Source organism: Kogia breviceps, chromosome 4 (assembly GCF_026419965.1).
Source record: "Kogia breviceps isolate mKogBre1 chromosome 4, mKogBre1 haplotype 1, whole genome shotgun sequence".
Taxonomy (NCBI): Eukaryota; Metazoa; Chordata; class Mammalia; order Artiodactyla; family Physeteridae; genus Kogia; species Kogia breviceps.
The window spans coordinates 35,976,631-37,005,491 of NC_081313.1; the positions used below are offsets into that span (position 1 = coordinate 35,976,631).

General features: G+C 36.5%; 3 protein-coding genes, 1 long non-coding RNA gene and 4 pseudogenes across 6 annotated transcripts; 3 read left to right on the forward strand and 5 right to left on the reverse strand.

The window, feature by feature from the left end:
• The first annotated feature begins 45,914 nt into the window (after window positions 1–45,914).
• On the forward strand, window positions 45,915–610,750 carry LOC136793992 (uncharacterized). The gene is made up of 6 exons (XR_010840126.1): window positions 45,915–45,983; window positions 457,212–457,263; window positions 530,920–531,025; window positions 554,372–554,450; window positions 564,178–564,345; window positions 610,707–610,750. It is a non-coding gene; the product is annotated as an uncharacterized lncRNA (long non-coding RNA).
• Window positions 145,743–146,484, forward strand: LOC131754863 (zinc finger CCHC domain-containing protein 17-like; annotated as a pseudogene).
• FGF10 (fibroblast growth factor 10) lies at window positions 268,955–351,193 on the reverse strand. Of its 2 annotated transcripts, XM_067030960.1 has the most exons (4): window positions 350,519–351,193; window positions 349,720–350,427; window positions 274,695–274,798; window positions 268,955–270,475 (listed from the first exon to the last, which is right to left on the reverse strand). In XM_067030960.1, exons 2-4 carry the CDS (start codon window positions 350,051–350,053, stop codon window positions 270,278–270,280), a joined length of 636 nt encoding a protein of 211 aa, XP_066887061.1. In that variant the 5' UTR covers window positions 350,054–350,427; window positions 350,519–351,193; the 3' UTR covers window positions 268,955–270,277. The 2 variants fall into 2 exon arrangements, with proteins under 2 accessions (XP_066887061.1, XP_058916912.1); XM_059060929.2 differs by having other exon boundaries at window positions 349,720–351,065.
• LOC131754867 (elongin-B pseudogene) lies at window positions 527,701–528,034 on the reverse strand (annotated as a pseudogene).
• A 39,540-nt stretch (window positions 610,751–650,290) lies between the features above and the next one.
• On the reverse strand, window positions 650,291–650,644 carry LOC131754794 (gamma-aminobutyric acid receptor-associated protein pseudogene; annotated as a pseudogene).
• A 34,203-nt stretch (window positions 650,645–684,847) lies between these two features.
• LOC131755663 (sentrin-specific protease 5 pseudogene) lies at window positions 684,848–687,057 on the reverse strand (annotated as a pseudogene).
• A 4,160-nt stretch (window positions 687,058–691,217) lies between these two features.
• MRPS30 (mitochondrial ribosomal protein S30) lies at window positions 691,218–750,871 on the forward strand. Of its 2 annotated transcripts, XM_067030961.1 has the most exons (7): window positions 691,224–691,859; window positions 693,252–693,397; window positions 694,149–694,254; window positions 695,207–695,383; window positions 731,486–731,537; window positions 743,640–743,714; window positions 748,993–750,871. In XM_067030961.1, exons 1-6 carry the CDS (start codon window positions 691,268–691,270, stop codon window positions 743,704–743,706), a joined length of 1,140 nt encoding a protein of 379 aa, XP_066887062.1. In that variant the 5' UTR covers window positions 691,224–691,267; the 3' UTR covers window positions 743,707–743,714; window positions 748,993–750,871. The 2 variants fall into 2 exon arrangements, with proteins under 2 accessions (XP_058916560.1, XP_066887062.1); XM_059060577.2 differs by lacking the exons at window positions 731,486–731,537; window positions 743,640–743,714; window positions 748,993–750,871 and adding an exon at window positions 697,623–699,858 and having other exon boundaries at window positions 691,218–691,859.
• Window positions 750,872–986,988: 236,117 nt separating this feature from the next.
• Window positions 986,989–988,422, reverse strand: LOC131754674 (ras-related protein Rab-1A). Its single transcript, XM_059060578.2, has one exon. The coding sequence runs from the start codon at window positions 988,213–988,215 to the stop codon at window positions 987,598–987,600; it is 618 nt and encodes a 205-aa protein (XP_058916561.1). The 5' UTR covers window positions 988,216–988,422; the 3' UTR covers window positions 986,989–987,597.
• Window positions 988,423–1,028,861: the final 40,439 nt, after the last annotated feature.

The following is a 1,028,861-nucleotide window of genomic DNA, read 5'->3' on the forward strand; positions in this document are numbered from 1 at the left end:
TAATACCTTCAGTTTTAATACATACTGCCAAGGAATTTTTCAATTTTCATTACTGCCTGCAGTGTATAAAAGTTCCATTTGCTTCACGTACTTGCAAACACTTGGTGCTGACAGTCTTTCACTTTAGCGCTTTTGGTAGGTATGAAGTAGTATCTTATGGTGATTTTAGTTTCTATTTCCCTGGTGTCTATTAAAGTTGAATGTCTTTTTATACATTTATAAGCCATTTGGATTTTATCTTTTGGTAAGTGTCTGTTCAAATCTTGTACATTTTTCTATTAAGTTATCTGATGTGGTCCTTTATTAGCAGTCAATTTGAGTCTATGGCTACTGAAGGATCTTGAAGCATAGAAGTTCTATGTTCTTGATTGCAAAGCAAGGCATATAGTTTAGATATGAGGCATAAATGCAGAAAAGTTAATATTGTGTTTTGAATATTAAAGAGACTTATATAAGTTATTACCTAGTAGAGGGTCCATGTTACCTGACACAGACTTGGACTGGAGAAATAACCATTCATAAGGACAACTCCATGCCAACAAGAATAGGTTGAGACTTGGAAAAGGTAACTTCTCAAAGGGCTGCGAAATATGCTCCCCCAAGCAAATGAATTGGCTGTTGAGCGGAGTCTTCTTTTTTTGCTATTTGTCTCAATACTGAAAATTGTCTGCCAAATGATGATTTTGGCAGGGATGACATGTAGGTATTGAAGTAGATTGAGACCAAGCCATGCAGTTTATTGAGGTTAAAAATGGCCTGAAGAGAGTCAGTTTTGATGCCATACAGCTTCCTGCTCTTAGCCTACAAATGGCTCTCATCTTTTTTACATTAAATGAATTAACATATGTTAAATGTGTAAAAGAGTACTTGGCACCTAGTAATCAGTAAATTTTGATTGTTGTCATTATTATTATTGCATTCTGCTATATTCTTCTATTGCACCTTTTGCTCTTTGGGAATAGTTTATATAACTTAACCTTCTAGTGCTGCTCTTGATATCTTGTAGGAAAGCATCTCTGATTGTGAGATGATGTGAGTCCCTCTTATCTTGCATCTGCTCCAGATCATGTTTTCAAGACTCCCCACTATATAGGCAGGGCTGGCATCTGCCTCTTCACTCTTGTACATGTAGCATTGAGCACAGTGCCTGGCCCTAACAAGGATCTGATACACGCTTGCTGAAGGTTTACTACACTGGATCTCTTACTGTGATACCTGTTGCACTTGAGATGTGCGTGCATCTCATGGATTCAAGGCCCACATGGAGTGGGTTTGGAGAAACTTGGCAGAGTTGAAAAACTGTGGGTTTTTCAGGTGCATCTGACTTGAATCCCAGTTTATCCACTTTCCCTAGCTGTGAAACTTCAGAAAAATTACTTAAACCCTTGAAGCTTTGGTTTCTTCATCAGTTAAATATAAGTAAAGAATTGCAAACTCTAAAAGTTGCTATATGGATTAGGCCTGACCTACCTAAAGGACCTAGTAAGTGCACACTCCTCAATAATTGGTACTTGTTACTATCTAATAACTGTCATTTTTGAATTTCTCTAACCTCTGCTTTGATTTCCTTAGTTTCCTTTCTATTCCATACCTTTAACATTTTTTTTTTCTGTGTTACTTCAATAAGGACTTGAAGCTCAAATGGCCACAATATATTATATGCAATGAAACCCTTTGGTTCTCTCTTTCTTATACAATTGTGCACCAGGAAATGGGACAATATTCATTAACATGACTGTGCTGTCCTATCCTACAGGTCCTCCTCCCTATCTACCTAAGAGAGTCTTTTCTTGGCCAGTCAGGTCCCTGGATCTTTTGATGAGGAATCAGGACAACTGGTGATGAGGAATGGGAAGGTGGCTGTAAATTACCCTGAATGTTATTTATTATATATATGTATTAAAAACCTCTTTGTTGTGCTTTTAATAGTTTCATATATCTATAAATCTTGTTTCCTTAACAAAATTGTGGGAGTCTCATGAATCCAGTGACTATAATATATACATATACATTGGTGTACATATATATACACACATATACATATATTTTTATCATTCTCAGAGCTTGGAATCTTTGTAACAAGCATTCAAAAATACTTGCTAATTTAAAGTATTTAGAAATACACTTAGAGATTCTTTTCAGTAGAATGAAAAAATGTTGACCCTTACTTAGGGAGATAGTTTATCTCATGTAGAACTCACTGGATACCATTTTCAGAATGTTTCAAACACTCTTTGGTTACTCTCAAGGATTCCAGAGCTAGATCTGAACATGGGAGGACATCTGCCAATCCTTCCTACTTTCACTCTCCTGCCTTATTTAAAAAATACCCACCACTGGGGAAATGTGCTTTTCAACTAGCAGGATGGAAGAAAACAATTTTGTATTTTTAGGTGTTTTTCCTATAGAAACTCGAATGAGATGGAAACATATTTCATTCACTTATGATAAACCATTGAAAAAAACTTTTTTGGGGGTATGGGTATAACTGGAAAATTTCTATTTTAAGTTGGACTAAGTAGTCATTTTGAATGGATGCCCTAAAAAACTCCCACCCAAAGGCTACACAAAAGTCAATTAAACAACTGTGTAGTCCTTTCCTGCCTGAGGCGTCAGCTGTCTTGTGTTCTGTGGCCGACCTGTGCTGTTGTCCTGCTTTCCACAGTCACACACACTCTTTGCACAGTCAGCTGGCAGTGAGAAGAACAAGGCTACATCCCAAAGAAGGAAAACTACTAAGCAGGCTACTTAAGTTCCAGATTTTACCGCAAACCATGTGGTGATGTAATTCATGGTCAGAATATCTCCCCAGAACCTGGGAGAAATCCAGGTAGCATGAAAGAGGACAGGGGTAGTAAATGACCCCCATCTGAGGGACCTCTCAGTTTGTCCCTATATAAAATTAGACCAAGGGCCATGGTAGTTGTGTAACTTTACAACCATAGGGATTTTGTGGAAGGAGTGTTTACATTTTTACAATGTGGTCCTAATAATGGTATTTTCCGGATGCCCAGAGTCTTAGACATAATAATTCATTAGTACAGCTAGAACATGTCAATATTCTGGAGCCACTCCTCATAAAGTGCAAATATCTAGGACACAGTTTTAGATTACTATTTACTTCTCAAATTATAGAAGACAGTGCTAGAGGAAGAGAGTTAAAGTTCTCACTTTGTCATTATTTGCAGTTGAGCAGGTAGTTTAGGAAATGGCATTCCAAATGAAATCTTCCATCACCTATTCTTCCAGCAATTGCTATTAGCAATTTGACTGACTGATATTCATGTTTTTCTAGCTTAAGCAGAAAAATTTAACAGTTCATATTATGGTAGGAAAAAAGGAGAATGAGCCCTGGTGAATCAGACTCCATAGGCCTTTGGAAGAAACACAGTGACTGGTGAAGACACACCAAAAAGCCTAGGGGGCCACACAGAGGCACGTACCAGGGACAGCCAAGCCATTTAAGGGAATGTACTAGCCACACTTTAAAATTAATTTAAAAATAAGGTGGATACCAGCATGTTTAACTTACATGAGATGAAGAATTTATGCATTTGGGTTACAGAAATCATATTAAGATGTACATAGAATTTTTTTCCTATTTTTTTCTTGTATCATTTCTATATATGTGTTACAGACATTTAGCTACTTAAGAAGGATAATTCCAAAATAATACCTTAAATGAAATCTAAAAATTTATTGCATTACATAGTTTGTGTACTCCCTTCCCTCCCGCCCCCCGGAATTTTAGCCATCAATGCTTATGCTTGCACTGTAGATTTCTAAATATAGGGCATATATTATCTCAGAGTGACTAAAAACAGAGCCATCTAGTGGCAAGTAATCTGACTTATAGTCACGTGACTTCAATCTGCAGAAGCTGGGGCCAAGGATTTCAACTCATTATTCAGTTACTTGAATGTCATAGAAAACTGTATGTTAATATGATATTCGAACACTGTTTGGAGATATTTCCTCTGAAATAAGATGTGGAAGCAATAAAAGCATTGTTACTGTGTTATACATGAGCTCTCTATAGGCTATTGGGAAATATTTGCTCAGTTTGTTTACTTTGGAAATATTCATTTCAGTTAAAGGTTATGTTCTTAATCACTGTTGTATTTGGATTTTTTTCCTCATGATGTAATAAGCCATTAGGCTCAATGAGGTTTATTTTTAATTTAAGTAGACAGAGACTTCAAAGAAAAGAGAGCAGGGTTGCAAGTGAGAAAAGATGGCCAAGTTGATACAAAAAGTAGCAAAACAGTGTAGGAAAATATCAACATGTTTTGCATAATCAATCACAGAAAATGTGTCAATAAGAGTGAGATCATCTTGAATAGGTACAAATATAGCTGAAATAAATAATATATGAAAATGCAGTATAACTCCTAAACTCAACCTGTCTCTTAAAAGAAAACATTAAGAGGTAAACCTCTAGTGTTTGAAAATTTCTACAAAATACAATAAAGCAAAAATATTTATTATAGTAGGATATTTTCAATCCTAATATTTAGCCATCTGGAATTATTTTTAAAGGACCATACTATTAAATCTTTTGAAATAGAGAATTTTCTTTTTAATGGGAAATCTGTATTTGATTGTAAAGATGGAACACTATGTCCTTGGCTTGGCTGTTCTTGAATTGTAGGCTTAACATATAGTAGAGGCTGGGATTCCAGTAAATTTATTTCAGGCGTGAAAGCCTGGAGGAATAAATGCATACATGTGAACAGAGGAGTGTAACAATGTGATATCCACTTCTATTGTAATGAATTCCATATAAGTGATGCCATTAGACTCCTTGTTTTGCTGTTACAATGCTGTGAGAATGGAATTAAGTCAATGTTGACTGTAATTACCTATTGGCAAATCAGACTGCATAATGAGATGCAAGTTTACACAATAAGACGGTCTGCCAAGGGACAGCATTTTGATTTTTTCAAGGAAAGAAAATCATGTACTATACTAAGATAACACGAATGTGTAATACATGGAACAACTTTGAAAGGAGAATCAGAAGTTCAAATATAACTCTAATATTTTTTAAAGGAGACTCTATTTTTCTATTTAGAAGCTATTCAAGAGGTTAGTAAGTGATATCAGGTCAATGCTGGTATATCTTCAGCTAAGCTTGACAGTTTTCAAGATAAATCAGAACGGTAGCATAGGATTTATGAAAACAGTTAAGATGAATATTTGGTCTCAGGTCATTGAAAGTGTGGATATTCCCAGCTGTATCCACAGATAGTGCTTCTCCTCATAGCTTAGGGCTGAGGTTCTGGGAAGGCTGGAGACTTCATAGAAGATGCAGGATTGGAATGGAAAGATGAAATTTGTGGATGAATTGTTGTTGGTATTTTCTCTGCCAGAAATCTCTAGAGATTTCATTCTTTTTTCCCTAGGATCCTTACCCTTCTAAATGACATTTCTAAGTCTTTTCAGTTTTTATTTTATCAGTAACGTTAAACACTTGAAAAGTCCTGGGGTAGCAGTTGAGATGGGATGGTATTTTAGGGGAGTCATGCATCTCTATGGTATGTGTGGAAATGAAGTTGAACATTTCCTAATGACTGTCTGATTGATATTGGTAATTAAATTTTGATAGCTGTAATTTTAAGTTGGATTATTATTATTTTTTCTTTTGTGGTACGCGGGCCTCTCACTGTTGTGGCCTCTCCTTTTGCGGAGCACAGGCTCCGCAGCCATGGCTCACGGGCCCAGCCGCTCCACGGCATGTGGGATCTTCCCGGACCGGGGCACGAACCCGCGTCCCCTGCATCGGCAGGCAGACTCTCAACCACTGCGCAATCAGGGAAGCCCTTAAGTTGGATTTTAACAAACTTAAGCTTGTTAAACTAAAGCTTGGTGTTAACAAGCTTAACATTTTAAGCTTGTCTGTGGATAGGAAATGTTTGTAATGCTTTTCTAGTCCTCACCATTCTTATCAAACTTCTATGCACATTTTAAAGTCATAGAATTATGGAATCATAAATAATCTTGTCTGACACACTGAGGTGCAGGAGCTAAGTAACTTGGCTAATATCACACACATAGAAGATATAAATGTTTCTGACTAGAGAAGAAAAGTAGAAAAATAGCTATAGAGTTCCCCAAAATTTCAACATTCAAATAGTAGCTTTGTCAGAGACTTTACCTAGCATGATTTTAAAACTTCATTCACATAATCCAAATATTACTGACTTAACTTTAAAAGTTCTGTTGTGTGGAAACCAGTCTGATATTTCAGAAATTCCAATATCTTGTTTAGGATTAAAACAGTCCCATCAAAAAGAATATAAGAGTAAATTAGAGAAGAGAATATCAGGGCTTTTTTTTTTTTTTTTTTTTTTTTTTTTTTTTTTTTGCGGTATGCGGGCCTCTCACCGTTGTGGCCTCTCCCATTGCGGAGCACAGGCTCCGGACGCACAGGCCCAGCGGCCATGGCTCACGGGCTCAGTCGCTCCGCGGCATGTGGGATCTTCCCGGACCAGGGCACGAACCCGTGTCTCCTACATCGGCAGGCGGATTCTCAACCACTGCGCCACCGGGGAAGCCCCAGGGCTATTTTAGAATGAAATATTCATCTATAGTAATTGTTTCAGAAGTTTAATGCTTTAATTACTTAGAAATTTTACTGCTTATGATAACATTTCCTTACATGATGAAGCTGTTTAGACAATGTAATATCTAGATGATAATCAAAATATTTTTAAATGTAAGATTTTTAAATATAATTTTTGCTGTAAGAAGATAATCATCTCAAAATTCTGAAGTCTGAAATGGGTTCCACTGGGTGTCAGCAGGGCTGTGTTCCTTCTGGAGGCCCTAGGGGAGAATCTGTTTCCTTGCCTTTTCCAGGTTCTAGAGGCTGCCCCACATTTCTTGACTTGAGGATGGTCCCTTTCTCCCTCTTCAGAGCCAGCAATGGCAGGTTGAGTCCTTCTCACATTGAATGACTCTGACTCCTCTTCCTTCTTCCTGTCTCCTTCCAAGACCTTGTGATTATATTGAGCCCACCTGGAAAATACAGAATAATCTCCCTACTTCAAAGTCAGGTAATTAGCTACTAAACAACAAATGGATCACTGAAGTAGTCAAAGAGGAAATTAAAAAATACCTAGAAACAAATGAAAACAAAAACATGATGATCCAAAACCTATGGGATGCAGCAGAAACAGTTTTAAGAGGGATGTTTATAGCAATACAACCTTACCTCAGAAAACAGGAAAAAGAAGAAGAGCAAAGAACACACAAAGTTAGTAGAAGGAAAGAAATCATAAAGATCAGAGCAGAAATCAGTGAAAAAGAGACTAAAAAACAATAGAAAAATCAATGAAACTAAAAGCTGGTTCTTTAAAAAAATAAACAAAATTGATAAACCTTTAGCCAGACTTATCAAGAGAAAATGGGAGAGGGCCCAAATCAGTAAAATCAGAAATGAAAAAGGAGGAGTTTTAACTAACACCACAGAAAAGCAAAGGATCATATGAGACTACTGCAAGCAACTATGGGCCAATAAAATGGACAACCTAGAAGAAATGGAAAAATTCTTAGAAAAGTAGTGTCTCCCGAGACTGAACCAGGAAGAAATAGAAAATATTAGCAGAGCAGTATTGAAATGGAATCAATAATTTAAAAACTCCCAACAAACAAAAGTCCAGGACTATATGCCTTCACAGGTGAATTCTACCAAACATTCAGAGAAGAGATAATGCCTGTACTTCTGAAACTCTTCCGAAAAATTGCAGAGGAGAGAACACTACTGAACTCATTCTATGAGGTCACCATCATCCTGATATCAAAATCAGACAAAGATATCACACAAAAAAGAAAATTACAGGCCAATATCACTGATGAACATAGATGCAAAAATTCTCAGTGAAATATTAGCAAATTGAATCCGACACTATATTAAAAGGATCACAACCATGATCAAGTGGGACTGATTGCAGGGTTGCAAGATTCAATATCTGCAAATCAATCAATGTGATACACCACAGTAACACATTGAAGAATAAAAACCATATGATCATCTCAGTAGATGCAGAAAACGCTTTTTTTAAAAAAAAATTAATTAATTAATTAATTAATTTATTGGCTGTGTTGGGTCTTCATTTCTGTGCAAGGGCTTTCTCCAGTTGCAGCGAGCAGGGCCCACTCCTCATTGCAGTGCACAGGCCACTCACCGTCGCAGCCTCTCCTGTTGCAGAGCACAGGCTCCAGATGCGCAGGCTGTGCAGTTGTGACTCACGGGCTCAGTTGCTCCGCGGCATGCGGGATCCTCCCAGACCAGGGCTCAAACCCACATCCCCTGCATTGGCAGGCAGATTCTTAACCACTTCGCCACCAGGGAAGCCCGAAAACGCTTTTAATAAAATTCAACATCCATTTATGAAAAAAACTCTCCAGAAAGTGGGCATAGAGGGAACTTACCTCAACACAATAAAGGTCATACATGACAAACCCACAGCTAACATCATACTCAATGGTGTAAAGCTGAAAGTATTCTCTCTAAGATCAGGAACAAAATAAGGATGCCTACTCTCGTCACTTTTATTCAACATATCAATAGTTTTGGAAGTCCTAGCCACAGTAATCAGAGAAGAAAAAGAAATAAAAGGAATCCAAATTGGAAAGGAAGAAGTAAAACTGTCACTCTTTGCAACTGACATGATACTATATGCAGAAAATCCTAAAGACACTACCGGAAAACTACTAGAGATCATCAATGAATTTAGTAAAGTTGCAGGATATAAAATTAATATATAGGAATGTGTTGCATTTCTACACTCTAACAATGAAATATCAGAAAGAGAAATTAAGGAAACAATCCCATTTACCATAACATTAAAAAGAAAACACCTAGGAATAAACTTACCTAAGGAGGAAAAAGACCTCTACTCTGAAAATGATAAGACACGGATGAAAGAAATTGAAGACAACACAAATAGATGGAAAGATATACCATATTCTTGGATTGGAGGAATTGATATTGTTAAAATGACCATATTACCCAAGGCAATCTACAGATTCAATGCAGTTCCTATCAAAATACCAATGACATTTTTCACAGAACTAGAGCAAATAATTTAAAAATTTGTATGGAAACACAAAAGACCCTGAATAGCTAAAATAATCTTGAGAAAGAAGAACAGAACTGCAGGAATCACACTCCTTGGCTTCGGACCATACTACAAAGCTACAGTAATCAAAACAGTATGGTACTGGCACAAAACCAGGCTCATAGATCAATGGAACAGGACAGAGAGCCCCAAAATAAACCCACACATTTATGGTCAATTAATCTATGACAAAGGAGGCAAGAATATATGAGGGATGAAAGACAGTCTCTTCAACAAGTGGTGCTGGGAAAATTGGACAGCTACATGTAAAAGGATGAACTTAGAACATTCTCTAGCGTCATATACAAAAATAAACTCAAAATGGATTAAAGAGCTAAATGTACGACCAGATACTTTAATACTCCTAGAGGACAACACAGGCAGAATACTCTGACATAAATCAAAGCAACAGTTCTTTGGATCTGTCTCTTAAAGTAAAGGAAATAAAAGTAAATATAAGCAAATGGGACCTAATTAAACTTAAAAGTTTTTGCACAGCAAAGGAAGCCACCCACAAAACAAAAAGACAACATACTGAATGGGAGAAAATATTTGCAAATTATATGACTGATAAGGGGTTAATATCCAAAATATATAAACAGCTCGTATAACTCAACACCAAAAAAACCCCCCAAAAACCAATTTAAAAAATGGACAGAAGACTTGAATAGACATTTTTCCAAAGAACACATACAGATGGCCAAAAGGCACATGAAAAGATATTCAACATCACTAATCATCAGAGAAATCTAAATCAAAACCACAATGAGATATCACCTCACACCTGTCAGAATAGCTATCATCAAAAAGTCTACAAATAACAAATGTTGGTGAGGATGTGGAGAAAAAGGAACCCTTGTACACTGTGGGGGGGAATGTAAATTGGTGCAGCCACTGTGGATAACAGTATGGTAGTTTCTGAAAAAACTGAGAATAGAACTACCATATGACCCAGCAATTCCAATCCTGGGTATATATCTGAAAAAAACCAAAAACACTAATTCAAAAGATACATGCACCTCAAATGTTCATGGCAGAATTATGTACAACTGCCAAGACATGGAAACAACCTAAGTGTCTATCAACAGATGAATGGATAAAGAAGATGTGGTATGTATACAGTGGAATACTACTCAGCCATTAGAAAAATGAAATTGTGAAATTTGCAGGATGGACTTGGAGGGCATTATTCTAATTGAAATGAGTTGGACAGAGAAAGCAAATACTGTATGATATCAGTTATATGTGGAATCTAAAAAATACAACAAACTAGTGAGTATGACAAAACAGAAGCAGACTCATAGATACAGGGGACAAACTAGTGGTTACCAGTGGGATGGGGAGGGGCAAAATAGGCGTGGGGGAATTGGAGGTATAAACTAATGGGTGTAAGATAGACCCAAGGATGTATTGTACAACATGAGGAATATAGCCAACATTTTGTAATATTGTAATGGAAATATTATAATATTTTAAATGGAAAGTAACCTTAAAAATTGTATAAAAATAGAAAATTAAAAAAATTGTTATTATTATCAACTTAAGCTTTTCTAGTTAATGAGACACTATAAATTTCACTTAGGGAGCTGAGATGATGAAATATATAGTGAAAGGCTGCGTATAGCTGGGTCAGTTATTAATTCAGAGGCATGTCAAATAAGATACTAATAAGGTAGGAGAAGAGATGAGTTGGGCTGGGTTCTGCTTGTGCTGCTAGGGGCAAATTGATCTGTTTGATCCATTGGGCCACTGCTAAGACTGGCCAATATATTGCAAATCTGAATTACATCCCAAAGTTCATATTTTTTATAAATCAGTAGTTATAAAAATGCTACCTAAACATCAAAAAATAGTTTTTTAAATGGAAGTAAAATTTTCTCTCATTTTGATAAGTGATATTGGTACTAATCCTGTTTTCTCCCTAGATGCTATAGATAAAAGGTGGAATGAAAGTGTGCAGTTGTATGATTTCAGTACTTCTTAACTTTGTAATTCAGTAGCTAACGTGAGATCCTAGACTTGAATGTTGTCTCTTCTGCTTCTTCTGCTCAATTTACTTGATTATTTAACAAACTTACAGGGAGCCCAAGGCTTGATCACGTCATGGAAAAGTGATAGGACTATAGTTGTATTTCAAAGTGGCATGAGGCTTGCATTTACCAGGGCAGGAGAGAAAGTAGGAATTTAAAAAGTGATGGAAACTAAAAGAGGAAAAGGAAAACAAGATATATATATATATATATATATATATATATATATATATATATATATATATATATATAGTGTATATTTTAAAAAGTGAGTAAAAACAAAAATGTGAAGATATTGCAAGCTGATATAGATCAACAAAAACAACGGAGCAGAGAAAAAAGTCACAGAGGAAAATGAAAGTTAAACAGAAGTGCAGAAACTTAAGAGAGTTTGAGGAAAAACAGATGTAGGAGAAAAAAAAGTACAAACGCCCAACACTGGGCAATGCAAGAGTAAGTCCAATAAAATGGTGGAGTAACTGTGAGCCAGAAACACAAGAAAGGTTAAAATAATGTTTGCTTTGCTTAGCCTTAATAACAGGAAAGGGACTTACTGCCTTCTTATAGTTTTTAATCCGAAAATAAAAATTTGTGGCCAGTTCTACAAAGCCTAAGACAATAACAACCACTTGCCCTTAAAAATTTCTACTTACTCAAAAAAAACAGTAAATATTGTCATTTGGAAGAGTTCTTTTGAAGTTATTACTATGATTATATGTTAATTACTCTGTTAATAAGAGGATGTTATTATGTTTTTTAAATGAGTAGAGATGAAAAATTTCAAATATGTAAAATTACCATGCAGTGTAATAACCCTGTTAAGAGATGGACACATATAGTTTGGCATGAAACTTGGTGAAGCACATTAGTTGAGATGGATGTGAAGCAATGAGCCCTGTCTGCCTGGGCAAAGTAGAGATGTATCCTGCTTGCAGGAAGAGAGATGGATTAAATGACATTTTTGGGTCCCTTCTGGTCTTAAAGTGACCATTAAGATTACAATCTGCAAACACTCCATTTCCCAGCTGGTGGACCAATTAGTTCTTCTCTGCTTTGAAAATAAAGTTAACTTTCAATTATCTGCACTAATTAGGGAGAAGTGGTGTGGGATAGCTAAACCAAAATGGTGGAAAGTCCCAAAACAATTTTATTTTTCTTTGAAGGGGTTTTGTAGTTACATGTAAAGTGGTGTTTAGGAAGTTCTGAATATACATAGCTTTTCAGGCAAAATGAAGTCTTTGGTATCAGTGACCTTCTATAACTTTATCCTCTTTTAGAGGCTAATATAGTGTTGCATGTATTTAAGAAATGTTTGTTGAGTTGAAATTGAAAATGCACTGCCAGACCTGACCACAGAGCTTCCCAATCTTGCATGATGATCAGTCTCTCTCCTGCTTCCCATTCCAAGTGGGGAATGAACTACAGTTGACCTTTGAAAGACATGGGGGTTGGGGTGCTGACCCTCCACAATGGAACATCCTAGTATAACTTTATAATTGGCCCCCAGAACCCACAGTTCCATATCCTTCAATTCAACCAATGTGGATAATGTATTACCATAGTATTTAGTTTTGAAAATTGTATAAGTGGGCCTGCACAGTTCAAACCTGTGCTGTTCAAGGGTCAACTGTGTATTATTGCTCATGGATAGAACAGTGGTGGCTGAAAGTACAGTAATCTTCACTACCAGCATTTGGGCTTAAAAAAGGGACTTCTCCTCCAGCTTTTGCTGTTCTTCATACATGACAAACATGTACCTTCTTCAGTGTTTTTCTACTTATCACTCCTTCTTTCTGGAAGGTTCTTACCTTGGATATGTATATGGCTTTCAGTTAACTCTTTAGGAATCTGTTCAAATGTCACCTTCTTTAAACTTCTTATATAATAGAATTATACACACCCCAGTCACTATCTCTTCATTTTATCTTTCTTTGTAGTAAGTGTCATCTTCTGATTATCTGACATGCTGTTTACTGATTTATTTGTTTGTTGTCTGTCTCCATACATTAGTATACATTTTCTGAAGGAAAGAACTCTATTTTGATCACCTGTGTATCTTTAGTATGTAGAACAATATATGTACATAATAGGTAATCAAATATCTGTATATATGAAGCAGAAGTGAAAGAGGTACCATTTATTAAACATGCTGCCTGCTTCCCACTTGCAAGGGACAGGGTGAGTCAATTAGGAGTGCTGCCCGTTATCTCCATGTTACAGCTGAGTAAACTGAGTACCAAAGACATTAAGGTTGAAGGCCATCTAGCTGAATTAGAAACCCCAAATCACATCTGTCTGGCTCCTAGGTGATAGGACACACTGTATAGATTTGTTTTCTTGAAGGCTTTGGAGGGCATAAAAGTTTGGTGACGGAGTCTGAGGAGCAGAGTGGCCCTAGGATGATGTGAGGTAGCATGGTGAGAGGGAGAACCTTAGTGAAGCAGACACGCAAAAGTCATAGCCTAGGACACAGCAATGTCATCATTCAGCAGGCTGAAGGTAGAGGCAAAGCCATAACAAGGAAGTCTAATTATGCAGTCCAACGCCTGAGGTATCAGGTGAGGTCAAGATGCCTAGGGTAAAATAGGGCAATACTAAGGCTGAAAATGATGCCAAGATACTAGGGGCCAGCTTCTCTGTGATGTGTATGGCCTGCGGGTGAATTTGAAGGCTTATGGATGGCTTACAGCCAGATATAGAACTGTCAAAACACTCCTTTGTAGTATTAGCTCCTCATTCACTCAATGATTAGTCCTATGGCCATCTGCCCGTCATGTAAACATATTGTTCTTTCATGTTGCTCTGCTGGCAGTAAGGGCCTATGCAGCCAGTCTACCTGTGATTCCTAATGTGCAGAGTGGTGTTGCATCACTAAGTCTCATCTTGTTTACTTCTGGTTACCTGGCAGGGCTATATTATGACTGAGAACCTTTGCCTTTGTGGGCCCCTTCCTCCCGAAAATATTAAAAACTATATTTTATGACTGTGTTGGTCTAAAGATGAATAAATTAATATTATATAGCAAACTTTTCTTTAACCTAAAAGTTTGGTTTTTTTCTTCTGATTTTAAAAGAAATTAAAACATTTTTGTGGGGCCCTAAAAAGTGTTGTGGGTCTTAGGCACTGTGTCTACGGTGGGTAACTAGTAAGGCAGCCTTGGTTTATGAGCTGCCTAGTTGTTTTAAATATAAAATAATCATGTGACATCCTTAGTTATGGTAACCCTTGGACTTTAAATTATCTGATCATGACTGAAACAAGTTCCTATGGCATTATCCTATCTAGCTACAGTCAATTGTTGTCAGTATAGGGTATCTAAAAATACCTACCATGGTTCTCTCAGATTTCTTAGAAAAAGGTGAAATATTAGTGCTTATTCCTGAAACCTATTAGATTGTGTAATACAATTTTAGTTCTCCTTATGTTTATAGCCCTACAGTGCCAGCAGAGTGATTGATAATTCCATGCAGGAAAACTAAGAAATTAAAGCTAAAAAAAAGATACTTTTTTCCTGGAAAAGCTGGGAACCACCAAAATAAAGATTACTTAAGAAGATGTTTGAATTTCCTGAAATTGCTGGAAAGAGGTAGTATAGTTGTAGTAATAACAATAATGATAATTAATCATCAACATCATCCAACCACCATATGTTGAGTTCCTAATATGTTTCAAGCACTAAACTATTTAATGTATATTTTTGGTTTTAAAACAAATCAATCCTAACTGGTGGTTACTATTATTAATCCTCATTTATGGGTGAGGAAATGAGGATTATAGAGGTTAAATAACTTTTTCATTGTCTATGCATGGGAAAACCAGGACTCAACTAATTTTATGTAATGCAAGCAACTATGCTTTTAGCCTCATTTATCTATTATTTCTCTATAGCTTCTTAGAGTTATAAGAGAGTTCCTTGGAACTTTGATAATTTTGATGCAGCCATGATGAGTTTGGTGGGAAAAACCCCAACTAGAAGGGGTGCTTAATCGAGTAGATGCTTGGGAGCACTGAGGGATACTTCTTTTTATCACCCTCAGAATCCTTTAAATGCCATTGGCAATCTCCAGTTATTAGCAGCATAAATATTATCCATTATTAGAAAGTTAAATCAGTGAAAACATTGTTTTCTTAGATATTATTCTTTTGTGCTTTGACAAATGCTATTTTTGGGTTCTTTGAGATGATGTTACTTATAAATGTGTTTGCCTTTTTTTTTTTTAAATTTTCTTTTTTTGTGGTACGCGGGCCTCTCACTGTTGTGGCCTCTCCCGTTGCGGGGCACAGACTCCGGACGCGCAGGCTCAGTGGCCATGGCTCATGGGCCCAGCCGCTACCCGGCATGTGTGATCTTCCCGGACTGGGGCACGAACCCGTGTCCCCTGCATCGGCAGGCGGACTCTCAACCACTGCACCACCAGGGGAGCCCGTGTTTGCCTTTTGATTAGTACTTTTATGGGCCTCTCACCGCTGTGGCCTCTCCCGTTGCGGAGCACAGGCTCCGGATGCGCAGGCTCAGCAGCCATGGCTCACGGAGCCAGCTGCTCCGTGGCACGTGGGATCTTCCCGGATCGGGTTACGAACCCGTGTCCCCTGCATCAGCAGGTGGACTCTCAACCACTGCGCCACCAGGGAAGCCCTTGATTAGTACTTTTAATGACTAAAACTCCTGGATGGTATTCAAGATGGGAGGGATTCACGGTTGTTGGAGGCTGAACATGGAATGCTGTGGTGTATATAGGACGTCAGGCACTGGAAGGATAGTAACTGAATAGGCAATATCAGTGTGCTGTATGGAACATTATATGTTGTACAATACTATAAATACAGGGGACAATAATGCAATGCTAATAGCATGAATAAACAATCTGGGACTGGTGTATGACTGATATGGTTTTCATTAGCTTCATTCATTAGCACCAGTCAGTCATTGACTTGACTTTAGTGTCTGATATTAGTTTACCCTTAGTTGGAAAGATTCTGTGTATTTGGATTGGTTGTAAGACATTTCAGCTACCCAGTTAGGTCAAGGCATCCTGAAGTCATCCCAATTTATTGGAGGACTGCTAGAGGGATTACAGAATCAGTTCTATATTTTGCAGGGGCTGAATAAGACCAACAACAAATAAAAAAATTAAGACCAAGGACAAAAGGGCCTGATGACTTAGGCCTATGTGGTCTGAAACTTTGTTAATTTGGGTGGTACTCTGTGAAAAAAAAATGGCTGTGCCTTGCTGTTTTCTATTCCTTGTCTTCTCAAGAATGGCAAATCTCAAACTAGGTAATTGGGGACATTTTTTTGGATAGAATTGATATAGTATTATTGTTCCCACCACTCCCCCTCACCCTACTCCCTGACTATTGATGTCACTGTTGTGAGCACTATGAAACTTCTTAAATTACTCCTTGAAAGGTCCACCTGTTTATCTTGAAAGCCTAGCCTGAGTTTTCTGTCTTTGCTGGATGAAGGTATTTAACCTCTACCATAAGTCTTCTCTTTTTTTAAGCATTCCCTGGATAGCTTCAGTGTTTCTTGAGGGATTTGGAAGATCAGACTGCTTAGTGACCTAGCGTGTGTGTCATTCGCTTCTCCTATGAGAACTTTCAACTACTTCAGTTGTTTCACAGTCTTTGTTGATTTTAATATTATACTTTAATTTTTATATTAATGCATTCTTTGTAATAAGAGGTCTTTATTTTAATGGAAATAAGCAGAAAAAGCCAGAAAACATGGTGGTGGGAGTAGTTTCACTGCCTTTGGACACTCAGTGTCTCCATATCTAGAAAATGCAATGTTATCTGATATTTAAGGATATAAAACTTTAATTTTCACTACTCTTTGGTAGAGGTGTTGGTTGATTGACGCTCTACTATTTAGTGCAAGACTTAAAGTTGTCCCTAAAATTGAGAAAGCGTGTAAGAGCAATGGTACCCAATGCATAAAGTCACAGAGGAAGTCTCAATATAACAGGATGCTATTAAATTTCTATAATTATAACATGAAATTTTAATTCTGGTTTCATGCACCTCTGTATAAATACCAGGAGGATATCGTTATATAACATGCCCACGTACAAGTTATCAGAATACCAATGTTTCTTAAAGGCTTGAAAATTAAATTTATTTAATTAAAAAAATTCCAAGTAGCAGAATATATCACCAAACAAAAAAGACATATAATTAAGAAATTAAATGTGAAAAATTTCAGTAAGTTTGATATATAGATGCTATATCAACAAAGATACCAAGAATGTGAAATTAAGAAAAAGATGGAAGACTAAGTGAATGGATATTTATGAAGTGTAAGTTTTTCCTAAATCTGGAGAACCTATTAGAAAAGATTTTGAACATTACCTAAAGTCTATGAAAGTGCATTCTAATATAGAGATGCAAAGCAGAAAATGAAAATATACTGACTGAAGTAAAGAGGAGGGAGTGCCAGTTTGTTTCATTTTAGGAGGATTATTCTTTTGAGCACTGAATTTTCGTGATGGTAGGTTGCTCATGAGATTTCACCTGGATTTCCAAGAAAAAAGTACTTAACTTTTATGAGCATGGGCAGAGTGGAAATCTCTGTTCTTTATAAATTGAGTGAAGGGGCACAGACATCACTGTGGTTTAATTTTACCACGTGACCATAACAACTACTGTTGGGAGGAAGAGATTCTAGTAGAATTGGAAAAACCCACTGTAGCATTCCCAGCATCTGATAAGCTAATCATCATGGGGGATATTATCTCACATGCTGGCAGTGATGCTGAAATGTGCAGAAATATCAGAATTCATAGATTGCAGAATAAAATGGAAGTGGTCTTTTTGTGTTTAGGAACTGTGCCCAAATCAATTTGAATTAACACCATCTTTAGCTTACACATGAGAAAGAAAGGCTGTTTAAAGGCTTTTCAGTATGGCCTTTAAAATATTGGGTGTTACTGTTTTATAATGGAGTGGGAAAGCAGTGCATATGTGACACTGAATATGAGATTGACCACTGCTTGATGTATCAGGTTCTTAGGTGTATGGGATGGAAGAACTGAATCAAGAGCAGATTTCTAAGACATAGAGAAAACATTTTGTGAACATCCTGGAGGATAAAGAGTTGGACAAAGTGATCTGAAATAATACTGTGAGTGGTATGTCACCATGAGAATATGTTTCTTTGAAAGATTTACCAAAAGCTTACACACTATAAAGGCATTCAAATGAATGATGATGAGAATGATTCTCCACCTGCTAAAGCAATGAGCTCATTGGCAATATGTAATATCAGATCCAGATAGAAGGGACTCTTATGGCGGTCTGTATAGTACAAAAAATAATCAAGGTGGTACCAGGGTTGAAGGGAAGGTATTTAGGAGAGTGAAGATTATGAAGATTCTTTTTTTAAAAAAAAAATAAATTTATTTATTTATTTATTTTTGGATGCATTGGGTCTTCGTTGCTGTGTGTGCGCTTTCTCTAGTTGTGGTGAGCGGGGACTACTCTTCCTTGCATTGCACAGGCATCGTGGTGGCTTCTCTTGTTGCAGAGCATGGGTTCTAGGCATGCGAGCTTCAGTAGTTGTGGCGCACAGGCTTAATTGCTCCATGACAAGTGGGATCTTCCCGGACCAGGGCTCGAACCCATGTCGCCTGCATTGGCAGGCGGATTCTTAACCACTGCACCACCAGGGAAGTCCCTATGAAAATTCTTAATATTCAACTATATTAGGAGAGAAATAAAGGGCATTTATCAATTACTAAAGAGTGCAGATTGAGTCACCCTTATGAATAAGAAGTTCTGAGGAATGTCTTGATTTTCTCTGACATAAGAAGTTCTAAGAAAATGCCCCCAGATTTCAAGATAACAGATATCATTCAACACCAGATTTGAGAAAGTTGATTATATAATTTTAAAAAATTGTGGTAAAAAACACATAATATGAGATTGACCCTCTTAAGAAATTTTTAAGTATACATTACAGCATTAACTATAAGCATAATGTTATATAGCAGGTCTCTAAAAATTTCTCATCTTGCATGACTGAAACTTTATACCCTTTGAACAGCAACGCCTCTTTTCCCCCACTCCTTAGCCTCTGGCAGAGTCCATTCTACTCTTAGCTTCAATGAGTTTGACTATTTTAGATACCTCATGTAAGAAGAATTATGCAGTGTTATACTTCTATGACTGGCTTATTTTATTTAGCATAATGTCCTCAAGATTCATCTATGTTGTAGCATATGACAGGACTTCCTACCTTGTATGGCTGAATTCCGTATTGCCATCATATACCTACATATTCCCTTGTATGTATATACCACATTTTCTTTATCCATTCATATGTCTATGGCCATCTAGTTCGCTGTGAATAGTGCTACAATGTGAATAGTGCTGCAGTGAACGTCGTTACACACATATGTCTTTGAGGTCCTAATTTCAATTCTTTTGTATAAATACCCAGAAGTGGGATTGTTGGATCATACGATAGTTCTACTTTTAATTTTTCAAGGAAACTCCATATTATTTTCCATAGAGACTACACCATTTTACATGTCCACCAACAGCACAAGGATTCCAGTTTCTCCAAATCCTCACCAACACTTGTTATTTTCTCTCTCTGTGTACATGTGTTTAACTAATAGGCATCCTAACAGGTGTGAGGTTATATCTCATTGTGGTTCTAATGTGCCTTTCTCAGATTGTTATTGATTTTGAGCATCTTTTCATATACCTGTTGGTCATTTCTGTGTCTTCTTTGAAGAAATGTTTATTCAAGTCTTTTGCCCAGTTTTAATTGGGTCATTTTTTTTTTGCTATTGAGTTGTAGGAGTTCCTTATATATTTTGGATATTAACCCTTTATCAGATATATGGTTTGCAAATATTTTCTCCCATTCTAAAAATTGCATTTTCACTCTGTTGATTGTTTCCCTTGCTATGCAGAAGCTTTTTAGTTTGATGCAGTTGCTCTTGTCTATTTTTGCTTTTATCGACTGTGCTTTTGGTGTCATATCCAAGAAATCATTATCAAGATCAGTGTTGTGAAGATTTTCCCTTATGTTTTCATCTAGGAGTTTTATAGTTTCATTTTATAGTCTTACATTTAGATTTTAAATCCATTTTTGAACTGCTTTTTGCATATGGTATACAACAAGGGTTCAATTACATTGCTTTGCATGGGGATATCCAGTTTTCTCAAAACCATTTATTGAAGAGATTATCTTTTCTCCGCTGTGAATTCTTGACACCCTTGTTGAAGATCAGTTGACTGAATAGCATAGGTTTATTTCTGAGCTCTTTATAGTGTTCCATTGGTCTATATGTCTGTCTTTATGCCAGTATCATACTGTTTTGATTATTGTAGCTTTGAAATATGTTTTGAAATAAGGAAGTGTGATATTTTCAGCTTTGTTTTTCCATGCGGTTCCATGTGAATTTTATGATTTTTTTTAAAATTTCTGGAAAAGATGCCATTGGGATTTTGGTAGGGATTGTATTGAATCTGTTAATTACTTTAGGTAATGTGAACATTTTAACAATGTAAAATCTTCCAACCATGAACACAGGATGACTTTCCATTTATTTACACCTTCTTTAATTTCTTTCAGTAGTGTGTTTTTAGTTTTCAGTGTGCAAGTCCTTTGCTTTCCTGATTAACTTTATTCCTATGTATTTTATTCTTTTTGATGCTGTTATAAATGAGGTTATTTTCTTGATTTCCTTTTTAGATCATTTTTTATTAGTGTATGAAAATACAACTTATTTTGGTATGTTGATTTTGTATCCTCAAACTTTGCTGAATTCCTTTATTAGTTCTAACAGTGGTTTTTGTTTTTGTTTTTTGGTGTGGAGTTTTTAGAGCTTTCTACATACAAAATTATGACATCTTTGAACAGTTCTTCCTTTCTGATTTGGATGGCTTTATTTCCTCTTCTTGCCTAATTGCTTTGGCTAGTATGTTAAGTACTATATTGAATAGAAATGGCCTTATTCCTGATATTAGAGGAAAAGCTTTTAGTTTTTCACTATTGAGTATGATGTTAGCTGTGGGCATTTCATATATAGCCTTTGGTTATGTTGAGGTAATTTTCTTTTACTCCTAGTTTGTTGAGCATCTTTGTTATGAAACGGTGTTGAATTTTTTCAAATGCTTTTTCTGCATCTGTTGAGATGATTATGTAATTTTTATCCATTGTTCTGTTAATGTGGTTCATTAAATTGATTGATTTGTGTATGTTGAACCATCCTTGCCTCCCAGGGATAAATCCTACTTGATCAGGGTTCATAATCCTTTTAATGTTCTATTGAGATCAGTTTGCTAGTATTTTGTTAATGACTTTTGCATCAGTGTTCATCAGGGGTATTGTGAGCAGTTCTTTTTTTAAAATAAATTTACTTATTTATTTATTTATTTTTGGCTGCGTTGGTTCTTTGTTGCTGTGCATGGGCTTTCTCTAGTTGTGGCAAGCAGGGGCTATTCTTTGTTGTGGTGCGCAGGCTTCTCATTGCGGTGGCTTCTCTTGTTGTGGAGCGTGGGCTCTAGGCATGTGAGCTTCAGTAGTTGTGCCAAGTGGGCTCAGTAGTTGTGGCCTGTGGCCTCTAGAACCCAGGCTCAGTAGTTGTGGCTCATGGGCTTAGTTGCTCCATGGCATGCGAGATCTTCCTGCACCAGGGATTGAACCCGAGTCCTCTGCATTGACAGGCAGATTCTTAACCACTGTGCCACCAGGGAAGTCCCCATTTCTTTTCTTATAGAGTCTTTGGCTTTCATACAGGGTAATGCTGGCCTCATAAAATGAGTTTGGGACTGTTCCTTCCTATATATATTTTGGGAAAAGTTTGAAGATTGGCATTAATCCTTTTTTGAATGTTTGGTAGAGCATACTAATGAAACCATCTGATCCTGGGCTTTTCTTTGTTTGGAATTTTATGATTACTGATTAAATTCCCATACTAGTTATAGGTCTATTCAGACTTTATATTCTTAACAATTTAGTCTTGGTAGGTTGTATGTTTCTAGGAATGTATCCATTTCTTTTAGGTTATCCAGTTTGTTGGCATATAGTTGTTCACAGTAGTCTTTTATGATCCCTTTTATTTCTGTGGCATCAGTTATTATGTCTCTTCTTTCATTTCTGAATTCATTTATTTGAGTCTTCTCTCTTTTTTCTTAGTTAGTCTAGCTAAGGTTTTGTCAGTTTTGTTAACCTTTTAAAAAATCCAACTTTTAGTTTTGTTAGTGTTTTTCTTTTTCCCCATTATTTCTAGACCTTTTATTTCTGCTCTAATCTGTTATTGCCTTCCTTCTGCTAACTTTGGGCTAGTTTTGTTCTTTTTCTTGCTCCTTGAGGTGTAAAGTTAGGCTGATTATTTGAGAACTTGCTTCTTTTTTAACTATAGGAATTTATTGCTATAAACTTGCCTCTTATTACTGTCCCATAAGTTTTGGTATGTTGTATTTTTGTTTTCATTTTTCTCAAGATATTTTCTAATTTTCCTTTTGGTTTCTTCTTTGACTAACTGGTTATTCAAGCTTATGTTTTTTAATTTCTACATATTTGTGAATTTTCCACATTTCTTTCTCCTATTAATTTCTAGTTTCATTCCATTGTGATCAGAAAAGATACTTCATATGATTTCAATCTTTTTAAATTTGTTAAGACTTGTTTTGTGACCTAACATGTGATGTAAATTGTAAATGGAAATTGTTCTGCATACACTTGAAAATAATGTGTATTCTGCTTCTGTGAGTGGAATGTTATATATATGTCTGTTAGGTCCATTTGAGCTATAGTGTTGTTCAGGTCTTCTATTTTCTTATTGATCTTTTGTCTGAATGTTCTATTCATTAGTTAAAGTAGAATTTGAAGTCTACTATTATTGTGTTTTTATCTTTTTCTCCTTTAGTTATGTCAATGTTTGCTTCATATATTTAGGCTCTGATGTTGAGTGTTTCTATATAATTGTTCTATTTTCCTGGTGAATTGACACTTTTTATCATATAATGTCCTTTATCTCTTGTGACAGTTTTTGACCTAAGTCTATTTTGTTTGATGAAGTATGGCCAGCCCTGCTCTCTTTGGTTAATACTTGCATGGAATATCTTTTTCCATCTGTTTACTTTAGTCTCTTGCAAGCAGCATATTTTTGATCATTTAATTTTTTTAATCCATTCAGCTCCCTTGTGTCTTTTGATTGGAGAGTTTAATAATTTACCTTTAAAGTAATTACTGATAGGGAATATTGCAAATTTCTTAATTGCTTTGTGTTTGTTATAGCTCTGTTGTTTCTCTTTTCATCTCTTGCTGTCTTTGTGTTTTGCTGATTTTTTGTGGTGATATACTTTGATTCCATTCTCATTTTCTTTTGTGTATCTTCTGTAGGTGTTTTCTTTTTGGTTACCATGGGGCTTATGTAAAACATCTTATAGGTACTACAGTCTATTTAAGCTGTTAACAACTTAAATTCAATTGCATATGTAACCCCTACACTTTCACCACTCCTCCTTTATATTATTTGTGTCACAAGCTACATTATTTTTTTTGTGTGTGTGTACACGGGCCTCCCACTGCTGTGGCCTCTCCCGCCACGGAGCACAGGCTCCGGATGCGCAGGCCCAGTGGCCATGGCCCATGGGCCCAGCTGCTCTGCGGCACGCATGATCCTCCCACACTGGGGCACAAACCCTCATGGCCCACATCAGCAGGCAGACTCCCAACCACTGCGCCACCAGGGAAGCCCCACAACCTACACATTTTTATATTGTGTATCTACTAATGCCTTTTTGTAGTTATAATAATTTTTAATGCTTTTTTTAAACTTCTATACCAGAATTAAAAGTGATTTACACACCATCATTACAGTATTAGAGTAGTCTGTGTGTGTCTATAAGTATTTACCTTTACCAGTGAGCTTTATACTTTTATATGCTTTCATGTTGTTTAGCATCTCTTTGTTTCAACTTGAAGGACTACCTTTAGCATTTCCTGTAAGGCAGGCCTAGTGGTCATTAACTCCCTCAGTTTTCATTTATCTGAGAAAGTCTTTATCTTTCATTCATTTTAATGGACAGTTTAGCAAGATAGATTATTTTTGGTTGGCAGTTTTTTCTTTTAGCACGTTGAGTGTGTCATCCCACTCCCTCTGGTCTCTAAGGTTTCTGCTGAGAAATCTGTTGATAGTGTTATTGGATTCTCCACCCCCCACCCCGGAGGTGATTAGTTGCTGTTTTGTTACTTCTTTCAAAATTCTTTGTTTTTGACTTCTGACAGTGTAATGCTAGTGTATCTTAGTGTAGGCTTATTTGAATTCCTTGTATTTGAGTCTGTTGTGCCCATTATCTTCCCCAGATTTGGGACATTTTCAACCACTGTTTCTTTAAATAAGCTCTCTGCCTCTTTTCTATCTCTCTTTTTTTCCTACTGGGGCCCCCATAATGTATATATTCAACCTCTTGATAGTGCCTCATAAGACCCTTAGAGTTTCTTTATTCCTTTTAATTCTTTTCTCTTTTTGCTCCTCTGACTGGATAATTTCAGATGACTTGTCTTTGAATTCACTGATTCTTTCTTCTGTTTGATTAAGTTTGATACTATATCTCCCTAGTGAAATTGTCATTTCATTTACTGAATTCTTCAGCTCCTTGATTCTGTTTTACATTTTCTATCTCTTTGTAGAAATTCTAATTTTGTTCATGTATCATTTTCTTGAGCTCATTTAACATCTTTATGATGATTATTTAAAATTCTTTGTTAAGAAATTCATATACCTCCATGTCCTTTGGGCCAGTTTCTGAATATTTATTTTGTACATTTGATTGGCCCATTTCCCCCTGGTTTTTCATGTTCCATGTAACTTTGTGTTTGTATTCCTGCTTTAAAAAAAGCCTCCTCTCTGGGCTTCCCTGGTGGCGCAGTGGTTGAGAATCCGCCTGCCGATGCAGGAGACACGGGTTCGTGCCCTGGTCCGGGAAGATCCCACATGCAGCGGAGCACCTAGGCCCGTGAGCCATGGCCGCTAGGCCTGCGCGTCCGGAGCCTGTGCTCCGCAACGGGAGAGGCCACAGCAGTGGGAGGCCCGCATACCGCAAAAAAAAAAAAAAAAAAAAAAAAAAGCCTCCTCTCCTAGTCTTTATGAACTGCCTTTGTTCAGGGAAAGACCACCACCAACCAGCCTGGCTAGGCATTCTTGGACCTCTCAAACATTTTCTGTTGTTGTGTCTTTTCTAGACTTGTACATGTAGATACCTAATTAGAGATATTTGCCATTTTTTTCTTCAGGGGCTTGCAATCTCTTGTTCCTTTTGGTGTATGTCTAATATACCATGGGTCATCTGGAGCAGTAGTACACCAACCAGGTCTTCTTTGTTCTCAGAAGCTTCAAGTTATTTAGAATATGCTGGGTGCCATTAGTGCTCTGAGAAAGGTGAGACAGAAGCCAGTCCCTCAGGTAGCCTCCTTGAAAAGTCAGAACATAATAAAGGCCATATATATAAACCCACAGCCAACATCATTCTCAGTGGCGAAAAACTGAAACCATTTCCTCTAAGATCAGGAACAAGACAAGGTTGCACACTCTCACCACTATTATTCAACACAGTTTTGGAAGTTTTAGCCACAGCAATCAGAGAAGAAAAAGAATTAAAAGGAATACAAACTGGAAAAAAAGAAGTAAAATTGTCACTGTTTGCGGATGACATGATACTGTACATAGAGAATCCCAAAGATGCTACCAGAAAACTATTAGAGCTAATCAATGAATTTGGTAAAGTAGCAGGATACAAAATTAATGCACAGAAAACTCTTGCATTCTTATACACTAATGACGAAAAACATGAAAATCAAGGAAACACTCCCATTTACCATTGCAAAAAAAAGAATAAAATACCTAGGAATAAACCTACCTAGGGAGACAAAAGACCTGTATGCAGAAAACTATAAGATATTGATGGAAGAAATTAAAGATGACACAAACAGATGGAGAGATATACCATGTTCTTGGGTTGGAAGAATCAACATTGTGAAAATGATTCTACTACCGAAAGCAATCTGCAGATTCAATGCAATCCCTATCAAACTACCAATGGCTTTTTTCACAACTAGAACAAAAAATTTCACCATTTGTATGGCAACACAAAAGACCCCGAATAGGGCTTCCCTGGTGGCAGCAGTGGTTGAGAGTGCCTGCTGATGCAGGGGTTGCAGGTTCGTGCCCCAGTCTGGGAAGATCCCACATGCCGTGGAGCGGCTGGGCCCGTGAGCCATGGCCGCTGAGCCTGCGCGTCCGGAGCCTGTGCTCCGCAACGGGAGAGGCCACAGCAGTGAGAGGCCTGCGTACCACAAAAAAAAAAAAAAAAAAAAAAAAGACCCCAAATAGCCAAAGCAATCTTGAGGAAGAAAAACAGAGCTGGAGGAGTCAGGCTCCTGGACTTCAGACTATACTACAAAGCTACAGTAATAAAGACAGTATGGTACTGGCACAAAAACAGAAATATAGATCAATGGAACAGGATAGAAGGCCCAGAGATAAACCCACACACATATGGTCAACTTATTTTTGATAAAGGAGGCAAGAATATACAATAGAAAAAAGACAGTTTCTTCAATAAGTGGTGCTGGGAAAACTGGACAGCTGCATGTAAAAGAATGAAATTAGAACACTCCCTAACAACATGCACAAAAATAAAGTAAAAATGGATTAAAGACCTAAATGTAAGGCCAGACACTGTAAAATTCTCAGAGGAGAACATAGGTAGAACACTCTGTGACATAAATCACAGCAAGATCCTTTTTGACCCACCTCCAAGAGAAATGGAAATAAAAACAAAAATAAACAAATGGTACCCAATGAAACTTAAAAACTTTTGCACAGCAAAGGAAACCATAAACAAGATGAAAAGACAACCCTCAGAATGGGAGAAAATATTTGCAAATGAAGCAAGTGACAAAGGATTAATCTCCAAAATATACAAGCAGCTCATGCAGCTCAATATCAAAAAAACAAACAACCCAATCCAAAAATAGGCAGAAGACCTAAATAGACAGTTCTCCAAAGAAGATATACAGATTGCCAACAAACACATGAAAGAATGCTCAACGTCACTAATCATTAGAGAAATGCAAATCAAAATTACAAGGAGGTATATCACTTCACACCAGTCAGAATGGCCATCATCAAAAAATCTACAAACAATAAATGCTGGAGAGGCTGTGGAGAAAAGGGAACCCTCTTTCAGTGTTGGTGGGAACATAAATTGATACAGCCACTGTGGAGAACAGTATGGAGGTTCCTTAAAAAACTAAATATAGAACTACCATATCCAGCAATCCCACTGCTGGGCATATACCCTGAGAAAACCATAATTCAAAAAGAGTCATGTACCACAATGTTCATTGCAGCTCTATGTACAATAGCCAGGTCATGGAAGCAACCTAAGTGTCCAGCATCGGATGAATGGATAAAGAAGATGTGGCACATATATACAGTGGAATATTACTTAGCCATAAAAAGAAATGAAATTGAATTATATGTAGTGAGGTGGATGGACCTAGAGTCTGTCATAGAGTGAAGTAAGTCAGAAAGAGAAAAACAAATACCGTATGCTAACACATATATATGGAATCTAAGAAAGAAAAAAATAGTCATGAAGAACCTAGGGGTAAGACAGGAATGGAGATGCAGACCTACTAGAGAATGGACTTGAGGTTGTGGGGAGGGGTAAGGGTAGGCTGTGATGAAGTGGATTTTTAAAAAACATTGTGTTCACGTGTGTGTGTGTGTGTGCGCCCGCACGCGCGCGTGTGTTTATGATTTCAATGCACCAAGCTATAATAGACTTAATTGGTTTGGGGTTTCCCAATGATTTTGTTGTGATTAGATGAGATGAACAAATATTTAAAAATACATTTTGGCCACAGTGACATTTTGCGATAGTAAACTTTAGCAGGGAACTGAAGAACACGTGTGAAGAAAATGTTTGTTTATTTAAATCCCAGACATTGGCTGAAGATCCAGTATACAGAGCAAGGCTGTCATATGCTTGCTTACCTAACTTGTAGTCCTTCATTGTCTTGTGACTTCTTTCTCCTACGAATTAATCTTGTCCATCTAGCTATGATTTTTCTCCATGTACGTTCCTTTCAAATGTAAGCTGATAACCAAAATCCAAGAGGGAAAAATGTGTGTCTAGTCTCCTTAGCTATTAGCATAGGAAAAACTAATTGAGGTTATGTGTAGGATAAAATTGGTGTTTATGTAGTAAAGAGCAGAGGGATGGTAGAGTTTAATTAGCAAGTAAGGAAACTTTCCATATGCTAGTAGAAGAGGACTCTTGTTGGTGATGTTGCAAGACTCATAAGTCAGAGCCTCTTATTTTCTCCTTTTGCTTGTAAGTTGTTAACTATTTCTCCAGTTGAATCTTATGATGTACGCACTTTTCTGGTATGATAAACATTGAAAATGTCTGGCCATAGGAACCAATAATATTGGTAAAATCCATAAATATATTAATTCTTGTATCCAGTGCCCTTAAGAGTTTTTCTTTAGTATATATGTGGTAGGGAATGAGTAAAAACAGTAGATATTTTTAACAAAGATGGCCAATAAATGTACACTAGCTGTGCTGAATTAAGTTTTAATAGAAACAGAAAAATGTGATTATTTATATCCTTTTAAATGGTGGAACAATTATAGAGTTAAGCATTTCCATATTAATTAATAAAATAGAGCAAGGACCCAAGAAACACTAGAAAATAAGTACATGAATGCGGACTAGGAAGATAGAGAATTTCTTCCCACTTTTATGAAAAAATATAACAACAAATATTTTTTATGTCAACTGATTTATTTCATTGTATATCTTTAAGATTTTCAGTTGAAATATATAACTTTTGTGATTCTGTCAAAACAGGGATATTATAGGGATTTTAAAGTGGAAATATTTTTCCTACTGTTTAACAAATGTAATCTGGGCAACTTTTTGGTCTAATAACTAGATCCTGCTTTCTAGAAATCAGTGTTTCTCTTGGTTTACTTTTGTGATTCATCCGTAACAATAGTAACTGGTCAATTAACCCAATACTTACTAAGTGCCAAACATTCACTCATTCATACATTTATCCAAAAACACACACAGACATCCACCTTGTGCATAACACTCTTTTAACTTCAGTAAGGGATGCAATTAAAAACAAGTCATTTTGTGTCTCAGGGGAATTTATAGTCTCATAGAGAGAGAAGACATTACAGCAAATGCATAACACTGAACTAAGTGAAGCGTTAGATCAGTGAGGGAGTTTAATGAATATCCTGTAGAGGGAAGAGGGAGAAACCACTATGAGTTGGGGTAGTCAGAAAAAACTAGTTGAAAATGAAGGTGTGGTCATCATGAGCAGGTTTGCACAACTTCCATATGTCTATAAATACTTTGGTTCTAGAATTCCTCTACTCCAACTCTTTTATTTAACTGATGAAGAAATTGAGGCCCAAAGGACATAAGCTTGGCTGAGGTGCAGTTCGGTGGTGGCTGAGGTGGGGCTGGAACCCAATTTCTCAGCCTGTTAGTCCAAGGTACTTTCTATTAGAGCAGTTTAAGAGATGGACTAGTGGACCACAACAGACCTTTGTTGTTAATTTCTCTTGTTGACAATCCTATCAGATTTTCAGAATTTTAGGTTTGAAGTTTATATTTTTGACTTATTCAAAACTGTGTTAGTATTTACTGAGAAGACATGATTATTTATGTGCCATTTTGCTGTACTAGGAAAGTAATTTTCACTGAATGAATTTGCAACTTAGAGTAGCAATATGTGAAAGAAAATGTTTTGGGGTTTGTCAGCCCCTGCCTTTATTCTTTACCTCTCATGGCCCTAATGGCCTCCTTTTTTATTTCCTTCCATAAAGAAATCTTTCAACAGCTCTTACACATGCTGTATTTTCTTGACAAAGCCTACCAGTAAAGCAGTGTTTGAAAGGTTCAGTACTGCTTCCAATCTTAGGCTTTATCTTTGAAATTTTGCACACTGACTTAAAATATTGCTACATTTGTGGCCTGGGATTGTCTCTGCTAATTCCATATGAAGCAAGAGTGCCAAAGAACTCTTAGAACTCCCCTTGTGAATTTGCTTGGTGAACAGTTCTGGACTTGGCGTTTTAATCTTTCCATCAGGATCAACGTGATCCTGTGTTAAAGCCAAGGTCAAGTGGGATAAGCAGTTGAACTTTCTCTGTCTTGCGTGGCTTATTGAAACATGTAACCTTTATAGTCTTGGTTTCTGCTTTGGAGAGGAATCTGAAGTCCAGATGTTTCTTTCCTTCTTTTGAAAACCCCTTTTCATTTTACTAGGCTTGGTGTCAGAAAAGCAGTCGGGGGTAGATTAGGTAGGAGGTGGAAGGTCAGTGTTTCCTTTGCTAATATTGCAAAGTAAGAGGTTTTTGTGTTTGTTTATTTCTATTTTCCTCCTTTGGGCCACTGAGAGTAAGTTACTGACTCTGAAGACATAGATTTCCTTCAGGTGTCAGCAGTGGCTAAGGAGTCAAGGTAAGTGAAGAAAAGACGGGCAGCAGCCATCTGATCCCTTTTGGTTGGCAGAAAATAAACTCTTAAGTAACCAGCTGCCACCTTTTAAGACTTTTTCCTCCAATGCAGTCAATGTAAATTACTCCCTTCTTCCACAAAATGCTCTAATTTTTTTTGTTACTAAAAACCTATGAATAAATAGTAGCTAAGCTGCTTTTCTCCTAATGCAGTCCTATATTTTCTTAGATGAACCAACATGCATGCATTATCTTTAATTACAAGTGACATTTATGGCCAACTTTATAGCTCCTGTCATTTAACGTGGCTTACTAATAAGTCCCTTCAAATAACTGTCCTTTAACAACTTCAAGTGGTTTGGCTTCTGCTTCAGAACAGCACATGGAACAGCCTATCCACTGGCCATACATTCAATTCTGACTATTTTTGCCTGAAGGTAGTAGTCTAAACCTCCAATTCATATTTTCTGTGAAGTCTATGAATAATGGTAAATAATTCCCTGGATAATTTCATGAGCACAAAATAACTAAAAGAACCACAAAACACAAACAAAAACTCAAAGAATGGAGAACACATGTAAAGATTCTACAACTTTATGGTCGGGAAGTGACCCTTGCAATAAAATTGCAAGTTGTTGTTGGGTTCCATGACTAAGAATCACTGCCACATTTGGGGATAAAAATAAGTATGTGTGAATTCTTCTGTTCATCACTTCTTATTATTTTGTCCTTGTCTAGTAGCCAAAATTAACTTTATGTACTTTTGTCACTAACTGGGGAGTACCACTAACTCCTTGACAGAGTAGGTGGTATAATGTAGGTACTAGACAGAAGATGGGTTTTCAATCCTCATTGCGCATTAGAATCACATGGTGAGCATTTAAGAAATACTGTTGTCTAGGCTCCTCTTCCTAGGCTTCTGACTGAATTGGTCTGGTGCTGTGGGGGAAGGAAGGTGACACTGATTTCTTTTTAAAATATTCCCAGATGACTCTAATGGACCAAGGCTGAAAACCATGACAACTAAATGACAGAAAGGTTACTACCTATGTTAGGGCATTTCAACTGGGAAAGACAGATTCTCCTTTCAGAAAAAAAAAAAGGAAAACGGTCATTCCTTTTTCATTATATATTCATAGTGAAATTTTCAACATCCATAGTTACAGGTTGAAAATTTTTGATGGAATTAAAATTAAGCCTGTGTTTTATTCTTCATAAACAAAAAATGAATAGTGACATAGATAACTATTTCCATTAAGAGAGAGTTTGCTACTTAGGTCATGTTTGTAAATTATGATTAATTTATAGAAAATTTTTGTAAATGTGAACCAATAATCTCGATTTTTATGCCGAATCTAATTTGAGCATTTACACTTTTTAAGTGTTCTTGAGTTGAACATATAAATGTTTTCTGCTGTCATTTGAAATCATGCATTTCTAGCTGGACTGTAAGCTCCTTGGAGGTGGTTTACTGTCTTTTTTTGTTTGTTTGTTTGTTTTTACTTTGCAATGTGTAGCACAGTGCTTGGTCCATAGTAAGCACTTAATATATACTTCACAGACTGATGAAAAGAAGAATTAAATAGTCACTTGATACAAGATGGAGAACTAGTTCAGCAGGTATTAGTTGAATATAGTCTTCACAAGACTGAAGACAAAGAAAAAGCTATGCTGAAACCTCATGGTAGATCTAAGTGTGGAGAGACAAAAAAGTCTAGCATAAGGTGATGAGCTGAAAAAGGTGCTAAAGAAGTATAAGAAATTCTGGAAGACACCATGGTGGAATTCACTGCTACGGAACAGAATAAAGAAAAAAGATTGAAAAGAAATGAAGACAGCCTAAGAGACCTCTGGGACAATATTAAACATAACAACATTTGCATTATAGGGGTACCAGAAGGAGAAGAGAGAGAGAAAGGACCAGAGAAAATATTTGAAGAGATTATAGTCGAAAACTTCCCTAACATAGGAAAGGAAATAGCCACCCAAGTCCAGGAAGTGCAGAGGGTCCCATACAGGATAAACCCAGGGAGAAACACACCGACACACATAGTACTCAAATTGGCAAAAATTAAAAACAAAGAAAAATTATAAAAAGCAGCAAGGGAAAAATGACAAATAACATACAAGGGAACTTCCATAAGGTTAACAGCTGATTTCTCAGCAGAAACTCTACAAGCCAGAAAGGAATGGCACGATATACTTCAAGTGATGAAAGGGAAGAACCTACAACCAAGATTACTCTACCCGGCAAGGATCTCATTCAGATTCGATGGAGAAATCAAAAGCTTTACAGACAAGCAAAAGCTAAGAGAATTCAGCACCACCAAACCAGCTCTACAACAAATGCTAAAGGAGCTTCTCTAAGTGGGAAACACAAGAGAAGTAAAGGACCTACAAAAACAACCGCCCCCCCCAAATTAAGAAAATGGTCATAGGAACATACATATCGATAATTACCCTAAACGTGAATGGATTAAATGCTCCAACCAAAAGACACAGGCTTGCTGAATGGATGCAAAAACAAGACCCATATATATGCTGTCTACAAGAGACGCACTTCAGACCTAGGGACACATTCAGACTGAATGTGAGGGGATGGAAAAAGATATTCCATGCAAATGGAAATCAAAAGAAACCTGGAGTAGCTATCCTCATATCAGATAAAATAGACTTTAAAATAAAGAATGTTACAAGAGACAAGGAAGGACACTACATAATAATCAAGGGATCAATCCAAAAAGAAGATATAACAATTATAAATATATATGCACCCAACATAGGAGCACCTCAATACATAAGGCAACTGCTAACAGCTATAAAAGAGGAAGTTGACAGTAACACAATAATAGTGGGGGACTTTAACACCTCATTTACACCAATGGACAGATCATCCAACATGAAAATAAATAAAGAAACAGAAGCTTTAAGTGACACAATAGACCAGATAGATTTAATTGATATTTATAAGACATTCCATCCAAAAACAGCAGAATACACTTTCTTCTCAAGTGTGCATGGAACATTGTCCAGGATAGATCACATCTTGGGTCACAAATCAAGCCTCAGTAAATTTAAGAAAATTGAAATCATATCAAGCATCTTTTCTGATCACAATGCTATGAGATTAGAAATGAATTACAGGGGGAAAAAAGTAAAAAACACAAACACATGGAGGCTAAACAATACATTACTAAATAGCCAAGAGATCACTGAAGAAATCAAAGAGGAAATCGAAAAATACCTAGGGATAAATGACAAGGAAAACACGAAAATCCAAAACCTATGGGATGCAGCAAAAGCAGTTCTAAGAGGGAAGTTTATAGCTATACAGGCCTACCTCAAGAAACAAGAAAAATCTCAAATAAACAATGTAACCTTACACCTAAAGGAACTAGAGAAAGAACAAACAAAGCCCAGAGTTAGTAGAAGGAAAGAAATCCTAAAGATCAGAGCAGGAATAAATGAAACAGAAACAAAGAAAACAATAGCAAAGATAAATAAAACTAAAACCTGGTTCTTTGAGAAGATAAACAAAATTGATAAACCTTTAGCCAGACTCATCAAGAAAAAGAGGGAGAGGACTCAAATCAATAAAATTAGAAATGAAAAAGGAGAAGTTACAACAGACACCGCAGAAATACAAAGCATCCTATGAGACTACTACAAGCAACTCTGCCAGTAAAATGGACAAAATGGACAACCTGGAAGAAATGGACAACTTCTTAGAAAGGTATAACTTCCCAAGATTGAACCAGGAAGAAACAGAAAATATGAAAAGACCAATCACAAGTAATGAAATTGAAACTGTGATTAAAAATCTTCCAACAAACAAAAGTCCAGGACTAGATGGCTTCACGGTGAATTCTATCAAACATTTAGAGAAGAGCTAACACCCATCCTTCTCAAAGTCTTCCAAAAAATTGTAGAGGAAGGAACACTTCCAAACTCATTCTATGAGGCCACCATCACCCTGATACCAAAAACAGACAAAGATACTACAAAAAAAAATTACAGACCAATATCACTGATGAATATAGATGCAAAAATCCTCAACAAAATACTAGCAAACAGAATCCAACAACACATTAAAAGGATCATACACCATGGCCAAGTGGGATTTATCCCAGGGATGCAAGGATTCTTCAATATATGCAAATCAATCAATGTGATACACCATATTGACAAATTGAAGAATAAAAACCATATGATCATCACAATAGATGCAGAAAAAGCTTTTGACAAATTCAGCATGGATTTATGATAAAAACTCTCCAGAAAGTGGGCATAGAGGGAACCTACCTCAACATAATAAAGGCCATATATGACAAATCCACAGCAAACATCATTTTTAATGGTGAAAAACTGAAAGCATTTCCTCTAAGATGAGGAATGAGACAAGGACATCCACTCTCACCACTATTATTCAGCATAGTTTTGGTAGTCCTAGCCATGGCAATCAGATAAGAAAAAGAAGTAAAAGGAATCCAAATTGGAAAAGAAGAAGTAAAACTGTCACTGTTTGCAGATGACATGATACTATACATAGAGAATCCTAAAGATGCCACCAGAAAACTACTAGAGCTAATCAATTAATTAGGTAAAGTTGCAGGATACAAACTTAATGCACAGAAATCTCTTGCATTCCTATACACTAATGATGAAAAATCTGAAAATCAAGGAAACACTCCCATTTACCATTGCACCAAAAAGAATAAAATACCTAGGAATAAACCTACCTAGGGAGACAAAAGACCTGTATGCAGAAAACTATAAGACACTGATGAAAGAAATTAAAGATGATACTAACAGATGGAGAGATACACCATGTCCTTAGATTGGAAGAATCAATATTGTGAAAATGACTATACTACCCAAAGCAATCTACAGTTTCAGTGCAATCCCTGTCAAACTACGAATGGCATTTTTTATGGAACTTATGGAGACACCAAAGACACCGAATAACCAAAACAATCTTGAGGGAAAAATACAGAGCTGGAGGAATCAGACTCCCTGACTTCAGACTATACTATAAAGCTACAGTAATCAAGAGAATATGGTACTGGCACAAAAACAGAAACATAGATCAATGGAACAGGATAGAAAGCCCAGAGATAAACCCACACACCTATGGTCAACTAATCTGTGACAAAGGAGGCAAGGATATACAATGGAGAAAAGACAGTCTCTTCAATAAGTGGTGCTGGGAAAACTGGACAGCTACATGTAAAAGAATGAAATTAGAACACTTCTTAACACCATACACAAAAATAAACTCAAAATGGATTAGAGACCTAAATGTAAGACCAGACACTATAAAACTCTTAGAGGAAAACAAAGGAAGAACACTCTCTGACAATAAATCACAGCAGGATCTTTTTGTCCCACCTCCTACAGTAATGGAAATAAAAGCAAAAATAATGGGACCTAATGAAACTTAAAAGCTTTTGCACAGCAAAGGAAACTATAAACAAGATGAAAAATCAACCCTCAGAATGGGAGAAAATATTTGCAAATGAATCAACAGACAAAGGATTAATCTCCAAAATATATAAACAGCTCATGCAGCTCAATATTAAAAAAACAAACAACCCCATCCAAAAAATGGGCAGAAGACATAAATAGACATTTCTCCAAAGAAGACATATAGATGGCCAAGAAGCACATGAAAAGCTGCTCAACATCACTAATTATTAGAGAAATGCAAATCAAAACTACAATGAGGTATCCCTTAAAACAGTTAGAATGGGCATCATCAGAAAATGTACCAACGAGAAATGCTGGAGAGGGTGTGGAGGAAAGGGAACCCTCTTGCACTGTTGGTGGGAATGTAAATTGATACATTCACTATGGAGAACAGTATGGAGGTTCCTTAGAAAACTGAAAATAGAAATACCATATGATCCAGCAGTCCCACTACTGAGCATATATGCAGAGAAAACCATAATTCAAAAAGACACATGCACCCCAATGTTCATTGCAGCACTATTTACAAAAGCCAGGTCATGGAAGCAACCTAAATGCTCACCAACAGATGAATGGATAAATAAGAGGTGGTACATATGTACAATGGAATATTACTCAGCAACAAAAAGGAATGAAATTCGGTCATTTGTTGAGATGTGGATGGATCTAGAGACTGTCATACAGAGTGAAGTAAGTCAGAAAGAGAAAAACAAATATCGTATGTTAACGCATATATGTGGAACCTAGAAAAATGGTACAGAGGAAGTGGTTTGCAGGGCAGAAATTGAAACACAGATGTAAAGAACAAATGTATAGACACCAAGGGAGGAAAGCCGCAGGGGGTGGGGATGGTGGTGTGATGAATTGGGCGAATGGGATTGACATGTTTACACTGATGTGTATAAAATTGATGACTAATAAGAACATGCTATATAAAAACATAAATAAAATTAAATTTAAAAATTAAAAAAAACTAATACTAAACTTTTTTTCAGTTATTTGTATGGAAATATGTTAATATAAATGTTTCAGACATTACATGAAATTCCTAAAAATCTTATATGTTCTAGTATAATGTTATGTCATAATTCTAGTTATTATTTTAAAATGTATACCTCAGAAATAACTAAATTTCCTTGTCAATTGCGTTATTATGAACTTTCATCAAATCTTTAACTGTGGTCATTTTTAAGTCTTTTGTCATTTACAGACAGTTCTGGGTGTAGTGTTATGCTTTTGCAAAAATGTTCCTGTAAAAGGGTTTCATCTTCAAGGAATTCATGGAAAAGACTCTGACAAGTACAGGTTTCTGGTAACTGACTATACTACTGAACTGAATGAATAAGCATTTTCAGAACTCTAATGGAAAACTGATGAATTCGTAAAAGTGCTAACTTTTTTAGATCAAGATGAAAAAATTAATTACATGGGACTGAGTGAACTGATGAGGATGATTATAATTTTTGTGACCTTCTGTTTGAATAAAAAAAGAAACAATGTACTATATATATATATATATATATATATATATATATATATAAAGAAAATCTAATAGTTTCTTATTTACTTAGCCAGTTTTAAATGCAAACCTATAGTCTTTGGCTGACTGTGAGCTATGGCAGTGTAGTCTGATGCCAAAAGCATGGGTTTTTGGATTCAGACACACTCAGGTTCAAATGCTATCTCTGCCATTCCCTAGCAAGAGGATCTTGAACAAATTATTTAGTTTTTTTTTCAGATTCCATTTTATCATGTATAAATGAAGAACACAATCATACTGACCTTTTAGGACTAGCAAGAGTTTTGAGGAGATAATGTACAGTACACATCATAGGTGCCTAATATTATTTGGCCAAGATCACAGATTTCTAGAAAAGGCCATTGTGTGAAGGATCCAAGTGAACAGTTTTTTATGCATTTTCTGGGCATGCTCTGGCCACTCCCTCTCCCTGGGAAGGCTACATAGGTCAAAGCAGTAATTATTATAATTCAGCTTCTTATATTTGTATATAAATAGCATGGTGTAGTTGAAAGAATGCAGGGATTAGTATCTGATACTCTAGGTTCAAGTCCCAGCTCTGACACTTATTGTCTCCTGTTCCCTTATCTGCCAAATAAGGGGTCATAATTCTCTGTTGGTCCATCTCTTGAGGTTGCTATGGGCAATAGTGACAGAGCCAATGGGAAAGTAATTTTGCAATTGTAAAGAGTTGACCAAATGTAATTATAAAAAAGAGAAAGATTCCTATTCTTAGAACTTAGAAAATCTATAAATAGAAGGGGTTACAGCCTAATCATTTAGTTTCAGTCCAGTGATGGTAAGCATTCCATTGAAGATACAGTTGAGTAAGTGCCATTCAGTTTACTCTATTTTTAATCATGGAGTTGGCCCTGGGAATAAACATGAAGCTCAAAAGCATCTTTAGCTGCATAAAACTAGATTCTACAAAAAATTAAAAAAAAATAATGTATGGTCTTATAGATGTTAAAATTCTCACTTGGGCACAGTGACCCAGCAAATAATTCCTTTATTTGAGGGCAGTTACCTACATTGTGGCTGACATGTTTATAAAGAAAACCCCAAAGTGTTTAGTTTCTGTTTGTTTTTGGTTAGGTTGGTTTTTCCATTGTCTTGCCCTGGGTCTAAAGAAAGCCTGCACATAATAGGAATGGCATGGAGCTATTTTTAAAAATGTGGCCAGAGGAGGAGCTAAAGCCTAAGAACTGCCACCGCAGAAATAAACAGTATCTACTTTTATGACTTGACTTTAGTTAACAATGGGACCCACAGAACGCCTCCCACCCGCTACAGGCAGGGCATTACCACCTTTTGTTCCACTTTCTGCATTTATCCACCCACCAAATGTACCTATTGCCACATCTATTTCCCATGCCAGGAACATTTACTTTTCTCCCAGTGTTCTAGTTTGGATATACTTCCTTTCTGGAGATATATCAAAGTCAGTCTCTAGCCTGACGTCTAGAGTTCAGGAGAGTTTAGTCATAGCTTGGTCCAACTTCTGAACGACGATATTAAGCTTATGATTTCTGAAATGTTTACATTAGCTCTAGCCATGCCATCTACTGCAATTGTTGACACTAACACTGTTCCCTCCAGATGAGAGAACAAGATCAGCAATCGAGATTGTTTTGTGTTCTACTTGCAGATGTCCTCAAACTAATGAAAGCCAGAGTGTATTTCTTTCTCCGATCACATGATCAGAAAGCCAAGGTTGTTGGGGACATTCAGGAAAGCTTTCCTTCTCAAGGTCAACAAATTACTGGGGGAAATAATATGAGGCTTTGTTAGACATTACCTCAGAAGATTTATGAGGCAACCTGCTTTCTTGGGTATATTTCAGAGGCCCCTCAAAGCCTTGTATGTGGAAAAGAGTGCTGTATTTTAGTAGCATCTGCTTTGCCATTACTTTTTAAACTGCAGTTTTCTGTATGTAAAACAAGCACCGAATTCAAGTAATTTTCAATCAGCTAAAAAGCTGCTTTATTTTCACAACAATTTTGGCTTTGTAGACTTGGTTTTGGAACATACCCTGCCTAGTCTTAGAAATATGCATAGAAAGAACCTTGCTTCGTTTTTCCTTTTGTTTTCATTTGTTTAATATCATACTAATGGAGAAGTTGGGCCAACTAAAGAGACAGAAAAAGCAGCAAATTAAGGGAAGGGTGATTTTAATTAACTAACTCTTTTTAAAGCTGCTGAAATCTGCCCCTTGGATTGGCAATGCTTCACCATTAGAACCAGACAGACCCTGAAAAAACTTTAACTTTTCTTTTTCTTTAGATTTTTTTTTTTAAAGGAATGATCTTTTTACAAGGTTTTCCACATTGCCCTTGAGAGACAGGTATAGTTTTAGATCTTTACTTGAAGAAAAATATGTGAAGATATTTTTATATCTGCACGGACCTTATTCCATGATAGAAAAAAATAATGCAATGGGAACCCTATGCATACAACAAAAACTATTTTTGACTTGTGCACCATGGAAGCTGTGTGCTTTACTACAGGATGATAATGCAGCTAAGGAATTTAGACAACAGTCTGAGGTTTGCTGTAATGTTCTTTGAAATGCAACTATCTAAAGTTTTTTTCTAATCTTCTAAGCTTGGATCTTTGAACATTTGAAGTCTGAGAAAAACCCATTTGATTCTTTTTACCATAGTATTATTAAAGAATATACAATAGTCTTCTGTTTAGAACCCTATTTGGTATATCCAGCCATTAAATGTATTAAGCTTTTTCTATAAAACACTTTACTATTATTGTATTTTAATTTTGAACATATATGAGCTTCTCTTAGCCGTATAATAAATATATAGATAAATATGTATTCACCTGCCCTGCCAATGAAGCTATTGTTTCCCGAACTAAATGTCTTCACTTAAGAGAAACTTTATTAATAGTGGTGATAGCTAACATTTATTGAATACTTATTACATGACAGAAGAGTGCTAGGCATTTTACATGCGGCAAAGAATGGCTGTTTTCTCCCATCCTGTTTCCTCTTCTTCCTGGCAAACCAACTAGTACATTTCCACCCTCATTTGTAATTAGGTGTGGCCTTGTGAGTTAGTTCTTGCCAAGGGACTGTGAATAACAGTGATGTGTACCACTTTCGGGTCTAGTCCATAAAATCGTCTCACATGTGATACTCTGTGCTCTTTCCTTTTCTGCTGGCTTGATGCAGAGAAGAACGATAATGTTAGAAGTGATGTGTTGAAAAGGATATGGTTACAAGATGAAAAGAGCTTTGGTTCCAGTACCCCTGTTTGAAGTAGAGCCCCCTGATAATCAGGAATACCCTTTTGGGATTGTATGTGTGTGAGAAATAAATTTGTGTCATGTTAGAGTCATTATGTACTTGGACATTTATTTGTTGTAACAGCTAGCATTACTTTAACACATATATATTATTTAATTCTTTGCTGTTTAGGATAGGAATATTATTATACCCATTTTATGGATGAGGAAGCTGGCTCATAGAGATTTTTAAAAATGATGACTCATTTTAAAATGATTTTTAAAAATGGAACATAGTTCCTAAATGGTAGAGCTAGGACTTGATCCAGATTCTGTTTGTAGATGCCTCTTTCTTACGTTATAATTACCAGTAAGAAATAAGACAATTCTGTAAGCTCCAAATCTTATATTTGGCACTACACAGTTACACGCCCTTTAGGATTAAAAAAATATTGTTTGCATACTAAGATTTCAATAAATTCCTGTATTCATCAACCTGTGTCTTTATTTTGTAGGTTGTACTCAGCAAAATTTTTGTGATGATAATTGGGATAGTTTTTTCCAATGACAATTAAGATTTATTTAAGTTATATAACACTAATATTTTAGAGTAAAAAAAGTTAAAAGAAATTATATCACTAGAGTGTCATTATATGAAGCTTCATAATCAATACTATCAAATAATATGTCTATAGTGTACATTTTTCAAAACACTTTTTTTAGTTTAAATTGAATATTAAAATCATTCACAGTAACTTTTGTTACTGCCTAATATTTTACTCAAGTTATTTTCACTGAACTATTTCATGGTTTCAATCATAGGAAATTTTCACAGTCATTTTAAATCTGATGATGTCTGTAGTTTTAGATCCCTGTGTCTCATTGTTAAGTGACTGGGCTCTCCCATATCTATCAAGGGATAGCATTGTAACTGCATCATGATGTTTGGATCATTGGAAAGGATGTTTTGAACTGTTGCCATAATATATGCACAGTCAAGTTAATAAGCACAGTAAATGCATCATAGGATAATATGGCTTTAAATGTAGAGACTTTGCATGTTTATTTTAAAAAAAAGAAAAAAAAAAAGAAGACAGAAGAACCAGTATCTGAAGTCTTGAAAGTTAAGCAAGTACATGCCCAAAGAGAAAAAGCCTGCTGGTTAGTGAAAAACTTGAACATCAATTATATTAAAAGAAAGCATTCTCAAGGTCCGAAACAAGTAGCGAAGTACATGAAGGCATTGCAGAAGCTCACAATTTGTATAACAAAATACTTGAAATACCAGAGGAAATACACTTTTGCTATTGTTTTATAAAATAACATATTTATTCATGGTTAATAACTAATTACAACATTCCATGCTAAGGACCAAAGTCCTTCATTTTCTTGTTGAAACCTGGGAATGGTTTCCGTAATAAAAAATGAAAACAACAACTTCTTCTCAATAACAGAATGATCAGTTTGTTTCACTGGAGAGTGTTGTTTGGCAGTTTTCTCTTTATCTAACTAAAAGACCCTGCTAATTCTCAGCATTACCTGTTACTCTTGACTTCATCCCTGTAGGAGTAGAGTCTAGTTTTGGGGCCAGACCTCCTAGAGGAACACAGGTCCTACTCTTTTTACATAGAAAGTTCCATTTAGTTCTGGCAATGCAAGGCTTTCTGGTTCAAAGAGAAGAGTCTTATAAGACTTCTTGGACACCAAATAACTCTTACAAAACAGCATTTTGATGAATTAAGTGTAAATGAATCAGAAACATATGGATTAAATTTCCTTTGAAATATGCGTGCCTTTTCTGAATTAAGGGGGGAAATGTTTGGCAAAATGTATTTTGCTGAACCCAAAACACTAGGATAAAACTCAGTGTTTTTCTGGACCCCCAAATTATGCTGGAGTCTCTTTTCTTTTAAAATTAATTCATGTTTGGGCTTAATACAGATTATTTTTCAAAAATTGAAAATGGCTTTACTTTGACCTCTAATTACTTCTCTGGATTTGTGCTTTCTTTTGTTCTTGATAAAACCCCTAACACTTAGAAGTATGCATCCAACTTTATGTTCATGTGTCATCAGACTTGCCATAGAAGAAATGCATTTTGCTTTCCTGTCAATAATTGTGTAATCTTTTTGTTCCATTATTATTACTTTATGGCGCTTCACTTTTTTCCAAATTTTTATTTTAAAAATTTCCAAACATACACAAAAGCTGAAAGAACAGTACAATTAATACATCATTTATGTAAATAGTGTTATATGCTACCACAGATAGTTTAATTCTCTCTCCCTCTTTTTTTATGAATTTTATTTTATTTTTTATACAGCAGGTTCTTATTAGTTATCTATTTTATACATATTAGTGTATATATGTCAATCCCAGTCTCCCAATTCATCGCACCACCCCCAACGTTTTCCCCCTTGGTGTCCATACATTTGTTCTCTACATCTGTGTCTCTATTTCTGCCTTGCAAGCCAGTTCATCTGTACCATTTTTCTAGGTTCCACATATAGGTGTTAATATATGATATTTGTTTTTCTGACTTCACTCTGTATGACAGTCTCTAGGTCCATCCACGTCTTATAATTGTGTCATCTTAATTTTACATCTTATTCAAACTTAAAATTACTATGTAAGTTGTTTAGAATTTTCACGCGTGCTGTGGTCACTTGGAAAAGGCACAAAATAGAAAGACTTTTAAAGATGCAGACTAAAGAGACATCAGGCTCCCATTTTACAGAGATAAATGTAGTGACACCCAGTGAGGAAGCTTGTGTGGTGAGGATGGTTCTGTACCCGTTCTGCTGCTGTGAAGAGTATGTCCACTCCTTTTCCACCTTCCTCATTTTGCCATGGTGATAGAGGAGGAAATGAGCTTAGCTGTTTTTTCCCTAAATTTCAGTATCCTTTTTACATCTTTGACTTAATTTACCTCTTTGGGTGAGCTTATGCTAAGAAGGGGCAGAAGAGTAAACACACGTACACAGCTGAGCTGTGTGCATTGGCAGACAGCTATTCTTTTATCTGAGAATTCTAGATAAGGAATACAGGACTTCCGACTTCCCCAGTCTCCTCTAGACACTCATTCTTTTCTTCATTAAACTATAAGCAAGAAAGTCTTCTTCATTTTCTCACTTAAACCAAACTTTCTCCCCTCAGGGTATTTGTTTGAATGACCCAGAAGTAAATTCAGTCAAAAACATGAAGGAGTTTAAGATAGTTAGCTGTTCTAGTTTTGAAAATTCCTGATGCAAATACTTGTAAAAAATTGGAAAATTTTGATCTCAACACTTTTCCCATCATTTTCAAGGATGCGATAAATTAGAATTAGTTAGCTATATAAGTTTCTAACTCATTTTCATGTTATACTTTTATTTTATAGGCTTTTAACTTCAGGACAAGTTTTAAGAGATTGTTTATTTTTTCTTAAAGGCCATATCTGGAATTAGGTAAGCTGCCACTTGGTTAGTATTTCCCGAAGTGTGTTCTATAGAACATTATTTCTGTGAGATATTATAGATGTTAGGAGGAAAATTATGGTCAAATTATTTTAGGAAACTCTGGAGTAAACAAATTTGATCAGATTTCTTTTTGGAAGAATTCTTAGCAACTTTAATATGTTAATTTATCTTGTAATTTTAAGAATAGGATGCAAGATGCAGTTCCTAGCATTTGTTTTTATTAAGGCAGTTTTTTTAAGAGCAGTTTTATGCTCACAGCAAAATTGAGGGGAAGGTACAGAGATTTCTCATATACTCCCTGTTCCCCACAAAATACACAGCGTTTCCCATTATCAACCTCCCCCACCAGAGTGGTACGTTTGTTACAGTTGAGGAACCTGCACTGACACATTATAAACACCCAAAGTCCATAGCGTACATTACGGTTACATTATGGTTTACATATGGTTGTATATTGTATGGGTTTGGAAAAATGTATAATGATATGTATCCATCATTATGGTACCATATAGAGTACTTTTCACTGCTCTAAAAATCCCATATGCTCTACCTATTCATCTCTCCCCTACAACCCCTAGCAACCACTGATCTTTTCACTGTTTCCATGGTTTTGCCTTTTTCAGAATGTCATATAGTTGGAATCATGTTTTTTTATCCACTCTGACAATCTCTGTCTTTCAGCAGGTGCATTTAGACCATTGATCTGTAAGATGATTATTGATATAGCTGGATTAATATTTACCAGATTTGTTACTACTTTCTATTTGTTCCCCTTGTTCTATTTTTGCCTTGCATTCTTTTTCTGTCTTTTGTGGTTTTAATTGAACATTTTATATGATTCCATTTTCTCTCTTTTCTTACATATCAGTTATACCTTTTTTTCTTTTTTAAACTTTAATTGTTGCCCTAGTTTGCAATGTAAAATCCCAACATCCCTGCTATGCCTGGTTCTGATGCTTGCTCTCTCTCTTCAGGTTGTGATTTTGCCTTTTGCTATGCTTTGTGATTTTTCCTGATAGATAGGATATGTCAGGTAAAAGGAACTGCTGTAAATAGGCCTTCAGTAATGTGATAGTGAGTTTGAGAGGAGGGCAAGTGTTCTATAGCCCTATGATTAGGTCTCATCTTTTAGTGAGCCTATGTCTCCGAAATGTGAAATTTACAAGCGATTCTCAGTTTTTTTCTCCTCCTTTGGGTGAGATAGGATGGCGGAATGGGTGATGGTGGGCGTTTTTCTTCTCTCACTTAGAAGGCTAGTGGAAGCTGGAGTCAGGTGTTTCCCTTCTCTTAGGTCGTTTAGGCTCTGATAATGCCCCAGCTGTGGTTAATTCTGGCTCTGGTTAACTGGTTTCCCCTGTGCGCAGGCCTTATTTAGAAGAACAGAGTGCTCTCACGCATCTCAGAAACGGTTCTTTCTCTCTTCTCCTGCTGGAAGCAGAAGGGAATTTTTCTCTGTGGGGAAGCGGTCGCTCTGGAGGTGATTCTCACAATATCATGGCTGCCTTCCTACGGCTGCTGGGTCTCCCTGAAGTTCTTAACTCTCAGAGTTGTCCACACCGAACCTCCAGCAATTTGTGAATTACTTTTCGGATTTTTGTTCCTGTGGAGGTTTCTGCTCACGAATTTCTGCTCTGGTAAGTTGTGACTCCCCGTATTTGCTTGTCTCTCCAATACTGGGGCCAGTTGGTTTGCTCTGTGTCTTCCTCAGTTTTATGAATCCAAGAAGAGTTGTTGATTTTTCAGTCTGTTTAGCTTCTTATTTGTTGTGTGGATGGCGGGTTTCCAAAGTCCTTACGTGCAGAACTGGGAACATTTGTAGCACTTTTTGAAAAGATAGGCATTTGCTTTAAAAAAAAAAAATAAATAAATAAAAATTGGAAGTGGATACTGAGATGAAGTTAGGAGGGCAAAAGATGTTTTTATACCTGTGAAAGGAGAGGAACAAAAATAGGATTGGGCAATAGGAACTCTCAGAACGTTAAGAATATCTGACAAAGTCTCCGCTAGCCCCGTGGGGAACTGGGGAGCAAGCCTTGCCCCTCAACTTTTGTTTATAGTGTAAGAGTTGATAGTCTTTATTTTGCATATGGTTACTGAATTGTTTCAACACCATTTGTTGAAAAGTTCATATATAGCCATTTGGCCTTGCCGTTTGTTATGTTGATTTCAACCCTGGCTTCTGGTGGTTAATTACCCTCACCTGGCCTTAATTGCATGAGCCCCATCATCTCCATTGCTATCAATGAGCCAAATTCTGTTGTGGCGTCTCCTATCAACTCTGATCTGTAGAGGAGAGCCACTGTAAACTTCTTAATAATGATGGTGCCCCTCTAATTGGTGTATTCCTGATGGCTCTGATGAATAGTGTGCCCTCTGGGTCTTCTTGTGGCATAGAATCCTCAGGTGGGTTGTCGGGCCTTATATAATATAGACGTGGCCAATATGCCTGGTTCCCTAAGCCTTTTATTCCTTTCCTATACCATCTGCTATGGCAATTCAGGCATTTTAACCTTGCTCAGCGTGAGTTATCAGTTTCTCCAGGCTCCTGGAAGCCACCCTTGCTGCTAATTTACATTACTTCCTAGGGCTCTTTCCAGAGCATTAAACCTATATCCTGAGAGAGTGTCCTTACATTAATTAACAATCAATGAATCCAGGCCTATGGTCCAGCCTCCTTGGTCAAGCCTCCTCAAAACCCAGTCAAAGTTATTATTTCAGTCCCTGTTAGTACATGCTGGCTAATTCTTGCATGTCTTTTTGGATATAGTCCCCTTTTCTCTCTTATCAGGTCCAGTTTGCCCAGACTGGATTATTGCTGCCACTTAATCCTATCTATTGGTGAGTTGACATAAGAAGAGGTGAGGAAAGATCCTCTGTTAGTAGGGCAGGGGCTTCTGTAGATTATGCTTACGTTGGAGAAGTGCTAAATCTTGATAGGGAGGGCTAGGTTTCCACTGCAGGTTCTGGACTTAAGAGTAGTCTAGGGAAATGAAATCTTCACAGGCTTCCACCCAGCTGCTCACATTTCATATGTCAGGGTCTCAGGTTTTCCCAATCAGGGTCCTTATTTAGGCATAACTGTTCTAGTTCACCTGAGCAATCTTCTTTCAAACTGGTAGACTCTTACTATTAAAAAATTTTTGTTGTTGAATTATAGTTGATTTACAATGTTGTGTTAGTCTGGTGTACAGCAGAGTGATTCAGTTACATATGTGTATGTAGATGTGTATATATGTACTTTTTAATATGCTTTTATATTATGGTTTATTGGTTTATTATAGGATATTGGGTATAGTTCCCTGTGCTATATAGTAGGACCTTGTTGTTTGTATCTGCTAATCCCAAACTCCTAATTTATCCCTTCCCCATTACCTTTCCTCTTTGGTAACCATAAGTTTGTTTTGTGTCGGTAGCTCTTGCTATTAAATCCCAAGTTTGGTCCTTTAACTTTTCCTGTTCTCCCACTTCAGGAAAGAAGGGAATAAAGGCCTTTGTAAGCTGCTAAAGAGGCCCTCTGGCCTTTCCATTCTGCTTTCAATTGCTTATTAATTGTCTTCAGCTTGTCATAATCTCTTATAGTAGTCAATGTAATTTAATAACTACCAGCCACTTCCATTGACTTTATGTGCATTCTGTCCTTATACTTTTCAAACCTCTGAATCATATCACACTGGCCAAAATGCTCTTCTTCAGAGAGTACATCTTCTCCACAAGTACAGTTTTCCAGGTTTTAGCTTGGGCCAATGCTTCGAGATGGGCATACCTGTGCCATGCATATCACCTGGGATGGGCCCTTACTGCTATCTGGTTAGTAAGTTTGCTATCCGTTTAGTAAGTTATCTAGTCCCAAAGCCTCATTTTACTGACTGCTTTCTTGGACCACTAACTGTCTACTATGTTACTTGGATTCTCTGAGAAACAGATGCTGAGCCAGAGTTGGGATGTAACAAGTTTATTGGGGATTAACAACTCTGAAAGGAAAAGGGAGAAAATAGCACTGGGCAGGGACAAATAGGGTTACAATGCAAATTTGACAAGTCTCTCAGCCCAATGAAGCCTAAAGCAAAGATTGCTAGTTTTAGAGGAGTCTTGCATTGCATATTACCATGGTCTTGCTCAGAATTTGTCTAATGCCACCTTGAGAAGGACATGACCTGGGTGCAAAAGCTGAGGCAGACATGAAGGAGCTGACTCCCTTAGACTGGCAGCTAACTGTGTTCTTTGGTACTAGATAAAGTGTTCCTTCTTGAAAAGGAGTGTGAGTAGCACATCTCCATGCCTCTAGTAAGACGTCTTGGTGGTCTAGTGTTCTATGGGACACACTTTCATCCTGAACTCTAGGAATTCTAATTCTGCTAGTTATAACAGTAAAAGCAACTTAGTAATGGAAAAGCATAATTATTGACAAGTATTAGCATAATCTAGCAATATTTAGGTGCACAAGTGTAGGTACAGCTAGATACTTTATGCCTACACTAAACTACTGTTTCCTATTCAAGTTTCATAGCTGAAAGAAAACTGTCTCTCTCCCCCAACTTTGGAACTTAATGAGTCAAGAATTTTACTTGTGACTTCGGAAGATTCTCCATGTGGATGTTTTTAAATAGTGGTGTTTTTTACTCAGCTTTTTCTTTTCCTCACTTAAATGCTGGGGTAATTCTCTGTATTTATTACAGTACTTTCTTTTCAATTCTGACTTTGCAGAGAGAAATTATAATTGCTAGGTAATGATTGTGGGAGTTTGGTCATATTCCATGGTATCTCACCAGAGACCCTCCAGAGAGTGCAGGGCGATGGGAATTCTCTCCCATCCCAGCTAGGAGCCTGCAGGGGAACTTCCTCCTGACCATTCATTCTTTCAGCAGACGTTACTGAACATTTTGCCTCCCTAGCTTTTACCCCCCCTCCCCCACTTTTAATGAAGAGCTTTTTAAACACTAATTTATATTTAATATACAATTACTTTAATAGAATGTTAAATTTTGCAACTTTCATTTTCTGACATAGTTACTTCTAAAGCAATTATGACCTCTTTACGGGAAAAAAATCATCTAAAAGAAATCTAATTAGCATTTAGGTTTTTGGGTTTCTTTTATTAAAACTGATGATTTTTGAACCTTTGAATTAATGACATCTTTGTGACCAGAAAAGGGCTGTACAAGGAAATAGGGAGCAATTCTGGATTTGGGCGGTGATTAGAAAGAAGAATGAAAATAAATACGAATTATAACATTCTGTTTTTCTCTTTGTACATGGATGTTTTCTAAGACAATAAAAAATAATGACTTCATAGCCAAGGGCAGAGTTTGATACCAAGTTGAGAATCATAAATACAGATGGGAATTTTGAAATGGGAATTGAGAATATTAAAGGAACTCGACAGTGTGTGCATGTATGTGATAACTTCTACCTTTGAACCTGCATTTTTAGAACTTCTTATCAAAGGGCATTTATTACAGCATTGGATTAGGTCATTGCAACTACTGTATCCTTTTGTTTTTAATAAACGTCATCCATGTCAAAACAATTATTGTCCCACTTTTAAATTGCTTTAAAAATGATTGGGAGCACAATTATTTTTTCATGAAACACTAGTAAAAAAAAAAAGCTGATATGTATATTTTTGTCTCACAGTTAAGAAAAATAAAAGATTAAGTACTGTACCAAATAATTATAGGAGAATTAGGATTAATAATAATTTCCTAGTTTCTATTTTTTCCAAATAATCATGCTGCCTTTTAGAATTCTCATTATATGTTCATTAATTTTTTTCTAATTCTTGTTAAATAACTTCTACTGTTGCAGATGTATTTAAGTACTCAACATAATTTAAAGGATAAAATGGAAGTTATTAACTAGTGATAGCTTGCTAGAGAAATACATATTTAACTTGTTTTTAAAAACACCTTTTTTGACCTGTTTAGACTTTGTGTAAAAATCACAAATAAGGGTATTTAAATTTTAACCCTAACCTTAACGTAATCCTTAATATGATGTTATTGAAAATGTACCTTAATTGGTTATTCTATCCCATAAGTATTGACCTTTAGGTGTATAAAACATAATTTACCTCCTATGCTTTAAGCAAGTGATCTAAATTATGGAATTCTGTCTACTACACATTAGAGAAAGGGGAAAAACTATAAGAGATTTTGGGGGATTCATAGCTTTCATTGTTATGGGAGTGTTCTATTAAGGAAAACTATCTCGCTCTTCTTAGTATCCTAACAATTACCTTAATGCTGGATTTCTCAAAGCAACTGTGGAGATTGCTCTTTTCTGACATTTTTGTGGGAAAACATAATCTTCTAGGATATGAAGAAATGTAAATGTTTTTTATCATTACATCCCTCTTTTCAGAGATAATGAATGCCATGGTAACATTTTCTAGAGAGCCCTTGATTAATATTTGAATAAATGGATTATTAGCTATCAATTTCTCTTTCCACATTTTTCTGGTATTTAAGGACTAAACATAGATAACTCAAACACCTCTGGTCTATAGATGTTTGTTTTTTATAGGTATAGGGTAATTTCCTTATCATTTTTATTAAGAGGAAATGCAGGATTTGGGGAAGATAGTGGAGGCTTCTTTTTCTTCATACTTTTTCTATTTTGCTTTTCTTGCTGGGGTCTGTGAGGCACTTCATGAGTTGTCATTTTACCATTAAACCAGAGACCAAGGAGGTACATATTTTATTTGAACATGTTATGTCTAAAATTTATGTGGGTGGTATGAGTATTTCTGATGCCTAATTTATTGCTGAACTTTGATGAATCACACAATCCATAGCTTTTCACCATTGGTGGCTAAGGGCTAAGGCTGTTTTCCCTATTTAGTACTTAATAATGAATAAGACTATCACAAACAAATTTATTTGTGATGATGTTGCTGCCAAGAAGGTTTTTAATGACTACAGTGAAAGTATTTTTTGAAACCATTTTGTTTTTCAATAAAACACAAATGTAGTTTTGTACAAATTATCACTGTCTAATAAAACACAAATATTCAACTTTTAATTTATGAAGTGGTAATTGATAAACTTTTACTATCTCAGACATACAAAAAATAGAAAATCAAAGGTTATAAGACCCTGTAATAAACAGAATTTTACATGGTTAGTAGTATGTGTGACGTACGTTGAAAATTTTAAAATAAAGACTTAACTATTAATATTTTTACTTGGTGACATTTAATACTACTACATAATTTTGCTTACTGTCTTAGGTGTCAATATGTTTATTAAATTTAACTTGAACCACAACAAATATAAAACACTTTGGATTTATCTTAACTCTTCCCATCATTTAAAATGTTGTCTTGTAAAGCAGATTATATTGTGATTTATAATTTCTTTCTCCTCAGTATAACATTAATTGTATAATTCAATTTACATGAAATATGTTGCATTCATTCAAAAACTTTCTCTAATCTCTCTTTCTGCTTAGTAAGATCTCTAAATATTTGAGTTTGCCCATTAAAACAAAACAAAAAAGAAATTTTAAAATTCAAAGCAAAACACAACAAAAGAAACAATTTGGGAAAGTATTTTTTTCTTGGCAAGAGATCTTTTTGTGAATATTGGCTTAGGACACTTGAAAGTTGCAACATTTTATTCTTCTGGGGCAAGGGCTTCCCTCTTCCTTCCTCCAAATAATTCTGGGTGCTGGTTCTGCTGTCTGTTTATTTTTGTGCAGTGATGATAGCACATCTTTATGTTGACCAATCATTGACAAAAACCATTTTTAGGTAAACAGTGACAGTTGTGTTAGCAAATCTGTGTCTGTAAATTTAATCTATAATGGCAGTTTTTCTTTGTTACTATCTTCCAAATATCCCAGGTGCTTTTTACTTTGTCCCACTCCCAAAGTGTAAATACTTTAGTTCCTGAAATGACTGTAACCCTCTTGAGATGTGTTTATTTCATCAAATGCTAGGAGACAGGAATTCTTAGCTACTGTCCACTTATCCTATCCTCCACGCTCCCAATTCTCACCTAACTTGATATTACCAATGTCTTTTTATACACGGCATTGCAACATACTGTCCCTTTTGGGAAAAATCAGTTTAATCAATATCTCTGCTGTTGTGTTAGCTTTATGTTGCATCAAGTTTAGAAATTATTTGGAGGTTTATTGACATGTTTAGTCATGTTGGCCTTTTGAAGGTGTATGTACAAAGTGCATGCTCAGTGATAAAGAGATTTGCTAAAAGGAAAGCACATAAACATTTTGACTTTTACATTGTGCTTATGTAGGTTAGCATGAAAGACCAGAAACTGCAGTCATGCTTTTGACTAAGACCTGCTCTTTTAGAGTGGGGAACCTAAAATTGTTATGATGACTTACGAGTAGGATATAGGCATTTGCCATTTATAAAAGGTTTTCAACTTCATGAAGTGCTCTGCCAATAGTTATTAAGCATTAAGAAGACTCCTGTAAGCGGCATTTTAGAATAGATGGGCTTTTCTCCTTTCTGAAACTCTTCGAGAATGTAAAAATGTAGAAGATAGAAAGATTTTAGAGGTTTACTGTATTTTAACTGATTGATAGTAACATTTATTTTTCATACATCATTATGTCCATTTTGAGCAGTCTCATCTCACTGGTATATAAACATGGACTTTTTTTTTTCTACTCCTACTGTAGTCTCTTAACTCCCTCTGCATTTTCTGTTATGTGTTGGCTCCTTTAATGATGTCCCATTTTGATTCCACAAAGTTTGACTTAATTTCAGGGCCTGAAGAATTGAGAACTGTCTTTTGATTCAGAGCTTCCTTCCTCTTCCACTCTGTCCCACAGTCATGCTCAGTGCAAGCTACACTAGTGGCTTGGGGTGCATGTGCTTTTTCACACCTCGTGTGAAAGGTTACACAAGGTGTAACCTTGCCCTGGTAACCTGCCCTACGTCTTTCCTGGCTTATTCTTCTTGTGTTTGTGGGGTGGGAGGAGAGGGACAGTTTTCTCCTTATGGGCTTTTTCTTGGTAATACTGTTTTTTTTTTCTTTGGTGGGTTGTGGCTGCTCTTTGGCATTTCTGTCAGGCTGCTTGTGGCTTGATGTGACTGGATGGCAGTACCTCCAGCTCTGCTAATAAGGCACTCAATCTTGAGCAGCTTTGTAGATTTCATGATCTTCCGTTTCATCTTCCTGTTAGCCCCCAGCTAGTGTTTCTGATTCAGGCACTGCTTTCCCCACCTTCAAAGTATCCTGTCAGGCTTCAACACTACAAAATCTGATTTACCCACTGGGCTCCAAGGCTGGGGTGTGGATGTATGCTGGCCATCTGTCCTCTATCAGCATTGAAGGAATTACTAGTAACGTTGTCCTAATAGTGTGCTGTAATGCCTGCATTATTTGACTAGGAAAAGTTATCAATCAGCACTTCACCCCTTTAGTACTCTAAGATAAGGTAGGCACTAGAGAAGAGAGAATGGCTACATTAGAAAGTAATCACTTTCAAGAAAAGTACAGGAAAGGCAGTTAAGTATTCATTCTAACATGTCCCTTTACTCCCTTCTGTTTTTTCCTGAAGTGATTTAAAAAAAAAAAAATTCTATTTGAGCACTGCTTCCCAGAACTTTCCCAATTTTTGTTCTCCACCCTGTTGAATTTGGCTTTTGCCAGATCTCTATAAGGTAGACAAGATCAGTTCTAAGAAAGTAGGGTCTATAAAAATGGCCACAGATTTTTTTATTAGCTCTTCTAAGCCAAATTCATCTTTATATAGATATCCAAACTTAGGTTTGCAAAGACTTATTGAGATTTGGAAAATATTACTAAATATGTGTGTCAGTAGATATTATAGATGATGTAGGACTCATGAAGGATTCAGGTGTCTTTATTTTAATGCCTTTTTTTCCCCCCTGAGTAAAAACTTGAGAGATGATTGAACAGAGGAGTATTCAAGTCCACATTAATCCTATCTTACTAGAGACAACTTGTATTGACAACTCAAAATACATGGGGTTTTCTGTATGGAGGATGCATTTTTTTCCCCTTATTGAGTTTTGTGGCAGGAGGGCAAAAAAATAAAAGCTGGATGGCTCAAAGCTAGAATTCATCAAACCCAGTTATAGAGAAAGGTTCTATCCAGAGGGATCACATAGCCCAAGGCATATCCTTGGGGCTCACTTAGCAAGTTCATGGAAGTCCAGGACTAGGAGGCTGAGCAGAAAGAACTAAAGGTGTGATCTTCATCCAGAAATAGGATGGGAAGATGGCCATGGGCAGAAGTCATTGTATGGTAGGAAGTCTGCCAGGGTGGTCTAACCCTAGAGAAGATTTAAACAGAGTGTGAAGGGTTCAGTTTTAAAGGGGGACCTGGGTAACAGGCATGCTAACTGAGGTCACCATGGAAGAGAAATGAAAGCCAAAGTCCAATGGGACAATGAGTGAGTGAAGAGCACTTGTTCTGGGCCCATACATATGCCCAGGTAAGCCTTGGCCATGACATTTCCTCTGGGTCTGGTGGACAGGTATAAAGAGACCCCAGCGGATCAAGTCTGTGAAATGTGACCTCATTCCTAGCCAGACTGTTATGTTAGACTACAGGTGGTAATATTATCCCTGTCCTCATTCTGGCCCTGAGACAAGGTTAGACCTAAGCCTACAGATAGGCTCATGGGGAAATCTAGATGAGAGGTAGGAGGGAAGCCAGAGGGAGGAAAACAACTTGAGTTAAAAGATGAAATTCTCTTCTTAGATTTTGGTTTCAGGGAGTATAATGTTGGAATAAAAATGTTCACAAATGTCTGAAGTTGACCAAGGAGGTAAAACTTTATTTGGCCTTAGGATGTAAGCTTAAATATTATTTCCTCAGGGGAAAACAACTTCAGACGAATACTCCTGGGTAACTGGAGGACAGTGGAAAGCAATAACTTGAAGCATTACTCTGGTAGGAGTTCATGTCATAACAATAAAGTTAGAAAAATGACATAATACATTGTTATCCAGTTATTGGTGGGTGAGGTCTGAGATGCATGGGCTATGCAAGAGTGAGCATACATAAGTAGGATTTTCTTAGTGACCATTTTAGCTAACTTTCATTTGTTTTCATCTTTAGTTGGTCAGTTCTTGGCTATAGATTTGTTAGAAAAATTTCCCTACAATTCAGTAGTATCAATGTTCATCTATGTTATGAGAATCACAGGCACATTTAGACTTACTCTGTCCTTGTCTGTTTCATTAAATAACTATTTAACAATTTTTTCTATTTCCTTTAATTTTGTATCTATGAGATCATGGATGTTCACTAAACTTACTATGATAATCACTATGATGTATGTAAAGCAAATCATTATGCTATACACAGTATACAGTATACAGTGCTGTTTGTCAATTATATCTCAGTAAAACTGGAAGAAAAAATGTTTAGGTAACATGCATTTAGAGTGTTAATCCAGTATTAGTGTTATCATTCAAAGAAAATGATGAGGAAACTAAGTTAAAACTTAGTTTCCACATGAGCAATTTTTTAAGAAAAATAGGATGATTAATTTGAGGATGGTAATAAGAATATTTTTTAGTGTGTCCTGTCTGAAGAAATGGCTTTTAGATTTATAAGTGACAAATTGTTTTACTAATAAGTGTGTTTTGTTTGGTTTTAAAGAAAAAGAACAGGTGCAGTCATCAAAATATTATTTCTGCCTTTTTGAAAAAAGTATGTTTGAACTAACCCACCTTAAAAACCAAAACCAAACCTTGTAAACTACCAGATATTAACTATTTTAGGAGTTTTGCAACATCTCCAATTTCATGCCATTATTTGAAGTCTTTTCTTCCCCCTAGATCCTACTTTATTTCATAGCACTGGGCTGTGAAAACTGCTTAATACCAACAGGTTCACTTGATTGTTTTTGTCCACCTAAATTATCATTTGGAAAACCCTCAAACCAAAAGATTTGTTAGCTAATCCCTAGTTCCTTGTGATGACAGTCTTTCAAGTTTTAGAACATTACGTTTAATTTTGTAAGATAAATGGAAGGCAGATGTATGTGTATTTGCCATCATGTTAATTAAGAAGGACAAACTAGAATTAAGAAATTCATAGTTTTCTTAACCAATAATTGTTTTCTATACCAACAAAATTCATGAGATCATGATGAAATATGAAATGGTGAACACCAAGGGTTAGGAAAAATTTCCATTACATTAAGTTTGGAAGCAGAATTCTTGAATTAAAAACAAACAAAAAAGACTTTGCTCAGTGCCTGTTACCTCACAATGCCTAATTGCTCTTTGATCTGACTTCTGGAGGCTCTCAGGGAAGAGAAAGAACAAGGATTCAGAGATGGTGTGAGAGAGTTATGCTGAATAATGTTTGGGGTTATAGGAGATAAGTCTTACTGGGTAGAAAAAGAGTTAAAATCTGTATTTGCTGATTTTTGCTAACTTAATTCACTACTAGGTACAAGTAAACTTCAAAGTAAGCTTTTGGGTAGCTAGAAAAATCAGCATCTCTCTTTGATTAAAAAAACACAAAAAACAAAAACTGTCATCAGACAGAACCACAATAGAGTTTTAAGATTCAACTTAATTCACTAGAAAGCTTTTGTCTGTGATGCTTTTATTATTAACTCAAGTGCTCAATACATGTTGTTGGGTAATAATTGGAAATTGAGAAATATTAAAAAATAATAAAATGTTCAAATTGTGGTTGTTCTTTAAAGTCCTCTGCCAAATACCCTTAGATTATATGACTAGAACTTAGAATTTCAAGTGGCCTCTTAAGGGTTTTGTTGTTGTTTGCTTGCTTTTCTTCCTCTATAAAAAAATTATTTAATTTTTCCAATTATGTAATATATATTTATAGGATTCAAAATTCAGACTACAAAGTTCAGAAAACATTTACCTCTTCCTCCTGAACCTCAACCATTTCTCTTCCCACAGGCAACCACTGTATTTCCTTTGATATATTTTGTGTATGTTATATACCATATACACATACTTTTCCCCCACTCATTTTTAGGTGAAATTGGTAGGATTCTATACTCTTATTAAGCTTAAAAAAATCTTGGAGATCTTTCCATATAAGAGCACCCTTATTAATTCTTATGGAAGCCTATTATTGCATTGTATAAATATATAATTTATTTGACCCGTTCCTTATTTTTGTACATTTAGATTATTTCTAAACTTTTGCTGTCACAGAACATATAGCAGCAAATAATCTGCATATCATTTTTTTCTTTCTGTGTATACCTGTGAGATGTTCTTACAAGAAAAATTTCTGCTTTAAAAGATATGTACTTTATAACATAATACATATTGCCTGTAGATGTACAAATTTGCACTCCTATCCACAATTTTTTGGAGTAACTATTTGTGATAGTGTCTGAACTCAGTGAGGAAATGACATATTAATAAACAATGTTGAGAAAACTGGGAAGCTTATGAAAAAAATTGGATGTAGATCTGGACTTTGAATTATGTCATTTATGTATTTGCTATTCATGGGTCTATGATCATGCAATTTTAATTATTTACATTATTTTATGTCTTAAATCTGATAGAGCTACTACCCTCTCCTAACACTTTTTCCTGATTTTTCCAGATACTGTGTTTTTTTAAAATTTAAATTAACTTTAAAATCAGCTTGTCTATTCCCCCACCCACAAAATATTGATGGCTTTATATGAATTGCATTAGATTTATCAATTAGCAGAATTTGACATTTTATATGCTTGTTCAGGTCTCCTATGTTTTCAGGGAAATTTAATGTATCCTCACGGATATCTGTATGTTCCTTAAATTTTTTAAAGCTATTTTCTGTTGCTATTATAAATATGCCTTAACTTGCATTTTTCTTTTTTCATATAAACACTATGGGTATATACTAGTTTTGTACAATACAACCTTACTAATTGCCCATATCACCTGTGGTAGTTTTTCAGCTACAGTAGTTTCAGTTTTTCAAGCCTGAATCTCTCAGGTTTTCAAGTTATCCAATGTCATCCACAATGGCAATCTTTTTAGTTGTTTCTGACTTTTTTTTAACTTGATGTTTTTCCTTTAATTCAGTCAAACAATGATGAGAGTGGATATCATATTTCTGCCTTTAGTGGGAAAACACATACTATTTCTCTATTAGATATGGTGCTGGTTTTGAGGTTGAGGTATAAAATCTTTCCATTCCTATTTTATTGATATTTTAAAAATTTAATGATGAGTATATCAAATGCTTTTCCAGAATCTATAATGATAAGTATGTCATTTCCCCTGATATCTAATATTGAAACATCCTTACATTCTCCTTGGCTGTGTTTTATTTAATGTGATGCAGGTTTTTGTTTCCTATTTTTAATTTACTTTTCATCAATATTTATATGAGATTAGTCTGTAGTTTTGTGTGTGTGTGCATCTTTTGAGCTTTGACAGAGTTATTATTCACAATCTAATATGTTTTTCTTATTTTCTTGTGCTCTAAGTTTAAATGGCTTTGGAATTACTGGCTTTTTAAAGGCTTCATGGACTACCCCAATGAAACCATGTGGAAATTAGTTCATTGAAGTTTTCTGTATTTTTCCATTGGTAATTTGTCTATTTAGATTTACTGTGTTTTCTGGTGTCATTATTATAAATGGTATAATTTTTTTTCCAGAAAGTCATCCATTTCATGCAGGCTTAAAAATATATTTACAACCACAAGGACATATCTCTTCACACCCATTAGGATGACTATTCTAAAACAGAAAATAAGAGTGTTGGAAAGGATATGGAGGAATTGGAACTCCATACAATTTTGAACTGTTTCTTGATTCTCCCACTCCTTTATTCCTACCTTCTACCTGATATTATGTGCCCTTTCTCGATTGGTTGGTTGATTGATTGATTGATTTTTGCCTGACTGACTCCTATTAAATCTTTACAACTTGGTTTAATTGTTATTCCCTTCAGGGAAATATCTGACTATCACCCATACCTGCTCTTGCTGCTTTTCTTTATTTCTCTAATACTCAAGCATTACTTGCTATCAATGGACTAACCACCTTGCATGATAATAATTATTTTGTCACCAGGGGCTCTTCAGAGGCTAGATTCATGTTACGTGTAACTTTTTACACCTAACTTTTAGAAAGTTCTTAATAAAATTTGTTGAAATAAACTCAGACTTTTCATTCTTTATTATCCCCTTAAACTTAGGTCAGGAATTCTCCCAAGTTATGACTACTTGTGTCAACTCCTTTCTTATCCTGTGGGTACCACCTGAGGTTGAGTACTTATTACATTTCATTTGGACTCTTCAGAGCTCCATGCTCCAGCCTTCAGTCATTCCCACAATCATACCCTCGTACCACATTAAAAATAAAAAATACAATTCTTACTTTAAAAACCTTTACTACCTCCCTGTAGCCTTATTTCAGGGCAATTCCTCATTTGACCTGAATTTTGCAGCTTTAATTCCAAAGGATTTCTCCTCATTGATTGTATATCCCCATGCAACTTGAACTATTGTTTCCTTTAATGAATCATGAACAACCCCACACTGCCCTACATTTGTATAAACTTTTTCCTTTCCTTAGCATGCCTTTGCAGTCATCTATACTGACCAGTATCCCATCTATACTTCAAGATCCAGTCCCAACACTATCCCCTATGTGTAACATCAATGAAGTCAGTAAGTGTCCCCAACAGTCCCTGGTGCACTATAGATGCTTCCTTCCCAGTTCTCCTAATTTGCTCTTTTCTTAACATCTGCAGGGCTTTGTATTACTAGCATGGCATTTATTTCATTTCACTATGTATTATAGTTAATCATGTAAATGTCCATGTATCCTTTTGAATTGCTAATTCCTTAAGGACAGGAATTATTTTTCTCCACATGTCACAAAAGATAATCAATATGTATTGGTTGTATCAATGAATAAAAATGATTAACAACTTTCCGCTTTAGTCTTATGTCCTATGTTTTTTCTTACCAACCTGAAGACAAAGTAGATTCTTTAACCCAGTATTTCCTTGTTTTCATCGCTGTCTAATTTCCTTAATAGAAGATGGCTTGAACATAAGTGAATATGAGTGTTCTTTTAAGGAAGAAATTTTTCAAATCAAATCCTTTGCATCTAGAACCTTTTGATTTTCATAGTTTAAGTATTATATACATGTGAAATTTTCTGTTCTTTAGAAAGGTCAAGCCATGATTTTAGATACAAAGGGGTCTTTTCTCTATTTTTTCCAGATTTTCTGTTTAAAAATTCTTTTAAAATCCATTTCATCTGTTCCAAAAAATTTACTCAATTTGTTTGTTATAAAAATATTTCCCTAATATTGAACTTGCTTTTGGACCAAAGTTACAAAATAGTCTGGAGAATGTGGGAAAGGAAATTCTTTAATTTCAGTGTTATTACTGTAAGCATGGTAGTAGAGTTAAAATGATCTGTTTCTTGGAATTTAAAAAATATTTTCCATGTATTTTTATGACTTATTCATTTTAAAATCCTTACATGTACTGATAGTCTCTATCAGCCAATAAGTTTCTCTTTCTCCACAATCTGCCTAATCCCATTTGAGAGAAAAATAATTTTTCCAGTGGGGTCAGTGATGAAGTAAAAAAACATGTTCTTGGTTATATGTCGAACCTCATCTTGGACTACTTTATTCCTGTTCTTGGAATAGTTAGTGAGGAATTATTTCCAGGTGAAACATTAAGGAATTACTTGTTTATCCATGCCCTTTATTTAAAATGACTGAGTTTCCATCAGATCAATATACTAGATCCTTTTGACTTTAACACTGTAACATTAATTGCAACATAAAAATCAAAGTAATTTTATATATAGAATCTGTCTGCACCCAAAAAGTTTTCTGGAATCTCCTCCAGGACAAATAATGTAACTACTATCAATTGAATGTTACCATGTGCCGTGTTTAAGCCAACTGTCTTACAAGTAATTAATTCTTAGATAGTAGTTCCTCCTTATCCATGGTTTTGCTTTCTTTGGTTTCAGTTACCTGTGGTCAACCACAGTCTGTAAAACTATTGAATTGAAAACTTCAGAAATAATTCAGAAGTTTTACATTGTGCGCCATTGTTATTAGTAGCATGATGAAATCTCGCACCTTCCTGCCTCCATCCTGCTTGGGACAGGCATCGTCTCTTTGATTAACTGAGATGGCCTCTGTCACAGTATTTCACGCAGTGCTTGGGTTCAAGGAACCCTTAATTTATATAATAGTGGCCCCAAAGCACAAGAGTAGTGATGCTGGCAATTCAGATACACCAAAGAGAAGCCATAGAGTGCTTCATTTAAGTGAAAAGGTGAAGGTTCTCTACTTCATAAGAAGAAAAATTGTATGCTGATGTTGCTAAGATCTATGGTAAGAATGAATCTTCAATCCTTGAAAGTGTGTAAAAGGAAAAAAGAAATTCGTGCTTGTTTTGCTGTCTCACCTCAAACTGCAAAAGTTACGGCTACAGTGGGTGGGTGATAAGTGCTTTTTTTCAGATGCAAAAGGCATTACATCTTTAAAATAAGATATTTTTATTTTGTGTTGAAGTGTAGTTGATCTACAATATTGTATTAGTTTCAGGTATCAGCTGTATCAGCAAAGTGATTCAGTTATACACATATAAATATCTTTTCCTGATTCTTCTTTGTTATAGGTTATTATAAGATTGAATATAGTTCCCTGTGCTATAGAGTAAATCTTTGTTGTTTATTTTATATACAGTGGTGTGTATCTGTTAATCCCATACTCCTAATTGATTCCTCCCCCACTTTCCCCTTTGGTAACCATAAGTTTGTTTTCTATGTCTATGAGTCTGTTTCTGTTTTGTAAATAAGTTCATTTGTATTTTCTAGATTCCACATATAACTGATATCATATTATATTTGTCTTTCTGGCAGACTTCACTTAGTATGATAATTTCTAGGTTCATCCATGTTGCTGCAAATGGCAATATTTCATTCTTTTTATGGCTGAGTAATATTCCGTGGTATATATATACCACATATTTATCCTTTCATCTGTTGATGGACACTTAGGTTGCTTCCGTGTCTTGGCTAACACAATAATATATTTTGAGAGAGAGGCAGATTACATTCACATAACTTTCTTACAGTGATTTATTATAATTGTTATATTATCATTAATCTCTTGCTGTGCTTAATCTATACATTTAAACTTTATCATAGGTTGTTTGTATAGGAAAAAACACAGCATATACAGGGTGTAGATCAAATAGGAAAGAACTGAAATAACTAGTGATATTCAGTCTTCCAAACCACAAGCACAATACATCTGTTTATTTAGGCCTTCTTTAGTTTATCTTGGCAATGTTTTGTGGTTTTTACTGTACAGATTTTGTACACTAAATACTTTGTTAAAATCCATCCCTAAATATATCATATTTTTAATGCTATTGGCAATAATTTTAAAATTTCAATTGTTTGCTAATATGTAAAAATACAATTGACTTTTGGTAGATTGACCTTTTTATACCGTGACCTTGCTAAGTTCACATATTAACTTTGGAATCTTTTCTGTAGGTTCCTTAGGATTTTCTGTGTTAGGCATTGGCAAACTGTAGCCTACAGGTCAAATCCAACCTACTGTCTAATTTTGTTAAGTAAAGTTTTATTGGAACACAGCCATGCCCATTCATTTACATATTGTCTAGAATGTTAGAGTTCTGACTACAATAATGGAATAGAATAGTCACAAAAACCTATGACCTATGGACATATTCATAGGGAATCTATGGATTAGGGTATGGATTCTTAGGGGCTTACTTTTAGAATTTGGTTACCATAGATAGGATTGTGTTTAAATCTACTGTCTTACTACTTTTTATTTGTGCCATCTTTGTGTGTACATGTCCATGTGTGCTCATGCACACTTGTGTGTTTAACAGACTTTATATTTTATAGTAGTTTTAGGTTCACAGAAAAATTGAGCTGAAGGTACAGAGATTTCTCCTTTATCTCCTGCAGCCACACATGCATAGTCTCCCCATTATCAACATCCCTTACCAGAGTGGTAGATTCTTATAATTCACGAAGCTCCACTAATACTAATTAGTTACACTAATACTCTGGATAATTATCATCCAGAGTTCATAGTTTTACAGTAGGGTTCATTCTCGGTTTGTTAGGGTTCACTCTGGGTGCTTACTCCAGAAATTGCAGTATATGACTTTAACTTATCACAGCCTACCTTCAAATAGTATACTTTATGCAGAACATGAGAACCTAAGAACAGTACATGTCCCATGAATTTTATGTTAGGTGCTGGATTTCTTTGTATTTCTCTGATATTTTCAGGCTTTGTTATGGGATGTTACTGGGTTGGTTGCAATCCCTTTTATCTTTTCAAGGCTTATTTTTATTATTTTCCAAAACATATTTGTCTAGAACAGACATTAGTTGAAGTTTAATTTGGTTCCATCCTAAGTCTTGAATTTCTTTTTGTGTGGTTTCTTTTTCTTCACTTTCATTGAGATATTTTTCTATTGATTTGTCTTCAAATTCACTAATATAGTTTTCTGTTGTTTCTAGTTTGGTGTTAACACTATATAATGCTTTCTTAAGTTCAGATAATATATTTTGTAATTCTAGAATGTCCATTTTACTGTTTTATAGATTTATATCCACTATTGAAAATCTGTATTCTCTTATCCGTTTTGTCCATCTCTCAAATACATTAATCAAAGTTATTTTACATTCTTCATCTGTTAACTACTTTCTGATTCTGATTCTATTTTATCTGTCAATTATTAGACTTAAAATTCTTAACATTTAGTAATTTTTGATTGTATAACTAGCACTGTGTATATGTTCAAGATGCTCAGAATTATGTTCTAAAAAATGCTACATTTTGTTGTAGCAGGGAGTAAAATTGCTTGTGGATCACCTTTATTTTGCCAAGGTAGTTTTCAGCTTTGCAAGGGCAAGTCTATTTCAGTTTTGCTCATGGCCCTTGTACCTAGGGGGAGATTTTTACTCCACATCCTAGAAGGTGGCATATCTGGAATCTCAATTGAATGCTCCAGTCTCTAGCTCTTGTACCTGAACTCCATGGCCTTGGAAATCTTCGCTCTGATTGCCAGCATCCCAGTGACTATCTTGCTTGGGTTTCCAAAGCTTTTCCTTCCATAAGTGCATCTTAGAGGGTAACTAAGAGGCAGAGGGGAAATTTTACAGATGTTATTAGGGCTCCTTCTCTTTAGTTTTTTCTCTCCAGAACTCAGCCACTCCATTCCAGTTTTCTTGGCTGCCCTGAACTCTGATCTGTTTCTGCTGTCCAACAAAACTATTGTCTTTACTTAGGCTCTATTCCCCTCAGCTGTGGTTTGGAAAATGCCCTGAGGAGGAAATCTGGGGTTTATGTGACGTTTATTTTGTTTGCCTCTCTTCTCTCAAGGACCATAGCCCTGCAGTACTGCTGTCCAGTGCCTGCAAACAGTTGTTATATATGTTTTGTCTAGATTTTATACTTGTTTATAGCAAGAAGTTAAGTCCAATAATAACTACTCCATTATGGATGAAACTAGACGATGACCTGTTATTTATTTTTATTTCTCTTTGTACCATCTCTTGCTTTTAAGATACCTTTGTTCTACCATTTCAATGATCAAGACCTAATCAGGCCTTTATTTTCCCTTCAGTCATTCTTTGACCAGCTGCAAATGCTTTCTCCAGGTTTAGCTTCTGAGGCTACACTTCGGGTATGTAAGAAGTGTAAAAGGGATCACCTAACAAAGAACCTCTGTTTCATGGAAAAACCTTGTGTTCTAGAGTTGTGAGAATAGCCAGCTTTGATTTTTACTATTTCCTGCTACTTCTCCTTGTTAATCTACTGGCTTCTATTGGCTATGATGAAGTCACTGTCTTCCTGGTTCCTACTTGAATTCCTAGCTTGCCAGATCTTATGTTATTAAACGACAACTGAATCGTGTACAGAAACTGCCTCATCTTAGGCTCGCACCTCTTCTGTCACCCTGAAGTGACCTCTGCTCTAATGTTAACAGAAAATGAATACAGTTGGTGCTCCATATCTCTGGATTCTGCATCTGCAGTTTCACCAACTGAGAATCGAAAATATTTTTAAAAATTTCTAGAAAATTCCAAAAAGTAAAACTTGAAATTACTACACACCAACAACTATTTACATAGCATTTACATTGTAGTAGGTATTATAAGTAATCTGGAGATAATTTGAAGCATGTATGGAAGGAAATGTGTAGCTTATATGCAAATACTATGCCCTGTCATATAAGTGACTTGAGCATCCTCGGATTTTGGTATCTAAGGGCCGTCCTGGAACTAATAACCTGTGGATACCGAGGGACAGCTGTATTAGGTTGGAATTCATGTTGTAACTTGTACTCTTATCAGGATATATTTTTTTAAAAACAATATTTGCTTAGGCAATTTGGGTTATTATAACAAAAATACCATAGACTGGGTGGCTTAAACAACAAACATTTATTGTCACATAGTTCTAGTGGCTGAGAAGTCCAAGATCCACGCTGGCAGATTCAGTGTCTGGTGAGAGCTCTCTGGCTCTTTTGCAGGCAACCATCTTCTGTCTGTGTTCTCATATGACAGATTTTTTTCACTTGTGTCCCTTCTTACAAGGGCACTAATCCTCTTCATGAAGGCTCCATCCTCATGACTGAATCACTTCCTGAAGGCCCCACCCCCAAATACCATCACATTAGGGATTAGGGCTTCAACAACTGAATTTTGAACATTCAGTTCAGAGCTATATTTAAAATATATAAAAAATTAATCTTTTTTTGCCTTGGTCATGGGTCTAGAATTCTACTTTTCTATTAACAAATTGTGGGGTGGGAGGGAGATGCAAGAAGGAGGAGATATGGGGATATATGTATACATATAGCTGATTCACTTCGTTATACAGCAGAAGCTAACACACCTTTGTAAAGCAATTATACTCCAATAAAGATGTTAAAAAAAAAAAAAAACAACCCCAAACAACAACAAAAACCAACAAAAAACCCAAATTGTGTAGATGAGTATTGAAAAATCATCTAACCTACTTGATGCTATGTAATTGCTAATAGTTAGAAGAATATATGAAGATATAAATAGGAAAATAAAATTTTCATCTATTAGTGGATAGATGAGGGAAAATTATGGCTATTTACTATGTCATAGAAATAAAACTAACAGGATGCATTCTAATTCAGCTATAACTATCTTAAAGGACAGATTAAATATTTAGTCATAAAGCCTGTGTCCATGTAATTTTTCTATTTCATTAAATCACCTTAAATAAATATAAATATGGGAAAATATGGGAAAGTTTCCAAATACAAAGGATGACAAGATTTTGGGGAAAGAGGAGCCATTCAAGAATGATGGTTCAAGGATATTATTGGAATGTTTGATTCAAAACAACTTTCAACTTGTTTATTTTGTCTTTAGGTATTTTTCCACTAGTACATTATAGAAGATGATGGATTCAAACAGAATTTAGATTGTGGTTCTTCTATCAACTTAAACAAATGTTTTTGAGTCATTTAACTTCTGTCACTTTGTTGGACACTTTTGACAAAGTTACAGAGAGAAATTCTGATTTCTCAAAACTCTTATCTTCTGAAATACAATATGGCTAAATTTTTACACTAAGTAAGAACAGTGTCTTTCCTTACTTTTTTTGATTTTGGACATGCATACTTAGAGTTTAGGTGTATGTTTAAAGACCCTGCCCTAACCAGAATTGAATGCTATTTTCTCTCCTCTCTGTTGTAATTTTTTTGTGTATTATGAAACAATAATTACATTTGTGAACTACAGTTCCAAATGTTCCAGTAGTGTGTTCCTTGCATTTTATTTTACATTAGAATAAAAAATAAATCCCTTTAATTTGGGAATATACATTCTTAGCATAATTAGATTGAGGTTCAGTTGAGCAGTTGTCTCTATTTTTGTAAAAGCATTAAAAATTGTTAATTAAAATCTCCTCCACTTAGAATTTTGCCTACCACCATCTTCCTTCTATGTATGGTTTATCAAATTTTAAAGAAGGACTAGAAATATTTGGTTTCAGAAGATGTAGTAATTTGCCATAGCAAAGTACCACAAACTTGGTGGCTTAAAAAGAGAAATTTTATTAGTTCTGGGGGCAGGAAATATGAGATCAAGGTGTCAGCAGAGTTGGTTCCTTTTGAGGGCTGTCAGAGAATATGTTTCATGCTTCTTTCCTAGTTGCTGGTGGTTTTCTGGCAATCTTTGGCATTCCTTGGCATTTAGAAGCATCACCCAATATATGACACCTGTCACATTGGATTACATTCACTTTAATAACCTCATTTTAACTTGATTACCTCAATAAAGACCCTACTTCCCAATAACCTCACATTTTGAGGTACTGAGGTTTAGGACTGTTGCATACAAATTTTGGTGGAACATAACCCATATCAGAAGGAATTTTAGAATATAGTTAATAACAGTATAGGCTTGGCTGAACAGTTTTCATTTTTTTCTTGTTCCGATATCAGGATACCATTTTGTGAATAGAGAGAACTCTGTAATGCTCTGTTCTTGAAAGACATATTGCTTCATCTAAAAGTTTAAGTACGTGAGGGCAGGGATGACACCTGTTTTCTTCTGTGCTCTATTTCTAAGACCTGACAAAGTCATAGTAAGTGCTTAATAAAAATTTGCTTAGTAACTAATTTTTTAAATACACAAAGAGGTATAGGGATGGAGGAATTGTTATAAAATGTGAACTACCACAGAATGATTTTAAAAATGGATTGTTCTGTGGCATAATTAAAATTACCTTACTCCAGAAATTCTATCGACCAATTTTAATTGTCCAAAGTTTGACTTGTTTTAATTTTTTAAAGAGAGAAATTATAACTATTCAGTAAAGCACTAAGTACATTGTGGAATATTTGTATGTAGACTTCAATGAGAAAAAAAGATGAAACTGCCCTACAAATACTCATAAGGCATGTATACACAGAACTAGCCTACTCTCCCTCCCTCTCTCTTCTCTGTCTTCCTCTCTCTCTCTCTCTCTCTCTCTCTCTCTCTCTCTCTCTCTCTCTCCCTCTCTCTCCCTCTCTCTCCCCTCTGTTTTCCTCTCTCTCTCTCTCTTCTCTGTCTTCCTCTCTCTCTCTCTCTCTCTCTTCTCTGTCTTCCTCTCTCTCTCTCTCTCTCTCTCTCTCTCTCTCTCTCTTTCTCTCTCTCGTTGCCAGAAATCTTACTCACTGAATCTATTTGGGTATATGGACCAATTGAAATGTCCTATGCTGCTCTAATTGGAATACTCTTTTCAGAAGGCTGTCCATCTACCACCAGTCTGCTCTGCACTTTGATCTTCTTATCTGTGCTTCTAGATTGGGAGAAGGGAAGGATTTATGAGGGATCCCCTATCTGGCTCCCTGTCATTGTAGCCACCACGGTTTAAGTAGTAGCAGTGACCAGAGGAAGTTATGCCAGAGTTAGGAGTCTGACAAGCACACAGAGGTCTAAATTAATAGGCACATGTGCCATGAGGCAGTGCTAGGAGGCCTGAACCCTAATTTGACATATCGCAGCTGTTGCACTTGCTTGCACATGTGTACATACATACTGCCTCTGTGTAAAGCCTAGAATGTGTCTGCAAACTGGGCTTTTAAAAATTAACATCAACCTCATATCTATCTATGAGAGAAATGAGTCTTTAGTTTTGGTTTGTTTTAAGGAAAAAAACCCCTGACTTCAATGAACCATTGGCAGAGAAAGATGATGCCATGAATATGTGAATGAAGATGGTATGGTCTTCAATTGACATGCTGTTAAAAATGCATCAGCCTTGACCTATTGGGCTATTTGTGAACAATCTAGAAATTTCTGAGTTGTAACTATGTTTAACTCTGATTCATAGGAAAGTCAGATGGGAATCTAGTAACTCTTGATGACAATGGGTAGTTCTTCTGTTTCATTTTATAGTAGTGGGCTCTATAGTAACCTACAGGTTGTTTTGTCTGTGAGATCTGAGAAACATAGAGCAAAAAGATGGATACAGATACTCAAAACCTGAATACTAAACAATGCTTATGGTCCTAATGTTTATGGGAAACTCAAAAGGAAGGAAAGAAAATCTTAATTTTTTTTTTAAAGATTGGCATCCAGAGTATAGGGGTATGAGTAGAGAAGTCTTTTTAAAGGACAGCACAGTTTTAGACTCTGTGCTTAAATTTTCATGGCAGATTGGTTGAAAATGTAGCACTGCTCTTCATTTAACTATGGATATTTGACATTTTAAAGGACTGGGTGACAGAAGATTATTTTTTATGTAAAAATTGCCTCATTAAATGTGAACACTTTGCTAAGTGGCTTATCATGAAGTTTGCCAAACCTCTGAAAAAGCAACAGTTCAAAATGAGGTTGAGAGAGACTAATTCTGACCAGGATGTCCTATTTTGTTGGTTTGGCTGCTTTGATTAAAACCTTCTGTGAGGCGATGGCCCTTGCGTGATAGGCCCAGATGCAAATTAAGACGACGACAGTTTGTTGTTGACCTAATAAACAAAAAGCACAACAGCTCGGTAACTATAAACAGATACGATTACTTCACTGCTTAGTTGAAACTGCACACCCACCCCACCCCCGAACCAAGGAAAAAAAAAAAAACCCTATTTCAGCAGTGGCTTCTTTTGGGCATATGTGAATCCCTTCATGGAAAGTTACAAAACCCCCGGCAATCCCACCTGTGAATGATTGTAGTATTTAACCCTGAGGTTAGTTTCCTATAATGCTCATTTCACAAAAAGCCTCCCCCACCCCCATTTTTAGTGGTTAGTTTGCATAAAGCAAGCTCAAGACTGTAAGCCTGAAAAACCACAATTTTCCCAAACAGGCAGGATTTCCAGTGAAATAGTGTGAAAGTGACAGGGTTAACAGGTTAAACTCATTATTCAGACAAGCTGAAAGTCTCTGAGTATGACGGTATAGGCCACGATAACCTTGGAGTCCTTTAAATGAGTTTTTGCATGTGACACGTAATTGTATATGTGATTATCATAGTCATTAATCTGTTTCTGGTATGCATATTCTACATTTATGTTTTAAAGCCCCCAATACCACCTTTGTCTCTGCATGAGACAATTTAAGTGAATTACTGGTATAAGGACACTGGCATTCTCAGGGTCACAAGCTTGTCAATTTACTCAAGGAAAGTTGAACACAATGTTTTTTTCATTACCCCGTTTTTTTTAAACCATAGTTTTATACAAAACTGTTTAATCTGTCTTCTGATGGTATAGTATGTACACCAGAAAGGTTGTAATGTTAAATGGTTGACTTTTCTAGCAACTTATTTTTTATTTTTATTTTTTTTTGTGGTATGCGGGCCTCTCACTGCTGTGGCCTCTCCCGCTGCGGAGCACAGGCTCCGGACGCGCAGGCCCAGCGGCCACGGCTCACGGGCTTAGCCGCTCTGCGGCACGTGGGATCCTCCCAGACCAGGGCACGAACCCGTGTCTCCCGCATTGGCAGGCGGACTCCCAACCACTGCGCCACCAGGGAAGCCCCTCTAGCAACTTAAACACCTGGTTAGCATAAATCTTTTAATAGTAATGCCACTCCCTTAACTCCTTTGTTACCAGAACTTCTGAAAATCCCTTTGCTAGAGTTGGAGAGTGACTGACCATATAAACCCCAAATATTGCATAGCCATGAGAATTAAGCAATACTGCTCATATTATATTAGTACGTGAGACTTTATAAGGAAGAAAATCAAGTTGTTTCTGGGCTTCAGGTTATTAATCTCATTGTCAAATAGTATGTTTAGCTTATGACTTCGTTTTCCTGTTTCTGAGTCCCATATCCTAGTGCACTAATTGGAACTAATTCTTGGATGGAAGAAAATAGCTTTCCCTATTATCAAAAAAAAAAAAAAAATCCAAAATAGTAAATATGGAAATTCAAGGAACAGTTAACACCTTGAAAAATCTTGCCTAGGGAAATAGTTACTCACATTTTTACCTTGTGTGTAATGAATGCAAATGTATACAGAGTAGGTTGAAGTATGAATGTATTTTTTGTATAGTCTGTATATAATGTTAAAAAATGCAATCAATAGTTGTTTTAGTCTCTTAATGATGCTTATGTGCTCTATTGTAGAAATCACTTTTGGTTATAAAAGTTAAAGGAATGAATGTTAATTGCATTCTGATAAAGGAGTTTAATGTTATGATTTTAAGCAGAATTCCACTATGCAAGTGTATATAAAATATTGGCATAAATACTATCCAAGTATATATAAAACTGATAGACTACACTATCATAGCATCCATAGTTTGATACATTTGTTCATCCATTCATTCATCTATTATACAAACATTTAATGAGTATCTACTTTGTTTCTAGCACAGGCTGGGTTCTAGAGATGCCAGATACCTACCAAAGAGAGGTGGTCCAGTATACAACACAGAGAGCCTATCTGAAACTATGTAAGCCAGCAACCCCAATCAAATGACCAAGAGAATCACCTCTTTTTGATTGATTCCCAATGCATATCTTAACGCTGACATAATTCCTAAGCAAAAACTTTCTCACACTTTTAGTTGCTATATGTATTTTGTAAAAGGTTTTAGTTGATTTAGACAACATATATTCAGAGCTTTCTCTATGCCAAGTATCATGGTGAGTGTTACAATTCTTGGCTACAGGCTAAATTGAATATATCTTGTTAAAATCAACTTTCTTGGTCAGAAATATGCAGTTCTTTAAGTTTGCAGTTCTTGAAATAATTTGCTTGGTTAGACATTTGCAGTGTAATGAGGGCCATGAACATGTAAACAAATAGTTACAGTGTGATGTGAAAAGAGCTGTGACTGCTCTGTGAGCTTATGCCTAAAGGATATGGTAACCAGCTCTTGTCTGAGGCTATTAAGGAAGATTTTAAACAGAAGGTGATTTTTGACCTGGGCTTTGAAAGCTGAGTGGAGGGCACTCGAGGCCAGAAGGGTTGGCGAGTACCAAGGCCCAAAGGCATGAAAATAAGCAGCCAGTTTGGGCACTTGTGGGTAGTTTGGTGTGATCTTAGTGGAGGTGGTATCCGAGAGAAGCGGGTGGGCAGCTATACTATTTCCCCCTGGTAGTTAAGGGGCTGTCTCCTCAACCCACACTGTAATTCAATTTTTCCGAGTGCACCCAGTGCTATAAAGGGCCAGTAATGGTTAGATGGTACTCTCAGCTTCTAAATCAATGGAACTTTTGTTGTGCTCCCTGTTCCCTGTTGGAGGTACTATTCTTTTAAGTATCAACACTTTTTTTTTTCATACTCGTAAATCTTTAAAGAGATGAAAAAACATAAATTACAAATTTGTCATCTGATTGTTGAGAAGCATCACTCTCACTTCTATCTCTTGGTTTCCAGAGTCAAACAAGCTTGTTATGAGAGAATAATATCGGTCCTTGGTCCAGATCATCTGAATTATCCTACAGGGCCATGTTCCAGCCTTGCAAGGCCTTGTTTCCAGGCTGAAACCATAACTGAATCTTGTCTACCTGATTATTAAGAACTTGCTCTTCAAGGATTTTTTTTGTGTGTGTGGATATTCACCTGGCACACATTTTTATGCTTATTCTAAGAAATCCACCCACATAACACATTCCCAAACCTTCTTGTCAATAGTCTTCCAATGTTGTATCTTTCATATACTTGACTATTTTATTAAACCTTTACCTCCCAGCCAGAAATCCATGTAGATGTGCTCTTCAAATTGTGTTGCTCTAAGTTCTGCCTTTCTCAGAGCCCGTTTTCAGTTGCACTATATCTCCACGGCAAGCCACTTTAAGCATCACAGATGCCTGGAAACTAGGTTTGAGAGTGTCCTCAGTTACTTGGTTATATGGGTCACCCTTTGAGGCTTTAAGTGTGAGCTGAATAATTGTGTTGCTGCGTTGGGCATATGGAGGTTATCAATGACCTGCCCCTAAAACCTACATCTAGCTGATTTAGTACATCTATTTGATGAAAGAATGTTGTTGTACATACCTGATTTTATGCTTAGGTTGTTCAGAAAAGACTACTAGTTGTCTTCCCAGATTCATTCTCTCCCTTTTTCATATTATCAGTGTGTATCTGGGCACAAGGCTCCTTTTAACTGGGAATATATTTCTTAGTTTCCTTTGCAGCTAATACGGCTGTGTGTCTAAGTTCTTGCTAATGGAATGTGAGTGAAAGTAATGTTTTGTTTCACGTGCTTAAAAAGAAGTTGTTTGTCCTGGACTTTCTTTGCCACTTTTCATAGGCTGGCATGTGGGTATGTTGTTGAGCCAATTTTTGATGTAAATATGAGTATTTATACTTTGAGATAATAGAGAAACAAGATGGAGAACCTTCTAGAACAGAGCTACCTCTTGGATGTGGATCACTTGTAGGTGCCTCTGGACACCACTGGATAATTAAATGTAAGAGAAAATAAGCCACTTAATGTTAGGTTTCTTTGTTATAGCAGCTTGTACCGTACTGCATTGGATACATCCAACTTATTTTTGGCAGCTCTAATCCCCTGATCACTTAGTGTCTCATAGTAAGGCATTTGTATCCATCAGGGCCGAATGGTAAGTCAGAAGATGTTCTCAAAGGGAGACTACACAGTTGCTGAAATAGTCACATTCTGAGGATGGCACGACTTTGCTCTAAACCTTTAGAGATGTTGCTTCGGCTCAGGACTTGCCACAGGCAACAGTCACCATCTGATCTTCAGCACACTGTAAGCACCATTGGATAAGGCATCTGGGTTCTTTGTTGCAAGCCAGAGAAACTAGCACTGGCTAAGTTAAGTAGAAAATGAATTCATTTGAAAGATACTGGGTGAATCATACAGAATTAAAGGGAAAATAAGACTTGGAAAATGGGTAGGTGAGGCAGCAGATATCAAAACTGATATAGCTGTAGGAACACACTGGTTACAATGCCACTGTTTCACTTCTGTTGCTGGACACTATTGGACATTTGATACTGTCATTGGCACTGAAGGCCACCACAGTGAGTCATGTTAAAAACTGGGTATCTGCCTATATCCTTTATTTCCTGGGTTTGCTCAGACTGACCTCTGCCTGCTGGTATCTGCATCTTTTTGCCTAAGGGATTTCTTTGAATCTACAAAGGCTGTTCAATTTACAAGTGGAAGGCTGAAAGCACTAGTGAGTTAATATCCCTCAGCCCTCAAGCAAAGACTGATGAGAGCAGGTGTACACACAAGCTTCCTCTCTTTTCAGGTGGAATTACTCTAATGTTTATTTTATACCACTTGCCCAAGGAAATTGGCTCTGGTCACCATACACTGGTAGCTGGCTTGATAATGCCCCATCACTGACTGCCTCTCCTTCCTTTGTTTCACCCCCCCTCTCTCCTACTGGTGTTCTTAAATTTTCCAAACAAACTATTGGCTCTTGAATCCTTGTCAAGGAAGGTTGAATTATGGAGAAAGGAGCCCCCAAATTAGATAACTAGCCACAACACCCAGTGCCAGCCCTTTGGCCAAACAACACCTTACCACACAATTATTTCAATTCAATCACCTTGACTGAGAACAAGAAAGCCATTCCTTTGAGCAGTTAATTTCCAAATATTGGACTACTAACATTTTTGTACTGTGATCAGAACAGCAAATTTCACAGATTGAGACAAATATGTCAAGTTTTTGAGAAAGTTGCTTAGAATTTTATGTGCCAAACAAGTCTTAGGAAATGCAGCATTGGAATAAACACGGTTGAGCCTTGAACAACAGGAATTTGAACTGCACAGGTCCACTTATACATGTATTTTTTTCAATAGTGAATACCGTAATACTACACGATCTGAGGTTGGTTGGGCCAACAGATGTGGAGGGCCCATGGATTTTCAACTGTATGAAGGATTGGCACCCCATAACCCCTGAACTGTTCAAAGGTAAACTGTAGGTAAAATTTGGGCTTCAGATAATTTTTCTCCTCAAATTAATTTTAACATCAGAACAAGCCTAATATTTCTCCTACATTTATCTATTTTTTTCTTTATCTTCCATCATTTTTATTTGATTTAAGGCAATATCTACGTTGTGTGAGTGTGTACAACTCTACTGCCAGGGAAGGGCAGGGGAACGGCATCTGCCAAGGAAGGGTGACACCTTCTGACTGCCACATTATTTCCTCATCAGGGTCATAACAAATGTTCTACTCTCAATTCATGCCTTTCTTTGTCTTCTTTGGGGGGGAGTGGTAGGAAAGCTGCTCTAGCAAACTCCTTAAGCTAAATCTAGATTAAGATGGATGACTAGTTGGTATTACAGGAAGCAGTCTTCACCAATCCTTGTTATTTGGAATCTGCCCTAAGAAAATTGTTTGTGGGAGGTCTCAATGTGTGGGAGCTTCTAGCACCTCAAAAAATCACTTCCAGAACTTTATTTAGGCACCATGTTTCACCTGGTATTTATCTAAAACTGTTCCCTTCAGGAAAAGCAAGTCATTAACAAGCTGGGAGTGGGAGGCACATACAGAGAACCATATGTGGGATGCATGTGTTTGGCATTCCTTTTGAACCAGGAGGAGCCAGAAACTCCAGCAAGCCTTACTTGTTTTTGATAGTTCTGTGTCTAAAGTGTTCATTAATTTATTCATTCATTCACTTTTATTTATTATAGAATGCCTGCCATGGCTTAGTCACTGTGTTAATTACTAAAAATACAAATAACAACAATAATCATCAGGTCATCCAGTCTTTCTCACATGAAACATCCACAGTGAGAGACAATAGTTTTTAAAGGTAATGCTATTACGTTTACATAATAGTATGTAAATGTTATTCTTAACATTCACATAATAGAATGATCTTATTTTACATTTTTCAAACACTATTTCAACACTTTCCATGTTGACTAATAAATCATATAAATTTGAGGTGAGGAAAAAGAAATTAGAATTCTTTCTCTCATTTTCCACAACCTCCATCAACCCTAAAACCAATATCTTCTAATCTTTGTTTGCTTCACGACAGTAAGAAGAGAAGCAAAGGCAGGCAAGATGAAAGGGGAAGCAGAGTCTTCCAAGAGGAATTTTCACATGATGAGAACAAGAACAAAAATACACTTGCCAAAGAAGATTAGCAATAGCACTCTCATTTCTATTTGGCCTCCAGTGAAGGAAGGCCGTACTTACATTACATAATTTTGGTAAATCTTTTGTATTAGCTTAATAGGATTCAGTCTTTAGTGAATGCTGCTCAAAATCTTATAGAGATCTCTTTTCCCGTTGACTTTCCTAAATATTGAACCATTGCAAATACCAGAGTTAATGCATGATTGCTGTTAGAGATTGAGGAACACATCCAAGTCTTCTCCAGTTGAATGAAAGAAGTAGATGGCTTCAAAATAAAAAAATAAATAAAAATTTAAAAATTAAAAAAAATAAAAATAAAAACATCTGAAGCGGAAAAAAAAAAAGTAAATGGCTTCCACCTACGTGTTTTGAGGATAACTATACTCTTTGGTTAGTGATAACTCCTCTTCCTACTTGTTTTAATTTCACATTTTTTTTTTAAAGAAGATGTTGGGGGTAGGAGTTTATTTATTTATTTTTGCTGTGTTGGGTCTTCAGTTCTGTGCGAGGGCTTTCTCTAGTTGTGGCAAGTGGGGGCCACTCTTCATCTCGGTGCGCGGGCCTCTCACTATTGCAGCCTCTTTTGTTGTGGAGCACAGGCTCCAGATACGCAGGCTCAGTAGTTGTGGCTCACGGGCCTAGTTGCTCCGTGGCATGTGGAATCCTCCCAGACCAGGGCTCGAACACGTGTCCCCTGCATTAGCAGGCAGATTCTCAACCACTGTGCCACCAGGGAAGCCCTAATTTCGCATTTTGAAATAGTGAACCTCAGTTTGGCCTTGTAGAACTCATAGCAGAACAGAGTACACATAAATATTTACTTTTGTACTATGCTATGGGCTCAGTGTTGGTGAGATTTTGGCAAGGTAGCTCTTGCTTATGAAGCCAATGAAAGACTTATGGAACATGTGCAAGAGCAAAGTCACAGGCTGAGTTCACTTTTGTCTTTCATATGAAATTTCCCTTTGGACTCGAGAAGCTCAGGAAATTTGGGTTTATGGAGTTGGGTTACTGTGTGGAACTCAATTCCTCCTTGGAGTTTGTAGAAAAATTGAAAATTTGCCTCTGTGTAGAGAAAGCCATATACCAAAATAAATCCATTTGGAAGCTTGATGCTACAGTTCCCTTTGGTTGCAAAAGATTTAAATCTGTGGCACCCTATTGTTTGTTCTCCTGTTTGGCATATCTTTTCCCTATTATGTCTGGTTTCTTAGATACATAATAACATGAGATAAAAGTGATCCCTCCCAATCTGATTTTAATGAATAGAAAGGCACCTGCTTTGCATGTGTTTGTGTGGTGGTAAGGGGTGGGTATAAATTCTTTACTATGACTGTGGTCTCCAGTTACATCACATTTAACAAATAAAAACAATCTGCATCCTTGCCTCCTCCTCTTGGATGGCTGAGCAGATTCAGTGGTGTTACACATTCAAAATTAACTGATCACAGTAAGTTGTTGTTATAAATTTTAAAATTGATGGGGAGAAGTTTTGGAAAAGAGTTTTGAACTTGAACTAAGGCTTGATTATTCTTAAAGGTTTTTATTTCCTACTCCAGACAGTTGTATATTTTGATAAGATTTGAAAACGACCTTGATTTCTTTGGGTAAAATACAATATAATTTTAATATAATTTTCTATTTTGCAATTCTGTGAATTTTTGTGAATTCTATTGTCTTTATTTTGAAAAACGTTTAGGTGAAAGGGTAAACCTCTGGTTAAAGGATACATGATTAATACCAACTCAGATGTTCTAAGATAACAAATCTTGATTCTTTCCTCTACAAGATACTTCGAATCACTTAATTTATTGATGTTGATGCTATATATTTTATATTTTTAAAGGGAAGGTTGAAAATGCTCTATTTATAAGTATGTCTCCAAGTGAACCAAGTCTGGGGAAATTTACTTTTAAAATCTTGGACATGTGTATCTGACCTAAACTCAGCTAATTTCTATTTCTTATTGAATGTTATATTTAGGGTTGTTAGTGGTATTTGTTTGAATTTATAATCTAATAAAGGATCAGACTTACCTTCCCTAAATAATTCAACTTACCTCTGTTTTTAGGTGCTTCATATCACCAGCAGCTGAGTTTTCAAATGTAGATAGATATTTTAAATCGTGTGCTTTACCAATTTTGAAAAAAAGGAAAATATTTCCCATAAATCCTATAATAGTCACGAACTCAAATCTAAATGATGAGTTAATCATTTCATTTTATAATAAAAATATATGATAGAAATTCATGTAGGGCTAAGTTTTGTGGATTGCACAAACACAAGTTTATATTTAAGAGGCCAGGCAGGAATATAATTGGGTGGATCTGAAACAGAATAATTGTTTCTGTGTCCACTTCCTTTTACTTGTTTTTAAATTAGCTTATATTAAGTTGTGTAGAAGCCTACAGTCTAAGTTGGAAAATAGGATGTATGATATAAAGATAGTTGTGGTTTGTTTTTCCAAACATATAGCATGATGATATTTTAGTTGAATATGAATATGATTTTTTGTTTGATAGATTTCTAGAGTTAACTTCTTTGGTTTGAAGGAAAGTATATTATCAGGGAAATATGTGGAAATGACTGTAGATTCAGCTGCATATATTAAGATATGTGCTAGGATCAGAGCAAATTGCTTTTCATAGTATTTGTCTTACTGTCTCAATAACCCGGTGAAGATGATAGCCCTGTTCTACAAATAATAAAACTGAGGCATGGTGAGGTCAAATCTCTCAAATGTTTTCCACTTCTCCATAGAAGCAAGTAGAGTGGTTGGAGGTAGGAAAATCCAAGTAATGTTGAAAGGACCAGTACTTGATCAAAAAGATAAATACTAAGAGGTAATAGAAAGCGGATAACCCCCCATTAGGGTTTCAGTTAGAGTCTCAGTGAGAACTACCCACTCTCACTTCTGGTTGATTTTGGGACTCTTTGAAGAATCAGTAACTGTTTTGGATTCTCTTGATCCAGAGAAGCCTTCCAGAGTTCCTGGCCATAATCCCTGAAGTCCTTTTCTTGTTCTGGCCTAGAACACTGGACTAGGGATCTGCATCCCAGAGTGGAGAGGTCAAAGTCGTATTTCAAGTAGTGTTTGTGGATATATGACCTGCTGAGTGGGGACGTGTGAACCCAGATATCCAGGGCAGGTATCTGAATGGCTTGGAAACTTTTATGTGCTTTTTTGATACAGCTTTTCCTCCCCATGCATGTGTGTACAGTGTCTGGCCCTTGCTTTCTTCTCTATCCTTCCAATTTACTGTTTGTTGACTTCTCTTTGGGTAGTTGAGTTTACTTGAATTCTGAGGAAAACCAACAATAATTTCCTGGCTGCTGTTGCCTGGTAAATACTGTAGTTTTTGAGCATTCACTTCACTGCATATTTCTGGGACAGTCTGCAGAAAGGACTCCTTTCTATATTGCCATATATATATATATTTTAAATTAATTTATTTATTTTTGGCTGTGTTGGGTCTTCATTGCTGCTCGCGGGCTTTCTCTAGTTGCAGTGAGCAGGGGCTACTCTTCGTTGCGGTGTGTGGGCTTCTCACTGCGGTGTCTTCTCTTGTTGCAAAGCATGGGCTCTGGGCAGGCAGGCTTCCTTAGTTGTGGCTCGCGGGCTCTAGAGTACAGTCTCAGTAGTTGTGGCGCACGGGTTTAGATGCTTTGCGGCATATGGGATCTTCCTGGACCAGAGCTAGAACCCATGTCCCCTGCATTGGCAGGCGGATTCTTAACCACTGTGCCACCAGGGAAGTCCTAAGTTGCCATATTAAGAGAACTGCCTACATTCTTTTGCCATAAGGAAAGAATCACCAGAATGGGTTGGGCAAAACTTCCTTCAAAATAAACACAATGTTGGTACTTTATTTATTTATTTTTCTTGTGCCCATTTTATTTTTTATTTATTTATTTTTAAAACATCTTTATTGGAGTATAACTGTTTTACAATAGTGTGTTAGTTTTTCCTTTACAACAAAGTAAATCAGTTATACATATACATATGTTCCCATATCTCTTCCCTCTGTGTCACCCTCTCTCCCACCCTCCCGATCCCACCCCTCTAGGTGGTCACAGACCATCTAGCTGATCTCCCTGTGCTATGCGGTTGCTTCCCACTAGCTATCTAATTTACATTTGGTAGTGTATATATGTCCCTGCCACTCTCTCACTTCGTCACAGCTTACCCTTCCCCCTCCCCATATCCTCAAGTCCATGCTCTAGTAGGTCTGTGTTTTATTCCCGTCCTACCACTAATCTCTTCATGACATTTTTTTTTTTCTTAGAGTCCATATATATGTGTTAGCATACGGTATTTGTTTTTCTCCTTCTGACTTACTTCACTCTGTATGACAGACTCCAGGTCTATCCACCTCATTACAAATAACTCAGTTTCATTTCTTTTTATGGCTGAGTAATATTCCATTGTATATATGTGCCACATCTTCTTTATCCATTCATGTGTTGATGGACACTTAGGTTGCTTCCATGTCCTTTATATTGTAAACAGAGCTGCAATGAACATTTTGGTACATGACTCTTTTTGAATTATGGTTTTCTCAGGGTATATGCCCAGTAGTGGGATTGCTGGGTCGTATGGTAGTTCTATTTTTAATTTTTTAAGGAACCCCCATACTGTTCTCCATAGTGGCTGTATCAATTTACATTCCCACCAGCAGTGCAAGAGTGTTCCCTTTTCTCCACACCCTCTCCAGCATTTATTGTTTCTAGAGTTTTTGATGATGGCATTCTGACCGGTGTGAGATGATATCTCATTGTAATTTTGATGTGCATTTCTCTAAAGATTAATGATGTTGAGCATTCTTTCATGTGTTTGTTGGCAATCTGTGTATCTTCTTTGGAGAAATGTCTATTTAATTCTTCTGCCCATTTTTGGATTGGGTTGTTTGTTTTATTGTTATTGAGCTGCCTGAGTTGCTTATAAATTTTGGAGATTAATCCTTTGTCAGTTGCTTCATTTGCAAAGATCCAATGGGGTTCAACAATATACATAGCTTCAGTGAATTGTATACAAGGCAACGATTCTGACTTTTATTATTGGTTCCTCTTTGCTATGTCGTCACTGCACCAGGTAAGAGGAGATGTGAACTCATCACACAAAATTCAACCAGAATTCCTGACAGTGTAATGTGTATTTTTGTTTTTAACATATATGGCTTTTATGTGTAATCTTATTACATGATCACTGAGAGGGAAAGCCCCATATATGGGGGGAAAAAAAAGTGCCATGTTTATCCTAGAAAAGGGAAGATAAGAAACTGTAATTCACTGAAACACTTATTAGGAAGCTGAGTACTGTGTGAAGTGCTTACATAGATTTTTCTCTTTAAATCTTTATTTAAAAACTATAAACACATATTTACTATCTCCATTTTATAGATTAAAAAAAGAAAACCTACAGAGGTTAAATACCTTTTCAAATCCCAATTTACATAGTGAATGAATAAATGTACCAGAAAATGAACCTAATTCTCTTTGTGGAAAAATTCATGGTTTCCCCCTGAATTATACTACTGCTTTCTTATATCATTTATTCAAGAATACATATTCATTATTCTATGCCAGACACTATGCTGAATTGTAAGGATAGAGAAATGTTCAGTATATATTTTTGAATGATAGATGACAATTAAAAATTAATATAAACTATTATGACTGAAGGGAGGAGAGATCTTTTCTCATATAATAAATACTCTGTCCAAATATAAGAATTTTACTATGCATTAAAACTTAATTGATGGTAATGATTTGTGATGGATCACAAACGCTTCTCGCTGTACTCTTGTGGGGTAAGAGTATTTGATGTAGACTGCAATATAAGTAAGTATCTAGTTCATGTTAGAGATATTCATTTTCCAGACTATAATTATTTAAAATTAGAACTTCTGGGAGAGTTATAGTCGAACTTGCTGCAAACATGTTTGCTTTCTGGTTAGGCAGAGAAACCCCATTCTTAATGGAGAGAGGGGGTGGGAAGTAGAACTCTAGGTGCTAACTCCACACAAGTGGTTCTCATCTTTGAGCATGTCTCAGAATCTTAAAGAGGGGTTATTAAGACATAGATTTCTGGACCCAACTCCTGAGATTTCTGATTCAATAAGTCTAGAGTGGGGCACATTTCTAACAAGCTCCTGGGTGATACTGATGCCACTGCCCTGAGGACATACTTCGAGAACTATTGCTATACATGAAAATATTTTCTTATTCTTTTCATACAGAATGGGCCAAAAAAAAAAGAGGAATATTTGATATATCCCATGGGTTAGCTTGTTCTGGAAACCATCAATTATTGTCTTGCCCTCACCTAAGAGAGCTGGTGATCTGTCAACATAGGAATGAGGAGCTAGAGGACCCACAAGATGAATATCGATTATCTGTACAAAATAAATTTTAAATTAATTAGTTGAATTTTTAAATTTAATTTAGAGTTTGTTCATTTATCTGTTGACTAAAATAAAAGTAAACTTTAGAGGTCCTTGTTACATGAGAAAATGTAGAGAGTTAAATAAAAGTTATCCCTGTATTTTTTCATCACTTCTGAGTGATAGCTGATTGCACTAAAAATACTTTGAGGAAAGCAGGTGTCTTTGGGGTGATTTGGCGTGCATCTGTTGTGCAAAGGATATCTCATTTATCTTAAACAGAAGTGAACTCCAGAAAGAGAGAGACCTCTTTGTGTTGTAGAGGAGCAAATTGTGTTTTCTTGTACCTGGCATTTAATCCAACCATCAAACCCAATGAGCGTGAGTTTCTCTAACTTGAGTGAAGTGATAACTAAACATTTCATCTTCAGACTTGAGTGTTTTGGTGTAACGTAAAATGCACTCAGCCGAGACCCTAATCTACAGCATTCTGTTTTTTTTCCCTTGATTTATGTTTAGTACTTTGTTAGAAGGTTCCCTTTTCATCTGATTCCACATGGATGCAATGTTTCCTGTCTCACAGCCAAAGTCAACCTTTTAAGGCCTACAGGGGTGTTGCAGGCATATAAATTAACAAAGGGGAGAGAAAGCTGGAATCCAGGACCACCTGGATTGCCAGCAGCAGCTCTAGAACCACACAGGTTGGTCAATGCCCAGAAGGTCAAATGAGGAGTACATGGAGAAGAGCCTACAAAACCCGAGAGCAGCAAAGCTTGTGGAAGTAGCATTCCTTTAATGAAAGGCAAAAGGAGACTCAGTGTAATCAGTGTAGGTTAAACAGACCTGGAATATATTAGTCATGGATCTTTAAAAAAAAACAAAAACAGGGTGATTACACTACTTGGAAAAGATATTTCTGCAACTTCTGAACCTTGGCGGCCTTAAGGAGGTAAAGGGGCTAGTTCTTAAGACCAGAAATATTATGCAAGCTTTTCTAAATATTGTTACCTGTGCTAAGTGAGACTGGGATATTAAAACAGTGTTATGGGAGAGAGAGCCACGTATGAATCGGATTCAGTCAAGTGGCCCTCTGGGTTTCTGTAATCATTTTCCTGTTATCGTTCTGAAAGTTTATTGATAAAAAGCTAAATTATAAAAACCCTTCTGGCTTTTTGAGTTTGCTTATTAGAGCTTTCCAACGTATCCAAAATTTCCAATGTGTGCTATGTATAATAGTTTATAAACAAAGTCTGTTATTGTTGATATAGAATGAGACAGCAGATGCGTTCGATAAACAATTTTAACACTTTTGAGAAGAGAAAAGAACTTTCTGCAACAATAAAAATTACAGCAACCAAAGAACAAAATTTTTGGATTCAATGGAAGTTGTGTGTAATTCATAAATTATTTTGAGTCTACATAATTTCCCCTAAAGAGTCACTTAATATTAAAAGAGAGATAATGCCTTCTCCTAATTTGTGTCACCACCCCTTCCCTACCCCAATCAAGAATCTTGGGATCAAAAAATGGAAAAAAAGAAAACTGGAATGTTTACTAAAATACAGTCCAAGAATTTGTAGGGTTTTACCAAAGGCAATGAAACTGTCAACATGGTTCCTTATAAGTTTATTATGTATCTATGCACTGGCATGTGTTGTACATTTGTTGGAAAAAGTTCTCTAATATTCACTTTCAGGGGTCATTTGCTGTAAACAAATGACCAAATGAAAAGTCAAAGTTTCATTAGCTGAACTGGACTTCTTGTTGGTCATCAGGTGTCAACTATTTAGGACTTTGCTCCCTCAACTGTCATACAATTAGTGGTTTAAAAATTTCCAGACCATATGTATTTGTTTTTCCGTTTCCTCGAAGTCTCAAACTCCTTTTTAAGATGTCAGAATTTATGCTTAAGAATAAAGGATGTAACAGAATATAAGTGATTTTAGTTTTTGAGCACGGCCAGCCTTAATCTACATTCCCTGCTCTGAGTTTCACTTTCTCTACCAGTCCAGTAGTCACTGAGGGAGTTGATATCTTCCCCAGAGATAAGTTATAATGACAGTGCTCTTTAAACTCTGAATATTTATTAGTTTAAATATATCTTACTCTAGGCAAAAGTGGCAAGTAGGGGCTGTTCTTCCAGCAATCTTTTCTCCCCTCAGATATATTTATACTACTTTATCACTAACTATTCCTTTTTTGTCTTCAAGGCTTGTTACCTGGGTTTGATCTCCCTGGCCTAATAAACTTAATAGACCAGGTCTTAGTTTTCATTTGGCCAGGTCTGTTGGCTTCATGCTGTTCTGTTCCCCTGTGTTGTTCCTTCTTGGCTTAGCCCTTCTCCTGGGACATGTGGGTGTCTAGGGTGCCATTCTCTTTTATTAATGTACTACAGAGAGAAGGCTGGAGGAAAGACACACTCTTAGTGTGTTCTCTGTAAAATATAAACTCTAGGAGAATGGAATCCATAGTATTAAAAAAAATCACTTTCAGTGGAGAGAGAGCAAAGTATAATATGTTGTAGTTGTCCAAAAATATTAAATAAAATATCCTACTTGCTTGAGATACTGCAACTTACCTTTATATCTAATTCAGATGGCTATTTTAGTCTATTCAGACAGGATGGGGAGTGCCATGGAAGTGGCTTTCAGGTGGGATGAGAAGTAAATCAGACTGCCTAGCATCTTTTCCAAAGTATTTTAACTGTAGCCTGCTGATGATACCTAGAAATTATGCTGAGTTAGTGACTTTTTTTGGATTAAGGCACCCAATTCCTGTTCTTAGGAAGTCAAAAATTATGCTATGTTAACAAACACTGGAAGCAAAGTAAAAGAGAACATATAAAATGCTATAGGTATGGGTAGTAGAGAGATCTCATCTAAGGGTCACGAAGGCCTCCTGGTGAAGAAATGTCCAGACTGAGACCTGAAACATGAGTAGAAATTAACCAAGGGACTCAAAGAAACCCTGTGGTGGTGAATCATAGAGGTCAAGCGGGCATGCAGTTTGAGATGAAGCTGAAGAGTCCGAGAGACACCAGGCAACATGGGATCTTAAAAGCCTTGTGCAGGAGTCTGTTTATCTTAAGGGAAATGGGGGAACAATTAAACTTCCAGCAGGGCTGTGGCATGATTAGATTTGCCTTTTTAAAAGCTATAGAATACAGGCAAGCCAGTACATTGGTGCTGGCAGTCATAAACACTTTAATGCCATTTAATAATTCTCTTCTATTAATATATACGTTGAATTACTAAGAGGTAGCAGCTACTGGGCATTGAGTGAAACTTGCCTGAATGGTTGACTATGGGCTGAAAGGGAACATCACAAGATATAAGATACATGGAAAGGAGAAGACATAGAATGATGTATTTGGAAGGAAAGAAAGAAGACCAAAGAAGATGCTTTCACATGCATGTGAAAATTTATTTCTCACATTCCATTTTGCAAAAAAGAAAACTGAAATTCAGAGCAGTTGAGAGGTTAATTTGCCCAAGAGCGTATAACAAGTGGCAGAGTTGGAATTTTATTTTTTTAACATCTTTATTGGAGTATAATTGCTTTACAATGGTTTGTTAGTTTCTGCTTTATAACAAAGTGGATCAATTATACATATACATATATCCCCATATCTCTTCCCTCTTGCGTCTCCCTCCATCCCACCCTCCCCATCCCACCCCTCTAGGTGGTCACAAAGCACTGAGCTGATCTCCCTGTGCTATGCGGCTGCTTCCCACTAGCTATCGATTTTACATTTGGTAGTGTATATATGTCCATGCCATAGAGTTGGAATTTTAACTCAGATTCCCCTTTTGTATGTTCAACTCGCTTTCCAATAGAAAAAAAATCTTCTAACAGAGCATCTTGTTCTTAAGGAAGGAAATGTGTTAAAGTGAGTGGAGGTATACTTTAGTACGTCCTAAAGTATGATAGATGATAGAATTTACTTTTTATCATAATTCTGCCAATGACTAATCCTCAGTGAATGACAGGTATCCAAAATCAAATGCTTCCATCCTAATGGGAAATCATGATATTCTCCAGTGGTTAGATGTTTGTATGATTTTCAAGCTAGGAAATACTGAACATTTCAGTGTTTTCCCCTTCCGGGGATCTTCCTATATAATACTAATGTACACTGTCAGTTGCTGAAACACATCCAAATTTTCCTTCTGTATTCAGCAAGGCTTTGTTTCTGAATTTATTTAAAAACTTGATTAGTCATTCATTATTTTGTTACTCATTTCACAAATATTTATTGAGTCTAATAAGCTCCAGGCACTGTTCAAAGTGCTGGAAAGCAGCAGTGAACAAAAAGAAAATTTTCTTTGCTCTCATTTGTCTAGTGAATTTATATGTGATATATATATGTGTGTGTGTTTCTAACACATCTTTGCCAAACAGTAACAACTTTCAAATTGATTCAGACTTTCCACTTTTAAATTTCAAGGGTCTGCATCCACCCTCCATTATTTGTCTCCAACTCCAGTTCTAGAATGTTGAGATTGGTAAATGAGTATATGCTATCAATGCATTTGGAATTGTAAATATTTTGATTCTTCCTTCATAGAAGGAAGAATAGAAGGAATAGAAGAATAGAAAGAATAGAAGGAATAATATTTATTTATTATTCCAAAGAGAAAAGTGAAGCTCTTTTTATTGATCAAGCATGCTATGGCCCTCTACACGTATTTACCCTCTTGCTCTTCTTTGTGCAGTGTTGTTCCCATACTCTTATTCTTTTAAAGCAACATTGGAGATATTTTGCTGTCCTATTATGTCTTTTTTATATGTTACTGTCTCTGCATTTGTGGCATTGGTGATAAGGAATTCAAGGCAAATCTTGGAATTTGATGAAACATCTACTTTCTAAACCTCCTGAGTTCATTTTCAGGGAGCTAATATAATAATCTCAAATACCTTTGATTTAGATCAGAGGTTAATTATTCTTAAAATATACTTATTATAGCCATGATACTTTCAGTTAACCAAGATGGTGCTAGCTTGTAATGGTTTCAACAATTCTCTCACACCTAATTATCCACAGTGGGACATTTACCTCATTGTTATCAATTAGTCCACCAAACACCTATATTACATCCAGAAAAGAATGTTCAGATGTTGAGATAATGTTGAATTGACATATTTATAGTACCTTACTCCAACTACCCAAACAATTTATTTTGGGGGATCGGATTATGGTTTTTGTAGAAATAGGAGGCAACAAACAGAAATGATCCCTTGCCTTGTGTTCAATGGTCAGTCAAGTTTGTGATACAGTGGTTTCTTCAAGTGCTAGTAAGCAAGGAGGGGATCACGCAGATAACTAATGACTAGATTTCAGGCTGTAGGGAAAGTTCTAGATTGCTTGCTCCCATTGCTTCCATTGGTTGCCAATTGCTGCATTGATTGACATCACAAATGGTCAGGGAAGTCAGAAAGATTACCAGAGAATATTTTGGAAGAATGATACTTCCTTGCTTTCTACTTTTGCAGAAGAATTGTGCTAATATTTTGTGGGACTGGGAATTGAGGCCATATTCCTGATTACAGATCCAAGGCATTTAGAATGGCACCTATGTGGAAAGCAGAGCTTACAGACCGCTATATGGTGACCTGAGTTGCACATGATAATCTTGGCGAGTCTGCATCATGGTTTTATATAAGTGTAAAAAAACGTGTTTTATTTATTTTTTCTTATTTCATTTCCCAAATTGAGCATTATCAACATTTTTATTTTTGTTTTGCCTGTAGCAACACATTGGCCATGTTTCCCTGAGGAATGCATGTCCTTGTACCAAGGTCTTTTTCCTGATATTACAGAGTTACATACATTTTATATGGAGTTGAGATTTTTTATTCCAGGGACACATTGTTTTAAATATATTGTTACAGAAGCTTATCTGCTTGTTTTCTAAAGATTTATGAGATTTCCTAAAATTAATTTGCAGAATTCCCCTTCTACATACTGGGGAAGGAGGAAGGGAAAGAATGAACATAACATTTTAAGAATGGAAACTTTCAGAGATGATCAAGATTTATTCCCATGAAGACTGACCATTGAACCTTTCATTAAGACTTGAGAGAGGAAATGGTGGCATTTAAAGCAAATTCAGTTTCCATGCCACTCTCTGGTAGCAAAATCCATAAGATCTCATGTAGAATACTGTGGCTGAATTGATGCGCCTGTCAGGATGGGTCCTTTCTACTTCCACCACTGTTAATGAGCCTGGATATCAGAGACAATGCTGCTAGGAAGGGCATAGCACTTTTGTGGTCTAGCACGTGTTCAGAGATGGGAAAGACCCTATGGCTGAGGCAGCTGTCCCAGAAGTAGGATCCCCAGGAAAACTTTTAGGGGACTACATCTAACTGATAAGCTTGGATTATCTACATTTACTAGTATGGTCAATGGCCAGTGAGAAGCTTGCCAAGGGGAATGAAGCTTGGTCAATTAAAGTCTCTTTGAGGAGATTATTTAGGGTTTGTTTTCATAGAAGTTGGCAGTAAAACGTCACTAAAATCCTGTTCAGGGCTTCCCTGGTGGCGCAGTGGTTGAGAGTCCGCCTGCCGATGCAGGGGACACGGGTTCGTGCCCCGGTCTGGGAAGATCCCACATGCCGCGGAGCGGTTAGGCCCGTGAGCCATGGCCGCTGAGCCTGCGCGTGCAGAGCTTGTGCTCCGCAACGGGAGAGGCCACAACAGTGAGAGAGGCCCGCGTACCGCAAAAAAAAAAAAATAAATAAAATAAAATCCTGTTCACATAGTAAGGATATTTGTGTGGTTCTTTACCTAGTGTTTGCATATTTAAACTATCCTCTTCAGTTTCGGAATTAGCTGAGGTCAGTGCTCTTAGTTGTTTTGTTTTTTTAAAAAATATATTAAGTAGGGAAATCTAGCAAATCTTATTACTGTCACATTGTATATACCTCTCTTCATTAAAAGTTTCATGAATTTTTCCATGTAGTTATATTTATGGAATGTTGCCACTTGCATATTCCCCTTTCTTGGCACTTACAGAAACATTTGAATTAGGGGACAAGAGTTCAAGGCAAAACAACTCCACTGGGAATTTAATTATCATAAAAAGTATAGTATACATATGTTAAACCTAAGCGCAACACTGCAGAAATACTGAAACTTCCTGGGTAAGAGCAGACTGAAAAACAATTCATCTCCTGGCAGTTGCTGATCCTATATATCTTTTTCCACATAGACAGGAGAATCCTGGAGTTTCCCTTGTTTCTATGTTTAGCTTGTTAGTTTACCCAGGACTCAAGAACAGGTGGTGAGTCTTGGAAAAGGTCAAGAAATCTGTCAGTCTCATCTTGGTTGAGTTGGTCTCTCTCCTTTATGCCACTGTTGTTCCTGCTTTTCTTGTGGCTAGATCTGGCTTATCTCTTGGAAACCATACATAGTTCATACAATGGCCATGGCTTGATTAGCCTATTCTTAAATAGGCTAATTTTGAAGCACAAAATCCTCTTCTATGGGTTAGGAATTTTAATTACTAGAACGTCATTGTGGTCTTTATTATTATTGTTTTATTTTATGTATGTAACCTAAAATAAGTGAAGTAATCATTCTGATATGGTTGCCTCAAACTCCAAGAAAGTTGTATTTTCTTTAAGAGGGATGGGCAAACTGGAGTGGGCACAGAGGATACCAGTGAAGATGGGCAGAGAACACGGCATCTTCTTTTGAGAACAGTTGAGGGAACAGGATGCAACTAGATGTTCACTTGCATTTATTTGAATGGTTTTCATGGAGATATTCAACAAAAAGGTGACAAAGTGTGATTTGAATGCACATACAGAAGATATTTCTATTGGCTTGAATTGTTGAAGAACGGAAAGGATTGTCTTGAGAGAATGGCCTTAAATGAGTAGACACCTTCATTCATGCACATTTGGGAAGCTGGCTGACCGCTTGGCCAGGTGCTACCAGTGAAATTGGTACATCCACTTGAGGGGGGACTAGATAACATCAAAGGTCCTTTCCAACTCTGAGATTGTATGGGATGATGATTCTGATGCTAGTAACTGAAACAGGGTATTAAGGGACCTGAAATATGTATTTTGTGAATGCTTAAAAGGTGCTCAGATGAACAGAACATCTAAGGCATTCATGAGTACCTGTCTGGAGCAAAATATTAGACAAACGGATCTTCAGGTTTCCTTGAAGAATATGATTGTGTCCTCTACTTAAAGGTGATTCTTTGGGTCAATATATGTAAAATAAAAGGTTAGTCTTCAGACAGTACTTTTCACTCATGGTCATGAACAGCTTTCTTTTTGTCTAATGATGCTAGCTCTTTCCTGTAGAGTTATGAGTCTTGCATTGCAGTCAACAGGATCATGAAATAAGTTCTTTCATATTTAGAAACTTCACACTACAGATCCACCTGTTCCTTCTTATCTAAACTAAGTAGTCCTATGGCTTGCAGTTGTGTTCTCTATTGCTAGTTCATTTCTAAGAGAGATTGGTTGCCCATATATGTTTAATAGCTCTCATGATCATTCTGTACTCTATGTTGACTTCTAAGAATTATACAGTTCTCTCTAATTAAAAAAAATTTTTTTCTAGTAGCCATTCAAGCTAACTGTATTTTCTTAATTTCCAGATAAATTATATATAATAAATTCTTTCCACTTTTTGTAGGCATCTATATATTTTTAGGTAATTGGTATCTCCGTGCATTCTTTGTGAAACAAGATGCATTCTCCTTATGGTGTCCCAATGGAAAAATTAAAGCCAATATTTAGGCAGTTAAAATACTCCCTCTAGTTTAGTTGTGACATTAAAAAATGCACATATATGGAAAAAATAAAAGTGCCTTGTAATAAATTGAATTCTTCATCTTTGTGCAAAGGGCACTAGAGGAAACAGCCTGACACAATCTATTTTCTTTGCTTACTCGTTTGTGAGCAGTTACAGTACCTTTGGAGAATTTCTTTTTTCCCTTTTCTCTTGATGTTTTACACTGTACGCATTTTTAATTTGCTAGATGTAGATCACATTTTGCATGGTTCTCAGTGGTCTTTTCAATCATTGGGAAGACTCAGTGATTTTACATTTTATTCAGTTGTTTGTTTGATTATTTCTTCCTCTCCATTCTTCACTGGGAATTCCTATTAAATGGATGATGTCTAGACTTAGAGATTGCTGTAATTTCTCTCATATTTTCTATCTCTTGCTCTTTTAATGATATATTCTGGGAAAATCTATGTATGTGTAATAAGTACATATATGTGTATTAATGCTTAGAAATGAGAGAGGGATACACAGCAATATGTTAGCAATAATTTGGAGTTATGGGAATGAAGAGGGACTTCAAATTTTACTCTATATTCTTTTATTTGAAATTGAAAAATAATGCATTTATGAATTGTCTGTAACAAAAATTAGAAATATTTAAAATATATACAAAAGAAACTAAGGAAAAAAGTCAAACCTACTGATTTTGTTGTTAAGATTATTTCTGATCTTATATTTTTTTACTTAACATGACCATTTATGAAAAAGGTGCCTTAAAGTCTACTACAATGTATTTCTAATGTACTTTAAATAATTTAATGATATTTTGTTTGGATATATGTTTATAACATATTTTCTTGGTATATTACATGCCCAGTACTTAAAATGGTGTCTAGTATATATTAGGTGTCAATATATTTTTTACTGAATGTATGAATAAATGGGTGAGATATCCAGAAATTTTCTATTTCTAAATCTTAAAATACATTGGGTTTCTTTTGTATTCTCTTTGATTTGGAGATTTGTTTAGAAGATTTTGACCTGAGGTAAAAATATGGGCCTAGGTACTCTGAAGGGCGTGGGTTCAACTGTTCCATAGTCCCTTAGTTAAAAACTTTGCCAGCTCAAAACTTTGTAGCCTACTCTTACTCCTAGTTCTCGTTGCCACTGATCTTGGCATCTTGGTCTCCTCATATGAGAATACTCATATTTGCCTGTCTTCAGCTTTTCCATCAATCTTGTTTCATCTGCTTTATATTTTCCAAAAATTTCTCCATATTCTTGACTGTTGTGTGAACTCTCTTCAATCAGAAATCCTGTTGAATCCTTCTGATCTGTGCATTTAGGTTTTCCTTCACGTTAGGTGATGCTTTTTTCTATTATCTTTGAATATTTTCTTCTATATGTTCTAGTCAAGAAGAAAACTATCTGCATATTTCAACTCCACTGAATATTTTCCATATAGATTATTTATTCTCACTTTATTTTTTTGTTCCTTTTCTCTGCATTTTGAGTTTTTTCTCAAGTCTTTGGCACTGAATCTGACACCCATTCACATTTTTCTTGTATTTTTTCTGCTATTTTCTAAAGGTTTAAAATTTTGCTCTTGCTTTACTCTTTCACTTAACTCTTTAATTATTACATTTTAGTTTGTATTGTGTTATTTCTTATCTCTTATCTAGTTTTAAGAGTACAATGCAGTTGTGATCTAAAATTTTCTTCTCTTTCTGGGGGCAAAGATACTTCAATGTATGACCATATCTAACTTTTGCATGCTATCTGCCTTTCTTTATTTGATTGTAGATTTTTTTTTTACATGTCCTATAGTTTTTTGTTTTTATTTTCTGCTTTGTTATGAGGAAAGCCTTTATGGGCTTGCTACTTTCCCCAGAATCATGTACTGACTTTTCATTGGCTCCCTGGACTATTCCTGTGGGTTAGGGCCAACTTTGTGGATATATGACCAGTGCCATAGTCTCATGTTCAGGAGAGTCTAAGATTTAATGCCCTACAGTTGTCATTTTGAAATTCTTAATAATTTTATGTTTAATTTTGTGTTTTGTATGTGAATAATGAATGCAGTGGAATAATGAAGCATGCATGAAACCTCAGCTCACAGGTCTGGGCTTCCCAGTGTTGGTCACCTGCTCCCTCACTCCTTGGCACTCATTCTCCACTTTCCTCACTTTTTCTTCACCTTTGTTCAGTAAACACTGCTGCCTGTTACCTTTAGTGGGTGCTTGGGCAAGGGCATGAGGGAGGTGAGGGTCAGGCTATGGTCAGGTGGTATACAACATGTGGTCTCTGGGCATGGGGAATGGAAGTGCCTGACCCTTCTCAATATGGCAGTCCCACATTTGGGGAGCCACTGAGCAGGAGTCCTCTTGACCAACTCCAACTCCAATCTAGATAACTAGTACATCCTCACGTGGAGGTTGCAATTCCTCGAGATTACTACCATGTGATGGGTTAGGTTGGTAGGCCTTTGTGATGTGGAGATTGACTTGTCCACAATCGCCTGGGGCACAGCATGTTGGTTGGAAAGCTGGCAGAGGGGGAAATTCAGCAGTAAATTCATGAGGAATCATGAGTCTGTGTCCCCTCTGGTGCTGTGAGAGTCTGAGCTAGCTTAGATACTATCCTTGTACTCCAGGAAGCATGATATTAAATAGCAAATAAAAAACACCCTGATACAGTTCAAGAGAACACAAAAGAAGAAATATTTTACATTTTAGTACCTTGAATGGAACTTTCTTTCTGGCTTTTTGAACACAGCGCCCATTTTTATTTTGTACTGGGCTTTGCAATTTATATACCTAGCTCTTCAGATCCCTTCTTTTAGAACCTATACCCTAGAGGGCTGGTGGTATAGGTTAAATTTATCAGTGTGATCATTCATCTGCCTAATTTGTGTGGATAGCAGGAATAACTCCAGGGATCTTTGTTTCTGTACAACTGATTCTTTTTGACTGTTGAATCCACAGTAGTGTGGACAAATTCCACTTCGTAAATTCACGGAATTTTACTGAGCAATGACTTAAGGAGACAGCGATGCCTTCATTAAAGATTTGTGATTCCTCTTTTTTGGTGTGAGTTTGTCATGATAATATAAACTCCAGTTAGGAAAAGCCCACCACTATCCTGCTTTGGGTGGTGAGAAAAAGTACTTTTTTTCTTGAAGCTACTTTTGATACTGTTAGTATCAAACATGTCCGTAGGTCTAAGTAGACAGTTTTCTTCCTCATCCATCTTTTCACTGCCCTCCAGACCACACATTTTCAGATTAGGGGTAGCTTTTCTGTCCTGTAGGAGGAGCCAAAACAGCTCATCAGAGATTGAGTCAAAGAAATTCAGGGAATTTTGACTCCTTGCTTTCTCTTCCAAATATGCTTTGTGGTTCTGCTGTTATTCATCCAGTCTCTCATCCATTCTTTCTCTTCTAATTGAGGGAAGTTAATGAACTTTGATACATTTCCCTTCACATATTTTCAATAGCACATTACTCTTGAGAATGTAAATTTGATCAAACTTGAGCTAGATATGGACAAAAAAATCACTCAAAGGTTAAAATATATGGGTGTCATAATTCATTATCCCTTGTGATGTAGTTTTTACTTTCTCAAAATTTTGTTTTGGATTTTCAGTTTCTGTTAGGCGGATGTTGTAAGCTTTAGTTTGTTGCTGTCTTTCCTAGTAGGTTCTAGCTTTCTCAAGTTATGTAACGTTATAAACATTAAGCTAAATGGCTGTGTAACATTCCGATATACCTTAGTATGTGTAAGTAATTTATAGTTAGACAATAGTTTGTGGATAATTTGCCATTCCAATTAATGTTGTAATAAACATCTTTGAAAAACATATATATGTTTATTACATTCCAGATTATTTTTCAGAATTGGTCCCCAAATAGGAAATATGCTCATTTATGAAGCCCTTGGTGTGTATTTCAAATTGGCTTACTAGAACGGTTAATACCAATTTAGATTTCTATAAGCAATCTAAAGTTTGCCTGTCTGATTAGCTTTGGATATTATCACTTAATTGATGAAAAATGGTATCCTGTTTTGATTTGCATTTCTTTGACTACTAGTGAGATAGGAAGTTTGTTCAAACACTTCTCAGCCCTCTGTATTTCCTTTTTCAGGCTCTTATTTGAAATGAAAAAAATTATATTCAGAGCATAATTGATTTTAGAAAACAGATTGTTAGTGATTTCCCTTATAAGTCTTTTATTTGGGTTAAGTTACACAAACGGAAAAAAAGTATCTTAATAAGGATGTCGTCTTTCATGGTTGTCTGCAACAGTTACAGCTTACTAATTCTGTTGAGGGCAAATGGCTGAGACTAGCCAGCTGCCTAAGAGAGAGATTTAACCAAAGATAAACAAGAGAGCGTGTGCAGCTTCATTTGTAACTTCATCCACTCCTGCTACTGTCCTAGAGGTTTTCAGAAATTGTTTAATGGTTTATATTTCCCTGGAGGGGAGGAATTTACTTTTCATCAAAGGTTCATTTAGTAATTCATATTTCCTTTATGATCTACATACAATGTCAGTTATAGCTTTTACTCAGTGTATACTTTTTAAGATGGAAATTTAATTAGGTGTGCATTTGTGATGAGATGTTTAAATGACTTAGGAATATGTATTACCACATACACCTGATATTTAATCAAAAGTATAAAAGAAGTAGAATTTAGAAACAGTAGTCTTAGTGCTAAGACTGAACATTACTTATTTTCAGTTGAGCAAAGAAAACTAAACTACTTATACTATGCTGTTATTTGCCCTGGTGATTTAATCCTAAAAATATTTTACAAAAAAATATAAATAGAAGCATATGTTAAGTGTGGGCAATTGGAACCATGTCACATCCTCTAAATAACCATGCATTGATGAATAATAAATCTTTTATGTTTATAATCTCTAATAATGTAATTATATTTTGTTTAAACCAAGAAACAACTCTTTTGGCAATAGAATTTCTCTTTATTGAATCAAATGAGTTCCTGTGCATCAAAGTGTGTTAAAAGCTATAAATTGCTAGACAAATGTTAGTTGTCACCATTACAAATGTTTAATAAGAATTTCCAAAGAGGGAATGAGTATGACTCAGCAAAACAAATCCAGGGAGGAGTAGATTCAGAAGCTGGAGGGATTCTCTTGATATAGGATTTTAAGTACCATACTAGATTAGGGAAAAGAGAGTTTTTCATGATGAATAATTACAAAACCTTGTTAAAACGTTGAGCTAATAAATGACAAAAAAGTTATGCAAACAAAAAATCATTTTATGCTTGTGTGCTCCTTTATTAAACAAATAATTATTGAGCTTTTCTGTGTTGGACACTGTCCTAGGTAATAAGAAGAAAGATTTCTGCCATTGTTGTACTTGCATTCTGTTGAGGACAGAAGAACATGAACAATAAACATGATTAATAAGTCAGTTGTAATGCATATTAGAAAGTAAATGCTATGGACAGAATTGAAATTAGAAAAGCTAGAGAGGATTCGGAGCCTATTTGGGGGAAGGGGAGACATTTTCAGTATTAAATAGGCCCTGTTGTGAAGGTAAGTTTTGGGCAAAGACTCAAGAGGTGAGTTAGTAAGAGTCATCTGAGGCAAGAATATTTGTAAGCAGAAGGAATAGCGAGAGAGAAGCCTACTGTGGGAGCATGTTAGAAACAGCCTATAATGAAGTGATCAGAGAACAGTGAAGCAGGTAATTCAGACAGCCAATGGAGAAGGGGAACAAATCACATAGGGTCTTACCATCTACCACAACGACTTTGGGTTTTATTCTGAGTGAGATTGGGTACCAGTGCAGTTTTGAGCAGAGGATAAATGATAGAGGCTTGGATCGTGGTGAATGTGGTAAATAGTGGCCAGATTCTGAATATGTTCTGTAGAAACAACAAGATTTGCCACCTTGTAGCATAGGGTGGGTGGAGTGTTTTCAGGTTGCTAGACAGTTCTTTGGAACCTATGCTGCTAATTTTGTTCTTGGTGTTGAGGCCTCCTGGCATCCTTTTTGGTTTGATGAGTCTTTGTGCCTGGTCATCCTGAGTTTCAAAGACTCATACTTGTCTGCTTTGTACCGATGCACCTCCCTTCTGTACTGCTTTCCAGATTTTGGATGTCCAGATCCATTATTTGAATCCTTACATAGATCCAGCCCTCCATCATGCCCATCGTTTGCCCTGATTCCTCTTCATCTTTCAGCCATTTTGGCCCGAGATCCTTATACTGGAATTTGTTATTAGCTGCTACCTATGGTACAAGTGCTAACTATAGTTGGAATTATTACTAATTTATCAATTAAGCCACAATGAAGACATTAAGAAAAGGGAATTTAGATTTTATGAATCCCTAGCCAAACAAGACCCTATGTTGCCGTCACTTTAAACTGAATAAATTGTCCTTGCAGAATATATATATTCAAGAAGGTTTTCAATATTTATGACATCTTTTATATAGGACAAAAATGTCCACTTGGCTATGGAAATGATAATGAGTTAAAAACTTTAAATCAAAAGCATTTTGAAATTTAATTGTTTTGTAGTTTAGTGGATAATTGAGATATATAACAGTTACAAGTGAAATAAAATTAATAAGCTATTTATGAAAAATAACTTTTGTGTAACAATGTCTTGCTACCATGAGGCAGAAGTTTTGGGTTTTCTCCGTTCACACAATTTACTGGTACAGTCTCATCTGAACTCCATTTGACCTCATCTTAGTTGAAATGGATTGTATAGGAAAGCAGCAAAATACTTGCAAATAAACATCTCCTAAAATGCATTTTAACCTTGGATCTGGAAATCTATAAAAGAATACTTTTTTTTCAGTACATTGATAACATGGAGAGAATTCCTTACAGCTGAAAATTATGGTATTTAAAGGTTTCAAGATGTCTTTCTAGGTTTTGAGTTGGCAGTGAGCCAGTGACTGAATGGCTATATTTTAAAAGCCCATCTTGCCTCCATTTCTCTGGGTTTTCTAATTTTTCACAGCTTCCTCCCAGAAAATATTTAATACTTTCTTTAAAGTTTATTCACTTTTCTGTTTCTCTAGATTTAAACTTTCCCTCAAAAAAAAAAAAATTTTCAAGAAATACGTAAAAGATATAACGAAATACCTGCAAATCCTAGAGAACCTGACCATCCTTAAATGTATAAGCACAAACGTTTCGGCTTACTTCCTTATAAAACTTAAATAAATGTTTACGTAAGAATCTTAGTGTGGTATCATTATTTTCAGATCAACTTCTAAACTGGTTTGTAACAAACATATTTTGTGTGTGTGTGTGGCTTGCTAAGCAATCTTAGTGGTTTAAAGAGTCTGAGTTACATGTAATTTAAATACCTTTGAATTCTCCTTCCATAAACCATTGATTGACCACATAATGGGGGACTTCCAAACCCCATTCTTTTGGCCAGTGCTCCATATCCTATTGTATGAACTGAAATGTGGCATATTCTCTCCAGTAGAGGATTTCACTGGGTAACCACAGGAAAGACTCAATGTAAAACTTTGAGAATTTTATCAAGGATTTGTAACATTTCACAAAATTACTCTTTTCATTGTTTGGATAATGCTCTTCCAGAATCAATGATTTTTAAAAATTTTACTGTCAGCCTTTGGAAAAGAAAAAAAAAAACAACTTGATTTTTTGTTTCTTAGACTGCCCACGAATTTTAATGACTGTGGAAGAACTTGCCTCCTATGATCATTGGCAAATGAAATTTGTTTTAGAGGATTCGTGTATATGAACCTGCCTGCGGACCATTTATATGAAAGTTAATAAAGTCTATTAACTGGCCTTACAGCCTTAAACAAACAGAATCAAAAGTAAATGAAGAAGATTTAAAAATGAGGAAAAGTGGAATAGTAAGAAGAACCAATAATATCAGGTGCTTTGGAAATAGAGATCATCCTAATATATAGGAAAATTTAGATACAAAATAAAGAGAATGTAAATCCAAGAAACTTAGTACTTGTGTGTTGTGTTGGATTTAGTTTATATTTATAGATAGTTATCACACTCCTATCACACTCATTAGGTTAACGACCTAAGGGCTGGACTTGATGTCTTCTTGTTTTCACATGATTTCTTCCTTTGCTTATGAAAGCCCTCTCTCCTCATATATGCTAATTCATGCCCTCTTTTAATTTTGGCTTAAGTTTTTCCTTTTGACAAAATCTCCACAAGCTATTAACTTCTGTAACAGCACATGCTTTTTAAATGTGGCATAGCTCTGCATTTGTTGACCTATCCATCCTCTTTGGTTATTGCATGTTTGTATAATTTAGCTGGTAGATCAAGTTCACTGGGGGCAGAAAGTATTTTTTTTTCATTCGTTTTATATAACCCAGTTAAATAACTTCCCCATAGTAGGAATATTAACCTGTGGTGCTTTGTTAGATAATTCAACCAGGCATATTATTTCTCAGTGGAATACTGTTGGCACTTTGGATATGATAGATCTTTGTTTTGTGGGACTTTGACCCCTGTACTGCCATATTGCAAGATTTGTAACATCCTTGGCTTTAATACTCAATGCCAATAATCCCTGAAGTCATTTGACAATCCATGATGCCACCTAGGGAGTTGTTACTGCCCCAGTAGAGATTCAGTTCCTTCTGATATGTTTAGAAGAGTTTGGAATTGTTTATTGATTGCTTTATTTGTCCATGTCCCACACTAAAATGAAAGTTCAAGAGCACAAATACTGGTTCTTTCTGGGTCATCCATTGTATCTCCAGTGTTTAGCACACTGCCTGGCACATTGTAAGGTGCTCAATAATTTATAGAATAAATGTGTGCCCAAGCCATGCCATACCTATGAATCTCTGTAAACTATTTTTTTGGCAGCAGATAATTTTAGCAACAATTTAATAAGTAGTCTGTTGATAGGCTGAGTTAAAACAGCATCCCCTAGTTCCAAATAGAGATTAGTTTACATATTGACAGAATGTGGCTTTCATTAAATTTTACCACTAAACTTACTAGGAAAACTTGGAAAAGTCAGGTTCTTTTTATACCTGGTTTCCCTTACTATGTAATAAGATAATTAGTAACACTTGCCTTTTACTTGTGATAGTGACTGTTAGGCCAACAATAATAATTTTTATCAAGACACCAGAAAGAGAAGCATTGTGTATGTAATAAAGAAAATCTTAGATAGTACCATTTAACAATGTTCAGTTTTGCCATCTTTTGATTTTGGAACAATGGAGACATCCATGTCACCTTCAATGGTTCACCCAATTGAGTTCCCAGCTAGTTAAGGCTGGAGCATACAGAGGAAAATTATAAGCAGAATGTCTTATGATCACCAACCAAGTATAGTTGATGGTTATCAATCTTGCACATGTTATAGTTGGCCCTGATTTTTTTCTTTGTAATCAGTTCCTCCAACACCTAGAATCTATGCTGAGGAGTTAAATCAACATTATCCTTTGTCTTTATCACTTCTGTCACTTTGAAGCATAAGAAAGTTTTGTCCTATGGGTACTTTTCAAAGATTTATTCAAATATAAATCTTTCTTTTGATATTGTTCTGAAGCAGGACTCAAAAACTTGCCCAAGGTCAGAATTCATTCAAGATGCTTTGGTCTCTTTTCAAGCATTAGTTTAATTTCCACCAGTTGTGCAGATTATAGGAGTAGTAGCTGTTTGAGTTTCCTGGTGGCTTGGCAGTGTTATTTTCAGTGTTTTATTGGGCATACTATTTTGCTGAAGGCTTAACAAGCTCATTTTCAGATTCTTAATCAAGAACAAGTTTAATGATTGAAGGTAAATATCTCCCTGATTAGAGGGCTTTAAAAAATTTATCAGCATTCCAAAATTTAACAAAAGTTTCTCTGATAATATAATTAAACTCTTACTTTTTTTTTTTTAAACATCTTTATTGGAGTATAATTGCTTTACAATGGTGTGTTAGTTTCTGCTGGATAACAAAGTGAATCAGCTATACATATACACATATCCCCATATCCCCTCCCTCTTGCGTCTCCCTCCCACCCTCCCTATCCCACCCCTCTAGCTGGACACAAAGCACTGAGCTGATCTCCCTGTGCTTGCGGCTGCTTCCCACTAGCTAGCTATTTTACATTTGGTAGTGTGTATATGTCCATGCTACTCTCTCACTTTGTCCCAGCTTACCCTTCCCCCTCCCCATGTTCTCAAGTCCATTCTCTATGTCTGCGTCTTTATTCCTATCCTGCCCATAGGTTCTTCAGAACCTTTTTTTTTTTTTTAATTCCATATATATGTGTTAGCATACGGTATTTGTTTTCCTCTTTCTGACTTCACTCTGTATGACAGACTCTAGGTCCATCCACCTCACTACAAATAACTCAATTTTGTTTCTTTTTATGGATGAGTAATATTCCATTGTATATATGTGCCACATCTTCTTTATCCATTTATCTGTCGACAGACACTTAGGTTGCTTCCATGTCCTGGTTATTGTAAGTAGAGCTGCAGTGAACAATGTGGTATGTGACTCTTTTTGAATTATGGTTTTCTCAGGGTATATGCGCAGTAGTGGGATTGCTGGATAGTATGGTAGTTGTATTTTTAGTTTTCTAAGGAACCTCCATACTGTTCTCCACAGTGGCTGTATCACTTTACATTCCCACCAACAGTGCAAGAGGGTTCCCTTTTCTCCACATCCTCTCCGGCATTTATTGTTTCTAGATTTTTTGATGATGACCATTCTGACTGGTGTGAGGTGATACCCCATTGTAGTTTTGATTTGCATTTTTCTAATGATTAGTAACGTTGAGCAGCCTTTCTTGTGTTTGTTGGCAATCTGTATATCTCCTTTGGAGAAATGTCTCTTTAGGTCTTCTGCCCACTTTTGGATTGGGTTGTTTGGTTTTTTAATATTGAGCTGCAAGAGCTGCTTGTAAATTTGGGAGATTAATCCTTTGTCAGTTGTTTCATTTGCAAATATTCTCTCCCATTCTGAGAGTTGTCTTTTCATCTTGTTTATGGTTTCCTTTGCTGTGCAAAAGCTTTTAAGTTTTATTAGGTCCCGTTTGTTTATTTTTGTTCTTATTTCCATTTCTCTAGGAGGTGGGTCAAGAAGGATATTGCTGTGTTTTATGTCATAGAGTGTTCTGCTTATGTTTTCCTCTAAGAGTTTTATAGTGTCTTGCCTTACGTTTAGCTCTTTAATCTATTTTGAGTTTATTCTTGTGTATGGTATTAAGAAGTGGTCTAATTTCATACTTTTACAGGTAGCTGTCCAGTTTTCCCAGCACCACTTATTGAAGAGGCTCTCTTTTCTCCATTGTATATTCTTGCCTGCTTTATCAAAAATAAGGTAACCATATGTGTGTGGGTTTATCTCTGGCCTTTCTATCCTGTTCCATGGATCTATATTTCTGTTTTTGTGCCAGTACCATACTATCTTGATTACTGTAGCTTTGTATTATAGTCTGATGTCTGGGAACCTGATTCCTCCAGCTCCATTTTTCTTTCTCAAGATTTCTTTGGCTATTCGGGGTCTTTTGGGTTTCCATACATATTGTGAAATTTTTTATTCTAGCTTTGTGAAAAATGCCATTGGTAGTTTGATAGGGATTACATTGAATCTGTAGATTGCTTTGGGTAGTAGAGTCATTTTCACAATGTTGGTTCTTCTAATCCAAGAACATCATATATACCTCTCCGTCTATTTGTATCATCTTTAATTTCTTTCATCTGTGTCTTATAGTTTTCTGCATATAGTTCTTTTGTCTCCTTAGGTAGGTTTATTCCTAGGTATTTTATTCTTTTTGTTGCAGTGCTAAATGGGAGTGTTTCCTTGATTTTCAGATTTTTCATCATTAGTGTATAGGAATGCAAGAGATTTCTGTGCATTAATTTTGTATCCTGCTACTTTACCAAATTCATTGATTAGCTCTAGTAGTTTTCTGGTAGCATCTTTAGGATTCTCTATGTATCGTACCATGTCATCTGCAAACAGTGAAAGCTTTACTTCTTCTTTTACGATTTGGTTTGCTTTTATTTCTTTTTCTTCTCTGATTGCTGTGGCTAAAACTTCCAAAACTATGTTGAATAAAAGTGGTGAGTGTGGACAACCTTGTCTTGTTCCTGATCTTAGAGGAAATGGTTTCAGTTTTTAATCATTGAGAATGATGTTGGCTGTGGGTTTGTCATATATAGAGTTTATTATGTTAAGGTAAGTTCCCTTTATTCTTATTGAGTTTTAAAGGGAGAGTATATTAGTTTTTTTGTAGTCATTAAGGGGCTATTTCTGTCATTCTGAAGTAGAGTCCATTGGCTATGTAATATACCTCTGTGTGCAGAAGAGACAAAATCATTTTCATCAGCAAATCGGAATCAGCTACTTTACATCATAGTAAAAGGCCTTTCAGTTTCTGTTAGATTTGCACCTAAAATGGTAATTAAGTTTAGGAACCCATATTGTAAAGGAATTTGGTTTAGCTTAGAACTATGGAATTTTGATGGATAATTAAACACATACAGAAAACCCCACACTGTTCATGGGAGTTTTTATATATGTTGGGGGGCAAAATCATTTTTTCTTAGTTCTAAAAATAATTTGGGCTTCTTAAATGAGTCTTATTTACCCAAATGTGGACCTTAACCTGTTAGTAACTAACTGTTGTTTCAGAACTGATCTAAATATTGAATTCTAACAATGAGATTTTTATGACAGCAACCAACCAGACAGATCTCAATGAAGGTTAAATGCAGACTCCAGAAGTGCAATTTGTTAGGCAATCCATGTTATTTATTTTCATTTCTATTGTTCCTCAGAAAGTTTTGTTAGTGTTTTCTTGCCCTTCATACTTTTCCAGGGGACTTGGTGGCAGCATTGAAAGTGGGTTAGGCTGTGAGACAGGCAGCATAAGTGGTGGCAGGAGTTTGGGACCTTGTCTGTGTAGATTTATGTGCTTCCAGTTATCAATGTGTGGGAGTTTTGTCAAAAAACCTGGGCTTGTGGTGCCTTTTGTTCTTCAGTGTCTGTTGTGGCTTAAGTTTTAAATGGGATGCAAATGTGACTTACAGTGCATGGCATGATACAGTTAGAGAAGATTGGACTTTACAAGGCAATGCAAACTTGAGCAGGGAAGGACTGCGTGTGAGTAACATGTTCTTTTGGGTGACGAAGGAACAATCCAGCACGGCTTATGATGAGACTGGAGAGTAAACACGTGAAAGTTTGCTCTGTATGAAGAAGGTTGGCATCCTTCCCTGTGGTCTGAGGGAGCAGAACTAATGCCGTCTCTTAAACATTTTAAAGGAGCTGTTAAGTAACATATCCATACTGTTAAGAAAAAACGTATCCAATAACAGTTATTCCCATTGGGCAGAACCATATGCCCTGAGTCTATCAGAGACCTAAAGAAGTTCATTTATCACCATTCCAGATAGCCATATGATTGCAGTATTTGTACTAGCACTTTTTGATGTCATGTTCCCAAGGACTTTTAAAGTTCTGAGCAAAAGTCCATGTTGTATGATTAACAAATGTTGCAGGTGGGGCATCCTTAAAGAACAGATTCCAATAGATTCAAGTTTGCCAATTCAAAGTTCCTACAGGTACTTAATGACATGAAGTCAAATTATTGATGCATAATTCATTCAGTCACCCATCAAAACTGTCTTGAACACTTTCCATAAGCCAAAAAATAAGTACACATCAATGGCAAAAAATGAAAACAATTAGTATCTTTTTAATTTATAAAGTAGCATGGACCTGAAAAGAACTGGGTTTTAGTCTTTGCTCTTATACTCTTGTAAGCCTTGTTTTGACAATGCAGATATGTTGTAACTTCCAGTATTTGAACACACATTCAGCACATTTTAAATAGCTGTTTATTTGAACACTTTTTAAAAATATGTTTAGGGTAGCAATTTTTAAACTGTAAGGTGAGGAAATTGGATTAGTATTGGCTATTGGGGAAATAGTTGGGTTTCACATCCCACTACTGCCACTTAATCTTTGTGGGAGTCTTGAAAATATTCTCTAATTTTCTTTGCCCATCTTCAAAGTAGCCCTACTTTGTAGGGCTGTTGTATTGATATTAATGCATGGGAACTGCTTAGAAAAGTGACTGCCACAAAGATGACTCTTATGCCATTGCCCCTCCCCACTGCTAAGTTAGTCCGGTACTGGATCCCCAGTGACTAAATGTTGCAGTTCCCAACATTCGAGGTCTGGATCTGGAGATTCTAAGAATATTCAAACTGAGAGAGGGCCTTGATCATTTCTCAAGAATGAGAAGGGAGCATTTAATTTTTGGTTCATTGTTAGTCTAAGGACATGGGTCCTGCTCCATTGGATTCAGCATGCAGCAAGCCAACACCTGTCTGGAGGCTTTCTGTCATTTGGAAACAGCTGGAGCAGACCTAAGGGAAGAGGGAACAAGAATAAGGGAATTGAGGAACAGCAGGGGAAAAACAATTTTCAGAAAAGCACAAAATCTAACATAGGCAAATCGTTTTTGTAGGCACCAAGCACTAAACGGTCAAGATATCTGACAGTTGTCCAGGGAGAAGTGAGGCGAGAGTAGAACAAATCACTCTGCCATAGTGGCAGGGATGGAGACCATGGTAGTGTGGTGGGGAGGGCATGTCCCTGAGTGAGGAAGAGGAAGTGCCAAAAGAAAACTTCATCCTATTTTCACGCTTTGTCTCTGGTCCCGTCCTTCCTAGAGATTTTTCTCAGTTCTGTTGTTTTTTCCTTTCCCTTGTTTGGAGAAATGAGGCAGGGGAGGGACAGCTTTAGTGAGCTGATTCTCTGAGGTGAAGAAAGGGCCAGGTTGGGGACTCAGCTGGGTTTTAGGTTACCTGTGCTAGCACCTGTGCTTAGTTCATTGGGCACCCCAGAGATGGATTGTTAGGCAGAGGAGTTGAATGCAAGTGTTACCTGTCCATCTGGCTTCTGCCTCTGAGTCTGCCACTTTACCTTGGTGCAAAAGGCAGCCATTTATCCATCTTCATTAAAATTCTCTCATACCAAGTCCTGGTTGGTTTCAGGAGACTTTTACTAAAGTTTCATATTTGAGGGTAGGAGTGTGGGGTGCATTGTTGAGGTGAGAAGTGTGCATATTTGAGGGGTAGTTCACAAGAAGATATCACAGAGAATTACATGTGATCTCATTGTATTAGTGAGGGTGCTCCAGGGAAAAGAACCAATAGGATGGAGATATATGTATAAAAGGACATTTAGGTTGAGGAATTGGTTCATGCACTTATGGAGGCTGAGAAGTATTATGATCAGCCCTCTGGAAACTGGAAATCTAGTGTTATGCTTCAGTCTGAGTCTGAAGGCCTGAGAACCAGGGGAGTCAATGATGTAAAGCCCAATCCAAGGGCAAGTGAAATGAGATGTCCTAGCTCAATACATGAGGCAGGGAAAGGAACAAATTATTCCTTCCTCTACCTTTCGTTCTATTCTGGCCCTCAGTGGATTGGATGGCACCCAACCACACTGGGGAGCGCAGTCTACCAAGACCACTGTTCCAAATGCTAATGTCATCCAGAAACACCCAGAAACAATGTTTAATCTGGGCACATGTGGCTCACTTAAATTGATGTATAAAATGAATCGCACTTACCTTAATTGGTTCTTTTTAAAAAAATTTTTTTTATTTTTATTTTTTTAATCTTTATTGGAATATAACAGTTTTACAATAGTGTGTTAGTTTTTCCTTTACAACAAAGTGAATCAGTTATACATATGTTCCCATATCTCTTCCCTCTTGCATCACCCTCTCTCCCACCCTCCCTATCCCACCCCTCTAGGTGGTCACAAAGCACAGAGGTGATCTCCCTGTGCTATGCGGCAGCTTCCCACTAGCTATCTAATTTACATTTGATAGTGTGTATATGTCCCTGCCACTCTCTCACTTCGTCACAGCTTACCCTTCCCCCTCCCCATATCCTCAAGTCCATGTTCTACTAAGTCTGTGTTTTATTCCCATCCTACCACTAATCTCTTCATGACATTTTTTTTTTTTTTCCTTAGAGTCCATATATATGTGTTAGCATACGGTATTTGTTTTTCTCCTTCTGACTTACTTCACTCTGTATGACAGACTCCAGGTCTATCCACCTCATTACAAATAACTCAGTTTCATTTCTTTTTATGGCTGAGTAATATTCCATTGTATATATGTGCCACATCTTCTTTATCCATTCATCTGTTGATGGACACTTAGGTTGCTTCCATGTCCTGGCTATTGTAAATAGAGCTGCAATGAACATTTTGGTACATGAGTCTTTCTGAATTATGGTTTTCTCAGGGTATATTCCCAGTAGTGGGATTGCTGGGTCATATGGTAGTTCTATTTGTAGTTTTTTAAGGAACCTCCATACTGTTCTCCATAGCGGCTGTATCAATTTACATTCCCACCAGCAGTGCAAGAGGGTTCCCTTTTCTCCACACCCTCTCCAGCATTTATTGTTTCTAGAGTTTTTGATGATGGCCAATCTGACCGGTGTGAGATGATATCTCATTGTAGTTTTGATTTGCATTTCTCTAAAGATTAATGATGTTGAGCATTCTTTCATGTGTTTGTTGGCAATCTGTATATCTTCTTTGGAGAAATGTCTATTTAGTTCTTCTGCCCATTTTTGGATTGGGTTGTTTGTTTTATTGTTATTGAGCTGCCTGAGTTGCTTATAAATTTTGGAGATTAATCCTTTGTCAGTTGCTTCATTTGCAAATATTTTTTCCCATTCTGAGGGTTGTCTTTTGGTTTTGTTTATGGTATCCTTTGCTGTGCAAAAGTTTTTAAGTTTCATTAGGTCCCATTTATTTATTTTTGTTTTTATTTCCATTTCTCTAGGAGATGGGTCAAAAAGGATCTTGCTGTGATTTATGTCATACAGTGTTCTGCCTCTGTTTTCCTCTAAGAGTTTGATAGTGTCTGGCCTTACATTTAGGTCTTTAACCCATTTTGAGTTTATTTTTGTGTGTGGTGTTAGGGAGTGGTCTAATGTCATACTTTTACAGGTAGCTGTCCAGTTTTCCCAGCACCACTTATTGAAGAGGCTGTCTTTTCTCCACTGTATATCCTTCCCTCCTTTATCAAAGATAAGGTGACCATATGTGCGAGGGTTTATCTCTGGGCTTTCTATCCTGTTCCATTGATCTATATTTCTGTTTTTGTGCCAGTACCATACTGTCTTGATTACTGTGACCTTGTAGTATAGTCTGAAGTCAGGGAGCCTGATTCCTCCAGCTCCATTTTTCGTTCTCAAGATTGCTTTGGCTATTTGGGGTCTTTTGTGTTTCCATACAAATTGTGAAATTTTTTGTTCTAGTTCTGTAAAAAATACCAGTGGTAATTTGATAGGGATTGCATTGAATCTGTAGATTGCTTTGGGTAGTAGAGTCATTTTCACAAAGTTGATTCTTCCAATCCAAGAACATGGTATATTTCTCCACCTATTTGTATCATCTTTAATTTCTTTCATCAGTGTCTTATAGTTTTCTGCATACAAGTCTTTGGTCTCCTTAGGTAGATTTATTCCTAGATATTTTATTCTTTTTGTTGCAGTGGTAAATGGGAGTGTTTTCTTAATTTCACTCTCAGATTTTTCATCATTAGTGTATAAGAATGCCAGAGATTTCTGTGCATGAATTTTGTATCCTGCAACTTTACCAAATTCATTGATTAGCTCTAGTCGTTTTCTGGTAGCATCCTTAGGATTCTCTATGTATAGTATCATGTCATCTGCAAACAGTGACAGCTTTACTTCTTTTTTTCCTATTTGGATTCCTTTTATTTCTTTTTTTTTTTCTCTGATTGCTGTGGCTAGAACTTCCAAAACTAGGTTGAATAAGAGTGGTGAGAGTGGGCAACCTTGTCTTGTTCCTGATCTTAGTGGAAATGGTTTCAGTTTTTCACCATTGAGAACGATGCTAGCTGTGGGTTTGTCATATATGGCTTTTATTATGTTGAGGAAAGTTCCCTGTATGTCTACTTTCTGTAGGGTTTTTATCATAAATGGGTGTTGAATTTTGTCAAAAGCTTTCTCTGCATCTGTTGAGATGATCATATGGTTTTTCTCCTTCAGTTTGTTGATATGGTTTGTCACGTTGGTTGATTTGTGTATATTGAAGAATCCTTGCATTCCTGGAATAAACCCCACTTGATCATGGTGTATGATCCTTTTAATGTGCTGTTGGACTCTTTTTGCTAATATTTTGTTGAGGATTTTTGCATCTATGTTCATCAGTGATATTGGCCTGTAGTTTTCTTTCTTTGTGACGTCTTTGTCTGGTTTTGGTATGAAGGTGATGGTGGCCTCATAGAATGAGTTTGGGAGTGTTCCTCCCTCTGCTATCTTTTGGAAGAGTTTGAGAAAGATAGGTGTTAGCTCTTCTCTAAATGTTTGATAGAATTCGCCTGTGAAGCCATCTGGTCCTGGGCTTTTGTTTGTTGGAAGATTTTTAATCACAGTTTCAATTTCAGTGCTTGTGATTGGTCTGTTCTTATTTTCTATTTCTTCCTGGTTTAGTCTCGGCAGCTTGTGCATTTCTAAGAATTTGTCCATTTTTTCCAGGTTGTCCATTTTATTGGCATAGAGTTGCTTGTAGTAATCTCTAATAACCTTTTGTATTTCTGCAGTGTCAGTTGTTACTTCTCCTTTTTCATTTCTAATTCTATTGATTTCAGTCTTCTCCCTTTTATTCTTGATGAGTCTGGCTAATGGTTTATCAATTTTATTTATCTTCTCAAAGAACCAGCTTTTACTTTTATTGATCTTTGCTATTGTTTCCTTCATTTCTTTTTCATTTATTTCTGATCTGATCTTTATGATTTCTTTCCTTCTGCTAAATTTGGGGGGTTTTTTTTTGTTCTTCTTTCTCTAATTGCTTTAAGTGCAAAGTTAGGTTGTTTATTCGAGATGTTTCCTGTTTCTTAAGGTATGATTGTATTGCTATAAACTTCCCTCTTAGAACTGCTTTTGCTGTATCCCATAGGTTTTGGGTCATCGTGTCTCCATTGTCATTTGTTTCTAAGTATTTTTTTATTTCCTCTTTGATTTCTTCAGTGATCACTTCATTATTAAGTAGTGTATTGTTTAGCCTCCATGTGTTTGTATGTTTTACAGATCGTTTCCTGTAATTGATATCTAACCTCATAGCGTTGTGGTCGGAAAAGATACTTGATATGATTTCAATTTTCTTAAATTTGGCAAGGCTAGACTTGTGACCCAATATATGATCGATCCTGGAGAATGTTCCATGAGCACTTGAGAGAAATGTGTATTCTGTTGTTTTTGGATGGAATGTCCTATAAATATCAATTAAGTCCATCTTGTGTAATGTATCATTTAAAGCTTGTGTTTCCTTATTTATTTTCATTTTGGATGATCTGTCCATTGGTGAAAGTGGGGTGTTAAAGTCCCCTACTATAATTGTGTTATTGTCGATTTCCCCTTTTAAGGCTGTTAGTATTTGCCTTATGTATTGAGGTGCTCCTATGTTGGGTGCATAAATATTTACAATTGTTATATCTTCTTCATGGATCGATCCCTTGATCATTATGTAGTGTCCTTCTTTGTCTCTTGTAATAGCCTTTATTTTAAAGTCTATTTTGTCTGATATGAGAATTGCTACTCCAGCTTTCTTCTGATTTTCATTTGCATGGAATATCTTTTTCCATCCCTTTACTTTCAGTCTGTATGTGTCCCTAGGTTTGAAGTGGGTCTCTTGTAGACAGCATATATATGGGTCTTGTTTTTGTATCCATTCAGCCAGTCTGTGTCTTTTGGTGGGAGCATTTAATCCATTTACATTTAAGGTAATTATCGATATGTATGTTCCTATTACCATTTACTTAATTGTTTCAGGTTGTTCTTGTAGGTCTTTTCCTTCTTTTATGTTTCTTGCCTAGAGAAGTTCCTTTAGCATTTGTTGTAGAGCTGGTTTGTTGGTGCTGAACTCTCTCAGCTTTTGCTTGTCTGTAAAGGTTTTAATTTCTCCATCAAATCTGAATGAGATCCTTGCTGGGTAGTGTAATCTTGGTTGTAGGTTTTTTTCCTTCATCACTTTAAATATGTCCTGCCACTCCCTTCTGGCTTGTAGAGTTTCTGCTGAAAGATCAGATGGTAACCTCATGGGGATTCCCTTGTGTGTTATTTGTTGTTTTTCCCTTGCTGCTTTTAATATGTTTTCTTTGTATTTAATTTTTGACAGTTTGATTATTATGTGTCTTGGCATGTTTCTCCTTGGGTTTATCCTGTATGGGACTCTCTGTGCTTCCTGGACTTGATTGACTATTTCCTTTCCTATATTAGGGAAGTTTTCAACTATAATCTCTTCAAATATTTTCTCAGTCCCTTTCTTTTTCTCTTCTTCTTCTGGGACCCCTATAATTCAAATGTTGGTGCGTTGAATGTTGTCCCAGAGGTCTCTGAGACTGTCCTCAGTTCTTTTCATTCTTTTTTCTTTCTTCTGCTCTGTGGTAGTTATTTCCACTATTTTATCTTCCAGGTCACTTATCCGTCCTTCTGCTTCAGTTATTCTGCTATTGATCCCACCTAGAGTATTTTTCATTTCATTTATTGTGTTGCTCATCATTTCTTGCTTCCTCTTTATTTCTTCTAGGTCCTTGTTAAGTGTTTCTTGCAATTTGTCTATCGTATTTCCAAGATTTTGAATCATCTTTACTATCATTATTCTGAATTCTTTTTCAGGTAGACTGCCTATTTCCTCTTCATTTGTTAGGTCTGGTGTGTTTTTATCTTCCTCCTTCATCTGCTGTGTGTTTTTCTGTCTTCTCATTTCACTTATCTTACTGTGTTTGGGGGGTCTCCTTTTTGCAGGCTGCAGGTTCGTAGTTCCCGTTGTTTTTGGTGGCTGTCCCCAGTGGCTAAGGTTGGTTCAGTGGGTTGAGTAGGTTTCCTGGTTGGGGGGACTAGTGCCTGTGTTCTGGTGGATGAGGCTGGATCTTGTCTTTCTGGTGGGCAGGTCCACGTCTGGTGGTGTGTTTGGGGATGTTGGTAGCCTTATTATGATTTTAGGCAGCCTTGCTGCTAATGGATGGGGCTGTAGACCTGTCTTGCTCTTTGTTGGGGATAGGGTGTCCAGCACTGTTCGTTGCTGGTCCGTGAGTGAAGCTGGGTCTTGGTGTTGAGATGGAGATCTCTGGGAGATTTTCGCCGTTTGATATTGCCTGGAGCTGGGAGGTCTCTTGTGGACTAGTGTCTTGAGGTTGGTTCTGCCACCTCAGAGACACAGCCCTGGTGCCTGGCTGGGGTGCCAAGAGCCTTTAATCCACACGGCTCAAAATAAAAGGGAGAAAAAATAGAAAGGAAAGAAAGGAAGGAAGGAAGGAAGGAGGGAGGGAGGGAAGGAAGAAAGGAAGGAAGAAATGAAGGAAGAAAGCAAGAAAGGAAGGAAGGAAGGTGGAGAGGAAGAAAGGGAGGAAGGAAGAGAGGAAGGGAGGAAGGAAGTGAGGAAAGAAGGGAAATAGGAAGGAAGTAAGGAGGGAAGGAGGGAAGAAAGGAAGGAAGAAAGAAAGAAAGAAAGGGAGAAGACAATAAAGTAGGATAAAGTATAGTTATTAAAATAAAAAATAATTATTAAGATGAAAAATTTCTATTAAAAAAAACAGAAAAACGGGTCGGTCTAACCCTAGGACAGATGGTGAAAGCAAAGCTATACAGACAAAATCTCACACAGCAGCACACACATACACACTCACAAAAAAGAAAAAAAGGGGGAAATAATAGTATATCTTGCTCCCAAAGTCCACCTCCTCAACTTGGGATGATTCGTTGTCTATTCAGGTTTTCCACAGATGCAGGGCACTTAAAGTTGATTGTGGAGCTTTAATCCGCTGCTTCTGAGGCTGCTGGGAGAGACCTCCCCCTCTCCTCTTTGTTCGCACAGCTCCTGGGGTTCAGCTTTGGACTTGGCCCCACCTCTGTGTGTAGGTCGTCTGAGGGCGTCTGCCCTTCGCTCAGACAGGACGAGGTTAAAGGAGCAGTTGATTTGGGGGCTCCGGCTCACTCAGGCTGGGGGGAAGGAGTGACACGGGTGCGGGGCGAGTCCGCGGCAGCAGAGGCCGACGGGACGCTGCACAGGCCCAAGGTGCGCCGCGCGTTCTCCCGGGGAAGCTGTCCCGGAATCCCGGGACCCCGGCAGTGGAGGGCTGCACGGGCTCCTGGGAGGGCCGGTGTGGAGAGTGACCTGTTCTCACACACAGGCCTCTTGGTGGCGGCAGCAGCAACCTTAGTGTCCCACACCCGTCTCTACTGTCCGTGCCGACAGCCGCGGCTCGCGCCCGTTTCTGGAGCTCCTTTACGCAGTGCTCTTAATCCCTTCTCCTCGTGCCCAGGAAGCAAAGCAGGAAGAAAAGGTCTCTTGCCTCTTCGGCAGCTCCAGACTCCAACCGGACTCCCTCCCGGCCAGCCGTGGCGCACTAACCCCTTCAGGCTGTTTTCACTCTGCCAACTCCAGACCTTTCCCTGGGATCCGACTGAAGCCCGAGCCTCAGCTCCTGGCAAGTGGGCGGGGGAGCAGACAAGCCTCCCGGGCTGGTGAGTGCCGGTCGGCACCGATCCTCTGCGGGAATCTCTGGGCTTTGCCGTCCGCACCCTGTGGCTGCACTGTCCTCACGGCTCCAGAGCTTCCCCCTCCGCCACCCGCAGTCTCCACCCGCGAAGGGGCTTCTAGTGTGTGGGAATCTTTCCTCCTTCACGGCTCCCTCCCACTGGTGTAGGTCCCGTCCCTATTCTTTGTCTCTGTTTATTCTTTTTTCTTTTGGCCTACCCAGGTATGTGGGGAGTTTCTTGCCTTTTGGGAGATCTGAGGTCTTCTGCCAGCGTTCGGTGGGTGTTCTATAGGAGAAGTTCCACGTGTAGATGTATTTCTGATGTCTCTGTGAGGAGGAAGGAGATCTCCGCGTCTTACTCTTCCTCCCTCTTTAAGCCGTCTTTTTCATTGGTTCTTTTTTCATGTATTTTTCTCTCATTCTTCTCCTCTCTCACTTAGAATGTACCTTAAGCTCCTAGTATTATTGCACGGTCATTTACCCACCGTCTTTTGATGTTTTATTGAATTACATCTACCAAGTAAATACTGAATTTATTGTTTAGTTATTGAATTGTTTCTACCATATAAATGTTTAGTTCTTGAAAAAGTATTTTAAAAATATCTTTATTGGAGTATAATTGCTTTACAATGTTGTGTTTGTTTCTGTTGTACAACAAGGTGAATCAGCTATATGTATACATATATCCCCATATCCCCTCCTTCTTGAGCCTCTCTCCCATCCTCCCTGTCCCATCCCTCTAGGTCATCACAAAGCATCGAGCTGAACTTGTGCTATACAGCAGCTTCCCACTAGCCATCGATTTTACATTTGGTAGTGTATCTATGTCAGTGCTACTTTCTCATTTCGTTCCAGCTTCCCCTTCCCAACCTCCACCTCCATGTCCTCAAGTCTGTTCTCTACATCTGCATCTTTATTCTTGCCTTGCCTCTAGGTTCATCAGTACCGTTTTTTTAGATTCCATATGTGTGTGTTCGCATACTTTGTTTTTCTCTTTCTGACTTACTTCACTCTGTATGACAGACCTCTAGGTCAATCCACCTCATTACAAATAACTCAATTTCGTTTCTTTTTATGGCTGAGTAATATTCCATTGTATATATGTGCCATATCTTCTTTATCCATTCATCTGTTGATGGGCATTTAGGTTGCTTCCATGTCCTGGCAATTGTAAATAGTGCTGCAGTGAACACTGTGGTACATGACTCTTTTTGAATTACGGTTTTCTCAGCGTATATGCCCAGGAGTGGGATTTCTGGGTCATATGGTAGTTCTATTTTTAGTTTTTTAAGGAACCTCCATACTGTTCTCCATAGTGGCTGTATCAATTTACATTCCCATCAACAGTGCCGAAGGGTTCCCTTTTTTCCACACCCTCTCCAGCATGTATTGTTTGTAGATTTTTTAATGATGGCCATTCTCACAGGTGTGAGGTGATACCTCATTGTCGTTTTCATTTTCATTTCTCTAGTGATTAGTGATGCTGAGAATCTTTTCATATGTTTGTTGGCCATCTGTATGTCTTCTTTGGAGAAATGTCTGTTTAGGTCTTCTACCCACTTTCGGATTGGGTTGGGTTTTTTTTTTAATATTGAGCTGCTTGTATATTTTGGAGATTAATCCTTTATTAGTTGTTTTGTCTGCAAATATTTTCTCCCATTCTGAGGGTTATCTTTTCATCTTGTTTATGGTTTCCTTTGCTGGCTAAAGTTCTTTTAAGTAAAGATTTTTCTAGCCACTTACCTTTACAAAAAGATGGTGTATCTTTTAACATACATATCACACAGAACATATTTCAGATTAGTGACTATTTGGCCGTAATCATAAGTTAAATTCAACTTCTATAAAATCTACACTGAGTATAGGATGAATGATAAAAATGATGTAGTGGTTGATTTCCTGATGGTGTTTTCTTAAATACTCTGTAATTAAATGCTAGTATAAAATGATAGAAATGTTTGTTTAAAAAGAAGATAATAAGTTAGTCTTTTACTGGCTATTATAATGAGATTTTATTTGTTGGGGTAACATTGATTTATACAAGTTTCATGTGTACAACATCATAATTTGACTTCTGTATATACTACTAAAAGTCTAGTTTCCATTTGTTACCATACAGTTGACCTCTTTTACCCATTTTGCCTTCCCCCTTCCCTCCTTCCATCCCCTCTGATAACCATTGATTTTTTTTGTGTTTTGTGTTTTTGCTCGTTTCTTCATTTACTTCTTTTATATTCCACATGTGAGTGAAATCATACAGTATTTGTTTTTCTCTGTCTGACTCGTTTCACTTTGCATAGTACCCTTAAAATCCATCCATGTTGTAGCAAATGGCAATATTTCATCTTATGGCTGAGTAATATTCCAGTGTTTGTGTGTATATGTGTATATCACATCTTTATCCATTCATCCATCAATGGCCACTGAGGTTATTTCCATATCTTGGCTATTGTAAATAATGCTGTAATCAATATGGGGATGCTTTCCGAATTAGTGTTGTGTTCTTTGGATACCCAGAGGTGGAATAGCTGGATCATTTGAAAGTTCCATTCTTAATTTTTTGAGGCATCTTCACATTGTTTTCCATAGTGGCTCCACTAATTTACATTCCCACCAAGTGTGTACAAGTGTTCCCTTTTCTCCACATCCTCTTCCACAATTGTTATTTCTTATCTTTTTTTTAATAAGAGCAGTTCTAACAGGTGGGAGGTGATAGCTCATCCTGGTTTTGATTTGTATTTCCATGATGATTAGTGATGTTGAGCACCTTTTCATGTACCTGTTAGCCATCTGTAAGTCTTTGGAAAATTATCTATTCCGTTCCTCTGACCATTTTTAATCAGGTTTTTTTGTTGTTGTATGAATTCTTTATATATTTTGGATATTAACCCCTTATTGGATATGATTTGCAAATATCTTCTCCCATCCAGTAGGTTGTCTTTTTGTTTTGAGTTTCATTTGATGTGCAGAAGAGTTTTAGTTTGACATAGTTCCATTTGTTTATTTTGCGTGTGGCTATCCAGTTTTCCCAACACCATTTACTGAAGGGACTTTTCATTCTCCATCATATTTTTCTTGGCTTTTCTGTTGTAAATTAGTTTTCCATACATGTGTGGATTTATTTCTGGACTCTCAATTCTGTTCTACTGCTATGTGTATGTTTTCTGCCAATACCATGCTATTTTCATTACTATAGCTCTGTACTATAATTCAAAATCAGAGATTGTGATACCTCCAGCTTTGTTTTTCTCTGGATTGTTTTGGCTATTTGGCATCTTTCATGGTTCCATATAAATTTTAGCATTTTTGTTCTATTTCTGTGAAAAATATTGTTGGGATTTTGGTACAAGATTGCATTGAATCTGTAGATTGCTTTAGGTAATGTGTATATTTTAAAAATATTCTTCCAATCCATGAACACAGAATATCTTTCCAGTTCTTTGTTTCTTTAATTTCTTTCAACAGTGTCTTACAGTTTTTAGTGTACATGTTTTTCACCTCCTTTGTTAGATTTATTTCCAGGTATTCTTTTTGTTGCAGTTGTAAATGGGATCATTTTTCTTTCTCTTTCTGATAGGCTGTTGTTAGTGTATAGAAACACAACAGATTTTTGCATATTTATTTTGTACCCTACAACTTTACTGTATTAGTTCCAATAGTTTTTTTTTTTTGATGGAGTCTTTAGAGTTCTTTCTATTTAAAATCATGTTATCTGCAAGAACGGACAGGTTTCCTTTCTTTTCAATATGAATGCTTTTTCTTTTTCTTACCTAATTTCTCTGGCTAAGACTTCAATGCTATGTTTAATAGGAGTGGTGAGAGTGGGCATCCTTATTTTCTTCCTCATCTTACAGGGATAGCTTTCAGTTTTTCACCATTGAGTATGATGTTAGCTGAGGGTTTTTTCATATATGCTCTTTTTTTAATGTTCAAGTATGTCCCTTCTATACCCATTTATTTGAGAGTTTTTATCATACATTGATGTTGAATATTGTCAAATGCTTTGTCTGCATTTATTGAGATGATCATATAATTTTTATTCTTTTGTTAATGTGGTATATCACATTGATTGATGGATGTTGAACCATCTTTGCATCCTTGGAATGAATCTCACTTGATCATGGTGTATAATCCTTTTAAAGTATTGTTGAATTCAGTTTGCTGATATTTTGTTGAGGATTTTTGTGTTTATGTTCATCAGAGATACTGGCCTATAATTCCTTTTTTTGTTGTTGTTGTTTTGTCCTTGCCTGGTTTTGGTATTAGGATAAATGATGGCATTATAAAATGAGTTCAGAAGAGTTCCCTTATCTTCATTTTTTAGGAAGAATTTGAGAATAGATATTAAATCTTCTTTGAATATTTGGTAGAATTTACCAGTGAAGCTATCTGATCCTGGACTGTTGTTTTTTTGACAGGTTTCCATTAATGTTTCATTCTCCTTACTAGTGATCAGTCTATTCAGATTTCTGTTTATGATTCAGTATTGGAAGGTTGTATGATTCTAAAAATTTATCCATTTCTTCTAGATTGTCCAATTTATTGGTGTATAGCTGTTAATAGTCTCTTATAACCCTTTGCATTTCAGTTATATCTGTTACTTCTCCTCTTTCATTTTTGATTGTTTTATTGAGTCTTCTCTCTCTTTTTCTTAGTCTAGGTAAAGGTTTGTCAATTTTGTTAAAATTTTCAAAGAACCAGTTCTTAGTTTTACTTATCTTTTCTATTGTCTTTTTAGGCTCTTTCATTTATTTCTGCTCTGATTTTTATTATTTCCTTCCTTCCTTCTGACTTTGGGCTTTATTCTTCTTTTTCTTGTTCTTTTAGTTGTAAGGTTAGATTGAGGTTTTTCTTGTTTCTTGAGTTGGCCTGTGTAGCTATAAACTTCACTCTTGGTACTACTTTTGCTGCATTCTGTAGGATTTAGTATGTCATATTTTCATTTTCTTTCATCTTCAGGTATTTTTGGATTTCTCCTTTGATTGCTTTCTACCAAATAGTTGTTCAGTAGCATGTTATTTAGTCTTCACATGTTTGTAATTTTTCCAGCTGTCTTGTAGTTGGTTTCTAGTTTTATATCCATGTGGTTAGAAAAGATGCTTGATATGATTTCGGTCTTAAATTTGAGACTTGTTTTGTGTCCCAAAATATGGTCTATCCTTGAGAATGTTCCACGTACACTTGAAGAATATGTATTCTACTGCTTTTGGATGGAATGTTCTGTAGATATCTATTGAGACTATCTGATCTAATTTTCATTTAAGGCTCATTTTTATTGTTGTTGACTTTCTGTCTGATCTATCCATTGATATAAGTGGGGTGTTAAAATCCCCTGCTATTATTGCCTTGCTGATGATTTCTCACTTTAGGTCTGTTAACAAGTCCTTTATATATTTTGGTGTTCCCATGTTAGGTGCATATATATTAATAAATGTTATGTTGTCTTATTGATGGATTGTTCCCATTATCATCAAATAATGCCCATCTTTGTCTCTTGTTACCTTTTTGTGGGGTTGAAATCTGTTTTGTCTAATAAGTATGGCTACACCCAATTTCTTTGGCTGCCATTTGCCTGGAGTATCATCTTCCATCCGTTCACTTTGAGCCTGTGTTTCCTTTAGAGCTGAGATGAATCTCCTGGTGATAGCATATAGTTGGGTCTTGTTTTTAGTATATGTGCTGCTGAAGCGAGCACTGGTCTTGTTTTTAATCCATCCAGCCACTCTGTCTTTTGATTGGTGAAATCAATACACTTACATTTAGGGTGACTGTTGATGTTTGAGGTCTTAGTGCTGCCATTTTATACTTTTGTTTTCTGGTTGCTATATCATTTCTTTTTCCTCATGTTTCTGTCTACCATTTTAGTTTTGTGGTTTTCTATGATTTTTTTTTCTCAGTTTCCTCTTATGTGTTGCTGCTTTAGTTTTTTGTTTTGTTATTATCATGGGCTTAGTATGAAATGTCTCATAGATAAAATAGTCCTTTTTCTGATGATAGCGTCTTTTCTTCATTTGCCTTTACAGGTTCTCTTCTTTTCCCCTTCCCCCTTCTATGTTTTTTTGGTCACATTGTCTGTTTTTATGTTGTGAGTTTGTTACCGAATTAAAGTAGCTATAGTTATTCATAATGCTCCCCCCTCCCATTTAAGTTATAATTGTTTGACCATCTATTCTGATATGGCGTTGGAATTTTCTGATTCTGTGTACTTATCACCTTAGTCAAAGCTTTGTGCACTTTTGTTTTTTCATTTCAGGTAGAAGGGCTCCTTTGAACATTTCTTGTAAGACAGGTCTAGTGGTGGTAATCTCCTTCAGCTTTGGTTTTCTGAGAAAGCCTTTATTTCTCCTTTATATCTAATGGATAACTTTGCTGGGTAGAGTATTCTTGGCTGACAGTTTTTATCTTTCAATGTTATGAGTATGTCATTCACTCTCTCCTGGCCTATCAAGTTGATGCTGAGAAATCTGCTGATAGCCTAGTGGGGGTACCTTTGTAGGTTACTGTCTTTTTTCCCTAGCTGCCTTTAAAATTCTTTATCACTGAGTTTTGATAGTTTTAAAATAATGTGTCTTGGAGAAGGTTTTTTTGCTTTGGGATTATTAGGTGTTCTATTAGCTTTGTGGACTTGAATATCCAGTTCTTCCCTAGGTTTGAGAAGTTCTCAGCTATTATTTCTTTAAATAAGCTCTCTGTTTCCTTCTGCCTCTCTTCTCCTCTGGTATACTTGTTATCCTTATGTTGCCTTATCTAATGGAGTCATATAGTTCTCATAGAGTCTATTTTTGAAACATCATAGTTCTCTCTCCTCTTCTACTTGAATATTTTCTAGATTTCTATCTTTGAGCTTGCTAATTTTCTCTTCCATATATATGGTCTGCTCTATTTCCAGTGCTTTCTAATGCATCCTTCATTTATTGAGTTCTTAAGCTCCAGAATTCCATTTTGATTCCTTTTTAGAGTTTCCATCTCTTTGGTAAAGTATTACATTTGTCCATTAATTTTATTCCTGAGCTCATAGAACTGCCTTTTTGAGTTTTCGTGTAGCTCATTGCATTTCTTCGTGACAGTTATTTTGAATTCTCTATCAGCTATATCACAATTTTCTGTGACTTTAAGTTTGATTTCTAGAGAACTGTCACTTTCTCTTTGTGATACCATATTACCATAGCTTTTCATGGTGCTTGATAGGTTGTTTCTCTGCTAGGGCATTTGAATTAGTGAAAACCTTTCTAACTTAGGTAAAGCTTTGTTTACTTTGCTTCTCATAATTCAGCTGGTTGGTAATTAGAGGAATTTGTTTTATCGGTAGGTAACACTACAGCAGAAGTTTCTGATTTCTCTTGTCTGAGCTTCCTCTAGCTATATTTGAGAATTTGCATTTTCCACCCTCCACCGCCTCTGTTCCCAGTGTCTTCAGAGTTGCTGGTGCTTTGCTGCTGCCAGTGTTGCTGTAGCAGCAGTGAGGAGGGAGAAGTTAGGGGAGGGTTGTGTGTGCTGCAGCTTCTGCTGCCCTGTTTCCTGTGGCTGTGGGTGCTGCTGAAGCTGGGAGACCAGGATCATGGCTGCCATCTCCTCTCTGTGTTCCAATTCACCTGCCTTCATATGTACAGATGTGTGAATTACTCTGGTATCCTGGTGTTCTGGGCAGAGGAACCTTTGAGTTCTGCATGTTTAACCAGGTGTGGATTGAAGAGGAGAGACAACGGGAGTGTTTCACACTGCCATGGTGCTGACATCACTCCCATAATGAAACTTTCAAAGGGTGACTTCCAACTTATGTGTTACTGACTGGGTGCTTTGCAATTATTAAAAAGTGGTAGGCATTAGGAAAGGATACCAAAACTACAGAAATGAGCTATGATGAAACCAGAGTCATTGGAATGCAACCAAAAAGAAAAGATATGAACAAAAGTTTCATAAAAAAGCATTCCCAGAGATGATACTGTCCAACTATTTTTTTACAGGGAAAGCTGATAACTGAAGGGTGCACATAAAGAATACAACTCATTTTTCCTAATTTTTCTTCAGCTGGTTTTACTTTTTTTCTGATTTATATCTATTTTCCTTAGTATAAAACAGGATGATCTTCTGATTATAAAAGAAGCTCAAAACAAACCTAAAATTTAATGGCTTAAAAAATCCCCATTTATTTAATTCATAATTCTGTAGGATGGCTGGTTATATTTCTGTTCTGGGCTGAAGTGGTCAGCTGGAAGTTTGGCGTGTGATGGCTGATCTTGGGTAACCTCATTCATATGTCTGGCAGTTGGCTGGCTGGTTGGTTTAGGGGGCCTTAGCTGGGATGACTTGTCTCTGTTTCATGTAGTCTCCCACTTTCCTCCCACTATCCCAGGCTTCTTTACATGGTGATCTCAGTGTTCCAGAAAGTCGCATCCGGGCAAAGTCCCACATGTGAGCACTTACTAAGCCTCTGCTCGCTTCACATTAGCCAATGCCTAATTGGCTAAAGGAAGTCTTGTGGCCAGGCTGGGAGTCAGATGAGATGATATTACTGAAGAGTAGTCAATTGGAAGGGCACTTATTGTGGCCAATTTTACAAATAACATAAAAAGACATTTGGGTCATAATTTATATTCAACATTGTGTCTTACAGTTTCCACTTAGGTAAGTTCTCATACTGTAATTTTTCTATTAAATATTCTTCAGAAATATTCTTAATGGTTGCATAATATTAAAATATGTGGCTGTACTATAATTTATCTACTTCCCTACTAAAAATGCTAGGTGACTTTTAATATTTCTCTATTCTAAAAAGAAAACTCAATCTTTGATTTGGTGCATATTACTGGATTGATTTATATAAATAATCTTGAAGCTCTTGATAAAGATTGCCTAACTACTCGCCAGAAAAATTGAAGCAATTATATTTTCGGGAGCAATGCCTGAGAATATCAAATTTACTACCATTTCATGGACCCAGGCTTATATACAATTTGAAAATCTTTGTCAGTTTGATAGGTTAAAAAGGTATATATTCAAATTTATAATTTTTATTGTCTCAAACATTAAACATTTAAAAACTAAGGGAGTATTTTCTCTTGTAAGTCGTTAGCTAATTTTTAGAAAATTTTAAAATTGAAATAAAAATTTATATAAAAGATAAACTTGAGGTGGAAGGTGTTTTAAATATGGTTTTATTTTTATAATAGGAAAACCACATACTTTGCCTTCAGTCTTTTCATCCTATAATAGTAAGTGCAACTGTCAGAAATTTTAAAATGTTTTATGCTCAAAAAACATATTTAAATAAAATAGAGATTGGAACTAGATGCCAAGATACTATGGTAACATAAAAATCTGAATCTTTAAAAATTTGTTTTAGAGATCATCTAGAAGGAGAAAAGGTTCTTTTAGTTGTCAGACTCAAAATACCCACCTTTAAGCAAATACTTAGGAGACTATCAGAGTGACACAAAATTTATGTTTTTTGTGTGTGTGTTGGGAAAAAAAGCAGTAAATGTAAGATTAGCTTATTAATACTGCAAATCCTAGAATTTTGATTTTAATTGATTGTGTTACTTCATCATGATTAAGTTTTAATAGAAGCATTAGATGTCATAGAATGTCATAAAAACAACTCCCCCTATGCTGGATTCATATATTTTCCATCATAGGTTAGGTGATTAAAATTTCAAGCTTAATCTATACAATCTATGCAGTGTGAGAGTTTTGGTTGTTGTGAAGACCTTAACTTTTACATTTCCTGACTTTTAAATAATTGCATAAAGTAGCTTTTCAAAATGTTTTTGAAGTGGAGCTTTAGAAGATGTTTTGAGGACAGGCATATAACAAAAGCAAAACAGAGGAGATAAGCTATTGGAAGCACTACTGGATGTGCTTCTGGTTGGGGCTGATGATGTGGGGGAACAATTTAAACTCAAGTGACTTTGACCAATTTTTAGACCTAAAAAGCCTAGAGAGATGCTTATCCCTTATTAGCAGTTGGCAATTTTATAACACGTGACTTTTAACAGAAAAAGGCAGAAAGAAGACAAAGAAGATTTTGAATTGAATGAAGGAGAAGAGGTAATTTCTTCAAGCTGTTGAAATACACTGATTGTGACTCTTGCAGTGAGAAAGGATGTACATTGTAGAAAATAAACCACTTGTGAGAATTTAACAAGGAACAAAAAACCAATGGCAAAAGACTCACCTCCTACATCAAATATTTCTGCTATGATCCCATAAAGGAAAACTAAAAGTACCTCAGCCTTAGGATACATATGGCTTTACAGTGTATATTATATTTTCATTCCATGGTGTCTTTTACTTACTCAAAATTGTTTGCAAACATTTAATTCATGTGCTATAATTCAGGCTGTATGCCCCTGGAGATCATATGCTTTTTCCCCCCTTCTGTTCTATAAATGTTACAGGTATTATATTTTCTGGATATAACAATGTCACGTTATTTCATTTTTTACTTTGAGGACCCAAAGTTGTTTAAGAAGTGAATGTCACATTTGGACAAGGAGAATCCAACTGGAGTTCTGATCACACAATAGTGACTAAAATTGTGATCACTGCATTCTGAATATGTTCTTGTAAAGAAAAATGATATAGCTCCTTCAAATTATTTTCTTGAGTAAAATAATTCTGTTCGGAAACTTCAGTTTTACATTACTTTTTAACTTGATAAGGTTGGTTACTCAAGTGTTCCTCAAACAAAGCAGCAAGTAACTCCCTCCCCACAACAATAACAAACAAGGAAAATGAGATATTCTCAATGCAAAAATATTTTTGAACATTTTTCTTTCCCATTAATATCTTATTTATGTAATGGTGCTGAAAAGTATATACAGTAATAATGCTCTGAAGAGTGAAAATTATCCTTTCAAGGCAACTTAAGATAAAATTGGTACTTCAGTAATCTTGACAACATACCACACAACTAAGGTCTAGAAAATATTAGATTATAATGTGAACTTTGTTAAACTCTTAAAACACTACAGTGGCTAGGGCTTCCCTGGTGGCACAGTGGTTGAGAGTCCGCCTGCCGATGCAGGGGACACGGGTTCATGCCCCGGTCCTGGAAGATCCCACATGCCGCGATGCGGCTAGGCCCGTGAGCCATGGCCTCTGAGCCAGCGTGTCCAGAGCCTGTGCTCTGCAGCGCAAGAGGCCACAACAGTGAGAGGCCCACATACCGCAACAACAACAACAACAACAAAAAAAAAAAAAAAAGATATTATAGTGGCTTGGTGGAATCTTTGTTAATATTATTGCCCCCTCCCACTCCATGATAATTTAATGAAAAGAATTTAACTCAATTGTATCAGATACAATTAAGTTCTGCATTTAAGAGTAACCTCAAAGTGACTTGATCAAGCTAGGGAATTAGTTCTCTCTCAAGTAACAGAAAACTGAGGATAGTTTAGAATTGGCGTGACAGCTTATCAGAGTCTAAATTCTCCTCCTGTCTTTCTATCCACCTTATTTAACATGTGAACTCCATTCCTGAGTTTGCTATAGTTTTAAGGAAGTCCATCTTTCACATAAGCTTTCTAGCTAGCCAACAGGAAGAAAGGTGGCTGGGCAAAAATGGGATGTACCAGTTGTCAGTTGTCCTTTAAAGATGCTTCCCTAGAAAACCAAGGTAAACTTTTACTTACATATCATGGGCCAGAACTTAGTCACAAAGCCATCCTTCATTGCAAGTGAGGCTTAGAATATTACCACCCTGAATATACTTCATTTCTGTTAGTAATGAAAAAGTGAAGGGTAGATATTAGGCAGTTAGACATCACTGCCTGATACATCTGTTTTAAACTCGTGGAAGAGAAGAACATTTAGGTACAAACACATGACACATACTGTATTCTCTATATATTTGTTCCCTGACAGATTGCAAAGATCATGTTAACACCAGCTTGAATACCTGCTTCTTTGTCTACCCACTCCTACCACTTACCTCTTCGCAAAACTTTCTCTTCCTAACTTCTATCACTCGATGGACACTGCTTACCTGAGCTCATGGGAGGACTAATCGGGAGCTCTTGGAAGTAAAGAAATGAAAGAGTTTGAGAATCTAGACTCTTGCCAATGTAAACTTTGACTTAACTGGATAAATGGAATATATATATACAGAAAAGTGATAATGAGTACATCTTCCATGAAAACAACAGTGTAGGAGATGTGAGTAATATGGGAATGCAAGGAAAGTGCTTCTGTGAATACCACTGAAGAATCTTGAAGATGAAAATGGAAGGTTTTAAAGAAACAAAAATTGGGGTGGAGGTAGAAGGGACTTTTTTTGAATTACAGTTACACGTGATATATTTTTATTTAAATCCATAACATATGCAGCTACCAAAATTATCAGCTTCAAGCAATACTTCTATCTAAACCTATTGAGATTCTCTATTACCTATTGAGTTTCATCTATATCTAATAATATTTAAGTTCTTCCACCAAATATCTCCCCTCCATTTGAACTATATCCTTATTGCTTCAGAATATACTCCTGGACTTCAGTTGTCTTGAGCGTGTGTTGTTACCTCAAGGGTGCATGTTCTTTGTTTCTGATATATAAATGCTCTATTTAATGATCTACCTGGCAGAGGTTGTTTGTTTGTTTGTTTGTTTTTCTTTTTAAACAAAAGCACTATGTGACTCTCTTAAATGTGCTCCAGCTAGGACTTCCTGACATGCAGCAATGAGAGTGCAAATCTATATCTACTTTGACTCTTACCCATTCAGAGGGAGTTTTGCCGAACTCATGAAGGTCACAAAGTCACAGCCTTAATTTAAATCTTTTATCTACAATTCAAGTCCCTTATTATCTATTATACCCTTTGCAAGATGCTAAGGCAATCTCAGTAGTGCTCTGCTACTCCAAACAGGAGTTAACCAGCCTTGTTCTAATCCTCTTCTGATTACTATTAACCTATTTGCATAGAAAGTTCTGAATATAATATTAACACAAGAAATGGACATTTTACCTAGGTGACTGGGAATGGTGCAAGTGTAGGACAGTCTTTATCCTATTTTTACTTCATAGACTCTCAATTGAGTTCTTGGTTCATGTCACTTACATTTTTTAAGAAAATAGGTAGTATTTAGTCTCCTTATTACCATATCTCTTTTCCTACATTGTCTGGCTGAGCTTTGAGTTTCTCTGAATTCTTTCACTTGGCATATTCTGCTTCTAATAATCAACTCTGATAATATTCCACCGCCAGTGCATGGCCTCCCTGCTAGACTTTTTGTTTCCCTTGTACCTTGGTATAGCTGATTAGGTTCTGGTCCTTGGAATATGATTAGGAGTGAGGTTCTCTAAAAAGAAAGCAACTGCCAGCACCTCCTTTTTTTTTCTTTCTTCCTGATGGCTGGGTAATGAAGACAACTGGAGTATTGAAACAAGAGTTGGAAGTTTGATTTTGAGGATGCAATCCATCCTGCTAGCCCTGAACCATACATCTCTGGATTATTACATGAGAAACAGATTTGACCTTCTTTAGGTTATTTGTTTTGTTTGGGGAGTAGAAGGAAGAAAAGGGAAGTGACTCTCTTTGTCTTAGCAGCATTACCATATGCTAACTGGTACACTGGTTTAATTTAAGTTCTAGTTGATCTGATTTCCCTTGCACGAATTACTTATTCTGTAAATTTGTTCAATTATAAAATAAGAATAGCATGTCTTCAAGGGTAGTTGTGGGTATCAAATGCTGTAATACATGATGTTTAATAATTTTGGAAGAAGAATTTAAACTCGTGGAATAAGTATAACACAAGCTAGATCTTCCTTCTTGTTCCTGAGAGCTGGATTTTTGAGTAACAAACCACAAATACTTCATTGTTTTCAGAATAAATACTAAATAGGCTTAAAAGCATATAGAACTCACTATATAGTGCCGTAATAATGTTTTCAAGAAAGCATGATTAATTTAAGTTGCTTGAAAACATGGTCTGGGTGCCCTAAATTTCAAAATGAGACTCTCAGACATAAGGCTTAGCAGTTTAGAGACCTGATTTCTGTATTTGATTTAGGGATAAATTTATCTTTTCCTGTCTTGATTTTCTCTTTAAAGTAGAATATCTCACAATATTTGTAGCTCAGTGAATAGTAAACTGATAATTATGAGGGGTTTTAACTACCCAAAGTTATTATCTATAATTACTCAAAAATTAGAACATGTGTAAAACATCTTAGGATATTTTCTGTTCTTGAGATAATCATATTATAGATAGACTCGTTGTATAAGGAAAATTCATAGGGCAAATCATCTTTTTTTTTTCTTTTTTTTTAAGTTCAAAGACCATCTCATTGACTATTGGGAGACACCATTTCACTTAGTGACATTTTTATTTGTGGGTCTCTTTTCCTCAATGTGCTTCATTCCCATGTATTTTATTAATACTACCAAGTATGAAAGATTTTTTTTCCTACTTGAGTTTGTACAACTATTTTCATTATTCACGGACGTTGTTCATGAAACAGAAAACAAGGAATTAGTTTAATCACATAAAATTATTTTCCTTTTGTATTCAAGACCTTTTATTTTTGCCTGTCCCCACCCCAATTATGCAATCTTAGTTCTCTATACTTCCCAGTACAAACCTCTTAGGAAGATGATTTTTAAAATGTGGTTTTTTGGGCTTCCCTGGTGGCGCAGTGGCTGAGAGTCCACCTGCCGATGCAGGGGACACGGGTTCGTGCCCCGGTCCGGGAGGATCCCACATGCCGCGGAGCGGTTGGGCCCGTGAGCCATAGCCGCTGAGCCTGCGCGTCCGGAGCCTCTGCTCCGCAACAGGAGACGCTGCAGCAGTGAGAGGCCCACGTACGGGGGAAAAAAAAAAAAAAAAAAAAAAAGTGGTTTTTTTAAAGAGGAACCAAGTGTTACTAAGAGATATTATTTGAGTCAGTTAATACACATACATATACAGCACATTAGAAACATCACACAATCATATACCAAATCATCTACAAAGTTTTGACATTTTGGTGAATATTAATGCATATATTATACTGTGTCTCCTGCAGACCTTGGAATAAAAGTTGTATTGCCATCTCTGTGCATATGTTGGAAGAGTTTATAAATGTGTAATTTATTAGAGAAATCTTAGCCTTGGGTCTTTGCTTTTCTCTCAGACTTTTCTATTGTTATGGGTTAAATTGTGTCTCCTCAAACTCATATGTTGAAGTCCTAACCTCCAGTCAGAAAGTGACTTTATTTAGAGATAAGATCTTTACAGAGGTAATTCAAGTTAAAATGAGGTCATTGGGGTGGGCCCTAATCCAATATGACTGATGTTCTTAGAAAAAGGGAAAATTTGGACTCAGGCTCTCAGAAAGATAATTGAAGAGACATAAGGAGAAGATGACTATCTATAAGCCAAGGAGAAAGGCCTGGAACATTACTTTTTCTCATAGCTCTTAGAAGGAACTAATCCTGCCGACACCTTGATTTTATACTTCTTGCCTCCAGAACTGTGAGACAATAAATTTCTGGTGTTTACATTACCCATTCTAGTACTTTGTTACTGAAACCCTAGCAAAGTATAATATATGAATGATCACAAAACAGTCCTTATTTTATAAAGAAACACACATAAGATGTTTCAGTCAATGACACCACCTTTCATTTAGTTGGCCAGGAAAAACCTGGGAGCCATTCTTAATTTTTTTTTTTTTTTTTTACTCCTATCCAAACTATTACCAAATATTTCTCGACTGCCATTGCTTCTCTTCATTACTACTCCTGGTAGGAAGTCTAAGCCACTACAATATATTATCTGGAATATTGAACTAGTCTACTAACTGATCTACTTGCTCCCATTCTTATCTACAATACATTCCTTATTAACAGTTATATTTAACTAAATAGCACATGTAGATAATTTCATGTCTCTTCTCCACCTGGAACCCTCTGTAGCTCATAGAAATCCAGACTTCTTAGCTGGTTCACCAGGCCCTCATGGATGGTTTATGTCCTGTATTCCTTTTAAAACACGATTCTGCTTTGGGCCTAAGGGAGTACCCAACAATGCCCTTGTCTTCATGACTGGAAAACTAGACAGAATCTTTAACTGTTTTTATGTTTTTAAGATATTGGGCAATATGCAGGGAGGGACTGAAATCTCTGAGAAGGGAAACAAAATGAGCTGAGCACTATAATCATCTGGTTTTCTGCCTGGAGGGTCTTCCTGGGAATGGGGCTGAAACAGAGCATGGTACCATCACCAAGAGATATCAGAGTTCCAGGCTACAGAGGCATTTAGAATTTGCAGAGTACCATACTGGGAATAAAGGAGCTTTGCTCAGAGGAAGCTCCAGAATTCTGTGTCGGGCAATCTGTTAAGTCTTTGGCTGAGGACTTACCTGTGCATGTAGAGACTGAGACCCTGTGAAGCCAGGCAAAATGCCAACTATTGGGAGGAAACAACCACAAGGGAGTAGTAAAAACAATGTATGGAGCTCACACAAGACTGGATGATCACGTTCAGACCAGAGTTCACTCTGACTGAAGAGTAATCATTGAAAACTCTCAGCATTTAGTAGCATCTGCAGAAAAACCATAAAGATTAGAGCTAACATATCTCTAAAGTAAAATCTATACTAGACTCTCAATAACCAAGTTAAAATGCAAGCCTTGAAAGGATCAAACTGATGTGCAAGTAAATTGATAACCTCTTGGAACAAAACTCAGTACCTTGTTAAGGAACGCAAAATATCCAGACACTCAACAAGGTAGCATCCACGACATGAAATGACTACTAAAAATTCACTAGACATATGCAGAAAATTATAAATCCTGATCAGGATTAAAACCATTCAATAAAGTTTGATTTAGGGCTTCCCTGGTGGTGCAGTGGTTGAGAGTCCGCCTGCCGATGCAGGGGACGCAGGTTTGTGCCCCGGTCTAGGAAGATCCCACATGCCGCGGAGAGGCTAGGCCCATGAGCCGTGGCCGCTGAGCCTGCGTGTCCGGAGCCTGTGCTCCGCAACGGGAGAGGCCACAACAGTGAGAGGCCCGCGTACCGGGGAAAAAAAAAAAAAAAAAAAAAGATTGATTTAGTTGTAATGAGAGAGAATGAGAAGAAAAGATAAGGCTTTAGAAAAGTTACAAAATCTTCAAGGATTTAAGGAAAAATATGAAAATGACAGAACAAATAGGAAATCTCAATAGAGAATTGGAATAAATATGTATATGCATATATATGTATATATATAAAATACCGACTGGTAATTCTAGAACTTAAAACACAATATCTGAATTGAAATTTTCACTAGATTAAACATTGCAGAAGAAAACATTTAGTGTGCAGATGGGCAATAGAAACAAAATGAATGACAGGAAAAGTCTGAAAACAAATCTTAATGCCTCAGTGACCCATGGACAATATCAATACATCTATCATGTGTAATTGCAGCAACAGAAAATGAGGAGATAAATTGAAAAATTTTCAAGAAATAATAAACGTTTTCCATGTTTGGTGAAAACTATAAAGTCACTAATCCAAGAAGCTCAGCAAGCCCCAAGTAGCATTGACACAAAGTGAAATACAAGAAACATCATAATCAAATTGCTGGAAATCAGTGACAAAATCTTAACAGCAGTCAGAGAAATAAGATGCACTGCACATAGTAGAACAACAATTAAAGATAACCACTGACATCTCATCAGGAACTATGCAAGCCAGAAGACAACAATGACTCTTTGAAGTCCTAACAGAAAAAAAAGTCAACCTAGAATTCTGTATTCTGTAAAAATATTTTTCAAAAACAAGAGTGAAATAAGGACATAGTCACACACACAAAACTTCCAAGGATTTGTTTCTTGTAGGCCTGTGCTAAAAGAAATGTTAAAGGAAGTTCTTCTGGCAGAAGAAAAACGATACCAGATGAGAATTTATATTAGAAGAAGGAATAAAGGGTTCCAGAAATAGGTAATATGCAGACAATGAAATATTTTTTTCTAGTTACTAATTTTTTTAAGAGACAATTGACTTTAATGCAAAACAATAACAATGTATTATAAGATTTATCATATGTGGAAAAAATTATAAAAAATCACTACAAAGCATTGGGGATTATAAATGGAAATATAAAGTTTACATATAGAATGATATAATTATGAAAATTTAAGATGCATATTGTGCATTTCAGCACAATCACTAAAAAGAAAACAGGACAGGTTAAAAGCCAATAGAGAACATAAAATGAAATGTAAAAATTATTCAATTAATCTAAAGGCAGGAAAGAAGGAAAAAGAATATATGGAACAATAAAAATCAAATTGCAAGATGACATTACTTAATATAAATTACTACCTTAAATGTTAATAATCTAGCCACTACTACTAAAAGACATTTTCAGTTTGGGAAAAAAATAAAACCTAATTATTTGCAATTTATGAGAGAAACACATTACACATAAAACTTGGGTTAAAAGTAAAGGATAGAAAAACATATACCATGAAAACATTAATCATAAAAATGTGGGACTGGCTGTATTAATTCATCCAGAAGATATAACAACCCTAAATGTATATTTCCTTAATAACAGGGCTTCAAAATACACAAAGGGAAGACAAAACTGAAGGAATAAATAGAAAAGTTACAGTTGGACATTTCAACATTCTTCTTTAAGTAATTGATGGAGAAGTAGAAAGAATATAATTATAAAAACTTGAATAATACCATTAATATACTCAAACTGATCACCATAGAATACTATGGCCCCACAACTGCAAAATATACATTTTTTTCATGTATGCAAAACATTACCAATGTGTCTAAATTTAAAATGATTGAAATCATATATAGTATGTTCTCTGGCCACAGTTATATTGTTGAAAATTAATAACAAAAGATGTAGAGAATCCCCAAATATTTGGAAATTAAGCAGCATACTTCTAAATAACTCATTGATCAAAGAATAAATCATTAGGGAGCTCCTATCTAGACTGATCTAGATAAAAAGAAAGGAAATAGAAATTACTATATCAGGAACAAGAGACATCAGTGTAGAATCTACTAGCGTAGTAGGTTAATAAGAAACATTATGAACAATTTTATATAAATACATTTGCTAACTTAGATGAATTGAATAAATTCCTTAAAAGATACAATAACCAAAACTGACATAATAAGAAACATCTGAGTAGCCCTATATTTTAAAAGAAATTAACCTTAAGATTAAAAACCTTCCCACAAAGAAAACTCCAAACCCAAGATAGCTTCACTTATGAAGTCTATCAAACATTTAAGTGATAGTTAACATGAAATTTTAAATATTTTTTCCCCAAAAAATGCTTTCACAATCTCCTACACTCAGTACATCACAGAACTTATTATTCTATGCTATTACTGTTTTCATGTCTCTCATCTACTACTCTGAAGCCAATCTTTTAACTATGTATCATCAATAACCAGGATGATGTTTGGTACAGAATTTATGTTAAATAAATATATGTTGATTTTTTTTTCAAGTAAACATGGGTTAAAATTAACTTTATACTCCCACCAGTAATATACAAAGATTCTGATGATTCTACAGCCTAACCAGAACTTTATGGTGTCAGTCTTTTTGATTGTAGCTATTTCTGAGGGTGTGTAGTGGTATTTCATCATGGTTTTAACTTGCATTTCTTTCTGACTAATAATGTTGAGCATTTTCATATGACCATATTGGCCGATTGTATATCTTCCCTTGTGAGATTCCTATTTAAGTCTTTTGCTCATTCTTTGACTTTAATGTGTGTGTGTGTGTGTGTTATATTTTATCTGCTTTTAAAAATGCATGTTATATTTTATTTAAGGAGAGACAAAATACTCTAAAACCTATAGACAAATGATTAAAAACAGGAATTTTGAAAATTTTAAATTGGATGTGATGAGATTGAATAGCTCAAGATACACTGATTCTTCAGTTAGTGTGGACCAAACTAACAGCAATGGTAGGAATGAAATCACTATGCCAAAACAAGACAAAAGCAATACATAACAACTCCAAACCAATCAACAACCAACCAAGCCACTATTCCTTCCATTAAAAAAAAGTATCATGAAAAAGTCAAAGGTAAGAAATTACAATGGTAGGTGACTTTCATTTGTGTGGGGTTCATTTTGTTGGTTAAAAATGTTCCTCACTATATTTTATGCAGCAAAATTTTGCAAAATAATTCTGAGGTCACTCACTCTAAAACTGCAATTTTGATTGGAAACAAAACAAAGTACAAAAATAGGTTTCCTACCTTCTTTGTAAATGGAACAGCTTACTAACATCAAGAATTTCTGTAAAATATTTAAATATGGCAATGAAATATTTTTAAGATATTTTTAAAAATAATTATAATTTTAAACTATATTATAAAAATAATATTTTAAAAAATAATTAAAAATAAATCATATGTGTAACAAGGACAGGCTATGAGGAGAGATCAACCTGTTAAACCCAAAACTGACTTTGTCATAGGTATTTTAAATGTATAAACTTCTACATAAGTGTAATCATTACCATTGCATAATACATAGGATAATATAGTCAAAGAATCCAAAAATACACATCTATATATTTGATGTATTGAAGAATGAAATTATCTGAAATATTAATGTCTGGCTACTGTCTTTCAAATTTGCATGGTATGAAATTTCCACAGAAACCAATGTGAAGAGAATAAAATTCTTAGTATTTAAGTTAAAAACATTCTTTACTGATGGTACAAAAGCAGTGACAAGGAGAACCACAGATATTGTGGGTTATAGAAAAATTGATTGCAAGTTCTGTTTATGTAATGACAATGTGAGCAGTTCATAGGCTTACCCGAAAATTATTTTAAAACCTCAACCAATTAAAGTCTCTGGAAATGGTCCTATGGACAAACAGCAAATGAAGTAACATTTATTCAAGAAAATCTACTAAAACTCAGAATACCGAATTTCTGGCATTTGAACCACAACCCATTTTCTCTGAATCTCATGTCAGGAAACTCCACTCCAAGTGGGTGTGGCCAAGAACACAAGGCTCCCTTTTCCTCAGGCTCTCAGTTGAGGACTACGGTGTGTTCCTGGGAAGGGCAAGGCAAGGGAGAGCATGAGCATTTCTTAACCCATTCTCCAACCTGCTGTAGAGGCTAAGTTCATAGCGCCACGAAGAGATATGGTTTTTCTTCTTCCACATAGCCTCCACTCGTGATATAGGCAGAAGGTTGGGCACTGTAAAAAAAAAAAAAAAAAAAAAAAAAAAAAAAAAAAAAAAAATTGTATTAAAACATAGTTGATTTACAATATTATATTAGTTTCAGGTATACGGCATAGTGATTCAGTATTTTTACAGACTATACTCCATTAAAGGTTATTACAAAATAATGACTATAATTTCCTGTGCTGTACAATATATCCTTGTTTCTTATCTATTTTATACATAGTATTGATAGTTTGTACCTCTTAATCCCATACCCCTATCATACCCCTCTCCCCTTCCCTCCCCCCGTGTTAACCACTAGTTTGTTTTCTATATCTGAGTCTGTTTCTGTTTTGCTATATACATTTGTTTATTTTTTAGATTACACATATAAGTGATATCATACAGAATTTGTCTTTCTCTGACTTATTTCACTTAGCATAATAACTCTCCAAATCGATCCATGTTGTTGCAAATAGCAAAATTTTATTCTTTTTTTATGGCTGAGTAATATTCCAGTGTGTGTGTGTGTGTGTGTGTGTGCGCACACACACACACACACACACACCACATCTTCTGTATCCATTCATCTGTTGATGGACCCTTAGTCTGCTTTCGTATCTTGGCTATTGTAAATAGTGCTGCTATGAACATTGGGGTACATATATCTTTTAGAATTAGTGTTTTCTATTTTTCTGGATATATACTCTGGAGTGAAATTACTGGATCATAAGTCGTTCTATTTTTTAGTTTTTGGAGGAATCTCCATACTGTTTTCCATAGTGGTTGCACAAATTTACATTCGTACCAACAGTGTAAAAGGGTTCACTTTTCTCCACATCGTCATTAACATTTGTTCTTTGTAGACCTTTTTATGATAGCCATTCTGACAGGTGTGAGGTGATATCTCATAGTGGTTCTGATTTGCATTTCCCTGATGATTAGTATGTTGAGCATCTTTTCATGTGTCTGTTGGCCATCTATATATATATATATCTCCTTTGGAGAAATGTCTATTCAGGCCTTCTGCCCTTTTTATGATTGGGTTGTTTTTGGTTTTTGTTTTGTTTTGTTTTTGATGTTGTGTTGTATGAGCTTTGGATGTTAACTCCTTGTCGGTCAAATTACAATTTTTTTTTCTGATTCAGAAGGTTGTCTTTTCGTTTTGTTGATGGTTTCCTTTGCTGTGAAAAAGCTTTTAAGTTTAATTGGTCCCATTGGTTTGTTTTTGCTTTTTTCCTTTTGCCTTAGATGGCAGATCCAAAAAATATTACTACAGTTTATGTCAAAGACTGTTCCTCCTATGTTTTCTTCTAGGAGTATCATGGTTCCAGGTCTTACATTTAGGTCTTTAATCCATTTTGAGTTTATTTTTGTGTATGGTGTGAGGATGTATTTTAATCTCATTCTTTTACATGTAGCTGTCCAGTTTTCCCAGCACCACTTATTGAAGACACTATTTTTTCTCTGTTGTGTATTCTTATCTCCTTTGTTTTAGATTGGCCATAAGTGTCTGAGTTTATTTCTGCATTCTCAATTCTGTTCCATGGATCTATGTGTCTGTTTTTGTGCCAGTATCATGCTGTTTTGATTATTGCAGCCTTGAAGTCTGAGGTCAGAGAGCATGACACCTCTAGCTTTGTTCTTTTTTCTCAAGATTGTTTTGGCAATTCAGGATCTTTTATGGTTCCATATAAATTTTAATATTATTTGTTCTAATTTATCATGGACATTTTGATAAGGATTGCATTAAATCTGTAGATAGCTTTGAGTAGTATGAGGCATTCTTACAATATTAATTTTTCCAATCCAAGAGCATGGATATCTTTCCATTTCTTTATTATCATCTTCAGTTTCCTCCATCAATGTTTTTTTTTTTTTTTAATTTATTTTTTTTGGTACACAGGCCTCTCACTGTTGTGGCCTCTCCTGTTGCAGAGCACAGGCTCCAGACGCGCAGGCTCAGCGGCCATGGCTCACGGGCCCAGCCGCTCCACGGCATGTGGGATCTTCCTGGACCGGGGTATGATCCCGTGTCCCCTGCATCGGCAGGCAGACTCTCAACCACTGTGCCACCTGGGAAATCCCATCAATGTTTTATGGTTTTCAGAGTATAGGTCTTTCACCTCCTTGGTTGACTTTATTTCTAGATGTTTTATTTTCCGATGTTATTTAAAGCCTGATTATTTTCTTGCTTAACTCTTTCTGATTGTTCATTATTAGTGTGTAGAAAAGCAATGGATTCCTGTAAATTAATTTTGCATCCTGCAACTTTACTAAATTAATTTATTCTACATTTTTTGGTGAAGACTTTAGGGTTTTCTCTATATATTATCATGTCATCTGCAAATAGTGACAGTTTTACTTTTTCCCTTCCAATTTGGATACATTTTATTTATTTTCCTTGTCTTATTGCTGTGACTAGAATTTCCAATAATATGTTAAATAGAAGTGGTGAGAGTGGGCATCTTTGTCTTATTCCTGAATTTAGAGGAAATACTTTCAGCTTTTCACTGCTGAGTATGATATTAGCTATGGGTTTGTCATAAATGGCTTTTATTAATTTGAGATATGTTTCCTCTGTACCAAGTTTGATCAGAGTTTTTATCATGAATTTTGCTGTATTTTGTCAAATTCTTCTTCTGCATCTATTGAGATGACTGTGGGATATTTTTCTTTCTTTTGTTAATGTGGTATGTCATATTGACTTATGGATATTGAACCACCTTTGCATTCTTGGAATAAATCCCACTTGAATATGGTGTACCATACATTTTATATATAGTTGGATCTGATTTGCTAATATTTTGTTGAGAATTTTTGAATCTATATTAATCAAAGATACTGGCCTGTAATTTCCTTTCTTTGTAGCATCTTTGTCTGATTTTGGTATCAGGATAATGGTGGTTTTGTAGAATGAATTTGGGAATATTTCATCCTCTTCAAAAGTTTTGCAATAGTTTTAGAAGAATAGGTGTTAGCTCTCCTTTATATGTTTGGTAGAAATCTCCTGTGAAGCTGTTTGGTCCTGGACTTTTGTTTGCTGGGAGTTTTTTAAAAAATTATTATTACAGATTCAATTTTTCTGTTAGTAATTGGTCTGTTCAGATTGTCTGTTTCTTCTTGATTCAGTCTTGGCAGGTTGTATGTTTCTAGAAATTTGTCCATTTCTTATAGGTTGTCCAATTTGTTTGTACATAACTGTAGCATTCTCTAATGATTTTTTTTTTTTTTTGTATGTCTGTGGTAGTGGTTTTTATTTCTACTTTTTTTATTTCTTACTTTGTTTTTTGGGTCATCTCTCTTTTCTCCTTGGTAAGCCTGGCTAAATATTTATCAATTTTGTTTTCAAAAAAGCAGGTCTTAGTTTCATTGATATTTTCTATTGTTATTTTTGACTCTGTTTATTTCTTCTCTGATCTTTATTTTTTCCTTCCTTCTGCTGGGGCTTTGTTCTTCTTTTTTGAATTCCTTTAGATAGTATATTAGGTTGTTTATGTGAGATTATTCTTGAGAAAGACCTGTACTGCTATAAGCTTCCCTCTTATAACTGCTTTTTCTGTATCCCATAAATTTTTGAAAATTGTGTTTCCATTTTTATGTGTGTCAAGTTTTTTTCTGATATCTTCTTTGATTTCTTCATTGACACATTGGTTTCTTAGTATCATGTTGTTTGGTCTCCATGTGTTTGTTCTTTTTCCATTTTTATTTCTGTAATTGGTTTCTAGTTTCATACTCTTGTGGATGGAAAAAATGCTTAATATAATTTCTATCTTCTTAAATTTGTTGACTTATTTTGTGGCCTAGGATCTGATCTGTCCTAGAGAATATTTCATGTGCACTTGAAAAGAATATGTATTCTGATGTTTTTAGATGGAATGTCCTGTAGATATCCATTAAGTCCAATTAATTGATTAATTTCTTTTTCCTGAATTTCCCTACTCTCCTGTATGGTCCTGTCATTTTCTCTACCAAAAGTAGTGTGAGTCTAATGAACAAATTATGAAAGAACCTCTTCTGCATATTCTATCAATATGGAACTGATTTGAAATGAGGGAAAATATAGGAAGTTTGTAAATGGATTACTTGATGTAGTCCATAAGCAGAAGAAACTAGACCTTTGTCTTTTGACATCTAACATGTAGACCAAGGTAGAAATATCCATGGCAGCATTGATCTGTAGACCTATTTGTTGAGTCCAGGACATGATTTAGAATTTTTTAAATTAGTTTATCAACATTTGAAACTTAGGTGTTGCTTATATAAAAGGTTTGTCTTCTCATAAAAATATCGGACAATTTGGTAGCACTGGGTCCACAATAATTAATTGGAATGGTAATTGTGCCTTTTAAAAAGCAGTGAACTCTAGTTTGTCACCACCTCCATCTGGCTTATTTACATCACTTGCTAAGCACCTTTAGGCATTTGATTATTTTAGAACCTGTATTACTGTTCTTTGTGTGCAAGAAAGAACTGAACATGTTAAGAACTCTTAAGAGGATGATATTTTTACTCAACTTGCAAGCTAGCAAGTTAGGCTTGCTGCAGTTTTACGAATGTTGGCAGAAGACATGAGACTCTTGGGTCAAAGACAGAGGACTTTATTAATAGCAGTAGCTAGAGTATCAGCATTTTCTTTTACCAGTTCTGTGAACCCAAATTCCTACAGGGTGATTTGTGTATGATATTGAATAAAATCTGACCTACATACAGATTCTGTTTTCATGCATTCCAGATCAGGAACAAATCTTTATGGCTGAAAGAAATCTTAGAATTTTGAGTGGTTAGAATGTTGAGGACTAATTGAATGTAGATTTGTTATTAGGTTAGTATTTTATTAGGTATATATAGCTATGTGAAATTTATATGTATATTTTTATCAAATTAAGGTGATTTTAAATTTTAAAGTTTTGAGATAATTTTAGATAAATGGAGGAATTGCAAAAGTAATAGTTTCTGAAACTTTTCACCCAGCTTCCCCTTATGTTAACATCTTATATAATCACAACAGTCTATCAAAGATAAGAAATTAACCATAGTATGATATTATTAGATAAACTACAAAATTTATTCAGATTTCACCAGATATTTCATTTATTTTTGTTTTTCTGGTTTAGGATCCAACCCAGCATCTCATATTTCAAATAGTTATGTTTCCCTAGTCTCCTCCAATGTATAAGAGTTTCTCAGTCTTTCCTTGTATTTTATGGTCTTGACCCTTGTGAAGAGGATTGGTCACTATATTATAGAACATCTTTTTTTTTTCCTCCCTCCCTCCCTTTCTTCCTTCTCTTCTTCTGCTTTTGGTATCAGGGTGATGCCTTGTAGAATAAGTTTGGACTTATTTGGATTTCTTCCTCTGCAGTTTTTTGGAATAGTTTGAGAAAAAGTATTTAAATAAGTCATCACATAAATATAAATGAGAGGAAGAAACCCCTTGTGATCCAATGACAGATGCTGAAAATGCATTTAATAACCTTTAAGTTAACTAAATTGATTTAATTCCTAAATCGCTTATTAACCTGGAAATAAACTCTTGATGAAACCTTCGATTCTCAACATTACATATTTTACTCAATAGTTACTTGCAGATGAATTAATGTTAGTTATAAGTTATTAAATATAAAAATTTAAATCACAAAAGTACCAGAAATATGTAGTGAGATGTTTGTATAATTTCGGAAACATGATGTCAAAAGTAGTAACAAAAAAGTTTAAATGATTTTGACTCTATGATAATTTAATTCTTTATCACCAAATATAAAGAAACAAAATACAGGTATTATCAAAGTAAGTTAACCAGTACACTGAAAAAAAATGCTTGCAACATTTATGGTAAGAATATCCATTAATAAAAGATGAGGGCTTCCCTGGTGGCGCAGTGGTTGAGAGCCTGCCTGCTGATGCAGGGGACATGTGTTCGTGCCCCGGTCTGGGAAGATCCCACATGCCGCCGAGCAGCTGGGCCCGTGAGCCATGGCTGCTGAGCCTGCGCATCCGGAGCCTGTTCTCCGCAACAGGAGAGGCCACAACAGTGAGAGGCCCACGTACAGCAAAAATAATAATAATAATAAATAAAAATTTAAAAATAATAAAAAATGATTTCTTACAAACTAATGAACAAAAGATGAATTCTACAGCTGACTAGTAGAAATTTGTGAAAACACATTTAACAGGAATGTAAAAGTGTCCAAATAAGTATGGAAATACGTTCAAATTAATAGTGGTTAGAAGGTTGATCTTCTATGTGGCTCTAATCTTCAAATTAGAGCCACATTTTTGTCCATCAGGGCATATAAGAAAACTTTAATTTCAATGTTTAGATTTAGTAACAGTGTAGGGAAGCCACTTTTACACACTGAAGTGGGAATGTTATTTGGTCTGACATTGAGTATATTTTGACAACTATCAAAACCTCTGAAACAACCTAACAAGTTCATTTCTAATTTTCCCCCCAAGCAAACAATTGTACAAGTTTACCAAATTATATAAAGAAATACCTTTATTGTAATGTCTTATTTATAATAACAAAAAGGGTGTGTGTATTGCTCTGTGAAACCACTTAAATACATATAGTATGAAGATTAGTAAAATAAACTATGTAAAATACCATGTAACCATTAAACTATTTATTGATAGAAAGATACACAAGAAGTTAAGTGAAAATATCAGCTTATATCACTATATGCATATGTATGTGTGTGTATGTGTATATATATATATGTAAACTCTTCTCTAAATTTAAACGTCAAAATGTTGGCAGTAGTTTTCTCTGATGGTAGCATTATGAAAACTTTTGCATTTATTTGGTTGTTTTAAAGTTATTTAAAACAAGTTTATTTTTTAAAGTTAATTTTCTTAAATTTTAGTGGTATGGTTGATTTACAATGTTGTGTTAGTTTCAGGTGTGCAGCAAAGTGAATGTTATACATATGCAAATATCCACTCTTTTTTTTTTTTTTTTTTTTTTTTTTTTTTTTTTTTTTTTTTGTGGTACACGGGCCCTCACTGTTGTGGCCTCTCCCGTTGCGGAGCACAGGCTCTGGACACTCAGGCTCAGCGGCCATGGCTCACGGGCCCAGCTGCTCCGCGGCATGTGGGATCTTCCTGGACCGGGGCATGAACCCGTGTCCCCTGCATCGGCAGGCGGACTCTCAACCACTGCGCCACCAGGGAAGCCCTCTTTTTTTTCCTTTTTAAGATTCTTTTCCCATGTAGGCCATTACAGAGTATTGAGTAGAGTTCTCTGTGCTATACAGCAGGTTATTATTAGTTATCTATTTATATATAGTAGTGTGTATATGTCAGTCCCAGTCTCCCAATTTATCCCTCCCTCCCCCCAATCCCCTCATAATCATAAGTTTGTTTTCTACATCCATCACTCTACTTCTGTTTTGTAAATAAGTTCATTTGTATCCCCCCTTTTTTTGATTCCACATATAAGTGATATCATGTGATATTTGTTTTTCTGTGTCTAACTTACTTCTTTCAGGATGATAATCTCTAGGTCTATCCATGTTGCTGCAAATGGCATTATTTTGTTCTTTTTTATGGCTGAATAATATTCCATCGTATATATGTACTACATCTTCTTTGTCTAGTTCTCTGTTGATGGACATTTAGGTTGTTTCCATGACCTGGCTATTGTAAATAGTGCTGCAATGAATGTTGGGGTTCATTTATCATTTTTTGAATTGTGGTTTTCTCTGGATATATGCCCAGGAGTGGGATTTCTGGGTCATATGGTAGTTCTATTTTTAGTTTTTTAAGGAACCTCCATACTGTTCTCCATAGTGGCCATACCAGTTTACATTCCCACCAACAGTGTAGGAAGGTTCCCTTTTCTCCACAGCCTCACCAGCATTTATTGTTTGTAGATTTTTGATGGTGGCCATTCTGGTTAGTGTGAGGTGATACGTTATTGTAGTTTTGATTTGCATTTCTCTAATAATTAGTGATGTTGGGAATCTTTTCACATGCTTTTTGGCCATCTGTATGTCTTCTTTGGAGAAATGTCTATTTATATCTCTCCCCAATTTTTTTTTTTTTTTGTAGTACATGGGCCTCTCACTGTTGTGGCCTCTCCCATTGAGGAGCACAGGCTCCGGACGTGCAGGCTCAGCGGCCATGACTCAACGGCCTAGCTGCTCCAAGGCATGTGGGATCTTCCCAGACCGAGCACAAACCCATGTCCCTTGCATCAGCAGGCGGACTCTCACGACCACTGTGCCACCAGGGAAGCCCACTCTCCCCAATTTTTGATTGGGTTATTTGTTTTGTTTTTGTTTTTTGATATTGAATGACATGAGTGTTTGTATATTCTAGAGATTAATCCCTTGTTGGTTGCTTCATTTGCAAATATTTTCTCCCATTCTGAGGGTTGTCTTTTTGTTTTGCTTATGGTTTCCTTTGCTGTACAAAAGCTTTTAAGTTTAATTAGTTACCATTTGTTTATTTTTGTTTTTATTTTCATTACTCTATGAGGTGGATAAAAAAGCTCTTGCTGTGATTTATGTCAGAGTGTTCTGCCTATGTTTTTCTCTAAGAGTTTTATAGTGTCTGGCCTTACATTTATGTCTTTAATCCACTTTGAGTTTATTTTTTGTGTACGGTGTTAGGGAGTATTCTAATTTCATTCTTTTACATGTAGCTGTCCAGTTTTCCCAGAACCACTTACTGGCGAGACTGTCTTTTCTCTGTTTTATATTCTTGATTCCTTTGTCATAGAATAGGTGACCATAGGTGTGTGGGTTTATCTCTGGACTTTCTGTCCTGTACCTGTGATGTATATTTCTGTTTTTTTAAAAAAATTTTATTTATTTATTTTTGGCTGTGTTGGGTTTTTGTTTTTGTGCGTGGGCTTTCTCTAGTTGCGGCAAGCAGGGGCCACTCTTCATCGCGGTACGTGGGCCTCTCACAATCGTGGCCTCTCTTGTTGTGGAGCGCAGGCTCAGTAGTTGTGGCTCATGGGCCCGGTTGCTCCGCAGCATGTGGAATCCTCCCAGACCAGGGCTTGAACCTGTGTCCCCTGCATTGGTAGGCAGACTCTCAACCACTGCGCCACCAGGGAAGCCCCTATATTTCTGTTTTTGTGCCAGTGCCATACTGTCTTGATTACTTTAGCTTTGTAGTATAGTCTGAAGTCAGGGATGGTGATTCCTCCAGGTCCATCCTTCTTTCTCAAGATTGCTTTGGCTATTCAGGGTCTTTTGTGCTTCCATACAAATTGTAAAATTTTTTTTTCTAATTCTGTGAAAAATGCTATTGGTAATTTGATAGGGATTACATTGATTCTGTAGATTGCTTTGGGTAGTATAGTCATTTTCACAATATTGATTCTTCCAATCTAAGAACATGGTATATCTCTCCATCTTTTTGTGTCATCTTTGATTTATTTCATCAGTATCGTATAGTTTTCTGGTACAGGTGTTTTGCTTCCTTAGGTAGGTTTATTCCTAGGTATTTTATTCTTTTTGTTGTGATGGTAAATGGGATTGTTTCCTTAATTTCTCCTGTTCTTTTGTTTTTGTCTCCATTTTAAATATTTTTTACTATGGGCATAATTTTATTATACAATAAAATAACAATATTTAAAAATAATTTTAGTTTCTGTCAACAGTTGACTAAGCCTACTAGACATGAGAATAATTTTTACACTATTGTTATTTTCATTGTAATGGATATATTTACAGTTTATCTCATTATTTGCTGTAGTCATATTTTATAAAAAGTGTTTGCAAACAATGAATTAATGATTACTCAATCATTGCTCCTAGGAGAAATATGGGAATAATTTCTTGTGAGCTTCTGTTCGCAACATTTTCATCAAATAATCAATACATATCATTGTTTTATGTATGTTTCTATATAAAAATACCTAATTTTCTTTAAAACATCTTTATTGGAGTATAATTGCTTTACAATTGTATATTAGTTTCTGCTTTATAACAAAGTGAGTCAGCTATACATATACATATATCCCCATATCTCCTCCCTCTTCTGTCTCCCTCCCACCCCTCTAGGTGGTCACAAAGTACCAAGCTGATCTCCCTGTTCTATGTGGCTGCTTCCCACTAGCTATCTGTTTTACATTTGGTAGTATATATTAGTCCATGCCACTCTCTCACTTCGTCCCAGCTTACCTTTCCCCCTCCCTGTGTCCTCAAGTCCATTCTCTACATCTGCGTCTTTATTCCTGTCCTGTCCCTAATTTAATATATATTGTTGTTTTATTAACATTGAGCTCCCTGGCTATAGAACTATAACTCATGTCTTTATGAAGCTTATTTAACACACTTATTTTCTCTGTAAAGCATATAAGAGCCTTCTTGTGCTTAGGAGCACCAGACGACACTTCAGCACATGCTTGGAAGGCATTTTAAGAAGCAATATCAGGGTGTTTTGAGCAACGCTGCAACTGGGAGACCTGATGCTGACACCAAGACGCTTGAATTAACTTTAGCAGAAGAGAAATGGAGGAACCACAGAACATTAAGGATGAATTCGGGAAGACCCAAGACCATGGAGAACTTGCCTTCTCCCTACACTGTTTTCCAAGGAGAGGTTGCTATGGTGACAGACTGTGGAGACTTTATCAAAATCTCAGGCTGTTGGGAGCAAGGTCTGGTCCATGGAGCTCACATGTCATCCTGTCACGTGGATAAAGCCCTCTGAGATAGTAGACGTTGGAGACAAAGTGTGGGTGAAGCTTATTGGCTGAGAGATGAAAAATGATAGGCTAAAAGTATTCCTCTCCATGAAAGTTGTCAACCAAGGGTCTGAGAAAGACCTTGACCCAAGCAGTGTTATCACTGAGCAAGAAAAGAGGTGGCCTTCCAGGTTTACACTGGGCAGGAGATCACCCTTGAGACTGTCCTGAACACTACCTGCAAGAAGTGTGGCTGTAAAGGCCACTTTGCAAAGGATTATTTCATGCAACCAGGTGGGACCAAGTACTCTCTCATACCTGATGAGGAAGAGGAGAAGTAAGAGGCAAAGTTAGCAGAGTTTGAAAAGCCTGACCCCATGAGACATTCTTCTAGAAAAAGAAAGAATGAAAAGAAAAAAAAGAAACATATAGACAGGAAGTTATCTGACTCTGACAGCTCAGACTCTGAGAATGATACAGGCAAGAGGGCAAGGCATGCGTCAAAAGACAGCAAGGCAGCAAAGAAGAAGAAAAAGAAGAAGCACAAGAAGTACAGTGAGGGAGAGTGGAAAGAGTAGAGGGGTTGGTTGAGAGAAGGAACCAGGAGCCTTGTGCCTTGAAGCCCTGGCTCCTGGAAAGACTGTCGTGAGAATATGGCTTCCCACTCCATTGACTTCTCTCCCATGGGAGATGGCTTCCCTTCGTGCCACAGGCAGGTTTGGGAGATAGATATCAAAAGTATCTGCCTGAATGAGTTGTTTCCTTATCACTCCTCATCCCTTTGCAAGTGACCCCTGCAGCTCACCCATTCATTCATCCAACTTCCTTCTTTCAGCAGGAGTCCTATTACCCTCTCTAGCTGCCACTGCCAGAGCCAAATATACAGGAGTCCAGGCTAGAGCCATAGGTACTGCTTTGGAGGTGAATCTGGCTGTAGTTGCAGAACAGAGTGATTAGCCCTTCCCTGTTGGCCTGCCCTGGGCTGATTGGTGGGTGATCTCTGCTGCATCCAACACAGGGACAGAGGGAGACTGGCAGTAGTAGGGAGAACATGGGAAGAAGTGGTGCTCACTTTTTCCATTCCCCCTAACATGATTCTACTATGTTAGGAGTGACAGCCAGAAAACCATTGATTGCAGTGACTGAGCTTGTGTGTGACGTTGCTCCAGACCACTGAACCAGACAGGTCAAGCCAAGATCATTGCTTTATTTTCTTTTTACTACAGTGTTAGTCAGTTGGTTCCATTTTAGGTCTCTGCTTAAATTCCTGGCACCAAAAAGGAAAAAAAAAAAAAAAGTAATATCACCAACAAAGAGGACAAAAATGCAAACAAGTTGTACTAAATAGACAATGAATGAGATATTTGTTTACATTGCATCTAAAATGAGAAGGCAGAGTATTGTCTTATTGACCTCAGCTGAGAATGTGTTGTAGGATGCCTCAAATTTTTCACAGCTCTGTGTATGTCCACAAAGTGTACTACAAAAGCATCACAGGTATTGTTGTTGGGGTTTATAAGTACATTTTAGCAAGTAGGTGAATGTGTAGATATGGGATCCCCAAATAATGAGAATAAACTATACTATGAAAACTCCATGATACATCCTGTTATGCAGGTTCTGGGGGCCTCATCAGCTAGCAAATTATAATCAGTGCAGTTGTTATCATGTTAGTCTTACTTGTTCTAAGAGTCATAATCTGTCTTGTTTTTGGTATCCTTCTACTGCCCCAGTCACTTTCCTAAGATTCATCATCTCTATCCTGTTACTAACATCAGCTCTGTAGAGAATCTTATAATTTCTGGAAAAAAAATTCAAGTCTTTGCAATTGAAGCCTGGAAATTATATAAGCTTCCTTGTACACATGCGTACAATTGGAAGACAGTGTTAAGAATGCTTTTGAACCTCGTTTAAATTCTGAAGTAACACAGATTTTCCTTCTACTGCCCACAGCCTTCCGGATGGGGAAAAGACAAAACAGTCCTTAAAAAAAATTGCTTTGAATGAGTTCCTGCTTTAGTAAGGTTTTTAGACATGTTTTTTGAATAAAGCAATGTATATTTGCAAAAGCCTCTAAAGTTAGTTATTCAGAAAAGTTCCATGTAACACAAAGGGAATAGATCTAGGATGTACTTAAAACAGTTCATCTTCCTAAGGTGGCTCTCAGTTATAATTCCATATTGTGATATATGAAATGGAAATATTTTATTTGGTGAGAATTCATTCTTCTTTGAGGTTAATTATGAGAAGACCCCCAAATATCTTCTTTTCAAAATGATTTTTATTGTTCAGTGACTGCACTTAAGAGTAAATTAATTTGAAATACATCTTGCTTCAAGAACCATCATATTTACTTGGCACATTTTGATCTAGTTTTGTGCCTCTCCATCATTTCTGCATCACAGCATTGAAATATGATCAGGTGTTTGTCTTAAGTTTTTCCATTCTCCTATTCTTTCTCATACATTTGGAGTCATTTTTAGATGTTAGGGTATACTCCAGAAAATGAAAGCTATTTTCACTACAAAACAAATGAATAGACAAACAAACAGCCCTTGCAGAAAATGATATATTTATGATTTATTACACTTAGGATGCCTCCAGGATGAATGTATGTGATCAGCAGAAAAATATGAAATCCAGTTCTTTGCCCTTTATGAAATCACTTTTGGATTTGCTTGAAAAATGTTCTTTATTCTTTAGTCATTAACCATGAATGCCTTAGGAATGAGAAGGTCCTGTTATTCCTTGGACTAAAAGGGCTCTGGGAGATGAGTGATAAATTATGTAGACTACCCAGGGACAGTCCATTTTTGAAATATACTAAATAATGCCCTTGAGGAATGAATAAATTTGTGTCTTGTCTTCAGAACTTGGTGTACTTTTTTACTGGTTTCATATAGCTTTGGGAGGTGGGCAAGCTATCCCTTTTCCATTCTGCAGAAGACATTAGTATCTGGTAAATGAGAAGAATAATCAGCATCTTATATAGTTATTCAGGACACTCAAACCTGTTATTACTATTGGAAATTAAATGGCTAACCTAAAAAAAAAGGAGTTTTATTTAATGGTATTGTAACCTTTTTAAGTCCACAGGAATTGCTTTTATTTAGAACATTGGTTGTTTGTTCCTTCTTGAGTGCTTGCTCAGATGAGTTGAAAAGGTTTTCCAAAGGACTGGGAACAGATTTTAATATGAGCTTCCAAGTCTTTTCTCGAATCTCTTAACAGCGTTACATACAAAGAATTAGGTATCCCTGGATCTCATTCATAGCCTTGCTTTACTTTACCAGCATTTGGGACGGGATCATATGAGATGCTGTCAACACTAGCATGACCAATATATCATTGTGGAATAGGCTTATGACCTTGGTAAGCTTTTCTTGGCAGCCCAACATTTTGAAATATCTGCCAGATTTCAGGTCTGCTGATGCTGCCAAATGTTTTCATTAGGTCACCGTAGAATTCTGGTGTTATTCTTTGTACTAAGAAGCAGAACTCACATTTGGAGTTACATACAGAAAGTTAGAGCTGGAAGTAGCCTTAGAAATTACCTAGTCTGGTCCTCATATTACTGATGAGGAAGCAGAGGTCCAGAGGAAGTGACTTGCCTAAGATCACAAAACATGTTAGTGGCAAAGCCAGCACTTAATAATCTGTTCCCTTGGGCTTCAGTTCCCTCTTATTAATGTCTGTTCCACTGTGTAAAGGTTGTTCAAGTTTGCCTCAGAGATGGAAGCAAAAGTGGTGAGCAGGTGGAAATAGGCCAAGTAGTGAGGTATAACTATTCATTATTCTCATTTAGATAATGGATTTAAAATCTTTTTTTTTGGATTTGTTTGTTTTAGTATTTTTTTTACAAGCCCAGGTTTACTTAAAGTTCACTCTTCAGTAGTTTTTTCTGATTTTGTTGTTGTTGAGGGACAATGTAAATACAGCAAATGCACAGATCTTAAGTATATATCTGAAATGTGTATAAATATATACATCCATGCATTCATCAGCCAAATCAAGATATGAAACTTACCCATCACCACAGAAGGTTTCCTTGTGGCTCTTTGCAGTCAATCCACATCTTTTACCCCCACCAGAGGCCATCACTATTCTGATTTCTATCATCATAGATGTTTTTGCTTGTTTCCAGTATTCACTTAAATGAAATCATACAGTATGTACTCTTTTGTTGCTGCTTTTGCTTGACAAAATATTTTGAGATTCTTCAAGTCAGTTTTATCAGTAGTTTTTTCCTTTTATTTTCTCCATAATATCCTTTTGTGTAAATTATACCACCATTTGTTTATCCATTCTCCTGCTGATAAACATCTGTGTTTTCATTTTGGGCTTGTTATGAATAAAGTTGCTGTGAATATTTTTGTATAGGGCTTATTACTGACATATACGTTTACTGATCTTGGGAATATATCTAGGAGTGGAATTGCTGAGTCATAAAATAGGTGATGCTTAACTTTCTTAGACACTGCCACACAGTTTTCCAAAGTGGTTGTACCTTTTTAAACTCCCACCAACAGCATATGAATGCTTCCATTGCTCCACATTTTTCCTCCAACTTGATATTGTTAGTCTTAATTTTGGACCTTCTGGTTGGTAGGTAGTGAGATCTCACTGTGGTTTTGATTTGCATTTCCCTCATGACTAATGATGTTGGGTACCTTTTTATATGCTGATTGGCCATTTATTCATTTAGGTTTTTCTGTGAATGTCTATTCAAGGTTTTGCCCATTTTGAAAAATTGGGTTTGCCTTTTTTTTTTTTTTCCTACTTACAGAAGGGTGAGATTTACTGAGTGTGGGTTTGTCTTTTTGTTATTAATTTATAAGAGCTCTTTGACAAGTGTATCTATTATAAATATTTTCATCAGTGTCTAGCTTATCATTTCACTTTATTAATGATAATTTTTGATGAATAGTTTTAAGCTTGGATAAAATTAAATGTATCCTTTTTTCTTTCATGGTTACTATTACTTGTGTTCTAATGTATTTTTCTCTAAAATTTTTATATTTTTTATCTCCTATGTTTTTAAAATAAATTTTACAATATTAGCTCTTACATTAAATGCTTGACTCAGTATCTGAATAGAATTCAATATTGCCACTTTCTTCTGAGCCCATGACCAGTAGAGAGAACAAAATGAAAAATTTCAGGTACAACTTCATGAATGTGTAATGCATTGTAATATATTTGTTCTCTGATATATTGTATATACATCTATGCAGAAAGTCCTCTTTTCCTTACACTTCTTTCAAATAACTAAGTAACCAGTGAGAAAGGCCTATTATCCTCAGAGGTATGATTTGCTCCTCCCCATACCACGTAATGAAAGTGGCAATCCTTATTCCTGAAGTTCTTAGAGGTCTATAATTTGATATTAAAGCTCATGTGGCCTTTCCTCTGTTCATTTCAAACTTATATTTGAATATGCTACTCTAGCTCATTTATGAAGTCCAATGGCTAGTATTTATTTTTGATAGCTGTATGTGGTGTTTCTCATTCCACATTTGCAAATGTGAATTTAATCTATTATAATTAGGCAAATTTCCCTACTCTGTATTCAGGAGGGCACAGCAGCAAGAATGGCCTTGTGCTACTGTGCAGTTTATCATCACTTCCATCTCTTTTCTGATGTCATCTAACACCTTTCTATTGACTTTATAAAGTGCAAATCAATTTGCATTATTATTTTCTGTGTTCATAATTGAACAAGCAAATCTATTACACTTGGATTACTCAAGTCTATGTATGAACTCACTGTGCCCAGACTACATTCTTAGACCTGCCGTCTAACCACAATAAGTATCCCATGATGCATTCTTCCAAACAACAAGTAAGCAAACCAATTACTCTTCCTTCTTACATTCCAGAGCCTCTCAATAGGATGACCTTATTGTAACATCTATAACACATCTTTCTTGACTGACATATGCCTTTAGATATGCCTTAGATTTCATTGAAGTCTTAAAAGAAGACATGTATGGCTCCAGTCAACCTTTCCCTTTCATTTCTACTCAGCTCACTGTATATTGACAGTCATTAATAACATAATTTTCAAATGATGAAAATAAATGCTCATTATATACAACTTAGAATAAAAAAGAAAATTTAAAATAAACATAATCCCACCCACCATTTGGAGACACCCACTGTGACTGTTTGATTGCAATTTGTTTAAATCTTTATTCTATAGGGTATTTACACTTACCTGAGAAAATTAGGAATTGGGTAAAATGAGGAAGAATTCCAGAATGAGGAAATAGAATAAAGCATACAAGAAGAAAAACTTAGGATGTAAATAAAACAATGCCTTTTCACATTTACTTGGAAATTAGAATGTATAAATGAAAGCAGTAGGTGATAAATTTTGCCATGTTGTTTGAGGACAGACTAAAGAGGGGTTTTAACAGCAAACAAGTCACTTCAGCCTCTACATGTTAGGGTTTAGGGAACAAAGCCAGTGGAGGGGATCAGCTGGAAGAAGATGAGATAGTCAGAGAATGGATTGAAGACGTGCAGAGACTGGGGTCAACGAGACAGGAAACAAAACAATTTCAATTTCCAAGCACAGAGGTAATAAGGATTTTTGAAGTGGGAGAATGATGGAGGAGGAAAGATACAAGAGTTATTTCAGTTTACTGTTAGGGGAAGGAAATGACGCCAAGAATTTGAACGTGGTTGTCCAGGTAGCAGAAAAAGGAAGTTAGGGAAAAAGAACATTTAGGGGGAGAATATTTAGTTTAGAAATGTGCTAGGGGAAGTGTTTGGGCTTGGTAGATGTGGCTGCAGTTCTAGCTTCATGACTTAAGAGCTGTGTAACATTGAGTACATTGTATAACCTCACCAAGTCTTTCTAAATTCACTCATCATATGTTAAAATGATGTTAATAGTACTTGTATCAAAGAATTGTTCTGAGGATTATGATTTAGAATATATAAAAGTACTTAATACTTTGGGGTATGAGGTACAGTGGAATATTAGATAGTCGAGTAGATAGTTTTCTCTGTATTATTGGCATTTTACAAGAGGTCAGAACTGGGGTACAGGCAGTTCAATGAGCCGTTATTGTCCTATGCTTACATTATTTCACTCTGTTGGGCATTGAATTTCTCCCAACTTTAGCTATTGCAGATAAATTAAAGTGAATATCTTTGTATACATAGCATTTTCCTTCTCTTAATTTAACTTCTCATTTTCTCAGTACTTACTAGAGGGAAAAAAACCCAAATGGCAGAGTATCTGGTCAAATTTATGGGGTTTCATTTCCTGAAAAAATAACATTTGATTTTCTTACACATTCCAGAATTGTGTGTAGGCTCTCTCTATACTAGTTAGATGAAAAGCTGAAATCCTAAATGTTCATCTTCCAACTTTTTCCAGCCTGTGGTTTGTCTTTGGATCAGCAGTAATTGCTGGGACAGCTATAATGGCTTCATTAATTTTTGTTTGTGTTCTGTGTTCTTTATGCAGTGATGGAAGAAATGCATCTCCTGTGTCAATCTAAATGTGCTTGTCTGAACTGAACAACTGCATTTGATATAAACATTTCTGATCGAAAAAGCAAAATGCACTAATGCATTTCCGCATAATTATCAGGGCAACAAAACTGACATTTAGCTGAAACCATTATACCCGTTTCAAAATCAGGAATATTTATATTTAAATTTATTTTTTAAGCTGCATTGTCAACAATTTTTGAATTATCAGATGCCAAAAATTTGAGTTTTTCAATACTACATACATATTCACAACTGACAGCTAATCCAAAGAGCCAGTTAATTGTGCTTTATTAAATTGTACTTTCTAAAGGATAGTTAACATCTTAGAGATACTTTTTGAAGAATTTGTTCAGTCACTGTTGTATATATATTTCAAATTACCTCTGCTTTCAATCTTATGTCCCATATTCTGGTTTTAAGACAAAATTTCTAGTTTATGTCTTTTCAGTTAAATCTGTCACGGTTCTGACATATATAAAATGCTTCATGAAGTTAGGTGGCATCTTTAGGCTAGGCCATGCCAGTCTACTCTATATTGTTCCACTTTAATAAATGTGCTGCCAGAGCCTGCTGAGTTAATTTTTAAAAAACAGTTCGATGGCATGAGCCAAATTTCCTCCTTCTAACTTTCTGTATCTTGTGCTCTTCATGGAGTGGGTTTCAGTTGAGGATGATAATGATGATAGTGGTGAATAATGTCACATTTATTAAAGTAGTGTTTTATAAAGCACTCTATGAAAGTACTTCATTAATCTTATCTCCATAAGAACCTTATGATGTTAGTACTATCATCTCTGCATTAGAGTTGAGAAAACAGAATTAAAGGAGTTAAAGAGCTTCCTCAACATCACCAATTTAGTAAGTCGTAGAGCTCAGACTAGAGCAAGCTCTCTGGTTCCAAACCCCTCTGAATAAACAACTCACTTTATTGTTTATCATAATATACTATATTATACATATACTCAATTAACTGAATAGACATCATAAATATTCATGTATCATAAATATAAATATCATAAATATAATATACATACTATATATCATAAATATATTAACAGAAAACTAAGTTGTCCTCTAACAATCTACAAAAGATTAAAGCTTCCTATAGAGTTCTCTTGCTTCTAGCAAACATTTTCATGTTCAAAGGCTAAGCAATAACGTAACTTTTATAACATTCATTGTCAATTTCTCAGTCCATTATAATTGCTTTATATTTGAACAGTGGGTTAATTAAACACACACATATACGTATACATGCCTCACAATGTCTTTTAAACTTGTCTTTGTAAAATTGAGTCCATTTTAATTTGAAATTACAATTAACCCTTGAAAAACATGGGTTTGAATTGCATGGGTTCACTTATACATGGATTTTTTCAGTAAGTACCTACTACTGTACTACACAGTCTGCACTTGGTTGAATCCACAGATGCACGTCATGAATATGGAAGGCTGACTGTAAAGTTATTGGCAGATTTTCAGCTGTTGGGTGGATGGGCACACCTAACCCCTGCATTATTCAAGGATCAACTGTACATATTGTCCAGAATTTTATTAAAATATACAGTAGTTACCAAAAATGTGATGTTGTTAAAAAAATAAGTATTTGGTGTTATTTTCTCAGTGTTTATCAATTGTTTATTTTCTGACCTTACAATGAAACTCTGTTCAAAATATATCCCTTGGGAACCTTCTAATTGCCTTATTATGTATTCCTTAAACTTAGAGCTTTCCTCTAGGTCTGTTAATATTTTCATTGTTCACAGCCTTACAAAATTTTAACTAGGATGTAACTGCTTTGTATATGGCCTAATCTTTACAGTGTTCCCACCATAGATTACAGGAATTTAGGATCTGTTAAAGGGTTATAGAAAGAGCCCCTCCTGTTAGAGTATTTATGACCCCAGGGGGTTAAACTATGTACCATTTCTGAGACATCAAAGAAGATTATAGAAATTAATTTTGTTGTAAATCTATGATAGTTTGCAGATGTGCTCTTCAGTATCTATTTTCTGAATTGAAAGACATGTTACTTAGTTATTTTTAAAGATTAACCTTAAGATTAGCAATTAGATATCAAAAATTATTCTAGAAGTATACATAAAACATATTGTACCTATACATCAGGATTTGACTATACTCACTTTTTTAAAGTCAACAAACACTGCCTCTTGGACATATATACACTACCAAACGTAAAATAGGTAGCTAGTGGGAAGCAGCTGCATAGCACAGGGAGATCAGCTTGGTGCTTTGTGACCACCTAGAGGGGTGGGATAGGGAGGGTGGGAGGGGAGGGAGACACAAGAGAGAAGAGGTATGGGGACATATGTATATGTATAACTGATTCACTTTGTTATAAAGCAGAAACTAACACACTGTAGTAAAGCAATTATACTCCAATAAAGATGTTTAAAAAAAAAACAAACATTGACTCAATAGACTAACCCAATTTTTATCAGTTTGGGTAAAAATTATGTATTTACATTTGGCAAATTTCTCTAAAATTATTCTGCTGCATAAGTCATATGTTTATATGGATTTCAGCAGATTTTTATTTAAAGTATTTAATATTCCCCAACTCAAAGAGAAAAACCAAAGCCCATTAATATTTTTCAATGCAACTTTTGGGTCTTTTATTTTATCTCTTTTTTGTATCATTGGAATGAATTGTATCAAGTGTTACTTCCTTCTCTGGTCATCTTAGATTTATATAAAATGGTGCTAGACGACTTAAATTACAAATTGCAAATCTTTTCATGAACAACTCTTAGTTTTGTGGAGGTGGATATATAACGGTATTCTGAAAATTTTGGAGTAAGTTTTAGCTAATTCCCTATCACTCCCTCCCTGGTTTAATTAAAGTAAGTTTTAGACAAAAATCTGCAACATATACAGAAATTTATTAAGCTCACAATTATTAGTAAGCAAGCCAGAAGTAGTTTATACACCTTATTCCACAAGCTTGATGAAATCCTTGATTTCTGTCCTTTTTGGAGCTCTGCCTACCATCTTGCATGACAGATTATTTGAGGGAGACACAACTGAGTTCTGGCACTGAGAGCAAAAGTGCCCTGATACTGGTATGCTGAGAATAAAAGTTTAAAGGTGATGGCTTTCTCTATAAATAATGCACTAACCATATTTCACATTGGAACAAAGATTAACAAAATTTCATTTTTGTAAAAATATAATCAAATTTAAAACTTCATGTAGAATTTGGAGAAAGGAATTTTGAACACATAACCCCAATAATTTTCTTTACTTCCTCCTAATCCAAGCTTTTGTGATGTCTGTAAATTACACGTAAATGTCTCACCATAGTGTGGTGAGATATATATATATATGAATCTATACATAAATATATATTAAATACTATATTAACTAGTTTAAACTTTAAGCATGAGGCTAAACTTAGAAGAGAGAGGTCAGTGCTATATCACGTGGTATAGTGAGGCCTTGTGAGCAGGAAAAGCAAATCTAAGGTAATAGGTGTTTATTCCACAATCATGAACCACTGAATGTCATCAAGCGGTAGGACACTTCTAGGAATAGTGCCATACCAAGGGTTCACATTGGTCTCTGTTGCTGGCAAGTTAGATCAACCTTGGTAAGTGGGAGTCATAGTCCCTGGGCACATGCATAGCCTTCAGCTCTACCACTGAATAGCTGGTTCACGTGCTCATTGTATTGGCACTGGGTGGTTGTAGACAAAGGCTGGCCAACATCAAATGGTCAAGACATTTTGTCTACTAGTATGCAGAGTGTATAGTGTCTCTTCCATGGTGAGTAGTTTCTGGTTGGCACTAATGTATAATACAAAGATCTTTTCCCTTTGTGCCCATTTTTCAGATGTCGGTCCACATGCCCCTACGCCAGACCTTCTTACCTCTAATCTTCCAGGCTTTTTGCTTCTAGGTCCGTGACTTGCTGGCCAGGTCACTTGCTGCCGCCCACATGTCTATGTTTATTCTAACCCTACACAGTGTGATAGGGTAGCCACTAGTCTACATATCTAATTGCTATTGAGCTCTTGAAATGTGACTGTCCAAATTGAGATGTACTGTAAATTCAGAATACAGACCAGATGTAGAAAACTTATGAAAATAAAGTATCTCACTAATTTAAAAAATATTAATGATATATTAAACGATAACATTTTAGATACGTTGGTTAAAGAAATATTTTTTACATGTGGGTATAGAAAATTGAAAACTACATTTGTGGCTCACATTAAATTTTTATTGGACAGCACTGTTTTATGCATATAAAGGAGATGACCAGGTCCACCACCCAAATCTCTGCATATTAGGATTTTTCCCTTGCCGCTGTCTTTCAAAACCACTCCTGAGGGACTTCCCTGTGGTGCATTGGTTAAGAATCTGCCTGCCAATGCAGAGGACACAGGTTTGAGCCCTCATCTGGAAAGATCCCACATGCCGCGAAGCAACTAAGCCCGTGCACCACAACTACTGAGCCTGCACTCTAGAGCCTGCGAGTCACAACTACTGAGGCCGGGTGCCACAACTGCTGAAGCCCACGCGCCTAGAGCCCATGCTCTGCTACAAGAAAAGCCACCGCAATGAGAAGGCCCTGCACCGCAATGAAGAGTGGCCCCCACTCACCGCTACTATAGAAAGCCCACGCACAGCCATGAAGACCCAACACAGCCCAAAATAAATAAATAAAAATTAAAAAACAAAAATACCCCCACTCCTGAGTGGGACTGTGATGCAGATTCTAATAATTTCTAGTTTTCACCTACTTACCAGACATATCCACCCATAATCCAAGTTTAGTTTTCCTCATGCTCCTTAGGGTGATTTCATAGTAATCCCCCTTAATCTATCACTGTGAACTGAGACAAAGGCGTTGATGCAACTGTGATGGGTGACATGGGGTCTGGACTACCCTACTCTTGCAGGGTCCTGCTCGTGCTTGGTCCTGGATGTACCATTTCTGTATTATGATGGAATATGCTTGGCCTGCCTGACTTTATAACTTGGTCCATAGGACAGTTCCAGATGCATGGTCACTTCTGTCCAAGTGTTCTAGCATTCCATCATTACCAGCGTCCAGTAGCATACCAGAGGCTATTTTTCTAATAGTGTGTAACTCTCCACTGCAGATGTCATGGACCTCCTCCAAAACCCCAGGAACTTACTTTGTCATTCTCTCACTTGCTATAAAATCCACACTAAATTTTTTTTTCCATCACTGCTGCCTCCAGCACCATAGTGTCTGCTGGATAGTATTGGTCCAAGTGGCAGGGCTGCTTTCATTGTAGTCAGACTTTGTGCAGAGCTCTTTCCTGCTACAGACCCCACTCAAAGCTAGTGGTCCTCTATGACACCCATATATGGGCTAGAGCAATATTTCTAAGTGTGGACTGTGCTGCCTCCAGGTCTTGTGCTTCCTTCTTCATGATAGGGAATGGAAGATGATGCAATTTTGTCTTTTACTTTGGAGGGGATATCATGGCATCCTTAAACAGTGGAGCCCTAGAATATATTGAAATTACAGAGGCCTAAATCTCTACAAAATTTGTCCCTACTATCTGGAATATGTGTATCTCATTAAGGCCTCCAACATGCTAACAACCTCACTGATATAGTGGATCAATATAATCTGTGGGATTGACATGCTGATAGATATCTGTCTATAGGCTCCATATCTCTTTGGATAAAATTATGACAGAGGACAATATAGGCCAAACTGTAAATAAATAGTCTTGTTAATTACCTACATATGAAAACTATTTCTAATCCCCTTTCTTGATTTAGATAGAAAGAATGCATTCCTGATATTAGTGGCCACATACCATGTGCTGGGAACATATTAATTTGCCCTAGCAACAATACCATGTCTGCTTGGCAGCTGCAATCAGAGCTAACTTCTACTTGGTTGAGCTTGCATTAGCACAAAATCATTCTCCAGGGCCTATCTTGTTTCTGCAGGGTCCAGACTGGTGAATTAAATGTGAATATTAAATGACAATTACTCTGCATCCTTTAGATATTTAAAGGTGGCATAAACCTTCACCGTTTTCCCAGGTTGTGATACTGCTTTTGATTTACTCTTTAAGCTCAAGTATGTGCATGGGCACATTCAAAAGCTTCTACCTGGCCTTATGCATAGTAATGACTCTCATCCCATAAGCTCAGGACCCAGTGCATTCTTGTACATCAATCTCAACTATGTATTTGGGGTTTGGAGAAATACCCCTGGGTGGGTCCATGAACCCCAATAGACCCACTGAATATCAGATTTTGGCCAGGATCCTATGTATTTCCTAGCTCCCCAAAGCACCCACTCTACCAGATGCAAAATAGTGACATTTTGGGTCTCCAGGTATCAATGTCACTTTGGACCCTGTGCCAAATGTCTTCTAAATGTCAGGTTATTAACTTTTTCAGTGTACAATCGCACAAATAAATGGCTCTAGGTCCCCTTGAAGAACTGGAAAAATCCATTAGTGTTTACTTGCCAGGTGTTCTATGACCATTTCCCTTGGGGATCTGGGGGTTGGATCTTTTATCAACGAATCCTGCGTTTGAAAACTAACTTAGGTCCAGAAATGGGGTAAGGAATTAAGAACTTTTATTGGGACAACTGCTCATTGGCTCTTGGGTTCTTTGGATTATATATACTTAGTTCCTTTGTTAATTACCCATCTAGTTTGCCCCTAGAATGCTGTATTCTATTAACTCTATTATTCTCTACAGGTGAGGCCCTCTTGGCTGCCACTCAGAGTTGTTGGTCCTTACCATAATTACAACCCACTGGCGGCTGGTAGTTAAGCCACTTTATTTGACTGCTGTTGCTTTGGGGTGCTGGTTACTTCATGGCTATCAGTGATCCCAGTTCTGTGACAGCCTACCCTACCATTAGCCCTGGCCTACAGAGAAGAGCCACCACTCAGTTTCTTAGTGATATTGGTGCCTTTCTCACCAGTGCATTCATGTGGCCTTGGTGAATGGTGTGACCTCAGATTTATGGTTCCTCCTGTGGAATGTAATCCTCTGGTGAGTCTTTGGCCTTAAGAAACATGTCCACTCTAGCATGCTAACGTCCTTGATTCTTTTAATCCTGTCTACTATCTGCCACAGTAGTTCTGGCATTTCAACTTTTCCAGCATGGGCCATTGCTTTTTTTCAGACTAGGAGACATCCTAGCAGAACATTTGTACCATCCCCTGAGGTTCTTACTATGGTGTTAAATCTTTTAATTGAGGAAACTACCACCATACCAATAAAATGTTCCTTATATAGTCTAATGTTCTGGCCCCCTTAATTTGGCAGGTCACCGAAAAAAATTCTCTGGCTTTCATAGTTAATTCTCAATTGTCTGTTTATTCTTCTCAGCTTTTCAAGATCAAGCCTTTAACTTAGTAACAATTATCTTAGTATTCTTGGATTTATCATTTCTTCCATGTATTTCTAACTCCTTCATTTCAGCAACTTGCCACTGAATTCCCCTCCGTAGGCAGGTCAACAACAATTGGATGGCCACCTCATGCAAGGGGTCAACTGAGCATAATTTACTCTTGGGGCTGGAGTTCTCATTATTAAGCAGATACTGAGTGAACTAGTCCACAAATTCCATTTTACCACCTGCTTTTCTGGATTACCTCTGGTGCTAACTGTCACAATTTTGAGTTCTCCTGGAAGCAGACTCTGAGATGGAGGTAGAAATGGAAAAAGTTCCATTAAAATGCAAACTTAAATGATATTTAAAAATAACTTTGGCCAGTTTTGGTTGTTTTACTAGGGAGAGGGTCAAAAGAGCTCCTCACACCATCATTATCAAAGTGGATCTTCCCTAGAATTTATTTGCTGTAATCCCTTTCCAAGTACAGCTTATATTTTCCATCTTTCATTGTTCATATATGGTTTATAGTTTTTAAAAAAGTGAGAATGAGAAAAAATATTAATCTTTGAAGTCAAAAGTTAATGTTCTATATTGACTAAATATCATGACTTAGTATTTGCTCTATGGTACAAATAATTTATCATTTAAAAAATGTGAAAATGTTGAAAGTATTGCAAGACTTGGTCCAAAACTTTTCCTTTTAGTGTAGTGGACATGCCTTTTGTGTTGAGACGCATCAGACAAATAATTTTTTTTCTAGATATTTTCTAAGTTGAGTAAGACTAGTTCTACCTGTATTTCAAAATGAACATTATTTTGCCTTTGACAAAATCCAATTACCACCTTATTTTCTGAAGAGTTATTCCATGAATTATTAAATGTATCTAGTAATAAATACGGTAAAGCTTTCAGATATCTAAGAGAATTTTGTTATTTAATATTTTTCTTGCATAACTCATTTTTAATTTTTACCGGAAACAGAAAGTTTTGGAAAATAGCAGTGAGAAAATGCTAGTTTTCCTGAAACCGACCATAGCCCTAAGCATTTACATACATAAAAGTGCCACAGTTTATGAAAATAGAAAATTCAGTCAATTTGCTTGGATTTCATCAAAACACTTTCTCCCTATTGAAGCATTTGAATATTGAAGACACTAATTTTCACTTAAAATGTAGAATGTACTTTGACTACAACTCACTGGAAAGCCAAAATTTAAACCATATGTTAATGAAGAGGAATACAGATCACAGAAAGGATATTGCTCGTAAACCAAAATTCAGTGACTGTTCTTATTCCTCCTTTCTGTTTGCTAAATAGGTCTCCTGACTCCAAATATGTTGTAATTAGTTAATATATTTTACCAGATGAAATGATCCAAATGAAAAATAATATATTATTTTTTGAAGATGAAGTGATGGTAGTCCTGTAATCCTCATAGTTTCAGAGTTGCTTTGATTGTGTCTTGTCGGAAAATCTTATTTTTTTTAAGAGTAAGAACTATAGAATTACATAATTCTAATTAGCAATGTGAACCAATCAGTTACTGATCATGCAACTTTGAACAAGATACTTAAATTCTCTGAGCTTCAGTTTCCTCATCTATAAAATTGTGAAAATTCTATGTATTTGGCACAATTAAATGTAAGAAAATATATGAAACCTGGCACAATATCTGGCAATTTATATGAATTCAAAGTTCATGTCTTCTCTCCTTCCAGTTAAGCATGGCAAAATAATCTGGTTTAAAATATCATTCATTTTTTTCACATTAAAACTTCAATAGTTTAGCAGTTGAATGTTAATTTGGCAGATGCAATTATTTGTGTGTGTGTGTGTGTGTGTGTTTCTGATTTAATAGCATAATGTGTTATGTTTTTCTAGAGGGTTATGGCAGGTAAGTGAACAAGAAAATCGTATGAATGTGTACATTCTGTAAATAAAGGAAGAGTTTGAAAAATGTTCTGAGCAGTTGACATCACTGGCATCTGTTGAGATGGAGACTTTCCTTCAATTTTAATTTCTTTAACAAATATTAATTGTATACCTAGTGCATAATAAGTCAAAGACCCAGTGGTGAAGAAACCAAACATGGTCCTTGCTCTAATGGAATTTACTGTAATAGTGAGAGAGATATTAACCAAATAGTCATAAAATTAAATATAAAATTGCAGTTCTGAGAAACACCATTAATGACAGGTGACTGGTGCTTTGAGTGCATACAATAAAAGGTTTTGACATAGGAAGGTGAAGAAAGTGAGGAGCTAATGACTGAGCTGATAAACGACAACTCAGTAGGAGCTATTTACATAAATAGAGGTGGAAATGGAATCCTAATAGAACAACATGCATCAAGTCCTCAAGGTGAGAGTCCATGCAACACATAAATGAGACCTAAAATATACTAGTGTGGCCAAAGTATGGAGAGGAAGGAAAAGATGATGAAACTTTAGAAATAGTCATCCTCCTAGACTATGCTAAGAATGTTTATCCTTATTATAAGTGCAATAGGAAACAATTAAAATAATTGAAGCAAGGGAGCGGGTCAAGCATGAAGTAGATGACAATCAAATTACCATATTTTACAGATCACTCTGGATGGGTAAGAGTAGATTTATGTAAACCACTCAGCTGTCTTTTAGCAGAGCAGGAGTTGGAGGTGTCAGGGAAGATGAATGAGGTAGATGGCAATGGAGAGAGTGGATAGAATAGAGAAAGTGATGGCAAGGAGAGAGATTTAGAAGGTAAAATCATCAGGCCTTTGTGATATGTAGGGTGAGAAAAAGGAATCAAGGATCACTTTTAGGTTTTTGAATGGGATAACACTTCATTTAATGGAGAATTTGTTATCTTTAAGGCTAATATGGTATCTTGAATCATGACTTACTCTGTGGAGAAATTAATCATTGTTAGATCACGAGATTTCTGTATTAGTGATACATTTGATATTTTTTTAAGATAAGTATATTAGTATATTTTTCATTCTAAATTACTCATTTCTAGTTCTGTCAGTATTAACCTGTTTAAATTTTGTAGTATTAGATAATTACTAAAGCTATTTTATTTCTTATATTCTGTGAAATTATGGCTGTTTGGAAATGTGCTCAGCAAAATTGAAAGTTGTTTACCTGTACTATGTCGTTCACTAAAAAATTAAACATAATTTAAAAAGGAAAATCTTCATTGATGGCATCTTCTTCTCTGCCTTAATCCTAGAAAGTTCAGCTTTCTAAAAAAGGTGCATCTATTGCAAAAAAGTTCATATTTCTATGTATGGTGGTAATTTTGTGATTTTGAGAGATTTTTCAGAACCCAGTCTAAGAGCATTTTCTATGGTCTCTGTTAAGTCAGTACTATTAGAAGAAAACCTAGAAGGTGGTCTGGTGATGGAATTAAGCAGCAGCATATGCTCTTCTAGAAAGAAAACACTGATAGGAAGAGTTAAAACTTTAATACAAAGATCTGATTGTTGCAAATTCAGCTAATCAGAATGGCTAGGGAATTGGATATCTTGATACTGGCATTTTTTGATTAATTGAGGAAAAGTGTTTTTTTTAACTATTTGAAGCTGTAAATTTTAATAAGATATAAAAATCTATTTTTTTTGTCTTAATAAACAGAGCCAATGAACTTGGATTGAAATTTCCTTGATTCTACAGGATCCAGGGTCATTTCTATAAGCTTCAGTTATCATTGCATATTTTGATATTGTGGATGTGGAAGTCATAAAGACTTGATTCAAACCTACATTGACTTCAGGATATACACTGAAAGTTACATTAAAAAAAATAAAAAACACAGACATAAGCTTGTTTTCTTGTCTCTCTGATTTAAATGGAGAAAACAAAAAATGTGGCTAATTGAAGATTCTGTTGAGTTGAGACTTTTTTCTTATTTTCCCAGTTTTATTGAGATATAATGGACATATAACATTGTGTAAGTTTAAGGTGTACAACCTGATGATTTGATACATGTAGATGTGCTGTATGCCTAATATTGGAAATGAGAAATCTCAATACAGAGATCCAGAAATTCCAATAACTAAAACACTTCTAATCATGTATGAGTGATTATTCATTATGTGAATAGCAGAAATGTTGATTCCATACTTTCATTCTTAGATTGGGATTGACCTATATGGTAAAATAATAATTTATTCAGTGAGCACAAGTTCAGGGCCCATTTCTAAGAACAGTGAAAGATTTGTGTGTTTTTTTTTTTTAATTGACGCTACACCCAGCTTAGCTACTTCAAATCTAGTCAAATCACACTTTAAAAAAAAAAGAACAAAGATTTCTATTTTAAATGTCTGTTCTCACAGTCCTTTAAAATTAAAAGGAATCTCCCATGTTTGCTGTAACATATGGGTAGTCCTTCCATATTGTTTTAACAATGGCTCACAGGCAGTAATAGTTTTATCTTTTATATCTTCAGATAGCTATTTGACATCAAAGGCTTACTTTTTCATAGATATGAATTAATTCATGAATTTGAAGTTTCTTAGCTACATATTCAACAAATATTTATTGGATGCCTGTTATATACCACACATTGTTCTAGGTTAGTTGTGATCTATCATGCTTAAATATATTCTAATGTTAAATATTTGTTTAGTATAATATGTTATTGATATATATTTAGTAAATATTTAATATGTAATATCTGGTATTTCTTTATATTTATACATATCCAGTATAAATAATATGTTAAATATATATAAATGAAATGTAGATTTAAATCTATATATATGATACATAGATACATTTCTGTAGCAGTAGGAAAATGGACTTTTGGCTGTTCAACTCAGGACTCATGAATTCCCTTGGCACTGTAAAGTATTTTATTCTTATCCTTGCAAATAAAATCATGTCAACATTTGAGGTACAGACTGAAGAATTTGGAAGGTGGGGGCTAGTAAAGAGAAGGAGAAGATTATAAGAATTAGGGCTATAAATTCTGGGGAAAACTATTTCTGTTTCAGGGGCTTTTTAGCCTCAAGGTTCAATGTATGAAACAACTCAAGGCAAGTTTCCTTTACATAGTACATGGGTGTTTAAAGGTAATTATGGATAATTCTATCAAATATGAACCAAGTATTTCACTACTTGGACATACTGCCACTCTTGCAATATGCTACAGGATTAATAGGGCTAAATTCTAAGTGAATTTAGAACACCTGCCTGTAAAACATTAGTAGTTGCTCTAGAATAAATTACAAATTAGCCTATAAATTTTTCACATATTATTACATTTTGTTTCCCTTGTACCAGCAATACATCTCATATTCAATTATTCTAAAAGAGTGAGTAGTTTTCTCTAGCTAATATACTATTGATAGCCCATTTATACTATTTCATTCTTTAAGGAAATCTGATTTTTTCACAGGCAATTTATGTTCAGAAAATAGATAATAAGAAAACAAAAAACTTGTATTGCTGGAGGCCAATGTTTTGTTCGCAGAAGTTCTTTTAATGTGTGTGTTAGAATCATTTAAAATATTGTGTCACATGTATATACTATTTAATAACTTATTGAACATTTACTTCATTATTCTTTAAGATTAAGTATATTAACTTCCTTTAACATTAACATGAAGTTTTCTAAATTCACGATTTCTTCCAGAGTTTTAAAAGATATTAGCCTTCAAAATTCACAAAATTTTAAAATACATTCTACCCATATGCAACTAAGAAATTGTCAAACCAATATGTATATTTTTAACCATGTGGTGAGAAAGCGTTGCCTTTGGCTGAAACTATTCTTGCCAGTTTTGAGGCAACAGAGTAAAGCTTTATGCTTACTAGCTGAAAAAAATCAATTGAATTCAGGAGACTTAACAGGCCCTAAGCAATCCCTGGTGTTCCAGATCCACACCATAAAGATTATGAGGGCTACTACTCCATGGTTTTACCATGTGCCATCTTAAGCAAGGTGAAGAATTTGGTTCTTGTTTTCTTGTGGTTGTAAGAAACTATATGATGAGTTTCTTCCAACATAGTTAGTATTTGGGTGCTGTGATGGCTCCCCAAGGTGAATGATTATAGGTAGCCTTGCCTGAGTCTCTTATACTGTCCTAGCCTGTGTGTTTTTCTCTCCCATCCCATGTGGCTATTCTTCATGAATAGAATAAAGTCAGCACTAATTGTTTTGTTTGTGATGGTGAATTCTACCAAACCTTCATTCTTTCTCTTCTGCCACATCTTTCTCACCATTGCACAAACTATACACACTATGTATTTCCATTCAGACAGGCTATATAGATTACTCTGTAGTAACAAACACCCACATCTCGCAGCTTTAAACAACAAAAGTTATTCTTGCTCATGTTACTTGTCCATCACGGATTGACTGGAGGTGCTGATCCGTGTTATTCTCACTCGGATCCTAGACCGAGAGAGTAAATCTCTGGAAACTGGCCAGTTGGTGTGGCACAGCAAAGCAAGAGCATGGTGAATCATGTACTAATTCATATATACACCCATAGGTTACACAAGTAACCTTGATTTTGAGAAGGAAATTTTCCTGAATACTATGTGAAAGGGATAATTACAAGTACTTTTAGCATTTCTTTTGCATAATGCTTTCTAATCAGCCCCATGGGAAGTAGATTTTTTATGAGCTTTCCATTTGGTCCTTATTGCGATGGGCCACTCTGCATCATTTAACACTCTTGGCCACTCCCACTGTCTTGAAACGTTGTCCCCTCATGGATTCCATGATACTGTTCTTTTCTGTCTTGCTAGATACTCTTACTCAAGTTCTTTCATTTGCTTTTCTTCCTGTCCCCACCCCATCGGTGTTAACATTTCACCCACTTTCCGTTGCTTCCCTTTACTTCCAAAATCTCCAAATCTTTCCCCCACTTCAATTGCCCCATGGCAGTGGCTTTACTTCAGACATTCAAGTTGCTCCGAGACTGTAATTCATTTGCCTCCTAAGTCTCTCTGCTGTAAATCTCTGTCCATCTTGTTGTTCTGTCACTTTCCAGGGGGATCTTGTATAGGACAAGTGCAAACTACTAGTGTAATTATCAAAGTTGTTCTAAAAGTGACCCACTTTTACTTCCCAGTTTAACTTTCTGCTATACTCATCAAAGCCAAGTCTGCAATCATATAAATGTGTATCAGGTTCTTTCAAGGCTCCAAAGAATCAGAATGGAGCAGTGGAAAGGCACAGATTTTGGGGATCAGGTATATTTAGATTCAAATCCTGTATTTGACAATTATGAGCTACTTGACCTTGAACAAGTTACCTAAACTCTCTGAACATCTGTTTTAACCTCTATTCAATGGGAATGATAGTCATGATTCACATAATTATTTTGAGTATTAGGCTTGATATATGTAAAGTACTTATCACAGTAACTGGAGCATAGTAGAGTTTTCATAAGTGGTAGTTATCATTGTTATTGTATCTTCATATCCATATAAACAGTGTTGCTTAGACATGACATTTCTAACCTTATTTACCAGGCAAATTCATATTCATACTTTAGAATTACACAGTTCTTAATGCCTACTCTCTTCAACTTGCCCTTCTTGAAAAATTACCTTGTTCCTTAGTACTTTACTCACTGACACAATGTGAATGGTTCTTGTATAGGTTATACTATGGACTGGATCAAGGGTGGACTAAAATCCAAAACAAACCATCTTCAGATTGGCTAATGATTATGAAGTGGACTTGTGTGAGGGTTCTGTCCAATACTCTGGTGGCTTCTAGAATCTGCACTAGAAAATATGGATAGGATTGACTATCAGTAGTAAGTGGTCAGTCTATAGTAAAAGAATTGAGAGTATGGAGATGGCCATGAAGCAGGAATACAAAGCAAAGTCCTCAGGCTACGAATCCCTTGGAAAAGGACAGAGAAGGTATTTGGCACCTGGGCCTTTTTTGGTTCCAGGTGACTTTCTAGTTATCTTTGTAGTTAATGTGCTCTGTACCAAAAAAAAAAAAAAAAAGAAAAAAGAAAAAAAATCTCCCAGGCTCATCATAATACTGAGCCTCTGCTCCTTGCAACCAACTTGAAGATATGCCTCATATGTTAGCTTTCAGAGTGCTCTTCTGACTTCCTAGGAGTAGCTTCTTTGGGGTCCCAGAATACTTTGTATATATATCCCTTATAGAACATATTCAAATAATCTCTACTATTTGTCCCAACAGAATGAGAATTTCCATCTTTCTTTATAGTTCTAGCACATAATCTATTCTCTGACATACAGCAGATGATGAATGAGTACTGATTTATGAGTAATAAATGAATAAATGAATGAATTTTTATTCTTCCTACGGAACTCAGAAAAGCACTGTCACAAGTTAAGTGACTTAAAAATAGTGCACCTATATATTTTAAATTGACTACTTTAGCTTCTGTTCAGAATAAATGGCATTAGTTCACCTTGTTCAGGTTAAGAGAGGTAGAAAAGTACAGCCACAAAGCTTTTCTTTACCTTCCTTTCTAACCTGAAATCAACATGGGCATTATGTAATGCACTCCTGTTACATTCTGTGAAAGTGGAGAATTGTGAACTGCGCTGAAGCAAGAGCAAAACTTTGGTTAAGTGAATTATATAATTAAATTCTGCATCCTAACACTCCATGAATTTATAGGGTCTATTGTGTAATTAGTTTACTAAAGAAAGAGCATTGGAGTTATTTATGACAGATGTTCACCTAACTTAAAACAGGAAGAGTATATTTACTTCTATGTAGTTATTACAATATAATTAAAACCATAAAACCACCTTATCTGAATTTCAGAGCCCAAGCATATTTTTTCCTTTTTTGGCCTTATTGACTACATTACTCTTTACTGATCATGCAAAGATCATAGGAGAGGGCCACAGGTTGGCCACTGTTGGCATGCCAGATATTTTAGTAAGGTTTTATTTTTTCTTTTGCTCCACTTTTCAGTGGATGATGAGATAAATCTCTGAAAAGTTGTATGTATGTTGGCAGAAACACACGTAGAATATGGCTGATGACAAAAATCATTTTTGTGTGTGTGTTCTGGGAGTGGTTGAGAAGGAGAAAGCACATGTTCAATCAGCATGTGCTAAAAGAAGACCTGAGTTTTATGTGTGGGTAGTAAGTGTGTAAATCACTGCTATCATCTTCCAGACAATGAAGAAGCAGGCATATAACTGTCTTCTGATCTTTAGATTGCCTGTATATGATTTTATACACACTTTAAAAATGTGGACGTGGGAGAATTCACAGTGTGACTTTACCTTGTACCCTGCTGCATGGAGATGGTCTTAGGCTGCCCACCCTCCTTGGTAAATCTGCTGGAGGGAAAGTTCTTGCAGGAAATAGTAGTTGGATTTTCAAAAAAACATGAACTATCTCTTTATTCAAGGCCTGGGGAAATATGCCCAGATGTCAAATGTCTGCTTCAATCAATTCACCTCATTCCACCCATAATCATTTGCTTGTTATAGGAGATTTCCCACTCCTCCATAATGGCTCACTTGGATCAGGGCAGTATTATTCAGGGATTTGACAACATGTGCAAACTCTTTTTGAATTAATTTTCAAAGTCTTTTGTGACTGGTGTCAGTTTGGCAACAGTGTTCTTTCATATTCATAGGCTCAAGGTCTAGGGTTTGGGGGTGGTTAATTTTAAGAATTTCCTCGTCAACAACTCCCTTTTGCCTTCCAGAAGACAGAAGTACTCTGAGCATCAGAATATTAGAGTTAAAATAAGGAGGGAGACATAGAGTTCGAGGTTATAAGGTTGACTTTTTGACTCTGAAAAGAATTTTTAATAGTAACATAGTTTGAGAGTGAGGCTGAAGCTTAGAATCTGCCTCATTCAAGGTCTCCAAATGGTCACAGAAACTTTTCACCTGTAAGTGTGGTACTTATTATAGAATGTATCATTTATACTCCAAAAATCACTTTACAGCTGTATTATACAAAAAAGATAAATTAGTTAAAATGGAAACAAAATATTGGCTAAGGTTTTAAAATTTCTTCTAAAAATAATATATATATAAAAACTGAACTACAGAATACAAAAAACATTTCACAGCTTAATTTTGCTCACTGTTGCCCTGAACACATCATGAAACATCCTCAAGTCCACAGCACTGGTTGGGCACATATATAAGAAAGCTAAAGAAAACAACCCTTTCTAACCAAAGACTAGGGTTATAACTAGTGACTTTGTGAAACTCTGTCACCCAGTTTCCCCAGGAGTCTTGCCTTTTTTAGTGGAGCCTGTAACTAACTTTAAAACTTGTCAGAATAGAATGGCCAGCAAGATGGTACATCAAGTAGTGTATCTTTTCCACATTGACATTTCGTTTTATGGACCAGTTCATTTCAGGTACTTTCAGAGAAATCACTTATTTTATTTTGTCATCAGTAAATAACTCTTAAGATCCTCTCCTGTTTTTAAAAATATATAATATTTAGGATGAAAAGACTTACACATTTTGTTGTGTAACGTATCAAACTAGTATCCAGACATATTTGTGAGAATTTGCAATCCAAGTTTGGGGTCTAAAATTTCACTTCTGTTCTAGATGCATCTTTAACAAACTGATTCATTTAGTACAATTTGTAATTTTCTGTGTTAACAATTATTAAATCCTATCAATTTCACAGTGAAAGGAAGTTATTTCTTAGGTTCCTATTATCAAAGGAAAAAGTAAGCATTTTCAATGACAGTTAACCTTATTTGCAGCATTATTATAAATTCCTTTACACTCAGGTTTTTGTAACCTATTTTGGCTAACTGCTTTGTGTTTTCCAAGGCAAATGAGAATTTGGTTAGAAGAACTTCCATTAGCATATGATAATTTTTTAATTTAAAAGACAGACTTAAAATAATTTAATTTGGGTAATAGCCATAGGGATACCATTTTGCTATTATGTTGGTGTTGCCTAAGCAAACATGCACAATTGTTTCCTGGCAAAATGTTGTCTATAAGCATGTAGATTTTATTGTGATGTGTTATTAGTTTTTCATTTTGTTTGATGTAATAAGATTCAAGGCCAAACATAGCTCTATAAAATTAAGTTTTATTGTCTTCATGTTTGTTAGGTCAAAATTCCTTTCCTGGGAGGGAGGCAGATGCAAGAGGGAAGAGATATGGGGATATGTGTATATGTATAACTGATTCACTTTGTTATAAAGCAGAAACTAATACACCGTTGTAAAGCAATAATACTCCAATAAAGATGTTAAAAAAAAAAAGAGTGGATGTATATATATGTATAACTGATTCATTTTGCTGCACACCTGAAACTAACACAACACTAAATCAATTATACTCCAATAAAAATTTTAAAAAAATTCCTTAACATTGCTTAAATACAATTAGGTTTTTGAGGTTTAAATTCCTTTCTTTAATAGGAATGGTAATGGAGTTTATGTTTTTCCAAATAAAAGATATAGCAGTGGTGATGATCCACACTTAAAACCATCCAAATTAATTACAGATTTTGCTAATAACTCCTAATTTCTTTAACAGTAAACCTATATTTTAGTTGAAACTGAAGTTTACAGATAAAATATTTGTCATATGAAATACATGTGAACGGCTCTGGTTTCTAAACACTGATATTGCTAGACTGGTTATAGATGAAAAGCCTAGTTTCTATTTCTGATCTTTCTTACTGGTTTGCTTTCCCTGATTTCTCACTGTCATCATATTTCTATAGGATATTTAATCTATAGTGAACATACTCAAGACAGATTTGGGTCAGTGGCAATCTTGATTTCTAGGAAAGGTTTGTATTAAGAAATGGTGTGCTTACATGCTAGGGTCACACAGTTTTAAAAAATATTTTTAAAAGTATTTACTTAATTAAATGTTTTTTATGCTCTTATAATGGGCTAGGCACTGCCTAGGTGATAGGGATACATGGATAAATTTTTTAAAGTTTTCTGACTTTAAGGAAAGCACAGTGTGACACAGACATGTAAAACACAGATTGCAATACCCAAGCATGAAGGGATGAAATAGATACATAAATTTGCCTTTTTTTGTGTGTTAAAACTGCTTGGATATTGATGATATTATGTGAGCCAGCCAAATACAAAATAATAAAACAACACAGAAGAAGGTGAGAGAAAGTAGCATGAGGAAATTGATGAAGTTTCAGAGAGAAAGTATTATTATTATGATTATTTTTTAACATCTTTATTGGAGTATAATTGCTTTACAATATTGTGTTAGTTTCTGCTGTATGACAAAGTGAATCAGCTATACATATACATATATCCCCATATCCCCTCCCTCTTCCGTCTCCCTCCCATCCTCCCATTCCCACCCCTCTAGGTGGTCACAAAGCACCCAGCTGACCTCCCTGTGCTATCTGGGTGTTTCCCACTAGCTATCTATTTTACATTTCATAGTATATATAAGTCCATGCCACTCTCTCAGTTCATCTCAGCTTAACCTTCCCCCTCCCCATGTCCTCAAGTCCATTCTCTACATCTGCATCTTCATTCCTGTCCTGCTCCTAGGCTTTTCAGAAACTTTTTTTTTGATTCCATATATATGTGTTAGCATATGGTATTTGTTTTTCTCTTTCTGACTTACTTCACTCTGTATGACACACTCTAGGTCCATCCACCTCACTACAAATAACTAAATTTCGTTTCTTTTTTTGGCTGAGTAATATTCCATTGTATATAGGTGTCACATCTTCTTTATCCATTCATCTGATGATGGACACTTAGGTTGCTTCCACCTCCTAGCTATTGTAAATAGAGCTGCAATAAACATTGTATTATATGACTCTTTTTGAATTATGGTTTTCTTGGGGTATATGCCCAGTAGTGGGATTGCTGGATTGTATGGTAGTTCTATTTGTAGTTTTTAAGGAACCTCCATACTGTTCTCCATAATGGCTGTATCAATTTACGTTCCCATCAACAGTGCAAGAGGGGTCCCTTTTCTCCACACCCTCTCCGGCATTTATTGTTTCTAGATTTTTTGATGATGGCCATTCTGACTGGTGTGAGGTGATACCCCATTGTAGTTTTGATTTGCATTTTTCTAATGATTAGTAACGTTGAGCAGCCTTTCTTGTGTTTGTTGGCAATCTGTATATCTCCTTTGGAGAAATGTCTCTTTAGGTCTTCTGCCCACTTTTGGATTGGGTTGTTTGGTTTTTTAATATTGAGCTGCAAGAGCTGCTTGTAAATTTGGGAGATTAATCCTTTGTCAGTTGCTTGATTGCAAATATTTTCTCCCATTCTGAGGGTTGTCTTTTGGTCTTGTTTATGATTTCCTTTGCTGTGCAAAAGCTTTTAATTTCATTAGGTCCCATTTGTTTATTTTTGTTTTTATTTCTATTTCTCTTGGAGGTGGGTCAAAAAGGGTCTTGCTGTGATTTATGTCATAGAGTGTTCTGCCTATGTTTTCCTCTTAGAGTTTGATAGTGTCTGGCCTTACATTTAGGTTTTTAATCCATTTTGAGTTTATTTTTGTGTATGGTGTAGGGAGTGTTCTAATTTCATTCTTTGCATGTAGCTGTCCAGTTTTCCCAGCACCACTTATTGAAGAGGCTGTCTTTTCTCCATTGTATATTCTTGCCTCTTTTATCAAAAATAAGGTGACCATGTGTATGTGGGTTTATCTCTGGCCTTTCTATCCTGTTGCATTGATCTATATTTCTGTTTTTGTGCCAGTACCATACTGTCTTGATTACTGTAGCTTTGTAATATAGTCTGAAGTCCAGGAGCCTGATTCCTCCAGCTCCGTTTTGCTTTCTCAATATTGCTTTGGCTGTTTGGGGTCTTTTGTGTTTCCGTACGAATTGTGAAATTGTTTGTTCTAGTTTTGTGGAAAATGCCATTGGTAGTTTGATAGGGATTGCATTGAATCTGTAGATTGCTTTGGGTAGTATAGTCATTTTCACACTGTTGATTCTTCCATTCAAAGAACATGGTATATCTTTCCATCTGTTTGTATCATCTTTAATTTCTTTCATCAGTGTCTTATAGTTTTCTGCATACAGGTCTTTTTTCTTTGTAGGCAGGTTTATTCCTAGGTATTTTATTCTTTTTGTTGCAGTGGTAAATGGGAGTGTTTCCTTGATTTCTCTTTTAGATTTTTTCATCATTAGTTTATAGGAATGCAAGAGATTTCTGTGCATTAATTTTGTATCCTGCTACTTTACTAAATTCATTGATTAGCTCTAGTAGTTTTCTGGTAGCATCTTTGGGATTCTCTATGTATAGTATCATGTCGTCTGCAAACAGTGACAGCTTTACTTCTTTTCTGATTTGGATTCCTTTTGTTTCTTTTTCTTCTCTATTTGCTGTGGCTAAAACTTCCAAAACTATGTTGAATAATAGTGGTAAGAGTGGACAACCTTGTCTTGTTCTTGAGAGAATGTATTTTTTAAGCAGTTATCTCTGTGACACTTTTTCCACTGTTCTCAAATAAGTTTAGTCTGTTCTTATAGAAGTACCACTTTACTTTATTGTACTTTTATGTTTTAAACCTGCTAAAGAAAATTCATCAAATCTCTTTTTAAAATAAAAGATTCATAGTTAGTCTTTAATATTCTTTCAGAAGAATTTTAGAGTTATCTTGTCAATTTCAGTCTCTTCCCAATCCCTCAAAATTGAGATTTTGTTTAGAATAGATTGTTATAATTTTGTTTATTTTAAAAAGTCACCTCTTTTATTCAGTACTCCATTTAGGAACACCGCATATTTCTCTTCTTAAAAGTTTTGTAGAATTTTTTTGTTTCTCTTACTAAGTAGGCCTATTTCTAACTATTTTATACACTTGGTTTCCTATAGCCCATTTGGTCCTGTTCAAAACGTCTATAAGACATTTGGTCCAAAAGACATGTGGTCCACACCAAAAGGTCCTTGAAATTTGGTTCTATCTCAAATGTCCATGAGCATATTTTGTCCATGCCAAGTGGTTTTAGACAGGACCAAATATCAAGGACCTTATGGTGTGGGCCAAATGTCTTCATGGATGTTCTGAACAGGATCAAATGGTCCTGCAAATATCAAGAACCTTTTGATGTGGATGAATTGTCTTTTGGACCAAATTTCTTATGGTTGTTTTGTATAGGACCAAATATCATGGACCTTTTGGTATGGACCAAATGTATGCTAACCGTTTGGTTTAAAGTATAAAATGAGTCTTTTCCCGTATATTATTTGTTGTCATTGCTGATAAATATACTTGCATTTTTTCAAGGTATTTATGTTACATCCAGCCATTTTGTTGAGTCTCTTACTGATTGTAATTGATTTTGAGGAGATTTTCCTTGCCTTTCTAGGATACAAATATATTAATTTAAGATAATGATAAACATTTATCCTTTATTTTAATTTTTTTTTTTTTTTTTTTTTTTTTTGTGGTACGTGGGCCTGTCCCGTTGCAGAGCACAGGCTCCGGACGCACAGGCTCAGTGGCCATGGCTCACAGGCCCAGCTGCTCCGCGGCATGTGGGATCTTCCCGGACTGGGGCACGAACCCGTGTCCCCTGCATTGGCAGGCGGACTCTCAACCCCTGCGCCACCAGGGAAGCCCCTTTATTTTAATATTTACACCTCATGTGTGTCTAGTGTTTTATTACATTGGCCATATATCCCAGACCAATGTTAAATAAATTATTTCTTAAAAATTTTTTGAAGGATCTGGCATTAGGGAGTTTGTTATGTTATCTGGAAAGGGTCTAGAGTACAGATATTCTGTTTCTAATTAAATATGATTTGATTAAACTGAAACTGAGGATACATTCTTTCCATATCTCATGTGAATATGTGATTATTATTTATTAGGCTATGAGCTGAGGGAGTACCAACAGATGAGGGCCAATAACTTTGTTATATAAAAACTTTGATTTAACTAAAGAATTTTTTTAAAATAAAAGATTTACTTACATGACTCAATATGGATAATAAGAACACTTCGCATCTACACATCTTTTCCAAATTTAAAGGAGCTTTCCTACACATAGCCTCACTTAATTGCCAGAACAATTCTGACAAATAAGAAGAAAGTTATGTTTATTACATAGATGAAAACTCAAGTTCAGGGAGGTTAGCGATGGAAAAAGACTGTATAACTTATTTGGACATTTCAATTCCAATTTAATTATTCCATCACATGGCTGAAGTCATGAGGCCACAGATGATAGCCCTTGGAAAAATTGCAGTCTTTCTTTTATCAATCTTTTATCAATTTTCCTTCTATACATTTTGTTAAGTAAACTTAATGTTTGAAATAGGTTACAGATCTTTAAGGCATACGTATATCAGGTATATTTGTTTGTCAAATGCTCATAGAGCCCTTAAATTTTGCCATGTCCCAGAGGCATAGAGAAGCATTAGACTTCTAATGGCCTTAGAACTCATAGTCTAATGAAGAAGTCAAACATGTAAAGAACTGATTATAATAAAATTAGGTAAGTGGAAAAAGGAATTTGGGAAAGACTATACCTAGAGACTCAGAAAGACTTCAGAGAGGAGTTGATTTTTAACACAGTCTTGAAGGAGCAATAAGAAGTTTCCATATGGAGAAAAAAGGGAGAGGCACATTATTGAAATGTGAAATAGAATGTGAGTCAGTGTGGAGAAATGGCTATAGACCAGGGAGAGCTATTGTCAATTATGGAAGGATTCAAATTCTTCAGGCCTTTTATATGTAGTTAATAAGCTTGAATTTTATCCTGATACTGATAGCAAGTCAAGAAAGTTTTTGAATAAGGGAAACATAGGATCTGTTTTGCATGTGTGAAAGATAACCCTGGTATGAGTTACATATTGGGTGGGTGAGAGTGATGTGGAGAGAAGACAGAGCTCTTAGGAGATTGCTGCAATAAACCTTAGGTAGAGACAATGAGATTTTGAACATATAGTAAGGAAAGCATATTTAGACTACATTTGTAAGGTAGAGTTGTGATTTATGGATACAGAAGAGAATGAAGGTTATGCTGATGTTTCCAGCCATTGTGTAGGTGGTTTTGTCCTTAACTGAACTACGAAAAAGGTGAATTCTTGGTGTTAGCAGAGCCAGGAAATAAACGAAGAGTAAGTGATTTGTAGCAAAAAAAAAAATAAGGTCTTCATTCTGTGACAGAGTTTGAAGAGAAGCTTAATAGAGAGTTGGAAATATGTTTAGAATTCAGTAAACCTGGGCTGGGGATACAGAAACTATAATAATGGTGAGCAAATACACGAAAAGCAAACCAAGCGTGGAATCCTTGCTAACACAGATAGCAAAAAGGAAAATGAAGAATGAAAAGCAAAAAAAAAATGGTAGTGAGAAAGAAAGGATTAAGAAATAGGAAGGAAAAAGGAGAGAGTGGAGTCATTGTAACCACAGGAGGAGAGAGTTTCAAGAAGGGAGACATTTGGTATAATTCAACATTTATTTCTGGTAAAAAATGTGTTAGCAAACTTGGAAGTAAAGATTAGAATGAAGCTTTTGTAAAGTAATAATGATATCTGTATCAAACCAAGAGTGACCAAAATTCATGCTCAAGAAAATATTTGAGTTAATCCCCTAAATCGTTAATCATAGGTAGGTGCCTCATATGCTGAGTTATCTAAAAACAACTTGGCAGCTACCCCAACTCCCTTCTGAGGTCACTTTTGCACATTGCCAAGGAGAAGTCAGGAACTACAAATCCCTGAACACATTTTCCACATGGGTCTGCATTCGAAAATGCAAATGGGAAGCACTCAGGTAAGATTTGGAGGGTAGAAAGTAAGGCAAGACTATTTTTCCCTGGAGGAAATTGCAATTACAGACATATAAAAAGAAAAAAATGTCAATAAATGTTTTGGGATGAAAAGACAATATCATAAAGACATAAAATCTTCAGAAGAGAACTTATATAAAAAAATTTCTTAGGTATATTTGGGGGTGAGGGAAAGATAATTTTATAAAGTGAAGCTAATGTGGAAAAATAAATTGGTAAAAGTAGTCAGCAAAATAATAAGAAAAAAATGAGAGAAAACTCGCTATATGAGATGACAGAGAATACTTAGAGAAATACTTATTGTTTTACAACAGGGTAGTATTTGTCAAAAATGGAATATAATAAAGTGCTGTCAAACAGACTCAGATATACTTAATAGATTATAATGTTAAAATGGTGGAATTCCAAATTAGTGGAGCAGGGATAATTCTCTAAATAATGTTGGGGTAGTTTGGACACCAAATAATATTAGTGAAATCTTTCCTTCAGAGCATATACCAAAATAATTGGACATGAACTTAAGAACTGTATATAAAACACAAAACAATAAAATGATTTGAAGATAATCTAAATTCTTAAAAATATTGGAGATAGAAGGCCCTTCTAGGCCTAAAAGCAAAAAATAACAGCTATTGTTTATTTGGCAATTTTTTTGTTCCAAACATTGTGTCAAGTTATCCACATGTAAAAGTTATTTAATCCTCACAAGAATCCTACAGAATAATAGTAGTAGTTGTAATATTAGTACTGTAAACAAAATGAAACTACATGACAGCCAGTGGATAATTTATAATATATGTGGAAAAGGGATAATATCTTTAATAAATAAATAGCACTTTCAAGTTAGTGAGAAGTAAATGAACTCATCATTAGTAAAATGGGCAAAGAATATAAACCAACAATTCTAAAACGTAGAAATTCAAGTGACCAGTGATCACACAGAAACCTGTTCAGTTGCACATGGTAGAACCTGTTTTGGTTGTCTTCATTCCTTTCATTGAACTCTCCTAAGAGTTCCCTCCCAAATGCCCTCGCAGCAGTGTTTGAACAATGTATAGTCAACTGGACCAGTGATGGGTGGGTATCTATCTAAACTGATCAAGATCCTTCATCCACTAATTTAACATTTAGGATATTTAGAAGTGCTTACCAAAAACTTTCAAAATAGTTTCAGAATAGAGCTTAAATAAATAATCAGTGTTATACATTAGAATGTGTTTAAAATGGAAGTAATGGAAAATTACCTTAAATGTTTAAAAATAGGTCATTTGTTAAAAAAATTATGGTATATGTTTATGATATAATAGAATTCTATGGAGTCTTTAAAACTCCTATTTTGGAATAGGGACCAAAAATCTAATGCCTCTGTGGATCAGGCAGGATATATATATGAATGGAATAATTTTAGTACAAGCATATATGCATATATTCAGTGAGCTGTGGGGACCACGGTCAGCTAGAATGTTGATGTCCTTATCTAGAGGGCAAGTGACTCTTCAGTTCCAGCCATTTTTGCCTACCAAGGATGCAGACTGATTATTGCCTGATCTTTTGATTTTCTAAGCAATGAAAACTTCTTAATTTTAAATGTGAAAATTTCTAAATTTAAATTATTAACTCAATTTTAAAATAAGAGATTTGGGGCAAACAAATCCAAATGGTATGCTAAATTCATCGGAGGTCAATAGTTTGTAATTTCTGTTTAGAAAAATATTCACTTCCCTAGTTGTGTGTTCATTATGCTTACTATTGGTTCTTAAGTTTGAGAAATCTGGTTAAAATAGGTATCAGGAGGGAGTTCTCCTAAAATCAGAAATAAGGCCAGCATGTCTGTTCACTCTACTGTTCTGAAGATTCTAGACAAAGTAATATCCAAAACTAAAGAGAAACATAAATAAGCAATAAATATTGAGAGTATTCTTAGTTTTTACAGATGTTGTAACCCAGCGATTCCAGTTTTAAGAGTTATTCTTGAGGATATAGTGGGTAATTTGCAAAAAAGGGCGTTAATTCAGCTATATTTAACTAGAAAAAGTAGAAACAATCTAAGTATATAACCATGATTCGTGGGTTAAACAAATTTGGCTCATTCCTACATGAGATTTGCTACATTAAAATATAGATGTGTGTGCATATATTTCAACAAGAATAAATATAACATTTTAAAGTAAAAGTCTTTAAAAATAGAATACACATTGAGCTTTTAAATTGCTTTTCTCTAGTGGTGGGATTTGATTTTTCTTCTTCTGATTTATTTCTTACAGTGAGCACATATTCTCCGTATAGTCAAATGCTAACACTTTACATTTTATTTTTAAATCACAAGTTTTATTAATTTAATAGAATATAGATTTAATGAAATAGATTTGATTTTACTGAAGAATGAGTTTCCCACCTATTTAGTAAGCCATAATAAATCAAACCACTAAGAAGTTTTTTGAAGAAAGGGGTGCTCAAGAGTGTCAAATAACCCAGAGAAGTCAGGAAAGATAACTACTGAGGAGTGTTTGTAGGATTTGGTCATTAGCAGGTCATTCATTGCAACCCTTACAACTCTCCATTAAAAAGGGGGAGATTTGTTTCGTTTCTAAAATCAGAGATGTCATTTTGCCCTTGTCCAAAGAAACTTGTTCAGTTTTAATGTTGCTTGACAACGTAAAGAAAAGGTGCTGGGAATTGTTTATGTCAATTAGCCTAAATTATATGTACTAAGCATCTAATCAAACTTTGAAAGCATTTATTTATAGTCATTTTATAGGAGATATTGAATATTGTCCATAAATTAATAATAATGATCACAAAGCATGTTAAAATTAAATATCTTAAAATACTCACTAATGCATTCCTTCATGTATTCATTCAACAAATATTAAATGGCTGCTATGTTGCAGGTGATGTGGATATTATGTACTCCTGCAGCCTATATTCTAGTAGGGGAAAGACAGACAATAAACAAAAGAGTAAAACATATAGTCAGGCTAATGGTGATAGTGCTCTCAGGAAAAATAAATCCTAGAAGGGTAGGCTGTTCAGGGATGGGGCTGGGGTTGAACTGTTAAATAGGGCAGTCCTGCTCTATCACACTGAAAAGGGACCTTTGTACAAAGCCTTCACAGAAGTAAGGGAATGAGTTATTCTGAATCTGCAGGAAGAGTGATACTGGAGAACAGCAAGGGCCAACCTTTGTGAAGATTCTAGTTTTCCTCTTGATGCCACAGGAAGTCATTGGAGGATTTTAAGCAGAATAGTAGTTGACACCTCTGACTAAGGTTTGAAAAGGTTCACTCATACTGCCCTGTTAAGAACAGAGTTTACAGAAGCATGCAGGTCACCTTTCACCGCCCCTCCATATCCATTCTCTGCCCTTCCCTGCCTTGTGTCCCTAGGGCTGCTTTGCCTTCTGCTTCCAAATGTATGTGTGCAGAGGGAGGTGTTTGCAGTAGATGTGTAAGAGGGTGAGAGAGGTTTGGGTATTTTTCTCTTCGGCTGCCCTCCCTGCCAAATAATGGTTTTTGGTGGTATCTATTTTAGCCACTGCTCATGTGATTTAAAATATTAAGTAACTATCATAGGTTTGTAAAGACTTAATGATTAGTGTTTGGTTATATGTAGGTCCAGTATCTCTTGGTATTAGTTGTAATCAAAATTTTAAGTGCACTTTTTAAAAGCTGCCCTCAATCCATTTCTTCTTTTATAAAGCTGCATGCCAGTGGCCATGGGACAGGTTCTATTTCTGCTGGAGTTTCTTTGGTTAAATATCTTCTTGATCATACCCTTAATGGTAGCAGAGGAAAGCCAGTCCTCTGCCCTTGCCATTTTGGGAGGTCTGCACTGCAGTACACCATGACACTCCACCCATAAGAAAAATATACACAAATAATAAGAAACAGCTGCTGCTTTCCTACACTGGGGCAGTGACAAATTTAACCCATGATTCCTGCTCATGGACCTTGTGTTCCACACTAAAACTTGGGAAAAAACTCTGTTGGTGGGTCCAGTTGAGTATGTTCATTTCCCTTTCTACTATAGGGGAAAAACAGTATTTTCCCTCTTTGGGCAAATTTCTCTTGTGGCTTGAATTTACTGGTGGCCTTTAAAAAAGACCAGTTCCACAGTTAACATTTTTCCTCCCCATCTGGGCTCAGTTATCATTCAGGTTCATTTTCTTTCTTTTTTTTTTTTTTTTTTCAAATTGGTTTTCTCCTTCTTGGACTGCGGCTGACTTCCCTTTGGGAAGCTGGCAATACCGCCCAGTAACTGGAATGAGTGCCTGATTAAAGATTGCAGCTAATGACATTTGGGATGGACATGATGTTGTTATGCTTTCATGTCTCTTTTTTTTTCTTCTAATAGGTTCTTATTAGTTAAAACCTTAACTAATGCATGTGAGTTTCTTGGAAATGTTAAAACATTTCTTTTTATCTACTATACTTTAATGCCAGATTGTGTGTAGACTAGTGACCCAGAAAAGCCATTTACTGATATATTGTGTGTAATTTAGCCAAACTGGTTTGATTACATTGCTGGGTATGATTTAGGCCCATGGAAGAGTCAACCAGCAATTTGATTGAAGCCACACTCTGCCTTGTCATCCAAAGATCAGAACAGAAGCCTGGTTGATTAAGCAAAAATCTAGGTTTTCTTTGGTTACCTGGAAGACTGTATATCACAGGAGTCAATATGGACTTGAACATTGTTTTTTTTTTTTTTTTTTTTTTAAAGAATAACAATCACAGGGACATAGCTACATCTTCTTTTCTATTTTTTCAATTAGCTTTATAATGACACAGCATATATTTTTGATCCAGTGGTAGAGAATGCTCCTAAATTATTTTGGGGGTGAAAATGAATCTTAATTCCTTTGAGTCATGTTCTATTCACTCCTAGCTACTTTAGGCACCCATTTTGGAAGAGGGTTTGTAATTTTTATCCTTGGCTGGGGCATTGGAAGACATCTTTCAGAGATTAAAAAGGGGACTTGAATAAATTGGAGTTCATGTTATTGATATCTTTGGGAGAATAATCTTTTCTACTAACATCTATTTACCAAAGAGTTGGAATGATAGTCTAGATTATGAAAATGTCTTTTAACAAAATAATTAGAGAAATGCTATTCATTTTACAGTTGGAAGACATGGAATAGAGAAACTGTTAGAGGAATTACTCTACTGTATACCACTTCTTCCTCCTACTCTTACTGGATCGGCTTTATCTCCTTGGGCTCCTTAGGAGTAACCTCTGCCAGCTCAATACTAACAACTCTTTTTAAACTTTCCTGTTCATATCTTCATTGGAGACATTGCTGAAGTGTGATCTTTTTCTTCACCACTTATTCAGAAAATAACCAGATTATTTTTCACACAACATGGAACAGGAGAAATTGTACTGTTACCTTTTAGTTGGTCCTTTATTCTGATGTCTTAATTCTAACTAAAGTATTTTTATTTTTATTTTCTTTAAAAGAAGAATCTTTTCTATTTGCAGGGACTTTTTGAGCTTCTTTACTTGGACTTTTTTGTTTGATTTGGTTTGCTTTTTGATTAGAAGAGAGAACAAGAAGAGGGGAAATATGATCTCTGTGTTAACTTTTTCCTGACAATGTCCATGTTTTGATAGATGAACCCCAGAATACTCTAAAAGATAACATATCTGGTTTGTGCTCTCACAGAAAGGAAAAAAAAAAGAAGGAAATGTCAGATGTGTTAGGATATATTCTACAAATTTTGTGGGTATTATCTTTAATGCCATGTTATTAAATTATTAGGATGTATTGTGATGTAGTATAAATAGCCCTGGACTTGAAATCCAGAAGACCTGTGTTGTGATCCTAGTTTTGCTACTCATAACCTAGGCTAATCATCTTACCTCTTTGCAAATTAAAATGACAGCAGAAAAGATGAGTTACTCTCCCAAAGAGATTACTAAAATCTATCCTGGTTTATTGTAGACTTGAACTTGATTGAATCTAGCAACTCTCACCTTATTTAATCGGGGAACCACACCAAATAACATCCTGTAGAACAAGAGATCTTCACAGAGCTATTTAGAAAATACTGAAATAGAGGGTCACTCTGTTTAGCTTTAACATTTATTATTCCATGATTTTCTATAACAGCTAAAGTCAGAAACTATATTGTTTCAGTTTAGGTGCCTTTACTGGTTATAGATCTTTTCTAAATGGATGTAGGAAAAGGGATTTCAGGAATGGAACTTAGGCTAGCAAAGATGGGAAGAGTTGGTATCCTTCCATTTATCTAGCTCTGTGTCCTGGATCTTAAAGATGTTAAATAATATTATTGTCAATTAGAGAATTGCTTTCAAATGAGAGGAATTAAAACTTAACATTACCTGTTTTAAGCAACCACTGGTTGGTCTTTTTATGGAAGAAGAGAACAAAGGAGTTTTGACTTATCTTAGAACTCTTCTTGAATGTTATTCTAGCACATTTTTAATATTTAACTAAACCCCAAACTACCAAAATTCTTTAGGGGTCTCTGTGCTTATTTCTTAGCATTTGCTTACTCTGGGAACATAGATTTTATAGGATGGCTTTTCTTTTTGATCCATGTTAAAGCAATCATGAAAAGTGAGCCATCATAAAAACTTTTTTCAAAGCAGATGATGTGACTGGTCTCATAAAGGTGAGTGGGTGGATGAAGGAGCTAAATAGTACTGACCATAATTCAGTTAGCTTTGTAATCAAGACTAAATGGAGATCAAAAAGGAGGAAATGGGGATTTAGTCTTCACACAAATAAAATGTTTCAAAAGCAAGAGACAACTGAATGAAATTGAATAGGCTACAGAGAAAGCGTAAGGAAATGATAGGAGTGGAGACAGATGGAAGAAGGAATAATTCTAAGAAATAAACTACTTAGGGGGAAGTACTTGCTATTTAAGTAGAACTTTAGAAAAGCTCAAGTATTAATGCGTGTAGTACCACCCAAGAAGTTTAGTAAGAGATTAAAATGGTTAAAAAAAGAAAACAACTGAGAACTTGTGAATGTCCTTTTTCTCTACTTTTTACCCCTTCTCCTATAGTCCCTATCCCTAACTATTGAACAATTCTAAGTTCAGTTTGTAGTACTTGCATCTCATTGCATCTAAATGAATAATTAGACACCTTAGTCAACTATGATTTTTCTGAATATAATTTTTAGTACTATTCAATTTCACAGATAAATTAGTTATGTAAATATGACAATGCTTCACCATCAGTTTTAAATTTTCTTTTTATTTTTTTGCCTCTGGCAAAAATTTCAAACAATTCTTAAGGAAGTATAATGAAAAAGAGTCTCCCCCAACAGTACTGTAGCCCCCATTGTATTTTTGTTTTTCCCAACAGTAGAATTGAAAGAATTTTACATTGAACACTTATGTACTTAAAACATAGTCTACAATTAACATTTTACTATACTTTTTTTAAAACATCTTTATTGGAGTATAATTGCTTTACAATGGTGTTTTAGTTTCTGCTTTATAACAAAGTGAATCAGCTATACATATACATATATCCCCATATCTCCTCCCTCTTGCATCTCCCTCCCACCCTCCCTATCCCACCCCTCTAGGTGGACACAAAGAACCGAGCTGATCTCCCTGTGCTATGTAGCTGCTTCCCACTAGCTATCTATTTTACATTTGGTAGTATATATAAGTCCATGCCACTCTCTCAGTTCGTCCCAGCTTACCCTTCCCCCTCCCTGTGTCCTCAAGTCCATTCTCTACATCTGTGTCTTTATTCCTGTCCTGCCCCTACGTTCTTCAGAACCATTTTTTTTTTTTTTAGATTCCATATATATGTGTTAGTGTATGGTATTTGTTTTTCTCTTTCTAACTTATTACTTCACTCTGTATGACAGACCCTAGGTCCATGCATCTCACTACAAATAACTCAATTTTGTTTCTTTTTATGGCTGAGTAATATTCCATTGTATATATGTGCCACATCTTCTTTATCCATTCATCTGTTGACAGACACTTAGGTTGCTTCCATGTCCTGGCTATCATAAATAGAGCTGCAATGAACATTGTGGTACATGACTCTTTTTGAATTATGGTTTTCTCAGGGTATATGCCCAGTAGTGGGATTTCTGGGTCGTATGGTAGTTCTATTTTTAGTTTTTTAAGGAACCTCCATACTGTTCTCCATTTTACTATACTTTCTTAAACACTTATATATCCATCTCTCCTATTGATCTAACTTAATTTGATGCATTTCAAAGTAAATTTCAGATATATTTCCTCTTAAATATTTTAGCATACTTAACTAATTTTGATACTCATTAGTATCAGATTATTAGCATTGTACTTGACTACTTTTTACCTTTGATGAATAATTTATATACAGTAAATTCAGTTATTAGTGTATATGTGCTGGATTTTTACAAATGCATGTACATATGTAATCCAAATTCATTTCCAGCCACAGAACATTATCATCAGCCAGAAAGTTTCTTCATGATGCTTTCCAGTCTTACTTGCTTCATAGAGGCAAATGCTGACCCTCCTTTTGTCATTATAGTTTTATCATTCTAGAATTTCATGTAAATGGAATCATGCAGAATGTTGTCATTTATGTTTGGCTTTTTTTCTCCTTCTGTCAGCATAATATATTTAATTTGAGCCATGTTTGGTACATCACTTGTTTCCTTTTACTGATCTGAGTGCTTGGTATATTACAGTTTGTTTATCCATTTACTTATTGGTGAACACTTAGCTTTTTCATGTTTTTAGTCATCATCAATAAAGCTTCTATATTTTAATATTTTCAGGGACCTACGTTTTCACTTCTCTTGGATAAATACCTAGGACTGTTATTGTTAGGTCATAGAGTATGTATATGTTTAGTTTTGTAAGAAATTTTCAGAGCTTTTCCAAAATTGTTGTACATTTTTCTCTGCCACCAAAAATATGAGAATTCCAGGTGCTCTGATGACAACATCTGATATTACACCCTTTAGTTTTAGTCTTTCTGGTAAGTGTATAGTGGCATTTTGATTTTAATTGATATTTTCCTAATAGCTAATGATTTTTGAGCAGTTTTTCATGGACTTCTTGGCCACTCTTTCATATTATTTTGGGTTATTTGTTTATTATTGAGTTGGAAGAGGTATTTATGCTGTATATCAGTGTTTTGTCAGATATATGTTTTGCAAGTATGTTCTCCCACTCCATGGCTTACCCATTTATTTCCTTAACAATATCTTTTGATGAGTAGTGATTTTTGAATATGATAAAATCAAATTTCTTGTTTTTTAAAATGGTTATTATTTTCTGTGACCTGTCTAGGAAACTTGTGGACCAAGCCCCTCTCACAAAGAGAGTCTCTTATGTTTCTTTCTGAAAGCTTTATGGTTTTAGCTTTTATGTTTGGGTCTAGGATCCACATTAAATTAATCTTTGCATGGGATGATTTGGAACCCCCATTGTATTTAACATGTTCCTATTGACTTAGGCTCATAATTTATTATCTTGTACTGTATTGTGTGGTAAAATTCTCATTGTCTACTATTTCTTCCTCAATGCTATAATGTGTTTTCTCCAACAGTAACTATCTCCTTTCAATTTATGGATTGTGATCTCCTGTGATTTGGGAGATCAGATGGTCATGCTTGGGATAATTATTTATTCATCCCACAAACATTTATTGAGTATACACACTGCAATGTATTGTGACAACTGCTATAAATAGGAAAAGGAATAAGACCCTGTGCTTGTCTCGATAGGAAAGTGTTTAGTGAGGACACATATAAGTAAATAGGCAATTGTAATAGAGCAATCTCTATTTAAGGATGATAAGGCATGCAAAGAACTGTGAGGGCACAGACAAAGAACACCTAATGCAGAGTTTAGAATCAGGAGATTTCCTATAATAGGTGATTTCAGTGCTTTGACAAGAAGAATAAATAAGAAGATTTAATTGGACAACAAGGGGTTATCAAGATTCCTGCCCCCAAAACTTTATTGATGAGTAAGCAAAATGAGATAAATGTACATATCTACAGTAGATACAAAGATATAAACTTTGGAAAATTTGAGATTTCAGGATGGAAAAAAATGTCTCCCACAGTACACAGGTGTATATGTGGAGGACTTTATGGGGGAGGTAGCATTTGAGCTGGGTCACGGTGTTGTTTTAGAGATTAAATGAATTAATAAATACACAGTGCTTAGGATGGTACCTGACATGTTGTAAGTGTTGGTAATAATCATTGTATTATTATTGAAATATATATATAGGACTTGAATATTTACACTGAGGAAAAACATTTTAAATGTTTTCCCATGACAAATATTTTAAACTGTTCATAAGGTTTATGGCGTGAACACTGAGCTTGGAATTCAAGAAATATTTAGGAATTGGAAAATAATTCATTTTGACTAGAAGAGACTAGGTTTCAGTAATGTTGGAAAGGTAGTATGGGTACAGCAAACGGAGAGCTTTGGAAAACAGGGTGAGCATTTGGATTTTACTTTAGTCATGATGGGAGCCATTGTGGATTACTTTTCTTTTTGGCCCACAGAGGGAAGAGCGAAACACTACACACATCCTTTTGTAGAATTTAGACTTAGGGAATGGTAAGAGCCAGAGAAACAGAGATGTAAGGAGTGATCACATGGATAGAAGAAGAACCAGGATGGTTATTGTCCAGCAGGGATTGTTGGTCAACAATCCTGATACCACTGAGTGATTGAGAAAGATGAAAACTAAAAAAAAAAAAAAAAAAAAAAAAAAAAATTAGATTAGCAGTTTGCCTATACTTTAATGACTGTTGAAAGAGCAGTTTAAGCAGAGTGGTGGAGGTTGGGATCAGATTTCAAGGGATTAACAGTGGTTTAGGAGTGGAAACTAAACACTGCAAGTATAGTTTATTTGGAAAAAGTTAGATGGTAAAAATAAAAGTAAAGAGGGAGATGTGATAATTGCTTGAAAGAGTAGCAGAACTGAGCTTAGAATGTTAAGGCATGACAGTATTTCTAGATTGAATCAGGAGAGAGAGAAGAGAGAAAGAGTGAGTGCCCATGAGTGAGGAGATTGTATTGAAAATAGAGGAAGGATTTTTTTTTTTTCTGGGAAAATTGTCCAGAGGAGAGGAGACAGGAAGAAAAGAGGACAAAGGCATAAGTGTAAGCATTGCCATTGGAGAGACGTTTTATTCTCTGACAGGAAGAAGGAAGAAAACACAGTAAATGAAGACAAGATAATGATTTTAAAGAATGTGAAAGGGAAGAGATTTGAAGATATTCATATAGACAGCTTATCAGAAAGTGGGAGGCAAGTCCATCCAGAGGGCAAAAATATACAGATAAAATTTAGAGCTGAGGAGATGGAAATTGCTTTGAAATGAATTCTGTGGTAAATGTATTAAGGAAGTTTATTAGCTTTCTATTGCTGTGTAACAATGACCACAAATGAGGAAGAGCGCTCTCAGCAGAAACCAAATCGGCCTGTACTTTGACCTTGGATTTCCCAGCCTTCAGAACTTAGAAAATAGGTTTCTGTTGTTTAAGCCACCTAGTCTTTGTTTTGGTAACCCAAACAGAATAGAATGGGAGTCTGATTTCTCACTATGGGAGAAGCGGGTCATAAATAGGAAAAAAAAAAAAAAAAACCTGGAATTAATCCTATGTTGTTAGACTGGAATTGGAAATATTGGCATGAACTCATGTTTGTACTGTATCTATATATCTTTATCTATATAAATAGGTGGATAGAAACACAGATGTAAATTTATATGGACATTTTTACATATATCCCTTAGTTATTTCCACTGAGAAGTAAAATCCCAACAGTAATGTGCATACCTAGGACACAGATCTTAGTTTCTAAATATAATTCTCAACTATAAGGAACTAAGCCTCCTTGGAGAACACCTGGTTTCCGTTCTGGAGCAAGCAAAGTACAAGATGAGCATAGAAAATTTTATTGGGTTGGCCAAAACTTTCCTTTGGTTTTTAAAGTAAAAACAAAAGACACATTTTTCATTTTCACCAAGAACTTTATTGAACAATGTATTCAACATTTTGTTCCCCTACCTTCTGCCATTTTTCAGGCAGCTTCATAATTCCATCTTCCCCAAATTTTTTATCTTTTCGAGCAAAGGACTGTTCTAGGTGCCTTTTACAGTCTTCCAGGGAATTGAAATTTTTTCCATTAAGAGAATTTTGTAAAGATCAAAATAAACAGAAATCTGAAGGTGCAATATCTGGCAAATACGGCTGATGAATCAGAACTTCCCAGCCAAGATGTAATAGTTTTTTCCTGGTCATCAAAGAAACATGCAGTCTTGCGTTATCCTGATGGAAGATTATGCATTTTCTGTTGACTAATTCCAGACGCTTTTCTTTGAGTGCTGCTTTCAGTTGATCTAAATGGGAGCAGTACTTGTTGGAATTAATCATTTGGTTTTCTGGAAAAAGCTCATAATAGGGGACTCCCTTCCAATCCCACCATTTACACAACATCACCTTCTTTGGATGAAGATTGGCCTTTGGTTCATTTCACTTGCACCATATCTCTTCCATTCTACATTATTGTACAGTATCCACTTTTCATCGCCTGTCACAGTTTGTTTTAAAAACATAAGGTTTTCGTTACGTTTAAGTAGAGAATCACATGCGGAAATACGGTCAAGAGGGTTTTTTTTCACTTAACTTATGTGGAACCCAAACACCAAAGTGATTAACATAACCAAGCTGGTGCAAATGATTTTCAGTGCTTGATTTGGATATTTTGAGCATGTCGGCTCTCTCGCGCGTGGTATAATGTTGATTGTTTTCAATTAATGTCTCGATTTGATCACTGTCAACTTCACCTGGTCTACTCAACCCTGGCGCACCGTCCAGCGAGAAATCTCCAGCACGAAACTTCGCAAACCACTTTTGACGTGTTTGATCAGTCACAGCACCTTCTCCATACACTGTACACATCTCTTTGTGTGTTTCAATTGCGTTTTTACCTTTCCTGAAATAATAAAGCATACTATGCCGAAAATGTTGCTTTTTTCTTCCATCTTCAACATTAAAATGGCTACACAAAAATTCACCAATTATGATGTTTTTTTTTTAAAATGCATGCTGATATGACAACTATCACAATACAATCTAACAAAATTGTTTCTAATGAAGTTAAAGACAACTAAGTGTTACAGTAGGAGCTATCTTATGGAAAAAAACAAACGAAATTTTTGGCCAACCCAATATTATTCTAGAAAATGAGGAAGTGCTCAGAAATTGATGTAGACAGAAGCAGCTTGAAGAGGCCCCATTAGCCAAATATTGGAATGATTTGAGCATCAAAATAATGAAGGTAATGGATTATGATCTATTGAATAAAATAGAAAGCCATTTATTCATATGGATATAAACAAATGCATAACTAAGTGGAGAGAAGAGGAAGCTGTTTGTTACAGTAGAATGCAAACTAATATATGTAGATAGAATAATAGAATTACGAATCATTTGGTAACCATCATACTAATAATTCAGTCACAAAACATCAATGGATGCTAAAGCTAGTGAAAAGTTGAAGAGGAATGTAATATTGACCTAGTTTCAAAGATTTGTTAATTACAAAGGGGAAAAAAATTTTAGAGTGGAGAAACTTGGAACTTTATCCAGTGATAAAAGTTAGCACCACGAATAATAGGACAAATTGAAATTGTTTACCATCTGGTAGAATATAAGAATACAGCGCCACTTCTGTGATTTACCTGCCCAAAATGTGTAATCTGAATCTAATTAGTAGGAAACATCAAACACCTAAATTTAGGGACATTCTACAAAATAATTGGTTTTAATTTTTGAAAATATCAAGTTCATGAGTGTTTAGGAGAGTCTGAGGAACTATTTCAGATTAAAAGAGAAAAAAAGACATTGCAAATGTAATTGTGGCCCTGGGTTATATAATTTTGCTACAAAGAACATTACTGGGATAACTGCTAAGATCTTAATGGGGTATGTGGATTGTATAATAGCAATGTATCAATGCTAATTTCCTGATTTTAATGGTTGTACTGTGGTCATATAGGCAGTAGGAATTGCACAGCAAGTATTCTGGGGTTGTGCAGAATGATGTCTCCAGCTGATGCTCAAATCATTCAGAAAAAAAAATTAATTCACTGTAGCCCAACTGATGCTCAAATCATTCAGAAAAAAAAATTAATTCACTGTAGCTACAAATTTTCTGTTAAAATTTTTAAATATAAAAAAAAAACCCACTCCAGGCATATGCTGTTTACAGGAGACATGCTTAAAACGTAATGAATGAATGCATGTAGTGGGATAGAGAAAATTTTTCAGGGAAACTGCTAATAAAAATCTGATATAGCTATATTTGTTATATAAAATAGACTTGGGGGAAAATCTTATTAGGGATAACATAGACCATAATGTAATGGTAAAAAGCAACATTCACAAGGAATACATAATAATTCTGAAGGTATAGATGCCTAACAACATAACTGTCAAGTACAAGTTAATAGTATAACAATGAGAAACTTATATTTCCCCACTTACAGTGAATTTTTTAACACACACTTCTCAGTGTTTGATAGATAAAAAGACAGTAAAGATATAGAAGATTTGAACCACACAATTAGCTAATTTTAAATAATAGATATTTATAGAAGTCTGAACTTTCAAATTAGAGGATATACATTATTTCACAGAAACTTTACAAAAATTGACCCTTTTAGGCTGCAAAATGGGCTCAAACACAAAAATATTATAAAAAGTCATGTTTTCTACCAATGCTATATATAAAATGGAATCAATAACCGGACCAATAATATATAATATCCAGTAAGCACAGTTGTAAACAGTTCATCTTTCAGTGGGTACTTAGAAGGGAACAACAATATCAAAACTTACAGGATGCAAGTAAAAGCGCTTACAGAGTAATTTATAGCCTCAAAAAGCACTTGTTAAGAAGAAAACATTTCAAAATTTAATACCTGTTCTTGAATTTAAGAACTAAGAGAAAAATCTGAGTCAACCCAAATATATCAACATAAGAAAACTATAGACAATTTTAGTGAAATGAAAATTACCAAAATAATAGAATAACCAAGAGATAGTGCTTTACATATATTGATAAATTATACTTGCTATAGCAAGAATGATGAAGGAAGAAAAAAAAAACCCTAAATAAGCATTGTTAAGAGTGAAAAGGGGAAAGTTCCACAGACACAGAGAGACTGAACAAATAATAAGTGAATTCTGTTGAAAACCTTAGTGAAAATTTTACTAAAATGGAAAATTTTCTAGACAAATATAATTTAACAAATACAATTTACCTATAAGACCATTAGAGTGATCAAAGCAGTAGTTTTAAAATCTGTCATCAAAAAATATCACACCCAGGGAATTTTAACAGAAAATGTTTTAGACATATACAGGTCAGATAGTTCCCATCTCCATTCTGGAACCTGGAAAAGCAGGGGATGCTCCCTACCTCATTTTATGTGGCTATATTGGAAGCTTCCTCAGGAGACACTCCTCCATATCTCTCTTTCTGAGTATCTCTTTCTCTTTCTCCCTCCTTCTCCACCTTTCTGTTAATTTCTAATCCATCTCATATGACCATGAATTCCCATTTTAAAATGACCTGGCAGTTTACATTTCAATTCAGCAATATTTATTGAGTAATTTACTATGTCCTAGGCCCTGTTAGAATGTTTCCCTTATTTAAAAAAATCCTTTATAAAATATGTTAGTTTAAGAGAAGATTTGCTTTGAGCATTTTTGAAAGCTAATGAACAATTTTTATGTTCCTTTTTTATCCTAAGTTTCATGCTTGTTACTTTACACATCTTTTTATCTATACTTGTAACAATCATATGTAATAGATAATAACAGATAAGAAAGCTGAGACTTTGATAATTAAGTAGAGGTAAATCCATGATGCAAACTCTCTAAACCTCTCTAAAACTGAACCCTTAACTTCAAAGTACACACACTTTTCAGACACCCAAATACTATCAGGGCAAATAACTCCTGAATATGACTCTCACAGACATTTTTTTTTCTGAGTTGCAGACCCACAGCAGCTGCATAGGCACCTCTAACTCAAGTATTTCAAGCTAAACATCTTATATTCTATCCCTGCTCACCCCTAACCTCCCTGAAGCCCCTTAGAGTTTGACCTCTCGGCAATCTCCCTTTTCCTCTTTTCAATGAATAGCTACCTAAGCTGTCAGTCAGGGAGACCTCCTTGACCTTCCCTCCATCACCATATCCACTCTGCTCACACTCAATTGTCCATTGAATTGTATCAGCTTCCTTCATAAATCTTGGATCCTTCCATTTTTCTCAAGACTAGCTGTCACTACCTGGTCAAACAAGTTTATTCTTCTCATCAGTGTGTTCTTGGCTATTGTCATGTTCTCACTTATTTCTGACTCTGCTTTTCCTCTGTTCCTATATTCTCTCCACAGCAGCTAGAGTGATCTCCATATTTTTAGTATTATATCTCTTGTTACATGCTTCTTGCTTAAAATGCTTCTGTGGCTCCTCATTTTCAGAATAAAGCCTATGGTCCTTAGCCTGACATGCAAAGCCACCCCTCTGTAATCTCATTCCTCTTTTGTTCCTCCCCCTCTATACTACTTGTTCTAAACTACTATTAATTTCTTGAGCAGCTGCACCCACATTTCCAAACCTTTGTGTCTGCTTCTAGCTCAACCATTTACTTTAGGAACTCCTTGTAAGTTTTTTCTTAAGGTTCTGGGAATACATAAACAATAGCAATTCTCATATGCATTATAATGATCCATTTTCCCACCTGCATAAGACCAGGAGCTCCTTTAGTGAAGATCCTATGTCTTATTTATTTTTGTATCTCCAGGATTCAGAATAATTCATGGCACATAAAAAAAGAAAACCAATGTGTTGTTGTGAAGCACTTTAATACGGAATATTTTTTGTGAGCAAGCTTCCTTCAGTACACTATAAAGTAATAAATGCTTATAAGTTGACTTCCAAAATGTACCTGATTTACTTATAGGACTTTTGGCTCTAGGAAAGTCACTTATTTTCAAAAGTGAATCTCCTATCCTAGGAAAGGAGATTTGATATAAAATGAGAAAAACTACCATCGTTAACCTTGTTTTGAGAAATAGGTGAGAACAGAATAAAGGCCAAGGAAAAAGAAATATATTGGACATTCACTTAAATATCAAGAAAGAATGGAATTTTTATAGAATGAGTCTGGCAATACCCCACCTAGGAAAGTATGAAGTAGTAGAAAGGGGGCAAAAGCAGTTCATATGACATGAATTAAACCCTCTGGGCCTCATGTGAAGCTGGGTGTAATTCTCATCAGTAACATAGGAATGAAATGGCTGCACATCCTGCGAAGAGGCTTGGATGAGACAAACTATATGAGACCATTTTGTAAAGTACACAATGCTATCAAATATAAGATTTAAGACCATTGAAGTAAAAGATAATCCACTTTATGGAGCCTTCCTGAACACTCAGCAGGAGCACAGCATCACTGGGTTAGAGTTTCTCATTATGTGTTGCCTACATCTCTCCCTGCTACAGTGTTAGTTCTCCAAGCATAGGGCCATGCCTTATAGCTTTGTATCTCCAGTGCCCAGTATAATATCTGGGATATAGCAATTGTTCCATATATATTTGCTGATTGATTTATCAAAAGGTTGTTGGTAACCCGTGTTCTTTACTGTGAGGTGATTGAAGAACATTCATGATAAGTCATTTTTATAGATAGACTTGGGCATACTTTTAGTATTGGGGCATGATTTGGTACTATTACAGACATTTGACCATTTTAATAAGTTAACAATGTTTCAGAGAACTGTAAGAGGAGGAAGAGAAATAACAGTTACAGCTTAGTGACATTTGTGAAAGAACCATAAAGTTATTGCAAAGAATCCCTACCTTTTACTACCTTCAGAACCTGATTTTTTATTTTAACTTTGACCATCACTTTATTTCTCCTAAAAATGATGTGGGGCATTCTTCTTTTTAATTAAACTTTTTATTTGGGGAAAATTTTATATTTACAGAAAAGTTGCAAAGATAATACAGAAGGCTTTCATGTATCTTTCACTCTATATCACACTTCCCTTAATGTTACCATGTGACATAACCCATTTATTTTTTCTTTTTCTTTTTTTCAAAAAAAATTTTATTGGAGTATAGATGATTTTCAATGCTGTGTTAGTTTCAGGTGTACGGCTAAGTGAATCGGTTATACATATACATATATCCACTCTTTTTTAGATTCTTTTCCCATATAGGCCATTACAGGGTATTGAATAGAGTTCCCTGTGCTATCATAACCATTTATTTTTCATTTAAAATGGAGTAGAAGGTAATTTGAGCAACTCTTTGGTGGGACTGTCTGAAGGATTATGTGATACTCATTGGAGATTATAGAAGAGAACATTTTAGTTGCAGTGCCAGAATTAGGAATCACTGAGTCAGTCATAGTTAATTACAGTCATGTAGAAACAGCTGAACTTAGAACTTTGGCTCTGTAGAAAAATAACAAATCTGAGCGTAACCTCTGTAGATATGTTAATTGATTTGAGGTATTCTTATAAAAATGGACACAAAAGACATTACTCTCTGGAAAAAAATGAATTTGAATAATTCTATTCATTGTAGATTAGAAAAGTGTTGAAACAATTCTAATACATAAAATTAAAGAAGATCATGATTAAAATAAAAATGTTGAAATATATGGCCATATTATAGGAAACTCTATAAGTTCACATAGTGGCAAATTGTAAGAGTATTCACTTTATTTCATCTGAGTATATGTAAATTTATACTTACATTATGGCAGAGTTAATTTCCTTGAAATGTAATTGTTTGGATTTATTGTAAACTTAACTATTATTTGGGGTTCTTTGCAATGAGTAACAGAAAAACGATAAATTATCCAAGCAAGAAGTAGTACTTAATAAGTAGTCTTTCATAGTATGTAAAGACAGTAAAATATGTTTGATATGGAATAAATACATAAGGCTAGATAAAACAAGTTTTTGCTGTTTTTTTAACCTTTTAATATATGCCATATATATATATTTCCCTTTGCTACATTCTTGCTGTATTATACAAGGTGTAATATTACCTGTGAACCTAATACTCAAATATTTTAGGTTAGGCTGCTTTTGGAGTCAAGACATAATTTAATGAAGAAGGCTTAGTGAACACATTCAAGTTCCATGACACTTTTCTCTTTCTTCTGGTACTTAAAAAATATAAAGATGTCAATTAATTCACTCAATGAACTAGAGTTATCAAGTGAATGTAAGTATGTCACAGGCCTGAGAGCAGCATCAGTGGAGTTTTGTGCCGAGATATCCATCTACTACTCTAGGGAGTGCCGCTGCTTGCCCTGGCTTCACTGTATGATCTTGAGCAAGTCACCTCACATTTCTGAACCTCAGTCAACCCATTTGGAGAATTAGGTAAAAGCTAAGCCTTAGTGAGAAACAGATGCTACATCTGAGATGAGTTTTCTTATGTAAACAAGTAATTCCAAGTTTAATTCCAAAGAAAGTCGCTGTGTGGATGACCATGATACATCTGAGGTAGACCATTAGGCTAAGTCTTGTGGAATAAATATGTTTTTGGATAGAAATTATAGCATTGTAATATTACATCTGGGTTCTTAAAATTATTTTGATTTAATTTTTATTCCATCCTACTCTGGTTTTAGACATATACTGTTGTGATTTTTCGTAAAAGTTATATTTAACGCTTTTGGAGCTTTTCTTATATAGTAAATTATACTTCTAACAGGTCAATTAAGTTGTCAAGGTAGGGGGAAATATAACTCAAAATAGTCCAGTTATTACCTAGTGAAAGTCAATGAAAGTTAAGACCTCTTCTTTTGGGATAAAACTTAACAATCAAGAGATTTGAAGACATGTGGTTTTAAAGACAACAGTTTGCATTTTGGTTTAGTTCCCAGTAGATTACTTGTCATTTTGGTAAATTCTTACATTCTAAAACACTTTGCTGAAAAAGAGATAGATAATTTAATAAATTGAAAAGAATTCCTCAAAGGAAAGAAAAACTCTCTTGAGAAATGCTAGTCTAAATTTCTCTCCTCTACAACTGCTACTTCTGTTGATTGAAATAGCTATGAACATCAAAGTAAGATCTGTGGTTCCAAAAACTCTCCAAGCTTGCCATAACTCTAAACTTATATTTCCTGTGTTGACTTCACGTATTGCTATCATCGGTGCACATTTCAAAGCTTCAGGTTAAATGTGCTGTCGTTTCCCGTTGCATAACTTTTTGTATTTTAAAGTGGGAATAAGTAACACGTGAATCAGCAAGCTCATGGACACTGTTGGAACTCTGTCGGCTAGTTTATAATTCTCTGGTTTGTCTTTTGGCAGATGGTGTTCTTGCCTTTGACATTAGCTAAGGGAGCAGTAGCTTGGCCTTTAGGTGGAAAACAATCCAGGAATTTCAGAAGAGGGGAACTAAGCAACAAGAGGCCTGGAGCTATTATCTTCTGAAGAGACATGAAAAGCACTCTAGCCCCTGTGATTTTCTCTGTTGCCTGCACAGAACTCTTTTGACTTCAGTGTGAGAACATATTGTTTAGAATTTGACCCTGGGTTTCTTTAGTAACTAAGTTAGGTCCAATTGAATGAGATGCAAAATAATTGTTGGCTAGAGTATAATCACCCATGGAAGACCAAGAATGTGATGGGCATAAATCTAAAAAAATGGGGGGGCAGATGGGGAAAACCTAAGTTTAGATTTAATATCTAGAGAAAATATCTAGCAGAAATATCCAATTCACTAAATATCTTGGGAAGAAGGCTAGATGACAGTAACAAAAGGTCTATTATTTTGACATTAAAGGTTTGAATGCGCGCTCATCATGAGTAATCTTACTACTGGCCTCCTTTGGAAGAGTTGAATTACAAATATTTTCCATTCTAAACTTCTTATATGAGTGGTGTGACATCTAGATGCAAAAAGTAATAATTCATTAGCCATCATGTTCTTCATATATGTATATTCTTCATTTATAATATGTATATATTCATACATGTAATTCTTCACATATATGTTTATATATAATACCTGCAAATGCACATGCATATCTTTCCAAGCATTTGCCAAAGAATATTATTTTGATGTGTACAAAAGAAGAGTAGCTTTTGTTCCATAAAAGACAAATTTCTTTTTCTAGGAATTGGAACTCTGACTTCCTCACATTCTGGAGCTGGAAGTGAGATTGATGAACATAAAGTAGGACACACTTGTGGGAGCTCTTATGAATTGGAGCTATATGGGAATAATTAGTTCTATTATTCATCTGGCACAAATTTCAGATTCTACCACTGTTTTGTGTCTTGTAGCATGTTTAAAGAATAAGGGTGTTATAACAGTAAGAAAAGTTGGGGAGCATGAATTGACGTGCTAACCTTGGATCTGAAAGTTGATAAGAGGTGAATCAATGGTATTGAATATCCATTATTCAACCTCAGTGAATAAAATTGCTCTTCTGAAGCCACCTTCAGTGGGGTTGATTTTTATAATTGATCAGGATGAAAGGTTCAAAGGGTCCAAAATGTTTGCGGAAGGTATGATTCATAAAGATTGATCATGCATAAAGTTTTCCAGAAAACAAACCTTTGGACAATGTTTTTTCAGTCGCCTCCTACTTTAAGATACACTGAAAAGAACAAAACAACAATCTAAATTTCTACCAGAATCTTTGGCAGACTCTTAAGATAGTTTCACGTAAGATTTTGAAACATTCTGCCTCAGTTACATATCCATTTTTGAGGAAAATTTTTCTGCCTACACACAGCTCTGAAGTCAATATTTGGTATGTATGTTATTTATGCTCTGATGTTCAGAGTGTATACAAAACTGAGTTATAAACTAGAATACATTTTAATTTGATAAAATGCCAGTCACAAAGTTGTTGTTGATTTTAAAATCATCAATGAGTTTAATCTGTTAAATGTGACTGAAAAATTCTTTTTGTTGTGGCGTACAATTCCCCCAAAGCTTTGTATTTTCAAGTTTTAATATTTTTAACATTGACTTTTCACATTTAGAGATTTTTCTCTGAAGAATTCAAAGATCTTTGATTAGCATCTAATTCAACAATTTGTAAGGCAGGGAATTTCAAGAGAAAACATATGGAATAATCTCTAGGTCAGATTATTCTAGACAGAGAAAGACAAATATCATATGATATCGCTTACATGTGGAATCTAAAAAATGTGTACAAATGAACTTATCTACAAAACAGAAATAGAGTTACAGATGTAGAAGACAAACTTATGGTTACCCGGGGATAAAGGGGGGTGGAGGGATAAATTGGTAGATTGGGATTGACATATACACACTACTATATATAAAATAGGTAACTAATAAGGACCTACTGTATAGCACAGTGAACTCTACTCAGTACTCTGTAATGGCCTATATGAGAAAAGAATCTAAAAAAGAGTGGATATATGTATATGTGTAGCTGATTCACTTTGCTGTACACCTGAAACTAACTCAACATTGTAAATAAACTATACTCCAATAAAAATAAAAATAAAACAAATACGGGAGGTTAAGCCAAGTGAATTCTCCTTTAAGAAAAATGGAATCTTTTTATTTTTTAACATCTTTATTGGAGTATAATTGCTTTACAATTGTGTGTTAGTTTCTGCTGTTAGTTTCTGAATCAGTCATACATATACATATGTTCCCATATCTCTTCCCTCTTGCGTCTCCCTGCCTCCCACCCTCCCTATCCCACCCCTCTAGGTGGTCACACAGCACCGAGCTCATCTCCCTGTGCTATGCGGCTGCTTCCCACTAGCTATCGGTTTTACATGTGGTAGTGTATATATGTCCATGCCAGTCTCTCACTTCGTCCCAGCTTACCCTTCCCCCTCCCCGTGTCCTCAAGTCCATTCTCTAGTAAATCTGCGTCTTTATTCCCATCCTGCCCCTAGGTTCTTCAGAACCACTTTTTTTTTTTTTTTTTTTTAGATTCCATATATATGTGTTAGGATACGATATTTGTTAGAAAAATGGAATCTCTTAAAATCAACACCTTACTCTCACTTTTCTTCTTTCCCAATATTAATAGTGATCATCTCTGTGCTTTCTGGAATTAAAAAAAGTAGGAAAAGTGTTTTCTTTGATTAATAACTGTTCCACCTTGGGGCTTCCCTGGTGGTGCAGTGGTTGAGGGTCCACCTGGCAATGCAGGGGACACGGGTTCGATCCCTGGTCCGGGAGGATCCCACGTGCCTCAGAGCAACTAAACCCATGCACCACAACTACTGAGCCTGTGCTCTAGAGCCCGTGCACCACAACTACTGAGCCAGCAAGCTGCAACTACTGAAGCTTGTGCACCTAGAGCCTGTGCTCTGCAACAAGAGGAGCCACCGCAATGAGAAGTGGGCCCCCCCTATCCCCGCTCGCGGTAGCTAGAGGGAGCCCACGCGCAGCAACGAAGACCCAACACAAGCCAAAAATAAATAAATAAAATAAATTTAAAAAAAGAAAGACTGTTCCACCTTGGCACTAAATTGAGATGGATTCTTTTACTTCCATTCAGTAACTCCATGAGTACTTCCTGTGCCTTTGAGGGAGGCTAGGAGCATGAGGTGATTGACAGTTTAACTGGTTTGGATAATTTCATGATTCTTTCTATTTCCTTTCTACCTTTTTCACACAACTTTTCAAGAACATCAATTACGGAAAAAGGATTAGGTTGTTCTATATCACTGTACCTACTCAGCAATCCTGAGGATGTCCAGCACTTTTCTTCTTTATCCTCTTTGTGAAGGACATCAGTTGTATTTGCTTGTACAGAATCTAGCCACTTCCTTTTGGTAACACCTCTCACTTTCATTTGAGGGATCACCTTTCTCCCACCCTTAGTCCATGTGGTTTAGGTGGGATTAGTTTCTCTACTTGGCGCCAAAGGTTGCTACATGACCCAGATTTGCTCATAAGAACATTCTATTCCTCTGACCACAGTGATATCCAAATCAGGTTACCCATACTCAGTCCTGGGACTCCTGTGGGAAGCACTGATTTTTTTTTTAAAGTTCTTTCAGTCAGATTTGCTGAGCTGTTAGGAAGATGCTCTTGCAAAAGGAAAAATTACCAGACAATGAGGGCAACCCAGAGGAAAGTAGAGCTACATGTAGAGGGACATTTGCTGATAATATCATTTGAATATCCATATCCAACTCTGCCTGAAGATAACTAGTGCTGGACTTTTTAGTTGTAAACAGTTCCCTTCAGTCATTTTATTTATCTTAATTCACTTTGAATTGAACTTCTGTCATTAGAAGCAAAATAATTCTTCTCCGCATTACGTTCCAAAAGCACTAGTGTTTAGTGTCATATAAACAAAATACCAATATAATGCTTATCTGCGATGTAGTTCAAAACTTTCTAAAATCTGTAATGTGTGGGTGCTGGAGAATGTCATCTTCATAATCAATCTCTCCATTTTGTTTTGAATTTAAAATATAGATTATTACAGAATCATAGAATTCTCAAGCTTTGGAAAGCTTCAGATATTGTTTCATCTAACCCTTTCACATTATATGGCAGCCTGCTGCTACTTAGAAAGTATTGGAGTGTAATGAGAGGCTATACAGCGGGATACAAAGAGTATATATCCAATGCACACCCGCTTTGTTACTTGTTAGCACTGTAGTCTTGAACAAGTTACTTAAACTCTTGTAAGTTTCTTTAACTATTGTTCTGAAGATGTCTGGCTCATAATTGATATTAAATGTGATATCATTGGTTTTGTTTTTTTAGAAATGTTAGATTTTAACATTTAATGTTACTATTTAATGCTTACTATTACCACTACTATTTTAACAGTACTACTAATATTATTATTATTAATGTTAATGGTTTTTGCTGAAAATGTTACTGTTATTGCCCAGGAGCATAGCTAGCTACTAACACCCTTGCTTTGAACACAAGGCATAAAACATGTCAATTTGGGCTTTCTCTATATTCTGCTACTTTAACTAGAAGAGGAGGAACATACATAAATCTGAATCTATTTATTTATTTATTAAATGGCAAGATAAACTAAACCTAAAAGGATTATCTATAGGCATGGGAGAAAAGTGTGGAGGGACAGAAATATAAGCTATACTTTTCTGAATACATCTTTAAAAAATTTTTTAATTTTATATTGGAGTATAGTTGATTTACAATGTTGTGTTAGTTTAAAGTGTACAGCAAAGTGACTTAGTTATACATATACATATATCCATTCTTTTTCAGATTCTTTTCCCATATAAGTTATTACAGAATATTGAGTAGAGTTCCCTGTGCTATACAGTAGGTCCTTGTTGATTGTCTCTTTTATATATAGTAATGTGTATGTGTTAATCCCAAACTACTAATTTATCCCCCTGCAACCTTTCCCCTTTGGTAACCATAAGTTTGTTTTTGAAGTCCGTGAGTCTGTTTCTGTTTTGTAAATAAGTTCATTTCTATCATGTTTTTATATTCCACATGTAAGTGATATCATATGATATTTGTTTTTCTCTGTCTGACTTACATCACTTAGTACCATAATCTCTAGGTCCATCCGTGTTACTGCATATTTCATTTTTTTTTTTACAGTTGAGTAATATTCTGTCATATATGTATGCCACATCTTCTTTATCCATTTATCTGTTGATGGACATTTAGGTTGCTTCCATGTCTTGGCTATTCTAAATAGTGCTGCTATGAACATTGGGTGCATCTGTCTTTTCGATTTATGTTTTTCTCCTGAATACATCATGTTTCATAGATTTCTTGGAACCATGTAAATATTACATTATTACCAAACAAAATTGAATGAAAGTTAATTCTTGAAAATTGAAGGCATAATAAAATTAATGAACTTTACTCTTTATCAAGTTGGGCATAACTGCATAGAGTGGAACCTCTTCATGGATCTTAAAAACATATAATTTGATTGCACATATCTAGTATAATATGAACAAAAAGAATTGCAAAATACTTTTTTCAGTAATCACATTGTGTTATTTGTAGAAATTATGCTTCACCAGAAAATGTTTAGTAACAAACAAATACAGACAAAATAATATTTATTTAGCTCACAAGTCTGCAGAGTTGAGCTTATATGTTCTGGCCTTATGAGTATGTAATCACTTTTCGGTTGGATAGATGGTTCTGCTGTCCTTGGTAAGCTCAAGGTGAGGGTTAGCTGGCTGTTGACTAATCTAGAATGGCTTGGCAGAGGCAGATAACAGAGTCGATGTGGCTCCATTGGTCCCTGGTAGCTCCTGCAGGCTAGCCCAGTCATGTTCTTGAGGCATCGCAGAAGTGCAAGAAGGAAAGCAGACACATACAAGAATTTTTTCTAGCCTCTTTTTGTTTCATGGTTGCTGAAATTCTGTTGGCCACTGAAAATCATTAGGTGGGTCCAGGGTAAGAATGAAAAAAGTTTAAACAGCAAAGTGTGTAGATATAAGAGTTTGGTGAAGAATTGGGGCTATCAGTGACAGCCATCCACTGTAGTAGTATTGTTCTGAGATTGTTATGTATGTGATCTAGAATAAAATAAAGGAGTTATTATGTTGATGTTTATGGAATCTAGGGGTTTAAGCATGTGAGAAAGAAGAAATAGCTGTAATAACAAAGAGATTAAGTAAAACTCTATTATCTTGAGTTTGAATTAAAAGTATCACTATAAAGTTGTATTTTAGCTTGAAAACAAATATGAAACCTAGCTCCACCAACTGAAAAAAATCTAGAAAGAATGACCAACTCTGTAGCAATAAGCAACGCTATCATCCATACTCTGGTCTCTAAATAACATTTCCCAGTAAAGTAAAACAGGATTCCTTGGATAGATGGCTGATTTCCAGGAAATGTATAAGTTAAGTCTGGAGCATCTTGTTATGTTGAACAGCAAGAAAGTTAAAGACTACTAAGCTCACATCAAAAGGAGACCGTTTGAAGATGTGTCCTGGTCAAAGCTGGAAATATTTGATCATGAATAATAATGATTCCAAACATCGAATATGCTTAAATCCATAAGCTCACATTAATACCAAAATATATTTCAGTCTTCAATTTAATATCATGCCAGGAAACCAATTCATTATTTTGAAAACTGGTAAATAAAATGAGGAAACTAACTAGTTAATGAGGAAAAGTTTCCAGAATATTTTGAAGCAATAAATGAAGAAAGGAATATCAAATTACAGTATCAACATTTTGTAACCTCTAATGAAATGATGTCTAGGGAATGAACATCGGTGGCTGCTAACGCAAAGAGTGACAAACAGAAATTATGTGCCACCTGATAGAAGTACAAAACAACACCCATTAAGTATTCTTGACCACCCCACCCCCCGCCAAATCAAACCTAAATGTGATCAAGACTCTAGACTTGGAATTTCCCTGGTGTCCCAGTGGTTAAGACTCCGTGATCCCAATGAAGGGGGCTGGGGTTCGATCCCTGGTGGGGGAGCTAGATCCCGCATGCCGCAGCTAAAGATCCTGCACGCTGCAGTGAAGATCCTGCCTGCTGCAACTGAGAGCCGGTGCAGCCAAATAAATAAATATTTAAAAAAAAAAAAAAAAGACTCTAGACTTAACTGCCAATTTATAGGAAATAAAAGGACAGAGAAGAATATGAGAAAGCACCACAGGAGTGCAATCAGTAAAATCTACCCTAGAGATACTACGGAACCAAGAAGCTGTTTTCTTCAACAAATACATTAGAAGGAAAACAGAAGCAAGAGAAAGAAAGAACATCTAAGTTAAAGAGATTTAAGAGACATATCCACCAGTTAAACTCTATGGACCTTATTGAGAACCAAATTTGAATAACCTGTAAAAAATTATGAGAAACTCAGAAATTTGAACACCTATGAGATACTAGCTGATTTGAAAGGATTATTGTCAATTTTTTTAAGTGGGGTAATTGTATCATGGTTGTTTTTTTTTTTTTTTTTAAGACCTTATGTTTTAGAGATACATACTGTCTAGAATGATATGTCAAAGAATTTCCTTCAAAATAATCCAGCACTGGGGGAATGATACAGGATGTTGTTTGAACATGATTGGCTGTGAGTTGACAGTTGTTGAATTTGCACAATGGATACGTAGGGGTTCATTATACTATTTTTTGATTCTTGTTATACATTTAAATTTTTCCTTATGAAAAGAGTTTTTAAAACCTATTCCATTATAATATCTCCCAAAGGTGTAGGAATCTGCAATAGTTAAAAATGGTCTGCTCATTATTGAGAGTTTGAGCTGTGCATCAGACTGCCTAGGCTTGAATTCTGTTTCCTTCACTTACCTGAGAGACCTTGCATAAGTTCTCTAAACTTTCAATTTCTCAATTTACTTATCTGTAGAATGAGTGTTAGTGTGTACCTAATAGGGTTGTTATAGGAAGTATGAATTAAAATATGTAAAATGATTAGCATAGTGTGAGGCACATATTAACCACTCAGCACTTTTTATTTTTAATTGATATATTATCATAAATATGTGCATGTGAATACACTGATGAAGGGATGAAGGATTTACTCTTAACTTGGAGCACCAGTTACCTCTGGAGGAAGGAGTAGGAGTAGAGAGAGAAGAAAGAGAAGACTTATTCTTTTAATTCTATGTACTTGGTCACAGTAATGAAAATTTTGTAGAACTACATGCAGTAATTTTAAGACTGCTAAGTATCCTCATTACAAAAATTTTCCTGAATAATTACAGTTAAGCTTTTTTTTTTTTTTTTTTTTTTTTTTTTGCAGTAAGTGGGCCTCTCAATGTTGAGGCCTCTCCCGTTGCGGAGCACAGGCTCCGGACGCGCGGGCTCAGCGGCCATGGCTCACGGGCCCAGCCGCTCCGCGGCATGTGGTATCTTCCCGGACCGGGGCACGAACCCGTGTCCCCTGCATCGGCAGGCGGACTCTCAACCACTGCGCCACCAGGGAAGCCCTACTTAAACTTTTTAGTTGGGCACCTTGCCTGGTACCTAGAAACTTTTCAAAACTCCGCAATGAATAACACATTGTGCTCACCTTCAAGGAGGCTTAAATATAATACAAGAATAAGATAAGTACAAAACATCACTTAAGCGCAGGCTAGAATGTGAAGTATGTCCTAAAACAATTTACAAACACAGCAACATCAGGATTTAGAATGTGGTGGGGGACCAAACTCTACTTTAACTAAAAACCAATGCAGTTTATGCAGAAAGCTTATTGTGCTAAAACAGTATTAAGGCAGAGAAACAACTAGGGTGTAAGAGAGCATGAGATATTAATAGGAATTCATTTCATGAGTGATAGGGTGGGTTGGCATCACCTTATTTTCAAAACACAAATCACCACTATCTTAGTATAAATTAATTTGAGGAAAAATTAATGTTGGCTTGTCTTGGATCTCACTAAGGGAAACTACTACTAAATAGGTCCTATGTAGAGGGTGCCCCGGCATGAGCACCGATACCAATACTGCAGGAGATTTCACTGCATTTATATGACTCACCACAGCTTACTGATGCGGAGTGGAGTTTTCTGAACGGACTGTAGCTGTTGGTATTATCACATTTAAATTAAAAACAACAAGGGTCTATTTCCACCAGTACAAATTCCAGCTTGTAGAACTGGGCAAATATATAAATTCTTGCCTGCTGTATGCCCAGCAGGGAAATGGCATAACCCTTGGTTCCTGGTCCTGCCCAGTGCCTCTGGGGAGGCTCATAATCCTTTGGAGACTGATTCAGCATCTTAAAAACGTAGTCATAATAATAGTTTCTACCTCATTGGGGGTTGATGTGCAGGTTACAGAATAAAATCTGTGTGAAGAGTTAAACCTAGGGGAAAGCATACATAAAGTGTTTAATAATTGTCAGCAATAGTGTTTAATGCCTGACTCTGCTCACTGGAATAGGAATCCCTTGAGAACAGGGATAGTCTCACATATACTGCCATGTCCACTGTACCCAGCTCCATGAGGATATGAATTGAGTACTTATTTCCATATACTGTTCTAAAGAGTACCGTTGCCCCAAGAACTCATACACTCACTTAGGGAGGAATCTACACGCAGAAACTCCATTTACTCCAGGAAGAACTGGGCCCTGGGAATTATGTTGGTTCCTCTTTCTGCATTAAAACATTGTAGGATTCAGCTGAAAAAAACACGTTCCTCTCTTCACTGGAGACTTTGCTGAAAGGGTTTCTGCTGCATTTATCTGGGAGATTGAAAGTAAGGGAAATCTAACATACATCAAGGCACTATTTTCCCTGAAGGGTAATTAGGTAAAGTAAAAGAATCATGTTAAATATATACTTGTCTTTCTCATAAAAAGCTTTGTCTTTGAGGAATATTCTGAAGGCAACAGACCACTGTGAGCAGGTCAGCCTGGGGTTTATCCATTTCCTAAGCAACTATCTCATTTTAGATAAAAGGCAGGGGTTTTCCTTAGAAACATAATGTGTCAGGCATTAACAGGGTTTTTATTATTTATTTTCTGAGCTTCATTATGGTTGATGATGTCTCATTTTTTCCATTATAAACCCCTTCTTCTTGAGGGGCTGTAACTCCTCCAATAAAAGGAATGGCTTCAGGCAAACACTGGAAGCATTTGCTCTCAGCTTAGGAAGACCTTTTTTTTCCAGGTCTTGAAAATAAAAATCCATTAAAATTTTTTTAAATTATAGGAGTGTTAAAGTGAAAAAAAGAACCCAGGAATTACTGCTTTCATATGTCTCTTTACTACCCGAGCTCAGAATTTTTGTTTCTTTAAACAGCAATTTTGCAGGCTCCTCTGATTATATTAACAGCCCCTCCTTTATTATCTGAGATAATTCAGTAATGCCTATCTGTTTCCTGTCCACTGGCTTCCTCAGAGATGCTTGCTGGAGACAGTTTGGTGAGTAGTTTGTACTGTCATTTCTCTTTCCCTGATAGATGATCCAGTATTTCCCAGAAGAAAGCACTCCATTCAGTATGTGGTCAGCTTCCTTCAGCGAAACATCACAGTGAGCTGCCAACCTGAGGGCAGTGAGCTGATAGCGAGCTATGTCACCCTGAAGATGGCCGCACACTGAAACACCTTAAACATGTCTCTCCCTATGTTGCTCCCAGAAAAGTGCTGATCTGGAGATTGTCATGTACTGCTGGCTTGTGAGCCAAAGATAAGTGCAGGGTAAAGACGAGGTCCTAGGGACACATTTCAGAGAGTCACTAGAAGCCCAAGGGCTACTCATGGCACAAGTGAGAGACTCTGGTTATGTCCCAGTATGGTGGTCCTAGGTCCTAGGATGTGGCTGGGGATGACTTCTGTAGCTGAGTTATGCCTGAGGGACCCCAGCATCTTTAATACTTTTTCTTCCTCCTTTGCTCTCCCGTCCAGTACTATCTCATAATGAATATTTTTAAAATAAAATTTCAGGTAGTTCATTGCCTCTGGAATATACACATTTAATACATTAAATTCCTCTAGCTACTTCTGTCTAAAACATAGCTGAAAAGAGAGGATATCTCCTTTAGAATATGCTGCAGTTTTCTGGAAAGATTACTTTTAGGAATACATTAAAGGCAGAATATAAAGCAGTGTCAATAAATACAGTGTTGTTTTTTCATATAGAAAAACAAATTAGATTCCTATGTCACACCATACAAAGGAAGCTATAGGTAGATTAAAGATCTATTTTTTTTTAACTTTTAATTAGAACCAAATACAGAAGAGGATTTCTTATAGAAGATACAAAACTCCCAAACCATAATGTAAAAATAGTCAAATTTGACTATACCCAAAAGAACAAATTCTAAACAACCACAGACCTAATAAACCAAGTTATTTTAAATACATATAGCCAGCAAGATATTATTACTTATGATATATGATATATAACTACATCCTAGAAATCAACATAAAAAGACTGAAAATATGAAAAGGATATAATAGGCAATCCATAGAACAACCAATAAGCTTAGAAACTAATGTACTACTTCACAGATAATCAGAGAATGTATATAAAAATAAAAGAGATACCATTCTACAACTATTAGATTGTCAAAAATTGAAATTCTTATCTTACCAAATGTCACTTAGGATGTGGAGAAATGAAAACTTTCATATGCTACTAATTGGCCAAAAACCACTTGGAGAGATTTTTAACATATTTAGTAAGCTGAAAATGTGCATATCCTTTAAAATGCACAAATTTCCCTTCTGAACATATGCTCTTGAGAAACTCTTGCACCTCTGTATAAGGAAATGTGCACGTGACTGTTTATTGAACAATGCTTGTAGTGGTGAACAACTGGAATCAACCTAACTGTTCATTATATTTTAAAAATTTATTAAGGTTGATATCTAGTTTATTTCTTATAACTATTGTAGAGTATTCCACAGTATGCCTATACCTCAATTAATTAATTCTTTTCCCAGTTAATTTATCCAGTGGAGAAGGAGGAAGGAGAATAGAATCAAGATCCTAGGAACCACCATTGTTTCACCATTGTTTCTTAAAAATAAAATATTTGAGAAAAGTATGCAATAATATTAAGATCTGATAGAACTGGGTAACGGGCATGTGGGAGGAGAGACTTCATAAAGGCTTTCCATTCCTAAAATCGTAGTCATCCAGTATTATTCAAAATGTACCTTCTTCTCAGAAGTCTGTCTAACCCATTTAACTATGACTGGCTAGACTTTGTATCCCTTAAATCTTTCCATTTATATATCAATTTGCCAGTACTATATCAATTGGCACTTGGTGATTTGTTTATTTCTAAGTCTTTTATTCAAAGAATAACAGAGCAAGAAAGACCTACTCTTTACTGTTGTTATAATAATGAGGAGACTGAGACCTAGAATATATTTATGCATGTGTGCTTGGTCACCAAACTAGATAACTTTTTTCAAAATAGGGAAATTGCTATTTTTAAATATATTGTAGGTTTGTCATGCTTTTCACGAAGTGCTGTGCACGTCAAGCAGCAAAATGGTTGACTAGACAACTAGAGGACCAATTCTGAGAGACAAAGTCTTGGGTGGTGGGAGTGCAGAGTGCAGAAGGCTAGAATAGGAAAAGTCCTAGTCAGGCGCGATGTCATAGGATTGGGAAAGGGGGATAGACATATGAAGAAAGAAGAGTCATGAAATGGAACTGTGAACTGAGACTTAAGGTATTTTTGGAGAATCAGATGGGGGAACATGTAAAGGAGACTTTCTCAAACGTTAGTCAGGTCTGCATATTCTGCCATTCATTCAACCCTGGATTAACCATTCAGCAAAGTGAGGAGGTGTAGCAAGGAAAGGTGAGTACTACAAGTTTCTCTCTACCCCAGCTATCTTTTCTTTAACTATTTCACTGCCTTCCTTGACTTTAGTACAATTTTGGGGGAGTTATTGCCATGTTTTGCTTTAATCTGTATTAAATATTTTCTTTGTCATGATGAGTGAGTTAAATTTAAAAGTTTGGTTTGAAGCTGTTGTCAGATATCACATTTTTTTCCATCTCATAGCTTGAGACTTTCACTTATATCCAATATAAACATAGCTGGTGAGTTTGGCTAGCATTCAACTCACCAGCTGATTTGTGTAAATGATCTTTAAGCTTTTTATTTTGAGCAATGGAAGGACTGAGGGGGCACCATTGTTGGACTAGGCTGAGGGCATCAGTTGGTCTTAATCCAGCCTTTCATTCATTAATTCATCTCATTTGTCTTGAAAACTACCATGTACCAGACAACTGTTCTGGCATCGGAAATGCATGTTGCAAAAGACTCAGTCCTGCTGCCTTTCAAGTTTATAATAGCCTATGGGCCAGGCTGATAAGTAAAGAGGCAATCACAACACAATATATTCAATATTGCTATAAATTGCTTAGTCAGTACTCTCAGTCATGAATCAGACTGTGCGGTAGTGACAGTGATCCAAATGTCTTCTTTCTACCAGACAGAGTTGATGTTACAGCAAACCAGAAATTGAAACTTTTAAAAAAATTTTATTTAATTAATTTATTTTTGGCTGCATTGGGTCTTCGTTGCTGTGTGCAGGCTTTCTCTAGTTGTGGTGAGCAGGGACTACTCTTGGTTTCAGTGCACAGACTTTTTATTGAGGTGGCTTCTCTTGTTGGAGAGCACAGGCTCTAGGCGCATGAGCTTCAGTAGTTATGGCACGCGGGCTCAGCAGTTGTGGCTCGCAGGCTCTAGAGCGCAGGCTCAGTAGTTGTGGCACATGGGCTTAGCTGCTCCGCGGCATGTGGGATCTTCCCAGACCAGGGCCCGAACCCGTGTCCCCTGCATTGGCAGGCAGATTCTCAACCACTCTGCCACCAGGGAAACCCCCAGAAAGTGAAACTTAAGAATTTTTTTTTTTGAGGAAAAACAAAGCCTACAATACACACTAAGCCACAATTATTTACAAACATATACAATTCAACTTTTCTATTTGGAGCAGCAATTCTCAAACCATAATTGTCTAATTCTATCCTGTCATGTATGCATCCTCCTTGCAACCAAAGGTAATTATGTCTAAGTACATGAACCTAAAATTTGCATTAGGAGTGCCTAAAAGCACTCTGGAAGTGCTGAAACCACAGTACAAGAAGGAATGAGCACAATACCAGTGTGGGTTTTTGGGCATAAACACTAAGATCAGAATAGCAACGTGAATCAGTAGCTGTAGCCAAGATCTGTTATAATTTGCTACAGTTGATGGAAGTCCATTAATCCTTATTCAATCTTACTGTTTAAAAGAATAGTTCAGAATTTCCTTCAAAGCTAGATTTAGGTTATGGGGGAGAAGACAAGGTATATTCTGGGGGTTCCTGGGAAATCAACATTTTTATATTTAAATATAAACCCTTCATCCAAATACACAAAGGCTAGGGATGTAATAAAAGGTCAGTCTCACATTTTAAATCATCCCCAAATATTTTTCATTTACTATAAGAAGTCAAGGTAGTATGATCCTTACAGAGTGAGGAGCTGGGCTCAGAGATGTTCCATGGGTTGGCCAAGATTACACAGCTGTTTAATGATAGAGTAAGGAATGAGCCTTAAGATGTTTTTCAGATGTGCCTAAAGAAGACCATGTCAGTTGCCTCCTTAGGTAGGTTTATTCCTAGGTATCTTATTTTATTTTTTGCAGTGTTAAATGGGATTGTTTCCTTAATTTCTCTTTCGGATCTTTTGTTGTTAGTTTATAGGAATGCAAGAGATTTCTGTGTATTAATTTTGTATCCTGCGACTTTACTAAATTCATTTATTAGCTCTAGCAGTTTTCTGGTGGCATCTTTAGGATTTTCTATGTATAGTATCATGTCATCTGCAAACAGTGACAGTTTTACTTCTTTTTTGCCAGTTTGTATTCCTTTTATTTCTTTTTCTTCTCTGATTGCCATGGCTAGGACTTCCAAAACTACATTGAATAATAGTGGCAAGACTGGGCACTCTTGTCTTCTTCTTGATTTTAGAGGAAATGCTTTTGGTTTTTCACCATTGAGAATAATGTTTGCTGTGGGTTTGTCATATATAACCTTTATTATGTTGAGGTAGGTTCCCTCTATGCCCACTTTCTAGAGAGTTTTTATCATAAATGGGTGTTGAATTTGGTCAGAAGTTTTTTCTGCATTTATTGAGATGATCATATGGTTTTTATTTTTCAATTTGTTAATATGGTGTATCACATTAATTGATTTGCATATATTGAAGAATACTTGTCTCCCTGGGATAAATCCCACTTGATCGAGGTGTTTGGTCCTTTTAAGGAAGCAAAAGACCTGTACGAAGAAAACTATAAGATACTGATGAAAGAAATCAGATGACACAAACAGATGGAGAGATATACCATGTCCTTGGATTGGAAGAATCAATATTGTGAAAATGACTGTACTACCCAAAGCAGTCTACAGATTCAATGCCAATCAAATTACCAATGGCATTTTCACAGGACTAGAACAAAAAATTTTACAATTTGTATGGAAACACAAAAGACCTCAAATAGCAAAAGCAGTCTTGAGAAAAAAAAAAAATGGAGCTGGGGTAATCAGGCTCCCTGACTTGAGACTATACTACAGGGTTACAGTAATCAAGTCAGTATGGTACAGGCACAAAAACAGAAATATAGATCAATGGAACAGGATGGAAAGCCTGGAGATAAACCCACGCATGTATGGTCACCTAATCTGTGACAAAGGAGGCCAGAATATACAATGGAGCAAAGACAGCCTCTTCAAGTGGTGCTGGGAAAACTGGACAGCTACATATAAAAGAACGCAATTAGAACATTCCCTAACACCATACAAAAAATAAACTCAAAATGGATTAAAGACATAAATGTAAGGTCAGACACCGTAAAACTCTTAGAGGAAAACATAGGCAGAACACTCTGACATAAATCACACCAAGATCTTTTTTAACCCACATCCTAGAATAATGAGAATAAAAACAAAAATAAACCAGTGTGACCTAATGAAACTTAGAAGGTTCTGCACAGCCAAGGAAACCATAAACAAGACGAAAAGACAACCCTCAGAATGGGGAAAATATTTGCAAACAAAGGAAATGACAAAGGATTAATCTCCAAGATACACAAACAACACATGCAACTCAAAATCAAAAAAGCAAACAATCCAATCCAAAAATGGGCAGAAGACCTAAATAGACATTTCTCCAAAGATATACAGATTGTCAACAAACACATGAAAGGATGCTCAGCATCACTAATCATTAGAGAAATGCAAATCAAAACTACAATGAGGTATCACATGACAGCGGTTAGAATGACCATCATCAAAAAATCTACAAACAATAAATGCTGGAGAGGGTGTGGAGAAAAGGGAACCCTCTTGCACTATTGGTGGGAATGTAAATTGATACAGCCACTAGAGAGAACAGTATGGAGGTTCCTTAAAAAACTAAGAACTACCATATGACCCAGCAATCCCACTATGGTCATATGCCCAGAGAAAACCATAATTCAAAGACAGTCATGTACCACAATGATCATTGCAGCACTATTTACAGTAGCCAGGACATGGAAACAACCTAAATGCCCATCATCAGATGAATGGATAAAGAAGATGTGGTATATATATACAATGGAATATTACTCAGCCATAAAAGGGAACAAAACTGGGTCATTTGTAGAGACATGGATGGACCTAGAGACTATCATACAGAGTGAAGTAAGTCAGAAAGAGAAAAAAATATCATATATTAAAGCATACATTTGGAATCTGAAAAAATTGGTATAGAGGATCTTATTTGCAAAGCAGAAATAGAGACACAGATGTAGAGAACAAACATATGGTTACCAAGGTGTAAGGGAGTATGGGATGAATTGGGATATTGGGATTGACACATATACACTATTGATACTATGTTTGAAATAGATAGCTAATGAGAACCTACTGTATAGCACAGGAAACTATACTCAATGCTCTGTGTGACCTAATGGGAAGAAATCCAGAAAAGAGGGGATATATGTATACGTATAGCTGATTCAGTTTGCTGTACAGTAGAAACTAACACAACACTGTAAAACAACTATACTCCAATAAAATTTTTTAAAAAGACCATGTCAGGAAACCTAAGGCCAAGAGGCACATTGTCTCTGGGCTGTTCCTACCTTAGTATCAACCAGAGGCCAGTCATGAAAATAAGACCAACAGCAAGAAATTTGATGTAGAAAATGTAATACAGAAAATTATCTACAGGTAAGAAGAGCAACTCAGGAAATTTGAGACAACTCCAAGGTAGGCAACTGCAGGAATCCACGATTACTCACAGGGCTGGAGGGGATTTGGGAGGAGAGTTGAGACCATGTGATAGGAATGAGAACTTTTTAGGAGGGGCCCTTTCATGGGGCCCTGAAAACAGGACTACTGAAGATGCTCCTGTGAGACAGAGTTGGGGGAATACCTTGGATTCTTCCTCCAGTAGCGTATAAAATGAGCTCAGTGGGAAGCCAATTTGCAAGAAGGTCTAGGAAACATAATGGGTGTCTATCCCCCTTGGAAAACAGAGCAGTGCATGAAGAAGATGAGGAATGGGTCTGAGCAAAATGATCAGCATGCCTTTTTCAATGGGATATCTGTGTTTTCAAAATGTGTGTTTTGCATTTTAGGGATGTTTTATTTGATGAAGGGATTCTATATTCAAGAAAGTAAGAGTTTAAAATTCACTACATTTGACCAACTCACTTTTAAGAGAACACTCTACATTTTTAGCATGTCTATATACAAAGTACTTTTGGTTGTGTTCCCTCTTAGAACACTGAAAATTGTTTCTATTTTAACATGAAGAAACTGAAGCTTAGCTTAGAGTAATTAAGAGACTTCACCCAAAAGTCATGGCCAAAAGGCTTAACAGCTATGACCAGAAATATGAGTCTTGGACTTCAAATTTGGGTGCCATCATTCCCAAATTTTGTGCTAAGGCATTGCAGGGTGCTATAGAAGATGTATAGGGACGTAACTAAATATTTTAAAATTTTAAGGGAAATATAGTAATCTATTCTGGACCCTACATGAGTTAACAGTTTGAACATTAGATTGCTATGTTCCATTGGTTCATGTCATATTTTTGTGAAGCTAGGTTTTCTGCAATAAAAAGCAAGGACCATGTGAAAATCATTTCAGAACAAAAAATGAAGGTTGCAGTGTCCCACTGATTCTAAGGTTTGAGAAGTTGTGCTCTGCTCAGCAGTCACTGAATTGTTGGGATATAAGTACTTAAAAATTGTTTGGACCTAACTGCTTAATAAATAGAACTATTAATGTGTCTTTTGGTTAGGCTGTGCTGTGAAAAACTTACAGACATTAAGAATAGTGTAAACTGAGAACTGATTTATTTTTTAGGGACATTATCTCATAAGGACCCAACAGCAATAACATGAACATATTGAGATTGTGGTTGGGGGGTTTTGGGGTGAGAAGAACCTTGGACTGTTATTCTAGAATCCTACACCCTGTAGCCACCACCTTTGTTTGCTTTAATCTGAGGAGTAAACATGGGCTACAGTTGAGTTTAGCGATTTGAAAGCCAAGGTCATCCTTACAAAGAAAACTGTATCTTTAGACTGCTCTTAACCTGCCGCTCAGAGTAAAACCTGGAAGATCACTTGCTGGATTATCAAAGTTCCAAAGACCACATGTAAGACCAGCATGGCACATCATCCCTCACGCCTTCTATCAGTTCCTGCTCTTATCTCAACCTGTCTTTGCCATGTGCTCACTTGGGAAGCTTAATTGTGGCAGTAAGATTGCCAACTCTTTGTCATTCAGATGTTAGTTTTTTTTTCCTCTTCCAAAATGTAATTCTTGAAACAATTTTTATTTCTTGAACACTTCCTCCTTATCTCTGTAAAGACCTCTAAAATGTGCCTTATAATGAAGATTACACCTGACAATAAATTCTCCAAGAAGCATAGGCATCTTAAAAGATCAAAGAAAATGGGGATTGAAATTTGTAAGTGATGTTATTTTAAACAAAAATGAGTGAAACTGACATCTTGTGACATTATAGAGTGCTATGATATTTTGTACTTTGGGAACTAGAGAAACAAAAGATCAAAAGATGGGAGGGAGAAATCAGAAAGAAATAAAGTTCAGTATTCTATAAACGTATCAAACAGTTCTCTTGCTTATTCGGATGGAACTAGAGTCAGTATAAAGCAACGAAAAGACTCACTTTAAATTTTTAAAATGTGCATTACAGGTGCTGTGACTTCTTAGTGTGCAAAAGTTCTAAGCCATGGTTATGAATCAAAGTCACATGTGGAACTTTACAAAAATGCCGATGTCAGGGCTCTGTGTCAGACCTGCTAAATCCTCTGGGCTAGGGCTCTTGAATCCCTGACTGATTGATTGATTTAGTGATTGACGGCAGTTTATTAGTCACCTGTACTCACAGCCCAGAGGAAGACACCACATGCCTGGCACTGCCAGTCAGGAGTTGCATTCGGGCACAGTGAACGAGCAGGAGCTGTGGGAGGCAAGCTGTGTTGGATCCAAAGGGTGGAATGCTCATTTCCCACAGGAGGATATTACTGGCTTGTTTGAATAATTCTGTGGGCTGGCAGGGAACTGAAGCCTGAGTGAATCCCTGTTTTTTTTAAAAAAAACAATTGATGTGCAGCCATTTAATTAAGAGATTATTGAATTAGATGCACCCTGGTGTAGAACTACAGACTAGCAGCATCGATATCACCTGGGAACTTACTAGAAGTGCACAGTATTAGGACCCACTCTGGACCTACTACATCAGAATCTATAGTTCAAGATTCCCAGTGATTTGTAAATATTAAAGTTCCTAAAGCTCTGGTCTATGGGAGACAAATATCAGACTGGGATCAAGGGACTTGTATACCATGGCTCTGTCACATACCAGCTTATATAAATCATTTATCCTCTGTGAGTCTATTTCTCCATCTAAAGGACCAGATACACCTACCGACTTACACCAGGACTGTTGCAAGGCTATGAAATGGAATATGGAAAATATGTGGAAGTACTTCAAAAGATTAAAAGTGCACTGTTTATATAAACTGGTGCTCTCATGTGGTCAATAGAACCACAGATTTATAGAGCTACTTGGCTCTTCAGTTTATTCCACCTTTATATTTTGAGCCACATCCTTGATTACTACATGGTTAAGCCCCACTCACATTTTTTTCAGCCACCTACTAAAACTGCCCAAGGGTAGCGTTAACTTTTTTCTCATAATTTTTAAGTGATAGGAAAGTAAGAAATACAAGTAAAAAGCTCAGTAGAATCTGTAGAGTGCCTGGTAATATGCTATATTCATTAATGTACTTCATATCTGGGACTTCGCAAATTCAGGATTTCAGTAAAGCCACCTTGGCATTATGAATCCTATAGTCTCTCTTGTCATGGATAATGCACATTTGATTCATGGTTTCTTGTTTTGTTGTTTTTGTGTGTGTGTGTGTGTGTGTGTGGTACGCGGGCCTCTCACCGCTGCGGCCTTTCCCGTTGCGGAGCACAGGCTCCGGACGCGCAGGCTTCTGGACGCGCAGGCTCAGCGGCCATAGCTCACGGGCCCAGCCGCTCCGCGGCATGTGGGATCTTCCCGGACCGCGGCACGAACCCGCGTCCCCTGCATCGGCAGGCGGACTCTCAACCACTGTGCCACCAGGGAAGCCCCATGATTCATGGTTTCTTGATTCATGGGTCATCTTCTTGTGATCAGCTGCTCTGTGCCATTAGTTGAATTTGGTAATGGAGCTCTGTCCTTGTGTGTATGTGAATAAAAACTAGAAGAGTGTAATTTTAAAAACTTGCCTGGGCTCTCTTCTCCAACCTCTTTACTCCATTTGTGATGCCTGATGCTGCTTGGAGGCCAAACTTTACCCCCAGCTCCTTCTCTACCTGCCAACCACCTCCTACCCCTCAACCTCCTCCTACCCATGCCCACAACACATACCTGAAAGATGTCCTTCTAGATGAGGCTGAGCACAGCCTAAATACAAGCCAGAATTTATCTCTAACTCCATTCCTCAGTTCTGACTCTCTAGCCAGCTATAACCCTAAGACTTTCTTCTGCCTCAACTCTGTCTGTGTGTGGATGAGAGTATCTCTCTTCATGTACTGCTATTCTACGGTATATTTCTCAGTAGCTGCTGTGCTGGATGTAAACGCCAATGAAATTCCTTTTGCCTCTTCCCCTACACTCTTGTTGTTTTTCATTTTCCCCACCTGAAGTTGTATAGTATGTTCATAGTTCCGTGTAACCAGCTTATCCAAGTTGCTGTTTCTCCTCACTGTGAGCTCATTCCCCTCTAAGTCTTTTTTCATTCTACTGGGCTCAATTACCATTTTTGCACTTAGATTCACTGTACTTCCCTTCAGTTTGATGTCTACCTCTAATTTAAGGCTATGTGCTGCCTTCTGGTCTTTGTCACAAAGGGCAGACCATAGGTAATAAAGTATTTGACCTCACCATTCATACATTTCTCATTCTCATTTCTTGGGTGCTGGGAGTCACTATTTAATTTCATCAAGGGACACGGTCATTCTGGCAGTAAACATCCTTCAGTGTAACCAGAAAGTCAGTCCTGGGAGAATAAAACCAATCATGATATTTCCTTTGAAGATTTCTTGTCAAAAAAGAAGTAGGGGCTTCCCTGGTGGCGCGGTGGTTGGGAGTCCGCCTGCCGATGCGGGGGACGCGGGTTCGTGCCCCGGTCCGGGAGGATCCCACGTGCCGCTGAGCGGCTGGGCCCGTGAGCCATGGCCGCTGGGCCTGGGCGTCCGGAGCCTGTGCTCCGCGGTGGGAGGGGCCACAACAGTGAGAGGCCCGCAAAAAAAAAAAAAAAAGAAGTAGGACCAATGAGTCAGTTATCTGAGAGGACTGAGAAACTGCAAAAATGCTTTTTGTTTATACCTCCTTATGGTCTCTATTACACGTAGGGTACACACATGGCATTTCTAGCAGAGGTTTCATTTATATATGTACAAACTCAGATTGTGGTTTACAAATCTTACTTTTTGTTGTCTAGCCACAGCACTGTCAGCTTACAATTCAAATAGTAACAACTGATTGTTTCTATCATTTGAATTTAATTTCTGTTTTGCAAAATGTCATGAGGTCCCTCTTATACATGCTATTCTGTGTCTTCTTAGTGTATAGAGGGGGTTTAGAGTGTTTAGAGGAATTAAGAAATCCAAGCAGCAATTATGATAAGTTTCAATTATTGAAAGATTTAAGAGAAATGAAATTAAGATAAATGAATAAAAGGCAGGTACATGTCCTAGAATTCCACATGGTTTTGGTCACTTGCATTTGGGCTTTATTTAAAGAATGAGTGGTTTTTATGCAGTATTCCCAGAAACATTTAAATACTAAAAATGTGTCAACTAGTCATGCTGTGAAATTTTTACTGTTTATGACCTTGCAGTCCAACTTTCATGTGTATGGAGATTCTTTCTTGTATTGTGTGTTTTATTTATTTCTTTGCTGGACTAGATTGTTATAGCTCATCTCAGTAATCTTTGTCTCCTGTATTCACACTCTGGTATAGTCCCCTCCCATGTTAAATACAGGTAATATTTGTAAGCTATAGAATATTGTGGAAATGATGGAACGTAACTTCTGAGGCTAAGTGATAAAAGACATCGGGGCTTCCTTTTGCTTTCTTATATGACTTGCTTTGGGGAAAGCCAGCTGCCATGTCATAAGTACACTCAAGAAGCCCTATGGAAAATCCCATGTGTCAAAAACCTGAGGCTTTCTGCCAGTAACCAGTGAGGAACTGAGACCTCGTGCCAGTAGGCAAAGGAGTGAGCCATCTTGGAACGCTAGCTCCAGCTGAGTGTTCAGGTGACCGCAGCCCTGGCTGACATTACCTGTAGTGTCACGGGAGAACCTGAGCCAGAATCACTTAGTGAAGCCACCTCTAAATTTCTAACCCACAGAAGTGTAAGAAAATAAGCGTCTGTTGTTTTAAGCAGCCAAGTTTTAAAGTAATTTGTTAGATTGCGATATATAACTAATGTGTAAATACTCTGTCATCAATGGAAAGATCTCAGATCTGAATGATATTAAATAAATACAATGCCCAAATCAAGCTGCTAAAGAAATTAGAATTACTTATGTCTATTTATTTATATTTTTATGTATCTCAAATAAAATAAATATTCCTTCATTTTATATTTGAAGTTAATGTAAGTTAAAAAATAGAGTGACAAAAAAAAAAAAAAAAATAGAGTGACAATGCTACAACATTGAATAGGGGAGAAATTTTAAAATCATAAATACAGAGAGTTATTTGAAGTCTTTAAAAATAGAAAAATTATTCTATCTCTAAAGAACTAGAAATTAATAATCTCTGTTAAGGTTGGCAATTTTTGAGATCTATTAAAGAAACTATAGTAACATAATTAAGTGCCACTTGCCAATATTTTCCAGTTGTGTGTAAAGTTAACTGAACATATAAAGCATATTTTCTCCTGCTGTTGACGTTTTATTGTCTTGAGCCTGTAGTAAATGTAAGTCTGCTATGCTTAAGGGTATCATTTTGTGCAGGAAACCACAATAAGGTCTGGGAATAATTGCCACAAAAACTAAGATTAAAAGATAAAGTTAGCAAAAATCTTTTGACATTTTCTATCAAAGTCTGTTCTCTAGAAGAAAAATTCTAATTATTTCTTAAATGATAAAATCAATGTTAGAGGAAATGCTATACATTTCATTTTGTTGTATAGTCAAGCAACTCTTCTACTTCTATATCTGTTCTTTAGGTAGAAAAAATTTAAATAGAGTATTAAATCTTTTTTCAGCTAAACTATTTAATTTTAAAGTTAAGTAGCCACAAATACCATATGCTAATGCATATATATATATGGAATCTAAAAAAACGGTACTGATGAACCTAGTGGCAGGGCAGGAATAAAGACACAGACGAAGAGAACGGACTTGAGGACACAGCGTGGGAAGAGGAAGCTGGGACAAAGTGAGAGAGTAGCATGGACATATACACACTACCAAATGCAAAATAGATAGCTAGTGGGAAGCAGCTGCATAGCACAGGGAGATCAGCTCGGTGCTTTGTGACCACCTAGAGGGGTGGGATAGGGAGGGTGGGAGGGAGACAGAAGAGGGAGGGGATATGGGGATATACGTATACATATAGCTGATTCACTTTGTTATACAGCAGAAACTAACACAACATTGTAAAGCAGTTATACTACAATAAATATGTAAAAAAACCAAAAACAAACCAAAAAAACCCCAAACACAAAATACACACACACACACACACACACACACACACACACACACACACACAAACACACAATGAAGTAGCCATATCTATGACAGAAAACATTTAAAATGTTTGGTTTTCTTAAGTTTTAAATATTTCTACATGTCCACCAGCCCTCTCATGAAATAAGTCTCCCTGAATAACCTTATTTCATTCTTCTTGACGACCTTATGGGAAGTAACAAAACTCTGGACCAAATGGTCTGTTGTTATTATGGAAAGATTCTGATAGTTCCTTGGAGTACCACATAGTGGCTATAAAAGCAGTTTTGGAATGGTTTTCATGATCCTAGACCTCCCTAAATTGAGGTCCATGGGGGTCAAGAGATAGCATATAAAGTCCAAGAGTTCGTATATCCTTTTGCATTTTATTTTGGAGTGCTGAAGTTGTGAGGATTTTTGTAATGTACCTGAAAGGGGCCTGTAGTCATCAATTTTAACTCAGCTGTGCTGGAGATCTTTGAGGAATCATGCCATGTTCTTTGCTACGTCTGTATCTTGAGTCCAGTGTTACCCCCCAGTCAAAGCTGAGAAAGTACTCTTCCCACAGTCTTGTGCAGAACTTGCACCATTCATCCTACAAGACCTATCTTGGAATAGTGCGCAGAAAGGTTGTCTACACTTTCATCTGGAGGGCTTACTAGAGAGATCCCAGAGAAGCAAGACCCAAGGACAAGCTTCTGTGACTAGTTCCTTGTCAGAAAACCTATCCTGAATATGGCAGAACATGTTAATGTGAGAGAAATAAGAATGAAGAGAGTCTTATTTCACAATAAAAACAAGGCATCATTCTTTCTCCCCAAATATTTATTTGGCATGTTACAGATGTGCAGCTCATGCCACATGCAGGGAAGACATTTAAAGGCTTATTTTACGGAGATGTTTCAACTCTGTGAGCTAATACAGACAGTAATGGTAAATAAGAATGCAGAATATTAAGGAATTTTTTGTTTGTTTTTTCCAGAGGAGCCCCCAGCCTTTACTGTGAAATTATTACTAGACAGATATTATGCTGTTCATATGCAAAGTCAATGACAAAGCTCCAAATAATTGGGAGGCTTTGATCCATGTAGTATGTATGTATGTATGTATGTATTTATGGCTATGTTGGGTCTCCATTTCTGTGTGAGGGCTTTCTCTAGTTGTGGCAAGAGGGGGCCACGCTTCATTGTGGTGCGCGGGCCTCTCACTATCGCGGCCTCTCCTGTTGTGGAACACAGGCTCCAGACGCGCAGGCTCAGTAATTGTGGCTCACGGGTCCAGCCACTCTGCAGCATGTGGGATCTTCCCATACCAGGGCTCGAACCCGTGTCCCCTGCATTGGCAGGCAGATTCTCAACCACTGTGCCACCAGGGAAGCCCAGATCCATGTAGTTTTAATTTCAACATATGAATTCATAGTTATTGGAATAGGACTGAAATTAAATGATGTCTTTATCAACATCTTGAAAATTCACTTTTCTTTTTCTGACTTTGCACAGAATAACGTTAATGTTGAATACAGAAACAGCAAACAGTAACTTCAGCTGGTTGAAATTCAAAGTTCTGTTTTCCACAGACACATAAAATTAGTTGAGAGTAGCCAACATTCTGGCCTGTACTGCAGTCTGGGTGTGCTCTGTTGGCTTCTGTTACTATACCCCGTCTGCAAACCAGGTGCACAAAACATCACAAAGAAGTCTGGTTGCTGGTAGTTAATGGAAGTTATGTGGTGAATGAAATTCAAAGCAGTAGCAATATATTTTGCTAGAGAGTGTTAGAAAAGTTTTCGTGAAGCTAGCAAAATGACAGCAAATGACAGCTTCTAATCTCAGTGAACGAGGATATTCTGATACTAAAATTCAATGTTTAATCATCAACTCTTGCTTAAAGAATAGGGGAGGGAAAATAGATTTTTATGTGGTGGATAATATGTTCCCTATAAAGCAAATAAGGCAAAGCTACTTATTTTGATGAACTGTGAAAAATAATGGCTCACTAAATATTGTACTCTGCTTAAGGGCTAAATTTAAGGCTATGTCACATTTCCCTTCTCAAAAATGTGTGCGCCCTGGATAAGCTTAACTCATGATTGGTGCTGGAATCTAGACTTTATCTTCTCCCATATTTGACATTATTTTATATGGGTACAGTCATGATTTGAATGATGTTTAATGATGGAGATGTAACTGCTTACTCAGAAAAAATGGAAAGAAGCAGTGGGAGTAATAGATTGTAGATAATTTTATGATTTATGCTGAATAATCATGAGTATATCATTTTTTCTTTCATAAAAGTAAATATGCTATAAATTAATGAGAATTTTGGAGGATTTATAAAGCATTTGTTTATACGGGCATTCTAAAGCCTTTTTTATAATAGATGTGTCAAAGAAAATTGAGGGATAATGATCCCATTAATGCAAGGAAGTTATCCTATTGGCATCCAAAGTCAAATTGCTAAACAGGAAATAAAAGCCAAAGCAAGGCAAAGTAAAAGCAATAAGAAAACTTTCTTACCTATTAGAAAGCTAATGTGGAGTCAAATTTATAGCTGTTTAGAGAAGAATCATTTAATCAATTAACAAGTGCTTATCAGTAACTACTAAGTCTTCAACACTGAACCAGACTAAGCTACTATGCTTTGTAACAGAATCATCTGGGCAATTTGTAATTGTGGATGGTGGTAGGTCACCATAATCTTGTTGCTAACCCAGTTTGAGGTTCATTGTTCTGGGGGAGTTATCCTAAAGAAGACACCTGAGTCTTTCTGCAGAGGGAAGGAGATTACTATATAGTATAGGAGACTGGATATTTGTACAAAAAAAAAACCACCAACAGCAAGTAATTGATGAAAACTTTTCTCTAACTATAAATGTTGCCTCCTATTTTTTGCATTGGAGCAGTAAGTGGATGTTTAAATTTAGTCAATCAGTAAGAAATGATATATCACTTACCTAGACCAGTGATGTTTAATTTTTTCTTGGTGGTAGGCCCCTTTTGAATCTGATGGATATTTAAAACTTATGCAAAAATAACATTTTAACTTATTGTATAGTTAAAAAATTAATCAAACTATACACCTTCAAATTATGATACATATAACCAAAATAATAGAAATACCTACTTATACACATGTCTTCTTAGGGAAAGTGGAGGGATAGTTCTTTGGTTTCATTGATGGATGATAATTGAAACCAAAAATATGGATGAAATCATCATTGGGAAATATTTAGAACAAGAAGAGGAAGGAAGAAAAGGAACACTGAAAGACACAATTAGGAGGGAGTGGAGGATTAGGAGCCCATGAAGGCAAGTAAGAAGCAATAGCCAAAGAGAAAGGAGAGATGCCAGAAGAATATTATGAGAGTATTGGAAGGGTATATTGTCGAGGACAGAGTGAGCAATATTGCTGAGTGCTATTGAGGTCAGGTAAGATAAGGAAGACAACCATGTAGTTTAAGAGGAACAGGAGTGAAGTCCTCAGGACTTGAGGTAATGAATCTATGAGACTACAGTTTGTGATTTTCTTATATGGATTTTAAAGTTCTCTGGAATAATAACAGGGCTTAGTCTGGAATAGGTGACTGATCCAGGAGCTCTTTGTCCCATGTGAGTGAGGTTCTGAGTGGTGGTAGATTGGTTCTGATATGCAGATTCAAGGCCTGAGGTGCCACAACCATGGTCTCAGATTTAAGGATGCTCATCATTTAAAAAATGCTGCTAAAAGAATATGTTATGTAAAATAAGAATAAATAGAGTCATGTTATTTGTTATCAGGTGATCTTGAGTAGTGACATCATTTAGAAAAGTTTTAAGATCTAAAAATCTAAGCAAATGGCTGTTAATACTGGCTGCACATACAATCACTTGGGGTAGTAAAAACCTAATTCCTGGCAACAACCCAGTCCAGCTGAACTTTTAAAAGCCTCTTCTGGTTTCAGTCCTGACACATAAACAGCTTGGAATTCACTATTCCTGAACTTACAATGAGAAAAAATCTGAACGAACTAAAAATCAGTGACTTTTGTTGAAACTATCAGAAGAATGAAGTCACAGGGAAAATCACCTTCCCCAAATGTGGAGAGAGAAATGAATCCAGAGAGTTACAGTCAAACAGAGTGAATTAAAAAATATACATGTAGGCATATACTATTCAAAAGGCAGAAAACCAAAAGCAAAGAGAACATCTTGAGAGAAGTCAGAGGGAATAAAACACCTTAAATATAGATTGGCAGCATAAGAATTACAGCAGACTTCTTATCAGAAACCATGCCAGCAAGAAGAAAGTGGGATGAAATATTTAAAGTGTTAAAGGAAAAAAAAACTCATCAACCTAGAATTCTATAACCAGTAAAATTATCCTTCAAAGAGACCTTCAAGATGGTGGAAGAGTAAGACGTGGAGATCACCTTCCTCCCCACAAATACATCAGAAATACATCTACATGTGGAACAACTCCTACAGAACACCTTCTGAATGCTGGCAGAAGACCTCAGACTTCCAAAAGGCAAAACTCCCCACGTACCTGGGTAGAGCAAAATTAAAAAAAGAAAAAAGAAAAATCATAGACAAAAGAATAGGGACAGGACCTACACCACTGGGAGGGAGATGTGAAGGAGGAAAGTTTCCACACACTAAGAAGCCCCTTCACTTAGAGATGAGGGGTGGCGGGGGGGAAGTTTTGGAGCCACAGAGGAGAATGCAGCGACAGGGGTGCAGAGGTCAAAGTGGAGAGATTCCCGCACAGATGATTGGTGCCGACCAGCACTCACCAGCCTGAGAGGCTTGTCTCCTCACCTGCTGGCACGGGTGGGGGCTGGGAGCTGAGGCTCAGGCTTCAGAGGTCAGATCCCGGGGAGAGGACTTGGGTTGGCTGTGCGAACACAGCCTGAAGGGGTTAGTGCACCATGGCTATCTGGGAGGGAGTCCAGGAAAAAGTCTGGATGTGCCTAAGAGGCAAGAGAACATTGTTTTGGGGTGCATTAGGAGAGGGGATTCAGAGCACCGCGTAAATGAGCTCCAGAGATGGGCGTGAGCCACGGCTATCAGTGCAGACACCAGAGATGGGCATGAGACGCTAAGGCTGCTGCTGCAGCCACAAAGAAGCCTGTGTGCAAGCACAGGTCACTATCTACACATCCCCTCCCAGGAGCTTGTGCAGCCCGCCACTGCCAGTGTCCCGTGAGCCAGGGACAACTTCCCTGGGAGAACACAAAGCATGCCTCAAGCTGGTGCAATGTCATGCAGGCCGCTGCTGCCACAGGCTTGCCCCGCATTCCGTATCCCGCCTCCCCCTGCCCTGAGTGAGCCAGAGCCCCCAAATCAGTTGCTCCTTTAACCCTGTCCTGTCTGAGTGAAGAACAGACACCCTCAGGCTACCTACACATAGAGGAGGGGCCAAATCCAAAGCTGAACACTGCGAGCTGTGCAAACAAAGAAGAGAAAGGGAAATCTCTCCTAGCAGCCCCAGGAGCAGTAGATTAAATCTCCACAATCAACATGATGTACCCTGCATCTGTGGAATACCAGGATAGACAATGAATCATCCTAAAATTGAGATGGTGGACTTTGGGAGTAACGATATATATATTTATTTCCTTTTTCTCTTTTTGTGAGTGTGTATGTGTATGCTTCTTTGTGTGATTTTGTCTGTATAGCTTTGCTTTTACCATTTGTCCTAGGGTCTGTCTGTCCATTCTTGGTTTTTTTTAGTATAATTTTTAGCACTTGTTATCAATGGTGGATTTGTTTTTTGGTTTGGTTGCTCTCTTCTTTTTTTTTCTTTTCTATTTTTTTTATTACTTTTTAATTTTTTAATTTTTAATATTTTTTACTTTTTATTTCAATAACTTTATTTTATTTTTCTTTCTTTTTTTTCTCCCATTTCTTCTGAACTGTGAGGCTTGCAGGGTCTTGGTGCACCAACCAGATGTCAGGCCTGGGTCTCTGAGGTGGGAGGGCCGAGTTCAGGACACTGGTCCACCAGAGACCTCCCAGCTCTACGTAATATCAGATGGTGAAAGCTCTCCCAGAGATGTCTATCTCAACGCTAAGACCCAGCCACTGGGGCAGGCACCCAAAACAACGGGAACTACAAACCTTCAGCCTGTGAAAAGGAGATCCAAGACACAGTAAGTTAAGCAAAATGAGGAGACAGAGAAACACACAGCAGATGAAAGAGCAAGGTAAAACCCCACCAGACCAAACAAATGAAGAAGAAATGAGCAGTATACCTGAAAAAGAATTCAGAGTAATAATAGTAAAGATGATCCAAAATCTTGCAAATAGAATGGAGAAAATACAAGAAGTGTTTAACAAGGACCTAGAAGAACTAAAGAGCAAACAAACAATAATAAACAACACAATAAATGAAATCAAAAATTCTCTAGAAGGAATCAATAGCAGAATAACTGAGGCAGAAGAATGGATAAGTGACCTGGAAGATAAAATAGTGGAAATAACTACCACAGAGCAGAATTTTTAAAAAGAATGAAAAGAATTGAGGACAGTCTCAGAGACCTCTGGGACAACATTAAGCACACCAACATTTAAACTATAGGGGTCCCAGAAGAAGAAGAGAAAAAGAAAGGGACTAAGAAAATATTTGAAGAGACTAAAGTTGAAAACTTCCCTAATATGGTAAAGGAAATAAGTTAATCAAATCCAGGAATCACAGAGAGTCCCATACAGGATAAATCCAAGGAGAAACATGCCAAGACACATATTAATCAAACTATCAAAAACTAAATACAAAGAAAAAAATACTAAAAGCAACAAGGGAAAAATAACAAATAACATACAACAGAACTCCCTTAAGGTTAACAGCTGATCTTTCAGCAGAAACGCTGCAAGCCAGGAGGGAGAGGCAGGACATATTTAAAGTGATGAAAGGGAAGAAACTACAACCCAGATTACTCTACCCAGCAAGGGTCTCATTCATATTCGATGGAGAAATTAAAACCTTTACAGAGAAGCAAAAGCTAAGAGAATTCAGCATGAGCAAGCCAGCTTTACAACAAATGCTAAAGGAACTTCTCTAGGTAGGAAACACAAGAGAAGAAAAGGACCAACAATAACAAACCCCAAACAATTAAGAAAATGGTAATAGGAACTACATATCGATAATTACCTTAAATGTAAATGGATTAAATGCTCCAACCAAAAGACATACACTGTCTCAATTGATACAGAAGCAAGACCCATATATATGCTGTCTACAGGAGACCCACTTCAGACCTAGGGACACATACAGACTGAAAGTGAGGGGATGGAAAAAGATATTCCATGCAAATGGAAATCAGAAGAAAGCTGGAGTAGCAATTCTCATATCAGACAAAATAGACTTTAAAATAAAGACTGTTACAAGAGGCAAAGAAGGACACTACAAAATGATCAAGGCATCAATCTAAGAAGAAGATATAACAATTGTAAATATTTATGCACCCAACATAGGAGTACCTCAATATATAAGGCAAATTCTAACAGCCATAAAAGCAGAAATCAACAGTAACACAATCATAGTAGGAGACTTTAACACCCCACTTTCACCAATGGACAGATCATCCAAAATGAAAATAAATAAGGAAACACAGCTTTAAATGATACATTAAACAAGATGGACTTAATTGATATTTATAGGACATTCCATCCAAAAGTAACAGAATACACTTTCTTTTCAAGTGCTCATGGAACATTCTCCAGGATAGATCATATCTTGGGTCACAAATCAAGCCTTGGTAAATTTAAGAAAATTGAAATCATATCAAGTATCTTTTTTGTTTTGTTTGTTTTTTTGCAGTACGCAGACCTCTCACTCTTGTGGCCTTTCCCGTTGCGAGCACAGGCTCTGGACACGCAGGCTTAGTGGCCATGGCTCATGGGCCCAGCTGCTCCATGGCATGTGGGATCTTCCTAGACCGGGGCATGAACCCATGTCCCCTGCGTTGGCAGGCGGACTCTCAACCACTGCGCCACCAGGGAAGCCCAAGTATCTTTTCTGCCCACATTTAGCATTGCAACAAAAAGAATAAAATACCTACGAATAAACCTACCTAAGGAGACAAAAGACCTGTATACAGAAAACTACACAACACTGATGAAGAAATTAAAGATGATACAAATAGATGGAGAGATATACCATGTTCTTGGATTGGAAGAATCAGCATTGTGAAAATGACTCTGCTACCCAAAGCAATCTACAGATTCAATGCAATCCCTATCAAACTACCACTGGCATTATTCACAGAACTAGAACAAAATATATCACAATTTATATGGAAATACAAAAGACCTCGAACAGCCAAAGCAATCTTGAGAAAGAAAAATGGAGCTGGAAGAATCAGGCTCACTGACTTCAGACTATACTACAAAGCTACACTAACCAATACAATATGGTACTGGCACAAAAAGAGAAATATAGATCAGTGTAACAGGATAGAAAACCCAAAGATAAACCCATGCACATATGGTCACCTTATTATTGATAAAGGAGGCAAAATATACAATGGAAAAAAGACAGCCTCTTCAGTAAGTGGTGCTGGGAAACAGGACATCTACATGTAAAAGAATGAAATTAGAACACTCCCTACACCATACACAAAAATAAACTCAAAATGGATTAAAGACCTAAATGTAAGGCTAGGCACTATCAAACTCTTAGAGGAAAACTTAGGCAGAACACTCTATGACATAAATCACAGCAATATCCTTTTTGACCCCCCTCCTGGAGAAATGGAAATAAAAACAAAAATAAACAAATGGGACCTAATGAAACTTCAAAGCTTCTGCACAGCACAGGAAACCATAAAGAAGACGAAAAGACAACCCTCAGAATGGGAGAAAATATTTGCAAATGAAGCAAGTGACAAAGGATTAATCTCCAAAATTTACAAGCAGCTCATGCAGCTCAATAACAAAAAAAACAAACATCCCAATCCAAAAATGGGCAGAAGATCTAAATAGACATTTCTCCAAAGAAGATATACAGATTGCCAACAAACACATGAAAGAATGCTCAACATCATTAATCATTAGAGAAATGCAAATCAAAACTACAATGAGATATCATCTCACATCAGTCAGAATGGCCATGATCAAAAACTCTAGAAACAATAAATGCTGGAGAGGGTGTGTAGAAAAGGGAATCTTCTTGCACTGCTGGTGGGAATGTGAATTGGTACAGACGCTATGGAGAACAGTATGGAGGTTCCTTAAAATCTACAAATAGAACTACCATACGACCCAGCAATCCCACTACTGGGCATATACCCTGAGAAAACCATAATTCACAAAGAGTCATGGGGCCTCCCTGGTGGCGCAGTTGTTGAGAGTCCACCTGCTGATGCAGGGGACACTGGTTCATGCCCTGGTCCGGGAAGATCCCACATGCTGCGGAGCTGCTAGGCCCATGAGCCATGGCCACTGGGCCTGCGCATCTGGAGCCTGTGCTCCGTGATGGGAGAGGCCACAACAGTGAGAGGACCGTGTACCACAAAAAAAAAAAAAAAAAAAAAAAAAAGAATGTACTGTATAACAGGGAATATAACCAATATTTTATAATAATTATAAATGGAATATAACCTTTAAAAATTGTGAATCAGTATGTTATACACCTGTAACTTACATAATTGTATGTATCAAATATATCTCAAGAAAACAAATGTGTGTATATATTTGTGTGACTATATATTATGTTCTTAAATTAATATGAACATATAATATAAAAAATATCCTTCAGTAGTGAGGGAAAAATGAAAGCCCCTTTAGTGTCTCAAATTCACAGCCAAGTTTGAGAACAACTGGTTTAGGTAAAGTTTGCTTAAGTGGCAAGAATATATGGAAGCATTCTTATAAAAAGATTTAGTCAACAATGTTTAAGTTAAATGTGTCCACCGTCCTCTCTACTGATGACAACTAAAGTAGATTCTGGCCTTGTGAACTCAGTTTTTTCCCATCCCCTCCCTTTTAGGAGCTACCTACATAGCAGAAAGAGAAAGAGAAGGTAGAAAACAAGGCTGATCAAGACTTAGAGAATTTCTCTTTATTTTTTTCTTTCTCTCACATTTCCTTCCTTCCTTCCTTCCTCTTTTCCCCCTCCCTCCCTCCTTCCCTCTCTCCCTCCTTCTTTTCTTTCTTTCTCCTTCTTTCTCTCTTTCCTTTCTTTTCTTTCTCTTTCTTTCTTTCTTTCTTTCTTTCTTTCTTTCTTTCTTTCTTTCTTTCTTTCTTTCTTTCTTTCTTTCTTTCTTTCTTTCTTTCTTTCTTTCTTTCTTTCTTTCTTTCTTTCTTTTCTCCTTCTCTCTCCCTCCCTCCCTCCCTTCCTTCCTTTCTCTCTCCTTTTCTTCCTTCCTTTCTTTCTTAGAAACTAGCATGAAAATAGTAGCTGTATATGAGGAAAACTTATGGGCAAGAAAAGGAGTTTTCAAATAAGTGTTGCCATGAAGTACAGTAAGTCCCCTACATACGAACCTTCAAGTTGCAAACTTTCAAATGTGCTAACATGTGTTCACATGTCCAGTCACATAAATTAGTTCTGTTTTAGGAGTAACTGTTAGTTTTTGAGGCACAAGACCCGAATATAGAATGGTACACGAAGGTTGGAGCAGCACGTGTTCAGAATGCAATCCAGTGTTACCATGTTATCTATGATGAGAAAAAAAGAGCTACTACCCAGACATCACTGGATCATTTTTTCGAGAGGGTAGATAGAATTGAATAGAATAAGGAACCAGAACCTGTGCCATCAACGTCAGGAAGGAGTGAAATTTCAGCTTGCCCTCTGTCTCCTATTGCTGATGATCCTTCAGCTCTACCATCTCCCACCCACCTCCTCTCCCTCCTCCAGTCTGTAACTCTTCTTGCCAGTTCACTCAATGCCACCCCCTGTATGCCAGCTGTTGTACTGTACTACTGTACTTTTCACAGTAGTGTACTGTAAGATTTAAAACATTTTCCTTATTTTTGTGTTTGTTTTTTATGTATTATTTGTGTTAAAAGTATTATAAACCTATTACAGTACAGTACTATATAGGTGATTGTGTTAGTTGGGTACCTAGGCTAACTTTGTAGGGCTTACGAACAAATTGGACTTATAAATATGCTCTCAGAATGGAACTCATTTGTATGAAGGGGACTTACTGTATATCCACTTAATGGTGTTCAAATGATTTAAGACATAAGTTGAGTTACTTTTACTTATTGCTCTGTGTTCTTTCTCTGCTGTAACACTGGACCAGTGGGTTATGGCTCACTAATTTTATAGTAAAGATATACCTCACAGTAATTCTCACAAGATTTTGTCCTACTTTGTTGAAACCACCACATGCTCATGAAGATTGCAGTTGATACAAATGAAAGTTTTTTGGTTTTTTTTTTTTTTTCATCTTTATGGGAGTATAATTGCTTTACAATTGTGTGTTAGTTTCTGCTTTATAACAAAGTGAATCAGTTATACATAAACATATGTTTCCATATCTCTTCCCTCTTGCATCTCCCTCCCTCCCACCCTCCCTATCCCACCCTTCTAGGTGGTCACAAAGCACCAAGCTGATCTCCCTGTGCTATGTGGCTGCTTCCCACTAGCTATTTTACGTTTGGTAGTGTGTATATGTCCATGCCACTCTCTCACTTTGTCACAGCTTACCCTTCCCCCTCCCCATATCCTCAAGTCCATTCTCTAGTAGGTCTGTGTCTTTATTCCTGCCTTACCCATAGTTTCTTCATGACATTTTTTTCTTACATTCCATATATATGTGTTAGCATACGGTATTTGTCTTTCTCCTTCTGAGTTACTTCACTCTGTATGACACACTCTAGGTCCATCCACCTCACTACAAATAACTCAATTTCGTTTCTTTTTATGGCTGAGTAATATTCCATTGTATATAGGTGTCACATCTTCTTTATCCATTCATCTGTTGATGGACACTTAGGTTGCTTCCACCTCCTGGCTTTTGTAAATAGAGCTGCAATCAATGAACATTTTGGTAAAGACTCTTTTTGAATTATGGTTTTCTCAGGGTATATGCCCAGTAATGGGATTGCTGGGTCATATGGTAGTTCTATTTGTAGTATTTTAAGGAACCTCCATACTGTTCTCCATAGTGTCTGTACCAATTCACATTCCCACCAGCAATGCAAGAGGGTTCCATTTTCTACACACCCTCTCCAGCATTTATTGTTTCTAGAGTTTTTGATCATGGCCATTCTGACTGATGTGAGATGATATCTCATTGTAGTTTTGATTTGCATTTCTCTAATGATTAATGATGTTGAGCATTCTTTCATGTGTTTGTTGGCAATCTGTATGTCTTCTTTGGAGAAATGTCTATTTAGTTCTTCTGCCCATTTTTGGATTGGGTTGTTTGTTTTTTTGTTATTGAGCTGCATGAGCTGCTTGTAAATTTTGGAGATTAATCCTTTGTCACTTGCTTCATTTGCAAATATTTTCTCCCAGTCTGAGGGTTGTCTTTTTGTCTTCTTTATGGTTTCCTTTGCTGTGCAGAAGCTTTGAAGTTTCATTAGGTCCCATTTGTTTATTTTTGTTTTTATTTCCATTTCTCTAGGAGGTGGGTCAAAAAAGATCTTGCTGTGATTTATGTCATAGTGTTCTATCTATGTTTTCCTCTAAGAGTTTGATAGTGTCTGACCTTACATTTAGGTCTTTAATCCATTTTGAGCTTATTTTTGTGTATGGTGTTAAGGAGTGTTCTAATCTCATACTTTTACATGTAGATGTCCTGTTTTCCCAGCACCACTTATTGAAGAGGCTGTCCTTTCTCCACTGTACATTCCTGCCTCCTTTATCAAAGATGAGGTGACCATATGTGTGTGGGTTTATCTCTGGGCTTTCTATCCTGTTCCATGGATCTATATTTCTGTTTTTGTGCCAGTACCATACTGTCTTGATTACTGTAGCTTTATAGTATAGTCTGAAGTCAGGGAGCCTGATTCCTCCAGCTCCGTTTTTTGTTCTCAAGATTGATTTGGCTATTCGGGGTCTTTTGTGTTTCAATACAAATTGTGAAATTTTTTGTTCTAGTTCTGTGAATAATGCCAGTGGTAGTTTGATAGGGATTGCATTAAATCTGTAGATTATTTTGGGTAGCAGAGTCATTTTCACAATGCTGATTCTTCCAATCCAAGAACATGGTATATCTCTCCATCTATTTGTATCATCTTTAATTCCTTTCATCAGTGTCTTATAATTTTCTGCATACAAGTCTTTTGTCTCCTTAGGTAGGTTTATTCCTAGATATTTTATTCTTTTTGTTGCAATGGTAAATGGGAGTGTTTTCTTAATTTCACTTTCATATTTTTCATCATTAGTGTATATGAATGCCAGAGATTTCTGTGCATTAATTTTGTATCCTGCTACTTTACCAGATTCATTGATTAGCTCTAGTAGTTTTCTGGTAGCATCTTTAGGATTCTCTATGTATGGTATCATGTCATCTGCAAACAGTGACAGCTTTACTTCTTCTTTTCCCACTTGGATTCCTATTATTTCTTTTTCTTCTCTGATTGCTGTGGCCAAAACTTCCAAAACTAGGTTGAATAACGGTGGTGAGAGTAGGCAACCTGCTCTTGTTCCTGATCTTAGTAGAAATGGTTTCAGTTTTCCACCATTGAGGACAATGTTGGCTGTGGGTTTGTCGTATATGGCCCTTATTATGTTGAGGAAATTTCCCTCTATGCCTACTTTCTGCAGGGTTTTTTAAAATCATAAATGGGTGTTGAATTTTGTTGAAAGCTTTCTCTGCATCTATTGAGGTGATCATATGGTTTTTCTCCTTCATTTTGTTAATATGGTGTATCACATTGATTGATTTACGTATATTGAAGAGTCCTTGCATTCCTGGAATAAACCCACTTGATCATGGTGTATGATCCTTTTAATGTGCTGTTGGATTCTGTTTGCTAGTATTTTGTTGAGGATTTTTGCATCTATGTTCATCAGTGATATTGGGCTGTAGTTTTCTTTGTGACATCCGTGTCTGGTTTGGGTATCAGTGTGATGGTGACCTCATAGACTGAGTTTGGGAGTGTTCCTCCCTATGCTCTATTTTGGAAGAGTTTGAGAAGGATAGGTGTTAGCTCTTCTCTAAATGTTTGATAGAATTCGCCTGTGAAGCCATCTGGTCCTGGGCTTTTGTTTGTTGGAAGATTTTTAATCACAGTTTCGATTTCAGTGCCTGTGATTGGTCTGTTCATATTTTCTATTTCTTCTTGATTCTGTCTTGGCAGGTTGTGCATTTATAAGAATTTGTCCATATCTTCCAGGTTGTCCATTTTATTGGCATACAGTTGCTTGTAGTAATCTCTCATGATCTTTTGTATTTCTGCAGTTGTTACTTCTCCTTTTTCATTTCTAATTCTATTGATTTGAGTCTTCTCCCTTTTTGTTCTTGAAGAGTCTGGTTAATGCTTTATCAATTATGTTTTTCTTCTCAAAGATCCAGCTTTTAGTTTTATTGTTCTTTGCTATCGTTTCCTTCATTTCTTTCTGATCTGATCTTTATGATTTCTTTCCTTCTGCTAACTTTTTTTTTTTTTTAATTCTTCTTTCTCTAATTGCTTTAAGTGCAAGGTTAGGTTTTTTATTCAAGATGTTTCCTGTTTCTTAAGGTAGGATTTTATTGCTTTAAGCTTCCCTCTTAGAACTGCTTTTGCTGCATCCCATAGGTTTTGGGTCGTCGTTTCTCCATTGTCATTTGTTTCTAGGTATTTTTTGATTTCCTCTTTGATTTCTTCAGTGATCACTTCGTTATTAAGTAATGTATTGTTTAGCCTCCATGTGTTTGTATTTTTTACAAATCTTTTCCTGTAAGATATCTAGTCTCATAGCATTGTGGTTGGAAAAGATACTTGATACAATTTCAGTTTTCTTAAATTTACCAAGGCTGATTTGTGACCCAAGATATGATCTATCCTGGAGAATGTTCCATGAGCACTTGAGAAAAATGTGTATTCTGTTGTTTTTGGATGGAATGTCCTATAAATGTCAATTAAGTCCATCTTGTGTAATGTATCATTTAAAGCTTGTGTTTCCTTATTTATTTTCATTTTGGATGATCTGTCCATTGGTGAAAGTGGGGTGTTAAAGTCCCCTACTATGTATGTGTTACTGTCGATTGCCCCTTTTTTGGCTGCTAGTATTTGCCTTATGTATTGAGGTACTCCTATGTTGGGTGCATAAATATTTACAATTGTTATATCTTCTTCTTGGGTTGATCCCTTGATCATTATATAGTGTCCTTCTTTGTCTCTTGTAATAGTCTTTATTTTAAAGTCTGTTTTGTCTGATATGAGAATTGCTATTCCAGCTTTCTTTTGGTTTCCATTTGGATGGAATATCTTTTTCCATCCCCTCACTTTCAGTCTGGATGTGTCCCTATGTCTGAAGTGGGTCTCTTGTAGACAGCATATATATGGGTCTTGTTTCTGTATCCATTCAGCCAGTCTGTGTCTTTTGGTGGGAGCATTTAATTCATTTACTTTTAAGGTAGTTATCGATATGTATGTTCCTATTCCCATTTTCTTAATTGTTTTGGGTTTGTTATTGTAGGTCTTTTCCTTCTCTTGTGTTTCTTGCCTAGAGAAGTTCCTTTAGCATTTGTTGTAAAGCTGGTTTGGTGGTGCTGAACTCTCTCAGCTTTTGCTTGTCTGTAAGTGTTTTAATTTCTCCATCAAATCTGAATGAGGTCCTTGCTGGGTAGAGGAATCTTGGTTGTAGGTTTTTCTCCTTCATCACTTTAAATATGTCCTGCCACTCCCTTCTGGCTTGCAGAGTTTCTGCTGAAAGATCAGCTGTTAACCTTATGCGGATTCTCTTGTGTGTTTTTTGTTGTTTTTCCCTTGCTGCTTTAATATGTTTTCTTTGTATTTAATTTTTGACAGTTTGATTAATATGTGTCTTGACATGTTTCTCCTTGGATTTAGCCTGTATGGGACTCTCTGTGCTTCCTGGACTTGATTAACTATTTCCTTTCCCATATTAGGGAAGTTTTCAACTATACTCTCTTCAACTATTTTCTCAGTTCCTTTATTTTTCTCTTCTTCTTCTGCATCCCCTATAATTTGAATGTTGGGGCGTTTATTGTTGTCGCAGAGGTCTCTGAGACTGTCCTCAGTTCTTTTCATTCTTTTTTCTTTATTCTGCTCTGTAGTAGTTATTTCTACTATTTTATCTTCCAGGTCACTTATCCGTTCTTCTGCCTCAGTTATTCTGCTATTGATCCCTTCTAGAGTATTTTTTATTTCATTTATTGTGTTGTTCATCGTTGCTTGTTTCCTCTTTAGTTCTTCTAGGTCCTTGTTAAATGTTTCTTGAATTTTCTCTATTCTATTTCCAAGATGTTGGATCATCTTTACTATCATTATTCTGAATTCTTCTTAAGGTAGACTGCCTATTTCCTCTTCATTTGTTAGGTCTGGTGGGTTTTTATCTTGCTCCTTCATCTGCTGTGTGTTTTTCTGTCTTCTCATTTTTCTTATCTTGCTGTGTTTGGGGTCTCCTATACGCAGGCTGCAGGTTTGTAGTTCCCGTTGTTTTGGTGTCTGTCCCCAGTGGCTAAAGTTGGTTCAGTGGGTTGTGTAGGCTTCCTGGTGGAGGTGACTAGTGCCTGTGTTCTGGTGAATGAGGCTGAATCTTGTCTTTCTGGGGGGCAGGTCCACGTCTGGTAATGTGTTTTGGGGTGTCTGTGGCCTTATTATGATTTTCGGCAGCCTTTCTGCTAGTGGGTGGGGTTGTGTTCCTGTCTTGCTAGTTGTTTGGCATAGGGTGTCCAGCACTGTAGCTTTCTGGTCGTTAAGTGAAGCTGGGTGTTGGTGTTGAGATGGAGATCTCTGGGAGATTTTTGCCATTTGATATTATGTGGAGCTGGGAGGTCTCTTGTGGACCAGTGTCCTGAAGTTGTCTCTCCCACCTCAGAGGCACAGCACTGACTCCTGGCTGTAGCACCAAGAGCCTTTCATCCACCCGGCTCAGAATAAAAGGGAGAAAATGTAGAAAGCAAGAAAGAAAGAGGATAAAATAAAATAAAATAAGGTTAGATAAAGTAAAATAAAGTTTTAAAAATAATTATTAAGAAAAAATATTTTTTAAGTAAAACAAACAAACAAACAAAAACGTACGGACAGAACCCTAGGACAAATGGTGAAAGCAAAGCTATACAGACAAAATCTCACAGAGAAGCATACACTTACACACTCACAAAAAGAGGAAAAGGGGAAAAAATAATATATCTTGCTCTCAAAGTCCACCTCATTAATTTGGGATGATTCGTTGTCTATTCAGGAATTCCACAGATGCAGGGTACATCAAATTGATTGTGGAGATTTAATCCGCTGCTCCTGAGGCTGCTGGGAGAGATTTTCCTTTGTCTTCGTTTTTTGCACAGCTGCAGGGGCTCAACTTTGAATTTGGACACGCCTCTGCGTGTAGGTCGCTGGAGGGCGTCTGTTCTTCACTCAGACAGGACGGGGTTAAAATAGCAACTGATTAGGGGGCTTTGGCTCACTCGGGCCGGGGGAAGGGAGGGGTATGGAGGCTGGCCAGCCTGCGGCGGCAGAGGCTGGCTTGATACTGCACCAGCCTGAGGCGCGCCGTGCGTTCTCCTGGGGACGTTGTCCCTGGATAACGGGACCCTGGCGGTGGTGGGCTGCACAGGCTCCCAGGAGGGGAGGCGTGGACAGTGACCTGTGCTTGCACATAGGCTTGTTGGTGGCAGCAGCAGCAGTGGCCTTACCTTCTCATGCCTGTCTCTGGCGTCCACACTGTTAGCCGCGGCTCACACCCGTCTCTGGAGTTCCTTTATGTGGTGCTCTTAATCCCCTCTCCTCATGCACCAGGAAACAGAGAGGGAAGAAAAAGTCTCTTGTCTTTTTGACAGGTCCAGACTTCTCCCGGACTCCCTCCTGGCTAGCCGTGGTGCACTAACCTCTTCAGGCTCTGTTCACACAGCCAACCCCAGTCCTGTCTCTGCAATCCAACTGAAGCCCGAGCCTCAGCTCCCAGCCCCTGCCCGCCCTGGTGGGTGAGCAGACAAGGGTCTCGGGCTGGTGAGTGCTGGTCGGCACCGATCCTCTGTGCGGGAATCTCTCCTCTTTGCCCTCCACACCCCTGTTGCTGTGCTCTCCTCCGTGGCTCTGAAGCTTCCCCCTGTACGCCACCCACAGTCTCCGCCCGTGAAGGGGTTTCTAGTATGTGGAAACTTTTCCTCCTTCACAGCTCCCTCTCCAAGGTGCAGGTCCCGTCCATATACTTTTGTCTCTGTTTATTGTTTTTTCTTTTGCCCTAACCAGGTACGTGGGGAGTTTCTTGCCTTTTGGGAGGTCTGAGGTCTTCTGCCAGCATTCAGTAGGTTTTCTATTAGGAGCAGTTCCACATGTAAATGTATTTCTGATGTATCTGTGGGGAGGAAGGTGATCTCCATGTCTTACTCTTCCGCCATCTTCTATGTACCTGGATGAAAGTTTTGAGTGTGAATTGTGATAGGTTCAGGGCTGCCTCTCCTTGGTTTGGCAAGGCCATGGCAAAAACATCTCTTGGAAGGGGCTGCTTCACACCACTTAACATATCATCTGCATCATAGTTATTGCCATAATCATTTAACCACAGGAATGTCAATAGATTGCTCAAAGTATTTCTAGAAAATTGAACAGTTTTGAAAAAATATTTGTCTCATAAGATGGATTATATTGTCATTTTATCTGCATCCAGTTGTTGTATAAGTTTATCTAAAAGCTAAAAATGTGGCTTGAACTTTAAAGGGTCAAAAATGGAAGAATTTCAGCAACTAGTCAAGCATTGTTTCTTTTCTTTCCCTCATTTGTTTGTTTTGATTTTACTTATTTATTGGATGGCTTGTAGGATTATGGAATGCATTGGCCTTGTTTACCTTCAGAGTTTTAAACTTACATGGTCTTCTGTTTGCTTCTCTTTTGTGGGAGGGGTTGGAGAGACAAAAAGACTGAGCTCATTCCTGGTGATAAAGCTTCTTTTTTGACTTTTTTATTGCTTTAACCATAGAAACAGAAGCCCTAAACAGGAAGCCGAAGCCCTAAACTAGAGCAGCCTGAGGAGTTGGGTCTCTTAGCAGGAGTGATACAGTGCTTAAGTGAATCATATTGTCGTCATTGAGCCCTTAATCCAGATGGAAATTCTTTTTCTCATCACTCAGTGTAAGGGGTTGGAGGAATCTGGGAAATTTGGTCATTTGCTCATTTCCCCTGCATAGGATTAAATCATGTTATTGAAATAACAAGTAAACCTTCTAAAAGTGCATAGACACACATACACACATAACCTTATTAATCTTTAAAAACTGTTAAATTATATAATTGATATAAACCAAAGAATATATATGTAAAGTAGGTTAACTATGTAGCATAATAACAAGTGGTCAGGTATGAAATCAAAATCAATGAAGGCTCATGTATTCCTCTCCTATCACAATCACTTACTCCTCCTACAACCACTATCCTGAATATTATCACTACCTTGCTATAAAAAGTAGTTTTTCTACCATGTATGAATCCCTAAGCCATTTGAGCTTTATAAAAAACAGTGTTATCATATATTGTCTTCTAGGGCTTGTTTATTCATCAATGTTGTATTTCTACAATTTATTTGTGGCTTTGTGTGTAGCTATAAATTCATTCTATATTGTTCTACTGAGTGAGTATAGCATAATTTATTCATTTACCTGTGGATGCTGAAGGGCATTTCAGTTTCTGTTGTTTTGCAGTTATAAATAATATTGCTTCTCTGAAGATTCCTGTACATATTTTCTGGAATATATATATGTATTCTGGTGCTCATGTGCAAACATTTCTCTGGGAGTGAAATCACTGTTTTAAGACAAAAAGTTCCACTTTACAAGGTAGTGCCTAATTATTTTCCCAAAATGCCATAACAAATTTGCTTTCCCATGGATAGTATGTATGAGTTCCTATTGATCCATCCTCATGGCACTCTAGTACTGGATCATATTCGACTTTTTAGTTCTTGCCAATGTAGTGGATATAAAATGGTGTCTCGTAGTCTTATTTTACATTTATGTGATTATTACTGAGAATGTAAATTTTCTTTTGTATATTTACATTTATATTCACTATTGTGGGGAATGTTTTATTTTTGATGATTTTATTATTGGCCATTTTATCTTATCATTTTATAGTCTTTTATATATTATGGCTGTACTGTTTCTTTGCTAGTTTTGTGCTGCAATTAACATATCTCAATTTTACCTGTATTTTTTTTACTTTATGTCTTTTTTTTTTCTGTATGCGGGCCTCTCACTGTTGTGGCCTCTCCTGTTGCGGAGCACAGGCTCCGGACGTGCAGGCTCAGCGGCCATGGCTCACGGGCCCAGCCGCTCCGCAGCATGTGGGATCTTCCCCGACTGAGGCACGAACCCATGTCTCCTGCATCGGCAGGTGGACTCTCAACCACTGCGCCACCAGGGAAGCCCACTTTATGTCTTTTGACTAACAGAAATTCTTAATTTTAATGTAATCTTATTAATCGACCTACTTTCTTTGTTAGAATTTTTTTCCTTGTATCTAATTTAATGCATTCTTTCCTACTCAAGGTCATGGGTATTCTACTATGGTTTCTTTAACTTTTAAAGTTTTCCTTTCATATTAGTTTTTAACCCATTAGAAATTAATTTTTAGAAATAGCACAAGCAAGAAATAAATTTTGGTTTTCCCATATGGTCTTATCATCAGTGGTGCTAGAACTTATTTTTTTTAATGACTCAACATTTCCTCAGGGAGTTATAATCCATTTCTGTCTTTTGTCTCATATTCCCATATCCTTATATGTAGGAGTTTATTTCTCTCCTCTCTACTTATGCTAGTCAATTTTTCTATCCTATGCCAATACCACACTGACTTAATTATTACAGTTTTGCAATAAACATTGATATTTCATGGGGTGCAACATATCATATTTTAATCCTTCTTTAGCAATGTTTTGATTATTCTTTTTTTGTGCACATAAACTTAGAATAAACTTGTCAAATTCCTTGTAAAGTCCTATTACAATATAGACAAATAATTCCAAAAGTCAGTTTAAGAAGTGACATCTTTAAAACATTGAGGATTCTTACCCCAAAAGCTGGTTGTCACATAGCATTTCTTACACAGATGGTGTTGGTTAACATGAAATTGTTGACTTCAAATTATGTTTAGTGGAGTGGAATTGATTTAGATATTAAAAGCCTATACCAAACATTCAAGGAAGAAATAATGTCAGTTCTACACAAGCTCTTCCAGAACACAGAAGAGGAGTGTGAACACTTCTTCATTCATTTTATGAAGTCAGAATTACCTTTTTTTTTTTTTTTTTTTTTTGTGGTATGCGGGCCTCACTGTTGTGGCCTCTCCCTTGCGGAGCACAGGCTCCGGACGCGCAGGCTCAGCGGCCATGGCTCACGGGCCCAGCCGCTCCGCAGCATGTGGGATCTTCCCAGACCGGGGCACGAACCCATGTCCCCTGCATCGGCAGGCGGATTCTCAACCACTGCGCCACCAGGGAAGCCCCAGAATTACCTTTTTAACAAAACCAAAGACCCTATAAGAAAAGAAAACCATAGACTGATATTTCTCATGAACATAGGTACAAAAATCCTCAACAACATATCAAATTAAATTCAACAACTTAAAAAAAATATTATGACACCAAGATTGAGTGGGATTTATCCTGGGAATGCAAGGTTAGTTCAACATTCAAAATCATTGTTATCAATATATCAGTATACTAAAGAAAAAAATCCATATAATTGTGTTTATACAGAAGAAGTATTTGACAAAATTTAACATCCATTTGTGTTAAAACCCTTGATAAAATAGGAATAATTTATTGTTTTCAACCCAGTAGAGAATCAACCAAGAAAATAGGGCTAACATAATAGTAATTGTGAAAGACTGAATTCTTTCCCTCTAAGATTGGGAAAGAGGAAAGTATGCTTACTTTCACCATCACTCTTATTAAACAGCATACTGGAGGTCCTAATTGTGCAATAAGGCAAATAAAGAAGTAAAGAAAATAACAAATAACTATTGTACAGAATGGAGAGAAAGGAATAAAACTCTATTCACAAATGACATTATTGTCTATGAGGAATCTACAAAGAATCAACAATAAGGTGTTAAAATGTGAGTTAAAATGTGAGTTAAACAAGGCACCGGATACAAATATCAGTTGTATTTGTACATACTAATAATGCACAATTTGAAATTGAACTGGAAACCTAGAAGAGTTTACCTAATGACTGGCCATTCATTAATTTAGTAAAGTTAACTTGTTTTTCCTTGTACATGATGTCGTTAAGAAGCTTGGTTAGGATTTGGCATGAATTTTCATAGCCCCTCAAAGAAAATCACTTATTCACTGGGTTGGACTTCTCATGTTTCAACATACCCTCAGTCTTATTTCAAATCTCTGATGACACAGTGACAACTCAACAGTTGTTATATGTAACACAGATTGACGAGAACTATTATTTTCAACAATAGAAGACAGTTGTCACATGGTCTAAGACCATCACTATTCTGACTTTGAATTCCATGGCCAGTTTTACTCCCCAATTGTTTGTTTCAGAGAAGAGTGACAAGTTAAATATATAAACCACTTAAAATATAACATTTTGCCAGAAAGATAAAAGAATAGGTAGCCTCCTGCTGCTCTGGCAAAATAATTTAAAAACAAACATACTTGAGCTGGAAGAAGGTGAGACTGACCTTGAAGGTTTGTATCAGATTGTTGTTACTGTCTGGAGTGGTAGCATCAGCTCAGAAACAGAAAGAAAGGATCCATAAAGTAAAGTCTAAGAACTTTATGTCAGCAATTGTTGGTATTCATGTCCTTGAATTCTGTTTACCCAAAGGAAAAACAAGGTCAAAGAGCCCAGAAACGTTTTGTGGGCAGCTTTTATAGTTCAAAACCAATTTATTTGCTTTGGTGGCTAATTCTTTGTAAGCAAATTCTCATGTTTTTCCACCACAGTAGCCACACCATTGTTCAGAAAAGTGTGCTCTCTGTATTATAATATTAATAATTAAAAGTGAACGGTTACCACAAATGTGGAAAGGAGAAGAAGAAAAAAGTTAAAAAAAGTTATTTCTTTTATATGAATGATGCCACTGGAAAAAGAATTTTATAAAATCAGAGGCAAGACTTAATGCACATAAATAGCATCTATTAGTTTTTACCAGGTTGTTTTGAACCTGACGATTTAAGTTTGGGGGTCTAGTTAGCAGACTGCGTTATTAATAAGTTACAATCTAGTGATCTTGATTCAGATAAAACCAATAAAAATATATGTAAATTCTAACAGGATTTTACTGTTGAATTTAAGCATTTGAACCATCTTAGCAGATTTGAAGGAAAAAAACATCGCTCTGATATTATTTCTTCAGACTGAAGGCTCTTGTGTGGCCAAAGGGGATGTATTTAAATTTCCTGAAGTCTTGTAATAGCTATGGGAACATATTCCTATTGTTAATTTCACCTTCAGTAAAACATATTTTGAATCAGCTTGTGCCTTAGATCTCCCATAACACAATAATAATTTTTCATTCCTTAAAACACAGAATATGAGGTTACTGTATAAAATTATAAGGATTCGTTGATCATGAGAAGAAATTTTAGGAAGTAAGAACATAAAAGAGTATCTAAGCTTAGGTAATTATATATTTTACCTCATGCCAGAGGATATGCCAGGGGATGAGAGGAGGAGGGGTAGCAAAGAGACTGATGGAAGAGGCAGCACAATATGGACTACTCAGAATGACGGTATTTGGGCTCCAGAAATGCAAGTTGTAGAATAATGTAGTCAGCACCATGACATGTGGATCCCAGGAATACAAGTTCTTGCTTTGGGAAGATATTCTGCCTCTGTGAATACAGAATCCTCAGATGTAAAATTAAATGTTGTAGAACCTAGCTTGCAAGATCATGGAAAGCAGTAGCATATTGCTTGATTCTAAGCTTGGAACACAGTAGGTCCCACATAATATCTGGCTTTTCCTCTTCCTGCAATAGCATTTATTATTCAGTGTGGCAATTGTGTTTTAAGCATACTGAGGTCACCAAGGAATGAAGAGTGTCTCCTTCATATCTGTACTCTCAGTACCTTATCATACCCTTGCCAATAATTAAGTTCAAAAATATTAAATGAAAAAATTACAGAATTGTGTACAGGAAGATCATGAAGGAAAATATTTCAACCATAAGCATTAAAGGTTATCTAAGGGCTTCCCTGGTGGTGCAGTGGTTGAGAGTCCGCTTGCTGATGCAGGGGACACGGGTTTGTGTCCCAGTCCGGGAAGATCCCACATGCCGCAGAGCGGCTGGGCCCGTGGGCCATGGCCGCTGAACCTGTGCGTCCGGAGCCTGTGCTCCGCAATGGGAGAGGCCACAGCAGTGAGAGGCCCTCGTACCGCCAAAAAAAAAAAAAAAAAAAAGTAGTAGTGTTGGTAGGAAAAGAATCAGAAATGGTTTTCAAATGTGGTTAAGGATTTGCAAGCCAGTGGAGTATGGTTGAGGAGAGTTGTTTATTAATCACTAAAAATGTTCATTAGTTCTCAGTTAACAGCTTGGTAAGAATCAAAGATGTGCTTGACTGCTTGGACCCTTGCTCCAAAAGCCTTTCTAAGCACGCTGTGTCAAACTAACTTTCCCTCTTTCACATGCTGCCACATTCACAAGCAAGGTCATGATCAATGACTGTCCAGAACACAGAGTTTGTGTTGTACCAGGCACAGTCCTATGCCCTGAGCAGAGAGCTGAATAAGACAGCCAAGGTCCCTGCTGCCTTGTCACTTACATTGTAGCTGGGGTCCTAACATTAGGCTGAGACCTGATTCACATTTTGTTCTCTGTTTCACATGTATAAATTTTGTGTCCATTCTTTCTCTTCCCAACAAGACTAATAGTTCCTTGAAAACAGAAAATTGTCATATACTTCTTCCATAGCATTAAAACTTGCTAGGAACATGTGTAAATGCAGAACAAAAACAAAAACTAGTAGCTGGGATAACACAGTAGGTTCTAAGTTTGCTGTTCTCAGTCCCATCACTCTATCTTTGTGTCACCTGGATAGATCAAGTTCAGGAAGTAGAAATGGGTTATTTAGGCATATTCTTAAATAGGAGTGGTTGGAGAAACTCTTGAGACAAATGGTTAAAACTCAGACAAAATTAATTAGTGTCAAGTCCACAGTAGGTGTTCAATTGATAGGTCTCCCAAAATAGTGGGTTATCTTAATTATTGGTCATAGGTGGACTGTATTCACCTCATATCACAATGTGAAAGAGGTTACAAGAAAGATGGCATTTTAAAATTCTAACTAGTGAATGGAATTGATCCAGTGAAATTCCCAAACCTAAAGTGTCCTAATTATTCTACAAGCTATTGAATTTAGCAATATAGCTAAATTCATTTTTCCCTGGGATCCATAGGTCCAAGTTGTGATGGAATGACTCACAGCTGAGAGATTTTCAAATTTATTTTACAGGCTACTCATCTATGGTAAGAATATTATCCAATACAAAACCAAAACCAAAACCACAAAAATATTAACTAATCACCAAAGTTACTTGGTAACTTGAAATAATAAAATTCATGAAATTCTTGACAGAATTAAAGCACAGGAGCATAATTTTAAAAATCTTAAAAATCCAAGAAATATTTAAAAGTAATTAAGTTACTTCAATGGAAATTATAATATTATTTAACACACAGAAGATTAGGTTTTGTTCAACCAATAAGATTTGCTTCCTTGTGTGTGTGTGTAAATTGTGTGTAAATTGCTATAATTTACACATACAAGGAATATCAAATGAAGTAATGAAATACTTTCTATAACAAGATGTATTGATATAATATGTAAAAGTACAAAGAATATTGTTCCTTCTTTAATATCTGTATCCCTATTTTCAGATATGAAATAAAATCAATAACTATTTCCATATCTAGCTTTTACTGGTAATGTTCAGTAATTTTGGTTGAAATACAGAATATTCAGAATTTTGAAAAAAAAGGCATTTCCTATAGGATGCTAGAATCAGACTAAAAAGATTGCTTTGCTAGATTAAACATAATGAAGATACTAAATGGGTTAGTATTTTGAAAAGAGTATATAAGGATGGTCAGTTTGAAGAAACACATCAGCACCTCACATTAAGTACTCAGGGCAAGAGAAAGCTGTATCTTTTGTCTGTTTCCTTTCAATATCCCTTTACTCATGGGATAATACACTGTTTCCAAAATAAGTTATGCACCATGGAAGAAACTCTAGAGGTTAAGGGTGAACCTTGGTGTTCCTGGAACAGGATTGAAACCCTAGTTTTGACTCTTTGCATAGAATGCCTAGTGTCTGCAAGGCAACCCCAATAATTACTTGAAGTTACAGGAAACGTCCTCTCCAAGAGTAGGCAGGTGATGAAGTACCAAGAGTTTTCCCAGCCCACCTCATGATCTAGGGGAAGAATTTGAATTTGGGGAGTAGGAGGATGGAAGTGAAACACATTTCTACCTCCGGTGTACAGAAATGATGCTTCCTTTATGTCTAGAAAAATGTTTAGAGAATAAGGTTGAAATGGTATTACAAACAACACTTTCAAATTGCGTATTTCTAACATTAAATTCTGTAGATGCAGATGTGTAATAATGCCTAACTGTATTTTGAGGGGGAAGCAAATGAAAACCAAAACAAATGGCTCACCAAGCAAATTGCTTTGGTTTCATAAGGGCAGCCTTATTTGTATGTAAGGAATGATATGGTCATATCTGGATAAGTAAAAATATTTAAACTGGTGCTAGCATTTCTACTGACTCAATTCTTTTATTTTTTTTTCTGGAAATTACTATTTATTTTCACTACTTTCATTGAAATGGTGAATTAAACATATTTTCTTCTTTATTTAAACCATGTATATTAAATATGGTGAAAAAACACAAATAGGATTTATTCAAATAGTGAATATATATTTATGAAAACAGTCTTCTAGACTATATATATAAAATTTGTAGTGGTAAGAATATAACTGTTCCCAAATGTTAAAGTTGTAAAGAACAAAAGATTCTGATGACTACACCATTAATTTTATTTTAAAATATGTCTTTAATAATAAAAATATCTATTGGCTTCTTGGACTCTGTGGATGTTAAAACATCTGAAGATTATTTTTAAAATATAAATTCCAAATAACAGCGTCCTACATAATTTTTATGTGATCGAAGAGTAGTGAGGAAAGGTGATAAACTAGAATATGATTGCATGAAAAAGGGAAGGAGGAAGTGATTGCAAGGATCTACCACAGTGGTTTAATGTCATTATTTAAAAAATAATTTTGTGTTATGTAAAGTCTAAATGGACCCAGAGGGCTTCCCTGGTGGCGCAGTGTTTGAGAATCCGCCTGCTGATGCAAGGGACACGGGTTCGTGCCCCGGTCCGGGAAGATCCCACATGCCACGGAGCGGCTGGGCCCGTGAGCCATGGCCACTGAGCCTATGCGTCCGGAGCCTGTGCTCCGCAACGGGAGAGGCCACAACAGTGAGAGGCCCGCATACCACAAAAAATAAAATTAAAATAATAAATAAATAAATAAATAAATGGACCCAGAACCTGAAAGATGGGTTGGAGTGGAGGAATTAATAACAGAAAGTACTGCATATTTAAAGACCTGGAGGTGACAAAGTTCATGACACCTTCAGAAACCTGAAATAAGTTCACTATGGCTAGAACATATGTTGGATTAAACAGAACATCAGGGGCGATTCCATGTGGATATAGAGCAGGATATTGTGACTGATCTATATTCATGATTTATAAACATGTGATCTGTAACTACATATTTCTTAAATAATTAGTAAATCTAATCTTACATTGCCTATCAAAGTTTAAGAAATTTAAGGGCAAGGTAATGTTATCTGGGCATTTCTATAGTTAGAAGCAAATATTCTTATAGAGCCAGTATAAATGATAAGGAAAAATCAGAGTTAAATAAGAAACATACCGTTCTACTTTGTTTCTACTGAATCAGCTACAACCCTAAAAGATGCATAGCAACATTTTCCAAACATTAGTTTGGTTTTCAAAATTCTTGGCTCTGTAGGAAAAATAGATCTTGCTATAACACTATACACGATTTGATAGAATTCACGTAATGCTGTTTGATTCTTCATTTATTCACTAATTTAAGAAATAGTTGTTGAGGACAGACCTTATGCCAAGTATGACCTATAGACATATAAAGTGCTCATCTTTATTAATAATCATGGAAATTATTTCCCATGATTATTAATAAATGGTAACAATGAGATACCATGTCACAGGACCAGGCTACTAAAAATATTTTTTAAAGTTCTCAAAGTTCAAAGTGTTGGTGAGGATGTGTTGTGATGGAAACACTGTGGGAGTATAGCTATTACCATACTGTGAAAAACCATTTAAATAGTAAATGTTCATACCCCAGCAATTCTGCTCTTAGGTGTGTGTATACTAGAAGATGTGTTTACAGGAGCAAAAGACAGAAACAAGCAAACAAACAAAACCAAATCATTTACTACTGGAATAAATAAATAGTGATACCTTCATAAAACTATGCAACAATGGATATGAATTAACTGCAGCCAATTTATCAACACGTATGAGCTTCAAACCCCAATTTGGGGAAAAAAAGTCACAAAGTACATACAGTTTGGTTCCTTTTATAGAGAGTTCAAAAGCAAGCCTAACTAAACAATAAGTTGCTTGGGCATACATCCATATGTGGTAAAACTATTGTGAAAAATGAGGCCTTAATTATACCAAATTCCCTTCCCTTAGTATCTTGCTCCTTCTTCCTTTGATGGCACTATTTATTCTTTTTGCCTCTCCTCCTTCTTCTCGTCTAATATTCACCTGTTCAAATCTTACCTGTTTTTGTAATATTCTTTCACCACGATCCTCTTCCAGAATGTATCCAGTCTTTTCTGTAATATGTCTTTATTATTTGTCACATGATACCTTTTATAAGTTTATCTTCTTGTCTATGATTTCTTTTTTATATTGCTACCATCTCAAAGACAAAGATCATAAGGCCTTAATTTTTACATCTTCACAGCCTTTAGCAAATAATTGAGAATAAATACAAATTCTCACATTTTTTATTGAATTATATTTTGACTAAAAGTCGCTTTATTATAAAACCCTTAAAGAAAGCCTCATAATGAAATTGTAGGAAGAAAACTCTTTGATATATATCTTCAAATTTTAAAATATAAAGAGGAGGATTGTTTTAGAGACAAAGGTATGAAAGTTAAAATAGTGAAAATGGAATTTAGGAAAAGGATTCACAGTGTGTGTGTGTCTATGCACACAGGCACAACTGTTAGAGTTAAGCACAGAAACTTGAAATTTTATAAGTAATAAATATATGTTTCAACATAAAATCATGTGACAATAGAAATATCTCCAAGCCTCTATTTTCAAATTATTCTTACCACATAAGAAATATATTTACTCAAAAAGCCTTACTTTTCAATCTCATTGATAAAACTTTACTTTGAAGAGATTTTTTCAAAAGTTTTTTCAGAAATTACATGCTAGTTTACCGTGTCAGATTGGATTGCACTGTCATTGTTTTTAACCTTGTAAGGAAGCTAAAGCTTGTTCAAAAGTAGAAGTGCAAGTTCTATTTTCTAGTTGTTTGTGATTCTATTAGTAATCTTATCTTTATTCTGAAATTTTTATAGAAATCTTTTAAAACCATTTGTCCATCTCGTTAGAGTTAGTTTAATTAAAACTAGATAATATAACCTGTAAATCTAATTAATTGGCCACATGTAAATTCCACAGTATGCTAATATTTTAAAAGCAAATACATCACTGTCCACCTTCTTTCTCTGAGGGCACCTCACCTTGTAAGTGCTCATGACCATTGGACAAAGGGCCTATGGGAGGTCAACAGTGTCTGTGTATGTTAGGTATTAGGAAAGCTTTGTTTCCATTTTACTTTTTCATTTAAAAGATATAATATGTAACACACAGATCATTTTGTGGCTTGTATGCCCACTTTCTAGAGCCTATGAATTAATCTAGTGATTGTCAGTGGAGGGTAGGGAGATGAAGAATCACCAAAGAAACTTTTTCACAATCAACATGTACATACTACTTCTCCACTAACCCTGGTGAGGATTGTGATATTAGATTCTAATGGCCTTTTACCCATATATAAAGAAAAAGAAAGTTCCATAAATGTAGACAACTGGCTGTCCAGAACTGAAGGTTATAAACAACAGTAATTCCCCCAGAAGAGTATTCTTTTTGTGTGTTTCTTCAATTCCGTTATTTTCTTCTCCCACTTCTTAAATCATAGGCTTTCAAAATAACCTTGTAAAATTATGTGTAAGCTATAATTCCAATACGTGAGAAGAAATATCCATATGAAAAGAGTTGGGAGAAATAATACCAGAAAAATGAAAGTGCTAAGTCATAGAATTATGAATTTCATTTTTTATGAACTTTTTGTTATTACTTTAAAGCCAGGCTGCCAAGGTCTAATCCCTTCCATCACTTAATTTCTTAGGGCCTCTGTTTCACTGTCTCTAAAACAAATGTGTTGAACTAGTTGATCTCTAAGTTATTCCAGTATTAACATTATGTAAGTTGTATGTGTCTGAAAAATTTAGGAGGCAAACTAATTTTTCAAACAAATACTGGTAAAAAAAACACCTTTTAGGTGTCCTCAGAGTTCAAATGATTTTGTGTTTATTGAGCATTTTCCATAATCCAGAAGCTGTGCTAGGAGCTTTACATGTATTGTTTCCAATCTTTATAGCAATATTCAAGAAAAAAATTACAATCCCTCTTTTATAATAATTCATAGCTGACACTGAATTCAGCTAATAAATGACTTAGCTGGGATTTGAATGTACGTATGACAGACTCTAATGTTCATATTCTCTCTACTACATTGAGGTTATTGAGGCTAGTTCTTTAATAGACCTGTGAAATAGATTATGAAAACCTATGTATTCTCTTACTTTATTTTGGGTGTGTGTGTTGCAGGGGGGCAATAATGAGAAGAGGCAAAAAATGATAATGATTTTCATCATTGTACAGTATACTCCTATATTACTGAAAGGAATGGAAGATCGTTCTTTCTCAAACTTGGCCACTAAGTTTGGTTTTAGGCTGACCTGCATAACAAGTAACATGAAAAATATTTTCTACAGGTGATTTTTATTTTCCTGTATCTTTGTAAACTATTGTGTATGTGTGTGTACACTATCATATATATTTATTCTTGAATGTAATTCCACATACATGGCAACAAGTCTGTTGCATATTTCATGTTCATTTAAAAAGAAATCTTGGGCTTCCCTGGTGGTGCAGTGGTTGAGAGTCCGCCTGCTGATGCAGGGGACACGGGTTCGTGCCCCAGTCCGGGAGGATCCCACATGCCGCGGAGCGGCTGGGCCCGTGAGCCATGGCCACTGAGGCTGTGCGTCCGGAGCCTGTGCTCTGCAATGGGAAAGAGAGGCCACAGCAGTGAGAGGCCCGCGTACCGCAAAAATAAATAAATAAATAATAAAAAAAAAATAAAAAGAAATCTTACAAGATTTCCATATATTATGGAAAGATCGACATCTGTCCCCTATTTAATTAGGTCCATCCTGGTTATGTTAAATGTGTTCTAGCTCCCGTTAAGAAAATTCTCTAAACATACATGAAGAAGAACCTTGTTAAAAATGAGTTGTCAGCAAGAAACAGGAGAGATTTAAACAAAGAAATTCCAAGGAAAGCTTAACAGAGAAATATCTCAAACCTGAATGCTTACACTGAATAAAATAATAACCCTTCCCCTTCACCTCTCATGACTAATCCACACCAAAATGCAAATGTAACTTGAAACCAATTGTTTTGGAGGCTTCTGAAGTTTGGTTAATTTTTCCTTTCTGTAACTTTTCACTTTGAAACACCTTTTGGCTTCTGGGATCTGACTGGAGCCAGGAGGGGAAATGCCAAAATTCTATGGGGAAGGCTTGTTCTTAAGGTAATTTAGACCTAACTTGAGGAAGTCAACTTTTGCTATAAATTTTATGTTAAAAAACTCTGAAATTTCCAGTGGGTTGAACAAATGCAAAAATTGCAGATAATAAAAGAAAATTTAGATAATAATGCAAAAGTAAGGAATTGTCAGACACTTCATGGGGGTGAGGGGTGGAGTTTAAGCTTTAGATCTTGAAGCTTGGGCTCTCCCCTTTGTTTTACCATTAATTCAGTTATTGTTTTCAAACTTTTCCTCTAAATTTCCCTACCTTAAATATATGCAGCAGTAAGATCTCTTCATGCCCAATCATTAGGGATATACAAGCCTTCTAAGGGTGTGCAAATACTTTTTTTCATTCACGTAGCAAATATTTGCTTGCCATCTACATGCCAGGAGCTAGTCTAAGTTCTGGGTATATAACAGTGGGAAAAAAACAAATCTGACCTATGTACCCTAAATTCCAGTGGGGATTAAACAAATAAATATATGTTAGATTTTATTAGGTGCCATACAGAAAGATGAATCTATGTACAAAAATATTTTATATAGAGTGGTTGGGAAAGGCCTTTCTGAAAAGTGACCTTTAAGCAGAGAACTGATGGAAATGAATGAGTGAGCCATGTAGACACCCTAGGGGAAGCGTCCCACAAAGTAGGACTAGAAAGTCTGAAAGTCCTATGTGCTTATGGGTTTGAGAAGCTGTGAGAACAATGTGCTGGGGAGGGGTGAACATGGAGGAGAATGGTAAATGACATGTTCAGGGTAAGAGCAGGAAAGAGATACTCAATTTTGAGTCTAGAGTCCATGCTTATACAGAAAAGAAGCAGTAACCAGCATAGTCACTGAAATTGTTGCTGTTCTCCTGTGATTTAGGAGCACGATTGAAAGCGCTCTGCTACTTGAGTTTAGAATTTCAGTCTTCCCTTCACCAAATTTGTCAGGACAATTGGCAGGAATGTAATTTAAAAAGAGGAAACCTAAATATACAAGAAGAGGTAGAAAGCTTGTTTAAACAAGAGGAGGAGACAATTGGAAAAAATTAATTCCCCCCTAATTAAGCTATGAATTTTCAACAATTGAATCAAAATCCCAAAATGATGCTTCCAACTCCTCTTTTTCTTCTCTTCCCTTCCCTAACCTCCCTCCCTTACCCCTCCTCACTTTCTATTTCCTCCCCTTCCAAAAGGTTACATGCTGTATGATTACATTATATAGCATTCTTGAAATGACAGAATTATAGAAATGGGGAACAGATCAGTGGTTTCCAGTTGTTAAAGAAGGGGTGTAGATGAGAAAGAGTGGGCGTGGCTATAAAAGGGCAAGATGAGGGATGTATATGGCAATAAAAATGTTCTCTCATATTGACTCTTTTAATTCCAGTATCCTGGTTGTGATATTTGTCCTATAGTTTTACAAGATACTACTATTTGGGAAAATTAGGTAAAGGGACACAGGATCTGTGTGTATTATTTTTTTTACAACAGTATGTGAATCTACAAGTATCTGAAAATAAAAGTTTACAAATTTAAAATAATGAGCATCGTGATGCTGGAGGACAACCGACACTCTTCCCTTAGCATCTTTCTGTAAGGCTTTTCTGACACCAAATCTTCTACGGCGTGTTTATCCCTTGGTACAGTAAAGCAACATTATCCATAATTTAAATTCACTGGTACTCTTTTAGGCAAGCAAGCTGTGATGTTACCCAGCTGAGAGCAGGAAAATCACCCAGAAGAGCCAAAATAGTTTTCAGAGGAGCAAGATAATCTGAAAATTCATATAGAATAGAAAAGGGCCACAGCGTACTTTGGAACATTTTTGATGAAGAAGAAGTTAAATAGATCTCCCTTTTCCCCCCTGTTTGCCAAGACACCAGCAGAACATGAAATTTTCCATTCCACCAACTCTTCTTCAATACTTAGTGCTATCAGAATTTCTAATTTTTCCTAATTTGATGGGTGTGAAGTGGTCTCTTTTTGTTTTATTTTCTTAGAAATTTTTAGGAAGTCTTGATATATTCTGCATACTAATCCTTCTCAATATTATGTGCTGCACATGTTTCTCAATCTGAAAAGTTGAGATTATGTGAAATAGTTTCTATACTATAGATTTTATCTTGTTTAAAATTTTGTTAAAACTTGCCTGAAACTATCTGGCATTATAAACCTTTAATTATTACAACTGTGTGTTGCAGCTGTAGGAATAGACAAAAATTTTAACAGAGAAAACTAATCAAGAAATATACCCACACATTGAATTTGATTTATGATTAAAATGGCTGTATGTCCCAGTTTGCATGGGACTATTCCTGGGACTTATGCCTGTTGTCCAAGCATAATTATTAATAATGCACTTTTCAGTTTCAAACACCTTTTGGTATAGATGAAAAATATATACAGTCATCCTATATATATGAGAGGTGGACCTAGAAGTAGAGATATCATTGGCTATCCATATTGAAGAGAATAAAATTTTATGCCTATTCAACACTAACAAAAATACATTCCATATGAATTGAAAATATAAACATGAAAGAAATCTTCATAACTTTTAGAAATAATTATAACAGAAAAGCTTTACAACATTGAGATGGGGAAGAATTTCTTTAAAATGACATAAAGGGCTTCCCTGGTGGTAAAGTGGTTGAGAGTCCGCCAGCTGATGCAGGGGATGCGGGTTCGTGCCCCGGTCCGGAAGGATCCCACATGCCGTGGAGCGGCTGGGCGCGTGAGCCATGGCTGCTGAGCCTGCGCGTCCGGAGCCTGTGCTCCACAACGGGAGGGGCCACAACAGGAGAGGCCCGCGTACAGCAAAAAAAAAAAAAAAAAAAAAAAAAAAAAAAAGAAGAAAAAAATGACATGAAATCACAAACCACATTAAAATTAAAAAAAATTATCTTTTGGAGAAACTTTGGGGAGCAATTTGACAATGTGTGCAGAAATTCTAAGATGCTCAAACCCATCTCTAGATACACAATGAAGAGAGCTTTTGACCTTGTACACCAAGGGATGTGTATGAGACATTTACTGCGTCAGTGGTCATACAAATTTAGAAACAACCTGTATGTGCAACAGTTTGAGGATGGATAAATAAATTGTGGTATTTTCATAAAATGGAATGCCATGTAGCAATTAAAACAAATGTACCAAGTAAAAATTTGCACAAAATTGTATAGGAGGAGTATCTTCTCCTTTCCTCTTGTAATTGACTCGGTCACTTGTTTCCTACATCTGCATACCAAGGTTGCTGAAGACAAATGTGCACATCTCATTAAAGATTATTTTGTGAAAGTGAGAAAAGAGGGACATTGTATACTTTTATATTTTAAGACTTATTAGCAAACTCAGAATTTAAAAAAAAAAAAACCCTGTGTATAGCATGTTGTATTTTAGCCACCCAGTTATATCTTAGATATAACAAAGAACAAGATCTTCAAAAAAATTCAAGGGTGCATATTAGAACTTAAAACACTTCCAAAATTTTTAGCCTATCCTATGTTAAACTCTTTAAGTAATATAAAAATATAGTAGTTCATACAATATTTTAGAACCTCCATAAAAGAAACATTGCACATATAAGGTGATTTAAATATGTACTAAGTTTTCTTGGATCAAACTGTTAGTTGTACCCCGTGACTACGTGTAAGACTCGTTTTAATCTAAGTTTATTTTTACATCAAAAGTCTTGTAATCCCTGTATCTATTTCTGACTTTTGATTATTGAAATATTTCCTCTAATCCATTCAATGAATAAATCCATTAAAATAATATTTACCCTTGTCTCATGGAGGGTTGGGTATTTCCACTGGGCTTGAGGAGTGCTTCTATTTTTCATCTTTGGTTTCACTACTGGCCACTGTAAATTTACCTCTGTGTTAAAACTGGCTAAAGGAATTTCTGTCCTGAAGCAAATCATTTGCTTCCTGAAATTGGCAATTTGATATTGAGGAACCAATCCAAGGAACTCCAAGGTCTGGGTCATAAATAGTATCTAAGGTGAAGGGGAATGGCGGTCTTGTTCTTTGTCAGCTCTAATTTTGCTTCTTCATCTCTGAGCAGAATATCTGTCTCATATGTCCCCTTATTCCTCCTTTTGCCTCTTTTCATGACTCACAGATGATAGAGTACTTAATGGCAGGGCGTTGGGGCAGGGATTATGGCAATGAGGTTTTTAGTAGAATAATTAAGGACCTATTCCTTTCTACTTCATATTTCAATGAGAATTGCGTTATATTGCTGATACTATGTGTTGTCCTATTTGAGAAATATTTGAATAATTTATTTAAACATGTGTTTCATAGAAATACCATACTTTGCATTTTATCCTGTATTTCTTCAGAGGCATTCAGGGTGTGCTCATCAGAATATAAACTGACAAATACCAACATGCTAAATAACAGTGTGGAGTGCCCTTTGACTTGTGAAAAGCGCTGTACCTCATTTCTTTGACTAGCTTTTGCTGTGTGGTAATTGTCAGGGAAACATCTGGTTACTGTCACATATTTTAGTATCCAGTCTCATTGCATGACATTTTGTTCTGTGACATTTAGTTCCCACTTGGGACTTTGAACTGGAAACCTAAAATTAAGTTTCATTTCCAACATAATAATAGGGAATTGTCCGGGTTAATGATGTTTGAGGTTCCCAGTAATGGAATTTCAACATAGCACATTGGAAAAAATAATAGTAAATTGTTATCCGTGATTTTCTTTACAAAAATACAAATACTTAGACAGGTCCCAGAAACTGTTTGGAGGGGCTACTCTGGAACTTTTCTTAGTCTTGAGAATATTATCCTTTGCTTTTTAGACTCATGATAAATAGAAACAAACTCTCTTATGGTGAAGTTCATATACCTACATATCTCTCATTTACCCTTTACATGGACATTTTTTATTCCTGTAAGGAAACATTTAGGAATATTCAATTTGAAATGTTTGAGTATACTTTTCTTAGGTTTTCCACAACAGAATTGTGTCTATCATGCATTCTCTCTGCTGGTTCTTTCATAAAATAAAAAGGAAAGATTTTAGACAAATTTCCATTTTGCCTCTGCTTGAGTTTGGCCATCAGCTTAGTGCCCATGTGCCTCTAGTTCATCTCCTGGACTAGATGGGAAACCCATTCTTACTTTCCTATGCTGTTGGCTCAAGCTAGTCCTAACAACTGGTGCTTCCCTCATCAATTTGTTCCCAGGAAATGTTGTGTGTCCTTAGGTTTCTCCACTGGACTTATTAAACTCACATGTTATTTAAGTTAAAACTGATGCAACCATCATTCAGAAGAAGGGATAGCTGGTTTGTTACAGTTTTGTTGAATAGTCTCCACCTTAAAAACAAACAAACTGCACTGATAGGATGTTTTAGATCTAGTTCCAGAGGAAACAGACTGTGTGATGGAGATTTGCATATAGGAAGTTTATTGGAGAGTGGTCTTGGGACATCTTTGAGGGGTGAAGGAAGCAGGGTTAGGCAGAGGAAAATAAGTTGATCTGGGATGAAGTCTCAACAAATATTTCAGCTGGTCCCACAGGGCTGACCCCCACTGGATTATTGGTAATTGAGCAAGAGGACAAGAGTTTTATGTGTGACAGTGAGCTGTCATTGGATGTGGCTGCCATAGAGGAGGGGCATGCAACTTACTTTCAGCATCTGGGGAATGAGTGCCCAAGTCCTGAGAAGGGTATCTGGGCAGTGCACCACCTGATAACTAGGCAGGATTCTAAAAGCTGAATTGTTGTCTTGGAAACAAAGATGATAGGCATATTTCCCCTCATTTCCTGATTTATTTCAAACATATTAAGAATTTAGCAGGAGGTAGGTGGCTGCACAGTGCAGAATACACAAAATATTTTTATCTGTTTTTTGGGGGTGTGTGTGAGCTCCCTGTTTCCTGTGTGTTTAACAGCTATCACTTTCTATGAAAATGAGGCTTTGTTGGGGGGACAAAAGCTGAAATATTGCTAAACCATTGCTATATTAAGACATATATAACTTTTCTAGAAACTATCATGCTTATAGTGTGTACCCTTAGTTTCAAGTGAATATTTTAAAACATCAGTCCCTCTTCCCACAGACAGTGTCCATCTCCATAACTGAAGTAAGAAAGCTATGTCCATTTGTAAGTTATCTTGGCCTCCTTCGTTCTGATGCCTCAGAAAGCCCATCTTTCCAGGGGAGAAAATTGAGGTTCAAAACCAGAGTACCTCCTCATGAGCTTGCCTAGGACCCAGTAATCCACAGTGCTGAGAGAAGCATGATTTTAACATACATTGATGGTGTAGTCAATGGTCAGAAAAATGTTTCCTGGGAAGAAAGAAATAATACACAAACTGAGCCTGAAATCTGTGTAATGAAGTAATCTCCTGAGTGTGGAGATTTTGAAGGTGACTCAGACATTATTTTAACACATTAGGAAATTTTTTATAAATATTTACCATCGACCAGCAAGAGGGCAGAAAATCAACATGTACTGAGTACTTACTGCTTGCCAGTCATTATACAAGACAGTTAATAATATAGTAACATTCAATCCTTACTACCGTGCCAAGTGTTATGAATTATTATCCAAGCTTTTTGTTCATTCATTTCTATCTTAAAAGAGGTAACGTTTCTAGGTTTACACTGCTAGAAAGTGGCAGAGCCAGGATTGAAATATAGTCGCTCTGATTGAAAAGTACATGCCATTCCTCCCAAAAGAGTATCTATAAAGAAAAACATGTCATTTAAAATAAAACACCTTCATTATCCTTAGAATTACATTTCTGAAAAGAATTGAAAAAAAATTGGGTTGTAAATTGTGTGGATCTGATTTTAAAAATTAATTTTTATTTTTTATTTTGGTAGAGTGCCCATATAATAGAGAGAAAAGTAATTTTGGAATCAGGAGATCTGCATTCATTTCCTGGCAGTGAGCTCTGGGAAAGAAAATGAACTTCAACTTTATCACTTACAAAATTAGGGTGTAAAAGTAGGATGTAAAAGTAGAATTTCAGCTAATTTACTGCATTTCATACTGGAGACAAATCTGAACAAATCAGAACTATGTTGTGTCCCAGAACCAATCTGTGATATTTTTTATGTTAGGTACTCCTGTGGTTACATGAAACATTGGTTTAGCATTGGGTTATCCCAGAGTGATTTTATCTCTATTTTGTTGAAGGCCTATTAGCTTTTTGCTTGTTTATTGTACAAAAAGAGAGAGAAGTTCAGATGGTAAAGAAAGGAGGATAAAACACTGAACACTGTAGAAATCCTGCATATTATTGGCTTCACCAGTAAATGATCAGAGAAGGAGAAATAAATGAGGAAAGAAGGGTTGGCAAATGTGACTACAGTTACAAAATGTCCCTGGTTTTTTGGTACATAACACAGGCATTCCATTGTTTTATATATCATTGGTTCTGAATGGATTTACTAAAATCTTTGGAGAGGGTACCCGTTTTACCCACCCATCTTGTAGTTGCACACAGTAGGATGACAGGAACCTATTCAGTCATGTATTTGGATTCAAAAGTTGACTCTGCAGTTCTACTGGGAAGATTAAGATTTAAAAAATGAAAGCTAGGGTTATGAATTAGTGTGTGTCCAGGTAACTACCTCTGGTGTAAACTGCTATATATGGGATGAAACGGAAAGTCACTTGGATCAAAACATGCTTGGAAGGAGGTAGGAGCTGGATTAGAGAACAGCTGATTTCTGAGGTGAAGAATATTATTAATAAAAATATAGTCTCCTAATGTTCTCCTCTGAAGTTAGCAATATTTATTTATATATATAAATTTTGATATATTAGCCAATTCCATTTAATAGTCATGTCTCCTTTATAGTCTAATTCCAAATATTTTTGAAATAAATAAAATTATTTAGATGTTAACTCATAAAAATTGTTATAATTTACCAGGAATTAATGGAGGCTACCATAAATAGGTTTATATTTGTATGTACTAGTTTGATTTTGTTTTTTCTCTAGTTAACAGAGAAGGTCAACATTTAAAATTATAAGAACTCCCAATAGAATATCTATTCATCGCTAAATTTTCTGGCCTACATAGAACTCATCTAAATTGCATATTGAGACTTAATTCAGATGTAGTTATTTGATTTCCGTCATATTTGGGGTCATTGAGAAAACTATAAAATAAATTTTTGTAGAAAAGTGTGACATGATTCTGGGTATATTACAAAAATCTATGGGTTGATTAAGTAAAGATTTATTAAGCAAAACTGTATATTGGATTTTGTGGTGACATGGCTTAGGAGTTTGTTGAGATTGCTTGATATGAAGGTTAGTGTCAAACAATTCTGTTTTATAGACAAGAAAGCCTTATGGTTCCAGATGTGCCAGAGCACCTCCTAAACTTGAGTTCTAAGGGTCTTAAGTTACAGACTCTGTATTAGTTTTCTCGGGCTACCGTAACAAAGTACCACCATCTGGTTGTATTAGGCAACAGAATTTCATTGTCTCACTGTGCTGAAGGCTAGAAGTCTGAAATCAAGGTATTGGCAGAGTTGATTCCTTCTGAGCACTATGAGGGAGAGTAGCTTCTAGTGACTTGCTGGCAATCATTGATGTTTCTTGGCTTGTGGACTCATCACCCCAATCTCTGCTTTCATGTTCATATGGTATTCTCCCTGTGTGCATGTCTATGTTCAAGTTTCCTGTTTTTATTAGGCCATCGGTCATATTGGGTTAGCTGTTCACCCTAGTCTAGTTTGACCTCATCTCAACTAACCACATCTGCAAGGACCCTATTTCCTAATAAGACCACATTCTAAGATACTGGGATGTCAAACCTTACTAGGGCCTATGTTTAAATTTTGTTTTAATTTTTTCCCAGTAGTAGGAATGAATAACTTAAGTGATTCGGAGCCATTAATTTTATCACTAGGGAATATTTATAAGCATGGAGAAAATATAACTTAAAAAAACCCATAGGAGTGTGCAACAATAATTTCAGGTACTCAATATTGTCTCCAACAATCTCTACTAATATTACTGTGGAGTCTATACTCATTTGATACAGCTGAAGTTGGTATTAGTTTAAATAAAGCCTATATTTTTCTTGTGAGTCTAATAAGGAAATAGATTTGACATAGCTATTTAATGTCACTTGGAGTCAAAAATTAGAAAGAATTTTTGCAGTTGAAATATGGTGATTTGACTATTTCTTAGGAGATCTTGGAGGATGGAATGCAGAACTTTCCTAGGGTAAGATGAGGAGGAAGGATCGCGGATACTGACTTTAAAATACTAGTATTTTTTAAAATTTTAATTTAATTTATTTATTATTTTTGGCTGCGTTGGATCTTCATTGCTTTCTCTGGTTGCGGTGAGTGAGGGCTACTCCTTGCCGCAGTGTGCGGGCTTCTCATTGCGGTGGCTTCTCTTGCTGCAGAGCATGGGCTCCAGGTGCGCGGGCTTCAGTAGTTGTGCCTCGCGGGCTCTAGATCGTAGGCTCAGTAGCTGTGGTACACGGGCCTGGTTGCTCCGCGGCACGTGCATCTTCTCGGACCAGGGCTCGAACCCGTGTCCCCTGCACTGGCAGGCGGATTCCTAACCACTGTTCCACCAGGGAAGTCCCCAAAATACTAGTGTTTAAAAAAAATATACTACTTAGTTTCATTTGTTTCCTACATGAGGGTAAGCTTGCATTGTAAAATGCATTTTACATCCAATTTTCAATTTATCAGGAAAACAAGTAAGATGTTGTTTGTATCTTTACTTATTTGCAATACCATTTGTCAGTGTTTCTTTTTCATTTTTCTCAGTTGGAAAGCTCCCTAATAAACAGATATTTTAATATCATTTTTATAGATATTGGCTTAAATATTATTGTTTAACATATTGATAGTGTCATGGAAAAATGGCATTTGAAAAGTCTGGTGTTTAAATACCAGATGTTAAAATATTTTAATGTTGAATTGATAACCCTTAACCCAAATGCCTCCTGTAACCATAAGGAGTAATCTTTTTTTGATTTATAATACCTCACGAAACACTGATTTTAATTTACTGCTCCTTGAAAGACCTCTTTGAGAATATTTGTATTGTCAGCAGCTTAAATTGACCACAGAAATGATCACTAAATAATTTCAAAAATTGTGAGATTATTTAGGCATTTAAGATGTGTATAATTAAAACCAAACTTTAGGAGGGTTAAGGCCTTACCATAGTTGGTTATTCTACAACTGGGGTCACTGCCTAAGTTGTACGAAGGCCTATGCTCAATTAGCAGTTGTAATGAGGAACATGGGATGTCTTGATTCTTCATTTGCTGTTCTCATCTTTAGAGGATGCAATTGCCTATATTAAAACATGAACATAGGCTCTTTTGTGGAGGATAATAAAAACATGTTAGGTAATACATGCCACATGCATAGATGGTTGGCATATGGCTTTTCTCTTTGAGTATGGAATTGTTGCCCTTAGCTGCTATCATGGAACAGCCACATGGAAATGTTCATTATTAGTCACTTAGGAATGAGACCAGTTCCTTTGATCTCATTAGTTTGATCATGATTATTCCATTTTAACATGGTGTTTTGTAAAGGTGTTTTCAGTAGATTATTCACTTGCAAGGGCATTTTGTGTTTTATTATTTTCTAATCATCTGAAGAAAAGAGATATTCATGTTATAAAGCTTTTTCCTCTCATATTGAATATATACAAGACATAGTGAGAGATATAGAGCACATTGTCACTTTTTCTTTTTTATTTTACAATTAAAAAAAAAACAAATGGCATTTGAGTTTCAGATTTTTCTCTTCACGTTGATATATTTGAAAATACTAGTACCTACTCTTGGGATAAATATAAAGAAATACTTATAATGTCATGTTGTGATATAGACTGATATTTAGTATGAGAACCACCTATTGATTCAATGCAAACTTGCATTCATCTCAATGACCAGTTTGCAGAATTATAGTGAGCGTGCCTATATTCAGGGCCCTATTCTTGGCTTTAAAACAAACAAACAAAAATGAATACAATCTCTCCCTTTTAAAAAATGCCTTTAAAAATCTTGATCTCTCTGATTTGAAGAAAAAGATGACACCTAATTAGAATTAGCAAAAAATGCAGGATTGTCAGTAGTCTCATTTATATAGATGTAGCTGAGAACTGATTTGTTTTTACACCTGCCCCGCACCACCCTTTCCTTGGTACACAGTTATTCACCAGTTCCAGTGGTGTGGGCTGCCAATATCCCCACGGTGTAGCTCTGGATCATGTAACTGAAGCTTGGCCAACCATACTGCCCATATGCCTTGTCCTGCTGTTTCCTCTGAAAGTTGGCATCTTATCCAAACTTGGCCAATAAGAGGCATACCTTGGATGTTTCCATTTTGGAATCTTGAGAAAAGGAGGTATGGGATTTTGGGCTTTGGAGTTGGAAGAAATGAATTGGAGGCAAGCGGTAGCCAAGCAAATAAAGCCAATCAGAGGTAAGAGTGCCAGAGAGGAAGAGGATTTTAGTTGCTTCATGTCTCAGTTCTGGTGGAACTCAGAATTGCCCTTTTCCTTCTAGTATCTTTCCAAAATACCCCTCTTTTTTTCTTACAGCTTAATTTAAGTTAAAAAAGTCCTATCTAGTGAAATAGACAAGAATCCTTAATCAATAGGATACTTGTTTGCATGTGAATGTGTTACTTCTAATGCTCTAGATATCTTCTCTTAAATATTTCATGGCTTCCTACAAATATCTTTATTTAAACAAAGTTTGGAACAGTTAAAACATTCCCTGATAAGGCAAAGGTAATTTTTATTTTTGCTGAATAATCATAAAACCTGAATTAAGAAACATCTAAATTATTAGAACTGTGCATATTAATGATGATCTATTTAAATGGTGTCCACAACCTTGCTTGGACCCTGCACCCAACTTGCATTATTATGTATTTTTTTCTCTCTACTTTGCAAGTCAAACTCATTGGCTTACTCTATCCCCTGAAATCAGATTTTGCAGCCTCCTGGCTTTCCTCCAAAAGTCTTTCATTGTTTCACAAGCCATCCTTGTTTTTAATTCATCCTTCTTTATCCACTGTGCAAACTAGGTGGACCTGAATACTTAGGAAAAATTGAAAGCATTTGGTTGTTATTAGAGTAGGGATAGCTGACTCACACATGTAAAACATTAAAGAAACCTTACAAATGTTTGAGTGATTTTTTTCTGTTGTTGTTGTTTGGGCCTGTGGGGCATTTAACCACATCCTGCCAAGCACACAACACATGAGCTTCTCTCTTTATTACCAGGTATAGTTTTAGGCTAATAAAACAAACAAGGCCAATATTTTCATTTTCTTTTCCCAGCATTTTTATTGATTCATTTAAATGTAACATACTATACACTGTTCAGCCTTTTGGGAGGTAGGAGGAGGGAGGGAATCTATATCTTTATGAGGAGTCTCCTCGAAATCAACACTCAGATGGACAAACATTTGTGGCTGATGCACCTTGATATTGTAGCCAGGGGTCACACTTCCTACAGAGACAGAACTCCCCAAATCATGATTTTCTTTTTAAACATATGACATTTAGGACTGGAGCTGCTTTTCCTTCAGTAGCACAATCGAGCTGCAAAGAGGACCAGAATTCTATCCCAATACTAAGCAAAAATGCCATTTTTAAATGTGGAGATTCTCATTACTCCTTACCAAACGGTTTCTGTCTTTCTCTCTGTCAATGTGTGTGTTTTGGGGGTGACTCGGGGGAGAGGTGAAGGAAATGTTTTCTATTTTTGGCTTCTGCAAGCTTTGATACATTTTGCTAGAAGCTGTTTTACTGTTGTGAGTACTATAATGATGACTGTTTACACATAGTCTCTTGGTAATCTAAATGGCTATGTGAAATACGAATCCAGTTTATGCCCTATTTGCTGTCACCATGGTCATCTAATACTGTATTTGTCTCACCAAACATTTAATTTTGGTTGTGGGTGGTCCATGTTCATGTGTCAGGTGCAATTATTATTTTAAAATAAAACATTAAAGATAATCTAGTTCTCATAGGAATGCATTACATTATAGCTCTCAGACTCAGTTACCAATTAAATTTTAACAGATTACAACCACAAAATTAAACATTTTTAGAATCCCATTTGTCAAAAAGCAAGTTGGAAGCCAAGTACCATAAAATGCAACTTTAGCCATAAGGCAAAACACTCTGCCTCAAATGCATTTCCTTTGAAATCCCAACTTTTTAAGGAATGAGAAAAATATGACCTTTTATGGGAAAGTTTCTTAATAAAGCTAATTCTTAAATAACAGATTAACTGGAAGTGCTGGTTAAGCATTGACACAATTAAGTTATTACAGAGGATCACAAAACACCAGCCTTTCTAGAGGTTAAACTTTAGTAAAAAGACACATTTAGTGAGTTTTTCCTTTGTACCAAAATACTGTGTCCAAACAATAAAAATAAACAGACCTTTTCAAAACAAGAGATATGAAGGTAAAACTGCAGCATCAATATAATCTTATAGTTATCACTTAAAGTATAGAGCAAATATTATTTTTCTACACTTTTAAAAATCACTACAGACCCTGCAAATAAGGCTTATGTATTTATTTAGTGGAATACTATGTGATGATGACTGGTACACTCTTATGTACTGTTTTCTATACCTGCTCTAACAAAATGAATTTCAATAAGGTTACACTGTGGAACCTTCCAAAGCTCTTTAAATTTACAGAAAATAAGTTTTATTGGGTTTTGTAAAGACTAGATCATACAGCTTGAACAGATTTCAGTATATGGTTGCACATATACCAGAATATATTTGCTCAGTTTAAGCCCCTTGGAGGGTTGCACTTCATACCAAATTCTTTGATAGTTCCTTTGGGGGAGATTCACTATGTGAGACTTATAAAGTGTTCTTATATATGCAAACAGCCTCTTCATCACTTGCCACTGTGACGTATGGCCAAAATATCATTAGTAAATAATGAGGCTAGGCTACTAAAATGTATGTAACAATTAATTTTCCTTCTTTTAATATCTTGGAGACCCACTGATGTATTGAAAGGGAAGAATTTGGCCTTTTGGTCTATTTCTTAGGAAAGGAAGCCTTAGGAGTGATGTATGGTTTTAAATGATGGCAAACATCTCTCACTCAAGCCATGCCATAGCACTGCCATATTTATTGTTGATGGTTCTTATGGCAGAAGTGCAGATTAAGTCAACTGATAGCACACGGGGCACTCACACTCTTTCCCCGATTTTATCTCCTACCCTTGAAGTGTTTGCCAAGTTTTAAAAACACTTTGTCATGAACATGCATGTGGTGTGCTAAAGAAAAAGAAAAGGTCAATCAGAGGGCAGCTGATGAGGATACTCTTTAAAACCCCAAAAGATATTTAACATCCTATTAAATAAATAACTTAGAAAGAAATAGAAAGGGATGAAGGCAGAATGCACAAGCATACCATACTATTTGTTTTGTTAGAACAGTTTTACACTACCATGTTTATATTTTTTAATCCTATCCAATTCTTCCATGACGCCACGCCCAAAGCTCCTTTGGTTGTGCATATGATATGACCCAAGTGCTTTCCAGTAAATGCTTGCGTGTCTTACTGCTCATTGAATCATTAGGCTTGAATGAGCAATGAAAGTCTTTGTTATGAGTTCGTATTCCATAAATAACTTTCCCGAAGATCATTCAACAGACTGTTCCTTGTCCTTTAAGTTCTATCTCAGAAGTTAAAAACGAAAACAGAAACAGAAACTTAACCCAAAAACTCAGCCACAATATTGTTCACTTAGGAATAACTTCCATCCCATCTGATCTGCTTATATCTCAATTACAAAGCAGGACACAGAACTAATTAAGAGAACATCATATGTCAGCAGAGAGTACAAAAACCTTCAAAGGCTTCCTTTCAACCAAGCAGGTACTTGCAATGTGTCTTTTCCTTTTGAGCTACTATCTTCATGAAGAATACCATCTATGCCTGGTAAAAGAGCCTTTGGTTATACTGCATCCACAAACATTGCCTTCCTCTATGAGTGTACCACCATTGGAAGAAAATGAGCTGAGGTGTTTTTCCTTCGTGTTTTCTGTCCTCTCCTGGGAGCTCCTTTTCCATTCAATGCCACATACATTTGCCTCCCATTGTGCTGCCAGTTAAAGGATGCATAGGTATTGTATCCGTTTTCCTCAATCCTCTCCTTCAGCTTACAGTCATTGTTAAATTCTTTCTGCAAGGGAAAAACAAAATCTTTTATTCCTATGGTGATGATACTTGATTCTATTTCACACAAACCATCCAGAGAACTCCAGTTCCTGGGGTTTTTTTTTTTTTTTTTTTACTGTTGCCATTTGTACATAAGTTGTGCACTTAATACAAAACATCAACAACAGAAGAGTAAAACTCATAAAGACAAAACAGATTCTACATTAGAAGGCATGTGATTTATTTTAATCTATCATCATAACCACATATTGGGGCCCTTTAAAAAGCTGATGTGCTTTGAACATGACATGTTTAAGTGCCTAGAATGATTGTTAAGAAGCAAGCATTCCAATAACAATATTTGTGATGAGCCAATGATAAAGAATGCTGTTATAATCCTTTTTTTCAGAGTAATAACTGGGGTTCCATGGGAAAAACAGAATTACAGGAAAAAAGTGGACTTATCAAGTTTGCAAATGTTATCTACCTATAAATCCACAATAAATACACACACATTGATAAGAAAGCAGATCTTAAAGCAAACCATAATAGTTCTAGATAACCAAGAGGCCCGGGGAGTGAGGGATGTCCCTCTCTTCCAAATACCAGATTTCTCAATTTTGTAAATTATTTACAATTTTCCGTAACTTGGAATTTTGCCCAATTTTACTCTGAGGTTTAGGAATAGTTGAACAGTAGGACATGAGACAACCTTGCTTTGTGAATGTCCATGTCAAAGAAACTATAAATCTGGTGACTAGAACTGCTTATATTGTATAAGCCTGAAGACTTGGATCCTGGGAAATTCCACTTTACAGACATAGTCCTTTGGCTTTGTTTCAAGTGGCCAGGTTTTTTAAGGGGATCTTTTGTGACAAAGATTGATAACTCATTCATTTTAGAAATCCAGATTCTCACTCTGGAGTTAATAACAAAGAGGAGATACCTCACTACTCTCAAAACTCTGACTTCAGAAATATCCCTTTCCCCTTATACACAAACTAAAGCAGTTAAAAAGCTAAGGAATTGGGGCTTTTGCTCTTCTGGGTCTATCTTCTCTATGCAAATCAAGGGCATTGTAGGCATCTTTCAGCTGAAACTTCTACTAGGCAGTTCAGTTTCTCTCACGTGAGCACTTTTGGAAATTTTGACTAAATTCCCAATTCCTGAACGTGTGTATATTTAAATATCCAGGTTTCTGCAGGCTAGATCCTAATTTTGAACATTATCACAACTGTAATGAGCAGGTATATTTTATGTTAATGTTACCAGTTTAAGCTTTGTTTTCTGGAATTTATTTATCCTCTGTGCTTCTCTTCTATAAAGAATATTTAAATGTAATGTTCAAGTAAGGACTTATTTGGTTGAAAGTAAGAAGAAAAGGTAAATTATTTAAGGTAATGATTTTAAAATAAAAATTAGGCTTTAGAGAAGATTTGAATCCTTAATTTGAGGTTTTTTTTTTCTGTTTATTCATCCTAGTCTGTCTAAAACTGTATGGTTTTCAAAGCAGAGAGGGTTTTTTTACATGAATAATTGTATTTTTTCAATAAAGAAGGTGTATTTTAGAGACTACAGAAGGATTGAGGTTATTTTAGCTGATTTTATATTTGAAATAGAGCTATGTATAAAAAAGTAGGAATGGATGCTAAATTATTTTTCCTCCTGAAAATTAATTTATAGAACAATGTTTCTGAAAGTGAATTGCACCTGTATCAGACTCCTTATCTCAGGTGTATTGAATATTTAGACCATTGGTCAAATTTTTGTATCAGAATCTCTGGAGGAGACCTAGGAATCTATTGTTTACAGCATTTAGGTGAATCATAAATATTAAAGTTTAAAAAAAATCTAGGCTAGAGCAAGATCCCAAAAGTAGGGTTTTGGTAGTTAAGAAAAAGGTTTTGGATTTCCTCAGGATACCAGGGTAATTTCTTCGGTTTTTAAACCATGCCCTACAAGGGCTTGTCCTCTATACTTCAGTTTTATAATCTATTTACTTAATTCCATCTGTCAGGAGAAAACTCAGTATACAATAGTATACAGTAGACACATTGCTCAGAGGGTGAATAATGAAAATATAAGAGAGATAAGTTTTCCAAAAGGGAATCGAGGAAAATATTCAAGAGAATAGAATATATAGTGTGGTTTAATCAGTTCCTCTGGGTTTTGGCCTAATTGCTATTTTCAAGAAGGCTGTGGAATCAATGAAAATTATCTGAAAAAAAAAAAAAGATAGGAATTACAAGAGTTTGTCACCTGATATACAGAATATATACGATGTGTACTCATGAATTTTTTTTTTGTTATACCCTTTAAATGCAAAGTTCCTAGTCCTATTCTGCCCTGAATAGGACACTGAATTTGAGTAGATTTTTAATTTAATTTTGAACAAGCCATACTTTTTTACTCTTCCTGGTGGTAATGCAAAATTACAATAACAGTACACTATGGTTAGAGAATGAGCTTTTTTCTGAGACAGGCTGAAAGTGGAGTGCATCGACTATGATGGGCTGAGCTACTTGGAAAGGTAGTTAGGTTAATGCATTGCGCTATTCCATGCTGAAGAAATCATGTGGGACAAGGCAAACCCTGTCCTCTTGAAGTCCACAATCTACTGGGAGAAGACAGTCAACAACAAACACATTATTGAGAGAAATATCTGATAAATGCCATTGTAGATCATTAAAAAGGTATGATGTGATAGAAAGCAAATGAGCATCTACATAAGAAATAGAGAGAGAATGAAATAATCCATAGGCCTTAGAGCTCAAGAAGAAGCAGTGTGTGAGCTGTGTTGGGATAGAAGAAAAAAGTGGGGGAATAGAAGGAAAAGTATTAAATAATTTTATGACAGTTCATTTGAGAGCTATCCAGTTTTCCTTGATGTCACCTTTTTAAAGAAATATACTTTATCAATTAAAAATTATTTCAATCTTTTATTGCAATTAAAACTTTTATATTTTCTCTCTCAATCTAAATTTTTATTAGGTTTTACTTTAAAGCATTGGTTTTGACTATGCATCAGTATCTCTTTGAAGAATATATGCCTGGACCTCTTACTCAGTAATTCTTATATAAGAATTAGGGAGGGAAGGGACCTCGGCATGTTTATTGAAAAGAAAAACAAAAAATGTCTCCAAAGTGGTTATGCTGTGAGCTCCCAAATGGAACCACTTCTTAAAATGGTCCATTACTCTTCTAGACTCATTAGTAGAGCTACCTATAATGGAAAAATTTAACTAAAAATTTTCTGACCCCTTCACACGAAAAGCATTTATCCTAGTCAAAGAGGCTCACCCAAGGTATGCCTGACTCCCCAATTATAAGTGGATCTGATATGAATGAAATACAAGGCTATTGTATGTCCAGACCAATGATGGAATCAATTTCCAATGACTCTCAAATTGTGGGTACCATACCAGGAGCGTTAGGGAAACCTGGGACCTTGTTAGAAATGCAAAGTCTTACAGATTTAACTGAATCAGAAAATCTGGGATTGTGTTTTAACAAATCCAATGAGTGATTCTGACACTTACTTAAGTTTGAAAGCTGCTGGCCCGAGGCAGGCACTGCAATCATCCTTATACTAATCAACACAATAAGTTTATTTACACATTTTAAAGTGATATTCCCTGATACTTGCTATGGAACACAGGGATGTATGTACTCAAAGCGCTGGCTGTGTACCAGCTCCGTAACTGAATTAATCGTTATTGTTTAGGTAAATAAAATTCTGGAGTTGATTGAACAGCACAGAAAATGTTGAATTTCCTGATGTGTCTCACCATTTCAGATTTCAATGGAATGCAAAACACCCATGCCCTCGTTTTATCTTCAGCTATAACACATACACACAGAGTATGTGGTTTTCTACTCAATCCAAGATCTTTGTTTTCAATGATTCTTCCCCAAGTTGTCTGCAGCAACCATGACAATCTGACCAGATGCTTCCGTGAGAGTCTGACTGGTTAGCTCAGAGCATTCAGAATATTAGCATTCAGAGCACTGACTGATGAATGCTAGCAACAGTCTTCATGGTAGACTAATGGGTGAACAACAGGGGAGATTACAGAGTTGTTAGAGCTGCCTTGCCAGCCCTTGAAACGCTGGCGACCAGCCCTCTGGTTCTATTTACTAGCAATAGAATGATAACAAAACTATTTAATGTCTGGGGGAAACATTGCAAAACTGTGGTAATAATTTACTGAAGTGGATTTTTCAAATAAAAGCAGAATACTTACTGAGCCATAGAGTTTCCCCTTCTTGTTCATGGCTAAATAATAGTTGCTGTTAATGGCTTTGACGGCAACAACTCCAATTTCCACTGAAGTTATCTCCAAGATACCTAAAACATACAATTCAAAAAGGCTAAATTTAAAGAGTCACATAAATTTAGTTGAAAGAAAGAAAAATCAGAAGAAATTATTGTTTACTTTTTGATGCCTCCAAAATCAAAAATTTAAATAATTGGGGGGAAAAAAACCCAACCTTTTCCACTGTGCCTAAAAGCACAGCAACAATATGGAAAAAAATAGTAAGTCTTTAAATGAATTCCCTTGCATTTTACTCTGCGCATATAGGGGAAAATATTGTTTTAATTAAAATGCTTCCTTTGCTAACTCTACATTTTCAACCCCATAAATATTGAAACAGCTCTGCTCATCTTAGCCTAGGTTTCACAAAAACTTATCAGAGCACACATCTGTACTATGGTATTAAATTAAATCTATAGCATATGTCAATAATATGTCAGATTTACTTCAACCTGTAAAAACAGTGGTAAACTGTTTCTTCTTTGTAGGACTCTTAGATAAACTAAATCTCTTGGCTACATTTAACTGATAAATTTATTTTTGGCAAATGTGTTGACATTCTGAAATACTGAGAAACTAATCCCAATATACACATTGTCTTTAAAATAGCAGAATCACTACTCTGGGTTGGGAGAAAATCCATTAGTATTTTTAAAAGTTTTAGTTTCTTGTTTCCTAGAAAGAATGAAAAACTAAGGGAATTAGGAACTGATAGAAAAGAGATCTTTTTCTCTAATAGACAAGTTTTGGTTGGTGCATCTAAAGATAATTTCCTCTGAAAAGTTGGTAGGTAAATTATCTACTTAAAATGCCCACCTAGTTTAGGTTAAGGAGACCTCAGGTCCTAAACCTACTTCTTAGTTTTAAACCCTTGGGAAAGCTTTCTCAGGGCAGAGAAGCAGCGCTCTGATTAGCAAAGGTCTCTGAATCCAGGCTGAATTTGAATCCTGGCTTTGCATTTGTAGTGAATGACCACAGGAGAAGTCACTGAACTCTTATGTCTCACTTTCATTTGCAAAATGAGCAGCATATTAGTATCTCCCTTACAGTTTTGTGATGGTTAAATGAGTTAGTACACATAAAATAATTAGAAATTGCCTAGAGCTTACTGACTCCTTAATTATGATGAGAGGAAAGTTTTCCTCCAACAGTTATAGAGTTTGAAGCTTCTTCTTCAACAAGCTGTGTAAATCCTGAACAGAACATACAAATTCCCACTGGCTTAGCCCATAAAATCTGAAAGCCAATATATGTTATCATTTATCCTGTACTTTCTATCATAAAAAACACCATCCTAAATGTGGTCCACAAGAGTATGTTTATACTCTTCCTAGAGGGAAAGAGTGTCTTGTTCTTAAGACATGGACACCTTCTTTCCTTTCTTCACAGGTTAACAAGCCATGTCATGGTCAATAGAAATGCTTTCATGCCCCCAAAGCAAAGCTGACATCACTAGAGAAACTTGTGCCAGAACTACATGCTATAGAACATTCTGTTCTTATATTCTACAGGAAGCCTGTGACTTAACACAGCATACCTCCTCATTAATACATTGAGACAGATCTCATTTGGCAAGCTTAAACAAGGAAAGATTGTGAAGAGTGAGGGAGACAGTATCTGTATTTTTTTGTTTTGTTTTATTGGAGTATAGTTGATTTACAATGTTGTGTTAGTTTCAGGTATACAGCAAAGTGATTCAATTATATGTATGTCTGTGTGTCTCTGTATAATGTTCTTTTTCAGATTCTTTTAAGTTATAGGTTATTACAAGATAGTTGAATCAGTATCTGTATTTGTGTGTGTGTGTGTGTGTGTGTGTGTGTGTGTGTGTGTGTGGTACGCGGGCCTCTCCACTGTTGTGGCCTCTCCCGCTGTGGAGCACAGGCTCTGGATGCGCAGGCCCAGCAGCCATGGCTCACGGGCCCAGCCGCTCTGCGGCACGTGGGATCTTCCCGGACCAGGGAACGAACCCGTGTCCCCTGCATCGTCAGGTGGACTCTCAACCACTGCGCCACCAGGGAAGCCCCAGTATCTGTATTTTAAACATCCCTTTTCCTTATACTTGTAGTTGCCCTCAAGGTACAAACATATACACACATTTGTTTGCACATTTGAAAAAGTACTTTCTTGTGCTTTATTTCTTTAATTCTCCTAACAGTCATCTAAGGAGGTATGATTGTTCTCAATTACAGATGAAAAAATGGATGATACTGAGGTTTTGTAACTCACAAGGTGATAAAGTGACATAGGTCTGTAATGAGCGACCCAACACCTAAGCCTCTCACTTTCAGACTATTTTGCTCTCCATCTCTGACTATTTTGCCTCTCCATCATATCTCCCACTTCTTTCCCATTTACACAAGGGAATTCTGCTAGAAAACCAACTGACGTAATGACTCATCGAGATAATAGTCTTTAACAAACTAATATGCTTTTCCTCCCAAGGATCTGGCAGGCCACAGAGGATGATGCCTGAGTCTCAGAGAAGGAAATCTAATATACTTTATTTATGTCACAAGCAGAGGATATAGAACAAGGTAGTGATAAGAACCTGGGGCAAAATATTTAGGCTGCTATTTGCTTTGCCTGCCAAAAAGGCAAGTAAGTACTATCAGTAAATTATAAGGTGTTCCCTATGTATGCTTTTGTAACTGGAAATTGTTAGAATGAAAAAGGTGGATTTCAGCAAAGAATTAAAGATTTTTGAATGTGAACAAGAAGTAGTGGGATTAAGCTATAGTAACAGACTGAGTTGGCAGAAGCAAAAATGTTCTGGTGTAATAAATATTACTGAATCTTTGATTATTTCTGAGCGTGCATGGCACATAGTAGATCATATTTATGCTCAGAAACCCTTGGGTTTCTTTCTGCTTTGCACAAAATAGGAACACAATATTCAAAGAATTCATCAGTCAATTAACCATTTTTCTTACTCTGCAATCAGTTAAAGCTAGCTTGAAAAGGTTCAGTATGCTTCAAAATGGAAAGAGGAAGACCTGGATGATTTAAGTCCTTTTGAGTCCTGAAGATGAACTTTTGCATACACCATGTGTCAGTAAGTCATAATTTGATAATCTCGTGGGTAATGGACAATGACATGTCTTTATTGTAAATATCTGTGAATGTGTGATTTTCTAAGGAACTCAAGTGTAAAGGACTTGCCTATTTTTTCATGAAGAATCTCTCCCATATTCTCTGTTCTTTGGTGAGGATGATCAAGTTTGCCTATAAAAGTATTTTTGGAAAGTATGTTTGACCGTTGTTGGATTAATAACTTATAGTTATATGGGTGTATAATTTGATGCAAAATTGAATGCCAGCTGAAGGAAAGCCTGCCAGGGGAAGTGAGGAACAAGGCAGGAAGTTGTCAGAAGTACGGTTGGGGAGTTGTCAGTCTCAAGTTATCAACCATCTTCTACGGACTCTAAGGATTTTGGCAAATATGAAATATTTTATCTAAAAATATATAACTTTAAAAAGAACATATTAGAAAAAGCCAATTTTTTTTTTTTTTGCGGTACGCGCGCCTCTCACTGCTGCGGCCCCTCCCTTTACAGAGCACAGGCTCTGGACGCGCAGGCTCAGCGGCCATGGCTCAGCCGCTCCGCGGCACGTGGGATCCTCCCGGACCGGGGCACGAACCCGCGCCCCCTGCATCGGCAGGCGGACTCCCAACCACTGCGCCACCAGGGAAGCCTGAAAAAGCCAATTTTTAAAGCAAATTCCTTTAATAATAGCAATATATTAAGTTTATTTTGAATTGTATTTGAAATAAATAATAAAGTTTGACCATCAATATAACAAAAGTGATTGTGACAAAAATCAGCTCCTGTTAATTGTCAAATTCTACCTAATGAGGCAGCATCACCATAGTAATGGGGAGGATTTTACAGACTGATGAACTCCGAATGGAAATAACCTAGACATCACAATTTTCATGTAAATCAGTTATTCTTTTAACTTTAGGGCAAGAGTTATGTTTTGATGAACCACTGAGTTGTCAGTCTGAGGACGTAGCCATTCAAAAGCATTTTTCTCAGTTTATGCCTCTCATCCTTCTCCAGAAGAGAAGCATCTGACCTGTTTTCTCTCCAGCAATTACATTTGACCAAGACTACTCTTTTTGGGCTAAGATAATAAACAAGCTATTGGCCTAGATAGTAACTTTCTCCTTAAATACCTTTTCATGGATATAACAGGAGAAAGAAAGTAAAAGTCATTTAAGAAAATGGATATATACAGGGGGGGAAGTTAGATGTGAAAAATAAATGCAAAATCCCATTCTGCTCTCCTAGATAAGCAGAACATGAATATATAAATAAATCCTGGAGATTATTTGAGTAAATTAATTCTGCTAGCATGTACTTAGCACCAATGTGCAGGGCTTGTGTTAGCTCTCACGATGGAGGATGAAAAAACAAACGAGACACCATCTTTACCTTCAAGGAGTTTTAAAACTGGGTGGGATACAGACAGGAATAATTTAAGTAATTACAGCACAAATAAAATACGTTAAGTGCTCTATTAGAAATAAAATATGTTGCCATGGCTTTAAGTAGTAAAGAAGTCGTCCTGAAGAAGGTGGTTGGTATTTGAGGTGAACCTTTCAGGGGGTAGGATTTTAATAGGTGGGAATTGAAAAGTCGAGGGGAACATTTTAGGAAGAGAAAAGTGAAAGAGTAATGAAAGGCATGGAGAAGGGGAAAGAGCTCAGTGTGTGCCTGAACCACTGTTGGCTCTCCCCACCGATTGCACTTTGTGGGGGACACTTTTACTTAGTAAAAGTAAGCGTTCTGCTTCATTGAGTAGCAGTGATGCTCTCCTGGGTGAGGAATGTACTTTTTTTTTTTAATTTTAAAAATGTATTTATTTATTTATTTGGCTGCATTGGGTCTTTGTTGTTGTGCATGGGTTTTCTCTAGTTGTGGCAAGCGGGGGCTGCTCTTCGTTGCAGTGCGTGGGCTTCTCGTTGCGGTGGCTTCTCTTGTTGCAGAGCACGGGGTCCAGGCACGCAGGCTTAAGTAGCTGCGGCTCGTGGGCTCTGGAGCTCAGGCTCAGTAGTTGTGCACGGGCTTAGTTGCTCCGTGGCATGTGGGATCTTCCTGGAGCAGGGCTGGAACCCGTGTACCCTGCATTGGCAGGTGGATCCTTAACCACTGTGCCACAAGGGAAGTCCTGAGGAATATACTTTTCAAAAAATTTATTGTGAAACTTGGAAGCAGCTCAATAAATGTCAGAGCCGTATGAATTCAGAATCAGTCACATTTACTTTTGTCTAAACATTTTAACTCAAATAGATATTAATGCTATATACAGTTTGATAGTTTTAGTCAATGTGCTGAAACATATCATGACTAGTATAAGATGATACACAAATCCTATCCTCTCTAAGTCTCTTTCTTCCCCATGAATTGTTCAGTGGCCCTAATAGTTCTATTATATACTAATATAGAAAGACTTATGGAGTGCCTTGGCTTGTTGTCATATTTACACCGTATACCTCCGAGATTATGTGACCATACCCAATAGTGAGGGGCTAAATGGCTCCAAATATGGTATTCAGTTTAGAATCACTGTGGGTCTATCTCATTAATTGTGTATCTTTCTCAAAGAACTGTAGTAATCATAGTGGTCTTTTTAAGAAAATTATTAGAACAGTGCATCGTTCATAATATGTGCTTAATATGTATTTATTGAATGAACAAATTAATTGTAAGTGGTCAGTCCAATGACTGGCTGAGGAAAGAAAAATTGGGTATTCATTAATTTTTTTTCTTTTGACAGTAATCATCTTTGTAAAATCTTGAGATGAATTAGTAATTCCACTTCCAAATTAAAGTTAGAGGAAATGCCAAAATGTGTGCTTCAAACGAAAGTTGGTGAATTATAAAATATAAATGCTTATTAATCCTTTTAGGTAAATTATAACAAAGGCAATGATAAGGGTTGTTTTACCTATTTAAATACTTTTCTCCAAAGTACTATTCTGTTCTCAAAGTACTATACTATTCTAGCAAACACTTGATTTTTAGATTTCAAAAGTATTTTAGAGAAGCACACTTTTTAATCCACACAAAGGGATTCACTTCCATATAGACTAATTTTCTAGGTAGCTGAAGTTTTTCAGCTCTCAGACGTTATTTATTAAAAAAAAAAAAAACACTTGGCTTCTAAATCTTCAAGTTCACTCATTTCCTTGTTCATATATGGAGATTACTAGTCACAAGTTTGTTTTTCTTTATGACATTAGCACTGATGGCTTTCTTTGATGTGAAAGTACATTGCTCTCATGAGTTTCTACATGAAACTGCCAAATTAATGTGTGATCTTGTTAAAATTGAATGAAAAATATGAGCAAGGTTTGGAGATTTGCTTTTCTAAATACAGGACATGAGGCTTTATGTAGAAACCTTAGTATTTCTTTTTGATAGGCTCTCAGTTATATTCTGGAGAGTGGATATCTACACAAGTGTGATGTTAAAATTCTGGAGTGAACATAAAATATATAGCTTTAACTCTAGAACAAACTGCATTTGTTTCATTATAGACATAAAGTCATATATTTTTATGTCTATGATGAAACACATGTAATTTTTCTTATGTAGTAAAAATTATAACAGTGAATTCGCAAATAACTTAATGGAGCATAATTTTGCTTTATAAATACTAGTGTTGAAAAAATTATACAGAAATTATTTCAACTGATAGTTAATTTACACCCTTGAATTTGTTAACAACTTGATGCCACTCATGGTTCTTGAGCATAAAATGCTACTTTAGATCTAGAAAGTCCAACAGATTCTAGGTCTGCATGATCATGTCCAGAAAAAATACACAGAGGTTTTCAATAACTAAATAATTGTCATCATATTAATTAGAAATATTTCAAATAATGTTTTCCCCTCTCTTTAATGTGAAACAGAGCTAAATTAAGTGAAGCCTCAACACATTATGTGAACTGTTGAACTCCTGCCCAGCACAAAGGACTTTCCTGAACACTATGCTAAGAGACTCAGTCAAACTTTACCCTGGCTTCCAACCTCACTAGGCTGTGTCCCTAAAGGTGACTCCAGCCACCATGCTTAAGAAAACGCAACACTGCCAAACTTAATTGTTCCAGCCCCCCTTGCCAAACTATTTTCAGTAATTCTCCATTCCACTCCCTTCTGTAATGTTCTATTTCCACATAGCCACTAGTCTCTTTTTTGTCCCCTCTTTATCACTTCCCCATAATCTCTTTTTGTTCCCTCTCTCTTCTCCCTTAAAAACTTCAGTCACCTTTGTCTTAGTTGGAGTTGAGCTCCAACTAAGCTCAGTTAATACTCTAGTCTCTCTCCCTTACTGCAGTAGTTTAAATAAAATCTGTCTTGTAACCTTTAACAAGCGTCTGGTGCTGGATTTTTTTGTTTGTTGGTTGGTTTGAGTTATGTGAGATTAAAAAAAAATCTCACAAGGATTATAGAGTAGAAAACTGTCACCAAAGTCAGGGGTAGCATGTGCAGGCAAAATAGTTCACAACTGGTAAGTGTAAATGGAAGAAAAGTATGGCTTTTTGAAAACTGGGAGAGGAAAGCACCTAGCTGAAAGGTAACAGAACTATGTTAGTATCTCTTAGCTTAAGGGTCCACATGCTTTACACTTGTTTGGGATTGCATATTTGCTTGGAGACTCTAGCTTAACTGTATTAAAAGAATGTCAAAATGTACCTGAGTAATTGCTGTATATTGAGAGTAACTGGAACAACAGCAACATTTGTGATATTAATTTTTATTTTGTATCAGCTACTTATTTTCCCATCTCATTTCTCTCCATCTACACCCCCTTCTCCCTCTCCATCCTATCCTCTCTCTGTCTCTGTCTCTCTCTTACACACACACACACACACACACACACACACACACACACACACACACACAAACATGATAGGCAGCTAATAACCACACACACAAACACACACACATTTTTTAAAGGAAATAGCAAAGTCACATTTCATGTGATGAAATTAATAGAGGAGGCACTTAGGTGTAAATGAGAGGGAAATTAGTGGAAGCTCTAAAAAGCAGAAGAACTTGGCTTAATAGCTCTGCTTCTTAACTAGCTGTGTGACCTTGGATAAGTCAAGACTCAGAGTCTTGGTTTCCTCATTTGCAAGTTGGTGCTAACTGCCTACAGCTCATAGGATTGCATAGAGTCTCAGCCAGTGGATATTGAATAGATATTTACTGTCTGCTGAGTCAGAATGGTGTCAAGTTAACCAGTCTTCTACACTAGTGGTTCTAAAACTTGATCATGCACCAGAATCATCTGGAAGGCTTGTTTAAACAGATTGCTTGGATTTTTGATTTGGTAGACCTGGGGTAGCCAGAGAATTTAAATTTCTAGCAATTTCCTAGGCAGTGCTGATTCTGCTGGTCCAAGGACCACACAGTGTTTTATACACTACATTCAGAGACAGAGCAGGCCTTTGATATAAAAAAGCATTGACAGAAACATGTGCAGAGAAGCAAAACCACAAACAGGAATAGATGCAAATAATGGTAGCAACTTAACAACAAAGTAAAATTGTTAAAGAATGTGGAAAGAAGTACTGGGTTTTTCTTTTGCTTGTTTTTGATAGGTGTGGGATTCAACATCTGCTGAGATAATGTGGATTTGGAATTCATGTACGAGTGTAGTACATTGTTGTCTGTAGTCAATTTTTTGAAGACTTGCAATAAGATTATTATCAGAATCTTTATTTTCTTCTCCTCAGTAAGGGTGTGGACATGCTGGTGGAAACGTAAGTGCCTTCAGCTACCCATAAAGAAGTATTTTATAGGCATTCTCATAGGGCTAATTGTGTTGACATTCTAAGAATTAAATGACTGTATGGCTCCCTTAAAATTATGCCAATGGCCAAGAAATTGCTACAGATCTGTAGGGATTCACTTGATCTCCCACCCTCTAGAATAATCTCACTACCTTTAAAGGGAAGATACCAGAGTGGGCTAATCATTGATCTAGATCTGGTCCACCTCGTACTATTATAGACTCTGGCTGCCTTTTCAGCATAATGCAATAGAGCTATTTAGTTTTTCTATCAGCCACAGTTCTTTCAGATATCCTTGACATTCATTTAGAATTGTAGACAGAAACAGTACCTACATTAGCAGATAATCTTTACCATCCCTATATAAGGAGATATATCTTTGCCAGTTTGCTACAGTACAAAATGACCTTTCACATTCTCACCTGGTACTTCAAGTCATAGGATAAGCTCAGTGACTAGCCTGGTCTTATTGATGAATATGGTGGCAAATTCTAAAACATTTCTCAATTTAAGGCTATATTTTAATTGACCAGTACTGTAATTTAAACATTATCATTGACCTAACATTAAAAGTATCAGAAGCAACACAATCTAGAGACTTTATTTATTTCCTAGTTATAAATACATTTTAAAGTGTGTTAGAGATTCATCTCATTATTATATTTTTATTACAAATGAAATGTGACTGAGGTCTTCCACGATGATCATTAGTCAATAAATATTTGCAGATGGCCATCTAATGTGGCTCTTCATGACACTGTACTAGATCAATAGATTTAGTAAACTTAATATTTTCTAAGTTTTTTTCCTCACTAGCAGAGTTTTTTTGGTTGTTCACTTAACTTTATTGCACTGTGTCAGGACATAGACAATTACTAATATGTAACAGTGCTGTGTTTTCAGACATTACTTCTGTGTTCTCAGGGAAGATTCACAATGAGACATAAATTACATGTTTCTAAGAATAAGACATAAATTACATGTTTTCTAAGAAAATTCTTGAGAATTTTCCATAGTAAGTACTGATATAAATTTAATTTGAAAAATGAGAAAAAATTGTAAGCTGAATTTTGCATGAAATAAAGACCTAGAAAAGCTTGTGTGCCTCTGGAGATAGGAACCCTCACCCTACTTCCAACTAATAGTAATCCTGGAAAAAGAACACTGGAAATACTTACATGTTTGAGTCATTCCTGTGACCCAAGATAATTGACACTGGATCCCATTTTACAGTGGAATAAATGGTGGGAAATAGCATAAAACAAAAAGAGAGGCTGAAGATACACTGAGAAAAGCCCAGCACAATGCATTTGAATGGTAGGTAATAAGGCCATAATAAGGCAGAGAGTAAATAAGGAAAATATTCCTTCTTGAAAGGTAAAGTTATTTCTGTGTCAGAAAATATATTTATATATAAAGTTATAAAGCTACCCCCCCCCATTTCCTTTAGTAATCAAATTCTTCAGAAAATTCCAAAATGTTAGAATTCCTGATTTCTTGCCTGGGCATCCAGCCACACACCGCTTTGGCCCTACTCTTATTATGTCTCCTGTATTTCACATTAGGGGAAAAAGCCTGAGGGAATCCTTATGTGGTTTATGTCTCTTCACTGAGCATTGGAGGGAAGGAAATTTTCTTTCTTTCTTTCTTTCTGCTATTCTGTGTAGAAAGGTTGGTCTAAATATTAACATGTGAAAATAAGGGACAATCACTGCAATCTTATTGCTGCTGGAAAAATCTACAGATAATGCAAAATAATACTAGAAATGTGTTATGTACTAGAAAAAGCCAAACAACTCTCTAAATTAGATCTATCAAGATAAGGAGGCTTTGGTAAGCGTATCAATTGTGATATTCCTCTTCCCCAATCCCCAAAATGAGTCATCATAGATTATTTTGAGAAATATTCTTGGTTCAAACAAAACTTCTGATCAGTCTAATTTAAAGCACAGATTTTAAAGCCTCAAAATCAACTAAAATTACAAAATAAGAAAACTTCATGTCATTTATTTTAGTGAGAAAAGTTCAGGTCATTTAAGGCTTAAGAAAAAGCTAGGTCTTACAAATTGTAGAGTCAGAGAAGAGCTTGATGAAATCTAGAGATTGTCTGGTTTATCTCTTTCCCTTCTGTAATAGATGACACCAGGGGACCTAGGGATATCCAGGGACTTATCCAAGCACCTCTAAAAGATTACTTAGAGCCTGAAATAAATAGTTAGTACATGTTCTTTCTACTACAACATGAGCCTCCTATAAACATTTAAAAACTGTTGGCAGCCAGGCAAAAGTTTTCTATCTACTTAATGTTTTATAGACTAATTTATCTTGCTCATTACACAGAAACAATTCATTCTAGTTGAGCTTGACCACTGTATATTTTATTTATAAAGGAAGAAAAAATTTAAAAGCCAACATAAAGGGTTAGAGGAATTATTTCATGATATATTTTGCTAAATGATCACCAAGTCAATATATTTACTCTAAAGTTATTCTTATAAAATGTCTACCACATTTACTAGAGTTTTAATGAATTTCTTTAATACAACTAAATGTAATATAGAATATCTTTTCTCCTCAATTTAACGAAAAGCATAAAATGGGCCAGTAGAGCACATCTTTTTCTTTTTTTGAATTTTATTTTATTTTTTATACAGCAGGTTCTTATTAGTTATCTATTTTATACATATTAGTGTATATATGTCAGTCCCAATCTCTCAATTCATCCCACAGTAGAGCACATCTTGATGTTGGATTTCTAGTAAGAAAAAGTCTTACTTGATGCATTGAAGTGTTCACAACGTTAGCTAAGCATGAACAGCCCTGAGTAGCTTAAAATACTTAATGTAGAACATATATTAGAGTTCAAGCTCAAGGCTCACTTTGAACATGTATTTTGTAAATTTATAAAGCTTTTAGCACGATATGGAATGGTATATAATTAGTTTCTTTACTCTTTCAAAGATTCTTCCCATAGTTACTTGGGCAGTGGATAATTATAATACTAAGATATATAAACATGACTATTTAGTAAGTGTATTTTTATTTGATTATGCAAAAAGACAGTTTACCTATTTATATATACTTGTTAATTTGAAACATTTATTCATTTGCCATATATAGAATTATATATTGCAATAAGGAATTCTGACTTTTGCTGAAAAGGGGAAGTTTAATCAAGATACTCAGGGAAGGTCATAGCTCTCTGGACATTGACCAAAAGGATGTCCTTTTTTGGTCAAACACCAAGGTAGAAGTGATTTTGTCTCCAAAGTTCATGAAAATGCCCTGTCATTTGCCACACAACTGGCAAAGAAAACAGATCTCTTAGGTTGGAAATAGAAGACAGCATCACACATTCATTTCTAGTCACTAGTAAAGCACACAGCCAGTATTGCAGAGTACACTGGAGGGAATACTTTCATAGAAATTAATATAAGGGATTTTCCTGGTACTTAAAAAGAGTATTTTGAGACAGCATAAAAATTAAAATATAGTGTAAAAGTCAGAAACAACATGGGAAAAGCAACATTGGGCTAGGAAGAGATTTTTAAAGAACATATGTACCTTAACCACGGGTAGGGGAAGAGTATTACTCCTTTAGTGAGATGCAACTGATGATTGATGTTAGAACCCAACATATATCCTTTATTATTCTTTGTAATTATACATGGGAAATGAAATACTATGTATGGTTTTCTAACTCTCACTGACTATTTTTGTTGTTTCACTGTTTTGAGTTAACAAGCTATAAAGAAATTACTAGACAGGGGCTTCTCTGGTGGTGCAGTGGTTAAGAATCCGCCTGACAATGCAGGGGACGCGGGTTCGAGCCCTGGGCCAGAAAGATCCCACATACCGTGGAGCAACTAAGCCCGTGCACCACAACTACTGAGCCTGCTCTCTAGAGCCCGCAAGCCACAACTACTGAAGTCTGTGCGCCACAACGAGAAGCCACCACAATGAGAAGCCCGCTCACCGCAACAAAGAGTAGCCCCCGCTCGCGACAACTAGAGAAAGCCTATGTGCAGCAACAAAGACCAAACGCAGCCAAAAATAAAAAGAAATTACTAGACAGGATGAATTCTACCTGACACATGATTTATGTTTTCCCATAGTTGACAAAGACCAGGAATTATCTTAATATAACATCTTATTTAAAAATCAGTGCTTATATACACACTACCAAGTGTGGGTTAGATAGCTAGTGGGAAGCTACAGCATAGCACAGGGAGTTCACCTCTGTGCTTTGTGGCCGCCTGGAGGGGTGGGATAGGGAGGGTGGGAGGGAGGGTGACAAAAGAGGGAAGAGTTATGGGAGCATGTGTGTGTGTATAACTGATTCACTTTGTTGTAAAGGAGAAAGCTAACACACTATTGTAAAACAGTTATTCTCAAATAAAGATGTTAAAAAAAAAAATCAATGCTTAAATTGGTTTAAAATAGTACACTTTTGAGAAAGAACACACACCCTTTAAGAAAAACACAATCTATTTGACCCAAGTTTGAAAGTGAAAACTGATGGATAAGAGAACGTTATATGTAGGTGCTGGTTCCAAATAATCAACAGGACCATATAGGAGAGCTTTGAAAACTGCCGAGAGGCAAATAAGTAGAGTAATATATAATGTGTGTGTGTATAATATATATGTATTTCAGACAAGTGTTATTTCATACTCATCTTGGTGCAAGTCTTAGAAAACTGTTATGAATAAAACATGCTGAACATTCAGCATTTGAGAATAGAAAATAGATTATAACTACTATGTACTTGAGTTCTCATGCACATAAGACATGCTTTCTGGTATCCAGATTACAGGGGAAAAAAACAGAGAGAGGAAAGCAAAAACTAAAAGTTAACAGAGAAGAACCACAGAATTAAAATTATTCTACCAACTTGATTTTGTATATCTTGCATTAAAATACATATCCAAACCATGCTAATTGCAAATGACTCACTGTATTCAATTATATTTTATTCAAAATTGTTAAAATCTTTAAAAATTTGGAAAAAGTATTCAAAGAAAAGTTATCTTAAACTTCTTTGTAGTATACTTCAGTTCAGCTGGATAAAACTCCATATATATATATATATATATATATATATATATTTTTTTTTTTTTTTGGTACGCGGGCCCCTCACTGTTGTGGCCTCTCCCGTTGAGGAGCACAGGCTCTGGACGCACAGGCTCAGCGGCCATGGCTCACGGGCCCAGCCGCTCCGCGGCATGTGGGATCTTCCCGGACCGGGGCACGAACCCGTGTCCCCTGCATCGGCAGGCGGGCTCTCAACCACTGCGCCACCAAGGAAGCCCTCCATATATTATATTTTGAAGCACTGTTTCCACTTATGTTTATTTGTCAAAATCTGAAAGCATTTCCCCCCAAAAGAAAAACTCTCAATATTATTTAATTCATATACTCAATTGCAAGAAAGTATTTGAATTGATTTGCTCAATTCTGACTCGCTTGTTTTGTCAAATAATTATTAAATTCAACTGAAATAAAACAACTAATTTATAAAATTTATGGTGAGTAAAATTTTAGTGTATGGGTATAAGGTAGAGAAAAACAAAAGCTGAAAAGGACAATACAAATTTGAAAATAATTTGTCAAATTGTCATCAGATTGGCAAAACATATTCAGGTAAAGTGGTTGGTTGGTTTTTTAGCAAGTCAGGTTAATAAATTACTGGAAACATCTATAAAGAAGGATGAGCAACATTCACCAGTTTCATACCACTCAATTTCCGTTGTAAATGTTTCTTCTCCCACTAATTCTAGTAGGTCAGAAAAAAATTGTGATTGTAATACAATTGGATTTAGTACAAACGTTGAAATATTTCAGTGTACTTTATTCTTGGGTAAAATTCAAAGTAAACCTTGTTTATTTGTTTTCATATAAGAATCTTTACAAATAGATGTCAAATATAGTGTCATAATTTAAGAAGGGTATATATTTGATGCCTCCATATTTTACCAAAACAGACTCAGAAATTCAAGACCCATGAGACGACATACATTTCATAGTTACTGTTATTAAACAGATAGATGAATAGAAACATGTACATCTATCTTACATAAACCAGTGAGAAAAACAATTTTTTAAATTTCAAAAAACTAAAACAAAAATAGACATGCTCTTAAAAAGCTTGAAAAGTTTGATTAAACTATGGCAGAACATGGAAATGGAACTCAGGGTTAGAAGTCTCTTAAGAAATTTTTAACTTATGGATAAGTTACAGCTGTCATGCAGCTGAACTTATTTCTTTATGCATTTTGATACAAGGACTAGGCATATTTTTATGTCAAGGAGAAGTTCAGTATGCAGATGAGAACTATGGTGAAGAAAGAGGAGAGTGCTTTTGGCTGGAGGTAGGAAGAACATCAAGTTGCCCTTAGTTTATTGAAAGCATGACTCTTCTATTTCTCCAAATGGGCCACATCTGTGCTGTCAGCACCTAGCCCATAGCAGGTACCAAACATATAATCATGGAACAAATTAGTAACTTATCTGAAGGAACTCATGTGCAACGTACCAGTTTCAACTTATTTTCCTCTGGAAAGAGGAGAGGAAAGCTCTTCTCCATTGGCAGGTATTTGAGTGTGCCAACTGTACCTAGAGTACTCAGTGGGGTAAAATCCAAAGCCAGTTCCTCTTCACCTTCCATGGCAGGAATATAGAGGAACAAGCCACCCTCTGCACCCCCCATCCTGTCCCAATTTGTCTTCTAACCTCAGCATGGGCTGTATCCTGAGACTGATTCCTCACATTATTTTACGGATGTACATTCAACTCAAAGTAAAGCACAGATACCTTGAGGGACCGATTATCAAATGCAACCCTATGAAAATCACATTGACAAATATTTGGTGCTTTCTGTGTATGAAAGCCACCTACTGAGCATAGAAAGAACCACTGTGACATGTGTGTTATAGGAAGAGAAAGAATAAAATGGAGTCCCAAGCCGAAATTATTCTGCTCAGTCTTTTCCTACTAAATTCTACTCGCTTCAACCACAGCAAAAGCCAAGAACCACTCTGTTCCCTTTCCTTTCATAGGTGTACAATCATGGGAACCTGTCTTAAAAGGCTAAAAAAAGAGGTCTCCTAACCACAAAGTCCAGTATCTCAGTCCACAACCTGGTTGTTTTTTTGCCTCAGAAACTTAGTCAAGGATGTTGAGGTAATGAGGTCTGCTGCAAATGTCCAAATATAAACAACTGCTTGCTGACTATAAAACCCTGAGTGTTTTCATCTTGAGTGCTTAACAGCTTTCTGACGTGGTGGGAGATCCTATCTTTATTCTTCTAGCCAACAAAAAGCCTTCTCATCCCTCTTTGCCTTCTCAGTCAACACTTTAAGTCTGGAGAGTTTGACAAAGTCTTTATGTTGAAAGTTAAAAGCTACTGAGAAGAGTACAACCATTTCACGCCCTTCCTCTTGCATCATCATCAGCTCCTCTTTTTATTGTTTCTCTAACATGCCAGTTGACAAAAACAGCCGCTAATAATTATGTTTGCAGTACTAGGCTATGTGATCTAATTGCACAGACTTGTGCCACATGTCTTGTCCAGTTACACAAACTTGATTTCCAGAAAGACAGCTTCAGAGACACTCTCCTAGCTGTCTTCCCACTCACAAACTTCAAGGGGTGTGCACACTGTTAAATGTTAAATACTGTTAAATGGCTGTACATGAAAACTGTTTTCATGTTTTTTTCTTTCACCTTCATTCAACCCCTCCCAAAATACCGACGTTTCTGTAGAGAGAGCAGTGTACTACTCTTTGGAATCTGATAGTTTTCTTTTTTAATTGCCCTTGCTAGCTAACTACTTTGTAAGGTAATCACATGAAAAGTCAGAGATATTTTGACCTTTAAATTGAAGCAAAATATCAACACACTAACTCTTTTGGTAGACAAGATTTTCTGGCAAATTTATTACAGGCAGAACAAATATATAATCAGTTACTTGCTTTGCAAGATACTTTTTCAGATTCTTTACATTTCCCTTATTCCTTACTATAACCTGAAAATCTCACTATGTTAATACATAATTTTAAAAATCTAAGGAAAAAGCTATATAAGGAAAATTATTTCAAGTAGATTTCTACCCAGAATAACTTGACTTATTTGAAGAACTGATATTGATGAAGATTTTGCTCTTACTGTTGGCAAATAAGTGCACCAGATTGATTTCTTATGACTTGGACCAAGTCTAGTTTTCATTGTTTGTTGAAGCAGATCTTTTCCTAATTGGCTGACATGTTTTGATCATAGGCTTTTAGCTTGACATCAATGCCTTCTACTTCGATACCACTGATCTAAACCAGCACCCATTCCACGTGATAATCCAAATGAAAAATATCACAAAATGAGCATGTACCCAATATCAGAAACATTTGCTTTGACATTTATCGCTCAGACCTTCTAAGTAGTTCTGGCATGGTCTAAACTAGACCATCTAGTTTCCAACACAAAACAGCTGGTTTAGGTGGCAAAATCTTGTCAAGTTAAAGCACACAACCCTTAAGAATGAATAATTGGCAAGATCTTGTTCCACTTCATCTTTCGTCTCTACTGAATCTGGACAAATGACTGTAAATTTGCGCCAAATTCCTTTTCCTAAAATGGGCAGCCTGGCTTCCCACGGAGACATAGAGTTTCAGAGCATTAGTGTCCCCAGGGTATCTGTCAGTACAAAGCTGGTCTAGGATAAGCCACATTAATAGCAGTTTCCTCTTGTCATTCTTAAGCTGTCTTTTTATATTTATGAGCTCATCCATATGAGTTAAATGTTTCACATTATTTTTGCTACTTCAATATTTATCTGATACTTATTCAAAAACTGTAAGTGTTTTCATCCTTTAGTAAATAGCATTTCAACATTTCCCAAAGTATTGGATTTTCAAAAGAAAGTTGGCTAAAAGAGCATTATAAACAAGGTGCAAGGAGACACTGGTAGTTGATACTTCTCTTTCTCAACATATGGCTTATGTTACAACTGAGCAGGTTCCCAGCTTTTATCTCTGGGAGCTGTGAAGTTGACTGCTTATAAGGTCTCATTGTCTAATTAATCCTTACTTAAAATTCACCTAAGTAAGTCTAACATGGATAGGAAGTTGGTTTCTGTTACTTGTTCCACCTTTCACCCTACCACACATCTGGGAAATATTCACTTTAAGATCAGGTCCAAGCCTTTTGGCATTAACTACCTCAAAACATTAAGATATCCCCAGCAATTTGCCTCTGCATCAGAAAATTAAAAGCATATTTGAGATATAAACATGAGCATGCCACTAATATTACTGGCAATAATTGAGAGCTGTTCTTTTATTATAATAGGAAAAAAGAATATTCTCAGATAAAATAGGTAAATTAAGTCCAAATGGTAATATTAACTTCCTAAAATAACTGCATATATACTTTTATATGAATGCTAAAAAATAGTTTATTAAATGCTACTGTTTTTCTTTATTGTTGTACTGTTAATGGTAGAGAAAACACATATCCTATACAAATAGTATATAATTGGTTTATCCCTTAGGAAAATCAAAATTACAATTTAAGTTGTTTAAATTATGGATTACTAGCTCAGTTGATCAGACATCATCATTCTTTTGCTAAGATTATTTCCTTTTTAGTTTAAAATGGGAAAATCAAAACCTACTTAGACCTTTTACTTTAGACTCTGCTCCAGTCTTAGCAGCTGTGTTTTGCATTTATATTCTTGATAATTAAAGTGAGCTTGTGGGTAACTCATTATAAACAATTTTGATATAAAATTATGACAGTTGATTAGGAGATCATTTAGACACTGCAGCTAAAGGTAAGAGGAGAGATGGGTAAATCTGGACTCTGAAAAATTTATTCAGGAGCTAGATTTAAATTTCTTTGTGAAGCTAGAAAGCTAGAAATTGAGCAAGATTAGATATTCCTTCAGGGAGATTAGCTCTGTGCCTTGTGACCACCTAGTGGGGTGGGATACAGAGGGTGGGAGGGAGACCCAAGAGGGAGGAGATATGGAGATATATGTATATGTATAGCTGATTCACTTTGTTATAAAGCAGAAACTAACATACCATTGTGAAGCAATTATAGTCCAATAAAGATGTTAGAAAACAAAAAAGATACTCCTTAAAAAATTTATGCTCTTATTTTTGGAGCATTTTTGTTGCTGGGGTCACTCCACCAAATCTTTGCTTCACATTTTTTATCCTGGACCTTTGCTCAAAAACTGGAGCTCTGTCTAAGAAACTGCTTGTATTATATGCATCAACATTCAAATGCTTATGCCTAACTAATTGTATGTGATTTTAGTTTTTATTAAATAATTGCATTGACAAGTTAGAGAAAGAGAAAAGGAAGAGGAAATTGAAAATGTGGCCCTTTGTGCCTTTAATTGGAGATTCAGAAATTCTTCTCATGCGATTTCCATGTTTGGCTCAATGTTTTCTAAAAAAGCGTTGATATTTAAAGCATTCTTTAAAAGGTCATTTTGAAGACACGTGAGCAAGTTGTACTGAGGGTGTTGTATGTGCAATTAGGGTTCCTTTTTCTGTAAAGCCTTTCCAACTTCTTAGATGAATAAGGATCCACCAGCTCAGTTTTCATTGCCTTCTGTATCTTTTGGTCTGACATAATGTTGATCGCATTTTGCATGCAAAAAACATATGGGGATTGAGAATTAAAAGCAGTTACCAGCCAAGCTATTATAACACACGTAACTAAAGACCACCAAGAGCAGAAATCATGCTAGCATCATGCTAAAAGGAATATGAAACAGTACCATGAATATTATGATTACTTAATACTTAGTGATTGGTTGATATTTACATGTGGACACTTATGGGACTGGAGCTAGAGACATCTATGCTGTGTTTTTTTTCTTTTGACGTGGCCATTTTAAAAGTCTTTATTGAATATGTTACAATATTGCTTCTGTTTTACATTTTGGCCCTTTTTGCCCCAAGGCATGTGGGAGCCTAGCTCCCCAACCAGGGATGGAACCCACACCCCCTGCATTGGAAGGTGAAATCTTAACCACTGGACTGCCAGGGACGTCCCTATGCTGTGTTCTGACAGTAATACAACTGAGTATAAATAAGTGAAGGAAAAAAAAGACAAATGCCCCCATTGCTATCTCCTCCCTCTAAGGAAACAATTAACAATATTAAACCCATCATCTGTGTAAAGCACAAGTATGAATTCCATTTTACCATGAATACTACAGAGATTTGTTTAGCATCTTGTTAAAATCTTTTTACTCTTGGTAGGGAGTCTGTTGGTAGTAGTTCCAGCTTTGGCTTGGCAAACTGTGAGCTGTGTGAATTTGAAAGGGGCAGTTAACCTCTCAGAGTCTCCTTCCTCATCTGTAAAATAAGGAGGTTGCCCCAGAGGTGATTATCAAAGCCTTTTCCAGCTTTACAATTCTATAATCTATGGACAAGAGCCAACATTACAATTTAGGATTTGGCACCTGATTTTATACTATGCTAGTGCCATGGAACTGCTTGTTTCATTAATCTCACATGTTGAGTTTCTCTATGTAACCTGGTTTGACTTTGTTTTTCCTTTAAAGGAACTAAGCATACTATCCCTTTGGCAACTGTGGGTAGCTATAAGAATATTTAATCATACTTGGGAAATACATGCAGTGCCTAGTGGTGCACATGTCCTACTGCCCTCTAGTGGGTGAAACCATATCTTCCCTAGATTACCTACAAGACTGGCTAAGATAAGAGCTGCTCAAGCTTTATTGAAATCACCTGAGCTCCCAGTTTCTGCAACTCCCAAGTAACTTCACTGCTGCTGGTCCTGGGACTACACTTTGAGTAGCAAAATTTAAGTGATTAGTGTTCTTCGGCACATACTTGGTTGAAGGAAGGAAGGAAGCATATTCAGCATGGGCTAAGAAGTATGTTTCTAGCTAGTAGAAGAGGAAGGAGGAGGAGAAAAAGGAGGAGGAAAGAGAAGGGCAGGAGGATAAGAAGAAAAGAGGAGGAGGAGGAGGAGGAAATCAATCCACCAGACTGAAAGGACTCCTGTGGCAGAGCCACATTCCTCTTGATCACTAGCCATCTCTAGGAAGTTTCTAAGTCTTAATGTGACAGTATATGCGTTTGGATTTACATAGTCTCCTAATATCTTATTATATTTTAGTTAATTAACAGATAGACCTGCAAAAAAATTAGAACTAGTTGAACCTGTCAGGATTTTACAACTCTATAATTATGTAAAAACACACATTAAAGCCAGTCTAGATGGAAAATAATTCACCATATTTGTGTAACTTATACATAAGTAGGTTGTATTGATGGAACAATGAGTACATACGGCTGGATGCACTGAACCCTTGCATAGTGGGATTTCTTTCCAGAAAGCAGTGGTCTAAGTTTAGCAGAAAAAAACTGTCTATGTTCAAAGCACTGTCCTAGGTACTAAGGGTATAGAGCTGAACAAGGAGGACAACAGTGGTCATGAGTTCATTTCACAGAAGGGAAGAGAGAAAATGAACATATAACTATGATAAAAGTTAAAACTTATAGCTCCAACTTATAGGTATCCCTATGTACTTGACCCTATGCTTAGAACCCTGTGGTCATTAACATTGATGGCTGCATTATATGTCCCATTATATACATAAGGAAGCTAAAATTGAAAAAGCTCAGCGTTAAGGTCCAAACATATATGACATCAAATGTGCAGGCTCTTAAGCACTAAATGATGTTGCATTTCATTGGTTTTCAGAATGTTAACTAACAAACTCCCTCTGTGTGATTTGATTTCCATATTCTCAACAGCTGCCTCTTTAGTCTGTTAGCAATGGAAGGAGATAATGCTGAGGCTGCCAGTTTGAATAATAAAAGACGTGTGTCGGATCCCACTATCTCTGTGTTTGTATTCTATGTGTTGGGCATGTTATTGTAGGAAGAGGGAGGAGCTGGCAGGAGGAGGGAAGGCAGAGCCTGACACTCTCATCTGTATTTTAGATCTGGTTTCCCACTCCATCAGAGCTTTCCTTCTCTTACACCAAGTCTTCTGGGCCTCGCTTTTTTTTTTTTTTCCAGAAACAAATGGTCACCTGTTGCAAAGGTGATTCTCATCTCTCTTGCTCCTACAACTAGGAAGGGCAACACTTCCGTTCAATAATAGTAAATGTTACTTCCAATTTTTCTTACCAGTATTCAGCTTTCAGTAAACCTCAGTTGCTTGAAACTTTGTGATTCCCTAAATCATTTTTCTGAATGAGGATATAAATACCTTATCACTTTAGTCTTTGCATCTTCTCCCATTTTACCTTATTATCCCTGCATTCTAGAGTGAGAATCTATTTGAAAAATACTGCTTCCACTGGCCCTTTCCTCAAGTGTGTTTGGAATATTTCTAGGCCACCTCTACAAAAATTTCTTGAAACCCAAAAAGAACATAAGTTTTCTCCCAATTCACTAAAAAGAAATTCCTGGCACTGCCTCACCCCAACTACGAAGGGGAATATGGGCACTTCATACAAGAAGAACTGAATTCAGAAATGCTTTAGAAGCTTATCAATACACATCTTATTAGAGGTCATATTAAAGAATGTCAATAATTTGGATTAGGCAGAATGACAGAATGGTTAAATGAATTACTTGGCTTTATACAACTGGTGGTTAGCCCAGCTGAAATTCCAATGCAAGTTTTTTCAATCCCAGGCAAATGTTCTTTCCACTAGCTCTAGAAAAAAGGTACTCTGCAAGGTAGTTACCATCTGAGGTGGTAATGCCTGGCAAACAGGAGTGCTGATGCCTGGTATTGCTTAGTTGGTTGGAAAATAAAGATAACTGGTCATGAACAAACCCAGGGAAAGTTCAGTGGAAATTGATCATAAATGCTGGGGAGTAAATCATAACTGACCATGAGAAAAATCCCCATAACAAGACCTTTTCTTTCTCTCTCCTAATCATTCTACTTGCACATTCCCTCTGTTAATGCTGTAAGATTTTTAATAATATAATATTGTATTTGGTTTAATCCCTTACACATAGTGCCAGACTCAGAATTTAACTTCAATGTAAAGAATGGTGAATAATAGCAAGGGGATAAGTTAAAAATCTAAATAGCTTGTATTTTTCTAACCATAAGTTATAAGAACTTAAGCCTACAGGGGGGAATATGTAGATCACAACATGACAAGGATATTCATAACAATGGTCACTCACCAGGAGACACTCATGCCTCTTAATGATGAGAGGAAATGACCTACTCCACTTTCCCTTAAGCAAGTGCTATTTGATTGGAAAAGTCTCCAGATTTCTTTTTTGTATCAGGAAATGTTGATAATTTTGATAATTGAAAAGCTTCCATTTTGGCTGTATCTCCAATCCTGTTCATATCTAGTGTTCTACTTGGTACAAATCTTAGCATATAATAAAAACTCTCTTTTTATATTAAGGATACTTCATCAAAATAAAAGAAAATTTAAACAAAAGTCTTCTTGGGAATTCTACTGGGAAGAAAAATTTAGATTTTATGATCCCAAAGCTACAGGCCACATACAGCTTCTGGCATGCTAAATTTATTCAGTGATTTACATCTTGAACATCCTTAATAGAGATCAATGAAGTTCTATTTAGGTCACTATTTTAATTCATTTTGTAATACAAGCTAATCATAGAAAACAAGTCCTCTATATAAATTCACATAGTAGTTAAGTTATATGCTTAGACTTTTCTTGTATGTTTAGCTTTAATTTACTGTTTTCTTCCCTACTGACTATACATATCACAAGAGTACAAGTTGTGAAAATAGAAAAAAAAATTCTGTAAACAAACTCTAGAGAATATTCTATATTACATATGCATACCCATTTTAAGAACTCATATAACTATTCATATTCTTGAATATTAAAAGCATCAGAATATAATTAATGAATGTTAATAATGATAATGACTTCAACACCAAAGGTGACCCTCAAACATCCTTAGAACCTATATTCTTCATTACCTGATTCAGACTGAGAAAAGGGTCTACTTTTAATGAGATAAAATACCACCATTACTACCACTACTATTGTAAAACAATTTCTCCAATCCTAAAAATGGCTCTGGGAACCACTAGTTATACTTGTGAAAGTTATTAAATATTCTAAAACAGGTAAACCCATGCTGTATTAATAATTCCAATTTATTTTGCCAAAAAGCATACCTCTGACACTGAAATATGATAAAGATAGTACAAAGAAAGCTACCATTGAATCCTAAATAAACTACTAATTAGTTGATTTCAATAGCACAGTATAGGAAGATGCCATTATGATCAAGTGAGATTTATCCAGCTATTCAAATATAGTATGATATTAGGTAAACTACACCATTGACAGAACTAGTATTTAACATGAACCAAGAAGTTCAGGTCAATACAATACAGCAAAATTAGACAAAGATTAGAAGAATATGTATTAAAAAGAGTAAGCAACACTGTTATTACCTTTGAGTGATAGGATTAGCTAACTTAAATGGCAAAATAATCTACTGAAAACCTTAATAGTTCTTTACTTTGGATCATTATAGGATATTTAAAATTAATAGCTTTTTAAAAATATGCCAACCACTATTAGAAAAGGAAATGAAGATAATCCCGTTGTAAAACCATGAGGAAAAAAAGCAAGAAATAATCATAAGAGAAATATGCAGCACTTATAAGAAGAAACATAAAATTTTGAGAGATATAGAAGAAAGCTGAGTATAAAGAGATAAAATATTGTAAACATTTCAGTTTTTCAATTATTATGTGCTTAATACAATTTCAATCACAATTTCAACATTTTAATTTGGCAAAGTGGTCTTATACTTCATTGGGAAAAATAAATAGTTTAAAATAGTCAAATTTTCCTTTAAAATATGTAATTTTGAGAACATTTTACTCTCAGATAATAAAATATATTTTATAGATACAAGAATTTAATCAATGTGAGAAAAGTACAGTGAGATTGATGGATGGAATAAATGGCTCAGACACTAATTATCCTATGTATGAAAATTTCCTCCAAGCAGAGGATGAGTGGACTTCCATTCAGAAACTTGACATGACCTTTTGACACTCTTCTATTTGCTCAAGAAGATGTCAGTTCTATCCTAACTCTTCAAATTGTTAATCCTTGTTCTGCCCTCAGCTGGCTGCATTCATTAGTGGCCCCCCTGAGGTTGAATATTCTTGAATTTATGCCTCCTCAATATATTTCAAAAGCTTGTATAAGAGTATCAGTAATTATGAGGGATATGCAATACATTCTTAGGAATATTTTTAAAACTATACTTGAATTAAACTCATCAGAGAACTAAAGCCATGGGCTTGAAAACAGCAGGTTAATACAATGGAATTTTTAGTGTTGTTCTGTTTGTTATGAAGATATAGTAAAAAATATATTTCACCATAGTGCATAGTGTTCTTCTTTATGGTTTCACTGGGCACAAAATTTGTGATTTTTTAAAATTTGTGATTTTTAAGAGCATTAGTTTTTTATATCTGTGAATACTGAATCCCCTAACACACTAAACTTGCCTTTTCTCCCTAACTTTTTGAAAACCTAAGGGGCACTATTTATGGCCTATTCTTTGTATAGGTATAACATTTGAAGGCAGAAAATTTGTGTTAACTCATTCTGAACTCTATCTACAATTTCAATTATTATTTTTTCTTTGCTTCATTTTACTTATTTTGCCTTTGTTTTATCCTTTATTCATTTTCTTAAGTAATTTGGAACTAGACACAGTGTAAATAAATGATAAATAATAACAGTATGTCAAATATAGTTTACAATTAAGATAGCATAACAATTAGAAATAGAGTCATGCTGGATAATTACCTATTTGGGCAAATTATTGTATCCTTTTCTCAAATCAGTAATAAACTCCTAGTTAATGAAAACATTACCTATGAAAAACAATACCATAATATGATCAGAAGTAAAAATATAGGGAAGTAGTCTAATCTCAGGGTATGAAAAACATAAAACACATTGACAAACTCTCAAAGTGAAAATTATGGATTTGAATATTTTAAAAGTTAATGATTCTGTACATCAAAATACATAATAAAAAGAAAAGATTTTTTAAAAAGAGAATATTCTCTACCACAAATTTGACAAGGGAGCTAACCTAAGTCTTTAAGAGATCACAAAAATTGATTAAAAAGAAGATAAACTAAAACTCAAGAGAAGAGCAAATAACATAAATATGTAATTCAAAAGAAAAAAATACAGGTTTTAAGCATATAAAATATTTAGTCCTCTAGTTAGTAAAATAAATCCAGATTAAAACAAGGTAAAATATTTTGCTTATCAAATTAGCTAACATGAAAAAAATATAATAGCCAGTGTTGGTATTGGTTTGGTGAATGGCCAATAGGCCTGTAAACTGGAACATTTTTAAAGCAATTAAGCACTTGCTAGAATAGCCTTCAAACAGTTATGCCCTTAACCAAATAATTTCAGTTTTAGAAATCTATGCCAAAGAAATGGTTACAATTGCCAAAACCAGATTTATGTATTAAATGTACATTGAAATTATTACATAATACTGACAAACAGAAAACAATCTAAATGTCCAACTAAAAGTGTTAGATAAATCATTCTTCTAACTTATGATTGCATATTTTATTTCCACTAGCAATCATAGAAAATGCCAGAAAAATGTTAGAAATAACATTATTTAATTATTTGAGGAATTGCTAATAATGTAAGCTTTAAACATGGTACTGTATGATCACAATTCCATAAAAATGACAATTTGACATATATAGTTATATATCAGAAAGGAGGAAGATAATCTAAAATAACAGTGATTATTTCTGAGTGTTGGCTTTATTGGTGATTTTTATTTGTCTTTATAATCTTCTGTATTTTCTACAACCAGTATTTAGAACGTTTTTCCCAAGCATAGAATTGACTTTCGGAAAAGATGACTTAACAAAGTTGAGGGATACTAAAAGAAACAGAAATTATGAAGTTCCATGTAGACCTCGTAGAGTCCCTGCAGTGACAGGAGCTCCTGTCTGCCATTTAGAGGAGATAAATGCTATATCTCCATAGGAAGATGGGGCACAGATAATTCAGATTGACAAAAGCATCTGTCCAGCATTCTTAGCTTCCTAAGGCTTTGATGTGTTTAAAAGATCAGCAAAGCTTTCCCTTTGCCTTCCCTCTCTACAGCACAAGTTCAAAGAAACATTTATTATGAAGAGGCTAAATTGTAACAGAAGCTTCTCTCTAGCTTTGAATTACAATGTAAAGTTTATCTATAACTTTATATCAGAAATGCCCCAACAGCTGAGTTAAAGTACTCTATTAATTTTCATTAGCGGTTTGTGATTTATATGTTCTGTTTCAAGTATCAAAGACAAATAATAGAGACATTTTATTGTTCTTCAGTGAGGAATGCAAGAAGATAACATAGAGAATTAATGTAGAAAAGCAAGCCATATTTAGGTTGAGATTGTCTAACTATCTACTTAATAATAAATTTAAAGCATGTTAAGAATGTCAATTAGAATTTGGATAGCTGTTCATGTAAAGCCAAATCAATGAATCTAATTTCCTGTTCTTTTAGGGCCAAGTATATTTAATTTTAAAAATCCCCTTTCTGTTTACTATTTTCCTTTCTAAAAGTGACCAAAGAAAACAATGAATATGATTTAAATATGGTATTTTTGAAAATTTCCAAAATATCTAAAGTCTCAAAACAGAGATTAAAATCCAAGCACAAAGAACATTTAAAATATCTGATTATTTTTATTTGAACCCTGTACATCTAAGGTTCTAAATGTCATAAAGTGATGGTCAGAATAGATAAATCATTTTAGAATTCAGTAATACAAGTAAATGGAGATTAACCCACCCCTCAAATATGTTACACATAATTTAAGTAGGGTTTAACTTTTAAATGTACAAATGATTCTGCCCTTAAAATATATTAAAGAAATGCGAGTTTGGGGAAAATAGAAAAACAAAACACAAAATAAAAATTTAGTATAAAGCATTCTATTATGGAATTTATCTTTTTTTATATACAAATGGCTTGTGCCCTGCTCTAGCAAGAAAATTTTCCATGTCGTGTATCTGCAAATTATCTAAAATGCAGTGATAACCTCCTATCAACACTCTATATGTGAAACTGTAACCTATTTGGCCCATGCTGAGAAATTCCACTTATTTCTTCCTTTTTCACTTTGAAATTCATTGAAAGGTGTCCTCTTATCTGAAAGGTCTCCTCTGGCCATTTGACCCCTATCTTTAATATCTTGCTTTCTGCTCTTTGTTCTTCAGCGCCTCACTTTCTCACTTTTGACTGCATTCTCCCCCTCTTACAGATTCATTATTTTGAACAAAGGATACCACTTCAGGCCATCTGCCCCCATTCTTTTTACTCTCCTATCAACACCCACATTTTGCCTCTGAAGACTCAGATCTCCACTCTTACACACCCCTTTAAAATAAGGTACAACCTTGCTCATTTCCCTTAACTTTACAGGTCTTTCTCCACTATTTGGTTAAGAGGACATAAAATGGTAAGAAATCAGAATTCATGGGAGCGTGGGAGTGAGAGATTTTAGAATGCAGTCATATCTTTGCCCCACTCACCAATTGCTGGTCTTGCCAAAGTGACCATGAAATTTTCCACTTCACACACAGCTACCACTTTGGACAATTAAGGAGGAATGGCAATAAAGATGAGAAGGATATATTAAAAATGACATTAGCAGTTGAGACCAAAAGAGTAGGTGCAGGGAAAAAGCAGAACTATGCACCAACACAGAACTGGAAGGTGAAATGAGAGTGGCCCAAAGAACAGGAATGACATGCCTTAGATTTGCTTCTTTTCCAATTTCAAGGATTGCCTGAGAGTTATAAACTTGAGTGAGAGTCATTAACCTTTGAAATCTACCCTCTACCCATACAGTTCTCATCTTTTAAGTTTTTGGTAATCCCCTTTAACGCTTTAAAAAATACACCCCACTGACATAATATTAAAATATTATGAAACAATAAAATATTGAAAGTTTAAGAACATGGCATATACAGGCATTAAGACAAGGAGTGTTAACCCCAGGACACAGTTAAATGTTTCTTTATCATGATGGCTGTAGGTATTATCTTTTGTCAAAGAGAAAGTACTTTTCATTATTCCAACAATAGTAATATATAGATTGCTAGCCTGTAGTGTTCACGTTATGACTGGAGAGTGTGACCAAACATGAAGTTTATTTGGGCTCCAATGGAATAGCTGTCCTATTTCTAGGATTTTGGATCTACCACCTTGAATAAATTCAGAAATACAGAAAAGAAAATAGAATTAGGATTTCATGTATTCTCCCTTACCCAAAAGGGAAAAAAAAAGACATGGAAGTCAGCCCAGGAAGAAGAAAATGCACTTCTCTATATAAATCCTAGAAGTTAACATGAAAACCATCCAATGGGTTTACATGATGATCTGAAATATATCGTCTATCTAATATGAGAAAAATTTATTCTAATCAGTTCTTCCTTTGTTCTTATTTTTCAGCATCTCTGGGGTCTGTCTGATCTATAAGGTTCCAGAGTAAAAGTTTGCACATGAGTTCTAGGTGAAATAAATGGCAGTAAATGTTTGTTGATATAATAACTATTATAGTATAATGTTTTATAATAGAATTTACTTTTTTCCTATTTATATTATACAGATTCATTGAACATGTGTTCTTGGAAATTTAATATATGTAATAAATACTGGGCTAGATAAAAATTGGTTGGATTTAACTTTTAAGGAATTCTTAGAAAGAAGAATTTTAAAAAATAGAACTACATCACTCAATTCTACTTCATTAGGTTATGGACCTGATTTACTGAATAAGTGAAAGACCAACAACATAGTCCATTATTTTACATATCCAGGTAGGTATATGAATTATAGATAGATAGTCTCAGCTACTCATCATTAGAAAACAATGAGACAACATTTATCAGAGTTTACAAGTAAGTGAGTTATTTTAAAACTCAAGACATTGGACGAAACAATGAAAGTTCTATACTGTCCACATTATAGACCACCCCCACTATAAGGGAGTCATCTTGGAAGGGATTTTACACCATTATTTGAAGACCTAAATCAACTAGGGAACCGTTAGTGTTGCTCAGTACGGTCAGCATCATGGTGGATTGGTTCCAGGAACTGTTGTAGATACTGGAATCTGTGAATGATCAAGTCCCAACAGTTCCAGGAACTGTTGTAGATACTGGAATCTGTGAACGATCAAGTCCCATAGTTGGCCCTGACAGTTGGTTGGAGCTGACTGTCCTGCTATTATAGGACCCAAATGTAAGAACAGAAACATTTGTGAATATGAGCTGTAGTGACTGGGGGGAAATCATGGGACAGTGGATTGAGCACAGAATTTAAAACCAGATAGACCTGTCTGCCTTCTATTATTATTTTGGGTGATATTAAACAACCCTACTTCACAGGGTTTATATAAGAGAATAAATTTTTTAATGCATGGAAAGTGTTCAACAAGTAATGGATATTCTTATTTCTATATTCTAACTGATCCAGCAGGCTTTGCAAAAATACCTTTGGTGATGACGAAGGCAGAGCTGGGAAGGCAGCATTGTCTAACATAAGCTTTAAAAACTAGGCATGTATTCTGAATAACCTCATTATACCTTTAATATTTGTGAATTTAATCCTATTTGGAAGTTAGTGAACTTATACTTTCAGTGGATACCACCTCTTGTTAGTTATTCCTTAGTTAACTGTCTCCTCTGTAAAGTTATATTATTTTAGCCCTAAATTTGATATTCATAAGCATCACAGACAAATCAATGACCACTTGTGAAGTACCACATATGTATTATTTACTACAGGATACAAGGAAGTGGAAGTCACACTCTAGCAGCTAGATCTTACTTTTAATTAAGCCACTCAAATTCACTGAACCCTGTATTAGGCACATTCTATCAAGGGGCAAAAGAATGTTTGAAAAGTTAATAAATATTAGATACAGATGTCCATATGTAATATCTACGATGCCAAGTGAATTGCATAAAGAAGAACTTCAACAGGAGTTCAAGAGAACAAGGATTTTGTATTAGGAAGGTTATGGAAGGTTTTATGGGAAAAACAGAATCCATTATTCAGAGTATTTACTGACTGCCAGCTGTAGGTCAAGCACTCTAGTAAAACACAGGCAGAAGGAGGGAGGCAAGGGACCCTTTCGGTAAAGGAAATGAAAATATGATGAAATTCTTTATAACCTCGCCCATGTTAAAGTTCATCTACATTTTAAACAAATCAATTACATACTTTGAGATATTTCAAGAATTTTAGGTTGGGGAGTGTTTCTCCTTAGAGGAGTTTGGTGATGTCTGCAGACTGAATGACATCACTTTTTACTCTCCAAGAGTAAAAATGCTGCTGCGTGCAGACAGATCAAGGCAAGGCTATGACCAAGGAATCATAGAGGTGGAAAGATATAAATCCAGACATAGGACCAAGAGGACAAGCTAAGTTGGAGGGTCAGAAATCTGGACAGAGAGCAAAGGGACATCTAAAGAGAACAATGAGAGAGGTGAGCATGACAACACAGAACAGGTATCAGCTCTGAGGCTGAGGCAAGCTGCTTTCTCAGCCTAAGTACTTCAGTGCATTCCATTGTCATGGTCCAGTTTTGAGGCTTAACCAAACTTCATCCCTGCATGGTGATAAATTCAGGTAGATAATGACACCATGTCCAATTAAAGACTAACCATTAGCAGAATAGCATTTGGAAAAATTGTACTTTACACTAGGTTTGCTATAAAACCAAAGGATATATGATTTGAAAATTTTTTAAATGTTAAATGAATGGTTTTTGCTTCCTAAATTTAAAACACCATAAAAATGACAGATTTAAGTTGAGTGATATCTTGGATAAAAGTTCATTTTTTTCTTTTTAACAAAATTAGGGTTTTATAGTTTTATCTTGTTTTCTCAGCAACTCCTTGACTGATTTCTTCCTGGAACAAATATTTTGTATTTCCAATACTTAGGATTGAGAGATTACAAATTTTCTTTTAAGATGACTTTCTTTGAAACATTTGCTGAGAATAACAGTAAGTTTCAGCATTGTTCTAATTTTATGGTATGTGCTGGGTCAGTGGTTTTTAGGGGTCGGTAGAGGAAAGGAAGTGTTTGGACTTTCAAAGGATTTCATTTGAAAATAACTTTTTGAATTTGGATAAAAGTACTCATATATTCCTAATAACTTTCCGGATTCAGGCTACCGTAGTATATACAATTATTTGTTGGCTTCTTTTTATATTGTATGTGGACCTCCCTCTAATCTGCGTGCCTAATGGATCACAGTTATTATGATCAATGGTCCCCTTACTCATTGTCTGTAACCTGAATAAGCATCGTATCTAATGAATATACACTATTTCTCAATAATTGTGGAAATTTGGTAGTGATACAATTGATTTTAAAGCATTTTGTAGTGATGAATTTTATTTTAAAGCATACCTACTAGCCTTCCATCATTAGGTAGTTATAAGATTTCATATGGGAGTCTAAAAATATATTAACCTTAAACAGAGTCTGCAAATGTTAAAAGGTTGTGAATTACAGTATATTATTTGATTACAGAAAAATAATAAATGATAGAATGAGAAAATTTGATTTGAGAATACTTTGGGGGAAAATAAGCAAAGTTAAACTGAACTAAGATTATAGTGCCTGAGAATATCAGATTTCAACCAGATTTCTTTTTTAGTCTTCTGTTTATAAGAATAGTAATACATTAAAATTTTGCATTATCAAAAAATTTTGCATTATCTTTGAACTTCTGTTCATCTTAGCTCAAGCAAATGACCATTACCATCATCAATGTCTGCCCCAGTACAGGATTGTTCTCTACAGTATGTCTGGGTATTGCTAATCTTCAAACATTCCTTTGACCTCAAGCTTTTCCTCAATTTTTCTCCATTTTTTTCTCCCCTTCTCAGCAAAGCATATGTTGTCTACATATACCCATTTTTCACTTTTCATTCTCTTTCTCAGCTCAGTGAAACTGGGCTTCATCTTGGCACCCTTTCATCAGGCACCAACAAATTCCATGCTGCTAAGTTCCGGTGGTCTCTTCTAGTCTTACCCCAACTCCCGTGGCATTTGAAATCACTATGCTTCCACACTTCTAGAAACAATTTTCACACTTGCCTTCTGAGAATTCGCTCTTTGGATTTTTCTCCTATCTCTTTGGTACTCTTTCTAAGTCATTCTTCTATCTTCTCCCCTTGCTCTACTGACTATGGAGATAATTGGGTTGACTTTGGACTCAGACCCAGCCAGGTATTCTACACTGTCTCCACAAGGATCTCTCAGTTTCATGACTTTAAATTCCATACATATGATGATGATGATGCCCAAACATACATCTCCAGCCTTCTCTCCTTCTTTTCTAAGCTCATAAACCTCTAACTACTTGCCAGCTGCTCTTAAATTTTAATAGTGATCTTAATATCTCCAAAATTAAACAACTGATTTTTCCTCCCAAAGCTGTTCCTTGCCCCCGCAGATTTCTTCATCTCAGTACAAAGCAATATCATTCACTCTTTCTCTCATCTCTTCACCTCCCAACCCCATTTACTGTCAAACACAAAGATTTGTTTGTTCTGCTTCCAAATTGTGTCTGGACCCCTACTACTTCTCTACAGCTCTGTTGTTAGTGCAATCCAAAGCACTAACATTTTTTTCTACCAGCATAATGCTTTCATTTTCCCTCCAACTACCTCTTGTCCACAAATAAAGTGATTAAAAAAGGAACAAAACATAAATCCCATGATGTCATTCATATATATTAATTAATTCATTGGCTTCCTATTAAGTTAGAATAATTTTCAGACTCCCTAGTATGGGCCTCGGGAACCACAATCTACTTTTTAAACTTCTCCCACCATTCTCTCCTTCACACACCATTCTCCAGCCCCTCTGGCTTTCTCTCTCTTTCTCGAAAATATTGATTTCATTCTTCAGGACTCTTGCACTTGTGTCCTCTGTCTGAGCTTTATTTCCCCTGATTTTGACATGGCTGACTCTATCCCATCATTCAGGTTTCAGTACAAGTGTCATTTCCTCATAGATAAATACTTTTATATAAAGAATCTATATTAAAGTAGCTCCATCCTGAATTTCTGCAGTGACAGAAATGTTTGATAATCTGTGTTGTCCAATATGTAATTATTAAGCACTTAACATGGGACTAGTGATAATCAGAAACAATAATTTAATTTTCATTAATTAAATTAATCTAAATTAAAGTAGCTACTTGTGGTTAGCAGCCACTGTATTGATTAGTGCAGTTCTAGCACAGCACTTCATTCTATTTTTTTTAATATAATTTAAAATCATAGTATTATTTTTAAATTTGTTGATATACTTTTGAAAAAACATTTTTCTTCTCTACAGTATAAGCTTCATAGAACAGGAATATTTTTGTCTGTTTGCTTCTATGTACTCAGAACCCAGAAGAGGGTCTAGCACATAGCAGGTACTCAATAAATATTTGCAGAAAAAATAGATAAATGAATGAATGGATGAACCCATCCCCTCTGTTTCTGGCTGAAGTCAGGCCGATGTTGTAGTATCTTTAGTTCAGACTATTGATAATAGTTTCCTCCCTGGATGACCTCATCCTACTTCTGCCTCACTCAAATCTCTCCTTCATGTCACTAAGTGATGATTTTGAGTTACTTCTGTGATCAAGTGACACACTCCTGCTTAAAACACTTTGGTGTAGGTCACTATCATGAGCATTCCTTAATGATATGGTGACTTCTGCATAGATGGCTCTCCCCACCTCTCATCTTACACTCAAGCAATACTGAGGTACTAGCAGTTTTCACACATCTTAGGCTGGTGGGAACAACCCTTCCTCTTCATGTTTGGCAAATCCTCACGTATCCTTCAAAAACCCAAAGAAATGTTTTGTATGATGATTCGCCCATGGCAAATCTTCCTTCTCTTGCTGAGAATAGTCCCTTTGTGTGTATGTGTACATTTAATACCTTATTCATACTTTGATGGCTACATGAATATATTGAACTTGGTTTCAGGGACTGTGGTTTACTTTTATAACCTTGGCACAGAGCAAAATTCTAGCTGTCGCACTTAGTAAGTGCTCCATTGATAATTGTTAATTAAATTCAGCTCATGTCCTTATAGCAGGGTTCCATTGTACTGATGGATGGGACCCAGTGGGTCTGGCTCAAGGCTTTTATTTTTCCTACAGACAAGTAATTCTTTTCTCCCATTTTTACTACATGGAACAATTGTTTTTAGTGTCTGAGTAATATGATTTTTATTTATGTTGGGGCCATATTATATTTTTATTGAATTTAGAAGGTAAATATAGGAGTCTTCCATACAACCATTCTGCAATATGTCATTTTTCTTAAGATTGTCAGATTTTGGTGTAAAATGTGTATAGAACCTGTCAAAGTGAAAATATTTTACAACTGTGAGGATAGTTAGAAGATCTCAAGGATTCTACCTGCCTTCTAGCTGTACCACGGATGAGGTGGTTAGTAAGGCATAGCTAGTCTTGCAACATTTCTTTAAGGAAATGTGTGAACTATTCCAAAGAGTTGTGCATTTAAAGGTGGGCGAGCAGTGAGCTATTAAAAATGTAATTTTCTTATATGAAACCACTGATGATAGTAGGATGAAATATTCTATAAGTATTAAACAAAGCTAATGCTAATAAAACGTACTAATGGAATAATCCTACCACAACAGGAGCAGAACTAGAGACAAAAAAAGGACACTGTTTTATTCTAGCCGGGCTGCTAACAAAACACTAGAGACCAGATGGCATATAAACAGCAGAAATTTGTTGCTCACAGTTCTGGAAGCTGGATATCTGAGATCAGGGTGCTGGTGTGGTCGGATGAGGGCCCTCTTTCCAGGTCACAAACTTCTCATGTCCTAACAGTGCATAGGAGCTAGGGAGTTTCTTAGGATCTCTTCTATAAGAGCACTAATCCCATTTATGAGGGTGCCACTCTCATGACCCAATCACCTCCCAAAGACCCCACCTACCAATACCATCACCTTAGGGGCTTAGGATTTCAACATATGAATTTTGAGGAGATACATTCAGATCATAGCAAGCACTTAACATGCGATCTGTACTTCATAGTAATTCTGACACTAACTATGCATATTTGTTTTTGCCCTATCCTCTAAATTGTAAAGAAAATTCAGCACAAAGTTCTATCACTCCTCTCCCAGATAAGGCGGAAGCTGTCATCCTTCCTGTTATCTCTGGAGGTTATTAGGAGTAGGTTGCAGATTTAGTAAATAAAAATACAGAATGCTTAATTAAATTTGAATTTCAGATAAGCAATGAATGACATTTTTTAGTGTAAACATATCCCATGCAATATTTAAGACACATTACCTATAGCTCTAAATGCTTGTTTGCACTAAACTCTCAATCTTATGTGCCCACTAAAAGTTCAACCACACTTTCCATGAATCTTCTCTTCTTTATGCTCACACTGCTTGTGTGAGCTGTTTCACACTGTGAAACAGGGCTTCTTTTCTGTAATGTTCCTCTAAACTCATTCAAGTCATCTGTGTGTATAGTGGGCTTCACTTAACATTTACATTTGAAACTAGGGAGAGGATACAGGTCATAGCGATTTAAAATAATTTAAGATTAAATAAAAGATGTGTTTATTTTCTAGCATACTTTAATCACACTCCCTACCCCCTTCCTACTTTTCACTATGACCAGTTGCTCACTACCCACTTGTCTCCATAGTCTTTTGTCTCCTATTTTGTTTTACCTCCTCTTTAATTTCTTCAACCTTCTCTCCTGTCTTGCTACTCAGCCCAGTAGCGATTTCTAAGTTCACATGCAATGCAATTTCACCATCTTATCTTCTTCACCATCACTTTATAGATCACTTCTTCATGACCTTAATTTTTTAACAGATAGCAGTTCTTCCCTAAGAGATATCATACACACACACACACACACACACACACACACACACACACACACACACACACACACGCACCTTTGGCAAAAATCACTATTTCCCTTACTGGAATGTAGTCTCTTTATTTTGAAATCAAATTAGACTTGGCCTAGGTGTATATGTCATACCAGTTTGACTCATACTAGGTTTTGAAAATAGTTTAATATTCTAATTTTACTCTCGTTAAATATCTTGAGAAAAAACTGAAAAGCTGTTTGGGAATATGTGTTGGTAACTTTAAAAATTTGAATACTCTTTGACCTAAAAAGTTGGCTTCTATGAAATCATTTGAAGACAGTGAAGCTGAGTGGCTAAGAGCATAGTGTTTTGAATCATACCGACAATCCTTGTTTTGTCATCTACTAGCTATGGAAAATCTAAGTCATGTTTATCTGAGAGATTGGGATAACAAGAATATTAAACTAATAAGATTATTATGAATATTTTAACTATTGACACATATATTTCCTAAGTATATATCTAAATATATATTATATGTAAATGGGTAAACTATGATATAGATGTGTCAGAATCTTATAGTAGTCTTAAACTAATATTTATGAATATTTTTAATAATATGAAAAAGTGTCCAAGAAGAAACAAAGTTATAACCAGGATAAAATATAGTATGTACAGTATGATATCCACTAGGAATATCTGCATAATATAGAATTATATAATCATAGACACAGAGAAAGGAATGAAAGGAAATTGACAAAAATAAAATAGCAGTCACCTCTGGGTAGTGAAATTATGAGGAATTATTATTTTAATACTTCCTCATCTTATATATTTATAACAATGGACATGCAATAATAATAGCAATAAGAAAATCATATATGTGTATATATAAACACATGCATAACACATACATATGTAACATGAGTATATATAATATATATGCTCTTAAATTATATATAAGAAATATATTCAGTTTAAAATCATCAATAATAATTTTTGAAAGAAGATTATTTTTATTCTATCCGTGGTTCATTGAAAAAAAATCAGTATCTATGTTTAGCAAATAGCTTATTAAATAACTCTAGTAATTCTTGTTTTTTTTTTTTTTTTTTTAAAGAAGATGTTGGGAGTAGGAGTTTATTAATTAATTTATGCTGTGTTGGCTCTTCGTTTCTGTGTGAGGGCTTTCTCTAGTTGTGGCAAGCTGGGGCCACTCTTCATCGTGGTGCGTGGGCCTCTCACTATCGCGGCCTCTCTTGTTGCGGAGCTCAGGCTCCAGACGCGCAGGCTCAGTAGTTGTGGCTCACGGGCCCAGTTGCTCCGCGGCATGTGGGATCCTCCCAGACCAGGGCTCGAACCCGTGTCCCCTGCATTAGCAGGCAGAGTCTCAACCACTGCGCTACCAGGGAAGCCCCCCTAATTCTTGGTTTCGATTCATGCTTTAGATGGCAGTGCAGTTATATATATATATTTTTTAGGAGAATATTTTTAGTAGCTTACATGTTGAGAAAACTTGTTAATATTTGCATCATTAGGTAGCTTAGAAAATAATGGTAAATAAAAACTGCTATATGTATTACATTGCCCCTAAGAATTTCAAAAGCACTTAAGTAAATATTGAAATTAATATTGAAAATTAATCTTCTCAGGTCAGATTGCTTGCTCTGCTTGTTAAATTAATAAAAAAAATAAGCTAATTCAATTTAGCCCATGTTGAAATTTGAATTCTCTTGGATTTTAAGTACTCCTGTTCTCTCTATCTTGAGAGAAAATAATCCATGATATGAGTTTCTTATTTACTGACTCCAAATACACTAATCAGCTGCACAAGGCATGCTTTAAAGACATGACAGTGTCTATGAATATGCTTACATAAAAGACTGGCTTAAATTATCATCCAATGATAGATTAGATAGAGAGATAGAGAGATGGATAACAGATAAAATGAGTTAGGGATTTGTTCTTATATTTGTAATGCTTAGAGGCTATGCTCAATGAAAGATAGTCTCTGATTTATTCCATTTTATATGATCTAACTTGTTTTTAAAGTTAAATAGTTTTCCAAGTATTTAAAAACAAAAATCTTTGAAGAATTGAGAACTATAATTAAAATTTGAATTAGAGAATCACAAATACCATGTGCACTTAATTAAACAGAGATACATGCTACAATGTGTGCTTCCCTTCTGAAAACCAGAAGTATGTAATTTCCAGGCCAGCTCATCATTGGAATCTCATCTTCTTGAGGAAAGACGGCTTCCAGGTTACCACTGGCTAAATTTCTATACCATTTCTATTGATATTTTGCTACTACCAATAGTTTGGTATTTTGTAGATACTAGACTGAATCGTGTAAATTTCCATTTTTATACATAAGATTTGGAGGAATATAGTCAATAATACGTGATTCAACCTAACAATCTGTGCCAAAAGATGCACAATGGGTGTATTCCTTTCTTCAAATTAAAACACACGCACATATACATAATCTAGAGTTAAATATTTATTGATTTATGTCTTTATTTTATTTATTTATTTTATTTATGTCTTTTTATTCTTACTTTAAGGTGTGAATTTTCCAACAACTGGGATGCTGTGTTTTAACATTAATTCAGTGGTAAAAATTTAGAAGCTAGTGGATATTTGTAGAATCAGTCAATTATTTTATTATGATTCCATCTCAGGCTAAGGAGGGCCAAAACTTATAGTCCATGTAAGAGGAGCACATTTGGGGTACACTGACATGTGAGAGGGTAACTGTCATTCAGCCCTGGCCACAACATTGGGCTTGATGAACAAAAAGAACACCATGCTACTGACCCACTTAGCAGGTGAGGGCTTTGGCTTTTAGCTTTTCTGAAGTTGCTGATGCACAAGTGCAGGATGTGTTGGAATCTATTGTCAGAACTCAAGAGTTCAGTAAAAGAACTACTTGTATACAATGCAAAACCTGCCACAGAGGAAACTCATGCCTGACACTCCATGCCCCCATGCAGCAACAATGCAGAGGTGGCATGGCCCTTACCTGGGCCAGGGTACAAGCCAGGCTGTTCAGTTTTGGAAACAAAGTATCAACTGTAGGAACTCTACCTGACTCCTACCAAGCTCCTATCAGAACTTTGATTGAGATAACTGATTTTTGAAATAGGTAGTCTGAAGTCCAAGAGTATCTATCAAGGTATTCTAAGATCCATCCCTGCATTAATTCAGATCACCAGGAGTATATGATTTGGACATTACCCAGGAAAGTTCTAGGTTCTGTAATTATGGGAACCTAGGCCAGTTGATCCCTTTGTGACTCCTTTTCCTCATCCGTAAAATAGGGATATTAATAGTATCTAACACAAGAATTGTTCTCAGGTTCAAATGAGTTAATGTATAGTATGTGCTCAATAAATGCTTGCATAATTGTTTTGTTACTATTAAAAATAAATTCTCAGACTTCTCACTTAGGCTTGTTACAAGAATGGATATGAGAAACTTTCTTATCAAAAGTGTTTTGGAGTTAAAAAAATTTTCCCTTAATATGACATAGTGCCATGTGTAGGTAGAATGAAACCGCATAACCTCAGTGTTTTCATTTTTCTCATGGAGATAATACTAACTCACCTCATAGAGATCTTGTGATGATTATAAATTAGATTATGTGGATAAAGTATCTAGAAGAGTGTCTGGTCAATAGTCTTTTCTCGGTTAACATTAGTTTCCACATCTGTAATCCATCCTCCCTCTTCAGTATCCACAAAAGAACCCAATGCCAAAAAATATTTTTATTGTCCAGATAACCTCTCTGTTATTGTTGTGGTAGTGGTTGTTCGTTTTTGCTCTGTTCATTTGATTTTGGCTTTTTGTTGAGAACTATATGCTTTGTTCTGTGTTTTCTTTTTTCTTTACATTTTCATAAGTTTAGCGCTAAATGTTATGCTCAGTAGCAAGCCCAAACATAGTTTCTAATAAAACTATTGCAACTAAGCCCTTATTATATAATTCCTATATATTCTTATTTCCTTATTTTATTTTTTTTTTTTTTTTTTTTTTTTTTTTTTTTTTTTTTTTTGTGGTACGCGGGCCTCTCACTGTTGTGGCCTCTCCCATTGCGGGGCACAGGCTCCGGACGCGCAGGCCCAGCGGCCACGGCCCACGGGCCCAGCCGCTCCGCGGCACGTGGGATCCTCCCGAACCAGGGCACGAACCCGCATCCCCTGCATCGGCAGGCGGACTCTCAACCACTGCGCCACCAGGGAAGCCCTTCCTTATTTTAATAGTTTTGTTTTGCATTTGTATTTTATTTTAAATTGCCTCAAATCCTTTGGTAATTAGGTAGAAATAATAAAAGAAATCCTGAAGGTACTTTTCAAATATCATAATGAGAGCTTCTCAGATACCTTCTAAATTGGAAGACTGTTCGTAAAATTGGATGTATCTGGAAAATTTTTCTTTGGCAGAAGAAGCTGCGGGGTAAGGAATTTGTGGAGGCTCTACAATCTCATCCTAGTAGCTTTAGGATTAAGTGAACTATCTTCTAAGTCATCATTGGGGGAGGAAACTCAGTAATTTATCATGAAGAAAAAGGCTCTTATTTTCCTTGCTAGAATGCTGCTAAGCTTGAAAGGGTACTTCTAGTTTATCCAGCTAGCTCATATGTTTCCATTTCTAAAATGAAATGAAATGGTAACAAATGCACTTATTCCACAAATAATTTGAGGATTTTTCCCTCTATCTTTGACTCTCATACTAGAGCAGTAGAACTAAGTAATAAAATAAAATAAAATAAGATGGTGAATAACAAGCTATAACTCTCTGGGATTCTTAGTTTAGGTGGATTAGAGTATGTTGGATCTACGTTATTTATTAAATGTTAGAAAATTCCCCTTTCTTAGAGGAATAGCATCTCTAGCAATATTTAAATCTTTTCAAGTAAAACTCGTAATGGGTGACATGTTAAAATGTCTGTGTTCTCAGTTCTTACATGTTTTTGTCTAGCATGCATATTACCTTAATATTGTAATGAATGGCATTTCTCAGAATGACTGAGGAAGGTACACTTTTAATCAGAAGTGCTTATTAAATATAAATTTAATATAATCTGTACTATATTATATCTAATATATCTTCCTTGACTCCAACTACCTCATGCTAAAGGGCAATTACATTGACTTTTATAAGTCAAATAATTAATTTGCTCTTAAGTCTAAGTGTATCTGAAGACCTTAAGAGCCCTCAAATTTTGTTCATTGTCCTTGCAGAGCTGTAAACATCACCTAATGGGTGGATGTATCTAAACTTTTCATTCCTTTCAGAAGGTATCCAAGTAGACCCGGATCTTCATATAATATTAAAATCTCTAACAGTGGTAATATGTTTGGTTATAGCACCAGGTTGTGTATGGGAATCTGTTGCATTAGAAAAGTTATATGCAGCTGGTGTTTTAATACTAAATCTGTGATGGATAAAACCCAGGGCTACTGGTTTGGCTACTGCCTGCCCTGAGTCACACTATCTCCTCTCCAAAACACATGTAACACATTAACAATCTGATAATTAGTGCACATTCCTGCCTGCTCCTTAAAACCTCACTCCCAGATGCAGCTTTGGTCGGATCTTGTTTTTATTAGCTTTCATGATTCACTACTGTTGTAATACTAGTTCCCTTTTCCATTCATTAGGCTGTCTATCTGGCTAGGCAGTGTTGATGTAAACTCAGGTCTTAAAAAGGCAATGACTTCATCTTCTTTGCATGTACCCAGTCTCCAAATTATGTGTCCATATAGTGTGGAACTATGGTCTCAATGGCATGAAAAAGAAAATAGGACTTACAAGAACATTTATTTCACTTGTATTTAGAGTTGGAAAAATGGTGTAGGGAAGGAGACAATTGATTCAAGAAGAACAGCCATTGTCTCCTGGACTCTTCAGCATGTGTAAAGCCAAAACACTCTCATATATGTGGGCCCAACCTAATATTACAAATGATCTTCTATGGGGGCATTTATAGAAAAGTCAAAGTATATTCCCTTTCTACATGGGATAGTAATGTATTTGTTGTAGACATAATAAAAGATTGAGCAGAAAGAGAAAACAACTTACAAGGATCTGACATGAATAGAATCAAGTAGAACAGGAAACTTGCTGAGGACTCAAAAGTGTGGGATATTCTGGTATATATTTACAATCTACATTAAAATGGTACCATTTACTAAAAAAGAGAGAACTAACAAGCATCTCAGATTTCTGAGCTCAAAACAAAGAATGACTTATTAGGTATTAGTGTACAAAGGTATCATAAAAACAAGGAGAGTCCAATGGCCCATATTTTTCTGCAATACTTTAGCAACACTAAAATGATAACAGTAAGTACAACATAGCATAGAAGAGAAAACTTCTTATATATGACTCCATGTGGCTATTTTGAGATTAGGGTGTGTTTATATTTAAAGCATCATGATTCTGTTTCCCTAATCTGAATTTTATAAGTAGGATAAATTGAGATAAATTATCTTAAGTGATACTTTGGGCAAAATATGCAAAGCACATCACTGCTTTTCCCAAGAGGCTTGAACCACTAATGCTTTAACAAGGGAATGCTGATCATACAACTCTCAGTGTCAGAAAAGGGTGGGAGGTGAAGCTGTTACAATCTCCCTTAGGAAATCAAGGATTGGAATCTAAGGATTTAATTTCATCTCCATTCCCTAACTTTTACCAACTCCTTTCTGGCTCAGAGTCCATAGGTCAGCCAACAGGGACAAGAAAGAATATTTTTTGCCAACTGCATTTTAACAAATTTGAGAATCAAAATCAATTAGATAGATGACCATCAGCAATTCAATTGAGATTGGCTAACTTCTCCCACTGAAAAGGAGTGTTTCTCATGGGCAACATCTAGGTAAGAGATCTCACCGTCTGTTATCAACAAAAAGTTGAGTATGTTTCAGCTTATTGAAAAATCAACTCTCTTTGTCCCCTTTGGGAGAGAGAATTAGACCCAAATTCAACTCAGATTTAAGTCTAAAGTAATTTTATTAGCTGATCTACCTAACACTTTATTACACTATGCATTCAGTGTTGTAAACATGATTTTTGGCAATCTCTTACTTTAGCTCAAGAACTGAGTTGGAAAACACTGGACAACATTTGGATAATGACAATCTCATCTTGTCTTCTTTGGAGAGTAATAATGTAAACAAAATGAGCTCTTCACTGGCAGCCAAATGCAGTGGAGCTTGTGTCTGTTCCTTTTCTAATATCAATGTCTCAGGGATATTTTCTGAGCATGTTTCTAGAGGCAGAAATGTTCCATGTCTTTATTCAGTAAGGGGATCTTATATGGTATTATCAACTGTTTCTCAGTCAGACTCTTCTAGTGAAAAGAATTTCTCAAGAAAATCATTAATATATCTGCTATTTTTAAAAGCAGTTCTAAAGTTCTCTGATACTTTAATGGAGGGAGTGTCCATGAAAAGGTGTCCAGGATGGTTTTAGTTGTTAGGAAGGGCAAGAGAGCCTTATCAAACTGATGCAATATTACTCAACTGCTACTCTGAAGAAGCAAGAATGAGGTGAGAGAGAAAAGAATTACACACTTCAGACTAACCGGGTGACCTTATAACCCTTTCCCTGCAATATACTTTGCTTTCAAAAATCTAATGTTTCACTTCTTCCTGCTCCAACTGCCAAAACTTTTAGAAAAAGGATTGTTACAAAGAAAAAAATGTATGTGCGTGTAGGTGATGGATGCCATTTAGATCACTAACACTTATCTGTAATTTCCTAAGATTTTATGAAAAAACAAACATTCTGATGCAATTTGGAAACATGATGAGTTATTTTGGCTGGACAACAACAAATCTCTTGAGTTGGAGTAATTGGATGTTAGACCTGAAAGGGGCTATAGACGTAATCTACTTCAACCTCCTCATTTTACAGCTGAGGAAACCCGAACCTCAAAAGACCAAGTAATTGCATAGTCACACAGCTCGCCAGTGCTGGGATAGGGCAAAAACTTCTACATCTTGTCATCTGTGTGTGTTTCTTTTCTCACTCGTTTACAGATGTAAAAATTGATCTATATGTGAATTCTAAAAGTGAACTTAATATCAGAGAAGTGTATGAAATTAAAAATTTCCCATTGCAATTCTGTTTAAAGCGTACCAGGTAATACAGATCAAGTCATTTAACCATCTAACAGCCCTATGAGAGAGATACTATTACTATCCTATTTTACTGAAAGATAACAGGCACCTGAGGTTCAGTAACGCCTGAGGTTACATACCTCATTAAGGTGAAGCCAGGATTCAAACTCAACATCAAATCCAGTGTCCTTGCTCTTAATCTTGTGGTATTTCACCTCTCTTTATAAGGTGCTTAAGTAGCTTAATGACAAAGATGCCAATTGGGGGCAAAATTCTCCTGCTTTCTCAACATCTTGGTGAATATAGGTTTCTGTTTATAGCTAAGTGCAGTCTCTTTTTCCTCACCAGCTACCCAATTTGTATTTTTTTTTTTTTCCTGCCATGGAGGTTCTTAGGAATACCTGTAGGAATTATATATTTCCCTCTATTGCCTTCAGAACTTATCATACCCACCAAATTATAAGATAATGAAACAGAGGCCATGTGAGGAAAAGTGGAACTGGTGTACCCCAGAGGCTGAGTGACTTCAAAAACAGGAGGCTTGATGGAAGACAATTGTATTTCCAGGTCAAATTAGACTATTGGGTCCCCAGGTGTTTTTTTGTTTTTTGGTTTTTTTACCCTTCCTTTGTTTAAGAACTGAAAGAGTGTTACAGATAAGAGGATTGTGACTCATTGAGAATTGGGAGGCTTCTACATGGCAGAAATTCCAATAGATAAGGCAGAACATACTCAAGGGAGAAGAAGATCTTTAACTTATGCTTGTTGGCTAACTTCTTTATAAAACTCCTGCAGGTAAGGAAGGCTCTCAGCACTACACTATGTACTTTCAAGTTTTGGGTCAACACTGGAATTCTTTCCCTGTGGTGCAGTGGACTGCTGTCCCGGGGCACGTAATCTTAAATTAACAACTGTTCCTTGAGATAGAGAATTGATATTCAAGGTTTTGATCCTCTTGGCTCTTCATTATTTGGCTTAATAAAGCATACATTAAGCAAACAGAAAGGCTATTTGAGTCAGAAGCTCTGAAAAACAAAAGGACATTATAGAACACAGACAGCTAGCTGCTTTCTTGCTCTGCTAATAAAGGACTCCATCCAGATTGTTTATTTAGTGAGCACAGAGTGTCAACTGATGTGAATTGTCCTGGAAACTTTCAGATGTAATTAACCTCAGTACCCTCATAATGCAGTTTCACCTATAATCCACAGCCCAGTCTGTACCCCAGAAGAATCTCACAGCTAACTCACCCCAGGATTGCAACATTTCATGAAGAATTTGTGATTAAAGCCAGACATATAGACAGTAAGAAACCATGTGGTGCCTATTATCTCCACACATCAATTTTAATGGTACATGCTCTACCCATGACAACACTAAAAGTTAGTACATTGTATCTTAAATTGATGTATCTATTTTTAAAGCCATGAAAAATGGAAATTATATAATTAATAGATTTAGCTCCCCAAAATAGAAAATTTCAGAATAATATTCTCTAAGAACAACTCTGTTTTTGCATACATTTGTTTTTCGTGTGATGCAATACACACAACCCCAAACGTCCAAACCTCAGTGTGCACAAAGGCTCAAGCCTTTCACCAGTTGATTATATGCAGTCTTATTACACCCCAATGAGAGCCTCCTACTAAGATTTGAAATCGTGTAAAGGTCGGGGGTGGGGGGGCAGGGTACCATCTTACACTGCTTTTGAACCATCCACAGTACCTTGCAGAGTGCTTATATCTAGTTTACATGCTAGTAGAGTCTTGAGATTTTCTCCCTGATATTAGGTGTGCTCTGAACCTGCACATTTTTACATAAAGGATCTTGCAAGGAAAAATTATATTGAAATACATTGGCAAGATAGTATTAAAAATCAGAGGCATATTCAAAGACAATGACATATGATATTCTGGATCTCCTAGGGAAAATAATCCTTAATTATTCTAAGTGGCATTGTGCAGCTTTCCAAGGAAATCACAAAACCTTCCACATTACCTGGGAGAGGGGAATTCCATATTAGATAAGCCTCTTTGGGGCCAGTCCTGCAGACTGAATCAAAGCGAGGGTGTTGTTCACTGGACTTTTCCGTAGAGACATATCCAACAGCACATGGAATCATTTGCATATGGCAGATACTCTTTAATGGTTGGTTACTTTGCCCCTTGGTTCCCAAGGTACCTTGTGCTGGCTAAGTAATGGTGGTCTAATTTGACTAGACTGGAAAACCTAACTCCATCTTGAAAATTTGTGATCTATGTTTAAACCTATGATTGTTTAGAAAGTACCACATTCCTGGACCGAATCCCCTTCTAGGAAGACCTGCACCCTTTTATGAACCCTAAGAGTTTCCCCTTTCAAATCATCCGAGTCCTCACAGTCCTGAAAACCACAAAAAGGCTTTGCATTGACAAGTGTTCATTTGATGCTTTGGCTCATAGTGACATATAAAACTTCATGGGATGTTGTTTGTCAAGACATATTTGGAGAATTTTGAAGTCCAAATTTTACAATTCATTGTTCCACTATAAAATGACATTATCTTAATCACATAAGGATCATCTTTAAAACAGATTCCATTTAATTGTTTAAAATACTCCATCAAGGAGTTTTGAAGGGTAAGACATTTAGTGTGTTGATTGAACTTTCCAACTTAACCTTACATTTGAGTTTCTCTAATGGCTCTTGATATGCGCATTTAGCTTTTCCTGCCAATCTCCCACACTCTCTTCCCTGTGGCAACCATTCATTCTCCTACAAGCGTCTGTCCTTGATCCCTGAGCATACTGGCCACATTTCTCATTTAGGCCATGGCCACCACCTTGTGTTCCTTGCCATCTCAGACACTTGTCTAGACTGCATATTTCCTTCAAAGAGCATCTCTCAAGTGTCTGCCTCTATGGCTTCTTCATGCCTGCCTCTCTATTGATTTTATATACTATTCCTTTTGTACTCAGTAATTAGGAATTTTTTTAGGTACTTATTACATTACCAACTTCAATCTTATAAACTAGACTGAAGACTCAAGCTTGGGGGCTGGAATATTATGCCTGTTTATGTTATGCCTGCAATCATTATTATCACTGCCATTAAAAGTAGCAAGACACCTCTAGCAACCCTATCACCAATTGACTGATTGTCAAAGAATATTAAGGGTATGACTTTCTCTAGAAAATATACTGTTTTAATGATATTTCAAGATTTGGGTCTTCTAAGGAGGCCTGGTGCTGATGAAAACATAGATGAATTCCTAATTTTTTTCTAGTTTAAACTTCCAACTTTTTCTGAATAAACGTCCTCCTAGTTATCTCAGTGGCCCAGTACAGAACACAAACCCAAGTGCCCTGAAATATCTATATTAAAAGGTATTCTATGGACTTACGAGGAATAATAAAAATTTTAAATGGGAAGACTTGTCTTGCAGAGGCAACTCTGTGTCAAGATTATTCTTCAGTGTTGAAATCTTGACTGGAATCATGACAATCAGAGTTTGCTAGTTCAGCTAAAAACAGCTTCTGCTGTCCCACAGAAGCTCTATGGGCCTTCTTAGCTTGTAGTTTATTGCTTTCTGAGTTCAAAAATTTTTTTTAATTTGGAGAAATAACAGCTGAGATTTTTCAGACACTCACAAGAGACTTCTATTTTAATACTGAGGCATTTGAAGGCCACTCAAGGGGTCCACCCAACCCTATCCTCCCCAGAGGCAGTGTCATAGATTTGAGGATCTGACAGTCTCCAAGAACTACTGGGTGCATGGAGATGACCCATAGTGTTAATTAGGAGAGTAAAGCTTGGTGCATCACTCTGAAAACCCAATGAAGAGTAAGAGTTCCACTCCAGATGACTGTTCATCAAATAAGAATTTGGAAGGGGTCAAAGCATCTGGAATTATCTCTCCAGATAATAGCTCTGTTTAGGAGCTGAGCCAGGGAGGAGAGAGAAGTCTGTCTTGCATAGTCTGGCAAGACTTAGAAATGTTGGGCTTCTACAGATTCTCTGTGCCTCACGAACTCATTATTATGTAGCACTTAATAAATCTGCATTTGATATTTTCTGTAAGTTTACTTGAAAATTTTCACCGATTTTGGTTTGTCTGCTCAGCAGTTTTGTAATTTCCATTTCTGAAGCACCTAGATACTATTTCTCATTCCCTTTCATCTGCATTTGCGAAAAGTGTCTCAAATATACCTACACACAAAGCCACCTCCTACCACTCTCTCAATTGCTCCCTTTACCAGAAAGGTGATCTGTATTTATTTTGTCCAAACAAATCCTATGCTTTTATGCCTTCTGCTTCCATTTCTTTTAGGTCCCTTGAGAAGACTATAATCTCTAAAAAATCTTACTAAATCAGATAACACACAGAGAAGGAGGACAGTATTGCATAGTGGTTGGATTCATGCAGATCCGGCTTGACATCATGGCCCTGCTACTCATTGTCCTCATCAGCTTTCATAAGTGATCCTTTAATTCTTCTGAAAAATGGGAAAATACCAACTGTTCCGTGTATTTTTGATAGAATTAACCTAGACATATGTAGAGTTCCTCTAACCCAGCATACAGCATAGCAGCTATTCTTATATTTCCTCATATTTGATAACACTAATATTATTCACAGTAGCCGATCTTGTAAAAGTTTTGGCATATCCTCTGTCCTACGTAGAGATATCAGAGTATCAATGGATGCTATGTGCTAGAGGATAAATACCGATGATAAGTAAGGCATTTTTAATTTTCCTAAATATGACAAATTGTTTCAATCCCATCTGCCCTTATATGTGCTTTTCTCCCTCTATTTACAATGCCTCTAATATCTTGGAGATATTCTATATGTGCTTTATCCTCTGCTGAAGAGATTCTCCCTGGAGAAACTTGAACTGACATTATTCATTTCTGAGTGTTCCCGCCCCAAACGCTCTGAGGCAAAGTTAACTCTTCCCTCTTTTTGTGCCTCCACTGCACTGTTCTTTTGCACTAACTGTATTATATGATTATGTGTTTATGTGTCTATCCCTGGTTCTAGACTGTGAGTTCCATGTGGGAGACAGCAGTGACTAATTTTGTTGTCCCCAAAATATTTCACAGGACTTGGAATGTAAACGGTAGTCAATAAATGTTTGTTGAATAATGAATGTACTCGTGAATAAGTGTGCTCTGTGACTTTTCCAATTGTCCATGACAATATCAATTTTCCTGGACTTCATTTTGGGGGAAAACAACAGATGAATATAATTTACCTAAAAATTACATGTTATAAAAAAACATGTAATTTTGTTTCACTTGCCTCAGATCTCTAAACGCCCATCATTTAATGCACTATTAATACAGTTTTAACTTGCAGTACAAAAGATAATGGCTCTTCAAGTGAAAACTTGCATTAAAATAACTGGTGCATCTCAGTTAAACATAATTCTCATTTAACAGCTAATTGTGAATGTCATCGGGACACTTAGATAAGTAGAAGTAATGAAATGGGTATTTAACCTTTCATAAGGATGTAAATTATTACTTACAGTGAACCAGCAAGACTTAGCCATTAGGCATTCTTGAAATCAATAGCAAGTTAAAAAATATAGATTGGAAGCTTTTAAAGACATCTCAAATAAAGCTTGACCACTCTAAATTTTCTGTGCGAACCTTGGACCAAGCACATTTCACAGAGCTTGGACTTTCACACCAATGATCTTATACACCCAAGGAGTACCAAAAAAAGATGTTTGTTGAAAAGTGAAAAATGAACATAAAGGGTTTGTGACTTTCCAATGAGGTTATTGACAATATCTTTCTTCATTGATTAATGAGACCCTCTTTACAATATAAAGGAAGTAATTTTTGGCAACCTGGTATTCGTTCTATGTAATTAGAAAATTTATTATTAACTTAGAAGGTAGAGTGTCACTGACTACATATTCACTTGAAATCTCTCATAATTTATATACATTTGTGGTCTATGGGAAATCTTAATTATTCTTTTTGCTTTCATTAGCTATTTTCTAGGTCACCCCAGATAAATTTTTCCTTCGTAGTTTGTCTCTTCAGCTCTTTCATATGCCCCCACTTACACAAGTAAGATAGCCCTGGATCACATAGTAATGAGGCAACAAATTAGCAACTGGTAATAAACATAAATTCTTTATATTTGAATTGAGTTGTAGAATTCACTATACATGTCAGAAACTGATAGCTTCAGAGAGTACTGCAAAAAGGAAAGAACACTTCAGGGCTCAGATCTTGTCTATAGACTGAGACCTTGGCTTTGGAGCCTAAGAGACTTCCAAACTCATCTGAGTTACATCTTCTTCTTTTGTAGTTTAAAAGTTTAAGAAAAAAAAAAAGCTTTTTGAAGAAAAAAAAGTTTACTGTGACTCTTTCTAAAGTAAAGATGGAAAATTAGGATGGGAAACTAAAAGCTTTAGAAGTATTAAGGGAAGGTACTAGATTATATCCTCTGAGTGGACAGGCACTCATTATCAAAAAATCACAACGCAACAATCCTATGAATATTAATAGAAAGATACACATCTTATATTTGGGGAATTTCATGATATCTAACAGTAATTGAACACAGTTATCCTCCAGATAGGGTCAGATTGTCAGTCTCCTAGCCCATGGACTATGACAATGACAATTTCTGGTTGTCACAAGTGGGAGAGGACTATTACTAGCATCCAATGGGAAGAGGTCATGGATACTGCTGAACATCCTACAACTCATCAGGCAGCCTCGCACAGTAAAGAATTATCCAACCCAAAATGTCAGAAGTGCTGTGGCTAGGAAACCCTATTCCAGGAGAAATATAATAGTACAGTGGAAAGATTATTAATTAGTAACCAAAGGAAGAGAATTCTACATTAAGTACAATATGATTAGTTTTTTCACATATATAATGAAGATATTACCACCTACCCTGCCTAATTCAAAGAGCTATTGTGAAAATCAAATAAGATCTTACATATGAAAGAGTCCTGTAAAACAAAGTATCTGAATGAATTCAGCCACAATATAACTTCTTTTGATTCAAGGAAATCAAGATAGAAATGTGGCAAAATAATCTTTTTGGATGGTTTTCTATGGATGGTTTTTACCTTGAAAATGTAAAGTTGCAGGATACAAAACCAACATACAAAAATCAGTTGCATTTCTATATACTATCAACCAACTATCTGAAAAAGAAATAAAATGATCCCATTAATAATAATATCAAAAACAATAAAATGCTTAAGAATAAATTTATCCAAGGAGATGATAGACCTGTACACCGACAGTGATAAAACATTAATGAAAGAATTGAAGACACAAATAAATGGAAAATGTAAAGATTTTAAGTAGGTCATTATAAAGATATTAAGTAGGTTACTCAGTTATCTCTCGTGCTCACTGAGAAACCAAGACATAATGAGCTAAAATTAGAGAACCAGAGCTTTAAGATAAAATTTTAATATACATCCAGATATTATATCCAAATACTAGAATTGGCTATTAATGAGTATCATAGATTCTCCGATTATGATGATTACTGTGAAATACCAGTATGGGCGTGATATGTCTAAAATGACATAGAGCGGGTTTTGTGGAGGGCGAGTGGAGGTGATGTAAATGGCCTCAAAGCTTCTTCCATACCTCCAACCTCCACTCAGACTTTATACCCCAAGATTAGCTGTCAGCAGGCTCTAGCAGATTGCCCTGTAGGATTCCAGACATTGCCACATTAAGGAGCTCTTCAATCAATTGCCTCCTTTTCACTTCTTCATGCTCCTTTCCTGGTGGTCAATCCAGTTCTCAAATAATTGGCCAAAAGAAAAAGTTTTCTTCTTGTTATTGTCTTCCTTTCTTCATAAATCATGATTCTGTAATGTTATTTTAAAAATACATTTGGAAGGAAACTCAAAACCTTCTTTTTGCACCTCCCCCTTCTTGCTCCATGAAATTCCCACTCCTCTGAGCCATGACTAACATGTACAGCATGCTTGCAATGAAAATTGTTTTTTCCCCCTAAATGTCCTAAGTCCAGATTTTTATTCTTATGACTCTAAGCCTTGATTAAGACATATGTTAAAAGTAAAACTCTGTTTCATCCTAGGAAGTTTTCATCCCATTCCTAGGTTCCTTCCTTTGTCACTAGGTACTTGATAGGAAGGTCTAACCTTACTAAACGTTGCAGATAATTTCAGCATGGAGAACCACAAACAGATAATGCTATTAAAGCAGAAAAATACACAAGGTTAGAAGGGGGAAATTAACTACAGACGTAATTAGCCAAAAATGTGTGGGTTGTGTGTATCTGGGCAATAAGAGAGAACATTTGACTGTCCCTCCAAAGTACAGAAATAAATGAGAAATGTTAAAAATAATATAGCTTGGGCATAATTGCCCACAGTTGGATAATTTCTAGATGCACAGAATCAATATAAAGTCTTTCCCTGCCTCCTATTACTATTATAGCAATCATCTTTGATTTGATCCTTTTGAAAACTGCTCTTCTATCACTCCATCCATAATATTTCCATATTTCAGCCAATCTACTGTAAAAGTTCACTCTCACACCTCTGTAACAATTATTTCCTATTTTGTACTACTTTATTTTTTCCCTCCCTCCCCCTAATGGAAGCCAATTAGGATAACGAGGGCAAAAGGTTATATATACATTTGGTTCCCCCATTTAACATCTGGTTTATTGTTTATGCTTTGTTGAGAACAATAGAGAGAAGTGGGCAGAAACACCTCCTTGTACATATTTTCAATGCCCCCCCCCAAAAAAGGATTCTACATTTTGTACATATGTGACATCTGAAAAAACTCAGACATGGCAACATTAAGGGAATCATTGCTTCTTAGTTTCATGTTTAATTGTCAGAGCCAGGAAAGAAGGAGGTGAAGAAAGAAGGCAGGACTTGCATGGGCTGACACTCTTTGAGGGACAGAGCTGGAGCAGGCATGGCTTTCGTTATATTTAAGTGAATTAGTCTGTTTCCTTTAAACAGGAGAGATTAACAAGCCACCAAGGGCCTGCTGTGGGATTTTGACACTTTTAGTGGCTTGTGACATATGATTTGTGAATATCAATTCACCTTCAAAAGCAGAAAGCAAATCTACCATTAGCATGAGGTATGTCAAAAGCTGATTTTAGGTTAGTTTGGTTGAAATTCATTAGGATAAGATGAGAAAATAAATATTTTATTTGATTCAATATTTGGATCATTTTTAAGTTCTCCTTTGAGCTTAAAAAATGGCTACATGTAGACGTAGGAGTTTAATATGGGTGACTTTCTTTGATAAGGAGAATACTTCAAGTCTTGAACTTGGAAACTATTGAGACATTAAGTAAAAGGGAAAAGCTCAGCAATTCCAAGTAAACTTGTCTTAATATTTTGCTTTCTTAGTGAAAGAGTATGTCTTTGGGCAGTTTGGCATCCAGACTATTTCCCTAACTGCAAGAAAACAGAATAAATATTTTCTTTTCATATGTGATTAGATTAAAAGTATCATCTTTGATATTAAATGAATGATATAAAGAATTTTAAACTGAAAGAATTGATAGAAAAATGAACTCATACTATAAAATTTATTTTTGAAACATTCCCAGTTTGTCATTCTTTAAAAAGGTTACTACTGGAAAGGTTCACATATTTTTTGATCTGTTTCTTATTTTTGTCATTGTGAAGACAAAAGTGATCGGGGCCAGATTTTTTCAGCTGCAGGTACAAATCTGTAGATGGCAAGAAGAGATATTCTTTGGTCTTTATGTAGACAAAGTTGAGTCAAGAAGCACAGAATACTATACAAGACTCCTCCAGCTATAAAATTTAATTTGCTGATGTACCACAATGCTGTTTGCCTCTGCTTGACTAAAGGATTTCAAATTGGACTAGTTACAGGTTGTATCTTATTGAAAGGTGCAGTATTATGGTGTTTAAGTATATGTGCACGAGAGCCGCTCTACTACGGTTCAAATCCTAGTTCCACCACTTATTAAGTATAATACTTCAGTGAAGTTACTCAGTCTCTTAGTGGCTTAAGATTTTCCCATCTGTAAATTGGGATGACACTAGTATCCACACCCTAGGGTTGCTTGAAGATTAAATGAGTACACTGTGAAGTATTTAAGACTAGGTATTCAGTATCATTATCTGTTATTGTTATTTTATCTCATTCTAAAAACAGCTGAAACAATATCTAAAACCATGGAGCTTGATATCAGTAGTTGAGAATATTCACCCAGTTTGCATCAGTCATTCAATGCTGACTAATAAAATCCCTGTTACCTTAAAAACAAAACAAAACAAAAACCCCTTTGCCTGTTTATTCAGTGGATTCTGCTGATGTCCAAAACGATTTTTTTTAAAAAGCACAACAATGTAGCATGAAGAACACATATGTTAATTAAAACTGAACTGCCTCACAACATTTTCCATGATCAACATAGAAAAACAAAAAATTTTTATGTAGTCGGTCTAAGAGATTTTAGAATATTACTGAATGCTTCATTTATTTTTAATGTAAAATAAGAATGAAATTAATAATAAATTTATTCCAAGTTCTATTTTTTCTTTCTAGTATCCAGCTCTGCTCCATCAAAAAATTTCACTGTTACTAGTTGAAAACATTGTTAGTTCAATTAAAGTGTTAGTCACTGAATAAGGACATGGGACGGTAAGAAGGTCTAGAACAAGGAGCTTTTATTCTATAATCATTGTCACCATAAAAGAAAATAATATGGCAATTGATGGTGAATAAAATCCGCAGTGTTCAATTTCAGATTCTTTAATAGTTGAAATAATTTGATGCCTTCTTTGGAGCACAAAACATTAGGGCAAAAACGCCTTGGGCCAATTGCTTCGTATAGCACGACAGGATATAACAAATAATTTCAAACCCCAGGAAGTCTTTTTGGATTGTGAAAAGCCCAACCACACTAGTTAAGTTGCTCAGTACGATAATCATCTCAGACTAATAAATTATGGCCAGTGTCAGTGGTGACACACTGCTAAGCTCAGCTGAACATATTCTGATTAATCTTATTAAATGATTTTGAAGCCTTCAGTACAAAGAAAAAATATATAAAAAGAAAAAGAAATACACGGAGGAAAAAAAAAGATGCCTCCCAGGGTGTGCTAAGTGTTTTCAATTTTATTAACATTTCCAGATCCATATTCCCTGTGACTTAGCAGTAGACATTCCATTTACATTCCATATGGGCTGTAAATCTGGTCCAAGGTGTCTTTTGTAAGTATAAAGAAATGTCACTGACACCTGGAGGAAACCTATAGTTTGCATACTCTGGAACATCGGTGGACATAGTCACAGCTTTTACTGTAGTGCCAGTCTCAGTCATATGAAGAGAAGGTCATACACAGGAACTGAAACAAAGGTACTTTCCACAGCTGAAGGAAAAAATTCCTTACGATAAGGAGAAGTTCCTCTCAAGAACGCCTAAGACATTAAGGAGCTGTGTAAGTTTGAAAGATCGTTCCCGAGGAAACTATAGAATCTCACCAGTATTCCCTTTTCACTTTTTCAGCTTTGGAAGCTGTACTACAAACTCAAGTGATTACTTTGAAGGCTAGGTTTCTGCCAACACTCTTAGGATTAGAGGCACTTATGAACAAATTCCTGTGGCTTAAAAAAAAAAAAACAAACCACAAGTGAGAAGGATCCCTGAATCTCTAAAGTTGTTTTATGCAATTGTCATTTGGTGTAGCACCCCCAGCTCTTCCTCATATATAGCGGTGGCAGAGTATTCTGACATGGTGAGAACACAACCAGTTTTAGACAGGTACCGTCTCTTCTTGCCCATCACCCCAGATGTAGCGTACACACAACTCATACACTTACTGTAGTGAGCTGAAAACTGACCAATCTCAGATTTATCCGAAAATCTTCCACCAACCAAGGGGTATTTAACTTGAGCATATGTCTTAACTTTAAAAATTACTTTCTCTTTATAGAATATACTATCGCTTTCTTCTTTCGAAGAATATGTGCAAAAATGGAATATGTCCATGAAATTCATTCTGCCAAATTTTTCAGATTACCCCAAACTCAAAACACCTTTGGCCTTTCATTCCTCACCGCTACACTTAACTTAGTGTCACCCTTAATTTTATTGTTTCTTAGAGGTTCATTGGCATTAAGAATTGCTTGGGGTGTTCAAAGTTCAAATTCCTGTGTGTGCCCTCTTATCCATCTCCTCTTCCTCTTGCAGTACTTCTGGAATAGGACTCCTAATGTGCATTTTGAGCAAGCACCTGGTTCGTTCTCATCATGTGGTCCATAGGCCCAACTTTGAAAACTACCTAGCATTACCTATTATTATTAGCTGTTTCAAATCTGGCCTCTCCTTTTGCTTCAAATCTCTTTTCTAATGACTTATTAAAAGGAATCTTATTTTCATTAAGATAAATGGGTAGGGGACTTCCCTGGTGGTCCAGTGGTAAAGAATCTGCCTTACAATGCAGGGGACGTGGGTTTGATCCCTGGTCAGGGAACTAAGATCCTACATGCAGCGGGGCAACTGAGCCCGTGAGCCACAACTACTGAGCCCCAGTGCCTCAACAAGAGACCCTGCATGCTGCAAACTACAGAGCCCATGCACCCTGGAGCCTGCATGCCACAACTAGAGAGAGAAAACCCACACGCCACAAATAGAGAGAAGCCCATGCGCCACAATGAAAGATCCTGCGTGCCGCAATGAAAGATCCCACATGCCTCAATGAAGATCCCATGTGCTGCAACTAAGATCCGATGCAGCCAAAAAATTAAATAAATAAATAAATAAATAGATCTTTAAAGAAAAAAAGAAGAGAAATGGGTAGGGGCTGGATCTCAAACCATAACTCGCAACTGTCTCTCTGTCCATTCTACTGCTAAGAAAGTTTCAGAAGCCTGCTGTAGATCTGTATGTACCTATATTATTTGCCAGGTTTCAGAGACTATAAGTACCACCAGGGCTGGTAGGATTGATCCTCCCCGTTAGCACGCTCACTGTGCTCAAGAAAGTCCTGGATCAGATCTTATACCCAGTTTCCATGTACCAGAGCCCTATTCCTAATTGCACTCACCTTTCCCCTTTCACCACCATTATTTCTCTTCTCAAAATGACTATAACCCTAGCACTCAGTTAACAATGAGTGTTAAGGATAAAAAGGAGTACGCTCCATAACACTCTAAATTAGGAGATGCCACTGTCAGCCTCAGCTTAGAAAAAGCCCCATTACCCTAAGACATGACAATAAAACATAATTCTATTGTCTACCACTTCATAGCTTCTATTACTGTGAGAGAAATTAATTTTCTGGAAGAGGAAATGCCAGTTTTAGAATCCTGCTTTTCCAGGCCTTACCTTAAAATTTTAAGATACAGAAACAATCATGATAATAAACCTTAGGAGAGTTATACTAGTATGGAAACATTTTGAGATGTGAGAGGCTTAAACATGGGATGTTGCATGAATTCTATCCATAGTGAAAGAGGATAGATGATGCAGGGTATAGTTTCAATGAGAGCACAAGTATAGTAACTTCAACATATTTAAACATGAAATATTTCAGAAAGGACCACTTGCTTACATTTTAATTATACTAATTATCCATTTATAAAATAGATCTTTTATCATCCTTAACAGTAAGTTGGAAAGCTTCCCATGGTTTAGCATGCATCTTCAGGACGGTGGCTCTTGGACCAGTGAAGAGGAAAAGAACAAATATTCTTTAATTCAGATGGAATTTACAACCCAATGGAAAAACAGACCACTTTATAGCTAGGTTCTATGTCAAACAATCAGAGCTCTTCCTTTGGTCTTGTAGTGCCCAGCAGTCAAAGTACTAGGTGCAAATAAACTATATTTTTAGAACAATGTTTTACAGATATATAGTCAGTTAAACTTGTCATCAATTTAGATTCAACTAAAATATGGGGTTCCATTATGAGCCTAGTACTTTTCTAGATATTTTTAGATAAATTATTTTAATCTTCATTGGTCAGATAAAGAATCAGAAGCTCTGAGACCTATCTCAGTCACACAAGTAGTAAGTGGTGGATAAAGTGTTAGAACTTAAATCTACTTGATTTAAGAAATCAAGAAAGCACTAAGAAAGCTTGGTGCTTTCTATTATAAGATACTGTTTTTGTCAAATCGCCATTAATTTGGGCCACATAAATTTGTCATAGGTTACTGTATTATTTTCCTAGGGCTGCTGTAACAAATTAACACAAAGTTGGTGACTTAAAACAACAGAAAGTTATTCTCTCACAGTTCTGGGAGCCAGAAATCCATGATCAGTTTCATCGGGCTGAAATCAAGATGTTGGTGAAGTCATATTCCCTCTGAAGGCTCTCTCAGAGAGAAACTCTTCCTTGCCTCTTCAAGGAAGGCACATTTCTTGGCTCATGGCCTTTCCTCTATCTTCATAGGCAATGGTATAGTATCTTCAGATCTCTCTCTGCTTCCATCATCAAATCACCGCCTACCTTCTGTATGTCAAATCTCCCTTTGCTTCTATCTTATGAAGACATTTGTGATGGTATTTAGGGCTCACTTGGATAATCCAGGATCATCTCAATCTCTTCATCTCAAGATTTTTAATCTAATCTTATCTGCAAAAAATTACTACATAAGATAACATTCACACATTTCAGTGATTAGGATCTGATATCTTTGTTTTTGTTTGTTTGTTTTTTTAATTTTTATTTTATATTAGAGTATAGTTGAGTAACAATGTGTTAGTTTCAGGTGTACAACAAAGTGATTCAGTTATACATTTTCATGTATCTATTCTTTTTCAGATTCTTTTCCCAATTAGGTAGTTACACAATACTGAGCAGAGTTCCCTGTGCTATACAGTAGGTCCTTGTTGGTTATCCATTTTAAATATAGCAGTGTGTACATGTCAATCCCAAACTCCCTAGCTATCCCCCCCCCCCAACTCTTCTCTCTGGTAACCATAAGTTTGTTCTCTAAGTCTGTGAGTGTTTCTGTTTTATAAGTAAGTTCATTTGTATCATTTTTTAGATTCTGCATATAAGTGATATCATACGATATTTCTCTTTCTCTGTCTGATTTACTCAGTATGATAGTCTCTAGAGGACCTGATATCTTTGAATGGTCATTATTCAGCATACTGCAGTCCACCTTCTGGATGCCAAAATTTATATCCATTCCATACATAAAGTATATTCACTCCACCCCAACATCCCCCCAGATTTCCACACATCATAGCATGGATTTCAGTCCAAAATCTCATTTAAATATCGTGAGCTCAAAAATCCCAAGTCTCATCACCTAACCTAAATTAAGTATGGGTGAAACTCTAGGTATGATCATATTGGGGCAAAAGGCCTCTATATCTCTGGATCTGTAAAACTTGAAAATAAAGTATCTATTCCCCAAATACAACAGTGGGAAAGGCATAGTACTAGTGTTGCAGACATTCCCTTTACCAAAAAGGGAAAGGTAAAAATGAAAGAAGAAAAGGGTCACCAGTCCCAACTCATTTCAAAAGCCAGCAGGACAAATTCCATTAGGTTTCAAGACTTGGGATTAGTCCTTTGTAGCTGGAGGGTCCTGCTTCTGCATCTGTGGTTCTGCCTTCTCTGCCCAAGGCTCTGCCCTCACCCTGACCCTTCCTTTTCTTGAAAGCTAGTATGTGTTTGCAGCTGAATGGCTTTGTCAGCCTGTTTCCTGTTTGTAGAATTTGGGGAGTCTGACAGTTTTCCTACATTTTGTCCTATCTCAGTTTCTTTCAGTCCAAGCAGGCAGTGTTTCTGCTGATATAACGTTCTCAAAAACTTTGTGGGTCTCCTGTGTATATCACAGGCATTCATGTCAGTAGACAAGATGCTGCTCCCCAGACCTTTGAATAATTTCTATTTCTGGCTTCTGTTGAGATGGCTGAGGGAACCCATCAGTCACATGCACTAGCATAAGCTGTTCAGTCACACCGTTGGCCTTTTCTTTAGAGCATACTTTCCGAATAGTGAATCTTTTAATTTAGCATCTTTTGCAGTCTGGATAAGTTGAGAATTCCCAGTCAAGTGTTGGTTCCACTTTACTTAACAGTTCTTTCTTCACTTTATCTCTTTCCTCTCACGTTTTACTGTAAGTGCTGCTCACAGAAGAAACCAGACTGCACCTTCAACACTTTCCTTAGAAACTTCCTCATTTAAATTTCCAAGTTCACCACTTACCGCTTTCCACACCACTATAAGACACAGTTCACCTAAGTATCTGCCACTGTATAACGTGAATTTCCTTTCCTCCAGTTTCTAATAACATGCTCCCTATATCCCCTATCTCTCACCAGCAGCATTTTTAATATTTCTATTTCTACCAACATTCTCTCTATGAAGATACAGGTATTCTCTAAGATTACACAGGCTTTCTCTACTGTGCTCTTCACTTCCTTCTGAGCCTCACCAAAGGGCCTTTAATATCTATATTTCTCCCAAAAGTACATTTAAGGCAATCCATGGGCTCTAGGGAGAAAATCTGTTTTTCTCCTCTTCCAGCTTCTATAGCCACATTCCTTGGCTCTTGGCTCCTTCATTTGTCTTCACAGCCAGAGCTTTGCATCTTTATGTCTCTCTTTGTCTGCTTCCATTATCAAAGTGTCTTCTGCTATCTTATCTCCCTGTGTGTCTAATCTCCCTGTCTCTCTTTTATAATAAGAACAAGTGATAGCATTTAGGACTGACCTTGATAATGCAGGATAATTTCCTCATCTCAAGATCCTTAACTTTATTACATCTGCAAAAATTTTATCATATAAATGTAACATTCACATACTCTGGGGATTAGGACCTGATATCTTTGGGTGACTGTTTTTCAGCATACTATAGTTATTATCTCCTAAAATAGGTATGCTCCTAGAATCTAGTCCTTAACCTTGGAAATGATTGAACAAAAATATTTTAATCATTGTATTTGGTTTAATATACTCATTTCATAGATTAAGTTTCTGAGGCCAAGATAAAGTAAATGATGTGCCTGATTGCACAGCACATGTTTTGACACAGCCAAGACTATGAACCATATCTCTTTACTCCCACTCTTTTGCAGTATGTTCTTCTCTAAATGAATCACTAAGAATTGCTTATTTCTTAATTGTCACCAAATTACCCCAGAACCCAAATACAACTCTGAAGCTATAAATAACTATCCCACAGTCAGCATCAGTTTTAAAAGAGAGTAAATTCATCATTTATCTCTACTGAACAGTCAGTAGTAACCTGAGACAAATAGGAGAAATATGGGAAACAACCCATTTCAAGGATTACACAAACTTTCATTCGGAAGTTTGTATGAATGCAAGTATCTAGCATTTAGTTAAGTAATAAGGCCTGATTTATCTTCTAAGTTCTCAGAATTGTAGAACTTAGAACTCAGTGGAATTTTAAAAGATAATTTACTTCAACTGCATTTTTCAGGTGGGTAATATGTTAATCACACTTTCCAGACCAGGTGACGAGACCAAAGAGAGTCTTAAGTGTCTTGGCTCAAGGACACATGGTTAAAAAGAGAAATTTATCTAATAAACATATAGAGAGGACCCATTATATTCCAGACAGTATATTAAGGGCTGGCAGGCAAAGGTCGGTGTGATGCATACAGCGCTCACCCTCAACAAGCTTTCTGTGTATGAGGAAACTAGGTGGGTAAATTAATCAAGTGTGAGATTGTGTTGAAATACTAGATACTGAGTGTTGGGCTCTGTGGAGACAATAGAGTGGTCAGGAAGGTTTCCTAGAGATGCCATCTAACTGGGACCTGAAAGAAAGGGGACAAGGGGCAGGAACATCACTCCAGCCAGACCTAGGAGTGTGTGCAAAGGCTGCGTGTGAAGGAACAAGGTATGTTCAGGAGCTAACATCAACTCAGTATGTCTATGATGGGGAGTATAGTAAGAAAGGAGGTGGGGGTGAGGGCTTAGGGGGAGCAAATCCTGAGGGCTTGAAAAGACATGCAAAGAGATGAAGTTATTATTTTGAGGGTGCTGGGAAAAAACAAGTATTTCATAGAGAACTGGCTTGTGTAGATTTGTGCCTTACACAAATCAGAATGGCTAAAACTAGGGTGCTTTTGTAATGCGGTACTTTGAGAGTGAATAGGGTGCTACTGATAACATGCCAGAACAAGAGGCACATCTGAGACTGCTCCAGGCAAAGCAGGACAGAAGGTGACCCTAGCCAAGGCTGTCTTAGGTTTGAATCCTTCCTCACTTATGGTAACTATACAACTTCTGTCTGGTACCATAACTTTTAGACTCAATCTTCTCATCTATAGTAAGGGGGTAACAGTGACTCTTTTACCCATTTCACAGAATTTTTCTGCGAGCCAACTGATGAAACCATTAGAATTCTTTATGAACTATAAAATAAAGTAAGGTGGTATACGATATTACTTTTCTGTTTCATTTTTTATTATCTTATGACTTAGGGGTCTTTTCAGAAAATGGGATAATTAAAAACAACACAGTAGTCACAGCATAAAACAGTAATAAGAGCTAACATTTTTGAGCTCTTAAAATGTGACAGGCCCTATATTGAGGAATTTACATTTATAGTCTCATTTGTAAATTTACAAACTCATCCTTCTAACAGTGATGAGGTAGGTGATATTATTATCCTCACTTAACAGTTGCACAGATCAAGTCCCTGAGAGTCCTTTGTCCAAGGCCACACAACTATGCAGTTTTAGAACCCAGATTCTACATCAAGAAGTTTGTCTGCAGGGCTTCCCTGGTGGCGCAGTGGTTGAGAATCCGCCTGCCGATGCAGGAGACACGGGTTCGTGCCCTGGTCCGGGAAGATCCCACATGCCGCGGAGCAACTAAGCCCGTGAGCCATGGCCGCTGAGCCTGTGCGTCCGGAGCCTGTGCTCCGCAACGGGAGAGGCCACAACAGTGAGAGGCCCGCATACCAAAAAAAAAAAGGAAGTTTGTCTGCAAAGCTCATGGTCTTAATAGTGGGTGCAGTTGCATATATGCTGTCAGCAGCCTGCTCCCTTAAAAGACTTAAGTATACTCTTTCGCAAGAAAAAGAGCTGTAGTCGATTTTTTTTTTTTTTTTCCTAATCACCTAAACCAAGTAAATCTGAGACAATTTAGAATGACAATGACAAGAAAAAATATACAGGTGGAGCAAGTAATATTGATGCCTCAGTAGTTCCCTTTGGGAATCTGCTGTGAAATTGTAAAACCCCTTCCCAGTGATATGTGTAAGTTAAGAATGCAGGAGGAGCTATTTTAAAATTTTAAGTAGTGATCATTTAGCAAATCAGGTATGCTAAAGATGATGCCATTTGGTATAGATCACAGGAACTACTTTTTCATGTCACTAGTATGAAAGTAGTTCTGGGTTTTTTTTTTGTCAGACCAAGCTACAGGTTTAATATTTTTAGGTTATGTCAATTATACTATAATTTATACCCTTTTCAGATATCTCTCTTTCTCTTTTTTCTTTACTTCAAAAACTAAAACAAACATAAAATAGAGAAGGCCGATTTTAAATGCAAACTATATGTGTAATATTTTAGCAGAGAACTTAAGTCCTCAAATCTAAGTATGTTTACATACTTCCCTCTCCCATGATGGCACATTCTAGTGTATTTTGTTTTGTATTTCATAAGATACCCACCAATTTGTAAATTCTGCTCTACCCCAGTGGCCTACCTGTTGTTTCCTGAAAACTTCACATAAGGTTCTGTGCCTGCTTTTAGAATATTCTTACTCCTTTCTTCTTATCTATCTGGAGTCCCTTATCCTCAGTGTGATACTCCCTTGTCATTCTTCCCTCCCTCAGTTACAGGTTGCTGTTTACTTAAATTCCATCCTGTTTCTTTGGAATTTAGTATAAACTGCCTTATATTATTACCTTCCAGCCGCCTGGGAAGATCCGTCTCTACCTCTAGATTACAAACCCTTTGAGGGTATGGGCCAAAAAGTTTACAGTCATGGGATGAGAAACAAGAAGTTTAACTGCAGAATATCCTGAAAGCTGAGCATCTGTGATAATCCTGGTTCAAAACCATATCATAACTTGAAATATAAGATTTATTTTGAAATATTTAAAAATGGAGTCACTTTTATTTTTTCCTTTAATGCAGTCATCTGTCTTCTTCTAATCTTCATGGTTACCTGTTTTGTCCTTATTTTGTTGTTGTTGTTTTTCTTTCTTTTGTTCTTTTTTATTGTTGTGTCCTTGAACACATTCGTTACCTTCTATTCTTTATTTTTGGTTCTTCACTCTCTCCTCGTCTTCAATTTTCAAATGTCTGCTACTAGTCTCTTAATGAACCAGACCTCTATGCTTCCCCCAAACTTCAGAACATTATGGATACTACAATTCCAAATCTTAAATTATTTCAGATGTTCTAATATTTCTGTTTTTAAAAAACGCCAAGTGCATTCCTCATTCCTTCTTCTTTTTTCTAATATTTTTAGTTTCCACTTCGTCACGTAATCTGCTGGTTGCTTTCCTGATACTTTCCCTTGAAATAAGAGAAGCATCACGTTTACTTTTCCTTTATATAATACCCATTTGATGAGGGCACCATTAAGCTACTGTAAACACTAACTTCAACTTCTCCAAACTTCTCACCAAACCCCAGGCTCAGTGTGCGTTTTCTGTACTTCTTGGAGGAGGCACCAAACTCTCCTCATGCTGTTCCCTTCCTGCTACCTCCCATTTTCAGAAGGCTTCTCTAGCCTAGCATAGTTCCCAAATGTTTTCTGTTAGAGTACCCTGCTTGTTTTCCATACAGTTACCCCAATTTTTCATCACATATCTATTTGTTTGTTTGTTTTTGCGGTATGCGGGCCTCTCACTGCTGTGGCCTCTCCCATTGCGGAGCACAGGCCCCGGACGCGCAGGCTCAGCGGCCATGGCTCACAGGCCCAGCCGCTCCGCGGCACGTGGGATCCTCCCGGACCAGGGCACGAACCCGTGTCTCCTGCATCGGCAGGCAGACTCTCAACCACTGCGCCACCAGGGAAGCCCTGTTTGTTTGTTTTGATATTGTCTGTAGAGTGAAGCTCTGAGAGAGCAAAACCAGCATCTTTGTTCAGCATGTATTTAAGTGTCAGACAGTATCTGACACAAAGCAGGCACTTAATATATTTCTGTTGAATGAATAAATGACCTCACTTAATCTCTACCATGTAGAAAAGGGATAGTTGTTGTTAGTATCCTTGTTTTACTGATGACAACTTGCCCCAGTGATACACGATTGTCTGGTAGTTTGGAGCCTCAAATGCACCCACTTCTGTGTTTACAAAGCTTACTTTTGATCCAGGCCCATAATTGTAATCACTTTTAATCAAAGCCCACACTTTTAATCCCTCTACCCTTCTGCCTCTTTAGCAGGAACTCAGATTTAGCCTTCCTTATTACTCTGATACCGTGGCTGCGATTACTTCTGTGGGATTCCTTTTAGATCACAGGTTCTCATTTCAGTTAATTTAACATCCAGTTGAATGCCAGGGATTGGGTTATATTTCCCTCACACCTTTCTTGTCATGTCAGCCCTTTTGCAGCGCTACTCATTAGCTTGATCTCCTTCCTGAGAGTTCAAAACCCTTGTCTTCATCACTCCAGCAAAGCATCTCCTCCTCCTTTCACAGTCTATGTCTAAATGCTCTATGGCCTCTTCTGCTTTTCCTCTGGCTTCTAACATTCTAATTATATGTTCTTTACCATCTCTCTTGCTTCAGCTTTAAAGCACTTATGTAGTCTCATTCGCCATCTTTTTATACCATAATCTGATTAACATCCCTAGCACTTTCTCTCTTCATCTTTGTGGAATCACATCCTTCTACAGAGACATTCCGAAAAATGCCCTAGAAATCTGGCTTACTACATTGCTAATTACCGTTATTAATAACATTGTAAATATATCTCACTTCAGATCATAAATAGTATAAAAATTAGTGTCATGTTTCCTCATGTTGCAGAATATTAATTTTTCTTTTAATAATTCTATCAGTAAATCAAAACTATCCCTATAGATAGATAGAAATCTGTCTGTCTATATCTGTATCGATCTATCTATATAATTTGAAACAAACTGTAAAAAGAAGCTTGGCTTTTAATTATTATTACAGTAACAAACCAATCTAACATATGTAAATAATCAGATTCTGCATATAATGAAAATAAATCTAATTCAGCAATCAGTGCCAAAAGGTTCTTTCTTGAGAGAAGTATGTGAATACACATATGCTATGAATTTAAATTTTAACTCCTGTCAGTGTCTCAATGTTTTCTAATAAAGCTATGTGCATTTCTATATTTGGTCAGCCTGAAATACACATGCATGTACGGTTTACATTTTTCCCCTTTGATAACCAGTATTAAAATGAGAACATTAGTTTCATTTTAAAGAACTACAGTTGGCAGGGGTGTACAGAGAAGCTTTATACTCTAAGTGAGGTTCTGGAAGTTGGAAATATTAAACATCTCCAAATTAGTGTTCATCTTTTTGAAGTAAATGATGACTTCAAAAAGAAGCAAAATAATTATTTGATTTCCTAACTCATCTTCACTTTCCTTCTCTTATAGGAGTCCAGACAAATGCAAAAAGGTCAGAAAATTGACAAAGTAATCAGTAAGTGTTGCATATACTGAAACAACTTTTAGAAGAAAGGTGAAATGAATGTGTAGGGAGAGTTACTGGGAACAGAATATTTAACCTGAACGGAAAGTGCAGATTGATGATTTAGTAACTAGACGATCAGCATCCATTCTCAGAAGATGCTTATTCGTGGTTTGCCCACTTCACTAAAGGCAAAGCTTTAAGAAATTGGCCTGAGTGCTGGGATAATGGGACTTCATTGGAGATTCACAATGAGAAGAGGCACCTGATAGAGTATGTTGAATTTGTATTGCTGAAGACGTTTTTGCGTAGAATATAAACTACATGTTTTGGTTGCTAATGTGCCCTAGTGATACATCCAAAAGCAGCTAAGCTACTGGTTCTAAATGTAATGTGGGATGCTAAGGAATGATAATGGATGTCTTTCCCTTGCTTCAGTGGTATGTAAGGGGTTTAGACATGAGGGAAAAGGAAAAAAAAAAAAATAGAAAAGAAAAGGAGGAGAAAATAATGAAGTGGTGAAGAGGTGATAAAATATCAGGGATTCACAATGCCTCAGATGGCTGATATTTCAGATGTATAACTGCCTCAAGATAGAACCATTAGAAAGCAGTTGATGGGTCTTGAATTGTAGATTCTATGAATATGTCAAGTTATCCTCAAACAGGGGCAGTGCCTCAAAAAAGGTTAAGGATGAACTAACACATATGTTTATCAGTAAACCATGTTAACCTAAGGTCCTTGAAAGAAAATAATAATGATAATAGAAAATAATAATTATTATGGAAAAATGCCTGTTTAAAAGAATTCTTAATTTTGCAGTTAGGATTAATTAATTAGAATTATTAAAGTTAATAATACTTTTAAAGTTCTTAATTTTGCTCTTTAGAATTAAGTTCCAGTTAACCCCCACTATTCATAATTAAGTTATCATTGTAGTGAAATTATTAGGTTATATTTAGTTGACAGTTATGTGAAGTTGGGGATGTATTGACTTAATATTTTACCTCATGTATTATGGTTAATTAAATGATTCATTAATATCTTAATGTCATTGCTCATTGTAGGAAGCATGCCAAACATTTGAAACTTCCTCATTAATGATAACACACATACTGACAGATTAGATATAGGTAAAGGTAGACAGGTTTAGGCTGAAGAATTATTAGGTGAAGTATAAAATGAGGCAATACTTTACTGCCAGCACCATGAATCTATCAAATGGTAATTGGATGCACGTGTTAGCAGCAGTAAAAAGTCACTGTCCAGTTGTCCACCTTACATGGGAATCTACTCTGAGTGTCATCTTTGATTTATTGTTCCAATTAGGACATAGCGTTCAAAGAAAGAATACAACTGACCTGATTTAAAAGCAAGGAAATCTTTAAGGCCATTATTTTGTGGGTGACCCAGCTCCCTTTTAGATGTCTTGAAATTTTCTATTTGTGCAAAATCTGTACTACATAAATACTTGGTTTTAAACTAATTCTGTAAAACATTGACACATTTTATTCATTAATTCGGTACCAGAGTATTACTGGTGGCTTCCCAAGATGCAGGTATATTTTCTTACACTAATTTTAAAGGCACGTTTCTAGGTTATCACTTGTTATACCGATTGACCAGCACAGGTAGAGGTAATGGGCACTGAAAAAAACAAGTCCCAATTATGAAAAGTGAATATTTTTAATCTGCAAAACCAAGTGACAAACACCATTTGTCAAATGGCAAAGGTAAATGATCTTAAAACATTGCAATATATCAATACATGAAAAATTAAGATACTTCTGCATAAAAAGCTTGAGACAAAATCATTTTCATTACTCTGCTAGATTATAATAAAACTGTATTAAAATTAACGTAAGTCTTATGCCCAATTTTACAGTAAAATTAAAGGAGAACTAATTTCTGGGAGGGAAATGCTAATGTTTTACTTACACTAAGCAAACATCAACTATTATTGCTGAAAAATGTTGGAACAGTAATACTAAAAACGTCATCTGAATTACTCTTCATTGCAAAGATCACAGAATTAATGTTAAGATAGATTGAAATCACTTTGAACTAATACACATGTATTACTCTTCCTTCTGAAGCATAATAAAGAGATATCATTTGTACTGCAATTTTGGATGTGTGCAGACATTTAAGGCTTAGGAAAGATGGAGATATTCATAGGCAGCTCATAAATGTGAGGAACATTAGCTCCATTTCAAATGAGCCGTCAACTTTTTTCCAACATTTTGGCTTGTGGAAAGTCAGACGTTTGGATAATAAATGGGGTTTGCCTCTGAACATTAAGGTAATTGTGTAGGAATTTAAAGTCCTCATTCAGGTTCTACCATAAGCTCATTAAAAAATGAAGAAATGAACTGCAGTAAGGCTTTTCGCTCTAAACTGGGTAGTAAAAATGTAGAGGAAAAATGCGTGCAATGGAGTTTCCTTCATTGTATAAGGCACAATTCTTCTTCTTTTAAGTTCTGTGCTTAAACATCATTTTGAAAACACCTGTTTTTATAGAATGGTGCATGCCTTTCGGTAACAGATTACTAAAATACTCAAGACCTAGAGATTGGTGTCTCTGAATTCTCATACTCCAGTATTGGCATGTGATTTCTGCCAACTGTTTTCTTGAGTTTCTTCTAGTAGATGGTTATAAATCAGGTTTATAAAGAGGAAACTCTCTGTAATTGTGCATTTTTAATGGATTTATGATAAATCCATCAAAGTGGAGGGTCCATATGGTAGGAATGCAGTAAAGGTAACAGGACAGTGTCATGTAAACATTATATAGTGCCTTCCACCTTCATAAATCCTCGACCCTCATGATTAAATGCTGCCAGTTATAAATTATGCAACCAAACTCTAGAAACAACCACAACTTAAATAAGACACCAGTGGAAGCCATAAGTTGTATATAGGTTTCCTTCCCAGAAAACTGTTGTATATTTATTAGGAGATAATATTCAAGTCCGTATTTTCCTCAAAAATTATTTTCTTATTTAACTTCCTAAAATAAGCTCTAGTCCTAGAGCTTATTAAAAAGTAATAAAAAGTAATAATGTAAACCTTATTTACAAGACAATAATCAGTCATTTCTATGTGGTGAAATACCTTTTTGATTTGCGGAGTCATTTTAAAGCTTTAGGTCTCTAAGATTTGCTCCTTTTAGAGTCATACATCAGAAGTTTCTTCAACAGCCCAATTTCACACTTGTACTTACAATCAAATTGTTTTATTGCATGTGGGAACAATTAAACATTTGGCCCTTAGCTGTAAACAATTACTATATACAATGATATTCATGGATTTTTCTTAGTCATGTATTCCTAATGCCTTCTGTGAGGTGGATGTATGTGTACGTTGTATGTCTATGAGCAGTTATATTCTCAAATATAATACCAAAGGAGAGATTTCACCTAGAGAATGCACTAACATTGTCTGAAACCATGCAGACACCTGCAATGATAACTTTAACACACTCACTCTGTTCCACTGTCATTTTACTGCTCTTCCAATTTCCTTCTGATGAACAGTTGGTGTGCATAGCAAAAAGCAATTAAGGATCTGGATAATTTGTTTTTTAGAGTTTTGTGGTGTCTACTTCTGATATATCGACATCAATGTTGTCAGTAGTAGCGAGGTAGAAGAAATAAGTAATGATAAAACCAAATCGACTTGGGGCTTGAATCTGGCTCTGTCAATTCCTAGTTGAATGACCTTGGGTAATTTACTTTTTTTCAGGGTTAGTTTTCATATTTGAAAAATGTGGATAGTCCTATCTAAATCACAGAACTATTATGAGTGTTAAATGAGGTCTATATTTAAAGAAATAGGGCACATACTGCATACTCAGGGCACACTGATTTCTCTAATGTCTCACATACTCCTTTCCTGAAAAGACCCATAAGCACTGTGGCTTTCCATTTTGAGAGTATCTATCCTTGGCTCTCTCAAGTTTAGGGATACATTTTCTTTTCACTAGACTCCCCTTTTCTATAAGTGACAATCAGGGGAGTAGCCCACAGCTGTTTTACTCACATCCAGAAATAAGTCCACTGGTTCCAGTTGCACGGGTACCTAACAGCTGTATCCAGCCTTTCTAGTAGGCCAGAACTGGAGCCGAGTGGTAATGTTTCAAGGGCAAAGCTCTAGATGTAAAGAATGATATAACAAACCTAAATGAGCCCGAGCATATCTAGTGACGGATACGCCACAGCTATTCTAAATTATTCAAGCTTTCTCAGACTTCTAGCAGGAGAAACATAATTCATCACTGCTCCCTTTATTCTACTCTCATATAACGACAAAGGGGCAAACAAAAAATACCCCACCCCTAAAAATTTATAATAATCACTCAAAATGGAGAAGAGTTTCTCTAGCACATGTAATATTTTTAGAACCATCAATTTCTGGGAACCAACTTTTGAGGTAGAAGTTAAAAATGATTTTTCAGTGCTCATGGGTGATTTCCTTACTTCCCTTTTGTTAGCATTTTGCTGGCAAAAAGCCAGTAAAACAGTTGTTTAATTACCCAGGACATCACAAACCTGTAACCTCTTAGATAAGCTGTTACTGTATTTTAGCAGCAGTAATACTAGGGTCAAAAGTAACAAAGAAAATTAAGCTTCAAATAAGCAAACCTTAAAAGAACAGCTTTGTGTATTGAGAATAATTAATAACTTGTTTAGGAAAATGTTACTGAAATGTGGTTTTTGGACAAGGAACTGACACTCTTCAGAGGTTAGATACCCTAATATTTAACAGGCTACCATTTGGTGGGCTGGCTGGCTGGTTACCCTGTAGGCATAGCAAAAGTTTGTTCTCATGTAATTATGCAACATTTAGACAATATCTTAATGATACCATGTAGTTCAGCTGAATCAGTCCAGCTGGAAATTGTAGCAGCATTCTGATTACCCAGCCACATGTGAAATGAAAGCTGTTTCAACCTCTACTATTCACTTGCTATGTCTTGATACAGATGTTCTTGGAAAACCTAAATTATTTATGGTTTGACATTATTTAATATAGAAAGCTCCACCCCCTTTCATTTTCAACCATTGATTAGGATTGCATTACTATATAAGATATTATAATTTTAACAGGGACTATTAGTTATCATTTATCACATGGAAGACGTATTAGTATATTTTAGACAGTTAGGATGAAAATTTTCCACACTTGTTTTTACACGATAAAAATCATATACTTTTCTCTTTGCAGATAATTCTTACTGTAAAAAGATATTTTAATGTGTACACTGGAAACCATTTACTATTAATCACACAGTGATCATTATTTTAGAAAATAGTAATTTAAGTTGCATAAATAAACTACTATAGATTGCTCCTTATATCACATCATAAAGACACTTAAAATACAGCAATAGCAAAGTCAAATTAGTGTAAAAAAGTATTTGCTCAAGGTTAACACTCTGAAATTTTATTATATTTCTTTGAGTTATTTCCATGAACTAAAAATACAAAGAATTTCACTCCCTGTGAATTTTTTTTTTTTTTTTTAACACCCAGCTCACTTTTCAGTAAGTGTTTGGGCCACTTCTTCCCCATCGTCCTACCTGGATGATATCACAACTATTTTGTTTTAGAAGTGAATAAAAGTATTAAAATTTTAAATTAATAACCATAACATCTATACATCATATCTAATAAATTCAGGTAACAAATTACTTTGGAGCAAAAAAAAATGACATTATTTCAGCCACTTCTTATGAATAAGAATGGAAAAAATACAGGTAATGGACTATAGGTGCATCTCTGGTAGTAAACATCAAACGGAATACTTTAAAACACTTACACAAATCTTTTTTATTACTTGTAAACATATTGTTAATTTTAGTAAATGGAAATAGCAGCTGAGGAGGAACAGAAGTTAATGTTGAAGGTATGTGAGTCCCCAAATAAGAAAAATGTCTTATTTCTTGTAAATCTTTATTTTAGAAAGATAATGCTAAATTCTGGTTAACTGTCTTTCCCATTAATACCAGATACTTTCTGGGCTAAGGAATCATGAAGTATATGACTCATGTATTTAAGTTAGCTAGCAAATATATGCTTGGAATTCCCAAACAACTGACACAAAAAAATCCTTTGAAAAGGTGACTTGGAGCTACCATTGAGATAATGCTAAATGGTCATTAAAGATGTTTAAATGTTATTGTCTACTGTCTTCAGTGTGCCATTACATAGCCTCAGGGATCCTTTCAAATTGCAATCAATAGAGGATGAATAAGTCTCACCACTTGAAAGTAAGCAGGAAAGGAAGCCAACAGAGTAATCTGGCTTTGCTGGACTGATTCAGGAAGAGACACAATGTTCACTCCTCCTCTTCTAGTTCTCCCTCCCCCTACCCAACCCACGTCCCTGCAAGAAAGAAAGAAGAGAAAGAGCTAAAGAAGGAAAGAAAGAGGGAGGGAGAAAGGAAAAAGGCAAGAAATCCAAGGATGGGGCATAATTTGTATTGAGGTGAAAACCTCATCCTATGGGATAAACCAACACCATGGAAACAGACCTATGACTTTTACTTTGAAAATAAAAGAATGACAATGAAATTTGTGTGAGGTCTGTGTGACTCCAGTCCCAGATGTTTACAGTGCTGTAGTACTATGGCTCTGCAATATGAGAGGTTTGAGAAGAAACGAGTACAACAGGACACCACAAAGCAGCGCATATGCTATTGACAATGCAGACATGAGCATCATGTTACCAAGAGAGAAGGCAGGCAGAAGACAAATAGCAGCGGTGGTGCCTGAAAAGCTAACTTCATGGACTGCAATCACTCAAACCAACATGAGGGACCAAAAAAAAAAAAAAAAATCAAAACCAGAAAAATGCTTTTGCTCCTATCTAGAGGGGTGGTAGGGTAAAGGGATGGGGGTGGGGGAGAGTGAAATTGACTTTTCTTTCTTAAATAAAGTTCCCATAAAGTGCCTATAATTGACAGCGGATAATTATTTTCAGCTTGAGGAAACTGTCCTGAAACTCTTAATAAGATTGCCAGCCAAAAGAAGAAAATGTGTTTACTTGAGCCATTTCCAGAAGGGAGGGAAAGGAGACCTTGGGATGAGGTGGGGAAGGGCGATGGAGACAGAGAGGGGCATCTATGCACTGCAACAACTCTTGGGCGCCCTGCGTGGTTCCGCGAGTGACAAGCCAGAGAGACGGGGCGGGCGGGGTGGCAAAGAGCCGGGGGGGTGGGGGGGGTGGAGAGAGCGCGCTGCGGGGAGGGGGTTAGGCGGCGCAATGTATACACCCGGGGGGGGTGTGATTTAGTGTGGAAGTATTCCACTTAATCATTTTACAGGAGTTGGGGACGTAAATATTTAGCTGGCCACATCTGGAACAGATTTCCCCCCCCCCCCCGTGGGGTGGGGTGGATAATTGGAAGGAGGGGAGCGCGTATTTGTTACTTACTGTACGGGCAGTTCTCCTTCTTGGTACCGCTGACCTTCCCGTTCTCAATCTTGAGAAAGTACTTGGTGAAAGAGAAGAGCTTTCTCCAGCGGACATCTCCTTGGAGGTGATTGTAGCTCCGCACATGCCTCCCCGCACTGGAAGGAGAGGAGAAGGACGACGAGGACGAGGAAGAAGAGGAGTTGGTGGCCTCTGGTGACACCATGCCCTGACCAAGGGCTTGGCAGGTGACAGGGACAGAAGACACTAAGAACAGCAACAAGAAGCAGCAGCAGCAGCAGCCGGGCAGGTGGGGAAAGGCTGAGGCACAATGTGTCAGTATCCATTTCCACATTGTACTGAAACTCTTGGCACTGGAAATTGTCTCATCAGAAGGAACATACTGGAACGGTAAGACCTGGTGCGAGGCAAGGAGACAGCTGGAGGTGGCGGCCGCTGGTTAGCTCCCTCTGGGCTCGGATCTGGCCAGAAGTGAAAGCACCAACATCCATAACTCCTCGGAAGGGCCGGCTGCCTCTTCTCGCTCCTTTCTCGGATCCGCTGCCGCGCGCCCCTCGGTCTCCCAGTGGATGTGGACGTGGGTGGCCGTAGTAGCAGGAGCTGGTGGTGGCCGTCTTGGTGTGGGTAACCCTCGATCTTCTCTCCCCCGGGAGTTACTTTGTTCTCTTCTTCACTCCTTTCTTCACCATGTTAGATGCAGAAAAAGGTCTGAAAAACAGATGACAGCACGGTGAACAAAACCCAAAGGGGCTGGGGTGGGAGGCTGGGGGAGGTATCTGCGCCCTTCTGCGGTTAGCACCTTCTGCTCCCTCTCCGCACAGCCCCGGCTTGCTGGCCAGTTCTAAAAGTGAGTCCCTTTGAGTTGTCAGAACTGGAGTCAGCTGCCCGGTCGCCGTTGTTCTCTTCCCCTTCTTGCTTTCTCTTTTTGGTGGTGCCTGTTGATTTGAAGCCTCCAGAAAGTCACTTCTTGTTTGGAGGGGATGGCGGTTGGTGTTTTGTTTGGCCCTATTTCCCTCCCCCCGCCCCCCCACCCTTTCCTTTGGAAAGCCCGCTTGTAAACAGGTTGAAGCCTGGAGTCTAAATGTCAGTGATTCTAAGCCAGAGGTGGGCTCTGCCTCTGCTGGCCAAACCTCATTTGCAGGGGTGGAGAAGCGGGGGGCGGGCGTGGGGAAAGGGGGTCAAACGGCGGTGGGACATCTGAAACCCTCGGCTGCTGGGAACGCCGAGGAGAGGGAGGGTGGAGGGGGCAGGGAAGGGGGGAGAGCAGGGGAGCGAGGAGAAGGGAGCGCGATGCCTCTGCCTGGAGCTCGGGGGCTGCGGGTCCCTTCCTCGCCACCCGGGCCGCCGGAGCCTGCAGCCTCCGCCAGCGCCTCCAGCTTGGGCTAATTGCTGCGAAAGCGCCCTTGTGCTCGCAGCGCTGGTCACCCGAGCAGCAGTATCCTCACGCTTTCCGAATTTTGCTGTCTTCCAGTCTGAACCAATCCCCTCTGGGGAGCCCTGTTCGCACTTGTTTTCCAGTAGAGGATTTTTTATTTATTTTATTTATTTTTTTCCTTTTGGCAGTGAAGAACTTGAGAGCCACCTGGAGCCTGGGGTTTGGCTGACTTTTTTTCCGCCCCCCTCGCTCGCAGAAGCAGGGGAGGGCTGAGGGAGAAAACAGAAGATGCTGAGGATAAACCCTCCAAGGCAGTAGATTATAAACTGGTGGGAGCGAGCAAAGAAAAGGAAGACATAATTAGCTTCCTTTCCTCCTCTTCTGCCAGCTTCCAAGGAGGTCTCTGCTTTAATGAATCACTGATTTCTCGCTTCCTTTGCTGAAGTAAAAAGTTCACACTTTGGCCCTCTCTGACTTTTAAGCTCAGGGAGATTTATCACCACCCTTAAAAATCGCCTCTCTCGGCGCAAATGAAATCAGGGACCGAAATGACCGATTTCTGATAGCTAACAAGGGTCGTTTACAGAATAACGCGTGCACTTCAAAGCGAACTCACTTTATTGAGATTGCGAAGATTTAACCATACGATTTTGCCGAATATCCTGCTGTTTGCTAGGCAATTTCCTTTGCACTTTGCCATCAAGGGGTATTTTCTTTCTTCTGTCTTCAAATTTTAATGTGTAAAGAGCTCTATTTTACAATATAACTGTATTACCAGGCTCCCTCTCTTTTTTACATTCACCACCCTGAAACTCCTTCATTGCTAATAAACTTGCTCATGTCTCAGGTACAGACAGAATCAAGACCCTGGCTAGGCAGCCTTTGCCAAGGATTAAGAGGCACAAAGAAGGAGATACTGTGATAATCCGTTCCAATCTGAGTAAGAATTCCTAGAGAATCTCTTTAAGAATTGCTCTAAACTAGGGACAACCTGACTGGAAGAAGTGACTGAAGATGTATTGATATAAAGTATTTATGTTCTGTAAGGCAGTTGGACCTTTGTGTTATGTTGAAGCATGTGAAATTGCCAATATTTTATGGTTTTTGACCTTCAAAAGCGGCAGTTTCATATGGTTCAACCTAATTTTTAGGCAGCTATCCTAAGAGGGTGAATCACTTCAAGGTGAACTTGGGAGTTTGACCTCTGCAACTGTAATTCGGAGGGAACTAATCAGGCGAGCTTGTGTATATACTTCAAGCCAGAGTCCCTGCAATGTGCATTTGGTCTCAGTCTTCATTGAACAGGAGAAAAGACAAAGAAATTAAAAAATCTAGCTTTGGAAATGGACTTTAGGAATATTGCCTAATTGTGTTGTTTGGTGACTTGAAAAATGACTTTACACCGTGCTCTTATAGTTTCCTGTGCGTTCAGAGCCTTTGAAACAGACCATTTTAATACTAGAATCAGGATTTTAACTGCATTGTTTATAAACCATTGCATTGCTTATTCAGAAGACTTTGACAATGTGGTGAACACAGTAGATTTTTATATTTAATGTAATTAGCTCTGATTTCTGTAGCTATTAATTGGAGAGTTAAACAAATAAAGAGCATATGTCCAACAAGTCTGGTTCTTTCATTAAAGCATGGATATTTAAAAATAAACTCACAGTGCTAATTTCAATTTTCTAGTTCACGGTTTTATACCTGAGCTGAAAAATGCCTAAAAAAGAGTGTAGTGTTTCTAAGGAAATAGTTTCAGCCCAGTTGTTCAGCAGAATCCAAATGTTTGAAGTGACAAGTAATTAAACCTACATGTCTTTTTGAAAAAAAAAATATGTTTGATGAAACCGTACAATAAAAATCCTGCCGTGAAAAGTTACGAAACACATGAAGTTATTATTTTGAGGTTTCTCTGCACTGGGCATCAACAGTATTGGTGCCAGCTTGAGATCCTTTCAATTCTTTTAACTCACAATAGACAACCCCCCCACCCCAAACCTCGAAAGTAGTCTCTCTGTCTCTCTCTGTCTCTGTCTCTCTCTCTCACACATACACACTCTCTCTCTGTCTCTCTTTCACACACACACACATCTATCAACTTTCTTCTCCAGTAGAAGAAGCTGTTCAGACATTTAAGTTTGAGGTTTTGTGTTTTTATTCTGTTCTAAATGGGAAAAATACATCTTTAAAACTTCCATATTAAAATCTGGTTGCAGCAGGTGCAGTGTTTAAAAGTTCTAGAGCCCTTTCGCCTCTCTTCTGTACAGCGTGATGACAGGAAGGGCATTTACAAAACAGCCCAAAGGAAAAGCTGACATAGCTTTTTAGATTATATCTCATTCTTCTTTCTCTTTTCTGTACAGCCTTTCTTTTATAGCACAGTTGAATCCCTAAATACTCCACTGCTTTGCATTGTTAGGTCACCTCTTAGGTTAGCCCGAGAAAGCCTGAGAAAAGTTCCACAGGAAAGATGCACTATTTAACGGAATTCAATCTCTCCCAATAGATTTGAATCACTAACATAAATGTATGAATGTAGATTATATCTCTGTAATGAGGCCTGAATCATTCTCAGTTACTTCAAAGGACTGAAATTCTACCTTCCTTTTTTAGCAGCAATAATCAGGTCTTAATGGATTCCTTTAATTGTTTCTCTGCAACGATTGAAAAGGACAGTACAAGCTTCAGATTAGAATGGTACCTACTAATTCTAAAAGGCAGTTTTTCTCTTCTTTCCAACCTCTGCAAGGCATGCTTTATTTCTATGCCCTAAACATATCCAGTAATGTTAGGCTAAATCTTTACTGGGGGAATTAGATGTGGCCTTTTGTTAAACACGATGTCTTGAGAAATTATTGAGGCTTTTAAAAGCAAGACTATGGCAGCAGCTATTGAAGAATCCTAAAATGTGGTTATTTGACCTTAGAGAAGCACTTTGTGTATTTGCTTCCAGATCCTTCAGTAGCAATTCTGTCGAAGCAGTTTACGTTGTAAGTGTGTATTTCCTGGATTCTTTATGTTGCCTGGCACTATCTGTGGTTCACTTACAAGATGTGTGTTCTATTATGCGCGATGTTATTGGCAGTGTCAGTAAGCTGCTTTAAATAATACTAAGTCAGGTCAAAAGTCAGCCAGGCTGTTCTACAAAGTAGACATGTGCAGGCCTCATTTTTGAAGTTGGCAGTGCAGCCTTTATGAGTATGTACTCCAGCTCATTGTTTCTTTTGGATACGGAAGATGCCAGTTTTAAGGCTTTGTTGGGGCTTGTGATCTTACCAGGATGCAGCTAGAGATGATGCTAATAGTCATAATATCTGGGGGGAAATAAAATAGTGATATCTTTTTTTTTTTTTTTTTTTTTTTTGCGGTATGCGGGCCTCTCACTGTTGTGGCCTCTCCCGTTGCGGAGCACAGGCTCTGGACGCGCAGGCCTAGCGGCCATGGCTCACGGGCTTAGTTGCTCCGCGGCATGTGGGATCCTCCCGGACCAGGGCACGAACCCGTGTCTCCTGCATCGGCAGGCGGATTCTCAACCACTGCGCCACCAGGGAAGCCCAATAGTGATATCTTATTTGCTTTTAACTAGGGGTTTCAAATGAAAAAAACAGAGGTCTTACCTCATGGAGAGTAGTGTAATACTGCAGAGCCAATGGGACTCTTAGCAATAATTGAATCTAACTCATTCATTTCATAGGTGAATGAACAACTGATGCCCGAGTCACTCAGTGGTAGAACAGAGTTGGGAACTCAGGTACTAGGTTATGGGTTATTGTCCTAATTTTTTGGTAATACCTGTCTTGACTATTTTCTCTTTTCCCCTCTCTGCTCCTCTTCTCCTTATCATTGACCACTCATCACTCTAATGTCTGAGATGCCAGCGGGGAAATGATAAAAAGGGTTAGGAGGCTTTACTTACGGAAAACCAATATTTCTTTGTTATAGCAGATTAGCCAGAAAAAAAGTAATAAAATAGTTTAGTGTTGAATTATTAAGTACCAGTTGACTAGCCAAATAAATATTGATATTTATTTGGCAAAGGGGGCTATTTTATCAAAGCCTGTGAAATGAACACAATTGGAAAGCAATGTATATACATATTTCCAGAATATTCAAGGATTTTTTTTTTTTTTTTTTTGCGGTACGCGGGCCTCTCACTGTTGTGGCCTCTCCCGTTGCGGAGCACAGGCTCCGGACGCGCAGGCTCAGTGGCCATGGCTCACGGGCCCAGCCGCTCCGCGGCATATGGGATCTTCCCGGACCGGGGCACAAACCCGTGTCCCCTGCATCGGCAGGCGGACTCCCAACCACTGCGCCACCAGGGAAGCCCAAGGATTTTTTAAAATATATAATCTGAATTTATAAGTTATCCTCCAGAAAATTTATGGCAACTTTTAGAAAAATAGATTTATAATTTGATTCTGCTTTCTTCATTCTACTATTAAGTTTCCATAAAGTAGTATGATATTTCAGAGCATAGGTATTGGCTTAAAGAATTTTTTTCAAAGTTTGAAACTAATGTAAATTTCCTATTCCCTAGCTTTCAAACAGACTTAATGATCTCTTATTGAGAAGGAAAGATGGCCAAGATGGTGAAAAGGACCTTTTGAAGGAAAAAATATTCTATATAAGGATGTTTAAATCATATAATAAATCACCAAAAATTCCTGGAAACTGAACTCTGCATCTTGGCACCAAACACAACAAACATATTTCCACAAAGCTGCTGTTTGTCTCCTTCCAGCTGATGGTAAACAGAACCTTCCCTTGACAAAGCTGTGAAGTCTCTGAAGAGTTCTGTTTGTTTTCTGTGTTCTCAGCTGTCCCTTTGTCGAACTGTGCCTCCTTTTACTTCAAGCTCTCTAGTTTTCTTAGTCCTGTATCCTAGATCAAAATTTTAAACATTTTGATCTCAGCCATTTATGTTTGTGAATTAATTGGCAGGTCGTAGTGTTTTCTTTAAAGTTGCAATGTTTTATAACCACAGACATTTATAGAATCTTCATTTCTCCATTCACTAATTGGTTTTTATTCAGCTAATGTTTATAGATACCTATTGTGTGCTAGCTGGGCATTGTACATTTTGCAGGATTTTACCGATAAATTAGAGCAATTTACCTTGCAAAGAGCATGAATGAATGAATGAACGAATGAATGATTTTAGGCACTTTATTATTGATGGACAAACCAGGGTTATCTTAGGACTCGGACAGCAAATGGAGAGATTGAGAAGAGAAAGAAGAGCCCCTGAAATTTCTTTCTGGTTGTTCTACTCCTTACAGGAAGAGCTGAAGGAAACCCTCAACTCTATTCTCAGCTTCGTGAAGGAGCAAGACTCGATCTTTGGCGGCTTTACGGCCCTGGCACAATCCCTCACAGTTTCTCCTGCACTCTGGGGATTTGGGCTATGTTCTTCCTGCTAACTAAACCTGACTCGGTTTCTTTTCCTTCTGTTCTCAGACTCCTGGATGCACATTTTGTGTTTTCTAGCTCATTATTTTAATTATTTCCCGTTAAGAGTTCCCTAATCTATCTGCTGCCGTGTGCTTCCCATTAAAACATACATATCATCAAATATAATTTGACCTAACATCCGTTCTCCCTATCTGACAAATTTTTCTCTGATAAATAGACTTTGACAAAGATTTATTATCAATGAATTAGTATTCATAGAGTACTACAAATTAACAGAAATATTATTGTTTCGGAGGAATGCAATATGCACGGTGCTGGTTTTTCTTGGGTTAGTCCCCAGACCGATTTTCTGCCCTTTTCTGCTCAGCTCTGTTCTGACATCTGTGCATCACCAGTGTCCCTTGGACGGGTGACTTGCAGTTGGTTTTGGCAGTGAGAGAATGGGATCTTCAGAAGATTAGAGAACTTCTGGGTATTTCTTCCTCTCCTCCTCTTTGTTTCAGTGTCACTTTTCTAGTAGTGGCTGTGTCCCACCAGATCCTCTCCTCCAGGGCTCCAGCTACCACTGGAGTTCCTACGATAAGATTTCCTCCCCTCAGCCCTTAAGTGCAAGGAGTGGTAACAGTTCCCCTCTATTGCTGATCTGCATCACCCTTTGCTCTTTCCTTTCACATACATACACGTCTATAACTAGTAATTTTGTTCAAGTCTTTTCACATGAAGCAATGAGGGTAAATTTTGTGTCCTAGTCAGGACACCAACTATGGTATATATATTCTGATGACCAGCGTATAATAATATACATTTTGTATATATGCAAAACTCCACAGGGGAGTGTAATTTAATACAAAGTAGCTTGGGGAGCATCTAGTGCTTGCTTGACGTGCTATATTCCTTGATCTGTATGAAAGATAACGACACATGTCATTTGCCCTCAAGAAGTGTAGAATCTAGTATTAAGTTTTGATTGATTATCGTGGAAGTTTTTTGATTTGCTGAATGATTTTGAAGTACAAAATTAAGGAGTAGAACATTTTGGTTACCAAATGTGCAATAGAACACTTTTACATAAATAAATTTAGAAAAGGAATTCAGTAAAGTAGAAATTGTGTTCATTAAAAGAATATGTATTTGTGGAAAGCTGTAAAAAGCTCTATATTAAAATTAGCTTTCTTCTTTTTAGTTTGGTATGAAAATGTAACTGTTTTCTAATTTAAATCTTTACTAATCTTTAAAAATCATGAATTTTTTGTGAGTAAATTTGTTGTACTAAGTGACCTTTGCTTACAGTTTAGTAAAGAAGGGAAGGAGGGGAATTAATAGTATTATTTTCTGGCCTACTTTGTTTTTATATAAAGACAACTCTTTAAGAACAGAGATGTAGGCAGGCTTGAAATATACAGTTGGGCATAAAAGCTGGTTATGGTACCAAAACTCCCCACATTAAATACATATACAGATATTTTGTGGGCTGACCACCTTTCAGACAATTCCACAAATTTGACAGAAGTATAATTTCTTATAGAAATCAATATAGCCTAGAATATATGGAGCTCAGATCAAGGATTTCACTTTTATCTTCTCACTTTTTCACCCTGAACAATGATAAAGCTTTGTAGCTGGAAAAGACTTTTAACGTCCTTAGTTCTTTATAGGTGAAAAAAGAAGAAGAGAAAAGGCCTGGGAAGATGAAGCAAGCTGTTCAGGATGACAGTGATGAGCCAGTACGTATGCACTAAAATAGCAAATTGCAAGAATTTCAGCTTTCACATACTTAATGGGTGTAATCTCCTTGCAAGAACAACAGTGGCCCCTGCTGAGGCTGTGGGACAGGGAGGGAGAAAAGGAACATTTCAGAATCTCCAGGGCATTTAGCATGCTGTTTGGAGAATTCTCAGGGTTTATTCCAATGAGTGCCTTTAGAAGAGCAAGTCCCTGTGGTTAACATATGAAGTTACCCCTGAATTAGGAGAGCATCTACATAAATCTTAGCTAAGGGGTAAAGAGACTGCTCTTGGAATAATAGTTCAAAATATGTCATTTTAAAATTAATCAAGAATCTATAAGGGCTTCTTCTTGTCTCTGCCATTCTGGCTTTTATGTTCCTATTTCAGTTATCAGTGGAGGTTTGGACATTTTGGTTTGATATATTTAAATTTTATGGGCAGAGAGGAAAAGGACTTAGAAATATTTCTTTGACTAACTTGTGAGAAAGAAATATTATTTTGTCTTTAACCAAAATTATACTCATTTGTGCATGGATTAGGGTATGCTCTTCCTACTTTATAGCATTACATTTTCTGGATTTATGTATTTATCTGCTATTGTTTTTACTGTTTTACCTATATTTGCCATGGTTAAAAAATAGGAAAATATATATGAGAAATATTTTAATCTCATATTTTCTGCAATTAGAAACTTAATTGTGGGAAATCACCTTACCCATTCCCTCGTTCCTATCATTACACACACACACACACACACACACACACACACACACACACCTTTAAGCACTTCTTGTTAGCTATCTAGTTTTGTTTTGAATTATTGAAAAATAAAGCCTGTCAGATCATTTAAAATTGATTGAAAAATAATTTTTTTAACTCCAAAGCTTGAATTAGGAAGATGGCCAAAAATTACAGTGGCTCATTTTCATTATTTTCTTTTTTATTCCAGTTTTATTGAGAAATAATTGACACGCATCTCTGTATAAATTTAAGATATACAGCATGATGATTTGATCTACATATATTGTGAAATGATTACCACAACAGGTTTAGTTAACATCCATCATATCATATAGATAAAACAAAAAGAAAAGAAAAAGAAAAACATTTTCTCCTTGGGATGAGAACTCTTAGGATCTACTCTCTTATCAACTTCCCTGTATATTATACAGGGTTAGCTATAGTCATCATGTTGTGCATTACATCCCTACTACTTATTTATTTTGTAAACCTTTTGACCACCTTCCTCCAAATACATAAACAACTTTTGCACTAGTTTACTATTTACCTATAACAGATTTTTGTTATTTATACAAATTAGTACTGGATGCTCTCTGTTTTACAGGTCAACTTCTAGATTGACAGAAATAAAACTTGCAAAAGAATTGCTCAGTGGAACAGAGAAAGTAGTCTGTTGTAATTGGAAGGCAACTATGAACATTTGGTTTATCAAAGAAAGTTAAATGTTACAGTAATAGAAACTGTAGACAAACTGTGAGTTCTTTGTCATCAATGAATAAGATAGCGGAGGAAGTAGAAAGGAGTATTGACCTTAGAAGTACACGTTGAAGTCCAGGGAGGTGGAGTAACCTGCCCAAATGGCAGGATTCCCACACAATCCTGTGAATAGAAAAGCACTGGGTACGCAGATTGAGTACTTTGAACCTCAGAAATGCCAGTTAGCAAAGTTTGGGGGTATCTGTTGGGAGGATCTAAGGGGTAACAACAGTGGTACTTTGTAATGATGTCTTTTTGTATTTTTCTTTTTTAGATACCTCATTTTAATATTTCTTCCAGAAAGTTCAGGGTTCTGAATGTAGGCTCAAATGAAAGCATGTCCTCTGCTTCTTTATTCCTTTTCTAAATGCAGACATTTGTTTTGCACAAGTGCTTCTTCTGCTTCATTATTGATATTGCAGCAGTAACAGTAAAGAGAGCCTTTTCCCGTAACTTGGGGGCTGTGCTTTATGTGTTAAGTTGCCCTTCTCCTTTTATCCCTTGGGGGCAGAGACCTGACTCCTGAGCTAATTTTGTGCCAAGATAAAAAATAATTTGGTTATTTTGCTTAGGAATTGAAGGCTGATGGCTGCACATAGATTCTACATAGTTAGTGGAGAAAAAAATGTTCAAACTATTTGAGGACATTCCCAGTGAGCAACTGGAACTTTCTTTGGTGAGGATTCTCTTTTTTTTTTTTTTTTCTGCGGGGGGCCTCTCAGTGTTGTGGCCTCTCCCGTTGCAGAGCACAGGCACCGGACGCGCAGCCTCAGCGGCCATGGCTCACGGGCCCAGCTGCTCCGCGGAATGTGGGATCTTCCCGGACCGGGGCACGAACCCGTGTCCCCTGCATCGGCAGGCGGACTCTCAGCCACTGCGCCACCAGGGAAGCCCAATGAGGATTTTTAACACAAGACCCCAATCTGACCATTAAAACCTGAGGCATGATGCCAAATCATTTTTTCAGAGAACAAAGGGGGCCATGGGGGTAAAATATCCCTATTTACTCATTGCTTAAGAGTTAGAATTTAGGTAACAAACTGCTGCCATTTTCAACTTTGCTTTTGTATTTTGAGTGTGTCAGTTGAATTTTTGTTAATGTACTTTTAAATTAAGTAAAACTTTAAATTAGAACAAACATGGAAAACCTAAGGACAGGATCTCCCATTATCAAAATCCAAAATAAAATTGACTGTGATGTTAAAAAAAATTATAACTAAGCAAAGCCAGTGGGAAAAAGTGACTAGTTTATCTTTTGGTAAATAAGCAAGGGAAATGAAATACAGCAAGGAAGCCACATATTTGGTAAAGAGAGAAACCTCAGATTTTTTTTTAAATAAAGCAATTTTCAGATTTAGCAATATAAAGTATAATAGTTTTGGTACGTAAGAACATTTTATTGATAAACACTGCCCTTTTAGGCCTACTGAAAATATACAAGGCTATATCCACATGACAGCAGATAGATGTTTTAGGAAGAAATTAATTGCTGTATAAAGTTTTGGGAGCCAGTTTCATTTACATCATTTTTTGTCTTAAAGATATTTGCTTCTGTCATTTGGAAGGAATCCTTTTTTTCCTGTTTGAATTGTCTTTATTACCAAGTAGATTTTCCAAAGCAATTCTGCTGAGTGACTATTAGGGAAAATTGGAAATCTGTGCCTGACATGATGTTGGTAGATGGAGAAAGAAAAAGCTCGGTACCCTCTAACTTCCATCAGGAGAGAGCAGAAGCTGGAAGTAAATTACTATCAAGAAGGGATGAAGGGAAGGTGAACTATTTTGTCACATAGGCTGTTCCCTCCTAGGGCCCAGTGATGGGGGATGGAGAGAGCCCAGCCACTCTGCTGGCATGCAAATGGAGAGGGTTCTGATCCAAATCCCTGCCTTTCATCAAAGCAGCTGTAAGACCAAGAGCCTGAGCCTTGGCACTTTCCTCTTTTGGTGGAGAGAAGTAGACGAGGCACTGTTCTCAATTCTAAAGGTGTGTGAGGTTCAGTGGAGGAGGCTGGAAGCTTAGGTAGCAGCCTGACAGGAGGGAGTGGTTGCTCCTTCGGTGCACATTTTTTAAAAGCAAAACCACTTTAAGAGCCCTAACATAAGTCATCACTCTTTTCTTGTAATGTTTTACTTTCAGCACTATTGTATGGATATTATCAAAGTTAGTAATAGTAACATGCTTTTGTTTAAAAGGGAGTGAATCTTTTATAGAATGAGAAAGGAATGTGTTTGGAACTGGGCAATATATGGAAACTCAAATCAGTCTTTGCCTCAGCAGATGTTGTGTATGCTACGTGCTGTTGAATATTATTTGGGGTTTATTTTCTGACAGAGGTGTATTTCCTGGAACTGTCTCGTAGAGGAAAATATGTAGTTTCTCAGCCTTCACTTTCTATACTTTCACATTGCTGGAGACTGCCCAAGTGTGTCCAGATGCAAGTTAGTTGTCGAATGACAAATGCTTGTTAATCTGTGTTTTAATTATCTCTTCTAATAGTATCTTTTACAGTTACTCATGTGGGGGGAAAGAATAACTCAGAATATTTGTCAGGCTTTTGTATATTATTATATTTATAAGCGTAATCATTATAATTATTACATTTGCAGGTGAATAGCAAAAGAGGAAAGGGCACTAGCCCTGGAAGTTAGGAAATCTAGATTATATTTCTAGGTCTAACACTAATAATTTTGAGGCCTAGGACTAATATTTAGGTAAAAGAGTAGATACCCTTTGGATCTAAAATTCTCTAACATGTGAGACCCAGAATAATGAAGGATGTATTTTACCAGTACTGCATATGGCACTGGTAGGAACAAATAGCATTTACCATTGAGGGTCTGATCTTGTCACTTGAATTATTTGTGGAATCATGGAATGATAGAACTGAATGCCCATTTACCGTTATACTCTATTTTCATTTTTCTCCCTGCAGTTGCACAGGAGGCAACTATGGTCCAGAAAGGAAAATTTACTTGCCCAAGATTATCCAGCTAATTAGTGACAGAACCTGTAGAAGCTGTGTGCCCCAACTTTCCAATATTCTTTTCTCTATACCCATCTTTTGAAACAAATGGAATGTAAATTTTTTGTTTTTAGAAAGATAATAAGTAATAGAGTGAGAAATGTAGTGAGTAAATGCAAATGTAGATAAAGGGGAACTCTGACTAAATGGATTTTTTTGAAAAGAATCTTATGCAAGTTACTATAAAAAAAACTTCGGCATAAATCTAGCTACTTAGGATGGGAAGGGGTTGGAAGTCAAGTCGATGGTACTTGATTAAAGATAAGAAATCAAGAGTAACTATAGGTGACCCTGATGGGATAAGACAATTCTGTTTGATTACTTATTTATATTTTAGAGTCCTCAATGATACTGAAATAATCTGCAGTTGAACGTTCTCAGCCAATAGAAATTAATTGAAAAGAAATTATCAAAAAACTACATGAATGAGCAGAAAAATGATGAACTCTTTCATCAGGTGATTTCTAGCAATTTACCCCCAAGAAAATAATCCTTGGCCTTCCCTGCCCTCTGTGGAAAGATGACTTAAGTTTTAGTACCTGTCTCACTCTTGCACTAACTGGACTTCAACCTTGCATATTTTGGTCCTGTCTCCTCTAGGATGCTTTAAACACAGAAGTTTGCTTTTATCATCACTTTGTGGTTTTTATTTCTAATATGCTTTTGTTTTGCTTTATTTATTTTGAGAAAACTTAGACTTTTTATAAAATCTTAGTCTAATGATTTCTCTTTATCCATATATTTTCTCAGTATGATTCTATACTACTCTGTGTACTTTCCCCTTAGAATGCTCTCCTTATTTCTTATATATCCATGCTTAGGGGTTTCATACATTGAATTCTTAATCAACACTAATCTCACTTCCATTTAAGTGGTTCTTCCATTAGCTGGAAATAAAACTGATTCTCATTTTATGAATTTCCCAATCCCATTTTCATAAAATTATCTAGAAATTAATTTTAACAGCACCACATTGCACAATTCTGGGGTCCATCATTCCTGTGTTAGTCTATGTGAAAAATGTCTCCTGGTATTTTGCGATGCATTTGCAATGCTGAGATTTATGTAGCAGACAGTACTGGCTGCCGAACCAAGAACTATTGCCAGCCTTTCTCTTTGTGACATAGTTGCTAATTTATTTGGTAAATCCACCCTCTGCTTCAGGGCCATATAACTCACTGAATCAAACATAATATACTATTGTTTTTGTTGGTGATTGGTTTTAGGATGGGCATGTGATATAGTTATGGAATAAGGGAAGACTTCTGGCAACCTTACTGATAAATAAAGAGATGCCTTTTTTCATATGCCAGCCATATGTCTTATGTAGATGAGGTCTCTGGAACAATGGCAATTTGTGTCTATGAAGGGAGGTGTAGACTACAGTAAGCAGCCATCTGCGGTGACTGAAACTCTGATGGAAAACCACAGGCTTTCTAGTCTGAAACACCAAAATACAGAGTGATGACCTTAACCATTGGAAAGTGAAGGGCAGTTCTGGAAAGTGAAGAGTCAGAGAATTGTAGTCCCAAATTTTGTTTACAACCTCTGCATAATTATCTGGCTAACCACTGAAACATGCATGTGTGGAACAGACCCTAGCTAAAGATAAAATAACTGAACTGAGATCTGAGCTACTGAAAAATTTGTACTTTGAATCCAGTCAAATTAATTAGCCAGAGAAATATAATAGAATCCACAGCATATCATTTCCAATGTCCAGTATATAACCCCAAATCACTCAACGTATGAAAAATCAGGAAAATATGACCCTTTCTCAAGAGAAAGGACAATTAGCAGATACCAATACCAAGATAACCCAAATGTTGAAATTATCAGAAGGATTTTAAGGAGTTACTCAATGAGGCAAATTAAGGTAAAGAAAAATATGCTCACAATGACTAAAAAGGTAAGAAATCAAATCATAGAGATAAAAACATTAAAAAGGAAAAACAAATGGAAATTCTGGAGCTGAAAAATGCAACATCCTCAATAAAAATGTCGCTTAATAATATAATGGATATTTCAAGGAAAATAATCAGTGAGACTCAACTGGGTGCAGGCGATTATCTAAAGAATACAGAGGAGAGAGTGGCAGGGACATATATACACTATCAAATGTAAATTAGATAGCTAGTGGGAAGCTGCCGCATAGCACAGGGAGATCACCTCTGTGCTTTGTGACCACCTAGAGGGGTGGGATAGGGAGGGTGGGAGAGAGGGTGATGCAAGAGGGAAGAGGTATGGGAACATATGTATATGTATAACTGATTCACTTTGTTGAAAAGAAAAACTAACACACTATTGTAAAACAGTTATACTCCAATAAAGGTGTTTTAAAAAATATATATAGAGAAAAAGATTTTAAGAACATAAAAGAGACTCTGGGGCTTATAGAATAATATTATTAGTTCTAATATATGTGTAATTGGTACCCCTAAGGAGAGAAAGGAGAAAATATGGCAGGAAGAAGGAGAAGGCAGAAGAGGAGGAGGGAGAAATAGTGGCTGAAATTGTGAAAGACACAAATTTATAGGTTCACAGCAGCTCAGTGACTTATATGAACAATATCCCTAGATCTCTTAAGTAGATTGAATTATTAAAGAAAATTTTATCATGGAATAAACTGCAGGCCCAGAGGGTTTCACTGATAAATTCTAAGAAACATGAATGAAGAAATAACCCAATATTACACTAAACATTTCATGAAAAAGAGGAAAAATTTCTCCCAAATTATGATGAGACTAATAGAAGTCTGACTAAGGCACTGCAAGGGAAAAAAAAAGAAGAAAGAAACTAAAGAACAATATCCCTTGTGAATATAGACGAAGTATATATGCTAATAACGAAGTATTAGCATAACAAAACATTAACATAAAAAGCACATTAAATCTTGACTAAGCAGTTTATCTTAGGAATGCCCATTTTAACATTTAAAATCTATTTTATTAACTGTATTAACAAAGTACTATATTAACAAAATAAAGAAAAATTATTTCAATAAATGCAGAGAAAACATTAGAGAAAATTCATCACCAATTTATGATAAACATTCCCAGCAAACTAGGAATTAAAGGGGATTTCCTTAATCTGATAGAGGACAGATGTAAAAATATACAGCTAATATCATACACATTGGCAAAATATTGAACATTTTCTCACAAATATTGTAAACAAGGCAAAAATGCCCTTGGTATTCAACATTGGTTGAATTCAACATTGGTTGGAAGTCCTAGTCATTGGAATAAGACAAGAAATAAACATTTTAAGATGTAAAGATCAGATAGGAAGAAATAAAATTGCCTTTAATTCACAGGTGATATGATTATTTGTATAGAATATCCTAAGGAATCTACAAAAATTACCAGATATAATAGTTAAATTTGAGAGCGATGCAGGATACAAACCTGATAGGGAAAAAAACACAAGCAACAACAACAACAAAAACAACCTATTGTACTTTTACATACCAGCAATAAACAGTTGGAAAATAAAATATTAAAAAACTGCATTTGCAATCATGTCACAATACACATAATACTTAAAGATGAATTAAACAGTAAATGTATGAGATCTCTGCACTGAAAACAACAAAACATTCTTGAGAGAAATTAAGAAGACCTATATAAAGAGATACCCCATGTTCATGAATTGGAAGACTCAGTATTTTTAAGATGTTAATTCTCCCAAAATTGATGTATAGAGTCAATGCAATCCCAACCATAATCTTAGCAGATTTATTTGTAAAATCTACAAATGATTCTGAAATATATATAGCAATGCAAAACAATTAAAAATACTTAAGGCACTCTTCAGGAAGAGCAAAATTGGATGATTTAAAGCCTTACTACAATTCTGCATATCAAGACAGCATGGGACAGAGAAAAAGACTGATAATGGAACAGAATAGAAATCTCAGAAATAGACCCAAATTTTATGGTGATTTGATTTTCAACAAAGTGACTTAAGCAATCCAGTGGTAAAGGAAAATATTTTCAACAAATGTTGTAATAACTGGGTATCCAGATTAAAAATAAAAAGAAACTTAGTTGAGATTGAGGGTTTGGAAACCAGCATGTAAGCTGTTTAGAAGTTACCACTCCATCCTAACAACAAGTAAAAAGCTGAACAAACTGAAAAATCAACAATTCTTCTTAGATCTGTTAGAGATTCCGAGGTCACAGTCCAAACCACTACCCCAAATATTGAAGAGACAGACAGGTAGATAGAGAGTCACAATTTATGGAAGCAGAAATCCATCAGCATAAATCTCCACAGGAACAAGTGCCAGGGTAGAAAAATGTAAACAGTGATTGGCAAATTGCTGGATGATCAGTGTGTATGACTTTGAGAGTTAAAAACTCTATGGGGACCCAGTCATAGGAGTGCTCCCACACTTCTGGAAGGAGTTTTACTTCTAGAAGCTCTACCAGATCCTCAGAGTACATTTTGGAGAAAAATCTTATGCTTCTGCAAGGGGAAGAAAAAGGAACCATTTTGAAATATGCCAGAGCATTCTGGTCTTCTTAATGAGGACTTCTCAGGAAAAACTCTTTTATCAGAGCCTATCCTTCTGGGTTTTATCAGAACCTAATCTACCTAGGGGAAAGGAAATATCCAACTCTGGCCAGCTCTAGCCTTCCAGGTAGGAGAAAGGAAATACCCAAATCAATTTTCCACTAGCCATTCTGTCCCACCTAAGGGCAGGGGGCTGTAGAATTTAGAAGTAATGATGAAGTTCACAGTACAGCAGATAGATTCACCAAAAGACTGAGACATAATCATAGAACTATAGAATGCTTCTTCTCCCCTCCACACACAGAGGGAACTTCCAAATTTTGATAAAGAACAATTACCAAAAACCTATAACTAACATCATTCTTAATGATGAGAAACTTGAAGTTTTCCCATTAAGATCAGGAACAAGGGAAGAATGTCGCCTATTACCTCCTGCTTTTCAACATTGTACTATCAGTCCTAGCTAGTATAATAAGACAAATAAAATAAAATAAAATAAAATACATACAGATTAGGAAGGAAGAAATAAAACTGTCTTTGTTTGCAGATGACAATAGTCTATGTAGAAAATCTGAAGAAAAAAAATCAACGACAACAAAAAAACACCTCATGGAGATTATAAACATTTATAGCAAGGTTGCAGGATAAAAGATTAATATACAAAAGTCAATTGCTTTCCTATATACCAGGAATGAACAAGTGAAATTTGAGATTAAAAGCACATTTATATAAGCATCCTCCAAATAAAATACTTAGCTATAAGTCTAACAAAATATTTACAACATCTATATGAGGAAATCTACCAAATGATGGTGAATGAAATCAAAGAAAAGCTTAAATGGAGAAATATTCCATGTTCATGGATAGAAAGACTCAACATTGTCAAGATGGCAGTTTCCCCAATTGATCTACAGATTCCATGCAATTTCAATCAAAATCTGAGCAAGCTATTTTTTGGATACTAACAAGTAGTTGTAAAGTTTATTTATTTATTTTTATTTATTTATTTTTTTTTTGTGGTACGCGAGCCTCTCACCGTCGCGGCCTCTCCCGTTGCGGAGCACAGGCTCCGGACGCGCAGGCCCAGCGGCCATGGCTCACGGGCCCAGCCGCTCCGCTGCACGTGGGATCCTCCCGGACCGGGGCACGAACCCATGTCCCCCGCATCGGCAGGCGGACTCTCAACCACTGCGCCACCAGGGAAGCCCTGTAAAGTTTATATTTATATAAAGAGGCAAAAGACCCAGAAGAGCCAACACAATATTGAAGGATAAAACAAAGTTGGAGGACTGACACTACCTGACTTCAAGACTTTTTATAAATCTACCAGTAATCAAGACAGTGTAGTATTGGTGAAAGAATAGGTAATATATCAGTGGAACAGCCCAGAAATAGACCCACATAAAATAAATATAATCAACTAATCTTTTACAAATAAGCAAAGACAGTAAAACGGAGCAAAGATAGTCTTTTTAACAAATGGTGTTGGAATAGCTGGACAGCCACATGCAAAAAAGTTAATCTAGATACAGACCTCACACCTTCCCCAAAATTAACTCAAAATGAATCATAGGCCTAAATGTAAAACACAAAACTATAAAACTCCTAGAAGATAACATAGGAGGAAACTTAGATGACCTTGGGTATCGCAATGACTTTTTAGAAACAACACCAAAGGCATGATCTATGAAAATAAACTATAGATAAGCTGGACTTCATGAAAATTATAAACTTCTGCTCTTCAAAAGACAATGTCAAGAGAATGAGTAGGTAAGTTACAGACTTTGCAAAAATATTTGCAAAAGACATGATTAAGTACTGTTATACAAAATATACAAAGAGCTCTTAAAACTCAACAATAAGAACATGAACAATCTGTTTTAAAAATGGGCAAAGACTTTAACAGACACCTCACCAAAGAAGATATAACAGAGAGCAAGTAAAATATAAAGAGTTGTTCAATATCATATGTTACTAGTAAATTGCAAATTAAAATCCAGAATGCTAACAAAATTCAGAATGCTAACAATACCAAATGCTGATGAGGATGTGAAGCAACAGGAACCCTCATTCATTGCTGCTAGGCACGCAAAATGATACAGCCACTTTGGAAGACAGTTTGGCGGTTTCTAACAAAACTGACCATATTCTTAACATATAATCCAGCAGTCATGCTCCTTAGTATTTACTCAAATCAATTGAAAACTCATGTCCACACAAAAACCTGCTCATGGATGTTTATGGCAGCTTTGTTCATAACTACCAAAACTTTGGAGCAACTGAAAGATATACTTCTTACTACTGAAGATATACTTCAGTAGTAAGTGGATAAATATACTGTGGTACATCTAGACAATGGAATATTATTCATCACTAAAAAGAAATGATCTAAATCAAGGCATGAAAAAACATGGAAGAACCTTAAATGCATATTACTAAGTGAAAGAAGCCAATCCAAAATGGCTACATACTGTATGATTCAAACTATATCACACCTTGAAAAAGGCAAAACTATGGAGACAGTAAAAAAATTAGTGGTAACCAGGCTTTAGGGGGAGGGAGAGATGAATAGGCAGAGCACAGAGGATATTTGTGGTAGTACTGTACAATACCGTAATGGTGGACATATGTCATACATTTGTCAGATGCCATAGAATGTACAATACCAAGAGGGAACCCTAGTGTTAGCTATGAAGTGTGGATGATAATAATGTGTCAATGTAGATTCATGGATTGTAATAAAAGTACTCTGGTGCAAGATATTGATAGTAGGAGGAAGTTATGCATATGTGGGGATAGGTTGTAAAATGGAATTATTGAGAAATGCAGACTCATGCATTCAGTCTTTTGACCCCTCACTCAGTCACCAAAAATGGGCCTTGGTCCTGGAATTCTTCCTTACCAACTGGTAAAGGGCCCACACAGCCCGTGCAGGGCTTATAGCTTTGTGTGGAACTATCTTTCCCTTTCAGGAGCAATGAGTGTTCCTTTATTCTGCATAAGCGTAGGAGTCAGTTGCCCTCAGGTATTCCCCCAACTTTCAGTATTTCATAAGAGGGGTCAGGGTTTCTTCCACCAAGGCTAGAGAAGGATATGAGTAAGCAAATTGTTCTACCAGGAGAGACCTGTTGGCTATGGGATACCCACACCAAATATTGAAACTGATCTTGCTCTGTCTCTTCTCTATTTAAATAAAGTATCATTCTATCCAGTGCTTAGCTGTATTGTATTTCCCTTGGTGACTCTGATACAACGATGCAATGGGCAGAAGTGTTTGCAGTCTTGCCTTGTGATTGGTAATTGGTGGTACAGAGTACTTTGACCAACAGGAACTCTCTGTACTTTCTTCTCAATTTTGCTGTGAGCCTAAAACTGCTCTAAAAAATAAAATGTATTACTTTAAAAAAAGCAGCTTAATCTCTACCTCACCCTACACACAATAATTAATTGAAGATGGGTTATTGACCTAAATGCAAAAGCTTAAATCATCAAACTTTTAGAAACAATATATAAGAATTTTCTCATGATGTGTAAAAGCAAAATGCAAATGTTTCTAAGGTTAAAGAAAACAGTAACTATAAAATTGACACATTATACTTTATCAAAAGTTAAAAATTATGCTTATCGAAATACACTTAAGGAAATGAATAGTCAAACCACAGATGGGGAGAAAATATACACAAACATATGTCTGGCAAAGAAGCAGTGTCTAGGATATACAAAGAAAATCTGTAACTCAATAAGCAGAAAAGGAAACAGCACAATTAAAAATCAGCAAAATATTTTAATAGACATTTTACCAAACAAGATATACAAAAGGACAGTAAGCACATGAAAAGGTGTTCAACATCGTCAGGCATCAGTAAGATAAAAATTAAACCTGATTTCTGAAATTTACTGTGAAATGTATCAAAAATAGGATAGCTGATTTGCTGGATGGAATGAGGAAAGAGATGGAGACACGTGATAAAGCAAGTAAAGTAAAATATTAATGGTCAAATGTAGGTGATGAGTACTGAATGTTTACTGCAAAATTCTTGACACTTTGTTGTATGTTAAAATTTTTCATAATGAAACCTTGGAAAATGTAAGGACAAAAGATGCAATGATAAGAAATGAACATAAAAAATGATTTTCATTCAATTATAAGATATCCAGAGTGATCTGGAATATGTAAATTATACATTTTATTTAAATGTGATAAATGCTATAAAAGAATAAAGCAGGAAAGAATATAGGGATTGGGATGTGAAATGTGATTAACAATTTTAAATAGGGTTGTTATAGAGTTCATTCTGAACACTTGATCTGTCTTAAGTAAAAAAGAATTACTCTTGCTATGTGTTGAGAATAGATTGTAAGGTAACAAAGGTAAAATAGACCATTTTGGCAGATAGGGCCATGATCTGGAAAAATAAATAATAGCTTGGACCAAAAGTTGTAATATTAAAGGTAGTGAGTGAGAAGTGGTTATATCTTGTATATATATTAAACTATAATCAACCTGATTTGCTGATTTATTGTATGTGTAGCATGAAAGAAAGAGAATAGTCAAGGATGGCGCTAAGTTTTTTGTCTTGAGCAAATGGAAAAGTTGAGGAGAGGGAGAAAGAGGGGAGCATTGCTAGAGTAACAACGTCCTTGAGTAAGACATGAGATTCAGTGCATGAACAGAGAGATCAGATTTAGAGAGGAGAATGAATACATCATTTATGATGGGAGCGAGGACATGGTATATGATACAGATCCTGGCCAGTTGTAAATCTTAAATCTCTTTGAAGCAATTTGTGAAGGTTCACCTCTGATTGCTTCTATTTTCTCAGTAAAATGGGAGGAAAGGTCATCAACAGAATTTCTTTTTAACTTTTAATATTAGAAATAAGCATATGGTCTTCGGTGGTGCAGTGGTTAAGAATCTCCCTGCCAATGCAGGGGACACAGGTTCGAGCCCTGGTCTGGGAAGATCCCACATGCCGCAGAGCAACTAAGCCCGTGCACCACAACTACTGAGCGTCTGCTGTAGAGCCCATGAGCCGCAACTACTGAAGCCTGCGTGCCTAGAGCCTGTGCTCCGCAACAAGAGAAGCCACTGCGATGAGACCGTGCACTGCAACGAAGAGTAGCCCCAGCTCACTGCAACTAGAGAAAGCCTGTGTGCAGCAACAAAGACCCAACGCAGCCAAAAATAAATAAAATAAATGTTTATAATAAAAACCCCACCAGTGACACTAAAAGAACTCAAAACCTCCACACTGTTTAAAAAAAAAAGAAAAGAAAAGAAATCAACATGCTCTTTGACCCAGAAATCCCACTTTTAGGTATCTATTTACAGAAATAAAACACTGGCATATAACGACACATGTACAAAATATTTTAGTGTAGTATTATTTATAGAAACATCTTTAATGTTATTCATAGAAAAATAATTTAATATATTCTGGGTTATCCATATTGCTGAATATTTTCTCTTGGTCTGGTGCGATGCAAGGGTATGAAAGGCAGCTTTCTCACCCTGGAACAGGATAACTCTGAGGTATAGCCTATAGGGGCAGGGTCTTTGCTGAAACTGCATTCTTGCTTGGCTTTTCTCCTCCCTGTCCTGTTTCTCCCACTCCCTTACTGGTTTTCCTGGGAGTACTTTCTTCATAAATCACTTGCACATGTATTCTTGTAGCTGTGTCTATTTCAAGGAAATTTGATCTAAGAAAGATATACTCAAAAAATATGCTTTTAAATTCTCACACTGTCATAATCAAATCTTCACACTTTAGTCTTCTGTCTTGATAGCCAACAACTAATTAAACTGTTCCTAAAGGGGCTCGATGACTTCGGGTTCTTTTAAGTTTCTCAGATTTTATATAAATTTCCTTTTAATAATTGCTTGTTGTCCAGCAGTGACTTCAGTGTTTAAAATTCAAAGCTCTATTTGAAAATTGAGGCAATAAAGCATATGTTTAGGAAGAGCCAAGTCTATCAGCTTTTTACAAATGAAGTTACATTTGTTACCACTTATTTCACATTCCTAGAAATCTTCTCTGGTAGAATTAATTTCTATTCTAGATAAATTTTAAAGCCAATTTGCTTGCTGTCTGCTATGTCCTAGGTCCTTTAAGTATACTGGTTTGGGGCTTCCCTGGTGGCGCAGTGGTTGAGAGTCCGCCTGCCGATGCAGGGGACATGGGTTCATGCCTCGGTCTGGGAAGATCTCACATGCCACAGAGCGACTAATAAATAAATAAATAAATATACTGGTTTGTCCACCTAGAACAAGGGTAGCCAAAGGCATTAGTCCTGGTCATTACCTCCCAGTTCCTAATTCTGTCCTGTTGTTTCTTGGTGTAGCCTTGCCTGGATTCTTGGCTGTCTTAGCTTTGACTATCAGGCTTTTACGGTTTGACAGCACCTTTGGACACATTTCTGCAAATTGACCCTTGGCATCTCTGCTTGGAACACAAGTGGTATTTGGACTCTGGTGCCATGCACCACAGATGCAAGGAAAGGCACTCCACTCCTACCTTCTGAGGTGGCCCCTCAAACTCCAGCCAGCTGGGCCAGGCCTGTCTACACTGTCCTTCAACAGGAAGATTGGAGAGTTGCTGCTTATTGACTTTCCCAAATGTCATTGCTTAACCAGGGTTCTGAAGACTGAGTTTCATGAACCTTGGACTGTTGTCTATGGTTATAATTCTAAAATATATTATCCTTATTTTCAGCCTTATTTTTAGTTGTTTGTTTCCTGAATCTTGAAAACACCTATAATCTATTTACATTTGTTCTAATCTTACTTCTGATCTTGATTTTAAGAGAAAATCTAATATCTAAGATCTATAAAGCCCCCAAGTGTTATTTTTGAGTTCTAAGATGTACTTTGAAATCTTTAGTGAAAAAGGCTTTGTAATCAATTTTCTGAAGATTACCGAGAAGACAATAGTTAGCTCCTACCATAAGGTAGTTTGCAGTCTATATAAAGAATATTATATCTGGTTTATAAAGTAACAAGTCATTTTCTTTTTCTGAGCCTCAGAGCTATACATATTTGATGAATAAATGATTTCTTCTCAGTCTTTGTTCAAATTTTACCTCTCACCTAGAATTCTTTCTTCAGCCCCTATGCCTACATAAGTTCCAATTAATATTCAGGTTCATCTCAAATTTCTAGCAAAGATTCCAGAAAAGTTGGAGTTGAGGTATAAAGTAGGACTGGCAGGTAATTTTTAGCAACACGATTACCGGAACACATGTATTTGCTCCAAGTGATTTTTTTTTTTTTTTTTGAGGTTTGAGAAGTTTCCTTGGGGGGTGGAAAACTGTACTTTATCCAAAATGATAAACATACAGGTGTAATTAATGGTTCAATAGAAAGCTCCAAAAGCCAAGGTACACGGAGAACCTTGAACCCTTGCAAAAGTTTTTAGATTCAGCAGCATGGACTGAAGAGCAGAATGGAATGGCAGTTCTCAGTTTGGTGTGGTGCTCCGTCCTCAAACCAGTCCCAATCTAACTACCCCAGAAGCATGTGTAGAGCCTGAGGACATGAAGGGCTGCTTGTGTGGATTGGTAGAGCTATTCCGCCGCCTTCTGAAACACTATGAGCTGTGGCAGGCATAGTCAATTATCCTTCAAAATTTCATGAGTTGTTACTGGTAAGTGACGTCTAGTGTAACGTTTCCCAGCTCTCCATATCTTTAGGTATTAGCATGTGACTGAGTTCTGTCCCACTGCATGTGATAGGAAGTGATAGTGCTACCTCCAGGCCTGGCTCATAAAACTCCCTATGGTGCTCCTCTGTGTTCTTTTCTCTTTCCTGCCACCTATAATGGACTTCCCAGGAAACTTTGGAAGCCACATGCTGAAGACGGCAGAGCCTTCATCAGTCCGGGTCCCTGAATGACTGTATGGGAGATGGCTGCCCTGCCAACCTGTTGTCCCACCTAGTACCGTCACATGATCAGAAAACACACTTTTATTGTTTTGAGCCTTTTACAATGTTGAATCTACTTGGTACAATTGTGAGTTTACTCTTACCGGTACAAATGTCCAACCCATCCTGCTGTGGAACCCCGTCTCTTCCAACTGACCTTAATATAGTGGGATGGAACTGCAAAGGCTGTTGACATATTGCAGTACTGTTAGGGTTGAGAGCATTAATGTTGGAAATGAAAAGGTAAGGATATGCACCTTTCTGAGATTAGAGGTTTATGTGAGATAATCAGCAGTGATGGTGAATGTGGAGCTTGGAGTAGCAGAGAACAGTGGGGAGTTACAGTCCAAACTGATGTTGGAGCATATAGAAGACCCTTCTTACTGCCATAGCAGTGGGGAGGGTCAAAGCATTTGAGTTCCTGAATGAGCAGATGGGTTGCTGGAAATAGCAATATCCAAGCACTAATATTAATGTGACCTAAGATCTGTTGTAGATTGGTATCATGCTGTCCTATAATCAGGCACAAAGCAGGCACTCAACAAGTGCTTGAATCAAAAGATGAATGAGTGCTGTGTTGATGACAAGTGAAGACATATATTGAGAGTTTTCTAGTTACATAGACCTGCACTCTGCAATAGAATCTGTGCTCTTAGCAAAACCTAGGCATTCAGATCATTCTATTATTTATAGACATAGTAACATGTCAGAACCTAACTACTCATTCATTCACTTAGGTGTTTAAAAATATTCAGTGAACATTTGTTCTGTGTACGACATGGTGCTAGGCACTGGTGATACAAGGATTGGCATAGTCAAGATCTCTGTCTCTGCCTGGGGGGAGCTTATTTGCTAGTAGGGAAAATAGCATAAAAATTATTAAGTGAGATGATAAATGTTGGCATTGGTATTATGAGGGAAATAAAAATGACTCTTTAATAGAGAATATCAGGAAATGTGAAAATGAGAAGGTATCAGACATGAGAAGAATGTTCTAGACAACAGCAAGCACAAAACCACTGTGACCGGAAAAAGTTTGGAATGTCCAAGGAACTTGGAAAAGGCTGGTGTGGGTGGAACATGGTATATAAATGCTGGTCAGTATAAAATCACAAATGTTGCTGGGGCCAGATCAGTAAAGACCGTAAGTCATGGTGAGGATATTGAGTTTTATTCTAAAGAAAATGAAAGTTTTAAGCAGAGCAGTGACATGATCTGAGAGTAAGCAGTTAGGAGTCTATTGCCAAAAATAAAACAAGAAATGATGGTGACCTGAAGTGGTAGAAGTAGAGATGCAGAGAAGTGGATGAACTTGAATATGTTAGAGGTAGACTCAGTAGGATTTACCACGCTGGTTAAAGGAGAGGGGGAAGTCTAGGATTCCTCTGAATTTCCTGCATTGTAGCTGGGTGGATGGATCAGGCGTAGGACAGAAAATCAAGTTGTCTTTGACATGTATTTTCCGAAGTGTCTCCCAGCAGAACACAATGATGTTATCATCACACCTGTGCTGTCTTTACGGAGAAGGTTTAGCCTTATGATAGCCTGTATCTATTAACTCCATTTAAGTTTGTTCACGCATTTAACTCAAGAGGAAAGATAGATGCAATACACATACACACACTCTATTGATTCTGTTCCCCTTGAGAAACTTTACTACTATACATAGCTACAGGTGAGGTGGCTGTCTATATCTCCAACCTCAGCTAACTATCTAACAAATTAATGTGCGACTGAAGATAGTGTAGGGAAAACTCCCACTGGCGTTTGAAAAACAGCTCAGTGAATTGGCTGTCTCGTAAATACGTAAATTACCAGCCCATTCCTGTAAGAATTAACATCTCAGCAGAAAAACGTAAATATTCTCCATGTGATACAATAAAATTTATTTATTAGGTCTCAAATCTATCACTGAGACCAGAGTGTTCTCAACTTTGGCAGACATTAGCATCATCTAGGGAACTTTTAGAAGACACCATTCTCTGATCGCTACCCCAGACGAACTGATCCAGATTTCTGGACGAGGGGCCTAGGCACGTTTAGTTCTTTCACTCATGCGGTGACTCTAATGTGCAGCCAGTCTTTAGAACCACGGATTTAGACTAAAAGTTGTGACATGGTAGTCATTAGGCTTAACCAAGCCTGTGAACCTGTTTTGCTGAGCTAGCTCTGCGTTTTTAAATAATAATAATTTGCATGCTTTGCACTATGTATCTATTTTGCAGTTCACCATAGGTCCCGCTTGCCTCTGTACCTTACACCTGCCGGTTTACAAATGAACATTACCTTCCATGTCTCTGATGGCTTTTGAGTTCACAATCCTTGAACTCAAGACCCAAAATTATCTCATTCACAAATAAATGTCTCAGTTGAAATTTACTAAAATATAAAGGATATATAAAGGATTGCAAGATAATTGAAAGTAATTGTTTATCATGCTTACATTAATACCATAAAGATCTTGGTTTTCTGATGATGATCTAACATTATCATCATGTTAGAACATGATGATGTTCTAAAACAGGATTGTGTTGGCTATTAGTTTACTCCCTGTTTATTATATAAGTTAAATCTGATGGAGTTGTAATAAAGAATGTGTCAATTCTATTGTCTAATAAAAAATACAGTTTTGTTAGGAATGTGTGGTTAAACATCTTTCTTAGTATTTAAAGAGACTCAGAGGTGACATTGATAAGATGGCTTAACAAAAAAGATGTAAAATCTGGGGTAATTAACAAATCTCACAGCTTTGTCATTTGACCATTCTTTGCCATTTTGGCAATAAAATCTATCCAAAAACCTTACAAAATTCAAAACCGAATTAACGACAGCTTTTAGCTGGACTTCCCAGGCGGTCCAGCGGTTAAGACTCCGCCTTCCAGTGCAGGGGGCGTTGGGTTGATCACTGGTCGGGGAAGTAAGATCCCACATGCTGCACAGTGCAGACCAAAAAAAAAAAAAAAAAAGAAAGAAAAAGAGATAGCTTTTAGCTGAGCATTGTTCACAGAAGTTTTAGTTATATAGCATTTCCCTAAATCAGGTTGGTACCTGTCTGTCATTAACAACATTTACCCATAGCACTGTTTTATATCTATAAAGCAACAAATTATGTTATAATGATAGTTATAGTTAGTAGGGGCTGTAGTTAGTGGTTTGGTCATTATTTTTGATGATATGAGAAGAGTTTCTCAAATTTTAGAAACATATTTTGACACCAAGTTCAAAATTATCTATTGTATAATGAGTTAAATCCTGTTACTTACACTGCATTTTAATTAATGGGGAAGGGCTAAATAAAATGCTCTTTGTTTAGAAAAACGTAAGACTTTGGTGGGCTCAGTGTAGCTGACCCCAGTCAATGGCCAGAGCTTTGGTTTAATTTTCTAATGGTATCAAATAAAAGTCGAGGCTATAGTTCTTGAAATCAGTCCTTTTCCTAGATCTAATGTTGGCAAAATTATGCTGCATTCCATTTCAAACTAAAAGCCTGTGGGGGATTCTTGGACAATTCATTTTATGCAGTTGCTCATTTATCCATGTAGAATGAGTCTTTGAAATTCTGAATCATTTTGCTTAGTCTCTTCATTCAATTAATAGCTATTTGCTTTGGTAATCAGTGCCTCCCTTCCATGCTTAAATATCTCGTGAGCATTATCATCAAGTTCTGGAGCTTTAATATTGTCTTGGCCCTGACAGCTATAATAATCTTTTCAAAACAAAGGAAATAAATAATTTATAAACTGGAAAATAGGCCCCTGGATAATTGAGTTCATAACGTATTTGAATAGATATTAGGAATCAACAGACCACGTTCTGTTTTATTAAAGTCTCATTATGGTACATAGATATTAATGTACACTGTATGATTCAGGGACCAAGACACAGTTATTTAAACTTACAAGTATAACCTTTCCAAGAAAGGATATTTTCCCCCTACAAAGATTCTTCTGAGTTTGGCTCTAAAACTAATTGGGAATTTATCTGTTTAATCATGATGCATATTGATTAACAAATTCTCTGAATTTTTATTGAGTCAAATGGGTAATTGAAGCATCATGATATGGTATCTTCTGTCTAGCATTATTTAAAATGTATGCAATATGTTTAGGATTAAGAAAAATATTCTAAAGTACAGTTATATATTCTATTTTCCTTTAAATTGCAAATTATTTTAAAAGTATATAAATAAAGGGGGCTTCCCTGGTGGCGCAGTGGTTGAGAATCTGCCTGCCAATGCAGGGGACACGGGTTCGAGCCCTGGTCTGGGAAGATCCCACGTGCCGCAAAGCAACTAGGCCCGTGAGCCACAACTACTGAGCCTGCGTGCATGTCTGGAGCCTGTGCTCTGCAACAAGAGAGGCCGTGACAGTGAGAGGCCCGCGCACTGCGATGAAGAGTGGTCCTCACCTGCCGCAACTAGAGAAAGCCCTCGCACAGAAACGATGACCCAACACAGCCAAAAATAAATAAATAAATAAATTTTTAAAAAAGTATATAAATAAAAACTGATCATTAAAATTCAAATGGGGCTTCCCTGGTGGCGCAGTGGTTGAGAATCCGCCTGCCGATGCAGGGGACGCGGGTTCGTGCCCCGGTCCGGGAAGATCCCACATGCCGTGGAGCGGCTGGGCCTGTGAGCCGTGGCCGCTGAGCCTGCGCGTCCGGAGCCTGTGCTCCGCAAAGGGAGAGGCCACAACAGCGAGAGGCCCGCGTACCACAAAAAAAAAAAAAAAAATTCAAATGAATACATCTTTTTATCACATTGCAAATTATTACTAATAATTAGCTCAAAGAACTTTATTTACATAATGTGACTGTACATTGGTTGTCCTTTTTCATCAAGCAGAATACTTATGCAAAAAAAAAAAGGCATTTGAAGAGCAAAGAACTCTAATATCATTCATGTACAGGATATTTAAAAGCTATGGCAAGCAATTTTCCAATGTCACCATCCTTTGCCAGAAACCCAAGAGTTTCCAAGAACAAAGTGTTCCCAATTATAAGATGATATGCTAAGATATCAAGCAATAAAGCTGGTAATGACTTTCTTATTTCTAGATTTTGGCTTTACTTTTTATTATCTTATTATTTCCATCTGTAAATTATAATAATAACACTAATTTGTTTAATTATTTCTCAATTAGGATGAAATGGGAAGAATCTCATGGCTGATGATCAGAATGTCTTATAAAGTTTATATAAAAAATATATTGTCTGTATTCAACTCATAAGAATTTTCATTCACTTTTCTGGGAATCCGACAGAACATCTGTATTTTTAAAGTCTTTCACAGCCAAGGTTGAGAGCCATTGGATTAGATTATCTAGAGTATGGATAATGGAAAAGAGGGAAGAGATACAGTTACATAAAAAATGAAAATTTTATTAGCTGAAAAATACTTTAAAAAGTTGATTACATATGTTTACATATTCAAGAGATAATACTATGAGAAACAAATTAAAGGGTAAGTGAAGGAAGCCAAGGTGGCCAGTTGAGGGTTGCTCACCACCCTTGGATTCCAGGAAGCAGCAAGGAGGAAATTGAACATTGGTTTCTGGCAGATTTGGAACCTGATCTTATTAGAAATGTGAAATGTGTGTTTCTATGGCAAGGAAGCCGAACAAAAATAGTCTTATATCTTTAACCATTACGCAAGACAATTCAGGAGGGTGATTTTGGCAGTATGTTGGGAGAGAGATTTTAGAACTGTATACAACAACCTCAGATTGATGCTGCTAAGCAGAGTGTTATGCTAATTACGTTTATTAACATAACTCTGTTCTAAGAGAACTTGAGAAATATTGCATATATAGAAAGAACATTAACTAGCTTAGTATACTAGATATTTTAAGCCATAACATATACTAACATTTAATCTGGGTCTCTTACTCTGGGTCTATTCAAGCAGTTGATGATAGGGAGTTCTAATATAACTGCTAAACAGCCAATGTTGTATAATACATGCTATTCTGTGTTAAACAGATCTGGACTGTTTAACAGATCCAGAATGAATGGATCATTCTCCATTTTCAATTGATACAGTCTGATTAAAAGCAGCTGAGACAGTGATATCACAATAGTCTTTTCGAATAAATTGGGAAAAATTGGAGGGATGAGGCAGCACAGTTAAACAGAGTTAAACTATTACAATCAACATTCTGGAGAGGATTCTGAAGAAGCAGGTTGGGCGGGGGAATAAACAATCAAACATAGAGAGGAGATATTGCTTTTCAAGGAAACTTATTAGGCTAGTCTCTTCTAGAAGGGATGATGTTTCTTTAAAAAACCAGAGTAGTCTATCCAGCACAAGACCAGGCTTCTAACAAGAGGAGTGACCAGAAGGACAAAAAGCTCACTGGAAAAAGACCCAGCTATAAATAATGCTGCTGCTAATGATGATGATGAAGATGATGATGAGGAGGAGGATAACATTTACTTTGTGCTAGGCACTATTCCAAGCTCTTTACCTATATTAACTCATTCAACCTTCATAACGGCACTATGGCATTAGGCATATTATTATCCCCATTTTACAGAAAAAAAAAACCCGGAGACATTATTTCATTATTTTATTCATTAAATGAATATTAAGAATGTATGAGGAAACAGAAAAATATTCTGATGAAAAGTTAACTAAAAAAGAAAAGATGGGGACACTCCTATTTACATTTCATTTTGATTCATTCAATGAATAATTGAGTACCTAACGTATACCAGAATCCAATCATGCAAGAGGTACACGATTCAGATACGGTTCCTAAAATTCCTGGAATTTATGATATTTTTAGGAAGACATGTAATTTCACAAATAATTAATATTTGTTCACTTTTTTCATTGCTAAATTGAGCCTCAAAAGATCAGGAAGAGTCGCCAGCCTAGGAGATCAGGGGTTTGCTTAATATTTAGAAAATTGTCAGGTGTATAGTTCTCAGTGTCAGTGAATTAAAGAATTTGTTTGATGTTTTTTTTTTTTTTTTTGCGGTATGCGGGCCTCTCACTGTTGTGGCCTCTCCCGTTGCGGAGCACAGGCTCCGGACGCACAGGCTCAGCGGCCATGGCTCACGGGCTTAGTTGCTCCGCGGCATGTGAGATCTTCCCGGACCAGGGCACGAACCCGTGTCTCCTGCATCGGCAGGCGGATTCTCAACCACTGCGCCACCAGGGAAGCCCTGTTTGATGTTTTGACACTGTGAACTGATATTTTTTAAATTTATTTTTAAAAATTTTATTCATTATTTATATTTGGTTGCATTGGGTCTTTGTTGCTGAGCGTGGGCTTTCTCTAGTTACGGTGAGCAGGGGTCACTCCTCGTTGCAGTGCGCGGGCCTCTTACTGCGGTGGCTTCTCCCGTTGTGTGGCACGGGCTCCAGGCATGTGGGCTTCAGCAGTTGTGGCGCATGGGCTCAGCAGTTGTACCTCGCGGGCTCTACAGCGCAGGATCAGTAGTTGTGGCGCACAGGCCTTGTTGCTCCGCAGCATGTGGGATCCTCCTGGACCAGGGCTCAAACCCGTGTCCCCTGCATTGGCAGGCAGATTCTCAACCACTGTGCCACCAGGGAAGCATGATATTTATTTTTAATGTAATAATTTGTTAAGACTCCATATGAAACCCAAGTGTAAGGCCGTGCTTGCAACCAATAGCAACAACTCATCCCTAATGGCCTCCAAGTAGAGAAGGACAAAGTATAGAAAACACTTAAAAGCTGTTTTAGGGTTTATCCTGAAACACACCCACATATGCACATGATAGGATCAGTAATAACATCTTTGTGTCTAGCAAGATTTTTAAAAAACAACTGTGTTTTTTTAAAAATTATTTAACAGCTTTAGAGTATAATTGCTTTACAATGTCATTTTCTGCTTTATGACAAAGTGAATCAGTTATACATATATATATGTCCCCATATCTCTTCCCTCTTGCATCTCCCTCCCTCCCATCCTCCCTATCCCACCCCTCTAGGTGGTCACAAAGCACCAAGCTGATCTCCCTGTGCTATGCGGCTACTTTCCACTAGCTATCTATTTTACATTTGGTAGTGTATATATGTCCATGCCACTCTCTCACTTTGTCCCAGCTTACCCTTCCCCTTCCCATATCCACAAATCCACTCTCTAGTAGGTCTGCATCTTTATTCCGGTCTTGCCCCTAGGTTCTTCTGAACATTTTCTTCTTTTTTTTGGTTCCACATATATGTGTTAGCATACAGTATTGTTTGTTGTCTTTCTGACTTACTTCACTCTGTACGACACTCTCTACGTCCATCCACCTCACTATAAAAACTCAGTTTCATTCCTTTTTATGGCTGTGTAATATTCCATTGTATATATGTGCCACAACTTCTTTATCCATTCATCTGTTGATAGACACTTAGGTTGCTTCCATGTCCTGGCTATTGTAAATAGAGCTGCAATGAACATTTTGGTACATGACTCTTTTTTTTTTTTTTTAATTTTATCTAACTTTTCCCCCTTATTTTTTTTTAACATCTTTATTAGAGTATAATTGCTTTACAATGGTGTGTTAGTTTCTGCTTTATAACAAAGTGATTCAGTTATACATATACATGTTTTCCCATATCTCTCCCCTCTTGCGTCTCCCTCCCTCCCACCCTCCCTATCCCACCCCTCTAGGTGGTCACAAAGCACCAAGCTGATATCCCTGTGCTATGTGACTGCTTCCCACTAGCTATCTATTTTATGTTTTGTAGTGTATATGTGTCCACGCCACTCTCTTACTTCATCACAGCTTACCCTTCCCCGTCCCCATATCCTCAAGTCCACTCTCTAGTAGGTCTGTGTCTTTATTCCCATATTACCCATAGGTTCTTCATGACATTTTTTTTTCTTAGATTCCATATATATGTGTTAGCATACAGTATTTGTCTTTCTCTTTCTGACATACTTCACTCTGTATGACACACTCTAGGTCCATCCACCTCACTACAAATAACTCAATTTCGTTTCTTTTTACGGCTGAGTAATATTCCATTGTATATATGTGCCACATCTTCTTTATCCATTCATCTGATGATGGACACTTAGGTTGCTTCCATCTCCGGGCTATTGTAATTAGAGCTGCAGTGAACATTTTGGTACATGACTCTTTTTGAATTATGGTTTTCTCAGGGTATATGCCCAGTAGTGGGATTGCTGGGTCATATGGTAGTTCTATTTGTAGTTTTTTAAGGGACCTCCGTACTGTTCTCCATAGTGGCTGTACCAATTCACATTCCCACCAGCAGTGCAAGAGGGTTCCCTTTTCTCTACACTCTCTCCAGCATTTATTGTTTGTAGATTTTTTGATGATGGCCATTCTCACAGGTGTGAGGTGATACCTCATTGTGGTTTTCATTTTCATTTCTCTAATGATTAGTGATGTTGAGCATCCTTTCATGTGTTTGTTGGCAATCTGTATATCTTCTTTGGAGAAATGTCTATTTAGATCTTCTGCCCATTTTTGGATTGGGTTGTTTGCTTTTGTGATATTGAGTTGCATGAGTTACTTGTATGTTTTGGAAATTAATCCTTTGTCAGTTGCTTCATTTGCAAATATTTTTCTCGCATTCTGAGGTTTGTCTTTTCGTCTTGTTTATGGTTTCCTTTGCTGTGCAAAAGCTTTTAAGTTTCATTAGGTCCCATTTGTTTATTATTTTTTTAAATTTCCATTTCTCTAGGAGGTGGGTCAAAAAGGATCTTGCTGTGATTTATGTCATAGAGTGTTCTGCCTGTGTTTTCCTCTAAGAGGTTGATGGTGTCTGGCCTTACATATATGTCTTTAATCCATTGTGAGTTTATTTTTGTGTATGGTGTAGGGAGTGTTCTAATTTCATTCTTTTACATGTAGCTTTCCAGTTTTCCCAGCATCACTTATTGAAGAGGCTGTCTTTTCTCCACTGTATATTCTTGCCTCCTTTATCAAAGATAAGGTGACCATATGTGTGTGGGTTTATCTCTGGGCTTTCTCTCCTGTTCCATTGATCTATATTTCTGTTTTTGTGCCAGTACCATACTGTTTTGATTAATGTAGCTTTGTAGTATAGTCTGAAGTCAGGGAGCCTGATTCCTCCAGCTCCGTTTTTCATTCTCAAGATTGCTTTGGCTATTTGGGGTCTTTTGCATTTCCATGCAAATTGTGAAAATGTTTGTTCTAGTTCGATGAAAAATGCCAGTGGTAGTTTGATAGGGATTGCATTGAATCTGTAGATTGCTTTGAGTAGTAGAGTCATTTTCACAATGTTGATTCTTCCAATCCAAGAACATGGTATATCTCTCCATCTATTTCTATCATCTTTAATTTGTTTCATCAGTGTCTTACAATTTTCTGCATAGAAGTCTTTTGTCTCCTTAGGTAGGTTTATTCCAAGATATTTATTCTTTTTGTTGCAGTGGTAAATGGGAGTGTTTTCTTAATTTCACTTTCAGATTTCTCATCATTAGTGTATAGGAATGCAAGAGATTTCTGTGCATTAATTTTTTATTCTGCTACTTTGCCAAATTCATTGATTAGCTCTAGTAGCTTTCTAGTAGCATCTTTAGGATTCTCTATGTATAGTATCATGTCATCTGCAAACAGTGACAGCTTTACTTCTTTTCTAATTTGGATTATTTTTATTTCTTTTTGTTCTCTGATTGCTGTGGCTAAAACTTCCAAAACTATGTTGAATAATAGTGGTGAGAGTGGGCAACCTTGTCTTGTTTCTGATCTTAGTGGAAATGGTTTCAGTTTTTCACCATTGAGGATGATGTTGGCTGTAGGTTTGTCATATATGGCCTTTATTATGTTGAGGAAATTTCCCTCTATGCCTAATGTCTGGAGGGTTTTTATCATAAATCGGTGTTGAATTTTGTCAAAAGCTTCCTCTGCATCTATTGAGATGACCATATGGTTTTTCCTCCTTCAGTTTGTTAATATAGTGTATCACATTGATTGATTTGCATATATTGAAGAATCCTTGCATTCCTGGGATAACCCCCACTTGATCATAATGTATGATCCTTTTATTGTGCTGTTGGATTCTGTTTGCTAGTATTTTGTTGGGGATTTTTCCATCTATGTTCATCAGTGATATTGGCCTGCAGTTTGCTTTCTTTGTGACATCTTTGTCTGGTTTTGGTATCAGAGTGATGGTGGCCTCATAGAATGAATTTGGGAGTGTTCTTCCCTCTGCTATCTTTTGGAAGAGTTTCAGAAGGATAGGTGTTAGGTCTTCTCTAATGTTTGATAGAATTCGCCTGTGAAGCCATCTGGTCCTGGGCTTTTGTTTGTTGGAAGATTTAAAATCACAGTTTCAATTTCAGTGCTTGTGATTGGTCTGTTCATATATTTTCCATTTCTTCCTGGTTAAGTCTCCGAAGGTTGTGCATTTCTAAGTGTTTGTCCATTTCTTCCAGGTTGTCCATTATATTGGCATAGAGTTGTTGTAGTAATCTCTCATGATCCATTGTATTTCTGCAGTGTCAGTTATTACTTCTCCGTTTTCATTTCTAACTCTATTGATTTGATTCTTCTCCCTTTTTTTCTTGATGAGTCTGGCTAATGGTTTATCAATTTTATTTATCTTCTCAAAGAACCATCTTTTAGTTTTATTGATCTTTGCTATTGTTTCCTTCATTTCTTTTTCATTTATTTCTGATCTGATCTTTATGATTTCTTTCCTTCTGCTAAAATTGGGGATTTTGTTCTTCTTTCTCTAATTGCTTTAGGTGTAAGGTTAGGTTGTTTATTTGAGATGTTTCTTGTTTCTTAAGGTAGGCTTGTATAGGTATAAACTTCCCTCTTAGAACTGCTTTTGCTGCACTCCATAGGTTTTGGGTCGTCGTGTTTTTATTGTCATTTTTTTCTAGGTATGTTTTGATTTACCCTTTGATTTCTTCAGTGATCTCTTGGGTATTAAGTAGTGTGTTGTTTAGCCTCCATGTGTTTGTATTTCTTGCAGATTTTTTCCTGTAATTGATATCTAGTCTCACAGCGTTGTGGTCAGAAAAGATACTTGATACAATTTCAATTTTCCTAAATTTACCAAGGCTTGATTTGTGACCCAAGATATGATCTATCCTGGAGAATGTTCCATGAGCACTTGAAAAGAAAAGAAAGTGTATTCTGTTGTGTTTGGATGGAATGTCCTATAAATATCAATTAAGTCCATCTTGTTTAATGTATCATTTAAAGCTTGTATTTCCTTATTTATTTTCATTTTGGATGATCTGTACATTGGTGAAAGTGGGGTGTTAAAGTTCCCTACTATTTTTGTGTTATTGTCCATTTCCGGTTTTATGACTGTTAGTATTTGCCTTATGTATTGATGTGCTCCTATGTTGGGTGCATAAATATTTACAATTGTTATATCTTCTTCTTGGATTGATCCTTTGATCGTTATGTAGTGTCCTTCCTTGTCTCTTGTAATAATCTTTATTTTAACGTCTATTATGTCTGATATGAGAATTTCTACTCCAGCTTTCTTTCGATTTTCATTTGCATGGAATATCTTTTTCAATCCCCTCACTTTCAGTCTGTAAGTGTCCCTAGGTCTGAAGTGAGTCTCTTTTAGACAGCATATATGTGGGCCTTGTTTTTGTATCCATTCAGCCAGTCTATGTCTTTTGGTGGGAGCATTTAATACATTTTCATTTAAGGTAGTTATCGATATGTATGTTCCTATTACCATTTTCTTAATTGTTTTGGGTTTATTATTGTAGGTGTTTTCCTTCTCTTGTGTTTCCTTCCTAGAGAAGTTCCTTTAGCATTTGTTGTAAAGCTGGTTTGGTGGTGCTGAAGTCTCTTAGCTTTTTCTTGTCTATGAAGCTTTTAATTTCTCCATCAGGTCTGAATGAGATCCTTGCTGGGTAGAGTAATCTTGGTTGTAGGTTTTTCCGTTTCATCACTTTAAATATGTCATGTCATTCCCTTCTGTCTTGCAGAGTTTCTGCTGAAAGATCAGCTGTTAATCTTATGGGGATTCCCTTATGTGTTACTTGTTGTTTTTCCTTTGCTGCTTTTAATATGTTTTCTTTGTATTTAATTTTTGATAGTTTGATTAATATGTGTCTTGGCATGTTTCTTCTTGGATTTAGCCTGTATGGGACTCTCTGTGCTTCCTGGACTTGATTAACTATTTCCTTTCCTATATTAGGGAAGTTTTCAACTATAATCTCTTCAAATATTTTCTCAGTCCCTTTCTTTTTCTCTTCTTCTTCTCGGACCCCTATAATTTGAATGTTGGTGCATTTAATGTTGTCCCAGAGGTCTTTGAGACTGTCCTCAGTTCTTTTCATTCTTTTTCCGTTTTTTTGCTCTGCAGTTGTTACTTCCACTATTTTATCTTCCAGGTCACTTATCCGTTCTTCTGCCTCAATTACTCTGCTATTGATCCCTTCTAGAGAATTTTTAAATTTACTGTGTTTTCATCTCTGTTTGTTTGTTCTTTAGTTCTTCTAGGTTCTTGTGAAACGTTTCTTGTATTTTCTCCATTCTATTTCCAAGATTTTGGATCATCTTTACTGTCATTATTCTGAATTCTTTTTCAGGTAGACTGCCTATTTCTTCTTCATTTGTTAGGTTTTGTGGGTTTTTGCCTTGCTTCTTCATCTGCTGTGTGTTTCTCTGTCTTCTCATTTTGCTTAACTTACTTTGTTTGGGGTCTCCTTTTCCCAGGCTGCACGTTCATAGTTTCTGTTGTTTTTGGTGTCTGTCCCCAGTGGCTAAGGTTGGTTCAGTGGGCTGTGTAGGCTTCCTGGTGGAGGGGACTAGTGCCAGTGTTCTGGTGGATGAGGCTTGATCTTGTCTTTCTGGTGGGCAGTTCCACGTCTGGTGTTGTGTTTTGGGGTTTCTGTGGCCTTATTATGATTTTAGGCAGCCTCTGTGCTAATGGATGGGGTTATGTTCCTGTCTTGCTAGTTGTTTGGCATAGGGTATCCTGCACTGTAGCTTGCTGGTCGTTGAGTGAAATTGGGTCTTAGTGTTGAGATGGAGATCTTTGGGAGATTTTCACCGTTTGATATTATGTGGAGCTGGGAGGTCTCTTGCGGACCAGTGTCCTGAACTTGCCTCTCCCACCTCAGTGGCACAGCCCTGATGCCTGGCTGTAGCACCAACAGCCTGTCCTCCACACGACTCAGAATAAAAGGGAGGAAATATAGAAATAAAAAAGAAGATAAAATGAAATAAAATAAAGTAAAATAAAACAAAATAAAGTTATTAAAATAAAAAATATTTATTAAGAGAAAAAAATTTTTTAAGTTAAAAACCACACACAAAAAACCAGACAGACAGAACCCTAGGACAAATGGTAAAAGCAAAGCTATACAGACAAAATCACACACAGAAGCATACACATACACACTCACAAAAAGAGAAAAAGGGGAAACAATTTATATATTGTTGCTCCACCTCCTCAATTTGGGATGATTCGTTGTCTATTCAGGTATTCCACTGATGCAGGGCACATCAAGTTGATTGTGGAGATTTAATCCACTGCTCCTGAGGCTGTTGGGAGAGATTTCCCTTTCTCTTCTTTGTTTGCACAGCTCCTGGCGTTCAGCTTTGGATTTGGACCCACCTCTGCGTGTAGGTAGCCTGAGGGAGTCTGTCCTTTGCTCAGACAGGACGGGGTTAAAGGAGCAGCTGATTCGGGGGCTCTGGTTCGCTCAGGCCAGGGGGAGGGAGGTGTGTGGATGCGGGGCAAGCCTGTGGCGGCAGAGGCCGGCGTGACGTTGCACCAGCCTGAGGCGTGCCGTGTGTTCTCCCGGGAAGTTGTTCCTGGATCCCGGGACCCTGGCGGTGGCAGGCGGCACAGGATCCCAGGAGGGGAGGTGTGGATAGTGACCTGTGCTCACACACAGGCTTCTTGATGGCAGCAGCAGCGGCCTTAGCTTCTCATGCCCGTCTCTGGGGTCCGCGCTGATAGCCGCGGCTCGTGCCCGTCTCTGAAGCTCCTTTAAGCAGCTCTCTTAATCCCCTCTCCTCGCGCACCAAGAAACAAAGAGGGAAGAAAAAGTCTCTTGCCTCTTTGGCAGCTCCAGACTTTTCCCTGGCCTCCCTCCCGGCCACTAACCCCTTCAGGCTGTGCTCACTACGCTAAGCCCAGTCCTCTCCCTTGGATCCGACCGAAGCCTGAAGCTCAGCTCCCAGCCCCTGCCCGCCCCGGCGGGTGAGCAGACAAGCCTCTCGGGCTGGTGAGTGCTGGTCAGCACTGATCCTCTGCAGGAATCTCTCCACTTTGCCCTCCACACCCCTGTGTCTGCGCTCTCCTCCGTGGCTCCGAAGCTACCCCCCTCCACCACCCACAGTCTCTGCCTGCGAAGGGGCTTCCTAGTGTGTGGGAACCTTTCCTCCTTCAGAGCTCCCTCCCACTGGTGCAGGTCCCGTCCCTATTCTTTGTCTCTGTTTATTCTTTTTTCTTTTGCCCTACCCAGGTACTTGGGGAGTTTCTTGCCTTTTGGGAAGTCTGAGGTCTTCTGCCAGCATTCAGTGGGTGTTCTGTAGGAGCTGTTCCACATGTAGATGTATTTCTGATGTGTTTGTGGGGAGGAAGGTCCGCCATCTTGAAGCTCCTCCCATACTATGCTTTTAAAGAGGCTTTGCCTTTATCCCTTTTTGATTAAAGTTTTATTTTATTTTTTAAACATATGCATTGTGGTTTCTTTATATCTAGTAACATAGTCTTAGAAAAAGTTTATTTCTTCCTTTATCATAGGTAAATATTGATGATTTCACATATTCTTGCCATTAGCTTATTTTCTTTTTTCTTTTCTAAATGTAGAGTTGCCAGATATAACACAGGTCGGTCTGTTACATTTGAATTTCAGATAAATTATTATTTATTTTTATTATTATAAGAAGATTTTTAATTTGTTAAATCTGGCAAACTTAAATTGGCTTTCATAAGCTATCCTTCCACTATCACTTGTCAATTCATTCTTTTTTATTCATGTATTTAACTAATATTTATTGAATATCAATAACATATCAAGTACTCTAAGCACGTGGGGATATATCGGTGAAAAAAATAGAGATTTTGCTCTCATGAGGCATATATTCTTATGAAAGGAAAGACAAAGGAGAGGATTCATAATACTAAACATTTTGAGAAATTAGAAGATAAAAATTTCTAAAACATTCTTATCCTTCCCACAGTGAGCAAAATATCTTCTAATTACAAAACTTACTTGTAATATACAGTTTATTGACCATGTAAGATTTGTTAATTATTTTATCCCTAATAAACTTGGAATATCTAATGTTTTATCAATCAACCCATTAATCAATATTTTATTTTATTCTTCATATATTCGATGCCTGAAAAAGTAGAATAAACTCTTCCATAAACCAATTTGGTTTTATGTGAAGGAAATTTCTCTTCTTCACCCAGTGTTGTTATTACTGTTCAATATGGTTTACATTGGATGACAGCTCTTGAGATATTCAAGCAGAGGCTTTTTGATGCCCCTGTGGAAGAGTCATAGAAGCAATCAGATGGGCAAGTGTCCTGAATGGCCCATGAATCTCTTTTGTAGGAAAAAACGTATTTGCATAGCATTCCCCTGAACCCAATGCCGAAAAACCTCATCAGGGTGGTATAAAATTTACATGTTTGTTCTAGGTTAACTCCACATTTTCGAGTTGCTTGTTCTAATCTTTCAATTAATTCCCACATGAAAATTGAACACAAAAAAAACCTCAATAAAACAAAACTGAACATTAAGTAGTACTCCATCATGAATCATTTTAAGTAACGCTCACATTTTTGTGCCATAGGTATTACTGTTATCTCCATTTTACAGAGGTGAAAGCTGAGATTTTAGAAGTTAAGTAGTTTTCCTAAATTAGGAAACTGAATGTAGGAGGTCTGAACCCACAGTTGCTTGCTATCAATCACCAGGACCTATCATCTCTCCTAGTGAGGGTCTTTGTACCACAAGCTTGTATTTTTCCAAATGATTTTCCCGAAAAGCTTAAATATCACACGTATGTAGGCAGATAGATAGAGAGATAAATCAATTGATTTACTGATATAGGACCATTGAACTGAAGCCTAGCATACATTTATTTCAGATGAAAATTTGGGACATATGGTGCAAAATTGGCAAGTACACTCTCAGATTTATATAGTCTATACTCATTAAACTTTACATTTTAGAATGCTCTGTGCAGACATACATATGCAAATAAACTCATGTCTCGGAATAGCATACAAAAAGTCACCGAGAAGCCCCAGGCAATATATATTCAAGATGATGTGACTTTACTCCACATGGTTTTCGCTACTTCTTCTTTCTCAAGTACTCTACTTTATACTCTTACTTGTGAGCATGCCCCTACTCGTTCTGGAAAATACTTTCTTTTTGTAAGTGGGAGAACTTCTTTAAAAAAACAGCTCCAGAGGAGGAATTTGGCAAGCTGGGTTCTAGCTTGGGATCTGCAGTTAATTAATTCTGTGTCTACCTAGAGTCAATTTTCTTCATTTTTCTGGGCCTCAGTTCCTCGGCTGTAAAATGAAGGGGATAGAATTCAAGCACCATATGAAACAGCTAGCCTAGCCCTCCCTGCCATTCAATGATTCAATCTCATGTTTGTCATCCCTACCAGTATGTTGTCTAAATCCTGACTAAATACCTCTAGAGACATCATCCCATTCTACTTACTCAGTATGAGAAAGGGTTTTTCTTGTTGTTGTTTTTTTTAATTTGAACCTAAATCTTTCTCTTTGTCGTTTCCAATTTTGGTTCCATTTTTGTTCTCTTGAGTGTCCTAGATCAAGGGTACTCATTTTCTTATTTTTGAAGACAGCTATACTGTCTCATGTACCCATCACCCTTCTCAAATATCAGTTCCAGCCTAACAGCTTGAGATATTTTAATTGTCCTTAAGAAATGGTTTTGAATCTTTTGCTCTCTTGATCATTTGTCTCTGGACTGAGCTGCTTATTGGTGGTGCTCTTAAAATGCAGCACCCAAAATGAATCATAGTCATAATAATGATAGTAAACAATAGCTAATACCTAGTACTTACGTGCTAGCCACTTTTTTATATATACGTATATATATTATCTCATTTAATTATGCAGTGGTACTATCATTGTTCACATGGAACCTGAGAACAAGAGAGGTTAAACAACTTGCCCAAGTATATGACGTAGCTGGTAATGTCATGAACCCAGGTAATCTGGGCAGCAGAGTCCATGCTGTTAATTACTGGGATCAACTACGTTTTCTAAAACTTATACTTGATATATAGTTTGTGCAACACTCGGTTGACTAGAACTTAACATCGCTCTTATTCTAGACATTATATTTCGATGAGTATAATTTACGATTGAATCAAATGTGTATGTTCTATGTGTTCAGACTCCAATTTTGAAACCTCTATTAAATATCTACTATATATCATGTACTATGCAGAACTAAAGGATTTTAAGGATAAAAATTCTCTGGAAAATAGATATGCAAATAAGAAACTAAAATATAATGTTAAATACAGCTAAGTTGTTTAGTAAAGTAAGAAGTTTATTCTAAGGTTAATGAGAATACAAAGAATAATCCCTGGTGCAGCAACCAGATCCTGTCTGTACCTCTATTTATTTAGCTAACTATTATTTTTCCAATCTTCTTTCTATCTACAAAATCCCCAACTCTTCTAAAATGGGAACATAGATGAGACCTGCCTATCAACAAATCCTTTAGTTTTCTGCTTAGAGCTCTAATTCCTAGAACTGTTTCATAAATTTCTTCTGTTAATTTCATTTATCCCTATTCAACATTGTAAGTAAGTGATGGTGAGTCAGAGGATTTATTCATTTATTTATTCTACTTCAAACTACAGTTATTGAGTGATCATTGTTCCAGGTACAGTGCTAGGCCAGTAAATTGGTATGTCCCAGTGGACTCTGCATGGAGATGATGGTATTCATTTCAGGAAGCAAGAACAACTACTGATTATCTATGTAAGTTATACAAATTGCTATCTCCATTCTCCTGTTTCTTCCTTGTAGATCCAGTAACTAAGTTCTTCGAACTCTAGAAGACCCTTTTGTCATTTCAAAGAAGTAGGGCATATTGCTTTCTTTCCAGAAATTATACATCTCTTCCCAAAGGATCCCTCCAGTGGATCAAATTTCCTTCTCCTTCCCTTCTTCCTTTGTATAAAATTCTTCCATTGTACTTGATCTAGTTTAATTCCCCTCTGCCTTCTCAAAACCTCTTCCCTTTCCATTTCATGTTTAGGCTGCTTCTTTATGTTATCCAGGAAGTCATTTTTCTTTCAATATAACAAAGGATAAAAATTTGTTAATTTTTAAATTTCATTAATTTAATTACCTTACAGCTACCAACATAATTTTTTATTTCTTCTAGAAAGAAGCCTAGTGGAGTCTTTATATCAATTTCCCCTCTCCCCCACCCCTAGGAAAGCTATATGAGCAAACAAATAGGATGTGGAGTTCTTTTAGTTGGTCTTAGTGTCTTCTCATTTTCTGAACTTCCTGTGTGATTTTGATCAGTACCTACCACTAGTATGACAGCTTTTAAACTGTCAAATGTTAAATACAGTCAACAAATAGAGGCAGTTAATTAACTTTTTAAAAAAATACTAATTTTTCCTCCTGTTTTATTTCTCCTAGTTTGCTGGTACCTGTTGCGTGAGCTCCTTTGACTCCTAAAATTCCTTCCACTCTTAAGTGTAACTTTTTCATGTATGGTGGCTGTTTATGAACCACTTAAGCCACTATGTGGTTGAAAATTACATATTCTCAATTGAGGACTGACACTTTAAAGAGAATTTTACATGGTATAGAAGGTACCATGGGGGCATGTTAAAATGAACAAATGTGTAATTACTGGGATACCAGTTTTACTGTAATATTTTGTTTCAAAATAGGAAAATAATTCCCTATAAAACCTGAAATAAGATTGCCAATGCATTAAATAAACTGAAAAATTTTATATCCATTTCTAGTGGGAGGTTGATTCTTCTTTCTTTGTATGGCCTTTGTAACATGTAAGCTGCGCATTCCTTTAAATTATATACTATGCCCACAACCTGATGATAGAGGCCCAAGGTGTCTGTATCAGATCAGATGTACCTTGTGCTGGTCATAAATGGTAAGCAGGATGCACAAACCAACTTTGGCAGGATACATTTAATTCAGAAAGATTTATGTCCGTAATCCCCATCACGCAGCTCTTTTTTGCATATGAAAGGAAATGGAAATGACAAAATACCAACATTTAAATAAAATTAAGAATGCAACACAACTGAAGTTGGCAAAAGAATTTTTTATTTTTTTCATCAGTTGTGGTTTCAAAAAACTGGACTGAATTTCGAGATCTCTGAATCTTTTGTGACTTAATTTAAAATCTTTTATTTATTTTAAATGAAGTAGATTTCTTATGATGTGAAAGGAGTAGTTGAGGATGGAAAATTCTGAAGTACATAGCATTATGGTTTTCATAGAATTAGAAGTGCTTTAAAATCGACCTAACAGAGACTTACGTGTTTGATTGGTACAGTTGGAGGCATGTTTCATTTCGTCAGAAACTGCCATTGTAAAAAGTGCAATAGTTCAGAAAATGTGTTTACTGCTTTGCAAAAGAATTCTACCCTTAGTTACTAGCATGAAAAAAGTCCAGGATCAAAGTGTCTTATCTCCTGTTCAAAGTGTATCCCCAGCTCTCTTATTGGTTTTGACATGACTTAGAGTGCTGCACCGTTAACAGTACTCTTTCCCACTTGAGAAAACTGAGTCCTGAATAGGTTAATTTTCTAGCTTACAAATATGTAAAAAGGATATTGAAGGATGTGTGCGTGTATGTCTGGTTTTTAGCTAAATTCCCAAAGTTATGTATAATAGGCATTAAGAATCTCCTTATTCTAAGGAGTTTCAAGGAGATGCCAGACACCACCTCCAGAGGTAAAGAAGAGGTGACTAACTGGGTCCTTCAAGTCTTATCCTCAAGATGACTCGCAGGCTATATGAACAGAAGACTGGAGCTTATTGGAGACTAGGTTTATGTATTTCATGAGTTTTCAGCCTAGTGTGGAGTCTGGAAGCATTTCACCTTCTCTTTAAGGAAAGGACAGTGGCTGCTCTCCCACTCACAAAACAAAGGATTCAAAAAAATGCCAAACAGTAAACTGAGAGTTTCCTAAACAAGGGAACACTGGCATTTCATTGGATGTTTGCTGAGCATCAGAAACTTTTAGGCCTATTTCTTGGTGCACCGAGTAGATCATGATAAGAAAGCACTTTGGAGAAACTTACATCTTGAGTTCACGGGCAGAATGAACATATATTCTAGTTCCTGCTTATTCCTGGTTAATTTTAACTGTGTGAGTCAGGTTAAAGCCGCTACCAATAATAAGGTGAGAAGAAATCGTAGCAGAAAGAAACCATTCCTTCCTATTATTTGGCATGAAAATAATGTATGAATCCAGGGCCAAGTAGATGTTGTGAACAGATATCAGGTATTAAGTAGATGTAGTGAAAGGTAGTCATTTTGGAGGCAACTTGAAAATACTTCATGCAAGAGCATGACATGACAAAGTGAAGTTGCTGCAATCAATAGTTGAAGGCTATGGAGTGTGTTTTCTGGAACTAACAGTGAAAGAGGTCAGGGTGTAAGGGGTCATGGTGGAAGGTTGTTTTATTTGGGCAGAAGATATCTTTTCCTGCCTAGGAAAAGGGTCATATTTCTTGCCCTATAGACTCCATGCTTCTACATTGACTCGCTTTGCTAAAGGAATGTGAGCAGAAGTGGCATGTAATACTTCTCAGTTAAAACCTTAAGGGTCATCTTCTGTTTCTTCTGTAATGGCAGCAGCAGGTCGCAGATAAGGGCTGCTTCTTCTTTCCAAATCCCCGAGTCCCAGAATAAAGAAGCTGGGAGAAAAGATGATGCTAGCAAACAGAGGACATGTAATGTAAATTAGTTATAAGCTTTTGTTATTGTAAAGCCACTAAGATATGAGCCTGTTTGTTGCCACTGCACAACCTAGCAAAATATGACAAATATAGTCACCCAGAAAGGGCATCAGTGGGAGAATAGTATGAATGTTTTCTATGCAGACTTCTAAAGAAACCATCTGGGTATCCCACAAAAGAGCATGCATTGGGGTGCCTGCCCATTGGAGTCATCTGTGGCTACCTGTCAAGAAGGTATATACATAAGCCTTTTGTTCTTTTTCCTCCAATATTCTTTTGCTTCCCCAGAATACCAGTGAAAAAAAGCGATATCTAGAGGCAGGGGAGTGAGTCAGAAAAATATAACAAAAGATCTAGAAAGAGTAAAAGAGCAAAAGATCATCTTACTTCTCTCCTCTGCAGTATGATTCAAGCCTGAACTTGGAAGGCAGATAGAGACTTTTATTTGGAGACGAGATGAGAATTGACATTTAAAGTGGACTAGACTAGGTTTTATAATAGAAAAATGAGTCTTAGAGACCAAAATGAGACTCTTCATATCACATAAAAACCTAGGAAGCCAAGAGGTCTCAACCAAAATCTCATTAATCAATGCAGAATGAAGATCTAGGCAGAGGTTGGAAAAAATTGTACTGAGTGTACCCGACAGGGTGTAGATTGTTCAATATGCTTGTTATAGCTTATGTAATTTGTTGGTGACAGAGTTGGGACCAGAATCCAAACTCCAACCACAATACTATTTTGAACATTTATTTCTTAAAGGATATCGTCTATGGGAATTACATTAATCAAATAACAAAACGCAAACTCAGCTTTGAGCAATGAATCATTTGGCAGGACATAGCGTGAAGCACTATAGTGAGCAAAATTTTAACACATCTTTCTGCCAGTGATTGCACACTTTGGCTCCCTAGAGTAATAACGCATACCTATTATATTATGATTATATTAAGTTTCTTTCTACGGAAAAAATATTATTACCTATGTCCAGAATTGTGTCTATTAGCTGTTATACTTCTATTTGCTAAAGCAAATATTTGCTAAACAAGTATGAAGTGCAATCCTGTATTGGATAATTTGTCTCTTTCTCCTTCCACTTGACGATATTGCTGCCGCAGCAATGCACTTCTAACCAAGAACATTGTGTGATTATTGGATTTCATTTTAAACTTCAAGTGTTGCCCACTGCTGTGAGGTACAGTTTGGTATTAGGATCTAAACCAGAGGTCTGAGTTGGAAAGACATTTGATAGGGTAAAACCATTTTACTTTATTCCCCTGCCTAACGATTTTCTGCATTGAATGTTAAAAAATTTATGAATCCTGGCCAACAGGACTTTAAAAATATGTTTATAACATGTTCTTTCCCTAGCTTGTAAATAATTATCAACTTAAAAAAATTATCTGACTAAAACAAAATAATAAGTATAATTTTAACCTTTTAACTATAAAGTAGAATAACTAAAAACGGATGCATGGAGTATCTAGGCACCCTGATGAGAAAGAGAAAGGGTTGCTTAATGTGTAGAGAAAGGGTTGAAGAATGTCTGGACTCATTTCTCTATTCAAAATATTTGTTTAGTTTCCACCGTGCCAGATGAATATGTCAAAATCTCTTCTCTTAAAGAATTCAATCTGTAGGGGATGAGTGGGTGGGCAGGGAGACTCAAAGAAGGTAGGAAAATGTCCTGGTAAGCACCACGTAAAAAGGAGGTGGCAGGAGAACAGAGGATGGAAATCTAACTCTGCCTTGAAGTATTTCACAGAGAATGCCATACACATGTCATAATGGATAGGTTGAAATTACCCAGTGAATGATGGTGGAAAAGCATCAGACAGAAGGCCACCAAACACAAAAATATATTAGCATGTCACAATCAGAGAAATGAATTGTAGTAAGCAGGAAAGCAGTGAGAAACAAAAATGAAGGAGTAAATAGCCAAAAGCATGTTAGGTCTTATATATTATGCTCTTTGTGTTTGATACCATAGACAATGGGTAAAGATCTAGAGTGTAAAAATATTATATGATTGTTGTATTAGTTTGTTAGAGCTGCTGTATCAAAGTACTACAAACTGGGTTGTGGATTAAGCAATGGGAATTTATTGCCTTACAGTTCTGGGGGCTAGAAATCTGAGATCAAGGTGTTGGCAGGACTGGTTCCTTCTGAGAGCTATGAGGAAGAATCTGTTCCATGCCTTCCCCTAGTTTCTGATGATTTGCTAATAATTTTGGCATTTCTTGGCTGTAGATATGTCACCCCGACCGCTACAAGTTCACGTAATGTTCTCCCCGTGGACATACGTCTGAGTCCAAATTTCCCCTTTTTATAAGAACACCAGTCATAATGCATAGTGGCCCACCCTACCCCAGTATGACCTCATCTTAAGTAACTACATCTGCAATGACTGTATTTCCAAATAAATTCACAATCTGAAGTACTGGGGGTTAGAACGTCAATATATGATTTTGGAGGAGACACAATTTAAACCATAACAATTATATTATATTAAACATTTTCAAAAGATTATCCTGGTGGCATTATTGCAGCTGGAATTTTGGGAACAAGAGAGTTATCAGGGAGATCAGTGAGGAACCTCTTGTCATAATCCAAGAAAGAAACAATATTGGCTTGAACCAAGGTGGTAACCACAGAGAGTGGAACAGGTTTTAGAAATATTCAAGAGGTAGAATTGACAGAATACAGAGACTAATTTTATATAGGGTTTGATAGCATAAAAGAAAGCTGGAATGATCGAGTTTTCTGGATTTAGAAATTGAACAAACTGTAGAATTATTAATAGATGAAGGAATGTTGTAGAAGAAGGTTTGAGCAAAGATCATAAGCTTAGTTTTAAGGTGCCTATGAGACATCCAGGTGGACATGTTAAGTGGACAATAAGATATACGAGTCAAAAGCTCAGGTTAGAGATTATGCATCTGGAAATCAGGATAATCAAGATGGTAACTGACACTGTGAGGAGGTAAGAGAAAAGAATCAAAGAAACAGTAACATTTAAAGCATGGTTTCAGGAAAAGAAACCCATAATGACTCAGTATAAGTACCATAGAGGTAGCAGAAGAATCAGAAAAGAATAGTATTCTAGAAACCAAGAGAGGATAGTGTTAGGGAAACTTGTAGTAATGTTAACTGTAGCAGAGTTCCAGCAACTGAAAATAATCCATTGGTGAGGTTAGCACGGGCAATTTCAATGAAGTATGGTGAAGATACAACACATGTGCATTTAACCTACTTGAACTCAGTTATATGCCCTCATTATTATCAATAATAATAATAATTACTATCATTATTATTTAAATACTGTAGGCAATTCTGCCTGACATCCCACTCAATGAGAATATGTATAAACGTCCAGGAATAAACATCAGGAGATGTATAAATTTGCTGATCTCCCAATCAGTTTGCGTTTTATGTGGTTCTGTAAACTGAGAACCTTGTCATGCTATATAATTCCAGCGTTATAAGTTATTTTAATTTTTGTTAAATTTCTTTGGCCCTTGGCCTTCAGCCACAAGTAACCTACTTATCAGCTAAAACAAAACAAAACTACCAATTCTTTCAATATTGGGAGAAAAACAGGATGAGATGGATTTATTGAGACAGCAGAACAGTCTTCAATGTGGTGATCTCATAACAGGTTTGCAGCAAATTTGCCTCTGAGATTTTTACCTTGTGTGATGATTTTAGAACTTAATCTCTCTATATAACTCCATTTTACTTACAAATGGTGATGTTTACTAATTGGTAGTGTCAGAGGAGGTACAACCAATCAACCTCTGACATTGAGAGCAAAAAAATGGGAATAAAATAGATGGAAAACGTGAAAATGAAGTGAAACAAATAGAAGAATTGGTTTATATAAATCAATTGAGTTGGTTGCTTGACTCAATAAAATAACCTAGCCTTTCAACTATTTCTGATAATGCTATTTATGGAAGGAAATTGTTGTCATTGCCAGTAGCACTCATGTTTTAGGAAACTTAGAAGGGTTTCATATTATGGCAGAATCATGTTTATAGTACCCAATGTTCAATTTCAGCACCCTAACACCAAAAACTGTAGGTATTCCTTTTTCCACACCTTTCCAGAGTCTTGGAATCTGAAGACGAAAATAAGAACTGAAAATTAGTTTATTTCTTTGTTTTATTTTAAAATCATTTAAGAATTAATCACTCTGGGATAGTTTAATCTCACAGGTAAGAACATGGACTAGCTGACCTCAGAGGAATTTTTTTCACTTTCATGATTCTATGATGTGTTAGAATTTTCCAAGAAGGATAAATAATGGTGACTTCTGAATATTCATGAATAGAATCTATTGTGTTGTAGAAAGGGTTCTTTAACTTAATTTCCTTAGAAGAGAAATTGAATGGTGGTTGGTACACAGGGGCAAAAAATAGAGGTCAAGTTATGAATTTTGTACTTGATATGAAGTAAGGAATGAAGAATGAGAATGGATAGCTAATTCTGAATATAGAAAGATGTTATAAGGGTGTTTCTGTGGGGATAATTCGGTCAAATATATTAACAATAAGAGTAGCAAGGGGAAATAATTTGTTGATGACAAACTATTTAGCCTAACAAGGAGGAAAGGAAAAACATCCCAGAGGAAAATAAAAAAGAATAATTGATAATACAATAGCAGTTAAATTCAACACAGACCAGTACCATGGAAAGGTAATTACAAAAAGAAAATCAGATAGTTTATATATGCTGGTAGTTTCTTAATGTTCTGTAACCTTCCTGCATAAACATTTATGACCTTTTGTGGTCACAATGAAAGCAGCTACTCTTTAAAGTAGACTCATTGGAGAAATAGATGAAATATTTATTTATAAAATAAGTGAGATAAAGAAGCTATAGTGGGGTTTAGTAATATGCTAATAAACTATTTGTGGAGATACTGAGATACTTAGATTAGTTCATACCATGATGCTCCAGAAATTTTGTTTCTATAGAACAACAGGAGAAGGTAAAGGAATCCTAAGAATGGGTAGGCATCTCTACAGAAAATGCCTGTTTCCAATCCTCAAGATTTCAAAACGTGTCTCAACAGATCTTGAGAATGACAGTGGGAAAAAGGAGGGGACACAGCAGAAGAAATTATCTTCACGATATAAAGAATTTAGAGAAGCTTCCCTAACTCTGGAATTAGAAGGCTCATTTTATTCAGAGTTGGCATCTAAATAACAATAGGTTTTGCTTATTGAAATTTTTAAGTGTGTAGAAAGATGCTCACACAATTTTTTCTCATTATTTTAGTTTTAAAGTCTCAAAACCAAACCACTATAACTCAAAACCAGCTTAAATTTTCAAATGAACGTTTGCCACCAATTAGTTCAGAATGAGTATTTGTCTGAAATGTTTAATGACCATAAGAAAGCTTTTAAAATTGAAAAACTTTTATGTTTAGGACTTATGTTACTCCACCTGACTTATTAGTGCACCAAGTTTGATCACCCAAAGAGTTCATAAGGTTTTAAATGTGAGGACTTGTCTCTCCCAACAGGATGACAGAGCTCCTGCCCCTGTTTAACATCTTGCATAGGAAATCTTTTAAACAAAGGGTGGATCTTAATTGCTTGTTTTGTACTTAAACATCACACTAATCCCATTGCTGTCAATAGAAAGTCTGTGTGTGGAATTTTTGGGCTGCCCATTCACAGAGCTATTGAGAAAAGGAAATGCCCCTTTATTTCATCATTAAGGCCAGTTTTCTTAACTATTTTTTTTTTTTTTTGGTCTAATTAGTACCTCAAAGAATCCCTCCTGACTTTATTGGAAATGCTTCTAAAGTTTCACTATTAAATGCAATGTTTACTCTAAGTGTTTCTGTTCTTAGTTGATTAAGACTGTTTTTTGTTTTTTACTCACAAATGAGTAACTTTATTGAATGCTATATGGCAAACATTTAAAAGGTCATAGGATTTTTCCATCTTAAACCATTCAACGAAGATCTTAGAATAACGGATTTTCTAATTTAGACTTGTGGGGGAGGGGAATATCCACCCTTCCCCCCCTTCTCTTAGTTCTTTTGGCTGGTCAAATAATTAAAATGACGTGTAAGACAGATTAACAGGAGAATATCAAATTTATTACATACGTATGGGGAATTCATGTAAGTTTGAATTCCAAAGATAGTAAGGCAAGATGAGGTATTTATGTCATTTGGCACTAAGGATAAGGAGGTAGTGGTCTGGAACTTCAAAAGGAAGTAAAATAATTTACAGGAAGACTGAAAGAATTAATGTTTGTTAAATGAATGTTTTCTGGGCCATCTAGAGACAATGGGACACAGAGAGAACTTTGATCAAAAGGACCTTGCTAGGTTCCTTCCTATCTACCACACCTAGTTCATACTTTACGACAGTTATCTATGGTGATAGCGCCTTCCTGGAACAGGCCTTCTATCTTAAGTTTTTTTTTAAGCAGTTAGGGGGAAGTTCAAAGATTCTTCCTGAGTCTTTTGGGTCTTGCTTGTTTTCAACTTGAAATAATCTGCATGCCAGAGTGGTACATCTCTCGGAGTGGCCTTCCCTAAACCCCGGCAGAATCATCCTTGCATTATTTGGAAAACCCACTTGGTCATGATTTTTTTTTAATTGACATTTCTGTATTTGATTTGATAATATTTTATTTAGGATTTTTGTGCTTAAGGGAAACTGACATTTAATTCTGCTCTGAATATTGAGTTTGTTCTAGTCTTAAAAATAAATTGAATAGCCTTTCCTATTTTTTCATCTAAGAATTCAAAATTATTGGCAAAACATTGCTTGTAGAACTTTCTTATATTTTAAAATTATGGCCTTATCTGTAGTTATGTTCTTTTTCCTTTGTAATATTTATTTGCTCTTATCCTTTTTTCCTCTAATCAATTTTTTCAGAAATACATTTTATTAATCTTTTCAAAGGTTAAGCATAAAAAATGATCTCTAATGTTACTTTACTTTCTACTTCACTAATTTCAATTCTGTTAATTTCTTACTATTTTCATTGAATTTACTCAGTTTGCCTTTTTAGCTTCTTGAATTTAATGTTGGTTCATTATTTTTCCATTTTCCCCTAATGTATTTATTGAAGGCTATACATTTCCTTTTAAATAATAGTTTAGATGAGTTTTAATCTGTACCATTTCCAGTATTTTATATCTCTAGATATTTATAACATAAATACATTTTAATCCATAACTCAATTAGAATTTTTTAAGGGTAATATAGTAAAAATTTTTCTTTTGCTGTCTTTCATAGATTAATATATGTTCTACATTATATTATCTCTGGATTTTGCTAAAACTTCCTTATGCTGGCATTTCAGCAATTTACATAAATATTCAATTCTTGAAAATAATGTGTATTCTTTATTTTTTAAGACACAAAATTCCTTCATACAACTATTGGATTGATAGATGAATATATTATTCAATTCTTTTTTGTATTTATGTTATGCTTTTTGATGTATCACTTTTTTTTTTTGTGGTACACGGGCCTCTCACTGTTGTGGCCTCTCCCGTTGCGGAGCAGAGGCTCCGGAAGCGCAGGCTCAGCGGCCATGGCTCACGGGCCCAACCGCTCAGCGGCATGTGGGATCTTCCCAGACCGGGGCACGAACCCGTGTCCCCTGCATCGGCAGGCGGACTCTCAACCACTGTGCCACCAGGGAAGCCCTGATGTATCACTTTTTAAGAAAGATTTAGTGAGACTCTTTTTCGAATTGTCCTTGTAATGCTATTAATTTTATTTGAAGTATCTCAATATCACATTGTTAGGTGCATAAAATTACACGATGAATATATCTTCTCAGTGGTTTGTTCCATTTATCATTATGTTATATCCTTAATCCCAATTGATGCTTTTTATTCAAAAGTCTGTTTTCCCCCAGTATTTATGCTAATAAAAGCATTTTCTTTTGATTAAAAGATACCCACTTTTTCTTTGATAGCCGCTTGCTTGGTCTGCCAGCATTTAATGGGGGCTGTCAGTGAGGAAGGAAGGAAGGAAGGATGAGATAGGGCAGTTCTGTCTTACTTGGGTGACTTTGTGCTCTCTGCATCTGGCAGATGCTTAAAGCTGATACTCTTGTGGGATCTGAGATTCTGGATCTTTCACCTGTAACTGTCAAGCATCAGGCAGAGCATTCTGTTCCCCACATTTAGGGGTCCTCCTACAGCCTTTACTTTGCAGGTGGTCTGTACCACACAGCTCGTGCTACTGATCTCCCTCATTCTTCCTCTCTCAAGGCAGTTTTCTAGGGTAGTATTTAAAATGGCCCTAGCCCTGCTCTCTGTCCATGTGGTCCATGGCAAGAGAAATAGCCATAAAACCTAGACCTATACAGACCCTTGGGCGGGTGGTGCAGTCCTGGGGCAGCAGCACATTCCTGCCTCCAGGACCACTGTTAGTTAGTCTTAATTGCAACTTGGCAATGTCTCAAGCAGGAGTCATGCCTCAGTCCCTGGGAAAAGAAGCACTCTTGGTGTCCTGTTGAAGCCAAACCCTTCTAGATGGAAGGGGGTAATCATTCATCATTTCAACACCCTCCTACTACACACACACACACTCTTAGGAAGGAGGAATTGGGAATCTCAGCACTACTTTCCCAAGGAAATCTTCCTCAAATGCTCCTTCTTACCCACACATCCATCTTCTCTTTTTATGAGTACTGATATATTTAGACTTACTTTGATCATTTTATTTTAATCTGTTTATTGACTGTTTTTTCTTTCTCTGAGTGTGTTGGAGTAATGGAGTTTTCTTCATTTCTTCTTCTGGTTCCAAAGTTATATATACTATTACATTCACTTTAATGGCCTTCCCAAAATATTTAAAATATCTAAATGCACACAACTTTAGTATTTTTCAGAAAAGTCTAAAGGTGATCAGTCCCTTAACAAGTATAAGAACCTGAGTGCTTTAATTTCCCTCCAAACCTGCCATCTTTTCCATTGTATTATCGTCATTGTACCTTGCTTTTAAATCCTAAAAATATAGTTATTTATGTAATTCAATACTTATTTTGTTTAATTTAACAACAAATATTTACAGTACCTCACGGCACTTCTTGGCTCTGGTGATGCCCTCACCCGGTCCCATTTATCTTTTTATTTGACTAATTCCATTGTTCGTTATTGTTTCTTGTTATTCCCTTTCTGGGGAGTTTAATTTCTTTTTGTTGAAGTACATCCTTTACTAGTTATTTCAGCAAGGGTCTTTACCAGTAAACTTTTAAAGTCTTTTATACCTTACAATGTCTTTTTTTAACCCTATTCTTGAATGGGAAATCTATATGTATGTATGTATACATATATATATATGTATACATACATTTATATAGTAATTGAATTGTAAAATATATACTAAATAGTTTAGTTAAAGGATCAACTTAAGTACATCTGAATAGATAGTAAGTTTGAAGATAAAACCGAGGCTATCACCCAGAATACAGTTTATGAAGGAAAACTTAAAATGCATTCCATGTAGGATTAGCTCCTGTGTATTGCTAATAAAATTTACAGAAGCTGAGAAGACTGAGAATGAACAGAGAGACAATGGCAAAGTATTCTCCGGGCTAGTTATATCTATGAGTGAATTTCTTTATATTACCCTACTGGATTTTGTGTGCCCTTTTTTTTTTTTTTTTTTTGTCGCACCACATGGTTTGTGGGATCTTAGTCCCCCCCACCAGGGATTGAAGGGATTGAACCCAGGCTGTCAGCAGTGATAGTGAGGAGTCCTAACCAGGGAATTCCCTGTGTGCCTTTTCTAGATAAGGGAACACATCTTTCTTAAATCCTGGACATTTCATATTTTTTCCCAGTCGACCTTTTTTTTTTTTTAAATGATATCCTGTTCTTGTTTTATGGATTCTATTCCATCCTTTACCTTCTTGCTTGTTCTCAATTATAGCAAACTCTTTCCTATCCCAGACAAGAAGGGTTTTAGTAGCTCAGGACCAATTTTTTTGTTATATTCTCAGTCTGTTGTTTCTGTATCATATATATTGTATGTATTTGGGCTACACATCTGCGTGTCACTCAGATTTGGGGATCTGATTTCTCCTGGGAGACACTATCCCTGCTCATAGCTTACTGTTGTGGGGAGGGGAGTACTCAGTTCTGGGCTAAATTCCTGTGTCAGTGATACAGTATTTCTGGTTCCTGTTAATGGCACAGCAGCTCTCTCCTTCTCAGGGTTGTTCAGAAGACCTGTTCCAACTCCCTGCCCTGCACAATGATTGTGGCCTAGATCTTTATAAGATTTTACTAACCATCGCAGGTCCCAAGACTCTAATATAATGCAATTACCAACTTGCTACAGATTTGAAATTTCTCTTCATTTCTGACACCTAAAATTTGCTCTTTTCTGTCTAAAAGTTCAGCTTTATTAAAAATTGTTTTGCTACATTTTGGCTAGCTATTGTATGTGCTTGGAGTCGTTGGTGTGTTTCACATGTTCAGTCTTCCATATGATCTACAGTTCTTCTGATAACTTAACACTTGGTAATATTTTTATGTCCCCAGCCTAGTAGTAGCCATTACTTATGTCTTCATGGATCTTTAAAACTTCCTTGACATGCCTTTGTACTTTCTTCTGTATCCTGGCCCATTCCATTTCTCAGAATGTCTTTTCTGTGCTGTCCACTTTTCTGCAAAGCACCATCATTTAGGGTCCACCTAAATCCATCCACATGGGTTACATTTTCTTCTACCTTCTAACTCAAAGTGATCTTTTATTTTTTTCATGAAATTCCTGTGGCATTTAATTATCTAAAGGCATCATTCTGCACTTAATATCAGGCATTTATTTTCTTTTCATGCATGCATAGCCAACTTTATCATTTAGTCTGTGATCTCTTTAAGAGAGGGAGTATGGATTTTAATTTCTCAATTTCTCTTTCAGATTCAAGCTCTGTGCAATATACAGCTTTGTTTAGTAGGTTCTCAATAATTCTTAGATTGAATATTTGGCTCTCTCACTGTGTTTAAAGTCCAGAGCATATAGCAGATTGTCATTAAACATGTAGATTAATATTTAATCAAGTAAATAATCAGCTCCTCTTCTCTGCCATCTTGGTGTAGTAAAGAATGTGGCTTGGAGTTAATATATCTGGGTTAAAAATCTACTTCTGTTACCTGCAACATAATGATTCTGGGCAGTTCAATTAACTTTAAAGAGTATCTTTTTCCTTATTATTAACTGGGAATAATAATACATATCTCACAGTGTTGTTATGAGAATGAATGAGATAATGTACGTGCAAACATTTTTTTTAAATTAACACAGTAGACAATGTTAGTTGCTATCTGAAAACTTTAAATAACTAAGGGGTGATAAAAATCTTATAAAGAAGGATGCAGTATTTTGGGTAAGAAGGGAGATTGAAGGGGGGAAAGATGCAATTTCAAAGGAAAGAAACACAAAGGAGTAAAAATATAAATAAAAAATTAAAAGAGAAGAATTCTTGGATTGAAAAACTGTAGAGTAGGAAAAATATGGACTCTTAGGACAAATATTGACAGACTAGAATGGAAAAGTTATAATACAAAAGAATGGCATACTTTAAAAAACCATTTGACATATGTTGTAAGTGATTGAGATCCACAAAACTAGTAAGAAATAGTATCTTAAGTCTATTTGAAAACTATTCTCTTGCCTCAGAATTAAATTAAATGCCAAAAAGTCATTCATCTTTTATATATCAGTTGCTATTTTTATTAATTCTCCAAAATAATTTTGGAGGTAAGGGTGTTTGTTAATGTAACCTGAAATATAATAAGCAAAATTACTCATATTGCCCTGACTCGTGTTTCCTTTCATATTTTAACTTTAAAAATCTTATTCAAATACACTTCAATATTACTATTATCTCCATAGAAAATAGAGTTTTTCCTTACAATTTCATTTTTCTTGTGCTTAATGTCTATTTGTAAATAATCAAATCAACCCTGAAAATATTTTTCTCTGTTTTAATATAACTACTGAAAATTAGTGCTTCAATAATTTAGCTAAAAAAATATATGTTAAACATAACACCATGACATATTAGAGATGGAAATGAATCCCAGACTTGTCTATGCAAACAAGTCAGTAATAACTGTTTTAAGAGACACTGATTACAGTAGACATTGATGCTAGAGGAATTCAGAGCAAGAATATCTTTTATCATTGTAACCAATGTTAGAACATGTTCAGTTTATCCTAAATTATTTAACTCATAGATTGCTTTTTAGGGTCCATGAGAGAGCCAACAACTACTAGAAGAATACTGAGGTATGATAGGCCTTTCAATGTAGTCATTTAAAAATCTGGCTTTTAAATAGTCATATGAGGATAGTAGGTAAGAGCATGGTTATGTAGCACAAGTCCATATTGGCTAGGTTGAAATTCTGCACTAGTTCAAATCCTGCTATCACTCCTTATTACCTGTATAACCTTGGGAAAATTACTCAAGCTCCCTGTGTGTTCATTTTCTCACCTGTAAAATGGGGAAACTGAGAGTAACTACCTTACAGGTTTATTATGGGAATTAAATGTGTAATTATGTATAAAGTGCTTAGAAGAATGCCCGACACCTAGTAAATGCCCAAAATAATTAGTTGTGATTATTATTGTAAACTCACTTCTTCTATTTCTACCATTGTATAAATTATTTAACACCTCTGAGCTTTAGTTTTCTCATTTGTAAATGAGATAAGTACCTCATGAAACTATTAAGTGTGATAATACACATAAAATGTTACAGAATAATGCCTGGCTTAATAAACATTAGCGAATAAACCTTGAGACCTGTTTGCTTATCATAATATTAATCATAATATAACTGGGTTCTTGGTAGTCTAAAACCATTCTTAAATCACTTAAATGTGTTTACTGCATCCCAAAGATTTTAAATCCTGAGCTTCAAGAATAACCTTAGAAGCACTAGATTAGAAATCAGGAAATCTAACTTCTAGTTTTGATTTTTCTATTCTTTTTGTGAACTTGAACACTTTTTTTTTCACACTTTCTGGACCTTGGCATCATTTATAAAGTGAAGGACTGGTTACCTACTTCCATTTTATTTTATAATGAGAAAGTAAGGGACTGTAGTACATGATGTCTCCTTAGTGTACTGGGGTGGTTTTCAGAATGCATTTCTGTCTTTGATAGCATGTACTATTAATACAATATTAGTGATATTATGAGTTGAGAGTTTTTGTTAGCCTGAAATTGCTTCTTTGGAAAAGAGATTAAATTTTCAAATGAAATTTTGGAATCTTGCCTTCCCACCTCAACCACAAGGATTATATGCTATTGTAATTCTTCATGGCAAAAAAAAAAAAAAAAAAAAATGTGTTTGATTCAAGCCAATTATTTGGAAAATAAGTTAATAGGTTTCAGGGGACCTTTTGTAAATACTATTTTATGTTCACAAAAATATGATAAGCAAGAAAATAAATAGACTATCAATGGCATTTTAAGTTTTAAAATAATAATAATGGATACTGCAATTCCTTTTTTTTTTTTTTTTTTTTTTTTTTTTTTGCGGTATGTGGGCCTCTCACTGTTGTGGCTTCTCCCGTTGCAGAGCACAAGCTCTGGACATGCAGGCTCAGCGGCCATGGCTCACAGGCCCAGCCGCTCCACGGCATGTGGGATCTTCCCGGACCGGGGCACGAACCCGTGTCCCCTGCATCGGCAGGTGGACTCTCAACCACTGTACCACCAGGGAAGCCCTGCAATTCCATTTTTAAAGCCTTTATTTATCTACTGAGATACCCTATCTGTTGAATCATTGTTATCACTTTTTTTCTTTCATTCTTTGAACATAGTTTCTTTTAATTATTTGATCATATTTATAATAATTGCGTTGAAGTCTTTATCTGCTAAATTCAACATCTGGGCCCGCTAAGAGTCAGTGTCTATTGACTGCTTTTATTTCTGAATCACACTTTCCCATTACCTTATATGTTTTTTTAAAAATATTTTTGTTGGGCTTCCCTGGTGGTGCAGTGATTGAGAGTCCGCCTGCCGATGCAGGGGACACGGATTCGTGCCCCGGTCCGGGAAGATCCCACATGCTGCGGAGCGGCTGGGCCCGTGAGCCATGGCCGCTGAGCCTGTGCGTCCGGAGCCTGTGCTCACAACGGGAGAGGCCACAACAGTGAGAGGCCTGCGTACCAACAAAAAAAAAAAAAAAAAAAAAAAAATTTGTTGAAAATTGAACATTTAAAATAATGTAGTAACTATTGATCCTGACCTTTGTCTCTGAATTTTTGTTGTTGCAGAATTTGTGTCCCCTCTGGTATATGACTGTTGATGTGTCTGCTCATATTTTTATTCTTATTTTTCTTTTTAGCTTGGCTTCCTAAGGCTCACCCTTGTGTCTGCATAGCCTAGTGTTTTGGGTTAAGCTTGTGCTCAAATGCTTCAATTCCATAAGGCTTCTACCCTCTACTAATATAACTGTGTGTGGTTGAAGAGCACATTCAATGTTCAGCAAGTTCTGAAGTCTGCTTTGGCTTTTTCTTTCTGCAGGGCTACTCTGGCTTTCTCTGCATACGTACATAGTTTTCTGGTCAGCCAAGTCTTATCTAATACATCTATGGCTCTCTCACATACACGAACTGATCTCTGATTAAACTTTTGGCTGGTCCAGTATTGATCCCTAAATAGTTTTCAACTTTAGGCTGGCAAAGCTACAGGTTTTCCCTTTTTGTTTTCTGTGGGATTCACCCTCTTGCCCCCCACTCACACTCCCACCCCAATCCCTTGTCTATCGCCTCCTGAATCTTTCTGTTGGTGTCCATGGACAGACTCTCTCTGGTAAAACTACCAGTTTTGCAGACTGAGCTGAGCTGGATCAGGAGCGGGGCATGGGGAGGGTGGGAGTGGGGTGGGAAGTGAGGGAGGGAGGGAGACACTGATGGCAGTGTCTCAGGCAAGAAGGAGTCAGACTTCGGTTCTTCTTACCCAAAGCTCTAGCAGGTTTTTTGCCACCTTCTTCATGCCATAGCCTGAAGGCCCTCTCCTAAGTCTTACAAAAGCTGGAATATTTTTATAATAATAAAAAATATTCTTATAAATAAAAATTAGAAAGAATGGGACATTCATCTATTTTTCTACCTCAGAGAATATCCTGAATCCTGCCTTATAACTAGATTCTAAATCTTTAGGTCTTTTTCTTTTGAGTTTTTCAGCATTTTTTTCAGAAATGCCAGGAAAATGTGGTTCCCTGAATTTCTTTGTTTTGGAGCCAACCAACAATGCTTGCTACCTTTTTTTTTTTAACTCTACAAAGTGAAGATAAAAACATGCACCTCAGAGAAGACTGTGCAGCTTCAGTAGATATTTTTTGTTAGAGATATCTGGAATGACTGCTAGGATCTAAAGGGAAACACTAACTTCATTCTTAAGAAGATGACAAAAGAATACAACCAATTTTGGGGGTGGAGGCACCTGTGAAGGACATGAAAAAACATTAGAAATTGGACCAAACAGTTGTCAGAGATCCCTGAAAAACGTTAGGGTTTTTGAAGGACTTTAAATTTTCGAGATTTAAGTGACCTACATTGAGTTTTTTCCTTACATCTTTATTGGTGTAGAATTGCTTTACATTGGTGTGTTAGTTTCTGCTGTATAACAAAGTGAATCAGCTATATGTATACATATATCCCCCAATCCCTTCCTTCCTCTGGAGCAAAACGGTAACACACAGGTGGGTGGCTGCTCTTTAATAATGAGAAAGTAAGGTAAGCCAGCCACTCCTTTCAGAAAAACATCCTGTTTTGGTTTTCAGTTGCCTCAGGCAGTGGGCAAACTCAAGTGGGTAAATTTGTTTCTGAAGCGCATTTAATTTGAAAGTTCATTCTCATTTGCTTTGGAAAACATGCACATGTACACATGTTTTCTTTCCCTAAGCACAGTGATCAGGGAAGGAAGAGAGCCAGCAGATGGTAAAACTCTCTCAGTGTGGACTTAGCCACTTCAGGATGATAGACCTTAATTATTGGCATTTTTCAGCTCTGACAAGGAGAAATAGTTAGCTCTCACATGGGGCAGGCCTGACAGGTGGAAATAGTCCAAACATCATTAAGTGATTTTCTGAAGAGAGACAACTGTCTGTTGAGTAGATGCACCATCAAAATGATTTGATTCTTCAGCAATATCTTACTCAGTTCAATTTAGGGAGAAGGCATCTGGATTTGTAAAATGTCTGAGAAGTCTTCATAAAGCTCTACAGTTAGTTCTTGTTTATTTTATTTTTATGTTCTCAGTGTAGGACCTATTAGCTAACTCTTCACAACTATAGATTAGAAAGGCTTTAGGGAATAGATAAGATGAACTTGTAAGCAGTTGTGTATACATATATATTTTTTTGGCCGCACAGCTTGTAGGATCTTAGTTCCCAGACCAGGGATTGAACCCAGGCCCTCAACAGTGAAAGTACAGAGTCCTAAAAACTGGACTGCCAGGGAATTCCCTGTATATTTTCTTACAGTTAATGTGTTTGTAGTTTTAAAAAGAGTTGGCTCTTTTAAAATCTGGGGAATCTTTTGCGATATTGTTTATGGTGTTAATTTAATTTGTTTTGTTTTTTTTTTCCAATCAGAGATTATATGTAACCCAAGTTGAATGGATTTTTAGAACATTTTAGAATTGCCAGGGATCTTTCAGGACATCCCAACCTATCTCTTCCTTAAGCCATTCCTGGCAGATAGTGATCCAGTCTTCATATAAAGGTTTTTGTCAAGAGGAGGTTCATCCTACTTGGAGACCATCAGCTTTATTTTTAACATATCTATACTCAAGTTATGTCACTGTCATCCTATAATAATTGGAGTAAAGAAATTGTACCAAATATAGAGGGATTTGGTCAGATCCACAATCACATTGTTGTCAAATACTTATCAGGGATAAAGTATGCATTTTGCTTTTATCAAGTTCTGGGTTAACTCCTCTGTTCTCTCCAGTTTCTGGCAGGCTGTATTATATAAGGATTAGGAGGACAAGATCCAAAATCACTATCTTTGCTTTGTGACAACTTTTTTTTTTTTAACCTGTTATCTCAAAATGGTGATAGTAGCAATGCTTCATTTGAGACTAAAGATTTATATAATAGTAATACTGACAACATGCACTGCTTATTATTTATTAGGCATTGTTAAAGCTCTGTTTAAACACATCTAACCTTCAAAGTATTTTAATCACTTTGTTTAAACCTCACATCTGTCTTAACAGTTGGGTATTGTTATTACCCATTTTAGGGAAAAGGAAAGTCAAGTATGGAGAAGTCTTGTCATTTGTCAATATCATGCAACCAGGAAGTCAGTTTCAGGACATAGAACTAGGCAGCCTCCCTCCAGGACCCATGCTTTCAAACACTTCTGGAATCATCAGCACAAAGCTTGCTTTTTTTTAAGCTAATTTTGTGCTTATGCTCATATATATATATTTTAAAACCCCCTTTTTACTTTCATGCTTTTAGGTTTTCTTCTTTCTTTCTTTCTTCCTTTTTTTTTAAATAAATGATGCTTATCTAGGTAGACATTCCTGTCACTGAATAAAAATAAAGTGCAGTAATATATTGGAACAAAAACAAACGAAAAACACAAAATGAATTAGCACAACAATATTTTCCAACCCCATTGTGGTATGTAGAATACCAGTTGTCAATAGAAATTTTCAGTGTTTGCATTATCATAATAATTACTTAAATTATTGTTTATATTATTTAACATATTTATCATAATCTTTCATTGTTCTGGCTTCATTACAGAAGATGTACAATGTAATGGGCTTCCAAGATAATTTTCTTACACATTTAAGTAAATAAACTTTATAGTTTTTAAGCATTTTCAAATGAAAATATTTCCAAAATATACTATAAAGTCTCCTCTATTTAAAAATATAAATGATACTGCATCTCAGGTCACAAACCAAGCCTCGGAAAATTTAAGAAAATTGAAATTGTATCAAGCATCTTTTCTGACCACAACACTATGAAATTAGAAATCAATTACAGGAAAAAACTGGAAAACACACAAACACCTGGAGGCTAAACAATATGCAACTAAATAAGCAAGAAATCACTGAAGAAATCAAAGAGGAAATTTTAAAATACAAAGAAACAAATGACAACAAAAACATGATGACCCAAAACCTATGGGACACAGCAAAAGCAGTTCTAAGAGGGAAGATTGAGCAATTCAATCGCACCTCAAGAAACAAGAAAAATCCCACAATCTAACCTTACACCTAAAACAACTAGAGGAAGAAGAAGAAGAACAACAACAACAACAAAAACCCCCAAAGTTAGTAGAAGGAGCAGAAGTAAATGAAATAGAAACAAAGAAAGCAATAGCAAAGATCAATAAAACTAGAAGGTGGCTCTTTGAGAACATAAACAAAATTGATAAACCTTTAGCCAGATCCATCAAGACAAAAAGGGAGAGGACTCAAATCAATACAATTAGAAATGAAAAAGGAGAAATTACAACTGACACCACACAAATACGAAGGATCATAAGAGACTACTACAAGCAGCTATATGCCAATAAAATGGACAACCTGGAAGAAATGGAAAAATTCTTAGAAAGGTACAACTTTCCAAGACTGAACCAGGAAGAAGTAGAAACTATAAACAGACCAATCAGAAGTAATGAAGTTGAAACTGTAATTAAAAATCTTCCAGCAAACACATGTCCAGATGGCTTCACAGGCGAATTCTATCAAACATTTAGAAAAGAGCTAACACCTATTCTTCTCAAACTCTTCTGAAAAATTGCAGAGGGAGGAATACTCCCAAACTCATTCTACGAGGCCACCATCACCCTGGTACGAAAACCAGACAAAGATAACACAAAAAAAGAAAACTACAGACCAATATCACTGATGAACATAGATGCAAAAATCCTCAACAAAATACAAGCAAACAGAATCCAGCAACACATTAAAAGGATCGTACATCATGATCAAATGGGATTTATCCAAGGGAGGCAAGGATTCTTCAATATATGCAAATCAATCAATGTTATACACCATATTCACAAATGAAAGAATAAAAACCATATGATCATCTCAATAGATGCAGAAAAAGTTTTTGACAAAATGCAACACCAATTTATGATAAAAACTCTCCAGAAAGTGGGCATGGAGGGAACCTATCTCAACATAATAAAGGCCATATATGGCAGACCACAGCAAACATTATTCTCAATGGTGAAAAATTGAAACCATTTCCTCTAAGATCAGAAACAAGACAAGGATGTCCACTCTCACCACTATTATTCAACATAGTCTTGGAAGTCCTAGCCTTGACAATCAGGGAAGAGAAAGAAATAAAAGAAATACAAATTGGCAAAGAAGAAGGAACACTGTCACTGTTTGCAGATGACACGATACTATACATAGAAAATCCTAAAGATGTCACCAGAAAACTACTAGAGCAAATCAATTAATTTAGTAAAAGTTGCAGGATACAAAATTAATGCACAAAAATCTCTTGCATTCCTATACACTAACAACAAAAGATCAGAAAGAGAAATTGAGGAAATAATCCCATTTACCATTGCAACAAAAAGAATAAAATACCTAGGAATAAATAATACATAATGAAGCAAAAGACCTGTACTTAGAAAACTATAAGACCCTGATGAAAGAAATCAAAGATTACACAAATGGATGGAGAAATATACCATGTTCTTGGATTGGAAGAATCAATATTGTGAAACTGACTCTACTACCCAAAGCAATCTACAGATTCAATGCAATCCCTATCAAATTACCAATGGCATTTTTCACAGAATTAGAACAAAAAATTTGTATGGAAACACAAAAGACCCTGAATAGCCAAAGCAATTTGAGAAAGAAAAATGAGCTAGAGGAATCAGGATCCCCAACTTCAGACTATACTACAAAGCTACAGTAATCAAGACAGTACGGTACTGGCACAAAAACAGAACTATAGATTAGTGGTACAGGATTGAAAACCCAGAGATAAACCCATGCCCCTATGGTCATCTAATCTATGACAAAGGAGGCAAGAGTATACAATGGAGAAAAGACAGTCTCTTCAATAAGTGATGCTAGGAAAACTGGACAGCTACCTGTAAAAGAATGAAATTAGAACACTCTCTAACACCATACACAAAAATAAACTCAAAATGGATTAAAGACATAAATGTAAGGCCAGACACCATCAACCTCTTAGAGGAAAACACAGGCAGAACACTCTATGACATAAATCATAGCAAGATCCTTTTGGAACCACCTCCTAGAGAAATGGAAATAAAAACAAAAATAAACAAATGGGACCTAATGAAACTTAAATGCTTTTGCATAGCAAAGAAAACCATAAACAAGATGAAAAGGCAACCCTCAGAATGGGAGAAAATATTTGCAAATGAAGCAACTGACAAAGGATTAATATCCAAAATACAGAAGCAGCTCATGCAGCTCAATATTAAAAAAACAAACAACCCAATCCAAAAATGGGTGGAAGACCTAAATAAACATTTCTCCAAAGAAGACATACAGATGGCAAGAAGCACATGAGAAGATGCTCAATATCACTAATTATTAGAGAAATGCAAATCAAAACTATAATGATGTATCACTTCACACCGGTCATAATGGCCATCATCACAATATCGACAAAGAATAAATGCTGGAGTGGGTGTGGAGAAATGGGAACCCTTTTGCACTGTTGGTGGGAATGTAAATTGATACAGTCACTATGGAGAACAGTATGGAGGTTCCTTAAAAAACTAAAAATAGAATTACCATATGACCCAGCAATCCCACTACTGGGCATATACCCTGAGAAAAGCATAATTCAAAAAGACACATATACCCCAATGTTCATTGCAGCACTATGTACAATAGCCAGAACATGGAAACAACTGAAATGTCCATTGACAGATGAATGGATAAAGAAGATGTGGTACGTATATACAATGGAATATTACTCAGCCATAAAAAGGCACAAAATTGGGTCATTTGTAGAGATGTGGATGGACCTAGAGTCTGTCATACAGAGTGAAGTAAGTCAGAAAGAGAAAAACAAATATTGTATATTAATGCATATATGTGGAATCTAGAAAAATAGTACAGATGAATCAATTTGCAGAGCAGGAATAGAAATGCAGATGTAGAGAATGAATGTGTGGCCATGGTGGGGAAGGGGAGGGTGGGATGAATTGGGAGATTAGGTTTGACATAAATACACTACTATGTGTAAAATGGATAGCTAGTGGAAACCTGCTGTATAGCACAGGGAGCTCAGCTCAGTGCTCTGTGATGACCTGGATGGGTGGGGTGGGGTGGGGTGGGGGGTGGGGGGTGGGAGGGAGGTTCAAGAGGAAGGGGATATATGTATACTTATAGCTGATTCACTTCATTGTACAGCAGAAACTAACACAACATTGTAAAGCAATTATACTCCAATTAAAAAAAATACTGGCTAAAACTAGATCTTTTCCTGGTAATTCAGGTTCTTCAATATTAACCAACCATGCAGTGAGGTTTTCAAAATTCATTGGAAGTGTTCACTAAAGGACCCAATGCTTCTGTACTTATTTTTAAATTTTTCTTTATGTTTTCGGTAAATATTTGCTAACTCCTTGCTGCATGGCAGTGTCTATCCTAAGCACAACAGAGATGGAAGGGATACAAGCTAATGAAGAAATGTTTGTGTCCATGTTTTTTTAAATTCTTTCAGCAGAATACTGTGAGATTTCCATTTTTTTCTGTTATACAAAGTTCATGAGTGAAAGAATATTCTGTATGACTTTTCTATGGCATTGAGCAAGTCACATGACCTCTTTAGATCTTAGTTTCTTCATCTATAAAGTGTATGTGATGGACCCAATCAATGTCTCCCCAAACTGACTTTTAGACCAAGGTGAGAACAATATACAGGGTTTCTGATTTCTTTCTTTTTATTCATTAGCAAATGGTTTGGACTTAGCTTATTTGTTTCTGTCATCCACAGTGACAAACACATGATACAGGCCTAGAAAACATTATGCCTTTATATATTGTTGAGATATGGGGATATTCGTTTAAAAGATAACTTTTAGCTTCTTTGAAGTTGAAGAACTAAAGTGCACACATGCATACATACAGTAAAATCTCTATATGTAGCAAAATTGTTAATAGAAGCCAGTACATATACATGAGAAAATATATATAAAAATCTGACAATTAAAAAAACTTTACATTGGCAACAGAATAATTTATTTTTTCCTTTAGATATTTATTCAAAACATCACTATTAAGCTTACTAAAGTTATTATTGCTATTGATATTCTGTTTCTTACATATAGTTTTCACAAAAGTGTTTATTTCAAGAATTTATTCCTGTTTTTAATTTTCTTTCTGAAATGTGTAGGCCTGTTTTTCTTATTAAATGCATGGTATATCTTTGTATTTATGTTAACACTTCCTCTGGGAACACCTAAAATGCTTTTGAAGCTTTTTTTATATTTGCACAGTATCCCTGAAGGGCATTGTCATGGTATATCCTATCTTGGGAAAATAAACCAAATAGAATTCAAATGATAATTATGATTACTGGTGACCCTGATGAGAAACATGATCATTTTTCTCCTTTAGGGCCCAATGCAGGATGAGATTTTGTGAAGCAGTGATTATCCTATTTTATTTAGTTTCATTCTTGTCTGAGATACTTGAATTTTTCTTATTCAAAGAACTGATACACTAAGAACAAAACTTTGGAAGATGTCTCAAATGTTGGTGATTACTGACAAATTTTTGAGATAAGCCCCAACTGGAAGATTGGTTGATATCAATGATTTTGATATGTGTTAACTGGCTTGGAACAGGATAAAGTGGTAACCTTAAAGATACAACTCTTATTTTTAGAAAAAAATTTATCCTAATCTTGTTGTAATATAAGATGAGGATTATGGAAAAAAAATCAGAATGGATCAAATAACTTTTTCTTTGAGCTGTTAGCTCACATCTGATTTTGAAAGTCTAGTGTTTCAGAGTATCCTTATGCCTCCATTTTTAGAGTTAGAGATGGATGCCAGATGGACACCATCTGTATCTATCATTAGTGGACTAATGTTTCTCTACAGTGGGCCAAAAATATGGGAAATAAGAAAGATAAAACAAAAATGTTCAAAATAATATACCCTAAATGGACTATTTTTCACTATTTAGGACCAAAGTAAAATATGTAGCTTAAAAGTTGAATTAGATGCTAAACTGTCTAGTACTGTGAAACGCAACTAGCAGACATTTCAAAAAAATAAAATAGAACTCATCAGAGAATATAAATTGATGCCATCTTTATTATGGAGCTCAAAATCAATCTTTTGAAAAAATATAATGAAGGTTGTAAATAAAATATGCATAATTTTATTCTGAGATATATACTAAAAAATATTTTTGGTGTTAAGACAATATCTGTAAGAGCATCCAACAATGGGAAAGGAGAACCAGAAAACTTCCTTAGAGCTCTTTTCCCTGAAATTTTTATGTGACTTCTTTGCTTCTAAAAAAGATAAAGATAACTAAAATGACTTTCTCCAAGCAAAAATCTATTTACAGAATAGAAAACATATGCTATAAAAATACATTTAAATTGTGTTTTCAAAAAACTATGATTGATGAAAAATAAAATGTTTTCAAAATTTGTAGACACCCACCTGATGCCTACATGTCTTCAGCAGTAGTCCAATCAAATGGTCATCTATGCTATGTTTGAATACCTTCACTGGTACAAGTTCAGAAACTCACATTTGCATTGAAGACTTCTAACTTTTAAAAAACTTTTCCATAAAATATTACTTATGGGGCTTCCCTGGTGGAGCAGTGGTTGAGAGTCCGCCTGGCGATGCAGGGGACGCGGGTTCATGCCCCGATCCGGGAAGATCCCACATTCCACGGAGCGGATAGGCCCGTGAGCCATGGCCACTGAGCCTGCGCATCCGGAGCCGCAACGGGAGAGGCCACAACAGTGAGAGGCCCACGTACCGCAAAAAAAAAAAAAAAAAAAAAAAATTACTTATGGCTTCTACACATTCATCCTTGCTTGGCCCTAATGAGTACAATAATAATAAAAATAATAATCATGTTTAAAGTACCTTATACATTTCAAAATACTTTCATACATTTTCCTTTGATAACATTTGATCCACATCAGTATCCACAGGCAGTATCATGATCCACAGGCAGTATCATGGTTAGTAACTCAAGCCCTAGAGTAAGCAGACATGGATTCAAAGTTTCAATCCATAACTTTGTGACCTTGGGCAAATTACTAGATATGCTAAACCTCGTTTCTTCATCTATAAAATAGAACAAATCTCTAAAGTATAATTACATAATTTTGACACAGTAGAATGCCTAGGAATGCCTAGTATATAGGTAATGTTCAGTTAGAGTAAATTATTTTTAAAAAATTAATTAATTTATTTATTTTTGGCTGCGTTGGATGTTCGTTGCTGCACGAGGGCTTTGTCTAGTTGCGGCAAGCGGGGGCTACTCTTCATTGTGGTGTGCGGGCTTCTCATTGTGGTGGCTTCTCTTGTTGCTGAGCACTGGCTCTAGGTGCGCGGGCTTCAGTAGTTGTGGTTCACGGGCTCTAGAGTGCAGGCTCAGTAGTTGTGGCGCATGGGCTTAGTTGCTCCACGGCACATGGGATCTTCCCGGACCAGGGCTGGAACCCATGACCCCTGTGTTGGCAGGTGGATTCTTAACCACTGTGCCACCAGGGAAGCCCCAGCGTCAATTATTTTATTTCATTAAATTATTATCATTATTATTAATTCTTAGGATCTCATCCAGTTTCACTTCTGTAAACTAAACATGCCCAATTCTTCATATGGTATAATTTTAATTCTTATAATCTTGATTATAAGATTTGATTTGACTTTGCTTTATCTGTATTATTCTTTGTGTGAGGCATATGAAATAACCCTCTCAAATTTTTAATATATTCCTTAATGTAAGCCAAGAATACATTTGATTATTAAGAAATTATATCACATTTTGTCTCATTGTTTGCTCTCAAGACTGCAAGCTCCTTGAGCACTGGGTCATAACTTATTCTACACTTTACCTCAAAATCTAGCTATAGGTAGGCTGATACTTGATAGGTGTTTGATATAGATTAGATTATATCCTTTTTTTAAAGTTGACATTTGTCTTTTAATTACTCATTATGGTCACCAAGATTCTCCTGTTTTGTAACAACATCATTTTTCAAGTAACTTGCAATAGAATTTTTTTAGAAATACAGTTCTATTGGTAATGTGGAACATGTATCAGAAAATAACAAGACTGTAGGCTCACAAAATATTTAGTAGATTTAAAATAGTAGTTCAGAAAAGAGTACACGTGAGCTGGAACCAAGCAGTAATATCTCTGTTTTCTTTCTAATTATCCATTAAAATATCCTGTAAGAAATTTGTTTAGAGTTTAATGATATAATAAATAATATAAAAAGATGAATATCTATGCAAAGTATCAGTAAATTTAAAATGTGGAATACAAAGTATCTAGCACAAATAGTAAGTTTACGGTGAAAGTTTATTGAATAAATAAACTTCTAGTATTGCAAAATTTCTAGTTATAGTCAATAAGATTTCACTGTATTTATTGAATAAATGAAGTTTGGAAACTCATGAGGATTATAATTTTTTTTTAATTTACAAGATAGTGAAACTATATCACTTAAGGCTTGTATCAAAAAGAACTGAATTACCAGTAATCATTGGTTTTCCTTAAGAATTGCTTTGGTTTCTTATTTGCTTCAAGTTTCTCATTTTTCCTTAAAAATTAAGTGTTTGGATGAATTCTTTGTCAGATAGTTAATTACCTTTTTTACAATCATCAAAATGTGTAGTATTACTCAAATTGGATAATTCCAAGATTGGGTTAATTAATTAAAAAACTGTAATAGGGAAATCTCTGGCAGTCCAGTGGTTAAGTTGCCACACTCTCACTGTGGAGAGCCCTGATTCAATTCCTGGTTGGGGAACTAAGATCCCATAAGGTGTATGGTGTGGCAAACAAACAAACAAACAAACAAACACCACCACCAAAACAACTGTAATAGATCTCTTAACTTAGTAATATCATTTATGAACATGTAGTATTCGTTGATGAGAGCATAATATAAAAAGACAAACGTATCAAATTAGAAAAGTGTATAATTTATACATCTAGTCAATATTGATACAGATGATTGTAACATAATTTTAAATATTGTCTAATTTATCTGAGCAATATTTTTTATAATGTTAGTGGTTCTCTGAAGCAAACTAATAAAAAAGAAACCTTAATGAACTGTTGGCTTGAATTGTTTCAGCTCTGTAAGATAATGACGTTGAATCTTAAACATGAGAAAAGTAGAGAGGAGTTAAAGGAGACATAAAAAAAGAGGTTAAAAGTTAAGAAAATGGTAACTATGAGGAAGATGTATCAGTTAGTGCCACTTAACAAACTCCAAAACTCCATGACATAAAATGGCAACCATTTTTTTAACTCCTGTATTTGTAAGTCAGCTGAGATTGAGATGATCTGGTCTGGGGTTAGTGAGGCTTGATTGCAAGCTATAGTGAGGCTTGATTGCAAGTTCATGTCCCTTCTGTGTATTTCTCATCCTTTTTGGATTGGCTGCCTAGCTTAGGTATGTTCTCATGATGACACCAGAAGCTCAGCATGTAAAAGAGAATTGTCACTTCTACCCACGTTCCATTGGCCAAAGCAAGTCATATGACTGAGCTCAAAGTCATAAAGTATGAAAATACTGTGCCTTTAGTGGGAGCAGCTGCAAAGTTGCATGTCAAAGTGTGTCAATTAGGGAGGTCAGAAATATTGGGGCCAATAATTCATCTACCATTAAATGTTAACTGGGAGTCTGATTATAAAACTTGGGGAAGAAAGTGTCATGGGCAACTGAGTTCAAATTCATCTAACCCTTAATCCTAGACAAATTTCTTAAAAAGTTACTGAGAATTAGGTAAACTGTATGAATTGTGTGAACCCCTAAGCTATGTAGTCCTGTTTCACTACTGCTTTCTGAAACCTCTTTAATGCCTCTGCAGGCCTCCAGAGCTGCTAAAAGTGATGCAGGATCATTAAGAAATCAATGAAAATAGCCTTAAAATTTGAGTTAACATCAATGTTTACTTTATTGCATCATGATTCTTGATAGTGGGAAACTGACCAAGTCATATTTGATTATGTAGGTTACCATGGCAGACTTACATCCTTGAGCTTTCTTGTTGTTAGATGAAAGGTATCTAAACTTTGCAGAATTTTATCCAAGCAGAGACCTCATCTGGAAATGAGTATCTTATCTTTATATCTTATCATCAGCGGAGTAGGAAGAGGGAGAATAAGAATAGTAGGCAAGTAGAACTTTACGAAGTTAAATACATCAGCTTTTAAGGATCTTATTTCCAATTATAAGTGCTTGCCCTCAGACCTGTCCTTTATAAGGGCCCAGAAAAAAATCTCATATTTCAAATAACTGCCAGTTATTAAGGTAAAATGCATTCTCTTGCTGTTTATAGTCTATTCATGTAACTACCATCACAGAAGGGCAGAATTGGGATCAAGGATTCTTCTCATATTCTGGAATATCTGCTGGTGGTGCCTATTCCTCCCATTCTCAGGGCCCCAAAACTTGTATTGGTCACTCATTCAGTCTAAATCTGGAGCCCAGAAAAAAATCACCCATAGTCTCCAAAATTGCTTATTTTGGCCACTGAAAATCAGAATTGTGGATATGTGTAATAAACCAGAACTAATTTGGCTTGCAAATAAAGGGTTTTTATTGATATATCAGATGCTTGAATATCTGGAGGAGAAAACAAAGGCAACCACAGAGGCAAAAGAAGTTAAGCTTCTATACTATCATCCAAGGCAGAATTCTTTTTCCTTTCATGATGCTTCAGTGCTTAGTTTTACTTGGAAGTTGAGAATTGAAAAATTCTTTCTATATGTAACTTCACCAAGATTCTTTCTAATTATCCATTACTCATATTTTGAGTAAAGATAAAAAGAAGGAAGAGTAATAGTCGTAGTAACGGTAGTAATTCTTACCTGAGACTAGCTTAAGCTTGGATTACACATTTGAGGTGCATTTCAGTTTTCTGACATCTAAACCTGTATTTTAGGGGAAAAATTAAAATTAGTGATAAACATTATTCATGGTATCTAATGTTTTCTTGTGTTAAACTGGAATCTATAGTTTGAAGGAGAGATTAAATAGATTGATTACATTTTAATTTGTTAATAGATAAGAATATTACATAGAAAGATGTGTTAGAATAGCCTCACTTTATCCATCAGTGACAAATACTCCTATATTTATTATAGCAGTGCTACTTACTCAATTTCATTAGGTCAGGAACTATTTGTTTACATATCAGTAGTGGGTGACTGACTTCCCTAGTCATGCTTAAATGGAGCTGAGATGCTGTACTTAAAGACCCAGCCCCATTCAGTTCTTGAGATAAATCTAACCAGAGAAGAAAGGAATAGTAATAAAATAATAATAGTAATAACAACACATTTTGTTTATTATGTGACAGGAACTGTGCTGAGTGCTTTTCATTCATTCAGTCTTCTTCATCATCCTGGGTTAGGCCTGGACATTATGCCCATTTTCCATTTTATAGATGAGAAGATTGGATCTCAGATAAATGATCTAATTTGCTCAACATCACATAGCTAACAGGTGGTGAGGAACTGAGCCTTCAGAATCATGCTCCCAACCATTACACTATCCTGCCTCCTAGAAGATAAGAGTCTTTGATTACTTTTGCTAGAGTATAGGTTGTCTTCAGATATACTATTGCTCAGTGCATACAGCTGGATCCACACTTTGGTTTCATGGTAGGTGTTTACAGTTCCTTTTTAGTTCTAAACCTCAAACTAATATTTGAGATCTGAAAAGCTACCTATTCCAGACTAACTGTCCATTTGCCTTGGAGTCCCACTCTCAGTAGACGTTGCATTCCTGGGCACTGGCCTGAAAGGAGCTCAAGTTAGCTTCCTCTTCTCATATGCCACTCCCACAGGAGCAAGCTCTATAGTCTGGCCTGTGTCCCATGGTTTCCTCCGTTTTCTAAGATAACCATTTAAGTTTCATAACATCTCACATCTGAGTCCATCTGAATTGTGAAAGAAATGTATCTGCCATGAGTCATGTACTTTCTTAATATAGCTTATCATCAGTAAGAAGCATCTTAACAGAGATGATTGGAATAACTGTCCTCAGTTCTATCCTGGATTGAATCTGTGACATCTTTCTTACCATGATAATATATCCTAAAGTTCTAAAATCATTATCCAAAACACTAACAGGTCCTGATCATTTCTTAGGTGTCACAAGTTGTTACCCATAATAAGATACTGAAGGTTGTGAATGACTTGCTTTTTATCTTATAAATTAGGACATAGTAAATATTTCAGTACACTAACATTATTTTTATTCACTTGAATTCCAATATGTTTTCTTAAATTGGAGGAAAAAATGATGGCATGACAGCTAGCAAACCAGAAATTATATCTCACTGTTGCCTTCTTTATTGTATATTCTGAAGAGCACTGTCATTCATATTTTATGATATATTATCTCTAGGTTTGGTGTGCATTTCTATCAGTTGACCATGTCTGCTTATTTTCCCTTGGAAAATGGATCAAGGAGATAGTGTATTAGCTGATTTGATAAATTTCCCAACATTTTGCAAAGTAGTTGACCAACTTTTCTTTGTGATGCTAGATGGCACTACTAGTCAAGACTTTGTTTTGTTTAAGAAAGCTGACTTTCTTATTCTAAAACTTGTAAATAGGCATACAAAGTAAAATTTCAATGAGTACATATTATGATATTGAAATTTGATGAGTAAATATTATGATAAAATTTCAAAGTAAAATTTCACTTTAAAGTTAAAAGTGTTTCAAATGAAGGAAATCACAAAGTCACATGTAAAAGAAAATGAGAGGAAAAGAGCAATAGAATAAACATTTTGGGCTTCATAATTCAATCTAAAAATTAAGGTGCATTTATTTGATTGGCAGTTGACAAAAAAACCCTCAATGTCCAGGAAGCATTTATTAGTCTGTAGAATTCAATGCTCTTAGACACAATGCTAGTATTGCTAGTATTTTAACAACACTGAAATTATTTCTTAAAAGAGTGTTGTCAAGTAACCTGTCTCCTAAATCCCTTAGTTGGTAATAAAAGCTGCAACTTTCTCTTATTTTATTGAGGTTTCCCTGTATGAAAGCATTACCATGTTTTCAGGTAACTTATATTGTTAGATATTTCTGTAAATGAGTATGATTTTTGGTAAATGGTGATAGGTTTACAACCAAGGACAATGAAAAATCTGTGCTAAAGAAATGTAGGACCCTGAAGTTTTTCCTATGCCACATAAAGATTTGTGTCTTGAATACATTCATCCAGTGTTATTGTCTGTTCCTTCTCTATGTTTAGTTAGTATCAAATACCAGTCTTTTGTTTATTGTATAGTAAGCTTACAAAGAAAAGGCAAATTCTCAGCCATTTATGCAGACATTTGAATACCATGTCTGAATGTTTGGGTCATCCAAACGGAACCTACGGCATTCTGACCATTAGCTGGGTGACTAGTTACGGGCTGAGGGCCTCACCTGAGTAACTCGAGAATCCCTTCAATCTGGCTCTTTGATTTGGCTTTCACAGGCCAGTACTTTTTATTTCTTCTCATCTGTCTGCTATCATGTTAACAAGACAAGGCAAATCTCTGCCGTTCATTGACAACGTAATAAGATGAGATTAGAATTTCACCAGCGAAAGAATGGCTTCTTTTAGGGCTTTAGGCTTGAGGCTAATGTTTGTATGTGCCTTGGTGATCAAAAAAGAAAAAAAAAGCAAGCCAAACAAACAAACAAATAAAACCATAATAGCTGCCTACAAGGACTTCTTACTCAAATCTGCTGAGCCTGATTGAAACCCAGATAAGTTCCAAACCAAAACGATGCATCATCGTTCATGTCACTGACATAATACTGTCAGGAAGCTTACCCCAATGTTGTTTTTGTACCATTAATAACTATTATCGCATTTACATTTTGTTAATATAAACCCTGGTTCAAGGAAAGTCAATTGATGCTGGAAGCTACTGGAAAACGGCTACTTCATTTAAGGTGTTTAGAACAAATAGGTGGAATGTGTGATATTGTATTAAATACTGAAGATTTTGGCAACTTCTAAAGGCATTTTGAACTAACATAAATAAAACTTTCAAAAAAATTGGGAGGGAGACAGTGTTGTTTATTGTGCAAAAACAATCAAGCACACTTAATGGAATATTGTGACAAAGAGCCACAAATTAATATCTAATCTCAATATATGCAAGGCTTTTATCTTCCTAAGGCTGACCAAAAAGACTAACAAATTGTCTTAATTGTGTTTATATTTTCAAGCCACATTTTCCACATACAATTAAGTTATTTAAAACTCTGCAATTGAAGTACTTGTCTTTAATAATAAGGTCTGGGTTTATTTGATTAAAATGTGATTTAGCATGGTTATACGTCTAACATTTTAATTAAGGAAATTGCATTTGCTTTCTTGATATTTGTCTATACTCTAACCAGTTGTTTTATCAGTTACACATGACATGTAAACACATTTTGCAAATTAGTTCACTGGTTATTCCATATCCTGTGAAATTTAGATAGTGGAAAGATACATAGAATATGTAAATAATATGTGTGTATTAGCTTGCATGCAATAGAAAGTTAGGTAAATAAAACTACTTTAGGGCTTCCCTGGTGGCGCAGTTGTTAAGAATCCACCTGCCAATGCAGGAGGCACGGCTTAGAGCCCTGGTCCAGGAAGATCCCACATTCCGTAGAGCGTGCGCCACTACTGAGCCTGCACTCTAGAGCCTGTGAGCCACAGTTACTGAGCCTGTGTGCCACAACTACTGAAGCCTGCACGCCTAGAGCCCGTTTCACAACAGGGGAAGCCACCGCAATGAGAAGCCCACCACCGCAACTAAGAGCAACCCCCGCTCGCTGCAACTAGAGAAAGCCTTCGTGTAGGAACAAAGACCCAATGCAGCCATAAATAAACAAACAAACAAATAAATAAAACTAATGTGCTCTATTCATTATTAATCAGGGCAACTCAGGAGTTTAAATAGCCCTGGCCATTTTAGCAGGAATAAAGATGTTTTTAAAAGAGCAGCAGTCCTGTAACAAATCCTGTTTCTCAGCTCTACTAATTGCTTTCTTTGCATTAAAATCCTTACTAGTGCTGAAAGGTAAAAGCAAGCTAGGAAGCTGCAAGACTGAGAAACCCAAACAACTCTTTAAAAAATTTTCTTTTCTAGTCCTGTGCCTTGAGAATTTGCCATCTGGATTGCATACCGTATTCAGTGATTTAGCTCTAGACGTTTTTAAACAATAGCACTGTAGCATTTCAGCATGTTGTCTCATGATAAAATAAATGTTCTGTGCATTAAATTATGCTGGTATATATTTAACACTCCCCATGTGACCAACGGACACAGTGAGGACAGGTACTTACCAATTTGGTTTCGATATATCAAAATTTTGATAATGTGTTATGCATGTATTATCAGCTCTGCATTCATTGATATTTAGGGGAAAATATTTCAGAGATAAACACGTCTAATTTTGTATTGCTTTGTGCTTTCTCAAGGTTAATTAGTATCCAAGTGACTAAGATATTTTATTCCTCTTTAATACTTTCATCCCAGGGTGATATTTGCCTGAGGTTGCACTGTTTTTGATTAACTCTATGTGATAATGAAAACCATGAGAATGACCTCATGTAGGAGTTCCGTTTTTTCTGATGTTACATATAAAACTGCGGAAGTCTTCCGATATTTAACACTAAACTTTTGTCCCTTTCTGCACCTAGACCTCAAACTAATTATGAAAGTGTGAGGAATGATTTTGTCTAAAGTCATTACTGTTTTCTAAGGTGTGCCTAAGTGAAGAGTTCACCTATTTTTATTGGGGGAAAAAACTACGTACTAATGAGGGCTCAAGGCAATTTTTGTGCTCTCCAAGGACAGGCAGGGAGTTAGATCAGCAATTGAACATAGAAGATAGAGACACACGGACTGATGCCTTTTCTATTGTGATAAAGAGTATATTTTGAGCTAATCTGCAATGACTAGTGGTATTTCCTCCATGGCCTGAATTGAAAATAGAAAAACAACCAACTAGATAAAACTGTCAGAGTTGTTCGAGGAGAAACCTAAAAATGTAATAATAATTTTTTTCTTCCAGAAACTATACTAGATTGTGAAAAAAGGAAATTCCCTTCTCTTTTATTTTCTGTTTTGGTGAGCACATTTTGGTGCTGCTTTTTATTAAATGAAATATGTAATGGGCTTAGTGCGCATGTTAATCTACAGACATAATTACAATGAGAAATGGACTTATTTAGAGACAACTATAATCTCTCCACCTTTCAGTTTACTCTTTACCAAGTTATGTCTGAATCCAAAAGGGAAAGATAATTCATAAACCAATTTGTACCATTATTACACTTTCAAGAAGTCAACACTTTATACTACACCTTTGTTTCTACTCAATTTTCTTCACCATTAACTGAAACAATTAAAAATTTTAATTGAGATATAATTGACATAGAACATTATGCTATTAGTTTTAGGTGTACAATATAACATAATGACTTGATAACTGTATATATGTATTATGAAATGATTACTACAAGAAGTCTAGTTAACATCCATCACCACAAAGAGTTACAAAAAAGCAAGTTTAATTGATGAAAATATTTATATCCAATGGGCTTGGGTTAATAACCTATGTGTTGTTTGATGTTTTTCAGGTAAGAATAAATTCAATTTGCCTCAGTAAATGGAGAGTTTGTTGGAAACTTAGCAAGGGAAGATGGAGAAACATGTCTCAATGATGTATCACAAACATCTTTCTGTGCCATTTAGTTAAAAAAAAAAAATTAGGTTTCATAGCTTAGGAGGAGGTCTAAATGACGCAGTGGCAATTCTAGTAGCTATTGCACAAGCACTGGGTCATTTTTCCATCTTGATTCATTCTGTTCACTCTATTGCCAACTAACTGATATGTCTCTCTTTTTCTCTCTGTCTTTTATAAATGGGAAAAAAGAGGTTCCAGTTGGTCTGGCTAGTCACCTCCAGAGTAGGTACACATCGGTCAGAGTCTACCTCACAGCCTCCTTGCAGGATGATTGCTTTATTTCCCATGTCCATTCCAATTAGCCCCCATCCAGGCAGGCCACACATGGTAAATTAAAAAAAAAAAAAAAAAAGCAATTCAGGTATAACAAACACATAAGACTGGGGTAATGAACATGGCAGTGAGTCTGAGACTTCTCACAAGACTGCTATATAACTAGCAGATAATTTGTGTGGCCTGGCCATGCATTTGGATCCAGAGAAAAGAAATTCTTGTTTTATATTATCAAAAATTTACTATTTGAGTGGCTCAAAGTACATAGGTTTATTAACTGATAACTTTAAAAAATAGCTATTTGAAAGAGAAATGATATGTAATAAAGGAGAGTATATATTATAAGAAATGCTAAAGTGGTTTCATATTGAAAGGCAATTGAAATAGTCAGCCATCACTTCTCATCAGCTGAGTGCTGTTAAGTACTTATTCATTAATTGCTAAGAGCTTCTAATGAATATTGACATAGGCCTGCATGGTTAGATCTTTTAATTTGCTTAAAGAAATACATTTGAAAGAAATTGAATCATGATTGAAGGAGCTAATTCTAGCAATTAAGTGGTTATTTAATGGACTATTTCCTACATAGCACAACAAATGGAACATTTTTCAAAGGGAAGAAAAGTCATGAAAATGCTTGCAGGCACAAAAGAATAATAAATTTTTAAACTACAAAGCTAATAAACTAGATAAACTGGTGTCATGCTAAGGAAACCCATCCTGGTTCATTAAAGTGTAACATCTGAAACCACTAAGCGATCTGTCCCTTTCCACTATCGCAGTACAAAGGTGCTAAATTACAGGCATCAGATTAACTCCTCATACATTTAGGTTAAGCTTTGCTTGAAATGCTACCATACATGTTCAAAAAAAGAGTGTTTATTTAACAGTGTTTATGAAAACTCTGATTTTAGGTATAGGTATATATGTATGCATATAAACTTATGTACAGATTTTCTCTTTTTTAAATTGAAATATAGTTGATTTATATTATATTGTGTTAGTTTCAGGCATACAGTAAAGTGATTCAGATATATATATATATATATATATATATATATATACAGATTCTTTTCACTATAGATTATTACAAGATATTGAATATAGTTCCATAGAGTTTCTTTTAATAAGGCTATCTTGAGAAATCAGACCTGCTAGCCTTTGACAAATAAAAGTTGCACTTACTGAAATCATTCATGAAACCAGGATTCAGTAGATGTATTACTGCTAATACTTTTGTTAGTGATACTGAAAACTCTTAATTCTTAGAGATCAAATTGACTAGTTTATCTTTGGCTTCTTCTATGTAAAAACACATTGTAATAATTAGTTTTTTGAGACATCTGCCTCCAATTTAGTACTGATATTTAAAAAAATTGAAATACTCATAATAATACTTTAGTACATATTCAATTTTTCCATAATATCAATCATGTGATTAATAAATAGCTGCTTCTATTTTATACACATGGCATAGGTACTTTAATCTTATTATTATAAAAACATTACACTTTAGAATAGTCTGGCTAAGGAGTCTGAGCTTTTGTTGCATTGTTGAATTTAAATGTCCCTAAACATTAGCTACTAGCCACATGTGGCTTTTGGGCACTTAAAATAGGACTAGTTCAACTGAGGAACTGAATTTTTCATTTCTTTATTTTAATTAATTTAAATTTGAATGATATGTGGCTAGTGGCTACCCTATTGGACATTATAGTATAAAGTGTTTGCTTAATGAAATGTATAATTTCCTTAGCATTTACTTTGATTATCACCAGGAAAAGCGAGATTCTAAGTTATTTTCCAAATCAAAGAAACTTTTGGAAATTAAAAAATTAAGTGTGAGGAAACAATTGTGTCTAGGTAATGTAAGATACTCTTCAATCAACTATATTGGCCATTTTGTGTCTTTTTGTCTCAGAGACAAAATTGTAAGTCCTGAAGAAGAAAATGATATCTGTAATTTCCATGGTGTTTCTCTAAGGTATTGCCATGTGCACTTTAATTTGCTCTTTGAATATGTGAGCAATGCCTTTGGAAACAAATAAATATGCAAAATAGGTTATTATGAGCTGACTTTGTAACTTGAAATCTGATACCCAGAGGAAGAATATTCAGTGACTCATGCGCTTCTAAACAACAAACTATGTTTTGAAAAAGAAGAAACAAAACAGAAATCTACTTATATCTGTATAAAATCATGTGAAATTAAAGTAGGTGTTTATAAGTGTTATGACTTTAATTTGGTGTGTTAATTCACTAACTTCAGAATAATAGTTCAGTGTCATTACTTTACAGCCAGTTTTCAAATTGCTGTATTAATGTGAACTCCTATACTTGATTGCCTCTCTTTTTTTTTTTTTGACTCTTTTCTTTCCAGAATGCTTATTTTGTGTGCAGGCCCTTATTAGCCTTTCTCTCTGAATACATTATTGCTCCCCGGTTTCCAGTTAAGTCTCCTAGCTTCTGTGTTTCTAATCAGGGCATCCATTAAACAGTCAGAGGTTATTGTTTGGTTATGTTTGTAGTTAGTAGCTCTTAGCTTTATCTGCTTGGTGGTGGTTTACAAATTCCTGCTAATGCTAAATTAAAACAGTAATTTCTGGTGGCTTCTACTCTTATTTTCCCTTTCTCCTGCCCCTGAGAGAGATGGAAGAGGAGGGAAAGACACTGCTAGATGTAAAGCTTTACCATATTCACCCTGTAGGACGGTGGATAAGGAAGATCACAGTTGTTTGGCCTGGGATCTGGATCTTATTAATGTCACCAGGCTTCCCCAATACTCAGTGGCAGAAATCTGGATTCTCCCTGCTGTTAACAGGCCTTAACATGAACTGAAGTTCACTAAACTTTCTGTAACTAAATAAACTCAGGGCTGCTGAAACTTTCCTCCTTCCTTTAATAGACTAGAGAAGAGGATAGTGTTGGTATCACAACACCATGCAGTTGCCTGATATCCCCAAACTGACATATGCTAAAACATGTCATTTTGGCTGCCCCTTCTTTCAGCCATAATCTGCTTTCCTAAATTTTGAGTTTAAAATGTGTGTCTTTTAAAGCACTGGAAGAGAATGTGCAGGAATATATTTTCTGCATTGAACTCTCTCTTGCAGTCTGAAATAGAGCAAATTTCTGCTTCTGCAATATAGCTGATACCCCATATATTCCAAGGACAAATAAATAAGAAGAAAAAGATAGAAGGAATGTTAAATATTACATATGAGAAATGAACTTTTAGGTATTCTCTCATAAAGCATTTAGAGTATTAATAAAAATACAGTTGACCCTTAAACATCCTGGACGTTAGTGTTCTGACCCTTCAGGCCATGGAAATCTCTGTACAATTTATAGTCCGCCTTCAGTCTCCATGATTACTCCATATCTGAGGTTCTGCATCCTCGGATTCAACCAATGCAAATTGTGTAGTACTGTAGTATTTACTATTATATTTATACATTTTATTTACTTTATATTTATATTACATTTAGAGCCCAGAGCTAAAATAGCATCCAAACTGGGTATGTGTACACACACACACACACACACACACACACACACACACACAATGGAATGAAATACATTATGATCTCAAGCAGTACTTATGGGAAATGAGCAATTTGAATCAATCCTTTTAAGTGAGAAACTAGAACAAAGTGTAGGCAGAGAAAAATTATTAAATGCTCTGTTGGTTACTGAAATTCCATCGCCATAGCAGATTTGGGGCTTAGAGAATTATTGTTTGTAGTGTTTTAGTGTGTTACTGCAACTGATAACAATTACTTAAAGAAAAAAATTGGCCTTGCTATTTGCCAATTTGGCCCTAACACAGTCTTGTGAAAATGTTGCCTCTACAAAAATATAAGTTTAGGGAAGAAGGGTCAATCTATCTTTCTCCCTTTTTAAATGATCTTTGATAAAAAGGGTTGGCTCCCTAAATTCACAAAAATGTAAAAGAGGATAAAGTACCTCATGTTCCTGGAGCATCAAAAAGGGAGAGGCCAGCAGCTGTGTAGCTGATAGGGTCTTGGTGCTCCAGCCAGGTGTCAGGCCTGTGCCTCTAAGATGGGAGAGCCGAGTTCAGGACATTGGTCCACCAGAGACCTCCTGGCTCCATGTAATATCAAATGGCGAAAGCTCTCCCAGAGATCTCCATCTCAATGCTAAGGCCCAGCTCCACTCAACAACCAGCAAGCTACAGTGCTGGACACCCTATGCCAAACAACTACAAAGACAGGAAGACAACCACACCCATTAGCAGCGAGGCTGCCTAAAATCATAATAAGGTCACAGACACCACCGGACACAGTCCTGCCCACCAGAAAGACAAGATCCAGCCTCATCCACCAGAATACAGGCACCAGTCCCCTCCACCAGGAAGCCTACACAACCCACTGAACCGACCTTAGCCACTAGGGACACACACCAAAAACAATGGAAACTATGAACCTGCAGCCAGCAAAAAAGGAGGCCTCAAACAGAGTAAGTTACGCAAAATGAGAAGATGGAGAAACACACAGCAGATGAAGGAGCAAGGTAAAAACCCACCAGACCAAACAAATGAAGAAATAAACAGTCTCTCTGAAAAAGAATCCAGAAAAATGATAATAAAGATGATCCAAAATCTTGGAAGTAGAATGGAGAAAATACAAGAAACGTTTAACAAGGATCTAGAAGAACTAAAGGGCAAACAAACAATGATGGACAACACAATAAATGAAATAAAAAATTCTCTAGAAGGAATCAATAGTAGAATAACTGAGGCAGAAGAACTGATAAGTGACCTGGAAGATAAAAGAGTGGAAATAACTACCGCAGAGCAGAATAAAGAAAAAAGAATGAAAGGAATTGAGGACAGTCTCAGATACCTATGGGACAACATTAAAAACACCAACATTTGAATTACAGCGGTCCCAGAAGAAGAAGAGAAAAAGAAAGGGACTGAGAAAATATTTGAAGAGATTACAGTTGAAAACTTCCTTAATATGGGAAAGGAAATAGTCAGTCAAGTCCAGGAAACACAGAGAGTCCCATACAGGATAAATCCAAGGAGAAACATACCAAGACACATATTAATCAAACTATCAAAAATTAAATGCAAAGAAAAAATATTAAAAGCAGCAAGGGAAAACCAACAAATAGCACACAAGGGAATCCCCTTAAGGTTAACAGCTGATCTTTCAGCAGAAACTCTGCAAGCCAGAAGGGAGTGGCAGGACATCTTTAAAGTGATGAAGGAGAAAAACCTACAACCAAGATTACTCTACCCGGCAAGGATCTCATTCAGATTTGACAGAGAAATTAAAAGTTTTACAGACAAGCAAAAGTTAAGAGAATTCAGCACCACCAAACCAGCCCTACAACAAATGCTGAAGGAACCTTCCTAGTCAGGAAACACAAGAGAAGGAATAGACCTACAATAATAAACCCAAAACAATTAAGAAAATGGTAATAGGAACATACATATTGATAATTACCTTAAATGTAAATGGATTAAATGCTCCCACCAAAAGACACAGACTGGCTGAATGGATACAAAAATAAAACCCATATATATGCTGTCTACAAGAGACCCACTTCAGACCTAGGGACACATACAGACTGAAAGTAAGGGGATGGAAAAAGATATTCCATGCAGATGGAAATCAAAAGAAAGCTGGAGTAGCAATTCTCATATCAGACAAAATAGACTTTAAAATAAAGTCTATTACAAGAGACAAAGAAGGACACTACATAATGATCAAGGGATCAATCTAAGAAGATATAACAATTGTAAATATTTATGCACCCAACATAGGAGCACCTCAATAGATAAGGCAAATGCTAAGAGCCATAAAAGGGGAAATCGACAGTAACACATACATAGTAGGGGACTTTAACACCCCACTTTGACCAATAGACAGATCATCCAAAATGAAAATAAGGAAACACAAGCTTTAAATGATACATTAAACAAAATGGACTTAGTTGATATTTATAGGACATTCCATCCAAAAACAACAGAATACACTTTCTTCGCAAGTACTCATGGAACATTCTCCAGGATAGATCATATCTTGGGTCACAAATCAAGCCTTGGTAAATTTAAGAAAATTGAAATCGTATCAAGTATCTTTTCTGACAACAATGTTATGAGACTAGATATCAATTACGGAAAAAATCTGTAAGAAATACAAACACATGGAGGCTAAACAACACACTACTTAATAACCAAGAGATTACTGAAGAAATCAAGAGGAAATCAAAAAATACCTAGAAAAAAATGACAATGAAAACACCATGACTCCAAACCTATGGAATGTAGCAAAAGCAATTCTAAGAGGGAAGTTTATAACAATACAATCCTACCTCAAGAAACAAGAAATATCACAAATAAACAACCTAACCTTACACCTAAAGCAATTAAAGAAAGAAGAACAAAAAAAACCCCAGAGTTAGCAAAAGGAAAGACATAAAGATCAGATCAGAAATAAATGAAAAAGAAATGAAGGAAACAATACTAAATATCAATAAAACTAAAAACTGGTTCTTTGAGAAGATAAACAAAATCGAGAAACCATTAGCCATACTCATCAAAAAAAAAAAGGGGGAGGGGAAGACTCAATAGAATTAGAAATGAAAAAGGAGAAGTAAAAACTGACACTGAAGAAATACAAAGGATCATGAGAGATTACTACAGGCAACTATATACCGATAAAATGGACAACCTGGAAGAAATGGACAAATTCTTAGAAAAGCACAGCCTGCCGATACTGAACCAAGAAATAGAAAGTAAGAACCATCCGATCACAAGAACTGAAATTGAAGCTGTGACTAAAAATCTTCCAACAAACAAAAGCCCAGGACCAGATGGCTTCACAGGCGAATTCTATCAAACATTTAGAGAAGGGCTAACACCTATCCTTCTCAAACTCCTCCAAAATACAGCAGAGGGAGGAGTACTCCCAAACTCATTCTATGAGGCCACCATCACCCTGATACCAAAACCAGACAAAGAAGTCACAAAGAAAGAAAACTACAAGCCAGTATCACTGATGAATTTAGATGCAAAAATCTTCAACAAAATCCTAGCAAACAGAATCCAACAGCACAGTAAAAGGATCGTACATCATGATCAAGTGGGGTTTATCCCAGGAATGCAAGGATTTTTCAATATGTGCAAATCACTCAATGTGATAAACCATATTAACAAACTGAAGGAGAAAAGCTATATGATCATCTCAACAGATGCAGAGAAAGCTTTTGACAAAATTCAATACCCATTTATGATAAAAACCATCCAGAAAGTAGGTATAGCAAACTTACCTCAACATAATAAAGGCCATATATGACAAACCCACAGCCAACATCATTCTAAATGGTGAAAAACTGAAACCATTTCCTCCAAGGTCAGGAACAAGACAAAGTTGTCCACTCTCACCCCTATTATTCAACACAGTTTTGGAGGTTTTAGCCAGAGTAATCAGAGAAGAAGAAATAAAAGGAATTCAAATCAGAAAAGAAGCAAAACTGTCACTGTTTGCAGATGACATGATACTATACATAGAGAATCCTAAAGATGCTACCAGAAAACTACTAGAGCTAATCAATGAATCTGGTAAAGTAGCAGGATACAAAATTAATGCACAGAAATCTCTTGCATTCCTATACACTAATGATGAAAAATCTGAAAGTGAAATTAAGAAAACATTCCCATTTATCATTGCAACAAAAAGAATAAAATATCTAGGAATAAGCCTACCTAAGGAGATAAAAGACCTGTATGCAGAAAATTATAAGACACTGATGAAATACATTAAAGATGATACAAATAGACGGAGAGATATACCATGTTCTTGGATTGGAAGAATCAACATTGTGAAAATGACTCTACTACAAAGCAATCTACAGATTCAATGCAATCCCTATTAAAGTACCACTGGCATTTTTCACAGAACTAGAACAAAATATTTCACAATTTGTATGGAAACACAAAAGACCCTGAATAGCCAAAGCAATCTTGAGAAAGAAAAACAGAGCTGGAGGAGTCAGGCTCCCATACTTCAGACTATACTACAAAGCGACAGTAATCAAGACAGTATGGTACTGACACAAAAACAGAAATATAGATCAATGGAACATGAGAGAAAGCCCGGAGATAAACCCACGCACATATGGTCACCTTATCTTTGATAAAAGAGGCAAGAATATACAGTGGAGAAAAGACAGCCTCTTCAATAAGTGATGCTGGGAAAACCAGACAGTTACATGTAAAAGAATGAAATTAGAACACTCCCTAGCACCATACACAAAAATAAACTCCAAATGGATTAAAGACCTAAATGTAAGGCCAGGCACCATCAACCTCTTAGAGGAGAACACAGGCAGAACACTCTATGACATAAATCACAGCAAGATCCTTTTTGACCCACCTCCTAGAGAAATGGAAATAAAAACAAAAATAAACAAATGGGACCTAATGAAACTTAAAAGCTTTTGCATAGCAAAGGAAACCATAAGCAAGACCAAAAGACAACCCTCAGAATGGGAGAAAATATTTGCAAATGAAGCAACTGACGAAGGATTAATCTCCAAACTAACAAGCAGCTCTTGCAGCTCAATATCAAAAAAACAGACAACCCAATCCAAAAATGGGCAGAAGACCTAAATAGACATTTCTCCAAAGAAGATATACAGTTTGGCAGCAAACACATGAAAGGATGCTCAACATCACTAATCATTAGAGAAATGCAAATCAAAACTACAATGAGGTATCACCTCACACCAGTCAAAATGGCCATCATCAAAAAATCTACAAACAATAAATGCTGGAGAGGGTGTGAAGAAAAGGCAACCCTCTTGCACTGTTGGTGGGAATGTAAAATTGATACAGCCACTATGGAAAACAGTATGGATGTTCCTTAAAAAACTAAAAGTAGAACTAACATATGACCCAGAAATCCCACTACTGGGCATATATCCTGAGAAAATAATAACTCAGAAAGAGACATGTACCACAATGTTTATTGCAGCTCTATTTACAATAGCCAGGACATGAAAGCAACCTAAGAGTCCATCAACAGATGAATGGATAAAGAAGATGCGGCATATATATACAATGAATATTACTCAGCCATAAAAAGAAACGAAACTGAGTTATTTGTAGTGAGGTGGATGGACATAGAGTGTGTCATACAAAGTGAAGTAAGTCAGAAAGAGGAAAACAAATACCATATGCTAACCCATATATATGGAATCTAAAAAACAAAAAAACCCAAAAAGGTTCTGAAGAACCTATGGGCGGGACAGGAATAAAGACACAGAAGTAGAGAATGGACTTGAGAGCACGGGGAGGGGGAAGGGTAAGCTGGGATGAAGTGAGAGAGTGGCATGGACATATATACACTACCAAATGTAAAATAGCTAGTGGGAAGCAGCCACATAGCGCAGGGAGATCAGCTTGGTGCTTTGTGACCACCTAGAGGGGTGGGATAGGGACGGTGGGAGGGAGACACTAGAGGGAGAAGATATGGGGATATATGTATATGTATAGCTGTTTCACTTTGTTATAAAGCAGAAACTAACACACCATTGTAAAGCAATTATATTCCAATAAAGATGTTTAAAAAAAAGCTCTATTTGATGGCAAGCTTCACTTCCTGTTATCAAAACAAAACAATCCTGATTTCTTTCACTCACTTTATGTAAGCCCATTACATAAATAAATCATTTTAACATTTTAAGGTACATTTCAGTGGATTTAAGTACATTCACTTTGTTGTGTAATCATCATCACCATCCATCTGCAGAACTTCTTTTATCTTCCTAACTGGAACACTGTACCCATTAAATACTAACTTCCCATGCAGCCCTCCCTCCAGCTCCTGGCAAGCACCATTCTTCTTTCTGTTTCTATGAATTTGACTTCTCTAGGTACCTAATGTAAGTGGAATTGTACAGTTTTTGTCTTTTTGTGAATGGATATTTCACTTAGTGTAGTATCTTTCTTTTTTTTTTTTTTAGCTCTGCCGTGAGGCATGTGGGATCTCAGTTCCCTGACCAGGGATCCTGCACTCCCTGCAGTGGAAGCATGGAGTCTTAACCACTGCACCACCAGGGAAGTCCCTAGCATAGTATCTTTAAGGTTCATCCATATTATAGCATGTGTCAGAATTTCCTTCCTTTTTAAAGGATGAATAATATTCCATTGGAGGTCTATACCACATTTTGTTTTTCCATTCGTTAGTTGGTGGACACTTGTGTTGCTTGCATCTTTTGGCTAATGTCAATGATGCTGCTATGAAATGGGTGTACACATACCTGTTCACATTCTTGTTTTCAATTCTTTTACATATATACCCAAATGTGGAATTGCTGGATCTTATGGTAATTCGATTCTTAAATTTTTTCAGGAATTGCCATGCTGTTTTCTGTAGCAGCTGCACCATTTTTCATTCCACTAGCAGTCCACAAATATTCCAGTTTCTTCACAGCTTCACCAATATTTGTTAATTTTATTGTAGCCATCCTAATTGAAGTGGTATCTTCTTATGGTTTTGATTTATATTTTCCTAATTATTAGTGATGTTGAGTATCTTTTCACATGTTTATTGGCCATTTATATATCTTTTTATGAAGAAATGTATATTCAAGTCCTTTGTCCATTTTTAAATTGGGTTACTTGTTTCCTCTTGTTGTTGAGTTGTAGGAGTTTATATATTCTGGACATTAACCCCTCATCAGGTATATGATTTTCAAATATATTCTCCCATTCCATGGGTTGCCTTTTCACTCTGTCAATAGTATTCTTTAATACACAAAGATTTTTAAAAATATTTTGATGAAGTCAAATTTATCAATTTTTTTCTTTTGTTGCCCATACTTTTGGTATCATATCCAAGAAATCATTGCCATATCCGATGCCATTAAGTTTTTCCCCTTGTTTTCTTCTAAGAGTTTGTATAGTTTTAGTTCTTGGTTTTAAGTCTTTGATACATTTTGAGTTAATTTTTGTATATGGTATAAGGTAAGTGTCCAACTATTTTCTTTCACCTATGGATATCCAGTTTTCCCAACATCATTTTTTGAAAAGATTGTCCTTTACCCATTGGTTTGTAGTTTGAAGTGCACAGATTACACTTGAGGTATACAAAGTGTACCTACTTGGTTAAATTTATTGCTAAGTATTAATACTTTATTCTTTTTGATGCTATTGTAAATTGAATTGTTTTCTTAATTTTTATGTTGTTCATTGTTAGTGTATAGAAATGCAGGTGATTTTTGTGTGTGGATTTTGTATGCTACAACTTTGCTGAATTCATTTATTAGTTTTAATGGTTTTTTTGCATGTGGAATTTTGAGAGTTTTCTACATATCACTGGAACAGTGAAAATTTCACTTCTTCCTTTTCAATTTGGATGCCTTTTACTTGTTTTTCTTGACTAATTGCTAGGACTTCTAATACTATGTTGAATGGAAATGACAGAAGTGGGCATCCTTGCCTTGATCATGATCTTAGAGGAAAAGCTTTTAGTCTTTCACCGCTGACTATAGTGTTAGCTGAAACCTTTAGTTATTTTTAAATATTATTATTTCGTGGCTCAATTTCCTTCAAATATGAGATAATGCTGTGGTATTTTCATTTCCATTAAGACATTCTTCTGTTCAAAAAGTGACTTGTTAGAATGTATTCTCTCTCTCGGTTAATAAATATCTAACAAGATATGGTATGAGTGCATCCGACTGTGTGCACTTCATTGCTATTCCTCTGTCTTGTTGTTGATATTCCCTATACTACCTTCCCAAGCCTAATTAATCCCCAGATACCCTTGGTTCACCAACATTCCCTCCTCTTGGGCTCAAATGGGAGTCTCATTTTCCTCCTTTGGATTATTTCACTCTGTTGTTTGGCCACACTTCAGACCTAAATACTCAGTTTATATGGCATTAATTTGTTCCCATTGGTAGGCAGTAAAAGTAACTTAGCACCTAGGTTCTCTCTGTTCAGTTAGATTAAGTTTTGTTTGTGTGGTGAATCCAGTACTTTGCAAGCAGTAGGTTCCAATAAATGTTGACTGAAGACTGGCTGAGGCCTGTGAAGTAATTTCATTATCACAGCAATCACATCACAACAGTCACCAACAAATGCTGCTACTTAAGACAGTAGCATTTCACAGCTGCTAATAAGTTCTGTGAGAAAGTACAGCTGTTGACTATCATTGAGGATAACAAAAACATTCTGGTAAGAGCCGGAGGCAGGAAAAAGAACAAGTGCATGGAAAAGAAAATCTAGATCTGTTTCTAATTTTAGAAGTATTTTAAAGAAGATATAACTGTATAGCACTCTACTATTTTTTTTTAAAGTAGCAATTGCAACCAAATTGAATTAAAATATAAAAACTGAATTTTACTTATTTTAATGTCTGAAATGATTCTCATATATTTATTTTTTAAATCTAAGTTATAAAAATGCCATTAAATGATTTAAGCTAGAACTGAAAAAAAAAAAAAAAGAATTTAAGTGGAACTGAAGTTATACATTACCTAAGGCTTTAGGACAACCTCAACATATTTTCTAAAAGAAGTCAAAGTTTTTCAAGTCACCACTGAAAATTAACTCACAGTGGTATGTAAAAACTATAGTCTGGATTTCATTTTGATAATATTAAGTAACTGATATAATGAATATTTAATTTCTTTAAAAAATAAACTAGCACCTACTTTCAGCCAATTCATTCTAATTTAAAGAAAATCAAGAATCAGTAGCTGTAAAACAATGGCAATTACTTTCTGATATTATTATTGATTTCAGTAAAAACTCCAAACCATATGTTTCTAAGGAAAATAAAAGAAAAAAACAGTCTGGAAATAATAGGAAGGGAGAAATCTAGGTGACCTGAACATTTTTTTCTTCTAGTTTTATTAAGATATAATTGACATACAGTACTATGTAAGTTTAAGATGTACAGCATAATGATTTGACTTACATCATGAAATGATTATCACAATGTTTAGTGAACATCCATCATCTTATATAGATACAAAGTAAAAGAAATAGAAAAAAAAATTTTCCTTGTGATGAGAACTCAAGATTTACTCTCTTAACAACTTTCACATAAAATATACAGAAGTGTTAATTATATTTATCATGTTGTACATCATATCCCTAGTACTTATTTATCTTAAACTTGGGAGTTTCTACTTTTTGGATGCCTTCATCCAATTCACCCTCTCCCCATTCCCTGTCTCTGGTGAAGACAAATCTGATCACTTTTTCTATGAGTTTGTTTGTTTGTTTCTGAAGTTTAATCACACAGCATAGTGATTTTGTATTTCTATATATTTCAAAATGATTACCACAGTAAGTCTAGTTACAATATTTCACCATACAAAGATATTACATAGTTATTGACTATATTCTCCATACTGTACTATGCATACTTATGACTCATTTATTTTGCAACTGGAAGTTTGTACCTCTTAATCCCCATTCACCCATTTCTCCCATTCCCTCACATCCCTCCGCTCTAGCAGCTACTGGTTTGTTTTCTATATCTATGAGTCTATTACTGTTTTGTTATGTTTATTTGTCCCTTTTGTTGTTTAGATTCCACATATAATTGAAATCATACAGTATTTATCTTTCTATGTCTAATTTCACTTAGTATAATGCCCTCTAGGTCCATCCATGTTGTTGCAAATGGCAAGATTTCATTCTTTTTGATGGCTGAGTAGTATTCTATCGTTTATACAACATCTTTATTCATAATTTATTAATGGGCACTTAGGTTGCTTCCATATCTTGTCTATTGTAAATAATGTTTCAATGAACATACATCTTTTTGAATTAGTGTTTTTATTCTCTTTGAATAAATACCCAGGAGTGGAATTGCTGGATCATACAGTAGTTATATTTTTAATTTTTTGAGGAATCTCTGTACTGTTTTCCTTATTGGCTGCACCACTTTACATTTTCACCAGTAGTGTAGTTGGTTTCCTTTTCTCCACGTTTTTGCCAGCATTTGTTTTTTGTTATCATTTTGATAATAGCCATTCTGACAGGTATGAATTTATATCTCATCGTGGTCTTGATTTTCAGTTCCCTGATAAGTAATGATTTTGAGGATGTTTTCATGTGCCTGTAGGCCGTCTGTGTGTCTTCTTTGGAAAAAATGTCTATTCAGATCCTCTGCCCATTTTTTAATTGGGTTGTTTGCTTTTTGGATGTTGAATTGTATGAGTTCTTTGTATATTTGGGATATTAACCCCTTGTCAGATATATTGTTTGAAAATATCTTCTCCCATTCAGTAGATGGCCTTTTTGTTTTGTTGATGTCCTTCACTGTGCAGAAACTTTTTAGTTTGATGTAGTCCCATTTGTTTATTTTTGCTTTTGTTTCCCTTGCCTGAGGAGACATATCCAAAAAAATAATTACTAAGACCAATGTCAAAGAGCTTACTGAACATTTTAATTTACAGTGCATTGCTCTAAAGCAGTGGTTTTTAATGTATTTATAGAAATATTTGAGAATGTGTTTGATAATATGTTAAGCTGTAGGACATTTTAAGAGCTTTTTATGTAGCTAAAAAGAGAAATTTGGAAACGTAAGCCCTTTTTATAGTAACATATGTCATGGATTTCAACATTCTTAGTATTTTTAAATGGAGCTATGTTATTAGCTTTGCCTAGATTTAGAAAGAATATGCTCCATTTCAAACAGGTTGGGGAAAGAGGAATGGAATTTGATGCCTATTAATAGGTGGCCATATAAGGGAATATTCCTTAGAGAAGGGGAAGTCGTTCATTCAGCCACATTTCACAGAAAATTCCGAAACGGCCCCAATATTTTTTTCATTATGTCCAGAAAGAAACCAAATAAACAAAGTTGAACTTCATGAGTTGTCACATAGGTGGAATTCATCCACTTACATCTCAACGATTGTGGTGCCTGGAAAGAGGATATTTGTGAAACGTGATTAAATTATTCACAGCCTAAAATTGGTCACTTATATGATGATCTTCAGAGCATCCTGTACATAAGCAAATAAATGATGCTTTATTAAGATTTAGCCATTTTAATCAGTGAGCATTTCAGTCATTTAGAGGCAATTTTTCTGTTTTCTGTTCACTTTCTAAGAATAAATATGGCATGTAAATGACCACAGGGAGTTTTATTTTTCTGTGTTAGTTTCTTAGGACACTATCTTTTTGGTCTTTATTTTTAAAAAGGGTGAAAAACAAGACATCGTTGGATTATGAGAGGAACATTGGACTTTGATTTGCACTCCACCATGTTCCTGTAGGGGTTTCCTTGGACAAGTCACTTAAACTTTCCTGCCTCAGATTTCCTACATAAAAAACAAAGATAAGACCATTTGCTCTGCTTTTTGAAAGCAAAAAATGAGATCACCCTGTAATACCATAAATTAGCATGTAATTACATAGCTTCTTTTTTAAATTTCAAAGATAGTGTTTCAGGGTAGAATGGAATATGAACAACAATAATTGCAATTTACACATTTATTATGTATTAGATACCCTACTAAGCCCATGATACTAACCACATGAATTGGGGCTATTATCTGTGTTTTTTAGAGGCAGAAATGGGACATAAAAGGCTGAGGAATGTGCTCATAAATGCCTCCTCTTACACTATTATGACAATTCTTAATGCTAAATGTACTGTGTGGCCTCATTTTTGGATAAGAGAGAAAGTATTGGAAACTTGGCTGAACCAGACAGGGGCCATAACATTTACTTGTCTTGGTTAAGTGAGGGTTTTACTGTGTCACATAAGTGGTAAATCAGAAATGTACAGCTTTTGTCTTCCATAGATATTGTCACAGCAGGCTGTGACAGCCTAATATTCCAGCTCTATTCTTGTCTGTTCACTAATTATCTGCTGTATCTAGGTTTTTTTCCTTCTCCCAAGAATACATGTATGAACAACTACATAATGGCTTAATACCAGATCTGAATGTTTCATTCTGCTGCTAGTGTGCTTTTTCATAGTTCATTGTGGTTCTCCTCTTGCTGTTGAATCTTTTACAGGACAGCTCCGGACTGCCATTGGATGTTTTGAAAGTTCCATGGAACTTTCGAGATATTTGGGAAAAATATATAAATATCCCTACAGAGCACCTGAGGTATATCCTCTAGAGGAAAGAGAATGAGAACAGTTACCTTGGTCCTGGCTTTGCAGGCTGTTCAGCTGCCTATTACTCCAATTTGATTTTAACGAGATACCTAAGTACATTCCCTCTAAATGTCCACTCGTTTTTTTTCTCACTAGGATGTCTGTCCTAAATTTCTAACTGCTTTTAGTGAGCTATTCTAAATGGCAATAGAAAGGCAACATTTTCCTTCCAAACCTAGATTAAGACCAGCTAATCTTTTCACTAGTCCACACAGGTAGCCCATCTAAATTTAAAGTACTTAGAAAAACCCTGAGGGGTCTCATCTATCTACTCAGAGAAGGGATTAGAGGGGAGGAGATGAGGGAAGCAAGCTGCCTTTTATTAGTTTATTTTCTGCAAATCTTCTTCGCCTGACCAGTTATCTCCCAGCCCGACCCAGGTGTTCTCTTGAGGGGTCCTCCCCAATGACACCTCTCCTCCCCATGGAGACTGGAGCAAATGGAGCCTTTTTTCAGGGTTTGGGGGTTGCAAATGCCAAACTCTGCAAGTTGGTAGCATGCATGCATGGTATAAGTACATCTGAAAGCACTGAATGAGTTTGGTGGAGACCTTAGTGATTGAGGTCAAGTTTCAAGGAAGCGACAGCAACTATTCAGTCCCAGTAGATTTGTGGTAAGGAAATGCAGGCTCAGTTATAGAAAACCTGCAGGATTTTTCAGGAGAAACCAGAGATGCAGATTTTTTTTTTTTTTAATTATGAAATCCTCCACTTTTTAAAAACAGTTTCATGTGTTATGTAAAGAAAAGATGTGGCTAAAGAAAATATGTCTAGGCCCTTAACTTGCCCAGTGGACTCCAAACTTGTGGCCTCTGCAATAAGAAGTAACAATTATTATGTCTGATGACAGGTCAAGCACAGTGCTCAGTGGTTTACATAACTTATCTTAAAAAATTTCTTTTCTGTTTGTGTGTATGTGTGTATCCATGCATCCATGCATGTAGGATGTTACTATATATTTCCCTGAAAACTCTTCCCTTGGCTTAGGCAATGATTCTTATTTTTCAATTTGAGCAATTTGCAATGACCTGGTTTAATTCTTACCTGCTCCACACAGACTTCTGTATCAGTGATCTCCTATTTCTGAATTGATTTACATATGTTTTCATGTAAATTTTCATATGTTTCATAGTGATACATTTACATCACTAAGTTGTAATTTAGCAAATACTATTTTATGGAATCTCTTATAACAGCTACTTTATCGTTCAGTTTTTCTTGAATGTTATGTCTTGATTCCCAAGATAGATTATAAGTTTTTTTAGGGAAAGGAATAGATAGACTTTTTTCTTTGTCTCTTCTAGTGACTAATAATTAATTGTAATATGTACAAGATAGACTTATTAAATATTTGGATGAGTATGTTCAAAGTCAATAACTATGCCAAAATATAACTAAGTATTTAATTTCTTAATTAATATGTAAAAACTATGTTGGGTGCTTGTTAGGCACTGTGGTAAGTGCTTAAAAATCTTATTAGTTGAGTATTATTGGCTCTATTTTATAGAAGCAAAAAACCAGAAAAACCACCCCAAAACCAAGGAAAGAAACCCCCAAACCTTGAGGTTTTACAAAGTAAATATTTTGTCCTAGTCACATACATTATAAGTTGCAGAGCTGGTATGTACTTTAATATTAAAAGCACTCATAAGAGGCATCAACATGGGTGTGAAATATGTAACCAAAAAGATAAAAGTGCTCCAAACCAGGAGAGTAATCATCCACAACTCAGCAAATAGTAGCATGAAAAGAATTTAAATACATGTGTTGCAAGTTTCCATCTCAGAGAACTGTAGATACTAATAAATATTTCTTATTCAGAGAACTGACACCAACACTATAGTTATTCTCAACTTTTTAAATAATAAAATGCTCTGTCTTCTCCAACTATCTATCATGGAAAGATTAATACATTCCATCAAAAGCTAACAGCTTGAGTCACAAAAAATAGAATGTTGGAATTAGAAGGGATTTTAGAAACTGTCTAACCTATTCATTAGCAAATGAGGAATATAGACCCAGGAAGAGATGTACACACTTGTATCCTACCTAGAAAATAGTAAAATCAGTGCTGTTTTCCTCATAGAAAATAAATTTTTAAAAGTTCAATAACCTATATAAGAGTGCTTGGATCTCCTCTACTGATTGACAGAGAACAAATGCAAATGAATTGTCAACAGCTAATTCTTTATTCTGATTGATAGCAGTTGTCCTAGATATTGATCTGAGCCAGCTGGATGGAAGAAGTTACTGTAGATGAAGCTTGTAGCAGATAATCAAATAATGCAGAAACTGTCTAGGTCCTAGACTCTAATAAATATAACTTAGCTCTTCAAGAACAGGAATTCCATCTTGCCTGTTTTGGCTTTCCAGGAAATAGCTGAATGCATAATACTTGTAGCTGAAAGGAATGGTAGATGCTTTCCTTCTGCTTCTGCTCCAATTAATGTTTAATGATTGCTTTCTGTGTGTTAGACATTGTGCCTTGAGCTTTCACCTATATTAATCTCACTTAATCCTCACCAAAAACAAACAGAGAGAAGGGGAAAGGGGCAAGATAGGAGTAGGGGATTAAGAGATACAAACTACTATGTATAAAATAAATAAACAGCAAGGATATATGTCCAGCACAGGGAAATATAGCCATTATTCTGTAATAACTGTAAATGGAATATAATCTATAAAAATATTGAATCGTTATGCTGTATACCTGAAATTAATATCGCAAAGCAACTATACTACATTAAAAAAAAAAACAAAACCTTGTGAGATAAGTATCATCCCCATTTTACAGATAAGGACACAAGTTTAGAAAAGGTAATTCTCCCAAAACCTATGATTAGTAAAACTGATGCTAAAACACTTGATTCCAAGTCTAGAACTCTTTAAGCCATACTTCTCTTTCTTTCACATTGTCTGTTAAAAACATTTGTATCAGAAGCTATCTGAGCAAACATCATACCATTTATCAGACTATTGAGTATTCATTACAACGTAAGCAGTGTTCTGAACGTCTCAGCTGGAGGTGACTTGATGATTATAACAAGATTAGGAGCTGATTTTTGAACAGACACCCTAGACCTAAACATCTAAACAAGTATTGTCCCTCACTTGGAGGTGGTACTATTCAGTCAGGGAAGAGCCATAGAGTTTTTAAGACAGCAACAAGATAAAACATTGCTTTCCTTACGAAAAGCCATAGATATTTATAAGGCCCCATCCTAGGAGGACCAAGCTACATAATATAACAAAAACCACTCAGGTCAATGTCTAAGGAATTATATAATGCTGAAAGGATAAAATGATATTCTTGTCTTGACCCTGAACTCCTGGACAGCAGGGACCGAGTTTCCTTTATCAGTATAAAACCAGATACATGACAGATGTTCAGTATGTTGGTGGCTGAATCTGAAACTAATTGTAAAAATAGTAAAGATAATAATATAAGTTTCTATGTCCTCTCTTCCTGTTCTACAGACTAAGCGGGTAAAGGTATAACTGGGTAAAAGTATATCAGATGGACAAAGGTTAAAAAAAATTTAGTCTTGGCTTGTAATTATCAGATTTAATGATTATTATGAAAATATTCTTGGTAGAAACAAACTTAATTACAATTTTATTTAAGAGTATCAGAAAGGTGCATAGAAAAAGAAATGCCTTCTCATCTTCAGTAACCAGTACTTCTAAGACTGCAGAAAGCAGTTTGATATTCATTGAAGTGTGTGGTTAATCTAGCTGTTGTCATTTACATTCCTGTGTTTGCAGTTAGTGTCATCTTTAAATCACTTAGATATTTAAATAAAATTTTAAAAGATGACTTCATTAGTTAGCTGTAGAGATCTATATAGCGTACTGTGAAGGCCTGACTTTTGAGAGCAGATATAAAAAGCAGCACAAACTGGGTTAATTTAAACTCAAACAAAAGGTCAGCTGGCAAAAAGTAAAGACCTCTCTGACCTCTTGTTCAAATCCTGGAAGCTATAAATCCCACTAAACTACTTAGGGCTTTATGAAGCAAGGCCAACAAAAGATAATCAACATTGTAATTATTGTTCAATTATAGGCAGAATAATAAGCCTGGTTTTTATTTGTCAAAGCAACAGGCCTTATGTCATTTGTAAAACCATTTTAATGAATAGTAGAAAGCTGTAGGTTACATAGCAATTAAAGAAAAATCATAAAACCAAACACTTAAAATTGGTTGAAACCTTAACAGTATTCATCAAGCTTTTTGAAAGTCAAGGTTACAAGGGTAACTAAAATGCAAAATTTAAGGACAAAATCTATTCAGGTTTCACAATCTCCAGTGTCTCATTTTTATCAAAAAGTTCAGCCAAAGAGGGAAGGAAAATTGAAAAACCTGTAGGACTCCAAACCGCAAGTTAAGTGACCTTGGTTTTTCCTTGTCAAGTGTCTCAAAAACAAGAAGCAGGATGTTCTGTAAACTAAAAGTTGAAAATCTGGGTAACACTTTATGGTGTATTTTATAAGTACTTAAAAAAAAACAATTAATAAATGATTGGAAGAAAATTTTGCTCTTATTTATTTTAAGATGTATTTGTGTTTCATTGCTCATGCAACACATAATGCAAGGTGTTTTACAAGGTCCTTAAAACTGATTATTAAATAATTTTAAAGCACTAATTTTCTTGAAAGCCTGCTAAGTTATTACCTCTAAATCACTGAGTGGAAATAATTTTTTATTGAATTCTTACATATAATACTTTGTAAGTATTGATAGTATGTGTTTCTTTTGTAAATAAAAATTATAGAGAAGTCTGTAGTTAACAATTTTCTTTTCTAAATATATTTCTGTTATTGATTAAGAAGTTAAAAATGGAAACATAGAATGACACCTTTTGAAAGCAATTGAATCTTTCTTGAAATATAAACTGCTTATTTTTCTGTCTGAATATATGTTTTAAATTTCAAAAATCTGTGTTTTTAGATTTGCATTATAATTGAACAGCTTTTAAGTGAGCAATCCCCGAGGTTATAGAAACCTTGTATAATCAACCTATTGGAGAAACTTCATAAACACAAAGCAAAACTTCAAACCCTCCAGTACATTCCTACAACCTACATTGAAGAGAAAAAGCATGTCATGATAAAGTGAGAATAGTGTCCTCTGGTCTCTGGGGTTTGGGTTGGTTTTGTGGTGGTTGAGAGAAAGAGGAAGCTTTCTGTGGCAAATATGGAACCCACTGAAACCTCTTGGTTCTGGCATTTCAACCAGGACTCAAACCTCTGGCAAAACATAACATTCTGTTTCTAAGAAAAGAGGTTTACAAAGCTCAGAAAACCTTGGACATCAAATGGTTCTTACAAAACAACATTTTGATGATTTAAGTGTAAATGAATCAGAAACATATGGATTAAATTTCTATTAAAATACACTTGGGTTGAAAAATTAACAGTGAAAGTGCTTGGCAAGATGAGTTTTTAGTTTTACTGAATCCAAAAGTTTTGAAAATATCTGCTAAGGTAGTAACTTAGCAGGCTTTCAAGAAAATTAGTGCTTTAAAATTATTTAATAGGGCTTCCCTGGTGGCGCGGTGGTTGGGAGTCCGCCTGCCGATGTAGGAGACACGGGTTCGTGCCCCGGTCCGGGAGGATCCCACGTGCCGCGGAGCGGCTGGGCCCGTGAGCCGTGGCCGCTGGGCCTGCGCGTCCGGAGCCTGTGCTCCGCAACGGGAGAGGCCGCAGCAGTGAGAGGCCCGCATACCGCAAAAAAAAAAAAAAAAAAAAAAAAAAAAAAAAAAAAAAATTTAATAATCAGTTTTAAGGGCCTTGTAAAACACATTGCATTATGTGTTGCATGAGCAATGAAGCACAAATACATCTTAAAATAATTAAGAACAAAACTTCAAGTTGACAAACCCAACACAGATGGATTCTTCAGCGTTTCATTGGTAATACCAACCAACTCTGACCTCAGATACTGTGGATGTCTACCCCATTTAAAAGGTGAATCAGATACTGCCTCAGTCTGTTCTGGCTGCTATAACAAAATACCATAGACTGTGTGGCTTATAAACAGCAAACATTTACTTCTCACAGTTCCAAAGGCTAGAACATCCAAGATCCAAGTGTCAGAAGATTCAGTGTCTGGTGAAGACCTGCTTCCTGGTTTATAGACAGCCATTTTCTTGCTGTGTCCTCACATGACAGAAGGGACAAGGAAGCCCTCTGGGGTCTCTTTTACAAGGGCACTAATACTGTTCATAACAGCTCCACCCATGACTTAATCACCCCCAAGGTCCCACAGCCAAATGCCATCTCATTGGGTGGTAGGATTTAACATATGAATGGAGGGTACACCAACAAGATACACAAGCAAGAGGGTACACCAACAACTCAGGTATAATAGTTTTAATTATACATTAAGTTATAGAATGTTCTACTTATTTCTAAATCTTAAAATCATTGTATAATCATTCCAGAAAAATAGAAAGAGCTTCCAGGAATTCAAAACCATGTCTAATCTCTTCCTACTTTTGCAAAACTCAGAAATCCTGGTTATGACAAGTGCAAATGTTTTCTAAAGTGTGGGATATAGATCAGCTGTGTCAGAAATACCTAGGTTTTTATTTAAAATGTAGACTCCTGGTTCTTTTTTCAGATCTACCCTATCAAAGTCTTTGGAGGTAGGGCTGGGCATCTCCATATTATACAAGCTCTGATTCATAAGCCCTCCAAATGTTGAGAATCACATCAGTAATACATGACGCAGGTACTCCTAGGTCTCATGAGGGAAGGGTACCATCATTTTCTGAGTGGCTAACTTGAGTGTCACATTGGTTTGATTTCTATACTGAAAGATCCTCATGGGCAGAAACTGTCGACTCACACTCACCATTGCACGCCCAACACAGTGCCAGTCATAAGGTAGAATAAAACAAACGTGTCCTAATAAATTCAATGAACCAAAACGTATAATTTTTTCTTTAAAACTTTTGCATGCAAGAATATACTTTGAGGACTTCCCTAGTGGCAGAGTGGTTAAGAATCGCCTGCCAATACAGGGGACATGGGTTTGAGCCCTGGTCTGGGAAGATCCCACATGCCGTGGAACAACTAAGCCCGTGTTCCACAACTACTGAACCTGTGCTCTAGAGCCCGTGCGCCACAACTACTGAGCCTGCGCGCGTAGAGCCCGTGCTCCTCAACAAGAGAAGCCACCGCAATGAGAAGCCCGTGCACCGCAAGGAAGAGTAGCCCCAGCTCGCTGCAACTAGAGAAAGCCTGTGTGCAGCAACAAAGACCCAACGCAGCCAAAAATAAATAAATAAAATTAAAAAATTTAAAGAAAGAAAGAATATACGTTGAGATAGTTCTGAAGGGTCATGATAGTTATTAAATACTCCTCTATTCAACATTTTATTTTCTATTTTTACTATTGGATCTTAAAATGTAAATGAAAGAATGTGTAGGTAGCTTTGTTTATATACCAGAATTACAGAGAAATGGCTTAAAACATATTGTAGCTTTTCTCTGAGTAATATCAATCCACCTAAATTGATCCTCCTGTGCTAAATCTCATGAATAATTCTGTCAAGGGAGTAAATGTTAAATCCAGGTTACAGTTATCTTTACAAAGTTACTTGCTTAATGACTCTCTGTCTGTATCTAGTATCACAGGAACAAGCAGAAAGTTTATCCCTGTAAGGTGATACTATGAAAGAAACATAAGTGATGAATCACAACCAGTTAAAATATTTATGCCAAAAGGTACAAAGAAATGTAATGACAGGCAAGAAAATATTTTAATAACTGTGATTATTAAAAGCATTATTTTTATGTACAATAGTTATAGATATGTTTTTCTCTGTTTATAAAATGAGTCACGTTTATCAATGTTTTTGGGGAAAAAAACCCAATGTATGAACAAGAAATCCTCTCACTACCCAGAATCAATACAAATGCTAACAGTTTGATAACTTCCCCCCCATTACACTACCTTGATGTACAAATACATCAAATGTATTTGTATGTCTGTTCACACACACAAACACACACACATTTTAATTTTAATTTTATATTGGACTATAGTTTATTTACAATGTTGTGTTAGTTTCAGGTGTACAGCAAGGTGATTCAGTTATACATATGCATATGTCTATTCTTTTTCAAATTCTTTTCCCATTTAGGTTATTACAGAATATTGAGCAGAGTTCCCTGTGCTATACAGTAGGTCCTTGTTGGTTATCTATTTTAGTGTGTATATGTCCATCCCAAACTCCCAATATATCCCTTCCCCTCACCTTTCGCCTTTGGTAACCATAAGTTTGTTTTCTATGTTTGTGAGTCTGTTCCTGTTTTGTAAAGAAGTTCATTTGTATCATTTTTTTAGATTCCACATATAAGTGATATCATATGATATTTGTCTTTCTCTGACTTACTTCACTTAGTATGATAATGTCCAGGTCCATCCATGTTGCTGCAAGTAGCATTATTTCATTCTTTTTAATGGCTGAGTAATATTCCCTGGTTCTTTATCCATTCCTCATCTTCTTTATCCATTCCTCTGTCAATGGACATTTAGGTTGCTTCCATGTCTTGGCCACAGATTTCTAAAATATCCTAACATATGGACCTATAATTACAAATGTATTTTAAAATTAATCCAACGGTGATATTTTCCTGCATTCGTAAATATTCCTTACTTTAATGATTACAAAATAGCTCATCTAAGTTATTTAACTGTTCCCGGTTTTTGATACATCTAAGTCTCTTGGCAGTTTTACTATTTTAAATATCTTCTCTGTTCACTGTTAAAGTGCATTTTAAGGCACATCCCTGATGATCCTAAGATGAACTAAATTTAGAATTGGTAACAGTAGTGACTTAAAGCACTTTCTATAGGTCTGACCCTGAGCTTGTAAGCATCAGCTCATTTATCTCTCACAAAATAGCTGTGAGGTAGGTATTAACTTCCAATTTTACATTCTCTGGGTCAAAAAGCTAGTAAGAGGTAAAGTCAGAATAAGAACACAGAACTGTTTTTTTTCTAAAGCCTATGTTCTTCATCTTGATACAATTAATGTGTTAAAGAATGTGCAAAATATTTTTAGGTCAGTACCAAATTACTCTGCAGAAAGGTGCAGCCAGTTTGTATATTCTATATAGGTATCAACAGTGTTAATTTGACACAAAAAATAGAAGCATACAATTTTTTTAACCTCTGTTTTTTCTCATTAATGAAGCTAAATCTTTTTCATATATTTATTTCCATTTACATTTCTGTGAAAACTGTTCTTTGCCCATTTTCTTACAGTTCTTTTGCAATCGATTTGTGAAAAAAATCGCTTAAATTCTTTTTCCCATTTAATTTTTGTATGTTATTTTTCATTTACAGAAGAATTGCATTTTTATGAAACAAAGGAATATTGATTTCCTCTATGCTATTGGTGATATTATGTTTAGCAAGCAGTTCCCTTTTCATATGCACATGAAGTTGTATTTCTATTTTGTTTTCAGTTTTCACATTTAATTTTCTAATTCATCTTGAATTTGTTTTGATATCTAAATACCATTTGTTAAATATTAATTTATTCCTCATTATTTTGGATTAATCCATATATTTTATGAGTTTTCTATGTGAAAGAATATATAACCTGCAAATAAAGAGAGCTTTATTTCCTTCCTTCTAAGTTTTATGGTTTGAATTTCTTTTCCTTTTCAGATTGCACTTGCTAAGACCTCCTCCTATACAATGTACAGTTGAAGAAATAGTAGTGAGTATTTTCATCTTATTCCTCAGTTTAATGCTTCTTATTGGGGAGTACTTCTAACAGCAGCAGTCTTCTAATTCTCAATTTATTTGTTTATTCTTTTAATAAATATTTATTGAACACCAATTATTTGCTAGCCCCTATTTTAGGTGCTTGGGATACAACTGTGAACAAAATTCCTAGTCTTGAGGAACACATTAGACAATTATTATAGATTATCTTTTTTAGGTTAAGGACATTCCCTTGTATTGTCAGTTTACTAATTTTTTTTCATGAATGTGTTGCATTTTGTCAAGTGTTTTTTTTCTTTTTTCTGTTCTGATTTTATTGAGATGACTTTTTCCCCCCAATCAGTTAAGGTAGTGATCAACATTTATAGATTTTTCTAATATTAAACCTTCCTTGCATTTTGAGGACAAACACAACTTGATTACAATATATTGCTTTATTACACACAATTTTTTGGATAATAGTATGTTGATGACATTTATTCATGAGTGAAATGGATCCATAATTTTCTTTTCATATTTTAGTTTAGATTCTAATTTTGTTATCAGAATTATATTGACTTTACATAATTGAATAGAGATGATTTCTTCTTATTTTATTTGCCATAGACAGTATGTCAGATTAGAATAATCTGTTTTTGAAAGTTTGGTAGCACTCAATTGTAAAACCATCTGGAAATGATGTTTGCTCTGCAAGGAGACTTATAATTATAGATTTACTTTTATAGGTATAGGACTACTCAGGGTTTCTATATTTTTAAAAAATCGGTTTTATCCACTTCCTATGTTTTCAAATCTATTGTTATAGCCTATTAATTTTCAGGAGTTTAATTTATTTTCAAATATATGTATTTGAAGCCACGTGATTTTCTTGAAGCACTTATCTTTAGGATATCTCATAATTTTCATATGCAGGTTTTTATTACTCTTTAGTTCTAATATTTTGAAATGTCTATATAATTTCTTCTTTAAACTGTAGGTATATAGAAGAGTGTTTATCAGTCTCATTGAATTGTGGCTAGAAAAAAGTATCTGTAGGCTACCTCCATTAACATTTTTTGAAACTTCCTTTAATGTCCATTGTGAAGTAAATTTTTATAACTATTCTATGTATGCTTGAGATTAATGTATATTTTATAGTTGTTAGATATAGAACTTTCTATATGACCAGCAGATCAACATTTTAAAATTTATTATTCAAATATTCTATATCTTTGTTGACTTTATCCATTTGACAAATAAATGATTAAGAAAAGTTTTTTTAACCCAGCACTATGAAGATGAATGTCTTTGTTTTTCATTATAATTCTATCAATTTTGTTTCATATTTGGATGATATATTATTATGTGGACACATATTTAAAATTATTTTATCTTCCTGGTGATTGGTTCTTTACTTATATGGAAAGGACCTCCTCTCTACTCCTAATAATGCTTTTTAATACTTTACTTGATAATGATAGTGTATAGTAAATAATTTGGCTGTGGTCAAGAAGTCTGGTCTTTGTCACCAGCTCCTATAAGGAAACCTCTAAAACCTTGGAATTTCCCTAATAATAACAGTGTCTTTATTGTTAATGAGGGTCCCTTGAGCAGTACCTCATAGTTTATTATTATGAGGTGAGTTATGGTGGGTCCCTTGGACCATGTGGTATTAGCTGGATCTGAGGAGTAGGGCAGGGTGACGAGATTAGTTCAAGCACTTGTGAATTCAATCAACTAATCATGCCTAGGTAATGAAGCCCCAGTAAAAACTCTGGACACTGAAGATGGGGTGAACTCAGGTTGGCAATACTCCATGTGTATTGTCACACAGGAATACTGCAGGCTAACATGCCCTGATGACAATGAAAGCTTTACATTTGGAACTTGCCCAAATTCTGTCCTATGACTGGTTATGATATATCCGTTCCCTGTAATAAACCATACATGTGAGCATGAAAGCTCTCAGTGAATCATATGAGTTGTTCTAGCAGATTATGGAAACTGAGTGTGGTTTTGGGAACCCTCAAACTTGCAGACTTCATACTCCAGAGGGCTGTATCCTCAAATCTAGTTCTTTGGCTAACTATGGGTAAGTAGCTATACCAACTTTATTTATTTTCAGTGCCCTAAAAATACTCTGTGCTTTGCCTATTCATCCCTTGCCCCTACAATTCCTGGCAACCACTGGTATTTTTACTGTCTCTATAGTTTTGCCTTTTACAGAATAGCATATACTTGAAATCATACCATATGTAGCCTTTTCAGATTAACATCTTTTGCTTAGTAATATGCATTTACGGTTCCTCCATGTTTTTTCATAGCTTGATAGCCCATTTCCTTTTAGTGCTGAATAATATTCCATTGACTGGAGGTACCACAGTTTATTTGTCTATTCACTTTGGAAGGACAATTAGGTTGCTCTCAAGTTTTGGCAGTTATAAATAAAGGTGCTAAAAACATCTGTGTGCAAGTTTTTCTGTGGACATAATTTTTCAGCTCCTTTGGGTAAGTACCAAAGAGTGTGACTGCTGGATCATATTGTAAGAGTAGGTTTAGTTTTGTAAGAAACCACCAAACTCTCATCCAGAGTGGCTGTACTCTTTTGCATTTTCCCCAGCAGTGAATGAGAGTTCCTGTACTCCACATATTTGTCAGCACTTGGTGTTGTCAGTGTCCTGGATTTTGGCCATTTGCATAGGTGTGTAGTGGTATATCTTCTTTGGTGAGGTATCTGTTAAGGTTTGGGGCCCATTTTTATATCAGGTTGTTTGTTTTCTTATTGTTGCATGTCAAGGGTTCTTTGCACATTTTGGATAATAATGTCTTTTGCAAATATTTTCTCAAAGTCTGTACTTGTCTTCTATTCTTTGGACATTGTCTTTCACAAAGCAGAAGTTTTTAAGTCTTAATTAAGTCCAACCTTCAGTTATTCTTTTATGGATTTTGCCTTGGTGTTGTGTTTAAAAGGGCATCATCCTACCCATGGTCATCTAGGTTTCCTCCTAAGCTATCCTCTAGGAGTTTTATAGTTTTGTGTTTCACATTTAGGTCTATGGTTTATTTTGAGCTAATTTTTATGAAGGTTGTAAAGTCTAGATTCTTTTTTTTTTTTGCATGTAAATATCCAGTTGTTCCAGCACCATTTGTTGAACAGACTGTCTTTAGTCCATTGTATTGCCTTTGCTCCCTTGTCAATGATCAGTTGATGATATTTATAGCATGTATTTTGGAGCTCTCTTTTGTGCCATTTATCTATTTGTTTATTCTTCACAAACACCGTACTGTCTTGATTACTGCAGCTTTATAGGTTTTTTAGTGTCAGTCCTCCAACTTTGTTTTTCTCCTTCAATATTATGTGGGCTCTTCTGGGTCTTTTGCCTCTCAATATAAACATTAAAATCAGTTTGTTGATGTCCATAAAATAACTTGCTGGGATATTGACTGGGATTGTATTGAATCTATAGATCAGATTGAGAAGAACTGACATCTTTACAATATTGAGTCTTCCTACCCATGAACATGGAATATTGTTCCATTTATTTAGTTCTTCCTTTATTTTGTTCATCAGTTTTGTAGTTTTCCTCATACCTATTACTTATTTTGTTAGATTTATAGCTAAGTGTTTTATTTTTGTGATGCTAATATAAATGATACTGCATTTTCAATTTCAAATTCTACTTGTTCATTGCTGGTATATAGAAAAGTGATTGACTTTTGTATATTAACCTTGTATCCTGCAAACTTGATGTAATTGCTTATTAGTTCCAGGAGGTTTCCTGTTAATTCCTTCAAACTTTTTTCATAGATGATCATGTCATTTACCAACAAAGACATTCTTATGTCTTCTTTCCTAATATGTATACTTTTTTTTTCCTTTTCTTGTATGATTGAAATAGCTAGGACTCTCCTACACTTTCAAAGGATAATCCAGGATACTGGATATAGAATTCTAGCTTTTTTTCTCCCAACAGTTTAACTATTTCACTCCATTCTCTTGCTTGTTTGCATGGTTTCTGACCAGAAATCTGCCATGATTCTTATCTTTATTCCTCTATAGAAACGAATCTTCCCCTCCCTGGCTTCTTTCAAGATTTTCATTTTGTCTTAGTGTTTTTGCAGTTTGAATATGATTTACACCTACACCTAAAGGCGCAGATTTTTGGTATTTAGCCTGTTTAGTATTATCTGAGCGTACCAAATCTGTGATTTGGTATTTGTCATAAATTTGGAAATTTCTAAGCCATTATTATTTTAAATATTTATTTGCTCTATTTTCTCTTTCTGGTATTCCAGTTATGTATGTAATGTACCTTTTTAAATGATCCCACAGTTCTTAGATGTTTTGTCTTTGTGGGGTTTTTTTTTCTATTTTTTTCTCTTTTCATTTGAGTTAGTTTCCTAGGGATGCTGTAACAAATTATCACAAACTTGGTGGCTTAAATCAACAGAACTTTATTTGCTCAGAGCTATGGGGTCCAAAATTACAGTGTCACCAGGGTTGCATTCTTTCTGAAGTCTCTAGGGAAGAACCCTCACTTGCCTCTTTTAGCTTCTGGGGGCTGATTGCAATTTTTGCTGTATTTTAGCTTATAGGTACATTATTCTAATCTCTGCTTCCATTTTCACATCCATTTCTCCCCCATCTCTGCACCTTAAATCTCTTGCCTTTTTCTTATAAGGAAAAGATTTAGGGCCCACTCTAAATCCAGGATGATCTCATCTTATTATCGTTGATTACATCTGCAAAGACCTTTTTACCACATAAGGTCACATTCACAAGTTCTAGAAGTTAGTGCTTAAACCTCTTTTGGGGCAATGACCTTCAACTCACTACTGCATTTCATTTTGGGAGGTTTCTATTGGCCTATCTCCAAGCTCACTGATTCTTTTTTTGGCTGTGTTTTTTTTTAAAATACAATTTTAATACAATTCCTGTGTTTTTATATGTTAATTTTTAATTGCTTCCTTAATTTTTAAAAATATATAATACATATTATATCCATATTCTGTAACTCTCACTTTCAACATCTGTGTAGTTTGGGTGTTGTATTAGTCTTTGGGGGCTGCCATTACAAAATACCATAGACTAGGTGATTTAAACAACAAAAATTAATTTTCTGGCAATTCTAGAGTAAAGAAGTCTGAGATCAGGCTGCCAGCACAACTGAGTTCTGATGAGAACTCTCTTCCTGGCTTGTAGAAGGCCACTTTCTCACTGTGATCTCACATGGCACAGAAAGAGCACTGGTGTATCTTCCTTTCCTTTAAGAGACTTGTGTCTCTTCCTTTTCTTATGGGCACTAATTCCATCATGAGGGTCCCACCCTCATGATCTCATCTGAATCTAATCACTTTCCAAAGGTCTCACCTTCCAATACCATTACACTGGGGGGTGGGTAGGGCTTCAAATATGAGTTTTGAGAGGACACAATTCAGTTCACAGCAGGTGTCTAAATAACTTGCATTTATTTCTTACTCACAGTAGCTGCTTTGGGAGTATTCTGATAGGAACACTCTTTCCCCAGGATCACTTCTGTGCTCCTCGAGGCAAGATCAGCTTTTCCACCTTCCTGTCATTCTTAAGTTCACTCTCCCCACAACAGGGGAGAATCTGGACCTAGGACACCTCCAACTCCTGGCTGCCTACTGCTCCAAGTTGGCTTCCTGCTGCTCTGGTTCCTTGGACTTCAACCCCTTGCTCACATCCAGGCCACCAGCCCCTGAAGCCCTGGACTGAGCTCCTCCAGCCTATTTTGGTGTTATCATTCAAAAAAAATTGTGGAGTTACTTAAAATATATATGCTAAATTATCACTTGTGTGTACATTATATTTATAAAAGTAATCTGGATGATCTAGACTCCGGATCATTACATTAATTCTACATCACTCATTTCTTATATAACGGTAAATTGAAATAGAAGAATTCAAAATAGTAAATTATTCTTTCAGAACTTTTCTTTTACAAAGCTTCTGTTGCAGGGGGCTATGAATAAACTATCAGGTAATTCTGACCATATAATAGAGGAAATTAGGTTTCAGTAGGAAAGGTAGTTTTATGCTGCCTTTCAGGCCTACAGTGCAGCCAGGGAATTACATGGGTCTGACTTTTTTTTAACTAAACAACATTTTCCCTCTCTGAAATATAAGCATATCATGTTTAGTCTGAAATGAGCTTAGAAATTTGTTCATGATTTGGCACACATGGCTAAAGGGAGAGAATCCAAAGTTATATAGGAAATACAGACATGATACAATGGTTAATTTACAGCTTACTTTCAGTGCCTTTTCTCTTTAATGACTTGAAGTTAAACAGGAACTTTTGGTGTTTTTGTATCATTTTATTTACTTATATGGATGTTGATTTTTTTACCCGTACCTTATTTTTTTCCCTTACATTGGATATTTTTTTAATTGACGTATAGTTGATTTAAAATACTGTGACAGTTTCAGGTGTACAGGAAAGTGATTCAGTTATATATATTCTTTTTTCAGATTTGTTTCCATTACAGGTCATTACAAGATACTGAGTATAGTTTCCTGTGCTATATAGGTCCTTACCTGTACATTCTTTATGCTTATAATAGGATTTTTAAAACAGGGGGGAAATACTTATAGCATAATAGTAATTGAATAAAAAGGAGTATAAAATTGTAAAACTAGTAAGTTCTAACACATTTTTCATTTAATTTTCCCCAATATGTTATTTTGAAAAAATATTGGAGATATATAAGAATTGAAAGAGTAATACAATAAACACTAGTATGCATTTCACCTAAATTCAATAATTGTTAACATTCTGTCACATTTACTTCTCTATCTCTCCTCTGCCCCCCCCCACACATTTATTAATGTGGAATCACTTGAAAGAAGTAGCAGACATCATGACATTTCACTCCTAAAGAGTTTAATATGCATCTTCTAAAAGTAAGGACATTCTCCTAAGAAAATAAATAATTTCCTAATAAAATAAAATATTCAGTTTATATTGGGTATTTAAATAATCAGAGACAATGAGGAGGAGGGGAAGGGGGAAGGAAAGAGGGGGAAAAGGGGGAGGAGGACAGGAGGGAAAAGAAATAAGTCAATGGCCTATTAGAAAGGATTCTTGGACAGTAGCAATTTATCCTTTGCAGTGTTTGTATACCTCCTGTTGTTTTTGGCCATAACAAGGCTACTTCTCCACTGGTAATTTCAGTTTCTGGAGGCAGAAAGGTATGCTATGCTTACGTGGAAAGCAGCTGATTGGGTGAGGAGGATTAGTGAAAAGGAGAATTTGAGAGTGACTCTCAGACTTCTGCCTTTGTAAACTGGAACTAACTCATATTGAAATGATTAGTTCTTTTAATGGGAGTCATGACTATGAAAAATGAGATTTTTTATTTTAATAAATTGAATGGAAATGATTTATATAAATGAGTTTTGATTTCTCTACTGTTTCAAATCTCTTCAATGTGGAAAGATTTTCCTTTTCTGAAGGTGAACTTGAGTTTTGAGAACAGTTGGAACTTGTGAACTAACCCTGGTGACTAAGAACTCTGAAATAAACAAAGTAATGCCAATTTGGCAACATCAAAAATATTTTCACTGAAAATACACAAAATACCAGAATGGATAAGGAGCCAATTATTGTGCCATAGTTCACACCTATTTATGAGTATCATATGCTGATGATACATAAATTTTATTGATTTACTGTTAGTTTAATAACCACATAAACACATTGTATTTCATTATAATTATTGAAAATTTATAATAGCTCTTTTTTAGTCATTTTGTAATTGAGAGCTAAATAGATTACTTTTCTCTCCTCAATATCTATCTCTGCTACCCTTTCTTTTTCTGCCAGCTTTATCTCTTTCATTGTGCCATTCTTGGTTACAAACTTTTTACGCTTGATACAGCCATTGGTTTAATATCAAGAGCCAGCACTCAGGGCCCTGTGGAATCTAGTCCCGTTGTACCAATCTAACATATTTTTATATTTTCCCTTCCATCAGTCTAGCCAGTGTCTCTTACTTTTCCATTCTGAACATCATAGTTATTAATTTACTGATCACACATTTATGAAATGCTTATTATACATTCGGCACTGCACTAAAATCTGGAAATACAAAGATGAATAAGACATCTTTCTTCACCTCAAGGAGCTCACATCATAGTGAAGTTGCCAGGTAATAAACAATAATTTAACACACTGTGAGAAGTACAAGTGCATTCTGGCGATCAGACAAGTTTATGACAGATCATGCTTCCATCCATTATTGTTTGCTATGTTAGTTTTCCTTCCAGTCTAAAACAAAAGAAAAGAGGAAAAGTTCAATGGCACTTTACAGCATATATAACCCAATCCCCTCATTTTTCAAATGAACAAAACTAAGTCTCAGAGCAGACTCGTGCTTAGTGAACAGGATTAGAATTCAACTTCTCAATGCATAGCCCCGTTCCTTTTCAAGATATTAGACTAGATTAATTGGCAACTGATGAGAGGCTAACACAAGGAATATTAGATAGACACCTAAAATATCATAGCTTGGTTTTCCCTCAAAATCGGGTCCTGTGACAAGGACTTGAATGCAGGTAGCTTTTTGAGGAGGTTCTCACAGGAGGTGTAAGAATGTATAAGACGGAGGAGCCCCAAAAGGGTGTGATTATGAGTGAGTTACCACTGTGAGCACCTGAGGCTCAATCTACTGAGGATCCTCCAAATCACTGTGTAGAATATGCCTGAGAATTACATTAACGAAGGACAGGGAAGTTGGGGTATTTACCAGTGACTCGCGTCCCTCGTCATTTTGGAGGTTGCTCTTGGGACCATTGAATCCCCAGTACTCTTCAGCTGTGGGCAGTGTGCACAGCTTCTTAGGGAGCGAGAGAAAAGTCTCAGGCAGTGAAGCAAGAGAGATTCCCCATCAGCAGTTATAGAAAATGCCCACCTTAGCTTCAAGTGAGTGCAGAGGTAAACCAGGCATAGGGAGCAGGGCATCAGTGATATCTGCTACATAGATGGATAAAGAGTTCTTGAGGACTGAAATAGAGGTTAATGTCACTTTCTTAATAATTCTGCCAGAGCCAGATCAACCATGGTCACCCATATCATTTCTCAGGTCAACACTGGCTGTTATTCTTGTTCCGGATAATTACCGCAGTGTAAGGGTTTTGCTCAATCCATCCAAGAGAGATATTCAGTGCACACTGCAGAACAAAATGGGAAAGAGTTATAGTAATTCTCCTTATCCAACATTTTTTCACATAGAGAGTTTTTCTTTATATTTCTCTATATTTTCCATAATTTGTTTTAAAAAGTATGTACCTTGGACTCTGACTAATATAGAAACAGTAATATTTTTCAAATTAAATTGTCATTTTCATTTTGCTCTACTATCTTTGAAAGGACAAACTGAGGATGTTGCTTACAGGGTTAAATAATCTATAAGAGTTCAGTTACTAACTGTTCAGGTAACTGTTTACGCATTCAGAAATAAATCTAAATTTCTTTTGTCTGGAAGTTGTCCCCGAAGAGTTTATTTATTTGTGGATACAATTTGAGTTAGAAGTCCTGGGAGAACTGTTTGTTTTTTGTTTGCCTAGTTTTTGTTGTTGTTGTCATGTGTTTGTTTTTTTGTTTGTTTGTTATTAGAGTATATTTTTATACTTCTAATGTGTGGTTTGGGTGGATTCCATGACATTAGAAGGCATGTGCACTTTTTTTTCCTTTTTGGTAAAAAGTTAGCCAGAGTATTTGAAACATCAGGAACATGAATTGTTTTTAAGATTTCTTTAGAAATTTGGGTTGATTCTTGTACTGTGTTAATATGTAAGGGTCTCTGATCTACCCTGCATTTTATTTTCTTTGCTATGTATTAAAAGAATACAAAGGATTTTGGTGCTGACTTTCCAAACGTATCTGATTCATTGAGATTTGAAAAGAACTCAAGTAAAGCAAAAAAAGAAAAAAAAAATTGTAGCCTATTCTTCATCTGGCTCTTGCTGTCCTGTGCATGATTGTGTATAAACAACAAGGAGTGAAACTTCTGAGGCCTCAAGTTTCTGCATCTATTAAACATACAAATTTAGCAATAGATGATCTCATAGATCGTTTTATTCTTCACAATTCTGTGACTTTTTATAGGTGTTGGAGACTTTTGCTATTTCATATGTTTCTAGCAATGCTTATCAGCTAATTTCCTCAAAGTGATCCGGGCAGATCCAGTTTAATATAATGAGCAAGCTATCTTTAGACACTCTTTAATACTCTGGTCATTTCCATTGTAGAGAGTCAACCTTAGCCATCTAAATTTTACGACCAATTAATCTCATGATAACACAAAGGGATTAGGGATTGGTTCCTGTCTCTAGCTAACACCCCACAAGCTGTGGTCTTCTACGGGATGGGAAAGGAGAGGAAAAAAAACAGTGAAGGGAAGACAGGGTAGGAATTGCAAGAAACCATGTTCCAGGTATTCTCCTGGCCCAGGAAACTGAGTCAAGGAAACAGAGGTCATTATCATACTGGAATCACTGACCATGTCCTAGAAGTCTCTGCCACCACAAGAATCAGAATCTTCCCGGTGGGTATATAAATCCAATCAGACACTGGCCACCAGGTGGCGCCAAACTGCAGCTATGATACAGGTGAATTTGAATCGTTTAGTTTTTTTGATGAAGCAGTCCTCCTGGGTCATTTCACAAAACTTACAATAATTGGACATTGGAATACTAATGACCTTACTTTTTTTTTTAACATTTCTATAATCCCATTATTGATAATTCCTTCTCACTGCCTGTAGGTAAAGTTGAAAACCTTTAGCTTTGTCTAAAACAAAGTCTGCCTTATTTTTCATTATCACCTCTCCCTCTTTCCCCTGAACTCTTACACAGTATAGTTTAGTCACATGGGAACAGCAACCGTTTACTAAATTTCCATTTTCTCATGCCTTTGAAAATACCATTCTTCTTTGTGAGATGCCTTTCCCACCACACTTCATGTGCTCTAGATCTAATTTAAAAGCTTTTGCTCTAGAAAAGGTCAAGCTTCTAAGATGTCCTCTTCTGTGAAGTCTCTTAGATTACGTCCAACCTTACAAAAGGCAGGGTTATTAATCCCTACTTCTCGGGTCTTCCAAAGAGCTTTGTTCATATTTGTTACTGTCATTTCTCACATTAAAATATCATTATTGGTATTTGTCAGTTTGCCACTTAGAATGTGAACAATTCAAGTACAGAAACAAACCAAACTTTTCATCTTTGTGTCAACAGCATCTAGTACTACATTTATCACATACTATACCTTTAATAATTGTATCTTGAATAACTAAAGCAGTATTTGAATAAAATATATATATATATATCTAAATTTGTAAGTTGGATTAAGTTTAAACACATATGGGCAGCTAAGTGTATAAAAGAAGCAAGTGGGGCTCTTCCTGTAAAGCAAACAATCCTTTTCTCATGTAGATGAGCACTGGATCCTTGTTTTTTCAGTCCTTTTGCTGCTGTCTTAGAGCAAATATTCATGAGTATTATATCATGTTATGCTGTTAATGGCCTGAAAATATTTATATGTATTGCACTTCCCAGAGTTAGTTGGTTTATAGGACAGAGTAAATTTACTTGATGGGCAAAATTCCTTTCACTGTGGTCTTCTCATAAGAGAGACTGATGTACCATGTATTCCCTAATTCTGACTTTCTTATTGCAACTCTTAGCTACAGTGATGATCACTGAATGGTCATTGGCATATGTGTTTTTACTGATGCCTCAAATACTCCTGCTGAGTTCAAAATCAGAAGGTAGTTTATTTCAAGAATTGGAAAGGATCTTAGTCCGTATGTCTTATTCTCACAGCTGAGGGAACTATGACATAGGAAAGTTAGATGGATTCCCACACAGCTTTTTAAAGAGAGAATTGCAGCAGGAAACTCATGTACTTCCACCCTGTTGCTTTCCTCTGACCCACAGAGTTAATAGGTCATCATGATTTACTTAGTTTATGACTTGGATAAACAAACAAGTCTGCACAGTGGTAGAAGAAAAGCCTACGAATGGCAACTTAGTTACAAACCATAGGCTAGAGTCCCTCTTATAATATCCTTTCTCCAGAATCAAATCTCAATATTCCAGGCTACTCCAATGTTTTGGTTTTGAATCACCTCTCTCTGGTTCTGAGCACTTTTAGATGCTCTAGAATTCTTTATACTTTTGATCTAGTCAGGGGTCTTATTTTGGCAGTTAAAGGACTTGGAGTGTCCCACAAAGGACTGTTTGCTTTCTTATCTAATCTTTAGTGCATCTAGCAGCAAAACAGACCATTTCACGGTATCATTCTGTCAGCAGAAGGTTGTTTAAGGATACACAACTCCTGTCACTTTTATTGTGTGGTCAAGTAAATAATCTGAGGCATTTCCAGCTCCCGACTACGTCATGTATTTGTAATTTTCTTTTTGCAGCCCCAGTTTGCTTCCCTTCTTTGGGGCCAGGTTCCAACTCAGAAGATCCAGCAAATGTTTTCTGAATAGGTGTGGCGTTCCAGTGCTTAGGCAGCACGGATTAAGAAGCCTCGAAAAAGCAACTTGATGTTGTTTTCTGAATTCTCTTCTACCTACCAAGTTGTGAAATATTTGGAACAGCAGTTCACTTGGCCCAAACTTTTCAGCTGTTTCCTCTGTTTTCATCTCCTCAGTGAATTGTAAAACCAGTTTTAAAGAACAGGATCCTATTGCCATGTTGGATCCTCTTTCAATCACACATGAGGTGTTTGGATGAAGCTTAGTACCCTATGGGCCTGTCTGCCCTGTATGAACACTAAAGTACCCATGAGGCTCTGTAATATGTATCAGGGCTGACAACACTTTTGGAACCTGGATAAACCCTGGGGGTAATCCAAGACTGTGAGTTGCTTCTTGGCAGGTCAGGCCACCTGCTAACAAACCAGAAATATGCAGGGAGTTTGCAATCCCTAGTCAGAAAGAAAATAAAGTTGTCGATGCCAGAAGCTTCATAAATTACAGCACAATCTCCGGAAAGAGGGAATTAAAGGGGTAGAAAGCAGACAACTGCAGGAACACCTGAATGTAATAACAAACTGGAGTGTTTTCAATTGGCAGAAAACTTGGACGTGGAAAAAGAACAATTCTGTTTGTCTCTGGCAAATGAATCAATGATACTCTCTGGTGCCACTAATCAGTCTGATCCTGACCTCACCTAAGTGCAAGTTATACCCTTTGATGACTGCAGTTGTGTCTTTCGAGCCTTCTTTTCCTACTTCCAGAGTGATTCCGATGCAGATCCTTGGCAGATGACAGTTTAGTGTTAGGGCTTTTTCAGTCAGTGGTAAAGTGAGAAATCCAATACGGTTTTCATAACATTAAATTTATTCAATTTAGACTGTCCATTCTTTTGAGAAATTGATTTTTCTACTTTCACTTACTATTAAAATGGCCACTCCTGTATGAAATGATGGAGAAAGTAGAGAGTACTTTTTTTTTTTTTTTTTTTTTTTTTTGCGGTATGCGGGCCTCTCACTGTCGTGGCCTCTCCCGTTGCGGAGCACAGGCTCCGGACGCGCAGGCGTAGCAGCCATGGCTCACGGGCCCAGTCGCTCCGCAGCACGTGGGATCTTCCCGGACCGGGGCATGAACCCGCGTCCCCTGCATCGGCAGGCGGACTCTCAACCACTGCGCCACCGGGGAAGCCCTAGATGGTACCTTTTTAATTTAAATGTCTCTGTTGGCAAAATGACAAGTTGGCAAACCTGAGTCATTCTTCACAGTTTAATGGTTCTTTAAAAAAAAAAACAAACAGCCAAGGAATTGTTAAAGTTCATTTTAGCAGATTCAGTTCAATTAGCTGATTTCTTCATTGACCAAAGAGTTTGGATACTGTGGTCTCTTCTGAAGCAGATTTGGTTTGATCTGATGGCCTCCAAGAAAGAGAAGGTGGGTGTCAGAGGAAGGGAACACTGGGTTATATCTCATCTAGATGACTAACAAGATCATCGCCATTCCTGTAGGACTAGTTCTCTCTCCTTGGATGTCTGCACACCTAAAATTAACTATATTACAAACTATGCTCACAGATCCCTCAGGTCCAGGCTTCATGCATACTTTCCTATCACATTTATGAGTATCGGGGCCAGCGCTGGCCTGACCTTCCTCTGCTAGGCGACACAGATGAAGAAGGCTACAGTAGGCTGACAATCGCTCCTCTTTTTCCACCTTCAGCTTCTCCCTACTTCTTCTTTTCTCCTCTGATGCTCTTCCCGCAGACCCCCCCGCCCCCCCGCCCCCAGCCATTTCCTCTCTTTATGTTCAGAGCTCCAGTCTTGTATAGGCTTATCAAAATCCTCTATTGTGAAAGTGCCAAACAGATCTGTCTTGGGCACCCCCCCATGGACAAGTCCACTCCTGAATCCATGCCTCACTAGACTCTCTGCCATGTGTTTTATCCTTGAAAGCCTGAAAGCAAGTTTCCCTGTGATAGATAATAAAATGAAACTAATTTGTGGCTGATTATGACCTAATATGAAAAACTGTTGGGAGTCTTCACTTCCAAGTAGATATAGTGCCTTAACCTGAAGGACTGATCGTAAGAGTACAATATTGGGCTTCCCTGGTGGCGCAGTGGTTGAGAGTCCGCCTGCCGATGCAGGGGACGTGGGTTCGTGCCCTGCTCCAGGAAGATCCCACATGCCGCGGAGTGGCTGGGCCCGTGAGCCATGACCGCTGAGCCTGCACGTCTGGGGCCTGTGCTCTGCAACGGGAGAGGCCCCAACAGTGAGAGGCCCGCGTACCACAAAAAAAAAAAAAAAAAGGGTACAATATTGCTGTGATGGGATTAAATGTACCCTGACTGCATGCCTGCTTTATATAAATGTAAGCATATATGCTATTCTTATGGTGTCTGAGGTTAGTAATATTGGACATTGAAAAACAAACAAACGGGAGGGAGACGCAAGAGGGAAGAGATATGGGAACATATGTATATGTATAACGGATTCACTTTGTTGTAAAGCAGAAACTAACACACAATTGTAAAGCAATTATACTCCAATAAAGATGTTAAAAACAAAAAACAAAACAAACAAACAAACAAAAAACTCTTCTTTCCCTTTTTTTCTCCTCCATCAATAATACCTGCGAATTATTTTCTATTGACATCTTTCTCCATACTACTCACGTTAATTCCCAGCTGAACCCCTCTGATGGGTTTCTGACTGGCTCCTTGTTTCAGGCTTAGCATCTACCCCTTCCTTATGCTTCACTCTCCTGGTCCACAATTAACTATCCCTCAATACAGCTATCAGAGCAATTTTTCTAAAATATAATCCTTCAGTTACCCAGCTTGAAAGCCTCCAGTAATTCTCTTTGGCCTATCCTCTTATTCCCACAGGACTCATGGTCAGTGAGAATCCCCAAAAGACTCAGGCCATTTAATAATATCCTACTCTCCCAAATGTTATTCCTCTTCCTGGAATAATCTTATCTCCAACATCTACTCATCTTGGAAGACAGTTCAAGGGTCACCCTCTACTGTTTTATATGTACACCTTTTACATTCTACTGAATACAGCACTCTGCATTATAATTATTGATTCATCTGCCTCCCTAACTAGATAGTGATCCCCTTGAGGCTTGGATCTCTGATTATTTCCCTTGGTATTTCCAATGCCTAACTCAATCCCTAGTGTTTGAGAAGTTGCTGGAAATGTATGTGTCCAAAGTATGCAAGATTGTTCCCCTAGGAATAGAAGTTTCCCAACATGGTTTTCCTTTAAGTACAGGCTCTTTTGGTTCTATTAGGGCTCTATATTATGTGCTATCTGTAATAAAATCAAGAGATACTAGTTACTAGGTGCTGGAGAGAATCTTAGAGGTAATGCACCCTTCCTTTACGCGGGCCTCTCACTGTTGTGGCCTCTCCCGTTGCGGAGCACAGGCTCCGGACGCGCAGGCGCAGCGGCCATGGCTCACGGGCCCAGCTGCTCTGCGGCACGTGGGATCTTCCCGGACCAGGGCACGAACCCGTGTCTCCTGGGTCGGCAGGCGGACTCGCAACCCCTGCGCCACCAGGGAAGCCCCCTTCCTTTCTTATTTATATGTGAGGTCCAGAGCACTGACATGGCCCTCTTCTTACCTCCTGCTTCATCTTCCAGGCTTGTGTTTCCAACATGCTCTGGCCCCTCACCGTCAAGTTCCCCAAGTTAGGACGTGGTGGAGTTGGAAATTAACAACTGATGCTGGATAAAGTATCTTTCTTTTCCCTTTCCCCCCATATAGAATACAGGAAGCAAGAGAATAGATGCTATAGGGTTATAAAAACAGTAAAATCTACATTAGAACTTATAAAACACTGGAGGTTGAGACCTGGTTTCCAATTCTAACTATGTCACTATTTATAGCAAGCATAAATGGAAATGCTACAGAGATGAATCCAATGGCGAGGAGCATTAGAAGACACTTAAAGAAGAGGAAGAGGCCTTAAGATCAAGTGCTAAGCTGCTGACATACTAACATTAAAGATGGGGAATTCTGAATAATCTTTCCAAAGATTATCGGGCAAAAATCTAAATGTCCTTGTTCCAAGTCCAATGACCTTTAATATTCTATTATGCAATGATTGATTAACCAATAATATATAAGCAAGATATAAGATGCAGTTCTCAAGATGTAAAAAAACTGTTTAAAAGCACTAAGTGGGAGAAGGTGGGAAAAGCACTGTCCTTTATCAAATGACAAGAAAAGCACTTAAAAAATGACAGTGACAGGAAGGTGCTTTTTATTTCATTCTTCTCTCACAAATGTCAACCATGATCTAATTATGTGAGCAAGCAAAGATATGATGGGAGGCAGAGAGCCTCGCTAAAGTGGGAACAGATAAAAATGACTGACTCAGATTGGATGAGTTAATTCCATAGATCTTGATAGCTTCCACCCTAAAGAACTTAAGAAATTGGTCACAGTCATTGCTGAGTCACAAGCAATTATCTTCAAGAACTCACAGAGAGCTGCAAGTGGCCCCAAACTGGAATATATCATATCAGTTCTTTCAGAAGAGGATTATAGACCACCCTGGACATTGCTGATTTACCGGAGAAGGGAAAGAGATTAACTCGAAATGTTGGTTTTTCAATGCCTAGAAGATAATAGGGTTGGAATCAATGGAACTTGTGGGAATGGAATCATAAAATTTGGGGCTAGGCATGATTTTAGGGATCATGTAATATGCTGTCTTTATTTATAGAGGAGTAAACTTAGCTTTAGAGAAGTTAAATCAGAAATCCTTAAGAGTTCATTTCCTAATTTAAGGACAGTGTGGCAAGTCTGGGAAGCTGAGGTGATGGATAAATGCAATATTTATTGGTTTTTTATCTCCTCTAAATGATTTTCTTCTTTTGAGATCATGAGTTCTTTTATACAACAGGAAAGGAGGCCCTACATGGAAATTCTGGCTCCACACAAATATGAGAAAGAACCTGTCAGCTACAATTTGTGAAATAAGCAAGATCTTGATACCTAGAGGTTATGCTGCAAGTTACACTTCAGAGAGAGAAAAATACTTCCTTAGTTCAGTAAGTTATTGCTACTTTTTCACTTTCCCTTTGTAACACAAACTTCTTAAAACTTGACTAAGTGAGCTGGGTCACAGAGTAAGAGAACTAGTCCTACAGAATCAGAGAACTTACTTGAAGTGAACATTGAGAATAAAAATATGGCTTTGGGCTTCCCTGGTGGCGCAGTGGTTGAGAGTCCGCCTGCCGATGCAGGGGACGCGGGTTCCTGCCCCGGTCCGGGAAGATCCCACGTGCCGCGGAGCGGCTGGGCCCGTGAGCCATGGCCGCTGGGCCTGTGCGTCCGGAGCCTGTGCTCCGCAACGGGAGAGGCCACAGCAGAGAGAGGCCCGCGTACCGCAAAAAAAAAAAAAAAAAAAAAAAAAAAAAAAGGCTTTACAAAGTATTATTTCCAGATTCTGAACAGGTCTTGTCAAAGTAGAGGAACTTTAAGTAAGTAAAAGAATGGCACTGGATTCCTTTCCCTTAACTTCTAGGTCATTTATTTGAACTCCTATCAGGCTTTGGAGCCCCTTCCCCCAAGTTTTTCTGAAGTATTTGTTGAAAATCATTGGTAGGGACATGCTTAAGGGGGAGGGAAATAAACTGCAGGTAAAGTCTGTCATCACAGATACCTGCTGCCGCTCTGAAGATACAGTCATCCCTCAGTATCCGGGGAGGGGGAGAGGAAGAGTGGTTCCATGATACCAAAACCCACGGATGCTGACGTCATTTAGATAAAATGGCAGAGTCCGGTTCATGCCCCATATCTGTAGATTCTGCATCCGGCGATTTAACGAATCTATGTATTAGAATGATTAACCAAGTCTTTCCTCTATGGGCAGCAGTTCTTTGTGCTTTTTGTCTCTCCAAACTGCCTTCCCTGATCATTATTTTATTGTCCTGTATTTTACTTCCGTAGGGCCTTTTGAGCGACAGTTCTTTTGTATAATAGATGAATTCTGGCTAATACGCTAGTTTATATTTATATCCAATTATGTTTAATATGTTGTTGGTAAGTTCTCTCTTTAAACACATTTATTTGGAGAATACTTTAAAGATATCCTCTGTTTCTGGTGGAACTCACCTTCTGTTGCCGGCTGAGGGAAGAGAGTGCTATAAATTACAATGGGAGAAAGAGAAGAAATCGGGCAACCCAAGAGGTTATGAAATGTGAATACAGAGGTAGTGTAAGTCATGAGAGAGACTGCTTGAAAAAAAAAAAAAAAAAGAATACCTACTAACACCCTTGCTAGCATCTACAATAGTCAGATTTGTAGGAAACAGCTATCGGAGTCTAACTTCTCTCATCTGACTCTGCACTTCCAATTTTGCTTAGATGTTTCCAGGGACCTGAAGGTTCAAAGACAGTCATTCTGTTTTCTGCGAGCACTAAAGCTTAATAGTCCATAGAACAAAATTGTGTTGTGCCCCAAATAGATCTACCCATATTTTTTTAACCTATGGCCCCTACTTCTATCTTCCAGGTCAGTGTAGAACAATTCCCACACCTTTTGCATGTAACATCTATTCAAATAGATTTGTGTACAACTTCCATATCCCCTCAGATATGCTTGCTTGAGGTTTCAAATATATTTGATAATTTTTAGCCTGGAAAGTTTTCCTGTATTCTGAAACACCTACTTGCTAATGCTCTGTTAGCGGCTATAGTCTGATAAAAGTAAATATTGTACAGTATTGCAAAGACTTTAAACTTTCTGTTAATGTCATATGAGTGTAAGAAGCTAGCTTCAGAAGCTTTCTGGTTAGAAATATTGGTTCTCTGACTCAATATGTGGAAGTCTTCACTTATATACACCTGCTTGGATAGATTGTGGGAAGACCACAGACAAGTGATTACACTCGAGATGTTTCAGGCAAAGCACGCTATTTCTTCTTACTGTAAAAAATAAAGAACATTTCTGAGTCATTGCAGTCTCGGAAAGTAATGCCAAACAAATGAGAACCAGACCACAAACAGTGAGGCCAAGTACATCATTACCGAGTGACTAATGTGAACAACTTACATAAACTGTGGCTGGAGCTGAGTTTTTAGCAGATGACCATAACCTTTTGATTGCATCAAGAACAGTTAAAAGCTCTTTAATCTGCATGTCGTCCTTCAGGAAAGAAAAACTCATCAATCCTATTCATAATCTCTGAGACCTGTAATTTTTCATTAAGATTTAACTCTACCTTTCTCTGATTCTTCTTCTCCTAGAGAGCATCAGATGCTACTAAAGAGAATTAGCTGGGGTCCAAATATGTTGCATATATTGATAACAGGGGAAGGATGCTACAGGTTAATACAATCTTCTTCCTTTCTTTAAAGTACTGTGCAATGGCCTCTTTCAAAAATTTAGCTAATGGAATAGTTCATGTATTTCATTTGAATACCTGTGTCATATACTGAGTTCCCAATCCTTCAGAAAGTGGATTTTCTTTTGTATCAGGATCATTTCTTCTTAATCATTATGAACCACCGTCTGCCCACAATCCTATTTCGCTGAGGTTTATTTTCTTTAAACACACAAATGAAAGGCAACACAAATTTTCACCAGGGACTCTCTTTAAAATGGAAGCAAAGAACATTGTAACTCCTTCTGGGAAGTAAAATTTTCTCCTTCTTGTTTTACTCCCTAAATAAAAGCACTAATTTTTAGACGTATGTTCAAAACATCTAGTTCAGGTATCACTAATGACTATCTCATAGCTGGATCAATGTTAATATTTTGGATACTTTCTCTCTGTTCACATTTGAATGATAGTCTAACTGGTTCCTGTGTACTTGGGAAGAATATAAGAAAAAGAAAAAGGAAGCAAACACGATGTTGAGTTTTCCTGAAGGGTATTGATATTCTCTAAACTTAAATGTTGATCCAAAGTCTCTCTCTCTCTCTCTCTCTCTCTCTCTTTTATTCCACTTTCTGTACTGTTGTTGCAGAATCTCAGCCCTTACCACAGACCAACTAAATCAAAAGCTTCATTTTAATAAAAGCCCGAGGTTATCCATATGGACATAAAGTGTGTCAAAAGTTACTCACTGAATGTCTAAAATTATGATTAACATCAAATATTCTCACCTGAAAACTCCTATTGCCCTATTCCATCTATCTCTTCCTTGTTTTTTTTCCCTCAAACATCCTCAGTATTAATTTCCTTCTATGCTTAACTCTTGGGAAAAACTATGTAATTTCAGTATCCATGCATAGAATCCTTTTATTATCCTAGCTCTTCAACATCTTAACCTTGTCTCTTCCAATCTTCTTCTCCTCCTGTCTTAGCATTTGGTCCCCTTGTCTTAAAACCTGAAACCCTACCACTAATGAAAGTTGCTGATTCACCATAGCTTTAGTTTTGATCATCTTACTCATAGGTTATCCTCCATTCAATTTCACTCCCTCTGGCGTTCAACTTTAATGTATTTCTGATCCCACTGGGATCTACAGTGTCTTTGACTTTCCCACTTTATCTTTTTCATTACTCTCACCACGTCCTGGTGTCCCTTCTTTCCTGTCCTAAATCCCATAGCCCAGCTATAATCATTCCTTTGAATCTATCTTCTATATCCTTGCACTTTGTCTAGCTATCTTATACTTATCTTCCAAAAGCTCATCACTGGCTAAATTAAACTCTTCATTTAATCCTTTTAAGACTTAGCCCAGCTCAACTGGCTGAAGAAAAACACAAAATCAGCTAATGGTCTTACCTCAATTAAGGACCGTTAATTTCAAGTAGGACCTTAGGGCTGCCTGACAATTCCGTGTTTGTCTCTCCTTTTAGACAATTACTCTTCTCTCCTTCTCTACTCAAATCTCCAATGTCTCCAGCACATCCTCTCTTCAATGATCATGTCTTCCCTCCTTCTCACTCTCAGTTGATGACCTTACTGTCTATTTCACAGATAAAGTATAGAGGTAATAAGAAAAGATATCTCCTCCATACACATAAATCCATATACCTACATCTGGCTGCCTTTTTGCCTATCAGGAAGTACAAACTGTACTTATTCCTAGTAAGTCCAACCTCTTTGTATGGGCACTAGATGGCATTTTTCTGATAAAGACTTAGTTCTGGAAATTCTCCTCTCTCTCACATGATCAACTTTTCTCTCTGTATTGGATTCATCAACATACAATAGAGTGTAATTTCTCCTGTTGAGAAATTTCTTCCATTTCACTCTTGAGGCTCATACCTTGAAATCTATTGTCCTATCTTTCTCTTTCCTTTTACAGGAAAACACCTTGAAGGAGTTTTCTCTATATTTGTCTCTAATTTCTTTTCTCCTCTTTATAAGTCCACTCCAATAAGGCTTTTGCCTCTAGCTCTCCACTAAAACTTTTTTCCTCAAAGCCACCAAGTATCTTGGTGTTTCTAACTGCAGTGGTCAATAGTTAGTGCCTATTTTGCTTGATCTACCAGTAGGATTTGACCCAATTGACAATTTGATCTCTTTCTTGAAACAATTTCTTTACTTGGTTTTCTGGATATTACACACTCTTGGTTTTCTTATAATTGGCTGTTCTTTCTCAGTCTGCTTTACTGGTGTCTTATCGTTTCCCTGAATTCTAAATATTGGTGTATCCCAGGGCTCAGTCCTTGATCCATTCTTTATCTGTGCTCTCTTGGTGGTATCATTCATTCCTAATTTTCTATCTCCAGCCTTGGACCCTTTCCTGACCTCTCTTTCGCCTACTTGGTATCTTCTGCTGGATGCTGAATAGGCATTTCGTACATAACACGCCCAAAACTGAATTCTCAATCTTCATCCCCAAACCTACTTCCACCTACAGGCTTCCACATCTCATTAGATGACAATTGCATTTGTCCAGTTGCTCAAGCCAAAGACTAAGTCATTCTTGGCTTCTCCACTAGCAAATCCTGTCAGCGCTACCATCAGTATTTATCTTAAATCTGACCACACTTTCATGATTACCTCCTACATCCAAGCCTCTACCATTTCTCACTTGTAATACTGCAAAAGCCTCCTGATGGGGTTGCTTATCTGCCCTTGTCAACCCACCCTCCAGTCTCTAATGTAGCAGCCACAGTGATTCCTTTTTTTTTTTCTTTTTTAAAGAAGGCATTGGGTCTTTTTTTTTTTAAATTTTATTTATTTATTTTTGGCTGCATTGGGTCTTTGTTGCTGAGTGTGGGCTTTCTCTAGTTGCGGCTAGCAGGGGCTACTCTTCGTTGTGGTGCGAGGGCTTCTCATTGTGGTGGCTTCTCTTATTGCGGAGCACGGACTCTAGGCATGCGGGCTTCAGTAGTTGTGGCACGTGGGCTCAGTAGTTGTTGTGGCTTGCAGGCTCTAGAGCACAGGCTCTGTAGTTGTGGCATACAGGCTTAGTTGCTCCGCGGCATGTGGGATCTTCCCAGACCAGGGCTCGAACCCGTGTCCCTGCATTGGCAAGCGGATTCTTAACCACTGTGCTGCCAGGGAAGCCCCACAGTGCTTCTTTAAAATCATGTCAGAAACTATCTTGCCTCCCTTCAAAACCCTCCAACATGTCTATTACACTCAGAAAAAAGCCAAACTCATGTCAATGGCCCTAGTGATCTACATCTTGCCATTTTCCACCTCATTTCTGTGGCTCCTTCTCTTTTTCATTCTAATCTAGTCACAGATGCTCCTGCCTCAGGGCCTTTGCTCCTGCTATTTCTTCCACCTGAGATATTTTTCTCTCAAGTTCCTCCAACTTTTTGGAAGCCCCTATTTCTCTACTCTGTCTAATTTCTCACCATTGTATTTATCACACTGACATATATGTCTGTATCCATATCTCTGTCTATGTCTGTATCAGTATCTATTCTTATTTCATTTAAGATCTCTCTCCATTGACAGAATTCAACCTCCACAAGGGTAATGATTTGAGGCAGTTTTGTTCACTTCTGTATCCTCAGTGCCTTGTTCAGTGCCAGACACATATTTGTGCTCAAAATATATTTTCCAACTGACTGAGTGAATACATGAATTATCTATTAGACCACTTATAAGGTGCTAGAATTGCTTGTGGCCCAGACTTTCTGAGTTATCCTAAGTTTTCCACCTAATCATAGACATATATAATTTGAAACTTTGTAAATTATCTAATTCAATACCCTCTCCACTGATGGAATTTAAAGGTCGATTTTGTCTGACTGGATTCTGAGCTCACATGTTTAATGGGTGCCCACTGACGGCTGTCCTCCTCTGTATACACCCCACCTCGATGAGCCACAGGGAGCCCTGTTTCTATCCAAACTCCAGTGCCAATTACATATGATTGTGGTGGAAAAAGTCTCTGTTATTAATATCTTTATGGATTTTTACAAGAACTTAATAAAGTGCCGTACACCCTATGGGTACTTACTAAATAGTTGGGAAGTGACTGACTACAGTAATTAAATCCATCTGAACTTAATTATTTTATCTTGATCATTGTTTCTCCAGCTTGACAACAAGGCAAGCCTGTTGCAATTTGTTTTTGGTTGTTATATACATTCATAGTGCCCCCTGGAGATCCCAAATATATGTTAATTGATGACAAAGTGAATAGTGCTCTTGCTGGCATCTGTTATGGATTTTCAAAGAAATCTCCCTGGTATATTATCACAGAATTTATTAAACCTAGAAACATTTCCAAAGCATATGTTTATAGTTTCATATTTTGAACTGTTCCAAGAATGAATTCCCCTCACTGGTGTTCTAGCCTCCTGCCTGTCTCCCCTCCAGTCCATCCTTATATCCTTGTTGAGTTACTTTCCTGAGTCACAGCTCCAGTCAAGCCATTTTCCTGCTGGAACAGTGTTGATGGCTCCCTACTGAATGCCAAAGAATGTCCAAATTCATTAACATATATGCAAGTGATGAGCCTGGTAGCTATTCCATTGCTAAGTCCAATATCGCCCAAACTTTGTTTTATGAAACACTTGAGTCACATGGGATGTTAACAGTTTTTCTGTGAAAAAATGGTTAGAAGCCAAATAAATTTGGAGAATTCTGGGTTAACATGACTTCAGGACTTCTCATAGCTTTAAAAATTCTCAACATGAATCTCTGAAAGAGAGATTCTTTTGACTATACAAATATATTTTTTTTTCAAGAGAAACTGCTATATTCTGCAAGATTCTAGTCTTTTCCTATAACACAGTTTGGGAGATGCTAAACATAACTTAACTCTCAGCTTATTATCATGCAATTCAAGATTCTGTTCATCACCTAACTGGCTGACCCCAATTCCTGGTACTCCCCACAACTTTTTAGTGTTTGTAAAAGTCTCACCATAGAATGGTACTTTAACCCTCTGTCTGAAATGCCTTACTGACAATCATCTGTCTTACTTCTACTCACCCTTCAAGCATTTGGCCAGGGGTGAGCTTATCATAGAAGCCTTTCCTGAAACCAATATGTATCATAATACCTCTTATCAGAGATCTTACCACATTATATTGACATTATCTCTTTAGTTGTTTATTTCCTCCACTGCCTGCAGCCCACTTGGAACAGGAATTGTGTTTTATTCATCTCCACATACTTATTGCCTAATACAGAATCTGAAAAATGGTAGGCACTTGATAATTATTTGTGGAACTAAACTAAAGTGAGCAGTTTAGTTTATGATTTATGAACTAAATCATAAACTAAATGTATGATTTACGTATTTGGAAAAGAGGACTATGGCAACTCTTTGTAATTATATTTTACATACACAAAGATATTCTGCAGTTTAGATGGTAATAAATGTCTTCGTAAAAATGGAGGGAGTCAGGATAAATGAAATCATTGCTGACAAATGTCATCCTGTGTAAGGTAGGCACATTGCATTTCAGTAATCTACTACACTTCTTGCCTGTTCTGATATGCATTGTGGGCATTGATAAGAGAGCATTAAATGTTACTGGAAAATGTTTTGAAATGTTTTAGAAACCATGTCTGTGGACTAAGGCTGCTAATAAGTTTAGAAGGTAGTGATCTCATTAGTTCTTTTGCAGTGTGCCCTGTGATGATTTGGCAAAAGGCAGTAGGGAAAGAGATAGTGTTAGCTACAGAGGCTACTCTTATTGTTTCTTGGATCTTGGTTGAAGCTGTGAATGCTGAGTATGGATGTAGAAGACCTCCAAGTGGCAACTCTTTTCTCCCTATTAGCCCATGGTGGATTGATTCCCAATATGTATACCCAAAACAAGGGTACCAGCTGTGTGCTAAGAATGTTCCTCCAATCCTAAGAAGGTATCATGATCTCATATCAGAAAACCAAAAAGTAATTGCTTAACTTTATGACAATTGATTTTGACTGTTATATTCCTGAAACATATTAGTTTCCATAATGTTTTCTAAATAATCCTGTGTTTAGTGATATGGGAGATTCAAAGATGGGTTAAATAATATCTGCCCTCAAAGAACTTACAATGTAATGGGGGAAATAGTATAAAACCTCAAATAACTGCAAAGCAATGCAGCATAAGATACCTGCATTTTGAATGATACAAAATGCTTAAGAATTCAGTGCCTGGGAATTGCTTCCATATGGGCTTCTCAGGGAGATCTTTGTGGAAGAAGGGACTTTGTACCAGACTGTGATTCAAGTTGGTTACAGAAATTTGAAGACTGAGAAGGGAATTCAAGGCTGAAGTAGAGAATAGACACAGGCATAGAGATAGTAAATGATGAAACATGTCTAGGAAACGTCCTGTAGTCTAGTTCAGTTGAAATATATTTTCAGTAGGCATAGTGGAAAATCAGACTGGAAAATGCACTGAATTAACATTGATTAAATGTTAGACTAAGTTCGTGATTTTTTTTTTAAAAGGAACTGCGAAGCCATTAAATGTGTAAGGGGAGAAAATTTTATTATCTGAACAGCAGGTACCAAAGTTTATTTTAAGCAAGAACTGTCATTGGAAAAAATATCATGGCTTCTGAAAAAGAATGACAGAATAAACATATGCTAAAATTCTACCGCCCGCAGCAAGCGTAAGAATGCTGAACGCGGGTGCTGTGAGAAATGGGAGAGCAGCTAGCATATGTTAAGTAGTAAAACAGTGCAAAATTCACCACACTTATTTAGGGAAAAAAAAATAGTAACACTGATTCTTTTTAAAGAAATATATTCAGATAATCTTTTATATAAGAGTGACAATTAGTATTTTTAGAAATAGATTGGTAGAGGAAAGTATAGTAAATTCCATAAATGTGAGGAAAAGTAAAATAAATGTTTATTAGTACCTTTAAAAATAACAGTAAAACATTAGTGTGAAGAGTTGCATTAATATGTATTTTTGCAAATCTTTAATGTCTTGGTTAATAGAGGACAGCTGAATTCTCACATCTGTGTCTATATTCAGTTTGTTGCCATATCACTTGCCATGTAATCTCTGGAACTCTCTACTGTTACCTGTGAGACATTGAGGATGAAATACAAAGAACATCTTAGTATTATTAAGAAAATAGTTTTGCTCTTGCAGAACCTCTGAAAGAGTCTCAGTGATTCTCAGAGATCCCAGGATCACACTTTGATGTGTTAATTTTGAGAGAGCTGGAGGGCAATATTAATATTAGGCAAAAGCAAATTTAATGAGAAAAACATTAAAAAGGACAAAGCGGGAGAATTTCTGTGCATAAATGAAGTAATCCACCAAGAAGATGTAATCATTACAGATCTTCATGGACCTAACATCAGAACCTGGAAATATATCAAGCATAATTTAACAGAATCACAGAGAATTAATTAGAACTTCATAATCACTCCAGGAGATTACACTCTTACAGAATCAACAGACAAGAAACAATTAATGATATAAATGGTTTAGTGATATAATTGGTAATTCTGAGCTAATAGATACACATAGATATTTCAGGACTAAAACAGAGCAGACATTGTTTAAAAACAGACATGAAAAATATTTTACGCTTATACATTTGAAAACCTAGATGAAATTGACAATTTTCTAGAAACATGTACTTTACTAAATTGATCAACATGCTTAAAAAAATACAAAACTTGATGGTATAGTAGGCAATAAAGGGAATCTCAACAAATTCAAAATTTTAACATTTTATAGATTACATTTTCTGAACGTGATGCTTTAAAATTAAACACTAACAACTATGAAATAGTGACAAAGTTTCCCATGTATTTGAAACTCTGAAAACAGACTTCTCAGTAATGCATGGTTTAAATAGAAAATCATTAGAACAATTGTGTGATTTTCATACACTTTAGAATAAAATTATAACTTTATTTCTTAGAAGACAAGAAACACTGATGGTAATAAGTAAGATAAACAACTAAGAAGTTGGTGGGACTGAAAAAAAATGATTAAATAGAAAGAAGAAAATAAGGAGGATAAATATTAGAATTTAATGAACTTGAAAAAAAAAACTAACAAATAAAAGAGCAAATGTTAAAACCCAAATTCCCTGTTTCCCCCTTTTTTCCCTTAAACAATGAGAGAGAAAACTCTGGCAATATTGGAGAGAGGAGAGAGGGGAGAGAGAGAGAGAGAGAGAGGGAGGGAGAAAACAAATAACATTAAGAATAAAATGAGTTGCATAGGCAAGGCAATGCAGAAATTCAGAAAAAAAGAATGTTATGAACAAATCTATGTTTATACATGTGAAAAACAAGATGAAATCAACAATTTTTTGAAACATGTAAATTATCAAAATTAATAAACATACTTTAAAAAAATCCTGAATGGACAAAGCACCAGATAAGAATTGAATCAGTAGCTAAAAATCTTTCCATTTTTTTGGCTTGCCAAGACCAAATGGTGTTACATCTAAGTTTTGGTAAAATTTCAGGAATGGAATTTCTCTATTATATGCAACTTGTTTTCTACATATGAAAAGAAAAGAGAGCTACAAAAGTTAACTAAGCTGGACAATGTAACCTTGATATCCAAATCAGACAACAAAATTATTGGCCAGTTTCATTTAACATAAATCCTAACTAAAATGTGAAATTAAATCCAACCATATGTTAACACACACATAGACTCATACACACACATGCACACATACAGCATTACCTAGCAGACTATCTCCTAGGAGTTCATGGATGATTCAGTATTATAAAAAATTCTACCAGTATAATTCACTACGTTCAAAGTTGGTTGGAGAAAACCAGATGACCATAATAGACCAAGACTTTGGAAATTCAATAATTACTTATTGTAAAAACACTTAACAAACAAGAGCTATAAGGGAACTACTTTAGTATTATAAAAGGTAGCAACAAATAACCTGCAGTAAAAGCCACACTTTCTGGTAAAATTCTAGAAGTATTTCTATTAAAGTCAGGAACAAGATAAAATTACACCTTTGTTGGAGCCACATGAATAATAATATAAAGTAGGGGAAAAAAGGTGAAGACTATGAAAGAAATAGGTAAAGTTGATACCATTTTAGACAATTTTATCTACATAGAGACTCTAAGATTCTGAATGATTGAAATCAGAAATTATAAGAGAATTTCAAAAAGTGACCAGCTACAAAATAACCATAAAAATAAAAATAATAGCACATCTATGTAGACATAACTAGTGCCCACTGCTTTTCCTTTCCTTCCCAGTTAACACAGAAAACTATATTTCCCCAGCTTTTTAAAACAGAGGCATGTGGCTAAATCTTTCAGTTGTTATTTCCCCAGAAATGCTTCTCAGAAGTAGAACTTATTTTATTTTTGAAAGACAAGTGCCACACTGTACTCAATATCCCTACTCTGCCTTGGAAATAAAGGCCATCTCACATACCTGCTCATCCCTTTAGGAACAATTCTCTCTGGGAAGGCTCTTCAGCTCAAAACAAAAGAAATTTTGTAGGACTTTTGTAAGTCCTACCAGGCAATGTCTAGACATATTTAATCCCAGCAGTGGATATGGTTTAAATTCCATCTGGTAAACCTAGTACTGACCCATTTCAACATTTCCACCTAAATAGAGATAAAAATTCTAATTTCAAGAAAGAAATCAATAGTTGAACTGGGTGTTCCCACTAAGAACCTTTCCAATAAAAGCACTTATAAATTTGAATTTAAAAATCTATTGTGAGGTCCGGCATTCTGCATATACCCTTAAATGACAAACACATGTTTCCCTTTAATGGCTATAAAGGACCACAGCACAGTGTAAACCACAACACAAAGTTTAAAATCTCAGCATTATTAAAGTTCAAAATATTTATAATATTTGGTGTGTCAATATGTTTTGTTTCTCTCCTAATTCTACTTCTAATTTTAGTTTGTTTTCTTTCTATATCCTCTAGCTTTTCAAGATGTTTGGTTGTACAAGTTAGTTGTGATTCCTTATAGGAGCAAAGTCAAAGTCAAAGTTTATTTTCTTAATCACTGTGGGAAAGAAGACTACTGGTTTTAAAAGTTGCTTACTATGGCTATATTTGAGCCATTTGTGGTGAGACCATTAGTCAGTGTATGGGCAGAATGCTATAGATGTCCCTCCAAGATTCCTGTCCCCTGGTGATTCAGTCAAAATCTATGTTCTGCTGTGAAAGAGACTTTGTGGATGTGATTAAGTTTACCAATGAACTGACTTTAAAATAGAGAGATTATCTCTAATTATCTGGGTGGGCCCAGTGTCTCATAGGAGCCCTTAAAAGCAGAAGAGAAAGGCAGTCAATGAAATGGGCAAAAGAGATTCCAAGCATGAGAAGGACTTGATGAGCTGTTGCTGTCTCTGAGATGGAAGGACCCAGGGGCAAGAACTGAAGAGAAGCTTCTAGGAGTTGAGGGCAGCCCTCAGCTAACAGCTAGCAAAGAAATAGGACCTCAGTCCTACAACTGCAAGGAACTCAATTCTGCCAATGATCTGAATGAGGCTGAAAGCAGATTCTTCTCAGAGCCTCTCAATAAGGGGCTAATGAGCTGACAACTCGGTGATGTCCTCGTGGGATCCAGAGCAGAGAAATTAGTGAAGCCATTCCAGACTTCTGACCTACTGAACCATGAGATAATTGATGAGTGTTGTATAAGCCCCTACTTTTGTGGTAATTTGTTACAGCAGCAGTAAGAAACTAAAACAACCATCATGGTATCACTTTGAGGCAGAGTGTGGGAAAAGTTCATAAGTCAATGTGATGTCATTTCAGGAGAGGTTATAATAAACTTTTACTGAATAAAACTATAAGTGAGCATGTAGTTAATTTAATAAATATCATTTGACTAAGTACATAAGTATAGCTCAATTTTGAGTATCAATTTGATAAATGAAACCCCAGATACAAAAAAGAAAATTTGGAGTATCTTTTTGTAGGTTTATTTATGTAAAATGTCTATTCACTTTAAGAGTAATCTTGGAGTCCCTATACCACTGGATACCCTTAAAACATCTAATATGAATCCTTTTTCAAAATTTAAATTTGTTCACAGCTGTTTTGAAACATATCTATTGATAATAATTTGCCAGGTTATAAAGTAGCTAGTTCCAATATTTCATTATTTTTCAAAGTACTTGACTTTTGAATATTAGTTGCTTATTAGTACCAGTTCCAGAAATTAAATTATAAAGGAAGAAGAAAGCAAATATACTAATTTTACTGATTGCTGAATGCTGTAAGAATATATCTTTAACTATTGGTTGAAATAAAATCCAAATATCTATGCTTTTATTTTATCTAAAGGAGAAAGCTTTTGCTTTACCTACATTTTTGAAAAGTATAAACCATTTATGAATTGATTGTATAAACAGATTAAAGACCCTACATGAATCTATTCTGATAAAAATACAAATAAGGGGAGGTAGTTTGCCCATATAGCTTAGTGACTATTTCAGTTAGGTAAAGTCGACATGACCGAAGCAAATGCTTGTGTCACTAATAATTATATGGTGGACTCTTTCAATTGTGCCGGACTACCCGGGGGAGTAATTGGCATAGTTGCTTGTTGGCCTGTGGGGTAACCTGCACTTTCTGACTTTTCTCCATTTCCTGTACCTCTAAAGGAAATATGACCTGACATGCTTGGAAACTGTCTACTGACTATGACCTTGTAAACTGTGAATTTGCTGGGCCTGCTTTGAAGAAATGGCCTGACTCTGAGCAGATCCCCCTGATTTAAAAAAGAAAGCTAATTAGGCACTAAGAAAAGTCCCATTCTTTTGAGACGGAAAGCATTCTATTTGTTCACATTCAAATGGTCCGAAAGCCTTAATACTTAAAAAAAAAAAAAAGTCTCCTTGAAAACTAATAAAGGATTTGCATTTATTTGGGTTATTATTAGAAGAAATAAATTTAAATTCTATTTTCTTAGTACGTGCTCAAATTTTAGGTACTAGGATAGCTATCTTGACGTCAATTACTTTCTTAGTAAATGCATCAGGTTTTTTCATTTGAAATAAAATGTGAATGAATCATTGATTAAATTAAGATGTGTAGCTTTGTTTTGCTTTGCATATTAAAACATTACTTTGAAAACAGGTAAAACTCTGCCTGACGTCATGGAGGTAGAGGAGATTTTATGAAATTGTTATAAAGCAGATCAACAACAAATAGTTTTTTAATGTTAATAAGGTCTTCTATTTCCTTCTGTTTTTCTTCAAAGGAACTTAACATATCACCAGAAGTATCTTATTAAAACGTCCCTATGAGAATTGTAAAGGAAAAAGACATTTACCTCATTTTAAAGCTAGAGAGACTTAAATATTGAGAAGTTTCTGTTATATAAAATATATATTAGGTATTGTTTTGGCCCACTCTCCGGACAGAAACTCTTTGTCCAATTGTAAATTTTAGCCTGTTTCTCCATGAGATGACCTAATGAAATCTGATCAAAGATTCCCATTTGACCAGTCAGCCTGCGCTTCCTTTACAGCTCTCTGTTTACTTCCAATTAAAACTGGTGTCAGGCTCTCCCTGGCTGATGACACAGATATTTCGGCACTTAATCTTCTTGCCTGAAATGGATGAGGATGAAGTTTCTATTCTGTCCTTCTTGGCCATTTTCCTTGATCAGCAATGGACCCTGGTTCTAAATACCTGGAGGGCCTCCATCTTTATCCACATCAGAGATTCGGTGCCTGGAGAGACAAATAGAAGAAGGCTTCTTTCTTTTTTATTTGATTCATTTTTTTGCCTTTCTATAAAAGTTTTACTGCTATCACTCCCCACCCCCAGTTTTATTGAAAAATAATTGACATACATCACCGTATAAGTCGAAGGCATATAGCATGATAGCTTGATTTACATATATTGTGAAATGATTACCATAGTAAGTTCAGCTAACATCCATCTTCTCTTATAGATACAATAAAAAGAAAAGAAAGCAGAAAAAAGGAAAAAAATTCTCCTTGCGATGAGAACTCTTAGGATTTACTCTCAACAATTTTCCTGTATATCATACAGCAGCGTTAGCTATAGTCATCAGGTTGTACATCACATCCCTAGTACTTATTTATCTTTTGGATTTAGCTATGGACTGAGGCTGAAATAAGACTTCTTGAAGTGACTTCTGAACTGCTTGTAGTTATGAAGAGGCACATCCAGAATAAAGACTGGTGATGGATTAGATCAAGGTAGCAAGTATCATAGACTATGGAAATTCGCTGTAGAACATTAAGGCACTGTGTAAGTTATCATCAAAGAAGGTAGGGGCTACTACAGCCAATTTCAAAAGAGCCATACTGTTAGGTGGTCAAGCACACACATGGAATCCTGAAGAAGGGTTAGTCCTTCCTTCTCTTCACATTCAAGTGACACAGTCCAACTGATACAGAAACTCCCACTTAGTGTAAGTTAATTAGAAACTTATTCATCCTATACATCTTGCTCCAGAACCACATCAGGGCATAAGGCGTAGCCTTACTTTCTCCATAGGCAGCACATTGCCACCCTTGTATGGCAAAAAAGCATTGCTTCTTCTGGAACTTCTCCCCTTCAACCTCCTTACAGTTGCTATGGTTCAGCCTTTTTTCATTCAGCCTCCAGCGCATGCATTCTCTGCTCTGTATAAAGGCAAATGCGGAAGTGGGGAAGTGGGAGACAGGAGAAGGTGAGTCTAAAGGGAAGGATTCAGATTCTGAACAGTGAAGAGGGGAAGAAGAAGGCTTTGGGATAGTCTAACCTCAGACAGAGTACCTAAACACAATCCGATCTTCAACCCTGAGAACATTAACATCGGGCTCAACCTGATTGCAAAACAAAAACCGAGTCTGTGGAGCACCTTTCCTTGATTTACATTGAATAACAGAAGGCATTGGGATTGTATATGGAGGAAAGGACAATAGTGAAAAGGACAATAGTGCCACCATATTTGCAGGTGGTTTGTATAATTTATATTGTTTATATTACATATTAATATAAATATTTTGAAGTAGGTCATATATTCATAGCATACTCTTTACTCTCTCAATCACTAAGAGCCAAGTGATATACCTGTTTGATGAAAAAAACATAAAGTAGGGCTTCCCTGGTGGCGCAGTGGTTGAGAATCTGCCTGCCAGTGCAGGGGACATGGGTTCGAGCCCTAGTCCGGGAGGATCCCACATGCCGCGGAGCAACTAAGCCCGCGAGCCACAACTACTGAAGCCCGTGCGCCTAGAGCCTGTGCTCTACAACAAGAGAAGCCACCACAATGAGAAGCCTGCGCACCGCAACAAAGAGTAGCCCCCGCTCACCGCAACTAGAGAAAGCCCACGTGCAGCAACGAAGACCCAACACAGCCAAAAACAAATAAATAAATTTATAAAAAAAAAAAAAAAAACATAAAGTAAAAAGAAGAACTGGGACTTCTGTATTAGTCTGCTAGGGTTGTCACAACAAAATACTACAGACTGGGTGGTTTAAACAACGGATTTTTATTTTATCACACTTCTGGGCACTGGAAGTGCAAGATCAAGGTGTCTGAAGGTTTGGTTTCTCCTGAGCCCTCTCTCCTTGGCTTGCAGATGGCCTCTTCCTTGCTGTGCCCTCAGGTGGCTTTTCCTCTGTGTGCCTGCATCCCTTGGGTCTCTCCCTCTCCTTATAGGGACACCAGTCATATTGGATTAGATCCCACTCATATGACCTCATTTAACCTTAATTACCTCCTTAAAAACCTTATACCTAAATTTGGTCACATTGGGAATTAATGCTTCAACATATGAATTTTGGGGGACACAATTCAGTCCAAAGGAACCCCTCACTCCCTACACTGCCAGATTACCTGTATCTGTGAAGCTCAGACTCTGATTTATACCTGTACCTCATTCCCTAAGTCTTGCCATCTAATATCTGTAAAAGGAATCCTCTGATTCCTACTGTTGACAATAGCAACCACAATTGGAGACAAATTCTACGTGATCACTGGTTAACCTGAAAGAGGATTCTGCAGCCTTTGACAGGAGCTGACATAGGCCACACTGTGATGATGGAATATTTCCACTCATGAAATTTGTAAGCCTCTAAAAGAAACAGTTAGTACCTAAATTCATAAAAGGCACATTTGGACAGTCAAAATGTCAAAAGGGATCTTTTTATTGGAATTTTTCTCTCATTCTGTGGGAAGGTATCATAGAGGAGAAGCTCTTTTGGGCAGATGTGACTATTAACAAGAAAATACTATTATAGTATCATCATGTCTCACTACAAAGGACATCACTTTCAGAGATTAAGAAAAAAATCTATCTGGATGTAATCAGAGTAGGTTAAGATGGAAATCAATAGAAAGCCATATTTTATCATTCAGAATTTGCTGAAAACTGAGATTTGTGCCAGGCCACCATATTGAAGAGTAAGCTGATTGGTTAAATCGTAACTTTGCTTTATTAGTATTGCTTCACATAGGTGTCTTGAAGTACACGTGGTTAAAAAGTACTGAATGACATTACCCATTTGTAAATGGTAAAATGAATACGGTTCTGTAAAGAGAGGTAAGATCCAGAGTGATGTTAAAGTTGTGTCTTATGATGGGGTGTTTAAGTTGAGATAGATACTGAATTGAAGGAACAGCAGAAATAGAATTCGGAACAATTCTCTAGGAATTGTGCTAGAACTATGCTCTAGGAATAGGGAAAGAAATATTTTTAACAAACTACAGAAAATGTTTTCTAGGGGCTGTTGTGAGAGCTACTATCATGATGCTTACAGCTTAACTTTTTTAAGGCTTGGTTGTGATTAATCCCAGGAGACACTTGACTGCTTTATACATCATTCAAGTTGTATTAGCCTATTATTAAGTCTTTATTAACTTTTAACTGTTATAGTTTTATTAACAATATTAATAGCCTGTGATCTCTGCCAGCTTTATCACCCTCATTTTAGAAGAGGAAGGAAGAAGGAAAGGTATTTATTAATGACAATTCAAGTTCTGCAGTGCCTGTGTCTTTTTTGGAAATCTCTCATATCTTTCCTGAGATTCTGACCTAGATTTTAAAAACAAATAAAATAAAAGCCAGTCAAAACATTTATCTGTCAGGAGGGCACAGGCAATGCTCCGTCAGATGGGGCACCGAACAGCTAGGCTGGATGCCAGCTCTAAGCAACCAGTGTGGCCAAGCTAAAGCTTGCTGGCTGAATACCAGCTTGGCAAATGGCACTTCATTTTGTGTCACTGTTTTACACTCTTCCAAGCAAATGAAATAGAAATTAATGTCAGATTCTGCCCTTATATGCCTTTTGATAGAAATCGGGGTTAGGGGAAAGCTTTCGTTAATCAGTAAAAATCGTCTCTGTCTTCACATAACAGAGGGTAGAATTTGGCATCAGGAGGCCTGACTCCCTATTTATGCGTTATCAGCAGCTGTCTGCTACCAATCTTGATGAATATTTGACATAGCAATACTCGTAAACAAGACATCCTTCCAACATGCAAAATGCTTTTGCTTCACAAATTTCAAAAGCAAGTTGAATAAGAAAATGTAAAAGAAATTAAAGTAATGGATAGCAAAGCAGTTTATATTTGAAGCAGAGAATATTATAAAATTCTTATAATATTAAGAGCTGTGACAGCTCTTAATAATAGAAACACACACACAAGCAAAAGGATGTCTTCTTTTTTAAGTTCTGTTCATCAAATATAGTCACATGTTTGAGAAGGATACTAATATCCTTCCAAATATTCAAAAAATAAATGAGAGAAAAATCTTTTAAAAAACTTCTGTATTGCAAAATATATTGCTATTAAATATATCCATATTCATATCCACATCTACCTCTACATCTACAAGTACAACTACATTTATACCTCCATCATCTATCTATCTATTTATACCTCTATACCTATCCATCTATATATTTTTAAGAATAAATTTATTTATTTTTGGCTGCACTCGGTCTTTGCTGCTGTGTGCGGGCTTTCTCTAGTTGTGGTGAGCGGGGGCTACTCTTCGTTGCGGTGCACGGGCTTCTCATTGCCTTGGCTTCTCTTGTTGTGGAGCACGGGCTCTAGGCACGGAGGCTTCAGTAGCTGTGGCACGTGGGCTCAGCAGTTGTGGCTTGCAGGCTCTAGAGGGCAGGCTCAGTAGTTGTGGTGCACGGGCTTAGTTGTTCTGCGGCATGTGGGATCTTCCCGGACCAGAGCTCGAACCCATGTCCGCCCCATTGGCAGGTGGATTCTTAACCACTGCACCACCAGGGAAGTCATTATATCTATCTATATATTAAAAGATACGGTTTATTGAGTCAACTCGATGAATGGAAATGGGTTTGTGAAATCTTATCCCTGCTTTACCCTAAACCCACTAAAAGACTCAACTCATTTTTCTTTCATCTTCAACTAAGAGAAAGAAACACCCAGAGACAGATAAAATTGTGATGAGTACTGCTTTTATTTGCACGGTACATCTTAGAAAGTAAGTCAGGTCGTGTCACTTCCCTGATCACCTCCTCTAAGGGCTTCTCATCTCACTCAGAGTAAAAGACACATCCTATATCCACATTCTTAAGGCCCTATGTGATCTGTCCCTCCACCCCGTTGAGTCTCACCTCAACTACTACTCTTCCCCCTGGACCACTCGCTTGCTCCGGGCATGCTGGCCTCCTTGCTGTTCCTGGAACAAGGTCTGCATGCTCCCACCTTATGTCGGCCTATGCTATTCCTTTGGCCTGAAAAACTTTTGCTCTGTGTGGCTGCTCCCTGGGCTCTCTCAAGTCTTTACTCCAGTGCTAATGCTCAGAGGAGCCTTTCTGGGCTACCTTTTCAAAATGTATATCATTCTTCTTATTCTTCTTTCCTGCTTCGTTTTTCTCCTTAGAGCTTATCACTAATATCCAATGCATTTTATTTATTAAATTATTTTCTGTTTCCCCCACCATAATGTAAAAGACTTTTTGAGGGCTTCATGAGAACAATACTGCAGTGTTTTCTTCACTGATGTTTTCTTTGTGCCTAGAATAGTACCTATGTCATGTAAGTGATAACAGGGAATCAAAGATTCTGTGTTTCCTATAACGTATCCCCTGCTGTGCTACTAGGGTAAGAAAATATCCATGATGTTTTTATTTCAAATTTTGATAACTTATTCATCAATGAATTTTTACATTCATTTTGATTTTTAAAAATGTATCAAAGTATTATTTATATTGATTACTGAGTTTTTTGGTCTCCCTTCAGATTTGTGTCTGAAGGAAGAGCATTATTTGTCTCTTTCCTATCACCATAGTCTTGACCCTTGAAGAAAAAAGTCTCCTTGGTCTAGTACTGGGTTTGACAGAGAACCAGTCTTCTTTACTGAGGGTCACCTAAGCTCCTTCAAAATACTAATCTGTACTCTGACGGGTGCAGAAGGGGAGAACGTATACATTTCCCGAGCTTGCTTTAATTTGGAAGCCTCCGCCACGGAGCAGTTTGTGAACATGGGACACCTTGGTCTTTCAAAACTATTGTCTAATTTTTCTCAAATTCTAGGTCTTTGATAGCCTTTGTAAGAAAATTAAAAACTAGTTTTGAAAAAAGAGTTGAAGAAAAAAGCTAAAGAATAATAAATACAGTAAAATGTACAAGTGACACAAGTTTATTAATGAGAGTTGTGAAACATAATTTGTATTATTTCTTCAATATAAGTACACAGGAATAGCTGACGTGAGCCTCTACAAGCCTGGAGAGGCTTCACCTCAATTCTTTACACATCAGGACCACAGCTCCAAATTCTTTCAATCCCCTTTCAACCTGCTCTGATCTGGAAATTACTTTGATAGCCACAGGGGAAGGAGTCCTTTGTATTCAAATGTAAACAAACAATATACATTTGAAAAGCAATTCAAGTTTACAAGAGAATGATAATAAACAGAGATACATTTGCAGGACATTAGATATACATTGAAAACCAAGAGGAGTCAAAGTAAACAAGGTAATGTATACTTCCATAAGGATATTCAGATACAGATCTGAAACAAAAGAGAATTAGAGCATGTGTTCAGAAGAAAAAAGGGAACTTTGCACTGAGGGAGTAAATTATTGGTTGAGGTTTTAACTTTTGGAATACTTAACCTAAATTTCCCTTGATTAGGGAGGGACTGATTTCGATTTTCCCCATCATTGCTCCCTTAGTGGAGAGACAAATCATTAGGTTATCATCACACTGTAAGAGACACTGAGGGAGGGGTCAAGGTAATAGAACCTTCCTCCTAGGCAGCAGGAAACTACAGCTGTAAGCAAGGTGAAGACTTATGAATCCTAGTCAGTATTACTCCTGATTTCCTGGACCATACCAGTGGTCTTGAGGTTATTTGCTCTTCATCTTCCCAGTTCTTGCAGCCTTTTTTTTGGTCTTCACTCATTCCTGGATGCTACAGAGTAGCCTCCTTTTATTCTCCTTCTAGTCAGTGACAGCACTTGCCTTCTTGCAGGGAAAGCCTCCATACATGGAGAGGATATCCACAGCGCAACTAAGCATGGGAATAGCCATTGCCTACGATTAGTCAATAAAATCAGTTTGCAGCAGGTTGAGGGACCCCAACCTCTCAGTTGTATTTGAACTTGTTTCTCTGTGTTACAAGAAGCAGAAGTAGGTAGGGCACATCATGAGAAGCAGCTCTATTGGAAAACCCAGTAACAAATCCAGTATTTTTAAGTTCTATGTAACCTTTTTCTTTCTGAATACAGTGTTTGGATTAGGATGGGGAGAATAAAATTGAAGCCATGGGATGCTAGTCTGGGTATACCCAAAGTTCATTAAAATTTAGTCTGGTGACAGCAGGACAGATATTTACAAATCTGTCTTTGAAGAGTCTAGTGGTTGGCTTGGTGAAGAGTTAGACAGAGGCGGATTAATAAGAGATGGAAAATCTTTTGTTAATGGTAAGTATAGTTAAATAGAAAATGTTTAGGGTTATTTAGCTTATTAACACTTCTAAAACTTGTATTAGTTTCCTATTTCTGCCATAATAAATCACCATAAATTAGTGGCTTAAAACAGCACCCATTTATTATTTTATTGTGCTATAGGTTAGACGGTTTCTCTGCTTCAGATCTCACATGGCAAAAGTCAAAGCTGTGTACCATTCTGGTGGCTCTAGGTCCCTGTTTCCTTGAGGACTGTCAGCTGAGGGCCATTCCCAGCTTTGAGAGTCCACCTATCTTCCTTGGCTTGTGGCCTCCTTCATCTTCAAAGGCAGCAATGGCAGGGCAAGTCCTCCTGTCTCATTCCTCCTGCCTCTCCTGTTACATTACTTTGACTTCAGATGGGGAAGGCCCCTTGACTTGGCTTTCAGAAAGTAAAAGAAACAACCTCATAAAAATTAATTGATTAACTTGTTTGGAAAATCTGAGCATTTGTATACTAATCATTAGACATGCATCCTAGGGAGTTATATATCATTAAATCCTAACTAATGAGAAGACTAGAATTCTGGAAGTGATTTAAAATATTCTAGAAAAATCTGTAAAGTTTTAGAGTATTGGCAATAGAAACAAAGTATAGCTCCTCAAATTAGAAAAACCTACATTCTAAATAGCCTCTGTCTTTGAAGTCTCCCCTAGGATTATAGCCATGAACTATAAACTTTCTAACTCTAGACTCTGTTTCAAATAACATTTTATGCCACCACCAAACTAATTTTTTAAAATCAAATTCAGTCCTTTCTCTTCCCTGCTTATAATTCTTCAATGGATATCTTTTGGATACAAAACAAACTCCTAAGCAACATGTATAGATTTTTCATGATCTGTATATGTAGACTCATATCCCAAGGCTCTCTAATATACAACCTAAACCCTAATTGCACCAAGCTTCTTGTCATTCATGAAATATGTCATGCTTACTCATAACTCCTGCCTTTGCAGATGTCATTTCTTGTTTGAATAGACATGAATAAGGAAGTCTACCATTTCTTCTATTGTTTCAATATTCAACACACCTACTGTGCATCTACTTGGTGCCAGACACTGAGAATACAGATCAAAACACACTTGTCCTTAAAAAAATCATAAAGACAAGTCAACAGACAATAGAGTGTGAATAGGGTCTGTGGTAGGAAGATAAACAGTCCCACTAAAGATGTCCACATGTTTCCTTGACTGGAAAAGGGGACTTTGCAGATATAATTAAATTAAGTGTCTTAAGATGGGAAGATTATCCTTAGTTATGCAGGTAGGTTCAAGCTACTCACTTGGGTCCTTAAAAGTGGAGAACCTATCCTGGCTGTGGTCAGAGAAAGAAATGTGCTGACAGAAGCAGGATCAGAGAGATGCTATGTTGCTAACTTTGAAGATGGTGGAAAGGGAAAAAAACAAAGCCAAGACATGTGGGTGGCCTCTACGAGCTGGAAAAGGCAAGGAAATGGATTCTCCTTCAGAGCTTATAGAATAGAATGCATCCTATGGACACCTTGATTTTTATCCCAGTGAGGCCATTGTTGAACTTCTGATTTACACAACTGTAAGGTAATAAATTTGTGGTGTTTTAAACCACTAAGTTTGTTTTAGTTTGTTATAACAGCAATGGAAAACTAATACAAGGTTTGTAATAAAGTTTATATTTGTTGTATTTCATTGATTCCAAGATGGACTTTGCCCCCCTTCCCCAAGCTGAAGAGCTGTGAAATTGAGTAATGTCTTATAATTGCTGTAATCCAGGAAACATTCATGATGTGGTTGAAATGATCATTGCCTACTTATCAAAATTGCAGAATGGGTGATAGTGGCTTGGAAGAGAGTCCTGAAAACAACATTGGACTATATTTTCAAAAAATGCTTTATTACCAATGCTCTTGATGGAACAGAGGACACTACAGTGTGAAAAAATACAGTTGTTGATGACTCTGAGTAGAAAAGTGATTCTGAAAATTGAACTTGAAAGTGAAAAATGTATGACAAAAAGCTTAGCCAGTTTATTTTACTTATATTTCTAAGTATATGCGTTAGAGTCATATATTACAAAACATATACCTAAATAGGTCTGGATGAGCCCTTTCACCAGTATTAAATTAAAATTTTAAGTGATTAAATCATTGCATAGTAGTTTAATTTGCAATGTTAGTTCCCATATTTGATAATATTTGATCATTGGTGATATCTATAAAAGTAATTATTTTGTTATGGCTTGATTGTACCTCCACCCCCCATTTATATGTCGAAGTCCTAACCCCTAGTATCTCACAAAGTGACCTTATTTGGAAATAGGTTCACTGCAGATGTGATTAGTTAAGATGAGATCAGACTGGAATGGGTAGGCACTTAATCCAATATGAGTGGTGTCCTTTTAAAAAGAGGAGATATGGACCCAGAGATAGACACACAAACAGGGAGAACGCCCTCCCAACCCCTCTGTCCCTTCCAGAGGAGGGAGTGATTTACTTGACTGATGCATTTAGGAGAAGGAATTGACAGAGTGTCTTAGGCCCTTCCTCTCGTCATATCTGCCTAGTTGCAGAGAACAGTGTTCCCATTTACTCCTGGCCAAGTAGTGGGCTTCTCAGATAGGCTCTGTCCCTGTGTCAGCTCAGTGCCCCCTGTGTTGTGTGAATACATCTAATTAAGAAGTAAAATATTAAAAAGCCCGCCTGACCCACAGGTCTGAATCATATTCTCTTATACCTTTTATTAACTAAAAGGGTGATATTTTGACCTCCGTCTGCTTGAATTCTGGGTTTGCCAGTTGGCTTCAACAGCCAAGGAAAAGGGAGTGCCCTTTATGACCTTACTGATCATCAATATAGACTCTCAAGCACAGTGTATGGAAGAGAGATATAAATCCACTGATAGAATATAATGAAAAGAGAAATTAAAAGGCAAGGCATAAATGAGGGCAGAGGTAACTCATCTAGGAAAAGTAAGGAAAGGTTTTTCAGAGGATGTGAAATTTGACACTAGAAAGATGACTAGGAATTCTTCAGACGGAGAAAAGGGTAAGGGCAGTCTAGGATGAAGGAACAAAACATGAAAAGTCAGAGCACACAGGACACACATACAGAGCCAGGTATCTTTAGAGAACATAGGAAAATGTATTGTGACTGAACTGAAGCTCAGATAAGATAGGATTGGTTTGGGGCAGGATGAAGCAAGAAAGAGCACAAGGAACTATGAAGCATTTTAAAATAAGAAACAACGAATTATGTTTATATTGTAGATAGAAAATTCTGGCAGTAATGGGGCTATAGTACAGGATACAAGGCCGGGAAGCTGGTCTGGGAGTTGTTGTAGGGCACTTGCTGACGACGATTTGCTTTAAAGTAGTGACAGTGGGTGATAACAGGAGATGACATATCAGGCGCTCAGGATTATTTGTTCAGCATTACTCCTTTTGAACAAATGAACGGAGAAAACAGAGTGAGGTAAACTTTTAATAGAATGATCTTTTAAAAATTTTACTTGTAAAAAAATTTACCTATAAATGTCTATGGGTTCAAGATTACAAGAGTTTGGCTAGAGGTAGGATATATATGGCCAGGTAGCAGAATAGACGTAGTACTCTTGTTCTGGTAGCTACAATGAAACAAAAAATTTAAAAAAATGTATCTGAGATGAAACTGAGCTTCATAGTTGGAGAGAATTTTCCTCAAGAAAAAAAAAAAATCTGTGTCTTCCTAAATGTGCCACTTGAAGATGGTAGATAGTGGTGGGAGGTCAGAGGGTTAGATGGAAGGAGAGCTCTTTAGATGACTAAGAAAGTTATCCTGATTTGAGATGTGCTTGGGGATAGCAATCCCTACACATCAACAAAAAGAAAAGAAGAAAAACTTCTCAAGTGACATGAAGCATACAGAGCATTATGACGGAACTTAAAACCAAAGACTCAATAGAGTCGGCTATGGGCTTCCCTGGTGGCGCAGTGGTTGAGAGTCCGCCTGCTGATGCGGGAGACACGGGTTCGTGCCCTGGTCCGGGAAGATCCCACATGCCGCGGAGCAACTAAGCCCGTGAGCCATGGCCGCTGAGCCTGTGCGTCCGGAGCCTGTGCTCCGCAACGGGAGGGGCCACAACAGTGAGAGGCCCGCGTACCGCAAAAAAAAAAAAAAAAAAAAAAAAAAAAATAGAGTCGGCTATAAGCAGGTAAAGCTCAGAATTCAGAACAAATAAGAGAAAAGTTAATGTTTAAATCTCTGCTGGAAGAGAGCAGGCATTAGGGAGGCGGGAGGTTGGGACTGTTGTTGGCAATCCAAGGGAAAAGGAAATTATAATGGAGAAAGGAGAGTACAGGGAGAGGAAATTCAAATTCACACCAGAGCTTGTTCATATTTTATTGGGTAAAACTTTAAAACTGGAAAAGTGGATGCCATATTGCCACGTCTAAAAATCATTTATGTGCCTTTTAGAATCTACTGACTCCAAGCCAAAATAAAAGTGAATCTTTTTTTACCTTCTTTCTGGGACTGTCAACCACTTGGACATGTTGACTTTTTAATCACCTTGTAACTGATATTAGTATTTTAAGAGAGGCAGTGCTATTTTCTGGATGGCAATATTAATATTCTTTTTAGGATAATGATGTGGCATTCATCCAATGGTCCTGACAGGTTGGTGTTTTTGTTGATCAGCCTTCTTTGCCTTTTCAGTTAATTCTTTTTCTTTCTTTTACATGCAATTTCTCCAGGTTGTAATTTAATAAATTTGAATCTTTCCCATTCACAGGAATTACTTAATCATGTAAAGGCTCTTCCCCAAAGTGAACGTTTTAGTGATCTTTCAATGCCCGTGACTGTTTTAACATTAAACATTTCATCCATGAGTCAGTAAATTTTTCAGAAAAAAATCTCTTTTACTTACATATGATTTCAATTGTTTCAATTAATATACCTGGGGAAAATAAATGTGTAGGACTTTATACTCGTTTTATAATTTATAATGGAAATTACTTTAGTGTGCTGTAACTACTTCCAAGTACTCATTAGATGAATATCACAATATTATCTCGTATCTTGGTATTTTAGAGGAATGATAGCTGCCCTTGGATGAGATGTTATTATAATCATTAGAAGATTCTCTATACGGGAACATATGTATATGTATAACCGATTCACTTTGTTGTAAAGCAGAAACTAACACACCATTGTAAAGCAATTATACTCCAATAAAGATGTTAAAAAAATAAAATAAAATAAAAAAATTAAAAAATAAAAAAAGAAGATTCTCTAAAAGATGCAGGGTTAATTTTAGCAAATCCTTTTTTAGTGATGATAAAACAAATTCTAGCATATAACATGTACATTAAATTTCTTCTCCATTTTTTGTGAAAGAATCTGTCCCTTCCCTACAATATACTAAATTAGAAACCAGTCTATACTTACAGAGACTTCAGAATTAGAAAAAAAAAAATGACTTTTAGATTATGGCCCTGCTTTTCTCAAGATGAGATTCTGTAACACATTATTCCTGAGAAATGCTCCTTTAAAAACATTTCATGGTTAAATAAGTTTGGGAATCACTGAATATGACCATACTTGGAGACCTGCAGAGTTCATTTGTATATTAAAGCCTGTAAAGCTCTTATAGGTTCTTTTATAAAGTTGCATTTAACTTCTTTTAATCCAGTGTTTCTCAAACCTACTGGACCACTGAAAAAATTTCTCAAGTCTCCAGCACAAACATCTTGTACTACACAAATTGGGAAAAACCAATCCAGTCCCATAATAATATAATTAAGAAAACCTAATATGAGCCTCAGGACGGTCAAGCAACTAGCTCAATGTGGTGCCACTAGTTAATGCCAGGATCTGGAATAATTTATACATTTCCTAATTAACAATGACTTGTGGCCCAGGGGCCTGGATGCCTGAAGAGATGAAGAATTTAGGCAATTTTATGATAACCTATATCTTATGACTTACTTTACACCATATGACAGACTCTAGGTCCATCCACATCTCTACAAATGACCCAATTTTGTTCCTTTCTATGGCTGAGTAATATTCCACTGTATGATGATGCTCTAGCTAATTGTTCTGGATGTCACTGTATGATTATATTCTTTTTCAACTACCTTCCCTGAGAAGATTGTTCCTTGGTCTTCTTCTTCCTCATGCTGTGTGACTTTGGTCTCTGGTCAACATAACTATTGATCCTTTGCAATGAATTCATCATACGAAAGGAATAATTGATACAGAGCCTGGATACCAGAGTTTCATCATGGAGTGGACGCTGATTGTTTATGTATCAGCGTCTATTCCATTGATCTCTGGCAGCCATGCTCATCTGGATGGGGCTTCATCCCCAGGTCCAGTGGATAACATATAATCGAATTCCTTCATGTTACGAGTCACCAAGTCTCAATTCCTGGACTTTTATTTTGAGGAAATGGAAAGGAGTGCTCTCTTTCCTGCAAGCCATAAATCTGACACCATATTGAGCTGAAAGAGCTACAGTCATTTTTTTTAACGATGAGGAAAGAATCTGAGAAAATAAGAAGCCAACATAGCATAACATGGATCCAAGAGATGGAGGGAGAGAAACAGGGTCCTCTGATATAGTCTGATCAAGTGGTACTAGGAACTAGTCACCTTCAAATTTTCAATTACAGGAGCCAATAAATTTTTTTTCCCTTTAAGATGTTTGGGTGAGTTTTGTACAATTTGCAATTGAAAGTTTTCATTGAAACATACCACTTACTCTACTGTCACATATCTTTATGTCTGTGTGGTTTTCAGCTGCTCTTAGGTTGCATCATCTTCAAAATAAAGGGGATAGCCTATTGCCTAGATGATTTCTAGTTACCTTACAGCTGTAATTTTCCATTACCCCTCGGTGGCTAGAAGCAGAATTAATGGCTTTTGACTTTCAAATCTGGGCTCAGACATTGTTACCGATGATCCCAAGTTGGGTCCCAACAAGAGTCTTCCTGCCCATGTCATTAGAGCTGAAATGCTTTATTCTTTGATCAAGGATGGAGAGATGGGAGCTCATGCTTTAGACCAAGCCAGTACTGGTCCATGGCCTTTTAGGAACCAGGCTACACAGCAGGAGACAAGAGACAGGCGAGCGAGCGAAGCTTCATCTGTATTTATAGCCACTCCCTATCACCTGCGATACTGCCTGAGCTCCGCCTCCTGTCAGATCAGCGGTGGCCTTAGAATCTCATATGAGCGCAAACCCTACGATGAACTGCGCATGTGTGGGATCTAGGTTGTGCGCTCCTTACGAGAATCTAATGCCTGATGATCTGAGGTGGCGCTGAGGCAGCAGCTGCAAATACAGATTATCATCAGCAGAGAGGTTTGACTGCACACAGACCATAATAAATTAATTGCTTGTAGACTCATATCAAAAGCCTATCGGTGAGTGGCAAGTGACAATTAAGCTGCATGTGGTGGCAGGCTTTATAGTGGCAAGTGAGTTGACGTACTTCAGTTGTACAGCTGCATCTGGTGGCAGGCTTTAAGTCAGAATCCGACGCTTATTTTAGTCCGCGTGTGGCCCGCCCATTATTTTATTTACCACGTCCATCCGCACCTCTTTCCTGCACTGCGCACTTGTCTCAGTTACAGTTTTGGTAAGCCCACAAGCTAACCCTAGCCAAAATGAGTAAAAAACAAATGTCGCTGGAGAGCTTCTTTGAAAAGGGGGAAAGACCCAATAATGAGACAGCAGAAGACTCTAAGGCTGCCAACAAAAAGAAAGCTGCATTTAAAAGAAAATACCAAGAGTCCTACTTAAATTACAGGTCCATTGCCACAGGTGACTGACATTCTTCAAGCCCGCTTTGTATAATATGCGGTAACCGGCTATCCCGCGAAACCATGAAACCTTCAAAACTGCTTCGCCACATGGAGACCAAGCGCCCTGCATTAAAAGACAAGGCTTTGGAGTTTTTCAAAGGAAAAAAACGTGAGCATGAAGAACAGAAGCAGTTACTGAAGGCCACCACTTCATCAAAAGTGTCTGCACTGAGAGCATCATTCTTAGTGGCTGACCGCATTGCTAAAGCTAAGAAGCCCTTTACTGTTGAAGAGTTGATCCTGCCTGCTGCTAAGAACATTTGTCATGTACTTTCAGGAGAGGCTGCAGTTCAAAAGGTGGCACGTGTTCCTCTTTCAGCTGGCACCATAACTAGACGAATTGATGAAATAGCAGAGGATACTGAGGCACAATTGTTAGAGAGGATCAATGAGTCACCGTGGTACACGATCCAGGTTGGCAAGTCTACCGATGTAGACAACAAGGCAACAATGCTTGTTTTTGTGTGATATATTTTTCAGGAGGCTGTGCGTGAGGATGTGTCATGTGCACTTTTATTGCCAACACCACAGCTGCAGAACTATTCAAGTCTTTGAGTGAGTACATATCAGGAAAACTGAATTGGTCATTATGTGTTAGTATATGCACGGGTGGAGTGGCTGCCATGACGGGACAGCTTTCTGTTCCACTACTCGGGTCAAAGAGGTCGCTTCTGAATGTGAGTCTACGCACTGAGTCATCCATAGAGGAATGCTGGCTAGCTGGAAAATGTCACCTGAAATTAACAGTGATTTGCAGGATGTGATTAATATTATCAACCACATTAAAGTACATGCCCTTAACTCAGGTCTGTTCACGCAGCTCTGTGAGGAGAAGGACACAGAGCACACATGTCTTTTCTTATACACAGAAGGGAGATGGCTTTCTAGAGGTAGATCACTGGCCAGAGTTTTTGAGTTACGAGAGCGGCTCCAGAGATTTCTTTTATAAAACCAGTCACCCCTGGCAGCACATTTCAGTGACATAGAATGGGTCGCAAAACTTGCTTAGTTGTGTGACACATTCAACCTGCTCAATGAAGTCAATCTGTCACTTCAGGGGAGAATGACAACTGTGTTCAAGTCGGCAGATAACGTGGCTGCATTCAAAGCCAAACTGGAATTATGGGGGCGATGAGTGAACATTGGGATTTTTGACATGTTTCAAATATTAGCAGAGATTTTGAGAGACTGAGCCAGGACCTTCTTTCTCCCAGCTGGTGCATGATCACCTATCCCAGCTTTCAAAAGAGCTTGAGCATTACTTCCCAACCACAAAAGACCCCCAAACTGGGAAGGAATGGATCTGAGACCCATTTGTGAATAAGCCAGGTGAATAGACTTTGTCCGTGCTAGAGGATCAACTACTTGAGATCGCAAATGATGGTGGCCTTAAAAGTATGCTTGAGACAACTTCAAATCTCCATACGTTCTGGATTAAAGTCAAGGTGGAATATCCTGAGATTGCCACAAAAGCACTGAAAAGCCTGCTTGCATTTCCAACATCCTATCTTTGTCAAGCAGGGTTTTCTGCAGTGACAGCAGCCAAAGCGAGATCATGGAGTAGACTGGACATAAGGGACACACTTCGGGTGTCACTGTCTCCCATCACCCCAGGTGGGACCACCTAGTTGCAGGAAAACAAGCTCAGGGCTCCTACTGATTCTGCACTATGGTGAGTTGTATAAGTATTTCATTATATACTACAATGTAATAATAATAGAAATAAAGTGCACAATAAATGTAATGCACTTGAAGCATCCCGAAGCCACCGCCCTCCCCCACCCCGGTCCATGGAAAAATTGTCTTCCACGAAACCGGTCCCTGGTGCCAAAAAGGTTGGAAACTGCTGCTGTACAGCACACACTGTCTCCCCACCAGACTGTGTGTGGGGCTGCTTTGGAGGGCTCTGAACAGCAGAAGTGGGTGAGGTTCTCCCCAGGCTGGCACAGCTGTGCCTCTTTCGCTCCAGGTTGCAGTAGGGGTGCAGCGTCTCTAAACATGGCCCGCCGCTGCCATCTTGAATTGCGGAGTCGTGCATGGCACTTCTGCACATGGTCCCCGACCCTGAGCTGAAGGGTCCAGTGTAGCCATTTCACACTAGGAGCTCCACTCTGGTCTGAGGTGCTGGGCGCAAGGCCTCTGGCTGCAGTACCCTGTGAACAAGAGAACCCAAACTAAGCATAAAGGTTAAAAAAAAAAGGTTAGACTTTATTCTATTTTTATTTCCTGGGAATTGTTAATGGGCTTGGCCGGTAACCAAATGTATTCCGTAAAAATCCTTTTCGTTGTCCTAAGAGGTATGGAGGACTTTTACTTGACAATGTTTCCACAGTTCTATTCATTGACACTCAGGTCAGAGAACTAGGATTAATAAATTTTAATTTCTGTATCAGAAAACAATTTAGTTTTTTATGAACACACGATTTTAGGGTTGCTTAGCCAGATCTCAGTCCTGTACGAACCTTGAGAAAATAAGAAGCCAAGAAAATTAGTTCTTTTTAATAATGTTTGGTATATATTCTGATTTTCAGACACCATTTGATTCACTTAAAGTAAACATATCCATGTTTTAACATCCACCCTGACAGCAGAAACAAAACAAAATAAAGCAAAACAATAAATTCTTGGCAAGCCAGATGATTCCCTCCCTCTCTCCCTCCATTCTTTCCTTCCTTCCATTCCATTTAGGGTTGTAAGCACTCTGCAAGTTATCAAAGAAACAACAGTGCAAAACAATCAAAGATACTTCAATGGAAACGTGCAGTCTAGTGAGGGCAACAGACATAAATAACCTAATGAATGATTATTATACATAATGATATGTTCTTTGAAGGAAATGTGCAGGGTGCTATGCAAGTGTGAAACAAGGGCAATGCACATGGTGGAGAAAAAAGACTGCCCTAAAAGAGTGCTGTTTGAGCTAAGATCCAGAGCAAAATTTGCAAGTAAATGGTGCAGGGGATACAGGTGCTAATGTAGTAGGCAGAGACAGGTAGGGGCATAGTACGCTTAAAAGATTAACACAGAACAGTCCAATGTGGTTGGAGTATAGACAGGAAGAGAAAGAGGCCAAAGCTGACGCTAGAGATAGTCATGGGTCATGGGTCATGCAGGACTGTGCAGGCTATGTTCGAGGTTTAGGTCTTTATCCTAAGGGCAATGAGAAGACATTAAAGTTGAAAACCAGCAGGGCCACCATCAAATTGGCATTATAAATGACCACTTTGTAGTGTAAAGAATGACTTCAGAGAATGTACTGAGAGGGAAATGTATTGAGATCAATGAGAACCTTCCAGCAGTAGTTCAGGATGGAGGTAATGGGGTTTGTACCTGGGGACTGTAGGGTGGGTGGGAAGGGAATTAATTAAGCTATGCTGAGGAGGTAAATGAAGAGATTTTCTTGAGGTTTTATACCTCACTTACCTTTGAACCCCAAAAATCTAACCTAATGCCTAATTTCAAACAATGACAATAAATAATTATTGAATTAAATTTAGCAACAACGCATGCAGTATTTAAGGGCAGCTGACTCAAGAGATAATTATTTAAATGAATATAACATATTCAACCCAATCATTCTCCCTCCTTTAGGAAATTTTAGTATAGGCCCAGTAAAACATAGAACTGAGTCATTATCATTTGTAAACAGCCAATGTGGCTCATTTAGACCCAAATCCGTACAGTCAGACTATGTGGACAGTCACTGGCTGTGGTTTTCAGTCTAAGTACTCAGAGTTCCTTGCTTAGATGATGACTCTTCTGGAAGCTATTCTAAATTCATTTACTTTAAACATAAGGAAACATTTCCAGGAAATAACAGTCTTTTTGGCAGGAATTTTTATCACCAGAATCTCTGACATTTTACAGAATGCAACAAATAAGTAGCGTAAATATTGCATACTCAAGGGAATTTCAATTTTAATTAAAGCCCACCCTCCATTTTAAAACAAATCTTGTTAAAAAATATCTCCTCCCCTTAAGATGGTTGTAATTTTAAGGTAATATCCTCTAACAAAAGGCAGTTATCTGTGATCCAGTGTAAATGTAACATCTTAAATGCAAAAGTGCAGCAAAATTCAATGAGCTGAAAATTATCGAAACATTTTAGTGAATAGATTTATTATATTTTTTCTCTGATATTTATTGAAAAAGAGTCTCTTTTCTGATATTCATGGGGTTTATTTTTAACAATGGACAGTATTTAACAGAAAGTTATATTAAGGTGTTAAATTTACTCTAAAGGTGAAATACCAAGCCATACATGCATATCTCAGGAAGACTAAGAATTTCAGGTCACCATTAGTTTATAAACACTTTCCTCTCACTACAATCATTGGTGCATCCTTTCTTTTCCAGGATGTAATGTAAAACTTGGTAATAAAATATACTGATTTTCACTGATTCCCAAATACATACTGAATGTGCCCTTATTCGGTTAAAAAGCTTCCCCAAGGCTATGTATTTGCACACTGGATATCCAAGAAAACCCTCCTGATCCATCCTCAAAGACCTATTATTTCTGCTGTTGTAGGCTCTGTTTTCTAGATGGAAGGCATGTCACCTCTTCCCATTTCACTTCCCAAGGGTCGACATTTCACAATGCACGCTGGGATTGTTAATTTTTGAGTCAACTTGGCTGCTGTAAGAGATGCCCAGATAGCTGGTAAAACAAATCTAGGTGTGTCTGTGAGGGCGTTTCTGGAAGAGATTCGCATTTGACTGAGTTGACTGAGTAAGGAGACTAGACTCATTCAATCCATTGAGGGACCTAAAGAAACCAAAAGGGGGAGGAAGGGGGAATTCTCTCTCTTTCCTTGAGCTGGGCTGTCCATTTTCTCCTGCCCTCAGATACAGAAGCTCCTGCTTTCTCGGGCCTTTGGACTCCAGGGCTTACAGCAGCAGCCCTGCTTTCTCAGGCCTTCAGTCTCACACTGGGCTTGCTTGGTTTTTGGGCCTTTGGATGCAGAAGAAATTATACCATCAGCTTTCCTGGGTCTCCAGCTTGCAGAGACAGCTGTGGGACTTCTCAACCTCCATAATCACGCGAGCCAATTCTCATAATAAATCTTCTCATATATATCTATATACATCCTATTGGTTCGATTTCTCTGGAGAACCTGACTAATACCTCTTGGCCTCAACTGTGAGTGGCTGAAGGTAATGTCATCAAGGCAGCCCATTTGGATGTCGTTACATGCAGTTTAAGATCTAATGCCAGTTCCTGCCAAGCCCCACCTTGTTTCCTCTTATCCTCTATTTTTTTTTTCCTCTTATCCTCTTTGATGCCTCATAGGTCTCCAACTTTGCCAGCTGGTAAGGTTGGTTGCATTCTCTTCTCTCAACATTTTCCCCCAATGTATCTATAGGATTTATCAATGTCAGTAACTCCCAAAATGCATGGGACTTTTTTCTTTTGATATAGTTTATTCCTAAAACTTGATACATATTCTAATTGAATCTCCTCATTTCTTTTATTTTAACAAGGAAATTTAGACAGAAAAATGTAGATGACTCACTCAAGGTCACAAAATAAATTAATCGCAGGACCAGGACTGCAACACATATTTCTATGTTCTGTAAAAGTTTACACTCTGTGTAGATAAATGAGGAAAGATTTTAAAGGCATAGTGTTAAGGAAAAAAGTAAAGAAACAGATTGATACACATAATATAACACATAAAGTAAAAGTTCAGGCATTAATGTGGCAATACACATTAAATGTTAGGATATTTGCCTTCAGGGTGAAGGAAAGGGAATGGGAATAGAACATGGGGAAAAAGTATAATAAATAACTAAAAACATGAGAGATTTTGCATGGATCAAATATGATAATGAGCCATGAACTGAGGATAATTTTTTATTGATTCCTTCCTTGGGTTGGTTTTTTATTGCCAAGAATAGAGCTATCTTTCTGTCACTTGTAACCCATGCAATCTGACAAAACATAACTTGTTTCTAAAACTTTTACACAAGTTAGAAAATCAGTTGGCCATTTGAACCAAGTGAAGCATGCAGACCTCAACTTGGCAGCATGGGAAAAGGAAAGAAGGGTGCCAAGGAGTATGGAGAGAAGGGGAAATACTACCATCATTTATAGCAGAAAATCATAATATTTTTGCCAGTTGGTGTAGTCATGACAAATGATCACAAAAAATCTAATTGTGGCTTAGAATTGTATCTCCCTTAAAATAACATACCACAGACCAATGTAGTCAAAAATAAGTTGTGTGTGTTTTGCCAAAAGAAAAAAAATTTATTAATTTAATCAAAGGCAAAAAGATTAATTATATTTGAAGATATACTTCTGAAGAGGCTTTAAACTGTTTTATATTTTGTTCAGCACAGGACAAAGTTCTTTACTTCTTCTTATTTGGAAAACAAAGAAATAAATATGAGAAATATATGTTTAAATAACTGACAAAAATAAATTGATAAAAAGACTTTAGGTAGCATTGATTTTTTTTTTTTTACCAAAAGGACTTACATTCATTTCCCACACTCAGTGTTTAAAAGTATGCATTTAAAAGATACTTTATTAATAATATACCTCAATAATACTATTTCTACGTTACAGTTGATGAAATCAACAGAGAAGACAATTGACATATCTGAGGTTACACAGAGAATATAGCTGCAAGTCTCAAAAGTAGTTCCAAAATATCACCTAGATGTCTATGATATGATAGGAAATTAGTTCCCTATTGAAAAGAAAAGAAATTTCTAGCTCCTCTCAGATATTTCATGGCCAGTTAATCCTTTCCGTGTGCTTTAAGATAATTTATAAATCATATGATTGAAATTATAGATGCCATACCAAAAGACTCACTATTATAGAGTTTTCAAAATTAAACAGTCTCTCTCTCTCTCTCTCTCTCTCTCTCTCTCTCTCTCTCTCTTTTCAAACACATTTCCACCACTGAGCCCATTATCTCTACTCAAAAGAACACTTTTCCCTGGAAAATGCTGCCTCTAAATTTTAAACTATTCTCATTTATTAACCAGATAAGCTAGCATTTAAAATCTGCTTCCAGAAAAATAAAACACTCCAATCTTCCAAGACATCTCCTTAAATATGTGTATTTTATGACATTTAGTAAATTTCTGGCACCAGCAAATGTTGTCCTTTGGACAAAGAAACATCTGAGACAAAAGTTTTATTTATCACTGTTGGTTGAAATACAGGAAGAAAAAAAAACAAACAAGTTTCGATGGCAACAAAGACAAAAATGCTGGAGGTTCCATTTTGCCATTGAAACCAGCCTTATACTGTAAGTTATATTTAATTAAGAGCCCTTTATGTCATCATGTGTGCATGTTGTTTCTTTTACGTATGGTAGTTCCCTTGAGGCCCCTGAGAACTTTTAGGTTCCCTTCAGGCCTAACGTGCTTTATTTTTTTTTGAAGTAGGATTGTACCAAATCCTCTAGCAGACTCACATATTCCCTAATCACCCTGTTACGTATTATTAAAATTTTCATATATTATATGATATTGTAATATGAAGCAGGAAAGAGGCCAAAGGATATTTTTGTTAGAGAATGTGGAGACATGGGCATATTTTTATATTCCCAAATGCTATTTATTTGTTTAGAGATTATTATCTTTAAAGGTTTGTAGGGCAAGTCTGTGGAATTCCATTGGATTTTCTATTTAAATACACTAGTTTGAATTTGAAAAATGGTACATAAGAACATTCTCCTTAGTCTATTTTTTATATTCAGTAACCTAGGGCAAATCACTTAGCACCTCTAAACCTCAGTTAAGTTGCCTCATTTGCCAACTGAGGCAAATCTCCCTAATGGGCATATTAATTTTAAAAACCTTTCATGTAGTTTGTAAAAATGCCCGAATAGTAAAATTTTGGGTCCAGCAGTGCCTTTCAAGATAATCTAACCCCAAAACACTTATCTCAAATGAGAAAATTGTGATGCTGATATGCTAATAATGAAAGTATTTTACACACACACACACACACACAAAAAAAAAAAAAAAAAAAAAAACAAAAAACAGATGATTTCAAGAATATATGATTCAATAAGAACCTTTCTTGTTAAGCTATGAGGGGTTGATTACCTCACCTTTATGTGGAATTATTCTATAGTACTTTATGGAAGCGTGTTTTCAATTGTGTCTGACATAATAAATCAAAACTGCTCACTAAAACGTGAAGTAAATAAATGTCACCTTGAGCTTTGTACAACTCTGATCCGAAACCCATAAACTAGTTAGAATTTATGAATACTATAATTTTGTCTTATACTGGATTTCCATTCCTAAATAAAATGTAATCTCCATAGAATTATTAAAAGTCATATGGATTTGTGCTGTTTCTGCCTTTACGATGGAGAAACAAAGCTATGTTTGGCAACAAGTCTTAGTTCACATAATTTATTACAAATTAAACTCAGGTTTCTTTTATTACCTGGGCAAATTCCAAATAGTTTACTCTTCACTTTTGTTCAGTCATCAAAATGATTAACTTGAGAAACAGAGTGGGCTGTTCTGGAACAATTCTGGAACTACCTCTTTGCATTAAGTAGGCCCAGCAAAAAGTCCAGGAAAACCTAGTTGAGATGCTACAGGTAATGCTCATAAGTAAACCTGATTGTAGGAATTCTCAGTGACAATCAAATTGGAGGGGAGCAAAAAACGAATCATAAAGAAGTGGCCACTGTGCTCTTTTTGTTTTAGGTTATGCTCTTCTCTTGCTTAGACATTTTTTTTTTAACGACTTGTGGTAGGCTATTTAAGCACACACAGTTTTTACTGAAGCTATTCTGTCACCCTACATATGGAGAGAAAAGGGGAAGGGGTACAGCTGGAACCATGTCTGCTTTTCAGATTGTGGAAGAGGTGCTCTCCTTGCTGCAGGGCCTTTGTACCCTCTCATTGGTCTGTTTGTAATAACCCTGTGCCCACACTTCTCACTTTGCTAAGTAGTCAACATAATAAAAAGTTCAGGTTTCAGTTTGAATGTCATGTCATCAGGTAGGCTTTCCCTAACTCTACAGTAAAAACTACATCCGTCCAGTCAGACAGTCTCAGTGTGCCTATCTCTATTGTTTCAGAGCAACTGCATGTTTATTTGTTTAATATCTAGTGCCTCGACTATACTCTGAAATGTGCAAGGACACATCTTCTCCTATTGTCATTGTTTTATATCCAGCATGTCATGCAGCACCTGGATTATAGTGTTTCATCAATATTTGTTGAATAAATAAACTGAAAATAATAATATAGTGTGATATAATACAATAAATATAATATAATATAATATATTTAATGATCAAACAGGTTAAAACTGCCATAAGAGGATCAAGGAAGGAGAGTTTTAAAGAGTAATATTAAGAGGTCAGGATTGTTTTTTCATCATTTGAGATTAGAGTAGCTATTTATTCTGTATTTCACTTATGGTGATTTCGGGTCCATGAACTGAATTTCTGTTTTCCTCTCATTTGTTTTTAATCTCATTTTTAATATCTTGAAAACTTCCATGGAAATGTACTTTCCTTTGTCCCAAATATGTGTAACAGAGCACTAAGACCAAATTATCTTTTTTCTTTAGGCTTGTTAACAGTAGCTACTATTTGATAGGCTTTAGCCACAGTCCAGATAGTACTGAATCAGTTTTTCTTGGGATCTCTTCAGTCTGTCTGGAAGATAGCACATCCAGTTCCAAATGTACGGCTATTCTTAAACTTTAAAAATCTTAAATCCTAAAACCTAAAATCTAAATCTTAAAATCTTAAATCCTTAAACTTAAAATCTAAACCTGAAACCTTAAAATTCAGGGCTGACTATAAGAGGTGACATGGTGAAAGCATGTAAAGGACATAAAATGAAACTAGGACCTACAGGAGTGTGGAGGTTCACATCTCAGGGAGCTCAGCCCAGAAGGGCCCGCTTGGACTATGTACCCACCAGGCCTATTAGTCCTGACTGCAATTAGAGATAAAGGCAGATTTCTGAAAAGGAAGGACAGTCATTTGACTTCCAGGTGTGCAGAAGTGGAAGATGTCATTAGATTCAATGTAAAAAAATGGTACAGTCAGGGCTCTCTGGCTAATCACAATAATAGTGACAATAATTTTAGTGTGTCTTATTTGTTAAGCTCTTACTATATACCATGTACCATGCTACATGCTTTACATATAACATTATTTTTTCATCTTTGCAAAACTCAATTTCTTTAGTGAGGCACTGAGAGTAGAGGCTTGGGTCCCATGCTTGGGTCACACCACTGTGGTAGCAGAGCTGGTCAATGAAACCAGGCATTCTGACTCTAGAGCCATGCTCTTAGCTTGCTTAACCACTATATGATACATGTTGGTTTTTCCTGTTTCTAAAGACACTTGGGGCTTCCAAATCACATCTCTAATTTGTAATCCTGTTAATGCCAAATGCTGTCCATTTAGATCCATGGACTTTTTATTGGCAGCTATAGCTTCCTACAGATGTGATAACACACATGAGTGGCCCTGAGCATGATAAAAACACTGTTTTGTGTTGTGAATTTGGACAGAGGCAGAAGGGATACAGGGTTACTTATGGCAGAGGTTGTCAGGTAGTGATGAAAAGAACACTTTGGTCAAGGGAGCCTGGTACTCTATACAGCAGGACTAAGATAAAGGATGATGCTTGTTAATCTGAAGCTAGTCTGTAATATGTTCTCCCAAACAATTAAATTATGCTCAATCTCTAATATCTTCCAATGATAGTTAGAATTTTAGTGTGGAAGCCCTTTAGTTTCAAAGATAAATTGATTTAAAGTTGAAAGCAGCAAAATTATTAATCACTTACAACTACGATTTCCTTGGTTGAGTAAAATTTTGTTCCTTGGAAAATTTGACTCATGTTCACCTCTAATATGAAGAACAGGATGTGTAGTTTATGAAAATACATTTTCATAATGAATAGCAGTCAGTCTTCAAAAGTCTTCAGAAGTAAGGCACAAACACATCACAAGGTTGGGATTTATGATGTCACTTTTTATATTGATTCAAGTCAGCCTCACTGGCTCCTTTTCAGAACTTCAGAGAATGCCTTCTCTTTCTTCTCCATGATGGCAACCTTCCTAGTTCTCACCCCTAAGTCTTTCCTTGTGTTACTTAGTCAAGCAGAATATTTCGGGTTATTTTGACTCTATTCTCTCTTACCCCACCCTCAGACCACATTGTATTCTACCTCTCTCTCTCTATCTCTTTTTTTTTTTTTTTTTTTTTGCGGTACGCGGGCCTCTCACCGCTGTGGCCTCTCCCGTTGCAGAGCACAGGCTCCGGACGCGCAGGCTCAGCGGCCATGGCCCACGGGCCCAGCCGCTCCGCGGCATGTGGAATCTTCCCGGACCGGGGCACGAACCCGCGTCCCCTGAATCGGCAGGCAGACTCTCAACCACTGCACCACCAGGGAAGCCCCCTCTCAAATTCTTTGAACTGATCCTTTCTTTTTCATCCCTGTCATCACTATATAATTTCATCATCTTTTTTTTTTTTTGCCTGAATTATTGGAAGTGTTTCCTAATTCATTTTCCTGTCTCCTCTTATATCCCTCAAATCAACCCTCAAACTTCCTGTCAGAATGATTTTCCTAAAGGGAAAATTATTTCATATCACTTCCTTTTTCAAAACCCGGCAATGACAATTGCCTTTAGGAAAGCACAACCTCCTCCGCATTGCATGTAAGATCCCCGATGATCTGGCCTTTGCCTACCATCTCTCTTCTCCTCTCTGAGAAGTTTATGTTCTGGGGAATTTTGAGGTTCTTGAAAGTGCAGTGCCCTCTCTCACTTCAATGACTTTTTCATTGTTCTTCCCTTTGCTTGGAATGTGCTTCCTCACTTTGTCCTAAAAAATTCCTCTTCCTTCCTCAGAGGCTCAGAGGGCTTTCTACATCCATAAAGCCAAGCCATCTCATTTTTGTTCCCTTTGGAGACAGTTATTCTCTCCCTTTTCTTTGTTTGCAAATATTGAACGCATAACATGGTATTTAAATGGTGTCATAAAGGTCTTTTTCTATGTACGGTACTTGACATGACATGGCATGAAATTCTCATTTTCATTGGATGTTCTTTAAGAGTGCGTGCTCCAGAAAGAGACTGTGTCAGCTCAAATCCTGCTCTGCCATTTACTACCCCTTTGATCCTAGACGACGTGCTTTATCTCTCCATACCTCCATTTCCTGACCTAAAAATGGGGATATTAATAATAATGTATTATACTTCAGGCTCCAGATTATTAAATGAGATAATGCATATAAAGAGCATAAAACAGTACTTGGCACTTACTGAGTACTCAGTAATTTATTACTTATTAACTACTTTATTATTGTTATAATTTTCATTTAAAAATGTGATCCTAATAACTGGCCAGAGATATTAATAATAATAATAATAAATACTATGATTATTGTTGTTAGCACTATTATATATTCTGCCAGAATCTGAAAGAGAAGTAGGCTAAAAGGACCCTTCATAGTACATGAAAATCTGAAAAAGACATTTATGAATAATTAATAATAATTAGCATTAATATTATATAAAATTAATATACTGTATAATAATATAATAAACCATAGATCATAAAGTTAAATATTTTTCATTCATTATCACATAGCACTAATTGTCATATTCATATTAAACTTACATGTAATCTCACTCCGCATATCAAGATACAGCTATTCACCTATATATGAACAGCAGGAGGAAGAATGAGAGACTTAAAGAGTCAAAATAGGTCAAAGATGGTAAAAATAAACTCTTGGATAATTGAGAGTATTATTACTTTTTTCAATAGACTGCTGTCTCTTCAATGTCTATCTCTGGAAAACCAGAACATTTGTTATAAAGTATGTATAGTCATTTTAAAATGATTTTCTCTGTTTCCAGAGAACAGTTTGAAGCAATCATTTTCTTATGGCTCATGACTGACCAAGAATGGTGACTCATACTCAGAGTGCTGGCCATTTTCTTCTTCATTTTGATACAACAGGGAGATTGCAACTCTGTAAAACAGTTAACTCTTGTAATCATTTAAAAATACATTTTTATCTCATCTGCTCTGATTGCTAAAGTACCGATGTAAATTTTGTTAAAACTCATATAAAGTCAAAAAACATAGTTTACTGCCAAATCGACAAAACACCAAGAAACTGCTCAGTTTTGTGAGAGTTTTTCAAAATTAGTAAGCTATAAAAGCGAGGGGTAATTTACAGGTCTTGGATAGTCTGTTGCTATGCAAGCTAGTGTCTAACATGTCAGTGGGACCAATGTGCTAAGATATGGTATATGGACAGACTCTACTGCTGTTACTTTGTTGTTGTATTGATGATACTTCAATGCATGGGACTGTTGCCTGTCTCTAGAAGCATTTTTGTCGCTGGTATATATGCATGCTGTGCTTTTGCATTGTATAGGTAATAGTGCCCCCTTAAAACTTTAGTTTAAAATAACTGGGGAAGTCTTCATGTTAGAAAGAAATGGAGAGCTGCATTTTCCCCAAATTAATAGTGATCAGCTAAATTATAATCATAAAATTTTATAATTTGACATTTTTCAAAAGTAAAATTAATGAATTAGAATTAAAGATTCACATAGATTAAAAAAACCTTCCATTGGGGTTAATCATTGGTGACATTAATAAGAGTAATTTTAGTGGCACAGTAGAGGTGGAATTCAATTACAAGTGAGCTGAAGAAGAAAGAATGGGCAATAACTAAATGAAGGTGAATGTCAAGACTTTTGCTACAACCTTGACTGTGAATAGAAGAATGATTTAAGGAGGTGCTTTAAGAGGGAGGGAGGCTGTATGAAGTGAGACAAACTCAGGAGAGGAGGAAGAGAAGTATAATGATAGCCTTAGACAGCAGGGTCACCTCTCTCTCAGATCAGAGGAAAAAAGGTAAAAATTGTAAGGTTAAATGTGCATGTTGTGGTGAAACTATGAGGAGGGAAAGTTGAGTGCATTAATGCCTGAAGATCGCTCTTTTTCTAGGCAGAAAATGCTAAAAGTGAAGGTGATCTGAGTGGGACAGGTACTTAGGGGAGGCTCTGCGTTTCTGCCCCTTCAATTCCCTGATCTATTGACTCTATACATCTCAGTATTTCTACTTATTTGTTGTACCTGCATTTACATATGTGATAGCTGTTGGTATGGTGTACTTTATTCTGTTTCACTTTTCCCAAATGGTTTTATTAATTTTTTATTTTTAATTTCATTACTGGATCTATAAAGAAATAAAAAAGAAGTAAAATGAAAACATAACCTCAGTTATATCTAGTTGATAGTTAAAGAATACCTTTCCCTAGGAATATATTTTCCATATAACTGAAACATAACCCAAACTAGAAAATTAGAACTAGAAAAATAGAAAATAATCATTTTTGATGGGAAAACTTTTTAAAGTGTTTGATAACATTGGCCTCATGTGTCAGTAATTTGGGGAATATACTTTCCTATCTGAGTTCTTTCACTTTTTCCCTAGTTTCCCAATAAAAGGTGCTGTCAAGTGCTAGGTGTGTTAGGACTTGTACGAAGCTGACATATGAAAGTAACGAGATAGAAACACCATATCTGGTTTATAAATACAATTAAACCATCTATTTATAGTAAATGTCAATATATAGCTAGTAAATGGCTCTAGTATGAAATATACATATGGCAAAATGTATGTTCCCCAAACCTTACAAATCACTGTTATTTGCATTAGAGTATCTTTATATAGCATAAGAGAGTAGCGCTCTTAGCTATCTGCTCACTGGCTACCTGCCAAAACTCTCCCTGTCATCTTTCCAAAAAGATTCCTGACAGAACTTAGAAGAGTGGTTTTTAAAAGTTAATGTGCTTAAGAATCATTTGAAAATCTTGTTAACAATTAGGATGGATGGGTCTTGCTCCAGAAGTTCCACTATCAGAAAACTGCTCTTGTTAGCAAATTCTCCTGGTAATTTGGCTACATGTAGTCCTTGGAACACACATCTAGATGGCTAATATTTTCTATTTATCTCTATCAACTTAGCTGGAAGCAGGCTATATTCCTTGTAATTTTCATCAGCAGCCAAAGATTTTTTAAGATAATTGATAATCTTCCTCACAGACAACTTTGAAATTACCTTCTGTTAAGACTTAGTCCCTGCCCTAGGGCTGTTCTATTATACAACATTAAGCATTCTATACTAATTTGTATTATTTATTCATACACACACTATAATATCTTATGCATAGCATTTGTGCAATCGTCTCTATATGATACAAAATTCACATTAAATTCAAGTTGATTAAAACTATGTTCTATACATCCTTATCTTTTGAAACAAAATAAACTCCCCATAAATTAAATGATTCCTAATTAGCACCCATTGTTACACTGTTAGGCAATACAATTTTTGTCTTCTTTTACATTTTTCTGTGCCATTCCCTATGGGTGTCTTGCCCATAGTAGGTGCTCAGTAAATATTTGTGGAATAATCAAGTTAACTGTAGGTAAATAAGAATCCAAAGGCTATGAATTAGGGCCTAGAATTAAAGTATAGGTCTTCAGTGCAGATTGATGACATTCCTTTAGCATGATAAAACTATGTTTTAGTTTCCCAGTGTCAGAAAGTTAAGGCTGATGGAAAACTAATTATTTAAAGTGTTGTAGTTCTATTTTTTGTTATTAAAAATAGATAAATTCTCCATGTTCACACATTTTTATATAAATACTTTATGAATCAATTACCTTTCAGTCTTTGTTTAAAAATAAAAATTACTTATTTGTAATCTATTATTTGAGTAGGTAAACAAATAAACAGAGCATATTTTTAAAATATAGCCTTTTTGTATAAAGATATGTAAAAACAGACCTTTATATCTTCTTAGTAATTTCTTATCATGTTGTGGAAAATAGCCTATCATTACTCCATAATATAATAATTTTTCTTTTTGTGAAAAGCACTTTTTAATCCTGCAACTTGTATGATAAAATATCACTTATATTTACTAATTTAGGGTTTTAGAATATATCTTACATTTATATATTACTTGTTACAAAAACTCACATTTAGATTATACTTTAGATGTTATCTTTAACACGCTACCTTAATTGAGGTCATCAGCATTCCTACATAATGTACTTGATATTACAATATGAATATTTTATGCTGTAATTTGAAATTCTCTGAGCCATCAATTCATAGGAATTTGTTTATATGCATTAATGTGGTTCAGTGATCTGTGTCTCTCCCTGGCTATTTGTTTATTGGAAGAGAAGAAGGACGATGGAAGATAAATAACTTTTTTTTTCCACATTTGTTTCCTCACAAAGATTTAATCACAAATTCAACTGTAAAGCAATTCAGTCAGTTCCCTAAATCAGAAATGAATGGTTGCTTTTGGTATAAAGTTATACTCAGATAATTTAATGACTTGCTCATATATGCTGCTCATTTCTTGTGTAGGAATAAAATCAAGTTGGAAAAAGGAAATAAAATTTCACAATATTGATTATAGTACATGTTGCTTCTTTTTGAAGCCCGTAGTCTTCTTTAGCACATTTTTATTAATTTTAGAGATAGAAATAATTGATAAATTTCTTAATCAATTCAAAGGAATAGTCATTGAGATTAATACTGAAGTCTCTGCATCTCTTGATATGCTTTAGGTAAGCATAAACCTTATGGTTTCTCTTTTTTGCTGAGTGGGTACACAGAAGCTGCTATAATTATGTAGAACCACACCCTTCATATAAAACACACATTCTACAGTCCTTAAACAGAGGTTGTTTAAAGCACATAGCACAAATTTGATTTAGACAAGGTAAGGCATTCTCAAATTATCCAATAGTTTGGGACGACCATGATAAAAACCTGAACTAGATTTATGCACCTAAAATCTGCCTCTGCCTGTCCTTTGCTATTACCACAGGGGATTAGGGATGGGTGAACCCAGCCGTGTTTTGGGTTCATCAAACATCTTGAACTACTTTTCCAATGTTCTGGGTTAGGCAAAACCCAAAATGTGTTTTGCCAAGCACATTTTCTCTTAATTCTTAAACCCAGGAGTATTTTAAGGTAAATTTAATCCATATGCTTCTGATTCATTTACACTAAACTCATCAAAATGTTCTATCTTAAGAGCTATCTAATGTGCAAGAAGCTTTTTGAATATTTTATAAGCCTTTTAAAGTCAAATTCATTGAACTTTTACATTCAGATGGGCCAAGAGCTAGTGAACTCAGAACCTAAAACAATCAAGTTTGGTTGCAAAGTCTAAAATATCAAGGTTTGTGATGGTTCTAAACTTGGCTGTGCATAGCTCAATCCTTGGTAAGAATATATATTAACATTATTTTTGCACAATGTAGACTGTGTAACACAATGAGTAGTGAATAAAATGCAAAATAAGGCATAGAAATATAAAGAAGCCAAGTGACAAATAATTCAAAGCAGACTGAATGTCTGTTCTTTAGCAAGAACCATGCACGAGCTAACATAATGGAGGATGACACTGCATCTGTTTTCATTTTTCTTTCTTTTGGGAAGACTTTCTTCTTTTTGGACTGTATTTAGACTTTTCTACAGTTCTCTTCCATTTCTATCTTTTGGACAGTCACAGAACTTGCAGCTAGCATTGTAGCACTAACATTAAATAAAAGAAAATTATGTTTAATATCATAAAAAGGGCTCATTTTTGTCATGAAAAAGCTAAAATGGATTACTAAATTTATTTCTTAAGACATTATCAAGCTTAGGTTTGCAAAATAACAAACAGGTTGAGATTCATTATGAATTTCACAAATCAAATTCACCATCAAAGCCCCAACTCTTGTAAATTTAGGCTGGATAATACTTACTAAAATTTGTAATAAATAAGAATCCCATTTGATTATATATAGGTAAATTCACTTTGATCTCTTTTGATTATTTCTATATGATTTAGAAGACCAGACTATATTTAAAATTTGTACATAATGATAGGGGCTTAGCTATGTAAATAAGAAAACTAAGTAGTAAAGTAGAATAAGAGAAAGTAGAATAAAAAATTTGCATGGAGAAATAATTTATAACATGTTAAAAAGCTAAAATCTTGTTCTTACTTTTCAGTTATGAACATTTCTAAAAACTAGACCCAGACATTGAATAAAGTTAAATAAAAATCAATAATAATTTTAGCATAAGCTTTGCACATAAGAAAAATTTAATTTTCCTACTGTTGTTGTCGTCTCAAAAAGCATTTTAGTGGCTTTCCAAATATCTGTTGTAATAAGACACAAATGATAATAAATATCTTTATAATCAGTATCTCAAGCATCCTATATTCTCTTTCAGCACTTTCTCAGAAATGTTGAGGAGTGATATAAATGAACACATCAATGGAGTGCAGAAAAGGTAGGAACAAGTATATTGCAGTGAGATAGAAATTCTTTACTAAAATGACACACTTGAACATTTTTTTTCCCTTTCTCTATATGGCATGTTTTTGTTTAATAATGCCATACTCAGATAATAGTTTTTAAGAGTTAGGGCTTTGGCAGTAGTATATTTTAGTGTTCAACCCTCACCAGCTGGTTAACTTTGAAAATTTTAAAATCTTTTTTTAACCCAAGTTTTCTCCTCTGTAGAATGGGGACAAAAAGCAGGATTCTTAAAATTATTGCAAATGACAATATACATGAAAAGCTTAATATCGAATGAGCTTAAGACCATGTGATAAGTGCCAAATAAATAGTACCTGTAAGATGGACAATCTACTTTTTTTTTTTTTTTTTAACTCTCAGGTATGTATTATCCACTACCAAAAAAGGTAATTAATGCCTATTCCAATTATGCAAGACTTCTTGCTGTGTCAGCTTGGCTAGGTTACAGTCCCCTGTTCTTCAACCAACAACTAACCTAGATGTTTCTATGAAGGTATTTGCTAGATGTGATTAAGATCCACAATCAGTTAGTTGCATTTAGGTAAGAGAAATTATCCTAGATAACCTGAGTGGGTCTGATTCAATCAGTTGAAATGCCTGAAGAGCAGAGCTGAGGTTTCCCTGATGAAAAAGAAATTCTGCCTATGGACAGTAATATTTGACCCTGACCAAGTGTTCCAGCCTGCCTTTTCCGATAGCCTGCCCCATGGATTTTGGATGTGCCCAGCCAGTCCCCACAACTGCATAAGCCAATTCCTTGCAACAAATCTCTGAAAACAGATCTCCTGTTTCTGCTTCTCTGCTTGAAACCTGGCTGTTGCATGAATTTATTCAGCAAATACTTACTAAGGGTTTTCTATATCTCAAATCAAGTATTATTCTAGAAACCAAGGACTCTGTACAGAACAAATTAGATATTTCCCCTGTCATCACTGAACCAACAGAGGATATTTCCTGAGATAAATTATATATAAATAAATATTTAAATTAAAAAAATAAAAAGTGCTTTGAAGTAGAAGAGATAGAACATTATTTTAATATTAGCCTTCTTAGTTTCCATATGGAACCATTTAAAATTTTTTCTAGTGAATTTAAATCATACTTATATCTTAATTCAGCGAGTTTTTTGTTTCTGTGAATCTAGAGTTTCTATTATTTAAATGCAAATGTAGATTTTCTTCTAAGTGGAAAAGGTGTAAAAATTTAAACTTTCTGGGTTTAATGTATTCAGTGAACGAACATTGATTCATTGATTGAGTGCTTCTAGGTACATGAAATTGATGTGAACAAGGCAGGGAAGGGCCATTTTACCTGCATTAGGATCTAATGTGTTACCCAAGTGATTGTCATTGTCATTTTTTTTATTGTATTGTCGTGTAGCTAATATGATATGCTCATTCATGTGACTACAACATAAAAAACTCACACTTTCAGTGGGAAATACTTAATCATTAAATGTCTCTATCAGAATAATTAGAAGATCCTTTAAAAAGTAAAAAGTGGGGCTTCCCTGGTGGCGCAGTGGTTGAGAGTCCGCCTGCCGATGCAGGGGATGCGGGTTCGTGCCCCGGTCCGGGAAGATCCTACATGCCGCGGAGCAGCTGGGCCCGTGAGCCATGGCCGCCAGACCTGCGCGTCCGGAGCCTGTGCTCCGCAACGGGAGAGGCCACAGTAGTGAGAGGCCCGCGTACCGAAAAAAAGTAAAAAGAATTTTCATCATTAAACGTTGAAAATAAGGATTAAAATTTTGAGATCTGGTATGTGTTTCTTATTTAAATCTTGAAGGAATAAACAAACAGATCATCAGTAAACAAATTTGAAGGGGATCCAATCCTTCAAATAGAAAGTGTTACAAATAATTTTTCTATTAAAAACATTATTTTCAATTTTTTCTACACTATTCCAATATCACAGGCAAATTAGCCTTTAAATCATGTGTGCTTAAATTCACAAAAGTTTATTACAGTTTCTCATTTATAATTTCACAAAATTTTCCAGAAATTAGCAATTTGATTGGAAAAAAATGAAATGGTTTCCCTTTTCTTTGATTGTCTGTGAACACACAGCTCTTGCCCCCGTGAGCAATCAAGAGCACCATTTTACATGCCTGCTTAAATTTCAAATTGCCAAGCCCTTTAGTGGCCGAGCCCTAGCCTAGAATTTGATCAGATATTAATCAGACTTAAAAAATAAGAGCTTTTGGGCTTCCCTGGTGGCGCAGTGGTTGAGAGTCCGCCTGCTGATGCAGGGGACACGGGTTCGTGCCCTGGTCTGGGAAGATCCCGTGTGCCGCGGAGCGGCTGGGCCTGTGCGTCCGAAGCCTGTGCTCCGCAATGGGAGAGGCCACAACAGTGAAAGGCCCGCATACCACCAAAAAAAAAAAAAAAAAAAACAGCTTTCTTCAATTATAAATGTAAATACTTTCTTACTGAATTGGATGGTTATAAGACAAAATATGATATTTTCATTTTAAAAATAATCGTTTTGGTAACTGGGAAAGCAAGATGTTTGCAAAAGTATTTTAAACATGGATATTTAATTTGAAAATGCTTTTTAAAATATTATAACTTTTCACAAACATGTTTTTTAATTACCCTGAACAGAAAGGAAATGTAATATGGAAATATCCAATTTCTCAGACTTTAGTAATTTCGAAGGTTAAAACATTTGCTATATTGTGAATTTTTTTTTTAAAGAAAAAGACATTTGCTATACAATCAGCAAATGTCAACAGCTTTCTAGGAAGAACATTAAAGGAACAAACTTTTCTACATTAAAGGAACAAATCTTTTCTAGGATTATTCACGTATAATGAAACAATTTAACTATCCTAGAAATTGGAGCCAATACAATTGGTAATTGATGTCATTAAAACTATTGCTTATCGCAGATTTTACCAATAATTGTCATGAATGGGCTGCTGGGACACCAAGAAATCTTAAAGTTGTTATTACTTTTACAACTAGTTTTATATTACAGCCATTCAAATATTTATAAAAATTCAAATATTTGTAATTATATATTATAAATTATGAATTAATTTTATCCCTCATATAGACATTCTTAGCTCCTCTTTACTCCTCTCTCCACTACAATTAGCTCATTTTCTATTTGAGTCATGATGGAACCTATTGCTTTATTGTATGAACCCTCTGAGCCAAAACACTCTTCTCTAATTAGCCTAGTTTCATAGTCTTTTGAAAATGCAAGCACCCACAAATTAATAATGCAGAACTCCTTAGTAATTCTCATGAAAAGGATTTTATGTAAAATTAAGGAAATATTTAAAAGACCAAAGCTCCCAAAGCACCTCATTTAAATGCTATGTAGTTTGCAAAGAGCAATTAAAGTGATTCTACACGTTACTTTCCTTCAGTTTTTCTTCTTTGTAAACGTGTCCAAATAAAACAAATGTTTACACACAACCAAGCAATAGATCAATATGGAGTGAAATAAGGAAGAAAATATTGAAGGAAAATCTGTAAGCAGTTAGAAGACATGGAATTTTGAACCTTAAGCACCGTGGTCCATAATGAACAAATCATGCCAGACCATGATGATAGGCCTGTTTGATAGAGTTGCAAAACTAATTGGATGAAGAGGATGGAATTGACGTCATGTATCTGGGCTTCAGTGAAGCATTTGAAACAGTGGATCATGAACTTTTAGTTGCAAATTAATTATAATTGTTTTGGATGAGAACAGAGTCACATGGATTAGGAACTGGCTAAAAGATCATAAACAAAAATAATAAATGGCAATGAATCCAGCTGAGGATAACTGCAGCAGGTTTTCATAATGGTCAAAGTTTTGTAAATCTCTATTTATTTGTTGCTAAAGACTATTTATCCTCAATAATTTTGAAGTAGAAGTGTTTTCAGAGGTACCCAAAGAAAACAATCAGATCAGAATATGAGTTCATATGAATCAATATCTAATTTAGAATTTATGTTTGACTTCAGTTGACTTTTGAAAATGTTATGTAAAAAAGTAGGAGTGCATAATATTCAGGCAATAACTAGTATCAATAAAACAGAATATTTTAAATATTTTAGGTGTTATTAACTATTATGTCTTACCCCCTTAGTAAAGTAAGTTCAGTAGCACCTCTATTAGAAATGTATCAAAGAAAAAAACTAATCTTTTAATTTTTATAAATAATGCCTGTGATTTCTCTATATTTGTTTAAATTAAATGGATTTTTATAGTAATAGGAGAATAGCATAACAAATTTAAAACGTAATATACACAATGCAAATTATTTTTTAGGTTTTTAAAAAAATTCACAATACAAATTTTTAAAACTGCTAGGAGACTATCAGAAGATAACACTGAAAGTTAGATTCTTCTATGAAAGAAGAAGGAAATTATATATAGATTTTTGTTTTTTAACACCCAAATCGCTTTTATTGGAGGGAGATGGGGGGAACAGGAGTGGGGGAAGGTTCTCCAACTACACAGCTTGTTCATTGGTGCTGATTCCTGAGTCCTGCGGCTTCATCACACAGAGCAGGCAGCTCAGGTGGGCTGGAGAAGGGCTCAATGCACAGGGCTTCAAACGCTTCATCTGCCCGGAAGGCTAGCTCCACAGTGGCTGCGGCCTGAGGCCTTGCTCTCTGGCTGGTGAAGCTACACTCACCCGATGTCTTCCCGACGTCCAGAAGCTGGTGGTCTTTGTACAGCTGCTACTCTTCCAGCGGCTGCTCGAGCTCGATCACATTGCTCTGCTCCTTGACATCTGTGAAGATGGTGGTCTTGTGGCAACGGATCATGAGGAACACCTCCATGGCAGCGGAAGCCTCTCCCTGAGATTTATAATGAAATATGACAGAACAGCTTTTCTGAATTGTGGGCTACGAGAGAATTTTAGAAGTTATGCAATAACGTTTTAAATTGTATGCATTTACCTATATTAGGGGAAAAAGGGATTAAATGACATAAATATTACTTAAAATATATTTGAATTCAAACACGTACGTTATCTCAAGAAAAATATTCAGTGAAAGATGGTACAGTAGTATAAAATATGCCAAAATTCAGGTAATTGGTACACAGAAGACTAATGTTTGGGAAATGTTGTGTTTAAAAAGCCAATATTGTCTTATCCATTGAACCAAAGATAGGTTTAATTACATGAAAGGGTAATGTATTGAGACCGATACTGGCAAGATTCTCAAGGAAAAATAAGATTAAAATGTTAAACAAATAAACAAAAATAAGTTTCATAACATTCTATATAATCCTAAAATGTCCCAGCTCCAGCAGACAGCTCATTTAAGTAAACAATATTCCATTAAATTTTTAGCATCACAGCAAATGAACCTGAAGATTTTACTAAGATTTAACCTACTGAAGTGATAAATTCTGACTTTTTTACCCCTTCCAATTTCTAAACATCAATAGAATGAAATAAAAGTGTATTAAACCTAGAATAGAAAAAAATTATTGTCACCATTAGGTTTACTTTAAATGAAAAGAGTACATTTGCTGCTTGTAACTGAACTCTTAGTTGAATGAAAACTACTGCTCTAAGATTATATCACCACTTATTTTTATTTATAAAACCTAAAAAGATAGAGGCACAAGAGAGCTAGAGTAAAATACACACATTGAGGAAAAGGCAAATTTTAAAATATTTTACCCAAGTAGAAGCAATGGAAACTTTTGGTTTGCACAACAGCCTCCCAAGGGTAAAGGTGGGATTTACATCGCTGGTTGTATTTAAAATTCACCCTGAAGAGCACTGAGGCCAACATTTAAGAGAATTCTCACAGGAGAGATTAGATGACCTGTCATGGCTTCCATTTCATATTTAACATGATTTTGTTGTCCTAATAATTATTCTTTTGGAAAACAATTTGCTGGCAACTTAAGGTTTTAGTTATATCCTTGGGAGTTGTCTGGCTGTGTTCAGCTAGAGTTGAGCTGTCATGTCTAAAATGGCGAAGTTAGGAAAAGGCACACCATGGATCCCAGCCTTTCCTTGAGCATTTCTGATTACGGAGGCAGTGTTAATAATTCTCAGCTTTTGGAAATGAAGAATAAGCACTACATTTCACCTTACAGATGGAATAATAATAATGACATTAACTCTAACGACAAATATCTCCTACTTCACCATAATTATTGGTTTGAATAAGGTCAATGACCCTTGTGTTATCATATTTTTGCTTGAATCATTAGCATATATTTATTGATTCATTAATTCTTCCATTTAGGAAATATTTCCAGTGTCTCCTCTGGTAGTTGTGCTGGATATTGAAAACACAGTAATAAAAAAATACACAACCTTGATGCCACCAAAGGGCATAATCAGGCAAATGAGTAATTATAATAAAAGTAGTGAGTGCTCTGATTAGAAAGTAACAGATGTTTTGGGACTTTATTGGTGGGACACCCAGCTCAGCTATCATGTTGATCGCAGGGGTGATGATAAAAAGTATCTCAGAGCAAATAATACATATGTGTGTATGTGTGTGTGTGTGTGTGTGTGTATATATATATATATATATATATACATATAGCATATATGAACATATACATAATACACATATATGCTACGTATATTATATAACTATGCTATATACACTAGGCAAAGAGTACAGCTTGTCTGGAGGCTCCAAGGTAAGAGAGTATGAAATGTTTAAGGAGACAAAAGATGTTTAATATGCTACAGAGTAGAGTTTGAGAGGAAGATGATAAAAGATGAGGCTAGAAGGACTCCAAATGTTGCCTACTCTACAACTCCAGGGGCCCCATTCACGTAGACTGAGTCACCCAGGTGAAAGAAGTAGTGATTTTAGTTAGGCTAGAAACAGTGAGATGGCAAGAAGTAAAATGAGCGAAGAAATATGTGGGAGGCAAATTAAACAAGACTTAATGACTGGATATGGAGAACAAAAAAAAAGGAGAGAAGATATTTTGCTTTATCAATTGAGGTGTAGATGGTACTGCCTTTAACTAAGATGAGAAACATTGAAGGAAAAATCGATTTCAGGTAAAAAAGCTTTCTTAAGGTGGTTTGAACTTGTTGACTTGGAGGTATGCCTGAGAATTCTAAATGGGTATTTCTTGCAGGCAGTTGGATATGCAGATTTTCAATTCAGAAGAGGAATCTACATTAGATACATGTTTTGAATAGATGATAATTGAAACCATAGGAATTAGAAAAAATTGAGAGGAAGATTAGTCTCTTCTGATTTTGGATAGGATTATAGCTATATAATTCTAGATTTATAATAATTATTGAAGGATATTTACAGGAGTAGATTTTATAATTTACTTTGACAATCCACATTTTAGCTTAACATCCATGCGATTTATTGACTTAATTTTCCAAAATAGTATAGAAATACAGACACTACAAATAAGCAGAGGAAACCAGCCAGTTTTTGTTGTATATATTTATAGTTTCTGCAATGGATATGTAATTATTTTTATAAGCAGAGACAAGTAGATGCTATTGAATGTCTTTCTAAATTATTTAGGGGAATAGATAATAATTGGCTCATTTTTGATAGCTGGAACACTATTTATTTTTAAGAAATTAAATGAAAACATGAGTAAAAATATGGAAATCCTTAATTTATTTAATAAAAATATTGGTATGGCCCTTAAACACTTAGTTGGACAGCTGAAAATATTGATATGGGTTTCTATTCTTCTTTATCAGCTTACCCTATTGTGGAGATAAGAATGAATAATAAAGTACCACACTACTGAGAGAAGGAAAAAAAGCAAAGAAGCCATAATTATGAAGGAGGCTATTTGTATTCTGGGTAAGTGACAATTATTTGCCTATAATTAATCTTCTTTTTGGTACCTTACAAAAATGTGAAGTAAGAATGACTGTAGTAGATACATTTTTCTTTATAACATAGATTGCTATGAACAATATAACACAGTCCTGTGTATTGTTATGAATTTGAAGATGATGATTTATTTTTGATCACTGGCATGTGGTTGTGTATATAGAAATCCAAAACAAGTGAAGCAATCAGTTCATCAATTGGTTATTTTGTTTACATGAAATCAAAAGAGTTAGCTTGACTGATTCCCCCCTCCTTGGATGTTTGGGCATTAAATATGTAACCCAGATGTCAGTTGGGGCCACCTTGTCTTCCTTGAGATCTAGATAAGATTGCCTTGAATCTTGATACCCACCTTGTGGAAGGAGGAAACACTTTTCAAATGTCAGTGAAATCCAGGTAGCTTGAGTTCTTAATGGTTACTCTTCCTCCAGCCTGTGTCTAGGTTTCTATGTTTCCTGTCTCTTTTATCCACCATATCAATCAAGATTTACACTCTGAACTATTTTTTTTCCACAAAACAAAAATGTAGCCCATGCAAATGAAACATTTGTGAGTGTAGAGAACTTTTTGGAAGATTGGGACAAGGGGATTAAGAGGGCAAAGCATTTACACTGCTGTAAGAAGAATGACTCTACATTTAGTACAAGGCTACCTTGATCCCTTCTGTTATCTTTCTTGATGGAAATTTCCATCAGTCCTTCAGCCCCTCTGGAAGTGTGCTCTGGAATAAATTTGTGAATTTATCTATACATTCCAAGATTTAAGTAATAGTATTGTTTATAATAGCAAAAATTGGAAACAAAGTTTCTTATATAAGAGCCTAATTAAATCGATTAGGATAATCCATACAGTGTGACATTGAGCAGTCATTTAAAAATAATGAAAATATGTACACCCTTGGATGGAAGAGTTTCCAAGTGATATTATGAAGTAAAAAAATCAGGGTGCAAAATGATGTCTGTGGCATGTTTCTATTTTTGGCAGTAAATAAATATACTTTGAACTGGAAGAATACACCAAAATTATAATAGCATTTCCTTTTAGGGAGAGGTACTGGGTTAGTGGGAATGACTATTCCTTTCATTTTTATACTTCAGTACTGTTTAATTAAATTCAATTTAAAGCAGGTATGTTAAATTAATTAATAGTGGATTGATTTAAATAAATCCTTTTATTATCTCATTTAGAATAGCTGAGTCACTCCTATATGGTTATGAGAAAAAGAGCTGCTATTAGAATAAAATCCAAAGTTCTTTACACCCTAAGTTCTGGACACCCTGGCCTTCCTGGTGCCTTGCCAACTTGCCGCATCTGTTCCCAAACCAGATCCCTTGCACTTGTTCTTCTCTCTGCTTCCAATTCTCTTTATCTGCTGCATCACCTCATTTGGGTCTTAATTCAAATGTCACCTCTTCAAAGATGCCTTCTGTGACCATCCTATCCATCCTAAGTCCCCTAACCTACCTAGTTATTCTCTGTCTTATTGTCCTATTTGCGTCATGGCACTTATCACTCCCTGAAATTAAGCATATATGTGTGTCTCTGTGTGTGTCTCCCCCACTAGAACATTAACTTTATGAGATCAATGGCTTTATCTGTTTTGTTTGTTGCTATAACTTCAATGCCTGACAGTAAGCACTCAATGAGTGCATGAGTGAATAATAAAGGAATGAATAAGTTAAGGGGTCCACATGTGCCCCCTGGGTCTTATCTTCTATAATCCAGGAGTTTACCAAGAATAGTTTCTTTCCTAAGAGGGACTCAAGTGTCAACTCTTAAATATTACACTTATTTGGTTTTGAGTATTTATCAATTTATACCATGTAATTTAACAGGATTCAAGAATTGGAGCAAGTTTTGATAAACTTGCTGGAATAAATATAAGCATAATTCTAAAAAATTGAACCATCACTAGGTGCTCTACATATGCATTATTTTAGGTAATCCTCCCAATAATCAGATGAGATGGCCCCTATTATGATATTTATCATATTAGAGCTGATTTCAGATTCTCAGAGGACTCATATTCTCATGAATCACTACAGATTTCCTTGATTGAACAGGACATGTTTTATGAATTTTTCCCATTGCAGGAAAGAAAATGACAAGATCTACTAAATTTTTGAGCAGAATAGTAAGATGTGGTCAATTGAATTATAGATGCATACTCAGCGTTAATGGTTCTGTTTTTCTCAACACATCTACATACATTTCATAGAATTATCAAAATAAACCAGTTTCAATGTGTTGACATTCTGTTGATGGTGATTACCAGTGTTTGAGAATAGTTTATAGCCATGGAACAGATGGAAAAAACATTTTTAAGGAACACTTATGGAGCTGAATGCTCCAGGTAAGACTACTAGCTCTCCGTCTTTCTCCAGCCAACGACACTGCTGGTCTCACCACTTTAACTGCAGCCTGGAACAAAATTCAATAAATAATGCATAATTAGAATCAAATAGCCACCTTGCCCTCAGAATAAACTGCATTATGTCTTTCATCCCTTTTCTCCCTCAGTTACCCCCAGAAATACAAGCCTCCAAGGCCTTCTACCATCATGCAGAGTCTTAGCTTTCTGTATTCTCTAACCTGACCAAATTAGATCATCCCAGGCATTGACGCCTCCATTTGTATTGACCTAGATCTTCCTTCTTAGAGCATGAATGTCTTTTGCCTCAGTCATGCTAGAAACCAATACTATTCTCTTAAACGTGAGTTCCACCCTATTCTCATCCATCCATTGCTGAGAATAATCAAGATAGAATGTACTAAGCAAAGAATGGGGAAGGTGAGTCCATTATGAGAGGTCTGCTAAGGGGAGAAGAGAGTTTATTGCGGAGAATAGTAGAAATATAGAATTAGATACAGTAGGCCTATATTGAAAACCAATTTCCTTTAAGTAGTTTGGACTGTATTTTCAAGCTCACTTTTTAAGCAGGGGTGTCTGGTTTATGGTCACCCTTGTAACAGTGTGGAGGATGGGACAGAGCCTAGGTTTTACAACTGTTCAGTGGAACCAAAGAGTTCATTGGAGGTACGAATCACAATCTTCAAGCATTTAATCCACATGCAATTGAAAAAATAATTTAACATTTAAAAACTGTAATTAATATGCCAACCAGTGCTATAAATAGTTACCCTCACCACTCCAAGCTAGAAACAAGGTTAAGAGCAGAAAGGTTAAAAGCATCTTGCTGTAATAAAACCAGGTTGGTTTTATTCATACCTCTGTTATGAATTTTCAGCACATGGGGTTGACTGTAGGTTACCTGATATGAGCCATCATTGAGTGGGGAATCACCAAACTGTCTTATCACCTAGAATACTGGACCTGTTAGAGTCTTGCCCGGCTTCTGGGGAGGCCTGTGTTGGTCACACTAAGCCACTTCTTTCCTGTGACAGTGACAGTCACTCAGCACCTTGATGGGTCCCAGGGAAAGACATGAGCACATGTATGCTTCACGGAGCACACCCAGTGCTCCTGGACCTGTCTGCTACCACTCTGATAGTAAAATGCGAAATGATTTTCTTAGCAAAAAATGCATGTAGTAAGAAACTTTGAATATGGGAGACTTCAAGGTATTAAGAGGTGCTTTTGGGTTAACTCATTTGTTGTGTGTTGAGCTGAGAACAAAGCTCCTCTGACTGCTTTTGAGCATTTATTTAAAGTACTTATATTTGATCAGGGATTTCTTGCTCTGTACTGATTTTGAACTCTGTTTTTGTTGTGGATGTTTATTCATGTGTTTGACCCATACAGCCCTGTGAGAATATTCGAGTCAGACTATTATTTCTAGACCCAAGCTTTGCAATAACACCTGACAAGGTGCAGGCACAGCAGCCGGGTGTGGGCCCTCGGCATCTTTAATCACAGTTGCACTGTAACAAATGAATACATAATGCCTAAAGTGGAGATAAAATAATACTGTAGTTCCTTTTGCATTTAGGTTAAGTTTGGACTTTTTTTTTACATTTGACTATTTCATATTTAATTATTTTATATTTGACAATGTTACTGGACAGTTTCAGTGGTTTCTCTTTTTGGTCTAACTTTTGTCAACAGTTCTTTTATAGGAGAGGTAAAGTAACCAGAAGTAGACTTTTGGTTATAAATAGAAAATTTAAAATAGCATTTGATGATGGCTGTGATGAGAATGATTAGGCTGAATAAAATATGATAAAGTATAGCGTAAATGAATTTCACGACTAGTGGTAAATGCCTTGAAAACAGAATAGCACAAAATGGTAAGAGGTCCTTTTTTTTTTTTAATGTCCTAGGTGTGACGTGAATCACACTTCACACTACTTTAGATCTGGGCAACAGGGACCTCTGCTGTGGGTCCCATGCTTTATAGAGGGTCCTATTTTTTTCCTCCTATGGCTGCATCCCTCTCCATGGAGCAAATGAGTCCATGGAATCAAAGAGATAAGTCCAACTGAAGGCACAACTCTCTTTCAGACGGTCCTTTAGGTATCCTGTTTCCCAGAATTCCCTGCCCTCAAGCACACTCCCGGGTAGCATGAGAAAAACTGGCCCCCAGTCTGCAATCTGCCTCCTTCTCCTCCCATCACTGCCTCATTCCACACCCTGGGGGGCTTTTCACGGATGTGTGTGGTTACCTTGGCTGCATGCCAAAGCTCTGCTGACACCCAATAGTGACCCCTGGGCCACCCCTCAGTCCTAGGGATATATACACCAGCAGTATAGAACTACTTCAGGAAGGATGGATCCAGGTAAGATCCTCATGGAAGCAGAGTTGTGGGGTGGGGATAGAAAGGAAAGGAAGCTGAAGCATAGAAGCCTAATGAGGTCCCTCCCATAATTCTTTCTGTCTAGGAAATATGCCCCATGTAACTCTCTGCCAGCAGCTACCTGCTAATTTGTCATGCTTTACCCAGAGAAGACCGAACAATCACTAAAGAGAATCACCTGATTATGGTTGCGCTATCATTCCTTCTTTTCTCTTTATTCTTAACTAAACACACATTGTCTTGTTAGCAAGTGTCTCAGAAAGCTAATAGCCTGTAACACCCCATGTAAAGGGAACTTTTTAGTGCCTCACTCCACTGACTAATAACAAACATCAATTCCAAACTTTACAAATGAATGTAATAAGCAAAAAAAAAAACCCAAATAAACAAACAACAACAATAATAAAATAATGTATCTATTTCCCTATTTTTCTCACTTGTTTCCGCAAAAGCAAGGTCTTGATATTCAAAAACCGGAGCATGCATAAAAACCCACAAGGTGTGATTTTAGCTATAAAACAAGACAACTGCAGAAGACAAGAGACTTTCTGGAGAAAAATATATTCAAGTCTAAATATTTCATACCATCTGTAAATGGAAGTCACACTAGTGGTTATCTTGAGGCCGGGAGTATAGATTGGAAGGGGGCATAAGGAAAACTTCTGGAATTCTGGGATGTCCCATATCTCCTCCTGGGCAGTAGTTAGACACGTGATTACTTAAGTTAAGATTATCAAACTGTACGCTATGATTGGTATACTTGACATACTTTACTATGTTATACCTTAATTAAATTTATAGTACTTAAATTTTGTTCTGTTACACCTTAATTGAATTAAACATGCTTTACTATGTTAAAAAAACAAAAACAAAAACTGGGGCATGGAAGAAAATCAAACTTGCTGTCTCCTGGAAGATCTCTGGTGCACACCAAAGTCATTAAGTAGTAGCTCTCTCCTCCCTCCAGATGCACTGAATGAGGGGTGAGCCCTCCTCCCCACCTTAATATGGCTACTGGCTTTGTTCACTAATGAAATATTACTGCCAGAATTCTATTTATTGGAACATTACCGGTTTTTAAAAAACTTTTAGAGTAGTATACATAGCATTCAGTGTTTGCACATCAAATTGTTTTTCTCTTTTCCCTTTAACTCAGAAAAGAGTTTGTGACATATTGAACAAAGGGACTGCTCTGAAGTTTTTTAAAAAAGAAAGGAACATTGTTACTACTATGTCCTCACACCTCCCAATTAGATGGCCCTTGACTATGTACAAATATTTCCCATTTTGGCAGAGGCCCTAGTGCTGAATCAAATGGCAAATCCTGAGTATTCCACCTTCTCTTTGATAAGAAGTAAAACCATGTGTAGTTTAACTGAGGGCACTGCCTTTTATCTTGCACGTTGGCTATGTCTATGTACAGGATGTGAAGTCGACAATTGAAATAGTGTCTTGATAATCTGACTTTAAAACCCACTTTGTCGGACTGTATTAGATAATTAACCAGAGGTGGCTAAAGAGAAAGTTGAGCGAGCCAAATAATTGATTTTCTCAATTTTTAGATAGCCTCTATGAGTTAAAATATAAATCTTATATATTTTTATGCTTATAAATGGGGTTATTAAGTTCCCTCCTAAATGAGTGTATTTTTCCTGATTTAGTAAGCGAGGTTTTATCTGAGGCAAAACAGCATGGAGAGTGTTTACTTACCAGATGGGGAGAATAAGGCAGCTGGCATTCCATCCCTGACTTGACATGAATGGTGTGTGCTGTGCCCTTTCCTTTGGTACCTCAGCAGCTACTAAATCCCGCTGTGCTTCCTATTGCTGGCTGACAAGAAACAGAAGCCTCTTCCCACAAGTGACTGGCGGCAGATGGGCCGAGCCAGTGAGACACTGCTCCCTGGACTTCCATCTGTCCAGCCGAACGGGGTCATTACAAAGTGTGCTTTCACGCATTGTTCCTCTTACGGCTGAAATTTATGTGTAGTGTGGGCAATAGTTAGTTTAATTTAGCAAGTTTATTTTAAACATTGACTACATGCCTGGCAGTGTGCTGCTTACTTTCCAAAGGTTAAAAAAGACATGGACACAACATATTAGCTTGGTGTGTTTCTTTTTCTTTTCTTTTTTTTTTTGTGGTACTTGGGCCTCTCACCACTGTGGCCTCTCCCGCTGCGGAGCACAGGCTCCGAACGCGCAGGCTCAGCGGCCATGGCTCACGGGCCCAGCCGTTCCGAGGCATGTGGGATCTTCCCGGACCGGGACACGAACCCACGTCCCCTGCATCGGCAGGCGGACTCGCAACCACTGCGCCACCAGGGAAGCCCGTTTTTCATGAGTAATAAATGTAAATTTAGGAAGAAATGTCATTGCAATAAATCCAGATCACTTGGTTATCAATTTTCCTGTAGATGAACAAACTCTTTTAGGGGTAATTAGTGAGCAGAACAGTTGGAAAGAGAAAGAAACAGGATACACATAAATAGCTATTTGGGGAAAGGGAGTAATAAATTTTAAAGGCTTAAAAATTTTGAGTATACATATTGAAATTTAAGTAATGTATATTATTATTTACTTTTTGGTTTTAGATGTGGAATTACAGAGGGGGGTCTCTTATTTAGTTCTGAGCTTATATCTGTCTACCTCTTTTTCTATCCATCCGGTATTCATCCATCCCTCTGGTTCCTTATTTTGTATTCAGAGTTTTCTTTGATGAAAACTGAGTTTCTGAACCATTTATCATATAATCCATAATTAATTTTTTTCATCTAAACCTGTGACTGAGAAAAACAACTTTGAATCAAGTGTATTGTTTAGGATTTCCATTCTAAGAAAGCCAGCTAGTGGGCAGTACTTCCTCAAAGGGAGGCTGGCAAAAATATCTGAAAATCCAAAGGAAGATCTTATTCTGAGCTTTTATGAGCCCACAAAGTTCTTCCTCTATTAAAAAGCTTGCTGACTTTTGTATGTGTGTGTCATTTTTTTTTTCTTCTTAAACCCTTTGGGAGACATAAACTGGAAAACATTACCTGGTTTCGGACATGCACCATAGCTCAAGGCAGGAAGAAAAAGTGAGAGCAGGTTTGCAGACTTGCTCTCTAGATGCAAGTGTCCGGGAATGTCTTGTTGCACCTAACCCAGAATCAGCTAAGAGTATTTATTTGAGAAAATCCAACAGGTAGACACATTTGGTGGAGAAATTGAATAAAACCCAACTTACGTTTGCTGTTTTACAGACATTAGCTATTTAAGTTCCCAGCAATAAAACAGTCTGTCCTCAGTTTTGACAATTCCATGAGTCTAAAGGCTCATAAGACTACTTTATCTGAGATTTAATACAAAATATGTCAATTACATTTATTTGAAGATAGGCATTCACTTTAATTAACTTATAAAATATACAACACATCAACACATTAAAACACCAACATATCAACACATTAAAAATCCAACACATCAACACATTTATTTTTCAAACCAGAATAAACACAGGTAGGCACATTTTGGTGTAATTGTATATATTCTTTCCAAGTTAGTGCTTTGAAAAAGTGATGAAATGCTTCCTTATTGAAAGAAGAGTCAAGCAGGAATGCCACACCGATCTGAATATGACATATGAAAGGTGGCCTAAGCAAGAGTTACTCTTTTATTAAATAATTAACTGCTTTAAAACATCTTAACAGTCATAGACTGATTCTTAAGGTTTTTGTGGCAAGTGACATGGACCTGATGAATTTTATGGCAATTTGAGACACCTGACTCCTATTCCTTGGGAATATTATTTGAGTTTTTTGAATCTACAGATTTTACCTAGGAATTTGGACTCAGTTGGTGTGGCAGAGGCTGGTAATCTATATTTTTAAAAGGGCCACAGGCATGTCTGGGAATCCTGCCAATCAAACCTTTGCCAGGTTGTATATGTGATTTTTGACTTGTTTGTGAACTGAAACATGATTGATTTATTGTACAGTCCCAGTTTCCTAATGGTTTTGACTCCATTGCATTCAAGTGTTTAGTGTCTGTTTAAAAAATACTGTCTAAAAATAATTCCCATCTTCCCTATACTTTCTACCTCTAGAAACATTTTTATCCTTTTGAGTGGATGCAAATGTTGCCACCTCCAGGTGGCCTTCCATGATCGTCATAGCTGAAAGTAACACTTTCCTACACTGACAAGAATTGGTCTTCAACAGAAGTGATTTCTCTAATAAGCTTTTTGGTGTGGTATGTGTGCCTATTTGGGGAACATGTCTTTCAAATTATTGTGGACTCTACTATAAGGATTTTCTTAAAGACGTTACCACATAGTGTCATAATGAGGATCAGAACACATTTTTTTCCCCATAAGAATCCTTGTATTTTTCTGCAGGCAGTGTGGCAGAACCATTAGGATCAGGGATTTTGAAACCAGACTGCATATATTAATATCCCAACATAATTACTTATACTCCATGTGACCTGGGGCAAGTTGCTTAATCTCTTTTGCCTCAGTTTCTTCATCTGTAAATTGAGGATAAGTGTAATGCCTACCTAAAAAGGTTATTAGGATTAAATGAGTTAATATACGCATAATGCTTAGAATAACACCTGGCATTTAAAATTACTATATTAGATATTTGCTATTATTATTATTTGCCATAAGTCATTTGTTTTTATATTATGAATTCTGAGACTCTGTTCATCACTTTTCTCTCTTCATATTGACTGAATGTAGATTTAAAGCCAAGTTTGTAACCTGAGCAAAACAAGGAAGGAAACATTTTTAGCCTTGTCCTTTTGTCTCTTCTAGTGCATTTCTTATCTCCCATTTAGTTAATGTAATCTTGTATAATTTTATGAATTCATGGATGTTGCTTGATATTCTTTCTGGAAAAGGGTAGGGTATATAAAAATAAATAAGTACACATTTTTTCTTTATCCTGTTAATTGAGCTGCACAAAAATATGAAGAAATTAAGGAATAACCTCATTCCAGGACAAAGCAAAATACAGAAAGTTAGCATTAAAACACAAGAGTTTGAGGGGGGGAAATATGTGTTAAAAAAACAAGGAGGGTCACTGGTGGTAGTAGACAATTTTCTTTCCAGTTTGCTTTGCTCTCAATGTACAGTTTAGTGTAGCTATCCAGTGTAAACTTCCATATCATTTTCAGTGGGCAGATGCTCCTTTTGTGACAGGAGATGAAATTTTGGAGTCACTGAATGAAATTACAGTAAAACTAACCTGACAGTTTGTAAGCCCAATGCCATAATATTCGAAAAGCCTCCAGACATGGGCAACACAGCTATTCATAAGAGTTTGTTTTTTTAGTTCCTTAAGTGGCTTTTTAAAACTGCTGTCTTATGTTGAACATTTTAACCATAAGAGCAACAAAAACAATCCTCTCTATCCCCTTTATAAATAACACTGGCTGACTAGGGATGGATTTCTATCGTTGAAATCTCTCAGAGGCTCAGAATGTTTTTTGCAAACCACAAGAGCATTACTCCTCCAAAAGAGCATTATGTCTGTGGTTGTAATGTCATCTGGACTTCTTGATTTATTTATAGCATAATTAACCAGCCATCTCAGTTCATTAACTTAAGTATTTTTCTCAGCTTAGGTCATGTGTCCTGTCAAATCAAGACTTCTCTTTAATTCTCAGTTATGCCCTGATGCTGGAATACTGTAAATTCCAGATTAGGAGAAGGTCTTTCGACTCCATGACTCATGTCTTCAACTTTCATTGGACAAAACTATTCACCCAAAGACTTACACTAAGTGAGACTTGGTCACATGTTTTGGGTTGAGAGGGTGAAGCTATCAGAGATGGCAAAGATCTACTGATGAAGCATTAGAACTCCTTCCAAATTATAGCAAGTCCCACTTGAAGAAAATTCTGTACCTGGAACCCAGGAAATGAAATGGGAACATCACATATGAATTTAATTGTTAACTATTTAACTCTATTGATATTTTATTCTCATGTGCCAATCCTAAATTTTCTGACCACTAGCAAGTAAAGAAACCAAATAAATCTGTCATTTTAAAATGTGTTGCTATTATACAGTGATTACAGCTAATAGAAGTAATTCCAGAATTTTTATTCTGGTACACAAATATGTGGGATTAGAAAATTGTACATAATAAGCTATATATTAAAACAAAAGCATAACCACTCAGTAAAATTATTATGCCATGGTAAAAATGACCATTGGAAAAAAATCCTAACAATATTCTTGGATATTCATGGTAGGCATTCAGATAATTACTGTGTGGAACAAAAAAGAATCTGGAAATATTTAAAGAAATTCACTAAATATCAAAATCTTGGTTACATTTATTTCCTTTCTTATTTCTCACAAGCATTTTACAAATGCTTTGATTTTAGGTCAGAAGTTCTACGTGGTCCATTTAGAGTTTGGGAGAGAATTCTTGATCTACAAATGTTTGTGGTCTCATGAAATATCTTGCTTTGCATGTAGACTTCTATCCTCAGCCCTGTCTTTTGCTGAGTAAGAGTAACATATGTTTGTAAGTAGAATCTTGCTTTTGGAGTTTACCCTCTAAGAACAATTTTATCAAAGAGTAAAATTTGGAAAAGAATATTGGAAATACCTTTGATCATTCTTAATTTCAGAAATTTCATTTAACTTCCACCACCTTTTTCCCAACCAGCTGACTGAAATGAAGACAAACTTTATTTCTGATGATAGCAATTGTCTGTACTTTTAATGACTTCTCCTTTATGACCTTTATTTTAAGTAAATAAAATATTTTATATTTTTTAGGAAGGAGTGAGGAGGGTGACACAGTGCATAAAATATGTATTTCAAATGACACATGTAGGGCTTCCCTGGTGGCGCAGTGGTTGAGACTCCGCCTGCCGATGCAGGGGACACGGGTTCGTGCCCCGGTCCGGGAAGATCCCACCTGCCGCGGAGCTGCTGGGCCCTGAGCCATGGCCGCTGAGCCTGTGCGTCCGGAGCCTGTGCTCCGCAACGGGAGAGGCCACAACAGTGAGAGGCCCGCGTACCGGAAAAAAAAAAAAAAAATGACACATGTATATCTTTTAAAAAGTAATTTATATCTTCAAATACAAATAATCTTTCTGATCTAAAATCTTAAGTTAATAGTAAAAATAGTCAACTCTCTATTTATGAAATATGAAACATTAATATCTCACCGAAACATAGTTTTTAATGAAATAAATATATGAGTATCAATGTTAATTGACATTTTATATACTTACTGATATTTATGGAAATATATTTAAAAAAAGAATTAAACATACTCTGCAATTTCAAAAGGCAAAATTATATGTAGCCCAAAGTCACTTATATAAATTACATTGACAAGTAGGCATCAACTTTATAGATAGACTATCATTCTTAGAGGAATGCCATGTAAAAAATTATGATTATGGTAATAGAAAAAAAAAAGAGTACATTCTGGTCAGAAACCCAATGCTTGTCCTTAGAGTTAAAGGATTCTACTTTTGATTACAACTTCTGAGCATTCTCCAACCTGAGCAGTTTATACTCATGGGATAAATTCATGGTCTTTATGGCACTGGATCTGTTTCATAGTCCAGTTGTTGACTGTTAAACATCTTATGATGAGAATAAGATCTTATTATTCTTCCTCTGACTTTTCCATCTTAATTGTATCTTGCAACTTTTCTTAAATTTGGGGACATAAGAAGGACCCCATTAATATATAACTCTGTAAGTCTCTCTGGCTAATTATATCCTGTCATTTAGCATTTTTTGTGTGTGTGTGTGTGGTACTCGGGCCTCTCACTGTTGTGGCCTCTCCCGTTGCGGAGCGCAGGCTCCGGATGCACAGGCTCAGCGGCCATGGCTCACGGGCCCAGCCGCTCCGCGGCATGTGGGATCTTCCCGGAGTGGGGCACGAACCCGTGTCCCCTGCATCGGCAGGCGGACTCTCAACCACTGCGCCACCAGGGAAGCCCAAGGATAAGCATCTTAATCTTTCTAAGCTTCAGTTTCCCCATCTTGCTAGTGGGCATCATACTGACTTCATATATTGCTGGTAGTATTAAATAAGATAAAAATCTCTAACAATAAGACCTGTTGAGTAGAAATAGTCAGATTTTCTCTTCTGATTATATTTATACTTTCTGTCTTCCTCCTTCTACAGCCAGACAGATACATGGCCTTTACAGCTATTATTACTTTTTGTGCTTGATATTATGCTATAGTTTACTATTCTCTGCTTTATGTGTATATATTTTCTTTATTTCTAAGAAGCAAAATTTGAAGGCAGAGGCTATATTTCCTTGTGTTTTACCATGTAGTAGTAACAGACAGTTGGATACATGGTAAATGTTGAACATACCTGCTTACCAATTTGTTGACATAGGCCAAGACTTATTCAAAATTAGTACTTTTGACATATAAATGTTCTTAGATGTATTCTCATTTCCATGGGTAATTAAGAGTTACCCATGAGAATCATATCTCTGATAACTATTTATGGTATAGAGGATGAAAGTTGTGGGTAGAAAGGAAGAAAGAAATAATTATTTGCTAAAATGAAACATATGCTTAGCTGTACTAGTAAATATCTTCTAAGCACAAGTTAAAAATACTGCCATTTCCAGTAACATGTCCTCATCTGAGTAGCTAAATCTATTATACAGAGTTTGAGAAGCTGCCGGGGATGGTGGAATGAAATTCTCACTAGAGAGTTATCTAACAGGAAATATCTAGAGAAGATTTAAATTTTTATAATTCACTGAAACAATTACATTAGTTGTACAAAATTTCTGTTGGTTTTACAGTACAGGGCTTCAAAGAATGATACTTCTAATCCATATACTAAAGCATGCAGTTTATAGCTTGAAGATTGTACACGAGTGGAAAATTATGATTTCCAAGTGCATTAGGAGGAATCATCCATTTCATAGTACTATTTACCACATTCTTGGCAAGCTATCTGCCTAATAACTAAAAGGCCTATTGTAAATAGCCTATAAGTTATTTTCAAATAGGAAATCATTTAAACATCATTTCATTTACTTACCAAAATTTTTTATTTTCTTCTCTCCACAGCCTAGAAATATAGTGTATATGTGAAAATAGTTTCCATTAACAAAGACAGAAAAGGCACATTTACAATACAATTCAGATACTAGCAATACAAAAATTCACAGAAGACCACCTTCTTCGTAAATTGACTTTATGTCTGCCAATAATACTATTAAAAGTTAATGTAAACTCTAGGATGGGATGTTAGACTTGCCTACGACAGATTGGAAGGAGGATTCTGGAACATTTCAAGGGTAAAAGAAAATAGGACTTGACAGATTAAAGAGTCCTGAGCTGTGCTCACCTTCCTGAAATTGCCCTTTATCAGATGGATTAATGCAGTCTTACCATTGGAAAAGACAGGCTGCTACCTATGACAGTAACCAAAGAGCTTACTGAATGTGGCCTGGCATTAGTAGGGGAAGAACTGGAAATGTTTATTTCCCCTGTCACTATACTGAAAGAAATAGACAGCTGTTGGCCAGTGGCTTATCTTAAAATAGCTTCATTAACTCAAAGAAGCAAGTTAGAAAATAACAACATAGGGACTGGAAAGTCTAAATGCCAAAAACTGAGACATCTGGCCAAATAGCATATTTACTAGGTAAATGTGAGTTAATTTGGAATTTTGTCTTGTTTTTAAGAAGACAGATTAGGGCAGATTCATCTCTGATTAAGTAAAACTTAAAAAATGCTTCTGGATTTTTATTTTTTAAATGTATTGATTAGAACATTTTAAAAAGTTTTTTTTAACCTTAACTTTATTAAAGTATAAAGTTCATAAAACAAAATACATCTATATTAAATGTACAGCTCCATGAGTTTTGAAAATTAAATGCCTATATAAACACCACCCCATATATACACATGTCCATCATCCCCAAAAGTTCCCTTATTCCTCTTTGCCCTCAAACCTACTCCCTTATCCCTGACCCCAGGTAAACACTGATCTGCTTTATTATGCCATAGATTAAATTTGCCTCTTCTAGGTTTCATATAAATGAAATCATCCAGTATGTTCTCTTTTGTGTCTGGCTTCTTTTACTCAGTATAATGTTTTTGAGCTTTGTACATGTTGTGTTCCACTTGTATCAATTAAAAGTTAATATAAGTTAACTATCAATTAAAGTTTTAATTTCATTGTATGGCAGTTGGCACAACTTGCTTACAGATTTACTTGTTGATGTACATTTGTGTTTCTTCCAGTTACACACTATTATGAATAACGCTGCTAGGGGTATACTCATCTTTTTATGAACATATGTTTTCATTTGTTAGGGTAAATGCCTAGGAGAAGAATTGCTGGATCACATGATAAATAAATTTTTGACTACACAGAAATTACTAGGTTGTTTTCCAGAGTGGTTACACCGCTTTACATTCCCAACAGTCATGCATAGAAGTTTAAATTTCTCCACATCCTCACTAACACTTTGGTATTTCTAGTCTTTATAATTTTAGTCATTCCAGTAGCTGTACAAAGGTAACTCATTGTGGTTTAATTCACATATCCCTTGTGAATAATAATACTGGGTATTTTTTTCATTTGCTTTATTTGTATATCTTCTTTGGTGCAGTGTCCATTCAAATATTTTGCCCTTTTTTACTGGGTTATTTGTACTATTATGTAGTTGGAAATTCTTTACACATTGTAAAATACATGTATTGTGAAGAATTTATTTCAACCCACGGCTTATCTTTCCATTTTGTAATGGTGTTTTCAATGAGCAGATTTTTAAATTGTAGTAAAGTTTAATTTATCCATTTTTTACTAATCAGTGCATTTAGTGTCCTATTAAAAAATATTTGCCTACTCCAAAATCACAAAGATTTTTCTGCTATTTTTGCTTTTAGAAGTTCTACAGTTTTAGCTCCTACATTTAAATATATGCTAGATACCAAGTTAACTTTAGTATGTGCTGTGATGTAGGGTTGAGTTTCATTATTTTGGGGCTATGGATATCCAATTGCTTTAGTATCATTTGTTGAAAAGACTACATTTTAAACTTAGAATTACTATAGAACCATTGTCAAAAATCTATTGAATATGTACATGTATCCTTATGCTGCTTCTACACTGTCTTGATTATTGTAACATTATGGTATATCTTTAAATAAAATAGTAGAATGTCTCTAAATTTGTCCATTAAAAAATTGTTTTGGCTATTCTGGGCCTTTTGCATTTCCATATAAATCTTAAAATTGTCTTTCAGTTTCTACAAAACAACCTGATGCTATTTTGATGGTTATGTATTGAATTTAGGGAGAACTGAAGGTTTAAAAATCTTGAATCATCCAATACATGACTATGGCGTTCCATTTATTTCTTAATTTAAGATGCCAATTGTAATAGGATATTTATACATAGGATGTTCTACATATATAATTATAATGTCTATGAATAAAGGCCATTTTATTTCTTTAATTCCAATCTATTTCTCTATTTTCTATTTATCTATCGATCTATATATTATCTATCCTTCCATCTATATTTTAATATCTTTTTTTCTCACCTTATTGCACTGGTCAGGACCTCTACTATAGTGTTGAATAGTGATGGTGAAGATAGACAATCCTTGCCTTGTTCCTAATCTTGAGAGAATTGATAATTCTTTCATCAGTTGCATATTAGATGCATGTTGAGAAAATTTGCTGTTATTCCTAGTTTGCTGAGAGCTTTTATTATGAATGGATGTTGAATTTTGTCAAATGATTTTATATTAAATCATCTGACAAATTGATTATATTAAAATGCATATATTAAAATGACCACATTCTCTTTGGTTATTTTGCTAATATAGTACATTATTTTGATTGATTTTTGATAACAAACCATCCTTACATTTCTGGGATAAACTCCATTTTGCTCTTTTTATATAATGTTGGAGTCAGTTTGCTAATATCTTGTGAGGAACTTTCATGATTATGTTCATAAGGGGTCTTTGTAATTTTTCTTTGTTATGTCTCCGTTGGATTTGATTTTAGTACAATGCTGGCTTCATAAAATGAATATGGAAACATTTCAGCTTCCTTTACATTCTCAAAGGCTTTGTGTAAAATTGGTATTTTTTATATTAAAATTTTGGTAGAATCGTCTATAAAGCCATCAGAGTCTGGAATTTTCTTTGAGGGGAGATTTTTACCTACAAATTTTATTCTTTTAATAGATCTATTTTCTTTCTTTCTTTTTTTTGCGGGCCTCTCACTGTTGTGGCCTCTCCCGTTGCGCAGCACAGGCTCCAGATGCGCAGGCTCAGTGGCTGTGGCTCACAGGCCTAGCCGTTCCGCGGCATGTGGGATCCTCCTGGACTGGGGCACGAACCCACGTCCGCTGCATCGGCAGGTGGACTCTCAACCACTGCGCCACCAGGGAAGCCCCTAAGTCTATTTTTTTATATGTTATATCCTTTTGTCAGTTTATAAATTAGTGTCTTAAGGAAATTGTTCATGTCAACTTGAATTTATTGGCACCAAGTTGTTTATTATATTCCCTTATTATCTTTTAAATATATCTAGGATATGTGGTGAAAATCTTCTTTTATACCTAATATTGGTAATTTGAGTTTATTTCTTATTTTCTTTATCATTCTAGACAAAGATTTAAAACTCATTGATTTTTCAAAGACAGCTTCTGGTTTTATTGATTTTCTTTTTTATTTGTTCATTTTTAAATTTCCTTAATTTCCACTCTTTGATATTTTCTTTTTTACTCACTTTGGATTCAATTTTTTTCTTTAGCTTTTTAAGTTTAAAGATAACTGATTTTACTTATTTTTCTTTTTTAATATATGTATTTAAATCTATAAAATTTACTGTAAATACCACTTTAGCTATACCCCCTGAATTTGGATAATGATCTTTTCCCCATTACAATTTTTAAAATTTTTTTTTGGTTTTATTTATTTACTTATTTATTTTGGGCTGTGTTGGGTCTTTGTTGCTGTGTGTGGGCTTTCTCTAGTTGCAGTGCATGGGCTTCTCATTGGGGTGGCTTCTGTTGTAGTGGAGCATGAGCTCTAGGCGTGCAGGCTTCAGTAGTTTTGGCACGTGGGCTCAGTAGTTGTGGCTCGCAGGCTCTAGAGCACAGGCTCAGTAATTGTGGCACGGGGTCTTAGTTACTCTGTGGCATGTGGGATCTTCCCAGACCAGGGCTCAAACCCATGTCCCCTGCACTGGCAGGCAGATTCTTAACCACTGCACCACTAGGGAAGTCCTCCCCATTACAATTTAATTAAAAATATTTTCTAATTCTTTTGTGATTTTCTTGATCTATAGATTATTCTGAGGTGCATTGCTTAATTTCAAAATATCATAGGGTTTCCTGATTTTCTAATTGATTTCTGAACAGATTCATATAATCAGAAAACATATTCTATATTATTTCAATTATTAAATTCATTGCTACTTGTTTTATATTTTACTGTTTAGTCTATATTGCTGAACATTCCACGTGCTCTTGAAGAGTGTATTTTTTCAACATCGGTGTGTAAATCTCAGTTTGGCCAATTTGTTAGTAGTGTCGTTCAATTTTCTTACTAATTTTTGTGTTTCCTTATTTTCTTATTTCCTGAGAGAGGACTGTTGAAATATTCAACCATAATTGTGGATATGTCTATTTCTCCTTTCAATTTTGTTTTGTTTTGTTTTGTTTTGTTTGCAGTACACGGGCCTCTCACTGCTGTGGCTTCCCCCGTTGCGGAGCGCAGGCTCCGGACGCGCAGGCCCAGCGGCCGTGGCTCATGGGCCCAGCCGCTCCGTGGCATGTGGGAACCTCCCAGACCGGGGCGCAAACCCGCGTCCCCTGCATTGGCAGGCAGACTCTCAACCACTGTGCCACCAGGGAAGCCCTCCTTTCAATTTTTTTATCTTTAGAAATTCCATTGTGTTTTTAAGAAACATCTTCCGTTTATCTCTTCATTATATTCAAGTTTTCCTTCAAATGCTTAGACACATGTTAAATAGGTTTTTGAAAGCTCTTGTCTGTTAATTTCATTATCTCTAATATTTCTGAATCAGTTTCTATTGACAGATTTCTACAGCCTATAGGAAACATTTTCCTATTTTTACATATGTGTAGTCATATTTTTTTTTTTTTTTGCGGTACGCGGGGCTCTCACTGTAGTGGCCTCTCCAGTTGCGGAGCACAGGCTCCGGCCGCGCAGGCTCACGGGCCCAGCTGCTCCGCGGCATGTGGGATCTTCCCGGACCGGGGCACGAACCCGTGTCCCCTGCATCGGCAGGCGGACTCCCAACCACTGCGCCACCACGGAAGCCCCTGTGTAGTCATATTTTATGAGATCCTAACAGTTATGACTGCTATATTGTTGAGTCTCTGGATTTTATTGTTTTCCTTTAAAGAGCTTGAAGTTTGTTCTGACAGGCAATTAAGTTAATTATAGATCAGCTTGAACTTTTTGAAGCTTGCTTTTAAACTTTGTTAGGGGCAGGGGCATCTAGATACATTTTACTCTAAAGCTAGTTTAGCTCTACCACTAAAGCAAGACCCTTCCAGTGTTACTATTAGGTACCCTGCATGTTTAACAAGTTTGTTTCATTTTGGCTAGTCAGCACTCAACCTGTCTCCTAACCCAGTGTTGTTACTGAAATTGTTTAGCTTACAGCTTGCAGGTAGTTATTCTTTGTCTAGCAGTTATATTTTGCCTGGCCTTATGGGGTTTCACCCTACACAAACACAGCTTAATACTTAGCCAAAAACTCAAAGGAGCTATGCAGATTTCTAGAACTCTTTCTCTGCAGAGCACTTTCCTATCTGGTCTTCTGCACTACAAACCCTTACTGCCTTAGTCTTGCTTAACTCTGATTTCTGTCTCTTTAATCAGCGAGACTAGCTTGCATGGGAACTCCCTACTTTTCACAGTCCAGAAAGCCTCCACGGGCAGAAATCTGAGCCAGTTACTGGGCTCACTGGGTTTGTACCCCTTCTCTCAAGGATTACAGCCCTGTATGGCCTGTTGTAGAATGCCTGAAAGCAGTTGTTTCATATATTTTATGTAGTTTTCTAGTTGTTTGCTATTGGAGAGCAAGTCCAATACCAGTTACTCCATTATATCCCCAAATAGAAATCTACAGGTAAACATTTAGCAGTAAGTTTCAAAGAAGAATGGAAAAATATATACTGTGATTTTATTTTTTAAAAGTTCAAAACCTAAGTCAAAACTAAATTATATTATTAAAAGATCCATGTGTAGGTGGTAAAATTTAAAGAAATCAGTAAGATGAAAATAATGATTACTTGAAGGGAAAGAATGGAATTGTGGTCAGAAAAGGGCACATAGTGGAGCTGGGGGCTAGAAATGTTCTATATCTTAATGTGGGTGGAGATTACATGAGTGTTCACTTTATATGTATTCTTTGAACTGTACATACAGGCTTTATGCAGCACTCTATATGTATGGCATATCTCACAATTTAAAAATATTTTATGTGCATATACATACATATATGCCTATAATGTTGAAACCACTAGAAGAGGATCCTGTCTTTGACTTTGTTTCCTGCTCTTGAGTGGTGATATCAGGAAGGGAATAGCTGATCTTTACTGTCCCTGAAGAATCATGTGATGCCAATTTCGATGCAGAGGTAACACAGAACTTAATAAAATCCCTGGAGTTCAAAGGCATTTGCTTTTTTCCCCCAGTATTGCAATCAGTATTATCCATGAAATGGTCTCCCTTGGAAAAAAGACATGCTCTGTAAGGGAAGTAATAGAAAAGTTTGGGTAAACATTTTGACACCCTTAATTTTCAGCATTTCATAATTTCCCAGCAGAATATCAGATCATGTGTCTTTTCTTAGCCCTGAGGAGCCTACAGCTTTGTGTCTGTACTCACTAATGGATATCACTTTGTCTTATATGTATCATTTTGTTTGGTATCTAACCTCTCCTGTTATGAGGCAAATCTGAGAGCCCGAAGAGGGGTTGTTTGAGAGCCCAAGTCACTGTCAATTGCACTGGATTAAAAAAAAATGTGAAATATCATAATTACCTAAGAAAGAGCCTCTTATAATGTAGAAAATGTCCTTTATTTAGTATTCAAAGCTTTCATGGTTAATTAACATCCATGTATAAAAAGACCCTTTTGGCTTTCTGGGAAATGTTTACATTTTGTTTTATTTTCCCCAGAATATTTAGTCCATTTCAGTTATCAGGTAAAGAATTCTGATTCTCAACCATGAAAAAAGATAATATTCTGTTTTTTACTCCAATAATGGTGATGTAGAGTTTTTGAAGTTATCCGTGCCAATATGCAGTCCCAAGTGCTCAATGGAGCAACTGCTCAGTTTTGGGCTCTGGGTATGCTGAGGCCAGATGCTTTAGCTGACCCACAGCATAGCCACAGAACAACAACATGAGTTCCAACACGTTAATTAGAGAGGAGCACTAGGCATGAGAGATTGTTTTGGATTTATTTGTTTTGAAGTTTTACATGAATCAACCCAATATAACGTGGCCTCTCCAGTATTAAGTTCATAGTCAAGGGAGAGGAATATAAGCGAAAATGCTGCAATTAACCCATGATATTTGCCTCACTGATTCTCCACCCATTTTTGTGTCTCATAATAATGGAAAGGAAAGAACACAGCCCCTTCTAATGTGAGAATGGCATGTCTTGTCCCCATTGCGCAATGCTTACTGCTTAAGGATACTACTGAGTTATCGGATTGTCCAAATTTTTATTAAGAAAATAATCAACAAATGTAGGAGGTCTAGATATTTCAGATGAGTGCTTGAACACCGAACCCCTGACATATTTCTTGTGAAATTGCTCACTGTGAAGTTGTACGGCTTTGTTTTAGACATCTCTGAACGAAATCCCACTAATAAGTTCAAGGAGTCAAATCACATACTTAATCTCCATTCTTAACATGGATCCTACACTTGTTATGTAACAGTTGAAATGTATTTAACTCTGACTTTAAGAAGCCCGGGGCTGAATATATTCATTTAGTATTAACTGTCTTTGTGACTTTGAGCAGTTTCATTTTTCTAGCTCTTTGGGGCCTGAATTTTACAAAAGTGAATAGTATTTGCCTGAAGGCAACTCTAGGACTGCTTTTAATAATAACTGTCATTTGTTGAGGGATTAAGTCATGCTTATGTTCTAAGAACTGTGCTAAACAGTGTGCAACTCTGTGAAGTTGAATGCTATCCAAAGGAAAATGGTTGAGGTTAAACTATAACCAAAAGGTACAAAAAGTAAATGCCTAAGATAAAGAAAGGTTATATCTAGACTGAAAACAAAATACTAGAAATAAGATTCACATTAGAAAATACAAGAACTATAAGAGGCACTATGAAAATTTGATTCATATGGGTCTGAATGCAGAGGAAAAGAAGAATAGGATAAAAACCATGAAAATGAAGATAATAGGTATGGCAAACAGAATTATAAATGATCCTAAAGAAGAGCTACAAAAATTGGAAGAGAATTAGTGATCAAAGTGCTCATTAGTATTAACACCGTCCTAACTTTAAAAAATACTTTTAAGTATGAAGACTGAAAGGAGTTGCTTCTTTCAGAAAAGAGATGGTGAATATGGAATCTAAAAAAAAAAAAAAATGTCATGAAGAGATTAGTGGTAGGAGGGAATAAAACACAGACCTACTAGAGCATGGACTTGAGGATATGGGGAGGGGGAAGGGTAAGCTGTGACGATGTGAGAGAGTGGCAGGGACATATACACACTACCAAATGTAAATTAGATAGCTAGTGGGAAGCTACAGCATAGCACAGGGAGTTCACCTCTGTACTTAGTGACCACCTAGAGGGGTGGGATAAGGAGGGTGGGAGGGAGGGTGACAAAAGAGGGAAGAGTTATGGGAACATATGTATATGTATAACTGATTCACTTTGTTGTAAAAGAGAAACTAACACACTATTGTAAAACAGTTATACCCAAATAAAGATGTTAAAAATAAATAAATTAAAAAAAAAAAAAAAAAAAAAGAGATGGTGAATATAGAACCCATGTAAACAGATATTTGCGACTTTTTTCATTTCAAGAACAGGTAAACATTCTATAAGTACCTGGAAAAAATGGTTGTATACAAACAAGCAAAATTCAGGTTAAGATTCAGACTACTTTGTAATATTAAAAGCCAGAAGCTAATGGAACAAAAATCTATGGAGTTCTGAAACAAAATTTGTAACCCAAGAGTTTTACCCTTCAGCGAATTATCATTTGTGGTGAAAAATTTTCTTGATTGTGTAAAGATTCCAAAAATACACTATCCAGAGTATGGGTATGTTCAATAGAAAGTTATTTTTACTTAGGGTAATACTTGGATTTTAAAACTCAATAGACCAAAACTAACAAAGCTATTAAAATTTACCAGTGCTTTATCTGTGTAGAATATAATATTTGCTGCATCGAACAAAATAAGCGCTTGATTAAATGTTAAATATTGTTCTAGAAACTCTTAGCTACAATTTTAACTGTCTGAAAAATGACCCTTCAACAGAGCTATTCACTCAACGAATATTTATCCACCTCTCATTACAGAGGTTTACAGTGAAGGAGGAGAAGCAAACCAGTAAACAGACGATTACATTCCAGTGACTGGTGTTATGAGAGGAAACAAGTGAGTGTTACGAAAACACAGTGAGGTACCTCCTAACCACCTCCAGAGGTAGAAGGTGTCACAAAAGAAATAACACCCAAGTTTATGGAGGAGTATGTGAACCAGAGTAATCCCGATCAAGGGTAGTCATTACAAAAGCCAACAGGAGGGAGTTGTGTTGCTAGAACATAGAATGTGAATGGAGGAGTGGTAACAGTTATTGAAGGCCAGTGCTCTCTGGCCTCATGCTCTATGGTCACCATCTTAAAATACTTAATAATTTTGTCTCTGAGTTTGTGTCTTATAATTGAATTCTGATAGGACAGTAGAATATGTGCCAATGACCCAGAGCCGTGGCCCACAGTGATCCCACCTCCACTGTGTCTCTGATTCCCCTGGACTGATTGTTGGCCACCGGCTTCCCCATCCCCTGCACCCCACCCAGCCCAAGTGATTGCTGTCCTCCTTCACAACTGGCAGGGATCTATGCTCCAGGCTACCAGGGCCATATTGCACTGGGTAGAGATCAGTGAGAACAGGTCTCTCTCACCCAGCCCCTATTTAGGCATTTATCAAATCCTGCTTTGAGATTGCAATTCTGCTTTGGGGGTCATACTACCACTGTGGGTTGGGACTGCCAGCCATGGGAAGAGGAAATATCTGGCTTCACTTCCCTGCCCCCAACCAGGGCATAGCACTTTTGTCTGGCCGTTGGAGGGAGGGAAACACAGCAGCCACATGCATGCCCTACTCTCAGCGTCCTCAGGCACCTGAGATGGTCTGCCCTGTGACGTGAGTATCCCTATGACCAAGGAAGCATGCCATTAAGGATCACCCCACCTCAACACCCCCTCCAACCCCGCAAACCACAAACGAAAACCACCGTGACAGTTCGAAGAGAAACAGTAGAGGGTCTGTTTCTGATTCAGAGGCTACCACTGCATGCCACCCATCAATTCCTGTTCAAAGTTTAGCCATTTGTCTTGTGGTGAGAGAGGCCACATAGCATGGGCCTTCCATTTCAGATTGAATTTTGAGCTTCTGGACTCTCCAAGGTGCCTTAACACTGACATTTTTTCAGGTTATGGTGTTGCTTTTCCAGTTTGATCAGCAAACACTGGCAGCAACATTGTGGCCCTTGAAACTCATCTATGTCATGTTTTCAACTTTCTGAACCATTAGTGATCTGACAGTTGTGCACATTGTATTGCAAAAGTTACTCAACAACGGGCTGATTGTCAAGGTATTTGTTGTACTTTCCATACTTCCAACCATTGACAGGTATCACCTGTTATTAAGTATTGAGAAGACTTCTTCATTGTGGTTTTGATTTGCATTTCCCTGATGGTTAGTGATGCTGAGCCCTTTTTTTTTTTTTTTTGGCGGTACGCGGGCCTCTAACTGCTGTGGCCTCTCCCGTTGCGGAGCACAGGCTCCGGACGTGCAGTCTCAGCCGCCATGGCTCACGGGCCCAGCCGCTCCGCGGCATGTGGGATCCTCCCGGACCGGGGCACGAACCCATGTCCCCTGCATCGGCAGGCGGACTCTCAGCCACTGTGCCACCAGGGAAGCCCCTGAGCACCTTTTCATGTGCCTGTTGGCCATATGCATGCCTTTTTTCTTGGAAAAAATGTCTATTCAGATTTTCTGCCCAGTTTTTAATTGGGTTGTTTGTTTGTTTGATGTTGAGTTGTATGAATTCTTTGTATAGTTTGGATATTAACCCCTTATCATTTGCTAATATCTTCTCCTATTCAGTAGGTGCCCTTTTCATTCTGTTGAGAGTTTCTTTTGCTGTGCAAAAGCTGCTTAGTTTGATGTAGTCCCATTTGTTTATTTTTGCTTTTGTTTCCCTTGCCTGATGAGACAGTTCCAAAACAATATTGCTAAAACCCATGCTAGAGAGTATATTGCTTATGTTTTCCTCTAGAAGTTTAATGGATTCTGGTCTTACATTTAAGTCTTTAATTGATTTTGAGCTTATTTTTGTATATGGTGTGAGCAACTAGTCCAGTTTGATTCTTTTGAATGTAGCTGACCAGTTTCCCAACAGCATTTGTTGAAGATGTTGCTTTTCCCCCATTGTATATTTTTGCCTCCTTGTCATAGATTAGTTGAACCCCATAAAATTCTGGGTTCATTTCTTGGCTCTCTATTCTATTCCATTGATCTATGTGACTGGTTTTGTGCCAGTAACATACTGTTTTGATTATAGCTTTATAGTATAGTTTAAAATCAGGGAGCATGCTACCTCCAGCTTTGTTCTTATTTCTTAAGTTTGTTTTGGTTATTTGGGGTCTTTTGTGTTTCCACACAAATTTTAGAGTTATTTATTCTAGTTCTGTGAAAAATGCCATTGGTATTTTGATAAGGATTGCATTGAATCTGTAGATAGCCTTGGATAATATGATCATTTCAACAATATTAATTCTACCAATCCATGAGCACAGTATATCTTTCCATTTGTTAGTGTCACCTTCAATCTCTTCCATCAGTGTCTTATAGTTTTCCAAGTACAGGCCTTTTACCTCCTTAGCTAAATTTATTCCTAAGTATTTTATTCTTTTTGATGCAATTGTAAATGGGATTGTTTTCTGAATTTCTCTTTCTGATAGTTCATTGTAAGTGTGTAAAAACACAACAGGGCTTTTCAGCCATAGTGCATGACTTGGCTCAATCCAGTTCAAGATGCTGACAAACTTCAGGGCTGGTGCTTGAAAGAAGCTTTTCAAGGAGATAAGGTGTATTTGAACATGTGATGATTGAGAGGTTTTTGCTTTCTTTGTCCCTTTCCTGGTGGTAGCAGGGGTGAACTTTCAAAAAGGTGCCATATATCTCTAAGAACATATATCTGCCCCCTAGAGAATTTCTACAGAATTGAATTCCCTTATTTAAAATAGTTTTTCTTCCAACCAGCCCCAGCCTGAAGCTTGACACAGTAACTAGACTAGCTATTCTACAGCTATCTTAAGACAACTTTGTCAGCTGCTTTAATGTACAAAGATTATTTTAAAATCCCATTCTTTTGACTATTCTAAACATTGTATGTTTCAAAGAATCCTTTTAAAAACTTGGATTTTTGTGTTTACAATTTTTTCTATAATAGATCATTTTGATGATTAAATTTGACGCCTTTGACAGAAAACAGATCAGTGGATTCCTAAGGATCGAGAGGAGTTCATTGCATAGGTGTTTAGGGGTGGGGTAGTTTGAGGAACTGTTCTACACTTTGATTATGGTGGTGATTGCATTTGTCAAATTTCAAAGTGAATTTTATTGAATGTAAATTCAACTTCAATAAACATGACTCTAAAAATTAAAAAAAAGAGACAAAAAAACCACAACAGATTTCTATAAAGTAGTTTTGTATCCTGCAACTTTACTGAATTCGTTGGTGAGTTTTCATAGGTTTTTGGTTGTATCTTTAGGATTTTCTATATATAGTACTATATCATCTGCAAACAGTGATATTTTACTTCTTCTTTTCCAATTTGGATTGTTTTATTTATTTTTCTTGTCCGATTGCTGTAGCTAGGACTTCCAAAGCATGTTGAATAAAAGTGGTGAGATTGGGTATCCTTGTTTTGTTCCTGATCTTAGAGCAAATGCTTCCAGCTTTTCACCATTGAGCACAATGTTAGCTATGGGTTTGTTATATATGGCCTTTATTATGTTGAGTTATGTTTCCTCTATACCCACTTTGTGGATATTTTAAATCATAAATAGATGTTGAATTTTGTCAAAAACCACAATGAGATATCATCTCATACCTGTCAGAATGGCTATTATCAAAAAGACAACAATTAAGTGTTGGCAAGGATGTGGAAAAAGGGAAACCTCATGCACCATTGGTGGGAATATAAATTTGTGCAGCCACTATGGAATATAGCATGGAGATTCCTCAAAAATTAAAAATAGAACTACCATACAATTCTGCAATTTCACTCCTGGGTGGTTATATGAAGAAAATGAAAAGACCAATTCAGAAATATATATACACCTCTATGTTCATTGTAGCATTATTTTTTTTTCCTTTGGGCAATCTTTATTTATTGATTGATTGATTGATGTAAAAAAACCTTATTTTATTGGAGTATAGTTGATTTACAATGTTGTGTTAGTTTCAGGTGTGCAGCAAAGTGATTCAGTTATAAATATACAGATATTCATTCTTTTTTATATTCTTTTCTCATATAGATTATTGCAGAATATTAATTTTTAAAATTAATTAATTTATTTTTGGCTGCATTGGGTCTTTGTTGCTGCATGCAGGCTTTCTCTAGTTGAGGTGAGCGGTGGCTACTCCTCACTGTGGTGCACGGGCTTCTCATTGTGGTAGCTTCTCTTGTTGCGGAGCACGGGCTCTAGGCCTGAGGGCTTCAGTAGTTATGGCACACAGGCTCAGTAGTTGTGACTTGCGGGCTCCAGAGCACAGGTTCAGTAGTTGTGGTGCACAGGCTTAGCTGCTCCATGGCACATGGGATCCTCCTGGACCAGGGATGGAACCCATATCCCCTGGTTAGGAATTGGCAAGTGGATTCCTAAACACTGCAACACTCAGGAAGTCTCTATCACAGAATATTGGGTAGAGTTCCCTGTGCTATACAGTAGGTCCTTGTTGGTTATCTATCTTATATATAGTAGTGTATGTACGTTCATCCCAAGCTCCTGATTTATTCCTCCCTCCCTCCCCACATTTCCCTTTTGGTAACCATAAGTTTGTTTTCAATATCTGTAACTCTGTTTCTGTTTTGTGAATAAGTTCATTTATATCATTTTTTAATTTGATTCTACATATGAGTGATATCATATGATATTTGTCTTTCTCTGTCTGACTTCACTTAGTGTGATAATCTCTAGGCCCATCCATGTTGCTGCAAATGGCATTATTTCATTCTTTTTTATGGCTGAATAATATTCCATTGGATATATGTACTACATCTTGTTTATCCATTCAACTGTTGATGGACATTTAGGTTGCTTCCATGTCTTGGCTATTGTAAATAGTGCTGCAGTGAACAATGGAGTGCATGTATTTGATCATTTTCTCTGGATATATGCCCAGGAGTGGGATTGCTGGATCACATGGTAGTTTTATTTTTAGTTTTTTAAGGAACCTTCATTGTGTTCTCCATAGTGGTTGTACCAATTTACATTCCCACTAACAGTGCAAGAGCATTCCCTTTCCTGCACACCCTCTCCAGCATTTGTTGTTTGTAGATTTTCTGATGATGCTCATTCTAACTGGTGTGAGGTGATACCTCACTGTAGTTTAATTTGCATTTCTCTAATAATTAGTGATGTTGAGCAGCTTGTCATGTGCTTCTTGGCCATCTGTATGTCTTCTTTGGAGAAATGTCTATTTAGGTCTTCTGCCCATTTTTTGATTGGGCTGCTTGTTTTTTAAATTTTGAGCTGCATGAGCTGTTAATATATTTTGGAGATTAATCCTTTGTCCATTGATTCATTTGCAAATATTTTCTCCCATTTGGAGGGTTGTCTTTTCATCTTATTCATAGTTTCCTTTGCTGTGCAAAAGCTTTTAAGTTTCATTGGGTCCCATTTGTTTATTTTTGTTTTTATTTCCATTACTCTAGGAGGTGGGTCAAAAAAGATCTTGCTGTGATTTATTTCAAAGAGTGTTTTTCCTATGTTTTCTTCTAAGTGTTTGGTCTTACATTTAGGTGTTTAATCCAGTTTGAGTTTATTTTTGTGTATGGTGTTAGGGAGTGTTCTAATTTCATCCTTTCACATGTAGCTGTCCAGTTTTCCCAGAACCACTTATTGAAGTGACTGTCTTTTCTGCATTGTATATCCTTGCCTCCTTTGTCATAGATTAGTTGACCATAGGTGTGTGGGTTTATCTCTGGGCTTTCTATCCTGTTCCATTGATCTATATTTCTGTTTTTGTGCCAGTACCATATTGTCTTGATTACTGTAGCTTTACAGTATAGACTGAAGTCAGGGAGTCTGATTCCTCCAGCTACGTTTTTTTCCCTCAAGATTGCTTTGTCTATTTGGGGTCTTTTGTGTCTCCATACAAATTTTAGGAATTTTTGTTCTAGTTCTGTGAAAAATGCCATTGGTAATTTGATAGGGATTGCATTGAATCTGTAGATAGCTTTGGGTAGTATAGTCATTTTCACAATATTGATTCTTCCAGTCCAAGAACATGGTATATCTCTCCATCTGTTTGTGTCATCTTTGATTTCTTTCATCAGTGTCCTATAATTTTCTGAGTACAGGTCTTTTACCTCCTTAGGTAGGCTTATTCCTAAGTATTTTATTCTTTTTGTTGCAATGGTGAATTGGATTGTTTCCTTAATTTCTCTTTCTGATCTTTCATTGTTAATGTATAGGAATTCAAGAGATTCCTGTGCATTAATTTTGTATCCTGCAACTTTACCAAATTCATTGATTAGTTCTAGTAGTTTTCTGGTGGCATCTTTAGGATTCTTTATGTATAGTATCATGTCATCTGCAAACAGTGACAGTTTTACTTCTTCTGTTCCAATTTGTATTCCTTTTATTTCTTTTTCTTCTCTGATTGCCATGGCTAGGACTTCCAAAACTATGTTGAATAATAGTAGTGAGAGTGGACATCCTTGTCTTGTTCCTATCTTAGAGGAAATGCTTTCAGTTTCTCACCATTGAGAATGATGTTTGCTGTGGGTTTGTTGTATATGGCCTTTATTATGTTGAAGTAGGTTTCTGATATGCCCACTTTCTGGAGAGTTTTTACCATAAATGGGTGTTGAATTTTGTCAAAAGCTTTTTCTGCATCTATTGAGATGATCATATGGTTTTTATTTTTCAATTTGTTAATATGGTGTATCACATTGATTGATTTGCATATATTGAAGAATCCTTGCATCCCTGGGGTAAATCCCACTTGCTCATGGGGTCTGATTCTTTTAATGTGTTGCTGGATTCTGTTGCTAGTATTTTGTTGAGGATTTTTACATCTATAGTCATCAGTGTTATTGGTCTGTAATTTTCTTCTTTTATAGTATCTTTGTCTGGTTTTGGTTTCAGGGTGATGGTGGCCTCATAGAATGAGTTTGGGAGTGTTCCTTCCTCTGCAAGTTTTTGGAAGAGTTTGAGAAGAATGGGTGTTAGCTCTTCTCTAAATGTTTGATAGAATTCACCTGTGAAGCCATCTGGTCCTAGACTTTTGCTTGTTGGAAGATTTTTAATCCCAGTTTCAATTTCATTACTTCTGATTTGTCTCTTGTATTTTTTAGTTCTTCCTGGTTCAGTCTTGGAAGGTTATACCTTTCCAATAATTTGTCCATTTCTTCCAGGTTGTCCATTTTATTGGCATAGAGTTGCTTGTAGTAGTCTCTTATTATGCTTTGTATTTCTGCTGTGTACATTGGTACTTCTCCTTTTTCATTTCTAATTTTATTGATTTGAGTCCTCTCCCTCTTTTTCTTGATGAGTCTGGCTAATGGCTTATCAATTTTGTTTATCTTCTCAAAGAACCAGCTTTTAGTTTTATTTATCTTTGCTATTGTTTTCCTTGTTTCTATTTCATTTATTTCTGCTCTGATCTTTATGATTTCTTTCCTTCTACTAACTTTGGGTTTTGTTTGTTCTTTCTCTAGTTCCTTTAGGTGTAAGGTTACATTGTTTATTTGAGATGTTTCTTGTTTTTTGAGGTAGGATTTTATTGCTATAAGCTCCACTCTTAGAACTGCTTTTGTTGCATCCCATGGGTTTTCGATTGTCGTGTTTTCATTGTCATTTGTCTCTAGGTATTTTTTGATTTCCTCAATGATCTCTTGGTTATTTAGTAACGTATTGTTTAGCCTCTATGTGGTTGTTTTTACGTTTTTTCCCCTGTGATTGATTTCTAATCTCATAGCATTGTGGTGAGAAAAGATGCTTGATATGATTTCAATTTTCTTAAATTTACTGAGGCTTGATTTGTGACCCAAGATGTGATGTATCCTGGAGAATGTTCCGTGTGCACTTGAGAAGATAGTGTAATCTGCTTTTTTGGATGAAATGTCCTATAAATATCAATTAACTCTATCTGGTCTATTGCATCATTTAAAGCTTGTGTTTAATTATTAATTTTTTGTCTGGATGATTTGTCCGTTGGTGTAAGTGAGTTGTTAAAATCCTCACAATCATTGTGTTACTGTTGATTTCCTTTCTATAGCTGTTAGCATTTGCCTTATGTATCGAGGTGCTCCTATATTGGGTGCATGTATAATTGTTATATCTTCTTCTTTGATCCCTTTATCATTATGTAATGTCTTTCCTTGTCTCTTGTAACATTCTTTATTTTAAAGTCTATTTTATCTCATGAGTATTGCTACTTCAGCTTTCTTTTGATTTCCATTTGCATGGAATATCTTTTTCCATCCCCTCACTTTCAGTCTATATGTGTCCCTAGGTCTGAAGTGGGTCTCTTGTAGATAGCATATAGATGTGTCTTGTTTTTGTATCCATTCAGCAAGCCTGTGTTATTTGGTTCGAGCATTTAATCCATTAACATTTAGGTAATTATCAATATGTATGTTCCTATTACCATTTTCTTAATTGTTTTGGGTTTGCTTTTGTAGGTCCTTTTCTTCTCTTGTGTTTCACACTTAGAGAAGTTCCTTTAGCATTTGTTGTAGAGCTGTTTTGGTGGTGCTGAATTCTCTTAGCTTTTGCTTGTCTGTAAAGCTTTTAATTTCTCCATTGAATCTGAATGAGACCCTTGCCAGGTAGAGTAATCTTGGTTGTAGGTCCTTCTCTTTTATCACTTTAAATATATTGTGCCACTCCCTTCTGGATTGTAGAATTTCTGCTGAGAAATCAGCTGTTAACCTTATTGGAGTTCCCTTGTATTTTATTTGTCATTTTTTCCCTTGCTGCTTTAATAATTTTTCTTTGTCTTTAATTTTTGTCAATTTGATTACTATGTGTCTCGGTGTGTTTCTCCTTGGGTTTATTCTGCCTGGGACTCTCTTCACTTCCTGGATTTGGATGGCTATTTCCTTTAACATGTTAGCAAAGTTTTCGACTCTAATCTTTTCAAATGTTTTCTCAGGTCCTTTCTCTCTCTCTTCTCCTCCTGGGACCCCTATAATGCAAATGTTGGTGTGTTTAATGTTGTCCCAGAGGTCTCTTGGGTTGTCTGCATTTCTTTTCATTCTTTTTTCTTTATTCTGTTCCATGGCAGTGAATTCCACCATTCTGTATTCCAGGTCACTTATCCATCCTTCTGCCTCAGTTATTCTGCTATTGATTCCTTTTAGTGTATTTTTCATTTCAGTTATTGTATTATTCATCTCTGTTTGTTCTTTAATTCTTCTAGGTCTTTGTTAAACATTTCTTGTATATCCTTGATCTTTGCCTCCATTCTTTTTTCAAGGTCCTGGATCATCTTCACTATCATAATTCTGAATTCTTTTTCTGGAAGGTTGTCTATCTTCACTTCATTTAATTGTTTTTATGGGGTTTTATCTTGTTCCTTCATGTGGTACATACTCCTCTGACTTTTCATTTTGTCTGTCTTTCTGTGAATGTGGTTTAGTTCCACAGGCTGCAGGATTGTAGTATTCTTTGCTTCTGCTGTCTGCCCTCTGGTGGATGAGGCTATCTAAGAGGCTTGTGCAAGCCTCCTAATGGGAGGGACTGGTGGTGGGTATAACTGGGTGTTGCTCTGTTGGGCAGAGTTCAGTAAAACTTTAGCCTGCTTGTGTCTGATGGGTGGGGCTGAGTTTCCTCCCTGTTGGTTGTTTGGCCTTAGGCGACCCAACACTGAAGCCTACCGGGGCTCTTTGGTGGGGCTACTGGCAGACTCTAGGAGGACTCACGCCAAGGAGTACTTCCCAGAACTTCTGCTGCCAGTGTCCTTGTCCCTGTGGTGAGCCACAACCACCCGCTGCCTCTACAGGAGACACTCCAACACTAGCAGGTAGGTCTGGGTCAGTCTCCTGTGGGGTCACTGCTCTCTCCCCCTTTGTCCTGATGTGCACACTACTTTGTGTGTGCCCTCCAAGAGTGGAGTCTCTGTTTCCCCCAGTCCTGTCAAAGTCCTGCAATCAAATCCCGCTAGCCTTCAAAGTCTGATTCTCTGGGAATTCCTCCTCCTGTTGCCAGACCCCCAGGTTGGGAAGCCTGACGTGGGGCTCAGAACCTTCACTCCAGTGGGTGGACTTCTGTGATATAAGTGTTCTCCAGTTTGTGAGGCACCCACCCAGCTGTTATGGAATTTGATTTTATTGTGATTGCACCCCTGCTACCATCTCATTGCGGTTTCTCCTTCATCTTTGGATGTGGGTTATCTTTTTTGGTGAGTTCCAGCATCTTCCTGTCAATGATTGTTCAGCAGTTAGTTGTGATTCTGGTGCTCTCACAAGAGGGAGTGAGTGCACGTCTTTCTACTCCACCATCTTGAACCAATCGCTCATTGTAGCATTTTTTACAGTAGCCAAGAATTTAAAACAACCTAAGTTTCCATCAACAGATGAATGAGTAAAGAAGATCTGGTGTTTATATATACAATGGAATATTACTCAGCCATTAAAATAGTGAAATGTAGACAATTTTGGCAACATAAATGGACCTAGAGGGTATTCTGCTTAGTGAAATAAATCAGACAGAGAAAGAAAAATGCCATGTGATTTCACTTATATGTGGAATCTGAAACAAAACAAATGAGCAAACATGACAAAACAGAAACAGTCATAGGGTCATAGGGAATAAAGAGTGGGTGCCAGAGGGGAGAGGAGTGGGAGATAGGAGAAATAGGTGAATGGGTATTAAGAGATACAAACTTACAGTTATAAAAGAAATGTCACAGGGATGCAATGTACAGCATAGGGAATATAGTCAATAATATTGTAATAACTTTATATGATGACAGATGGTAACTACACTCATAGTGGTGATCATTTTGTGATGTATAAAACTATCAAACTTAAAATTATCAAACATAAAACTATCAAATCACTAGTTTTACACCTGAAACTAATTTAATATTGTAAGTCAGCAATACTTCAAATAAATAAATAGGAACATTGGACACATATACACTCCTTCACACCCTGCCCCAATCCACAGTAGTTCCATAAACCACTTCCCAGCCTTGTGCAGACTGTACAGTTGTCTCTTTGCTGTTATATCACATTTTTATCCAAGTATTATCACAGACATAAATATTCAGATTCCTTCCAGCTGCCCCCACCGCTCCCACTAAAGGAAGAATCGTTGGGTAACGTTTATTTTGGTTAGATGCATATTTTTTGGTCTCACCCACTAAATGTGAATGGCTTGAGGACAAAGAACTACAAACAAACACAGAAGCAAATATTTTCTGGACAGTCACAGAGCGCCATATACTCCTTCTTTGAAGATAAAACAAACAAACAAACATACAAGTGCATATTTTCTGGACACCCTCAATCTAGCAATGACTGATTTTCTTATTTACCTATTTATGTACCACTGTTCTTGACAGCTTTTACCGAATGTTTATGTAAATTGACTCGAAGGTAAGGATCAACCTTCTATGTAGACAAATTGTTCTCAAATGGAGTGAGTTTGCCCCAAGGAGATATCTGGAAACATCTGGAGATAGTTTTGATTGTCACAACTCAGGGGATGCTACTGGCATCTGGTGGGTAGAGCCTAGGGATGTTTTAAGATCCTACAATGCACAGGACAGCCTCTTACAACAAAGAATTATTTGTACAAAATTTTAATTGTATTGAGATTGAGAAACCCTAGAATAGACCAAAGATCCTTACTCCAGGGTTAGTGGACCCCTAAGGGGGCTAAAAAAAAAAAGACTATAAGAAGTAATCTAGTAATTTTCAGAGACTGTACACAAAATGGTGTGTGTTTTCATGTTCACTTGTATTCTAGGGAAAGGAGGTTCTTAGCTTTCTGTAAACTCTAAAAGAGGTTTAGAACCAATTATATGGATAATGTTGATACTGTCTATCTCCTAGCCTTTGCATGGAGCCTCAATACCTTTTGGTGAAAGTTAGCAGTTTTCCATTTACTTGTTTGAGAGAACAGTGTATGTACACACACACACACACACACACACAATTTTTAACTTATTGGTATAACCTGTGATCCCAGGAGGATGGAGACTTGGCCACTAGAAAAAGGAAATAAGCTGTGCAAAGAATAGACTGTAATAAGGACTATATGAGCTGATGGAACCATTAAGAAGGAGTGCTTTAAAGGTAGGTGTTATAGGTTGAATTGCATCTCCCCAAAATTCATGTGTTGAAGTTTTAACAGCAGTCCCGCAGAATGTGATCTTATTTGGAAGTAGAGTCTTTGTAGATGTAATTAGTTAAGCTGAGGTCATAGTAGAGCAGGGTGGACCCCTATCTAATATCACAGGTGTTTTTACAAAAAGAAGAAATTTGAACTGAGACACACAAAGGAGAACGCATGTGAAGATGAAAGCAGAGATCAGGGTGATACACAAGACAAGACAAGGAACCACAAATATTGCCAGCAAACCAGCAGAAGCTTGGGAGAAGCATGAAGCAGATTCTTCCTCACAGTCCTCAGAAGGAAATGACTATGCTGACACCTTGATCTCGTTCTTCTAGTCTTCAGAATTGTGAGAAAATAAGTTTCTGTTGTTTAAGCCACCCAGTTTGAAGAACTTTGTTAAGACTGCTCTAATGAACACTGGAGGGGTTATTTTTCTCAATTGCAGAGGAATAGACATACTGTCCCCTATTCTCACTTTGATGTTGCCCTCCTAGATCATGTGATAAAAATAACAATAATATGATATAGCTGTCATATGTACTGAGAATTTATGTGACATTTATCATGTGTCCCCTTTACTGCATTATATTATTTACTCTTCACATTTTACTAAAATGTTAGCTTTTGCTATTTTCTCACTTATGCACATAAGAACAGAGGGGCTTGTTGCCCCCACAAAGCCAGCCAATAGTAGTGTGAGGATTGGAAACCAGGCAGCTGGTACAGAGCTCTGCTCTCTTGTGGCCTGTTGGTGATCAGGTTGCCGGGAGGAAATGAGCACAGGACTACACTATATTCCATACCCAACTAACAATCTCCATACTCCTACACTGCATTGAAAAGCCAGAAATTATCATTTATTTAAAATTAGTTCAACAAATTTTATCAGAGGAAAACTGTCTTATTTTCACAACACCAAGTTTACCTGCTTGAAGGTAAATTCTCCTGTTCCTAGTCAGCAGAAGAAATATCCTTGCTCCTGTCAAATAAAATCCCCTCCACTGGTGCTAAGGATCTCATCCCCTCTTGCCCTCTCAAGGATTTTGCCTCTGTAGTCATCTCTTATATTTTCTGCATCATCAGTATTGCTTTTCTTTCTATTGGGTTATTCCTGTCAGTATTTAAAACTTTTAGTATGCTCTATCCTAAAAAAAATAAGCCTCCTTTTAATGCCATTTTCCCCTCTAGCTAATGCCCATTACTCTGCTTAGCTTCAGAGCAAAGTCTCTTAAATAAATAACATACACTTGTAATAACACATTCTCACCTCCCATTCAGATTCTGACCCATTTTAATTTCACTTTCATCTCCACCATCACTGAAAGTTCCCTTCTTGGGTTTACCAAGATCATCCCATTACTAATTCCTATAGACCTGTCTCAATCTTCAAGTCCCTTGATTCCTCAATATTGTTTAAGTACTTAAAGTCAGTTCTTTAGAATACTCTCCTTTCTTGGCATCCTTAACGCCATGGACTCCTGGTGTTTTCTTTGCTTTTATATCCCAGGCTTTGCCTTTACATCTCCTGTGCAATTTTTCTTACTCTGCCTATATTTACGTCAACTTTAACTTTCCATGTTGGAGTTCCTCAACTTTCTTTTCTGAGTTCTGTTCCTTTTTCATCTATACTTTCTCCCTAGGTGATATCATCCAGCCTCTTCACTTTAAACATAATCAAATACTGATGATTTCCCTGTTTTATGTTGATATTGCTAAGCCAGATCATTCACTGAACTCCGTATTTGTATATACATCTGTCTGTTTGATGGATGACTCAAAAGTTATCATGTCCAAAAATGTACTAACCTACAAAATCTGTTTCTCATCCAGTCGCCCTCATCTCAGTTAAAGCCATCACCATCTATTCAAGCAAGCAAGCCAGAAAGTTGAGTCCTCCTTTTCTCTCACCATCCTTCATCAAACCCATTAGTTTTTCATCAAGTTCTTTTGTACCTACATCCAAAATGTATCTCAAATACATGAATTTTTCTCCACTTATTTCTACAGCCACCATTCTAGTTCAAGCCACTATTATCTCTGACCTGGACAACTGGTATGCATATGCTTATATACATGACTTTTTCCCTCCCAATTTGTTTTCTACACAGGAGACAAAATGTTCTATCAAAATAGAAAGCCAGACCATATTAATCTATTGTTTAAAAGAATTACGACTTTCACTTAGTTGGAATAAAATTTCCTATTGCGATCATTTGGCTTCTGTCTGCCATTTGTGTGTGTTATTTCATAGATTTCACTCACTCTGCTGCTGCCACACTCCTTTTCTTAATATCCTTAGTTGTGTAGACATAGCATAATTTAACCTCTGCTTTCAGTTTCCTGAATGACGTTCCTATTTTATATTTGGATTTGGCCTAAGTATTCCTGTAGGATATAATCTACATGGGCATGATTTGCCATACAAGTTCACTTCTACTGCCTAATTATGGGCTGGCTATCATTTTGATGTCTCCTAAACATAGATATGAGACTCATGTAATCTATAGTGATCTGTGAACTGCCTGGCTGGGCCTCTCTCTCTGGCCTGCTTTTTCTGGGAATTGGATTTAATCATTACAGACAAGAGTGAAATCTCATTAATTAACAATAAAGGTGGGTATACGTTAAACTTAAATGATTTGCTTAGGTGAAGGTACAGGACAGACTTTTAATTTAGAGTTAGTCTTTATTACAAATAAGGTACTGTATAACAAATCTATAAATCCTAGTCAATAACCTTTTGCAGGATGCCTGAAACTGAAGCTTTGGGGAAAGGTGAAAATTTTGTTTTATCCTAACTTTGAATACTCTATTGATTTTAGTCTCAAGACTTGTAAGACCTTGAATATATACTAAAAAAAATGTTTAGAAATTCACTATTGATAATTTTCAGTACATTTAACCCTTGCTAGTTTTATATAGAGAAACTCAACTTGTGTAATATATCCAAGTGCTTTGGGGGATAATCTAAAGCCTGGGATCACCTGCAAAAGCTGAGTTTGGCTTTTTTCCTTTGCGAGACACCATATAATCTAAGCAGGTTCTTATGTAAGAGTAAGAGAATGTGACTATTTAAGGAAAATCATACATCCAGCTCTATGAGATACGGTAAGTCTGGCATTTCTTCTACTGAGACAATAAAGTAATAATCTTTGGAAGATATTTCACTACTCCATGGAAAACAGTAGAGTCTATTGAAAAAGCTAGAGTTGGCTAATCCAACAAGAACTCTTAAGCTTCCTTTTTGGTAAAACCAAGGAAATCTGGGAAGTTCTCTGTTAGGTGCAGAGAAGGGCAATTGGTGGAAAATACATGGCCCCTTCAGTAGGCATTATCAGTGTCTGAAAATCATATGCAACCTGGGCTGATAGCCCATCAATGTCATGTTAGCTCATGGGGGAAGAAAACGGGGAGAGTGACAGTACCATCATTATGAGAAATCAACATTTGCCAGAGAAATTGCTAACAGGAGGAGGGCAGTATAGTTAGCAACAGATTTTTGACTGATATTCACAAAAACTTGTGAACTTTATTTTTTTTTTTTTTTTTTTTTCGTTATGCGGGCCTCTCACTGTTGTGGCCTCTCCCGCTGCGGAGCACAGGCTCCGGACGCACAGGCTCAGCGGCCATGGCTCACGGGCTTAGTTGCTCCGCGGCATGTGGGATCTTCCCGGACCAGGGCACGAACCCGTGTCTCCTGCATCGGCAGGCGGACTCTCAACCACTGCGCCACCAGGGAAGCCCAAAAACTTGTGAACTTTAAAGTTAAGTCATAGGTCTGTTCCCTTTTTGACATTAGATAGCCCTGTTTGTTCATTATTCTTACCGTTTTCCTTTTGACATCTTGTCCCTTGGATTCTTGTAAATGGAGAAGCAACAGACTATTGGTTGATGGATTTTTTTTCCTTCTTTTTTTAGCTTTTTAAATGGAGCTCAAATGCCTAAATCCTTCCATTTCAGGAGTTCCTCTCCTAGATAAGGTTTACCTAGATGTATGAATGATTTCCACATTAGCCCAGGTTGGGAATTGAAGTAAGTTGAGTTAATGAAGTTTAACTTTTGGAACTATTTTTAGAAAGTTACATTGCAATGCACTGTCATTCATAAAAAAGAAAAAATAAAACCTTTAAAATGTCTGTTTGAAATGAAAGACTATCGGAGAGTCGTTAAAAATAAAATAAGCTACAAAAAGGGTCAGTTTATGTTAAATTTAGAGTATTGCAAGTTTCCAGGGAAACAGAACATATAGAAATTAAAAGCAGATGTTCTTAAATTGATGCTTTGGAAAAGCCCCACAAGGCTTAATCCTCTGCTGGGTAATGTTGCTTACCCCCAAATCTTCATTTGCCAATTTTTTTGCAGTGTGAATTTTGACAACTACACTTTTCCCAGAGCAAACATAGATATTATTACAATGTCCTAATGCCTTGGTTATTACTCTCACAGTGTTGAACAAATTACCCACCACTGCCTTACTGCCAAGTCAAAGTAGCATAACTGTTCTTTCTTGCACACACAAAAAAATCCTGACAAATTTAATAGCTGGCAACTTAACATGTAAACCTGTAGCCCAATTTACTACTAGATTCGCATTGGCTAAGGTAAATTGAAAAATAAAATCTCATATTTTTGCCCCTAGTTATTTCCCTTTACTTTAAAATTATTTCAGCAAAAAGGATGGAAAACAGAGTTGGGTCAATAAATTCCTTGGATATTAAATTCTATAGTAAACTTTGAATGATAGAGATGATAACTAATCAATTCTAATGCTTTCTTGAGACTCTTATTGAACTTCATTTTCTACAGTGCCTGGGTTGCTCCCTGGCGATACAGTCATAGAGCCCTGTCAATTCCATCCTGTTGCAGAGATACTATTTCACATATAACAAACATTTTAAAGCCCTTAATGTTAGTGTTCAAAGACTTTCCTATAGGAAGCCTCACTGGTGTATGGCTGCAAGGTCAAGACAAGCAGTTTTCTCAGTATTTGCCTATGTGAAATCTGTCCTGTGCTCTGCCAGTTCCTGTTTGTGGCACCGCCTCCTGGACCACAGGAGATACTCCTGAAGTCTGAGGCCAATGCAGCATCTCTGTTTTTTACAGCCTAGCAGATGGGCAGCTGGCCAGCTGTTGTGAGGTTTAGTCACCATATTTTTTACATTACTTGAGGGAATGTTTCATAGACATGCAGACTGATAGTTAGCATGTTTGTTCATTTACTATAGACCAGCATTTCCCAGCCTTGACACTATTGACATTTTGGACTCAATAATTCTTTGTTGTGGGGAGGTATCCTCTGCATTGTAGAATGTTCACCAGCACCCCTGATCTCAATCTACTAGATGCCAGTAGCATCCCTTACCCCCCATCTCAGTTGTGACAATCAGAAACGTTTCCAGATATTTCTAAGTGTCTCCTGGGGGTAAAACCATCCCCATCTTAGAAGCACTGCTGTAAGCAAAGGGTAAATGAAAGGGGCTTTGCAGAAGAGAAGTGTTGTTTAGGAGAAATATCTGGTGGCACTGGAGGGGGAGGGAATATGAACCAAGGAAGAGACTTGGAAAGAGAAGAGGTCATATTACAGAGAGCCACAGTTACCACTTGGGAAATTGTGAGTTGTCTTTGATTTTATTTCAGGAAATGTTTATTAAGTTGGTGTTATGTGCTAAGCACAGTGTTTATTGCTGTAGATATTTAGACCAGTGATGCATTTAAATTGCTTGCAGTCTGGTAGAGGAATTAGAAAAGGAAACAATTACAGTCACATATGAACTGCAGTAAGGGAACTTAACCCCGTTGATTCAAAGAGGAAGGGAGAGAAGCCAACAAGAAAGGCTTTCCAGAATATTGACCTCTGTGTTGAAGGTCAAAGAAGAGTTAATCACATTTGGAAGGATGTGGGAAGGTTAGTGTTCTTATAGGAACAACAGGTGCAGTGTACTTATCTGAAACAGCAAGTGCAGAAATGTGTAGAGGGTGTTCTGTGTTTCTGAGTGTGTGTGTGTATGTGTGCATGGGCACGGGCACACATGAGGGAGAAAGCAAGAGACTGACAGATAAAGACAGATAGAAAGGGCAAAAATGTGACATTGGTACATTTAGAAAAATGTAAGTGATTCTACCTTGCTAGAGCAAAGATGTTCAATGTGAGAGTAATAAAGAGACAAAGCTGGAGAAGAGGTCAGGGGAAAAATTATGATGGATCTTGGAAAAAAAAATATTATAGTTTAGGTTTTATCTGCAAGGATATAGGAAGGATTGTGAGCTGAAGGGTGATGTTTTAGAAAGGTAATTCTAGAAGTAGTGAAGAGAAGATATTGGAGTTGAGGATAGGCCAGAGGTAGAAAACCTGAAGGCTGTTGTAGCTTTCCACACAGGTAACAAAGAGAATTTAAGAAGTGGGAAAAGAAGTAAAGAAGCAATGGAGGATATTGCAACAATTTCCCCACCCTCCCAAATCTCAACCAAGGTTTAAGTGACAATAAAGAAGAGGGGTATAGGTATTAGATAGCTGAGCATACGCAGAATACAGAGGAAAGAGCTGTGATAAGGACTGAAGAAGAAAAACTCCTGGAATGATCGTAGGTCTCCTGCTTAAGTGATTAGTTGTGTGGTAGACTCATTTATCAAGTGAGAAAAAAGGAAGAAAAGAAAAGAAATACAACCATGTGTATTGGGAACGATGATAAATTCAGTACCGGACATACTAAGCTTAAATTGCCTAAGGGATATTTAAGTGGAAATGTGAAATGAGTGGTAGGATATGTGGTTGGGGAATTCAGCAAAGGGATCTTGGCTGGAGATCTGTAAATCATCTGGAAATAAATGATCTTTGAAACCAGGGTTATAAAGAATATTACCTTGGAAAAATGAGTGCCAACGGAGCAAAGATAGAAGGACCTCATCCAACTAGGAAATATAACAGAGCCAAGAATTGAATCAAGGTTTGTGGATCCTCGTCTGGGGTCTGAACCACTGTACAGTTGGCTGACTCTAACTCTCAACACCTATCTGCAGCTCATTCTTAGAAATTTACAACTCAAGCATCATGCTTGTGGGGTCTTTCCTCCATTCCACTAATAATAGTCCTCAGAGCACCACTGTCGCCTGTATATACCTTTATCATAGAACTCAACATGGTGAATTGCATTTTATTTTACACTGGATATTGCTACGTATGGAGGGAAGAGACCTTATCACAATCAGCTTGTATTTCCTGCACACGACAGAATGATTGCATATTCTAGGTGCTCAATAACATTTTGCTGAAAGAAATGTAAACAATGAAAGTGGGTCTACAACAGATCATGTGTTGAACCAAGTGGAATACATTTTTAATAAGCTCATTCTGTTTGCCATGACTTAAAATTTTTACTAGTCTTAGAATATTTTATACTCATGCTATTTTAAAGTTATATACCAAGCCACCAACTTACCATTCACCCCATATTCTCATCTTTCAGTTTAATGTTGCTAGCACTTCTCTCATTAGAACCAAACTACAAAGTTCAGTAGAGTGACAACTTTGAAAAACAGGCATAGTAGCAAATAGGTTGCCTAATTGGATTTCCTCATCTTTTACAAATGAAATTCTAAAAGATGGCAAAAGAAATAACATCCAATTCCTTTCACAGTTAGTGTCCATAACAAGGTCATTGTCTTTTAATTTAGAATTATGTGTAATAGTAATTCAATCTACTGTTTGTTGGTGATATGTTGTTTGTTTTTTTTTTTGCGGTACGCGGGCCTCTCACTGTTGTGGCCTCTCCCGTTGCGGAGCACAGGCTCCCGACGCACAGACTCAGCGGCCATGGCTCACGGGCCCAGCCGCTCCGCGGCATGTGGGATCTTCCCGGACCGGGGCACGAACCCGTGTCCCCTGCATTGGCAGGCGGACTCTCAACCACTGCGCCACCAGGGAAGCCTGGTGATATGTATTTTATTGTGAGAATTTGAAAAGGTAGGCCAATATGCTCACATAACAAAAAACATAAAAGCATAGACTTTTCACTCATTTTGGGAGTATTATCCAAATCACTATAGATCTTATTTCTTAAATTATATTAGAAATAGATATGTGTGTGTATGCATCTGCTTGTGTGTTTATTGAAGTTCAATATGGATTACAGCTGGGAATAATGTCTTAAAAATAGCCTGCTTATTCTTCCCTTCTCTGGGCACTGATCTTATAATTTGTATGATATGAAAATGTTAATGTAAGTGGCCTTTAAAATAATACCAGGAAACCTATATAAGTAAGTACCCTGAGAACTAGCAAATTCCTTACCAGTATGTCATTTGCTTTGTGAGATTTCCTCCTATTATATGAGTTGAGTTGCTCCAGAAGATGATTAAACTCAGTACAATACTAAGGTGCTAAGGTGAAAAAACTCTTGTAACAAAGATGAAGGAAGAAGGCACACACCTTAATCATGGTTTAAGGAGATGAAATTTCTGAGCTTACCAGTGGTAGATAGTTCAAGATTCGTTTGTAGAATGTGGTCTTGGAACCATTTAACCTCTATATCTAAACAAAGGGAGAAGGGAAAAGAGCAAGTAAGGTGAAATGTCTGGCACTCCTCTGTTCTTGTAAGATGAGTTTTCAGTGAGATTTACTACATGATTATAACTACTACTTGTAATCATATTCTAAAAGCAGACACACAGTACATACAGAATATAAACTGCCTATAGACTACCAGAGTAGAAAGTGGTATCACACTCTCTCAATGTACTGAAATGGCAGCAAACAAAATCACAACTGGATGGAGCAGGATGGCTGTGCGTTGTGTGTGAAGATAATGCAATGCATCTATAGTCAGCTGAGCATGTGCTTCGAATTGTTTTTCTAGTGGTGGTGAAAGATTTGAACTGACTCATCTGCATTTTCTCACCCAGTCTCCTTTGTGACCAAGGGCGCATATTTTGGGGGCAGCTGGCTGAGGCTAGTGGTAAAGTCTGTGGCCATGGAACAGAGGAATTCAAATTGCCCAGACCCATAACATTGGCAGCATAGTACTGTGCTCCAACCGACCGACCTAATTAGCAGCAGCTGAGCTACTCTGTGTTGCACACATGTTGAGAGCATTCCATAGTGGCCCATCAGATACCAACTGGGCACAGACGAATTCTTGTTTACTTGCATTGAGGCCAAAGAAAGCTGCACATAGTGGTTTGGCTTTTCTTAAACATCCAGCAGAAATGTCTGTCATTTCCCATGTTTATGGCTAAATGAGGCTCAAGTCATCAGGCCTCACTCTGACATGAGGTTTTTATCAGTGGAAAAATGGAAGCAGATGATTCCGTCATCTTTTAAAGTAGTGACATGGGGTGATGCTGACATCATGTGAAATCTGTGTTGCAACCACTCTACTACACGCTATTTCTTTAAAAAAAAATTAATGCCTTTAGAGTTTTACATAAGCTTTTCTAAAGGGCTGATTCTAAAATATTCAGTTGGGGACCGTTCCTCTTATAAAGTGCTCTGCCTTGGTTTCTAAAACATTTTATCCTCATGCGCTCCTCATAAAAGAGCTTGAAGGTGAAAACACAGACTAAACTGCCTTAAAACAGAGATTCTCAGCCTTGGATACACATTGGAATCTTCCGGGCACTTTAATAATCATTGATGCCTGCTCCAAGTGGTTTTGCGTTTGTGTCTGGGGAGTCCAAAAACTCCCCAGATGACTCTGAAGTTCAGTCCTGTTGTAGACTGCTGCTTTAAAATTTAGGGGCAAGAGGAATGAGCTGCACTATTACACAGTCTTTTGTATTTGGCAGAGCGTTTTCTGAATTCCCATGAGTTTAACTAATTAACATCTTTCCATATGTATATTCCACATGAAATTGTATCCATCATAGAATCTATCCTGGATTTCCCTAAACATTTGTTTTTTTTCCTTGGAGAAAAAGCCCAGTGTTCACTAAATAAGTGCCAACTCCTATAAAATTTGTTAGACCATCATTTTAGGCCTATGACTCAGGTGAGATCCAAATATTATAAGCATGATTCTAGATGTTGTATTTAGAATAATAGATTATCAATGGCTTCCTGCTACTTGCTTTTTAAAGGGAGTAAATGAACTGAATTTTCCAGGTAAAATTTGATACTCAATTGTCAGCATTATCCACTAGGCAGGTTGGTAGTTATGGCTTCTCTGTTTCAGGAAGGTAGGAAGGTTTATACAACACTTTTAAGAGATCTGCTAATTTTTATAGAAAAATGAATAGGAGTCATTAAAATGTCATGTTGATACCTTTAGGATGGCATTCTTGAGTAATGATGATGTCATTGAGTAATGATAATGTCTCAGAATGCATGAGAATTCAGTGTTCTTGTTCTTATCTTTTTTTTTTTTTTTTTTTTTTTTTTTTTTTTTTTTTTACGGTACGCGGGCCTTTCACTGTTGTGGCCTCTTCCATTGCGAAGCACAGGCTCCGGACGCGCAGGCTCAGCGGCCATTGGCTCACGGGCCCAGCCGCTCCGCGGCACGTGGGATCCTCCCAGACCGGGGCACGAACCCGCGTCCCCTGCATCGGCAGGCGGACTCTCAACCACTGCACCACCAGGGAAGCCCTCTTATCTTTTAGATTAATAAATTGGGAGTTAGAAAGCTTAAATAATTTGGGTGGATTACACAGCAGTTTATAGCCAAGATAGGTTTAAATTACATGTCTGCCTGACTCCAAAACTAAATCCTGAAATCGAATTACTAAGATAGTGATTGGTGTAGGATAGTGACTTGTGTTCTAGTGACGGAGTAGATTATTCAGAATATAAATTGTAAGGAGGCTTTGGTCCAAGTTCCTTGTTTTCTCTTTAATGGGGAAGATGAATTTGATTGCTGGGAAGGAATAGAAATGTTTAGTTAATAAATAATGCTTGACAATGCTTTCTGTATTTTAGTTCCTGTATAATTCATCAAAATCTGAAATTGAGGTTATGCCAGTAAATGTTTACTCAAATAGCAAGAGATTAAAATATTTGACCATGTCTCATTAGCATAAACACCTAAACAGAAAGCACAGCAGTAGCAATAGTAGCTAACATTTTCAAGGTTATTTCCAATTTACAGAGTGCTTTTGCACAGGTACTTTTGTAATTCACTGAGTACTATTTTAAAAAGCACAAAAACATAAGAAAAGACACGTGAAATCCAATTGTGTCATTTTTCATTTTATAATATTTACCTTACAAAGTTCTACTTTTGAAATTTCACTTAGAAATTTTAAGAGGTGTTTGAAAATTCAAAATTTTCAAAGGGCAAGCAGGTGGAAGTCTTCCTTGAACCCAGGCCCTCCATATCAGGGTTTCAAGGGCTTGCCTGCTATGTCACAAGCAGCAGGTAAAGGAGCAAGGAATTAAAACCTGGTTTCCTCATCTGGAATTCCATATTCTTTTTACTGTATTTTATCTAGACTCTGCCATTTTGTAACAGGGTAAACTTCAACTAGCTATTGAAATTCTGTATGCCTTAGTAATCACATCTGTAAAAATGGGGAATTTAATAGCACTTTCTGCATAGGACTGTTATTAGAATCAAATGGGATTAATACACGTTAATGCTTAGAACAGTGCCTGACTGGTCAGTAGATGAGCGTGCACTCAATGTTTGTTCCATTATTGCATCATATGTCTCCAGTGATTTCTGCACTTCACAGAATGCAAATACTGTACCATGATTAGAACCAGCTGAATCTGTAGATCATATATTCTATGAACTTGTATTGTATCTTCAAATATTTAGGTCTTTCAAATTTGGCCACAAACTGTCAATATAGATCTGTCATTGGTGATTTCAGAGTTCAATGAGGTTACTGGGATACTCCACTCCTAAATTATATACACTTTTGCAATGGGATGTAATAGTAGGTATAATTACATCCCACAAACAAATCACTTGTAGATAAACTAGGCAAAAATCTGAGGATGTCTGAGTTCTTATTCTGTTCTGTCTTGGATGATCTTTTCTTTTTTTTTCTTTTTTTTTTTGGTTAATTATTTTATTGAAGTAGAGTTGATTTACAGTGCTGTGCCAACCTCTGCTGTGTAGCAAAGTGACTCAGTTATACACAGATAGACATTCTTCTTTTAAGATTCTTTTCCATTATGGTTTATCACAGAATACTGAATAGAGTTCCCTGTGCTATACAGTAGGACCTTGTTTATCCATCCTATATGTAATAGTTTACATCTGCTAATCCCACACTCCCAGTCCTTCCCTCCCCCACTTACCTCCCCCTTGGTAACCACAAGTCTGTTCTCTATGTCTGTGAGTCTGTTTCTGTTTTGCAGGTAGATTCACTTGTGCCATATTTTAGATTCCACATATTCGCCTTGTTGTGCAACAGAAACTAACAGTATTATATTATATAGTATTAGTTATATAGTTATTAGTTATATAGCTATATAGTATTATAACTAACAGTATATTAACAGCAATTATACTCCAATAAAGATCTATTTAAAAAAAAATACACACACCCTTATGTTCATAGCAGCACTATTCACAATAGCCAAGTCATGGAAACAACCTAAATATCCACTGACAGATGAATGGATAAAGAAGATGTGGTACATATATACTATGGAATATTACTCAGCCACAAAAAAGAAGGAAATGATGCGATTTGCAGCAACATGGATACAACTAGAGATTATCACAGTAAGTGAAGTAAGTCAGAAAGACAAAGACAAATGTCTTGGATGATCTTTTTTAAACAAAAGCAGTAGATCACAAATTAAATAAGCATTATAGGTCTCAGGTTATCAGTGGTAGAAGTTACCTTGTATCACAAAATGGCCACATCATTTGACACATTTAGCAGCTTCTGCAAAATAGAATCACATGGAGTTTGACTCCTATGTTACACACTCAAATAAATGTTCAAGTGTGGACATGTTTATTTACTCCAGGAAATTAGGATCCATTAAATTCTCAGGGTCCTCACTCATCATGAGAAAAAAAGTTCTGAAGAGTCTTATTTGGCAAGTTCAGTGGACATCATTGAAAACATCAAACTAATAAAAATATTCTATTTCCAATTAAAAGAAGTTACAATCTCTTACCTTTTGACATTTCCAGTTTTCCCTGATCTCTCCACAAGTTTTCCAGTTAACAGACAGTTATTTAGCAATCGATTTTGCAATTCTCTAAGTTCCTTGAGAGCTTGACCTCACTTAAAGGGTAGATGATTATCAACAGAACTCCTAAAACTGTAATGCTCTCTTACCAATGTTTGTTTTCTGTTTCTCAGCATGTAGAAAATTGTACTCAAGAGGAAATTGAAGCAATCAAAAAGAGAACCAATATACCTTCTTTCTATTATTCTTTAACCCTAGGCTATCTAAATATATCCAAGAACCCTGGGAGTAGTTATGTGCTTTGCCTCCATAATTCCTGTCCTAGGGATTTGCCCTACAAACAGTCCACACAAGAAAAATGCTTGACAGAGGACAATGCGGTTCATATTATACATAATAAAATGTAAGAAAATAAAAAATACAAGACAGAAATTCATGAAATTTCCTGTTAATAAGGAAATGTTTAAGTAAATTGTAGAACATTAACTGGATGCAGTTCTAGTCCTGGTTACACCATAACCACTTAAACTGCTATGAATGCATTTTTAAATTCCAGTAAAATCCACGTATCATGAAATCACTACACTACAAATATTGACTTTCTCCCCTTAAGGCTATTGCTTGCAGTGTTGCCTAGGCCACTTGTTTCTGCAAAGGTGCTTGATGAAACCCCCAGGTGTCAAGGAGAGGGCTACTGTCTTATTCACTTATGTGTCCTCATTGCATGGCGGACAGAACTAAATAAACTGAACGGAAACGGGAAGTCCCTGTGGGTTTGGAGAAGGGTGTCCAGCGCATCCCATAGTGTCCTGCCCTTGGGGAAGCGGGGAGGGGGGACTGCTGCTGTCACAGTAGTTGCTTTTATGGTTGGAGGGGGACTCTCACTGACCTCCCCACCCCTCCCTTCCCACAGACAACATCCTCCCTCACAGCTGTCTGCAAGGTTAGGAAACACGCCTTTTTCAGTAAATAATATGTGCCCTCCATGTGGACACCCTGTAATGAATATGGAGAAAACCTGAGGCTATACCCAATGTTTTTTGTCTTACTTATCCATTGTCTTGCCTGGATTGTATACTTAGTTGTTTTTTGTTTGTTTGTTTTTTTGCGGTACGCGGGCCTCTCACTGTTGCGGCCTCTCCCGTTGCGGAGCACTGGCTCCGGACGCGCAGGCTCAGCTGCTCCGTAGCACGTGGGATCTTCCTGGACCGGGGCACGAACCCGTGTACCCTGCATCAGCAGGCCAACTCTCAACCACTGCGCTACCAGGGAAGCCCTATACTTAGTTGTTTGAATCAAGCCCTTGATGTTTAACACGAAATCAGCTGGGCATCAAATGAGCTCCTGCTTGTCACTATAGTCTCCAAAATCATCCTGGTTTTTCTTCAATTCTCTGCACCATGTATGAGACTTAAACCCACTCCTAGGTCAGATTCTCCTAAACACACTTTTGAGTCAACAAGGGAATTTTGTTTGAATCCAGGCTACAGGACATGAAATAAATGTTCCTGAAAGAACGTTCTCTTCCTTCTTGTCTTGGTTCAATTCAGCCTGCACTTTAACTCCTGTCTCTGGTTCCAGAATTTGGCACTGCCTCTCACAGTGTTAAGCATCTGGGCTTTTAGGCTTTTCAGAATGCTGTATACTTTAGGAAGGTCATCACTTTGTAACAATTTTCCAAAGAAAACAGTCTTTGTTGCCATAACCTTCTTGTATAACCAAGTTCACAGAGACTGGAAGCATTTTGTAATTGTATTGAAACAGCAAAAACTGCCCTGGGGGACCACCCAAGGGACAGGGATAAATTGGTTGCCTCCATTAAGTGATCTTTAAGCGTCAAATTTTAGTAGAAATGTTGGGGAGTAAGAGATCACTTAAAAAAGAGGTTGCCTGAGGTCTGAGAGTGCAAGTTGGCCTATATTTAATAACTGCAAGGTCATTGCATGAATCAGTAAGAGGAAGCAGAGAGAAGTGGGTATCTTATTTCCATACCATCCATGCTCTGATGGTTTGTGATGTCAGCAGACCTTCAAAATGGAATGATTGCCTTTAAAATATCATATCATCTTGTTAACGAGAAAAGAGATCAAAGAATTTACTCCAATATCCAGTCATGACACTATAATTTAAAAATGCTTTGCAATGATTCCCATCCCAGGACCTCAAATTCTTTTTCTTAATTAATTTCATTCATAGAAACTGCTCTAAGGGCCAGAGATTTTTATGGCTCTTTTGCAGAGAAGTCAGGTCACATGCAAGGAATTCTCGATTAGGCACGCTAATACTGGAGGAGATCAGGAGTGAAGATTATCCCAAATAGTGGATAATCCAAAAATCCTCTCTGTTGACCTTTGGAAGCGATGGCATTATTTGTTGTCATTGTTTTGCTGCTGCTGCTGCCGGAGATTTTTTTGTTTGTTTGCTTCCTGTTGGTTTTTTTTTTTTTTTTTTGCCAGAAGACACTGAGTAGCACACTAACAGAAAGGACCTCAATGCCAAACTGACCAAATGCCAGTCGAGAAGGTGGCTGTGAACATCCTGAATGACAACAGAGGGGGCCCTGATATAAGGCAGGCAGTAGATTGAAGTAAACAGATACATATAAACCTCAAGTTTGTGTTGTCAGAGAGAAAAACAATTCTTCCCATGACTTCTTCACTAGAGTAATAACCCGGTTATTAATTTATCTTTGGTAAAATGAAAAGGAAACAGGGTTGAAATGAATCTGAACTTGCATTGCAAATTTGAAATGCTGAATTTTTAAAAATCTCCTCTAATTATAAAGTATATAGAATTAGACATTTTTTGGCCAGGAAAAACCTGATTGAGCTTTATCATTCAGGGAATTATTTTTGCTGATGTTTTTAAGTGGAATCAGAAGCTAATTAGTTGGGAATAGAGCATGAAATGAGAGAGTTAAAATATATACCTGGTGTTTGGTTCAAAATATCCCAAAGCTTCCCAGATATTCGTTGCACCCTGTCAGCCTTCACAGGAATCATCTTTATCTTGGTCATGTCGATCCTAAACATAATTCATCTCTATATGACTCTTCCTAAAATGGAGGCACCAAGAAATGTACACTGAGTCTCTTTCACACTGAAATAACTGTCAAAATGGGGATCCAAACAAGAACCTTCATTCATTCATCCATTCAGCTATCCATTTGTTTATTTACCTTCTGTATAGAAAATACTGTTAGATGAAGGATACTGATTGTGTGTACAACAGAGATTATCTCTGAGCATACAATCTACCTGGTAATATAGGGTATTTATATAAGAAGAAACTACACCTTTTGGTATGGGACGTTCAAATGACTTGTAAATTCTGCATATCAGTGTGAGGAGTATTTTTTTTTTTTTTTTGTCAAATCTTCTACATGCTACCTGTGAGGTATCTACTTATGCCAGCTCCTTTCCTTCTCACAACAACCCTCTGAATTACAGTTATCAGCCACATCCCCCAAGTGCAAAACCTGATGCTCATTGAAGAGCTGACAGACTTCGATTACAGCCCAGGACTCCAGGGTTTCAGTAAGACATTCCAGATCTGGCCTCCAGGAAACAAAAAGTAGGGAGAGGAAGAAAGGAGACATGGACGGAAATGTAAAAAGAACTTGCCTCAGTTGGGGTGGAGGGGAAGGTATAGTTTTTATATGGAGCTAAATACTAAGAAAGAGAAATCCTCAATCACAACATTATAAGGGAAAATAAGCAACTAAAACTGTATAGAAATGAAATTGCACAGGAAGAGTGACGCTACCATATCTTCCTCTAGGCTCATAACCCTTGTATCTCTCTGACTCTGTTTCTTCATCCACTGGTCAGACTACCTCATAGATGATTTAAAAGTTCATATTATATATTCCATACTAAAATGTTTTAAAAGTGGCACAATAGGGCTTCCCTGGTGGCGCAGTGGTTGAGAATCCGCCTGCCGATGCAGGGGACGCGGGTTCGTGCCCCGGTCCGGGAAGATCCCACATGCCGCGGAGCGGCTGGGCCCGTGAGCCATGGTCGCTGAGCCTGCGCGTCCGGAGCCTGTGCTCCGCAACGGCAGAGGCCACAGCAGTGAGAGGCCCGCGTACCACAAAAAAAAAAAAAAAAAAAAAAAACTGGCACAATAAACTGAATGTCAAATAAATCGGCAAGTGCTTTTATTGAACATATTTTGTTAGCCATACCTAAATTCGCTAACCCAGTTAGCTCTAAATTAGGATCAGCCACGATTATTTTATGATGGCGCTATGGATATGACACTAAGAAATGTTAGTTCATCAATAACAGCATGGAAATGGCCTTTGCTAAATCCATTGGTTCATATTATGTGATGCAGCTGGTAAAGAGATATAGTTGCATATTCCTATGTTGTATCATAAGCCTGGGTCCAAAAGTAGGCAATGGATTGGTACCTCTTGAATTCAACTGTTTAATAAATGAGGACAGAAGAGGTAAGCTATATATTGCTCTGTCAGTGTTAGATAAAGAAATAGGAAATTTCATTTGAAAAATACCAACAAGAGTTACAAAATAATTCCATTGCTTTTCTAGGTTTAGTAATCTTATACAAAACTTTGCATCAAATTGCAATTACAGTTGTAAAAATGTTAAGAATTTTCTTCATGTGTTTAACCTTTGCTAGCCACCCTCTACATGATGCAACATCAAAGGAATTCCTTTGGGAAAAAGTAGATAATCAGGTTTGTTAGAGAAGAACTTTCATATGTCATCACCATTACTTACCGAACTATAGTGAAGTATAATTTTGCAAGCAAGGAAGGATCAAAAAAGATATGACAGAAATCCTCTTTAGCCACATTCTTAAAACCGATCCAAACAATGTTCGATTTTTATCTTCCATGACAAATCAGGTGTCAAGGTGAGTTTGGGTACCACTCCATTGAATGAACTTCTCAATTAGATGACAACCAAACGATATGTTCAAGCTGCTGTAATTTAACAATATAGAAATAAAGGCCTTTAATCTCTTGTATTTTCGTCTACAATCCTCCATTTATTTCAGTATTGGAGAAAGGAGGAACCTTGTCACAAACCCTTTTGAGAACAAAGCATTAGCTTTTTATTAGAGACTGGGAGTTCAGCTTATTTATACATGCCTCAGTGTCAGGTAAACCAATGTCTAATTTTTTTTTCTCTTTCATTCCTGTAAAACTTTGATGCTTACAATAGAATGTCATCATCAAACGCAAAGATTTCCACAGGTGCCAAACTGGTTGGAATAGAACTTGATCTCTGCTAGGTGAGGACGCTTATTGTAGAAGGTCGTGTCTTTTGTCTTTTCAGACTGGATGGTGATTATCTTACAACTGTTAAATATATAGCATCTACAAATACACACTTTATTTTGACTTCACTGCAAATATGCAGATAATTTCCACTTCTATATAGAATAACCTGGTTTTATTTTTTGTAGTTTTCAAAGCACTGTCAACTGTTTTATCTCTTTCAATTATCACAACAGTTCTATGTTGCAGTTAGGTATATGTCTCAAAACGAAACAAAAACAAAAAGAAGAAACAGACCTGCAAGCTTTAGAGACTTTCTGTAAATCTTATGTGCAGTAAATGTGGTAACATAAGAAACAGATTTCATAATGTCTGGAAATTTGTTTAGAATATTTAGAGTCACCTGTAGTCTACCACTTTCTTGAATAACAATGAAAATATTTATTATAAGGCTCAACAGCTATAGAAATGGAAAGGATTGGAATATGGCTTAGTTTTATTGATTACCTATATCCTATCTTTTAGTGGCCATTTCAATGTACATGTTTATTTTTTAGTGGTTATCACTATTGAGATATAGATCACAGAGAGGACCTAATTTTCATATATCTTCCTAGCAATTTTTAATATCAGGAGGCCACTAGGATTCCTGTTTATTTGTTAGACTTCATGCAGACATAATGAAATAGAACCTCAACAAATGCATAAATGCTAGTAAGGTCCCAGAGACACTGGGAATAAGCCTCATGAACATAAATAAAATGAGAGCCATGAAAGCTATTCTAAAAAAAGGCTAGGTACAATTGGGGTGGGGAAAGCAAAATGATGTCGAGGGATAGCAAGGAAATTACCAGGAGGTAAAAGATGGTCAGAGATACTGACTCCTTCTTATTTAACAAGAAAAAAAAATTTTTTTCATGTATGTCAATGGGTGGTTTCCATCAAATTCTCCCTTCCCTGTTCCTGGAGGGACTTCTCATAGTTACTCAATGCTGGGAATGAGGTCCATCCATGTCACTGCAAATGGCATTATTTCATTCTTTTTGATGGCTGAGTAGTATTCCATTGTATATATGTACCACATCTTCTTTATCCATTCCTCCATTGATGGACATTTAGGTTGCTTCCATGTCCTGGCTATTGTAAATAGTGCTGCAATGAACATTGAGGTGCATGTATCTTTTTGAATTATGGTTTTCTCCAGATATATGTCCAGGGCTGGGATTGCCTGATCATATGGTAGTTCTCTTTTCAGTTTTTTTACCTAGAGATTATCATGCTGAGTGAAATAAGTCAGACAGAGAAAGACAAGTATCATATGATTTCATTTATCTGTGTAGTCTAAAAAAATGGTACAAATGAACTTATTTATGAAACAGAAAAAGAGTCACAGATATAGAAAACAAACTTGTGGTTACCAAGGGGGAAAGGTGGGAAGGAGAGTGATAAATTGGGAGGTTGGGATTGGCATATGCACACTACTATATATAAAATGGATAACTAATATGAACCTACTGTATAGCACAGGGAACTCTACTCAATACTCTGTAATGACCTATATGGTAATAGAATCTAAAAAATAATGGATATATTTATATGTGTAACTGATTCACCTTGCTGTACAGCAGAAACTAACACAACAATGTAAATCAACTATATTCCAATAAAAATTAATTTTAAAAAAAACTGGAAATGAGACATTGTCAGAATCCAACTCTATTTTGTACTCACGAAGGGTAGAACATTCCAAAGAGCTATAGCTACTTAAATGCATGACCAACTGAGAGGTAACATCATAGAGTTGGGAGTGGGGACGAAAAATGATAAGGATTATACCACAGGTAGCAGGAGAACTCAGAGAACAATAGAAGGTGTAAAATGGGATATTGGGGGAGAAAAAGTGATCAAAGATGTGTTATTAAAAGTAACAGCTCCTTGAAGGCAAAACCTGTACTACTCAAGATCTAGAAAAAAAGAAACTTCTGGGAAGCTTGAAGACCCAATGATTATCATAGAATACAGTCTTGCTCAATGTCTGTATTATTGATTGCAGAAATAAATGCTAAAAATTGTTGTTATATGTCATTTGGTTGAGACCAAAATGTCATGTAAAAAAATCTAGGATTCTTTGCTAAAGCAATATGTAACTCTTACCTATGCTTAACTCAGAAGTTCATACAGAGTGTTTAAGAACATGGATTGAAGAAATGTAGGTATGAGCTGAGCTCTGGATCTGAGCTCTGCCACTTATTATTTCAGGGATAGTAGGTAAATTATTTAAATTCGTTTGATCGCAGATTTCTCATTTGTTAATTGAGATAGTAATATGTATGTTCTTCACAGGGTTGTTACACAGGTTCTGTTACATAATGTAGGTATACCTGTTAGTACAGTGTTCGGTACTAGACTGAACTCAGTGTATGGTGGAACCAGATAATGCAAATGAAAAAGGAAAAATGTTAATGTCACAAAATGACTGGACTTTTAGCAGCGTTTCACACAAGTGACCAATGTGTTCTTTTCCCTTTGAAATTATTTCTTCTCTTTACATAATGCTGTGGCTCTCTTCCTGTTTTCTTTCCTGCAGGAAGCATCCAAAATGATCTTATAAAAATGCAAAACACAGCATGCTTCTCTCCAGAATAAGCCTCTTCCTTATCTCCCCATTGCATTTGTAATATATTCAAACCCCTTCCTGCAAACCCTTTCTACCTGTTTCCTTTCTATCTTGCCTTCTACTTTCTCCAGATAGGTTTCTTCCCATTCATTCCTCAAGCACATTAAGAATGTTCTTATTTTAGGGTATTTGCTATAGCCATTTCCTCTGCTGGGATGCTTTACCAGCAAGCAACTTAAGCTTGATTAAATTTTGCCCTATCGATTTTACCTCCGTGCAGGACTTCTCAGTCTCTGCATTGTTAACGTTTGGTCTGCCTAATTTTTTGTGGTGGGGACAGGAATCCTGTGATTTACAGGATATTCAGGAGTATCCCAGGACTCTGTCAATTAATGCCAGTAGAACACCTCTCCACTCCCCCAAGTTGTAAAGAGAAAAATGTTTCCAGACATGACCAAATATCCCCTAGTGGGCAAAATCACACACCACCCACCCCAAACACACCACTGAAATCACTGGCTTCAGGTCACTTTCTCAGAGAAGACTTTCCTCATTCCTCAGCCAAAGGTAGCCCCTGAGTCACTGTCTATCCCCCTTTATCTTGATCTATAGATAAAGATAGATAGATAGATATCTTTATCTATCATAAAGCACATTAATCACTTAATCTTTTCTTACTAAATGATTTATTTGATTATTGTCTATTCCCCCTACCCCTGGCCACCAATACAGTATAAGTGCCTTGAGAGCAGAAGCCATGAATGCCTTATGTATAATAAAGATGTGATGAATACATACGTACATAAATACGTATGTTAGTTTAACAAATGGATAGATGAAGAATGTGTGCAGTGTCCAAACTGCAGTTTAGTTTTATAAACCCTGCCTCTAAACAGGATTTTATGTTAGTAATTTAAAGATTAAATCTTATATTACACTAATTTAACAAATATTAATTGAGTGCTTCCTATGCACCAGACATTATCCTGGTTGCTTGGCAATGCAGTGGTCAACAGGACAGAAGAGACTTACATTAATTCTAAAGTCATTTGACAGGTATTTTAAGGTTGCAGAGTGGAGGGGCACAAAGAATATTATTGGTAAAGTAGATTTGTTGCAAGCGTCATGTGGGAGGATTGTACATCCTTTCTTTAGTCCTTAATTGTAGATTTTTTCTGAATCCCAGTCTTCCAAGACTGAGATTTTTATCCCAACACTTTCCATAATTAATCCCAAAGAAGAATTGGATTTGCCTTTCCTAATCCATTAGGAATAGCTTTATCTATGCTTGTATATATATATATATGTCTGTACATATGTGCATCTAAAAATGGAAATGATTGGAATAAGTCCTGAAACATAGCTAAATAATATAAACATAATTTTGTTATGTATGTACTTTATATAAGTAGGATCTTATTCTAAACATTGTCTATAATTTGCTTTTGTTGAATCCCAATATATGTTGGAGAGTTTCTTTCCATATTAGTTTATGTAAATCTACATTGCTCTTTCAAAGTATTTAATAGAAATTCATATTATGGATACGTTAACTATGTTTAATTATTGTATATTCATTTAGTTTATTTACAGTTTTCATTATTACAAGCCTATAACTTTTCTTGTGTAAGTATATCTGGACGTAGAATTATTAAATTGAAGGGTAGGCATTTACATTTTAATGTAATTCCAAACACTCTTCTAAAAAGTTGATGAATTTATATCTGTACTGATTTAATGGTTGTGTGTGTATATTAATATTACCTATTAATCTGTATATATTATAAACAGGTTCCAAATACATTCTCCCTGTTATTATTTTTTAAGACTCTGAGTATGATTATCTTCCTATTGAGAAGTTTTATTTTCTTTTAAAATGTAGGCAGGGCTCCCCTGGTGGCGCAGTGGTTGAGAGTCTGCCTGCCGATGCAGGGGACACGGGTTCATGCCCCGGTCCGGGAGGATCCCACATGCCGCGGAGCAGCTGGGCCCGTGAGCCATGGCCGCTGAGCCTGCGCGTCCGGAGCCTGTGCTCTGCAACGGGAGAGGCTACAACAGTAACAGGCCCGCGTACAAAAAAAAAAAAAAAAAAATTGTAGGCAAACATCTTAGTCTTTTTCTTTGAGATATTTGTGTTTTATGTTTTGCTAATTAATTAAGTAGACCTTCACTAAGCCAAGTTAATTTTTCCTTATAATTATTGTTTCTATAGTTTTTAAAAAATGTGTAACTAGTTAATCCTCTAGAATTTGTTTCTTGTATATGGTGTGAAGTAAGGATTTAACTTTTTTTCCAAACAGATAGTTATTAAAATATCATTCATAGGATGGTATTAAATCACATATTTAATATATACAAAATTATCAAAATTATGTATGTCTATATCTTTCAGAAGTCTGTGTCTAATTGATCTTATTAATTCTGTTCCAATTCCATACCATTTTGTTAATATAGTTTTACAGTAGGTTTTGACATTTGGTAAAATTTTCCTCTCACCCAACTCCCAGTAATATTTTTTCTATTCTAGATGAATTTTAGAATGAGTTTATCAAGTTTTATTTTTAAAAAATTGTCAGCATTGTATTTCTTTTATAATCAAAAGTACAATGATGACAAAACTATTAAAAATAAAATATATAATAATGTTTTATAGTGACAAAATTCTATTAAACCTCATACTCTGAGACAATACTTTTGGCAATTTGTACTTGTAGCCACATGTACAAAGCTTTCTAAAATTAATTTTATAATTAAAAATTATGCATGTATGTTTTAATTCAGTAACCCTCAGTATGTTTCTTTAGGAATAACATTTTAAAAAGGAAGTGGTCATACGGATTTTATTATAACATGGAAAAGACTTGGAAAGAACTTTAATGTCCAATGGCAGAAAAAGGATACTGTGATACATTAGCTAACTTTTCCTTAAAGAGCAAGTTGCTAAATCAGTTGGGTTGCAGGCTATATGGTCTGTGTAGCAAATATTCAACTGTTCTGTTGTGTCACAAAAGCAGCTATAGACTATATAGAAACAAATGTATATGGTTGTGTTCCAATAAAACTTTATTTACAAAGATGGCTGAGTGGCCTATAGGCTGCAGTTGAAGTCCTGTCATAGAACCATAATAGTGCATATAAATATAATAGCAGTAGCCTGGAGAGTATCTTGTGCTAGAGGATAAATAAGAAAAGGCAGAGTAAAAATATACCCACACTGTGATTGTAATTATGAGTAAATTGTAGGTGTGGAGAAGAACTTGTGAGGAACTAATAAAAATATAAAACTTTTCAGTTATAAGGCAGTTAGATTTGTGGATTGTTTTCTTTTGTTTTAATTATTTATTTGCTCTTTGTGCTGAACATTATTGTTCAACTTAAAAAAAATCAATATTTTGTTCTGTAACATTTCTTTGAGTGTCCTTAATCTTTCCCCATTTATTTCTTGTCTGCATTCTGCATTAGGCCATTCCATACGTGACCTGACTTTAATTATTTAAGCCCTACACTTAATGGCCTATCTCACACTATATCTTTTATTCTCTTTTTCCTCCCATCTGCTTATAATATTAATCAATTAACAACTTCGGCCCTTCATTTCTGAAAAGAATGATAAAAGTAAGAAAAATCTCAAATACTTTGATAATTGCTAGAAATTTTCAAAAGTTAAGATTCTTCCAAGTAATTTTTCTGATATCCCTGAAAGCATTAAAATATATTTAGTTCTAAATCATTATAGAACTCTCTTCAGATAATGAAAAAAAGTACAAAATATGTACAGTTGTAAAAGGGAAAAACTCATATCATGATAGGAATTCTCATTATAAACATGAGCAATTCGGGAAACTAGAAACGTGCATAATTATATATAGCCTACATTAGCAAAACCTTAACAAACTTAAACCAAATCTGCGAAGAACAGATTGTTTGGTTACTCTCTGTCTTTACTAGGCCTGAGCTATCACTTGGGGGAAATGTTAAAAGTGCTAATGTTATATTTTGTTTGTTTGTTTGTTTTTAATTATTTGGTTCTGCCAGGTCTTAGTTGCGGCAGGCGGGCTCCTTAGTTGTGGCATGCATGTGGGATCTAGTTCCCTGACCAGGGATCAAACCCAGGTCCCCTGCGTTGGGAGCACGGAGGCTTAACCACTGCACCACGAGGGAAAGTCCCTAATGTTACATTTTTTTTTTTTTTTTTTTTTTAAAGTGAACTACTGGCAACCTCTCTGCATCAAATAAATCTAAATTGAACATTATATTGATGGACTTTAACCACCAATAGATAGTATAAACTGTCTGAAAATGATTAAAAGTCCAGTGGAATGGACAGTGAAAACATTAATCAAGCTACTTGTTTGGAATACTGAATGTTCATAGATGTATAATCGACACTTTTGCAATGTGCATTTGCTATAATTCTTCATTGTAGATGTGATCTAACGTGAGCACATAACCCTTTCATGAATATCAGTACATTTTTTATAAATAAAATAGTTTACATCTCTGGTGCTTTGTATCAGTCTGTATTTCATTACGTTTTGTGCGACGATGTGACTAGCACAACCTAAAAGTCCTGGATACCTAACTGTTGTGCCATGAAGCCCTTAGAAGGAATTGCCAAAGATCTTCAGGAAACACTTAAAGTGGCAGCAGCAACTGAAATAGGAATAAAATTGTGAGGGCCATCTGTTAGAAAAATCAAAACATCTGGATAAATGTAGACCATAAGGCTCCTGAGATTGACAAAACTATTCTATAATGAACAGGTATTGGATTTAGAGGGGATGATTTCATTTGACTGGGAATAAGAAACTAATATGGGACATATGTCAGCCATACTTCATGTCACTGCTTCACATCTCAGGTGCAGGACACTTGGGATTACAGTCTCCAGACTCCGTAGTAGGTCTGCACATTGTGAAAGTAGCAATTCATAGACTTACTTCCCTGGGGGAAATCCTGAACATTTTCATATAGTGAATAGTTATCTTTTGTGGGGGGACATAAATGTTTTCTATAAATAATTGTTTTTGATTTCTTCTTTTTCTTATACATGCCTTTTCTGCTTTTAGAATCATAATCCAGGCTCTGATAGTTAAAGAAGCATTCACACATTTAAGGCTAAATATCTCAACTGCCGTGTGTTATTTAAAAATATGTCTGTCCTTGGAGGTATTATAATAGAGAAAAAAGGAAAGTATACCATTTAAATTTGAGGATACAAAACATTCCACTAATTTAAGAATATCAATTTCTAGGGAACTAAGCACTCTTTTCAAAATGTTTTATACAACTTAAAATTATTTGTATCCTTTACTTTCTATTCATATTGATTGCTTTCTTTGAAAATATATTCTTATATTTCTTTAAAAGAGAAGTTTGCTTGCCTATTTCCAGGTGGTCATAGAGCAGTGATTGCAGGTGGAAAGCGGATGCCTCTGGTTTATGAAAGAGTTGCTAAAGAGGAATTTCTGAATGGCAAAGCTTACTGTCTATAGCAAACACCCTCTTCTTAGGATGTTAGACCAAGATCACATCTGAATTATCTCCCTGCATCATCCTAAGTGAAGTCTCAGGACTCAAGGTCTTTTGGCCTTGTTTTGAGTGCATTGGTCACTGCTACTTGCCTCTGGTATCTCCTGCCCTCTCCAAACAAACAGGCCTCTCACTTTTTCCGTCTCAGAAACATAGACGGCAAGTAGTTACAAAGAAATCAGAAAATGTTACCTTGTTATTGAGAACTGCTTGAGCTCAAACCAAAATAACACAGATGGAGAGCCAAAGAGAAAGAAGCAAGCTGGTGGAATGCTCAGTGACAGCCTTGGGCACATCCTCCCTGAGTCTTTCAAAGAATGGTCACCCCACTTGGCTGACCCAGAACAGTTTTTCCCCAGGCTACAGGTGCTGCAGAAAACCATGGATCCACTGGAAGGTACCATTTTGGTATTTGAAATTTTTTTTTTTAAGTGATATGGACCACCTTTCAAGGATTGTACCCCAGTCTCTCATCCCTCACAATCACCTCAAAACACAATTTTAATCACAAAAATCAGAAAAAATACATACTATACATGAGCACAACTTAATCCCTAACATATTTTCTGTCTCTTTCCCTGTAAAAATCTGTATTGCAAAAGATAAAGAACAAGAAAAAATACATTTTATAAGTGCTAACTTATGAGTGGAATATTAAAATCCATATAAACAAAACCTTAATGAATCATCATAATCTGAAGAAAATAAATTTAAATTATGACAGGATATTTAGAAAAAGCTGTATTGCTATAGTAACTTCAAGGATGTTCCTTTTAAAATAAATTTTGTTATGTAGTTAAGATCTTTAAGGTTCTTGATTGGGGGAGTAATTTTTCAAAGCATGACAGATAAATGGGTATTTTTAACATGCATAAATGTCTTCAAAATTATAGTTACAACTTACAACTTATAAAGTGGTGAATCGTATCAACATTATTGCAAACTTTAATGACTATTATGTTTACATGTATTTTGAAAATAATGTCTTAAGAGTGTTTTGTGTTTGGTTGTTTGTTCACTTCTTTAATATTTGGCTGTGCTGGGTCTTTGTTGCAGCACACGGGCTTCTCTAGTTAAGAGTGTTTTAAGTTTTGTCCTGCACATCATTGAATTTTACCTCTAAGATGCATTTGACTGTATGAAAACTTTATTTCAAACAAAGTAACTAAAGGCATGATTTTTAAGGACAAGTCCTAAGATGTATGAAAGTAACGTGTTAAAAAGACATATACAATATTGATCAAGGCAGAATCTGAAATGGGTTAAATTAATATATATCTCAGAAATCTGGGATCCTCTGAAACCGGAACAAAGTTTGTGCAACCAGAGCAACATCAGAGAGTGATCCTAACCTCCTACATGATGATGAATGTGGCAAATGGACAGTTAACCACTGATATTCCCAGGATTTCTTCAATCTACATACAGTATTTGATATACATGATGATAATACCTATTACTACAACTGTACTATAGAGCTTGTCAGGAAAGCATGTGGTGAACAGTTCAGGGGAGTAAATCTTACCAGGTGTAATACATACAAACGAAGTAGAAGGTTTATAAGAAACATGCTCTAAAATTTAGTGTTTCTTAAATTTGAATGTGCATACAAATCATCTGGTGATCTTATTAAAACATAAACTTTCAGGAATACTGGGGGTGCCTAAGAATCTGCCTCTCTACAAACTTCCAGGAGATGCTTTATGTTTCTGGTTTGAAGACCAAACCTAGAGTAGCAAGAGTTGACATTTCTCGTGCCTGATGCAGCACGAAATTACCATATTTGATGACTGGGGCTAAAGTAAAATAAAAAATGATAAGCCTTTAAATTGGCATGTTTTGATGTTGAGTAACATTATAAGGTCCCTACTTTGTACATGGTACTGTAATAAACTCTCTATATGTATTATCTCATTTAAAATTCCCACACCCTATGGATGAGGAGCTAGTATTAACATTACTTTTTTATTAGAAAACCATGCTTTAGAGCTGTAGAATTAGTATAAAAACTGGTATTCAAATACAGGTTTTTTCCAATTCTAAGCCATACTTGTGTATTTATTTAATGGCATGATTTCATATAGAAACCTAGAGATATGATGGAGAAGGCAGGGTGAGAATATACTTAGAATTTATATTGATGTAATTTTGGGTCATCCAAATGCAAGAAAGCCAAGTAATTCACAGAGTTCATTAAAGTAGAAGTGACCATTTTATAGGGTTTAATTTGTCATATGCATTGTTCATTCCTTCTTGTTTTAGTATAATGCATATATCTATTTTAAAGATCATATCATTATTGGATATTTGCAGATGGCATAAGGAGATAGTATTTCAGGTAAAGATGATTTCATGTGCAAAGCAGAGGGACCGTAACAGCATGTTGTAGTTGGGAAAATATAGTTTGGGTTGCTGGAACATCCAGTCTGAGGGAACAGCATCTGGAAAGAGGTCAGAGGGCTTCCCTGGTGGCGCAGTGGTTAAGAATCCGCCTGCCCATGCAGGGGACACGGGTTCGTGCCCTGGTCCGGGAAGATCCCACATGCCGCGGAGCAAGTAAGCCCGTGAGCCATGGCCGCTAGGCCTGCGCGTCTGGAGCCTGTGCTCCGCAACGGGAGAGGCCACAGCAGTGAGAGGCCCGCATACCGCAAAAAAAAAAAAAAAAAAAAAAAAAAAAAGAAAGAGGTCAGAGAGCAAGACATGGACCAGATCACAAATGATCATTCAGTGGAGTGTTGGCTTCATGACACAGGTAGAATGTCACTGAAGGAGAAATCAAATGCAAATCTGTTATTTTTAAAAGAGGAGTCTGTTGGAAAAGAGGAGGAAGGATTGAAAGGGGAAGAGACACTAGGCAACCATACCAGTCTGGGAATTTTTTCATAGTCAAGGCAAGAGAAAAGGCTTAGTTTTAAGGTGGTTCCCATAGAGGGAATGATTTAAGAAATATTTAAGAGGTGATATTATTATTAGAATGTTGTGAACAAATGGGTTGAGAGAAGTGATAGAATTGACTTAGATTATAATTTGAAAAATTGTATAAAAATTACTTCTGTTACCAGAGTTGAAGTCTTCTTTTAAAGTATTATTTTGGACATGTTGACCTCGAAATTCCAGTAAAATATACAGGTCTTTTTTTACTGCCTACAGATACAATGTAGCATAGGAAAGGCAAAGGTTTACCTTGAGGGCCAATTTCAGTGCACTGACAGATGCTCAAAGTGCTGTGCTGTCATGCTGCTACATCTAAATTCATCAGAAAATAGATTCCTATAGCTGTTTTGGTTACCTACTGGATTATTTTTAACCTTCCAGAGAATAAAATATAAGATATTCAGGTAGAGTCAAGACTGAAGTAAATGCAAAATCCTCAACTCAAATAGATAAAAAAAGAACTAAATAAAAGAAGTAAAGGAGAAATCTTTCCTAGGTGTCAGAACAGAAAAATAAGCTATATTTATATAATTGTCAGGAACTTATCTTTTTTGTGTGAACTAATCTTAGATATTTAATGATTATTTATCTGTAATGTAGTTTTTATTAGATTTTTGATATATACTATAAAATATTTATTTGTAGTTTATTCTAGCCATTTTCTCACACCTACAAAAACTTTATGAACGATAGTTGAAAGGGAAAGATGTAAAGGAAAATCATGGAAAAAATAAATTCCTTTGAAGACACTTTAGTAATAATGTGAAAATATTATATATACCCTTTACATAAAAATTCAATTCTAAGAATTGTAACTGGGAAAATAGTGATAGACATAGTATGTAAATTTAGCTACACTGAATTTACTGTAGGAAAGCTTAATTTTTAAAACTTTTGATTGAAGTAATACATGCATGCATATGAATTTTTAACCAATTGGCTCTTAGAATATTTCTTTAAAAAGTCTTTGCCCATACTTCTTCTATGGACCATTGCTGTTTTTTATTTCAATAGGTATCTTCTTCCTCTAAATAAATTGTTTCTATAACTATCTATAATTTTAGATATTATCAATTTATTCTTTGCTATGAATGATTAAGATTTAGCTTGATTAAACTAAAATACCTCTCTTTTCTTTTCCTCCCAATAAAGCTACATAGCTATTTTTGGTTCTTCGATTAGTTATATTTGTATGTTTGTAAATTTAAAGGATGAAATTTAACACCTATATCTTTTTTAAGACAGTGATAAGCAGAACTTTTTTATGCTTTCTAAGTTCATGATATAAGTATCCCATGATTGCCTCTATGTAATATTTTATTGGAATACTTAACGAATTCAGCAAGATAAAAAAACAGAAATTAATTATAAATATTTTTAAACTGCATCATTTGCATATAACTATCTATGTGCACCCAAGTGAATATAACAAGGTCATTAATAATGAAAAGAGAGGTAAGAAGGGAAAGTATGAGAGACTAAAGCAAAAGAAACATTTGTAGTAATAATGGCTAAAAACTTTTCCAAGCTTAGTGACAGACACCAAACTACAGATCCAGGAAGTTCAGAGAATAGGAAACAATGTAAATACCAAGAAATCTATACCTTTCAACTGCAGAAAACCAAAGACGATGTGAAAATATTGAAAGAAACCAGAGAGAACCTTACCTATAGAGGAACAAAGATAAGAATTACAATGGGCTTCTCATCAGAAATTATTGCAAGCAAGAAGAGAATGGAGTGAAATATTTCAATTGTTGGAAAGAAAAAAACAAACATTCATTTAAAATTCTGTATTCAGTGAAGTTATCCATCAAAAGTGAAGAAGAAATACTTTCTCAAACAAAAACCAAAGGAATTCGCCACCACCAGCAGAAATAACCTGCAAGAAATCTTAAAGGAAATTCTTCAGACATAATGAAAAATGATATAGGTCAGAAACTCAGATCTATGTAAAGAAAAGAAGAACATCAGAAAATAAATGAATAAAAGTAAAATAAAATATTTTATTTTTGTTATTCTTAATCTAAAAGACAGCACTGATTGTTTAAAATAGAAATATTAACAATGCTTTGGATGATTATAGCATATGGATAAATGAAATAAATGACAGCAATATTCTAAGAAATGGGAGGAAGGAATTAGGAATATTCTGTTATAAATACCAGCATTACATGTGAAATGGAATAGTCTTTTTTGAAGGTGGATTTAGATTAGATAAATATATAAATTTCAAAATGTAGTGCAACCACTCAATTTTTTAAAGAGGTATAATTGATTGGCTAAGAAAGATGAAAAAATGAAAGCATATAAAATGTCAAAACCACAGTGCTCACTTTGGCAGCACATATAATAAAATGTCAAAACCACAAAAGGTAGAAAAAGAGAGGAAATATAGGAATAAAGAACAAGTGCAACAGATTGAAATAAGTCACATTCACCAAGATACCAAATTCTGAGCTATAATACATACTACCAAATATAAAGGACTAGGAATCATATGAAGTATGTTCTTAGACCACAAGTTTAAGTTTCAAGTTGAAAAGTACTAGTTCAGATGGTTTCACTGGAGGGTTCACTGGTGAATTGAAGAAATGATACCAATTCTCCATAATCTCTTCTAGAAAATAGAAGTACAGGAAACACTTTCTAACTTATTCTATGAGACCAGCATTACCCTAACACAAAAAACAGATAAAAATATTGCAAAAATCTTCAGCAAAATGTTAATAAATTGGATCCAACAAATAGCATATGAAAGAACAATCAATATAATCTGCCATTATGGAAGATAACCAAAGGACTGGATATGAAAGACCTACTTGGTGAGCAGGAAAGTATGTCTGGGACAGCATAGCCAGTCACTGGAATAGCAGATCACAGATTAATTGAGGGAATGAACTCTCAAAATGCTAACGAATGGAAGGCTAAAGGAAGGACTGGGGAGAAAACGACATAAGATTACCCATGGAATTCCTTGTTTTTTTGTTATATAGTTTTTGAAATGAGTCATCCAGATAGAAATGGCCTGTAAAGGGAAAATATTAACCAGGGAAAAAAGTTACCAAAGGATGAAACCCTGTTTCAGATCACTGAATGATACCAACGATCAAAATAACTTTTTAAAAGATATTTGAAGAGGGTGCAGGACATGGAAAAGACGGAAAAGGATAAACCGTAACTGTACTCCCTCACGATGTATTAGGATAGTAAAGAGGCCAATCCAATGGGGCAACCCCCAGTTCTTTTGTTAAAACCTAGTCATGTGATGACTCCACCACTGAGGTAGAAGCATTGGTTGTTCGAATACAAATGCCCCTGAACACAGTTCAAGTACTGAAGGGTAGTCTCCATTTATAATGGTGACCTGAAAACAATATTTAATTAGAAAATGGACCTCTTTTCATTGCCCAGGCAACACAGAAGTTGGTCCCCTAGCAAGGAATAAGGTAGCTGTTCTATGATCCTTGGAGCAGCTGGACCGTAGATCCCTGGAATAGTTTAACAAAGGCATATTTCACCAGGCCAGTGTTTTGCCCCCCATGACAGGCTGGCTGGATGTTTGCCTGTAGCTAATTATGCTAAGCATGCTCTGAATAAAACTGTTCCTCACAGATTCCATGTGCTCTCAGCAGTCTGATGAGAATCTAGGAGTTCATTGTAAGGAAGGAGAGAGAGGCCTGGACCACACAATTGCAGTCAGGACCCTGAGTCTAGGTATATCTTACCACATCTATTTTTCACCTCTACTATGACTCTCAGGGGGCTGGGAAGTCTGGATCTCACCCTGAGCTTAGGGATGAGGGACACATACCCCAAATCACTGCTGCCTCCTCATTCATTGTTGGTGGCCACCTCACTGGAGCTGGAACCCTTCTCTGCACTTTGAAAAAATTATTGCACTTCCAAGTTCACATACTGTGTTTTAAGACCTTGTGCTGGCTGTCCTCATCCTGATAAGGGTGGAGAGTTCACTCAACCATCATGAGATGAAGGAGTCCTTCCAGGTAATAGCTCTGTATGTGGGTTAGACAGTATTAATTATATAATATATTTTATTATATATTATTATTATATAATTATAATTCCCAAACAATGAGAAACCCCTCATTTAATAGAAAGGGGACATTTAAAATCATCAGACACAGGGATAGGTGCATATTTATTGTCTTGAACTTATCCCCCACTGCTCTGAATTCTTTTCTACATCTCCCTCAAGCAGTGGCTTCCTCAGCTAATCTGTCATGATTCTGGCCAGTACTGACAAGGACGGAGCTGTTAGTCATTCAATTTGTGTAAGTCAAGATCCCCTGAGAAGCAGACACCAAGAAAGGAGTAGACATACAAGAGAATTACTGGAAGGGAACACATAGGAAGAATAAAGTGGAAGAAGCAAGAGTAGGCAGGGAAAGACTTTGTACAGCAGTGCAGGCCTGTGAAAGGAAAGGAGGAAGGAAGTTTTTGGTAGGTAGAGCCCAGACTGCAGCACCTTTGTAATACATTTTCTAGTGAATTTTCAAACAAGGCAGCGGGGAGTCTTTGAGCCAAAGTTGCCCATTTGAGGATTCCCTTGACTCACAGAAACAAGCTTGTGTTAGCATCATTGTTGTGCTTAGTCACTGATGGGGATTGATTGGGAGTTAGCCAGAGGAATGTGGTAGATCCCAAGGGTTGACAGCTGGGACTGTCAATCAACTATAGTCTCTGTAGCAGATCCAAGTGGTGTGTTCCCATGGCTGCCATATATATATATCTGTGTGTCTTTAAAATGTGATAAACCTTACTTTTCAAATTCATGAGAAAGAACGACTTAGTTAATATATGGCACTGAAAAATGCTGGCCAGCATGTACGCTTCCTGATAGAAGCAACTTGTCATACTTTAGAATGGATTCCCATTACCTAGAACTATGCCTAGCATTTCATAGTTGCTCAAAACAGTTTTCTTAGTTATACTGAATAGTCTATCTTTTAAAAAAAAGATCCCTACTTCATACCTGTTAGTAAAATTAATCTCAGATATTCAAAGATTTGATCATGAAAGTTATAAAAGTATTGGAAAAAGTGTAAGAAAATGTATTTATAAATTTAGGCTAGGAATAATTTTAATTAGACAAAAAAACAAAAAAAAGAGAAAGTTGATACATTTGGTTATGTATAAATTTAAAGTTTCTTTCTAAATTAAAAGATAAGCAACAAGCTAATATATTACAGATGAAGGATTAATATGCAAACGTATTTGAATACCTACGTATCACTAAGAAATAGAGAAAACTGACAGTGATCATAAAAGAAATGCCCAATAAACATGAGTGATGTTTGAGAGCTCGTAACCTGGGAAATGCATTAAGATAACATATATCTTAAACTATTAGATTTACAAAAACATAAATAGTTTAATAAGGTTACAGATTGGTGAAAGCATGGTTATCAGATGCCAGCAGGACTGTATTTTGAACAGCCATATTTGACAGTATATTTTGACCATTTTGGCATATAATATAAAGAAAATATTTTGCATATTCTAGGTACCAGCAGTTCAACTTCTAGTTTCCCATTCTAGAGACATACTCTCACATATACAAGAAAAATTCTTTTACAAGGATCTTCATTGTATAGGTATTATCATTTTTAATAGTGAAATAGTTGAAGCAAATTGAAAGCCTGTGGAAAAAGGAAGGACTAAAGAAATTATTGCATATCCATAGTATGGAGGAAATTGCAGTTATTAAACAAGTGAGGTATACATTTAGATCTTTCAGATATTCTTGAGTAAAAAAAGGAAAATGGTAAAACAACCAAAAATGTAATGTTATGCTTTAAAGATACAATTATGAAAACAAGTATTGGTGAGGATGCAGAGAAATTGGAAGCCTCATTCACTGCTGGTGGGAATGTAAAATGGAACATCTACTTTTGAAAACAGTCTGGCATTTCCTCAAAAGATTAAATATAGAGTTACCATTATGACCCAGCGATTCTACTCCTAGGTATTTAGGCCAGAGAAAAGGAGACATATGTCCACATAAAAACTTGTACACAAATGCTTACAGCAGCATTATTAGTAATAGCCAAAAAATAGAAACAATTAAATGTCCATCAACTGATGAATGAATAAATAAAATGTATATTCATACAATGGAATACTATTCAGTTATAAAATGAAATAAAGTGCTGATGTGTGCTACAACATGGATTAACCTTAAAAATTATGCTAGATGAAAGAAGCCAATCAGAAAGGATCACATATGGTTTCATTTATATGAGATATTCAGAATAGGCAAATCTATAAAGATAGATTAGTGGTTGCCTAGTTCTGAGGGGGATGTTTGTGGCTTGGGGATTGGGAAAGTAACAGCTAGTGGGAGCAGCGTTTCTTTTTGGAGCAATGTTCTAGTGTTGGTTATGGTGATATACACAAAACTCAGTGAACATACTAAAAACGATTGAATTGTGCACTTTAAATGAGTGGATTGTATGACGTGACTTATATCTCAATAAAATTGTTAGAAGTATAATTATAAAACAAAGTTACCTATTTTCTGTAAGGGCGTATATATGCCCCTAAATTAATTGGAAAAGCTCACACACCAAGTTGATAATTATATATCTGAGGATGAACACAGGGGACTACAACTGAAAATTATATTCTCAAAATGGATTTTAGCTTTATCTTTAATGTTTTCAATTTTTTTCAGGTAGCATGTATTTGTGTGCTACTAGTGTAAACGATAATCAATTCTCAAAATTTATTTTCCTAATAGAGGGTTCCTCTACATCAGACTTATCAAAGACTTCTGTAACGGGAGGTTCAGGTTTCACCACTCCTCTTCTCACTCAATGTCTCACCACCGAATCTTGAAAAGAAAAACAAACTGGGTATATCTAGAGTGTATCCTTGCCAAACGTAAAGTAGAAGTCCTGAGAAGTGCACTAAAGTGCCGCCAAATATGTCACCCTTCCACTGAGCAGCAACTTGATCTTCAAATAATTTAAGGTCACAGCCCACAGATAATGTGTCACACTCACTCTTACTCAGCTGGGGATTCTATTAGGAGTGCTCTTCTACTTTATGAGAGAGCGAAGAGTCGCTTCCACAGCATCCCCACCAAAACCCTATAACATTTGGCGATGGAATCTCTATTCTTATGTTGAATTTGCAAGAATTAAACAAAAACATCTATTTGAACTCATATTGATGTATAAAAGGTATGCTACTTAAGGTTTTTTGAGGTATGCCTTAAAAATCTGAAGCATTAAATAAAAGAACTTTATGAGAAATCTGGAAGAACATAAACTACTTAGCTACAGGTACAAAGTAAAACTTTACTTCTCTAAAGCCACAAAAGAAGTTTCAGTTTGATGAATAAATTAAGATTATACTGAGCATTTTTTTCCATGGTTTGTAGAACACCCAGAGCAGTACTTCAAATGTTTTCCTTCTCCTTTAAGTACAGGAAAATTTAATTCATAACATCTTGAATTTCCAAATTAAAATCATCTTTAAGAATTTCAATCAGCCATAGAAAAAAAGAGTGCTATATTTTCTAACCATAAGTGATTATGTATTCATCAAAGCTATATGTGTATTTAAATGGAAAAGTCTAAAAAAATAATAAAGCAGGATTCTGCAGACCAGAAAGCAATTAGTCTCAGGTGTTTCCTGTTAATAAATTAGACTAAACTAAGGGCCAGACTTGTGAAATAATTTCCATTAATTAAAAAATCAAGGGTTTAATGTTTATTCTCTTTTCCCACAGGTGAACTTGAAAGCTATGTTCTTAACTAAACAAGAGAACATAATTACATTTATACTTAAAGCTTTGAGGTACCATTTTATTTTTCCAAATGACCAGGTGTGATATTGAACATGAATGACTGGGAGATCTGAGAAACCAGTTTTCAATCAACAATTAATGATTGACCATCTGTTTTGTATACGTTAATCTAGGAGCCAGGGTCTGACACATCACTTATTAACCATATCTCCTGCTTCCAGGGATTCCCAATCTAAACTAAACTATATGAAACAACATGATTCAGTGATACCTTGTAGGATATACCCTTTACATTGTATTAAATTTTGAGCGACATCAGAGAAGATCATATTTACAGAGTACTACCATAATTAGGAAGTTGGACTTGAGCTGGAACTTGGAAGATAGATGGCAGATGCAGAGGTGAAGAAGATGAAGGAGGATGCCAGGCAAGTCAACCATCAAAGCAATGACATAGAGTTAAGAATGAGAGTGGTCTGCTCACTGGAGGAAACAAAGGAGTCTTTCCTGATAGAAGAGAAGTGTGTATACAAGACAATAAAGAGAAGAAGGTAGGACAGGTACGGTAGGATCAGGTAAGGAAGCCTTAAACCCAGGTCAAACCTACTTTGATAAGAAATAGGGAGCTATTGCAGGTTTCTGAGTAGAAGAGAAACCTTATCAGAGTGGTAGGTCAAAAATCAGGCTGGCACTGATTTTTCACGAAGGAATTCCTCTAAATAATTCTAGTGCAGAAATGTATCTAGATGGAAGTAAAATTGGATTAAAATTCCAATAAAATATGGATGTGCTTTGATTACTTACTAATTACATATGTCAGAGAAAGGTATGAATTAGACAACTTATCTTCAGTCCCAGGTAAGAACCGATTGAGGGACATGAAGAAGATCATAGGTTCACCTTTGAACATGTTGAGTTTGCAGAGAACCCATCTTAAAATATCAGAAGGTATATAGAGAGAGCCAAAGACTAGATGAGAAAATTCTGGAAATGCAGATTTGAAAGTCATCAACATAGCTGAGAAACAAATACATATAAGAGGACCAAGTTCCCAAAACTGAAACTTGGACGTCTCAATGGTTAAAGAGAAGCCAGAAGAGGAAACAAAGAAGGATTAATCAAGGAAGCAGGCAGCAAAGTAGGACATTATTTCACAGAAGCAAGTGAAGTAAGGCAGTTCAAGAAGGGTGGAGTCACCAATTTCAGAGGATATAGAATCATCAAAGAGATTGAGAACAACAAAAAAGGCCTCTGGGATTTGCACACACACACACACACACACACACATTATTGGTGACCTAGAAAGAATACACAGGGTGAAGTTTTTAAAACTACATACTAAAAAAACCCAAAACTTAATTTACACTAACATTTAAAATTGTTTGTTTCTCCCTAATACAGAAAAAGCTTGTTTATCCAACATTTGCATTATTATTGAATGCCTTAACACATCTGCAGTACTGTAAAACTGCATTTATAATAATAGTGCTAAGATACTTCAAGGTGATTTTATATCATCCCAAAATGTCAATGGAATATAGCACTAGACACAATTACCCCTTTATCAGGTTATCCATGCAGATGATACAAAAGGCTACCTGATGAAATTAGAAATTCCACATCATATATCTTCAAGGTCACTCACAGTCAAAAGTAAGTATCAAAAATCTGCAAATGTCAAAATCAACTATACTGTTTCAGTTTCAGTGTATTTCACTGTATTGTTATTCAGCTTGTCAAATAAGCACTCTAAAGAGGCTATTAAAGAGGCTGTTTGTTTCACTAAAACGATGAAGAGTTAATTGTGCTTGGAAAGAGGTGAGGAATAAGTCAGAAATCTATGATTGTTAATTACAGAATGGCTTTCACTGCCTGTAATTTTTTTCTACTGTTCCTAACAAAGCTAAATTGCTTTATCGCCAATATCACAGTAATATCATTATAGTTAGAAAAGAAATTAATAATATTCCTGAGAAATGGCTTTCTCTTGACCATAGTTATAATGTTTTATATTTTTTTAAGCAAGAAAATGTCATCCTTTGACAAAAAAGTATTGTCTTGGGGGTAAATTTAGCTTCTCTCACTAGCTTCTCCATACCACCTCAGCTGTTTCTTAATTGCTTAAGTCTAATTTTCCTGTCTTTCAAATAAAAATGATTCTAGTCATATTTATCTCATAAGGTTTCTATGAGAAAAAATGAGAACTTACTGTAAAAATCTTTAACACGTCAAAAGGAATTAGCCCTTAGAGACTCAATCAACCCTTTCCATGATAAAAATAATTATTGCTTAAAAATATTAACACGTGATTCATATGTAGTTTTGTGAAAACAGTTCTGCTGCCAATTTTCACGCAGTGGAAGACTTAGACTGATTAATTATTAAAAGTATAACATAGGTTTGATTTTTTTTTTTTAGCAGAAAATACATGGTCATAACATTCTAATTCCCTCTTGTCAAGAGGATTGATGCATCTAGAAGTCTGAAAGAAAATGTGCCTTAAACCCTGTCTTTACTTCTTTTTTCCCTTGTTCTGGGCTTGATCACCTCGTATCATGTCTCTCCTCTGAATTCCCTTTCTTTCCGTAACTGCATTAGCATGTGTATATTAGCTGTCAGAGTAGAGTAAGGCCCAAAGCCACAAGCAGCCTGTCCAGCTCAAGGGGACCATGGCAGGACCCCATTACAAGGTTTTTATTGTTGGAGGGAGCAACTGCTCGCAATCACATTTTCAGATTCCCTGCAACCAAAGGGTTTGTTTGTGTTTGTATGTATTCTGGGCAGCCTCCTTATTATAGGAAGCATTACTCATCAGTGCATATGGCCCATTAACATTTGACCGCTGTCCATAGGGCAAAGCTGCATCCTACCAAAGACCAGGCAAGAGGTTATACAAAGCCTGAGGGAGTTCTAGGGTCAATAGATCCTCCTAACTGATTTAATTAGGTACTTATTAACCATTATGAATAAAAGTCTCATTCTGATCAACATTTACTCAACAATTTGGCTGAGTCAGTCTAGCTTTTGCATCGAGCCACTACTGCTATTTTTCTTGACACCAGATTATTCTCCCCCTAACCCTGCCTTAAAAAAAATAACCCTGGGATATTTCAGAGAACTACTTCCTAATTATCCTCATTCTTCCTGGCTATTCTCCCCATAGAATCCTTCAAAATATTCAAAGTGTTATCACTAAATACGTTCATTGCATGCATCTAAATGTATTTTTATACATCATATTATGCTTTGCTTACACCCTAAATCAGGTCAACAGATTTCTTAAAATGTTTGACATCTAATAACTCCTCATTCTTTTTTTTAAATCTATATTTCACTCTTTCCAAGAAGTTATTAGAGATAGCAATTGCTGAAATCCACAGTATCTAAACAGAAACCTCAGAAGGTCCCTCTGCTGTGTTGTTTTAATTTTCAAAGCTTGGAAGCATCTAATTTTCAAAGCTTGGAAGCATCTAAAGTATTTTATCATTGCCACACCTCTGAACATTCTATCAATTTATTTCAAGGAAATATTATTTAAAAATTTAAAAACATAATTGCTTAACAATCATTTAATCTTCTGTTAGCCTACTGTTTATATCAGATTTTGATTAATAATGTATCTAAATAAATTTGGAGATAAGCTTTATTTTTTCTCATATAGGACAGGGTGGGGAGTTTCTGTTTAGTTATTATTTTGGTTTAAATACCCTTGTATTTGTGTTTATTGTGTAACAAATTACCACAAAACTGTACCTATTTATCATCTCAGAGGTCTGTAAGATGAAAGTATGACCATAGTCCAACTGTGTTCTCTGCTTGAGAGGTCTTAGAAAACTGAAATCAATGGGTGGGCTATGTTCTCACTTGGAGTCTTGACTAGGGAAGAAGTGCCTTTCCAAGCTCATTCAAGTTGTTGACAAAATTCAGCTTCTTGTGGTTGTAGGACTGAGGTTCCTGTTTTCTTTCTGGCTGTTAGTCAGGGATTGCTCTCATCTCCTACAGGCTACCTTCATGTACAAGAAGCACAAAAGGGAAAACTGCTTCTTCATGGCCAAGGAAAGCAGTTTCTTGGTCTGCAGCTGTTACTCTGAGTCTTTTTTTTTTTTTTAAACATCTTTATTGGAGTATAATTGCTTTACAACGGTGTGTTAGTTTCTGCTTTATAACAAAGTGAATCAGCTATACATATACATATGTTCCCATATCTCTTCCCTCTTGCATCTCCCTCCCTCCCATCCTCCCTATCCCACCCCTCTAGGTGGTCACAAAGCACCGAGCTGATCAGCCATAAAAAGAAATGAAATTGAGTTACTTGTAGTAAGGTGGATGGACCTAGATTCTGTCATACACAGTGAAGTAAGTCAGAAAGAGAAAAACAAATACTGTATGCAACACATATATATGGAATCTAAAAAAAAAAAAATGGTCATGAAGAACCTAGGGGCAGGATGGGAATAAAGACACAGAACTACTAGAGAATGGACTTGAGGACATGGGGATGGGGAAGGGTGAGCTGGGACAAAGTGAGAGAGTGACATGGACATATATACATTACCAAATAGTATTCTGAGTCCTTTAAAAAGAGCTTGCTTGAGACTCACCCAGAATTATCTTCCTTTTGATCATATTAACATCACCTGTTTACACACTTAATTACATCTGCAAATATTTTCACCTTTGCCTGCCAAGTTACATAACCTAATCACAGGAGTGATATCCATCATATTCATATATCCTGGCCACATTTAAGTGGAAGAGATTACACTGAAAGTGACTGTAGGCAGTAATTGTAGGGCCTTCGCAGCATTCTGCCTGATACAACCCTAATCAAAAAGATCTTAATTAAGACAACAATGACATTTTTGTTGATATTACTGTTGTTCTTTTATTGGAGTATACTTGACAATTACCTCAACTTTCTAGGGCATTGTAGAGGACTATATCCTGAAACTTTTCCTGACCAAATTTAATAGTCCTGATTGTAAACTAAGACACTCCTAAAGATTGCCTGATTGCTCTAAACATTCTAAATGTTATCCTGGGATGAAGCCAGACTTTCAGGGAGTTGAGACGCATGCAACATTTTTTGGTCCCTCAAAGACTGGAATTTACTAATCTTGGCTTTCCTATTATCTCTCTGCCTACGCTTAAACTTAGAATAAACATCTCTAAGAATCTCATCATCATATTTACAATATGGTTGATGTTCACTATACAGCATGGCCTCATTTTTATGGAAGAAGTTTCCCTCAGGTTTTAATACAAGGATTAATTATATGTCTTCAGGAAAATTAGTTTTGATTTTGTGGATGTTGATGCATATAACTGATCAAGATTGCAGTTTTGTCTTGGCTACTATAAAGCATACAATCAAATGTATAACATAACCCTAGGAAATATACAAGAAATTTTGGGTACAATCTGTATCCTAATTTTAATTTAATTTTCTTGCCTGTGTTTTCCTTTTCACATTAAACTTCTTCACTTAATTTTTTTTTAAATCTTGTGGCTCCACAGGTATATTTATAAATTGCCTTAAATATTTTCCGAAATAAATCAGTTAATATATATTGATCATTGTCAAGGGAGCAGTTTTAAGTACTCTAGCAGGACCTAAAACACACTCTTTTCTTTTTCCTTCCTCTCAAAAAGGAGACTAGCTAATGGGTTCACAAAATAATTCAGAGTGCACATAAAAAAGGATTAAAAATGTGTTAAAAGAAATATAGAAATGAGCATATGTAGTAATTATAGCATACGAAAATTTAACACTTTATTGTATAAATGTTCCTTTTTATATAAACCAAATAATATCAGGCCTTACCTGTGGTTCAAATTAAATCATACTAATATTAGATCATGTTAATTCCCCAAACCACAAGTTTCTCATCTTGTGCCCATCTGCTCATGTAATGCTTTAATTCCATTGAAAATATATACTCCAGCTATTTTGAGGAGTTCGCCAAAAAATGTCTCACCCTCAATCCAGACTGTCAGCCAAGGTCACTGTGTGACGTGTCTTTATGTCCTTCTACTTCTGATCTGGCTCCTATTCCTCAACATCAGCTGCTCCTTTTGATAGGGACACACAGGAGGATTATACTTATCTATGATCCTCCATCCTATACCCTTGCCCCCCATCTTTCCCTAAACCACTGACCCATCAAAAATGCTCATCCCTCTTCTCTAAAAATCTAGTATCATCGTCATCATCATCTTTATTATTGAGTGTACACAAAGTACTAGGCACAGAGTGCAGTGATTTACAGGGACTATTTCACTAAATGTCACAAATATTACTATCTTCATTACCTTTAGGGGATAGTGAATGCACAAGGAGATTAAGACACTTGCCCATGTTCATGCAAATAATAAATGGAGAAGCTGAAACTCAAGCTTAGGTAGTCAAATCCTCATTCTTTAACTGATATACTATACGAATTCCTGATGTAAGTTAATAGATGCAAACAGAGGAGATGTAGTCAACTCTGAATCCCACCTCAGTATGTTGCTATGTCCAATTATATTCACATCTCTGGTCAGTGATAATCCCATAAACCCTACTCTTGCCTTTTTTATAGGAAAATAAAATGAGATTCAGAAAAACAAAATGACTTTTGTAAGATTTCACAATTAATACCTGGTAAAGGTAGGACTCATAATTCTATTGGATCAGCACCTTGAAATCAGGTACTCACCTGTACACCTCTAGCACCTGGGAAAGTGCTTAGTATGCAGAATGCCTTCAACAGGTGTTGGTTGGATGAATGAATGAATGAGTGAATAATGAATAAAATCAAGAAAACTTGATTATTAATTCAATCCTTTTTTTCTTTATACCACAGATGTCCCATGATGACAGTAGTCCTGAAGGAAAGATGCATTCCTGGTAAGTACTATTTATCCAGAAAGTGCGTGATTAGTGTTTTAAAATCAAAGATCATAGTTTAAAGAGTGAAAAATAAAGGAATTTTATATGGGTGCAATGGTATGTAATGGGGTAAATAGGGTAATAGAGAAACACATGTACCTGTACGTAAGTGATGTTAAACATGTTTGCTTGGCTAATCTGAGTTAACTTACTAAGAATTAACTGCTTAAGTGATGAAGGACCAGTTGATAGAAGCACAGCTTTTTTTTTCTAGTTCTGTTTTTAAGCTTTAGCAAGTGTTGGGAAAATTTGAAAACAATATTACTTTTATTGAGTGCTTCTAGAAAATGTGTGCAGAAAATGTTATGAAGCCAAACAAAAAACAATGAGGTGTTAAAACTTGTAATAAACTGCAAATCTTTTATTAGGGAGTCATTGTACCTTTCTAAGCAGGGAAGACACATGATTTAAAAGCATAGAAAATAAAAGCCAGGGCTTCCCTGGTGGCGCAGTGGTTAAGAATTCTCCTGCTAATGCAGGGGACAGAGGTTCAAGGCTGGTCTGCAAAGACCCCACATGCCGCGGAGCAACTAAAGCCCATGTGCCACAACTAGTGAAGCCGGCTCTCCTACAGCCTGTGCTCCGCAACAAGAGAAGCCACCGCAATGAGAAGCCCGCGCACTACAATGAATAGTAGACCCGCTCTCCGCAACTAGAGAAACCCCGCGTGCAGCAACAAAGACCCAACGCAGCCAAAAATAAATCAAAATGAAATAAATTTATTAAATAAAAGCTAAATCTCTGCTTTACGTGTCTTGAGAAGGGGTCAGATTTTATTTAGGGGGATTAGCAATTTACTATTATTGATTTCACCTTATAAGACTAATGGTTCATAATTTTATGAGAAATCCTTAGTTTATAGTGGCTTAAACTTTATAGTTTGAAATCTATTGGCCCATTAATGTTTTCAACAGTCCTAGTTTTTCTAGAGTTCTTTTTCCACCTAATGTGCATACTAGTAGGTATTATAAGCCAACTTTTTTTTCCAGCGTATTCTCAGTATTTTAATAACATATTAAGTGATCAGTCTAAGTCATAAGCAAAAGTAACCAACTCTGGACATATTTGGCAGAAAATGATTTATGCTAAAAGAATTGAATAGTTCACAGAGTTTCCAAGATGACCAAAGAGAGGCCACACAGCCAGAAAAAACTCCAAGATAATGTTGCAGAACCTATCGGTCCTGGTGGAGGTTGGCCACAGATCTCCTCTGCTGTTCCCAGCACAGATAGAAGTCAGCCCTACCCCCAAAAGGGACATACATGCTTGCCCCTGAAGAATGATGCCTGATTACTTTTCCTGTGGAGATGGGGCAGAATTTCTATCGTCATATCTACCCTCATCTTCAGTAGGTTAGGTTTGGGGCTTCACTGAGCCTAACGTAAGATGAACTTGGGTCTTGACTCCCATAAACCCCTTTACGACAGGTACAGTGATATTCTGGCTTTATTCCAGGATCTACCTTGAACCAAGTGTCCAAGAACTCCTGAAAGTTATGGATAATTATCTTTTCCAAAGATGCAGTTATTCTAATAAATAGACACAATTCCCTTTGGGAAGACATTAAGAGGTAGAGTCAGAGTATGTACGTATGTACTTTTGATATAACAGATTCCAAACAAAATTATCTATCCCTCCCTTGGTTGAAGGGTCATGAGATATTTGTACTGACCCAGCTCTAAAAATCGGGTGAGGAAATATTATAAATTGTGGTGGCTTAAGTAAGGCCTCTACTCATGAGGTCTAGGGTTTATGCAGTTCTATGTTCATATCAAGGACCCTATGATCAATATGCCACCACAAAATGCCTTAAGGAGCACACATTCTGATCCATTTGCCTGTATTGCTGCTGTTTATAGTCACTATGACCCGATTAGTCTAACAGTGATGCACCATTTCTTACATTCTGACATCCTGAGATCCAGTATCACACTGAAGTCAGGGAGCCCTTGACTGCAGTATCTTGCACAAGCATTACTTTTCTCCAGAGTGCAACCCCCTGCAATACCTTTTAGAGATGTGGGGACTCCATTCCCTAGAATATTTCGCAAAATCTTGGAGTAGTGAATATTTACTGGGCCCTTCAGAGAGCATAGTCAGGCAGCAGTTGAGCTGTTCAATGTGTTCAACCTTCTTTAACATTTGCTAATCCGTGAGCCTTTAGATTCTTTCGCCTACAGTATGCCAAAGAATTTGAGTTCAGTGTAAAGTTAACCAAACTGAGAAAAAAAAGCCCACTCTCCACTGCTCAAGCTGGCACAGTGAACCAAGAATCAGCTTGGTGACTGAGTGTATATTGATTGATTTAACCCATTCTAAAATTATTCCTCTCCCTCTTAGATCTAGAATTTTCCATTCTTGCACATTTTCTCCACATCTATATCCATATAAATCATACAGATTATCAATATCTTATAAACTTTCTATGCCAAGGGTGTGTGTGTGTGTGTGTGTGTGTGTGTGTGTGTGTGTGTGTGTGTGATTTCCCTACCCAAATATTCTTGACTCTGATTCTGGTTGTAGGTCTGGGGACTACGTGAGGAGTCACGAATACTTGGTATGATCTTCCGTCAGGGAACTCAGTGCCCTCCAAGAAGACCTAACTACAAGGAGGAGGACCCAGTTCCAGTGTTTTCCTCCTATAAATTCCCATTCCAGTTTTCAGAATTCCAGCTTTCCCCCAGGTCAAAGACCTAGTGAATTCAATTAGTATGATAATCTGGCAACCTGAACAATCAATTTTTTTTTTTTTTTCCCTGTATGCGGGCCTCTCACTGTTGTGGCCTCTCCCGTTGCAGAGCACAGGCTCCGGACGCGCAGGCTCAGCGGCCATTGCTCACCGGCCCAGCCGCTCCGCGGCATGTGGGATCTTCCCGGACCGGGGCACGAACCCGTGTCCCCTGCATCCGCAGGCGGATTCTCAACCACTGCGCCACCAGGGAATCCCCCTGAACAATCAAATTTTAAGTTTGGTTTTGGCAGTTGCAGCCCTGAGGACTCTAGACAAAAGATAATATTTTATTATGCTTGTATAAAAACCCTGGTATTTGGACTGAAATCAAGATTTTGAGACTTTTGTCAATCACTTTCTTTTCTTTAAGCCATGCATGTGATTAGAAGCAACTCTTCCCCTTCCCCAGCCCTGTTAGGGCTTGCACCCGTCAGGGCCATCATACTCTCTTATGTCAGCATCCACTTTGTCCCCCAAAGTTTCACCTAGTCTGAGGTCACTCATTAGAAGTCAGGTTGTAAGAAACATACAAACTCTATATAATTAAGCAAGATGTAAGTTAATAAAAATATATTCAATAATTGTATTAGGATGTGTCATGGCAGGTTATATTGTCAAAAAATATATAACCTCTAGAAGCTTAGTTACTTATATAGAGAAAAATACGGGTTACTTTCTCATGCTACATGTCTAATGTGGGTTGGTCAAGGACTTTCTTCGTTCACCACATCTACTCAAAGAATTGGACCAATGGAGTCATTTTTGACATATGTTTTCAAAATCACTGAAGCAGTGGGAAGAAAATATGGCAAATTGCACATTGGCTTGAAAACTCCTGTCACATCACTTCTGGTCAAACTATTTTGGCCAAAATACATATTATGGCTGCACATACTTCAAAGCAAGTGGGACAGAGCAATTCTACTGTATGCTCAGAGGAGAAGAGCGAAAATGTTTGTGAACATTTCTACTGTTCACTGCAGAACTCAGAGGATTTTCAGCAGGGTGGGAGACTTAGGCTTTTATTCTAAGCAGCCTGAAACAGTTTAAAACCCAATTTTTTACCAAAGATAAACGTATATTGACACATCATAATCATCCAAACTCCATAGTTTACCTTAAGGTTCATTTCTTGGCAGTGTACATTCTATGCATTTTGACAAATGTATAATAACATATACCCATTAATTTAATATCATAGGGAGTATTTTCACCTCCCTAAAAATCCTTCGTGCTTTGCCTATTCATCTCTCTCTTTTTCCTCACCCTTGCCAACCACTGATCTTTTTATTGTCTCCATATTTTGCCTTTTCCAGAATGTAATATAGTTGAAATCACACAGTATGTAGCCTTTTCAGATTGGCATCTTTTACTTAGTAATATGAACCTAAATTTCATCCATATCTTTTCATGGCTTGATAGCTCATTTCTTTTTGCACTAAATAACATTCCATTGTCTGGATGTACCACCCACTGAAAGACCTCTTGGTTGCTTCCATGTTTGGGCAATTATGAATAAAGTTGCTGTAAATATCTGTGTGCAGGTTTTTTGTGTAGACATGTTTTCAGCTCCTTTGGGTAAATACCAAAGAGTGTGATTGCTGGATCATATGGTAAGAGTAGGTTTAGTTCTGTAAGAAACCTCCAAACCGTGTTCCAAAGTGGCTGTATTCCTACCAGCAATGAACAAGAGTTTGTGTTGCTCCAAATTTTTGCCAGCATTTGGTTTTGCCAGTGTTCTGAATTTTGGCCATTGTAATAGGTGCATAAATGCATATATATATATAATATATATATTTCACACTCTTTTATGGTCAGTTAATTATCTTGCTCAGAAAATCTTATATATGAGTGTGTATACATATATATGTATATGAAAATTCGCTGGTTTATGAGAACCCATTAAGACGTCAAAACTCTATCTCAATTCAAATAGTAGTTTTGTACAATATTACATGCCCTCTAGTTTACTACATGCTACAAAAAGAAAGTAAGGGAGATTGTAAAAGAAATATCTAATACAGGGTGCTCAGAAAGATAAATGTAAGCACAAAAAGCTAAATGACACTTCTTAGGGACATCAAGAGTTGAGATGAGAGTTAAAGGAGGGAGTGGGAGTGGTAGAACTTTATTCTTTTAATAAGAACATAAAATTCACAAAATAAACTCATAAGAGAAATACAAGTATATCTAATACCATTATCCTAATAAGGATTACAAGAAAAAATTCAAGTTTATGCCAGTGCTAATGTTGAGTCTTTCAATTAACCTTCTCCAAAATACCTAATTATGACTAACGTAAGTGGTCTTAAGACTTGTGGCTAATTACAGTTGAATAGAAACTGAGCCTCTGATATACATAAATAGAACAAGCCCAGGGAGAATTTGGCAACATGCTCTTTGCATCAATAACGAGTTGATTGATTAGGCTAAAAATGATGAATATTTATAAAGCAAATTTTAAGTAGAAAATGTTTAGTTTGAAAATTCTTTTAAACATTGTATCATTAGAATATGAAAGACAATTACTATCCTGTCACTGGAGAACTTTTTATTTAATTTTAAACTAAAAATGCTTAAGAAAAATAAAACATTGGATTCATTAGCTACAGGATCTAGTTTGATATTGTATGAGGGGTGTGTTCATACCAATTTTTGATATACACCATTATCATGACTTACACTCTTCATAGATACTTGTCAACTCATTTCAAAATGCCTTCAAATGAAGAGAAGGAATTACAATGCCTAGCCAATCCTGCTTAGCAATCTTCAGATATGCCTTTACATACATGGACTGTAAAGGAAAAATACATTTTAAGCACAGCTGGGTTGTGACAAACATATCCTGGCATGACTCTGAAAGTATAAACTCTGGAACTGAGTCTCAAAGTTCTTTTTATTGTGGTTTGCATAAACAATCCACATCCACATCATTGAAAACTTTTGCTTCAAATATACTAATGAAAGATTAACACATGGAGTTGGGATGTATGAGAAATTATCTAATGCATGCCCTTACAATAAGTTTTTAACTAATATAATTCTGCAGAGTAATACACTATAGTAGTACAGTCATGACTCAATGAAATACCTCACTATAACACATATTATTCAGTATAGTCTGATACTCAAGCACCATGTTTAAAAATCTTTCTCTCTGCAGAAGTTTCCGTATTCCTTTACTTAGGCAGCCATATTCTAATCTACAGTACTGAGTTTTTATTTCTACTTCAATATAAGATAAAAGATTCAGCTGTGTCCAGCAACAGGATTTTAAAAAGTGACAATTCTCTAGCCTTCATCTCAAGAAGAAAACAAAAATAGCCCCAAATATGACAACATGTCCTACAGGGTTATTAATGAAGTTTTGTCTGGAAGCCAATTGAGGTGAGAGTATAGTCATGTGGACAAAAAAGTAGTAATTTTTTTAAACAAGGAAGACTAGTTAAGAAATAACTAGCCGTGTCTCTCTTAGTACAGTTAGTAGATGAGTTAGTGTAACTAAGAAAGCCAGTATATCCAAGTTTAAAAAAATGTTCTCACTCTTTTAAATTAAGCCATTCTAATGAAGTAGACCAGATGATATAGTAAGGGAACCATAGTTAAGAATAGATGGAAAGATTACTCTTGTTGAGCAGCTTAACAGGCATCAATATCCAAAAATATCAACTCTACTTAAGAAAATCTCATAGTTTCTTTTTTCCAGAGGTACAGTAGGATCATTTGAAATTTTGTACTTTCTTCTATGCTAAATTAAGTTTGTTTTTTTCATGTCAGGACTGACTATATACCATAACACAAATAATCATTTCCATAGATTCCTAGGGGATGAACATCTGGCCCATATTTGCTGATGATGATCATGTTTATATGTTACCTCCAGACTGGACCTGGCATGCCTGTGTAGTAATTTTGGCTATTCTGATGGCTGCTACCACCAAATGGAATATATGCTGTTTCAGATCAATTGTTAAGACATCTGAAAGCATCAGATGAATGATAATCTGGTCCAATCTGTGATGCTTAGAAATATTCATTAATAACATTTCTTTGAATCTATATTTAGAAACATTATACATGGTATTTTCCATGAATACTAATCCTTAAATATCTAAGGTGGTTTAACCTAATAGAATGATTGAAAGGACTTTCTTGCTGGTAGATGTTTATTTGGCTGTATTGAAGGGACCAATAGATTACTCCAAATACTCTGAAACATTATTAGCCTAAAAGATAGATAATTGACCTTCAAGAGGTGGGGAGAAGAGCCACCTTATTTCCCTGACAATTTTATCCAAATGTAATGTTCTCCCTTGTTATGTAAAATGATTTCCTAGGACCCAAAGCATATCAGATAACAGAACGTAATTTTTATTTATTGAATGTATGCTATGTACCAGATGTAATATAAAGTATGAGAATTACTGGCATAAAGTAATGAAAATTACTTCCCAACTAGTGAAATATTGACTTTAAAAATTGTCTTAGGGCTTCCCTGGTGGCGCAGTGGTTGAGACTCCGCCTGATGATGCAGGCTACACGGCTTCGTGCCCCGGTCCGGGAAGATCCCACATGCCGCGGAGCGGCTGGGCCCGTGAGCCATGGCCGCTGAGCCTGTGCGTCTGGAGCCTGTGCTCCACAACGGGAGAGGCCACAGCAGTGAGAGGCCCGTGTACCGCAAAAAAAAAAAAAAAAAAAAAAAAAAAAAAAATTGTCTTAGAGATAAGGAGTAGGATTTTCAAAATTATTGTACATTCATTGTATGGAAAGTTATATAATATCCTAATGCCACACATTTTTCAATCTTTAATTTATGTAAAATCATTTTATGAGGCATAAAATTTCAAACAGAACTGAAATAATTTTGCAGAAAATTTTAAGCTGTTTAAAATGAAAATTACTATAAGCTCACTTGCAGAGGCAACAAATACTGGCAAAAAATAGTTAAGAAAAATGTCCAAAACAAAACAAAGACAAAACTGAATAAGTGACAAAAAGAGCATAAAATATAAATTCCAATAACAAAACCTGAAAATATTGGAAAGAAATGAAATGGAGGCTTAAAATTAAAACTTAAAAGAAAGAAGGCTGGCAAAACAAGGTTACAATTTATGGGACACAAAACCCACAAATAATTAAAAGAAGAAAATTGTGATGAATATAAGTAAAAATTATCCCATTTAACTAACATTTATAACATTATTACTCTTAGGTATCTGGTGTTGATTTTGACAAAAAGAAAATCACAGATTTGACAAAGGGGCAATGGGCACATATTGATAAGTTTAAAGTCTCTAAGATTTCTTCCATTGCTTTATATGTCTTACTGCAAATTAGGAAATAATCTGCTTAGTAAGACTTTTAAAGTATTATTATATTATGCACAAATTCTCTTAAACATTTTATAGAAAAGAGTTCAAGTAGTTTCTACAAAACGCATTCTCTCTGACAGCTCCAAATGGCCACACATTACCCAGGGTTGGTTAACTCCCCTTTGTGCTTATTGAACTTGTTCCTATAAACTCTTCAATCCCTCCAACCCAATTAATGGGACAAAATGCCTAAATAAACAAGAAAAGGAAGTCCTTTAAAAGTTCTACTACCCCTAATAAAAGGACTTCATTTTGAATGTTTGCAGCTTAGAGTTGACACTTTACTATGACTGACAGTATAGACATCCCCCCTCCATTTCTGTGTCCCCAGTAATGACACCCACCTCACCAAGCTTTGAGAGTTTTCATACATGGCAGTTAAAGTCATTTGGCCTTTGACCTTGTGCCTTCAGGGGTCAGAGGCATTTATTTAAGAGGAAAGATTAAATTAACCATAGCTTGACCAAAGAATAACTAAAAGAAATAAAAAGCAAAAAGATAAAGGAAGCACATTAGATGGTAAAATGAGGAAGTCATTAAGCAAATGAAACCTTAGATTGAATAATTGGCAAAATTTCCTAGAACAAAAGAGCTCTTAACTCTGAAGTACTGTTGTTCTGTGACCAGAGTGACTGAGCTGCCTTTGGGTTGGGCAACACTAGATTGGCAGCCTGCTGCAAGCCTTGCTGGACTAAAAATCCAAGTCAGACCAAGGGAATTCCTTTAATGCTTAACACCTAGCTGTGTTTGTGGGAACATGAAATCAGTATTATCTCTTTCTCACTCTCAAAAAGTGCAAAATACTCTGGGTAACTGTACCAACAATCAATCTTCATAATCCGCTGGCTAGAAATTTTTGTTATACATTTCAGACTCATCTAGATCAAAGCATCTATAGGGCAGGAGTCTTCCTGTCCTTAATGCCTGTTACGGTGTCTGACACTGTGAATGTGAATGATGCATGAATGTGTCTGGTAAGTGAGCATAAAAATTATGCTAGGTCAAATTATTCTGAAGTAATCAATAGGTATTTTATAATTTCTGATTCTAGATCCTTCTGATTTCATTGCCCATGTTTCTGAAAGAATGATTCAGAGGGGACTGTGATAATTCATTAATGTTTATTGCTCATTAGATACCAGAGTTTCACTGTATCTCACCATCCATAATTTTTTCCATGTCCTGCAAAATTTAATAAGATACAGAGATGTTCGTTTTCATCTCCAAGCCCATTGTGATGCCACTTTTCAAGTTCTGTGTTGAACACTAAAGTGCCCTTAATAAATGAGTCCAGATGGAGTGTGTATGTGAGATGGGTTAGGTAAGTGCCTGAGATGTAGACCACAAATAGCTTTATACACAATCACTTCATAGGATGCCACATAGCCTAGGGTAATTTTCCGTAGCAGAATCTAAATAACATTGTTCATTTGCTAATGGTCTAAATATCATAATTAGGACATGTTGCTGCTATAGAACTCTAATTACTGATAAAAAGAAACTTTCATCATGACCCTCTCCCATTTAAAGAAAATGATCATTATACCTAACTCCAGCCTTTCAACCCCTTGATCATCCCTATAAAGCATTTTGGAAAATGCCAAACACACTGCCTGGTTTACAATTGCTGTTCTAACTGGGAACTAATGATGTATGTCTTTTTCAAATGTCATACATTTGGAATCATTACCAGGTGAGAATCAAAACAGCAAAAAGTGGATGTCTCGGAAACCATGAGACACATGCTTTACTAAGGTTATAACTAGCCACTGTACCACTTCTCTCTTTCACTTCATCTCATGCCAGAGACATTGCAAAGCAAGCCAAAAGTAAGTTTAATCTAGTCAAGTTCAATTGCATCAGTATCGTTTCATGTACCTTAGCATTCATCAGACCCATTGGATCTCTCTGCAAACACACATATCTGTACATCTCTACATAACACCAAGGCTGGGCTACCCTTATGATGTGAGCTGCATACATGATGTGATATGGAGAGTCTCTCTGTTTAAAAAAACATATCCCTGATTGTCTATTACAATTACCAAAAGTCCATTACCAGAATTTTGTTATAGACTCTGACGTGTCCCCAATGAAAACTCAAATATCCTTAAAAGGAAAAGCATGGTAACCTATATTAGCTAAAATCTTGATTACCTTGAGAGCAAGGTGTGAGAAGGTCTTCTGGTTAGACAGTAGAAATAGGGTCTTGGAACCATGAATGGTTATTCACTCCTTCACTTAGAAAATAAGCATTGACTGGGCACCTATTTTATTCTAAGCAATAATATAATTTAGGGCATAGAGATGCATGTGAATGACGTCTGTATTCAAAGAGCTTGGAGTTCACTGGAGGAGACAGGCAAGACATAAGGCAATCAAAGTAGGGAAAGTACCACAATAGAAAAAGGGAACTATGAAAGCACGTGGGAGGGGAACCTAAACTGGGCTGGGTTGAGAGGAGACAGTGTGGAAGCTTGCTTGAGGAGACCATATATAAGCTAAACTCTAAAGGTGTCACCCTTCAGTAGGGCCTTACAGAGTTAACTATGTTTTCATATTATATTAATGAAAAAATAGGGCAATTACCTTCCTTGACTCATAGTCAGTCAAGAATAATTTTTGTGACTTCTTGGCTATAACAGTAGTTTTAGTATTAGAATTGCAACATGCCCCATGAACTGAATATTAATCGGCAGACTTGTACCACTTTCTCTCTTGGTCTCTCTGGAAACTGAGCAAATACCTTGTCCTTTTTGTGTCTTAGCTGCCTCATATGTGAAATGTGCAGGTGGCATCCCCAATCCTAATTTGTTTAGGGCAACTTCCCTGCCCAGGTTGAGGCTGGGGTTGGCACTGTGTCCAAGGTTCTGAGACAAAAGACAAGGTTCTGAGACAAAAGACAGGATCCCCTCCTTCCCACCTTCAAAAAAATAAGTAAAAGGTATGTGCGTGTTCCTGACAAATTTTGCTGATGTCACCATTTTGTACAGTATCAAATCTCTGACCTTAGAAAATAGCTCTTTACATTTACCATCACATTTAAAGTTTTTCTCTAGAAACTTTTCTTAGAACATTACCTAAAGGAAAAAGGAAAAAATACATTAAACGCTATATTTGATTTTTGTAACAGAACACAATTTAGTTAAAATCATGACATAGAATGTAGTTACCAAGCTTCTTTAATTTTTTTTCAGCAGGCTTTCATTAATTTAGGCAATTTTTTAATCTTTGTTGAAGTATAATTTTACTGAAGTATAGTTATTGATGTACAATATTACATAAGTTACAGGTGTACAACATAGTGAGTCACAATTTTTAAAGGTTATATTCCATTTATAGTTATTATAAAATATTGGCTATATTCCCTGTGTTGTACAATATATCCTTGTTGCTTTTTTGCGGTACGCGGGCCTCTCACTGCCGTGGCCTCTCCCGGTGCGGAGCACAGGCTCCAGACGTGCAGGCTCAGCGGCCATGGCTCACGGGCCCAGCCGCTCAGCGGCATGTGAGATCTTCCTGGACCGGGGCACGAATCCGTGTCCCCTGCATCGGCAGGTGGACTCTCACTGCGCCACCAGGGAAGCCCAGCAGGTTCTTATTAGTTATCCATTTTATATATATTAGTGCATACATGTCAATCCCAATCTCCCAATTCATCCCACCACCCCCCACCACCACTTTCCCCCCTTGGTGTCCATATGTTTGTTCTCTGCATCTGTGTCTCAATTTCTGCCCTGCAAACCGGTTTAACCAAGCATTTTCCAAACACATTTATTCAGGTAATTTTTTTGTGTTTGACTTATCACCTATTAATATCTCACAAAACATACTTGTAGCATCCTTTTAGAACTGTACCAGAAACAATGTGATCATTTTAGCTGTTTGAGAATGCGATTGAAACAGTTGATCCAGAATTGCTTGGCTGCCAGCTGGAGAAATTCCAGGAGGCTGGCATCTTGGCCACGCTCCTGGGTGCCATGGTCCTTCCCTCTGTCTCTGGGAAGTTATGTAATACTGAGAGGCATGCTGCCCTCATTTAGAGGGCACACACACTGCTGGGATTTGTCTGAGATCCATGAGAAAGACAGCAGCTCCAGAACTTTATTTTCTTTGGTACCGAGCCAAAGCCAAGAAACTCTTGGCAGAGAAGACTTTTTTCTCAGAAACTGGGCAAAATTCATATTTGAACACGTCAAGTGGCAGAGTCCTGTTGATTCCTTTGCAGAGGGGCTACCCTTGGACTTGTTCTTGGTGGCATTGTTTGCTTATGCCGGTGCTATTAGAACTGGAGAGTCACTGTATTACTGGCCTGGGTTGTTCCTGCTCCAGCATTTGGGAGAGAAACGCAATTGGCACACAGGGAGAACTTGGAGGATGAAAATGTCTTCCACATAGTTGCTAGAAGGGTAAGGGTTTGCCAATTCTTTTTGTTTGGCTGCTTCATTTTGGGGGCAAAAAACACTTGCGAATTTTCTAATGATAATCTAATAAAACTAGAAACCACCAATAAAAGGTGAAGTATTAGAAATTAAGATACACTCAGGAGTAACCACTGAATCAAAGAGAAACTGAAAATAAAACTTACCTATGAGACATACAAAAGCTGGACTTATGAGAGAAGTTATAACCTAAATGCCTAAATTATTTCAGAATTATGGGAAGTAAATTTGAACAGTAAATACATAAATGCCTGCATAAAAGGCAGGTGTGGTTTTTTTATTGTTGTTCGATGAGGTTTTCCCTCATAAGTGAATCATTGTATATTTGAGTTCTTATAAAACCTCTCAAATAATCTATCAGGCTCTCAGTAGTTTTGAAAATCAATGATCTATTTGAGGAAGACATATTAGCCTTAAATGACAGCCATCAGTGCTAGTTTGGGATGATTATAATAAAGTTTACCTGACAGAATTTGTTAAAGGTAGTAAGGAAATTGAAGGTGGATTTAGTGATTATCCCTGAGTAAATGATTTTATAGTTATATGTTTGGAATTTTATGAGAAACACGGATCTTAAAAATTATTTGGAATAAAAATATATGGTCACAGTTTAGAGATTATGCAAATTCATTTTGAAATAGATTGGAACGAATGAGAAAAACTGTCTTATGTCATGCAAATGAGATTGAAGTGTGTTAGGAAATTCAGCTGTGATTTCAAAAAATGCTACATCTTAAACAACTTAGACGATGTGAAGGTTATGTGCATTAGAAACAAGTACTCAATGATTCACAAAGTGGAACCAGTGGCAAAAATTACAATAATTTTGAAGATGCATTTAACAAGTTTGAATAAAATTGTTTCAAAAATGTTAGAGAAGTGTTTCTCACACATGTAAGAAGCTTGGAAATTGCTACTCCATCCTAATAACAAGGAAAAAGCTGAACAAACTGGAAAATCAACAACTTACTTAGATCTGTAAGGGAAGTGAGCTCAAAAGGTAAACCGTGGTGCCCCAAATTGAAGAGGCAGACAGGTAAGCACAGAAAATCACAAGAGCAACCCCCATGGGTACCAGGGCGGGGGCAGGGAACCTGAACTGATGAATGATAATCACTGAACTGCTGTAACAGGATAAAGTTTATTTGGTGAAAAATAAATCAAGGAATTAAATATAAATTTTCATAGGTATAGGACACTGATAACACCAAGTAGGAGCAAGCCGTTATATAAAATATCCAAGTGGAAATACTGAGAATGAAAAATAAAGTTGTTTAAATAAAGACCTTATCAGAGAAGATGAATAGCCAAATAATGAATTAGTGGGTTAGAATTTCAGATTGAATAACTTTGCCAGAAAACACCAAAATTAATAAAGAATTGAAAATGGTAAGTGCTAAAAAATTAAAGTGTCAATAACTTTAATAGAATTTCTGAAAAATAAGTATAAATAGAGAATATAGATTATTTAAATATAATCACCAAGAATTTCTTAAGTAAGGATATCTGAGAAATTAAAAGATGGTTCAATATTGGGTAATTTTTAATGTTATTCATTATTTTCATGGGTCAAAAGGAAAGTAATGTTCTTTCAACTGATTTAGACAAAGCAATAGAAATATTTTACTATTTATTTATTATTTGAAACACTTATAAAACTAGAAATAAAAACTTAGTAAAAGCCATATACACAAATCTCTATAATACTTAATGAATAAACTTAATAAAATCAAAAGCAGCATTCAGTCAAGGATGTTCAGTATCATTACTATTATTTAACACTATCCATAAGAAAATAAAAAAGAGAGATGTAAGAATTAAAAGGTAAGAAATAAAATTATTTTAAAAAATTTTAAAAAAAGAAATAAAACTATTATTGTTTGTAGATTATATAAACATCCACACAGAAAACTTCACAAAATCAACAGATACTCAAAACTTACTCAACTAATAATATAACATTTTTACAAAACAACAGAACTATATTATCTATTAAGTAGTCTTAAAATGCATAAGATCTATATAGATAAAAAGTTTAAAAACTGTCTTGGGTGGGATAGGGAGGGTGGGAGAGAGGGTGATGCAAGAGGGAAGAGATATGGGAACATATGTATATGTATAACTGATTCAGTTTGTTGTAAAGGAAAAACTAACACACTATTGTAAAACAATTATACTCCAATAAAGATGTTAAAAAAAAAAAAAACTGTCTTGAAGAACATGATAAAAAGAGTTAAAATAAATAAATATACCCCTTTCACTGATGGACTGACAACACTATCTATTCACAATCTTGTAAACTTCCAAGTTATTGGTAGCTATAATATCCATAGAACTCAGGAAATCATATAGAAAACTATTTTAAAAATAGCAAAATTAGTACAATCAAATTGATTATAAAACTAATGTAATAAAAAATACTATTACAGGAATGGACAAGTAGTCAAACAGAACAGAGAAACCAGAAACCAGAATGGGATACAGATAGGTTTTATATATATATATATATATATATATATATATATATATATATATATATATATATATATATATATAGTGTTTGGTTTGGCAAAATTGGCATTCATTTAATTCTAAGAAAAATGATGGTTTATGTAAAAAATGGCATTAACATAATTCATTAACTATTTGGGGGGAAAAACTAGATTGCATAATATATAAAAATAAATTCCAGGTTTTTAGTAATGGTGAAGTGTCATTTATACCAAGCCTTCCACTGAAAAAAAGAAACAAGAATAGCTAGACAAATAATAATAATAATTATAATCTGTTTAAAAACATTAGAAAAATACCAAAGAAGAAAACTGGAGAATGAACCATTCCAAGAAAAAAAACAAAAAAGCAATTGAAGGTACTCAATATTTTCCCTCTGTCCCCTCAATACTTCTCATTCCTGCTTCTTACTTAAGGAGAAAGAACTGCATGTACATTAATAGTTCTCTTGTGCTCTGAAAGAAGTTGAAAGGTGTAAAATGCATATTGTAGAAAGGATGCTTTTAAAAGGAACCATAAATAAACCCCAGAAAAAATAAAAGAAAAATAATAAAAATTAATAGGAGAAATTCATAAAATAGCAAAAGCTATTTTGAACTAAACAGAGTCAAGAAAACCAAGTTATTTTTCTTTGGAAAAACTAATAAATTTCTTGCAGAATTGATCTAGACAAAAGAGAGAAGGCACAAATAACAATACCAAGATTGAAAAAAACAATTACTATATGTACATATTATTCATAGTATATGTATTATACTAGACATTTAATAGTTCATAAGAGAATCTTATAAAAACTTTTTGCCAATAAATTTGCAAATGTAGATGATCTAGAAAGATACAACATATCAAAACTAAAATAAGAATAGAAAATGTTAATATTCTTTTTTCCAATACAGAAATTGAATCTGTAAATAAAACCTTGTCTGTAGAAAACTACAGGTTCTGGTGGATTCAATGGGGTATTCTAACAAGTGTTTAAGGAAGAAGAAAGCCAGTTTTACACAAACTTTTTCAGAGATGAAAGTAACAGATAACACTTAAGGCGTTAGGTATTGTTAAAACTTATTAAGAACACTAAAGCTATTACCAAAAAGAAAAAATATATATATTTTTTCTCTTTCATGAAGAGAAAGGCAAAAAGTCTTCACAGAAACATTACCAAATTAAATCTAGTATTATATAAAAATGATAATTTATCTCAACACAGTTGAAAGTATCCCAGGAATAAAGGCCTAAGTTAACACTTGAAAATTACTAAGTACTATTCATTAATAGATTAAAGTAAATATAACATATGATCCTCTCTACCAATTTAGAAAATGCATTTGGCATGATTTGACATTTAATGTACGATTAAAAACAAAACCATTTTGTAAACTAGAAATAGAAAGGAACTTACTTTAATAAAATAATAAAAGGTATAACTTTTAAACTATTAAAAGGTATTGATAAAGTCTACAGCAAAAATCATACATGATGGCAGAACTGGAGGAATCAGACTTCCTGACTTCAGACTATACTACAAAGCCACAGTAATCAAGATAATATGGTACTGGCACAAAAACAGAAATATAGCTCAATGGAACAGGATAGAAAGCCCAGAGATAAACCCACACACCTATGGTCAACTAATCTATGACAAAGGAGGCAAGGCTATACAATGGAGAAAAGACAGTCTCTTCAATAAGTGGTGCTGGGAAAACTAGACAGCTGCATGCAAAAGAATGAAATTAGAACACTCCCTAACACCATACACAAAAATAAACTCAAAATGGATTAAATACCTAAATGTAAGACCAGACACTATAAAACTCTTAGAGGAAAACACAGGAAAAACACTCTTTGAAATAAATTACAGCAAGATCTTTTTTGACCCACCTCCTAGAGTAATGGAAATAAAAACAAAAATGAACAAATGGGACCCAATGAAACTTAAAAACTTTTGCACAGCAAAGGAAACTATGAATAAGATGAAAAGACAACCCTCCAAATAGGAGAAAATATTTGCAAATGAATCAATGGACAAATGATTAATCTCCAAAATATATAAACACACACAGCTCATGCAGCTCAATATTAAAAAAACAAACAACCCAATCAAAAAATGGGCAGAAGGCCTAAATAGACAGTTCTCCAAAGAAGACACACAGATGGCCAATAAGCACATGAAAAGCTGCTCAACATCACTAATTATTAGAGAAATGCAAATCAAAACTACAATGAGGTATCACCTCACACCAGTTAGAGTGGGTATCATCAGAAAATCTACAAACAGCAAATGCTGGAGAGGGTGTGGAGAAAAGGGAACCCTCTTGCACTGTTGGTGGGAATGTAAATTGATACAGCCACTATGGAGAACAGTATGGAGGTTCCTTAAAAAGCTAAAAATAGAATTACCATATGACCCAACAATCCCTCTACTGGGCATATACTCAGAGCCACAATTCAAAAAGACACATGCACCCCAATGTTCATAGCAGCACTATTTACAATAACCAGGTCATGGAAGCAACCTAAATGCCCATGGACAGATGAATGGATTAAGAAGGTGTGGTACATGTATACAAAGGAATATTACTCAGCCATAAAAAGGAATGAAATTGGGTCATTTGTAGAGATGTGAGTGGACCTAGAGACTGTCATATAGAGTGAAGTAAGTCAGAAAGAAAACCAAATATCATATATTAACGCATATATGTGGAATCTAGAAAAATGGTACAGATGAACTGGCTTGCAAGGCAGAAATAGAGACACAGATGTAGAGAACAAATGTATGGACACTAAGGGGGAAAGCAGGGGGGTGGGGTGGTGGTGGGATGAATTGGGAGATTGGGATTGACACATATACACTAATGTGTATAAAATAGATAACGGATAAGAAACTGCTGTATAAAAAATAAATAAAATGCAAAAAAAATCATACATGATGGAATATTGAAAAGTTTCCCTTTTATATGTAGAATGGGCTTAGATAGTTCAAAAAAGCAGGAAAAAAATAAGATGCATTGCTTGGAAAGGAAGAAATAAAACTGTTATTATTAGTTATAAAAATCCCTGTGAAGTCCAAAAATGAATTAGAAGGATTAAAACATGAGTTTAGTTGCATTGCTGGAACAGTGTCAGTATTAAAATATCAATTATATTTCTATATGCCAGTAACAAATAACAATAAAAATTCTAAAGCTACATTTTACTGTAGCAAAAAAAAAAAATCAATTACATAGAAATTGAGAGACAGTAAAGAAATAAATCATTGTACTGTCCTTCTGGATAGTGTCATATTTCCAAATTGATTTTTTAAATGTAATTTCACTAAAGTTTGAGAAATTTTTGGCATTGCGTGGAAACTGAGAAACTAATTTTATTTAAAATGTATATGGTCATGAAAAGTACTCGTAATAGCAAAGACAATTTTAAGGAGCCAAAGAAGGAATATTAATTCTACCAGTTATTTAGACTAATAGGTAAAAGGCTACAGTTATTAAAACAGTGAGGTATTAACACAGGATTCACAGATAGACCATGCAAAGAGATTCAAAACAGACCCACCCCAAGGGGCTGCCCCACCATGTAGGGAGAACAAGATGGTCTTTCAGTAAATAGGCAATTTGGACAACTGCGTGGGAGAAAAAAAACAAAGCTTTACTCTCATCTCTTACTATATATACTATTAACTCCAGATAGTTTGAAGATCTAAATGTGAAATGCAAGACAATAACATTTCTGGGAAATAATATAAGAGCCATCAGTGGAGTAGAGGAAGAATTCTTAAACATGACACACAAAAATACTAACCATAACTGAAAAGCATTCTAAATTGGACAATATTAAAACTGAGTTACTTAATTTGCATCAAATGTCACTTTTAGAATAATAAAAAGGCAACAGAGTGGAAAAAGAGCATATTTTTGACATGTAACCAATCAAGACCTCATATCTAACATGTACCACAATGTTCACTGCAGCACTACTTACAATAACCAGGACATGGAAACAACCTAAATGTCCATCGACAGATGAATGGATAAAGAAGATGTGGCACATATATACAATGGAATATTACTCAGCCATAAAAGGAACAAAACTGAGTTATTTGTAGTGATGTGGATGGACCTAGAGTCTGTCATACAGAGTGAAGTGAGTCAGAAAGATAAAAACAAATACTATATGCTAACGCATATGTATGGAATCTAGAAAAATGGTACTGATGAACCGAGTGGTAGGGCAGGAATAAAGATGCAGACGTTGAGAACGGACTTGAGGACACAGCAGGGGAAGGGGAGGCTGGAACGTAGTGAGAGAGTAGCATTGACATACATACAGTACCAAATGTAAAATGGATGGCTGGTGGGAAGCTGCTGATAGCATGGGGAGATCAGCTCCATGCTTTGTGACCATCTAGAGGGGTGGGATAGGGAGGGTGGGAGGGAGGCTCAAGATGGAGAGGAATGGGGATATGCGTATGCATATAGCTGATTCACTTTGTCATATGGCAGAAACTAACACGACATTGTAAAGCAATTATACTCCAATAAAGATGTATAAAAATAAACTAAAAAGACCTCACATGTAAATATTTAAAGAATGTTTATAATTCAAATAAAAGACAACCCAATAGAACAGTGTATAATTGGCTTCAAAATAGAGAAGAAAACCAATAACTGATAAACTTATGAAAAAGTGCTTGAAATCTTAAGGAATCAGAAATACATATTAAATTCAAAATAAGATATTACTACATGTCCTCCAAAATGTCTAAAATTGAAAGACAAACAATACCAAATACTGGCTATCATAGATAATGATACTAGTTCGTAAAAGAGATATTCCAAAAGGTCAGAAAAGCATAAAATATTTCTCAACTTTACTGATTGGAAGATGCAAATTGAATGATCCAAGTGTAAATTATAAGATCATTTTGGATATTGTCACATACACATGATGGAATAACCATACTATAGAAACAATGTAGCTATGAAAACAAATGTGTTAATACATCAACGATATTGATCTGAATTGTTGCTAGGGACACATAGTCCAATTAAAAAAGAAAATTGCAGAGTTATGGTTTTGGTTTAAAAAATATTCAAGTGCAACAAGAACAAAAAAATCAAAATGCATATACATATAAATATTCATAAGTATTTATGAGCAGAGGAAAATATGTGGATGTTTCCTAGGGCAACAGATGTAGAGATTTCAGAGAAGGAAGAAATAATTAACCTTTTCTTTATATGTCTTGTATTATTTCCCAAATTAATGAGTATGTACTACTTCTGTATTTTTAAAACAATGTAATAAAAGATAAATTAAAAAAAAACAGAATAATAAAAGTTAAGATGACTAAAAAATTTAAGCTGAACAAAACAGCTACCATGTTCATGTTCTGGCAAAACATCTTATGGCCAAAAAATTCACTGAGAACTAAAATTTCACTTAGAGTTAAACTCTCAAGAAGCAGACTTTTTCTAGATTCTATGGCAGATGTGATAAAAAGCAAGGATGCCTTGGGATAGTTTTCTTTATTTTTTGTGAATCACTGGGGTCTTTATACATGACTAAAGTAGACATTTGGAATTGATAGATTTTGTTATCTAGAAAAAACATGGTATATTTTGAAGAACTCTTGTCATAGTTATTGAGTCTTTTTGATGATGGTTTTATTCTATCTGGCATGCTCAGTGCTGTGTCTCCTTCACATTTTTATAGTTATTTTTTAATAAACATCTTTAAACACTTTCTTAATTGCCGCCAGCCGCGGCGGGTCCTCAAAGTGCAGCAACAATCGACGGGGGGGGGGGGGGGGGTAGGGAACTGAACGCACCAAGGTATGGGATCAGAAGGGTACAAGCAACTGATGGTTGAAAGGCAAGTTTAATAACAAAGCATAGCCGTATATATACCCCTAAAGCAGGGAATTTGCTTAGTCATCATCTTATCGGCATCAGCTGGTTGATTGGCTTCTCGGCTTAGTCACGCCTTATCGGCATCAGCTGGTTGATTGGCTTCTCCCTCAAAGGCACCAATTTCCCCTCCAGGGTTGCTTTTCCTAGCTTTAGGGAACAACCAGGGACTCCCAGTAACTGAGCAGGTCCCTGGAGCGATTTGGCTAAAGGCCATCTCCTTTTTTACGTTCATACCATAAAGTCCAGGATGCATACCAAGGAGAGTACAATCGGGCCCTGAGGCTTATGAGGGTCTTAAATGGCGCCTTCCTCAGAGGGCAATGCTTGCCACATTTTCCCCTCTTTTATTTTTTAAAGCTGGATAATGCAATTTCAACCCATACACCTCCTGACGAAGAGCAGCGAGACGGCCAACAATAAAGCGTAATAAACAAGGTAAGGCAATTAACATCAACAATACACATGACCCCACGGTAATCAATCCTGTGAGTCCATTTTGAAACCAATGCATTGGGTTTAACCATTGAAGCTGATCCAAGAGTCCTTGAATTAATTGTTGGGGCCCGTCTTTTTGTAGATGAGCTTCTTGAATTGCTTGTATTTCCGCATTAAGTTTTTGTATGTTCAAACTAATGTGTCCATCAGTCCATACACTTATTCCAATGAATCGTTTAGGTCTTTTTTTAAAGCTTCAGATAATTCTAGCCAAGCTTGTATGCTAGTACTATGATACCATGGTTCAGAAATATTTACAGGCAGCATTACATAGGAAGGTTGTTTTAACATCATAACAGAAAAAGTTCCTTTCATAGGCAGAATGCAAGTACTAAAAATACAATTCTGACAAGTTATATTATATCCTAAGGAACCAGAAGTAAACTCAATCTGTAAATCTCCTATTAGCAAGGCATATGAGGGTGTAACACAATAACCGGTTGATAAGAATAAGACAATGCAAACTTCCCCAAATCCCAATGCTTATAAAAAAACCAAACTATTATTAGTAACAGAAACTGAAGAAATTAAAATGGTAATTATTATAATTTAAGGGGCACCAGATTTGAGAATTCAACATCAGATTGGGGAAAATCAGAAGGAAAAAAGGAGGGAAACTTCAAACTTGTAACAGCTTTAACTAGCTTTAAATTATGGCCGGCCAGTAAAATCCCTTGTCCTCCTACATATACTTCAACACAAAAATAGTATCTTTGACTTTGCAGCTTCTATTAGAGCTCCACTTTCAGCTTTATGATTAGACCCATCTTTGTTGCTGTAATTACCAGTCTCATTCTTTCCATTTTTGTTATTGTTGCCCTGTGAAATCATTTTTTCTAGAATAGCAAGAAGATGTAAAGCTTTCTCAGCTTGGTAGGTTAATATATACAGGTCTACGAGCAAAAAACACACTGCTTGGGCAAATTTTTCTTCAAAAGGTTCTATGAACTGATAAAGTTTTTCACCAACGGATATGGCTTCTGTATACTGTCGGACATGATACAGGATGACTGCTTGATTGTAATACAACATACTGTTTTCAACATCATCTAATCCATCCATTTCTTCCTAATTCTTCAACTGGTTAAGTGTCTGTCTTAAACTATCTGTTGTTGTCTGATTACTTTTGAAAACTCAGCTACTGCCGTATTCAAAATTATTTTATAATCGTCTTTGTTTATGTCTTGTAGGCAGGCAAGATGTTGCAGACAGACATCATAATTTCCAGCTGTGAAAGCCTGGAAAGCACTGGTGGACAACTCCTTCTCTTGATCAGTGATCTCAGGTCACTCCTTGGATACTTTTTGTCCCATATTTTTTTACTTCTGACTATTGCCCCGAGTTACTATCAACTTTACTATGTGGCCACACTTTCACTCTTAACTCCGGGGATTCACCTACCGAGATTCAGATGTCCCTCTTGTCAAGTCCCTGTTCGGGCGCCACTTGCCGCCAGCCGCGGCGGGTCCTCAAAGTGCAGCAACAATCGACCGGGGAGGGGGGGTAGGGAACTGAACGCACCAAGGTATGGGATCAGAAGGGTACAAGCAACTGATGGTTGAAAGGCAAGTTTAATAACAAAGCATAGCCGTATATATACCCCTAAAGCAGGGAATTTGCTTAGTCATCATTTTATCGGCATCAGCTGGTTGATTGGCTTCTCGGCTTAGTCACGCCTTATCGGCATCAGCTGGTTGATTGGCTTCTCCCTCAAAGGCACCAATTTCCCCTCCAGGGTTGCTTTTCCTAGCTTTAGGGAACAACCAGGGACTCCCAGTAACTGAGCAGGTCCCTGGAGCGATTTGGCTAAAGGCCATCTCCTTTTTTACGTTCATACCATAAAGTCCAGGATGCATACCAAGGAGAGTACAATCGGGCCCTGAGGCTTATGAGGGTCTTAAATGGCGCCTTCCTCAGAGGGCAATGCTTGCCACACTTAATCTTTCTCAATTCTTGCTGGCCTGACCAGAAAGACAGCACTATTTTTGAAAGTGTGAAATTAAACACTTGCTTCAGGAGCTGCATTTTGATGATCATTTCTTTTTGTCACATCAAAACAGTGCTGGCCTGAGGAATCACATGAATGCTTTTGTCTTTCAATTTAAATAAAAGTAACCATTACAGATAGCATCAATGGCATTTTCTCAGTTTTGAAAAAGGTGTATTCTGCACGTTATTTATACCTACTTAATGTAGCAAGACAGTAAACCATAAATTAGATCCATATTATTGCTCGGTTTTAAAATATTTGTTTATTCTTTGGACCACTAAAAGACACACATACAGACCTAGGATGATGTTCAATTTCTTCATATGGCCAACTATATGTAAAAGAAATTTCTAGGAAACAATATGAATTTGCATTTCCTGGATGACTTTTTTTTTTTTTTTTTTTTTTTTTGCGGTATGCGGGCCTCTCTCACTGCAGTGGCGTCTCCGGTTGCGGAGCACAGGCTCCTTACGCGCAGGCTCAGGGGCCATGGCTCACAGGCTCAGCGGCTATGGCTCACAGGCCCAGCCGCTCCGCGGCATGTGGGATCTTCCTGGACTGGGGCACGAACCCGCGTCCCCTCCATCGGCAGGCGGACTCTCAACCACTGCGCCACCAGGGAAGCCCCCTTGGATGACTTTTAATAAACTACTTTTTAACATCTGTATGTTAAGAGTTAGTAACTGTTATATGTTTCAGTGCTTTAGCTCATCTAAACGTGTTTCAGAAAATGGTCTGCGTAATAACTTAATTGATATTCATCAAATGAAGTATCCTTAGCTTTTCCTTTTTGCTTGATTTTCATTATTACTATTATTATTATTATTATCTCAAAGTTTGATGGCAAGAAGCAACTTTTCATTGGTTGAAATATTTATTAACAGTGGAGAAGTTACCTTAAAAATGTTATTTTACTTACGGTTTGCTCTCTTTTCTGAGTTAGTTAACAATCTTCAGAACTGTTAATATGTTTGACTTTTCCTTAGAGAATTGATTTTAATAATCCATTGTCATTAATAGATTTTAAATAAATATACATATATATTTACTTGTTCAAATTATTGACAGATTTGGACTCAACAATCAAACTCATTTGCAAAAGTGTTATTTAGGGTTAATAATTCACATTATGGTAACAAAATAAAGCCAAAACTATACAGTAACTGTACAGTGAAAAAAGCTCCTTGACATAGGTCCTGGCAGTGATTGTTCAGATTTGACACCAAAAGCAAAAGCAACAGAAGCAAAAATAAAAAAGTGGCACTACACCAAACTAAAAAGCTTCTGCACAGCAAAAGAAACTATGAACAAAACGAAAAGGGAACCTGCCAAATGGGAGAAAATATTTGCAAATCATACATCTTCTGATAAGGGATTAATAGCCAAAATATAGAAACATAACAGAAGAGTGGTTCCCAGGCTGGGGCAAGTTGGGAAATAGGGAGAATTTGCTAAAAGGGTACAAACTTTCAGTTACAAGACAAATAAGGTCTGAGGATCAAATGTAAAACATGACTATGGCTGATAACACTGTATTATGTAATTGGAATTTGCTAAGTGAGTAGAACTTAACTGTTCTCACAGTAAAAAAGTTTAAAAAGACAAAACAAAAAAAACCTCACAAAGCTTCAAAAATTTTTTTAAAAAATTCACAAACCTTCCATTGACCTCATTGTCATTTTTCAATGTTTTTCTCTTATGTCTTTCTGCTATTACATCTATTTGTAACATATATTTTGGTAGATGTTATTTTCCCCTATATGGACAAATTTTAGCTCTTTTTTATGTTCAAACGCTGTGTTAATGGTTTTTACCTTAAATTTTATGTTCATCAAACTGTTAACTGGCCTTTTTCCTCACAGGCTTTTTCAGATTGAAAATGCAGTTCTGTGTTCTGACTTTTTATTTGGTTCATTAGTGAACAGTGATGATACATGGGTTATCATGGCTCAGGAGTTTAAGAGGGAGCATGAAGCTTGGGAGTGTATTTAAGAAGTTTCTGCCGTGTGGATCTGTGCCTGTAGTGTCTTAGGAAAGCTTGCCCTGAACGTTCACCTCTCGGGGATTGCGCCACAGAACCCACTGTCAATTTGCATGTGCTCAAAAATTTATATTTATATATTATATATCAAGTCGAAACGCTGAAGTAAGCCTTTAGAGGGTAGCTTTTAAAAGTTTCTACAAAAAAATCCATGGATTAAACATAATGCCAAATAACGCAAGCACATGCGAGCAAAATATGGCAGAGCTGACCTTATCCAACTTTTAAAAAGGCTTAACTGAGAATATTATCTGAGGAAATCAGACAAAAAATTGAAATCATTAAGAAAACTATTTGAATGTGGATTTATAACAAAAGTCATTGACAATGAACTTTTCCTTAAGTATAAATTGCACTTTGAGATGTTAACTATTAATAGAAATATATATAAAACCTTTATGAATAGAAATACATATATTGGAAATGCATGACTTAAAATTTTTATTGATGTGCTATATAAATGTAAACAGTTGGAAACGAGGTCATAATGAACTGTGACTCCTGGTTTACTATTCACTTTCCTTCCGGGGACCTTGAGCTCTCTAATGCCAAGAACTTCCCAGCCTGTGAACAGTATCCACAACACAGGAGAAATTTATCCAAATTTTTTTGCAGATAATTTAATATTTTAGGTTATTCAAAGGATAAACAGACTTAGATCTTGCCATCAAGGAACTTATGATTTGTTGAAAACTAATTATTATGACTAATGAAGATGTTTTATCCAATGCGTATAATACTGTCCCCTACAGAAAAGTTTGTCGTCAGTAAGGACTTAAAGTTGATCACTTCCCAGCATCCACTTTATGAAAATCAAACTATAGTCCTGCTGAACCAAAACTAATTTCTCACATATGCTTTTGTATTTTAATCTTATTTCTAGTTCCATGGATTCTAGTTTCATCTTTTGCTCACCTCTCTCTAATTCATTGTAGGTTGTCTGCAGTTGTGGTCTGCTCGTCTTGCATGCTCTAGGCAGTCTCTCTTCAACATACCTGAACCGCCCCCTGCCCAAATATAGCATCACAATGAAGTATCAAAGCAGCGATGAAATGGATCAAAGGTGACAGGCTGTATATTCTGGAATACAGACTTGTCTGCAAAAAATTGCCATTAAAAAAAAAACAAAGAAAAAACATAAAAACAAAGACAGACCCCACCATCTTCGTTCATTGGTAGTATAAGTTCAATTAAATGTGTTATACAGCAGCATACAAAATTATTTTTTTCCCTTGTGATGAGAATTCTTAGGATCTACTCTCTTCGAAACTTTCAAATATACCATACAGCATTGTTAACTATAGTCATCATGTTGTACATTACATCCCTAGTACTTATTTATCTTATTTTAAAAATCCGGTATCTGGAAATATAAAGGGAAACTAGGTCACATCAAGGTAGGACTTTAGATTCTAAGACGTAATACTTTAAAGCATGCTGAATTCATATTCCAAAGAACATGAAAGAGACATTTAAAGAAAAAAGTAATAAAAATGTCAAATCCCCTCACAAAGGGAAAAATATGTATCTAAACAGCAAGTTAAATGAAAACTCAAAAATATGCTATTTGTTTACCTCATGCCTTTTTTAATCCAAAAGGGATTTTGAAATCAGATGACTAAAGAAATGTATACTGTTCCATGGAAATATATATATTGTAGATGTTTTAACTACATGACAACAAAAGTTTAAAGGGTTAGACAGGTCATGAACAGATAATATATTACTAGAATATTCATCTTAAAGACAAAGACATCATTGTTCATGGGGCTGATCTTCTGATTTTTGGTGACTGAAGAATTCTCTTAGTTCTCCAAATCATTTCTGTTATTCTTTTAGCTTCCAACAATAGCAGCTAACTTATTGTGTTTCACTTTAATAGTGAGATAATTGCATTTTGGAATAATATTTAACTGCTTTGTTTTAAGACCCATTGTGAAGTCATTTCCAGTCATTTCAAAAGCACAAACACTTGCTTATTGTAAACTGTTTCCTTTCTTCGCCAAGGACACCAGGCGTGTCAAAACTCTTGTTTCTTCCTATCTCTGATGCCAAAAAGATTAAGAAGGATAAGAATTAATACAATTTAACATGACTAGAGGGATATTCATCCTCTGAATTTGTTTAGTTTCACTAGATTAAATTGACAATAATGCAGTAAGCATAAGTTTCATATCTTAACACAATTCTTAGTTACATCACAGTTAATAGTCTTGCTTCAGCTCTTCATATAACTATCTCATGTATAATCTTATATCTGTTTTCTAAACTTATTTTCTGGCAACCCAGACCTCACTAAGGATCTTGTCTAAATAAATATATTCTCTATTTAGTGCATATCATGGGGAAATTGTCTTTAATGACAAAAGATCATAGACTGTACACAAAAATATTAATAAATATATCATCATAATAATATAATACTCATACCCCAGAAAGACAAACTCACCTGATTCAAGGACTATATATGGACTGTGGTATTACAAAATAATCATTACCGCTCCATGTAATTCTGGGGCAAGTACATTTAGTGATTGTCTGAGTACAAAAGCTGGAAATTTAACAAGTTGAGAGATGGCATAGAGGTCACCAAAACCAGAGGAATAAACAGATCCCAGAAATGTGTGCAGAACCCAAGTCCAAGAAGCTTGGAAAGGGATGTTCACTAAAGCAAATGGGTAAGCAGCAGATGTAGAAATTGAACTGAGGCGCCAAAAATTCTGGAAATCAGAAGATGGGAGTAATTGCAAGCGGGTCCAGAGGGAAAAGAGGTTTCTAGTGTAAAATGGCATATGGTTTGCAGCCCATGATCCAGCTGGTCTCAACTGTGCCCAAAAATATCCGTGAAGGCAGAGGAAAATCACAAAAGTCAGAACACTGTAAATCAGAGTTGACAATAAACCCATTATCAGTATCTATAAAGAGTGTTCATAAACAGAGCTAAGAAAATTGTATTAAAAATTGTAATAGGTATTCCAACCTTATTTGCCCAATTAAAAGTAGATAAAATGTTCCCTCTTTGCTGTTTTTCCTGATTCAGAAATAAATTTCCAACGACCTGGAAACTAGGGAACTATCTATTATATGCATACCCCACTTTGAGATTCCTCTTCCCTCTCCATAACCCAATGACTATTACTACCATGACTCACTCTCTTTGTATGTCTATTTGGAGACTATAAAAAATAGAAAGAAAACAACTAGTCAGGAGTGTGTGTGTATGTGTTTGCGTTGGGGAGAGGTTGTCTAGTGAGGTTGTACAACATCCTAGAAGGTATCCTCTTTACAAACAAGGTGTTATATAGAAAAATATTAATGAGAAAGAACTCAGAACGGTGAATACTGTTGTTTTGAAAGCATCATTTATTCAGAGTGCTGCAATATTCGGCATTGAAGTACAGGCAATCCTCTCTCAGATCAGCAACACCTCACTGGCACTTAGTCAATAGATACTGGGCTAAGAATTATGTGCATCAACCAGCTTTCTGCCTGTAGTCCTGGGAAAGAATTCTGCCAGTGTGCAAGTGTATAAAGAAGCAATGGCAGGGCTTCCCTGGTGGCGCAGTGGTTGAGAGTCCGCCTGCCGATGCAGGAAACACGGGTTCGTGCCCTGGTCCGGGAAGATCCCACATGCCGCGGAGCGACTAAGCCCGTGAGCTATGGCCGCTGGGCCTGCGCGTCCGGAGCCTGTGCTCCGCAACGGGAGAGGCCACAGCAGTGAGAGGCCCGCATACCACAAAAAAAAAAAAAAAAAAAAAAGAAGCAATGGCAGTCCAATCAGTGGAATTTGGGACATCCAAGAGACGATTGTGAAAAGTATATATTTTTTCAGCATAGCATTCACTGGGGTTACTTATGTCACATCAGTGAGACACAGTCCCATATAAATGTTGGTAACTATTGGCAACATTCTAACTCCCTAACACTGAGAATGAAATATTCCATGCCTGGAATCCTGCACCACTCTCACTAGGCTACTGAGAGTGACCTGAGGATGTAAAGAAGTCAGGAGTTTCACATTTTTATTTTAAAATGTCTGATTGCCACAATAGGTGATAGCTAATTCATTCTTTTCATCTTTACTTGAAGTAATGGCGAATGTCAGGGTGAGATTTTGGAAGCAGAGTGGATAAGCATAAGCATAAGCATAAGGTCTGCTTGCCTTATCCATGAATAATATCATTGATCTCACTGTGTGGTTTTTAAGCGGGTTGTGAAAGCAATTTTAACATAGGAATGTCAAAACTGAGCTGTTAACAGCAGCCTCGACGAATTAAGGATTAACTTTGGTGATTCATAGGCATGACAACACACATCTGAATGTATATGCCTTAGTATGTTGGCTAAAACGCCAGACACACCTAAAATTCTTAATATTTCATAGCCATTCCTTGAAAAAAGCTTTTTGCAACACAGACATTGCTCTGCATCAGCTCACATTTTTTTCTGGTCCCTCAAGACTTTATGCCCAGATAACTTCTTGCTGCTCAGCTCTGTTGATTTGGGTCTGAGCACCTAGCCTTGGTGCTCAAATCCAGTTACCCAGTTTCCTTGTTGACCTTGCCCTACAGTATCTGCCACACTTTTTCTCCTTGTGGAACTTTTTGGATGAGACTTTGGACCCATATATTAGCCTCTTTTCCTATTTTATCAACTGTACTCCCCCCTACACCCACCTGCCCTGTGGCTGCTCAAGCCCTGGCATGATCCTTTTCACTCTCAATTTAAATGAGGATGTTGCTTGAATTTACAAATTTAGTTGGGATGTTATGTATGCAAAGCCGCAAAGACAAAACAAATTGATAAAAATCATACCCTTTGCAGTTTTAATTTTGTGTCCGTTGCTTGATTTCCACAGGGAGAAATCTGATGTCAGTGGGAACCGAGGCCAGAAAGTGAACACAGCACTGAGCCTTCTTTTGAGACAGAGAAAAAATGTAAACAGATGTAATTAAAACATTGCAAAATCTGTTAGATGTGTGAGCAGACGCTGGGTTATAAGAGTAATTATTATCAGGTTTTCCTATTGCCTGAAATATTCAAAGCTAATTTATTTGGGAGTACTTAAGATGGTTTGAAGAAAACTTCCTACTGCTGTATATTCTGGGAAATGTGCATTTATTCATTGCATATTGAGAAGATTTTTAACGGCCGTGTTGCTGCCTACGTCTGAGTTTAAATTCTCACACTTTAAATCTTCACAACTGGAGAAGTTTAGGTTTAGAAAACCTGTTTTTGAACTGCTTTCCAACCAACTTCATTGCACATTGTCTATCACTCTCTTTGTGGCTTTTCTCTTTCCCCAGCAATGTACGTGGCTCAGGTAAAGAGTAGATATGAAAACATATAAGTAGGCTCTGGAAGTTTCTTGATTCTTCAAATTATCTTTAAAGAAAATTACCAAGCCTAAATTCACACTGAGTTTCAGAGCTTGTGTACGGTTAATTTACTGTTCTATCTGTCTTGCTGCTGAACCGATGTTTTTGTTTGTTTAATGTGAGTGGTCTTTCTAATCCCATTAAGTGGAAACAAAGTTTACAAATGTAAATCCATTTTACTTTGATTTAGTACTTTTGCAAGACCAGGCTTCACAAATCAAGGCATGAACTTTGACAGCAGGAGTAGTTTCAAAAGGTGTTTTTCCCCCCACCTTTGAGAGAAGAGGACTAAGACCTTTTCTAAGGGATTCCTTTTTTTCTCTTCTAAAGATAAACACTGGGAGTGTGGGAGGTTGAGAGGATCAGGGACTTGGCAGACACTTTTTGTCCAGAACTAACTGTTGAGCCTAAAAGCCTGAGGTCCTGCAGGTGGAATACAATCTGTGGGATTACTCCTGTTGTTCTATTGTTAAATCAATCCCCATTCTTTGAAGGGAAAAATTAGCTGAGAATCTCCGTGAGGCCCTGAGGATGAAATTTTGGACTATGAGTCAGAAGACCTGGGCGAGCCATAATCACTTTGACCCTCACTTCTCATAGGCACCAAATAATAGCAATGATGGCTACCATTTACTGAACAATTAGAATGTGTTAGTTCCTTCTCATTTCTATTTCTAGTTTCCACAGTAGCCCACACACGTTTCTGAAAGAATTAATTTAGTGAAATGTACATGAAAACTCCTGCCACGCTATCTAATGTTCTTGTAAAAAATCAAATGGAGAAATTTATATAGAAACCATCTGAAAATTGAAGTTATTATTCCCACTGGAAAGGACTCTTGGCGAAATCAATTTCATAGCTATTTTTTCATAATTCAGTTACTCTCAGAGGAAAAAGAAATTGTATAAAGGTTGTAAGTCTTCATAAGCAATAAATCCAACTAAGAACCTATAGGTATCTATATTTTCCCCTGAGTAACAACTTGGAAAAAGTCAATGTAATACTTTGATGGATATTATTAACAGGAAATTATGGAATTAAGATACTTAAAGTCTAGTGAGAAAAATTTTACATTTGTTTCTGGGACTCAATAAATACATCACTATTTATAAAAATGAAAACAAAAATAACCTAATTGACATGATCATTAAAGAGTAACACTCGGGCTTCCCTGGTGGCACAGTGGTTGAGTCCGCCTGCCAATGCAGAGGACGCGGGTTCGTGCCCCCCGGTCCGGAAGATCCCACATTCCGTGGAGCGGCTGGGCCCGTGAGCCATGGCCGCTGAGCCTGCGCATCTGGAGCCTGTGCTCCACAACGGAAGAGGCCACAACAGTGAGAGGCCCACGTACCACAAAAAAAAAAAGAGTAACACTCAATGAGTGGGTGATAAATTGTTTTCTAAAGGTATGTTTATGCTCTTGTTCCAAGAAAAGTTTATGCACCAAAATTATAGTCCTTCTTTTTATATATACCTTGAAAGTAATGATAATTTGGCACATTGTTTAAACAATGTAAAAAATTATCGTACACACACATACACATAAGAAAAAGAAAGAAGATAGAGAAAGCAGAGATAAACTTTTGTCCTCAAACCTGGACATGCAGGAAATATTTTTATTTAAAAATTGTCTACAACTTCATTTCTGACCCTGAGACTCCATTTTATATCTACCTATATCTATCTAAAAAATTCAATTGTCATCATTCTTGGTGTCTCCCCTATTTCGACAGGTTTTTTTCCAGAGTGAAGGCCTTGGGGGACATTTATTGGCATTCTGTCATCTATTCCCTTGTTTGCAAAAACACTTCAGGTCTGTTACTTCTATGCCAGGCTTAAGAGAGGGAATGTTTTCTGACTTGCCCATGCACTCATTTTCCTTTCATATCTGAAATCTTGTTGCTTTCCTGGTGAGGCCAGAAAACACCATCCTTCTTTCTTTCTTCCTCCACAAGTTCAGGGGATCTCTATTCTTGAGGGAGGTTTTCCTATCCTTTACGGACACTCTCATCCATATATTTCTCCAAAACACATTGTCTTAATCTGCAGATTTTCCTTTATATGCTTTAAATTCACTTGTGACATAGATTTTCAGAAAACAAAAGCCAGAAATATCCACAGTTTATTTCTGCTTTCTGTTCCTGCTACCATCCCTTAAGTTGTTCAAAACTTGACACTCTTCTTAAATTGAGAAAGGGAGAGAGAGAAAATGATAATGTAGTATAGTATGTATAATTTTAATATAGTATGTATAATTTAGTATCTCTGTGGTAGGATGACATAATAGTCCCCAAATATATCCCAATCCTATCCCTCAGAATCTGTTACCTTATACCGGAAAGAGCATTTTGCAGACGTGATTAAGTTAAGGATCTTGAGTTTGGGGACTGTTTGTTACGCAGCAGTGGATAACCAAGATAGAAGTTAATATCTAAAAAGGTAGATACTGCTGTAAGAATAACCCAAATCATGGGCAGTGGCTTTGGAACTGGTCAGTAAGGACACTGTTGGTGGGGGCTTGAGGTGCAGGGAGAAGAGTGCTATTGCAAGCTGGAGGGATTTGTGTTATATATTTGGTGGAGCAATTGGTGAGACTGTCACTAGATATAAGCTGGAAGATGTGAAAAGGACAGAATAAATCTGTGGTCTGGATAAGGTGATTTTCAGGCAGAATGTTAAAAAAGTATAACGTACATTTTTAAGCTGTCTTTGATAAAGCATTTCAAAAGAGAGATGTACTAAGTAAGGAAGGAAATGTTCAAATTTTGAGCAGAATTTAGAAGAATTATTTACCCAACAGGATTTACTGGGTTGGAAAATAAAACTGTTTTTCACTCTCAGGATTTCCAGCTGGCAAAACGTTTTCAAAGTTAGGAAAGGCCTCAGTGCAAATATCAAGTACAGAGCGCTGACAGTAAAATGTGACTTCAGGGTCATAATCAAGTCAAGTCAAGCTTTAAGATCCATTTTTGAAGCTTGAGGAATATTTACGATGGTGCTTCATAGTCCTCTCAGCTATACAAAAGACATATAAGAATCTTAAGGTTATGCCTCTTATAGTCTCTATGTCAAACAAAAGGGCTCTTAATACTTAAGGAAAAAAGAATAGATACATGAATATGTATAACTGAATCACTTTGCTGTACACCTGAAACTAACCCAGCATTGTTAGTCAACTATACTCCAATATAAAATAAACATTAATAAAAAGACTTAAGGGAATCATTCTATAGCACTCAGGGTAGACAGGGTCTTCTTCTAAGAGATTTATTAGCATGGGTTTTGTCTAATGGACTGGATTATAATTTGATAATTTGGAAACCCATGAAGCTTTTAAAGGAATTATATCAGCTTGGACCAAAAGAGACAGAGACATTCAAAGAAAAAAAAAAAATCTCTGAGCTCTTTTTCTTTTCTATAGGTCAGAAATATTGGCTGAGAAAACTATTCACATGCTAACACTGGCCTTTCTTATGGAAAGCGAAGGATGTCTCAGAAGGCAGAGCCATGTGCTTCCCTGGTGGCGCAGTGGTTGAGAATCTGCCTGCCAATGCAGGCGATACGGGTTCGAGCCCCGGTCTGGGAAGATCCCACATGCCGCGGTGCAGCTAGGCCCGTGAGCCACAACTACAGAGCCTGTGCTCCGCAACAAGAGAGGCCGCGACAGTGAGAGGCCCGCGCACCGTGATGAAGAGTGGTCCCTGCTCCCTGCAACTAGAGAAAGCCCTCGCACAGAAACGAAGACCCAACACAGCCAAAAATAAATAAATAAATAAAAATAAAATCTTTTTTAAAAAAAAAAAAGAAGGCAGAGCCAGTACCCCAGAGGGTGGAACAAATAGCTGCAGAAAACCACTCCCAGAGAGCAGAACTTAGTCCTAATGAACATACTTTGTTTCCAGAACAATGAAAAGGGCTGGATTTCAGAATTTTTATGGATCAGTGACAGCTATGTGCTTCTCATCACCTCAGCCCTCATTTTTGTGTAAGATATTCTACTGTAGTTCATTTGTCCCTGTCTCACCCTCAATATAGAATATGGATGATAGATAGCTTTAGTTCACAGGTCTTCATTAAGGGAGAGCTGCACCCAAAAAGTCTCATACGTTACTGGAACATGATTTCAGTTATGAGATTCTGGACACTAAGCCTGAGGATAATGCCATTAAGGAATGAGGCCTTACAGGAGAAGGAAGTATATTTTACAAGTGGGAAAGACATGAAAATCACTGGAACCAGAGGGTGAACTGTGATAGACTATTACCTTTTTTTAATTGTGACATAACTGACATATAACATTATATTAGTCTCAGGTGTACAACATAATGATTTGATATTTGTATATATTGTGAAGTGATCACCACAATAAGTGTGGTTAACATCTATCACCACACATAGTTATAACTTTTTTCTTGTGATGAAAACTTTTAAGATTTACTCTCCTAGCAAGTTTCAAATATACAATACAGTATTATTAACTACAGTCACCATGCTGTACATTATACCCCCTCAGGACTTATTTATTTTATAACTGGAAGTATGTACCTTTTGACCATCTTTACCCATTTCCCCCACCCTTCACTCCTGCCTTTGGCAACCACTAATCTGTTCTCGGCATCTATGAGTTAGTTCAGTTTTTTTGTTCACTGGTTTGTTTTAGATTTCATATATAAGTGAGATGTTATTTGTAGTCCTCTGCCTGACTTATTTAACTCAGCATAATGCCTTCAAGATCCATCCATGGGGCTTCCCTGGTGGTGCAGTGGTTGAGAGTCCGCCTGCCGATGCAGGGGACACGGGTTCGTGCCCCAGTCCGGGAAGATCCAACCTGCCGCAGAGCGGCTGGGCCCGTGAGCCATGGTCGCTGAGCCTGCGCATCCGGAGCCTGTGCTCCGCAACGGGAGAGGCCGCAACAGCGAGAGGCCCGCGTACCGCAAGAAAAAAAAAAAAAAAAAGATCCATCCATGTTGTCACAAGTGGCAGGATTTCCTTATTTTTTATGGTTGGATAATATTACACTATATATGTATGTATATATATATATATGTGTATATATATATAATATATATATATATATATATATATATATATAGAGAGAGAGAGAGAGAGAGAGAGAGAGAGAGAGAGAGAGTATATATCACATTTTCTTTTATCCCATTCATTTGTCAGTGGAACTTAGTTGTTTTCCTGTCTTGGCTGTTGTGAATAATGCTGCAGTGAGCATGGGGGTGCATATATTTTTTTGAGTTGGTGTTTTTGTTTCCTTCAAATTAATATCCAGAAGTGGAGTTGCTGGATCATACAGTAGTTCTTTAAAAAAATTTTTTGAGAAAACTCCATACTGTTTTCCATAAGGTCTGTACCAGTTTATATTCCCATCAACAGTGCACAAGGGTTTTCTCTTCTCCACATTCCCTGGTATACATTCTTAAGTGTTCCTTATCAAGAACTGTGAAAAATATGAGACAAATTAGCCTGCCACAGTATCACTGATGCTGGTAGAGGCAGAAGAGTCCTGGATTAGAGCTAAAAGATAGGTTATTACTCTCAACAATAGTGTGTGGCCAGAGGATTATCATTTTTGTGCTAGTTGCACACATCTGAATTCTCACAAGATGACAGAGATCCATATTACACTTGCACATACAGCAGATTGTGTTACAAGAGAATGACTCCAAGCTAATGGAACCCAAATCTTTTATCACGGGCAGTAAACCTGCTTGCTGTTGCTCTGGAGAAAGACAGTAATTTCATTATATTGGCCTTTTGCTCAGAAGAAGACATATCTGTCTTCCAAGGCTATGCATTATACAGCTGTCTGTGAAAAAGTTCAATACAAAGGCAGCTAGTCAGTGCCTCTGCTCAAAAGAAGTGCAGAAATGCAAGAGACCCATGGGGAATTGTCTCTCAGAAAATACTTCCAGTTATTAGCAGAGATTTCTGTTTCTTTCGGTACTGGATAGATTCCTTTTCATTGTAAAGATTTAATGTCAATTCAGTTCAAGGACTGTGTCCTTCCCTGATGCACTGCAGGCTCAAAGCTGGCGTCCTCCACTCTTGGAGTAAAGGGGCAGGTTGTGGCTCAAAGAAAGCTCATCTTTTTCCCTTCTATGCACTCACTCTCCACTTTTGGGGGCAAGGTAGAGAAATAGGGGACTTAGGTATCAGTGAGGGAGAGATGCCTCTGGCTTCACTCTGGTATTGATTGGTCTCATTTTCTCCTAGTATTTTCTGTTGACATGATGTTTGAAGACATATGGGCATATTTTCCTCAGCTTGCTCCAGACTCCTTTACCTCTTCAAAGGATAGCCCCAACTCCCTTTGACAAGTCAAAGGTGTAAAATCACCAATCTTTCTCTGGTATGAACATCTATTCACTTGATGTCTGTAACCTCTTGAGCAACAATGCAGCTCACGCCCACCACTACCCTTCATGCACCTTTACATGTAGCATCAAGTACACTTGCTATCCTCTCTTGAACCCTTAAAGAACTGCAGAGAACTGGGTCAGGAGTAAGGTTGCCCCATCTTCCTCCCAGACATATTTCACCATGGCCCCTTGAAGACCATAAAGATATCAAGCTTTGCAACTCTCCTCAAATCCATCAACTCAAATTCAACATCGATCAAGTTGTTTCCTTCACTAATACCTTTGTTCTTTGTTTTCAGTGTGAAAAAGGATCACCTATGACATTTGTTAAAATTCAGATTTCCAGCTCCCAAGCATAGAGATTTTGTTTCAAGAGTTTGAATGTTTAACAAGTTTTTCACATGATTCTGATCATGATTTTGATACATTGGTCCCTCTGTTTTCCATACCTTATCAGAATAAGTAGCATTCTTCAGAACAGTGCAAATACTGTGGAAACAGTGTAATGTATTGCAAAAAGCATTGGCTTTGCAGTCAGCCAGATGTGCATTCAGATCCTGGTTCTGTTAGTTATTAAAACTTTCTTCTTTTTGAAAGGAAATAGATCTATGGTGACATTTAAGAGAAATTAATTGGTGCCTGTGCCATAATATATGATAAGCAGGAATGTCTAGTTTTCTGTAAAGGGTGAGATAGTATTTTTAGCTTTTCAGTAGATATTTCAGCAGGCAATATGATCTCTGTCACAGCTACTCAACTCTGCTGCTGTAGCATGAAAACAGCCATAGACAAGAAGTGAGCAAATGAGAGGGGCTGTGTTCCAATGAAACTTTATTGACAAAATCAGAGGCCAGCCAGATTTGGCATGTGGGTTGTGGTTTATTGTCCCCTCTATAAAACATGAAAGTGATAAAATCAAATTTGTGAATGTGTAAATTATGAACCATAATTTGGTGATCAATTTTACAATTGTAGGGCTTCCCTGGTGGCGCAGTGGTTGAGAATCCGCCTGCCAATGCAGGAGACATGGGTTCGTGCCCTGGTCCGGGAGGATCCCACATGCCGCGGAGCAACTAAGCCCGTGAGCCATGGCCGCTGGGCCTGCGCGTCCGGAGCCTGTGCTCTGCAACGGGAGAGGCCACAACAGTGAGAGGCCCGCATACCGCAAAAAAAAAAAAAAAAAAAAAAAAATTTTACAATTGTAAATAAATTTTCCTACAAGAAAGAAAATTTAAGGACTTGATTCTGGGGTCACATTATGGAGGAATTAACCGCCACAGGGCCAGATTTTGCATCTCTAATTGTTATTAATTGGAAGACCTTCTTTATGATGGAGTGTCACCTATCTTTAAGGGGAGATTTGTAGTAGAGTGGATTATTTGTCCATTCTTTACTTTATCCACATAATTAAATTATAAATCCATACTCTTTGGCATGTAACTTTCTTTGCTTTCCTATAGTTGGTAGAGCAGACTTATGCAGGTTTTTTTTTTTTTTTTTTTTAATGTCAGTCTTTGGTCAGTGGGGTATTAGCAACTGAGACATAAAGAGAAATTTGTGAAGTTGTAGCATAATTGGCCCTGTACTTTAGAACACACACACGCAATGAGGACACACTTAGGCTAGCCTTCTGGTTCCATGAGGAGGCTATCAAACATGTGAACCGCCCTAGCTGAACCTAGCTGCCTTCAGAAGCATGAGTGAGTCTAGTTATGACCAGTAGAACCATCCAAACAAGCCCAGCTTAGACAACCTTCAACAACATGCAGCTGAGTGAGAATAAGTGATTCAATGTTTCAAGCCAGTTTCATTCCAATAATTTGAATTTTTTTGGTGCTTTCCTCTATATTGATGTGCCTTCTACCTTCCCCCCACAATTTCAGTCCCTTCCATTTACCCCCCAAAAAGAAGGTAGTGAAAAGAAGGGATTGTTGGGGTTCTGAGCCCCTTGGGCAGTTAGAAAAGGAACAGAAACCAAAACAATCACTGGATGTGACAGAGATTGACAATCAAGAAGTCTAAAGCAGAATGGGAAAGGTGGTAGAGAAAGCGGAAGAAAGGAGAAAGGAAAGGTACTAGAGGACACCTTTCCCAGTGATCCTCATGTTAAGAGGGGTTGGAGGAGAGTCTCAAACATTATGAAGTGCAGGTCCTGAGGAAGAGAGTTGGTGTTTGAGCCTCAAGGAGGAGTAGGTCAAGGAAGGGGGCCCCCTCTCTCTTTGTAGAATGGGACCTCTCCACCTTAGGGGCAGCAGCTTCACAGGCCGTAGACACTTTCATCACTGTAGGCAATGTACAGAAAGAAGTCTTCTTCATGGTGTTCCTGGTATAGCCGACCCACAGCGGCACTGGTGGGTGGAATGACATTGTTGACAAAGAAAAACAAGGCATCCTCAGCTCAGAGATGAATTTGCTTCCCGATCAAGAAGGAGAACTGACCAACTGTATGATCAGAAGGCAACAGGTATATCTTTTTATCCAGGTCTCCTATCCGAACTTTGGGAGCCTTTTCTACCATCACCGGGATCCGGTCCGGGTATTTCTTTCAGATCTTCTCGCCCTCAGAGCCACGCTTCTCTAACGGATACTCCTCTTTATACACGAAGTTCATCCTCCCAGGAACTGGGCTGGACCGGGCTGGGCTGAGAGAACCCGGGGTGGGGGCCGGGAAGAGGGGGCAGGTGGCAGCGACCTCAATAATTCAAATTTTTTGTTTGTTTGTTTGTTTTTTGAAGTGGTCTTTCTCCAGATAGGATTTAATTTTCTTTAGGCAGACGAGTATGAACACATCACCTTGTTCCATGAGAGACTGGGTTTTGGGCTGTTAGGGCTTATCTATTTCAGGTTTGTTCTTTAACTTTATTTAATTAATTTATTTATTATTTAAAAAACATTTTTTTCACACACACACACACACACACACACACACACACACACACTGTATTTTATTTTCACAAGAGATAAACTGACACCAAGCATTGTAAATGGATAACCACAACAATAATTCGAATTTTTAACTAATTTTTATATGATTCTGATATAAGTTATATATTGGGTCCTCTATTTTTCCTCATTGAGTTTTGGGATGGTTTTTAACACATTTTTTTTTTTTTTTTTTTGTGGTATGCGGGCCTCACTGTTGTGGCCTCTCCCGTTGCGGAACACAGGCTCCGGACGCGCAGGCTCAGCGGCCATGGCTCACGGGTCCAGCCGCTCCGCGGCATGTGGGATCTTCCCGGACCAGGGCACGAACCTGTGTCTCCTGCATCGGCAGGCGGATTCTCAACCACTGCGCCACCAGGGAAGCCCAACACAATGTTATTTTGATCAGAATTAATTGATAAAGGGGTAATGTCATATGTATTTCACAGTCAGACAGAGACAGTCAGACAGACAGACCCCCCCCCCCAATACAGGTCTACTGGCTTAGAACTTGCATGGAAATTTTCTTCTATTTCTTTAATATTATTTTTCCAGTCTCCATTGTTGGTTTCAGAAAATGATGCTAGAGCCATAGGTAAGAACCAAATGAGGTAAGAACCAAATGAAATGGTATGTGCCAATTTATAATTTAGTAGCCATAAGAAGCCCCTAAAGGATTCTAAGCAAAGGTATCTCATGTTTATATTGTGCTTTAAATTTTTAATATTATCAATCAGGTATACTGAAGTGCAATTTTATTTTCCATAAAATAATTATTTTTGATTTTAGCCCCTAATCTGCTAATAGAGAGAAAAATAAAAATAAAAATAACTTACAAACTCAGCCCTGCCAAGCAACCTAGTTTCTTCCACTTTAGAACTTAGTCTCTTTCAGGTTAGCTAGGTAAATCAAAGGCTCTCCACCTACTCCATTTTTCCTACTCCCATGTCACCCTTCTTTTTCACCTCTCTTTTGTGGATATCTGAGCATTTTAAAAAAACTTGTAAGAGTGGGATAAGAGGGGCCTCTGTTCCATGAGCTGCCCTCTCGATTCCTTCTGGTCTCCCTTGCTGATGAACCCATTCCCTTCTGTCTGTAGCATCGGCTACTATGGCCCATGGCCATCCCACAGTTTCCAGTCAAAAGGGGACGAACTACTTTCCCAGTACGAATTACATGTGTCTTCAGATCTCCAGACCACTTATTAGCACTTTAAAATGCAAACAGGAGCTTGTGAACCCTATTCCATTTACATTCACACCATGGGAAACTAGAGTCAAAGGTTATCTTGGGTCCATTCTCTCTGATTAAATACACTGTGTGCTGGAGGTGCTCTTTGAGGTGGTGTCTTTCCAGAGTTCAAACATAAAGGGAAATACAAACTTCTGCTTTCAGCTAGATTTGAAAATTATTAAGAATGCAGAATCTAGGATAACGCTTCTCAAATTTCAATATGCATATGAATCACCTAGCAATCTCTTTAAAATGCGGATTCTTACATAGGAGGTCTGGATTGGAGCCCTCCAAATCTGTATATGAACAAGCTTCCAGGTAATGCCAGTGTTGACAGTCCATGAACTGCACTGTGAGAAATGGAATCACATTAAATTACAGAGCATTTGGAAACTGATTGGAAGGCAGAGTTAATGTCAAGGAAAAACTTTGAGATAGATTACCATCCTTTAAACTGGCCTTGCCAACTGTTTAGAGTGATATAACTTTCTTCCCCAGCAATTCCAAAACCCTGCAAATTTATGTTCAACATAACCTTCATCACCATGTATTGAAATTATTTTCTGTTCCCCTCATCTCTCTGAAACAACTCTCTGTGCCTAATTCTTTTGGCACTGCTTTTGCCCGATCCAGTGGGACACCGAATATTCTCAAGAAATGTATGATGAATGACCTGTGTTCTCGGTTTAGGTGTGCAAAATATGCCAATAGCTTTACCAAACCTCTGAGTGTTATAAGTAAAAAAAAAAAAAAATCTACATCAGCTTGTTTCCTTTCATTTGTAATGTAGAGGAACAGCCTAGCCAATTGAACTTTCTGGTTACTGGATTTTAAACCAATATTTAAAAAAGTATACATAATATGCAAAACTGAAAAGACTATTGTTATTTCACCTTCCTCCTCTCTACTCTCAACCTGTACCCCTTGCCTCAGAATATTCATTGGCTAAGTGCTGAAGAGCAAAAACTAAAATATTATCATCTATGATTGAATTTTGTTGCAGCACATATTTATGAGAATGTAATTCATCTCAAAAGTCTACATAATTACTGTTTCTCTTAAATAATTTAAAAAGTATAATATAATGGAAAATTTTGGAATCTACACTGGTCCTAGAAATGCAGCCTTTTTCTAAATATAAAATTAATTATTACATTCTAAACTTTCTGTGCAGCATTTAAACAACCAGTTGGTGAGGTACAAGTCAAATGAGAGAAGAGGAACTGGTCCAACTATCAAAAATGCATTTCTAAGGTAAAATTTGCAATGGAATATGTTTAGATCAGGGTTCTAATCTATCAATCATTATTATCATTAAACTATTATTTTCCAACTTTATATAAACTCCCTTTGGTTCCCTGAATGCTACAGTTGATTTTAAGCTCTAATCCAAAACGAAATGTAGCATTCTTTTTGCTTTATGTGGAAACATCAGTGACTTTCAAATTATCCAAGAAAAGACAAATTACCAGTAATCAAACTTGTTTGAATAATTTTTAAGTGATTCCAGGCAATATATATTTACTAATGTATAGAACATGGAAAGTTTTAGCTTCAAATTATGAACTTGCAAAAAGTTTGTAAAGGACTGAATATAAGGGGGGTGTTATGGAAAATATTTGGTCACCTTAATTATAGGTTTCAATGCCACAAATGCTATAATAATACTTTTTACTTTTTAAAAAATTTATAAGCAACCAAACCACTTTATAAACATTAAGCCAAATATCTCTTTAAAGTAGACTTCTTTTTTTTCTCCCTGAGTATCATTTATAGACTGATAAAAGTGAAGTGAAAAGTAAATGTTTTCCTGTAGGCAGGAAAAGTACCCTCCATGCTAGAGCAGTTCTGAAAATGGTAACCACAATTCCTCCCAATTTTTTGCTTTTTCCTCTCTATAACTGTTAATTATAATAAAGCATACTGAAAAGTTTTTCATGAATGATAGCTCTGGTCTACTATTATAGTTTTTTTTTTGGTTTTTTTCTTATTCTTATTATTATGTTTTTATTAATATTTTTACTTTATTTCATTTATTATTATGAGGATGAAACAATTTGGGGATTTCTTTTTCCACTACTCAATGTTTTTTTCAGCAACAGATTGTTTTCTCTTATTTGACAGTATTCTGAAAACCACCTACTCATTCATGTTTGATGTGGTCAGACCTCTGTGGTGAACTAAAGACCATCATTACTGTTTGTTTAGTGTTTACATTTTGTTTAGCCGGGGTTCCATATTAGTGGCTACTCTGGGAGATGTATCTCAGATAATTATGGCAGAAAAGCAGCAAAGGAAAGGCTGAATGAAGCAACCCTAGGCTGGAATTCTCAATCTTGCCTTCAAGTGAACAAATATGTTTTCATTACACTCCCCTCTTTCTCCACAGTATCTCTTAAATAAAGAACTTTTTCTTTTTACAGTAGATCCAAAAATGTATGCATTTAGTCTTTATAGATTTTACTTTTATTGATTTTGCATGTTGTGAAAATAGTTTCACTGAATACTTAATTATTCTTAGATTCTACTTGTTCGCAGCTTCCTTTTGTTTACTTATTTTAAAAAATATTTTATGTAGACAAAGGTGCTGTGGCTATGTCCTCAGATCCTCAGACAGTTCTCCCATTAAAGTTATCTATTCTGTGACATGATAGCTTAGCAGGACTCAGTAGGCCATTAGGAAAATAAGCAAATTCTTATCTGGAAGTCATTAACTAGAATCACTCATTCTCTTGCCTGGAAGTTGGTTCTTTTCACATCCTGGAAAAATATTTTGATAGAGAATTAAGTGCTGGTGAAAGGTGAGTATATGGCAGAGGGACTGGAATGGGTAGGAGCCTAAAAACCACATTTGTCTGTGTGATCTCTGAGGGGCATTAACAAAGACAAGGTCAGCGACCAGCTGCTGGCATTGTCATAGTTCACTGCTTAAGTTCTGACATAGAAATAACAGATTCATAGCCAATCCATTCTACCTCACTGAAGGGTCTTCTAATCCATGTCAGTAATAGATAGCTTTAGGTAACAGAGTTTTAATCCACAGTTCTTGATGCTGATCCATGGAGATTATCTAGAACTACAAATTATAACTCTTAGCCATTCCGAATCCAGTGGGTCATCTAAACCCAAGATATTAGCTAAAGGTTACATTCCCAGCTCCAATATCAATTTCAAGGAAATATCCTGATCCAAAATCAAGAATAGATTTCCCTCAGCCAGATTCCCCCGCTGAAGTCCATAGTGAATAAATGAGCAGAGTTTGAGAGAATCTTCTTAGCAGGAGGTAAAATATGTTTTTCTTTGGAAAAACATGTCATTTTTGTAACATAGAAGCATTTGCCAATGAGAAAATTAATCTCATTTATAATTAAATTGTGATATAAATACCCATTCATACCCATATATCCAAGTGTGTGGTTCTTTTGTTTAGCTGTCATACATAGAGTAAACATGAAGTAAAGCTAGATCTGTCTCTCAATTCTAAGTCAGCACATCACTCCTGGTATTTGCTGACCCAGTTCAGAAACTGAGTAACATCATAATATAAAGTGTTTAGTGATTCATTAAGTTGCAAAGGCATCATATTTTAGAGCTGCATTATTTCATTTATGTCAAGGAGGACTGATTAAGAGTCTGGGGCCCTTTAGTCGATGGGTCCAGTGCTCTGAGATGGTTTCCTGGAACATGAATGATCTATGAACATACTGTTGAGGGGTGAACTTCCACCAGCCCCCACAGAGATTCTGCCCCAGTGCCCAGATTGTGCTGAGCTCCAGGGGGAAGATACATAGAGTCGGAGCCAGCAATTTCGCTGGCTGATAGTTCCCCCACATCTCCAAGATATGAAAAGACAAGTGAAAGGGGACAGTTTTAGAGGACCCTTCACTCCCCTCCCTGACAATGTCCTGGAACATGCATCATCACTGACCTTAACTATCCTCTTAGGGAAAAGCCCAGAGAGTAGGGGTTTACGGTAATTCGTGTTCAGTCTTGTGGATCAGAAAAATCAAGAATATTGTGTCCTTCAGATAAAATCAATATCATTGAAATTAAATTACAGAAAACTTAATAAGATTGTGCTGGTTACTTATAAATGCACTCTAAATATTACTGCTAATGCACACAGCATTAAAGGGAAAAATTAAAGGGGAAAAATTATTCTCACAGATCAGAAAACAAGATTCTAAATCTGAGTTTGAGATTCCCTAAGTTAAGAACATATCTTTGAGTGCACATTATCTATGCAAAAAATGTTCTGGCTTTATATATGATAAAGCGAAGTTTTCTTATTGTTTTTTAAAGAGTAAGATCAAAAGAAAAGCAGAGAAAACTGTGTAGATATTGTAGATGTCTAGAGCAGGACTCTAGTCTGAATGTCTATATAAATAATCTGGCAATATACTTGTGAATATAGAACTTATTTAGTAAGCTGCCAAAAGGATCCATAAATTTTCTAAAATTGCTTAGTTTAAATTTGGTAGTGTCATAGAGCTTTTGAGTGAATGTGGCTCAATCTGCTTTCCTGATAACTCAAAATATACACAATTCATAATAGTATGTCTATGTAGTAATGATGACATAGTTTAGTATCATCATTTTGACTAACATGAGAGGGAACAAATCACTAAATTATCAATGAAGAGAAAATCATCACTGTGCTATAGCCAAATCGTGTTTGTGTAAAATATTGTAAGTCCTGAGCCCAGATGATGAGTTTTGTGGAAAGACTGAGAACTATGGATATTGGACTTGGGAGAAAAGTGAGCTTATCTTTAGTTTATAACGCAGTATTAAGAAATTTCTCATCTGACTTCTTGCCGAACTGAACTGGCTACTTAAATGCACCCATGGGATGGAATGAGGTAATGGTAAAAGCCTTTGAAATCCCCCAAACTGTCCTCATTTAAAGAAACAGAGACCCTGATTTCAACCTAACCATTTCTAAAATACTGAGGGAATAGGTGTGGTATGCTATATGGAGGTTTTTATTTTCCTGAAGCAAGTGTCAGCTTTCCGAGATCCCTAAGTTAAGAAAAAAAGTCCAGAATTTAGTGTCAAGACATAGTGAGGGGTAGAAACAAAAGGTGACTTAGCCACCCGCTCCCGCATAATCCTATGCAGACTAAAATTTGGTGGTCAAACAAGCCAGAGCTGAACTCTATTATGGCCACACTAAAGACACAAGGAAAATCAGTTGGTTAGATTGCTGATGAAGATTTTGTTAGAAATCAAGTCTCTGTGGGATAGTTCTGTTCCATCACATGAAGCCAATTTGCTAAATCTTGAACAGCTTTTTCATAAGCACTGACTGTGGATCACAGAAGGGGCCAGGTATTCTTGTATCACTGTAAATCCATCAACGTGTTTCTTTAAATATATGTCAATTCTATGTACACAGAAAGTACACACTTATTTGAGAACTGTTTGTTATTAATCATAATAGCTATATTTCACTGAGTGTGCCCTATGGACCAGGTGCTATGCTGAGAGCCTATATACCTCATCTCAATTAACCCTTACAACTAACACCAGGAGTAGATATCAAGCCAAATATGTGAGATGCCCACAGTATCATAGCTAGTAAGTGGGAGACACAATATTTGAAATCATTCCATCTGTTTCTTATTTTTACATTCTAAGCCACTTCATTATATTGTTATTCCACTGTTTTCTGTTTCTAAATAGCCATTCAAGACTAGGTGATATATTCCAAGAGTATGTGAATTCGTAGGTTAATTTAGGTTGTAAGTTTTTAATCTAGATGATAATTCAAACATTTAGGATTTCAAGTCCAGTATAACCAGTCTGCCTTGGCTGCATTATAACAAGAAATCCATTCCAGTAATTATGACTTTGCATTTTTCTGTGCTATTGATAATCATATGAACAGATTCCACGGGAATAAGAACTCATTGGATATATTTATATTTATATACGGTCATGTCTCAAACATACACATCTTGGCCTGTGTTATTAAAAGAAAAATGAAGTAGAAAAGGCAAACTCTTTTTTCTGCTTAATCAGCCATAGCCTAAATGTCAGAAGGATTAAGTTTCAGGATAAGCCTGGAGAGGTAGATAGGAGACACACGCACACACACACACAGACATACACACACACACACACACACACACACACACACACACACACACACACACACACCCCTCACTCACCAGAACAGTAGGAACCTAGGTGGCAGTATTTCATTAGTAGAGGATTTACAAAGGGTTGATTAATAAAGTGAGTAAATGTCATTAAGCTACCAAAATAATTTTGGAAACCAATGGTTCCGATGTATTCTTGACTCCTCCAACTATATCTGATGGATTAACTTTTAGTCCTGGGCATCATATTTTAGGAGGACTATTGTAAGTCTGTAATATCAGGAGAGAGTAGCAAGATGATGGGAACCTAAAAGTAGTACTGATATTAAAATGGTCAAAAAGTCTGGGTGAGCTTAGGAGAATGAAAGAAAAGTTTGGGGAGTTAAATGACAGTGGTCAACCGTATGCTAACACATACATATGGACTCTAAGAAAAAAAATGTCATGAAGAGATTAGTGGTAGGACGGGAATAAAACACAGACCTACTAGAGCATGGACTTGAGGATATGGGGAGGGGGAAGGGTAAGCTGTGACGATGTGAGAGAGTGGCAGGGACATATATACACTACCAAATGTAAATTAGATAGCTAGTGGGAAGCTGCCGCATAGCACAGGGAGATCAGCTCCGTGCTTTGTGACCACCTAGAGGGGTGGGATAGGGAGGGTGGGAGGGAGGGTGACGCAAGAGGGAAGAGATATGGGAACATATGTATATGTATAACTGATTCACTTTGTTGTAAAGGAGAAACTAACACACTATTATAAAACAGTTATACTCAAATAAAGATGTTAAAAAAAAAAAAAAGACAGTGGTCTCCCAGTATTTGAAAGGCTGTTATATAGGAGCAGGAAAAAACTTAGCTTTACATGGTTTCCAAGGACAGAAGTAGGACCAATGGGTAAAAGCTATAGAGAAGTAGATACCTGGTTCAACTAGGAAGAACTTTCTAGTCATTATTACTATACAACAATGAAAGAGGCTGCCATAATATAAATTCACAAAGAATGGGGAAAAAACGAAAGGTACTGTCAGAGGCAGGAGAAAAGTGAGGGGAAAAGTATAGAACTCTAAAGAAAGCAGAGAGTAAAACAGCAAAACCTTAACGAAGTCAGAGTTACGGAGTCTGCTTTGGAAATCAAAACTGTTTTGTCCAGGAAGGTTTAATTGTAGATATGCTGGAAAGTGGTGGGTTAAAAATAGATTTCTTTCTACTTTACCTGCAGAGTAATGTTGTAAATCACGTAGTAAAAAAGTAAGAGATACAAATTTAATACAACCATTTCTAAGCTATTTTTTGAGGATAGAACCAATTCTAGTCACATAAAGCATCTTGCATGATGTTCTTTTTCATCTTCTATTAAATCTTTTCTGGAGGAAATGTTTGTTAGTTCAAATAAAGCTATTGTTATTAGTTAAAAGAATAATATAAAGTCAGAGTGTTTTTTGTGCATTTGTTTTCTATTTAAGAATAGAGCATTCAACTTCATTAGCAAACCATATTGTTTTAAATTAAATTTCCAAATCAATATACTTGGGTGTGAATTCAAGGGAAAATATTTTGCAAAACTCAAGAAAAAAATTAACATCCAAACTCAAAACATTCTAGTGGTTTTGTAAAACTGAAACATTTTTTGTCAAGGTTTTTAAAATAATGAATTCTAACCACATATGCCCAGTAAAATCTATGTTCTTCAAGGCATCCTTCCAGCCGTTACAAAAGATAACAGTGACATCTTGTGGTTAGTTTTTACTCTTAAAAAAGCCTGTGCGTGTGTATGCAAACTACAGAAATAATGCCCTTTTGCTTTACTGCAAAAATATCTAGTTTCTCCTTCCACTTCCAAATATTTTTGTGGTGCTTATCCCCTATGCAGATCTTTAATTGTTAAATTAGTTGTTTAAAATCACAAAAGCACAAGTCATGTTGATAGCATGTATTCTTGATATGATTCGATGAGAATGGCATTTTACCTCTGTGGTCTTCCTTCTCAAAATCCATAACCCCAATCTAACCATGAGGAAAATATCAAACAAACCCAACCTGAGAAGCAGTTTCCAAAAACTGACCAGTATTTCTCAAAACTGTCCAGGTCTTCAGAAACAAGGAAAATCTGGGAAGCTACTACAGACCAGGGGAGGCTAAGGAGACATGACAACTAAATGTAATGTGATATCTTGGATGGGATCTTGGAATAGAAAGAGGACATTATGGAAAAACTAGAGAAATCCAAATAAAGACTGGACCCTAATTAATAGAAATGCACCATTGCTGGTTTCTTAGTTGGGATATATGTGCCATGGTCATGTAAAACGTTAAAAAAATTAGGAGAAACTTGTTCAGGGGTATATGGAAATAGAATTCTACAATATCCTTGCAACTGTTCTGTAAATCTCAAACTATTCCCCAAATTTTAAAAGTTTATTTTAATTTAAAAATACTTTCACGCGATAGAATACCCACCGAACGCTGGCAGAAGACCTCAGACCTCCCAAAAGGCAAGAAACTCCCCACATACCTGGGTAGGGCAAAAGAAAAAAGAAAAAACAGAGACAAAGAATAGGGACGGGACCTGCACCAGTGGGAGGGAGCCGTGAAGGAGGAAAGGTTCCCACACACTAGAAGCACCTTCGCGGGCGGAGACTGTGGGTGGCTGGGTGGAAGCTTCGGAGCCGCGGAGGAGAGCGCAGCAACAGGGTGCGGAGGGCAAAGCAGAGAGATTCCCGCATAGAGGATCGGTGCTGACCAGCACTCACCAGCCCGAGAGGCTTGTCTGCTCACCCGCCGGGGCGGGCGGGGCCGGGAGCTGAGGCTCGGGCTTCAGTCGGATCCCAGAGAGAGGACTGGGGTTGGCGGCGTGAACACAGCCTGAAGGGGGCTAGTGAGCCACAGCTAGCCGGGAGGGAGTCCGGTTGAAGTCTGGAGCTGCCGAAGAGGCGAGAGACCTTTTCTTCCCTCTTTGCTTCCTGGGGCGCGAGGAGAGGGGATTAAGCGCGCCGCTTAAAGGAGCTCCAGAAACGGGTGTGAGCCGCGGCTGTCGGCAGGGACAGTAGAGACGGGTGTGGGACGCTAGGGTTGCTGCTGCCGCCACCAAGAGGCCTGTGTGCCAGCACAGGTCACTCTCCACACCGCCCCTCCCGGGAGCCCGTGCAGCCCGCCACTGCCGGGGTCCCGGGATCCAGGGACAGCTTCCCTGGGAGAACGCGCAGCGCGCCTCGGGCCGGTGCAGCATCGCACCGGCCTCTGCAGCCGCAGCGGGCTCGCCCCGCATCCGTGCCCCTCCCACCCCCGGCCTGTGCCAGAGTCCCCGAATCAGCTGCTCCTTTAACCCCGTCCTCTCTGAGCGAAGGGCAGACGCCCTCGGATGACCTACACACAGAGGCGGGCCAAGTCCAAAGCTGAACCCCAGGAGCTGTGCGAACAAAGAGGAGAGGGGGAGGTCTCTCCCAGCAGCCTCAGAAAAGCTCCACAACCAACTTGAAGTGCCCTGCATCTGTGGAAAACCTGAATAGACAACGAATCATCCCAAGTTGAGGAGGTGGACTTTGGGAGAAAGATATACTATTATTTCCCCCTTTTTTCTTTTTGTGAGTGTGTATGTGTGTGCTGCTGAGTGAGATTTTGTCTGTATAGCTTTGCTTTCACCATTTGTCCTAGGGTTAGACCGACCCATTTTTATTTGTTTTTTTTTAATAGAAATTTTTCTTCCTAATAATTATTTTTTATTTTAATAACTATACTTTATCCTACTTTATTCTGTCTTCTCCCTTTCTTCCTTTCTTCCCTCCTTTCCTCCTTTCTTCCTTCCTTCCTCCCTTTCTTCCTCTCCTCCTTCCTTCCTTTCTTGCTTTCTTCCTTCCTTCATTTCTTTCTTCCTTCCTTCCTTTCTTCCTTCCTTTTCTTTCCTTTCTATTTTTTCTCCCTTTTATTTTGAGCTGTGTGGATTAAAGGCTCTTGGCGCTCCAGCCAGGCACCAGGGCTGTGTCTCTGAGGTGGGAGAACCAACCTCAGGACACGGGCCCACAAGAGACCTCCCAGCTCCATGCAATATCAAACGGCAAAAATCTCCCAGAGATCTCCATCTCAACACCAAGACCCAGCTTCACTCAAGGACCAGCAACAAACAGTGCTGGACACCCTATCCCCAACAAAGAGCAAGACAGGTCTACAGCCCCATCCATTAGCAAAGAGGCTGCCTAAAATCATAATAAGGCTACCAACATCCCAAAACACACCACCAGACGTGGACCTGCCCACAAGAAAGACAACATCCAGCCTCATCCACCAGAACAGAGGCACTAGTCCCCCCAACCAGGAAACCTGCTCAACCCACTGAACCAACCTTAGCCACTGGGGACAGCTACCAAAAACAACGGGAACTACGAACCTGCAGCCTGCAAAAAGGAGACCCCCAAACACAGTAAGATAAGCAAAATGAGAAGACAGAAAAACACACAGCAGATGAAGGAGCAAGATAAAATCACACCAGACCTAACAAATGAAGAGGAAATAGGCAGTCTACCTGAAAAAGAATTCAGAATAATGATAGTAAAGATGATTCAAAATCTTGGAAATAGAATAGACAAATTGCAAGAAACAGTTAACAAGGACCTAGAAGAAATAAAGAGGAAGCAAGCAACGATGAGCAACACAATAAATGAAATGAAAAATACTCTAGATGGGATCAATAGCAGAATAACTGAGGCAGAAGGACGGATAAGTGACCTGGAAGATAAAATAGTGGAAATAACTACTGCAGAGCAGAAGAAAGAAAAAAGAATGAAAAGAACTGAGGACAGTCTCAGAGACCTCTGGGACAACATTAAACGCACCAACATTCGAATTATAGGGGTCCCAGAAGAAGAAGAGAAAAAGAAACGGACTGAGAAAATATTTCAAGAGATTATAGTTGAAAACTTCCCTAATATAAGAAAGGAAATAGTCAATCAAGTCCAGGAAGCACAGAGAGTCCCATACAGGATAAACCCAAGGAGAAACACGCCAAGACACATAAAAATCAAACTGTCAAAAATTAAATACAAAGAAAACATATTAAAAGCAGCAAGGGAAAAACAACAAATAACACACAAGGGAATCCCCATAAGGTTAACATCTGATCTTTCAGCAGAAACTCTACAAGCCAGAAGGGAATGGCAGGACATATTTAAAGTGATGAAGGAAAAAAACCTACAATCAAGATTACTCTACCCAGCAAGGATCTCATTCAGATTTGATGGAGAAATTAAAACCTTTACAGACAAGCAAAAGCTGAGAGTGTTCAGTACCACCAAACCAGCTCTACAACAAATGCTAAAGGAACGTCTCTAGGCAAGAAACATAAGAGAAGGAAAAGACCTACAAGAACAACCTGAAACAATTAAGTAAATGGTAATAGAAACAAACATATCGATAATTACCTTAAATGTAAATGGATTAAATGCTCCCACCAAAAGACACAGACTGGCTGAATGGATACAAAAACAAGACCCATATATATACTGTCTACAAGAGACCCACTTCAGACCTAGGGACACATACAGACTGAAAGAGAGGGGATGGAAAAAGATATTCCAGGCAAATGGAAATCAGAAGAAAGCTGGAGTAGCAATTCTCATATCAGACAAAATAGACTTTAAAATAAAAACTATTACAAGAGACAAAGAAGGATACTACATAATGATCAAGGGATCGATCCATGAAGAAGATATAACAATTATAAATATTTATGCACCCAACATAGGAGCACCTCAATAGATAAGGCAAATGCTAAGAGCCATAAAAGGGGAAATCGACAGTAACACAATCATAGTAGTGGACTTTAACACCCCACTTTCACCAATGGACAGATCATCCAAAATGAAAATAAATAAGGAAACACAAGCTTTAAATGATACATTATACAAGATGGATTTACTTGATATTTATAGGACATTCCATCCAAAAACAACAGAATACACATTTTTCTCAAGTGCTCATGGAACATTCTCCAGGATAGATCATATCTTGGGTCACAAATCTAGCCTTGGCAAATTTAAGAAAATTAAAATCGTATCAAGTGTCTTTTCCGACCACAATGCTATGAGACTAGATATCAATTACAGGAAAAGATCTGTAAAAAATACGAACACATGGAGACTAAACAATACACTACTTAATAACAAAGTGATCACTGAGGAAATCAAAGAGGAAATCAAAAAATACTTAGAAACAAATGACAATGGAGACACGACGACCCAAAACCTATGGGATGCAGCAAAAGCAGTTCTAAGAGGGAAGTTTATAGCAATACAATCATACCTTAAGAAACAGGAAACATCTCGAATAAAGAACCTAACTTTGAACTTAAAGCAATTAGAGAAAGAAGAACAAAAAAACCCCAAATTTAGCAGAAGGAAAGAAATCATAAAGATCAGATCAGAAATAAATGAAAAAGAAATGAAGGAAACAATAGCAAAGATCAATAAAACTAAAAGCTGGTTCTTTGAGAAGATAAATAAAATTGATAAACCATTAGCCAGACTCATCAAGAATAAATGGGAGAAGACTCAAATTAATAGAATTAGAAATGAAAAAGGAGATGTAACAACTGACACTGCAGAAATACAAAAGATTATTAGAGATTACTACAAGCAACTGTATGCCAATAAAATGGACAACCTGGAAGAAATGGACAAATTCTTAGAAATGTACAACCTGCCGAGACTGAACCAGGAAGAAATAGAAAATATGAACAGACCAATCACAAGCACTGAAATTGAAACTGTGATTAAAAATCTTCCAACAAACAAAAGCCCAGGACCAGATGGCTTCACAGGCGATTTCTATCAAACATTTAGAGAAGAGCTAACACCTATCCTTCTCAAACTGTTCCAAAAGATAGCAGAGGGAGGAACACTCCCAACCTCATTCTATGAGGCCACCATCACCCTGATACCAAAACCAGACAAAGACGACATGAAGAAAGAAAACTACAGGCCAATATCACTGATGAACATAGATGCAAAAGTCCTAAACAAAATATTAGCAAACAGAATCCAACAGCACATTAAAAGTATCATACACCATGATCAAGTGGGGTTTATTCCAGGAATGCAAGGATTCTTCAATATATGCAAATCAATCAACGTGATACACCATATCAACAAACTGAAGGAGCAAAACCATATGATCATCTCAATAGATGCAGAGAAATCTTTTGACAAAATTCAACACCCATTTATGATAAAAACCCTGCAGAAAGTAGGCATACATGGAACTTTCCTCAACATAATAAAGGCCATATATGACAAACCCACAGCCAGCATCATTCTCAGTGGTGAAAAACTGAAACCATTTCCACTAAGATCAGGAACAAGACAAGGTTGCCCACTCTCACCACTCTTATTCAACCTAGTTTTGGAAGTTCTAGCCACAGCAATCAGAGAAAAAAAAGAAATAAAAGGAATCCAAATCGGAAAAAAGAAGTAAAACCATCACTGTTTGCAGATGACATGATACTATACATAGAGAATACTAAGGATGCTACCAGAAAACTACTAGAGCTAATCAATGAATTTGGTAAAGTAGCAGGATACAAAATTAATGCACAGAAATCTCTGGCATTCTTATACACTAATTATGAAAAATCTGAGAGTGAAATTAAGAAAACACTCCCATTTACCATTGCAACAAAAAGAATAAAATATCTAGGAATAAACCTACCTAAGGAAACAAAAGAGTTGTATGCAGAAAACTATAAGACACTGATCAAAGAAATTAAAGATGATACAAATAGGTGGAAAAATATACCATGTTTTTGGATTGGAAGAATCAACATTGTGAAAATGACTCTACTACCCAAAGCAATCTACAGATTCAATGTGATCCCTATCAAATTACCACTGGCATTTTTTACAGAACTAGAACAAAAAATTTCACAATTTGTATGGAAACACAAAAGACCCCGAATAGCCAAAGCAATCTTGAGAACGAAAAATGGAGCTGGAGGAATCAGGCTCCCTGACGTCAGACTATACTACAAGCCTAGAGTAATCAAGACAGTATGGTACTGGCACAAAAACAGAAATATAGATCAATGGAACAGAATAGAAAACCCAGAGATAAACCCACACACATATGGTCACCTTATCTTTGATAAAGGAGGGAAGGATATACAGTGGAGAAAAGACAGCCTCTTCAATAAGTGGTGCTGGGAAAACTGGACAGCTACATGTAAAAGTATGAAATTAGAACACTCCCTAACACCACACAGAAAAATAAACTCAAAATGGGTTAAAGACCTAAATGTAAGGCCAGACACTATCAAACTCTTAGAGGAAAACATAGGCAGAACACTCTACGACATAAATCACAGCAAGATCCTTTTTGACCCATCTCCTAGAGAAATGGAAATAAAAACAAAAATAAACAAATGGGACCTAATGAAACTTAAAAGTTTTTGCACAGCAAAGGATACCATAAACAAGACCAGAAGACAACCCTCAGAATGGGAGAAAATATTTGCAAATGAAGCAACTGACAAAGGATTAATCTCCAAAATTTATAAGCAACCCATGCAGCTCAATAACAAAAAAAAAACAACCCAATGAAAAAATGGGCAGAAGAACTAAATAGACATTTCTCCAAAGAAGATATACAGATTGCCAACAAACACATGAAAGAATGTTCAACATCATTAATCATTAGAGAAATGCAAATCAAAACTACAATGAGATATCATCTCACACCGGTCAGATTGGCCATCATCAAAAACTCTAGAAACAATAAATGCTGGAGAGGGTGTGGAGAAAAGGAACCCTCTTGCACTGCTGGCGGGAATGTAAATTGATACAGCCACTATGGAGAACAGTATGGAGGTTCCTTAAAAAACTAAAAATAGAACGACCATACGACCGAGCAATCCCACTACTGGGCATATACCCTGATAAAACCATAATTCAAAAAGAGTCATGTACCAAAATGTTCATTGCAGCTCTATTTACGATAGCCAGGACATGGAAACAACCTAAGTGTCTATCAATAGATGAATGGATAAAGAAGATGTGGCACATATATACAATGGAATATTACTCAGCCATAAAAAGAAATGAAACTGAGTTATTTGTAATGAGGTGGATAGACCTGGAGTCTGTCATACAGAGTGAAGTAAGTCAGAAGGAGAAAAACAAATACCGTATGCTAACACATATACATGGACTCTAAGAAAAAAAATGTCATGAAGAGATTAGTGGTAGGACGGGAATAAAACACAGACCTACTAGAGCATGGACTTGAGGATACGGGGAGGGGGTAGGGTAAGCTGTGACGAAGTGAGAGAGTGGCAGGGACATATATACAGTAGCAAATGTAAATTAGATAGCTAGTGGGAAGCAGCCACATAGCACAGGGAGATCAGCTCCGTGCTTTGTGACCACCTAGAGGGGTGGGATAGGGAGGGTGGGAGAGAGGGTGACGCAAGAGGGAAGAGATATGGGAACATATGTATATGTATAACTGATTCACTTTGTTGTAAAGGAAAAACTAACACTATTGTAAAACAGTTATACTCCAATAAAGATGTTAAAAAAAAAATACTTTCACGCTATGAAAGGTCACTGGATTTACTGGGTGGGACATATTTACCTTTCCAAAAATAAGAAACAAAAAATAAAGATTTTGCAATTTCTAAATGTTCCAGGTCTTATGTAGTGAACTTATATTGATATGCAAATGCAATTAATAAAAACCTGATTTCTTTACAGAAAGCCTTAGGGCTTAACCCCAGATACAACACTCCCGAATTCCTCTCCTTGGATCTTTCCCACACAAATAAGACAATTTCATTATGAAATTATAAATACAATGGAAGTAATTCCTGCTCCCTTCGATGTTGTCTCCTATGTCTCATCCCCCTCCACCTCTTCTTCCTTCCTTCCCCGCCTCCTCCTCACCTACAAACTTTTGCACTTGCTGTTCTGACTGACTGGAACACCCTTTCCTCAGGTATCTTCATGGTTCACTCCTTGATTCCCTTCAGTTTTCTGTTCAAACGTCCCTTGTCAATGAAGTCCTTCCTGATCAGCTTACATAAAAAGTCACCCTCCACCATCACTCTCTGTCCTCTTGCCCTACTTTTTTATCCTCCAGAATGCTTATCCAGCATGTGAATATTACATATTTGTTTATTTTCTATCTCCCTGGGACAGCATGTAAGCTTCAGGAGACTAAGAACTTTACTTGTTTTGTTCACAGCTGAATCCCCAGTGCCCAGGGCAGCCCTGTGTCCAGTACATGATATGCACTCAACAGTATTTGTTCAATGAAGCTAAAATCTCCTCTATAAGGGGTGTCTACTGTTCCAGTTCTTCTCACTGGAGGAGAAAACTGATATCTCTTGCCCATTTCAGCCTACATTTATGATGCCCTCAGCTCCCATTTCTGTCTTCCTCTGCTCAGGCTTCACAGGATATGCACTGTTTACTCTCTATCTGTAGCCACCTCCCATATCTATTCTCTGCCATGCTTTGTGCACGGGGAAGCTGAGCCCCGAGGACCACCTCCCTTGGACTCCCTGACTGGCTGGTTTCTATCTGGGTTTGGATAAAGGGCATGAGAAGCGAGAAGTTGAGGTATTTCTTCTGTGTCCCCCCTGTTTTGTACCCAGATATCCCATGACAACAGGTACCATCAGGTGGTTCCTCCTTCAGGGGACAGGTCTCTCTGGGCTCAGGTAATGCGCTTTCCTCCTCTGCCTCTTCACAACTTGAGGTAGGCATGTCTGTTTGCTGTTGCTGGTCTCTGAGTGTTTCACCATCCCTAGTGTGCTCTCTTAACCCTGTCCACACTTCTGTAAGTAGCCTGTTAATTAAAATCTCTTCATTTGTACCATGTGGGGTGCATTCTTTTTACTGCCATGACCCAGAGTGATAGCCTGGAGCAGTGGTTCTCAAAAATTAGCATGCATCAGAATGACCTAGAAGATTTGCTAAAATATGGATTGCTGGGCACCACCCCCAAAGTTTCTGATTTGGTAGATCTGGGGTGAGGCCCCCAAATTTACATTTCTCACGAGTCCCCGGGCAATGCTGATACTGCTAGTCTGAGGATCACACAATGTTATCACTGCCCTACAGAGTATTCTTTTATGATCCTAAGTGATATATGTTGGGGGTGTTATAGTGAAAACTTCCGACAAACGTGAAATAGAAGTTGTGAGTGCTGGAGGATGAGAGGTGAGAGCAGGCTCAGGAAAAATAGTGTTTTAATTTCATTAGGATGTGTGAACTACTTCATCTTCCTGATCCCTACCACGAATATCGGAGTGCTCGATAATCATAATAACAGCTAAAATTTATTGAACATTCACAATGCTCCTGTCACTCTTCCAAGCATGTTAAAGTAGTATCATCTTATTTAAACATAACAATGTTTATGCCTTGTCAGGTAGATATGTTATTATTTCCATTTTAAAGATGAATGAAGGGGACACAGAAAGGTTAAGTGACTTGCCCACGATGGCAAAGCTAAAATATAGTAGAACCATGACTTTTACCAAGGCAATCTGACTCCAGTGGATATACTTATCCACTAATCTGAAAAAGAGGTGCTCCTGGGATCAGAGCACTTGGGTCATTGTCACCTTTCTAACCCACGTTGTTGGATGAATAATCACCAGAGATTTTATTTCTGATATTCTCTAATAACATAAAGGTCACAGTCATAAAAATTCTACCTCTCTCTTCACACAACACTGTAGTCATGATGATATTTCCTAATGAACTCAATAGCCAAATAATTCAAGCCCTTGAATGAAATATAATGGTCCTTGTAGATCTCTAAGTGCTATAAATTCTAAAAATCTTTGTCACCCATTTTTTTGAACTAGAGATTGAAGTCTCTTCTCTTTCGTGATGATTAAAGTTCAAATTCATTGTACAAAAGGCAATTGGGGGATATTAATATTTGCCAAATAATGTACAAAAACCAAATATGAGAAAGTTGAGGGTTGTCTCTGTGTATACATACGTGTGTGTGCTCATGTGTGCACATGTAAACATAGACTTTCCTCTTATCCAACCTAAACCCCATGGTGCATTATTCTAATAACTCGGTCTATAAACCTTAATGTTCCATCTTTGCTTAAATTTTTGCATAACCTTCTGTACAACTCCCAGCCATCTCTTCTACTCCATTGCTGGAAAAAAGATTAGAATCATCTAGATTGCTGCCAGCAAATTTAAGTTTCTACACTTAATTAGTCCCTCAACAATATTGTAACAGTCAGAGTTCAGCCTAGATATTTGACCAGAAAGAGTTTTAATGAAGGAAATTAGAGGCAGGAAGGTTTCTTTCAGAAAATCCAGAAATGCAACTATTACAGGAATGTCCCCACCATTGGTCTCAGCTGCTGTTGTACAGAAGGAAATGATTTATTTGTCACAGGGAAAAACATGAATATTAACCCTTATCTCACACCATACACAAAAATCAATTCCAGATGAATTAAAGAATAAAATGTGAAAAAATAAGTAATAAAATGTTTGGATGATAATATAATATATCTGTAACTCAGGGTTGAGAAATGCTTCTTAAACCAGATTTTAAAATGAGCAAAACATAAATATGACCACATTGAAGTCAAGAAATGATGTTTATCCAATGATATAAAAAAGAAAGTCATTTAAAAAAAGATGAACAACTCCTGAAGAGGCATTTCATAGCAGAGGAAATACAAATGATCAGCAAACATATTTAAACATGGTCAAATTCATTAGTAGTCAGGGAAATGCAAATTAGAACCACAAAACTTCTATTTTACACACACCAAATGAGCAAAAATTTGTCTGACTGTATCAAGTGTTGCTGATGATAAATTAGTGGAAACAATTGCCTTGGAAAAATATTTGATGCCCTACTAAAGTTGAAGATGACTCCACCATTCCACTTTTAGCATATACTACAGAGAAGGTATGTTCGAGGAGGATTATTTGAAATAGCCAAAAATGAGAAACAATGCAAATGTTAAAAAACTGGAGGATTACCCTACTGAAATCTATCCATAAAAAGTAATACTATGCAACACAAAAGTAAGCAAACCACAACTATAAAATTCAATATCTTAGAAATCTTAGAATCTTAAAGTTGAATAATTAAGCCCATCACAGAAGAAAATACATAGCATGACTTCATTTAGTTCATTAAAGTTCAAAAACATGCAAAAGTAAACAATATGTAGTCAGGACTGCCTTGAATGCTCACATAGGTTGTTCACTGCCCAAATCCATGGCTGCCACTTAGAGAATAAATATTTAAGAATATCCACTTATGGTAAGAATATCCATTACTGAGAACAATTGTTCTCAGTAATGTAACTAGTAGCTTCCTTATCAAATCAATATGAATTATCTGTTTCTATTTAAGTTCTCTTCAAGATTCAACACTATCTATCTGGGATCCTCTATCATGATTCCTACAAAAGTACACTCTTCTGGCCTTCTTTCTATCTCTGAGGATGTTTCTCCTTTACCTTGGCAAAGATCCTCCAATCTGCCAACCTCTGAAATATTGGTGTCCACCAAAGTCCAAACTACTCTCTTCTCATTTTCAGTAATGTGTCAAGGCAATCTCACTTGTGCTCATGGTTTCAACCTACCACACATTTATTGACCTCCACATCTGTATTTCCAGACTACACTTTGGTCCTGAGCTCCACTGTCATATGTCTAATAAATGGTAGAAGGATATCCAAAAATGGACTCATCATCTTCCCGCATTAAAACATACTTCCCTCCACATTTGAATAATGATGCCAACATCAGTAGCATTTCCCTGAGGGTTATTCTAGGAGATTTTTCACATTCCTTTATTTCCTATATAAGTTCAGTTGATTATACATCCAAAATTTCTCTCCTATCACCCTCTCCATCACCACTTCAGTTCAGACTCTCATCATTTTTTTCTTGACAATTGCAGTAGCTTTATTAATGTTTTGTATACCTCCATTCTGATCCCTCATATTTATTCTTTGCTGCCATCAGAGTTATCTTTCCTATATGTAATAATTTCTCTGCTTATAGTTCTTCCACGATTACCCATCCCCTAAAGGATCACAAGCCAAATTATTATGGCATACAAGACTCTACATAAAGATACAGTCATTACAACATAAAGGATAAACTCAGGTCCAAAATTTTCATCCTACATCAAGACTTCATGTTCCTATTACTGTGGGAACAAGCCAGCCCTAGTTTCTGGGCTCAGGGAATCATGGAAGTATAGCTATAAATGAAGAAGCTACTTTGTCAAAGATATCACTTTCTCTCTAGTTCAGAATCACACTTCTTGGGCACAAGTCTAAGATTCTGTTTATTCTCCCACAGATGTAGAGCAGACTAGCTGAACACGATGTAGTGCCTTTTATCCTGTTTCTCTTTCTGCCACCTGTCTTTCTGGGAAGCCTCTGCAACTGTGTTTTTTTGGTCAGTTCAATGTGTAGGCCATGGAACATGCACTTAAACAAGAGGTGAGCTTCTTCTAAGTTAGCTGTTGTCTGTTCTGATTCCACACTGGCTTCTTTCAGGTTATTCTCTGTTGACTTTTGACATTTCTTCAAGTGTCTGATAGTTTCTTCCAATTCCTAGCACTGAATTTACTAGTTTATCCTCTCCAAATTTGAACTTGGGTGAGCAGACTATTAGACTTTGGCATGGAAGATCAGTACAATCTAACCCAGAATTCTACTTTGGGTTAGAATTTTACTGTATGATCAAATTTATTCAACAAGGAATTAGCTATCTGATATAATAAGAAATGGTACATCTATTCAGATTCTGATTACCTGTTACATTTTTTCCTAACTTTTAGTTTCTAAATTTTGTTCTGATTTGTAAAAGAAAGAAACAATCTGTATCCAATAAAGATAAATTAGAAATTATAGGGAGGAAAAATGCCAATAATTCCATCACCAATTTTCAACATTTGTTAACATTTTATTGAACTTTTTTCCTGGGCTTTTCTGTATGTCTTTGTGTACATATATTTCTTAATGGATCATGAAGCTTATGCAGTTTTTTTTAGTCTTGGTTTTTTAATTTGTATTTATTTCAAAAGCATTTCATACAGAGAAATAGGAAAATATATAACCCAATAATCAGTTTGGTAGGACACTAAGCCACATTAAAATCTGATCCTATATATAAAAAGTATATTCAATTTCATTGGTCTCTCCTTAAGAAGTCTTTGCTGGGGAGGAAGGACCAGACCTATGTACAGATAGAGAATAGAATGAGGGGACACTCACCAATCTAATATTTAAGGAAGCATCAGATGCACGGCCTCTTAGGGACTTCATTTCTAGACTGGGAATAGATTGTGAGTAGGTCAGTGCTTCTGCTGATTCTGTCTTCATTTAAAATTTTGACATTTTGTTCATTATGAACTTTTTGGTATCAACTTTGATTTTTTAAATATGTTTTATTAAAAATATCATTTATATAATATTTGATGGTTTTTGCACCACTCAAAGTCTGCACTGGAGGTGAGTGAGACACTTGCCTTACTCCTGACTCAACGTGCCTGCCTCAACTACTCTTTTCTCCCCTTCTCTGCTCAGAAGTGTAGCATATTCATGTGGCCACCAAAAAAATCAGAAGTGTCTACTGTATTCTCCAACCAGACCTTTCCTCCCTGGGCTGTTTTTTCATGCTTCCAAAGCCTTTCATCCTTCTTACCTCACCAACCCCAAAATAAGTCTTAAATACATTCTATTCCTCAGTGTTCTTCTCCTACCTGGTTGTAGATAATAGATAATCTATATGGTACGTGAATGTTGAAGGATAATTATATTATTATTCTTAGGGTATATGTATGTGTTTAAAAAGAATCTGCCCAGAGATAAAAATCTCTTCTCATTATTTTACTACAGAAATATATTTTTTTCTGTGCTAGGAAGGTAGCTAGCTGTAAACAAGACAGACGAAACTCCTGCCCATGGAATTTACATTATGCCAGATATATAAAGATATGATCAAGAATGGTGACATCTCATACACCTTGGCAAATAGTAAGGAAGGAATGATAACGAAAATGCTGATAACAGAAACAGGACTAAAAAAAATCTTGAAAAGATAGAGTTGTCTGACTTGAATAAGAGGACACTGAAGGGGGTAGACGTAAAATGTTGAATTTGAGATTCAATGGTTATAACTACAGAGCAGGAGAAGTAGCTTAGTCATAGTTCACGTGAGACATTAGGGTTAGCTTGACAGAAACTATGAATTGACAGAAATGTCTGCCAGGTCTCCCTTGGCCACACCATTACTTCAGGTAGTAAGTAATGTGAAGGGAGATGTTTCAGGATTTTGGGGGGTGTTCCCAAGGCCACCCTTAAGTTTGATGATTTTCAAGAAGGACTCACAGAACACAAATGCTTTTATGCTCATGGTTATGGCTCATTATAGTAAAAGGATAAAGATTAATATCAATAAAGGAAAAGGGTGCATAGAGTAGAGGCCAGGAGAAAACAGGTGCAAGCTTCTAGTTGTCTTCTCTCACTAGTGTCATGCAGACAATGTGTAATTCTCCCAGCAACACCATATGACGCGTTGCCAACCAGAAAAGCTTACCTGAACCTTGATGTCTAGGATTTTTACTGAGGGTCAGTCACATAGGCACAGAGTACTTGCTTGACTGACCTTATTTACACTTTAGCCTCTTCAGAGGTCAAATTGATACTGTATGGTCCAAGACTCCAGTTATACAAAAACACACTCATCTAGCAGGATATTCCAGGGACTTAAGAGGCTAAATCCCAGGACCCACACCTACCCCCTCCTCTAGCCAGTCTTCTCTTTGGAACGTTCAGAGTTTGAACACTCCAAGCCTGGTCAGTTAATGCCTTACTACACAGTTAACTCAACAATATGAAAATATCATCAGGGAATCAGGACCATCTTTCCATTCTGTCATATTTAGCATTTCTGTGATGTTTCCATTCATGGTTATAAATGGCTGAAGCAGTTTCAAGCATCACATGGAGATACTGGGTTGGCCAAAAAGTTCGTTGGGATTTTTCCGTAAGAAGGTACAGGAAAACCCGAACAAACTTTTTGGCCAGTCCAATACAATAACTTCTGGGGAAGAAGATGGTGTCTCCTTTTATTGAAGAGAAAAACCTTTCTAGAAGCCTCATAGGGAATTCCTCTTCAGGCTTCATTGACCAGGATTGGGTCATATGCCCTTTTCTGAGCCATCATTGAAAATTGGCTAGAATTACCACAATTGGCTCAAGCTAATCATGATCCACCCCCATGGACGGAGGGAAGTGTTGGCTTTTCAGAGCATATTGGATGATAAATGCCTGAACACGACTAAGGTTCTACCACTCAGGAAGAAGAAGAAGAGAGGGATGGTCACTGAATTCCAAAAACTTGCCACAACTAGAAAACTGAATAGATGAGAAGATATAGGAATATCCATCTCAATTCAGTATAATGAAAAACACTGTTTTACACACTATTTTGTATGTGTGTAAAGTAACACCTATTATGTTGTATTCTAATTATTTCTTTATGAATCTTCACAACTGCTATGCTTTTGAGCTCCTCAAGTACAGGGTCTAGTCATATTCATTTGTATCTATGCCCAACACTTAACATACAGTAAACCTTCAAAAAAATCTTTGAAGAGAACACATAAATAAATAAGCAGGATAGCCCCCTAGAATAGGGATACTCTGGCAGTTGGTGAATTTTCCATCATCCATTTGATAACAGTTGTTTAAGAGAGGAGCCTAGTATAAAATGCTTGCTAATACAAAATAAACTTTACATACTCTTCCGATATTGGATATTTTAAAAATGAGATTGTTATATCATGAGAACTAATTCGTTTCTAGTGGTAATAATGAGCTTCTTCCTCTTCCTTTACCTCCCCCAGATAATAATATTAACGAAAGCATAATGCTTAAAGTGCCTCTTATTATATTATTATCCTATAGTGACACTATGAGAAATAAAAACAGGTGATAATAATCCCTATTTTAAGATAAGGAAGTTGAGGCTTAGCAGGTTTCACCAAAGTCACACAATTTATTAAAGTGGTGGAGTCAGGAATACAATGTAGATAACTTCACTCCAGAGTTCATGCTCTTAACCACAACACTTCACAATACTGATCACTCTTTCCTGCCCATGTTCTTTGTCTCCTTTCCCCAAACCAGCAGGGAATCCTTTCTGAAATCTTGCAAATCTCATCTCTACTTTTAATGAATTATTATTTGAGATGCAAAGAATCATTCAAAAATCTCCTCCACCCCGCTGCAAGATTAACTCTCTCTCTGTTTTTTTTTTTTTTTTTTTTTTTTTTTTTGCGGTATGCGGGCCTCTCACTGTTGTGGCCCCTCCCGTTGCGGAGCACAGGCTCCGGACGCACAGGCCTAGCGTCCATGGCTCACGGGCTTAGTTGCTCCGCGGCATGTGGGATCCTCCCGGACCAGGGGAGGATCTGCATCGGCAGGCGGATTCTCAACCACTGCGCCACCAGGGAAGCCCCTCTCTCTGTTATTTTGTAAGATGTACAGCATCATGTAGAACAAACTCAGAGCACCTCTACTTCCAGCCAAGATGTACTTATCAATTTGTTCCCAGACCTGTTCAAACCAGTTTTATTTATAACTATGTAATTTAACTAAAATTGCTTAAAATGATAAAGATTAGTATGAAAAGAGAGAAAACTAAACTATAAAATTATGAAAACTAAGTTTTAAAAAATATGATTGAAGTGTGAGTTGCCCAAAGAATATTATTGTTAAATTAGATGAGTCTAAGAGAGTGGTAAACTATGGAGAAAGGGGGAAAGGAAGACATGAAAGTTTAGGAAGATTCTATATTCAAGATACTTTTCAAATATATGTTGCAGCCCTACATTAAATAATGCAAACATGGACATCATAAATGATACATTATGGATGGAGTTTATACAAAAAGCTATCTGGGAATCCCAATTAGGAAATTCATATTTATAGAGAAAGTCTTGGTAGTACATCAGAAACTGGCAACATTTCCTATAATTTTGATTTATGATTTAAAGAGAATTTAAAGTTTTTATGTAACTACCTTTAAAACAAATATCTATTAACTATTCCAATGTTTGGTGGTAAAGGGACTTTTATTCCAGATATGTCTGCACATCTATTCTAGAGACAGTTACATTTCAATAGGAATTTCCAGAGACAAAAAAGCAAGGAATTTCTCATGGGAGAATTTCAATCCTAGGGAAAAAGTGATAGGACAATTTTAGGGTCTGGAGCTTTGTGTTACACTGAAGCACTAACAGAAAAGTGGTCATCCCTTGCAAGAGGCCAGCCTTGGTTATCTCATAGAGTCCCAAGGAGTGCCTGTTTTCTTACAGAGTGCAGGGCTGTGATCAGTGCAGTTGGTCTTATCAACAAGAGGTTGTGGGTTGGGACCAGAGTTTTGGACAAATGGTTTCCTTTATCAAAGTTACATCTTTCCCTTGTTTTGTTAGATTTGCTTAATACAAAATAATACAAGCTAGTACTATTTCAAAATGCTGAATTATTATTAAAATGTACACAACTGTAATATTTATAAAGAAATATGCTCTTAAGTAATTAATGAGTTAATTAATTAATGTTGACTGAGTATTTCCTATCCTAAATTTTTCTACCTCTTTCCCATATCAATCTTCTTTTTCTTTCCCTAACTGCATAATGATGTGCATGAACAGTAATGGGGGGAAAAAATGGATAGGATTTAGTCTAATTCTCTAGCTCGCAAAGATTTAATTATCTAAATTTCTAATCATTATCTAACTCGATAGCAGAATATCTGATGACCTATGCTTCTTGTTCATAGTAATAGGTGGTTGAATGTGTACTCAAAGACAACATGGCCTACAGTGCATTTATGGTCCTTTAAAATGTTCAGCTGAATTAACATGATGAAATTGTACTAGAAAAGTAAAAATGTATGTGGGAGGAAAGACAAGTTCCTGGGGTATCTGTTCAGTTAGGAAATTACTGGATTATTGAGAAATTACACTTAGAGAAAAGGAACCTACTCGAATTGAGAAAGACAGCCCTTGGGTGTTATCCCTTAAGTTTCCCTTTGTATAGGGTACTATACTAAAGAAGATGATTTATAGGAGAAAAGAAAATTGGTAGATATGCAAGTGTCATTAATACAGGTTTCCATTAAAATAGAGAAGAGTTATAAATCTGTATGCTCTCCCATAGAAAATATTCAATGTGACAGCAGTGACACTATCCTGAATTGTATGTTGATAACAGAGGACATGGCTTAGGATATAAAAGGGGAAAAAATGTAGAATGGAGCTAGGAGAGTGGATATGATTCTTACACAAGTTCTAGCATCATATGCTGCTTGAGAGGCAATGTGCTCAAGGTAGCCAGAGATAAAAGGACACCTGGCAGGAGACTTTTATCAATACACCTAAGAGATATAACAAAGCAAAATCTGAGCCCGATATTTACTGAGCATCTCTACATCATTGACACTGGAACATACGGAATCTAGTAGAATGATGTATGGTCATCATTAGTATCATCTAGTATGACTAGAGTCATACTATGTCTCTGTATTTATTTTAGAGTATTATGAATTGGAGTATTATGACTATGGGTACACTGAGACATCAATGTATACATAGTCACATGTAAGTGACCTCCCCTCCTCAATTCAAATCCATGTCTAAATTAATTTAGGACATGCATCAACTATACACCTCTAATTGTACAATAATGGAAATGTTTCTACTGAATTTTTCATGCATAATCCAGTTGGGCTATTCTTTGTAATTTCTGTAACACTTTCTCTTATTTCAAGGACCACTAATCCAGATGAATTAGATTAAAATCTAAATTTTCACATAAGGTGGGAGGATTTTCTTCAGCAAAACAGAAAACTAGAAGTCATAAAAAGAAGATACACATTTTTGAATGGATACAAATTTTGTGTAGCAAGACTCCAAATTAACAAGGTTAATAACACACGGCGGATATTTTATAGGCAAAGAACTTCAAAGAAAAAGACCAAAAAAGGGCAAAGCCTATTCATAAAAAAGAAATGCAAGTGGTGGACAAATATATGAAAAGATGCTCAACCTCAGTTGCGGTCTGTGTTATAGTAATTAAACAAGGAGGCAGTTAGACTGAGGTGTCTCTAATGCCTTGGTAACCTAGGTAAGCAAACCGAAATCTAGATCAGAGTCAATGCACTCGAATCCAAGAAAACAAGACTGAAGAATGACTAATCATTAAGAGCCAACCAGGCTTCCCCAAATAAGGCAACTGCCTAAGCTGTAGCCAATCAGATAATTGCTTTGCTTTGCCTCTGGAAAAGTCTTTCCCTTGGCTTCTGTCAGCAGAGCACTCCTAAACACTTTCAGTTTGGTGCTGCCCAATTCGAACCAAAGTTTGCTGAAATAAACTCTTGTAAATTTTAATGTGCCTTGGTTTACTTTTAACATCTGATAAATAAAAGTTAAAGCAATTATATAATCTATTAAGCTTGGTCAAAATTACTTTTTAAAAAAAGGCAGTGTTGGTAAGAATGAGAGAAAATGTGCACTTCACTGTGGTAGGAGCGTAAATTGTTGGTAATATGTCTAAAAATCAAAAGGGCATGTAACCTGTGTCCACTCTTCAGAGTCTAGCCTAGGCAAATAAAAGCAGCAGTACTTAAACATATTTATTATATAATTGCCTGTAATGTAAAAAAAAGAAAGGAGATTTTAAAATATTGAATTAACCTGAATGCCCATCTACAAGACCGTATAAATAAATTATGGTAGATGCATACTAAGGAATATAAAGCAGCTAGCGAAAAAAGTGTTAAATTTTTATCTATTGACCTAGAGGACTCTTCCTATGTATTAGATTAATTCTGTTTTTATTTAAAACTTATCCTACCCAAAGTGAAAAAATAAGTGTCTTGTAAGTATTTGTCTCTCATATAAGCATCTATAGAAAATATTTATAGCTTTATGAGCACTGTGGGAGACAATTATTGGGTCTGCTGCTCTGAAGCCGCGAGTGGGAGATAAATCTATCTAGGCAGAGCAATGAAACTGTATTGTTGGTTCTCTTCCTCACGTAACAATAAGTCTGGAGACAAGCATCTGAACTAATGCATGGCTTCGAGAAGATAAGAATGTCCCAGCCACACCTATCTTTCTGTTTCCTCACTCTTCAAAATGGGCTTTTGTCCCTCCTGGTTTATGGCTTCTTGCATCTGTGGTCCAGGAAGAAAAAAAAAGCGGGGGCGTGGGGGGGGCGATCCTCTCCTCGTGAAGCTTGACTTTTATTTAGGAAAGATTATCCTCTCCAGGGACATTCTTAATATGGCAAAAATGGGTGATTTGATTAATCAAATGTTTTTATTCTTATAAAATGACCATACATGCTAGTGGGTGACCAATACTCATATTAGAGTGTAGAAAAATAACTCAATTAAAAATTATAATGAGAATATTTGATTCCTTGAGGATATATCTAAAATGATTTAGAAAAAGAAGGTAGACTTCTCTCTCTCTCTCTATTTCTGTATATAGGCATACACACACACTATCTCTGTCTTGTTTTCAGCTGAAGCCCTAAAACACTAGGTGCCAAGTAGTTCCATGTTTCCAAGTAAGTGCCAGGCTAAGTATGCAGCAATTGCAAAGGAGTTTATAAAACACGGTTTTGTACTTCCTGACCCTCCCCCAATCCAAAGGTGAGGAGAGACTCAGAACATACTGAGAGTCTCTCCCACTCCAACATCATCATTGAGAGGGCAGGAGTGACTTTCCTTTATCTCAAGCCTACTTAGAAAGACCATCAGACCCCCTGGAGGAGCTCAGTACTGGTTTCTTGGAGTTTGGGGGCACAGTGGTGTCTGAGTCACAACTTAAAACATGGAGTTGCCAGGAGCAGCCTAGTGAGCAAGGGAGAAGCTGATGTAGGGAAGCAGAGGAAGCCCACCCAGGCTTCCGCCAGCCAGGCTAAGGCAGCTTGAGTTAAGGGTGGAGAGAGAGGATAGAACTTTAAACGACGTTGACAGCATTGTTTCTGTTTCTTATTGCATTGAACTGAACATGGAGTTACAGGGTTAAGACATTTTTGGGACTAGAAGGAACTGGAGGATTTATCTGAGATCAACTAGAAAAATAATAGATCTTGACCTACATTTTCTCCAAGATGCAGGAGGAAATAGCTCTTCAGAGCGTATTTGAATAATCAGTCAGTGACAAGAACAAATAACACCTGACCCTCTGAATGGATATGGATATGTCAAAATTCTTATGCAGGAATAGAGTTCTTTAAAAGGATATACCAGAGACTGGTAACAGTAATTGCCTCTGGAGAAGGAAAAGGAGGAACTAAGAGTGAGGAAGGAGGAGAGTTTTTCACTGCCCATCTTTTGGTCTCTGAATTATTGACCTTAGACATTTATTATTTAAGAAAAATTTGATTTTAAAAGGGTCACTGGAATTTTGCAGTGACTCTGATTTATCTTTGTAAACATCAATTACAAATTATATAAACATGGTGAAATCAACTATACTCTAATAAAAAATTTTTAAAAAGAATTAAAAAAACCATGCTGAGAAGTAGCAAGGTCTGATCAATAGAAATACCAATAAAAGGAGCTAACCAAGAAGTTCAAGAATCCTGAATTAGCAGTTTCTTTGAAATCTGAAATGCTATCTACTTTTTAATCAAACTTATCTTAGGGAGTGAAAATCATAGAAGAGTTTTCATTTTATAATTTTTTGTATGTTATTGAAATTTCCAATCACGAATATGATCAACATATATACTTTTTCAAAACACGTATTATACCTTTGTGTACTGTTTGACCACACACAGCAACAATGATAAACACAAACTTACGCTTTTCAAGTTCTTAGAAGTCTACTTTGCAGATTATTTATCCACTCGATCGTTTACAGCAAATCATTATAACATGCAAGCTCAGTGCTGTGTTATAATCATGAAATATTAGTCAATAAGAAAAACACCCCACCTTATTCCTACAAACTTTGATGGTGCACCAAAGTGAACATTTTTTGTGGGTTTTTTCTACAGACGTATTAACCTTAATTTCTGTGGGAAAATTTTTGGAACATTATGCTGTTGATACGGACTGTAGAAGTTGATCCTAATTACTGTTTTTCATTTAATCAATTTCTTTGCCATGACCATATTTTAATGTTGCTGTTGTTATATAGGTTTTAGGACACTGATGTCTCAGAATTGTTCGCCCACAGTGGAGGACCATATCCTGATCATTGAAGTTAAAGTGCTCTTATTTCTTGGAAGCAGAATTAGATACATGATTATTTCCTGACATGGCAGTCAACTTTCTCCATTCTCCCCACGATCTATGTCATTTTGAGTTGACTCAGGTTGTTGACTCATTATTCCTGAGAAGTCCACCTGTTCTGGAGTTTAGCAAACTTAAAGCTCTGCTATGCTGTCCTATGACTCCTGTATCTCTGATAAGATTTTTGAGGCCAAGAGAAAATATTTCAGTTTCCCTCACATTGCTTATTTGTGAGATAGGAAAAGTCATGGACTAGTCAAAATAATGCACAGGATTCTGAAATATTTTGTGCTAAGTAGATATAGGTGAATTTCATATTATCCCAATTTCCTATTATTTCTGAATTGTGCATACAATCTTAGAAAGTTGACTTCCTACCTTTTAAGAATTCCTGGATCTCATCGTTCTAGTTTACAAAACCATTCTTTACAAGCATGGGCTTCATGGTCAGAGATCATGGTTTAATGCTGGTTCTGACCCTTAATGAGCTTGAGCAAATCCCAGGAAAATCAGTGTTCTGATTTAAAGTATGTTGCTGAGGGAATTAAAAACATTGGCACCTATAGAGTGTTTGGTACTTGGCAAATGTTGTTTTGCATCATTTTACATATGCCACCTCACTAAATCCCCATAGCAAACTTGTAAAGTGGGTTTTATTAATCTAGTCTCCTAAATAAGGAAAGTGAAAGTGGCAGAGCTGGGCCTGGATCTCAAATGAGATCTTTCAAATCAGCAAAGAGTGAGAGAGTGGCATGTACATATATACACTACCACATGTAAAACCAATAGCTAGTGGGAAGCATCTGCATAGCACAGGAAGATCAGCTCAGTGCTTTGTAACCACCTAGAGGGGTGGGATAGGGAGGGTGAGAAGGAGGGAGATGCAAGAGGGAAGAGATATGGGGATATATGTATATGTATAACTGATTCACTTTGTTATAAAGAAGAAACTAACACACCATTGTAAAGCAATTACACTCCAATAAAGATGTTAAAACAAACAAACAAAAAACACATAAGTAAATTCATGAAGTTCTTTATGATACCAAAAAAAAAAAAAAAAAAACAAATCAGCAAAGAGAATTGTTTAGGGAAAACAAAGAACATACTTCCATAGATGCATATAAATTGTATTATATTGTACCTGTAAGAAAAGAACATTTATCTTCATTTTTTTTCTTGTATCTAATTCTAAATGTAGGCTGTCTACATTAAAGTTTCACAACCCTATTAGACCCACTGCTCTCTTTTTATAACAATAAATTGTAACCCTCCCTTTACTATCCTGAAATAATATTTGTAGATAACCTACTATACCCAGGAGTTTATATCTAATCTATCTATCTATCTATCTATCTATCTATCTATCTATCTATCTATCTATCTCTCATCTATCTACCTACCTATCTAACTGATACCCCCACTATAATACAGGAGAAATAAAAGGATAGCAATTTAATAAAATAATTTGTATTTTAATACAAAGTGCTCAGGCATAATTACCCTAGAAATCACATATAAAGAACATCCCTATATATAGAACCACCAGGATTGTGACAGCTATAGATACATACCTACTGAATCCTATTTAACCTAAAGACAGAACAATAGTTTCTAAGTCCAAATACTCTACTTCATTTGTTTTCATATATATAAATTATATATGTTATAGACATTATATCAATATATATAAATTATATACATTAAATTATATATATAATTTTAAGATATAGATCTGAGTGCAATTAAAAGAAATAGTACAAAGAAATCTCCTGCCTCCTTTACCTCGTTTCCTCTCATGGTAATGTCTTGCAACACTACAGTAAAATAATGCTACCAGGATATTGACATTGATATAGTCGAGATATAGAACATTTCCAGCACCACTAGGATCCTTCATGCTGCTCTTTTATAGCTACTTCCACTTCCTTTTTATTCCACTGATGCCTTAATCTCTGCCAACCACTAATCTGTTATCCATTTTGTCTTCTCAAGAACGTTGCATAAATGGATCATACAGTATGTAACCTTCTGGGATTGGCTTTTTTCTTTTTTAAAAAAATGTCTTTATTTTATTTATTTTATTTTTGGCTGTGTTGGGTCTTTGTTGCTGTGCGCAGGCTTTCTTTAGTTGCAGCGAGCGGGGGCTACTCTTTGTTGTGGTGTGCGTGCTTCTCATTGCTGTGGCTTGTCTTTGTTGCAGAGCACGGGCTCTAGGTGTATGGGCTTCAGTAGTTGTGGCATGAGGGCTCAGTAGTTGTGGCTCGTGGGCTCTAGAGCTCAGTAGTTGTGGCTCAGTAGTTGTGGCATGCGGGCTTAGTTGCTTGGCGGCAAGTGGGATCTTCCCCGACTAGGGATCGAACCTGTGTCCCCTGAATTGGCAGGCAGATTCTTAACCACTGTGCCACCAGAGAAGTCCCTATAGGGCTATTTTACGCTAGATTCTTAGAAACTATTTCTCAAGTTCTTTCTTTTCTGATATTCAGATAATGTCCTGCTCCAGAAGAATCTTCTTCTAGTCTGCATGACCTTGGAACAAACCACTTCTACTTTTCAGTTTCTGTATCCATAAACCTTTTCAGTCCATCTTTTTACTCCATTATATCTTTTGGTTACCAGTTGTCTATGAAAAAAGCTGTTGAAGAAGTGAACTTTGTCTGGGACTGCATCCATTATCAGCTCACTGTACCTATTAATGACCTGGTCATTCAGCCAATTCTGACCATCCAGGGTTGCCAGATCATCCATATCCAGCATGTGCTTATTGCAGAAGATACAGAAGTTGCATTTTTGATGTCTGGCCTGATAGTTTCTTATTTCCCTATTGATAAATGGTTTTCTATTAGAAAAGTCTTCATTAAAGACATCTTTTAACCTTCCAAGGTCATCTTTTTCGCTGAGTGGGACCAAACTGACATACTTCTTCATAACCTCGTCCAGGAATCGAGAAAGGCAGATTGACAGCTGTTCATCATCCACTGGAGGCTTTCTGACTGTTCTTCCCACCTCCTACCACTGCACGTCAGGGGAGCCTCCAGTGGGCTTTTACAGTAAGGGGGAGGGGCGTCCAGCAACCTAGAACTAAGACTGTTCTGCTTGAAAGACCCACCCTCATCCCTCTGGCGTGAGCTCGCATTCTGAATGGTCTCTTCGGACACAGGCCCATCTACACCACTCACAGATTGCTCTGCCTCTGACACTGACAGTTTTACTCTGTTATCATTGACAGTACTTATCCGATTTTCCTGACCCAGAGCCATAACTTCTCTCTCAGTTTCCAAGATAAACATGGTACTAGAATGATGTTCTGGTAAGGGGATGTCATGAATCAGCTCTGTACACTCCCACTTAGGAGAGGAAGAGGATGACTTGTCCCAGGTGCATTTGTGGCACTGCCATGCTGTTGGTCAGGGAATATGCTTCATCTAAACTAAGCTCCTTGCCCAAGAGAGGGCTTCCTTTAGTGTGGCCATGAGGCACATGAGAGTTCTTTCCCTTCACCACAGCATTGCTGCCCATAACTGGAAGTTATGGTTAATGCCGACAAGAAGGGTCTTCAGGTTCTGGGGAAGGGAATGGGCTGCAACTGCCACCCACAGCGCTCTCCATAAGGGTCTCTTGATGGTCCCCAGTGACCTGCACCCAGCTTTGCTGGGCCTTTTTTAGCTTGCAACTTTGCTTTCTGTTCTGAGGTACTGGGATCTGAGAATCCTGCACCGAAATCTAATCATGGATCATTTCTCATACATCACAGGAGGAGATACTTTTATTCTTCTCTGTTAAGTTGGAACTATTTTGGAATCAGGGGTCCCCCATTCCTGTGGTGCTCCAGCCCTTGGTAGCAGCTATAACAAAAGTGCTTTCTCGTATGGTTGCTCAAGGTGAACCCGACTGTGCCACTCTCACCTGGACTCTGGCTCTTCCCATTGAACTTCCTAGGAAGATCAGAAGCTTGTGGCTCCGTCCTAGGTCTGTGACCACTGGCCTGACTTAAAACACTATTTGCTGGAACGTCAGCAGCTGCCTTCAAGAGACTTTTCTCTCCAGAGTACTCATGATCAGAGTTCTTTGCTGATGATAGCAACTTCTCTGCTTGGAGTTTCAGGAAGGTACTTGAGGAGGAAATGAAGTGTTTAGTGTCCTTTCTTTTCACTTTAGAGGACAAAGTACTAAGATTCTGAACAGCCATATTGGACTTTGTCTTAGCAAAAAATGGGTTCATCCTGGATCCACATTTTCTGGATTTGAAGGGCTGTCTTTCTGCACTGGAAATGTCTCAAATGCCTGCTCCAAGTAACTGGCCCTCCCAACTTGGCTTTCAGAATGCACAACTATTGATGAAAGTAGAACTTCTTAAAGCCTCCAAACCCAGTATTCCATTTCTAAGAAAAGGCTAAGTGAATTCCTTTCCTCCATAGAATTTTCATCTGTTTTTTCATTTTTCTGATGCATAATGAGATCTGAACGCAGCTATGTCCCTCGCTGCTGGAACCTGTCATGCTGTGGGTCCAGATGCTGTGGCAGCTTGGACTGTGGCTCCACCTTCACCAGCTTTAGGGGAAAGCCCGTCAGCCAGCAGGAGTCTGACCTGCTTACAGCGGCCATGGCTGCCGAGCTTCCTCTGGAAGGGTTCGCTTTTTTCACTCAGTCTAATTTTCTGGAGATTCATCCAGGTATTACATGTATCAGTAGGTCTTTCCTTTTTATTGTTGAGAGTATTCCATGGTATCGATGTATCATAGATTGATTAACCATTCACCCATTGAAGGACACCTGGGTTTTGTTTTGGTTTTTTGTTTGTTTTAATTTGGGGCTCTAATGAATAAGGTTATATTATGTATAGGTTTTCGCTTGAAAATAAATTTTCCTTTCTCTGGGATAGAAGCCCTAAGAGTGTGGGTCATGTGATAGTTGTATGGTTAATTTTTTGAAGAAAATGACAAATTGTTTTCTGGAGTAGCTGTGCCATTTTACATTCACCCAGCAAAGTACTGGGTGATCTAATTTCTCCTAATCCTCATCAGTATTTGTTGTTATTTTATTTTAGCTATTCTGATAAGAGTATAATAAAATCTCATTTTGATTTTAATTTGCATTTCCATTATGGTTAATGATCTTGAACATTGTTTCATGTGCTTATTTGCCATCTGTATATTCTCTTCGATAGTCATTTTTTAAAAACCTATCTTCTAATTGAATTGTTTTGTTTACTGTTGAGGTTTTTTTTTGTTGTTAATTAATTAATTTATTTATTTTTGGCTGCATTGGGTCTTCGTTTCTGTGCAAAGGCTTTCTCTAGTTGCAGGGAGCAGGGGCCACTCTTCATCGCGATGCGTGGGCCTCTCACTATCGCAGCCTCTCTTGTTGCGAGCACAGCCTCCAGACACGCAGGCTCAGTAGTTGTGGCTCACGGGCCCAGTTGCTCTGCAGCATGTGGGATCTTCCCAGACCAGGGCTCGAACCCGTGTCCCCTGCATTGGTGGCAGATTCTCAACCACTGTGCCACCAGGGAAGCCCTACTGTTGAGTTTTGAGAGTTCCTTTTTATGTGTTCTAGATACTGGTTGGTTGTCAGATATATGGTTTACAGTTATTTTCTCTCACTCTGTAGCTTTTTCATCCTTTTAAGAGTATGTTTTGCAGAGCAAAATGCTTATTTTGATGATGCCCAGTTTATCAACTTTTCCTTTTATGGATCATGCTTTTGGTGTCAACACTAAAAACTCTTTGCCTAGCTCTGGAACTTGAGGATATTTTCCTCTTTTTTTTTTCTAATAATTTTATGTTTACATTTAAGTCTGTGATCCACTTTGAGTTAATGTTTCCAAAAGATGTAAGAAATAGGTCGAAGTTCTTTTTGTTTTTATGTTTGGCTTATGGATGTTCAATTGTTCTAGCACTGTTTGTTGAAGAGTCTATCTTTCCTCCACTGATTACTATAGCTAAATATTAAGTCTTGAAATCAAATAGACTGGTCTTCCCCCTTCATTCTTTTTTTCAAAATTGTTTTAATTGTTCTTCATCTGTTGATGAGAAAGAGCTCTGTGACTTTGCAAAAAAAAACCCAGAGGGAGGATAATATTCCCTTTGGAGGGTTATTGTGAGATTATGGGTACTGACACATATAAAGTACTTAATATAGTACCTGGCATATGATGCAGACACTTAGCTTTCTTCCTGTTGATTCTAAACCAACCATCAAAAATCCTACACATACACACACACAGAGACTCTCTCTCCCAGTAATACTGTATATTATGTTCTCTGTTTTATGTAAATGTGTTATATATGCAACCAGGTAAAAAATATGCCTTCAGTAAGAAATACATGTGAAGGAAACAACTCAAAAGGACTAGCTGTTACTCTCATCCACATCTGTAAATAGGAACTATCCAGTCTCCATTTCCCATACCTTCAGTCTGAGATATAAGCTCTGATAAGGACCTCTATCAACTGGGAGGTTATTGTCTCATCCAAACATCAACAGAACTCATCATGCCCAGCCAGGAGACAGTGAGATAGGTTCCCAACAGGAAAATAAAAAGTGAGTATAAATATTGCCTAACTCATCAGAACCTGTTTCTGAATTGGATATTGACTACTGCTGGCAAAATGGTAATGTCCTATTCCACTTTAGCCCACTGGCCTCCTTGCTGTTCCTCCCACTTTCCAGATACATTGTGACCTTTGCTCTGGTTGGAATGTTTTCCCCCCAGATATCCACATGGCTCTATTTTTCATCTCCTTCAGATGTTATTCAAGTGTCACTTTCTCATGGAGGTCTTCTCTGCTCAGTCTATTGAAATCAATCTACACAACCCCTAAACCCAAAAAAGTCTTCTTCCCAGCTTTTTTCTTCTTGGCTCCTATCACCATCTAGCATAGAACACGTATTTTTGACAAATTTGGTTAGATTTCACGTACTAACTTGTAAGCTCTATGAAGGCCTTTATTTCATTGTCGTATACTATGTACCTAGAAAGGTGCTTCTACGTAGTAGTCACTTGATAAATATTTGTTGAAAGAATCACGTAGAGAGGTTTCAAAAGGCCATTGGAGAATGTCACGGCTTTTAACTATAATACTTTAAACCTAAGATCAGTGGCAACCTTAATAGGGAAGATCTTAATATCCATTTCTTCTAGGAGAACGTCAACTAAATAAACATATATAATAGATAAATACATGTTTCACAGATTCTCCTATTTCCTTTCCCAAATCTTAACCCACTCTCCTGCTGCCCTCTCCCCTTCCAAAAAAAGATGACAGATTAAAGGAAGAATGCATTTCTTGCCCATTGGCCTTCTCCTCTCATTCCACTGCTCAGGACCAAAATCTTGGATACTTTCTCATACCTACATTCAATTCAGGATCTATGATTACTCTCACGATCTTCACTGCTATTGTCTCTTGAAGCCACAATGAGCTTTTGCCTGAAATACAGCAAATTGTTTTCTAATTGGTTTCTCTACTTCCAAATTTGACTCTCCACAATCTATTTCCAAATCAGCCAGTGTTATGGACTGAACTGTGTCTCTCTAAAATTCATATGTTTAAGCTCTAACCTCCAATGTGACTATAGACACAGCCTTTGAGACAGTCAGAGACAGAGCCTTTATAGAAGTAGTTAACATTATGTAAATACGGTCATAAGGTTAGGGCACTAATCTGATAGGCCTCTCTCCTTATAATAAGCAACAGGGGAGAACTCAGTCGCCACCATGTGAGGACACAGCAAGTAGGGAGCGGACTTCAGGCCAGGACGAGAGCTCTCACCGGAACCCAACCCAATAAATTAGATCACCTGAAATGAGCTTATATTTTTCGTGATTTAGATGAGTTTTTTCAGCAGATATTTGGTAAGTACCCACTATGCAAGGTTGACTGGCCACTGAGGATCAAAAATAAAATAGTCCCTACTTCGAGCAGCTCACAGATTAGTAGGAACCAATTCATGTTAAAATAATAATTGGTTTTAACACAAAGCAAAATTTAAATACAATTCTTTGGTAGTTTTAAATTTATTTCCCTTTTTAAATTAGATCCAAGTAAAAGTATATTCCTCTTTTTGTAAATTATTCTCATTAAACAAATTATGTATCAACTAGCATAGAGATATATGTGTAATTATTTTTCACCAAATTAGCACTAGTCATCTATGAGTGATGCTTGCATCATTTAAAACATAAGCATGTATCAAAAAACATATTAAACAGTATTTTCAATAACAGGACTCCACCCCAAGAACTAAAATAGAAAAGTGATGTGATATCCATAAATGAAACCAGTAAATTTAGCCAAGGGCCAGAGGTTTCGGTGCAGAGTACTCCTAAAGGGTTTCTGGCAAAAAGTTTGCCCTGGTCCTAAACAGGCAGCATCTCCTATTTAAAAGTTTCACTCCTCCCCGCCACATCCGCGGAAAACATTCGCGCACGAGTTCTTCCTTTCAGCAACAAACTGTTCGCTTCACGAGAAACTAAGTTGCAGAAGCCATCTGATTGGCTAAGAAATGATGACGTAAATTTTCTGAAGCCCACTGAGAATCGTCCTCCCCTAGCCTGGCTCAGATTCCGCTTTCCGATTGGTTCTTACAGTAAGAAGGCGGGGACAATTGCTGAAGTTGACCTATGGGTCAGGAACCCCAGCAAACATGGCGGCGGCCAGGTGTTGGAGGTTTGTGCTCCGTGGCCCAGGTCTGTCACTGCACACCGCGGCCGAGGCCGCCGTCACGGCTCCCGAAGTGACCGGCCCAGATGTCGCGGTGGCCCCAGTCGCGCGCTACCCGCCGGTCGTAGCCTCTCTGACTGCCGACAGCAAGGCGGCACGGCAGCGGCGAGTGGAGCGATGGCAGGCCACGGTGCACGCGGCCAAGTCGGTGGACGAGAAGCTACGAATACTCACCAAGATGCAGTTCATGAAGTACGTAGTTTACCCGCAGACCTTCGCCCTGAACGCCGACCGCTGGTACCAGAGCTTTACCAAGACCGTGTTCCTGTCGGGCCTGCCGCCGCCGCCGCCTGCCAAGCCCGATACCGAGCCTGCGCCGGCTCTGGACGTAGCGGCCCTGCGCTCCGCCGCCTGTGATTGCCTACTGCAGGAGCACTTCTTTCTGCGGCGCAAGAAGCGTGTGCCTCTCTACCTGGAACGTGAGGCCATCGCCTCGCCTTTCTTGGACCAGCTGGTTGCCTCCCTCACGGGCCTGCTCAGCGCTCTCAATCCGGCCCTGGCTGCCGCCGCCCTCGGTGAGCCTCGGGCCCGCCACTTCGGGCGGGGGAGGTGGGGGTGGTAGGGGACCTCTCTGCGCCAAATTTGCCCCCTCTTCCTTTCTTTCTGCTTGGCCAGTTTTTTTCCCCAGTCCTTTCGCTCCTGGCTGGCGAGAGCGTCCGGAGACTGGGTTCTCGTGCCTCTGCTGCCACCTACTCACTGTACAACCCTAGGCTAAGTAGCCTAAGCCCTCCAGGACTCTCTGCTTTGTGAAGGTCCAGACAAGTGTTGGTTAAGAGAAGGGGCTCCTGGAGAGCGGGACAGGCCTGGGGTTGCCTTTTAGCTCTTCCATCAAAAAAGTTACTGACCTTATGTTAGTTTATAAACCTATTTTGGCCTAGTTTTTCTCATTTTCAAGATGAGAATACGATAATAGTACTACTTGGTCATAGATAGAACTGTTAAGATTAAAGGCGATATTGATTAAAATACCTAACGTATGTTCGGTACTCTCTATGTGCCTGGCCCTGTTCTAAATTTTATACGTGCCAAATTTAATCCTTACAGTAACTACAGTAGGCAGCATTGTTTTATAAATGAAAAAACAAACAAATCCAAGGCACAGAAATGTAAAATGTATCTAGTTAAAGAGCCTACAGCTGGTAGATTTGGAGGACGGGCTTCAAACCCAGCCATTCTGGGTTCCCAGTGAACAATCAGCAACTTCTGTTTTACTGTTACATGCAAGCATGAAAAATAATTAAGGGATAGACAGTTTTAAAAATCAGTGTTTCTGACGTGTTCATCATCATTTTATATCTGCCAGTAGGTATCTTAATAAATATCTATTGAATTAACGTTTCTGTGACTGTAGGTGTGTGCTCAACTGAGTCTTCAGTGTTCTTATTTCTTCCCTCCCAGTTGGGAATGAAGTGGTCTTGAGAGAAGCGTCACAGACTTTGCTCATGATTAATGGCCTGGGAAAGTTGACAGTCTCCTCAAAACCCAGGTTCCTCTTCTATGTAATGGAGATGATAACACTATACATACCTTTGAGAGTTATTGTGAAGATTGAATTAGTAATTCATAAGACAGCTCTGACTCTTAATAAACTTTTTATTTTCTGTTGAGTGATGCTGCTGTTGGTCTTACTTTATGTTTATTATTAACTGAGAAACCTCTTTGGTTACAATGCTTAGTGTAGTGTGGCACAAGTAGACAGTAAAGGTTTGAGCGTTATATTAAAGTAGTGATTGTTTAAGTTAAATTATTACATAATCCAGACTCTATCTTACATCAAAGAGTAATTTTTGATGTACTTTCAGCTAGCACAGTCATTCTTGAGTTCTGTATTGCTGAGTTTGGTGTTCTTACAATAACTAAACCCATCTAAATTATCAGATAAAAATGTTTTGAATATCGTTTGATAGATTGTAAACGCCCAGTTCACTTTTACTGGTTGCGTGGTGAAGAAATTATTCCTCGTGGTCATCGGAAAGGTCGAGTTGATGCTTTGAGATACCAAATAAATGATAAACCACACAACCAGATTCGAATATCCAAACAACTACCCGAGGTAAGGATTTATTGCATATGTTTCTGTTGACAGTTGAGGAAGTGTCATAGCAGGCTAGGTAACGGGCTACGTAGGATAAAAGTTTTGGATAGAACCCTTTTCTTTCAAGTGTATTTGGACTATATCTCAGCTGAAATTCTTTTTCAGCTTTTTAACTTGCTATAGTATATATATATTTTTTCAGCTTTTTAACTTGCTATAGTATATATATTTTGCAGAGGTCAAATAATCGTTTTAAGTGGGGTTAAGTCCTCAGTTTTTAGGACCATACAAATCTTTTCCTTAATATGAAAATACTGATAATAGTTTATGATTGTAATTTACGGTAAACTACCCTACCTAATTATAAATCAAGGCATTTTTACAGCTATAAGCTGGTCATCTTACGTGTATACACTTCTTTTGGAGAAAACAAGTGTGTTTTGAGTGTCATCTGTGTGTCCATTTCAGAGGTTGGCACATTTCTTCTCAAGAGGTCCAGATAGTAAATATTTTAGGCTTTGGGGGCCATAAGTCTCTGTTGTATTCTCAGTTCCTATCATGTAACAGCAGCTGTGTACCATAGGTAAATGAATTTGCATGACTGTGTTCCAATAAAACTTTATTTGGAAAAACAGGTGGCTGGCTGGATTTGGCCCATCACTAGATAGTAGTGTAAAATCATCTCATTTTTAAGATTTTTAAATCTATTAAGAATGTGACTAAAACATGCTAGTGTTGCTGTGAATTCACATATGACTTTTTCTTTAAGTTTGTTCCGCTGGATTATTCTGTACCTGTAGAAGTCCCTGTTATGAATTGTAAGCCAGACAGACTTCCATTATTCAAACGGCAATATGAAAATACCATATTTATTGGTAAGTTTCCTCTTTTAATAAATGAGTTCAAAGTGTCCTTTGCAAATTTGCATAATTAATTATTGATGACCAAGAGGTTCAGATAGTCTCTAAGCAATGTAATTCATCTCAGGGTGCAGTTTGCATGAAAATTGGAAGGACAATATTCTTTCAGCTTGCCATTTTAAATATTACTTGTTTCTACTGAATTAACAGCATTTAACAAATAGTTATGTTTATTAGGCTTTGTTGATTTATTATTTATATAGAAAAGTAATTTGTGTTTTTTCAAAAGTAAACAGGTAAGCACTGGATTTGAGGTAGTGATTGGCTTTTTTTAAACAGAAGCCTCCCATTTGTGCCATACACTGATAACCATCAGGGATATAAAAATTAATAAAACCTCATCTCTGTGCTCATGCAGCTTATACGTTGGCTTTTTTTTCTTTATTAATTCCTAGCTGATTGAGGAAGATTTTTCAGAGAGCAGCTTTCTGCTGGTCCTCCAGAACTGTTTTATCAGTCCCTTCTCAGTTGCTGTGGTCTTAGAGAGTGAATTTTGGGGAACTTTTGGTTGAAAAGACTTTACCACTAAAACCAAGAATGTCTGCATTAGAAAGGAAGTTTTTAAAGTCATGAAGCGTTTGTATCCTTTGGTGATTATGACCAGCAGAATAACAAAGCTCCTAATGATGACCGAGGAGTTTGAGAAAACTGAAATAATAGGGAATTTTAAATAAATTTTACATATATTCTTTTGACTTATCCTATGTCATAGTGAGCTGATGATAGCTAGCAGGTTGTACTTTCAGGTGAAATTTATTATAATCAATAAAATAAATAAGTAAACCAAGCTTTCCGTTTGTGTGTTTTGAATGCTGATCACATAATGAGAGGAGACAGATTGCCTTGAAGCAAATACTGATATTCTACTTGTGTATTTCATGTGAAATGTTTTTATTTTGATCTTCAGGCACAAAGACAGCAGATCCACACTGTTATGGACATACCCAGTTTCATCTGCTACCTGACAAATTAAAAAGGGAAAGGCTTTTGAAACAAAACTGTGCCGATCAGATAGAAGTTGTTTTTAGAGCTAATGCTATTGCAAGCCTTTTTGCTTGGACCGGAGCACAGGCTATGTATCAAGGTAAAACTAGTTTTATGGCATTATAGTTATTGGAAGACATTTTAAGAATTTAATAGATCAAATTGTTTTCTTTGGGTTAAAATGTAGGCTGAATCTTCACATTTTGAAAACTTTTGCATTGGCACAAAATGCAGTTGTTTTAAAGTCCATAATTAAATATTTTACATTTGTAGTTGGTAAGTGGCACTTTGGTAGCTACACTGATCTTTTACTTTGACCGTTTTTGTGTGAATGTATTTTTTTTCTGATGATATTCTCAAGCAATTCAGAGACCACCTAACTGGGCTTCCCTGGTGGTGCAGTGGTTGAGAATCAGCCTGCCGATGCAGGGGACACGGGTTCGTGCCCCGGTCCGGGAAGATCCCACATGCCGCGGAGCGGCTGAGCCCATGAGCCATGGCCCCTGAGCCTGCGTGTCCGGAGCCTGTGCTCTGCAACGGGAGAGGCCACAACAGTGAGAGGCCCGTGTACCATAAAAAAAAAGACCACCTAACTGAGTCAGCTCTGTAGATGACAGCAGCTTTCTGAAACTAGAAAATGAAATGCTTTCATGGATTAAATTTTAGATTAAATCACAGTTATGATGTATAACTTCTTTGAAGGCCGTATCTAGGGTGTGAGTTAGGAGACTGTTCATTCAGTTAATAGCTTATGGTTTTTACATACCAGGTGCTGTTGGCCTTGGAGATAAAGTGTTGAGTGAGAGAGACAGATCCTGCTCTCCTGGAGCTTATGTTATAGTAAGGAGAGTAAAAGAGAATAAACATGTAGTATTTTTAGCTAGTGGTGTTACTCTGGAGAGACTATACTAGATGAAGGGTAGAATGATTCATAGGTTGCAGGTATAAATGAGGCGTGGGGCAGAATCTGTTTAAACAGAGTTAATTCAGGGGAGGTCTCTAAAAAAATGACATCTGAACAGAGACCTGAATGGTGAGGAGCTGCCTTTGCACAAACCTGGGGGAAGGACACTTCTAGGCAAAAGGAATGGCAAGTAACTGAGCTAGGAATGGACTTGAAGTGTTGAAGGAACAACATGAAGGCTGATGAAGAAGAGGGGGAGAATAGAAAACGATAGTGGGTGAGAGAGAGGAAGCTGGAGGCATGCCATGGAGGACTTTAGAGCCAGCCCACTGTGAAGCATTTGGATTTTGTTACAATACAATAAATACCTAGATTACTCCTATATAAGCATCCGTGAGGAATTTTAATACAGATTTAATTGCTGCCAGTCTCACCTTTTCCCTTTATATATATATATATATATATATATATATATATATATATATATATATATATATATGTATGTATATTTTAACCTTACACTCACAATTGTTGACTTGCGTTTTTGTAATAGAAATAATGGATAAAGTAGGAATAGGAGTAGACAGAATCAGAAAAAGTAGAAGGAAACTTTCTTGAAGATACTAGAATGGCATTGTTTATTCATAAAAGATAAAGTACTTCTTTTCACAGTATAATTCTATATTTTAACAATACTATTTATTGGCTGTCTTCATTAAAGCGGATATAAAATATGTGTGGCAAAATTTATAAGTTACTCCTTGGCCCTGGCAGTTGGATTTAAAAGTATTAAAGCCAGTCAGCCTGGAACAAGAAGCAGCCAGAAAACTTGAGTAGTAAAGGTATCAAGAGATCCTGGAACCTTATGATGACGTAAAATACACTAGGCAAAAGCAACTCATAAAATCAACTTTGAATTATAAATTAAGACACAGAATTCATCTAATAACTACATGGTTGAAGTTCTTAGAAAGTCAAGTTTTTTTCTGAAAGGCGTTTTTTTGGTAAATTTGGGGAAGTAAATGGCCGTAATGGTTTTTGGGTGTTAGATGCTGCTGGTATAAGGAAAATTTGAACATATTTGAGGTTGTGAGTAATCATGTGCTTAGTACCAGATGTAGGAGAGATCTGCATAGATAGCGCTTGCTGCTCTTCTTAGATGACTTGAGTTAAGGTTGAAAGCTGATGATGAAGTCCAACATTGTTGAAAAGGTGTATCATGAACTTTGGGGATAGTAGAAGGAAGGAAATAGTTCTTGATGCAGAAATGGAATATAGAATTAGAATGGAGAAGATAGGGAAAACTTTGAGATCTTTAGGAATTTGGTAGGTAAAATATATAGGTTTTAGGAGGTATTTTATATCCTCTAATGTGTGTGTTTTGTTTTGGTAAAATATATTCTGTATGTAAGTTTCAGCATAACTTCTTCTACAGGATTCTGGAGTGAAGCAGACGTTACTCGACCTTTTGTCTCTCAGGGTGTGATCACAGATGGAAAATACTTCTCCTTTTTCTGCTACCAGTTAAACACTTTGGCACTGACTGCACAAGCTGATCAAAATAATCCTCGTAAAAACATATGTTGGGGGACACAAAGTAAGCCTCTTTATGAAAAAATCGAAGATAATAGTGTGAAAGGTTTTAATGATGATGTCTTACTTCAGATAGTTCACTTCCTACTGAATGGACCAAAAGAAGACAAATCACAGCTGTTGGTAAACTAAGAAAAAACTCTTGATTTGAGACTTTGAGAATACTTAAATTTCACTGATGGAACAATAAAAGGAATTTTGATAATGAGACTTCTGTCAAATATTAAATGTACTGATTCTGAGACAAATATTTCTTATGTTAACCTCTGATTAGACCTTTCATTTGGCTCAAAATGCATCACTAAATGATTTAATTTTAGATATAGTATGTCGATTAAAAATAATTTTACTTATATGTGACTAACTGATGAGACTAATTGAGCAATCATCAATACCTGGTATTAATTGTGTGTGTAAGCTCGTACTACTTGCTGCATACCACTCACTGCATGACAGGCCAGTAATTTGAGAGACCCGGTGTTGGTGCAAGGAAAAATGACGTTATTTGGAAAGCCAGTGAGCCAAGATGGCGGACTAACATCCTAAATAATTATTTTTATTCAGGGTAGAATTCTGGTTTCTTTTATGCTAGGGAAGGGGGAAGCAGGGTGCCTGATAAGCTGGTGGACAGTCTTCTGACTGGTTGGTAATGAGATAACCAGGTGGTATTTTGGGAGTCAACATGAATCAACCTTCTGGTTCCAACCTGGCTGTGGTGTATGTGCTTGTGGTCAGCATGTAGTTAACTTTTTCTACCTGGTGAGAATTTTAGTATCTATAAAACAACTGAAGGATATAGCTCAGAATATTATCTATAGCTCTCAAGGAGGAACTAAAGGCCTTTTGACTTTGTTTTATGGCTAAACTATTATTTTGTCTTGCTTGACTATTTTCCTTTGTTTCTGCATTGTCTCATTTCTCTGACTAAATTTGCTGTTTGGAACTCAGGGAAGGCCTTGGAGGCTAAAGCTTTTCTACAAACAAGAGGCAGGGCATATGGGGGTTCTATACCCTGGAAGGCCCTGCAGGACCTGCTTAGTTTTCTATGGTTTTAAAAGTAATATAAAGACAATAAAGTGCTTGAGAATATTTAGATGTTTTGTTACATTTTTTCTTTTTAATTTTTCATGATAATATCATATAGAGTTTCAAAACCCTACACAAACCCCTTCAAAACATGAACAGTATTTTGCACATATAGGAAACTGGCACAGAGGAGTTAAAGTGACTTTAATAAATTTTCACAGATGATTAATAATATAACTGATGAATTATATGCAGCTTAGGTTCCTTAGAGCTTAGAAGTAACATTAATATATTTCTGCTAGTTTCATTTGTTGTATCCCAAAGATTGGGAAAGTAGGTTTGCTATGTTTCAAAATCAATTGTCGGTAAAATTGTTAATCTTTGTTGAGAATTAAGGTTCATTCAAACTATTTTTAGTGAGAAAAAATAATTACCTTTGTTGTTGTTTTTTGGCCGTGCTGTGCGGCATGAGGGATTTTAATTCCCTGACCAGGGATCGAACCTGTGCCCCCTGCAGTGGAAGCACCGGACCACCAGGCAATTCCCCTAATTACCTTTGTATAACCATGCTAACGCTTACGATTTTATATAACCTCCTGTTGTAGATATCTAAAATAATCTATTATTTACTGTAGTTAATGACAAATGCTGTTTTTTCTTTCTTCCTTCTTCCTTCCCTCCCTTCCTCCTGCTCTTTCAAAACAGAGGTCACAGTTATATGGAATAGATGCCTCAGCTAGAAGGGATTATTTACTACAAATGATTGCTTAACTGAAGGAGTATTATTTGAAAGTTGTAATTCAGGCAAGTGCCTCCTTTGCAAGGCATTGTGCTAAGTGTTCCATCTTTACTTTCATTTTTTTGCAGAATACCATGTAATTGCACTCCACCATTATTTTATTTAAGCTGTTTCCAAAGCTTGGAATACTGTTTTCTATCCCTGGTCCTGTTTATTCCAACCTGTCTGTTGCATTCTCATTCATCCTTCATAGAAAAATGCAGGTATAGAGGGAACAACCATATCAAGCTCCAAATAAAATGATATCTCTTAATCTTCGCTCTCACTTTCTAACTAATTGAACCTTGGGCAATTTGAGTTACCAACCTTGATATCTGCCTCCATAAAACAAAATAATTTCACAAACTTGTCTAAGGATGAAGTGAGCTAGTGTATATGAAAGTGCTTTAAAAATATTATGTAATTTAAATATCAAGGGTTCAGTTGAAATACTTTTCTTTTCCTAAACAGATTGTAATTGATTGTCCCATCCTTTGAATACTTCTTCCTCTATGGTAGCACCTGTTTCATTGTTTCACAACAATTTTTCTCATTACCAATGGTGGACAACACACACGTCACACATACACACCTGTACGTACATGTCAGACGTGTGACATGTACGTACAGGACTTCACAGAGCACTTACTATATTCTAGAGCATGGTCTAGATATTTTACCGATGTTAGCTCACTTAATTATCACATCCATTTTGTGAGCTAGGGACTGTTATTCTCATTTTGTTGGTAAGTTAACAGGCACAGAGAGCCCAACAGCTTATTGCAGGTCACACAGCTAGAAAGTGGCAGGATTAGAATTTGAGCCCAGGTGATCTGACTCCAGAGCCTATGGTAGATATTCCCCAGTAATACACTATAGATGTAGTCAGTGCTACAGCAGTGTATCAGTGGTATAAATTTAGATAAAGGAAATGTTAATACTGACTGATATGAATCATAGGAATGTGCCTTGGAGTAAGTAGCATTTGAATTGGTTCTTGATAGATGGCATTTTCTAAGAACAGGAGAGTAAGTGGATAGATCTGTGAATGAAGGTGAAAAGTTCAAGATTTACCTTGGAAGTAGGCGGTAACTTGCTTTACCCAAGTAGGGTGTAGTCTAAAAGCACTTCGAGAAAAAAATTATTTACTAAGAAACAAAATCTAATTGGTGTCCCATCTACATATAACACTGAACATTAGGAAACAGTGTAGCAATGTTTAGACTTCTGGGGGAAACATTATATCAGAAGAAATCTAAATTAGTCAAGATAAAGATAGGTTAGGACGATTGAAAAAAAATGTTAGAACACCCAAGTCTCTTACCAATTCATCAAAAATGTATTGCAGTTGATTAGCACATGATTTAATAGAGGAACCAATGAATGGAGGAATCAAAATGAATAAATGTAATGAGTACACAAAGTCGTTTCAGGCAAAAGTAAGCATAAAGCAGGGTTAGTACCTATAATTTCAAACAATTCAAGGCAAGAAGAGAAATCTAGTGTTAGAAAGGTCATTTTATGTTATAAACTGTAATCAGTGTACGAAATGTTAATCTTAGTCTTGAGAAGTTGGAGTAACTAAAAATGAGGAATAATGAGTAAAGGTGACTTAATAAAATTTGGTATCTTACAAACAGAATAGATCTTTTAAAATGTGATAGAACATGTATACAAGATCATTTATTAGACCACAGAAAGTGTCAGGAAATTCTTAAAAGTGGGAATCATATAGGTCGTGAACTCTATACACACCGCAGTATACCCAGAAATTGTTAGTATAGTTTTAAACCAGGAATACCTAATTATTTGAAAATAAAAGTATATTCATCAATGGTTATTGCCTGGACAGAATTTTCAATATAAAAATCAGACACTCCCAGAGCTATATCACAATCTAAAAGTGAGAGCTAGTTATCTTGCTTGCCTTTTCACTTTTGTCAGATGTATTTTTATATGATCTGGACAGTTCTTCCTTTCCTATGCTTTGAGCAGGAACGCATTGTATTGGTGTAAGTAAAACTTTAGACTAAAATACAAATCCTGCCTATAAAAGCTAGTGGGATATAGTCACAGTTATTCTGAATACATTTACTCCTAAGGATGCATGAAGGTGCTGTAGGAGAGAATCACTGAATAAACATAATCTCTTCCTTTTGCAGTTGTCAACTAACTTTGCTTTAATACTTTTTGGTTTTGTGTTAAAACACATGGAGTAGAATGGGAAAAGCCATATGTATTTTAAAAGATAAAACATGAAGTTCAGAGAAATTTTCACTAATCTCAGAACTCTGGAAGAGCATCATATCTTGCTTTTTGCAGTCTTACATTTTATTTGATGCCTGTTTACTAGTATACTTAGTGGCGAATTTATAATGTTACGTGTTTATGTAAAGTAAGAAAATAAAATCTGTATTTGCTAGAAGAATTTAAAAAAACAAACTAAAAATCAGAAGAAGAAAATATAAATGTAGAAGACTGAATTGGAAGAGAAAGCAGACTTGACAAGTAGATGCATAACTGGTTCTTTATCCTAGCCCCTCCCGTATCAGTAAAAGAGTTAATATTCTATTAAATCTAATCAAGAGGAAATAAGAAAACATTTAGAATTGGAAAAGGGGAAGTAATATACTTGGTGGAGTCTCTAGATACATAGGAAAATGCTATATATAACAAATTTGGACATTTTCTGCTGAGAAATATAAACAAAATGATAAAGATAGAAAGCTTAAATAGACCATGGAAGAAACTGAAAATATTTCTAAGATACCTTCCGACAAGGGTCTAGAGCAGTACAGTTTATCTATGAATTCTTTAAAATTTCCATGAAACAAAACTAAAGTTTGGAGTGCTACCCAACTCATCTTATTAACTCATCCCAATTTTTAAAAAATCTCTAAAAACATACAGGTTAAATGCACATTTGTATATAAATGCAGAAATTCCAAATGAAATGCCACATACCAACTTCAACAGTAGTTAAAAAATCCACCCTAATAGGGTAGAGTTAATCATGGAAATTCAGTACCAGATTGATGTTAGGAAATATGCTAATAGCTAACATTGGTAGTTCAAAGGAAAAAAATAAGGCTTTTGATAAAATTCTTACTCTTGGTTAAAAAAGCAAAGAAAAATGGGTATTAATAGAAGTATATTTTAGTAAGAGTTTTATGTTAGTCAACCCCCAGTTTATGTTTAATGGTGAACAATAACTGATGTTCCCACTGAACTCAGGTAAGATGGCTGGCTTTGACCTTTATGTATGGTTTGCTGATTCATTCCAGGTGCCTAGAATCGTACAAGCAAGCACTCCAACGTTTGTTGAATAGATATGAATTAATGAACTTAAGGTAGTCAGTCTTTCTAGTTTGAAATCAGATATATCTCATTTATTTGCACTTTTCATATCTCAGCAAATTTACAGTTTTCTTTATGAAGATTTCCATGCCTAGATTTTTCTGTAATTGTGAATTAATTTTTTTAATTTCAGTTATTTTTTATAGCTTCACAAAAGGCTTTGTAATAGCTGTTGTGTTGACTGCTATATATTTATTTTGTAGAAGGCCGTTTAATTAGCTCATTAAATCAGGAATTTTTTAGTTGAGTCTCATAAGGTGTATGGCTCCAGTCTGTCTTGGGTTCCTCTGAAACTGCTTATCAGCACAGCCAATCATCAGCCTCCATGTAGTAAAAGCATTGGACAGTCTCTGACTATTTCACTCAGTACATTTGTCACGTTTGGCATGGATGACCACCCCTTCATTCTTGAAGTGGTGTCTTTTATTGCCTTCAGTGAAACATACTCCATTTTCCTTCTATCTCTTTGACCATTCTTTCACATTCCCCTTTGCTGTTCTTCCTCTAATCTTTCTTTAAATATTGGTAAACCTCGGGGTTCTGCTCTAGACTCCATCTTTATTTTTATCCACCATCTTTCCTTAGATGACCTTACCAAGGTTCATGGATTTAAATATGTTTATAAGCACATTCAGAATTGCAATTCTATTTCAATTTTTTGTTTCATATCTGAACTGTTAACATCACCATTGTAACTGAACAGGTCTGAGTGATTAAAATTAGGGTGATTTTTCATTAATTTTTCAGTTTCATAAGTTTCCCAGAAAATACATATTATTTTTATAATAAAAAATTCACTTTAAAGAAGCTAGTTCTCTTTCCTGAATGGACTCCAATATGGAACCACCGTCTTATGTCACATTGTACTCCATCATAAACAACTTTATTGTGAAATTGTATTTGGAAAAGAATTTCTTGAGTACATTTGTTATTTAAGAAAAGTTCGTTCAGTAAAATTCACATAAGTTGCATGATACATATGTTTAACTTATTCTAAATAGTTGATCCCTATAAACTGAAAACTTATTTATTAGATGCAAAGACCTTAGATTGTTTTCTTGAGATATTTTAATAGACCAGTCAAGTTAATTGCTCTGCATATTGCATTTTATATTAAATTCTAGCACATTTTGGATAATGCTTAAATTAAATGTGAGGTACGGTTAATTCACATAAAATGTAAGGCACAATAATTTTTTAATTACTCATTTACTATCACAGAAATCGGAAAAAATTGTTGCTTTGGACAGAGGCGGGAAAAAATAAGAAAGAAAATAAAAGGGAAAAAATTGCTACAGAGAATATTGAGAATAGAAATCAAAGACCCACAGGTGAACAACATTGACATTGGCCAATATTTGATTGGACAAGGTTGAATTTCTCATGCGAGGCGTTAGTAGTTCAAAGTTTGGTAAAAAAAATTTTGTAAGACAAACAACCATAACGGTACAAAATAGAAATCGGACTAGTAAGACCCCACAAAGGGTGAGAATTATAGGTAATAATATTCCATCAGACGTGATCACTGTCTTGGTATGTAATAAACACACTGTAGACTAAAATTCAGCTCTAGTTACTATCCAAATAAGCTTATCTCTTCATTAAATATAGCTTATAAGACTAATTTTAAGAGTATTCTCATAATGAGCCTGCTTTAAATAATGTTCTGGATGTCATCCTTAGAACAAAATTAAGCTCCATTTCTCAATCACATTTCTTTGTTTCTTTCCCTCTATGTAAAAATAAGGAATTCTGTCTCAGGTCTTGATTACATTTTGTGTTCTTTGTCATCCTATAGAATTCTGCATTTCACTTTGGAAATTTCTGTAATTAATTTTGATGCTTGAAATTGGCTTTTGAAACTTACAGTAGTTTGGACATAAGTTTGGGGTTTAATGTGTAGATTGTATTTTTGGCTTTTTGCATCTTTCAAAGAAAGTTATGGTTATGAGATGATTTGTTTTTAAAATTATGTAAAGGAACTGCCATTGGATTTAAAATGCAAGTAATGTTCTCTAGAAATGAATTGAATTGATAGGAAGTCCAAGTTGATACATGCAAATGGGATATCACTTTTTTTTACATTTTTAGTTTTTGGACAATATAAATGAAGTTTTAAATCGGTGACATATAGCAAAAACTTATATATTAACCAGTTAGGAAAGCTGAAGACAGAAGAAAGTAACCATCTTTTATTTTTGTTTATTCTTTTTAATTTTTATTTATTTATTTATTTATTTTTGGCCATGTTGGGTCTTTGTTGCTGCATGTGGGCTTTCTCTAGTTGCGGCGAGCGGGGGCTACTCTTCTTTGTGGTGTGCAGGCTTCTCATTGCGGTGGCTTCTCGTTGTGGAGCATGGGTTTTAGGTGTGTGGGCTTCAGTAGTTGTGGCATGTGGACTTAAGTAGTTGTGGCTCGCGGGCTCAGTTGCTCCATGGCATGTGGGATCTTCCTGGACCAGGGCTCGAACCCGTGTCCCCTGTATTGGCAGGCAGATTCTTAACCACTGCGCCACCAGGGAAGCCCCCATCTTTTATTTTTGAATAGATAACTGTGTAAATGATTATAAACGATGCTTTAATATTTTAATTCAAACAAACACCCTCAGAATGTTTTTATAAAAGTTGTGTATTGATATAAAGATATTCACACCTTTAGCAGTTTTTAGATGTGATATATATATATAAAATGGGAATTGTCATATTCATTTTTGCTATGGCCTTATGGCCTTATTCTGTAGAGGTATGTACTGCAGAAATATGTAACCAAATAGCGTTATAAATGAGCTACCTGTACTTTTTATCATTTTAATTCTAGGTTTGAATTACTAAAACCTGTTATGATCTTAGGAAAATGAAAGTTTACATGATATTTAGCCACTTGGAAAGTATTTCTCTGGGTCTTCGGTTCATGTAAAACTTGACTTTTATTTGCAAACTAACAGTACTTTTGTTATAAGCACTTTATTAGGATCTTCTGAAGCATTCCAATAAGTTTCCTCTGTTAATCAGTAATCATTAATCGTTAATAAAGAAGGTGGGCATGATTTAAAGCCAGAATGTAATCAGGGATAATTTAATTTAGCAGCTAAGTTCTGTTTATGTCATTCATCTTTACCACAGAGGTGCAGGGTTTTTGTCTTAATTGGCAGCATTAAAAGGGAGAGATGTTTTAAAACATCTAGGTTTCAAGTTCTTTTGAAAAATAGTAAAATTTGATGATTCTAGGTTTACCTACTTTTGTGTTAACAATAGACAGGCTCTGGAACTTGTCTGCTCTGGGTCCCTTTAGAGGGGACATACTCTCTCCAGTTTGTCCCAGTCCCCACACCACCCACTCCTCATTTTTACTCTCTTGACCAACATCATCTGTCATGCTTCACTAATTTCTGTTAAATGTTTTATCTCTAAGGCATTGAGTTTATGACCCCTGAGGTCCAGATTACCATTAAGAACTTGTATTACTAGTGGTAAAATTCAACCTTTATAATTACTTTTCAGGTTTTAGGATCTCAGTTTTCTATCAACATACATTAATGATAAACTGAATTCAAATGAGGAGTTCAATTTCATTTGAGATAATTAAGTGAAACCTGGTCTTTGAGTGAAAGAAGATATATTAGTTACCTGGCAAAATACATGAACTTCTGTTCCCTGCCTCTTTTGCTGAATGAAAGGCAAAGTGAAACCTGATTTGTTATGTTTTGACAGTTTATTAATCATGAAGTTGGGAGAAATTTTGCTATTTTCACAGAACCAAAGTTGGCAACCAGAGAATATTTGGACACTATATGGAGTATTTTGTTTCCCTTTATAGTCTGTGTTGGGTTGTCTACAGTATCACCCTTCCCAGTTGTGGAAGAATGGCTAGGATGCTCTTACAGGATTGAGCCCTTTTCAGACTAGAGAAGATTCCCAAATGGTGGTCAAACACAGATTGGTCAGAAGACTGTGAAGTAACCCATTAAAAAACAAAAATAGAAACAAAAGAAACCTTTGACTTCTGTGTCCCAAAATGGTGGACTAGATTATTTGGTTCAATCTTCCTGCTATAATATCTGACTAAATATAACAAATATCCACTTGAAGGCAATTAGAGAGGTAACAAGGTAATGAGTAATTGCCAGATTGATATCAGGAAGAAAATGGAAATCCAAAAAGGTGAACCTAGTCTTGGGTCTGCTTTTGCTCTGGAGGGGGAATTTGTTAACCAAGAAGAGGAGGCTGAAAGGTTGAGTAGAATTTAAATAGTCTTGTGAGATTAGAAGGACAGAAGTTATAGCACAGCATCTCCAAGTTTGGGACTTGGGTAGAATTCCTTGGTTTGAGATCCTGAAGGATCACATTCAAGGTATAAAGGTGAACTAGAAGTAAACCATTCACATAGAATATAGCTTAGAATTGAGTCAACTAGATAGCTTAGAAAAATCTGAAGTTTTGAAAGTAGATTAACGTGATCTGAGATTTTTAGTGTCCTGGGAATCTGAAAGATGCAAGTTTGGAGAAAGAGAACAGGTTCCTAGGTCTCAAATTATTTCTACAAAACTTTTTCAAATATAATATATCCATATAATAATTGGGCACAAGAGGAGAAAGGCGGTCAGGATGAAAATTAGCAGAAACAATAGACAATAGAAACAGACCCAAAGGGGCATCAAATATTTGGACTGTGAAATAGACTTTAAAATTAATGTTTACTATGTTCAAGGAGATAGAATAAAATATTGAAAATTTCAGTATAGAACTGGAAACTATAAAAAATGTCATTGCAGATTTGTAAAAGAGCCAAATATTCAAGAACTAGAAAAACAAAACAGTAAACAAAATTAAGAACACAAAACATTGTATTAGTTATCTATTCTGCATAACATATAACTGCAGACTTAGCCTCTTAAAACAACATACATTTATTATCACAGTTCCTGTGGGTCTGGAGTTCAGCCATGGCTTAATTAGGTTCTCTGATTCAGAGTCTCACAAGGCTGCAATCAAAGTAATCGGTCAGGAGAAGGGTGTCATCTGAAGGCTCAGCTAGGGAAAGATCTGCTTCAAATTTGTGTGCTTGCAAGCAGGTTGTTGGACTGAGGTCCTCAGTTCCTTACTAGCCATTGGGTAGGGACATCCTTCAGTTTCTTGCCATATGGGCCTCTCCACTATAGCAGCTTACAGTAGAAAGAGCATATAGAGAGAGTCTGCTAACAAGACTGTTGGTCAGAAGGCCAAGTCACTGTGTCCAGTCCATAACCAAGGGGAGGGGATTGCACAAGGTCATGAATAGGAGGTGTGAATCATTGGGGACCAATGATTCTTAGAAGTTGCCCACCAAAGATTATAAATACCACTGAAGAGAGAATTCCTGAATTGGAAAGCCAGAATAAAATATCCATAATGAATGTTGTCTTCATAAATTTTTTTACTCTGCCATTACCAATAAAGAAGGGTTGATATTTACCCATGCCCAGAAGAATGGAAGTAGTGTGGAGAGAGGATAAATAAGGATATATGTTAATTGAATACAGGAGCTTAGAAATAAGGAGACTATTATAAGGGAAGGAACTAAAGGATCAAACTAGGTATTTAGGAATCCCATTTTTTCTTCTTCTGGGTGACAGTGGGTACCCCATCTGTAGTACTCTTTGTAATGAGCTATACATAATTTGTGCCTTAGTTGATATTTTTGATGTTGGTTAATAACATGCCAGTGGATAATCAGTAGAAACGTGTGTCTATAAACTACTAGCCATAGCACATATTTTACCTTGCTTATTTTCTTTCTGCACAGGATTTTTCAAGGTTTGCTGAGAAGTATACAATTTTTTAAAATAAATAGATGTTTATTTTTTAATTGGCCATTACCTCATGGGAGGTGATATTTATAAATATATTTCAAATTAGCATGCATGTCAATAAATAAATTCTTTAAATGTCAAAAAATACCCAACATGACAACTGTAGGTTAAGAACCAGTTTTAGTTTATCTCATAGGTGTTCTGTCTTTGTTCAGCTTAGTTATAATAGAAAAACTCTTCAATGTTGACAGAATTTCTTTAGAATAAACCATTAATATGTCTGAAATACCAATTTCACCTGGCAAAATTGGAGAGGAGATAGTAATTTGGAAAACCAAGTTACTGTAACCTTTGATAAGCAAAGGCCTCTATAATATAAGTCATTATAGTATTTCTCCTTTTTAAGAATTCATAAATTTAATGGTCCTATCAGTTTCATGTTAGTTTGAAAATGATCTCAAGCTAGATTCATCCTGAATAAAATCCAGAAACTTTCTTCATAATTTGACTAGATGCACAGGAAGCTAGGAAGAAAAAGGAAAACATGGCGAATAAACTTCTTAATTCCAGGTACTATATTAACATGAAATCAGTCAACCTTCAACACCCATATTCATTTGAAACTCGATGACATTGTTTAGTTACTTATCATGCACAACCCAAGGGACATATAGATAAATATTTTAACATCTCTATGTAGAAGCATCCAATAAGGTTTATGACTTTGTTTATATCAAATAATATCCTATGTATTAATTTTATCCACTTAGGTAGAGAATGGATAGGCTTTTGATTTAGTTTAGAAAATCAGATTTTCATATTGTTTTGTTTTTTAGCTTCATTTTAATCTGTATAAGATTTTTGTTGTCGATGTGAAATATGTAATCATTATAGAAAATTTGAAAAACACAGAGAAGTGGGAAAAATAATTTTATACTGTTAACATTTTGGACTGTTGCCTTATATCTATGCATTTTTGTTGACAAAATGTTTTATGTTTTTATTTCATAATCATCAAATTACTGTAAGTTTCTATATTCTATGAATAGTCTTTTGGGGGTATTTTGAAAGGTGAGTGAATAGAAACAGTATTATACACTGAAGGAGAAATACTTAAACATGAAATTTCCACAATATTAACTTCACATTCATTTACGGGGGAAAAAGAATCATAATTTTTTCAATTGTAAAAAACTTGAACATGATAATTCTTTAAGATTAGCTAATATGGGCATAAATATATTTAATGTTGGATTAGTTCACAAGTATGCAGATGATTATATCCTTTCAGTATTTTTGCAAGATTTCCATATCTCACCACCTTGGTGTGATTCATAATGGGAAAAATGAAGGATCTGTGTATTTGGAAAGCCCTAAAGGAATAAAAAATATCTATACAGTTATCCTCTGGTAAAGTGTAATTTGTTGCAACCTTCAGAACTAGGATTTTAAATGTCATTTAAAAGAACAATGCCAGAGAATTCTAGGTCTCATGTTACCTGAAAATGTAAAGTTTTATTTTTTTAATTTGTTTTTATTTATTTATTTTTTGTGATACGCGGGCCTCTCACCATTGTGGCCTCTCCCGTTGTGGGGCACAGGCTCCGGATGCACAGGCCCAGCGGCCATGGCTCACGGGCTTATCCGCTCAGCGGCTTGTGGGATCCTCCCAGATCAGAGCACGAACCCACGTCCCCTGCATCGGCAGGCAGACTCACAACCAGTGCATCACCAGGGAAGCCCTGTAAACAAGTTTTTTTTTTTTTTTTTTTTTTTTTTTTTTTGCGGTATGCGGGCCTCTCACTGTTGTGGCCTCTCCCGTTGCGGGGCACAGGCTCCGGAAGCCCAGGCCTAGCGGCCATGGCTCACAGGCTTAGTTGCTCCGCGGCATGTGGGATCTTCCCGGACCAGGGCACGAACCCGTGTCTCCTGCATCGGCAGGCGGATTCTCAACCACTGCGCCACCAGGGAAGCCCTGTAAACAAGTTTTAAAATCGGTTTGACAGTTGGATCTGAAAATCTAGATTGAAGTCTTGCTTCTATCATTAACTAGCTAAGTGACTTAGGACCACTCAGTTTTTCTTGAACTCAGTTCCTTCATATGATAAATTGAGGGGATTGAACAAGAAGATCTTCAAAATCCCTCCTAACTCTAATGTGCAATGAATCATTCCTTCTAAGCCTGTCACAGCAGATGTGATTTGCCATTAACATTTTTTTTAGATTTCTGTTTTAAACCTCCTGTTTCCAAATGACAAAATGATAATGTTCTTGAGAGCTGGAGAGTTGTGTGGGGTTCAGCTTGCCCTTTCACTAATTTTCTTCAGTTGTGATATTTTTCTTTCATACATTTTCCCCCATGGCACTATCCCCTGAGGGATAGACTCATAAACTTTTAGAATAAAAGGAAATTTAATGGTCATCAAGTTCAACCCACTATTCAGTGCTCAAATATCCTCTAAAACATTTGCACCAAATACTTCTCTCTGTGCCTGAAGGTTGAAGATTTATTACCTCCAAAGGCTGCCATTTTCCCAGTTTGTACTGTACTGATTACTAGACAAAGTTTCTTTTGAGTTGAAATCTCTTTTCTGGTAGCTTCTTCCCATTTATAATTGTCTGTCTCAGGTTATTTGGATATCTTCTCCATTTCTTTTCATCAAGTACATTTTTTAGCATCTTACTATGTTCTCTTTTGTAAAAAATATTTATTTTATTTATTTGGTTGCACCAGGTCCTAGTTGTGGCATGTGAAGTCTTAGTTGCAGCATGCATGTGGGATCCAGGTCCCCAACCAGGGATTGAACCCAGCCAGGCCCCCTGCATTGGGAGCACAGAATCTCAACCACTGCACCACCAGGGAAGTCCCTGTCTTACTATGTTCTGTTAATAGGAAACAACCTAACTGTTCAACAATAAGGGATTGGCGACATACATTTTTCCCAATCTATATAAAAGGAGTACTGCATTAGTTTCCTAGAGTTGCCATAGCAAATAACCATATATTTGGTGGCTTAAAATGACAGAAATTTATTCTTTCACACTTCTGGAGGCCAGAAGTCCAAGATCAAGGTTTGGCAGAGTCATGCTCCTTCTGAAAGCTTTAGGGGAGAATCTTTCCTTGTCTCTTCAAGCTTCTGGTGGCTCCTGGCATTCCTTGGTTTATGGCAGCATAACTCCAATTTCTGCTTTGTCTTCACATGGTCTTCTTCCCAGTGTCTGTGTGTTCTCTCCTTTTCTCACGAGGACGCCAGTGGTTGGATTTAAGGTGAACACTAAATCCAGGATGATTTCATCTCAAGATCCTTAACTAATTACATCTTCAAAGACCATTATTTCCAAGTAAGTTCACATTCTCAGCTTCCAGGTGGACATGAATTTGGGGGTATGCTATTCAACCCATGACAAATACTATAAAACTACTTAAAATGATGAAATGCGTAAGTATTCAATTGCTCATACACTATCTTGTAGGACCAGGCACAAGTTCTCATTGATAGTTTGGGAACATCCTATTTTAATAAGTCTATCATCATTAAGCTTTTTAACAAATTATCAACTTGTGTAGTGTTATGTGTTGACTTGTGCCCCGCCCCCCACCCCAAATTATACTGAAGTCCTAACTCCTAGTACCTCAGTGTGTGAGCTTATTTGGAAAGAGTCACTACAGATATAATCTGTTAAGAGGAGGTCAGACTGGGGTAGGGTGGGCTATTTATCTAATATGACTAGTGTCCTTACAAGAAAAAGACACAAAGACACAGGAGGGAGAAGCCATGTGACAACAAAGGCAGATTGAAGTGTTGCAGCCGCAAACCAAAGAACGCCAAAGATTGCCAGTAAACCACCAGAAACTAGGAAGAAGCAAAGAAGGATTCCCTCCTACAGGTTTCAGAGGAACATCTGCCCTCTCTGCCAACACCCTGATTTTGGACCCCTAGCCTCCAGAACTGTGAGATAATAAACTTACGTTGTTTTAAATCACCTAGTTTGTGGTAGTTTGTTTTGGCGGCCCTAGTAAACCAACACGGGTACAGTTGACCCTTGAACAAGATGGGTGGCTTAGGGGTGCCAGCCTTCTGCACAGTCCAAAATCTGGGTATAACTCTACAGTTGGCCCTTTGTATGCATGGTTCTGCATCTGTGGGTTCAACCAACTGTGGATCCAGTAGTATGTATTTAGGGAAAACAATCGGCATATACGTGGATCTATGCAATTCAAACCTGCATTGTTACAGGGTCCACTGTAGTTTAAAAAACAAAACAAAACAAAAACAAAAGAAACTGAGCACTGGGAACAGGATTTCTGAACTCTGAAAGCCTCCACCAATAATAAGTTTTTTGAAACCTTGATTACTGCTTTCATCATATGCACTGTTTTCTTGACACTTGTGATAACTTTCAGCCTCGGAATGCTATGGCTTTAAACTGAAGTTTGCCTAAAGCTAGAATAGAATGTCTTGGAATTCCATGATCAAGATAGCAACTTTGTGGAGGACTGAGATTTTCCTAGATTGAGCCCAGTATCAACTAGAATTTTCCCTGATCTGAAATTTCAGTAACTTAATCAAGAAAACTAAACCTTACACTAAGAGCAATCAGTGGGTTATAGTCTAATAGAATCAGTCTTAACTCTGTGCCGGGAAAGGGCTCTGAATTTCAGTACAGGTAAGATTTAAAGACCAATCTCTCTTTCTCTGTCTCTCTCTCAGTCTCTTCCACCATCTTTTCATTTTGTTAATATTGCTGTTCCTACATAGTTGATAGTATGTGGATAGATAGTTTTCTAAAATGTCCAGGAAACCAAGGTAGAGAAATCACAAAATGTGCTTTTCCATAGCTATCTTGGAGAGAAAAAGGGAACCAGGCAGAGCAATAATTAGGGATAATGGCTTAAAATGAAATAAAAGTAGCAGAGATTTCTAGTTCAAGCAACATGGTAGACTAGGGCATCAACTACTTTCTCCCTCTATTGCAGATTCTTTATCAAGAAATGTACCATAAGAAGGTACACTAAAGTATGACTGAGCTGGGAGGGAGGAAGGAAAGATGGATCCATCAGTGGGAACCAATTAGTACAGTCAAAGCCAGAACAGTGAGCTCTGAGTGGGTGATCAGCCTGGGTGATCTCATGCCTGGATATGGGCTGTGGAGTTTGAGCATATTCACGTTTGCTTGGGCAAAGGAGGAATGGACATAGCTAAAGACTGTTGAGCTTAGAGATCGGAAAGCAGCCCCAATCCTCCTGTGAAAGGGACTAGAAGAAAGGCAATCCACAGAAAATGAAGCTAAAATATCCTTAGCCTCAGTATCAATGTGGGGAAGGCAAATGAAAATAATGAGTTATTATATTATTCTCATTGTATTGGAAAAAGAATGTCTAAATACCACATATAATCTTGGTGTGGGGAAATGGGGGCTCTTGTACACTGCAGGCAGGCATTTAACTTGGTGGGACCACTTTGGATGCTGCTTTGTAGTACTTTGTGCAGTGGAAGATGAACATGCCCTGAGACATACCAATTGCACTTCAAGATCAATACCGTGAATGTACTCTCACTCAGGTACACAAGAAGATGTCGTAAGAGATTATTCCTTGTGGCACTATTTGTAATAGGGGCAAAATGGAGAACTTCTGAATGTCTAGCAATAAAGGAGTAGATATATCAGTTGTTATATGTTCATATGAACATATTAGTGTTTAAATGAATGAACATGAACGAATCTGGAAAACATAAAGTTGGGGGAAAAAAGCAAGTTGTCGAGAGAGATGGTCAATATCATCACATCTATGTAAGTTTTAAAAATCCAGAGAATATTACATTGGTAATGCTATACAGGCATAGTAAAATATAAAAGTATAAACTGGAAGCTCTGTACACACTTCTGGGTATTACAGTATGATGAGGGAGGAAGTGGAATAGCATTGGAGTGGGGTGGTGATTATGTTTGGTGGTTCCCTTTGGTTATTTTAGTTATGTTTGCAACATTTTATTTATTTTAGAAAAGAAGGAGGATCAGGAATAAGTATGGTAAAATAATAGTATTTGTTAAGATTGAATGATGGATATATTGGTTTTCATTCAATATTTTCTAAGTTTTCTGAATGCTTGCAATATGCATATGTTATAAAATTTATGTAAATGTATTGTTTTGTGTTGGTCTCAGTCTATTGATAACCAGTGTTGTGGCTGGACCAGCCCTTATGGTTCTTACTATGACTGCAAGATGCCCTCAGCAATAACCATCACCAAACTTGGAAAAAAAAAAAAGGTTTATTACTTAAAGGTCCTGGAACTTACATGGCACACCTGGGGCCACACAGCAAGGTTGCCGGTAGAGAGAGAGAGAGCACGAGGCTGGGGTTCTGTTTTTTTGGGGATTGAGGGTGGGAGCCTAGGGTTTCACGGGCTCACTCTTTATTGGTGAATTTAAATATAAGCGGAAATTTTAAGCACAGAAAGAGAAAAAAAAGCAGTCCAAGTGGTCAGTTACAGAAATCAACAAAGATCTCTAAAACAAAGGAGACTAACGTGGGGTGGCAGTGGTGTCCTGGCTCTATTTCTGTGGCTGGCAATGTGTTTATTTGAGATAGCTTTCTTTGAGGGGGATGACTCTTTGTAGTGGATGACAGCGATCAAAGCTTAAGTCAGGCACTTGCATTACAAGAGAAAAAAAAACGTTCAGGGCTTACACTACATTTATAAAAATAAATGTAACATGTCGTATATAACAAAAGCTCTGTGTGTGTGTGTGTGTGTGTGTGTGTGTGTGTGTGTGTGTGTGTGTAAAACATAGGCAAAGGAAAGGCAGGACGAACTTCTGAGTAGTATAAGCATGGAGAATCCTAGGAATAAGAAATGCTTAAATGCACAAACTTATTTGAATCCACATTCCCATATGACAATCTAGTACAATTTTCTGGTTTTAAAGTACAGGCATACCTCAGATATATCGCGGGTTTGGTTCCAGAGCATCACAATAAAGTGAATATCGCAATGTTGTGAGTCACACGAATTTCTTGGTTTCTCAGTGCATATAAAAGTTATGTTTATACTATGCTGTAGTCTGTGCAATAGCATTATGTCTAAAAGATAATGTACACACCTTAGTTAAAAAATAGTTTAGGGCTTCCTTGGTGGCGCAGTGGTTGAGAGTCCGCCTGACGATGCAGGGGACACGGGTTCGTGCCACGGTCCGGGAGGATCCCACATGCCGTGGAGCGGCTGGGCCCGTGAGCCATGGCCGCTGAGCCTGCGTGTCCGGAGCCTGTGCTCCACAACGGGAGAGGCCACAACAGTGAGAGGCCCGCGTACCGGAAAAAAAAAAAAAAAAAGTTTAGCATTTTTTTAGCAAAAAAGTATTTTTTTTCTGAGCAGTATATCTCAACAGTGGGCTTAAAATATCCAGTAAGCAATGTTGTAAATATAATCATCCAGTCTTTGTTGTTCCATTTCTAGACTGTGGAGTAGATTGAGCATAATTCTTACGGGCCCTAGGATTTTTGGAATAGTAAATGAGCATTGGCTTCAACTTAAAGTCACCAGCTGCATTAGCCCCTAACAAGAGAGTCAGCCTGTTCTTTGAATCTTCGAAGGCAGGCATTGACTTCTCTCTAGCTATGAAAGTCCTAGATGGCATCTTCTTCCGATATAAGGCTGTTTTGTCTACACCGAAAATCTCTTGTTTAGTGTAGCCACCTTCGTTAATGATCTTAGCTGGATCTTTTGGATATCTTGCTGCAGCTTCTACATCAGCACTTGCTGCTTCACCCTGTACTTTTATGTTATGGAGATGGCTTCTTTCCTTCAACCTCATGAACCAACCTCTGCTAGCTTCAGACTTTTCTTCTGCAGCTTCCTCAACTCTCTCAGCCTTCACAGAATTGAAAAGAGTTAGAGCTTATCTGTGGATTAGGCTTTGGCTTAAAGAAATGTTCTGGCTGGTTTGATCTTCTATGCAGACCACTAAAGCTTTCTCCATGTCAGCAATAAGGCTGTTTTGCTTTCCTGTCATTTGTGTGTTCCTTGGGTAGCACTTTTCATTTCCTTTGAGAACTTTTCCTTTGCATTCACAACTTGGCTAACTGTTTTGTGCAAGACCTATCTTGGCTTTCAACATGCTTTCCTCACTAAGCTTAATCATTTCTAGCTTTTGATTTAAAGTGAGAGACATGTGGTTTTTCTTTTACTCGGACAGTTAGAGGTCATTGTATGGTTGTTAATTGGCCTAATTTCAAGATTGTTGTGTCTAGGGAATAGAGAGGCCAGAGGAGAGGGAGAGAGAACCACTGTCTTAAATGAGTGCAGTTTGTGGCACTCCAAAACAATTACAATAGTAACATCAAAGATCACTGATCACAGACCTCCATAACAAATACAATAACAATGAAAAATTTGAAATATTGCAATAATTACCAAAGTGTGATATAGAGACAGGAAGTGAACAAATGCTGTTGGAAAACTTGCACCGGTAGACTTGCTCAGCAGGGGTTGTCACAAACCTTCAATGTGCAAAAACAAACAAAAAACAGCACTGTGAAGTGCAAAAAAGTCAAAGCTCAATAAAATGAGGCATGCCTGTAAGCCAGAGAAGTTTAGAGATTTGCCCAAGTTCACATGTATATTGGTGTAAAGCTGGGTCTAGAATCCACGTGTTCTGAGTCCTATCCCGTGTTCTTCCTAAATTGCCACAAATAGGTCATTAGCGTACAACTCACGATTTGTACTTTGGCTTCATGAGGTAGATCATGTTGTGAGCTGTATTTCATAGATTCCCTTTATTTTATATTTTCCTAGTTCTTTCTATGGTGAAAGGCATTTTGATGTATTAATAGTAGGAAGCCCAGAGTAACTCTGAGATGATACAATTTACTTCCATGGGAGAATATTCCAGTTGGCATCAAGCTTGAGACTCAAGTAATAATTAGCTTTTAGGATTTTTTTGCAATACAAAATCAATGACTTATCGACCTATCTCTGTTTGCCAATCCAGGCTTAAAGTAGTAGTACAGGTGTGCTGCTGTCACACTGAAAGATCAGTTGTCTGAGAGTTCTGCTGGTATGTGTATTAACTAGCAATCTTTTGGATTAAAAGAAAAATATATTGTTTATTTTCAACTCTAGTTAGTGAAAAAAGAAAGTGTTCAATGATTATATTAGATTCCAGATTGTCTTATCTTTTCTTGACAATCTAGATAAATAGACTGTGACTAGACATCATTTTTAGTGTTGTCAAATATTCTGTAGAACTACATAGATTTTGTGGAGAAGGGGTTATATTTTTAGCAAAGGAATTGTTTCCTTGGGGAAAAATACTGAACATGGTAGCATTAAAATGAGTGACAGGGAATGGAGGTCATTTATTGTACCTATCTTCTTTGTCCTACGTTTATAGTCACTAAGCATTCCCTGGGGAGGGAGCAAAGAGCTGGGTATCAGGAACTGGATTCTTGCTATTCTGATAAGACCACCTTTATCAGTTATTTGCCATATGTCATTTCTCCATCTGGAAATGGATTTTTTCTTTAAATACATGAACTCCCATATTATTTATTTATTTATTTTTGGCTGTGTTGGGTCTTCGTTTCTGTGCGAGGGCTTTCTCTAGTTGCGGCGAGCAGGGGCCACTCTTCATCGCGGTGAGCGGGCCTCTCACTGTCACGGCCGCTCTTGTTCCGGAGCACAGGCTCCAGACACGCAAGCTCAGTAGTTGTGGCTCACGGGCCCAGTTGCTCCACGGCATGTGGGATCTTCCCAGACCAGGTCTCAAACCCGTGTCCCCTGCATCGGCAGGCAGATTCTCAACCACTGCGCCACCAGGGAAGCCCCTGGAAATGGATTTTAATGCTAAATAATCCAGAGATACAGTGTGAGAAGGTATTAATTAATTCTTATTAAATATAGCCATTTACAGGGCTTCAGTATTAATGTTTGAGTGTTTGAAAATGTTAAAATATCTGCAGCAGAGAGGCATTGGAAATGGGGGAAGGTAACAAAACATTTAATTTGGACCTTCTGCAGGGAGCAGTATGACAGCTTACATGATACGCTTTGGAGGTTACAAAGGCCTGTTGCAGGAGTGGTTTGTTTCTGCTCCACGATGCCCCGGGTTTCACCTGGTAAAACTCAAGTGCTGGGTGTGACTCAACACCTACATTCTGGGATCATCTGAAGCCACCTTTACTCACATGTCTGGCAATTGATGCCAGCTGTTGGCTGGGATCTCAGCTGGAGCTAGCTGACTAGACTACATGCACTTGGCCTTTCTCTGTGACCTGGGCCTCCTCACAGCATAGAGGACTTAAAGTGGTTGGACTTTTTATGTGATGGCTCAGGGTTCCATAAGGGAGTATCTAAAAAGAACTATTGGAGGCTGCATGGCCTCTTCTGACTTAGTCTCAGAAGTCCCATAGCATCACTTCCATTGTGATCAGTTATAAACCTACCAAGAATCAAGAGAAGGAGGCAGAGACCCCTCTTCCTGATGACAGGAATATAGAAATAATTTGGAATCATGTTTTAAAACTGACGTAGGCACCTAAATTGGAAGGAAATCCAAAAAAGAGGGAAATATATGTATACGTATAGCTGATTCACTTTGCTGTACAGCAGAAACTAACAACATTGTAAAGCAGCTATAGTCCAATAAAAATTAAAAAAAAAAAAAAAAACTGACATAGGCTACATGACTTGAAGGCCTCTAAAATCAAAAAAAGAGGACAACAAAAGGAAAATGGTGAGAAACTCTGCCCTCTTTGCCCAGATCAGGCTGCCTGTGGAAGGTTCAGGTCTAATTAAGCTGTGGCTGCTGCCACCTATCCAAGTGTTGCTTTAGTGATTATTCTGAGGTTCTCACACGTCTGCTTTCAAGAAGCCCTCCACACTAGCATTGGATTAGCATGGACAGTAAGGACCCCTAGCCTCAGCCACATTAACTGGTCTCTTGTTACCCACTAGGAGGGAGTAGCAAAAAATGGCCACTTCATCATGTCAGCCTACTTAAAGTATTCATTTGTTAGATTACTCGCTCCCAGATGTATAAAAAGGTTTTTCAGGTTTCAACACTCTTTTTAGTACAGTTTCAAGGAATCTCCTTCCTTAATATAGAGCTCCTCAATATAATATTGTCTTCCAGGAGTACTACCTGTCCTTCTACCTACCACAGAACCTGGGCGGGACTTGATTTCACGATTCCCGACACAGACCCCATGTCCTCTCAGACTCATGAGACAAGCCATGTTTGAGAAGGAGCTGATTATCCCAGTCAAAAACTGGCTGTCCAAGTCTCACTGTGGTGTGGACTCGACAGTGCTTCCAAACATTTGTTTATATCACAGAGCCCAAAGAAATTTATACTTATTCAGCATCCTCTTTTAAATAGGAAGAGTCTAGTTTTAATCAGCGGCAACTGGCTCATGTACTCCTTATGTATTCCTCCCATCCGTTTCTCCTTGTGCCTGTGTAAAAGGAATCAATATTTGTATACCTATAGCCCATTCTTGCCAGGCTGATTAGGAAACTGTGGGTAGAGAAAATCACTCTGGACTAGGGGTCTAAAAATCTAAATTCCAAGCCTGTCTTTACCATGTGAGTAGTCTTATGCCCTTGGTCAAATCAATTGCCCTTATTATTTAGCACTTCCTTTTGCCTCACTTTCCTTTCTCCATTTACTTGTTTCTTCTTCTACCGTTCTTTTCCCCATAAAATAGTTCTTCATATTTTTCATTAATGATACTGACCTTACCTGTCCTTTCTGTGCCGATGAAACAGATCATCTTTGGGAGATGATCTCTTCTTGCTTAAAAGCTGCCTGTGTATTCTAAGTGACAATTTAGGTGACTCTCTTTTGTCTATCTGGCAATGTTTACCAGAAAAAGCTTTTTTTTTTGGCCATTGTAGAAGGAAACATGTTAGCTATTTGGAATGGTTTCACTGGTTGAAATCCGAATCTAGATAAGGAGACTGTAGCTGCTCAACTGGCATCCCAAATCCTACAGTAAATCTGAAGACACGTATTGTTTGACGGTGCTATGGAAAGGAAGCCTAAGAGAAACTTTTCTTTTGAGCAAACGTGTGACCCAAATGTGACATGATTCCACTTTGGTTATATCTTTCCCCACGTTTCCTTAGCTGAATATGATTTTTTCCTTCGGGTGGTAGATAAAGGAACCAAAAATCAGTGTTTGAAGATGAAGGCCTCAGAGTAAAGGAATAAAAAATAAGGTATGAGAAGGAATGATGGGACTGAGTATGAAGGTGGGTGTAGGCTAAAGGAATAAAAAATAAGGTATGAGAAGGAATGATGGGACTGAGTATGAAGGTGGGTGTAGGCTTGTGGTGAGTGTGGGCGTCATGGTGAGTGGGGGCTTCTCTTTTTTTTTTTTGCAGTATGCGGGCCTCTCACTGTCGTGGCCTCTCCTGTTGCGGAGCACAGGCTCCGGACGCACAGGCTCAACGGCCATGGCTCGCGGGCCCAGCCGAGCATGTGGGATCTTCCCGGACCGGGGCACGAACCCGCGTCCCCTGCATCGGCAGGCGAACTCTCAACCACTGCGCCACCAGGGAAGCCCCAGAGGGCTTCTCTTAATACAACATTCAAAGCAGAGCAAAAGCTTTCATTTCGGGGGGGCGGGGGAAAGAAAGTGAAAAAAATTCCCTGACCAAATATACTCAGTGTGACTTGCTGATTTATAGAAGAAAAGAGGAGTGTTTCCTAGTTTTAGAAAAGGATGTAACAGAAAGAAACCACGACACAGACATGGGCTTAGATGGTACGTCTTGGCTGGCAGGGTCCTTTCGTGGTCCACCCTTGGAGGATTGCCATATGCTGGGTTTCTGCTCAAGAGTTATATGTCTTGGGCTTCCCTGGTGGTGCAGTGGTTGAGAGTCCGCCTGCCGATGCAGGGGACACGAGTTCGTGCCCTGGTCCGGGAAGATCCCACATGCTGCGGAGCGGCTGGGCCCGTGAGCCATGGCCACTGAGCCTGCGCGTCCGGAGCCTGTGCTCCGCCACGGGAGAGGCCACGACAGTGAGAGGCCCGCATACCGCAAAAAAAAAAAAAAAAAAGAATGTATTATATATTACAAATGTACCGCAAAAAAGAGTTATATGTCTTGAGGTGACAGCACTGGGAAGAGGTAGTCACTGGCTGCTGTGGATGGGAGAGGAAGGAAGAGGCAGAATGAATAAAGGGCCAGATAATGCTGTACAGGCAAAGGGAGCAAGACAGACCCTAGGGCAAAGCCACAGACTAAAGAACCGTTTGGTTAACTTTGCTATAACCATGATCCCCATCATTGACTTTGTCAATGTGGAATGGAGCACAAATCTGAGAGGATTCATGACAATAACTTGCATGTTTGTTTGTTTATTCCACAAACACGTATTGCATATGATGGTGTGGGAAGCACTGAGCTGATCATGGGGGAACCAAAGATGAGAAGTCAGACTCCACTTTCAAGGAGCAATCAGAGTGGAGTCAAAAGGAAAGACTGTATTTCTATGTATGGCTCATCTACCACAAATAATTAATAAAGACTTGTCTCATCATTTCAGGCTCATCTTTTTCTCCAGACTGACCTAGTTGTGTCCAAAAAAAACAGTTTCACGAATTTTAAGAGCTGGTGGGAGTGGAGTGGTTGTAATAGTGTGTTAGTGGGGGTGGTAGGCTAGAAATAGCCCTCCAGTAGGTACCCACATTCTAATCCCTGGAGCCTGTGGATGTTCCCTTATTCGGAAAAAAGGCTCTTTGCTGACACCTTGATTTGAGTCCAGTGAAACTGATTTTGACCTCTTGGCCTCCAGAACTGTGATGGAATAGATTTCTGTTATTTTAAGCCAGAAAGTTTGTGATAATTTGTTACAGAATCCACAGGAAACTAATGTAGTGAGGAATGGCCTGTAAAAATGTGAATATAGTCTTGCTGCTCTTAATTTTTTTGATGACTCCATATTCCTCCCAGTGACGTTTGGGCATATATATTTATACTGTATATCAGAACATTATTCTACCCCTCTCCTCTCTTCCTCCCTTCCCCATCCCTTTCTTCTCCCCCCCCCAACCTTATCTCTCTCTCTCACACACACATACATGCATGTGCAGAAATAAAAATGAGGCAGTATCGGTGCAGAGAACCAAAATGCCTTGGTGATTCATCTAAACCAAGATAATTATTTACTTATAATGAGTTCCAAAATCCTGCTTTGAAGCATGTGCTTCTTCAAGAACTAGGGGTTGGAAACAGAGTGTTGAAAACCATAGCAAAATGTTGATTGTATTTACAATAACTTTGCCATGTTCTCTGCTTCTGAATTTTGATGTTATTCAAAATTAGAGGCAAATCCTAACAAGTAACAAAGAGCGGTAAGTGATAAGAATAAAGGAAGGCTGATCCCTTAGCAACATCCCTGGCTTGGAGGGTTGTTTGGACAACAGCTGTAAGTAACAATTGTGTTGATACCGATGGCGAGTCTATTCAAAATCAATTATGTTCTAAAAAGACACCATTTACATTATTGCCCACGAATCCAAAGGTAAAAGTCCCCATATTTATGTTGATTGCTGTAGCAATAACGTTGGATGAGGTTAGTTGCACAATCACTGAGCTCTTCCAGAAAAGTTCAGTAGCAATTTTGTGTAGATTATCAGAACAGTTGTTAGTTTCTGCATTACAGGTTAATGATGCCAGCAGTTGGAATCTCTTAAGACTCTGCGTGGCCACTCCAATAATCTTTTGTCAACTGAGTTGTTTAATGCCAGAAACAATGTTAGTGACCAGTTCAATTTGTGGCAGGCTAAGCTGAGTGGCGAATCAAGTATAGCATATCCACTTAGCCTCAAGGAAAAGGGAAGAAAAATATCTTAACGTCTGGTCACTTGGTCAACCAAAATAAAGCAAGGATTCAGGTTCTAAAAGGAGCATCCTATCGTTGTCGTCGTAACTCCAGAGTAAATGCTGCAATTAAGATTTTGGAGTTATTTAGCTCCAGAGAAATGTGGGATGTGGTTGAAATCACTGGAGTCAAATAGTAGAAGTAAAAATGTATTCATTTCCTTCATATCTCCTGAATTACTAATGAACCTTAACACGGGGTATTCTGCTGTTCTTAGACAGAGGGTATTGCACCATCACTTGTGATTTTTCACATAATCCCCACATTTTATAAAATAGTTCCTTTATTAAACTATCATTAGTTGCCCAATTCAAGTGTGCATCTTTTTCTTCCTAGACCCTGATTAATTGATGGTTGGAATGTACACCAGACATAGAACATAGCCTTCTTGTTACTTTCATGCATTTATGTGAGTTTTTTCTTTAGTATCTAGTTTATATTTAAATTCCAGGATGTATTGCCCCCAAATGTAAACACTTTTCTTACATTATCACCATAAAATCTTTCAAATTAGCTATTTAACAATACAACACTATCATACAATCTATAAATCCCATTTGGATTTTACCAAACATCAAGCAAAGTCTTTTTCCTTCCTGGGTCAGAATCCAATTCTGAAACACATGTTGCATTTTGTTGTTAGGTGCCATCATTCTCCTTCAGTCTGAAACAATCCCTCACTTTCCCTGTCTCCGATTCCCTTGACAGTCATAAAGAGTACAGGCTTTTTATCATGTAAGATGACTCTCGGCCTCAGTCTGATTGATGTTTTCCTGTGAACAGAGTCTCAATACAAGAATATTTTCCTGCATTCTTGGTAGGAATACAAAAGAGAGAGGAAAAAAAAGTGCTGTGTTCTTATTCTCAATGTACCACATCAAGGCACCCATAATTTCAGGTGATTTCCACCATAGATCACTTGGTCAATTTGGTGTTTACAAAGTTTCTCCAACTTAGAGTCATCATTTTCCTTCTAAATTTGCATCATGTTTTGTGGCAAGTTATTCTGATATTACCTCAATACATTCTCCTTATCAAATCTTACCAACTCTTAGAATATATTGATACTTTCCATCCTTGTCAACTACTACTATAACGGATGTCAAATACTGATTACCCATTTGTATCATTCCTTATTTACTTATTAAAAATGTTTAAAGTCTTATTTATTCATTTATTTTTATATCAGTATGGAATAATAGGCTCCTAGAAATGTTTCTCCTACCTACTTATCTATCTATATCAATATGGAATCATAGGTCACTGTTTTATTCAATAGGTTGTAATTCTATATACTCATTTATATTAATGCTCAAATTAGATAAGTTTTGGCCTGTAAGCATCTCCTTATTTTATTGCTTAATTTATGTCCAGGCTTATTTTCTTCTCTCCCTGTTTCTCCCCTGAGCCAGCATGTCCCCAGGAAGCCCGGGTTCCTTTTGGTGGAGAGTGGTATTTGGAAACCAAGAGAGGTATTCTCAGAGTGCTTAGTGCTGCTGGAATTTTATTGCTTCTAAGCTTCTTGCATGGACAAAACTAGGAAATGTGTGTGTGTGTGTGTGTGTGTGTGTGTGTGTGTGTGTGTGTGTGTGTGTGTGTGTGTAGAGAGGGAGAGAAAGAGACAGAGATGTAAGTACATACCTTTATGACTATTTCTAAATCTGCCTCTATTTATTTAAAAGTCTGAGTTCATACAGATACTTTTAGTTCTAATTCAACCTCTCAGGACCTTTAAAAAATAGTCTTAAAAAGATAAGTTTTAAAAGGGTAAAAGTAGTGGCCAAGATGGCAAAGCAGGAAAACCCTGAGCTCACCTCCTCCCTCAGGCACACCAAAATTACAACTATTTACAGAGCAACTATCCATGAGAATGACTTGAAGACTAGCTGAAAAGATTTTCCACGACTATAGATATAAAGAAGGAACCACAAGACGGGTAGCAGGGGCAGGGATGTAGTATAGTCAAGACCCACACCCCTGGGTAGGTGACCCACAAAAGGCAGGATAATCACAATTGCAGAGGTTCTCCCCAACGAGTACGGGGTCTGAGCCTCGCATTGAGCTCCCCAGCCTGTGGGTCCTGCACTGTAAAGACGAGCCCTCAGAACATCTGGCTTTGAAGGCCAGCAGGGCTTGCATACAGGAGAGCTGGAGGGCTGTAGGAAACAAAGATCCCACTCTTAAAAGGCACATACAAAATCTCACATACTCTGAGGCCCACCGCAGAGGCAGTAATTTGAAAGGAACCTGGGTCAGACTCACATGCTGATATTAGAGAGCCTCCCAGGGCGGCAGGAAGCAACTGGAACATCCCCTGGGGACACAGCTATTGGCAGTAGCAATTTGGGGGAGCTTGTTCTACAATGAGGACACCGATGCTGACAAGCACCATTTTGGAGTCCTCCCTCTACTTATTACCTGCAACTGGTCTGCACCAGTCCTGGGACACCCCAGTCCAAGTAGCTAGTCACAATGGGACCCAGCCCCACCTACAAGTGGGCTGGCACCAGCCCTGGGATTCCCCGGGCCATGCATCCAGCTGAGCCAGGATATGGCCCCTTCCACCAGTGGCTGGCAGCCTCTACGGGAGGCAGGGCCTGGCAGTGAACTGCGCCAGGGGCTAGCCCCATCTACCACAGTTGTCAGTCCCACCATAACAGAAGGGCCAATGCAGTTGACATAGGAGGCATCGCAGGAGAATATAGTTCTGGTGATCAGAGAGGAATGCACTGCTGCACCCCATAGGGAATCTCCTACATCAGGCTTCTTCTCTAAGATCAGGAAATGTAACTAACTCACCTAATACATAGAAATAAAAACAGAGAATTAGGCAAAATGAGGCAACAGAGGAATATGTTCCAAATGAAGGAATAAGATAAACCCCAGAAGAAGAACAAAGCAAAGTGGTCCATAGTTTCTCAATTTCTTACATTTGAATGAAAAAAAAAAAATGAAACAGTACATCAGTAGGGAATCATGGAATTTTCTGTTGCTAAAATATACATTTTGATAGTTACGTATACAAGGATATGCCTTACTTTTAATCAGTGATAAGCCATGGATTAAGATGTCAGTTATCTGGAGGGCCTTTCATACCTTGTATCTCCCCAAAGTTTTGAGACTACACCATCACTGAACTTGTCAGCTAGGTTGAAAATCCTGCTGTACTAAGCTTTTGGTACCTGTTAAGTGTGTTTCACATTTTCCCAATGTGAGAAGGAAACTAAAGTTTGTAAACTACTGTTTCAACAGACCTTCATATGTGAAAATCTGGATTTAGACAATAGACAAATTGGAGGTAACAGCTTTGAGATATTCCAAACACTTCTCATGTTCTTCACATGTTCAATGGCCATGTGTACCTAAAAAACTCTCAGGTTTCTTTCTACAGCCAGGAGTTTGCTCCTGATCGCCACCTGGATGTCCCAAATATGCTCGAACTCCACATGCCCCAAACTGGACTCATTAGCCTCCTGTCCTTTTCAGTGTTCCCAACTCCATGGATTGGCACAACTGTTTACACAGTCTCCCATCTGGAAAGCTGGGAGTCATTTTTTACATCCATACTTTCCTTCCCACATCCAGTCAGTTACCAGGTGTTGAAAATTCCTAAAGATGTTTCCTTCTCACCATTCATTTCTTCCCCCACTAATTCTGTCTTATTTCAGATCCTCATCACTCCTCATCTGGACAATTCCAAGGGTCTTCTAAAGTTCCTTGCCTCCAGTCTCACTGCTCTCTACTTAGCCTTCACAATGCAGTCAGAAGGATGCAAAGAGTTCCCCCAGAATGAATGAAATCCATGCTTCATAGCAAGGCCTGCAAGACCCCTTGTCACCTTTCTGGCCTGAAGTCCTGTCATTCTTCACTTTTTCGTGCTTAACAATACTGAACAAGACTTCTTTCACTAAATGCACTGAATTGATCCTGAGCTCTTTGTCCTTACATGACGAAGCTCCAGGTTTACCTTTATATGTGAACCGCTTCTTGGCTCTTCCACACAGACTGAGGCTCACCGCCCATTTACTCCACACAGACTTCCATTATATCCCCATTGTATTGCATTTATTGTTCCTAGGTTCCTTGAGAGTATGGATTGCGTCTGTTCTTTGTTCAGGCTCTAGTGCATTGCACAGTGCCTGATACATTATAATTCTCAGTAAATATCTGGCTAATGAATGAATGCATCCCCCTGATTAGAACCCTCAACAAAAGCAATCAAAATATAATTTACTATGCAACAAAATTTGACTTACAAATTTTGGAGTTACAAATACATTGAATCTTCTACTGGCTTCACTCATAATCAATCAGAATATTTTAATATAACTATCTGATTTGAATATGTTGACCTTTTAGGGAAAATATAGTTTGCAGCTACAGTGGATTCTCACATAAGTGCTATAAATTATAGACACCAACACATTTATTATCTCTACTATCTACTTTGTGTCTTTTCCTCCTTATGATCAGCAGAATGCTTTGTATATCATATTTGTTCTCTTTTGCAAGACACTGTGTGTGGGTGCTCTGATGTGTAATTTGCCCATGCAAAAAGGAAAATCACTGCTGGAGAAAACTGTAGGCGGTGTCTGTTCTTACCTTTGGGGAAAAAATATTGTTTCATAACTCGTCCCGAACTTTGAAGAAATTTTCTATCTTAAGACTTATCTTCCATGTTATTGTGACTGCAGTTGGTCAAGGCTTCTGGCATCATGTTCATTCATTCATTCATTCATTCATTCAATGAATGTTTATTGAGAACCTAGTACTTGCCAGATATTGTCCTAGAAGATAGGTTTACAAAAATGATTAAGACAGAATCCCTATCCTCATAGAGACTGTATGTAGTATAGTAAGAAAAACAAGCCACTAAAGAGACAATTACAATAATGATAAGTATTATAGTAGGCAACCTGAATACAGCTGAACAACCGTGTAGCCCATTTCAACAGCATGGTGTCCTACGGGGTAAGACATGCATGAGAAACTCAATCTAAAAATTGAAAATTAATTTATTTTTGTGTGTATTCTTGAAAAATGCCAACAGTGGTTGTCCCATGAAGCACAGCAAAATATCCTAAAAATCTGCATTCCCAACCATCCCCCCAGCTGACAAACACAGTGAGGCTGCTGCCCTCAATTTTCTCTTCACCCCTTCCTCAACTTTTGATTTATTTGCTCTTTCCCCGCTTCCTCTTTCGTTGTCTCTCCTTCAAATTCTCTAAAAATTCACACCACTCTTTGTCTTCTCTATTTCTTTCTCCTTTCCCTCCTTTGTTTCAAATCTACTCTTTTCTTTCAAGAATAGACTTTGCCTACCTTAAAGTAAGTAATCTAGTTGGGTTTGTTTGTTTATTTTTTTTTAACTCTGCTGCTTGATATCTACACTATAATCTGGCCAACACAAGAATCAGTATAATAATTATAAATAGCTCAGAAGCCCAGCAAGGATAGGAGAGTGAAGGAAGATGTGACCATTCATACATTAACATTTTTTTCCCCATCACGATAAGAAATTATGACAACCCATCGTACCTTCCTTACAGAGGTGGGAATTCTAGGAAAAAATTAACACTTTCCAGTTTACACAAAACAAAATGGAACCATGATTATTAAACTCCCTAGACCTAGACACTTAAAATTATGAAAAGAAACATTTTGCTGCTAAAATGGAATGGATATTAAAATCAAACAAATAAACAAAAAAGAGAATTCTAGATACCTTTTTAGAACAATTTGTCTTAAGAAATCCTGAAATGAAAACTTTTGGTCCTGGACTGCAAAGTGGCTGTCAACTTTGGAAATATACTAAATTCAAAATAGACTAGACTCTAGTTGTGTTGTGCCTTTGTATCAGTATAAAAGTCAGTTGTATGCTTACAATTTGCTCCTCCCAAGCTTGGAAACATTTTATTGAGTTATCACAAAGGACTTCTGAAATGATCTAGTTCAATTTTTAGCCCAGTGAAGAAATCTCTTCCATAAAGTGCTTGATAAAAAGCCATTGACCTTCCTCAGGGTCAGTCTGGAGGATGGGTTAAGGTGGGCTGTCTAGGAGAGGATTCCCCATGAAGAAAGTATTTGAGAATTATGTCTTAGAAGTGTGGTAAGAAGGCAGCAGATGGAGAAGGGAAGGAAGGACATCCCTAGGTAGAGGAATTGCATGATGAAATGAGAAAGGGATTGAAATATATATTGTGTTTGCAGAAAATCCAGTGGCTTGATATTGTTGTGGCATAAGAGTTTAGAAAAATGAGAAATAAAGATTGGAAATATATTTTGGGAAAAGTGATGAATTCTGTAAATGCCACTGCAAGGAGTTTGGAATTCATCCTGGAAGCAGTGAAGAATTCAATCCAACTAATTGTGGGAAGTCTTCTACAATTTTTTAAGTTGGAATAAATTCTTCTTCCCACTGAGAGATAAAAATAAATGAATGAATAACTAAATGAATCACCTCCAAAGGCTGGTTTTTTTTATGTAAAAGGAAAGTTTATTGTTTATTGTTTCCATTTAGTCCACACCTGGGAGGGGACTCTGGAATGAGGAAGGCCGCTGGGCTTGGAAGGCTCCTTGTTGGGCTTGAAGGTGCCTTTTGCCCAGTCTGTTCTGGGGCTGTCAGGTCTCTGGAGGTTGATCAGGTGGTTGCCTAGAGGTGGTTTACACCCTCCAGGACCAAATATTCATGGTGGAAATGGAAACATAGAGAGGTGGGTGTAGGATGCCTGCATTTGCAGGTGGACCAGACAGTTGATGGTGGTTTTCACTTTGGTGGAATAATTCTGGCAGATCTGACAGCTCATGGTTGGTTGGCAATGAGGATTTAACCACAAAAAATAACGTTAGCTGATCTTGGAAGCTAAGATCCTGCAGAGAAGTGGTCCTGGACGATGGACTGGAGAGGGGGTTGGAGGGTGGTCTGAATCTCTGGGTCCATTTGTCCAAACACTGGTAAAGTGAGCTGGCACCAGTGGGCGCTCTGTGCCTTTGCAAATAAGGTAAGTATGCCTTTAAGATTATGGTTCAACCCAATCAAGAGAAGAAGGAATAAATAAATAAGAGTATGATGGTACTTATTCTACTGAAGACTTCTCTCCCAGTTGTCAGGGTCATTGGAACCCTAGGGTGCAAAGCTAGATATTTCCAGTTCTAAGGCTACTGATTTTTCTTAAACCTTACAGTGAATCCCAGATATGCTTTAATAAAACATATAAAGTCAGCTTTATGAGGAGGACACAAAATGAGATCCATTGGAATGACAAAAGAATGAAGTATATACTATGTAAATATACAAATTATTTTCTACATCTATATTGATAAATCAAGTGCATGCAGGTGACAAAGCAATCTACAATGTTAAGTACAGCCAGTGTGAGCAGAGATTAACTAATAACGCTGGGGAAATTATTATTTTACTATGAAACATTCTTCACTTCTATTTGTCTTTGGAGATGTAGCACAGGAAATTTGCCTGAGGAACAATTTTGAGAAACAAAAGATGCAGACAAATTTTAAGGAGGTCAGATGAGTGCTAGGGAAGAAAAATGCTCAAGGAAATGTTAATAGAACAATGTATTTAATCTGCGAATGTTTATTTAAATGGAATTTTTCTTTTACTTTGAAACTTTAACTAAGTTTTAAAAAACCTATCTTGATTATTCATAACGATGGGTTTCTTTAATTTCCCCCACTAGGTTTTGTTTGTTCAGTCTCTCCCTAATCCCTAACAATATCATTCCCTGGTTCACTTCTCCCCTCCTCCCCAAACAGGGATATTCACAGTGCTATGCATGTAAGATATACCGACTAAGTATGTGTAATTGATCCAAAGTCTGATTTAGCTTTGTTTTCCTGACAGCAACTATATACGCCATGAAATGGATGGAAAAGAAAAGCAATAAAAACCCCATGTAATAAGTAGACTTTATAATTAGGCACTGAGTAATTGATAAATGTCTGTAGTTAAATGTAGTTGCTTATAAATATTCAGCTAATTAGTTATAAATTTATTTATAACACCCAGAATTGTTAAACACTGTCCATAAACAAGTTCTCTGTTATCTAATCTTTTCATTTTAAGAAGTTTAATCTTCCGTCCTTTCTCCCCCCACCCTTCTCTTTCTCTCTTTCTTTAACATAATATCAGCTACATATAAGATGAGGATAGTAATAACACATACTTTTTGGTGGTGTTGTGAGGATTAAATGAAACAATCCATATAAGGTGCTTAGCATGTTCCCAGCAGTGTCAGTTTATTTTGTGATAGGTTGTTTATACTGAACTCTTTTTGCCTGGCACTTGCCGAAGTGCCTTTGGTGAGTTATGTCTTTTTATCTTATCACTCTTACTTGGAAGATGGGGTCCATGGTCGCAGAGCCAGTAAATGCTAATGGCAATATTTGACACTAGGTGGTCTTATTCTAGTTTCCCCATTCTTAGCCATGATACTTCTCAGTCTGGACACCTGTAACTTGTTCTTATTTTTCCTCGATGTGCAGCAAGTGCAGCTCTGCCATATTTTTCAGCAGGATTTCCAGATGTAGCAAAAGCTTAGGTCCTTTGAGTTAACTTGAGTGAAGTCCTTCAACAATAAATCAACAAGGAGAGATGTCACATTAATCACTGAGAGTTCCAAATTTAAATTAGAATTATGTTTATATTTATGTTATCAATAATAAAAGCTCTGTCAGGTATCAATAAACACAATTTGAAATATTCTGGATATAAATGTTAAACATTTATTACTTAACAGTATAGAGGTCAATTACTCTTTTCCCTTCATGGCTGCAGTAAGGACTCTTGATCTGGTGAAAAATTTCACAAAATTAGGAGTGTTTTGAATGAAACAATCAGAATCCCTCTGATTTTATTAATATACAGATCTCAAAATTTAGTACTTATGTCCAGTGCTATAAAATAGCAAGTATATATTTAAAAAAACCTGCAATTAAAATTTCAGTAAAGCTCTTATATGAATTGTAGATAATTAAAAACAAAGTGTTATACTGTTAATAATTTAGGGGACAATATTGGATGTGTATATTTTTCCCTTTAAAGGTTGTAGACTTATGCTTGACTAATTCTTTGGACAACATCCCTGGCAATGTTATTATTTTTCTTGAAGTAGTTGGTGTTCACAATTTTTAATTCTCATTACCAGCATTTAAATATACATACCAACATTTACTGTTTTGGGATGTGTATTTAAATCAATAACTGTAAAGCACCCATAGGAAAACAGGAGAAACATGAAGTCTTTCACAGTTTAAGTAGTGTAGCTGTATCCCAGGAAGGTCTGTTCCTTAAAAGACAATTGTCTCATTCAGAGGGCTACCTTAATTTAAAGACAGCATGTGAATCTATTGAAATGTGTGTGGATTACATACATCTTGCCTCCTGGACCCAGCCCCGGACCCCAGCAGTTGACCCAGTGTCGAGCACATAGGTGGATCTTAATATTTGTTGGTTAAATTCTGACTGATCAGTGGAAACACTAGAAATGTGGTTTTGTGTGTGTATGTTGGAGGGAGGGGTGGTTTTTCGATGGGAGAGATTTATTCATTCCTGCATAACAAGTGGAAAAAAGTTTGTAAAGCAAAGGTTTTAATGGCAAAGGCTTTGAAAGTAAAAGTTTATTAAAAATTCAGAATCCAAACTTGGGTGTGAATGGTAAGTTCATGCAGTGTAGCTATCTTTTACTGTCCTCTTTTTGTATACTTTATTTTAGAGGCATTGGCTGTTAACTCAAGACATGTCTTGGATAAATATGAATTAGTGCAACAGAAAAAAAATGATAACTAAACATTTTCAAAACAGGTTAGAATTAGAAAATATGTTATATAAGGACATATATTCTCCCTCAAGTCTTCACCTATCTAGTGAGTTTGCTATTTCTTTAGGAAACATCATCTTGCATGAGGAGAGAGGGCATTTTAAACTACATAAACAAGCCCATCTCGTTATAAATAGATTGTGTTCTAGAAGTTCATTTGAAAGTTAATTTTTTAGAAGTTATAACCTATTTTCTTGAGGAAGCAATGTGAGAAATAGGACTCAGATTCTCCAGGTGCCAGAAGGTGTCATGACTTGTCCAAGCATTTTAATGTAAAAGCAAGTGCTCTGGGGTAAGAAAGAGCTGGATTCAAATTCCACCTCTCTAAGTGATAGTTTCCTTCTCTATAAAATGGTGCTAATTATAACATTCACTTCATTGTGTCTATGTGGATTAAATGACATGGTAGATTATTAAGTGCAGTGCATGCTTCCAAGCAAATATTGCTCAAAAATGGAGACATTGTTTCTCCCATTACACTAAAGCCTACAAAAATCCATGCTCTCACTGTATTTATACTATCTTTATTATATCCCATTCCTTTTGGGGCCCCAGACATTTCCACACATATGTGTGGAAAGAAAACACCTATTGGACAGTTCAAACTCAATATGTTAGAATCTTAACACATAATATTTTCTCTCCTTCTTATACATTTCACAACAACATGGTCCTTTTACTATATCCTTATTTCAGTGAAAGTCACCTTTATTTATGTAGCTACCTAAGACTGCAATCTAAGATCAAAACTCAACATCTTCCTCATTTCTTACAGACAATTAATTCACCCTCCTTAACATCTTTAGATCAGTTAGTTTCTTTTTCTTTCCTTATATCACCACCTTACTTTGGAGCCTCATAATTTTTTGTTTGCTTTACTGTGATAGTCTCCAAAGTACTTAGCCTACATTCAGTCCAGCTCTTTTCCAATCCATTTTCATACTTTACCTATCCACAGTGATCTTTCTAAAATACAAACCTTGGATATTAAACTTGTCTAACATTCTTCTGGCTCTGTAAGTTCCATGAGTTTACCACGTCTGATTCAACTTTGCATCTTTACTGTTTAGGTGAATACTAGATACAGGATATTTACTAATTCATTCTCTTATTCATTCCTTCCCTTTAAAGGAAGTGAAGGTATTTAAGACCTTCTGTGATCCAGGGACTGGTAGATGTACTGGGTATACAAATGTAAACAAGACAGCTGAAGTTTCTGTTCTATGCAAAAAAAAGTGGTGTGATATGATAGAAAGTAGACAGAAGTGGATATTTTATATAGAGTTATCAGAGAAGGCCTCTCTAAGGGGTCTGGAATCTTTAAGGATGAGAAGGATTCAGCCTTGAGAAACAAAAAGGTGACTGTATATCTGGAGCAGGGTAGGCTAAAGGGAAATTGCAGTGAGGCAAGATTGCCCAGCTGGGAAAGAGCCAGAAGATAGAAGTGGTCAGTACACTTTCCTTCACTGTCTGAGTGAATATAAAGAAGTAGGTGGGGAGCTTCTTTATTCTGTGACTTGGCCAGACACTAGAAGAGTTGCTTTGCACTCTTTCCATGCTATTGCTTTTACATTTCCATTGGATACTGAAATCTGCAATCTGTTTAAAAGTAGTCAGTGGGGATTAGTGAGCTCTGTTGGCATTTAGACTCTTGACTGAGGACATGCAAGTGCCAAAAACGAATAAGCCCACAAGTCCCTGTAATATTTACAATGGATCCATTTCGTGACATATTTTCCCCAAGTCTTTTAAAAGCCTTAAGCGGAGACTCAGAAGGATGACTCCAGAGTGAATTAGCATCAAGAAAAAGAGGAAATTATTCCTTTGTTTTGATTCATGCTAATGGGCCTGCCTTCACATCAGAGCAGGAAGTCCTCTGATTCTTTTTTAAAGCACTATCAAGTTCAAATATGCTTTCTGTTGTCTGCATAAATTTCCAGAAGTGTCTAAAATTCAAATAGTTCAGTTTACTAACTGCATCTTCAACTCCTTCTTATATGCAGAGGCAAGACAGTTCTATTGAAGAAAAGTCAGGATAATGAGGACAGAATTGCAAATTGTAATTCCACATACAAGAGTGTTGATTTCACAATAATGTAAATAACCGGTACCAAGCTGCATGGTATACTGAACTGAATTTGGTTAGTTGGTTATGGCACTGGATGGAATTTAGAAGTGGGTGGTAATGGGGTTCTATCTGATGTAGTAAAATATTAGGGGCTTTGGAGCCAAACAAATCTCTCTTCTTGCCTCTGACCTTTGGGAAGAACATGGAATCCTCTGAGCTTTATAATTGAGAGCCAGTTTCCTTTAATGCAGTACATGCCAAACTTGCCAGGCAGTAAAAATTACCTCAGGTAATCCTATCATTTTACATTCCATAGCCCCTACTGAGACTGCTGACTGTCTAAGGGAGGGGCTGGGAAAGACATATTTAATGCCTCAGGAAAATTTGGGACTCACAGGTCTCATGTGACTAATTAGACATTTTCTTTTTAGTCCCTGAAAATTCCAAGGTTCACCAGTTTGAGAAACACTGACTTGGAAAACTTTAAAGGCTTATACTTTTAAAATGTCTCTCACCTGGTCGTTATCATTGAAAATGAGTAGTTAACCTTTAATCTTGTCAAAATTAGTTTTAGTCTTCCTTTCTGTGCGAAGGCTTTCTCTAGTTGCAGAGAGCGGAGGCCACTCTTATCGCGATGCGTGGGCCTCTCACCACCACTGCCTCTCCCGTTGTGGAGCACAGGCTCTGGACGCGCAGGCTCAGCGGCTATGGCTCACGGGCCCAGCCGCTCCGCTGCACGTGGAATCTTCCCGGACCGGGACACGAACCCGTGCTCCCTGCCTCGGCAGGCGGACTCTCAACCGCTGCGCCACCAGAGAAGGCTGGGAAGCTCTGTATTTTTCCTATCGTTTAAATCTATCTAGATATCTAGTTTTCTCTCCCATTTTTCTTTCTGTCCCTCTACCCTGACCCACACCCCAACACACACACACACAAACACACACACACACCAGTGTATTTTCTCTTGGAGTGCATCAGTGTTTTTCTGATTGTTTGTATATATTTCTGAGACTGCATTTGACCAGAAAATCTAGGACATGGAGGAGGAGAACTGAAACTTTGATTAGAAAATGCAACTTTAGGTCATTATTAGAAATTAAATTATGTGCTAATGAGTATTCTCTCCAAAAATAATTATGATAAATAATATTTTGCTTTGAGATGTCATCAAGAGTATCAAAAGATGAATGGTCCTAGGCTACATACTATGTATTTTGCAGCACACTCCTTATTCTAGATCTATTACTTTAAATAAATCAAATATATACTTAAATAAATATGAACTCGAGGTCCTCAAATAAGAATAAGATATACATTTCCTCCTCTTTTGGCAATCTGTATCACAAAATAGGCCAAGATGTGCCACATTCAGTTCATGGGAAATTTGCTTTATTCTGAAAGTGCTACTCTAGCTTTCCCGTATGAGATAACGATTTGCATTGAATTTGTCTCGTACTTTGGAATAGGCCATCAACTGATTAAACTATTTGGAAAGTTCACTCGAATCTTTGTTATCCCAGAAAATCTTTTATCCTATTAAGAATTGATTTATGGTTTGTCGGTCCTTTTATTATTGTTATTTTTTTTTTTAGTTGTAAGTTATGGTCATGAGTATTGGAAATGGCTAAGATAGATTTAAAATGGTAGGTAATTATACTATAATATTTCTCAGATGGTTAAATTAAGAGCTCACATGATATTAGGTGTCATATGTTCTACATGGAAGAAGACCCTAAGATGTATTTTAAAGGGTAGTTTCTCAAATAGTGATTATTAAAGAAATAATAAATTTCAAAAAGCAATAACTGTGCTATGATAATACTTTCATTTTTTAATACCAGTGAAATTTAACAAATACACCAAATTACAGTTCTATAAATAACTTATTCCCTATGTGATTCATTAAATATATAAATGATCCCTTGTTTAGTCCTTGCTTAGCTAAACCTGTTATATTTCCATCTAACAATATTGGAAATTACTTTTTTCACAAACATGTCTTCTTTTTCATTTGGTAGTTTGTCACTTTGGAAAAATAATGATTTCAAAGTAACACTTCATGCTACACACATGCTATCCATCAGTTGGATTTAAATAAAAATGACAGGACTTCCAAGTTTTACCTTTTTTGTGTGTTACCTTTAGATTATTGGTGAAGAATGAAGAATTCAAAATCATACATAATTTAAAACAAATGAACATTGATTTTTGAATTTGCTTTCCCATTTTGTGAGGTTATTTCCCAGATCAGAAAATGTCACTGTTATAAAGTAATAAAGCCATACTGGGGCTATCCAACTGAAAGAAAGGATCAAAAAACTGTACAGTTTATTTTTAAAAGTTTTCCTTTCTTATTAGAGAAAATTTAGAAAATACAAAAAGGAGAAATAAGAGAAAAAAACCCACTTTAAATATTATCATTCAAAGGTCGTGTCTTTTAACCTTTAGTATATTTTCTTCTAATGTTTTATCTATGTTCACCTTTAGGGATTTTCACAGGTGTATATAAGCAATATCAAATTCTATTTAGTTTTCTTTTTACCAGTACACAACATATTTTCCTGTATTATTATAAATTTCTGAGAGATACAGTTATGAATATCTGCAGAATATTTCATTGGTTTGATATCCCATAATTCATTCCATTATTCCTCTATGGTTAGACAGTTAAAGAACCTCTAATCTTTCATTATTTTTTTGTACAGCTTTGTATTTCTATCATTGACACCTTGCATTTCTCTATGAGTCTATCTATCCTTAGGAAAATAAACCCTATCAATAAACTTGTAAACAAATGTTTCTCAAATGAAGTTCAGTGGAGTTTTCCAGAGATGGCAATGGAAACTGACAAAAATTCTTATTATTGAATGTGGAGCTATATGGTTTAGAGAAGTCATGTTAGATATAATTTATTTAGTACTTTAAGAGTCGATATTTTTCAGGAATTCCCTTGTGGTCCAGTGGTTAGGGGGGCCTGGGTTCGATCCCTGGCTGGAGAACTAAGATCTCAATGTTTATCAATAACCAATTTCAAAATCGTTATCTGGAAAGTTATATATAAAGCAATGTAACTTTAACTAATGACAAACATTACATGAAAACAGTACATTTCCTAACTTAAAAAGTATATGTGATTATATTATTGCTAAATGCCTGATGTTGAATATTGTCATGTGAGGAATAAAGTAAATTCCAGCAAAAAGAATATTGGAAACCAATTCTGTCCCTCACCCGCTCTGCAATCTCTCCACGAAAGGACCAGTCTGGGACACGATGTCGATGAAAGGTAGACTGATGAACTGCATTTCCTTTTGTGTCTGGGGCACTGAATCCAAGCAAGGTTACACTGTTATTTATTGAAATAATAGCAGGAAACAGAGAAAGTGCTATTGATCCTTTCATCAATAAATCACGGGTAAACAATGCACGCTCCTTAAGCTGCTAGGAGAAAATTATATTTCATTTCCTGTTTGCCTCCTCAAGTAGAGCGGGATCATTCACTAAATATGCAAAAGAGAAGTTTCAATTACGAGTTGACTTCTAACATCTTCAGAGAAAATTCTCTGTCTATGAGTTCACCTCTCATGACAAACAGCCTTTAATATAACTCTTCTTTTCATTTCTCCTCCTCTTGTTTCTTGTCTTCCTCTTCCACCCCCTCCTCCTCCTTTTCTGCTTCATTCTCCTTCTTTATTCTTCATTGAACACTGCTTTCTTTGGAGGAATACAAGGAGACATTTCTGAGAATAAAAATCAGTTTTTAAAAGGAAAAAAAGCAAAAAAACAAATCCAACCCTCTCCCCTGTGCTGTCTTCCCTGACAATGCAGATTGAATCGACTTCTGAATGTCAGCACTGGGTCTCAGGTGGTATTGGGGTTGCTAAGGCCTGGCGAGTAGACAGCACTACCACAGCAGATGAAGGATCCAGGACAGACTTTAACAGTAGCCAGTGAGGGGCAGGTAGACATTGCAGGTTGTTGAGGAGGAGAATCTGCCTGTTCAGTAAATGCAGCCGGTGATTCAGGCAACAGTACCTGAGTGCTTGTCATTGTCTAAAAATTTCACATATGATAGGCCATTGGTTTTGACATGTTACAAGACACAGGTAGGAAGGGAGTTTGAGAGCAAATAGAGGAAGCCAACTCACTGGAACTGCGGTGTAGCCAAAAGACTCCTGCATACAGGGAAATAGAGCAAGGCAAGTCCAAGCCTAGAGAAAATCCTTAGAGAAATATACACTTATGGATGTGTTTACTGCCCAATATTGTTATGCAAATTGTGCTGTAATTGCATAAAGTTCTGCTGCCTATTTAGAATATTTGGCAGATTTTAAAGTGATTGGGTCCTCAATATGATTAAAATGAAAATCTAATTAGAAATAAATGTGTGCACACTGATTTGGCAAAATATTTTAGTATAAATGTAATAAACAAGTCACAGTTTAGGTTATATGTGTGTCCTTCTGTACAAGAGTAATGAAAAAAGTAAGTTAAAAAGTTAGCAAGCTTTCGATAGACCCTATTATACCATTACAGTGTCAACCAATTTCAATATGCGATTATATCTGCAAATGGAAATAAACATTAGAGGGTGATTAAATTAAGTGTAGTTACGCATCTTTTAGTTATACAAAAATCAATTATGGAAGGTACGATAGTTGAATGGTGCACTGAAGTTTTATTTTCATACCAGTCTAATGTGTAACTGTAGATAAATTATGTCCCCAACATGATTTATTGTTTTTGTGAAAAGATCCACCAACCAACCGAGCACCAACTTGTCAGAATCAAGGCAATGGTACTTTCATTACAATGAGTCACTTCCTAAATATGGGTATTGGTAATTGCTAACACAGGTTTGAGTGATAATGAAAACTCTTGGTTACTTTGACAACATATTTTCTTTTATTCAATCAAATACTGACTATGTAGAAGAATCTAAGTATGCTTGGGGAGAACTGGGGAAAGTTTGTGGATGGATAGAAAAGGCTGGATATTTCCTACCATCAGAATTTACCTATGTCCTTTATTTTTTATAATAGAAATGTGACTATAAATGAAATGTTATTGATACTTCAGACTACGAATTTTGTTAGAATAGCGCTTAGTTTGTAATAAGAATTTTCTCCTACAAGATAGTTTTTCTTCCCCCTCTGCACCTTTAAAATAGAAGCAGTTCCTTGTTAATGTTCAAACGTCAGTTAATATTTTCTAGTGGAGGAAATTAAAAATTGCCAGTGTCTGCAGAAAAGAGCAGTGTTATTTGTCTGAAGAGCTTTTGTTTTATTTATAGGCTGGGCAAAGAAAAGATCAAGCTAGAGTCTTTTTTTTGGTAATTTATAAGTAAATATAAGTCATCTTTTTTTTTTTTTTTTTTTTTTGTGGTATGCGGGCCTCTCACTGCTGTGGCCTCTCCCGCTGCGGGGCACAGGCTCCGGACGCGCAGGCCCAGCGGCCATGGCCCACGGGCCCAGCCGCTCCGCGGCACGTGGGATCCTCCCGGACCGGGGCACGAACCCGTATCCCCTGCACCGGCAGGCGGACTCTCAACCACTGCGCCACCAGGGAAGCCCAAGTCATCTTTTAATAGTATGGCTAAATATTGAAAATGTTTCACACAAGCTTGAAAAGATTATTTGTTGGGTGTAGGTTTCTCAATTATATGTCTGTGTAATTGAGTTTATTGTGTTCTTTAAATCCTCTTTGTTGTCAGTAATTGACTCAATCTATCCATGTATAAAAGAAATAGATTTAAATCTCCAATTATATTTGTGACTTTTATCAATATCTTATAATTCCATAATGTTTACTTTACATATTTTAAGGCAATGCATTTATGTGTTTACATATAAATGATTATTATCTTTTCCATTTTTATTATGTTATTTACTATCATTTGTTTATTGGTTATTATATTCTTGGAGACAATTTATCAATCTTCACTGTTAAACTTCCCACTTCATATTTAAGGAGTATATTGGAGCAAGCATCTAGCTAGATTTTGTTTGTGTTTACTGATTTTTTTTAACTTATATATGTCATTTTACATTTTTACTTTATTCTTCATTTTCTGGAATTACTGTTATGTGTATGCTGGAGTCTCCCAAGCTATAATTTTTATCCTTGTTTTTAAGTTTCTATTTTGTTATCTTTTTAGTCTACATTTTGGATGAAGTTTTCTACATCATCTTTGAATTTACTAATTTTCTTTTTACAATACTTCAGGTTGGAGTTTACCTTATTTTAAGTTTTCAGTTTCAATGAATTTATTTGATCATTTCTTAGGATTTCCATTTTGTTCTTTAAATTCAACCATTCTTGCATAATTTCTTCATGCTGGTTTCATAATTTCTTGTTCATTTTGATGAGTGCTATCCCTTCTTTGTTCTCGGTAAGGATGCTAAACATTCGTATTTCTAAAAATATTTTCAGATTGCCTTGTTTTCATTTTATTTAGAGTAAATTTATCAGCTATTTTTTAAGGTTGTCTATTCATTATTTTGAGGCTTATAATGAGTGGAAGATTTTATTTCTACCTCACCTGCTTTTACCCCCTTCTTATTGGCAGTTTTATAATTTTCTCCATCCAAACTTGCCAGAATTCTCAGACCTGAACTACGTCTTGTATTTGTGACTCAGGGCTCCTGTTCCTCAGAGATTCAGGAGACCTGGAAACTAGTCACTAAGCTAGATTAAAATATGGCCCATGTCCTGACCTCTAGGCTGCATTTGCTTGCTTCTACTTTCCTTGATTAATCTAAGTTTTAACCTCTGGCGGAGTTTGGTCACAGACTGGGACAACTGACCAAACCTTGAGTAGGATGAAATTTGTTTTATTGCCTGAGCTGGCATGGATCACTTTAAGTTTCTCATACTTGCCGAGTTGGGAATTCCCATCTGGCTCTGCCTTCTTACAGATGCTAAACTTGGCTGGCCCATGGTTGTGTTTTGACTCCATGCCTATGCTACAGAGATGGTTGTCTTATTTCAGATCTCAACTGTTTCTTTTAATTTCCTTTTTAAAAAAATTGGGGGGCTTCCCTGGTGGCTCAGTGGTTGAGAGTCCACCTGCCAATGCAGGGGACACGGGTTCATGCCCCGGTCTGGGAGGATCCCACATGCCACGGAGTGGCTGGGCCCGTGAGTCATGGCCGCTGAGCCAGCGCGTCCAGAGCCTGTGCTCCGCAACGGGAGAGGCCACAACAGTGAGAGGCCCGCGTACTGCAAAAAAAAAAAAAAAAAATTGGTATCTCCCATTGCTGTACATTAGAAGAAACAGGTCTCAAAACATAGAACTATAACACTATATTGTCTATAGCTGCACTGTACAATATAGTGGCCATCAACCACATGTGGCATGTTAAATTAAGATCAATTAAAATTAAATAAAACAAAAAACTCAGTTTCTCCATCATATTAGCCACATTTCAAGTTCTCAATAGTCCCATGGGGGTATTGGCTACCATTTTGGATAGTGCAGATGTAGACTATTTCCATCATTGTAGACAGTTCTCTTGGGTGCTCTGTCTACAGTATGAAGCTAAATATTGAAAAGAAGACAAAAAAGGCTGCAGATATTTAACCTGTTATGAGGTTGTTGGAAGCCCTGAAGCTTACTAAATTATTGCAATAAGACATACGTAAACTCTTCAGTAATAGGATTCTGAGACCATGTGCTTTATTGTCAACAACATGTCTGTAGTTGCCCACTATGAAATTTTCTCTGAAGTATAATCTTATGATTTTGGAACCTGAAGACCTGGGTGCAAGTTCCAGTCCTGCTGCTTGCTAAGAATGTGATCTATGATTATACACCTAACTTCTCTGAACTTCCATTTTCTCATCTGAAAATTAGGATAATAGTTATTTTGCCAACTCTGTGTGATTTTTGTAGTATGTTATATTAAGGTGTATTTCAGAATTAATTAATAGGTGACCTTTTTATATTTAAAAGTTTACATTTCTTTAAATCTTGCTTTTTATTGTTTCTTCTAAAGTAACATAATTTTTATTCTGATTTTATTTTTATATTAGAAGTATCCATGTCTAATTACATTAATAGAGACGATTTTGAGTAATGAGAAAAGTATAATAACTTCCTTCCCAAACAGGTACACCTATGGATTAGAGAGTGCTAATGACAGCATTCTACTGAAGAATCTTCCACTTCAGGCCTAGTGAATGAGGTATATATATTTTTGAACTTTAATGTAATAAATTTCAATCTGTAGTGTTATAGCAATTTTAGCACCTATTACACAATGTGACTCACTTTTATTAGACATAATCAGGCAAACCATGAAGCTGAGTGCTGAAACCATAAATAAGATTTGACTCTAATACTTGTATCCATCTCCATAATCAAAGAGTAATCTCCATATGTGTGCAGTTTAGTCAGTTTTTTTTTTTTTTTTGGTAGAACATCTTAAGAGAAACTTTTTTTTCTTTTTTTGCGGTACGCAGGCCTCTCACTGTTGTGGCCTCTCCCGTTGCGGAGCACAGGCTCCGGACGCGCAGGCTCAGCGGCCATGGCTCACGAGCCCAGCCGCTCCGCGGCATGTGGGAACTTCCTGGACTGGGGCACGAACCCATGTCCCCTGCATCGGCAGGTGGACTCTCAACCACTACGCCACCAGGGAAGCCCCGAGAGAAACATTTTTATTAAGACCCTTAAGTTTTAATATAACAGATTTTCAATATTGAGATCTATATAATAATTGTAAAATTTCTATATTAATTCCTGAATCATTTCACTTACTTGTAGGAAAGGCAATCTCTAATTGTACAATAAAATGCTAATGTTGAGGGGATATAAGTAGTTAAATAATGGCAATTTTTAAACTCTTCTATTTTTTCTACTTAAAAGAAAATATGTCTATTCTTATAATTGTTTGGTCTAAATTAAACAATATTTATTTCTCATATATGAAATTGAGACATGCATGTTCTAAGATTCATCATTTTAGCCTATTTTAACCGTCACAGAAACTCTTCAAGGTAAGTGTTTATAACAAATGAGGTGACTGAAATGCAGAAAGTTTACTTTTCTGAAACTGGGTTTTCAATTCAAGCTCTATTCTGTATCTGTTGTCTTTCTTGTAATGAGGCCCAAAACAGAGTCCTAATTATAATATTGGTTATCTGGTTCTTACCCCACAATGAAGGTTTCTAATGTTTACATTGACTGAATTTTTTTTTTTTTTTTTTTTTGCGGTACGCGGGCCTCTCACTGTTGTGGCCTCTCCTGTTGCGGAGCGCAGGCTCCGGATGTGCAGGCTCAGCGGCCACGGCTCACGGGCCCAGCCGCTTCGCGGCATGTGGGATCCTCCCGGACCGGGGCACGAACCCGTGTCCCCTGCATCGGCAGGCGGACTCAACCACTGTGCCACCAGGGAAGCCCATGACTGAATTTTTTATTAGCCCTTTTGGAAACCTATTTTATACTCTTTGTTAATGTGACACCAAATAAATATTTTTTGGAAACAACCTATGGACAGTGAATCCTTCCCAGAAGGCCTAAATATTCTCTGTTAAAGTAACCTGTAACTTTTTCTGGACTATGACACATTTTCTGTAGAATCTCATTTTATAATCCAGTTTTAGCTTGTGTTCTGTAATTGTCCATTCACTAATGATGTCTGTATCATAAAATTATAATTATGAAGTTAACATCTAAGTTTTAGCTTGACAGGGAGCTAATTATTATTTATGTGTAAATAATAGTGGAATAAAGAAAAATACAAACTAAACATAGATATCTATGGTAAAATGTTGCAATATATGCAGAGAGATAAGAAATATGACCTATTTGTTTCATTTACTGGAAACTACTAAATCAGTAAAAACCTTGGGAAATTTAGTTTTCTATAAAAATGATTTTACAAGTTTTCCGGGCCACTGACAATGTCTAAGGTGAACTTGCACATTCATTTTGAATGTATGACCCAAGTTGTTCCTTTGAACTCAGATTGTAGTAATGGGACGTCTACATGGAAGATTCATGCAACTGTAATGTGAAGCTGAAATGAATTTTAAAAGATTATCTATCCCTGTTCCCTTTTCTTCTCATTTTGGCTGGATCATTCTAGGTGCATAAAGGTTTAAGGCTATCAGAGAAGGAAGCTCACAGCCTTTTACTAACTCTAGTAAACTTTTATCTTGCTCTATGCTCTATTTTAAATTTATATCAGCCCTACTGGAGACAGCTCATAGGCGAATTATGAGAACAGTAGGAAAACTTGAAACTATATCAAATGAGGAGAGTTGGAGGAATTTTTAGCTAACTAGCAGCATAAGCAATTTCTTAAGCATTTGAACAGATGTGACAGAGAGAAGGAGAGGACTCTTGTCTTTTAAGAGTTACCTACGCTAATGGATAAAAATTGCAGAAAGACAGATTTCAGTGATATATTGAAAATAATTTTATAACAATCGTTGAGTGTTTTCCATATTTGAAGGTGATATTGTAGAAGGAATTAAAGCACTAAATTGGTGTTGGAAGATGGCTCCCATATTGTAGACAATACATTGAACCTCTGGGACCTTAATTTGTATGACCTAATAATTATGTCAGAGATGGAACTTAAAACCAGGTCTATTTGAAGTCCAATGAGTATGGCATTGCATCCAGTTTCTGATGCTCAGAATTTTAGTCAACCACCATCCCTTCATTTTTGCATAGGAGACAACTGAGTCCCAGACTGAGGTGAGAACTTGCCTAAATTTATGTAAACAAAGTTTATATTTGGGTGTGGCTCGTATAAGTGGCAAGTTATTAATATGAATTTATTTGCAAAGATGGGCTGAATTATAGATGGAAAATTCTCAAATATTGAAGTGAGAAGACCTGCAGAGGTCATGTGTCCCATGTAAAGCTCCCTTCTATAGCTTGCTTGACAAATGGTTATTTAGCTAGAGCTTAAAAACTCAACTTTGTGAATATTCCTTTTCATGTTTGACAGAGAGCATTGTTATATTGAACTGAATAACTGTCTTCTTTTCTGGTCCAACTTCTATACTTAGAAACAATAAAGAATAAATTTGCGGGCTTCCCTGGTGGTGCAGCGGTTAAGTCTCTGCCTGCCAATGCAGGGGACATGGGTTCAAGCCCTGGTCCCGAAAGATCCCACATGCCACAGAGCAGCTAAGCCCGTGAGCCACAACTACTGAAGCCCACGCACCTAGAACCCATGCTCTGCAACAAGAGAAGCCATGGCAATGAAAAGCCTGCGCACTGCAGCAAAGAGTAACCCCTGCTCGCTGCAACTAGAGAAAGCCTGAGCGCAGCAGCAAAGACCCAATGCAGCCAAAAGTAAATAAATGAAATAAGTATCTTCACTATGATTAACTGTTTGGGTTTTTGTTGTTTTTGTTGGTGTTTTTGTTCACTCAATTTATAGTTGAAAAAGTTAAGACTCAAGTAATAGAACAGAAGTACATATCTTGGGAAACTTTATTAGTTTTTGAATTATTCCTATGCAAAACAGAAATTAACTAACAGAAAGTGCACCAAGGGAAATTTAACTTCGTCAATTGTGAAGTAGGAGGTGAACAATGCTTCCTTTTTACCACCAGAGGTCTTCAAAAGATCTATAATAGCTACATTTCCTCCAACTGAGGAAGAAAAATCTCTAATGATGAAGCTGACAGAGTCTTAGCAAATAATATACTCAAGAACTTAAGTAATTATTAGAGTTCTCTAGCCTTAAGACTGAACATTTCCTCTAGGTAGAATTCAGTCCAAGAAAACAAAAACTAATAACCAAACCCTCAAATGCAGAACAATTAAAATGTATTATTTTATATTTTAGTTTGATTTATTGCTTAATCATCTTAGTTCCTGTTGGGGAACTTCTGATGCTAATTGCAATGATTAAAAACAATATTACATGATTATCAATATTACATGAAAGTGGAAACCCACTCTTATTTACATATGTTTAAGAATGTATTATATATTACAAATGTGAAAACATACTAATTTTGCTTTTCAATTTAAAGGTTAAGGGACAATGTGGCTTAATTCCTTTGACTTATCCTAAACCACTGGGAAGCAAAGCTAGGCAAAGATTTTTATATCAACTTAGAAAAACAGCTCCCTGTTTGGATTTTAAAAGAAAGAAAATGACTTTAGATGAACTAATGAATCCTGTAATATGCATAATAATTTGAGTAACTGTTGTCTAATTTCATTGGTACTTTGTATTTCTTATGGTGATTACTATTTAATTCAATATTTATTGAGAGCTTATTACATGCCTACCATTTTACTAGTGATGGCATATATAAAAATTGCAATCACACATGATCTTGTTCTCAAGAAATTCACAGCTTAGTGCAGGAAAATAGGCAAAGAATTACAATTCAACTTTATAAATGCCACATTAGAAAGATGATCATAAGGGCAATGAGAACCAAAAGGTGGGCACCTAACTCAGGGAGAATCAGAAGATTTCAATACATGAACTAGGTATTGAAAGATGAAAGGCAGTCATGTTGTCTAAAGTAGGGGGAAGGAGAGCAGTGCTTCATGGAAGAGAAAAAATATGAGCAGAGCAAAGTGAAGGCAGAAGAGAATATAACATATTAAAGAATGATGGGAAGTGGATGAAGACATATGTCTCGATCTGTAACCCAGGCTAAGCATTTTGCTTCCTACACATCAAATGAAATCGAGAAATACATCCCCTCGATTGTTTTATTTTGAGGGTAAAGAAAGGGCTAAGGTGAAAACATTCTTAATTGTTGTTTGCAATTTTAATCATTAACCATATAAAAATAAATAGAGGTTCCCTAATCAGTGTCCAAACAAAATTTAAAACATAAACTCACACAATGATCTGAAAAACAATTTAAAAGTTGTTCTTCTTTTTATATTCTAGCCCCCCATCTCCTGATTTTTGTTTTCTCATGAACTTTTTCATCTCCCCCTTCCCCCTTGCCATAGGTTGGCATGCTTCATTTTTTTTGTCTTTTGTTAAATCTAGTGAGACGGGGGCAGTGGAGAATGAGGCATGTCTGACTTGGAGGAGAGGGAACACTAGATACTGTGGGTGTGTTCAAGGAAATGTTTGTGTGTTTAATGTTTTTGTGAGGCAGGAAACAGGAAGCATAATAAAACCATTCAAAATAGAAAGAAAGCAATACATTTTAATTATAATTTATGGTCATAACAGTACTGCCCCAAAGGGACTTAATTCAACCATCCTGTTCACAGACATTGGACACAGCTGCTGTTGTCTTTGATTTTGATAGAGTACAACTGTTAAAGAAAATGCTGGATTCTAGAGTTTGAGGGTTTAGATTCCTGCTCTTTACTGGATTCAATACAAATCTCTCTATTTAAATTTGAATAGGAAACAAAACAGACCGGAAACTCCTAACCAGTCTCCTTGCCTTGCATTTAATCTTCCTCTGCCCAATTCGTTTGTTTCGTGGACTCCTTTTTGTTTCACTCCTGTGCAGGATCTCCACGAGACCTCTCATGATGGTTTGCTATCTATCTCCCGAGGCCCTTTCCTTTCCTGGCTCCGCTCTGCTCAAGTTGTACCAAATTTCTGTCATTTTCACATGTTGACATTTTAGGGAAGCTTCTGGGCTTTTGCACAAGTTGTTCCACAGCCTGGACATCATCTTTCTTTTCTCCCGTCCTGTCTATACAATAAGACAATGATGAACTGAAGAAACTACAGTATAACAAAAAGACTCCTTTCTTTTATAGTAGTTGTCTCTTCGCACATCAAATTCTTCCTAAACTATGAAGGGCAAGGCTCTTATGTTTTCACCATGATATCACCTGGCTTGGTGAGTATATTTGTGTTGAATAAATGAATGAAGGAAGAGCTGTAGGGAGATAAATGGATACTGAAATAATCACATAAATTATGGAACTATTTGGATCAATTTTTTAAAACTTGATAACAGGTTAATTTCAAATCATGGTGTTTCAATATAAATAATCTATGTATCATTTGCTTACTATTACCTTATGTTTTAATTTTTAAATACCAAAGAAATAGATTTCTCACACTTTTCCAAGGTAGTCTGTTATGGCATTTGAATACATATCTTCCCTACAATTTATTTAAGCCTCTTTGTTTCATCTTCGTGCTCTCACTTTTTCAAAGGGAAATATATTTTGTTATTTATTACTAGATTAAGCACCTGTTGAACAGAGAGTAATGGGTATCTCTGGCAACCTCTTGAGTCTTGTTAATGCTTGAGACAGGAAACAAAGGAAAAGATCCATTTTTCTCCTAATATGCTTCAAGCAATGAAAATGCATCAATACAGGTTTTACACGTTTGATCTCAACTGTCAATGCCTCTTTCCTGGGAAGCCACCTCTACTCATTTTGTTATTGGGGAACAGCAATGGGTGAATACTTGGACTAAACATTCCACAGAGAAGTTAAAGACCTCTGTGATGCTAATTTTCACTTCCAGACTTCGTTATAGAGACATACTTTCTTTTTAGTATCACTTTACTTATTAACCAGTATTTGTGAAGAATCTCACTTGTAGACTTTATGCATTTGGAATGTTGCTTTTGAATAAGGAGGCTGAAACCTTTGTATTAGCCAAACAGGAAGTTGGTGTGGTATCAGCCTCTTCTAGTTCTTCCTTTACACCTAACCTGGTATTTGATAAGGACACATTTAAACATGCTGCAGAAGCATTTAAACTTGGAAAAACATACCAGGAAGCACTGCAAGCAAATGAACCAGTACCATGTTGCACTTCATTGTTACTAAAGAAAAACTTTAAATTTGAACATCTTTCCTACTGTTTATACCATGATTTAATTTTTGAAAAATTTGCTACAAGTTGATTTTTAGCTATATGTCTGGAATTTGCAAACTGCTACTGGCACCACCGAATCCAGACTGTCCCTTGTTTTTGTCAATACACTTTATTAGAATACAGCCACTCTCATTTACTGTCTGTGGCTGCTTTTGTGCTATAACAGAATTGGGTAGTAGCGATAGAGTCTAAAATATTTATTGTCTTACTTTATCCAGAAAAAGTTTACTGACCCCTGATCGTAGTTTATGATACTTAGTACAATTTTCTTGGTTAGTATGATGTTATTTTTTACCACTTGTTCTTCTTGGGTAATGCTGTAGCAAGATTTATGTTATACATTAAAACTTTACAACATACATTAAAAAGTGGAGATATAAATTTGTGTGCATTGAATAGAAAATAGGTTAAAATATGTATAGGAATTTTTATAAGATAAAGGCAAAATTGATAAAAGATGAAATAAAGAAATTATGAGCAGAATGAATATAAATATCATTACAAATATCTATCTGTCAAATAACCTGTTTTTAAGAAGCTTTCTTACTCTGACATTGTTTACTATCCATTTCTCAGGAAAAAAAGTTTCTAATTAGAACAGACTTAATAGTACCTGGGAAAATTGATATACTTCATCTATTTTAGGACAGAGAAATTCTACCAAGGTCAATTAAGATAATTTCCCCTTCTTAAGCTCTAAGATTGTTATTTGTGTCATTTGTACTGCAGTTCCCAGTAATTAAAACAGCAGGTTACAGATGGGTTATTTTGGCATGGGCACACTCATTTTCTTGCCCTCAGGTTAGATGGACATTGTCTTCTGTAGGCACTGCCCATTGTCCCTCTGAAAGACTCCCTCAGATCGTCCTTGGACAAGAAAATCAGCCTAAATAGATCTCTTTTATTTGTCTCATAAGTCTTTCAAACAAACTGTATTAGTGACTGCCAACTGAGTTGTTCCAAACAGGAAAAACAATCTTATGCTTTTGATGTCAACCCGACATAAAGTTAAAAAGAAAGAGATTCTGTTATTTAAGAGAATATTTTAAATTTTATTTATTTATGGCTGTGTTGGGTCTTCGTTTCTGTGCGAGGGCTTTCTCTAGTTGTGGCAAGCGGGGGCCACTCTTCATCGTGGTGCGCGGGCCTCTCACTATCGCAGCCTCTCGTTGCACAGCACAGGCTCCAGACGCGCAGGCTCAGTAATTGTGGCTCACGGGCCCAGTTGTTCCGCGGCATGTGGGATCTTCCCAGACCAGGGCTCGAACCCATGTCCCCTGCATTGGCAGGCAGATTCTCAACCACTGCGCCACCAGGGAAGCCCCTAAGAGAAGATTTTAAAAGAGTTTCTGTGAAGTCCATATTTATCTGTAAACTTTTGTTTTTAGGTTGACAAAGAAATCACATTCCTCTGAATACTCTCTAGTTAATGTACTCCATAGCAATACCTGCCTAAAGAGTGGTAGTTAGGAAAAATTTAAGGAAGAAAGATGAAAGATGAGAAAGTTTCAAAACAATATACTCATATGTTTTGGGGATGGGAAGGCAGAATATCAGATGCCCATTTACTCACTTACTTAAGGTTGTGTGGAAATATCTTAATACATACTGCTTATGTCTCTTAGGTGATCTAATGTTTCTGCTCCTTTCCATAATCAGAAACCATTTCTTTTTTCTCCCCCCAGGCCATTGAGTAGAAACTCAAATGAGATTTTCCAACGCATGATGGAAAATTCTATTTTAAATCTTATGATTTCTATGTGTTAAATGTGTAGTTTAAATTACACATCAGTATGTTTGAGTTGTCACAAGTGCATGGCACTGACCCAAGTTCCTTTAGACAGGTTTCTTTGTTGAGAATTCCTGAAGTTCTAATTAATCGGCTGCCTTGGTTTTAGATGTTATATATAGGATGTTATATATAGAATATATAGGAATGTATTCCTCCTTTGAAACAAACACCCAATTGTGAGAAAAATCCTGTTTGTATCTAGAAAAGATGGGGAAATAGCCAGATCGATATATCTATGTCTCAAAATCAGAAGATTAGAATCAATGTAGTAATAAATACCTGGATGTTGTATGGTATTGTTTTGAGTAATAAAAGGGAGGGCAGTAGAAAAAATTTTTTGGTTTAGCTCTAAACTTATCAGTGTTTTGAAATTTAATTTCTTGAATTATTTTTGAAGAACTCAAGTTAGGCCTCATCTAAAGAGTTACCATTAATTTAGACTGGAGCCTAATGCAGCACGATGGAAAGCGCAGTATGCAGATATCAATTAGCACATATTGTGTCCACCCCCTTCCAGGTGTTCATATAATTAACTCCATGAGGTGGTTCAACATTTTTATCCCATTGCTACCTATCAAGGAACCAAGGCCTAGGAAGAGGGTGTAGTGTTTGCCCAAGGTCATGCAACTGAGAAATCATGGAGCCAGAACAGAAAGGCAGGTGCATCTGATTTCAAAGCCAATGCCTCTTCTGTCCTGTGTTGCCTTTTACAAGAATGTGTTATCAACATCTAGAAATCTTGCTTATAAAAATCCCCCCAGAGAGTTTAGAGCAGATACATATAAATTCATAGCTGGAATATATATTCTCTACATATACATAAGTAGATGAAAAGGAAATTTGCAAATATACTTCAAATTACCTTCAATAAACTTTCTACATGCAGCCTTTGGAAAAAGCAGGATCTACCATGTAACAGAAATTGTTGACTTTTAAAAGAGTATGGCATTTTCAACTCATATTCAGTGTGTTCTCCATCTGACCTCTGAATCCTTGTCTGTTGTATTTTCGCTTAACTTGCCTTTCTCCTTTTTAGAAAAACAATTTCCCTCTAATGGATTTTCTTTTAGGGTTGAAACTCAGTTCAATAGGAATCAGACTCTCAGAGCTGCAAGAGACCTTAAGGCAAAATTGAACCTCAACCATCATTTTACTGATGAGTAAAAAGCTGACAGTCAGTGAAGTGAAATGATTTATCTAATCTACAGGAGGGATCCAGGTCTCCTGATTCTCAACTCAGTGGAATTCTGTGACACACTGCTTCTTAATGAGATGCTCAGAGATCAAATAATTTTGGAGTTGATCGACCCTTTTTTTTTTTGGTATTTATTGACCAAGTTGATTTAAAGCCATCATTACTAATTCATTGTTTGAAATGTTATTTTTAATCTAAAGGCCATGGAAAATTGAAAGATGGCATATAATGTAGGAAAGTAGATATTATACTTCAATATAGGCTTTAAGCTGCCTTTCCAGCCTCACCTTTCACCCATTTTCCCCTGGTTTATTCTAGAATTTGTCATATACTTCATGCATCCATGATTTAGCCCCTTGTGCTACTGCATCTGGAATTCCCTTCCACATCTTGACTGTCTGGAGAAATTCTATTTATTTTTCCTTTTGCATATCTTAATATTAGCCACACCTTCCCTCGACCTTGGCAGAATTAATTTTCTACTTGTCTGTGCTATCATGTCAGTTTGTGCCTTTATTGTAGTATTTATCCTTATTTTATTGCCATTATTTCTTCACTTATCTTTCCTCCTCCAGACTGGAAGCTCCTTGAAGGCAAGATTTTGTTCTAATCACCTTAGTATGCTCATGACAACATAATGCTAGACACATAGTGGGAGCTGCAAATACATTTCTCTTGAATGAATTACTTGCAAATCACAGTCTTTCAAAGACAATGCCCTAAAAGAAAAAGTAAAAGTCTAAAAGTTAGGGCTGTACGTGAGGTCACTTGATCTGATAATTATCACGAATTTTGCTGTCATTCTTACAAGTTGAATCCTGTCTAGTCACAAGGTTTGAAGCTATTGCTTTATTTTCAGTGGTCTGTGCTTTCGGTTCCTTTTTATAGTAATAGAGATTTATATGTCCCCAATCATAATTTCTTGCTGGTTGTCATTATTGCTGATGACTTTAATTTAGCCATCTGTTGACTCAAGAATAAGCTTCTGACTGCTCCTTCTAATTTGATATAAGAAATTAAGTCAATGACAAGCATAAGTTACAGGCCTTTACATCACTTCAATTTTGGTAGAACTGAGGTTTAATATATTGCACACATACATAGAACAAATCTATTATAAATAAAATGTAACTGCTCATATTTATAGAATAAATTCACATACAAATGATTTGCAGAAAGATATGTTTTTCTCTTCACTATCAATAAGAATGAAAGAAAGCTGAACTTCAGCTGTAGGACATTAATTCAATAGATTGTATTTGTTTATTAGCACAAATGCATTCATCAATATACCCTTGCAACCCTAAGCATGATTAATAAGACACTGGGCTCCTGAAGATGGTGTCTTCTGGTCCATATATAGCGTTACATAATGCACAGCTGTTGGTGATTAATCACAGTTTGTAATGGCTAGTGAGTTCATTTCTTAGAAAAGAAAAAATGCAGGGTTTTTTTTTTGGTGTGTGTGTGATCTGAGTAAACAAATTTTGAACAAATGTAATGCTGATTTATCAGTTTCCAGTTCATTAATGGGGAGCTTTTACTTTCCCAACGATTGAAATCAGTGAAACATCTGTCAAATTATAGTTGCATAATCTATGAGTGAAACAATGCTTAGGTGGTATAAATGAGCTACTTCCTTAGAGATTCTCAAGTTGTGCAAGAGGCAGGTGCTCAAGTGTCCCAGAATTCAGGAATCTTTAAATGGAATATCTAATAGATCTGCTATTTTTCTTTGCCATTTCAGTGAGTACAAACATGATCTACCATTTCAATAGCCCTAGTGGAAACCAGATTGTGGACTTAGGTTTAATTTAACACTCCTTATCTTCACGCTACTTCACTGCCAGCACCCAGATTGTTATGTAATTGTGCATTACATATAGCTAAGTTAGAGGTATCCTACCTAAATGTTTTGATTAATATACTAATATTAATACTGTATTTCTTTCCTCTTTTTCTTAATGATGAAGTAGTTCTCTGACAAATCATCGCTTTTATTCAGGGGAAATGCATACCCTATAGTTAATTAAATGCTATTACAAAATGCATCATCTTCCAGTTAATTCAAGGAATCGTTACAGTCCTTTAGTAGAAATTTTATCCTCTGTTTTGAGAAAAGTTTCTGTGAGTGCCTGAAACAGGTTCCTGCTGATAACTGAAAATGTGTTTCTAAATGTTCCCAGCTTGCCAGGTTAGGGTGCCTAGGTCATTCAGTTCTTTCTTTCTAGCTACTTCTATTCACTGTGAAATTTTTTCCTGTAGAAAATGAGATGTTATGCTGCTTTCACTGAAACATCATATAACTCAAAGGAAACTAGTGCCATAGGATAGATTCCCCAAGGAACAGACCCTGAGCCTCTGAGATTTATGTGCAGGGGATTGCTCTGGGGAATACATAGTAAAAATGATTGAAGAGATGTTGAGCAGGTTAAGAACATGAGCTATGATGCAGTTGCAACATTGGCTTAGGACCATCTTACAGAAAGCCCTCCACCTGGGATGGCCCTTCAGAGTTTTGTGTTTTGAGGCAAGGAGCCAGATTTTACGCTCCCGTATCCATCAGCCATTGAATGCAGGCCACCTTTGGGGAGGGGGTTGATTTTGAGCCAACCTGCCCTTTTTGGCTGAGGGTGATTCCTGGAGAGAGATTAATCAGAGAGCTGTTGGCCACCAACATTCCAGGCAATGGATGAAATGAGTGTTTCAGTCCCGAGGAGGAGTTCTGGGCAGCACACTACAGTATCCACTATAATGAGATGCCTAACTTGGGTACCACATTTATAATGCCAGTTGTGAGTGATGATTAACTTGCATGTTGTATAGAACATTAAAACCATTTAAGTAAACTATGGGTTGTAAGCAGTGGATAACATCCGAATTATTCTATAGCATGGTTATCTTTAGATAACTTTAGAAATGCCAGCCTCTAATTTCCTGCTGAGACCCTAGGGAAGTTATAGTCAAGATTATCATTAGCTTTAATGAGAATAATTTGTACAGAATCCCCTGTGTTAGACAAAGATAAAAACATCTCTGCATGTGAAGATTTGAATATCCCTTTGTTTATTTTAGCCTTTAAATGAATACAGAGTTGTTTTGTTTTCAGAGGTTTTATCAAAATGACATTGAAAATTTTCATTTTTGTTGCTTTATTCCTAATAGATTTTCAACTGTATTAGTACCAGATATGGGTATTTTAAAATATTTCTATTAATCTGGGTTAAAAATTTTAAGTAAAGAATTACTCTGACTACTAAATAAAATACTATGGTTAAATTCTAAGGTTTAAAAAGATAAATTTTGAAGCTATGTTTAGAGTGAAAAGGATGATAGTAGCTAAATGACATAAATTTTGATATTTATTGACACAATTATTGCCATAGCAAAAATAAATCCAGATGTGTGGTGATTATAAAGGAGTGGCAAAGTGTTATAACTGAATCAAGTACATAAAATTTGCTACTTGAATGAACAGGTCAATTTGCATTTAACACTAAGGGATCAACTGGTATTTGGAATGAGTGTTGGTGACAGATGGTGTAGTTACATAGTCCTGTTTCAGTCAATTAACAAGTAATTGACAGATATACTCATGGTGCTGAACAATTATTTGAATAAAAATGTTTAGGACTGTTTGCTAAGCTTCAAGGTTTACCAGATGTAATTATAGTTAATTCTTTACATAAATTCCATGAAATAAGTTAGGATATTCACCAATTCAGAATGACAGTATTGTTTTAACCATATAATTAACTCATTCTCATGGTTTGTTTGCTTAATGGAGTAATCCATCTGATCTTGGATGGATTATTAATTAATAATCTCTATTAATACTATTTCTTTGTCCATCAAAATGATGACCCTAACAAAATGAATACTTCTATAAAGTAAACATCAATTTTATATAGTAAAAGACCCAGCTAAATAAGACATTGGATAAAGAGAAATGGCAAAATAATCATACTCAACTTAAAGTTTTGATTATCAGTGGACACTGCCCTCATAGAATTTTGTACTAACATGTTTTTTTTTTTTAACATCTTTATTGGAGTATAATTGTTTTACAATAGTGTGTTAGTTTTTCCTTTACAACAAACTGAATCAGTTATACATATACATATGTTCCCATATCTCTTCCCTCTTGCATCACCCTCTCTCCCACCCTCCCTATCCCACCCCTCTAGGTGGTCACAAAGCACAGAGGTGATCTCCCTGTGCTATGCAGCAGCTTCCCACTAGCTATCTAATTTACATTTGATAGTGTATATATGTCCCTGCCACTCTCTCACTTCGTCACAGCCCACCCTTCCCCGTCCCCATATCCTCAAGTCCATGCTCGAGTAAGTCTGTGTTTTATTCTCGTCCTACCACTAATCTCTTCATGACATTTTTTTCCCTTAGAGTCCATATATATGTGTTAGCATACGGTATTTGTTTTTCTCCTTCTGACTTACTTCACTCTGTATGACAGACTCCAGGTCCATCCACCTCATTATAAATAACTCAGTTTCATTTCTTTTTATGGCTGAGTAATATTCCATTGTATATATGTGCCACATCTTCTTTATCCATTCATCTGTTGATGGACACTTAGGTTGCTTCCATGTCCTGGCTATTGTAAATAGAGCTGCAATGAACATTGTGGTACATGAGTCTTTCTGAATTATGGTTTTCTCAGGGTATATGCCCAGTAGTGGGATTGCTGGGTCGTATGGTAGTTCTATTTGTAGTTTTTTAAGGAACCTCCATACTGTTCTCCATAGCGGCTGTATCAATTTACATTCCCACCAGCAGTGCAAGAGGGTTCCCTTTTCTCCACACCCTCTCCAGCATTTATTGTTTCTAGAGTTTTTGATGATGGCCAATCTGACCGGTGTGAGATGATATCTCATTGTAGTTTTGATTTGCATTTCTCTAATGATTAATGAGGTTGAGCATTCTTTCATGTGTTTGTTAGCAATCTGTATATCTTCTTTGGAGAAATGTCTATTTAGTTCTTCTGCCCATTTTTGGATTGGGTTGTTTGTTTTTTTGTTATTGAGCTGCATGAGTTGCTTATAAATTTTGGAAATTAATCCTTTGTCAGTTGCTTCATTTGCAAATATTTTCTCCCATTCTGAGGGTTGTCTTTTGGTCTTGTTTATGGTATCCTTTGCTGTGCAAAAGCTTTTAAGTTTCATTAGGTCCCATTTGTTTATTTGTGTTTTTATTTCCATTTCTCTAGGAGATGGGTCAAAAAGGATCTTGCTGTGATTTATGTCGTATAGTGTTCTGCCTATGTTTTCCTCTAAGAGTTTGATAGTGTCTGGCCTTACATTTAGGTCTTTAACCCATTTTGAGTTTATTTTTGTGTGTGGTGTTAGGGATTGTTCTAATTTCATACTTTTACATGTAGCTGTCCAGTTTTCCCAGCACCACTTATTGAAGAGGCTGTCTTTTCTCCACTGTATATCCTTCCCTCCTTTATCAAAGATAAGGTGACCATATGTGTGTGGGTTTATCTCTGGGCTCTCTATCCTGTTCCATTGATCTATATTTCTGTTTTTGTGCCAGTACCATATTGTCTTGATTACTGTAGCCTTGTAGTAGAGTCTGAAGTCAGGGAGCCTAATTCCTCCAGCTCCATTTCTCGTTCTCAAGATTGCTTTGGCTATTCGGGGTCTTTTGTGTTTCCATACAAATTGTGAAATTTTTTGTTCTAGTTCTGTAAAAAATGCCAGTGGTAATTTGATAGGGATTGCATTGAATCGGTAGATTGCTTTGGGTAGTATAGTCATTTTCACAATTTTGATTCTTCCAATCCAAGAACATGGTATATTTCTCCACCTATGTACTAACATGTTTAGGTTAACTTATTATTTAAGCTCAGGACATAAAATTTCATCTGCTTTATGTTTTCCTAGAGAAAAATGGTTTCTAGGCTATATATTATACCCCTATACTCAGAATAGGAATCAGGTAACTATAGATAGGTAGATAAAGATACATTCTTATGAAAAAATATGGATGACTGATAGAGAAAGAAAAATATCTTAAAACCTGTGTGGGTAAAATTTTGTTAAATTTAGCTGACAAAGACATTGAGATATGCCCCCCTTCCTCCACCCACAAAACACATAGAAAAGTTGAATAAAATATCAGAGCATTAAAAAAGTTAAACTAAAAGTTACCAAGTGGCAGAAATGTTGAGGGTGCTTATAGCTGAAAAATTGAGTTGTAGACAAACTGTTCCATCCCATGGGGATATTTGAAGCATGTATTCTTAAGAGATGGTTGGTGTTTAAATGTCAGTGGGCATTGATCATTCAGGGCCACAGGACTGACAACTTTGAATTCTAAAAAAGAGAAGTGTACAAAAAAGTAAAAGACGAAAATTCTGGAGACTATACATACCTACACATAAGGAAATAAAAACCTCATGTGGGTTAAACTATACATACCTGCAGAAAATACTAGTCAAATACAAGCCAGATTTAATGAAATCACTCAGAAGAAAGGAATTATACTGTATTATCCATCTCCCATCAAATTCAAACTCAGACAAGAGAGAATTGAAAAGAGACACTATTCTAATATTGATGAAAAATGTTCCAGATTGAACAGAAATGTAAATTTTCAGATTGGAAGAAAACATCTCAAGTCCCTATAACCAGACACTGTGCTCTGAAACTATAATGTATCAAAGATAAAAAAAGATGTGAAGAACCTGGAGAGAAATGAAAGATTATTTATAAAGAGACATAATTCAATGGCTATAATATTTCTCACTAGGAAAAATAGATGTGTGAATACAATGAAATATTTTCAAATTGCTGGGGAGACATAGACATTTGTAAACATAAAACCAAAATTAAAATGGTGTCCATAGACCCTCACTGAAAGACATACTAAAGGATATACTTCAGCAAGAAAAAAACTTAATTCATAAAAAAAGTTTGTAAAGCAAGAAAAAATAGTGACCAAACCAATTGACCTAACAAATTTAAAAATACTAAAATACTAAGATCACTAACAATAACTACTTTTGGAGGTTTTAAAAACAAGGTGGAACTTAAATACTGAATAGTAATTTAAATGACTAAAGAGGAGTACCTGAAAGGAATATACTTTGTTACATATATTTGAAAAAAAAAGTGGTATTGATTTACTTTAGATTTTATTAGGAAGAAATAAAGTTAAATGTATATGTAAAAGTTTTAAAGGAAATAGAATCACTGCAACAATGGAAATAGAATGTTTAATTTCTCAACAAGAAGGAGATTTCTATCAAGTCAATAGAAGATAAAAGAAGAAAAAAAACACAAGATACTAACAAAAGCATAGTAAATTTAAAAATTCAGAATAAGATGTAGAAATAAATCCAGATATATTAGTAATCAGAAGTATAATAAATTAATCATCCTATTAAAAAACCAAGACTGTCAAATTGGATTAAAAACTTCAAAAAATGTTGTTATTCTATATAAATACTAATCAAAAGAGGCAAGGAATTTTTTAATCAGAAATATGTAGACTTAATTCTACTTCTTCCTTTCTAACATGGATACCGGGTTTTTGTTTTTTGTTTTTTGTTTGTTTGTTTGTTTTGCCTATTTGCTCTGGCTAGGACTTCCAGTACTGTGTTGAATAAATGTGGTGAGAGTGAGCATCATTGTCTTGTTCCTTATCTTAAAGGAGAAGCTTTCAGCTTTTCACCTTTGAGTATATGTTAACTGTGAGTTTGTCATATATGGCCTTTATTATGTTCAGGTACATTCCTTCTACACCTAATTTGTTGAGATTTCTTATCATGAAAGGATATTGAATTTTTAATTGCTTCTTCTCTACTGACATGATCATAGGATTTTATCCTTTATTCTGTTAATATTATATATCATATTTATTGATTTGCAAATGTTGAATCATCTTTGCATCCCAGAAATGTCTCACTTAATCATAGTATATGATCCTTTTAATGTGCTGTTGAGTTCACTTTGCTAGTATTTTGTTGAGGATTTTTACATCTATGTTCATCAGGAATACTGGCCTGTATTTGCTTTCCTTGTAGCGTCCTTGTCTATGTGCTGGCCTTATAAAATGAGTTTGGGAGTGTTCCCTCTTCTTCTCTGTTTTGGAAGAGTTTGAAAAGAATTTGTATGAATTCTTTAAACGTTTGCTAGAATTCATCAGTGAAGCCATCTGGTTCTGGCCTTTTCTTTGTCTCTGTTTGCAGGTGACACAATCTTGTATATAGAAAATCCTGAAGACTCCAGAAAAAAAAACTGTTAGAACTAATAAATTCAGTAAAGCTTCAGGACACAAAGTCAACATGTTGTGTTTCTACACACTGACAGTAAAGTATCTAAAAAATACAGTACAAAAACAATCTCCTCTACAATAGCATCAAAAAGAATAAAATACTTAGGAATAAATTTAACCAAGGAGATGAAAGGTCTGTTACTGAAAACTGTAAAATATTGATGAAAGAAATTGAAGAAGGTATAGGTATATGGAACAATATCCAATCTACATTAATTAAAATAATTAACATTTTAAAAATCTCCATACTACTCAAACCTCTATATAGGTTCAAGGTAATCCCTGTCAAAACTCCAATGGAGTTTTTCACAGAAATAGAAAAAACAATCCTAAAATTTGTATGGAATCACAAAATGCCTCAGATAGCCTAAGCAGTCTTAAGCAAGAAGAACAAAGCTGGAGGCATCACATTTTCTGATTTCAAACTATATTACTAAGGTACAGTAATCAAAACAGTATGGTACTGGCATAAAAACAGCCACATAGACTAAATGGAAGAGAATAGAAAGCCCAGAGACAAGACCACACATATATGGTCAACTACTCTTTTACAAAGTTGCCAACAACAGACAATGAGGAAAGGATAATCACTTCAGTAAATCGTGTTGGGAAAACTAGATAGCCATATACAAAAGATGTGGGGTGATAATAAAATATACCTAAATAATTGTAGTTGCATCTTATGTTTATTTAATATTGTTAAGTTCAGAGAGCAGTGTCCTATAAGTCATTGTAATATTTACTGAACATCTGTTACATGCCAGGTGTTATGATAATTTCTGGAGATAGCAAAAATATGTGTCAGTCCCTGTTTTAAAGAACTCAATCTACTTAGTGGTACAGACACACAAAGAATTCCACAGGTTGGAAGAAAAAGAGGACTAAGAAAGGAATTTGAAAACACAGAGAATTTCAGAGATCTTTGAAGGAACAGTTTTGAGTTATGTTGAGAAGAGGGATGAATAACATAGTGGTTTTAAACAAGGAAACAAGTGGTTGCAGACCCAAAAAGGAAATTTCCACATCCCAGTTACATAAAGTTGGTTCAGTATTAGGAAATTTAATTTATTTCATGGAAAAAAGAAAAAAAATATTATATTAGTGCCTGCCAAAGTCTTAAATACCCTTAACAGTTTGTTTCAGGAAGTAACAGCAAATATATGTGGTGAAATATTAAGGACTTTCTATTAAAATTAAGAACACAACAAGCATTGTAATGGCCACTGCGATTATTCAGTACTCTTTTGGTGATTTTAGGTAATGCAAAAAGACCCAGTGTGGAATAAATGTAGTAAGAAAAAGTTTTGTTTTCAGATGATATAATTGAATACCTAAGAATATCAAGAAATTCAACCAACAATCTTTTTGAACAGAAAAAAAAAATTATTAAGATGGCTGGCTACAAAAAGTCAAAACTTTCCTTTTATACTAGAGTAACAGGATGTTAAGTTGGAGGCTTTGACTGAACTCCAAGTTACAATGTGTTATGAGTCAGACCGACAGGCTGAAATTTCAAAGAAAGTGTCTGGGAACCTGCTGGATGAGTCATCTTCAATAAGGATCTAAAATGGTCAGGTTGCTGGAGATTCAGCAGGATTTGGTGAGAACCAGTTTGAAAAAAAATCTACGCTCTAGTCATATCTCCCACTCAGGGGCAGGGAAGGAAATTATTGATCCTCTGGCTCAAATCTAGGGAGAAGCTTTCACTAAGTGGGGAGTGAGCAAAGGGGGCATGAGAGGGGCTCCTGAGTTGTTGGAAATGGTCTGTGTCTTTATCTAGGCAGTTTTCACAGTAGTGTGTGCCCTATGTGAAAATTCATTGAGCTTTACACCTATGACATATACCCCCCCCCTTTTAAAACATTTTTATTGGAGTATAATTGCTTTACGAAGTTAGTTGCTGCTATATGCCCTTTAATGTGTATTATACTTTAAAAATTTTACTTAAAAAAAAAGAAAAAGTCTTTCTTTGGCTTATTGAAGTTAGACACTATAGACACTATACAGCTAACTGGGCCTTTTCATATCCCCCAATCTTAAACTGATTGGAAATCTTTAAAATAAAAATAATATATTTTCACAGGGATCATTGAGAGATGATCCTACATAATTGAAGCTTGCAGGACTGCTATCATCATTATTTTTTACATAACCATTTTCTTTAACTTTTGTAGAACTAAAGCAGGGATCCTAAATTGAATACAAAGACTCAGACAGGTCTGGATGATTGGTGGGATGGGTGTGGAAGTCTAATAGCATCCCAAGAAGGTGATAAAATCCTTGTCTAACACTGAGACTCCATTGCACTGTGCCTGGTTCATAGAATTTTCTCAATAAATATTTGTTGAATAGATAAGTTAATGGAAGGATAGATGGATGGGTGGATAAAACAGAGGGAAAGCTTATCATAAATGACAGAGCAAATAGAGATGACTAAGAAATCAATGTCTGGATTATCAGAAGGTGGATCACTCTAATTAGCAGAGGATCTGTCCCTGGCATTTGTTTCCTGTCCTGATTGATTGCATTGACTTCATGTCCAAGTCCAGAGGCTATCAGGAGTGCTGTGAATGATGTCTATAAAAGTGGTTTCATTAAACCTCAGTAAGACTTGAAACACAAGTAACAATGCTCAGAAACACTGAGTGCACCCTTCTTCCCCACATTACAACAAAGCATGGTGAAATTTTCAGAGCTGTCCCTGTAGCAGTGAGTTTATCCTTGACCACTTATAGCACATCTCCTGGGATTAGCAACAGTAATTGATGGACATTTGTCATGTGGCTACAACCTGTACTGACAGGTGTTGGAGATAATAACCAATATCATTTGAATTTTTCTGCTAATGTGACTTAATTACAGAGCCAGGACCAGGGCCCTGTGCTGCAAAACCCTGAATGTAATAGCCTCCTTGACTTTTGTACTCTAGGTACTTTTCCTGTTTCACACTAGTTCTGGCGTTGCTTGATAAACATTAACTGATAATAACTAGAGAATCTCAGGTTAAAAATATGTATTTCACTGTCTCCCATATACACTGATGAAGCTTCTTAACAAGCAAATATGCAAAATGGTAAAGCTAACAATACTGACCTTAGGTAATAGCTTTTGTGGAAAATGACAATAAATGTGAATTCTACATCCCAAACAAATGTCAGTTATTACAATTTCTACTCAATTAACTTCCTTACACATTGATTGAGGTCCTTCCCTAGGAGTAAGTAGACAACCAAAGATGATGACAGCACAATCATTGCACTTGGGAGCCTAACGCTGATTTATTTTACGAGAATATTTTCCCCCTAACAATGGTAATAGGTATACAATGACTAGTCTCCAGTCTCTTATCTTATATTGTGGCTAAGCAAGACTTTTTTTTTTTTTTTTTTTGCGGTACGCGGGCCTCTCACTGTTGTGGCCTCTCCCGTTGCAGAGCACAGGCTCTGGACGCGCAGGCTCAATGGCCATGGCTCACGGGCCCAGCCGCTCCGCGGCATGTGGGATCTTCCCGGACCGGGGCACGAACCCACGTCCCTGCATCTGCAGGCGGACTCCCAACCACTGCGCCACCAGAGAAGCCCTAAGCAAGATATTTTTAAAAAGAAGTTTTAAAACCATTTAAAAATTAGGAAAGCTTTCAAATTATATATGATGTATAGCATGCTGACAGGCAAACTTGTATGCTCTGAAGCACCACTCAGCAAAGCTGTAGTTTTATTTCTACAGAGAATGATGTCAAAAAGCTAGGACCAATTCTGATGAATGTAGGCTGGTGTGGGACCTAATTTTAAAAATAGAAGTGTCCTGACTAATCTGTTATGCTGGCAACAGATCTAAAGACTATAGACTGATATTTTTGAAGACCTGAGAAAATGAAGACAAGCAAAGACAGATTTGCCTTCACCATAGTGGTTGAGATAAATACTTCATTCAGTTAGTACCGCAAGGAAATTTCATTTAGATTTTTAACTTTTTGATATATAATTCACAAAAGGAATTTGTCTCACTTCAAAAATAACTCTTCAAGTATCAAACAAGAGAATAAATGTTTTTTCACACCGGAAAAACATTTGAGATTTTTCTGACAATGCCCTAGATTCTGGGAAAAGAAAAAGCAAAAGCAAACTTTGTTTTCTAGAGTTTTCCTAACGAAATGCTTGCATTTGTCTCTGTGGAAACAGTCAAATTGTTCTGGGTAATTTTGCCACCATATGTTGTCAGAAATTTAACATTTTTTAAAGGTTAGATTGCATACTTCTATTTATTTCATTAATCTCGAATGAGAGTTAGTCATATAAAACATTTTAAATTGTTGTGAATTGACCAATCTACTATAAGAACTTACATCCTGAACGAAAGGAAGACAATTACCCATTGTGTTCCCAATGATCTGACCTGCAAATGTAGACCTGGATGTTGAGAAGCAAACCAAAGAACTTTGCCGTATGGTGGCCCATATGCAGCTTCCATACAGTGCACTGAGAAAGGGTGTTCACATAGTCTGAGCAAGTTCAAGGTGACTTCTGTAGGAGGAGAAGATCCAACTATTGAGAGAGAAGGAGAAGGGAGGAGGAGGAAGAAAGGGAAAGTGGAGAAAGGGGAAGGCAGGAAGGGATGAGGGAAGACAGATCTAAATGAATTTTTGCATTTAATATCTGAGCTCAGATATGAGTGAACACAATGGTGTGCTAGAGCTGGCTGGTACCGGCCCAGAGCAGATCGTGGGCATCTCTTCCCAACTCTGTGCTCCGTAATATCATATAGGTTGCTTCAAACAGACCATAGCAGAAGTATTACACTGTGAAAATAAGCAAATGCTACAAATCAGGGCATCATCCGTTGCTCCCCTCCCCCCAACTCCAGGAGCTAAACATTTACGGGCTTACTCTGGTAGACCTGGAAACTCTCAATGGCCACTGTGATAAAGAAAAGCAATGTAAGGAAATAGAAATAACTCTTGAGCTAGGATGAATGGATCAAGGAGGAAAGAAGGAGAGAGACTCAGGGTGGTCATGAAAATAATTTAATCACTGAGGTGATCATGCCTACCGGAAAAGCACACCCAGTTATTGAGCTGACTGGGAAAAGAACACTGGCTGTTTCTCTGGTGGAACATTACTAATGTATGATCCAGGCAGACACTAGAAATAGATCAAGTAGTTTTCCTGGGGGTTTCTTGGATTAGCAGGAAGTAGTCCATTTTTAGGGTGTTAAATAAGATTTGGAGGTAAAACATAATTAAAATGTGATATACATTTGGAACAACGTATAAATAAATACAGATAAATACAGGCACTTTTCATGAAGATTTGAGGAAAATTATGAGTAAAAAACCTTTTTAATCTCTTGATTCAAATCATTTTGGTAGAATCTATTGCCGGTGCTGCTCATAATAGCTGACTTCTTCAAGGTTCCTAGAATGTGCCAGAATGTCCTAGAACAGGTTATTGACTTTATATACATTATCTGATTTGATACTCATGGAAATCATATTAAATAAGTACTATTATTATCCTCATTTTACAAATAAACTAAACGAAATTTAGAAGTGTGAAAACACTTGCCCAGTGTCAGGTCCAGACTCTCAGCTGTTAGCTGCTTTAGCATGTTTTGCTGTGCCATTCCAGGAGTTGCAAAATCTATTTGAAATGGAAAATTCTGCATTAAACTGAGTAACTGAGGAATGATTCTCAAGTAAGAAAAAGTACCAGTGAGCTTGATTTTTCTACTATAACTGTGGTCTAAATTGGTAACTTTTACAGTACCCTTAATATAGAATATATACTTCTCATACATATCCATTATCTATAAAGTATTATTTTATTAGTACAAAAAACATGAACAAGCCTGAATCACTGTGTAGTGTCTATCTGGAAACTTGAACAAGCTAAAGAAATAATTTTTCTTTATGGCCCATAAAAGGGCCTATGTCATAAATGTAAAGCTCAATGCATTTTCTTATAGTGTATATACAAGTGTGAAAACTGCTTCAGTAAAGAAAAAGACCATTTCTAATAATCCAGGAGCCCCTCTCTTGCCCTCCTTGGTCACCCCTTACCCCATACACAATACAACTACTACTATCCTGACTTTTATCACCAAAGATTACTTTTGCCTATTTTAGAATTTATAGAAATGGAACAATAAAGCATGAAAATTGTATTTGACTTTTTGTTTGTTCAATATTATATTTGTTTGGTCCATCCATGCTATTGTGTGTCATTGTAGATCATTATCATTGCTGCAAGATATTTCATTTTTTATTTACTTATTTGACTACTAATGGAAATATGGATTGAGAAATATCATTAAAGCATATTTCTTCCTTTACTCTCCATCTTATGTTAAATCTTTTTAGCTGCAGGAGAAGATCTTGGGAGTTGGAAGGACTTCTTAAAAGAATTTGCCAGCAAATACTGTAGCATAAGTTAATCTCCATCTTTGTTCAAATTTAGCTTTATATAAGTTGTCTTATTCACTAAATTCCTAAAATTTTAAACATTCCCAAAGCACTTCAGAGACAGAAGAGTTTTTTATTACCTATTCCACTCAGAGACCTCAGAGGCCTTTGTAAATTTACATGTGATCCAAAGTTTCCCACATACAACCAATATGGATGTAAAGATCTTTAGTAATCCTGCCAGCTACTTTGAGGCTAAAACTTGGACTAAGTATAAACCCTCTCACAAAAACTCTTGTTCTAAGAAAGCTCTTTAAGACAATGTTCCACTTTCTTTACATGTACTATAGCCATTTTCACAGAGTCAATGCTCAACAAATTTTGAAGATCTAAATTTAATTTGGTTATTTCAACAAATGAAAATGGAAGGTATTATATAAAATTCATTAAGTCAATCAATGCCTAAAACATTTCCAGTCCTGTAGAAAATAAACAATTATATCCAGCATACAAATGTCCCTTTTGCTATTGTTCTGACACCAGTACTTCTTAATTTCTTTAATATAGTGAAATCTGTGGACCTTCTCAGGATAGTTCTTTTTTTTTTTTTAATTGGTTTGTCTTTGTATTATGTTGAGATCTAAGTGGTCATTTTGTATTTTGCATGTAAGTGCTTTTTCTCAAATGTATGTTTCAAGTATTTTCTCTCAAGTCCCTGGATTGTCCCTTCATTTTCTTGATGGCATCTTTCAAAAAGCAAACTGAGGGCAAAACAGTTGTTTTGACTTACTTAAAATTACCTGGCTTATAAATGTTATGTCTGAAATTTGAACTCAAATCTTCATTTTTCAAATCCTAGCTCTTAGCCATTGTGCTACGTTGCTAAAGAGTATTGAAATAATTCATTTATTTAGACTGAAATATTTTAATGAATGGCTACAATTTTTTAATGAATTTTAAATTTGTTTTATTTCTGTATATATGAATTGGATCTCTAAGTATTAAAGTTTAAAATTAAAATAATTGATATACATTTGATAAAAACAATATAAATGCATTACTCATTTGAATAACTTTTAAACAAATGTATTGTAAATGCTTTCTTTTTTTTGTTTGTTTGTTTGTTTTAACTTATTTTTTATTGGAGTATAGCCGATTAACAATGTTGTGATAGTTTCAGGTGCACAGCAAAGCGACTCATACATACATATACGTGTATCCATTCTCCCCCAGACTCCCTTCCCATCCAGCCTGCCACATAACATTGAGCAGAGTTTCCTGTGCTATACAGCAGGTCCTTGTTGGTTATCCTTTTAAAATATAGCAGTGGGTACATGTCAATCTCTAACTCCCTAACTACCCCTTCCCTCCACCTTTTCCCCCCTGGTAACCATAAGATCATTCTCTAAGTCTGTGAGTCCATTTCTGTTTTGTAAGTATGTTCATTTGTATAATTTCTTTTTATATTCCACATATAAGTGATATGATACGATATTTCTCTTTCTCTGTCTGACTTACTTCACCCAGTACGACAATCTCTAGGTCCATTCATGTTGCTGCAGATGGCATTATTTCTCAGAATAGTTCTTGATGAACAATTTTTTTCCATATGATTTTGGTGGACCTACCCAGGAGTCTCTGAGTTTTCTGTGGACATCATATTAAGAAACTATCTTCTAAATATTTGACATCAAACATTTGTTGTGTGGCTACATGCCAAGCAATGTGCTATTTGTCACTCTGTAGCATGCATTTTCTGTGGGGTAATATCACCCTCAAGGGGATAAAAATTTTGTTCTTGAGAGGTGAAAATAATCTTACTATATTTTATGTGCAGCAGGTAGCTATAGATACAGTACTACATTAACTAATTTACAATATATCTGTGGTATTAAAATTTCTTGGGGTAGAAACAAATAGAAAAAGAAAAAGGTATAAAATATCTCCTTAAGGGGGCAATGGAATTGCATTGGAAAGGGGAAGGGCTGAGGTAGAAATACTGGGTAAGAGAGGTTTGACTTTAAGCCTTTTAAGTATACATTGAAACTCACCCTAGCTTCAATTAAACATCTCCTTTTAAATATCTCTGAATATATGTTATTTTAATCAAGCCAAAATGTGTTGGTAAGAATATTCAATTCTGGGAGGCATAACTATGGGTGTTTCTCACAGTAAGCAATAAAATAAGTCATTTGTTCTTCAAAGCTAAATTTTAGTAATTTGTTCATGTATTTAAAAAATCTCTGAAGATAGTTTTACATACTTTATTGGTTCTGACACACTATAGATGTAATTACCTCTAATTTCTTTAATGATATATCTTGGAAAGTTACAAATTATATATAATCTTTTAGTTTTGTACTTAGTGATATAATTTGGGAAGAAATGATTATTCTCTGAAATAAGAAATATCATCATTTAGCATAGTTTTGTGTAGATTTATACTTTTAAAGCTTATAGGAAGACTGAAATCTTGGGACCCATTTTTAAAACAATCAGTAAATTATCTTATAGAAAGAATGAACTAATTGTTCTGTTCCTACAGAACAATCCCGGTGGGTGATTATTTTCTAGGTTTAAAGAGTAAGTAATTTACTACCCAGTGTCGTATTTCCTTGGGTGTTTTCTTGTCTTTTATGTTATTCACTTACTCCTTCAATACAATTACAGTGAATTTCACCATCTACTAAGAGGTAAAAATCAAATACCTAGAAAAACACAATGACTAACCTTGGCATTTTAAAAATGAATTTGAGACATCATCCAGAAAAATATATCAGCTCTCTTTTATTAATCTGATGCAGGAAATCACCCTATCAAACAATAATTTTAGCAAAAAAGCAGAAACAAAACAAACAAAGCAAAACCAACCAGAGGAACAAAAACAAAACAAAACAACAAAAAAATGAAAGCAAACCCTTGTTTGTGTTACCATCAATCGCTTTTCATAATGTGGGTCAACTTTCTCAAAGACTTGTATAATTTTGTTATGGAAGGAGGACCTGCCCCTAAGCAAATGAGACTAAAGAGCTCATTAAACTTGGTAGATTGTCTTTGGGCAACTTTGTTAAATATTATATTTGTTCCATTGGGTTTTAGTTGGAAAGCTAGATATAACATAGAGAAATTGTAATAATAATTCTTACTTCAAATTTTTCAGGCTTTTTGTATTTGGCTGAGTGTTAAGGGCTGACTTATGACCTGCCCCTAATTCAGATTTTGAAATTCTAACCCAAGTACCTTAGAATGTGACAACATTTGGAAACAGAGTTTTTATGGTGGTAATTAAGTTAAAGGGAGGTCAGCAGGATGGGCTCTAATCCAATAAGACAAAGTGCTTTTGGAAGAAGAGGAAATTTGGACATAGATGCATACAGAGGGAAAATGATGTGGAAATACAGAGAAAAGATGGCCATCTACAGGTCAAGGAGAGAGGCCTGAGAAGGAAACAACCCTGATGACCTGTGGATCTCAGACTTGCAGCCTCCAGAAGTGGAGAAAATAAATGTCTGGTATTTAAGCTACCCAGTCTGTGGTACTTTGCTGTGATAGCCCTAGAAAACTAATATGCCGGGTTGACATTTATAATATGTTCTTTACAATTTTTTGATATAATATACAGTTGACCCTTGATCAACCTGGTTAGGCACACCGATCCTCCATGCAGTGGAAAATGCATGTATAACTTATAGTCGACCCTCCATATGCATGGTTCCTCCATGTCCATAGATTCAACAACTGTGGATTGTGCAGTACTGTAGGACATAATTAGCCAAAACAATCTGCATGTAAGTGGACCCATGTAGTTCAAACCCTTGTTTTTCAAGGATCAACTGTATTATTTTTTGTGTTATTTTCTATCCACTTCCATCTCTTTGTTATATAGTTGTCTCTTAGCTAGAATGGTTAGCTATAGGTAGAATTCTGTGGGATAAAGGAGGTTTCTTTTAATAGAGAACTAAGACTATAGAGTTAGGACGATACAGGTTTCTTTCTACCTGCATCTTAAATTGTGCCATTTACTTAGTCATTTCTTTCACTTAGAAAAGGCTAATTATACTTCCTTCTGCTTCATAATTATACTTACTGCCACAATGAGGATAGAATGATGGGACTAAATATTCCATAAAACTGAGATGATACATGCAATGCATCTAGCAAAGTGCCTGGATAGAAGAGTGATAATAAATACTGGGTCTCTTTCCATCTTCGTTCTCTGCTCTCTTAAAGAAATGCCATACAAAATATAAAATTATCAATACTTAAATTTGAATAAACATATCATCTAACTAATTATGAAACTAGTAGTGGTAAAGCATTTGTTTATTTAAACTAAATTTTGTCTAATAAATATAGGGATTCTTTTCCAGACATTTATTTTTCACATGGAATTTTTATAGAAGCCATCAAATGATATTGTAGACAACATAGAAACAAACACCATGGCTGATTTGATTAGAGGTAACAATTAATTTCAGAAAAAGTACCTACTATGAGTGATCTTTGTTGAGATATAGGTTTTCATCCAGCTGCATCTTCAAATTTCTTAGTCATTACTCTTGAAATGTATAGACATTTGTTTTAGGTAGTTCTGATTACAACTGTCTTTGATCATTGTACAGGTTTTTTTTTTTTTCCTGTAACAAGGAAATCCTCACTGCTGTTTTTATTTCTATGGCCCAAAGAGAGTATTTTGAGAGCTACTTTGAAACATGTCTCTCCATTTCTACAAAACCGAAGTCTAAAATTGTCAAATGTTTTCGAAGTGCCAAACTTGTTACAGAAGATTTCTTCATTTTTAACCCACGGGTACTCTTTGTTATTTCCATTCATGGTAACATACTCACTAATGGTGGAATTTGTGTGTATCATAATCTGCAGATTTTATTATTTTGGTCATATATCTTTCTGATACCTGAAATGCAATATGATTTTTAAAAATAAATTTCTAGGGACTTCTTTGGTGGCGCAGTGGTTGAGAATCCACCTACCAATGCAGGGGACATGGGTTTGATCCCTGGGCCGGGAAGATCCTGCATGCTGTGGAGCAGCTAAGCCCGTGCACCACAGCTACTGAGCCTGCACTCTAGAGCCTGTGAGCCACAACTACTGAGCCCACACACTGCAACTACTGAAGTCTGTGCATCTAGAGCCTGCTAGCCACAACTACTGAACCCACACGCTGCAACTACTGCAGCCTGCACACCTAGAGCCTGTGCTCTGCAACAAGAGAAGCCACCACAATGAGAAGACCGCACACCGCAACGAAGAGTAGCCCCTGCTCACTGCAACTAGAGAAAGCCTGCACGCAGCAACGAGGACCCAACACAGCCAAAAATAATAAAATAAATAAATAAATAAATAAATGTCTAGTCTTTTCATTCTACATCAGTTCACTTCACTAACCTTCCCATAAATCTGGCAGTATTATCATCCTGTCTGCTTTCCAGTTAAACACACAGAGAGGTTAAGGACTCTTATTCTTATAATCCTTTGTTCAAACCATTGCCATATCCTACTGCTGCTTTTTTGTATCATCTATTGAGTGAGCTCTTTCTGCTCTAACCACTTAAAAAGCTTTGTGCAAATAATGAATTCGAGGCTGGACAGCAGCAACATTCTTTACAGGGACTTTCAATGTTCAGTCATCCCATCTGCTTTAATCCAATTTTCAAGAATGGTTAGAGAGGCACATCTGATTGATGCTGACTGATGCTGATTGATGATGTGAAACACAGTCACAAGCTGGAGAGATGCAAGAGAATTTCTACTGATGAAAATCATCATCTTCATAATGTGATATGCCTTTAATAAATATTTAATGAGTACCTACTATGTGCCAAGTACTATTCTAAGTTATATGTATTTTATTAAGTTCCTCAAACTTCATAATCATGGAATCAGAAGTGAAGGTAAACATCACTTTATAGTATAAAACTGTATACTGTGCAGAGACATTTATAAACCTTAATATGGATGGAAGTTAGTGTATTTAAATGAGATTAAGGGAAAGAATAGGAAAGGTAATTCTGGTATGTCAAAAACTTACCACTATCTGTCCAGTTAGAGGAAATCAGTTGGTGATGGGTATGTTACACAATCACAAAACTGTTATAATGGAATCAACAGAAGAGACACAAAAACTTCATCAATCTGTTCATCTTCTGGGAGTCTATTCCACATGAGCAGAACAACTGACGAAGTCTTGCCTGGTCTTATTGACATTTTCATGCCCTGGAGGGTAAAGGAAGTGATTATACGAACTATCATTTCTGGCCCAATTTTGATCAGCAAGGAGAATTTAGCTCATAAAAGGCCAGTGACAAGAGACTGGAAAAACTGGCCATGTCATTTTTAAGAATTTGGAGTACCTTGGGAGGGACATTCATTAGATGGGTACTCTAGACTTTAAGAAGACAGCCTTCAAAAATTTCAGATCGGAAAAACTTAGAAGAAAGCTCAGAAAGGTAGCAAAAGGTGCTAATGATATAACTCTGACAATGCAAATCTCAAATTATTTAAATGAGAAAGAAAATAAGGCTGATAGTGGAAGAAAATGACATAATTATGCAGAGAACATATATATTATGTCTACAGATCATAAAAAGACATGTACAGAAGAGGAAAAGGAAGATGGATAACCAAAAGGAAGAAAAATAACTTTAAATATAGGAACGTAGTGTGGATTGGCAAGAATAGTGTAAGAAGGTCAACTTCCATAATGAGCTGAGGATTGCAAAATTTGCTACCGACCATTGAGTTTGGCCTCAAATGGAAATGAGTAGGGCTATTTTGGGTGAAAAGTCAAGACTGTTCTGGTTGATATATTTCCCCCCTTGCTCTCTTGCACTTTGCTATTTCTTTCTGTATTAAACAAAGACATTATCTAATATTAAAACAAATTTCCTTTACTTTCCAGTATTTTCCCTAAGCCTTTCTCAGTCCAATATGTAGGATTCACAGTTTAAAAACTAATTTTCTAATCTACCAATGTAGGAAATGGAAGGGCCCAAGGCAAAGTTGTTAAGCTGAATGTATTGGGGCCACAAGTTCATAGGTAGAAGATATAAGGAGACCTCAGGATACACATCTTAAATGAAGGGCAAAGGTAGTACTCACAAGAGGGTATATTCCTGCCTTCTCGAGATATTTCTCTAGCAAATTGTGATAGGATTATTATTATTTTTTAAATTTATTAAATTTATTTTATTTTTGGCTGCATTGAGTCTTCATTGCTGCACACAGGCTTTCTCTAGTTGCGGCGAGCAGGGGCTACTCTGTTAAGGTGTGCGGGTTTCTCATTGCAGTAGCCTCTCTTGTTGTGGAGCACGGGCTCTAGGCACACGGGCTTCAGTAGTTGTGGCTCGCAGGCTCTAGAGAGCAGTCTCATTAGTCGTGGCGCACTGGCTTAGTTGCTCCGCGGCATGTGGGATCTTCTGGTACCAGGGCTCGAACTTCTGTCCCCTGCATTGGCAAGGTGGATTCTTAACCACTGCACCACCAGGGAAGCCCGTAACTATTTTATTACTTCTTATTCTGTGGATCAGAAATTCAGGTAGGGTTCAGTGGGGATGGCTCCTCTGCTTCACATGGTATTAGCTAGGGCAACTCCACTGGAGTTAATGGTTTATGATGGCCTCTATCATTTGTCCAGGACCTCATCTTGGGTGGTGTTATCTGAGATGGCTGATCCTCTCTCTTTTCATGGAGTCTCCAGACTCAGTTAGATGTATTGTCATTTTTCCTTGTGTGACCTCTCTGTCTACATGAAGTTTCATCCACCAAGACTTATCTCTCCCGTCAGGTTATCCAACTCTACCACGCAGCTGGCTTCTCAGACAGTGGAAAGGAGAAGGTGATGGCCCTCTTGATGCTGAGGCACAGAGCTGGCCCTGAATCAATTCCACTGTCCTCTGTTGGTTAAATCTAGTCACAGACCAGTCAAGATTTGACAGGAAGGAAATAGACTCCAGCTCTTAATGGAACAAGTGACAGGAGTGTACAGAGATGGAAGGAATTGTTGGCAGCCATTTAGCAGGTGATCTAGCACGAAAACCTAAGAAAATGTTTATTTCTGAAAACTTATAACAGAGGTTAGAATGTTGGATAAAGTAGTGAAAATTATATTTTTCAAGCTACTTCCTTGTATCTAACCTAAAATGGAAAGAGATCAACAAACTAACACACACACACACACACACACACACACACACACACACATATTAACAAGAAGTATTGAGAGTCTGACACATTAGACTGAAGAAAAATAAGTTAAGTCTGGACCACTCAGTGAAGCAATAATTTAAGAGAAAGACAGCCAGTGCACAATGCTAAAGTGTGCCAAGGAGAGACAAGCAAATTATAAGAGCTAGAACTCATGGTTGAGAGCAATTTGATGATACCTTACAAAATGAATCTGAGTGTTTAGACTATGAGGAAAATATCTACATATTGGAAATAGGAATGTGATTTTAAAAACAAATTGGCTGTTCTATATTTAATTTACGTAAAAATCAGATTTCTCAGTACTTGTTTTTCTAGCCCTGATGCAGAAATAAAAATAATATATATCCACCTCTTGGTGAGGGAATTAAATTTTTTTCCAGTTATAAAAATCATAAAACTGCAAATTATCTGCAGAAATAAATATTTTTAAAGAGCTAAATCACTAGGAATGCCAAACTAATGCAGTTCAACCTGGAATTATAACATTGTTGTATGTGGTTTGTAAGGGCAGATACAAATTAAAAATAAGAGGCTTAATACTCCCTGTTGAAAATAAGGCAAGAGACCCTCCTCTCTTTTCTTAGAGCATTTCCTTTAGAAAACTTCTAAGTTCTATCTCTGTCTCTTTGAAATATACATAAATCTCTTTAAAAACTAAATAAGCCTCTTGCACTTTATGACTCAGGAATGTCTTTCTCAAGGACTTAGGAGTCATTTCTTGAAAATGCAATCCAGGAAGATGGTGGCCCCATCTCCTAGTGTCCGTGGAAGTGTGGGAGCCTTACTTCGGTGGGTGCCTTACCACCTGTCAAAAAGATGAGTTTATTTTTCCTTTGGCTAAAGCCAATTAGCTAACACAGGCAGTCACTCCAATTACCAGATGAGTTTAGGATGAATGTGTGACAAATGGTTCTGTCAAGCACTCTTACTCGAGGAGTATTTACTGTTTATCTTGAGAACATGTGTGTAATGAGTTGTATCTGCTTGGCTATACACGAGGGTGAGATTTCCTTCTGTCTTGCCATCTCTGAGCAGCTTGTGGGCCTAATATTTATTCAATAACGAAGTTTTCTTTTTCTTCTACCTTTGTGGACAGATTTTCTGGGTCGAGAGGACATTTGGGTTTTAATTATACTTCCGTAACAAGATACAGTTAATGAAAAACACAAATTGATTATAAAAGGAAAACAACGTACTAGTATAGTTTTAAGTTACTTTCGACGACTGAGAAATCTGATAGACTTAATCCCATGGCAATTAAAACCATGGAGTAGAGAGGCAGCACTGGAGAACGGAACAGCCTGGACCCAGGGAATCCACGATTCTACTCTTGGTTTCACCATTTTGGTATTTGTATTTAATCTTACGAGGAATCATTTTTCTCATTTGTAAAATGAGGTTAAATTGGACTGGTAGCCTGTTGGCAATATCCATCTTTATATGTGTTTTATTTATTATACATTTTGCTTAGGTTATTTTCAAAGTAGAGAGACTACACATAAAAATTGAACTTCTGGATAAAAAGAAGAAGGAAAAGGAGAAGGGGAGGAAGAAGAAGGAGAAGAAGAAGAAGAAGGAGAGAAAAAAGGACGGTTTTGCTATACTGGGCTCATAATAACGTTAGCTGGAGCTGAGAAGTGACTGACTCCTTGATCTGGACACATGCTGTTGAGTGGCCCACAGTCTTAATCATTTCCTGTTGTATATTAGTTGGTTTGTTCATCTACTTATATTTCCTGTATACGTGTATGCAAGATATAGGTCGCTGAACAAACCACTTAAAGTAGATGTGCATGACAAGAGCAAGAAGGAAAGGACTATCTGAATGGTACTTTTCGACTCTCCTTTAGTAGAAAAGTAACACTCACATGTGTATGTACATGGGCAAGGCAAACAATGGAAGGTTTCCAAGCTGTGCTCCAGTAGGGGATTAATCCTTTGTATACTGACAGGCAGTTTTTGGTGATGTAATCCAAGCATGTCATTACCACCTGTGCCTTAACTGGCCAGAGTAGTTTCAACATAGAGCAAAACACATAGAACAAACAAAAGTTGATGACTGATTCAAAATCTTACTAGCGGTGAATTCTAAAATGCCACCAAAGCTCTTTGGTAAAGTGTATCCTTATTGATTAGATGCCAATTTTTAATCTTGGTTATATGTATATTTTAAATATAGATTTGAAACTGCTATTCCCTTTAAGTGTCTATTCACTTTTTTTTAAACAGAATTGCTCTTTCTCTTTTCCGTCAAACCTAAAGGTACCTAGTTCCTATGATAGGCAAATGATCACTACATAAAGACATGTTATTTCTTCTTCAGCCTTCTAATGGACATTAGTTTTATATCTAGTTTACCAAACTGTGGCAGACCTGTGGGCTTTCACTTTGTAGCATGAATGAACATCTGATGAGGCATGTATGGTGTGGTATATAAACTATCTATGGTATATGGTATAGTATATAAACTAATGTATGGTATAGTATATAAACTATAAATATATCATGATTTTTAAAAATCAGAAAATAGCCATATGTCAATGAAAAAAATCTTAGAATATCTACTGACTTAAAGTACTATTGAACAATGTCATAATTAGTTTCCAAATGATTTACAATTAGCTTTACTTCCAAAGAATAATAAATAAGTAAGAAATGAAGCTTAATAATAAGCTTCTCTCTTTTTTAGAAAGTTTCCTCATCAAAGAGATCAATATTGTTAATAATAGGAAATGTCACAAATGTCCAGGTCTGCTAAAAATAAACCTGTCTAAAGTGAAAAAAATTCAAAAAAGGTAAAATAATCTCTTTTATTTTTAGCTTGTAATGTGTTTTGGAGGACTAATTGCTTATATACTGAATACCCTGTCCAGGCAAATTAAAATGGAAGTGAAATTATGCTTGGAAATTGCCTACGTCACACATTCAACCATCCACATTTCAAACACAATGACCTCAGCAGTTCTCTTGCTAAATCCATCACCCTCACATTCTTTATACATATTCCATTTCCAGTCTTTCTCCCTGAATAGCTGGCTGAAAATCGTGTTTAGCCTTGAAGTGTTGGCAGCCACCCAGCTAATCTTCAAGATCGCATAATGAAACGAAAGGGGTGGAGACCGAGCATACAGCATGCCAGCCTTGAGCACATTCCTTGTCATTGGGCCTCATTCCATGACTATTAAATTATAATTTTAAATGATTTAATTTTTAAATGATTTTTCATAGCCTGTCGCAATTTATGTGGGTGATATTAGGACCTCAGGGAATTAGCTTCTCCATTAAATAAATATTAAGTAGTCAAAAAGTTTAGAACACATCAACTTGTTATATGTTAGTCTCAGTCCAACAAACAGTGGTATATAGGGTGATGTTTAAAATTTTTAGAACAAAGAATGCGATTGATTGTTTATGGAATTCAAGTCAGACCTTTACATATGGTATGGAAATGCCTAAAATCTTCTTTCAGTTACGGAACTATGCAACATAGGTTAAAAATAAAACCATGTGCATGGCACTAGCAGCTAGGTATTTAAAATGTATTCTAATTTACAAGATTGGAAATTTCTCTTTGCTTCATTGACTTATGACTTCTTTGATTTGAAAAGTATCCACAACTTAGAGACTAGGAAAATAGCAGATAAGGACACATTGCTAGAAGATAGCTACTTCACTACAATTTTTTATGACAGTTCAGACTCAGGATTTTATGGCTCACTAAAACTGAGTTCAAAGCCTACAGTACGCATTTTAGCAACACACAATTCTTCACCACCTACTGAGAAAGTTTTAGGGTTTAAAGACTTAAAAGCTGGGAATATAGGATCATATTTGGCTACATAGTTCTATGGACAATAAAAATTGATTATTAATAATCATTGAATAGCATCCTGATTGATTTTTTATTTTCAATTTTTAATTTACGTCTTTACTTGCAAAACCCAGAGATCCATGGCCTGGGATTTTCTGTAGAAAGATTTGACAAAGGTAACAGTCTTAGCTTTATTGCTCTTGAGACTTGTGTCAACACCAGTGAAAAATTAGTTGTTTCTTGCCATGAAATAATGCTGCTACTTAAATTTGTATTTACTTGAAGAATTGAGAAAGTAGGTTGGAAATTAAAGAAACCAACAGAAATGATTAAATGTAGGGAATATTTTACATTTCAAAAGCAAATAATATGCTTCCTTCAGGCAAACAGTTTCCAAATTTCATGGAATCCTCATTATGACCCTCCCTCTTCCTGCATCCCAGGCCACTTTAAAAAAATTTTTTTATTGGAGTAAAATTGCTTTACAATGTTGTGTTAGTTTCTGCTGTACAGTGGAGTGAATCAGCTATAGGTATACCTATATCTCCTCTTTCTTGGGCCTCCCTCCCTCCCTTACCCCCCATCTAGGTCATCACAGAGCAGCAAGCTGAGCTCCCTGTGCTATATACAGCAGGTTCCCATTTTTGGAGTGGTGTACTTAATTGACCTTATTCTGTTTATGCTGTTACTTCACAATGATGTTATTCTGGTGATTCCAGATTTTCTTAGAACTATTGTAGGCTTCATGGATTTCAAGGACTCTAATGCTTTAACAGGACAATAATTTTATAAGTTCCAAAGTTGTTGGATAACACCAGTTTTCAACAATTTCCCAGGCATGCACAGTGGTTTATTTTTAATGAAGAACAAACTAATGTACAGCCAACTGTAAAATATTGGAAATAGCCATTTCCAAAGTACATCAGAGAGGGTTAAAAGGTCATAGGACTTCTTACAAAGTTAACATTTGAATTAGTTTTCCGTTTAGCAAGCTGAATAAAGGGTATTCTAGATTCTTCAGATAAACTAAAACAACTAAAAATACAAAAACTTTTCTTCAGTCAAATCAAGACAAGTTAACTTAGAGTGGACTGGTGTGCAGGGCCAAAGAAATCGCTGTATGACTGAAAAGGGAACTCAACAATCACTTTGAACATTTGAACAAAATTATGGCCCTATTCTTCAGAAATAACTAAAGAAAAAAAAATGTCAAGGGTTGTTACTTCTTTCTAAGTGAAAGTGAAATGCACTATTAGGAAAAAGAAATCCATAGAGTCTACATTAATGATTTATAACCTGTTTGGCACTTAGAGGGGTGCCTGGATATAGTGCTCAATAAAGGTCAGCATCCTCATCGTCATCTTCAGTCACTGTTGTAAGTTGTTGGTAGCTAATAACAAGCAAGACATAGATTGCTTGTTATCAAGATTCCTGCTTCAAAGGTCATTGACCATACTTCTCTTCAGGGAGTAAGGAATGGGTGTTGGGGTCAGAAAGCCTTCCTTAATTTGAACTATGTTTCTGCTACTTATTAGCAATGGAAACTTGGGCTTTTTTTTTTAAGTTTGGTGAATCAATTTCTGTTCTATAAAATAAGGCCAATAATTGCTACCTCACACGTTGGGCTAACAATGTAGTCTCTGACACATAGTAGGTGCTTTTTCCATAAGTGCTAGTGTTCCCTCTTCTCTTTGAAACAAATATTCAGTTGAAATGTTTTTCTGTGCACACCCTATGTAAGAGGAGAGTTCTAGCAGTACCACATATCCATTCTCCACTTTGTCCTTAGAACAGAACCTCTGAATGTTCACTGGTCACATTGCTTTCCCTGATATGCTTCATTTCCCAGATATCTTTGCAGCTAAGTGTGGTCATTTGAGTTCTGACAGATATGAACGTGAAAATAGAATGTTCAACTTCCTGAAAGTGTGCTAAATAGGTAGCCTGGCCCACTCCTTCCCTTTCCTAATTTTTGCTGACTGGAATGTAAAAGTAATAACTGGAGCAACAGCAGCCATTTTGAGTCATGCAGAAGAGGGCCACACCCTAGGAATGAATCATTAGAAGCTAGGAAAAATGTGTGTGTCTCTAATGAAATATTGTTCTAATCAAGGTATGTCATCTGACCCCAGAGCCTTAGACTGTCAAATTCCAGGATAAAAATTTTATGCATTTTAGTCATTGTTAATTTCAGTTTTCTATCACAAGTAGCAAAAGCTAATCCCAACTAACAGTATTCCAAAATATATTTGGGAGTATAAGCAGAATTGACATATTATTCATGTATTCTTATGGTTTATTATTTTTGATAGCACTTTTGTTAGGGTTACCTTTTTATGCAAGTTTCTCAGAAATACTTGAATTATATTTATAACACAGAAAAAAAATTCTGTATGAGCCAGAGAAGTTGGTATGGCATAGGGTTACAAATAATAACATTTAAAGACAGGGATCTACTCCCTTTGACTAAGCTTTGTGTTCTATACAATCCACACAGTGGGACTGAAAAAAGTGATTGGTGTTTGATCATCTGTTCTGGTTATTATTGCTATACTACAGAACACCCAAAACTTAATGGCTGAAAACCACCATTTTATTATGTGCAAGAATTCTGGAGTCAAGAATTGGGACAGGATATAGCAAAGTTGCTAGTCTCTATGTTATGGTGTCTGGGCCTCAAATGAGATCACCTGAGAGCTGGGGTGACTCAAGAGTCAAGGGCTAGAATTATCTGAAGTTCACTCCTTACAAGTATGTCTGCTGTTGTCCTATTAAGGACTAGAAGACTAGCATTGCCAATTGGCATAACTTATACATGGCTTCTCCCTGTGTTTTGTCTTCCTCATGGCATAGTGTCCTCAAGGTACTTATTCATATATCTTCCAGAGTGGTACATGGCTCCCAATACATGTGTTTTCAATCAATGTGATAGAAGCTGTGTCATCCTTTACTAACTATCCCCACTTACGCTGGTCTGTAGTTGAGGAAGCAGTTCCATGCCTGCTGCGATATAAGAGGGGGGACATAGACTCTACCTCTTGTTGGAAGGAATGTCAAAGAACTTGGAGGAAGGAATGCTTTAAAATAGCCACACCTCTGTGTACTGAAGGAGAAGTAAGTAGCTCCGAGTTTTGTCATGGATGGGCCTGGTACTGCCCAATGATACAGTAAGGAATAGAGCAAGGACTTAATGTGACTTTTCAAGGCAAATTCTTGAATGTTGCTGTGGTCCTTCCAGCCCAACTAACAGATAAAACATAGGGAACCCAGAGATGTGAGTAATTCTGACCTCGCAGGATGATTATCCTACACAGGTTGCACTGACCTCTGAAATCTGAATGAACTTTATGAGGAACTAACATCTAGGTAATTAGCAACAGTGAAGCATTGAGGAGCTGCTACCACTTTTATCATTATCTGGTTGATTTCTTTGCATTGCTTAGGTCTGGGTCAAACCAAACACAGCAATCCTGTGTTTGAGATTCTATTCTCACCAGTCTTCATACTTCGAGGTCTAGTGTCTTAACCTGGTTTGGATGAACAAGAATGTTTTATACTTGGAGATATTAAAACTTGATAGTGGTGACATTATTAATATTTCAAGTTCAATAACTTTTCTAATTAGAACCAGACAGAAATAAACGTCAAGGTATTCTTGCTTATTGGGTGACAAATAATTTCTCGTACCAAGAATTTGTAAACTGAGAGACTTATATTAGAAAAAAAATTTTAGTTTAACTGTTAAAATTCTGTGTCTCAATCTGCTTGTCATGCAACAAATGAAAATTCTACCTAACTTGGGGAAATTTGGTGGGAATTAAAAATATGAGCGTGAACAGCTCCTGGCACAGAGCAGGCACTTAGTAAATGCTGGCTTCCTCTTCGCCGTGTGGGCTCCTGTAGACTCTGTCACACTCCAGGGCAGTGTCTCATTTCCTAAAGTGAGTCTGCAACTTAGAAATTCAATTTCTGATTCACTGAAAAGGAAATTACAACAAGGCTCAAAATCACCATTGTTTCAAAAGCTCTACCTTTCTAAAAATTAACAAAAGAGCTGATACTTATATTTCTAAGTCATCTTTTATGATCAAAAAATATGCTGTTCCAGGGTACTATCATTTCAGTGAGAAATAAGGAGGTTATGGCTTAGAGAGTTTCAAACTTGAAAAAAACAAATTTACATTTCTTACTGTAATTTTAATAATTAAGTTGTCATTCGTAGCCATAATTGTAGGCTTATAAATCTAACCATCTCTGAACATAAGGAGTTGGCTGTTTACAACTAGCTTCTGCCCACGAACATTGGCCTTATTTCTCTGCTCACATAAATTAGTCACTAGGGCTTCACAACATTTTATCATCATTATCATACAGCTTTACAACAGAGCACAGCAGGGCTCCAGTGGAGTAGCTGTGTGTGTGGCTTGTGTATTCCCTAGTCTAGAACAGTCACAGCCTGTAATGGATGCGATAATAGAAACTGATCCCTACCCAGTGGGTTTCATTATACACTGTCTGCCTTATGCAAACTTGTGCTTTGGGAAACATCAATTTTATTTATTTCTTTTTAACATCTTTATTGGAGTATAATTGCTTTACCATGGTGTGTTAGTTTCTGCTTTATAACAAAGTGAATCAGCTATACATATACATATATCCCCATATCTTCTCCCTCTTGCATCTCCCTCCCACCCTCCCTATCCCACCCCTCTAGGTGGTCACAAAGCAGGAGCTGATCTCCCTGTGTTATGCGGCTGCTTCCCACTAGCTAGCTATTTTACATCCGGTAGTGTATAGATCAATTTTAAACTGAGATATCAGAGAACATTTGGCTACAACTGTTAAAATAGGTAAGAGTGATTTTTTTTTTTTTGCGGTATGCGGGCCTCTCACTGTTGTGGCCTCTCCCGTCGCGGAGCACAGGCTCCGGACGCACAGGCTCAGCGGCCATGGCTCACGGGCTTAGTTGCTCCGCGGCATGTGGGATCTTCCCGGACCAGGGCACGAACCCGTGTCTCCTGCATCGGCAGGCGGATTCTCAACCACTGCGCCACCAGGGAAGCCCAAGAGTGATTTTAAAAATAAAAATATTCATGTTACTAGACAGAAAGTAAGAGGTAGAAAGTTCCAGGATTGGGCCAGCAAGGGCTTTGGCTGTTTCCACTTTCTGATCTGCCATTCTCAGCATGTTGGTGATGCCTTCTCTAGCTGCACCAGGCACTACAATCTTATAGGGCATTGTCCAAAAACAGAGAGGAAGGAGCAACTCTTCTTTTTGACTTTTGTCAGCAAGATAATTTTCCCAGAATCCCCCTATAGACTTCTTTCATTTCATTGGCCAGAACTTGGTCACATGGCCACACTGACTGCAAAGGGGGCAGGAGATGGAGTGTCTGTCACTTTCACCCTCTGTCACGGGAAGCAGACTCTGCTAATGAACAAGATTAGAAAAAGAGTGACTGTAGGGTACCTATGGAAGATCTCCTGTCATCCCTGATAACTGGTAATCGCTGTAAAGTTACGGCTAAGGTCATTGATATTTTAGAGGAATAGTTAAATAAAAATAAGAAAATAATGATACAAGCGGCTGGCATTTGTTGAGGGCTTACTGTGTGCCAAGAGTGGTGCTAAATGATTTACATTTACCATCTCATTTAACTTTAAAAATCAGCCTATGAGGACAGTATTATTACATTCTTTCTATAAAGGAGGAAACTAAGATTTAGAGAGATAAAGTAACTTTCCCCAGACATGCAGCTTTTGAGAGTGGGGTCAGTATTTGAAGACAGCTACCCTGACCCTAGAGTTTATGTTCCTTATCAAATTCAAAATATAATTCTTGGATCCCTACTACATTTTAATCAGTGTGTCTTACTACACCAAGGGTCTTAGCAACACGCAAGGCAATTTGTTTCTCTTTTTCAGAATCATAGTCTTAAGGGGTGATTGCTAAGGTGATTATACATGTGCATATTCTCAAAGGGGATAAAGTATTTAGAGATTGCAATAAAGGGATTTAACCTGTTTTAAAATGTGAGAGAAGGCTTCTTTGAATAAGTCATCAGTATTAGTCTGGGTTCTCCAGAGATACAGAACCAGTTGTGTGTGTGTGTGTGTGTGTGTGTGTGTGTGTGTGTGTACAGAGAGATAGAGATAGAGAGAGAGAGAGAGAGAGAGAGAGAGAGAGATTGTAAGGAATTGCTTGCTTACCTGTGGGAGTTTGCAAGTTTGAAATCTGCAGGGCAGGCTGGGAGTTCCCACAAGAGCTGATATCACAATCTCAAATTTGAAGGCTGTTTTGAGGCAGAATTATTTCTTTTTCAGGGGATCTCAGTCTTTTTTTTTTTATTTTTTGCGGTACGCGGGCCTCTCACTGTTGTGGCCTCTCCCGTTGCGGAGCACAGGCTCCGGACGCGCAGGCTCAGCGGCCATGGCTCACGGGCCCAGCCGCTCTGCGGCATGTGGGATCTTCCCGGACCGGGGCACGAACCCGTGTCCCCTGCATCGGCAGGCGGACTCTCAACCACTGCGCCACCAGGGAAGCCCACACAGCAGTTTTATACCCTCAGTCTCCTAGTCATTAATATACAAAAAGTAGAATTTATCTTTGACTCATTCATGTCTGTCCTTTCATATCAAGTTAATCACTAAAATTTATTGACAATTTATTTTCAATTAATCTCTCCCTTTTTGTTGTCATTACCATGTTCTAGTTTCAGATAGTTATTATCACCTGCTTGTACTAAAGAAATAAATATCTGTATGTTTCTCTATTGTCTATCGTCCTTCTAACAATTATACACATTACTGCCAGAGGAATTTTTCATACGTTCGTTCTCAGAGTGTCTCTTTTCTGCCCCAAAGTATTCGATGACTGCTGGTTGGCTACTGAATTTATTTCAAACTTCCTGGCCTGGTATGTGTTTTCAAGCCTACCATTTCAATGCAAAAGAGATGAACAGTTCTCTGACCATGAATTAATGCATTCTCTCACACATATTAATGTCTCTTACAGAAAAAAAAAATTAAATGGAATCACCGCTTTGTAAATGTGGAGCAGTGTGTTGAATCTGAGTGAACAGCTCTGTTTACAAAGCTCTGTAACAAAACCAGGCTGTATTTTCAGAGTAAAGCAGAACATTTACATTAGCAAATTATGATGTGGGTCTCTTTTGGTCACAAAACAGGAAAGAGAGGGATTTTTATTTTTGTAATAAAATTGATTACTAGGACCTTGTATTAATTTCTTATTGCTGCTAAAACAAATTACTACTACAGACTTGGTGTCCTTAAACAACACAGATTTGTTATTTTACAGTTCTAGAGGTCAGAACTCTGAAATGGGTATCATTGGACTAAAATCAAGGTGTCTGCAGGGCTACATTCCTTCTGGAGTCTCTAAGGGAGGATCTGTTTCCTTGCCTTTTCCAGCTTCTAGAGGCTGCCTGTAAGCCTTGCCTCATGGTCCCTTTCCATTTTCAAAGCCAGCAACTGGCTGGTCAACTCTCTCACATCGCATCGCTCTGACACTGACTCTTCTGCTTCCCTTGTCTACATTTAATGACCCTTGTGATTGCATTGGGTCCACCTGGATAATCTATCGGGATAATGTCTTTATCTTTAGTCCAGCTGATTAGTAAGCTTAAATTCATCTGCTTCCTTAATTTCTCTTTGTCATGGGATACAACATTTTCATAGGTCCAAGAGAGTAGGACATGGACATCTTTGGGAGGCCATTATTCTATCTACCACTGAACTATTCAAAGTAGAACTGAAAACAGTAGACTCCAGAACTTTGTCCAGGGTTTATTTAAAGTATCTATATCAGCTTGGCTACTCTCAACCACTTCCTGAATCTTTCTCTCCCTTCCCAACCGTTAGAAAATTCATTGCATTCAGAAAATCCTGAGTCTTCTACCTGAGGAAGGATTTTTTTAAAAATTTATTTTATTGACATATAGTTGATTTACAATGTTGTGTTGATTTCTATTGTATAGCAAAGTGATTCAGTTATACATATATATATATATATATACATTCTTTTTCATATTCTTTTCCATTATGGTTTATCACAGGATATTGAATATAGTTCCCTGTGCTATACAGTAGGACCTTGTTGTTTATCTACTCTAAATATGATAGTTTGCATCTGCTAACCCCAAACTCCCAATCCATCCCTCCCCCCCGCCCCTTCTCCTTGGCAGCCACAAGTCTGTTTTCTATGCCTGTGAGTCTGTTTCTGTTTTGTGGATAAGTTCATTTATGTCATATTTTAGATTCCACATATAAGTGATATCATATGGTACGAGGAAGGATGTTTTGACATCCTTTCCTTCTCCTCCTGTCAAGCCAGCTGGGGAATAGCTCCAAAAGAATCAGTAGAATCAAGAGGAGAAGGTAAGATTGGCAACTCATTTCCTGGATGGACTTCTTTGTATGCAGCAGATTGACATTTTGCCATCTGGGAAGATCTAGCTGGGGCAAGACTAGAATTAGACGGGGATAAGGGAGTAGAGAGATAAGCTGTAGTCAAACACTACGACATCTGCAGTGTATTAAGGCTGAAGGTCAAGTTGGCACTGCAAAAATTGGAAAGTTGTACCACCTGACTGCCCCCACCCCCATTAGGAGTGCTCCACGAGGGGGTCGCTGGCATTACTGCCCCTCAATGGCACAGTTGGTTGATGTCAGCCAGAGAAGTCACAAAAGGCAGACAAGAACTACATTAGCCCAGTTAAGTAAAAAGTCTTTGCCCCTTTGCTCTAAACACTAATCGTGGTCTTTAAAATTCTGGAGGAAATGGACCCAGAAAAGGGAAGGAAGGGGGATATGGGACAGCTGACCATGCCTCTTCCAAATCTGAGCCATAAATTGCATACGAGCTTGACGTATTAAATTGGATTAGAGTGGATTGGAATTTAAAATCTAAAACTGGCAGAGAATTATAGAATTTACTCAATAAATCTTTAAAGGACAGTAAAGAAAGATTTAACTGCAAATGTTTGAAGGTAATAATGGAAGAAAAATAAAATTATTTCTTTACCCTTTCAGTTTAATACTGGTCCATTTCAGTTTACAGATACAATTTTTCTTCTTTAATTATTTTTATCAAAGATTCAGGCATATTATAATACAGTTGATAAACACTCTAGCTTCCTTGATTAAATATGGGAGCTTTTTACAAAAAAATAATTTCGGACTAACTTGAGAGACTCCATAAGCTTATCTATTAATCACCTTCTCATATGGGTGATGCCGAAGACACACAGTTTGCATCTGAGAAGGTGACATTTTCTGATTTTGCTTGGTGAGATGTGATTGGACCCTCATGCATCTAGCCTATTTAACCCTATGAGATAGTTATAATCTCCTTTTACACCTGAGGAAACAGAGGCAGAGAGAGGTTGTGTAACTTTGTCCAATGTCTCCGAGTTAGGATATGCTAGATCCAGATTTTACTTGAGAATTCTTTCTCCAGAGCTGGCTCCAGAGGCTAGGCCCACAGCCTAGCAAAACAAAGCAGTTGTTCATGAGTATTTGCTGAATTGAATTGACTACTAGAGTTTATCATGATTATCACCAAATTTGCAACCTAAACTAGCTCTCAGTATTTCACAAAATAGGGCAGGATAAATTGTTCTCCAGAAGGGGTAGTTAGTGATTCATACTGCTAAATTGCCTAATTTTCCAACTGTCAATTGTTAAATTGCCTGATACATTCTCTCAATGGTATTTTGTTTTCCTTGAAGAAATAAGCAAACAGGAAAACTCTTTCATCTCAGCCATTATGGAATAAAGCTCCTCTCTCAGCAATGCTTTGCATGGGTTATGGCTGATGTTAAATCATCTTTAAGCATTTAAAAGGCAAATTGGTTTATCCATGGCAATTTTATTCTGCTAGAAAACCTTAATTGTAGAATAAGGTCCTTTCTCTCTGAACTTTGATGTCTTTGGTAAGCTTGAAATCAAACATTTGTATTAACTAGAATCAAAGAATGGTGTTCATCCTTTAGCAGAAATGTTTGTATTATCAATACAATACAAGATGAGGTTGTTAATGTTATTATATATGGCTAAATGTTTGCTTGCTGAAAAATCTCTATAGGGAGGTGGATTTCAGAGAAAAATTTCTTTGAAGAAAAAAGTTACACACACGCACATATAAAACATTTTCCAGTTAGAAAGTAGATCATGCTTAATACCTGAAACTTCAAAAAGCATATGGAGAAATGAAGCCAGTTAACCATAATTCCACAACCTAATAATAAACCACTATTACAATTTTGATGTGTATCTTAACAGATATTTGGTTCCATGTTTGTGTGTATATCTCTATATTTCTCTTTATAAAAATATAGACCCAATATATCAACAGCATTCAGTAAATGTATGTTTTGAGGAATTTTTTCACTTATAGATATTTCATTAAGGTCTTTCTACATTCATAAATATACTTTCATAATATAGATTTATTGGATGCACAGGAATCTAATGGCAGCATCATTGTGTATTAAAGCAACACTCTTCAAACTGAAGATATTTTGAACCATCTAAAAATTGTTTCTTATGTCTTCAGCTTTTAAGAATTGAATACTGTGCAAAGTAGGCATTTTAACTCACATCAGTTGTGATAAATTGAAAAAAGAATGCATCCTAAATACTAAACCAGGACAAATGCATCCATTTATAAATTTTATATGTATCTGAGTCTACCAAATAAAAATATTGCTAGCTCCACTCTGTCCTCTAAGATTTGGCCAATGTGCAGAATTGTTCATGATTACTACAAAACAACTTGACTGAGGTCATCTGTCAACATTCTGAAACAGAATCTGAATGGATTATGTGTTTATTTAAAACTGACACTGGTAAAATTTCTTGATCCAAGTCAGAAGAGATCATGGACAATTGTATGTGTTAAGTGAAGAAATTCTCAGAAGCCATTCAGAAAGCACTAATCTTGGATGCTTTCATGGCTGTTACATTTTCAGGATTGAATGGTATTATATGTTTCTGCACTTGTAATTGAATATATAGTTGTTTCCCCCTTTATGTTAGGAGGCGATAAATCTTTAAAAATAAAAACGTTAATAAAAATTTGCGAAAGGACCAGCCTAAAATGATCTTGACTCCATTTTGGATTTTTTTCTAACACAAATAATGCATGCATATTTAACTTTGCTTTTTTCATTATAACTGTAAAGCTTTGAGATGCCCTTTTGTTCACATCCCTTGAAAAAAACAAAATCAAATTGACTGTTGAAAACTATTTATAATTTGAAAATTATAGCAAGATCATATACCTTTGCTGAGTATATTTTCAGAGGTCAGAATTCTGGTTATATTTTTCAAAGAGAGAACTTTAAAGATAAAAATTATCTGGCGACATGGGCACTTTTATGCACTATGGTTGTTGTTTGTTTTTAATATTACTCTTTGGAGTTTGGATGCTTATTAGCAACCAAAAGTACTCCTTGATTTTTCTTGCAATTTGATGGATTTTGGAATTTAATTTTCTTTAACCTAATCAGGAAAGGGCTTTTGCAAGAAGTAGGAGGAGAGAAAAAACAATTCTTATAAATTGAACGGTAGATTTATTCTTGCATAAAACACCACTGGCTTTCAAGAAGACACGAAAATTATTGATACTTCTTATCTAGTCCTTAGGGACATTGTCATGAAAATAAAGATGATAATGATGATGAGGAGATAAAGGAAGAGGTGGAGGAGTGGGAGAAGGGGAAGGAGGGGGAGGATGGTGTCTGTGAAGCATCAAAACACATCTCCAGAGGAGTATGAAATGATCACATTTTATTTCTTGGAAGCATATTAACAACAACAAACAATAAACACAAAACAAGAGACAGTTGTTTTTCTTGGACATTTTGTTTGCTATCTTACCTGAAAATTAATATGAATATTATATGTAAGTACTTTGTAAACTTCAGAGTAATTTACAAGGGTAAGATGTTCTTATTTTCATCACTGTTATTGGTATCATTATGATTATACTTATTTGAGCAATGAATATTCATATCACCATTTGTCATTATATTCCATGTTTATGCATGTGAGCTGAATATTATGATGAGAAACACCTTGCCCAAGGCCAAGATGGGAGTGAGTGATAACAGAATAAAGCTAGAACTTACTTTGTAACTCAAATATCTGGGCTTCAAGCTCATCACCAGTAGCTACCTTGTCACATGGCTCAGAAATGACTTTGATGTTGCCATTTTCCTGTTGGAAACACTCATAGTATAAAAGCTAATCTGAAATTGGAATCATTTTGGCAAACTAGGGTTCTGATTGCATAAGACTCGTGTTTCTATTGTGTATATGCCTTTGTGGGTATTTCACTCAGTTGAATGAGAAAGAAAAAACAAGAACTATTTTGTCTTAAAAGCTGCTTGGTAATCTGCAACATTTTTTTTTTTTTTTGTTCTTCAACTTTGTTTTATTCAAAATTAATTTTAGGTCCACACATTTGTTACTGTTAATTTTTTTTTAAGATTTTTATTTTTAACATCTTTATTGGAGTATAATTGTTTTACAATAGTGTGTTAGTTTTTCCTTTACAACAAACTGAATCAGTTATACATATACATATGTTCCCATATCTCTTCCCTCTTGCATCACCCTCTCTCCCACCCTCCCTATCCCACCCCTCTAGGTGGTCACAAAGCACAGAGGTGATCTCCCTGTGCTATGCAGCAGCTTCCCACTAGCTATCTAATTTACATTTGATAGTGTGTATATGTCCCTGCCACTCTCTCACTTCGTCTCAGCCCACCCTTCCCCCTCCCCATATCCTCAAGTCCATGCTCGAGTAAGTCTGTGTTTTATTCCCGTCCTACCACTAATCTCTTCATGACATTTTTTTCCCTTAGAGTCCATATATATGTGTTAGCATATGGTATTTGTTTTTCTCCTTCTGACTTACTTCACTCTGTATGACAGACTCCAGGTCCATCCACTTCATTATAAATAACTCAGTTTCATTTCTTTTTATGGCTGAGTAATATTCCATTGTATATATGTGCCACATCTTCTTTATCCATTCATCTGTTGATGGACACTTAGGTTGCTTCCATGTCCTGGCTATTGTAAATAGAGCTGCAATGAACATTTTGGTACATGAGTCTTTCTGAATTATGGTTTTCTCAGGGTATATGCCCAGTAGTGGGATTGCTGGGTCGTATGGTAGTTCTATTTGTAGTTTTTTAAGGAACCTCCATACTGTTCTCCATAGCGGCTGTATCAATTTACATTCCCACCAGCAGTGCAAGAGGGTTCCCTTTTCTCCACACCCTCTCCAGCATTTATTGTTTCTAGAGTTTTTGATGATGGCCAATCTGACCGGTGTGAGATGATATCTCATTGTAGTTTTGATTTGCATTTCTCTAATGATTAATGAGGTTGAGCATTCTTTCATGTGTTTGTTAGCAATCTGTATATCTTCTTTGGAGAAATGTCTATTTAGTTCTTCTGCCCATTTTTGGATTGGGTTGTTTGTTTTTTTGTTATTGAGCTGCATGAGTTGCTTATAAATTTTGGAAATTAATCCTTTGTCAGTTGCTTCATTTGCAAATATTTTCTCCCATTCTGAGGGTTGTCTTTTGGTCTTGTTTATGGTATCCTTTGCTGTGCAAAAGCTTTTAAGTTTCATTAGGTCCCATTTGTTTATTTGTGGTTTTATTTCCATTTCTCTAGGAGATGGGTCAAAAAGGATCTTGCTGTGATTTATGTCGTATAGTGTTCTGCCTATGTTTTCCTCTAAGAGTTTGATAGTGTCTGTCCTTACATTTAGGTCTTTAACCCATTTTGAGTTTATTTTTGTGTGTGGTGTTAGAGAGTGTTCTAATTTCATACTTTTACATGTAGCTGTCCAGTTTTCCCAGCACCACTTATTGAAGAGGCTGTCTTTTCTCCACTGTATATCCTTCCCTCCTTTATCAAAGATAAGGTGACCATATGTGTGTGGGTTTATCTCTGGGCTCTCTATCCTGTTCCATTGATCTATATTTCTGTTTTTGTGCCAGTACCATATTGTCTTGATTACTGTAGCCTTGTAGTAGAGTCTGAAGTCAGGGAGCCTAATTCCTCCAGCTCCATTTCTCGTTCTCAAGATTGCTTTGGCTATTCGGGGTCTTTTGTGTTTCCATACAAATTGTGAAATTTTTTGTTCTAGTTCTGTAAAAAATGCCAGTGGTAATTTGATAGGGATTGCATTGAATCGGTAGATTGCTTTGGGTAGTATAGTCATTTTCACAATGTTGATTCTTCCAATCCAAGAACATGGTATATTTCTCCACCTATTTGTATCATCTTTAATTTCTTTCATAAGTGTCTTATAGTTTTCTGCATACAAGTCTTTTGTCTCCTTAGGTAGGTTTATTCCTAGATATTTTATTCTTTTTGTTGCAATGGTAAATGGGAGTGTTTTCTTAATTTCACTCTCAGATTTTTCATCATTAGTGTATAAGAATGCCAGAGATTTCTGTGCATTAATTTTGTATCCTGCAACTTTACCAAATTCATTGATTAGCTCTAGTAGTTTTCTGGTAGCATCCTTAGGATTCTCTATGTATAGTATCATGTCATCTGCAAACAGTGACAGCTTTACTTCTTCTTTTCCTATTTGGATTCCTTTTATTTCTTTTTCTTCTCTGATTTCTGTGGCTAGAACTTCCAAAACTAGGTTGAATAAGAGTGGTGAGAGTGGGCAACCTTGTCTTGTTCCGGATCTTAGTGGAAATGGTTTCAGTTTTTCACCATTGAGAATGATGCTAGCTGTGGGTTTGTCATATATGGCCTTTATTATGTTGAGGAAAGTTCCCTGTATGCCTACTTTCTGCAAGGTTTTTATCATAAATGAGTGTTGAATTTTGTCAAAAGCTTTCTCTGCATCTATTGAGATGATCATATGGTTTTTCTCCTTCAGTTTGTTGATATGGTGTATCACGTTGATTGATTTGTGTATATTGAAGAATCCTTGCATTCCTGGGATAAACCCCACTTGATCATGGTGTATGATCCTTTTAATGTGCTGTTGGATTCTGTTTGCTAATATTTTGTTGAGGATTTTTGCATCTATGTTCATCAGTGATATTGGCCTGTAGTTTTCTTTCTTTGTGACGTCTTTGTCTGGTTTTGGTATCAGGGTGATGTTGGCCTCATAGAATGAGTTTGGGAGTGTTCCTCCCTCTGCTATCTGTTGGAAGAGTTTGAGAAGGATAGGTGCTAGCTCTTCTCTAAATGTTTGATAGAATTCGCCTGTGAAGCCATCTGGTCCTGGGCTTTTGTTTGCTGGAAGATTTTTAATCACAGTTTCAATTTCAGTGCTTGTGATTGGTCTGTTCAAATTTTCTATTTCTTCCTGGTTCAGTCTCGGCAGGTTGTGCATTTCTAAGAATTTGTCCATTTCTTCCAGGTTGTCCGTTTTATTGGCATACAGTTGCTTGTAGTAATCTCTAATAATCTTTTGTATTTCTGCAGTGTCAGTTGTTACATCTCCTTTTTCCTTTCTAATTCTATTGATTTGAGTCTTCTCCCTTTTATTCTTGATGAGTCTGGCTAATGGTTTATCAATGTTATTTATCTTCTCAAAGAACCAGCTTTTAGTTTTATTGATCTTTGCTATTGTTTCCTTCATTTCTTTTTCATTTATTTCTGATCTGATCTTTATGATTTCTTTCCTTCTGCTAAATTTGGGGTTTTTTTGTTCTTCTTTCTCTAATTGCTTTAAGTGCAAAGTTAGGTTGTTTATTCGAGATGTTTCCTGTTTCTTAAGGTATGATTGTATTGCTATAAACTTGCCTCTTAGAACTGCTTTTGCTGTATCCCATAGGTTTTGGGTCGTTGTGTCTCCATTGTCATTTGTTTCTAAGTATTTTTTGATTTCCTCTTTGATTTCTTCAGTGATCACTTCGTTATTAAGTAGTGTATTGTTTAGCCTCCATGTGTTTGTATTTTTTACAGATCTTTTCCTATAATTGATATCTAGTCTCATAGCGTTGTGGTCGGAAAAGATACTTGATACGATTTCAATTTTCTTAAATTTGCCAAGGCTAGATTTGTGACCCAATATATGATCAATCCTGGAGAATGTTCCATGAGCACTTGAGAAAAATGTGTATTCTGTTGTTTTTGGATGGAATGTCCTATAAATATCAATTAAGTCCATCATGTGTTATGTATCATTTAAAGCTTGTGTTTCCTTATTTATTTTCATTTTGGATGATCTGTCCATTGGTGAAAGTGGGGTGTTAAAGTCCCCCATTATAATTGTGTTACTGTCGATTTCCCCTTTTAAGGCTGTTAGTATTTGCCTTATGTATTGAGGTGCTCCTATGTTGGGTGCATAAATATTTACAATTGTTATATCTTCTTCATGGATCGATCCCTTGATCATTATGTAGTGTCCTTCTTTGTCTCTTGTAATAATCTTTATTTTAAAGTCTATTTTGTCTGATATGAGAATTGCTACTCCAGCTTTCTTCTGATTTCCATTTGCATGGAATATTTTTTTCCATCCCCTTACTTTCAGTCTGTATGTATCCCTAGGTCTGAAGTGGGTCTCTTGTAGACAGCATATATATGGGTCTTGTTTTTGTATCCATTCAGCCAGTCTGTGTCTTTTGGTGGGAGCATTTAATCCATTTACATTTAAGGTAATTATCGATATGTATGTTCCTATTACCATTTACTTAATTGTTTCGGGTTGTTCTTGTAGGTCTTTTCCTTCTCTTGTGTTTCTTGCCTAGAGAAGTTTCTTTAGGATTTGTTGTAGAGCTGGTTTGGTGGTGCTGAACTCTCTCAGCTTTTGCTTGTCTGTAAAGGTTTTAATTTCTCCATCAAATCTGAATGAGATCCTTGCTGGGTAGAGTAATCTTGGTTGTAGGTTTTTTTCCTTCATCACTTTAAATATGTCCTGCCACTCCCTTCTGGTTTGTAGAGTTTCTGCTGAAAAATCAGATGTTAATCTTATGGGGATTCCCTTGTGTGTTATTTGTTGTTTTTCCCTTGCTGCTTTTAATATGTTTTCTTTGTATTTAATTTTTGACAGTTTGATTATTATGTGTCTTGGCGTGTTTCTCTTTGGGTTTATCCTGTATGGAACTCTCTGTGTTTCCTGGACTTGATTGATTATTTCCTTTCCTATATTAGGGAAGTTTTCAACTATAATCTCTTCAAATATTTTCTCAGTCCCTTTCTTTTTCTCTTCTTCTTCTGGGACCCCTATAATTCGAATGTTGGTGCGTTTAATGTTGTCCCAGAGGTCTCTGAGACTGTCCTCAGTTCTTTTCATTCTTTTTTCTTTCTTCTGCTCTGCAGTAGTTATTTCCACTATTTTATCTTCCAGGTCACTTATCCGTCCTTCTGCCTCAGTTATTCTGCTATTGATCCCATCTAGAGTATTTTTAATTTCATTTATTGTGTTGCTCATCGTTTCTTGCTTCCTCTTTATTTCTTCTAGGTCCCTGTTAACTGTTTCTTGCAAATTGTCTATTCTATTTCCAAGATTTTGCATCATCTTCACCATCATTATTCTAAATTCTCTTTCAGGTAGATTGGCTATTACCTCTTCATCTGTTAGGTCTGGTGTGTTTTTATCTTGCTCCTTCATCTGTTGTGTGTTTTTCTGTCTTCTCATTTCTCTTATCTTACTGTGTTTGGGGTCTCCTTTTTGCACGCTGCAGGTTCGTAGTTCCTGTTGTTTTTGGTGGCTGTCCCCAGTGGCTAAGGTTGGTTCAGTGGGTTGAGTAGATTCCCTGGTTGGGGGGACTAGTGCCTCTGTTCTGGTGGATGAGGCTGGATCTTGTCTTTCTGATGGGCAGGTCCTCGTCTGGTGGTGTGTTTGGGGATGTTGGTTACCTTATTATGATTTTAGGCAGCCTCTCTGCTAATGGATGGGGCTGTAGACCTGTCTTGCTCTTTGTTGGGGATAGGGTGTCCAGCACTGTTCTTTGCTGGTCCTTGATTGAAGCTGGGTCTTGGTGTTGAGATGGAGATCTCTGGGAGATTTTCGCCGTCTGATATTACGTGGAGCTGGGAGGTCTCTTGTGGACTAGTGTCTTGAGGTTGGTTCTCCCACCTCAGGGACACCGCCCTGGTGCCTGGCTGGGGCGCCAAGAACCTTTAATCCACACGGCTCAAAATAAAAGGTAGAATAAATAGAAAGGAAAGAAAAGGAAGGAAGGAGGGAGGGAGGGAAGGAAGGAAGAAAGGAAGGAAGAAATGAAGGAAGGAAGCAAGAAAGGAAGGTGCAGAGGAAGAAAGGGAGGAAGGAAGAGAGGAAGGGAGGAAAGAAGGGGGGAAGGAAGGGAGAAAGGAGGGAAGGAGGGAAGAAAGGAAGGAGGAAAGGAAGAAAGAAAGGGAGAAGACAGAGTAGTATAAAGTATAGTTATTAAAATAAAAAATAATTATTAAGAAAAATTTCCTTTTAAAAAAAAAACAAAAAAAAAAAAACAGAAAAATGGGTCAGTCTAACCCTAGGACAAATGGTGCAAGCAAAGCTATACAGACAAAATCTCACACAGCAGCACACACATACACACTCACAAAAAGAAAAAAAAAAAAAAAAAGGGAAAATAATAGTATATCTTGCTCCCAAAGTCCACCTCCTCAACTTGGGATGATTCGTTATCTATTCAGGTTTTCAACAGATGCAGGGCACATAAAGTTGATTGTGGAGCTTTAATCCGCCGCTTCTGAGGCTGCTGGGAGAGACCTCCCCCTCTCCTCTCTGTTCGCACAGCTCCTGGGGTTCAGCTTTGGACTTGGTCTCGCCTCTGCGTGTAGGTTGTCCGAGTGCGACTGCCCTTCGCTCAGACAGGACGATGTTAAAGGAGCAGTTGATTCGGGGGCTCCAGCTCACTCAGGCTGGGGGGAGGGAGTGGCACGGGGGCGGGGCGAGTCCGCGGCGGCAGAGGCCGACGTGACGCTGCACAGGCCCAAGGTGCGCCATGCGTTCTCCCGGGGAAGCTGTCCCTGGATCCCGGGACCCCGGCAGTGGCGGGCCGCACGGGCTCCCGGGAGGGCTGGTGTGGAGAGTGACCTGTGCTCACACACAGGCCTCTTGATGGTGGCAGCAGCAACCCCAGCGTCCGACACCCGTCTCTACTGTCCGTGCCGACAGCCGCGGCTCGCGCCCGTTCCTGGAGCTCCTCCACACGGTGCTCTTAATCCCCTCACCTCACACCCAAGGAAGCAAAGAGGCAAGAAAAAGTCTCCTGTCTCTTCGGCAGCTCCGCGCCCGCCCCTGGGGCTCCTTCAAGCGGCGCACTTAATCCCCTCTCCTCGCGCCCAGGCAGCAAAGAGGGAGGAAAAGGTCTCTTGCCTCTTCGGCAGCTCCAGACTTCTCCCGAACTCCCTCCCGGCCAGCCGTGGCGCACTAGCCCCCTTCAAGCTGTTTTCACTCTGCCAACTCCAGACCTTTCCCTGGGATCCGACTGAAGCCCGAGCCTCAGCTCCCGGCCCCGCCCGCCCCGGCGGGCGAGCAGACAAGCCTCTCGGGCTGGTGAGTGCCGGTCGGAACCGATCCTCTGCGGGAATCTCTCCGCTTTGCCCTCCGCACCCCTGTGGCTGAGCTGTCCTCCGCGGCTCCGGAGCTTCCCCCTCCGGCGCCCGCAGCCTCCACCCGCGAAGGGGCCTCTAGTGTGTGGGAGTCTTTCCTCCTTCACGGCTCCCTCCCACTGGCGTAGGTCCCGTCCCTATTCTTTTGTCCCTGTTTATTCTTTTTTCTACCCAGATATGTGGGGAGTTTCTTGCCTTTTTGGAGGTCTGAGGTCTTCTGCCAGCGTTCGGTGGGTGTTCTATAGGAGCAGTTCCACGTGTAGATGTATTTCTGATGTCTCTGTGAGGAGGAAGGAGATCTCCGCGTCTTACTCTTCCGCCATCTTTAAGCCGTCTGCAACATTTCTTGATGATTCACTTTCTATTTTCCAGTCTTCAACAGGTGAATTTCAGAACACTATGGAATGAACTATCCCAGTGAGTAGCCACCAGGATAGTAAATCTCACCCAGAGAATTCACTGAAGTGTATTGTCCCCCAGCCTGGGCATCTGTATTCTCATAAAGACTTCTTTTTAAAAAAAAAAATTATTTATTTAACATATTTATTGGAGTGTAATTGCTTTACAATGGTGTGTTACTTTCTGCTTTATAACAAAGTGAATCAGCTATACATACACATATGTTCCCATATCTCTTCCCTCTAGCATCTCCCTCCCACCCTCCCTATCCCACCCCTCTAGGAGGTCACAAAGCACCGAGCTGAGCTCCCTGTGCTATGCAGCTGTTTCCCACTAGCTATCTATTTTACATTTGGTAGTGTATATATGTCCATGCCACTCTCTCACTTTGTCCCAGCTTACCTTCCCCCTCCCCGTGTCCTCAAGTCCATTCTCTATCATAAAGACTTCTGAGCGCAGCACATTCACAGCTGGCGTGCGTTTACACAGACCATATACAAGCAACGATTTTCTGATAAATTATATTGTGTCCTGCACTGCCTAATAGGTCATTTATGGTTATGTAAATTAAATTAAAATTTTATAAAATAAAATTTCAATTTCCCAGTCACAGTCGTCACATTTCAAGTGCTCGATAGTCATGTACAGACATAGAACACTTCCATCATCATAGAAAGTACCAGTGGATGAGGCTGGTATAAACACTTGCTATGCAAGATATGGTCCAAGAACATGGGGAACAGCATGAACAGTGGCAGCAACATGTTGTTGCTTAGAAAGGCAGAACCTCAGTTTACCCTGTACCTACTGAGGAAGAATCTACATTTCAATAAGACTCTTAGGTGACCCAGGCATATTGCATTTGAGGAGAACTGTAGGTGGTCAAATAAGATAATCTAGTGTGTTTCAGAAGACAAATATCCATTTTAGTCTAAAATAAATCAATTAACTTTGTAATTTTGGTAGTTCCGTGGCATATGTAAAAAATATTTTTTAATTTTCCTTATATACCGAAATTTTGTCTATTTTTTCCCCACTCAAAATTTTGTTATTCAGAAAGGAATCACCCTAATACCCATGAAAGAGAGTTGATATAAAAACATAATTAAACTAAAATAATATCTGTTTAAACATGCATTTAGTCCAGCTAGTTGACAATTAATTCAATTTTTATCATTTATGATCTGCATTCCATATAAGGTGATAATAGAAAGACATAAAATTCCAGTAATTTTGCAACTTTATTGGGGTTTTTTTGGTATATGTGTGAGGTCTTCATTTTTAAAATTGCTATTTTCCCTTATTTTATTTTGGCTTCATCTTTTATTCTTCAAGATTGTAATAAGACTTATTTGCAGAGTATTTATAACTCACTTTCTCATGAAAAGATTTCCCTGACTACAAACAGGTTTATCATAATACAAAAAGAAATATCATGAGCATCTCTGCTCCTGCTGAACATTGGTCAATTTATTTTTTTATTTAGGTTCCAAAGCTCCCTTCTTTAACCTCATATTGGTAATTATTTATTTGCTCACATGTACAGTGATACATTTACCCAAAACACACACACACACACACACACACACACACACACACACACATCTAAATTCAACTATTTTGCAATGTTTTAATGTGTCTCATTGGATATTCAATAATACCTAGGCCATTAAAAAAATATGCCTCAACTTTATAGTTCAAACCGGACAGTGCAAATAGAATCCGACAAAACTCCATATTTTGTTCATATGACAGGTGAAAAATAAACAACCAGGAAAGTGTTCACTGTTTTTCTTTCTCCATCTCCTACACACATACAAATAGTTACTTGCAACTGAATTTCTCTCCTTTCCCACATTCTGATGAAGGAGAGTTGATCTTCGTGATTCTCTGGTGTCTAGGAAAACAGTTGGCTAAAGAGGTAGAAGGCATTGGACTGAAGCTGGGAGTGCAACTGTCCAGAGCTTCTAAATTGAAATTGCATATTAAGAGCCTGAAATGTGAAAAGGAAATTTTGCTGTTTCAATTGCAAGAGGTTTCTGACCAGCTGCTTCTGGGTATGAAGAATTAGGCAGTGAATAAAGGGACTCTTGAAAGTATTAGTGTGGGGTTTCAGTTGGGTGTGGAGGACTCTATAGGATAAATTTTTTTCAACTTATTTATGGTACTGAACTGTGCTTCTTACATTTGACTCCGTAAGGAGACTGATTCATATGAGACTCTTGAATATTAGCATTATATACATGTATTTAAAATGTGAAATGATTGCATGATCTGCTATATCTTACCTTGGTATTAATTAGGCTGAGCTTAATTAAAATCCAAGATTTTAAGTTGATTTTATGAAAATTAACTATTAAGTCTTCAATGTCCTTGATGTAACAAAATTAATCACATCACCTAACCAGTCAAGACTAACTGTAGTTGCCTTTAATCTGTAAGGATCATGAATAACTTTTTTCATTCTATTTTCTGTAGCTTCAAAGTTATTTTATATTAAAGTATATATTATATTTGTGATAGGACGATACATTATCTCTAGGGAATTGGATTTCTATTTTCCTCTTAATGGTGTTCTCTAATTCTCAGATTTATTTTATAATTAATATATATTTCTTTATAATCCAAAAAAGTAATTAAAATGGCATACTCATTTACCATTGATACTATTTCTAGTATTTTACTGTTTTATCATTTCTATGCTCAAATGCCATGTTTTGGAAATTTCCCATGGAAATGGTTACCTTGGATCGATCCTTAGGGAAGTTCCTTTTCAATTAGAGGATATGTCAATTAGAGGAAATTCAAAGATTCAATTAGCAGAGATGTCTCCATGTCTCCTTTAATATTTATGCGGGGGCTTGTATTCTAGCTCTCACTTCCCTGCCTAGGGCTTGTTTAGACCCATTGAACAAAGTAACTGAGCATTTGAAGCAAAAAAAAAAAAAACCCTTCTGATTGTTAAATTGACTGAGACTTCTGGAAATTATGAGGATCACACTTTTCATTTAAGTCACTGTATTTTACTGGGTGCCTCTCCCATGTATAGTGGGGTTACTCAGCAATAGAAGACAAAGCTGTTTGATAAATCAGACCACCTGAGTGTGCTTAAGAAATGTTTTCCAGGAAATACAAAACTGCATATAATTGGGGCCCCAGTTGGTCATACTCAGTGCGAGTCATCATCTTCCTCCCCCTCCTTCTCATACACAACACACAGAGACCAATCAAAAACGTACTCAATTACCCCTCCCCTACATGGGACAAAATCTTGGATGGCTGTGTTTGGGAGCCATTAAGGTCAGAGGGGCTTGTGGGCTAAAAGCAAAGGCAGAATGAAGCCCTCGTGATGCTTTGGCTCTCTCCAGAAACTTGAAATATTCTTGATGCTCAAGGCATTTAGTTACTACCATAATGCCTAGTTTATTGTACACAACAGTAACCTTATTATTAGATGCCTTTGAATTAATTAAGATTCCACACCACATAAATGAGAAGGAGTAAACAAAAGCAGGCAAACTCTTCATCACACCATGTTTTTCTTAAATACCAAGCCTCAACAGAATAAAATGTGTAGGCTTACAAAAGGACTCACTAAGTGATTTTATAAAAAGATATTCACTCCTCCCCAAATTGCAAAACACTGCTGAGAAGTCCTCTCTGAACTGCTTTTTAACCCCACAGAAGCATTCACTTTTAAGACTGTTTGCTTCAAGTGTGATTGTACGGATTTCCGGGGGAAAAATTCACACACAATTTTCCCTGCAAACGATGTGGGGCAGAACACATTGATCTTTATAAATAACTTTGTGTTTATAGTTATGCTTCTTAATTGTGTTGCATGTCATAAAAAAAGAACTGAATGAAAAACAGATTTATGTTCAAGCTGGAGGTACAATGACTTAAATGAATCTAAGCTTTTCAAGGCTCTTTGGTTCTGAAAGCTGTTGTGAAAGTGGCCAGAAGCATGTCATTTTGGTTCAACCAAAAATAACAGATGGAGTTTGTGTTTTTAGCATTCTTGTTGAGTATAGAAATAATCAGAAGTGTTTTACTCCCTAAGTTTAAACAGTTGCTAAGTTCTGTAAAAGCTAATAATAACAGTTATAAATAATAAGTCTGACTTGGCAACATCTGTCACAGAATTCTCTTCTTTGTTTCCAGTGCTGCTACCAAATCCGGGACCCTACAAATTATGTAATCTAAGAAAGTTGGTGAGCCTCCCTAAGATTCAGTTTCCTCATCTGAAATGGGGAAAGCACTGTCAGCGCTCTAGGGTTTTATACCATATGTACTACTATATGCCAGGTAGAGCTCTATGCACTTTGCAAATACAAATCCAGGAATCCTCATAATAACCCTGCGCAGTAGATACTATTAGTACATCGGCATTTTGCAGAAGAGAAAACTGGGTTCCAGAAAGTTAAGTAACTTGCTCAATGCCACACAGTTCATGATATGGTGAAGCCAGAATTAAAATCTGGTTAGTCTATCTCTGGAGTCTGCTTTAACCACTGCAACGTTTGCTGGGAACTTAAATGAGATATTATGTAAAACATTCAGCAGTATGCACTCAGTATTTAATAGCTATCTTTACTATTGTTTACAGCTATTGCCAGCCAATGAAAGCACATTTCTTCTGCTCTTGTCCTGCCCAATCAAGGTAAATGGAATTCAACACTTAGTTTGGGGATCCTTATCGTCTTGTCATTGGTACCTACTGAAGAGGGAGTAAATCTCTGGTGCTAAAGACTCTTAAAAAATGCCATAGAAACATTTGAGATTTGAGGTACTGTTTAGATACAGGGTGTGGCTAGAATTCTGAATTCCTGAAAACCGAAGGGTAATTCTATGGATTTTCATGTACTAATGATAATACAGTTGTTCAATAATAATATTAGCTAAAGAAATTTGAGGAGAGGAAATGATCTCATTGAAGTTACTTCTTAGCCCATCCACGTTGTTTTCAGAATCAATCACCTGAAGAATGTGCCTGTGTGTGCGTGCGTGTGTGTATGTGTGTGTGTGTGTGTGTGTGTGTGTGTGTGTGTGTGTGTGAAGACATACCCATTTATATTTTATGGGTATAACAGATCAGACTTGTGGTTACCAGAAGCAGAGGTTGGGAGGACAGGGATTTGGAGGAAAGTGGTCAAAAAGTACAAACTTTCAGCTGTAAGATAGATAAGTACCAGGGGTGTAATGTACCACATGGTGACTATAGCTACCACTGCTGTATGATATATAGGAAAGTTTTTAAGAAAGTAAATCTTAAGAGTTCTCATCAAAAGGAGAAAATTTTTCTCTTTTTGTATTTCTCTTATTTTTATTGTATCAATATGTGGAGGTTGACATTAGCTGAGACTATTGTGGTAAATGTCTCACAATATCTATAAATCAAACCATCATTCTGTATGCCTTAAACTTATACAGTGGTGTAAGTCAGTTATCTCTCAATAAAACTGGGGGAAAAATGTAAAATATTTTTAAAAAATAAAAGCAAGTAATGTCAAATGCCTGTCCACTCTCCTCACCCTTAGCATTCTCCCATCCATGGTCCCCAAGTAGAAAACTCCCTTGGTATGCATGTAGATGATGAAGAGTGTCATTTTAATAATCCACTTTGGGGCCATGACTCACTTTCATTGGCCCCCATTTGGTGCTTTTCACACAGGAAAGTCATTAGGATTGAACTCCATCTCAAAGCACTAAGGAAATAGGGAAGTGATACACAGTATCTGTCCCAAACCATGGTATGGTATTCATTATCTTTTAGTGTTTCTTCCATCTTGTTTCAATACCTAAGAGTGGAAGAAGCACCCTATTGACCCCTGTGCATTCAAACTGTTACGTGGGAAGTATGAATATACTTCTCATAGGCTCCTTTTCTCTTAAGACATTGAGATAAATGGAAATAATTAATATTAGCTCAATTGCTTTATTTTACAGGGGACCAAAAATTTAATAGTTAAGGATTAAAATTATGTTGCAGCCAGATCTCACAACACAAATTTGTTTCTTGTCTGTAACGCACTTTGAGTGAAAAGTCACTTCCCACACAAATCTGCATAGTATGACTTGCTTTTTTCTCATCAGGGTAACATGATCATAACAATACTTTATCACACGCAAAAATGAAGCCTGAATAGCTGGACCAGTAGCTTTGTCACTATGGAGGATTCCACTGGACTCCTCCATAGTGACTACGAAGTTTAATCACATGCTGCACATTTAAGTCTTCCTGTTTTCCATGAACAATTAATACGTGGCAAGACAGAATAATACAACTGAAAAGTAACTTGCCAAGGAATATCATGATTTCTATAGTTTACATGTTTCAGTTATATGATTCAGTTTGTGATGTAAAATCTCAGTCTTCCTGAAGAACAATTAGAGAAAGATGAAAGATAGTTTTTATTTGGCATTGCATAATCTCAAACAGGATAATTAGAGGGACTGACTGAAGACAGACAAATGTAATCACAGGGAAGAGAAGGGAAAGAAGGAGAAAAGAAAGCAAAAATATGATAATAAACATAGGAGCAATTCAGAGCAAAGGTGCTGCAGGAGGTTAGAAAAAGCAACAGGACATCCAGCAACTTTCTAACAGTAGAGAAGGATACAACTGAAGATGGATGGGCTCTGAGGTCTGTACAGAGGGGGTGGAAAGCAGCAAATAATTCAGTCCTTAGTAATCCTAGAAGATTCATGGCATTATTCTGTGTAGTTTTGAAGTCTTGTGTTCTGAATTTAACTTTACTGGGTTGGATCTGCCTCTACCACTTACTACCAGGCCATCTTTGTGTAAATCAAGCCGTTATGTGACCCTTTCCTCGTAATCTCAAATGAAGATAGTGATAGTACTGACTTCATTCCCTTATTGGAAGAAGTACCACCCTTAGACCTGGCAAAGAGGCCCCTGCTCTGTGTCTTGCATGATAGAGGGTCCTAAATCTAACAACTGAGAATAAAGTGAATTTATTAGAGTGCGCATAGGCATATGGGCACTAGCTCAGTGCCCTTCAGTGCTCCTGTGACAGCTTTCAGGCCACAGGGAAACACTTCTCAAAATTTCTTGCTGTGTCCTCCTAAGAAAAGGGGACCACGTCCAACTCCAGGATTTGAGGGTTTTCCATTGCCCATTTCCCAGCTGAACACAGCTTCAAAGTATTGGGAAGACTGTGTTGGAAGCTCTCATCAACAGGAGAGCAAAGTTTTCTCACACGAAAAGGATCACTTTCCAATTATGTTGAGCTTCCCTCTTGTTTCTTTTCCTGGATCAATTACCGTTTCCAGAAGTATTCACAAATTTGTGAATTAGCAAGGTATTTACAACAGTTGCATTTGGTGGTTGAGGGGAATTGTGAAATGTTAAACAACTCATCATTTTTGAAAGAGTGGGTATGTAGACCTTTAGTTCGGCAACTGGATGGACACAACACTAGAATTGCTAATAACTACTTCAGTTAAATTGAGTAATGACTTCAGTTTTATTTACATAATTCTAACCTGAAATTTTGATATTTAATATTAGATTTTTCACTCTGCCTTTATTCTTATTAGATGTTTTTGAATATTTAAAAATAACTTAAAACAGTTATTTTATTTTTGATTCTCCATCCTTTAATGCATATATTTTGATGCATATATATTTACATTTTGTATACTTTAAAAATAACTATTTTTTAATTCTTTGAGTTAGGATTTGTAGATCACAAATTATGAAAAAATTTGATTATAACAACTTAAAGATTTTGCTGAATTGAAAGCAAGAAAACATATTTTATGAAATATATATAATAATTGATAGATTGTGTAATTCTTTATTTCTTACCCAAATATTTAGTCCCTCAATAGAACATCTTCCATCATATTTGACAGTTTTGTCATTTTATAGGCATACTTGTTAAGGTAGGAAGTTAAAACATGTTTTGTAATAGTTCTATTATTTAATGTATAACTTAGTTTAGATCAAGTTAGATTGTATATAAGCTTAAAATAATTTAATTAATTTTAGCCATGGCATTTTTCTAGTTACTGAGAAAGAATAGTAAACAAAACAGACAAAACTCCTGCCCTCAGAGGGCTTATGTTCTAGTGCAGAGGTCCGTAAACATTTTCTGTAAAAGGCCAGACAGTAAATGTTTTAGGCTTTGTGGGCTACGTATGATCGCTGGCATATATTCTTTTTTGTTTATTTTTTCAAACCTTTAAAAATATTCCTCATTGCAGGTCATGCAAAAACAGGCCATCCCAAAACAGGCCTTGAGCCAAATTTGGCCCTTAGACCTTAGTTTGCAGACCCCTGTTCTAGTGCCTTTAGCCGCAGTGCATCTGGAGGGCATCTCGTGAAAGGTCAAATCAAGTCCTATACACTTCAGTATCTTCTATGTTCACCACTGAATTCAAACTGGCTTCTTCTAAAAGTCAGTGTGTGTCTGCAAGTGAAGCAACTTGGGGATTTGGAGGGGATGTGATGTGATCAGGGTGAGGCATTGTCAAGGCCAAGGAAACTGGACACTGTCAAGTACTACAGGAACAAATTAACTGTTCCATACAATTCACTGTCAGGGACTCAGCTGAGCTGGAGAGAGAGCTGAGCTGTCAGGTGTCGAAGTAGCCAACTTCACATACTGAAATAAAGTAACAAGCCAAATGGAAGGAACAGTGAAGCCTTTAATCAGTTGCTACAATAGCATAAGCAAGAGTCTAAATCAGGGAAAGCACTGACTCCTTCCTATACCAACAAAAGGTTCCTATAGTGTTACGGACCTGGCTCCAGAGTGAGGAAAAGTGACTTTAAGTTTCCCAATAAGGTGACTTCCAAATAGAGACACCTGGGCTAGGAATGGGGATATGCACGAGAGCATGGCTGGCCAGGGGACCTGAATCCTTGGCTGCAGCTCCCTTCAGAGACCACCATGCACTGGCTGTGTGTACATCAGGTCCTGCAGAGGGTGGTTTCACCCCATGAGGCCGCCAGGTAGAATCTTTGTCACTCCCTATGATTAGGCCTGAAAAATCACACAAAAGTTTTTTTCCAGAAGCCAGACTCCTCAGTCATTCTGCAATAGGTCATCCTTTACTCTGATGAAATGAACTTACTATTTATTTGTCAAATAGTTATTGAGCAGCTGCTCTGTGCCAGATTCTGGGCTCAGCAACGGTGCACCTCTCTGGCTCAAAGAAAAATCTGAAAGGTAGATTCTGTGTATACAGGTAGTTGGATCATTTTTGAAGTATCCAAGTTAAACCTGGCTTTGGATGGCTCAAAATAATCATATTATTGCTAAACATTTACTGCTTTAAAAAATGATTTATTTTAAAATAATTTGTGGACATAGCCTCTCATGGTTTTTAAATGCTAGTAAATATTTTCGCAAATCTTGAAGTTTCCTGAAAATCATATTATCCTTAGTTTAAGAAATTAGTTCTTAAACATACTGATGGTTTAGATTCTCCCACAGTAGACTGGTTTGTTATTAAAATAATATTAATCGAGAACATTTGTATGTAAAGATTAAGGAGAACTGCACCAAGAAAACTTCTTACTGATCTATTTGATCTATTTTTATCTATTTTTATCTATTTGTACTTCTGTTAAAATTATTTTGTTTTTTAAAAAAAACTTAATTGAGTATAATAATATTGTGCATATGATTCTAACCTCAGTCTTTTAAAGTGTCAATTAATACATAGACACGTGTATATGCACACTCGTGTGTGCATCTGTGTGTAATGATCATTTTGTCCTCCAATAATGATTACTCATTGTTTTAAACCCGTAAAACACAGTGCCTTTTGGCATAAAATTTCACAAGGAAGATGTTCTACTCAATCCAAGACATATAGGGTTCCATTCTTCTCGTCTTAACAAAGATGCACCTTATAATATGGTATAAAATTTGAATTATGTTCTATATCAAATATCAAAAAGGAACTTGAAGTCAACTGTCACTTGATTTCTGTCTGCTCAGGTATCATTCTTTTCTTCTGATGATGAATATGTTTTAGTTTAAAGAAATCACAAAGGAGATGAAAACTTCAACCAACACATCAAAAATATATTTTGCAGAAAGCCAAGTTGCAAACCTTTAGAGAGGGCACAAGCTGTGTTTCCAATATTTCAGCTTATGAAAAGGGAGAAATGATTAAAAAGCGAAAGTAACTGGTGTGACATTTTGTAATCCTACAGAAAGTTATTCCATAGAGCTTGGAATCTATGAATTCCTTCCCATAATGTCTATGTCTATAACTCATGATTAAAATCATCTTAATATCATTAATTGAATTTATAGAGAACTAAGTGGTTAAAAGTGGTGTTTTGCTCTCAAAAAAAAAAAAGAGAGAGAGGGAGGGAGAGAAAAAGAAAAATTTATTGCTTAAAGGGATACATTTCAATTATGAGAAAGTTTTTTATCTGGAATACTTCATTAAGCAACACTGCTAAAAACAAAGATATTTTCTAATGATTAGTTATTCTTAGTATTGCCCAATAAATTGTCAGTCACAAGGCATTTATTAGTCACATGCATACATATCAATATATATGTATAAACACACACATACATGTATATGTACTACATGTATATATACCTCCAAAGTGCTTTGAAGAGGAAAATATTAAGTACGAGGTAGGTCTTGGATTCAAACAGACACAGATTCAAAGGCTACTTATGTCACTTTTTAGATGTGTCATTTTGGGCATGTAACTTTACATAACTAAACTTAAATTTTTGCAACTATAAAATAAGACTGATAATGATACCTTTTTAAGATAATTCTGAAGATGAAATGAGATAGCATATGTTAATGCTTATCTTAGTTTCTGGCACAAGTGCACACATACAGTAAATCTGATTATTATGCTGTTTATAGTTATTAATATGTAAACAGAAGCATTAGCATTTGTTTTCCAGCAACCATCAGTTATGACCGTTGACTGCAACACAATTGGCTTTATTTATTTATTTATTTTTTTAACATCTTTATTTGAGTATAACTGTTTTACAATAGTGGGTTAGTTTCTCCTTTACAACAAAGTGAATCAGTTATACATATACATATGTTCCCATAACTCTTCCCTCTTTTGTCACCCTCCCTCCCACCCTCCCTATCCCACCCCTCTAGGTGGTCACTAAGTACAGAGGTGAACTCCCTGTGCTATGCTGTAGCTTCCCACTAGCTATCTAATTTACATTTGGTAGTGTGTATATGTCCCTGCCATTCTCTCACATCGTCACAGCTTACCCTTCCCCCTCCCCATATCCTCAAGTCCATGCTCTAGTAGGTCTGTGTTTTATTCCCTCCTACCACTAATTTCTTCATGACTTTTTTTTTTTTTTTTTTTTTTTAGATTCCATATATATGTGTTAGCATACGGTATTTGTTTTTGTCCTTCTGACTTACTTCACTCTGTATGACAGATTCCAGGTCTATCCACCTCATTACAAATAACTCAGTTTCATTTCTTTTTATGGCTGAGTAATATTCCATTGTATATATGTGCCACATCTTCCTTATCCATTCATCTGTTGATGGACACTTAGGTTGCTTCCATGTCCTGGCTATCGTAAATAGAGCTGCAATAAACATTTTGGTACATGACTCTTTTTGAATTATGGTTTTCTCAGGGTAAATAACAGAGACAGGATGGGAGAACTGATGCTGTGAAAGGTACCTAAATATCACAGTCTGTGTTGAGAAGGCTGTGTGCTCTGGCAATGTACAGAAATTTGGATATCAAAAGACAGGGAATATGAAACCTACTACAGCTTGAAAACTTTACACATGGGAAGGCTTCTTTAGGTGTTACCCAGGTTGCCTGGTGGGCCCTAAATAAGAGCCTCAGAAAATTTGTTGCATCTCATCAGAACTGTGTATCTTAAGAAGGACATATATTCACTCTTCCTCCCAATTTGAAGATCTCAACAGAAATGCCATTCCATCCCATAAACTTTACTATATTTATAACTTTCCTGACAGTACAACCAATTTGAAATTTGGTGCAAAGGTCGAGTTCCTAAATCTTGGAAATTACCACGGGTTTTGTTTAGTTTCTGCAAGTGAAATTCAAAGTATTTAAAAATAGACTAAAAGAATAAGCAGCAGAAACGGTTACTAGATGTTTGGTGATTTTAAACTTGGGTGAATGGAATTCACAGCAGTCCTTTAACCTAAAATTCCAAAGTTAGATGGTATCAGGGACTGTGAAGGACCCAGGATCTGGTTTTATATTTTATAAGTTAAGAAGTTAGCCTGTTACTGTTTCATAGATGCTGCTGGAGGACACATGGCTTTGGGGTCAGAAACAAAGGGCTTTATTACTTTTGGCATAGCAAGCAGCATGAGCACTGCATAGCATATTAATGTCAGTCCTTCGAGCTGCCAGGTCCCCCAGGGGCTACACAATAAGCCTGGATGGAAGCTGTACTTACACACAATGGGTCTGTGTCATAGTTGAGGAACACTGATCTTGGGAATTCCACTGCTTTTTATTGACAGCCATAAGCAAGTCTGCATGTTTTCCAGGAGGTGGAAGGGTTACAATATCTCAGGGGTACCAGTGGCATAAGCCATCTTGAGAAATGGCACAGAAAAAAGAACAGTCAGGGCTTTGTAGCCTCGGCACACCCAGGAAGTCATGTAGGAGCACAGGAAGAGCAAGAAGATGATATCTTTATAGATTGTGGATATATATATATATGTATGTATCTTATATAAATAATACCTATCTATATTTGGTTGTCATGGTCTGAATAGCAATTATGTATTACTATATTTAACATACTGTGACATTTCAATTAAATTAGGTAAAAACTGCATGTAGTGGAAATACTGTGAGGTAGTCTCCGTGATTCTCACTTCCTGGTGTTCATGTCTCTGTATTATCCACTCCTACTAAGTGTGGATGGGACCTGTGACTTGCTTCTAACCAACAGAATGTGGCAAAGGTAGTGGGATGGGTCGGTTAAATAAGATTGTCTTGTCAGCAGATTCACTCTAGAGACTCTTTGCTGGCTTGATGAAGTAAGCAGCTGTGTCGGGAAGCCCAGGTAGCCAGAGATTTGGGGCAACCTCTAGGACCTGATGGTAGGCCCTGCCCAATAGCCAGCAGGAAGCCAGATTTTCAGTCCTATAACTGTAAAGAAATGAATTCATCTGACGACCTAAGTGAACTTCAAAGTGAACTCATCCCCAGTCCCCAAATGAGAATGTAGAGCAACTAAAACTTTTGTTGAAGTCTCTGAGACCCTAGGCTGAGGACATAGGTAAGCCATACTCAGACCGTTAATCCACAGAAACTGTGAGGTAGTAAGGGCATGTTGTTTTAGCCACTAAATATGTACTCTTTTGTTACACAGCAAAGATTTTTGTTAAACAGCAAAGATAATGAAAAAACTCCAGTGATTCAACCCGTATCAGTGATATCTTTTAAGAATAGCAATTCCAATTACTATTTTAATCATTGCAAAATCATCGAAATAACACTTCTGCAGTCAAATATATCCTAGAATTTCATTTTTGTATGTACTTTTCTTTTAAAATTTAGCATATTTAGAGTTCTGCAACCATCACTACAATCAATTTTAGAACGTTTGCATCACTCCATAAGGAAATGCAGTACCCATTGGCAGTCACTCTCCATTTCCCCCCAACTTGCCCCATCCCAACCCTAGGCAACCACTAATCTACGCTCTCTCTTGATCTGCCTATTCTGGACGTGTCATACCAGTGAAATCACACAGTATGTGGTCTTTGGGGACTGGCTTTTTCACTTAGCATATGTTTTCAAGGTTCATTTGTTCTGTAGCCTGTATCAGTAGTTCATTTCTTTTTGTTACCAAATAATATCTCACAGTATGGATATGTCACATTTTATTTATCCATTCATTCATCAGTTGATGGATATTTGGGTTGTTTCCACTTTTGAGCTGTTACGAACATATGTGTACGTGTTTTTGTGTGTACATATATTTTCGTTTCTCTAGGAGTGTGATTGATGGGTTATATGGTAACTCTGTGTTTAATCTTTCGAGGAAATGCCAGACTATTTTCTAAAATGGCTGCACCATTTTCCATCCCCACCAGCAGGTGTACAAATGTTCCAATTTCTCCACAACCGAATCAACACTTGTTACTCTCTGTCTTAATTATAGGCATCTGAGTGTGTGTGAAGCAGTATCACACTGTGGGTTTGATTCTTATATCCCACGTGGCTCGTGACGTTGAGAATCTTTCCATGTGATTTTCTTTACACTCTGACCATTTGCTCTTATTCAGAAATAGCTACATATTTTTGAGGAGTAGAGTCTCAATACAGCTGATATATATTGTATGATGTCATTTGAGCATATGTTTGTGTCTGTGTGATAGTATAAGGTCCTAATAAACCATGCAAGATTATCTCCACTGATGTAGAGATTTGTATTTTGGAAAGAAAGAGGCACAGAAGAGTTAAGGGACAATAAAACAAAAGAGGCCAATTCAAAATCATAGAGAAAACTGAGGGTTAAGTTGGTTAAGTTCAAGAAAGCAAGAATCCAAAAGTTAGAGAGCACATGGTAAAAATCCGAGGTGAAGCAAGATGAGTGCTCTTTGTGAAATGTGATGGAATATCTTTTGCAACCCCTTATGGACCATTAGAGTCTTAGAACATTGGAGGTTTGGGCCAATTTATGGGTACAGTGTCAATGAGAACTGTTAAGTGTTTAACATCTCCATTCTTACCTTGCATTAGGTACTTAAGGGCTATAGAACATCTCTCCACCCCTAAAAAAATAAAGAAAAGAGAAGAAAAATAGAACCAGACGTAGGCTTACTGATTATATTGTCTGGACCTGGTACTATCGACGTGAGCGGACAATAGGTAAGTCAGAAACATAAAGCTGAAAACCCACATGTAAACTGGAGGATGGAAAAGATGTGGGAATGGCGATGGCTAATTATAGGGCCTAGATTGTTGTCAGTATAAAGTTTGGGGGAAGAGATATCATTACTTTCCTGGGTTAAGAGAAAAATCCAGGTATCAGTGTGAAGTCCAGGGACGAAACAAAAGAAAACAAATAAAATGAGTAACAAGATGTAGAAGGCAGCGAGTCCAAATTATTTATAACATTTAAAGTTAAAGATCCTGGGAATTCCCTGGTGATGCAGTTGTTAAGAATCCTCCTGCCAATGCAGGGGACACGGGTTCGAGCCCCGGTCCGGGAAGATCCCACATGCTGCAGAGCAACTAAGCCTGTGTGCCGTAACTACTGAGCCTGAATTCTAGAGCCCGTGAACCACAACTACTGAGCCCACATGCCACAACTACTGAAGCCAGTGGACCCAGAGCCCGTGCTCCTCAACTAGAGAAGCCACCGCAATGAGAAACCCATGCACCGCCATGAAAAGTAGCCCCCCCCCTCGCCGCAACTAGAGAAAGCCCGCACGCAGCAACGAAGACCCAACACAGCCAAAAATAAATAGATAAATAAATAAAAAGTTAAAGTTTCTGATCACACATAAATTTTTGTCTCTTTAAAGAGCCATCTCCCTAGGCATAGTCAAACACAAAAATGCAGTTTAAGCCCTCATTTCCTGGATAAGGGAACTAAGGATCAAAGATATAAGGAGATTTATCCAATTAAGCTAATACTGGCTATATTAATAGACACAAAAACTAGAACTGAGATCTAATCCCAAATACAGTGATTTTTCTTTTTCAGTATTAATTCAACTACCTTTTCAAGCCAATTGCAAGCTAGGTCTGGTTCTTTATGATATAAAATGGTGGGAATATTTATTAAGAATATGATTAATTCAGTTTCTCTTTCTCTACTTCCCAGATTACTCTATGACTATCACCTCAGTAAATTCCATTCTGAGACCTACATGCTTACCTGTTCTCTACCATTATCCAGGCCTAATATAAAGTCTAGATTCCACTTATTTTACAGTGGATAAAACACTGTATGAATAGTGTACAAACAATGTACAAACATTATACTTGTACAAGAGGAATTAATGTCTCTAACAATGATTGGTAATCTAACAGATTGCTCTAAGTTTATTATTAAAACACAAAATTCCATGTAAACTTGACTGATCTAACCCACCTAAGTGGTTTTCTTTCACTGCAGAATAAAATAATATGAAGCAACATCAACCAAAACCAAATAAACAATATAAATGGTCTTGAGCAGTTGAATATAAACAATATACAGGTACTGCCTAAAGCTTATTATTTAAATGAAAACTGGAGGCAACTTACTGTATTTTACAGTTTTTTTTTTCATTTTTAAAAAATGTGCATTGCACAATGTATATGCCGGAAACAGTTGTGGCCTACTTAGAGTGCTAAATGTTAAATTTCTGAATCAATAATAACCTCTCTGTTTCCAAGATATTTATAAATCTTTCCTCCTCTTTAGGGTCTTCAAGGACTGTATACCACCAAGAAACTAAAGAATCGTGAACAAAACATTTGCACACCGTAGATGATCTTAGTGAATATTTGTTGATAATGAGGTTGATGATAAATTATCACTGATGTTTTATATCTCAGAGTGGTTTCTCTGCACTGGAACGTTTCTTGTTAAAAATGATGTTTTCTGCCTAAACTTTGTTTTTAACACCCCTTGATGACTGCCTTTACAGAAATTGAGGTAAGAAAGTTGCCATCCTGTTCTCTGCATCCCAATGGCAATTACGAAGAGTTTATAGAGCTTGAATGAATTCTTTATAAGGCCCTGTTTAGAATAAATTTTCAGCATTTATCCAATTACAACAGATATTTGCACACACCAAAACTTTGCAAAAGTAGTTATAAAAAGACTTAAAAGTTATTTTCACAAAACCAGACTTCTACAAATGCAGTTTTAAAATGACAAATCCAGTACTTCTAATGAGGAAATAATTGCCTTTGTGGGGGAACACACCTTGAATGACCATTTTGTGCAAAGAGTTAGGTCCCAGAGGCAGGTCAATCAGAGAGTGTACAATGGAAGACAGGCTAGATTCCTCTGTACAGGTAGATGCTCTAAATATGTCAAATATTCACACTTAAGTTTTATGCATAACTGCAAGACTCTTATCTTTGAGTACAATCTGCCATAAACACATTTCTGGTATGAGTGTTTCTTGTAAAAAAAGAAATTGGCAGAGTATTACCATTTGAAAGGTGAGGTACACATACAGGGTGATGAGACAATACACAACCTTAACCAGTTCAGTAGAAGCATGAATTCGGAACCAGAATTAACCAGAAAAGCTGCCTCTTCCCCTTTTAAGCATTGCCTCTTCATCACCATCTGCTGAATCTCTGGCGATCTTGGGAGGAACAATGCTTGCCACCATCTGCGAAATGGGGCTGAAGCATATTCATTGACTGCTACTTCTGCTGACTTGAGATCAGACGATTGTTATTTTATATCTCAAAACCACATTGTTTTAGCATCCTTTAGTTTTAGAAAACAATTTATGTTAAACCTATCATAAATTAAGAATCATACTTTGACCTCGTCATCTTAATAATTTGCTCCATACCTTTTATTTAGCATTTAGCAATTCTTCAGCATTGTGATAGTTGCTTAGATGGAATTTAAAGGGAGAAAAAGGAGATAAGGTTTCCTCCCTAAAGAAATGTACTTTCTAGTAGACAGCAATATGAACACATAATTTACTAATTTTAGTGATTCATCTGTAAATCTGGCCCCCTTATTGGATTATGGGCAGGATCAGGTCTTATTCATTTTTGTATCTTCATTGTCTAGAATGGTTCCTGGGACATAGTTGGTATTCATTAAATATTTGTTGATTGAGTGTGAAATAGTTAGGGAAATATATGTAAATATGTAATTGACCTTTATTTGGTTAAAGCAGGCTTAAATATGTACAGAAACAGGCATGGGGGCCTGGAGGAATAATGAATAGCACCCAGGAAAGAGGATTTTTAAAAGAAGAGTAGAATGTGTACTGTTAAGGGTAAAGAAGCATTCAGAGCTCTAAGTAGGAGAAAATATAAACCCAGGACATAGAATGAGAAAGGAGTATGGTCTCTTGACGGAACTTCAGTCTTGAAAAATTGCTGGAGCTATACCGGGCCAGGTAAAGCAGGGCCAGGTTATTAATAGCCCCAGAAGTCTGGGATTTAAATTTGATTGCACAGCTGTGAGTTACCTCCATTAGTCTTTCTTCAGAAGAAATGTGATCAATGTGTTGTTTCAGGGAAATGTCTGGTCGAAGTTAAAGGATGACATACAGTAAGATAGTTATATGGATAGTCATATATAGTCACATAGTACAGTTAAGGAAGTTTTTGAAATAATGGTCTCCCAGGCATCAGGTAGGGATGCAGGGTTGAAATGAAGGTTGTGAGAAAGCAGAGAGTGTACTGAATCCAAGAACTGAGAGGAAAAGAGAATGACCCACATTCTAAGATAGGGAATATAAAAGGTACATCCAGGGACTATCACAGAGAACAGTTTCACGGGTTTGTGTTGGGTTTTGGAGGCTGAGAGGCAGGGGCAAATGAGAAATCTTTATTTGTTAGTTTCATTATTTTGAGAATCAAACTGAAGACAGTTTAGTAAAAGAGAGGAGCCAATCAAAAAAGAAGGATGCTGTAGGGAAAGATAGAAGTGTCGGGGTAAGGTTTTATCATCAATGAAAACCTACGTAACCTGTGTTTCACAGACTGCGTATAACAGACATGAAGAGGGTTTATAGGAATATCAAAGGGCAGTGTTTGTCTGGCTTTAGTTCCACTAACACTCTTAATGATTCTAAATTTTTGGAGACATTTCTTGTCAACGTGGGAACTCTCTTCTTGATTTCCATTTTGTCCACTTGTGCTATACATCAGTCCAGTGATATCTCCTGTATGATGGTGGGGCCACATACTCCCGCCCAAGCTGCTAGCTCACTATTGCCTTTCCCCCTCCTCTGGTCCAGATATGGGCTGGGACAACCTGGCACCCTAGGCAACTGTGTCAATTCTCTCCTCTAACATGCTCCCGTAAATGAGGACAGTGAACTTCCCTCCAAATTGTGCCACCTGTTGTTACACATGCTATGAAACTGAGACTTTACAGAATAGAGTTTCAACTTCAGCCCTCCCTGCCCCCCAGAACTAAAACTGAGGTCATAGGTCCAAGACTGGGAGAAATCAGGCTTATTTCAATACTGACCAAAGTTTTTTAAGTACTTTTAACATTATAGGGAGTATAGAAGATATCACTGACTCTAGGTTTAATCTCCAATTTTATTTTCAATGTAAGGGTTTTATACATGCAGTCTACCTGGAGAGAAATACCTCCTAAATAATCAGACCTGGGGGTCAATACCTCATGGCCAACACTGGTCATCATCATGTCTATTATAATCCTTGCTGATTTCAGGTTTCTGAATTCCCATCCTCTTGCATATTGGGTCTGGTTTCAAGTGTTATGCCTCAAACTTTCTATTTTTAACCTCCAATCCTGATCCTTCCTTTAAGCAACTAAACGTTATGATGCTTTAGAAATCAAATCAAAAAGTAAAATGTTAATTGTATAAAAATACCACAACTAAAACATGTGTTACTTTTGTGATGCAAGGGAAGTGTTTGGGAGGCAAAGTGCACAGGAAGGGATTAGAACATCCGTGTTTCTAAACAAACTGCAGAAAATTGAAATGGTTTGCGTGAGTCAGTTTGTGCATGTGTGTGTGTGCGTGTGCGTGTGTGTGTGTGTTTGATGAAAGCAGAAGAAAAAAAATGAAAAAATTATTTTTAACCTGCAGGCTGCAAAGAGTTGCCAAAGGATCACACATGCCATCTCCTTTGCTGAACAGGCTGGGGCTAGCTGCAAGGGCCACAGTTAACAAGTTTGGTGTGGAGTTCTAAAAGCCATTATCTGATTCTCTTCACTGTAACATGACAATAGCACGGATAACCCTAAGGTTCTGTGATAAAATCAGGTTTAGATGAGGTCATAAAGGTGAGGCCCTCATGATGGGATTAGTGCCTTATAAGAAGAGAACTTGCTTGCTCTTTCTACCTTGTGAGGACACAGCAAGATGATAGTCTTCTGTAAGCCAGGAGGAGAGCTCTCACCAGAACTGAACTCTACTGGAGCCTGATTTTGGACTTTCCAGTCTCCAGAATTGTGAAAAACAAATTTATGTTGTTTTAAGCCACCAATCAGAGGTATTTTGTTATGGCAGCCTAAGCTAAGACATCTTGGAATGTGAGGAAGTGAGTCGGGGGCCACTGGGCTTAGATTGAGAGAGCCTAGTTGCCCTGTAAAGAGATAGACTTGATACTCTTGCCAAAGGAGATTGCTGATGCATTTTCCTTCTTTCTACATAGGCTGAGTTTTTTTTCCCATGTATTTCATCAGTTCTTAATGTAAATCACTCCTGGTTCATCAATCATTCACCCAAATATGCTTTAGTCCTAAACTGAAAATAACTTATATCCTCAGGTTGAAATAGATATCTTCCTTTCAACAATAAAATCTGAAAAAAGTGAGTTGAGGGATTATTGAATGCACCAGAAATTTCACTTTCTAAAACAAAAGTAAAATAAAAAGCAGAATCAATTCACAATGGCACATTAAACTGACACAATCCCACTGTTATTGGGGTGTTCCCTTTTAGGAACAAACAATTTTCTTTGATTTTTGTGGGCAATGGAAGTGAAAAGCAGCTTCAGGGGATCATTGAAATATTATTATGTGAATTTTATTATGTTCTTACAAACCTTATATCTATAGCTGATTACTTCTAAATGTTCAGAAGAACTAATTTTTACTTTTTTTCCAAATGGTTACACAAATGGGAAGACTAAAGATGATAAAATGAGCAAGTTCTATGCTTTTAAAAATAATATTGTTTTCTTTCTAATTTTACAAGCAATGCATGTTCATTGAAGACAACTAGAAATACATAAAGAGTAAAGTAAAAATTAAAAATCACCCATAATCCCAACCCTGCAGAGATAACCATCATTAGTATTTTGATGCATTTCTTCCCAGTTTCTACATATATATATATTTTAAATTTATGTATAATTGACCTACAATACTCTGTTAGTTCCAGGTGCACATTTGGAACTAATATATATTTCTATATATGACAAAATGATCACCATATGTCTAGTTACCATCTGTCACCAAAGATATTACAATATAATTGACTATATTCCCCACACTGTATTTCATCCCTGTGATTCATTTATTTTTGGAAATGGATTCTCCTATAAACATTCACTGACCCCCTTCCCCTCTGACAACCATGTATTCATTCTCTATATCTATGAGTCTATCTCTGTTTTGTTATGTTTGTTCATTTGTTTTGTTTAGATTCCACATATAAGTGAAATCATATGGTGTTTGGCTTTCTCTGTCTGACTTATTTCACTTAGCATAATACCCACTTTGTTTATCCATGTTGTTGCAAATGACAAGATTTCATTCTTTTTTATGGCACAGTAATATTCCATTGTATAGATATACCACAGCATATTTATCCATTATTTATTTATCCACTCTATATTTATTGCAGCATTATTTACATTAGCCATTGATAGATATAGGGGTGAATATCTCTTTTTGATTTAGTGCTTTGGTCTTCTTTGGGTACATACCCAGAAGTAGAATTACTGGATCATATAGTAGTTTTATTTTTAATTTTTTGAGGAATTTCCATACTGTTTCCCATAGTAGCTGTATCAGTTTACATTCTCACCAACAGAGTACTAGTGTTTCCTTTTTTTCCACATCAACACTTGTTATTTGTTGTCTTTTTGATAATAGCCATTCTGACAGGTATGAGGTGATACCTCATTGTGGTTTTAATTTGTATTTCCCTGTTGAGCATCTTTTCATGTGCCTGTTGGTTATTTGTATGTCTCCTTTGAAAAAAATGTCTATTTAGGTCCTCTGCCTATTTTTTAATTGGGTTTTTTTTTGGATGTTGAATCATATGAGTTCTTTGTATATTTTGGATATTAACCCTGTATTAGATGTATCTTTTGCAAATATCTTCTCCCATTCAGTTGGTGGCCTTTTCATTTTGTTGATAGCTTCCTCTGCCTTGCAAAAGCTTTTTAGTTTAATATAGTCCTATTTGTTTATTTTTGCTTTTGTTTCCCTTGACTGAGGAGACAAATCCAAAAAAAATATTGCTAAGACAGATGTTAAAGAGTATACTGCATATGCTTTCTCCTTGGAGTTTTATGGCTTCAGATCTTACATTAAATCTTTAATCCATTTTGAGTTTATTTTTGTATATGTTGTGAAAAAGTAGTCCAGTATGATTCTTTTGCATGGTTCTGTACAGTTTTCCCAACACCATTTATTGAAGAGGCTGTCTTGTCCCCATTGTATGTTCTTGTTTCCTTTGTCATAGATTAATTGACCATATAAGCATGGGTTTATTTCTGGGGTCTCTATTCTATCCCATAGACCTGTGTGTCTGTTCTTGTGCTAGTACCATATTGTTTTGATTACTATAACTTTGTAGTATAGTTTGAAATCAGTGATTGTGATACCTCCAGCTTTGTTCTTCTTTCTTAAGATTGTTTTGGCTATTTGGGTTGTTTTTTGTTTCTATACACATTTTAAAATTTTCTGTTCTAGTCCTGTGAAAAATGCCATTGGTATTTTGATAGGAATTGCACTAAATCTGTAGATTGCCTTGGGTAGTATGGTCATTTTAACAATATTAAGTCTTCCCATCCATGAGCACAGTATATCTTCCCATTTATTTGTATCATCTTCAATTTCTTTCATCAATGTCTTATAGTTTTCCAAGCTGAGTACAAGATTTTTTTACCTACTTGCTTAGATTTATTCCTAAGTATTTTATTCTTTTTGATGTAATTTAATGTGGGATTGCATTCTTAATTTATTTTCTGATACTTTTTTGTTAGTATATAGAAAAACAACATATTTTTGGATATAATTTTATATCCTGAAACTCTACTGAATTCATTGGTGAGTTCTCATAGTTTTGGGGTGGTATCTTTAGGATTTTCTATAATCATGTTATCTGAAAACAGTAACAGTTTTACTTCTTCCTTTCCAACTTGGATTCTTTTTATTTATTTTCCTTGTCTGACTGCTGTATGACTAGGACTTCCAATATTATGTTGGATAAAAGTAGGGAGAGTGGGCATCCTTGTCTTGTTCCTGATCTTGGAGGAAATGCTTTCAGCTTTTCACAGTTGAGTATGATGTCAGCTGTGGGCTTGTCATATATGGCCTTTATTATGTTGAGGTATATTCCCTCTATATTCACTTTGTTGAATTTTTTTTTATCATAAATCGATGCTGAATTTTGTCAAAAGCTTTTCCAGCATCTATTGAGATGATCATGTGCTTTTTATTCTTCAATTTATTAATGTGGTATATCACACTGATTGATTTGCAGATACAGTATTTGACCATCCTTGCATCCCTGGGATAAATCCCATTTGATCATGGTATATAATCCTCGAACAAGTTAGTGAATTTAGTTTGCTAATATTTTGTTGAAGATTTTTTCATCTATGTTCATCAGTAATATTGGACAGTAATTTTCTATCAGGATGATGCTGATCTCATAGAATGAGTTCAGAAGCATTCTTTCCCCTGAAAATCTTTGGAACAGTTTGAGAAAGAAAAGTGTTATCTCTTCTTTAAATGTGACACCATCTGGTGCAGGAATTTTGTCCGTCTGAATCTGCTATACCACGTTTATTCCCAATTAATAAGTGGGGGTTAAGTGGGGGAGAGGAGAATCAGAGGTAAGGATTTGAGGTGTTTGATATTTGCTTCTTTTTTTCATAGTTCTCTATTTTCATTTCCTAGTCGAAATTTCAACTGTTTTGACACATGGGAGTAGTCTAGGAATAATGTAACAGGGGCTGTCTTCAATTACTGAAGATAGTCCACAAGCCATTTGGTAACAGGATAGGAAAAAAATATATTTTCTTGATTTATTTCAAACAGAATTATTTAAATGAGGAGGCTAATAGCTTGCTATCCTGGTCACATAGTTGAGTTATTACAACTCAAGTGACTTGAGTTTTCACCTTTTTTTTGGTGCTTATTGCAGCTTCTGTTGGCCATGATTTAAATTTTAAGAAGCACATTTTAGTTCTTTCAGTGACACTCATTTACAAAAGTCCTAAAGGGATTTGATTCCCTAATGAGAGGTATAAAACTTGTGACTGAAATCCCACATAAAATTTAAATTGTATTTTTACTCACGAATGGCTTGATAGTGCAAAAACTCTTACTCAGACAAATAATTAGCTTTCCAATAGGAAGGTAAACAAAACTATAAATTATGATTAGATACGTGCTCTTCCCTGCAGAGACAAATTAGTCAACACTATTTTTTCAGCTGTGATACATAGATGTTATAATATTTTTTTTTTTTTTTTTTGCGGTATGCGGGCCTCTCACTGTTGTGGCCTCTCCCGTTGCGGAGCACAGGCTCCGGACGCACAGGCTCAGCGGCCATGGCTCACGGGCTTAGTTGCTCCGCGGCATGTGGGATCTTCCCGGACCGGGGCACGAACCCGTGTCTCCTGCATCGGCAGGCGGATTCTCAACCACTGCGCCACCAGGGAAGCCCCATAGATGTTATAATATTGACAGAGCTTTGTGAATAAATTTGGTAAAAATAAAGAGTCTGAAAACTGTACTCTTTTGTTCATGATATGGATGTATGTTGTAATTTAATGCCTTGATTTGTATCTTACTCGGTCATTTTCCTTTTCTTTGTTACAGATAAAGGAAATCAAGAGGAGAATTTAAATGTTTTTAATTGCAAGGGGGAAATAAATACACTTAAGGAAGGCTTGTGTTTGACAACATTTTCCAATTGGAAGTTCCTATGACAACACCAGATTTTCCTCAACCATTTATTTACATAAAAATCTTGCCACTTAAAGGCATACATTTAAAGCAATCAAGTGTCTAATATTAAAAAGTAGGGGTTTTTTTTCTTTCTTTCTTCAGTCTTCCAAAAATGAGTGTTTTTTTATGAACGGAATTTTGTATTAGCCAGCTCAGGCTGCCATAACGAAATACCACAAACTGGGTAACTTAGGTTACTCTTCTCATAAATGGTGAGGAAAAAAGAGACAAGCAATGGGCCTAAAATACATTACTCTCTTCTTGGTGTCCGTATCATGTAAGATGAATCTAGAAAGATGATTTCATTTAATCTTTATAACCCTGTAGTACTTCATAATCTGTATTTATAAGTTAACTAATTATAGTTAACTTATAAGGATAAGCATTCACTTATCAAAAACCATACAGTTGGTAAATAGTAGAGCAGGTATTTAGCCCAGGTTTATGTAACCCCAAAACTTTTATGTTTTCAATAAAATACTACTCTTGATTTCTTGCTATAGTCTTTCAATAGTGGGAACAATCTTCATGTGATATGTCTATTTCACAAGTTTTCAAATTATATAAAGTGATTGAGGAATAATAGATCTAATGGAAACCATAATCATCCAATTCAAACTTTTCATTTTGCTTGAAAGGCAACAAACTCAAAGTGATAAAATGCCATATCAGGGCTTTACAACTTGTTATTGGGAAAAATAATACAAAATCTCATATTATGAACTAGATTCCAATTTTACTTTACCCAACCGTTTTTCAAAGTATGGTATCAGTGCTTTACATATCTATGTGTTACTTATATACGCATCATCAGTCTCACTTATTGGAGAATAAGGATATCCATATGATTGTCAACTGTAAAAAACAATGCACAACCTAAAAGTTGAGAATTATGTTTCATTCAGCAGACTTTCTGAGGACTTCAAGTCTAGGAAGCAGCCTCTCATATGGCTCTCAGGGGCTGCTTTAAAGAGGTAGGGGAGGAGCCAGGTTGTACAGGAGTTTTTGCAACAAAGACCAGGTAGGGGGAACATCAAAAGATTACTGTTAATTAAAGAAAACCAGACATCTGAAGTTAATGAATTTAGCACTTTTCTATGTATGCCAAGATGTCTTAGCTATCTAGGACAAGTATCCTGTTCTTTCCCATCCAGAGTCCCCTCAGGGTGCACCGTTGGGAGTGGCTGCAATGGCTGAGGGTGTGGCAGTGGGCAACCCATTTGTCCCCGTCCCAGGTTCCCTCAGGCCCACCTTGGGGGTGATGATAGTGACTTGATGGCTGCAATATCCTTTGTTTACTGATATGGCAGGCAACATTTTTCATTCACATGATCCTTAGCTTATATAGCTTACCCTATTGGGAAATGTAGGGGCACACAAGCTTGGTAGAAGAGTTCTAGTGGGCTGAGTTTTGTTATTTGGAATTCCTATCAGGCAGGTGATCATTGTCCTGGAGATGTTCCTTGGCTTGGAGGTCTTTAGTCCCTGCCCTAGGGCTGAGGGACAAGCCTTATATTTTTGAAAATAATTGCTGTTTTAGATAAAATTATTAATTAGCACTTATAGGGAAGATCCAGAGTGATGCTCAATCTTACTGATGTGACCAACACAGGGACACTGAAGGGGAGAAATGCATAATGCTTTGGAGTCAGTAGATTCTGGGCTTGATTATGAGCTCCAGAGTCTCAGAACAATACTGGGGGCAAGGGCAGCAAATATTGTTGCTGATTCAGGATATTCCATGTTAGGGACTGCCAGATTACATCAGAATAGGAGCCTAAACTTTCCATGTCTCAATGCAGAGTTTTATGTAAAGATGGGAGATTTAAAAAAAAAAAGTGAGGAATTTAGGAAAGAAGCAAAGAAGAAGCATGAAAATAATTAAGATTACTGACAAAGCCTCTCTTCTTAGATTGACTTGACACTTTTAAACCACAAAATATCATGAAGCCTTGAGAGATGATTTGTTCTTTGACCTGTGACCATTTTTTTCATGAATTTGTTGTTGTTGTTATATGAAAAAGATTTGGAAAGTTATTTTTAAATGAAAGTAGTATCTTGTGAGAGTGTAGAAGTTGTTGGGGCTAAGGGACATTATGGAAGAACTGTCAGGCATCAAGAAATTATCTAAAAAAGGTAAGAGTCTAGGTACAGAGTTTAAAAAACAACAACAATATATAAATAAATACAGCTTGGTAGGGTTAGATTATTTTCATGGAGCATAAATCAAGCAATTAAATTACTTAGCAGAGTAAATGATGTGATCAGATCAACAAGAAAATGTAATTTGGAACATTTGCAATCCTAGTATAAATTAATAATGCTTAAATGTAGTTAGCCAGAGTAGTAACAGAATAATGCAGTTGACTGAAAGAAGAAACACTCTTAGTCAAGAAATTTGTGTACATATTCAAAGACAGTTAGGGATGAGATGTTTATCTTAAAGTTATAGCCCTAATTTATTCTCAATGTTATCTAGGCATTATTAAGATAAATACCTTAGATATTTACTTCACCTCTTATGTGTAAACAGGGAGGGAAAAATACATTTAATGTACAGTTGAAAAGCTGTACTGTGGACATACAAAAGAATGATTACACTTTAAAATATTGGGATTTTTGTGAGACTATCAATGAAGGAGAGAAGAAAGACAAAGGAAGTAACATAGAAAAAAACTTCAAAGACTGAGACAATTGAGTTTCCACAGTAAAAGGAAAAAATGATGAGCAAGAAGTTGGTGGTGGAGAAAAAGACCTTTTTCTATGCTGAGGTGGAATTTGTAATCAGGCTTTTACGAGGGGATAGTATATAGAAGAATAAATGGAATATTTAGGATATTTTAAGCTTTTTCTGATAATAGTAATATGTTTCATTTATATAATTGAGAAAGGAAAAAAAGGAAAAAATTTAACTACGAAATAAATCAATAATTCTAAGCCTCAGAGGTAGCTATTAGAACATTTTGAAATAGTTCCTTTTGGTTTTCTATGCATGTTTACATGGATAGCATAATAAAGTCTACAATTTTATATCCTTTAAAAGTTAAACCTGTTTTTTAGCTATATCTTGTTTGCTCAAATCAGGTAGACGATGTAGTTGTCATGTAAAAACGTACAAAAAAGCAAAAGCAAACTGGACAAAGAATACAGAAATGAAGCAACAGATAAATAAGTATGTGATAAATAGTATTGCAAGAAACACCCAGAACATTCAACTACTGTTCTGATATCTCTCAATTTTGCTGTTATTCAAAATGATGCTATTTATTAAACTTTATCCTGTTGATAGATGATTTCAAAAGTTATGACCGCTTAAAAGACTAATTACATTTTGGTCTTTGATCACAAATAATCCTTTTATGTAAGATATATATTTTGGCTCATGGCAAGCAGCCTGCAGCAATGAATATTACCTAAAATAGGGCAGCATCTGCAGAAAATCCCCAGGCTGGCTGTACAAACATACCTATTTCTGCTTCCATTTAGGATGAAAAAAATCTACAAAGACTGTTGCTTACAGTCAAAAAACTCACCAAAAGCATCAATTTTCTTGAAAGCTAAAGCAGTGAAGCAACCAACTGAACACCACTTTGGAATAGTTGGGGCCCAAAACACAAAAGTGACTCACCTTCTCTCCCAAGCTCTTTGCCGCCCTCTGCCAGGTGCTCCTGGGAAAGATTGGGGGCAGGACAGGAGATAAGACAGAATCCCCTTTGCTGGAGCAGGTGCCGGGGAGATATGATCAGTGGCTGCTGGAGAATAGAGGAGAAAGTCTGCCCAAGTTTATGGAATGGTCTCTCCTGCGAAGGTAAGCCTTAAGTTACCAGTCGGGAGATAAAACACTCTCTTGCCCCCATTGCACAAAGATCTATTGCTTCTTGAAAAAGAAGGTGTAAAAATCTTTTGGGCAGGAAATTCTCACCCAGGACCAACCACAGATTACAGGCAGGATTTAGCTGTCACAGGGAACAGGGGCAGTACCACTGAGAAAGTCCTGCCCTTTGCACAAAGCCTGAGGTTGAGGCTCGACCAGACAAAAAGAGAACCCCACCAGATAAATTAGGAGTATGGGATTAACAGATACACACCACTATATATAAAATACATAACAAGGATTTATAACCTACAGTGGAAAAGAATCTGAATATATATATATGGATAGATATCTAGATAGCTATATATCTGTAGGTATATATCTGAATGACTTTGTTGTGCATTTGAAACTAACACAATATTGTAAATCAACTATAGAAAACAAAAGAGAACCCCATTGATCTCCATTACAAACCTAGTACCTGTTAAAGTAATTAAACAAGGAAGTCATTAGACTGAAGTGTCCCTAATGCCTTGGTAACCTAGGTAAGCAAACTGAAACCTAAGCCAGAGTCAATTCACTGGAATCTGAGAAAAGAAAACTGAAAAACAGCTAATCGCAAACAGCCAAGCAGCCTTCACCAAATAAGGCAACCATCTAAGCTGTAGCCAATCATATAATTGCTTTGTTTTGCTTCCATCGTCTTCTCTATAAAAGCTTTGCTCTGAGCTCTATCTACTGCTTTTGGTTTGGCGCTGCCGGATTCGAATTGGTGTTTGCTCACATAAACTCTTGAAATTGTTAACCTGCCTCAGTTTATCTTTTGACATATCTATAAAACTACAGTCAACCACTGGGGGAGGTACAAGAACATGGAGAAAGAGCTCCTCTGTAGCACGGGTGTTCGGGAATTGCTGGAGGGGAAGTACGCAAACTAATAAGAGAAACTAAACCCTCTAGCACCACAGGTGCCATTCTAAGAGGTAAGCTGTCAATCAACCATTGGCAGAAATTGAAGCCTGTAGTGTCCTAAGGGTAACAACAGTATCAATAAAAGGCAAACACAATGAAATCTTAAATACATGATGCCCAGTGAGAAAAGCCAGAAGCAAAAACTATATATTTTATTCCATTTTTGTGACAGTCTGGGAAAGATAAAACTACTACTACCAGTCAAAACTCAGACCCATGTTTGCCAGTGGCTAGGGTTAATTGGAGAGGATTGACTGGGGAAAAACAGGTGCAAGTGAATTTTGGGGGTGTAATGGAAATCTTCTATATCTTCATTGCAGTGGTGGTTGCATGACTATATATACGGACTTAAATGTAAGTAAATTATACCTCAATACCATTGACTTTTTAAAAGTCTGCACAAAGGAAGAGTGATGTCATGTTTGTTAAAAGAGAGTGCAACTGGCATTTAAGAAACCTGGTTATCTTTCCAAATCTGCAATTGCTGATTGACCACATATTTGAAAGATGCCTAATTCATTTATTTATTCAATCGTTTTTTTTTTTTATTTTTTTGCGGTGCGCGGGCCTCTCACTGCTGTGGCCTCTCCCGTTGCGGAGCACAGGCTCCGGACGCTCAGGCCCAGCGGCCATGGCTCACGGGCCCAGCCGCTCCGCGGCATGTGGGATCTTCCCGGACCGGGGCACGAACCCGCGTCCCCTGCATCGGCAGGCGGACTCTCAACCACGGCGCCACCAGGGAAGCCCTATTCAATGGTTTATTCATCCATTTCCAGATACAATTCAAAATAATTTGTCTACAGTGTTAAAGAAAAATAATGTTTCTAGCCTTATAGCATTTATAATGGAAGAGATAACAAACAAACAAAACAGCACAAAATAAAATTTCAGACACTGGTAAGTCCCATGAAGAAAGTAACACAGGTTGAAAAGACAAAGCATCACTGCAGAAGGCAACATTATAGCAGATGGGATGAAGAGAACATTTGGCCAGCACTTTCAAAGATGGGCTTGAGATTCTTAGGCAAAATCTGGAGGATGGTGCTATTCAGAAGGAAGAGAGATACCAAAGCCAGGCTTTTGATTGGAGCTGTTTAAAGGAGAAATATGTAACAATCTATATCCTAAGAGTTTCAGAAAATCTTCAAGGTGTATCTGAGACATTGAGACATATCATTGCTTTAAAGATAGTCTAGGGCTTCCCTGGTGGCTCAGTGGTTGAGAGTCCGCCTGCCGATGCAGGGGACACGGGTTCGTGCCCCGGTCCGGGAAGATCCCACATGCCGTGGAGCGGCTGGGCCCATGAGCCATGGCCGCTGAGCCTGCGCGTCCGGAGCCTGCGCTCCGCAACGGGAGAGGCCACAGCAGTGAGAGGCCCGCGTACCGCAAAAATAAATAAATAAATAAAATAATAGCCTAATAATGCCATTTTCTTAAACTAATTCTTTAAGTTATTGTTCTTTGTGAATTTTTTGACTATACTCAGGAAATAATATCATTTTCCATCTTGTTTTTGCAAGATGGACTGTGTCAGTCGTATAGGAGCTACTGAGCCAAAACATTCATGTACTACTCTAATCTTGAATTATCAATCTTATGATTATGAATCTTATGTAAGTTAGTTTTTTCACTTTTCTTTCAATAAATATCAAATCCAATTTTTGAAAACTGGCCTACAATTAGTTCATTTTCCTTTGGGGAAAAAAGCCTTTGGAATCTTTCAATATATATATTTTCCTTATCATTACATTTCCAAGAAACAGTTCATGTTTTACCCATATAATAAAGACCGTTATGATTTATTGGTTTTGAGGTTTTTTGAAATGTTCCTTCCAAATAACTATAGTAATAGAAACTGCTTTTACCTGAAATTGACTCTCAGCAGAAAAATTCTGTATTCAACATATTTTGTGTATCCTATGAGTAATCTGAAGAAATATTTGTCATTTGATGTATAAAGTTAAAGGAAGAGAAAAATCCTTTGGTGCGCTGCATCTAGAACATTGACACCAAAATGCATATGGGATTCCAGCTTTTTATAATAAAAAGCAGTTTTATCAGACAAACCCTCTCACCATAAACAACTATAAAATATGGAAATAAAAGAGACATCATTTCAAGGTGTGAGAGAACAACCAAAGCTGCCAAGATCTTAAAGGTTCAAGATTCTATAGAGAAGGGAAATTGAACACCTATATGGAAACATGAGTTTTCATCTCTACATCAAGCTATACACACTGTAGGTCTAAATATGTAGATCTAAGCATAAAGAGAAGATAATACAGATTATAAAAGAAAACATATGATCTGTGTCAGGTAAAATTTTCTTAAACACTATAAAAAAATACTATAAAGGACAAGATTAATAAACTTGAGTTCATTAAAAACCATTACGTTATAAAAACGACACCTTGAGAGGGTGGAAAGGTAAGCCACAGAGTGGTGAGAGAGGTTTGCTGTAGATATCTCTCAAGTGATTCATATCCCCAATGTATAAACAATCCTTAAAAATTACCAATAAAGAAACAGGCAGCCTGATTTTTAAAATGGACAAAAGACTTGATCAGCCATTTCAAAGTGAAAGAAAAGACTAACTGTCCAAAAAAATTATTAGTCATATGCAAAGTGCAAAAATATCACAAGATATCATTATACAGCCACCAGAATGGTTATAATTTTTAAAACTTATGCACAAACATAAGCCCACCAAAAAAAATCTGTTAATACCAAGTTTTGGTGAAGCTATCGAGAAACTGAAACTTAGCTGTTAGTTGGTACAATTATTTTGAAAATAGGCAATCTCTACTAATGCTGAATGTATGCATTCTCAGTAACCTAGCCTTCCAATCCCATGCAGACCAAATTGTGGGGGCTGAAGGTGGTTTGAAAACATGTATGGAAGTTTCCCCACAAAAAGATGAGCTCCTTTTACACTTGGCCTGTTTCAGTTAAGATAAAGGTTTGCTTTACAGAGCTTTTAAAATCTATTCTATCATGTGATCAATGCAGAGAGGTGAATTTTTGGCAATGAGAAAAATGATGTGAAAGTTGCAAGATCAGATAGAGGATTCAGACACTAAGCAAAAGTTAGTAACATTTGCAAAGTTAGATAATTCCGATGTTTATTTCTCTTGCTTCATAAAATAATCTTCATTTGTTTTATTGAAGGTTAAAAAGTTGTGTGTGTCTGTGTGTGTGTGTGTGTGTGTGTGTTTTAATGAAGGGAATGCTACTTCTGTCTTGTCAGCTCATCTTAAAAGTGGCATGCTTGAAGTTGAGAGAAATGAGGTGAATGTGTTTCTTTTAAGTATAAATTCTTTCATAGTCAAAAGCATTTAGAGAATGCTTTCTTTTTCTATTTTTGTCATTAAAATGAGAAAGAAAACATAATGCAAAAAACCTTTTTAATGAATTTGTAGTAAATGTGAGAAAGTGTTATCCTAATTTATATTTTTGCCCATCCAACCTCACTTCCATTTACACCCCACAAAGTCCTCCCCAACAGGAAAGCTGATGTGACTGCATGTAGCAAAGACCAGAAACAAAGAGGATGAAAATAAACCATGTTGCCTTTGAACCTAAGTGGGATAGAGAAAAGCTGGGATTTACCAAGCTTTTGTTATATACAAAGATTTCAGGTATTTTTCCTGTCAGTAGCCTTGGAAGATATCAGAGAATATTTCTCCCAAGCAGAGGACCTGCCTCTAAACTGATATAAAACCCAGAAAGCACTAGAATATTAATGGGTTATCAGTTCAGACTTTATAGTAATCTTCAAAATGCCCAGAAAGCTAATGGAAATATTAGATGATTCCAGATTTTCATTTTATGTGTTGCTGTAAATTTTAATGAAACATATTTCTGTGCTCAAGTGCTTAATCTACACTATTACGGGCATTTTAATCAAGTCTTATTGTTTACTTGCCTGGGAAGGGTAAAATAATGTAGGTGTATGGTGGAAAGGTCAATGGACAAGGAATAAAGACACTTGTTTTCCAGTTTGGGGAGATTATGAATAAAGCTGCTATAAACACTTGTATATGAGTTTTGGGGTAAAAATTTCACTTGGTTAAACACCTAGAAGATTACTACTTTCATTGCTTTATAAGAAATTGCCAAGCTATTCTCGAGTGGTTTACCAAGTTGCATTCCCACCAGCAGTGAAGGAGAGTTCTTGTTTTTCCACACCCTTAGCAGTATTTGATATTGTTAGTTTGATTTTTGCATTTCTGATAGAGTTACAGTGGTATCTCATTGTGGTTTTAATTTGCATTTCTCTAATGACAAATGATGTGGAGTATTTTTTTTTACATCCTTACTTGCCATCCATATACCTTTTTGGTGAAGTGTTTGTTCAGATCTTTTGCCCATTTTCTATAGAATCATTTGTTTTATTGTTTTTAGTTTTGTTTTTATTGTTGTTGAATTTTAAATCTTTATATATTGTGGATATAAGTCTATAGCAGATATGTAGTTTGCAAATATTTCCCCTAAGCCTGTTGCTTATCGTTTCAATCTTTTAATAGCAACTTTCAGAGGATAAAACTTTTAAATTCTGATGAAGTCTAATTTATCAATTTTTTCTCTTTTGGATTATACTTTTAGTGTTTTATCACAACTCATGTCAACCCCAAAGCCATGTAATCTTCTTACATGTGTCTTCATGTGTCTTCATAACTGTGCAAATTTTCTGCTAGCATATCTATATTTGAGTTGTCCTGGGAACCAAGTTATTATGTGTCTATGCCACTCAGGTCAGAATTATAAACTATTCTAGAATTTTTAATAGAAAAAAAGAATTTTCCAACAGCATTTGTTTTACAGATTGCTAGACCTGACATTCCAATTGTTGATTTTAACACATTTTTCACTTTTCCACTGCTTTAGAGATAATTTACGACAACTTAAATGAGAGTGTTAATACTTTAGGGGATAATTGGTACAGAATTTGACAGATTTATTTTTTAGAATGTTACTACTACTTCTTATTTCCATTATTTAGTGAATTTAGTAGAAGCACCAAAATATTGCTTAGTAGTGTTGACATGGTAGACTCTATATTTATTAACTTCTTTAAATTATTCTTATCCTCAGGGAGACTTTGTTTTTATGCCAGTGTAATGTTTAGGGGCAGTTCCCTTTATATAATCCTCAGTTGAACCTTGAATATATACCTGAAATACTTTGTGGGATGCAATTCCATAGACACTATTTTTTTATATGAGAGCCATTTGGGGATTGATGTGGAAGTTCAAGAAAATCTGCAACTGTCTATTTAATTATAAACAGATATCTACCTCCTCCAGTTAAGGTCTCTAGGTTATATCTAGTCTTGTTAACACATTACTAGAACATTTCACATAGTATGAACTTTACAAATCTGTTACATTTTAATTTGAACTTCACTGAAGGTAGCCTCAGGTATGTGATATATGCTCTCAGGATGATGTTATAGACAGCTCTGATGTGGATTAGAAGCACTCTATGGAGAAAACAAGCAGTAGAAACAACATTTTTCTATTCTTTTAGGCTTTTGAATCAAATATGGCTAAAATAGATAATTCTTATTAATCAGAGCTTGATTAGGGAATTACGTTTAAACGTTTGGGATCTAAAAATTTTATAAAGTCTCCTTTTTATAATGACACCAGTCATATTGGATTAAGTCCCATCCTAATGACCTCATTTTATCTTGATGACCTCTGTAAGGACCCCATCTCCAAGTATGGTAACATTCTGAAGTACTAGAGGTTAGGATACAACATATCTTTTGGGGGTAGACACTATTTAACCCATAATAGTCTGCTTCCTGGCCCCTCAAACATCATGTTCTTCCTATTTGCAAAATATATTCACCCTACCCCAACATCCTTAAAATTCTTTAACATTCCAGCATCAACTCTCAGTCCAAAATTTCATCTAAACATCATTAACTCAATGTCCCAAATCTCATCATCTAAATCTTTGAAGTCAATTAGGGTACAGTTTATCCTAGGGCAAATTTCTCTCCATCTGTGAACTTATAATACCAGACAAGTTATCTGTTTTCAAAGTACCGTGATGGGACAGGAATATCATTTACATTCCCACTCCAAAATGGAAAAATTGAAAGGAAAAAGAGGTCATGGTTCCCAAGCAGGTCTGAGACCTAGCAGGATAAATTTCATTAGATTTTAAAGTTTGAGAATAATCCTCTTTGGCTTGATGCTCTGTCTTCCAGGTCCACCTGGATGGCAGCCTCACCGTCTGGAACTGATGAAGTGGTGTTGGGGTGATTCTTTCCCTTACTTAAAGGAAAACATACTCACGTCAGATATCTCTACTAGCACATTTCCTGCCTGTGGCATTCCAGTAGTCTGGCAGCCTTCCTTTATTTCATCTGGTTTCTTTCCCTTTCAGTCTAAGCTGGCAGCATTTCTGTTAAAATGGTTGACTGGATCCACAACTCACACACCTAATCTCTTTAGCAGAGGGTTGTCTCTCAAGAGCACACTTTCTCATTATTTGCAAAACGAATCGGCTGAGGATTTTCCAAATCTCCAAGTTCTGGTCGCTTTTTGCTCAACAGTTTCTTTCTCAATTATCTCCCTTCTCTCACATTTTACTATATGCAAAAAGGAGAAACCAGACCACACCTTCAACACTTTGCTTAGAAATCTCTTCTAAATATCAAAGTTCATCACTTACAATTTTGCTTTCCACAGGACAGTAATACACAATTCAGCCAAGTTCTCGGCCACTTTATGACAAAGGATCACCTTTCTTTCAGTGTCCAATAACATGTTGCTCATTTCCATCTGAAACCTCACCAGAAGCATATTTAACATTCACATTTCTGAAAACAGTCTGGGCTTCCCTGGAGGTGCAGTGGTTAAGAATCCACCTGCCAGCGCAGGGGACATGGGTTCAATGCCTGGTCCTGGAAGATCCCACATGCAAGGGAGCAGCTAAGTCCGTGCACCACAACTACTGAAGGCGGCACGCCTACAGCCCGTGCTCTGCAACGAGAAGCCACTGCAATGAGGAGCGTGCGCACCTCAACGAAGAGTAGCCCCCGCTCGCCGCAAATAGAGAAAGCCCACGCACAGAAACAAAGAACCAACACAGCCAATAAATAAATAAATAAATTTATATTAAAAAAATAAAAAACAGTCTCTTTAAGAAAAGCTAGGGCTTCTCTGGTGGCGCAGTGGTTGCAAGTCCGCCTGCCGATGCAGGGGACATGGGTTCGTGCCCCGGTCTGGGAAGATCCCACATGCCGCGGAGCTGCTGGGCCCGTGAGCCGTGTCCGGAGCCTGTGCTCCGCAGCGGAAGAGGCCACAACAGTGAGAGGCCTGCGTACCGCAAAAAAAAAAAAAAAAAAGCTAAACTTTCCTGGGTACCAAAATCAATATTAGGATTCTCCAGAGAAAGAGAACCAATAAGAAATGTGTGTGTGTGTGTGTATGCGCGCGCACACACACACACACACACACACACATAAATACACATGTGCATATCAGAGAGAGAGCAGAGACAGAGACAGAGACAGAGAGATTGAGAGATTGGTTTATTTTAAGGAATTAGTTCACATGATTTCAGGGGATTGGCAAGTCCAAAATCCAGAATGCAAGCTGGCAGGCAGGAAATTCAGGTAAGAGTTGATTCTTTAGTCTTGAAACTGAAATCCACAGGATAGGACAGGCAGGCAGGAAACTCAGGCAGCGTTTCTATGTTCTGTCTTAAGGCCAAATTCCTTCTTTGGGAATCCTCTTAAGGGCTTCAACTGATTTAATGTTGCTCACTCACATTATGGAGAGTGGTCTGCTTTACATAAAAGGTACTAATTTAAATTTTTTAATTTTTAAAATATATATTAATAGCAACATCTAGACTCATGTTTGACAAAACAATTGGGCACCATAGCCTAGCCAAATGGACACATAATATTAACCATCAAACACTCTGATAATATCATGGAATTGAATTGACTTTGTAATCAAGAAAGGCTGAATCCTGCTACAAAATGAGTGTGGGATTAGAACAGAGACTGCTCATAGGGAATAGTTACATCTAAATTACTCACAGATAGATAAAATCCTCTTTTTCCTTTAATGGAGTAGATTAGAGCATAATATAGTAGAAATTGCATAAGTTGGGGTTCAGACAAACCTATGCACTAATTGTAATTCTACCATTTACAATTGTGTGACTTCAGGAAAATTATAGGTAATTATGATGATTTGCTGTTTAGTAATTGAATGGACAAACCATTGGCTTCACATATGGGAAGCCCCAGCTAATTAGATAATGGTGTAGCTCAGAATCATCGTTCATCAGGAGGCATTTGAAATGAAGGCTGTGGAGGTAGAATTTTGTAAATCAAATCTAAAAGTACTGTCAAATATTGTACTCAGAGCTTGGTATATGTCCAAAATCTTAGAAATTTCTTATCATTGGCTTCCTAGGGATGACTTTATATGATAGAGTTCTCTCAAATATAGTATTGTTTCTGTGTTAAAACTTGAATTTCTTTTCAGATAGATATTCTAGTTAAAATGCGCAGAGGCTACTATAAAGTAGAACGCTTGTAAATAACCAACCTATTGAGATCTTTATCAATTAAGAGAACATATCTATAGAAAAACTAGTGGGAATTTAATCAAAGCATTGACTTGCTGCCAAATAAATCTGTGAAAAATAGTCACCATGTGCTGAAAATTAAAAAATAATCACTATCAATCAAACCAGCAATGCTAAACAAAGATAAACAATTGTAGAAGAGCAGAACAAGAATTTCTGAAAACAGTACTTCTAAGACCTGCAAACCAGAAATAGCATTTTCATGAACAATCTTTGGAATTTTTCTGAAGTTCCTGAATAGTACCCTTGCAATGATCTTTTCAGAAACTATTTTCTGTAAGATTATATTTACACTAGGTGAAAATTTTGCCGAAAGAATGGACAGAGAGCTACAGGTTAAGCTCAGGCGTTCACGATCTTGGTAATTGTTTCTGCTGTTTCTTACACTCATTTTCTTAAGCCAGAAACCTAGGCGTCATCTTAGTTCCTCTTTTTTCTTTCCGTCATACCCTGTATCCCATCCATCAGCGAATCCTGTCACTCTCGCCTTTAAAATCTATTTCAAATTAAATTCTTTCTCACCACTTCCACTCTGTCACTCTATTCCAAGCAACCAGGCCACAATCATCTGTCACATGATTTATAGCAATCGCCTCCCAACTGGTCTCTCAGATTCTATTCTTACCCCTCACCGTCTATTCTCCACACAGCAATGAAAGATCCTTTACAAGTTCAATCATATCTGTCTCTGGCACAGGATCTTTTGATGGTTTCTGTTCTTTCTTTTTTTTTTTAACAGACCTTTATTGGAGTAAAATTGCTTCACAATATAGTGTTAGTTTCTGTTGTACAACAAAGCGAATCAGCCATATGAATACATATATCCTTATATCCCCTCCTTCTTGCGTCTCCCTCCCACCCTCCCTATCCCACCCCTCTAGGTGGTCACAAAGCACAGAGCTGATCTCCCTGTGCTATGCAGCTGCCTCCCACTAGCTAACTATTTTACATTTGGTAGCGTATATATGTTGATGTTACTCACACTTTGCCCCAGCTTCCTCCCCTCCCCTGTGTCCTCAAGTCCATTCTCTATGTCTACGTCTTTATAACTACCCTGCCACTAGGTTCATCAGTACCATTTTTTTTTTTTTAGATTCCATATATATGTGTTAGCATATGGTATTTGATTTTCTCTTTCTGACTTACTTCACTCTGTATGACAGACTCTAGGTCCATCCACCTCACTACAAATAACTCAATTTCATTCCTTTTTATGGCTGAGTAATATTCCATTGTATATATGTGCCACATATTCTTTATCCATTTGTCTGTTGATGGGCATTTAGGTTGCTTCCATGTCCTGGCTATTGTAAATAGAGCTGCAATGAACATTGTGGTACATGACTCTTTTTGAATTATGGTTTTCTTGGGGTATATGCCCAGTAGTGGGATTGCTGGGTCATATGGTAGTTCTATTTTTAGTTTTTGAAGGGACCTCCATACTGTTCTCCAAAGTGGCTGTATCAACTTACATTCTCACCAACAGTCCAAGAGGGTTCCCTTTTCTCCACACCCTCTCCAGCATTTATTGTTTGTAGATTTTTTGATGATGGCCATTCTGCCTGGTGTGAGGTGATACCTCATTGTACTTTTGATTTGCATTTCTCTAATGATTAGTGATGTTGAGCATCCTTTCATGTGTTTGTTGGAAATCTGTATATCTTCTTTGGAGAATGTCTATTTAGGTCTTCTGCCCATTTTTGGATTGGGTTTTTTTGTTTGTTTGTTTGTTTGTAGTACGCGGGCCTCTCACTGCTGTGTCCTCTCCCGCTGTGGAGCACCGGCTCTGGACATGCAGGCTCAGCGGCCATGGTCCACGGGCCCAGCCGCTCCACGGCATGTGGGATCCTCCCAGACCGGGGCATGAACCCGTGTCCCCTGCAACGGCAGGCGGACTCCCAACCTGTGCCACCAGGGAAGCCCTGTTTGTTTTTTTGGTATTGAACTGCATGAGCTGCTTATAAATTTTGGATATTAATCCTTTGTCAGTTGCTTCATTTGCAAATATTTTCTCCCATTCTGAGGGTTGTCTTTTCGTCTTGTTTATGGTTTTCTTTGCTGTGCAAAAGCTTTGAAGTTGCCTAAGGTCCCATTTGTTTATTTTTGTTTTTATTTCCATTTCTCTAGGAGGTGGGTCAAAAAGGATCTTGCTGTGATTTATGTCATGGAGTGTTCTGCATATGTTTTCCTCTAAGAGTTTTATAGTGTCTGGCCTTAGGTCTCTAATTCATTTTGAGTTTATTTTTGTGTATGGCATTAGGAAGTGTTCTAATTTCATTTTTTCACATGTAGCAGTCCAGTTTTCCCAGCACCACTTATTGAAGAGGCTGTCTTTTCTCCATTGTTTACTCTTGCCTTCTTTGTCAAAAATAAGGTGACCATATGTACGTGGGTTTATCTCTGGGCTTTCTATCCTCTTCCATTGATCTATATTTCTGTTTTTGTGCCAGTACCATACTGTCTTGATTACTATAGCTTTGTAGTATAGTCTGAATTCCCAGAGCCTGATCCCTTCAGCTCCATTTTTCTTTCTCAAGATTGCTTTTGCTATTCGGGGTCTTTTGTGTTTCCATACAAATTGTGAAATTTTTTGTTCTAGTTCTGTGAAAAATGCCATTGGTAATTTGATAGGGATTGTATTGAATCTGTAGATTGCTTTGGGTAGTATAGTCATTTTCACAGTGTTGATTCTTCCCATCCAAGAACATGATATATCTCTCCATCTGTTTGTATCATCTTTAATTTCTTTCATCTGTGTGTTCTAGTTTTCTGCATGCAGGTCTTTTGTCCCCTTAGGTAGGTTTGTTCCTAGGTATTTTGTTCTTTTTGTTGGAATGGTACATGGGAGTGTTTCCTTAATTTCTCTTTCAGATATTTCATCATTAGTGTATAGGAATGCAAGAGATTTCTGTGCATTAATTTTGTATCCTGCTACTTTACCAAATTCATTGATTAGCTCCAGTAGTTTTCTGGTAGCATCTTTAGGATTCTCCATGTATAGTATCATGTCATCTGCAAACAGTGACAGCTTTACTTCTTTTCCAATTTGGATTCCTTTTATTTATTTTTCTTCTCTGATTGCTGTGGCTAAAACTACCAAAACTATGTTGAAAAATAGTGCTGAGAGTGGGCAACCTTGTCTTGTTCCTGATCTTAGTGGAAATGTTTTCAGTTTTCACTACTGAGAATGATGTTGGTTGTGGTTTTGTCATATATGACCTTTATTATGTTGAGGTAAGTTCCCTTTATGCCTACTTTCTGGAGAGTTTTTTATCATAAATGGGTGGTGAATTCTTCTGAAAGCTTTTTCTGCATCTATTGAGATGATCATATGGTTTTTATCCTTCAGTTTGTTAATTTGGTGTATCACATTGAATGATTTGCGTATATTGAAGAATCCTTGCATTCCTGGGATATACCCACTTGATCATGTGTATGGTCCTTTTAATGCGCTGTTGGATTCTGTTTGCTAGTATTTTGTTGAGGATTTTTTCATCGATGTTCATCAGTGATATTGACCTGTAGTTTTCTTTCTTTGTGACATCTTTGTCTGCTTTTGGTATCAGGGTGATGCTGGCCTTGTAGAATGAGTTTGGAGGTGTTCCTCCATCTGCTATATTTTGGAAGAGTTTGAGAAGGATAGGTGTTACCTCTTCTCTAAATGTTTGATAGAATTCGCCTGTGAAGCCATCTGGTCCTGGGCGTTTGTTTGTTGGAAGATTTTTAATCACAGTTTCAATTTCAGTGCTTGTGATTGGTCTGTTTATATTTTCTATTTCTTCCTAGTTCATTCTCAGAAGGTTGGGCTTTTCTAAGAATTTGTCCATTTCTTCCAGGTTGTCCATTTTATTGGCATACAGTTGCTTGTAGTAATCTCTCAGGATCCTTTGTATTTCTTCAGTGTGAGTTGTTATTTGTACTTTTTCATTTCTAATTCTATTGATTTGAGTCTGCTCCCTATTTTTCTTGATGAGTCTGGCTAATGGTTTATCAATTTTGTTTGTCTTCTCAAAGAACCAGCTGTTAGTTTTATTGATCTTTGATATCATTTCCTTCATTTCTTTTTCATTTATTTCTGATCTGATTTTTATGATTTCTTTCCTTCTGCTAACTTTTGGGGGTTTTGTTCTTCTTTCTCTAAGTGCTGTAGGTGTAAGTTTAGGTTGTTTATTTGAGATGTTTCTTGTTTCTTGAGGTAGGATTGTATTGCTGTAAACTTCCCTCTTAGAACTGCTTTTGCTGCATCCCATAAGTTTTTGATCGGCATGTGTTTTCATTGTCATTTGTTTCTAGGTCTTTTTTGATTTCTTCAGTGATCTCTTGGTTATTAAGTAGTGCATTGTTCAGCCTCCATGTGTTTGTATTTTTAATGGATTCTTTCCTGTAATTGATATCTAGTCTCATAGCTTTGTGGTTGGAAAAGATACCTGATACAATTTCAATTTTCTTAAACATACCAAGGCTTGAATGTGACCCAAGATATGATCTATCCTGGAGAATGTTCCATGAGCACTTGAGAAGGAAGTGTATTCTGCTGTTTTTGGATGGAATGTCCTATAAATATCAATTAAGTCCATTTAGTTTAATGTATCATTTAAAGCTTGTGTTTCCTTATTTATTTTCATCTTGGATGATCTGTCCTTTTGTGAAAGTGGGTTGTTAAAGTTCCCTATTATGATTATGTTACTGTCTATTTCTCTTTTTATGGCTGTTAGCATTTGCCTTATGTATTGAGTTGTTCCTATGTTGGGTGCATAAATATATACAATTGTTATATCTTCTTCTTGGATTGTTCCCTTGATCATTATGCAGTGTCCTTCTTTGTCTCTTGTAATAGTCTTTATTTTAAAGTCTATTTTGATGGATATGAGAATTGTTACTCTAGCTTTCTTTTGATTTCCATTTGCATGGAATATCTTTTTCCATCCCCTCACTTTCAGTCTGTATGTGTCCCTAGGTCTGAAGTGGGTCTCTTGTAGACAGCATGTATATGGGTCTTGTTTTTGTATCCATTCAGCCAGTCTATGTCTTTGGTTGAAGCATTTTATCCATTTACATTTAAGGTAAATATTATATGTATATTCCTATTACCATTTTCTTAATTGTTTTGGGTTTGTTATTGTAGGTCGTTTCCTTCTCTTGTATTTCTTGCCCAGAGAAGTTCCTTTAGCATTTGTTGTAAAGCTGGTTTGGTGTTGCTGAATTCTCTTAGCTTTTTAAATTTTCTTTTTTCTTTTATGTAGTAGAATTCATCTTTATTTTTATTTATTTATTTTTAACATCTTTATTGGAGTATAATTGCTTTACAATGGTGTGTTAGTTTCTGCTTTACAACAAAGTGAATCAGTTATACATATACGTATGTTTTACTGACTAGACTATAAAATCTATGCGAGAAGAAGCTAGGTTTATTTTGCCCATATTTTGTAGCCTTTGTGCTTAGTACAGTGCCTAGTACATAATAAGTGCATAAAATTTTATACAGAATAAATGAATGAATGATTGAGACGAAGGGTAGTTTTTCCTGTAACTGAAATAATCCAATACAGTGAAGGGATGGAAATCAAGCAAATTTTAAAAGTTGACATATGCAGAACCTGTCTAGACATTAAGAATTTAAACATGCTATCTCTGGGCTAGGAGATAGTGTTTTGAATTTCTTCACTCTGTTCTTAAAAGACTCATGAAGCAGACACTGATTCTCTGACATGAATGTTTCAACAGTTAAAAGCCCCCCATTGCCCTTAATCTACCACTGGTCCATGTATGTATATGTGTGTGTGTGTGTGTGTGTGTGTGTGTGTGTGTGTGTAAGTGGGAGACCTCTTTTCTCTCATATAGAATTCTGTTTTAATTTGGGAAAAATATTGGGGAAGTTGAAAGATAAATTAACAGAACAAATTTATAGAAAAATAGTACTCTTTTTATTAGAGCCTAGAAATAGACAATCAGAAAGCAGGGCCTTGAGGTTGGAAATGAAAGAGAGAATGAGAAAAAGTGAGAGAGAGGCAGAAAGAATTTTGCACTATTTTATTTAAAGATTCTGAAGAGGGTCAGGAATTCTTCCAAAGAATAGGCATACTCCATCTGTTTGGTCTTAGAAGGAGTCTCAACTATGTCACACTGTCACTAAGCCTGCACTTAGCTGTCTTGGTTGTGTGAGATTGATGGCAGAGAAACAGAGAGTAGGAAATCAAGAACAGAGCAGCTCTATCAATCTCTCTACACAGGCCCTTCTGAAACAGCAGCCTTGAAAGGCTATGATGTATGAATTTATCTTCGTGGAATCTTTCTGTTACAAGAAAAATCCATGAGATTTTCTAGCTAAAGAATGATAAAATCCTAATACCTCAGTGTTCTGAAACTTTGTTATAGTCCATAAAATTGATTTCAGGTTTTTGTACTTTTTGTGGTCTGTATATCCGTGTAGCTGAGTGTGTCTATTTGTGTTTTCTTATAGATGGTAAAATATCAGTGTTTTCCCCTAGGTGGTCCTTAGAGAGATCATGCTATGTGTTCAGCAGATATATGTATATATTATATTATTTAAAAACACTGTAACATGGTAAAATGAATAATGCAAACAGCAGTAGTAACAAAGCAAGCATTATTTCAAATATACATATCCTCTTCTTGTCCAAAGTCACAAGTATACTTTTAAATAAGTTGGCTGTAGGTACCAAAATAATTTCCAGTGACTATTGACGTGTCTTGACTATTTAGCCTAGGACAATTCATCAGATACAGTCAGAATTATTTCCAAGGAAAAATAAAAATGAGACCCCTTTTAAAAAATAAGCAATATTCTTCCTCAGCCTTCACCAAATCTTGATCTCGTTTTAGTTCTTCTCTAAGTTCAGAATTTGTTGGCCAGTCAACTTTGTATATAAAAATAGAGCCCCTTTTGACTGAGGGCAGCACTTTTGACTCATCTAGTTGGTAAAGTGTGTCAAAGTCAGAGGAAACTGAGGCTCTCAAACCTGATAGGAGAAGTATGTTCAAATGCTGATGGACATATATCTTGAAATTGCTGAGTTTCTTATGGATTGTGTACAGTTACAAGACTTCATTAAAAATACTTTTGATTCCTTAAGAAACTTCTTTTTGACTTTACAAAATGGGAACTGTTGTTCTCCAGCAATTAGGATATGAACAGACTCTCTCATTACTTTTACTTATAGAAGATTTTCCCAGCTCCTAATCACTTTTTTTCCGTTAGGTGTATGTGAACAAAAGTGGAAACCACTGATAATAAAACCCAGAACATTCTGGGTATGAAGCAACAAAAACCCAAACCTGCAAACATGGCTGAGACTATTGCAATGTTGATTACAATCAATGGCCTACAGCACAATCTTTCTTATTTCTTCGTTTTTATGGTTAACAGAAAACATGAGATCAAATAGTATTACATAACAAGGGAGAACACTTAAAATTATATCACAAGATCCTTGGTCTCAAAATTGAGTTTAGTTTAAAATATGTATGAGGTGGTTTATTCTTACTACATTTGTTTGATATATGACATAAAATGTGATTAAAAATTAAATATTCCATAAAATGTAAACAGTAGAGGTTATGTAAATGGTGGAACTGATGTGAATATTTGTTTTATCTCTGTCTTGATCAAATTGACACACCAAGCAAAAGTTCATCCAAATTAGATTTCAATCCTTTAAAGGAAGTCATTCAATTGAAACTAATTTTCTCATCCTTTGCCTCCTCTGTGTGCTGTCTGATTAATTTATAGTCAAAGCCAAGGGGTGGAAATACATTTCTATAATATTTTTTTCTCCTAGAGATTACTTATTTCCTTTTTGGAGGTTTTATTTCAATTGCATTGTCAATGTAAAGAAATTATGTGAAATCACTGAAGTTGGGCCCAAATCAAGCTTCCATTAAAAACAGAACTTATAAACAGAGCTTGATGAATAACAATTTAGGAAGATGTTTCAAAAATTTACCAGACAATAATACGATGTAAAAAGCACCAACATTATCAGAAAAAGCTGCAAAGAAATTTCTTTGATCAAGACAGTTTAAATGTGTGACTTTTCTGTGTCCTGGGTAAGCAATTATTTTCTGTCTGAATTGCATTTTGTCTCTTCCATCTCTGTAATATACTGCCCTGTGAGTTCTACTCAAGTACTTAATTTTTTTTTTAAGTAAGTAAAGAAACAGAGATCATAGAAGCAAGTAAAAAAACAAGACAAGCCCAAACTGATATCCAAAATGGCCAAACAATGTAGGTAAACAGAAGAATATTTTTTCTTGATGAAATCTTGAAAAACCTATCCAAAATTTATACAGCAAGCAAAGAAGACTAAAGTACATCTGAGTATAGAATAATATAAAAAATAAGTAATATTTTTAGCATGCTGAATGAAGGTGCTGTGTTATCCTGATATAATTCAGCATCTTCAAATGTGTATTTAATAATTAACAGTGTATGTTAGCGATTGTCAAGCTATAGCTATATTTGGTTTTCCTGTTTTTATAAATAGTGTTTAATTGGAACACTACCATACCCATATGTTTATGTGCTGTCAAGGCTAGTTTTGTGATACAAGAGCAGACAGAGTTGATTAGTTTTGTGACTCACAGATTATAAATATACATTATATGGCTCTTTATAGAAAAAAGTTTTCTAAACCTTGGTCTATACAAATGAAAATAATTAAATTTATGGTATTTTAAGATGACACAATTGAGGCAATTTTTACTAATGAGAAGATGAAAATGAGTTAAAGCAGTCTGAGATACGCAATGGTGTGTTATGAGTTTTATCTTTCTAAAATTGTACATTTCCTAGAAGAAGCAATTTTATTCCAAGAATACAATAACTATGCAACATTAGCTTTTTGGATTTAAAAAGGAAAAGAAAGCATTCTAAAAATATATCTATTGTTAGGGTAGGCTAACTGCATTACACAAGTCTAAAATTTAAGTGACATCACATTATTATTATTATTTATTTTTCACTCATACAGCAGTCTGAAAAGACTGTTCCTCTTTGGAAGGCTCCTGAGGCATTGCCCTCTGCTTAGGACTGCTTGGCTCCTTATAATTTTGTGGTGGATTTTTTTCTAGGTCTTTGGAGCTTTATTTCATTTTCTGATGAGGAAAAAGTGAAGGATTGTGAATGGAAGGATTTTACAAACCATATTTGAAAGTGTGGTTCATTGTTTCCACCCAGATTCCATTGTTCAGAGCTTAGTCACATGGCTTTCACACAATTGCAAGGGTGGCTGGGATATATAGTCTTGCTGTGTGCTCCAGCGGAATAGGGAATTCCTCTGATGATCCAGCTAGTTACTGTATTAAGTGCATGTGCCCACATACGCTTATGCATGCGCATGCACACACACACACACACACACACACGCATACACACACACACAGTAATACGGAAGAAGCAGTTTGTAATCTCACTCACAACAGCAGTCAACTTTTATTGCTAGTAAAATAGCCTATTTTAAGACTCTGTGGTAATTGTTCAAGTTCATACGTTCAAATTACATCAAATTTATTTACTGAATTGATTTTTAAATTAACATTAAAGTACATATCACTTATGACAAATAGCTTATATTTATGTAATAAGAATACAGTTTAGTACTTGAATGTCACACATAAAAATTAAAAGTGAATATCCTTTAAGAATTCTAAAAGGGCTTCCCTGGTGGCACAGTGGTTGAGAGTCCGCCTGCCGATGCAGGGGATACGTGTTCGTGCCCTGGTCCGGGAAGATCCCACATGCAGCGGAGCAGCTAGGCCCGTGAGCCATGGCCGCTGAGCCTGCGCGTCCGGAGCCTGTGCTCCGCAACGGGAGAGGCCACAACAGTGAGAGGCCAGCATACTGCAAAAAAGAAAAAAAAAAAAGAAAAAAGAATTCTAACAAATTATTAAGAAAATATAAATGTTTCAGTGTAAAGCTGAACAAAATGTCTGAAGTTATTATCAAATCTATAGTCTACAGAATAGCACTATCCAAAAGAACTGTGATGCAAGCTATATAGGTAATTTTAAATATTCTTGTAGCCATATTAAAATTGTAGAAACAAAACAGGTGAAATTCATTTCAATAATACATTTGATTTAACCCAGTGTATCCATAATATTATAGTTTCAGCATTAATCAATATAAAATTATTAAGATAGTATTTTTTAAGAGTCTTCAAAATCTGGAGTATATTTTATGCTTCATGCATGTCAATAGCCCTATTTCAAGGACTTAATAGCCACATTTGGCTATGGCTACTATATTGCACAGTGCTTTCCTACATCATTGACTCTCAAATTTATGGAGTCTGAAGATCACCTGTGGAATCTGTTAAAAGTACAGATTCCAGGTTCTCACTTAAAGAGTCTGATTCAGTAGGTTGGCATGGGGCCCACGAATCTTTATTTTAAGAGATATACTCATGATTTTCATGTAGAAGATCAGGGGTCCACAACTGATAAAAGGCTGCTATAGAAGTCTCTAAGGTCCCTTCTACCACCAATTTTATAATTTCCAGGATTTTTCAGAACCTGTTCTAATGATTTCAGCTTGTAGTATTTATTATAGCATACAATTTTGTGAAAATTTGTTTAACAGAGCATATTGAATTTCAAATCTTTGGATATTTTTAACAAAGCAACAGGGCAAGTTAGAGTTGACCAGGGCCATCTTTGTTCTAACTCACACTCCTCCACTGAGTAAAGGGACAGATGGATGGGAGCCACGTTTACAGTGTCACTGAGAAAAATATTCAATTGCCAGATATGAAGAAACTTATCCATTTGGATTATCACAGTAAGCTTCAATTTCAGAAAACAAATTAAATCCATATGTAGTAGATCTCAGCTTTAAAAAATGCTTCCCACATTCTAAATCATAAACAACATATGGTTTATTTTTACTGTTTTATTATCCTTCTCTATTGTGAATTTTCCTCAGATCCTCAGGTTCATATGCTTTCCTATAGACTCTACCAGATGTCTCATTTTATTGAATCCTGTACTTGTCTGAAATACAAATGACTGCTATTTAGAAAGTTTAATATCTCTGTATATGCAAATGATTTGTATATATATGAAAAAGTTTTCTAAAATATTTTAAAATACCAAGACTCTCAAAATGTTACATGTATACTAGCAGCAGCTTCTGCTTTAGAAATAAATGACAGTTTTTCATTATTTTCCAATTTAAAAGGGTTGATTCCACTCACTCATATCTGTGAATCATTCTCCTCTAAAATGAAGAAGACCAAGGACGTAAAAGTTTACATCTTTTCTTAAGAGAACTAAAGAAGAGAGAAAAACACATTTTTCTCCAAGGATGCTTTCATTTGTTGGCATGAATCCAATTCAATCCTCCCCATGATCAATTGTGGTCCAACATATACCTCCAAGCTATTTTCTTTCCAAAGACATACAGTTAAGTGAGGTATGAAATATCCGTAATCTTTATCATAATAGAAGCTGGAAAATATATACTGTTGAGTTAATCTGCTACTTGAAACTTTCTGTGAAATTTCTTAACAGCTTTGATAGAAAAAAATGGTCTATTTTTCATTTATCTGCTCAAATTACTTACAGAGTGAAACCTTTTTTCAAATGTTAATCAAAATAATGTATTAGATCTCATTTTTCATATGTAAATTGGGCATATTCTAAATTCAAGGGAGTGCCACACATATTACTAAGAATACAATGGACCTTAAGACAAGAGTCCTACTTCCAAGAAGAGTCAAGGTGTGCTGGTATGTATGCCATTTCATTTATTTCTTCGATAAAATCTTATAAAGTAAGTATTATTTTTATTCCAACTTTGCTGATTGAGAATCTTGAACCCAATGTAACACAGCTCCTGAATGTTAAAATTGGAGTATTACACCCCATATTTTAAACTCTTTCCTCTACATCTGGTGAGTATATTGGGAGAGGACAGAGGGAAAAAACAGAATGTACCCAGTTTCAATGGACATTATTTATGATACTTAATTCCTCCCATTATGAAGCAAATATAATGTCCCAGATGGTTTTCATAAAATCAGAGAAATCTTGTGTTGAACAGTGATGTGGAGAGAATGAGACTGCCTAAGATTATAAAGAATAGAACCAAACTAATCATTATTTTTCTTTTAAAAATACAAGATAAATTACTTATTATTAGATTCCCATACAGTCATTTTCTTATAACTGAAAGATATTTAATGTTATATTGTTAGGCCATCACATCCTGAACAGTGAAAATTGGTGTAATTTAGTTCATGTAGAAAGCTATTGAGACTCTTAGAGTAAGAAATTTTAAAAAGTGACAATCCTTCCTGGAGTATTAAAAAATCAGTTGTTTTATAGTCTGACAAATCAGAGTTAAATGATAGTTAATAACATGCATTTAAATAGAGAAAAAACACAAAGTACTGTATGATCTTTTGTATCTTTTCATGTTAGCAGGGAACAATCTTCCAGCTCCTTTCAGTTCCCAGCCACACCCCTCAAAAAAAAAAAAGATTAAAAATGAGACCTAAAAATCAATGTTTATTAAGCTACAATTTGGATTATAGAGAATACCATTACAGAGACAGATTTTTATGTTGAAAATATTTTCAAACATTAGTGTTGTGCAAGGTAACCAAGCTTTTTTGAGATGTATATGCTGCCATCTTACACAACTAGCCTTTCTTTAGTCTCTTTACATCAAATAGTTACCCTAAGACTAAAGATGAATACATTAATAAAGATTGCTGTTTAAAGAATAATGACTGCAGAGTTGACAGTGGGAGGTAAAGTCAAGATTAAATTTTCTGTTTTTTGTTTGTTTGTTTTTCTCATATTCTCCAATTTTATTACAGACTTTGCTCTCTGTACTCTGGACGGGAGGTCTTTGAACTTGCTTTATTCTCTGCTAGGCAATGTCTCCTTAACCCTTTGCTTTGTCCTACAGACAGCTGATTCAGCACTTTCCCTCTAAGAGAACTTTCCTATCCTCTCTGATTGTTCAATTCTCTTGGAGGACCATATGCTCTCCTTAGGAGTATTAAATAAGGGTTTAATTTTTTTTTAACTGCAGTTACTTAATTTGCCTCTATTTTCTCTGCTAAACATACACCATTGTGAGAGCAGGGTTGCTGTCTGTTTGGCTAACCAATGTTTCTCCAGTACCCACTGAAATGCCTGAAAAAATCTAAATTAAGTTGGTACCTCCTTATCTCCTCATCTTGCCCCTAGCACTTGCCTTCAGTTGACAATTTATTGTTTAGTTTTGTCACAGTCTAGAGCAGTCTTTGCATTGGACCCATACTTCTAGCACCATTTTGATTATAAAAAATTTTATTAAAAGGATCTAATTTTGATTCTGCTGTTTGATTAAGGAAACTACTAAGATTAAAGACACAGATTCAAACCTTGTCATGCTTAATAAATGAATAAAAATTCCAGTAGAATATTTCCTAGTATTGTTTTATAATGAAACATTATTAAATACTTAACTTATACAAAGATATTAAACCAAATGAAACAACCTTTTAAAAACCCAACACCCAGATTAAAATACAAAAAATACAACTCTGTCAAAACAGCTGACACCTCTATGAAATTTCCAAGATCACCATTCCCAACAAGTCTCAGGTTGTAACTATTCTAAATTTGTTGTTTATCATACTACGTATTTTTCATGTATTTGTGTATGTATGTGTATATATATCATATGATATAGTTCTGTATCTTTTAAACTGTATATATTTATGTATTATTTATATTTTGCATACATTCTTCACCGCCTGATTTTTACACTCAGTATTTTCATTGTAGGTCCATCCATATTTTTCTATAACTTTAATTCATTGATTTTTTTTCTCTACTGAAGAGAGAAATTTAGGGTATCTAGGATATTTCCAACTTTTAGTATTTAATAAAATAGTTTCTATTAATATTCTTGTGAATGGGTTTTACTGTATGCCAGAATTTCTCTAGACTATAAATCTAGTTGTCAAATGCCAGGTCACAAGTTTGTTAAACATTTGATTATACTAGGATGTCAAGTTGTTTTCCAAAGCGATTTTACCAATCTACATTCCAATAAACAGTTTAGTAGATTTATTGTTGCTTCACATCCTGAACCATTATTTTCATGTTTTAAAATTTTGTTAGACTAGAGCTATAAACACAGTGTGGATAAATCTTAGTAACAGTTGAATGATAAAAACATCTTTCAGAAAGCTATATACAGTATCATACAAATACTCTTTTTTGGAAGCAGGGGAATGATAAATTCAAAGACCAGGAAAGTGGTTCTCTCTGTGGAAGGCAGGATATAGATGGATAGGATGGGAAAGAAAAATGGCTAGCAGAAAATTTTAGTAATGCTCTACAACTTGGATATGGATTTGGATTTGTCGTTGTTACATGTATTAAAGTAAGTAAATAAATATATAAAATAAATAAATCAAAGAGCAAGTCACATATGTATCAACATACTAATTATGCTAGTGTGTCATGAATGGTGGAATTTAATTAATCCAATTATACGTACCCAGTGACTGAAAATAAGTAGACAGGCAGACAAAAAGAAAGATAAGTATGTAGATGGAGGTGTATGATGTGGAATTGTGTTACACTGTGATTTTAATTAGCATTTTCTTCATTTTCCAATAAAATCCACCATCTTTTAAAATGTATTGGCAATTTGTGATTTCTGATCTGTACTGATATTCCCCCCCCATTTTTCTATTGTATTAATTGTATTTTTCTTTTTGATTTGTACATTTAAAAATATATTTTGGCTATTAATCCTTTGCTGTTTATATGTGTGCAGATTTCTCTTCTCTTTATTTCAATAATTCGACAAATATATACTGAGCTCCAATTATAAGCCAGGAAAACACAAGTTTCTAGGTTCTTGGGAAACAGGGATAAACAAAGCAGACACATTCTAAGCTTTATGTAGCATATATTTTATTTTGAGAGAAAAGATTGAAAACATATAAGTGTTTAAGAGAATGAAAAGAGAAGCCACAGACTGGGAGAAAATATTTTCAAAATGCATATCTGATAAAAGATTGGTATCCAAGATATACAAAGAACACTTAAAAGTTAACAAAAAGAAAGCAAGCAACCAAATTTCAAATTGGGTGAAAGATGTGAATAGACATCTCACCAAAGAAGATGTACACACAGCAAGTAAACATATAAAAAGATGATCAACCTCATACATCATTAGGGAATTGCAAATTAAAGCAACAATGAGCTACTCTTATGCATCTATAAGAATGGCTAAAATCATAAACCCTGAGAATACCAAATACTCATGAGAATGTGGAGCAACAGGAACTTTTTCACTGCTGGTGAGAATGCAAAATGGTATCACCATGCTGGAAGTCAGTTTGGCAGGTGTTTACAAAATTAAACATACTTTTACCATAAGCTCTGGCAATCACATGCCTTGTTATTTATCCAAATGAATTGAAAACTTACATCCACATAAAACTTGGACAGGAATGTTTAAAGCAGTTTTATTCATAATTGCCAAAACTTGAAAGCAACAAAGATGCCCTTCAGTAAGTGAATGTATAGACAAACCATGATATGTCCTTACAGTGGAATATTATCCAGCACTAAAAAGAAATAAGCTAGCAAGCAACAAAAAGATGTGGAGGAAGCTTAAATGCATCTTGCTAAGTGAAAGAAGCCAATTGAAAGGTCTACATATTGCATGATTCCAACGGCATGACATTCTGGAAAAAAACAAGACTATGGAGACCATAAAAAGATGAGCAGTTGTCAGGGTTTGGAGGGAGGAATGACTAGATGGAGCACAGGGGAGGTTTTTTTTTTTTTTTTTTTTTTTTTTGGTGGTACGCGGGCCTCTCACTGTTGTGGCCTCTCCCATTGCGGACGGAGCGCAGGCTCCGGACGCACAGGCTCAGCAGCCATGGCTCACGGGCCCAGCCGCTCTGCGGCATGTGGGATCTTCCCAGACCAGGGCACGAACCCGTGTCCCCTGCATTGGCAGGCGGACTCCCAACCACTGCGCCACCAGGGAAGCCCGAGCACAGGGGAGTTTTAGGTGAGTGAAACTATTCTGAACGATCTGCAATGATGGATAAATATATTATACATTTGTCAAAATCCATAGAATGTGTAACACCAAGAGCAAGCCCTAATATAAACTATGGACTTAATTAATGTATCAATAGTGGCTCATCAGTTATCACAAGTGTACTATATTAAAGCAAGATGTTAACAATAGAGAAAACTGTGAGGGAGAGGTGAAGCAGTATATGGAGACTCTCTGTACTTTCCACTCAATTTTTCTGTCACCCTAAAACTGCTCAAAAAATAAAGTCTATTAAAATGAAAACCACAAAAGTGTTTGATATGTCAGGCAGTGATAGGTATTTGTGAGAAAAATGAGACAAGGCAAGGATACAACAATTGCTGGGGATGAGAATGCTATGCTGCTATATTTTAACAGAATGAACAGGGAAGACCTCCCTGAAAAGAAAACATTAGAGCAGAGATTTGAAGAAATGTGAGGTTAGGCAAAGATATGTAGAGAAGAGTGACTTTGTCAAGAACAGGGAGGGCAATAACCTTGAAGTTAGGGAGAGTAAGGAAGTCAGTCCAGGAAGCAGAATGAGCAAATGAGAGAGTAATTATTTTGGTCAGAACCACAGAGGGAAGTCACACTATGGAGGAATATATACAGCAGGGTAAGACTTTGGCTTTCACTCTGAACTAGGAAGCCATTTGAGGGTTTTGAGCAGAGACCTGGCCCTACTTATGATTTTACAGAATCATTTGGCTACTATGTTGAAAATAAACTGTTGGTGGCAAAGACAGAAAGAGATAGGCTCTGATTCGGTGACTTGGTTTTTATTTTCATTATGATGTGTTTTGATAAAAATATGTGTTTAATTATAATCATTTTCTATCCTACCCACTAGCACAAATGTATTTCTTTATAACAGATTTTTTTATATCTTGTAGAATATTATATTTACTATACCTTATTCTTCTCCAATATTGTATTGACCCTTATTTACCCTTTCTTTGCTTCTTCATATGAGTAAGCTTGTCAAGTACTCTGAAAATCCATGCTCAGACTTTTACCAAATTCGCATTGAACTTGTTGATTAATTTGAGAATAATTTATATTCCTGAATACTGAGTCTTTCTATCCATGGACAGGGGTCTATATCCCTAAGTTTTCTTTAATAGTTTTAGATTTTTGATGAAAGAAGGTGATGACCTGGAAACACATGCTAGACTTTTGATATCACTTTTATTGGGAAAAACTCATGAAATCGGAATGATACCAGGGTTTTAAGTCCTCCATTGCCCTCTGCCCTGCAGCAAAGCACAGGATCTAATTATGCCGGATATCAGACTTTCTAGGTGGGCACTTGGCCTTTGACTGAGTTCTCAGGTTTAAGTTGCTTGACTAGAGAAGACCAAGCCTCTCTCCTCATGTAACTGGGGTTGGTCTCCAACAGTAATACGACATGCTCAAAACCTGACACCTAGCCTGTTCTGCCATATCAGTAGATTTTTTTTTTTTTTTTGCGGTAGGAGGGCCTCTCACTGCTGTGGCCTCTCCTGTTGCAGAGCACAGGCTCCGGACGCACAGGCTCAGCGGCCATGGCTCACGGGCCCCGCCGCTCCACGGCCTGTGGGATCCTCTCGGACCGGGGCACAAATCCGTGTGCCCTGCATCGGCAGGCGGACTCTCAACTACTGCACCACCAGGGAAGCCCCATATCAGTAGATTCATGGGTGGGTGGAGCACGTCTCCCCTGGTGAGATCAGGGACATGGGGTGCATGCTTTTAAGTTTCTCCTGTTTGGTGGGTGGAAGCCTGATCTGTAACCTTAGCACTCTACCAAAGTGATTGCTTGAAGAACTTGGTGTAGCTGGTTTTCCATATAGCCTTATAGGAGGCATTACACAGCATCGGTTTTTGACAAATTAATTCTTTCTTAGTTTTTTACATAATGGCCATGTAAATATTTTGTTAGATTGACTTCTAGGTACTTTATATTTTTATGATGAAAGACATTTTTTAAAATATCCAGCAGATTTGCTAAACTTGTATTAATACTAATAGTTTGTCTATATACTCTTTGGGGTTTTGTTATAGGCTGAATTGTGTCCCCCCTCAAAATTCATATATTAAAGTCCTAACCTCAGTAGCTCAGAATGTGACTGTATTTAAACATCAGGTCATTAAAGACATAAATTAAAGTGAGGTCAGTAGGGTGAGCCCTAATCTAATATGACTGATGTCCTTATAAGAAGAGATTAGGACAGACATGCACAGAAGGAAGTCCATGCAAAGACACAGGAAGAAAATGGACAAGGAGAGAGGTCTCAAAAGAAACCAACACTATCAGGACCTTGATCTCAGACTTCTAGCCTCAGAATGTGAGAAGATATATTTCTGTTACTTAAGCCATCCAATCTGTGGTACTTTGTATGGCAACCCTAGTACCCTAATATAGATTTCAATTTGAATTGTGCTTCTTAGATTTGGTCGGTTCATAACCTGTTTGTCTGTAGGTGGTAGTCTTTAGACAATCAAACCATCTGTGAACAATGACACTTTATTCCTATAATATTATTACAGTTTTATCTCTTTTTCTTGCTGAAAAATTTAGAATGTTGAAAAGAGTCAGTGAGAGTGAATATTAAAGGGAATGCTTCTATGTTTTCACCACTATGAATGACGTTTGCTATGGATTTTTGATAGATAACCTCTATTAGTTTAATGACTTCCTTTCAATTCTTATTTGAAGAGCTGCTTCTTTTAAAATTATGGATGAGTATTTAATTTTATCTAACACTTTTTCCACATCAAAACAGGATATTTCTTTTTTTAAACTCTATGTTCTTTTGGAATTTTTAACAACTGGATAGATACAGGTATTACTTATATGATATAAAAAGAAGAAAAATGGGGTGAATATTTATAATCTATTCGATTTAACAAAATCCAATGAGTGTAGACCCTAATTATAACACTCTTGCTAGTTCTCTGCAGTCACAATTTTCATTAATTTTATTGGTGACACTTCTCAAACCATACAGTCCAAAGAACATACCTAGTAAATACTTGAAACTGGGCATGAAATACTCACTTGACATGAAAACTGGACAGAGAGAAGCTATTCCTCTAAGATACATGATGTTGGGTATTAAATCTCTGTTAACTCTTATAAGGAGGCAAATGAATTACAGGTTCTCATTTACAATGAGCGATTATTCTTCCTTGTTAGCTTCACAAACTGTTGTGGAGACAGTCTTATTTCACTTTGTTTTAAAGCAAATTTCCAAATTACAGGAAGTTGTTATCTTTATGTATATGTTTTTTACTTTTCTGTGCAGGTGATCCTGTGTCCTAAGTCATTTCTCAGTAGTGCTTATTTATGGGTCTATGTTGATACTTTCACAATTCTCCCTGGGTATTCCATATAAAATATAATTGTTCTAGGTTGTGTTTGGCCTTGTCCTTGACCTCAACATCTGAACCTATTCTTCACTTTCACTTTTATAGAATCAATCATTTCCCCTCTAGCTATACACAAGAAAGCTCCCATGAGATACTTAGACTTTTTGTGTCTGAGGAGAGCTTTAAATTTGTGCCTCTGCTAGACATTTCAGCTGGTTCTGTTTATTTTTAAAAATCTGGCATCAAATCAATCAGGCAATAAAAGAGGACACTCTGAGAGGGAAAATAAAAGAATTATAATTTCTCCTTAAATCATCCAACACACATTTTTAGTGTGCTTTAAAGAAGGCATACTATTGAGATCACTTAGGTCACAATGCCTTATTTTACATGGATGGTAAGGAAGGAATTCTCCAAAGTTTACCCATCCTGTCACAAGCATGGGCTGAGTCATCCTCTGTGATTGAAGTTTTTCTGACTGAAAACAGACATAATGCTAAAATAAGTCTTTTCTAGTACTATCACTGCTTAATAGGAAAGCTCCTATTGTATATAAAATGTTATCACAACTAGAAATATTTTCATTTTAGCATTTTGTGATTCATCTAAAACAATTATAATTTGGAAAGTTTGAGTAAGGTAATTCCTAAGGAAAGCACAGTTGAAAATCACTATATATGTGCGCATATGTATATAAATACATGTATATGTGTACATATATATGTAGGGTAATTTTGATAAAAAATAAACTCATTTAAAATAGACAAATTAGTATAGGTGTGCTATTAGAATCCTCCTACCAATGATTTAGATTTCATTAACTTTTTTTTATCAATTAGGAAGGCATTTCTTGTATACAGTACATAAATGTCTATAGCAATCGAGTTTTCAAATTTGAAAAATAGAAAGATGTAGTAGATTCAGTTATTGGCCCTCCTTCTTCAGCCCTTCCTGCAAGCTCACCATTGTCATGCCCCATTTATGTGCAAAGGGGACTTCCCTTGACTTTTTTTTTTTTTTTCCTAGAATTATTTATTTATTTAGGCTGTGTTGGGTCTTCGTTTCTGTGCGAGGGCTTTCTCTAGTTGCGGCGAGTGGGGGCCACTCTTCATCGCAGTGCGCGGGCCTCTCACTGTCACGGCCTCTCTTGTTGCAGAGCACAGGCTCCAGACGCGCAGGCTCAGTAGTTGTTGCTCACGAGCCTAGTTGCTCCGCGGCATGTGGCATGCGGGATCTTCCCAGACCAGGGCTCGAACCCGTGTCCTCTGCATTGGCAGGCAGATTCTCAACCACTGCGCCACCAGGGAACTTAGACATGTGACTGGCATTAGCTGGTGGTACGTAGGCAGAAGTAACAGTGTGCCAGGTTTAGGCTTAAGTTTGAAAAGGCCTTCCATGGTTCCGCTTGCTCCCTTGAGCTTCTAACATTGCAAAAAGAACACACGCTCTGGTCAACCTGCTGGTCCAAGGAGCAGGAGAGACGCTAGGAGCACAGCTGCCCCAGTTGCTGCAGCCTGAGCCAGCGTTGGCCAACTGAGCCTAGCTTAGATCAGCTTAGCTCAATGAATCTATGAGAATAATGAGTGCTACTGAGTGCCCCTGAGATTTTGTGGTTATTTGTTGTGCAGCATTATAATAATAATAGCTGACCAATGCAGGGAAATTTGTTTTTATGGAAATAAACAAATATATTATTTATAAGGTGTTCTCAACACCCCCCCTCCTTTGTTTCCTCTCTCTGTCATCACTCTTTTGGCAAAAAGGATAACCAGACTCTCTCCTAGTGATATACCTTCAAGATTCAGTGTGCCCATAAACCTGAACCACATGCCTAAGGTAACCTGCCAATGTGTCACATTTACATGCATGAAGCAGGAGTTGAGCATAAACCTTCCCTTCCCTCCTCAGCTTCTCCTGGGGCAAAAATATCAAGGAACCTAAGGTGCCAAGAGATTAGATGCCATGTCCCACTTCAGAGGCTGCCTGGGCATTCTCTTCCTTGTTGCATCAGGTTTAGTTATTGGTCTACATCTCCTGGAATCCAGGAAAATTTCTTCTAAGGTCTTCTTCCAACATACACCAGCACATATCCCTCATGCTAGAGTGGAAGTCACTAAGTTAATCATTTGTTTCACAGATGTTTTAATCAGGAAATATAAATTCTGCTTTTCCAAGAAATATCTGCACACAAATTATCAAGAACTCATTTATAATTAAAACCGTGCTAAGTGGAAGGCTGATTTTACAGTTTAAAAAATTATTTGGTGCTGGGAAGTTTATTTTATTTTAACTACTCGTTTCAAAAAAGGAGTTGCTGTAGAATGAAAACTAAGTGTAAACCCAAAGTCTTTATTTGGCTAAATGATTTTTTAAAAATTGGATGTCCTATGTATTTAACATGATTTTCCATACCATTGGAATGCATTTATTCTCATTCAAAAGGAAGAGAGACCTTTACCAAAACTAGGTTGTACATGCTAATGGATATCTGTTTGGGAAACAGGAACTATAACATAATGGTTTAATCTAATTAAATCTATAAATTTGTTGCTTGCTCTTTGAAATTGTAGAAAGGGAAACCAGTTTTGAGAGTGTAAGGTTACATGGTGTTTCCGAGATATTTCTTGTTATCACATTTAAGTTAGACTGCCATTCTGATATCTGAGAATCCACCTGCTTATTGTGTCAGGGAGTGGTTTAGAGAATCTGCTTTTGTGTATCTCTGAAGCATTTTACAGCTTTCCTGTCTCAGGATGTGGGACATTTTTCACTCCTCTCAGGAAACTCAATACTGCGGTAAAGGGAACAGTGAGCTCAAGTCCAGTAGTGTCTCTTTTAAATTTGGTGGTGTATAAATAATTAAAACTTAATCCATGAACTCTCACTTTTTTCTAATCTTTTGATTTCTTTCATATCATAAAAATATGAGTACATAATTACCATGATCAAGTAACATGCAGCTTAAGGCAGGCAGGATTTGAACACAGATCTAACCAATTAAAAATCCAACTGCCAGAGAGATAGAAAAAAGCTTACATGTCTACTAATAACTGAAAATATGTTTGGATTTGCATGAATTCTACTCTAGAGAGCAATACCCTGACAATATTTCCTGACCTAATACCTCGAATGTATTAACTTTCAAACACAAATAAAAAAACTAGTCTATAAGAAAAAAAATCCAATTGCCCAATCACTCTAAAAGATTACTTTATTTTTAGTCTCCTATATGTGCCCTCTTTTATCAGTTTATTTTATTCTTTTTCTTGATTTTTTACCTTCATACGCCTTTATTCTATTTACTAAAGGGACACCTGCTCCATAGACACACGTTACAGCATAGAAAATGGAGAGTCTGTTTATAAAAAAGGATTTGTTTATATTTTAGTAGCCTTGACTGGTACACTTAAGTTTGCTACCAAGTGTTTATTGTTCCAATATCCTTCTAGGTAGAGGCTTGCTTCTCCTTAGTTAGGTCTAATCTTTTCCCCAGTTTGGAAAAAGAAGGTAAACACTGAGAATGTCAAGGCACAAGAAAGACAATTTTACTCCACTGGGTAGAACATCGTAAATGTTGATTCATTCATATATTGATTTATATAATGATTAACAAATATTTATGAAGAGATTGCCATTTTTCAGGCACTATTCTAGGGATACAGAAAAAAAATAAGAAATATCTAACTTATTTGGGTTAGTGACAGTGGGATGAAACAGACAATAAACAAGCAAACCAATTAAAAAATACTTTTAAATGCCAGGTAATTAAAAGTGCTATGAAGGAAATTAAATATCCAAAGTGAATAGCAAGTGGTAAAAGCTAGTTTTTTGTATACGGAGGTGACATTGCATCGGAGACTTGAATAATATTATACAGTGAAGGAAGAAGCCACAGGAATGCTGGTGGAAGAATGGCCCATCAGAGGGAAAATCCTGAGATGGAAGCATGCTTGGGGTGTGTTTATAGGAAACAGTAAGTAGGCCAGTGTTGCTGGAACACGGGGAGAGAGAAGAAAGTGTGGCAGGATATGGGAGGAGAGAAGTAACCAGGGATCAGATCTTATATTTAGGTAAGTTCCTTCTACACCTATTTTGTTGAGAGTTTTTATTATGAATGGATGTTGGACTTCGTCAAATGCTTTTTCTGCCTCTATAGAGATAATTATGTGGCTTTTATCTTTCATTCTGTCAATGTGGTATATCACATTGGTTGATTTACTTATGTTAAACCACCCCTGCATTTCAAGGGTAAATCCCACTTGGTCAGTGTGTACAATCCTTTCAATGTGTTGTTAAATCAGTTTGTTAGTATTTTACTGAGAATTTTTGCATCTAGTTTCATCAGAAATAATGAACTATAATTTTCCTTTCTTGTGGTATTTTTGTCTGGATTTGGTATCAGAGTGATGCTGGCCTCATAAAATGAGTTTGGAAGTGTTCCCTCTATTTTTTGGAAGAATTTAAAAAGGATTGGTATTAATTCTTCTTTAAATGTTTGTTAGAATTCAGTTGTGAAGCCATACAGTCCTGGGCTTTTCTTCATTAGAGATTTTTAATTACTACTCCATTGTCCTTATTTGTTATTGTTCTGTTCAGACTTTGTATTTCTTCTTGATTAAATCTTGGGAGGTGGTATGTTTCTATGTATTTAACTTTTTCTTCCAGGTTATCCAATTTGTTGGCATATAATTGTTCATAATAGTTTCTTACAATCCTTTTACTTCTGAGGCATCCATAGTAATAGCTCCTCTTTTATTTCTGATTTTATTTATTTGAGTCTCCTTAATTTTATTTATTTGAGTCTAGATAGTAGTCTTGCTAAGGGTTTATTGATTTTTTAAATTTTTTGTCAATTTTTTCTTTGTTTTCTTTCTATTTATATATTTATTTCAACTCTGATGTTTATTATTTCCTTCCTTTTGCTAACTTTGGGTTTAGTTTGTCCTTTTATTTTTCTAGTTCCTTGAAGTATAAAGTTAGATTGTTTATCTGAGATCTCTCTTATTCTTTAATATAGGTATTTATCACTATAAACTTCCCTCCTTTAAGTGTGATGGAAAGTCATCCAAAGGTTTTGAGCAGATTTAAAAGGTTTATGTGGTATATAGACTGTAAGCTGGCAAGAATACAGTCATGGCATCAAAGGTCGCTGTGGATCAAAGTTATCCATTTCACTCACCTAACACTGAGATCTTCCTGAAATAGAGACTTTTGTGGGTATGAGCCCTCTTTGTGTTTATCCTCTGCTCTACTTCCCAGACCTCATTTTGTGTTCCACTTTTTAGATAGGTGCAGACAACAAACTTTCCCTCCAAAAGACCCCACAGGGGAACCATTTTTCTAATAACTATGGAAAAGAAAGATGTGCAGGTTAATGGAATATTTCCCTTCTTGCATTACTTTGGAGTCTGTTTTTTAAATCTCAGCAATATTGATGTTTGGGGTGGGTTACTTCTTCGTTTTGAGGGACTGTCCTGTGCCTTTTAGGATTTAGTAGCACCCCAGCTTTTACCGACTAGCTGCCAGCAGCACCTCTTAAATTGTGATGAAATTGTTTCAGATATTGCTAAACTTGCCCCTGGGGGACAAACCCCCTTCCCAGTTGAGGACAACTGGTTTATATATTTTAGAAAGAAAACCAGTTTTATTGTAAATATATTAACCAAAATATTGGCTAACATTTTCCATTTTGATTTTAAGTGGAAAGTGAAATCTTTTTTCTTTCTTTCCGGGGGCCTAATAATTTTTGAAGTGTTCTATAACTTATACCTACGCCTTCACTCTATCAGTTAAATAAATCTCCTCAGTATGTGTTTATTCAACTGGTATTGTTAATTCTACTTATTGGGATGGAGAAAACACAGATTTCCTCAGACATAAATTCCATGTTAATAGCAGTTCCTGTTTGGATAACATAACCCTTTACTGATGAGATGGTTGTGTTTCTATAGAAAGTTTTGTAAAATAAATGAAAGAAAACTAGGGTTCTTTGTTTTTATGTACTATATACCTTTTTCTGAAGAACATTTGTGTGCTACGTGTTAATGGTATTTACTGTATTCTCATATTGCCTTTTTGAGTATAAAATGCTCACAGTCTTGTTATCTGAATTTACATTGGTTTTAAAGTAGATTCTACAAATTAAGCCAACATTAATCGGTATACATTAACTGAGCAGTCATATCAAGAATCAACAATCATATTCTGACATACCATATCCTAGAAGCACAATGATGCTCATTCTATATACATCATTCAAATGTGAATCGTGTCCCCTCAAGTATACACCAAGACTGGAATACCGAAGAGGTAATATGATACAGATTTTGTGCTTAGTAAGATTACACTGAAACTTAAAGAATTCTAACAAAAAGTATAGAAAATAAAACCAAAACAACCTGTGCCCTAGGATTATAATTGGCAGGTAATATATGCCAAGAACCTGATACTTGTCCCGTCAACATTGTTTTTCATGGAGAATAAACCTAATGTGTTCTAAGTTAGCCTTAGGAATCATGGAAAAGCTAAGACTTGAACTCAACTGTGAAGGCTGCTCAGAGAGTGAAGGATTACATGAGCAAGTTTATGGCAGGGGAAGCACAAGCAGGGTTTGGTTTATGAATGGTCTAGACTCATTGGAACAGTGGGAATCTAAAATGTATATTATTGGTAGTCCTTTTTATAGGTGGCTTAAGCAAGGATGCATTTTTTTGTAAAGTGGGATAACCATTGAAATGTTTGGTTAAACACAACTTTACATAGAAATGTTAACATTGGAGACTATTTTTGATAGCACTATCTCTGGCCAGCAGAAGGTAAAATACTAACACATTTAATAGCATCATTATCACATCTGGTTGACATATTTAATCATATTTGTTTGGATTAAGCAGAAGTCAGGGGACTCTTGATGGGACTGGGTGAAGACATCTCAATAGAACATAGGATGCCCAAAGGGGACACACGTTCTTAAGGGTGAGTCCATGGAAGCTCTTAGCAGGGAGGGGGCAGAATAAGGACACGTGGCAGCTAGAGGAAGAAAGAGTCCTGTAATTGAAGGGGGTAGACAGCCAAATATACACTTGCCAACAGAATTTCAGAACAATGTGTTTTTAGTCTACAGGGAAATTTGAGTTGGATAAAATGTTTCTATAATAAATGCTATTATAGGAATGAAAAAGCAGAGTAATGAGTTCATAGCATAAACTATCTCAGTTTCCAAAGTGGAATTCACTTCCTGAGATACTGAAAAATGAAAAATAATGGCAGGTGCTGAGGTGAAAAAGCAGCCTACTTTAAAATCATATTCAAATCAGCCTTAGAATTAATTCATAAAAATATGCCCGAGCTTAGCAAATTGCCTTCAACTCTTTTAACACTTTTCAGTGTTTATGAAGATGATGAATTTTATGATTGTGAGTACTAGTATCAAAACCATAAAATTATTGGATCAGTATCATGATGGTCATTTCCATTTTTAATATATTTCTAATTTTAATTTTGGTAGACTTTTAACCAGTGTATGTACTGTTGATCAATCCTATGACTCTTCAAATCATAGTAATTTTTCATTTATTTTAAATTTTAAAAATAATTAATAGAAATAAAATGTTATTGTAATAAACTTTTAATATTATATTACAGTTACAATAGTTTGAACTCTAAACTGTATTAGCTAAGTAGAGAACTTCATTTAAAGGAAACAATTCATATAAATGTGGTCCAACAGGGTCCACATTTATATGATCAAATTATCTTAAGGACGAGCTATTGATCATTTGAATCTGGGATTGATTAAGTATGTCTTTGATACATATTATTTGCTTGCAGTTGTTTGTGCTTGTAACTAATTTTGCTAATTTGTTGAGTCATTTTTAGTAAGATTGACTTTCAGCAAAGACGTGCAGTCACAAATTGCCCTGAACGCATTTAATATATATTGAGTCTGCCAGCCTTATTAGAGATAAATTATTCTAATATAAAAGAGAAAGAAATGTTTTAAACTTTGACTTTTCTAATTGATGACAGGTGTTGAGTTAATTGGTAGTAAAAAGAAAAACCACTCTGCATCAGACACAATTTCTCAGTGGCTAATGCTAAGCACAAAATTTTCTCCTATTTTTAAAAAATGATGGGGTTGCTACTACAAATAAGTCATATTCAATATGAAACTGCTTAAGCCACTTGCATTGTTTTAAATGTAACAAAGGATGGAGGACTTGGGCAAATGTCTTTCTTTACAAACAATGCAAATATATAAAGGCTTAAAGGGCATTGCTATCAATCCATCCCAGATTCTATAGCATAGATATTTTATTTAACTCTTCTCTTCTATATTTGGCATTTTCATTGAATAACCAAATTTATAAAGCATCTCTTTTGTTTATTTTTAAGCATTTAACTAATACCCAGAGGACCATGACGAAGTGGGCATCTGGCTAAGTAAAACGATTTATGGTTTCACTCCTCACTTCCACCCTATTCTCAAATGAATAATGGTTAGTGACCTAAACTCTGAATCTCTGTCATCAGAATTCCCTGTTAAAAGTGCAAAGCCACTTGATAGAGGGGATGACTGTTCTGTATTAATCACAGAAACCTGAGCATATATTAGTTTGTCACCATTAAATATACATAGAAAATATACAAGAAATTGAAAAACTGGGGCATTTTTTACAGTAGAATGGACAAAGGTAAGATTTCAGGGATATATGTCAGCCAAGGGACAGCATGAAGGTCTCAAAGTGGGAAAAGATGCCTTGAAAACAAATCTCACTTGTTTCCCATTATTTTTAACGTAAACCTGGAGTACAATGGCTAGAGAGAATCTATGAGATATTTATACTGACTCCTGATTAATTTCTTCTAAAAGCTAGGCATTGTAATAACACTACTTTATTGATGATTCTGTTCACAACTTCTGTCACTTGAAGTTTGTGTTTTTTTCCCTCTATGGATATTTGGTAAAAGTGACTTTTGTCCTGAAGCTCCCTAGTGACTATTCAATTCTCTGTTTCAATTTGTTTAATAAAGATCTTATTTATACAGAACTCTCTTGTTTATTAAATATAATTTCTTCCTGCCATGTTTTTAGCTCTTAATATGGTCATGATCAGATGTTTCTTCAATTGAAAATTCATATTAGTTAATAATTGATTAATATCAGATTGTAAGATACGGAGCTTCAAGTGCTTCAGGATAAAAAATAACTTTCCTCTTCACCGTCTAATTTTTCATTATATTAATACCTTTCAATAAGGTGATGGATGTCATTCAGCATATAGACAAAGAATAACCAAATAGTCTATAAGTAGTAATTTTCTAAGTGTTCTTTTTAGAAGTATAACATCTGGCTGGTTGCAATTTCATTAAAATTTCAAGGTATAAATGTATTAGTAAAATCTCCTAAAGGCTATTTTGGTATCTATTAAGGCCAAATATAGTCCTACAGTATTCCAGTTCTGGCATAAACATTAGGGATAGTGGTTCTTTAATTTGGCAACATATTAGAAGAAAATAGATACTTTTTAAAAATACTAATACCTGGACCTCCTCCAGACAAACCAAATGATAGCCTATGGAAGTGGAGGTTGGTCATCTCTGTTTTTAAAAAGCCCCTCAGGAGCTTCTTTGGTATAATGGACCTCAAAATCACTGCAATAGTGATGAGGAAGGGGGGATATTATAGATACTCTTAAATTGTCTGTTTTTTATAACTTGCTGATTTCAACCTCTCCCAGATTAGTAGAATGGCAATTTAGCATCACACCTGCAGGGACACACAACAATTTTTGTTTGGGGAAAAGTATATTTTTTGCTTCACCTTAAATTCAGGGGATCATAAGAATATTCTTTGAATAATAATCAGAAAGTATTAAGTAGATTCTAAAATATGACCTCAACCCTATTAAATGTTCTATCAAGTATAAAATTAAGAAAAAAATCTTGACTGTGGTTCACAACTACCAGGAACTCTAAATTTATAATTTTTCTGGAATTCAGGTAAGTTAGAACCTTAAACTTGAAAATAACTTAGTGATTAAAATATCTCAGATTTGGGTATAGAAAATGAATACTTTAGTGAAAAATATGAATTAAATTATTATGTTTAAATTGTAAAAGTTGGAAAATATTCTAAGAAACTAATTTGCCGCTTGATGAAATAGACATTTTGGAGAGGATTTTTCAATGTGGATTCAAAAGCCAATTTGTTCATATCAATTGCCATTTTAAACTGTTGGCTTTATTTCCTCTTATCACTTTCAAATGCTTCTCGATCTCTTTGCTGTGTACATTCAGATCATAACTTTCCCTTCTCACTACCATTTTCTTATTAGCTAATAGTTTATTTCATACTAAAATGGGAAAGTAATACTTTAAATTGATGTTGTAGAGGATCATAGTCTAGAAGACATTTTTCATACAAAAAATTCAATTAAATTAATCAAACATTTACTGAAAAACATTATATTATAGGCTCTTTACTAGGATCCAGGAATTCCAGAGCTAAGGGGCTCAGAACATACTAAGGAACATAGACACAGCTAAACTTAATAAAAAAATAAACACACACAGATATGCTTTCTGAAAAATTGATAGGCAAAGTTTTGGGAAGAGGGGGAAAAGAGTAAAAGGAGTAATTGATTTTACCTTAAATTTCAAAGCATCTGACTTTCTATGTGAACATTAATAAGAATTTTACCACGTGACTAAATTAGTATATTATTTGGGGAAGTGGGTGATAAGAGAATTTCCAGAGAAAGACTGTCCAAACAACTTTTTCACTGGCAAAAAATTTATTTGGGACCAGTAATAAAGCAAGATGGAATAGTGAATACATCAGAAGGGTGGTTGGAAGGTTTTTTACCCCTCCCACCTTCCCTCCCTTCCCTTCTTTCCTACTTCCTGTTTTACTTTCCATATGATAATTTACTTTGAAATATTTCACTATAAACATTGTAGCAGAAATATGCATTTGGGGTGTGCAGTAGAGTATCCATTTATATTTTAAGGGCATTGATTTAGTATTTGATATAATATAATCAAGATTGCACGCTTTGAAGACATTCAAAGAAGTATCAAAATCTCTATCAAGGGGTTTATTAATTAGCAACAGACATATTAGAAAAAAATTTTCTTTGATGAAAATGAGCGCTGTTTAAGACATATGGTTGGCTAGAAATTTTGTGCAGACACCACCCTTGCATAAATAAAGCTTACAAGTCAGGCAAATCTAGTGCTCATGGAGGACTCTTACCTGCCTCAGATAAAAGGACTTCTGTAGAATTACCATATGACCCAGCAATCCCACTACTGGGCATATACCCAGAGAAAACCATAATTCAAAAAGACACATGCATGCAATGTTCATTGCAGCACTATTTACAATAGCCAAGTCACGGAAGCAACCTAAATGCCCATCGACAGAGGAATGGATGAAGAAGATGTGGTATGTATATAAAATGGAATATTACTCAGCCATAAAAAAGAATGAAATTGGGTCATTTGTAGAGACATGGATAGACCTAGAGACTGTCATACAGAGTGAAGTAAGTCAGAAAGAGGAAAACAAATATCGTATATTAACACATATATGTGGAATCTAGAAGAATGGTATAGATGAACCAGTTTGCAACGCAGAAATAGAGACACTGATGTTGAGAACAAACATAGGGACACCAAGGGGGGAAAAGAGGGGTGGGATGAATTGGGAGATTGGGGTTGACATATATACATGAATATGTATAAAATAGATAACAAATGAGAACCTGCTGTATAGCACAGGGAACTCCACTTCGCTGTACAGTAAAAACGAACACAACATTGTAAAACAAATATACCCCTCCCCCCAAAAGAATAAGCATACAATATTATTTTTTAATAAAAATTTTAAAAATTTAAATAAAGGACTTCTACTAGAGAATATTTTTGCATCTGCCTCAGATTTATTTGAGGACAAAGTAGAGTTTTCCAGATCTATTGAAGCAGATTCAATCTATTTGCGTTTTATTTCATTTCCCACACTTGCTAATAAGTATTTGTGATTCCACAGTATTTGGTCTAACCCTTGCTTGCATTGCCTCACATCCCTTGGCAGGCAGTTTGTGGATAAGCGCTGTACATGACCAGCGACCCCTACTTATCTTATTTGCTGACTGTCCAGTTTGGCTTATGCCAGTTCAAAATACTCCCTTTCTTCCTTTCTACTTTCCTCATTATTTCTTTCCCTCCTTCCCTCTCTTTGTCCTCCATTGTTCATTACTTATTTATTGAAATCTTGCTATCTCCCCAGCATTGTGCAAAGCATTAAGTGAAACTTTTAAATCTATAATTTATATTTTCACCCCACGCACAAAGAAAAAATATTCCTTGCAGAGTTCACCATGGTTAAGAAACTTGTACCTCCTTGACATTTTGTTTTTCAGTGATTAACTTGGTATCCCCATGACTACTCTTTGGAATCTCTAACCTGACACTACCTGGTTTTCTATCATTGTGGTTGTGACGTCTACATGATGAGTGCAAATTACAAATCGATAATTGGTAGATAATATATTCATCCTTTAGCTTGAGATATTTAGGCCTGCCTTGTTAATGATAATTCAGAGTAGTCAAACTAGGATTTATTCAGCAGTAAGGCAGTCTAGGAAGGCAGATCAGTGAGCCAGGTTAATCTGGACTGACTGGCAAAAACAGTCAATGAGGCAAGACAGGCTGTAGGAATTAACAACCTGACATCCAGAAAAGTAAAAGGATCAGAGTTCAAATGACCTAGACTGGGAAATATATGAGGTGACAATGAGGTGACAAGTCTAAGTCAAAGAATCTGGTTCATAAGAGACAGTCCTACTTCAGGGTCTGTGGGGTTATCACCAATCACTTGAACCAGCTGCTAAATGTGAGCCAAGCTCTCTGTGCAGGAAACTCCCCATGTATTGTCTGTTCACAGTGTGGATGACGGCTGACTTGGGGTATAGCTCTATAAAGGCAGAAACTATGCATTCCTTGTTTTTTCAATGATCTCCAAAGAGATTCAAATGTGTTTATTCCATACTAGCGGATAATGGTGAAAGAGTCTCCAATTCTTAAACTGGAGATACCTTGTTTGGGGTGTTCCTATTTTTAAATGTTTATATTTTTCTATGTCTATGGACTTTCATAAGCATGTTATGCTTAGATGATTGCATGATGAGTTCACTTCAATGGCTTGAATAGGTACCTCATGGCCCAATTTGTGCTACAGTGTTTGTGCATTTCCTTGGGAGTGAAGATTGCTTTTTAAATTTAGCCCATTTGCTCTCTAGGAAAGGAATCAGGGGAAAAAAGCAAAACAGAAAGAAACTGGAATTTTGTACCTGTAGTTAAAATTTGGACTCCTTCCTATGCTATGGGAACCTCTAATTCTTACATTGTATTGAGACTAAAGGCACTGCACCTGCTGTTTTTCTTTCCACATTATTTGCCATTTATTTGATCTACTAAAAAGTCTCACCATATCCATATTCATTTTTTTTGCTTGAAAATATCCTTTAAAATAAGTCTGAGTAGATCCCATTGACTGTGAGCATATTTTATGATATCTTAGTTTAGAGGTTATCATCTAAAATCATGTAACACACATAGCTAATCATCATGGTACCTGTTTGATTCCTTAAGCAAAAATGGTAAATATATAAACCAGCAGAGGAAAAATATAATTGGAATTTTATGAGTCTGAGCACCAGCTTTTGGTAACTCTTTCTAGTATATACATCAACATTCTTACGAAGGGTGTTTTCAGCTATACCAATTACTTCAGTGTCTGTTCTTGGAAAAACTGTCACTCTTTACTAATTGATCTCATCACCAAGGAGAAGCTAATCAAATATAGTCACAACCAGAAATTCTTCTGCATTTCAATCAGGGATATAGAAGGCCTAGATTAAAAAGACATTAAGTGTCTCACAAGAATGAGTTTTGAAGAAGAGTCAGCATGTGGAGTAAGTACAGTTCATTAAAAGTAACTGTGCTGGGAAATTATGGGGAAGATATATAGTCTGGCTTGAGAGTATCATGAGTAATAATTCATTGCCTAATTCCCTAAATGACAAGTCACCATCCCCTCTCTCACAGTTTTAGGGCTGAAATGAAGAAAATTTGAGAATGGTCTTTATCAGAGCAACATGAGGATACAAAAACAGACTTTAAAAACAAGTAGAAGTATTTTTCTTGGAATTTGGGAAGGTCTATATTAGTCAATCAATCATCTTAATTCAAACTTGAGGTTTGTTAAGACCAACTCTACATCAGACATGGTTTTCTTTTCAAAGAATAAAAATATTTTCTAATAAAATCACATGGACAGAAATGCTGGTCAGACTGAAATCAAGACAATTAAGTGTTTCTTTATGATGATCTATTTTAGTTTTATTGAAGTTAGTTATACATATTCTGAAATAGTTTAAATTTCCATCTGCCACTTTTATAAAACGTTTTCGAAGTTGAAGTTTAATCAGCCAAAAAACAGAATTTTTTGACTAAACTACAGAAGTAATTTCCAGTTTCTATAACGTTGTGACTCCTTCTATATGACTGATAACTACAAAATAAAAGCAGTTATTTTATTCAGTGGTTATCTACAATCATTTAGAACATTTGACTGACATGTGAATGTCCTGACCTTGTGAAATAAATCCCCAAACCTGAGAAGTTAACTCAGCACATTTTGGTGAGACTTGTCTGAAGGCTATATATATACTACTAGAATAGAGATGTGTCCATATCTCTGTATTAAGGATGTCAGCATTTCCATTAAGAATAGCCTAGGTAAGAAATTTAACTTGATTCAATCGTTATATTGCTTCAAAGTTGCGTAGGCTTAAATACTCTACCAAAAATACGTATTCTGATTACCTGGTTGCTTCAACTAATGAACATATTTAAATACAGAATTTGATTCCCTTTACTAGATATACATCTCCTCTCATTTGTACTTTGGCTTCTCTTTGGTAAAATAACCAAACTGTACATCTTTAAAGTTTAAGGCTTTTCTGTTTTACAAGAATTTATGCATGTGGGTTTGGAAGCAACTCAATCTGAAGGATCATTTGAACAAAGCTTAGTTGCTTCAAACTTTGGAATCACTTGGTAAAACACCATTTAAAAACAAGAACAAAAACAGAAATAAAACAAAACAAAAACCACAGGAGATTTAACACTAGGGGGCACTGAAAGCCTCTCCCAAATTTTTGGCCCGTGCTTGCTCAAGCTGTAGCCTGGTTCTCATTCCCGCTTTCTTATTTATAATCTTTAGGGGATAGTATTCTCCTCTATATTTGATTAGTTGATTTTTCTGTGAAAAGACCAAAGATTGAAAGGGGAAATAGTGTGTCCACTTTTATCTTCAGGACTGGACATGATGTATGGCCAGAGAAGCTTCTGCATTCCCACACAGCTATTTCTCTGACATTTCATTTATTAGTAAAAGCCATGACGCTTAAATAAGATACTTACAGACATGACCCATGTAATCCACCGAAGCAAGTGTAAATGACAATTTTCTGTTATTCACAGGTCTTACAAGTGATAATCTATCTTTAACAAGACTATTTTACTCTACAACTATACAATAATGATAGGTAAATTATATTCAGTATTTTCTTTGTACCCGGCACAGTCTGATGCACTTTGGTAGGTAGGATTTTCTCTTCTCCATTTTTTTTTTTTTTTTTTTTTTTTTACCACAGCCCTAATGATGCTGAATCAGTCATTTTCTCTACTTTGTAGATTGGAAAAACAAGACACTGGAAGATTAAGTAACTTGCTCAAAGATAAAATTGTTAATAAGGGTGAGAACAGGTCCAGAAGGCAGGCCTCTGTGGTGCCAAAATTTCCTTAATTTTGATTTATTATACATTGAGCATTTGGCTCATATCCACAGTTTGCTCCAGTTTAAAATATCTCCTTCTCTTCTACGTGTCATACCATATGTCCTGCTTTTGTATCAGAAAATATAGCTACCATTGTTAAAAAGAAACTCTAAAACCAAGAAATGCTCTACAATGTGCAAGTAATATATTTTATAATTATATCATTTGAACAAAAATTTTTATTACTTCAAAATGACCACCATGTACATGAATGTATTTGTTACATACAAATCATCTGTCTGTATTTCTTGCCTAATCAATCACTGAATAGGATAAGCGTCTATGATGGATCAAATACTATAAGAGATACAATGTTATAGAGTACCACCTCCAATGTCCTCAAGGGACAATTGGTTAGAAATATACATGTAAAATATATGCAAGTTTGACCAAATGGACAATGAGTACTGCAGAGTTACCTTGCTTGGAATCTTCCTTTCCTCTGTATTTCTCCCTCTTTCCATTGTTTAGGGCCTAATCCAAGCACCATTGTTTCGTGATTCTTTTTTGGCCATCTCAGACACTAGTCATTCACCCCACTGCTGAAATTCTAATATTGTTGAGTTGTAAGAGTCTTATGTAGATTCTGGATACCAAACCTTTCTCAGATATATGATTTTAAAATATTTTCTCCCCTTTTTTGGTTGTTTTTTCCACATTCTTGATGGTGCTCTTTGATGTACAAGTTTTTAATTTGATGAAGTCTGATTTACCTTTTTCTTTCTTGTGTCACTTGTGTTTTTGATGTCGTATCTAAAGCTTCATTGCCTAATCTAAGGGCATCAGGATTTATGCCTAAGTGTTCTTCTGGCAGTTTAATAGGTTTAGCTCTTTTATATACGTCTATGATCCATTTTAAGTTACTTTTCCATTGCAAGTAGATATTCATTTGTCCCAGCATTATTTGTTGAAAAGACTATTCTTTCCCCATTAATTTTCTTGGTACTCTTGTGGAAAATCAATTTACCATAAATGTGAGGGTTTATTTCTAGACTCTCAATTCTATCACATTGATCTATATGTTTATCCTTATGCCAATACTACTCCGTCTCTATTACTGTAGTATTATAGTAAATTTTGAATTTGGGAGGTATGAATACTCCAAATTTGTTCTAGTTTTCAATATTTTTTGGCTATTTTGGTCTCTTGCATTTCTATTTAGATTTTCAGATAAGCTTGTCAATTTCTGCAGAAAGCCAGCTGGGTTTCAACAGGGATTGTGCTATATATATAGATCAATTTGGAGAGTATTAACATCTCAACAATATTAAGTTTCCCAATCCATGAATGTAAAATATTGTTTTATTTATCTCAGTCTTCTTTAATTTCTTTCAATGATGTTTTGTAGTTTTCTGTGTCAAGTCTTGACTTACTTTGTTAAATTTAACCCTGTTTTTTTTTTTGATGCAATTATGAATGGAACTCATTTATTAGTTGAATGGAACATAATTCATTCAATTATGAATGAATTAATTTATTAGTTATGATAGGTTTTTAATAGATTCCTATATAAAGTCAAGACATCTTCAAAAAGATGGTTTTGGTTATTCCTTTCCAATCAAGATGTCTTGTATTTTCCACCTTTTTTATTTTTTTTTGGTTAGTATCTCCAAGACAATGTTTAATATAAGTGGCAAGAGTAGACATCTCATCTTGTTCCTGATCCTAGAGGGAAAGCGTTCAACTTTTTACCATCATAATATTAGTTGTGGGTTCCCCATAGATAATCTTATTTGCTTGAGAATGTTCTCTTCTGTTCCTGGTTTATTGGGTATTTTTATCATGAAAGTATGTTGTATTTGTCAAATAATTTTTATGAATCTATTGAGATTATGTCTTTTTTCTCCTTTATTTGATTAATATGGTATACTAATTTAATTGTTTCCCATGTGTTAAATTAACCTCATATTCCTAGGATAAATCCTACTTGATTATACTAATTCCGTTTCTTATTATGGGTTTACTCAATTTTTAAATTTCTTTTCAGTCACTTTCAGTAGTTTGTGTCTTTCTAGAAATTTGTCCTTTTCATGTAAATTATATAATTTATTGATAAAATGATTGTTCATATTATTCACTCATAAACCTTTTATGTCTATAATATTGATATTAATTCCCCCTCTTTTATTCTTGATTTTAGTAATTTGATTCTTCTTTCTTTTTTACTTGGTTAGTCTAGACAAAAGTCTGTCATTTTTAAGAATCTTAAAAACCCAACTTTTGGCTTTGTTGAATTTCTCAATTTTTTAATGTTCTATTATTCTGTAACATCCTATGGAAAAACCCAAATGAAATTTTTGGCCATCCCAATACTTTATCTATTACTGCATAAGTCTTAATTTTCTCTGCATTCTGCTTGTGTTGCTGTTAGTTTTCTCTTTCTTAAGTTTATTAAAGTGATATGTTAAGTTGCTGATTTGAGATCTTTTTTCTTTTTTAATATAGGCATCTACATCTATAAATTTCCTTCTAAGCATTGCTTTAGCTGCATTTCATAAATTCCATTATCTTGTGTTTTTATTTTTATTAATCTCAAGGTATTTTTTTAACAAAAACACTTATTTGAGAGGATACATGATCCCTAAATTCATTGCAGTATTATTTACAATAGCCAAGATATGGAAGCAACCTAAGTGTTCACTGATAAATAAATGGATAAAGGAGATATATACAATGGAATATTACTCGGCCATAAAAAAGAATGAAATCTTGCCATTTGCATCAACATGGATAGACCTAGAAGGTATAATGCTAAGTGAAATGAGTCAGAGAAAGACAAATATCATATGATTTCACTTGTATTTGGAATCTAATAAACAAAACAAATGAAAAAAATATAACAAAACAGAAACAAACTAAGATACAGAGAATAAACAGGTGGTTGTCAGAGGGAATGTGGTGGGGGATGAGTGAAATAGGTGAGGGAGATTAAGAGGTACAAGCTTCCAGTTACTAAATAAATGAGTCATAGGGATGAAATGTACAGTGCAGGGAATATAGTCAATAATAATGTAATATCTTATATGATGACAGATGGTAACTAGACTTATTGTGGTGATCACTTTGTAATGTACAGAAATATCAAATCACTATGTTGTGCACCTGGAACTAACATAGTGCTGTAGGTCAATTATACTTCAATTTAACTATATTAATTAGTTAAAAAGAAAAATAATTTTAAAAAAAAAGAATGGATGAAAATGACCCTCTCACATCATCTTTTGTAACACTGAGTTGTATTTTATTTTTTCATCTACCAATTTTATATGAAACAATAAATTCTAGTTCTAATTTGCATATCTCTGATAATTACTTACGATAAACTTTTCTATGTGTTATGTATACAGGCTTCTTTTATCAACTAGTTCTTCTCATAATTTGCAAATGTTATAAATTTTTTTAACCTTTACCTCCTTTTAAAAGATCTTAACAGTTGACCTTTAAAAAAAGTTTTTAAGGGCTTCCTTGGTGGTACAGTGGTTGAGAGTCTGCCTGCCGAGGCAGGGGACACGGATTCGTGCCCCAGTCTGGGAGGATCCTGCATGCTGCGGAGCGGCTGGGCCTGTGAGCCATGGCCACTGGGCCTGCGCGTCCAGAGCCTGTGCTCCGCAACAGGAGAGGCCACAACAGTGAGAGGCCCGCGTACCGCAAAAAAAATAAAAAATAAAAATAAATTTTAAAAAAATTAAGTGTTTTATAGTTCCCTTTGTGAGATATTCTTTATTTACTTCATTATTTAGAAGTTTATTGTTCAATTTCCACATATATGTGAATTTCCCAAATTTACAATATTTATTTCTAAGTTTATTTCTTTGTGGTCAGATAACATATTTTATACTATTTCAAGACTTTAAAAAAATTTTGAAGTCTCTGCTATGGCCTAACATATGGTTTATCCTGGAGAATGTTTTCATATGCACTTGAAGACAATATATTCTACTTCAGTTAGATTGAATGTTGTATAGATGTGTGTTAGATATAATTGGTTTACAATATTGTTCAAGTCTTCTATTTATTCAATGACTTTTTTTGCCTCATTCTATTTATTATTGAAAATGAGGTACCCAAATCTTTAGTTAATTTCTTGGTATAGGACATATCAACTTCTTATACTTGTGCAGCTGTTGTTTAGTTTTTTATTTAATATAAAAGCATTTTTTTTCACATGTCTGTTGTTTATGCCAAATTATATATTACCCCAAGTATGTCATCTTGGTTCCTTTTACCCTTATTGAAGGTCTTCAGTAATATTTAAACTATATAAATCTGTAACATAAAAAATGCTTTTATATCTTGTGTCACATGCAGATAATGCAAGTGAGAACCACTGAGATATTGTTCTGTTACTCTGTGTAGTAGATGCTATCTGTTTGAAGACCTGGTGATCTTTTATACAGGTCAGTCTTTTGACTTACTGCTATTAAGCTATAGCAAGGAACACTGTGGAATGAAGTAAGCTACTGGTTTTGTTCCTCAAATCCACTGAGTGTCAGAGGTATAATGTAATATGGGGGGATTCTTGATGGGTTCTGAAGCAAACTATGCAATTTCCTTAAGAAACTTTAAATAATTGTTTCAATCATGATTGAGGATTTAGAGAAGAACTTATGAAGAAGATAAGTACAACTTGCAGGAGTGAGGGAGAGAGAGAGAGTAAGACTACAGGGTAAGAGGAGAGACACCAGAGAGTGAGAGCGAGAGGAAGAAAGCAAAACATTAGGAACCGGAGCAAGTATAACAATAAAGAAGAGATGTGAATCTTAGGAAACTTGAAGAACTAAGGATGAAGGTAGCAGTAGGAAGTTTTGCAAGTCTTCAGGAAAAACAATTCAGGAGGGCAAAGGAACTAACATTTACCTATAGCATTGAAATCTGACAATTATTTAGAAATAACTGTTCTGGGTCCAGTTACACTTCTAAATACTTAGCAAACATAGTTTTAGTAATTCCCTTAGGTACCCTATTAGGTATATATCATGCCCCCATTCCCACCTTTTACAGATCAAGAAACTGAAGTTCCGAGAGTTTTGTTAACTTGCCTTAGGTTACACAGTCCAAAGGTGATAGAGAAGACATTTAGACTCATGTCTACACAATTCCAAAGCCCATGCTGTTCAGAATATATTTTGTCAATGGTTCTCTCCAGGGCACTACCACCCTTTAGATCAGCAGTCCCCAACTTTTTTGGCACCAGTTACCTGTTTCGTGGAAGACCATTTTGCCATGGATGGGGTTGGTGGGGAGATGGTTCAGGCGGTAATGCGAGCGATGGGGAGGAATGGGGAGCGGCAGATGAAGCTTCGCTCGCTCACCTGTCACTCACCTTCTGCTGTGCGGCCTGGTTCCTAACAGGCCTCAGACTGGTACCCGTCCAAGGCCTGGGGTTTGGGGACCTCTGCTTTAGATAGTATTTTACAAATTTTGTATGAGCAGTTTTTGTTCTCACAATGATAGGGAAGCATTATTGATGTTCAGGGCAGAAAACCACAGATATTCCCATGGTATTGGAGTCACAAACACACTATACTTCTAGTGGTTTGTAACTACAGCTTCTGATTCACAATGAGTCCAGTTGCAAGCAACATGATTTTTTTACCATGTTTTCTAGGGTAACATCTTAGCTTGGGCTACCATAACAAAATACCATAGACTTGATGGTTTAAAAAACAGAAATTTTTGTTTCTCACAGCTCTGGAGGCTTGACGTCCAGGATCAGGGTGCCATCATGGTCAGTGTCTGGTGAGGAATCCTTTCTGGCTTGTAGATAGGCACCTTCTCACTGTGTCATCACATGGTGAGGAGAGAGAAACAGAGAGAGATCTATCTCATATCATCTTCTTAGAAATCTACCAATCCCATCAGATTAGTAGCCCACCTTTGCGGGGTTCCTGGACCCAATTTCAATGTGTGTGTATGGAAGGGAGTGTTTCCCCATACCTCCAACAAGCAATTGTCAGACATTAGCTGGGTGTCCTACAATTCAACTCAGTTCTGATGCTATCAACCCAGAGATACCACCAGATCCCATAGGTTAAAGGTTTCAGTCCTATAAGACTGCCTAACCTACCACTTCAGATGTCAATTGCAAGCCCTGGTTGTTACCTATGCTTCTCATCAATCAGCTATAGATTGGGGCTTCCCATGACCCCCTCCTGAGACTTCAGACACCAGTCTCAAATCCAGGTTGTTATCTGTACTTCTGACTGACTAGTTATAACCCAGAGGTTCCCACAAACCACCCTCCAGCCCACCTTGGGGGTCTATTAACTTGCCAGAGTGGCTCATAGAACTTGGAGAAACATTTTGTTTACTAGATCACTGGTTTGTTTTAAAAAATGATAACTCAGGAAAAGCCAGATGGAAGAAATGCAATGGACAAAGTATGTGAAAAGGGCTAAGGCTTCCATGCCCTCTCCCAGCTCAACACTCTCCCCAAATCTCCACATATTCACCAAGCTGGAAGCTCTCCAGACCCAGTGCTTTTGAGTCTTTATGGAAGCTTCATTACATAGGCATGATTGATTAAAGCACTGACCATTGGCAATTGATTCAACCTCCATCTCCTCTCCCCTCTGCAGAGGCCTGGGGGTAGGACTGAAAATTCCAAATCACATGGTTATTTCTCCTGGTGACCATCCCTCCATGCTGAGATGGTATTCAAAAGTCACTTTATTATATCAACAAAGTTATCTTTATGGTTTTTATCACTTAGAGAATTCCAAGGGTTTTAGGAGCTTCCTGCTAGAAATGAGAACAAAGACCAGATATGTATTTCTTATTACAAATCACACCGCTCTTATGACCTCAATGAACTTCAGTTAGCTCCTAAAAGCTTTATCTTCAAATACAGTTGAAAAAATATGGGGCTTTGGGCTTCAGCATACCCACACATAGGGGCAGGATAGGGTACATAATGCAGTCCATAGCAGGTAGTCTTAGTTGAGCAAATTTTTTTTTTTTTTTTACAAATGTTTCCTTTTTTTTATTGGTTGGTAATGATTAGAACAGGGAGTAAGTTTGAGATATAGGTATATATAATTTAAAATATTTTTCATTTAGATTTGAAATTTGAGATCTTAAGTTGGTGGGTAAGTTGAGCATTTAGATACTAAAATAAATATGTTTAATACGGTTCTTTTTTTTTGCATTATAGTTAGGGACATTGTATTTTTTTTTTAACTGTGTATGTGGGGGGATGAATTTCCTATCAAGATGGTAAGAGGTGAATTTTACAGTAGTTATTATAAACAGGATGATTTGAGTCTGATTAGTCTATTATGGAGTGATGCCTAACTAATTTCTGAGCTTTCTGTATTTATTATTATCACTTACCCTCACAAAAGTCTTGATAGGGAGGTGTTGTTATTTTTATTTTACAAACAAGTAATTTAGAGACATAAGATTTGGTACTTAGGAACACACAACTAATTTGCGATATAATTACCGTGCAGCTGAGGTCTGTGTGATTCCATGGCCTGTATTTGTTCCTCACTATCTACCTCAATTCTTACTGGATGCAGACCAGACAGAGACACAGACCTAGTGATGTCAACTAGGCAATTGTTACCCTCTGTGGGAGGAACGACTGGTCATTCAACCAAAACCTTCACGAGAATAAATTTTTGCAGGTTTTGATTCTAAGTAGCAGTGCCTCTTTCCTATAACATTTTAGTAAATTTTAGTCTTAATTGCTAAGTGTTGTATCCCTAAGTTATTATTCCAAATTAGTTTTCTTTATAAATTTTTACTGTTTACTGAACAATATGTACCCATTTGACTGGTAGCACACAAGTAGATTTAGGCAAATTAGACATAAATAGTACTTCTTAAAGGTTCTTAAGTTGTAATTTTGTGACTTGGAGAAGCTAAGTATGTTGTCTAAGGTACAAAAGTGAGTCTGTTTAAGAACCATATCTACAACCCAGTAAGTTACTTAACATAAGTATTGGACTAAATATGATCTAAACTCTTCTCCCAGTTATAAAACTCTTTGGACCCAGATAATTAGTAGGAGGTTTTTCCCTACCTATATTGATCTTTAGTCAGTGATATTAATAAGCAATTGTTATATAATTATTTTAAAGCTACGATACACAGTCTATCACAGAAACACAATTAAAAATTATTTATTGAATATTTTCTCTATCACAAGCAGGCCAATATTTCTCTGATAATTTTAAAATCTAATTCATGATTTGATTCTTTTGTTTTCCTCTTTAAAAAATGTGGATTGTCTTTCTCCCTTCTCTCAAGTACAAGTGTTTTAATTTAATGTTTCTGCCTTTGGCCCTTTGGCATCCACACATTTTAATATTAAAAAATACATTGCATTTATTATTACTTTCTGCTTCATTTCAAAAACTAAAATTTTTGTCACTTGAGGCAAATAACATTATGAAAAACAACTGTGAACTGTGCTACACATTCAGTGCATCAGGAATGAGAGTGTATCATATGCAAAGAGATTTCTCTTTATCAATATTCATGGGAATAAATATTGGGGTCAGATTCGTTTTGGGTTTCAATGTGACTTTTTACTGAATGCATATAAGGGAATATTTTTTTGAGGCTTTTTTTTTCTGTTAGGCATACCTTCAAGATGAAAAAAATACAGTATTATTTCTACAAATGGATTTACACTGAAGGTGATTTGCATATCAGTGTGCCATTCTGTACACTATTAGATATCTTTAACACAAACCATGGATGCCTTTATTATTGAAACCCCTTGAGGATAGAAAGTGAGAGTTGTTTGAAAATGTTAAAGAGAGAGAATGTTGAAATTGTGTAAATAATGATATCTAGCCAGTACCAAAACATTACCAAAAGAATAGAAGAAAGAAAGAAAAAATCAAGTTTAAAATATAGATAATTATTAACAAAAACACTATTACAAAATATTTTATAGAGAGCAAAATGTATGGGTGGTCACATAAATATGAATAAATGCAGCTAAAATGTTATCTCTATGCAATAGTAAACTAATTTGTATACATCTAGAAAGATTTAGTTAGAAATTGATTTAGATTTAGTATAAATTTAAATTTCTAATTAAATTTCTTAATTATTATCTTAAAGGTCCACTTCTCTTTTTTCTATGGTTTATTTATTTGTGTGGCACACAGCTGGCTGGTATTGTCCAGTAGGTTATTTGAATCAAAATCTTGTAAAATGTGCTCTCTAAATAAAGTTTAATCAGTGAAATGAATGAATTTATCAAGTATACACATACTTTGAAGAGATAAAGCAAACCCTCCTGTTAGGTCTAAAATAATGGCAGGCAGTTTGCTAGGACAAAAAACCTAGAATGCCTTATCTAAAATTTTCCAAGATGATAAGAAAATGGGTATTATACTTAATGCTGTCTCTTCACTGGCTTAATTATGTTCATTTTCAATATGTATTGTTAACTTATTTTGTAGGCTGAGAGAGACTAAATAATATCTGGACAATCAGTCCTCTGGAGGCTCAGATTTCATAGTGTGAAAATGAATGTCCTGTCTGTTGCATTACACCCTCTAAATAAATCCTGATTACCTATGCAACAAGGACCACAGAGGGCACAGAATAACATTATGCAATCAGTTATGCAATACCATTTAGAAAAGAAGCAACTCTGCCCATATAACCCAGGAGGAAAAAAAAGGAAGTCTCCACAAGGGCAGGGACACACAGAATCACTGCAAAAGTACCAAGAACTCTTCAATGTACTGTGAATTGGCCATTATTATTTTAATGTGCTGGCTGTAATTTTTAAAAGCACTTGCTTTTGCAGGCAGATTCATAAACTCTCTTCTAATGGGGTCATTTATTAATTTACCTAAAGATAATTTCTTACGACAAAAGCCTAGCAAATTTGACAGAATGCATCTTTAAACAACAGGGTCTGAAATTGAGTTATTTTTAAATTTCCTAAACGTTTCCACTGTGTATTGTGCCATATACTCTCCCGTTGATCGTCTTCTCTTATGTTCAGATTGTTAGCACTCTAAACCCAAGAACATTTCTATCATTATTGTTTTTTTTACTGAGAATATATATATATATACACATATATATTGCTTTCACTTTTACTTTCTTTACATCTATGCTGTAATCTTACTCTCTATGAAAGACCTTAACCTCCTTTAAAATGCCCCAGTCTCCAAATTACCTACCTTGTTTTCCTTTGACACACTGATTACCTCATTTGTATTTTAGTCTCTTTCTTCTAAGTAGAAGTTAAGCTTCTTAAGGACAGGGACTTTCTTCAGTGCTGTCATCCTGGAGCCTAGAATAGTGTCTGGCATATTGTAAGTGCTCAATAAATATTTGTTGAGGGAATAAATAAAAAGATGAAAGCTGAACACAATAGATTCATTTCAATTTACCTTTGTCATAAATGCTGGTCATTGTTTTTATGACCTAACAGTGGACTTTAGTGTTCATCCTTGTCAGAAGTTATCCCCATGGCTGTTATCTACAATCAGTCAGTATTGTCCTAGTTCTGGCCTTTATCTTATCATACTCAGACTCTTCAACAACTTCTTCCTGGTTCTTTTCAGCTTCAGCCTGTCTCAGTTTTAGTCCATCTCCTCAATATTGCTGGTCATCTTTTAAGAATAAAAAGTGTTCCATGTCACTCCTTCAACCTCACCTCCCACCAGTCCCTCACCCTCAAAGTGGTGCATGAGACTAACTCTAGCCAATGCCTGAACACGGGGATAAGGGTGTGAATTCCTACTGTGTTTTTGAAAAGATTAAATGTTATCCATTAAAATGTAAATCATGTGTATGACTTAGCAATATTTTTAAAGATCATTTTTATTAAAGTAAAATTAACAGAGCTGTACTGATAAAGATACACAAGAATCACAGCTTTGTTTTGTAACTGCAATAAACTGGAAAAAAATCTGAACCTGAATGGTCAACAAAGGCAATGTTAAATCTGTATGATGGATCCTTACTTGGCTATCACAAAGAATGAGGTAGATATTTATGTACTAAAGAGAAAGGATCTCCATGCATACATGGTTAACTGGGAGGAAAAATTAAGTTGCAGAATATTTTCTAAGATAATCTCACTTTGTTAAGGAGAGGTAGAGAGAAATAATGAGAAAAAAGAAGGACAGAGAGAGAGCAACAGGGGTGAGGGGTGGGTGGAGAGAAAATGCTGTAAAGATAACCTTGAGCTTTAAACATGACTTCCTAATTAAAATATTAAAAATATTAAACTATTTGTATTTGACCAATATCTCTTAAGGTAAACCTATACTTTTCTTGCTCTATTGTAACATATGCTTTTAAAACGTAGGAAATATAGAATCTTAGATGTAGAAAGGCCTTCAAAGTATAACATTTGTTTCTTTGTATTGGTAAGAAAACTAAGGTTACAGAGAAATTAAGTTACTTAACTAAGTCACATAACACGTTAAAACTGGAATTAAGGATAAACTTATACTTTTGACACTTAGCCTGGTAATCTTTCCAGTGAGCTTTTCTCCTTGCCTCTCATGGAGAATATTTACTTCTTTTTGGGGCTGGATTTTGCTTAATTATTATCAATTATCTTGTCAATTACATGCAGAACCAGAGAATACTTTGTCAAGAATAAAAATAATACAAAAAAGCCAAAATAAAAAGATTTGTATTGATTTAATTGGAAGAAAAAACTATAGTTTTTCATAGAGGTGTGATTAAAAATTATAACTAGATAGATAAGAGAATAAATTTTAATAAACTTTATCACATAGAAATAATTTGAAAGTTCTACAAGTTCACGATGTAAAAGGAAACAAAATGTGCCTAAGCTGATATTTTAAATTAAACTGGATATTGTTATGAAGGTCATGACAGGAAATTCATTATGCCCACTGATTTGTCTGATCAATTATCACATATTAATACAGCTGAGATTTTAGATTCACCTATATTGCATGCTGTCTAGACATGGGCTCAAATTATAGTGTCATAAATAACTCCTGTTTTGTTTTTGTACTTGGGATATATATGGATCTGAACAAAACACAAACCAGATGGAATGCTTAAGTAGTTATATTTTACACTGGACTACTTTCTGCCATGCATTAATAGCTGTATTTAGAATCATTTCTGATTTATTTAGAACTTTGCAACTGCATTTTTTATCAGGTAAAATATATGGCTTCTCACATAGCAGGAAGTCTTGATAATAGAATATTGAAAAATAAAGCCATCACTGTTGCTGTGGTAAAAAAGAGAAGGATAAATGACAAGCCAAACTTTTTCACTGAACCCTGATGTAGACTATTGTTGCTCAACAGGTTTTCTCTCAAGCACTAGTTGTTCAGAATTTGTAGAGTTGTTAATTAATAAAGAAGGTGGGGAGGGGACTTTTTTTAGCCAAGTATGTTTGGGACAGCCAGATTTCTCAACCCATTTAGAATGCATATTCCAACAGAATAGTTTATACAATTGTTGCTAAACTTATGCTATCTTTAAAGCATTTTTTATTTGTCTTTCAGAGAATCCCTCAAGACTAGTGTGTTCTGTGGAGTGTGCATAGGGAAATGCTGATATGGATACATTTATTTGATATATTTGCAATGCAATTTAGGGGTATGGCCAATAGAAGGTGGTGGAAAACTATTACTGAGGGAAGAACTGGAGGAAACACAAACCATAGACTTGGTACTCCTCTTGGGTAAGTCCTTGGGAACTGCCCCAAGCAAGGTCAACTCTCTACACAGAAGTTCCAAGGACACCAACATATAAATAGATTATAGTATAGTAAGGAATACTACGTAAAGTGCCTTTCATGGTGAACTAATACTTTGGTTTAAGATTATGTTTGAAGCAGATTGTTACTACATCTTATAATCATGAAGAAGGGAAAAGAGATAATTGTAGAATAATTGAAATAAAAGTTGAACAGAACTCATATAATTAGATGAATGAATATTGGTAAAGTACTTTAAACAGGTCTGCCACATGGAAAGTGATATTTAAATGGTTGTTAAATAAAATAAAACATGGTGGGAGGAGAGGAGAGAGATCAAAGTAGCTTTGAAATGAATCCAAATTGTATATGTATCAAACTATTTAAATATGTCTTTTATTTGAAGTTTAAAACAGTTTATTGTTGACATTTCCACTATGATTTACTTCCTCCTTCAATTGAAAATATTATATCCAAAGAGTCATCTCAGACCTTCCTGTCTTTTGAATAGACGATAAAGCTTAAATTGATACCTATAAACTCATGTAATGTTTTGGGCAACTTTGTTGCTTAGTGATAGAGAAGCTGGCTCATATTTCATAAATGCTTCTTATTGCTATTGTTAATTTGTTAAATGAATGTACAGATATATCCTTGTATAAGTCTTTAGTAGATATCTATATATAACCTGTTTTTTTTTTTTCTTTTCCTTGCTCTGAATCCACCAGGCTGACCAAAATACAGAGATTTTTTTTTTAAGGTCAGTGAAGCAAACTGTGGTACATTAAAAAAAAAAAAAGGTCTTAATTTTCTAAACTGCAGGTAAACTGTTTCTTGGCACCAAATCTCTGTAAGTTTGTATATTTTTATACAATACTTTCAGTGTATATTCTGCATAATCTACAACTTAAGCATTAAGTATTAAATTATGCATTAAATTAGATTCTAAGTTTTCCTGTACCTATTCCCTTTGCCATATGTATATCAAATTATTCCAAAGGAATAAACATTTCTGAGTCTTAAAAATATGAACTACAGTTAGCTATTTGTTGAATTATTTTTTGTTTACTCAAAGAGTCACAGACACTGACATGAAATATTAAATACCATCTATTCTTAATTCAAAAGAAACATTAAGTAATTAAAAGTAAAAAGAATAATGATTAATAATTAGCATTTTAAAAACTCTCATGCCTACATCAACTTATGGGTGATATATAAAAATTTTCATTTATGAAAAAAAGTGATAATTTATTACTTCTTGATTGGTCATTCTGTTGCAAAGATATTTAACTTTCTTGGGGTAGGATATTTCACATTAATAGTACCTTTTGAAGATCTAAAGTTAAGTAGTTCCCAGAATACACCATTTACATGAGAGAATCTTTTATCTGAAATTTAAGACCAGCATTTTTTTCTAAAGACAAGGTCATTTTTCACACTTGAATTATAAAGTAACTCAGCTCTACTAATGAAGCCTATGAGTATAAACAGTGTGCAATTAAATTACAACTGAAAATAGAATAATTTTCCTCAACATCTTCAACTAATGAAACCTGATTCTTCTCTTAACTCAGCATAGGCCTCTCCACACCCATAACCTTCATGCAAGAACCAGGCAGATGTCTTTTAACTGCCTTGGTAGTAAAGCTCTCTGCTTCATTAATGCACCCTTCTTGCCTCTGGGAACTTGGGGATTTGACCTATTTCTCTGTCTATATCACTCTGTTCATTTCTCATTCTCCCTTACCAGGTTCTTGTATGTGTACATAGTATATACATGCGTTATATTTATTATGCTTTTATTCTCCCAAACTTGTAAAAAATACATCTTAAAAATTATGTTTGTAATTATTTCTCCATAGTATTTGGCATGAAGGATTTCAGTAATTGTATATAATCATAGGAAGTTGAAGATGTTTTTTGAACAGGTTCAGGAAGGATGTTATTCTCAAAAAGAGTCAAAGACTAGTACTCAGATAATGAAGGATTTTTCCCCTAAAAATATATTATCAATAACTGCTGTCTTTTACTAGCCTGCTAATTTGTTAAGGAGAAAATAAACCAGGGTTAAGAAAGTTAACAGCGAGAAAGTGTTTTTGTTCTGATGCAGGTAAGAGGCTGGATATTATAAAGGGTCTAGATCCCGGTTCTTTTAGGTGTCCTATAATTTAGGGTTTCATTAGGAAAAAAGATACTGTTCTAACATATTTCAAGCAGAAAGGGATTTAAAATAGGAAATTAGAGAGTTATAAAACTGTCAGAGGGCTGAGGAAATCAGATCAGGGAAGCCAATACTGACGTTTAGGAAATTATGAATTACAAAAACAGCAGGGAAATAACCCCAATGATTGTAGCAGTCTGTGGCCCTGAAGTGGGTGATTAGTAGAAGAATGCAAAGAAGCCCAGGCGAACCTTTCTTATTTAACTGCCAATGTCCATAGGCCTCCCCAACCTCTGAGTGGAACAATAATGGTTCTACTTCTCTTCCCCTTTCCAAATCTTGCACATGGAAACTAAACCAGAATCCTTCTATCAACATAATTAATCGTTAGAGAAATGCAAATCAAAACTACAATGAGGTATCCTCTCACACCAGTCAGAATGGGCATCGTCAAAAAATCTACAAACAATAAAGGCTGGAGAGGGTATGGAGAAAAGGGAACCCTCTTGCACTGTTGGTGGGAATGTAAATTGATACAGCCACTATGGAGAACAATATGGAGATTCCTCAAAAAACTAAAAATAGAACCACCATACGACCCAGCAATCCCACTACTGGGCATATACCCTGAGAAAACCATAATTCAAAAAGAGTCATGTACCACAATGTTCATTGCAGCTCTATTTACAATAGCCAGGACATGGAAGCAACCTAAATGTCAATTGACAGATGAATGGATAAAGAAGATGTGGCACATATATACAATGGAATATTACTCAGCCATAAAAAGAAACGGAATTGAGTTATTTGTAGTGAGGTGGATGGACCTGGAGTCTGTCATACAGAGTGAAGTAAGTCAGAAAGAGAAAAACAAATACCGTATGCTAACACATATATATAGAATCTAAAAAACAAACAAACAAAAATGTTCATGAAGAACCTAGGGGCAAGACGGGAATAAAGACACAGAACTACTAGAGAATGGACTTGAAGATACAGGGAAGGGGAAGGGTAAGCTGGGACAAAGTGAGAGAGTGGCATGGACATATATACACTACCAAATGTAAAATACATAGCTAGTGGGAAGCAGCCGCATAGCACAGGGAGATCAGCTCACTGTTTTGTGACCACCTAGAGGGGTGGGACAGGGAGGGTGGGAGGGAAGGAGACGCAAGAGGGAAGAGATATGGGGATATATGTATATGTATAACTGATTCACTTTGTTATTAAGCAGAAACAAACACGCCATTGTAAAGCAATTATACTCCAATAAAGATGTTAAAAAAAATTACGAGTAAAAAGTCATGTTGATATCAAATACCCTCTGATGTAATGCGATGAGAAGGATACTTCACCAAAATCCATAACCCCAGTCTGATCATGAAAAAAATATCAGATAAACCCAAATCAACATTCATCAAAAGTGTCAAGGTCATGAAAATAAAGAAAAGCGAAGAAACTGTCACAGATTCTCGGATTACAGGAGAGTAAGGAGACTTGGTGACTAAATGCAGTGTACTGCCCTGAATTAGATTCTGCAACAGAAAATGAACAATAGTGGAAAAAACTTGAGAAGGCTCAATAAAGTCTGTATTTTAGTTATTAGTGTTGCACTGATGTTAATTTCTTAGGCTTTATAAATATATATAAAATTACATCACCTCATAGTGTAATAATGAACATTAAGTAATTTAATAATATAAAGCTGTTAGAACAGAACACACACTAAATATTTAATAAACGTCAGCTGTTATTTTTATTTTTAATTTTATTTAACAGTCATATCTATAAATAGAAAAGATAAAAGGTTTTTTTTTTCCATTAGATTGGTTATTTTGATAATATCTTTTCTGGTATTAAATTGAAATTCTTTGTGAAGTATTGAAAGATGTAAAGAGAAAAGTAAGATAATTTCAATTGCATGAACTGGACATAGCCGCTGTTAATTTGATATTCTATTCTCTGCCAGCATTTTCTGGTATAATCATATATGTACTTGTGTATAAAATATGATAGATAGTTTTTTCACCAAGTTTTTCAATAAGACTATTTATGGGTGACTACAAGAAAGGTGTCTTCCTCAGAGTGGGATATCAATACAAATTAACACTTAGCATCTAATATGTGCCATGCAATCTTTTAAATACTTTACGTGTATAATGTAATTTCATTTAATCCTCACAACAGTTTCATAATGAAAGTGCTTTAATTATGAACCCGATTTTGCAGGAAAAGAAATGCCCTCACTTCTAGTGGATGGGGAGCCATGGCTTGATTACGGGAGTCTGATTCCAGGGTCCACTTTGTTTACTGCTGGGCTTACAATCATCGGTCCCTCGGTATCCAGTATTCATGGAGGAATTGGTTCCAGGAACACCCATAGATACTAAAATCCGCAGACGCTGAAGTCTTTTATATAAAATGTTGTAGTATTTGCAAATAAGATATGCACATTCCCCCACATACTTCAAATCATCTCCAGAGTACTTTTAATACAGAATACATTGTAAATGCTATGTAAGTCGTTGCAAATTCAAGTTTTGCTTTTTGGAAATTTCTGGAATATTTTTTCAAATATTTTCGATCCACCATTGAATCCATGGATGTGGAACCCACAGATACGGAGGGCCAACTGTACAGCCTCCATAAATTTGCTTTTACAAGCTATCTCAGGCACTACAAAATTTAAACTAAGTCATGTCTTGAATTTGATGGGTCCCGGGGTCATACGAAGTGGTGCTACAAATTCCCCAGAGTCCCGGCTGGTATTTTCCAACCTCTCAGTCTGTCCTGTTCAGCTAAATCCCAAAGAAACATTCCCTGCATTTTACCTAGGAAAAGTGGTGGACTTGGGTCTCCTCCTCCTTATCCTGCAGATGAAATGCTTGGAGTCACAGCTGGATGTGTGAGGAGTTCTAGCTAATGTCCCATCTTGCGCAGGCTCTGGGCTGGGATGCTTGCTGACCTTCCTGCTTCCACTCCTGTATGACGATACAGATTTGTAAAATGTAGAAACAATGAATAGAAATACTTATTATAGACTGTATCTGAGTCTTTTCCTCTAAGGAATAAGAAGAGTTCAAAAATATAATCTTAAAAGTTTCATAAAGGAGCTTATTTTGATGCTTTGGAAAAGTAACAGAAACTGAGTAATACCAGCTGCCATGAACATATACTTTGAAATAGGGAGTGAATACCAGCCCACAATCAAGTCCATAGTTCCTTTTCATTTTTTTCCAAAAGACCTTAACTGCCAAATACTGAAAATAGGATTTTAAAAATTTGTGATGCAAAGTGGTGGCTGCAGATAAGAGACTGATTCCTAGCCGATTCAAAAAACTTTTCTTGGCTGAAAATATGAGGGAGTAGAAATAGAGGGTGCAATTATTTATTGGCAAAATTGGCACATATTGAGTAGTACATTTTGAGTGCCTTATTCTTGCTGAACAGCATCATGTGTTAAATTGAATTTGAGTTTTTGTGGATGACTGAGCTAAATTTATTTTCAAGCTTAGAAGCTTTCTAATTGTCTGTATAACTACATAGTAGAATAGATGCTGTATGTTAAAAATAACCAACCTGAATACATTTAGTGTTTTTTTTTCCTGTAGTAGTATAAAGCCACCTGAGTATCTATAAAAAATAAATTCAAATAGCCATATATATGATAATTTAAAATATTAATATGATAATATTTATGCTTTTAGGCACAAATGATTCAGTCACCTCATCAATTCCAAATAGTGCAATGTTCATTATAGTACTTGAAGTAATATAATTTGTATGACTTGGTCTTCTTTCACCTGCAGATTCTTGGGTTTTGGCTACACCGTCCTCACAGGATCATCACGAGAAATAGAAACTCTACTGATCCACAAACACCATCCTATACATAAAAAGCTTTCCTGGTTAGAATTGATCTTTCCTCTGAGCTGTCTTAAGATTTATTGTGGCACCACTCATATTACAGATGTTGTGTATATGGAAATAAAGCAGTAGCTTTAGATCACAGCTATATGCATAATCATGCCCCACTGTTTGTACTTTTCAGATAAGCGCATTTTTTGTTTGTTTGTTTGGTTGGTTTTTTTTGTGGTACGCGGGCCTCTCACTGTTGTGGCCTCTCCCCGTTGCGGAGCACAGGTTCCGGACGCGCAGGCTCAGCGGCCATGGCTCATGGGCCCAGCCGCTCCGCGGCATGTGGGATCATCCCGGACCGGGGCACGAACCCGTGTACCCCGCATCGGCAGACGGACTCTCAACCACTGCACCACCAAGGAAGCCCCGCATTTTTATTAAAGCAATAATTATTAGAATATCATATTTAAAGTAATTATTTTTATATTATGGAAAACATGTTTTAAGTGTTCTTGCATTCTGCAGCTATCCAAGTCTCTGACTATATGAGATTCTCACTAAGAACCTGTTAAATAAGCAAATTAATGAACTTGCACTCTTTTATTAATAAACTTTATCCTAAGAAGATAATATAAGAGGAATGCACTCATCTGAACTGACAGAATTGAGACACTTTCTTTAGGATGCTGAACCAACCCACTTATTTAGTCAGCTTGCAAATTCAATGTAAAATGCAGTTGAACAAGTAGCAGAGAGAGCTTTGTATAGACAAATATTAAATTTATTAAATGGGTCTTTAGTAACTCATCATTTACTGAATGCTGAATAGCACGATTGTGCTACCTGTTTATCATGGCAGTTACAAAATTTAATTGTACGAATAACTCATACTGTATGTGCTGAGTTATTTTTATTCATATTCTATAAATCAAGGAAAATATGTAACTTGGTTACTTATACAGTAGAATACCCAAATGATATAATCACAGCATAATTTTAATAGTCTTTAATGTCATTTTAACAAAATTCTGGAGAACATGCTGCTCCAGTATTAACAATTTATGACAATGACACTCTTTTTTTTCCCCATTTTTGGAGAATAATAGAATCACCCTGGAAGACGTCAGCAAAACTGTTCACTGTGCTTGTTATTCATTGGCTTTAGGTAGCTGAAGATGATCAGACATAAAAAAATTACATAAAGTTACAGTACAAGTTTCATTGCCAGGGCATACTTCCCATTCAAAGAGTTTCTTGTATTTTAAAAAATGCACTAGTGTACAACCCATTGACTTAACTGGTATATTATGTAGCATTCAAAACAGCTAGGGATATAAAAGACTTGTGAAAGGTAAAGAAAGCCATGAGGCAAGAAATAAGCTTGGACAGATGACTCACAATACAGACATAGTACAAATATCAACTAGACAGATGCCCAGCACACACTCTTCAGCATTTTTCATAAAAACATAACAGCTTTAAAATTAATACACCCCTCTGAAGTTAATTCAAAGGTCAACATCTATTCTTTTCCAAAGATACAGTCAGTTCTCATCTTCTTCATGTCGAGACTCACCAAGTTAAAAGTTCATGCTCCCTCAATTTGTATTATCCAGAGTTTGGGACCAACTACTTCATTTTCTTAAATCAAGACACAATTTATATTGTAGCTCTGGATTGTGACAAATGAGCCCTTCCAAGAAACAAATGATTAAAGAACAAATAAGGAAACATTCCTATGCTTTAAATTCTAAAACAGATAAAAATAAAAGCAGTCTCGCTTGTGGATAGGAATGGGTAAACACTGGGTCTATTTGAGAAGGAAGAGTGTGGATGCAATTATCGAGAGTACAAATGTAGCTAAAAGCCTTGAGAGAGAGCCTTTTAAAAAACCATTTCAAACATATTTGTATCATCTGCATGTGACAGCAGAACACAGTGATGGAGCTAAAAGCAGATATTTTCAGAATTCTGTTGTATCCTTTGTGTCAGATGAGGGCCCACAAGAACTGGCACTGTGGAACACAGATTTCCTTTCTGTGTCTATAGAAAATGGTGAGAGAAATGGACCAGGACTGCTGTCTATCACCCTCTTCTTCAAGTAGATTTTGAATATGGAAGTTTTATGACCTTCTGAAGTCCAAACATAGAAAGATTTATTATATTTCATAGCAGGAGGATTTTAGAATGTTTTGACTCTTTCAGAAAGATTTTTTTTTTTTCATTCTGAAAAGCACACCTATAGTCTTGGTGTGTTGCTTAAGGGAGCAGTTCTTTAATACCAGTTTCGTCTATGCTCCATAAAGGAGGATTATCCCAGGGAATGGCAGAGAGATATACCTCATGTCCTCATTTAGGACAATTAGGTGTGTGTTGTACCAATGCTTTGGTCTGTGAAGTGCTTAGAAGTCTTGAAAAAACTATATTAGAATATTCAGCCTAAGAAAATACTACTATCAGCAGTGCACAAATCCAGTATTCCAGAATGTGATAATTATTCGTGAGGAAAACTGCGGATCATTTCCTTTCTCTATAGACTCAATGAGGTTATTTGTTAAGAGTTACAGAGGACATTAATAGCAATAGAAGACAGTTCCACCTTTAGAGTCATTAACAGTTTTCAGTGTTCAATAACAACTTCACAAATGTTGTAAAGCCACAACAGTTTAAAACTGTAGGGTTCTCTGTGAAAATCTAACAAAAGAAAATAGTTGATAGTTGTTGATAATGTTTCTTGGATTGTTTTCTATTTTTTTCTATTGCCTATACAGTATGAAGTAATACTACTAGTAGTAGCAGCAGCAGTAGCTAAGTAGGTATTAGTAGTAGTATCTGTAGTAGTAGTAGTAGTAGCTGCAGCATATATAGTAATATTGGTAGTAGCAACAGCAGTAACTGTAATTCGTAGCAGTAGCAGCAATAGCAGTAGCAGTAGGAGTAACTGCAGTAGTAGTAGAAGTAGTAGCAGCAGCAGCTGCAGCAATAATAGTAACCAAAGTAGTAGCTTTAGTAGCAGCAGCAAAAGTAGGACCTGGAGGTAAAGGAGAAAAAAGAGTATATACCCAAGTACTAGGTACTGCACTAATGCACTAAGTACTTTACGTGCATTAGCTCATTTAATACACAGTTTATATTTTATTTTTAGAATTAAGAGGAAGTTTTAAGGTATTAATAAACTTGAACTTGAGAACCGCCCCCCAAATATAGTGTTTATCTTACCTGCTATGGTTCTGAACCAAGTAATAAGACAGATGGTGGCCAAATTTTTTTCTTTTTTATTGATAGAGGTGACATAGGAGAATGTCACTTATATAGGTGAGCAAGTGAGTTTCCCAACAGTGATCCCCTATATTAGACAGATTGACCTACCCTGGAGGAGCAGAGCAGAGTGTGTGTTTCTTAAGACACCTCACTCCCAGAGGAGGAAAACATGGGGGGACTGAACTATGCAGCTTCTCCTTCCACTCTCCAGTCAGGTTGGTGATTCCATTCTCTTGGGGCAGAGAGAACGTGAGACTGGAGATAGGGTAGGAATGAAATGCTAATGATCTTCCGGAGTGAGGGAAGAAATGTCCTCCATGCCCCCCAAAGTTTTCAGATTTGTTGTTGTTGTTGCTTGCTTGCTTACCCTGCTAGGCTTGACCATTAAGTCAATATTCAAGGTATGCTGAAAGCTCCCTCAAGGTATGAGGCTAAATAGCCATCAAGGGATCCTGCTCCCCTTCCAATAAGTTTATTCCCTCTATGTACATCTCCAAGGTTCGGGCTACGCCTTTGAGACCACTGGTTGACAGTATAGATTTGGCCCTCAGTGGGTTTTGGCTCAATACACTTGGGTCCTTTCTCGGAAGATTAGGCACTATATCACAAGATACACTAAAAGAAAAAAAAAAGCTTACTTCATTATATTGTATTATTTTAATATTATATTCCTCCAGGTGGTGGGATTCATATTAGATTTTCCATTAGCCCTCAAGTCCTAGTTCATTTCCATCCATCGTAGCAGATATTTCTGGAGCTACTCTCCCTATGAATACTGGGGAAGTATTAACCTGGTAATAAAAGGAGAAGATATCTTTTGAGAATAAAAGAGGACCAGCTCTGAAGTGGTTAAGGGTGTGCTCGGGAAGAGATAAATGGGCAAGAAATATCTGGAACTGGCTGTTGGCAATAGCAGATGTTTTCTTACAAAAGAGTGGATAGAAGCACTGCCCAGACCAAATGTGACATCAGTTCCAAACTCTAATGAATTGTCTTTAAAAGACAAGATCAGTTTTGTCAAAATTTAAAGTATTAAAGGATTTCACTACTATCACACTATCTGTTCCTCTATTTTGGAAAGTGGCAATTTGGTCCTTTTTCAAGGCCACATTTTGTTTGTGTGCCTTGTTTACTTCAAGATGTAGCAAGTAACATGTCATGCAAATCAGATTTAATTGAATCTTTACTTGGCTTCCTTAATTAAAATAAAGAGAAGATGAATTCCCTTACATTACCTAAAATACATCTTTCATAAATAGAGCATAAATAGAGCATTTATCAAAGTGCTGAGTATATTATGAGTAATGAAGTTTATTCAAAATTGAAGTCAGATGTTCATTCATTGACTCATCTGAGGCAGTATCTTCAATGTCTATAATAAGAAACTGTTCTTGTGGGACATTCTTGTAATGGGTTTGATATTCTCCAGAAAGACATACAAAAAATTATTTTCTGAGCATGAAGAATAAACTTTCCTCTTTCAAATCCTTCCTTCCTTATTCTAATGAAATCATTTGGTGCTTCAATTAGTGGGTCATTCATACTCAGCAGTCAAGGAAAGAAATCCCCAAATGTTAATTTTAAATCTTTTTTCTTTCCTTCTTTCAGGGCAGAACATGAAACCTCAAGATTTGACCTTTTTCTTAACACTAAAAGTTTGTAAGGAAGGTGGAACGATTAACTTGTTAAAATAACACTCAGCAGTTTTTAACTATGTGCCTAGGGCAATGCTAAAAGTTGGGGATATATAAAGAACATAACCCACTATTCCAGAATAGTAGAATTTGGTTGTAATATGTGATCTAAATTATATTTCAGACAAATAGTTTAAGCAAAATTAGGAAAGATTATGTGTGGACAAGAAAGAATTAGGAATGAGGGAGTCTGATATTTAAGGATTGAATATATGGATATAGAGTGTTCCTGTAGTTTCTAATATGAGTCATTTGCATCATACTTACATCATTAAGTGAGTCAAAAACAATACCAACAAGAGAAAGGTCTTGGGTGATGAGGTCAAGATATTGAATTTATTTCTGGACACAATTTGAAATGCCGCTTGAATATGATTGTGAAAATCACCAGTGCCTGTGCTCAGTAAAGAGGACCAGACTGCAAAGGTAGATTTAAGATACATACCTTTCTTAGTATTTGAAGAATAGCAAGTGAGGTTACCACACCCATTGATGGTATATCACCCGTAAAGAAAAAAAGACAAGAAGTTTCATGTTTATACCTGAAAATTGGTAAAAATAATAAGAAAGGTCTTAGAAGCAGTATCCTTCAAAAAATCCTGAAGAAAAGTCAGAGTAACTTTAGGGACAAACCTCAACCAATAGGCTACATATAATATCAAACATATTCCTGTTAGTGTTTATGTTAAATTAGATAAAGTTTTATATTACTATTCTGAGACAAAGGGAAATAAGAAACAGCTGTATGGGTATGGATCTCTTTTGTTGGATGCTGATGGTGACCTGGGCTATAAATAATACCCCAGAAGTGAAGGTCTACAATATGCTTTCCTCATCAGGCTCAGACAACCATTCTTCTGTCTTATTCAGGTTACACTTGGGAGGCATCGATTAACTACTATTAGCCAAGAGGATGACTCAGACAGCTGTCTGAGTCAATATGCCCTATACACTGATAGGTTTGTCCATAGGCATGAATTTTTTTATTCGTAAGGGTCATAATGACTCACTCTGTTTCTTTTCAGGTTTATATACACTTTCAACCATAAATCTACTTCTAAGTTCCCAACTGACAACTCGGTCAGTATGGAACAAACTTGGATACTGCGAATTTGCAGTGAATTAAACATCTGCTTTTTCATCAGAGGAGGTAGGGGCCCAGTCCCAATGCAGTGACAGATGTGTCTCAGAAAAAAAGAAATTTCTAACTTCATACATCAAACACATTTACCTACCTCTGAACAAAAATAGCCAAGATGACTTCCTAACCCCTGTGAATTTACCTACTCTAAATTGGAAGGTAAATTTGTGATACCATTAACAAATCAATTTTTTCCCTAAATGTATGTGGAAAATGTTACTTGGTTAAGGACAGAGGTAAAATCATTTAGTAGAATTCAAAGCTTTGGAATAGGAAGTTATATGTTGAGTGTGTGTGGGCACGTGTGTGTGAATACATCTAATTTGACCCTTTTAATAGAATCAAGATTGCTAACACCCTTATTACAAGGGAAAGGGAGAAAAATATCATATTACAGGTTAGAAAACTGAGGATGGAAGAGTTGGAGTAAACTCCAATTACAGAGTAAGCCCCCTGTCTAATTTGACTTTGTAGTGCACTTGGCACAGTGCCTGACCATCAGCAAGCCCATCAAGAAATGTGCTGTGACTAAATGTCTGTCATACAGAGTGAAGGAAGTCAGAAAGAGGAAAACAAATACCATATGCTAACACGTACATATGGAATCTAAAAAAAAAGGTTCTGAAGAACCTAGGGGCAGGACAGGAATAAAGATGCAGATGTAGAGAATGGACTTGAGGACACAGGAAGGGGGAAGGGTAAGCTGGGAGGAAGTGAGAGACTGGCATGGACATATATACACTACCAAATGTAAAATAGATAGCTAGTGGGAAACAGCCGCATAGCACAGGGAGATCAGCTGGTGCTTTGTGACCACCTAGAGGGGTGGGACAAGGAGGGTGGGAGGGAGATGCAAGAGGGAGGAGATATGGGGATATATGTATATGTATAGCTGATTCACTTTGTTATACAGCAGAAACTAACACACCATTGTAAAGCAATTATACTCCAATAAAGATGTTAAAAATAAATAAATGAATAAATAATGGGAAAGATACAAAAAAAAAAATTTGCTGTGACTAAATGAATGACTGTGAATAATCACACTACCTTGCCTAGTTACAAAGGAAAATTGAACTCAATTTATCTAACTCCATTTTTTTAGTGTACAGGAAAGAAAATAAAAGCAGGCTGATTTTCCCTGAAGAGCATAAATCCTAATCCTTGCATTTTCGTGAATGATATTATACTACATGGATCATTACAGCTTGAACCATAAAGATCAATGAGAACGCTGCACTCGATTTTTCACCATTTGTTGTACACAGTGCCAGTGCAAGTCAGTCTATAAAATTACTGATTTCTCCTCCATATACATTGAAAGCAGACATCTCGACTATTTAGTTTGATAATGTTGGCATGAGTTCGATTAGTTTGAAAATTGAAAGATTGAGTGAATCATAATGCACTTCATGAAAATACCTATTTAATCAAGTATTTTAGTCTTACATAATACCAATTCACATATCATGACATGAACTGTAAGTTTTATGTTGTTATAAAAAATGGTTTTGTGTATGGTATTATTGTCCTGACATCTATTGGTTGGACAGACTTCAACGGTGAATTCAATTATCAAGATTTGGAAGTGACCTCAGAAAAATCAGAGAAGCTCAGAGAATGTCTTCTTCCTAGGTCTGCCTCAGTGTTCAGTTCTTCTGAGAATAGCCCTTTGGGCACCAATGTTTCTGCAATTTAATACAACCATGCATTTTTATTCTGACAATACCAAATATGGAAAACTTCTTTTAATGCCATTTAAAAAATCTAATAATATAATTATCATCTAATGTAATACTATAAGGAAATATGAGGAAAAATTTTAAATAGAAAATTGTAACTCAATAGCTAGGTGTCCTATGTATGCAATCAATTCTGCAAATTTGAATCAAGAATTTTCATCTTTACTTGAAATATACTTTGAGAATATTCTATTACTGTTTTAAGAGGTACAAACTACCATAGGGTCAATGCTTTCAACAGGTTGAGAAAACACAAAAGGCTGATTATTTCACTTATGAAATCCACAAATATAATACTAGTTTGTTGAAGAAAATAGCTAGATACCTGAATTACCATCCTTATGTATTTTCACAAACATTTCAATTTTTCATTGACACAATGGATTTGATTGAACTCCTCTACTCTTTCAGCAAAATAAATGTTCTCAAAAGCCTATTGTTCATTGGTCAACAACAAAAATTGTTCAGCTCCTGACTTTATTCTGAGAACAGAATGTACTTTTATCCTTTCCCCATCAACAGCAGACTTTAGTATTTTGACAATGGAAAGGATATGAATTGCATTATATTATAAACAAAATCATTTCAAAAATTTTGTTCTTTTGGCATAACATGTATTTTTCCCCTAGAACAATAAAGGCTCTCCATGATGTAAGTGCATGGTTGGAACTAATGTAGAGCTACTGAGGCAATGCCTAAGAAATCAACAGTGGAATCCCAGTGTATACAATACTCAGCTAAAAGGAATTCTCTATAGCATGTAGACATAGCAAGAAGCGTTCCATGTAAATTTTCTAGCACTAACCAGTAATTACAGCTCACTTCATTTGTGTAACTCCTAGGTGGTCTCAATTATTTCAAAACTCTTATATTTTTCTGCTTCTCAGATTCTCAAAGGCATATGGAGATATGATGGATACACCTGAAACGCCAAAAGGAACTTGGTAAAACTTCTAGGATCTCCCATTTGACTCAAATATTTGCATGGAAAACCAGTTTTATATCAAAACAAATTTTAGATAGAAGAATTCAAGTATCATATATTTTTTAAGATAATAGAGGAATCCTACAAAGAAACTTCATTACTTCCTGCCTTCTCAGACTCGTTTCTGCTAATAGATACCCATGCTCTAGTCCATTCAGAGGATGTCCCATGATCTAAATATGACTCCTCTTTCATAAATCCAAGTCTTTTTCCTGTAAGTTCTCAACATTGAATACCATTTTCCAGCATCTTTCTTTGGCCAACTTGTAGTTCTCTAAGAGTCACAACCAATCTCATCTCTTCTCAAACACCTTCCTTGACCTGTTCAGAAGGAGACATAGCTGTACTCTGGGTTAAGATAGCTTCCTGTATATATTTCCTTTTAAAGGTTTTCTTAGGCTCTATTGTTCACTTACTTGCCATTATTACTCGACTATGTGCTCCTTGAGGGCCAAGGTAGTATATATATATATATATATATATATTTTGAAGGAATTAATCTCTTCCATCTCTCCACAGCCTTTAGTAAGATGTTCCATGCTCAGTAAATCCTCAGCATATGCTATCTGGCTGACGTCTGATTTATTGAAATCACTCCATTATAAAATCTTTTACATATGAAATATTAAGATCTTTATAATTTATGTTACAACTGTTTTCAAAAATTATGAGGCTGTTTTATTTTTTTATTTTTTAACATCTTTATTGGAGTATAATTGTTTTACAACAGTGTGTTAGTTTTTCCTTTACAACAAACTGGATCAGTTATACATATACATATGTTCCCATATCTCTTCCCTCTTGCATCACCCTCTCTCCCACCCTCCCTATCCCACCCCTGTAGGTGGTCACAAAGCACAGAGGTGATCTCCCTGTGCTATGCAGCAGCTTATGAGGCTGTTTTAAAATATACCTAAGGAAATATATATCACAAACCCAAGACAGTGTAACCAAATTGAATTGTATGACTCTCATTAAGTTGCCATTTACATTACCATCTTTGGGTATGTGAAATTATAAATTGGACATTAAACCTTAATGTAAAATTTTTTTAGTTATCCTTCCTCTTATATTAGACAGAAAGTGAGAGCGAGTGTCTTAGCAACGTTTTGGAATTTCGCATCACAGTGTCATGTACTAAATGTAAGGGGGACAATTATTTCCAGAGGTGATTCTTGATTTAGTTACTTTGCCAGATGGCTGTATCAAGTTTTTTATAAATGAATACTGGTTTCCCTATGGAGGGAGGAAATTAGCAAGTAAATCAAGTATGAAGAATTCTTAAGAGAGGAGTCTTTTAAATCTGCAAAACTTTTTTGTGGTACACGGGCCTCTCACTGTTGTGGCCTCTCCAGTTGCGGAGCACAGGCTCCGGACGCGCAGGCTCAGTGGCCACGGTTCACGGGCCCAGCCACTCCACGGCATGTGGGATCTTCCCGGACCGGGGCACGAACCCGTGTCCCCTGCATTGGCAGGCGGATTCTCAACCACTGCGCCACCAGGGAAGACCTGCAAAACTTTTTAAAAGTGACCCATTTCCATATAGTGTTACACAAAAGAATTTGGCTTGAATACTTATTATGAAGAGGCCAACATGTATTATGCTTGATTACTGGAATTCTATAATAATTTCATAGAGGAAAAATTGAGGTTAAGATATTTTGTAACACATGAAGATTATTAACAGTAAGAGAGTGGCAGAATATATGAGAAGCTAAAAAATATGATTTTTATGTTTTTCCTCTAGTTTAGAACAATCTTTTCACTTACCCATACCAATGGAAAGTTTTCAACCTTTTCAGATAGCAGATCATGCATAATTATATTTCTTAAATACATATATGTAAAGTTTTTTTAAACATCTTTATTGTAGTATAATTGCTTTACAATGGTGTGTTAGTTTCTGCTGCATAACAAAGTGAATCAGCTATACATATACATATACCCCATATCTCCTCCCTCTTGCATCTCCCTCCAACCCTCCTTGTCCCACCCCTCTAGGTGGTCACAAAGCACCAGCTGATCTCCCTGTGCTATGCGGCTGTTTCCCACTAGCTATCTATTTTACATTTAGTAGTGTATACATGTCCATGCCACTCTCTCACTTCCTCCCAGCTTACCCTTCCCCCTTCCTGTGTCCTCAGGTCCATTCTCTACATCTGCATCTTTATTCCTGTCCTGCCCCTAGGTTCTTCATGACCATTTTTTTTTTTCTTTTTAGATTTCATATATATGTGTTAGCATATGGTACTTGTTTCTCTCTTTCTGATTTACTTCACTCTGTATGACAGACTCTAGGTCCATCCACCTCACTACAAATAACTCAATTTCATTTCTTTTTATGGCTGAGTAATATTCCATTGAATATATGTGCCACATCTCATTTATCCATTCATCTGTCAATGGACAATTAGGTTGATTCCATGTCCTGGCTATTGTAAATAGAGCTTCAATGAACATTGTGGTACATGACTCTTTTTGAATTATGGTTTTCTCAGGGTATATGCCCAGTAGTGGGATTGCTGGGTTGTATGGTGGTTCTATTTTTAGTTTTTTGAGGAACCTCCATATTGTTCTCCATAGTGGCTGTATCAATTTACATTCCCACTAACAGTGCAAGAGGGTTCCCTTTTCTCCACACCCTCTCCAGCCTTTATTGTTTGTAGATTTTTTGATGATGCCCATTCTGACTGGTGTAAGGTGATACCTCATTGTAGTTTTGATTTTCATTTCTCTAATGATTAGTGATGTTGAGCATCCTTTTATGTGTTTGTTGGCAATCTGTATATCTTCTTTGGAGAAATGTCTATTTAGGTCTTCTGCCCATTTCTGGATTGGGTTGTTTGTTTTTTTGATATTGAGCTGCATGAACTGCTTGTATATTTTGGAGATTAATCTTTTGTCAGTTGCTTCATTTGCAAATATTTTCTCTCATTCAGAGGGTTGTATTTTCGTCTTGTTTATGGTTTCCTTTGCTGTGCAAAAGCTTTTAAGTTTCATTAGGTCCCATTTGTTTATTTTTGTTCTTATTTCCATTTCTCTAGGAGGTGGGTCAAAAAGGATCTTGCTGTGATTTATGTCATAGAGTGTTCTGCCTATGTTTTCCTCTAAGAGTTTTATAGTGTCTCATCTTACATTTAGGTCGTTAATCCATTTTGAGTTTATTTTTGTGTGTGGTGTTAGGGAATGTTCTAATTTACTTTTACATGTAGCTGTCCAGTTTTCCCAGCATCACTTATTGAAGAGGCTGTCATTTCTCCATTGTCTATTCTTGCCTCCTTTGTCATAGATAAGGTGATCATATGTGGGTGGGTTTATCTCTGGGCTTTCTAACCCATTCCATTGATCTGTATTTCTGTTTTTTATACTTTCCAATTAGTAAAATATCTAACATGTTATCAGTGCTATTTAACAACATTATCTGGATAACACTTCCTATATTAATAACACAACATTTTGATTATTCCAACCAAATTAACGTTTTCCCTTTTGTGACCTACCTCAATTTATAACTACACCACTCACTTTTAGTGCTTACACCAGTTTCTTTTATTTCTCTCTCTCTCACGTATCTATACAACAAAACCAAGGCTTATAACAGGGAACACTCCTCACTCCTCCAGCTGTGTCCAAGGCCATAATCATATTCCTTGCCTCCTCTGCCAGCCATTCTAGTTTCCCATCAGCCTCAGGCCTCACTTCTGCGAGTCTGGGATGCTTGCCTAGTGGGGAAATCACTGAGGGGTCTGAGTACCTGGATACCATGCCCTTGTCAAGTGGTAATTGCTAATATTCTCCATTCCTGTTTATTACTAGGTATGGAAGCACCAAGAGCTGCCCTAGTGACTTCCTTGAATTCCAGACATACTCCTCCACACCACCATTATATAGAAACTACTCTGCTTCTGAAAAGTAGGATCAATTACCACTGCCATGACAGTGATGCCCTTTTGAACTTAAGACAATCATGCAATATGAACCATGAATGACTAGGTGGTAGCCATGGCATTAGGTTAGGGGGAACCCTTACTGTATCACCTGATAGAAGTTTCTCCTACTGGGAATCAGGATCTTTAACCTGGAAGATCCTAAAGTTGAGAAAACTAGAAACATAATTTCCCCGAGTGAGCACGAGAGGTTGGGACAGACGCAATTAATGTCCTACCGAAACCCTCACCCTGAATACCCCAGGGCTTAGCCTGACTTCCAGCTGCCGACAACTTCCTTTCCTTGCCTGAATTCCAGGGAATTAATTAAAGTGGCCAGGAGCAGTTCCCAACAATGTACTGATGGGAATTATCTGTGAATATCCCAGATTCCTTGCTTCTTGATGGAAGAACTCTGAGCTTGTGTGAGTTCACATTTATTCCGCCAGATGCAAGCCTGTGATTCATGGTGAAAGCTGTGTGATAGAGCAGCATTTTTGGGCTCCCTTCTTCCTCTATCTCATCTCCACATACCCTTACTATGTGCCCTTTGCCTCTCTAATAAATTACTTGCCTCAGGGTCACTCTCTGGAGGAACCCATATTAATTCAAAGAGGCACTTGTAATTCTAGCTCTTGGTTGTTGGATCCAAGCATTCTAGTTATTAAGATCATGGTACCGTGTACTGTCACTAGTTCAAAATATGTATCACATTGTGAAAGACAGCATCCTGAACCTACAGTAACATTCTTCCCAATCTGGCACTTATAGTTGTACATTTAAAAAAGATATTTATTTATTTATTTATTTGGCTATGCCAGATCTTATTTGACACATGCGGGATCTTCACTGCTGCATGAGAGATCTTCCAAACAGCATGTAGGATCTTTAGCTGTGGCATGCAGGATGTAGTTACCTAACCAGGGATCGAACTTGGCCCCCTTCATTGGGAGCATTGAATCTTAACCACTGGACCACCAGGGTACATTTAAGAAGCATTCAAAATGCTATCATTCCAGTTGCTTCTGGATGATGCTGTATAGTCAAAGAACCAATGGATGCTGTGGTCATGTGTTCACTGTTATACATTCTTCATTATAAAGTGGGTCCCTTTGTCAAGGCAATGTTACATGAGATCCCATGATGATAAATCAAACACTCTGTGAGCACTTAACATAGTAATGCTTGCTGAGGGACTATGAACACAGATGGCAAACTCTTATTATCAATCTCAATAAAGATAAATTGCTGCCTCCCTCCCTGGTTAGGTGGAAAGTTCATTTCAGTCAACTTGCCATCCAGGGGCTGGCTTGACTCCTTGAGGAATTATCTTCTCAAGACTCAGCGTCAGTTTCTGTTGCTGCTGACAGGTCACATGTTTCAAAACAGTAGTAGCTAAATCAGCCTGGTGAGAAGTAGCGCATATAGTTGGCCCACGCATAGTCGTAATCCCTTCCACCATGGCTATTCTGATCATGGACCCTTTGTGAAAGCACTAGAGTGGCCAAGTATAGAGGCTAAGTAGCATTCAGTGGATGTCATCCTTTCTACCTAACTATTGAGAGCCTCTCCTAAAGACTGTAGTGGCCATAGAAATCCTCCAGGCAGAGTTGTAGGTACTTGTAATTGAAAGTCAGTGTACATGAATATGCTTAGTGCCAGGCAGTGTAGATAGAGTGATAACTGTGTCTGCCACAATAGTTGACACCATATAATACATTTTTCATTTAATCCTCCTCACAACCTCTCTCAAAATTCACTCTTAGTTTCTCTTTCATCCAACTGTAAACTTTAAACCAATTGGCTTAGAAAATCTAAACAACTTTCCTATAAAACTTCAGTATTTTAATTCTAATTGCCATGCTTCTTTCACTAAACAGCAACATTTAGAGTTATCCAATAGCTGACTTCCTCAATGAATGCCTATCTTTGATTTCAGAAGAGTGAATAGAATATTGATCATACCTGGGCCTCAATCCTTCCCAGAATAGGTAATTTAGGTAGTATGAAGACATTAAGAAATGCTATAGGAAATGTCAGAGTTTCCAATAAATCTCTAGAAAGCTGAACAGAAGCCATAATATTTCCTGTTCAAGCTGAAAGAAATTACTTTCTGGTCAGAAATCAGAAAAAAGAGAACCTTAAAAGTTATTCTTTCAGAGAAAGAACCAGTATCGACAAGTTAGAAAGCCACAAACATCATGGTTGCCCAGATACCTAATGTGAAATGGTAATTTGGTGTCGGCCTGCTCTGTGGAATGCATAGTGAGCACATTTGCTTTGGTTGACATTCCCATTCTTTCCTTCAATAGCTATTTAAGACTAAGCACATGAGGATGAAGGAAAAATATCAACCTATCCAAAACCAGAGAGAAAATGGAAGGCTGAAAGCAATCTCAGAAGCAAATATATAGAGGCTCATACTGTGAAAAAACATACTGTCCCTGCTACCTGGTTGTTTCTGTTGATTTAGAGTCAGGTTAGAAGCAGGGTACAAGTCTCAGAAGGAGGGAATTCTCAGCTTGGTACTTTATTACCAGAAATGTAATCTCTGCTTGAAGAACTGTGAACCTCATATAGCCCAGCCTGTGTATGGTGGCAATTCAAAGAAACAGTCCCAGAAAAAAAACTCTCCAATTTTTGGTTTGTTTTTCAATAAAATAAAAATCAAGGTATCTTAAAATTTTCATTTTCAATCTCTGACACTCTCAATATCCTCCCCTCAAGCATTCTCTTTTTGCCATTTACAGTTTCCTAACAAAAATTCCAAGACATCCTACCTCTGTCTTTTTTGGGCTCCTTGGTCCCTGTTCTTTCTTCTTCTACTTTCTTGGTGCTGTTATTTTTCTGCTGTGAATAATTTTTCTTGTTTCAAAAAATAATTTTTGGTTTTGTTACACATTCATATTTTTCCTCATGTCCTTGTGAGACATTAATATTTGTCCTTGATCCTTGCCCAGATGATTGAGGAATAGGAACCCCTCGGTTAATCCTTGTTATCCAACGTGGTTAGAAATTCTAAATGCTTATATATTATATTAAAAAACACACTGATAATATGTAAAAGCAATGCTAATATGAATCTATATTTATATATGTGTAAATATAATTAATGTAATTAGTAAATGCTTATATAGAGAAATGTACTAAGCACTATTGATAGTAATTTACATACTATAAGTCATATACGAACTTATAAGAACCCTAAGAAGTAGTACTCCAATTACTCTCACAGTTATGAAAGACTTAGTCTCAGTGAACTTACACAAATTGACCAAAGTCAACACACGGCTAGTGAGCAGCATAGCTGGAATTTGAAACAGGAGACTTAAGTCCTAGAGTCTGTGCTCTTAATCACAATCTGTACTGTACTGTTTCTCTCAGAAGAGCTTTGAATGTCTTGGATGCTTGGATTCAGGAAACAGGTGGTCCCACAAAGAACAGCTGAATAGGGTACAGCACGTGCCTGTTACGATATGGTAGAGGAGGTTTTAGTCAGAAAATTACTGTTATTATTCTGTTGTCCAGGATAGAGCTATTAATTTTCATTTATGTTTTATAAATCTCACTCCTGTTAATTGGTAGTCAGTTTGTAAATTGTGAAGTCGTTGTCGGCTAATGACAATGCCTAGCAGAGTGATTGGTTACGGTCTCTGAGAGGGTGAGGTGCTTAAACAGTTAAGTGTTACACTCTCTGAATCAACTTGGAATCTGCCTTATAGAGGAATTTATGGAAAAAGAGTAAAGTATTTCAGTGCCATTCCTAAAATACCTAGACTCATAATGGTTAGCTCATGAATTAAACATGAATTGATTTTTATTTTTCATTACATATCCAGTGTTCCTTAGAAAAACTTTCAGGAAAAAAATAGGCAAAATGGAAACATATAAAAATGATGTAATGTATTAAATTCTCTTCCTTTTCTATGCACGCAAAATTTGTAATCTTATAAAAGTCAAATTATATCATATCATTCCCTACTTAATAACTAATATCTCTAGATCAATATACAGTTATCTATAGATCAATAAACTCAATTCTACATCACAAAATAACATCTACATACTATTCTGTTTTAATATTTTAACAAAAATATTTATTAGGCATGTGCTACATTGATACAATACTATTAGGTATTGTTGATACAATTATGAATTTTTAAAAGTCCCTGTCCTCATGGAGCTTACAGTCCCTTGGAAAGAAGCTACCATAAGTAAACCAGTGAGTAAACCATGGAGTATGCCAGATGCAGGTTAAGTGCTGTGCAGAAAATTTTAAAAGACTAGCTAAGAGGTATGCCAGTTTCTCTTTTAATTGGTCTGGTAAGAGAAAGTCTCAAGAAAAAGAGTATTTGACTTGATTTGACTAGTCTTCTGTAGCGGAGGCTTCGGCTGTAGTTAACAATCATAAACAATGAAGCAATGACTACCTTTGACTTTTGCAGAGCTGACCATTTATTCTCCCAGGCCAAGAGAAAAAAACAAAGTTTCTGTAATTTAGGAAAGAGCATATCATGGATTCTTGATATACTTTGTAAATTGTTTTCTTGAACATTTTATATCCTCACCAACATTTCCCCAAATCCTCATCAAATCTGATCCTCTCGTCCACTCTTTTTTTTTTTTTTTTTTTTTTTTATGCGGTATGCGGGCCTCTCACTGTTGTGGCCTCTCCCGTTGCGGAGCACAGGCTCCGGACGCGCAGGCCTAGCGGCCATGGCTCACGGGCTTAGTTGCTCCGCGGCATGTGGGATCTTCCCGGACCAGGGCACGAACCCGTGTTTCCTGCATCGGCAGGCGGATTCTCAACCACTGCGCCACCAGGGAAGCCCCTCGTCCACTCTTTTTATAAATTTTGTTAATCTGATGGGGGAGAAATGTTTCTCTTTCTTTCATTTACTGAGATTATTAATTATAAATATTTTATATTTAATTATTATGGCACATTAGCTAAGCCTTTAAAATTCATTTTTAAGAAAAATACCATTTTTTCCAAAGGAATACATGAACATAGTTTAATAATTCAAATGGTACTGAAACACCTACAACATAGTTACCTGTAAGAATTTTCCCTACTTCATCCATCCTAGGAGCAACCACCTGAACTCGTTTAATTCTATATTCTGGCACTTGTACATCACTATATTTTTAAATACTTAATATGTATCTTTGATTTATCAATTTTAAATATTATTGTTTTCCCATTATAGTAGATGATTATTTAACCCACTTAAGCTGCCATCTTGTCTAGTTCTCCTCTCCCATCTCTGAAAATCTCATATATTGATATTCAGTGTTAAAGTTTACACTCAGAAAATATTCACAGATGGGGATTGTAAATGTATTGTGATTATGTGTCATATCTTAAGTTTTTCAGGATATAATAGTTTCTTTGTTTTGCTCTTTGATTAATTTTCTGGTCCCTGCTGCTAATTCTTCCTACATCCAGCAAGACTTTTCAGTACTATTTTCCACACAGTCAATCATGTAGGGTGACTTACTAGTTCAATTTTCCTTTTCTTGGAAACATCCATCTTGGAAATCTTTTACCTAAGGTAATTGCACTGCACATATGCTCCACTATTATAATTCCATGATTTCCCTTCATCATTATCCTCTCTAAACCTGCATCAGTGCTCCTGTTTTCTGCACACAGTCTTGCTTTCTATGAATTCACCCTATTGATTTGGTCTACAACATTCTCCAGTAGCTTACTGAGAAAGTGTTTATGGGTGATGAATATCTTGAGCCCCTACATGGTTCGATTCTACCCCCATACTTGATTGAAAGTTTGGCAGTGCACGAAATTTTAGGTTGCATATCATCTTTCTTCAGGATTATGAAAGCACTACTCCTTTACCTTCTAGCTCCCAGAGTTGTCGAGAAGTCAGAAAGTATTCTGATTCTTCATCCTTTGCATGTGAACTGTTTTTCCCCAACCCTCTGGAAGCTAGCAGGATCCTATCATTACCTGAGTGTTTTAAAGTTTTAAAATTGTGGACCTTGAGCCAAACTGATTTTATCTAGCCACCTTCTGGGCCCTTCAATCTGGAAAACCATGGCTTTCAGTTATGGGAAATCGTTTTGAATTATTTCACTAATGATTTCCTCCCTTCCATTTTCAATATTGTTAAAGAGGAGGTACAAGACAATACATCTGTGTAAGTGGGACTTGATAGTTTAATTATGCTAAGGGTTAATAGCAGGGATTTTATATTCCTTGTATTAACCTGATAAATTTGATATAGCAATCACATAATCTTTTTTCAAAGATAAAAATCTCTTCTTTCTGAAGAAGTTGTAGAGATTTTTACTTGACATTTAATCTGTGTTGGAGATTTTAGGGTACCAATCCATAACCTGCACATCCTGAGCTCTAACCAAGTTGCAAGAGGGAAAATGAAAAAAAAGTAACAGCTTTACTACCTACAATCTAAGCGTTTCTGATAACGCTGGATTTGATGTGGGATTGCTTCCCACCTCTTTCTCTAAAATGAATTTAAATACCCATTCACTGGAGATTGCAAACCTCTCCATTGAGGGATAATTCCTGCCTCAGCTGGTTTACTAGTGAATGTCAAAAGAGGTGGAGAAAAAAAATCATTCTCCTAGATATAGTGATGGTTAAAGAAAAAGGAAAATAAGAGAGCCATTTTTATGCTTATTTCATTTTAATGCGGTGATTCTGCCTTTTGTCAAAGGACTCTATGGACTTTCCCTCATTTCACCAGAAAAGACATACTTCCTCCTTACTTCCTGAAAGTAAAGGTCATGGAGTGTTCTAGAGTGCTCATTCTCACTTTCTTCAAATGGCAAAGAAAACATAAATTATTTCGTTATTGATATTGGCAGGAACATGGGAATAGCACCCCCCAACACCGTCTCTACATTTGTGATTCTCAAAATGTAGTGTGCATAAATACAACCAGGGAAGTTTATTAAAATGCAAAGATTCTCATTCTGAGAATTCTTGTTCAGTATGTGTGAATGAAAGATGCTGAAGTCCAGGAATATACTTTTCTAATAAGCTTTTCTCTGGATAGTTTTTCAGATGGTCTTTGGATTCCACTTTGAGAAACACTCAACATAGTGTCAAGTACCTGTACATAAATTTATAAATTCAAAGAAACAATAAACTCAGAAAAAGCTTCAAAAGTCCATGGTTTTTGTTTTGTTTTCAACAAGATGTGTGAAATATGAACACAACCTAAAACTTAATATTGTTTAGATTTGTTTTGTTTCATGGTCACTAGTTGATACTCACTAATATGGGCTCCAAAATGGCAGGTAATATATTTTCTGTATCATTTTTTTCTCGATTACACCTATGTGCTAGGATTCTTCTCCACTCATGGCCTATTTATCACTTCCTACAATACCCTCTTTTTTTCCTTCCATTCTCTTGTTTTTATTGGCCTGCCTAACTCCCAACAATATTTTAGATTTCATTTTAAGTGTCACTCATGCAGAGAGTTCTTTCTGCACATCAAGCCTGAGCCACATCACTGTTATTAATTCTTAAAAAGCCTTGTATAGTTCCACCATTGCCATTTCCACAATTACGGTTATAGAGCTCTTTGTCCGAATATTTTACCAATGCCTGTCGCCATTGTTAGACTGTAAGCTCCAATAGAATATATTCATATTAATTATTTTTTAGCCTCCATTGGAAAATACCTCCTACGTGTCTCCAGTTCTTAGAAGAGTTCCTGCTTCATTATAGCCACTAATTCAATGAGCAAAGTAGACAACAATGAAGGTGATAATGATAAAAATACCATTGTGTATGGTCTTGGTTCTTGGGTGTTTATTGTAAAGTCTTCAATCTGTACTTTAATAATAATTATAGCCTAATAATTGTATTTTAAATAAGAGTGTGCCAACTAATAATGTCACCATGTTTTCACTTTCTGGGTTAAATCATAGCCAATAAATATTTTTCCCCACAATTTAGCTTAAACTTACCTCTTCATCTTCTTTGTCACTGTTTTCTTTCTTTCTTTTTTGGTACTCGGGCCTCTCACTGTTGTGGCCTCTCCCGTCGCGGAGCACAGGCTCCAGACGCACAGGCTCAGTGGCCTTGGCTCACGGGCCCAGCCGCTCCGCGGCACATGGGATCCTCCCAGACCAGGACACGAACCCGTGTCCCCTGCATCGGCAGGCGGACTCTCAACCACTGTGCCACCAGGGAAGCCCTGTCACTGTTTTCTTGACTAAGATCTTAACAGTCCTGAACTTACCATCCCTTAATATCAAAAAATTGCCCAAACTATGACTTTTTAAATATTGTTTTCTCTACTGAGAATTCCTTCTTTCTTTTTTCCTCCATATAAATTCCTACTCAAACTTAAATTAAATGATCCATTCCTGATTCTCTCAAATAGTATTAATATTGCAATATTTCTCTTATCTAATTAAACGTATTGTATTATATTGTAATAATCCATTTAGTCCAATTTCTACTAGATTGCACCTTTTTAGTTGGCAGGGTATCCCTGTGTTCCAAATGGTTAAAATAGTGCTTAGCAATGAGTATATGTAAATGTGAATGTACAATATATGTATATTGGGACTTAGTTGAAAGACATGTATATTCACATGTTAAAATTTGCCATAATCATATAACTTTTTGATGGAAGTCACAAAATTTTATACAGAAAAATATTTAGACTGTATTCTTAGAATCACTAGAAAAACTTCATAAATAGCAAGATTCCAATTATAAGGTACAATAAGCCTGTGTTACAAAGTGGAATCAGAAATGTTAATAAACATAGTTTTTAGAGGATTTAGTATTATATGCAGATATAAATAATTTGTTTTCTAAATTTACTCTTGTTTTCTCATTGTATCAATGGCACATATTTTAAAATTTTCTCTTCATTCCAAGAATCATTAAGTAACCCCTCTTTAGTGGCAAGAATAATAACAATAGTATTAATTAATTGCTTTATTGTTATAACAGTACTATGAAGCAGGTAAGAAAATTATTGAGTTATATTATTTTGATTAGAATTTTACATATAGGTGATTCCTTTTAGATTTTATTATTATTATTTAGATGGTACTGAAAAGTAAAAGCATTTTAATTGTAGGATTTATATGGAATCCAAATTTTTAGAGATTATTACTTGTTTATCATGGCAACTAAGGTTTATTATTATTATTATTCTGGCGATAGGAACACTACAGTTTTAACATTACAATTACTTCCTATAGTAAGGACTTCACTTTGATGTTGTATGCTGAGGGATATAATTAGAATCATATTTATGAAAGTTATCTCCATATTAGCCAGTTTATATTATACTACTGTTAAGGGGTTTTACAATCTAAAATAAATGTCTTTCATTTTTAATCAATAATTTAAGAAGAAATAATTAGCTATTTTCTAAGAAAAATACTAATATCCTATCTATGTATGATTTATTTCAAATTAAGTTTAACAAAAACAAATTGAATATTTTCTAATTATGGATATATGAGAAAAATAATTTTAGAGAATCTATTTCATCTTTAACAAAGTCTTTTTTGTTTAATTAAGCTCTGCAGGATATAAAAAATAAGGAATGAGAAAATAGGTCTAAATGCAAGCTGTCTAGTAAATAAATTTTGAAATAATAAAAAACTAAAAGTCAGCCCTGAAAAACATAGCCTTTTGCATACAGTACCTATATTATATAACAGTTTTGTTATAAATTGTATTTATGTATTTCCAAAATAATTGGAATTTGGCTCAATGCCTCTTTTAACTGACAGATTTGTGAAAATTTTCTTCAGATGGAATTCAACTTGTATTTTTAAGTATTTGCAAGTTAATAGATGGAAATGGAATTTATATTCAAGTTGAATATCAATCTTCAGAAACAACTCTTAAATTAGTGTTGGTAACTAAATTGTTATAATTAGTGTTTATTATTATATCCTTGTACTTTCTAAGAATTCATACTTCACAAGAAGCCACTCACTTTTTCTCTGACCCTTGGGCTTCTCTTTTTACACATGAGCCAGATTTTGCCTGGGCCCCAGGGTGAGCAAATACAATGTGAATGACCCTAGAATGCACACCATGTGATCCAGCATGTCTGCTGCCATCTTAGCCCCATTCTAGTTATTTCTACACTTGTTCTTTGTGAGGTAAAGCCTGGAAGCCTGGAAATCACATTTGATTGACTCTCTTGCCATCGCCAACTGAGGTTTCACCACTGAGAGGTAGGCGTGGTTCACAAGGTGGAAGAGAGGTAGACATCACTATTCCTTTGACAGCAGTGTATGCTGGTTAAACTTCAGTTGAGAGCAGGTAGGTGATTTGTCAGCAGATTTCCAGGCATTCTGCAAATCACCTACTTCAGGGCTACAGACAGTGAGCACGTCAGGGGTGGTTTTTTGAAACCCCTGCACCTACTTGATTTCCTAAAAGCTGCAAATGGTTTTCTCTGACCTCTAATCATGTAGGCTTTGTCATGATTTGTAAACAACTAATCCCCACATCTGATACCATCCTATTTGGTATACTTAGGGTGGTTTTTTGTTTTCTTAACTGAAAACTGACTGATATACCATTTATGGACTGAGCCAAATGTAGCCAACCTCCTGGTAACAAGTCTCTTAGATTTATTAATAGAAAGAATATGACTTATAAAGAGAACACACAAAAAAAGAAAAGCTTTATTTCCACATGACTGATTCTTTCCCCTCAAATTATATTCAAATTTACAAATACACACACGCAGTACTAAAGAAGCAGAGGTAACATCTCAAAAAATGTCAAATCAAGGAGTGTTTTTCTGACTTACTTTTTTTAAAAAAAGGAGTGTTTTTTTGTAAGTCTAGGAGAAAAGCAAAAAGCTCCAAATTTTTGTTTTTCTTAAAATACCTGGTAATCACCAGTTGGAGATAATTACATCTTCTTTTTAACTTTTTAGGCTATGGCTCTTTTATCTACTTGTTTATCTAAGCATAAATTGTTCTCCTTTTTACTTTTTGGGGGGTAGACAGGAGGGAATGGAAACTCTTAGAAGACAATGGCGCTGTGATTTGCCCCAGCACAGAGGAGAGGCCCCATTTGTCAGAACTATTCAACTCTTAACAGGTCACCCCAGCCTCCAGAGTTGGCACCTCTAAATTCTGCCTCTGCTTTTTCAAAGCAGGTCATGCCATGACTCTACTTGAAATTCTTCAATGTCTTGCCACTGTTCGTAGGATATGTTCAAGCTCCACCAGGGCTCACAAGGCTGCCCACTCCTGGGTCGTGCTGCTGGCCTCACTTTTCTTCCCACTATTTTCTCCATTTACATGACACTCCAGCCGTAGAAAACAATGGAGGCTGCCTTTACCTGCAATTGCCTCTCTTGCCTCCGAGAGTCTCTCCATGTTGCCCCCTTTCCCAGAAGACATTGCTTCCCATGTGAATTTCTAGTTCATCACTTTGAGTGCCAGCTCAGCACTGACTACTCTGTTGAGTGTATCTGATTTCCACTCCATGGTAAGGGAGAACATTTTATATGTTGTTTCACTTCTTCCTATTCTGTTGTACATCTCTATGTTGATAATTATGACAGTTCATTGAATTTGTCTGTTCCAGTATCCAACTTCATCATAGAATGTGAGATACTTGAGAACAAGGAATACATCTTTCTGTCCCTCTGTTTTTAATATGTTCCACAGTACATGCTTGGTGCTTATAACTAGTGCTACGAATACTCATTGAACTGATAAATAAATGCATGTTTATTGACATACACTCATGAGCTACAGTTTAAAGTATTATTTTGATTTCTAGAGCTGCATCTATGAGCAGTAATTGTGATGAAAATATAGAGAATTCATCCTACTGTCTTATAATACATGCTTTCAAAAACTGATACAATTCAGCTTCTCTTCATATCCTGGATGCAGACAAAACTGACTATTTTTAATGAAACCATTCCCTGTGGCTATAAAGACAGGCTATTTTTTCCTTGGGTTTCATATCTTAATCATTAACTTCTATGAACCAACAGTTAACTATATTTTATATGTATACATGTCAGTTACCACATTTCCAGCTGTGTGCCAGATTCTGCTGGGGAACCCAGAGTCCAAGCAGACCCTTCCATGCCTTGGTATTTTGAGGCAGTCAATAAGCATTTGTATCATGAATGAAGGCACTAACTGTCCAGTTGGAGGCAAAAAGATTAACACAGTTAAGCTAACAATGACCAGATAACACAGAAAACAAATTTTGTGTGTGTGATAGTGCCTATAAAACACCTATGCTCTAAAGAGACACATCTTCATAAGAAGCGAGGTGGTTTAAATGTATGCCAACATCATCTGATAGGAGAATGGGATAAGGTGAATAAACAAGACTAACTATAACTAAGAGGGAAGAGCAAAATAATGCTGGGTCCCACGACTAAATGGACTGAGTGCAAGAGAGCAATGCTATCCATTGCTTTCCGTAGGATCAGTAAATGATACTCCGGAATCTGGAGAAGAAAATTCTTGTTACATTTGGAAAGCTCTCATTGGCTTTCTTTTATACAAAAATGTAGGCAAGTGTGGCTGACTGTTGTACTTATTTTGAAGTATTGATCTTATAAGTTTTATCAAGATCATCCTGGGATAAGGGTGGGAGAAGGGATAAGAGAGGGAATTACAGTTGAAAAAATTAATGACAAAAAACACTTTGAAAGGGGAAGCAGAGTGCAAAATATGAGTTTATAGGGAAGAACGCCTGTGGCAGTTGTAATAAGTGAAGGGAGCTCTGGGTCCTGGTTATCCAGACAGCATTTTTCCACAAATAGGTGTCAGTAAATAGTGACAGAATTAAAATAATTATGCAATTTCAGCTCTGAGGAACATATTGCACAATTGTAGCATGAAAAATTATGAGGATTACAAATGCTTATCATTTATTTATTTACAGCTCAGGGCATTCTGCAAAACCAATTTTTATTGTTTGCAAGGGCCTTATTTTTATTTGAACAGTGTTTTCTGTGCCCTTTTTTTCCATTGTACTGTGTATCCTGAGTCACCAGTCTATTTTGTGTTGTCTTAATAATATCTCTTTAGATACATTCTTTTGAGCTATAGAAAGATCATGAACTTTGAGTCATGTGGTGCTTGGGGAAGTGATTTATTTTTTCTAAGTTTCATAGTCCTCATCTGTAACATGAGGGCGATAATGCATCTACCCACCATTGGGGATATTAAATGAGACTGTTTATGACCATGTTTATCTGACCCCAAACCCAGAGTAGGTGCTGTGGATGAGCTAGCTCCTCCTTCTCTTCTGTTTAATCCCAAATCGAAATGAGACAAGCTTTCATTTCAAAATAGAGTAAGTCCCTTTATTTGTCCAATAATACTGATTCATGAAGTACCTCCCAATAAGGCTGTCCTAGCCCAACAGTCCAAAGAAACATTCTGCTATTTCTCAAAAGATGTTTTAGCTGAGATAGCAGATTGCTTTCACATAAACAATGAAAAGACCTCAATCTAGAGGCGTATGGACCCAAGCTACTTTCATTCAATAATAATAATAAAATATTATCATATATAATCATCATAATAATCTTTCATTACAAATTAGCTTAAATATTATGAAGGTGATCTAGCAGCTAGGGAAGAGGGAGAGTAGGGCAAGAGGCAAGAGTTTTGGAAGAAGGAAAAAATAAGAATACTAATATCAACGTTAATAGCTGACACTACTCTGTGCCAAGCTCTACGTTAAACATTACGTGGAACATTGTACTGATTCTCTCCAACAATGCTGTTGTAGATACAAGTTCTACTACTACTTTACAAAGAGGGAAATTAGTTTGAGCTTGGATTTGAACCCTCCAGCCTGACTCCTGTAAAACCATCTGCAAAAATGTTAAACTAGGAAGAGGTCTAGAAGAGGCAAACTGAATCAGATGAAATAAGATCAGAATCTTCAGCTACTTTCGTTCAGAAAAGGGAAAATAGAGAATGGGATTACTGCCAGGAAAAGTGCTACTAATATTTATGAAATTTATCCTGGTCCTTAGATCCCTTTAATTCAGTCCCCGTATTAGGTTAGACTTCTGTGCTCTCACAGAACCCCCTGACAAGTCATTTCTTCTCCTCCATCCTAAGAACTTTCCAAGGTTATTTATGAAATGGCCCCGTAAAGTGAAAGGTCTTCAATACTATTGATTTTCTGCTTCAAATCCAGATCCGCAAGGTAAATTCATGCAAGCCATCACATTATTCAATAGCTTTCAAGCATCTACTCTGGAACCAGATTGCCGGCTCAAATTTTGCCTCCAGTATTTACTTGCTTTATGACCTTGAGCAAATTGCTTAATCCCTGCACCTCGGTTTCTTCATCTATACATTTTAGATTTAAAAAATTAAACAAAAAAGTCTACTGGTAAAGTACATTTGAGGATTAAATCAGTTAATCTATGTAATGTATAGAGGACAATAGCTGACACATTGTAAGTGCTCATAAAATTTTCAGGCAAATATTCTTAGTTAACATAATGATATGTTAATAAAACTGTGATATGTTTCCTGTAAAATTCTCATTAATAAATTCAAAATTACTAAAAACTAGAGACAAAAGTTAAGAAAAATCTAAAGTTGATGGAATTTTTTACTAATTACCTTATGGCTAGAAAGAGATTGTGATGTACGATGATAAAAATTAAGAAAAATCTAAAGTTGATGGAATTTTTTACTAATTACCTTATGGCTAGAAAGAGATTGTGATGTACGATGATGAGTCTATCCCATTCCTTATACCATCTGAAAAAAAACAAATAAAGCACTAACATTTTATGCATCCAATTCTGTCATGAAGTGGTCACACTGACTGGTGGTAAAAACAATGCTTATCTTTCACCTTTGACTGAAATGTCTTCAGAATCAGCCACTAAGCCTTGTCTCCTTCCTTACTCCCTGTCCTGCCTCCATCAGCTGCGTCCTTATTTAGTACTCTCTGAAAGTTGAACCACCATTATGAGCATAATAAGTAGAGGAAGTAGGGTAAAGAGAAGTTTTATAAATGGGAGTAAAAATCACTAGGTTCATTTCCTCTCAGGGCCAAAAAAGTTTACTCCTTTGTGTACAAAATTTTTCAAGGAAAAATTTCAAAACTCAAATTTTCCAAACTTCAAATATTTTAAAGAACTTCTAACTTCAAATTTGAAATTCTTCTAAAGTCAGAAAATCCAATAACCAAACAAGAAGTTCCAATAACCAAACAAGAAGTTCCAATTTCACTTAGCTCTGCAGACACATACTGGGCATGTGTACTCTAAACTCAACTTTGTAAAATACTGTGGCCTCAGACCCCTAATATTTTTACCAGAATCTAAATATGCACAGTGATATTGAATTCACAATTCTTGCTTCTTAAATCACAATAGGATCATTTCTGTACTCTAACCCCTCCAGCATGGTGACTGGCCAGTGGAGAAGAAAATCACCAAGACTTTTGCAATCACAGAACATTTACTTAACTTAGATAATGGCATTTCAGAATTTAGAAGCTGAGTGGCATAAGCAGGTTCCAAGGTTTGTGTAGTGCGAAGGACCATGGGGTCACTACTGGGTGCAGAGTCTTGAGCAATGGGACTTATGACCAAATTCAAAAACTTCACTATAGGTAATACTCTTCGGCCTATGGTTGCAGCAATAAGGCAAACTTTTCTTTTTTAACATCTTTATTGGAGTATAATTGCTTTACAATGGTGTGTTAGTTTCTGCTTTATAACAAAGAGAATCAAGCTATACGTATACATATATCCCCATATCTCCTCCCTTTTGAGTCTCCCTCCCACCTTCCCTAACCCATCCCTCTTAGGTGGTCACAAAGCACCGAGCTGATCAATAAGGCAAACTTTTAAACTTCAGCAATGTCCTCACTGGGAACCTAGCAGGGATAGGATTAATCCAAATGCATACAGGGTCTTCCACCACTTGGGATTTTGTCGTTCCGTAGCAAAAATTGCTTACCCTGCATGGTGACATCTGTGACTGTGTATGTGTGGGCAGGGCAAGGGGGTAGGGGCATATATCTTATAATTAGAGTGTGATTGGAGTTCTTGGTCTGTTCAAATGTGGTAGTAAAATAGAGCTCCCCTTGGGCTTCCCTGGTGGCGCAGTGGTTGAGAATCCGCCTGACGATGCAGGGAACACGGGTTCGTGCCCGGTCCAGGAAGATCCCACATGCCGCGGAGCGGCTGGGCCCGTGAGCCATGGCCGCTGAGCCTGCGCGTCCGGAGCCTGTGCTCCGCAACGGGAGAGGCCACAACAGTGAGAGGACCGCGTAACGAAAAAAAAAAAAAAAAAAAAAAAATCGAGCTCCCCTGACATTCTATAGTTGTAGAGATAATGGCAATGGAACTCCTTATAATGGTTTGGTATCAGGGTATCTGAGTACCCAGCAACCACACAAACCAGTAAATAGAATTAACCCGTGAAAATTATCAGGTAATGATAATTTCTTCTCTCTTCTTGGTATGGGGTATCACTCTAGTCCCTTTCTGCAACAGAAAATGCCTCCAAAGTGTAGTGCTTCTTTTGCGTTGATATGCTGTTGTTACGCCGGAAACACACTAGTTTGATTTTTTTTTTTTTAGTTTTATAATATATTTTATTTTATTATTATTTTTTTAACATCTTTATTGGAGTATAATTGCTTTACAATGATGTGTTAGTTTCTGCTTTATAACAAAGTGAATCAGCTTTACATATACATATATCCCCATATCTCCTCCCTCTTGTGTCTCCCTCCCTCCCGCCCTCCCTTTCCCACCACTCTAGGTGGTCACAAAGCACCAAGCTGATCTCCCTGTGCTATGAGGCTGCTTCCCACTAGCTATGTATTTTACATTTGGTAGTGTATATATGTCCATGCCACTCTCTCACTTCATCTCAGCTTACCCTTCCCCCTCCCCATGTCCTCAAATCCATTCTTTACGTCTGCATCTTTATTCCTTTCCTGCCCCTAGGTTCTTCAGAACCATTTTTTTTTTTTTTTTTTTTTAGATTCCATATATGTGCTAGCACATGGTATTTGTTTTTCTCTTTCTGACTTACTTCACTCTGTATGACAGTCCTAGGTCCATCCACCTCACTACAAATAACTCAATTTCATTTCTTTTTAAGGTGGAGTAATATTCCATTGTAAGTATGTGCCACATCTTCTTTATCTATTCATCTGTTGATGGACACTTAGGTTGCTTCCATGTCCTGGCTATTGTAAATAAAGCTGCAATGAACATTGTGATACATGACTCTTTTTTTTTTTTTTCCCTCGGTACGCGGGCCTCTCACTGTCGTGGCTCTCTCGTTGCGGAGCACAGGCTCCAGACTCACAGGCTCAGCGGCCATGGCTCACGGGCCCAGCCGCTCCGCTGCATGTGGGTTCTTCCTGGACCATGGCACGAACCCACGTCCCCTAGATCAGTAGGTGGACTCTCAACCACTGCACCACCAGGAAAGCCCGATACATGACTCTTTTTGAATTATGGTTTTCTCAGGGTATATGCCCAGTAGTGGGATTGCTGGGTCATATGGTGGTTCTATTTTTAGTCTTTTGAGGAACCTCCATACTGTTCTCCATAGTGGCTGTATCAATTTACATACCCATCAACAGTGTATGAGGGTTCCCTTTTCTCCATACCCTCTCCAGCATTTGTTGTTTGTAGATTTTTTGATGATGGCCATTCTGACTGGTGTGAGGTGATACCTCATTGTAGTTTTGATTTGTATTGCTTTAATGGTTAGTGATGTTGAGCATTCTTTCATGGGTTTGTTGGCAATCTGTGTATCTTCTTTGAAGAAATGTCTATTTAGGTCTTCTGCCCATTTTTGGATTGGGTTGTTTGTTTTTTTGATATTGAGCTGCATGAACTGCTTGTATATTTGAGATTAATCCTTTGTCAGTTGCTTCACTTGCAAATATTTTCTCTCATTCTGAGGGTTGTCTTTTTGTCTTGTTTATGGTTTCTTTTGCTGTGCAAAAGCTTTGAAGTTGCCTTAGGTCCCATTTGTTTATTTTTGTTTTTATTTCCATTTCTCTAGGAGGTGGGTCAAAAAGAATCTTGCTGTGATTTATATCATAGAGTGTTCTCCCTATGTTTTCCTCTAAGAGTTTTATAGTGTCCGGCCTTACATTTAGGTCTTTAATCCACTTTGAGTTTATTTTTGTGTATGGTGTTATAGAGTATTTTAATTTCATTGTTTTACATGTAGCTGTCCAGTTTTCCCAGCACCACTTATTGAAGAGGCTGTCCTTCCTCCATTGTATATTCTTGCCTCCTTTATCAAAGATGAGGTGACCATATGTGCATGGGTTTATCTCTGGGCTTTCTATCTTTTTCCATTGATCTATATTTCTGTTTTTGTGCCAGTATCATACTGTTTTTATTACTGTAGCTTTGTAGTGTAGTCTGAAGTCCAGGAGCCTATAATATAGTTTAATATTTAATATAGGAAGTACTGATTATAAAGATGTTATAAAGTATGATTTTAATATTTTTATTAAAAGTGCATGGATTTCCCAACTTTCTTTTATTCACAGAATCCTATTTATGAAATATTATGTGTCACCTTAATGCATAAAACAGAACAAAAATGGAGCTTTCCCTGTTCAGTTTAGGTGGAAACCCATATTCCTGACATATTCTGGAAGCTGGATGCTGAGAACAGTTTAAAATGACCAGGCTAGGCAAAAGTGTGGAACATGTTGAAATGATGAATTAAAGGATGAGTGGAGAAGAGGTTGAAGACAGAGAAAGGGAAGACTTGACAAGGCATAATCCTTGTAGAGATGGCAAGGGAGCATCCAGATCACAGATGGAGAGGGAAAAAGCACTTTTGAAGGAATATTAATCAAAATGTTAAATATATATGATACTTTTAAATTTAAAAATATTTTTAGTGTAGTGGAAATAGCACAGGCTTTCTGGTCAGGGAAATTTACATTTGAATCCTAGATCTTATCTCTTCATTTGTTTTTATAAATTTATTCAATCTTCTTGAACTTCAAATTCTTGAATTGCTTGGGTTGGGTAGTTATATCATACTACTTATCCCTCAAGATTATTGGGCAATATATTGTCAATGTATATGATATGTTTGACCAAAAAATAATGTAGGCAGTCTATAAATGCCTGTATCCCCCTATATGATATTTCTTCCCTCCCTTTAAAACAATATATTAAATAGGGTAATATGAATAATCTTCCCTCCAGTATACCTTCTGTATTTCATCTTCCAAATTGTTAAACACTCTAGCCAGTATGTAAGACTGGCTTACTGCTCTTTTAGTTCCTGCTAAATTAGCACTCTCTTTCACAAAGTAGCCAAGTGACCCTGAAAATGCCCTTGACCTAGGAGCTTCCATTTCTTCCTCTGTATAAAGAGTACAGTGGGCTCTATGAGTGTTTACCAATGCTAATTCACAGACCAGTTGCATCTAAATAACCTGAACAATTGTATAAAAACAGATTCCTTTGTCGTCACCCTAGAACTACCAATACACACTGATTGGGTTTGATAGTTTATGTTTTTAATTACTTTCTGTAGCACCTCTGATACCACAAGTTAAGGGAACCCCTTCTGAAATCCTTTTAGATCTAAAATTCAAATGTTTTTCTTCTTTTGTTTTCTTCTCCCTTAAATAGCTACTTACATTTTGATGTTTATTTACATTTTCTCTGAAGAAAAACATTAAGATATGAAGAAATAAAGAAAAAGAGCACTGCTTATATGAACTTTTCAAATGTAATGGCATTTAGAGAAGTGGTCAGGCAGAACTAATTTAATTTTCCTTTTCACATTTGACTCCCACCAAGATTGTCATTTGCCACCAGTTATTTATTATATGCGATAGCTAATTTTCATAAGTTGATATGGATACCTACCTTAGTATTTCTTCCCTGATATTTGAAAATGATCTTTGACAGAATTTAAGATAAAATATCCTGAGCAACAAAAACTGATATGTGAGTAACAAAAGTATGAAAAACAACCCCTTTTTGGCAAATTGTACCTTTTATATATTCTCTACTTTGTAGACTTTGCTCATTCATTTTGTCTCTGCTCTTTGTGGCTGAAAGTTTGCATGTCATGTTGCAAACATAAATCTAATTTTTATTAAAATGGTTGATGTTGGGTAGACATGTAGTTATAAGAAAGTGTCTTTAGTTAATTCTAGAATTTTTCATGTTGGAAAAGTAAGCATCTGCAGTCCTAAGACTCTGTAATAAAGTTAGAGAGAGAATTGAGGGTTCAGTTTTTAAAATGTGAAATGATACATGTGTGGAAGTGAATATTTATGACTTTATAGGGAGAATAATGTGAACAAATTAGATGCTGAATGCAGGTGTTGAATAAAAGTTGTAATGTGTCCTAAGGCAATGGCTGTGATGTAGAATTATTTCTAAGACAGGAATCCTAAGACTTGGGGGCTGAATGTAAAGGGAGGGACTAGGCCTTCAAGGAGTATTTTAAACTGAGATGTGTTTTGGTGTCATTAATTAAATGATGGAAATATAGGATGAAACACAGATTTCAAGGAAAGTTTGTTTTGCGACATAATAAAGCTTAGAAAATCGTAGATTTTATTAAAGTAGACACTTTAAAAAATCTTCCTTTACATTTACTCTCTGTGACATGGCATATAGTAGATAGAAAATAAAGATTTAAAATAAAAAATAAATAGGTTGATTAAATAAAGAAATAATCTGTTGGCCATCCCAATTGGAATGCTCAGGGGCAGTTGACACTATGAATCAAGAGTTCAGGATTAGGAGGTAAGATCGGGATCTCGGGAGTGAAAGCAATTGCCAAATTAAAGTCTGTGGAGCAAAGCAAAGTCTAAAATGGCTCAAATTTGATAATTGTAAGGCTGAAAAAAAAGTCATAATAATCAGCCCCACAGGCATAAAAAGGTTAGAACTAGAAAGAGATCACACCATTATTTATTGAATAGTAATGTTGTTCCACCTAATCTCCAGATACACACACACACACACACACACACACACACACACACACACACACACACACTCATTTTACAGCTGAGAAAACAAATCCAAATGTGTTAAGTGCCCTGTCCGTTTGTACCAGGTGGCTGATTCAAAACTCCTACTCTCTGTTCAGGGATCCAGGATAGCATCAAAACAGAATAATTGTTTCCAAGGTTTATTTACATCACTGTATGCATCACTGTTGTCACTTACATGGTCAAATATAATATTTGTTTATTCATAGGTCTTTAAAATTTTTTTCTCAATGTCACTACTGACTAGCAATAAGAGAAAATGGAGTAAATGTTACAATTACATGTGGAATATGTTTTTTGCATTTTAGTATTTTCAGAGAATTATTGTTGGGGGCTATTCATTTCTAATTGTTCAATAAGTTAAAGTTTGTATTAGCATCATAAAAAGAATGGCCTTCATGTGCATGCAGCTCATTCTTCATTGTTTATGAATATTAATTTCTGTTTAGGCATTACATAGAAAATATAAATCATAAGGATAATTAGATCTAAACTTTTAATGTGTAATAGCTAAATATTAGAGCTTCATAAAAGTTATAACATAAGACTAATGTGAAGTGTCCAAAGATAATGACAAGAAAATAGAAGGCAATACAGCAGTGTTAGTGTATTGTTGTAGATTACAACCTGAATGTGATTGGAGAGTATTCTTTTTTTTTTGGATAAGTCTTAAAAAATAAGACTGTATCTCAGCATCAAGTAAAATATCTATGACTTGAATTTGTGAACACATCTCAGCTTAATAGTAATATTTCACATAGAAAATGGTATTTTCTTAAAGGAAAGGACTAGATATAATGATTCATATATTCTTGTTCAGGGCTTCGGTTAAAAGCATTTTTCTCTCTTCTGATAATTTTCAATACAGAGATTGCTCATTTTAGAAAACTCAGTTTTAATTCATCACACATCCTTAGCCTGTTAAGTAAGAGGACTTAATCTACTGTTTTTATCATCCTTACATATAAACCTAAAAACATGGTTTAATCAAACACTTTGATCAGTACCATTTGAAGTATGGCTTCAAATGAATATTTCACACTTCTCTCAGTAAATAACTTTATAAATATTTAATAATCAAGGGATAATAATAAAATATAATAACTCTGGCACATAATAACTTCCAGATTTTCTTCTTCCACATTTATAACAGTGAATACTGAGGAGTCAGGGGGGCAGAGCACATAATTTAGAAAGATCAATTTCTTTCAGACAAGAAAAAAACTTATAAATGTTGCCTGAAGATTAATGTAGCATCTATGATTGGGGAAATATTATCCTCTAGATGAACACAGTAGCTAGAACTTATGCAATAATCTTTCCATGAAGTAACCAACAAAAGGCAACAAATCCACAAATGTTTTGGCTTTTTCACTGTACACAAAACATTCATTCAAAAATTACTATTATGGCCCAAACAGCACACCATTAGAGGTGAAAGGCCACTTAGATTTGACTAAGCATATTCTTTCGAGAATAGGTATAACTGCTTCTGATTTTGAAGGAGTAGAAACAATTCTATGTCAGGCATCATTTGAACTGTGTATCAACAGAGATAATTGACAATTTAAGGTAGTTTTCATTTATGCCTCATCAAGTTCTTTCCTTACAGAATACTTTTTCTATTCAGATTTTCTTTACTGTAAAGTTCAATTATATTTTTGGAAAACCCTGCTGCTGGGAAGTACTCTCCTCAAAGCCTCTACAAGGAGTATATTTAGGGGAAAAAAGTGAAGAATCCCACTTCACACATTACACAGCAAGAGAAAGAGCAGGACATTCCACAAAGGGAAACAAGAATGCTCTTCTTATCCTTTTTGGCTTTTCTTAAACTGAATGGCTGGATCATATAAACTAAAGGAAACTAAGTAGAGCTCTGGAATTTGTAGTCACCTTACTTTTTTTTTTTTTTAACAAGAATCTTATTATTATCCATTTTTTGACACTCTGCTTCATTTTTCTTACCCATCCTAAGAATCTACTAAATAATATACTTAGCAAACATTTGTTGAATTGTTACATCTGAAGAATTCAGAGAGCACTGTAAGAACTCAAAAGATGAGTGTCTTTTTATATTTTTCAACAGTTTAAAATTAAGGGAAGGTAAATACAAGTATTTTGATAACTAGTTAAGGCAGTATCTGATCATATGCATAAAAAAGACACAAAAATATACTTGAGGGAGGGAAATGGAAGAAAAGATCATTTGTAATTCAGAGATCAGATAAAATTGCATGAAAAAAAAGTATGTTTAAACTAGACTTAAACTACAGGTGGGGGATGGTTAAGGAAGAAGCTACAGGTGGTTCAATGACTAAAACAAATGCAAAAATCAGAAAGGAATGAGATGTGATTGAAGTGAAATTTTTATTTGGACTACAAGGTGCACACAGGAAAGTAGAAAATGACATTGGTTTTATTTTAGTTTTAGCTTACTAAGGGATGTGATTAGATCCTAATCAAGAAAATGTATGTACAACTAGTACAGGACCTGTATTAATCAGCCATTGGACATGGGCTGTCTCAGGGAGGGGCATGGCCCTCAACAGCTGAGGCAATCCCAGAAGGGACGATGGCTGGAGGTTCCTGCTGCCTGTATCCCCATAGCGGGACAAGTCCTTTATTTGGGGTACTTTGGGCAGTGCTCCTCCTTATCCACCACAGTCCTCTCCTTTTGTGTCTCACATCACCTTTGTTCATACACATTATGGGAGCATTTCCTCCAGATTCCATTGGATCTCTCTTCCTGGAGAAAATGCGCGAGAGGAAAGTCATTGCGCTGAACTACAACCTGCTCTCCAGACTCTGCAGTGGGTCTTGGGATCAAACATGATCAGTTCCTTCGACCACCATCCACTTAAGCTCACGCTCACCCTCAGCCAGCACCTCCCTGATCTTGGTAATTTCTCTGGTAGCTTGACATACGTCTTCATCCTAAAGGAGTCTGAACCCCTGGTCTCCATGCCCTTCTCAGGCCAAGTTTGCTTCACTTGTCTATTTGCCATCCAACTTGGGCCCAGGATTACAAAAAGATATGTAAATGAATGGCCTTGACACTCAACCTAGTCCTGTGGTTCAGCAATGCCGGATAACATGGGGAAAAACAAATTCAGTGGCATAGCAACCTCAATAACCATGGCTGAGAAGAAGATCCTACCTGCCCTCCCCAAACTTTTAGTGTATCTGAAACCTTACCTGAATAGATAAAAATTTAATTAACAATGGTTTGAGAATCCTATAAAGAGTCAAAACTGGTTTTGTAAGCAAAAACATTATGTTGCACCTAAATTCAATTCTTAGGAATGGACACTGACAAAATATTAACATTACAGAAACCCATTCCATGCATATAGAAAATGATCCATGCTCCCACAGTTTTAGAGTGTATGAACATATCATGTGAGTCCAATTTTATGTAATATTGATTTTTCAAAAAGAGTGAAAGGAACAACTTATTATTCTGGACTTGATCCCAGGACACATGACACATGTGAAATGTAAATTTTTTCTAGGCTACATTTGTGAAATGCCTTTGATGAGCTGTTTATAAAAGGATTTTTTTGTTTTTTGTTTTATTGTTTTTTTTTTTTTGCTCTTTGACATCTTTATTTGAGTATAACTGTTTTACAATAGTGTGTTAGTTTCTCCTTTACAACAAAGTGAATCAGTTATACATATACATATGTTCCCATAACTCTTCCCTCTTGTGTCACCCTCCCTCCCACCCTCCCTATCCCACCCCTCTAGGTGGTCACACAGCACAGAGGTGAATTCCCTGTGCTATGCTGCAGCTTCCCACTAGCTATCTAATTTACATTTGGTAGTGTGTATATGTCCCTGCCACTCTCTCACATCGTCACAGCTTACCCTTCCCCCTCCCCATATCCTCAAGTCCATGCTCTAGTAGGTCTGTGTTTTATTCCCATCCTACCACTAATCTCTTCATGACTTTTTTTGTTGTTGTTTAGATTCCATATATATGTGTTAGCATACGGTATTTGTTTTTATCCTTCTGACTTACTTCACTCTGTATGACAGATTCCAGGTCTATCCACCTCATTACAAATAACTCAGTTTCATTTCTTTTTATGGCTGAGTAATATTCCATTGTATATATGTGCCACATCTTCCTTATCCATTCATCTGTTGATGGACACTCAGGTTGCTTCCATGTCCTGGCTATCGTAAATAGAGATGCAATAAATATTTTGGTACATGACTCTTTTTGAATTATGGTTTTCTCAGGGTATATGCCCAGTAGTGGGATTGCTGGGTCATATGGTAGTTCTATTTGTAGTTTTTAAAGGAACCTCCATACTGTTCTCCATAATGGCTGTATTAAAAGGATGTTTTAATTGCAACAAAATTCTTACAGAATTGATGAAAACTGATTTCATAACAATAATATAATCATTGTAATAGAATTCATATTGAGAAGTGGATTGGTTTAGTATCTATTTTCTGATTCTTCAGGAGGAAAACTAGCAAAAAAAAATTCCAGTATTTCTAATGATAAAAGAATAATACAAAAAATTTGTATATGGGGCTTCCCTGGTGGCGCAGTGGTTGAGAGTCCGCCTGCCGATGCAGGAGACACGGGTTCGTGCCCTGGTCCGGGAGGATCCCACATGCCGCGGAGCAACTGAGCCCGTGAGCCATGGCCGCTGGGCCTGCGTGTCCGGAGCCTGTGCTCCGCAACGGGAGAGGCCACAACAGTGAGAGGCCCACATACCGCAAAAAAAAAAAAAAAAAAAAAAATTTGTATATGTATGTGAGTGCAAATATATTTATTCATAAACTCTGACTATTCCAGTAAATCATTCATAGCAAAGACATTGATATACAATGGGGAAAAAAGCCTGGGATGTTTTAGTTGGTAAACTTTGTTTGGAAACCTTTGCCATTTTATAGTCATTTGGAAAAGTCACTTGAGCTCACTCAGCTTCAGTTTTCTCATCTGTATGATATAGTTGAGGATATCAGATGGGACAGTGCATATAAAAAATCCTCACACTGTTTATTACAGAGAGGGGCTCAGGAAAGGCTGCTTCTCCCCTCTGTCCATAAAAGTACAGCAGAAAATGGCTTATTTCTGGCCAAATGGCAGTTGTTTTCTCTCAACCCGAGTAATCCCAGTAAGTAAAACTATATTCAACATCAATGGAGGTTAGAGAGTAAAGCCTTGAAATGCTGAAAAGATCAGACCTGAAAAAGCAGTAGAGTAGAAAGGGATCAAGGTTCAGATTCTCACTTTTAAAATAGTATTTACTGCGTTTATCAAGTTGTATGGCATACATGTTGTTATATATCGCTGAGGCTGTGTATGTTTTGTTGTTGTCCTGTTTTGTATTGTATTGCTTTTCTTTTTCCTTCAGGGAGCTTAGGAATACTGAAGCATATTTCAGGCCCACATGACCTGGTTTGGCTGGATATCAGCCTGTATTCTTAGTTAAAGTCTACAAAGCATGAAGTAAAGCTACACCCCATTTAGTAAGATTGCGATTCCTTCTCCCTTCACTCCTGGCCTCACCCACCTTCTCCTTCCTTGTTCCACTTCTTCCCCTCAGGGGTCACAACAGCTGCCCCACAGTGGAATAAGGACATCTTGTCTTTTTGTTTCATTTAGTGGCCAAGCCACTCACCCAGCACTTCCCTCCTTCACTAAGTCTCCTTTTTAGGAGCCTGAACCATTTTTATATTTAAGATTCCACCAGACCTTTCAATGATACTGTCCTAGATTGTGTGGTGGATGGAGAGGAAAATTGAGATCTTTATCCTCCCCACCCCACTGGATTAGGTGCATGGGGAGAATATATATTCACTAAGGGATGGTTTTTTTAATGTTCTATCTCTCTTTAATTGGCCAGCATGATATAATGGAACAAACCCTAGTCTCAGAATCTGAAGGAATAGTTCCAGTCTGCCACTAAGTCATGATGACTTCATAAAAACATCACTTAACTTCTCTGAGTGTAGTTTCTTCATAAATAAAATGTGGGGCTAATACAGGATGCTCCCTGAGGGACCATTTTAGCTCTAAACTTGTATCGCTCTACCTCAGATTGTTCCAAACCTCTTCTACCACTTTCAGTGTGTAATTTATTTGTCGATTAAACACAGTTATGTCAAGTGAATAATCACTTTCCCTCATCTCTCCCTGTTCACCCTCTAAAAATGCTCTAACTAGAAGTCTCAATTCAGGCATGATTTTGAAAAATATTAACTTTAAAATCTTTTGTAAGTCTAAGATTCTAAGAGTTTAATGTTACAAAATGTATAAATTATGCTCTGAAATACTGAGGTAGAGAAGCATCTTTGTCAAATTTCATGCAGGCTTACTCCTAATTTCACTGTCATTTAACAGGTAAATGTTCAATACCACACATGGATATTCCCACTTTGTGTCAACATGTGTGGTGAACTGCAGTTCTACACAGCATTTCAGTTAACTTTTCAGTCTTCCCCAGCTCTCTTTTCTTTGTGTATCTCAAGAAAGAGAGAGGCTCTGGAAATTTCACAAAATGTGATGGTGCAAGTATATCCTGAACAGGCTAAAATTTTTCTCTCTTTTCCTAAGGGAAGATTTTGGAGAAAGTGATGGATGTTTACTGAAGGATAAATACTACTACTTTTAATAAAGTGGAGCTCTTATATCAGGGTCCCTTTCAAGTCTTACCTTCTCATAGTGATGAGTGGGTCAAGGTAGTAACATTTAAATACCGAACAAGATTTCTTATCAGTAGGGAAAGAAACAGAGTATTATTACTCATATATTTATTGGATGCCTGAGTGTTTTTCAGAGGAATTAATAATTCTTAAAAGAGTTGTTGTACTATTTAGCTGAATAATAATAAACTAGATATAATTTGGGGCACAGGGTTCAAGTATATATATTAAGCAAAGAGGGCAGTGCTCTTTCTTCCTCCAGGCTCTTACTGTCTCCTGTAAAAGGTAGAAGGAATATAACTTGCTTCTGAGATTTCTTTTAAACATTTGGTGTCCCTTCTCTCGTGTTATGCAGGTATGTTAGATAACTTTTCCATGTCACTTTCCACTTACTGACATGCATGTCTATTCCTAATACAAATATTGCTAAGGTTAGTAATAGTGACCATGATAACAACAGTCAAATATGAAACACTTTTGTAGTGTCAGGTACTAAACTGTTTTATATGGTGTACATCTTTAATTCTCCAACAATCCATTGAAACAGTGATAACATCCACATCTTACAGATAAAGAAATGGCAGGTTAGAAAGTGTAAGTACCTTGTCCAAAGTTACAATGGAAAAAGAAGAGTTGGGAGTTGAACCCAGGAGTTTAACTCCAGAGCTCCAGACCCCAAATCGCATGGCCTACTAGGTATCTCCATTTAAGTGTTCTGCACGTGCTTCAAATTCAGCATATCAAGACACAAACATTACATATCTTTAATCCCTATCTATCAAATAATTTTTTTTTTAAGTCCAGTGAACTTGCTTTTTCTCCTATGTTTCTCTTTCAGTTAAAGGTTTCACTAATTCCCAAGTTTCCTTGAAAAGGATATTTGATGTCAACTTTCATTCTTCCTTTTCTCTTACCCAATTTTCATATTCAATTTGTCACTCTTGTTGACTTAGAGTTTCAATATTATTTTTTCTCAATATCCTATCTGCAATTAGCCTTGGTTCTTTTAATTATGTCTTTGAATTATGGCAAAGTATTATAACTGGTTGTTATAGGTTAAATTGCTTCCTCCTCAAATTCATATGTTGGAGTACCCACCCCCAGTACAAAATGTGACCTTATTTGGAGATAGGTTGAGTGTGGGCCTTGATTTGGTATGACTATTGTCCTTATAAAAAGGGAAAATTTAGACACAGTTAAACACACAGGGAGAATATCATGTGAACATGAAAGCAGAGATTGGGGTGATGTGTCTACAGATCAACAATCACAAAAGATTGCCAGCAAGCCACTAGAAGATGGGGGAAAGGCATGGAACATACTCTTCTTCATAGCCCTCAAAAGGAACCAACCCTGATGACACCTTGAACTTAGACTTCTAACCTTCAGAACTGTGAGGTAATAAATGTCTGTTGTTTAAGGCACCTTGTTTAAAGTACTTTGTTACAGCAGCCCTAGCAAACTAATACACTGGTTTTCTGATGTCTCGTTGCCATCAGCTTGAGTCATGAATTAGAGCTGCTGCAAGCTGCTCTTTGCCAAAAGATGCTGCTGTCCCTTCTTCAACTCTGTCTTGACATATATACACTAATATGTATAAAACAGATAACAAATCAGAACCTGCTGTATAAACAAATAAATTAAATAAAATTCAAAAACAAAAACAAAACAAAACAAAAAAAAGCTCAGTCTTTCCCAGAGACTGTCCTTCCCCAACTCCATTTTCTCTTCATCAAGCAAAATTATGCTTATCTTTAAAATGCCAGTTTAGATAATATTTCCTTCTTTAACTTTCCCAAGTCTCAACCCACTCCACTTATGACAGAGGTTTTAGCTTCCTTAACTTCCCCAGGTTTGGGGTGTGTATTCAGTTATGATCTGGACAGAAAACAGAAATTGCTGGACATTTGGTGAAACCATAGGTAATCACCATTTTTGCTGATCAGATTCGGTTCAGTATTAATAAATGTATATGAGTCAATATAATATTTTAAGCAGAGTAAACTTAGAACAGATAACTCTTTACACATAATGAAAAAGCTGAAAAGTTAAACAAAGCATGGTGAGGTGACCCAGATATTAGCAACACTGAGAAACTGTTGCAGGGACAAAGAGCGGAGGGCAGCCCGGGAGCCAGCCTACCTGGTGAAGGTTGGAGCCTTTGCAGGTCTGGAAGGCAGGAGCTGCAGCCACGGAGAAGGTTCAGAGGATCTCTCCAAAGCAGGGAAAGAAATACTCCAACTTATTCCCTATGCTGTCTTCTGCCAGTGCCCCCCATTGGCTAAATTTAGCTGAACACTAGAAGCCAATGGAGCTTGGGAAGCACATGTTATGATACAGAGTAGAATGGATAAGGGTGGGGAGGAGATGAGAGAGGAAACAGGTGAATAAAAGGCAGAGATTAAAAGCTTCTCTTGGGCTTCCCTGGTGGCGCAGTGGTTGAGAATCCGCCTGCCGATGCAAGAGACACGGGTTCGTGCCCTGGTCCGGGAAGATCCCACATGCCGCGGAGCAACTAAGCCCGTGAGCCATGGCCGCTAGGCTTGCGCGTCCGGAGCCTGTGCTCCGCAACGGGAGAGGCCACAACAGTGAGAGGCCCACATACCGCAAAAAAATAAAAATAAAAATAAAAGCTTCTCTTATGTTTGACTTCAATTTGTCAGCCACCTGCTGGGTCTTAGGCCTGATGCTATTCAGGATCTATTGCTCCACAGAGCCAATTCCTACATTGTCTGTGCTTTTTGTATGCCCTGAACTTAATCCATACAGAAAAATATGACAATGGAACTTGCCAGAGTTCTCACATCCAGTTTCTGGATGAATTAACATCAAAAGACAAAGGAAAGTCTCCTAATAATGAGGTCATGCTGAGCCACCAGTCTACTGGCCTCAAAGTAATGCTCAGCAGACTTCTGCTTCCCAGGGAGAGAGATCAGAGGCAGGACCCAAAATGGTGCACCTGACTGTGGGCATCTGAACAGATGTAAGTCAGCATGTAGAACAAGGACTGCAGGAAATCATGACACGGCAATCCAGTACAGACCAGAGGTGAGCGGCAAAGAGCACACCTGTGGTGACTCAGGGACAGGGGAGGGGGGGGCTATTATTTTATAGGACCTATAGCATCTCTGGTACTTGAATTTTGCAAACTGTGTGACTGGGTTTTAATTTTTAAAGATGAATGCCACTACAGAGTTGAGGGTGGGTATCATTAGGTTTTGCACCGTCGGGATCTCAGGAAACCCAGAAATGGTTCTTTAACTAAGGACTTTCCATCTAGACACCCACTGGTAGGGGGCAACTGTACTCACACCATGACATGAAGTAAGCAAAGATTACTCAACACTTAACCAGAGTGGAATGTTCCTACATGCAATCCGAATAAAATGGGGCCATCTTGTTCTCACCTCCAGATCCCCCCTTAGCTTTGGATCACATTAAAATGAAACATCAAATGTTACATAGTAATGAAGTTCTATTTAGGTTAGGGAGAGTGGGGTGCACAGAAAACTTTTAAGGTTTCTAAAATATTGTGGGTATTTTTTCTTCCTAAAGTTCTAGAAAGAATGGCTACTGCTTAAATTAGTCATTCCTTCTTTCATTTCCTCCTTTCTTCACTCTCATTCTGAAGCTTCTCTGGGTACCTGTGCCCTTTCTACTACAGATCTAACTGCTACACTCATCTGCAAACCCATCTATCCCTGCTCCAAAGAACAAAAGGAAGAATCCTCAAGACCCATGCTTCTTTGAAAGCTGAGAAGGAGGGAATCCTAAACACACCTTTTATTCTCACGTTGCTGGTACACATAAAAGGGATTATATGTAGTATGGAGAATATTCTGGTATTAATTTTCAAGTTCTCCTCATTAAAGAAAAATAAGTTTATTGACTACAGGAAGCTAAAGAAAATATCTCTGCAAATTTCTGCTCTGACACCTCATCTTGATTTGTCATTGCACACTTTTATTTAGTCTTGAAAAGCTGGTCAAGGAATATAAGAAAACATAGCTATTCTTAGGTCTAGTGGGACCTCCCTTGAAAGTCCAAATGGAACATCTGGATCAAAGATGAGTCCATTGGAAGACAAAGAGCAAGCAACTTACCAGATGGCTCTGTCATTGGTCAAAGTTCATTTCAGAGCACCTCAAATTTTCTACAATCTCTAGTTGTATTATCTGGTGCTTTCAGGCAGCCAAGAGCCTCTGTAGGTCAAGCTGGTTTGGATTCAGAAGATGAAGTTTCTGTGCCACTCAGTGGAAGCAACGAAGGCCATATTAAAGCCCAACCCTCATTATTAGGAGGCTGAGACAGTCAGTGGCATTAGGAGATGACGGGAGTAATACATAATTTCCTCTGTCTCTTTCTCTCTTTTTATACATATATGTATGAGCTATATATAGATTTGTCAGAATAATTCCTTGTCTTGATCATTTAAATTAAAAACTGTAAAATGCAAAATGATACAAAGTCTACCTATAATGTTTTGGTCAGCGTCGAGCTAATGGCACCTGTTGTCTGTTACTGGGAGTAGAAGTATGAACACTTCTGTTGGCTGAATATCGGTATTGGAGTCTCCATGGAAAACACAACACAGTCAAGCACTAGATGAAACAGTGCTTTTCTCACATGGAGAAGAAATGGGGAAAAGTCAGCTTCAGTTGTGGGTTTCAGTTCCCCATGACCAGCTGGTCCCTTCTAGTAGCTGCCACAGGGCACATTGCCTGGATGCACCCCTCTTGTGCTGTAGCAGAAGGTCCTTGTCCCCTCCCCATGGGGGAGAGATATAACAGTGGGGTTGCCCAGGTGCCTTATGCACAAGCTTAATTAGAACAAAGGAGCACACACTGAATCTGAAACAGGGAAATATATTCCTACAGGAAGCGATAAGTCCAGCACAAGCCCTGAGGACTCATTATCTCCTGATAAGGAAGTAATCCAGGTCCAAGACCCATTCTTTTTTTTTTAACATCTTTATTGGAGTATAATTGCTTTACAATGGTGTGTTAGTTTCTGCTGTATAACAAAGTGAATCAGCTATATATCCCCATATCTCCTCCTTCTTACATCTCCCTCCCACCCTGCATTGAGCAAGTCTATCAGCACCATTTTTCCTATGGTATTTGCTCACTTTGTGTCTCTGCGTCACATTTTGGCAATTCTTGAAACATTTCTAATTTTTTCATTATTATTATATTTGTTATGATGATCTGTGATCAATGATCTTTGCTGTTACTATTGCAAAATGATTATGACTTGCTGAAGACTCAGGTGATAGCTAACATTTTTTAGCAATATTTTTAAATTAATGTGTGTACAGTTGACCATAACCAACACAGGTTTGACCTGCTCAGGTCCGCTTGTACACGGATTTTTTTCACTAAGTTCGTACTATAGTCCTACACAACTGAGGCTGATTGAATCCGAGGATGCAGAACCGTGGATACAGAGGGCCAACTGTAAAGTGATACTCGGATTTTGACTGCATAGAGGGTTAATGCCCCTGATCTCCACATTGTTCAAAGGTCAACTGTACATAGGTTTGTTTGTTTGTTTGTACTTAATGCTATTGTACACTTAATAGATGACAGTATAGTGTAAATATAACTTTTATATGTCCTGGGAAACCAAAAGATTCAGTGACTTGCTTTATTGCAATATTTGCTTTACTGTGGTGGTCTGGAACTGAACCAACAATATCTCTGAGGTGTGCCTGTATTCATATCTCTATATATGTAATTATATATACACAGAACCATGTGTGTATAAATGTATGTATACATCAAATGAGTGAGTGAAGAGCATAGGGTGAAGAGAAATTGGACTCTTGGGTTCAAATCTGGATTCTTCCATTTACCAGCTTGTGATCTTGTGATTTTGGGCAAGTGACTTAATCTCCTTTCATCTGGATTAGGTTGAATTATATGAAATTTCCATTTCTAGGGGTCAAAATATTCGGACAGTAGCTATATCTCATTGTCCAACCTAATCGAATGGTGTGAAATAAGAGTAAAGCTTCACAATTGTTGTTGCAGGAATTAAACAATGCACATAGATTATATAAGATAGTCCCTGCCGTATATTAAGTGCCCGTGTTTGTTATTAAATATGCATTTTCCATTTTCACCACAATATTGAACTCCGAATAGCATGCCAGGGGCAAGTGAGTTCTTGATGGTTTTTATAACCTTCAGTTCTAGCCTATAAGATACGTGAGTGGGAAATACTGACAACCAAATATCTAGATAAACATGAGAACAAGCGCAATCGAGCAAAATGCCCTCACAAAACCGGTCATTTTCGCCTGTGAATTATTATTTCCTCCCATATGAGACCTGATATCTGAAGGTGCACCAAATTATTGAGGTGACAGAGATGAAATTCCTTTTCTTGGCACACTAAGAAAGAGAACCCCCATTCTCTTTTCCTTCTATGGTAACAAGAAGAAATTACCCTTTACTGAGGACTTTACTGAGGAAAAGAAAGACAGAAAGAATGAATGAATGAAATCAGTGAACGGCCTTGAAACACAGCCCTGTTCATTCCACGGCCAGCTTTCTCATCACAGAGCAGAGAGGAATGTGCTGTGGACACCTCTCCCACTGTCTCTGGGAACTTGGTGGCTTTGCACAAGGATACTCATTGTTCTGAACCCGAGCTTGTCCTCAGCTGGGAGTGTACAGCCTGGGCTGCATCTCTGAAAGCCACTTGTGTAAATGTCAAGGCTTTCCTGAGAGATGATCGTTCGCTCAAATGCTGGGAAAGTGTCAGTGGCAAAAACAGGGTTTTCTCGTGGTGGTCTCAACAACTGAAGGTGGAGTTGGTACAAACACTGCAGTGCCTGGAAAACCCTCTGGGGAGGTTTATCCTCAAAGAGGAATACGGCTCACCACAGTCAGGTGGAATAGAAGCTGTGACGCGTCCTGAGTGATGGAAAATTACATTCTACCTGAAACACATATGTACAAGGATTGCTAGAACAATTGAAGTGCATTCTACGTAAAATCATAGGGGCTGCTGATCCGCATTTTGAAGAACACTCTCCAAAAATAATCAGCAAATACTTTAATCCCACTAAGTACGGTGTTTAGAAAACTGCTCAAGAGTCAGTAAGTCTTAGAATTAGCCTTCCTTTCAGGGGAAAGCTTGTTCTTTGATTTTACACTTTACCTGTAGAAAAAGTCAACACAGTAGGGTTTTAAAAAAATATTTTCTTGCTTAAGTTGAACTGTCTTCCCAAACGTGAATTTCACTTCACAACCTGATGCTGACATGTAAGAATTTGTAAAGTTCAAAGTGAGAATTAATCACATGCTTAGCACGTTAGAAAGATCATGTTTCCAATCAATTCAGTGAAATTATTCTCCTATAGAATTCCTGACCAGCTATGCTTCAATTAAATGCAGTGGCTGTTTCCTTCAACTTTTTTTCTTTTCCTTTTTGTCTGCCAAATATTATGTATAATGTGCTATTGAAGCAGATATACTGTAGTTCAAAAAAGCATAATTACAGCTCACTACTTGCCCTTTAAAAATATAGGAATGTTAAAAGATTTTCCTAAGATTTTTGTAAAGATGGCCCTAAATAGCAATCTTTCTCTAATGTATATAGTCTTATTTTGGCACTCTTCAGATACCAGTGGCTCTAGGTCATTCACAAGATATGAGGGGAGAAGTATAGGAAAAGAGTAGGCCAAGTGTCACTAGTTGTTAGTCTTTCTATTTTAACAGATGCTCCAAAGGAATCCTTAGAATCACTATTTGGGCTCACATTACCTATACCAATGGAAGAACTAACCTGAATTTTCAAATATTTCTTTTGCTCTGAGATTGAAAAAAATTCAGGAATGTCTGTGAAATATACCTTGCTTAAGACACTGGTGTTATTAAAATCACTGAATGGTGCTATGTAGGAATTCGATTAGCTTTACTGTGGTACTACCACTTATCTGGATGTCTAAAAAGTGTCTAGTTCCCAGCTGGTAACCTGGAAATAAGTAGTGTATATCAGAGTAATGGTTCTAAACACTTTGGGAGTCTAATACCCTTTAAGAGTCTAAGGGATGTTTTAGATTCTCTTTTAAAAGAAGAACATATAAACAAATGTGTTTAAATTTTCATAAAATTTCCACCTCCCCAGCAAGACAGTTGACCCCAGGTTAAAAAAATAATTTTAGAAGGATTTGAACCCTTGATTGCTAGCTTTCTTCACACCGCAAATGCCACTGGAACTAGGATTCTAAATCTTGAGCAAAAGGAGTACCTCATGATAATGTATTTTCCATTTAGCACATGAAAGCAGCAATTAGTATGAAGCTGAAAAAAATGAGGAGGAAAATAGCAAATCTGGAAAATGTGAAATTAGGTAGGCTTTATGGCCTCTTCCTTTACCATGGAAGACTTATATCTAGATATGATGCATGACCACGTCCACCCTAGGACAGCTGAGTGGCAGGGTAAAAATGATATCTTTCCAAATACATATTCAGTATAAATAGAAAACAAAACTATATAATTATAGAATATTCTTACATTCTGCTGAAAATGACTAGAGTCTCATTTCTTCATTCACTCATTCATTCAAAATGAACTTGTCAAGCATTAAACACAGTAGGGAGACACCAATAAAAATAACACATGCTCATTGTACTCATGGAATTTTAAATCTATTTAAGCTGCTCACAATTTTTTTTGGCAGCTGAAAGTGGAAAGAATATCACATTTACCTGCACCACTCTCCCCCCATCAAGGTGGTTTTTTTCTAATAGACTCATCATAGATACCAGAATAAACATTTAATCTATTTAATAAACCTACAAATCATGTGATGGCCTATAATCTGGAGCACTGTATTAGGAATGTGATATATTAGTTTTTTCTAACCTATGTTATGGGGGCAAAGAGATTGAGAATATCTTTTATGAGCATTCAAATCTGCTTTATCTTAATGTAAATTTAATGTCACTCTTTGAAAAAGATAAAGTAACATTTGGAACTTCATATCTAATGATCTGAATTTGTTTAACAAATTTGATTTTCATTTAGGTACTTCCTTCCTGAAAAAGAACAAAACTATTAAATGCGGTTAACATTAATGTGTAAAGCTCTTGGGTAAACACTTCCACCTTGAAAGGAAATCTGATGACCTCTCAACTGAAGAGTGTTGAAGAGGGAAAGATAGAGTGGGTGTTGAAAATAATTTTTCTGAGAAGAGCACCAAAGGGCACAAATATACTCCTGTATCTTCCATGCTTTAATCCTGGTAAACATTAGAAATTATGGAGAGGAATACAGCAGATCTGTTTGGATGACAGTGATGGCTGAACCACAGGTATGCTTTCGGTATTGAACCACCCCCCACGCTATGACTCAAGATTTGGAGGGAGTCTTTCATAAAAAATCCCAATCTACTTATTTGTGCTCAATTTTTTTGGACAGTTTATACATATTTTAAATAGGTAAATGTATATGAGAGCAGAGACTAAAATCATTTCAGATCATTGCCATATTAGTACTTAGGAAATTACTTTGAATGTAGATTAGTGGCGAAGCCATATGTGTTCTAAATGGTCAGTCTGGTTTATGTCTTAGAGCAGAGAAAAACATTAAAGCAATGTGGCAGTCAAATGGCATCGTTCCTTCCAGAACTGAGAATATATTTGTATAGTACATTGACACAGGTCAGCTATATAACAACTACAAAAACAGGAAGCTATGTGTTTATAAATATGAACCTAGAGGGTTTTTCAGTCCACTCAGATACTGTTGTTTATCTATTGTCTTCTCCATGACGCTGCCCAAGTAGATTCCCTACTTTAGGAAGCCCTTTTAAAATCTGCAGAGGCTACAGTGTCCTTGTAATGGGGAAGGATTTATTTGCAACGTTAAACCTCTACTGAGACAAAATGTTGGAAATGCTTTATACAGATGAAGTACTTCTAGTGCTTGGCAACACATCTAGTTTTTCCTGTGTTCTGCATTGCCATCCATTTGCATTAAAAACACAGCCAAAATATCTGAAACAAATGTCGTCAACTGTCATGAAACTTTTCAAACTCATCAGCACAGGGGGCTTAAATCACTGCCTCTTTAAATGGTAGAAAATCAAGGCAGCATATGAAGCTCTTACCTACTACCGAGAAGTTCACTCTCATTCTCAAGGACAAGTCTTAAAGGACAATATTGAAATTAGAACAGAATTTTCACATTTTAGAAAGTCTCTATTGACTCTTTCAAATAGAGACTTTGACAAATATTTTAATCTATTTGAGTAAGATGCATCTTTTGATCAACACGTGTCAACCACCATAACAAATACTACTGTAAAACTAAAAATGTCTTTGACCAAGTTGCCAGGATAAAAGAGGACTGGAGGTGGGCACTGTGAATACATCCTTGAGAGAGTCCGATGCTGGAGCTGTGCCTACTTGGTTAAGAATCCACAATTATGAAGGCTTTCAATTTCCCAACAGATAAGAATCCTCAGACATCAAGAAAAACAAATCTCTTTAATCTTCCTTCCTTTGAGAAATTAAAATATACATTTTTAATTCAAATCTGTATTAATCTGCTCAGGCTGCCATAACAGAACACCATAGACCAGGTAGCTTAAACAACAGAAATTTGTTTCCCCACAGTTCTTGAGGCTGGAATTCCAAGATCAAGGTGCTGTCAGGGTTGGTTTCTGGTAAGAACTCTCTTCCTGGTTTGTAGATGGCCTCCTTCTCACTGTATCCTCGAAAGGCCTTTCCTCTGTGCCTGCACACACCTGACATCTCTTCCTCTTCTTATAAGTATATGAGGCCCATTGGATTAGGATCTCACACTTTTCCTGTTAACCACCTTAAAGACCCTATCTCCAAATACAATCATCTTCATTTGTACCTTTTTTTTTTAGATTCCACATATAAGTGATATCATATGATATTTGTCTTTCTCTGTCTGACTTACTTCACTTAGGATGATAATCTCCAAGTCCATTAATGTTGCTGCAAAGGGCATTATTGCATTCTTTTTAATGGCTGAGTAATATTCCACTGTATATATGTACCACATCTTCTTTATCCATTCATCTGTCGATGGACATTTAGGTTGCTTCCATGTCTAGCCTATTGTGAATAGTGCTGCAATGAATATCGGGGTGGCTATATCCTTTTGAAGCATGTTTTTCTCCAGATATATGCCCAGGAGTGGGATCAATGGATCATATGGTAGCTCTATTTTTAGTTTTTCAAGGAACCTCCTTCATACTGCTCTCCACAGTGGCTGTTACCAATTTATGTTCCCACCAACAGTGTAGGAGAGTTCCCTTTTCTCCACACCTTCTCTAGCATTTATGGTTTGTAGATTTTTTCATGATGGCCATTCTGACCAGTGTGAGGTGATATCTCAGTGTACTTTTGATTTGCATTTCTTTAATAATTAGTGATGTTGAGCATCTTTTCATGTGCCTCTTGGTCACCTATATATCTTCTTTGGAAAAATGTCTACTTAGGTGTTCCGCCCATTTTTTGATTGGGTTGTTTGTTTTTATGATATTGAGCCGCATGAGCTTTTTGTAAATTTTGGAGACTAATCCATTGTTGGTCACATCATTTGCAAATATTTTTTTCCCATTCTGTGGGTTGTCTTTTAGTTTTGCTTATGGTTTCCTTTGCTGTGAAAAATCTTTTGAGTTTAATTAGCTCCCATTTTTTAATTTTTTTTTGAGTTCCTTTACTGGGATAAACTGATTGAAAAAATATTGCTGTGCTTTGTGTCAGAGAGCATTCTGCATTCTGCCTATGTTTTCCTCTAAGAGTTTATAGAATGCAGTCTTACATTTAGGCCTCACAGACTTAGAGAACAAACTTATGGTTACTAAGGGGAAAGGGTGGGGGGGGTTAGACTGGGAGTGTGGGATTGATATGTACACACTACTATATTTAAAATAGATAACCAATGAGTACCTACTGTATAGCACAGGAAACTCTGCTCAATATTCTATAATAACCTAAATGGAAAAGAATTTGAAAAAGGATAGATACTTATAAAACTTGCTCAATGATAGACACATATCTGAAGATGATCTCACTGTTATGATAACAAAGGAAATCATGCAACTTGAATTCATTTTGAAGCGTTTTCAAGAATTACAGTATTCTTTGACACAGCCTAGTCTTGTGTATTAGTGGTAACTCTGGTCCCTTTTGTTACTATATATCTGTGTGTGTCAGGGTTTTTAGCATATGTTGCAAGAAAAAAGTGAAAAATTATTGGCTATCAAAATAAGTGGACATTGCCAAGACATAGACTCTTCTACAATTGCAATTTTATTTTTATTATAAATAAAAATAGACAACAAAATTAAGAGGATTTGTATTTTGCAAGTGGCCACTAAATTTGCATTAAAGCAGAAGAAAAGGAAAAAAATCAAACTAGTAGAAACAGACTAGAATAGTGGTTGTCAGTGGCTGGATGGTGGGGGAAATTGGGAGATAGTGATCAAAGGGTACAAACTTTCATTTATAAGGTGAATAAGTTCTGGGGTCTAATGTACAGCATGGTGACTACAGTTAACAATATGGTATTGTACACTTGAAAGTTGCGTAGAGAATAGATCTTAAATGTTCTCACTACACACACATACAAAGGTAACTATGTGAGGTGATGGATGCATTAACTAACTTTTATCATGGTAATCATTTCACAGTATATACATATATCAAATGGTCTTCTTGTACAACTTAAATTTATACAATTTTATTTATCAATTATACCTCAGTAAAACTGGAAAAAGAGATATTACTTTGGAAAGATTATTTCTACATTCAATCTTATGAAAGGGATTCACTAATACTACAATCAAATCAATTGCATACAAAATTTTATGTATCTACAGCCATCACTGCTGCTGGGCAGTTCCCATGATTGCTGTTCTTGCGTGCATTCTAATGTAACAGCAGCCCACTTCATTTCTCAATCACATAGACATAATTCCACTTGGTTCTAATTAACAAAGAACCTTTGGCAAGATCACTCAGAAGGTTTCTCATTAGTAAACGGAGAAAAATCTTCAATTTTATTCAGAGCTGTGTTTGCGATTCTAGAAGTTTAATTGGATCCTCAGGTTAATCTTACAAGAATTGTGCTTTTCTCTAGCAGACACTCATACACCTCTAACATGCTTATAATCACATTACCCTCCTTAATTATTTACTTTTGGAAGGGTATAGATTCATAGTAATTACAACAGATCAGATATACAGGTTTGATCATTTTTCACATGATTTAATAAGTCAGTGAACTGTCTAATCTTTGTGCCTCTACCATGTTCAGAGTAAAAAGGACAATTTAATTGGATGACACAGTCGTTCTTCTTTTTATACTTGTGAAATAGTTCATACAAAAAGGCACAGAAAATAGAAATATAACAAAACATGTCTTAATTGTGTGGTGTGTTGGGTTTTTTCAGCCTCAGGCAGCATATACACTCTAGCAACCCCATTCCGAAATTTTGATTCCTTTCTCCACTGTCTTCCAGGGCAGTTCTGGCATTTCTTCATCACTCGATGTAGGCCATCTTTTTCTCCACGCTTTCAAGAACCAGCCTAGCATATGATAGCTATACTTTCCAAGGTCCTTGCCCAGGTATTGTCTTAACTCATAAGACAGAAATCCACTTTTAATAATTTCCCTTTTATCCACTTTTATATTCTATCACCCTCAACCCAGCACTGGAGAATATGCTCCTGGACCTTGACATTATATATATTGGCTTATCCTGCATCTTCTTGGTATATAGTTCCTTGTCTTTCTTACCCAGTCCAGCAATTTCCTGATCAGGCTATGTTGTGACTTATTCTTAGTCATTAATTTGCTGACCTAGAGGGAGAGAGAGAGGGGATACTGAAGTGAGTTGGGTCATGTTGACTTGGAATGGAAACACCTCTGATCATCTTAAAGCAAAGAGGAGTGAGTGACTTCTGTATGCTTAGAGCCTTTTGGAGAATCTAGAGATTCAAGATTTCTGAGCACAATGACCTATACATTTCCATTCCAAGTCTCAGGGCTTACTTTACCAGTCATGATTTGGGCATAGTAGGGTTGAAAATTAAACCTTCTCGGGAGCCCTTATACCTCTATAACTAAGGGTTGAGCCTGATCCTCCCCTTTTTCTGTCTTCCTGCTGCAAGAGATGTGTCTTTTTATATATTTCCAAAGAGGTCTCCTGGCTTTCATCATTCATCATAAATTGACCATCCTCAGCCTAAGCTTGTCTTTATCCTATGACTTAATAATCTTCATAGCCATCTAACTCCATAATCTTTAAAGTGAATTCTTTCACCAACCCCCTCAATTGTTTGGTATCTATCAAATTATTCAATTATACCTCATTTTAACACCAATGAAAATTCTAATAATTGCACTACTACAGTATTTCAGGTAATATCAGTACTCTAAATCCAGTCATGGGTAACTGGCCAGAGGGTGATCTCGTTCCAAAATCTGATTTTATAGTTTGCTTCTTAGAATCCCTTCCATTGCCAACATTCTTTCTCGTTTTGGAGATTTTAAAACAATTGTTTCTGTTTTGTTTTGTTTTTCCCCAGTAAACTAACTCTATGAAGGAGATTTGTACGCAGGAGTTTTATTAGTGTGTGTTTTTAGAAACAAAACCTTTAAGGAAGTAATGGACAGAGGCTTGAGAAAAAGAACGTGAACTTTCATAAATTTTAAATAGAAGCAACCAATCTCTCAGGAAGCCCTAGGGCTGAAATGACTCTTCAGACTCGTTCTAAATTGAGGAAAGGGGGCTAGAGTTTTTAACCACACTTCTCTCAGTCACTGGATGTTGCCTTCACCAGAAAGGGGCCATAATTTTGGGCAAGATGACTCTCTTCAGCCAACAGAAATTCCTAGAGATGGACTCAGTCTTGAACTATTAAAAAGTAACATTCCTAGCAGTTACTAGGAGTAACTGGGGAAATGAGTGACTTGGCCTACAAGAAGTAATCTAAGTAGTGGACCACAGTCTCCACTATATATGGCTCCAGGGCAAGAAATAGCTATTAAAGATCATATTTTTAACAGAGAATAAAATTACCTGTTTGGGAAACCAAATATCTTGGGGACTGAAACTCTAAGACAGCTAGCTTTTATAGCTACATGTAATTTAATGTTGTTATGTGTAATTATGAACTAGTAATTTTTTATTCTAATAGAATCTACTTTAGCAGAGAAAACTGTATGTGAATGAAATTAGTTTAGCATACATAATGCAACCACTAAAATTGTGTTTTTGTGGAAGTTATTTGGCTTATCACATCATATCTACTGTAAAGTAATTTGCATATTAGAAGTCAGAGCAAATATCAAATATGCATGTAAGATATGTTTTAAAACTTCAAGATAAATTGACTCTAAGTAATAAAAAATAAATGTGTATGTATTGGTTTGCTAAGACTTCCATAACAAAATACCACAGACTGGGTGGCTTAAACAACAGTAAATTATTTTCTCATAATTCTGGAGACTGGAAATCCAAGATCAAAATGTTGGTAGGTTTAATTTCTCTTGAGGTCTCTCTCCTTGGTTTATAGATAGCCTTTTTCTTGCTGTGTCCTCACATGGCCTTTCCTCTTTGCATGGATATTTCTGGTGTCTCTTCCTTCTCTTATAAAGACACTAGTCATATTAGACTTATCTCATTTAACCTTAATTTCCCCTTTAAAATCTTTATCTCCAAATATAGTCACACTTGTGTTTAAGGCTTTAACACATGAACTTTGGAGGACCTAATTCAGTCTATAACAGTAAGGTTATACTAATATGTTCATTTTCCCCAGAGAGGCTTCTGTACGTATTGGTAATTCTCTCACCCACAAGTATAAATTCTGGGTCTTTCTGGTAATATAATAAGGATGAAGAATTCTATTTCTCTTTGCTTTCCTATTCCACCATTGTGTTTTGTTCATACATTAACACACACACACACAGACACATACACATACACACCTCACCTCCTTGGTCCAATAGATTTTTTTAGGTCAGAGGGAGGTTGAGAAGTGAGACTACAAAGTCATCAGAACTGGAAAAGAGATGAAAGAAAAAGGGCAAAGAAAGGAATCAAAAATGGATTGGTCTCATTTTATTCCCAAACAAAGGCAATATAAGGCTTTTCTCTACAGCACCTTGTCAAAGTATAATTCTCAAAATAAATTGAAATAATTGTCACACACTTAGATAGTAAGCACATGCCATGACTTAGGGATCTAAAAGGATGACAGAGCTATTTACAAAGACACTTTGAAAAAATTGTATTATATAGTTTATAAAAACAAAATAAGTTTTGAAATACAATGTTAAAGTACTACAAAATTGATTATTTACAGAACAATAAAACATAACTTTTGATACAATCTTCTTTAATAGACAAAAAAGAAAATCACTGCATTTTATCAATTTTCTATAGTTAGTTTCTAGAATTAAGAAATGTCTAGACAATCAATAGTAAGTAGTATGTTAAACAAAGTTACAGTTCCCTGAAGGGTAAGATGACCTGAGGCAGGCCAGTTAGACAATGCTATAGGATGACATTAAATGCTTAAACAATCATCTTTGCCTTATTTCCTATATTATAATATTTGTTTCTTTAATACTCAGGTATCATCTCCATGTAACCCAACCAAAGTGTGGCCAAAATTATAGGAGCAAGGAAACATCAAAATATTTTAGTTTTATCCATTCTGGTAGGCCTAGATTGATTCTTATTATTAGCACCGAAGAGGCTGTCATTATCTTGTAATTGTAGTTGATAAATTTTGAAGTTAATAGTTCAGCCATGTTTACATTGGTAGAAATGTACAATCTAAATGTTCTTCCTCCACATTATAAATATTGAATCCCTACTGACAATAACATTGGATATATTATAATCATTAAAAATTAAGGACATGTGCACATCTATTTTACTGATTTATAATACTTGAATTTAGTTCTGTAAAATATTGAAAGCCAATCATTAGGGAAAAATCCCCACAATCAATTGCGTGCAGCATATTTTAAAAATTTAAGAAGTCATTGACCAGGTGGCCTTCACATTTCCCTCAGCTTGACTAAACTTTAGATGCATTTCTTTCTGCCTCTAATTCCCTGACGTCTCTCTCACCCTGGCTTTATAAGAATTCTATAAGCATTCAGATGGCCTAGACATAGAGGTCCTTCTCCTCCCTCTACCTAGAGAATTTTTTAAGAAGTGTATGATTTTAAGTTATTTCTCTGCCTCTATGAAAGATAAATATCTTTAAAAGCCTCTTGCCAGTTTTACAACCCAAGGAATGTCTTTCTCCAGGTCCTGGGTGTCATCCCATTGAAATATAATCACCAAGGAAGATAGCACCCATATCTCCCAGTCTCTGTGTAAGCATAGGAGCCCACATTTCATGGACACTGGCTAGCAAACACAGATCGCCTAATCATAGAGAAACATGTTTGCAACTTCAGGAAACAACTCAATATACTTAACACGAGCCATTGATCAACCTCTTCTCTGACAACTTTCAGTACTTTTCCACTAGCTCATCCCAGTCCGTCAAGACCCTCCCATGCTTTTTTTCAACAGCTGAATCCAGATTGAGTTCTGTTCTCTCTTCCTCTGATAATAGCTTTGTATAAATCTTTGCCTATTTAACTTTGCTGAAATTTTTGCTTTAAAACCATTTTCTGTAATGACCTCCTCATTCCCCAAGTAACATATTTCTAAAATTGCTCTATAGTTTTCTGTCTCCCTTTGTGTATACTAAACCAGAGTAAAATATTCAATCAACATTTTCCCTTACACTTTTATTCATAGGAAGGAAAATTCATTCAATGAGCTGGGTAAAGGTTGTGATGCTTATTACTTAAGAAAAATAACTTTAAAGATAACTCTTTGATATTCTAACTCTAAAATGAAAGAAGCAAAAGTTTAAAGTTTATTTGAATCAGATGATTCTTTATGTTAGACTCACAAAAACGTATAGTTTGACAAAAGTTTACTTTTCCATAATTTTAACTCAAAAATAAAAATAAAAATAAGTTTTTCACTTGATAATTTTCTTCAGAGATTTTTGAAAATAGCACACTGTTTAAAGATGCAGCAGAAAATTGAAAGCCTATTAAATTTTCAATTAGTTGAAAATTATAAGACAATAAATTTTTACCCTTGAAAATTGAGAGAGTATATGTGATTTTTATGATTTCCCAAAAATGTTTGGAAGAAAGGGTAATGTCTAAAGAAAGAAATGTTGATGATTCAATTATTCATTCTTATGAAAAAGTATTCTGGTCTTGTAATTTTCTTTTCCCAGCAGTAGATAAAGATGTTATCGTCTTTGGAGAATTGTCTGTTCAGATGTTCTGCCCATTTTTTAATTGGGTTGTTTGTTTTTTGATGTTGAGCTGTATGAGCTATTTATATATTTTGGATATTAACCCCTAATCCGTCATATCATTTGCAAATACTTTCTCCCATTCAATAGGATGTCTTTTCATTTCGTTGATGGTTTCCTTTGCTGTGCAAAACTTTAAAGTTTAATTAGGTCCCGTTTGTTTATTTTTGCTTTTGTTTTCTTTGCTTTAGGAGACAGATACAACAAAATATTGCTACGATTTATGTCAAAGAGTGTTCTGTCTATGTTTTCTTATAGGATTTTTATGTTTTCTGGTCATTAATCCATTTTGAATTTATTTTTCTATATGGTGTTACAGAATGATCAAATTTCATTATTTTACATGTAGCTGCCCAGTTTTCCCAGCACCACTTATTAAGGAGACTGTCTTTTCTCCATTGTATATTTTTGTCTCCTTTGTCATAGATTAATTGACCATAAGTACTTTAGGTGTATTTCTGGGCTCTCTATTCTTTTCCACTGATCTATGTGTCTGTTTGTGTGCCACTGCCAACAGGCACATGAAAAGATGCTCAACATTGCTAATCATCAGGGAAATGCAAGTCAAAACCAAAAAGAGATAACACCTCACACTTGTGAGAATGGCTATCAAAAAGAACATAAATAACAAATGTTGGCAAGGATGTGGAACAAAGGGTACCCTTGTGCACTGTTGGTGGGAATGTAAATTGGTGCAGTCACTGTGGAAGACAGTATGAAGGTTTCTTAAAAAACTAAAAATAAAACTACCATATGACCCAGCAATCCCACTCCTGGGTATATATCTGAAAGAAAGAAAAACACTAATTCGAAAAGATACATGCATCCCAGTGTTCATAGCAGCATTGTCTACAATTGCCAAGATATGGAAGCAACCTAAGTGTCCATCAATGATGAATGGATAAAGAAGATGTAGTATATATGTACAATGATATACTACTTAGCCATAACAAAGAATGAAATTTTGCTGTTTGCAGCAACATGGATGGACTTGGAGCATATTATGCTAAATAAAATAAATCAAACAGAGAAAGACAAATACTGTATGATAGAACTTATACGTGGAATCTAAAAAATACAACAGACAAGTGAATAAAACAAAAAAGAAGCCGACTCACAGATATAGAGAACAAACTAGTGGTTACCCATGGGGAGAAGGATGGTGGGCAGGGAAATACAGTAGTTGGGGATTAAGAGGCACAAACAATTAGGTATAAAATAAGTTACAAGGATAACAAGGATACAACACAGGGAATATAGCCAATATTTTATAATAACTATAAATGGAGTATAACCTTTAAAAGTTGTGAATCTCTATGTTGTACACTTGTAACTTATATAATATTGTACATCAACTATACTTCAATTAAAAAAAGATGTTACCGGGCTTCCCTGGTGGCACAGCGGTTGAGAGTCCGCCTGCCGATGCAGGGGACACGGCTTCATGCCCTGGTCTGGGAAGATCCCACGCGCCACGGAGCGGCTGGGCCCGTGAGCCATGGCCGCTGAGCCTGCGCCTCCGGAGCCTGTGCTCCACTACGGGAGAGGCCACAACAGAGAGAGGCCCGCGAACCGCAAAAAAAAAAAAAAAAAAAAAAAAAAGATGTTACCCTTTTCGTATCTTCTCCAATTCATGGAAAAAAAGAAATAAAAGCTCAATGAATAGAACCAAGTTTATCTAACATCAAAATGGCAAATATGTTATTTAAAGCAATTGATTTGGAAAAATTGAGCATTGACCATTTCATTACATTAAGAAGAACTCACTTAAACCAGCAGGGGTTCTTTAAATAGCATGCTCTCCTATTGTATTAAAAATGTATTTACACATCATTAACTGCTTGAAAGAGAAAAAGGGATAGAGAAACAACGCTTAAAAATTAAGAGTCACTGCTATGTAAATAGAGATAAAAACGAGCAATTGGTCATATAATGCTTCTTAGTATTAAAGTGAGTAAATTCACAAATAATCCATTTACACCCAACTTTACAGACAGTAAAGTTAGTACAGTTTCTAATATTCTGGCATCAGCAAGCAATTTTGGGTCTCTCCGTTTTATAATTAATGAGTTTGTTACAGGTAATCAGAGGCCATGACTTACATAATCTTTATTTTCACGAGCAACTGGAAACTTGTTTTCTCTCCTGTCCACCATGCACCCCACGAAAACAAACAAATGAAGACTTGGCCTCTATTTCATTCAACCATTTAACACATAAGTATTGAATACCTACTATGTGCAAAGAAGGTTCTGTAGAATCTATAGCAGTAAACACGAGAGATAGGATCACCATCCATGTGATAGTAGGTGATAGTCAAAACTAAGAAGAAAAATATAGCAAAGAAGTGTGGGATGGAGCTGCTATTTTTGGTTAGGTGATCAGTGGAAGCTTCTCTTATCAAGTGGTATTTGATCAGAGATTTGAACAGAGTGAGTCCCCAGATAATTGGGGAAGAGAGTTCAGGCAGAGGTAATAACAAGTCTTAAAGGACAGCTTAGCATGTTTGAGGAACAGCAAAGAAACCAAGTCTTTCTAGAAGCTCATTGCATTAGTTTCCTGTGGCTACTATAACAAATTAACATCCATCTAAAGATGATGCATTGTTTGGGCCATAAAAAAAGCATTTATTTTCCAAAGTTGACATATACACAAAACCCCAGACACACATATCATATTAAGATATATGTATATATTCTTCACATAGTTAAAATAAAACTTTGAAAGTTTGAGTTTTCTTACTTGCCTGCATTTGAGTTGAGCAAGTCAGTGCAGAGCAACTTTATTTTCATAAAGTTCATATCATGTCAAACGTTGAAAGAAAAATTTTCTTCAAAGGAGCAGAATAAACAATGCCGTGAGAGATTATTTATGACTCAAATAAATTTCCCAAAAGAAGTTTGAGATTTATTTCATTTCCAACAAGAACTTAGCATGAAATATTTATAATTACCCCTTTTACCTGTATTTGTATTCTATAAAGGGAAAAATAAAGACATTTTTAATACTGGAAATAAAAATTCAAACCCAAGTAAGAGCAGGTATTAGGGAGGGTCAGGTCATGTAGAAGAAGCCTTGCTCATATTCAGCTGACAGAATGGTACAAAATGTACTTTTGACAATTACATGATGAAAGAGATATATATGGAATTGGTTTTATATTGTTTATTGACCTTTATATTACATAAATGTTGAATTGTGGCTCAAAGGATAAAGAATTATAATTATACAGGATATTAGGATTAGGAAAGAAAAAAATGGACCTAAGGTACAGAGGTTTGTTAAACTTCAGAAATTATGTTAATATGAATACATTTTCTTAATTTAAAAAATCAGAAACTAAAAATAATTTAAGTATAAGTGAACATCATCTTGAGCCTAGCAAATTCTTTCAAATATTTATCTAAAAATTCTTCCTAACAACCAATCTAAATGGTCAATAGAGATGGGAAATATGGGAAAAATAATAAAAGATGCTTTTTAAATCAATAATTACTTATAAAACTTTGTCCTGAATGACGGCCAAAATGCTGTGCTTCCTCTTATGGGATTCTGTAGTCTATGTGCATTCATTAAAATTGATTCTGTTTTTTCTTTTTAATGTAGGCCTGCGGTATGCTAATTGGACATGTAAAGTATGTAAATAACTCTGAAGCTCTAGTAGGGAAGAGAAATCAAATGCAACAAAATGTTATAAATGAGTACAGGCAAATGTGTTTAAGTGGCCAAAACAATGTTTGTTTAAGAAAGAGAGAGGGAATCTGATACTTCCCTGGAGTTTAGCAGAAGCAAATCATTTCAGGACTTGAGAGACACACAACAGTTTAGAAAAACTGTGGATTGCACCAGTGGACTACTGAGTTAGTGTATTTCTAAACCTTAGGTCAGTTATGGAATGTCTCAGGGTCTAGAAGAAAAGGGGGTCTTTAAACAGCACGTAGATCTAGCCTGGCAACAAGGGCAGAATCCCTACAATTCTACCATATATATTGGGCTAAATCCCTCACAGTCCATTTTCAGAACTGGCTTATTTCAAATTTGTGTACCACTTTATTTCCATTAAGATAAAAAAAAGACAAAAGACATGTTGGACATAAGAGAAGAGGTTCCACAGAATATTGGTTAGCTTTCATGGGTTTCTTTAAGCTGGCTTCCATGGAAATGGTCACCTGTACCCTGGTAGGCACTAGGGATAAATTCCAAACAGACACTGGTCCTATCCTCATGGGGCTTATAGATTATCCTAATAAGTCACTGCAAACAGTAATAAGGACTGTAAAGGACATGGTATTTGAGTTGAGATCTAACTAAATGAAGAAGAAAGCTTTCCAAACTGAGCAAAGCATATGTGCACAGACTCTTAGGCTGGAAGAAACGTTCTAGGAAACAAGTGTATTTACCTACCCATTTCACACAATGGCTTTCATCTGAAGAGCAGTAAATGTCTAGCCCTTGATAAAGATGCCAAGGCAATTCAGTGGAGAAAGGATATTCCATTTACAAAGACTGCTGGAATAATTCAGTCACTATTTGCAAATAAATGAACCCAGACACAGAACTTATATCATTCAAAAAATTAAAATCAATCATAGATATAAATGTAAAATATTAACAGAACTATGAAACTTCTGGAAGGAAAGATAAAAGAAATGCTACATGACCATGTGTTTGGTGATGAGATTTTAGATACAAGACCAAAAGCACTATCTATTAATAAAAAAGTGATTAATTGAACTTTATTAAAATTCAAAAAATTGGCTTGTGAATGTGACACTATTAAGAGAATGAAAATAGAAGCCATATATTGAGATAAAATATTTGCAAATCACACTTCTGATAAAGGTCTTATATCCAAAATATACAAACACCTTAAAACTCGAAAGTCAAAAATGACAAACTGAGTTGAAAAATGGACAAAAGATCTGAACAGACACCTGCCAAAAAATAGATAAATGACAAAAAAGCATATTGGAATTGCTTAACATTATATGTTATTACATAAATGAACATTAAAATAACTGTGAGAGACCATTACACACTTATTAGAATGACCGGAATTTAAAAATTTGACAATAGCAAATGTTGGCAAGAACGTAGTACAGCAGAAACTCTCATTTTTTGTTGTTGGAAACACAAAAAGTTATGGCCACTTGGGAAGAGGGTTTGGCAGTTAATTACAAAGCTAAATATAGCATTACCATATGATCTGGCAATAACACTCTTAGGTACTTACAAAACTTATTTGAAAACTTATGTCTATACAAAATCCTGAACACAAATATTTATAGTTGCACTATTAAAATTGTGAAAAACCAGAAGCAGCCAAGATTCCCTTCAATAGGCGAGTAGATAACAAACTTTTCTCTGCCACACGAGAGGGTCTAGAAAAAAATACCTCCATAGCAACAAACACATCTTACACTCAAATCTTTTTTCTAATATTATTTTCCAAAAACAAGTAAGTGAAGGGTCCTTCAAGAAATAGCTGATTCTAGTGCTGGAGCAATAAATATAACAAATGAGCCTGGGACATCAAGCACTGTCTGAAAATATGGAAGTACTCAAAAAATTACACTGATGGGAGTGTGTTAAAAGGACACAGGAACCAAATGAAAGAGCTCCCATTGGCCAAAGTGGAAAAATTTGTGCAAAAAATATATATAGTAATAATAAATTATAAACCAGAGTATAAGTATCAATAAGTCCAAACTTACATAAATGAGTAATTGAATAAATAAATAAAATGAGAGAATAAACAAACCTCCCATGGAGAAGAATTCCAAACAATTTTTGTAGATGTTCTGTTCTCACAGAGGTGGAGCATAGCTACTCACCCCTTAAGTGTGCATAGTGACTTCCTTCCAAAGAGGATGGTATGAGAAGGAAGAAAAGAAATAGTGCAATAACCTGTCAAGCACCACCTCAAGCCATGTGATCAAGGTTCACATAAACAGTGATAAGCCATGTTGAAATATGTACCCTTTATGTGATGTGATGAGAATGACATTTTACCTCTGTGGTCATACACACAAAAATATACAACCCCACTGTAATCATGAAATAAACATCAGATAAATTCCAATTAAGGGGCATTCTACAAAATACCTGACCAGTATGCTTCAAAACTCTCGAGGTCATCAAAAACAAGAAAACTCAGAAACTGTCACAGCCAAGAGGAGTCTAAAGGAGTCATAATGATGATATGTAATGTGTTATCAATAGGTAAAGGCCACATTAGGTAAAAATGAAGGAAATCTAAAGCATGGGCTTTAGTTAATAATGTGTCGAGGAGACCTTCAAGATGGTGGAGGAGGAAGACATGGAGATCACCGTCCTCCCCACAAATACACCATAAATACATCTACATGTGGAACAACTCTTACAGAACACCTACTGAACGCTGGCAGAAGACCTCAGACCTCCCAAAAGGCAAGAAACTCCCCCACATACCTGGGTAGGGCAAAAGAAGAAAGCAAAAACAGAGACAAAAGAATAGGGACGGGACCTGCACCAGTGGGAGGGAGCTGTGAAGGAGGAAAGGTTTCCACACACTAGAAGCCCCTTTGCGGGCAGAGACTGCGGGGGGCGGAGGGGGCAAGCTTCGGAGCCGCGGAGGAGAGCGCAGCAACAGGGTGCGGAGGGCAAAGCGGAGAGATTCCCGCACAGAGGATCGGTGCCGACCGCCACTCACGAGCCCGAGAGGCTTGTCTGCTCACCCGCCGGGGCGGGCGGGGGCTGGGAGCTGAGGCTTGGGCTTTGGTCGGATCCCAGAGAGAGGACTGGGGTTGGCGGCGTGAACACAGCCCGAAGGGGCTGGTGCACCACGGCTAGCAGTGAGGGAGTCCGGGAAAAGGTCTGGAGCAGCCGAAGAGGCAAGACACTTTTTCTTCCCTCTTTGTTTGCTGGTTCTAGAGGAGAGGGGATTAAGCGTGCCGCTTAAAGGAGCTCCAGAGACAGGCATGAGCCGCGGCTATCAGCGCGGACCCCAGAGACGAGCATGAGACGCTAAGGCTGCTGCTGCCGCCACCAAGAAGCCTGTGTGCGAGCACAGGTCACTATCCATGCAGACCCTCCCGCGAGCCTGTGCAGCCCGCCACTGCCAGGATCCCGGGATCCAGGGACAACTTCCCCGGGAGAACACACAGCACGCCTCAGGCTGGTGCAACTTCACGCCGGCCTCTGCCGCCACAGGCTCGCCCCGCATCCGTACCCCTCCCTCCCCCCTGCCTGAGTGAGCCAGAGCCCCTGAATCAGCAGCGTCGGGTCCAAATCCAAAGCTGAACCCCAGGAGCTGTTCGAACAAAGAAGAGGAAGGGAAATTTCTCCCAGCAGCCTCAGGAGCAGCAGATTAAATCTCCACAATCAACGTGATGTACCCTGCAACGGTGGAATACCTGAATAGACAACGAATCATCCAAAAATTGAGGAGGTGGACTTTGGGAGCAACTGTAGCCTTGGGGTTTGCTGTATGCGACTGACTAGTTTCTGATATTTATGTTTATCTTAGTATAGTTTTTAGCTCTTGTTATCATTGGTGGATTTGTTTATTGGTTTGGTTGCTCTCTTCTTTTTTCTTTATACTTTTTTCTATTTTTTAATTTCAAAAATATTGTTTATTTTAATAATTTTATTTTATTTTTTCATTCTTCCTTTTTTTTCCTCCCTTTTCTTCTGAGCCACGTGGCTGACAGGGTCTTGGTGCTCTGGCCAGGTGTTAGACCTGAGGTTCTGAGGGGGGAGAGCCAAGTTCAGGACATTGGACCACCAGAGACCTCGTGACCCCAAGTAATATCAATCAGCGAGAGCTCTCCCAGAGATCTCTGCCTCAACGCTAAGACCCAGCTCCACTCAATGACCAGCAAACTTCAGTGCTGGACACGTGATGCCAAACAACTAGCAAGACAGGAACACAAACCCAACCATTAGCAGAGAGGCTGCCTAAAATCATAATAAGTTCACAGACACCCCAAAACACACCAGTGGACAAGGTCCTGCCCACCAGAAAGACAAGATCCAGACTCATCCACCAAAACACAGGTACCAGTCCCCTCTGCCAAGAAGTCTACAAAACCCACTGAACCAACCTTACCCACTGGGGGCAGACAGCAGAAACAACGGCAAACACGAACATGCAGGCTCTGAAAAGGAGACAGCAAACACAGTAAGTTAAGCAAAATAAGAAGACAGAGAAATACGCAGCAGATAAAGGAGCAAAGTAAAAACCCACCAGAGCAAACAAATGAAGAGGAAATAGGCAGTCTTCCTGAAAAAGAATTCAGAATAATGATAGTAAAGATGATCCAAAATCTTGGAAATAGATTGGAAGAAATACAAGAAACGTTTCACAAGGACCTAGAAGAACTAAAGAGCAAACAAAGAAAGATGAATGACACAATACAAAAGACGTGTATGTAGAAAACTATAAGACACTGATGAAAGAAATTAAAGATGATACAAACAGATGGAGAGATATACCATGTTCTTGGATTGGAAGAATCAACATTGTGAAAATGACTATGGTACCCAAAGCAATCTACAGATTCAATGCAATCCCTATCAAACTACCAATGGCATTTTTCACAGAACTAGAACAAAAAATTTCACAATTTGTATGGAAACACAAAAAACCCCGAATAGCAAAAGCAGTCTTGAGAAAGAAAACAGAGCTGGAGGAATCAGGCTCCCAGACTTCAGACTATACTATAAAGCTACAGTAATCAAGACAGTATGGTACTGGCACAAAAACAGAAATATAGATCGATGGAACAGGATAGAAAGCCCAGAGATAAACCCACACACATATGGTCACCTTATTTTTGATAAAGAAGGTAAGAATATAAAATGGAGAAAAGACAGCCTCTTCAGTAAGTGGTGCTGGGAAAACTGGACAGCTACATGTAAAAGAATGAAATTAAAACACTCCCTAACACCATACACTAAAATAAACTCAAAATGGATTAAAGACCTAAATGTAAGGCCAGACAGTATGAAACTCTTAGAGGAAAACATAGGGAGAACACTCTATGACATAAATCACAGCAAGATCCTTTTTGACCCACCTCTTCAAGAAATGGAAATAAAAACAAAAATAAATAAATTGACCTAATGAAACTTAAAAACTTTTGCACAGCAAAGGAAACCATAAACAAGATGAAGAGACAACCCTCAGAATGGGAGAAAATATTTGCAAACGAAGCAACTGATAAAGGATTAATCTCCAAAATATACAAGCAGCTCATGCAGCTTAATATCAAAAAAAAAAAAAAAAAAAAAAAACCCAATCCAAAAATGGGCAGAACTAAATAGATATTCTCCAAAGAAGATATACAGATTGCCAACAAACACATGAAAGGGTGCTCAACATCACTAATCATTAGAGAAATGCAAATCAAAACTACAATGAGAGGGCGTCCCTGGTGGCGCAGTGGTTGAGAGTCCTCCTGCCGATGCAGGAGACACAGGTTCATGCCCCGGTCCGGGAAGATCCCACATGCTGCGGAGCGGCTGGGCCCGTGAGCCATGGCCGCTGAGCCTGCATGTCCGGAGCCTGTGCTCTGCAATGGGAGAGGCCACAACAGTGAGAGGCCCGAGTACTGCAAAACAAAACAAAACAAAACAAAACAAAAAACTACAATGAGGTATTACCTCACACCAGTCAGAATGGCCATCATCAAAAAATCTACAAACAATAAATGCTGGAGAGGGTGTGGAGAAAAGTGAACCCTTTTCCACTCATGGTGGGAATGTAATTGATACTGCCACTATGGAGAACAGTATGGAGTTTCCTTAAAAAACTAAAAATAGAACTACCGTATGACCCAGCAATACCACTACTGTGCATATATCCTGAGAAAACCATACTTCAAAAAGAGTCATGCACCACAGTGTTCATTGCAGCATTATTTACAATAGCCAGGCCAGGGAAGCAACCTAAGTGTCCATCGACAAATGAATGGATAAAGAAGATGTGGCAAATATATACAATGGAATATTACTCAGCCATAAAAAGAAATGAAATTGAGTTATTTGTAGTGAGGTGGATGGACCTAGAGTCTGTCTGTCATACAGAGTGAAGTAAGTCAGAAGGAGAAAAACAAATACCGTATGCTGACACATATATATGGAGTCTAAAAACAAAAAATATTTCTGAAGAACCTAGCAGCAGGACAGGAATGAAGACGCAGATGTAGAGAATGGACTTGAGGACAATGGGAGGGAGATGGGTAAGCTGGGACAAAGTGAGAGAGTGGCATGAACATGTGTACACTACCACATGTAAAATAGATAGCTAGTGGGAAGCAGCTGCATAGCACAGGGAGATCAGCTCAGTGCTTTGTGACCACCTAGAGTGGTGGGATAGGGAGTGTGGGAAGGAGACGCAAGAGGGAAGAGATATGGGGACATATGTATATGTATAGCTGATTCACTTTGTTATAAAGCAGAAACTAACACACCCTTGTAAAGAAATTATGTTGGGCTTCCCTGGTGGCGCAGTGGTTAAGAGTCCCCCTGCCGATGCAGGGGACGCGGGTTCGTGCCCTGGTCCGGGAGGATCCCACGTGCCGCGGAGCGGCTGGGCCCGTGAGCCGTGGCCGCTGAGCCTGCGCGTCCGGAGCCTGTGCTCCGCAACGGGAGAGGCCACAACAGTGAGGGGCCCGCGTACCGCAAAAAAAAAAAAAAAAAAAAAAAAAAAGAAATTATGTTGTGATAAAGATGTTAAAAAAATAATAATGTGTCATTATCCTTTCATTAGTTGTGACAAATATGCCATCTTAATATAAGATGTTAATAACAGAGGAAACTGGGTTTGAGGTATAAAGAATATCTCTGTACATTGCTATAACTTTTCTGTAGTCCTAAAACTTTTTCAATTAAAAATTGTATTAATAAATAAAACTGTGGTTATGCTTCAGTAAAACTGTTTAAAAACACAGAATAAAATTCCAGAAGTACTACAAAATACTTATCATTTCCAATTCATTTAATATCCAGGAATTTCTTAAAACATATTTGATATTGAAAGGAACGCCAGCTATACATTAAAAAGCCTCAATTATTTTCAAAAATGTACTGGAAATCTCAACAGAGAATCACATCAATAATTTTTGAGGATGACTAAATAAATTATGGTATCTCCACACATCTCTAGTCATGCATATTCATAATTATTTCTTTATTCTGACCTGAGAGGGTAAAATTTAAATGCAAATGCCATGACTTTCTGATTAAAGCATGCACAGTTCAAGCTCTTCAGTTATCAAATAAGTGCATTCCATCTTCTGGGTAAGCACTAAACATGTTGCACAAAATTATCTTTAGACATTTAAAGTGGACTCTAGGGATCACTTAATTAGTGAAGTCTCCTACAATCAATTCCAAAGATTGTGTTTTCACTATGACTAAATGGAAAATGCTTACTTTTCCTTTACCCAGGGAAAATAAACTGAGATACAGAGGTGAATTTACAGTAATTCAGTTTCCATCCAGTTTTCTACCTGTGTTGACAAGGTTAAAGAGGCCAAATTACTTGTCACATCACGAGGATCCATTTGGGATTTCATCTAATGAAGGGTGAAGCCCTCTCAAAGATTTCTGAGCAACTGCAAAATGTCAGTGAGAAGGCTGAGAAATTCTTTTTCATTTAATGGTATGTTTCATGGTTCTCTAATTAAACATGCCTACTCGAAATGTTCCCTATGAGTCTATTTTGTTCACTATGTTCTAAAGGAAAGTTTTGATTGTTTAAATATTGAAATATTTTTAGAAGAGGTCCTCAGTGAACTGCAGCTAACTTTTGAATCGAGAGTCACCAGTGAGATGGGTTCTGCATTCTTTGCAACCAAATTCAATTACCTAAACAAACCTTTACCAACCACCTTATAATAAGAGGACCTTTGCTAGGCAGGAACTATACACCTTCATGAACTAAGAAATCAACAAAGAAGATATATAGATGGCAACTTAGCCCATAAAAAGATGCTTCTCATCATATGTCATCAGTGAAATGCAATTTAAAACAGCATTGAAATACCACTATGCACCTATTAGAATGGCCAAAATCCAGAACACTGACAACTGCAAATGCTGGAGAGGATGTGGAACAACAGGAACTCTTGTTCATTGCTGGTGGGAATGCAAAATGGTACAGCCACTTTAGAAGACAGTTTAATTCTTCTTACAAAAGCAAACATACTCTAACCATAGAGTCCAGCAATCCCAGTCATTATTTAAATAAAGGAGTTAAAATCTTATCTGTACACTGAAACCTTCACACATGTTTCTAGCAGCTTTTTTCGTAATGCCAAAACCTGGAAGCCACCACTATGTCCTTTAGGAGGTGAATGGCTAGATAAACTGACGTACATCCAGACAATGGAATATTATTCAGAAATGAGCTATCAAGCCATGAAAAGACATGGAGGAACTATACATGCATATTACTAAGGTGAAAGAGGTCACTCTAAAAAGGCTATGTACTATATGATTCCAACGATACGACATTCTGGAACAGGCAAAACCTATGGAGACGGTAAAAAGTTCAGTGGTTTCCAGGAGTTGGTGGGGAAGGAGGGATAAATAGGTGGGGCACAGAGGATTTGGGGAGCAGTGAAACAACTCTGTATGTTACTATAGTGGTGGATACATGTCATCATACACTTATCCAAACCCATAAAATATACAGCATGAAGAATGAAGCCTAGTGCGAACTATGGACTTGGGGTGTTTATGTTGTGTCAATATAAGTTCATCTTTGATAAAAAATGTACCACTCTGGTGGGGGATGGTGAGAATGGGGGAGGCTATGCATGAATGAGGTCTGGGGGTATATGGGAAATCTCTGCATCTTCCACTTGATTTTGCTGTAAACCTAAAGCTACTCCAAAAAATAAAATCAAATTTTAAAAAAGAAAAAGAAAAAAGCACATATTAATTTTTGCTGTGATTATTTGGATTAATTAACTTATTGGCATGGACAAGTCATAGATTAATAATACATCCTCTATGATATTGTTGACAAAAATTCCACAGGCCTTCTCCTTTTCTTTAGAGAGGGGTCCATAAAGTTTTTGATGCCATAAATCCTTTCAGCACCCTGGTGAAACTATGAGCTCTTTCTCAGAATAAGATTTTAAAGGCATAAAGTCAAAAAAAGTAAACCAATTACGATGACATCAAAATATTTTAAAGAAGTTTGTTACAGGAATATATATGCTATTTTTATTAAAACATTAAATAATAACACTTAGCAATAGACATAATAGCTACTATAATTTTGAAGTAATGATGAGCATAAATATTACTTAAATATAGCTTCAAAACCTATAATTTAATATGAAAGTGTCTGATTTCTAATGATAACAAAATAAGACACTTCAAATAACTATATTTTTTTTCTAGGTTCATAATTTAGGAAAATGATAGATTTCAGTTGCACTGTCCTCCTATTATTTGCTATAACAGAGCAAGCTCTTCACCAAGAAAACTTGTACTCATTTTTCATTCTGCCTTGAATGGTCTTTCTCTAAAATCAGTAGAACTGATTCCTACTTGCCCTTCACAACTGAACTTCAGCTTGTCTTCCTTAGAGAGGCTTTCCTTGACTCCAAAACCAAAGCAGCAATTCAATTACTTCCTATACATGACCCACCCTAAATCCTCTGCCACACACTTACTCTTATTGCTTGGTGGCTTTGGTCCTTCTCTTTCACCTCTATACCTCCAGTACCTAGAATATTTCCTGGCATGTAGTAGTTAATGAATATTTGTTGAGTGAATAAATGGACAGTATCTTTCCATTTGTGCCCTACAGTACACAGCTGCTTCCTAAACTTATAATGTGATAATCCAAGAAGGCTAATGCCCAGTGGGAGGAAAAGAGGAGAAAATTCACCATGTTGCCATCATGCTCTCCAGGGGGAAACACTCTTTTAGATATGTGTATTCCTATTCTTCTTTGCCCTTTACTTTAGCATAAGCCCGAACAATTATATACTAAAAATAGAAACACTGTGGAATCTCCATATATCTTGATGTGTGTTTTCTTTCCTTAATTTGGCTTTTTCTCAAGGGTTTAAAAATACCACAACAAGAAATAGAAAAACATTAAAACTCTGATACTATGATTCTACTTTTATAAAATTAAGGAAATAATAGTTAATATAGGAAAAACTTCCTCTACATATATGATTGTGGCAGTGTGATTGATACCAGGAAAAAAGGGTAAAGTGAATCTAGATAACAATGTGGAAATGGTTAAATAAAGAAAGAATATGTACATAGCAAAATACAAGGCAACCGTTAAAATTATCTCTGTAAAATATTTTCAGTAAATAATTTGCTTATGTTGTAGCCATCAGTGAACAAAGTATATAAAAATTTTACATATAGGAGAATGACATTATTTATCAATCATCTATTTATTTTTCTTGTATTCACTCATTAACCAACAGACTACTCAAAGTAATAAGCACATATAACTATAAAGAAATAGCACCAAAATTTTAATTATCTTTGGTTGGTAGAAATATAGATGCTTTTATCTTCCACTTGCTCCTTTTTAGAATCTTTTGAATTTCTGAGTCTGCATTATTTTATAATGCGTAAACATATTTAAGTCAGAGGCAGTACTAAGATGTTTATGGGTCACATCCTTTTCCCTGTTCCATTATTACTGTCATCTTGTTCTGAGATAGTGTGGCCTGAAAGAGATAATAGAAATCTTGATTTTGCATATTAAGCCCCTAAGGAAGAATGTCAGCAGAGGGTGCCGCTGAGTGGCCAAAAGATGACATCAATTCATCTGCTTCACCATGTGTACTAAAACTAAAAATGTGCCCAGGAGATTCTAGGACAAATGTGATTCATTTGTCTATCTCAGAGTTCCTAAACCCTCTTTCTTATATCTATTTCCCTCACTATTTAACATTTCGGTTCCTAAAATTGCAAAAAAAAAAAAAACAAACCCTGCTTTTTCTGTACCTCAGTCTATGAGTTTACATAACAGAATTAAAACTTCTCAGAAGTGAAATTGTGCAATGCTGAAAGCCTGGCCTCTCTGCTCATGTCTGTGTCTTCTCTTGAGCTCAGCTCTAACCATGACCTCAGATCTCATGAGCACTGAGACATGTCTTTTTAAGATACCTTGTATTTCAGGTGGGTGTGTCATTATTGACTCCTGCTGAGTTCTAACTGGGAAATGTGAAACTTAAATCAATCCATTTTCTCATTTAGAACCAATCTATGATAGGAAAATATTAAGTCTGTACCTGAAATGACATATAATTATAGATTTTATTTCTGTCTATAGAACTGTTCTCAATCACTGGCAAATGGAAGTTGTCAAACTGAGTGAAGCGATTACCTACAAAACCTAAAAAGCTACAGTTCAGATGTTTGGGAGGCCATCTCATAAATATCTTCTGTGAGAAACAAAAAAAGATGAGCTTTAGTTGATGGAATTAGATCAATAGATCCCAGGGAAGGCTCTGCCTTTAAATCACAGGAGAAATTTTTTTAAAACACAGAATATTGTGTTATACCAGGTGTACTGAATCACCAGTACTCAAAAGATAGAACTCTAACGTATTTGATTTTTTAACTCTCCACTCTCTGATACGGCCCATTCACAGACTGGTATGTGATGACTACTAAAGTAAATGATCTTTAACAATCAATCTGTTCATTTGTTCATTGATTCATTGATTCATTCATTCAATACTTATTGAGAACAAATATACATAAGGCACTAGAGATTCAAAAAGGAAAAGATAAACAGCGTGTCTGCCTTCCCAGGCACCATGTGTCTTACTGTCTGCCCTAGTGTATTCTCTGATTTGAAGGAGCCAACTCAGCACAGCCTGGAACTATGGAGCAATCCTCAACAATGGTGGATAACAGCTCATGGATACAAGATCCAGCTCCTGTCCTTTAGGATGAAAATTCTGGGAGTTGTTTATATCTTTCTCAGGAGGTTCTGGCAGAATGGAGTCCCCATTGCCCACTACAGTAATCTTTATAACACATCCTTATATTGGCTTTGCTTCCTTTCCCGTCTCACTTTCTCTACTTCTCTACTCCAGCACCCTGGGATTATCTTCCAAATAAACTGAACCCACGAAGTTATCTCAAGTGTTGCTTTAGGGAGAAACCAGACCAAGGCAAAATTGAACGGTAAGCCTCTCTTCTTCTGTTAAGGCCCTTCAAGAAGGTACCAAGATACGAAGATGGTAAATTGTTTGGGGGAAACACCTATGAGGTAAAGGGAACTGACAGGCTGTGATACAAGTCTAGCCCCTGTGATGAAGATTGAGTCAGAAGACACTTAGACTGATGTGCAGTTCTAAGAACATTTTGACAAAGTCAGTAAGAAGTCCTTGAGCCAAGGTTGCCAGTCAAGGAACCCCACATCTCCCAGGGGTAGACCTGCCTTACTATCTCTTCCTGCCAGTCATTGAGAAGTATCAGCCAGTGAGAAATGTAGCTTTCCTGCAAACTCACTGATGAGTTTCAAACAAAGTGTTTGAAAACATCTATATCTATTTCTATATCTATATATAGAAAGAGAGAGAGGGATTTATTATAAGGAATCACTGTACATAATTGTGGAGGCTGAGAAGTCCCAGATCTGCAGTCAGTCAGTGAACTAGAGACTCAGGAGAACCAATAATGTAGTTCTAGCTCAAGTCAAAGTTCTGAGAACCAGGATAGCTTATCTAAGTTCCAGTCTGCAAAGCAGCAGGCTCAAGACCCCAGAAGAACAAGTGTTTCCATTTGAGTCCAAAGGCAGGAAAAGACTAATGTACCAGCTTGATCAGTCAGGCCTTCAATTGATGAGATGGGGACCACTCACACCAGGGAGGGCAATCTTCTTTACTGAGTCTGCTGACTCAAATGTAAATATTATCCAGAAATATCTTCACAGACACACCTAGAATAATGTTTAACTAAATGACTGGGCCATGGACATACGTGGGCTGGGCCAAATTGACATACAAAATTAAGTATCATACGTATCTAGATTTAATTTGCCATTCTGCCTCTGTAGAATCTAAATGAATCCAGGAGAGTGACAATGGAATGTAGACTAGTGTAGGCTTAACTGAGTAGAAGCCCTGCGTGCATCCATTGCACTAAATGTGGTGTCATTGCTAGGGTATAATCTTGAAAAACAGCTCCTGGTGTATAACTGGGTCCTGATAAAGAGAGAACACTTGAACATGGGTACCATGTGCCAGAAGTTCATTTATCACCTGGCTCTGATAAGCTCCATTTCTGTCTGAGTTCTCAGGGAATTCACATGAACAATGAGTCCAACTGTTAGGCAGCAGTATTCTGCACAAGGGTCTCCTCTTCCACCCACCTGAGAGGTGAATGTCAATTCGTCTTGGAGAAGAAATACTGATGGTAGTTAGAGAAGCCAGCCGTGGCCAGCCTGCAGAGCTGAATGGGGGCAAGAGTGAAGCTGTGTAAGCTTTCCAGAGGACAGTCATTCTTGAGAATTTCTAGTCTCTTCCGAACACAGCCTAAACTCATTTATTATCTCAGTCTTCTGAGTCAAAGCTGTGAGAAGGGAACATGTCAAGATAACAATGGAACAAGATAATGGGTGTAAAATGACAAAAAACAGGAAACCTCTTCTTGAATGATTCCAAGTATTGTCACAAAGAAGTCTGTTAAGCATGGGAAAGGCAACTAAAACTGTGGTTCAGCCTCTGTGAAATGACATGATAACTTTGCCTGGGTAAGAGTTCTGGTGAGTTACTGGCACAAATCGTATCCAATTAACACAATAGCAGGGTTGGGGGTGGGTGTGTGGATACAGTGAACTGAAACAGCTGAAGCTTTAAGTGACATACTTTTGGTTAATGATTAGCTGGGAGGTGCCTCTACTTACATGATCGTAATCTTTATTTTAAACTAAGACAAAAATAAGCTCTTAACAGAATATCAGTGTTGTGTTGTAAAGTATAAAGTATTTTTTACAGGATATATATTTTATACAGGATTATTGATTGATCTGAGAATACAAAGTTATAGTTTCCTTTGGTGAGACTGAGGGTCAATAACTGCATATTTCATGATGTACAGGCACAAAATAATTCTAGTCCTAACAAAGCAGACCCCATTGTAACAAGACAGGCTGACAAGGATGGTCACGCTTACTGTGGCATTCTCAAATTTTCCTGTCATAAACAAAAAGTTTAGCTTAGTGATAGCTTGAATATACCTTCTCATTTGTTCTCAAATTCAATAAGAAAACTGACTGTGAGAAATAATTAATTTGAGGAGTGAAATAAACTCTAATAAATAACTTTTATTCAACTGTTTCAGGGGAAAATGTTTTCATATCCCTGGGATTATGCATAACTCTTTTTCCTTTCAATTTCTTTCAATTTTTCAAAATGTCTGCTATAAATACATATCGATTTTATTATTTTCAACGTTTGTATAAAAAAAGGTAAAATTTTTCCATATAATGACTCAAATCTGTTTCCAATTAAATTCCTTCTCCTGGTTCAGGTTCAAACTCATAGGTCTACAACTAATTCTTCTTTAATTGACAGCTAGGCCACTTAAATATTTGAAGAGAATTCTCTTTTTTCTCAAGTTTCCTCTGACTGTTAATCATTTATTAATCAGAACATTTTTGGTAACATAATTAACACTTACTAATGATTGCCCTTGCAATTGACATAGCAACTTAAAAAATACGTAGTGAAGAATACTGGCCCTATTTCTACTGAGAAAATCAAAGCATTAAGATGGCAAGCTTGGTTCCAAATCTAGATGTTCTGACCCCCAAATGAAGGTTTTTAACCTCTGCCATCCATAGCTGTCAATGATTCTTGCCCTTAATTTTCTGGCTTTGCATCACTGTCAGAAACCTCTGTGGTTGCTTTCCTTTGCTTCTGATCTTGCTTCTCCAGTTTCTTCCTCTTATAACTTGTTTAGCTCCCATCCACTGCTTCGTGACTTTTCTATAAAAATACAAACATGTTAGGCTATCTTGAAAATTAGATCCTGTTATAACATCTGTCCACCTTGATTTAGGAATTAAATACATTTGCATAAGACAAAGAACACCCTCTCTTGCTTAACCTGGATTCAGTCAGAGCTCCTTGTTAGAACATTATAACATTTAAATCTGTACCACCTGATCTGAGACATAAGGGAGAATAAAAACCATTTGGAGAGAGTCCACCCTGGAAAACGATCATACAGAACAATAATCAAGAAACCAGATTGGAAACCTAGAGAATGAGGGAATTCGGGGCCTTCTGCCATCTGACTGGTACAACAAGTCAACAAAGTTCAGTCTGGCATACCTGGGAGACTGAGTGGAACAATTAGCTTGTTGATGACAGGAGAAAAATATTCTTCCAGCTGCTGCTAGAGAAGAACCTTTGCTCAATGTATCCCTCCATTCCTTTACCTGTTTCCAGAGTTCTTGAGAATCTTTCACCCCCAAATCTCCAACCATAATCTCTGCTTCCACCTTCTCCTACAGCCCCCTCACTTATTTCTGCAAAGAATTCATGGGAGGGGAAAGGAAACTGGAGGGTGGATCAAGCCAGGGAATCCAGGGCAGAAGCCAAATTAACTACATGACAATGAGAAGCCCAGGGTTCGCACCTCATCAGTAAGAGCTCTGTGGGCATTTTTGACATTCTTTTAAAAAAATGCAGTGTTTTAAAGTTCTTAAAAATTCAGGCAATATGTATTTCTGTTTATTTATGAGGCAAATTTAAATTTTTAAAAGTTCATCCTTCATATTAATACCTGAAAATTTGATAATTATAAGTAATATAATGATGGTCACAATTTCAGATTCTGGATATTGATAAATTCTTCCCTTTACAAAAGTAAAGAAAAAAGTATAAAAGGATATTTGTATTTAATACACACATATTCCTTTGACCATCAGTCCTGAATATACTGAGGTCACACAAAAAATTTCCCAGAAGTGAAATAATGTTTCTCTAGGTCATCCACATCCTGTAGAATTGCAAATAGCTAAGCTCTATCCAAATTCTTGACTCTGCCGTGTGAAGATTTGGAGAGAGAGAGAGGAAAGGTCTCAGAGTGTATCACCAAATAACATTATTTCAGATCCCCACAGGACGCTAGACTTCTTGCATCCAAAGGCAGTGTATAGACATTCCCATACTACCATCTAGCCAGAAATTCACACTATTGTTTGAACATTATCTACCCTGTCTATCATTTGTATAATCTCTATGGGAGGCAATAAGGTGGAAGTGTCAGGATGGCCCACTGCTTCTATAGACTTCTGACTCCTTCACTTTTACTCCGCCCCACTCTAGAGACTCTTGTCTTCTCCATTATGATGGTGAGATCCATATGGGTCCTAACATTTCCTGGGGCTACTCATCTTATTTACCACAAACATGCCTGTAGCTTATCAGGAGGCAGGGTCTGTTGTCTCCCTCTCTGTGTCATTTTGCAGTGGACTGAGCCTCAAGTATCTACTCTAACTCAGGATGGAAATACAGTCTCTGTTCTTCTTACATCCTTTTGGGGAATTTAATTAGCAAATTCATCCCCATGATTTTTCTCTGCGAGGAGCTACATTCAAAAAACTAAACAAATTGATAGGGAATATGTTCCAAAAACAAAGATAATTTCATTAAGATAGATTTGAACAACAGCATTCTGAATAACAAATAGTTAATGCTAATTTGGGACTTGGAAATTCAGGAAAGAGGTTCTTAATTCTGATTTCACTTGATTGTCTATTCCTTGGAGACATTAATTCAAGCAATGCAGTGGAAACAAATATACCGTGACCACTGTATGTTTAGCTTCTGCATAAATTAGTCAGTGATGGGAAAAGACCCTCCTTTTGCCTTATACAGTATGTTCTTTTAGCATTTCTATTTAGACTAATGATTTCCCTTAAGACTTGCAAATAGTTATTTTTCATTTTTATCCAGCTATCCTAATGTGATTGTCTATTTTCCCAAGAATGAGAATTTTCTTCTCTTGGCAGATATGCATCACATTTAGCAGTTCTCCTAGTTTTTTTTCTTTTAAGGCACAAGAACACACATTGAATAAGAAGAAATTTTTTTAAGTGTCAAATTAACTGCTTTCATTTCTGCAAACAATTTTCCCATACTACAAAGTCATATAACATGTTGTAAAGAGAAAATAGAAAAGTTGAAACTACAAGTAACCTTTGAAATGTTTCATTATTAAACCGGTGACATCTTTTCCATTCTTATTGACATAATGGAAGAAAAGGATTATATTCAGTTCTAACTTAAAATATGTTAAATTTCTTAAAATATATTAAATTTTTTACCAATTTTTCTTTGTAACAAATAATCTTATCTCAAGTTTTCTTTCAGTTTTGGAAATAAAGGAGAAACATGAGAACATCTTTATAATTTTTTCTCCCCTCATCTACCTCTTGTTATCCAATGAACAATTATAACAGAAAGATATGGGATAGGGAGAGGACTTAAACCTTCATTTTTAATTTGGCTCAAGGAAAAAGGCCCTATAGTTATTGGAAGTCTGATCATCTCAAGTTAAGCAAAGGAGAGACTCCTCATGGAATTCTAAAGTGGAAGTATGGAAATGATCTATGAAGCTGCACCAATTGAGTACCTTCTCCACTCCCCTGTTTTCAAGTAGACATAGTGGCACATATGAAGTGATCACTAGGTGTTGTGTATACTGTAGAAGGTTTTTGCAGTATCCGGCCCATTTTCACCTGTGCTGTATAGCAGCTTGTGGTTTGGGTGAGAGTGACCCCGGCACAAGCTCTAGTGATAGATATTTTAAATAAGCCTAAGACAATAAGTGTGTGCAATCATCTGGTTATATTGTCTGATTCAATGTAGAAATGTAATCTAAGTTGCCCCAGAGTGAAGCACAAAACGATTGCGTAATAGTTAGTGTATGGGATGTAGTCTCTCCTACTGTATGTGAACAAGAAAGAACAAGGTGAATAGTGAGTCATGTTTGCTGCTTGGAGACATCTTGCAAACATCTTGGTAAAACGACTGATACTATTGACAGTAAAGAAGAGAGACAGAAGAAATCCAGTTCTTGGAGACCAAGTTAGTCCATTGGATCAAGCCTTTTCCCCGAAGTGGAAACTGTTTTGTTTTTTTTTAAACCAGCCAAGATCTTCTTTTTTTTTTAATTAATTTTTATTGGAGTATAGTTGATTTACAATGTTGTTTTAGTTTCTACTGAAACTTCTGATTCGAGTTATTTGAGTCAATAAATTTCTTTTTTTGTTTAATCTGGTTTTTGTTGTGTGTTGTAACTTGAAGATGCAAGCATCCTTACTATATAAGGAGCATAGACTACTGATCCCAGCTGGAAGACACTTTTCCAGAGCAGAGGTTTTGTCCTGTCTTTACCTGTCTGTGGGGTCACCTCACCCTACAAACTTCTTACTTAGACACCCCTTTATTGATGAAGAGGTTTTTTAATTGAGTAATATAGGTGACATGATTCAGCTTAATTTTAATAGCTTCAGTTAACATGCTTTTCAGACTCTATTTTAGTAATTTGTAGAGGCATTATATGTATATAAAATATATAATATACAATATATTTCCTACATTATATAATTGTCTGTCTCTGTCTCTCTCTTGCTCTCTCTGTTTATAAACTTGGATATAAACTGGATATAGACTGCTTTACATTTTTCTCACATAATGATAATTCCTATTATTGCTATTGTTCAATTGTATGCCTAACTTCTTTTAGTTCTTACAGATGCTTAATACTTAACTAGGATATACATATAAGGCAGAATATACAGCTAAAATATTCAGATATTTAATTTGGAAATATTCAGAAATTTAATTTACCTGTAACATTGATGAAATGCAGAATTGTGTACAATGGAATATATTGCACAACAATTAAAAACTACATCTTACTTTCTTCCTACAACCATCTAAATCCATTATGTTGCTTCCTTTCTCCCAGCTCCTAGATGAATTTTTGTATAGGTTCCATTTCTGAGTGCTCACTTGCATATACCAAAAGAAATCTCCAGTCACCCTTAGTTACAAGAATAAATTTCAATTATTTCAGTAATATTTTGTCCACTCTCATGTAATAAGCAGAAATCTGAACCTATTAAAGTTCAATCTTCTGAAAAATGTTGGTAGCAATGCAAATTTCCAGAAAATGGTTGAATAACCTGTGTATCCACTCAACAGAATACTATGCAGCTGTATAAAAAAAAGATACATTTCTATAAATGAATAAGGAACAATTTCCAGAATGTTTTAAAGCAAAATACATAAAGGCAAAAAAGTATCTAAAATAAGCTGTTTTGTGGAAAAAAAAGAATTATCAAAAAATATAAATATCTCTTACCCTTTGTGCAAAAACTCAGGAAAAATAAACCAGAAATCAATGAAATATGTTGTTTACAGAGAGTAAGAATGAGGTGGAAAGGATGAAGGATGGATACAGGATAGAAAGGATAGGAGGAGGGACACTTCTTTGTGTATTACTTTTTGCATAGTTTTGACTTTTAGAAACATGTTATTTTTTCCACATACTCAAAAAATGTAAAAACAATAGAACAAACACAATTAGCCAGGTTGGGAGAAAATCTGAAAATGAAAAACTGTGATAAATGAAATAATCTGTGCTTAAAATAAATTATAAGACTACATAAAAGGGGTGTTAATCCAAGTAACTTTGAAAATAGTAAGCTGAGTGTATACCCTAAAGCTGAAGACAAAATATACTATAAACATATATTGAATTCTATTTAGTAAGTTTGTTTTTTGTAGTAGTATATATTTGAAATTCTGAATTATTTTATGTTTATTCTGAGAATAAGCAAATATGTAAATGTTGTGTTCTTTATGATGGTGAGATTTATTACTGTTGAAAGCTAAACATACAGAAAGGAGAAAGGCTAGAATAATCCCTGTGGTGCTGGACTGAAATTGAAGGCACAGTTAAGAAATCATATTTTAAATTTAGATAGATAGATAGGTAGGTAGTATGGATACAGATGTGGATGTAGAGGTTTGTGTGTGTGTGTGTGTGTGTGTGTGTGTGTGTGTATTTCATAACATTTTCTGTGCTTAGGCCTAGAAGCAAAACAGTGCAGTTACAGTGAGCACACTGTCACCCAGATCTTGATTTCTAAATATGATTTTCAAATAAAAGCAACCTGTGCTCTCAAACAAATGATTGAGTCTTGAATTGGTGGAAAGAACATATAAAGATCAGCTTAGAACCAGAAAGAAACAGAGGACTCAAAGAATGATGGGAAAACAACATAGGAGTGACCTGGAAGTAGCTTCTACTGACCAAATCTGGGAGAATGTAGGAATCAAAAAATAGTGATACTGGTAGATCATAACCCATAGAGTAAATTAGGACCCAAGGGTCCATGCAATATAAATGAATACAATAAATAAATTGAGAGAAAGGAAATGCTTACTTACAGTAGAATTTCAATAAACATAGAAGAAATGATAGAATTATAAAATTACCATTTCCCAGACATTACTATCATAATATTCATTTAGGTAGGAATTATGTGAGTGAACTATAGTGGATGAACTTGTGATAAGAAACAGGATATTTGTCATCACATAGAATTTCCCCACAAAATATTTATTAAGTATGAAGAGTTATAACAACTTTACAGTGCACAAATCTGGTAGATATCACCTAAGCAAGTGATAAAAGTCACCCAGTAATGAGACAATGTGACGTGCTTCCTGATATCATTCACAGAAAAGGACACATATCACTTTTGGGATACTCTTGCCAAAAATGCAGATCCTGAATTAATCATAAGAAAACCTCAAAACAAACACACACAATAAGAGATAGTTTACAAACAGTCTGGTCCAAACTCATCAAACATCTCAAGATCAGGTAAGATCATGGAAGACTTTTCCAGGTTAAAGACATCTAAATATAAATGACCTATAAATGTAATTTGTGATTTTGCATTGAATGTTGGACCAGGAATAAGTATATACATTATTTTGCTATAAAGGTGACTAGTGAGACAACTGATGGAATTTTCAAATAAGGTTTATAGATTAGATAAGAATATTGTACCAAGTAATTTCCTATTTTGATCATTGTACTATCATGTAAAAAAATGTCCTTGTTTTTAAGAGATACACATTGAAGTATTTAGGAATTAAAAGGTCTGCCATAGATTTAGGAAATGAGACATTGTTAGCTTCTTTACTACTTCCTCATTTATTCTCCACTTAAGAAACTGCCTTTGGCTCTTCCAGGGATGAAACAGGAGATGGAAACAATGTAAGGGACAAATAATATCCTTTTAAATTGGTACCAGTGTAATTTGCATTTGTGCTTTCTGGGTTTAGTGGGTTCACCAGAGAACAGAGAAAGAATGCTTCTATTGCTTCACTAGAAACCTTCCTCCAGGATCATTTAACTGTGCTTCCCAAGAAGTGGACTGTGTATTTTCAGTTAGCTAAGTACATTTATTTTTTTCAGTCCCTGGAATTTAGTACTTCAACATGTATACTGGTGTTGGGCATATACTCAGAGAAAACCATAATTCAAAAAGATACGTGTACCCCAATGTTCATTGCAGCACTATTTACAATAGCCAGGACATGGAAGCAAACTAAAGATCCATCGACAGATGAATGGATAAAGATGTTGTACATATATACAATGGAATATTACTCAGCCATAAAAAGGAACAAAAATGGGTCATTTGTAGAGGTGTGGATGGACCTAGAGACTGTCATACAGAGTGAAATAAGTCAGAAAGAGCAAAACAAATATTGTATATTAATGCATATATGTGGAATCTGGAAAAATGGTACAGATGAACTGGTTTGCCAGGCAGAAATAGAGACACAGATGTAAAGAACAAACGTATGGACACCAAGGGGGGAAAGTGGGTGTGGGGTGGTGGGATGAACTGGGAGATTGGGATTGACATGTATACACTAATATGTATAAAATGGATCACTAATAAGAACCTGCTGTATAAAAAATAAATTTAATTTAATTTAAGAAAACTGCAACAACATGTATACTGACATTACATCTCACTTCCTAGAAGTACTACCAGGCAAGGTTTAAAGTGCCTCCATATTCTTCTGTGAGAGGTGAGTCTTTGGCTTATGGTCTCATAAATGACCCTCTGTCTCGTCTTTTATAAATACTGCATAAGATGTCTAACACCTCTCTTTGAAATGTGAGAATAGTTGCCATCTATTTTTTGTTGGTTTTGCTTTTCTGACACCTTAGCTAAAACTGAGAAAAAACTTCCATCTTTCACATCTTATTGTGTTACAATAGTGCTCATCTGAAAAAGCAGCAGGATCTCCTGCAAGTTGAAGATGTACTGGGGGATGTATTAGGAGACGGTCTAGAGCACATATTTATTTCCAAAATTAAAAGGCATTAAATATTAATTGTATCATGTCTCTTGAGACTTGGTGCTTTGTTCTATACAGTTTTTATGTGAAACACAGATGAAGATAGTTAGAGTGTCTAGTGGGCATCAGTAACCATGTTGTCTCAAATGACAGGATCTCCTCCATTTTTAAGGCTGAATAATATTCCATTGTCCCGTCATTCTCTTACTGGATGTTTGAACAAATATTAAAAGAATATTTAATGACTCCAGATTTTCAGCTGCCCCAGGCACCAAATTATTATTCTGCTTGGAGTTTTTACTTGTTTCATCCCCTCTGGTTCTAGGCAAACATTTGTTGTGCTAAATTTCATCAGTCATCTTCCCCTCCAGGCATTAACTAAACTTAGGCTCTTTCTCCTGTCTCTTTTCTTTATAAGGACAAAGCATTTTCCCCAAAGACATAAGCTTTAATGAAGGAATTTCAACATTAGGAAAATAAGGACAATTTTGGAGTTAGGTTCTGTGTAGTTTCCCCCCTAGGTCTGTTCAATCCAACAAATACTGAGCAAGGGAGGAATGACAGGTTTAGAAAATTCAGAGGTATATATACAACCCAGGTCCAGCTTCCAACAACGCATAATCTAATGGCAGAAGTAACCATAACAGAACATAACAATTGCCATAATGAGTAGAGAAGTACAGAAGGCTAGGAAAGAATGGGGAAAAGGAAACTAATCAGCCTTGGTAATTAAAAAAATACCTTCTATGACAAGGCAATATCTCATAGTGGTTGCTTCAGTGTTTGTGGGAGACATCTTGAACTTACTACTCTATCTTCAAGTAGTACACCCCTTCACATACCGACTTCAGGGTTGCAGCAAGGATCAAATGCATTAATATTTGTAAAACATTTAGAACAGCTCCTGACACATAATAAGTGCTATTTGTTTGTTAATGGATACATACATTTTTAAATTGTTTGCCTTTTCCCTGTAGACTATAAACTTAAGGAAAGAGGCATTTTTCTCTATTTTGTTCAATGCTGCATTCCAAGTGCCTAGAACATTTTGCTGACTAATTTAAATCAGTAGTTTAGTTTCAAAGATACTGATTGAGTCCAAATGCTTAGGGAACAATCTATTTTATAATTCCTTTCTTGGAATTCTTACTGTCACTTATCTCATAGTGATGTGGTGAAAATGAACTTAGCTATACTTACAACCTGAGAAACTGGTTGCTTTAAGATAACTTAAAGCTATGGAAAAACTTAGCAAAGGAGAAGAAATCCTTTGTGCTGGCATGCTTTTCCTTGAGCTTATCTTTCTTATCTTGGATTTAGCTTGGCTTGTCTTTAGATCTAGAGCTTGAAATATGAGTATATGCCTTTAGCAAAGGCTCTGATTTTGTCTAGTTCCGAAGTCTTTCTAATATAAGATAGAGGACTCTTGCATTATCATGTGAACAACATAGGAGACCCAAGTACTAGTTAATTTCAAAAGATTAATATTCCATATCTTGTCCTCTCTCCTTCCATCCCCCACCTACCCTTCAGCCTACCAGTCAATATATTATTAATTGTTACCTGAAATAAACCTTGCAAGAGCTCAAGAAATAGGCTGACTTCTGAAGATTGATATAGTTCATGCCTTAGATTGCCTCAAATCTGAAATTGACAGTCTGGTATATAAGGCAGTTTTAGTATAATTTTAATTACAAAAATTCATTCGAGCAATATGCTGTAACTTGTAATAGTAATCTACTTATTCCCTGCTGGTGGACACAAAGGTAAGAGATTGTGCTATCACTTATCCTCCTCAATATTCCAATTCTATAAAGAAAAAAGAAAAGCAGAAGTGAAAAAATCCCACAACAGCTCTGATTTACTTTCTAACTGAAGGAAATGGTAAATTATAAACTCAGACATTACTGCAGTTCAACCATTAGTTATTTTTAAATGCTTTGGGGTCTAAATATAGTTAACTGATAGGAGAGTATTGGCACATATACTTTTATTTTTAATCCTTCAACTTGGGCTTCTTCTTACAGTTCTCATATTTCAAAAATCTTATGCATAGGTTACAAGGAGAGTGTGTTTGACAAAATACAATGACATCTCCAAGGAGATAAAGCAAGTGAATTTAGCACTCATCCCAAATTAAACTTTTATCATGATTTAATGCATCTGTGCATTAAACTATGCACCTGTGCATCTGTGTGTGCGTGTGTGTTATGGCATTTGAAATCAATGTTCATTACCAAATATTATTCAAGCAATGGTTATTTTTCATCACTCATCTCTCAGAATCCATAAACTAAATATTCAGATTATGGCCCATGACCTTCTGGTAATGTTCTGTCCTGCCAGCATCCTGCATTTAGAACATTAGTCTCATTCATGCCACCTTCCTAAGCCAAGACTTCCATTAGGTCAAGATTGATGTAACTAATCCCCTTTGTGATCTGTCATTATGACATAGTCACCTTTGAGATAATGGATGCTGAGCCAAGTTAAAAATTCTGTCACAGGCTTGATTCTCCTTGCTCTCCTCCACCTCACTCCAACAGCCACACACTCTAGCGTTTATGCTGTGACTTCTGATTAAAATAATAAATGCTCCTTTAAGAACTCAGGAGAAGATAAAACATTTATTTAAATGTTGCAAGCTTTGACCTTAGTCTACCTGGCTTCCTGGTTATTTTCAAATCCTTCCTGCCTTATAGTTGGAGGCACTAATGAGAAGAACAACTACTACTTCCTTCCAAAATAAGTCTAATTGGAAAATTTATGAAGTAATTGCAAGGAATTTTTCAAAAACTTCTTGTCCTAGAAACGATCAAGAATTTGGTAACATAAATGCATTTTTTTGAATTCTAATCCATTGAAAGCGTAAAGCTACCTTGTCCACTTCTCTACCTAGTATCTGTGGGCAAAACTCCACTTTAAAAAGCAGTAAACTAGGCAGCTGCTGTACATAGTTGAATTAATTATATGATCTGATTTGATACAGAGTAAGCACTTCCTGAAAATGATGTGTAATGTATGAGAAATACATAAGCAAAGTCATACAAACTAACTTGTAAGCCTATAGCACATTTATTCCCAGAAATAAACAACTTTTGCCTTGGCTTTTTTTCAGTCTTCCTCAAGATGACCCCCACCTGTTTAGGTGTCAGAAGGTTAATATAGAAATCGTGTCTGCTTTCTTGAAAATGAAATAATCCAGACTAGGCTTCTAATTCTCTTGGAATCCTCCCAGGAACTCCTCATTTCTGGTCTCGTAATTTCCCCTGAAGAACTCAGATGCTGAGATGATAAAGAGGAAATGAGAGGGGAAGAGCAAAGTGGCCTTCCCAATCCTTGTACATCTCTTCCCATTTCTCACTTGCTTTCTGCCTCACTATAAAAGTACCTGGGACTGTCCTCAGTTCTTTTCATTCTTTTTTCTTTATTCTGCTCTGCAGTAGTTATTTCCACTATTTTATCTTCCAGGTCACTTATCCGTTCTTCTGCCTCAGTTATTCTGCTATTCATCCCATCCAGAGTATTTTTAATTTCATTTATTGTGTTGTTCATCGTTGCTTGCTTCCTCTTTAGTTCATCTAGGCCCTTGTTAATGGATAGCTAGTGAGAAGCAGCCGAATGGCATAGGGATATCAGTTCGGTGGTTTGTGACCACGTAGAGGGGTGGGATAGGGAGGGTGGGAGGGAGGGAGACGCAAGAGGGAAGAGATATGGGAACATATGTATATGTATAACTGATTCACTTTGTTGTAAAGCAGAAACTAACCATTGTAAAGCAATTATACTCCAATAAAGATGTTAAAAAAAAGAACATTTGGGAAATGAAGAAAAGAGTACAAAGTTATAAAAGTATCCATTATCTCACCACCCAGAAATAAATACCATTAAAAAAATAAAAAAGCACCTGGAACTGGAGCTTATGTGAAAAGCTTACCTGTGGGTAAGTTCAGTCTAGAATGGAGGAAATTCAATAACTAACATGAAGTTTAATTTCCATTAAGTATCTATTCCTGCAGGTGCTTATCATTCTACCACCCCAAATCCCTTTCACTTTTCTTCTTTTCCCCTTACCTAAAATCCTGATGTGAATTGAGAATCAGCAAAATACAGTTCAACACTTAAACCTATACTGTCTTGTATAGTTACCTAATTAATTCTTGGTTAAATGTGTCATTTTTCCAAGTCTATTAAAGTTCATTGAGAGGAGGTTATGTTGTCGATAGCACTGAGGTAGTGTAGGTAATTAACAAATGCATGTGTTCATTTGATTGATTGGACAGTATTGAAAATCCACTGGACTTGGAAGAGTGGAAGATATAATTTTTTTTTTTTTCCTTCTCAGGTCCTTACAAGTCCTACTTGACTTTTATGAAGTAAGGTGCTTGTATCAGGAAGTCACAGTGAAAAATCAGAAGAAAACAGAAATATAATGGGTTTCTTTTCAGGCTCTAGAGCATCAAAACAACATAAGAGTAAGAAGGGAAAAAGTACATGGTGGTGGGAAGGAAATCAAGTTAGCCTGGTGTCTCTTAAGGTCATGAAATGTCTCCTATCTTTTACTTGTACCTCAGGGTTGCTCTAATTTGTAGAGTGGAAAGAAGTGAAATGAAGAATCCCTGACTTCAAATTTTCCTTTAGCCTACTCAGGGTAAAGCACATTACCGAGTTTAGGATGTCAACATTATAATAATTTTCAACCTGTATGTGCAAATTCAAGTCTTATCACACTATTTCTTAGGTCTCTGGCCAGACTTTCTTAACGCCATCCATTTGCAGATCAATTAAATTAACTGCTCAGAATACTTAAAGTACACTTAGCAGCCCTTTAATGAATACCCAGGCATAAATATTCCTTAAAAACACTATTTTCAGACACTAACCCATCAATAATTAGTGTGATATTAGAGAGCCTTCTCTTTAGCCTAAAAATCAGGAAATCAGATCCACATATATGTATATTTTCATTTGGAAAATGAGAGGATGTAACCATTAAACATTTCCCATCTGTCTTTTATGATTTAAGAATTGCTTGTGTTTCAGTGTAGACTTTGATCAGTTCTGTGTGTATAATTTCACACTGGTTTGATTTTCTCAGGGATTTTTTTTTTTTTTGCCCCTTGCTTTCTACATAGGTATAAAATTATACATTATATCTGATAAAAGATTGATGTTGCCCATGTAAATTATTTTGCTTGGTTAGAGCAGGTTTCTCCTAGCTTTACCCTTCTAGTAGTTCACTGGGCTCCCAGGATTGCCTTGAGAGATTAGCCAAACACACTTCTTAATATTTCAAAAGGCAACTTTTCTGTCAATCCAGGAATGAGACTCAAAAATTCATTTGACTTTTTTACGACCCCATGAAACAACACATAGAACTACAGTTGTATACCTTCACCTGCCATCTCACTGTTCTGATTAAGAGATACTATGTCATTCTCTCATTTAGTCTTCTCTTTTTCCCCTAAATTTCCTTACTCAGTTTGCATGTGTATTGGCGTGAATGTTTTCTTCTCCTTCAGACCATATTCACTACTAAGAATTCTTCAGTTGTATATCTCAGTCTCAGGAAACCAGTCCACTATCTAAAGCCTTTATATGTATATATACTATGTATTGTCATGAGTAATTGATTTGTTATTTGTAAAGATGGTTCTGTTTTTTGTGTGCATTTCTTCTGATTTTGGGGGGGCCCTAGTGGGGTGTTCTTTGTGTGTCCAGATTCAGGCAATGAAGAATAGCAGGAGACTGAGATGGGACAAACTGTGTCGTCTTTACCTTCAATCTCATGCTTTTTTTCCCCTTGGCAAACTCCTGTTCAACATTTTCAGTATCACCTATAAGGCTTCAAAACATAGATTTCTCAGCTCTTTCCCTGAAATTTCTCATTCAGTGGGTTTGAAATGATGCTTCAAATTATCTTTTTAAGAAATAATCCTAACCTGAGGATCAAAACTGTCTCAGATTTATTCAGTATGGTAATTTTAGTCCTTGACATAGTGGTTATTCAATAAATAACTTAAATAATTAGAAATTGAGGTATTACTCCACAGTGCTGTACCTATTTTTCCATTGATTGAAAAATGAGTGGGGTACAAAAAATATGACCAGTTTCTTGACCTTGAGGGGCTATACACATTAAATGATTAAGCAAAAACTAAAGGCAGCACTTGATTAATTATCAAAACACTGAGTCAAAGTGCTACATTTTTCAAAGACCAAGAAATTCAGAGAGCATAGGAAAGCTACACCCATCCGTTAGCATGTCATTATGGAGCACCTACTATTTGTGAAGCTAGTGTTGGGGAATCAGCAATGAATAAGATGAAAAGTCTGATCTCCAGAAATTCTTAGGCTAATGTGAGATAAATTTTTAAAGTAATCAATAGTGCTATGATATCAACAAAATTCTGTGGGAAATCAGGGAAGGGAAAGATTATTTGTGGCTGTGGTGGTAGTGATAGTGTTCAAGGAAGGCTTCATAGGAGAGGATGGAAGTGAATCATGTTATCTTTAGAGGTACAAGGTCACTTATGCTTCAGTACTGCTAGTATCTCCTGGGTAACTTTGCATGCAAGCAATCTTTCCCTACTATGAGGTTGGGGGATCCCAAGGAGATAGTAGATCACTTAAGTATCATTCCTGCCTTTATAGATTTAGAAATGTCAGGCGTAGAGCTCCAATATCCTAAACTTTTATACATAAATAAGTTATCTTATCACCTCTAAAGACCACCTGAAATATAGTTTCAAATCAGTTGTAAACAATATTTTTCCATTTTGAAAGGAATTTATGATGTTAATGTTAAGCTTGTAAGTTAACACAATCTCTTGCTAATTGAGAAAGATCACAGATTATTCTGGTCAGCGAGTTATGTGGCAAACAGTAATTATGAAATGAGGACATATATTCCAAGACAAAATTATATAGTATAATTAACAGGCCTTAGAGTAGTAAAAGGAAGATGTGTCTTTCTACATAGCAAAGAATTAATCTTGCTATTTTTTTAGTTGTTGTTATGGTATGCAGTTTAAGAATATTATTGTCAAAGTACTTAATCTATGAGTCTAAAACTCAACCACTAAAAATTCCTCAGTCAGCCTAACGTCCACACAGGGCTTCCTATGATACAAGAATTAATATGTGTACCTTGATGAGTGTAATGCTGTTTGGGAGCTGGGGTGAAGAGAAAAAAGAGCATGTTACCTTAGAAATAGAAATATTTTCAAAATGGAGTCCATTATGATGGTATCCACATTGTGTATGTGTGGGAGGGATTCTCTATGGAATAGTAATAATGCATTTTTGGGGAAAATTTAGCATATTAATGGTATTGATGTAGTCTAATCTCTTCAAGACAGCTCATCCTGTCTTGAATGAAAGCAGAAAATTTACTTAGACCATTTTAGCTGTCTGGTGAGATAGCAGAAAGAAATTAGAGTAAGATAAGGATGTTTAACATGGGACTTCCTTGGGGGCGCAGCAGTTAAGAATCCACCTGCCAATACAGGGGACATGGGTTCGAGCCCTGGTCCAGGAAGATCCCACATACCTCGGAGCAACTAAGCCCGTGCGCCACAACTACTGAGCCTGAGCTCTAGAGCCCGCAAGCCACAACTACTGAAGCCCGCGCACCTAGAGCCCGTGCTCTGCAATGAGAAGCCACCGCAATGAGAAGCCTGTGCACCGCAACGAAGAGTAACCCCCGCTCACCGCAACTAGAGAAAGGCCATGCTCAGCAAAGAGGACCCAACGCAGCCAAAAATAAATAAATTTATTTTTAAAAAAGAATGCTTAACATGGACACAGGTTATCAAGAGAGGCTCTTTAATCTTAATCCCGAATATTTTAAAGAATAAGATTGACTAGGGCGTAGGGAATATAACAGAGTGATAAGACGGGTAACATAAGTTGAACCACAGTACAGGAGCCTTAAATACAGGTGAGAGGATTAACATTTTATTCTGTAGGTAACTGGAGAGTGACTGCATGTTTCTGATCGGGAAATTATATGATTGAACCTGGGCTTTAGTTGTATTATTTTATTAAAACAACAATAACAATAAAATCTTCTGTGTTTTATTTAATTAACTATTACAGTAACGTTTAAGAAACTGCCAGAATTAAATATTTAAGAAGATAAATTATAGTCTTTCAAATATAACCTTCCTGGCAGCGCTGAAGATTTAAAATTTTCAAACAGGATCTCTAACATCTAAGCCTGTAGAGACTTATTATAAACTGTATTTCTAAGATAATCAAAACTATCCTAGAGTTTACCCTACACTTCTTTTCTATGTAAGTTGACAGCAGGCTTAAATTAAGGTTTATTTTTCCTATAAGTAGGACTTAAGTTATTCAGGACACAGAATAGGAGCCCTATACTAGTAGGAAAAGAAAGGGTTAAACGTGAAACACTTTGAGGCTAAAAGAAAATAAGAGTAGCATTATTCAGTAATGACGCTTTGATTTGCTGTTCAGCATTTGTAATGAGCATACACTATTTTTTTTTACTAAATATAGGAGATTTTTGTTCTCATAAAATATAGCCTTGCAGAAACAAGAATTGCAGAAGCCATACAGGGAAATGTAATTCACACGTGGTTGTATATTCACGATGCTTCCTACAGAAGCATCTTCAGAATGTATTTCATGAGTCTGCTGACACAAGTGTTGTGTTTGTACATCCGAAGCTCGTATGCTGTGAAATAATCAGGGAAATTACTTCCATCTGCACAGCCACTTTTTAAAGAAATCAATATTTGCTTGACTTTTAACATAAAAGCTTGAGTCGAAAATTTGAGGCCCAAAATTATTATTATTTTATTTTCAAGTTAAAACTAGAGGGAAAAATGCCTTTAGTTAATTGTGGCAACCTGAGCCATGTTTGAAACAATGTGATTGAGAGGGCAATTCTAGATTCTCTCTGAAATAAGGGAATTATACTAAAAGTCCTTTGACTTAAGCATGTGGAGTCACTGTGTGACAGTGAGCATGGTCTACAACAGCTGTCATCCCTTTAGCAAATGTCTTCAGTTTCCTTGAATCTGATGTCCTAGAATGGAAGGTTGTATGATGAGGAGCAGAGTGTCATTGGAACCATTATTCAGAAAGTAAGGGAAGAGCCTGGTAAATGGGCAGCAGTGAGCAGGTCAGAGATCCATTTCTACTTCTGAAGCCCCTAAAGACAAACAAAACCTAGATAATCCTAACTTGTTCAACCTGTATGGCCCTTAATCTAATCTGGGAAAGGAAAGTTGGCAGGATAAGTGCAATGGACTTTGTATGATGTAGTTTTTCACATGAGTGCATCTTGTCTTTTCTCAGGGAGAGAGAAGTAGAAAGAGAGAATCTTTTTTTTTTTTTTTTACATTTTGATATTACTTCCAATAAGTACAATATTTATTAAACATATCTTCAGTTGTTTTGTTACATAGTGTGCAACAAATTACAATATTCTGCAGCCACAAATTATATGCAGAGTATGAAGAAACTATTAATCAGATAGTGTAATCTTTCCGTTTATAACTCTACGAGGAAGAACTAGCAAATCAGATCTTACATATAACATCTCACTAAACTTTATGCATGGAAAGTGACAGACACTGGTTGTGCTGTTTGATACAAAATGGCTGAACTTCATCTTCAGAAGACTAAACCTGACATCTAAACATGCCAATATAAACATCAAAACAAAATATATTCTAACCAACCACGGGAAACAGTCTGGTATCAGGAAAGCAACAAGGATTACACACATTATTTTATAAACCAGCACACAAAGGTTTAAAACAGTTCTGAAAATGAAGTTAGCTGTCTTTGAGTCAAGGGAATAAAAAAAAAGTCAGTATTGACCATTTACAATCTCTGACCTTTGTGGAGACGGTAAGAATCTGTTGTAGTGCATCTACATACAGTACAATTCAGGCAATTTTGTTTTTTTCACTTGGGTTCAGATTGCAAATTCATTGCTGTGAGAAAAGGACGGAGGCAAATTTTAGCAGCAACCTCCACCTGACTGCTTGACCGGAGTGCTCTGAATTTTAACATTGGACTTCTCTGCACCACCAGCTGTTGCTCCAGGACCCATTCGCTTTTTAATCTCAGCTGCCATTGTCATGAAAGACTGTTCTACATTCGTTGCATTCTTAGCACTGGTTTCCAAAAATGGAATTCCGAGGGAATCAGCAAATTCCTTTGCTGTTGTGTAGTCTACTACTTTCTTTGTGGTCAGATCACATTTGTTCCCTACCAACAACTTGTTGACGTTTTCACTGGCATAACGGTCTATTTCCTGCAGCCACTGTTTAACATTATTGAAGGACTCCTGATCTGTCACATCATACACAACTATGATGCCATGGGCTCCTCTGTAATAACTGGAGGTGATTGTTCGAAATCTTTCTTGGCCTGCTGTGTCCCATATTTGAAGTTTGATTGTTTTCCCATCTAACTCTATAGTTCTTATTTTGAAATCCACACCAATTGTGCTGATATAGCTTTCTGTATATGTATCATCTGCAAACCTAAGAAGGAGGCAAGACTTTCCAACTCCAGAGTCGCCAATCAGAAGTAACTTGAATAAATAATCATATTCGGGATTCATGCTGGACATGTCACTGCAGCTGCCGCCGCCGCCACCGCCGCCCTTGCTGCTGCAGCCGCCGCCCTAACTCTCCGCGCCACGGGTAGTCGAAGGGAGAGGAATGAGATACGCTGTTCCGAGAGAGCAAACGTCTTCCCCCGACTCCGTCCCCTTAGAACACAATCAGCAGAAGCCACCACTCAGCTATCGCTTCCACCCAAAATGGCCGCCGGCGAACCAGGAAATGGGAGAATCTTTTATTTTAATTTTTTATACAATTTTTTAAGATTACTTTCCATTTACAGTTATTATAAAATATTGGCTATATTCCCCATAATGTACAATACATACTTGTAACCTATCTTACACCCAATAGTTTGTACATACAACTCCCCCATACCTACATCACCCCTCCTCCTCCTCCCCACCAGTAACCACTAGTTTGTTCTCTATATCTGTGAGTCTGCTTCTTTTATGTTATATTCAATAGTTTGTTGTCATATTTTTTATATTCCATATATAAGCAATATCATATGGTATTTATCTGAGAAAGAGAGAATCTTAACATAAATTCCTAACTGATTTAAGTGAATGGAATGTACAAGAAAGGACATCTATATTTGGCACCAGTACTTCGACCTTGGGAGTTTTCAACATGAATAGGTGTGACTCATGATGCATCTACTTTAATTTTGTCAATGTCAGATCAGTTTCTTTTATAAAGAAATTGATTAGGTATTCACTAATTCTTAAGGTACATCTAAGATATCGAATATCTTTTAAAAGGCATACAAATAGTTTGACATTGCTGATTTTGTTACAAAGTTAATCAATTGGTTATTTCTTTGTATAACAAAAATAGCCCCATGCGCATCAGCATTCAGTAACAGGGACAAGGTAATGGAAGTAAATCTGTAAAGACTTTAACTGTGATGCTTAATAAATGTCCTGAACTACAGAGCAATACAAATCCACCATTTTCCTATGATAATATCAAAGCAAGCAAACAAACAAAAAGAAAAGAAAACAAAAGCGACGATAGGTAAAAAGAAATCCACCAGATTGAAAAGTCAGAAAGAGAAAGTGAAATATCCTGAAGCTTGTCTGGAAGGGGTGCCAGACACTCAGCCCATAACAACATATTTTGCCAGAAATGCAGTGGATTTGCTGGAAGAGATGCTTTAAGCTCACTAGAACAACATTATTTCAAGAGTTCCTTTGAGCACAAGCATTATCATCGATGAAAACATTAGGCACATACTCCCTTTGACTGACGGTATTGTTCTGTACTTTGCTTTCAACTATAAAATATAGTAATTTGTTTTACACTTCGCCAGAAAACTGTCATAGTCAATAATATATACTGGAGGCAAACTCTTCGGGTTCAAATCCTTTTTTTGCCACTTAGAAGCTGATATCTTTGGTCAAGCTTCAACCTTTTCATGCTTTGTTTTCCTTGTCAATGTAATAGAGAAAATAGCACCTTCTTTATTGTTATGATGATTAGATGAGTTAATAACTGTAAAGGGCTTGGAACAGTGCTTGGCACATGATAAATGTCCAGAAAGAGTCAACAATTATTACTCATAAGCCCAACATTATGAGAGAGATATACGAGTTAGATTGTAAAGGTCTGGGCTAATTTATTCATCTCTGTAGGATCATATGTTCTTCGCCTCTTAAATATGGATTCGAGCTGTGCTTTCCAATATAATGGTCCCTAGCTATATGTGGCTACTGAGCACTTGATACGTGACTAGTTTGAATTGAGATGCACTATAAATGTAAAATGCATTCCTGATTTTGAAGACCTAAATTACCCCTTCAAAAAAAGAATGTAAAATATCTGAATATTTTTTTAATATTGGTTTCATGTTGAAGTAATTGAATTTTGGTTATATTAGCTAAATAAAATATATTTTTAATATTAATTTAACTTGTTCCCTTCTTACTTATATTAATAGGTATACTTATATTTTACTTAGGTTAATATGGATACCAGAGAATTTAAAATTACATGTGTGGCTCATCTTAAATTTCTATTGGACAGGACTGGTTTAGAGTGTCTTACCCTATCTCTAATATACTAGAACTGTCTGATTCCACTCTGAAATTGAGGTGTGGATTACATATTTTTCTAAATAAGCCAGATAAATACAGAAGGATAACATAAGTGTTTATTACAACCATTCATATCTCAATTTTTATTGTAAAATTTCAAGGAATTCGGAGATTATGAAATCACCAGTCCATTCCTAAAGTGAGAAATGTCAGGTCAATTTAATACCTCAAATCCTTCAACTTCACATCTCAAACAGAGACATTTGTAAATATTTTTATAAATGCAATCAGCCTATTCTTTTGTTAGAAGAGCATTAAATGCATTCATACTATGTTATCTTTAATGAAAAATTTATTGTTTATGTGTATTTCATTGACATTCCTAAATTTCATTAGGAAAATTCAATCTATTTAGTTCTACTTAGCAAAGGCATTAATTTGGAACTCTAATCTCTCACCTTCCCATGATGATTTAAGACATTTTATAGTGCAGACCCTAATATACTCTAATATATATTATATATTAGTGTATATTAGAAGTAAAAACTAAGTGTCATTCTCTACAAGTGCTTAGCTAATATGAAGGCTGACAGCCAAAGATACCTGAAGGTTATAGTGAAAATGGAGCCAGCACTTCTGGCTTGCCCATAACCCATTCAGGAGATGAGTTTGAGAGAGAGAATCCTCTCTTGCTCTTTGAGAGGATACAATAATCCAACTCCAGGGTGAATCTTCAGCTAACTAGAGAATTAAGCTATTAACAGGACAGATATCAAGAAGTGGGGCAAACCTTAGTGAATGCTACTGTTAAATGCCCTTTTCTCTTTCAACCTGGTGAATTCCTTGATAGCTCTCAACACTCAGCTCTAGCATTCATTCATTCATTCAAAAGTTATTTATTAAGAAGTTACATATCAGATAATCTTTGTTTCTCCCTTTCCCTGCCCTACTCCAGCATCTAAACTGTCAGCCAGTCCCGTCAATTCTAAATTTTAAATTCCTCTAAAACCCATCCTAAATCTATTCTCTTCCCTCTATTTTAACTTCTACTAACCTAGACCCAATCTCCATCATTTCACATCTGTAAATTAACTCTTCATGCTGCTTCTTCCAGTATTATTCTTCTATACTCTCCATAAAGTAATAGTAGTAAAATAAGTTAAAATGGAAACTAAATAATTTACTCTCCTACCAAAAACCACCTTAGAATGAAATCTCAGCTCCTAACTTGGTCTGACTTTATACCGTCAGGCTCCTGCTTACTTCTTTGTCCTTCTGATATGATACTCTGTCATTCAAGTTTTGGCTGCAGCCTCAAAGGTCTCTTTTGGCCACATCTATAGAGCTGTTTCTCAGTCACTATGACAAAACACTATTATATTTAATTACAGAACTTATCACCAGCTGGTATTTTGAATACTGCCTGCCTATCCCAACTAGAGTTAAAACACCTGGAAATAAGAATCTTTTTGTTTTTCAAAATTATGAGTCGATACATAAAATAGTGCCTAACACATAGCAGACACTTAATAAATATTGCTGAATAAATACTGAATGTTACTCTGGTCGTTGGTACCATGGATGTCTCTAACACAATGGTTGTATCTGGAAAGATACTCTCTGATGTTTATGTTTTCTTCTTTTCAAAGCACTTTTATATGCATTATCTCATTTGATCATGACAATCCTTTGAAACAAATAGTCAAACTATTGATCTGTTTTGTCCTTTGCAGATAACAAATTACTCAAGGGAGTCAATTTTTAATTTATATATTCCACCATCTTAAACACTCAGATGTTTATTACTACTGCTAATTTAATGATCCAAGAAAGAATAATTTCCCTCACCCACATGCCGTTACAACGGGAGAGTGCTATTTTTAGAAGAGTACCCAAGAGAACTCTGTGATTAAGAACTGAAAGAGAATTTAATGTTATTGTCCTTAATAGTCCCATGTACAATCACTTAAGTTGAGGTCCAGAGAAGGTGATTTACTTTTTCAAACATGTTAGTAACAGTTGAGGACTTGATTTCCACACTCCCTAACTAGTGTTCCTTTCTCATTACCAATTAACCCATCTTAGAACTGGCATCTGATTTTATATTTTAAAAAATATGCTCTGATTCTAATTTATTTTAGAATGCCTTCATGCATTGTATACATCAAAGCTCTTAGAAGGATCTGTAGCAGAAAACACAATAAAACTTTGGTGTTCTTCAGTCTATTTGAATGAAATATTTCTATCCATCTTAAAACAAACACTTTCAAGCAAATGCACGTTTCTTTTCTGTCATCCTGTATAGCCAAATCCTACTGATTTGATTTCCCCAAATATCTTTTCAACCATTATTTTATCTTCACTTCCATAGGAGAGGTTCTCATTCTTTTTTATGTAGAATTTTCAAATAGCTCTGTTTTCATTTTAAGCCCCTCAAATGCAAGCTTGATATCATTGCCAGACTCTTATTCTAAATCAGTAATATTATATTATCAATATTACCCTCTTTAACGTATTTCAATAATGCTGTAATGGTTACAAGAATAGTTAAACTCCACTATATGGCACACAATACATTTGAATACGCTATTACCCTCCTCAAATTCCTTTTCTTTGCTGCTTGCTTGTCAAATTTGTCATCTCTTCTGATATCTGGGACTTAACAGCCTATGTTAATTATGCCAATAAGACTTTTCTGATGCCTTCTGTAGATGTTGGTTTCATTTTTCTCTGATGCCATAGAATATTGTGGACACCTCCATGATATGATGAATATATTGTGATTATTTTATATATAGTTTTATCCCATTCATTAAGTTCTCTCATGGATATTTGTTGATAGTTTTATTTCACTTGGTAGATTATTATCTCAAGGTTAAAGGCCGTATCTTCTGCTAATTTTTGTGACAACTATCTTTTAGTTTAGAAAGTTTAGATTGTATTTTAATACTAGATGAACATGGCCTGGCCTGAATTTGTTTTTCTAGTCCCATTGGTTTCCAACACACTCTTTGGTTTCTAATTCTGTTAGTTTCTTCATCTGAAAAACTGAGGTGATATTTTATGATAGTGTTGAGAGAATTAAATGAGTTAACAGATGTGTAGTGTTTACTGTAATACCTAGAATCAAATTTTGTGCTTTTGTTTGTTAATGATGAGTTACATGAATAATGCCTTAGGTAAAAGGGTCATTCTATTACCATGCAACTTGGTTGAGATGTAATTTTATGACAGCCTTGAAGTTGGGATTATACTTGCAGTTTAATGGTGAATACTGACCAAGAGATTTTTTTCTTTTCCATTCCATACATTATGCTTATTAATCAATTTTATTACTACCTGATTTTCTGTATATATGCTTTCTTAGTAATCAGCTACAATTTACTCCACTGCATCTTTTTTTTTTTTTTTTTTTTTTTTTTTGCGGTATGCGGGCCTCTCACTGTTGTGGCCTCTCCCGTTGAGGAGCACAGGCTCCGGACGCGCAGGCCTAGTGGCCATGGCTCACGGGCTTAGTTGCTCCGCGGCACGTGGGATCTTCCCGGACCAGGGCACGAACCCGTGTCTCCTGCATCGGCAGGCGGATTCTCAACCACTGCGCCACCAGGGAAGCCCTCCACTGCATCTTTTACAGCTTTCTTTATTGGCTTCTTTGGATCAAGTGAGGCATTGCTGCACTTGACAATGGCTGATTACAGTGGCTAAAATACTTAAAATTAGGAAAAGATACCAAGGAAAGTGAAAAAATAGTTTTCTTACATTATTTTCTAAATTTAGCTTCTACCAAAGGTAAAGCATTTTCTCAATATTAAGAGGATGTACAGTCACAAATTATTATAAAGGGGAAAACAAGTATGTTTTATAAATACTTCTTCTTTTTTTTTTTTTTTTGTGGTATGCGGGCCTCTCACTGTTGTGGCCTCTCCCGTTGCGGAGCACAGGCTCCGGACGCACCGGCTCAGCGGCCATGGCTCACGGGCCCAGCCGCTCCGCGGCATGTGGGATCTTCCCGGACCGGGGCACGAACCCGTGTCCCCTGCATCGGCAGGCGGATTTTCAACCACTGCACCACCAGGGAAGCCCTATAAATACTTCTTAAGGTGAAATCTATCCTAGTTTATCAAATCAAGTGATGCACTGTTTGTTTCTGGCAGGTTTATAACTTTCATGATTTAAGTAATGGAATATATACATGATCTGAAGTCTTCTAGACTATGAAAGATTTGTTTTACTGCCCATTTAATCCACTTATAAGCTCAAATAATGGATTTTCTTGGGAACTGTATGAATTCAGGAGTAGAAGTTTTACTTGTTCCTTTTAAGTGCAGTTATTCCAAAGTTGATCAAAGCCGAAATAAGCTTGGGAATAAAAATAGAGGACATTTTTATCTGAGCATTCTATATTTATTCTCCCTTTCAACTAAAAGAAAATGTATTCCCTATATTGGTGATCCAAATTTGGTCCTCATGCCCATCCTAGACATTAAACTGAAATAGCTCTAACACATTTAGTTTCATCATTTTCTGTATAGTATTCCAACTCTTTTAGATAATGTGGTTGTAAAAATAATTTTCCACTGATCACACACAGAGTGCTCAAAAGCCCATTTTACAAAGCCCCCCAAATGCTGGATCAACTTTTACTAGCTTGAGGACTTTGCAGACATACTCAGAGATGCTGATATTAGCTCTGTGGCCTGGTGCCACCACAGAGTTATTAAACAGACTTTACTCCTGGTATGAAATGGCAGGTACTCCTTGTTATGTTTGGATGGTCTACCAGTAAAACTCGTATCCCTAAGAAACAAAATCCCAATCCATATAAATTAGTACCTGCTCCTGAAAATAAAATGGAGATATTGGTTAGTTTCTAAACCATCACCAGTATTTGAGTGAAAGGCATCCCAGAAGTTGCCAAGAGCATGTAATTAGCATCACAAACTGACAGAAAGAAAGATGAAATAGTGAGTGTAATGAGTTCCAGCCTTTGACACCATTCAAATCTATAAGATGCCCCTACTAGCAATTAGCTGTACTGTCTGGATCTATAGCATCTGCAGGCCAGTTACAAAGTATTTCAAAATTAGACCTTCTTATTTTAAAATCCTGTTCTAAAATAAGAATCTGAGTATATCCAGCTGGAGAGATCCAATGAAGTTCAATTTAAACGAGCAGTTTGGAGACACTATGAAGCAGGTTAATTCAAAATGTGTTTTCCAGGGCTTCCCTGGTGGCGCAGTGGTTGAGAATCCGCCTGCCGATGCAGGGGACACGGGTTCGTGCCCCGGTCTGGGAAGATCCCACATGCCGCGGAGCGGCTGGGCCCGTGAGCCATGGCCGCTGAGCCTGAGCGTCCGGAGCCTGTGCTCCACAACGGGAGAGGCCACAACAGTGAGGCCCGCATACCACAAAAAAAAAAAAAAAAAAAAAAAAAAAAAAAAAAAAAAAAAAAAAAATGTGTTTTCCAAATCTTTGCTATATCAAATAGCCTTAACACTGGGAAGTGTTATATATAGTGTGGATAGAAAATGTCATATCACTTTTGAAGATGGATTCTTTTCTGCACATGCCTGTTTTCCATTTGCACAAATGCCCACAGATGGTCCTATAGAATCATGGCAAGCATGAAAAATATTCCAGTGGCAAATTTCCATCAGAACTGACTCTCTCCTTGTGTCTTTTGTTGGAAAATGTTGTTCAGGGTCTTCTTCTCTGTTTTGAATGAGCCAAAAAATTAGCTCATGGCCTTTTCTGATAATAAGTTACACTAGGAAAAAAACTAATCTGACATATGGAAATGAAAGCCTCATTACTTCCTTAAAGTTCCCTGGGGTACATCTTTATAATTTACTCAGTGAGAAAGCCTGAAATTGAAATTCTGAAAAAAATCACTCTTTTAATTACCCTCAAGGCTGGCCAAGTCTGGTTTCTAGAGCCTTTATCATCCTAGACAATTGTACATGCCATAGTAAATCAGTGATTATTATTCACACTTGATGGAGGCTTGGAGAAATAATATAAATAATTTAAGAATAATATTATTATATATATTATGTTACATATAATATTAATGATATATAAGTAATATTTGAAACACACACCAAAAAACGATATCTACTTTGCTTAAAAGATAAATTTCAATTTTAAACTCTTCATTTGCAGGAAACACTTTCAAGCAAGAATGTGAGGGCAAGTGGTATTAACTAACTGCTATCATTATGTAACGTGATAATTTTCACATTGGTTAATAACACATAATAATGGTGGTAATCAGGGCCACAGACGGATACTTATCCACATCAGGAAACACAACTGAGTTTAATTTAACTCTATAGGGAAAAAATGCCAGGGGAATCCATTCCCACGGGAGAGGTGGGAAGTGAGTAGATAATTTCTGTACAATGATTCCTGAAATACATTTATTAGTGTGGCTGTGCTGATTTTTTATATTTAATTACTATATGTGACACGGAGAAATGTCCTTACTTGCTATTTTTTCTTTGAAACTTATAGGGGCTATTCATCTCAGAGTGAACTTTTAGAACACATTGTAGAAAAAAGGTACACTAAAAGACTGCCAAGGAAAATAATCTTTAATCCTCGTATTTCCATTGCAGTCTGCATGGTTTCTGAGGAAAAATAAACAATTAAAATAAGTATGACTTTTTATTTCATTGAGAAAGATAGCAAGAGAAAAAGATGTAGAGATTATGTATTATGTAATGAAGCTCCTTGGATGTTTTTAAAAGGGTATTAGTACCTTTCAGTAAAAAAGGCTCAAGTCTTCATTAATTTAGGGGCTAGTTCTAGACAGGATGGCCCTGTTTCTGTTTGCTGCTTTGTTTGTATTTATTTCAGAAATAAAGATTACTATGTTTCTATTACTATGTTGCTTTTACTATGGTGTTGATGTGCTTAACTATAACAGAGGCAGAGAACAAGTAAGTTTTGCTTACTCAACTTCTAGAACTTTTATTATTTTAAAAATCACTTGGAATTTAATCATGATGATTAGTATTATTATTGATGTTTTTGGTGTTGTTTTACCCTGACTAGAGCTCTTGAAATGGCAATACAGTGCTTTTTAAAAGAATTATCCAAAGAATTATTGAGCATATTTTGAACTCTGAGCTGACTGATGTGTGCTAATGGGATGGAACCCAGTTTATGAGAGGTATTAATCAATAGTTGGGCATTAGCTAGTGGAGACAATAATGGAATGTATTAGTGCAATGGAGTTAGAAAGAATGAGTCACATAATGTGAGTCTATACTCTAGAGAGGCAATGATGCTTAGAGGATCTGATCAAAGCCACCAGAATTAGCTTTTTATGTTTGCTTTTTACCTCCTCTCTCTGCTACCCTAGGCATAACTTATGTGGTTAGCTACTGCTTCCTTCTCCCTACATAATGCCCAAGACTTCTTATAATAACTTTGCTAAGTGAAAATTCTCAGTACTAATTGGTATCTATGGACAGTATAAGAAATGTATCTTAAAAAAATTTTTTTTTCAGTTTAAAACAGTGAGACCAAGGCAAAAATTTCTCTAGAAGAAAAGAGATACCAAAACATCATGAAGGTTTGGAAGACGTAAGGAAATAGAAATATAAAGCCAAGAGAAAGTGAGACAAGTTATCTAGAGGTGGTGGGAGCTGCATTAACAGTCATCAGAGGCAAGTGACTGGAGGCAGGGCACTGGAGCAAAGACCTGTAGAGGTACATTGTATTTTCATATATTGCTTACAGCCCTGGAAAGTCTGGAAGGGAGGCCAGTTCCATGATATCTTTACTTCCATGAATATTCTTATCCACTAAATGAAGGTGTCCTGCTCCTTTCTTCCCTGTTACCTGGAAGAGGCTATCATAGACTGAAATTTAATTTCATCAAACAGTGTCAAACTTTTGCATCAGATCCAGCAGAAAGTGCCATAACATCAGTCAGTATGCTTATTTACTGGACAGCTATTTACTCACGCATTCAAGTAAAACCTGAATCATTCGACTAATAAAGAACCTACTGAGTGCTGAGAACAAAGTTTCAGTGTTTGTCCTCAAAGTGTAGAAGACAGCTCAGGAACTAGAGAAATATAGTGGAAAAGGGTAGTATGTTGAAAACTGACATGGATTGTTATGGGAATACATAGGATGGATACTTAACTTCATCTGAGGAGTGATGGAAGCATTTCTAGAGGAGCTGACGTCTGAACTGACCCTAAAATGATGTAGAGTGGTCACCCAGGTGAAGAAGGGGAATTTCTTTGGTAAATCATTCTTTCCATTTTTTTATACCAAATTTTTGGGCCAAGTATATTGCTTAACACTACAGAATTGCTAGCTTAGTGAGAGCAACTTAGAAGCAAACAAACAAAGTACATTCTATTAATTCAAATTCCTCTGTAATCTATGTCAATCTCATTTCATTTTCTTCTCAGTACAAACAGAGAATTCATCAAAACTGAAGAGAATGCAGCATGTTTGGGAAGCACTCCTCATTTTCCCAAGTATCAGAGCTTTAATACACCTAGAGTGCAGGTTTAGAGCCCCATCTGCAAGTATGAAATTCAAAAACCTCTGAAAGTTTTTTGGTTCTTTATTTAAGAGAAAAACTTGATCTGACAGGAATCAGTGGGAGGTTATTTATAGTCTTTATTTATCCCATTTGTTGTAAATGTCTACACATTTCAGTTCAGATATATTAATATATTTGATTATGGGGCACCACCCATGCCACTTTGGAGATATATTTAAGGCATATATACATAAAACACCTTTTTAAAAATCTGAAATATTCTGAATTCTGAAACACATCCAGCCCCCAAATTTTGTATATCAGAATGTGACTTGTTGATGTAGGAAAGGGAAGAGAAGGGGAGCTAACTCTACCTCTTGAGTTGTGTGTGGGGGGGAGGTACCGCTGTGCCCTCCTTCCTCACAATAGCCCTTCCTTCACCCCACCCAACATATACACCCCCCCCCCCCACACACACACATACACCACAAAGGGAAATCCTAATGAATAAATGGTAAAGGTAAGAGTTAGAGTTAGGTCATGTTAGAAATGATCACCAGCTTGTGATCAAATTTCAAAATCCATTAAACTTCCATAAATGATGTTTCTTGAAAAGAAAGGAAAAATTGCTTATTTATGCCAGATACCACATCATGTCTTAAAAACTTGCACATGTGTGTCTCAAGCTGGACTTGCTTCATATTACTTGAGACTAGGACTAGTAATCCAAATGTAAACATTAACTAATAAAAGGGTCACCTCTCTAGGAGTCAGTAAATCTGAATTAAGCTGTGATTCTGCCACTGACTAGCTATACAATTTAGCAGTTCTCCTATCCATCTTGACTCTTGATTTTATTTATCAAATTCATTCCATTCATTCACACAAAAATTATTTATTGAGTACAATAATCTGCCATGTAATGATAAATTTGTGCTTTATAAACTTCAAAGTTTTTTCTAGCTCCAACATTCTTTCTATTTTACCCTGGATTTAATTTAAAAAAGAGAGAGTTATGTATTTCATAAAGTCAAAAGCATCATACAGTGAACCATGATATACCTACCACCTAGATTCTTTAGTGAATAGTTGGTTATATCACATATATACCTATCTACCTGTCCATCTTTCTAGTCATCTGTCATTCCATCTTTTATGTGTGTTATCCTATTTCATTTTGTGGGGCAGTTTGATGTCCACATGGATTGTTTTTAAACAAGATAAGAATACTCTCAGCTACTTCACTGCCTCCATTAAGTTAAATAATCTGCTCCTTATCTACAAGCCTTTTTTTAAAAGTGTTAAGGGTGCCACATATCATAACTCCTTCTTTCAAGAAAATCAAGAATTGAGGAGATTGGAAATGGTAGAGGACAAAGGGCAATTCATCCAGTGCATTAGCCATTGGGGAAAAAAAAAAACAGCAGAGAAAAAAATATGTATATTTATAAATAAATTAAATTTTTTTTTCTTCAAACAAGAGGGTTTAAGTGATGTCACAGCAACAGACTTTTACCTTGTTTTGCCATGTTCCTTAGATGTATTCACATACTGTGTTAGTCAGTTTGGGCAGTTATAACAAAGTACCATAGATTGGGTAGCTTATAAACAACAGAAATTAATTTCTCACAGTTCTGGAGGCTGAGAAGTCTGAGATCAGGGTGGCAGAATGGTTGGGGTCTAGGGAGGGACCTCTTCTGGGTTGCAGATTGCTGATGTGTTGTAACCTCACACAGTGCACAGAGCAAGAGAACTCTCTGGGGTCTCTTTCAGAGGGCATTAGTCCCATTCATAATTACCCTGAAAGGCTCCACCTCCTAATACATCACATTGGGGATTAGGATTTCAAAGTATGAATTTTGGGGAGACAACAACATTCAGTCCATAGCACATATACTGCTTGAAAAGGCAGCATCTGGATTATAAGAACTAAGTTTACACTCACAATTAATACATCTCCCCACCCACTCACAATTTGTCTTACATCCACATTTAGCCCTTCAAAGGTTTCTCTAAATAGCTTTATAATATCACATGAACTAATCAATACCCATTTGAAGTAGGCTCATTACCTTTTCTACACTTGATGAAACAAATGTAAAATGGCTAAGTAGAGACACAGCTAAGGTCACATCACTTGAGATTAAAAGAGAACATTTTATATTTGTTCCACTACTGTGCTTCTATCATCTCTGTTCTAATGATACAACTGTCTTACTGGGAAAGAGGCAAAAATTAGATTTTAACTAAACATTCTCAGCATATTATCTATGATACCTGTAGCCTCAGACAGTTTAAAAAGTTGAAGAAAGATTCTGAAACTTGTATCAGGGATCTGAAGGAATCTAAAATAGGACTTGCAAACGTTTTAGGCAAGTGAGCTAAATAACTGGGGACATTTGCTTGCCCATCCTTTGAAAACTCTCCCTCTCTGGAGTACTCCCAGCTATGTGGTGATTAGCAGAGCTCATCCCTTTTTATAATGCCTGACAAAAGTAGATGTCACTTTTTCAGCTGCCAAGGCAGCTCAAGTATACGCACATCAACTAGGTATATGCACATCAACCATTCAAGTGCAGCCATTTTCAGATGTTGAATTAAAAAGCAATAATGACATAAAAGAGCGACCATAGAGACTAATTTCTAGTGATGGTGGTGGTGGCATTTTGAAGCAGTTGCTAGGAGCAGTGGGGTCAGTGGGTAAGACTGTGTTGTCCAGTGTCTAGAGCTGGCAGAACCAGCAGAGCAAGCCTTATTGTTCCATGGGAGGGATAGTGATGATGTCATTATCACGTTAGTTCTCAGGCATGTTTTTGGCTAAGGAATTTAACTTTTGTTCCTTGTCATTTTATGAACCTGTTTCTTTTCCTTTCTCTTGATATCATGAGGTACTTATCTCTTTAATAAATCTATACTAATAATCTACTTAAATCAGGCTGAATAAGTTTCTGTTAATTACATTAAGAATTCAGATTGAAATAGGAATTGGAATAAGTACTAGTTTCAGACACAAATTTTCAGGAAAATGATGATTTTAATTTTCTGTCCTTGCCATAACAAATTGCCAGAAATTTAGCAGCTTAAAACAACACCCATTTATTATGTCACAGCTCTGAAGGTCAGAAGTCATAGTACTGTATGGCTGAGCTAGGACTTCTCCTTAGAGTTTCACCAAGCAGAAATCAAGGTGTTGTCAGGGTTGCATTCCTTTCTGGAGGCTCTGGGAATAAATCTGCTCCCAAATCATCAGGTTATTGACTGAATTCAGTTCCTTGAGGTTGTAGGACTGAGATCCCTGTTTCTTTGCTGACTGTCCACTGGAGACTGGTCTTCATTTCTAGGAACTGCCTACATGGTGTATTTTACTTCAGCTACTTTACTAGAGTTAAAGTAAATCAAAATAGTAACAAATAATTATAGGTAAGCAAATCGGAGACACGCAGAGTGTTTATTATCAATATTTTGTCTATCTTGCCCATTACTATTTCCCCAGAACCTGTAGAAACCATGGAATGTTTAATGTTGCTCAAGTAATTTTTGAATAAATGAATGGATCTTAGATTATATAGTTTATACATTTCCAAACTTGTATTTTCTTCTTTCAGGCCCAGTGCATTTGTGATTCTTAATCTAGTTGCCTTTTTGGCAGAAAGAAATAAACATGACATTTGGGTTTAAATATTGAAATTCCATGTAGTAGCCACGTGATCTTGGATGAATTGTTTAATTCCCTGAGTCTTAGATTCCTCATTTGTAAATAGAAACCTGTTAAAAGATAAACCGAAGCATATTAAAAATTTTAGGAGTCTATTTGGGTAAAAATGTATTGGACTCAGGTAACAGAACCAAACTTGAAGCAGGAGCACTCCCTGGACCGGAGGCAGTGGAAAGACTTACAGAGAAAAGGAGGAAGCAAAACAAGGAAATTATCTGATTGGCTACAGCTTAAGCATTTGCCTTATTTGGAAAGCCTAGTCGTTTGTGATTGCCTTTAGGTTTTGATTTTCTTTTATAGTTTCCTTTTTTAGTATGTGTCTTTTTCTTTTTTTAAAATACCTTTATTGGAGTATAATTGCTTTACAATGGTGTGATAGTTTCTGCTTTATAACAAAGTGAATTGGGTTTTGATTTTTAACCTTGAGGCATTGACACACTTAGGTTTCAGTTTGCTTGCTAGGCTGCCAAGGTATTAGACCCACCTCAGTCTCAGGTCCACCTTGTTTAACTGATTTAACAGACCACTATAATTACCTTAAATAGAGGTTGGAAGGGTAAAAGAAGATTATTTTCTTAAATGTCAATGGCAACTAGGGATAAAAACAACAAATATTTACAAATATTTCCTTTTCATTTTTTCCTGATCCATGAAGGACTGAGAAAAAAATAACGTGTCCTCATTCTCCTAAGTCACTAAGACAAAAATTGTGTCAATTTCTCACTCTCTTGAGCTTACAGTTCATGGAGCACTTCAGTTTCCTTCTAATGCCCCAGCTCCCCATATATTTTCCACTTGTCTCATTAATGTACTGTCTTCTACCTGCTGACTCACAGTGAGCTTAATTAACTCAGTTCTGAGGTTACCTATTTGCTGACTCATTTTATCTCTTACAATTCCCCCCCCAGTCCTTTGACGTTGTAACTGGCTTCCACTTATCTCTCTAGGCTTATTTTGTATCCTCATGGACTCATGAAGTAGCTTTTTTTAGGTCTTCAGAATGAAACATATGTTCATTTATAAGCATAAATTTATAAAATTTAAGGTGGTAAGAAGTTGACTAAGAGAATCACTCCTATTTATAAACAGAAGAAAAGTTAATTTCTTCTCAATAGTGAAGCTAAGAAAGTGGGAGCTCATGACACGAGGAAAGTTAGAGAGACAGAGAATGCCAGCAAGAAAATATGTTAAGAACATGGAGGAGAGAAAATGGACTAGTTACGTCAAGAGCACTCACTAGTCGAGAGGAGAAGACTGGAGATCCAGGAATAAAAAGAGAAGAAATTGGGCTTCCCTGGTGGCGCAGTGGTTGAGAGTCCTCCTGCCTATGTGGGGGACACGGGTTCGTGCCCAGGTCCGGGAAGATCCCGCATGCCGCGGAGTTGCTGGGCCCGTGAGCCATGACCGCTGAGCCTGCGCGTCCGGAGCCTGTGCTCCACACCAGGAGAGGCCACAGCAGTGAGAGGCCCACGTACCACAAAAAAAAAAAAAAAAAAAAAAAAAAAAAGAGAAGAAATTGTTGGAGGCATGGCAAAATAGATATTTCTGCATGACTTCTGATTTATTTCTTGAATGTCTAAATAAAGACTATTTAGCCATTCAAGGTTGTGGGTTGTGTCCAACAGGGAAAGATTCTGCCAGGCATGATTTGAGGTTGTGATTTGAGATACATATAGAGACTATATCTCCAGGTACTTTAAGTTTGAATGGTAGTCATCTCTAAATAATTTCTGTGTTTGCACAGAAGTAGATCTTAAATAATATGGAATTTCTGCCATTACAGCGTTAAAGGATTAGCCTGGAAATGTCAATAGAAATTTCAACTAGCTTTCCCATAGACTATAATTAAGCCCAGAAACTTTTTATTCAAATGAAAATGCACAATTCAAGAGAACCAATATTTGGAAACCAATTCCATTTTATTTATCCTTAAGGCATTGTTTCTCAAAGTGTTGTCTACCACCTACTTGCTACACCCTGGGTGTTTGTTAAAAATGTACATTTCGAGGCTATACCTAGGTCTCACAGAACCACTGACCTATAACATTAAAAAAAAAGATTCCTCAATTAAGGTAGTAGTGCTTGAGTTAATAAGACAGTGATGTTCAAAGTATGCAAAAGACATCTGGCTGTTGAAATACTGATGCTACACTTGATTTAAGCTATTTTTAGTTTAGGAAGCAAGCAAAACATCATATTCTAGTCCTAATTACACTAGCAGGTGTGCACCAGGTAATCAACTTGATTGAATATCCACCTTGGGTTCATACAGGCTGTATGAAAATGATTAAGGTAAAACTGCCAGCCTTGCTATCATGGCCGTGGGGTTGAGGAGAAGGGATCATAGAAAACAATGCTCAATTACAGCAGTATTTTTGGGGGGAAGACCTGCTTGTCTCACTAGTTATATTTCAAGATGCTGCTTCATGGACATAAGTTAGTTTAAAGAGTCAGGTCCCTAATGAGACAAAGAACATTACCAGATACTCTGAGTGTGGGAAGATTACAGATAGTTAAAAATTGAGTATTAATTTTATAATTCTGACCTCTTGAGACAGTGGGAGTACGCCTACTTCTTAGGTACTTGCAGACAGAAATCTCTCCATTGTTTGTCCAAATCTATGACTGAGACAGTTCCAGTTGTGACAAGTCTTTTTAATACAATATGGTTTTCAGTTGTTCAGCAAAAATCTATTTCGCACCTGTTCTCTAGGTACTGAGGAAACTGCAGAACAAGAGAGAAAAATTTTGCTGATCTAGTAAAGCTTGCATTGAATGGAAGAAATACCATTCCTGGTTGCTCCCTTCTCATAGTCATCAGAAAACAGTATGCTAAAAGGATCATACACCATGATCAAGTGGGGTTTATCCCAGGAATGCAAGGATTCTTCAATATACGCAAATCAATCAACGTGATACACCATATCAACAAACTGAGAAAAACCATATGATCATCTCAATAGATGCAGAGAAAGCTTTTGACAAAATTCAACACCCATTTATGACAAAAGCCCTGCAGAAAGTAGGCATAGAGGGAACTTTCCTCAACATAATAAAGGCCATATATGACAAACCCACAGCCAACATCATTCTGCATGGTGAAAAACTGAAACCATTTCCACTAAGATCAGGAACAAGACAAGGTTGCCCACTCTCACCACTCTTATTCAACCTAGTTTGGAAGTTCTAGCCACAGCAATCAGAGAAAAAAAAGAAATAAAAGGAATCCAAATCAGAAAAGAAGAAGTAAAGCTGTCACTGTTTGCAGATGACATGATACTATACATAGAGAATCCTAAGGATGCTACCAGAAAACTACTGGAGCTAATCAATGAATTTGGTAAACTAGCAGGATACAAAATTAATGCACAGAAATCTCTGGCATTCTTATACACTAATGATGAAAAATCTGAGAGTGAAATTAAAAAAACACTCCCATTTACCATTGCAACAAAAAGAATAAAATATCTAGGAATAAACCTACCTAAGGAGACAAAAGACTTGTATGCAGAAAACTATAAGACACTGATGAAAGAAATTAAAGATGATACAAATAGGTGGAGAAATATACCATGTTCTTGGATTGGAAGAATCAACATTGTGAAAATGACTCTACTACCAAAAGCAATCTACAGATTCAATGCAATCCCCATCAAATTATCACTGGCACTATTTACAGAACTAGAACAAAAAATTTCACAATTTGTATGGAAACACAAAAGACCCCGAATAGCCAAAGCAATCTTGAGAAAGAAAAATGGAGCTGGAGGAATCAGGCTCCCTGACTTCAGACTACACTACAAGGCTACAGTAATGAAGACAGTATGGTACTGGCACAAAAACAGAAATATAGATCAATGGAACAGGATAGAAATGCCAGAGATAAACCCACACACATATGGTCACCTTATCTTTGATAAAGGAGGGAAGGATATACAGTGGAGAAAAGACAGCCTCTTCAATAAGTGGTGCTGGAAAAACTGGACAGCTACCTATAAAAGTATGAAATTAGAACACTCCCTAACACCACACACAAAAATAAACTCAAAATGGGTTAAAGACCTAAATGTAAGGCCACAAACTCTTAGAGGAAAACATAGGCAGAACATTCTATGACATAAATCACAGCAAGATTCTTTTTGACCCACCTCCTAGAGAAATGGAAATAAAAACAAAAATAAACAAATGGGACCTAATGAAACTTAAAAGTTTTTGCACAACAAAGGATACCATAAACAAGACCAAAAGACAACCGTCAGAATGGGAGAAAATATTTGCAAATAAAGCAACTGACAAAGGATTAATCTCCAAAATTTATAAGCAACTCATGCAGCTCAATAACAAAAAAAACAAACAACCCAATCCAAAAATGGGCAGAAGAACTAAATAGACATTTCTCCAAAGAAGATATACAGATTGCCAACAAACACATGAAAGAATACTCAACATCATTAATCATTAAAGAAATGCAAATCAAAACTACAATGAGATATCATCTCACACTGGTCAGATTGGCCATCATCAAAAACTCTAGAAACAATAAATGCTGGAGAGGGTGTGGAGAAAAGGGAACCCTCTTGCACTGCTGGTGGGAATGTAAATTGATACAGCCACTATGGAGAACAGTATGGAGGTTCCTTAAAAAACTACAAATAGAACTACCATACGACCCCTCAATCCTACTACTGGGCATATACCCTGAGAAAACCATAATTCAAAAAGAGTCATGTACCAAAATGTTTATTGCAGCTCTATTTACGATAGCCAGGACATGGAAGCAACCTAAGTATTCATCAACAGATGAATGGATAAAGATGTGGCACATATATACAATGGAATATTACTCTGCCATAAAAAGAAATGAAACTGTGTTATTTGTAATGAGGTGGATAGACCTGGAGTCTGTCATACAGAGTGAAGTAAGTCAGAAGGAGAAAAACAAATACATATGCTAACACATATATATGGAATTTAAGAAAAATAAATGACATGAAGAGATTAGTGGTAGGACGGGAATAAAACACAGACCTACTAGAGCATGGACTTGAGGATATGGGGAGGGGGAAGGGTAAGCTGTGACAAAGTGAGAGAGTGGCAGGGACATATACACACTACCAAATGTAAATTAGATAGCTAGTGGGAAGCTGCCACATAGCACAGGGAGATCAGCTTGGTGCTTTGTGACCACCTAGAGGGATGGGATAGGGAGGGTGGGAGGGAGGGTGACACAAGAGGGAAGAGATATGGGAACATATGTATATGTATAACTGATTCACTTTGTTGTAAAGGAGAAACTAACACACTATTGTAAAACAGTTATACTCCAATAAAGATGTTAAAAAAAAAGAAAACAGTATGCTAATGTTAGCACTCTCCTTGTTCTGGACAAAAACCTCTACTAGGTTAGCATCATTGGCAACCATACTAACCTTGTTGTTCTGTTAATCTTATGGTCAGCTGAAACTTCTGGTTGTCAAAGTTCAAAAATCTGAGGATCATTGATAGAGCAGGCTAATATAGTCTGGGAATTAGACCCTTCCCCAAAAAGCAATAAAAATATTGAAGGGATTGTTTGAGTAATACATGCCGAAAGAGACTACAGTCTACTCTGAGTTGAATGGTTTCCAAAGTGTCTTAGTCAGGGATCATTTTACTTCCAAGTAACAGAACTCTTTCAATGCAACTTAGGGATCTAAAGGTGAATTTATTTGAAGGATGAAGCTATGTTTCACTGAGCAAAATGGCAGCAATGAAGGGTTTATAAGGTAATAAATTTGGGGTCCAGAAGGTCAAGAGGTCATGGTCTCTAGTTTATACTTTGTTCATATTGCACCTGCCTTTATTTTTCCTGCTCATGCACATTCTTTTCTTTATTAAATAAATAACTAATCCATCTCCAGCTTCACCTTGCTTTTTTTAAGCTTTATTAAGTTATAATTGATATATAAGAAGTTGCACACATTTAACATACACGTTTAGATGAGTTTGGATATATGCATATACCAATAATGCCATCACTACAATCAAGGTACTAAACATATTCATCACCTCCAAAATTTTTCTTGTGTTCTTTTGTTTGGTGTGTATGTGTGTGTATGTGATAAGAACACAATATGAAATCTACCCTCTTAATATGTTTTGAAGTACACAAACATTATGTTAACTATAGAAACCATGGTGTATAGCAGATCTCTAGAACTTATTCATCCTGCAAAGCTGCAACTTTATACTCACTAAGTAACAACTCCAAACTTCCTTCTCTCAGCCCCGAGCAACCACCAACTTTATTTTCTGCTCCCATGGGTCTGATTATTTGAGAGACTCCATACAAGTGGAATCATGAAGTACTTATCCTACCAAATACCCAACAGAAATTACATAGTCACTTCAGTCTCAGGAGAGGAAATGGTACAGTTTACAACCAGGTGTTTACCTCTAGTCCAATCCAGGATGATCATAGTGACAAGTTATATGCACTCCCTGCAACAATCATACTTGACAAAATGCCAACCCTTGATAAACCTTATCATCTAACTTCTCCATACCTAGAGGCAATAGTTGAATTTTGCTGGGGAAAATTATACAACAGTGCCAAACATTTCCAATGAAATATGTCATCAAAAAAGTCAAAAATAAATAAATAAATAAAAAGTCAAAAGACACTTGAATGTGACCAACATAGAAACAGTTCTTTTACAAAGCTCCCTTTTCTGCATTTCAAGATTTCATATCTTTTCTCTCCATGAATGCGCCACCTTCCATCTTCACCCTCACTTGGGAATGACAGGCTGGTCTCAAAGTTCATTGAGAAAACAGAAATCATCACCTGTATCTCCAGGCCACCCTGGACATCATCATTAACATCATCATCATTGTTGTCAATCACAACATTAACAGTGGCATCAGCAATAACAACAACAGCAACTGTAACATTTCTTTTTTTTTTTTTAATCTGTTACAATGGAAAATGTCGCTTATCAATTCTTCTACTGGCACTCATGGCTCCATTTCCTTTCACTTTTTTTTTTTTTTTTTTTTTTGCGGTACGCGGGCCTCTCACTGCTGTGGCCTCTCCCTTTGCGGAGCACAGGCTCTGGATGCGCAGGCTCAGCGGCCATGGCTCACGGGCCCAGCCGCTCCACGGCATGTGGGATCTACCCGGACCGGGACACGAACCCGCGTCCCCTGCCTCGGCAGGCGGACTCTCAACCACTGCGCCACCAGGGAAGCCCCCCTCCCTTCACTTTTTAAGATACTTTTTTTCCTTCAGCTATCCTTATTCTTCTGCACTATTAATCTTTCCTCTGATGGTCAGTCATAACCAGAAGTCTATCTACTTGACTATCTATCTAGTCAAATATTGTAAAGCATTATATGTAACGGCTACAAGCACAGGTTGTATCATTCTTTTGAAATTTTTCAGAACTATAATTTTTCAGAACTATAATAAACTCCTACAAGCAAACATAGGCAGAACACTCTTTGACATAAATCACATCAATAACTTTTTAATCCATCTTCTAAAGCACAGGAAACAAAAACAAAAATAAACAACTGGGACCTAAGTAAACTTAAAAGCTTTTGCACAGCAAAGGAAACCATCGACAAAACAAAAAGACAACCTACTGAATGGAAGAATATATTTGCAAATTATATCACTGATAAGGGGTCAATAGACAAAATATATGAACAGCTCGTACTACTCAACATCAAAAAAAAAAACCCAATTAAAAAATGGACAGAAGAATAGAACAGACATTTTTCCTAAGAGGAAATGCAGATGGCCAACAGGAACATGAAAAGATGCTCAGCACCGCTAGTCATCAGTGAGATGCAAATCAAAACCACAATGAGATCTCACCTCACACTTGTCAGAAAGCCTATCATCAAAATGAGCACAAGTAACAAACGTTGGGGAGGATGTGGCAAAAAGGGAAGCCTTGTATATTGTTGGTGGGAATGTAAATTGGTGCAGCCACTATGGAAAACAATATGGAGGTTTCTCAAAAAACTAAAAATAGAACTACCACATGACCCAGCAATTCCACTCCTGGGTATATATTCAAAGACAATACAAAAAACCCCCACTAATTCAAAAAGATATATGCATCCCAATGTTCATAGCAGCATTATCTACAATTGCCAAGATATGGAAGCAACCTAAGTGTCCATCAACAGATGAATGGACAGAGAAGATGTGCATATATATATGTAATGGAATACTACTCAGCCATAAGAAAGAATGAAATTTTGCCATTCACAGCAATATGGATGGACTTGGAGGATATTATGCTAAGTGAAATAAATCAGACAAAAAATACTGTATGATATCACTTATATGCAGAATCTAAAAAATGTAACAAACTAGTGACTAAGACAAAAAAGAACCAGACTCACAGATATAGAGAACAAACTAGTGGTTACCAGTGGGGAGAGGGAAGGGGGTAGGGGCAATATGGAGGAAGGGAAAAAGTAAAGATTTATTATGGGATTAGATGAAATCATGTGTGTGAAACTTTTGAAAATCGCTCAGCACTATAGAATTTAAAGAATTTTTCATTCAAAAAAAAAAAATAAGACTAGGTTAGGGAGCTTTCCAGTGCCTCTTGTCTCCTGATTGTAAGGCTTAATTATGAATGTGCAGGTCTATCTTTCCTACTTGAATACAAATCTTTTAATAATAGATCACATTCCCATTTCCTAACTTGGTGTCTTATTTAGAGTGGATCTTAAACAAGTGTTTATTGATTAACTGGTTTATTTTATGTGTGAGGTATTGGGTTGTTCAGTAACTCAATTACATTTTATTTTCTTTCTTCCTGATTGGCTAAACAGTCTGAGTAAGGGCTCTTTCAATTACATGTGACAGAAACCCAACTGGAACTAGTTTAAACCAAACAGAGGAATTTATACAAATTGACTTATAACCAGACTTAAGTAAGGAGGCAGAAGTGGACTTGGCCTTCAGGGAAACTTTGATTCAAGGATGGACACACTGTCAAAAAGGGCCTTCTCACTCATTCTGTCTCTCGTTATCATTTCCTTGTATTTAAGATTTTTTCTTTTTTCTTTTTTTTCCTGCAAATGATTTTCTCCACACAGTAGGATGCCTAGGTTTATATGTACTCATATACAACCAGTTTGACAATCCAAGATAAAAACAGTATCTCTCTCCCAGTTCCAGTTGAAAATGTTCTGAGGAAGAACTTGTACTGATCTATTTTGGTCTACCACAAGGCTCAGTCACAATAGCTGGGGAAATGAGACTTTATCAATTAGCTTTTGTTGCAAAACAACAAATCCCAAAACTTAGTGGATTAAATTGCAGCCATTCATTTATAATATAATTCTGTAGGGTGGTCATTTGAATTGGGTTTGTTGGATGTTTTTTCTGGTCTTGACTGGGCTCATTTAAGCACATCACTTGACACTTGCTGGCCTAGAATGGCCTCAACTGGCATATCATGTCTCTGCTTAATGTAGTTCTGGGACTTCCCTGGTGGCGCAATGTTTAAGACTCCACACTCCCAATTATGGGGGGCTCGGGTTCGATCCCTGGTCAAGAAACTAGATCCCACGTACATGCCATAACTAAGAATTCACATGCTGCAACTAAGGAGCCCACATGCCACAACTAAGGAACCAGTGAGCCACAACTAAGGAGCCTGCAAGCCGCAACTAAAGGAGCCCACTTGCCGCAACTAAGACCCGGTGAAACCAAATAAATAAATATTTTTAAATGTGCTTTCTCATACTTTAGCAGGTTATTTTGGGCTTCATATATTGTGGCTGGACAGAACTCCAAATGACAGAGAGTAGAAGTGTGCAAGGATTCTTGTCACCTATGCGTGGATCTGGACTTTACCAACTTGTACTGTACTGTGTCCTATTGGCCAAAAATGTCATAAGGCCAGGTCAAATTGAAGAGGGGGAAAAAGAGATAGGTTTAATGGTAGGTTAATTGTAGGACTTGCAAATAGTGAGGATACAGGAAGAAGTAAAAGGTATGGCCATCTATGTAGTCTACAACAAATGTAGAGTTTTGATAACATATCACTTGTACACATTATAAAGTATGGGTACAAATCAGAAGAAACAGTATGGCACATACATAGCTAGTGGGATAATTCCTTCAGCTTCACATTTACTTCTGTTCCTGTCACCTAGTTTTCTTCTATGCATTGTTCAACAAATATAACTTGTGCTTTCTCGCCTTAGTGTCATTCTTTGCCTAACTGCCCATGTTTCTGATGTTCTCTGCATATCTGTTACCTCTCTAGCCTTTAAACTCAGTTTGACTGTTTGTCTATGGAAAACCCACCACCTGTGGGAAACTTTCTATGATTATTCCAGGTGAAGGTAACTGTTTCTTCTCAGGACCTGTAGCAATGGTTCTCAGTTTTGGCTACACATTAGAATGTGGTGGAAAAAATAAAAATTCTCAATGCCCAGGTGACACCTCAGACCAACTAACCCAAATCTCTGGGAGAGGGATCCTAGCATCAGTTCCCCTGGTGATTCTAATGCACAGCTAAGGCTGAGCACCACTTTTCTGGATTAATTTCTGATAAACGTAATCATTTGTTAATTACCAATGTAGGGTTACAGTGGTTTATTTCCATTTATACTGTAAGCTCTTTGAAGGCAGGAATCTTGTTTGTTGCTTCATACCTAGCTGGCACTCAGTATGGGATTGCTGATAAAGTGAGCTAGAATTAAGATCCATTTCTATAATGAAATTCAAAATGGCCATATAAATTTTAAATGAAACATCTTTTCAAAAAATCATAACAATCTTATTTTAGAAAGTCAGTATGTAAGTTAATTTCTCAGAAATATTTGTAAAGTCAACAAAAATTTTAACATTAAGCAACTGATGGGGCTTCCCTGGTGGCGCAGTGGTTGAGAGTCCGCCTGCCGATGCAGGGGACACGGGTTCGTGCCCCGGTCCGGGAAGATCCCACATGCCGCGGAGCGGCTGGGCCCGTGAGCCATGGCCGCTGAGCCTGCGCGTCCGGAGCCTGTGCTCCGCAACGGGAGAGACCACAACAGAGAGAGGCCCGCGTACCGAAAAAAAAAAAAAGAAAGAAACTGATGTGTATTTTTTAATATGTTAATTTGCAAATCTATGTTTTTTTCCACATAGATGTATTTGATTTTGTCTTCCCAACTGCTATTACATTACAGGAAGTCTCTATTTTACATTCCTTTGCAGCTATCCCCCTCCTTGGCCCAGCATAGTGTTAGGTGACCGATGTATTTATGGTATATTTTTAAAATCATTTTTAATGGCCAGAATACAAATAATTACTGCATATGTAAAACTTCCATAGAATTAATCATTGATTGTTGCAATGGCAGTGTGGGTGGCTTTTAGAAAAAATGTGAGTTATACTTGCCTTCAGACATTAAGAAACAGTATTCAGCTAAGCAGGAAATCAATTCTAAAATACAAATGTACCTTAACAGCAACAGTTGATGAAGAAATGATTGACTTGAATTGCTAAGTCATTTCACACAATGATACCAGGGTAAAATATTCCAAAATTTTTCTCACTGAATATTCTTCTATTCCTCCCACATACACAGAAGAAAAAGAAATCACAATACAGTCAAAGTAAATTTACATGCATATATACAATCTGAACTTCCTCAGAGGAACAAGAACAAGAAAATTTTTCTTTATTTCTGGAATATATTTGCTTGAAGAAAAGAAGTCTTGCTCCTGTTATACTGTGTATTCATGTCTTCTATATCTAGAGGATAATGGTGGTTAAGAGAATAAAGAGGAAGGGCAAATATAAGATGTCTTTATGTGGGAGTGTCTGTAGGTGCTGTATGTGTTTACACTTATTTGACCTACACTTTAAGAAGACATTAATTCATCACTCAATAAACACTGTACTGTTTCCACTTCCCTCAAAGTAAAAAAGTAAACAACAACAACAACAACAAAAACCCGGTGAGGTGTATCTAACAAAAGGCAAAGAAGGACCGATGTTTTCGAAAAAAAACATCGTCCTCACTCACAAAGTCCTTGAGATAGAAGTGGCTTTAGTATATATCAAAACTTGATTTAAGACCTTCAGATTTCATAACTGAGAAATGAAAAAGATCTTCTACCTAGACTCACTCACCTAGATTTGGGAAGAGATGGGCAAAATGGTACAGTATATTTATAATAAATATTTAACCTGCTGTTTCCCCATATCCTTTGACTTTCCCATGATGTTAGTGTAATTAGTGATCTGTATGAAAAGAGTAGACTAGGAAAGATTAGTGGGGAGCCACATCAGGAAAATCAAGTGTTTTATAAAAAAATAACACTGTTTATTCTTTATTTATGTGAGCGGGAGAAAAGAAATATATAAAATTATGAGATTTTACAATCACTTCCCTTCCTCCCTCATTGGAGAGAGTTTCTGCTAGTACTTGATCACCCAGGTTTTTGTTATACATAATAATGATAACGGGCGATGGAGGAGGAAACAAAAGACTGGCTGGTTTTACTTTGGAAAGAGCTTTTGCTCAGAGAGGTAGTCTTGAAGTAGAGAAAAACGATCCAAAAAACAGTAATAGAGTAGAACTGCTAGTACTAATGGAATTGCTGACTGCATTAGGCCAAAGGAGAGGAAGTGTGGGTATGATTTTCAGATTCAAGGTTTGGGCACCTATGGTATAGTGGTATTAAAATATAAAACACAGGAAGAAAAGTAGGTTTGAGCATAAAAATCTAGAGTTTAGTTTTGGACATCTTTGGGTAAATGTGGAATACACATATGGAGAAAGCAGTTGCATGGATGGGTCTGAAGTTCAGAAGAGAGGATTAATTGGAGCTGGAGACTTGGCAGTCTTCAGTATCATAACAACTAACACTTGAATAGTGTATGCTGTGTTTTAGGTACTGTAGGAGCATTCACACCAAAGGTCTAGTCATTCAATACAGGAAACTTGTGAAGGAGGTACATCATTGTTATCTCATCTCCATTTCACAGATGAGGAAATTTAGGCTCAGAGAGGTTGAATAACTTGCTAAAAATTATTCAGGTAGGATGTGACAGTGGGAATGGCAATTGGTGGGTAGAATTAGTAAAAAGGAAGATATGAGTATGTCTATGCAGAATAACTTAAAGACATTAACTTGATTCCTTTGGAAATCCTCTCAAACCTGGGTAGCAAAGTGAAGTAAGTGGGATGTTAGGAAGATTATGTGGAACATAAAGAGGTGGGAGAGTGTAGGTGGAGGAAAAGTTTTGCAGAAGCCAAAATTGGGAAAAACAAAGTTAGGGACAAGGGCTTTGATTGGGATGACAATAGTGAAAATAGAGTTGGCTGATTGGATATAAGATAATTTGGAGGAAAAAAAATGAAAAAGGGAAATGTGACAAACAATATTGAGGCATAAAAACAGGAAGGGGAAAAAGTCTAATTGTAGACCATAGTTTCTAGTTTGACTGTTGGTAAAAATCTGGTACCACTAAAAAATGTAGGAACATTGAACAGGGGACTCTTGTGGTTCAGGAGAATAAAATAATTCAAACTTGAACACTTTTTTTTTTTTTTTTTTTTTTTTTTTTGCGGTACGCGGGCCTCTCACTGTTGTGGCCTCTCCCATTGCGGAGCACAGGCTCCGGGCGCGCAGGCTCAGTGGCCATGGCTCACGGGCTCAGCCGCTCCGCAGCATGTGGGATCTTCCCGGACCGGGGCACGAACCTGTGACTGCTGCATCAGCAGGCGGATTCTCAACCACTGCGCCACCAGGGAAGCCCCAAACTTGAACACTTTAAAACTGAAGGGGATAAAAGACAACAACAAAAGGTGTGCTATAACTAATGTATTGGAAAATTGAATCATGGAAGTCAAGGGAGAAATTTCAAGAAAGAATTGTATTGGGTTTAAGGGTAGAACAGAAGATTAGTTCAAAAGAAAAGAGAGATTTATGAAAATGAGAACTGTGAATAAATTGAATGAGGCAACAAGGAAACTTATAAAATGGTGGCAGAAGCAGAATTTTAGAAAATGAGGAAAGACTTGAGAGTGCAAAGAAAACAAGTCTGAAGTGAACTGAGAGAGAAAGAAGCAGGACTGGATCGCAACTATAATGTGTAAAAGAAAAATTTCATCTGACCAGTGAACTGAGCATGGAAGACGTTAAGACTATTGCAGTAGTGGAGAGATTGAGCTCAACTATGCTGAATGAGAAGGTGGGAGGATTTTTTTTTTTTTTTTTTTTTTTTTGCAGTACGCGGGCCTCTCACTGTTGTGGAGCACAGGCTCCGGACGCGCAGGCGCAGCGGCCATGGCTCACGGGCCCAGCCGCTCCGCGGCATGTGGGATCTTCCCGGACCGGGGCACGAACCCGTGTCCCCTGCATCGGCAGGCGGGCTCTCAACCACTGCACCACCAGGGAAGCCCGGTGGGAGGATTTTTAAATGCTAAGGTGAGCTAATGGAAAAGTACCGGGGGACATTGCAGAAAGATTGGTCAATGTGATTAGGTCATCCGTGTGTTTGTTAACTGGCACTTACTGAAATTAGTTTCCTACCCTCCCTTAGAGACTGGGAGGCAGGAGCTCTAATTTTCTCGATGACTACATTTCAAAAGAGATGACCTCTAGTTCCTTGAGAAAGACATTATAGGTTTGTAGATTTACGTCTCAAAAAGGGAGACAAAGAATTTACAGAGCAAGTTTTCTAAAATAAAGCAAATGCTCTTAGAAAAGGAAGTCAGGGGCCTACAGTTAGGAAGAAGGCTAATTAAAGTTTAGTTAAGCTTAGAAGAACACTGAGACTATCTTGGTCAAATGGGAGCCACAGGTAGGTTTACTTTATTTAAGATGAAAAACATGACTCTGCGGTCAACTTTGCCTGATGATGTCTGACCAACGATTGTCTTCTTTGGTACAAAAAAATAGAAGCTTTACTTCTCCTGTGAAATGATTATCAGGTCACAAAAAGCTACCATTTTATATTCAATGCATAGCTGTCTTTGAAACCCTTAACTTCAGACTTATCAGTTATTTCAGACTCAAGACACAATTTCTGGAAGCTTACTTGTGTTGCCAAAACTACTGAACAATAAAGGATAATGCACTACCTCAAAGGATTTTGGTTTCATAGATAATATCTTAAATGGCTATATTCCTCCTGTTATTCTTTAAGAGAAAGAAGCAACAACTCCTAATACAGACACCAAATATTTTAAAAAATTTCTTCTAATAGGATATTTAGAATGATTATACTTCATTCATTTATTCAATCAATCAATCATTAGTTATTGAGTATCTACTATGTAGTTGACCCTATGCTTCAGTTTTTAAAATTTGTGATTTGTACAAATCAGGAGATCATTTGTATAAATCACCAACCTCACTGAAGTTCAAACTGCAAATTGAACTGGAACTCTTCACAGATCTGTTAACTTTTCTGTAAGATTCAGGCCTCTGCCACCTAACTCATCCTTTACAGTCATCCCTTGGTATCTGTGGGAGATTCATTCCAGGACCCCCAGCAGAAACCAAAATGTGAAGATGCTCAAGTCTGTTATATAAAAGGGTGTAGTATTTTCATATAACTTATACAGTTCCTTTGTATACTTTAAATCATTTCTAGATTACTTATATTAAATACCTAATACAATGTAAACACTATGTAAATAGTTGCCAGCAAGCAGCAAATTTAAGTTTTGCTTTTTGGAACTTTCTGGATTTTTAAAAGTATTTCAATCCAAAGTTAGTTGAATCCACAGATGTGGAAACCATGGATACAGAGGGTCAACTGTAGAATGATATTCTTTCTAAAAGGTTTTGGTTTTCTACTCAAATGCCATCAATGGCTTTTGCCTATCTATTAAGTTGAAAGTTTTTAGGGTTACAGTGAAGGCTTTCCTTAGTCTAATACCTTCTTCTCTATAAAATTACTTCCCTCCAAATACACCTGGAAGAATTAAGAGCTAATTAACTCACTTTAAGTTTTTAGCGATATCAGATCTATTTTATTCCTGGTAAAAGTACTGAAAGATTGCAAAAGGATGGAATAATATAGAACAGGGCAGGTAGATGATTCAAAGATGAATTCACTTTTATCATATCTACACTAAAATATAAATTTTAGGTTTTGCTTATGCATGACAAAAGGGAACTTGTCACTGAAATAAGAAATGTGCTAAAAAAATGACTCAAGTTTTAATAATTGGCCAGTGTCTAGGAGAATCAGGTATGTTAAGAGCATGGGAAATATTTAAGCTTTTCATGTCATGCCCAATGTCAAAAATTCACGTCTATAAATTTTAGGTTAAGCTAAACTGCTAGCTTGTAAAAGCACCTTGTTTTAAGACAAAAAGAGGCAAAAAAAAAAAGGGTCATAAAATACTACAATTGATATGTGTAGTAAATTATCTCCCTAAAAATAGTATGTCTCTTTCCTAGTTATATCACCAGTAAAATGAAGTAACCAAATTTAATCTTTAAAAATAAAGCTAAATTTCGGGCTTCCCTGGTGGCGCAGTGGTTGAGAGTCCACCTGCCGATGCAGGGAACACGGGTTCGTGCCCCAGTCCGGGAGGATCCCACATGCCGCGGAGCAGCTGGGCCCATGAGCCATGGCAGCTAAGCCTGCGCGTCCAGAGCCTGTGCTCCACAACGGGAGAAGCCACAACGGTGAGAGGCCTGCGTACCGCAAAAAAAAAATAATAATAATAATTTTAAAAAAATAATAAATAAAGAAATAAATAAATTTCTGTCCTAACAGGGATTCATTCCCTCCACCCTAATCTATTAAATCTTAATATCTATTTTAGCAATAAACAGTGCATGAAGTGAACAGCTCTGGCCTTCTACTGATGGGCCAAGCATTTGATTCAATAGATGCAGCTGATTTGAAATTCCTGGAAGCTTCAATTTTCAGACTTCATAATTCTTTGATTATTTTAGTTCTATACTATTATCACCTGTCTAGAGATCTCTAACAACAATGTTCACCACAGTAACACTAAAGCACTCTGAAATGAGATGGGTGTATATATATATATATATATATCTCACAAAATAATAGTGAGAAGTTTAGATCTCAGCTCCTGCTGGGAACAAAGCTTTAAGAACTAAGTTCAGATGATTTCCTGCAGAGTTTACCCACCAAAACATGTTACGGTTTTGCAATTGCAGTAGGAGATTTTAAAGTATCAGTTCTAAAAAATTGTCTTTTATCTCCTCCCTAAGATCTTGCTGCCCAGGCAAGAGCCTGAATTTAAAGGGAAGGGCAGGACAGAAAGTCAGATTCTTAGGGGCAGATGCTTGCTTCATGCCAGAGGAGTTGGACTACACTTAGACAGCTATAGAGCTTCAGCTGTGCACTTGTCATCTCTCTCAGAACATCAAATAGAAATAGGCACTAGACACTTTTAATTGGATCTGTACTTCAAAGAGGAGAGTACTTGGAGTGTGATGTCTTTCAGAAAGCTTTCTCTTCCTAAGTAAGTCATACAAGACAAGGCTTTATATGTGGAACCAAACTCGTGTGTGTGTGTGTGTGTGTGTGTGTGTGTGTGTGTGTACTCACACATTTTAATCATCATCAACATTACCAACAACATGGTGACTACTGCATTGTATTACAGATTCTTACTTTAAAGAGGCAAGACTGTAATAATGTTTATCATCCCATGTGTCATACATGCTGTCCTGTTTGGAGCTTCTCCTCTCATGCACCATGCCTACCTGGCAGTAGGATGAATTCTACTGTCACAAAGTTTATGTTAAGAGCAGGCTTATGCTCCCAGTTCTGTCTCATATCGCATGGAGACTCTTGCTGGGACCAGTGTGTCAGTGGAGGGACACTGCTTTATCAGTAGTAGGATTGATTGACATCAAGAAGACTCGATATGTGGTTGTCAGCTGTTTACAGAAGGCATCTGAAAATATCAGCTGCCTAACACCTGGAGGTCTTGGGTCCTGAGGAATGTTGTAGTGGTTAGAAGGCTGAATTCCCCTGGCAAATCAAGACTGCAAACATAACTCCTTCCTTTAGGAAAGCTGGGTTTGAGATGTCGGCCTCACCTAGTTCATATTCCAGGTAGCCCTGTATGACTTAGAAAATTCTGCCCATTGCTACTAGAATGTTTGATGTGAGTCAAGAGTTGAGATAAACTTTTTTTGCAAAGTTTATCTCAGTTAATACTCCTAATCACCCTAGGAAGCAGAAACTATTTCAATGCTTCATTTTCCAATTATGGAAACTGAAATATAATAAGACTATATAACTCTACCAGGGGTACATAATGAGTAGGAAAGCCAGTTTTTGTAGCCGGGTTTTCAAAGCACTGAAGATATATGGATATGGCAGATGAATAGAAGGTCATTTACAAAGCATTGACCAAATTTATTTAGTTTTATAGCATCAATGTATTATTGTTAGCATTAAAAATATTACAAAAAGCAATAAACATGTTGGATTGATGTGCGATTAAGAAATATGGCTGCTTATGGCACCAAATTTATCCCCAATAAGGAAATAACACCATTTCTTCCTATTTATTTCTAATTAAGAATGCCAGGAGGCAGGCCTGGAAAGGCAGTGTGACCAAGAGTAAGTCCACGGATGGTCATGGGTAAAATTATCAAATAGGTAGTTTGTCATCAGTTTCAGTATCTTCAAAAAAACTTCAAAATTCTTGGCATGAATGGCTCTGTCCAACAACCCCATAACCCTTCACACAATGAGATTCGACCAAACTCTAGCATGGCTTCTATTGGCCCAAGTCCATCTCCCTAGAAGTGACCCCAGCCACCCTCAAAATACTTGCCTGAGAATTCAGCATTGCCAAAGAAATTTACTGTTTGTTCTAACCAAAATATGACTATGGCCCCCTCTCTTCCCTTAGAGTAGCTACTTACAAAAAACTTGCAGTTATAAATCATTTCTCTCCCCTTTGAGATGTAAATACTCTACCACACTAGAAATATCTCCTCAAGGACCTAGGAGTCACCTCTTTGAAATGTAAACAACTAAAGACATAGTTGTCCTGCCTCCTGGTTCCTGTGGGAGGGTGAGCCCTTAACTATGGTGGGCACCTTGTCCAGTTTGCAAAACTAGCTTCTCTCCTAAAGATAGGAAAAGTTGTTTCTCTATCAGATAAGCACCCATCAACCAACCACACTGACCACCTCCACCCCTCTTAACACCCTTACTACTTTTCTTTAGCATCCTTCAGCATTTAAAAAGCCTCCCACATTTTTTTTTTTTTAACCTCTGGTGGAGTTGAGTGAGCTCAGTTTACACTGAGTCTCTCTCCCCTACTGTAGTTGTCTGAATGAAATCTGACTTATCAGCTTTCACAAGTGTTCAGCTTTGTTTCTGTTTGATATTCATGCTTATGTCAGGTCTTGACACCCTTCCTGTCTAGCCTAGATCCCTTGCAGTGATATCCAACATTTGACTTGTTATCTCCAGAAATGTCCTTACACCTGGAAATTCCCTAAAATCCCCTTATAATGTATTTACCTCTCCTAAAACTTTACTAGCCCTGTACTTTTCAAATATTAATCCACTTATGAATCACCTAGGGATGTTGTTAAAATTCAGACTCTTGCTAGTAGGTACAGGGTAGGCTCAGGATTCTGCATGTCTTTCAAGGTCCCACATGATACAGATGCATGAACCTACTGTAAGTAGCAAGACACAGGAGGAGGCCTAGTTATATTGATTGATAGACCCTTTTGGGCCATTGTTTAATGTTCAACTCAGTGATGATCTCCTTGAACGTGCTGCTTAAAATAGCAAATTCTTGACATGCAAGTGAGGGGACAGAAGAAGATGGCGGAAGAGTAAGATGCGGAGATCACGTTCCTCCCCACAAGTACATCAGAAATACATCTACATGTGGAACAACTCTTACAGAACACCCACTGAACGCTGGCAGAAGACCTCAGATCTCCCAAAAGGCAAGAAACTCCCCACGTACCTGGGTAGGGCAAAAGAAGAAAGAAAAAACAGAGACAAAAGAATAGGGACGGGACCTGCACCAGTGGGAGGGAGCTGTGAAGGAGGAAAGGTTTCCACACACTAGAAGCCCCTTCGCGGTCCGAGACTGCGGGTGGCGGAGGGGGGAAGCTTCAGAGCCACGGAGGAGAGCACAGCCACAGGGGTGCAGAGGGCAAAGCCGAGAGGTTCCCACACAGAGGATCGGTGCCGACCAGCACTCACCAGTCTGAGAGGCTTGTCTGCTCACCCGCCAGGGCGGGCGGGGGCTGGGAGCTGAGGCTCGGGCTTCAGAGGTCAGATCCCAGGGAGAGGACTGGGGTTGGTGGCGTGAACACAGACTGAAGGGGTTAGTGCACCACGGCTAGCTGGGAGGAAGTCCGATAAAAAGTCTGGAGCTGCCGAAGAGGCAAGAGACCATTGTTTTGGGCTGCACAAGGAGAGGGGATTCAGAGCACCGCCTAAATGAGCTCCAGAGACGGGCACGAGCCGCAGCTATCAGTGCGAACCCCAGAGACGGGCGTGAGACGCTAAAGCTGCTGCTGCAGCCACCAAAAAGCCTGTGTGCGAGCACAGGTCACTGTCCCCGCCTCCCCTCCCGGGAGCCTGTGCAGCCCGCCACTGCCAGGGTCCCGTGATCCAGGGACAACTTCCCTGGCAAAACGCACAGCGTGCCCCAGGCTGCTGCAATGTTACACTGGCCTCTGCTGCCGCAGGCTCGCCCCACATCCGTACCCCTCCCTCCCCCCAGCCTGAGTCAGCCAGAGCCCCCGAATCAGCTGCTCCATTAACCCCGTCCTGTCTGAGCGAAGAACAGGTGACCTACACGCAGAGCCGGGGCCAAATCCAATGCTGAACCCCTGGAGCTGTGCAAACAAAGAAGAGAAAGGGAAATTTCTCCCAGCAGCCTCAGGAGCAGCAGATTAAATCTCCACAATCAACTTGATGTACCCTGCATAGATGGAAAACCTGAATAGACAACGAATGAATCATCCCAAATTGAGGAGGTGGACTTTGGGAGCAAGATAGATTATTTTTCCCCCTTTTCTTCTTTTTGTGAGTGTGTATGTATATGCTTCTGTGTGAGATTCTGTCTGTATAGCTTTGCTTTCACCATTTGTCCTAGGATTCTGTCCATCCTTTTTTTTGTTTTGTTTTTTTTGTTTGTTTGTTTTTTACTTTAAAAAAACTTTTTCTTAATAATTATTTTTTATTTTAATTACTTTATTTTATCTTACTTTATTTTATTTTATCCTTTCTTCCTTCCTTCCTTCCTCTCTCTCTTTCTTTCTTTTATTCTGAGCCATGTGGAGGACAGGCTGTTGGTGCTCCAGCCAGGCATCAGGGCTGTGTCTCTGAGGTGGGAGAGCCAACTTCAGGACACTGGTCCACAAAAGACCTCCCAGCTCCATGTAATATCAAATGGCGAAAATCTCCCAGAGATCTCCATCTCAACGCCAAGTCCCAGCTTCACTCAACGACCAGCAAGCAATAGTGCTGGACACCCTATGCCAAACAACTAGCAAGACAGGAACACAAACCCACCCATTAGCAGACAGGCTGCCTAAAATCATAATAAGGCCACAGACACCCCAAAACACACCATCAGACGTGGACCTCCCCACCAGAAAGACAAGATCCAGCCTCATCCACCAGAACACAGGCACTAGTCCCCTCCACCAGGAAGCCTACACAACCCACTGAACCAACCTTAGCCACTGGGGACAGACACCAAAAACAACGGGAATTACGAATCTGCAGCCTGCAAAAAGGAGGCCCCAAACACAGTAAGATAAGCAAAATGAAAAGACAAAAAAACACACAGCAGATGAAGGAGCAAGGTAAAAACCCACCAGACTTAAGAAATGAAGAGGAAATAGGCAGTCTACCTGAAAAAGAATTCAGAATAATGATAGTAAAGATGATACAAAATCTTGGAAATAAAATAGAGAAAATACAAGAAACGTTTAACAAGGACCTAGAAGAACTAAAGAGCAAACAAACAGTGATGAACAACAGAATAAATGAAATTAAAAATTCTCTCAGTAATCAATAGCAGAATGACTGAGGCAGAAGAACGGATTACTGACCTGGAAGATAAAGTAGTGGAAATAACTACTGTATAGCAGAATAAAGAAGAAAGAATGAAAAGAACTGAGGACAGTCTCAGAGACCTCTGGGACAACATTAAATGCACCAACATTTGAATTATAAGGGTCCCAGAAGAAGAAGAGAAAAAGAAAGGGACTGAGAAAATATTTGAAGAGATTATAGTTGAAAACTTCCCTAATATGGGAAAGGAAATAGTTAATCAAGTCCAGGAAGCACAGAGAGTCCAATACAAGATAAATCCAAGGAGGAACATGCCAAGACACATATTAATCAAACTATCAAAAATTAAAAACAAAGAAAACATATTAAAAGTGGCAAAGGAAAAACAACAAATAAAACACAAGGGAATCCCCATAAGGTTAACAGCTGATCTTTCAGCAGAAACTCTGCAAGCCAGAAGGGACTGGCAGAACATATTTAAAGTGATGAAGGAGAAGAAACTACAACCAAGATTAGTCTACCCAGCAAGCATCTCATTCAGATTTGATGGAGAAATTAAAACCTTTACAGACAAGCAAAAGCTGAGAGAGTTCAGCACCACCAAACCAGCTTTACAACAAATGCTAAAGGAACTTCTATAGGCAAGAAACACAAGAGAAGGAAAAGACCCACAAGAACAAACCCCAAACAATTAAGAAAATGGGAAGAGGAACATACATATCGATAATTACCTTAAATGTAAATGGATTAAATGCTCCCACCAAAAGGCACAGATTGGATACAAAAATAAGACCCATATATATGCTGTCTACAAAAGACCCACTTCAGACCTAGGGACACATACAGACTGAAAGTGAGAGGTTGGAAATAGATATTCCATGCAAATGGAAATCAGAAGAAAGCTGGAGTAGCAATTCTCATATCAGACAAAATAGACATTAAAATAAAGACTATTACAAGAGACAAAGACGGGCACTACATAATGATCAAGGGATCGATCCAAGAAGAAGATACAACAATTGTAAATATTTATGCACCCAACATAGGAGCACCTCAATACATAAGGCAAATGCTAACAGCCATAAAAGGGGAAATCGACAGTAACACAATCATAGTAGGGGACTTTAACACCCCACTTTCACCAATGGACAGATCATCCAAAATGAAAATAAATAAGGAAACACAAGCTTTAAATGATACATTAAACAAGGATGGACTTAATTGATATTTATAGCACATTCCATCCAAAAACAACAGAATACACTTTCTTTTCAAGTGCTCATGGAACATTCTCCAGGATAGATCATATATTGGGTCACAAATCTAGCCTTGGTAAATTTAAGAAAATTGAAATCGTATCAAGTATCTTTTCCGACCACAACCCTATAAGACTAGATATCAATTACAGGAAAAGATCTGTAAAAAATACAAACACATGGAGGCTAAACAATACACTACTTAATAAAGAAGTGATCACTGAAGAAATCAAAGAGGAAATCAAAAAATTCCTAGAAATAAATGACAATGGAGACATGACGACCCAAAACCTATGGGATGCAGCAAAAGCAGTTCTAAGAGGGAAGTTTATAGCAATACAATTCTACCTTAAGAAACAGGAAACAACTCAAATAAACAACCTAATCTTGCACCTAAAGCAATTAGAGAAAGAAGAACAAAAAACCCCAAAGTTAGCAGAAGGAAAGAAGTCATAAAAATCAGAGCAGAAATAAATGAAATAGAAACAAAGGAAACAACAGCAAAGATCAATAAAACTAAAATCTGGTTCTTTGAGAAGATAAACAAAATTGATAAACCATTAGCCAGACTCATCAAGAAAAAAAGGGAGAAGACTCAACTAAATAGAATTAGAAATGAAAAAGCAGAAGTAACAACTGACACTGCAGAAATACAAAGGATCATGAGAGATTACTACAAGCAACTGTATGCCAATAAAATGGACAACCTGGAAGAAATGGACAAATTCTTAGAAAAGCACAACTTTTCGAGACTGAACCAGGAAGAAATAGATAATATGAACAGACCAATCACAAGTACTGAAATTGAAACTGTGATTAAAAATCTTCCAACAAAATCCCAGGACCAGATGGCTTCACAGGCGAATTCTATCAAACATTTAGAGAAGAGTTAACACCTATCCTTCTCAAACTCTTCCAAAATATAGCAGAGGGAGGAACACTCCCAAACTCATTCTACGAGGCCACCATCACCCTGGTACTAAAACCAGACAAAGATGTCACAAAGAAAGAAAACTACAGGCCAATATCACTGATGAACATAGATGCAAAAATCCTCCACAAAATACTAGCAAACATAAACCAACAGCACATTAAAAGGATCATACACCATGATCAAGTGGGGTTTACTGCAGGAATGCAAGGATTCTTTAATATATGCAAATCAGTCAATGTGATACACCATATTAACAAATTGAAGGAGAAAAACCATATGGTCATCTCAATAGATGCAGAGAAAGCTTTCGACAAAATTCAACACCCATTTATGACAAAAGCCCTGCAGAAAGTAGGCATAGAGGGAACTTTCCTCAACATAATAAAGGCCATATATGACAAACCCACAGCCAACATCGTCCTGCATGGTGAAAAACTGAAACCATTTCCACTAAGACCAGGAACAAGACAAGGTTGCCCACTCTCACCACTCTTATTCAACCTATTTTGGAAGTTTTAGCCACAGCAATCAGAGAAGAAAATGAAATAAAAGGAATCCAAACCAGAAAAGAAGAAGTAAAGCTGTCACTGTTTGCAGATGACATGATACTATACATAGAGAATCCTAAGGATGCTACCAGAAAACTAGTAGAGCTAATCAATGAATCTGGTAAAGTAGCAGGACACAAAAATTAATGCACAGAAATCTCTGGCATTCTTATACACAAGTGATGACAAATCTGAAAATGAAATTAACAAAACACTCCCATTTACCATTGCAACAAAAAGAATAAAATATCTAGGAATAAACCTACCTAAGGAGACAAAAGACCTGTATGCAGAAAATTATAAGACACTGATGAAATAAATTAAAGATGATACAAATAGATGGAGAGATATACCATGTTCTTGGATTGGAAGAATCAACATTGTGAAAATGACTCTACTACCAAAAGCAATCTACAGATTCAATGCAATCCCTGTCAAACTACCACTGGCATTTTTCACAGAACTAGAACAAAAAATTTCACAATTTGTATGGAAACACAAAAGACCCCGAATAGAGAAAGCAATCTTGAGAAAGAAAAATGGAGCTGGAGGAATCAGGCTCCCTGACTTCAGACTATACTACAAAGCTGCAGTAATGAAGACAGTATGGTACTGGCACAAAAACAGAAATATAGATCAATGGAACAGGATAGAAATCCCAGAGATAAACCCACACACATATGGTCACCTTATCTTTGATAAAGGAAGCAAGAATATACAGTGGAGAAAAGACAACCTCTTCAATAAATGGTGCTGGGAAAACTGGACAGGTACATGTAAAAGTATGAAATTAGAACACTCCCTAACACCATACACAAAAATAAACTCAAAGTGGATTAAAGACCTAAATGTAAGGCCAGACACTATCAAACTCTTAGAGGAAAACATAGGCAGAACATTCTATGACATAAATCACAGCAAGATCCTTTTTGACCCACCTCCTAGAGAAATGGATATAAGAACAAAAATAAACAAATGGGACCTAATGAAACTTAAAAACTTTTGCACAGCAAAGGAAACCATAAACAAGATGATAAGACAACCCTCAGAATGGGAGAAAATATTTGTAAATGAAGCAACTGACAAAGGATTAATATCCAAAATATATAAGCAGCTCATGCAGCTCAATAAAAAAAAAAAAAAACACCCAATCCAAAAATGGGCAGAAGAACTAAATCGACATTTCTCCAAAGAAAATATACAGATTGCCAACAAACACATGAAAGAATGCTCAACATCATTAATCATTAGAGAAATGCAAATCAAAACTACAATGAGATATCATCTCACACCGGTCAGATTGGCCATCATCAAATATCTAGAAACAATAAATGCTGGAGAGGGTGTGGAGAAAAGGGAACCCTCTTGCACTGTTGGTGGGAATGTAAATTGATACAGCCACTATGGAGAACAGTTTGGAGGTTCCTTAAAAATCTACAAATAGAACTACCATATGACCCAGCAATCCCACTAGTAGGCATATACCCTGAAAAAACCATAATTCAAAAGGAGTCATGTACCACAATGTTCATTGCAGCTCTATTTACAAGTGCTAGGACATGGAAGCAATCTAAGTGTCCATCGACAGATGAATGGATAAAGATGTGGCACATATATACAATGGAATA

Coding starts and splice junctions, on each gene's coding strand:
- MRPS30 (XM_059060577.2), top strand. CDS start 691,268: ATGGCGGCGGCCAGGTGTTGGAGGTTTGTGCTCCGTGGCCCAGGTCTG. Junction 693,398..694,148: donor TATCCAAACAACTACCCGAG/GTAAGGATTTAT, acceptor TTTTTCTTTAAG/TTTGTTCCGCTGGATTATTC. Junction 694,255..695,206: donor TGAAAATACCATATTTATTG/GTAAGTTTCCTC, acceptor TTTGATCTTCAG/GCACAAAGACAGCAGATCCA.
- FGF10 (XM_067030960.1), bottom strand. CDS start 350,053: ATGTGGAAATGGATACTGACACATTGTGCCTCAGCCTTTCCCCACCTG. Junction 274,799..349,719: donor GAAGGAGAACTGCCCGTACA/GTAAGTAACAAA, acceptor TGTATGTTTTAG/GTATCTTGGAGATAACTTCA. Junction 270,476..274,694: donor AGGGGAAACTCTATGGCTCA/GTAAGTATTCTG, acceptor TTTCCCTTGCAG/AAAGAATTTAACAATGACTG.
- LOC131754674 (XM_059060578.2), bottom strand. CDS start 988,215: ATGTCCAGCATGAATCCCGAATATGATTATTTATTCAAGTTACTTCTG.